General features: G+C 36.7%; 42 protein-coding genes, 3 long non-coding RNA genes and 3 pseudogenes across 86 annotated transcripts; 23 read left to right on the top strand and 25 right to left on the bottom strand.

The window, feature by feature from the left end:
- Positions 1-1,971: 1,971 nt before the first annotated feature.
- Positions 1,972-12,359, top strand: LOC117996513 (uncharacterized). The gene is made up of 3 exons (XM_034984571.2): positions 1,972-2,715; positions 5,594-5,789; positions 11,237-12,359. Exons 1-3 carry the CDS (start codon positions 2,337-2,339, stop codon positions 11,412-11,414), a joined length of 753 nt encoding a protein of 250 aa, XP_034840462.1. The 5' UTR covers positions 1,972-2,336; the 3' UTR covers positions 11,415-12,359.
- Positions 12,360-14,631: 2,272 nt separating this feature from the next.
- LOC117996425 (uncharacterized) lies at positions 14,632-29,108 on the bottom strand. Its single transcript, XM_034984484.2, has 6 exons — positions 28,988-29,108; positions 28,657-28,896; positions 27,428-27,530; positions 26,420-26,526; positions 17,085-17,210; positions 14,632-16,249 (listed from the first exon to the last, which is right to left on the bottom strand). Exons 1-6 carry the CDS (start codon positions 29,033-29,035, stop codon positions 15,686-15,688), a joined length of 1,188 nt encoding a protein of 395 aa, XP_034840375.2. The 5' UTR covers positions 29,036-29,108; the 3' UTR covers positions 14,632-15,685.
- A 696-nt stretch (positions 29,109-29,804) lies between these two features.
- On the bottom strand, positions 29,805-31,891 carry LOC117996254 (heat shock 70 kDa protein 14). Its single transcript, XM_034984297.2, has one exon. It carries the CDS (start codon positions 31,518-31,520, stop codon positions 30,099-30,101), a length of 1,422 nt encoding a protein of 473 aa, XP_034840188.1. The 5' UTR covers positions 31,521-31,891; the 3' UTR covers positions 29,805-30,098.
- A 1,314-nt stretch (positions 31,892-33,205) lies between these two features.
- On the top strand, positions 33,206-44,991 carry LOC117996255 (multiple inositol polyphosphate phosphatase 1-like). 3 transcript variants are annotated; one of them, XM_069509645.1, is made up of 10 exons: positions 33,213-33,485; positions 34,696-34,830; positions 35,280-35,455; positions 36,339-36,464; positions 36,884-37,034; positions 38,770-38,870; positions 39,335-39,438; positions 43,026-43,208; positions 43,541-43,688; positions 43,831-44,991. In XM_069509645.1, the coding sequence occupies exons 1-10, from the start codon at positions 33,302-33,304 to the stop codon at positions 43,849-43,851; spliced, it is 1,329 nt and encodes a 442-aa protein (XP_069365746.1). In that variant the 5' UTR covers positions 33,213-33,301; the 3' UTR covers positions 43,852-44,991. The 3 variants fall into 3 exon arrangements, with proteins under 3 accessions (XP_069365745.1, XP_069365746.1, XP_069365747.1); XM_069509646.1 differs by having other exon boundaries at positions 43,541-44,991; XM_069509644.1 differs by lacking the exons at positions 43,026-43,208; positions 43,541-43,688; positions 43,831-44,991 and adding an exon at positions 42,234-42,965 and having other exon boundaries at positions 33,206-33,485.
- A 7,402-nt stretch (positions 44,992-52,393) lies between these two features.
- Positions 52,394-68,330, top strand: LOC117996256 (uncharacterized). The gene is made up of 4 exons (XM_034984299.2): positions 52,394-52,476; positions 52,881-52,965; positions 56,526-56,708; positions 67,272-68,330. The coding sequence occupies exons 1-4, from the start codon at positions 52,466-52,468 to the stop codon at positions 67,686-67,688; spliced, it is 696 nt and encodes a 231-aa protein (XP_034840190.1). The 5' UTR covers positions 52,394-52,465; the 3' UTR covers positions 67,689-68,330.
- A 27,300-nt stretch (positions 68,331-95,630) lies between these two features.
- On the bottom strand, positions 95,631-97,384 carry LOC138404452 (uncharacterized). The gene has a single exon (XM_069508447.1). It carries the CDS (start codon positions 97,334-97,336, stop codon positions 96,077-96,079), a length of 1,260 nt encoding a protein of 419 aa, XP_069364548.1. The 5' UTR covers positions 97,337-97,384; the 3' UTR covers positions 95,631-96,076.
- Positions 97,385-101,191: 3,807 nt separating this feature from the next.
- LOC117996354 (ras-related protein Rap-2b) lies at positions 101,192-139,298 on the top strand. Its single transcript, XM_034984414.2, has 3 exons — positions 101,192-101,378; positions 127,625-128,060; positions 136,464-139,298. Exons 1-3 carry the CDS (start codon positions 101,269-101,271, stop codon positions 136,785-136,787), a joined length of 870 nt encoding a protein of 289 aa, XP_034840305.1. The 5' UTR covers positions 101,192-101,268; the 3' UTR covers positions 136,788-139,298.
- Positions 139,299-198,882: 59,584 nt separating this feature from the next.
- On the top strand, positions 198,883-246,878 carry LOC117996184 (S1 RNA-binding domain-containing protein 1-like). Its single transcript, XM_069509673.1, has 25 exons — positions 198,883-199,314; positions 209,091-209,158; positions 212,339-212,406; positions 213,480-213,715; positions 214,901-214,983; positions 217,159-217,311; positions 224,256-224,454; positions 225,212-225,419; positions 226,130-226,240; positions 226,557-226,625; positions 234,846-235,163; positions 235,271-235,529; positions 235,688-235,900; positions 237,171-237,561; positions 237,971-238,124; positions 239,115-239,341; positions 240,051-240,299; positions 241,641-241,875; positions 242,652-242,767; positions 243,338-243,485; positions 243,567-243,650; positions 244,100-244,242; positions 244,769-244,981; positions 245,429-245,685; positions 246,576-246,878. The coding sequence occupies exons 1-25, from the start codon at positions 199,205-199,207 to the stop codon at positions 246,758-246,760; spliced, it is 4,497 nt and encodes a 1,498-aa protein (XP_069365774.1). The 5' UTR covers positions 198,883-199,204; the 3' UTR covers positions 246,761-246,878.
- LOC138404743 (uncharacterized) lies at positions 218,378-222,820 on the bottom strand. The gene is made up of 2 exons (XM_069509664.1): positions 221,906-222,820; positions 218,378-218,486 (listed from the first exon to the last, which is right to left on the bottom strand). The coding sequence occupies exons 1-2, from the start codon at positions 222,775-222,777 to the stop codon at positions 218,459-218,461; spliced, it is 900 nt and encodes a 299-aa protein (XP_069365765.1). The 5' UTR covers positions 222,778-222,820; the 3' UTR covers positions 218,378-218,458.
- Positions 231,008-234,104, bottom strand: LOC117996183 (mitochondrial inner membrane protease ATP23 homolog). The gene is made up of 5 exons (XM_034984209.2): positions 233,770-234,104; positions 233,388-233,433; positions 233,234-233,315; positions 232,565-232,789; positions 231,008-231,472 (listed from the first exon to the last, which is right to left on the bottom strand). The coding sequence occupies exons 1-5, from the start codon at positions 233,993-233,995 to the stop codon at positions 231,278-231,280; spliced, it is 774 nt and encodes a 257-aa protein (XP_034840100.1). The 5' UTR covers positions 233,996-234,104; the 3' UTR covers positions 231,008-231,277.
- A 905-nt stretch (positions 246,879-247,783) lies between the features above and the next one.
- On the bottom strand, positions 247,784-263,121 carry LOC117996672 (cilia- and flagella-associated protein 65-like). Its single transcript, XM_034984796.2, has 26 exons — positions 263,004-263,121; positions 262,309-262,528; positions 261,202-261,356; positions 260,492-260,611; positions 259,776-260,058; positions 258,987-259,068; positions 258,141-258,324; positions 257,259-257,365; positions 256,576-256,708; positions 255,862-256,025; positions 255,018-255,185; positions 254,624-254,690; positions 254,116-254,286; positions 253,300-253,488; positions 252,949-253,025; positions 252,607-252,877; positions 252,136-252,375; positions 251,731-251,904; positions 251,329-251,472; positions 251,042-251,157; positions 250,214-250,333; positions 249,578-249,710; positions 249,128-249,265; positions 248,732-248,847; positions 248,325-248,447; positions 247,784-247,988 (listed from the first exon to the last, which is right to left on the bottom strand). Exons 1-26 carry the CDS (start codon positions 263,112-263,114, stop codon positions 247,889-247,891), a joined length of 3,906 nt encoding a protein of 1,301 aa, XP_034840687.1. The 5' UTR covers positions 263,115-263,121; the 3' UTR covers positions 247,784-247,888.
- A 512-nt stretch (positions 263,122-263,633) lies between these two features.
- On the top strand, positions 263,634-313,845 carry Ack (activated Cdc42 kinase). 3 transcript variants are annotated; one of them, XM_069509616.1, is made up of 12 exons: positions 263,634-264,017; positions 265,044-265,291; positions 265,644-266,055; positions 267,334-267,535; positions 269,266-269,461; positions 269,961-270,086; positions 270,901-270,980; positions 273,600-273,812; positions 275,015-275,137; positions 275,859-276,629; positions 311,312-311,337; positions 312,283-313,845. In XM_069509616.1, the coding sequence occupies exons 1-12, from the start codon at positions 263,931-263,933 to the stop codon at positions 312,286-312,288; spliced, it is 2,490 nt and encodes an 829-aa protein (XP_069365717.1). In that variant the 5' UTR covers positions 263,634-263,930; the 3' UTR covers positions 312,289-313,845. The 3 variants fall into 3 exon arrangements, 2 of the variants coding, with proteins under 2 accessions (XP_069365717.1, XP_069365716.1); XR_011238545.1 differs by lacking the exons at positions 311,312-311,337; positions 312,283-313,845 and adding an exon at positions 279,517-281,245 and having other exon boundaries at positions 275,859-279,469; XM_069509615.1 differs by lacking the exons at positions 311,312-311,337; positions 312,283-313,845 and having other exon boundaries at positions 275,859-281,245.
- IA-2 (tyrosine phosphatase IA-2) lies at positions 283,565-304,334 on the top strand. Of its 6 annotated transcripts, none has more exons than XM_069509596.1 (23): positions 283,565-284,029; positions 287,734-287,823; positions 288,249-288,302; positions 288,400-288,463; positions 289,033-289,167; positions 289,540-289,633; positions 289,718-289,847; positions 289,926-290,465; positions 290,537-290,674; positions 290,949-291,104; positions 291,726-291,825; positions 291,910-291,999; positions 292,082-292,161; positions 292,240-292,307; positions 292,376-292,597; positions 292,848-292,954; positions 293,260-293,314; positions 293,390-293,611; positions 293,904-294,101; positions 294,472-294,638; positions 294,883-294,936; positions 300,744-300,921; positions 302,454-304,334. In XM_069509596.1, the coding sequence occupies exons 2-23, from the start codon at positions 287,739-287,741 to the stop codon at positions 302,568-302,570; spliced, it is 3,054 nt and encodes a 1,017-aa protein (XP_069365697.1). In that variant the 5' UTR covers positions 283,565-284,029; positions 287,734-287,738; the 3' UTR covers positions 302,571-304,334. The 6 variants fall into 6 exon arrangements, with proteins under 6 accessions (XP_069365697.1, XP_069365696.1, XP_069365698.1 ...); XM_069509595.1 differs by having other exon boundaries at positions 292,845-292,954; XM_034984788.2 differs by having other exon boundaries at positions 283,566-284,029; positions 292,803-292,954.
- Positions 306,753-311,321, top strand: LOC117996671 (glyoxalase domain-containing protein 4). The gene is made up of 5 exons (XM_034984795.2): positions 306,753-306,989; positions 307,361-307,410; positions 308,016-308,281; positions 309,458-309,613; positions 310,652-311,321. The coding sequence occupies exons 1-5, from the start codon at positions 306,900-306,902 to the stop codon at positions 310,942-310,944; spliced, it is 855 nt and encodes a 284-aa protein (XP_034840686.1). The 5' UTR covers positions 306,753-306,899; the 3' UTR covers positions 310,945-311,321.
- A 2,955-nt stretch (positions 313,846-316,800) lies between the features above and the next one.
- On the top strand, positions 316,801-357,328 carry LOC117996669 (uncharacterized). 9 transcript variants are annotated; one of them, XM_069509606.1, is made up of 14 exons: positions 316,811-317,119; positions 331,128-331,185; positions 335,892-336,062; positions 344,649-344,745; positions 347,039-347,095; positions 347,258-347,367; positions 349,635-349,859; positions 350,592-350,774; positions 351,508-351,683; positions 352,590-352,793; positions 353,400-353,624; positions 353,969-354,187; positions 354,263-355,438; positions 357,104-357,328. In XM_069509606.1, exons 2-14 carry the CDS (start codon positions 331,138-331,140, stop codon positions 357,162-357,164), a joined length of 2,952 nt encoding a protein of 983 aa, XP_069365707.1. In that variant the 5' UTR covers positions 316,811-317,119; positions 331,128-331,137; the 3' UTR covers positions 357,165-357,328. The 9 variants fall into 9 exon arrangements, with proteins under 9 accessions (XP_069365709.1, XP_069365707.1, XP_069365703.1 ...); XM_069509602.1 differs by having other exon boundaries at positions 347,039-347,107; XM_069509603.1 differs by having other exon boundaries at positions 316,844-316,937; positions 347,039-347,107.
- LOC117996424 (uncharacterized) lies at positions 325,102-327,300 on the top strand. Its single transcript, XM_034984483.2, has one exon. The coding sequence runs from the start codon at positions 325,411-325,413 to the stop codon at positions 327,010-327,012; it is 1,602 nt and encodes a 533-aa protein (XP_034840374.2). The 5' UTR covers positions 325,102-325,410; the 3' UTR covers positions 327,013-327,300.
- Positions 357,329-361,324: 3,996 nt separating the features above from the next.
- Positions 361,325-381,403, top strand: LOC117996216 (uncharacterized). 2 transcript variants are annotated; one of them, XM_069509587.1, is made up of 28 exons: positions 361,325-362,424; positions 363,060-363,118; positions 363,641-363,771; positions 364,120-364,267; positions 364,350-364,454; positions 364,538-364,631; positions 364,700-364,813; positions 364,896-365,146; positions 365,218-365,335; positions 365,419-365,551; positions 365,640-365,758; positions 365,829-365,941; positions 366,107-366,316; positions 369,307-369,418; positions 369,631-369,748; positions 370,308-370,444; positions 370,538-370,642; positions 371,296-371,382; positions 371,784-371,891; positions 373,093-373,175; positions 373,742-373,888; positions 374,217-374,375; positions 374,899-374,999; positions 375,573-375,759; positions 376,190-376,381; positions 377,843-377,948; positions 378,727-378,862; positions 380,747-381,403. In XM_069509587.1, the coding sequence occupies exons 1-28, from the start codon at positions 362,314-362,316 to the stop codon at positions 380,893-380,895; spliced, it is 3,633 nt and encodes a 1,210-aa protein (XP_069365688.1). In that variant the 5' UTR covers positions 361,325-362,313; the 3' UTR covers positions 380,896-381,403. The 2 variants fall into 2 exon arrangements, with proteins under 2 accessions (XP_069365688.1, XP_069365689.1); XM_069509588.1 differs by lacking the exons at positions 365,218-365,335; positions 365,419-365,551; positions 365,640-365,758; positions 365,829-365,941 and having other exon boundaries at positions 361,328-362,514.
- On the bottom strand, positions 374,787-997,062 carry LOC138404751 (uncharacterized). Its single transcript, XR_011238554.1, has 3 exons — positions 997,048-997,062; positions 605,131-606,192; positions 374,787-374,821 (listed from the first exon to the last, which is right to left on the bottom strand). It is a non-coding gene; the product is annotated as an uncharacterized lncRNA (long non-coding RNA).
- On the bottom strand, positions 381,525-382,893 carry LOC138404745 (uncharacterized). The gene is made up of 2 exons (XR_011238548.1): positions 382,645-382,893; positions 381,525-381,910 (listed from the first exon to the last, which is right to left on the bottom strand). It is a non-coding gene; the product is annotated as an uncharacterized lncRNA (long non-coding RNA).
- LOC117996217 (uncharacterized) lies at positions 386,803-389,840 on the bottom strand. Its single transcript, XM_034984248.2, has one exon. The coding sequence runs from the start codon at positions 389,802-389,804 to the stop codon at positions 386,925-386,927; it is 2,880 nt and encodes a 959-aa protein (XP_034840139.1). The 5' UTR covers positions 389,805-389,840; the 3' UTR covers positions 386,803-386,924.
- On the bottom strand, positions 395,012-396,140 carry LOC117996219 (uncharacterized). Its single transcript, XM_034984254.2, has one exon. The coding sequence runs from the start codon at positions 396,077-396,079 to the stop codon at positions 395,300-395,302; it is 780 nt and encodes a 259-aa protein (XP_034840145.1). The 5' UTR covers positions 396,080-396,140; the 3' UTR covers positions 395,012-395,299.
- On the top strand, positions 398,323-399,244 carry LOC117996246 (uncharacterized). The gene has a single exon (XM_034984287.2). The coding sequence runs from the start codon at positions 398,363-398,365 to the stop codon at positions 399,098-399,100; it is 738 nt and encodes a 245-aa protein (XP_034840178.1). The 5' UTR covers positions 398,323-398,362; the 3' UTR covers positions 399,101-399,244.
- LOC117996210 (pescadillo homolog) lies at positions 400,354-404,071 on the top strand. The gene is made up of 6 exons (XM_034984239.2): positions 400,354-400,532; positions 400,618-400,851; positions 401,005-401,376; positions 401,736-402,459; positions 403,098-403,297; positions 403,761-404,071. Exons 1-6 carry the CDS (start codon positions 400,509-400,511, stop codon positions 404,034-404,036), a joined length of 1,830 nt encoding a protein of 609 aa, XP_034840130.1. The 5' UTR covers positions 400,354-400,508; the 3' UTR covers positions 404,037-404,071.
- pelo (protein pelota) lies at positions 404,457-410,542 on the bottom strand. Its single transcript, XM_034984516.2, has 7 exons — positions 410,375-410,542; positions 410,050-410,293; positions 409,685-409,939; positions 408,678-408,900; positions 406,925-407,117; positions 405,862-405,968; positions 404,457-405,400 (listed from the first exon to the last, which is right to left on the bottom strand). The coding sequence occupies exons 1-7, from the start codon at positions 410,413-410,415 to the stop codon at positions 405,300-405,302; spliced, it is 1,164 nt and encodes a 387-aa protein (XP_034840407.1). The 5' UTR covers positions 410,416-410,542; the 3' UTR covers positions 404,457-405,299.
- Positions 411,435-475,859, top strand: CLIP-190 (Cytoplasmic linker protein 190). 13 transcript variants are annotated; one of them, XM_069509563.1, is made up of 20 exons: positions 411,435-411,741; positions 412,061-412,380; positions 451,670-451,732; positions 451,963-452,037; positions 453,057-453,146; positions 453,985-454,137; positions 454,237-454,473; positions 454,546-454,735; positions 454,824-455,043; positions 456,827-456,880; positions 465,298-465,438; positions 466,154-466,285; positions 466,622-466,642; positions 467,028-467,199; positions 467,281-467,637; positions 467,726-470,544; positions 470,623-470,765; positions 471,506-471,646; positions 472,553-472,719; positions 473,112-475,859. In XM_069509563.1, exons 2-20 carry the CDS (start codon positions 412,149-412,151, stop codon positions 473,156-473,158), a joined length of 5,454 nt encoding a protein of 1,817 aa, XP_069365664.1. In that variant the 5' UTR covers positions 411,435-411,741; positions 412,061-412,148; the 3' UTR covers positions 473,159-475,859. The 13 variants fall into 13 exon arrangements, with proteins under 13 accessions (XP_069365664.1, XP_034840540.1, XP_034840542.1 ...); XM_034984649.2 differs by lacking the exon at positions 411,435-411,741 and having other exon boundaries at positions 411,863-412,380; XM_034984655.2 differs by lacking the exons at positions 411,435-411,741; positions 412,061-412,380 and adding an exon at positions 433,800-434,094.
- Positions 474,692-476,151, bottom strand: Polr2J (DNA-directed RNA polymerase II subunit RPB11). Its single transcript, XM_034984688.2, has 4 exons — positions 475,960-476,151; positions 475,792-475,881; positions 475,167-475,341; positions 474,692-474,823 (listed from the first exon to the last, which is right to left on the bottom strand). The coding sequence occupies exons 1-4, from the start codon at positions 476,010-476,012 to the stop codon at positions 474,788-474,790; spliced, it is 354 nt and encodes a 117-aa protein (XP_034840579.1). The 5' UTR covers positions 476,013-476,151; the 3' UTR covers positions 474,692-474,787.
- Syx1A (Syntaxin 1A) lies at positions 484,071-568,511 on the bottom strand. 7 transcript variants are annotated; one of them, XM_034984677.2, is made up of 9 exons: positions 568,301-568,510; positions 538,215-538,298; positions 522,152-522,251; positions 504,999-505,073; positions 504,004-504,260; positions 503,096-503,233; positions 502,386-502,496; positions 493,557-493,672; positions 484,071-490,727 (listed from the first exon to the last, which is right to left on the bottom strand). In XM_034984677.2, exons 1-8 carry the CDS (start codon positions 568,331-568,333, stop codon positions 493,595-493,597), a joined length of 876 nt encoding a protein of 291 aa, XP_034840568.1. In that variant the 5' UTR covers positions 568,334-568,510; the 3' UTR covers positions 484,071-490,727; positions 493,557-493,594. The 7 variants fall into 7 exon arrangements, with proteins under 7 accessions (XP_034840568.1, XP_034840567.1, XP_069365756.1 ...); XM_034984676.2 differs by lacking the exon at positions 493,557-493,672 and adding an exon at positions 493,348-493,442 and having other exon boundaries at positions 568,301-568,509; XM_069509655.1 differs by lacking the exon at positions 493,557-493,672 and adding an exon at positions 493,362-493,442 and having other exon boundaries at positions 568,301-568,509.
- On the top strand, positions 570,144-573,616 carry Ran (RAN, member RAS oncogene family). Of its 2 annotated transcripts, none has more exons than XM_034984682.2 (3): positions 570,144-570,300; positions 570,669-571,122; positions 572,111-573,616. In XM_034984682.2, exons 2-3 carry the CDS (start codon positions 570,697-570,699, stop codon positions 572,324-572,326), a joined length of 642 nt encoding a protein of 213 aa, XP_034840573.1. In that variant the 5' UTR covers positions 570,144-570,300; positions 570,669-570,696; the 3' UTR covers positions 572,327-573,616. The 2 variants fall into 2 exon arrangements, with proteins under 2 accessions (XP_034840573.1, XP_069365842.1); XM_069509741.1 differs by having other exon boundaries at positions 570,197-570,307; positions 570,675-571,122.
- mEFTu1 (mitochondrial translation elongation factor Tu 1) lies at positions 574,993-579,602 on the bottom strand. The gene is made up of 7 exons (XM_034984667.2): positions 579,388-579,602; positions 578,924-579,124; positions 578,123-578,289; positions 577,268-577,511; positions 576,851-577,042; positions 575,517-575,883; positions 574,993-575,261 (listed from the first exon to the last, which is right to left on the bottom strand). Exons 1-7 carry the CDS (start codon positions 579,425-579,427, stop codon positions 575,078-575,080), a joined length of 1,395 nt encoding a protein of 464 aa, XP_034840558.1. The 5' UTR covers positions 579,428-579,602; the 3' UTR covers positions 574,993-575,077.
- LOC117996595 (zinc finger CW-type PWWP domain protein 1-like) lies at positions 580,369-587,700 on the bottom strand (the record flags this gene model as incomplete). Its single annotated transcript, XM_034984691.2, has 6 exons — positions 580,369-580,629; positions 582,444-582,948; positions 583,921-584,117; positions 584,756-584,943; positions 587,417-587,505; positions 587,632-587,700. Coding segments are annotated over 6 exons (1,158 nt in total), but the record flags the coding sequence as incomplete, so codon positions are not given.
- Positions 588,239-601,747, top strand: LOC117996575 (E3 ubiquitin-protein ligase RNF10). The gene is made up of 11 exons (XM_034984661.2): positions 588,239-588,620; positions 588,882-589,059; positions 589,485-589,673; positions 590,408-590,498; positions 592,385-592,606; positions 593,195-593,353; positions 594,224-594,701; positions 595,139-595,275; positions 597,467-597,581; positions 598,281-598,561; positions 599,482-601,747. Exons 1-11 carry the CDS (start codon positions 588,530-588,532, stop codon positions 599,707-599,709), a joined length of 2,169 nt encoding a protein of 722 aa, XP_034840552.1. The 5' UTR covers positions 588,239-588,529; the 3' UTR covers positions 599,710-601,747.
- On the bottom strand, positions 606,195-607,737 carry LOC138404720 (uncharacterized; annotated as a pseudogene).
- slim (scruin like at the midline) lies at positions 610,322-614,252 on the top strand. Its single transcript, XM_034984671.2, has 3 exons — positions 610,322-610,791; positions 611,587-611,798; positions 612,444-614,252. Exons 1-3 carry the CDS (start codon positions 610,465-610,467, stop codon positions 613,093-613,095), a joined length of 1,191 nt encoding a protein of 396 aa, XP_034840562.1. The 5' UTR covers positions 610,322-610,464; the 3' UTR covers positions 613,096-614,252.
- AdoR (Adenosine receptor) lies at positions 616,296-679,055 on the top strand. Its single transcript, XM_069509647.1, has 3 exons — positions 616,296-617,129; positions 672,965-673,182; positions 678,050-679,055. Exons 1-3 carry the CDS (start codon positions 616,706-616,708, stop codon positions 678,740-678,742), a joined length of 1,335 nt encoding a protein of 444 aa, XP_069365748.1. The 5' UTR covers positions 616,296-616,705; the 3' UTR covers positions 678,743-679,055.
- Positions 628,242-630,678, top strand: LOC138404744 (uncharacterized). The gene has a single exon (XM_069509665.1). It carries the CDS (start codon positions 628,671-628,673, stop codon positions 629,487-629,489), a length of 819 nt encoding a protein of 272 aa, XP_069365766.1. The 5' UTR covers positions 628,242-628,670; the 3' UTR covers positions 629,490-630,678.
- LOC117996580 (uncharacterized) lies at positions 664,672-666,572 on the top strand. The gene is made up of 2 exons (XM_069509648.1): positions 664,672-664,690; positions 664,727-666,572. The coding sequence occupies exon 2, from the start codon at positions 664,817-664,819 to the stop codon at positions 666,062-666,064; it is 1,248 nt and encodes a 415-aa protein (XP_069365749.1). The 5' UTR covers positions 664,672-664,690; positions 664,727-664,816; the 3' UTR covers positions 666,065-666,572.
- Positions 681,929-684,606, top strand: LOC117996582 (odorant receptor 49a-like). The gene is made up of 4 exons (XM_034984672.2): positions 681,929-682,070; positions 682,289-682,457; positions 682,976-683,190; positions 683,963-684,606. Exons 1-4 carry the CDS (start codon positions 681,929-681,931, stop codon positions 684,604-684,606), a joined length of 1,170 nt encoding a protein of 389 aa, XP_034840563.1.
- On the top strand, positions 687,983-698,380 carry LOC117996593 (uncharacterized; annotated as a pseudogene).
- Positions 698,362-701,222, bottom strand: LOC117996585 (trypsin-4-like). Its single transcript, XM_034984680.1, has 5 exons — positions 701,159-701,222; positions 700,058-700,212; positions 699,529-699,680; positions 698,979-699,193; positions 698,362-698,804 (listed from the first exon to the last, which is right to left on the bottom strand). The coding sequence occupies exons 1-5, from the start codon at positions 701,214-701,216 to the stop codon at positions 698,413-698,415; spliced, it is 972 nt and encodes a 323-aa protein (XP_034840571.1). The 5' UTR covers positions 701,217-701,222; the 3' UTR covers positions 698,362-698,412.
- On the bottom strand, positions 703,514-710,192 carry LOC117996586 (uncharacterized). Its single transcript, XM_034984681.2, has 4 exons — positions 708,761-710,192; positions 708,127-708,339; positions 706,422-706,652; positions 703,514-705,498 (listed from the first exon to the last, which is right to left on the bottom strand). Exons 1-4 carry the CDS (start codon positions 708,951-708,953, stop codon positions 705,329-705,331), a joined length of 807 nt encoding a protein of 268 aa, XP_034840572.1. The 5' UTR covers positions 708,954-710,192; the 3' UTR covers positions 703,514-705,328.
- stw (straw) lies at positions 710,260-786,115 on the bottom strand. Its single transcript, XM_034984689.2, has 8 exons — positions 785,856-786,115; positions 718,311-718,752; positions 716,816-717,100; positions 714,808-715,283; positions 714,053-714,237; positions 713,036-713,231; positions 711,863-712,075; positions 710,260-711,771 (listed from the first exon to the last, which is right to left on the bottom strand). Exons 1-8 carry the CDS (start codon positions 785,950-785,952, stop codon positions 711,368-711,370), a joined length of 2,298 nt encoding a protein of 765 aa, XP_034840580.1. The 5' UTR covers positions 785,953-786,115; the 3' UTR covers positions 710,260-711,367.
- On the bottom strand, positions 786,134-798,279 carry LOC117996422 (odorant receptor 85c-like; annotated as a pseudogene).
- On the bottom strand, positions 928,332-959,323 carry LOC117996590 (troponin C, isoallergen Bla g 6.0101-like). 2 transcript variants are annotated; one of them, XM_069509668.1, is made up of 7 exons: positions 959,175-959,323; positions 959,017-959,044; positions 957,719-957,862; positions 956,917-957,039; positions 956,459-956,590; positions 955,725-955,748; positions 928,332-928,343 (listed from the first exon to the last, which is right to left on the bottom strand). In XM_069509668.1, exons 1-7 carry the CDS (start codon positions 959,175-959,177, stop codon positions 928,339-928,341), a joined length of 459 nt encoding a protein of 152 aa, XP_069365769.1. In that variant the 5' UTR covers positions 959,178-959,323; the 3' UTR covers positions 928,332-928,338. The 2 variants fall into 2 exon arrangements, with proteins under 2 accessions (XP_069365769.1, XP_034840578.1); XM_034984687.2 differs by lacking the exon at positions 928,332-928,343 and having other exon boundaries at positions 955,456-955,748.
- Positions 934,698-935,855, top strand: LOC138404746 (uncharacterized). The gene is made up of 2 exons (XR_011238549.1): positions 934,698-935,089; positions 935,198-935,855. It is a non-coding gene; the product is annotated as an uncharacterized lncRNA (long non-coding RNA).
- Positions 963,643-974,456, bottom strand: LOC117996589 (troponin C, isoallergen Bla g 6.0101-like). The gene is made up of 6 exons (XM_034984685.2): positions 974,280-974,456; positions 973,032-973,059; positions 970,670-970,813; positions 966,324-966,443; positions 965,580-965,711; positions 963,643-964,029 (listed from the first exon to the last, which is right to left on the bottom strand). The coding sequence occupies exons 1-6, from the start codon at positions 974,280-974,282 to the stop codon at positions 963,995-963,997; spliced, it is 462 nt and encodes a 153-aa protein (XP_034840576.1). The 5' UTR covers positions 974,283-974,456; the 3' UTR covers positions 963,643-963,994.
- Positions 979,387-983,953, bottom strand: LOC117996588 (troponin C, isoallergen Bla g 6.0101-like). Its single transcript, XM_034984684.2, has 6 exons — positions 983,791-983,953; positions 982,658-982,685; positions 982,151-982,294; positions 980,978-981,097; positions 980,319-980,450; positions 979,387-979,714 (listed from the first exon to the last, which is right to left on the bottom strand). The coding sequence occupies exons 1-6, from the start codon at positions 983,791-983,793 to the stop codon at positions 979,680-979,682; spliced, it is 462 nt and encodes a 153-aa protein (XP_034840575.1). The 5' UTR covers positions 983,794-983,953; the 3' UTR covers positions 979,387-979,679.
- LOC117996420 (uncharacterized) lies at positions 991,884-996,364 on the bottom strand. Its single transcript, XM_034984479.2, has 3 exons — positions 995,845-996,364; positions 994,714-994,933; positions 991,884-994,396 (listed from the first exon to the last, which is right to left on the bottom strand). The coding sequence occupies exons 1-3, from the start codon at positions 995,901-995,903 to the stop codon at positions 992,552-992,554; spliced, it is 2,124 nt and encodes a 707-aa protein (XP_034840370.1). The 5' UTR covers positions 995,904-996,364; the 3' UTR covers positions 991,884-992,551.
- Positions 997,063-1,000,911: 3,849 nt separating the features above from the next.
- LOC117996577 (leucine-rich repeat-containing protein 15) lies at positions 1,000,912-1,122,091 on the bottom strand. 4 transcript variants are annotated; one of them, XM_034984664.2, is made up of 12 exons: positions 1,121,865-1,122,091; positions 1,065,463-1,065,515; positions 1,021,954-1,022,040; positions 1,016,686-1,016,869; positions 1,015,432-1,015,600; positions 1,014,891-1,015,000; positions 1,013,020-1,013,132; positions 1,011,566-1,011,702; positions 1,010,504-1,010,656; positions 1,009,891-1,010,071; positions 1,006,210-1,006,349; positions 1,000,912-1,004,847 (listed from the first exon to the last, which is right to left on the bottom strand). In XM_034984664.2, exons 4-12 carry the CDS (start codon positions 1,016,857-1,016,859, stop codon positions 1,004,582-1,004,584), a joined length of 1,443 nt encoding a protein of 480 aa, XP_034840555.1. In that variant the 5' UTR covers positions 1,016,860-1,016,869; positions 1,021,954-1,022,040; positions 1,065,463-1,065,515; positions 1,121,865-1,122,091; the 3' UTR covers positions 1,000,912-1,004,581. The 4 variants fall into 4 exon arrangements, with proteins under 4 accessions (XP_034840555.1, XP_034840557.1, XP_034840554.1 ...); XM_034984666.2 differs by lacking the exon at positions 1,065,463-1,065,515; XM_034984663.2 differs by lacking the exons at positions 1,065,463-1,065,515; positions 1,121,865-1,122,091 and adding an exon at positions 1,024,208-1,024,678.
- Between the last annotated feature and the right edge of the window lie 6,470 nt (positions 1,122,092-1,128,561).

The raw sequence follows: 1,128,561 nt of genomic DNA, 5'->3' as shown, positions 1-1,128,561 counted from the left end.
ACGTGTATATAATATGTCGAAGACGGGCGAGCTTCACGCTTTGATTTCTAGTTTCTTTTATTATGCTCGCCCAACTTCATACATTCATACACGTGTAGACTGTAGAAACAAAAATTATTTTTTACTTAGTCTTTGGAAGTCGGTTTTTTAACATTTTTATTTTATTTTAAGCTTGTTAGTGTAAGTAGTTATTGCTTGGTACCTAAAATATCAATTCACCAACAGCATCAGGATTGAAGAGTTGAGACTTGGAATTCAATAACATAGTCTATGCTTGGCATTTACATTATTATTTCACCAGGAACAGTTCCTGAATCTTTATGGTTTAGGAGTGCTGTACCCTGCATCATCAGGTTAGAGTATTTCGGACTGGGAGTGTCATCGTGAAGCCGTTGCTTGATACCTAAAATATCAATTCACTATCAGAAATTCTAAAATCCCCACGACTTAGGACTTTAGTACTTTGCAGCATCAGGATTGAGGAGTTAGGATCCGAAGTTCAATGATGTAGCCTATGCTTAGTACCTAAAATAATTTTGCATCATCCGCAGTTCCTGAAACATTATAGTTTAGGAGTGCTGTACCCTACATCATCAGGGTTGAGGAGTTGGGACTTGAAGTCTGAGAATAGTCGTTGCTTGGTACCTAAAATATGAATTCACTATGAACACTTCCTGAATCTTGATAACTCAGGCGAGCAGTAACCGTGCAGCATCAGGATTAAGGAGTTGAATCCAGAATTTTTTATGTGACCACCACGAAAACTTTTTTTGTTGATTAAAAAAAAAATGCAAATCGGTCCAGAAACCTCGAAAAAATCGATGTAGAAAAAAGAACCACCTCCTTTTTGACAGTCGGTTAAAAATCGATGACCTTGAAATATTTACGGAACAATCTTTAAAATATCCCCTTTCTAACAAAAAAAGAATGAATAAAATCGCATTACGCGTTAATGAATTACAACCCAGTATACATTTTAACTTTTATCCCCTCTCCTACGGGAACCATGCTGAATTTCGGGATAAAAAGTATCCTATATTCTTCCTCATATTATGACCTCAAATCGTCCCAAGTTTCATTGGAATCCATTCAGTAGTTTCAGCGTGATGCGCGGCCGTGATACAGACAGACAGACAGACAGAGAGACAAAAATGAAAAAAATTACAGTTTTGGGTTCAGTATCGATTATAGAGTGCCCTCTAAAAAAAAAATTCAAAATATCTTCAATGTACAGAATTTGACCTGTTACAGTATTATTATAAGTATATTGATTCGTACCAAGTTTCATTGGAATCCATTCAGTAGGTAGTTTCAGCGTGATGCGCGGCCGTGATACAGACAGACAGACAGACAGACAGACAGACAGACAGACAGACAAAGATGAAAAAAATTACAGTTTTGGGTTCAGTATCGATTATAGAGTGCCCTCGAAAAAAAAATTTCAAAATATCTTCAATGTACAGAATTTGACCTGTTACAGTTTTATTATAAGTATTGATTGATGATTGATGATAATAATTTTGAGTAACCTTGTGAATGGAACATTTTAGTATTCAAAAATTTATTTCGCTTATAAAAACCTAAGAAGTGGTAAATATCAAAGTGGTTTTTAAAAGTAGAATAATGAAGGAATTAAACCAACCCAAAACATGTAATTTCTTAAATGATTTTGTAACAAATTTTAAGTTTATCACAATTTTTTAATTAACTATAATAATTGTTTACCAAATAACAGAAGGAAGTTCGCAGGGAATAGGAACTATTCAATATTCTGTGGTTCTAGAAAAGAAATTAAAAGAGAGATATGGCGGACGCTCAGTTTGTGTTTATGTCAAATTAAAAGAGAAAGGGGAATTTAGAAATTGCGGGTACATAATAAAAATTATAGAGCCGTAGATGACAGAGCGTACCTATAATAAGTAGTTCTCTAGACCTATAGTATAGTAGGTACCTAGGTACATGTACACTGACGTGCTAGGTAGGTACAATAGATCGTTGAACGACATGAGGCATCTTCAGGTTATTGTTGTGTGTTTCCCCACGCAAGCGTACTTAAATTATTGTTTCACGCTTTTGCTTATTCTAAAAGTAAATCCCGTGGCGTTCACTCGCGTGCTTCAATAATCACTCCCGCCATTGCATCGTATTGTTGAATGTTCTCACGTGCTGTGCTCGGAATAAAAATAAGCATTGCCAAGCGAATACACATAAATACACAACCATGTGTGGATAGGACGTGCGAACTGTTGTAATGGTTGTGTGCCCAAACTGGGAAGTCGTTGTTTCAAGTGCGGGAGGTTTATTTAAATTTGTGTGCTAGTGTTTTAAAATCAATAATGCCGGGACACTCAAGCAGTCCGTACTGGACAGCCGTGGATTTTGACAGCGAAGGGGATGAAGAGAAGACCCCACCGCCGAGTAACCGTGTATACCTCGATCCTTGGGATAACGATGCCTTTGGCATGTTACAAGGCGAATCCTTAGATTCCAGCCAAGAACAAATGAATTCCTTCGCAGGAGAACCGGTCAGCGCCAGCTTTTACTACGTACCTACTAAGACTTACGATTCTGGAGAAGAGCCGAAATCAAGCAAGCGCACGATCTTCCCAGAGGATGCTATCCCACCAGATTATTCTGTTTACGGACGAAGAACCTCCAGATATGTAATGCCCGATTACGATCGTGACCTGCCTATCTACGGTCACAGACCAATGCGTAAGTAAAGTGAAAAATACTTTTAAAAATAACCGCCCTCAGTAATTCTTTCAGCCTCAATAGCTCAGTGGCTATAGGTCCGACTCAATTATATATTATCTACTATCTATTACTATTATGTACGTTTTTTTAAATAAATAAAGAACAAACGAGCAGACGAGTAACCTGATGTTGTGTGATTTCGGTTGATCATGAATATTTACAGCCCCACAACCAGAGGAGCCGTCAATGTGTTGTCGGCTTTTCAGGAGTTTGTTGATTGTCCTCTCATACATTCTTGACTTGAATAACTGATAACATGAGTTAAAATCTAGTGGAAATACCGCCGAAGAGACTTGGTTCCGCAGTTTGCATAAATGTACCTGAGTAGGTATATTATGGAAAAAATCTGGCACAGCGGGTGATCGAAGTACACTCATGCACCCAATTGGTCAGGTCGAAATTCTTCCTTTGAGTCCTCTTGATATTCGATTTTCTAATAGAGCAAATCCGTGACACGGAAACTACCTAAGTATCATCATCATGATCAACCCAAGAGATAAACTGAACCCATAACCGGCTCACTACAGAGCACGGGTCTCCTCTCAGAGTGAGAAGGGTTTTGGCCATAGTCTACCACGCTGGCCATGTGCGGATTGGTAGACTTCACACACCTTTGAGAACATTGTGGAGAACAGCTCTCAGGCATGCAGGTTTCCTCACGATGTTTGCCTTCACCGTTAAAGCAAGTGATATTTAATTAATTTAAACGCACATAACTCCGAAAAGTTAGAGGTGTGTGCCCGGGATCGAACCCCTGACTCCGATTAGAAGGCGGACGTGCTAACCACTAGGCTATCACAGCTTCAACCTGAGTATACTAAGTATTTATTGAGAATTTGAAAAAAAAACTACATTTTAGAAGGTATGTTAATGAGAATTTAATACATTTAACTATTATCTTTGCAAGACAGTACTTACCTAGCTAGCTACACTTATTTGATGTCTAATTGCTGTTAAGCACGTTACGGCACTTAGGTAGGTACCTCTCTACTCCTATTTAATTGGTAGAGAATTGCATATTTGTGGTTAGATTTACATGAAACACGTGAATCTGGTATCTACTATCTTTTGTATTTTTTGTTTAAAATATTGGAAGTTACAATATGACAGTCCTAGAATACGCAGCGGCCTACGGTAACGCACGATTAATAAAAATCGGTCAAGTGCAACTTGGGCTCGCACAACAAGGGTTCCATCGTACCATCGTTTTAAAAAAAATGGCGGCCATTTTGAAATTCATTTTAAATTTGTTGTTATAGCGGCAATAGAAATACACATTTGGTTCAAAATTTCAACTCGCATGGTAGTTCACGAGATACAGCTCGTTGACAGATGGACGGACGGACAGCGAAGGATTAGTAATAGGGTCCCACTGGCACCCTTTGAGTATGGAACCCTAAAAATCCTACCATTAGTTAAAATAATGAAATACCTACTTACATGGGCGCCCTTTAAGTACTGCTAAGTAGGCTACCTATAGCTTTGCTTTCGTCAGTCTACTTACGCCATCAAAACTTGCCTTACCTAATTACTTAATTAATTTTTTTTCTCTTGAACTTTCATGGTAAACAAAATTTTTTACTAGCTGTGCAACCGTCTGAATGATTTCGCTTCTAGCCGATCGAAAAAGATTAAGTACTTACTTATAGATAAGTATAATTATTATAGCTTTCACTTTCAAATTGCCATTTTTCATTTCATCATCATCATTATCACACCCCATATACTCCCTTTACTACCCCTTTACTACTACCCCTTTTAGCACGAGTCTCCTCTCGACTCTCAAAGAAAGGTTTAGGCCATAGTCCGCATCACTCTTGCAAAGTGCGGTTTGGCACAGTATTAAGTATCATTATCATCATCATCATCATCATCATCATCAGCCTGTGGACGTCCACTGTTGGACATATAGGCGTTTCCTAAAGAGCGCCACACACCCGGTCCTCAGCCTTCCTCATCCAGCCACTTCCCGGCAGCCTCTTTATATCGTCCGCGTCGGTCCTTCGTTCTGGAGGGCGTCAACACATACGCTTGCTTAAACGCGGTCTCCACTCAGGACTTTCACCTGACCTACCCACTGCCATTTCAGCTTGCTAAGATATAGCGAATTATTAATTTACTTCTGGAGAAATTCAAAGGGTTTTTACATACTTAGAACTTAACTTGGGAAGCGCCAAGGCTAGTTCAAACCATATTAATTAACTAACCTAGCCGGTTAAACCGTATCAAGTGATTTAGCGTTCCGGAACGATGCCTTATACCAGCTAATTAGAGGTACGAGCTTAATAGATAGTTATCTGTAAGTAGGATTATACAATCGCGATATTCGGTCTAGCGCTTTCAATTTAAAATACCTACTCTACCGTCGGGTTTCAATATTCAATCTATAGGTAGATGTATGTGTACATAGATAGATACTAATCTGTAAATTAAAAAAAAACTACAGGTAGGTATGATTTTTGACAAATAACTAATAAAATAATTTATCGACAGATCACCTATTGATAAATTCAATATTGAAACTCGACATTAACCATAATATATGTATAACACTCTTAGTATAACAACCCGATAACACCATCGATCAATAGTAATTTGCGAAAGACTGTTGGCTGCGCTACAAAATAACTAAGTATTAATTATTAGCTGATATTAAAAGTAGGTATACTGTATATAATATCAGATCTGCTGCAGTTGCTTTGTTGAATAGAAGATACAACAAGAAAATATAAATAAAAAACGTCTATTTTGAAAATTAAAATCAGCCATACCACAGCTACCAGTTTTAAGCAAAAGGCAGCTGATTAGTTATTTGAAGCATTTGTTTTGTTTGCAGCGGAACGAAGAAGGTCAATGTACATAGAGGAGCCTGTATACATACCTATGGCTCACCCTATGGTGTATGAGAGCTTGTACGGGCCAGTGCCGATGCCGAACCCATACATGCACCCTCCTCGACCGCGTATGTCGCTCCAACACCAGCCTGATTATGTGATGGCGAATGGATACGGCAAACATCGAAGACATTCCAGGTACCCTCCTTGATATTTAATATTTTATACCTACTAAGTAACTTATGCCTGCGACTTCGTCCGCGTGGAGGTTAGAGGTTGATTTTTCAAAAATCCTTTCTTAGCGGATCTCTACATCATAACAGGCAACAGCTATCTGCATGCCGAATTTCAGCCCGATCCGTCCAGAAGTTTGAGCTGTGCGTTGATAGATCAGTTAGTCAGTCACCTTTTCCTTTTATACTACATACATACATTACATACTTAGGTATATAGATTAATAGATATGTAGGTATTTGAGAGCGATATCTCTCCATGAAAGTTGATATCTATACCGGTACCCGGTACGTGGTGCTAACTAACTACGCCCAAATCTGTGCCCAAATCCAATAAGAACTGTCAACTGAGCTAAATTATACAAATTATAAATTCCTAAATTGATTCGGCCAGGAACCGAGGCCACAGCCGCCGTAGTATAAGATCGTGGCGTTCATCACGGCACCACAGAGGTCACCATTCTTTACAAATACGTATCAGTTAGACTGAGGTAGAAATAAAAGAGTTAAAGAATCGTTCGCATCGGTTTGTGAAGTGGTAAAGGCACAGCATTATTGCATCCTCCAAAGATCCGGGGTTTGGAGGCCTGCCAAAATGTGCTGAGGGCTTTCGGCAATCGAGGAGATTTTAGTAGCGGTACCAGCGGTACAGCCAAACCTGGCAGTAAAAGACTGCTTCAGCTTTCGTACTGAAACCTACCTTGCGAATTGAAGCGATGGACAGTTGAGTTTGAGAGTTGAGAGACAGCACTTTACCGTTTGCACATTATAGTCGACAGTATTATAGTATTACAGGTCGTAGGTAAGTGCGAGCGAAACAGACAGATAACTCGACGACTCAGTTTAAAATGCGCCGACTATTGCACCTAAACATTGTATAAGAATTAGATTCCATAATGTATTCTACGCCACTAGTGACTAGCTATGACTCGAGCCAGACAGCTATGCGCCAATGTATGTTTATGTAGGAGTCATTAGCAGTTTCACTTTGGCGAACCTGATTGCATATTGTAAGATGCTTACATATTCGTCCAAGTATTTTAAAACATAACTGGCATAAACTGCTTTCTTTACTTATGAAGTTATGACAAATACCTACCTACTCCTAGGTACTTACACACAGAGTTGAGTCTTCTTTCAGTATTAGGCGTGACTGAAGTTTCACGCAGTTTTTCCCTTAAGTATATCAAACTCAGTAGGACATATTTTGCAGTACCTTCGCAGATATGTACCTACCTACTAAGCCTTGATAACTTTAAGGAACTTACGGTACCTCCATGTTTCCTAAGTTAGTAGGTAGGTACATCACTTTGGGAATCAATCCCAGAGCATTACTGCATTGCGATTTTACCCGAGTTTGTTATAGGCTTCTTCTCAGGCCGACGCCTTTGGAACCTTCGGTAGCTTTAGTTTTAAGTTTACGTTTACGAATTCAACAATTGGCAATCAAAAACTGTAGTTGCAATGTTGTATGTACCTTATTTTGAATAAGTAAATGCTTTTATTTTATTTCGAATTTGACCCATAGGCATGTCTCTGTACCTACTTCTTTAAATAGGTAACCCTTGTCTACGAGTTCAACAGTCAACACGGAAACGCATTACTTACTCACATAATATTTTCTTCTTGCTAACATCTAGGATAGCTGTTTTCTCCTTTTTTTCTTGCTTTTCTCTGTCTTCTCTTCTCATTATTATTTTATGCCATTACACGTATTATGGCCCTCAACATCTCATCACCATACACGTAAATAAATCAGTTTCGAGCGTTCACACAATCGCTTGTTATACGCCCGGCCCGGCCCGTGCGTGTACACGGGACACCCAAAAGATTCAAAAATCGCATGTCTCGGGGTTTCTTCCTTGTTCTGTGCCTCGGTAGTCGGTACTGTCATAAAGCAAAACATACCTAGCATATGAAGTAAATGTAAAATCTCTGCACTGTTTGAATTAAAAGTATCATCATATCCTCTCTAGATGGTATCTATCACTCAAGAGCACGCAAATTTGCTCCGTATTGCTTAATGCAAACTTGGTACATTTTATTAGCCTAAAATACATGCAACAGAGTTTCTAATATTTGTCGCGGTCGAGGTAAAACGATTGAGTAGGTAAGTACTTAAATCCACGCAATCGTAATTATCTATAGGAGCCAAGCCTAAAACAATATTTACATGCACATGATACTTACCTACCGCATTTTCGATGCCCGCGACTTCATCTGCGTGGATTTAAGTTTTTTAAAATTCCGTGGATACTCTTCGCTTTTTTGGGATAAGCCTATGTCCCTGGGATACAAGCTATCCCTGTACCGGATTTCATCAAAATCGGTTAAACGTAATGGGCCATCAAAAGCTAGCAGATAGACAAACAGACACACTTTCGCATTTAGTGTCTCGTAATTTTTGGTGCGCATAAAATTAGAGCATCTGCAAAAAAAGACCATTAAGCCGATGTAAGGTACGTAGGTACGATACGATATATTTAATAAGTTCCTAGGTATTTTATTAGTGTAATTTACTTAATATGTAAATAACATAATAGTATACTTCCGCGATTATAACGAGGAACTCGCAAACTGATTTTATGCAGATGATAAATAGGTGCCTACTTTTCGTTAAAAAAATATACTTACCTAAAACAAGAACAAAAGAATGCTAGCTCATTCCCTGTTCTATTAATATATTCGCAATTGTAAAATGTAGCATTACAATTAATGTTAGATATAACTTAAGTAATTTATTGCGATCAACACGCTGTCTATTTAAAGTTTTCCATTTAGTTCACTAAAACTGAAATTAGCGAAAATTATAGAATTTCGTCCGAGTCGGTGTCAGAAAATATAACAAAATAAAATCAATTATCATTTTTTCTGTCTGCTGTCAATTTAGAGCTTTCCTGTAGGTCGCTAAAACTGAATTAGCAAAAATTATAGAATTTCGTCCGAATCGGTGTTAGGAAATTGACAAAGTTTTTACGCCTGTACTGTAGTAGACAAAGTTACAAATACTTTTTGTTTATAATTTCTAGTAGCAGTGGTAATCAGCAATTACTCAGCTTTTTGTTTACTTTTACTTATAAAATTGAATGCAAAGTTCCCATTCCCAGCAAAACCGCGTGGTGAAGCGTTCCGCGGAAAACATAAAAGAGTAGAAAAAACGTAAACCATCGTAGTCAGGGCTCGCAACAACCTATCTATACATGGATTTCTTTGTAATATCGTCTATCCATCGTGTGAACGTATGCCAGTTTTTGCTTGCTTGTTGCAAATGAAAGTCGCACTTGTGAGAATCTAGCTCGTTTCTTGCTATCACAGAGAAACTTGTTCCTAGCATTGACCTCTAGATTGCATCATTTGAATTTTGATCATCTTTAGTATAAAATAAATCATGCATTCACTTTTATGTTCATTTTAATATTATTGTTATTGATAAGTTTATAATTGTTTAAATTACTTAGGTAGGTACCTAGGCAGATAATAGTCAACAGTCTAATAAAGTTCTATACAGAAGATTTAAGTAGGTATCTAGTACCTACCTAATGTTAATTGAATTGAACCACAAAATACATAACTAACACATACCTACCTACTTAGTTTAGCTATAGGTAGGTAGGTACACATAAATCTGTTAATTATTTACTTAACGGTGATATTTGTTTATCTATTAGATTATGTAAAAGAAGCACATAGAAAGTAATACAGGGCACGAACATGTTGATAACTTGGTTAGATATTTCACATTTTGGTGCGAAAACGTAACATAGAAACCAACCAAATAAGCTAAGTATTATCTAATCCATCTCGTATCGACATGGATGAGAACGCATAGCAATTACAAAAGTAATGCATATCATTATAACTGCAATAATAATTATCGTAATTAATGAGTTTGTGGAATGTAAAAAGTTTAAAAAAATTATGTAGCATTCGGTCTCGGCTTGCCAGACATGAAATTAAGCAACAGCTTGTCGGGCCACCTAGTTTTGGCAACTACCTACCTAGGTACCTAATTTGTTGATTTACTGGTGTATGTCTAATCTAGTTTTAATTAGCCTATTCAATAAGCCTTGTTTATAACCCGTGGCTGCTTTTTTGCATTCGTATTTGTTTTATTTTGTATTATGAAATAAACCTATAAGTAGGTAGGTACTTACCTATTAAATCTTTTGATACGGAAAGTAGGCCAAGTTGGTATGTGCACGTATGAAAAGTTACATAGCTTTTTTATTTAGAAAATCTAGTTGCATTACCTACATATTATTCTACTTATTACTTCTACAATAGTTATCAGACCAAAACTGGCTTTTAATAAATACATAATTGCCTTTTTTCGCAATTCGCAGTGCGATGCACGCTACTGTTAGCTATTTACTTATTTTCTTTGTGAATTTTTCGATTTCCTTTTGTTCTTTAATCCATATATTTAGCACAGTAAAATGTTACTATGTAGTTTTAAACACCTGATAGAGTTACTCTAGGTAGTTATGTTTAAGTAGGTTATAGCAATAATTAATTAGTTTAACTAGGTAATTAATCGTCAACTCCCGTCACTATATTTTATGATTTACCCTATCCTATTCATTAATCACACAAGTAACTATTGTTACTACTGAAACGGTTAACGGTTTCAATATTGCACACCAATTGATTTTTATAAAAATGAAGTAGACTTTATCTCTTTTACGAAACAAAGGAAAGCTAAATCTGATATCGTGCTGTTAGAAGCAATTAGTATTATACTAGTTAGGTAGGTATAATTATTATAAAAATGAATAGAGATAAAAATGTTAGAAATGACACCCGCGTGAAATGCTACTACATAGAATTGTTAAACTTATACAAGTATCGACTAGTATGAATTATTATTATAGTACATTCATGCTTTTGACTGATAGCTGCATTTCCGCGTAGTTTATCGATACTTACACAGAATATATGAGATATCTACTCTACTGTGTTTCAGTACAAGCCAAATGAAACCAAAAGTGCCCCTTGTTGTCCCTTGTGTTCTTACCTACCGATCCTACAATAAGCATATTAGCTACCAATCCACCATAAGCATATTGTATTAACAAAAAATGAAGTCTTTTAAAATAATATTTTAAACGACTTAAAAAAATAAGTATCTAGGTAGGTAGGTACTTGCACTATCAGACATCTACTGCAAAAATATTTGATTATGTATTAGTTTAATCGAGTCTATACCCACGCACGCTACTAGCTAGAAACCATTTTAGTAAACCGCAACGTGCGTGTACCTAATGTCTTAAACGTCTTTGTAAAATAATGTACCTACTTACTTAATAATTACACGTATTGTGTAATGTTGATGGTTTACGCTCTGAGGTTTTCACCTTAGGCATAGTGGTTTCAGTAGACCTCAATTTTACTAAATATCCTTTAATATTTCAGGTTGGCAGAAGCGTACGAGCAATACGCGTACGAAACTCTGACACCAGAATATGAAGACTGGGCGCGACCAATGCCGAAAACAGCTCCTGACAATTTTCATTTATCTAGGTATGGACACCTTCAAATCGACTACTCGTGCAGTTGGAATTCTCTAGATAGAATCATACGGAACCAATAGTTACTATACAGCTGTCTTTAAAAAGCAGTTGCAGTATAGTGACTGTTAATCAGTTGGTATGACTTACAAAATACCTCACCTCAAATATCACCTAAAAAATACCCTAGACTATACCGCGGGTCTAGATCAATGTGCTTGAGGATCTTACAGCTAAACCCCAGAGTGTAATAATAGGTAGGTACCTAATTTGCAATATAACGTTTATTATTTAAATACCATTTAATCGGTATATATTTACCTAGTCTTGTACCAATCATCAACAGTTAGTACCTTCCAATTTTATTAGGTACCTACAGGTAGGTACCTACCTAAAATAGTTAACAGTTAACCTGATCTAGGTAGGAGATTGATGTAATATTGAATACGTTGTTTGATATACATAATAATATATCAAGAAACAAAAGGTGATACCGTTATTATACCGTTAATATAAAAAGTCCATAGGTATACCTGTTTGATATATGTACATATTATTATATCAAGAAACAAAAAGGTTCAGTGATACCGTTCGTTACTAAAATATAAAAATCTCACATAGGTAACTACTTAAGTAAAATAACAGATTAATAATTAACGATTTCTTATTATACCTAGTACTTATAATGAACAATTTACTTTACCTATTTCTTGGACAACGACGTACTCGTACTACATGTATTAAGCTTTATTTAGAGTAGGTACTAAGAAATATCTAATATCAGTTAAATACTTCTCTCTTTTGAATAGCAATGTAAACAAGGATGATTATGTAAATATTATTATAATTTTTTACAAATTCTATGATTAGATTAATCTAAGCAGAAATGTTGTAGCTTTAAGTAAAAATTTTATAGCAGCTAAAGTTGTAGAATGGAGGATTTAGTTATTTTTCTGAATAATTTTTGTCATTCTTTGAAATTAACGCTCTGGCCAAAGATAATAAAATAATATTATGATTGTTAAAAATGTATTTTTCTGATTTCTTAATTTTATTGTAAGCATTATCATCAAAGATTTCTAATTTTTCGGAAATAAAATTTAGAGATCTTAACCAATATCATAAAAAGATTTCTCATTTTTTGAAAATAAATATTTGGAGATTGTAACTTTCTATACTTATCAAATTTCCATATCTAGTAAATAAGTAGGTAAGTATGTATATGGACTTATTGACAGTTTAATTTAATTGTATTGAATTTGTAATCCTTTAATACCTACCTATTATAGATGTGAAAGTTTGGATGCACCTTAATGCTCCTTCACGCCATACAATATGACTGAACTGATTTGTCTAAACGGAGTGGAGATAGCTTATCTAAGGTAAAGGTACCCTAAATTAATAAATACTACTACTACTTTAATTCCCGGAAAATCAAAGAGTTCCTTCGTAGGGAGGGAGTAGAAAAACCTATATTCATAAACACGTATAGTCGCGGGTATCATCCAATAGGTATAGGTAGGTTAGATCGTCCAAGGTATAGGTAGATTAGGTAGGTACTATATATTACTTCATATGCACAGTCGACATGTCCTTCACCCACGATTTTCGAAATCCTAAATCCACGCGGATGAAGTGCATCAGCTAGTTGCGCAGTAGGTAATGATTAACTCTCATGGTGTAGTGTAACGTAGTGGTAACTGTTGTCATTTTCACTTAGAATAATATTATGGTGTGGTTAACTTTCCATGTAGATTATAGCGAAAGATACCTGATTTAATAAAGAAAAATTATATAGCTACTAAGTAGGTAGTTACTAGTATACTTAGTAGATATTAGATACTTTCTTTTTCTATTTGGTTTCTCTGGCACAGCGATGTGATTGAATTTAAGTATCTAAAGATAACATTTTTTTAATTTTTATAGTGTGTTGGGATCCCAGGAGACGCGGGTTCGATTCCTGCCTCTCCACAATTTTGATTATTTAAAGATAACTTCTTCTTTATCAGTACCCTTATTATAAATGCGAAAGTGTGTTTGTTTTACGTAACATAAATAATACTAAGTACCTACCTACTTACTCATAATATCATAGTACTAGGTACTTGCCTAGGTACTTACCTACGTGTCATTCTATTTTTTACCATTGAATTAATGAATATTATATTAATATTTAAGACTTATTTTGAAATAGCATTCTTACCCCTTTTCTCGATTAAAATCACAATATGAAAATCTCGTATGGGCAATGAGACTTCTGAACTTTTGGTTAGTTAGAAGTTAGAATAATATGAATATGAGCTAAATATTCTGTTGAGTGTTGCCAAATTCCTGCTACTTAAGTAAGTAATTAATATTAGGATTGAGTAGAGTGCCGCATTTAGCTCAATGATGGCCTCATTGCATTTATGAATGACAAACGATTTCTTCGATTAGGCAACGTCGCGTCGGCTAAGCCTTCCTATAACAAAGTACTCTGTGAGGTAAGCGTAAATTAATGACGCAGTGTTCTGAAGAATAGGAACCTACCAACCAGCCATATAGAAACAGTCAATTACTACGAATTTATGTTCATCTGCTCAAAAACAACCTATTTAAGTAGTAGGTACCTACTTACCATCGATGATTATTGTGCTGTAGCGAAAGATTTCCTCTCAGTATATAAACATAGATACAATTACTACATAAATTCAATTTTTGTTCTAGCCATCAAGGTACCTAATATCACAAATTACCTATTACATTTTTTTAAAGAGAATCTAGAAGACTTGCCTAGTGATTCTTTTACAATTACTAGTCAACTAAGTACCTATGGATATACCTACCTGTAACATTCTGTTCCGGGCTATTTACATGTAGACTCAGTCGTACGTAAAAAGTTGAAAACTAAAACCCGACTACGATTAAACGCTGAAATATTATACTAAAATTGGGTTTCGATCGCTTGGTATATTTTAATATATTTATATTTATGAACTCAGTATTTTTCTCTCTTTCATTTAACATCCCACTCGATACAATAGCAAAAAAAATTTAAAGACCCCCACTTTTTTGGATATAAGTATCATCCGTCAGATCGATTTTGTTGGTATAAAATGTAACTCGGACCATGACAACGAATCAATTAACACCTCACTCCAAAATCAAAACCCTTCCTTTTGAATTTGTCGTAGTCGGGTAAAAACTAAGAGCAATACGTTCTTGGACATGGAAACGTTTTGTGAATACGACTAGCGAATACAATGTCGCAAAACGTTTTTTGTTCTAATTTAACTACTATTTAACAATGTAATTAATATGTAGATACGAAACAATGAAGAAGAAACAAGTGAAAGTGCAGGAAATGAAAACATTGCCAAGATGTCTCGGAACGTGCATTTTATTTTAAAATGTAACATTAATCGCTCAATTAAACAAACATCTTAGATACCCGAGTTTCACACAAGACCTCGCGTTGATAAAAGTGAAGGTAATTTAGAAAATATTTGACGTTGAGTATAAAATTTTTCTCTCCTTATAGTTATCTTGAAAAGTCCTTGTTTCTCGTTTCTAGATACATTCTGTGTTATGCTATTTATGTTGCATTACTTGTAGTGTAGCGACGTCGGGGTCTTGAAATTCCTGTTTAGCGTTTGGTTCGTGACGTTATGGGTTGTATTGGGATAGAACTATAATTAGTTGCATTGTTGGTATCATGCTGCATGACTTGTAGCTTTGGGGTGATAAAATTCCTGTTAGGTATTTGGTTCGTTATGGGTTTTGGATTGGTGCCGGGTGAATTGGAGAATGAAAAATTTGTTGCATCCTGGCTATCATGGTGCATGACTTTTAGTTTCGGGGTGTTAGAATTCCTGTTTGATGTTTGGTTCGTTATGGGTTTGGGATTGGGGTGCCGAGTGAATTGGAAAATAAAAAATTAGTTGCATCCTGGCTATCATGGTGCGTGACTTTTAGCTTCGGGGTGTTAGAATTCTTGTTTGACGTTTGGTTCATTATAGGTTTTGGATTTTGAATTCCAGTTTGATGTTTGCTACGTTATGGGGTTTGGATTGGGGTAAACTGGGTCATAATTAAAATTTGTAGCATTCTTGCTATCATGCTGCATGACTTGTAGCTTCGGGGTGTTAAGATTTCGGTTTGATGTATGGTTCTTTATGGGTTTTGGATTGGAGTGAACTGGGGAATTAAAATTACTTGCATCCTGGCTATCAAGGTGCATGACTCTACCACCGGGGTGTTAAAATTACAATTTGGTGTTTGGTTCATTATGGATTTTGAATTGGGATGAACAGAACTGAACAAAAACTTAAATATACGAGTTTCACACGTTTGTAAAAGGTAATGTAAGTAATAACTAATTTAGAAAGTCCTTCTCATTATAAAGTTTTCTCTTCTTAGTTATCTTGAAAAGTCCTTGTTTCTCGTTTCTAGATGAATTCTGTGTCTCTGTGTTATCATGGTGCATGACTTGTAACGGCGTCGGGGTCTTGGAATTCCTGTTTGGTTGTATTGGGATAGAATTATAATTAGTTGCATTGTTGATATTATGCTGCATGATTTGTAGCTTCGAGGTGCTGAAATTCCTGCTTGGTATTTGGTTCCTTATGGGTTTTGGATTGGAGTAAACTGGGTTAGAATTATAATTAGTTGCATCCTGGCTATCATGGCTATCATGGTGCATGACTTCTAGCGTCGGTGTGTTAAAATTCCTGTTTGATGCTTGGTTCATGGGCTTTGGACTAGGATAAACTGGGATGGAATTAAAATCAGTCGCATCCGTGTAATCCCTTTGGCCGGAATACGGTCGTTCTACCCTTTTTTCTAAGTGAGAGTGCGAACTATGCAACGGATAGTTGCTTTGCGCCAAATACTCCTTGAATTGATTCTGTTTCAGCTTCTCTTCTAAGTCTTCGAGTTTCTATATCAGAGATATAAGAATTATAATTAGATTTTAATTGATGACAGTAGCTCCTTTTAGGGTATAAAAACCTACACTCATTCTTGACTTTAGGTACCAAAATCTTTTCTGAAAAAAATGACAAAAAAGTTTGTGTTCCCTACGCTCGTGCTTTCTATTTAGCTTTAATCTCACCATAGTTTTCTTATTTGAAATTTAAACCACTTTTTCTGAAACAAAAGTTTTAGAGGCCAGGAACCCCGTCAAGTCGGGCCAAATATTACTACTTACATTTTCTCAAGGGTTCGTTAAAAAAATTAACCTTGATTTTCATGTTTTTTACCCCCGAAATGAATTCCTGCCTTCGGCCTAGAACATGATAGATAATCGAATCTTGATTTTATCAACTAATTAATTTTATTAGTCTAATAGGTAATATCAACGAAGTGTAGCGGTCACTGACCCGACTGTTTGCATAAAGAAACGTAAGTGTACGGCAGCGCATTTGTTTTACAATTTTTTGTACTTTCGAGCGCATTACAATTACAAATATCAACTGGAAACATGTCCTATCTCAAATTTTTAACGATTTCACTTCACCACTATTTCATATTATGCCATGTCACACTTCAAGACGGTTACCTAGCTTAGAACGAAATTTTGAAAAAGCACGTAGGTACACTAGCGAGGCTTCACCTACACTGGCAGGTGCATACAACTACTACCTAGGTATATTTTAAGTAAGGACACAGGATTTTCCTTCATCCTCAATATTGGCGTCAGTTTTCGTAGCCACTTCTCTTTATATTCTAACACCACCATAAGTACGTTTTTGGGCCTAACTGATGTAACTCACCTTACGATATGCGTCAATATTGGCGTCAGTTTTCGCTGCTTGCATCCTGAGCTGTTCCTGAAGTTGCGTGACCTCTACAGCATTCCTCTGTATCTTCTCTTCGTATTCTAACACCACAACGTTCATCTTTGGAACAAGATAGAGATTATGTAAGTAAGTACGTCTAGATTTGATGGCCGTGATTAAATTGAAATTTTGGTTGCAGATATAAAATAAATATAGTGTAGGCAACACAGAAAACCTGCCATCTGTCACCCGTGAGTGGAGGTGTGACAGTGGTAGCGGCGTCGGACGGACGCAGCGAGAGAAAAAGATGGACGAGATAAAAGTAATTAAGCGAGATATAAGTACTAGGTGATTAATTAAGCTAGATATAAACTAAGTGGATGTTACAAGTGTACCTGAATATAAGACTGTGGACATCGGAACTGCGTTTGATTCATATTAGGGTCATCCCAAGACTAATAAACCCGGATTGGAGGTTAAGTTGTTTATATCAGAAGATTGGATGTGATTCATGCCCAAAAATGCGGGTCTATCCTGGAAGATGTTAAAAGTGCCTGTACAAGACGCATAGCAACATATTTATTAGGTACTTATATCGGAAATTATATGAAGAAACCTACCTGAACGAATAACAAAGTGAATATGAAATATATACAAACTGCAATGGTGCTACACTATTACTTTGGGAGTACTTGAGTAGACCTGTGTCGAGTTGGAGGACTTGTCTCCAACGCAACTACTCAAGAGATTGGTTTGAGGAAAGCACCTTGCACTGTCTGGAACAAGCAGAAGTACGTAGGTCGATGGGTCCAATGCATCCATTGGTTGTATTGAAAGCGGTGAATCTGTGTACTTACCTTCTTACAGTGGATGTTCATTAAAGCATGGGTGAATATTAAGAGTGCCTAATGTTAGATTACTGCATCAAAATACCTAAGTAGGTATTTGATAAGTTACAATATTACCAATTGATACTTTTAGAACAGAGTAAGTGAAGGCTATAATTATTAATAGTAAGTAGATATCAGCATTATGACTTATTTGAGAGTTCAAAGTAAGGGATTATAGTTTTGTTCTGACCGCTTTAATGGATTATTATGTAGGGACATACCTAGCCCAAGATTTGATCTATGAAGTTATAAGTAGTATTAGTATTAATTTCAAGACTGGATGCAACGCACCGTAGTACTAACACCTTGTATTTTAAAATCGAAATAAGGTAATAAGTGATATGAAATACTTTAAACCAAATAGGCACCTACCTATATTAAAGTAGAATCAAGAAAACAATTAGATTATTATGTAGGTAAGTACTTGATACATGAGCTAGTGTAGAAATATAAAAAATAGAGTTTATTTGCTAGAATGTGGTACAATTTGGTCTTAAATCTGTTTTGATCTAACACATTCAACCAATAACTGAGTGTGCAAATTATTACCTATAGTACATTATCATAGCATAATAAAATGTGAAAATTTAGAATGAATATCTACTTAACTTTATCTATCTAGGAAGTAATGTTAACAATATAATTTTATTCAAGTCTTAATTTAAATCATTCAACAATCATTTTAAAAAAAGAAATATGTACATGTGCTTTAGTTAAAAATAGAAATAATAATCTTACAATAACAACGGTCATATCTACATCAATGGGTCAATCAATGGTTTTAGTGCAAAATTTGGGTTATATACAGGGGTCTGATATAATCAAGTAGGTATGTACTTGATACTGGTGTCACTTAAATGAAATATTTCCGAGATTATTCAACTGTTACCATTTTTTTCATGTTTTGACAACTTTTCTGATGATGTCCACGACCCTGTGACCCCGACTTGACGATGAGGTCGACGAATGTGAGATGAACAAGTGGTTTTGGCCTGCATCTGTGGTGGAGAAGTGCACATAACCTTCAAGTTGTGATTGGAAGCAGTCATGTACCTGCATGGATCGGATAAGAACACAGTAACTCTTGGTGTGAGGCCTGTTGTAATGATACAAAAGAAAAAAAAGCCATCCCGGCCTGCCTCATTATGATGGAGGCTGTAACCTCAAGGTATTGTTATGTAATACAGTAATAAGAAGGTAAGAAACATCTGAATACTACTATGGTTAATTGAGGCAAATCTAGTTTACCTAGTAACTAAAATAAAGTCTTAAAACTTTGAATTGAATAGTCTCAATATGAGTAGTTATTCTTCTTTAATTAAATAATTACATACTTAACTATACACATAGTAATATTTTAGTACAATTTAAGGATAGAATGCCTGAAATATGTGTCAGGTGCATGTGTTTTCATTACCTACCATTTAATGTAAGATTTTTGGATTTGGGTCTATGGTAGGCATGGTATGGTTGTGAGAATGATAGACAGTGATAGGGAGACTAATAGAGTCGATTGCCAGATGCACCCATTGAATACCTATCTACCGACTGAATAGTCTGTATTATGTACTGACAGACATAGATCAACCCGCAGGCCCTGCATAATCAAATATGATTTGAGTTCTCTACTAAGCTACTACTGGACATAAAGAAAAGATTTTGGAAAATTAGACCTGGGGTGGATCAGCTAATAAATAATTAATTGGTCCACTAGATAAAGTAGGTAACATTGAACCTATTTTGAATCTGTAGGTTTACTTATTCGACCAAATTAGAGTTATTAGATTACTTTGAATACCTAGTAAGTATAGGGTATGAAATATCAGGTTTGAATTAATCTAACTATGTACATACCAGAAACAGAAAGACATACAACACTCATGCTCACGAAAGTAGCCATGTGGATGTTGGAATTTTATTTGATTCTTATACCAATAAAATTTATATTAAGTGCTAGTATGTACTTTTGTTCCGTTTGCTCACCCTTGTGGAAATTATAAATTACATTTGCTGCAACCACCATTTAAGGAGAGGTGAGGTTATGAAAGGAAAATGAATTGAATCATTATTATATTAACCTAAAGTGAATTTAACTGATCAGATCAGATGAAAATAAATAAATGGACTTGAATTAAAATATTTATTTATCAGCATAACAGTGGTTCTTTCAAATGTTCTTAGAGTTTTATAATTAAAAAAGGTAAAATTATGTGAGCTATCACATTCATATAAAGTCACTAGTAGCTGACATCCTCTTATACTAATAGATGACATGCATTCGTGATTTTTAGAATTTGGAAAATAAAAATAATAATAAAATAAAAACACGTTTCCACTTCTCATGCTCGTAAGGTTCTATTTTACGCAGGCTATAAGAGGACTAAAGTGCGTTTCATGCTGTTATACACAAGGTATTTAGAGGTAAACAACAGTCTCTCTGAATGACATATGGATGAGAAAGAATTTATGTAATTTCTATGGTGCCAGTGAACTTTTGCACTTGTATTGAGGTTGCGACCTATACCTACCTACAAACTCATTACAGCACCCTCATTTAATCCCTACTCTTTTCGGTCAATCTATAGATATGTACTTATAGTAATATTATATTGTTACATTTCCTCGCAATCGAAGTGAAAATCAGTGTTTATAACTCGGCTCAAGTGGCTTGTTTGGTGCCCTTGTTGTACAATCTGCTTTCATAAATCAAAGCCTTTAGGTACTTACTACCTCGGAAAAACACACACTGAACAACAGGTTAACTACCAAGTACATCATATTTACTGTTGTTATTATTGGATTGGCTTACCAACTTAATAGATGATACTATCTGCTGTAATAATAGAAATTAGAAAGAAATACTAAGTTACGAAGTTCAATTTTTATGTACGAGTAAAGGAAACTTTAAAACATGTGTCTCTAATAACAAAAGAGAGTTACGAAGGTGTTATTAAATGAAGCGGCAATGACTGTGGCAATGTTATGTATAACAGGGTCTGGATTGTTGTATTTCTTTATATAGCCTACTAACACATAATTTTATCATATCGTTGTTTCTCGGGTATAAATAATGCACGAATAATTCGATCTCTGACTTAGGTTTAGATCTGAAATAAGAAATGAAATTGTCAGTATACAGAGAAGTGTAAATCTTAACCTTGCAAGCCCCATCGGATAAATAGTGGAGAAACGGATTCCCTACCTTTACTGCCCAAATTTTGACTAGCTATTTGACTTTGGAAAAAGGAGCTTATGAGATGCATATTTTTACTAAATAAATAAATTATTAATATAATTATTATAAACAAAAGACGGATTTGTCTCTTGTGTGTGTGCCCTTAAATTATATTAAAATTTCAAACGAGTTGCACAATTATTATCACCTGCAGACATTACACGTAGGGCGATTGTCTAAAACCTGCATCAATCATTATTGTTCTGATTGGCTGAATTTGTGCGATTCTTGTTGCAACAATGCATTGTGGCCAATAGTGAGCGAGCATTAACCAATCAGAGATGATTGCGATCGTGACATTGTAGCTGTCAAACAACCGCGGTAGAGCCCACGGTGAACTAAAGATGTTTACTACTGTAGATACTCCACAAATAGTTGAGAATATCGATTTGAGTGTTGAAATCAATAGTCTCGATAACTAGTCTTTCAAATCATTAATCAAATTACTGAAAGCCATAAAGCAAATTAAGAAGAAGATTAATCAAATGAGATATTAAGGGAGCAAACACTTAGCGGGTTTGCCATAAACGTTGACACTATAATATTCATTCTATTGACTGTACACAAATAATCGCTTCTGGTGGCTGTCTTGGGGAAGCTAATAAAAAAAATGGTGTTTAATATTGTTATGATATAACGTGTCATTGTTATGAATGTGATTATTATTTTTAGACTCTAAACGAACTGACAACCAGTGAATAAGAGAAAAGGATACCGACTTATGTATGGACTTAGTCCTGGTGCGATAAGCGGTGATCCCTGAGAATATTAGAAACGAATACCGACTTATGTATGGACTTACTCCTGGTGCGATAAGCGGTGATTCCTGAGAATATCTGAAAAGAATACCGACTTATGTATGGACTTATTCCTAGTGTGATAAGCGGTGATTCTTGAGAGTATTTTATGATAACCTAACGAGCAAATAAGAGAGAAGAATACCGACTTATGTATGGACTTATTCCTGGTGTGATAAGCGGTGATTCTTGAGAGTATTTTATGATAACCTAACAAGCAAATAAGGGAAACGAATACCGACTTATGTATGGACTTATTCCTGGTGCGATAAGCGGTGATTCCTGAGAATAGTTGAAAAGAATACCGACTTATGTATGGATTTATTCCTGGTGTGATAAGCGGTGATTCTTGAGAGTATTTTATGATAACCTAACGAGCAAATAAGAGAGAAGAATACCGACTTATGTATGGACTTATTCCTGGTGTGATAAGCGGCGATTCTTGAGAGTATTTTATGATAACCTAACAAGCAAATAAGGGAAACGAATACCGACTTATGTATGGACTTATTCCTGGTGCGATAAGCGGTGATTCCTGAGAATAGTTGAAAAGAATACCGACTTATGTATGGATTTATTCCTGGTGTGATAAGCGGTGATTCCTGAGAATATTTTATGATGAACCAACCGGCAAATGAGAGAAAAGAATACCGACTTATGTATGGACTTATTCCTGGTGAGATAAGCGGTGATTCTTGAGAATAGTTTATGATAAGCCAACAAGCAAATAGGGGAAACGAATACCGACTTATGTATGGACTTATTCCTCGTGTGATAAGCGGTGATTCCTGAGAATATTTTATGATGAACCAAGTGGCAAATGGGAGAAAAGAATACCGACTTATGTATGGACTTATTCCTGGTGTGATAAGCGGTAATTACTGAGAATAGTTTATGTAATATAACTTGTCCCAATTGTGTCAAAGGTTGTCTATTTTATATGTTCCAAATGAGACATATTGTTATTGGAAAATTTAATTCATGTCCCAATTGTGACATACAGCAAGTGGAAATTTTTGATTTTGTAGCAATCGTGCCAAAGGAGGGCAGCATTGACTATAATATAGACCTAAGAATAAGGAATCAAGAATGACAAATGGAAGGTGGCAATACTGACGTAAACAATGGATCGTATTCCGGTGACAAAAGCTGGTCCTAGTAAGAACCAACAAACGAATTGGAAAACGGCTGACGAAGCGTCTGAAAAATGACGAACAATAATAGTCTGGTAAAACCTGATTCGATAATCCCGATGCGAGTGGACGGTGATCTTCAGTATGAACTTCAGCAACTGATCGGGTCGCGATGGTGACAAGAGGGAGTCTAGTTAATTTGATGGAAAACAAGCAGACTAATTCGGGGTCGGCAAGTGGAAAGGGTGTATCCTTTTTATTAATAATAATAGATTTATCTACAGAATAGAGGTACAGAAGTAGATATCATGGTTGGAAATCACTTTACCTGTTCTAGCAGATACTCACTAATGTTCAAGGGTTACTTAAATTCAAATTAAAGTTCTTATAATTGACGTATTCCGTAATGATATATTAATTATGTCTTGCTGAATTCGGTACGTAGTAGCTAGAAGTTGTATAGACCCTTTAAAGTAGATCTAAAATGACATGCTGATTGTAAATGCTAAATATCGGTTCATGTTAATGTACATCTTCGCAGTCACTCATTGTATTACGTTGATGTTTGGTGGAAACAGCACAGTAAAGAGCAAATTCTTAAATACTATTTCAAGTAACATCTATTCCAATAGACTATATAAGCAGTTCGCGCACGAAGGCTTGCTTACTTCACTCGCTAGGTATTAATGTATGGATCGCTGATATGTTATTAAAGCGTATAAGTACACCAATGTATCACGAAATAATTTCCTACATCTTTGTCATTCATTTGTTACACACTGACACGAGACAAGCAACGGTGACCGATGCGGCAATTCACGGCTCAGCATGACGCTGGGTTGGTGCAGCGTTTGGTGCTGTTTGTCCTCAATCACCGTGTTCAAGTTAACCATATTATCATAAGAGGACGAGGGTCTCTGGCATCGTTCGTCCTTACGCGCTCAAGAATGTACAAGAATGGAAGTTTCCAGAAATCAGATTTTATTGTATGTTACATCAATTAAGTCTATAGTGCCATGAAGGACTCGTTGCTTGCGAGACAATAAAATGGGGCAACAAAACGCCGTCTGTTGCGCTCTCTATCGCACTTACGGGGCTTATGGTAGACACAGTTATGCATGCATCTGCCCCTAGTGCAAGGATGATATGGGGCATCACAGGTAACGAGTTTATAATAATACAATAATACCTTGGCTAACATCATTGTGACTTATTTTGTTATATTAATAATAGTATTTGTTGTGCTACAATCGAGATACAGTCAGAGGCAGTCGTCTCAGTTATTTGAAAATATAGGATTACATTTTACACATTGTAGATCTCATAGTGATCTGTACTGTGTGTATCATTATCAATTAGTGGATTCATGTTTCTTTAAATTTCTGGAATAATATGATTATTGGGGTCTCCTTAGAATACATTGTGGTTTGTTTCGATCTTAGTACTTATTAATAATAACAACTACATTTAACCATATTATTTATCTTGACTTCGTAGACATAGGTTCAATATTCAATAACTCAATTTGATAGGTAATTATCTTTTATTGTTATTCAAGTAGAGTACAAAATATGGTCACATAATATCTGTGCCGACATCTCTGCCTTTCTGGTCTGCAAAATTATTTTACAATCATTATTCATATACTTACCGATATTGCTTAGTATAATACTACATATATGCAATTAAAGATTGGCATATTGTTTTCTTATTATTTGTTTTACGTTACATACTTATATTGTAATATATATATATATATATATATATATATATATATTTTTCAACGGTGTCAATCAGTAGGTACCACTTGAGAATAATTAAATGTCAATTCACGATAGTCAAATTGGTAATGCATGAAACACTACAAAGACATTATAATCAAGGTCAACTCATATCAAATATTCATCAATTGTATGAGAACATTGGATTATAAGATATTCTTTTAATTTATTTTTAAGTTTAAAGAAATTATGAAGTCTACAGAAGTAGTTAGGTTCATTAGTATATTGTAAAACTTTGTGATTAATTTTGTATAAAGTGTTAGTAATGGTCAATGGGATCCAACAACTCTTACCATATCTCTTAAAATGTATATACTAGTGAAAATATTGTAATTTGTGTTGCATTAGAGCATTATGTAGGATTAGAATTCATGTCATTACAGTGGTAAGAAGGAAAGGGCAAACAAACTTACTTTAATTGAAAACTGATAGTGACATTGTTTAAAATCATAGAGTACTTAGCACTCAGAATTCAAGTTGGTGATAATTCACTATCCTTCTTTTCTTTCCTCGTTGTTGTTTTGTTTAAGGTTGATTATATTTTATTCGCTTTAAATGCAAATTACCAAAGATGTTTTATAATTCTCATAATTAGTATTGCCACATTTGCCATGCAAATATTTATTCACGTATTACTAAATACAAATACAAACTTGAAGAATATGTAGTTCATAATAATATTTAAAAATAAAATTATTGATTTCACTATAATTTCCTTGTATTAAGTATTAACATAAATTGTGTTGATTTCAATATTTGATTATACTATTGTGAATTGGTTGTATACGTATATCACTAACAATAACTAGATCATACAATTTTCTTAATATCAAGCTTAAATCAGAATGACTTATAGTATTTACTATTTACTTATCTCAGTGTGATTTGTTGTGTATTTATAAGAATTAGACTTAAAGATGTTGATTGCAATGTACATAATGATTATTGATACCAGTATTTTGTAGGTCTCATTGGCACTTGTTTTGTGCACTTGTTAAATCTAACAATGTTAGCTTTGATCTGTTAGAGGAATTATTATACTAATCATATTAATTATAATATAGGACTGTTAAGGTATTCTATGTTGCTCCTATTGAGTTATGGGTATGAGGGCATTACCCTCGGTTGGAAGGCCGAGTGGTCAGATATGAGGACATATCTGGAGCAGGATGGACGACTGTAGGCAACACAGAAAACCTGCCATCTGTCACCCGTGAGTGGAGGTGTGACAGTGGTAGCGGCGTCGGACGGACGCAGCGAGAGAAAAAGATGGACGAGATAAAAGTAATTAAGCGAGATATAAGTACTAGGTGATTAATTAAGCTAGATATAAACTAAGTGGATGTTACAAGTGTACCTGAATATAAGACTGTGGACATCGGAACTGCGTTTGATTCATATTAGGGTCATCCCAAGACTAATAAACCCGGATTGGAGGTTAAGTTGTTTATAATAGATATTCGGAATTTTATTCCATTAGATACAATACCTACCTTCTCTTTATGCTTCATCTCCAAATCTTTTATTTTGCCTCGCAGTTCTTCGATGACGCAAGTAAATTGGGCAATCTTGGTATCGGAGTCATACTGAATCTGCTGGACTGAGAGCAGAAAATAAATTAAGCAAATACCTACTAGGTATATACACACACGCACACACACACACACATACACAAACCCATACACCGAAACACGCGCGCGCTCATACACACTAAAGTAAAAATGATAATCATTGTCATTGCACATCTGGGAAGAGACTGACCCCCATGACACGGGTTAACCTAGTTTGGGGGTCGAGGGTAATTTTAGTTGTAAGGAAAAGTTAAAAGTTTAGTAGTTGGAAAGTTGTAGTTGGAACAAATAAAGATTTATTATTATCATATCGCATCATGAATGTTGAAAAAGTATCGTAACGCAAACGTAAGGGGTTAACGAAACCCTAAGGGGATCATGAGCCGCCACGAATAAGTATATCTCGGGTCACGTGACCAACCCACTGCGCAAGTTCAAGGTCAGAGTTCTTTTTACATCATGCCAACTGTGCGAGCCGCCAGCGGCCAGTGTCTTCCCATCTACTAGTTCGACCTCATAAGAAAGAGGGAGATATTATAAGAGATAAAAGTTTACGCAATAGACAGAGAGGCGTTTGTTGAACTTTAGACGTAGTGCTTTGCGAGCTGAATTGCACTTTATTGCGTCGTACGAAGAGTCACTATTTATTTAAACGTCCTTACAGAATGTGCCTTCTGTACAAGTAAACTATTAAGTACTAACTAGATCATGCCCGCGACTTCGTCTGCGTGGATTTAGGTTTTTAAAAATCCCGTGGGAACTCTGATTTTGCGGGATAAAAAGTAGCCTATGTCCTTCCCCGGGAAGTAATCTATCGATGTACCAAATTTCGTCAAAATCGGTTGAACGGATGGGCCGTGAAAGCCTAGCAGACAGACAGACAGTTTCGCATTTATAATATTAGTATGGATTCTGTGGTATATGACTTACGTTTTTTATCATTGATAGATGTTAGTTCCTCGATATGGCGCTCGTGCTCTTTGCGCAAGTCTGCGATGCTCTGGTTGCATGTTTGTTGAATGTTTTCTTTGTCCTTTAAACATAACAAATAAATGGATTCTGGCCTTCTACGAGTATATCTTCGAATATCATTTTAACAGTCTACCCCAATGTATTGTAGTTCAGGTTCAACTCCCAGTTGGGACTTGGGTCAGATTGAAAAAATAAGAAATATTTTTTTTAGATTAGGTAGGAAGTCACCGAATCACCGATATGGACATGTACCTACACATAATATGTATATATACAAGTATCTGTACGCAAAATTACAGTATTTTTGAGCCGATTCGAAGCACCCCACTGAGTGTACCTACCTGGAATTAAAATTGATACTAAGTATATTGACAGATGTCACATCACACGCTTTAATTTCGACTACGCTCACTGCTGCTATCAGCGCCTAGATGGCGATTATAGCCTGAGATGGCAATCGATGTGGGGACGCCCCGCACACCCCCTTCGCTTACCCGGCGCGGGATAGCGCGGGAGACGTGTGAGTGTGTGGGGAGCGTCCCCCCGCCTTATATCCTGATTGTCACTATATTAGAGAATAGGATTGTCATCTCGGCCTGGCGCGAAGTAAGTAATCAAGGGGCTTCAGCAACAGGATCGGCAACATCAAGTCGGGCATACCTACCTGTAAGTTCAGGTCATATATTTCTATTGCCTATAAATACCCCATTAAAAAATAGTAGGTAGGTAAGTAGAAGTAGGTAACTAGGTAGGTAGGTACTCTATGCTATGAATTTATTGTTATGTCTATGTAGACGTACGGACCGATACAGCATGTTTGCTGCCAAATCTCTTTTAGTTTATCGCGTATCCATCTTTATTGATCTACGAGGGTACGAGGTAAAACTTCAAATGAGGCCGCAGCCAATAGCGTTAATTTTATTAACTCAGACGGTAAATACTTAGGCACCTACATAAAAATATAAGATACCTAGGACGCCATTTTCGGCTGCCGCACCAACCCGTACTTTCGTGATTCCTTTCGTCAAAGGTTGCCTGGAAGAGATCGCTTTAGCGATAAAGGCCGCCTTTGCATGCTACGGCTATTAGATTAAGATCCTTGTATGTTTTTACTATGTTTATTTGTGTTGTTGTTGTGTGCAATAAAGTACCTATATAAAAAGAAAAAAAAACAATGTAATACAAACCTTTTCCATTGATGTTATAGTTAAATCTTTTGTAACTATCTCATCTCTTAATTTTTTGATATCTCTTTTGAGGTAAACCAAATGTGACACTGTGTTCTGGAGATTTCCAATCATTTCAAGCGAAGATTGCAAACGATAACGATGGGACTTCTCAAGTTCGCGCGTTTCTTTTAATTCCAGTTCTAATTTTAAACTTAACTCTTTGAATTTATTGCACTCCTCCTTTGCGGTTACAAAATCCTTGATAAAAATAATAATTGAGTAAACTAAATATGAATTTCTTGAAAAATACTACGAAAAATTTACAAACAAGTAGGCAAACTATACATACAACTTTGCACTTTGCCAAACTTTGTACCATATTTTGTATTCGGTCCATAGCAAAATTATTTTTTCTATCTTAGTAATAATAAATATAAAAAACAGAACTATTCGATCCGATTCGATCAAACCTTACTTTTCAATGACCAAATTTCCCGCCTACAGCCTGCTATAGACAATTTCTTCTTTTTAAATGTAGACAAGCCTTTTAAAAATATAAGTACGGTAGAGACGGGTAACATTGGTTTAATAGCGGCCGAGGGGTTTTTTTGGGTGCTAGTAAATCGCGTTCAAACTAAAGGTGCGAGTCAAACTCGCACGCACTTTACTTCCGTTCCGTACTATCGTACAAGAAATATTACTTTTGAAGGGAAATTAACCCACAAAGTATAGCGTCATCTAATAGCAAGATACTGGTTTATACATCTAGGGATGATGAGTTGAAACTTTTGCGACTCGAACCTTTCTTGTCTTCAATTAGCAACAGATAGTTGTCAATAGATGGCGCTTTAATTTTCTTTCTTTTCAATTTTTATTTATTTATTGTTATCATAGAGATAGTACAGGTAATCATTCATCTAAGATTGTTATAGCCAGAGTATAATAATATTATAATCACTACGTGAGCATATACACATGTGCGATAATTTCAACTCTACCTTTTACGGTTCATGAGACAACCCAATGTCAGACAGAGGGACGGACGGATAGCAGAGGCTTAGTAACACAGAATATATTTACTACAAGCTTAGTGGTAGGGTCCTGTTGGCCCTCATCAGGTATGGAACCTTAGAAAGGGAAACTGTGTCTGCAATAATATTAAAGTGAACTAGAAATAAGTATATTCAGATTCAATATATTTAAAAAAAATCAATTATTGATTTTGTCCTACAAAATTTATTCTCTTTGGACAATTTCCTACAAGAAGTTGAAAATGCCTTAGCCAACTTTGTAGATCTGTAGATAAGATAACCACAAAACTCTATCCAAAGGCATAATTTATAATCATCGAAATATAGATATAAGTAATTTATAGTAAAATAGCAATAGATAAAAGGCATTTGTAAGAAAAACTAGCATAAATAGAAAAATTAAATACAATTTTTAGTTAATTTACATAATTATTCAACTTGCAATAAAATGTTTGCTGGCTGTAGTGTGGCTTTTAATTTAAAGGGTTTGCTTAAGCTCTCCACGTTGAAAACTTCTTCTGCGAACTTCCCATTCTCAGGATTATCATGCAAGGTGAAACTGACATCTTTGGCATCTTTTTCTACCTCAATATTACATACATTTTGTGCAAATGGAGGTGTTCCTTCTTTAAACAATTTAACTGTCTGGTCCAAATATTTCAAGTAAATATCCTTTCCCAGGAATTCTATTTCAGTACTTGTATCAGTTAGGGATAATTCTGGCAAATCTAATATCATTCCTGCTTGTTTAGCGCAGCCAACGGCAATAACTTCATCAGGATTAATGCCAGAAAGCACTTCAGCTTCTGGCAACAAGCTCGCTATAGCGGACTGTAATTTAGGTATTTTCATACTGCCTCCACAAAGAACAATTTTAGTTATTTTTCCATCAAAACTCTCTATTACTTTTTTAGCTGGCTCTATGTATGGTGAGATCTTTGAAGATATAATATTTTCGAACCTCGCTCGAGTCACATTCTGACTCCAATCGACACCATCTACAAGCGACTCAATAAAAACATGAGCAGAATTTAGTGTTGACAGCACATGTTTACAGTTATCAGCATGGTGCAGCAATTTAGACATAGCTCTACGGCTTTCATGTGGATCTAGCTTCCATTTCTGTCTGAACTCCTGAGCGATATAGTCAGCCAGGTCTTTGGTAAGACATTGCCCACCGAGATCAGCTTTAAAAATATTTTTCTCAACTGACATAAACCCACTAGATACTTTGACCACAGATGCAGCACATGTTGAACCTCCAAGTCTATAAACAAGAACATTAACATCCTCACACAAATCTTCAATGTTGTATGCTAACAATGCAGCTGCTGGCTCACTGATGACTTGCAGAACATCAAATCCCGCTAATTCCGCACATTTCACTAATCTTTCTCTGCTCGCACTGGACCAGTTGAGTGGTGCAGCTAACACCAGTTTTAAATCTCCTTCATTTTGTACAGAATGACTTGCAATGGTGTATAGTTTTGCATATATCTTTGTTGCTATATTATCAGGATTAGAATAGAGCTTGGTTTCGGATGTCTCAAACTCGTAGACTAACTTATCATCATTTTGCACTCGACATGAGGAAGAACTCTCGACGTAACTCAAATCATCTTCACTGAAGTCATTATTCATAAGACGTTTGTTGTGTTTTATTATGGACTTTGAAGAAGCTTGACCAGACTTCGCTGGAAGACCAATCTCCCATTCGACACCGTTTAAAGCGACAATAGCTGGTGTAACTCTGTCTCCTGCATCATTAGCTAAAACCGACGCGGCACCATTAGCAAATACTGCTAAACTACCAGAACTATTACCTAAATGTATTCCGTATGCTGTCGCCATTCTGTATAGGTTATGGAGCGGTAATAATATTTTACAATTCGATATATTTCTTTTTCTCAATATACATTAAACATTTGTCTCACAAGTATTTTAATAAAAACATAAATCCACAGGATAGGTACTTTTTCAAGTTAAAAAAATCGAAATAACATGAATGAAATCTCAAACTGGATTTTATGTGATTTGAATTTTGGATTTGATTCTTTGTCTGAACTCTGAGGACACGTAGTAGTACTTACAACTTCTTTTGCTGAGGACTGAGGAGTCAAAGAGTATATAATTACTATGAGGAGTGAAGTAGTTAAAACAAACGAACAGTGCGACAACTCGACAAGGCTGTCTTGGCGAGTGGTGAAAATCGGAACTAACGTTGCCGTCGTGTGTCCCCTTCGTTCTTGTTTGAAGATTCTAAGCCCTTGTTCTCTTTGTTTGTTCTTGCGACAAACAACATATTGTCAGCAGTGGTCAGCACGTGGTCAGCAAGATGCATTGGCAAACAACCAAGCAAACAACACAGAATACTTTTATAAACACATTGTTTGACAAGCGCTCCCAAGCGTCGGCAAGTGGTTGGCAAGCATTCGCATACACCCCATACACCTATATACACGCTTGCCAGCACAGACCAGGGTGTTCGTTGTTTGCTCTGTTTGTCGCAAGCGTGTCTGGTGGGACCATAATATGATGGTGGACACACTTGCGACAAATAGCAAACATCAATCGTGTGGACGCGCTTCCGGCTTCATGCTTGTGGCAAACAACAAGCACTGGCAAGCTGGATGGGTGTTTGCGTATGCTTGCCAACGCTTAAGTCGTTCAATCCGATTGGATGTAAGCACCATATCCAAACACTGTGTATAAATAGTTATGCTGTGGTGTTTGCCGATGCTTGCTGTAAAACATGTTGTTTGGCACGAAGCGCGTCCATGTGGACGGTGTTTGCGTATATCAGCGTGTACCAAGGCGTGTACAATAAGGATTATTACCTCCTATGTCGATGCGTGTACATAATATCACAGATTATCTGATGCTTCACCCGTAGATAGAGAATGGCTTCTGAGCTCTCTTCTCTCTTCTGAGAGATCTGAGCCATAGATACGGATAGACCATAGACCCAAGTAGGGTCAACTTTGACATCTTTTATTTATAGTAGGTATGCAAAGAATTTCTAAGTAGGTACCTACTACCTACCTACTTCGTAGCGATGATAGTATGATTTACAGGCTATAGTACATCTATAGATCTATACGTAGATAGAGTAATAAAGGTAGATGCAGGAACGTTTGCTTTCTCATTCGCACTAAAAAGAGAGCACAGATAAAGTTACTAATGTGATAAACAGAGACGCAGCTAACCTATTTTTGTCCCTTATCGTGTAACTGGTTTTTTCAAGAATATATACAAGAAGTTGCAAAACAAATTTTGAGAATTCGTGGCGTAATAATTTGTATTTCTCATTAGTTATTTACTTGTTTTCACATAAAAAACGTTTAATACAAATATTGTTGATCGTTTAACACAAATATTGACTACGAAACAATAGTAATTAGTAATAATAATTGTCGTGATATTCATCGTTACGCCGTGCTATCGCTATCTCATACGCGGTTACACAGTACTTACATCTATATTCAATGTACTCTGTGACTTACATCTACCTATTAATCTATCTACGGGTTTTTGATCTTTTTTTTCTGGTCGGTGATTTTGATCATAGATTTTTTTTTTGTTGATTCCAAAGCATTCCAAGTTTTATTTATAAATTTTTAAGTAAAAATAAAATGAAAAACCCTTTCCATTGTTTTGTATGCACTTTAAACGTTACAACTCTTAGCCTCGTTATTGTACTTAGTTATACTTTAACTGTAACAGCTCTCAAATCAGCTGATATTCGAAATCACTTAGGAACTCGTACCCCTTACAGGTATAAATTCAACAAAGACGACTCTAGGATAAGTTTTCCCAGTAAGTATCTACTATTGTATAAAACAGATCAAAGAGCCTATTAAGGTCACTCCAGTCTCCATGGCAAAATAACATTAGCCAAACAGTATATACAGATAGAACAGCAATCTTTAGTACAAGTAAAATACTTTAGGTAAGTAACCTACATAACTATTGATTTCAAGCAAAATTTGCCTTTACAAAAGTATTACAGCTATCAAAAACTAGCTGATTTGCCTGGTTCGCTCGGGTGGAATTTGATTTATTTATTTAGGGGCTTAGATTAATTTTAGGGGATTTATACGTACACTATTTCAATGTCTTGCTACATATTACAAGGAATAGAATACAGAATAGAATATATTTATATTCAAGTTTACTTTTACAAGTGCTTTTGAATTGTCAACTAGCTTAATTTACCACTGGTTCGGACTTACCACCTACCTTTAATTTACCACTGGTAGACTTTAAAGAACAGGTCAAGTACGAGTCGGACTAGGACACGAAGGGTTTTGTATGATGTAATAATAAAAGTAAAAAGTATATACCTACACATACTCGTGAAAAAAGCATAAAGATTATGTAAATATTGTAAATGATAAAAGAGTAGATTTGATTTACGCCAATAATGTGTAAGACTAATTACTTCTGTAAATGGCATAATATTGTAAACTAGCTTATGCCCGCGACTTCGTCCGCGTGGACTACACAATGTTCAAACCCCTATTTCACCCCCTTAGGGGTTGAATTTCCAAAAATCCTTTCTTAGCGGATGTCTACGTCATAATAGCTATCTGCATGCCAAATTTCAGCCCAATCCGTCCAGTAGTTTCAGCTGTGCGTTGATAGATCAGTCAGTCAGTCAGTCAGTCAGTCAGTCACCTTTTCTTTTTATATATACAGATTGAAGTTTTGAAAAAAACTACTGAGTTTCTTGCTGGTTCTTCTTAAAATGGAGGGCATTCTGAATCAGTGGTAGCATTTATAAAAGTTTATTTGAATAGAACATCTTTCTTTCTCAACAGAGATAGCTTTGCATCTTGGAGGCAAATTGAGACTTTGGAGGAACTAGAGATTTTTTTTACTTAATTTAGACAGATGTAGTCTTGGGCGGTTTTGCAAACTGTGTGCCCCTGCTCATTGCCAACCCGTTCTCCTACGGTTCTAAGCTGGGTATAGTTAGTAATAAAAGATAGATCTGTCAATAATTTAATACCTACTTATTTTGTAGATTGCAAGGACACAAAAATATGGATGGTCCTCAGACATGGCACAAGATTACCCAGTGCGAAAGACATAGTTCGCATGAATACTACACTAAAAGATTTGAGAATGGATATAATACTACATAATAGAAAAGGCAAAGGCAAGTACTTAACTATATTAGGTTTTATTGCTGAGTTTGCATTATTTGCGTACTTGTATTAAAATAAATAATTAAAACTTTAGAAATGATTCTAATTAGACACATTATTATCCATAATATCTTTTGTGAAACATTAGTTTTACAAATTCATAATTCATTAATACAAAAAAGTGTATGTCAATGTCAACGGTCAACCTATTTGATATGAAAATGAATACAACTTCAGCCAGAATTACTATTAAAAAAACAAATTACAAAAATCTAAATTCAAAAGAGAAACTTATAATTATAATTTCCATGGCAAAAACAACATGGCAGACTGGCAGGCCCAGGAAACCAATGAGTTCTCACAGGATTTTTATTTGGCAAAGTTAAAAAATTCTGACTATTTTGCATTTACTGAGTCAGTCACCTTTTCTTTTTATATATTTAGACTTATTATTTTAAAGGTACACTAAATTATGAGCAATTACATTGGTTTGAAAATTGGGACAGTGACATTCCATTGGGGCAGGAAAAATACCTTGTCCTTGAGGGGCAAGATGAAATGATACTGATCGCTGAGCGGATGCAGAAGAGGTTCCCTAATGCTATTCAAAATAAATACAACAATAGCACCTTTATGGTAAGACTATAAATTGGATTGCTGATCTTATTATAGGTATCCACTATCCATACTAATGTTAAGTATAAATTTGACAATATTTGGTACAGAGATAGGCTTTTTTAAAATTTGTAGAGTTCCCTCCTATATTTGCTAAATACTAGTTAAGGTAGATAGGGTTAACATAAATAAATAAACTTACAATGCGCGTCCAAAAGTGATGAACATCAATCTTTAGAAGGAGATAGCAGATTTGTAGAGCATCGTCCCGGTTGTTGAGGCCGACAGAACGTCATATGGGTATGAGTGCAGAGACAGAGAGCCCTACAAAGAAGAAATGTCATTCTTAAGGCCGATGTTCATCACATTTGGCCGCGTACTGTATGTGCCTGGCCTGGCACTTAGGTTCTATTGGGTAATATTCATAACTTATGTAGCGATAGCCTTGTTTCAGTTATTTTTGTGAATCCTTAGTTCATTAACCAACATGGGATTTGAAACATTATCGTTTCAGTTATAATGTAAAATAAAATAAAACATTGCAAAATTTTGAATATACTGTGTGCTATGTCGCAAAAATATTTTTTTTTTCGCATTGTGGCGGTTGCCACACATTCAACTAGATGGCGCTGTTCAATCGATAACATTTCATGACGTAGTCCCGAACAATTGTACCGCCGACAGTCCTCGCACTAACGGAGTTTTCTGCAATCTGGACTATAATATGTAGAAGTTTCAAGATACAACCGTCGGTTCGGTGGGAGATCTCCCTTTGGTAGCCTCTCCCAGTATTTGTATTCGCTTTCAAGTTTTCACACATTTCAGTACTTATTTCAAAATCAGTTTTCTTGAAACATAAAATTTGAAATACATGCCTTTAACTAATATTAGGTCTTATTTTCAGTTCAGATATACAGCAACACAAAGGACTCAGCAAAGTGCAAGATACTTTACGGTTGGTTTATTTGACAAGAAACATTCTCAACACGTGTATTTTGAACCAGTTCTTAAAGTTGACACTACATTACGTGTAAGAATAATAATTATTATTTATTCGGCATGACAACTCACGCTTGACCAAAAAATTTACTGTGCCAAAATTGTTTTCACAAAAAAGAGCACAAGAGGTTCCTAAGACAGTTTTACTGTATAGTTCTTGCATTTCACGAAGGCCACTGACTCATGCTTGTGTTTAAGTCGTATCGGTATACGTAAGGTAAACTAAATGTGTGCGTTTGACAGCGCTTGCTCGCGACTGATTGGTCCGACATGCACGCACACTTACGCAATGACCATGTAAACGACGTTACCACAAGTAAAGTTCACTAGCCTTCGTGAATTGCAAGAACTGTACCTCTTATGGTTTCTGATTTCCCCATACTGTCTAAGTAAAAAAAAACACTGTATATTATATTATTCCTATTAAATATAACGGGGTGGGCTTTTCAGTTTTACAAACACTGTGACAGGTGGCAAAAGCAAGTCAAGAAAAATCCCGATACTTTTAAGGAGGTATCTTTGTTCGGCCAAAGCAAAGAAATGAATGACACTCTACTGTCTGTATCCAAAAGACTTGGCCTTGACAGGGCCTTGACCTTGGGTTTGTGAATTTGTGAAATAGCTTACACCGGTTACCCACGGTGCGTAATATTGCTGACGGACGCGGATCAGCGCGCACCGACGCACCATGGGATACGTCGTCGTCATCGCCCGAGCCTTGTGCGCGGTGCGTGGCTGTCCGTGGTCGTTGACCGTGCGTGATAATCCGCAGAATAGTCCACCGTGGGAAGCCAGTATTACAGAGCATTGTAGTGGCTATGCTATTTGCTGCATTCATTTCTTTTCATGCACTAAAATACTCTTGCCAGCTTTGAAACAATTATATTTTCAAAACACAACTAAAATTTCTTCCAAACATTATGTGGTGGAGTACCTACTCTTTTCTGGAACTGTATTCGAGCGGTGTTTAATAAATAAATGTACCTACTACATAACATGATTGTATATCATAATATCATTATAGGACCCGGCAGAAAATATTGTACATCGACCTTTAGAAAGAGATAGCAGTTTCGTATAGCGTTCTCTCTATTGTTGAAAGCGACAAAACGTCACATTCGTATGAGTGACAGAGACAACGCTCTACGAAGCCGAAATCTCGTTCTAAAGGTCGATGTACAATATTTTCTGCCGGCTACTGTATGTATATTTAAATAATTGTAGTTTGAAAGATAGGTACTGTATATAGTCAGGGACAGGTTGAGATGTCAATTGGGGTATGAGGCGGGGGGACGCCACGCATGACGCACACCCGCATGTCACGCAGGCTGTGCGAGTGTGCGGGGCGTTCCCTCCTCGATTGCTATCTCGACCTGTCGCGTACTACATGCACTATTATGTTTATTTTATACATATTATTAGTTATACAACGTGGCTACTTCTGTCGTGCATGATATCTAAAGTAGGTATTAACTACACATAGTCGTATAGTCTGTTTGTAGAATATGCAGAATGAATATTTTTAGTTTGTTGGTACGTAGCCCTGGCGTCACCTGGACAAGGGTTACAGCTGAAAATCACTATATGCCGTTGTGTGTTTTTTATTACGAGATATATACGAGAGATACAACATTACGAAATATCAAAAAATATACCTGGCATCGACATATTTCATGACTCAGCTACTGCATTCAAAAAAAAGCTCTTATCATTTTACGATGGGTTCATCTCCTAAGTAACTTAGTTATTTGTTTAGTTAAGTAGTTAGTTCAGTTCTTTTTATTTGTCAAGATATTTTGCAAATGCTGTGTACACATTTTATAGATACATTTATCAGCCTGTGTTTGTTTATAAGTGTCGTAGTTTGTGTTAAATTAATGTATTGTATGTGTTCCTAATAAATAAATAAATAAATAAAAAATTATGCTGAGCTGGAACCTGTTTTCGGGTTATGCCACAATGAGTGTTATCCTGGCTCATGAGCTGATGCTCTACCAGGAAGCATTAGGTAACTTATAATTTGAAAGTATTGTATTCTGTGGCACACTTATGTACGCAGCAGAAAATAATGTACATCGACCTTTAGAAAGAGATAGCCGGTTTTGTAGAGCATCGTCTTTGCCGTTGAGACCGACAAAACGTCACATACGTCAGAGACAAAGCTCTACAAAGCCGATATCACATTCTATAGGTTGATGTAAATAAATATTTTTCTTTTTTCTTTCTTCTTTTCGCACTAAAGTTATTCGCTTGATCGCTGCCTAAATCTCACTTTGTTTGGCTGTTTTTATTTATTTAATTAATTCATAATTATGGTTTTTTATTTTCCTTCGCAGATGAAGTCATCTTGATGTATAGAGTGTGTGGGTATGAGATATCGTGGCACAAGTACACAACATCGCCATGGTGTTTCGGCTTTGACGAGAAATCTATTAAAGTAAGTTAGTTTAATTTGTTAATTGACTTCTTTCTGACCTTATCCACACACACATGCCTTTTTCTTCCACTCACTTCTGTCATCCGTTAACGTATTATCCACTTTTACACGCATATCCTCTTTCACATAATCTATCTACTTTTTCTTCACTCAGTCCATGTTTGTTCATATTTTGTTAGTACACTTTGCAAATCAACGGGCACCTTAAATGCAAATAAATTGTATGAGCCCCTACCATAAGAAGTGGTTTACCTACCAGAAGAAGCCGAGTGCAGTACGCGGCAGTATATTACATATGTACACGGACTTTTAGAATGAGAGTTCGGCTTTGTAGAGCGTTGTCTCTGTCACTCATACCTTTGTACTAAAATCGTACTTTTAACATGAAATTTGACACAAAAATTAAAATGGTGCGTAAGGAATTAAAATTTACGCGTTCTACAAACAATTCATTATTTTTTCAGGTCTTAGAATATTACGATGATCTTAAAAAATACTGGGTAGATGGTTACGCACATTCACAGCAAGCTGCGTGTATGGTAATGAAAAATATGTTCGACTCTATGAGGTGAGAACATCTCTGCCGTCCTAAAGCTAAAGTGTCGTTAACTACCACAACCAAGTTTCGAGATATGATCAAAAAAGCGCGAATTTATAAAGAAATGATGCCATTTGATAACTAATAAACGTATACAAAACTTGAAACTATGAAAATGTAGAGCAAATAGAGCACTTTTGAATAGCTGTATTTTTAAGTTTCTAGAGTAAATAATAATTAAAGCAGGACAGTTTTGGCTTTTTAGTCTAGCATTTTTTCTAACAAAGTCTTGTATTTACATAACTTAAATGTCGTTAGATTACCCTTTAAGACGTTTAAGGCTTGGATTGCATTTACTTTTTTAGCGTTTAAACTACCGTGAGTGATTTCCATTATAAATACTATCTGTCCCGGCTTACTCACGTGTGTAGTCGACGTTAGCCCGACTAGTTTCGAACCCATACGGGGTCCTTTTTCAAGGGAGTCCGTCCGCGCCCGCGCCGCGGTTTTGACCGTCCATGAAAACCGCGGCGCGGGCGCGGACGGACTCCCTTGAAAAAGGACCCCGTATGGGTTCGAAACTAGTCGGGCTAACGTCGACTACACACGTGAGTAAGCCGGGACAGATAGTATTTATAATGCATTTACTTTTTTTATCCTTTTACGAAACTTAAAAAAATTGTATAATTACTAAAGTAAAATGACTCTAAAAGACTTTAACGACATTGTAGGTTAGGTTATGATCCTTAAAACTATCAATAACATAACACTTAAAATGCGGCTTTTGTAATTTAAACACATTTTAGTCTAGTAGAATAGAAATAGTTTGTATACAGTAGCGTTTTTTGGGGAGAATTGCTAAACTAAAATGTGGTTTATTGCAAATGATCGAACCGTAGCGACGTTTTAGGTTAGCATTGTTTATAAACATTTGAGGTTTTCCAATGAAAGTAACGGTAACTACAACAATTGAAAGAGGAACAGTCCGAAAGTAGTCTCTTAATTTGTTAAAACTTATAGTAATAATGCTAGAAATCTGTAATTTGGCATGGGTATAAATATTAATCACGCCGACAAAGTGGTGAAATAAAATTGTGATAAATATTATTTTTAGGGTGGCTCTCCTTCATGTAAGGGGGGGTGAATTTTTTTTTCTCGTCTACCCCATAGTGTGAGATATCGTTGAATAGGTCTTTTAAAAATACTGTGGGTGTGGGAACATCATTTTTCAATTTCTAGATCCGTTGTAAAATATGATGTTTTAATTAAAGTGCTAATTTTTATTAGAGTCAAGTGTCTACCCCCTTTATCAGCCATATGGTTGTATAAAGGAACGTGAAAAAATTCACAGCAGCAGTATATAATATAATCAATTTTAAAGGAAAACTATCATGGCTAAGTAGGGTTCACAGGTTAAGGAGTTGTATCTGTTTTTCGAGGTTAATTATTGTACGTAGATATTACGAGTAGCATAGTAATGTATATTATAGTTTTATTGTATCTATTGTATTTGTGATTGATCGTAATCCTAATAATATTTTTTCCAACTTCCCCTGTGAAGCTGGATTTTATGACTCTCTCTTCAGTTACCATCGTCCTTTGTGGGCCCGTTTGTAGAAGTGAACCGTGAAAAACCATGGATTTCAAAATATCCTCAGTATTCATAAATAAAATAAAAGCACTATCTTAGGTTAGCTGTAATAATTGTGACATTACAAAATCCATAAAATCATACAATTTTCCTTTTTTCTTCATAGCAAGTCCTCTTAGTCCGTTATGTCCTCTTGTTTTCTTCCCACCACGCTATCATTCCAGAGTACAGTGAGAGGTTTGAACTCATTGGTTATTTTGCCTATTGGTGCAAACGTTTGATTGAATGCCACAAGGCGTTTACAGAAAGCTCTCGCAGGCGCACTAGTCAAAGTTAGAAGCTTTTGAAATGTGGGTATACAGAAGAATGTTGAAAATCTCTTGGGTACAGTGTATCAAAAATGCAACTGTACTACAAAGGCTAAGTGAAGATCTTAAAATCCTGAAGACCATAAAAGTGCGGAAGTTGGAGTACTTCAGCCACATTATGAGAAATAGCAAATACGACCGCCTTCAGCTCATTATTCGGGGGAAAATAGCCGGCAGTCTTACCACCAGGCCGTAGAAGAACATCCGTGGCTAAAGAATTTACGCCAATGGTACGGGAAGAGTACCCGATCTCTTTTCCGAGCAGCAGTGTCCAAGGTGCAGATAGCTCTAATGATTGCCAACCTCCGATAGGAAACGGCATTGCAAGAAGAAGAAAGTCACAACCTCGCGAGATGCGGGAATAGTTAGAGACATTAAAGTTATGTATTGTGGGATAGAGTTATTTTAGGATAGGAAACAATATTTTTTTGCAAAATGTCACTAAACTGTAACGCGTTTATGTGTCATTAAAGACATTTTAGTCTAGCATTTTTATTCCATAACTTAAATGTCTTTAAACGAAAAGTTTAAAGACATTTATGTTATGGAATAGTGCACCATAATTTTGGAGAAAAACTTAATTTAAAAATAAGTAAAGTGACTTTAAAGACATTTTAGTTAAGGAATTTAAGAAAAAAACCTGCTTTGAGACATTTTAGACTGGCAAATGTCAGTTAAATGCGTTTAAGTGTTGTTATCATATGAACAGGTAGTTATTTAACGACGTTCTTCATATTTCTATTTCAAAAACTACAGCAGCTAGGAAAATACCGGTTAGATTGGTCGATAGAAAAAAAAATTCTAAGTAAGATAGCGTTAAAAAGTCAAATTTGGCCAAATGTTGGTTAACGACGTTTTAGCTTGAGGACGGCAGATCTGCACCAAATGATTTCAAGTGTTTCATTATCATATTGCCCCTGTGAGCCAAGCTCCTATTTTATTTTCATTCCTCTGTCAATACTATCATTGCTCTTCAAAAACCGGCCAAGTGCGAATCAGACTCACGCACTGAGGGTTCTGTACTACAATCGTATTTTATCAACATTTTGCATGATAGACCAAAAACTATTATGCCTAAAAATAGTTATGCCTAAAAAAAGGTATCTGAGGCCCTCATGGAGTGAAGTTGGGGATCTCAAATGGCGCTCGCGTCGCTCTGTGCAGGACCTTCATGCAGGCACTGCACAGAGGACTGTCGGTGACACCTATAACGTATATATATATATATTTTAAAGAATATTTGTTTGTTTAGTGGGCTATGCCCTGTTATAGTCGCGCTCGCGACGTTAGGTAGGAATAAATAGGCACGCGGTTGGTTTCTATACTATTTAATGAACATGCGGCATCTAGTTATTCCAAGTCCAAGGACGCGGACGAACAGACGTACCTGACGGTATTCCTTGTTGGTTTTAGGGGACCCTAAAACCGGTCAAGTGCAAGTCGGACTTGCACACAAGGGTTCCGCACCATCGCACTTTAAGTTTGAAATTTTTATTTTGTTAAAGCGGCCATTACAAATACTCACTCTGTAAAAATTTCAACTCTCTACCTATTATAGTTTATGAAACACAACCTGCAGGCAGACTGATGGATGGATAGCGGAGCAGCAGCAGCTAAAATTGAGAGGGTTCATAAATTGATTTTTATTTTGATTTCAGCAAACGCGGTCGTAACGCAACATTCCTGTTCTCTCATTCCGGCACTATTTTGAAGTTGCTCACACATCTGCAACTATATAAGCCAGATGGGCCTTTGAGAGGAGACGCGATAGTGGAGAACAGGCCTTGGAGGATGTCGAACATTGATTGCTTCGCGTCTAATATAGCTTTTGTGTTATTTAAGTAAGTATTTTTCAACAATATCACACTTGTAGTGTCCGACCGAAGACTGGTTTTTGGCCGAAGCCGAAACCGATCGGCTATTACCACAACCCTGAGTGGTTTAACAACCCTGGCATATATTACAAATTCGAAAGAATGTCTGTTTGTCTGTCATTTAAAAGATTTTGACGGAAACTCTTTGCCCCGAGCGAGAACTTTTTAAAGAGTTTAAATGGGATTTTAAATGGCCCATCCGCAAAGAGCTCCTACGGGATTGAATAAAAACCTAAATCCACGCAGGCGAAGCCGTGGGCATCATCTAGTTTCAAAAAAATGGATAATTTCGATTCCAGATGCAAGGACGGAGACAAAATATTAACGCTACATCAGGAGAAAGTAATCAAACTGCCGATGTGCAGCCGCGAGCTGTGCCCACTTGCTGAGCTGAAGGAGCATTTCCACAATACTATACACAACTGTAACTTTACTGACTTATGCAGTGTTGATTAGTACAGTACGATTCAAACTTAAATGCGCCCCTGAAGTTTGCGCACGACGTTGCGCACCACACACATTTTGGGTGTCCGGGGAAGCGGGGAGGGTAACTGCGCACATGTCGCAACTTCACGCAGACGCATTTAAGTTTGAATCGTACTGTACCTAATGATAATATTTTTTTATGGCTTATTATATACATATATTACACCCAGCTATACTCACGTGTTTAGTCCACGCTAGCCCGACTAGTTTCGAACACATCCAGGGTCCTTTTTCACAGGGACTCAGTTCGCGCACGCGTCGCGGTTGAGACTCTGTTGAGATGGCGGTGGGAACTGAGAAGAAAAAGATCTTTGCATATTGGAAGTCTTGAGTAGGAAGTATTATCTTTAATCTTATTGATGTTTGTTTTTTATTTTGTCACATATGTTTGTAAATGTTGTATTAACTTATAATTGGCGACTGCACTTAGTAAGTAATATTTTCAGAATTAAGTTTTTTTTAAAATGTATTAGTGTAAGTAGCCGTTAGTTAATTTAATAAATAAAATAAAATAAAATAAAATAAACTAGTCGGGCTAACGTCGACTGAACACGTGAGTAAAGCCGGTGCGTGATATATGTATAATGGAAATCACTCACGATAGTTTAAACGCTAAAATAAACAAAATGGTATCAAAATTAAAATTAAAAAAGTATGTAGCGATTTTTCATACGCGCAGCGATAAAATGCGGAAATACTATTATATATTCTGTGCTTGTGTCGAGAATCTGAGAGAGAGGATCAACGGAATTACTGAATTATTTAAGTTGGTATCAATAAAGACACATCTATTTTGTATGCTCTAAAACATGAACATTCCGACCACGCGTCACACGGGTTGGTTCGATGTTGTCAGTGTTCTTCCATTACTCTAAAGATGCTTGGTAAAAGGCAAAAAAACGGCGTTCACCCTGTGAATTATTATTTACTTATCAATGATTTAAGTAGAATTATACCGCAAAAAATATATGTAAAAGAGTATCTGTTAGTCTGTCTGTTTGTCGCTTTTCACGGCTAAACAATTACCTAATTTTGGCACAGAGCTAGCTTGAATTTAGTACTTGTTTTAATGTTTAGTTACGTAATTCAAGTATTTGATCTAGTATTAACTATTGTAATAAATGATTACGTTTAGTATACAGTACAAATTTTCGTACCAGTGGTATCAAACTTTTTTTATTAATACCAGAATAAAGCAAGCTTTAATATTTTATATTGTTAACCAGTGATTTTAAACAGCGAATACATTTTTTTATAAAAGGTGTGATGTGGTTTTATTTTAAGACACATAGCGCTAATTTTATTAGGATTTCCTTAAAGTCCATCTTTTTTCAACTGGATTCTTTTTTAGATAGCTTATGAAGCACAACGACCGTAAGGCGCCATCTCGATTTTTTAAAACTCTTGTGCGATTCAGTGTAGGTAAATGTAACTTTTTGACCAAACTGCGAGAATGCTATTTTCTGTTGGAAAACGTCACTTTTTATTTATTTATTTATTTATTTTACACTTTATTGCACACAACACAAAGTAAACATTGAAAAAACACAATACAGGATCTTAATCTAATAAAGTAAAGTGTAATCTTAGTTTTGTACATACTTGATCTTTTTAGAAATTAATATTATAATTAAAATTTTGGGTCCAATGAGAAAAAAAAACTCATGAAGTGTAAAGTGTAAATGACACTTTTGACCTCAGGGTCAGATCAGCCTCACTTGACCACATTCTTATTAAACTTGATCAGACTTGCTGTCGGATATTTGGTCAATCTTAGGAGAGAGGCAAACTTGGAAATGACTTTATAACAATCTTATGGTTCATCAAACAACCGATCGCTGGTCCAGTATTGACTAGACTTGCAGTGCAGCTATAGCAATTACTAAGTACTACTACAACTAGGGACTGCAATTACTTTGCTACAAATACATGGCATAATATTATTATTGTAAACTGCCATACTCCTTCCAGGTTAGCCCGCTCCCACCTTAGACTGCATCGTCACTTACCACCAGGTGAGATTGCAGTGAAGGGCTAACTTGTATCCGAATAACAAAAAAAAAACTAGTTGATGCCCGCGACTTCGTCCGCATGGAATTAGGTTTTTTAAAAATCCCGTGGGAACTCTTTGATTTTCCGGGATAAAATGTAGCCTATGTCACTCCAGGTATTTATCAATACCCATACAAAAAATCACGTCAATCCGTTGCACCGTTGCGACGTGATTGGAGAACAAACCAACAAACAAACACACTTTCACATTTCCTCTCATAAGTCAGAATATGCCTACCTAAATTAAAGTAGGTACCTAATTAAATAAATTATTTTTAGGTATTTAGGTAGGTATACGATACTAAATAAGATTAATTAGGCTATTCACAAATCACGTGAGGCATTCTTGCGAGTGGTCATAAAATCATATTTTAGTTAACGATGTTTGGTACAACAACAATATAATGTTGAACCGAGAAGCGTAACACATTTCATAATAAAACGGTCACAGCAAAACACTATGAAAGTTAACGGTCCACGCATTCACCTGCTTTCAGCCGCATAAAGGTGCTCGTGAAAAATTTAATAAACACTGAGTAGTTACAATGTTTCATACGAGAAATGGGTGACAAGGGTCGGAGCCTTGTGGCATTAACGACACTAACCGATGTAGAGCGTTGTGAAAAATACCTCTAGGTACATGGTTTACTTTGTTGTAGTTAGAGAGGTGCTCATCTATCCTGTTTTGTTATGTTATCCTAATAGGTAGGTAGCTACATAACTTAGCATTTATGGTAGGTATCCAGCTAATGGTAATTTTATAATATTGTGCATTGTGTTATGTAGTCACTGTAGGCTCCGCATTTTTATGTTCTTTTGAAATAAGTAAATTCTAAATCGTGGACTCAGTGGACATTTCAGCTGGTTCAGCTATTCTATATCAAAAGTTTGGCCGTCCAACACCTAGGTATCAACGTATCTGCGTAGGAATACCAAAAAATAATGGTAATCTAATAATATTATTGGCCGTAGGTACAAGATATTATGATGATCCTGACTTGCGTACATACCTACCTAGCCACAGTAGCTAGCCCTTTTTCTTGCCGTTTATAGGTACTCTATCACACAAACGAAGAGAAAATTAGTAATTAATTGCGTTTTTACATACTACTTACTTACCTACACTGGTGACGGGTGAAGTCAAGCATTATAAAAGTTAACTGGTTATAAAAATATTAACTGGTTCTTACAGCAAAACATAAAATGTTCAAGATCGATAAACATTACCCTCAAACACACATTACTTACGTAAACAGGAAACTTCGAATTTATGTGAAGGTTTGCGGGAGCGCGTGAAATCGGATGTGAGTTGCTAATTTCTTCCATTAATCTTCCTTAACTTTTTGATGCTTAATGACTTTTACGAAACGGTACCTTCCTACCTACCTAACAATATGGCCACCTAAAATTCTACGACTAAAAAGTTTTGACATACATACCTACCTATTATGTGTAGTATTAGAGTCCCCGCAGACCACAAACTTTTTATCGGCCGATAGTTTGGTCGGTTTCTTAATCAGCATGAAGATGTACCTAAGTGTGCAAATTATAACGATTACGTCTTCATACTGATTAAGAAACCGACCAAACTATCAGCCGATAAAAAGTTTGTGGTCTGCGGAGACTCTTAGTGCATCAAGCTGAAAGATCGTATTTACAGTTTTTTTAGATTTACTTTTTTGGGCGAATAGGTATACCAATCCTTTAGCTCTACAGCACTCAGAAAGGGTGTAACAGCACTTTCACTGCTCAAAATGCATAAGTCCTTTACAAAAGTTACACCTATATCATTGATAAACCGTTCAGGTGGATAGGTATATTCTGTAATCGTGGCCTCCTGTAAAATTGTATTTTTGTAGATGTGACCGTTTAACTCGAGACCCTCGGTATTATTACACCTAGGTGGGTATAATCCGCGACAGGTCAAGATGACAATCGGGGTATGAGGCGGGGGGACGCCCCGCACACCCGCACGCTACCCGCACTCGCCCGCATTGCGTTAACGCGGGGGCTATGCGGGTGTGCGGGGCGTTCCCTCCCCGATTGCTATTTCAACCTGTCGCGTACTATAGGTAGGTAGGTAGGTACATACACCCTACTCGGTGCAAATGCCCAACCAAAAATTACACAACAGTCTAGACCCGAAACCGATTACAGAATATGAGTAGGTACCTACTATATAAATATAGGTACCATACCATACCTATAATAATACCTACCATTAGGTAAGTACTCAATGAACCATACACATTACCCAAATATCAAAGGTAATTATGTTAATCAGGTCAAAAGCGATTTAAAACGCTTCTCTCATAAAAGTTCCTTGAACATTCCACGCCTGACATTTTTACGAGTTATTAAAATAATACACTGTTTAGAATTGAACGAGTTTGAGTCGCGAATACAAAGGTATTGAAGGTAATAAGTATAGTCCACGACAGGTCGAGGTGGCAATCGAGTATGAGGCGGGGGGAGTGGGGACGCCCCGCACACTCAGCCCGTCCGCACCGGGTTTGCGCGGAGGCTGTGCGGGCGTACGGGGCGTTCCCGTATCCCGTCGGCGATTGCCATCTCGATCTGTCGCATACTATAATTTAAACAATAGGATACGAAAAACTCAAATAAAAAAAGTCTGATAGATCTATCAGACTCATTTTTTTATATTTTATTCTATGCTTGAACACTGAATGGCACTGAATAAATGAATCAACGCAACGATCTCTATTGTAAAAACTTGGCTAAAATGTAAAAAAGTGAGCTGTAGAATTGAGGTTTAACTAATTGCAGATGACTATTTTTAACAAAATGTTTATTTTTATAATTGTTTGCATACCACCTCTATTCTATCCTTTGCATCAAACAAAACCAAGAAATATTTATTTTACACCAAAACTTTGGCAAGTTCTTAAGGAGCAACTTTTGAATAGCTAAAGGATATCTTTCATTGTTCTACAACGGTCATCTAGTTACTCTAGTATTTTCTCTTTGGCAGTCGTTGCTAGACCTGAGTTATGGTGTCACAGAGTTGGCAACTGCATCGGGCAGCATGCCACAGTTCAGTGACTTGCATATAAGGTTACCTTTCCACCAGGGATGTGTAGCGAAGTGTGTAGGTACCTAGTATGTAGTACAGTTCTTGCAATTCACGAAGGTGAGTGGCATGCTTGTGTTTAAGTCGTATCGGCATATGTAAGGTACACTGAATGTGTGCGTTTGCAAGCCTTTCTCGCGACTAATTGGTCCGACATGCACGCACATTTACGCAATGCCCGTGTATCCGACGTGACCACAAGTAAAGTCCACTCGCCTTCGTAAATTACAAGAACTGTATACAAAAGAACATAGTAGGCTATGTGTGAAGCCCATTCACGGGATCGCTTTATTTTCATATCCTCGCTCTAAGTAATTTAGTGTAGTTAGCAATATCCCACTCTAATCTCAAATCCTTTCAATAGCGGTTGCTTAGGTATATACATAAAAGATTGTTAGTAGTAATAAGACCGTCTTTGTATGACGTTACATTTTTATTTATCCCGTTTTCCTTTGCTTGTATTTCAAGTCTGAGTGTACGATAAAGTCTAGGCATTTCCTTAGTCACCTTAGCTCAGAACTCCCGTAGAAAAGAGTTCAATAAGATTCGAAAATGAAGCAATTTTACTGGTTAGTTTCACGGTTATCTCTCTCTATGCATCTTCACGCAATCCTAGTGGAAGGACAGCCTAAGAATTAACAGTGCGTGGCTAACCTACTTTTTCAATCATTTGTCTTATTAATAAATCACAGGCCGTTAAATTAGAATAGGTGTCTAGCCCTAAAGACATGCGATATGCGCTTTGTTTCTGACGTCCAAACTCCTAACAAAACAAATTGGTACCTACTATGTTTAGACTACATTACGTGAGACTGATGACAATGCCCTGAATATTAGGCCTTCTATTTTGATAATTATTATGTCACCAGCTGTGCCCTGTTGCGTAGGTAAACCTATACCTACTTGGCTTAGTCGAAGTGCCAAGTCGCCCTTTTCAAAACAACTTCGATAGGAATAGGTTACCTACTACGTACACGTATCTAGTTGCATTATCTAATTCTAAAGGAAGGCTTACACGGGCAATTGAAATCTCGCAATTCCAGGCAATTTAGTCAATTATGACGTCACGACCACATGAAAGCAATTTACGGCAATACTTAAAATTTTCGGCAATGTTATGCAAAATAATTGCTCCAGATTTGCTCCACTTATAATGATAAAATCTCTAGATGTTATAAAAAAGTAAATAGGTACTAATAGCTCTATACCTACCCAAATCTCACGAATACGTATGGATTTTATATTTAAATTAAAAAAACATTTTACCTTAGAGACGTCACTTAGTCTAATGGCCACGACCACTCTGCCAAGAGTGTTACGAAGTAGAAGAAGAAGAAGAGTAACTTAAACTATTGTAAAAAACCGGCCAAGAGCGAGTCCGTGCGAGAGCGAGGGTTCCGTACTCGGGTATTTTGTTCGACATTTTGCACAATAAATCAAAAACCATAAATGCATAAAAATCTGTTTTAGAATATACAGGTAAAGTTCTTTCATATGATACCCCATTTGGTATAGTTAGGTTACTTTGAAAATTTAAAATACTAACTATTTGTTCATTAACACATTTTTTTTGTGTAATGTAACCACAAATCTACGGTTTTCGGATTTATTTCTTCACTTGTGCTATAAGACCTACCTACCTGCTGAATTTCATAATTCTAGGTCAACGGGAAGTACCCCATAGGTTTTCTTGATAGACACGACAGACAGACAAATAAAATGATCCTATAAGGGTTCCTTTTTTCCTTTTGAGAAAAAAAGACCCTTAAAGTTACTAATAATACGTACTTTAGATTGGGGGAGGAAACCATGTTAATTTTTGATAAATCGGGCTACGCGACGCGTAGAACCAACAACACAATCCGAGAGATAGTTAAAGTAAGTACAAAAGTATCAAAGACAATAGAATAATGGAAAAGTTTCGTCCCCCAATAAATGGGGTGCTTCGTTTCAACTCATTTGCTTTAATGATCGCCAGGGAATAATTACGGAATAAGCAGATGTAAATGGTGGTGCGTTACAGCTACAGCGTAGGTAAGGATAATATAATATCGTAGGCTGTTTATTGTGTTATTTGTTAGAAAAAAAACACTGATTAATCTTCTAAATGCGTCCAATAAAATATCTGTCTGTGGAAATGTCAATTAATGAAATTATATCTTTTATAATTTCGTTGATTGCATTAACCATAGCTCGCTAAAATCTATAGTTATTTAATTGATTCCAGACTATTATAAATGGGAAATTGGGTCTGTCTGTCTGCTAAGTTTTCACGGTTCATCGTCAGCCTGTCTGTCTGTCTGCTAGCATCTTGCGGCCCATCCGTTTAACCGATTTTGACGAGATTGGTAGGTACACGAATAGCTTATATCCTGGGTACGGACACAACTATACTCTTTGTCTTGGGAACTCAAAAAGTTCCCACGGGATTTTTAAAATCTTAAAGTCATGTGGACGAAGCCGCGTGCATCGCCTAGTAAGATAATCATACTAATTACATATTAGCATGATTATTATCATCATGATCAACCCATCACCGGCTCACTACAGAGCACGGGTTTCCTCTCAGAGTGAGAAGGTTTTGGCCATAGTCTACCACGCTGGCCATGTGCGGATTGGTAGACTTCACACACCTTTGAGAATATTATGGAGATTTCTCAGGCATGCAGGTTTCCTCACGATGTTTTCCTTCACCGAGCAAGTGATATTTAATTAATTAAAACGAACATAGTTCCGAAAAGTTAGAGGTGTGAGCCCGGAACCCAACCCCCGACCTCCGATTAGAAAGCGGACATCCTAACTACTATAGGCTATCACAGCTTATAGCATGATTATTATACTCGAGTGATACAATAAAAAATAAAAAATGTGGGAGTTAGTGATACCTACAGTCCGCGACAGGTCGAGATGGCAATCAGGGAGGGAACGCCCCGCACACCCGCACGTCACCCGTGCTCGCCCGCACTGGGTTAGAGCGTGGGCTGTGCGGGTGTGCGGGGCGTTCCCTCCCTGAATGCCATCGCGACCTGTCGTGTTATATGTCTACCTATATTATTTTATGTGCAATTCGTTTTTCTGCCAAAATCTAAGGGAATTTCAATTAAAGTAGTAGTCATAAATGTTTTAAAACACCACCGCTGAGAATGTGGATATCGCTTACGCCATAACCATCACTCAGCACATGGCCGGCTATCCGTGCAATTTTCAAATGTGGCTTCTTATATCGTAAATCCCCGATGTTAGCAAAAATTGTTTATAGACAGTCAGTGGGATGGTTAGCATTCTGCAGTCAATAAAAAACCGCTCTGGAAAATTTCACGGGCCGATCGATAGATATTTACGTTCATAATGATTAATTGCACTATTGTTACGAGAAGGAAGTCGGGGTAGTCGGCACTAAAAGCGTGTTCTGTGAATGGTATACTGTGCTCACTGAGGTAGAGGTTTACGCGTTTTTAACGAGCGAAGTAAATACGGCGGAAGATGATTATGCATTCGCGTTAATTTTGCAGTGTGCCGGCGCCCAACAGTGAGTACCTACGCGCATACGCACTGCGGGTGGGATCGCGCGATATTGTATCGGACACGCGTGTTTATGAGTGGAAGGTGTGTTTCTACCCTTATAAACATACTTTCTTTTGAAATACATACCTTCTATTATAAAAAATAGATTTTTTTTATTAAAAAAAATTTGAATTGAACACCTACTTAATTCAATTAAAATTTAAAATGCATCTTTTTGAAATCCACAATAATTAGGTAGGTGTTTATTTTTATGTACAGTGGTACTTAGGTATAGTGATAAAGGAAATTAATTTCAACGAATAAACGAATTAAACTCTAAAATAGACATTTTTGAATTCATTTTATTTGCAAGAGATGAATAAAATTCTAAAATAAAATTCACGTGTTTACGAATGTTTAATAAAAGTTAAAACGGTGCAGTTTAAATACACTGTTGAAGTTTTATAGTGTTTATTATTTTGTTAATCGTGATTTTACTTTGACAGCACTATGAATCTGAAACTAACTAACGTGAACGAGGTAAGGAGCTCTGTCAACTTGCTACATAGCGCGTCTGTGTCTTCTGTAAAGGTAAATCTAATAAATTTTACTTATTAACCTTTTTGCTAATTTACCAACCCACTTTGTTAACTATTTACTAAACCTTGTATGCGAAAAGGCAAATTGTACAGACGAACATACACAATTCAGCAAACTTATGCAATGCATGATGGTGTCATGAATAGGTAACTTCTTTACGCCCGTTGGGCGATTTTGGGATAAAAATTCGAGGTGGCGTCACTGACTGCTAATTCGAATAGCAGTTGGAGTGCCAATAGATGTAAAATTACACTTATGTTAATAGTTTTAATTTACAAATTATGAAATATTAATTTTTGATACAATAAATTTAATTGGGAAATCCGAAACACTTTAATAATACTGTCCACTTCTGTTAAGTTTTCACTTCTGTTAGCAGCCCCCGGTGACTGTCATTTTTTTGAGTGTTACTAACTGTTACTAAAATTAATTTATCTTAGCTTCGTTTAACTTTCTCGAAGGCTTTCCCACTACGGCTGTACACGGGTGCAACATTTCTCTTGAAATATTCGAAGTGAGAGTGAATACCGTATTGCGAGGTTGAGAAGTTAGTTTTTTTGGTCTGTTTGAAATACTTTTATTAAAACTTAAAATCGTTTTTCAAGAAAAACTAATAAATCTTGCAACCGTTTTTTTATTCTTATAATAATAATAAGATAGAATTTGTTTAGACAGTTGACTTTTATTTAATGGACTTTAACATGTAGCACATTGCTACTCTACATAACAATAAATATTTAACAACCAGACTAAAATATTACTTATAAAACAAAAATATTTCATTCTGACGTAAGTATTTACATTTACACTTATAAGTGTAAAGTTGCTGCAATTTAATTAATGCGCGATTTTATCTTTAAAGCTAGTACATACATGCATTAGATTTGTATTAATTAGTAGTTTATTTTTACTCACTGCAGCCTACGTTTCAGTTACGATGGCCTAAGATCAAGCATTGACAGATCATAGTATGAGCAAATTGAAATAACATTGTGCTTAAAATAAAATCTTGCTGCTTAGCTATAATTAAGTTTATATTAAGCACTTACTGGCTTGGATATCTTCACATCGAGTACTCGTAGCTTTTATCCGCGATTTAGTCTACTTGAATTTTTTCTATAAAGTCTTTAGGAAAACTTTGTTTTCGTAAGATAGGTAATCCTATCCTGGGGTATCCTCGTCCTTCCCCAGATACCAAATTGGCTTTGGGCCAATTTTCGTTGAAATCGATTGAGTAGGTGTTCTACCTGCTTGGTGGTCTGTGAGCGTATACAGAAGTAAGAAACAATAATAAATAGATTTGGGCAAGATAAGCCAATTCTATTAGAATTTTAATTTTATACAGCTGTACCTAATTAAAAATAAATAAAAGAGCTTTTCAAGTTTTCTAAAACTTTTTGCTCCTTTACGTTCCTACGTTTTAATTCTCCACATGTAGGTGCTTACTAAGCTTAAAAAGATTTTCAGCGAGTGAAATAATCGTGTTTGTAAAATTGTACAATACCTGAGCCACATGTTGTGATTTCCAACCCACGGTATTTTTACAGCAAGCTTTCTGCAAATTCTTTACGGGCGCTAAACATTTTTGTGAATAGCTTTTAAATTAAGCAAAGATACATAGTTATATCTACCTAGGTATAGAGAAGCCGTGATAGCCTAGAGGTTACGACATCCGCCATCCGCCCATTTATATTCAAAGACTAGCGTTTTCCCGTGACGTTGCCCCTGTCTATTTAGGTTTTCAAAAACCCCCCGTGGGCGTGGGTGGGATCTCTTTGTTAAAGTTCCATACCTCAAAAGGAAACTCTTATAGAATCACTTCGTGGTCTGTCTGTCTGTCCGTCTGTCTGTCTATCTGTGCGTCTGTACATCTGTCCGTCGTGTCTGTCAAGAAAACCACTTCCCATTGACCTAGAATCATGAAAATTGGCTGGTATAGGTAGGTTTTATAGTACGTGGATTTGTGATTCCATCACACAAAAAAATATTAGTATTTTCAATTTTAAAAGTAATATAACTATACCAAGTGGGGTATCATATGAAAGAGCTTATCCTACATACCTATATATTCTAAACCAAGTTTTTATTTATTTTACTATATAATAGTTTTTGTTTTATCGTGCAAAATGTCGAAAAAAATACCCAAATACGGAACCCTCGGTGCGCGAATCCGACTCTCATTTGGCCAGTTTTTTTCAATAAGTCTCTTTCTTTGTGCCCGTTGAAATAATAATCACTTAGTAACTGAAATCGAAATAAGGTCGAGTCGTATGATTCCGAGAAAACATGACCCTCAGTAAGGCGGATTGCGATGCAAAGAAAGATAAAATCCATATAGTAGGCAATATATAAATGCAAAAGTATGTCTGTCAATGTGTTACCTGTTTACGTCCTATTTAACCGTTTATCCGATTTTGACGTTACAGCTTGTAATGTAGCTTGTATCCCGGAGGCGGACATAAGTTACCTTTTCTCCCGGAAAATCAAAGAGTTCCCTCGGGATTTAAGAAAACCTAAATCCACATCTTCATAAAACTAAATGATGCCCATTTAGTTAAAACTAAATAAGCACCCTATTTGTAACAATCATCAACAATTTAGCGGTTTATTGGTTTGTTTGTTTGTCCTTCATCACGTCGCAATGGAGCAATGGATCGACGTGAATAGTTAAAGAACTGGAGAGAGTGACATAGGCTACTTTTTAACCCAAAAAAATCAAAGTTACACGAATTTTTTTAAACCCTAAATCCACATAGGCAAAGTCGCGGGCATTACCTAGTATTTTATTTGGTATAAGATTATTCTGAATATCTACCTGTCACACGTGTCAGTATTTCGCCGGTAACCACGTCAATTAGTCAATCAATGCGGATGATTAAATTATGGTCGTGCGTATGTGTGGGACACGTTGAATATTCAGGATTTCGCTTCCATGTTCCTTGTTTATTTTATAAACTTGGGTGGTTATAACTTTCGTTAGAGGTTAGTCTCACTTATCAGGTAAATGCACAATTGCAAAGTCTTTGCAATTGGAAGGTCATCTCCTGAGGATGCTCCGTGTCGGGCCGAAACGTAATGCGTCTAGTGTGTTTTGGGATTTGTGTGGTGCTGCGTGGTGGTGGTGCGTATTGCTTGCCGAGTGGCTGCTTTTCCTGCATAGTTAGCAGTGAGAGGGCGGGCGGTGCATTTTGCATGCTGCATGTTGCATCATACAGATTCGACCTGTTTCAGCGGATTACAGCAAATTAAGTTTTTGGTTCATTGAATATCCACGAAGAGAAATTGTTAGGCATGTTACCGGGATGCACCGGCCCGAATACTGCTCTTCTCCTCGGACGTATCCAAAAGGGACCAGCAGCACCTAGGCGCACTGGGAGCTTACCTGGCTGACACCCCACTCAGGCTACACCTGTCTCAAGGCCGATTTAATTTAACAAAGTAATAGGGGCCGAAGGGGCACACAATATTATTTTGTATGTAACTGACAGATGTCAAAAACGCAATCTCTCATTGGCTCTATTATAAGTATCCGAATTTCTCATTATTTTCAGGAAGAAAGACAACGCACAGGAAGATTGATCGCGATTCTCGTGGGGATCTGCCTCCTGATGGTGGCGCTATACCATGCCTGGGTGCGCAAGATACCCGTGGTAGCCAGCCTGGTGGTACCTGCGCTTATAATGTTCGTGTATGTAGGATGGGTGTTGTACACCGCATCGAGGGATAAGAAAAGGGTATGAAGTTTATTATATTATCTTAGTTTTAGTGGGCTCTTCTCAGACCTGGGCGCGTTTGGAACCCGCGTAGCTTTAGTTTTAAGTTTACGTAATAAATTATCACCACTACATCACTGCAAATTCAGCAATTGACAATCAGAAAGTACAATAATACCCAATCTGAAGAATTTAAAATGCTAGTAGGTGCGGTTTTGTGCCTCTTGTTAATTTCACTCAAACCTAACAAAGTTATGTTACCAATTACCTATCATCATTCATCATCATCATCATCATCATAATCAATTTATTTAACAAAGGTTTTCATAAACTTGCAGTGTTCTACATAAAAATGTTATGGTACAGATCATTACTTGTACGATAGTAAGGACCCTTCGTATGCGAGTCTGACTCGCACCTGACTGGTTTTTAGGGTTCCGTACGGAAAAACGGAACCCTTATAGGATCACTTTGTTGTCTGTCTGTCTGTCTGTCGGTCTGTCAAGAAACCTACAGGGTACTTCCCGTTGACCTAGAATCATGAAATTTGGCAGGTAGGTAGGTCTTATAGCAGACATTCGGGGAAAAAACTGAAAACCGTGAATTTGTGGTTACATCACACAAAAAACAATTAATTGTGGTCATGAACCTACTAATTAGTATTTTCCATTTTCGAAGTAAGTAACTATATCGAATGACCTGTGCATTCTAAAACCGAATTTTATTTATTTTATGCATCATAGTTTTTGAATTATCGTGCAAAATGTCGAAAAAATACGACTGTGGTACGGAACCCTCGTTGCGCGAGCCTGACACGCACTTAGCCAGTTTTTTTTTAATCTAAAGCGAGACACAAACAGTAAAATGTAGCCGGTAGGTAAGTCAGAAACTCGCGAAACTCGTGTTAGAGTAACTTTACAAAATTGGCTTGAAAGCATTGAAATGTTCGATGTGTAAACAATACGGGCTGATTCATTTACCGCCGCCGTGCATCAGGGTAAACAACTAAACACCCGCCGTCTAATATAGAGTGATGCCGCTTTGACAGACTGTTTACGATCAATGAATTAGGACGCGTTCAACGTTCACTCAATGTCAGGTACGCATTTTACGCCTAAAGGCAAAATTACACTTTAGGCAGGGTAAACTAGAGTGAGGGAACTCTCGGCTTGTCCTGAATCGACGATATGCCAAACATTAGGCAATGGTGACGTAAAATCAAAGAAAAATAGGGCTACTTTAGGGCTACCTGCGTCAAATGTACTAACATTTGACGCCTGCTAGTGACTTCGAAGCCTCGTTATAGCTTCGTTTTGTTAAAAGTTCCCTAACTGTCGTGAATTGTGCTTTAGGTGCAAAATATGTTTTTTGTAAATTGTTCACCATTATCATCCTGTGGTCATCAAAAAAAACTTGTGGCGATTCTTAGTATTTAATTATTATAGTTTCTAAGTAGTTACTTTTGACGGGTCCACTCCTTTATTAGGTATCTCGAACTTCTCGCATATTATGCTCTTTTTCCGGCCATCAAGCCTTCGAGGATCAACAGGTAGCCTCGCACAGGGAATGCCTTTGTAAGTGTCCAAAAACAACTTCCCTCAGCAGCATGCGTTTTCAGATAGGTAGAGCTCTTTTCAGTGCACAAGCGTCTGAGACCATTGTGTCTCTATGATATTTTAATCAACCTTAAAGCAAGTTAATTATAATAAGTACCTACTTAGTTAACCTAAAAAGGAAATTAGCGTCAGTAACCTTTGATATCGCACGAACAGCAGTTAAGGAAAATTCATAGCCACGACCACTCTGCCAACGATTGAGAAGAAGCAGAGCCACTAAGAGCTCGCGCTTATTTTCCCCCCAACTATAGGTACTAAGCCTAGCAATCCAGAAAGACAATAGGTATCCATTCTTTAATCTGGGGTATACGAACAAATCATAAAACGTAGAAGTTACGATGGATATTGGCCGACTTTTAACAACTCAGGGTTGAATAATTAAAAAAAAACTTTTGGCGTGCTTCATGGCATACTTATTCAAAGTCAAAGTCAAAGTCAAATGATTTATTCAAAATAGGTAATAAATTACTCTTTTTGATCAGTCAGATGTTGGATTTGTAATATATAGGGGTGATAATTATTAAAACATAGTTAGGTACTGAATAGAGTGAATAGTAATAAGTACTCTGTAGACAACAGCTATTTACACACACACTGCTTACAGCTTTATACGCCTATGACTTACAGCTTTCATTCAAATCGCCGAGAGAATCTGTCAATGCTTTCATCACACACAGAGATGTTCATTTTTATTTTAGGGTGATGAATAAAGAGTTTTTTAGTTCTATTTCATCAGGGCTGCACATTTTTTTTTCTATAATATTAATGAGTTGAGTTGCAGTAATATAAATACTATGCTTTACATTGATACCTCGATAGTGTCTTAAGTCATAACTCAGACAATCATCAAAGGCTTGGAACTTACTTTCTTATATTTTCATTTTTTTACTTTTCTTTTTGATTTACATAAATGAAGTTTAAAACAGGAAGTTTCGAGGAGAGTAATACTCTGCGTTCTTCTCCAATTATGAGCTCATGGCTTATGGTAAGAGTAGATAAGATTAATATATTATACCTATACTGGTGAGATCTGAAGCTACGATCAATCGTTTTCAGTTAACCGCTATCTTTTACTTTTTAACGACGAGGTATTTATGTTTAGGTTTAAAAGACTTTATTTTCTCAAAAAAGAACAAAAGTTCACTTAGGTACATGGGATGATGATTGATGTTTCAAGGTACTTACCTAGGTAGCTAGGTAATACCTATATGTAGGTATTAATGAATAGCTACTTATTCTTTGCTTAAAATTCCGTATCTTACTTAATTACAGAAGCTCATTAAAAAGTGGTTACTTTTGGTTTTAATTTTCGTTTGTGTGGAGGAGGTTATATAATTTTGGACACATATACATACATGTACATAGATTGGTATTTAATATAATATGATCATGGGCAAGTGCAGCTTGTCTGTCCGTTACACAAACAGATTGAGGCTCGAACTTGTTTACTTTCCCTTAATGTTTATAATGCTGCAAAGGTATGCCGCAAGGTTATAGAAACAATCTACAGTGATTCTCAACTCTATATAATATATTCTCAACAGATAAAATTTAAATATCGGCAAACACTTCAGTCATTTTAACTAAACAAAGTAAATTTAAAATGCGTTAAATATACTGGTCAAGAAATGTTTGAGTTTACTACATTAAGGTAGGTAGGTATTTTAATTTTTTTATCAGACCATGAAATAGAAACAGGTTATCGTCATTATCTAACTCATCGCCGACTCACTACTGATACTGAGCAAGAGTCCCCTTTCAGAATAAAGAGGGTATAGGCCCTAGTCCATCACGCTAGCCAAGTGCGGGTTGACAGACTTCACAAACCTTTAAAAACATTAGGATGTCTTTAAACCGAAACCGAAACCGAACATTATGGAGAATTCTCAGGAATGCAGGTTTACTAAGATGTTTTCCTTTGATATATTATATTAAGTGAACCTAGGTATATTTCATATTTAAAGGGAACATGTAAGTACGTACAATAACAGTTAAGGTGTAGGGTTGGTACTTCAGCATTTTCGCTGCTACGGTTTCGCAGCGATGTAGGTAATAATATCTATCTCCTGCAGGCGTCAGTTTATTTTATTGTATTATAGATGAATTTGTAGATATATACCTACGTGACAGCTCGAGATGGTAATCGGGGTGGGGACGCCCCACACACCCGCGCAGCCTCCGCGCTTACCCGGTGCGGGATAGCGCGGGTGACGTGCGGGTGTACGTGGGCGTCCCCCCATCTCAAATCCCAATAGCCATTTCAACCTGTCGCGTACTATAGGTATTTCGCTGATTTTAAAAATGCTGTAAAGGAAATACAATATCGAGAATTACAAAGCATCAGTAAATAAAAGCGGTTCCCAAAAGTTCATAATTTCTTTCCATTCAATGTTTTTTTAAAAAAAATTATGCTCTTCTTCAATGGACATCGTAAAATAGGAGTAGACTATTAAAATCCTGTGAATCATCAGCATTAAAATAAACTTGAACCCTATTTTAACTCTAACGTATCACTAAATATACATTTCTGCCCACACCGCCTAATCCGTTTCTAAATATTTATTTAATCCCAGACTCTAATTAGAACCTCTATCTTCTAAAAGATTCTTAAATCACGGAAAGGTGTGTTTACTTGCCACGTCTCATGTTTCTCAATCGCATAGGTTTCAGTTCGACCTTGACAAATCAGTGTAGGTTGTAGGACCTCTATTAAAGCCTTAGTCAAACAAAAAACGTGACGACAGCAACGCACAAGGGCAAGAGCAAGGCAAAACGTCATACAGGCTCCATTTGAAAATAAATTTGTATTAAACTATTAAGGAACTGTAAAAAGTTGCGGAACTCGATGGCAAGAGTGCGGCTTCTCCACACACTTCTTATTGTAAACTAGCTTATTCCCGCGACTTTATCCGCGTGGGCTACACAAACTTCAAACCCCTATTTCACCACCTTAGGGGTTGAATTTTCAAAAAATCCTTTCTTAGCGGATGCCTACGTCATAATAGCTATCTGCGTGCCAAATTTCAGCCCGATTCGTCCAGTAGTTTGAGCTGTGCGTTGATAGATCAGTCAGTCAATCAGGCAGTCACCTTTTCCTTTTATATATTTAGACTATCTGATGCCCGCGACTTCTCTCATCTCTTCTCATTTCAGAATGCACTCAGAATGTAGGTACTAACACTGCAAGTATTGTAGAAACTGAAAGGGCCTTTAGAAATACTTAGTTGTCGTAGCATGTTGTGTTTGTCCGGGCCAAACTCTATTTTCGATAGATTTCGGAAATTAACCTAAATCTGCACATTTTTTGCACGTACCGACGCGGTGGAAACCTTTTTGATACGTGCCTGTAATAATAAATCGGATTTGAAAGATCATAGATTACGCAAACGATTTATGAAGAAAAAATATTTTCTTAGCCACAGTGCCAGGCCTAGGGTACGTAGGAGTTAGGACCAAACCAGCAAAACTTTTTATTATTTGCAAATTTGGCCACACTTACCAATAATGAAGTCAGGCAGATATTGAATAAGTAATTTTCAGCAACATAAATCATTTGCAAACCTAGCAACCTATCCAAATTAATATTTTAAATGTAAAAGTGTGTCTGTCTGTCTGCTACGTTTTCACGGCCCATCCGTTTAACCGATTTTGAGGTACTTACAGAGATAGTTTGCATCCCAAAGATGGACATATGCTACTTTTTATCCCTGATAATATATATCTAATCAAAAAGCTTCCACGGAATATTAAAAACTTAAACCCATTTATTTCAAGACGCGGGCATCAACTATATAGTTATTTGTAATAACTTGCATCCTGGAGCCAAATAAAGGCTATTTTTTATCCCGAAAATCGAGGAGTAGGTACTTACAGGGTTTTTTGAAAACCTGAATGCACGCAGACGAAGTCGATCGAATGTGAAAGTGTGCTTGTTTCTTAGTTTGTTGGTTTGTCCTTCAATCACGGCGCAACGGAGCAATGGATTGACGTGATTTTTTGCATCGATATAGTTAAAGACCTGGAGAGTGACATAGGCTACTTTACGTCTGTGGCTACTTTTTATCCCGGAAAATCAAAGAGTATCATAATAAAAATAAATGATAGCATTTCAAAGTTCACAAAGCGATAAAAGTTACAAGAGATAATTTATCTCTGGCAGCACAACATTTTACACATCTTGATAAAGTTCCTAATTTAATGAAGTCTCAAATTAACTTTGGAGGTGTCGAAAATTAGATTTTCAGAAACGATAAGGCAACAAGATATAGCGAAGTGACATTTATTAATGAAATGATAGCGACCACGGTTGTTTCTTTGAGTTTGTTTAGGTAAAATAATGTCTTTGAATGCCCCGAAAATAATAATTTTCTTAGATGCATTCAAATATTTGTATCCTTCTCGGTAGTCTGTCTGAACCCATCTTTTGGTAAGGATAAAGTTAACTAAAATAGTTTACTGTTATTGTAGGTACTTAAAAATGTACTAGGTGCTTTAAGTAACTATTTTGTTATAATAGATTTAAAAATCACCAACATGCACCCTTAGTTTCAATCCTTAATTATAATATACGAAAGCGTATTTGTTTGTTGGTTTATCCTCCAATCACACCGCAACGGAGCAATGCTCGGAATAAAGTGATTTTTGCATGCATAATAGTTATCCAGCGAACTCTATAGGAGTTCCCGTGAGATTTTTAAAACCTATCTAAATCCACGCGGCTGTAATCGCGGTTCATCTAGTAAAAATAGATTAGGTAGGTAGAAGTAAGTAATTTATGGGATATATCTATCAAAGGGTAAAGATCAATGGCTTATAACAAAACAGTTTTTGAAAGGGAAAGATGTAAGCCGCTAACATTTTATAACCTTCGACCTTTAGTTAAACATAATAATTGATCTAGATTCTAGTTGATTCATGTTGACTACCATGTTATTGTGCTCGTTAGTAATAACTGAATGGAATGTTATAGTTGGAATAATAATATGACATCGAAATAAAACAATATTTAGGTTTCTATTACTATTACGATATTATGTTTTCTAATGGTACCCTATTAAAAAACTGGTAAACGCATAAAAAGCCATGCTAGTTTTTTTATATTGTGGCGGACATTATTTCCAACCAGTTGCAGTCCCTGGACGAGGTTTTCTCGAGGGAAGTCTCGAGGTCGATTCCAGTCGAGAAAAATTTGGAATTTTATAATTTCTAAATGTATTCTGGTCTGGACTGGTAGGAGGCTTTGGCCGTGGCTAGTTACCACTCTACCGGCAAAGCCGTGCCGCCAAGCGATTTAGCGTTCTGATAATTTAGGGTTTAATTAAAACTACCATACCCCTTCCAGGTTAGTCCGCTTCAATCTTAGACTGCATCAAAACTTCACCAGGTGAGACTGCAGTCAAGGGTTAACTTGTATCTGTATAAAAAAAGGTCCATTGATCGTGGAACCATGTCAAGACGGTTTCCAAGGACAGAAGTACATGGGAAATGGAAAACAACTACTGCAACCCTAAGCTCCACAGGGGAATAATAACACTCAATCATCATCATATTAATATCAGTAGGTAGGTACGTCCTTTTCATTGTCAAATCCATCCTCCAATTTATCTCATGTGTTAATGTGTTACCCTAAAATGGAAGACAAAGCGAGTGTAAATCGCTTTCAATTAGTTTGAGCACCGAGAACTAAAGAAGTCATTACATTTTACGATGGAGTGTTAAAACCAACGTTTCCAATTTAAGTTCAACGCCCAATTCTCTACAATGTGACGAGCTGTGGGTGTCATTCTCTGTTTTGTCAGGACAATTTAACTGGGACTAACTGGTGGGAGGGTATTCTGAAATGGCCGTCTAAACCACAGAGTGCTTAGTATGAGATTTTTCATCTCACAAAGGTTGATTTAATTCGAGAGTCGAAACAATAACGTCAGAGTAAACTGGAACCAAGGGTCCTTGATTTAAAGTCAAAGATTTTATCATTTCCGTTTGGAGCGCTGGCTATAGATGTATGGAGAAACTTGAGCATTAAAACAAGGTAGTTAATTTTACTTTATTTTAACGATGAAATGTTTAACGCTTGAATTCCATTAAGGTTAGTGAGATGTAAAATCCTATACTAAGCTTAAATACTTAATAGCACCTTACAGGTACAGATACAAAATTCTCGCTCCGCAAAGACGTTAAAACTTTGAATAAGTAGCGGTTTTTGTTATCACGCAATAAAGTGCACTGCGGTCTAAAATTTGACAAACAACTCTCCTTCTACCGCATAGACTCTTATCTCTTAACTCTCTCTCTCTTATGAGATGAGAGCAGTCAAAGGGACCCGCCCGCGTCAGCGTATTGAATATTTCTCAAATCACGTTAACAAGACAGTAAGCCAGGGCTATCTATATTAAAGCTTACAATTTCAAGTTTCCGTATATTTTATAGTGTAGATAATATACCTCTACTAATAAGTAATAACCATTAGGACTAGGTACATGTAGGTATAACCATAATATTAGTTATGAAATAGCTGTTTACAGCTTTGCCATTTCAATACTTAGGTAGGTACTTTGTTGGTTGTATGTACTGATCAATAAGCCAAGTTTCCAAGAAGGAACTATGAGAACCACAACGTATAACGCTCGACTGGCAACAAGTACTCCTCAACTACTAAAATTTATGAAGTTATAAGGTTGAAACACCTGCCACTCGGTGCGGTTTGTTTACCGCCACCCACTATTGAACCCTGTACTTGTAATACTTACATGTATATCTTACATTTATGTGTGTTAAATTTTTGAACCTGTGTGTGTGTACCCCAGCGTTAAAAACCTGGTACAGTACGTGGCAAAAAGTAATGTACATCGGCCTTTAGAATGATATTTCGGCTTTGTAGAGCGTTGTCTCTGTCACTAATACCTATATGACGTTTTGTCGGTCTCAACAACAGAGACAATGCTCTACAAATCTGCTATCTCCTTCTAAAGGTCGATGTACATTACTTTCTGCCGCGTACACATACTGTGAGATGACAGCGAGTCCTTCATGTCCACTCCACAAATGAGTCGTATTTACGGTCGTATCATCTATATCATGTGATCGACGGATCCTCTAGGTACATTTTGGTCCCGGAAAATTTAAGAGATCCCACCTAAATCCAAATGGACAAAGTTGTGGGTGTCATCTATTTGCAGATGTGCATAGACGACGTTTTGTCCTACTTGGTAGATAAGGATATAGACTAGGTACCTACGTCTATCCCCTAAAATCGAAGATGTCTCACGAGATTTTAAAATTTTAAATCCACTCGTACGAAGTTGCGGGCATCATCACTATATAATATGTAATGCTTCATCATGATCAATCCATCGCTGGCTCACTACAGAGCCAGTAGGTCTCTTCTGATAATGTAATACTTACCTACTTAGATGAATCTATTTATAATTAGGTAGAAACTAACTGACCCGACAAAAGCTTTATACCCAGCAGTAAACCCAAATCCAATCCATCTGGGACACGATTTGCTAGTCACCGAGATTGCAAGAGAATGTACCCGTAAATAAAATTTTATTCATACATTTCTACTCCACTTTAATTTTCTAGTTTCGCGACCAAAAGCTAGACTCTAGAGATTCGTTTCGCGCGACTTTACGACGACTTTGTGGTCGAGAGCTAGTGTGTGGAAATCCTGCTACATACCTACACATCAATACAGTGAGATGTTATGTGTGCACGATTAACGTTACTATAGAGCGAGTAAAACCCCACAAAATGAGCTTTATCACTGGTGACAAGATGCACAAAATTTTGTGCTTTTATCATTAACTAGATGATGCCCGCGACTGCGTCTGCGTAAGCTTCGGTTTTTTAAATCCATCTAAACACCTTGATTTTCCGTATAAAAACTTGAATAAAAAGTAGCCTATAGGTAAGGTCTTCAGGATGCAAGCTAGGTTCTTCGTCGATGTGGATTTAGGTTTTTGAAAATACCATGGTGACTTCCATTTTCCGGTACCAAAAGTAGCCTATGTCCTTAAGGTTCTGGGAAGCAAGCTATCTCCTCAAAATCGATTGAAGGGCTGGGAAGAAAAAGTAAAAGAGACGGATAAATAAAATTTATATTATGCACGTTTTTTGTCCCAAGCTTCCGTAGTATAGCGTGACCAGCAATATAAAAAACTTGCTCTGGGGGCGCCACTAGAATATTGTTTATGGTCAATAAGTATATCGTCTTGTATAAATTAGTTCCACGGGTTTTCCGCAATATGACGAGATGTTTTATTTTTCTGGTCAGGCTTTACTTAATGTTTTGATCACAAATATAATTAGGAACGTTTTTTGACATGGTTTGAGGTTTGCTCCTCTATAGATATTATCGTCTCATTGGGCCAGTGTATTTAAACTTTACTGCTATCTGCTTTTAGCTATTTATTCCGCTGTAAGCGAGTTTCTATCGTTTACATTGGCAGCCTTTGTTCTCGAAATAGTGGTTCAATTAAAATGTAGTAAATAGTGCGTTATTCGCCGGTGAAAACAATATTATAATGTTTTATAGTACCTACCAATAATATTTGTTTTGCATAAAAAATAATGATGTATTGCCAAAATAAAGGTATATTTTGTAAGTAAATAGTTTTTAATTTAGTATCTAGTTGAAAGATAAAGATAAATAATTTTAGTACTTATCTCTTATAGATAGATACCAAAAATCCCGTGGGAACTCTTTGGTTCCCTGGAATAAAAAGTAGCCTACTCCACTCTCCAGGTCTTGAACTATAGCCATGCAAAAAATTACTTTGATCCATTGCTCCAATGCGACGTGATTGAAGGAGAAACTAACAAACTAACCAACCAAGCAACCGACAAACCAATAAACTAACAGACAAACACACTTTCGCATTTATTATACGAGTAGGTACTGATGACAGACGTAAAAATATTAAAAAAAATACATGTTATTAATCTTAGTTTTCTTTTTTTTCAGTTGCTGGCAGCACAAGCGGCACTAAACGCCGTTATCACAGACAATCCTGACAACGATGGAAGAACTTCCGAAATGTCTCAAAGCAATATAGAGATATCCGCCATATCGAGCAAAGAGAGTTCGAAAGTGAATACACCCGATGGTTCAACTCCGAAGGACTGGTCAGAAATATCATCAGCACTTCGAAAAGGGTATAGGAAAACTGAAAAAAGGAGCGTTTGTTTTGTCAAACCTATAATTTTGATTAATGATAAATTACCAGAGGACTTGGATTTGGATCAGAAATGGTCGCATATTGTTGAAGCTCTCGCGGTTAATGAGAGGTTGAAAGTGCTTCAGCCACGCAGGAAGTTTAAGCGGAAATTCTGTCGAAGCAGACGGCATGCAATATTCAAAAGATCATATTCTATAGGTTAACTAATAGGTCTGTATTAAATGATATTTAGTTGCTGGCAATGTGAAATATTAGCGACAAATTTGAGGAGCTGGCACACAAAACAGTGTAGATATAGTGCTTCATTCAGTTTTTAGGGTTCCGTACCTCAAAAGGAAAAACGGAACCCTTATAGGAGCACTTTGTTGTCTGTCTGTTCGTCTGTCTGTCAAGAAACCTACAGGGTACTTCCCGTTGACCTAGAATCATGAAATTTGGCAGGTAGGTAGATCTTATAGCTGACATTTGGGGAAAAATCTGAAAACCGTGAATTTAGGGTTAGATCACACAAAAAATTAATTTGTGGTCATGAACTAATAATAATTAGTATTTTCAATTTTCTAAGTAAGATAACTATATCAAGTGGGGTATCATATGAAAGGTCTTCCCCTGTGCATTCTAAATCAGATTTTTATTTATTTTTATGTATCATAGTTTTTGAATTATCCTGCAAAATGTCGAAAAATATGACTAGTACGGAACCCTCATTGCGCGAGCTTGACTCGCACTTGGCCGTTTTTTTTGCTTCACCTGTAAACTTTTACTTGATGCAATTACACCGTTTGACCGTTTTGTTCGCTAGCTCATTACCTAGGAGGCTAGGATGGCTTTAAGTAGAATGTGTAAGCAAGTTATTTAAGATTTATATTATGTAAATAGATGAGTTATTTAGTAAATAATTATCAAATATATAACAGTAAACAATGTACAGAAAAAGGTTATAAGTTGTAATCAAATAATGGTAAGAAATATATTATAGTTAGAAAAATGTGCGTGTACAAAAGACTTAAATATATTATTATTATAATTAGGTAGGTACCTACATTATTTTATAAGTTATACTTATTTTACACTTTGAGAAGTAGAAAGTAAGTAATTAAGCTTAGAATTAATTTAGTTAGGTATGTAATCACAATACGGAAAATAATGTGTTGAATCTTCATTCATAAAAAATATATAATATTATGTATGATATGTCTATAGTCTCTGTTTTACTATCACAATCCAAAGCTTAGCAGTTAATATAACGGCCCGTTTTAAACACTTGATATGAAGGTGATAATATGAAGGAAAACATCGTAAGGAAACCTGCATGCCTGAGTTCTCCATAATGCAACCATAATTTTCTCAAAGGTGTGTGAAGTCTGCCAACTATCGTTGCCAGCGTAGCAGACTATGGCCTTCTCATTCTGAAAGGAGACCCGTGCTCAGTAGTGGGCCAGCGATGGGTCGATCATGATGATGATGAACATAACTGCATTGAAACTGCCGACATTGCATTTTTAATGTCTGAATACTTCCTGCTGATTTAAATCGTCCGTGCCCCGTACTACACTTTATTACACTGAGTGAAATCCTAACAAAATTCTAGTCAATTACTAAAATATTTATAAATCAAGGACACAAATTCCCTGCAATAATTGCCAGTAGTTTTCTTCCTACTAATAATATTATAAATGTGAAAGTGTGGATGGTTGGATGTTTGGATGTTTGTTACTCAATCACGCAAAAACGGCTGAACGGATTTGGATGAAATTTGGAATGAAGATAGATTATATCCTGGATTAACACATACACTACTTTTTATCCCGGAAAATTCCCACGGGATTTTGAAAAACGAAAATCCATGCCTACGAATTGTCGCTGGCATCAGCTAGTTTGTTATAATTACGGTAACTTCCAATACTGGTTTTACCCACCCCGATTGCCATCTCGACTCGTCGCGTAGTATACCTACATTGTTCAACGATCAACTGATCTAACTGCACGTAATAGCCGTTCTAATGCGAGCACTGAAAGTTATGACGACATTTCATTGATTACTTAGTGATTTGGGAGATACAGAACAAACATACACGTAGACTATTAAAACAATGATTAAAACTCGTCCGCGTAAAATATGTTTTGGCGTAGAGAATTTAATTTTAATGTACGCTGCTTAATAAGCTGCTTGTTTACTATGTTCTTGTTTCATAAAGGGTAGAGGCATAACGGATAACTTATAACAATTTCCCTCTATTCATATACATAGGCATGGGCTATTGAGTTAAATATCAGGAGGAGCTAACCTTAGACTTAGACAGACATGACCTGCCCATTACCACTTCAGCTTGCTAATCCTTTGTCGGTCGCTCTTGTTCTTCTGCGAATTTCCTCGTTCCGGATTTCATCCCCGAGCTGAGAGTGATACCCAACATAGCTTGCTCCATAGCGCACTGAGCGACTTTTAGTTTGTGGACGAGGCCAACTGTCAGTGTCCACGTTTTCGCTCCACACGTCATCATGCACCGCACTGCCTGAATCCAGCGGCTCCCTACGACTTGTTTAATTTTGTCTGTTCACTTAGTGGAGGATCTGCCAACACTGCGCTTTCCGGTGCGAGGTCGCTTATTTATAGTACCTACTGTAGCACCCCAACGTCTATCAGTTTTTCGAACTATGTGCTTAATTAAGTTTACTGAGTTTAGCTTAGGTACGTAACTCAAGGTGTTTTAAGTTTTTAACGCTAGAAATAAGAACAAGATTCGCTCCTCCAGTCATATAGCTCAGTCTCAGCTCTACGCTCGTATATGTAAAGCATGTCTATTCCGTAATTGCTTTTCTTGTTAGTGAAAGGCTGTTATCGTAGTAATTGTTGGCGCATCACATTTGACTGAGACCTAAACAATACCTACAACCTTTGAACTGACAGCCTTTGCGAAGGGGATAATAAGTAATCTAAAGATATTATACTAAGAGCGGTTACGCACTACATCCGATCCGAGTCCGTGAAAATACGTTCCTTTTTTTGTATGGGAGCTTATGACGTATGTTGTAGATACCTAATCGCTTGTATTCTCACGGATGACGGATAGAACTCGGATGACGGAAGTGCAGTGCGTAATCGCCATTACTATGCGCTTATGCCTTTACGGATTTATTGGTTCAATTTTTTCGTGTATGAAAAGACGCTTAAGTTTGTTAGTCCTATTTATTTAGATAGATAGATAGCCTAGTGATTATTTAGATAGATAAGTAGCCTCCAATTCGGGGGGTCCGGGGTTCGACCTCTAACTTTTGGAAGTTATGTGCCTTTTAAGCAATTAAATATCACTTGCTTCAACGATGAAAGAAAACATTGTGAGGATACCTACATGACTGAGAGTTTTCCGTAATGTTCTCAAAAGTGTGTGGAGTGCGCAAATCCGCACTTGGCCAACGTGGTAAACTACCAAACCCTTCTCATTCTGATAGTACTTAGTAGTACTCAATTTAATAGGCACACTTACCGAAAAGTAGGTGCATGCTCGGGATCGAACATCCAATCCCCCGAATTATAGGCTGAGGTCTCAAGCCTCAAGTTAGGCTATCATCACTTTCAAATCCAAAAGCCAGGTGATAGTACTGATGTTTTCTGATATGATACCATAAAAAAACCGCGAAGAAAATAAATAATAAAATTCTATTATTTTGTAAAGTTTCCGATATATTGCAAATAAAACATCTGACTGACGCCAGAGGTCAACGAACGTTACGTTAGTAGGTCACACGGAGTCAATGCCGTGTCGTAATCGGGGCATTGACCCGAGTTTTGCACTCTATACATTTAAGCTAAGAAAGGATTTTTGAAAATTCAACCCGGGTGTGAAATAGGGGTTTGAAATTTGTGTAGTCTTAGCGGACGAAGTCGTGAGATAAGCTAGTAATTTATAAGCTTGTATCAATCAATCTCAAACGGGCAAAAAACGTCAAAACCTTTTCCATTCCAGGAAAGTGTAATAATTAGTGTGAACCGGTGCGTGACATTATTGGATTTGATACAATGAAAGAAATAACGAGAAATTTTTTTCTCGCTATTTCTTCCATTGTAGGTTGTAGGTATCAATTTTATACTACGTAATTTGATTTTTAAGGGGAAATAATGATGCCACGATTTTCCATATCTGAGACCGAGAATAAAAACGTATCCCACACGGCTCCTGGTAATTTTGAATGAAATAATTTTAATAGTAATAAAATTGTGAGGAGCTCTGGAGCCCTGACCTCTGGCAGCTTGGGTCCTACCGACGCGCTGCTAGTGGGACCCATTTTATCATACTTTTAGTTAATGCTTTTGTTTTTTGTTTCCGTTACTTTATTTTTCTTTGTTTTTGTTATTTTATTTTTTGTTGTTTCTGTTATTTTATTTTTGTGAACATTTTTTAAAAATACATATAAACAATGCGAGATGTAAATAAATGAGAGACAAATAAAATTTAATATTAGTTTGCGTCAGACGAAAATCTCTGAACTAAACCTGCACAGTGGGTGACTTATCGATCTCTTTGGTGTTAAAAATTAAGGCGCGATGACGGGAGTATTTCTGGCGCAGAAACTTTAGACTTTCTCTAAGAATAATAGGTAAGTATTTTGCATGGAACCTAAAGAAATTCTATTCAAATTAGCGTAATAAATATTATACCAGTCTTCAAATACACTGTGTAGATTGGCATTGGTTATTCGTTAACCTCAACGTTAACGTGAAAGCAACGCATATTAAATCACGTCGAGAAAATTTGTTATATCAAATACCATCGCCCACTTTGTCGCTTACATTGAATATTAAACGACCCCACGCCATGTAGGTATAATACTATGTTAGACGAAAATGATATTGACATAATACGCTTATATCTAAGCACAAGGTAGACACTTCACTCACTCACTCGACTTATGTAGGCAACACCTAAAATATTATGCCTGCAATGTAATGGCAATGGCTACTGGCACTGCCGCACTGGCGTCTGGCGTCATTCGGTTTTGCAGTAATCCGGCGAATTTGTTGATGTCGAGCGTATTTCAAATAACGCTTGACCAGAAAAATAAAATATCTCGCTATATTACGGAAAACCCGTGGAACTAATTTATCAATACCATTTACACTAAGTGACACTACACCATAAATGCTAGTGGCGCTCCCAGAGCAAGTTTTTACATCTCTAGTCAGGCTCTAAATGAAATCACGGATAATAATCAAGTAGACCCGTAACAGAGTAAACTAGAGTGAGGGAACTCTCGGTTTGATCCTGAATGGACGATATTATGTCAAATATCGACGTTTAGTTACAAGTTCCCTATAACTGTCGTGAACTGTGCTCGTAATGAAAAAGGTTTCTAGACGTGGAAATCAAAAAAGAAAAAGTAAATATGCAATTTGATACAAAATACTTAATGCGGAAATTAGTTCCGCAAAAATCGTGAAACATAATCTAACATCATGACTTGCTTCCTTGCCTGAAATTGATTTTATGTCGAGAGTTTGCTTAAAGTTCAACCGCGCGGAGTTTTCCATTAAAGCCCATTTGGAAAAAAGATTGAATTTTAGACCTGGAAATTAGGTGTTTCAATTTTGTAGGCTGAGGTTCTTCGGAAAACAGAAGTACCATGCTGCGAAGTCGACCTAAAAATCCATAAAAAATGAATAAGTAAGGTAGGTACTTAGCAATAATTTTAATCAGTATAATTTTGTTTGCGAGTGAGTTCTCAAAATGTATGTAATGCACTAAATTAAAGTAAAAAAAACTTAACACAATAAACTTTTCCCGTATTCGCCGTAATAAATTAAAAACTGATTTAAAGAATCATTATGAAATAGATTATAGGTTAATTGGCAATTAATGAAAGCATTTTTTATATATAATAGTAAAGGTTTATGTAAATAGAATTTTAGCTCATAATTTATCTTAAAAATACCTACTATATTTAATAATGGATCACTCGAGGGAGTAAACCAATTTTTTTTTCTATTTACATAAACCTTTTTATAAAAAGTGTTGAAAATGGATTAGGCAGAATTAAAATATTTTTAGGTAGAACATTTACTATTTGTATATAAAAAATGCTTTTATTAGTTGCTAATTAGGTTAATCTATTTTATAATATTTCTTTAGATCAAGTTTTAATTTACACTACTGTTGGATTTCTTACAAAAAATTAGGGCGAATCTTTTGGATTTTGCGCATGTTTATGATCTTCCCTATAAATGTGAAGGATCGCTGAAAGTATTTACTTAATGAATCTAAAACTGAGCTCAACAGCTTAACGAGCTCGCTCCTTGCCGTCGGCATATTATTATTAAAGTTATTTTCCAGATCGCTGATCCTACACGGTTTTCCATTAAGTACTGTTTCACGTCGTGTGCTACACCATAACTGGGATCTAGTAATAACGTTTCATTTATTATTTTTATTTATTACATATCCATGCTGATATTACAAATGCGAAAGTGATGTCTGCGCTGCGTGCTTGTTAACTTTTTACGACTTACAGCCGTACTCAGAGTCGCTAATCGTTACTTAAGATTGAGTTAAAACGAGACAGATTTATGTGAGAGATATAGCTCTGTCTCGTTTTAACTAAACTTAAGTAACGATTAAGCGACTCTGAGTACGGCAGTTAAACACTGATAAAACCGAGAGGCTTAGGTAAATAGAAATATTAGCGATAACCCCGCAGAGGAGATTATAGGGACAAAGTTTAACTAGAATAATATAGACTCCCGCAACAATAATATCAACAAAGACGTTGACATCTTTGTAAGACAACTATGACCCAAGGCAGAGTTATTTATACCCAATTCATGTAGAGGTTTACAAATAAGAAAAACAAATTATATGCATTAGGAGAGCGACACTAATTACCTCCACGCGACTCGCTTAATAACTCAAATTAATTTATGAAGCCTCTCAATCTTCCTCCTTTTACTTATATATAATATATTCTACTAGAATATCATCATCAATCAATCAATATATATACTTATTATATATATATATATATATATATATATATATATATATATATAATATAATAATATAATTATAATATATAATATTATATAATATTATAATATATAATATATATATAACTGTAATCAATCATATCATCATCAATACTTATAATAAAACTGTAACAGGTCAAATTCTGTACATTGAAGATATTTTGAAATTTTTTTTTCGAGGGCACTCTATAATCGATACTGAACCCAAAACTGTAATTTTTTTCATTTTTGTCTGTCTGTCTGTCTGTCTGTCTGTATCACGGCCGCGCATCACGCTGAAACTACTGAATGGATTCCAATGAAACTTGGTACGATTTGAGGTCATACTATGAGGAAGAATATAGGATACTTTTTATCCCGAAATTCAGGATGGTTCCCGTAGGAGAGGGGATGAAAGTTAAAATGTATACTGAGTTGTAATTCATTAACGCGTAGTCCGATTTCATTAATTCTTTTTTTCGTTAGAAAGGGGAAAAAACGTTAAAAAACCGACTTTCAAAGACACTACAAAGTAAAAAATAACTTTTGTTTCTACACGTGTATGAATGTATGAAGTCGGGCGAGCATAATAAAAGAAACTAGAAATCAAAGCGTGAAGCTCGCCCGTCTTCGACATATTATATACACGTGTAGAAATATATGTTATTTTTTACTTTGTAGTGTTTTTGGACGTCGGTTTTTTTAATATTTTTATTTTTGTAGTTGAGGAATTATAGACATTACAATCATCAATATTAGGTACATTTAACTTGAAACCCGGAATGTACAGGAATCTTTAAACGTACAGCTCAGCTTAAGCTGGCGTGTGCGATTTATCGAACTTATCTAGGCATAGATGAATAGACATACGGTCTATGAACACGGCATCGTACCAGAACGCTAAATTGCATAGCGGTACGACTTCGCCAGTGGGGTGGTAATTAGCCACGGCCGAAGCCAGACCAGACCAGACCAGAGGAAATTTAGAATTTATAAAATTCGTAACTGACACTGCCGGGAATCGAACCTGGACCTCCCATAGATAAGACTACAACATTACCGTGCTACAGCGCTTACCACTGTGCCAGGGAGGTAGTCAAAATTAGAATTAATAGGTAGGTACACTACAGTGGCGTGCAGGTCATAGAGGCATAAATGTACTGCTTACCCCAGTTGTAATAGCTCAATGCATATTTTTCATTATGACCTGCCAGTAAACAGGTTCCTACCTAACTAATGCATACCCTGGCTTCAAACCCTGTGCACGCCACTGGTACACTACCAAGCAACGACTAGATATAGTACGCGACAGGTCGAGATGGCAATTGGGTTATGAGGCTTGGGGACGCGAACGCCACGCACACACCCACACCGGCTTAGCGCATACCCACCCCGATTGCCATCTCGACCTATCGCGTTCGCGCTTACGTACCTACCAAGCAACGACTTCATGATTCAACTCCATATCCCAACTCTTCAACCCTGATGATGCAGGGTATTGCATTCCTAAGCCACTGTTGATTGTGAAATAATATTGTAGATGCCAAACATATATACCATTATTGAACTTCAAGTTCCAGCTCTTCAATACTGATGCTGCAGGGTACTGCACTCCTAATCTATGGGGTTTTAGGAACTGTTGATGGTGAATTAATATTGTACCATTTACTATTGCACCAAACCACGACTACATGATTGAACTCCGTTCACAAAAATCCACGCACTTCATCGAAATCCTATCCTATTCCAAACTTATTCGCCAGCGAGACAAGAGTGGAGAAGACGGATAGGGACGTGTGAGGGATGCAACGGATCAACGTGATTTTTTACATCATCATCAGCCTGCGGACGTCCACTGTTGGACTGCCTTCCCTAAAGAGCGCCACCACACCCGGTCTTCAGCCTTCCTCATCCAGCCACTTCCCGCCAGCCTCTTTATATCGTCGGTCCATCGTGCTGGAGGGCGTCCCACACTATGCTTGCCTACCTACGCGGTCTCCACTCAAGGACTTTCCGGCTCCAACGGCCATCACCTCTACGACAGGCATGACCTGCCTTCTTTTATCCCGGAAAATAAAAGAGTTCCCATGGGCTTTTGAAAACCTACATCCACGCGGACGAAGTCGCGGGCATCAGCTAGTATTTAATATATTCTTCAGAAATTAAGAAAATCGAAATATATTTCTGAAATATTTTGGCATCTGAACGGTACAAGGGCAGGTTGAAATTTGAATTTCTTGCACCAAAACAAATAATTGGCTTGGCAATTTAATTTAATTTTTTTATATGTCGGTACACAACAGCAAGTTCACAAGACGCTTATTAAATAAATAATACATAAGTCTTTTTCTGTGTGACTTGCCTCTTATAGGTATTACAATTGAATAGAAAGAATAGTCCTTCCACACAAAGTTCACAGTTTCTTATCTATCCATTTTAATTGAATAAAAGAAATCAGCCATGTTTAGAGGGATATAATATTATTACTCATACGAAGCTTGTAAAGAAGTCTTCTGCAGAGCCTCGTAAGTAGGTTTACAAAATAGCATTTATAACAATAAATAGCATATCTCTTTCTTTTTGTGTGTTTGTTTGATTTGTCCTTTTAAATAAAAATAAAAAAAATAGTATAAGCACAGAATAATGAGAGACACAGACGCCTTTGATCTCGTGGTAAATGCTAAATGGTGGTAAATGACGACCCCAACAACTCTTCAATACAGGTCCCGGAATTAGTAGGGTCGTCTCGGGTCACTCGACACTCCCTTACCGCACTATTGCTCTGTCTAGACGCCTTCGTTAAACCTCTGTAGGTAATAACATTCTAACTCTGTGGTATAAGTAAGTCTCAATAATATAATGTATAAATCCCGCAAATTGCTATTGCGCTGGAACCATGTCTCATTAACATCAAAATGACGTCATTTGACGTTTATTTAAGTAAAAAAATACCATCAGGTCGAAACTTCAGTCTAGTGATGACATCACTAAAATGGCGCCCACGCGCATTAGCAGTTTGCGGGACGTATAGAAACGTAATTTCTCAAATTCTATTTAATTTACACTCCAAAATGATTAGGTACTATTCATGTTACGGTTATAGAATTACATACTAACTGATGGCCCACGACTTTGTTCGCTTGAATTTAGTTTTTAAAAATACCATAGGAACTCTTTGACTTTTCGGGATAAAAAGTCCATGTCTCTCTCCAGGTCTTTAACTATAACCATTAACCATGCAAAAAATCACGTCAATGAGTTGCCCCGTTGTAAGTTGCGACGTAGTTGAAGAACAAGCCAACAAACAAACACATCGCATTTATAATATGGGTAGTGATTTTGGTCTCGTTGGATACTTTTCAATATGGCTATTTAAGCAAGATTGGTTCCTATTTTGAATGAATAAAAGGAATTTATCTATTCTTCACTCAATCTTTTCACATTCAGCAAATTCACTGACCATTAAGTGAAAAAGGTTTTATTCTAATTGTATGCAATGTGACAGAGAAAACCTTTTTATTCGGATTGCGAATACTTACGTCGATTGCGTGGGGCTCATAATAATAAATTATTCGAGCGCAGCATTACCTTGGCCATAGCAGTATCGACGAAATGCCATAGTATAGTCCGTGACAGGTTGAGATGGCAATCGTGGTATGAGGCGGGGGAACGCCCTGCGCACCCGCACGCCAGCCGCGCTCGCCCTCACCGTGTTAACCCGGGAGATGTGCGGCTGTGCGGGCTCCTCGATTGCCATCTCAACCTGTCGCGTACTAGGTATACTTACTTTTAGAAGAAGAGAGTAACGTATACCACTGCGAGGCATATTACTAGGATAGATGGACACAGGAGCTCAAAAGAGTCATAGGGGCCGCTGGATACAAGCGGTAAAAGATTCTTGAAAAAGTAAGGCCCAAAATATTTAATTTTTATAAAGTAGAATTTACAAAATGTTATCTTGCTCTGGGGAATTTCCTTTAATTAGTGACCTATGTTCAGCAGTGGACCCATCGGCTAAGACTTGAGACCACGACGACGACCAATTATATATGTTAACTATGAAACCCTACCTATATTGTTTAGCAACATTTTCAATGGGCCAATAACTTTCTGATACACTTAAATAAGTATATTAGGTACATATTCGTAAGTTTCTCTTTACACTTTAGATGAGGTACCTATACCAATATTAAAGAATCAGTTTTGACGGAAAAATCGAGGTGTAAATTTATTTATATTTCGTTCAAACCCCGCGGCTGCGATGATTTTGCTTTTGGCAGAATATTAAATTTATTTTCCACATCGGTAGTTCTTCGCAATTTTCCATTACTCCTTCACCCCGTGCGTTCATATTACATGAATCTGTGGGCTTAGTATGATATTTTGTATCACACCAACGTTGATAGAATTCGAGCGTCCAAACACAAACGTCAGAGTAAAATTGACCTAAATACAGTCTTAATTCAAAGTCAAAAATTCAGTACCACAATCACACGAGTAGATAGTCTACTCTGTGCAACAATTTCTCAGCGTTTCCGCTTGGAGCGCTGACTGTAGATGTATTGATGAAAATAATTGGCACCGATTCCGTTGTCTTTCTCTAAAATAAATTTAGAGTATCTGCATCCTTTTCTTTTTAACAATGCTAAAAAGGGACCTTTACATTTAAAGACTCTAAATTTTAGTGCACGCTACAAATTTAAACAGTAGGCTCGCGAATGTGCGCTAAAATCACGGGTTTTTCCATTTAAAAAATAAATTTAAAACTGTCATTCATTCTACATTTTCTTTTCATTTTACACTAGCTTATGCCCGCGACTTCGTCCGCGTGGACTACACAAATTTCGAACCCCTATTTTACCCCCTTAGGGGTTAAATTTTCAAAAATCCTTAGCGGATGCCTACGTCATAATAGCTATCTGCATGCCAAATTTCAGCCCAATCCGTCCAGTAGTTTGAGCTGTGCGTTGATAGATCAGTCACTCAGTCAGTCAGTCAGTCAGTCAGTCACCTTTTCCTTTTATATATTTAGATTAGTAAGAAGAGGATGCGAATACTCTAAAATTAGGTTGTGCTCAGAATCAGTACCAATGAGCTGTTAAACAACGCGGCTAAGGTCCATATTACTTTAACGCTCGAATTCTATCAACGGTTAGTGAGATGTAAAATGTCGTACTAAGCACAGGGTCGCAAATGTTACTGCGGGAAATATTAGATTTATATCGTGTATGTGAGGCGGGTACCTCACTTACGTGATGGTGAATCTTAAGTGAGAAGTAGACAATTTCATAAGTAGGTACAGTCCGCGACAGGTTGAAATTGCAATCGGGGTATGAGGTGACGCTCCGCACACACGCACGTCACCGTCACACGCCCGCACGGGGTTAGCGCGAGGGATGTGCGGGTGTGCGGGGCGTTCCCTCCCCGATTGCCATTTCAACGTGTCGCGTATAAGATCTGTTTTTTAAAAGCCAAAGTTTTATTCAATCTCTCTCCTTTTCTTTTAGAACTAGGTAAGTAAGTATATGAAAGAAAACCTGGTGCTAAGCACTAAAGCTAAGTTAGCTTAATTTTATTTTAGTGCAAATCTTGGTGTGAATCGGTAGTACCTATTTAGTCTAAAGTTTGTTACTAAGGTAATCTAAGTTAAGTTATTTAAGAAATTTTAACGTCGTCGTTAACCTACTACTTTACCTACCACTACTACTTTTATTTAAAAATTCTAATCGAAAAGTAGATATTTTTAAAATACCCCCTTAATAATTAATGGCTGTGCCTGATCTGGGTGCAAATGTATTGACAATTCTCAATCCTGGCCTCCATGCTTATGATTGGGGCACATGATCCTCATTCCTCACAGTGGATTTTACGAACCTCCATTTTATTGCACTGCGGAATGGAAGACTTAGCGACATCATACGGGGCTATTAATCGTATTAGCCTCGAGAATGAGATAATAAAAATAAACTAATGGCATGGTTCATAAAATTTATTAATTTAGTTGGTAGGCGGCCGGGGTGAAGGTAATTACCCCTATTTGAGTTACTCTCCGAGTTCCGACTCTCTGATGATTTCAATTTGTCTTGCTTGTTCAAAAATGTTATTCTTATGAGCTATTTTTAGCGACACTCAATTTATTTTATTTATGCTGGAACAACAACTTGCGACAATGTGGCGTGCTACAAATGAAATCATTAATTTTAAGGCCTTATTAAGCAGTATGCGGCAGTTTATTTTATGCCGAGACAACATCGTGTTGTACTGTAGCATTGGAATATTAGGGTAGGTACGAGTCTTCCGTCGATTCTTGTTATATTTTATTTATTGTTGCATGTCTGTAGCATGCCCCAATATCGCTTTATGTTGCTCGGGCGTAAATAAAGCCTTAGTATATTTATAAAGAGCTCTTGGGCACACTGCGATCTGCGTAGTGCGTGTCGTCGTTTGAAATATGCGGCGACTGTGCAATATTATATTTAAATTCAGTTAAGTAGAATGACAACCACAAAAAAATCCCACCAAAACAGTGCAGCTGACATAGATACATCCGAAATACAGATATCTACATAGATCATTAAATCTCCCGGCGCGATAACTAGGGAGACGCAGTAGGTTCGAAACCTGTCGGTTCTACAATTTTTGCTATGTACCTACTTATTTAAAAATTATTTTTACAACGAGCTCTATGACACATAGACAAGTCATTCTGACCTTAGATATTAGCTAATTAGTAGGTAGCTGAAAGCGAACGAGATTGCAAACTTCAATAATAATAAATATAATAATAAGTAATCATCTTTATTTCAGATATTAATATATTATAGATATGAGCTATATTTCTATAAGACGTATGCCTGCAGTTTGTCGTTTGGCACTCCGCCGCCGCTTCACGTTCGTGTCAAGATCTACTTAGGACGTCGCGTAGAAATATTTCGTGAAATTAAACTTCTCTTGAGAGTCATATTACGAGACAAAGGAGACTAATTATTATATCCACGCTCTTCGTCTGACTCATACAAATTCATTTTATTATTGCTTATTCATGAGTAAGTACTTACAACTTTTTTCAAGTAATTTAACAAAGAAGAAAATGACCCATTTACAAAAGAAAATATTTTTACTCGTTCTCTTATACTTCCTCTGAGTGGATTTAGGTTTTTTAAAAATCCCATGGGAACTCTTTAATTTTCCGGGATAAAAAGTCCTATGTCCTTCCCCGGGATGTAGGCTAACTCTGGACCAAATTTCATCAAAATCGGTTTAACTGTTGGGCCGTGGAAAGCTATTATAATTAATATTATTTATTTGTTTATTTATTATTTTACTAAGCAGTGACTATTTTCAGCCTATAGGATATTCATCAAAAGTTCAGTTGCGTGACAGGTGGTTAAAAGTTACGTCTCTGGTTATGTTCCTTGACTGTCACTACGAATAAATTGTCATTTATAGGACTAATGTCTTCAACACTCTACCTCAAGGAATATTATACTACTTACTCTCTAACGAGAGCTCTACCTATTACATTTCATGAGATACAGCCCGCTGACAGACAGCGACAGACAGACGGACCGCGGACAGCGGAGGCTTAGTAATAATCTCGTTGGCACTCTTCGGATACGGAACCCTGAACCCTAAATAATATAACGAACAACGAAATTCAAAACCAAATTGCATAGGTAATGTAAGAAAATATGGAGACTTTCTACTGATCGCATACCTAATACAGCAATGCGCAATCCGCACGCCCGGCGGTGGCCCGTAGATAAGGTAAGCGCTGATCGCGCTTTGAACATGCTTTGAGATAATGCTTTTTACAGTTTTAGTAATTCTATTGTTTAGCTACGAAAACCCAACCACGGTTCGCTATTGCTCTGTCTGATATTAAAATTACGTGGGTAGTCCCATAATGACGCGGGTGATTCGCTAAGTCAGTGTTCAACACTGAATGATAGCCATTATATTATGCTATCTTAAATTATTTTAGAAATTTGCTTCGATTCGCTGCTAGTATGAGTCAACCGTAAATATGAATTAGTAAGAAACTTATTATTTTTCAATAGTAGGTACTTAATCCTTTTTAATATCAACACACTTTTCACACAGGCCCCGTGAATTGTTGAAATCTTTTAGGAATTTGATCAAATCCCTGTTTTTGTCAGTTTTTTGCACCTATGCGATTGCGCTGCATCAAATATGCGATTATCTTTAATGGGTGAGTGGCTCTCTGTATCCTTAGTCAATACGAGCAATACAAATACACGGCGCTTGCCTCATCCATACAGATTTATGCGCTTATCTTCTTCGCTTAACTTCACTTTCGAACGAACTCCGAATTCCATTACGCGGAATACATATTGCTCATATAAATGAGATTTTTGAGGGATTATTTACTCCTGCCCTTTAGTAAGCTAAACATAAATTTTATCATAACTTTTTGTATAATGAAAGAGGTATCTAAATTGCTAAATCTAAATTTTAACCTTTTTTTCAATACAAACCTACTTACTGTTGCTTTATACTTGGCGAATAGGAATTTTTTATTGTATTTAATTTTGAATAAAAAAAATCAAAGTTTTCTGCCATTTTGTTAGTACCAATTTCAATGATTCGTTTTACAATACAGTTTTAGACAATAAGACTTTTCACACTTTTCTTCACCGACATCTTGTACCTACACCATCTAACACTAACATAAAATGAGTTGTAGAATTATACGTATTTAATCTTATAGACTGGGAAGGACTGATAAGAAGAGGTTATGACCTTTGTCGGCAAGGTAATTGTTCACAATCAGTCTGTACCCACTACCCAGCCTCTACGCCGCCGTAGACAAGATCGGGGATGGTTAACTGAATGTTGGTTGAAAGGATGGAGCTGTTAAAATGCTTGTATTTTATTGTTTTAGTGTATACTAATCATCGCAAAAACCAATAAGTTCATCTGATAGATACACTATTGAGTAGGTATTAGAAAAAAACCGGCCAATTGCGAGTCAGTCTCGCACACCGAGGGATCCGTACTGTACAGTGGTTTTTTTTTCGAAATTTGTCATGATAAATCAATATCAATATTATTTATAAAAATAAACAAAAATCTGTTTTAAAATGTACAAGTAAAGCCCTTTCATAAGATATATGCCTTTAAGGATAGGATAGTTATCTTACTTTGGAAATTGAGAATACTAATTATTTGTTCATGAGTTTTAATTATTTTTTTGTGAGGTAACCACAAATTCACGGTTTTCAGATTTTTCCTTATGTCAGCTATAAGACCTACCTACCTGCCAAATTTCATGATTCTAGGCCAACGGGAAGTAGGTACCCTGTAGGTTTCTTGACAGACAGACAGACAAAAAAGTGATCCTAAAAGGGTTCCTTTTTCCTCTCGAGGTACGGAACCCTAAAAATGATAAAAAGCTCGCTCGATTATTATAATTCACACACACAAGCTTCATTGACAGCGCCAGGATAATAAGGCCGGAGTTGAAGCAGCCGATTACTCATCTACCTACGTTCAGATAGTAACTGGCGCATTCACCCTACTTTATACACGAAGCCGTTGACCTGTTTAAGTTTTCATTCACTTAGTTCGATATCTACCGTCATCTACGGAGACTGGAAATTTAAGCTCAATAAGTAAGTTGTTAAGTAAGCTTAGCTATACAGTGCACCTCGCACACGGCACCCACAACCGAATGTCATCCCATAGCTGATTGAACTATCCATATGGCAACCCCCTGCCAGACACTTTTAAACTTTTAAACTTTTAGAGCATCTGGCAGGGGGTTGCCACGACACTAAGTGTCTGGCAATGCATGACTGATTCTAATATTATTCCGGAGAAAATATTAAAAAAAATTTACTTTATAAGTACTTTGATCTAAGATTTTTTACACCTTTATTACCTGCTATTTCCCAAAGCCACCATGATCCAAACTTCATAGTCGCAGATTGTTCTTCCATGTATTGGGGACAGTACGTATAGATAAACTTTCAGTTTTTTATAAAATAACGAAGGTCTGGCAAGCGCTGGCTCTCTCTCTATAGTTCGTAACGAGACAATTAATTGACGTAGTCACAACAAGAATGGAACGCGCAGACATGAGACAACTCAATTATCAACTTCTCTATAAGCTTGTCTTATGTACCCAACTTGCGTACATAGTATAGTAGGGTACTATTAACATTTAGGTACGCTTAGTTACAAATGAATAAAACAACTTCTGCGCAATATGTCATCGTGATAGATGTAAATTCATAAAATATAATAGAAAGGTTTTTTATTCAAATAAACTTTTGCAAGTACTTTTGATACGTTAAATGCATCTAACAAGGGTTCGAAATGCCTTCTTTACCGAGAAGAACCAGCAAGAAAGTTGGTGGACGCTTTTATCAAAGATTTGATTTACTTATTTATGCTCTTTTATGCAAAATAATACCATACCTAGCCTGTGATATGCAATGTGCAAAATGTACCTACAGTACACATTGCAGATTAGATGTTACAAGACGCACAATGTCACAATATAGGTAGGTACTTACCTTGAATTAGCGCTCTCCCATGTTAAACTACACCTAAAGACAATACTTACACATGTCATCGAATAGAAAATATTGTAAAATAATTTTGTTTTTTTTTTGGAATTTCATGTACGAGTAGGTACCTACTTAACTTGTTTTAATGTAATGATGTCATGCTTGTCCCACTGCGCACAAAAAAATGGATGTCGACTTTTCTACAAACGTAGATGACGCTTTCCAAGCATGTGCGCTGTATGCACTTAGCTCCTGTGGAGATTCAGCAAGGCTTGGTCACACGAGTCAAACAGCGACAGCAACGCGGCTCCTAAAATTATTGACATGATGTGTAAGTCATGTCCTTTACTGGAAAATCAATTAGTTTTTACAGGAGTTTTAAAAACCTAAATACATGCCAAACCACAGACATTACCTAGTAAGATAATACAAAAAACTGGATAAAAGCGTAAGTCAGAACAGTAGTCCTGCCTGCAGCCGCCTGTCATTGTCGGCATGTGCACTTACAAGCAAGTTTCACTTTGTCGAGGTGACTATTGCCGTCGCGAGTTGACACTTTGGCGGCTGTTGTCGCGGTCGGCTGCTGTCGTCAACGCGCGACGACGGCAGCCGACCTCAGCTCGCCTGTAAGAGCACTATGTATGTAATAACATGTGTACTTACACACGCGTTTAGTATGATGACCTACCATGAAATTACCGCGTCGCTGCCTTGTACATATATCCAAGCCTTTAGTTACGATACGAGTACAAAAGCGACTACTACAATTAACATCACGGGATGCTTTTAGCTTAGACGCTGTACTGCTTAATAAAAATAATATGAAACTAAAAGAAACCATACTTGTCTTTGATGCAATTTCCATTGCAACGAATGTACCTATTTATTTTTGACAACGTGTGATAAGTGGTTCTACATTTTCTACACATTTCATTGGGTGCTATAACAATATAAAACCTAAAAAGCTTGTAATAAAAGAAATTGATATTCTACGAACGGTGATTTTCTTGGCTTATCGGAATCTTACCAATGAATAAAAACAAGAATTCAAAGTTTTTCTCGCTACAGCCTGGAAGATTTATTATCGTAACTTCATTCGAGAAGTACTTATTAAGTTATCAAGTAGCTATGAAGTATCAGCGAAAACTTCTGCAGTTATATTGCAGCACCAGGCCTCAAAACGCTAAACATTAAAAAGTCATTAATCACAACTTTTTACTTAAGAGTTCAGTAAGATTTACTTTGAATTTATTAGATTTTAACTGATGCTCACGACTTCGTCCGTGTGGGATATATGTTTAAACAAATCCCACGGGGAACATGGATTGAGTCACCTTTTATGTGCTTATGTATGGTGTTTATAATGCAGGTACGCATTTGCCTTTTACATATTTTATTTTATTTTATTTTACAGGAAGACTTACAGCGAAGAAAAAAGTAGGTAAATATATTATAAATACAGAATAAAAGTTGAAGCTAATGACAAGTTTTCACAGATAGAATTTACATAAGAAAAACAAAAAATCTCGATTGAGAGAGAGAGAATAGAGGGAAAAGTAGTAACTGAGAGTAAAGTAAAAAACAATAACAACGGGAAAAACAAAAACAAAAACGGGAAAACGGAATCTGGTCAACAGGGTCAACAAATCACTTAACTAACTAAATTTAGACTAACTGATGCCTGCAACTTCGTCCGCATGAATTCAACTTTTTAAAAATCCCGTCGGAACTCTTTGATTTTTCGGGATAAAAAGTAGTATTAACTTTACTAACTTTAATAACAGCTATACCCATGCAAAAAATTATTGTCATTGAAGGACAAACTAACAAACAAACTCTTTCGCATTTATAATATGGGTAGTTATATATTTAATACTTATTTTTTTCTGTGTAAAATTATCCTTTGAAAGATGTTAAAAACTGATGATGAATTTAAAATCATTTTAACACGCACACAAAACACAATTATTTCGCTCTCTTTTAGTATTTATTTAGCTAACGAGGCGACCTCGTTACGAATGTAAATATTTTACCGCCTTGCGGATACCATCGTAGATTGACTTTTTATTTTTCTTATACGACTTAAGGGAGAAAAACCCGTGAAGGTAAAGTGCACTTTAAGTAAGTGCCTCTAAAGCCTATTATAGAGTAATAACTTTTACCCGCGACTTCGTCCAAGATAACCATGCAATTTATAGCCTACTAGTAGCCTATAACAATTAGGAATAGTATTGCTATCTATCATTAAAAGAATTTTCAGAATCAGATCATCAGTTCCGGAAATTATTACTTCCTACATCCAACTTTAACTCCTTCTAATATTAGTGTAGATTCAACAAATCTATTTTATATCTGACTAGGTACATGAATACCGTTTCCTTATTATCACAATCGTTATATTTCCATCAGAAACCGAAAATTTTGTGTACCTAACTTTTTACACGGCCACAATTTTAACAAGCCCGCTATTATAATAAGTATTAAATTGATGACGAGAAGGAAATCAAGAAAAAACGTTTATTTCTTAAACGAGCTTACAGGTATAAGTAAGCGACAGGTCGATGCAATCGGGGTAGGACTGCAAGCGCCCCCGCACTAGCCCGGTGCGGGATAGCGCGGGTGAAGTGCGGGTGTACGGGACGCCACCTCATACCCCGATTGCCATCTCAACCTGTCGTGTACTATAATTCAAAACGTTTTTACAGCACGTGACAGCTAATAACAAAAAAGTCCTAGCATGTTCCTAATTTTTAACCATTGACTAGGTATATAGTCAGGTTATTATTCTAAATCATTATTCCGTTTTAGTAGGTATCGACATTGATTATATAATTGGAAAGGTACTGGGACGAAGTACGTCTAAATTTGATGTGTGTACGCGGGATGTAAACTGGAATGCTGAGTACGTAGTTAAGATTGCTATACACATAGTTGGCTTCGCACTACCGGGCTAGGTCGGGTGGGCTACAGATAGGTATATAGTAGATATACCTATCTGTACTGTAATGTTCGATAAAAAGTTCACTTGGTCTGCCTGCTCATACAAATACTCAGTTTGGCTTAAAGTGGCACAGCCAGTCTGCCAGGCGAGTGCTCGAATAAACCATCGTGGTTTTGCAGATCAGTCGAGTCGAATAAAATTCTAAATTAATTTTGTAGACGTTAAATCGGATTGTTCTTTAACTAACTGACCCTCCCCGCCTTTGCCCAGTCAGTTTTCACTTCAGTCATAAAGTGAAAATATAAATCCTCTTTATTCCTATCCCATGGCAATTGTGAAATATCAATATTGCTTCTAGGTCCAAGAGTTTTGGCTGGGCGTGTGATGAGTCAGTAGTGAGTGAGTTAAGATTTTCTTGTATACGAACTGATCAAACTTGTTGAATCGAATAAGCCAACCCAACCATGTGTATAGCAACCGTTACAGTCGAACATACGTAGTTCAAAGGCAACCTCATTCAGAAAACCTCCTAAAGGAAGCGGGGCACGTACGGGCTATTAAATCGTGTTCGAGACAAATGGGAAAGTTTAATTAATTATACCCACGTTACGTGTTTCGTGCATGTTATGTACCTACGGAACTTAAGTAACAGAAAAGTAATCATTACAATAAATAAACGATTTTGGTAGGTAGGTACCTACAGGATGTAACCAGAAAGCTGCCAAACAGGTGCGAAGACAGGTGACAGGAGGTACCTATTGTGATTACTGATAGGATACCACAAAAATAAACGCGAAAAAAATTATTAAAAAATCCTATAATTTTGTAAAAGTTTACAATATATTGCAAATAAAACATCTGACCGACGCTAAAGATGAACGAACGCTGCGTAAGTAGGCTACTCGGAGTCAATGCTGCGTCGTAGGCGGGGCATTGACCCGAGTTTTGCACGCTATACATTGTGGGTTTGAAAAATACTTAATCACTAAAACTACAAAATAAGGCAAATGGTTATTTTGTATTGGATGGATTGTATTTAGGTAGTATGACAATAACGCTAAGTTCTTGCTAGCGTTTTGGTTACACTCTGTATTATTATTATTTATTATTATTACGCTACCTTCTAGCTCTTTCGAAAATTTCTCCTATTTGGCTGGATACTTAGAAGTTGTACGGTATAGTAAGAATAACAATTAATTAATGAGGGGAAGAAAACTAAGAGTTAGTAAATATACCTAAATAGGATACGTCTATTTTCACAATTTCCCGTGAACCCGAATATTGATTGAGTCTTAACAACACTCGAATGAAGCCATCGCCACGGACAAAATTTAATCTTATTCGAGTTGGCATAAGCTCGAACGGTTCCTCGTCGCTCGTGCAATCCCATTTCGACCAAATCCTTTGCGCTACGCAATAGGTAATCAATTTCAGTGGCAGGATATACTTAGTCGGCAATATACACCGAAAGTCGTTTGAAATTTGTGCTTCGGTAGAAGTATCGATTTATGGCAATGAAGAAAATATAAAATTGCAGAAAAGGATTGGTTTTAGAATTTATTTTTATTCAGCTGTAAAATTGTTCCTTTGCGTTTATCCGTTTATATAACAAAAAAAATAAAAACCGACTTCGTTACACAAACACTAAAAATTGAAAAATAATTTAATTTATTACCGAATATATTATGTATACAAGAGTTAATATAGTTCCATAATAATATTTTTTGGGGTCGGTGCCAATGAGGTGCCATTGTGGAGTCCCATAAAATTATGAAGTCTAGACGATTCGCGCAGCTAAAGCTAATTGGCACCGGCACCAAAAAGTATTATTATGGAACTATATTAACTCTTGTATACATAATATATTCGGTAATAAATTAAATTATTTTTCAATTTTTAGTGTTTATGTAACGAAGTCGGTTTTTATTTTTTTTGTAAAAATTTTTTATTTCACAATTTTTAGTGGCCCCATGGAATTATGCTATGACTGGTTAAAAATCTACTGTTTACTAAGCTATTACACTGATCGCGAGCAATTTACTCTTATCCGTTGAGGAGTTCCAGTATCTATCTTCGAAGATGTTCATCAGATCTTCACCAAATTGAAATGGGACCAACTTTGAAGTATACCCTTTCAAAATCGGTCCAGGCGTTTTTGAGTAATCGGGGAACATACATAAAAAAAAAAAAAAAAAAAAGATTCCGACGAATTGAGAACCTCCTCCTTTTTTTGAAGTCGGTTAAAAACGGATTGCAATCACCCAAAACAAATTACACTTTAATCTGCCATGTGAGCTAAATAGCAATTTTTACTAAAGTTAAACAAGCGGTGGTATACTATAATGGTTAAGTCGTTGGCCTCCTATTCGGAAGATCCAGGGTTTGTCCCTACTTTTCGGAGTTTTCTGCGATATCACTTGCTTTATCGTTGAATAAATATAATATTGTGAAGAAAGCTGCATGCCTGAAAGCTCTCCATAATGTTCTCAAAGGGATGTGAAGTCTGCCAATTCGCACATGGTCAGCAAGGTGGACTATGGCCAAACCCTTCTCATTCTGAGAGGAGACGCGTGCTCAGTAGTGAGCCGGCGATGGGTTGATGATGATGATGACGACATAAAATATAGGTATTATGATCCAAAAAAAAAAACGAAATACTTTTATTTTATCACTTTTGTAGCTCACTTCGTAGACTGGTCTTATAAATGGTGCAAGATAAAACAAAAAGACATTGCATCAAAATATTTGGGCAAATAAATAAATTATTCACCCTGCTTCATGCCTTACCCTCGCGAGATATCTATAAGATATGTAGGTACTCCCATGAATTTTTGCTTTTTCAGGCCAAAATAAATCGGTGTAATTTATATCTAATGTCTTCTTTATTAGAACGAATAGATGTTGAGATTTAAATTATAATGTACCCAGATGATGCCCGACATTTCGTCAGAGTGGATTTAGTTTTCTAAAAAATAATTTCGTGGGAGCTCGCTGACTTTCTGGAACAAAAGGTGTCATATGTCCGTCCCTAGGATGCAAGCAACCTCTGTGCCAAACGTCAAAATCGGTTAAACGGACCGGCCGTGAAAATTTAGCAGACAGACAGAGACACACTTTCGCATTTGTAATATTACGTAAGTAGTATGGATTCTTATTTTTATGCTGCTTTGCCATGGCCTAGGAAAAGCCTAGTTTTGTGCTAACAAAGAGTACTGGTGAAGAAGGGTCTAGCTGGCATAAAGCTCATACAATATCTTATTATCATACTTACAACAATTATTTTACCATACACTGTGATGTAAGCAAGCCAGTGTACCGCGGTGTGAGAAGAGTCTACCTAAAATCTCTGGTCGTACCATAACGCCGAATCGCAAAACTATAAATCTAGTGGGCGGTTATTATCAATGTTGCTCAGAATAAATGGCCGTCTATTTTGTATTTTTTTGTAGATCTTACTGATATAAAAAAAATTACAATAATTTCCTACGAAATAAGTAAATCATCCAACAAAGCGTCTATAAGGTATACAAATACATACCCAAAAATCGCCGGTATATTTCTGCTGGAATTCATTTGACTAAAAAGATAAAAATTCACTCTAGCTTACCTTTAATCTATTCTAGCTCCGTCATGGTTCGATTTGGTATTCTTTGAATAATAAGCAGTTATTATTTCTCTTGAAATCGGATACGATGGTGTTAATTTCATGTTTTCTGAAACATCAAACTGTGTTACGATAACTAAATTAATAATAACGTTAACAATGTTTTTATTTAAATTCAAATTTCTATCTGCTTATTGTAATCAATATTATCTATCGCTAGCTTATATTATAAACTTCACAGATAATCCCTCTTTCTTATATATTTTTTTTATTATAATTAGAAATCTTTGAATTTCTTTGAATATCAATTATTAATTATTTTGGTTTTTTCCTTGTTAAATTATAATTCTACAATTGTAATGAAGAATCAAGAAAATGTAAAAGTGGTCCTTTAAAGAAAGGTTTGAAGTTCTAGAAAAGGAAAAGAATAACAAGAAACATCTTGAAATTGGAACTGCCTCAAAGCTACCGGCACCTCCTAGTCAGTGGAATATAATCGATTCTTCCTGTAAATTACTTTTCGGGGAGTGCTCGCCGCGGGTATCATTTTCAGCATTCATAAAGATAAATTGACCGCCTGAAAGTTCGGAGGGCACGATACAAGAACAATGAAATATCGCATGATTTATCAAAGTATCTGTTATAATAAGGCCCAATGTTTCCATGCGCGGTGCCTGCGGTGATTTATTATACCCACATACCTTTTGTAGTTACTATATTTTTTTAGTTACCTAGATACTGTTAGGCTTAGTCTTATCAATCTCATTTTATGAAAATTAATTTTAGGGAGTTTAAACTTTGTACAGTTGATCTTGTCACTTGCGTTAATGTTTCTGACATAGTACCCACCATTAAACCTACGCGGCACTGCGACGCATGCCACGCATTAGCTAGTGTGATATAAATATTCAACATTTAGGTACCTACCTATATTTTTATTTGCAGAAACAAAGAAAATAGGCCCGAAATAAAGTTCATAAATTTTCATCAGACGAAATCAGATGGGGATACGTTTGGCGAAACACGAAAAGTAACATGATTTTTGTATCTACACAAAGCAGTCTGTTCTTTCTTGGGTAGTGGTCCTTATTTCAACCTAGACTTATTTCAACCTAGAGCGCTTTGACAGCTTTTATCTATCCAATTCACCCGAAAACCCTCACATAATTGCTTAATCCGAACATACGAGTACGTTTATTACATTACAGCCGTGATGTAAAAGCTTAGGTAAAAGTGTGCCTATTTAATACCTGTCAAAGCTTTACAACCTTCAATAAGTTCAAGTGAGTTTCAACCGAATCCAACTCGGTTGGGCAGTGTTCAGGAAGCTTCGAGATGTCTTCTTGTCCAAAATTCCTCAGTGCTTGAAGACCAAAGTCTTCGAACAGTGTGTGTTGCCAGTGATGACTTATGGATCCGAGACATGGTCGCTAAGGGCCTCATAAGAAAGCTCAGTCACTTAGCGAACGATGGAGAGAGCTATGCTTAGGTACCTGTAATGATTAACTTACAACAAATTGACTAATGTAAACACTCTTATAAGTAGGTACCTACATTTACCTCGATATAAGAGGGTTTACATTAATTTGTCGTAAGTTAATCATATAAGCTATACTTACGTGAGTAAAACTTACAGGTGTAATTGCGGCCTAAGAGCATAAATAAGACGATTCATTATATCCGAAAACCGAGAAAGGGCTTTACCTGTAGGTACATTATAAAACAGATAAAATAATTTTTGATTTATCATTCAAAATGTCGAAAAATTACGACTGTATAGAACGGAACCCTCGATGCGCGAGTCTGACTCTACCTTGGCCGGTTTTTACATAATATGGTAAATTAAAACTACCTGACTATTCATAAGTAAGTACTTGTAAAAAGTTTACATGAATAAAAAATATTCTATTCTATTCTATTCTATACTTTTTACATACTAATAATGAAATTAATGACGAGCTCATCTCTCTAATAGAAATTATAAAATGTCTAAGATATCCTAAGTAATTCATCTTTCATAAACTTTCATTGCTTGATGACGTGTATCATTCATTAGTGTTTGCATTGTAGTCCGAATGACCTTACTCCATTTGGAAATAAAAATCCTCTATTGATCTAACGAAGGACGACGCCGGTAACTCTACCTAAGTGTATCATAAATTACCCAAATCGAGTGTTATAATAAATGGGACAAGTTTCCGATTACCGTCTTCCCGTGTTCTGGGGAAAATGGAAGAACCATGAGCTATTACGCAATTTATCAAACACACCATCAATAACAACACCCAGCTGTTAACTGCTGCGTACTACTTGAATTACTCATTAATAAAAGTGGCATGGGTTTATACCCGTACCCTTATATGAGCGATTATCACTTTAATCTTATATTGAGCATTTATCATTCAGAAGTCCTTTTTCGTCGTAATCCTGCTGGGAGTTGCAACGTCTTCTATATTAATCACATAATCATCATCATCGTCAACCTATCGCCGGCCCACTACTGATAACGGGTTTTGGTCCTAGTGTACCATCATTCAAACACGTTTGAGAACATTATGGAGAACTCTCGTGCATGCAGGATTCCTCGCGATATTTTTCTTCACCGTACAGCGAGATATATTTAATTTCCAAAAAGTTAGAGGTGCGTAACGATTATTAAAAAAAGCGGCCAAGTGCGAATCATACTCGAGCACCGAGGGTTCCGTACTAGAGTATTTTTTTGACATTTTGCACGATAAATCATTATATTATGCACGATAATCATTATGCAAAAAATAAACAAAAATCTGTTTTAGAATGTACAGGTAAAGCCCTTTTGTATTATGTATGTTATCTTACTTTGAAAATTAAAAACTAATTTTTTGCATTTTTTGTGATGTAACCATAAATTTACGGTTTTCAGATTTTTTCCTTTACTTGTGCTATAAAACCTACCTACCTGCCTTTCATGATTCTAAGTCAACGGAAAGTAGCCTATTATAGGTTTTCTTGACAGACTCGACAGACGGACATACAGACAGACAGACAACGAAGTGATCCTATAGGGTTCCTTTTTTAAGGTACGGAACCATACAAATTTGAAGGATAAATATCAGATTTGGTTCGATATACGATGATACGATCTTAGGTCCTAGGTGTACAAATGAAATCTTCCTTATTTAGAACTTATTTTTTTAAATACTTTTTAAAAACTATACGTAAGTACTTGTATTGTAATTGTTATTTTATAAAATGTGTACTATCTGTTGGCAAACCAATAAAATAAAATAAAAATAAAAGTTTATTCGAATAAAAAAGATTTTTGTTTATTTTATTTATTTATTTAAATAAAAGTTTATCTATAGGTTGTTGTATGAAAGTTCAAAGGTGATGTAAAGAATATTGTTTGAATTAGGGCAATGTCGGATATAGTTTCATCCATCTCCTTTATTTATTGGCGACACATTTTCGCTCAACGTATTTCTAAGCGTGGTGAAAAAAATAAAGGTTTCTGTATTCCGATGGGACTTCGATCGCAAACGATGCGCAATCTATACATTAAAATAAAATAAAAGAGCCTTTATGTAGGTATTTTTCACGTTATTAAGCAATGCACGTTGTACCTAAAGGTATTCTGAAAATTCACTCCAAGTAGAATAAAGTAGATGATTGTCGATCGCAATTCGCAAACTAAAAGTACCTACTATAAATCACCAATTGAACCGTTTGGATTTAATGTTTTGGTACAATAACTATTATTATCATCCATCCATACTAATATTACAATCCATCCATACTAATATTATAAATGTGAAAGTGTGTCTGTCTGTCTTCTAGCTTTTCACGGCCCAACAGTTTAACCGATTTGTATGAAATTTGGTACAGAGCTAGCTTGGGTCCCGGAAATTGGCATAGGCAACTTTTATTCTCGGAAAAACAAAGGGTTCAGACGAGAATTTCAAAAAACTTAAATCCACGCAGACAAAGTCGCGGGCGCCATCTGGTCAAACATAAAACTAGGTAGGTATAGGTACTAATATAACTTTTTAGAGCAAAAAAATGCATCCCGGGCGTTCTGGGGCGCCAGGATAGTTTCAAGATTCAAGATTCTTTATTTGCAGAAACATATTTTACAATAAGATGTTTATATTTGTCCAGTAGAAATGTTTCACCTTACATAGTCAGGCATGCAAAATTAGTACTTAGTATAACAATTTAATATTCTTTAAAATTCATAATTTCATATATTGTAATACAAATGACAGCTTTGATATGCTCTTCTCAATTTTCCATAGGTAGCTGTACCATGCACCACCAACGAGGATGCGACCAGCTATCGACTATTTTCGCGATCCGTACAATCGATACATAGTTCCACGTGAAAGAGATATCGTTCACTCCTATATTATGCCGACCACGAAGTAAGATTTCTCTTGTCCCTGATGCCGACGAACTTTTCGACGTCATAACAATAACAAGTAAGTTTTTCTTAATACATAGTTATTTTTATTCGTAAAATATCTAAAGTTTATAAATTATACCGCTATGAACAAAGAAAGCCACCAAGGTGGGTTGGCAAGCCAAGATTTTAATTTACTTCTAGGGGGTAAAATAACGCTTTGCTCTTTCTTAGGTTCCGGCATTTTTGCGTAATGTAACAAGGTGCTGCAGTCGACTTTACTTCTCAGAATATACGAATCTTTAGTGTCAATATCCACTTCACATTCCATATTCGATGGATTCGCAGGCGGTCCTTTAACTGTCAAGGGATCAGTGGCTATAGTACATTTTGTAGAGTTCATTACCGTTACAGGAGAACCATTGATTGAACCATTACTCAACATAGTTACATTTGCAGGTGAAACGGCTGTGGTAGCGGGGGCCGTATTATTTGTTAGTGTATAATTTGATACGCATACTTTTTGAGTAAAGGTATCTGTTGCGGCTTTTTTGCTCCCTTCTGTGAAAGTCGATACTATTTCGCATGGTATTTTGAGTACTTCAACTTTATTATCCTCCTTAATCCTTAAAGTACAAGTAGCCTCGTCTGTCGGCGTGTCATAAGAAGAGGATTCAGAAGTATGATATCTGCCTCTATAATAATCATCGTTATAGTAAAAATTGTCGTGGTAGCTATGTGAACGGCCCATATTATACAATGCTAAACCTGCTAAAAGGTCTTTGTATCTGCTACCTGAATTACGGTATTCGGTGATATAAACATGCTGAGGTGCCGTATAGTATGACGGCGTATTAAAATGTGGTTGTCCATGTGATCCATAGTTATGGGTACCATAATTATTATGTCCTGTTCCATATCCAGTGTTCGTATTGCTTGAATGATAGGATTTGCTTTCTGTTGAACTTGGATATAATTTATTCATGTAATAGACGCCAGCAGGAAGCTCAAATCCTCCTCCTCCATATCCAGAGAGATTAGGCGATGGTGGGTAGGTATGATAGGATGTAGGTTTCCGGCTACCATTTCCAGAGAGATTAGGCGATGGTGGGTAGGTATGATAGGATGTAGGTTTCCCGCTTCCAGATCCAGAGAGATTAGGCGATGGTGGGTAGGTATGATAGGATGTAGGTTTCCCGCTACCATATCCAGAGAGACCAGGCGATGAAGGGTACGTAGGTGCTCTGCTTCCAGACGAAGAACTGGAGGACGGTTTACTTCGGCCCCAACTGGACCCAGACGATCGTCCCGAAGAAGAAGAACCGTATCTTTTACATTCTGAATAGTTGGATACAACACACAGCAACACGAGGCACAACAGAAACCTGCCGGCCATGATGATGCAGTTTCGAAACACGTCTGCACTCGAACCGGTCCGAATTTTATTGAAGAAATCTCACAAGATTTAGAGGAAAACAGTCTCAAAGTATGACGTCAACGAAGTATTCTGGGAATATCGCAATGCAATTTACCCGTACATTGGCTGTTATTGAGTGACATCGATGTATCGAGGTTGAGTGATAACAGGGCCAAAGTTGAATACCAATCAGCAACATCCAATAAATTAAGGACGAGACAACTTAATAAGAATTTAAGTTTTGATTTTAACAGTATTATTTAATTACTAATTTGACTGACTGACTGATCTATCAACGCACAGCTTAAACTACTGAACGGATCGGGCTGAATTTTTCATGCAGATATCTATTATGACGCAGACATCGGCTAAGAAAGGATTTTTGAAAATTCAACCCCATTCAATAAGGGGGTGAAATAGGGGTTTGAAATTTGTGTAGTCCACGCGGACGAAGTTGCGAGCGTAAGCTAGTAATAATAATATAAATGCCTGAGTAACGCTCTCTGTAAACTTTTTTGTCTTGTTATTACTGTTGAACTGATTTTAACGAAAAGTGATATTGAGGTAGTTTGCACCCTAAGATGGACGTAGAATAATTTAATCCCGAAGAATCGGGAGCTCCCACGGGATTTTTAAAAACCCAAGTCCATGTAAATGAATTCGCGTGCGTCAATTAGTTAAAAATAATTTCATAAGTTAGATTTTAGTTCATTTTCCTAGAATATGAATTCTAAAAGAAGAAAATAAACATAAAACATTATTTGTAATTAGCTCCATAGATCTACGCCTACAAATTATGTAGCTTGAGATTTAAAGGTCGGCTAATACCTACTTAACCAATATTAGATATAATAATATAATAAATAAAGTAGATTCCCCCTGAGCTTTATCTCTAAAACAATTTTAAAAACAAAGTAAATAAAACTTTTCTTTTCCATGCAATTAAAAGCCTTTTGTAAACGGAAAACCCATTAAAGCAGAAGTTGGTGAAAACGCCGATCTAAGCGCTTTATCTCATTTCGGCTCCTAGCACTAGTTGTAGGTAGAGCTATTTCGGAGCAACAGGCTGATACGACGCTCGTCGTAGTCTCAACGGTGATCGCATACTAAGAGACGATCCGTAAGAGGCACGCATTTTTGAACAGCTTTACTTAATTTCCGATGACGATTCCTATGGAACTTGGTAGGTACATGAATTTAGTATCCATGGCTGTATAAAATTTTATGCTAATTAAATTTAATGCTTTGAGGTAACATGTCACTGTTACTGATTGTCAAAATTAATTTGTAAGATGGTGTAGTAGTGATAATGACGTAATACGTAAACTTAAAACTTAAGCTACGAGGGTTCCAAACGAGCCCAGGGTCTGAGAAGAGCAACAATAAACTCAGTCTTGTAAATTTTTACATTTATTAATTTAAATTTAAAATTTATTTTAAAACGTTTGAATAATGTATTTACAAGTTCAACACTGAAAATTTGTGTGATTTAGTCACATCAAAGGTATATATACAATGACGTTGTCAGCATTGAAAAATCATTTTTACGTCACTTGCGGTTCTTGCGCCTCCTATAAATCTCTTCGTATGCGATCATTATAAGAGGTACTTTATATTTAAAGAGCCACCGGGATTTTATTCAGGTTGTAATTTTTTTTTCATTTTTCCATTTTTAGAGATAGCACAAAGCGTTTTAGATTTCGTGATATTGGAGCTACAGGCATGCCCGTACTCTTCATTAGAGCTACTTAAGTATTCAAGAAGTGCTTTCGGGATTTCATTTGGGCGTCTGGTCTTTTTTTATTATTGCACACCGCTGGGATTAATATTCTACGCTTTATTTTCGTTGTAAATATTTTGGATCGAATATTGATTCTATTTTTACCCGACTACGGAAAGATGATAATATTATTTATCTCTACTTCTAATAAAACTGTAACGGTACGATTTTTTAATATTATTACTTTTAAATTTTAATCAGCGGAAACATTATTAGCAACACAGAATCAAACAGTATTTTTAATTTTGTCTGTCTGTCTGTTTGCACATCACGCTATAACTACTATGTCAAGTTTATGAAGATCTGATGAATAGTTTCGGAGTTAATCGCAAATCAATATGGCAATCACTGTAATTGCTTTGTAAAATGTAGACTTTAAACCATAAATCTAAATATATAAAAGGAAAAGGTGACTGACTGACTGACTGACTGACTGACTGACTGACTGACTGATCTATCAACGCACAGCTCAAACTACTGGACGGATCGGGCTGAAATTTGGCATGCAGATAGCTATTATGACGTAAGCGTCCGCTAAGAAAGGATTTTTGAAAATACAATCCCTAAGGGGGTGAAATAGGGGTTTGAAATTCGTGTAGTCCACGCGGACGATGTCGCGAGCATAAGCTAGTATAATATATAACTTAAATATAGGTAATAGTACTATATACATTTTCATTTCTTATCTATTGTACTAGTTCGATTTCAGTAAAAAAATTGGTAGGTAGGTACTACATAAACTTCTCAGCGAAATTCAACACGGGTTTCCAAGGTTTGGTATATCATTCTGAACATTTTCACAAGATATTTGATATGTATTGTAATTTATGGCATTTATAATCGTTCTATGAAATAGGTCACACCCACCCTTGCGGGCGACTAACTAGGATGTAAAAGTCGGTGTAAGAGTTGAAACGTGTAGGCCGATTTTAATGGGTCTTGAAGCAAAATATTCTTTTCAAACTTGTGGTGCATTAATAATAAAATAAGGGCATTTACTCGGCTCGAAGCGCAGTACAAAAAGAAAAAGAAAAACTTAGTAAAAGAAGCTAGGTATCTTTTACATTAATTACCTACATACGTTACGGTACTTACTTAATTATTTATTTCATCATTGAAATGTATTTACTTTACTGAAAACTTTATTGAATTTTTCTTATAACTGAGTTCCTTGTTGTAATAGGGTGTCTTTTTAAACCAAATATTTAAACTTGGTGTTCTTTTTAACTTGGGGTTTTAAAACTTTGGCTTTCTGTTATCTGGGTCTTTCTCTGACCCCTAAGGTTATTGCTATAACTGGATTTCGATCTAAACTCCTAGATAATATGATCTCTGAAGAAAAGAGTTACTGTGAAGCACCAAAATAAGTAGGTATATTAAATGCGTGAATGTTTGACAGGCTTTAAAGAGAGCCAGCGCCTTGCCAGACCATCGTTATTTTATAAAAGCTGAAAGTTTTTCTGCGTATTGTCCCAAACACAGGGAGGAACGATCAGCGACTATAAAGTTTGGATCATGGTGGCTTAGTCCACTTTCTTTAACTAATTTCAAGATTTAGGAATATGTCAAAGGATATGAATTATCAAACAAGTTCATCTTTAACACATCATGTTAGAATGCAGACGCAGTTCGATACATTAACAGAAAACTAAATTTTTCAATATTATGTTTTTATACGTGAGTTTTTAGCAAATTCACGTAGAACACACCTTAAGCTCTACTTGGATGTCAACATGTTTTTACAAAATGAGGCAATCGTAATCTACGCCCTGATCTGATAACTTTCACGATAAAACCATGTGAAAATCGATTGTTACAAAATATGTCACGAAGGTAAAAGGACACTAAACTGCGTATTATTCATAAACTTTTTAATCCTCGTTAATTCAAGTTGGGTTCATAAATAAAGCGCAAAATTATGATGTATTTATTCTGTGCTCTAATAAAAGTTTGTGATATCATTGTCCTTGTGGTAAAGGCTTTATTTTTCAAGCGCGGCGAGACGTTACCCCAAGCCTCCCGGTCGTCATTCGCCGTTCGACCGTTCCCGGTTGCATACGTAAACAGTAGGGGGATAGTTTCATATCGGTGTTTAACGTGTATATTTTACAGTGACAGTATTATGTGCTAAATGGACTTTCCACTGTGCAATATGAAGGGAAGACACCAGTTCCGAAGGCGGTTCAGTTTGCAACCCTCTTTTTTGAAAGAGGAATCCGAAGATGAAAGCCGGCCACACAGGTAAACAATGCCTAAGCAAAAGTAAATTTTATAAATATCAACATTGTAATTGTTTTCATTTTGCATTTTTATAATTAATTTATGTCAATGCCAATTAAAATACATTTAGTTTTATACTACCCGCAACAAGTTTAAGCTTGTAAAGAATAAAAAAAAATTGAAAATCATAATTTTACTGTGAATGATTTCTAAAAGATAGCAAGCCTATAATATAACCTATAATATTTTTGCTTGTTTTTTTAACTACATCAAAAACGATCGTAATCTTCTCAAACCGGATCAAAGTTTAGGCAATTATCTAAATTAATTTAAGTAAATTGCTCGTTTTAAGAGAGTTTCTAATTTTAATCTAAAAAGTTTTACCGTTTTATTAGAAAAGATATCCGCTAATTCGATTAGAGCAGGTACCTATCTTAAATCATTTTTGTAAATATAATTTTTTTAGTGATAAGTTTTTTCTGTATGTATATACTATATATATATATATTTTTGTATTGATATAAATAGTTATAAAAGTACTCTTAAATCATTTATTTTATATTAACTTTGAGTCTAGAAAGCGTGAGCTATAATATTCATAATGCGGTATCATTCACTAGGAAAAGGTTTATTTGCATTTTACGTATCATCCTTTGTAATTTTAAGACGAAAGAACTCATATTATTAGGAGTTTTTTTAATTAAAATGTTTAAGTTAACATAAAATTTACGTAAAAGACTGAAAATATACTGACAACGGACTGGCAACGGAGTTTGTAATTTTCTTTCTTTTTAAATTAGTTTTGCGACTGTAGAGTCAAAGAGCTGCAACTAAAAAGTTAGGGCTAAGTGCTAAAAGTGCAAAAAGTTCTGTACCTACCTACTTATAAAAAGGTTCTATTAAGCTTAAGGTAAACAAAATCCAAACACCCCAACCCCACGTAGTCGGGGCCTGTCCTATACTAATGATTTTTTGTAAAGCGCAAAGGAACTCGCGAAGGAGGTCTTGAATGAAGTGAAGCTGAATGAAGAGATGACGAAGCGAGTCTTCTGGCGTAGCACACTTAGAATAGTCTACTACATCACCCAAAAGATAACAAAAAACATCTTTATTTAACCATCCAAAAACTATTTTCCTGGCTATGAAATTTTAACTAGGGTTCCTGCCACCTTCTCCCCTTCCAGCCCACCCTTCATCCACCCGTACATCAAATTAAGGTAGGTATACTTTTATCATCGGCTGAGCCACAATAAGTTAACGGATAGACAGACAGACATACTTTCACATTTATTTCGGATTTTACTATAATCATCATCATGATCAACCCATCGCCGGCTCACTACAGAGCACGGGTCTCCTCTCAAAGTGAGAAGGGTTTATGGCCATAGTCTACCACGCTGGCCATGTGCGGATTGGTAGACTTCACACACCTTTGAGAACATTATGGAAAACTCTCAGGCATGCAGGTTTCCTCACGATGTTTTCCTTCACCGTTAAAGCGAGTGATATTTAATTTCATAAAACGCACATAACTCCGAAAAGTTAGAGGTGCGTGCCCGGGTTCGAACCCCCGACCTCCAAGTAGAAGGCGGACGTCCTAACCACTGGGCTATCCCAGCTTTCAGATTTTACTATACACAACTATATTTAGGTTTCATGGGATGTATTATTTTTGCAATATGGAAACTAATCCAGAACCTAGAGTGTTACACCTATTCACTAGAGAGTCCCAAAAACAAATGAATAGGTATAATTGTTTTGGGGTATAATTGGAATAAAATAATATGTAGGTATGTGTATTTATCCGACAGCACTTTGAAATCTTCGTGAAATATATCTTGCGGGCTGCCTCAGCCCTCCTCAGCCTTTAGCAAAAGACCTGTTGAGTTGCCTTTGCTTTGCACGATTGAATGTTCAATTGTTGTTTGGAAGGTTGTTCAGCATTTCAATTAATAGATGTAATAACTACATAAAGCCCGCGACTTCATCCACGTAAATTCCGGACAAATCTCCCTTCCCTAAACTCTTTATGCGTCTACGGATATCTACGGATTCTACGATACTTGACGATAAAGATCTAAAATGTAAACTCTTTGTATGTCTACGACGTCTACGGTCTTTACGATACTTAGCAATAAGGACCTATAATTTATAATCTTTGTAGGTTTACGGACCTCTACAGACGCTACGATAAATGGTAGTAGTAGGAATCTATGATGTAAACTCTTTATAGGTCTACGGTCCTCTACGGTTTCTACGATACTTGGCATAGGGATCTACGATGTAAACTCTTTGTAGGTCTACGGACTTCCCCGGATTCTATGATACTTGGCAAAAGTGTTCTACGATTTAATAAAATTGGACTCATAATAAGTGTCTAGAAGTCTTTTTCTATTATACTTATTTGTACATGTACGTATGTACAAATAAGTAGTTTTGTACGAAAAAAAAAAAATCAACATTTTTAATAAAGATTTACTTACTTATTTATTTTAAATATCTCACGAGGAAGATTATAGTAATTTATATTACAAAATATTTTATTTATGTATTATATTTGTAAATAGAATCGCACACACGTGCCTAACTAGTGGTTAAATAAAACTGTCTGTGTTTTATTCTCAATTCGACGAGTAGTTCTTATTTTTAGCGATGTTACACTAGGTAAGTAGTTCTGCAGAAATTATTTCGTTTATATAATTCTTTATTTTATAATATTTAAAATAGTATACCGACTAGTTTATTTTATTTACATTCATTGAAGATCTGATGAAGATATTTGGAGATATACGACGGGAATTTCCAACTAACAATAATAATATAATACTTAGTTCTACAGTTAGTAAATGGAATAACTTTCTACTACACCTATCACCTATTATGATAATATTTATGTATTTTTTGTAGAGATAATAATTTAATTATCATTATTTAATATTTATAATTAATATTATGTTATTAAGAAAAAATATTCATTATAAAAAACTAGTATTAGTAGATATAACTAGTATATGATAATGACAGTTTTTAATAAATTTATATCAAAATATAATTTAGCATTACTAGGTAAGTACTTCGACAAACATTTTAAGCCAGGCTTCTATGAGAGTTGCTAGAAGCTTCAACTAATATAATTCACTGGCCCTTCTTACTTAGTTAGGATTTACTGGAGTCTGCAACTGTAGCGCTTGACGAGGGACTAATCCTGTGTATCAAACCGCGCTTTAAGCGCTCTATATTAAATTTTCTTTCGAATAAATTAAAACTATCGAGGTAAAGAGCTTTTTGTGATCCCTTGATGAAAAAAATAAACATGCATGTATATTTTAGGGTTCTGTACCTCAAAAGGAAAAACGGAACCCTTATAGGATCACTTTGTTGTCTGTCTGTCTGTCTGTCGGTCTATCAAGAAACCTACAGGGTACTTCCCGTTGACCTAGAATCATGAAATTTGGCGGGTAGGTAGATCTTATAGCTGACATTTGGGGAAAAATCTGAAAACTGTGAATTTGTGGTTACATCACACAAAAAAATTTAAATTGTGGTCTCATATGAACTAATAATTAGTATTTTCAATTTTCTAAGTAAGATAGCTATATCAAGTGGGGTATCATATGAAATCACCTGTGCATTCTAAAACAGATTTTTATTTATTTTTATGTATCATAGTTTTTGAATTATCCTGCAAAATGTCGAAAAAATACGACTGTAGTATGGAACCCTCATTGCGCGAGCCTGACTCGCACTTGGCCGGTTTTTTTATATTTATAAATTTTGAAGAGCTAATTTATAAAAAAGGAGCTGAAAGCATGTCTTTTCTTTTGTATTTTCTTCTGGTTTCGGCAGGAATTGCTTGCCATTTTCAAGCTATGCAGAAGATATATCTCAAGCTAAATCAAATATCTCCTAAAAAATCTACGTGCATTCTTGACGTAAAATAAGTGTCGAGTAGTTTGTTGCGAGAGAACCGTTTTTGTTAGTCAAGATTGCCTGGCTTAGGCCAATGTTGACTAACAAAAATAGTTCTCTATTCAGTTATTTAGATGTGTAATCAAATTTTCGTATTTCTAGATTTGATCATTCACTGTCTTCTATCTCGTGTTTCAAACAAAATAAAGGTATTTAATTATTATTAAAACAATCATATTCCTTTTAATTATTCTTACCAACCTATTGTATAAACAGTATAAATAATTGCCTCGCTTCGTTGCATATTGTGTACGTCGATATTCCATCAATAACTTTAATTAAAAGCTCGCCATTGTACTGTTTTCTCTTTTCTCTACAACCATTTTAGCGTTCGCTAGATTTAAATCTGTAAACAATAATAGTTAATATTATTTACAGCTGTGATAAGCTTTTGCAATAATACACAAAAATCCTTCTTATTATTTTTAAATAATTATTTAAATAGTCAATTCAGTTTTATATTTTATTAAATTATTTTTTCATGTGGTTATTTGCAACGTTGTCATAAACTAAACACTTTTTAAATTATCATTGTTTCCAGAGTGCGTGTTTTTGAGTCTGAGTGGACAAAGTCCCAGGCAACTTTTCTGAACTATTTGAGTAGTATTTGTATTTAGTAGTTCACTTTTAGTAAATACATTTTTCATGGAACGTTGACACCAAAAATATTATTATTAACATCGTCTAAGTTCATCACAGATAACCTTAATTATAAAAGATCCAAACGTCTTCGAAAGGGTGTTTTTCATAAATATTTTACTAACACTTCGCCCCAAACAATGTTTGCGCTCTCATTACTTTGATGGGTACTTTTAATTAAAACGTTCGCGAAACTCTACCATAAAACTGTTTAAGCTTATATTTTCCCCACGTATCACTTGGCAATCACTCACAATTAAGACAGACTACTTATAATTTAAAAACGAAAAGTATAGAATTTACGTTTTACTTTGTGTAGTTTACATTCCTATTATTGCCTACTAGTTGACCAGCTCCGACTTCACTCGAGTAAAATTTCTGCATTTTCTTTCGAGACCAGGCTGTAAAAGAAATTTCGTTTGTTAATATTATGAAGACCACTGTATGATGGACAAAGAGCCAGCGCGTGCCAGACCTTCGTTATTTTATAAATGCTGAAATTGTCTCTGCGTCTTGTCCCCAACACAGATAGGAGCTATCAGCAACTATGAAGTTTGGATCGTGGTTGCTTTGGGACATAACAGGTAATACAGATGTAAAAAGATCTTGTAGCATTTTCATATTACGAGTATGTTCTATTTCATCATGGTATGCATTTAAACTCTTACTATAACTTCAATCAAAACTATGCGGGTTTAGAGATTGTCCGTAAAAGATATCAAATAAACACACATTTTTATTGTAAGACATCTGTAATCTAACTTGCTTGACCAAAATATAACGTATTAACGCAGAGCCCGAACTAACACGTCTCAAGCTTTGGAATGTTGCAACCACGATTTTGTATGCTAGAGAAGGATTTTGTGAAATACGGGAAAACTTCTGGCCGTTGATTTATCATTTAGGTAAATAAGTAAAGTATAAAATTATATTATTTCCATAAATACCTATACCTTTTTACGCCTCGTGGCGTGAGTCCATCGACACGCTTCATTAAATCGCTTGTTTGACATAACAAGTAAAACCTTCCAGCGAAAACCTTTGAACGGAAAATGTTGCAACAATTTATAGGAATCGAAAAATAATAAGCTAAGCAGCAGCAGCTGATTCATAGTTTCACGGAAAAAAGAAATTCCTTGTAATCGTTAAGTCGAAATATAGCGTAATATAATAAACATTTGGTTAAATTGTTATTTTTAGGGTTCGGTCCCTCCTCACCTCAATGAAAAAAGGAAGCCTATAGGATCACTTTGTTGTCTGTCTGTCTGTACGTCATTAACTTGCCGTGTTCGGCATAAAAGTATTAGGTATATCTTGTAGGATGGTACGGAACCATTCGTTTACGAGTCAGACTATCACTTGACCGGTTTTTTTTTTCATTTGTGATCTAAAAATTATTTATAGACAGGAACAGGTAGATAATAATTATTATTGATTTACTTATTAAAATCGATATACAATTTTGGATATCAAACACGTGTACCAAACAACTGCATCGAGTACCTTTACTAATGTATGTATGTATGTATATACTTTATTGCACCACAGAAACACAAATGACAGGTTACAAAAAGAAATCTTAATAAGTAGGTACAAAAAGGCGGTCTTATCGCTAAATAGCGATCTCTTCCAGACAACCTTAACGCTAGGGAAAAAACGAACAAATGGACAATGGGAGGTGGTGTAAAATAAACCTAAATACCAATAGCTAAATAAACTAAACCATATAATAAGAATTTAAAATACATATTGTTAATACACTAATACATACAAATAAAGTATAATAGACATACATAAGACTACATAGATATATATACACATATAGATTTAAATAATAAACTATGCCGTTACTGATGATAGCAAAGAGATAGGTAATGATCTTTGACGTCAATTTTAAATTTGTTAAGGGATTCAGCACGATGGATTTGCGAGGGAAGCTCGTTCCATAAACAGATAGCAGTGACCGTGAAGGAATTCTTAAAGTATTTTGTCCGATGTGTAGGTGGCGCTAGAATGAGTTTTCCCGCTGATCGTAAAACTCTATCTGGTCTGTCATGACCTAGAAATTTGAAATTTTCTTTTAAATAACTTGGAGTCATTGGATTGAACAATACACAGTACAGAAGAGAAACAATGTGCAGATTCCGGCGAAAGCGAATGGGTAACCATTTGAGCTTTGAACGAAATTCGGAGACATGGTCATATTTGCGCAAGCCAAATATAAACCTAATAGCAAGGTTTTGAATTCGCTCAAGTTTATTAAGTTGGTCCTCGGTTAAATCAATGTAGCTTGCGTCTGCATAATCGAGAATAGAGAGCAGTAAAGATTGAGCTAACATAATCTTAGTAGGAATGGGAAGCAAAGAACGTAGGCGCCTGAGAGAACCCATGGCAGCAAAGGTCTTTCTACTGAGTTCCTTTAATTGATGAGACCACGAGAGAGTAGTGTCCAAGTAGACACCGAGATTTTTCAAAGTAGCACTATAAGGTATAACAACACCATTTAATGTAAGTATTGGTAGATTATCCCAATCAACCCTCGAAATCAAGCCAGCACCACCAATAATAATAGCCTGGGATTTACAAGGATTCACTTTTAAACCATAACTCTTACTCCATTCACTGACAGCCGCCAGGTCCCTATTAATAGTACAAATAGCAGAGGGCAAGTCTTCGAGAGTTGACTGAGTGTACACTTGGAGATCGTCTGCGTACATGTGATAGAGAGAAGTAATGATTTGGGAAATTGAATTAATGAAGATAGCAAAGAGTAAAGGAGACAACACGCCACCTTGAGGAACCCCAGCACGCAAATCGCACCAAGATGAAAACATACCTTCGATGCGAATACGCTGCCGCCGCCCACTGAGGTAACTCTGAAACCAACCAACCACTGATGGAGATATGTTAATGGAACGTAACAGACTCAGCAAGATGTCAAAATCGACGGAATTAAATGCATTGCTAAAATCCAGCAATACCAACACAGTGAGCTGTTTATTATCCATGCCCCGTCGAATGTCGTCGGTGACTTTTACTAGCGCTGTAGTCGTACTATGGCCCGACCGGAAACCAGACTGACTGACTAATTTGAATGGTCACCATGGGAATGAAATTTGATAAGAATCACTTCAATAGATGGTTAGATTGTTGAATAAAATATAGAGTTTTTGTCAAAATTAAGAACCACATATATATAAAAATGAAGTTAAAAATAATAAAAAACGAAGCTGACCCATGGTTTTCTATTGTTTTCACAAATTTCCTTTCCAACGAAAGCGCAAAGAACCGAATGAAAGAGCACACTTTGTACAGGTTTCTGAAGAAAAACAAAGTGAACAAAGTGTTTATTAAAGTTCAACTTCATAAGGTTCTTTCTAACTTTGTATTAGAGAAATTTACAAAGAATTTTATAACAAATCTTTGTTAATTATCCTCTTTGAAGTAAAGTTCATAGAGCTTTTAAATCTAAGTACATCGTGGACTTTGTCGGCTTCGAGCGTTTCCACAGTCCACATCCATCGTCAAGCTCAGCAGTTTGGACCTGCTTCGCGCACACTTACTGCGATGTCCCAAGGCCCTGTGTCCTGGCTCCTGAGTAAAAATTAGTGAATAGTAAAGGTACACTGTAAAGGTACAGACTTGCGTGGATCGCGGGCGAAGCGACTGAAATGCATGACGGACCCGCCGTGACTGACGCGACAATACCTTAAGAATTCCTTCACGGTCACTGCTATCTGTTTATGGAACGAGCTTCCCTCGCAAATCCATCGTGCTGAATCCCTTAAAATTGACGTCAAAGATCATTACCTATCTCTTTGCTATCATGATATGATATCATCTATCATATCAGCAACGGCATAGTTTATTATTTAAAACTATATGTGTATATATATCTATGTAGTCTTATGTATGTCTATTATACTTTATTTGTATGTATTAGTGTATTAACAATATGTATTTTATATTCTTATTATATGGTTTAGTTTATTTAGCTATTGGTATTTAGGTTTATTTTACACCACCTCCCATTGTCCATTTGTTCGTTTTTTCCCTAGCGTTAAGGTTGTCTGGAAGAGATCGCTATTTAGCGATAAGACCGCCTTTTTGTACCTACTTATTAAGATTTCTTTTTGTAACCTGTCATTTGTGTTTTTGTGGTGCAATAAAGTATATACATACATACATACAATACACTATAGTTATAGACTTCCGTGGGTCGCGGCCGAAGCGACTGACGTGCAAGACAGACGCGTCGTGGCTCACGGTTTTAGGGGATAAATCCTCCCAATGGGGCAGAGAGCGTTCACAATATTATGACACCCCGAGCGCTTTTGGGCTTTACCCTTGACTTCATTTCATGTTATATATATCCTCCCCATCTCCGCCAGCATAGTGCATCGCCTTTGTTTAGGCCGGCCATGCTTTCCTGCCCTGAGGGTTCCAGTTGAGAACTTGCCTCGCGATATTGTTGGGTTCCTTGCGTAGAGGTCAATAGGTACGTTTGCTAAACGCTATGAAAATGTATAGCGTCAACCGCATGTGTCCGACGTGGGGGCTCGGAAACAAATTTACTTAGGCATTGATTTGATTGGTTAATAGAAGAATCAAACTTCGCTTGTGTAAAGGGCACTCCAAATATACTCCTTTTAATAAAAGTAACAATATGACTTATTTATCGGAAAATATCACTACTTCAGAACTGGCTATCCCTATTTACCTTCGTTCCTAAAAACGTTTATTATAAAATTGCTAACATAAACCGATTCTATTTATAAGTTATGTGTGAAACATTTTACACGATGATCATTGAGTATCGCTTAGTCAGTCCTCTCCTAATAAAAGCAACGTCGCACCCACTTTTATTCGATTCCGAGTCCAAAGCTTTTTATTCGATTGTTTTGATGCTGTAATTTAAAAGGAAACATTTATTTCTCTCATATTTCTATGAAAATATTTTTCATAGGGATTGTAAGCATTTGCGATTCATATAATATTTTGTGTTTATCCTTTTGAATTTGCCCACGACTACTCCTGTTATATCTAAGGATATAAAAAATAAAATTGGATATCTATATACACTTACTACTACCACAGAAGATATAATGCTATACTTGGATAGGTACTTACTGCTAGGTTTTATTCGCTTTAGTCATAGAAAGATTTGTGCATGTGGCGGTTTTATTAAACGATTTTTTCAATCGCATATTATAATAATGTTTAATTGACGAATAAGTTCGAAGTTTTGATAAGTTTACCTACTTGACGGTTAAAAAATCAGCCCTCAGTTAAAAGTCTGAATGACCAGAATTTTTAAACTTTCTGTGAAGTATGGACATAGAAATACGAAGTATGTACTAGTACCTAGATTAAGAAATATCATTTCGTACATCCATGAGGATGAAACAATATACTGACACTAGCTTCTGCCCGCGTGGCCTACAGGAAACAAATGGCATTTTTTTCAGAAACAAACATTATAACATCAGGACACGCACTCTGAACAGCACCGAATAACACATATAACCTTCCAACCCCCATTTCACTCCTTTAGGGGGGGGGGGGGTTCTCATAGTCGTTTCGTAGCTGACACCTAACCTCAAGAAAAAACCTACTTTCCAAATTTCAAGTCAATTGTAATATCAATAATTTAAACTTTCCCATACAAACTTACATCTCCTATTTTACCACCCTTATGGGCGAATTTTCCAAAAATCCTGAAACACGTATTTCTTCATTTGTGCCCGAAAACCCAAATACCTTGATGCAAATAACTTGACCAATGACGGACTTTCATACAAACTTCCATCCCCCATTTAACCCACTTAGGGGTAGAATTTCGAAAAATCCTTTCTTAGTGGATACTTACTTTTTACAAAGAATAGACCCTCCAAATTTCATGTCTTTAGGACCAGCGGTTTAGCCTGTGCGTTGATTTCACATACAAACTTACATCCCCTATTTTACCACCCTTATGGGCAAATTTTCCAAAAATCCTGAAATACGTATTTCTTCATTTGTGACCGAAAACCCAAATACCAATTTTCATGCAAATAACTTGAAAAATGACCGACTTTCATACAAACTTCCATCCCCCATTTAACCCACTTAGGGGTGGAATTTCGAAAAATCCTTTCTTAGTGGATACCTACTCTTCACAAAGAATAGACCCTCCAAATTTCATGTCTTTAGGACCAGCGGTTTAGGCTGTGCGTTGATATCTATGTCAGTCAGTCAGTCAGTCAGTCAGGACTTTGAATTTTATATATATAGAAGATAATGTAAATATGATCTCTCCAAATGTATTTCAATAAAATTGGTAACAATATGGTTACTATGCAGCCAGAACTGACAGAAAGTACTTATTTGTTTAAAATGGGAGGATTAAGTACTTTTTATATTAAAGCTCTGACATTTGACCTTTGAAACCCATTAAGGGCGGGTCGGTGTTATTTTAGACGCTATTAACAAAATACCTTAAAGTTCTAACAGTTGCCATTACGACCGGTATTGTTAGACTCAAGTGGCGGGGCAGTTGATGGACTTCAGTTTGACCTGGGTTTACCTTAGTTTGTCGTATAAGTCCCGCAAATTGCTAATGCGCGTGGCCGCCATTCAGTAGTTAGCACCAGACTAACGTTTCGAGCTGATGGTATATTTTTATTTCGGCTGACGTCAAAATGACGTCATTTCGATGTTAATGAGACATAGTTCCAGCGCAATAGCAATTTGCGGGACTTATATTATAAAACAATTTCGCATTTACACTTACCTACTTGAATTAGAAACAAGAACGAAGCTAAAATGGTTAAAACCAGTGAGTGGTGTAAGTATTATATGTCTCTCTAGTCGAGAGTTATATTTTAGTTAGGAATATGTAACTCTCTAGTAGAGAGTTACATATTTCTAAGCCCTCTCATATAATACCCCACTTAGTATTAATCTTACCATGAAAATACTAATTATTTGTTCATGAACACATTTTAATTTTTTTTGTGATGTAACCACATATTCACGGTTTTCGGATTTTTCCATTTACTTGTGCTATAAGACCTATCTACCAGCCAAAATTTCATGATTCTAGGTCAACGGGACGTACCCTATAGGCTTTCTTGACAGACACGACAGACAGACAGACAACAAAGTGATCCCTAAAAATATTGCAACATCAAGAACTGGCTATCCTAGCTAGATTTTTAGATCTGTGTTAGCACGCAACGTAGTTGTAACATAAATAGCCATAAATCCCTTTTTTCACCTCACCTTTTAATTTAATAGCCACAATAAATCATGAAGTAGAAAGGATTGCGGCTCGAAAAAGGATAAAATTAATATTCGAGTTTGTAAAAATTTGTCAGGACATAAATATCTCTACGCCAAGTGGTTCAGACTTCAGACATAACTAATGTTACGCTGCCTAAAAAAGGCTATTTGAGGAATAATATAAAAAATCCTTTTAAAAGCAATAAAACATATCTATGCTAATATTATAAAGAAGTAAAGTTTGTAAGTTTGTTTGTTGGGGGTAATCTCTGGAACCACTGAACCAAATTTTGAAAATTCTTTCTTTAGTAGAAAGCTATACATTATCCCTGAGTAACAAAGGCTATATTTTATTTTCAAAAAATTAGAGATACCTAGGGTAATAATAAGCTACCAAGGCGAAGCCGCTGCGGGTCAATAGTTAGCAATTAAGTAGGAATATAAAGTAGAAATGAGCCATTTTTAATATAAATAACTTTTCTTTCGTCCTCGGTTTCGCCCATGTGAAATTAGACTCAAGGTTTGTCTCGGAGTTTAGTGGCTCGATTTTGAGTAAAGATGTAGAAACTGAGCAATATACCTACCTACTATTCTGGATAGATATACCTATAGTATTGCAAATCGGAATGCAAACTATTGTCAACCGATGTAGAGAAAAAGAAACTAGCTGTCTAGCTGATGCCCTGGACTCACTCACTGGACTGGCTCACTGATGGTCAAATTGTTAATTTGTAAGATGATACAGTGGAGATAATAATTAAACACACTTTCACATTTATAATATGAGTAGTGATAATATGGGTACCTAGTGATCTAATATGGGTTCTGATAAACAACCAAGACAAACTATTTATCATCATCATTGTCAACCGATAGACGTTCACCGCTGGGCATAGATTTTATTGCTGCGCTTTAAACTTGGAACCCCGACGTCGCGTCGATCGGTTTTTCCAAATCTGTGCTCTGCCCGTTGCCACTTCAGCTTCGTAACCCGTTGAGCTATGTCTGTTACTCTTGTTCTCCTATGGATCTCCTCATTCCTAATTGATAGTAGGCTAATATAGTAAAAACCTTACATTTATCACGTACATAGGAGTTTATACGAGTACCAACAGATAATTGTCACCTACATAAAAGAGTTACCTCATTCTTATTGATGACGAGCCTATACGGGCTAATTCACGAACAGATAAAATGCTTGCCAATTGTTATTGCGCTATAAAACTGATAATAAAGGACAGACTGCGTAAAGTCTAGTACCCATATGCGAGCTGTAAATATAGCGGTTGTAGACTCAATATTTTAAACCTTGTAGTCATAGTTCAGGGCAGACCGTAAGTTTTAAAACTGAGTATCCTTCTGCAAGCAGGTTTTCATTTATGGCAAGTGGTATCACTTGCCCTTGATTAAAAAGTTTAAGGAGTTCATATTCATTGATGTTACCATAGGGTGTTACACACCATGGCTCCACGTTTCTCCCAGCTCTTAAAAGGCTAGACTTACTTCTAGAGGCTTCCCTATTCTGTGTAGCACGGTCTTCCCAAGAAATTATTAGCATACACCTATTGTATGTGTTACACCAGCTACTCGAATGCTTCCACTTTTTTTAACATTACCTCTGTCAACGACAAGTTGCTGTGCTACGGTAACAAAAAATACAGCATCGGGATAAGAGAAATGTTTAGATTTCGATTACAGAATACTTTCTCTTGCAAGAGAAGGCATTGTGTGCTTGCTCTACTCCACGTCTGCTTCAGTTCAAGTTAACTTTGTCAAGAGTGGTCTCCATCGTCGCTCCAAGTCAAGCGTGAGAGCATGCTATTACGATCAACATTGACGGGCAGGACATAATTACTCAAGAGCGAGATGCGTGATGTGTGAAGAACGTTAATTTTTTAACAAACTAAAGACAGTTGAAATGATTATTAAGTAAAGTTTTCTTTAAAGATAATAGTTTTGTAATTTTATAGTTTCTTACATAGTTTATTTAGATACGCGTGAAGTTGCCTCAAAAGGCTGAAAATAAAGGTGTTCCAAGGGTCATAGCTTTTAAAATAAATATACCATTTAAGGCATAATGAAGGATTAAATCGACATCAGCTGTCTAAAGTTAAATAATAGGCGTAATAAATTTGTAGTGAGAAGCGCGTCAGAAGTTAAGAATTGGAAAAGCAATACCATAATAACATATAATAATATAATCTTTATCAAACATTAATCCATATTTATAATAAAAATTTTAGATTCGTATGTAATTATTGAATATAAAATCTTCCTTTTATGGTGCACCGGTAATGCATGTGTACGCCCACCCAGTGCGTCATAAATGGATTATCAAATTTTTCCGAGAGGGTTTTCAGAATGCCATTGGAGGCTTCGCGCATTCTACACATCACTGATGCTGCTCTTTTCCTCATAATCCCATAGAAGACATCCGTATGAGCCTCAGTAAAGATCAGTGAAGCACTGCAGAATCGCTGCAACCGCAACAGCACTCTGCACCCGTTGTTATATTGGATACGCAGGTGTATCACTATCTTTATAGCTACAGCTCTTATGTGAGTATCCGGATTAACGCACCGGGCATCACATACCTACTCCAAATGTGATGATAGCTCAATAAACTTATTCTACCGCCCGCTGATAAATAAAGCGCTCGCTCGTAAAATAGTTATTGTTGCACTTGTTTTCCATTTGGCATTTCTAAGGAAAACCTTTTACAGGCCCTGTTTTATTGTTAGCAGGAACGAGCTAAAGCTTCGTGGTAGTTATACGTGATTTGGTGCGTAATGTTTCCTGCGCGGAGTAATACCTTATTGTTGTTCTCCACAGACGTTAGTACCTATCTATACGTCTATACTAATATTATAAAGAGGTAATGTACTATGTAAGTTTGTTTGTAGGGGGTAATTTTTGGAACTACTGAACCGATTTTAACCAGATTTCTTTCACCAGTAGAAAGCTACATTATTCCTGAGTGACATAAGCATATTATACTTTATTTTCAAAATATTAGATATCCCTTCGAAAATTGCAATAAAGTGAAAAAGTCGTCTCATCTGTGAGCTTTCATGGCGTGCGCTGGCGTAAATAGTTAAAGTTACACGAAAACAATGTTCGGTGGAATTGTTCCTTTTAAACAGTTCTAAAAAAAGTCCGCGATAGCAATATCTATCTTTTACAGTAGGCTCACAATAACCATTTTTATGGTTATGAAATGTTGTCTAAAACAAAGATTTACTTTCGAAGGTGTTTTTACTATCATAGTATTAATCCTTATCAAAATAAAATTGTTCGTCATCTCAAGTGTTTAATTTAGACCAAAATTGCCCTTTGTATCATTTCATTTATAATAATATCTTACGTGTTATCACGAAATTAAAATAATGGAGACGGCCGTGGCAGTGCGTGCATGAAACGCGATTATAATATTATGTCGCAGTACGATGATATTGGAGATAGGTAGTAAGTACCTACCAAGTAAAGACTTTTTGAACACGAGGATCCAACTCCTCAGCCTTGATGCAGTAAGGAATTCATAAATCGTGGTGATACCGTGTGAATTTTAAAGTATCATGCGTTTCAACGTTTTTACGAAATTTGGTGATTTTCATTATACATGTAGGCTGTACTCAAGTATTTAGAAGACCTTAGCCCGACCGCGGCCCGCACGCAGTCTCTACCGTGAGGCGTTCGCGAACTGAGTCCCTGTGAATCCCGGATGGGTTCGAAACTAGTCGAGCTAACGTCGACTAAATACGTGAGTATAGCCGGTGTCTCCTACATGTAGAGCGGGATATATATATTAATACTTGTTGCTACTAAAACTTATGACAGCCTTATTAAGTTAGAACTTGTTTGTATAATGTAATTAAATGCTGGGGAGTGATAACTCGATAAAGGAGCTAAATTTAGTAACATCGAAAACTATCGTCTCCTAGCCTCTGTAATCGAGTTCAATTCCATCAATTCAGTTATGCTATGTTGGCGGTGATGCCGCAAGCATCTACGTTATTAAATTAGTGACCGGTTGGGGTGTAACCAGAGTGAACTGGAGTGAAGGAATTCTCGATATGGCAAATATTAGGCTATGGTGACGTGAAATCATAGAAAAAAAGGGCTATATTACGGCTACCTGCTTCAAATGTACCTACTAACATTTGACTCCTGCCAGTGACGTTGAAGCCTCGACGTTTTTTTTGGAAGTTACCTTACTGCCGTGAACTGTGGTCTGAATCGAGATCCTTGTTGCGAATTATTGTAAAGCTGGTCTTCCACTGTAAGCGGATTCTAGAGCGCACACTTTTTTTTAAAAATTAGTACCTCGACTGCAATCTCACCTGGCGGTTTAAGTGATGATGCAGTCTAAGATATAAGTGGGTTAACTTGGAAAAGGTATGGCAGTTTTTTATTAAATTGTATTTAACCCATCCCTAGAATGTGAAACGCCATATTATGCTGCCACAAGAAAAAATATAACAATTTCTACACGGCATCGTACCGGAACGCTAAATCGCTTGGCGGCACGGATTTGCTACGGTGGTAACTAGCCACGGCCGTAGCCTCCTACCAGTACAGAAAAAAGTCTTCCCAAAGCAAAGGCAAAGTCACAAAAAGTCAATAAAGTTTAAAGAGTCGTGAAATAAGTCTTTATTACCCATATTCCCATAATCATAAATGATACAAACTTTATTAAATAGGTCACAAAAATAACCGTAGTCCTAAAATATAAGAAGCATTTTATTACAGCTGTTCTCTTCCACAAAATAATATACCTTTCTATTTTGTAGCTCTACCTACGCACTTTATACACACGATTCTCAGAAAAATATTTTCTTGATACGTCTGAAGTTGTCATATAAAATTGTATTATTAACTTAGACTTGAGTTATGAAGCCTTCAATGTTCTAAAGGTGTTCGTATAGAACTACTTTTGAACGAAGAGCCCGTGTGGGTTTATTTTATAAAAGCTGAAAGTTTCCGTCGCCAAATTGTTATCAAAACAGGGATTCTTCCCTGTTTTGGGGACGATCAGCGACTATGAAGATTGGATCATGGTGGCTTTGACAGATAACAGGTCACAAAGACGTGTAAACAGACACATATATCTTGGGAGTCTGGTAGGGGGTTACCACGATGCTAAGTGTCTGGCAATGCATACCGTGATTTCTAATATTATTCCGAAGAAAAAAATAGTCTTTATATTAAGATTTTTTTAGTCTTTATATTAAGACTTAAGATTTTTTTACACCTTTATATTACCTGTTATCTCCCAAAGCCACCATGATCCAAATTTCATAGTCGCTGATCGTTCCTCCCTGTGTTGGCGACAATGCGCAGATAAACAGCTTTTGTAAAATAACGAAGGTCTGGGCCTCACAAGCTCTAAGTCTATTTATTTTGTTACTCGAATATTGTATGAAACGAGAAAAGAAACAAAGACAGGGAAAATGGTTACGATAACGAGACCTTTTTTCTTCGAGCCACCAAGTAATGAATCACAAACTTGATAGATGCCCATATCAATCCATACTATAATATTTATAAATACAAAAATGTGTGAGTTTGTCTGTCTATTACTTGTCCACGTCCCATCCGTTTGACCGAGTTTGACGAAGTTTTGTACTTCGATGTATATCTTACATTTTGGAGCCAGATATAAGTTGCCTTTCATCCAGGAACATCCAAGAGTTCTTATGGGATTGTTAAAAACCTAGATCTTTACAAACGAAGGCGCGGGCATTATCTATTTAGCTTATTCCCGCGACTTCCTCCGCGTGGATATAGGTTTTCTTCAAATCTTTTATTTTGATTATCAAAGTACAAACCAATAAACCTACAAACAAATACACTTGCGAATTTATAATAAATGGGTTGTGTTTTTCTATTTGAAACGACCCCTTTAGACGATCTAACTGTGTGTTCAGGTTTTCCAATAAAAAGCTTCCATAATGGGTGGTAGGTACAGATCGCGCGGCGAGAGTTTGGCTTTGACCTTCGGGTGGAGGGGATTACTGCGCATGGGTACTGTCACGCACACAATACTTTTCCTTTTTTATGTACCAGGTTGGATATTTGAGTGGGTCAAAATTCATGTACAGTGGTAATAATGCTAGAAAATAATACGAAATAGATAAACTTCTTCATTTATTAAAACTATTGATAGTTATTTTACTTATATAAAATGTTTATTTCCTTTTAAAGTTTACAGAGACAGCGATGAAAATTCTAAATAATTGTTTTTTAATAAAATTATTTATTCCAAGATACATGTAAAATTGGTACATACAAACAAAAGAAAACTTAAAATAATTATTAAATACAAAAGTTAACATAAAAAAAAAGTCTTAGCAGCAGTGCTATTCAGATTCTTATATAATAAACAATTAACGAAAATAGCAATTCACTTGTGAACGTGATTGTACAAACAGAGGCAGGGAACGACTGGAGCAGTGGAGCGCCAATCAGAGCACCGCGTGCGCCTACACACCCGCCCCGCACCCCACTAATTGCCCGTTGATACCCAATTTCTGATTTCTGCGCAATAACGGTCAAAGCCAAACTCTCGCCGCGCGTACTGTAAATGGCTAAATCACCGTCTACTAATTTTTATTTTCGGATATAACTTTGCGTACGATTTTAATTAGATATAAAAGCTCTATATAAAATTCCTATAGGACCAAAAAGGTAAGTAAAGTCGTATTTACCTCCACGTTTTCCTTTCATTATTATATTACCCACATCTATCAAGTTTTTCTTTCAGTTATTCAAAGGTTGGGAAAGATTTCTTCATTGGGATAAGTCTGCCTTTGAACACAGCTCTCTCATTATTGTACTTACTTTTATTTTTCGAGAACAACATCAAGGTATCACGGTCAAATGTTTTTATTCTAAAACCTGAGCTACTCATATAGTAACTAGGCATATAAGAAAAATCCTGTCTTGTTCCTTGTCTACATTATAAAGGAAACCTCTATAGCCTTCTAGGTTCTTCTAGGGTTTGGGCTGAGCGTTGATGAGTCAGTCAGTGAGTCAAAGACTTTTTATTGTATGAGATTGTAGTTACTCTAGTTATCTTACGGATCTCCTCATTTCTGATTTGATCACGTAAAGAAACTCCAAGCCTGGATCTCTTCATCGTCCGCTCAGTGACACCTGAGTTTTAAGTATCGGAAGCTATAAACTCCACCAAAAAGAAGAGATATTGAACCTGCCATGAACCAAGAAAATTCTTAATGGTTGCCATAGTTGCATAGTCATAAGTTCATAACTTATAAGACCCCGTTACCTATTGCATTCATATATTTTCACAGACGTCTAAGAGCACGCACTGAGTCCGTGAAAATACAGATAATAAAAAACTCGGACCGAACTCTGATATGCTTACGCACTAATCTGATCTCTGATCCAAATCCAAGCTATTCAGTGGACATCTTTGACATATCTACACTGATGATTGATTTGAATCCGAGGCACATCCGAGAAATTCTCACGGATGACAGAGAGAACTCGGATAACGGTACGTAATCGCTCTAAGGATTAAATATTATACTTACAAAACTTCGGCTAAAACTACTACTGGAAAAATTCTCGTGAAAATCCTATTTCAGTAAAGATAGGTAATTCTGATTCTGATAACTTATTAGAATTTGTTACGAGTACATACGGTTCTTTTATCGTAGCGATATTAACGTTTTGCAAAGTTCAGTGGAATCGATCGATGTGATTACGACCGATAAGCGGTGACACAGCGGGCGTCTGATACTGCGAAATACTGTGAATTAGGTACCTGCAGTTAATGAGATGCGGCATTACCACAGAATACTAATCCTTTTCGGTTCACATTTGGAAACCTGTAGGTCGATTGGTCGATTGTAGTCGATTGAAAATCCTGCATCGATCATTATTACAATCACAATAATTGCTGCGATTGGCTGAATTTATGCTATTCTTGTTGCAACTATGCATTGGAGCCAATAGTGAACGAGCGTTAACCAATCAGAGGTGATTGCGATCCTGACATTTTTTGCTGTCGTTCTACCGCAATCGAGCTACAGGTCATTCCACGTTTATAGATTGCGATTGTATCTGTAGTGATCTGTAGCTACTTAATTATCCATGGCCGTGGCCAACGGGGTTTGGGTTGATTTTTCTGGATGCTAGAAGGTACTAATTACTGCATGAGCATGCTGATATTTTGATTGATTTTGATTTTTTTTCAGAATTTTTGTACCCGATGACACTCGCCCTATTAAGACGAATCTAATGATGTATCATTTGTCAAAATCGGTTTAGCCGTTAGGTAGGTACGAGCGGACATAGGAATGGACATACATACATACATACTGCTCAAAAACATAACACTCCTTTCGGATTTAGCCGCAGTCGGGTAAAAAGTACCTACATTAAGGGAAACGCTGGTATAGTCGTCAGTGTACCGATACCCGTCAGATTGTAAAAAATGGTCAGTTATTAATTTCTAGCAAAAACTAAATGAAAACTTTTTATGGCAACATATTTGTGATAGTATTTTCCATAAATTAGTATAAAAACATTTAATCCAAACTATAATAGCGTTGGAGAAAAACGCATTCAAAGTTAGCATTTTCAAAATTTGTGTTTTTAGCCAGGTTTAGTCACTCAATCGTAGTCCTACATGCTAGTATTCGAAGAAAGTTTTGAAACATCTATTGGCCACTCTGGTAAATCTGATTATTTTATACAACAGTCAAGATAATTTTCTAACGAAATAAGCTATAAAACTGTGTTTATTTTATTATTATTTATGATTTAACGCATGTGAAATCTATTGGTACTTTGAAATCCCTACTTGACCCAATACTCGTCAAAATTCATACTATTTTGACGGTTACTGGGACACACTAGAAAAATGAACGTAATACCGACACTGTTCAATTTTAAACCTTATTGCAACGTGATAAGAGTTTCAGTTGCGGTACACAGACAGTGACTGTTTTGGACAGTTAATTTGTACTTAAATTGACCTTTAAATTGAAGATGCAATGTTTTTATTTTTTAACCTGACTACGACGAAGTTAAAGTTTTATAATTTTAGCATGCTGTGTAATGTTTATCTGTTCCCGTATATATTTGACCGAGCGAAGTGAGGTCTCTGAGTCTACTTGAGTGAAATGGCACTTGTCCGTCTGTCCGTCAGAGCCTTATAACTTCTGAATTACTGACCGCAATTATTTCATATTTAAACATAATATGAAAACTGACGGCCTTCAGCCGAATATTACAAAAATACATACAAAAATATAAAAGCTTTATTTCAGCTGGGCTCTCATATGAAATAGGGAGTTTTAAAGTGGCGATTGAATTTGACGCTATATGTGAAAAACGGTGACATATTGGAAATTGAAACGTGTGTATAATTTCAGTTATATCGTGCATCGAGATCAATAATTAATCCATGATATCGTGTACTTGAACAACAAAAATTAAAATCAGATATATGTTATAAAGAAACGAAATTATTTTATTTTTAATGGGCATCAGTATTTTTAACATAACTTTACAATAATCTTAATATTAGGTTGGGGAAAAAGTTTCTTCGCATTTTTAAGAAAATTCAGAAAAAAAAATTGTATAGTTTATTTACATTTAACTAAAGTATGTAGGTACCATTTTATTCGATAACTTTTTGCCATCTTGTAGGTAGGGACATGATCCCATTGCTATAGAAATTTTGGGACTTCTGATCAAAATACCGCGACAAGTGGTTTTGGCAGTCCTCTAGTGATGTTGTAACCTGACACTGCCTAAAGAATTCTGAAGAGACCGAAACAGCTGGAAATCTGAAGGTGCAAGGTCAGGACTATACGGCGGATGCATTAACACCTCCCAGCCAAATTTTCTTAACTTTTGCTGAGTGGCTAAAGATGTGTGAGGTCTAGCGTTATCATGATGAAAAACCACACCCCTTCTGTTGATTAATTCCAGCCGCTTTCTCTCAACTTCTTGCTTTAATCTTATCAGTTGTTCGCAGTAGAGTTCAGAATCGATGGTCCTGCCTGGTGATAACAGCTCATAATGAATAATGCCCTTCCAATCCCACCACACACACAGCATCACCTTGTTGCGAGTTAACCCGGGTTTCGCCACAGTCTGTGAAGCCTGACCGGCCTTTGACCACGACTTTCATCGTTGAAGCAAGTGATTTAATGATTTCAAGCTTATTTCTTGGTTTAACGACATATTATTATGTAGATAACAACTACATTCCACGATTAGTTTATAATTTGATTTGTCGATATCTCGACCCAATTGCACGATCGTTGCAATAGGGTCTGGGCGATGGAGAGACTCTGAGCTTTTTTATGAAGTTCATAGTTAGCGATCATGTCTCAAAACCATATGTCAACAGGTATACATACCTACTCGTCTACAATATCGAGTGCAGAGCTCTTAATGATTACTGGGTGGGGCAGGCCATGAGCCTTAGTCATGATTTTTGTCTTACTCATGTCCATTTCTAGGCCCACCTGTTCTGAAGCTCTGCTGTCATTGAGCATTGCATTAAGGTCTTCCTCTGGTGCTGCAAATGTTCATGGGCGGCGGTATTTACTTAACATCAGGTGACCCGCCTGCTCGCTTGCTCGCTATATCTATTAAAAAAAAAAAACGAGTCTCTGCAATAACGACTATACATTGTCATCGGCAAATCAAAGGTGAGTGATGTACACGCCATTAGTGTTAATGCCAAGACCGTTCCAATCCTGAAACTTAAAACAGTCTTCTAAAGCAGCGGTAAAGGGCTTCGGGGGGGTTACGACTCCTTGCCTGGTCCTCAATGCGGACTGACATCGTGGCGGTTTTCGTACAAGCACTTCAGCACTTGAATATGCCAGTAGTCGATTTGGCACCTCTATGGCGATCTCAATACAGCCTATGTTTCCAAGGAATCTAAGGCTTTTTCACAAAAACATTAAACAAAGTGGCCGATTATATTCTTCAGTCTTCTGTATAACCTGCCGCAGCGTGTGGAAGTGATCCAGGTCCTGAAGCCCTTTCGGTATTTTTTGCTATCGAATTGAGTGGAGTTTCAAATGAGAGAGCGAGAAAATTTGGGGTTCATAAATATAAATATTAAAATATAACAAGCAACAGAAAAACAATTTTAAAAAGAGCCCTATTTGACTAGTAGTCATCATTCCTATTTGAACAATATCTAAAAACAACTTGAACAATATAGTAGGTAATGCTACCTAATACTCGTAGGTAGACCCCCCACTACGTGGACGGACGATATCAAACGAGTCGCAAAGAGAGATTTTACACATTTTCTCAGCTCGAGTGGCCATGTAAAAAAAAACACAACTTGAAAATGAAATTAAAATAAACCTTATGTCTACGGTAATAGAGTTTAAATTATTGTTAAAAATTGACGCGTTCTGGGACACATTGACGATTATTAGGACAAATCTGACGGATACTGGTACAAATCACTCATTTTTGTATTTTTTAATTATTTAATAACATTAATGAAACTTATTAATTCCAAAATTACATTTAATAAATACATTATAATATCTGCTTTCTTGTCATGTAATTTGTTTTGTTCTAAATTCACTAACAGCAACGTGGCAAAGCTGCAAAGTCAGCTAAATTGAGAAACCGACGAGTATTGGGACATTTCCCTTATATGCCCCGTACTAAACCGAAGGTTTTTATTGACGGCTATTCGTATTCTTACAATGGGCGGCGTAAAGCTAATTTTTTTCTAGAAAATCGTTTCGACGAAAGTGTGCGTGCGATTACCAGTTAAGGTGGTCATTTCGCTAGCCTTGGTTGTTAATTACGCAATGTGATCCGGTCAGGGTATTATAACACGGTTAAGGATACTAATTATGCTGCATCAACAATTAAGGCAATAAAGTTTATGATTTGATTCTATTAAACAATAATCTCCCTTTCGAAATCAATAATCCTTTTGGGTTTTCGGGACTGCATCTTATAAATAAATAATCGGAGTTTAATGGCATTGACATTGCAAGAGTAAAGTTGAGCCGAACACAGTATTACACAACTTCTACTAAACTCCTACGCGCAATTTACCGAAACGCTAAATCTGCCGCGGGATACGGCTTTGCAGATTTAGAATGGTAATCCCCTGAAAAAGTGAATCATTCTTTCTCTACTGTCTACGGTAAAAGTGTTTTATTAAAATTTATTACTACGCCATCCTAACTCCAAATGCTAATAGCCTTAACAGTTCCTGCTCACTTAGGTATTTAATATTTACATAATTTTCAAATGCTAAATGAAGAGTAGCAGAAGTAGTCAAGCCACAAACATATTCGTCATCCGACAACGTACTTAGTTTAGTCTCTCTCCTACAACCCCACAGAATCGTAAATAAAATATAATCCATACTAATATTAGAAATGTGAAAGTGTGTCTGTCTGTCGCTAGCTTTTCACGGCTCACCTGTTTAACCGGTTACAGAGACAGCTCTTAGGGTAAATAATATTGCATCATCCGCAATTCCTGAATCACTATAGTTTAGGAGTGCTGTACCTTGCATCATCAGTGTTAAAGAGTTGGGACTTGGAGTCCAAGCATGAAGTCGTTGCTTGGTAGGTACCTACAATATTAATTCAGTATGAACTGTGAACACTTCCTGAATCTTGATAACTTAGCCGGGCAGTAACCCTGCAGCATCAGGATTAAGGAGTTGGATCCAGATTTTTTTATGGGATCACCACGGAAACTTCTGCTGTTGAAAAAACAATATATTTGCAAATCGGTCCAGAAACCTCGAAAAAATCAGTGCACATACATTTAAAAAAAGGGCCGAATTGAGAACCACCTCCTTTATGGAAGCGGTTAATAAAAGTATTCTAATTTCTATGAAACTGTTGCAAAAACAACACTGTTAACTGTAAAGCAGTTCAGCCGTACTGTTTATATAACAATTTGTTCGGGTAAAAATACACAATGAGATAATTTGTATATTTTTGCGAAACGTCCCCTAAATACGGGCTAATTTACATGATTTATATTCGCCCCACGTAACACTACCCACGTTTAATGTTTAATAGGGACATGAAATTAGATTCATATAACGAATTATCGCATGGTCAGACAGTTATCTAATAGTAATATACCTACTTAATTATGTGATTATATTAAAATCGTGTAGCATTTGATTCTCAAGCATTAACTAATATATTATATCATAATCATTCAAGTAGATACCTACATAACTTAAGTTTTTTAACCATGTAACAACTGTCCTAAATAAATAACTGTCCTAAATAAATGTCCTGAACAAAATGGACCGCATATCGAACAAACGTCTCCATTCTCAAAGAACTGAAAATAAATCAAACGCTTTGGTCACTAGTACAATTGCGAATCCTCAAGTTCTTTGGGCACATTACAAGGAAGAGTGGTACCATCGAAAACCTAGTGGTACAAGGTCGGGTGGAGGGCACACGTTCACGTGGGCGATCCCCAACCAGGTGGACGGACTTAATCCACTATGTAACAAACACGCCTGTCTCCGTGTGTGCACATAATGCCACCAACAGAAGTTGCTGAAGGGAGATCGCATGAGCAGCAGTGAATAATTCATAGCCAGGACCACTCTGTCAAGAGTAAAAGATTGAGAAGAAGAAGAACAACTGTCAGGGAGGTGAAAAAATCTACCTCAGTTGAGACTATTAATAAATAAATATTAATCTGAGTTATCTTGTAAATTCCCATTATTTAGGGTTTAATTATTATAATTAGTCAAATGGTATAATTACTTAATATATCTAATTATGACAACAATCAGTTAAAATTAATTACAATAATATGAGATCGGATTCACGTGTAAGACAACATTTGACCTTTTGTCTAGTTCGAGCACAAATGTATTGACAAATTAACAACGTCGTAGTCTTAGCGTGACAGTGCGTGACACTGACCATGCATCACAAGTTAAGGATCATGCATCTTCTATAGCTGAATCATCACTTGCCAACAGGACTGATTGCAGCCAAGCGCTAGTCTATATAAATTTTTTTAAAATCATCATCATTATGATCAACCCATCGCTGGCTCACTACAGAGCACGGGTCTCCTCTCAGAAAGAAGGGTTTTGGCCATAGTCTACCACGCTGGCCATGTGCGGATTGGTAGACTTCACACACCTTTGAGAACATTATGGAGAACTCTCAGGTATGCAGGTTTCCTCACGATGTTTTCATTTAAAAATCACTTAAAACGCACATAACTCCGAAAAGTTAAAGGTGTGTGCCCGGAATCGAACCCCCGACCTCCAATTAGAAGACGGACGTCCTAACCACTAGGCTATAGCAGCAATTTTTTTTAATAACGTGAAATAAATCAGCCTAGCTAGTAAGAATATTTTTTGTCCACAGAACCGAAAGAGTAGAACACCCAGTCACGTCAAGCAGTGGAAACCTCGCCAACAATGCGGTGCGGCACAAAATCGTTGTAATGGGAGCAGCAAAAGTTGGCAAATCCTCGCTTATATCACAGTTCTTATACGGAACCTTCTCAACCAAATACAAGAGAACCATCGAAGAGATGCACCATGGCGACTTCAATGTAGCGGGAGTGAGGTTAACACTGGATATATTGGATACTTCAGGGGCATACGAGTTTCCAGCGATGCGAGCGCTTTCTATGCAGTCCGCAGATGCCTTTATACTAGTCTATGACATCACAGATGCAGAAAGCTTCACAGAAGCTCGGGCGCTGAGGGATCAAATTCACGAAACGAAGGGGAGTACGGCGGTTCCTATAGTGGTTGTTGGCAATAAAGTAGATCTGGCAGAGTCAGGGGAGAGACAGGTTAGTAGGTATAACGTACGGAATACAATAACTATTGTATTAATTAGTTGATGTTACTTTAGAAATCAGTGACTATTTCATGGCATGTGCTATTAAGTTATTATGTCAAAAATTTAAAATTTAATTTCTTTCAATAATTGGGAGCTAATTGAGGAAAGTCCCACTAGATTTAATAATGTGCTCCGTGATCGAATTTTTAGGATCTAGAAAACACTTTGAAACTATGTTAAATGTGTATCTCATAACAAAAAATAATAACAATAACAATAACACTGATTTAAAGGCACTAATAACTTCATCCTCGGCTTAACAAAAACTCCGAACCAGTGGTAAATTAAAACTACCTGACTATTCATAAGCACTTTTAAAAAGTTTACATGATTAAAAAAACATTCTATTCTATTCAAGTGTTTCCTACAGATAAGTTACTTTAATCTTATCAAAAGTGGCATTTCTTCGAAAATATTAGGTACAGAGCTTCATGTTCAAATGAAATGAGATTTGAAATGTGAAAATATCACGAAACATAATTAACACTGACGTTCTACATAATTTGTATTACATGAATACAGACAACATTATTAGGTAGAAATATTGTTATTTCTTCAACAGAAAGGGCCAAATTATGTCATGTTTACTCCGACACCCAAAGGTGCCTAAAGCGAAATTGAGACTGTAGCAAAATTAAAGATAAGTTATACACGATTTTTACATTAAACGAAAAGCCTTCAGCGACACGACGCAATAAGTTCTATCACAAAATACTACAACTGAGATTCGGATAGCCTTTTAGGTTACAATAGTGCACAGAGAATTAGTGTCAAGAGTTTACGCACCAAAAAAAATTTTTCTTAAAATTTAATTAAAGAATATTCTTGGTGCAAACAAAACTATTATTAAACGGGAGCTTTTTTGTTTTTTTATTATATCACAACAAAACAAACATCATCATCATAACAAGCCATGGAACGGCCCTTCTGGCATCAGTTTTCCCCTCCAATTTTAATATAGATATTTTCAAGTCAAGAGTGAATAGGCATCCTCTAGGCAAGTGCGCTCTATCTTAGGCTGCATCATCACTTGCCAGCTGCAGGTCTGATTGTAGCCAAGCGGTAGTCTATAAAAAAATAAGCAGGTATAGATGTGAAAAAAATACATCTATCTGAAGTCTGGGTCGTCCCTCAGGTCAGGTTAATCTCTGATCTCTGCGATCCAACTAAAATCATGTCACGTCCTTCGGGTCAACTTTTAAATTGAAATCTTTGTTCAAAAGCTTATCGGAAAATCGGTGGAGGAATTTAAAATCGGATAGGTAGCAGAAATATTTATTTTATATTTTATCAAGTTAGGGGTGGTAAGACTTTGGCCTTTACACATTATCTTCGCTCGGAAAGCACATTGATATTATATATCAACTAGCTTATTCCCGCAACTTCGTTCGCGTGGACTACATATTGTCTAAATTTGGAACCCCTATTTTCCCCCAAAAAATCCTTTCTTAGCGGATGTCTACGTCATAATAGCTATCTGCATGCCAAACAGCTGGATCCGTCCAGCAGTTTTCAATATCAAAATGGACGTCGAAAAGATCACAGCATTAGTTCGCTGTCGCAAAAAAAGCGAAACGAAAGTACTGGGTACATCATTTGTCATCATGTATTCTTAGAACGTCTTACAAAAGATGCTTTCAACGTGCTATAATAAGGCTTGCGACAGCAATAACAGAAGTCGTGCATGCAATTCGTTCAAATACGAGCCGCGGGCGTTACGCTAAGAATTTACATAAAGTCAAAGTCAAATTATTTATTCAGAATAGGTGACATGTTACGCTTACTGATGGTCAAAATTGTTAATTTGTAAGATGATATAGTGGTGATAATTAATTACGTACTTATAACTAAAGCTACGAGGGTGCGTTACGTCTATGGTGAAATAGTTAATTTGGTTTAGACTGCAAACAAGAACTCCGATTGGCTTCCATACTTTGTTCTGATAGTTCAATTAAGTTAAGTTCAGTTTGAGTTTAAATATTGAAAAACAAGCCTTACAGAAATGAAATTATTGCAGTCCACGTACTATACGCTCTGTTTTGGTTTAAGCTGCAGAGACAGGAAATGATCACGTCTGACGTCGCCGAGCCTCGAGCTATGGTTTGTATCAACGCTTTCGTAGACATTAAACATAGCTCTCAACGTCGGGTTTTCCAGCTTTTTCCGGAATGTAATCACAGAGAAATTCAAATATTATTGCACTTACTTTCGAAAGGTTTTTTGTTTTAGGCTGACATGAAGACAAAAATTGGAGGTTTTGATTAGGCAGCTTGTACCTAATTTAAAAATATTAAATTTTCATTCAAAATGGATATAGAAAACATATAGCCTTGATTTATAAGTAGGCTATTATTATTTGTAGTTTCAACATATTTGCTCAGCTTGTACTTTTTAAACTTTATAACGATAATAACTTGAGTTTTGTTAGTTTTTATCATTTTTTAATATTGGTTGTAACATGACACTTTATTGTTTCAATTATATCTGGTTATTTATTTATTGTTCTATATTAATTTCAGTGGTTTCTGTTTGTATAGTTATATAACCACTGAAAGTAGTTTTTTTTGCGACAGCGAACTAGTGCTGTGATCTTTTCGACGTCCATTTTGATATTGACTTTTTTTTGCCGCGTCCTGTAGCGGCACGGAAAAAACGCTTGCGGCCTGCAGCACGTGACGTAAGTATAATCATGCTGGTGCGTTATGGCACTTAGAGGAAAACGAAATAGCGTTTTAATTAAATATAAGTAGATAATATCCATGAGTATGATATAATATGCAAGCTAAACAAACTTGATCTCCTCGATCGAGTTTAATATTTTTAAATCTCAAATATTGGCACTTGCTTCATCGTGATATTGGCTACGGAAAACTCAATATCGTACAGAGAAGCAATTCCTGTCGCTTTACATCTTTTGATCTTCTAACGCTACAAAGTGAAGTAGCGGTGGATTAATGCAGTTACGAGCGCGTAGCGGACTTCTGACAGGTTAAATTGCACGACCGACACTATATTTGCATATCCTATTTGTATGTTTAGACTTTAGACCAAAGAATTTTTAAATACCTACTAATAATGTAAGTTATAAGAATTATTACTTCTAAATACATGCTTCAGACTATGTTGTACTTACTATAACCTGTTAATTTAAGTTTAATATGACATTCTTACTGATAATCGAAACTATTTTATATTAACATACTTGTACCCACCTAATATTACTAAATTATTAACAAAGAAGAAACTAATTGACATTATAACAAACTTAATTAATCAGTGCGATCAATAAATAAAAATTATTTCGATTCAAAATGAATGCCCTATATAATTACCTGATAAAATCTATTATAAAATAATGTAACACGTAGTTTGCATGTAATTGTATAATAATTATATATTTAGCATGTATGTATTGTTAATGTACCTAACTTTGCAATGCCCTAACGGGGCTTCATGTAACCATGAAAGCAAATGAATAAATAAATCAAAGTAAAACCATGTAGGTACCTGAACCGCTTTGCAGAAGCGATAGGTGTATCGAAGTTCGATTGAGCAATAATAATATGCGAAATTTCTACATAATCCATACTCATCCATACTTACTTAATATTATAAATGCAAAAGTATGTGTGTCCGTCAGGTAGCTTTTTACGGCCCATCCGCTTATATGATATTCACAAAATTAGGTACAAATATAACTTTCTTGGTATAGGCAATTTAGGCAATTTAAAATATAGCCTATTGGCTCGAAGAAACAGAGTTCCCAACAGAATTTCAAACCTAAATCCACATCGCCGAAATTGCGGGCATCGTCTATTTAGTATAGGGATAGCTTGCATCTTGGAAACGGATATAAGCTACTTTATATCCCGGAAAAGCACGAAGAGTTCCCACGGGATTTTAAAAAGCAGAAACTTACGCGGACGAAGTCAATGGCATCATCTAGTATTTAACATAAATTTTGCAGGTTATATTGATATTTAAATTAATTGTCATTAATTTGAATTTTATTTTTAAAAGCTCAAAATATTATTTACATGTAATTATATGCATCAGTCGTTCGAGAGAATTCATATTGGCGGAAACGGGTTTTACATTAATATTATATTATGTTAATTTACACCTAAGTATATTAGTATGCATGAGAACCGCCTGTTGATAATAATGGTAAATAATAATTACTTAATAAATCGTCACTACTCGATTTGCAAAATTATGATACTACATATTATAAAGAGCTACCTAAAGTTTGCAAGTTTGGATATTGAGGATAATCTCCGGAACTAACGACCGATTTAAAAAATACTTTCACTGATATTATAATCGCTTACATTATCCCTGAGTATATAATACAATTATATATGAGACTATAAATTATATCACGAGGACATAGTCGCGGAAGAAAACTAGTTAGACACAAATATACACAAAGTTTTATACTTTTTACAGAGAGAAAAGATATGGAAATAACGCGCTTATACATTTTCAACGCAACCAGAATAACCTGATTGCACAGAGTGGTTTATAAAAAGTTGGGAACAGTTAGATATTATAAGGAAGTCTGAAACTGCTGAGTTTGTTGTGGGTTCTTCTCAGACCTGGGCGCGTTTGGAACCCTCGTAGCTTTAGTTTTAAGTTTGCGTAATAATTATCACCACTATATCTTAGAAATCCAACATCTGACCATCAAAAATAGTTATTTATTACGTATTATGAATAAATCATTTGACTTTGACTTTGAAACATCCGCCGCCTGTCCGCTGTTCTGCACTCCCTGTATCAGTGAATTGTATGTTTAGAAGTGTGCAAATAACGCGCTTATTTATTTTCAACGCAACCAGAATAGCCTGATTGCACAGAGTAGCGTTTAAAAAGTTGGGAACAGTTTTAGATATTATCAGGAAGTATGAAACGTCCGCCGGCTGTCCGCTGTTCCGCACTTTCTGCATCCGTGCATTGTATGCTACGCCTTATCTAGAGATGCTCCATGCAGATGTATTTTATGTAGAGTAGATAATAAAACATAATGGTGCTCTCTTAAATAGATACTAGCTATTACTTCGTCGTGAAGAGAAAATTTTAAAAACCTCTAGAAGCTCTTTGATTTTAAGAGATAAAATGCATCCTATGTCCAAGCGGGGGGGCTGTGCGGATGTGCGGGGCGTTCCTTCCCCGAATGCCATTTCAACCTATCGCGTACCTACTATACTTCATCATCATCATGATCAACCCAACACCGGCTCACTACAGAGCGCGGGTCTCCTCTCAGAGTGAGAAGGGTTTTGGCCATAGTCTACCACGCTGGCCATGTGCGGATTGGTAGACTTCACACACCTTTGAGAACATTATGGAGAACTCTCAGGCATGCAGGTTTCCTCACGATGTTTTCCTTCACCGTTAAAGCAAGTGATATTTAATTAATTAAAACGCACATTATTCCGAAAAGTTAGAGGTGCGTGCCCGGGATCGAACCTCCGACCTCCGATTAGAAGGCGGACGTCCTAACCACTAGGCTATCACTGCTTCTACAATTTTGCTTATTACCTGTATATCACAGCGAAACTTGTAGCTAGACTGGGGCGTGACTTGGCTTTTATTTTATGTACCTAGGTACTAATTACACAAATAGCTAAAAGCTATTTTCTTGCTTACTCTAATGTTTTATTTGTCCCTGTGACAAGGTTAAAATAATTCAGCAACGGATAAAAGGCTCACTCAGCCGTTAACCTGCTAAATTTCAGTTATTTTCACTGATTAAATAAGTATAGTCACTGTAAAGGTTTTAACTCATTAAGGTCCCAAGGCACTTGCGATGCGTTGCGCGACGGGGCGCGACAAATATTGTTTTTAATATTATGAGTTTGTATGGAGCAAGGGGCTGCCGCGTCGCGTCGAAGTTTCGGAGCGCAAATGGGTTTGGACCTTTAATCATCACACAAATACAATTCACAATTTAAATCATTTATTCAAATTGGGTACTTTAGTACACTTCCTGATGGCCACTTGCTGAATTTGCAATAGAATGACGTAGTGGTGATAATTAATTAAGGGTTTCGTGTTTGAATTTAATGTAAATAATACAACTCGAGGTATGATATGAGCATTAATATCTTAAACGTGGCGGTGACATAATTTTAATAACTACCCATACCTATCATAGATGCGAAAGTGTGTTTGTTTGTTGGTTTCTCATACAATCACGCCGCAACGGAGCAACGGATCGACATTTTTGCATGGGCACAGTTAAAGGACTGGAGAGTATGAGACAGGTCGAGATGGCAATCGGGGTATGTGGCGGGGGGACGCCACGCACACTCGCACGTCACCTGCGCTCGCCCGCACCGTGTAAGCGCGGGCGCTGTGCGGAGATGCGGGGCATCCCCACCCTGATTCTCAACCTGTCTCTTACTATATATGATCACAAATCATCACAAAATTAAATAGATATAATGTAAATGAGTGAACACTTAATAGGCATATGTACAAACTAGAAATAAGTAGCTAAGTAAAAATGTAAAAGCTGTTTGTGTTCCATAATGAAATAAAAATAAAAATGATATCACTCTTCATTAGTAAAGAAAGTTAAGAAACTAGCGACCGCAACGTAGTTTCAAAGTGTTTCACTGTGAGTCAACTGTCAAAACCTTCATACTCTCCTCTCTAGATACTCGTAACTTTATGGAACGCCTGATAAATCGGCAATTACCTACTTGAAGGTCTAGATAAACTTAGGTGTACGTGCCGGTATTAAAGTCAGTCTAAGTTCCAGTCCAGTTCCAGAGATATTAACGAAATACCACGTACGAGGTGCTGCGCCCTTAATTATACGGAACTAGGTAGGTAGCTGATGTCCGCAACTTTATTCGCGTAATTTAGGTTCTTAAAGCCAGTCAAAATTCCAATTGACCAGGTCTCAAAAATATTAACTGAATACTTACCATGTACGACATGCTTATATGGAACTAGCTGATGCCCGCAACTTCGCGTAATTTAGGATCTTAAAGCCAGTCACGTACTACCTAGGTGCTGCAGGGTCTGGCATGATGCCCGTAACTTCGTTAGTGTGGAATTTGGTTTTTAAAAATGCCGTGGGAATTTTATTTTTCAGAATAAAAAGTAGCCTAGTATGTCACTTTGCAGGTATTTGAGTAGGCAGAAACATCACGTTGATACGTTGCTCTGTTGCGAGATGATAGAAGGAGAAACCAACAAACAAACATATTTTCACGTTTATAATATCGGTAGTGAATGTAGAGGAAACACTTGAACATTTGAATTGCTTCCAATTAAAACTTTGAAGATTGAAATGTTTGGTTTTGGTAATATTTAATACCTAGTTTTGGTTACATTTAAGAACAGGCAACACCCACTTTCAAAATTTAAAAAGCCAAGGGATGGAATTAGAAAGAGCAAATGTTGTCATTTGATTTTATTGAAAAGTTTTAAGCTTTCACTTAAAATATGTCTGATTTGGCTAAATGTCAGAGGTATACTGTACTATGCAACACTCAAAATTAATAAGTTGAGAGTTTACAATACTTATATTATTAAAATTTTACCTAAGCATCATAGGTTAATCATTGTTAAGCAATACCACATACCAAGAAGTCGGTTAAAAATAACCACGTTAATAAAACTAATGCATAACATAAGTTATAAATCATACTTTATACCATGTTATGTTATTTTATACTTATAGTCTGGACTCTGGAGTCTGGACTAACTGTAAGTGTCCGTTCACACAGACCGGCTCGGTCAGAATCGGACGGTACTCTTCTTTTCACACAGACCTCCGGCGCGCGTACGGTTGGAACTGGCCGGAGCGACCAAGCTTTGTTTCACATAGACCGACTGGAAGAGCACTGTACTGAAAGAGCACGCAAACGGAGCTGTTCGGCTGCACGAGAGCGGAAGAGCGCGTCATCAGAAATCATACGTAGCCGGTCGGCTCCTTTTGTTTTTTCACACTAACCGCGTAAGGTTTGCTCTCCGGCATTCTCAATAACAAAAGAGGTGATATGTAAAAATAAACCTTATTTCAACTATCCAACACTCTATTTTAATCGCTATCAAAATCTGCTCTCCGGTCCGAGCCGGTCTGTGTGAACGGACACTAAGGCCGCTATTAAACCTGTAAGTATTACTCACGTTAGTCCCTTGCATGATTAACTTATGATAAATTTACTAATGTAAACTCTTGTGTATGTAAAATGTCAATTTAACACGTAAGCTACTTACGTAAGTAAAACTTACAGGCGTATTCGCGGGCTAATGTAAACAACACTCTAATTTTTTTTGTGTAGCACAAGTCACAACCAATACATTACAATACAACATTTTTATTTTATTGCAGGTGGAGTTCCATACCACAGAATCAGTAGTAACCGTTGATTGGGAGAATGGTTTCGTCGAAGCTTCAGCAAAAGACAACGTCAACGTGTCACAAATATTCAAAGAGCTATTGGTCCAGGCGAAAGTAAAGTATAACCTGTCACCTGCGTTGAGAAGAAGGCGTCGCCAGTCGATGCCTACGGGTCCGCAAGGCCCCCCGGGGTCAGCCCCGAGTCCATCTTCTTCCAACGCACCACATGTTCCGTCACCTGCCCAACTTGCACACCTACAACAAATTAGGGAACGGCACGCCAACAGTAAACGCAACTCTTGTGTTATTTCCTAAATCGTCCATCTTAATGCTGATCGCAGTGTAGGCCGAGCCACAGGAGTCGTACGTGCTAAACGTAACGCATTTTTCAGTACTAGAAATGCAATACGTCATCAGTAGATCTCACGAGACGCACGGTCGGATAAAGGTAAGCGTTTACAGTTCCGCATCGCAGTGTCGATCTGTTCGAAACGTGCGGTGCGATGCGGAAATGTGGAACCTACCTTAAATGATACTTTGACGTTCTCTACAAAAATTGGTAGTACTGACTTTTCAGTACTAACGCATTCGTGTTGCATGCTTTACATTTGTCACATGGTATTCGTCTGTAATTTACGATCAGCAATTTTCTATCGTGCAATATTATTCAATAACCTAGGTATTTGGTGTAAAAAGTCTTCCTTTTCAGTAATTTCACCTTTTTATATTAACCCTTTTATACTGAATCGTCGATATAATCCAACAGGGTAGGTACATGACCTAGGATAAAGTTCAGTTTTTATTTTTATATGTCTGCTTCTCGTTTTAAAACAGATCCAAACTCAACAATCCTAATAGGGTCTTGGAGTGTAGTGATGAAATGATGTGATGTTTTGTGTAGCGGTAGTATATCAGGTTAGAATCTATTATTAAAGAGAATGATCAAATAAAAATCATAATTTTCATAATTAATTATTATCTTCATACAGAAGGCGATTTTTGACAGTTTAGGCCGTTTTGTTTGGAAATGAGTACAAGTTTGTTCAGTGGACCAACGACGTCCGAAGTAAAAAAATTACTTTGATCAAAAGTGTAACTATAAGTATGTACTTACAACATTTTGTTCGCTGCGACGCCAGTAGTCTTAATTCAGGCCAACTTAAAGCTTTTAATTAATGTAATTCGCCTTTAAAATGTTATCTCCTGAGAAAGAAAAGTCGTGTACCTACCCTGTTAAGGGGTGTTTATACAGAAAATATGTACATAATCATATCATACCTAATCATACTTATTAATTAATTATTCATGAATAATTTTGGTTACCTATTAATCTTTTATTTTGATGGTGAGTGGTGATGTCTTCGTTAAATATTTTACCCTGGGCGCAGATTACGTATCTTTGATGATATAATCATTATGATGGTCGCAATGAATCCAAAGTTACGTAATCTGGGAACTGTAGTCTAAAAAATATCTATTATTATACAAATCTTTTTAATTATAATAATAATTGTATAACGCCAATGCAAATGTGCAATTAATTAAGGTTAGATATAATATCTTCAGAGTGAAAACTTTTAAAACAAGTGATAAAAATAATGTAGAATGGCATGTTTATTGTGACTGGTTCGTTGTAAGGTATATAGCTATGTAATATACATGTAGTAATTTCACTTGTGTATTAGTTATAAGAATTAGCATAGTCGCAACGTCTACCCTTTGTGCTGCTCAAAAACCTTTGTCTAAAAAATATCTTTAATAAAGTCATTAGTAGAAGTAGATCCCTACAAAGTACCTAGTCATACACGTACTGATGCAGTTTTAAACTCTTAATAACTCGTTTCTGTAATGTGCAAAATCAGAATTAATAAGGTAATTTTGAGCAGAATTTTTGTGACTGATTTAAATACTTTTGAGATTCTGGTCAAAAAGAATCGTAGGTAAATAATTCAAGGTACTTAATGTCCGTCCCCTCAACCCATAAGCTAGATGTCTATCTCAATAGTATATTTTAGTGAAATTCCTTGAAATCATCCTGTACCCACCCGGCTTACAGTACAGTACAATAGGATACGAACTATTCTATCCATCTCACAATTCCACATGTTGGACTTCTAAGTGTTAGATCTATGGACACGGGTCATCCCGGGAGAGACGAGAGTACAAATAAATGCAAACTAAATAACAAACCACAAACACCTAATTTTCACAGTATCCTTGTATCTTTGTACAAATTATACTTAACTGTCATTGGGCTAAACTGTTTGTTCAGAATTTTGTAACAAATAGTTTGAATTTGATGACAGTTTTAATATCATATTAGACGTACAAAATAATTCCTCATGCGCCATTTTAACTTTACATGTCAATTTGTCACGTTAAAATTTATTACTTATTTTAACGATGAACCGTATTTTTGATAATATGGCAGTTGACCCGTAGAGTTTAAATGGCGCGTGAAAACTCATTTTGTACGGACTATATTAAGTTTTGTTTCAAGCATTGACATACTATACAAATTACAATATATACATACAGTGAAAATATATAAGTACTTATTATTTTGGAAATTTGGACAGCACAAAGGTTGGTGAAAATACGTCTTAACTCTTAATGAATTAAGTTCTATAAGATGATACTTTTATGATGAAAACTTTAGTTTTTCCTAATAAAATTTACCTACGGAAATTCTGTCACCGTCTATCTTGGATACCCAAAGTATTGATTTTAATGAAATAAACGAATAAATTGCATTTATAATTTGAAAAAAAACTGAAATTTATGTTATATTTTTTCATATTATTTCTTTTGTAAATAAAATAATTAAAAAACTGTAAGGCAACGTGTAGGCATTGTACGCGACAGTGGGGCGCGGGGGTGCCGCCAAGCATTTCCCCGTGACCGCCGCAGGCGCGTCCCGCTCCTCCGTCTGCCCCTCAGTACTCCCATGTTCGACAACGTGCACGCACGCAAGACAGCGAGCTCGTCACGAGCCCTGCCGCGTTAACATTATTTACCTCGTGCCTATGTAATTCAAATGATTGTTATTTGTAATATACTTTTATTTTATGTGAGCCAAGCATTTTATTAGCTCATAGTGGCGCCTAAACGTGGAGCACGAGGAAAGAACATTCAATCGGGAGTACATACATACCTACCTTTGTGTGGTTTCGTGGAATCGCGTTCGTTCGATTTTTTCCGTCGCGCTACTTGTGGCCAACGTCAACGGACATTTTGTTACGATCCATGAACACTGCCGTGCTAAAGTGAGGTCAACTCAATAGACGTTTTACGTAACGAACGGGGATACCTATCGCGTCGAGTTAATTACATCGCGTACGAGAGGTCCGTCGCGCTTCTGGGAAGCCAACGGCCATTTTGGGTGATTGTGAAGCGACACATCGCTACCTAACCCTACTACGACGCGATGACGACGCGCAGCAAGACCCGGACGGAGTCGAAAAACGAAGGGATGGCCAGCCCGGATGACCGGGAGCAAGAAGTAGAAGATCTCATCGGAAGCGCGACCCGGGAGTCGCCTTCTGCACTGATGATAACGGAGAGCCAGCTCGCCGCACTCATCCGAGGGATCTCGGGTGGAAATATCAGCACGCCGCCCGCGCCGCCGCCATGCGGGACGTTCGCGAAGTGTTCGGCTCGCTTCGCGGGGAGTTTGCCGCGCGATCCCGACGTGCTAGAAGCTTTCATCGATGCAGTCGAGGTGTATAAGGACTGCACTAACGTCTCCGATGAACACGCTCTGCGAGGCCTACCCATGCTTCTCACTGGTGAGGCAGCTGTCTGGTGGCAAGGCGTGAAGGCAACAACGACCACGTGGGCCGCTGCGATAGAGTGTCTACGAGGCATGTTCGGCGCACCACGAGCTCCATACAAGATCTTCCGTGACGTTTTCGCCGCCGAGCAACAGGACAGCGAGCGTGCCGACGTGTTCGTCGCGCGCACTCGTGCGGCGCTTTCGAAACTTCCGTACAACCTCGAGGACCACATCCAAGTAGACATGTGTTATGGACTTTTACATAAACGCGTGCGTAAACGGTTGAAGCGTGAGGAATGCGTAAGTACTGAGGGGTTGTTACGTAGGGCTAGGGAAGTCGAAGAAAACATAGAAGAATTAGTAAACGTAAGTAGTAAACCTGTTTCAAAGAACTCTTCTCATAATAATAATATGGAAAGTTTGCCTAGTACTAGTCACGCTGACAAGGTAACTATTAAACCACGGCAGAGTCGCCCCAAGTGCAGCTTTTGTCATATTTTTGGGCATGTAGTGTCAGAATGCCGTAGGTTAAAAGACAAAGAGAAAGAAAAATCTGAATCAAGCTCTAAGAGCGACAATAGTAGTGCGTTGCGGTGTTATGGATGTGGCCAGCTAGGGGTAGTGAGATCTCGGTGCACTACCTGCAGGGCTGCCAGTAACAATAATAAAGCAGGCGATAAACAAGTGGATTTTCACAGCTTTTCAGAAGTCAACGAACCTACTTCTGCACCGGCTCGCCCCGTGGTGCGGGTGAGCGCCGCGGGCCGAGCAGGCGTCGCCATGCTGGATACCGGAGCGACGCACTGCATCGCCAGCCCGGGACTGCATCACATCCTGCTGGATGCAGGGGTGCAGTTCTACGAGTCGCAACGATCAGTGAGACTCGCTGATGGGACTCGCCGGGTGAGTAGAATTTTCACCGGTGACACAGAACTCGAATTGGGAGGCCGCGATTTGCCCATTACCTTTATGGTACTACCTGATGCTGCCGATGCTAGAACTTTACTCGGCCTTGACTTTATTACTCAGGCAGGCATAATAGTTGATGCGCCTCAACAAGTCTGGTACTTTAGTGACTCTCCGAGTACCAAGTATGATTTTGTTACATACCACTTACCATCTAAAAACGATGACCACTCACCATCGCAAAATGATGAACTTCTCGCTTTAAATAATGATCAGTCTGTCTACCTTAGAGATGAAGAGGGTACTAAGCTTACTAGTGACCAGAGGTCCCAGCTGGATCAGCTGCTGTCCAAGTATGCCGACGTGTTCGCAGCTGACGGCCCGCCTACCGAGTACGCTATGCACTGCATTAAGGTGAAGAAGGGTCAACAACCTATTGCGTCACCACCCTATAGAATGTCTGCAGGTAAGAAGGAGATATTAGAAAAGGAGCTGCAAAAGTTACTCGAGCAGGACATAATAGAAGAATGCGAATCACCATGGGCTGCAAACGTTGTTTTAGTAGGGAAGAAAGATGGAGGAGTGCGCTTATGCGTAGACTATAGGAAGCTTAATTCAGTCACCGAACCCGACCGGTATCCACTTCCTCGGATGGAAGATATCCTTCACGAGGCAAAGGCGAGCAACTACATGTCAACTCTTGACCTTCGCTCTGGATACTTTCAGGCTTTAGTACAGCCTGAGGATCGGGATAAGACTGCGTTTGTCACGCCGTTAGGGACTTATAGGTTCAAACGAATGCCGATGGGTCTGAGGAACTCGGGCGCTACCTTTCAAAGGTTGATGGACCGTTTTAAATCCAACCTACAGGATATCAATATATGGGCTTACCTTGATGATTTGTGCTTACTTTCAGACTCATACGAGAAGCACCTGGAAGACCTGGAGGCTGTTTTTCAACGCCTGCGGATGTTCAAGCTGCGCGTCCATCGAGGGAAAAGCTGTTTCGCTAGAGACTCCATAAGATTTTTGGGGCATGTGATAGTGCCAGGCGGCTTGTCCACGGACTGCCAGAAAGTGACCGCCATCGCAGCCATGACCCCACCACTAAATCTTAAGCATCTCAAGAGCTTCATTCAAGCCGCAAGTTGGTTCCGGCGTTTCATCCCTAACTTTGCTGCTACAGCCAAACCGCTGACGGATCTGCTGAAGAAGGCCAGCACCTGGCGATGGGAGCAACCCCAGCAAGATGCATTCGAACAGTTAAAGGTAAAACTTACATCTGCACCTATATTACGACAAGCTGATGGCACAAAATCCTACTCGCTGTACACTGATAGTAGTGGCTACGCCCTCGGGGCTGCTTTGATGCAAGGGGAGGGGCCTGACGAGCGTCCAATCGAATACGCCAGCCGCCTACTCAATAGCGCCGAGAAAAACTACACGACGACGGAGAGAGAAGCGCTCGCGGTCGTATGGGCAGTGCAGAAATTTAGAGGATATATAGAAGGATCGACAGTACGTGTGATGACCGACCACCAACCGCTGAAATGGCTCATGAGCTTGAAATCGCCGAGTGGTCGTCTAGCACGCTGGGCGCTGTCGCTACAAGAGTATAATCTTGAGATAAATTATACACCAGGTAAAAAGAACGTTATCGCCGATGCACTATCGCGTCCATCGTGCGCTAACGATGATGCGTGCGATTTCTGTTATACTATCGTGGATATGCCCACGCGAAACCCAGCAGATATCAGAGAGAACCAGATGAAAGATCTTGAAGTCAAGAAAATTATAGACGACATGGAATCGAACGATCCCTTTAAAGCGCGAGTGTGGTCCGACAAAGGCTACGTCATGTCAGACGGCATTCTGTACAGGTGCTCAGCCGACGACGAGGACGTCGAGCAGCCCTGCCTCGTGGTGCCGCGGCACGAGCGCGCGCGCGCCCTCGCCGACCTACACGACGCACCGACCGCTGGTCACTTTGGTGTCGAGCGCACCTTGGAACGTCTGAGAGCCAGATACTACTGGCCAGGCATGAGAGCCCAGGTAGCTGACTACATCAAGCGATGCGTTCCCTGTCAGAGATATAAAGTGGATACCCGGAAACCAGCTGGCCTAGTACAGACGCCAGCTACGGCGAGAAGGTTCGAAGTCATATCTATCGACTTGTTTGGTCCTCTCCCTGAGACCCAAGAAGGGAATCGCTGGATCTTTATAGTAGAAGATGTATGTAGTCGGTGGGTCGAGCTGTTCGCACTTAAAGCTGCTACGAGCGCAGAGTGTGCTAAAATTCTCATCAACGAAATTTACTTTAGGTACGGGACGAGCCGCCGGGTGATTTCCGATAACGGAGTCCAATTCATCAGTGACGTGATGCAGCAGGCGTGCCACGCCATGGGAGTCACCCAGGCACTCACCCCACTCTATCACCCGCAAAGTAACCCAATTGAGAGGAAAAATCGAGACCTCAAGCCACAGCTCGCTATATTAGTCGGCCGAGATCACACCTCGTGGGATACTCACCTCGCCGCTATCCGCTTTGCGATGAACTCAGCTGTGACTGCCAGTACCGGATTCTCACCTGCTTATCTCACCTTCGGGCGGGAACTCCGAGCTCCTAGCGATGCCACCACCGACGTCCGCGCCATTTTAGATGAAGACAATTTCATCCCTAGCTTTACGCCTTACGTGAAAAAGATGGCTAATGTACTAGCCCAAGCCAGAGATGTGCATGAACGCGCGCAAGCGGAATCAAAGAAGTACGCAGATGATGGGCGACGGCCGGCGCCTTTGTATAAGGAGGGTGATTTGGTCCTGCTGAAGACCCACGGCTCCAACGACGCTGCCAGAGGGCAAACGCCGAAACTACTGCCGCGTCGCGACGGCCCGTACCGCGTGCGCCAGGTGTGCGGTCCTGCTACTTTCCAGCTGGAGAAAATCAGCGATCAGGAGGTTATTGGTAAGTACCACTTGTCTGATCTTACTCCCTTCGTTGGTCACATCCAAGCGCCGCTTCAGGAAAAGCGTAAACGGGGCCGACCCCGTAAGTTAGGTGCTAGTCCTATTGGTACCATGCTACCACCAGGACTATAGGGGGGAGATGTAAGGCAACGTGTAGGCATTGTACGCGACAGTGGGGCGCGGGGGTGCCGCCAAGCATTTCCCCGTGACCGCCGCAGGCGCGTCCCGCTCCTCCGTCTGCCCCTCAGTACTCCCATGTTCGACAACGTGCACGCACGCAAGACAGCGAGCTCGTCACGAGCCCTGCCGCGTTAACATTATTTACCTCGTGCCTATGTAATTCAAATGATTGTTATTTGTAATATACTTTTATTTTATGTGAGCCAAGCATTTTATTAGCTCATAAAACCTATTTTCGAATCGAAATATTATGTTCTCCTGAATTATATTTATTATGTATATTTATGACTAAAGCGAGGATTGAAGCATACAATTTTATTCATAGAAAGTGGAACCCATTTAAGAGGCTGAATAAAATTATTCATTAAAATTTAGGGAAGCCACAAAGGGCCAGTTGCATATCAGGCGATTAAATTTGCGTTACGATTACCGCTAAACTTTGAACGGCAATAAAAGGAAGTTAGATAAAGTTAAGGTTTGTTTTAACTTTGGATCAAAACTTTACCTTTAACTTTAATCATGGAGGTATGAATACTGGCTTATTTTATTTTGATGGTTAAAGTTACACGGTAACCGTAACGTAGATATAGTCCGTTTAAGAGTTATTTTACATCTGACATTTGTCATTGTAGGTTAGCACTACTTCCTGTTAAGTACTTGAGTACCAAAGTTGTGTCACCAAACATGTAAATTTTACACACATAAATGAATTAAGTTTTATTTTACACTAGTAGTAATTTAATTAATTGGCTAAATTTGAGCTTTTAATTGTCAACTTACTTATACATAAACTCACTACCGATATTTCTTACTTACTGCATAATATTATGCCATTCGTGATGATAAAAAAAATAGCAGGTAGAGGAGAGGACGAAGTGTAGCTCTCTTTCAGTTTTCGATTTTGATTTAACTCATTGGAGTTGGGCGGATTGCCGCCCTCAGAAAACAATATAATCTTGAATACCATTGTTTCGTTTTTGGCTACGAGGCTCCTTATGTTACAAGTTCCCTAACTGTCGTGAACTGTGTAAATAATTCTGAACGTACATTTACTTTAACCACCTGACGAGCAAACTAGCTCTAACGCAAATGTCAATACAAAACAATTAAATGAACGTTGTTTTTAAACGTTGCTTAAATACTTTATCACTCAAGATGTTTAATGAATAAAGTTAGAACATGTTATTTTGCCCGTCAAATGGAATATGGAATACATTCATGGATACATTCAACTTTGTAAATTTTAAATCTCAATCAAACCCAATTAAATTGTGTAGACATGTTCTAGAACCTGTTTAAAATGATATCTGTGTCTGTGATTTCTATAAGTATTTCCGTAAAAATATTAAGTTTCACTTGCATACTCGCTTTAGCCCGGCGACAAAACTATCGAAACTACACACTCGCTTCCCGCTGATCGCCAACTCGTTTATAGTTTCATGTTCTACTCGTTTCTAGTTCATCGTCGGCGGTCGGACCACTGCCTAAAGTTACACGGGTTTTAAGATTTGTGTATAAATCATTAAGCTCGTGTAACTTTGAAACTAAATATTTTGAAGGAAAATCTGGAGCCACAGACAATAATATTAATATTAGTTCCTTAACTCATCTAAAGAATATTATTGAGTTTGATTGGTTAATATTCAAATGAGAGACTACAAACAGAGGCTACGAATAAAGTTTTCGAAAAAGAGAAGTTACAACATCACGAGCAATATATTTTTTAAACTTCTTCACGTTCTTTTTGTAGAACTTTATTTTATTATCTTTATTTTTACTTTACAAAACTCTAACACTGACTGAATAGGTACCTACTTAATATGAACCGGTGGACACAAGTTGGTTGGAAATTCTGCACAGTTATTTGTATAATGTAGGTGAGCAATAAAAAAAGGAAATTTGAAAATCTCAACAGGTTTTTTAAAAACCTTACCTACACGGATGAGTTAAGGACATCAACGACTAGGACTAGGTAGGTATTAATATAAAATTGTATAACGCGTAAATTTAACTCCTGACGTGCCATTTTAACTTTATATTTCAAATTTCATGTCAAAAGTGCGAATTTAGTCCTTATTTTAAAGGTGAACCTGTACTTTTGACATGACAGTTGACCCATAGAGGTAAAATGGTGCGTGAGGAGTCTTTTGTACGGACTATACTTAATTTTTTCTGTTGGTTTCTTACTTTCGGCGTTTTATATTCTTTCTGTGTTAATAAATTAACTGTGTAGATAATACAATTTCTTGGTAAATATTCATCAGTGTTCGCTATATTTAAACTCTACTGTAAGAAAATATAAATATACAGATGTATTTCGATTTAAATAAGTCGATTATTATGAATGAATTATAATGTCGTCGGAAATTTAATTGAAATTGTAGTTATGATGACTTTATTTTGATTTATATTATTAGATCGGTTTTTATATTAAAGATTTTTAATAAAAGTAGATTATAAATCCTTCTTTATTGTATATTTATGTAATTTTGTAAATCTTATAAAATAAATTAATAAATGAAATCACTTTGTCTAACAACAATACCTAATATCTAATATTTTTAAAATAAGCTTATCATAAAAAGAATACCTACTTCAAGTCAACTGTTAAGTCAAAAGTACGATTTTAGTCCTCATTTTAAAGGTGAACCGTACTTTTGATATGACAGTTGACACATAGAGTTAAAATGACGAGTGAGTTCTCATTTTGTGCGCTAGTACCTACCAGTAGGTATTCAATATATAAAAGTGTACAATACACACTCAAACTAAATTTGGAATAAAAGTGAAATGGTTGAGCCATTGAGTCCGTTCAATCACCGATGGATTTAGACAAAAGCTCACGCTGACCTAAATTTGAGGGACACCAAAAATGGTGATTGAAATACTTAGACCCTACATATTATATAACATAAAGTTATTTACCTATTCATTTAATTTTTAAATATATACGTTAGTTTTAGTATACGCAAAACCTGAAATCAGTAACAGAATCGATTGCAATCATTTTTACAACGGGTTATATTGTGACCCTAGTTAAGTTGTTTTAACACCTAGTTGAATGACCGCATGCACCAGCTGATTCGAGCCGCGCAAGCGGGAGCGCGCACGATCGACGCCAGCCGTCCCTTTCGCTTACAGTCGCTTGCTTGGGGTGACCATGTTTTTGCGGGACAACTACTCAACACAACAAGCTTATAACTTTGTAAGTTTTTATTAAATATTTTTGAAATTTTGTATATTTATTTTTTATGTAAATATATTCGACACGTGTTTCCGTTTTTACGTATACTAAAACTAACGTTGTATATTAATGGCCTGTAAGTATATATCTGCATCCAGCAGTCGGCACAGATGGATTTGAAAGTGTAGAAATGTATTACTTATTGATAGTGTAACATAACATACATTCCATAAATGTATTAATATAGTGAATTAAATGATTTAATTATATGAGTATGTTCTTCTTGCCATATCCGTAATATATTTGTGTTTCGAATTATATAACTTTATACGAAATATAATATAAAAATTGTGACTCTAAATAAATATATTTACTTCTGACACTGTTTTTATTTATCTTTGTAACGCAAAAAAACTATTTATAGAAGAAGCAGCTGTTTCAATGGAAATACAAGTCTTTTTGTTCCGGTTCAAGTTATATCCTATTTTATGGGTCCCAAGAGCTATTTAAAAAGAAGGAACGAGGTGCAATATCTTACGGAGTTTGGTTTTATCTTTTTACGAGCGGGCTGAACTATAAATAAAACCGGTCATGTGCGAGTCATTCGTACACGAAGGGTTCCGTGCCAATGATAGTAGGTACAAGATAAAAGACTAGGTAGTACTTAAAAAAATTGCATTTCAGCCATTTTTTATTTTTTATTTGTTGCTATAACGGCAATAGAAATACACTCTGTGAAAATTTCATAATAATATCATAGTCATATGGCCCCGTTGGCAACCTTCGGGTACGGAATCCTAAAAAGTTGGAGCCGGTTCGAGCATTTAGATCTTTGAGCAGGAGACCTACAGCAGGTATCATTAACGCCTCTACTTAATGCAATATAAAGACGTAGCTTGGAGCAGCAATATGGTTCCAACTTGGAATCGTATATCAAAATCAAAAACATTTTTATTCAATTATACAAAAGTACTTGTAAAAACAAGTACTTTTGAATCGTCAAATGCATCTACCACTGATTCGGAATGCCTTTCCTATCAAGAAGAACCGACAAGTAACTCGGCGATTGCTCTTTTCAAAGATTTGATATACATATTGTTATGCCATGTCTGCCAATCCGCACTGGACCAGCGTCTGGCTACGAGAGCTTGTAGAAGGAATTGAAATGGAAAATACTTTATCATAATTATTATAAAAAAGTTAATATCTTGACAATAAAAATATTAGGTGTGTCAACATAAAAGCTATTATTTTTAATTTTTTTTTTTTTTTTTTTTAATACAATAAAACTTAAAGCTAGCCTTATCTAATTACTATATAAATCATGACCGCGTGGAATGGTGCCAAGAATACTGGCTGCATTTCCGCGCTGGACAGCCAGGCTGATCCGCTGCGCAAAAAATGAGCCAGCCCTTCTGTCACCAGTTGAGGCTATTAATCGCGGTGAAATGTCTCGTAAAAAATTTTTAGCACTAAGACTCCATGGCCCCAGGGTCTCCACGGCAAATGGCACAAAAATGTAACTCTCTATAAGAGAGGCATACTTGCGCCGCTTGCCGTTTTCAGCTGTTTCTGCTGCGGCTCCCGGTCTTGATGCTGTCTTCCTGATATGACACGGGGCCAATGTGTCAACGCAAGTTGCGTCCCACATTAGCGCCCGTCCCCGTTCCCAGGGAACCAGCGTCAATCCATCAGGTCTCTTGCCATCATCCCGACTAATCCCTGCCGGCTCAATGAGCGCAGGAATATTTATGGTGGCAAGAGCTCTTTTAATTGTATCGTTAAGAGAGCCATGCCTAAACAGCCTACCGGAGCTCCTTTGGCAAGAGAGTCCGTGGATTCCAAATTTATCAACCTCTTTTCCACACGGACATCTGTGCTGATGGCACAGTGGTGTTCCCAATCTGAGACCTAGAGCCACACGAAAACTTTCGTTATCTAAAAGTGTGCCGAGATTTTTTGATGGCAAGGCATGCAGCCACTAGCTATTATTACCTAAACCATCTTATTATCATGGAACAAAAGTAAGTATTATGCTTACAAAGAAATTCCGAAGTGACATACAAAGTTTTGACGTATTGTTCTAGTAGAACCCGACACACGCGGCGCGCAGTTGAAGATTAATTACTATTCTGCAACTTTTGTAACATATTATCGTCGCACATTTATCCAAGCGGAGTTTATAACACTTGAATTAACTTTTTGATCATTTCCTACCCACCACCACAATTTGGTTTCCCTCTCCCACAAATTGTTTATCTAAAGCTTGGTAAAATTATCGTGAGAGAAACAAAGGCGACTCAAATAGATAGGTACCTACATCTGCTTCGATATCTGAGAGTTCTCCATAATGTTCTCAAAGGTGTGTGAAGTCTGCCAATCCGCACTTGGCTAGCGTTGTAGACTATGCTATGGCCAAACCCCTTCTCACTCTGAGAGGAGACCCGTGCTCTGTAGTCTGTAGTGAGCCGGCGATGGGTGATCATGATGATGATGATGATGACTTACAGGTAGTAAGTGATGATGCAGTCTAAAATGTAAGCGGCCTAACTTGGAAGGGGTATGGCAGTTTTATTAAACCCATGTAAACCTACCTTTTATCGGTTGCTACACGGCATCGTATCGGAACGCTATTCCTTGGCAACATGGCTTTGCCGGTAGGGTTGTAACTAGCCACGGCCGTAGCCTCACACCAAACCAGACAATTTAGAAATTGTAAAAAAATCCCCAATTCCCCCGGCAAGGAATCAAAACCGAGCCCTCCCACTTATAGACCACAGCGTTCACTACTACGTCAGGGAGGCCATCAATTGCAGTCGTCGTGGCCTATAGACTATAGACGTCCTTTGCTTGACATAGTAGTATCTTGAAAGGACTTCCACATGCCGTGATCTTGTGGTGTCTGTAACCAGTGCAGCGGCTCCCTGCGACTCTGATGTCGTCTGGGTCCACAAAACATTGCCAATCCTGCGCTTTCACCATTCCAGCACTTTGAGATGCCAACATCTATCGGATTTCGGTTTGTTACTTAAACATTGGAAGTTATCTAAATCTTGAATGTCGAAAAATCTACTAATGACTAACTTACAATGTAGATATCGTAGATAAGTATGCCATGCCACACGAGTAGATATATAAACCAGAGGGGAAGCTTCATACTAGCGGCTGGCTGTAGGTTTACTCACTCGTAGCGCAGCTCACGCACACCACGACGTATCACGGACTTTCCGATTGCCGCCGTTTGCCATCGAACTGGGCGCAAACGCAGCGTCCGTGACACGTCGTGGTGTGCGTGAGCTAGTGTGAAGCTTCCCCTCTGGTATATAATATCTACTCATGTGTGTATGCATCGTTGACTGTCAAACTCGTACCTTAACCTTCCGAAATGGGCTGAATTTTTTTTCGCATATTTATATTAAACTAGCTTATGCTCGCGAATTCGTCTGCTTGCTAGCGTGGACTATATAATTTTCAAACCCTTATTTTACCCCCTTAGGGCACTTGTGCGTTCAACCGTATTCGGTTCGTACTCGTGTTTTTATGTAAGCAAAAACACGGCGATCCGTTTTTTGCGTACATAAAAAAAAATGAGTGCACAAATGCCCTTAGGGGTTGAATTTGCAAAAATCCTTTCTTAGCGGATGTCTACGTCATAATAGCTATCGGCATGCCTTTCAACCCGATCCATCCAGTAGTTTGAGCTGTTCGTTGATAGATCACTCACTGCTCAGTCAGCTTTTCATCCATACTATACTACTATTATAAATGCGAAAGTATGTCTGTCTGTCTGCTAGCCTTTCACGGTCCATCCATTCAACCTATTTTGACGAAATTCGGTTCAGAGATAGGTTGCATCCTGGGGAAGGAGTAAGGCTACTTTTTATCCCGGAAAATCAAAGAGTTCCCATGGAATTTTTAAAAACCTAAATCCACGCGGATGGAGTCGAGGGCATCATCTAGTTTTATATAGGTATTTAGATTAAACACAAGGGCATAAATACATGGGTGGAATATTGAAAACTAATTAGGGCGTTAGGCATTGTTTGCCGTATCCACACAGAGGCGGCGCGCGTATAAACATTAAACGGTTGTCCATTTCCACAAGCATCCACCACATCCACAGCCACATCCACTCTTCATTGTTTGCGGATTCCTCCACGACCACAGACATAAATACAAATATTATATTTTCAGCATAAGTATTTCACCAATGCCAGGTATTGTCAAGAACAATAAACGTGACTTTTTTCCCGAATTTCTTGCTGGTTTTTCTTGGTAGGAATGGTATTTCGAACTTGTAGTGTGCCATTAACTTTTTTCTATAGAGATCGAGCAAACAAAATCATGTCACACATGAATATTTGCTGCACAAGAGGAACTACCAATCTGTTGCCAGATTTTCAGGAATTTGATGATCTACTTCAACTTATAGACTATTCAAAATGATCTGTAAAGTTCTTTTGGAAAAAAATGAATATTTATTTGTATCCTTTTCTATTCTATTCGTAATCATGTCTTAGTAGGTATATAAAAAAACAGACAACGAAGTGATGTAAGGGTTCCTTTTTTTTCTTTTGAGGTACGGAACCCTAATCAATGTTTTTCTGTCCATTCATTACCAGTGCGTTTGCGCATTATTCATCCGAATGAGTTAAAACTTTGTACAGTCGTTGTTGATACTGTTACTACGAACGTTACTGACACAGTATCATCGACGTACAAAAAGTGGCGCGCGAGTTGTTTTTCAATTCATACCGAGCAATACCTAGTTACATATAAACTTTATACTTACAACGATTGTCTATACCTACCTACCTAAGCTATAAAGATGTTATCTATAGGTACGTAAGCTAGCAAATGTGTGCGACTCGTTGTAAATTACTTGAACTTTTCAAAGGGAATCTTACAATTCACTTATCGGAGGCATTCGAAACGCGTCGCAATACACACACACAGAACAGACCACTTCCCTTCAAAACCTTCCATATCACATCGATTTATCAAAAAAGTACAATATTATTTCTGTCTGATAGCTTACCACAATTGTGCTGCATTTGGTCAAATATAAATACTCAAAAATACTTATTCGGCAAAATTTATCAACGTCTATAAGTGTAAAAGAGAGGTAGTGCCGTGCCCCCGTGCCCCCTGCCCCCGTAAACGTAACCATATTTTTCAATTTATGATAAATACTCCAAACTTCATTTAATAATACAGACTCCTGAAGTACCTAAACTTTACAAAAAAAATATTAATTATTATCGGGAGTTTGTTCGAAATATGCTGGACATAACGATGGTAATATCGTGTCAGCATAGCACTCAATTGTGCTTGCGATAATGTCCCAAAAATATGGCAAGCCTTTCATTACCACTATTTAAATACTAGCTGATGCCCGCGACTTCATTCGTGTGAATTTAGGTTTTTTAAAATCCTGTGATAACTCCTTGATGTTTCGGGATGAAAAGGTCCAAGTCATTAACTGTCATGCAAAAAATCACGTCGATTCGTTGCTTCATTGCAACGGTGATTGAAGGACAAACCAATAAACAAATACACATTCGCACTTATAATATGGGTAGTGATTCGATTGATTAGCGGGCGATGGTAAGAGCTATGCTTGAACTTTCTCTGTGATTAAATCAGAAATGATCGTCGGAGAACTACGGAGTAATATACCTAAATAGCCAACGTGTTGCGAAGCTGAAGTGACAATACTCAACGTTACAAAAGCTACGAAATTAAACTTACCTTTACCTAATCGGAAGCTAAAAGTAAACCTTAATTTAAAATTATTTTAACGAAACTTTATCCAAAAATCCTTAAATTAAAACAAACGGCCTCAAAAAATTGATTTACTTACTCGTCATTGTGAAGGACTGTGTGTTGCAGTCGGCGTCACTTGTTGCGCAGAGGAGCGATCGATAAGTCCTCGCTGGGACGACCTGCTCTGTCGCACAATTACCACAGATGTTACAGGTCGGATCCGATATTCAAAATGTTCGTGTTCGAACAATCGTCGTGAAATCGAAGTTTTGGTAGAGATGAAAATATTATAGCGCTTGTAGATTTTAATAGATTTGATACGGGCATGTTTGTAAATATACTTGCCCGTCCTGCATGACGCCATAAGTCTGTTTGAATCCTTATTTCTTGAAAACTACTTATGTACATTTTATTTTGATTTTCTTTTTGTTAAATTTGTGTTATTTTCTTAGGTTAATGTATTTCATATCATCTATTTAGATTGCAATGGGGCTGGCATGTACATATAGATATAAAAGCCTCTAAATAAATAAAGGAAAAATCGTAGTTTGAAAAGAGTAGGTAACTACTGAGTTTCGTGCCAGCTCTTTTTAATAAAATTTGCTTCAGCAGTTTTAGGGTTCGAGTCTAGACAATCGGTATAGAGCCATACGTTGCCCTACACTAAATAAATACTTATTTTTCAACTTTGATTAAAGAAAAAATGAGGATGATTAAAGATCATATTTTAAATCTAATATTACCATATTAATGCTTTTTAAAGTTGTTGTCTACACTAATATTATAAAGAGGTGAAGTTTGTAAGTTTGGATGTAAAGGACAGGTAATCTCCGGAATTAATAATGTGATTGCAAAAATTCTTTCACTGATAGATAGCTACATGTTCCTGGAGTAATAGGTATAGGCTATTTATATCACACAGATGGAGTCGCGTAAAAAAGCTAGTCGATTACAAAAAAGTTGTCACGTGAATAACTTTACGGTGAGACTGTGGCATCTGCATATTATGATTGCGACGCCATAAAGCTCGGAGATAAGGGAATCATTTTATCAGCAGACATGTTTTACTTGCACTTGACTCGGTTTTCATCGAAAAAATACTCATTCCTTATTAATACCTAAGTCCTCTGCCTCACTAAAAATAAAGATTAGGTACGTTTCAAAGAAAATGTAAACTTTATTTTTTTAATTTCTCTGTTCCAAATAATTGCAATCCGCATTTGTATATACCTGGTACTATAAATGCAAGAATGTGCCTGTCTGTATGTCTGCGAAGTTTTCACGGCCCATCCTTTGAACAGATTTTGATGAAATTAGGTACAGAGATAGCTTGTATACACAGGCTACTTTTTGTTCCGGAAAATGAAAGATTTCCTATGGGATTATTAAAAATCCTTAAACGTTGTCGTGGGTATCATCCATTAGGTAGGTACAGAGATAGCTAGCATCCCAGACACGGAATAGGTGACTTTTTATCGCGGAAAATAGAGGAGTTTTCAAACGAGAATTTCAAACAACTTAAATCCATGTGATTTATATGTGTTAAACTTCGTAGTGGAAATCAGTGATCACCGTATCTTAGAACATTTCACGAAAAAGGTTAACATTTATTCGATAAAACGGACAAGCCCATCCGTGCGAAACCAGAAACGAGTTAGTGAATAATATAATACATACATTCGTGGCAACGTTGATAAAAGTGTGTGTGTCTGATAAAGATTCCCGGCGCCGTTCCACTGCTTTCATGAAAGCTTTCACCCGAGAATATTTCAAGCTAACGAACTATGAAATAGTCCGGCGGGATCAATCAAATGTACCGCTCCTTCCATTTATTATACGCTCATCTGGACTCAGTCATCGAGTGTTTAATGGATACATTTTATCCACGAGTACCTAACAATTATAATGTAGTACCTACATAATTTGTATAATTGTAAGTGTAAATGCCAACAATAATTTACTTAATTTAGTATTTGTTTTATCTCATATTTTCACACTAATAATTATTCACTCGTAGTTGAATGGCCAATTACTTATACTTTTTCATGTTTTGGTTATATTGTACCAAAATTCTAGAGAGTAAATCATTATTGTGTAAGTATATTATCTAACTGTTTTATTCTTTACTAGATGATGCCCGCGACTTAATCCGCGTGGATTTATGTTTTTAAAAATCCCGCGGGAACTCTTTGATTTTCTGGGATAAAAAGTAATCTATTTCCATCCCCGGGGTGCAAGCTAACTCTGTACCTGTAATAGGTTGAAGGGATGGGCCGTGAAAAGCTAGCAGACAGACAGATAGACAGACGAACACACTTTCGAATAATTTATAATATTAGTATTGATATGGATTCGTCAACATGAGCATGGAGGGAATCCGGCCTAAGTGACTTCAACATTGCTTAGTACGGCATCCGAAATCGTAAAGGGTCGCTGGCCCGTGCAAACATTGGCTACGGGAGGAAGTCAAGCGTTAAGTTGCCAAAAATATACCAAGCAACAACAATGCCAGCAAAGTTTTCGTTGGTCACTTTTTTAACTTATTCAATTTCAATTTCAGTTTATTGCAATTCCATAAACTATGTACAAAAGGTAGGATTGTGGATACCCAGTTTGGGTGTCGCAATTTGGTCTGAACAGTAGACCTTAGTTCCTTAGTAGGGATCTTATTTTTGCGACATCGTCCGTGTGGACTACACAAATTTCAAATCCCTATTTTACCTCTTTAGGGGTTGAACTTTCAAAAATCCTTTTTTAGCAGACGTCTACGTTATAGTAGCAATCTGCATGCCAAATTACAGCCTGATCCGTCCAGTAGTTTGAGCTGTGCGTTGATAGATCAGTCAGCCAGTGAGTCACCTTTTCCCTTTTCCTTTTATATATTTAGATCATTGATTGTCACTTTTGAATGTTATATACTTAGAGTAAAAGTGAATTTAGATGCATTTATTCAAACCTTCCTCGTGAAATATTCTAAATCATGCAGGTGCAAAACGCATTGAAAAATACTAATAGGTTAAGAATATACATAAGTCAAAACGCAGTAAAAGGTGGGTTGAAACTTTATTTTATGCTACTTAGAAAAAAAAATCTTATCTGATGTAATAGGAACATCTTTTTGTGGAACATAAAGTTTGTGCTAAGAGCGCGTACCTACGAAGCCTAGTCCTAGTCGGAAGCATGAGAATTCATATTATTTTGGATTACCGTCTGCTCTTAAATTCTTGAGCTATCCATGAAGCTTCAACATGCTTTGACCTTTACAAATTGAGAAAAAAAAATTAGGTACCTTCAGACACCCTATACTTATGTACGGTCTAATAAATTAATTCGAGGAATTTCATTTATTGGATTTGACGTTTTAATTCTAATGTTAGCGGCTATTTTATTTTATGTCTATTTGTTAGTTTAGGATACTCAACAATACAAATACAACACAATTTCCATAAATCTATTGTGCCCGTTGCCCACACAGACCGGGTAGATACCTACTAACTACACCCACACACAAAATATTATATTATTTCTTGTCATCCTGTGGGCATTTACGTATTTACGATACAGCCCACGATAGACTTCGAATAAAGTTCTTGTAATTTGGAATATTAAAATTTCTGATCGTTAGAACTAGAAATTAGGTACCTATGTGCTAAGTATAAGTATGCCGACAAACAATTAATATAACACTTTGTGCTAGCACTTATATTATTACTAGCTGATGCCCGCGACTTCTTTCGCGTGAAATTAGGTTTTTTAATAATCCCGTGGGAACTCTTTGATTTTCCGGGATAAAAAGTAGCCGTTGTCACTCTCCAGGTCTTTATCTATACACATGCCAAAAATCAAGTCAATCCGTTACACCGTTGCGACGTGATTGAAGGACAAACCAACAAACAAACACACTTTCGCATTTATAATAAGGGTACTAGCTGATACCCGCGACTTCGTTCGCGTGGAATTAGTCTGGTCTGGTGGAAGGCTTCGGCCGTGGCTAGTTACCACCTTACCTGAAAAGCCGTGCCTCCAAGTGATTTAGCGTTCCGGTACGATGCCGTCTAGAAACCAAAGGGGCATGGGTTTAATAAAAACTGCCATACCCTTACGCTTCCATCTTAGACTGCATCATCACTTACCACCAGATGAGATTGCAGTCAAGGGCTAACTTGTATCTGAATTTAAAAAAATACATATTCAACTTTTCGTTCACACCAAACCGACAACACCTTATTGCCATAGGCTATTACGTTATGTTTTGTCACTGACTTTCGACAGCCGATTACCTATCATTTCTATACTACGCCTGTGCTATAATGTGTCTACAGCGTTGTCAGCATAGTGTGAACAAAAATTAAGCCCGATTTTACGTTCACACTGGGGCTCGTAGTGAGCCATCCTCACAGTAGTAGTCGGCAGTTTACGTTAAGTGTGAACACTGCCTCATTTAGATAGGGAATTAGGTAGGTAGGAATTTTCCCTACCTACTCTAAAATCAAAAAAAAATTGTTAAGTATCCAATATACCAGAATTTTTTCACTCCATGAAATATTTTGGACTCTACTCAAGTGCTTAATCGCGGCGAAAGCTTTTAAGTGAAACAATATTTTATACATTCCGCTTAGATGCGCCATTTAAATGTGAACGTGAGAGAAATCCAGGACATAACAGATTTACTTAAGAACCTAAGTACACATTATAATAATAGGTGTAAATTCAAATTCTGGACCACATTGCTGCCTCTATTAGTATTAAGAACAATATTTAACCTAAGATAAATTCCTTTTGCTTTTTGTAATGACAGTTGACTGACTGTTCCGTGGAAATATTGTAGCTTGTAGGTAAACCCGCAATGAACGTCTATCGGTTAAGCGTAAATTTTATTTTAAGGATTATATAAACGGAACCTATGTGCAAAATTGCAATTTTCTGGATCCAAGGGTTTTGGTTTGGGTGTTTAAATGAATCAGTTATAACAGTGAACCAAGCTTTGATCTTTTTATAAATATTCAAATATTTATTTCCCTACAGTTACACACACAGTCCTCCCTGCTAGACATGGGGAGTACCTAATACGTACCATATAGGTAGGTACATACATAACGTACAAAAACCATTGCGCCAGACAAACTATCAAAACTTAAGTAGGTAACTAAACGAACAAAGTCATGTAGGTATACATATACCTACATATAGAGTCTACACACTTCATGAATAGTGTTTACACGATTTGTTAACTTTTTCAATATTCTTCGAGCGTGCAAAGGGTCGACGTTGTAGAAAAAAATTCCCACCCTATTTGATTTTTTCCTCGCATAATTTTCCCTTTCATAGTGGGCAATATTGTTGAGATTATGAGATAGAACAAGTCAGGTGCGAGGATAAAGTATAAATTACGAGACGACATCGGCTATTAAACGAATAATGAAAAATTATGGCTATTATTACTAGGGAACGGTGTTATAATATTACATTTTTACTACACTAGCGGCACGCTATGATGGCCGGTTTGACACATTACAATAGTGATGTGGAATGTCAATTTATTCTCGAACAAAAAACAATTAAGTTTTGTTTTTGTACCTGATTAAATAGGTTTAATAAAACAAAAATGTATATGTTTATTTAATTTATTTGAACGAACTGAATATTTGAACGAAAATGAATATACATACTTTATATGCACACAAGAAACATATGAATACAAAAGATACCGAAAAAGGTGCCACAAAAGGCCATAATTAATCAGATTCGTCCATACTACTATTTTCACTGTCGTCACTGCTATCATCACATACATTAATAATTATATGTTCGTTTTCTATAATATTATCTATTTTCACATCTCTTTCATAATCTTCCCTTATTAATTTAACAGTTCTATTCACAACCTTTTCCCAGTCTCCTTTAGTCACATGTTCACAAGCTTCTTCTAATAATTTTAGCATTTTTTTTGTGGTAAATGGGGGTTCTGTATTGTGTCTTGCAGCATATCCCTTAATTTGAGCCCACACCAACTCAATCGCATTATACTCACAATGGTAAGGCGGTAACCGTATAACTCTGTGCCCATGTTCTAATGCTATTTCGTCAATGACGTATCGGATCTTGGTTGGTTTGTTTTCTTTTAAAAGACGTACTAATTCCGCTTTTAACATATTCATGTTTGCATCTACGCCATTTTTACGAAGCCATGCGACGATATCAGCTTTCTTTTGGGATTGGGCAGGTGGCTTGTCAATTTGCATCGAGTGGTATGGGGCGTTGTCCATAATTATAATAGATGGTTCAGGGAGGCTACACAACATTGAGGTAAACCATTCAGTAAACTTTTCTCCATTCATGTCTTCATGATAGTCTCCAGTGGTTTTTGACGCAAAAGCCATGAGAGAACCTTCGACAAACCCGTTGATGGTTCCGGCGTGACAAATTATAAGTCGCGATCCTTTTCCTACAGGAACTTTGGAAGTAGATGCTGCTGTGTCATCGTTCCAAGAACGGCCTACAGTATGGTTAGCATTAAGCCATGTTTCATCCAAGAACACAACATTTTGCCAATTTTTGATTTCTTTCACTTGCCGTAAAAAAGTATACCTTGCCATCGCTATATCAAATCTTTCCATCAATATTTTGCGTTTGTTACATTTTTTGTATCGAAATCCAATGGTCTTCAAAATCTTCGTTAAAGAACTTTCCCCACCGAAGAATAATCCAGCTTCCTTCAGTGAATGCACCAACTTTTTTCTTGTTGGATACTCCTTCTGTAAATAGTAGCCGTAAACATGTCTTCGGATAGCATCGGCATCAAAGCTATCGATGCCTACGACTGGTTTTGCTCGTTTTCCTCTTTTTTGGTGTGTGAAGTTTATTTTCTTCTGTGCCAGTCTCGCCATATTTTTTTTTAGTTATCCGTCTAACAGTTCGTTGTCCAATATTAAGCGCATCAGCTACGCGTTCAACCACTGACGTTATAGGTAAAATTGGCCCTCCATTTTGAGCTTCACGATCGAAATAGTTACGAAGGCGTATTAGGAACTCACGTGTCTGACTATTTAGAACAGTTCTCTGCGTACGTTCGGTCATATCGACGAAATCCACAACAAAGGGCTTGAACAGAGTCCAAATTAACGAGCAAGGGTCAACAGTAATGCAGTATCAATATTTGAAATCCAAAGCCAGGTCAAAACTATATCACAATCGCATTGCACTGACAGTTTATACTTTTCGAAGCAACGTCAATTCGAAACTGCTTTGTTTTGCATTGAGCATTGACGCGAGTTTGCCGGAGGTAGTAGTTGTGCTAGCCAGCGATCCTATGTGACGATCGTATTAGATTCCATTTTTAAAAATTTATTGATATTTTTTTGCGATTTCAGAGGTTTGTCCACATAGTGAAAATTGTTCATATTCACAAGTACATTCACCCCTTAAATGGTGCAAACTGATTTTTCTACACTTGTATACATTTAAGAAATCAATTTAATAAATAAATTTTGAGTCCTAAACCTAAAACTACATTCGATAAAATTTATGAATCTCTGCACATCACTATCGTCAATAAAGTAATACAATTATTTCCTTCAAAGTCGTTATCAATTAATACGGAACTTCATGAGCGGACAAACGTCAAACCGGCCATCATAGCGTGCCGCTAGTTTAGATGATCCTACAATTTTATCCGCGTGAATTTAGGTATTTAGGTTTATGAATCCCGTGAGAATTTTTTGATTTTTCCGGACAAAGGGTAGCTTATGTCACTTTCTAGGTCTTTAACTGCATCCATGCAAAATAAACACGTTGCTCCGTTGCGTTCCATTGAAAGACAAACACTTTCCCATTTCTATTAAAAAATGGTTAGTGTCAAAAAGTGTTCTCGTATTCGACAATGTAGCATCGCGCAGCGCGGGCGGCAGTAGCAGTGCCATGATAAACTTGTTTACATTGCCTAATTCTCGTTTCCCTGCTCATTCTGACCAAATGTATTTATAAATGTAGTATTTGCATTTAGATACGATTTAGGTACATTGAATCATTTTACCTGCAGAATTGCGAGTTAAAGTCAAAGTACACAAATCAGGGAAAGATATAACGTAGAAGCATTCTGTATCCTCCATAATGGCATAACTGAAACTCTATCACAGTAGTGAACTGATTTTATACTTATTATGCGCTACGTCATGCATCTTCAACTCGATTATAACTTTGTAACTGTCATTTTGAGTCGGCCAATCACGGAAGCAAACAAGCAATCGCAACAAGCTCACGATTGGTTCATACGTTATGTATGAACCAATCGTGAGCTTGTTGCGATGACAGTTACAAAGTTATAATCGAGTTGAAGATGCATGACGTAGCGCATAATAAGTATAAAATCAGTTCACTACTCAATCGCAACAAACTCATTGCATTCAAGCTCACGATTGGTTCATACGTTATGTATGAACCAATCGTGAGCTTGTTGCGATTTACGCGAATGTAATTGATTGAAGTTACGTCGTGTTTAACAAACGTAAATTAGTGGCTTCTATTTTTGAATGACAATTACTAGAAACACATCATCTATGCTTTATCCTTCACTGACTCAAAATGCAGTGAGTGAAGTCGACAAATATTTCATGCCACAAAATGTAATTCTCTCGGATTCTGCTCGCACGCGATTTGTAAACCTGTCAGTGCTTCTCATATTGCTACGCTGCGCGCTGTACCGTAGCAACGTAGCAAGCGATCGTTGTCAAATACTACGAGTAATTTGATCATGTCTTGATGCATGGTTTGAAAGTGTTTAAAAATGATACATGAATCATCTCTAAACACATAGGTTTTTTATTTTAACGTAACTTAAAAATATAAGGATATAAAGAAAACATCGATTACAAATAGTTTATTTAGTCTGCTCATTTATTTGTACTCTAGAATTTTCACAAAATTAAAGTTTTAATTGAGTTTCGAAGTTTGAAAACAATATTAATTATTTATTGCTCCAATTTTGGCCATATTCGGTATCTTAGCTTGCAGCAAATACCTACCATCAGTTATCAGTATCTACCGCGCAAACAAAGCCTTGAGCAAAGGTATCTACTTAGTACCTTAGAAAAGCATGATGTGTGTTTTTTTAAATTGAATGATAAGTTTGCGCGTAGAAATGGCTTGATTACTTATAGAGAGAGAGAGAGAGAGAGAAAATTAGACTTTATACTTTGACGTAAGATTTTTTACACCTTTATTACCTATTGTCTCCCAAAGCCACCATAATTCAAACAAACATCCAAACAAACGTTCCTCCCAGTGTTGGGAACAATACGCGAAGAAACCTTTAGCTTTTATAAAATAAGGAAGGTCTGGCACGCGCTGGCTCTTAGGCCATTAATTTATAGTAGGAGAGCCGCGTAACAAGCAACAAGTAGGTACAAGACTCAAGAGGACTGGCTACATTAAGTTAATCTTTTTTCGTCTTTTTTTAAAATCCTTTAGTAAAATAAACATTTCTTACTGTTTTCTATACCTACTCAGATATTAGAACAAAAAAGCATTGGACAAAATACTCGACGCTATTTATTATTCAATGGCTCGTTTAAAAATTTTAGTTTTTCGCTAATGTTGCAAAAGACTGATTTCCTATTTCGTATCCTTTGTTATTTTTTAATTAAATAGTAAATTTTCATTTCTCATTAAGACTTCAGAATGCAACGAAACATTCATTGAAAGCGCTACTGTTAAAATGTTAATAGTGTATTGTTGATGTTCTTTTGTACACTCGCTCACTTGTGGAAAATAAACAGAGAACGCGAAGTTCGTCGAAATAAGCAGAGACAGAGTGAATAGGGATGATGACTACCTACTAGTCAAATGAGCGACTGTTTATTAAACGTCAAAAAGCTCGCTTAGTTAGAGAGCTTGTATGAAATACGATAGATGTTTTACGTAATTTGACGTACTTTTTGAAAATATGCGAAAAAATAATCACATAGTGATGGAGAGAGCTATATGAATGGAGTTCAGAGTAACCAACATAGCTCAGTGGGTGGCGAAGCTGAAGTGGCAATGGGCAGGGCACACATGGAAGACCCCCCTGCCCCCCACTAGGTGGACGGACAACATCAGGCGAGTCGTAGGGAGCCGCTGGATTCAGACGGCGCAAAACCGTGGCAAGTGTGTGTGGAAGTCCCTCCAAGAGACCTATGTCCAGCTGTGGTCGTCTATCGGTTGTTTTTGATGATGATGATGATGATGATGATGATAATGATGATGATTCTAGTTAACAGTACATAATAATAACAATAATATTATGTTTTATTGATCCACCAAATAGTTCAAATTGAACTGGACTCAACTTAACCCAGATTCGCAGTCATCCACATTCCACACACACTCAAAATGGTCTATTTTAAAATCAGTTCGAAACAATCTTTAACCTAATAGCTTGTCAATAACTATAATATTATGTTTTTTAAAATAGTAAAGATCATTTTATTTTATTTTTTATTTTTATCTACACTCTTTTCCATATTGTCCGGAATCTATCGCTTTATGATGTTTCAAGTCAAAGTTCCGATCATGAATATAATTAATTAAGTATGTAGGTACACAAACAAATATTTGTCTGATAATAAAAAAATTGCACAAACTATGTAAATACATAACATATTGTAACATTTTATTAAAAAAAACTGCTGAGTTTCTTGCCGGTTCTTCTCAGCAGAATATGCTTTACGAACCGGTGGTAGAGTCTTAAATTAAGTGGCACAAGGGTCCTACATGAAATAACTGTGCACGCATACTCCGCGCCAAAATACGTACCCTACGTCAGCCGGCAAGTCGGCTCGGCAAGGGAATCATCATCAAACTCATTTCATTTCCTGAGAATCAACCTTTATACGTTAAATACGAAACAAAAACTAAACTGGTAGGTATAATCGTAAACCTCATTTATTTTCCCCGCGTATCAAGACTCATTAATCCAGGCGCAATAATTAACAAAGACGATCGCTCTTCAACAGTCACTTTGTCTTGGAGCTCGCGTGCTCTTTCCTATTAGTTTTTCCGCGTTCATTAGACTCTGAATCCCATAGTTATCTAAGCTATATGGCACATTGCTGATAAAGAACTTCGACGCGGGTTTATCAACACAGAACTAAATGTAAAGTAAAAATCCATTTATGTAGATTAGGTATAGTCAAATCGCTGTAAAAATTATTAGGATTCCGTACCTCAAAAGGAAAAAAGGAACCCTTACAGGATCACTTTGTTGTCTGTCTGTCTGTTTGTCTGTCTATCGTGTCTATCAAGAAACCTATAGGATACTTCCCGTTGACCTAGAATTCAACTCACACTTGGCCGGTTTTTTTTAATTAGCAAACCCGGGCACATCTATAGTGTGGCCGCAATTACACCTGTAAGTGTTACTTACTTAAGTAGATTGTGAAATTAATTGACAATACTAAGGTAAATGACACTTATAAGAGTGTTGACATTTAAGTCGTTATTTAATCATGTGAGCTACTTACGTGAGTAAAAGTTACAGGTGTAATTGCGGCCTGTGACTAGTCAGTTGACAGATCTAAGTCAAAACTTTCGACGCTGTCACTAAAGAATTAAGCTAAACTGCTGTTTTTGGATATCGTATTACAATCTCCATAATACAACTTAAAAACTTTATTGAATTAAATTCTAAGCGAAGTCTCCTTCTAGCACTCCCGAGCGCGTCCCGTACAAATGATGATTTACACACTACAAGCCCGTGTAATATTCAAGCTTTACTGGAGCATCTCAAGAGAATGTTCTATCTAGGCTGTTTAGAGTAAGTACCCATGTCATACACTTGTACTTACAGGTAGTGCGATACAGACTTCTTAATGAAGAACGCTTCGCACCTAAACGTGTTACGTGTTATCTTAGCCAAAATGCTTTATACTCGAGCTTATATAATTTTGAGCATCTGGTCTCTTTAATTCAAAAGTAAGAATGAAAATACTTAATTAATATCTAGCTGTACCATATACAAGTTTTCAATAAACTAACTGATTAGACGATAAAGAGAAGGCCCACAGACTGAAAACATGCAAATAATGACAATTGGAAAAATTCGTTGCGCAACCAGTTGAATTCCTAAACAAAAGGATTTGAATAGAGACAAAAAACGCAGTTGCATGACAATGGCGACAGACGAGCAATAGTGTGGCGATGCATTCGGGTCAAGTACAACTCAGACTGAAGTCTGAACAATGTTCGCGGGATCAATGGACTTTTATCGCTATTCAAACACCACAAAGGGATTTCACTGAGTATTTGCTTAAAAAGACTGCTCCTCATTCCTTTGTAGGGTTCCGTACCTCAAAATAAAAAAGTAACCCTTGTAGGATCATTCAGTTATCTATCTGTCTGTCCGTCTGTCCATCGTGTCTGTCAAGAAAATCTATAGGGTATCATATGAAAGGGCTTTACTTGTAAATTCTAAAACAGACTTTTGTTTATTTTTATGTATGATTTTGATTTATTGTGCAAAATGTCGAAAAAATACGACCGTAATACGGAATAAGTGTGTGAAATATGTATAATATGGAAATAATATGTAAAAAACCGGCCTTGCATGAGTCTGAGTCACACGTGAACTAGAGATGAACCATTTCCCAGATAGCATGTGAAAATCTCGTGAAAAGCCTGTTCATATGTAGCACTAATTGCTACCTTACTTAAAGTACCCACCTTGTGAAAAATGACGTAGTAAAATCTCACAAAGTTTGAAAATCATTACAATCCCGCTTTATTATTTAATTTCGCACGTGCGGATTGCAGTTATCAGTGCGAATTGGTCACAGTACTTCGGGTTCCAACCCAACTTCTCATTCCTGATGCTGCAAAATAATGTCCACATAAACTGTAATGGATTTTGGCGGTAAAATAAACTTTTAAACTAAAAATTTTTTACAAAAAAAATAAAAACCGACTTCGATACACAAACACTAAAAATTGAAAAATAATTTAATTTATTACCGAATATATTATGTATACAAGAGTTAATATAGTTCCATAATAATACTTTTTGGTGCCGGTGCCAATTAGCTTTAGCTGCGCGAATCGTCTAGACTTCATATTTTTATGAGACTCCACAATGGCACCTCATTGGCACCGACCCCAAAAAATATTATTATGGAACTATATTAACTCTTGTATACATAATATATTCGGTAATAAATTAAATTATTTTTCAATTTTTAGTGTTTGTGTATCGAAGTCGGTTTTTATTTTTTTTGTAAAAAAAATTTATTGCACAATTTTTAGTGGCCCCATGGAATTATGCTATGACTGGTTAAAAATCTACTGTTTACTAAGCTATTACACTGATCGCGAGCAATTTACTCTTATCCGTTGAGGAGTTCCAGTATCTATCTTCGAAGATGTTCATCAGATCTTCACTAAATTTAAATGGGACCGACTTTGAAGTATACCCTTTCAAACAAAAAAAGAATTTTCAAAATCGGTCCAGGCGTCTTCGAGTAATCGGGGAACATACATAAAAAAAAAAAAAAAAAGATTCCGACGAATTGAGAACCTCCTCCTTTTTTTGAAGTCGGTTAAAAATGAGCGTACATTTACGTGTTGTGTATCAACACGAATGTGAATGGATAAATATAATATCCGTAGTTTTGTTCTACATGGTACCACTTGAAAAGCCACTAGAGTCGAGTTGAGGGGACGTGCTCGCTGATTTCAAACGACATTTTTCAAACAATGTCCCATAGGGACCAAGTTCTGAATTTAAATGTAATTCAGACTGCATTATATATATTTAACTACGTGGAATGTTTTGATGTGTTCCTCGCAGAATTTAGAATCGGTATACAGGCGTGATAGTTAGGGAGGCGAGGTAGCTAAATGGCGTAATTCAACGGCGCCGTCGAGACCTACCAAAATCGAAAGATAAAATAATTTCGAAAAGAAAAGCTCGTATGGTAAAAACCACTTTAGCGGTGGGTTTGGCGTGTACGGTTTTTCAAAAATGTTTAAAAAAACAGTTACTTGGGCATTCTCGAGCGCGTCAGATATTCATACTACGTATGCCCCAAGTGCCTCTGATAACAACGGTATACTAATCTGCCGGTTTGCGTGGTGGGGGTAGGCATATAAAGTAGTCAAAAATGCAAAAAAAAAAAATTTACTCGAGCGCGTCAGATTTTCGGAAGGGGTGTTGAGTAGGCGCCAAGGAAGCTCCCTTTAAAAAAACTGACGATTTCGGCGTGACGATAAGTTACGATGAATTTTTGAAAATGCAAAAAAAAAAGTTTTTTCGAAATACTCGAGCGCGTCAGATTTTCATAGGGGAGGTTTATCTCGGTATACTGAAAGCATATTTTCTTAATCTGACGAAAATGTTGATGGGTTCTCTTAATCTGACCGAAAAAGGTTTTTTGGTTTCTTTTTTTCCTTTCTTTCTCCTTGATAATTGAAATTAAGGAAAAATACTGGTAGGACGGCATATTTCCGCGAAGCGCTCAGTCTGTATTACATGTTTATGGCAAATTCCTCTTTTTTGCTTCAATTCTTCACTTCGTTTTGCTTACGGTACGTCCAAAAAACAATTTGAGGATCAACAGGCTATTGAATAATATACGTACATGAAACTGTACATGTTAATGATACTTTTGTATACAGATACGCGTAACTTTTTCCGAGTCCACGAAAATTGTCGAGAAGCTTTAGAAAAATAAAATTTGAGATATAATAAAAGTCACATAATTTAATTATCGTTATTTCATATCAATTTTTTAACACCCTCAGTTTTCGAGATATACTCAAAAAACCGGGAGTTTGAGTTTTTATGATGCTTCAAGTCAAAAAGTTTTAACTTTGGACAAAAATGTAAAGAGACCTTTTTTGTGTAAAATAAAATTACCTTTTTTGTTTATTTAAACTTTTTTTTGGTAAAATGTATCGTTCGCGACTTATATGCCGCAACGCGTTTTTCGGAAGACGAAATGGCTCCTCCACACTTCCGGTCATGCGGAAACCGGCAGATTTTGTATTTTTAGTAAATTTTAGATTGTATTCTTCAAAATAAAAAAATAAAAAATCGCGCTCGAGAATTCCGGATTAACGTTTTTTTTTTTACAAGTTCGCGACCCTATAACTCGGCGGCGTCAAGGACTTATCGTCCCCCAATATCTTAATCTGACGCGCTCGGGTATTTCAGACTATCGATTTTTTTTTACTAATCTGATCGTCTATCCTAGGCGCGCGTCACTACATATAGAGCTAAATACTTTACAAGGTTGTTCTATTAGGTCTAAGGTATCTCTCATATCTTAAACTGCCACGCTCGAGTATTGCCGAAAATTCCCCTATTCGCCTCCCTAACTATGAGCTTGTCAGCACGCAGTGATGTCGAATGAAAGTGTAAACTTTAAAGTATCGTGAATTATATCCATCACAAATATAAATGTCTGAGTTCTGACAGCTGAAGTCACGTGATTAATCAGAGTATGTCCGACTAATTTCGAACCCGTCCGGATCCTATATCAAAGGTCCTTGATCTGCTTGACGTGGCGGCAAGAAGACTGGCGATAATAGACTGGAGCAAACTACCATTTGATGTTACAATTCAGTTTGTGTTGCTGTAGAATCTAGAAGCTAAACATAAAAAGTATTATGTGCTTTCGAATTATTTTTGTATGAATTGCTGAGAATCGACAACATTCTATCCTGTTATTGAAGACAATAGATGCAACTTCTATACTTTATTCGCATTCTGTGATGGTCCATTCTGGTAAGAATTACCTATAATGCATTGTGTAGGTATTTTCCAAGAATAATATCAAAAGCCAGTGCAGCTGAATGACTTTCTGTAAAAAATAACTGTCGCGGAGAATACCTATCAAATTCGCCCGAATGAGATTTCAAGCTGCATAACTTGAAAAGATTTGAAAAGAAATTGGAGCAGTAGGTAGGTACCTATTTACCTTTGGTCTGAACTCTAACAATACGTTTCCCATAAGATTTTCCTTTTGCCCAGCAATGAGTTGCCCAGTAATAAACCACTAAGCTATACGATTCTTACAGTAAGTTTAATATAGTTAAATAAACACTTGTAGCTAATTAATATAACTTAATGCCCGCAAGCATGAACTGATGGCAATATCGATTGCGACCGCAAATGAGCCGGCGAGGTATCGTGGAATGTACATACCTACTTACTATGTATAACCAACTACTATGATGGGGAGATTTACTTATAGGGTACTATAGCTGACGTGACTTCGTCTTCGTCGTTTCGTGCTGCATTATAAAATCCCGTGGGAACATTTTTACTTTCCGGAATACAAAGTAGCCTATGTCCGTCTCCAGGATGCAAGCTATCTCTGTAGGTACCATTAGATGATGCCCGAAACTTCGTCCTTGTGGATTCGGGTTTCTTAAAGTCTCCTGGAAGCTCTTTGATTTTCCGGGATAAAATTCCTTTCTTATTCCTATGTCCATGCACCTAAATCCACGAGGACGAAATCACGGGAATCATGTGTATTAGATTAATTACCAAATTGCCCCTACCGCAAATCAAACACAACAACTCCAACTTAGGTATAAGACCACAGCGCTCACCACTGCGCCATGTAGATAGTCAAAAGTCAAAACGCTATACAAAAGTCGCACACAATAAAAACCTGACGTAACGAAGTAAATGGAATAAAGCTACGGTACAATTCGTGGAGAAAAATGAAATTCCTCGTACCCTTGAGATACAACGACGTACACCGGGTTTATTTACAAAAGAGAGAGAAAACGCCCTACATTCACAACTCTACACAGAGTAACGACACTTGTTACAAAAGCTTACATTATGGTAAAGAATCGACGACAGAATGCTCGCGAAAAATCTGCTTAAGTAGGTATTTACTTGAAAATAAACAACAAGTTATAAGTATCTAAATAAATAAAAAGAAAAGTGCTAACTTATTGACTAATTCATCAACGCTCAGTCCAAACCCTTGGACCTAGAAAGCTGATATTTTGCACAAAAGTACCCTTATAAAATAAACGTAGACAATGAATAAGGCCCGATTTCTCAAAATTCCCGTGGGATAAGGGAAAAAAATTTGCAGCAATTGAAATCTTTTTTTATTAAAAAAAATCTTAAGTAAAATAAATTAATCATTATCATTTTGTTGATATTCCAAGAAATATATTTAGTGGAAAGTTTTATACCTCCGCCAGATGGCGTTAACAGCGAATAGCGACCTACCGTAAAGTGAAGAAATACGAGCGATAATTAACAAAACAATATAAAAGTTTATATCCTTCTCGAGAAAACCGCAACACAGGTATACCTATTACATAACTAGCTTGACTTTGGACCAGTATCTCCTAGTGCCCCCAAACACCTAGAGGCATACCGGAACCACAGCATGCCAACCAACCCGAGGACCACACTATGACCGAAGCGGACCGCCCTGTGCCCATCATACGCAGGTCCTTCTGAGGGCTAGGGCTCGCCGATAGGGCAATTCCCTGTCCACGTTCTTCATCCTCAACATGGCAGCCTGTGATTGAATGGGTGATGAAATACTCATCACCAACCACTCATCACGGCCACACCCTCCGCTCCTGGGACTACGGGGATAGCTACATTATCTCCGAGTGCTATAAGGCTATAAATTATAGGCTAATAACTATCGCAAAAAAGCATTGTTCCTGATACAGGTCACGCGGACAAAGTCGCGGGCAAAAGCTAGAAATACCTAGTAAATAAGTCGAAACTCTTTGAAATTAGCAATGCTGCGCGAAAGGGTGCATGTCATTCTCAATTTATAACTCAGTGAGCTTATTTTCTAAGCTCATTTATCTTTGGCGCCAACTAAAGTTAACGCCACAGTCGTTATAAATGGGTTTTTGGAGTTCTTTTGAAAGTATTGATAAGATTCCGTGTGAATAATGCCGAGCGAGTAATCAAAAAGAAAAATCTGCAGAAAACACGTTGTTTATGTAGTACTAGCTGATGCCCGCGACTTCGTCCTCGTGGATTTACATTTTTCAAAATCCCGCGGGAATTCTTTGATTTTCCGGGATAAAAAGTCCCTATGTCCTTCCCCGGGATGTAAGCTATCGCTGTACCAAATTTTGTCAAAATCGGTTAGACGGATGGGCCGTGAAAGGTTAGCAGACAGACAGACAGACAGACAGACACACTTTCGCATTTATAATATTAGTATGGATAGTGTGGATGTAAAAGTTCAATTCCGATCAATCGACTATCAATAACAGCCTAGTGGGTCGGGGGTTTAATTCAAAGCCCAAGGGGTCATTTTGAGCATAACTTTTAATCATTTTTTATACATTACGCTCTATGTTTTTTTTTAAATATCGGTTGTTATCCAACCCTGTCAAAAGAATAGGTAAATGTTTATCGTAACTGAAAAAAATTGGGTTGCAAAATTCTATTTCTGAAAATATTTATCTTAACAGCGTTATGAGAAGAATCCCTCAGGATCGGAATCTATTAGGGAAGCAGCTCTACGATATTAGCGACCAATTGAATTATTCCGATATGACGTGAACAAAGCCTCATTGTTTTTTTGCTAGCTATCCCCATCATCAAAGTATAGACAAAAGTATTTATACTACATCAAACTTTTAATGCTCTAATAAAATACACGTATACTTACACAGATACACGCACGCATATATACCTCACGCACGTGCTAGATTAACCTCAGAAGTATAGAGACAATAGAGTCAGGAATCAACCTACTGAGAGTCTAAACCTTAGTTCGTTATCAATAAGCTAGGGCGTGGTTGTAGGTAGGAGACAAAATAAAAGATTGTATAAGGAAATAAACTGTTTTATTCAGGGAAAAACTCCCTCCAAATGAAAGTTTATCTTTACCATTACTTATTGCTTTATCATTAAATAATTTATTATTTCCTTTAAGAAAAATCTACCGCCAGTTCGTAAAAAGCATATTATCTACCGAGAGAAAGAACTGGCAAGAAAAAACTCGGTGGTGTCTATTTTGAAATACCAATTACACATTTGAACAATACATAAATCAACATACATAGTACAACAATAGAAATATAAAATCAACAATATTCGTACCTGTAGGTATGTCACAGCTTCTTCTTAAAAATAGGAAAATTAATGATGTCTACCGTCAAAGCAGAGCCATTTATAGCCCTTTGGCTACCCTTTCCATAAATATAATGATACCATATAAAACTCAAATTCAATAGAGTCGACAATAGAGATTAAACTTTAGTTTTAAATTTATACACTTCAAAATTCCACATTATACTCTATTTAAATCTACAATTACTTTACTTCTAAAATATAATAAAATCAATTTCACCATGTAAGACCTTTGGATTAGCTGCTATATATTATCTGTTACGTCTGTAGTATTTTGTCTATCATTTTGACGTGCCTCTGTTTACAAATAAAATGTCAATGGTTTAGAATTAATTCTTAAGCAAAATCTAAAGAGTTTAGTAGCAATTTCAAGAAATAAATAGCAACTCTAACCATTTATCTTATACACGCATTCACGCACGTAGATACGTAAGTAAATAGGAACGCACGCACAAAAATATATTTTATGATTTATGATCTCGATATCATCAAATCTTACCGGGTAGAAAGAATAATATTAGTTATCTGAAGCGAATGCAAAGAATGAGTTCTTGGAGTATCAATTATAGATAATAAGGACATTATCTATAATTGGTACACCGAGCTGGAGTTTCAACTTGAGCGGAGATAACTCTTAAAAACTAAGAAAATCTCTCACCACTTTTATAATTTAATTTGACGTGTTTTTAATAGAGTATTCTTAATAGTTCCCTCGCCGCCCGCGCACAGACCTTGCTTAGACCATATTAATTAATGTACTTATTCGTCACATAGAGCTTACATACAGAGTCTGAGCCTTAATTTTGATCCGATTTAAGACAGATCAAATAAGACAGATTTCTGTCCCCGTAATCAATCAATTCAATCTCGTTTTAGTAAAGTCTGAGCAAAGTCAAAGTCAAGCTCTAGACCTCATAGCACAGAATATGCACTAACGTACTCACAGCAATTGTGGTAGGGCGCGATATTCTGGTACACTTGTGAAGTTGTGCCCTTGCTATATAGGTATAATAGCATGTTACACGTACCTACAGCATAAAATTGGTTTATGATACATTCCACTGACTAGTTCTGACAGCGCTTTAACAAAATTGAAAAGTTTCATAGAATACAACATCACATCTCATCAATCTACCTACTGTCACGTAACTCTATTAAAAATGAATAATTTAATGAACAGATCTATGGAAATACGCAGAATATACGGCAAAAAATGGTTTCGGATATTCCAATCAGTGCATACTAACGACTTTTATGCACAGATTGGTAAATAAAGTAAACAAAATTGTTTTAAATTGTATGCGTCATCTTTAATATAGATTTCACGTTTTCACGACTTCGTTCGCGTGGACTACACAAATTTCAAACCTCTATTTTACTCCCTTAGGTGTTGAATTTTGAAAAATCCGTTCTTAGTGTATGTCTACGTCATAATAGCTACCTATCTGCAAGCCAAATTTCGCAACCCGCTGAGCTATGTCAGTTACTCTCTTTACCTTACCTACCCTACTACATAAGCGAACCAGTGAAGTGGTGATTAAAAGTTTGCCATATTTTAATAACGCAAATTTTGGGTTTAATTTTGAGTTCGACCCGAAATTCTAGAGTCAACACCGTCTCGGGAACATGCTCTTAGACAAAACAATTTCAAAATAAGTTTTGCAATTTCGTAGGTACGCAATCTGTTCTCCCCATCGATCTCTGTCTTAGAACCAACTTAATTGAAATGCAAGTCAAACGAGAGTGAATTTCTTAATAAGCTTGTTAAATGATTTAATTTTTCTGCCTTCTTTCTAGTTTCTAGGCCAGCCCTAATTTGGTATTGTTTTAAATTCTTGAGAACAAAGAAATAATTTTATAAGGTTGATTATGAACAACCTTGATTTTAAGAAAGAAAAACTCTTTGGTTAAATAAATTATTACGGTCTTTGTGAAGTAAAACATTTAAAAATGTATAGTGTCTATTTACAGAGGGTAAAAAAATTAGGTAAAAGTGGGTAAAAGAGTTGAACCAAGGCGTGTCCATTGTCAAGTAGGTAATATCTAAGTACTTACAACTTCTTGCAGAAGTAAGACTTTGCAGAAACTGACGAGAACTTGCAAGTGCAAAACTAAAACATTTTAAAGTCATTGGATCATCATTGAATACATATTACATACTTATACTTACCACATGGCATACCTATCATATTATTATATACCATATTAAGAGACGGGCAGCAAGAACTTAACCATTTTTCTATACTAGAAATTCGTGCGAAATACTGATATAATATCAGTAGAGGTTGGCCTTAGCGTGACCTCATTCTCTGGTGACTCCATTTGCGAACTAATATACTTACTTAATAAACAATGCACGTGGCATTTTACGATTCACCTATTTCTGGTAGGTATTTGAGATTCCAGAGAAAGCAGAAAGAAAGAGAAATTAAGTCATAATCAGTAGTCTCTGTAAAACATGCCACGAGATCTAAACGATATACCTACATATATAACAAAGACTTTAATGAAGCAATAAATGAAAGTAAAGTTTTCTTTTCAATTACGCATTCTTCGGGACGACTGCCAGTTTTTTGTCGCGAAATAAGGAGGATAGCACAAAGAAAGGAAAATAATTCGAACGAAGTGATTTGGCAAACTTTCTTAATAATCGAAGTTATTTCGGCCAAAAATTTTTGGGTAAAGAAAATAAAATTTGAGTTTTATAGGCAAGAATAAAAAGTGCCGCAAGCGATGCTCGATTCATTATAAATATTAATTACGATTATAAAGGCTGTTTTACGCCAGAGTAACATCATGCGACAATGCGAAATGTTGAAAATTTCGGTCGGCGGCAGTCTATTTTACAGCGAGACAACATCGCAGTATACCTAATTAAAATATTCTGCCGACGATTCCAGGTACATTTCAAATTAATCAAGCGTGCGGACCTGTGGCATGCCGCAATGTCGCACTATGTTGCTTAGGCATAAAATAGCCTTAATAATGAGTCTCTCTACATTCTTCAACTTTGCAGTTGACGAGCTCATTTTGGAGATTACTGACAATTATTAACAAAAATTAAGGATAAGTGCTTTATTTTCCTTTATCTATGAGGACAATGGTTTAACCCTTTTTTTAAACGTGAAGCGATTTTGTAGTACTTAAACATCAATTTCTAGTAATAGCAGCTTATTGGCTTCCTTGAATAATTGTAAATCAATTAAGACCACTAGAATAGTCTAGAGATTTCCAAATAGTTATACTCGAAAAGGGTAGGTACTCGTATATTTTAAGGATAAAAATTTTCTATGACTGCTACAAGAAAATGGTGATGCAAGATATACACAGGTACAACTTATAACGAAGGCACCTTATCGATTCGATTATTAACTTTTTACTAAAAACAGTCACAAATTATTTTAAACTAGCTTTTGCTCGCGACTTCGTCCGCGTGGACAACACAAATTGAAACCCCTATTTCACCCCCTTAGGGGTTGAATTTTCAAAAATCCTTTCCTAGCGGATGCCGAGTAGTTTGAGCTGTGCGTTGATAGATCAGTCAGTCAGTCAGTCAGTCACCTTTCCCTTTTATATATTTAGATAATTATTCCATCTAGACTCTCTAAACTTAATTTTTAGTGACAAAATACTTTTCATGGATTTGCACAGGCATTTTTCATTTAGAAATTTAGTTTGAGTAATGTTTGTGTCAAGCTTAGTTTTTAGTATTCAGTTAGTATTAGAGTCTGGCTATAACGAAAGAAGATACTGGAAAAGCGCGGAAAATTTACATACACACAAAATAAACAAAATATTAGTATGGCAGCTCTGACATTAGTATTACAGACCTGGAATAACCTAATTTGATAGAACAGAAATAAAAATAAGTAATTCTAAAGTATCACATTGGGTTATTCTAGGTCTTTCATACTAATTTTGAGGCGGCCGCGCTTTTCTAGTCTCTTCTTTCGTTGGCCAAACTCTAATCTTACATTAGGGGCCGATTCCGCAAGCAACAATATGAAAGGAATAGTAGTAGATTTAGACGTGCCATTTTAGTAATTTAATTTAGAGATTGTATAGGTTCCTTCCAGGTTAGCCCGCTATCATCTTAGACTGCATCATCACTTACCACCAGGTGAGATTGCAGTCAAGGGCTAACCTGTATCTGAATAAAAAAAAAAAAAAAAAGGTACAACGGAATTAGCCACATTATAAATGTGAAAGTAATAGATGTTTGGATGTTTGTTAGCTATTTTTCCCGACTTAGCAGTCGGGAAAAATAGTATGATGGAATGACGACCCGTGCGGTTTTGTTGACGTCTTCTGCAGTGTTTACAATAAAATTGACACAGTAGTGTAAGTTTCAGTAAGTGTGTAACAATATTTTGAATAACGGCTGCTAATTGGTCGACTGCATCCCATGACGTTTAAATGTTGGAACCGCCAAATTTTGACTTGAGCGGTATACAGGTAGGTATATATATTGTATAGGTACCTAGTAATCAAATCGTGCCACGTTTATATTAATCAAGGGAATGGATTTCTGTGCGAGTGGATTTTTATAGCCTATAACCTATCCTTACAGTATTATGGTATTGGTAAAAGAACATCAAAAGTTATTAATTTATAAAGTAATTTTCAAATTGTATGCTCAGCAACTACTCGCCTCTCGTACCCCCGGACGCGATATTAATTGACTCAACCGAGAATTGAATATTCTCGGCTGAGTAAATTAAGACAATATTTTTTTCAAAATTTTTTCTCGTTCCGCCAGGATGCTGTGTAACCACCATATGCTACCTACCTTAATGCTGTTTAGGTTTTTGAAAACTCTTTGTTTTCCGGGACATAAAGTCGCCTTTGTATCCCCGGTATACCCCCGGGATCTCTGTACCTACCAAATTTCATCAAAATCGGTATAATGAAGGGTCGAGAAAAGCTAGCTTTACACACACACTTACTTGCTCTATGTGGCTTAAGAGCCTCAATAGCTCAACCGGTAAAGGAGTGGACTGAAAACCGAAAGGTCGACGGTTCAAACCCCGCCCGTTGCACTATTGTCGTACCTACTCCTAGCACAAGCCTGACGCTTAGTTGGAGAGGAAAGGAGAATATAAGTCATTTAACATGGTTAATATTCTTGAAAGAAAAAAAAAATATTAAGTTAGTATGGATCGAAAATCTTGTTTTTATTTGAGATAATGAAAAAGATTGTTATTTATTGCGTTGGCGTGGGCCTTACATATTTTCTATCATCGATCGCAGGCTATTTTTCTATTGTCTGAGTATCTACCCTAGCATACTATTATGTATTCTGCGCCCTAGCACAAACAAAGGCTATGGACATACAAAACGCGCACTGGCGCGATTCCTAGAAGCTTAAATGCAAGCAACTAAATCCATACTAAGTAACATCATAAATGCGAAAGTATATCTGCTTGTCTGTTCATTAACTTTTCACGGTCCATCCGTTTACCGATTCTTATGAAATTTGGTAGGTACAGAGATAGCTTGCATCCCGAAGACGGGTATATAAGAGATACAAAAGTTCCCACGGGATTTTTAAGAGCCTAAATCCACGTGAATGAAGTCGCAGGCATCAGCTAGTAATATTATAACTCACTCTTCGAGCTGTTCTAGTGCCGCCGTGGCGCGGTACGTGGTGCGTAGCGCCGCGCCGCCGCTCTTTGACATATCGTGCATAATCCGCTAAGCAGCAAATGTAAAACAAGTCGAATTTTTAATAACTACCTACTTAAACTTAGCTTTAGATAATGTACTTTAGCCATGCCCAAAAATTGGTAGATGCTACTGAAAACTAAACTAACACTTCGTTTGGGCTCGGCTGTGTTTGCCAAATAAATAATGCTTAGTTTGAGTTGTTATCAAGGACGACGTAATTCGACGCCGCGTGTGCCTTGTGCCTTAAGCCTTAGTCAAGCCTTAATTATTATTATTATTCAGCAACGTAGAGCGTGCAAAGATTAATAGGTAAAGGCCACACGAGACGACCTGAAGTGAATGGGAAAGAGCGATTGTCTTTGTTAATGAGGCGCTCAGCTGAATAAATAAAAGTTGATATGAGTACGAGAAATCCGTACGGTATCGGGGCAGGTAGGTTTTTGTAGTAGTACTTATAATTTATTAACACGTAGGTTTAATTATATCATAGAGTTTATATTATTCTGAGAAGAGACCCGTCATCATTAGTGAGCTGGCAATGGGCTGATCATGACGATGGTGATAATTAAGTAAATACGAAAGTGTGTGCCTTTAAGTAACATTTTGTTTCACTCACGCAGAACCTTTTACCACTCAAGTTTCTTGATTTGAGTGGAAGCATGAATGATATTATTAATAGTAGGCATATTTAAATTTTGTATATTAGGTTCTACAATATTCTACAATAATCTAATCTAATTTATCTAAATAAGGTGTTTTATTTCCGAGGCAACATACATAGCTAGATAAATAAGAAACCATCTCAAATGAAATAATAAATCCAAACACCAACAGATTTAAGTATCTATTTTTTATCGATTTATTTATTTTGTCGTAAATTAAAAAAACATTATTATAAATCACAACAATAGGATCTCTTAATTGAGATCTTATCTATTCGTTACTATTAAAACTTCCCTCGTATTCACTATAAGTTCTCTTATTTTCTTATCAGGCATTCCACACTAGCGGAAAAGACATCAAAGCAATTTATTATGTGGGCGCTAGTCGCTACCCTTACTGCCCGTTAAGATAAATAGGCTCAGAAAGCCTCATCATGCATCAACCTTATAAATGATAAATGATATGCATTCTTTATAGTGGGGCCGTTGTAATTTGTTACGCTAATTTCAAGGAAAATATATACTTTCGCATTTCTAGGGCGTTTTAACTTGTTAAGCCATAAATCCCATTCCACATTCGCGCGTTATTATCCTGCAAACCTGGCCATCCGCGCACCGCAAATGTTGATAGTTTCGCATAATCTGCCTAGCCTATGCCTTGCTATCGGTTTTTCCGCGGTGGCCGCGATAAGGCATTATGTATTATAATAATTATTAAACTAACTAACCTGCCCCGGCTTTGCTCGAGTGGAATTTTTAAAAATCGGTGAGGGGGTCAAATTTACAAAAATCTTGAAACACGTACTTATTTCTTCATTTTAAAACAAAAATAAATACCAATTTTCATAGATATATTTTGAAAAACCGGGCAAGTACGAGTCAGGCTCTCGCAACGAGGGTTCGGTACTACAGTCGTATTTTTCGACATTTTGCACGATAATCAAAAACTATGATGCATAAAAATAAATAAAAATCTATTTTAGCGTTTAAACTACCGTGAGTGATTTCCATTATTAATACTATCTGTCCCGGCTTACTCACGTGTGTAGTCGACGTTAGCCCGACTAGTTTCGAACCCATACGGGGTCCTTTTTCAAGGGAGTCCGTCCGCGCCCGCGCCGCGGTTTTGACTCAATTTTGAGTCAAAACCGCGGCGCGGGCGCGGACGGACTCCCTTGAAAAAGGACCCCGTATGGGTTCGAAACTAGTCGGGCTAACGTCGACTACACACGTGAGTAAGCCGGGACAGATAGTATTTATAATAAATAAAAATCTGTTTTAGAATGCACAGGTGAAGACCTTTCATGTGATAAAATGTAGATTTCACTAATTGGAATGCTTTATTTGCATAGTATACCTAGCTAATTTGACCTTCTTCCACAAGATAAGTTGTAAAAATAAAGCGATCCCATATTTTTCCCAGCCCCAAAGAAATCACGCATATTATTTTATGAAATTTATTCTTTCCAACTATAAAGGTACTCAGATCTAGTCTGCTACTAGGTTTCGGCTGCTTAATTATTAAACTAGGTGACGCCCGCGACTTCGCACGCATGTATTTAGGTTTTTTTAAACTCGCTTCGACCCCGGGATGCAAGCTATCTTTGTAACAAACATCAAAGTCGGTCAAACAGATGGACCGTGAAAAGGTAATACATCCGCATTTATAATATCAGCATGGAAAAGGTACGGTACGGATAATAATGAATAAATAATCAGCCAAACAAAATTGTATGTAAGTAATTGAACCGATGTTCAACTAGAACAAAGAAAGATGAGAGTTTATTGCTCGAACATTTTGGTTCAAAGGTGGTTTTTATTTTACCAATATTACTTACTGATATTTTATTCAGAGAAGTACGCAGATGTGGCATTGAGCAGACTATGAATGTTGCAGAACCGATGGCAAATGTGTTCTGGAGTGGAGATCGCGAACTGGTAAGCGCAGTGTGGGACGATCTTCAGCCCGTTGAACCGCTATAAGAAGGTCGCAGAAAGTGACTGGATGAGAAAGCCGGAAGACTGTGTGTGGTGGCACGCTTTCCAAAAAGCTCATCTCCAGGACGCATACAGACTGGCGCGTGGATGAAGGATTGATGGACGGATACATTTTTTTAAAGAATATTAGCCATGTTAGTCATAACTATCATTCCTCTTTCCCCTCCAACTAAGTATAAGAGCGGTTACGCACTCATCCGATCCGAGTCCGTGAAAATACGGATATAAAATACTCGGGCGGAACTCGGATATTGCTTACGCACTAATTCGATCTCTGATCCAAATCCAAGCTATTCAGTGGACTTCTTTTACATATCTACGTCCGATTTGAATCCGAGGCACATCCGAGATATTCTCACGGATGATGGAAGTCGGAGCTAGTGCGTAAGCTACCGTACAAATAGTTCTATGACTACTTCGGAACGTATTTACACGGATTCGGATCTGATGCAGTGCGTAATCGCCCGAAAGTAGTAGCTACGACAATAAGACAATAATAATCTCAGTCCGCTCCTATAACCGTTCAGCTATTGAGCCTTCAATTTAGGCTATTGAGATGGCCTAAATTGAAGGCTCAATAGCCTATGGATGGATAGATGGATGGATGGAAGGATGGATGGATGGATGGATGGATGGATGGATGGATGGATGACTGATATTCTAATACATTGTATGATGCGGGTTGCCTTTAAGCGTTTGTACTACTCGTAAGTAATGAAAATTTTCGAGTCAGTACACGTTCAGAATAATTGAATTCTTGATACAGACTCCACCGAAGCGTATATTTACATTTACTTGTATTTGTGTTGTGTATATAATAATCTTTTAGGTATAATCAAAGAGTTTGTGTTGTTACAGTACCTACTTATTGTATTAGAAATAGGTTTTCGTAAACGTAATGGGTATGCCTAAAGGCTCAATTCGTGGCCCTTTCTTGTTTACGCCGTATATAAATGGCAAATTAATATATTGAACCAAAGTACTATGAAATCAAGCAATGTAACGGACCGAAACGATACACGTATGATAAAAGGATTTTAATATAAAGAGGTATGATCAAAACAGAATTAGCTTACCTTGCATTTTTTAACGAAACAGGTAAAAAAATTATTTTTGTCACTATATCCACGCTATCGTTCCCACCACTACCGAATAATTATTACCCAGCGTGGAGCGGGGGATTGTTTATGCGACAAAAGAGGCAATGTGCGCGCGCTGTTATTTCAAATAACCGAAAAATGACGAGTGACCGCTTTGCCTGCTTTGACCACTTTGGGCACATCTCCCCTAATCGTAGAGCATCTACGATTACTTGATATTATTCTATCAAGTTATTGTAGATGTTCTACTGCAATTTCCTTGGGATATATCCCATTATTAAGTACAAAATACCTACTTACCACAGCGCCAGTGACCGTAGAGACTCAAGAACAAATCTGTACGTACAAAAGAAGGGCAGTAAAAAATTCTTAAACATAGTTAAAGAAAGCCCGTCACGTGACAATAATTAATTACTCTTTATTACGCCGTGAATTTGCAAAAGAACTTTTCCACTTAAAGTGAGAAAATAACTTTGCCCATAGTCCTCTCTGTTCTTGTCATTATAAGTTTCTTTTTGCCATCACGGATGATACGAATTAAGCTTTTTTGTTAATTTCTTCATAGTTTTATACAGGTATAGAAAACTTTCGGAAATGTATTCAAACATATTGTTTCTACTTTTCTTACTTTTATTTTGTTAATAAGGTTTGTTTTTAAATGTACCTACTGATGTTATTTATATCTATTGATGACGCTCACGACCTCATATTCACGTAAATTTCGGTTCATTAAAACTTGTGGGAACTCTTTTGAGTTATATAGTACACTGTATCCATCTCCAGGATGCAAGCTATTTCTGTGCGAAATTTCGTCAAAATTGTGTTAAACTAATGAGCCGTGAAAAGCTTTAGCAGACAGATAGACAAACTTTCACATTTATAATATTATAGTACCTACCTATATTTTTGGAGTATGAAAACTATGAATTGTGAAAAGCCCTGGAAAATCTTTTAAGTCACCCATGTCCAGCCGTAAAAAGTTAAAAGCTGTGATAGCCTAGTGGTTAGGACGTCCGCCTTCTAATCGGAGGTCGGGGGTTCGATCCCGGGCACGCACCTCTAACTTTTCGGAGCTGTGTGCGTTTTAAGTAATTAAATGTCACTTGCTTTAACGGTGAAGGAAAACATCGTGAGGAAACCTGCATGCCTGAGAGTTCTCCATAATGTTCTCAAAAGTGTGTGAAGTCTACGATGGGTTGATCATGATGATGATGATGATGTCCAGCCGTGGACTATCTATTCAGACAAAGCTAAGCCTACATAATATTAATTGAATGTATCGTGAAGATTGACCTCATTAATTAAAACCAAATAAGCTGCAGTAGGTACTACTTAGCGTAATTTGCCTGCTGAATTTGTAAATGGCTTTTTAATCAAAACTTTTCTTTTGCTTTTAATTTGTAATTGCAACTCGTTTCCTTTTCAATTTACACAAAACGGACTTTTCCCCACAGGATTTTATGTCATAATGAAAATATTTTCAATTTTCTATTTTGCCGGCTTTGTCTCATTTATTTTTAAGTTCTACTCATTGTGCCTCGGTAAGTAGAGATAGTACTAGTTTACCTAACTACTCACTGCTACTTACGTAGTTGGAAGAACTAATTTTCTTCTTTTATACTTATACTGGGGAAAAAAGGTTGACGTAAGATAATTATAGCTAACGGGTTGCGAAGCTAAAATGGCAATGGGTAGGGCACATAGTTCGGAAAACCGATAAACGTTAGGGTCTCAAGGTGCTGGAATGGCAACCTCGCACCGAAAGGTGCAATGTTGGAAGATCCCCCACTAGGTGGACGGACGACATCAGACGAGTCGCAGGCAGTCGCTGGAATCAGGCAGCGCAAGACCGAGGCGTGTGGAAGTCCCTACAAGAGATCTATGTCAATCAGTGGACATCTATCGGTTGATAATGATGATACTGGTGATGAAACAAAATGCCTACCTACCTAAAACTTATCATCTGTATACAGTACGCAGCCGTAAGTAATGTACATCGACCTTTAGAGTGACATAGCAAATTTGTAGAGCACTGTCTCTGTCACCGATAAAATGTCAATGAGGGACAGAGACAACGCTCTACAAAGCCGAGATGTCATTCTAAAAACCGATGTACATTATACTTCCGGCCGCGTGCTGTACTTAGTTTATATATTTAATTAAATGACGAAAGTTTAATTGAGTGCTTAATTTCAAAGAAAGTTCCTAATTGTGATTTCGAGGATTTGTGCCCCAAATACTTCTAGTACTTTAGGAGATTCAAAGTTGTTAACAACTAAAATGGACGACGGGAGAGCTTTTCTTAGTTTAATTAAGAACATCCTTACAGAAATCCCTCTTACTTGCGACTAAGAAGTTTAAACGTGGTCTAATTGGTGAATTACTTAGCATGACACTTGACATAGATTCAAGCACAATCAGCGCGACAACGCGGTTTCTCGCGGTTTTTTTTTTGTTGCATTAAAAGTGCTCGGGACGTATCATGTAAAATTTTATTGATGTGTGACAACGACTAGGCACTATGAGAAACATAGTACGACTGCAAAAGGTTATTATTATTTATTGAGTAATTTGTACACCATGAACATAGTATAAGCATTTGCAAGAACTTAAAGTCACGGAAATGAAAATGATGTGGTGGACGACCGACAACGCAATGATCACATCCGTGGTAGACTCTGTGCAAATTGTAGGAAAGTGGACCCCACTTAGTGAGACAACAATAGGCTAGTTGACACTTTTTTTAAGTAGGTCTTAAATGGTTAATATTTGTCTTATTAGATCAAAAAAATTAACACTATATTTTTTTGCGCCCTAAAAACCGTAAAACTTTAATTTAAAAATATATTTTTCTTAGACAGGTGAAAACACTGTCGGCCATGTTTGGCCGATAGATTATCTGTGCTCTGACGTCATGCATTTGTAAACAACAGCATAACCTCCCAAAGTTTAATAAACATGACTTCTATACTAGTTTACATGAAAAATATAGTAATTATCGTTATTGTATCATCCGAGAATGTAAAAACGCATCGATAAAGACCACAGGAAAGTTGTGGTTTAGAGTGCCCAGTGAAATAAATATACGTAACACGCGAAGACTTGCTTAAAGGGATCCTATATCACTAACGACTGCAAACCAAATTTATTTTTGCAAAGATCACTTTGTTGTAAGTCATAAGACTAACTTTTTTATTTTTTTAATAACTTATTCAATTTATAAAGAGAAAACGATATTTTTTACGTTTACTATGAGTTTTTAGAAATATATAAAAACTAGCTTATGCTCGTGACTTCGCCCGCGTGGACTTCATAAATTTCAAACTCCCATTTAACCCACTCAGGGGTGGAATTTCAAAAAATCCTTTCCTAGTGGATACCTTCTCTTTACTTACAAAGAACACACCCACCAAATTTCATGTATCTAGGACCAGCTGTTAGATGTTTAGGCTGTGCGTTGATATATAAGTTAGTCAGGACTTTAAATTTTATATATATGGATACTACGTTAGTCCACGCGTGACATAGGGATGACATTTCTTTGTTTACATATTTAATGACGTCACATCATGGCTGACAGCGTTTTCTGCGTTTCAAATAAAAATAAAAACTGTATTTTTTAAAATTGGATTTATATATCCATCCTGCGTTTTTAATAATTGTTATTGATATATTTCGTTGTCTTAAGCAAAATACTATAATAAATAATCATTTATTGGACGAAATTAGATATGAGTCAAGTAGCCTATTAGTCGAAGAAGAAGAAGTTTGCTTAATTTGTAAACAAAAGAGTGTTTAAGCATGCGGGGCTTACGCACCTTTTGTTGACACCTTTGAGCGTGTTTCAAAATCAAATTTAAAAATTCATAGTCCAAGGATATAAAATAAAGACAAGATATTGAAAGGACAGGTGCTGCAAATAGACGTGGCAAGACCATTTTACTTTCTCTTCAGTTTCGCTGAAAGTATTATGCGTATATAAAACTTTTGAAATCTTTCGAGGTAGACGTTACTGTGATTTATTGAAATAAGAAAGTCTGCTTAACTTTAGGGCCGAGACTAAGAGACATTTAAATGAGATTTTACTTATTTCTCCAGGGTCGTTTAAAATTCTTTTGAAACTGAGTTTTTTGCAAAACTTTTTCAGACTATCTTTCAGTTTATTTATGAGCTAAGTACAATTCGCAGTCTTAATTACTGCTGACTACTTACAAAAAAATTAATCAAGAGGCAATATAAAAGGAAAGCTAACTAGAAAAGTACTTAATAGAAAATTAATAAATAAAATACCTTACTAGAAAACATTTTGAGAAAATCCCTACAGGATTTTAAAAAACCTAAATCTATGCACACAATCTCTGAAATTAAGTCAGTAAGTACAATAACAATTGTTTCTATATTTTTTATCCACTTTTGATGTAAGATTATTTAGGTAATTTTCTTTTCAGCGTTGTCCTCAAATATCATTAATGAAACAAATTCTTTGATCAAAGTTTTATAGTTGCAATGTTAATATGGTCGCTTATTTTAAAATATGTTACAAACACCCTAAAATATGCTACAGATTCTAAACAATCCTTTGACATTTTAATTAATGTGAGTGATATCCATTATAAATATAACTAAAACCGGTTTTTGCATTTAAACAGATCGTGAGTGATACCTGTGCATCAAAATCCCGCGCACTGAGTAGGTAGTCTCATTAGCGCTACGTCGCGAGCAGAGGCCCTTTGAAAAAGGATCCCGGATGGGTTCGAAACTAGTCGGGCTTACTTTGACTAATCACGCAAGTCCAGTCAGTTTTTTTTATTTATTTTTTTAATTTAAATATATTTATAATCTTTTTCCAGGTTCTGTAAAAGTACCTTTTACTTAATTTAGCCTAAAATAAAAATATCTGAGAGGATTTTATTTGACCGAACGAGGTAATATTATATGCGAGTATGTATGTAGGTTTTTTATTTAGACAGCTAAAAAGTGTGTCGATTGTGATCGCTTGCTAATGGCATATAATTCAGGACACGTCAGTATCGCCTACTTGAGGGTTTATGTAAACACTCGTTTTACCGATCACTGAATAAAGACCACTGATAAAATGACGTCAAATGCCTAATGAGAATCGTAAAAAATAGTAAGTAATATGATGAAATAAATCCAAAACAAATCCTATAATAGGTACTTAATATTAATATGGAACCCTAAAAAGGTGAAAAATTGGATATTTGGGCTTTGATTTTTCTTTAGTCACAATAACTAAACCGATTTGACTGATAAAATAATTGGAATAGAGATACTTAGCAGCTTGCACCACATATCTGCTTTTTATGGCGGAAAATTCCCAAATAGTTTCCTCGGGATTTTTAAAATACCTATCAATGTCCACGCAGATAAAGTCGCGGGCATTATCTAGAAGAGAAAAAATAATATCTGGATACAAAATAATAATTGTTTCTTTATTTTACTTTGAGCATAAGATGAGAATTTGACACGAATTGTTAGGAATAATAAGTCCTTCACAGTTTTGGAAAACTGAGAGGTGTCTGCAATCCTCACTTGAGCTCGCAATCACTTGGAAAGGATCTCTGTATACAAGTATCTACTATACTATTGTATCTACCTGTACCCAAAGTTTCCAAACGAGGTCACCGTGAAATACTTGTTGCTCCCTTTGTTTAACTTTGCCTTTCCATATTATTTACCTACAGTTTCATGTCAGTAGCGCCCTCTACATACATCAGTAGTGATTATATACTCTTTGACATACATTTGAAAAGGTTAGGCCTTGCTAACTTTTTATATTTAGTTTCACGACGGGGATTTTCAGCAATGTTCAGCGCACTCATTTGTCGAAGGGTTTGTGTTACCTCTAACTAGATGGCACTGTTAAACAAAGTCATGAAAATAAATAATAATAAATAATAATAATAATAGTTCTAATTACAAAAAGGTTATTTTTCCGTTTGAAATCAACAATGAATAATTTTCTCAGGCCTAAACTAATACGAAAATAACTAAACCGCAATTATACTTATTGTTTGAAATATACCATTTAGAGTCAATTTATTAAATCTACCTAGGTATTATTATTTTAATCATAATAATGAGCTGGCAAACGAAACGGTCTGATTATTATTACACTTCTTATCAAAATACCGGCTAACTGCTAAGTACGGGTCTCCTCTCAAAGTGAGTGCCATAGTGCCCAAAGTCCATCATGCTGGCCAAGTGTGGATTGCAGACTCACAGAATAAATGAATGGTAATATAAACTAAGTTCATTTCTAGCTCCACGGTACTTCACACACCTTTGAGAACATTATAAGGAACTCTGATGCAATATAATGTTATAGTAGACCATCACAAATAGATCCTCCAAGTCACTTTCTACGCACGTTTCACTCCGACACGTTTTGACTCAATGCAATTTGGCTTGCAACATCTTGTTGTTCTTTATTTATTCCTATTATTTACACGTATTTTTACTACTTATATGTACCTAAGTACCAAACCTACAATATTAATTGTACTTAATCAATGCAGCAGATCTCGTATTACCATTAACTTACTTTGTTACTGTACTAAGGTCAATATTTAAAAGTTTATTCGTGACATTTTCGTTATTAAATTCATTAGGAAGTTGTAACGATTGAGAAATTTCGCGAGGTGACACGCGATTGTTAGGAGCTGTAATCAGTTAATCGCCAAGGACGCGGAACTAAACTTCATGATTCATAATTTTAAGCTTATTTCGTGGTTTACAACATATTGTATTGTAGAAAACGGGTAGGTACATACCACGATTAATTTGGCGATTTTTATCCACCACCAAACACTGGATTAAACTACACAACCCCCGAGTTCTATCCACAGACCGCCCGGGCCACTATACATAATATATGCAAGCTAGTGCGCGAAGCGCTAATTGAAATTCGCAAACACCAGAATTTCAAGCTTCAAGCTGGCAAGTACGTGGTACCCAGTGGTAGAATTATACAAACCAGAAAAGCATCGTACGACATCCAAAATTAATAGTGACGTTGTGAGTGTATTTTGCAGGACAGCTCGTGAAGTTCCAGCGAATGGAACAAGAAAGAGGGTAGATTGGCACTGCACATAACAGCTCGAACTTCACCTCTCGCAGCACTGCAGACCCGTCGTGACTCATGCAACTAGTTGAAATATCGGCAGATAAAAATCACCAAATTAATCGTGGTATGTACTTACCTGTTTTCTACAATTCATGACTCATGATTTAAGACACGGCCATTCAGGATCATTTAGGAGTTGCAACTCCAAATCAAGGAATTTCGTATCAATTTTACGCGTTGCCGAGATTTAAAATCTCATACTACTTAGAGCTACTGAATCGCTGCAGACGATGAGTATCTTAAATATGTTTTACTGACTTTTTTAAATAAATATGACAGGCTCTTTTGTATTACTTATACGAAATATTATATTGTGAGTAAAGACAACATCGGCTGCCGATAAAAATAGCTAAAATTGAAACCAAGCAAGAAATATCACACGACTTAAAAGGTTACGGTAGAAAGTACAGTCAGTACAATAATTTATTACAAATAATTATATTTGTACCTTTTTATCTTGATGTTTTTGACGTCTCAGCCTGGGGTACGGACATCTGCCGGTAGGCGAAAGTAGCGCTGGATAGATAAAGTTAACCAGTAGGGCGATTTCGTAAAACCTGCATCAATCAGTATTACAATCACAACGATTGCGATTGTAATAGGTATTGATTGATACAGGTTATTCGGAATCGACTTGCGGGATGCAAAAGCCATTGGACTGAATGACATATTTACAGGTTGGAGAGAGATGGAGAAATTAACCTTTTTATGTTATCCTCACACAGACATAGATGATGCCCACGACTTCGTCTTCATTGATTTAGGTGCAGCACTAAACAATAAAAGTTTTCCTATATTTATCAACAAACTTTACTTCCAATATATTATAATCAATTGCCAATTTTTTGAAGACTTATTGACGAAAATAATATTAGGGATTGTGATAAAGATAAACTGCCAAAGTTTATCTAAAATCATTCCTTGTGAGTTTATTCTCGACGAGTGTACTTTCCTGGGACCTTTCGGTATTACTTCGAACTGACAGAGCCCCTGTCTGCAATGTAAACAGTCAGGCATCACTGACAGATTGAACTTTACAATTCTAGCTACAGCCTGTAGGGTACCTCCCTGTGCAACTGATATGAGATTGGATTATTGATTTGATTCCCTTATGTATTTTTAATACAAATCGACATTATATGGGACACATAGTAGAGTTTGTTATACAGTAATAAAATAAAAATTAGTGAAAATTATGGTAGGTGCATACTGTTCTTCTTCTGTTTTGCTTTTAGTGCCAAATGATCAGCAGAAATTCCCAGAGTCGAAGGGAATTATTAAAAGGTTATCGCCTGAGCTGGGTTAAGACCTGGGCGCATTTGGAACCCTCGTAGCCTTTAGTTTTAAGTTTACTTAGGTAGGTAATTAATTAATATGACCACTATAAATGTTACCTATTTTGAATAAATTACTTGACTTTGACTTTGTTACATCCAGCTGCGCGATAGCGGGGGAATGACAGCTACAATGTCACGATCGCAATCATCTCTGATTGGTTAATGCTCGCTCACTATTAGCCACAATGCATTGTTGCTCATTGTTGCAACAAGAATCGCACAAATTCAGCCAATCAGAACAATTGAGATTGTAATAATGATTGATGCAGGTTTTAGACAATCACCCCGCTGATCTCTGACTTATGTCACATTCACTCTGCTCATCATAGAGATAGCTGCTCATGTTTTAAATTCATTATAAAATGAGGAAAGAGCTTGAGGAGAATTGCATAGAGCCTCAATAGCTCAACCGGTATAGGAGTGGACTGAAAACCGAAAGGTCGACGGTTCAAACCCCGCCCGTTGCACTATTGTCGTACCTGCTCCTAGCACAAGCCTGACGCTTAATTGGAGAGGAAAGGGGAATATTTGTCATTTAACATGGCTAATATTCTTTATAAAAAATAAAAAATAAATAGCAGCAAGCATAACAGTCATGTAGAGTCCAAGCTCCAAACCCTTATCTACCAACACAACATTAAAACTTCAATACAAATCCAACCATTTGCAAATTAAATCGTACCATGCGTGAGATGATCAAACCGTGATGCCGTACTCTGCGTGCCCCAAGGTCTATCCGTCACATTCGTGATTCTTAATGTCTGTTATTATTGATAGCGGTAACCCAGCAATTTTTTTTTTTTGTTACCACGGAAACATGACCTGAGCACCGCTTTTATTCGTTGTTAAAACGAATTGTTTGTTTACTATAAACACAGTTATAAAGAAAGACACGGTAGTACCGACGCCTTTGATCGTGTAACGACCACGACGACCCTTCAACATAGGGCCACGCAGGCCAGCCCCCCAATTGTGTAAGAATAACCATTTCATGGCTATCGCAATCGTCAAGAATTCTGCCCTTTGATTGGCAGTGAAAAAATGTAAACAGCGAATCAACCAATCAAATGGCAGAATTTCTGGACGATTGCGATAGCCATGAAATGGTTATTCTTACACAATTGGGGGGCAGATCGGGTCGCTCCTTCGTAATGCTCTTACCGCACGCTTACCTACTTTATTTAGAAGGCTTCATCGAACCTGAGGAGCCTCTGTATGTAATAATATCATATCCTTATCTTATCCTATAACATTGGATCGCCCTTACTTGGAATCAGTACTGCATTTCACCTCTTTAAATTATTATTTTAACCCCAATGCTTCAGATAATCTGCACCATATTTTTAGATTTCCCCGTGCAGCGCCTTTTTAGATATAGTTTTACTGAACTAATCGACCTCGACAATAACATTCTCTTCTTTTTACCCGACTGCGGCGAAGCCCAAAGGAGGGTTATGTGTTTGATCTGCATGTATGTTTGGCCGTTCCTATGTCCGTTTGTTCGCAACGACTCAACCGATTTTGATAAATGACCCGTCATTAGATTTGTCTTAATGGCGCAAATGACATTACGAAGCTAAAATTCTTAAAAATCAAAATGGCGGATTTTATGCGCTTGAATGTGCGTTCTGAATTTTTTTTCAAGACCCTTATTGATAATGCACCGTCATAATTTTAGTTCTCAACGACTCGCGTGGTCCCATACTATAGGTATATGCCAAATATACCAAATAAATAAATGTGATAACAAAAAAATGCACAAATGCAAAAGATTAACTGATTAATTTATTTAGACTTGCCTACTTCACCTCCACACATGCACGCGAGGTGATACTTACACTGGTTTGCATGAACTATCAAGTGTAATACCGCAATACAGTAATTAGCAGTAGGTATGGCAAAGAAAAGCATGAGGGCTCACAAGGTTACTACACAATTACCTATGAGGGCCTTACTTAAATTTTATGATTCGTTTATAAGTTCCTTGTTAGAGTAAATGTTTTGTATAGAAGCAGGCGTTACTCTGCGGAAATCCATGATTCATAATGAAATTGTGGATTGTAAGGTCTGCATCTCCTGAGGATGCTCCGGTCTCGGGGCGAAACGTGCGTCGAGTGTGTTTTGGGAATTGTGTGGTGCTGCGTTGTGGTGGTGAGTATTGCTTGCTTGGTGGCTTGTTTTTCCTGCATGTTTAGCAGTGGGAGGGCCGGTGGTGCATGTCGCATGCTGCACTATAGAGATTTGATCTGTTTTAGCGGATTATAGCAAATTAAGCTTTTGGTTCATTTATAATAAATGTTGGTCTGCGCATCTGTAGTAAACCAACATTTTCTGTTATTTATTTCAGAACAGTAGGTAGAACATGATTTTTATAAGAAACTAGCTGATACCCGCGACTTCGTCCGCGTGGAATAAGGTTTTTAAAAATCCCGTGGGAACTCTTTGATTTTCCGGGAAAAGTAGCCTATATCACTCTCCAGGTCTTTATCTATACCCATGCAAAAAATCACGTCAATCCGTTGTACCGTTGCGACGTGATGAAGGACAAACCAACAAACAAACACACTTTCGCATTTATAATAAGGGTACTGATTAACTCTTACCCACATAACTATGAATTTATTAATAGAATACCTACGTCCTACGCATAATAACTTCCTATTCTATTAAAACCTAGCTCAAAATTGGCACACGAAGACCCGTATGTCACAGCATACCTACTTATTAGCTTATTAATTGTGGTAAGCCATTAAATCGCTGTAAGTATAAATAAGTTGAAACCTACTATTCTTTTTTATCTTAGGTAGGTATGTGGCCACTTCATCTTTTCTAAATAAACATTTCTGAAACTTATGCTCACCAATACAGTCCATAAAACTCAGTGCCAATAATGTTGTTGTGGTCTAGTAGCGAGATTTTACGCTGGATGATAGATCTGACTAATTATGAGGTAGTTTTCCGTTTCCTTGCCGGTCGTGTCTTTCATAGCCTGCCAATGCCAGTGCACGTGTTGTCGACTTTCACTACCTTGGTATTTGGAACTCAAATGTAATGCATGCTCTAATATTATGTTAACTTTTTCTAAACACACGGTTTCAAATTGCGTTGCGGAGTAGGAACACCTAGAGTGGTTTTTCTCCTTTTTAATCCACGTATTTGTGTTAATGTTTGAATATTGCCAATAACATTAGAGTCCAGTTCAGTGATCAATCCTTCTGTAGTGCAAAAGTCCCGCTGAAAGACGTTCTTGTAACTCGACAGCTGAATCCGCTGTCACTATCTCTATTTACTTATTCATTTCGGTATACGCACCATAAGCAATTTTGCCCTCACCACAGGGGTGACATAGGCTGCACTGCCATTTACCTGGTGGAATTGCAATCAAATATTTTTTTAATAACGTACGTTTACTAATACACAGTATAAGTAGTAGGTAGAAGATGCAATCAGCGAGACGCTAGTGACGCGTCCGCGCCGGGATTCTGGCACAGACAGTCACACGCGGTTTATTTCGGCTCTTCGCGCCCAACACACAAATAATTACATTTTTCAAATACCAGACGACATCAAACAATTACTTACCTATTTCGATTGACCCGATTTTAAACTCCTGTGAGTTATACGATGCTAATGTCTGGTAAGAAACGAAAAGCTACATTTTACAGGAAACAGACTGATCTTTTCGTAATAAAAAATATTATGATGCTTATCTGACTAGATAAAACAATATATATTGCTTCATCTATCCTTACTAATATTGCTTCATCGATCCATATCCATACTAATATTATAAAAGCAAAAGTGTGCCTGTCTGTCTGTCTGTCTGCTAGCTTTTCACGGCCCAACCGTTCAACCGATTTTGATGAAATTTGGTACAGAGTGAACTTATAATTTTTATCCCGGAAAATTGAAGAGTTCCCATGGGATTTCAAAAAACCTAAGTCCACGCGGACGAAGTCGCGGGCATCATCTAGTATAATTATATAAAAGGAAAAGCTAAACGACTGACTCTGACTGATCTATCAACGCACAGCTCAAACTACTATGGACAGTTGAAACGCACACAGATAGATTGTGACGTAGACATCCCTCGTATTCAACCCCCAAGGGAGTAACATAGGGGTTTGAAGTTTGTGTAATCTAGGAACGTGGACGAAATCGTGGGCATCTTCATGATCAACCCATCACCGGCCCACTACTGAGCCGGGTCTCCTCTCAGAGTGAGAAGTTTTTAGGCCATAGTCTGCCACGCTAGCCTAATGCGGATTGGCAGACGCGTAGTGGGCATAAGCTAGTCTAAATATAAAGGAAAAGGTGACTGACTGACTGACCGACTGACTGATCTATCATGGCACAGTTCAAACTATTAAACGGGGTATGCAGAATGAAGATAGCTATTATGACGTAGACAGTAAAATATGGGTTTGAAATTGGTAGTCCATACGGACGAAGTTTTGGGCATAAGCAGTATTCCATGATTAATATATTATTATTATCTTATATGAAGCGCACCTACCGCACTTAACCTGTGATTTGTGAGGTACCTACTCGTACAGGATATAGGTGCACTGTCCTGTCCTGTCCGGATCCTGATAGGATAACATAACCTGGATACCTATCACCAAATCGTCGCAAAACGGAAGATCGCTTCGCTTTATCAAAATTATGTTATCTAATCGTAAAATCTTTCGAAAAACCTTGTAAACACACAAATAATAGAGATGTGCTGAAAAATTAATATAAGTAGGTACGTAACGACTTTGTCAATTTATTTATCGCAAGCGAAAATCAAACCGTAAAAATATTTTTTAAACATAACAATGACTATAACATGATATTCTACAAATCTTTCAGAATAACATTAAAAAATCGATCAAGTGCGAGCCCGGCTCGCACACGAAGGGTTCCGTACCGTCATACAAGAAATAACAATTTTTAATTATTTTTAATTTTCAACTCTCTATTTATTACGGTTCATGAGATGCAGCCCACTAACAGACGGACAGACAGTATAGGCTTAGTAACGGGGTCCCGGTGGTACGGCACCTTAAAAAGCTTTATCAGTTTATTTCTGAGACACTAGTACAACACCGATTAAAATTCAAAACTCATTTTACTTCTTATTTTGCTTTGTGGCTTTTCGGCTACTTATTCGATTTATTGTGTCACTGTAGGTCATCATTACCGTCACTAGCAAAATTCGCCAAAAGGACAGCCGATAATTCGAGCCAGAAGAGCCACAATGCGGTGTATTAATAAATCCAACATTGACAAAGACCGCCAAATCAACTGGCCGACGGCCAAACTGAAAAAAATTATCTACGCATGAACGTGGAACAATAATGATGACGTCTCCAAATGATTGGTCTGAGACCGCTCTAGACATAACATAAATAGCTTATGGAAAGCGAAAGTGGGAGAATTCTACGTTCAGAATGGGCAATTATTCTTGTTTTCTATGTTAACGATGTCTCGGGCTTGTGATGCTAATTTTAGTCGCTGGTTAGTCGACAAAATTTTCCAGAAGCATCCCGAACATAATTAGGTCTGACAGAGTCTTAGGTAGACTGCATCATCACTTACCATCAGATGAGATTGCAGTCAATGACTAACTTGTATCTGAATTTAACAAACAAGGGAGTGCGAGACATGTCTCTCGCGATTTTTTCATAGACAAAGCATTACTGCAAGAGAGAAATTGTATTTTGTATATATTGTCTATACTTATTAACATTATAGGCTAGGTTAACAGGCTATAAAAATGGCTGAAATGGTAGCATGTCAATCGTAATTTGTGTACCACCAGAGACGTGTCAGATTATGGAAGAAGTATGGGAGGATTATAGAAAATAAGTGCGAATATAATACACACCTTCTAGACCGACATGCTCCACCTTAGGCTGCATTATCACATTGTACCTACATGATTGCAATCAAGCGCAAGCCTCTTTTTTGCGTCGTGTTCCCCTTTGTTGATGCTCATGATCCCTTCCACCAGAGATCCTTTTGTGAACGATGTCGCGCCATTCTCCGGTTCTTTGCGATATGCACCATCTGGCTTCATGTTCCTCCAAGCTTATATATCTACCTAGTTTTGGGAGATCCAAGTGATGACGTGACATACGTATATCAAGCGAATCTACGGAACAACACTTTACGCATATAAATGCAAAACAACGCTTGTGCTTATTTATAGGACGCCTCTATCTGGCTCCTGAGCACCGATACAGTGGCATAATATTTACTTTTAAATAACCAAACTCACGCATAGCCCTTATTTCAGATTTCATAGGGGTTGTTTTCGAACGCAACTGTTTGTACAGCAGCCTATAAAACGTGCAATTACGCACAGGTTTATAGTTACTTAATAGTAAATTTATTGCTGGTTGTTTGATACGCAAACCGTACTATAAACTCGTTAACTGTAGTGTAATTTTATCAATAGTGATCAAAAGCATCTAAAGTAAAGTTGTCCATCGTGTTTAGAGAGGGTTGTTTCCTAAGGTTGTTTCACTGTTCTAAATGTCTATGCCGTGCGTGAGAGTTCTCCATAATGGTCTCAAAGGCGTGTGAATTCTGCCAATCTTCACTGGGCCAGCGTAGCAGACTTGGCCTAAACACTTCTCATTCAGAAGACCCGTGCTCAGTATTGGGCCAACGATGGGTTGATCGTGATGATGATCATGACTAGATCCTTGGTATTGTAATGTACCTATACTGGGTATAACCAGAACGTTAGCAAAAATGAAGACATGTGATAAACTTCTGATGATTACTAATATGGTAACACCAAAAAAAACTTGAAAAAATCCAAAAAAAACTATATTTTGTAAAAGTTCACGATATATTGCAAATAAAACTTCTGACTGACGCTAGAGGTCAACGAACGTTGCGTAAGTAGGCCATTCGGAGTAAATGCCACGTCGTAGGCGGGGCAATGACCCGTGTTTTGCACGCTATACATTACGGGGTTGAAAAATACTAAATCACTAAAATTACAAAATGAGGGAAGTGGTTTTTGGTATTGGATTGTGTATTATAGGTAGTATAACAATAACGCTAAGTTTTTGCTAGCGTTCTAATTACAACCTGTATGTGTGTATAACATGTACAAGTATGTTTATGTGTGATACAAACTAATACGCTTGTGACTACGTAGTCGTATTTACTCAGCATCGCGGGTATAAAGTGAATCCCATGAAATGCTAGTTTAAATATACAACATGGTATCCAGTTATTGTGTTGCGTAGCTTCTCACGGAATTATTGACTAGGTACTAGGTAGGTATGTTATATGTAAGATATTTAGAAGCATTAGTACATAATAATTCAATGTTTAGAAGCCGATTCCTCAAGTTATACTTTATTATCACACTGCAAAGAATTATACTAAAAATACTAAGTAGACCCCTACCAGGAATTCGCTAAAACTTAGTTGTTAGAGAACCTTGTTTGTACCTATAAAAAAAAAATAAGTTTGAGGTCTTTGATTTTGACTTCGTTATCGTTAATTGATACATATTATTATTATTATTTTCCTAGTATATATTTAAAACCGTGCCGTGATGGAGGTCGGAGATTAGATCTCTGACCTGACACCTGCACCTCTGACTTTTCGGAGGCGCCGTCCTATTGTCATCGCTCGTGCGATGATGCGTGCGTCCGACGAAAATGATCGCGCGTCCCGTGCGTTCAAACAAACTGTGTTCTACTGAATGTCCTATTGAAGATCGCGCGATGCTGCTAGCTGATCGCTATTTCACCCTCTTAGGGGTTTTCAAAAATCCTTTCTTAGCGGATGCCTACGTCATAATAGTTATCTGCATGCCTTATTTCAGCCCGATCCGTCCAGTAGTTTGAGCTGTGCGTTGATAGATCAGTCAGTCAGTCAGTCATTCAGCCAGTCAGTTACCTTTTCCTTTTATATATTTAGATTAGATAAGGCTAGCTTTACGTTTTATTGTAATATTTCAATTAAAAAAGTCAATTTGAAACTTCGATACAGTGGTCTCCCAGAAACCCTCTCACTCCACTATCGTGTTTGCTTTGTAGTTTGTACACCGAGGTTTTGCGGGATTTTAATAAAACTACGTTTCTTGCACGCAATACTTAGGTACTAACCTCTGCGCATTTTTACCCCAATTTTAGTTCACCAGAAGGGTTATTTGGCACAAGGGGATTCAATGTCCTTGAATTTGTTTCCACAAATAAAAAGCAATGTATAGGTAATAAGTTTCCATTCGAACTGGGTAGAGTCTTCTCTGCCGCTGAAGATGGAATGGAGACATACTTACCGTCTCGGTAAGCTTCGTTCCGATCTCACTTGACCACGTTAATCATTAATGTATCTTTACTCGATTGCCTTTGTTTAACTATTTAATTCAGTAGAAACTAGAAATTCGCAAAGTTAAATGTTGTTAACTACTGGGCACGGCAACCGCGACACGCGATCGCGACACGCTGTTCAAATCTCCTGTCTGTCATTATAATGCTCCACATTTTTCATAGGTACAAATTCTTCGGTTGAGCGTGTGCTACCAGCAATTACGATTCCGCCAAGGTTACGCACGTGCCGCTAACTTGATATAAATATAAGCAATTTTCATCGCATCACTTTCGAACCGTCACTCACGCGGACGGCAGCTGCGTAGCGATTGCGTAGCGTGTAGTTTTCTCGCGTCGCGCCGCATCATAGGGTGAGATCGCGCGGAAGCGAAGGTTGCGCCCGTGACCGCGCGCGCGCCCGCCCGCCGTCTGCTTCGCTAGCGCAGTATCGTGCCGTGCTCGCCGCCCCTCGGACCTCGACCCGGGACTGGTTCAGCTCGCGACTCGACCGATGTGATGTGCCTCGTGAGCTGATGATGTGCAGCCGAGTGTGTGTAGTGATAGAGTGCGCGAGCAGAGAGCGGCGGCGCCCCGTGTGCCCGTAGCGCGCCATGTGGACGCTCCTGCTGCCACTGCTGGTACTCCTCGCCCCTGACCCCTATGGAGTAGACGGTGGTGGATTTTCTTTAAGCCCGACCAAGGGATTCTTTGAGTGTGCAAGGTTCGTTATCATAAAAATAAACTCTTCTAGAATCTCAAACACTCTAAACGTTGAATTCGCGAGCTCAAACTATTTAAAACCATTTTGCCGCCACTTTATTAAAAGCACATTTTGGAGGTTAATATTTGACTAAGGCCGCGGGGACCTCGAATGAGCTACAAAAATAAAATTTGATGTGAAACAAGGTGAACGCTCGACACGAATGCGTTGGAGTTGAAGACATAGGTAATGACTACGTACGGACTACGGATGCTTAACAAGGAGTTATTTCTACATTATATTTTGTATTTTTTATGAAAATAGCTAATGAAATATACTAATTAGGTAAAGAACACTAAAATAACATCACTTTAGTGCTCATCACGATACGTGGACTTCTGGGTTTTATACAAACTTCATTGTACGTGACAGTCAGCGATGAGATTACGAGCTACAAGTTCTACAACTAAGTCTATTGACAAGTGTTCAAATACACGCTACAGTATTGGAAACTTGTACTATAGATCAAACATCAGCATTTGTTATAAAATTTCCTTGATGTAGCATACGAAAATCAACCTTATCACAGGCTAACCTTTAAATCAAAGAATAACGAAATGGGGCATACAAGGAAGAAGAAATGCTTCATCTTGCTTGATATGGCTGGCTTGGCTTGTATGAATAAAGCATCTATTGTCCGCGACAGGTTGAGATGGCAATCGGGGTATGAGGCGGGGGGGACGCCCCGAACACCCGCACGTCACCCGCGCTGGGTTAGCGCGGAGGCTGTGCGGATATGCGGGGCGTTCTCTCCCCGATTTCCATATCGACCTATATAGTTCACGATAGACAGGCTCCGTTTCTAGTCTACGACAGACTACCAGCTATCCTAGTTTCGGGTTCCATATTTTCTATTAATGCAATTTACCACAAGACTATGAAATTAGTTAAGTATTAAAAATACTACTTATATACTTTCTTATAAAGTAGGTAAGCGTAGATAAGATTGTACTCGTATTACTATCCTAAAAGACTAATTACTAAAGAGTGAGTGAATAATGTAGTAAAACTAACAAAATTGTTTATCTGGCAAGTGGCAAGTGAGACAAGGATGTCGCCGGGGAACGAAGGGCGGGGCGTGCAGTTGGCAAGAGCAGTTGTTGACATAAACAGATTTTCGTCCCCACATAACGAACCTGACCGGTTGAGATTGGCCAGGTGCAACGATCCGACTGATTTAACAGACGTGTCCTACTTCGTCTGGCAAAATTAGATCCGCTCTCTGTCCTTCATTACTCGATCGTGATCACTCTTCCCAGTCGGTGGATGTAGCATATCAAAAAAAAATATTTTTTAGTGATTACTGATTGGCCTAGTGATTAAGATATCGGTGTGATGCTCGATCTCGGGCACGTAGCTCTTACTTTTTGGAACTACCACCACCATACCAATTAACTAACTACGCAACTGCCATACCCGTTCCAGGTTAGCCCGCTACTATCTTAAACTGCATCTTTACTTAGCACCAGGTGAGATCGCAGTCAAGGGCTAACTTGTATAAGAATAAAAATATAAAAGCTAAAGCTATGACTTGATTTGTAAGAAAAACATCGCGAAGAAACCTGCATACTTGAGAGTTATATCGATAAAATTTAATAAAAGTTCTCAAAGGATGTGAAGTCTGCCAATCTGCACTTGGGCAGCTCGGTAGACTATGGCCAAACCCCTCTCATTCTGAGAGGAGACCCGTACTCAGTAGTCAGTCAGCGATGGGTTGAGATGATGGAGGACGACGATTTGCAACTTCCATAATTGCGTCAGTGATGCAAAATCGTTAGTATGGTGATGACAAACCGAAACCGATCGAGAAAGCCAAACAAACGGACTGCCGAGTCAGACACCCAAACCTTGAACTTCGAAATATACCAGGAAGTAAACAAACAGTCCCTATGTGTAAATTCAACTACAGCTAAAATAGAATTTTTATTCTATTTAAGCACACGCTTGACCAAAATCAGATTTAATGGAAAGTGATGATGTGAATAGGACGCGTTTGCCTAGGAGATGCCTAGCCATAGCTTTTTTATAGCTTGATAGGAAATCATGCTCAAAAAAGCAATTATGAGATTGGAGCGCGTTTGCTTAGAAGATGCCTATATTTTACTCTTATTTGTACTAACTTAGGTACCTATTTAGATTATAGGCACGTGGCATGAATCAGGGACGCAGGAAGGGCATTCCACAGCTCGGCGTTTTTTTTTTCAAAACCATACCTACCGATTTGGATGTATGGCGCATTGTTACATCAGCCTGAGTAACAATGGCTATTTTTTTTAATTTATTGCCAGCGACAGTCGTGTTTTTAATTTTTTAATTATTAGCCTAGTAAATTTAGACAAAAATAGTGGTAGGTTTGCAGACCCAAATATTAGTGGAGACCTTGGGTACACCATTACAAATAAAATTTTAAAAGTCCCCATCGATCCCATGGGTGCTGAAAAAGTTATTCAAGGTCAAAGGTCGAGTTTTCTCGTAAACGGTAAGTTTTATCAAAAAAATAATTCAGACAAAAATTGTAGGTATAAAATTATTTATTCTACAAAAATGTTTCATACTTTTTTTCTAAGAATCACCATTGCTGTGATATCGCGATTCTAAAAGTTGAAAGTTGAAGTCGGGTTAGGTATTGAATATCAGCCGCTAAAGCTGAAGTAGATATACGAATAAATTCGTATTTGGATTCTCATCATTAGGTACAGTTTTGTCGCAATAAGGGTGAAACTTTAGTTTCACTTTGGAGTTTGGAAACACTCGTAGCGTACCTATAGCATAGGGAAGCATAACACAATCACAGTCTTATTTTTTTATACATATTAATACAAAGATATTATAAAGCTCCAGATAGGCCAATACAATTGTTGTATTAAAAAAAACCGGCCAAGTGCGAGTCAGACTCGTGCACTAAGGGTTCCATGCTACAGTAGTATTTTTCGACATTTTGCACGATAAATCAAAAACCATTATGCATAAAAATTAATAAAAATCTGTTTTAGAATGTGCAGGTAAAATATCCCACTATATTTACGATATCCCACTTGATATAGTAAAGTTATCTTACTTCGAAAATTGAAAATACTAATTATTAGTTCATTCATGACCACATTTTTTTTGTAATGTAACTACAAATTCACCATTTTCCTATTTTTCCCCTTAAGTGTGCTATAAAACCTACCTTCCTGCCAAATTTCATGATTCTAAGTCAACGGGAAGTACCCTACCCTATAGATTTCTTGACAGACACGACAGACAGGCAGACAACGAAGTCTTTCTTTTGTGTTTCCGTCTGTTGTGCGTGACGAAGTGATCCTATAAGGGTTCCTTTTTTCCTTTTGAGGTACGGAACCCTAAAAAGTGAAGGAAAATTCCGTACGCGTGTGGGTAACACATACCTTCGCATAGCGACTTATCTCTCTATTGTTAGAATGAAAACCACTTTGATATTCTTTAACATACATTTTAATCACTGTTTCTTATTTAATTAATTTACAAGTCGATGCAATGCACTATTCATATTCCAAGCGTCACCATAGAGTGTAGAGTCTATTTGAAACCATAGACTCTCGGAGGATGTCAGAGGGTTCTAGGCCGTGTGCAGACTATCAACATTATTCTTCTAACACACTATAAACAATCCGCCTAAAACTATAATATATAAAATGTGTTGCTGATCTAAAATCTCGAGTACAGCTGAACCGATTACGCTAATTCTTTTTTCATAATATTCCTTGAAGTACGAGGATGGTTCTTACGGGGAGAAAAGTTTTAAAAAAATCCAGAAAAAGAATCGACTGTTAGGCGATACGAAGTTCGCCGGGGCAGCTAGTACTACATAAATATTAGCACCGGGTTTACGTACGCACCTTCTGACACCTACGTCCTACGTGCTTAAAAAAATGGCGACCCGTTACCAGGGTTGTAAATCACACAAACTATGGGCCTTCAAACTCAAAATATTATTTTACGAAGTTATTAAAGCTTCAGGCTAAAAGTTTTAACATCTTTGTTAATGACTTTCAGGTGTGCCCATTTAGAACTTTTTTTATTTTTCACATCTTTAAATAATGGCTAGTAAAATATTATAACTAGCAATGAAATAAAGCTGTAGTAAATAATTTGACGACTTCAATATGTGCGCAACAATATTATTGGAAGAATAAAAACGAATGATTCACATTTTAGTTCGATCGTTGTGCCTACCTAGTACACAATTTGGTTTCGGTGAGCCAAAATTAGTTAAGTATACTAAACTTTTAAAGTAGGAGATAAAAAGTAGCCTATGTGTTAATCTAGGGTATAATCAATCTCCATTCTAAATTTATCCAAATCCGTTCTGCCGTTTTTGCGTGATTGAGTAACAAACATCCAAACATCCAAACATCTACACTTTCACATTTATAATATTAGTAGGATTAAATAAATCACGACATAAATAACAATAACCTTTCAATGGCGCAAAATTATCTATCAAGATTAGAATCTGCCTTTTAGATCTGCGTCACTATCAGACTATCAGTACAAATATAACCGGTCGGTGGCGGGTCGGCTAACTGTGACAACAGAAATAACCCTTTGCTCTGAATACCTATCGTTGCACCACGCGTCTGTCGTACGCGTGAATGCAATAACTAAACTGAAATCATGCGTGTAGCGAGCGAAAGCCATAAAGGGTTTTGCAAACGATAGAAATAGAAGAACGAAATTCCCAGCTTTGTTATGATTTTTAACAAATCAATCCAGTCCATCAGTCCACTGCCGCCTGCTGGACATAAGCTTTTTTGAGACTTCGCCACGAAATACGGTCCTCCGCCTGAGGATAGATTACCCGTTTCTCGCTACCTTCTACAGATCAAAAAGGTAGTCGAAACATAATTCCTATTAACTACCTAATATCAGCTTCCCCTCTGTGTTAAGAGAATGCAAAATAACATAATTAGCCATAAAATTAATAATTTATAATGACCACAAATAAAACGCGTCAAAACAATGTAGCTGTTTTACCTCTGGTTATGCGGCGATCAGCATTAATCAGAGTAGACCGATTCCTCTGATGTGTCAAGATCTACCCGAGCACGCGCAGACACATTGGCCCTTCGCCAGACGACCACATGCCGAAGTGGTATGCTATAGAAACCATTAACTCTATTGCAAGTGTAAAGAAGTTAAAAGTTAAAACCTTTACAAAAACAAAATTATAATAAAGAAGAAAGAAGACCATAAAATATACATGTCTTACATTCCCGTAAGTTATATAAGTTCAAAGTTTCGATACATTTAGGTACCTCTCTATATTGATTAAGATGATGCAAGAAGCATGGAAAATGAAATCGGCGATTGATTTCGATAAACCATCTTGATACCTTTTGAGTATCTCCGAATCTATAGTTATTTGTTGTGCACGGCTGCAAAGTTGTTATTTTGTCGTGAGAGTTTGTATTGAATTCCGAGCCAGCGAAGCATTCTAAGGTTGAAATGTTAAGGTTCAAAAATAGAATCCTGAGCGTAGCGAGGAATACACCGAGTAGAAATGAGGATTAAGACGTACAAAGACTCGAGCCTAAATAAATTTGCAGCCGTGCGAAACACACAACTTTCCATCTTACTACAGCGAGGAAAACGCTAGGAGGCTTGATACAAGAGGCGCCAGTACCGTGTAGGTTTCAATAAGAAGTTTCTATATTAATAGGGCGCAAGTCAGACCGTGAAGGAGGTTCTAATTCAAGAAGATTCTATGAATAAATAATGTTTTTTTTCGGGTGCGTTCAGAATTCAAATTAAAAATTCTTATATAGAACATTTTCTTTTTTACATACAACATAAAATATTTAATAAAATAATAACTATACCTACTACTTACAGCAGATAAGTATAATATACTCATAAGCAGACAAAGTACGACTCCAACAATAACGTAAAACGTTGTTCATACGTACCTACCTACCCATCGTCGGAGTTTACGTCAATGAATATATTTCTGTCTTGTAATGATCCCAAACAAATGAAAGCTTTTAATCTATTTCAGATGGTTACTAAACTTGGAAAATAGAGGCATAAAATATCAGAGAAACATAAACGGGCAGTTAAACGCTCTAACAGCAAACATTTAAGTATATTCGGCAAGCTAAAATTTTGTTTGGCCGTTCTTATGGGAAGGATGTAAATGACCGACTAAAAATAAACTACATACTAATAATACTTTAATTAACACATAAGGTGCGTCTGTAAAATTATTCTGTACACATGTTACTTACACATTAAACTGCACTTAAACTATAGGTATAAATAGCAAAACAGGGCAATTGACGAGCCAATACTAATCTAGGTACACTAAAAAACATGGTGTTTTCTTGCTAGCTGTCGCTCAATAATAATTATTTACACTATTTTGAGTTGTATTGGACGAATTCTGAACAAAGTTGAAGCAGGCTAGAATATTATGCTTTTGAACTTCTGAACATTTCATTTCAATCAAAAGGTACGTAAATTGGTTATGCGTACTAGTTACTACCTATAAAGAAACTACTATACTTTACATTATAAGAAGTAGAGATTTAAAATACAACGGAGCCGCAGCAGAAATGGCTGATAACGGCAAGCGTCGCAAGTATGCCTCTCTTATAGAGAGTTATATTTTTGTTCCGTTTACCGTGGAGACCCTGCTGGGGCCATGGAGTTTTAGTGCTAAAAAGCCATTTCACCTCGATTAATAGCCTCATCTGGTGATAGAAGGGCTGGCTCATTTTTCGCGCAACAGATCAGCCTGGCTGCCCAGCATAGGAATGCAGCCAGTTTTCTTGGCACCATTCCACGCGGGCATGATTTATATAGTAGGTAATTAGATAAGGCTATCTTTCAGTTTTATTGTAATATTTTCACTAAAAATAACAACAAAAGCTTTACCTAGTAGGTACATAGTAGACAAGACTAATGCGAATCATGAGACGTGAAAAATTATTGCGTCAACTGTCGACCGCAGTCATAACTTTTCCACCTAATGACACTAAAATATAATGTGGTATATTATTATTGTGACAAAAATTCGCACACGGTATTTATTCTACAGGATATATTCGGAGAGTGTCCCAAAAACTTTTTGACCTGGTTTCCCCTTCTATCGTACTCTATCGTACTATCTTGAATGTACTACTGGATTTTTTAGGTATTTCTTCATCCAAGTCATGAATAACCCCATACTAAAAGCCCAAAATATATCTTTACTCATGTGCCCCAATATCAAATTTCATCGCTAAAGGAGTTGGTTTTGTAGGTACTTATAATACGTGGAAGAAATGATTATAATGGCCGTATAGTCGAAGTATACCTATGTTTGCTCTAAAGGCAGCCATGAACGAAGATTATACCTAACAGCCAGCCGACTAATGACATTTTACTTTATTAAGTGGCTGGGTTTTTCAAATTTGCTAATTTATGTATTAAAACAGAATCAGGACATTAAACTCGAAAAAAAGATATTAAAATATTGTTAATCACATTGCTCATGCTACTAACTAAAATTATCAACATGCTACTATAACTTTAAATAAAATATAGAAGGTTTGTCTTTCTCTGCATAATCGCAACCTTACATGACTCGAAGAATTTACAAAGTCAAATAAAAACAAAGCTTAATATTTTCTTTGTCAAAAGCTTAAACACTGGATGTCGTGTAGTAATGCTTGTGAGCCAAATAACCCGCGGTGAACATGAATATGTTTTCTAATTTGAATTAAATGCTGCACGTGCACGATGACCTAGAATGATTAAAGAAAATAATATTATTAAATTATGCTTAGGTTTATGGAAAAAAAGGTTTATGGAAATAATGGGGAGAATTGAAATGGGACTGATGAGATGATTTTCTCGGATTCAGACGCTAAATCCATCCCTACGAATATTATAAATGCGAAAGTCTATCTGTCAGGATCGTCGTGATTTTTTTCATGGATTTAGTTAAAGACTTGGATCAAAGAGTTTCCACGGAGTTTTAAAGACCTAAATTGGACGAAGTCATGGGCATCAGCTAGTACATTGTAAACAATAACTGGCGTACTCCGATCGGCTTTAGTTCCTTCAGGCTTCAACGTTACGCGTGCGTCACAGTTTTAACAGGATTGTCGTTTCTTAATCCCAACTGCACTTGACTGGCTGAATGCAACACCTACCGTAGGTTCGCAGAAGGTTATACTTAAGTAACCTTTGTGCATCGCAATGACTGAAAAAAATATTGTGTTTTGAATATAGGTAAGTATGAAGAATAGTTACTAATTAGTAGTTATTCTCGTACTGATAACAATCGAGTCAGGGATCAGAAAGATATATCCTATATCTGAAAAGGCGGGGTTTTTAAGTTGAAACAGTTTTACAATATCTCAAACAAAACATGGAAAGCGGACTTAAGTGACTTAGAACTAAGGCTATAATATTGTACAATACCTATTACTATTAGCTAACAACATTATTCTTATATATAGCGAAATACGCCCACGCATGCATGGTTCACTGAGTACAATCATCCTGTCTACTAATAACCAGCTAAGCTGACGATTTATAACATTTAAGCCAGAGATACCCCCTTCCAGGTTAGCCCGCTTTCATCTATTGCATCATCACTTACCACTAAGTAAGATTGCAGTCAAGGGCGAACTTGTATCTGAATCTGAATAAATAAAATAAAAATAAATAAAATATCAAACTAATATTTTCTTTCCCTTCAATAGATTCTTCGCTAAATGGATTACATTGAAGGTCCTTCATTTATGTCGTTTTAAATTGTTTAATAAATAAAATAATGCTTTGGTTGGCATAAACTTTAAAACCATGACAGTTAAAATAATTTCATTCTGGTAGTTATTAATATGACGTTGACATTCGCTAAGAAAGGATTTTTGAAAATTCAAGGGAGTGAAATAGGGGTTTCAAATTTGTGTAGTCCACGCGGACGAAGTCGCGAGCATAAGCTAGTATTTAATAATCGATCAATGACAATGATTCCTTTTATGCAGACCTTATGGCATGAATGCATTAAAAAATCGCCCGCGTCCCCATTACGATCTCTATCGACCAAAGTAAACCTTTTAACTCTTTGGCGATTAAGTATAAATAAAAAAACAGAGCTTGTGAGAAAATAACTATGCTTAGTCGTTAGAAGCCATAACAAATGAACACAAAACAAACAACCGCCGCGTTTCATCTCGTAAAGTCGTAACAACTAACAAGTGATCTTTACAGTGATGTTCAAAGTTACAGAAGTAAATAGCTACATCGCCAAACGGTCTGTAAATAAAGGTAAATGAGTAGTAAATAGCTACAATGGAACTGCCTCTTGTCTATCGTGACATCTATGATTTCTGAATAAGTTATTTCGATCACAGGCTGTGGGATATACCTACTGTGCTTAAGTTATGGGATTTCGATGTTTTGAACGGGCTTATGAAGGCCGTGCTTCTGTATACATTTTAGCTACATAGTACACTACATTATACAACCGAATTAGCACCATTACAGATACTTATTATAAGTATCTGTAATGGTGCTAATTCGGTTCTTCAGACAGATCTTTTAATAGGAGTTCATTCGTAGCGTGCTCCAAACAAATGTAGTTTAGTTCTAACATTAGTGACATCCTTTTCACAATGATCCCTGCAGAAAAGGATAACACAATGTTTACACTTGTCAAACACTTGTTTTGTAAAATTGAATGGAAGACAATTGATATTTAAATTTTTTAACGTTTTTTTCAGCCAGATCCTGTACATGGACCAAGATGCATATCAACTGCCAACCAACTACAGTAGAAACATTCCACCCGGTATGTAGAATTTTTCATTAAATCTTAAAAGTCCTTATCAACTGAAACAGAAAGATCACAATAAATATCTGAATTCTGAACTATAATAAGTTATAGAGGGCAGTCCTTGAATCTTTAAAAAAAGCTGTTTCATACCAAAACCACTAAAACTAAGATGAATATCATTCGACAAAGAATATTTCTACCTATATCAATGCTACCTACGGACCTTTTTGCAGTTTGATTCCATAGTAAAAGTTGTTTATAATGAAGAGTTGAATGACCTCCTTTTGAGTTCGTACCTACTCTCTCTCTGCATGATTAATATCAAGGATAAATAACCATTTAAAATAAACTTACAGTAAAAATTGCTTGTTTGGGAAATATCCTGCCAAATCCTATAGCACGCAAAATCCCTGTGTACCAACTAGACTGGATACCATAAAGGTCAGGGGTATAGGGTAGGGTATGGCGTAGCAGCACCCATTGTTTAAGCAAGCAGAGCTATTTATATATCGTTTATATTTAGCTTTTCATTTTTCGCCGCAGGTGATGATGCAGCTAAAGTAGACAGCTATCCACTTAAAGCCGGAGATGATTAAGCGAAAAGCCACGACCCGCTTGACCGACGTTTGGCCAGTCATTATTCAAGCGATAATTTTATGTTGACGTGACAAGTCGTGTAGGAGCTTGAAATTATAGTCTCTAGCCCATTTATATTCATCCGAAATAAGCAATAAGTCAGGTGCTTAAACACGTTACCTACTCTTCATACCACCACTCGCCATCCAATACTCCATCAAAGAAAATATAAATGTGTGAAAATTTTCTTCCTTCGATACAATCGCAGAAGTATTTAAAGACAAATAACACCACCAACTACTACTGTATGTAGTAGTACTTCCTTAAATACTTCCACAAAAGTATTTAAAGAATTAATAACTCTCTCTCTCTCTCTATCTGCGTCGTTTTCCTGATTACCTCAGCCGTCTGATCTCTCAGTTCTTTTCGACATGCATGCCTTCGCGAGATGGTCGCATTCTATCGAGAGTGGTGCTTTTACCAGACCAAAGCATCGGGCTACGTCCCCGAGGTCTCTTTGCGTCCACTTTGCTAATAATCAAAATCTTTTCAAGAAGTAAGGAGTCCCTTCTGGCAATGTGGTCAAAATAATCGGAGATCCTCTGATGATAAATGGTTTATAGCCTTTTCGTTATTTTTAGCTGTTTCAATATTGTTTGGCAGGAACACAGTAAAGAAATGTTGATTAAATAAAACGTAGGTACCTACTATGGTAGTAGTTGAAGTACATATCATTGGATTCGCCATTTGTGCCCAAAATGGTACTAGTGGATCGCGTAACAAACGCGAAATAATAAATAAACTTTCAATACAAGAATAAACTTATCGATTGTCCAATGGAAATACTGTCTGTTATCACGAAGAGGCATTTCGTTTTCCGGCTAGCTTTTAACTGCAATAAACTGCTGTCTACCAATTTACCAGTACCAGTCAAGGACTCGAAAGACGTTTTCTTCCCAGTCATGACGTTTTAAAACGTTTTGCGCTTTTGACCGACGAAAAATAAAGGGTGAATGAAGGCTTTCAAGACGACAGGTATAATTTAGAGTTGTGTACCAAAAACAAAACCTTCGTCTTCGTCTTTTAGTCCTTCTGTTCGTCCAGTATAATCTGGTAATTTTTATATTAGTAGACCCTGAAAATAGTCACAAGCCGAATTTAATTAAGTAAAGATCTGATGAAGATCTCCGAATTAGGAGGTTGTCTTCCATCCACCTACCTACTCCTCAGTGATAAGCAAATCTCGCGTGTACTAAATAGCAGTGGAATAGAAAACATTGAATAGGTTACTACTGTTGTCTTTTCAATGATGACAAGATTCTATAGGATATATTTCGGAGAGTGTGCCCAAGAACTGTTTGACCTAGTTTCTCCTTCACCTTTCTACTATCGTACCGCAACTCGAAAGGCATCGTCAAAGTGCAACGTATGTACGAAATTCCACGGACACGTGCGAAGCGATTAGCTTCCTCGTTTCTAATTCAAACCGTTACGATAAAGACCCTTCCGCAGTAGTTTTCTCCTCCACCCTTAATTTAGATACTTACCTTCAAGTCAAGAGTGAATAAGCATCTTTAGGCAATTGCGCTCTATTTCAAACTGTACATAGACCTTTATACTAATTATCAGCAGGTCTGATTGCAGCCGAGAGCTGGTCTATAAATTAAAAAAAAGTATTACACATTGAAATCGTACATCATTATTAGGGTTCCGTACCTCAAAAAGAAAAAAGGAACCCTTACAAGGATCACTTTGTTGACTGTCTGTTTGTATGTCTGTCTGTCTGTCTGTGTATCGTGTCTGTCAAGAAACCTATAGGGTACTTCCCGTTGACCTATAGAATCATGTTTAGCAGGTAGGTACTAGGTAGGCCTTATAGCACACGTAAGGGGAAAAATCCGAAAATCGTGAATTTGTACTTACCTACATCACAAAAAAAAATTAATTGTGTTCATTAACAAATCAGTTTAACCCTTATTATAATTGCGAGAGTGTGTTTGTTTGTTGGTTTGTTGGTTTGTTGGTTTGTCCTTCAATCACGTCGCAAAGGTGCAACGAATTGACGTGATTTTTTGCATGGGTATCTAGTTAAAGACCTGGAGAGTGACATAGGCTACTTTTTACCCCGGAAAATCAAAGAGTTCCACGGGATTTTTGAAAAACCTAATTCCACGCGGACGAAGTCGCGGGCATCATCTAGTAATTAGTATTTTCAAAGTAATATTATTATATCAAGAGCGGTATCATATGAAAGGGCTTTTTATCTGTAGGTACATTCTAAAACTGATTTTTATTTATTTTTATGCATAATAGTTTTTGATTTGATTTATGGTGCAAAATGTCGAAGAAAAATTACTGTAAGTAGTATGGAACCCTCGGTGCACGAGTCTGGCTCGCACGTTTTTTTTAAAATCCCATTATTCATGAAGTAGGTAGCTCGTTATAATTTTATTATAGTGGAACGAGCTGGGGTAGATAATGTAAAGACGGGCGTATCGGTGATATCTCCAAGGGGCGCCGCCAAGCCACTGATAATCCCTACAACCTATGCAACAGTTTATAACCCATTAATGAAGCACAAAATACAAGGTCTAAGTAATTGTAATTTCACTTTTGCAGATAAAAACACAACAGTTTACATTGGGATTAACGTGAAACGAGTGTCTGGAGTTGACGAAAATAGAGAGGTAACTATTTATATATTTTTTTAAAGTAGGTATCCTGATTCTTTTCTGTAGAAAAAAACTTTCTGAACCCGTGGTAGATTCATTTGGTTGTCCTAAGGAGCTTTAAAGGATACCTATCTATCAATCTTAACAAAAAACGGTTAAGCCCACTGTTCCCGTTGGCGGTATCCCCGTGACGAGGATAAGAGTAAAATTGTAAATTGGATGAAGCCAGTCCCCGGAACCCGTCACAGAAGCCCGGCCCACGGTGACGAGCACAGATGAGAGAAGAGTATACCTACACGGTTTTTACGCATCGTTTCATGTATTTGGTCGGATATTACCCGGAGTTCGCGAATGGAGAAAACTTGACACTGTTCAGGTGTAAAGTCTGTTCACTAACATAGTGTCGCTACCCAACTAGTGTTAATTATTTATTTTTATTTATATATAAACATAAGGATAATATAGCATAATAAATTCTATTTTACTCTTAGAATAGAAAACATTTATTTAACAAACACAGTGAAAAATCCATACTAATATTATAAATGCGGAAGTGTGTCTGTCTGTCTGTCTGCTAGCTTTTCACGGCCCAACCGTTCATCCGATTTTGATGAAATTTGGTAAATAGTTAGCTTATATCCCGGGGAAGGACATAGGCTACTTTTTATCCCGGAAAATTAAAGGGTTCCCACGGGATTTCAAAAAATCTAAATCCACGCGGACGAAGTCGCGGGCATCATCTAGTAATATTATAATAAAAGCAAAATAATAAATGCGCCTGCGGGTTTAGCGGGTTAGTGAACAGACTTTATCCTCAATGGGATAATTTTTAATAACGTCTTTACTTCACTATATCTAGGTACTAAAACAGGACAGGGACAGCTGGATTTTTTTAAAATAATTTTATTTAATTACCGCGTCTCGGATAAACGGGAAAAAAATCAAAAATCTGTATTCATAGATATCCGCAAGCAAGCGAGCATTGTTACGAATACCATGGTCAACACGGTTGATACTATCAATGAATTAATAGGTAGGTGCAATAGAAATTCTAATAAGATTTAAGATAGCAGCTGGAATAATTGTAGCATTTTTTGTCCAAGGAGATCACCCTTGATGTTTTCCTCCAAGTATCATGGGAAGACTTGAGACTGAATGTGCCTTTCAACAAGTCATACATTGACCTGCCTTGGGAGTTCCGTCAACTCATCTGGATGCCCGACCTGTACATATGGCAGCTCCAAACAATGAAGATACTTTCCGTGCTACAAGAGATGGCGTCGCTCAGACTCTATGTCAACCACACCGTCTCTGTCAGTATTGGGTTCGTTTAATTTACATTCTTACTTTGATTAAGATTTTTTTTGCATTTAATAGCAAGCAAACGAGCAGTCGGGCCGCTTGATTATTATTTTATGAGTTTGTGCTTGACTATAATGCTGATGCAATCTAATAGAATGCATTGGCCTGAAAGAGGCGGTAGGTATAGCAATTTCTAGTAATTGGCTTCTAAGTTCTGCAAAGTATAATTATTATAGGAGCTGGCGAACAGAACGCTGTAATTGCACTACTTTTTCTGTCATTTCTGTCTCACTGAATGCAAATATGCACCCCGATTGTATAAAAAAACGTATTCATCGTAATAATAATCTGTAGCGAAATCTGTCCCTTGATTGGTTGAATTCGCTGTTCACATTTTTTCGTAGCCAATCAAAAGGCAGAATTTGCTACCGATTTCGATTACGTTGAATTGGAACCTCAGAATAAGGACTGTATAGGAACAGTTTTCTTACATAATCGGGGGGCTGAACTGTACTGAAATTGAGTCCAAGGTTCATGATTTCGATAACTGAATTCAAACTTAAACTCATTTCAAAACAAACCAGCCTAAAACTATGGAAAAATTAAGCCCAGAGATAATGATTTCAACCAAAACGTTACAATAATTATACTTAGTAAAGTTCTAACAACTTTAATAAAACAAAATTTAGCAGGAAGAGAAAAAAACTTATTATTGCTGTTCCTGCAAAATTTTATTTCGTGCAATTAGGTCGGCAATCTACCGTTTTGTTCGGCAGCTCCTTAATAACTTAAAGTGATTTGTTTCGTGATTGTGTAATGTAAAAAAGACAATGGGCCTAATAAATATTAAGACATCGATAAAAATAATCTGATTTCAATGAAATAATTAATAAGTAGGTACATTTATTAGTATAAATGTACCTACTTAATCGGAGAGGGAACGCCGCACACCAGCACAGCCCCCACGATAACCCGGTGCGGGCAAGCATGGGTGACGTGCGGGTGTGCGGAGCGTCCCCACGCCTCATACCCCGATTGCCATCTCGACCTGTCGCGTGCTGTACATGTACCTACATTTATTTTATTACCTACCTTATTGACTCACAAAAAAAAATTGCGCAAATCTAGACATCAGACAAAAACCAAGAATCGAGTAAAGATTCATAAAATTATACTTATTCTTACCCGCTCTGTGTTTAAATTTCAGTGCCACGATAACAATAAAATGTGAAATGGATTTCGTCTTGTATCCACTAGACGTACAAAACTGCGCTATTGATTTTAGCAGTTGTAAGTACACAGAGTTTGATTAGAGCTTAGCTTAAACTAATAAAAAAGAAAGCAACATTCTCAGAGTCCATCCTACTAAGCACACGCATCCACTTTATTATTAACTATTTTTTATGTTTCTTGTATGTAGCGCAGTACCAATTTGAATTCATCTAGTAAACTCATAAGTCATAAACTCATAACCATCCTTGTAGAGAATAAAAATATTAGCTACTTTTTCATTGGCATTGTACGTTGTGCGTTTTAATGAATAGGTACCCAATTATCTCGACGACATCCTTACATACCTACATACCTATTTACTTTTTGTGGAAAGAACCTTTTTAATCTTGACATTGGGTTGGATTCTGTGGATTTCAACATTTCTTTATCTTGAAAATTTATATTCAAATAAACTTGCTCCATATTTAATATTTACTTATAAGTAGGTATATATATTGAGCAATATTATCATAATTATAACTATACAAAAACATCATCGAGAAAAAGTCGTAAGTATAACATTAAAATAAACTGCCAAAACTAATATTCATATTTTAAGTTTTACTTACTCCATGAAATTCAATGTATGTATGTATGTATGTATATACTTTATTGCACCACAGAAACACAAATGACAGGTTACAAAAAGAAATCTTAATAAGTAGGTATTCAATAGTAATAATGCATATTATTATGGTCTAAGATCCCGCTATGCATCCACCTTCATCAATCAGTAACCACATATTTACGAAACATACCTAGTACAAAACCATCTTGCCCTGTATGAGTTATCTAATGAAATCAATTCAAAGCTATCTTAAATTTAAGGTAGAGTAGGTAGCCGATATTTTTGTTTTCTTCGCCTTAAATAAGCAAGAAAATGTGGATTACCTAAATAAAACTATTCAAAGGTCATGGTTATCGCGTTTAAAGTTTGAATATTCGAGCATGTTATATTTATATATTCCACAAAATCCAATAAATACACAATAATATTAATTGCCCTGACCACACAACACACAGCTTAGTGTGTGCGAGGCTAAGCATTAGGTGCACCGTACACCTAGTTATCGTCATTGCAATCTTCGACATATTAAGTGATTAATATACTTCATAATAGCGCTTGATAATAGATTGTTATTAAAAGTTAATATTGCCACTTTTGCACTATCATTGACTCACCCATCGGTCTATGAAGTAATTAAAAACTTTATTGCTTTTATGAATCAACTTTACCTACTGAGACCTACTTATTTCTCCATTTCACATCCATCGATTTCATCATCAGAAGCTAGATTAATTCAAATATTTTTAATTTTTATGTTTTTAATTTTGTTTCTTCCCTACCGTGTTTTGGCTTCTCATTCATCTTTAACCGGTTGACAATAATTATTATTATAGTCATGCGGCAATCACTCCGCGTAAAAACACAGGTACGAAACTGGTCATTACTAGAACATGGGCCTTTGCAGCTACTACAAACAAAAACGTTGATCATGAGTCGTTATAAGTCATACCATATCGTTATACTCAGTCATATTTACTTATGTTTAAAGATTAAATAGTTTGATTTCATTACTTCAACTGAACATAAGACTGTTCCTATAACAGTGAAGTTGCTATAAAGCTGTGGCTTCCCTATGAACACGGACTGTGCTCAATGCATCTGCAACTGTTTCAGTACCTAGTGGATAAAGTCCGAACTCTGATAGACTGGTCCTGGCTACGTATCTAGGTACTGTAGTCCCGAACACTCAGTTATTACAAAAAATCATGAGTCACCCAAACTAAGTTTATTATAGTTCTTTTATACAATTCTCAATTTTCAGAAGAAGAGGGCAGAAATCAGGTCCGTAGCTGAATAGCAATTCAAATAATTACTTGAACGATTGAGTTGATCTCATATAGGTATCATGTAGGATATTTCGGACTGCTTAGGACTACAGCGTCACCGGGTGGGGTGGCAGCCCGGAGCTACATCTGGGGGTGAGCCCTATAACTCGAAGAAATAATTGACGAAATGAGAATACGATAAACTTTACAGGCAATATATTGCTGATCAAGACTATCATTTACATCAATTAAAATTAGCAACTCTGAGAGCAGCCATCATTTCCATTGAAGCAATTGCAGATGCGCAGAGCAGAGTTTTAAGGGTTTACAAGAATGAACAAAGTTCTGTTGTTCCTATAGATAAATATACGAGGGAGGACGTGCGTTTCGTCTGGCGAGAGGTGGCTCCGTGGTCCGGCATATCCGGGGAACAGCGCCGCGAGTTCCGGCTCCCAAAATACGTGGTCACATTTGTTACAGACAAAAGTAATCATATTCGAAATTTTGGTGAAGGTAAATGTACATTTATGGCTTTGCGCTTCAGTTTGCACCTTCGTAGGTACTAAACCTGGGTCCTAAATCCTTGATGACGTTCAAATCGTAACTGTGAATCGAAATGAATTTTGTGAGGTTTTTGATGACTTCCCTTGCGGAGTGGTGAGCGCTATCTGTGTGGTCGTGGGAGGTGCCGGGTTCGATTCCCGGCAGGAGTAATTTGGAAATTTATTAATTAATTTCTAAATTTTCTCTGGTCTGGTCTAGTGTGAGAGGCTTCTGCTGTAGCTATAAGTTACCACACTACTGGCAAAGCCGTGCCGCCAAGTTCAATAAGAGGTATGGGTTTTTGCATGATCACTTACCTTACCACCAGGAGACCACCACCACCACCACCACCACCACCAGTCCAGGGCTGACTTGTAATTGAATAAAAAAGGACAATTTTGACATCCTTCATATAAAAGAACTGTAAAGTTTGGAGTCATCAGATTCGAGTAAGATACGATTTCAATATCATAGCGAATAAGACCCTGTATCTAATTATCTATTAATGCTATCGCTGTGCTGTATGCTTGCATGACGCTGATTGTGTGGATCACGGATGAGAAACAAGAGTCGTAATTAAAAAATTAAAAACACACTGCTCTGCCAAAAACGAACTGAAAAGTAAATAATGAAATTAGCATTCGATACAGTCGCTATATAGAATTTTTTCAATAAAACAGCTACACTCGGGATGATGTAAGGATTCTGACGGTACCTTTTTTTTAACGATTTTTATCACTTACCGAAAGCCTATTTACTTTTATAGTATGTTTATTGTTAAAAGTTTTCTAATAAATCTTGTGGTTTCGAAAATTTCGAAAAGATCATCCATGTCTCACACAAATACCTTTCTATCTCTTTGTGTATGTTGCGTGTAGGTACAATTTGTTTGTGAGCATGCCCTTCTGCTTAGGTATGTATAAATAAATGTTACATGAACTTGTACAGGTCATATCCATTTGAATTAGTTCGTTTATTGATTTGTGAAACCGCAGAAACATAGTATCCATAAGTTAATCTAAGGTAAGTGTGATAGATATGGATCAATGAAACAACTGCTCGGTCGGACGGTCCGTTTATTACTGGAGATCTACCTACATGAAAGGTGTAATACACATCACTCCTCCACACTTAATTTTTGGAACCTGCTGACAAACAATAATAATCTTAAACTAAAACACAGTAGGTACCCAAATAATTAATCGCTAAGTATCAATAACAAAATAAACCGCACTAAAAATATTTTCTATAGTCAACTTTTTTTCTATTACGCTTACTTCGACATGAGAGTGTGGGTGACGGCGCGGGCGCGTTCGCGCTAAGTTCACGTTGAGGTGATTGCTCAGGGTCAGCCACCGTGGGTGACGGTCCACCCTGCGACGCTGCCGCCGCACTCCCGGATTCCGACTGCGCAAGCCCTCGCTCACACTCTCCGTCCTCACAATCGCCCCATTCTTCCCCATCACCGCCATCTGCCACACATTCGACATCCGGTGCCGTTGTTGCTTGAGTTTTATCAGTTTCTATTTCCACCGCCAGCTCGTCGGTACATTGAGTGTTCGCGGGAAATAAGGACTGATTATTATTATCAATGGGGCTGGCGATTGCGGTCTCGGCTGAAGGTGGTGGAGAAGGTAACTGATAAGACTCTTTCTTTACATCTTCTTTACCGGTATATTTTATTATTTGATCTACGTGTCTAATACAGCAAACTTCCAGGTCGTGAATTAAAATTCTATACATTTTATTCCCTATCTTCGCTTGTATGGTCCCCAATTGCCATGTCTCCTTCCGAGCACTGTACCATCGAGTCCAAACAACGTCTCCAATGTCAAAGGTTCTTTTAGTTGCTTGGCAGAAACCACGATCCATCCTACTCGACGGCAAAATCAAGTCAAGACGGGACCGCAGATTTCTGCCAAACATCAACTTGGCCGGTGTCTGGCCCGTAGTACAGTGCACGGTATTTCTATAATTAAATAAATATCCTAATAACAATTCATGAGTCTGCTGTATTGACGGACTATCTTTTATAATACATTTTAACATTTTTTTGCACGTTCTTACCGAGTTCTCGGCTTGACCGTTACTGGGCGGATGATATATGGGTGTCGTCATGTATTTAATGCCGTTATTTAAACAAAATGTTTTAAAATCGTTCGAGTTTATTTTAACGTCATTATCGGAAACCAATACCTCTGGAAGACCATGTGTGGAAAAAATCGTTTTAAGTTTCCCTATTAGAGCCTTTGTCGACGTGCCACTATGCATATATACACACTCAATCCATTTGCTAAAGGAATCGACCACAATCAGGTACACTTTTTGCTCAACGGTCATGTAATCTATGTGTATGCGCTGCCAGGGGCCAGCCGCGGGCGGCCAGGGCGCGGGGGGGTCGCGCGGCGGCGCAGGGCGCGCTTGCACACACGCCTCGCACGAGCCGATCCAGCGCTCGATATGTGCGTCTATCTGAGGCCACCACATACGCTGACGTGCATTGCTTTTACATTTGACAATGCCTAAATGAGAGTTGTGAAGCTCGCGCAACATCTTTTCCCTTAATAGGGACGGTATGACGATTCTATGGCCCCTAAATAGGCATCCGTTTTCGAACTGTAGATCCGACTTGCACCGAAAATAAGGTAAAATTGATTTACAGCTTATTTTACGAGGCCATCCTCGGTTCATATACTTAATAACTGTTTGCAAGGTAGCATCGCGCTCCGTCATCTGTATTATTTCACGAATAGTAGTCGCCGCGGACGTTTCGTCTAAAAACTTTAGGGCATAGTGAGCGTCCAGATCATCATGATCGGTAGATTCACCGTCGCACTTTAAGGGCGCGCGCGAGAAATAGTCGGCAACCTTATTGTTATCGCTAGACACGTATTGAACCGTATAATTATAAGCCGACAGTATAATTGCATATCTCTGTAATCTAAGCGCCGTCGTCACCGGTATACCCGTCTTACTATTAAAAATAGACACTAAAGGCCTATGGTCGGTTTTTAAAATAAAAGGTTCTTTACAACCATATAAGTATTGGTGAAAACGTTTCACACCGAATATGATGGCAGTCGCCTCCTTCTGAATTTGGCTGTAATTCCTTTCACTGGCGGCGAGCGAACGCGATGCGTACGCCAACGGTCGCTCGCTGCCGTCGTCGGCGCGCTGCGACAACACGGCGCCGAGGCCGTCGGGGCCGGCGTCCACCGCCAGCACGAGCTGCGCTCCGGGCTCGAAGTGCGCGAGCACGCGCTCCGACGCCAAGTGCCGGCGCACGGCCGCCACGGCGTTCCGTTGTCGCGAGCCCCACTGCCACGGTACATCGTTACGTAATAATTCGTGCAGTGGACACAATAAAGCTGACGCATTAGGAATAAAATTCCTATAATAATTCACAACGCCTAAAAATCTTTTAACATCGGTGATGTTATTAGGTTCCGGTGCGCTAATAATGGCTTTCACTTTATCTGGACAAGTCGATAAGCCCGATTTACTTATGACATAACCTAGATACTTGACGTTTTTCTTAAAAAATTCGCATTTACTCTTTTCTAAACGTAAGCCGGCGTCACATAATCTTTTTAAAACTTCACCTAGCCTTTGCAAATGGGAGTTTCTATCGGGGCCAGTAATGCATATATCGTCGAGCCAAACGCTAACTCCATCTATCCCTGTGAGCAGGGTTTCCATCGACTTTTGAAAAATCGCAGGAGCGTTGGCCAACCCGTATACCAATCTAGTATATTTAAAAAGACCTTTGTGGGTGTTAATTGTCGTAAGTTCCTGAGAAGATTTATCTAGAATAAACTGGTTATACGCATTCTTTAGATCGATTTTGCTATATCGCTCACCCCCTCCTATTTTTGCAAAAACCTCTTCAATTCGGGGCAGAGGGTATTTTTCGATTAAGAGATCCTTATTTAAAGTTATAGAAAAATCGCCTGCAATTTTAACTTGGCCGTTTGCCTTCAGAACAGGCACTATTGGAGTAGCATATTGAGAATAATTAACTGGAACTAAAATGCCTAAACTAACTAATCTGTCGAGCTCTTGTTCGACTTTATCTTTTAAGGCAAAAGGTACGGTACGCGGTTTAAAAAATTTGGGAACTGAATTATCTTTTAGTTGTAGTTTGACTTTAAATTTATTAAACGAACCCAATTCATCTCGCCAAACATCGGGAAACTTTTCTAATAATTCTTGTGCATCCGTATCTTCACATAAAGAGTTAATTTTAGTAGTAATAATTAGGTTGAAGGCGGACATAAAATCCCGACCTAACAGGGGTGGCCCTCCGTCTTTAATGACAAAAACTCTAATTTTCTTCTTTAAATTATTGAAATTAGCTTCAATAATGAAAAACCCTAAGGGTGAGATCTTATGTCCACTATACATGCACATTTTTACATTACTTTTTGTTAACTTATAATCTGCAAACTTATCTTTAAATAATGTATCTGAAATTACACAGACACTAGACCCTGAATCAAGTTCCATAGTTATATTTTTATTTCCCAATGTTAAATCCACTAGGATAGGTTTATCACTCACGTACCTTATGTTAATATTATGGCATTCCTCACATGACTCATGCCCTCCGTCAGGCAGCTCCTCGTCATCGACGTGGTAAACACCCGAGCTAGAATTAGGGCAAACTTTTTTTAGGTGCCCCTTTTGGAAGCACTTTTTACACTTATAACCCCTAAAAAAGCACTTTTCACTTTTATGATTATTTAACCCACAAACACTGCAGCGCGAAGTATCACGTAGCTTTGTTGGATCACCGTCGCTCGCGCGCCCGTCAGCGCGGCCTTTCCGAGCCGCCGCGGCGCGACCGGCGCGACCTTGAAACTTAGCTCGGAACAGCGGCTCCTCCTTGACTTGAACTTCGCTCGTACTGGGCAACGCCTTAGCCTTCTTGGCACACTCCGCCTGCTCCGCCAGCTCAATCGCCCGACCCAGCGTAAGCGAGGACGGCTTCTGTTCAAATAGCTTATCGCGTTCTGGTCCTGAGCCCAGACCGAGGACGAAACGATCTAGTAAGTTCGTCTCCAAGGCGGTGCCGAAGTCGCAATAGACTGCGAGACCTCTAAGTCGCGCCGCCCAGTCTCCCAATGATTCGCCTGGACTCCTGCTCGCTCCGTAAAATTTAGCTTTATCGGCGAACGAACACTGCTTCAGCTTGAAATGACTGTCGAGTAATTCTATCAGTCCTGCGTAACTTAACGACTCCAACTCTTTCGGGAATGCTAGATTACGCACCAAGCGGTATGTCTCATCGGTCATATGGGTTAGAAGAACTCCGATTTTAGATTCTTCATCCGGCACTTTATTAATTTTCAAGAATTGCACTAACTTCCCTTTAAATATCTGCCATTCACTAGTTTTATGGTCAAAAACTTGCAAATTCCCCAAATAGGCCGACATTTTTAACGATAATAATTTTAAAAAAATACGGGTAAGCAATCCCACCGCGTAGCCAAATGATAGATATGGATCAATGAAACAACTGCTCGGTCGGACGGTCCGTTTATTACTGGAGATCTACCTACATGAAAGGTGTAATACACATCAAAGTGGTTAATATATTATTTTGAAAATCTAACTTTAAAATCGTATTATTTACTATTATATAGGTAGGTACACTTAGGTAAGTGGATTTTTTCAAAAGCAACCTGTTTTAAAGTTTCTACGCTCCTTCGAGAAATTATGGAGAACTCTCAGATCTGCGAGTTTCAATTAAGTAGGTGCATGCCCGGGATTCAGAACTCAGACCCACCGAATAGGCTATCACCGTTCTAAAAACATTATCACCTCAATATTAATAATTGGCTACTAGACACGCCTGTATCGCGTGCAAATCATGCCGCTCTATTCCCAGGACTTGTTTTTTTTTCGCTGATACCATACACATAAATTCAGCGAGCTGCGGTAATACCGCAGGTAATACTAGGTAGGTAGCTAAAGCAAGATTAATGCTAATACTCTATATTTATTATTTATCAACAGATTTAACTGAAGACATTGACTTATTACAGTATATCATATCACTGACTGTAGATAAGTATAAATTATAACTACGAGTTTTACTTGTAAGTATTATAAATAATATCTATAAAGATATTATTTATAAGGGGTGTTTAAACGCTAAAAAGAGAATTACTTGTGTTAAAAAAATATCATAAAAGAATTATTTTCAATCTACTTAGTGTCTTCACCCCCTCTACTTACTTGAAGTTACCTATACTTAGTACACGACAGTTGAAATTGCAATCGGGGAGTGAACGCTCCTGCACACCCGTACAGCCCCGCGCTAACCCAGTGCGGGCGAATGCGGGTGACATGCAGGTGTGCGGGACGTCCCCCCGCCTCATACCCCGATTGCAACTTCCACCTGCCGCGGTCTATAGATACTGCTTATAGATCTACGTTATGCTAGCTGGAAGTAGGTTAGATATGTAGGTACGTGCTTAAAGTGATAAACAGTACCTACACTAATAAGCACCTAAGTTACAGAAGCACAGAAGCCAATAATAATGACTTAAAAGTTAATTGAATTTGTTATTGTTTTAGATCGATCGATGTGTAGGATCATAATTTGACAGTGTTAACTAAATTAACTCGAAGTCGTAGTCAAATTATTTATTTTTTCAAAATTTGTTCAATGTAGGTACGCTTTTTGAATGTCAATAGTTGAATGGGTTGAATGTCAATAGTAGAAAGAAGTCCACAACCTTAGATTAGGTCCACAATATCAAAGTCCACAACAAACTCTATCTCACATATCACAATATCGCTTAAACTAGATCAGAACTATGAAACCTATAATAGCAGCTCAATACCAAGCCTTCGCGACTTGGACTAACGGTCCATCAGTACCTATACTTAATTGGTTTTGTCCCCAGGGGAACATTCAGCGGCAAGACTGCAAATTAAGCTTTCTCGTGAACTACGAGGCTACCTCCTAGAAAGCTACTTGCCTTCATCTCTCTTCGTCATCATATCTTGGGGTAGCTTCTGTGTGATCCCTGAGATCGTCCCGGGTCGCATGGTCCTGCTGGTGACTACTCTACTTTCACTTGTCACCATGTTCGATACTGTCAGGTTTGTATGATTATATTTTCGACTTAAACTAGGATTGTTTTTTTTTTTAGATACAAGTTAGCCCTTGATTGCAATCTCACCTGTTGGTAAGTAATGATGCAATCTAAGGAGGAAGCGGGCTAATCTGGAAGGAGTATGGCAGTTTTTATAAAACCCATACCCCTGTGGTTTCTACACGGCATCGTACCGGAACTCTAAACCGCTTGGCGGCACGGCTTTGCCGGTTGCATGGTAGGGTCTGTTCTGGTGAGAGGTTTAGAAAATTAGAAATTACAAAATTCCAAACCCCTGCCGGGAATCGAACCCGGGACCTCCCACTAATAAGACCACAGCGCTTACCACTGTGCCAGGGTGGTAGTCAATTTGTCGTCAATTTTGTCACTTGTGCTATGAGTAATGACGTAAATATAGTCCAATAGTGAAATTCCAAGCTTAGCTCTCTGCTCTCCATCGCCCGCTGAGTGACTCTGAGCTTTCTTATGTGTAGGTATGTCGGTTACTCTGGTTCAACTACGGCTGTCCTCATTTCTGATTTGGTCACGTAAAAAAAACTCCAAACATAGCTCTCTCCATCGCCCGCTGAGTGACTCTGAGCTTTCTTATGTCTATGTCAGTTACTCTGGGTCTCGCGAATGTCCTCATTTCTGATCTGATTTGATCACGTGGAGAGCTACTACTACTATTATTACTATAACAACAACTACTGAACAATATGTTAGGTATATACCTATTTATTTTCTGCTCACTTTCGTTGTAGCTCGAACTCTCCAGACGCGTTGGAGCTTAAATGCATCGAGGTGTGGCTGATCTCATGCACGATATTCGTGTTCCTGGCTCTGATGGAATACTTCGTGGTGCTATTCGGCATCCGATACGACAAGAGCTGGAGTCGCCGGCGGCAGGACCTGCGCCGAGCGGCCTCCGCGGCCCAGCTTGCTCCACCACTACATATCAATCATTCTCAGGTATCGTTGTTATTCTCGTGTGAAATACATTTTGCGCGCCAGTATCGATGTTTCTTTGCTGTTTGTTATTGTCATTATATTAATTAGCTGCATGCCCATATTATTATAACTTTTTAACGTAAGATTTCTGAGTCGCTAAGATTTATTGAATTCTATTTCCTAAAAATAATTTAGACAGAAGATAATTTATGATACTTAACTATTTACAGTACGCGGCCGAAAGTAATGTACATCGGCCTTTAGAATGACATTTCGGCTGTGTAGAGCGTTGTCTCTGTCACTCATACCTGTATGACATTTTGTCCGTCTCAACGACAGAGACAGTGCTCTACAAAATTGGTAGGTATCTCCTTCTAAAGGTCGATGTACATTACTTTCGGCCGCGTACTATAAATATAGTTATTATGATTGTTTTACCAAACTGTTGTTATAGCTATTCTTCTATTAGCATGTTTTATGTATTAACTTGATCTAAATTATATAACCCCAAATTTGACAGACCGCTCACCTTTAATAGTAAAGACAAATCTTAAATTCTATTTAGACAACTATGCTTAGCCAAAATTGAAACAGATGCCACAATAAAAACTCTCTAAAAAGCATACGTACCTACCTACCTGAGTTAGGGTAATGTGGAAACATTCAGCTCATAATATTATTCATATAAATATAATTCAGCTCTAATAACCTCAGTCATATCAAATTCGCAGAGGTTAAGTACACCGGTAACCGGGACGCCACAGGGTGGCGCTTTCTCGCCACAACTAAGCTTAGAAGATGACGGGCTTAAACAACAATTCTCACATCAGACGATACAAAGGGTAAATATTTGAGTGTTTTCACAATTAAATTTCCAAGACACAATACACTAGTAGATTCAGACAGTTAGAATTTTTAACGTTTGAAAAAGAAATAGGGAACTCTAGATTTACTATCTACTCACATCGATTTACTAAAATTAGCTGAAACTTGGCTGAAACTATAGCAATATTATGTTGTGTTTGGGCATAATCAGTGTTTATGTGTGCATTGTATGGTTATTGCGCTGCATTATCACCACCACCACAAATAAATGTTGCTGTATCACGTAAGTAGATATAAAGAAGTGAAGTTTTAAAATAGGCAAAAAATTTTTAGTTAACCTCTTCGGAGAGAAGGCTTCGAAGGGACAATAAAGTCGGATGTGAGACGAGAACAGTTAGTAAGGTAAAATTGCTGAAAGAACACAGCACTGTGTGTGTCACGACTCACGCTATTGTATAAGGAGTACCTGACACTTAGTAATTCAGTTGTCGAATAGTTTCCGTGAACAATTTAAACCCTCGTAGAACTCCAAAGTAAATATAGGCGGTACGAATATTGTTGTTGAAACCCTATTGCTAGAAACACGTCCTTAGAAAAATCCCTAAAGTATTGTGCATCAGTTTGGTTTAATTATTGTATAACAACACGAATTAGAGTAGGTATCGAGTAGAAGAATACCTAATCGGAAAGAAGTCAAAGTGACCTTAAAGTTTATTAATGCTACAAAATGTGTGGTGGTTTTATGGTTGGTAAAAATTTCCTCAATTGTGGCGCTAAAGTTATCAATGCCCCCTATAAATATGGCTAAGGATATAATTTAAAACCGCTTTCAGATTAGAAATAACTACACCAATGCTTTCATCGCATTGCACATGGTATGTTGTTCAAGCTAGTAGAATGCTTGTGACAGACTATCGGCATATAACTTCCAGAAAATAATCCAGAATGCTTAGTAATTTGAAGTGCGAAAATAACATCCTACGCATACCTACCTAATACGCATTATGCTCAGTTTTTAGGAATTATATGCCAATATCTCTTTGAAGTAGGACTTTAGGAGATGTAGTATGGTCATTGGTCAGTTTGTGTCCTTAATAGTATTTTTTTGGAAGTTTTTTTGTATAAATATTTGTTTTTTAGGATTCGCCGATACTGGATATGCCAGGAGACGCGTCGGACAGTTTTTTGAAAAGGTTCGCCGCAAAGGTTGACCATGGGGTCATGTTCTGTGGCGCCCAGCACGGGGCTCTGGACCGCTATGCCCTAATGGTGTTCCCTTTATGTTTTCTTCTCTTCACAATAATATATTGGACTACATATCTTAGTGAAGCGCATCGAGCGATGCAAGATTGACTGTGTCGTTTTGCAGATATTATAATTCCCATTTGATACAAAGTGGCGGTTTCAATTGTATATATTATAGCTAAGTTGCTAGTTATCTAAACAAAGTGTTACTTATTTTTCTTGATATTCAATTTAATAAAACTAAGTTTAAATTATGAAAATATTTATACCTAACGTGAAGTTGTTTTGTTAAGGAGTTTAAATGTTTATTAGTGTTAAAACTTTTTTGAAATAGTTTCGACATTTAAGGTAGAGTATACCTACAATATTAAGTTTTTTGTTATGTTCTAAGCAGATGGATTTAAGCCATAAAGAAAAACTACTTAGGTACATATTTCTTTTTTTATGGCTCAAAAGCAAAGGATTTTAACAGAAATATTAATAACAGATGTAGGTAGGTACTCAGTTAGTGTACATATAATAATAATATTAAATGGCGCATCTACTTAGTTTGTTAAAGCTCGGTTTAATTAAAACGAAGTACCAATTTTGTAATAAGGTACCTAGTAGTTGCAATACCATAATAATAAATTAGGTCGTACCTGTAGGTACATCTTTATATCATTATTTATAGATAGCTAAATGAAATTTAACTTTATCCGTCCTCTTCTAATATCAGTTGTATAGGTGCCTATAGATTAGACACGTATCTTGTAACAGCTGCTTGACTTTGCGGCTGAAAATGCACTCTAGTCTGCAAAGCAAAACAATATTCCCTAAGGTTATGTCGTTTTACTCGGGACAATAATGGGACCAGACTTCAATAGGTTACAAACACGCCTTATTATTGTGCCTTTTGCCACTTATCAATAGATAATTAAAATGTTTTTGTGATTAGGCTAGCTTTTACTCTATCCACGGAAAGAAGTTTGTATAGCGCTCTTTCTGTTACGTAATCCCATACAAATGACAGCGACGTAAATATCAGTGGGCGATAACCATTTTGATCCACTAACCAATCACAGATGTGTTTTTTAAAAACATTCGAAGTTCAATTCAAAATTGTCAAAAAAGATTCGAAATTTAATTCGAAAACATAGTTTTGTTTTGATTGTGACTCAAAATGGTTAACGCCCACTGAGATTGTCTTCCCTGCCATTTGTATAAGATTATGTAACAGAGAGAGCCTACTAACTTCTTTCAGTAAATAGAGTAAGGCTGCCTGTCCACTGGTGCGGAGCGGAGCGGAGATGTGTTGAGCAGACCAATCAGATTGTCGGTAAATAACGTGACATTTTTATTCCGTCATCTGATGAAACTCTGATTGGTCAACTATACACATCTCCGCTCCGCTCCGCTTCAGTGGACAGGCACCCTTAGGTTCTTACTGATTTGTCTATTCTGGATTTAAATTTTTAACTGTAATAATTGATTAAAAATAACAGTACTTATCAATGTTTGTCAGTGACATGTTAATAATAATAACAATTTTATTGTAAATAATATTGATTATCGTATTTCTTACAGCGAATCTTTAATAAAAACTCCTTTAAATGGCACTGGTAGCGTTTGCTCATAAATAATAACGCGATGGGAAGATTCGTTAGTGATGAATGATTAAGTTGATGATGAAAAAATTGTTACCGTAAAATGGACAACTTCTAAGCGTAGGACTGGGAAAACATGCCACTAAATTTGTAGGCTTATGTGGCCATTTCATTGTACAAATGTTTACTAAGCTGCATACAAAAAATCAGCTGGTTATTCATTTTTTTTATGACCTCGTTATTTGGACATATTCGGAGTGGAGGACACTCCAGTCATACCATCTATTTTGTAGGACAATTGTTTTTCCGAATTTATTACCCAATGATCTCAATATTCAAAAAAATACTGTTATTCAGACAATTTCGACACTTATACCTGCGCAGTGGAATAGCTACCTCTATCGAGAATTTTTACAGAGCAAAACTTGGGTGTCTCGTCAAATGGAATCTACTCACGAAGATCCAGCTTGTTATTAATCAGAAAAAAAAACACTTGGCGGCTGCCGGACTATAACCTATTGATCGATTACTGATAGATTGATTATTATTGATTACGGACTACGGACATAATTATTATGAAGTTATGTTTTAGGTTTAAGTATTTAGACATGACTAGTTGTAAATTTTCTAGTCACTATTATAATGATTATTAGAAAGAAATTAGAATAAAGTTTCAATTGTTAAGTTTAATTGTTGCTTTATATTTGCTGTAGAAGCAGTCATATTAAAGCACAAAAAAAATATGCACAAAAATCAAAATTATTCAGATTTTTCGTGAAAGATTAAAATTATAAACTTTATATTGGCTCGGAATGTTACTGTTATGCCATTTTGTTCAATATTTTAATTTTTTACATCATGAGATTCACGGGTACCATGCCGTAAAAATAAATTTTTCACCACTTTATTAAAAGATCTTGTGGTAATGGCAAATGGATAGCTAAATAATCAATTTGTGCCTTTCTTATAAAACTACGCCTTTTGAATTGTACTTACTTAAACTTATATTAAAATATATAACTTTTGCGAAACTGTTACGGTCCAGTATTGAAATGTTTTTTAATTTAATTAGTCAATACTTATAATTAATGTAAATATTTGAAATAAAAGACATTATTTTAAATAATTAAATACGTCTTTTATTATTGTAAAATAATAGCAATAATATTATGCTTACTGCAATAAGTAATACATAACTACATTTTAACAATACATATACATATAATCTACAATATTTTTCTACACCTAATATTCTAATAGCACTAGGCTATGCCACATAGACCCAAAAACGTCTAATTTTTTTGACTGAGTCATAAATTACAAGGAGAGCTCGCAATAGGGTGCGGCGAGTTGCGGTGTGTTTTAAAATACGCAAATTTGAATTTTAATCTGTCAAAATCTGGTGCTAGAAAAATTCCGCAGTGTCCGTTCTATGTAGTAGTAGTATGGAAATGTACCGTAGTGCGCGCTAGCTCTTAAAGACTAAATCAAGGCGCAATTTTGGACTCACCTCGGATCAATTGTTACACTGGATGGAGCTATAACTAGTCTGAATCAAACTGGTTGTCGATGTGTGACTGACTACAGACTCTATCCATCGAGAGAAGTTAGAACAGGGCTCTCTCTGTTACATAATCCCATACAAAATGACAGAAACAAAAATTCAGTGGGCGTTATCCATTTTGAGACACCAATCTAAATACTTATATAAATATAACAACCTATATAATTATATGACCATATATTTGTATTGCATGGGATTACCAGCCCTAAGCCCTTTACTAACTTCTCTCTATGGATAGAGTATAGTTGGTCAAAACATTGCAGTTTGACAGCATTATTATTAAAGTTAAATATTAATAAATCTCATTGGTCTAGCAGCTACCTAGTTATTTGAGAATAACTGAAAATATGTCACATGTAGGTAATAGGTATGCAACAAAAAGAGGCCTAAAAGTTCCAGAATTGTCATTTTATGCCCTTAACAACATTCTCATTGTTAACAACAATGTACAATTTTTATTCTGAAAATCAATACACATTACAGACTTACAAGTTATCAGTAGTATGGTTTTCTTATATTATGTCATATTCATAAAAATTAAAAACCACATGTTGTATTTATCATACTTATAAATTGACTTACATTTGGAAACTTTTACTTCATCCAGTATATAATAGATCCGAGACTTATTTACATCTTTAGTGTAATATTTTCTAACTTTATACATATCCATAATATGAAGCTTCCCGGTATGCTCTGTCCATGTCTTCTGAATTTCTCCTTATTCGTCTCCCGATTGGTTCTAAGTCCTTGTAACACTTTGGAAAGACTTTTTCAATTATATCCACTGCTTCCATCTTGCCAATCTGACGCACAGCCAATACCGAGTACAATGCTTTGGTTTTGACACAATCCTGTAAAAACGCATAGCGGCGATTACGCACTGCACTTCCGTCATCCGTGAGAATACCAGCGATTATCTACGACATATTTCATAAGCTACCATACAAAACAAAAAGAAACGGTATTTTCACGGACTCGGATCGGATGAGTGCGTAACCGCTGTAAGAGTGTGAGAAGGAAGCTATCAGATTTAAAATTACAAAAAATATGTTCTTGGTGAAGGGTAAACCTTTCTCGATCTGCGAAGAAACCTATGCTCAATAGGGGCCGATGATGGTTTGAATTTTGAAATGAATGAAGCTAGGGTGCATCAGCTAGTCTAAATATATAGAAAAGGGGGCGTCCATAAATTACGTGAGGTGTTTAAGGGGGGGAGGGGGTCGAGACAAATCTCATCTAATCTTACGTTAGAGAGAGGGGGGGTCTCGGCAATTAATCTTAAGATCATTCACTAATTTGTTCGAAAGAAAATAATTTCATTTGAAGTATTCTATTGTTAAATTTTTATTACACTTATAACTCTCAGCAATATTGATTACTAGTCTAAACTATTAGTCGTAAATAAAAGCACGAAGCAAATATTTTTTTTTTTTTACAATAACAATCCAACACATTTTGAAAAATCTCACGTGAGATTGGGGGATGGGGGAGGGGGTTGAATAAAATCTCACGACATCTCACCAGGGGGGTGAGGGAGGGACAGAAAATTCAAAAAACACATCACGTAATGTATGGACGCCCCCAAAGGAAAACTTGACTAGACTGACTTGACGGACTGATCTACCTTCCACAGCTCCTACTACTGGCTGAATCGGGCTGAAATTTGGCATGCAGATAGCTATTATAACATAGACATCTGCAAGGATTTTTGAAAATTCAACCCCTAAGGAGATAAAATAGGTGTTTGAAATTTGTGTAGTCTATGTGGACGAAGTCGCGGGAGTGAGCTGGTGTAAATAAAAATACCTGATGTGGATGATCCCAGCTATACACACGTCGACGTCTACTAACGACGAAACTTGTCGGGCTTACGTCGTGTCTGGGACTAAGCACGTAAGTATAGCCACGATCATCACTCACAATATTTTAAATGCTTAAAATACCTGATGTGCTTGTTTAATCTTGGTCCAAGAAGCATCCCCCTGTGACCAGGCGCTAGTGAATGAGCAATGTGTGAGGTTGGCAGCCCGTATCTCGGTACAAGCTAAATGCTCCATGTTTTTGAAGTCTAGATTGTTGCGGCAGTAGTCAAACATGTGGATCATCTCGTGGGCTAGCACTCCTTGCACCATACCCTTTCTTGTTGATACATTTTGACAAACCACTATCTGCAATTTAAATGTTACTATGTACTTAAACTGAGGTCTGAGAAGAACTTTGTACTAATTTCCCACATAATGAACTAAAGGATGCCTGTTTAAAATCCTGTGAAAACTCTGATTTTCCAGGATACAAAGTAGCCTGTCCTTCTGGGGCATGTTTCTGTACCAATCTATGTAGGTACCAAATTTTGTCAAATCGGTTAAACAGATGGGCAGTGAAAAGCTAGGAGATAGACAAATAGACACATACTATATTATTAGTTATTAATGAATAATAATTATTAGTAAATTAGCATTTCCAAAAGAGCATATCTAAGTTTCTTTGTTCTCACACTCTAGGATTTCTAACAGAAGTCTCAAGAGATAACTAAGTTATCCTTGTGCATGTCCTTTCAATGTGTATGTACTAGTTTTTAAATTTTTGGTGCAAAATAAATAAATATTTTTAACCTGGTTCAACTCAGGATCATAACCTCCACTGACTGAATAATCGCAAACCTCGCATGATATATGTCTCCGAATATCAACAGGGCTGTAAAATAGATCTCATTAAACTTTTCATAAGTGCCAGTACTAATATAAATTAAAATGTCCACAAACTAACCAATCAGAGCTTCTGAGTGCTGCCATCATTACTTTAACTATTGAACCTGAAATGAAAAAACAATGAAAGAATATCATAACCACCAAAGTTAAATTAAATCCAATTGCCAGACTTTTTAGACAGACACATCCAAAACAAAAAATACACCACAGTAACATAATTTATAAAGTTGTCTGTATGTTTAAAGCTTTCACATCTTTTACAGCTAAATAGGTATTGTAGGTACTAACTACAAATTGTGATGAAATCACCCACAGAGGTTTTGATATAGGAAATAGGTAATTTATATAATGGAAAAGTAAAAACAATAAAAAGGAAAATGTCGCCGGTGATAGTTAATAGTAGAGAAAAATTCCGAATATATTTTATGCTAGATACTCACTATTTTTAACACATTCATATACATGTTTCTCACATTTCGCTTTCTCTATACCTTCTTTGCCCTCTCTACCTAATAATATATTGGAAATTTTTGGTGAAAATGTCCCTCTCCTTTCTGGATACAAATCATAACCCCAGGCTTCTGAAGTTTCATTGGTACTTTGTTCATTTTTGGTTCCACTCTTTCCTCCACTTTGCGGTTGAGTATTTGGTTTATCATTAGACATTTGGCCAGTTCCTAATTAACACCGTTAATTTGTTAAAAATATAAAAGGTAGGTAATATTTTATTTCTAACCTAGAAATTTGAAAATGTCATTTTCATTGTCAATGTCAAATTAACTAACCATAGATTTTTTTTTGTTCTTCTTCTGGCTTTACACAGATTAGCTAATGTCAGGTTTGTTATTTATTAAAGTTTAAAGTTAGGGAATAACCATAGATGAGAATTGTGAATGTGATGGAAATACAGGCCTACCTAATTGAATGAATGAATGTTAGGCCTGAAGCACACTAAAGACATGACAGACCTCAAGCCACTAACATGAAAAAATATTAGGGGATACAAAAAATAAATCCCTGCTACGCTCCCACTTTAGAACACAAAATATGCAATTGAAAATAAGTTTTACGCTTTTGAAAAAGTAAAAAACCAAGTAAATAAATAAAAAAATGCACAAAAGAGTGAATGATTGAATGATTTGATTGACACAACGCTCCATAAATAATGACCCAAATGTGTCAAAATTCAAATACATTACCTATTATATAGGTACCTAGGTACCTAACTAAAATCTGAAGTTAAATTTAATATACTATACTTAATAATTTCTAAAAACTCATTTTTAAGTTTAATTTGAAAGTGTTTAATCACAAAATACGTCTATTTCAAACATGATAGAAAATTACAATATTGATGATAATATTCAACCCCTAGTGAAATCCTTTTTCAAAGGATATCTGCCTGATTTTAAAGTAAGATAATTTACATAATTATTATTACTTAATTGTTTACTGTTTAGTGAATACCTACCTATCATAACTCTACCTACCATTCATAGTTTTTTTTTTGTTTCAGGGAAAATATTGTAAAGCTATGTCTTGGGAAATGCAAGAAAATTTCCTGAAGCAGACTATTCATAGTCCCCTTTTTAAAAAATATCCTGGTAGTCCAAAGTTTAGCAGATTATTTTTTAAAAAGTTAATAGAATATCTAGAGCCAGAACAAGAAGTGCATGACGATGTTTATGAATTTTTATGTTCCATAATGGAAAACGATAAAGATAGTTTCAGATACCGTCATTACTTAATAGACAATAGTTTGGATAATATAGTGACAATTAAGGAAACAAAAAATATAGTCTTAAATGGCACTACTGGTTTGCGGACATGGGAGGTACTGGTATAGGTATCTTCTTTTTAAATTTGATTCACTTCAATCTACCTTTGCCATTGTTACATTAACTTTAACAATATATAGCTCATCCTGAATTTTTCTTTCAGGCAGCATTTATGTTATCTGATTGGGCTTTGTGTAACAAAAAAATCTTTTATAATAAATCAGTACTTGAACTTGGTTCTGGTGTTGGCTTTACTGGTATAACCATAGCAAAACACTGTGATGTGAAATCTGTGCTGATGTCAGATTTCCATGCAGATGTCTTGCAAACAATAAAAAATAATATTCTAATAAATTTCCCTGAGTCAAGACCTGAGCACAATAATGAGCTGACCATTTATAAGAATGGACAAAAAGATATAGGTAGGTACTGCTAAAATAAAAAGCTTTAATCAACATTACTGTTTATTGGTTCACAATGCCAAAAAATAGATGACAGTGGATAAACAATAAATAGAATAAGTACAATATTAATTTGTATACCTACATATTTTATTATAACAATTAATATTTACCTGCAGGTGTAATAAAACTAGATTGGAATGATAGTGACAATCTGCAGAGCTTAATGCCAGACATTATAATTGGGGCTGACATTGTGTATGATCCATCAATATTACAACCGTTGATATCAGTTTTTAAATATTTTCATAGCAGAAATAAGGATGTTGAAATATATATTGCAAGTGTGATACGAAATGCTGATACTTTTAATGGTTTTTTGAAGAATTTAGGTAAGACAATTTTTTTAAATGATTTTAAAAAAACAGATGAATGATGTTTAGTCAAATGACCAAAATTAATCTATCGATCACTACCCCTATTATAATTAATGTGAAAGTGTGTTTGTTTGTCCTTCAATCATGTCGCAACGGATCGACGTGACTTTTGCATGGGTATAGTTTAAGACATGGAAAGGGACATGGCTACTCTTTATCCCGGAAAATTTATAAGTCATGTAGGTACATATAAGTAAGAGTTTATAAGTCATAGTCATGATTGATACTTATATCAAAATAAAATTGTTCATCATCTGAAATACCTATTCAATTTAGATTAAAATTGCCCTTACATCATTTAATTTAGAATAATAGCTTAGGAGATATCACAAAATTAAAATAATATGAAATATCGTAAAATTAAACGATACCTACCACAAACAAACGAACCATATCAGAATCTACATTGCACCCATGCGAAGCCGGGGCGGGTCGCTAGTGACTATAAAAATAACAGCGCTGTTATGTTAATAAACTCTATTTTTATTTCTTTTCAGATATCTCAAACTTCAAGCACAAGGAGCTAACTTTGACAAGAAAAGTACACATAGAATGGGGTGAAAATTTATTGAGGTGTTTGTTGAGAATTAATAAAGAATAATTTTTATTTTACTATTATAATTGCATTTTTCATAAAAGGAATAAAATTACTGACATATCAATGTGTTGATACATAAACCTAGGCTATATACAATAAGCCGGCGCTTCACGCTTGAGGCAAATAACAAACCGCAAGTGAGATCGCTGGACTCCAGGCTAAAGCAAACTCAAACAGACCCTCCAGCGGCGGCTAGGAGGTCTGCCGTCTGTTTCACTTTCAACTTTCAAGTGTGAGTTCGCCAACACCTTTAATGGTACGATTTACCGCCATCGAAGCGATTACTCAACAACATCAAACATTTACGAACTACCTATCTCTCCACACGTGGAATGGTAGTTTCGACACAGTTGGAGTGTTGGCCGACTGTGTGGAGCTTGGACGATCTAATCTAGGTTAGATCGTCCAAGGTGTGGAGCCAGCAGTAGATATACTGTGCAAGTGTAGGCGCGCCATAAAAAAAAAATAAGCTGATTTTGACAGCATCGACCTTGCATCGACACAACGGTTAAGTGTCAAACTATTAATTTATTATTTCAAAAATTCGATAAGAGCAGTTGTCAGTTGTTCGTGTTGTTGCTTGTGTATTTTAGATCATTTTACAGAAAATAAGCATGGAAAAGCCAGAGAAAAAAACAAGGAAAAGAAAAATTGTAGAACCGAGCGATACCGACAAACCAGCGCCTAAAAGAAGGCTTGCTACAAAATCAGTGGATACAGGGGAGACATCTGGTACCCAGTCCAAATCTAAGAAAGTAGTCAAAACGACCGAAACAAAAAAGAGAACTGTAAAAAAAGAACCAAAAACTGAAAATGTTTTGGAGAATTATAATGCTGGGAAAGACACGCAATCTGATGAGTATAACAGTTACTTGAATGAAGCAGACATGCTATCCTATTTTGAAAAAATCCCGCCTTGTCTAGCTCGAAAGTTTATTAATCTACTGTCTGATGGCTGCACATTACCTTTTATAGCCAGATATAGGAAGGAAGCTGTGGATCATTTAATGCCTGATAGGTAAATTTAAGTTATGCGTCACAACAGTTGAATTCATGCAGTAGCCTCTTTCAAAATATTTGATGAACATGGTATGAAAGTTATATTCTACTCGACAAGCGTAGATAAGAATAAGATCATTCTCTGAATTCCCCAAAAATGTTAAAGTAATCAATGACAACGGTAATACAATGAATTCAAAATGCCTTAATATTGATTGATTTCAACTAATATTAGAGGGAGGTCTTTATCCAGCTCTAATGGGTGTAGTTTTTTTTTAAATGTACTACAGTAACTAATTAAGATTAAATTAGGTCTATACCTATACAAAAGTTGAAACCTGAGCATGAGTATATTATATTGCCTCAAGAGTGATCAGACCGCCAATTTAAAAATAATATACATACAATACAAATATTTCTTGTTTCAGACTTCAAGAACTATTTGATAGTTACCAAAATGTCATCCAATTGAAAAAAAAAGTAAAATCAGTTCTGGAAACATTGAAGAAATCAAATAAGTTGACACCAGAAATTGAACAGAGTATCTTAAATGCAAAAAATTTGTCAGAAGTGGATTTAGTGGTAGGTTTTTTTTTTAAATTGAAGATATTACAATAAAACTTAAAACTAGCCTTATAAGTAAGTAAGTAAGTAGGTATACTGGTACATCGACTCATTCACATGACACCTCATAACATCACTATTACCTTAAATATTATGGCATCATTATTTTACGATTTGACATAAGCTATTGTCCAAACATGTTGTTTAAATAAAAACCTGACTGTAGGAGGTACCAAGTAAGTAATTGGTAAGTTGTCTATATATTTTTTAATATTACTGTTTGCCTTGTTTTTACATGGTTCCCTTAAGTAAATATTGGTACTGATTCTGAGCACAACCTAATTTTAGAGTATTCGCATCCTCTTCTTACTAATGTAATATGAAAAAGACAGACGCTGTTTGACAGTTTTAAATTTAATTTTTAGATGGTAAAACCCGTGATTTTAGCGCACAGTCGCGAGCCTACTGTTTAAATTTGTAGCGTGCACTACAATTTAGAGTCTTTAAATGTAAAGTTCATGTTCTGTCCCTTTTTAGCATTGTTAAAAAGAAAAGGATGCAGATACAGAATTTAGTTTAGAGAAAGACATCGGAATCGGTGCCAATGGTCAAGTAAACAACACATCAAAAAATTTGTCCTGCTTCGGATTGACTGATCTATCAACACACAGTAGGCATTTTTTATGATGTAGGCAATTACTAAAAGTGGATTTTTAGGAATTTAACTTCTTTTAACTCCTATTTAACCCTCTTGGGGATGGAGCAGGTTACATAGGAGTTAAATGGGCTTCAACTAAAAATGAAAAAATATGTCAGGATTTTAGAAAATTTCATCCTTCACCAATTTTTAAACTCTTGAGCAAAAGTTAGGGCAGGTCATTTAGTTGTTGATAGCATTAAGCTGGCTGCACATTGGCTATTATCGCATGAGCACCAATTTAAGAATCTCCTCCTTTTTTCAAAGTTAGTGAATGGAACCTAATGAATTCTATCTAAATATTTTTCCAGTATAGTCCATTAAAGTCCCACTCCTTATCATTGGCTGAGAGAGCCCGTAATTTAGGCTTAGAGCCGCATGCAGTAAATGCATTGAACGGAGGTTATGTGGATGTAAACGAACTATGTGATGGTACAGATGAGCTGTCCAGCTTTGATAAAGTTGAAGCTCATGTGACACATATTGTGGCAGATATTATTTATAAAGACACAAGGGTTCTACAACAAATGAGGACTTTGTAAGTAATTTATATAATAGTGAAACATTTTGTGTTAGGTACCCACTAATGTATATTGTTATATTTAATGCAAATTAGTATAGGATTTTTATATTCAATTTTGATTATTGAAATAATTTATCATAGTATTTTGTAAATACAATAAAACTCCTATTTTTATTTTTAGGGTTCCGTACCTCAAAAGGAAAAACGGAACCCTTATAGGATCACTTTGTTGTCTGTCTGTCTCTCTGTCTGTCAAGAAACCTACAGGGTACTTCCCGTTGACCTAGAATCATGACATTTGGGGTAAAATCTGAATACCGTGAATTTGTGGTTACATCACACAAAAAAAATTAAATTGTGGTCATGAACTAAAAATTAGTATTTTCCATTTCGAAGTAAGAGAACTATATCAAGTGGGGTATCATATGAAAGGTCTGCACTTGTGCATTCTAAAACAGATTTTTATTTATTTTTATGTATCATAGTTTTTGAATTATCCTGCAAAATGTCGAAAAAATACGACTGTAGTACGGAACCCTCATTGCGCGAGCCTGACTCGCACTTGGCCAGTTTTTTTGCTAAAAGTGAATGATCTGCAGAAAATATTTTTAGTAATTTTTATTTTTTACTAGCTAATCTAGCTAGCTAAAGAACTCTTTGATTTTTGGTACTGATAATAATGTGTGCATTGTTTATTAAAAGTTTATTTTTCTTTAAATTTCAGAAAAGAAGAAACCAGATTCATTCTTCAAAGTAGCAGAACAAAAAGTTCTACAAAAGAAAAAAAAGAGAGTGAAAACAAAAAACCTGATTCAAAAACAGATCCAGAAACTTACAAGTTGTATTTTGACTGGAAGTGTCCAGTAAACTTTGTGAAATGCTATCAGACATTAGCTGTCAACAGGGGTGAAGATGAAAAGATACTTTCTGTGAAAGTTGTTGTACCTGATTGGTTCTATAATCAACTTGAAAGGTAAAGTGAAATTTGAAGGTCATTGTGGCTAATCCATTGTACACAATCTCTAAACTAAACTAAAATCACACGTCTAAATCTATTGCTATCCCTTTCATAATGTTGCTTGCGGAAAAGGATAGCACTAGATTTAGACCTGTTAATGTATTTAGTTTAGAGATTGTGTACAAGAGAATCGGCTCTATTATTTATTATATTATATCTTTCTAAAAAAGAAACCTACTAATGTTAATGTATTAATTCAGTATAGGACAATTAAAAATAGTTTGAAGCCAAATTTCTTCTAGCGAAAGTCCCATCCAATTCGGTCTAGTCAAGACAACTGACAAATTTCCCCGGCTTTGTACAGTTAGGATCATCTATTCTAAAGATTAGATGTGATTGTGTCGTCTTTTCTAGAAGGCTCTGCTAAATATATCTAAATACTAGCTGTGCCCGCGACTTCGTCCGTGTGGAATTAAGTTTTTTAAAAATCCCGTGGGAACTCTTTGATTTTCCAGGATAAAAAGTAGCCTATGTCACTCTCTTCTCAGGTCTTTATCTATACCCATGCAAAAAATCACGTCAATCCGTTGCACTGTTGCGACGTGATTGAAGGACAAACCAACAAAGAAACACACTCGCATTTATAATAAGGGTACTGATTAATGGAAACTGCATTGAAATTGTTAATGTAAGGATTTAGATGTAGATATTGAGTTACAGCTGAGTAACCAACATTGCTCAACGGGTTGCGAAGCTGAAATGGCAATAGGCAAAGCACATAGTTCGGAAAACCGATAGACGTTGGGGTCCCAAGGTGCTGGAATTGCGACCTTGCACCGGAAGGTGCAGCGTTGGAAGACCCCCCCACTAGGTGGGCGGCAGTGGCGTGCACAGGACTTCAAGCCAGGGTATGCATTTAGGTATGAACTTATTTTACGGCAGGTTATAATGAAAAATAAGCATTGATTTATTACAATGAGGGTAAGCAGTGCGTTTATACCTCTATGAGCTGCACGCCACTGGTGGGCGGACAGCATCAGACGAGTCGCAGGGAGCCCATGGATTCAGGCGGCGCAAGGCCGTGATGTGTGGAAGTCCCTACAAGAGACCTATGTCCAGCAGTGGACGTCTATCGGTTGATGATCATGATGATGATTGAGTTACATATACAATAGCTTCCTTTACACAATGTAACATCTGCCATACAATATACTACTTTACAAGATCTATTTTTGGTTACAAGATTTGAAGACAAGTTGTCAAAAATAGTTATGCAATTTTAAAATTTAAAACAATAAATTTACATTTTATGCTGGGGTTCTTTTCTGTATGCAGTTATGTATATTATTTTTATAGGTATTGCCTTACTCTTTGGAAAAGTGGTCACTGGGTACGTAAAGGTCTCGGAGACGCGTACAATCGCCTCATTAAACCCTGGCTGTCTAGAAAAATCCGATCCGACCTAACTAATGCCGCTCAAAAGGAGGCAGTCAAAACATTTACTGCTAACTTGGAGAAATACTTGCTTACCGAACCAATAAAGAATAGAAAGATAGCCGGTTTAGATCCTGGATTCAAAGCTGGGTGTAAGGTACTTTCTTAAAATAAGGTTATATAGGGTCTTAAATAAGAAAACCGTGTATAAATCAAACACTGTATTAGTTCAAACTTAACCTAAACAATTTACTCGCGCCTGCGTACGTGCGGATCCGGGAACGAACTGTCAGTGTCGCGGTCCCGCTCGGCAGAGGGGACCTGCAGGCGGGGAGGGAACGGGCTATTCTAATAATAGTCGCTGCGTCCACGCCTCGTGCACGAGGTGCGGGGAAGGGGGACTACATTGATCGCTATACTTATTCATTTAAATTATCTTGGATGTGATTCTTCTTATATGTATTAAGAAAATATTTGTTCATAACTTCTAAATACTATCTGTCCCGGCTTTACTCACGTGTGTAGTCGACGTTAGCCCGACTAGTTTCGAACCCATACGGGGTCCTTTTTCAAGTCGAGTCCGTGTTCATAACTTCATAAGCAAAACATGTAATAAGACTTGTCCTGATCGCCTGACTCACTCATCAATGCCCAGCCCAAACGCTTGGACGTAGAAAGCTGAAATTTTAAACAAAGACTTTCTTTATAGTTTAAAAGATTATTCTTTTTTTTATAATATTCTATAATAATATATTATTCTTTATGATGTAGAATTAGGCTGATTGTTTCGGCTTTTTATTGATTTTTGCCTAGATTTTTTTTCCTTTTTTTTAAAGATTTTTTTAGATTTATTTATTTTTATTATTTCAATTAAATAACTTCATATAGAAGAACAACATGTTCTTAAATTTTTAATAATAATGTGGTTTTTAGGTTGGTATTATAGACACTACGGGTGCCAAATTAGATGCCTGCAACATTTATCCAAACTTCCATAACAATAATGATCCAGCGGCTAGCCTATTGACTAATCTACTAATGAAACACAGGTATCTGTACTTGAACAAATGTTATATATCCTGATTGTGTTTGATGGATCTCTAAAATTTTGTTCCCTAGTATTTTTTTTCAATTTTAGAGGATAATTTAATTAGTTCTTCTCTCATAACGAAAAATTTACTTCCATAGAACTTACATAGTTTTATATTTTTTGTTTCTTCAGAAGGTACAGTAGCCAGCTAGAAATATTGTACATCAACCTTTAGAAAGAGATACCTAGCGGTTTCGTGTAGCGCTGTTTCTGTTGTTTAGACCGACAAAACGTTATGTCTGTGTGGACTCCATATTTTTTTTCCCCCTTAGGGGTTGAATTTTCAAAAATTCTTCTTTAGCGGACGTCTACTCAGCTTCCTAACTCAATAATTCGTATATGATCGCCAAACAAGTAGTCCAAAACAAAGCAGTTTGCTGAGGTCATAGACTAGGTAAAGATTAAATACACAAGCGCAGCCGAGATCTGTTTTTGTACAACACAATGCCTTGTATTCAGATTGGAGTTGGACTATTTATTTTGCGCATACTTAACTCTTTACGAGGTATGTTACCTATGTCGTGTTTAGGGTGGAACTCATCGGCCTGGGCAACGGCACAGCGTGCCGGCAAACTGAGACGTGGCTAAAGAAGCACCACATATCGGACAACATTCCAATCATTATCGTGCCTGAACAGGGCGCGTCCATCTACTCTATTAGTAAAGAAGCTCAAAAGGTAAATAAATTGAAACCGGGTGGTTTTTTTAACTTTAAATCAAGTATCTTTAGGTCCATTTTTAACCATATTTTTTTACAGGAACATCCAAATATGGATCCTAATTTAATATCAGCTTTATCGATTGCCAGAAGAGTTTTGGATCCTATGGGAGAACTAATAAAGGTCGGTATAAGTTATAAAGTGCGTATTCTTAAAACCAAAATACAGTAGCCGGCAGGAAATATTGTACGTCGACCTTTAGAAAGAGATTTTGGCTTTGTTGAGCATTGTCTCTGTCACTCATACCTGTGTGACGTTTTATCGGTCTCAACGACAGACAACGCTCTGCGAAACCGCTGTCTCTTTCTAAAGGTCGATGTACAATATTTCCTGCCGCGTACTGTACTTGTTTTTTAATTAATTTCTTAATTATGCACTGTATTAGTAATAAGAAAAATATTGTAAGGATAAAAATAAAGCTATTTTTATTTTTATTTATTATTTATTTATAACTGTACTTGTAAAAGAAAATGAATCAAAAATGGCAAATTGTGGGCAGTGAAAATTTTTTTATACAGGGAACTCACCTAGAACTTACTACATTTTACTTCTCAACTACAATTGCGTTTTAGGTAGATCCAAAAAATTTGGGCGTAGGCCTTTATCAACACGACATTCCGCCAAAAATGTTGGAAACCGCTCTCGATGGTACAGTGGAGAAAGTGGTCAGTCTAGTGGGAGTCGACCTTAACACAGCGTCTCAGGCCATGTTAAGGTACATTTTGATGCAATAATATGTTTAATACTATTAGTTAAACAGCAATTTCGCTTTTGTGATATTTACGTTTTTATCAGGATTTTTTTATAATGTTTTGAGGCAGCGTATACCATAGCTTAAAATGCTTGATAACCACCACTTCAACGAATATTTAAATAAGTATCATATTTCACGGCACGGGTCTCCTTTCAGAGTGAGAAGGCTTTGGCCATACTACGCTTGCCATGTGTGGATTGGTAGACTTCACACACCTTTGAGAACATTATGGAGAACTCTCAGGCATGCGGGTTTCCTCACGATTTTTTATCATAATATTTATCTAATGCCAAATTGAGTTTTAAATGGATGAAAATTGGCAGTCAGCGGGACTGCCGACAGATGTAAAAACTTAAAAGTTAAAACTATTTGAAAAGGAGCTATTAGGAGGTACTGCAACTACCGAAAGCATTTGATGCAAGTGTCAAGTATAGTACGCGACAGGTTGAGATGGAAATCGGGGTTTTTTTAATTGTCCCAATTTCAGGCGGATATCTGGACTAAACGAAGGCAGAGCCAAAAAGATAATAGCGTATCGTCAAGACAATGGTGGTTTCAAGTCGAGAGCGGAGATATTGAAAGTGGCGGGAATAGGGAAGATCACATATCAGCAGTGCGCCGGCTTCCTCAAGGTGTTGGGCGGCTCCGAGCCTCTGGACACTACTATAATACACCCAGAGAGCTATGCTGTTGCTAAATCGTAAGTATTTATCACTAGCGGATACCCGGTGTGTGATTTCTTAAACTATTCTGAAGAAAATATATAAAAACTAGACGTTATACTTTGACGTAAGATTTTCTACGCGTTTATTACCTTTTATCTTGTGTTATCTCCTAAAGCCACCATAATCCAAATAAACGTTCCTCCCAGTGTTAAGGACAATACGCAGGTAAACTTTCAGCTTTTATAAAATAACGAAGGTCTGGCACGCGCTGGCTCTCCCTATTACGAGGATTGATGTTCGTTATCTTACCTTTCAAAATCAATCAAAATTCATTTGTCTAATTGGACATAAAATTTTCTGAAAAACGTTCCAACCAAAACAATTTTGTTTTCGAAATCAAAGACTTGAACTAGACGTGCGCAGATAGTGTGTAAAAGTTTAGGAAAATGTAGCAGCCCTACAAAAACTTTTTTCATTTTTAGCTTCGCCAAAAAGATCGGCGTCAACATAAAGGAGCTAATCCAACCACATTTCCCTCAGCAAGTCGAAATTAAAACATCGAATATCGACAATTTTTCTATGAGCAAGGATTTAGATACCGATGTCAGTACTCTAGAGCTAATAATAAACGCGTTCAAACAAAAAGCGTATGAAGATAACATGATTATCTTCTGTCGACCTGTTTACTCTATGACGGTGCAAGCTAGCGAGCAGCTGGAAAAGGGAATGTCATTGACAGGTAATTTACCTCTGCTTTATGTAAACCTAGAAAAATCCCGCGATTTCGTCCGCGTTAAATGTGCATGCGTTACTGTGTTCCTGAAAAAATGATGATGAAAAACGCACTAAAATCCTTCCAATTTTGGGAGTTAAAAGTACACTTTTAGTTCGCGACAGGTCGGGTAATCGGGGTGGGGACGCCCCGCACACCCCCTACCCGCGGGGCGTCCCCCCGCCTCATACTCCGATTGCCATCTCGACCTGTCCTGTACTATAGGTATCCTTCGTATTTACGAAGTAATACGTATAAATGTACACATAAGTCAGCAACATTTTTGACATGTACACCGATTTCACGGAGATTTCTGAACCGATAAGAAATGTTTTTCAAGTTTTTTCTCTTTTGAAGTAACTTAAAATAGTAGATTGTTCAACAAGGGACTAAAACGAGCCATGTCATACGAGGACTATAGGATCGAGTATAAATGAGTTTTAGTCCGTAGTTAAACACTTTACTTTTCACTTTGATTGCGAGGAAATGAAACGGATACGCCAACGACTTGTGGGTGAGCTCACTTATACTTCATTACTTATGTTCTAGCCATACATCGATAAATCACCCACTGTGGAGGTACAATGTCAGAGGCCCTTTAAACAAGCCCCCAAATATGTAGAACGATAATAATTATATTAAGTACCTCCCACTGCGCAAGTTCAAGGTCGGAGACCTTTTGACGTGACACCAACTGTAGCTTACATGAATAAAGTACTAGGAGAGCATAGGAGGATAGGCTTTAGGCACTATAGAAATTTCCGTACAATACTTTTACGCCCAAGATCATAAAAAAGTTTTAAGTTCACTTACACTCTGCAAAGAAGAACTTCATGTTAATGTTATTATTGTTTTAGGTGTTGTACGAAACGTAGTCCCATTCGGCTGTTTCGTCGATTGCGGCGTGGGCGACAACGGCCTCATACATACAAGCAATTTGGGCAACGCTAATCTGAAGCTGGGCGACCGGGTCGCTGTTACAATAATAACCACCCCTAGACCAAAGAAACTGCAGTTGAAACTCGACAAAATACTTGACTGATATTGTTATTGCGCTGTGATTTTCACTAGTAAGTGTAATTTTTTAAGAAATCTTGTTGATTTTAGTGATATTAATTGATAAGTTACAGTTAAAGCCATGAAAATAAATGTGATTGAATGATTTTCTGTTTATTTGTAGAGATGATTTTAACCCTTGAAGCGTAACTTTGAATTCATCAAGGATGACTGCTGTGTGTGTTTACTGTATAAAATTAAGCATTTTTCAAGATTTAGACTACATCACCAGTGAGATCTAGTTATTCTATAATATAAAAAAATGAATCACCAAATGTGTTGGTCATCGCAAATCTCGACAACCGCTGAACCGATTTCGCTAATTCTTTTTTATAATATTCCTTGAAGTACGAGGAAGGTTCTTACGGAGAGTAAAATTTAATTCAACCTCCCCTCAATTTTCTAAACTCCACCCGAGCGAAGCCGGGGCGGTTCAGCTAGTTGTTCATAAATTTAACCCAACGCAAGCGGCCAACGACCAAGATTGACCGCCGCGGCCAGTGAGATCAAGCGCGACACATACGCGGCCAGAACTGAAATGAACAGAATTTTCGACCGCTCCATTGGCCGCCGAGAACCGCCTGGCCGTTGACGGCCAAGCCGCCGCCGTGGCCTGGCTAACTAGTGCGCATGTACTCTTAGATGTATGTTAGAATATATTTTAGAAAAAGTGACCATCGAGTTCTTTGGTTCTTCTCAATAGGAAGATATACCATAGGAACCAGTGGTAGATTCATCGGACTATTCGAAAACTCTGGAAAAATGTATGTAGATATAGGCCGTACAAAATGACTCCTCACGCGCCATTTTAACTGTATGAGTCATGTCAAAAGACGTACGGTTCACCTTTTAAATAAGGACTAAAATCGTACTTTACATAAAATGGCGCGTGAGGAGTTAGATTTTACGCGTTATATATTGCATCCCATGACTACAATATGACACCAATGTTGCCTCACAAAAGAAGGGTTGTTTTTTTTATATATTATTATGAGCATCAACGCTCAGATTGAACAGGGCGTCAAATTAGAATTCACAAAAAAAAACTACGAAAATAGTTTTATTTAACTTTATTTAACTAATACCATTAATTGATGAGAAATTAAAATGAAAATTATTCCGCCTCCAAAATAGTAAACTCGTGTCTGCTGTTGAGGTTGTAAACGCTGAACATAGCCTTATTGACAATGGCGTCACATATTCCGGACGTTACTCTATATAGAACCAAATAAATAATAAATTAGATGTAATAACTTTAAAAATTTGAAGTTTAAAGACCCACCCACTTACTCTAACTGCAGTCTTAGGTTCAACACATCCCAGAAATTCACATGACATATGTTACAACCATAGATCTATGAATACTGTTACAACATAATATATTGCATTATGCTGAGACCATGGGCCACACGTTTTGAGATGAATATCTTCACAATGCATAGGTACTATATCAATTGAGATTGTTCGGAATTGGAAGTTGAAGTTTTCAATCCTAAAGAGCGAATCTCGTAAGCATAGCCTACCCATAAGTTCATAATAACCTCACTTACCGTCTGCTTAATTTCGACTTCATATCGCTCTCGATGACTTTAACCAATTGATCATGTGTTGGAATATCTTCCTTCGCATAATACTCTAAATGGAACCTGAACATCTTGCTGTGCAACGCGTCCCTAAAATATAACTAGGTACTAAAGTGGGATAGGAATATGGATATTACCACCTTCCCATATTTACCATTATTCATAAAAAAGTGTTATCATATAAAAATTCTATATGATACCTATATACGGATATTTTTGCGGTGGGCAAGGACTTTTTTATAATATATTTCTAAACCATCGCACCTAAATGTTCCCCCTAACATTCAATGTTATTATCGTGCATTTCACAGAAATTTAAAAAATTTAAAATACAAAAAGATTTGGATTAGTAAAATTGAGTAATCAAAGTATACCACAGCAAAGCGTCTATAATCTTTGATATATCCGTCGTCGTCATGTTATTGCCTGCAGAGCTTGCTAGATTTCCGTAAAAATTTACATCTGAAGACAAAAGATCGTATGGCGGTGTCTGTAAATTAGAAAATAGATTTGAATATGCATAGTTTTTAGTTATTTTAAATAACTACCCTCATTAACTACATTTCATTCATTTCAATATAGTTTCGTACCAAAATATTATAATTGGATTAGATACAAAGTAACTAGTCACAGCCAAAACCTATTTCAGTCAATTTAGAAAATAGTATTTCCCATCGTAATTAGCATTAACGGTACTTCAGAGGTAGCAAAGGCCAGAGACCAAGCGCTCTGCGTTACATTTGAGAAAAGTCATAGAAAAGGATAATAACCTGCTCCCACATTTGCTTCAACAGCATTCTGGGATATCCATCGCGTTGGCCCCTTGTTGATATTGATACAGTCATTGCAAGATACGATGGCTGTGGTTTCTTTATGTCCAAAACATACGGTGGACAGTCGTTTATATCCTACAAAATTAAATTAACAACAGTGCCTTGATTCTTTCACACAGGTGGGAAATATCAGGATCTGGAGTCATTCCGCGCTTTAGCGAAGTTCCGGTTGATAATTTTATAGCTTCGTTTAAGATCTCATGCAACAAGAGTATGAGCTCAGAAATAATTAACGCATTTGGATAAATAATTTGGGCCAAATTTCACTTCCTAAATACGCTTTTTCCTATTGTTTCTTTTGTTCTATGCGTTTTTAAGTTGTTCAAAGTATGGTCCACAAAGGTTCTGGTACTTAATTGTTGTAACAAAGTACACGTGGATACGTACTGGATGAAACATGCCATCCTCCGTTATAATAAACTCTTGGTTGCATTTTTCTGTTTTAGCTCTTCGCAAAATTTCGTTTTTGTGGTAACGCCTTCTTTCGGTCAAATCGAGAATTTCGCATGCCACAGTCGTCCTGTAAAATATTTTAAAGTGGATAAAAGTTGTAGAACTTGTGAGATTACCAAAATCACCGGACCTGACATGCTGGTGTTGACCGTGTAGTTCGCGACTTGATTTAGATCAAAATTCGTTGAGTGGTGTGACAAAAGTGTCTGGCCTGTAAAAAATTGCGACAAATTCCTTCCGCGTATTGTGAATATGTAGATTTTTAAATATAAGACTATTAAAGCCCTTTCATATGATATCCAACTTGGTATAGTTATCTTACTTTAAAAATTGAAAATATTAGATAATTATTTGTTCATGAACATATTTTCTTTGTGATGTAACCACAAATTAACGATTTTCAAATTTTTCCCCTTACGTGTGCTACCTGCCAAATTTCATGATTCTAGGTAAACGGGAAGCACCCTATTGGTTTCTTGACAGACACGACAGACAGACAGAAAACGAAGTGATCCTATAAGTGTTCCTTTTTCATTTTGAGATACGGAACCCTAAAAAAATTAAACTCACGTAAAAGTGGCAGGTTCTTGTAAAGTATAAACGGTCATAGTGATCCACTCTGTACTTTTAGGCTGGATGACTCCCCACCATGGCGTCATTACTATGTTGACTAAGTTCGGGATTCTTTCACTAGAAAAGATATGATTAAGGAAATTATCATGAAAACAATCCTGTCGATAGTTGAGCAAGAATGGTCAAAGCAAAGCAAAAATAAAATTTTGATAGCCAAGTATCAACCTAACACACTAAGCAGACATTTTTTGAACTAAGCAATAAAAGACCAAAGCAGTAATCCTGTTAATGCCTGAGAAAGAAAGCCAACATATGTGCACTAAGCATACGGCCGCGTCGTCGTGTTGATAGCTAAGCAAGAAAAACCGGAAATTATTGAAAACTGTGCAAAATTAAACCTCAAAGCAAATCTTATTGGTTTTATTGTGCATAAATTAATGATTTTGAACGCAAAAATGTTATTATTAGCTGAGCAACAATAATCTTGGAACAAACAGCTGAAAGAGCTAAATGTGTGAATAAATAAATAAAATAAAATAAAATTATCTTTATTTTTCACACAATAATTTCACAAACAATAACAGCTGGGAACGATGATCCTGCAGAAGTTTACACTGTGTTGCAGTGATCATCGCCCTCCTCATACAATCTGACAATATGAGTGCGCGCGCGCGCGCGCGCGTGTGTGTGTGTGTGTGTGTGTGTATGTGTGGAAATGTTATAATATTATGTGAATTAGATTTAATCACAATGAATGTAAATGTAACCAGAATATTACGATACAGTGATTAAGTAGTCTAAAAAAAATAGAAGATTCGCACTTACGGTAGCCAAATAAATCTTAATACATGATCAGTGTCATTAGAAATAGCTATTATGTCTCTTGAAAGTGAATGCGTCAACATAATTGGTAAAGTCATGTGCTCCTTAGATAAAGAAACCTGATGGATAAAATGTAATGACAAAAATATTAAAAACACGAACAATAATGCCACTTTTTAAGTTTATCAATAGTCTTTGAAATATCCAGGATCATTGACATTTACCCTTTCATTAAAAGTTCTTTAATAATAATATTCCTTAATATTTGAAAAGGTGAAAGTAAAACTTACAACATTATGTCTATACGCAGACCTGATGATTCTTTCTATATACAATGGTATATCAAGCCTCGTTTCAATACAATTTGGAAGACCACCTTGCCCTTTAACTAGGATCTTAACTATGTCATATCCAAAAGAACAATAGAACACCACCTGAAATATTCAGCATTTATTTCACTCTTCTTTTATTTTGTGAAATGCATTTTGTTGGCATGGAAGACAGTGAAAATATTATTTTGGCCTTTGCCAAATTCAAGGGAAATCTCCTACTCTCATGTTTGGAGGCTCCCGATATCTCCAAGAAATACATTAGATTAATCTCAATTCTCAAGCAAAACAATGTCGGAGTAACAAATCCAAAATGGATTTCCACGTTATCTCCACATAATAATAAAAAAACAAACGACTAACCTCATAATCAATCATTTCCGTGGGCATAAAAGCGAAAGGTATAGCCAATTTATCATTTGGTGGTACTTCTGCAAAGTATTGCAGACATCGCATGACCGTGTCTGATGTTATATTGCTGCCGCGGAGAAGACGCCATGTCGTAAAGACATCTGTAGGATTGTAGAGCCAGACGATCTAGTAAAGTAAAAGTAAGTTAATCTCCTGATATGAGCATAATAGACCGATTTTTCTGCTTATTTTAGCATAACTTTAAGATCATAGCTGCATCCATCAGTGATTTTCTCGACTAACATTTTGGATGATGTACCTATTTTCCTTTCGTCCCTTATCCATTTGTAGAACTTGTCACAACACCGCAGTCGTTGTCATGTGAGGGTGAAAACAGAATAATGGAACTGCACTTACCCGTATTACCGGATCGAGATTATTAATAGGCACTCTTCCACAATCCATCACTGTAAGATACTCTTTTACACTCACTAGCCTATGTAAAGGAACGAGGATGCCTTTTGAGTTTACATGGGCGTAAATATTAATGAAAACGTTCAGTGTCCTATGGTTAGGCATTGTCATCACAAAGCAAAGAGTGTTTCGGCCTTCAGATGTGTACTTCAGTTTTAAGTGTAACAATACTGGATTGTCAGGCTGAAAAACCCCAAATGATTTCATTACCAAATTTTAAAATAGGTTTTCGGTTACTTTTTCAGTCTTTTACTTTTCCAAAGTTTATATTGTACCCAATTAAGAAACTTGGAAAGAGAAATCTCATCAATATAATAATATTGTGTCTGTCAATAATTATATCCGATGGCCTTACCATATGTATTGACTTTACCGTTGGTAATATTATAATGGTTAAGATGTATGAAAACTTACTGTAACTATTCCATTCATTGGAACCACTTCTACCAAAGGTCTGTGAACACAGTTATGACGCATCTCATAAGTTGAAATACCAGTTTGAACTTCAACCATTTCGCAATCGCAGATCTTTTCTCTTCGAAAATTGAACGGAACTGGTAAAGCATAAACACAGCCCAATATTAGCATCAGTTCTACGTCCCTGGGTCGAACACAAAGGTCTGGTGCGTGGAGGTTGACATTCAAAGGCTTGTTGGGTCGACATTCTTCAAGAGCTCTATTGAACCTGACAACATCATATTTATAAAATTCCATTTCTTTAGAAAATTTAAGAAATTGCTAAAAATTCTTACTTACTCTTCAACGTTGATCATATTCCAGACGCAATGATTACTTAAAATAATAGGGCATCTAACTGATATCGTACGTTTAACCTGTAGGAAATAAAAATATTAACATTTAAGCAAATCTGAGAACTTAATAAATGAAGTAACATGTTACCTCATCCCTAGAAATTCGGTAGTATTTAAGCGTGAGTCTTCATATGGCAGTTTCGACATTTATACGAAACCGAATGCAGCAGAAATATACGAGACTCACAATTCAAAAAATTACGTTCGTCTGGCCTCATGCTTGCCTTCTAAGCAAGTCATTTTCAGTAAAACTTACACCTTCACAGTTCATAATATATGTACCTATGCGCAATACCTTGATCGTTGGGTATATCCCGTCATACCAGATGATGCATATAGTCTTATTGATCGGCTGCATCTCTTCCACCTCGTCGTACTCCGTACGAAAGAGCACAGTGTATTTGATGTCTATTTGACGTGAACCCGCTCCATCTGCTGTTACCGTCATATTCACTTCGCAGTGGTTAGATGGTTTCAAACTGTTCTGTACAAATTTTTTTTTTTACTAAATAGGCAATAGGCATCCGCTTGACTGCTCTCACACCAAAGTAGGTGATGATGCAGACTAATAGAGCGCGATTGCCTAAAAGTTACCTGCTTATTCGCTTTTCTTTTGAAGGTGCCAGTATTTTAATTGGCTGGGAAACCGGAAGTCAATTCGATATTCTAGCAGTGCGTATTAGAAACGAGAAAGCAAAGCGACACTAAGGCTGAGATCTATAGAGCGCACTTTGACTTAGCTTATAAGTCTGAGCCCAGCTTCAGTTAAAACGAGACAGATTCATGCCAGTAACATAATGCTGCGTTTTAACAATGTCTTAAGTCAGAGCAAAGTCAAAGTACGCTCTATAGATCTCAGCCTTAGTCGTGGATTCTGTCGAATTTCGACTACGTAGGGGTACGAATTTATTATATCGTGAATTTGTATGGTAAATCCCAGGATCTACACTGATGTCTATTATTGCAATAATTATTCTCATGAATGGGTCTCTTTATGGGCAAAGTGGAAACAGAAATTGAGTTCAATTTTATTGGAAACCCTAGACTTTCCTTTCTTTGTCATTACTGTAAAATTTATTAGGGGTGATTCATCCCCTATTAGTTTACTTACGACAGAGGAATCGATATCAAATTTGTCTCCACTAAAATCATCTCCCATGCCGTTAATAAGATGATACAATTTCGATGTGAAAAAACAGGATCCATAGTTGTAAAGTGTAACCGGGATTGTGACACTTTCACCCACTGCGGTGTCGTGAATGTTTAGTCTTTTTGGCAATACCTGGAAATTAGTGATACGCGAAAAATATGTATAGTCCACGACAAGTTGAGATGGCAATCGGGGTATGAGGTGGGGGGACGCCCCGCACACCCGCAGTTACCCGTGCTCGCCCGCATTGGGGGCTGTGCGGGGCGCTACCTACCCGATTCCCATCCAGATCTGTCGCATACTATACCAACCTATATGCACCAAAATTATCTTTAAAAAGCAAAATATCAATTAAATTAGAAATTGCACATTATTTACTAGAAAACGTAGCAATTTAGCATTATTCGAGAGATTTCTTCGAGTTTCATCCGACTTATATGACCTATAATCGAAAAATGTTAAAAATTACCTTTAGGTTCGGCAGTTCCGAAAATCCAACTATATTAATAAATACTTCTGTAGGTTCTCCAACAGGTCTACAAAAAGTAAGGTTAGACAAAAAGATTAATAATTTCGTTGTATTTGAGATCTACCAATAGGTACTAGGTTATGGTCGCGACTTTGTCCGCGTGGACTACACAAATTTTAATCTCCTGTTTTACCCCCTTAAGGGTTGAATTTTCAAAAATCGTTTCTTACCGGATGTCTACGTCATAATAGCTATCTGCTTTCCAAATTTCAGCCGGATCCATCCAGTAGTTCGGGCTGTCCGTTAATAGATCAGTCAATCAGTCAGCTTTTCCTTTTATATATTATTTAGATAACAGAATCGGAGTAGTAATTAACTAAGCAGATTTGCTTACTTTCCATCAATCAAACAGATACATGAACAAGTGACGGTTGTCTCGTACACTTTATCAGCTTCTCGAGGGAAGAACCACCAGTGAAATTTAACTATTTCCTTCGGCGGCAATATTATAACCCCATTGTCATCAGCACCAAGCCACGTCACGTTGCTTATGACTCTCATACTGGAATTTAATGTTAAAAATCAAATCTAATACATATTTATTCCTCTAACTTCATAATTTTTTATAACCAAGTCATCCTGATGAGAAAAAAGAAATGCCAGAAAGATGCTCAGTTGTTCTACGGTGCCCTGGGCGGACGTTTTGCGGAGCAATCAGGTATTTGACAGCTAGTAAATTCAATAACTTTTTATCAAACATCAAAACGCGCGAGATTCTATCAAATACCGGTATGTGACGTCACAATCATTTGACTTTTTTTAGTTTAATCGATAATTTAAAATGGTTATCACTCATAAACCTAACAAAGGACGAGGATTTTACGTAATTTGGAAGACCCTCTATTTAATAAACACTGAAAAACAATTTATTTTTGACATAGTCAAAAACCGTATTGCCGGATCCAACAACAGTAAGAAACTGTCCACTTTTAGAACTTAACACTAATTTCATGCCATCACTGCACTTCTGATAATAAGCATCTTATTGACAATCGAAATTTCAAATTTCGTAGCGCAACTTGCTAAAGTGGCATCACTGATGGTATGCCACTGTAGCAAGTATTCCCAACGGGATCTATGCGATGCCGTGGCCGTAATAGAACTCGTACCTACATCTGTTTCTGACGTACAAAAAGCTTACAATGACTTATACCTAATGCTTAAAGACAAATACTAACTGTGTTTCCATCCTAGTGAGATTGTGCATATAAGCTGTGCAGTAGTTCGTGCAACCAGTAATGGTGGGCTGGAACTCGAACATGGCGTGTGCGCCCGGGTTGTAGCCGTGCGACATCATCTCCACCTGGCTGATCTCTGCGTTGCCACAGAAGGTAATACGAACCTGGATGAATTGCCCGATTTAATATCGATATGTCATAATATATAACTTACTTTATGGAGAACTCTTTGACATACCGGTTTCCTCGCGATGTTTTCCTTCACCGTTAAAGCGAGTGATATTTAATTGCTTAAAACGCACATAACTCCGAAAACCATTATCTGAGAGTTTTCCATAATGTTTTCAAAGGTGCGTATAAAGTCTGCTAATCCGCCCTTGGCCAGCGTGGTAAACGCTGAACTTCCTGATTCTGAGAGGAGACCCTGCTCAGCAGTTAGCCAGCTGTAAGTTGATGATGATACATAACATGAATATCAAGTTGATGTAATATATCCTGATTCTAGGATAATCTTTTAGGGTTGCGTAGTTAAAGTTACTGAAAATCTAACTGGCCAACTATGGAGTTTTCAGATGAGCTTGGCTAGTTGGCTGACATAAAAAACCCTTATAATTGCTCTGCTTCTACTTGGAATTTCCATTTCATGTCCAATGATGATGTTAAAAGCGTTTCTAAAGTAACTAAAAAGTAAGTGCTTGCATTTCTTCAACTTACTTTGTGTACTTTGTTAATAATAAGGTCCCAATTCTCGATATATTCTCCGAAAACTTTTGCCTCCAAAGCTACGGTTATTATTTGCCATCCTCGCCCTTGTACGATACCACACATGGGCATTGCGACAAATTTCCTAAAAAAATATCATTCAAAATTACGAGCTCGCAGCAAAGGCTGAAATAAAAAGCGTCCAATATAATACTTAATACTTATAAACATTACTGTACTTAAATGAAAATTATTCAGTTTAGTTAGTGCTTGTCCACGTACTACGCGCGGGTGCGGTGCCAGCCAGGTAACTGCTGGTCCCTTTTGGATACGTCCGAGGGGAAGAGCAGTATTCGGACCGGGGGGGAACCTCGTGAGTGGATTCCCGGTGGAGGATCCGTCTCGGTGGACGTCGCTAGCTGGGTCTGGTATGAAGTCAATGTATGTGAAGTCGGGCGAGCATAATAAAAGAAACTAGAAATTAAAGCGTGAAGCTCGGGAGACTTCAACATACACGTGTAGAAACAAAAGTCGGTTTTTTTTAATATTTTTTGTACGTGAACACTTAGCCATAATATGTTTGATATTTCGTGACCGCAGCCGCCACCACACCCGCGAGTTGATGTCAACTAGCACTTTTGTTAGGCTTTAGATACGTTATTAGCGTTTTGAGAACCAAAACTTTTAGTTCTTACGTGTTGTATGGTGCTTGTAATTTGAAATGCATGGGTATATCCAATTTATTGGATAACATGAAGTTTGTAAACGTTGTTCTAGCCGGTACCGTTGGTGGTAAAACAACCTGAAATGAATATCATTTTTGCATCCTCTCGCTCAAATACCATAGCAATTTGAAGAGGAAGTTTGGGCCACATCTCATGATAAAACAATTAAGCCTCAATAGCTCAACGGGTAAAGGAGTGGACGGAAAACCGAAAAGGTCGGTGGTTCAAACCCCGCCCGTTGCACTATTGTCGTACCTACTTCTAGCACAAGCTTAACGCTTAGTTGGATAGGAAAGGGGAATATTAGTCATTTAACATGGCTAATATTCTTTTAAAAAAAAATCGCAAGATTAAACTAGGTGTTAACATTATAAAGGAACCTCCTCTGTACAAAATTTGCAGCTTTCTAGGCTAAGATTGTCAAAAGAGGGTCCCAGCAGGGTTTGGGCTAGGCGTTGATAAGTAAGTCTGAGTTAGGATTCTATCTCTATATTATTTATATATGCAAATATTTTTGTTTAGTTACCAACCAAAAGTCATAGTTGTTCCTTCTAAATCCGAATCAATATCTTTAAAAACATTTAAAGTGTAGTAGGTATCTAAATATATAAAAGGAAAAGGTGACTGACTGACTGACTGACTGACTGACTGATATATCAAAGCACAGCCCAAACTACTGGACGGATCGGGCTGAAATTTGGCATGCAGATAGCTATTAAGACGTAGGTATCCGCTAAGAAAGGATTTTTGAAAATTCAACCCCTAAGGGGGTGAAATGTGGGTTTGAAATTTGTGTAGTCCACGCGGACCAAGTCGCGAGCATAAGCTAGTTTAAAATATTCTCGATTAAACCTCAGTAGGGCAATCCCATTCCGTTTTCCATACAGAACAAGGTAGCCACGTGTTACCAACACAGGGAATCCTGAACCAAGTGTGTTTAATTTTAGGTACACTTGATAGATTGTTCGTGCCATATTTTTTGTACTGAAAATCCCCGCATAGCAAGTATCCATAAACTTCGTTGTCAACCTTCGGCCTAGAATCAGATATTATAATTTGTTTCTGCCTCCCTTTGCGTTATATCCCTAATTGCTAAAAAAATATATAAGTCGCACATTGAAAACAAAATCGCACTGCCAAAAATTGACAGTAGAAGTTACAAAGTTAATCTGTAATCTGGTACCTATATCCGTTATAAGCAGCGGGGTCGTCTCCGTTGGGCATCTGCCAAGATGTGTACAGGTACGGGCCTTGAGACTTATCTTTGCCTGGGTGTTGCGCGGGGAAGAACGCTTCCCTGGTACTGAATGTTAAGCCTTGTGGTAAAACGCTACCACCAGGGCCCCACGCTGTGGGCGATAGGCTCACCGCCGTGCGCTGGGGTGTTGTCGAGTCCAGTAATATCCGTTATAAAGATCCAACATCTGTGTGTAGTACCCGGCAAACAACTTGGACCTGAAGCAGCGTAGTGGCGAATCCGGGAAGCGAAAGTCGACGTATCCACCAATCGCGTCAATACTCAAGTTGTTTGCCGGACACTGTAACTTCTATGACATTAGTGTCGCTATACACGCTTTATACTTTTAATCTTGGTAGCTAATTTATTATACAATTTAAATGATCATTGTAAAAAATGGAAAAAAAATTTGGATAGTTTTGTTTTCAATGCGCGAAATGATAAACAACAGCTTCATTTACCTGAATCTGATAGCGAATAATCTGGACTCATTTGGGGGAATAACGCATGCAATAGGATCAATTATGAATATGTTATCGGCATCTGTTTAAATAAAAGTATCTAAATTTTATCAAAATCCATGCAGTACTATTTATCTACTTAACTTCTAAGCTCATCATTTTTTACTCCAACGTAAAAATCCCGTTGGCACACATCTACGTTTGAAATATTTATCTTATAAGATAGACTTGCACTTGACGACAATAATGCCTGACAGAAAGTAATCATCATAATCATGATCAACCCATCGCCGACTTCCTACAGAGCACGGGTCTCCTCTCAGAGTGAGAAGGGTTTTAGCCATAGTCTACCACGCTGGCCATGTGCGTATTAGTAGACTTCATACACCTTTGAGAACAGTATGGAGAACTCTCAGGCATGCAGTGCAGGTTTCCTCACGATGTTTTCCTTCACCGTTAAAGTAAGTGATATTTAATTATTTTAAAACGCTCATAACTCCGAAAAGTTAAAAGTGCGTGCCCGGGATCGAACCCCCGACCTCCGATTAAAAGGCGGACGTCCTAATCGCTAGGCATCACAGCTTGAATGAATTGAAGTTTGAACCATGGAAGTGAAATATTACTAGGTAAAAATATTATATTCTGAAAACTGTTGAGTGCAAAAGCGAATCGTTGTATCGTCGGATGGCAAAACTAAACTACTTATTAGTTTAGGGCTTAGGCTATTATCTATTTTGCTGTGAAAAATATAACTAAAACCAAAGAAAGCTAGAATTAAATATGTTTAACCTGGAATCCATTGTATACATCCATCGGCCATCTCGTGATTGGTGACGGACAAAGTCTGCGATATGTTCATCGTGACATCAGAAACGCTTCCCTTGCCGAAGTCTAAATACCTATCGAACACCGATGCTGATGGTATGTTACATAAACAGGTCAAACTGTTCTCCATCATGTGAGCTGATCGGCTTTTAAGTTTCCAATTCTTTTCGAACACATGATCCTGTATATTGTACATTGGATTTCCGGCCAGTACAACGGAAGCGATTACGTTAAGATATAATGGTTCCTGTTATAAATAAGTTGTTAAATTTTGATAAGTAATTTCTAACACTTTTGATCATTCAAAAGTAATAATAATATCTTAATATACTAATGTAAAAGAAGAAATAAAAATAAGAGCCTATATTATAAAAGACTTGATAGTTTGGAAGATAAAAGGAATATTAGAAATCCGAAAGTGCAGTGTTTGGTTGTTGGTTTGTCCTTCAACCACGACGCAACAGAGCAAAGGATTGACGTGATTCTTGTACGAATATGAAATTTAAGTAGTTAAAGATCTGGTTAGTGGCATAGGTTTTTATGCTTGGAAGTCACTGTTCCCACACAATGTTGAAAATCTAAATCCAAGCGGACAAATTCGCGGGCATCATCTAGTAGTAAGGTTATGACTTATAAGAAGTTATGGTTTGAAATATACTAAAATTGTTAACGGTTCGCACCTGGTGCAGGACTAAACAAACTAGTTCTGCTGTATAAACCCCGAGTGCTATTCCCGAGAACATGACTGTAGTGGTGATATTTTCAAATGCCCGAATCACACCACAGTTACCTTTGGATATCTATAAAACAGAACGAGGATTGCAAAATAAACACTTCGATGGCTATATATCTAAATATACAAAAGACTACTGACTGACTGATCTATCACCGCACAGTTCAAACTACTGGACGGATCGGGCTGAAATTTGGCATGCAGATAGGTAGCTATTATGACGTAGGCATTCGCTAAGAAAGGCTTTTTGAAAATTCAACCCCTAAGGGGCTGCAATAGTGGTTTGAAATTTGTGTAGTCCATGCGGAGGAAGTCGCGAGCATAAGCTAGTTAGCTATAAAAGCAATTAAACTTAGGTGTGATAGCCTAGTGCTTAAGACGTCGGCTTCCTCTTCAAGGAGTCTAGGGTCCGATCCCTGGCACGCACCTATTATTTTTCGGAGTTATGTGAGTTTTAATAAATATCACTTGCTTTATTTAACGGTAAAGGAAAACATTGTTAGGATACCTACATACCTGAGAATTCTCCATAATATTCTCAAAGGTGTGTGAATTCTTAAGTCCGCACTTTCCCAGCTGAAGCAAAAGCGCAGAAGATTCATGCAATGGATCGGCGAAGAGTTGGGATAATGAGGATGATAAATTAAACTTAGGTACTTGAAAAGATCCTTGTCCGCCAGTTGGAAGTAGCCACTGGTATGTTGCATCTACCCCGGATTTATTAATCATATTTATAACTTCCATTCTTTGCTCGCTAACATTTTTGCAAATTCTGAATACTAGTTTCTTCTTATTCAAAGTTACATCGGGTCCTAAAACATTGGACAAAAAAGACCAAATTGAGTTAATTTTTCTACTGAGAAACTAAATTCGAAAAAAAACAGTGCCAGATTGGCTAACGCGGTGTTATTAAACTTGGACTTAAATTGCTGTGTTCAGTACCTACCATTATTTTCCTTCATGGTGCTACGTACAATTGTTATCCTGATCAAGCATCTCCCTCCAACGTACCTATGCGTTTAGTTTGAAGGGCCTTACGCTACTTGAATCCAGCAACTTGTTTGATTTAGCACCTAGTGGATCTGCCAAAACTGCGCTTTCCGGTGAGAGGTCACCTACAGCACAGCACTGTTTGGGAGTCCTGCGTCTATTGGTTCTTCAAATTACCTACCTATGTGATCCGCCCATTGCCAATTCAGTTTGTTTGCACGCACTATAACTACGGATGCATTTACAGAGAGGATCCCAATTCTAATCCCCAAGATTAGTTTTGGAAGTAAGAATTGAAGGCAAAAGGTCTCCCAGGTCGCCAAAGACGCTAATGGTTGGACGATTTAGGGATGATTTGTGCCATCACGTGGCGGGCGCAGGCCGTGCCACGTTCAAGGCGCGGACGAGGCACAGATTCAAAACATCACGAACATTTTATGTGAAGCAGTTTTTGCTGCACCGTGCCGTGTCCGAAAACGGATGCCCACGGTGAAGCATGAACTGCTTAATATAAAATGTTTGTGATGTTTTGAATCTGTGCCTCGTCCGCGCCTCGTACGTCGTACGTGGCTTAGCCCGCGCCTGTCACGTGTTGGCATAAATCATCCCATAAGGGCGAAGACAGGGCTTAGTTACCCGAACTTAAAAGAGGCGGTTTTAGATCGAGAAGCTTTTCGTATGAAGATCGCCAAACTTCGTTTCGAAGAAGGCACGCAATGATGATGATAACTACGGAAATCCAAACAAATCAAATCAAAACACAAACAATATTACCAAAGCATTTTCCAGTAACGGTCAGTCTATAAACGTTACCAGCTGTATCATCAACCATGAAGTACTCTGTGTACGATTGACCAGCAATATTAGGTCGGAATACAATCTTCACTTCAGCCCAATCAAGAGATTCTACGGGGGTTGATGTAATTGACAGCTTGAACACATGGTCGATACTATTCAAAACGTATATCAACGATACTCGATATGTAAGACTACCCTGAAAAAAAATGCGATCTAGGCCGCAAGATTTCGTAAATCTGTCATTTACAAAGTAAGTAGGTATGGAAAGCCTTTGTCTCTTTCCCGTCTTTGATGACAGATATTTACGCATACCTACCTAGTTAAGATTAATTTGAAAGTTTTATTTATTTACTAGCTGATGCCCGCGACTTCGTCCGCGTGGATTTAGGTTTTTTAAAAATCCCATGGGAACTCTTTGTTTTTCTAGGATGAAAAGTAGCCTATGTCACTCTACAGGTCTTTAACTATATGTATTATCCATGCAAAAAAACACGTCAATCGGATGCTCCGTTGCGGCGTGATTGAAGAACAAACCAATAAAAACACACTTTCGCATTTATAATATGGGTAGTGATACCATCAGTGCTAGATTTACCTATTAATCTCTATGATATAAATAGGTATGGTGGCGCCATATCAAAAAGAAGTTAGGTAGATAGGTAGGTAATTACCTCCGACACATTTTGGATTGATATCCTTTTTTCAGCGACCGTATCAACAGGAATACAATCAAAAGAAACTATTTTATTTTCTGTTATACTCTCAACTGAAAAGTTCTCCATTTTGATACTTCTTATTCTAGCAAATTTCACATGCGTTAAATCTACTTGGTACAGCGCAAATATTTACCAAGCCACCATTCAGTTTCGATAGGTACCTACCTAACTAAAATACTATGGCAACAATAACTTAATAACTTGTATAATAATATATAATCATTTACTCAATATATCAAAAATTTAATCCCCGGCCGGAATTCAAATTTAACTGGCGTCCGACAAGGGGCAAGGCAACTGTCAGTTGTATGGCATAGACAAGAAAAGTTACAGATTAGATAGATTTTTAGGTCTGGAACACACATTATGTTGCGCTTCTTTTTCTTGACGGTGGCTGCGACCACTGTTCGACTGTCGCAGACCATAAACATAGAAAAATAGCAACTGTCACAAAAACGAATGATAGATTGATGAATGAGTGATTATTTAACTTTTCATATCTTCTATCTCCTTCATTCCCATTGGTTAATTGATTTGCTTTTGCACTCAGGTTCCTTCATCATTTATATTATTTTGACATTTGATTTGTGCAGGCAGCAGTTTTCGTGATAAAATGAAAATCTTGTGTTGTGTTTGTGTTTGTGTTTGTGTGATGATATATAAAAAATAAAATATCTTACTGGTTTTAAAATAGAAACATATTATGATACCGTTATATCATCGTTGAATAGTTGCGAATTACGAAATAATCCGAAAAGCTTTAGGTAACAACTTGCGCGCAGCTCTCATGATAGGAATTTCTACTTCCTGTATGAAATGTAGTTTCTGAGAAGATTTCTAGCTACTATATTCCTAAGCTGAGGATAATACGCATTACTTACAATGGATTCGAGCCAGGATTGGTTGTATGAGATACTTCAAAACGTGCAACTTGAACAATTTTATCTCCCTATTAGAGATCAACTTCAGGTAAATAAAACAATGCTTTTTGCTTTTAAACCAACAACAACTTCAATATAAAATTGTTTCGTTACCTAGACAGCTCATAGCTACTAGAAAACAGAGGGCATTAAAGTCTGCTTATCATTAAATTAAATAATAAATGAGTGAAAATAAAAACGAATTGGAAACACCCCCCACAACAACCAGAAATAACATTCAGTAAGAATAATTACAAATTATCTACATTTGATGTGATTTAACCTTGGCCTGGATAAAATTGAGATCAAATTGTTTCTCAGGTTTAGTGAATAGGTATCTATTTTTGATTAAAGGTGCAGCAGTATTTAAGTTTGACTATTAAGTATATGCCCTTGAACAGACATGCTATTATGTTTATCTATTTAAAATTTCTCCAAGTGCTAAGTAATGATGCAGTCAATAGCGAAAGCAGACTAATCTGTAAGAGGTATGGCAGTTTTATTAGACCCATACCCCTAATTATTGGTTTTTATGCAGCGTCATACTGGAATATTAAATCAAGCGGCACAACTTTGTTGCTGTTAATTCCTAATCTATACTTAAATTATTATTTTAAAGTTCCAACTGAGTCTATTATCTAAAACAAAATTACTAAAACAAAATTACTTAATGTAATTATTGAAGATTACCCCAACTTCTATTGAGCCCAAAATTGGAGTTTTTGCAACTGCATTTATAGGTCATGCTGATGAAACATTTCAAGCTGTATATTTTTAAATAATTTAATTATTATTTTATTAAATTCGCTTTAGCGATAGATTAAGATCTTTGTATATTTTTTTATATGTTTACTTTGTGTTGTATGCAATAAAGTATAAAATAAATAAATAAATAATTTACTTACTATCCAAAATCCCGGGGCTAGACGAGTAGGATCGAATTTACTAGTCACCAGTACATTCCAAATATACCAATCACTCAACAGGCGATGGTAGGGCGCCCCTCTGTAAAAACATACAAATATATGTATCTATAAGTTACAAATATAATAATTGTGTAAGCTATTGTTTTTAGATAACAAGATTAGCACATTTCGACTATGTTCATACGGAAGACCTTGAGAAAATTGGCATTAGTAAACCAGGCATTCGCAGATTACAAGACGCAGTGAGGAAAAAGAAGCTACAGCTGTGGAATAGAAAGTTTTGGAACAAATTGTTTGGTACTTCAAGCTCAGTTGCACGAGATAAGACTGAAGTGGTGAAGCCACAGGCGCTGACAGACTCAAGAACAACTTGTATTATATTAGAAAAAGATGTTGTGTAAGTATCAAAATGCATCTAAATGCTAAATCATTATTTTGAGATAAATGTTACTTGGGTTACTATGGTTCTTGCATTGCCAACATTTGCATTTTGTATAAAACTAGCTTATGTTTGCGACTTCGTCCGCGTGGACTACATAAACTTCAACCCACTATTTCATCCCCTTAGGGGTTAAATTTTCAAAAATCCTTTCTTAGTGGATGTCTACGTCATAATAGCTATGTGCATGCCAAATTTCAGCCCAATCCATCCAGTAGTTTGAGCTGTGCGTTGATAGATCAGTCAGTCAGTCAGTCACCTTTTCCTTTTATATATATAAGAAGACTAATTAATCATTATTTTTTCATAGGTTGCACAATGAGTTAGGCAATGGATCATTTGGCGTAGTGAAAAGGGGTGACTGGAGAGTGTCAGATCAAATGTTAGTGCCGGTAGCTGTTAAGGTGTTAAAGGATGACGCATTCTCACAGCCAGGGGTCTACGAAGACTTCCAGAGAGAAGTAGAGGCTATGCATAGTTTGAAACATCCCAATTTAATCAAGTTACATGGAGTTGTATTCTATCCATTGATGATGGTGTGTGAACTGGCACCTATGGGTGCATTACTGGATTATATTAGAGCACAAAATGGCAAAGTTTCCTTGAATTATATAACAAAATGGTCCGGACAAGTGGCAGCGGGGATGGCTCATTTAGAGAAAAATAGATTTTTACACAGAGACTTGGCTTGCCGTAATATATTATTAACTAATTTGGAACTGGTAAGATTATTTTTTTTAAGCTGTGATAGCCTAGTGATTAGGGCGTCCGCCTTCTAATCGGAGGTTGGGGGTTCGATCCCGAGCACGCACTTCTAACTTTTCGTAGTTATGTGCGTTTTTAATAATTGAATATCACTTGCTTTAACGGTGAAGGAAAACATCGTGAGGAAACCTGCATGCCTGAGAGTTCTCCATAATGTTCTCAAAGGTGTGTGAAGTCTACCAATCCGCACATGGCCAGCGTAGTAGACTATTGCCAAACCCTTCTCACTCTGAGAGGAGACCCGTGCTCTGCAGTGAGCCGGTGATGGGTTGATCATGATGATGAAGAATTTTTTTACAATAATTTGAATAGTACTTACCTTGGTTACTGAGAAACAAGTTAATAAAATAAATGTGAGGTCTGGGAATTTGCATTAGAAAAAAACACAGTGAGCAATCTAATCAACTTGTCTCACAATAATAATAAATGAACTGACAAAAAATATTCAAATTATAAAAAAGTTTTGATCCTGGACATAACCTTTATTTTTTCGGAGTTATGAGTAGGTGTGTGCGTTTTAAGCAATTAAATATCGCTTGCTATATAGAAAACTTCGTGAGGAAACCTGTAGGGCGATTGTCTAAAACCTGCATCTATCAATCATTATTACAATCTCAATTGTTCTGATTGGCTGAATTTGTTGCATTGTTTCTTGTTGCAACAATGCATTGTAGCCAATAGTGAGCGAGCGTTAACCAATCAGAGATGATTGCGATCGTGACATTGTAGCTGTCATTCTTCCGCAATCGCGCAGCAGCATTCTTGAGTTGTCTATAATATTCTCGATGGTGTATGAAGTCTGCGAACCCGCACTTGGCTGGAGAGGTAGACTATGGTCAAACCCTTCCTATTCTGAGAGGAGACCCGTAGTAAACCGGCGAGCGATGGGATGATGAATATATAGAGAACCTGCATGCAAAACGTTAAGTTTCTATACCCAGCAGTTTGGGTAGTACATTTTTTTTAAAATTTATTTATAACAAGCGTACACCAATTAATACATTGTTTTTCTCTCGCCAAACTGGTGAGCCAGTTTGTTGGCGATCTGGCGCTTCTTAAAAATAATTAGTATCTACGTATTAAATGATATTCTAACTAAACTTATATTGTTACTTAAATACCTAGTTAAACTCATAACACTAAACTGACTTAAACATATATATGTTTATGTCAGTCAGTATGTCAGGTTCTTATGCACAAAAACAAATATATTGAAAATAACTATTGTTTATTAGGTTAAAATCGGTGATTTCGGGCTGATGCGTGCTTTGCCTGACGCCGATGACTGCTACGTGATGAGCGAACGTCGCAAAGTGCCGTTTCCCTGGTGCGCGCCCGAGTCGCTGAGATCAAGGCAGTTCTCACACGCTTCCGATGTTTGGATGTTTGCTGTGGCCCTATGGGAGATGTATTCCTTTGGCGAGGACCCTTGGATGGGTATGTCAGTTATGATCAACTAGTAAAAATAAGTGATTAACCTTTTATGGTTCCGTACCAGAAGGATGCCAACAGTACCCTATTACTAAGCCTCCTGTCCGTCAGTCTGTCAGCGGGCTGTATCTCGTGAACCGTAACAGATAGAGAGTTGAAATGTTTACAGAATTGAATTTCTATTGCCGCTATGACAATAAGTAAAATTTTCAAAATCGCTGCCATGAAAATTAAAAAAATTATAAGTTTTATTTCTTGTACGATGGTCCGGGACCCCTCGTTTGCATATCCAACTCCCGCTTGACCGATTTTTAAATAAACTGTAACACCATTTTTTCCATGCATAGGTACATTATACATACATGTATACCTACTTACATATAAGTGATTGTGGTCAGTTACATGCCCTTTATGCCAGCATTAAGCCATAAGTATCTATTGTGTAGTTGCAACAGATAACATAAGCTCTGTCATCATGAAATGTTATAGTTACTTTTTAACCTTGACTTCACCTTAACTACGTCAGTATGGGAGTGTTACAATGGTGTTAAATATATTAGTATGAGTGGCACATCGCACATACAATATGTTACGTTGTTCATGTTAAGCAAACACATAATTTTATGTTATCGCACGGGTGTGCCTTGCATTTCTCATGACAATATTCTGCTACAAATAATGTATTTGCTTTTCAATGAAAATAATAATTTTTCTGTTACTGTCTATGTTACCTTAAACTATTATCAATTTTCAGAAAGCCCTGATAATGAGGCATGTTTCTGGCATTTACAATGATTATTATTATTATACTAGCTGTTGCCCGCGACTTCGTTCACATTGATAAGTGTAGGTTTTTTAAAAATCCCATGAGCACTCTTAGATTCTATGGGATAAGTATTTAGTAGTCTATGTCCCTACAACTGTCCGGAATGCAAGCTATCTCTGTACTAAATTTCGTCAAAACCGGTAAAACGAGTTAACAGACAGATGGACAGACTCGCTTTCGCATTTTATCAAATAATATCTAAGTATCGATTGAATAATTGACCACACTCTTATCAGTTTATGTGTGCCCCTTCATTTCTAGGTTTAAAAGCTCTTTCAAAGACTCTGTTTCCTAATTAGTCTTTTACCATTACTTGGTGTATGAATCATTGGCTACACTGATAAAAAAAGAACTTATGCACAGTTTCCCTTCTTCTTCTTATACTTGGTTATGCAGGTTCTTGAATACCCTGTATCACTTGTTTGCCTCCACTTCACATTTCCCTGTCAAATCATGTGGCCGCCAGATACAGCAGCACTTTTTTGACTGGAATTGAAGTAACAACCTCAGAGTATACGATATGTTTCTGCGTAGATGCTGCGTTTGTGCACTAGAGCAGGGCAGTAGCAGACAATGGCACAGTCTGCAGATGTCTGAGCCCTGAAGCTTAAGTATGTGTGCCTGTTTAGACCACAGTGACCCGTTAAAGCTCGTCCTAGAATGCACAGATTACTCCTATTAAGCGCCAGCACCTCAGAGGCTACCTTGTTGTCGAAGGATTTGACCAGCGCTTTCGAGTGGTTTAACCCTGGCAAGTTTCTCCAGCGGTTGAGTGTATCAAAATAGCAGTAGGTCAGAAAGGTAAGTTGAACCAAGCTCTTAGGTATGCCGCAGACAGGCTCTGGGCCAATCTGTCGTGCCTTTGCGCCTAATTTAGCCAGTATCCCTTATTTTACCCCTTTAATTCTAGGTTTGAACGGCTCAGAGATCCTGCGTCTCATAATGCGTGAGGGGCAACGCCTGTCCGCGCCCAACGCTTGTCCGCCCGATGTGTATATGCTGATGATGCAGTGTTGGGATCTGAACCCAAAGGAACGGCCTTCTTTTGAGGGCATACAGCGGTTTATGGAGACTAACAAATTTGATATGGCCGTTGCTAATCTTAGGTAAGTTGAACCTATGCGAATCATAATATTATGTACAAGAAATATCTCCTAATAACCGTATACATTTTTAGTTTAGACTAGCTTATGCTCGCGACTTCGTCCGCGTGGACTACACAAATTTCAAACCCCTATATCAATTTAGGGGCACAATTTTCAAAAATCCTCACTTAGCCTACGTCATAATAGCTATCTGCATGTTAAGTTTCAGCCCGATCCGTCCAGTAGTGTGCGTTGATAGATTAGTCAGTCAGTCACCTTTTCCTTTTATATATTTAGACTATAGGTAAATCCCATTCTTAATGAAGACGATTCATACAACAATACAATCTTCCAAATATTTGAATTTTATTTTATTGACACTAACAACTTCCATACAATATGACCTAAAAATATACAAGAATATACTAAAATAAGAAAAAATACTAAAATACACTAACTTTCGATCCTTTACTTCTTTAACCGTTGTTAAATTTAAAAATATCAAATTGACTTGTTTCAGCTATAGGAAACACGGACAGCTCTCGATAGAAGCGGGTGACACGATTGTATGCATCGACAAGAGGCCAGAGCTGCACTGGTGGAAGGGGCAGAACCAGCGGACGCTAGAAGTCGGCCTGTTCCCTAGGTAACTTCTTGATTTTGTCATTATAATATTTAAGGCGAGATGTATAGAGCGTCCTTCGACATTGTCGGATGTAGCACAGTTAGAATGAGAAATATTCATGTCGAAAAATAATTCTGTCTCATTTTGATACTGTCTTAAGTCTAGGCAGAACCAGCGGACGCTAGAAGTCGGCCTGTTCCCTAGGTAACTTCTTGATTTTATCGTTATAATATTTGAGGCGAGATATATAGAGCGTTCTTCGACATAGTCGGAAGAAAAGCCGAGTTAAGATGAGAAATATTTATGTGGAAATATAATTCTGTCACATTCTGATACTGTCTTAAGTCTAGGCAGGACCAGCGGACGCTAGAAGTCAGCCTGTTCCCTAGGTAACTTCTTGATTTTAACGTTATAATATTTGAGGTGAGATGTATAGAGCGTTAGACAGATGTAAAACGGAGTTAAAAAGAGATAGATTTTGTAGAAATGTCTTGTGTCTATGCTCGATGTTCCATACAATTGCATAGTAGGTACAGTACGCGGCCGAAAGTAATGTACATCGACCTTTAGAAGGAGATAGCAGATTAGCAGACAAAACATCATAAAGGTATGAGTGACAGAGACAACGCTCTACAACGCCGAAATGTCATTCTAAAGGCCGATGTTACTTTCTGCTGCGTACTCTACTTACATTGAGCGCGAAAAATCTAATATATGAAAATATTTTTATTGGGACACTTATTAAGTTATTACGCATGTTCTGACATGCATAGTAACCAGTTTTTTAAAGCAAAGTAATAAAATTATTTGTGTAAAAATTGTCTTTCTTCTGCAGTACGCTGGTGACAATAATGAAGAGTAAAAAGAGTTTAGAAGTGGCAAAGAAATCTCAAACAGTTTCGCCGGTCCGAAAAGGTATTTAATTTATGCTTCACCCTCATCACCGTAACTATCCCAAGAAAACCCTTAAGGGCGTTTGTGCACTCATCCGTATTCGGTTCATATTCGTGTTTTTATGTAAGCGAAAAACGGATCGCCTTTACATTAGTTTTAATTAGAGCCACTTACGAGTATGTTGTAGTAATCCCGACTAATATTATAAAGGCGAAAGTTTGTGTGTGTGTGTTTTTGTTACTCCTTCACGCAAACACTACTAGACGGATTTGGCTAAAATTTGGAATGGAGATAGATTATACCCTGGATTAACACATAGGCTACTTTTTATCCCGGAAAATAAAAGAGTTCCCGCGGGATTTTGAAAAACGTAAATCCACGCAGACGAAGTCGCGGGCATGAGCTAGTATTAAATTATGTAAGATCTTTGTAAGGTATGTATTGTGACGTGCTATTCATTGACTCATGCATCTATACTGGGTGCTTCATTCGTTTAACAAATATGGTAAAGGTTTACATACCAGTATCACTTTCATACAAACGAAACCGAAAGTTGCATTTATTACGACCTATTTATATATTTACTCGTACTTATTTTACTCAATACCCATTTTATAAATGCGAAAGTGTGTCTACTTGTTGGTTTATTGGTTTGTCTTTCAATCACGCTGCAACGGATCGGTGGTTTTTAGCATGATTATAGTCAAAGACCTGGAGAGTGACATAGGCTACTTTTTATCCCGCAATAGGGTTCTTATGTGATTTTTAAAAACCTCAATCCACACACTAATCGCGGGCATTAGCTAGTAATAAAATATAGTGATGCTAATCTTGATTAGTAGGTACTCAATTTTTAAACTAAAATCTCTTTTCTAATGTTGTAGATTTTGACCTGTCAATTTGATAGAGGTTGTGAAATTATGAATAAGCACAAGATCGCTAAATTCTTTAAAAAAACCGTTCAAGTGCGAGCCGGACTCTTAGACGAAGGGTTTCTTACCGTCGTACATGAAATAACACTTTATTTTTTTTTTGTAATGTAACCAAAAAGTTCACACTTTTTAGATTTTGGCCTTTACTTGTGCTATGAGACATTGATACCTGTCTTTCATGATTCTAGGTCAACGGGAAGTACCCTATAGGTTTTGATTCTCTTGACGAGTCTTGACAGACACGACAGACTGACAGACAGACAACGAAGTTCTATCCTATAAGGCTTCCTTTTTTCTTTATTAAGGTGCGAAACCCTGAACAATACCAATTTTTCCAAGTTAATTAACTCATTTTATTTTGTTGAAAGCGATCAATGCTATTTAATAATACGTCGCATTTCGCAATCTACACATAGCATTGAAAATTGCTAATCTATGACTAAACGGGTTTTATCGAGTGTGACCACCTCGATATACCTATTAGAGTGAAGCCACACCATGTTGCGTTGGCGGTGCGGTGCCGCTGCGTCATCATGGGCCAATGTTAGGTGGTTATTTTTACCGCACTACCGCAATACCTAGGAACCGAAATTTTAGAAGGCTTAGAAGATTGTACTGTATAATTTTTTACCTTTTCCTCCTCTAGGTCTGTTAAAATTGAAGACGACTGATTTTTTGTATTCGTTTTGATATGGAAAGTTAGTGCTAAATACTTATAATAATAATAGATATTTATAAGTGAAGATAAGAATAGTCCATGCGCAAAACTAGGTCAATGCAAAATAAATCAATATAAAGTGAAATAACACTCACAGAATTACATGAGTTATACATAGAATTTGCTGTACCATACCACACGATGCGTTACTACGTCGTGCGGCGCCGCACCGCACGCGCATCGGACTTGAGACCAGAGAGTCGAGGTGGGGAGGGGTGGTGCGTTGCAGCGCCATACCTTTTGCCGGAGCGACAACGCAGTGCTCGTGTGGCAGCCAATACTCAAATCACAGTGGTGCGGCGCTGCAACGCACCGGAAACGCATCGTGTGGCCTCACTCTTATACCATGAATAGGTACCTATAACCAGTGGGAAATTCACACCCATGCATACATTTGAATAGAGTACTATGAAGTACATTGTAGGTTTGATATTGTTATCTAGTATCTTTATTTATCTTATTAACTAGCTGATGCCCGCGACTTTTTACGCGTGCATTTAGGTTTTAAGAATCGCTTAAGAACTCTTTGATTTTCCGGGATAAAAAGTAGCCTATGTCACTCTCCAGGTCTTAAACACCCATGCAAAAAATCACGTCGATCCGATGTGACGTGATTGAAGGGCAAACCAACAAACACATTTTCACATTTATAACAGTGGTTGGCACTAGCTTTTGCCCGCAATTTCGTCCGCGAGGATCTAATTTTCTTCAAATCTTGTATCCTGTGATTTTTCAAGGTAAAAAGTTGCCTCTGTGTCCCCAGGATGCAAGATATTACTGTATCAAATATAATCATTTTTGAAAAATTTAATACGTAATATTACGTAATATTTAGTTATTTAAACTAAGTGCGTGTATGAGTTTGCTTGTGTGTGCGGTTTGCGCAAGCGTCATTCGTCCCTCATTTGTCTCTCTGGTTTCATTAATTTGTCCCTTTGCAAAAATTTCTCGGCACCCTCATAAGTCATAGTCATATTGCTCTGTTTCCAGTTTCTCAACCAACAAATGGCATTCAAGAAGACCCAGAAGTGACACTGAGAAAGCGTCGAACGATCGAGTCGACGCAGCCAACCAGCACGCGAGCCGGGAACACGGCCAGCAAACATTTCAACTACAGCAAGCTCATCAACGACAGAACGCTCAACTTGCCCGACCGAATGACCAGATCTGATAGGGATAAACACTCCAAAAGCTTGAATCAAGGTAAAGTTCATCCATCATTATCTAAATACTAGCTGATGCCCGCGACTTCGTCCGCGTGGATTTACGTTTTTTAAAATCCCGCGAGAACTCTTTTATTTTCCGGGATAAAAAGTAGCCTATGTGTTAATCCAGGGTATAATCTATCTCCATTCCAAATTTTAGCCAAATCTGTCCAGTAGTTTTTGCGTGAAGGAGTAACAAACATACACACAAACTTTCGCCTTTATAATATTAAGTGTGATTTAAGAGGAATGACTGACTGACTGATCTATCAACGCACAGCTCAAACTACTGGACGGATCGGGCTGAAATTTGGCATGCGGATAGCTATTATGACGTAGGCATCCGCTAAGAAAGGATTCTTGAAAAGTCAACCCCTAAGGGGAAGAAAAAGGGGCTTAAAATTTGTGTAGTCCACGCGGACGCAGTCGCGAGCATAAGCTAGTCAACCGATAAACGTCCAGTCGTTCACACTGGACATAGGTCTCTTGTAAGGACTTCCACACGCCACGGTCTTGCGCCGCATGTATCCAGCGGCTCCCTCCGACTCGTGTGATGTCGTCTGTCCACCTAGTGGTAGCTGCGCTTTCCGATCGAGGTCGCCATTCTAGCACCTTGGGACCCCAATGTCTATCGGTTTTTCGATCTATGTAGCCCATTGCTACTTCAGCTTCGCAACCAGCTGAGCTATGTCGATTACTCTGGTACTCCTACAGATCTCAATTCAAATTTGATCACGTAGAGAAACTCCAAGCATCTCTCTTCATCGCCCGCTTAGTGGCTCTGAGCTTTCTCATGAGGCCCATAGTTAGCGACCATGTCTCGATCCATATGTCATCACTGGCAACACACACTGTTCGAAGACATTGGTCTTCAAGCTTCCGAGTTGGATTCGGTGTTAACTTCTTTCTCTAAATGATGATGATAACCAAATTATATAAAATATATAATTATATAAAATAGCCTCAATAGCTCAACCGGTATAGGAGTGGACTGAAAACCGAAAGGTGGACGGTTTAAACCCCGCCCGTTGCACTATTGTCGTACCTACTCCTAGCACAAGCCTGACGCTTAATTGGGGAGGAAAGGGGAATATTAGTCATTTAACATGGCTAATATTCTTTAAAGAAAAAAAAATCTTGCTTCAAAACTGTAAATCATTAAAAGTGCTATTGTTAAAAGTTGTTTTCTCTACATTTCAGTGAAGGAAGACTTACTGATTGATATAGACTTGCCGCCGTGTACTATGAAAACCACGCCCACCAAGAAACCAGCCAATCAGAACATCTCGCTCCTCGACGAGCCAATAGACGTGCCAGAAATAGGTAAAAAGTGTTATAAGTCCCTCAAATTGCTAATGCGCGTGGCCGTCAGCACTAGACTGAAGTATCGAGCTGATGGTATATTTTTATTTCGGCTGACGCCAAAATGACGTCGTTTCGATGTTAATCAGACATGGTTCCAGCGCAAGAGCAATTTGCCGTTATAAATGACAGTTTGACTGAACAGTCAGACTGTTCACTTAAATAGTTACATGTGTACGTAAAACTGAAAACTTAACTGTTGAACTGACAACTAAATTAACAATTAATCAGATAATCAGACACCTGAATAGTCAAAACTGTCAGTTATAACTGCACGTGTGTAGCCGCCTTTACTACTACTAAGATTTTCTATTATAAAACAACTAGCCGATGCCCACGATTTTGCCCGCGTGGATTTAGGTTTTTAAAATCCCGTGGGAACTCTTTAAATTTTCCGAGATAAAAAGTAGTCTATGTCCTTTATCCTGTATATTATCCTTCAATCACATCGCAACGGAGCAACGGATAGACGTGATTTTTGCATGGGTATAGTTAAAGACCTGGAGAAGTGGCATAGACTACTTTAATCCCGGAAATCTAAAAAGGTTCCCACGGGATTTTTAAAAACCTAAATCCACGCGATTGAAGTCGCGAGCACCAATCAGCCTAGTAGTAAGTAAAATTAAATTATTGTGCTTTAATTAAATGATATTAAATAGTTTTTTAAATTTGTTATTCACAGGCATGGAACCGGATTGGGGCCAACAAAGCTTAGAAAGCTTGCCAACCTACAGCAGCGAACCACAAAATCGAATCCATACGAATCTCTATGGTGCTAAGTCTTTGGACGGGTTGAACCATACCAACACCCTCACATACTCAAGTCAACCTCTAGCATTTGACATTTCACACTCTTTAGCCGTAGAAAATGAATCTCCAAAACTATTCTTAGAATTAACCAATTCATACTTTGAAAGTCCGCCTGCTTTAGACACGAATAACGATTTACCAGTCACTAGTACAGAAACTAGTCTATACAATAATGTAACTCCAAGTATGAATAATTCTTTTAACCGATCTCCATATGGAACCATGAATAACACATACTCAATTAGTGCTCTCTCATCGAACGAATCTAACGTAGTTAAGTCGTTACAACAGATATCCTTAGACGACAGAATTTCCGAATCCCTTAATCTCAGATCGAAAAATGAAAATATTTATGCAAATAGACCGCAAGATGTTGCACCATCAACTTCGATGTATAGTAGTACACAGAGTAACGAACATATTCCAATATACAGCAATTTTGATACAAATCAACAGCAATTTATATTGGAAACTAAGGATTATTATACAAAATTTTCAACACCGTCTGGCAGTCACACGAACTATGAAAAGAACATTTATGTGCCAAAATATGAAGAAGAAGGTGAGAAGTTGAAGAACTTCAGTGAATCTCTAGAAAATTCTAAGAATTATTCAGCTTTAAAGTATCAAAATGTTGATTACACTTATGGTTATGGCGCGTCGACGTCCCGTGCCGTTTACGATGAAGTGAACGACACAGCTAGTAATATTTACAGTGAGATTGGTGAAAATGACGTGTATTCTAGTGCTAACTATTCTCGGGGTGACGTGTATTCTCGTGCGAACTATTCTCAGAGTGACGTGTATTCTAGCGCGAATTATTCTACCACAAATCCGTGTTTATACGACGAAGTATACGAACCTGTGCCACGACCGCATCGACCGGCGCCCCCTTGCCCATACAAACCCAAGTAAAATAGTAAAGTTTTGCATATATAGTGCGTACATTTTGAGCACTCGTTCGCCATTTTTGCTTTGTGTCAACTGTCCTGTGAAAATTACGATTTTATAGTCCTTGACACAGGTAAATATGGTAAGTGAGCTCTAAAAGTTTATGTATGTATATGTATAATACATAATTTGTATGTTAGAATAAGGATTTGTTTGTTTATTAATTTAATTAATGTTTAAGAATTCTGTTCTTGATGTATCAAATGTGGTAGCTTATTGTAAAGAAATATTAAAACAAAATGACATATGGAAACCATAAACACAGTAAAGTCTGCACAAGTGCTAAGAAGCTTATAAGATCCTTGTTATTGATAGAACTAAGCTTCATTTGAAAGCTAGATTCACTACCAACTGTCTATATACTTGCCGAGCTTTGCCCTTGGGGCACTATCTCACTATCTCTCTCTCTCTCTCTATGTATCAGTGTTAGCGCAAAAAAAGCTTTCTAACAATTTCCATTTTGTATTTCCATGGAACTAGTGGGATCCACCCGTTTTTATCCTTTCTACTTAGTACATTTACTGTAACAGTCCAGTGTTGTAAACTATTTTTCTGTTGACTACTTTTTGTACAATAACAATATTGTAATCTATAGTCGTGTTCGTTTGCTTCTTTTTGCGCGCTTCGTGCATGTGCAGAATGTCTAAACTTGAAGCATATGTCACTTGTCAGAGTCTGACATCTGCTTCAAGTTTATGCAAAAAGACAAGCGAACGAACAGCTAATTTTACAAACGGAACAAAAATTAATAAATGTTGCCATATTGTATGCCTGTTATAAATTATAATCTGTGTTAGACATATTTGAGAATTCTGATAGCTTTAAACTATTATTACTCGCTTTTTATACATACTCATGTACAATGTAATTGTTCAACTTAACAAAATGAGAATGATATGTAGGATGTATGTAAAATAATGTCAATTTTTTTAGTGTAATACGGTAGTACGTAATTAATAAAAATTTATGTTTGTGTGTTACCTATGCGTTTGTGTATCGTGAATCCGATAGGGTTGAAACTTTGTACTTCTAATGGTGTTTGTTCTTGGTACTTGAGTGAAGGCAGTGAACTGTGTAGGTTTCGGACGTAGTACCATTAACGCACACTAGACGGCACACGAGTCGCATTACAATATGTGCAATGCATGTCAGCCATTAGCTATTGTACATATCAAAAACACTAGGTATATGAAAAATATTATTAAAAAAAATTATGATAGTGTTTTACCTTCAAGGAAATTTCTAAATAGTTTTTAAGTACATATCAAAAATTGCGGAACCTGCGTCTTCTGGGATCGCGCCCGACGCTCTGATTGCTAAGCCACGGTTCTCTTGCTGCCAGTGACGAAATTTGTGATATGTAATATGTATGTTCACTCAGTACTGAAGCGACTGTTAATGCCATCTAGTAGCGTCACTTTGCAGTTATCGAAACTACTTTTCATATGTTGATTCATACTCTTTTTATATGTTGAGGTAAATCTGTCATTTAGTAGAGATGGGCAAACGTCATAATTTGACATCTCTACTCTAACCCTCTAACAAATAAACCTGGAATAGCGGTGGAATAGTTATACTCTGTTTGTCTTTCTCTGTCATCAGTAATTTGACATTTGAAGAAACGTTTAACGTTAACGTAAAGCCGATGTCACGTTTTCTAAATTAGGGCACAGATATTAGTAAACTTTATGATAGCTGGTCTATTTATTTACTAATAAACTTGAGATTATTGTTCTAAATGACTAGCCATTATGTAAATTAAAAAGATAATGTATAATATGTTGATATTATCCACTAAGCGCAGTGCAAGCGACCAAGGTAACAAGAACTCTACTTTAAAACAGATTTACGGAACTAGCCACAATGGCTAATTCCGCTGTACACAATCTCTAAACTAAACTAAAATAACATGTCTAAATCTATTGCTATCCCTTTCATAATGTTGCTTGCGGAAAAGGATAGCAGGCAGCAATGTTCCGCTACATTGCTGCCGCGACATTGCTGCCTAGCTCGGAATGTAATGTCATATAAGCTCATAGAGATTGTATGGGGACCAGTAGTGCCGTGACAGGACTGTGACAGCTGGTGACAGCACTGTTGCGGAACCGCTGCTGCGTGCAGCGTGGCTCGGAATCATACCTTTAGTTTAATTCAGATATTGTGTACAAGAGAATAGGCCCCACTGTTTTAAAGTAGCTAACTGTTCCGCCGCGCTATTGTTTTGACAGTTAACGTATGTTTCCCGCGCTGTACGAAACGTGCTCACATATTGCTTTGTCGTCCTGAGTCTGTTTCCTAACGCTCTACACTGTAGGTGTGCAATTATCTTATTAATAATTATATTCGAAGAGATTGAGCTAAACTTTATTTTGACTAAAAGTATTAAGACTGTATTATTAATAACTTAAATTACAATTTCAAACTATACACTTACGTTTAAATAAATGTGCATTGAAAAGTCGACCATAATATTGCTTTGTCATTTTTAGCTGTTTATATATATAGCATAGTCGACGCATTTTAAACTGAGTCGTCGAGTTATCCGTCTGTTTCGCTCGCACTTACAGGTCGTAGGTAAGTGCGAGCGAAACAGACAGATATTTATTGATGCACAGACCACTACTTAGTGGTTTGTGGGTCGGTGTTACATTATACTATTAGAATAAATAAAAATATTATAATTTCATCACAATGACAACTAATAGGTATAAATTATATATTATATTTGTATTGGCAAATAGGACCAATAAATATTTTTATATAAATGTGTCTATAATAGGTATTTTATTACAATTTTGATGAAGCTCTTTCAAAAATGTTTATTGCAAGTTGGAAGATATGATTCAAAATATTTTAAATTAAGTGGTTATGTTTTATAAAAATAATTGGAAAATGTACCTATTTGTATTTCTGTAATATTCAGACCTGAAATAGCATGTACCTTATAATTCTCGAAACTCAAAATTTATATTCTGAGTTTCGAGTACGTCAGTATATTTTGAGTTTTGTACGTATTTTGACTTTAACTTTTAGAATGAATGATTGATATATTTTGTATACCTAGTATCATTTAAATATAAGTTTTATAGCCATTATGAAGCCAGTGGAAATTTTGTTGGATTTTTATTCAACTTTGTCTTATTATACTACTTACTACTACTACTATTATATTACTTACTATATTATAATATGTCTGTTATTTCGACATTTAACTTATGATGATTGATTCAAAGTGATTGTTACTATTGCTTATAGAATCTGCAATAATATAGGTAGCTACAATAATTCTATATCTGTCCAATATTATTGTATTCCATAACAAAGAAAATAATTGCTTTTAAAATTGGATAAATAAATTAATAGGATTCTATTTGGCCTTATTTTCAGTCTGTTATTATGTAAAATTATATTGTATATATCGCTGTTGATTGCAAAAAACAAATAAAATAAAAATATATAATATTAACTAGTGCGTTTTTTTAGAGAAAGCATAATAATTATGTTTCTAAATTGTATTCATTAAGAACACTACAAAAATCAGACTTCCAAATAATTCAAACAAAATCAAATCAAAAATTAAAGAATAAATAAATATAAGCATAAATTATTTTTGTATTCTTTAAAATTAGAGATTTTTTTGCCATCCTGCAATCACAAAAAAACTGCTGCTCAACGCACATCGGCAGTAAGAAGTGTAGCCGAGTCTTAATTTTAACAAATCAAACCTACCTTCATCTTTTAACTTTTTAAACTTTTTGCAGTAAATGCGTCCGGTGACGTGACTAGCCCAGGCGCAACGTGCGTCCTTTTAGTAGTGACATGAAGAACGCACGTTGCGCCCGCATAGTCGCGTATAAAGCTGATCTTGGGCAAAGATAATATATTAACAAGTGTAATATATTATCTCTGTCTTGGGTAAGGACGGCTTATTTAGGGTGTATACTCAGAAACGTGTTTCCATCTATCCTCCTCGGACGGCGATTTTGTGTAATATGTACCTAGTATTAATGTTTAGTCCGGGGTGGATACACAAACACGTTTCCGAGTATGCAGACTAAGGTGGCTGTTTTAGGGTGGATAAACGGAATTCGGCTCTACTCCAACGGTATGCGCTAGCCATAAAATCGATAAGTATTGATTTTTTGGATAGCTGATAAAATATTTTAATAAAGAAAATGTTAATACTCTAGCTAACTTTGTATTTGAATAGTTACAAACTATATTTTACAATAATTGTACATGTATTGTACAGCATAGGTGTAAGTTATAGTCTATTGAACAGCTATTATCACAATAAAGACTTCGACCTGATTATTCTTGGGTTTTAATGAATGCCGAAATAAAACATCAACATACAGAAAAATATGTACTTTGATACTTACATAGTCTTATATTATTACTTTTTTTTTTTTACTGAACCACCGACAGAATCATACTTAAAAATTACAATTGTTATTATATAATTCAAATTATAGGCGGCTACTGCATGCAAATTTAGACAGATAAGTCGTACGTAAGAACTTTGAACTAATAGCTTATGAAAGAACAAAGGTAAGAAAAAAACTATAAGAAGCCTATGTCCGTCCCCGATATCCAAGCTATCTCTGTACTAAATTTCGTCAAAATCGGTTTAACAGATGGACCATAAAAAGCCTAGAAGACGGATAGACACACGCTGTTGCATCCATTAATAATTTAGTATGGATGAACTTTCTAAATTGACTCGGATCACGTGGATCAGTAGGTACTACTAGATAATTAGTAATTATTAATTACTATTCTATGACGTGGCATCACTCCTGAGATGGACAGATCAAGTGGGGGCTGCTATGGATGTCCCCGTAATACATGAGTGCACGAGGACGGCAGTGCTTAGGGAAGAGTGGTGGTGTATGATCAAGATCAAGCGTGTCACAACTCGCATCACTTCGACTACAGCGACCGCTCTGTTAGGAGAGAAAACTTTGCAATTGTTGTCTGTGGAGTTTACATTAAGATGTTGGAAAATCGAAGTATCAGAAGACTCAACTTACATTTCACTCCACTGAAACGTATGTTGAGTGTGTTGTAGAAGATTTATGTAGTGTCGGTGGTGTGTAATTGCTTGCTTTTCCTGCTTCTTCAGTAGTGGGGGGGCGGGTGGTACAATGTACATATCGCATGCTGCACGTTGTACCACATAGATCTATACTGTTTTGGCGGATTATTAATATATAACGATGAATAACAGTACTTGGCAGAAAATATTGTTTGTAGAGCGTTGTCTCTGTTGTATGAGACCGACAAAACGTCACATAGGTATGAGTGACAGAGACTCTACGAAGCCGAAATCTCTTTCTAAAGGTCGATGTACAATATTTCCTGCCGGCTTCCTGTAAGCTTGTGATTCCTTGACAGGTTTTTTATTCAAAATAATTTACCATATGCTATTGAATCGTCAAAAAAAATTACCACCGGGCTGGTTCGGAATGCTATTCTTACCGAGAAGAACCAGCAAGAAACTTAGCGGTTGCTCTTTTCAATTATTCAATGTTAAGATTTCAAAGGATTAAGAAGAAAATCGGCCCAGCCAATAAAAGAATGACCTCTCGGAGCCCGGAGGATAGGAAGACTCGAGTAGGCAAACGCAACGTTGCGCAAAAGATGTCGTGAATAAAATTACCTAACCTCTAGGAATTTCCCCGGTACCTACCTAGGTAACAAACAGCATCTCTGTTCAAGGACATCTGGTTACGAAGTTGACAAGTTACAGCCCTTGGAATTTCCACAAACTAGGTATTATTATTTTAAGTGTACGGGCGAGTAGGCGGACGTGGCTTAGGAACAGCTTTATAACTTAAATCATTTTAAGCTTTCCACTTCGTAGTGTGGGCGGAAAAGGTGAAAAATCTTGAATTAAATACCTACCGATGTAGGTACGGTCTAGCTACTTTATGAATGCATATTCCATGAGTTCTGTTCTGTTATAATTAGCTACCAAAATTTAAAAAAAATTGGCCCAGTACGAGTCAGATTCGCGCACCGAGGGTTCTGTACTCTGGTATTTTTTTCGATATTTTACGATAAATCAAAAAATATTACATATGCATAAAAATAAAATATAAAAATCTGTTTTAGAATATACAGGTAAAGAGCCCTTTTATATGATACCCTACTTAGTAGAGTTATCTTACTTTGAAAATTGAAAATAGGTAGGTACTAATAATTAGTTCATTAACACATTGCACGTAAAGCCGTCGATCCTGCGCCTGATCTCTCTCCGGTTGTGTCGGATTTCCGTTTCATCGAGCTATGAGAGTGAGGGAATAGAGAGTGCACCTGTGTATGTGCACACACTAGTGCACTTAATAAGTAGGTATCTCCCGCACAGATGGCTTGGCCGCCCAAATTCGGTCATTATGTATTAATATTGTCCAGAAAGACAAGAAAATTAAGTTACCTACCCACTTATACTGTGGTCGGTATTCCTGAAATATTTATTCAACATCGATCCCACAGCAAAAAAGTTTAGGATTATGTAAATAAAATTGTACAAAGCGTAGTAGGTACATGGAAGTATGACTCCTACTGTTATCGCCACAGCGTCATTAGTATGCAAAGCGATGTTCCACGATAACTTCCCAGTGGGCGCCATTACAGACGCGTCTCCGATATACATTTCAGTACGTCTGTATATTTCATTTGCCTGAAATATAGTTAGGTATACGAAGATATACCTACCTAATATCGGTGCGGTTACGAGCCTTCCTCAAATGGACTTTCGTATTTACGGATCCAATTCCTGGGTCTCTTAACTCTGAGTGGTTTGAGTGTGGAAGCTTTGAGAACGGTTTCTTATATCACGTTATCTAATGATGATTGAAGTATAACATGTACTCGGACAGTGTTGTTATGTAGGCGGCGAAGTGGTACCGTGTGAATGGACGGGCACAAGATCGATAGAGCGGAGTGCGCAGGTCCGCCTTGCCACACAGCTGGTGGCTTTGCATCCTTCCGCGAGGACCGCTCTCAGCCGAGTCTCAGTGCCTACCGGGGACCCAAGTGATCTATTTTAAAACGGAAATGTTCCGGACTTGTTGGCGGCTCTAAACGGTGCGTACTTGCCTGCTTTTAACTACACTTAGGTACCCAGAATGCCAGAACACCTATCACACCTTTATCACACCCTTAACCTGACAGTACTAAATGTCGCATCAATAAAATGTTATTACTTATTTTGTTAGTAAACGAGTGTACCATGCACTCTTAAGTTCCTAACACCGAAAAGAAAATCTATCCTCTAAGTAAATTCAGATACTGCTCGTATTCAATTTTGGTGCATGCCGTTGAGAATAATATTGAAGTGTTACCTAGGTAAGTACTTGCTTATAGTAGAAAATCTTCCTAGTAATCAAATTAACGGGTGGGTGTGACATAATTAAACGGTAATTGAATTATCTTTACAATAAATGTATTCGTATATAGGTTCAGCCGGGACATAAACGGAGATAAAACAGATACCTAAGTAGGATCGTTTGCGTGGGCCGCATGTACCTACCTAAAGGGCATGAACGCCTACGTCAGAACCGAACATAGCAGTTTATAGATTTCCATGTATCTACGTTGAACTAACTTACATTTTTCATTTTGCCTAGCTTTTCATAAAATCAAAGCGGATTATGCTTTGACTCTACGTGTTTCCACTCTCCACTCATCAATTGGTAGGCTGTTACCTATCCTACGCATTCTAAAAAACCGAGATACTTACATATAATAAGGCTAGTTATTGATATTTTCTCGAACTTTTCCCGGGACTGCAATGCTTATAAATAGATTCGCTACAGTTGGCCTGAAATACTGCAAACTATTCATTCAAAATAAGTATGAGTACCTACAGAGTAGGTACTTACTACCTACCTACTCACTTCATGATTACGATTTTACTTTTTCTGCTGGCCTACTGCAAAAAATGGTTAGTAGGTAAGGTACCTAGGTTCATTTTTCTTTCAGGTCAAAGACAGCTCTAGGAACCTAATCACAGTTTTTAGGGTTTCGTACCAGAAGTGTGCCTAAGGGACCCTATTGTCCGCTGTCTGTCCGTACGTCCATCCGTCTGTCTGTCAGCGGGTTGTATCTTGTGAACCGTAGTCCGTAATAAGTAAGTCAGCAGAGTTTAAATTTTCACAGAGTGAGTACCTATTTCTATTGCCACTGTAACAACAAATAATAAAAAATTCAAAATGCCGACACAAAAATTAAAACAAAATTAAAATGTGTTACCTATTTCTTGTACGATGGTACGGAACCCTTCGTGTGCAAGTTTGACTTGCCAGTTTTTATATTAAAACGATTTGTTTCGTGTAGGTACCTACCTAGATGTCCCTGCGTATTTCTAGAACTGCATCACATTATGAATAAATAAAAAGTCTTAGAACGAATAGACTTAATCTTCTTAGGCTGTGTCTTCACGTGGTAGGAGTCATATCGCATTCAAGTGAGAAAAAAGATGTGCATTGAGCTTTGTGTTCAGCCTGGCTGTCTAGCGCGGAAATACAGCCAGTATTCTTGGCACCATTCCACACGGGCATGATTTGTATAGTAATTAGATAAGGCTAGCTTTAAGTTATAATGTGACATTTTCTATTAAAATAAAAACAATATTTTGGAATTTAAAAATATTTTTAACTAGCTTAAGCCCGCGACTTCGTCCGCGTGGATTGCACAAATTTCAAACCCCTGTTTTACTTAGCGGATGTCTACGTCATAATAGCTATCTGCATGCCAAATTTCAGCCCAATACGTCCATTAGTTTTAGCTGTGCGTCGATAGATCAGTCAGTCAGTCCTTTAATAGTTTTTCCTTTAATACTAAGCATATGGACTAATTTTGACCAACCAACTGTTGATATTACGGAAACGGCTTGCAGAGTGGAAAAAGTGTTATAAACTTGGAAAGTGGCTCTAAATCCTTCCCCTTTTTATAGTGGGTAACACTCTAAGTTACCCACTATGAAACGAGGAATTAAACTAAACTAAATAGTTTAACTATTTAGAGTTTATTTAGGTGAGTAGGTCAAAATACAAAGATTGAGAATACAAAGTATCATATTACTATAATAGTATTACTTGGGATTTAGGAATAAGTAGGACTTACTCCACTTATTATGTGGCATGGAAAAATCTATAAATGTGTTATTGAATGAAACACCAAAAGCCATTCGTATTAATTATATTCCTATGGCTGGACGATAGGTGCGAACCGCGTGAACGCATCCAAAGTGCCCCCACTAAATCGTTTTAGAAAGAAAGAAAAATGTTTATTTGAGGCATCAGTTCAGGCAATTTCGTCTTGTATCAACAGTAGTACAAAACCTCGAATAGATAGGCCACTCAGCTTGCGTTGAGACGTCGCGTCGGCCGTCTTAGACACAAACCTCTATGGCGAATATCTGAGGTACCACATGCCCCCAAAGCTGATTTTTGTTCGAGAGCTTACATAGAATAAATAGATAAGTAGTATTACTTATATAAAATTTTCATTGTCATTATGAAAATTTATATAAAATCAGCCATACGAACGTCCAATAGTTTAAACGTAGACCACCCAAACCCTCTCAGTCTTCTCCATACGGTCGCTTCCAGCCACCCTCTTTATATCATCGTCAGGCCATCGTGCCGGAAGGCGCTCCAATCTATGCTTATAGCTATCGGCTATCGCCCCTACTAGAAGCATGGCTTGCCCATTGCCACTTCTACTTGCTGTCAATGACCTTGTTTCTCCTGTGGATTTCCTTATTCCGGATCCTTACTTTCGGGAAAATGCCTTAACGTAGCCCTTTCCATAGTTCGCTGAGCGACTTTGAATATGTACCAATAACTTATAAGCAGGTACTGCAGGTAGGTAATTGTGTATTACGAAAGCGGTCCTCACTACAAAACGCACGTAGGAGTCCTGCTGCTCTCATGACTGTCTTTGCAGTCACACTCTTTGGTGTGACGTGCTTTAAACAGTTACTTGTACACCTCAACCTCCCTCCCATATTCACCCCAAGTTCACTAAAATTATCGGTATCACTTACGATAGATTAAACGCTAAAAACAACGGTTTCAATTTGTTCAGTGATAAAAAAACCGGCCAAGAGCAAGTTGGACTCGCGCATCCGTACTCGGGTATTTTTTTCGACATTTTGCACGATAGATCAAAAATTATTACGCATAATTAATATAAATAAAAATCTGATAGTATTATGATGCCCGACTTGGTTGTTAATACTAAAAGTTGAAAATACTAAATTACTTAAAAGTTGAAAATACTAATTTTTTTTTTCATGAACATATTATTTTAAAGTTTTTTGGTGATGTAGCCACAAATCCACATTTTTGGATTTTCCCATTGTGTGCTATTACCTACCTGGAAAATTTCATAGTCAACGGGAAGTAGGTACCCTGTCGATTAGACGACAACTTGTTCGACGGACAGACGAATAGACAGACAGACAGGCTGACTCACATACAGACAGAAAACGAACGTAGTTATACTATAAGGGTAGGTACCATTTAGGTGCAGAACCTAAAAACAATTCTTCTTCATTTATATTCAAAAAAAAAGTTGGAATTTGGTCGCAAATTTTAACCCGACCGAGGTAAAATGGCGTCATAGGGAACGCTGAGAAATGACTGTCGTAACTCGTACGCCGTAGGTAGCGCTTATATCTATAATTTGGTAAAGGCAGGTCCAGATGTCGACCACAGACGCATAAGGGTTGAAATGACGATGATGATGATGACGTACATGATGATGCCTAATGCTTGTTTCAGATGTAATGGGCCGCATGTGCTGGCGGGAGGCTCTGTGGGCGCTGGTGTTGTTTTGCACGCTGGCGCCCTCGCATGCCGATGGGAACATAGGTAGATAATTATGTATTTTGTAAGCATGATTAATTTACCTTTCCGCAACTTATATAGGTTAAAAATTGTGCTAGAAATAAGTAGGCACCAACTACAAAATGTTTATACTTAGATGGATTTTGAATCTAAGACCACACTTACGTTTTTGTTTTATCACTTCTGTAGGGTAGTACTTAAAGTAATATAAGATAGAATTTATTTTTTTGGTAGTTTTTAAAAACAACAACAATTTTAACAGTTAATAATATATTTTTAAAGTTTTACTAAAGGTTGTAACCCACATGTTAGCACAGTGGCCCCTTGGGCGCCATTCATTTAGGTTGAATTTAAAAAAGTATAGAAAGCGCACGTGATTTTTTCATATTCATATTATAAATAATTGAATACATAAAATACTCTATACATTATTCTTTTTTTTTCTCCAGGATGCTTGTTTAGCTCGTCTCTCTGTATAGAGGGAGTGGAGTGGTGCTATGATGGTAAGTGAAATAAAACCTAGAAAAGAATAAACATTTGGATATTCATTATTTGGATGTAATCAAAGTAAAATTCCCATAACTTTCGCTTATTTTCTAGACTTTGCATTTGGAAAATGCATACCCGTCTACGACAGCGACCCCGAAGACGGGGCCATTTACCAGTAAGTTGATAAATAGTTTACGAATTAAGTACAAATATACCAGTGCATATTTCTTTATAACGATTACTACGTTGACTAAAAGCGAAATACATAAATTAAATTTATTAGGGACAGATGTTTTGGTTCCCGTGACTATTTAGCATGGATCCCAGTCCAAGCTTCAGATTAATGTTTTGAATTGACTGCCGACCAAACAAAAGAATTACTTATTATGGTAAACTTATTTGATTGTTGTGGTTAGCTATTTTGGTGAGTAAAGATACTAGTCTATTAAAGACTAGCTTATGCTTGCGACCTCGTCCACGTGGACTACACAAATTTCAAACCCCTATTTTACCCCCTTAGGGGTTGAATTTTTGCATTCCTTTCTTAGCGGATACTTACGTCATAATAGCTAATTCTATGCCATATTTCAGCCCGATCCATCTAATAGTTTGAGCTGTGCGTTGAAAGATCACTATTCAGTCAGTCAACTTTTTCTTAATTTATGAATTACAATAAACGGTGATAGTAGGATAGACATAGCTTAAAGACAGCAGTTGCAATGTGTTCTCATTTTGTTGAAACAGATATGACATGAGTTCGTCCCAGCTGCAATGGTTCGAAAGGGAACTTCAACAGCTGGCAACACGGGGCTACCGCTGGGAGCACGCATATACGCAGTGCGTGCTTCAAAGCATGCTGTATGCTCTCCGTCAGCACCTGTGAGTATTTTGTCCCTTCATTTCATTGCTGAAAATTATCTTTTCATTTTCCCTCACCAGTTCGATTATGATATGGCAGAAAATATAAAGATTCTCTTAAAATTCATGATTCTTATCAAACCATTAAGTAAATTGCATAGATATTCTCTAATTATGGTTTTTAAGTTTAGCAAAAAATTACCAAATTTAAGTAAAGTTATAATTTTGATATGAAATGCATTGCAATGCACCTCGCAGGTCACGTACCATCTAATGTATGGCCCAACAAAACTGTACAAATTTTTATCGAAATCAAATGAATGACATAAGAACCTTAAGAGACAAACAAACAAATAAACTTTTATTTGTATATAAAGACTATTTTTTATCCAGGAATCCGGCGAATGTAGATTCAAAATTGTGTGACCATTTCACTGATACAAAGCTAAATACTGCGCCTTCAGGTGACGGAGAAGAAAATATTGAGGTAGTATTTATTAATTTATGAATATAAATATACCTACTTATTGCAAATAATAATTCCATGTTAAATGAGTTATTTGGATTTAAGATTGAACCTGATGAGACAGCTTACGTACGATTCACGCCAAACTCACAGTTATCAGACTCAGACTATGCAAATGAGGTTTACAATCCTCCTTTTACTCCAGATGAAGACCCGTCAACATATTTAACACAAGGTATTTTAAAAACATTCTTCGAAAAGATAATTTGATGTTGTTCAATCAACAAACACTGTATAAATCTTTATTTAACAGGGCAAGTGCCAATCGTCAATGAAGATTTGGAATCTGAAGATACCCCAAGTGATAAGTTACGAGATTTAATGTTAATGACGGGAATAGAAGAATCACCCGTCATCATGCCTTTTGAAGGCTTTAGAGAACGCATCCAAGCTGAAGAAATGGCAAGAAACCAAAATTCTAGAAGTTCAGTTCCTAGTGAATTTGTAGATAAAGAGAAAAAGTCTCTAGCAGAAACAAAGATAGAAAGACCTAGTAGTGATAATGATTTCAAAGATGAAGAGCGCCTAGGAGCCCATTTCAGACAGTTTAAAACCAAACTTCAACCAAACACAGCAGAATACCTTGTTAGCAATCAATTCTCACCTTTAGATGCTGAAGTACGATCAAATGCCTTGGAAAAGTACAAACTAAGCTTCGCTGAAAAGAATTTTCCATTCGAATATGAAAACCCAGGTGATATTCAAGAACCTAGGGTTTACTATGAGGAGGATGGCGCTGATGAGTTCCCTATTGATGCTGGCAGTGGCGAACTAGATTCTCATCATGGCAAAGGTTAAATAGTGTATTTAATTTAACATCATTATCGTATTTTATTTACTTATATATTTAATGTGATGTTACAGATTCTAATACCAAACTACGAAATCCTAAATATATGGAGTATTTAATGAACTATTGGCGTGATATTACCGCAGCCAGACTAAATGCTAAGGAAAACATGTATGCTGAAGGTGGCCCCTTAAAACCCGATGAACTTCAAGGTATGCTTACCCAAATCCATCTAAAACAACTTTAATTTGTTTTTCGTTTACTTTATTTTTATTTTCTTATAGGCACAATATCACTCTATGAAAGCCCAGATTTGCTGTCGAATATGGACAGTTTTATTATGTTAAATAGGTCTTATTTTTATGATATTTTTGTTCTTTCTTTTTCCTAATCACGTAAAAACTTAAAGACTTGATCCGAGTAACTCTGCCCAGGAAAGTAATTCCAACTATACTGAAACGGTTACAAATGCTGACAATGTTTCAGGTGAAAATACAAATTTTTATTTATCGGAAGATTTTCAAGATTTACTTAATAGAGAATGGGGCTTTAAACGTAGGGAAAGAGACGATGTTAAAAAGCCTGGGCCGCGCCTGGACGCAAAAACGTTAATGATATTATACAACAATAAATCAGTGGCAGGTTAGTGTCACGGTGGCCTGAACTATCTGTTTAGACTCTCGATGTGCCCTATAATAGATTCCAATCTAAGCTGAACTTACGTCAAATGAACATTCCTTTTAATTTTCTAAATTGCACTGCCACGTCGTACCTAGAATGTCTGCACTAAGTGTTCCCTATGCCGCACACTTTTTATATAACACGATACGCATGAGACTCTACCGATCTCCTTTTCTTGTTATAATATGTATATTCTTTTATTATAATATTATTTCAAATATATTTCTTATTATTTACAAATTCTTCAATATTGATATCCTAAATATTGAAATTCATCACACGTCTAATATAAAAAATAGCGGAAAATAAATACTAATATTACAAATGCCTACTCACACATTCTAATGCATCAGTTAGGATAATTTATTGAGAAGTAACAGAGAAGTTTTACCATGTTTTAATATTTGGTAAAAATGTAACTCATTATATTTTCAGCATACATACTTACTACTTCGCTATTTTAAAGAGATCTTGTCCTGAAATTCAACTGTAACAGCTAATACACGCATGACTTTTCTGTCGTTTGTATATATGTGCTTAACAAATTTTAATTATAATTCTAGTTACTTTTTACCTTTTCAGCACAAAAATCGACAAATCAACAGCATCCAAACAAGCCAAATCATAACCACAACGATTTTAACTATGATCCGTCGTTCGCTTTCGTCACTTTCCACAATAGGTATATTGTTCGTCACATAAAATTTTGTAACTGTCGACTAAGCTTTTGATATCGCTTGCCTAAAATGCTGTTATTTTGCCCCAGGTTCCTTACTGACTGGGCCAAGGGCTTGTCTTTCATCGAAAGACTTGAACAGATGCTGGGCTTAGAGAAAGATACTTTTACCAACCCTCGGTAATTTTCTTCACTGTTGTTCGTTTTTGGCTGCATGTATTTGATATTTTAAGAATATTTTTACAACAAAATTTTATTTTAGGGTCGATCCGTACGAAGTAACTTTTAAAGTGGAAAAAAATAGTAAGGGATACGATGCTGCTGAAGTCGGAAAAAGAATAGGTAATTTAAAACTATGTCACATTGATTAAATCAAACTAAATAAAAATCTTAATATGAGCATGTATGGTATAATTCCAGATGCTATTAAAGACAAAGTTCGAGTAGAAACAGGAGCACAAATTGACACTATTGGTATTGGGGACCGGGTGAGTACTCAATTTTCAGCTTAAGTTCATGCTATAAATGGAATATATTAAGTTGTCGTTATTTTCAGAGTAAGCATCCCGTCATTAGTCACCCGATCACACAAGAACCTCGATTCTTCGGGCTATCAATGCCCGTTCTTTTTGCTCTTATTGGGAGCATGTCTGTACTCATCGTGGGCGCAGTAATCGTGGCAGTGATGCTGAGACATGACATTATGGGCTCTAAAAGGAAGATGCAAGGACTTGCTTCAGCTGCTGAGATAGATGCTGAAGCCACTAGAGATTATCAGGTATTTATTTTTTGGAATTTATACGGCAAATGCAGAAATCGAACTGTTGCCTTATGATTTATCATGCGATTCCGCATGAGATTGACTTGAAAACTATAGTAATGATGAGTAAATGGCATTATTTGAATAGTGATAAAATTAAGGGTGGTCTGAATTACAATCGGTTTTCAATTAAAAATAACTGTAAAATGACATGAATAATTAGGAACTTTGTCGTGCCCGAATGTCGGGCAAATGGACGGGTCAGCAGACCGCAGCTGTTCCTCCACATCCAGCTGAGCCATCGCAACGCATCACGTCACTCTCCCGAGAACCTGATGGAAACTCTCCGTCAACACGCTCCAGCACCTCATCGTGGTGAGTTCAAATAATCGAATAAAACTAGGTATCCCGAAAATCTACGGAATCTTTAGTTTTTTTTTTTTGAGATCTAGAAACATTGCTCATATTTTCAATCCCTCCAGAACTAGACAATAATTGATTCTCGTTAAAATAATTGAGGGCTGATCCTTAGAAATCTGTGAAATGATATTTCTATTCCTTTCAAGTACTTATATACATTATCAAAACGCTACACACAAATTATTTATAATAAGTAACTATAATATGTATGTATTTATTAAGTATGCGATTTCGAATAAATGAATATTAATTGATAACAGGAGTGAAGAACCAGCCCTTACTAACATGGACATATCAACTGGGCACATGGTTTTGGTATGTAAAATCTAGTACGTTGACAACATTGCATTTTCTAGTAAATTTCCATCGTCAACTTCATTCTATTCTTAGGCTTACATGGAAGACCATCTTCGCAACAAGGATCGCCTTGAGCAGGAATGGCGGGCATTATGCGCTTATGAAGCTGAACCTTGTGCTACGGCTGCTGCTTTGAAGCCAGAGAATAATGGGAAGAATCGCTATGCTGACTTATTACCCTATGACCACTCCAGAGTTACACTCAATACGCTGTCCAATCATCTAGGATCTGATTACATAAATGCTTCTACGATCGTAAGTTAATCCATATTGTTATACTTAGTATACCTACAGACAAATTGAAACATACTGAGGTACATGCATCTTCTAAAATCTTTTCTGATTTCTTTCTTTCAAAAATGATTTCTGAAATAGTAGGTAGGTATTAACTATGAACATACGAATAACAGAAAACTGTGTTTCACTAATCAGTAAAATAAATAGCTAACTAAAATCTACCATTAAATGAGAAAGTTGCCTATTGAGCAGTAAGAAAAATCTAGCAACTCAGTTGTCAGTAATTAGTTCTGTAATATTTTCTCATTAGACTGACCACGATCCACGTAACCCTGCGTACATCGCCGCTGCTGGTCCCCTCGCTCATACAGCACCTGACTTCTGGCAAATGGTCTGGGAACAAGGCAGTGTCGTGATGGTCATGCTTACTCGTCTCACTGAGAACGGCCAGCAACTTTGCCACCGATATTGGCCCGAAGAAGGATCTGAGCTGTACCATATCTATGAGGTATTTATGTACCCTTAAATACTAGAATAGAAAAGTTTTCATTTTCAAATAAAAAGTTACTTTCGAGTCAATCACTGGTTCGGAATGCCTTTCCTACAGAGAAGAACCAGCAAGAAACTTGGTGGTTGACAATGTCATTTGATTGTGTTTGATTTACTGTCACCCGTTGAAGAATTCTCTCCTCCATTTCTGAATATCTTTATTCTTCCTACGATATTTATTTATTTAAATAAAATTACACCAACTCCATGGTACTCACACTCTTTCAAATGAAAAATAATTAACTATCAGAATTTCGTTAAAAAATACTTGTTGTTTAAAAATAGACGTATAAAAGTTCTAATAGCTAATTGGATATTAATTATTCCAGGTGCATCTAGTCAGCGAGCACATCTGGTGTGATGACTACTTGGTACGCAGCTTCTACTTGAAGAATCAACGCACAGGCGAAACCCGAACTGTTACTCAATTCCACTTCTTATCCTGGCCAGAGAACGGAGTTCCATCTTCTACTAAGGCTTTGCTTGAATTTAGGAGGTAAAAATGTACCTTTTTAGTTAGCGAGCGACAATAATATAATTTATATTGCAATGGAGGGGGTCAGGGGAGTACCTAGCTATCTATCTCGATAGACGATGACGTAGACGACGAATTGATATTATTGTCTAATGTGTGAAGTTAATATGAGTTGGTACATTTGGCTACCTACTACTTTCAAATATAGATTTAATCACAAAGACAAAATAAGTAAGTACTTAATAATTTTATTCTTTCTTTGCAGAAAAGTGAATAAATCGTACCGTGGAAGATCTTGCCCGATAGTCGTCCATTGCAGGTAAGAGTCTTCATTTTCATGTCATGTTCACGGGTAGGTGGTTTTTTAAATCTTCAAATCTCCAATTTCATTTTTAAATATTTTTGGAGAAACAGTTGCTACTTGCTATCTCTTTCACTGGTAACTTCTCATCACTCCTCACATCATATAAAACAAAACATCGGCCTCGCCTGAATTCTTCCACGAACAATTTTTTTGTTCTAGATAGTTATTCCTAGTCCCCCAATTAATAACATTAATATACTTACATTGGTCAAATTCGTGTAGCCTTAATCCTCTTTACTTGACAAACATTTATAAAATACTAACTTATGTTCGCGACTTCGTCCGCGTGGACTACACAAACTTCTATTTTACCACCCACGGGTTGATTTTTCATAAATCATTTCTCAGCGGATGTCTACGTCAGTCATATATAGATGAAATGGCCACCGGCCAGTCAACAGTTAAAAACAAGATACCTATAATATTTATGGCCCCTGCGGGGTCCAAACTTTAAACCGAACAAGTAGGCGACAACCTTACACGAATAAAACTGATCACGTGTTCACATAAGATTATACTAACCTACTATGAGACACAGTGGCGGATTTGCCCTTAGGCACAATAGGCCCGTGCCTAGAGCGGCCACATATTAGGGGCGGCCGCTCTGCAATGCATCGTATTAATACTTATAACTAACTTGAACTTATATAAATAATCAATAAGTTCAAGAGAAATCAGGAATAGAAAGTGCGTAAGCAACCAATAAAAGGACAATAGATCATTGTTTTTACGTGAACGAAACAATAGGTCAAGGATCGAGAAAGGCAAAAGCGTAAACACTTACAACCCATATTCACAAATGTTACTATGAGGTCTCATGTTGCGTTCGAACGCACATGGTACAGAAAACCTATTCATAAACAACAGGAGGGACGGACGACACCACCAAAACGAGACCATAAAACTTTACGCGATACATTTTGGCAAAACAATACAGATAGGGTATAGGGTGTTTACGTCCGAGTGTTTGTGTGATTTAAATAATTTCTCTTTGAAAAATCGCGATTAATAAAGTAAATCCTTGAGAAAACATAATATAAAGAGCGATCACTACAAAACTTATACCTACGTGATATAAAAAAAAACGATTATTACGGTGCCGATGAATTTCAAAGATGCTAATGGATGCTATAGATTTTTTAGGGTTCCGTAGCCAAATAGAAAAAAAACGGAACCCTTATAAATGTATAATATCATGTCTGTCTGTATGTCCGTCCGTATGTCACAGCCACTTTTTTTCCGAAACCATAAGAGCTATACTTTTGAAACTTGGTAAGAAGATGTATTCTGTGAACCGCATTAAGATTTTCACACAAAAATAGAAAAAAAAACAATAAATTTTGGGGGTCCCCTACTTAGAACTGAAACTCAAAAAATATTTTTTTTCATCAAACCTATACGTGTGGAGTATCTATGGATAGATCTTCAAAAATGATATTGAGGTTTCTAATGTCATTTTTTTCTAAACTGAATAGTTTGGGCGAGAGACACTTCCAAAGTGGTAAAATGTGTGTCTCCCGCCTGTAACTTCTAAAATAAGAGAATGATAAAACTAAAAAAAATATATGATGTACATTACCATGCAAACTTCCACCGAAAATTGGTTTGAACGAGATCTAGTCAGTAGTTTCTGATTTATCGTGCAAAATGTCGATAAAATACGATTGCAGTACAGAACCCTCAGTGCGCTAGTCTGATTCGCACTTGGCCGATTTTTTAAAGATATTGTTATGAATCTACTTTTGTCCTTATTAAATGCAGATCTTTTGACAGTTACCAGCAGAGGACATCCAGTGCCTCCTATTTTATTGGTTACTAGTGACTTTAAAATTTTATTCATTGGGGAGTTGAAAAAACATTAAAAACATGAAGAAAAAATATTAACTATTCAGTACATATTATTATGTGATTTGAAAAATATACGACTTCCGAAATATTGAATTCCGAATTTCCGAATGTTCATCTATTGGTCCGGGTACCCTAATGACAATCTTAGTTTTGGGTTTTAAACGATGTTCTGCCATCTGGACACCATCTGGTAGTCACTCGAGTCTTCACTCTCGCGTATCCAAACTAAGTTGACCAATTCCTTAGCAGAGTCCATTAAGTGCAGACGAGTTTTGTAACACACTATCTGCCCGATATATAGCGATGAAATGGTTATTCTTACACAATCGGGGGGCTGATCTGCCCGGGCTTCACTCGGGTGGGATTTAGAATATTAGCGTGGGGGTGAAAATATAGTGCTAGTGCAATTCAAAGAACACACGAACTAAGTGAAAGCATAGTGCTAGTGCAATTTAAAGAACACAAGAACAAAGTGTCTACCAATAAAGACTCAATAGACCGATTCTTAGGTGTAGTAAGTACGTTTATAAGTTTAGGTTAATATAATAATACTTATTAGCCTCTCTCATAGGCTAGATTGTAATGATAGTAAAGTATTGTTGTCAGTACTTTACGATACTAAAAAAAAGCATGGGGGTGGAATTTTCAAAAATCCTGAAACATGTATTTTTTCATTTACCTAAATACTTACCAATTCTCATGGAAATAACTTGAAAAACAACGGACATTCATACAAACTTACACCCCCTATTTAACCCCCTTGGAAGTAAAATTTTCAAAAATCATGAAATACTTACATAATATTTTTATTTTTAACCGAAAGCCACATACATACATACATTGAGATTGACTTGATATGGACAGGGCTTTTGAACAAACAAAATGGCACTGACTCAGTGGTGCTTTAGCACCAATGCAACCTCAGTGACGTCTGAATTTCAAACGACTCGTTCATTAGTACCTTAGATCAGGTGGCGCTGATTTATCTGGTTCCAAAACCGTGAAAAATTTTGTTAGCTTGACCATATCTTGTTATTTATATCGATTATCGATGCTTGTATAACAATTTTTATCGATGTAACTTTAAAAATAAATGACTTTCATACAAACTTCCATATCCTATTTAACCCCCTTAGGGGTTGAACTTTCAAAAATCCTTTCTTAGTGGGTGCCTACGTTAGAAAAGGAACTTACTGTCAAAATTTCATGTTTCTAAACCCAGCAGTTTAGGCTGTGCGTTGATAGATCAGTTTGTCAGTCAGAACAAGTCTTCTTTTTATATATATTTAAACTAGCTTATGCTCGCGACTTCATCTGCGTGGACTACACAAATTTCGAACCCCTATTTCATCCTCTTAGGGGTTAAATTTTCAAAAATCCTGTCTTAGCGGATGCCTACGTCATAATAGATGCATGCCAAATCTCAGCCCGATCCGTCCGTAAGTTTGAACTGTATGTTGATAGATCAGTCTGTCAGGACTTTTTTATATATACAGATAACCGTTTTAAATGTTTTATTTAAATGTGCAATTATTATCTCTGAAAGGTCGAAAAATATTGCAAACTAGGTACCAGCTATGTTAACTAAATTTCTGAATCGATTTCGATGAAAATTGACAATAAAGTAAATTCATTAAGGACTGTGTAGTCTAAATATATAAAAGGAAAAGGTGACTGACTGACTGACTGATCTATCAACGCACAGCTCAAACTACTGGAAGGATCGGGCTGAAATTTGGAATGCAGATAGCTATTATAGAATCCGCTAAGAAAGGATTTTTGAAAATTTAACCCCTGAGGGGGTGAAATAGGGGTTTGAAATTCGTGTGGTCTTTAATAATATGATGAGAGCTGGGAAAGGGGCGGCTCTGGCCTGGGGCCTAGAGCGGCCAAGACTGCAAATCCGCCTCTGATGAGACAACTTGCAAAAGACACACGAGCCGCAAGAACCTCCGTGCATTGTCAGAAGGTATAGGTATAGTACGCGACAGATGAGATTCCAATCGGGGTATGAGGCGGGGAGAAGCCCCGCACACCCGCGCTGTACTGTAGAGGTGTCAAATACAGGTTCATGTGTGTATCACAATATTATCACGTGTTACAGACAAATATTTAATAATTATTAACGTTACATTATTTTGTTACAAAAAAAAAATAGCTTGAACCGTGAGGCGCAAGCAGAAAAATGGGTGCAATCGATTTTCGACCTTATTGACATACGTCAGAAAACAGCATTTTAGCAATCTATGAATTATACTGAGCAAGAATATGACAAAAAACAACTTTCTCATAAAACGTCAATAAGGTCGAGATTTGCTTGCACCGATTTCACCATGAGGCGCAAGCATATAAATGGGTGCAAGCGATTTCCGACCTTATTGACATAGGGAACAACATTTTAACAATCTATGAATGATACCTACTGAACAAGAATATGACAAAAAACAACTTTCTCATAACCGTCAATAAGGTCGAGAACTAGGGTATAGCTTGTATTTAACTCGATTGATTTAAATTTTAAATTTTACTCTTAATAGGTACCCAATCCATACCTTCGCGACAGGTCGAAATGGCAATCGGGGAGGGAATGCCCCGCACACCCGCACGGCCCCTGTGCTTACCCAGTGCGGGCGAGCGAAGGTGACGTGCGGGTGTGCGGGGTGTCACCCCCGCCTCATACCCCGATTGCCATCTCAACCTGTCGCGGAATACAGTACCTAGTACCTACCTATGTATGTAAAAATAAAAACAAGTAGAACGATAAAGCAATGTCAAGTAGATACCTACAATACCTAATATAATAGGTAGGTAAGTTTACCTAGTTACCTATAAAATAATCTTTTTAGTAGGTAACTACTATATTTATTATCATACGAATTATAAAATGATGATGATGATTTCTAAAAAGAACAATACCACTTCACGTACCTAACCTATTACCTATAATACTTAAATGTATGATAATACCTACACTTTGAAAAACATTTTCTCATACGATTTATAAAATGACGCAAGTATTTCCAAAAAGAACAAATCTACTATAATAGGTATTATTAACGCGCGACACAAATCTATCACAACACAAAAATGTACCTAATCTACATTATTTTGCCTAATCTACATTACAATTATTCGCATTAAATATTTATCGACACTCAAGTTCACAAATAAATAAAACTGCATTCAAAATTTATTACGAAACAAACAAAATGATAAAAATACTAGCCGCATACTCGTATCATCACAGTCAACATGTAACAGGCCAATACGAAAATTCGATGTAATAATTATTCACCGTCGAATCGCGACGATATTTGTATTCAGCTGTACCTACCTAATATATTTTATTCTAATATCGTCGCTCGGTCGCGCCGCGCGCGGCGTATCAAAGATCGAACGCCTGAGTTATTTTTTAGGAAGGATTTTCTCAAATTTTCACTACTTATTATATATTGTATTCAATTTTGTTTTAATCTAAAAACGAATATGTTGAATACATTTATATATTTAATAAATTTATTAGGTACATTATTTTTTGACACCTCTACTGTACTGCACCGGGTTAGCGCTGGAGCTGTACAGTGTACGGGTGTGCGGGGCGTCCCCACGCCGATTGCCATCTCGACCTGTCGCGTACGGTACCTACCTACTAAAAATGCAAGCGACGTCAACAGTAAAATTCGGTCGCATGGTGTCGTGCTGAAAAAATGCAATAGATACGATGTAAACTCTAGTTCGGCGTGAAAATATTGTTATAACGCGTAAAAAATGACTTCTCACGCGCCATTTTAACTGTTTGAGTCTTTCTAGTCAAAAGTACGTTTTTAGTCCTTATTTTAAAGATGACAGTTGACCCATACAGTTAAAATGGCGCGTGAAAAGACATTTTGTACGGAATATATTTTGCATTCCAGTGATGGCGCCGGCCGCACAGGCACGTACTGCCTTATCGACATGGTGTTGAACCGTATGGCCAAAGGTGCTAAAGAGATTGACATCGCGGCTACCCTGGAGCACATCCGCGACCAACGACCGCGCACCGTCGCCACCAAACAACAGTTCGAATTTGTCCTTATGGCTGTCGCTGAGGAGGTAAGTCTATCTACTTCACAACTTGTACAATTACGCGGCCGAAAGTAATGTACATCGGCCTTTAGAATGACATTTCGGCTTTGTAGAGCGTTTTTTTTCTGTCACTCACTAGATATGACGTCTTGTCGGTCTCAACGACAGAGACAGTGCTCTACATATTATCTGCTATCTCCTTCTAAAGGTCGATGTGAGTACATTACTTTCGGCCGCGTATTATACACCCATACAGTCCCTAAAGTACTATCACTTTTATAAGATACACCAATGTAGGGCAGAAATCTTATTTTTGAATGGCGCGAAAATATCTCAACCAATCATAGCCCGCGTCTGACTGCGATTGGTTATTGTTGTGAGTGAGATAGCACGTGTCTGTTGTTCTTGTGTTTAAAATCTTTATTTACGTCATGCAATAAGGTCTGTATTTCAATGGTACATTCGGTTTGTCGGCGTTGGGTTGCCGATGCGACTTATAAAAGTGCTTATAAATTATAATGCAAAAGTGTGTCTGTCGGTCTGTTCTTTTTGCTAGGTACCTTTTCACGGCCCATCAGACATAGACTAGTTTTTTTTTTAAAACCTAAATTCATACGGACAATATTTTTAGGGTTCCGTACCTCAAAAGGAATTAAAAAACCCTTACAGAATCACTTCGTTGTCTGTCTGTCTATCTGTCGTGTCTGTTAAGAAACCTACAGGGTACTTCCCGTTGACCTAGAATCATGAAATTTGGCAGGTACGTAGGTCTTATAGCAGACGTTAAGGGAAAAATCCGAAAACCGCAAATTTATGGTTAGGTAGGTACCCATATCATAAAAAAATTAAAATGTGTTCATGAACAAACGAGCAGGCGGGTCGCCTGATGTTAAGTGATTACCGCCGCCCTAACATTTGCAGCACCAAAGGAACCGCCGATGCGTAGCCGGCCTTTTCGGAATTTGTTGGTCCGCCCCTTGAATAATCTATTGAAATGTATGAATGTTGTAATCTAGTGGGAACACCGCCGATGGGAGTTGGTACAAATAATTAGAATTTTATTTTTTAAAGTAAGATAACTATACCAAGTGGGATATGAAAGAACTTTACCCGTAGATTCTAAAACAGATTTTTGTTTATTTTTACGCATAATAGTTTTTAAGTTATCGTGCAAAATGTCGATAAAAATAACCCGAGTTCGGAACCCTCGGTGCGCGAGTCTGACTCGCACTTGGCCAGTTTTTTTTTTTAATTTTACAAAAGAAAAGTATGATGAATATGGCCCGGGCCAACACACAGGCACATGAGTAGATCCCACTTCCAACATGATTATTGATCAACGATGCTGACTGTGACACACAGTCATGAGAATATTAAAGCAATTCTATATTTTATACCTTTAATATGCTTTTGTAATTTTTGTTTTCTGAAAGCTCTGTAAAATTAATTATATAGGTGTATTTTTGTACAATCTATTGAGTTTATAGAAAGTTGTTATTGTTTTATAACCTAAATAAATAAATAAATGTGAAATTAAAATTGTTAAAAACTTTAAACAGGTACACGCAATCTTGAAAGCTTTACCCGCGCATTTACAACAACTGCAAGAGAAAAAGGAAAAAGAAAAGGAGAAAGAAAAGGAAAAAGAAGGGACTGAAAAAGAAAAACCAAATTAAACGCACCGCTTTCGCCAACACGACTTAGTTACTTAGACAAAATTAGCGCCGGCTCTGGTAAAAAATATATAGGTACGTATTAAGAAAATTACCCGTTCCTTATTTGTTATTAATTTTTAATCATAATAATTGCACACAAATTTTTTTAAATAAGTTAGATTAGGTAGGTACCGAAATTATGTTCTCGTTATTGGAAAAGAAAAACTAGGGCCGGACTCTAATTTAAAAGTACGTTAATTAATCAAAATATTATTGTCGTTCTCATATTTTTACATGTTCCAAGTTGAGAATCATGTTTATTATTTTATTATGCTTACTTGGAACTTAATTAGTTAATGTCATTTATGATAGATTTTCTTAATACATCGCTCTACGATAAAAGCGTCGATTAAAATTTAAACTGTTCAATAAACTATTGTTGACATACGATAAACTAGAACATGCTTAGCACCTACATTACATTTATATTTTAAAATAACTTACTGAAGCTTATAGGTAAGTCTGAAGGTTCTCAACTTGGGCCAAATAATAATTTATCGAATTTTTGTACTTATGTGTACTTACTTCGCTTTAAGCTACAATTTTTTATTCACAAAACATTATTCTATTGTTATATTTACGCAAAAACAGTAGGTACTTCAATACTTATAATGTGTTAGTTATACTGTTTATGAAATTATTTTGTGAAGTTATTCTAAAAGTAAATTATTTACATAATATTTCTAAAACCTACAGAAATAAAATATTTTCATACAAAATTTCAGTCTAAATTTCATCTATATACTATTACCATACTGACCATAAAAATTTACAAAATACTATTTAGGGATCATTCTAGTCAATTTACCAAAATTAAGATGTACAAGTTAAATTATCTTACTGGGCTATTATTATTTCAAAAGATTATTTTTATCCATTAATACGATTGCAGGTAAAGCAAAATTCAATGTTAAACTTAAAATAAATATATTGCTTAGGCAAAATTAGATACCTACAAATATATCATGGAATTCGTTGATGTGTACAAATCGCTTCTACTGTAGAATGAAACTAGTCATTAAAGGAATACATTATTATTACTGTTACTGTATTATGATTATTATTATTCATCGATGAATTTGTTATTTCACTTATTTTTAATGAAATACGTATATCTATATATAGGTAGGCATGTTTGTAAAATGAACACTAATTTTAAATCTATAAGATATCTTTTACCTACGTAGGTACGTATTTCTTAAGCATCTAGTTGCTGTTATTTTTATAAGAAACAAAAAATATGGTTAGTTAATCGAAGAGGAAAAAACTAAAATAAACAAAGGCAATGCCGAATCATATCCCGAAAAACGGTATACCTGATAAAATTAATCAGATAAATGAGATAAAATAATATTTACAGACTAGCAGAAACAATAGAGATCGTAGTTATATCTGTGTACTATTTATATGAAATTATTATATTTATTGCATACCTATTATGGGAAAAAATGTAAAAAAAAATATTACTTACCACGAAAAATGATTGTAGTTTAGATATAAGAGAAAATATATTTAACCTGTATTTCTGTATGAAATTATATGTAGTTTTTATGTGAATGATGGATTGATGGATTTGATTACCTATTAAAACATTTTAGGGAAAAACTGTCCTTGTTCCTCCCTATTATTTTTTATCCTATCTACGTGAAACTATTTATGTAACAAGTTTTTTAACAGTTCACGGTTTGGTTGCCATCACATCTCCGAAATAAAGTGAAGAATAAATTAGCACCTGTTATTATTTTTATTTGATGACAAGTTAGCAATTATCTACGATCTCACCGGCCGGCATTGCAAGTGACGATGCAGTCTAGACGATGGAAGCCCTAATATCGGTATACTTATATCATACCGCTTGGTAGCAAACCTTTGTCAAAAGAGTGATAGGTAACTAGCCACGATCATAGCCAATGACAATTTAGACACTATAAATTTCTAGACTCAATCAAACTTCGAACAGTTTACAAATACCTACTGAGTAAGAGACGATAATCCTACCGTGTGTGTATACGTAGTGATATGGGTAGTGATAATATGGAAAACGACGCCGGCCATGCTCACTTGCTTAGTTGACGTAAGCCCGACTAGTTTCAAACCCTGTGAATAGAGCTGGAATCGCTACCCATAATATTAGCACTACCCATATCACTACACATCACATATATGCAGTGTGTTGTTTGTTGGTTTGTCCTTCAATCACGTTACAACGGACATATAGTAAAAGACCTGGACAGTGACATAGGCTACTTTTTATCCCGGCAAATTAAAGAGTTCCCACGGGATTTCTTAAAACCTAATTCCAAGCGGACGAAGTCGCGGGCATCAGCTAATCATCTATATTTATATCTAGCTGATGCCCGTGACTTCATCCGCGTGGCTTTAGGTTTTAAAATCCTGGGGTAATTCTTTGATTTTCCAGGATAAAAAGTAGAATATGCCCCTCTCCAGGTCTTTAACTATACTCATGCAAAAAAACGGGGTAGGTACATACCACGATTAATTTGATGTTTTTATTTGTCGATATTTCAACCCAATTGCACGGGTCATCATGGTCACGACGGGACGGGGCGTCTAGTACCTACTAGGTAATAATCAACATAATTAAACGAGATATAATCACATTAGAAGTTAATAACACCTAATCAGAATCTAGATTTTAAATAAGTAGGTAGCTGGAATATCCATCATCCCTTCTCTCTTCATCTTAAATTTTCGGCTGCGTCTGGCAACGTGATTCACAACTTTAGGTACGATAGGTACCTACAGCATTCTAGGTAGGTAATCTATTTAACTGTCTTATCATTTTTATCTTAAGAACTAGCTGATGCCCGCGACTTCATCCGCGTAGATTTAGGGTTTGAAAATCCCGTGGGAACTTTTTGATTTTCTGGGATAAAAAGTAGCCTAGGTATGTCTCCAGGGTCTTCAACTATAACCATGCAAAAAATCGCGTCAATCCGTTGCAACGTGATTGAAGGACAAACAATCAAACCAATAAACAAACAAACACACTTTCACATTTATAATATGGGTAGTGATATCTATTACTGCACGTGGAGAAACCCATTTCACTATAACAGTCAAATCTAGCGCATTAGGTAGTTAGGTAGGTACATCAAGTTATGTGGTATATTTTCTCTGTTTTGTGATATCATGTTGTAACCAAAGGTTAGATCAGTGTGTCTTAAATCGTAAATCGTAATTCAATTCCGAAAACACCTGCCCCCACCCCGCGCCATTCATGGCCATTCCATAGGCGGTAGGCCATTCGTTGATGGACGTTCAACAACACCCTAGTATAATATAGTGAACAACACGTTGACAACTCGACTTAAAAACTTAAAAATCTCGAACGCAATGATCATTGTCAATTTGACATTTGTAAGTTGACAGTGATTACTGTCTGTGACAGTGATTTACCCAGTGGTGATCAGGGGCCGGAAAGTCGCTTATTATCACCTATTGTAGTTTTTATTAGCGCCGTCTATTAGTTGGTCACCTGAACTAAAGTATTGCTTGATTTACTTTACTCTATGGTCAGAGATTGCAAATGGCTACCATTTGTGTTTTGAATCGGCATGGTGTTTTGTTTTTTCTGTTTTGGCGAAAGGTAAAAGTCGAGTCGAGTGGTTTCTTCTTCGTCTTCTCGTGAAATTAACATTTAGTGATCTGTGAGGCATAATAAAAATAAAAAGTAAATCACAATCAGTGTTGTTATTCCAATGAACCTATAATAGTTAAGGTGCCAATAAAAAGGTGGTCCTGTTACACTGCGTGCATTAAATAGATAAACCAAAATCACATGGATCTTTGACTTTTCAGTGTTTTATTGTTTTCAATTCACTAATAAATTAAGTATTATTGTTAAATTAATACTTGTTTTGAAACTCAATAAAACACTGTAAAGTCAAAGGTCTATTGTGGTTTTGGTTTACCTATATAATGCACGTAGTAGGTACCACCTATTTATTTATAGGTATAGTAGGTATATATGTATATAGATACCTATAGGTATGTATACAGTTACAGTTGTAGGTGACCAACTAATAGATGGTGCTAAGTTTGCATTAGGAATTTGGGTGACATTAAAATCTTATGAGAAGGCTCTCTATTTCCAGTGTATTACTTTACTCTATGGTGGTGATTTACAAAGTGCCAGGCCAGCAGTAGTTCTACAATAGTTAATAATTTAAAATTTATTATTAATAAATTTTTGGAAGTACTTTAAATTTGTTTAAAGTAATTTATATTAGAAGTTTATTCGCATTCAAAAAGTTATAAAGACTAATCATGATAAATGGACGTGCGTTGCATTTTGTTTTCAAAGTGGCTGATAGAACACTTACAGCCAAATTCTACCGAGAAGTACTGGGAATGCAGGTAAGATTAAAGATTTTTTATGTTAAATTATACACAATCTTGTTATATTTCACAATATTTTCATAATTGTTTAGTCATGCGAAAAGTTCTATCGTAAACAATTGTCGGCGGTGTTCTTGTGATGTATAAATAACTTGCAAGGTCATGCTCATATAATTACCGAGACGCCGGTTCACAAGAGCTCGTAATTTAATGGAAATAATAATACTTGGAGCATAAAACGTCATTCATTGTTTTAAATATGATTTTTTGCTCTTACATCCTTGTTAAATAAAGTTTAGTATCCTTATTTGGTTGTCAGCCAATCCGAACCTGGCCTGCATGGTGGACTTTTTATTTCCCTCTTATTTTAATTTTCTTATCTGTTTAAGGTACTTCGTCATGAAGAGTTCAGTGAAGGCTGTGAAGCTGCTTGCAATGGGTAGGTGTTCGTAAATAAGCAATTTTATTATAGTACTTAAAGTTTGCCACTAAAGATCCTTAAGTAAGTATTTTAAGTATTTTAAAATCAATGTAAAACAAATAAGTTATTATATATTGCTAAATCACATATCATTTACAGCTCACTTAATCTGAATGTGGGTACTCAGGAATCTAGTTCTGAGTGGCTTAATAAACATTAATGTAATAACATATTAAATACTTAAATAAGTAACACCAAGCACTGAGGTATTGTGTTGGATTTTTTTAAAATAGTAGGTATCTAATAAGAAAGTGGCAAAATCATGTTCTTGAACAAATTTTGGATTCATGTAGTTGTACAACATATTATTACACTATGTTTTACCTGATTTTATAAGAAAGACTATTTCATATATTTATGTGTTGACTTTTAATTGGTTACTTAAGCTTTTTAAAGAAAATTGCTAAATTTAGTAATTAATAACATTAATACATTATCAATTTTATCCTGACTTTTCAAACATCCATAGTAATGAATGTGTAATAATTGTAAAAAAGTAATAAACTTACACTTAATTAAGCCCATAAAAGTTAAATCCTCTAAGTGAAAACATTTGTTTTCAGTCCTTATGCAAACAGATGGAGCAAAACTATGATAGGCTATGGTCCAGAAGACACACACTTTGTTGTTGAACTCACCTACAACTATGGAATCACACACTACGAGCAAGGAAATGATTTCCTTGGCTTGACTATACAGTCCAGTGAGAGTCTGAAGAGAGCTGCTGCAATGAACTGGCCTATTAAAGAACAGAACAGTTTGAAATATGTTGAAGCACCAGGCGGTTACAAATTCTACATAATTGATAAACCACAACCTGTCGACAAGGGTGAGTAGCAAATATTAAATTATATTTTCTATTTTTGTATGGGAATGAGATATTTATATTGCATATTTATTGCTTAGCTATGCTGTGTATAGGTATTAGGCATAAAAATATTTGTTTGCATTAAAAACTATTTTGTAATTATTTTATGTACTCTCTGTTTATTTTTCTACATACTGCATGTAGTAGCTATTAATATAAAATGAATTAAGTATTATTGCAGAATGCCTGTATTTAATTAGATATTAGATAAGACATGTAAGTGTCTAATATTTATTGATATGATCTCTTGATTTTATCACATACCATTGTCTTTTGTCATGTGACTGCCATTGTATTAGAATTGTTGTGAAATTTTGCACTTTGATGTATTCTGTTAACTCAGACTAAAATATAAAAATAAACAGTAGGTACATTGTACAATGTGCAGGGTTCAATGTTAAAATATGGAGCTGGCCTAGCTAGACAAGCCAATATTGTGCCCATTAATAATTAAATATTCTTACTAGCTGCAGCTTTTTATTACATTTTTTTTATTACAATTTTTTATTCAATATTTTAAATTTTTCTATCTGTAAGAATCATCCTCGTACTTCAAGGAATATTATAAAAAAATAATTAGCGGAATCGGTTCCGCTGTTCTCGAGATTTGCGATCAGCAACACATTCAGCTATTCATTTTTATATAAAAAATATTTATGTTAGCATAAAAAAGGATCATGTATCACTTTAATGGAATTAATTAGTATGCTCCTTGGAGAGGGTACTCATCAAATTTTGATAAATAAAATGTTGGCTTAGTGTTTCGCATATTGCATATTATTGTTAGCAACCCAATATGACAGATATATGACAAACAAAATTACACCAAGAATAAAAGGGTATTCATTTGAATTGAGTTTTATATAAATAAAACTTAAAAGTTTCCGAAAATATAAAATGTCTACGTCTACGTCTTCAGGATCCTAACTATCTCTCTACTTATCATAATTAATTATGAAAATTCTATGTTTTTGAAGTTAGAAACTGAGTGAGTAGGTAAGTGAGGCCTTTTGCAGCGGGAAAATTTCAGATCTCATGGCCAGAATCCAGAAATTTTACACGGACGAAGTCGCGGGCAACTGCTAGTTTATAATATTACAAGTATGGTTGAATAAACAATTTTGTTATATATTTCAGATCCAGTAGTCAAAGTGTCATTGGCGAGTTCGAATCTAGCAAGATCCATTGAATACTGGAATGGTCTGTTGACCCTTAAGATCTTTGAGAAGACTGACAAGTCTGTGCTTCTTGGATTCAGCGAAGATCAAGCCAAGCTGGAATTAGTTGATATTGGTGAGTTACAACTCCTTAAAACTGTACTTACTAGGTATACAGGGCAAAACGCTATCAAAAACAAAGACAGGTACTGAAGATTATACTGATGTGATACCATTAAAAAAACGTGAAAAAATATATAAAAAAATCATATATTGTGGAAAAGTTCACGATATATTGCAAATAAAATATCTGACTGACGCTAGAGGTCGACGAACGTTGCGTAGGTAGGCCACTCGGAGTCAATTCTGCGTCGTAGGCGGAGCATAGACCCGAGTTTTGCACGCTATACATTGCTGGTTTGAAAAATACTAAATAATAAATATTAAATATTGAATTACATAAAAATAATAAATATTGAATTACAGGAATTTAGGTCAAGAAAAATTAAACTATTCCTAATACAAAGAACAACTTAAACTTAGCTATACTATAGCTTTTATAACTTTCGGAATTTTAATATTACTGTCAGCCTAAATTAGACCTAAATCACCTTGTTTTAAAGGTGTAAAAAAGAACTTTGTCAGATAGAATTTCTGTTTCACAAAGTTTTTTTGTAATTTGTAACATATTAAACACTAGATAATGCTCGCGACTTTGTCTGTGTGATGGGCCATGAAAAGCTGGCAGACAGACAGACGCACAGACAGATACACTTTCGCATTTATAATACAATGGATACCTACAGTCAACAAAATATGGAAATAATGATTGCTTTATAGTTTAAAGTTTAATCTATGTATAGGTATGTTGTATAATGTGCGCAAAAGTAACGAGATCGGAACACGAGGTATATGACTGCGCATTGTACAAAAACGGATCTCAGCTGGGCTTGTGTCATTAGGGCGTTTGTGCACTCATTCGTATTCATTTTCGTAAAAATACGAGGTGGCCGTCATACAAAATGTACATACGCTTGTGCAGACATACATACCACTATGAATCGTATTTTTAGGAAAATGAAAGTCCTGCGCTAATCACCATGTTGCAACTCCATTTACTTTTAATCTTCCTGTAAAGATAGAAAGATAATAAATGAGAATGTTAATATTACAGGTGAACCAGTGAACAGGGCAAAGGCATACGGCCGAATCGCTTTCTCCTGCCCCTTCGACCAGCAGCCAATCATCGACAAGAAAATCCAAGAGGCGAAAGAAAAAATCCTAACACCCCTTATATCCCTCGACACTCCGGGCAAGGCTACAGTGCGCGTCATCATCCTGGCAGATCCCGACGACCATGAGATCTGCTTCGTTGACGACGAGAGCTTCCGTCAGCTGTCTCAAGTGGACCCCGCGAGTGACGCCGACTTAGATAAGTTTATCAAATCTGATAAGTCTCGCGCCTAGGCGCTTGTTCACGTTAGTGAGCGGGCGCGGTGGCGGGTGCAGCCATATCAAATGTACTTTATACAATACTCTATGCATGAAGAGAAGTTAGTACAGGGCTCTCTCCCAATATGTAAGTTACCTAAGTAATCCTATACAAATGACAAAGACAAAAGTCAGTGGGCGTTAATAATTTGAGTCACGTACTAACGAAACCATGTTTTCGAATTTAATTTCGAATGTTTTTTGAAAAATGTTTGTGATTGGTTGGTGACGCAATATGGTTAACGCACTGAGATTTACGTTTCTGTCATTTGTATGGGATTACGTAACATTGAGAACCCTATACCTACTAACTTCTTTCCGTGGGTAGAGTATGGTTGATTACAAAAAAAGAAGTTATGTATTATTAGTGGTGACCGATCAATTGACAAAAAACAAATGACAAAGTTTCATTTCCCAAACAAATTTTAGCAAAATTATGAATCGTTTTATGATCGTTATAAAAATTATGTTTCTACAAATAATTCACTTGATAAAACAAATTACCAGACAAATTGTCATTTCATAAAATATCATTTGACAAACAATTGATTTCTTTAATCGTGTTAATTAGTAAAACAACATATCGCACTTTTTTTTTGATAAAATGAATTGTTTGATAAAATGAACTGTTTGATAAATACTTTAAGAATTCACCAAATCTTTTATATGTCGACCGGGCCGACGGAAGAGACCGCTTACTATAATGGGGGGTCTCTTTCCACCCAGAAAAAAGGAGCCCCGTCGACGGGCCCCGGTCGACGAGAAGAGACCACCACTATGGTGGGGGGTCTCTCTCATCCCCCCCGCTCCCACCATCAAGAGCGAGCGAAGCGAGCTCGGGACTTTGGGCACTCCGACTCGGAACGGTTAGGTTAGAAGAGGATGGCGGGGTCTGAGACCCCGCCATCCCCTTCGTGGGTTATTTCTTTTTTTCGCACCCAGAAAAAAGGAGCCCCATGATATTATTGCTGCGTTGCATAGGGGTTTGCATATGTATCCAAAACAGACTTTTTGTGTGTTTTTTGTTAATTAGTTATTTTATCAAATAATAAATTTATCATCTATTATTTTGTAAAATCGCGAATTTGAAAAACAAATTATTTGGTGAAATAATAAATTTTTAAATGATATTTTAACATTCAGCAAATTTGCAAAGTAAAACATTTGTGAATAGAATATATGTCAAATGATCTTTTGTAAAATGATATGTTTGCGGTATACGACGTTTGTGATTTGATTAGTTTTTCAAAAGTTTTTGGTGAACTGATAATTTGTCATACGTTTTTTGTCATTCATTAGTGAACCATTATTAGTATTTAAATATATCAGAAGAATATTGTATCAAAAATAATTTTCTTAAAAGCTTGCAATTAATAAAATTAGTGTCGGTGAAAGTGATAGAAATATTGGGAGGTGCTAAACAAGACCAGCTACAATCGTAATAATATATAAATAAATATCAGATAATATTTGATTAGTATTACTGGGGTTCTATGGTTAATCAGACTACGACGAAAACGTACCTGTTTAGTTTTTAGGGTTCCGTACCTCAAAAGGAAAAACGGAACCCTTATAGGATCACTTTGTTGTCTATCTATCTGTCGGTCTGTCAAGAAACCTACAGGGTACTTCCCGTTGACCTACAATCATGAAATTTGGCAGGTAGGTAGGTCTTATAGCAGACATTCAGGGAAACATCTAAAAACCGTGAATTTGTGGTTACATCACACAAAAAAAATTAAATTGTGATCATGAACTAATAATAATTAGTGTATTTTCAATTTTTGAAGTAAGAAACCTATATCAAGTGGGGTATCCTATGAAAGGTCTTCACCTGTGCATTCTAAAACAGTTTTTTTTTTTAATGCATCATAGTTTTTGAATTATCGTGCAAAATGTCGAAAAAATACGACTGCCTGACCCGCACTTGGCCGGTTTTTTTTCAAAATCAAATAACCTAACCTAACCATACTAAACTACTGGCATGTATGTATTTTATAAGAATAATAACAATAACCATACAATAAAAACTAATTCCCTTCGAAATATTTACTTAGTTATAATAATAATAACATGAATGTGATATCTGTGGTGGCAGTTTAATTTAGCATTCCTTTAGGTACATTATAATTTTAAGTAATTTTCTATCTTAATAATATGCACTGCACAGCATTATGTAATAGCCTTAGAGCCGATTTTTCATTGAAAACACTGATCTCTACTAATACAAGTACGCTGGACTTGCAATTGTTGGTTTTGAAGCAGCTTGATTTTCGCCTTTTTACGCTGATAGCCTCATGTAATGTGAGCGTACTCTTGAACTAAATGTTAGTGAAGAGACATCTGTCAACACAGAAGCACCATCATTTGACACGAAGTGTCAATTATACTTCCGGGTGCGCTCAGTGGAGTGCGCGCTTCAAAACAGCACAATAAATGACGACCTATCATTTCGTATGGCACACTTCTTCCAGCGTTATTGTATGTGTCCATTTCAGTGATTGTAAATCTGTTAAAACGTCATATTCGTCGGTTAAATTTTATTTGGTAATGAGGAAGTTTCAAGGCAACGTTCAATAAAATTTTCATAGATGGCGCTAAATAACCCCACCACTAAAGATAAAAAATAATACCTGTATCTATATTATGTCAATCAATGACATAGATGAAGAGTAAGAGCTAGCTTGCACTGTAATTTTCCTTACGTTTCTTCCCCACAAAATGTGTAATCATCATGATGATGATGAAAATTTTATCGAACGTTGCCCTGAAACTTCCTCATTGAAAACTCAGCCTAAATTTTTAAGTACCTACTTTTACCTTTTCACGTGTATTTTTGTGTATTCAAATGATAAAATATAAACATTGTTTCGAATACTGATTGTGTTGTTCACTATGCGGAATTATTACCCTTATTATAAATGCGAAAGTGTGTTTGTTTGTTGGTTTGTCTTTCAATCATGCTGCAACAGAGCAACGGATCGGCGTGATGTTTTGCATGAGTATATTTAGATCTGCCTACTGATTCCGTCCTCGCCTCGCCTCGTCCGCGTCGCCTCGCCTCGCCTCGAGTTGAACTTCTGAGAAAAAAAGTCTCGCTTATTCAACGGTTGAACTAATGGGAACGAACGGTAAATTATTATGAAAAAAGAGGACTTATTTAGTTTATCCACCCTAAAACCGCCGCCCATATGGGGCGACTGCACGGTTGGTTCATTACTTAGACCCCATTACGCACGGTCGGTCGCGACCGTTAGAATCAGAAAATTGAAGTCGTCGTGCGTAATGGATATATGTCCCGCAAATTGCATCGAAATGACGTCAGCCGACATAAAAATATACCATCAGCTCGAAACTTCAGTCTGATGCTGACGTCAGTAAAATGGCGGCCACGCGTTTTAGCAATTTGCGGGACTTATACGAAAAAACAGGGCCTGTATTCCTGTCTGCAATCTTCACACAGGTGACGCTAAACTTTTGTACGGCAAATGTGTCAGAGCTTGTTCTGCGTATTCGTTTCGGGGCGAGAAAAAGGACTTTGTATTTATTGAACCGGCGCGGCGTAACGCAAATACGCAGGAACTTGCTTGTTGCAACTTCAGAGAGATCAAGAAGTTTGACATCACTGTTCTAACCGATATAACGTGACTAGTTACCACTGTACCAGCAAAGCCATGCCGCCGTGCCGCGTTCCAGTACGATGCCTTGTAGAAAATAAAGGGGTATGGGTTTAATAAAAACTGACATAACTCTTCCAGGTTAGCCCGCTTCCATCTTAGACTGTATCGTCACTTACCACCAGGTAAAATTTCAGTCAAGGGCTAACTTGTAGGTATCTTAATTAATAAAAAATATAGGTAGGTACCCACCATACCTACCTAATCAACAGTTGCTAATTCAGTTGTACACAACTTTAAATTACTTCTAGACCGGTCCTATAGAGATTTGTGTAGGTACTAAAGTACCATTAATAGGTTTTATTGACGGCCATACTCTCCTTTCGCTATATCGCACTACAAGTAAGTATGTATGTCAAAATTATAGAAAAAAATCCATTACCGGGTAACCGGGGTGCAAGCTACCACTGCACCAAATTTCATATAAATCGGTTAAACGGATGGGTTTCCTGTTTCCAAAAATCCCGAGGGAACTCTTTGATTTTCCGGAATAAAATGTAGCATATGTCCGCCCCCGAGATGTAAGCTAACTCTGTACCAAATTACATCAAAATCAGTTAAACTGTTGGGCCGTGAAAAGCCAGCAGACAAACGGACAGACACGTTTCGCATATATAATATTAGTACCTATGGATAATACCATGGTAAAATATGACGTAGGTACCTACCTTCTTTAAATGAGATATAAATTATTATGTACCTGCTTGAATGGTACTTAGCATCTTTTATTTTAACCCTTTTATTATCATTTGAGAGGCTGGCGAAGAAAACGATGTACATCCTTTTTTTTGGTTCGAAATACAAATTGAACTTATTTCCAAGCAAAACGGCCTAAAACTGCTAGTTAAACCTGAGTCCAATGTTCGAAGTTTTGAATACAACTTTGAAGTCATCTGTCATTTCCATTCCGTCTAAAACTGTAATAAAGTAGTACTTCCAACTTCTTTGATTGAATCCAAAGTTCGCGATTTCGATCAAAATGGCATAACTATAGTAAAGTTTCAACAGCTTTCTTTCTGTTTTATTTTCTCCTGTAAAATTTAATTTTTTTGCAATTAGTTACACCGTTTTAGTAGGTAGTTAAAATCTATAGGATGTACCTATTTGATTTATTGTGACTTTTATGTTCAGACAAGATCAATTGAATGGGTTTTACCTAAATCGTATACAGTGTGTCCTTCATCAAATCATCATCATCATGAGCAACCCATCGCTGGGGCACTTCAAGCCACAGGCACGGGTCTCCTTTCAGAGTGAGAAGCGTTTAGGTCATAGTCTGCCACGTTGACCCAATGCGGATTGGCAGACTTCACACACACTTTTGAGAACATGGTGAACTCTCAGGCATGCAGGCTTCCTCACGATGTTTTCCTTCACAGTTAAAGGAAGTGATGGATATTTAATTGTTTTAAAACGCACATAACTCCGAAAAGTTAGTGGTTTTGGCCCGGGATTTGGACCCCGACCTCCCGAAAAGAAGGCGGATGTCACTCTTAACCACTAGGCTATCACCACTATTATTTATAATTATTTAAAAACCACAATGACTGATGTAGCTATATTTATTATGGCTTGTTTTATAAAGCTAAAAGCTATAATAGGTAGATCTAGATGCCAAAGCTTATAGATATCTATCATATAGTAATATTTCTTTATCGCAATGATTAGGCACAACTTGCGGTGAATAAATAAAATAACTAAGAAATCAATACGTTACCTACCGTCTAACCAACGCACGATAAAGCGTCTATTCCCTATAATACGAATTACGAATCTATTAAAAAAACTTACTTTTGTGTCATGTCATGAATTATGATTTTTAGTAGGTAAGTACTTGTAGATTTTAAAATATGTAATAATAATAATATATGAGCAAAGATATACGTCAATACTTTTTAATTTTTCTGTTCTCAGGTTTCATAAAGTTCTATGTATAATATAGAAAGGGTTAAGCAAAAAGATTCCAATGAAATCGCAGCATCCGTGACTTGGTGAAATTGCTGGTCGCAGTATTTCGTCGATAATATATCGGCGAGCTATCATAAATTTCTTCAGCATCGAGATTCCGGCTGATCAATTCTCGGAGGGCGGGCGGGCGCGTGCGCGGGCGGCGGGCGCGCCGGCGCGGGCCGGGGCCGGCGCGGCGGCCGCGGCCGGGCCGGCAGTGCGCGAGTCGCCGCCGCCTGCCGCGCGCCATGGCCGCGCCGCGCGACCGCTGACGAGCCCGACCGCGCCCGACGCGCGACCAGCCCACCCTCGCCCCACGCCCGACCCTCGCTACGCCGCCGCTAGGTAAAGTACCCTGGCCCCTCCGACCCTCGTGCCCGCTCCTTCCCGCCCTAACATATGTAGCTCACGTTATCGACGACGGCCAACAGTCGCCGCGGCCGTATCTGAACTATAAGTACTGGTGTTCGACGGCAGTGATCGTGCTCACCGTGTGTTCCACTCTCGACTGCTCTCATGCTCTATTGGTTAGTGTATTTAGTGTATGCTCGCAAAAAGCCGCTACCGCTTCATTAATTCACTGAATTAAGCAGCTCTCTTTTGCCTTATACAGGTAGTTCTTGACGACGACGAGGTGTTACATAATGGGCGTTTAGTCGAACACCTTTTCTCCTCTCGCTCAAAGCTCCAGCGACCATAGAGCGCAACATTAATTTTAAAGTATTGTAATTGATATAATTTTTTCAGTAGTCAAGCTATCTTCACTTGGCACACGAAGGTAAATACGCAGAAGGCGATACGACTACAAGCTTCAATTTACTTTACCTAGGTACTTATATCACTTTATCAATAACATTTTCAAGGCTCTACACATCTTAAAGGATATTTTTCTAATCCTTTGTTTGACCTTTCGGTCGAGGTCATACGTAACAAAACACGTCGATATGAAACTGAGTATCCTACGCTACAACCTACCTATCTACCTACGTCGAAGGTAGATAATTGTGTACCTACTACCTACCTATAATAACTATTTGGTTGGGTAACTCTGATCCTAATAATTTCGTTGTAATAATCGAATAATTTAATCACTTTATATTTTAATATTTCAATTTATATTCTTCAAAATACACTTCATTCATACCTTATACAACGTTAGTTTTAGTATATGCAAAACCTGAAAGTAGTTTGTTCAGAATCAGTAACAGAATCGAATTAAGAAGATGACGAACAAAATGGTGTAATTACATTTCTGATCAAAATACTTTCTTTCTGAACGGCTGACTTGGCCGATTGAATACAATTTGCGTACTCATTTTCAAGGATAACGGCCTAAAATGGTAGTAGGTACTGAATTGAGTCCAAAGATCATGATTTCGATCACTGAATAGTTTAACTTGACGACTCATTTCCCAGTAAAACCGCCTCAAACTGTGCTAAAATTGGGTGCAAAGTTCGAGATTGCGATCAAAACGATATATGTAACAACAGTACAGTTTCAGGAGCTTTCACACAGTTTTTTGCTCCTGCTGTGAATTTTATTTCGTGCAATTATACCGTTTTACTCGCCACCACTATTATGATTTTTTATTTAAATGTATACTTACATAAACTACTATAAAGGCATGAACGTAGTGCTTGATGTGACGAGATCTCTACGTCATGGTTTCTACATTCTCTGAATAAACTTTTACAAAGGATAGTCTTCAAAGCAAAGACGCATTAAATTCGGATAAGGACTAAGGTAGTTGAATTTATTGACAAGTTTACTTGTTTCATTCAAAAAAAGCTGCACTGATTTTGATAAAACTTAAATGCAGTTTTTAATAAAGGTCCGCTATCTTGTGAGGTTTGTCCAAGTAGGTACTAATTAGTAGGCACGCGTTAAAAATAATATTTCTTATGCTTTATTCTTGAAAAAGTAGGTTGGTTTATTTAGGAAAAAGAAGGTTTAATTGCCAGTATTAAACTTTGGGTAAAACTGTAAACATTTCATTCCTTTAAAGAATCCGTCTTTTTGAGAATCTCTCCTAAAGCGAACAAAGAATTAATTATATTATGGATATCGAAACTTATTTGATGAAGATTCAATATAACTCAACGGTTAGAGGCTGGACTAAAATCCGAAAGATTGTAGGTTCTTCAAATTCCATTCGCTGCATTACTGTCGTAGACTGTACACTAGTTCATCATGATCCATCCATCGCCGCCGGCTCACTACAGAGCACGGGTCTCCTCTCAGAGATAGAAGGATTTAGGCCATAGTCTACCACGCTGGCCATGTGCGGGTTGGTAGACTTCACACTTCTTTGTTAATAATGTTCTATTATGGAGAACTCTCAGGCATGCAGGTTTCCTCACGATGTTTTCCTTCACCATTAAAGCAAGTGATATTTAATTAATTAAAACGCACATAACTCCGAAAAGTTAGAGGTGCGTGCCCGGGATTGAACCCCCAACATCCGATAAGAAGGTGGACGTCCCAACCACTAGGCTATCACAGCTTACACTAGCTGCCTACTCTTAAATCCTAGCCTAGGTAAACCAATGACATGTCCAGCTATTATGAGGGTGCTGATGAACAAACACACAGACAAACATATTATCTTACCTCATAGTACCTATAGTCATAATATTATTATAACATATAACATACAAGTGACATAACTCTCCTTTTAATCGGGTAAAACACCTGTACAAAAGAAGCCGCGGTTACACTGAATTTAAGTTAGAATAAAATTGTCGTTCTCATTCATTTAAGAGTACAGTGGGATGGCCTCTTTTTGTCAGGGCTTAGAGGCACAATGGTTGAAAAGCCTAATGAGCTAAAGCATACTTGCAGCGGGAGGTGAAGTCCACAACAAAAGGACTCGCTGAATGCGAACTCGAGTTTCCTTTCTCAGACATGGCCCGCGCACACGCCTGCCAAGTGCCAGCGACTTGATTTCAGACCTAATGAACGCCAGTCGTTTATAGCGATTTTCAGTAGGTAGATAGTAGATAGGTACCTATACTTTTAAAAATCTGTACACTACTTACTGATTTTGATGCAATTTTCCCCGTTGTAAACTTGTGTTGATAAGTTCCTATTAGATAATAATTATAGCAACCGCCGAGTTTCTTGCTGGTTCTTCTCGGTAGGAACGGCATACCAAACCAGTGGTAAATCAAATTATTTGACGATTCAAAAGCACTTGTTTTTTTTTTTGTTTTTTTTTTCATTTATTTATTTGCATACTTGTAAAATGTGGTACTTGAATAAAAATATTATATTTTATTCTATTTTATTCTAAGAAATTAAGATATTTTAAGATTCGCAAATGGAGCAAGTTTCAACTTTCAATACACAATTATTTTTGTAGGCAGGTACCTATCCAATCGCCAAAGAAAGTTGTGATTGTCTTTTAGTTCGTCTAAAACACTGGGCGGGGCAAGGCAAGGCTTATAACTAGAAGTAAGGTAACTTATAAAAATAAAATAAAATAAAATAAAAAAAAAGTAGCTTGTACTAAATAACTGTGACATAGTAAATATTATGTCGGCATTCGAAAAGGCTTGCTTAGGGGTGCTAAGAACCTATGTAAATGTTAAACTTAGGTAAGTATAGGTACCTATGTGAATAAATAAATACGAATCAAGGATAGAGTCGAGACTTGTTTAGGTATTTCTCCCAGATGGTCAAATAGATGTCAATTGAAATTGATGCTAATTGACTTATTGACTTCAGTCCAACTGTAAGGTAGGTAGGTAGGTAAGTACCTAAGATAGTTTTATCAGTGGGTAGGTAGCTATTGGTTAGGCGCGTACTTATAGGTATACCTACTCAATGTTTTTGGATATAAAGTAGTGACCCAATATTATGACATAGATACCTACTATGATGATTGATGATTCAATGTGGCATTCGGCAACAGCGACTGAATCTCTGCTCATAAACTATACCTAATAGCCTGGGCAGGTAATTGCTTCGCTCATGTGATCTAATAAGTATTATGAGTGATGTAGCTAATGTTTATTTTAACGCGAATAAGCGCGCACAGTGGGGCCATAATAGGGTACCTAATTATTATAAGTTAGGGAGAGGTATATCGGAGGGTGGTACTTTTAAATTGGTCAGGGTAAACTTCTAAAACAATCCTCCTTTTGTCTTCAAACTGTGATATTATATTGAACCAAGTGCATCTACTTTCATTCGTTCCGTGCTCCACGATCCTGGATCGTAGATCGGGGATCGCCGATCCAAATGGATCTCCCGGTGAAGACTGAAGACCCAGTTATGGGATCGTGACGTTTTACCGGTCACCATGTAGAGATGATGACGCAGTTCTAACTAACAATGATACATCAACGCCGTAAAAGTGCATCGTACGTCAAAATGTTTTCCTAACGTACAGTACATAAACTGTAGATTAAATAAGGATCTTTATTACTACAGAATACACGCTGAAACCAGCAAGGATTTAAAATATATTTAGATATACTTAACTCATGGCTTTTTGTACGCTTGGGAAAGCAGATTTGATTTGACTGATCAGAGTTAAAAAATGATAAGTAGGTACTCAAAATTTCTGAGTTTCTTAACGGCTCTTCAGTAGAATTTGCTTTATAGAATAGAATAGAATAGAATGTTTTTTTATTCATGTAAACTTTTTACAAGTGCTTATGAATAGTCAGGTAGTTTTAATTTACCACTTTCCGACCCCGTGGGAGAGTCTTGACCTCTATGGTCTTGACTTTAGATAGGTGCCACAAGTTAGTCATAATGAAATAAAGATGTTTGAGTTTGAATATAGAACAAAACATAGGAATATAGCAGCATGAGTAAATGTAAAAGTGAACAAGAACTCTATCTACCTACTCACAAGTTAATCTCTTCCAAGTTTCATGCAACCGCTGAAAGAAGCTAAATAAAAGGACGTAATAAAATAGATATCTTTCAACATCTCAGATTAACACTGTAACATAAATCTCTCATCAGTGCATTACTGTTATTTTGTTAGATAGGTACCTATGACTCTTGTAACTAACCTGTGGTCCTACCTAAGAAAGCCCTGTCCTACCTCACTTACTGAACTACCTAGAAATGTTACTCCTAATTTATTTTTAAAGTGGCACGTGCATCATCTAGCAGAAGGATCTTTTGGCAGTGTTGTGCCCATAATAAACCAAGAACTTTTAGAGTATCAGAAGTAATGAGTTCATCAGACAAATGACTTTACGGGGTTTGAGCAAAGGAAGTGGGTGTTCACATATTGAAAACTAACACATTATTTTGAAACGTGCGTTCGTGTATTGGATTTGTATTAATATATTATTGCCATTCAGAAGGGTATATAACTATCCCCACACAATTTTAGGTTTTAGATGTATTTGTATTATACATGTAAGCGATAAAATATTTCACGTTAGAAATCACTTTAGCAAAAGATTCTCAGAGCACCGAGACGCTAGGATTTCCTTTAGGCAGGACGTACAAACATCAGAGCGCTCCGACCCTCCTTCGCATGAGTGTCTTCAAACGCTAAAGTTGATTTATGTATTTGTATTTATAAAAACCATCAGAAGAGTGCAGAACTCCAAGCAATATCTGTTTAACATAGAGATCAACAGACCTATCTGTGTCTCTAGTCAATTCAATTCTAGTTTCAGACACATGCGTGGCCCTACAGATAAGAACGTGTTCCCTCTGTGCACGTTCCCTTGCACTTAGCACTCAATGTATGCAAGCACCGCCGCGCCGGTGGTCCGTCAACACCCGCGACAACTCATTTGGCATTTAGGCATCGACCGCTGGGTCGTTCCCATGTACTACCTTCCCAACTGCAGTTTTCCTCGTTATACGAGTGTTTATAACGTTTTGTAAATTTGACCTTCTAAAATAGTCATTTTATGTTTTTATGTGTTAGTACAGTATTATTATAATCTACTAAACTGATTTTTATAAACTTTAACCTAATATTTTTGTACTCTTTACAACAAATTTTCCTATTGCTTTATTAGTATGGGAGACTATTAGTATGAGAGTCCATGATTGTTACATTCAACCCCCTAAATTCTATGAAGCATGTGAATAGTTACCTCCTATGAGTCATGCTGAGTAGAATTTACTTCAGGTAAATATCATCTTCCTATTCTTTACAAAATCTCTTATCACAACCCCCCGACTTTATGATTCCATGCACCTATTAGATTGATTTATGTATAACCCATCTGTACACGCCATGACTTACAATGTGTACAGTAAAATAATACTTGCCATTGGTATTATACTTGTTTATTAACTGGCAACTGCAAAACATGACCAACAACAATTTACACTTTACTCGACATAATATGTTCCCTTAAGCTATAAATTTTAGCGCGACATGAAGGAAATCAGCACCATCTATGTTTAATCAAGAAACTAAGCTTACATACATGAATACGCACTTTAAAATATCTTAGCAGATTATACACCATCCTATCACTAGATTATCCTAATCCTGCCTTTTCCGTAACACTCAATAATTCACACAAGGTCAATTAGTCAGTGTGCTTGCTTTAGGTAATTACTATTTCCAATAGTACGTCGAAATAATTCGCCAAATTGAAAAAAAAAAAACTATAAAGTATAATGTCACCAATTCAATCATGAGTGGGATTCGAACCTGCGAGCCCCTACCTATATCGCGTCAAGAATGCGGCTGTTCACCCGCTGCGCTGCGGCCGGTTACTTCAAAATTAACAAAATGTTTAACGCTTACTGCAATCTCATATCACATTATTGTTCTATAATTAATTCAGATTATTACCATACAGTACTGTACTTCACCCTATAGTTGAACCCTTCGCTTTCCTTAGCATATTATTCGTCTCATCCCGTTCCTTATTTATAAATAAAATAATTTTAAAGGTTTTCACTTATTAATTACTTTGTAACACTCTGTTTTCGCTCTATCTATCATTTCAGCTATTTGTCTTTGTTTATCGCATTAATTCCATATAACATATTGCACTAAAATATTATTTATTAATATTTTTATATATTATTTTTTATAATAATATTCCTTCAAAAAAAATCATAAGAACGACTTAAAAATACTCCCAAACTATCATTTCAAAACTTAAATAATTATAATACGCATACGCAATCTCACCATTAGTTGGGCACTACAAACCCCTACCTACCTCCTGCTTACAAGTTCTACTCGCTTCCTTACTCTGTTTTTGATTAAACATTTTATATCACAACCACCTGACTACAAGTCATCTAAGTCATAATGAACTCAAAACCTCTTCTGACTCTTTCCATTTCACGAGCAACAATTGTAGGCTTTCGCCCACGTTATCCTACCTATCAATATCTTTATACCACCTATATAGCCGTTAAAACCTATCCTGGTCACGGCACCAATTGTAACTAACCTGTGGTCCTACCTAAGAAAGCCCTGTCCTACCTCACTTACTGAACTACCTAGAAATGTTACTCCTAATTTATTTTTAAAGTGGCACGTGCATCATCTAGCAGAAGGATCTTTTGGCAGTGTTGTGCCCATAATAAACCAAGAACTTTTAGAGTATCAGAAGTAATGAGTTCATCAGACAAATGACTTTACGGGGTTTGAGTAAAGGAAGTGGGTGTTCACATATTGAAAACTAACACATTATTTTGAAACGTGCGTTCGTGTATTGGATTTGTATTAATATATTATTGCCATTCAGAAGGGTATATAACTATCCCCACACAATTTTAGGTTTTAGATGTATTTGTATTATACATGTAAGCGATAAAATATTTCACGTTAGAAATCACTTTAGCAAAAGATTCTCAGAGCACCGAGACGCTAGGATTTCCTTTAGGCAGGACGTACAAACATCAGAGCGCTCCGACCCTCCTTCGCATGAGTGTCTTCAAACGCTAAAGTTGATTTATGTATTTGTATTTATAAAAACCATCAGAAGAGTGCAGAACTCCAAGCAATATCTGTTTAACATAGAGATCAACAGACCTATCTGTATCTCTAGTCAATTCAATTCTAGTTTCAGACACATGCGTGGCCCTACAGATAAGAACGTGTTCCCTCTGTGCACGTTCCCTTGCACTTAGCACTCAATGTATGCAAGCACCGCCGCGCCGGTGGTCCGTCAACACCCGCGACAACTCATTTGGCATTTAGGCATCGACCGCTGGGTCGTTCCCATGTACTACCTTCCCAACTGCAGTTTTCCTCGTTATACGAGTGTTTATAACGTTTTGTAAATTTGACCTTCTAAAATAGTCATTTTATGTTTTTATGTGTTAGTACAGCATTATTATAATCTACTAAACTGATTTTTATAAACTTTAACCTAATATTTTTGTACTCTTTACAACAAATTTTCCTATTGCTTTATTAGTATGGGAGACTATTAGTATGAGAGTCCATGATTGTTACACTCTTCAATTCCCTGGGATCAATAACGATGCAACCATTTTGATAATTTTTCTTCGCGCTTTTCAAGATAAGTAAATACCGACTTACAGTACGCGCGGCGAGAGTTTGGCTTTGACCGTTATTGCGCAGAAATCAGAAATTGGGTATCAACGGGCAATTAGTGGGGTGCGGGGCGGGTGTGTAGGCGCACGCGGTGCTCTGATTGGCGCTCCACTGCTCCAGTCGTTCCCTGCCTCTCGCATCGATACGACGTACCGCGCACTCGTGTTGTACAATCACGTTCACAAGTGAATTGCTATTTTCGTTAATTGTTTATTGTTGTCGATTGTTATTATTTGTTGAGTTTGTTTGTTTAAGTTTGTCAGTTAAGTTTTTTTTGTTAAATATTAAAAAGTGATTTGAAAATGCGTAAAAAAAACATTGTTTTAAAAAGGCAAGCACGGAAAATGATATATGACGTGAATTGCTTTTTAAAGAAAGAAGCTGACGAATGTGTCGATTCATTGAAGCAAATTCGAAGTCAGATTGAGGAAGTTGCTTCTTTACTCAGTCAGTCGGAGAATAACCAAACTATACAGACTATGCAGGTAATGAAAACGGAAACTGTTTCTAAATTAAATTGTGTAGTCAGTAAATTAGCTAAAATTCAAAAACGGACATCGGAGGCCACTAAGACTTCAATTGGAACTGTAAAAAATATCGCAAATCAAGCCAAGAGTTCCGATTTGCTAATTACTTTCAGAACACCTGGAAAAAAACGTCCCAGAGCTAAACCAGTTACGAATATTGATAATTTTGACCAAGGTATTATAAAAAGATGTATACACAATTTTCACAAGACGAATAATGAACTTCCCACCATTGGGAAACTAAAAAAGAAACTTGAGGAAGATATAAACTTTAAAGGGTCAGAAACAAGTCTTCGTGTAATTATAAAGGAGTTAGGATTTCGCTGGAAAAAAACAGAAAACAACCGTAAATTACTAATAGAAACATCGAATATCCGATTACAACGCATTGAATATTTAAGTAAAATAAGAAAATATCGACAAGAAGGAAGACCCATTGTTTACACAGATGAATCCTACGTAGATTCATCGCACTCAACAACCAAAGCCTGGAGCGATGGCCCTACGGAAGGACTAAAAAAACCCATTTCTAAAGGACAACGAGTCGTGATAGTCCACGCAGGATCTGAAGCTGGGTTTATACCAAATGCTTTATTAACTTTTAAAGCCGGCACCAAAACAGGGGACTATCACGACAACATGAATTACGAGAATTATGAAAAATGGCTTAGGACACAATTAATTCCCAACCTACCACCCAATTCTGTAGTGGTTGTCGACAACGCTTCATACCACAATAAACAATGGGATTTAGCACCGTCCTCCAATACCAAAAAAGCCGATATGCAGAATTGGCTAACTGATAAAGGCATACAATATGATTCAACAATGCTCAAGCCACAATTGTACAACTTGATAAAAGCTAATAAAGAAAGATTTAAAACTTTTTCAATAGATCAAATTTTAGCAGAAGCAAACCATAGCATATTGAGATTACCGCCTTACCATCCAGACCTCAACCCCATAGAAATGGCATGGGCTACTATTAAACAATATGTAGCTAGCAAAAATGTTAAATGGAATTTACAAGAATGTACCAAACTTATCAAAGAAAAAGTATCCTTAATGGGTGCCCAGGAATGGGGAAAAATATGTAAAAAGGTAAAAGATATAGAAGAAGAGTACGTCAAGAGTGACCATGTAGTTGATTTACTTACCGAGCAATTTATAATTCGCGTCGATGATAATTCCGAAGACGATGATTCTGATGATGGTTATGAAGATGATGATGATGACAACTGCAACCGAGGAAGCCCTGAACCCGGACCCTCAACAAGCAAAAGACGTTGCACAATTTCGTGTCGCGGCAGCACCACTGGACCATGCGGTGATTTCATAGAAGGCGTTAAACCTTTAACTGATTCAGAATCTGAATAGCACTGCTGCTAAGACTTTTTTTTAATGTTAACTTTTGTATTTAATAATTATTTTAAGTTTTCTTTTGTTTGTATGTACCAATTTTACATGTATCTTGGAATAAATAATTTTATTAAAAAACAATTATTTAGAATTTTCATCGCTGTCTCTGTAAACTTTAAAAGGAAATAAACATTTTATATAAGTAAAATAACTATCAATAGTTTTAATAAATGAAGAAGTTTATCTATTTCGTATTATTTTCTAGCATTATTACCACTGTACATGAATTTTGACCCACTCAAATATCCAACCTGGTACATAAAAAAGGAAAAGTATTGTGTGCGTGACAGTACCCATGCGCAGTAATCCCCTCCACCCGAAGGTCAAAGCCAAACTCTCGCCGCGCGATCTGTACTTATTATTCTACAAACAGGTTTATACACCCGGGGGGTAATACCTATGTAATAGATAAGTATAACCCCGTACCACCACAAAACAAAGTACAAGACTAGACTAGACCACAGAATATATGTATACTAGACTTAGTATACCTATGTACCAAATAGATAATGCCCGCGTCTTTGTCCACGCGAAATTACACGTTTTATTAAAACTTTGGGACACAAAATAGTCCATCCCCAGTATGCAAGCTATCCTTGTACCTACCAAATTTTGTCAAAATCGGTGAAATGTACTTAGGCCGTGAAAAGCTAGCAGACAGACAGACAGGTACAGCACACTTTTCGCTTTATAATAAAGTATAGATGGATTTTATGTAGTAGTAGTATGACTGGAATGGATATGAATGAATCCTGATTTTGTGTTCCGAGTGAGTCATAATAATTATAAGCAATGTACCTATAGGATTTACGCAACACGTCGAGATGGCAATAGGGGAGGGAACGCCCAGGACACCCGCACCACACGAGTAATATCTACTCGTGTGCCCGCACAGACCGCGCGCTAACCCGGTGCGGGCTAGCGTGGGTGACGTGGGCGTCCCCCGCCTGGTTCCTACCCCGATCGCGATCTCAACCTGTCGCGGACTAGGTATATTGTCTTAGCTAGCTTTAACTGATGCACTGTATGCTTTAAAAGTCGAAACCTGTAGGTACTACTATACAGCTGTTGTACAAGTTACAATTAGTATGACTAACTGAATTCTTGGCAAATAAACAGAACACGTAAGATAGATTTACGTAAATATTGTTGGTAGGTAGGAAGGTAGATAACTACATACATTCCGGTACTGGAGAGTCTCTTTATCAGACAGTTGAGCAGTTGAATAAATACTATCAGTACGAGATTTCTGTTACCTAATTATATTAGTTGCTGGTTAAAGTAATGTGTGTTGTAAAAGTAGAAGGGGAACCCAGTGAATGTGGGTAACAATTAGATATATCTTACCAACTTTTCTTTTAAGTATAAATAGGTAGGTTCAACTGATAGGATTTTAGAATAACTCAAGTAGGTATATGAATGAACCAGCCCTCATCGTCTACACAATTTATTAGGTGATGCGAGCCTGCTCGTACTCGTACATGTCTTTTAAAATTTTTGTTTTGCTTCCAGCTGCAAGCTCAGCTCTCGTGTCTTTATTTGCTATGCAAGGTTACAAAGTTGTTATTTTGTCTCACGAGTTTTATCCTGAGCGTAGCGAGGAATTCAAAGGATCGAACGCAAATGAATTTGCAGCCGTGCGAAACACACAACTTTTTATCTCACTATACAGCGAAACGCTAGATGCTTAATGCAAGAGGCGCCAGTACCGTGGGGATTTCAATAAGAAGTTTCTATATTACTTACTCTTTGATATGGGTGTTTTTTTATAATTCAGATACAAATTAGCCCTTGACTGCAATCTCATCTGGTGGCAAGTGATGATGTCTAAGATGAAAGCGGGCTAACTTGGAAGGGTTACGGCAGTTTTTAATAAACCCATGCCCCTTTGGTTTCTACACGGCATCGTACCGGAACGCTAAATACCTAAGGGAAAAAATCCAAAAACCATGAATTTGTGGTTACATCACAAAAAAAAATAAATGTAGGTAGTCATGAAACTTTTAAACATTAAGGACGTCTGGCAGGGTGTTGCCACGACGCTAGTGTCTGAAAATGTATGCCGTGATTTGTAATACTAGTTCCGAAGAAAATATAAAAAATAGGGTTTATACTTTGACGTAAGATACTTTACACCTTTATTACCTGTTATCTCCCAAAGCCACCAAGATCCAAACTTCATAGTCTATGATTGTTCCTCCCTGTGTTCGGGACAATGCACAGAGAAACTTTCAGCTTTTATAAAAGAACGAAGGTCCGGTACGCACTGGCTCCCTCTCTATATCGATTAAAACGCTTGCAAAGATTACTTCTATTACGACACGATGATCGTTTTATAGACGCAAATTGAATAGTCGCAGCTACACGGCAAGTTACGATAGTTGTCATGAATATGCGATGCAGTAACAAGGTCGATCGACTTTATCCTCTATGGGTGCCTCTAGATACTTTAGAGTCCACTTATCTCAATTATCTAAGGTGGTTAAGCTCCCAAATTCCCTCATAACTCTAAAATTTACGACACTAGAAGAGATTTTAAGCGTGCTCTTATCTTTTATCATATGAGATTGCGTGTTCGGGCGCGTTTGTCGTTCGTTACTAAAATATCGTTTCAAAGCCTAGAACTCGTCAATTTATGAAAATGCGTTTTGTGTGTAACTTGTGAAATATTTCTAAATGTAAAAAATAAAAATTAAAAAACACATTAAGTAACTACCTACCCAGATTGAAGAATTTTTACAAAAAGCAAAATCCATGTGTTTCTTAAAGATTTTTTAGAAACACTGGGCTGACAAAACATCTCTTATTTATACTTAGGTAATATAAACTCATATTTATTTACCTCATGAGGCCACAAATTCAAAATACTAATTTATATTTATTCAAATATTTAGCATAAATACATCCTATAAGTACTTACATAAATACATTAGTTTTAACACAGTTGCCGATTTCGGTTGTTTACAAAGTTTATAAATAAAAATTTATCCAATAAGGTGGTACCACCTAGTGAAGTGAAACTTGTATTCAATATCATAATAATTCAGTTCATTTAATTTCCAATAAAACGCTCTGGAATAATTGCCGATTTTTATATTGACGAATATAAACATAGCGTTATGTACCTACTTATAATGGCGTGCTGTGTGTGTGTGATATATACACGATGTACTCTGTGGATACACGTGTGAATTGTGATTGAAGGTGGAAGATACATTGTGCAGTGTGTGAGAAACTGAGAACATCGCGTGCGCGTGCCTTGAGCCATCTGCATCGGAATCAATGAGCTCTAACAAACTACGCTAATGCGCAATGGCATCTTAATCTGTTTAATTTTATACAAGAGGTTGGTAACATTCCTACCTATAAAATAGGAAATTTATTTAATTTTTCTATTCTATTTTATTTCGTGCGTATGTCTTAAGTACTATTACTGTACAATGTACATAATATTTTCTTGAACTATTTCAATTATTATTATTGAGTATAGCAACAATATTTTATTATTATTATAATCGTTGATTCCCAGTCGTCACTCGGCACTAAAAGTGAATTCTAGTCCCCTAAAGATTTCAAGAAGGTAATCAATAATTTAGGTAGGCAACTTATAATATATTTATTTATTAACTAGCTGCCCTGGCGAAATTCGTTCCGCCTAACAGTCGATTCAAATTTTTTAAATTTTTCTCTCCGTAAGAACTAGGGTAAGAACCATCCTCGTACTTCAAGGAATATTATAAAAAAAGAATTAGCGAAATCGGTTCAACTGTTCTCGAGATTTGCGATGAACAACACATTTAGTGATTCATTTTTATATTATAGAAGATTTGTATGCCGTTCTTTTTAATTTATCGACTCTCCATCCCTCTATCTACTGATATTGTATGTTCAGAGAAAAGTTTTGGTTCCGGGACCCAAAGCTACCACCATCTAGCGTTTGAATTAAATTTTCTAGTTCTACCAAAGTATTTCTACATAATATTATTTGATAAGTGCTGATAAATTTTACTCTATGCCTACTTAGGAAAGTACGAATAAATATTTTTTAGTTTATAAGTATTTATTTCTTTCAGATAGCTACAGATGACCTCAGTAGATGAATTCGTGAATTCATCAGCATGGCTTGTAAAGGTATAGAAAGGTGAACTTTTAATTTGTGTGTTCGGACTTCAGAGGGCCTGAATATTTTACTAACATCAGTAGAAATGCTTACACAACAAATTGTGCAAGTCCCACAATTATTAACAATAGGTACGTAATAATTTTACTCTCATTTTTTGTGCACCAAAAAATTATCGATGCCGATTACGAAAATAATACAATAAAACTTAAAGCTATCTAATTACTATACATATTATTATACAGAGTGTAACCAGAACGTTGGCAAAAACGAAGACGGGTGATAGTACTGGTGATTACTCATATGATACCATTAAAAAAACGCAAAAAATATATATAAAAAATCCTATTATTTTGTAAAAGTTTACGATATATCGCAAATAAAAGATCTGACTGACGCCAAGGGTCAACGAATGTTACGTTAGTAGGCCACTTGGAGTCAATTCCGCGTCGTAAGCGGGGCATTGACCCGAGTTTTACACGCTATACATTGCGGGTTTGAAAAATACTAAATCACTAAAACTACAAAATGAGGCAAATGGTTATTGGTATTGGATTGTGTTTAGGTAGTATAACAATAACGCTAAGTTTGTACTAGCGTTCTGGTTACTCCCTGTATGTATATACATAGTTCGGTTCGAAAAATAATAATCGGCGACATGTAGCGGTGTATGTCGGTATGAAATTGGCTTCTTGGTAACATATTTTCAAATAACTTTTTAGAATTTTGTAGATATTTATATATGTACCTAACCTACCTAACCTAACGATTTTTATAGTAAGACTAACTTTTGCCCTTGATTTCGTCCGCATTACCTACATAGTCTGTAGCACTCGGGGCATTAAATCAATGACTAGGGGATATAATGGCAATCTATCAGTGGAATAATTTTCTGAATCAGATCTTTACTTGCAGAGATTATATCCCCTACCTACTTGTACTTACATACATCTAAATAATTTTACTTCTTTGTAACATCATCATCAACCCATCGCTGGCTCACTACAGAGCATGGGACTCCTCTCAGTATAACAAGGGTTTGGCCATAGTCCACCACACCGACCAAGTACCGATTGGCAGACATAACATGAACATTGAACACACAACTCTTTGTAACATTTTGGTTAGTATAGGTAGATTTATTCTGCTATTCAGTGTATGACCACTCTAGTAGTTTTATTCACTTTCTACGATTGCCACATGTCGGCTTGATAGTTTCCGTATAGCCGCCTGCATAGAGTACCTACTACCTACCTATCTGTTTGGAAACATGTTTAGAGGCACTCATAAACATTGGCTTTACTACATAAATAAACTCGTAATAAAACGTGCTATTCGTTCAGTTTGCAAACATTGGCCACGCTAGTAGTAAAAGTGGATGTAATGATTTCAATTTTTTGTTCTTTATTTTAATGAGGGTATGAATTAGTTAGTTTATCAAAATGCTGATTTTTCTACTTTTTTGCTTTGAAAACCTACCATTAATGACCGCAATTAACCGACCGAAACTGTGATAGCGCAGTCGTTAGGACGTCCGCCTCCTAATCGGAGGTCGGGGATTCGATCCCGAGCACGTATTTCTGACTATTCAGTTGTGTGCGGTTTGACTAATTAAATATCACTTGCTTTAACGGTGAAGGAAAACATCGTGAGTAAACCTGCATAATTGAGATTTCTCCGTAATGATCTCAAAGTTTTGTGCTGCCGATGGCCAAACCCCTTCTCACTCTGAAAGGAGACCCGTTCTCTGTAGTGAGCCGGCGATGGGTTGATCATGATAATGATGAATGGCCGCAATAAAAAAAATCCTAATATAGAGCTAATATCCCTTGATACTCCATCAATTTGAATATTTAATACATTCATCGGTCTGTTATATTTTGAGCTAATGCCTAACTATCATGTTATTCGACGAGAAAGCTGGTATTGTTTTGAATCACTCCACTCCACTCCACTCAATCAATTCGAACGTTAGATACCTATAGTACGCGACAGGTCGAGATCGACATTGGGGTATGAGGCGGGGGGATGTCCTGCACACCCGCACGTCACCCGCGCTATCCCGCACCGGGTTGACGCGGGGACTGTGCGGGTGTGCCGGGCATCCCGATCTGGATTGCCATCTCGACCTGTCGCTTACTATAGTAATACTAAAATTGATGCCTGTGTATAGGTGAACTAGCTGATCCCCGCGGCTTCGCCCGCGTAGATTTAGGTTTTTAAAGATCCCGTATAGCCTATGTCACTCAGGAATAATGTAGCTTTCTACTGGTGAAAGAATTTTTAAAATCGGTTCAGTAGTTCTAAAGATTACCCCCTACAAACAAACTTAACGACATTACCTCTTTATATAATACTAGCTGACCCGCCCCGGCTTCGCTCGGGTGGAATTTAGAAAATCGAGGTGGGGGTTGAATTTCCGAAAATCCTGAAATACATAGGTACCTATTTCTTCATTTGTTGCCGAATTACTCATAGATCTAAACTCCCCTCCCGCACGCGCACCCCCGCCTTGGTGACGCCCACTTCGCAACGGGCCGTGCAGCAGAAATCGTAATATTTTAATTTCGCCATAACTTCAAAACCAAACGTCCAATTTTAATCATTCAAAGACCAAATATTATCTCCATAAACTGTTCTTAGTGATGAAATCATTTATTTTGATAAGGATTAATAGCATGAGTAAAATAAACGCGTTTAAATGTAGTCCAAAAAAAATTCAAGATTTTTAAATAAAAAAATGGTTGCTGTGCCTCACTCGACATAGATGGGTATAGTGTGTCGCGGACTTTTTTGTAGATATTTATAAGATCTACAATTAATTAGAACATTTTATGGTTCTATCTTTTATAGTTTAGGCAGCGTACGCAAAATAAGTAACTTTTCTGGTTGATTTTTTACACCTTGTGTCCGAAAAACCCAAATATCTTACGGAACCCTATTTTTTTCCAAAATAAAATATAGCCTATGTTACTCGTGGATAATGTAGCTTTCGAATGGTGAAAGAATTTTTAAAATCGGTCCAGTAGTTTTTGAGCCTATTCAGTACAATCAAACAAACAAACAAACAAACAAACAAACAAACAAACAAACAAACAAACAAACAAAGTTTTCCTCTTTATAATATTAGTGTAGACAACGGGCCGTGCAGCAGAAATCGTAATATTTTAATTTCGCCATAACTTCAAAACCAAACGTCCAATTTTAATCATTCAAAGACCAAATATTATCTCCATAAACTGTTCTTAGTGATGAAATCATTTATTTTGATAAGGATTAATAGCATGAGTAAAATAAACGCGTTTAAATGTAGTCCAAAAAAAATTCAAGATTTTTAAATAAAAAAATTGTTGCTGTGCCTCACTCGACATAGATGGGTATAGTGTGTCGCGGACTTTTTTGTAGATATTTATAAGATCTACAATTAATTAGAACATTTTATGGTTCTATCTTTTATAGTTTAGGCAGCGTACGCAAAATAAGTAACTTTTCTGGTTGATTTTTTACACCTTGTGTCCGAAAAACCCAAATATCTTACGGAACCCTATTTTTTTCCAAAATAAAATATAGCCTATGTTACTCGTGGATAATGTAGCTTTCGAATGGTGAAAGAATTTTTAAAATCGGTCCAGTAGTTTTTGAGCCTATTCAGTACAATCAAACAAACAAACAAACAAACAAACAAACAAACAAACAAACAAACAAACAAAGTTTTCCTCTTTATAATATTAGTGTAGATAAGTAATCGATTGATGTCATTGTTGATAAATATTATGTACCTATAACTGTAGGTATGTCGAAAAATTCTGTTATTTCAAGGAACCTGGCACGATTAAGACCGCAATCAAATTTCTTCTTAATAGTTTGTTTATGAGTCAAGAGGACATACCTACCTAACCTACCCACCTAATACATACATAATCGTTAAAATGAATCATTTAACCTATGACACACGAGATGAATAGCATCATTAATACTTTGTTTATATTAAAACCTGTCCTTTTTCATCCAACATTTGTGCTGTAAAGGCTTCTTACTTCTGTGATAGCCTGATAATAGACTGCTTCATTGACTAAACCTACACGTATTTATCATGTCTATAGAACTGTTGTGCAGGAAAATTGGTACTCTTTTTTTATCAGTAAGTCCTAACTTTTCTCTTAAAGGATTCCGTACCCGAAGGGTGCCAACGGGAGCCTATTATTCAGACTCTGCTGTCCGTCCGTCTGTCTGTCAGCGGCTGTATCTCATGAAACGTAGGGGCGGTTACGCACTCATCCGATCCGAGTCCGTGTAAATACGTTCCGAAGTACCTAGTCATAGAACTATTTGTATGGTAGTTTATGACATATGACGTAGATATTTTTTATATCCGTATTTTCATGGATTCGGATCGGATCGCTCATTAGAGCGATCAGAGGTATGAAATTTTAGCAAAAAGTGTATTTCTATTGTCGCTGTAACGACAAATAATAAAAATTTCAAAATGCCCGCCACGAAAATTTTAAAAAACAAGCGTTATTTCGATTGTTAATGTTATTACGATAGTACGGAACCCTCGTGTGTGAGTCTACTCTTACTTGACTGGTTTTTAATCAAACAACTATGTACCTATTTGTGGGTGTCTAGACACTTCCTTTAAGTTATTTATAGTTGTCATGTTGATGGTGTTGGACAGTACTTAGGTACTGGTACTGATGTGTGTGGTTGATTCCAGGTGTCGGGGGCGCAGCGCGGGCGCGAGCGGCATGCGGCCCCTGCGGCAGACGCCCATGGAGGTCGGCTAGCGGCGCGCGTGCCCCCCGCGCGCCTGCACGCTCCGCTCCGCCCCGACGACAACATGGACCTCGCGTCAATGCCCCGCCACCGACCACTCGCCTTCGATAAGGTAACATCTCAAGTAATCAATTCTTCTAGTTATTGACCCGTAATCCGTTAGTGATCGACGTGATCGCCTTGGCCACGCGTCCCCAGGGACCAGTCTGCCCGGCCTCTGCCCGGCCTCTGCCCGACTTAAGCAATTTACTCTGTAGTCTACAGCGGTAATGCGACGAGGAAAATATGAACCTCGCGACAGTGCCTTAGCACCGACCACTTGCCTTCGATAAGGTAGGTTACGTCTTAATAAAATTGTACAATAAATTCAATTCATCATCTCTTTTAGTTAGTTGGCCCGTAATGCGTTACTGATCGGCCTCTGACCGCCTTCGCCCCGTGCCCCCAGGGACCACTTACAACAATTTATCCTGCAACCTGTATGCATGGAGTGGGGTAACCAGACATGGACCTCGATAAGGTACCTAAGTAAGTATAAGTAACATCTCAGTGGTAATCGACTTACCTATCATCTCTTTTCATTAGTGGGCACGTAATCTAATAGGTAAGTTTTTGATTTATTGTGCAAAATGTCGAAAAAAATACGACTATAGTAAGGAACCCTCGGTGCGCGAGCCTGACTCGCACTTGGCCGGTTTTTTATTGAAAATATTACAATAAAACTTAAAACTAGCCTTATCTAATTAGGCTATACTTCATCAACTCATCGTCTCTTTTTATTAGTTGGCCCATAATTCGCTACTGATTGGCCTCTAGACAGTCAGACAGACAAATCAGTTCAGTTATTGTGTTATATATATATAGTTATCATATATATACAAACATCCAAACTTTCACATTTATAATAAAGAAATATTAAGTACTAGATTAGGATACTAAGTACATGTACGAGAGATCTTTGAAACTTGATTATACGTAAGCCGAACCGGAAAATGAGCTCGAATCTTCCCATTGAAGGTAACCCCAAAATCGCATCGCCCGCGCCATACCAGCTCGTCATATCTGTGTGTTAGATAAGATCAAGATGTGGGTGAAAATCGATGTGCTAAGTAAGTAGGTAAATGGTTTTGGTTATAGGATAGGTATAGTTAGATACATAGTATTTACAAATAATGTACGCGGCAGAAAGTAATGTACATCGGCCTTTAGAATGACATTTCGGATTTGTAGAGCGTTGTCTCTGTCACTCATACCTATATGACGTTTTGTCGGTCTCAACGCCAGGGACAACGCTCTACTAGTTTGCTGTCTTCTTCTAAAGATCGATGTGCATCACTTTCGGTGATGTACTGCGTACTGTGCCTACAAAGTACAAATCTACTAAGTACTAACTAAGTAATCAAAACGTGTTACACTTATTAGTTGAAACTACATAAGTACATTGATTACTTATTCACCTAGTTTTCACTAGTTTTTTGTACCTACATGGTACCTACTTATGAATTTAATTTGAATATTGCTATGATGTAAGAGCTAAGCAAGCATAATTGCGTCATATCTTCGCGAAGCATATAACTTTATTGGTCAATACAATTCTGCTTTCCATCCGACATGTACCTGCCTAGAAAAAAACAGTATTGAACTGACTGGATAGTGGGCAAATTACCTAGTAAACGTGATTATTTTTATTAGTATCCCCATCCACGACAAATACGTTACCAAATTTGGCAAGGAACATTCTATCACAGTCTACATAATATAGCCATGACGACAAAAGGCGGTAAATCAAGAAAAACTATTCTCTACAACCCAGTCCTTACAAAGAGAAAATTTCATCCTAAGTTCGTAAGTGCGCATTTTTTTTTTACTTATGATACTTAATATACAGGGTTACAGGAAAATAGGACACGATCCCGTTAAGGGGTTATAGTACAGGACATTAGCTATCAAACGACCCCTAAAGTGCTTATGCGAAAGTGTATCGTTTTCGAGTTATTCATTTTTTTATTTTTTTCTTGGTAAAAGGGTGTTTGCCACTTTAAAAATTAATAAAAAAAGGAACAATGTATTTCAGCAGATTTTTATTTATTTATTGCTAGTACATATCCTTGTTAATAATAAACAGTTGTAAAACTAAAAAAAAACTTCAAGCATTTTAAAAATACAGCCCAAAAACTTTAAAAGTTTTCGATTTTTAAATTTAATGCTTTGAATAACTTACAAATTTTCTGTAAAAATTACTATGGCACTTATCCTGCGGATTATTTTAAAAACATCTACGTTTCGTTAGGTATCCATTGGTACAAAAGAATTACAAAAAAATCATAAAATCAAGAAAAAATTACACAACAAAGAGACCAGGTAGAAAATTCTAACAAATGCTATTGCCAAAGAATTAAATCAGAATCAATGTAAAAACGAGTTTAATGCAAAAAAGTTAAAGATTATTTTTAAAGTGGCAAACACCCTTTTACCAAGAAAAAAATAAAAAAATGAATAACTCGAAAACGATACACTTTCGCATAAGCACTTTAGGGGTCGTTTGATAGCTAATGTCCTGTATTATAACCCCTTAACGGGATCGTGTCCTCTTTTCTTGTAACCCTGTATAATCTTAGTGGTAAGTAAATGGTTATAAGCAGTCCAACATGTCTTAGATCCCAAAAATATCGTTTTATAAATTTTTGCAATCGAGAATTTAAAACTTGGAAACTCTTTTTGATTCAACTAATATCCGCACTGCTGCGTATTAAATTTTTCGTGGGGGGTATAATATTCCTGATTGATACCACCGCGCCCGGAGAGGTGCGGGGATTATGTCGGAATCTTACTGACTAAAACCCCACGGTGTTCCATGCATCGCCTGGTGGCTGGGCTAGAGGACCAAACACGTTCACGCAACCCAGCCCGCGGCATCAGCACCTGCACACGAGAAAAACACTTAAAACTGAAAACAATGCAAAGGGGGCTTTAAGAAATCTCCACCAGCAACCTTTGGTGAGAGGACAGACAGGTGTGTTGAGTATTACGCGCAATATACCTACGTATTCTCATTTGTCTATCTATTTTTCCTAAGCGATTATCAAAAGAAGGAAATAAGTTGTTTCTCGCGGAAACGCGTTAGCGACACGATATACAAGGTGCATAGGATGTTCTTGCCGCAAATTATCAATGAAACAAAACTAAGGAACGAAATAGGAAAGAATTATCAACGCGTCCAAACGCCTGCGCCGAGAAAAATGCATCGCTTACGTTTTTCTGAGTTCTTTACGCAATTTGTTTTAAGGATGCTGCGCGGCACACCAGTTTACTTATCTATACTCTATACTCTATACTATATTATTATATAAAGAGGTAATGTCGTTAAGGTTGTTTGTAGGGGGTAATCTTTGGAACTACTGAACCGATTTTAAATATTCTTTCACCAGTAGAAAGCTACATTATTCCTGAGTGACATAGGCTATACGGGATCCTTAAAAACCTAAATCTACGCGGGCGAAGCCGCGGGGATCAGCTAGTATCAGATAAAAAATGTTTTCTGTCTTTCTTTTTTTTTCTATTAAGTCACAAAAATTATATCTCATTTTTTACTGCACTGGAAATACCCTAATGTGTTAGATACTACTTAATCGTAACAGATATGATCAGTTAATACGACCATAATCATTAACTTACTCAATGCTTGATAAGCAACACTCACGTCATTTATATGCGTGCAGTACTGTGCGCTTAGTATGAGATTTTTCGCACTCGCTTTACACTGCCGCGTAAAGTGGGTACGTCATAACATTCCTATGACTTATTCGAGGTGTAATGTTGTACTGAAATCCATTACGCCTTAAGAGAGGTAAGTAATTTGAATTTAAATTTTAAACCATTCCGTATCCGGAGCACCGAGCAAGTTGTATGATCGGTCTGCCTTTCTTGCTTATCTCGAATCTCTCAAATCATTGCACATTCCACTTCATGTAGGATATATACATAGGTCTAGGTTGTCTATTACTTAATATACAAATTATTTAATGTTTATAAATATATAATCTTTGTTCCTAGAAAAAAATGATATCAAGTTATAGTAAATTATGTATAATATAGTCGGTATGCAAAAAAATTATCCTTTTCCTTTCCGAATCCAAATCCCGATTTTTCATAATTTTATATTTATTAATAACATTCATATAAATAACAAACCTGACATTGGCTAATTCTGTGTAAAGCCAGAAGAAGAAAAAAAATTAGGAAAATAACTATTTATTTAACTTGAAATTTAAATCATAACAGCAGTAATTTAAACCCGGAAACTATTAATTCTCAAAGTGTAATAAACGGTTTGCTCCCAGAAACTTCTAAAGACAGATAGGTAGGTACCTATTTGAGCATACGAAGATTTTGATTTTATTGTCTCACGAGGTGTGAAAAGTACTTAGAGTATTGAACTTGGGGGTAGTACTGTCTTAATCCTGGGCGCCTCTAAACCCCGCGCTTCACTCAGGATTCTAGATGCAACACTCTCGCTACGCTCGGGAGCTACTCGAACATCCTTCGTTACGCTTGGGTTTTATCCCGGCGCACGCGAGGTAAGACATTACATTACCCCCCATGTTGAATAATCTATAATATTACATCACACCAACATTGATAGAGAATCCGAGCGTCGAAACACTTCAGTGTTAAAATAAAATGAACCTAAAATTCCTTAATTTAAGCTCAAATTCGTTCATATCTACAACCAGACAGGCTGGAAACGTTGCGAAATTAAAATCAGTGGTACGAATTTTTGACTTAAATGACAAGGTTTAGGTGCATTTTACTGTTACGTAATTGTTTCCATCTGGAAATCTATCAATATTAAACGAGATGTAAAATCTCATACTAAGAGCACTGAACTATGTACTTAGTAGGTACTTACCTAATAAATCCCAAGGGTATGCGTCAACTATGGCGTGAATGACCTTCTATCCTTAATCCGTGCTGACGATGATGGTATGAAGACATTGAGACGACGACGCTATGAACTTAATATTATGACTGTTCGCTCCGATACTGTATTAAGGTCCACTGAAATTATAATTATTTTATGCAATAGCGATTTGTAATATTAGTACCTACTTACTAAGTTATTTGAAAAATAAACGTGAGATTGAATTAAAAGTTTTTAAGTTCAAATTAAAGGTGATCAACATTAATTTAACGGACCGGAAAGACGTGTGAAAACTGGATTTTCGAAAATCTTTCGAATACCTTACGGGACGTCCCGTCGTGATGACCCGTGCAATTGGGTTGAAATATCGACAAATAAAAACATCAAAATTAATTGTGGTATGTAGCCGTTTTTTGCATGGGTAGGCATAGTTAAAGACATGGAGAGTGACATATGCTACTTTTTATCCTGGAAAATCATAAAATTCCCACAGGATTTTAAAAAAACCTAAATCCACGCGGACGAAGTCGCGGGCATCAGCTAGTCTATGTCTATGTGTATACCTACTTGTGTCGTATCTTTTTATTTTCTTTCATTTTATATTTTTCTTAACAAAAAAACAAACTTTCTTTTAACAAAAACTAATCAACGCATACTCCTTAATTGTTCCTTTCCCCTTTATTCCACGTTATGTGTATATTTCTTATTGGCATTGTACTCGGCACAACTCCTATTGTTGTGTCGGCCGGGACAGCGGCGATACAATGAGAACAATACATACACGCGTTGTGTATCCCGGGACCCCAGATTTATTGTTATTGATTGCTCGAGTTAGGTCGCTCAGCTTTGCATGTAGTATGTGTATTAATAATTCTAACTTTTGTTCATGGTTTCATTTTCCTAAAAAAATTCCTATAAAATTCGGTTCATGCAGTGTAGAGTAAATACCTACTTGCTTTTTAGCTGATTTTATTATAATTTTTACCGGGAAGCTCTTTAAAAAAATTGTACGCCACTTCGCTCTTTTTCAGTGAGGCACCCAGTAGCCTCTGTTCTTCTATCACACAGCTTCTGATTACATGTTCATATTATTAACTCGTATTATTTTGTCCTCCTATAAAAAAACATTACTAAAACGCTTACCTAACACGTGTATTATTTTCATTGTAATTTGTATCTTCGAAAGGAGTACCTAGAACCATACAATGCCAATAAAGAATGTGTATGAAGAAAGGGAATAATTTTATGGAGTACCTACCTAGGTATGATAATATATCCCGAGAACATAATAATGTGATTGATTCTTCAACACATGATGATCTATTTTGTGTAGTAAAATATGTATTACTGATAGGTTTTTCACAGTTACCGAAAAGTCCGTGCCGTCAACCAATATATTTAATTTCATATTTTAATAACATCTCAATTGAAAAAACAAGAGGCTTTCGAATCACACCAATCGATGTAAACAAGCGTGTAAAGCAAAACAATCTTAAGCAAGGATCTAATGAGACAACTGGTTGAACTGGTTGATAATACTCTATTGATCGGCCCCTGACGTCACCGCGTTCGCCTCGTGTCCCCAGGGACCGCTCTGCCCCGACCCATGCAAACAATTGACCATGCAGCCTGCAGTGGTAACGGAACGTTTTGATTTAGTCGAAATATCGACAAACTACCAATCAAGTAAACAAATTAGTTGATTAGTAGCAGCGGAAATGAAAGTATTAATAAAAAGCGGTCAAGTGCGAGTCGGACCCGCACACGAAGGGTGTACCATCGTACAAGATAATATAATAAGTACCTACCTACTATGTACTTTTTAATTTATATAGCGGCCATTTTGAAATTTTAATCGTTTAAAAAAATTAAAAAAATCTTTATTAGGGTTCCGTACCTCAAAAGGAAAAACGGAACCCTTATAGGATCACTTTGTTGTCTGTCTGTCTGTTTGTCTGTTTGTCTGTTTGTCTGTTTGTCTGTCTGTCTGTCTGTCTGTCTGTCTGTCAAGAAACCTACAGGGTACTTCCCGTTGACCTAGAATCATGTTTGGCAGATAGGTGGGTCTTATTGCTGGCATTAGGGGATTTTTCTCTTTACATTGCTTGCCTTAACAACTGCTATTTAACTTATAACTGCTAATTAGTTAAAACTGTGTTACAGTTGTTAACGCCCACCTCCAGATTGAGAAATTAAGTACAAAAGAAAAAAGAGCAATGTTAAAAATCAATGAATTGTTGTTCTAGCGGCAATAGAAACGGACACTGAAAATTTCGACTCGCTCTAATCCTAAGTATAATCAGTTCATGAGACAGGTACAGCCCGCTGATTGACATACAGACGGACGTAAAGATAGATAGACAAGCGGACGGTCAGACAGACGGACGGATAGCGGAGGCTGTAATTTAGGGTTCCGTACACTCTTCAGGTACGCAACCCTTTCAACCGGGTGCCGCGTAGGTCAACTTAACTCTTACGATGCTGTAGATACAATCAAAATAAGGAGCTGAAGTAAAGACTTCATACCGCTATGTTTTACCGTAAGATATTGACCGACTAGAAAGAAATAGTGGTGACTAATAATAATGAAAAGAAAAGAAAAATTCAAGTAGTAGGTACTCGATTCGTTCGGTCGTTGTTATATATTTTGGAGATGCCATGAAGGGACTGGCGGGTCTCAAAGACATCCCCTCGCGATATCAAGAGGCTCTCGAATATGAAGCATCTTTCACTGCTAGTAGGGGAGGACAATGATGCATTGCTCTTTGGTCTATTAATACTTGGAGAGCTGTCGTTTTTGTGTTTTTCAGCAATCAAAAGTACTAAAAGTAATTTCGGATGATACGAAAAAAAAAAAATTTCAATTTCGCAATTTTTTGTATCGAACGAAGCTAGAATAAAAATGATAGAAATAAACGTATTTGATACTTAATTACATCTAAAAATAAATTATTAATTTTGCTTTTTTTATTAAAATAGCCAGTGTAGAGGTTGCATCTCTACATCAGCATCTCTCTCTCTCTCCGCTCGTTCCTTCATTGCTGAAGATCGTGGTCCTGGCAAACTGCCCTCGAATGGCTTATCTGTTTCCATCGGCTTCTGTCGGTGGCCATTTTTACAATGTGATGAAATCCACACCTGCTGGACTCCTTTAGCTGGTCGGACCACCTAGTTGGTGAGCGGCCTCTCGGTCTTTTGCCCTCAGTGAAGCCCGTCACTATGAGCTTTTCTAAGCTGTCGTCCCCCCGCCGTATGATGTGGCCGAAATATGAGAGCAATCGTTGGTCTCATTTTCGATTGCTCTCATTGCTACATCAGCATACTAGTACGTAATTATATGAACAATCTGTCTAACTAGGAATAAGGGCGGTTACGCACTTATCCGATCCGAATCCCTGAAAATACGTTCCGAAGACTACTTCGGAACGTATTTTCACGTAGCTTAAGCACTACATCCAACTTTCGTCATCCGTGAGAGTATCTCGGAAGTGCCTCGGATTTAAATTGGACATAGGTACGAGGTAGATATTTCAAAGATATCCACTTAATAGCTTGAATTTGGATCAGAGATCGGATTAGTACGTAAGCGATATCCGAATTCGGTCCGAGTTTTTTATATCCGTATTTTCACGGACTCGGATCGGATTAGAAACTGATCTAAGAATAAACTTATTTGATACTTATGAGGTTTCCAGAAAACAGAGGATTTTAAACTGGACCAAATACATCAATAATGCAATTATTGCCGAGGTATTAATTCTTTTTCTTTCGTTTCAGATGGAAGCTTTGATAAAAGAAATGCAAGATCCAGAGACCGGCGTACCAGTGCGGAGTCAAAAATTATTTCTTAGCTTCATACCTTCTGCTTTCACGGGTAAACTTTTACGCCTAGAGTAGGTATAAGTATAATGGATTTTTAAAAATTCACGCAGGTGAAGATGCGGGCCAACCGGCGGCGTCCGGCACCGCCACCACCAACTTCCCAACTCCGGGCTCCTTAAGTACTACTGAGAATACCTTTCCAGGATAAAAGTAGCCTACGCCACTCCCAGCAATACCTATAATGCGAAAAATCACGTCGATATGTTGCACCCTTTGCGCCTCCCTACCCGCCTTCTCCACTCCTGTCCCGCTGGCGAGTAAATTTAGAATAGAATAGATTTTTGAAAGAGTGTGTGGGTCTTTCGTGAATGGATAAGTACGACGGCCATGATACAGACACAAACTATGAAAAATCTGAGTTTTGGGCTCAGTATCGAATATAGCGTGTCCTGCAAAAAAAATATTAAAATATCTTCAATGTACAGAATTGGAACTGTTACAGTTTTATTAAAAGTATAGATAAGTTGTATGCTATGTCAAACCCCGTCTTTAGTCGTGGTTAGCTAGAAGCAAGCAGCGCCGTCGCGTCTAATTGTAAAATCGATAGCGTAGGTACGACTACAGCTGCTTGCGATGGCAGTTCGCCGTTCTATCGGGATTACATACATTTTCGACTATAAGTAGATAAATATAAATTTTGTATTTCCCGAAGTACTTAGCTCTCAAGGCTAGCACGTTGAAGTGGGCTCACGTTTGAGGACCGATGACGGCCGCTGGAGCCGTAATGCTCACAGAATCAGTACCCAAATTATTATTATCAGTGCAGCCCATATTAGGCGAGAGTGTTTTTGTTTGTTAGTGTGTTGGTTTATTGGTTTGTTGATTTGTCCTTCAATCACGTCGCAACGGTGTAACGGGTTGACGTGTTTTTGCACGGGTATAGTTAAAAACCTGGAGAGTGACATAGGCTACTTTTTATCCTGGAAATCAAAGTGTTCCCACGGGATTTTTTAAAATCTAACGCGTACGAAGTCGCGGGCATCAACTAGTATATTATAATACCTAGTTGATCACGTCTTAGCAAACGGGGTGTAAAGCGCCCCCCTCCCCTGTTAGTTGGAGCGATGGCGATGACATCCTGAAAGTGCCTCGATTCGATGCGAAAGGCCGAGGATGGCAAAGTTGCGCTACTTAAAAGAGTCCAACAGTGGATGCATTTTGGCTGATGATGATGATGTATTTAAAACAGGCAGACCTGCTTCGTGGATTTCTGGAAATCCTTTGCGTCCCCGTCTTTGTAAGTCGACCTCGTAGTTACAGAGTAAACCTACGATTTTTTGTTTTTGTTTTGTGAAATAAAAGTGAATTAGGTGCATGTGACTGACTAAATATTTGGTATGAAATTGGGTTCCGTGTGAATTTTTGGGTGAAGGAAAACATCAGTATCTACCTCCCCTAAGCCCACCTTCAAATTAGTCGCAAAAATATAAAAAAAAAATTAATAAAAAAAAAAAACAATCGATGAACTGACGCGCGGTCGCAGCGCAGGTGTAGCGCTGCAGTCGTACGTTTTTATTATTTGGATTTACAAACCAGCCTCCGCGCGGCACTTTGCAACTTTGAAGGCGCCGTAACCAACGACAAATTTGTTTCAACATAAATTAATATTCTCGAAAACAAAATGTAGGTACAAATTTTATGAAGGGCCAAGTGGGAAAACGTGCATGGATGTAATGAAAAACCCCTTGTCGGTTTTGCTTTTTTATCTCTAGAAATCTTATCAAGGCAATTCTTCTACACCTACCACATATTTTAATGACGATTAAAACAATATGCTAAACATTTTCAATCTTTTGCCCCTTAGAATAACAACTCGCTTTTGCCCCTTGTCTTGTCCTGACTAAACGAATGCGACGCGTCTGCCGTCTAAATTGTAAAATCAATAGAGCAAACAACTACTTATACATTCTGAGAGGGCTTTCACCGCTCTATTGTAATCCGTTATCGTTGATTGCTTTGATTGCATTAGTTATCTTCAAGCGATTACTTTCTTGATCTTTGAGACTTACAAAATAATTTAAAACAAATCAATTATAACAAAGCCAATCAAACTGTTAGTAATTATTTTAATTGTAAGCATTTGATTGTAGTTTTGCACACTTTTCCAATAGCCAGACAACAGTTGCAAAATGGAAAATATGATTGTAATTAAATCTCAAGGTATCACGCAAGAGTAAATCACGCTCGCAAATGGTTTTTCAAATAAAACCTATAAGTAGGTAAACAGGCAAGCGAAGTCATTGAATTTTATCCAAACCAGGGAACTAAAGGGATTTTTTTTTCAGGCTACGATCTTGTCGAATGGCTAATGGAAAGGTTTAATTTAGATGAGACTACCAATGGTGAGTTACGTGGTAAGTACCTACCACACTTTTTTACTACCTAACTTTATTTTCACCTGTTATAGCTTTACTACTTCTCACTAATTTTATTTTAATTATTGTAGCTATTATATAATTATTTGTTAATTGTCCTCTAAATAACTTTATTTTATTCCTTTTCAGTTGAAGCAATAAATTTAGGCAATCAACTCTGCCAATATGGTTACTTCTTTCCTGTCAACGATTCGAAAAACCTTGTGTTAAAGGATGATTCTTCTCTTTATAGATTTCAAGTGAGTATTTAAATGAGATAAATCAAAATATAGTGTAGGTAAGTCTTGTAGAATAAATGCACGTTTATTCCAACAATTCCTGACCCTCACAACGATTGTACCTTTCTACCTACCCAGCATTTCATTTAATTTTGCATGCAGTTTTGAATTTTAATAATAATATTTTATTAGGGCCTTTCTGACTGACAGACACCACACAGCTTTCATTGTGCTAATTTTCAGGAAGGATTTTTGTACAAGATAGGCTTGCGCTCGACGACAATCATGTATAATAAAAAGCTGCAATGCTGAGGTCTAGGTTAGAGCGCGCTTGCCAAGAAGATGCCATATTCTCTCTTGTCTTGAAGGTATAGTAGAAACTCGATTATCCGGCCCTCAGTTATACGGATTCGCGATTATCCGGACTACCAACCGAAAATTGTTCGGCCAAGTGCGAGTCAGACTCGCGCAACGAGGGTTCCGTACTCGGGCATTTTTTCCGCCATTTTGTACGATAAATCAAAAACTATTATGCATAAAAATAAACAAAACCCTGTTTTAGAATGAACAGGTAAAGCCCTGTGAGGGTTGTTGATAATGATAGAATTGATAACTGCTAATGTCCTTCGATAGCTCCTTTAATGATACTAATTGATATTGATAATTGATATGATAATGATATTGATGATGAGTGCGATTCCCGCCGCGGCCGGTGGTGCACTACTCTGTGAACTGCTAGGCGCCAGCACGAGGATTGCGTAAACTGCTGACGCCGCACAGTTCAGTGTTCGGTACACACAGTGTCCCGAACAAGCCCTTTCATATGATATCCCACTTGGTATAGTTATCTTACTTTGAAAATTAAAAATACTACCTATTATGGTGAACTACATAATATGCACAAAACCCGCTTTTCATCATACATTTGATTATCCGGATTTTCGATTATCCGAATCGCTAGCGACAACAATTAGTCCCGTTAATCGAGTTTCCACTGTATTTAGGTTACACGTGGCAGGAAGCACGGATGCCGGAAGGGCATACCACACCTTAGCGTTTCGCATCTGAAACGTAAATCAAAAATGTTGCAAAAATGATAAGATGTCGACAACATAGGGAGCAATGTTCACGGTTTCTCGCTTCTATGCTAGAATACGGTATTTAACTGATTTGACAAAGTCACGTCAAAACGCGCGCTTATTATGCTAAATACTGGAATGTGACGTCACATCATAATGACGTACTTTTTTAGTTTAAAATCGATAATTTAAAATGGTTATCACACTTACAACTAGTGGATTTTACTTATTTTGGAAGATCCTTTATTTAATAATCACTGAGAAATAATTTATTTTTGGTATTAAGTAGTCAAATACCCAATTGTGAAGGAAGAACAAGGTAGTGAAGTTCCAAAGCACACTCTCCAAAATATTATATTCAATAAAAGACCGATAAGCAGCCGACATTGCGTAAGTCCTGCAATTTCGTGTGCGAAAGTCCGTCATCGCCAGTCATTCTTGGATTGGATTTACTTAATAAAACATAAAACAAAAGCAACGAAATGTGATTTCAAAGTTAATTTTATGTATAAAGACATCGCACAAACTCCACAGGCTCCTAGAGTAGGTATTTTTGAATTCTTGTGTGAAATCCGATTCGATACACAGAAAAACTGCGGGCGGCACATACAAGTTTTCGAGAATAATATCTGTCCCGGCTGTACTCACGTGTTTAGTCGACGTTAGCCCGACTAGTTTCGAACCCATCCGGGGTCCTTTTGCAAGGACACCGGATTTTTATAATGGAAATCACTCACGGTAGTTTAAACGCTAAAAAAGATTTCGAGAATTTGAAAGAAGAAATTCAAAAACGTGTTGCTTGGTATCCATTTATGCAGCTGCAACCCGGTAAACCTACAACCAACAACCAATAGCAGATATGAGCAAGTTTGGAGATCACACACCGATTGCTCATACGTGGACCTTACTTGCTGTCCAAACATTGATGACAAGTAGCTTTAGTGCAACTAATAGCCAGCAGGCCTATTCCGTATCTCAGCGGACCAGGGTACAATAAAAGTACCTATTTATCAAAATAAGTAAGTTACGGTGTCCACTGCATACCTTGCTATATATTATGTTACATACTATCCCGTGTTATCTAGAAGAGGTGCTTGTGATGATAGGTGGTTGCCGCAGTAATGTTAAGAATCAAAGCCAAGGAGATACGGAATAGACCTGCTGATTTAATCAGCTTATTTAATTGGTTCGCAATGTTTTGTCTTTCAGAGTCCTTACTACTGGCCATGGCAAGGCCCGCGCGTGGCCGGCGCAGGGACCTGCGCGCCGACGGTGGGCCCCGACAACGTGGAATACGCCATCTACCTCGTGAAGCGCACGCTTCGCAACAAGCAACGTCACGGCCTAGAGGAGTACGAACAGGAAGCCCTCGCCAATCTCAAAAAGAATCTCGCTGCGAAGTGGGACTTCATCACTATGCAGGCTGAGGAACAAGTGAGAGCTCGTTCACGCGGCAACATCTTGTTCTTTACAGGAACAATTTTTTGCAGGATGGCGTTCATGTTAAACTTGTAATTTATCGAAACACTTCCACTACTAAACACGATCCTCTATGAAAGTTGAGAATCTAGCATTTATTTATATATTGACTAGCATTCATACGGGAATACGGGTATTCTATTTATAAGATGAAGCATAAAAACCTATCAAGTTAAATAATGCTATTCGGTTTTGTCATGCACTGAATTATACCTACTGTCCCATAAAAAGTATGATTCATATACGAGTGATCGTGTGCAAAACAGGATAGAAACTATCATATGCCATCATCATACAACATCACTATAAGTATATTAAAAAATTATATTGTGGAAACTGGAAACCAGTAAAAACCTGGTCCTGCAGAATTGGACGGGCGTAGAACCGAGCCGTAAATTGAATGTGTTAGAGCGATCTCATGATTTTTTTTAATCTTGCTCATTTCATGTATCGATGTATCGATGTGGTCTTTGAATCGAATCTTGTCTGCAATCTTATACATATTTGCAATTTTGCTTAATTTAAGGGGAGTCCTATAAATTCTTCTTACCACGTTTAAAAAAATATACCATAAAAATTAAATTGTGCTTACGATCGGCAATTTTATTGGTCCGAATCATCGTAGAATGTTTTGCATCTTCATAGACAATCTTTTGTTTTCCTAACTAATGTAGATATTCTTACCAGGTGCGGTTAGCGAAAGAGCGGAAAAAGGGTGACAAAATAGTGAGCGATAGTCAAGAACGGGCGTACTGGAGGGTTGCCCGACCACCTCCTGGCGTGCCGAGCGCGCTGGAACCGTGCCCTGTGCCTGTACGAACAAGGCAACCTAAGCCTAAGAAACGTACGATAGAACAAGTTACTCGAGAGGTACGTACCACAACTAAAACTCACAACACCTTCCTCTGATCAACGTAGAAACATGTCGAACTACCTTACCTGGAATGGAATCCTGAACCATTGAATACCTCTAAAGCTATACGGTTAAAATACGGATCAATACAGAGGGTACGATGTACGCGACAGGCCGAGATGGCAATTGGGGTGGGAATGCGCCGCACACCCACACACCCCCGCAGTATCCCGGTGCGGGATAGTGCGGGTGTGCGGATAGTCTCCCCGTCTCATACCCCGATTGCCTCAACCTGTCGCGTACTACACCTATTCGTATTTTAAAATTTGAAAACAAATTCAGAAATAACAGAAGTAAAACACAGAAGTAGGAATCAGCTTATTACTAAGTGACATCTACGAGCATGCTTCATAACATAGCGGCCTAGTACCAGTCGATAGAAGTCAAAATACTAAGTAGAATAAAATCCCACCGATCCATTATAAACAAATGAGATTAACATGACGGAGAAATTAAAGGTAAAAAGAAAGAAAAAACGTTTATTCCATGTTCGTGCCACACATCACTAGTTGAACCTACTTAAGGGTTTCGTTATCCCGGCGCCATTAACACTTGATCATTAAAGCCTAAAGGTCTCAAGCAAAAGAAGCGCTAGAATAAACTATGTCATATAACCACAACCCGAAAAAAAGGTCCCAACTTAGCATGATGCTGTACACCTTATAATGTAGGTACATTTTGTTATTACAGATTGAACACCTAAAAGCGAGCCTGGACCGCACGAGAGTGAAGACTTCTATTGCCCTTGAGGCCCTTATGGCCTATTCAGAGACCTTCGCTCCGTACGATGCCTGGCTCACGCCGCCGCAACCTTCTAACCCCTGGATCACTGAAGACACTCTCTTCTGGCAGATCAATAGCCCAATGTAAACCCCTTTTTAAATGTTGTATAGAAGCAGGCGTTGTTTTGGTTCATTGTAACCCCTTTTTAATTAATTACCCGACCAACCGAAATAATTATTCAATCAGATCCGTATCTTTCGTTGTGCTACTTGCAACATTGTTATTTATGAAAAAAATACCATTATACCATTTTAGTCGAATAACAATGTTGCTAGGGAATTTATCGACAGATAGGATTGGCCGTAAAAGAAGGTAATACATATAGTACGCGACAGATCGAGATGGTAATCGGGGAGGACACGCCCCGCACACCCGCACAGCTCAGTGCGGGCGAGCGCGGGTGACGTGCGGGTGTGTAATTAAAAACGAAAAAGCCGGTTTTATCCATGTTTATCGATAATTTTCATGGTCGATAATGTCCAATAAGAAAGTTTTAGTTTTTATATTATCTACAACTTTTACATTTGACTTTTTTCGACTGATTGCATAGTTTACCTACCCGTAAAGCGCAAAAGCAAATATCCGCCCTTACGCACGCCGCCATCCACCTCCCTTCTGGGACTTTTACTCAGTCGGGTCGATTTTTCCTTTATTACTTACACCATTAACTACCTACATTTTCCAACCATTCGTATACTATTAAGATTTTTTTGCCTTAAAAATTATCGACCCTGGTCTATATTATAACAATTACCTAACACATTATTACTTGCCCAATTTCATGATTAACGGGAGTTACCAACCAACTCTATAGATGGGTTGCTTCACGGACAGACACGACAGACAGGCATTGAATATAAGAGCTTCTATTTCTCTGGAGATACGTAGGCACCGAGTAGAAATGTAGGTAACCCTAAAATTTAGATTTTTTTCCAACTACATGAAAATAGCTGATTTTCTCAATTTGGATTCCTTTTGATTTATTATAGAGTCGAGGTACCGAGCGAAAAGCGTGTACAACGATGGGCTCTATCAATAGAGGAACTGGTGTCTGACCCCACTGGCCTTCAAGAGTTCACTAGTTTCCTTCGCAAAGAATATTCACACGAAAACATACGTTTCTGGCTTGCGGTCATGGACCTACGGCGAAGTAGTACTAAACAAATACCCAAGAAACTAGAGGATATTTACGAGTAAGTACTAATTCAACAAATACTTGCTATAGGAAATGTTTTTAGTTATTTCCTGATACAAAGCTAAGTAATAAACCGCAGAAAATAAATTTTTCAAGCTCATGATTTTTTTTTGTCGTTAGCCTAAAAAATAATTAATTTAGTTGTTTGTAGAAGGCACGCTTCTTTAGCAATCTGTTACACCCAGAGCAGAATAACGTAGACTTTGTAATCGTACAAAAGATCCAAAAAATTTAAGTGCAGTCACTTCGGCTTGAAAGCTCTATAGTGATCAAAATACAAAATCAGTATCTATACAAAGAATTATATATAATTAACTAGCTGCCCCGGTGAACGTCGTACCGCCTTACAGTCGATTCTTTTTCAGGATTTTTTTTTAATTTTTCCACAATCCATCAGGAACCATCCTCGTACTTCAAGGAATATTATAAAAAAAGAATTAGCGAAATCGGTTCAGCTGTTCTCGAGATTTGCGATGAGCAACACATTTGGTGATTCATTTTTATATTATAGAATAGATTTAGCGTATACATGCACAATACGCGAAACAAACGACACGCCGGTGATGGGTTGAGCTGTGAGCATGATGATAATGATGTTCTTCAGGGAGTTCCTAAAACCCGGTGCGCCGTGCGAGATTAACATCGACGGTGCAACCGCAGAGCGCGTGGCCGAGGGCATCCGGAGTGGCTCCCGGTACGCTCTGGACCACGCCGCAGACCACGTGTACGGGTTGCTGCTCAAGAAGGACTGCTACCCGCGGTTCATACGCTCCGATCACTTCCAGCGGCTACTCACCGAGGGACGGAACGTGTACCAGAAAAAAGCGAAGTGAGTATTCAATTACTAGTGACAACGAAGTGTTGTAAGGATTGGTCGATATAAGATCCCAAGTATGTAGCCCAAACTAAGCCGTTGATTACGTCTATAGTATGAGGGGTCTGCTTATTGCTCAAACATACTTATTTAGAGACATACAAACAGGGATTCATACATAGACTGCTAAAATCATAACCTTCCTTTTGGCTTTGCCGTATTCGGGTAATTAGGCCTGCTTTCTACGGTTCATTCGTTTGTCTCACTATTATAATGGTGTCGCTTTTACAGATTCTGGACTGACCTGACATCTTAAGACTGTAGATCTCTACTGATTGTATGGTTATTACATTATATAGATTTTTCAATTTCGGCGGGCAAGTGAAGAAGAAGCCTGGTTCGACGAGCGGCAGCGGCGGCAGCGGCGGCGGCGTGGCGCTGTCGCGGCGCCGCGGCTCCGACCGCTCGCTGTCGGGCTCCGCGCACGAGCTGGCCGTGTGCGCCGCGCAGCCGCCGCGCGCGCCCGAGCCGCCGCCCCACAGCCACTCACAGTCCAACCTTTGCGACATACCCTTTCGGTGAGTGCATGACGAATCGTTGTTATCCAACTCCACAGATCGAGTGCCACGAATAATTCTGTTAAACGCTTTCAGGGATCCACTCGATGATGACACGGCGGATGTACTTCCATGGGAGAGTTCGTCGAGGGAATGTCCGTATGGAGCGACGAGAAAGCGGCAAGACTCGACTGCCGATTCCGGGAGCTCGTCGTCGGACGTGAGCGCGGCGGTGGGTGTGAGCGAGCGCATCAAGCGCCTGCCGCAGCAGAGCACGCTCGACGGCGGGTTGCGCGGCGCGCCGCCGCCCTTGCGCCGCCTGTCGGCCGTGGAGCCGCGCCACCTGGCCCCGCTCGCCTCACCGCCACACTCGCCGCGCATGCCGCGCGTCGCACCCGGCCCGCCCACGCCGGCACCAATACCGTCGTACCACCCTACGCCCACCATCAGCGTCAGCTCCGCACCGGACGAGGAGTTGGCGGGCTCGCCCTCGCAAACCGCTTCGCCGGAAGATCGTCGCTCCCTGGCGCACTCCGAGGAGCCGTCCTCGGTGTTCGCATCGGCGGACGTCACGCCCACGGAGCCGGCTCTTGCCTTCGCCGATCGGTGTACGATGGCCATCGACGAGGACGCTGCGACCGACATCGATGGTTCAAAATCAGAAATATCTGATGTAAAATTAAAAGCGATCTCGGATGACACGGCAACCCTGACCGCGTCTATCGGCTCGTGCGACGAATCGCGAACGGAATCCAAAGAAGAATCGCATGCGGATTCCAAGGAGGAGTCGACGAGAACTTCCGACAATGAACCTGCGTCCGTGCGTCTCCCGCCATCCCGGGAAGCGTCCGTATCCTTAGAGAGCAAGTCGACCCCGAGTAGAGAGGTCGGGGATGTTAAGAGAAAAGAAGACGCAGCTAGTCGGATGGAAGGTGAACCCGCGAGTGTTGTGAGTAGTGCGGTTCCGGTGCCGGAGCCCAATAAGACGAACGTTCCGGAGGCGACGGCCGCGCCGAGTGCTGCTCTGGTGGCGCCGCTCGCGGTCTGCGAAGACGTCGGCGTCGACGACGACAACGCAGACAAAGTGCCTTCGCTGCCACCGCAGAGAGTCTCCGGAGATTCCAAGGCGGCGTCCGAGTCTGACGCGTTGAAAAAAATTGCTCATAGAGACGAACTGTCGTCAGTTTCTGAATCTGATATAGTTAAGCGTGAAAGTAAAAGCGGAGTCAGTGAACGTAAGCAGCGAAACGACATTTGTCCCTGGGAGGACGAGTAAGTACTCCGAGATCGGCTTTCACAGATATAGTATACCTACTAGTAGTATTGTAGTTTGTGTTGATTGACTGGTACCGTGTAGATGTCACCGTAGTCATAGAAGTAGTTCAGTAGCCACTAGCTGTTCTTAATGTAAATGGTTCACATGACAATAAAACAATTTCCATAAACGAATCTAGTACCTACACGTATTTGGTACATAAAATAAAGATTTAGTTCACCTATTAGGTATATTTAAGCTTTATCTATCTAAGGTACAACATATTTTGAGTCCAAACAATTCAAAGTTTGCTTATTTCAAGATTTTGTTTTGCTATACCTATTATGTGGTCTTAGGTCTTAATCAGTCTCACCCTACACATAGTTATATTTGTATATTTTGTTTTGTTTTGTAGTCACACTTTGTTATTAGTTGTTATTATTAAGACAATTTTAATTATTTTGTAATTATTTTAATTGATATCAGTCTACCTCTATTTTGGACTATAAGTAACGTAAAGTTAAAAGCATCAATATTAAGGAAAATTTTATGTTATATTGAAGCTTTTATCTTTTAATAAATACTTACTACATAATTACATATGAGCTGTATATAAAATTCTTTTCTAATTCTTATTTTGTTTTTATTTTTTATGGCCTAAGTAGGTCTCTACTTCTTCGCCATAAAAATTAATCTTTTTGGGTTTAAGTAGTTTAGATCGGTGTGCACTAATTTTGATTTACACACTTTCGAGCATATTTTTTAAGCTAGGTAGGTATTTAACTTTATGCAAAGTTTACCTATCTATATTTGCTAAAGTTAAATAGGTATTTTACAGACGCAGACTTATGATCTTCTTTGAATTATACGACTATAATATTATTATCTATCTTAACTTATCTAGTTAGTGTCGCCCGTCTCAAATAAAATGGTTACCTAAGTCAATATTTCATGTTAATTAGGTAGGTACTTTATTATCAAATAATTCATTATTAATAATTCAAAATATTTTGCCAAGACAACAGGAGGAGCCAAGGACAGTTTGAGTCTTCTACTACAGACCCGCTAATAAGTACCTTGTATGCAAATTTTTAAACACAATAAATACTGTGAGAAATCGAATGGGTGCTGTACTAGATTGAGATCTATAGAGCACGACACTGTTAAAAATATATGGCACTATGGCATAAATCTGTCTCGTTTTAACTGAAATTTAAGTCTGAGCAAAGTCAAAGTTCGCTCTATAGATCTGAGCCTTAATCATTAGAGTCGTCTCTTGAGACGCTTCAGTATAAGGTGGACCGTGAATGATTAAGATTCGAAATTCACATTGGATCACTCTTTTAATGATATGATTTTTCTCATTTATGATCACTGCACGCGATCGGACGGAAGAGACCTCGTGGAAGAAGTCCTGTCCTGGAAATGCAGAAAAATGGAAGATTCATGTGTTTGAATAATAAAAGCGACATACTTTTGAGTGCAGTCCGACTTCTTTTCCTCCCTCACATTTTCAAGTACCTACCCTCTATTGTCAAATGTTTGATTACATATTTATTATATCAATTTATGTATTACAGATTTCCATGACCTATATTATTTTAAAAAGTATAAGAAAGTGTAAGACAAACCGTATTCTTTTTGTACCGATCTCATTGATAAAAAGACTCTTTCTTTTCCAGGAGTTCCTGCGAGACCGACGCTCCCTTTGTTAAAACTTATTCAACGCTCGGTTATTTATAATATAATTTGTGTAGGCGAATCTCGAGAATATTTTATGATGTCAGGGTTATAGACAAAATATTTAATTTTTTATCTTAGGCCCTATGTTTCCATTCTCACAGAGTTAGAGCATTATTGTGTAATTATATGAATATTTTGAAGTAAATGATCGTTAATTATTAGAATTATGCGTTTCATTTAAAGCGGGGTCGCCTCGCAGATACAATAATGGTCAATGAGAAAGCTTTAAAGAGCACAGCAATGCTCGATAACGTGAAACGTCGAACGTGTACCTACCTACCTACCTACCTACCTAGAAAGTAATGATTCTTATTTAGGTAGTACTTAAAAATTCTTTGCTTAGGCGTTAGGCATTGGTTTTATAATTGCCATATTATATAATATACAATATACATATATACGGCATACCTACCCTACCCGGTACCCCTTACAAGTTCGCCCGCTTCCATCATAAATTCATCACTTACCGCTTGGGGGGTGATTCATCAATTCAACGCTGAATGGTAGCCATAGAGCTCATTTGACATTTATTTTTAATTTGTTGATGGTTTTCTATGAGAAAGTATTTTAATATCACTCGGTGAAGCAGCAATGTATCTGTTCCGGTAAAGTTGGCTGTATATTACGTAAAGCATGTAGGCAAATATGTACCTACCTATTATATAATATATTAAAAAAACTTACTTAAAAATATTACCATTGTTTATTGAGGAACAACACAATAATAATTAATTAATTAATAATAGGTTATCCAAACAAATAATACTGCTTTATGCTTATATAGATTAGGTACACCGAATTTCAATCAGTGGGGTGATGATTCGAATTTATCAGTTCCATACAAAATAATTGAGAAATTCTTATGAAAATCAAACCTACAACTAAAGCCTTAAAGGTTATAACTTCTTTTAGAATACGTCACGGCAAATTCCATCAACGCCCATTTTCTGTCCTGGTGGGCAATTTCCTGGTACTTGGATCATGTTCCTCAGTTGCATGGTGCCTGCTTCTATGGGAGGTTCTTCGATGGAGTTGGTCGTTGTTTCTTTGGTTTCTTCAGCAACTTTGGCCTTTGCGTTCTCTACTTCATCGGGGAAGACGATTCGTTCATTGTCGGCCATTGCTCTGAAACTGATTAAAAATATTTTTTACGAAACAGCTTACTTAGCAGACATAAAAGCATGGGTACCATGGGTGTAAGCTGGCACTGGTAAGAAGCGGCAGACAACTATACTTTTCCAAATGGATAGGGGAATGGATGGATGGAAATTCTACAAAAAGCTGGACTAAAGAATAAGTAAGTTATAAGTAAATTCATTGCATAATATTATGATGTATTATATCGTATGACATCTCGTATACAGTACCTACACGGCAGAAAATAATGTACATCGACCTTTTAGAATGAGGTTTCGGCTTTGTAGAGAGTAGAGAGTTGTCTCTGTCACTCATACCTATGTGATGTTTTGTCGTTCTCAACGACAGAGACAATGCTCTACAAAACCGCTATATCTCTTTCCAAAGGTCGATGTACACATTATTTTCTGCCGCGTACTGTAGGTACCATTTGTAAAAACAATTAAAATTATACGTACATAAATCAAAGTAGGTACCTAACAAAATAAGACTGTAATTTTTAGCTAACAAAATTATTTTGAAACATTAGAACTGATAAACATCATTACCTACATGACGAGAAACAAGTCCAGTGGTCTATTTTAGCCAATTTCCAAAAAGAAGGAGGTTCTCAAATCTTAATTGGATAATTATATAAAAGTTACCTACCTATGTATTAACTGTAAACGCAGGATTTCTTTGAGTCTCTCTCTATTATCAACAGCGGAAGTTTAAATTTACACAGTTAAACGTCCAAGGCTTGGTCAAACATTAGCATTGCTCTTGATTGAAAAAACAAGCAAAAAGTACTTAGGTAAGCCAGATGTAAAAACCTCGTCAAACTGCGAATTTTTTATCAGAACTAGATTCGATTGGGCAAAAAGCCTTCGAAGTCACGAGTCTAAATAAACGGAGATCAGAGCTGTGCTAATGACATTAGCGTCCTATTCGGGAGGTCAAGGGTTCGATCCCGCGCACGCATCTCTAATTTTTCACTGATGGGTTGATCATGATCATGATGATGATGATCCAGTACCTGTCGTAGGTACCTACCTACTTAGAAATTGCTATTGAGATCATTTTTTTTTATCTGACATTTTGTAAGGGGCTTTTACAAATAATCTTATTGAGATCATAAAGTCATTAAAAAACAATTTATGCGGATATAGACACTTGTTGCGGGTAGGTAATTAAGTATAGTTATAAATAAAGATCATATTTTGTACGTCTACATAATAACATTAAATTAAGTATGGTATTTACTCTCACACAAAGATCATAAACTTGCAATTTATTTTGTACTAGCCTAGATAGATAGACTTAAAATGCAGTTTAAAAAAATCCACGTGCAAACAATCGGAATTTATGTGTGGTATCTACCTACATCGTAAGAAATGTGTGATACAGCCTTGATGATGTTAGTTATTTATGTCGAGAGATCCGGGTTCTTGGTCCTTGGATCCTTTGGCTCTCACATATTTATTTGTCAGATAGACCATATTATGCCGTAAATAGGTACATACTTAACGATTAACGACACACAAAACAAACTTCAAAAATATTAGTTCCGTCACTTTAAAACTTGGTAGGTAATACTTGCCTACTTGTGGTAATTTTAAAAACCGGTCAAGTGCGACTCAAACTCGTGCACCGAGGGTTCTGTACTACACTACAGTCGTATTTTTTCGACATTTTGCACGATAAATCAAAAACTGTTATGCATAAAAATAAATAAAAATGTGTTTTAGAATGTACAGGTCAAGCCCTTTCATACGAGACCGCACTTGGTATAGGTATTGTACTTTGAAAATTGAAAATATTAATTAGGTACCTATTTGTCCATGAACACATTTTTTTTGTGATGTAAGATTTTTTTAATGAATGATTAATGTTTTTTATGATGACTTAACTACAAATTCACGGTTTTCGGATCTATTCCTTTACTTGTGCTAAAAGACCTGCCTATCTACCAAACATGATTCTAGGTCAACGGGAAGTTGACCCGAAAACCCTATAGGTTTTCTTGACAGACACGACGGACAGACAGACAGACACATAGACAGACAGACAACAAAGTGATCCTATAAGGATTCCTTTTGAGGTACGGAACCCTAAAAATGTAACGTGGTTTTGTACTAACAAATCTGCCTTAATCCCATTAAAGTTTTATCTCTCATCGATTTAATGATAACCAAAAAAAATACCTTTACACATTGTTATCATGAAAACGAATTCCAATGGTTGACGTCACTTTTTTGAGAAAATGATGATGGTAACAAACATTTATGTGCAACACTATTCACGAAATTTTACATACAATTGCCAAGATAATAAGAAAAATATTGCACAGGCTGATAATTTTACACCCATCACTGCAACGTCTCTTTATAAAACAAAGGTAAACAAGAAAGAGGAACTTACTTAATTAAGTAGGTGAATTTATATAGATAAACCGATAGGATCGTCTTGAAACACTCCGTCGCAGTTCGCTCTCAAAGCTACGTATGGCGAATATTTCCTGTTGGCAGTCTGTTTATATCGAAAATCCAGGCACCCGTTTATCTTAGAAAACTGCAAACGATTACAGCGTACGTCATACTTAGTCACTGAACACTCCTTTAATAATATTACCTGGAGTTTTTATCAAGCAAATTTATTTTTCTTTTATCAATGACTATTTTTTAGCTAGTTGAAGACGCCCCAGTACAATAATTGTGTTACCACGGCTTATCCGTTATTAGGAATTAGGATATCTTTATCCCGCAGTTCTGTTAGCTAATAAGGTTACTACCATAGATTAATTATTGGATGGTTGTTACCTACATTGTTATAAAACCACGACTAACACATTTTGATAAAAAATAAATTTTACTAATTATTTATAAAGTGGGGATACTATTAAATAATTCTCTAAAAAGCTTAGATAAAAAGTAGAACTTATATACCTACAACTACAACCCAAAAACATTTTATTTTGGTCTACAGAAATGAATACTAATTGTACATATCTTTTTAAAGAAGGCAGACAAATATGACGCAACATATATTCAGGATATTGGAATACTTATAGGTACTTATGGGTGTGTTATTTCATGGAAAGCAATGGCTTCAGCAGAAACTGGGTATTTTCATAATCTAATGTTATGCGTCACGTTAGCCACTTGGGACAATAATAAAGGAAACTTACGAGTAGATACACCATGGCATACTATAACATCCAAGTACTATAACCAGTATCATAGCATGACAGGAGAGAGAGCCAGCGCGTGCCAGACCTTTGTTATTTTATAAAAGCTAAAAGTTAAAGCTGAGTAGAAAGTGTGGAGAATTAACTTAAGACACTAAGAAAAAAAATAGAATATGTAAGACCAGTAGGTTCGCAATCGTAAAGAAAATAATGTAAAAAAACATTGATAAAGAAAAGATATTGCAAATATTTTAATAAGCCAATTAACATGTATATTTATGTAGTGCGTCAATAAAATGCAATCGCTAGAGAAAACATCAAGATTATAGAAAATGCAAGCTATTGTGCTTTAATATAACATAACTTTACTGTACAATATTATACAAGTAATATTATTTTTACGGGCGCGATTAAATTAAGGATGTAATAGTTGCAATGGTAGTGCACCTATTTTTTAATTGAACGATATTTGTGTATTGAAAAGCTTCCAAATCAAAAATCCATTCCAAATAATAGATTTTTAAATAAAGTTTTAAATATTTCAAAGTTGACGAAATCCCAAAGGATTTCTTATCATTCAACGATTAGACACAGTGAATACGAACAGATAAGCGAAATACAGAGTAATCCATTGCGTTCTTGGGTCTTCTACGAATACCTGACTGTACCGAAAACTGCTGACTAATCTAATAATTAAGTTAAGACTTGGCTAAAAAATGTTTGGAGAGTGCGTAAAATATTGTAGGTAGGTATATCCACCGTCTCTTTATTTTTGAAGGTTTCTATAGGATTTTTTTGCATAGTTGCAGAGAGTGCGAGTTGCAGAGCTTGTTGTCACTGGTCGCCATGGATTTTGGAATAATGGGAATATTTTTAAGCTTGACAATTATTTACATCAAAAGACGTAAACTGCAACTGTCAAAAATTTTGGAGGAGTTTTGGGCGTTTCTAAATACCGTAAAGACAATACTTTATGCAATATGCTTTATGTTTCTTTATTATTCGTTCAATGAATTTGAAATGTTAAAAAGTAACAGTCTGGAAAAAGTAAGTTACGCTTAGGTTTCTTTGGAACTGAAAATTCTTTCCACCAGTGATTCCACCCCATTACAACCCACACTAATTGTAATCTCTTGCTTGAAACTCATACCATTTCATGTAGGCCTACTTGAGGCATTAGCTTAGGTAATTTACACTTAACAAGCGCTATAATATGATAGGTCAAAGTTACTCAAGATTTCGCTGCTTCGAAAAGCAGATTCTACACAGAACAGCTGTCAAGAAACTCAGCTAGTGACTCTTTTCAAAACGCCAATTAATTTTATTTAGCAACCTGCACAGAATATATTACTTACACGTGTCTACGTACGTAGTTTAACTTCGTACCTATCCATTGATAAATAATTTTTAATAATTTAGATAGGTATAACTACTACATGAATCAGAATTTTTTTATTGAAAAATATTTAAGATTACCTATAGCTTTCTTTTTAATAAGTATAGGTAATACCCACTATGAATTATAATATTCACGAATAAATAACGTATTCGTTATACGTTATTTTGTCAATAAAATTGAATTTTTAATCCAGATAAATAGAAAACAAGAATCAGATGCATCGAACGCAACACTTATACATAACAACTCGGGGTAAGAGTCTAAAATATAACTTCTTATTTATTTTTAACTAGGTAAGTAGGTATATCTAGGTAGATTGGTGGCTCGAGAGAGCACAGTAAAGTAAGCCGTTGGTCGTAGTTATTATCAGTAACATCGGATAACAACATAAGACTCGAAACCTCTTAATTGACCCGATGTCGAAGGATCTGAAAGCCGACCACTTTACTATCCCAAGAAAACTTTACCATTATGTAATTAATAAAAATGGGCCACGACCGTCAGCAATGAGGAATACGACGAAGAGAGATAATACGACGCAGACGCTTTAATTTTTATCAGACCCAACGACTTCGTGGATTTCAAAATTATTTCATATTCTGCGAAACCACAAATTTTTCGTCATCTTTTCTTTTTATATGCACAGTGTCATCAGCTTAGCTGGTGACATAAGAAATCTCTAAAATTCAACTCCATAAATGCCAACAATAATATGTATTTATAAATGTGTATTTATTCATTCATGTATTTACTTATACTTATACCTTATTGCAGTAGTAAGACAGTAAAAAGGAGATCAAAAAGAACTTGCAAAAGTATTTTTGAACGGTATCATATTACTATTAAGCCTAAACTATATAAGTGCAATTCACTCTCCGATCTCTCTCCAAAATCAAGCGATATTTGTAAGTAAGATATTAATATACTCAAAACTTTTGTATATATACAATGCTTATCTAAATATATCAAAGGAAAAGGTGACTGACTGACTGATTGATTGATCTATCAAGGCACAGCTCAAACTACTGGACGAATCGGGCTGAAATTTGGCATGCAGATAGCTATTCTAACGTAGGCATCCGCTAAGAAAGGTTTTTTTAATTAAACCCCTAAGGGGGTGAAATACGGGTTTGAAATTTGTGTAGTCCACGCGGACGAAGTCGCGAGCATAAGCTAGTCATATTCTAAAGATCGCTAATGTTTATTATATTTATTTAAAAAGTTGTATGAGTATCAAAAGATGACAATTACAGCACTCGACTTTCTCAGGAGAACAGAAAATTATCTGTACGAAAATAATTACAAAAATACGTTATATGATAAATCAGGAGACACATTAGAAAGATATTGGTCAAGACATTTAATTGAAGCACCATATATGTCGTGGAATTTAAAAGGAAAGTAAGTATCAGGTACTAATGTTTATCAGAAATATTTATTGAATTATTTTTGTAAAATAAAAAATTGATTTAACTATCAACAGAAAATCGAAAAAAAAATGTCAATCGCCTGATACGTACGCATCCAAGTTTGCTTCCGAATATGTTAAAAATTATCAAAATGTTACATCATCTGCAGATAATTCAAGGTAAATTTTTAATCGTAGGAAATACTTATTTCAAAAACTACAATAGGCACGACACTTTTTCATTTTTACCTATTTATTTTCAGTATGTATAGTGTTGATGAATTTAACACACAAAAAATGGCTTCATTCCCCTTTAAACCTACTCCCAGTGGTAATTTGAAAGTTCAATCGAACCAGGTCAGTAATTTATCACACAATTATTGTTTTAGAAAACTTTATTAAAACTGGCTTCCTTTCTTTTCAAGGTAGTATTTCAATCATCCACAGTTGGTGTTCTTTTGGCAGACCCTACTCAAGCAAAGGTAAAAGTAAAATTTGAAGGAAAGGCAACAGGTGAACCCGACGATGATGAAAATAACGTCAGTATTGAATTAAAAAATATTTTTATAATTATTGATACAATCATCAATAATTAGCTTAAAGTTGGTTTCTCATTCGTAGAAGGATAACAATGACCCAGAATTGCAACTTCAGTATGGACCTAGAGAAACAAATGCCAATACACAAGTTAAAAAACCCTTTTCAATTAATAAGAATACTAAAACAAAGCCACATTGTTCAAAAGATGGTAACGTGGAATATTTGAGTAATCTTGGATACACGCTGTCAGAGCCTGTTGATTGGATGCGGGTTCAACTTCCTAAGAAAAAAGATTTATTTCAAGAGTTTTATCGAAGATTACACAACTTTATGTAGGTTACCTACTACCTAACTCTAAATTATAATATTATTGTGAAGATATTTTAATAGGTCTATTCCTCAGAAATACAGATACGATTATACATATTGGCCGAGAGGAATTTCATTGCCATCATGTGGTACTTGAAATTTATTCTTCCTTCTTTGAAATAAACATACAAAGAGAAATAGAATTACCATGTGTAAGTAAATTGGTTAGTTAGTTAGAAGCCAGTTTGTATCAGTTAAGCAAACCAACACAAATTATAATTTAACAAAATTCCAGACAAATGTAACTCCAGAATCATTCCACACAATTTATGAATGGATGATTTTTAGTGGTCCAGAAAGTAATAAAATACTAAAAAGAGATAATGTTCTGAATTTATTTAGCGCTGCTCAATATCTAGGCATAAAAGGTACTTTAAAATGCTTATTATTAACTGGCGTAATATAGACGTTTTTTATGGTTAAATTAAATATAATATTAGCATGGTTTGAAAACAGATTTAGAAGATCAATGCTGGTCTTTTATAGTCAATGAAAATCTCTTTAACGAGGATTCCGCATTTGCTTTGTATAGAGAGGCTAGACTCAAGGGAATAGCACCAGTGATGGATTTAATGGTAAATCTAATAAAATTACTTCGTCGACCAAAAATATTTTGATGTTTCATTCATGCTTGTACAATTTAAGATTCCCCGAGTAATGAGGTTCTTTTTGCCCCTTGTTGCTTCAAGAGATTTTTTGGACCTTGAAGCTGAGGAAGTCATGACATTCCTCAACTCCAACTTCATATGCGTCACAAGGTAAATCTTTTATTTCTCAAAACGGTAAATTTTCTGAAAATAAAGGAAAATAAATGGGCTTAAAGATAGATTACTCCTAATAAAGAAAATGCTGCATTTTATAACCTTTGCACAAAAAATAATAACAAAAGAAAAAATACCTATATCCTTTGTCTCAAAATTTAGTGAGATCGAAATACTGATGGCTGGTATACGATGGCTGTATGGAGACTGGGCAAGTAGGAGTAGGCATGCAGTTGACATGATGCGATGTGTCCGGTTTGGGCTTATCTCGCCTTGGCAGTTGGTGGATATTAAGAGGAACCCAGAAAATGCTGAGATATTGGAGGTTGTCAACGAACCGGAAATACAGCAAATGGTGGACGATGGACTGGCGTAAGTTCAATCAATGGCGTTAAGTTTATAGATACCAGAACAAAATATATTACTAATGATCATCATCAATGAATGAGTAATCGTCTCAAAATGAGAAGGTTATGGCCACCACGTTGGCCAACTGCGGATTGGCAGACATCACAGACCTTTGATAAATCTTTCAGTTAGATGTCTGTCGTAGATAGGCTTAGCTCAAAAATTACAAATTATTATTCCGTTGTTGATAACAATATATGAGGGAAAATAGTAATTAAATAAGTCAAAAATAGTAGGTGTATTTAAACAGCATAAACTAATGAGGAAAATGTAAAAGCGTAACGACTGATGAAGACATAATAATAGATACATTAATAGCGCAATAATAATATGACGAGCACCAGATACCGTTTCCACTTATGCTTTATTTTCTTAGAAATACGCGGAAATACTTAAGCCTATACCTAAGTACTATCCCAACATTCAATCAGGTGTGACTTGAAAAATATCCAAACTTTACCTGATTTTAATTTAAAAAAGAAAAGGTTTAATTAAAAAGAGGCACCCGACTTTTTCATTATTAATACATCAACTACTCGTTCTGAAATGTTATTCCAGCAATTAGGTATAATATGTGCTGTAAATCATAGTTCTTTTAAACAAAATAATATGAATTAAAATTTGAATAAATTTACAGAACCATATACCTAAGTACGCCAATATGGCAATATTATCCAGAGATAGCCACCAAGAGAAGCACCCAGACAAAAATAAAAGATTTAATCCTAAACTGACCTAACCTCAAACGACCCAAACCTGCTTGAATACCTGCCTGCAGTGGCGTGCAGGTCATAGAGGCATAAAAGCACTGCTTACCCTACCATTAGACATGTTCAAACTTATATGAAAGCTTTACAAAAAAAAATACTTACATAATTCATGTTAAATAATATTGTTAGTATAACATTATTTAAAAAATAATACATAAAATAATTAATATTAAATAATAATATTAATATTACACACACCTCTTCTTCAAAAACTCGCGCACGCCCGCTCAAAACGATCACGAGCGGTCGCGATTGTGATTGCGCGGTCGGCATCGGACGAAAAAGCTGAGGACCGAAATGCTTACGGCTTACAAGAAAACGTTTATATGTGTGACACAATTCACCTCGAAATCTGTTAATGTGTGCGTCAAATGACCCGTCGTTAACGGGCCCAAATAAGCAGTACTTCTGTCCAATCACAAGAGAGAAATTTGTATCAGACATATTGTTTTGAAAACCGCGCGTGATTTAAATTCGTAAGTTCATGTAAACAAATGAGTATTTTATCTATTGCTCTAAAACTATATTTATTATGATTCTCTACTTTTTCAATGTTATTAATTTATTGATATTATTTTATTTTCCATAAATTTAAGTACGTTTTAAATTCTAAGAAATTATAAAGTTTGTTTGTTGATCTTGTATTTTCGCGCCGTCTCCGGCGAAGTGCGCGCTGCGCGGCGCGCGCTGTCAGTTGTCAGTTTGGCACTCGAGCTGTTTTCAAGAAAGTTTGTTTGTTTTCTTAAGGTTTTCTTTGTAAAAAGTGAATATTACTTGCAGGTTATGTGTGTGAGATCTTATTAGTGTACCTATTAGTGATAACAGAATGATTAAATTGGTTTTGTTCGCTAATCAATTTAACAAGCGTTGGAAATGTTGAGGTTATTATATCTCCGGTTCAGAACTTTTTCTAATCTAGGTAAGTAAGTGATAAATATAATCAATTTAGGGTTTGTTTTATATACTATACACGATCGTTACCACAATAATCAAAATATTCTGACGTAGATTTACCTAGTCGTTTTTTTTGTTTTAAGGTAGGTTTGTCTGCCGGCTGGCGAGGAAGGTTCACTGAACCTTTGTTTTTTCGTTATAATAATAATAATAATAATGTTCTTTATTTCAGGCAAAAATGTACCCATATTATTACAAAAGTCAATAAAATTATAAATAAAATAAAAATAATTAAAATCTACAATAAAAGTAATAACAAAAATAAGTACAATAATGTATTATTGTAAAGTATTTCTATCATTATTTTCGATTATAATGCTAGTGTTAATTGTTACTTCGATTTTCAATGTACATTCAACCGATTTCGGTCAAATTGAGTGCAAATTAATTAGAATTCCATAAATTAGTATAGCCTACCTAAAACAGAGACAAAATATTTAGGGTATATTGACCCCTAAACAACTAACTACTCCTTATAATGAACAATCAGATTTTATTTTTTAAAATGAACTATTGTATTTACTTAACGACTTGTACCTATATTTACCTATTAATTTAACTACCTAATTTTTAGGGTTCCGTACCTTAAAAGGAAAAACGTAACCCTTATAGGATCACTTTGTTGTCTGTCTGTCTGTCAAGAAACCTACAGGGTACTTCCCGTTGACCTAGAATCATGAAATTTGATAGGTAGGTGGGTCTTATAGCTGGTATTAGGGGAAAAAACTGAAAACCGTGAATTTGTGGTTACATCACACAAAAAAAATTAAATTGTGGTCATAAACTAAATAATTAGTATTTTCAATTATCAAAGTAAGATAACTATATCAAGTGGGGTATCATATAAAAGGGCTTCACCTGTGCATTCTCAAACAGATTTTTATTTATTTTTATGAATCATAGTTTTTGAATTATCGTGCAAAAGGTCGAAAAATTGTGACTGCAGTACGGAACCCTCATTGCGCGAGCCTGACTCGCACTTGGCCGCTTTTTAGGGTTTATTAATGTCACTCTGCTGTCTTTCTGTCCGTCTGTCATGGGTCTCTAGCTCCTAGACGAAATGAGTTACAATCCTGAAATTTTGGTATTTGGTGTAGAATGTTTAAATTTTTTTTTTTAAGCTTTTAGTCTGCCATAACTAATGCCTACCCTAGCTTTAAACCCTGTGACCGCCACTGCCTGCCTGATACCTGCTTGAAAATGATAATACTTATGTTTATTTTTTAACAGATACGTTATAATCAAATATTGGTACGGCAACAACTCTAAGAACTATTATCACTGGATAGATGTTTTGGGTTTGAATGAACCCGCCGAAAGAAATTGGATAGGAGAAGAAAAGGTATTATAAGCAATAATTATACCATTTTAAGTTATTTTTAATGCTTAAAAATGCACCTTGTAATTGTACCAACTCATGTAAAATTTGGCACATTACAGCTCATCCTGTGGCATTAAACCAGAATTTTCTTAAATAAATATTCTTACACAAATAGTTATAGTTGACAAATAGTTCCACGAATAATACTTATGTTCAAATAATATCTATCGCAGAACCACGTCACGTATAAGGATTTTCTGAAATATCTTGAGGAGTTCCAAGTACCTAAAGAGCAAATGTATCAACAAATGGCTATGATGCAACCGACGAGACGATCCGACGATAATCACGGTGAACAAATAACCTATATCTACTAATTTTGTATAGTTCTATATTTTTATTTCTTTTATTACTTACTAGATGATGCCCGCGACTACGTCCGCGTGAACTTAGGTTTTTAAAAATCCCGTGGGAACTCTTTAATTTTCCGGGATAAAAAGTAGCCTATGTCCTTCCCCGGGATGCAAGCTGTCTCTGTACCAAATTTCGTCAAAATCAGTTGAACGGTTGGGCCGTGAAAAGCTAGCAGACAGACAGACACACTTTCGCATTTATAATATTAGTATGGATTGTTTTAACTTGTAAAAGAATGAAGTAAGTAAGATAAATCATTCGTTTCATTCTACCACGATTCCGTTTTTTAATTAATTCATAACTTTTCAAACCAGTAAAGCAGGCTTAGCTTTTGCACGTATTTCAGGAAACAATGTTTGTATCAAGGACAGTGATTCAATCCTGAGTACAATATACTTAATTGGGTACAACTCTTATTATCATATCTTTTTAAAATTCTACTTAAGTAAATTGAATAGCAAAAATATACACACGATTGTATTATTTTTACCTTCAGGCAGTTTGCGAGGAATGGATGATAAATTAATGGAAACGCGAAGACCTAAATTTGACTTTCCACTACCTGCGACCTTAAAGGGATTGACGGGAGATAAGTTTCCGACAGTGAGTGACGTTCTCGAAGGCAGAAAAAAGGTATTATGGAAACTTCAGCACATTATTCAGCCAGTCTTTTCCTGAATACAGGCCATGTTATATTTAAAGAAATGTACAAGTGATTTTCTATAGGCAAACGAAGATCGTCCTTCATCAAGTCTATCGCCGCTACCAAAGAATTCCTCCCCAGAACCAACGAGAAGTCCATTGATAGAACAAAAACAGAAGGATTTAGAGGTGCCTGGTAGTTTGTTAAAAGCAATCATAGTACTGACATATCGTGGTACCTATCTATAAGCATATCTTCTATAATATAAAAATGAATCACCAAATGTGTTGCTCATCACAAATCTCGAGAACCGCTGAACCGATTTTGCTAATTATTTTTTTATAATATTCCTTGAAGTACGAGGATGGTTCTTACAGAGAGAAAAAAAAAGAAGAAAAAAAATTTGAATCGATAATCGATCGATAGGCGGAACGAAGTTCGCCAGGGCAGCTAGTTCAGTATAAGATGCTCCTATATTGCCACGTTTTTATTTTATTCTCTTTTATTACTCTCTTTACTTACCCTAAAATTGTTGCTGTAGTTTAAAAAAAAGTTTTTAAATCATAATATTATAAAATCATCGAATCATAATATTAATAAATAGCACATCAAACAGATGGTAGGAAATTCTAGAACTCGACATCATCTAAAAGTTTCAGGATCTTCATAATATTTATTATTCTTTCTTTTTAGTTTATGATTCTCAACTTTGTTCGATTAAGTACTTAATTTAGTTACAGTTTCATGTTTAAACGAATTTATGTTTATTTGCTTTAGTGTGTTGTTTATTTTAAGCCTGTAGTCATGTTTAGGTCTTGGAGATTGCTATTCCAATTTGCAGAAACAACGCAATGTACGTCAGCCAGTAACACACGAGTGCTGTAAACAAATACAGCAGATTCACATGTGCAAATTGAAGCCGGAGCATGTAACTTTTGTTTTTATTTATTCATTATCCCTATTTCGTAAGAAACGTCCGGCATCACTACGTCATACATTTTTTGGTTTCCTTCTTGTTTTATTATTTCGCAAGACGACAGCGACAAAATGATTTTTCCAGCTAAAAACAATTTAAATAAAACTGGTCAAATACGTCTTAGTTTTTTCCTTTCAAAATCTGATTAATGAATCCTACAACTTAGTTTGTCGTGCACCGTTGCGACGTGATTGAAGGACAAACCAACAAACCAATGAACCAACAAACAAGCACACTTTCGCATTTATATTAAGAGTACCGATTTAAATTAAAATTAAAGACATAAAAATCCTTAAAATAAAAGAAAAAATGAAGGTAATATTTGTCAAAAATATTATTTCTTCATTTCACAGATGCCTTATTCATCTCCTATTCACGGCCCACCTGTAAAAGACCCTGAAGAAATGAACACCACTAGTGAAACTAGCAGCGGAGCTGTTGCCACAAGTACTACAGACAACGTACGGTTACAAAAATATCCAGATTCAATCAGTTAGGCCCTGATTTTTTTAAAACTGTATAGGCATGCGCTTGACTGCAATCACAAATAGTAATACTTACGGCAATTACGCACTGCATTTCCGTCATCCGAGTTCTATTCGTCATCCGTGAGAATACCAGCGATTATCTTTTTTTTTTCGATTAGGAGGGGAATCCACATGGACATAGTGCCGGACTCCTACCGACTAAAAACCCCTCCTTTCTCTAAGCAGTAATGTTCCCGCCTTGTTGGCCTACCATAATACTGCCGCGGTCTAACTCAACTTCCTCCTCTTTCGTCTTTCTCCTTACTTTCCTTTAAGGTATAACCTTCCATGTATTTCTGAACTATCTGCCACTTCTTTTTCTCTTCCAGCATTGCGCTTATGAGGCTCTCTACTCCAAACTCTTCTCCCAGCTCAGCCACGACATTCCTTCTTTCTTCCTCAAACTGAGGATAACGGAACAGTGAATGTTCTGCATCGTCTATCGGTTCTATGCAGTAGGTACATACACTTACTGCCGTCTCTTTTTTTATGCGCTCTGTATACTGCATGAACACCCCATGTCCTGTGAAACACTGTGTCATTCGAAACGTCAGTATTCCGTGTTTCCTGGATACCCAACTATTTATATTTTTAATCAGTCTATGCGTCCATCGTCCATTTGTGGACTGGTCCCATTCCTCTATTATTATATTATACCAGCGATTATCTACGACATAATATTATGTCATAAGCTACCATACAAAACAAAAAGGAACGTATTTTCACGGACTCATCATCATTTTATTCCTACAGTCCAATACCCTATATTGATGATGCAGTCTAAGGTGGAGCGCGCCTGCCTAGAAGATGACTGTGTATCTTCATTTGAAGGTCCCAATATTGTAATTTAAACTCAGAATAGCTTAAACTAGGTGATTTGACTTCGTCCGTGTGGATTTCGGTTTTTAAACATCATGTGGGAACTCTTTGATTCTTGGGACTAAAAGTGGCCTATGTCACTTTCCTATGCCCGTGCAAAAAATCTCGTCGATCCGTTGCTCCCTGTGGTTGCTTCGATGCGTCGTGATTGAAGAACAAACCAACAAACAAACACAATTTCGCATTTATAATATATGGGTAGTGTCTAAAGTCTAAACCCTAATTATTGATTAACTCTTTAATTTATGTTATACAGTACGCTAGTCACGGTGAGAGAAGACACAGCATTGCAGCTAGCTACCTGGCTGCTGCAACCGCAGCTTTATCGAGTGGCAAAAGGTACTGAACAAAACAATCATTATCATTACATTACAGTACGCGGCAGAAAATAATGTAGGTAGGTACATCGATCTTTAGAAAGAGAGATGATTATGGAGAACTCTTAGTCATGCAGGTTTCTTCACGATGGTTTCCTTTACCGTTAAAGTGTGTGATATTTTTTTTTTAAACACACAGCTCCGAAAAGTTAGTGGTGCGTGCCCGGAATCGAACCCCCGACCTCCCAACGGCGGACGTCCTAACCATTAGACTATCACGGGTCTTAATTGTTACGTTTATAGAACGTAAATATAATGTCAAAATAACCAGTGACGTAGCAAAATGAGAGCACTGCTAGTTGAAACAGTTCAATGCTCAGTTTTTTTATGCTCTACCTAAAATAAGGTAACTAACTAATGCCTACCCAGACTTGCAAACAAACCCTTTGCGCGCCACTGAAAATAACGTAAATATATGTAGGTATGTATAAAATGAAGAATGTAATTATGACAATCAGGGGGCACGGGAGTGATCGTGATTAAGACGGGTATATATAAGTTATTTACTCCAAATGATTTTTTTTTTAGAGAATCTCAAATTACTGCACCGCGAGCCCAAACGACCAACGATGGTCGCACGGGACAGCAAGCCAACGCATCGTCGCCCAACAAAGGTCGCAGTCCACAAACCTCCATGTTCAACCAGTCCAAGGAATCACTTGCCAGAATAAACATGTGAATCTACCGTTTTCTTTATAAATACATCATTCTTACATTCATTTCTCTTGTTCATGGACTTTAGACCACTTTTATGTGAACGTGATGAATCAAGGATTTAATATCATTTTACATGACTGTTCAGTGTTCAGTGTTCAATCTTGCGACATCACCAATGGCAGAAATCTATAGAGCGTACTTTGATACTGTTAAAACTAGACAGCGCTATATCGCTGACATAAATCTGTCTCGTTTTAACGGAAACTTAAGTCTGAGCAAAGTCAGAGCACGCTCTATACTATACTATTGTACGCAGCTATGTATTTTATTTATCTAATATTTTCAGGAATAAGCTCTCCACTTCCATTCTCGGGCCCTCAAACAAAACCTATATGACTGATGGATCTTTATTCAACTGGGATAGAGAAACAGTTTTAGTATTCGGAGGTATTGACCCTCACACCTCTTATGGGGTTGCTGGAAACACTGGCAAAGATATTTTTAGGTATATATAAATCCATATCCATACTAATATTATAAATGTGAAAGTGTGTCTGTCTGTCTGTATGTCTGCTAGCTTTTCACGGCCCAACACTTGAACCGATTTTGATGAAATTTGGTCCATAGTTAGCTTACATCCCGGGGAAGGACAGATTATGCTACATTTTATCCCGGTAAAATATAATTTATTATTATTAAAATTAAAGAGTTCCCACAGGATTTTTGATAAACCTACATCCACGCGGATGAAGTCGCGGGCATCAGCTAGTAATTTATATAGCTAAGTATAGTTCGCGACAGGTCAAGATCACAATCGGGGTAGGGACGCACCACATACCCACACAGACCCCGCACTATCCCAGTGCGAGACAGCGCAGGTGGCGTGCGGGTGTGGGGGGTGTCCCCCCGCCTCATACCCCGATTGCCATCTCGACCTGTCGCGTACTATACCTACCTATTATCTCATACAAAGGAATTTAAAAAGGTCCATGCCATATTTCTCCTGAAATCTTTAAAATATTTTTTAGGTTTGATCCGGTCACCAACTCTTGGGATTTAGTTGGTGAACTCCCAGAACCCAGACATCATCATTCCGTTGCTTTTCTACGTGGACGTGTGTTTCTTGTTGGTAATTTATCAAGTTTGATTTAGTTATTTTTATTTTCTCCTTTTTGCTTGCGAGTGTAAGAACTAAAATGCTTATTCTTAAATTCAGGACACTTTCAAGAGGTTCCGGTTATGTATTTCCCTCGATTTAGTCACGCACTACATTTAGCTGATTCATTTTGAACCTTCTTTTTGACATTTGTTATGTTCTTTAAAAAAGATTTACATTCTGACGTCTAAATTGACCTTTTTCTTTTTACTATACTCTATCCACGGAAAGAAGTTAGTATAGCACTCTCTCTGATACGTAACATCATACAAATGACAGTGCCAAAAATCTCAGTGGGCGTTAAACATTTTGAGTCACCAACCTATCATAAAAGAAACTATGTTTTCGAATTGAATTTCGAATGTTTTTTTTACATTTTTGAATTGAAATTCGAATGTTCATTGAAAAAAATGTCTCAAAATAGTTAACTCCCACTGAGATTTTTGGTGTCATTTCTATGGCGTAACACAAACACGCTATACTAACTTCTTTCCATGGATAGAGTATGACATCATACATTTCTTGATGATATTCTGTGCACGGTAGGAGGTGCAGATCCTCGAGAAGACGACTTACGCGGTAAATCCGTAGTAGTTTCCACGGTGTGGAGCTTCGAACCGGTCACGAAATCCTGGTACAGTGAATCTGGTCTAGCCGTACCGAGGAAGAATTTCGGTCTCGTGGTACACCGCATGGCTCTGTATGCGATCGGGGGTCAGGATAAAAAGGGCAGGTAAAACATATTATGTTACTCATGACTGCTGTAAAGTGGTTACAACTAGAACGAATGGCATACTATAAACAGTATCATAGCATGACAGTAGGATAATTAATCAAAAACACATATAGAGAGAGCCAGCGCGTGCCAGACCTTCGTTATTTAATAAAAGCTGAAAGTTTAAGCTGTTCCCAACACAGGGAGGAACGATCAGCGACTATGAAGTTTGGATCATAGTGGCCTTGGCACATAACAGGTATACCTACTTAAAATCTTTCGTCAATAAAGTCTATTTTTTATATTTTTTTCGAAATAGTACTTATTAGAAATCACGTCATGCATTGCCAGACACCGACATTGCCGACAGTATCGTGGCAACCCCCTGGCCTTAAACTTTAATGTGTGGTGTCTGACAGGGGGTTGGCACGTTGATATTGTTCCACAGAGTACTTCGGTCAGTAGAGAGGTTCGACCCAAGAACTGGTTCCTGGAGCGAAGTCCGCGCGATGTCAACGGCGCGCATGGCAGCAGCTGTGACCAAGTATCGCGACTACATCTGGGTAGCTGGTGGCATGACCGGCGAAAAGAGAAGACCCGTCTGCAACATCGTGGAATGCTATAACTCTAAGACTAATGAGTTAGTAATACATGACATTTATCTATCTATTAGCACAGCTATTAGGCTATCGCACTATCGTGCTAGAAGACTCATTGGTGACGAAACGCTGGGAAATTCTAAACTTCAAAGTTTAGAACATCGTCGCAAAGTTGCATGTCTATCGGTATTTTACAGGATATATTTCGGAGAGTGTGCTGAAGAACTTTTCGACCTGGTTCCTCCTTCACCTTTCTACTATCGTACCGCAAGGCATCGCCAAGGTTTGCACCCGTACGTAGTCGAAATTCCACGGATACGTACGAAGCAATTTGCCTCCTCATTTCTAATTCGAACCGCTAAGATTTGGAACACACTTCCAGCATCAGTTTTCACCTCCAATATTAATATGGGTACCTTAAGTTAAGAGTGAATAGGCATCTTCTAGGCAAGCGAGCTCCATCTTAGGCTGCATCATCACTTGACACCAGGTCTGATTGCAGCCAAGCTCTGGTCTATAATATTAAAAAAAACGCCACAGCCGTGATCGCATAGTGGTAAAGACTTCCGCCTCCTGTTCGAGAGGTCGGGACTCGGAGGTTCGATCCCGGGAAATCTAACTTTTCGGAGTTATGTGGCATTAAATATCACTTGCTACAACAGTGAAGGGAAATATCGTGAGGAAACCTGCATGCCTGAGAGTTCTCCATAATGTTCTCAAAGGTGTGTGAAGTCTGCCAATCTACAGTTCTAGGCCAGCGTGGCGGACTATGGCCCAAACGCTGCTCATTCTGAGAGGAGACCTGTGCTCAGTAGTGGGATGGTCATGACTTGATCATGATGATGATGTGATGACATCTCTGTAGAGTTTAGTCCAAGCCTGCCAAATGCCTTATATGTAAAAGATGCAAAGTGAGGAATGCGTGTGAAGACCCGCAATATCCACTAGAGTCCCAATCAGCATTAGAATTATCTACTTACTTACTTATAGGTACCATCCATTCAAACTGAAATTCTTCACAAAAACATTATTTACAATGAAATACTGTACCTATCCATATTATATTACCTAATCATTCTTTTCCATTTCCAGTTTCATCAGGCTTGCAAAATTACTTAATCTATTGTTTAAAATTGAAAAATTTGTTTCATGAATTCTTCTATGTATCTACTCATAAAACAGTAGGTACCTGTGACTGACTGACTGACAGACAACGCACAGCCTAAATCCGTGGCCTCGAGATTTGAAAAGAGGCCATTTTTTCCTTTACTTCTTGGGCTATAAGACATTATGCTATCTGCCAAACTTCATGATTCTAGGTCAACGGAAAGTAGGTACCCTATAGGTTTTGATACCATAGACGAGTCTTGACAGACACGACATGCAGACAGACAGTTAACAGATATAAAGGTTCCGTTTTTCTCTGGAGATACCTAAAAACATAAATCCTTGCGAACAAAGTCGCAGGAAAAGGCTAGTTTAAAATAAAAAATTCTGTGAAGGTGGACGGAGATACACAGTTTGCGTTTTCCAAGATGTTTTGCAACATTATTTTCCATGAACGATAAACTGTATATTATCGGTGGAGCAGGAAAAATGTCCGATAAGGTAATCAAACAAAATTCAAGTTTTTATGTAGTTTGCTATGTTTATATAATACTAGATGATGGCCGCGACTACATCCGCGTGGATTAAGGTTTTTAAAAATCCCATGGGAACTCTTTGATTTTCCTGGATAAAAAGTAGCCTATGTCCATCCCCGGGATGTAAGCTATCTCTGTACCAAATTTCGTCAAAATCGGTTGAACGGATGGGCCGTGAAAAGCTAGCAGACAGACAGACAGACACACTTTCATTTATAAAATTAGTATGGATATTATGTATGTTCAAGAAGATATACTTGCTATATCGTGTACAATCTCGGCAACTACGCAAGTTCGATTGATTTTTAGTGATTTTTATTTTTCACAATCCTATTTTTTAATTTTTGCAATAAACGGAAAATGATAACTTTATGTAGCGGTGATAGTCTAATCTAATGGGTAAATCTTAAGCCATTCGGCCTCCTATTTGGAGGGTCAGGGTTCGATTCCGGGCACGCACCTTTTTTGTGATGTAACCACAAATTCACGGTTTTCGGATTCATTCCTTTACTTGTACTATAAGACCTACCTACCTGCAAAATTTCATGATTCTAGGTCAACGGGAAGTACCTAGCCTATAGGTTTTCTTGATAGATGCGTCAGACAGACGGACAGACAGACAGACTGACAAAGTGATCATATAAGGGTTCTTTTTTTCCTTTTGAGGTACGGTCTACGGAAGCTAAAAAGAACAAGAATGTTTTGTTTTGCCAGCTCCTTCCTTTTTCTTTCTTAATTTGCAGGACAAAACGCCAAGCAGTGTAGGTGCTATAGACGTGTGGAACTGGAAGGAGCGACAGTGGAAGCTAGAGACAGAGATGTCCATACCGAGGCACGGGCACGCGCTGGCGTACCTCGGCACGCAGCTCATCATTATTGGTGAGAAAAAAGACTGAATATACATATCATACCTATTTAAAAAATATTGTAATCACCTACCATACCTACGATCAGTGGAGGATAGTCCTTGTACACAGCTTACTACTCGTGCGCAATAAGTTGAGACCTGGGGGGCGGTGACGCCACAGAAGCGTGGTTGTACTGTAGACAAAAATCGGAGCGCGTCATCGTTGCGTGACGTAAGCAAGTACGAGACTAAGATGTTAAAAAATGGCGTTGTCTACAGTACAACACGGGAGCTTGAGGGCTTTACAGGTTACAGGGCAAGCGGACGGAGGGTTGCATTCCAGGCGAGTCTCAACTTATCGCGCACGGGTAGTACCTACTTATTTTACAGAAATTCATAAAAATCTTCAGTACTTACCTTTATTAAAAACAGAATTGTTTGGACCGTTAAAAAAGGATAACCTACCCTTTTTCTTGCTATTATGTATTTTTTCTAAAATTTGAATGAATGAGTGAAGATTTAAATGGACTGTTTCATTTTAGAAACGGTACCTTTGAAATCTTGTTTCTACACTTTGCTGCCTGTTTCAGCTAAGCCTATATTTTTATAACTTAGTACCTATAGCGCGTCCGCGTCCCCCCGCCTCATACCCATTATTAACATCATTTCACTGTTAATATTATAAATGCAAAATTAGTGTGTTGGTTTGTTGGTTTGTCCATCAATCACGCTGCCACGGAGCAACGGATCGATGTGATTTTTTGCATGACTATAGTAAAAGACCAAGAGAGTTATATAGGCTACTTTTTATACTGAAATAGCAAAGAGTTCCCACAGGATTTTGAAAAACTAAATCGACACAGACGAAGTCGCGGGCATCAGCCTTTAACAGATAAACAGACAGACAAACAGACAACAAAGTGATCCTATAAGGTTCCTTTTTCCCTAAAAACCCTAAAAACTAGTTAAATTATATTATATCCAAAAGAGATTACAAAAGATAGAATTAGATTGTTATTAATAATAACATGCTCGATTGCTCAACAGCCAAAAATGCAGATTTTTCAGTTTTAATGTTTATACTTTGTCACATTTCCTACCGATAAACGTGTTTTATTGCATCTTGATATTTCCAAACGAGGTCGGAGCATGAATAAAAATATAAACTTCCTATAAAAACAAAAAATCAGCGAAAAATGTATGGTTTGTACATAGAATACTTAATCTCAAAACAATATTAGATTTCATTCACTTAATTTTCTGCTCATTTATATCTTACTGTGAAAAATCAACAAGATTAGATTCAAGTAGACTAACTAAAGTTCAAAGTCAGGACAATAATAGGGGGGGACTTGACACAAACACGTCATTTTATTTGCATAAGTAGGATATGGAACGCCCTTCTAGCATTAGTTTTCCCCTCCACTTTGAATATAGGTACCTTTAAGTCAAGAGTGAATAGCCAACTTCTAGGCAAGCGCGATCCATCTAAGGCTGCATTTATTTGTCAACAGGTCTGATTGCTGTCTAGTCTAGCCTAGCTAGTCTATAAATTAAAGAAAATGCCTAGGTCGTGCGGATTGCGGAACATAAAACCTATGGAAAAACATAGAGCTGACTTCACTTCGTGGACTACACAAATTTTGAATCCCTATTTTACCCCCATAGGGGTTGAATTTTCAAAAATTCTTTCTTAGCGGATGTCTACGCCATAATAGATATCTGCATGCCAAATTTCAGCCCGATCCGTCTCGTAGTTTGAGCTGTTCGTTGATAGATAGTCAGTCAGTCAGTCAGTCAGTCAGCTCTTCCTTTTATATATAATATAGATGAATGTAGGTAAGTACATAAAACTAACCGCTAAAATTGTATTCGCGTTAAAATCCTAGTTTATAAAGTGATCTGTCAATTTACAGGAGGTGTAACAACAATTTATATGCGCGCTCTGAGCAACGTGGAATCCTTCTGCTGCGAGCGTGGTGCTTGGATCCGAGGAGTTGCTACCCTACCTACTCCCTTGTCAGGCCATGGTGCAGTCACGTTGCCCCCAGCGTCCCTAATGTGAGACGCAATCCTAAGCTCAGTCAATTAGAATTTATACAGCTGCCATGAAGAAGCGTTTTCTTACACCGACGTTTCTCTGAAACCACTAGGCACTACCTATATATTTTTTCAATAGACAACGTCTCATATTATGATGTCATTTTGGTCATAATATCAGGATAGAAACTAGAGCTATGATGTCCTCGTAAACGACCTACTTAGAAGTTTACGCAATTTCTAATGTCGTGCCACACGGCCTGTGGTCAAGATACCGACACGAGCGTAATGTATAGACGGGGCATTGGGCTAGCTTGCTTGGCTTGTCATTTGTCAAGCATTTCGAAGAACGGCTTGGCCATCGAGAGGCCCCGCCAGAAAATATAAAATAGTCGCAAATTCGCCAATTATTTTTGTCGCTATGACAAATACAATTCAGTGTACTTAAAAATGAGTTTATTTTTATAAGTTACTTATCTAATCTTGTAAAATGTGTAAAATAAATCATTGTTATTAAATTTTTGTGTACAACCTCTACGCAATTTCATTTTTGCCATGCCACTTTGAAGTAGCTTTTCTAATGAGTAATATAACTTTTTCAAATAAGGGCTGTCAATAGTATCTAATAGGTACCTAATTGAATCAAAGAAATAATTTTGTGAAATTTTTCTATTTAAAAATAAAGTATTAAAACATCATTTTTTCTTCAAGCGATTGAAAAATTCGGTCCATACCATACTCCATAGATATTTATGGACCTATTCGAAAAGCACTTGTAAAATTAAAATCTCATTTTGTAGGTATACGCCTCAGTTATATATTTGGCATTGGTTCTTTTTCTACTACAACCGAAAACGAAGATCCTTTTTATGCATACTTATTCCGAAGCAGGAAGTTAAAACTAGCACTTAATCCCAAACCTCCCTGCATATTCCCAATACGTCCCTTTGGAATCCGTCCTCACAGGGTTCAAGAGATTGAAAGAATATTTCGTTGTTCGGGGGAACAAATCGAGACTGCTTCCGATTACGAAAAATATCCTGAAAATAAAAAAGTTTCGTAATTAGAAGAATTTCATAATTTATTAGAAGAGTTGGTATTGCACAGAGAGATTATAATACACCAAGGTCTTAGATAATCTAAAAAAAAACCGGCCAAGTGCAAGTATAAGGGTTCCTGAGTTTTCCGGCTGCAACTATGTAGCTACTTGTAACCTACGCGTTGTCCTTTCTTTTACACGTGTCTTGTAAAGTTATGAGTGCACTTGAGTTGTAAATATGAATGGTTTCAAGTGAATTGTTTACCTATAGCTACATTCATCATCATCATCATCATGATCAACCAATCGCCGGTAATGGTACAATTACACCTAACGAGTACAGTGGCGAGTCAGTGTCCTCGGCCGAGTACTCGGTTGGTATAAACACTTTAACGAGTGCAATTTCGCCACAATTTCTCAGCCACAGCACTGTCTCAGCCGAGTGACATTTTACTGTCTCGCTTCACTACTCGGTAGGTGTAATCGTACCATTACGAGTCCTCGGCGCAATTTCGAAATATGTATAAACGGCCACCACAGCACTGTCTCGGCCGAATGACATTTTACTGTCTCGCTTCACTACTCGGTAGGTGTAATCAGCCCATAACCCAGAGCACGAGTCTCCTCTCAGCTACACTACAACATATTATTTTAATTCTAAACTGTAACTTAGAAAAACTTAACTTTAATTTAAGTAATTTAAAGTTCTGCTTAAAAATGCAAGGTTATACTTACAATTGACATTTCGTCCCGATCAAAGTGCCCGGGGTGCAGGTGTCTCGCTTGGCAAATCGCCACAAATATCAAAAGGATGATCACTAAAAGTTTCATGATTTATGTACTTGGCTAACTTGTGTGTACTGGTTGGTATAAATAGCTGTATAGATAACGTCTTCCTATCGATAGTACAATTTGTTTACTGATAAGGATCGTTCGCGGTTTTTAAATATATGATGGTACGTACTGCGTATACCTTTATCACCAGCTGCGTGGCCCACGTCACGTGTAGTTTGTTTACTTGAGTCCTGGGGCCAAACAGTCTCTTTGTATCACGCAGAGAGCTGTTATATTACTAGAGCTACAATATTCCGCAAATACATGGATACACTGACTGTACAAATTCACTTATATGTTCTTTAGGGTCCCTAATCGAAAGGTGCCAACGGGACCCTACTACTGACCTTCCGTTGTCCGTCTGTCTATCCCTCCGTTCGTCAATCCGTCTGTCAGCGGGCTGTATCTCGTGAACCGTAACAGTAGAGATTTGAAATTTTCATTGAGTGCTATTATTATTGAAGATTTCAAAATGGCCACCATGCAAATTTAAAAAAACCGGCCAAGCGCGAGTCAGACTCGCGTACCGAGGGTTTATTAATTTTGTTTGAAAGTTGAAACTTATACTTATACTATATTTGTTCGTGAACACATTTTTTTTTTGTGATGTAACCACAAATTCACGGTTTTCGGATTTATGCCCTTAAGTGTGCCATAAGACCTACCTACCTGCCAAATTCTTCAATCATGCTATGTCAACGGGAAGTACCCCATAGGTTTCTGGACAGACATGACAGAGAGACAAACAGATAGACAGACAGACAGGCAGGCTGACAGACAGACAGACAGACTGATGACGGACAGAGAGACAGATAGACAACAACAAAGTGATCTAATTAATAAGGGTTCCTTTTTTGGCTTTTGAGGTACGGAATCCTAAAAAGACCACGTACTATGTATTTGTAAGCGCAGTATAGGACGACCTCCAGCCCGCTGGACCGATGACCTAAAGAAGGTGGTGGGAAGCGGGTGGATGAGGAAGGCGGAGGACCGTACCTATGTGGTAGCGCGCTTTTGCACAGTTCTCTGTCCAGCAGTGGACGCATACAGACTGATGGATTGGATTGGAAAGTTCTATTGTGTAGCTGTACCTATAGTACGCGACAGGTCGAGATGGCAACCGGGGAGGGAACGCCCCACACACTGGCACAGTCCCCGCGCTAGCCCGGTGCGGGCGAGCGCGGGTGACGTGCGGGTGTGCGGGGCGTTCCCCCGCCTCATACCACGATTGACATCTCGACCTGTCGCGGACTATACCTACGGGCGGTTGCTGCAAATTTTTGAAGTATCATGTACCTACTAGGCTTCTCATTCTGAGAGGAGACTCGTTCTCAGTAGTGGACCGGTGATGGGCTGATGTCTGATGATAATGTACTCCATAATATTATGGTCTCAACTCATCAACTCAACGGTATCACATCCCGTTGCGTCATATTGTATGACGCAAGAAGTATTCCCATGAACAGTTTGCACTGTACAGTGTACGTGTAGATAGGTGTATGTATCTATATTATCACCATCATCATCATCATCATCATGAGCGACCCATCGCCAGCTCACTACAGAGCACGGGTCTCCTCTCAATATGAGAAGAGTTTGGCCATAGTCTACCACGCTGCCGCTGGCCAATTGCGGATTGGCAGACTTCACATACTTTTGAGAACTTTATGGGGAACTCTCAGGTATGCAGGTTTCCTCGCTATGTTTTTCTTCACCGTTAAAGCTAGTGACAATTAATTTCTCCGCGCGCACATTTCTCCGAAAAGTTAGAGTTGCATGCCCGGAATCGAACCTCCGCCCTCCCGAACAGGAGCCGGATGTCCTAAACACTAGGCTATCACGGCGGCTTATATCTATAAAGTTGTGTGTAAATAGTTCGTACCTATAGTACGCGACAGGTCAAGATAGCAAACGAGGTTTGAGGCGGGGGGACGGCCCGCTCACCCGCACGTCACCTACGCTTGCCCGCAGTTTAATAAAAATCTTTTATTTGACTTTTGAAGTGAATTTATCATGATAAATTCTTATTTCAATTCAATACCTTTAATCACCATAGTATTGCCATAATGACTCATTGTATACAGTAGTGCGACGTTGCGTTATACACTGCAAATTTGCTCCCATAATTTGTCCAGGAGGGCATTCGTCTTTATCTGAAAATTTGCAACATTACGTCTTTATGTACCTATATCAATGGAGGTGATCGCATTTAATGCGATGAAACTATGACCAGTAAAGAATTTCCGTTGTATTACATCTGATAATTATTTAACATAATATATTAAATAATATACTATTTTGATTGCTCAGATTTTGATTAGATTTTTGTCTAAAAATTAATTAATTAGTCAAATTACTCATTATTTTGTACGAATGCGTCAGGTATTTATGAGCCTGAAAAGTGCCGATATCGGAGTCAGAAGTCGGTTATGAATAATATTTGATATGAAACATTACACTAGCTAAAATATGACACGCATAGTACATAGAACTTTTGTTTATGAAAATATTTTCGGTTTCTTTATAAAAAATTGTAATAAATAAAAAAACCATTAACAAATATGTTTATATATTTATTGCCACGTGGTGTTAAAAAGAAATACAAATTACACATTTAATGTTTTTCGGCTACTTTATCATCACCAATATCAACATGGTCGTGAACCTTATTATTTTCCAATAAATTTCTATATGCATGGTCGTATGGAACCGGAGCTAAATTCTGATTTTTCATGTATCCATACGTAATTTTCGGTGTGCAGCCTAGAAGAATTGGTAAAGCACAATCACTTGATCCATATGGAAAAGCGGCATATGAATATGGAACTTTTGCAGACTGTAGGACCGCATCGCGCGGCAAAGGAATAGACATCGTTGGTAAAATATTCTTCATAATAGAGTCATATTCGAGCTGTTTCAATAAATCGTCGTCATCATGAAGCTTCCTTTGACGCCGAATCTGACTTGGGTACCATTCCTGTTCGATTGGCCATGACTTTCCATAAAGTCTTGCATACACTGGCGCTAGAGTCTTCACTGGAGGAATATTAGAATATGGTACGGATGCATAAAAGCTTGGGTTCGTGTAAGGGTACCAAACATCATTGTAATTTAAACCCCTTCCCCTGCGCGAATCATTTACCGGGTCGACTTGATACATATTTTTATAAGCATTATAGGTACTATACGGATAGTAATGGCCTTTATTGAGAGTTGCACGGAGATAGGGGTCCGGGTTAGGTACTTGATGATTCAGTGAAGTAAATTCCGATGAAAGTTGATTTTCTGAAGTTGGATTCTCCACAAAGTTCTCACTTACTGGACATGCTTCCGAGGAATCTTGTACTGAACCCTGGTCTCCTCTTTCGTCACTGGTTACTGTATCATCGGTGGGAACTGCCTCTATTATTGCAGTTCCAGGCTTTCCGATGTGTTGATTTTGACTGGCTAAGGAACTATGCAGTGGAACTAATAATATGCAAAGAAATAAAACGGAGTAGTGCGCCATGGCTAGTAGTTTGACTATAACTACTTAATTGTTCATCAAAACTTCGTTTTAGTCACTAAGTAGGTATTACCTATGATCAAATTTCGCATTCATACAATATTATTTTTCCGTCTCGTATTACACGTAATACTTAGCACAAAAAATAAATAAAGTCCATTTTATCATAAATTATAAAATTATATCAGAGAATGCTAAAGCTATCGGTTCTTTGACCTATGTTCCCAGTTCCTTACGTATGAATCTGCAGTTTTCAGTTACAATGGTAATTAATTAATCGAAGACCAAACCGTTTCTTTCACGTCACAAACCCTATACCAGAGAAATCCTTGAACAAAAGTATAGTAGATTTCTGCTTTTGACGTTTTCTAAATTTAAAAAGTTGAGAAAATACCACTGGAAAATACCAACTGGAAGTTGATATTTTATTTGCATTTAATTTAATTTATTTTAGTTTTAAATTAATGTTGTTTTATTTTATTTTTAATTTACATTTAAGTTTTTTTAATATCTATCCCTTTTTAAATCTAAAATAATAAGATTGAAAAAAAAACTGGAAGTTTACACTTTGCTTTATTAAGACTTTTGTGATGTATAGTACATATCTTAATTACATAAAGAATATTACTTTGCTAAATTGTCGTTCTGAATAACAGATCTATTAATATTAATATCGTTATTGTGTTTTATCGAAAATCAATTCAGGTTTGTGAACAAAAGGTAAAGACGTCTTCTGGATCCTGAGCGTTGGTAATTCGTCAGTGTCCTTAGCATCTCGCTTCATATAATACATGAGGTCATCGCCGGATCTATAAGCTGGTGTCAGTGTGCCAGGATGAGGCTGCGCTTTGGCCAAAGTTCCAGAAACAACGTTAGGAGAACAGCTCAACATCAACGGAATGCCACAGCCTCCTGAGTTTGCATTAGGGAATAAACCAACTGCTCCGGTACTACCACTAGTTACAGGTAAGCCTGAACCATACCTAGCCATGGCATGATGGTGGTGATTCCAGTGAATATCGTTATGTTCCATAGTAGGTTTCCCAATAGAGTCTCTCATACTCATGTGCATGCTTGGCTGCATTGAACTATCCATATCCGATGCCATCGCATGTTTCATAATATGTAGATGCTCATGCATTCTTGGCCCAACTTGAGACAAATCATGAACATTAGCTAAATGATTAGCGAATCTATTTTGTGGCATTTCATGTAAATGTCCATTATGAAATTCGGGTGTAGTTTTGAGATGGTCATTTTGTTGCTTCTCTTGGGCCAATCGCATTAAGAGCTGGCTAAGATCAAATGAGTTATGATCATTAGATGCTTGGTCTTGCACATTCTGGCGTTGATCCGATTTCATGGTTTCGTGAAATTCTGTGACAGTTTTAGCTACTTGTAATGGGGTTTGCTGCTTCTCGTGAGCCCAATGGGTTGATACAGGATCTTGTTCAAGATTCTCACTCAAGTGATGTTCTGAGTTGTGATTTTGACTTACACGCATGCTCGGGTGCAAATCATGAAAATGTTGCCCATTATTAATCTCGCCCATTTTAGTAGGCACTGTGAGGTCTTCTGATAGCGATGTTGGTGATTCCTGAACTCTTTGATGATTTTCATTTGCCCAACGCATTAAAAAGTCATGAAGTTTTTGATCTTCAGTCATCCTCATATCAGTGATTGGATATTCATTTAGTTTGTGCATTTCATTCGATTTGTGTTCCTGTGTATTTTCATCTTCGTAGAGTCTCATAAGATTGTCATTAAAATTTTGCTGCCCATTATGAAATCCTGTTTCTCTAATCGGTGTAGGTTCAGTGTGTTTTGTATTAGCTTGTATAGGTGTCGGTTCTCCATCACTCATGCGCTCATGAACTTCTTGATTATTGTTTGTAGATTTCATTTCTACATCTTTGTGATGTTCATTAACTTCAGTTACTGATTTCAGTTTCGGTGACTGATCTATTGGGTGTTCATCAGTAAGTGACATTTTGGCCACAATTGAGTCTCCTTTATGAGTAGATTTTTCCAACTCATTGTCGACACTATGTTTCATCTCCACTTGACTTTGCTGTGTACTAACATGACTGGCTTCCATTGGCATATCATGTTCATTGTGTTTTGTTGTTTGGTCAAAATGAGCCGATTTCACTAAGTTTTGCATGTCATCAACAGATTTATCTTTCGTTAACGGAGGCACATCTTCAATCTCCACGAAAGCATTTTTCTCCGTTTTCAACTTTGTGTCATGTGTATGACTTTCTAAAGTTTCTACATTTTCCTTTTCTAAGTTAGTATTACTTGTAGCCTTTGATCGATGGTTATGAATATTGTCAACAAGTTCTTGGGGATTTTCAGATTTGACACCTTCTGTTTTTAAAGATCCATCAGACATTAGCGTAATTTCCGAATTTTTCATTGCTGGCACGTGTTCATCTGTTTTTTCTATATTTACTGTCTTAGTTTCATGATCACCCAAAGGTTCTTCAGCAATTTTTTCACTCCTTAAACTATCACTATGAAGTTTAACTTTCAATTCCTTTTGCTCTGTTGGAGCCGTAAACATATCAAGATTAGAATTTTCTCTTTCCTTGATTAATGCATCTGATTTATCTAATAGTAATTCCTCTTTGTTTAAACTGGCAGGAACGGATTTATGTTGTGAGTCAAGATTAGATTCCATATGTTCACTTTCTCTTGTTTTTGATGATTCGTCCATTTGTGTAGATTGTAAGTTTGTTTGCTCAGAGTCAGTTTTGAAGGCATCTTCTATATTTCTGGCAATTTCAAAATTTTTCTGAATATTATCGATCGCTTCTTTCCATTGCGCTAGTCTTTCTTCGTCAGATGACTTTGATTGAAAATCTTCAGTTTTAGGAGAAGTTTCTTGTAAATTCAATGCATCAAGATGTCCAAAACTTCGATGAACATGTTCTAACGCCTTTCTCGCCGCTTCGATGTGTTGATGTACTGCCATATCGTCTTCCACCTCTTTGTCCTCTGTCTTTGCCAGTTTTGCTGAATTATGTTCCATTTTATGAAAACCACGTTGCAGGTTTTCGACTGCTTCCTTTGCTGTTTTGATACTGTTTTCTATTTCTTTCTCTGTTATGTCTTCATTTAAACGTTCCGATACAAAGCAATCTCCTTTACTTTTTGGTGAACCAGGTTCGTCGTCACATAATTTCACCTTAACTTGCTCCCTGCAGTTTTCATGGGGATCAGCATGTGCCATTTCTTCATCGGAATCGCGATAGAGGTGATAACCGATTTTCTTTTTGACAATTATTGGTTTTTTAAAGCCAAGGCTTCTCCCTTCCATTGGAGTTATCTTGGGTCCTGATTTAGAGGTAGACTGGGTATGTATATCTTCGGTTCCAGCTTCGGTTGACCATCCTTCAGCATGGTGATCATGAAGCGGTGATTTTCTTTCTCGTTGTATAGTGGCAGGAAGATGCTCAAGTGCAAGCTCTTGTTCTTGAAGAGTTTCGTGATGGTTCGTCGGTACAGCCGTAGCTATAGTCGCCAAAGCGCAAAGAAGTATAATTGTCTTCATTGCGCAGCTGTGATGGATATGATGTTGAGACACAATCTTCGGAGCATTTATACAAAAATATAATGTACCCCTACGCAGGTCGATATAAAACGAAACGTGATATCGCTCACAAACAGGCAATGCTGAGGTGACGTTTTCCGCATATCGGAAACAAATTCTAAACCACAGCGTTCTTGAAGAGATCACGAAAATTATCAAGAATTCATGTTTTATAGCTAGATATCTATTTTAATCGAAAAACTTGCCTTTTCCCATGGTTTTCCTCAAATGATTTCTATTTAAATGTACTCATATTAATTAAGATACCTATCTATTAAGTACTATAAACAAATAATACCTAAGGATATACTATTTTGTATAATTACTTTATTTAGTAGGTAATAGATGATACCCGCGACTTTGTACGCCTGAATTAGGTTTGGTGAATTCCGGGTGAACTCTATAATTTTCCGGGATAAAAAGGTAGTCTATATCCGTCTCCAGGATGCAAGCTACAACTATATCAAGTACCTATGCTCGAAACTTTGTCCATGTGTATTTAGGGTTAGTAAAAATCCCGTTTTCCGGGACCAAAAGTGCGGACTATGTCCTTCCCCGAGATGCAAACTCTCCCTGTACCTATCAAATTTCGTCTAAATCGGTTAAACAGATGGACCGTTAAAAGCTAGACATACAGACAGGCGGACACTTCGCTTCGTATTTATAATATACTAGACACCCGGCTTCGAACGGGTAGCTTTATTACATATTTCGCAGGGATCAATATTTAAAACAAAAAAAAACTAGCCAAGGGCGAGTTAGGCTCGCGCAACGAGGTTCTGTACTACAGTCGTATTTTTTCGACATTTTGCATGATAATTCAAAAACTATGATGCATAAAAATAAATAAAAATCTGTTTTAGAATGTACAGGTGAAGACCTTTCATATGATACCCCACTTGACATAATTATCTAACTTCGAAAATTGAAAATGCTAATTATTAGTTCATGACCACAATTTTTTTTTTTGTGGTATGTAACCACAAATTCACGGTTTTCAGATTTTTCCCCGAATGTCTGCTATAATAACTACCTACCTGCCAAATTTCATGATTCTAGATCAACGGGTAGTACCTACCCTGTAGGTTTCTTGACAGACCGACAGACTGACATACAGACAACAAAGTGATCCTATAAGGGTTCCGTTTTTCCTTTTCAGTTACGGAACCCTAAAAATGTATATATCTGTCACTCAGGAATACTGTAGCTAACTACTGGTGAAAGAATTTTCAAAATCGGTTCAATAGCTCCAGAGATTACCTCTACAAACAAACTTACAAACTTTACCTCTTTATAATATTAGTATAGATAGACGTACGTATAATATAATAGATGTACTTATATGGTGTGCAGGTATATTTTACTTTTACAGTAAAAGTAAAAATAAATTGCTTTACTTTACAATTAATATGTGTTGGTCTGCGTAAAAGAGTTGTACGCTCGCGATACCTACCGTGATATTCGTGGGTTCGAATTTTAGAAATGACACTGCAGAAAGACGAAACTGCAAGTCTATAAACTAACCCCTGAATATTGATTGCATCTTAACAGAAGTTTTAGGTTTTTTATATCATCAAAATCATCATGATCATCGCCGGCTCACTACTGAGCACGGTTCTCCTCTCAGAGTGAGAAGGGTTTTGGCCATAGTCTACCACGCCGGCCATGTGCGGATTGGTAGACTTCACAAACTATAATGGCCTTAAACATTACGGAGAACTCTCAGGCATCCACACGATGTTTTCCTTCACCGTTAAAGCAAGTGATATTTAATTACTTAAAACGCACATAACTCCGAAAAGTTAAAGGTGCGTGTCCGGGATCGAACCCCCGACCTCCGATTAGAAGGCGGACGTCCTAACCACTAGGATATCACGCTTTTTTATATACCCATACATAACTTGTCCAATATATCTCCCCATACATTACCTACTTAGAAGTTCTGATAAATAGACAGATAAACAGACAGATACCGCTTCGATCGGTGATTTCTGTTTCATTTATTTTTAACTAGTGAGCCGGCCCGGCTTCGCACGGGTAGGTTATCAATTACCATTTTCGTAGGGATCTCAGGGATTTAATTAAAAACTAGCTTATGCCCGCGACTTCGTCCGCGTGGACTACACAAATTTCGAACCCCCATTTTACCCCCTTAGGGGTTGAATTTTCAAAAATCCTTTCTTAGCGGATGTTGACGTCATAATAGCTATCTGCATGCCCAGCCCGATCCGTCCAATAGCAAGCAAAGAGCTATGCGTTGATAGATCAGTCAGTCAGTCACCTTTACGTTTTATATATTTAGATAAAATATAACCTATGTGACTTATGTCACTATAATGTAGCTTTCTACTGGTGAAATAATTTTCAAAATCGGTTCAGTAGTTCCAGAGATGACTTCCTACAAACAAACTTACAAACTTTACTTCTTTATAATATTAGTATAGAAGAAAACGTAAAAAAGCCTTTCTAGGTATCAAACTCATGTCTTTCTAGGTAGGTATCGCATATCTTGTCAACGACATCACTAAAATATGACGACGCCACTATGGGGTGTTTTAATAACAATTATTATTAGGGTTCCGTACCTTAAAAGGCAAAAAGGAACCCTTATAGGACCACTTCGCTGTCTGTCCGTCTATCGTGTCTGTCACAAAAACCTGTAGGGTACTTTCCCGTTGACCTAAAAGGCAGGTTGGTAGGTCTTATAGCACAAGTAAAGGAAAAATTCGAAAATCAAGAATTTGTGGTTACACCACACAAAAAAATTAAATTGGGGTCATGAACTAATATAACTAGTGTTTTCCATTTTCAAAGTAAGATATCAAGTGGGGTATCATATGAAAGGGCTTCACTTGTGCATTCTAAAACAGATTTTTATATATTTTTATGCATCGTAGTTTTTGATTATCGTGCAAAATGTCGAAAAAATACGACTGTAGTACGGAACCCTCGGTGCGCGAGCCTGACTCGCACTTGGCCGGTTTTTTCGGGATAAAAAGTAGCCAATGTCGCGGGACACGCACCTCGGTTATGTGTGTTTTAACTTTTAAGCAATTTAATATCACTTGCTCGAAGGTGTGTGTAGTCATTTTTTAATTCGTGGCACAGTCATTCGTCATCAGTCTGCCAATTCGCACATGGCCAGCGTGGCGGACTATGGCCTAAACCCTTCCTATTCCGAGAAGAGACCTGTACTCAGTATAGTGGGTTGGCAATGGGTTGATCATTTTGTCTGTGTTTGGTTGTGAAGTCATTTACCTACGCAGGTAAATCTGGGAGCGAAAACTATAGCTCTTAAAATTATTGCATTATTTTAAACACATACTTAGGTATTTGTAAGTTTCACTGAAAATGCTGATTTAACAAAATAGGTTGCCTACCTACCGCGCATACCATCATCGGTATTTTGCTTCGTCGAAGCTACGTGCGACCTCATTATTATTACTTAAACAAATTATTGTAAAAGTAGTTGATCTGCCCCGTCTTCGCTCGGGTCGAATTTCTGAAAATCTTTTCTTACGCAGGTCAAGATGGCATCCGCATAGGGCCCCCGCGCTTACACGGTGCGAGCGAGCGCGGGTGACGAGCGGGTGTGCGGGGCGTCCACCCACCTCGTACCCCGTTTGCCATCTCGACATGTCGCGGACCATAACATGCAAAATCTCAAGTTTATAGAACTAACGGGTTGAGCTGTACCTACCAGCGGGGCTGTATACGTTGGTCATCATCATTCATTGTCAACCGATAGACGTCCACTGCTAGATAGGTATCTTGTAGGGACTTCCACACACACTTGCACTGCCTGAAACCAGCGGCTCCCTACGATCTGTCTGTCTGTCTGTCTGTCCACCTAGTCCACATCTTCCAACGCTGCGCTTTCCGGGTTTCCGGTGCGAGGTCGCCCTTCTAGCATCTTGGGACACCAACGTCTATTGCCTGCCCTGCCCATTGCCTCTTCAGCTTCGTAACCCGTTGAGCTATGTCAGTTACTGGTCTCTTACGAATAAGTATCCATATTTTTGATTTGACCACGGTAGGATCACGTAGTCAAATTCCAAATCAAATCCAAGTCAAATAGCAAATTCCATAGCTCTGTCCATTACCCGCTGATTGACTCCGAGCTTTCTTATGAGCAAATCTATAGAACTAGCGGTTTGATCTGTACCTACCGGCTATATGTTCATAATTGACATATACGACATACGTCCTAATAACTATAATTTACAAACTAAGGAGGTACCTACCTAAGCAGGTTTTCCCCGTGAGTTTGTCCGAACCACAAACCCACATGCAAAATCTCAAAATATTCAACGGTTTTGCGGTACGGTACTAGACTAGCTGATCCGCCCCTGCTTCAATCGGGTGGAACTTTTCAAAATCCTTCCTTAGTGGGGTTTTATGTTATAGAGGAAACCTACATGCGTTATATAGAGAACTCTCAGACATGCAGGTTTCCTCACGATGTTTTCCTTTACCGTTAAAGCAAGTCGTATTTAATTACTTAAAACGCACATAATTCAAGTTAGAGGTCTCAAGTTAGAGTTAGAGTTCCCGGGATCGAACCCTCGACCTCCGATTAGGAGGCGAACGTCCTAGCCACCAAGCAATCATCAGTTCTCCATAATGTTCTCAAAGGTGTGTGAAGTCTACCAATCCGCACATGGCCAGCGTGGTAGACTATGGCCAAAACCCTTTTCTCTGAGAGGAGACCCGTGCTCTGTAGTGAGCCGGCTATGGGTTGATCATACAATTAGTACCTGACATAAAAGGAAAAGTTGACTGACTGACTGACTGATCTATCAACGCACAGCTCTAAGACTGGACGGGTCAGGTATCTTAAGAAGATTTTAACAAAAAAACAAAGTACATAGTACAAGTCTGGGTCAGAGATTTGGAGAACACGAAAAGGCAAAATTCGGACCTCCAAACTCGGTCGGTCACCCATCCAGTTATTGCCTTGGGACAACATTGTTTACCCAGCGTAATCGACTGTAAACACTGTTGCAAATGGCTCACCCCGTCCCTCAATTTTAGTAGGAACCATCTAGGTTAGTAAAACTACAAAAACTGCACGGATTTCCCTAATCACTTGACCTCACAACTTAATCAAATCATTCAAAGTTTAATTTTGGGTTTTATTTATTTTAAGGTAAGGAATAATAAAACCATTTCATAGGGAAGTCTTAATAGTGTCATATACTTTATTAAATAACTTAGTAGGTACCTAAACAAACTATTGGTAAAACAAAATATTTTCATATTAGTACATCACAATACCTAACACACAGTTACAATTTTTCAATTAAAAAATAGTAAATAGGTTAGTTTATGTAACTAAAATAAAACATTTATAAAATGTTTAATAGTAAAATTAGCAAGCTTCTTACATCACTTATTCTAAAGTCCTGATTTAAATCACACCATCTTTTCCGCGGAGTATTTCTCGTTTACACTAATTACGTGGCTTTTTCATTTGAATGTGCAGCAGTAGCTTTAACTGGGGCTGAGTTTTCATACATAGCTTGTTCTTGATTGACATGGATTCGTTGAGCATAATGCCCATCCGAGCCACTAGAATAGACATTAGGATGTGGGACAGAGCCTGTGGAGAAAGATGGTGGACTGCCATATACTTGCGTTTCAGGCTTTACCATCTGCCCTCTGACAACTGAAGGCGTACAACTAAAAAGAATTGGCATGCTACAGTCCCCAAGACTACCACTAGGGAATATTCCATACGCTGGCGCCGATGATCCAGTATGCACATTGTATTGACCATTTATGATTCCCATATTTGGTGTATTAAGAGGCACGTATGTAGATGGGGCCGTCCTGTAAGTAAATCTTGCTGTCGGCATATTTTGTTCCATAAAATTGGTGTCTGAGTATCTCAATATCTCCCTTGGGTCTTCTACTCTGTACATATTCCCGGCGTAGCCTGAATTAGCGTAATCATAATATGCACTGGGAACATAGTACCTTGCCTCTGGAGGTACAAAGTTTGCATATTCCATTTCTGGTGACCTCGCAACTGGCATATTGTTGGCGGCGGCGGCGGCTGCAGCACATGGCGTTATGGTGTACACATTATTGTTTAATCTCTTGCCACGCAGATAGTCTATCTGGCCGCTGTCCGTGTTCGTAAACCTGGACTCCTGTTCCCCATCTTCGGCAATAGGGGCCGCAGAAGATACAGTTAGTATCGAAACACAAATACACACCCAAATTACAACCATTGTGATCTCAAGATGCTAATGAAGGCCGCGATCGTGATTTGGCCCATATTTATACATGTTTGTGCAACATTTTTTCGGTCAAACACATACAAACATCGATGAATGAACAATTATGAACCTTATTGTTAGCGACAATATTTGGCCGCAATTGTAAGCTTAGTACTTGCTGATACAAGCATATCATTATTCATGCAATGCAATATATAAATATAGGTACACACACAAAGTAAAATATTTTAAATTGTGCCAAGATAAAATAAGATTTTCATAGGTAGGTAAATAATGAAGAAAACTCAATAGCGCAGAGGTGCGAACAGCTGCCTTACAACTAAGTGGTCCCGTGTTCAATTTCAATCGGAAAATGGAAAACGTTTTCTGGTGGATGGTTTCTTTCGCAGTATGATGCAAATTTCTGCAGCTATTTCTATATCTTATTGTAAGTACCGAACTGATTTCGAAGTTATTAATAGGCTAGATGATACCCGCGACTTCTTCCGCGTGGATTCGGGTTTTATAAGGGTGTACATGATAAAATTATATGGGAACTCTTTGATGTTTCGGGATAAGAGTAGGCTACCTATCTAAGATACAGAGGTATACCTAATATCTCCTATATCCGTAATGCATATTGTATTCGTCAAAATTGATTAAACAGCTGGGCAAGCTATATCAGAAAGGCCAGATAGACAGACAGACAAACAGACATATTTTCACATTTATAATGTTAGTATTGTTATTTAATAGATTGTTTTATTTTATGTTGATAAAATAAAACAATCTATTAAATAACAAACAATAACTAATATATATAATGTCGCGTTTGACTAAGCCGATTTTGATAAACCGTACTCCACACCACCCACAGAATTACACACTTAAATTACATTAAGTCTGTTATTCCTTAAGTTCTATAGGTCTCTTGGTGGTCTCATGTCACTCCATTTCCTTATGAAATTAATCATTTCAAATTTTCTAAATCGCGACGGATATCTTTTCTTCTTTGCTTACCAGGGCAGTTGTGTATGTAAACGCAATCTTGGCTGTACTCATCCCTGATGTACCCAGCGGAGCAGCGGCACCCAACCCTGCACTCCCAGCGGAGGGGGCAAAGGCGGTCACTCTTCGCCAGCAGCCTCAGATTAATACAAGTCGGAGGACATTTCCAACCGCACAGCGAATATTCCTCGTTTCTATGCAAACAGGCTGAGGTTCTGAACACCAATACGACCCTTATCAAAACGGTTACGCAAAATAATATGTGAGCTAACATTGCGAATTGCTATTGCTAGGTTTATGTGTTACCATATTGATCAAGCTTGGGTAGTTTTGTAGTAAAAATGTTATTTTTAGGGTTCCGTACCTCAAAAGAAAAAACGGAACCCTTATAGGATCACTTTGTTGTCTGTCTGTCGGTCTGTCAAGAAAAGAAACCTACAGGGTACTACCCGTTGACCTAAAATTATGAAAGGTTGGTAGGTAGGTCTTATAGCAGACATTCGGGGAAAAATCTGAAAACCGTGAATTTATGATTACATCACACAAAAAAATTAAAAACTAATTAATAATCTAATAATTCGTTTTTTCTATTTTCGAAGTAAGATAACTATACATATCAAGTGGGGTATCATATTATGAAAGGTCTTCACCTGTGCATTCTAAAACAGATTTTTATTTATTTTTATGCATCATAGTTTTTGAATTATCGTGCAAAATGTCGAAAAAATATGACTGTAGTACGGAACCCTCGTTGCGCGAGCCTGACTCGCACTTGGCTGGTTTTTTAAATCTATAGGTACAGTAGTGAAATACGCAGATATTATTATGGACATAGATAGTAGGTAGGTGCTATGGACACCTACGTAGTTTTAATAAAATATACCTACTTACTAATTAATTATTCAGGTATCTAGGTTAGTAGGTAGGTAAGACCCAGGCATGCATGCATTAGCAAATCGCAACCGTTACAAAAAAATAGGTATAGGTAATTCTTTATCGAAGGGTAACTAGGTAACTATAGCTCTATCATAAAATCATCTCGTTAATCTTATCTCATCATAACTCGTTTGATAAAGCTTATCAGTTATCGTTTATCTTATGACGTGATGATATCCAGTTCTGGAAAACGTGTATTATACTTAATTAGAACAAAAATTAATATATTTATTATCGGCAACCATGACTTTTCCGTTTAAATATTATCTTAGATGTCGCTTAAAGTTTTATATATAAAGACTCGTTTAAAATCAACAATATCACTTAAGATAAGCTCATAGATGCACAATAATGTATGTGAAAGTTGAAGTCGTAGTAATTCTCTCCTTAGCACTTGTGTGCGTTCGCAGTCATGTTATTTGGGAAGCTCCCAATGAATTACATCCAGTTCATGGGCTATACGTCAAACCTTCGATGGACGGCACCACGGGAGATCTTTACGTAGCAGCCACTGAAGAAAACGGAAGGAAATCGGAATGGTTGACTGATCAGCCGGTGAACTTCCACACTCTAGCAGCGACCGTGCTCAAGCCGAAAACAGTTCCCTTATCAGCAACAGAAACATCACTACAAGAAGATAAAATCACAACTCAGAAAAGAGCTGTAATTACTAGCCCTACAATGAAATATGCTTATGCTCACGCAATAGATAACACAGCTTACGCTCTACCGATATCAGGAGTGGAAGGAAATGTTGGTTCATACCCATATGCAATCCCTGCAAGCGTACCCTCTGAGGCATCCATTCCACCTTGTTCTCCCAATATACCTGCTCAAATGGGTCAACTCTATCCGTTTCAATACGTTTACCCTCAAATGATGTCTGCTATCGCTAGCGCAATGAGTGCTTATAAAGGAAAAGAAGACAGTGAGGAGAAAACTCCGATTGCTACACCCACGCCATATTGGCCCCAAGCTTATGGATATCCATATCAGTATGTTTTCATAGACCCGAACACGTGGGCGCAGAGCCAAACCAGTGCCTCGCCTTTAGAAGCACAAAGTTCTAACAGTAGCGAGACTGCGTAAATAAATAGAAGCACAGCTCAATTATTTTATAGAATTATAATTATTATTCTATTTATTAACACTAACTTATTAAAACCAAATTCAAATGTAAAAATAGTTTAAGATGAATTGAAAAAAATAAAATTTTCTCAAAACATAAAGTTATAGGTACTTGTTTCAATTTATATTTACCTCGTTAAACATAACGTCATCTAACAGTGGACTCGAATTACTTTCAACATAATACTATCAATTTACCTACTCTAAACCGATGAATAAAAATTAAAACTTTATTGTAGGTAATTTTTAAAGTTGGCGCTAAACCATAAAGGGAAAAATGTTGACTGCTGCCGAAGACACCGGCGAAGACTTCAAAAACTATTTACAATTCAAGTTTTGATTTTCTTCATCTGTTTAGAGTAAATTAATTTGAAAGTAACTTAATTTATTTCATTTTTTCTCTGAGAAAGGTTACCTACCTTTTTAACTATAGGTACTTATAACGATAGGAAGTCTATTTTTAAATTCACTAACAAAATGTTGAATAGTGAACTAGGTGATGCCCGTGACTTCGTCAGCGTGGATTTAGGTTTTTCCTGTGGGAACTCCTATGGAAAAAATCCCGTGGGAACTCTTCAATTTTCCGTGATAAAAATTAGCCTATGTCCTTCCCCGGGATGCAAGCTATCTGAGCTATCTCCGTACCAAATTTCGTCAAAATCGGTTGAACGGTTGAGCTGTGAAAAGCTAGCAGACAGACAGACAGACAGACATACTTTCACATTAATTATAATATTAAGTATGGAAGTCTTGATTTAAAAATTCACAACACACTTTTCTAAAGTTACCCACTTATAGTGAAGTCAGTTCAAATTATTATTTCGTACCAAGTAGGTCCAAACCATAGGTCAAAACATTTTTAGTTAGCCATACCTACTTATTGCCAATGCCAAAGTAACGTCCCTACATCTATAGTTTGTTTATTATATACTAATTCTTCAAATATTTATAAAGTTCTAGCTTTGTTCCTAGAAAAAAATGATATCAAGTTATAGTATATATGTGGGTATATTATTATTAGATTAGTGAAAACCTTATCCTTTTCCTTTCAAATTCCAAATCCCGATTTTTCAATTTTATCCATAGTTTCCCTAACTTTAATAAATAACAAACCTGACATTGGCTAATCTGTGTAAAGCCAAACAAAAAAAAAAAAAAAAAAAAGTAACGTCATATGTCACTGTCAAATGTCAATGTCATTTCAATTTGTCAGCTTGACATTCTTTCCTCTTTCTCAGACCGTCTGCGCAATATACGCAGTTAGAATGTAGAATTTAAACTAAAATAATACATTTTAGTTGTTTTATAACTGTAAGAAAACCGAAATATAAGTGTAATTTACTAACAAAAGTCCTTTCAATTTATAAAAATGGTCTCCAAGAAGAAAAAGAAGGTAGGTCTGTTTTTTTATAACCTAAAAACTATATCACGTGTTTATCAACACAAGTTTAGTAAAATAATTCGTTTTATTGTTTTAGTATTCAACGGGCGAAGGAGCACAGTTTATAACAAGGAAAGCAGCGCTGAAAAAGCTTCAGTTATCTCTAAAAGACTTCAGGCGAATATGCATTCTCAAAGGCATATATCCGCGAGAACCACGAAACAGAAAGAGGGCCCAAAAAGGCGCCGGTGGCATCAAAACGCTTTACCACATGAAGGACATTAAGTTCTTGTTACATGAACCTATAATATGGAAACTCCGAGAGTTAAAAGTGAGTATTGCAAGCATTACAACTGCAGACCTAGCATGATCACAAGTCATCTACCATGTCAAAGATTTTATTAATTCTGATTTTTGTTAAGTAGGTACTTAAATTTTCTTGATGTGTGTTATTTTTACTTATTACAATTTTTTGATATTTTAGGCGTACCAACAAAAAATACGCAAAGCGCGCGCTCAGCGTGAATATCGGAAGATGAGACAGTACTTCCGTGACTATCCAGAGATAAATATAGACCACATCGTCAAAGAACGCTATCCTACATTCGTAGATGCTTTGAGAGACCTTGATGACTGTTTGACACTTTGTTTTCTGTTCAGCACCTTCCCGTCTTTGAAGAAAGTGCCCAGAGACCAGTCTCTACTCTGTAGACGACTGACTGTTGAGTTTATGCATGCAGTGATTACTGCTAAAGCTCTGCGTAAAGTCTTTGTTTCAGTGAAAGGTTACTATTATCAATGTGAACTAGAGGGACAGACTATTACGTGGATTGTGCCGCATCACTTTTCATTCCAAGTGAGTTTTGTTACGTTTACTGTAAATTATTATTGCATTGAATACAGTGTAAGCTCTCAGACAAACTTCTCTTAAGGCTGAGATCTATAGAGGGTACTTTGCCTTTGTTCAGACTTTTGTTTCAATTAAAATGTGACGAGATATAATACTGCACTGTTTTAACAATGTCTTAAGTCTGAGCAAAGAAAAAGCACTCTATAGATCTCACTGTAAAAAACTCCTTCCTCACAACACAATTTTTTGTTTTTAGATGTTTAGGTTTGTTTTGGTCATGTTTATTTCATGTTTAGTGTGCAATAAAGTTTTCTGTCTCTCTATCTATCTATCTTGCAAACATTTCATAAGGTATTTTCTTTCAGCCACAAAGCAAAGATGAAGTAGACTTCAAAATCATGTCTACATTTGTTGAGTTTTACATAATGATGCTGGGATTCGTTAACTTCAAGCTATATCATTCTCTGAACCTGGTATATCCACCCAGACTGACAGCTGCATTCAATTCAGATACAGAAAAAGACCTTATTGATGAACATGCATATGTATCAGAGAGAATAGCTGCCATGAACTTATCTCTAGCTAAAGTAGCTGGGTCTAATGAGGCAGAAGAACTGCCCGAGATTGATATCTTCGACACAGAGGACAAAGATCCACAAAAACTCGAAGAAGCTAAATTGGAAGCTGAAAAAGTTAAGAAACTAAAGACAATGTTCAAAGGCTTGAAGTTCTTTATAAATAGAGAAGTGCCTAGAGAACCATTGGTCTTCATTATTCGTTGTTTTGGAGGTGAAGTGTCATGGGACAGAGACCACTTTGTTGGTGCCACTTTTGATGAATCAGACGAGTCGATTGCCTACCAAATTGTTGACAGGCCAAGTATGGATAAACAGTACCTGTCCCGTTACTATGTCCAGCCACAGTGGGTGTTTGATAGTGTGAACGCTAGGATGTTGCTACCGATCAACAAATACTTGATGGGAGCCACCTTGCCACCTCACCTGTCACCATTTGTTGATAAGATTAGAGATCAAGTTTACATGCCACCTGAGCAAAAGGCACTCAATGATCCCAACTTTAAGCCACTGAGTAAGCAATCTTTTTAATCCAATACTTCCATTTGATCATTCAATGAGTTTACAGACCTATGTGAAGTCGGCACATGTCTTCTTTTTCCACTAGCTTCTACAAATACAAATGTCTTTGCAGGAAATCAAATTAGCACCATTTACTTATTTTTATGTGCTGTAAATTATAGTATCTTATTTGAATATCCATACTAATATTATAAATGCGAAAGTGTGTCTGTCTGTCTGCTAGCCTTTCGCGGCCCAACCGTTAAACCGATTATGACGAAATTTGGTACAGAGTTAGCTTATATCCCGGGGAAGGACATAGGCTACTTTTTATCCCGGAAAATGGAAGAGTTCCCACGGGATTTCAAAAAATCTAAATCCACGCAGACAAAGTAGCAGGCATCATCTAGTAAAAAATAAATCATAAAACCCGCCCAGCGCCCAGCCTAAACCCTTGGACATAGAAAACTGAAATTGGCACATATATTTCCATTATAATGTAGATAAAAGGAATAAAGCCAGATTTTTCAAAACTCCCAAGGGATAGGTAATAAAGAGGATTTATATTAATGCTGGGTGTAGCCACAGTTTCTAGTGTAAAAATAATGATTCTATCTAGATAGTTTAATTTAATTTGACCTAATTTTGCAGATGATGATGATGATGATCCATCAGATGAAGACATTGAGGAAGCCAGTGATGAGGATAAGGAGGAACAGAGTGAACCAGAAGATGCTGAGCAAGCACTAACAAGGCAATACCAGCAAGAAGTAGAACAAGACTCGCCTTCTGAGGATGATGACAATGATGATGATATAGATCCTGAAAAGAAGAAACTAGCAAAGGAAAAGGTAACATATTGTAACTGGCAAGTTGATTATTTCTACTAGCTGTTCCAATCTATCAAGTATACTATTACACTATACTAACTAACACTTGGTAGCAAAACAGAACATGAACATAAGAGAGGGATATAGAACAAAAAACATGATAGTGCTACTAATACACTTTTTTAATTCAATTATTAGGTTGAGATGGCAATCGGGGAGGGAACGCCCCGGACACCCGCACAACCCCCGCGCTAACCCGGTGCGGGCGAGCGTGGGTGACATGCAGGTGTGTATGGCGTCCCCCTGCCTCATTGTCATCTCAACCTGTCGCAGACTATATACTATTCTTGGCTTACCACTATAATTAGTCTACAATTTCAATTATGGGTTTTCTTATGTTTTCTTCCATAATCAATCCATGATTTAAAATATTATTCGCTGTTTAGGTATGTGATGTTTTCTTACACTATTAAATTTATTTCAGAAAAAATCAATGGCAGTCAAACCAGGTGTGCCCCACAAGGAAAACCCTTACCAAAAGCAAATTGAAGACAAGCAGGCATTCAGACTTCGAGAGAAACTTGTGCGAAAGAAGCACAGGAATTTATACAAGAGCATGAAAGCTGGTCAGGAAAAAAGGAAAAAAGATATATGGCTGCTCAGGAAGAAAAGACGTCTTCATGACGAAAAAATCAAGGAAGAGAAGAAAGCCGAGAAACGGAAACAGAAAACGCAAGCTTTGGAAGCCGCTTTAGCGTAAACATGTAATAATAAATAAATAAACTTCCTGTAAAATTGCTGTTTTATTTCGCCTATTTCAAACCCTACCTAACCTATACTTTTGGAAATGTTTTTTTGTTTTGGTACTCCCATTAATCCTTTGTCACATCTCAATCACTACCCTATATTATAAATGCGAAAGTGTATTTGTTTGTTGGTTCGTCCTTCAATCACGTCGCAACGGATCGACGTGATTTTTGCATGGGTATAGTTAAAGACCTGGAGAGTGACATAGGCTACTTTTTATCCCGGACAATAAGAGTTTCCACGAGATTTTCAAAAACCTAAATCCACGAGGACGAAGTCGCGGGCATCAACTAATAAATAATATAAATGACAAGACATCTAACTGAAGTAATTGAAATAAATTATGAGCCAGCATTAAATGATTTAAAATACATTTTTATTAATTCTAGATTATTATTAACCAGTCCACATAAATAACAATGTACAAAATCGTGAATTACGAGACAAATTATTAAAATACATTTAGGGTGAGATCTATAGAGCACACTCTTGACTTAGCTTAGACTTAAGACAGTTAAAACGAGACAGCTATATCTCTCACATAAATCTGTATCGTTTTAACTTGGACTTAAGTCTGAGCAAAGTCAAAGTGTGCTCTATAGATTTCAACCTTAGAGACAACACCTTACAGTACGCGGCAGGAGAGATTGCACGTCGAACTTTAGAAAGATTTCGGCTTTTTAGAGCATCGCTCATACCTATGTGATGTTTTGGTCTCAAAGACAGACACCGCGCTCTAATAACCGTTCTGTTTCCAAAGTTCAATTTGCTATCTTTCCTGCCAAGTACTCTATATAGAAATACAGGTGTAACCAGAACGCTAGCAAAAACTTAGCGTTATTGTTATACTACCTAAACACAATCCAATACCAATAACCATTTTGCCACATTTTGTAGTTATAGTAATTTAGTAGTTTTCAAATCCACAATGTATAGCGTGCAAAAATTCGGGTCAATGCCCCACCTACTCGCGACGACGCGGCATTAACTCTGAGTGGACTACTTACGCAACCTCTAGCGTCAGTCAGATATTTTATATATTTTATCGTGAACTTTTACAAAATAGAAGATTTCTTTATTTTATTTTCGAGTTTTTTTTTGTGATATCATATTAGTAATCATCAGTACTATTACCTGTCTTCGTTTTTGCCAGCGTTTTGGTTACACCCTGTATACTATAACAATTGAGTGTCTATAATAATAAATTAAAATGATTCTAATCAGACTCAGAGTCATTTTCTTCATCACCGTCACTGTCTTCAAGTTCTGGCATCGGGAAACGTAAAACGGCTGCTATGCCTGTTAGTTGATCTAATTCTGTTACAATAGAAAAAAATTACATTAGTAAAACCACAACTAAAGCACCCCCTCATATCCTATCGACTGTTAAATCATCTATCGAGCTAAAAGCTCTCGATGTCGATTCATCTTTCCATTATCTTATCTTTGCTATGCCCGATAACAATAAACATAGTAAAACTATAATAATTATTTCGAAGTTTGAGTTATAAGTCCCGCAAATTGCTAATGTGCGTGGCCGCCATTTTAGTGACGTCAGCACTAAACTGAAGTTTCGAGCTGATGGTATATCTTTATTTCGGCTGACGTCAAAATGACGTCATTTCGATGTTAATGAGACATGGTTCCAGCGCAATAGCAATTTGCGGGACTTATATGACCCTTGAAGCATCTAAAGGAAAGCACTGTTATGCCAAAACATCACGTATGTCGCTCTTGAGTTATACAATACAATATTTTATGCCGTGTATTGTACTTACGTTCTCCAGAAACATGCATGCTCGAGAAAATCCTCACGTCGCTGCCGTTTTCTCTTGCAGTATCTACTATGCCTACATACTCCTTTCTCTGTGCTATATCTTGACATCTACAACAAATACACAAATAAAAAAAGAAATGAATAAATAAAAATAAAAGATAGTTAAAGTTTTGTACACGAATTGGTAAATGAAATATATAAAATTTGTTATACATATTTGTGATAAAGTCTAAATTAAAATCAAATAATAATTCTGAAAATGAAATAATATGAAAGTAAAAAAGCAGACATTCCATGCGACAAAACTGCTATTGCCTAAATGTGCTATTACCTATAGCTTGCTTGGCCTCCATCATTGCACTAAAAGGCGCGTCCATACCAAAAATTCACTGCACATTCGAATCCTTCCTCACAAAGACGTCCATATTGACGAAGATTTGTGTCAACACATCCATATCCATATCCATACTATCTATATATCTATACTATAATATTATAAATGCGAAAGTGTGTCTGTCTGTCCATCTGTCTGTCTGCTAGCCTTTCACGGCCCATCCGTTCAACCGAACCGAACCGAATTTGGGTACAGCGATAGCTTGCATCCTGGGGAAGGACATAGGCTACTTTTCATCCCGGAAAATAAAAGAGTTCCCACGGGATTTTTTAAAACTTAAATCCATGCGTACGAAGTCGCGGGCATCAGCAAGTTAGCAATAATAATAGGATTACATTCGACATGCCACATAAACAAAACGGGTAATAAACCAAACACTCATAGGCCCATTCATTTTTAAAGGAGCCGTTCAACCTTGTATATTTTGTTGCAAATCAACCAGTGTTGATACTTTTGAATTAACCCGCCACGACTTAATCCTATTGTTATTGCTAATGAGTAATGACGGTTTTAAGTGGAAACACGCCAGTTAATATTGAATGCACTTATACCAAACACGAAGCGCAAGCCGCGACGTACACACCGTAATGGTGTGAACGCGGCTATAGATTAAAACTTAAGATCAACAGTTCCTATAGCTGCAATTTTGAACATTGCTTCACAGACTTACCTGAACAATTTGTCAGAAATCATAAGCGTTTCAATAGCCATAGCTTCATTGGCTCTTTCAATGTGCTTTTTCCCATAGAAAGCTTTGGCTGGCTCCAGTTGTAACATAGTATAGAAACTCTCCAACAATTTCACTTCACTGGCCGCTTTTGTATCTGAGATTTTTGCCATTACTGCTGGCTCTTGCAGAACTTCTGTAAAGAGATATGTATTATTATAGCTTAATTTTTCAAATAGCCTAATGGTTAGGATGTCCGCCTTCTCATCAGAGGTCGGAAGTTCCATCATGGGCACGCACCTCTAACTTTTGGGAGTTATGTGCATTTTAATTAATTAAATACCACTTACCTTAAAGTGAAGGAAAACATCGTGAGGAAACCTGCATGCCTGAGAGTTCTCCATAATGTTTTCAAAGGTGTGTGAAGTCTACCAATCCGCACATGGCCAGCGTGGTAGACTAAGGCCAAAACCCTTCTCACTCTGAGAGGAGACCCGTGTTCTGTAGTGAGCCGGCGATGGGTTGATCATGATGGTGATGATAATGATACTTTTTTTAGTGTATAGCCCCCTGCAGGTAAAAGACTGTCAGTTTTCCATTTCTGTCCAGTTGACAGCAGCAAAATTCATCCAATTAGAGCATATTATGTACTAATAATATAAATGAAAATGAAAATGAAAATGAAAATCTTTTTTATTCGTATAAACTTTTACAAGTGCTTACGAATAGTCAGATGCATCTACCACTGGTTCGGAATGCCTTTCCTGCCGGGAAGAACCAGCAAGAAACTCGGCGGTTTCTCTTTTCAAATATTTGATATAGGTACAAGATTATGCCATGTATAAAATAGTATTTGCAGTCTTGTGCGTTGCTGGAACGAGCTGCAGGTCAAATCCACGCTCTTTTATCATTTAGATAATCTTCAATTGTGTAATATGCTTTTTTCAGGAGTATATTTTTAATAGATTTTTTAAACTTGTGCAAAGGTAAGTCCAAAATAGTTTGCGGGATTTTATTATAAAAGGTAATACCCATACCCACAAATGACTTTTGGACTTTCCTGAGGCGGAAGGCAGGAGCTGCAAGTTTGTCTCTGTTTCTAGTTAGCCTATTGTGTAGATCACCAATTTTCTTGTAACTAAGAATATTTTGTCTTACAAAAATTATGTTATTATAAATATAAATATTTCAACTATGTTTATAATAATCAAGAAATATAAAATCCAACATATTGTAGCAGCTATAAGTTTTAGATTTATTATATAATTTTCCGTAATATTTTCCGACTTCACACACCTTTGAGAACATTATGGATAACTATCAGGTATGCAGGTTTCCCAAGATATTTCATGCGCCATTGATGCAAGTGATAAATAAGTATTTAATTAAATTGCATGGAGGTCGATGAAACACCGACGCACGTACTCCTGGAGTGCACGGGCGTAGCAGATCAACGCGAGCGCCATTTAGGTTCCCCGACCTCACTCCATGAAGCCCTCGGCAACCTGGGCGGTCTATTTGGCTTCTGGAGCGAGCTTGGATGGCTGGAGTGAAGACTTCGGCGGGGAGGGGCGATGCACGCACAACAGACGGAAACGTTTAAGTGCGGAAACCAGCCCAGAGCGAAGAAAGAAAGAAGTATTTAATTGCATAAAAGCATAAAACGCACATAAATCAAAAAGTTAAGGTGTGTGTCGGGATTGAGACCCTGACCTCCCGAAAAGGCTAGATTTCTGCAATATGAATATAAAATTACCTTTCAAAGAATGTTTAAATCCTGAAGAAGCTTTCACAAGCAAGAATTTGGACTTGTTCTCAATGAGTAGCTTATTATCAGTCTTTATTGCCTGTTGCATCATGTAGTCAAAGAACTGATCTTTGACAAAACCCGGAGAAGCAAGGATCACACACTTCACAACATTAAAGTCAATATGCCTCAAAATTCCTTGCATGACTGCTTCATAAAATTTATTTAGGCCCTGAAAAGAATATAATTTCATAATGAATACAAATAAGTTAGGTCTCAACTCTCAATATATTATCTATACTTCTATACTAATATTAAGAAGAAAGATTTGTTTGTTTGTAATTGATAAACTCTGAAACTACTGAACCAATTTTAATAACTTTTTCACCATTACAAAGCTACTTTATACAGCAATTCGAAATCGAGCTGCAGAAGTAACTTATTATACATATATATAGGTGTTTTTAAATTCACCCACCGAATTAAAAGAAAATAAAAGCTGGGCTGATCAGCTAATCAATGATAAAAAGTAGACTGACATCCGTACAGTATGTTGAAACACCCATTTTGCCAATTATTAACAATAATAAAATCTTACGAGCTTAATAAGTACACTTTGAACATTAGTTACAAACATTCTGCAATGGTTGCTCTTGAAACTCATCTATAGTTTTTTTTTTAAATTTATAGCAAACAAGCAAGCAGGTCATATAATATTAAGTGATTACTGCCATGAACATTTGCAGTACTACAGGAACTGCAAATCTGTTGCCAGCTTTTCAGAAATTTTATATTTTTTATAGCTTAGCTTTGGTGTGCGAAGGCCAGCTACAACTAAGTTATAAGATAACACGATTGGTAAGCATGTTACACTCATCACTCACTGTACATCATGATGAAACACTGCACATAAAAGATATGAAGGAAGATAGGGTGATCATGTTGCATAGTCTGTACTAATCTCTACCTGTATTCACCTGTACCTGTATTGTGTGCAAGATAGCTGTCACACAAACCTTTTCATGTTGCTGTACGAATCCCTTTCGCTTTCTTGGTATTGTCACATCTATCTTTGACCTCACCAGTGTCATGGATGGTGTAATAAGGCAGACATGAGCGAGACCTTCCTGCATCACCACGGCTGCTACATCTGCAGATGCTGCCGGGTCGCAGGCCATCTCCACTCGTTCCAATGCTATAGAGTCCCATAATATCTTTTGCAGGGTAAATTTCCTATTTAACTCTAAATCTAGAGTGTGATATGCCCCCATCTACAAAAATATATACATTTTTTCTTAAGTGCTTTTAATTTATCTTAACATCAGTACCCTTATAGTCTAGCAAAAGCTAGTTTATCAAGTAATATAATAATAGTACTAACTTTAACATACTGATTTTCAACGATATTGCGGCCTTTTAACCGCAATACACAAGCTTGAGTGTCAAAATCAATGGTCTCCACTCTTATCGTGAGTGTCGTACGCACTCTACTACTGGTAGAAGACCCAGTAGAAGATTCCGTTTGCACTTTTCGTACCGTTGATGCCGTAACTGCGTCCCCCTCAGCAATAAGATTGTAAGCGTGCCACATGTCCTCCGGCTCCTCGGGTACCAGACCGACGCACCTGTATATGTATTCGAATAAGTTATGAAAAATAATGATTTAACGCAGCTTGTTCAGGAGTTGTTTTCAAAGTAGGACATACCCGCTGCCATCTTTTTCGATATTTTTAAATACAAGCTTCATTTCATAATTGTTGAGATCAAGCGACGGGTTATTTGAAAGCCATTTTCTTTTAAATCAAGATGCAAACTTTGTTTTCACAAAAAATTTCGACTTCGACTTCGATTTTTCATTTCTTTTAAGTGACATCTGACAGTTGACGTCTTTCGTGTGACGTCTAAACTTTGACAAGTGACAAAACAATGCTACAAACATCATAGAGATAGTCTATATGTTATTGGTCTGTGATAGAAAACATGCTTGACTCGAAAGTCGAATGAGACCAAAATGAGACAGCCTCAGCTTATTTTTTGCGCAACGGATCAGCCTGGCTGCCCAGCGCTAACATCATATTAAAAGTACTCTGTGGCTAACATGCAGCCTGAAGCACGTAGTAGTACTTCCATTCATCCAAGGTACTTCCAAATTCTTTGGCTTGAAGTTATTCTTGGCACCCTTTTATGTGCTTGGCACCATTCCACGCGGGCATGATGTAAAATAAGGCTAGCTTAAGGTTTTATTGTAATATTTTATATTATGTAAGTTACATGAAATCCTTTAATAATAATAATAGGAAATCTTAGTTACATAACAAACATTTTTTTTTTAAATCTCTCATATGAAAGAAATAATCCTGAGAAACCAAGTTTCTGAACTGACAAAGAACACGTTAACAAGCAATGTAATGCAAACTGCAAAGTAAAATAAAATGACTTTCGATGACACAGATGACAGATAAGATTATAGAAATCGTATCTGGTAGCTTTAATTTAGGAACCACGTCTCACCAATTAATTTGAGCACCTTATTCACGCAAAAACGTAACGTTATTGAAATTGTCACACTATGCAAATAATTTTAATTTTAGATTAAGGTGCAAGTCAGTAGACTCACAACCCAACACCTATGAGCCATGAGTACAGTGCGGCGACAATCTCACGCTTCTTTATCACTTCTATTACTTTTTCTAATTTCTGTGGTCAATGGCTTTCGAACAGCGAACGTTGCAATGTGGCGTGATGACCAGCAATGTACATTGTACACAAAACTGATTAAGTGTAATATTTGTGCTGTGTGAGCACCTTTTGTATTTTAGGTTTCTTGTTGATTGTAAATAATTACTTAATAATTCAAGCTTCGCGTTTTTACTGTAGTGGTTAGATTTACTAGGTGTTTCAACAGAACATAAATTGCGTTTATTTGTGACGATTTTGTGTTCAGACTTCAGTGTGAGTGTCTTGTGATAACTTTGTCAAGCTCAGCTGGTTTGAGGAGGCGAGCGGTAAAAATTTCGCGAGTTTTTCTTTACGTCACGGATAGCACATTTTGTGCTCTATTTCCTCATCTAAGGTATGCAGTTATATTTTTCTCATCATTGATTTCCAAGAAGGCACAAATCTCCGTTTTAATTGTTTATACTAAAAGTAAGGGACCGACCATTCAGGTACGTTAAAAATATTAGCACGTGAATATTATTATTGTTACAATATTATAACAATTAGCGAAAATGTAAATATAATATTTTATTTACATTTATGCTTGCGTTATGGCCGTGATCCAGATTGCGTGTTCTGTTATTGCGCGGGAACTTGCGGTATTTTTAGTTTATTAGCCGTGAGAGTCTGAGACGCGTCGTTTTGTTTTCACTCTTGTTTTATATTTTACTAAGCCCGTGAAACCGTAGCTCGTTTCTTAAGCAAAGTATGGGAAAGTGACGTGTCGTAATAAAAAAATAAAAGTGTTAAAAGTGCTTCAAGATGAGTGACAAAACGGAGGCAGCTGTTGAAGCTACAGCACATCCACCTGCACCATCATCAACTTCATCAGACGCAGCTTCGGTCAGCACAACTGCATCCACAGTGCCCAGATCTGAGGTCTCGAGACCTACAACCTTCATCAAGCCGTCAGGACTCAAGCCACCCAGCAAGATCGGAAGACTGTGTTCCAATGCTGCACCGAAACCAGCTGTGCCGATCTCTCCAAGAAGCGGTGAGTTCATTTATTCAATACTTTCACTATACAAGTACATTCTGAAGTATTATTTTAGGTTCTTACAACAGAATACAAGACTTAAACGTCCTACTTAAATATTGATTTAAATCAGTAGTATTTAAGTATTAATTATATTTACTTAAATACTAATGATTTGATTTAAAACAATCCAATGTTTAGTTTTGTTAGAGCCCAAATAAAAAATGAAACTAAGTAACTAATGTTCTTGTACTAAAAATCATAGTGTATTAGTCATAAATAACATCAACTGTTACAGAAACTGAATTTAAATTTTACAATGCTGTATGCAAACTGCAATTGACAGACTTCGTAACTAAAGTTCATTGGTCATGCTGTTTGTTTTTTAGTATTTTTTGTGTAGGTATATTTTAGATTGATCGTTCATTAGTTTCCAATGAATGGAGTTCAAATTCGCTAATCAATCCAACATCATTTGATGGATTCGACTTTACTCATTGTAGCTGTCGATCTCATTACATCCAATCAACCTCTGGTATTAGGTTATTATTGGAGTAGAACTTCATTTAAGACTAATTTAACAATCTTGAAATGAGATTTATAATCTCATCTTACTTAGTATCTTATTTGCATGTAATTCTATATAATCCTGTTGCAAAAGAAAGCACAAAAAGTCAAGATGTTTGAGTATTAACATAAATAAATACATTCTAGGTGAAATCTAGTTGAACAGTCAATAACTTGGGCATAGTTTGATAGATCACACTCTTACTTTACTCAGTCTGTTTGTAATTAAAACAAGATAGATTCATGTCCAACTTCTCTTATTAACTGTGTCGAAGTATGCTCTGTAGATCCTGTTTAGTCATTCTTCTTTTCTACAAAAAAAAACATAGACATTCTACCGTTTAAACCATTGTAAGTGATTTCCGTTATACATGTATGACAAAACGGCTGTACTCACGTATTTCGTTGACATTAGCCCAACTAGTTTAGAACCCATCGGGGGTCCTTTTTCACAGGGGTTCAGTTCGCGCATGCGTCGCTGTTGAGACTGCCCCTGTGAAAAAGGACCCCGGATGGGTTCAAAACTAGTCAGGCTAACGTAGACGAAATACGTGAGTAAAGACATTTTATCATACACTAGCTGATCCCCGCGGCTTCGCCCGCGTAGATTTAGGTTTTTAAAGATCCCGTATAGCCTATGTCACTCAGGAATAATGTAGCTTTCTACTGGTGAAAGAATTTTTAAAATCGGTCCAGTAGTTTTTGAGCCTATTCAGTACAAACAAACAAACAAACAAACAAACAAACAAACAAACAAACAAACAAACAAACAAACAAACAAAGTTTTCCTCTTTATAATATTAGTGTAGATAATACAACGGGCCGTGCAGCAGAAATCGTAATATTTTAATTTCGCCATAACTTCAAAACCAAACGTCCAATTTTAATCATTCAAAGACCAAATATTATCTCCATAAACTGTTCTTAGTGATGAAATCATTTATTTTGATAAGGATTAATAGCATGAGTAAAATAAACGCGTTTAAATGTAGTCCAAAAAAAATTCAAGATTTTTAAATAAAAAAATGGTTGCTGTGCCTCACTCGACATAGATGGGTATAGTGTGTCGCGGACTTTTTTGTAGATATTTATAAGATCTACAATTAATTAGAACATTTTATGGTTCTATCTTTTATAGTTTAGGCAGCGTACGCAAAATAAGTAACTTTTCTGGTTGATTTTTTACACCTTGTGTCCGAAAAACCCAAATATCTTACGGAACCCTATTTTTTTCCAAAATAAAATATAGCCTATGTTACTCGTGGATAATGTAGCTTTCGAATGGTGAAAGAATTTTTAAAATCGGTCCAGTAGTTTTTGAGCCTATTCAGTACAACCAAACAAACAAACAAACAAACAAACAAACAAACAAACAAAGTTTTCCTCTTTATAATATTAGTGTAGACAACGGGCCGTGCAGCAGAAATCGTAATATTTTAATTTCGCCATAACTTCAAAACCAAACGTCCAATTTTAATCATTCAAAGACCAAATATTATCTCCATAAACTGTTCTTAGTGATGAAATCATTTATTTTGATAAGGATTAATAGCATGAGTAAAATAAACGCGTTTAAATGTAGTCCAAAAAAAATTCAAGATTTTTAAATAAAAAAATGGTTGCTGTGCCTCACTCGACATAGATGGGTATAGTGTGTCGCGGACTTTTTTGTAGATATTTATAAGATCTACAATTAATTAGAACATTTTATGGTTCTATCTTTTATAGTTTAGGCAGCGTACGCAAAATAAGTAACTTTTCTGGTTGATTTTTTACACCTTGTGTCCGAAAAACCCAAATATCTTACGGAACCCTATTTTTTTCCAAAATAAAATATAGCCTATGTTACTCGTGGATAATGTAGCTTTCGAATGGTGAAAGAATTTTTAAAATCGGTCCAGTAGTTTTTGAGCCTATTCAGTACAACCAAACAAACAAACAAACAAACAAACAAACAAACAAACAAACAAACAAAGTTTTCCTCTTTATAATATTAGTGTAGATTGAACTACTTGTATTAGAAAATATTATTCGCACTTCTAAACCACAATTTAAACTTTTCCATTATACCTACCTACATCAACATTTACTTAACATTCTTTACGCCACAATTATTTTTAAATGTAGTTATGTACTAGTTAATTCATGTTGCCATAAAATACCTACTAATGGATCAGATAGCATATTTAAGACATCTACCACAATAATTAGTTTAGCAGTATAACACATTTTTTTAAATCCTGTGGGAATTCTTTGAATTTCCAGAGAAAAAAGTAGCATAATATGTCTCCAGGATACAAGCTATCTCTGTACCAAATAGGATATCCACTGTCCATGTGGATTTAGGTTTTTTTGAAATCCTCTGGGAACTCATTGATTTTCTGAAGCAAAAAGTAGCCTACATCCAACTACGGGATGTAAGCTGACAGCACAGCTGAACAAGCAGACAGACATTTTCGCATTTAAGGTGGAAGACACGGTCTGCCCGCGAAATTCAAATTTAATTTGGTTTTTCTAACTAATTTTTAACTAATACGACAAAGTAGGCTTATGGCATTCAAATTGAGCCCCTAGCAGTATCATCTTCACAGGCTGATATAAAAATCTTTACTTGAAAGTGTCCAGTTTAAGAAATTAGTCAAAATAATGAGTTTGACGTGAGCTACTCACAAATTAGTCATTATTTTGACTAATTTCTTAAACTGCACACTTTCAAGTATAGATTTTTATGTAAACCCGTGAAGATGATATTGCTAGCGGCGAATTTTGAATGCCGTAAGTCTACTTTGTCGCATTAGTTTACAAATTGTGAAAAACCAAATTAAATTTGAATTTCGCGGGCAGTAGTTGATACAAAATTGAAAAGCTGAATAAAGTTTATTTTAATACTGTTTGTGTTAGGTCATCATCTCAGCTTATTTATAACTATGAGGTGCACAGCACGGGTGACCTCAGCTCATTAGACCTCGGATTTGTCGTTGGACGTAAATCTCATCGAAATACGATGGCATGACCGTGATCTAACCGCCGATAAACCAGTTTTTGTTATAGCCAAAATTTATTGCATATATTTATTGCTAAGGTGGCTTAATTGAAGTCCGATCTTTATGCGAAATACTAACGCCACCTATTATATAGCTCGTACAAAATGACTTCTCACGCGCCATTTTAACTCTATGGGTCAACTGTCATGTCAAAAGTACGGTTCACCTTTAAAATAAGGACTATAAAATCGTACTTTGACATGAAATTTTACACAAAAAGTTAAAACGGCGCATGAGGAATCATTTTTTACGCATTATACTTAGTTTAAATGTTAATTACTATCGTAGGTAGGTGCAATATCGTAATTTTGCAAAAACAATTTATTTAATAGGTCTTGATGCCTTGTTTGGGTGTTGATCTGTAAAGATGAGCTGGAAAGATTTTCCTGTCTTTCATCTAAATTCTAAGTAGCATCATTATAATCAACCCATCGCCGGCCGGCCCATTACTGAGAACGCGTCTAAATGGGTTTCTATCACCGCTTTGTATTTTAATTTTCTTTAAATTCGAATTCTAAGCACTATGCCTGAGAAAGTAGGTATCAGGCTTTGATATTGCCTTTAAAACAACACCAGCGATTGTTTTGACCAGGTCAGAGGTTTACGTGTTGTCGTAAGTCACATTTAATTGCCTTTTACACCGTTCCTTCGACATCGGACTTTCGCAACTAGTAGCAATAAAGGATAAACTAGTCGCACATTTTGCTGCAGTTTTCCACCTAAGTTTAACCACGTTTAACCATTGTGACAGCCTAACACGTTCTTGGAGACAGAGCGGGAAAGTTACGTCCTCAATCTCAACAAAATATCTGATTACCAACTCTATGGTAAATATTATCACTAACATCATCCATCAAAATTATACATCGAGTACTCTAAGCAATTAGGCATTCTCTTCTCAAACCGAGAATGGGCACGTTGCTGAAGAGAAAGTGTTATAATGTCAATTTTTAACAATACAATAATCATGGTTCCCATTGAGTTTCACCTGAAATTGACTTCAATTTGCTTCGGCGTGTAGGTAGGTACGCATCGATCGACAACGTAGATTCGTGGCTAATCGACGATTTCTCTCCAACTTGCGTGATAGTGACAATAAAAACGTTTATAGTGCAGTATGCGGGCGTCAAGTCAAGGGTTTGTAAGTTTGTTCACCTTTTGGAATTAGCATATTAAATTAGTCAGTCGTTTGGCTCCCCATTTGGCTCCTGATAATTCAAATAACTACCTACAAAGATACAAATGTTCAGACACCAGAATAACTTTAGAACGTTATTCTTAGAAGACATTCACTGCTCACACGACATGAATGACTTCTAAATATAGGAACTCTGAAGGACATGGACTGTTGTTAAACTTTCCAGCTGTTATATATAAGTAAATAAATTTGCGTTGTATGCACATTAATAAAAAGCGGGTAGCTTAAAGAACGTAAGCAACAATTCTTATAAAAATCTGAGGCAAAGTAAAATTGAGCACATGATGTGTTTGACCATCACAGCGATGCCACACGAGTAGATACTGTGGCGATGCACTTGACCGTGTTCTCACCATGTTCGTAAATGAAGAGGAAATTGGTGGAACACACGTCTTGTTGTCTACAAGTATTGTTTCACCAATTTCATGTTCTATACATCGATGGTTCTAGCCATTTGTATAGACCGTAATCTTCTCAATGTTGCTATAAAAGTTCCAAAAGAGTTTCAAATAAAGAAAATTGGCCGTAGCCTTCCTTCCCTAATGGTCTGGCACGCGCTGGCTCTCTCTCTATAAATGTTTTTTTCTAGAATAGTAGCTATTTTGATATATTCTTATCGCAGTTTAGACTGCTTACAATTTTCATTATTTTGTTTACTCTGTTTTGACATCACTTTTATTTTTATACGCCCAGATAGCGATCCAGTTTCAAATGAAAGTAAGTAACTAAGCAGTTGCTGTTTACTGTTTTTTGTAGACCAGATTAACAGCAATGGCGCTGGTAAAAAATTACATCCTGTTATACCTACCTAGTTACAGATATACCTATATGTATACCGGTTTTGCGAACTGACCTTCATCAGTAGATTTACATAATACCGTTACTTCATCTCAGCTAATAGGAAGCCAAAGATTGTTTAATTAAACAGCTATTATATTAATAAATTGAGCTATAATTGTAGATACTCTTATGACTATTGATTTTAATATCGATAGTTTCAGATTTTTGATTGGATTAACGCGATAATAAGTAGACTCAAGACTGTATATTAATAAGTAGATAATAAGTAGATTATGATAAATTATAAGTTATAACTTAAACAAGATGAAGTTTTAGAGTTCTATTAGATTGTACTTATGGTATGTAAATATGGTACATTATAATTTAAAAGTACAGGAACAAGTAGGTGCCTAAAGTAATAGTCATAACACTATATACAGGGTTACAGGAAAATAGGACACGATCCCTTTAAGGTGTTATAGTACAGGACATTAGCTATCAAATGACACCTAAAGTGCTTATGCGAAAGTGTATCGTTTTCGAGTTATTCATTTTTTTATTTTTTTCTTAGTAAAGGGGTGTTTGCCACTTTAAAAATTAATAAAAAAAGGAACAATGTATTTTATCAGATTTTTTTTTATTTCTTGCTAGTACATATCCTTGTTAATAATAAACAGTTATAAAACAAGAAAAATCCTCAAGCATTTTAAAATGACAGCCCAAAAACTGTACAAGTTTTCGATTTTTAAATTTAATTCTTTGAATAGCTTGCAAATTTTCTGTAAAAATTACTATGGCACTTATCCTGCGGATTATTTTAAAAACATTTACGTTTTGTTAGCTATCCATTGGTACAAAAAAAATCATAAAATCAAGAAAAAATTACACAACAATGAGACCAGGTAGAAAATTCTAACAAATGCTATTGCCAAAGAATTAAATCAGAATCAATGTAAAAACGAGTTTAATGCAAAATCGTTGAAGATTATTTTTCAAAGAGGTCAAAAGGTAATATAAAATCAGTCAAGTGCGAGTCGTGCTCGCACACGAAGGGTTCCGTACCATCGTACAAGAAATAACACTTTTTAATTTTTTTAAATTTTTACGGCGGCCATTTTGTAATTTTTAGTATTTGTTGTTATAGCGGCAATAAAAATACACATTCTGTAAAAATTTCAAGTCTCTACCTATTAGGGTTCACGAGATAAAGTCCACTGACAGACAAACTGACGGCCGGACAGACGGACGGACGGACGAACAAACATGAAATTTTCACAAAATGTGTATTTTTATGGCCGCTATAACAACAAATGCTAAAAATTACAAAATGGCCGCCATAAAAATAATAATAAAATTAAAAGTGTTATTTCTTGTACGTTGGTACGGAACCCTTCGTGTGCGAGCCCGACTCGCACTTGACTGATTTTATATTACCTTTTGACTTTTTTGAAAGATAATCTTCAACGATTTTGCATTAAACTCGTTTTTACATTGATTCTGATTTAATTCCTTGGCAATAGCATTTGCTACAATTTTCTACCTGGTCTCTTTGTTGTGTAATTTTTTCTTGATTTTATGATTTTTTTTGTAATTTTTTTGTACCAATGGATAGCTAACGAAACGTAGATGTTTTTAAAATAATCCGCAGGATAAGTGCCGTAGTAATTTTTACAGAAAATTTGCAAGCTATTCAAAGAATTAAATTTAAAAATCGAAAACTTGTACAGTTTTTGGGCTGTCATTTTAAAATGCTTGAGGATTTTTCTTGTTTTATAACTGTTTATTATTAACAAGGATATTTACTAGCAAGAAATAAAAAAAAATCTGATAAAATACATTGTTCCTTTTTTTTTATTAATTTTTAAAGTGGCAAACACCCCTTTACCAAGAAAAAAATAAAAAAATGAATAACTCGAAAACGATACACTTTCGCACAAGCACTTTAGGGGTCGTTTGATAGCTAATGTCTTGTACTATAACCCCTTAACGGGATCGTGTCCTCTTTTCCTGTAACCCTGTATAATCGTATAAGTTTGAACGATCATTAAAGAACTGCTTCGCAACGCTGAATTCCGTTTATCTACTATTATTCGTATACTGAAGGTACATAAATCACTTTCTCCGCCATCTACCATGACGGTGAGCATTTTACAACTGACCAATAGCAATCATGGTTAGAAGCGTTTCCTTTCCGATTTGCTATTTAAACCTTTCGGGTACTTATAGGTCTCTAGTAGGGATTTCCGCACGCGCCAGTCTTGCGCTGGCTCAACCCTTAGCAGCTCCCTGAGACTCGTCTGATGTCGTCTATCTACACTCCACCTAGTAGGTGTCTTCCAACGTTGCGCTTTCTGCGGTAAGATATTATACTGCTGCCATACTCCTTCCGGGATAGCCCGTTTCAAGACTGCATCGTCATTAGTCCTAACCCGTCACTAAATAAAAAAGCATGTTCCCGGCACTGTGTGTGTTGACACTGCCAGTGATGTCATCGCTTACCATCAGATTAGATCGCAGTCAAGGGCTAACTTGTATCAGAATAAAGTAATAAATAAATAGAACTGTCGCGTACTATAATACACGTCACACGTGCATAGTACCCGACAGGTTGAGTTGGCAATCTGGCCGCACACCCGCACCCGCGATATCTCGCACCGGGTTAGCGCGGGGGCTCTGCGGGTGTGCGGGGCGTCCCCACCCCGAATGCCATCTCGACCTGTAGCATACTATACACGTGTGACGTAGTGTCGGGCTGGTAGGTATACCCGGCTCATAAAGCTTATAAAGCTTACATTCAAATGCAAGTTTTTATGCTCCATTGTTGTTAAGCAATCAGTAATGAGTTGTATCTCGTACAGGACGTCCTTATGCTTCCCGGATCCGCCCTCATCCGTGTTGTAATTTAGTTCTTCTATTTCAAGACAGTTCACGCCAAGTTGCGCAAGTTGGTGTGAATTGTTTTTACAAATTACAATGAGGCGTCATTGATTCGAGCTGTAGATAAGGAGAAAATTAAGTGTGAAATTACTTAAACAATTTTTTAGCTTCATTATTCGTTCTTAAGCATTGATTCCAATCCACATACATACTTAGATTTTTTATCTATTATTTACTAAAAATCTAAAATAAGAATAGATCTTTTGGGATTAGTCATCCCTTGGAAAGCTGGAAAAAGCAAAGAGAATGCTTTGCACTGCACTCAGCACGCTTGCTTGCTCCATGTTTGGTCCATTCGCGACATTATGGAAATGTCACGAATGGACCAAACATACTTATTTATATAAACATGTAGAGTTTATGTTATATAAGTTAAAATTTATTAGTCATGGGAATTGCAACTAAAATGAAACAATAAAAAAAATGGTCCGTGGCAAACATGTCTCTTAACATTGCAACACTGCAAGTTAATGACGGACAGCGCCATCTACATGTGGTTTAGTAAACGAATTATTTTATGTGTACACACACATTTAAATTTTTTTGTGATGTAACCACAAATTCACGGTTTCCGAATTTTTCTTTACTTGTGCTATAAGATCTGCCAAATTTTATGATTCTAGGTCAACGGGAAGTAACCTATAGCTATAGGTTATAATTCCCTTTTCTTGAAAGACACGACAGACTGACAAACAGACAGACAACGAATTAGTGATCCTATATATAAGGGTTCCTTTTTTTCGATTTGAGGTACGGAACCCAAAAAATCATACGAATAAGGTTTATAGAAGGAAATGTAGAAAGGACTGCTTTTCAAATGAAGTGTGTTAAGTGTTTGAGGAAATGCTGTAGATAAAATGCAAGTCCATTGTTGCGTTTTGTACAGGATGCGGTTATTGATCCGGCTTGGCGCACACCTCGTTCGTCGCTTTCCTCTGCGTCTTGTGTAGTTCGCAGCTCTGAGTTAACGAGCTATATCGAGGTTGGTCAATTAGAATATGGAGGAAATATTGTAGCGTTAAAGAAAATAAATAGTGTCTAAGTAGTTCAGCTTAGAGAGAGGGCCAGCGCGTGCCAGACCTTTCTTATTTTATAAAAGCTGAAAGTTTCTTCTCTGCGATATTGTCCCCAACACTGGGAGGAACGTTTGTATGGATGTTTGTTTAGATCATGGTGGCTTTGGGAGATAACAAGTTATAAAGGTGTAAAAAATCTTACGTCAAAGTATAAAGTCTAATTTTTTTTAATTTTCTTCGGAGTATATTAGAAATCATGTATTGTCAGACACTTAGGGTGAGATCTATAGAGCGCACTCTGACTTAGCTTAGACTTAAGACAGAGTAAAAACGAGACAGAGCTATATCTCTCACATAAATCTGTCTCGTTTTAACTCAATCTTAAGTCTGAGCAAAGTCAAAGCGCGCTCTATAGATCTCAGCCTTAGTGTTGTGGGAACCCCCGCCAGACACCCTTAAAAGTTAATAATTTATTAAACTTTAAAGGTGTCTGGCAGAAGGTTGCCACCAAACTGTGTCGCAAATCGCAATGCATGACGTGATTTCTAATACTATTCTGAAGAAAATATTAAAAAAATAGACTTTATAGTTTGACGTAAGATTTTTTAACTAAGACGTAACTTATGACAGATTACGGATATATTGATTTTAGTATTAATTTCAGCCGTTAGAGGTCATCGGCATCTTTACAACTATTATTTTTCCGGGACCACTAGCCAGATCGGAATTACTCTAGTTTAATAAAGATAAACAAAAGTGTAGGTTCTTAATTGGTTTAAATAAATAATTAGTGTTGCGCTGCGCCTCGTGCAGGACGTCGTTATATTGATCCGGAATCCGGATCCGCCCAGCCAGTGTTGTAATTTTAGTATCTTTAGTTCTCAAGTGGGCCGCGGCTATGTAATATAATATATCCTGTTTCCTTTTTCAGCTTCAGTTCCCAGCAAACACTGCAGTTTCAAAAGAAACCAGGATAAAGGTCAAGTTTATTCTTATACTGCTGAATCGCAACTAAAGAGCAACCGTCGAGTTTCTTGCGGTTCTTCTCGGTAGGAAAATCATTCCGAATCGGTGCAGTGGTAGATTCTCTTGTTTGACGGTTCAAAAGCACGCGTAAATTCTGTCTTGTATTTCGCTCCAGCTTCGCGGGGTGGCATGAGAATCTTCCGCTGAGATCCTACCTACTATCTATCTATAAAACCCATATCCATACCAAAGCTATTATCAACATATCGTATTTATTTAGGATCACTATCTTATAATTTTATTAGGTAAATCTATTATTATTAGATAAGAAAGTAGGGGACGCTACTCGCTACATCCGTAACAACTGTCTAGGTATTTTGCTTATACTTGAACCTATCAGGATTCTAATCTTTTCTGACACTATAATGTCATCAAACCAGTATCACTCTGTCAGTATCAATAGTGTGTCAATGCTTGTTTACTTTCTTCAATATCAACACGTAATTATAATCAACCAAACCAACAATGCATCGACGACAGAATAAAGTTATAAATTATGATCAAATTGATAGACAAGTAGTCACGCCACCAAAAAACTGGTGACAGATTTAGAAAGCATTTTTGCGTCCAGTTAATGCAAAGTTACATGACAAAATGTCGTCAAAATGATGTCTTTTAGGCTTTTAGGTTGTGCAACCTATTGTATTCAATCCTAACTAGACCGTTCTCGTAATAAATATTAATGAATAGTTAGCTACCTAGTTTTATTTTTAATTTACATAGCTATAAATAACTAACTAAGTATATTATATTGTTTACTAGATGAAGTCCGCGCATTCGTGCGCGTAACTTTCGGTTTCTAGATATCCCCTGGGAAATCTTTGATTTTCTGGGATACAAAGTTGTCCTTCCCCGAAATGCAAGTTATCCCTGTACCAAATTTCGTCAAAATCTGTAAAACAGATGGCCGTAGAAAGCTAGCAGACAGACAGACAGACCTAAGTTGGTAACATAATAATTCATAACAGTGACAAATTAAACTACATTTAATTACTTAATCTTCTTAAAAGTTGAAGTAGGTAGTTATTTACTAGCCAGACACTGTGCTGAAAGCCCATAAGTAAACGACTGCTAAATGCTTAGGTTTCATTAATCAATGAGGTGTTACTGCGAATGTAATTGAATACATAATACATACTATATGCAATGAGGGCTATCGAAAAGGCTTCAAGCCGACGCGGATGCGACGCGTGATGTCCGGGCGTACAATTCTTGATTAGCAAAATAGTTTCAGGTTCCCAGATTATTATATTTTTCAACTAGCTGATGCCCGCCACTTCGTCCGCGTGGAATTAGGTTTTTTAAAATTCCGTGGAAACTCTTTGATTTTCCGGGATAAAAAGTATTATGTCACTCTTCAGGTCTTTTTCTAAACCCATGCTTAAAATCACGTAAATCCGTTGCACCGTTGCGACGTGATTAAAGGACAAACCAACAAACAAACACTTTCGCATTTATAATAAGGGTATTGATTACTACCCATATAAATGCGATAGTGTTTATTTGTTGGTTTGTCCTTCAATTACGTCGCAACGTATCGACGTGATTTTTAGTCCCATGTAATGTGCCCAATTTTCCGACACCTCTTTACAACAACAACGAATGCGTTTCCATTAACAACGGAATGTACTTAACTACCCCAAATTGGGAAACACTGTCCTATAGGTACAACCAGATAGACTTGTTAGAGTAACAACTTGTACACAACACACCGCTTCCGGCTTTCTGCGTGTCATTCATTCCTTCAACTTGTAACGTGGGTGGCGTTATCCAATCTGACAATAGCTACCTACTTTCTCGAACAGCTCCATTTATGCAAATGATCAGGCTGTAAACTTATCAGGCTGTAACCTTAATTTTCAACATTCAACCTACTAGTTGCACAGCCTACTAGTTAATACCTGATAAGGCCTGTAAAGGTAAGTATATAATAGAGATAACAAACAGTCTTCAGCAACAAATTTCAAAGACTAAAAATCTCTTAGTTGTAGCGCAATGTAAAATAATCGGTATAGTAGAGTAAACTAACAACAGGCAATTCACAGAACGTTTCAAAAGAGCTCATAAAGTTAGTCTCCTTGAAAACAATTTTTAAGTTGAAGTAAGTAACTAAGTAACTGCTTATTCCATTTAAATTCCATCTAAAGCTTATAAAAAGACTTATGAAACATAGTTTAGAAGTAAAAGTAAGTAAATATATTGTATCCTAACCCGCGACTTGGAATCACATTATTTTCGCTAGAATGCAACGTGTGCATATTAATTTTATATTGCAACAAGTGTACCTTGACGCCAAACTTTTTACTAACCTTAAAGAATTTAGGTCTACCTGTGTAATTGCTATAGGCGATCCCTCTTTGATATTTAGATAGATAGATTTGATATTTGATAGTGTTAAATAGTTATTCCAAACATGCTTACTTGTTAATACTCACCACATAAAATTATTTGTAAACATTAGCTAAATCTATGCATGTATTGGTACTGATTCTGAGCACAACCTAATTTTAGAGTATTGGCATCCTCTTCTTACTAATGTAATATGAAAAGGACAGACGCAGTTTGACAGTTTTAAATTTAATTTTTAGATGATAAAGCCCGTGATTTTAGCGCACAGTCGCGAGCCTACTGTTTAAATTTGTAGCGTGCACTAAAATTTAAGAGTCTTTAAATGTAAAGTTCATATTCTGTCCCTTTTTAGCATTGTTAAAAAGAAAAGGATGCAGATACTCTAAATTTAGTTTAGAGAAAGACAACGGAATCGGTGCCATTGGCCTCGATAATACTAAAGGCATTATATAATTAATATATATCTATTAAAACATTATACATCCATCAATAATCGTAATAGCAACTATCACATTTTTTTTTACAGAAAAGCTGGCATATTCTCTAAATTGATATAAAAACTTTGTAACGAAAGGAACATATTTAAGGTTCATGGCCGTCATGCTGATTATACGATTTATTCTTCGTTTATGACTTTGTTTGTGAACAGATAAAACCATTTGCATACCACGCTTTGCTTTTTTTGTGGCGCTCTAGGTATTTGTACCATGTAAATATCATAACCCAGCCTCTATTTCACCCTCGTACTTCATGAAATGAAGTATGGGAATGTTCACCTTTCAATAGTAAGAAGCAAATAGCACGCTTTTACATCTGTACTAGTTATAGTAACTAAAGAATAATACGATTGAGACTTACAAAAATCAATTAAAAGCTCGCAAGCTGAAAAAACTGACCAAGTGCGAGTCAGACTCGCGCACCGAGGGTTCCGTACTCGGGTATTTTTTTCGACATTTTGCAAGATAAATCAAAAACTATTATGCATAAAAATAAATAAAAATCTGTTTTATAATGTACAGGTTAAGTACCCTTTCATATGATACCCCACTTGGTATAGTTATCTTACTTTGAAAATTGAAATTACTAATTATTTGTTCATTTTAATTTTTTTTGTGTGATGTAACCATAAATCCTCGGTTTTCAGATTTATTCCTTTACTCGTGCTATAAGGCCTACCTACCTGCTAAATTTCATGAGTCTAGGACAACGGGAAGTACCCTATAGGTTTTCTTGACATACACGACAGACAGATAGACAGACAACGAAGTGATCCTATAAGGGTTCCTTTTTTCCTTTTGAGGTACGGAGCCCTAAAAAATTATACCTTTCCTTTCGATTAATTTCTTGCTTTGTGACTCTTAATAAAAGGATTTAAGTTTTAAATATTCGTCATTCCAAATAACAAACTGCATGAAATCGTGAATTTGACAAGGAAAGCAATAAAAGTTAACGAGGCAGTTAGTGAATTTCTTAAGGTCGTTCGTACCTACGACAAATTAGTTGAAACGGTTCAGTTCATTCAGCGTCGTGACTGGATAGCATTGCCGTTCTTTTGTAATGGAATGTCTATTCCCAACGGTACTAGATTTGTTTAGATCGTGACATTCGATTTCAAACTAAAGCTAATCTCACATTCACAACGAATACGACCTTGTATTCACTTGTATGAAAACAAACATCGACATCAATATAATGCACTCCTAATTTTGTATCTATTGAAATTGTTTGTGTTTGCTCATCAAAGGTAATAATTTTCAATAAGCCATTGCAGCTCAGTTTCTATTTTCTAATTACTTACTTAACAACAACGTGAGCGATATTGTTCCGTTTATGTTTCATGCAATGTGACCAATTTAGTTGTAAACGGTTTCTAAACTAAACTACTTGAGTTTAAAGATCTAAATATAGTGCTATCCTTTTCCACAGGAATCATTAATTTAGGTACACTTAGATTTATTGTTTTTAAGGTTCCGTACCTCAAAACGAAAAAACGAACCCTTATAGGATTTTCCCCCTTATTTCTGTTATAAGACCTACCTACCTACATGGCAAATTGACACAGACACACAGACGGACAGACAGACAGACAACAAAGTGGTCCTATAAGAATTCCTTTTTCCTTTTGAGATACCTACGGAATCCTAAAAATTTACATCTGAAAACATTATCTGTTATATTTAGATCTAGAGTGATACCGTCTGTACACATAAGCCAAGCTCGTCAGAATGTAGTAATTTGAAAAAGTTACGAAACTCCAGATAAGTGTGGTCTCTTTTACACTTATCACCAGGGATCAGCTCAATACCATTACGCAATCCACTCGCATGGTTACTCGTACACTTTAATACGGCCGATATTTTGCTTAGCACGTCCCATTGAATTATTATGTACTAACGTAGGTACTAATATTTCCTCAGAAGCATGATCCAATTTTTCCTGCTAAAAGAAAATTAGACATTTTATTTTTCATTGTTTAAAATCATAGTAAGTTTTAAATTATAATCTGTTGAACAAGTATCTTTGTCAGTTTTGATAACATTTTGTAAATTTTTGTAGCACATAACATCTCGGTTAAGGAGCCCATTTTGAAAGATTTAAGTAAGTAAACTTAAAAAAAAAATCACTTCCTACGTTCGTAATAATGTTTTTAACGCTTTGTTTAATTTTGTATTAAGTAAGTCAGTATTACCATATTCTGTGGTATTACTAACTATTACTGCTATTAGCTGATAACAGTTTTGCGTTTCATTGTAATACTCGGAAAGGACGTAAACCACAAAGCAAATTTTTACGTCGCGAATACCAATTCAAGGTTGATATTGTTTTTTAGGGTTCCGTACGTCAAAAGGAAAAAAGGAACCCTTATAGGATCACTTTGTTGTCTTTCTGTCTGTCTGTCTATCCGTCTGTCCGTTGGGTCTGTCAAGAACACCTATAGGGTACTTCCCGAAATGCGAAAACCGTGAATTTGTGGTTACATCACAAAAAAAATTAAAATGTGTTCATGAACAAATAATTAATATTTTCAATTTTCAAAGTAAATATTTCAAAGTTATACCAAGTGGAGTATCATATAAAAGGGCTTTACCTGTATTAAACCTATTTTTATGCATAATAGTTTTTGATTTATCGGGCAAAATGTCGAAAAAAATACGACTGTACTACGGAACCGTCGGTGCGCGAGTCTGAATCGCACTTGGCCGGTTTTTTTTTAAATAGAGATTTTTTTCGTAATGTCATTCATAGTGATATCATTTCAAGTACTTAGTACGATACTAGATATTATTCATCAAACATAATATTTTTCCCTGCGTAAATATACACCGCGAATTTTCTTCAGGTGTTGTATTACTATTAGTTATGTAGTAGATACTCGTAACTACTTTATTTTAGGCTGTCAAACTGTAATTATTACGAAGAAACTCGAAATAATAAGTAAGTAACTTAATTTATTATTACTTTGTAACTACAATTTTGGTACATGAAAAATAAAAATAAATAAATAAATAAGTAGGTAGTATGAAATATATTTCGTTGTTTGATGGGATCCATGGGAGACATTTCAAGTAGGTACAATGGTTGTTCTCACATTTTCCATATAACTGGCGTGGGAAAATTATATAATAATAGTCAGTAGGTATTCTTATTGAAAATGGTATTATAAATATTTTGTGACTTCCAAAAAAACAAGTGGTTTTCAAAAATAATCGGCTCTGGAAGTTTTAAAATGAAATTACAAGGTGACACGTATTTTCCCAATACCCAACTGCCTTACGTAATAAATTCACAGAACATAAATTTGTTATAGGTAGGTTACTGCAACGAAAATAATATGTCTCTTTTTAAGGATGCATAATTCGTTTATAGCTAGAGAATTTTCGCTGGCGGTGCTGTGCCAAACGTGGTATTTCAGTTGTAAACATGAGAACCCTACGTGCCTCCAAACCCAGGCAGTATCGTTCCAGTCATACCCCAGTGCCTCGCAGTCAAAACAAAAGCCAACTTTGAATTTTGATCACACGGTCACATGATACCCTTAAATTTTAGCGCTTAGCATGTCAAACAACCAAATGACGCGATTGTTTTCGAACAATCGTGCGATGTCGTAACACGCGACGAAATAATAAAATGGTCATAATTCGCACATTTAAAACCGAATGGCTTACATGAGAAATTTTACGAAATGCTACTGTTGATTTAAGGAGAGAAAATTTTACGATTTGTACAAATAAACCTACATAGGAATTTGCGTATTTTTATTATTACATTGTAAGCTTCGCTTTGCCAGTTATTCTTATGAATTTTCGAATGGCCTAAACAGTTATTATGGAATTATTTAAAAATGGAAGTATACTGCAAAAAAGACATTCTTTCGGTGCATTGACACTTTGAAAACTGGTCTTCTCTTCTATATTTGCAGCGGCAACGGCTACCCGTATGGCCGAAACAGTAGTTAGTTATCTTATAATCCAGATCTCAGCTATCTTTTTTATAATAAGCTTAATAATAAGTAGGCATGTGTGTCAAGCTTGTAGAATACCAAATCACGTACCTATATATATAGTACGCGACAGGTCGAGATGGCAATCGGAAAAAATGTACCTGTCATGCTATGCTACTAACCGAGTCTGTTATTTTAACCTACATTTATATATGCTCTTCAATTTTATTTGCTGAATGCGATATCATCTAATTTCTGTTACACTTTAACACTCTAATAAAGCAAAACCAAATAAAACCATTTATTACCTAAAAGATTACGATCAGATATAAGATATAAGTAAGCGAAAACCCGTCGTTTCCGTCTCCTTTGATTTTTTGATTTACAAGTAATAAGGAAGGTTAAACATATTTTTTGAGGAGATAGGAATAATAAAAATAATTATTGCAATCATGTATAGTACGCGACAGGTCGAGATTGCGTTCGGGGTGGGGACGATATTATGTACAAGATCGATAACACTATAAAATATGTATATTACAATTCAAAAGTGCTTAAATCGTTAGAACTATTGTATCGTGCGGGTGTTCCCCCGCCTCATACCCCGATTGCCATCTACCTGTCGCTTACTATATCTCTTGTGTATTATGGTCACTACTTAGCATAACAGTTACGAGGATGCCATTAGTAAAATATTTTTATTTATAATACGCATTACGCTACTTGACCGCAATAAGTATTATGAAATCGGCATTTCCTCCGAGACATAAATTAACCCTCCCTCGAAGAGCTTAAACCTTTAAACTGGTACACGTACGTGCCTTCCATTGCAAACTCAAGGATTGTTTGAATTCCGATCCGTCGGTCACTGCTCCGGCTTATGTCAATAATTATTTTAGAGATAATCTAATATTAGTTCTCTACTGCAGATGTATTTTTAACTGACTTCCAAAAATGAGGTTCTCAGTTCGGCGCGTTTTTCGTGCGTTTTTTATTTAAGTATGTGCACCTATTTTGGCGCCTGAACATTCTCAGAGGTTTCTGAATGCTGGACCGATTTGCAAATTTTTTACTTAAATCTCAAGATGCCTTCGGTGATTTCAAATATTTTTTCGAATACGTGACTTTTCCTTTTAAATTTTTTCATAATAGGCGTAATATTTTTGTGTATAATTATTTAAGCTTTAAAATAATGAGTCAGCATAAAAATAATAGGTATACGGTATGTGCTACTACTAAAATACTAAATGAATTAAATGATACTTAAAGCTGTGATAGCCTAGTAGTTAGGACGTCTTTTAATCGGAGGTCGGGGGTTCGATCCCGGGCACGCACCTCTAACTTTCGGAGTTATGTGCGTTTTGAGTAATTAAATATCACTTGCTTTAACGGTGAAGGAAAACATCGTGAGGAAAACTGCATGCCTGAGAGTTCTCCATAATGTTCTCAAAGTCTACCAATCCGCACAGGACCAGCGTGGTAGTCTATGGCCATACTATTCTCACTCTGAGAGGAGACCCGTGCTCTGTAGTGAGCCGGCGGCGGTGGGTTGATCATGATGATGATAATACCTAACGACAACGAAAAAGTAGAGCGCTATTTACGAAACAACTAAAGAGAAAAGTGTCCTAACGTTAAAATGTTTACGCAGGAGATGTTTCGTAATATCCAAGTGAATACTTGGAAAGTGTCTTAAGTCTTGACATATAAAGTAGCTGATGACTCAGCTCCTTCGTGCATTTCTAGACGCCAACAATGTGAGAAAATCCGATTTCAAAAGCAACGTTGAAACTTAATCAACTTTTAGCTTAGCACGGTATACCTAGTACGCGACAGGTCGGGGTGTAAAACCCCGCACACCCGCATGTTTGTGCTTGTTCGCATCGGGCTACCGCGGGGGTTGTGCGGGTGTGCGGGGCGTTCCCTCCCCGATTGTCATCTCAACTTGTCGCGGACTATAAGTATACATTTTCAGGTTACCTATCCTGACTCCAGGTTTTTGAATTATAGGTTTTTTGAATATAAAAAAGAGAAACCAATAAATAAATAATATTTTACAGAAACGAGGAAGCAAACCGCTCCGTTCTAAACGGATAGCTGCAAATAAATTAGACTGAAATTCCATGTAAATTGTAACATCAGGCCTGATTCAATATGTACATAGGTATAGTACGCGACAGGGCGAGATGACAAACGGGGAGGGAACGCCTCGCACACGAGCACAGGCCCCCCGCTAACTCGGTGCGGGCGAGCGCCGCCGCGCCGGTGACGTGCGGGTGTGCGGGGCGACCCCCCCGCCTCATACCCCGATTGTCATCTCGACCTGTCGCGGACTATACTTAAAAATAAAATAATAATAACAAGTAAATTGAATTGGTTCTTTGTAAGCTTATTCACTAGACTAGAATATCCTGATGTAAACAATTCGCAGTAACTATCTCGTCTCTTTAATGCTTTACATATTTTAGTGATAAATTAATTAATAAGCGGGCACAATATATTATTAGAAAAAAAACTTGATTATTATGACCACTCAATCTTACATTGTAACAATATCAATAAGAATTTCGAAAGTAAAACTTCGTAACAAAAAGAACAGTATAAAAACAATACATCATTAATTTCCTAACCTCTCAACGAGCAACGTAGGCGCTCAAGTGAATGCAATTTTGATCTTATTGAAGTTTATTGCATAATAATAGCATAATAATGATTGTTCGCTGTCTATCTCTCTTTTATGAACCTAATTAACTTTGTTAGACCAATAATAAAATTGTGAAGGCGAGTGAAAGCTTAAAAATGCTGATGAAAATGATTAATTTATCACATTGATCAAAAATAAGAATGGCACTAAGATAAATGATGGGATCTAACTTTACGTTCAAAATTTTTCTTACCAACTACATAGCTTTCTAACCTATTAGCCACGGTATAAAGTTCAATAATTTCAAAATACTCCAGAACAAATTTTTATAATGCTTTATCACGCTATTACACTCGCAGCATAATGTACGTGTACCTATTCGTGTTCGTGATTTTGATGTTGAAAATAGGAAAGAATTTACAATTATATTTTATTCTGTGGTATATTATTTTGTGATGGAGGTGGTATAAAGAGATATGGGCAAACTTGCAATCGAGTACTTTTTTATTTGATTATGAATTTCCTTCAAAAAAATTCGGTTGTAGTCAAACCGAAAATTATAGTTATATTTGTAGCCCGAATTACGTAGATTAATAATATACCATTGCTCTAAGTTTAGGTTTTCTGGGGATATATAATGCCACCTGCCTTGTTTTAGTATAATAACTTGACACAAAACTTCTTAGATATATGTATATGTAGATAAGTAACTTATAGATTAGTTAGTAGATACTAGTATCCTTCCATTATTTCTCTTTGATTTACTCTATATACAAATGCCGTGTAAAATTTACAATAGTCAGTGAAAGGAATGCATTGTTCAATATACTTAACTATATTATGGATCTGCGGAATGTTATCTTTGACCTAATATAATTTATAATAATTCCTTATCTCTAATATTTATGTCATTCATATTGTAGAGTCGATTGAGTTGTGTCTGTTTATTGATTTATGGTTACATTCTACTTATAATACCCGTAAATAGATTTCTTAGAATGGTATGATTTCAAAGAAATTACGTGTACCTACATTTAACCATATAGAGAAAATGTTTATTTATTCAAGTGAAACGTTTGTTGTTGTTCAATATTACTCTTCGATTCTCAACAATTATTTTTCTAATATAATTAATTAAGTACTTAAAAGTTAAACAAGAGTCTACTGATTTGAGTAAAGTTTTAGATAAGTATTCAAATAAATATTTGTACAAAATTACTTATTATTTGAAAAATATTTTTCCGAGTGATCCATATTACCAGAAATATTTACTACAATTTCTTCTTTTTATTTGTGGTAGAAACATAGAATCAAAGTAGGAATTATACATACATACATACGTTCCTTTTTTGAATTCGGTGAATAAAGTTAACTCTATTCCTACATTTCTCAGTGTTCCACAAACTGTAAATTCAGGAACTATATTTGCTGAAAATGTATAGTACACCCGTATCAGGGACGTGAAGCGGACGCGCGCACGTTTAACGGCTGAGTGCCAGTTTACACTCGACAGGCGGGGGAAACACGCGTATCGACGACACTCGCGCTTGACACAATCCTGGTACCTTTACACAAACAAACCCTTATAACAACACTAGTCAAGAGTCAAGACAGATACTTTATAAAGGAGGACCTAAAAGTAATTATTCGCGGAATACAGGTTCAAATATATAAATACCAATAAATCTTTTTGACCAAGATGCCGGTCGAAACGAAAATTAGCTTCTCCGGTAAGTTCATTTACTTAATTAGTGTTTTATTTTTTATATTATGGTAGTGTTCAAGACAAAGTTGTGATCTGAGAAATCTGTGTAAGTAATCTTTTATAATCTCTCTTCTTGGTGCAGTTTTCATAATAACCACTGAGAAAAGTTTTCGAGGTATTATAATTAAGCTCTGACACATTCACATTCGGTCTATAGAAAATGTAAGCCCAACCGTGCAATAGCAGCAGAAACCGGGGAGAGTCAGTTAAAATCTATAATTTCGATGAATTCGAATGTTTAACAAAGCAACACGTCTTGATCAAAAATAAGACGTGTTGCTTTGTTAAAAATTGATGGTGTGTAATTTCATTAAGTAAACACGTTTTACCTCACAACATAGATGGACTTGTATTTTAGTTTTGTGTTCTTGGCGTGTTAGCAAAATTAACAGCTCTAGTGTTAATTATTGTGAAATGGGAGCATAGTCAAGTAGTTTAGTATTATCGTGTTAAAATGAAGGTGCTCAAGTGATTCATATAACGAGCATGTCATTTATTGTATTAAATTCATACTGAACAAATTATTGCTCAAATTAATAGTAATTGAGGATACAGCTGTTATAAATATGATAGATCCAACATAAATTCAATTTTCATAGTAGGTTCATGTGATGAATTTATGATTGGTAAGAAAGTGTACATTTAAAAATGCATAACATGTATTTAAAGTAGGTATATTAATTAGAAACGGTCAAATAAAGAAACGAAACGTATTAATAGATTTATTTTATAGTTGATATGTAAGTATTTATTCAATGATTCTTTAGCATTCACAACTAACATATTTACTAAATTTTTACTGTCATTAGGGCAAAAGTGAAATAAAAGTATCAAAATAATATAAGGGCCTGATTAATTTTTATGCAATATTCAATAGGTATTTGAAAATATTATGTTATAAATGCCTAACTTCGTCAACGGTTAGTCGACTTACATCAGATACTAAATGGCAGAAAGAAAAGAAATTATTTCCTTTAAAATACAATTAATGGTGTATTTAAATTTTTTTGTGGATTATATAAAATAAGTAAGTACATAAGACATAAATATAAAGGTAATAAGTGAGTATCATTTCAAAACTTGTACGTTGACAAATTGGTTGGTGCTCATACTCTAGAACGAATTAACGACAATGTAGGAATCCCTTTTTTGTCACAGTCACAAAAAATTTAATCTCATTACGTTTGGCTTACGGGTATACCGGTATACCATTACAACATTCGTATAAAAAGTCTGATTCGACAGCGTTCACGAAACGTTTTCAATTATAAAGCGATTTGACTCATACTGCATCGTCCTTATAGGTAAAAACTTTATGATGAGAGGCAGGTATATGTTAACAGCATCAAAAATATTTTATTATCTTTCTTACCAGAATATTCTGTGACTTCTTCATGCATATTTTTTGTAAAAGCTCAAAGGCAACTCCATATCAACTATTTAAACCCATAATCTGTTTTTTTAAAGCCATTCAAAACGTTTTCCTAAATGTAAATGCAAAGCCCGCATTGGAAAATCAATATTATGCAAATTTATAAATAATTCCTTGCGAACGGCGTTTAACATTCATGTATTTATAGGCTGAAATAGTTGAGCGTGATTTAGGTGTGGCCGCGAGCTTCCACTGGGGTTCTCTCTCCTTGAACTTCGCCTTGGACCCCTTTTTCATTAAAACCTCTAGACACCCTCTTGGTACTAACCTATATATATTATTCGAGGGCGTCTATAAATAAAGCATTTTATATTTCGCTTTTGAGAATTTGAGAAGAGGGTCTATCTCTTAGGCTTTAAATTAAACGTTACGACCAAGTGGACCTAATATTTTTTGCTTTTTCTCGCAGTGTCTTTATAATCTGTTATAAGAATCGTTTAAAACACTTGTCTCTTCGGTTTTAGTCATACTTTACGGACGCATATGCAATAGCAGTCAAATACGATGATTTTTTTGCAAGAAAAAAGGTTTTCTTTGCATATTTAGTATTTACTAGTAAAATCTACTTAACTCATGTATGTAATTATGACATGATTTGAGCTTTTCTGTTTTCCAATCGTTTATTATTGTGAGACGATTGCCGTGACCCCTACGCGACGCTGGTACATTCATAATTATAATACTTAATCGGCTTAGTGGTTTTTACTATTGCCGACATTAGTGGTAGGTATTCGACTCACTTAACCTTGTTTGGATGATTGTCATGCAGCAGACCGTAAGTGTAACTGCATCTCAACCTTGTCGGACATAAAGAGAGGATAAACAATAAGGTGTGGCAAATTAGCGCCTAGCAATTCACTTGTTTGTCAAAGCCAATGTAATGTTGCTGTCAATCAACATTCTAGAGCTTATCATCGTCGGTATTATGCGTACAAAATGACTTCTCACGCGCCATTTTAACTTTGTGTCAATTGTCATGTCAAAAGTACGATTTTAGTCTTTATTTTAAAGGTGAACTGTACTTTTGACATGACAGTTGACCCAGAGTTAAAATTGCGCGTGAGAAGTCACTTTGCGCGGACTATACTAATTCTATATACTATGTTATCATCAGTTTTGCTATCATATCAAATTAACGGATATTATATCGGAAATATTTGGCTATAGTGCTTAGTATAGCTTGTATAGTTTGAAAAGAGTTGTTATATCTACCACACGAGCAAGTATTTCTTACTTGTTTCTTCAAACAACGCCGAACCAAATGGGACAAACATTTGACTAAAACATTAACAAACCGATCTTTTGACGTAATCAACAATGGCCATAGAAATAGGTAGGATGTATTTATTTGCTAACAATTGCAATTTAGTTTTGCAAAAACATTGGCTCACGAAGTACAAACAGCGGATTTGAGTGCTAAAAATGTTTTATCATCAATATTGTGTTATGCTTATGACTTATGCATGATATCTATTATTTCAGTTAATTTTTCTATGTCGCATGATAACTTTGGAGCCAATTAGATAGCACGCTATCGTATCCATTTTTACTTTAGTTGGAAAAGTTACCAAGTCATTTTATGTGTATTATTTTGAGCTAGACAATTCAACGGTTAGTATTATACCGCGATAAGCTGCGTGGGTTAATACAATGAAAAGTTGGTTGAAATAAACTACTGTGATAAAAATCAAACGACTCTTATAAAGCCAAGTTTACAAAGGGGGTAGGCTGTCCTTGACAGTCGAATTATATTCAAGGACTCCTTTTATTCTAAAGTTTTTTGAGATTCAGTGGCCCAGGGTCATCGATGTATAAGGGTCTGCCGATTGAAAAATTCTTGATATCCATCTCTGAAACTAATTAAAGCTAATTACATTCATAGAGATTTGGATTAGAAGACATATTATTGTAGGTATTAGTATTTGTGATCTTTTTGTCTTCATGTTTTTGTGTTTTATTCTCTGTACGTTTGTTTGGTGTTATTGTGTGTTGTACTGTGAACTGTGCGCTATATCCCAAATAAATGATCATAGACTTATTATACTAGGTATAATCATATCGCTGTAAATGATTATTTATTTATATTCATCATAAGAATAGATTATAGGAATGTGAGCTTAGAAGATAGATTATACTCGGAAAGAGTAGAATTCACATTGTTCGTTAATTTTAATTAAAACAATTCACTATCAATAACGAATGTGATAGTGGGCAGCCATAACCGAGCCCTTCATGTGGGAGTCCTCCCACTTGACTGCAGATCATTTCGTCAGCACATAAAAATTAATTAATTTTTACGATTTAGCTTTATGCCCAAAACAACCTTCGTGACGGAAAATAAATATAAAAAACCGTCATCGTGATTTTCCGCTCTGAGGCTAGAATCCTAACAGATGACTTCCTGTGTCTTAAATCTTTAGACTGTATCCTTAAAACCTCAACGGAGATGCGCGGTTTGCGTCGAAATTGCACGATTACGCGAGCATGGCATTGTTGTCGGTCAACCGTGGCGAAACTGCGGAGCAGGTGTAACCTGCACGAACTACGTGACTTACTTGCTTGATGTAAACATTTATCATTAGTGCCATCAATCTCCTCATTATGTATGTGATACATAATAACGCGGTGGATCTTAGGGTTATAAGACCTCACCTCGAGCGACGCTAGTTAATGCTAAAGGCTCGTAAAATTGTAAAAGATTTAGTAATAAATAATTAGATATTTAAAAAAATCACACCATTCTAAAGTAAATAAATAAACTGTTTACTTTATATTATTTCCAGAATAATAAAATTTGCAAAGAAGTAAGAACTGCTTTGGATTATGGTTTCAGTTTCATTCAATCTAGCGACATCGATTCTCTTCAAGCGTATCGGACCAAACCAAATATGTCTCAGTGATCAAGCGCCAATCGACGTATCATTTTTCATGTGAATTTAGTTACCAAACAAAAATATTTTTATCTAATTAAACTGATATATATATATATATATATATATATATATATATATATATATATATATATATATATATATATATATATAACTTATAAGTATTACCCAGAACCTGGAATTCTAGATATATAATCTTTAAATCAATCTATGATCAAACTGGAGATATAACATATTATTGTTAGATTAACGACAATGTGAAACTGCTAAAGGCGCTGTGTAGGCGATTCCAATTTAAGATAATAAAAATTATGTTCTAATTCTATTGAGAAATATAACACGGAAATTGACTAATATTATGTAATATGTATATATATATTAGAAAAGGTACAAAATATTTGTAATGTTAGAAAGCTAGTTACCTAATCTGTTTTACGACAATATAGAGCTTACAAAGCTAAGGATGATGATGAAAAAGCAGCTTTGCTGGTTTTCAGAAACCTCCAGGAGAAAGCGACCTGAATAGCTTAATTCTATGGATTACAATAAGTACCTACACGCGCACCATGCCATTATTTTTCTCTCTGAAATTTTGTTCGTTTGTCCGAGCAAACCATGCAAGATAGATGACGAGATTAGCTTTCTTGTCCCGTCACTCGTTGGACAGACTATAGAAACCACGATGACAAAACATTTAATTGAGTGTGACTAATATTGCAAGATAAGAATCAACACTTATGGATATAATCTTAGTATTTTATTATCGCTTATCACATATGAGTATCGACTATTTACTAATTATAGCAAAAGACTTTTTTATAAATGTTTTCAAGTTTCTTTGTTATAACTCAATAATCTACAATCTACATCATAGCATAGCCCTATAGTCCATCTCTATACAAAGAACAGCCTGTATGTACCCTAGAATAGATGGACCTTAGTTCGGGTTCGTTCTGCGTTTTTCGGAAATCTTCACGAGCTTCTCCTCTCGATCCATGCATCGGATTTATTAGTGTTTTCTAGAAATCTAAGTCGCTTGAATTGGTGGTAACTATAAAAATCTTGGCGGTATATGTTTCCTATTAGAAAATTAATTGCCTAATTCCAATGCTTCCTACCATAACAGAGACAATGTAGAAAAGATTTTAAAAATAAAAACTTACTTCAATTTAATCGAGAAATCTCAGTTTGAGACACTGCAAGAGGTCATGCAATAAATATAACTTATATTAATTGTGCAGTTGTGGCCATAATGTTCTTACTCATGTCCATCCCATTACTCAACATTACTATTGATTATACATACCACGTGCATAATTTTAGCATTTTTTGTACTCGGCGCCATGTGGAGTCGTTAAGAAACTTGTTTCTCTTGAGTGGAAGTTGTCGTCTTAAATGGTAAAGCAGCGGGCAGATTTTCCCATCCTATTCTCGTCATTTATGTGCATTACATGCAGCAATTACGTTTTTATTTGTCATTTTCTAAAAAGGCACATTTATTTATTGTATGCTTAATTAAACTTGATAATTAAGATTTATTATGAGTAAACGAAATTCGCTACTAAACTTTCTGTTTAAGATTATGTATTTTTTTTTGCTTTCTTATTTTTTAGAAGTGCATGTGATAACATTTAAGAATATAATGATTCGTATGACATCAACTATTGCTTAATAATTTTATTCCATTACATGAATACTGCATTATGATGACAAATAGTTAAGTATATACTCCAAAATAGGATAGGTTTCATGTTATGCAAGGTCGTTGAAAAATAAATTCACTGCGGAGTTGCGTACAATGCTTGAAATTTAAATATCTAGGGAGTGGATTTTATATTCACACATAATCCTTTGGTATGTTATTGTTACGTACTAGAAGTTTCTATATTATCAATTTTTAAATCCATTATGACTACTATTGCATGCATCACAACTACATATTTCAATAATGATAGCTAGATTCTAGTAACTCCTTTATACTTATTTCTATATCTACGTCACTGCTGTCATATCACGTTCTTTATTTTATTTGCCTTTTATTCGCGTATAACTTTAAATTGTTTTCAAGTAAACTAAGTGGCGATTAATTTTTAAGCTTGAAGCCTCTTTTGTTTATTTTCTGGAATAAAGCCAAGTATCAACGTCTTTTTGAGAGTATCCAACACTTGGTACAGTTTTATGCTATTTATATAACGGACTGCGTCGTCGCCGTTGTGTCTAGACAGGCATTATTGAATATTCCCTGTGACCCGCCCATCCACTGCATTTAGTTTCCGCGTTTATCGTGAGCCATGCGTACTACGTAATTAGCTTACACTTCACCTTATCCATTACGTATTAATCTACTTTAATCTGCATGTCATTAAACTATAATGCCTGTGTATCTGGGTTTAGTCTTTACTCTTTAATAGCACTTATTGCGTTATAATTAGTTTTATAGTCTACTGTAGACTTAAAATACATACCTATACTATAAAATAAGGTAGGTAACTTAGCTCAATCAAATTTATCACATAATACACCATTCTGTGCAAAACTATGACAAAAAGATTTCATCATTAGACAATGGACATATTTTGTACGAAATTTAAAAAAATGTTATTCCGAAATAAACACAGGAATTAAACAATGCCTATATAAGATTTTTTCAGGAAATTGTATTGTTGTTTAGAACAATTTCGATAAAGTTAACATTTCAAAGAGCGGTAAAAAATAACACATTGAAAAATGTGTGTCAGGGTTATTACATAGTACCTAATCACTGGTAGCGGTGACTTGTCTGTGAATGAGTAATTCGATTTGTACACTTAGGTACCTTTCACACCTCTTTAGATCATATACAACCTTTAACACCTCTTTAGATCATTTATAACTTACAAGTGTACAACAGGACCCACTTATCACAGAAGTACATACTCTACCAAACTACCAAAACCAGAACTACTTGGCCCAATTTGAAAATACGGTTAAGGTTTGTACGCACCTGAGCGGCGCGGCGCGGCGCTTCAGCGAGCTGCACGTCGCGGCACAGAGCTTCAAAATATCATTTCTATCATTTTGTATGGCGCATATCGCACTAGAGCGGCGCTGCACAGCGCTTCACCGCGCGTTGCCGCGCGGCACGGCTGGAGAGAATATTTTGAAGCGCAGCGAAGCGACGCGCAGTGCAGTGACGCCAGTGTTTCCATGTACACGGTAATTACCGTAGATGCACCGTAATTCAGCCCTAATCTACCGTCAAGGTAATATGGCCATTACCTTGACCGTGTCACCGTAATACAAAATCACGTTAAAAATTCATAATATACTGCGTAATAGTAGTATTTCGTCCTTATTCAAGCAATTAGGAAGGAGTAAAATGTAAAACTAATGAGATTTAACAAAATATTAATATGAATAAATCCGTATATGAAAAAGATATTGCTATGCTAGGAGAGTCAGATTCAGAATAATATTAATAGCTGATTAAAAAGCTAATTCGTGACGTTTTTTCTTTTAAAAATGACACGGTAATTTACACGGTATTCTTTTAGCTAATCCACCGTAATTTAATCTAGAAACACCGTAATTTTAACCCTTGAACACGGTAATTCTCAATTTACATATGGAAACACTGAGTGACGCTAGTGCGACATACCCAGCGGCGCGGCGCGGCGCTTCAGTATGCGTACGTCGCTCGAATAAGATACACGCGCATCTTGTTAGGTATTTAAAGTACAGGCAAGAATCGGCAAGATAGACCTCAAAATAAATAACGTAGGTTTAATTTTTGGCACATGACGTGTTCCTCATGCTCTTAGAAGTGATGAAGAAGAAATGTCTCTCCGAGCGTTATGAGAAAACATCAATGGTAAAAATAATCCTGATTAAATAACTATAATATAATATATTATTATGTACATATTATACCTACCTACTTCACCTAGGTAGAATTAATAGTTTCGGAAATATGCCTACCTATTGTTGTACTTGTGTTTATATTATACTAGCTTATGCCCGCGACGTCGTCCGCGTGGACTACACAAATCTCGAACCCCTATTTTAGGGTTCCGTACCTCAAAAGGAAAAACGGAACTCTTATAGGATCACTTTGTTGTCTGTCTGTCTGTCTGTCTGTCTGTCCGTCTGTCTGTCAAGAAACCTACAGGGTACTTCCCGTTGACCTAGAATCATGAAAATTGGCAGGTAGGTAGATCTTATAGCTGACATTTGGGGAAAAATCTGAAAACCGTGAATTTAGGGTTAGATCACACAAAAAAAATTAAATTGTGGTCATGAACTAATAATTAGTATTTTCAACTTTCGAAGTGAGTGACTATACCAAGTGGGGTATCATATGAAAGGTCTTCACCTGTACATTCTAAAACAGATTTTTATTTATTTTTATGCATCATATTTTTTGAATTATCGTGCAAAATGTCGAAAAAATACGACTGTAGTACGGAACCCTCATTGCGCGAGCCTGACTCGCACTTGGCCGGTTTTTTCTCTTCGATAATTCGTTCTTCTTCTGCACAACAAAGAAATAATAATCAAATCCTCTTCACTGTCGCTCATCTTGCGACGTTGTTGCTCGTACGCGAACGGGTATAAAAGTGACGCGCAAGTGACGCGAGGTGCCGCGTACTGAAGTTGTAGTGCGGTAGGCACCGTCGAGCGGCCTGAGGTGACGCGTTCTGCAGTCGGACTGAAGCGCCGCGCCGCGCCGCTCAGGTGCGTACGAACCTTTATTCCTAGGTTTCTTACTTAAAACTAAAACCTCAACTATACCAGAAGGTCATCAAAACCTTGCCCTTTTAGAAAGTCAGAACTCAGTAAGAAAATCGATATTATCAGATTTTCTGAACTGTTTACAACTGCTTTATCGGATAAGCAATGTTCAATCGAGTTAAATCGAGATTGCCTATCAAATAACAGTTAGATTTGATTTATTACTCTCTTTCAAGTTTCAGCCTTGCGATCCGATCTATCTAGGTCTAGAATCTGGGGGCTCAAACAGGAAATTGACTTATTATGAGATGCTCACTATTGCGTCGGCTTGGTAGAAGTTAGTTCTCTGAAGTCTGAGGTTTGCACTGTTCGTGTTCAGTAACAGGTGCAACTCATATCCTAACTGAAACATGAAATTTTCTGCTGCAGTAAAATATTGGTCTGTCTCTGTTCCACTTATTGCTATTCTACTGAAGTTATATGAAATACAATCGATCCTTAAGTTACGCTTGGTTATACATAAAGTATGCATGTTAGACTAGAAATCGATTCAATGAAACTAAAGCCAGGAGTTGTAGCTAACTTCTTCGTTAAAGTAAGTCTTGAGTTATGATTGCACTACCTTTCTCAACACTAAAGAAGTTTGCTTGCATTCTGTAGGTATTATAATACTATTAGATATACTTTAACTCTAGAATATTCCTGAATCTTGAAGGAAAAAATTGTGCTTAGAAACTCCGTGACTTTTAACTCATGACATAGCTTATATTATACTTGTGAATTCGTATATAACATGTTTATCGTAGTTATTAATGGCATATAATAGCAACATTATTTCTAAATTTTATCATGTCCTTGTTCAACTCTCAATGATAATATAAAAAACGTTATATTACGCAAATCCTGTATCTTGGGAACAAAATTGCGAATTTATTACTTTAAGGACCGATTTTTCAAGCGCCAAATAATATTTATCTAAGTCATAAAAATGTTTTGAAAGTTCTTGTATTCGGCATCTACAAAAAGGTTAAGATTCGTCGGTTAAAATTTGTTTGGTGATTGAAAAATCAGCCCTAAGTAAAAACAAAGGTTTGAATACTATGTTAAAATTCACGTACAACTGACGGAAACGTTTAAGTGCGGAAGCCAGCCCAGGGCGATCGAAGATATTAAAATTAGAAGTATGCAGTAAGTCACATCCACATCAAAACATTTGCTTGATTTTTCTAGGAATTGTATTTTTAACCTAACCGCAGGCTATATTTCGCGGAGGTGTTAATAAAATATATACATACGTTCACGTTTATTATATTAACTGTTTCTAGAAGTAATATTCCGCCCTCGCATATCACTAACTATATCAACGATCAAAATATTTCTAATACGATAAGAAATTACCTTTTTTCGCTAGAATTTCGTCATCTCAGTTCAACGGCCTATTTATTTCATCCAAAATGGTATTATTTATTCTATAAATGGGTGAAATAGAGATTTGAATTTGTATACAAATTCAAATCTCTATTTCAACCCCTTAGGGGTTCAATTTTCAAAAATCCTTTCTTAGCGTATGCTTACTTATATCCTCGGGATATTAGGATGATGTAGATGGAATAAATAATACCATTTTGGATGAAATAAATAGGCCGTTGAACTGAGATGACGAAATTCTACATCATCCTAATATCCCGAGGATATAAGTAAGCATACGCTAAGAAAGGATTTTTGAAAATTGAACCCCTAAGGGGGTGAAATAGAGATTTGAATTTGTATAGTCCACGAGGACGAAGCCGCGGGAATACGCTAGTCTTAAATACAACGCTTAAAAATTTACGTTTTATCATACGTAACTTAAAATTCTCTTTACTGTGAATAGAGTTTTGATGCCTGATGCGGAAATGTAAGTAGGTAGTCAAGTTTTTATCACGAATCTAGAAAAATGTAATAGGTAGGTATTGTACCACACAAGTAAAGACGCTATTCATGAAACATTAAATAGAAAATGATAGGATATTATCTTACGTTAACTGAGCATGTGCCGTGGTATTACTGTTGTAGTTTATTTTGTAAAAGTTCGCATTAAATTTTCTGCACGTAGAAAATTTCATGAAATCGGAAACATTAAAATCCCAAAACGTCAGACTACGTAAAATCTCCAAGAACCAAATTATTGAAGAAAGCCTAAAATTAGCTAGCATCTATTGCTATTGGTGTCGTTACATTTTTGGGAAAATAACAAATAATAGACTGACTTGTTTAGCATAATTAAATTAATATAAGCATACAAATCTCGAAGAACCGGTTAAACGTCTGTCGGTGTCATTTAAATTTCAATACGATACGATGTTATTGTATAAGTATTATGGGTATTTCATATTTAAACAATACTCGTGGAATTACAATAACAACACAGAATGTCATGTAACTACTTACTTGGTACGGAGGCGTCTGTGTCCAGGTGTTAGGTGTAAATTACTTTATTGACTAAACACTTACGTCATTGTCGCTTCGAGTCGTTATTATTTACAAGTTCAAGGTGGCTGGCTGTTGGGGATTCTTCACATTCTTGTTATTCGTCAATTTTGATTTTAAATATTTTTACATCATCGACTTGACTATATTGAAGTTTTAGATGATATTATTATGCTTCTTTGTTTCCCCTTATCCCTATGTTTTTATCCAATTTTAGCTTCATTTCTGTAGCATAACTAAAATCGAACATAACATGTACATTGTACAACTCACAATGCAATTTTATATGTGTAAAGTATCCTAGACGTCACGAGTTGTGACTAGCAGTGTTATGTCATCATGTCTTTAAATGATCTATATACACACTCGTTCACAGATACCCGCGTCTTTCCTATTTAAGCAATATACATATATCCCGTCGAGTATGAAGTAAGGGCTGAGTCACTATGTTTATCTGCATAAGTAAACAAAAGATACTTTGTGAACCGAGGTGATACCACGTAAACCTTAATAAAATAGTTAAGCCATGACGCTAGGTTAATTTTAAGGTGTTGCTTAGCCTCAATATTTATCAGTCTTACTTAAATTGTCCAACGATCCAGAACTTCAGAAGATGGCAATGAGCACAAGGTACACAGCAAAACTCTATATTTTATAGTTTGACATTTGCTACATTTTATATACCTGGTCCAAATGCGAATCAATTTTCATTCAATGTTTATATGTAGTAAGTCAAGGTTTCGCTCTAGTCTGGCTTGAGGTTGGATGCATTTATCATTGCCTAAGATAACAATCTGAACTATAATTCGCAGGCGTGAGAATGAAACAAAGACGACTTAACGCTTATCTGCAAGTTCGTGACTGTAATAAGTTCTAAGACTTTGCCATATTCCATATATTGCTGTAGTTCAAGAAACACATCGATTAAATTCTTCGAATGCTTACTAAGTGCATTGATACACATAACACAGGCATGTAGAAGTAAAGAGCGGATTTAGATCTCTTTCTCTATCGCAATTCAGCCTATCACCAGCCCTCTACTGATAAGTGATAACATGTCTCCTCTCTGAATGAGACGGTTTAGGCCATAGTGCACTTGCGGATTGGCTTTGGTGGATCGGAGAGATTTGTATAACAATTTCTCTCTCTGGAGTTTTCAAAACTCATTTTTTTCATGACACTAGTCTTAAGTACTGAATTGTGTGCTTTGAGGGATAAAATAAATAAATATATCCCCTGTTTAAACAGGTTCACCGAAATGTTTTACTGTGTATGCGTTGGGACTTGGGATAATAATAATGAATCTTGTATCGATGATAATAATTTAAATGTGATTCGCCAATGCCCTCCAAAATTTGCTGTATATTTTTGAATATGTCACGTAATTTGGCAAGACTGAATTGAGGCCAGGTCATTGTGAAATTTCGTGTACTGATTGGGACATTGGGACAATAACATGAATTCCCGCATGAATCGGGTTTATTGAGAATGACAAACAATTTCTAATATGCAATCCGATACCCTTAATCAGTCGGGCGAAGAATTTCATTACGGTTTCTGATCTCTCCTTCGCTTCCAGTTCCGTTTTCCTTATTTTTCTACTTTCCCTTTTGTTACGTTCTAATAAAACTTTTGTATTTGATATTTCTGGATCCATTGTTTGATTGGTGTTTTATATTATTTGATAGGCATAATATATTTTTTTGTCCAGCCAACAAACGAAACGTAGGGGTACTTCGTAACTAAGGATGTTGAAACCTACTAAGTACCAACAAAATTAGCTGCATTTGCGATTTGTATTCAAACGATGCAGTAGCCGGCTTTCAATCAAACATGGTCTTGATTCACCGGAAATGGTTATAGGATGGATCCGGAAATAGTCATAAACGGTCCAATCATGGTCGAGCCTCTGAAACTGAAGCGGATTTGCAACGTCGAAACGTATAACTACTACTATCAAAATTGCAATACATATATAATGTGTATTTTGGACTCTCTTATTAATAAAAATTAAATTAATTGGTAGCACTTAACTTGAGTGGAAGTCCCCAATTAGTATGCAAGTCAGGCGTTATCGCGGCTCATTAGGTTCCATTATCGTAGCGGGAGCGACCGTGTTCTGATTGACAATTGCTATTCACTCCATGCTGGACCCTAAGGGCGCAGTGGATTATGAATTGAATTATTCAAACGCTGCAATTATGTACTGTTAACCTCAATGATTTATGTCCCGGTAATTTGGCCTTAATCTTTGATACAGTTTATAAAGTTAAATCAATTATTATCATTATTATGTTGATTGTTGACGCAATGTGAATAGCTTCGATACATAAAGTTTATTTATTGAAGTGGTATTGTATTTCTTTGCATTCTGGTGATATTTATAAAGTATCTTTATTAGGTAATCTTGTTGTGTTAGTTGCCGACTTCGTCAAGGGACCTGAATGTAAATTATGCATTAAGACATGAGCATGTATAGCATCAGTCACTTTCCAGTTACTTATTCGCGAATATCCATTTTGACTTGCAAACATTGCATATATGGTTTTATGGGTGTTTATTATCATCTGACAGAGAATACGTATTATAGGATATTATTGTTTACCTGAAAAAGCTACAGTTGAGTGTACAATATTGTTTCCAAATTTATGATTCTTCGCTTTAAAGCCCATAAATAAACATTCAGTACCTTGCATATATACAGTACATTCAGTAAAATAAATATTTCATTGATGCTACGTTATGGATGATCAATTTCTCACAAAAGTAAGTATGTATAATTTACGAATAGCCTCAATATTATCAATTTCCGTAGGCAATTTATTCACGAATCGAGTTACCTTTGATAGGATCGCGGTAGTAACGTGGCCGCCAACTCGGTCAAATGTATTTTTGTTCACAGTTAGTAGGTCTAGAACTAAATGATCAACTAGTAGTTACATAACACTGGATTCACCAATTCATTTCTTTGCTTAGTAATAAGCTAAGATGAGTTTCATGCTTTTTAACAATTCGTTATACCATGGAACTAGCAAACTTTGGCTCTTTGCAAGATTTTTGTCCAATGCCATATTATTGTCATTGAATAATTACTAAGAATTGTAATTACCATTGAGAATTGCATTTGCCGTGCAGCTGCTAGGTAAGCTGCATCAATTGCCGACAAGCCTACACGGATGCCACGAGAACGAACCGCGTAATTGTCCTTAATTGACAAATTACCATCTGTACGCCAGGAAAGTGGCATGTGATACATCAACAGCCTAAATTGATGTTTAAATTCTGCTGACCCTCGTACAGCTGAATGCTTGTTTCGTATTTTTCTCTTATGTCCTGTTCAAATAGTCCAGTGAATAAAACCTTGATAGTAGACTGAATAAGACAATCTACCTAATGTATTTACATTTTAAGTTTGTATGTCTATCTATGTAACGTTAGCTTTGGTGTTCTAGCAGGTATTTGAACAACAACATTTGCATTTTCCACTGTCTTAGTTTCTATAACATCTATATTTTCTTGTATTAATACTTAAGCTTCTTTATGTGCATATAGACAAATTAGTAACGTGGTTCATTGTATCGGTTGTGAACTTGACCACAACATCAATGTTATTCAAACCGTGCATAAATAATTGATAAATAACAATATAATGCCTGTTGTCAAGCACTCTCGTTAATGAAATGGACAAATAAAATACGCGCACCGGCATGGCATGGCAATTACATCATCTTCGTTTACCAATATTTGGCCAGTCAGATACAGAATATACTTAAAACACTATATTTACTGAGCTCATACGAAGGCTCCAACCAAATGTTTTTAAATAATCTTATATGACTAAGATCCTTACAAAACATATATTCCAATTTCCAATTCTTTAACATCCATTTAATTATACAGTATTTAATTATATTATTAGTAAAAAAAATAAGCAAGCGTTGTCAATACATAATATCATCAATACCAATTAGTAAATTATTTATCTTTTACATCTTTTTCGTACATTGGTTTTGATCTTCGAAGATACGTAGGTTCCAACGTGTTACGTGATACTTATATTATTCAACTTTCAAGGACCTTCTCGATAGTCTCTGATTACTTATTCCGTGGGTATACTATCAACATAATTTATTTTTATTCTTAAAAAATGGCTACTAATATTCCGCTTCTACAATATAGGTACTGTTACAATGTATTTGTTCACATATGACTCATACATTTTTCTTTTATGACGAATGTCTTATTTTCCATAACAATCCTACGTACATAATATATTATGAAAAATGCAGCATTGTGATGTAAATTGTGTTCTTTAAGAATTTGCTGTTATTATGGCAAAAAACAATAGCAGGTAAAGAAATACAGGTAACGCGTGTGTTCCCATAATAACTATAAATTGAAGACGAACCGGTAAACCTGTGAGAATACAATATGTACCTAAGTGTAACTGTTGATTGACTTATACGTAACAGTTGATTACACTACAGCACTATTATTTAAAGAGCATTTCAAGACCATTTCAAAACATTAAGGTGTGGACTTTAAAAGTAAAGTAACTAAAAAAAATCAAATCTCTAAAATTCAAGAACAAAAGAAAATCAGACAGAAAAATTGGCGATTGTAAAGATGCAATTGATTAATTATGAAAACAGTTATATTTTAATGTTACATATGAAAAATGATACTTAATATTAATATATAATATTCAGTCAACCTTGAACTTCAAGGAAAAACATCACATAGCTCCGTTTGTATAGGATTTACGTCATCATTATTTACTCAAAGGTGCAATTTATCAACATCTTGTCTATTAAATTAATAAGAATGGTCTAGAACATCTTTTAACGTACCGATATTGAAAGTATTGAATAAAATTATTCTTATTTATTAGAGATGCTCGGCATGCATCCGGCATGCTTCACTATGCGACTCATGCGTGTATTGCACGTTGATGGTGCTAAACCTTCACGCAAGTGCAAACAGTAACTACAAAGTTTCAGTCGATCAGATGAACGATGCGCGAACGCATAGGAACCAGAAAGTATGCTTAATCCAGCAGACAACCTGCGTTACTGCAAATCCAAGTTTTCTAAACCAACTAAGTTATTTACCTTTCTTCCGCATGTCTGAAGTAAAGTGTAGGCGAATAGGGTCTATGATGTTTCTCAAAGCTTTACATAAGAATTATGATTATCGAACCCACGCGTTCTGACAAGGCCGGCCCGTTGCGCAGTTGTCGCAGATGATTAATCAGACTTCGGGCGATCAGTGCCGGACACACGTCTCAACTAGCCAGCTGGACCGTTACACTTCGTTCACTAATTTACACTTAAAACACACACTGTAAGTCTTATTATCTTTCAGTTTCATTTTTGTTCCATTTGCCGTGGAGACCCTGGGGCCATGGAGTCTTAGTGCTAAAAAAAATAACGTTATAATTCATCTGGTGACAGAAGGGCTGGCTCATTTTTTGCGCAAAGGATCAGTCCGGCTGTCCAGCGCTAAAATGCAGCCAGTATTCTTGACACCATTCCACGCGGGCATTATTTGTACTGTGTAGATCAGGCTAGCTTTAGATTTTATTGTAACATTTTCAATAAAAAATAATACAATAACTTTATCTGCAACGCGTGAAATAAATGGGAGTGAATCCTGTATCCTTTTAACGTCAATGCCTTATCAGTAAAATCTAGAATACCGTATCATATAAAATATTCTAATGTGTATTTAAATTATTTTCTGAATCACCTAAGTTAATCAAGCATCTTGACTTAATCTGTAGTGCTTTGTGTTTTTAATGTGTTTCTAGAGAGATTTTAAAAAATTCAGTAATTTTATCAAGCTTTACTTTAATAAAAGCTATACGAGGTTCGACTTGTTAGAAAAAATTTATCTTGGCTATCTTCCATAAATATTGTTAAGTTATGTAAAACGTATTCTTGTTGGATTAGACATAGTCCTTTGTAACATTTATTGTTTTATGTTTTGCATGAATATTGTTTTGTTTGCTTTACGTGTATTTGTTTTTGTTGTCGTAGACGGCAGTACTTCGGACACAGTGCGCAAATTGAGTGAAGATTCATCTAGAAAATATTTATCAGGTGAGTTTCATTGATTTTCTAACCATTAGTTAAGAAATGAATGATTTTCTAGATATTATTAACATTGCATGAATACATGCCAAGCATGGATATTATGCTTTGTTTTTTTATTTTGTTCGAGCGCATACCTACACATTGTTACGTCATTTCCTAGAATCTTTATATGTACATAGCATTTACGAGTTTCATTTTCATTATTATCATGCTTCTGCACGTCGATTGTGGGACAGATTTAATCGAAGCCGAAGAAGACGAAGTTAGCAGCAGTTTACCGGACAGGCCACGTTCACATCGCAAGGCATCTAGTAAGTTGTCCTATTAAATTATACTAATATCGTAGCAATGGATAAAAAGCCGACATAGAGCTACAGATTTCATACACCTAACTACATCACATTAGTAAAAAAAATCTCCTTATAATCAAGGTGGAGGGATATTTTGTTGTAAGTAATAATAAAGGTTAAGGGAAATAATAGCTTGTAAAATAATATAATTAACTACTACTATTAGCAGCACAGCACGAATTCTATACTCCAATGTATAAAAGCATATACCTACCTAATAGTGTTAAAAAAGAAAATACCTAATTTATATACTCAGGTGAATGAAGCATAATACTTAATAGATTATCTTGCATGAATAAATAATACGAATAATATAATTAATTACAAGGCAGGCACGCGGTAAAAAATTGTACTTAGTTAATAAATAAAATAGAAAAATGAATGCATATTATTTTAACGTTAAATTTAATTTTTACTCTAGACAATAACAGTAGACCGCCTACAGTAGTACTTCGTCCCTAGAAATCTTATGCTTCCAATTAACTCTATTGTGTTAAGAGTAGATACAATAAGACCTAATTTATCTTCCTCGTCTTTGTCTTTATTAAACGAAATGTTTGTAATCAATATTTGCCAATTTCATTATCAGAATGAAACCTGCTCTTAGTGTAATTTTAAAGAAAATCGTTGTAATAATCGAAAGCATATTTAGACCATGTATAGGCATCTTCTAGGCAAGTGCGTTCCCTTCTACACCATAATATTGTCATTTTCCATCAAGTCCCTGATCCATTTCACGCGTAGTTTTCAATGTCAGACTTTGTGAGGACTTGACATCTCTTTAAACCAGAACTGTCAAGTTCAACGACGCAGAGTGAATTAACGAGTGTGTTACTATTGGAATTAATTCACGTGAGAGTTCACGTGAGATTTTGATCAAACGCATGCCTATACTGAATAAAAAAGTATGAAGTGTGAAGCTTGGTAGTGTGCTGGTAGTAGTGGCTAATGCACGTGTGTGTCACTTGTGTGCGTCGCAGCCAGCAGCCGGTCCAGTGTCACCTCCATGGACGCGCTGTGGGAGAAACACCCCCGACGACTCAGTGAGGCCGGCTTGAGGCGTTGCTCAGGTAAGAGAACCACTACAAATTGTTCCATAGCAAAACTTTAAAATTTTCGAACCTTGGGACAGTAAGCATAATTTTACCAGTAGAAATATTCAGATATCTCATGTAGACACACATGTTTTGAATTTAAGCAATTGGTCTATCTGGTACCTTTAACATAATTTTGAACCCAAGTACAAAAAATGTGAAAATTTTTGTCTCTACATTCTGCAATATGGTTTCGCTTAGTCTGATTAATATTCAACAAAGCCTTATCAAAGTTACATTGCATGATGTAACACCTAAATGTTTTGTTAATTGTTATGGAACAATTTGGTAATTCGTTTAAATGTGTTCATTATCACAATTCTTTTGCACTGTTTTACATCGCATATACGCATTATGGTTTTTTTTTCAATGTACAGCTACTTTGTAAGATATATTATGCAACATGTATGTGCTTGGTGATTGCAACGCACTTATGTCATTTGACCCTCCTGTCAGTAGATGGTTTCCTCAATGTCAAATGCAGTTTGTTACTTTAAATGATGAGGACAGGCGAAAGTTCACAGGTGCACAAGTTGCGCTAAATCGTAGTTATATGCAAACAGGAATGCAAATAGTTCCGTAATGGCTGTTGCACTTACACTAGCAATATTCGAGTCATGTGTGCATCGTAAATGTGCGTGAAGAATGGAGAATGTGAGGGGTATCCATATTCAACTGACTATAAATTTCAGTCCTTGTAAAGAAAGCCACTTTCTTTTGAATATTTTCTCTTAATGGTGTATATCGTAAGATCTTGGGGATTTACATAATTGCTTGGAGTTACGTCTAATGTTTTGCAATACTGTAATTCCAGATCACAGTGTGGTGCTAACTGAGGACACCGACAGTTTTATAATCGGCGAACGAGTATGGGTGGGTGGCACCAAAGCCGGCCAGATCGCTTACATCGGCGAAACACAGTTCGCTCCGGGCGATTGGGCTGGCATTGTTCTCGATGATCCTATAGGTATGCAATTGCTTAAAACTCTTCAAACCTAAAATACAAATTACAATAAATCAAAAATCAAAGTTTTCAATGATTTTTTAATGTTACGACATTTTTCAGGTAAAAATGACGGTTCGGTAGCCGGGTTTCGTTATTTCCAATGCCCTGAAAAACGAGGTGTATTTTCTCGCCTCACTAGATTGACAAGAGAACCGATCATAAGTCACGCACCACACGATGCTTCCCCAATATCCGACGCCGGAAGCGTGTTCGAACGTCCACCTTCAGGGTCAGCGAGGCCCAGGCGGACACTCTCCCCGAACGGCAGTGTACGAAGCATTGTCAGCAGCAAGATGAGTATGTAGAGATCTTACTGTCAAAATGAGTTAGCTGTTTTTGGCAGAATATTTCAAGTTTATACTTTTGTAGATGCTTCCATTTCGACCACCACTAACGGAGACCTTCGCCTTGGCGATCGAGTAATAGTATCGAGCAGCAGAGGCAGTAAGGCCGGTACTCTACGGTATGTGGGCGTCACCGAATTTGCGCCCGGCGTTTGGGGAGGTGTTGAATTGGACGACCCTCTAGGGAAAAACGATGGGTCCGTTGATGGCAAAAGGTAAAAATTTACAAAATTCTTAATGTACAGATTTATTGTACTCATAAACTGTTATGAATAATATTTGTAAAATGTAAATCTGTTGCAGATACTTTGAGTGTGCTCCTCGTTTCGGTCTGTTCGCGCCGATTTCGAAGGTGTCGCGGTCGCCATCGAACCGCAAGCCCGGGGCCTGCGCTATCCACAGCAACGGTCGGGCCACGCCACTGCGCCGTTCCAACTCGCGCGAATCGCTGACATCGCTCGGAACTTCGATCGCGTCTTCCCGTGCGGGGGTGAGACTCGGGGTGACGTCGCTGGGTGCTCAGGTAGGCTAGCCCCGCGCGCGCTCCGCGGAGCCGCCCGCCCCGCGCTCGCCTCGCCCGCTCGTGCGACCCCACCGCAGCGCTCCCAGCCTGCTCGACAAGACGCTGCTCGTGAAGCACGTCGAGATGGACCGCTGCGCCCTCATCGCTCTGCCGCAACCGCGGGTGTACTACGACGTGGTGTTCCGCGATGCGGGCAGCGCCGCGCTCGTTCCGCGCCGTAGGAACGAGTCGCTGCCCAAGTCGTGGCGCTGCTCGGAGAGCGTGGTGAGCGTGGAGCGCTCGGAGCGCTCGCGGCGCAGCGTGTCCAGCTCGAGCTCGGGGTCGGCGAGCTCGCGCGGCGGCGAGGTGGTGCGCTGGGGCGGGCGGCCGGGAGCCGTGACGAGGGCCAGCCGGGGCCCGGCTACGGACCTGTTCGTGGAGTTGCCGCCGTCGCGCACTCACTTCTCGGGCTTCGGAAAGAGCTACCATTTCTCTTGCGTGTCGCCCTTCCAGTTCACATATCCCTATGTCGTCTACATTTGAACTTGCCGTTCCTGCCAGTACCTATTTTATCGTTACTTGTAATCGGCTGTGGTTAATCTCTATCATACCTAGTATTTAACGCAAAGTACAAATATACACATTGTTACAATTCTCCCATTCCCTCACTTATTCATGATGCATCATGCGATCCAATGTTAATATCAGTTTCCGTCCTTCACACAATTATTTTTGAATTAAAGCAAATGACAGCGACAGGTAAACATGCAAGAGTAATGGTATGTAGAAGTAGCTTTCGTTTGCATGTTATAGTTTTAAATTTTGTTTGGTCTGTAGCTGGCACTCCCTTGGTTTGGCCCTTGTGTTAATTTCTCTTAATTTATCATTTACGATTCCGTAATTCTTTGAAAATATTATTTTATTCATTGAGTGAATCGCGAATGATGATTATTACTATTTTAATTTCATGTTTTATTATTATTTCATTATACGTAGTTCCTCATTTTATAGTTTTAAAGAAGCTTTTTAAAGGTGCTTGATAGCATTTAGTTTGATATCAACTTAATGAGACTGCAATAGGACTGTATGTTTATTATAATTTAACTGTGATATTACGAATAAGAGACTTTCCTCTAAGGGTGTTTTTAAACTACTATTATGTTTTTCTATATCGTATACTCGTATCTATATAGTTGCCAATTTATTAATATGTTTTATTTTGCTTAATAATCCTTATTATAATTTGGTATGACTTTTGACAATAAATAATATTTGCCAAGAAATTAGATGTTTCGTAGTTTGTTCCCTTTAATCGTGCAACTTACTTAATTTATTTAAAGAATCTTTAAAATTATTATGTATACTACCCTTTTATCGATAGATGCACTGAATAACATTAATGGATTATTAGATATTATAATTATCATACCGAATATAATACAGTATAATTTTATTACATTGCTAAAATCTTTTAGAAATTTTGTTTTGCATTATTTTTATATTACAAATTATAAAGATATTTTTATGCATTTAGTTTTCAAACCGCACAGTGTACTAATTTCCTGTAGATGTTTTTGTTCTAACCCATGTTGTTGTGTGTTCAATACATTCAATAAACTTCTGGTGGTCAAAACATATTTGAAAATATTTTGATCATCAAAAGTTTATTTTACATGCAGTTTTTTATACTAAGCGGTAAGAACTGAGTGCGCTAACGTGTGTTGTTTTTATGTTTTCCGCGCATGTGCACGATCACTAACGTCACGTCACGTCACGATACGTCACGTCACGTCACGCGCGACAGCGGGCCGGTCCACGCGCGTCTTCTACCCCGGTGTCGGCGAAGAACGCGTTGCAGGTACAGTACGCTACTATTGTCGCGCGGTAAATCGGACGCTGGTGTGTCACTCCTCAAAAATTACACGCCAATTATTCCTTAACAATGTCAGCCAATTGATTAAATAACAAGGATTGATATCACCATTTATATTCTTATTTGGTGTGATTCAGGAATTACCAATCAAACTCAACACAACAATATTTTGTTTTGTCAATCATTGTGGCACATTTTCATCATAGTCTGTCCTTATGTCTGAATTCACCAAAATATTCATTACAAAGCTATGTTTTCCAGTATTATCATTAAATACATTACTTTAGAATCAGAATTTCTTACTATTCTTTTTAATAGATTTTACCACGTTCCGCTAAATTCGATAACATTCAAACTTGTTTGTTTGCTACAAATTACAATCTTTAATTAAATTCAGTTGAGTAAGATGTTCAAATTCCTTTTAGTCCTTCTTGTTTTAAAGAAGAATAATCAAAGGAATTACTTATTTGGCTGATTGTTGTTGAAGAATAGTTTTGCTGTTTAGTTCTCTTTTTGAAGTTTAACACACGATCGGTACAAAACGCCACCGCACTTCAATAGTGGACTTCTACTAATTGATTGTACTGCATCTGCAGCACAATTTGAGAATCGAAGTTTTGTGATGATCTGTCAGCATGATGAAATGCATTTAGTTGGTGAAGCGACAGATTTTCTATGTAAACTAAACTTCAGCTGGATTATAATCGGTGTATTTCAATGTTGGAAACTTGGAATACTCGAATATTCTCAATGAAAAATAATAATACAAGATTTAAAACAATAGAAAATCTGTAGTCCCCAATATAATAAAATGTAAGCAATGGAAACGTACAACGATTTGATTTGTCTTTTGTTTTGAAGTGTTATTATACTTACAAACTAAATATTAACATAATCATAATCCAGACTTTTTTACAGATGCCTTATTAGTTTTAAATATAATGTAACTTGACTTTGTCAATTACTGCACAATATAGTACAAAATATGTAAGCTTTTCCAATCATGTTCCAATCATTTTAACTTACCGACGAAATGTATCGAAATGTGATCAATTTTTCAAAGTAAGACGAAAATTCTTAGCTTTGCAATGCAACACTGTGATATTGTTTGGTTTTTGTTAATAACTATTATATTCTCAATATTATGTTGATCGCACATTCCGGACAAATTGCAGTCTGTGCGACTTGTCCGGTATGTGCAATGAACGCACCACATTTTTTAATACTTACTGAAATAATTGGGTTTGATGTCAGTAGCACGAGTCGCACTGTATCAAACCCCAAATAATTTCTGATCACGTTATCAACATTGACCGCATTGAGGATGCGATTCCACTAAATTGGAAACAAGCGGTGTAGAGCAAAGCAGAGTTTCAGACTTCAGATTCAAACCAAATAATTAGACATAGGCGATTATCACGTCATTTCTGATCTCCGATCTGATCTCCACTTAAGTGAAAAAATGTATCCTAATTAGCTGTGCCATTAGAGTCATTCGCATTTTTACTACTGAAAAATGTGTTGCGTTCGGGGCGAACGATGGGCGTATGCCGTAATGAGCGATCAACATTTATGAAAAATTGCGTTCCATTTATTTCGGACTTTTATTTATTTTATTATTTATATTTTAACAATTCTTACCAGTGCCTGTAAGTTTTGATAATATTCATAATCATTTATGGACTACTCACATTCTAAGAGCATTCCTTTATGTTAGAATAGTTTTACTATTTAGTTTTATTTTATAAGATTACTACTTAATAATAATTATTGTGGTATGTTTAATAATATATTATAATATAGGTATTTTAGTGTAACATAGTTTTTAGTGATAATTTTTAGTTCATAACTTAATGGGAATGACGTTTAACTGAATGGATACACGTTTTAATAAAGTGTAACGGACGTAATGTGTCTTATTAAATTCCTTCTTTCTTTTCTCCCTCTACTATTAGAGTGTAAATAATAAATATTTCCTAAACTAAACTGTGTTGTTTCATTATACTAATAGCTGTAAACTTGCTTGGTCGCATGTCTAGGATTTATCTTTGTAAGTATTGAAAAGGGGCTTTGGTTTATTATGATTGGTATGTAGCACAGAAAATTTTACATTTTCCTTTAAACTCAGCTCTGTCCCGCCGTAAGTAAAAACCTGTTAATATTCAAACAAGCTTCTATCTTAGTAGTAGCCGTTTTTTTATTTTGATATATTCTTTGGACAAAATTCCAAAAATCAAAGTCTTTGTATTCGAGAAACTAAAATATTAAGAGACGTTTCAATACTCCGCTGTGTGTAGATTTGTTGTTGAGATGGATAGGGTAGGTACAGTAGCCGGCAAGAAATATTGTACATCGACCTTTAGAAAGACATTTCGGTTTCGTCGAGCGTTGTCTCTGTTACTCATGCCTATGTGACATTTTGTAGGTCTCAACGACATCGACAGAGACAATCTCCTAAAGTTAGATGTACAATATTTCTTGCCGGCTACTGTAGGTACATTATAATCCGAAAGTACCTGCAATATAGGGAGAGGGTGCGGATTCGAACCCCGCTGAATCGTCAGTTTTTGTCACGTTTTTCAATTGCCATTGAAAAATCCGTTTTAATGAAGTAGCTAATAAAAACATTCTTTAACATAATTATTTTCCTGAAACTCGCAATAATAAGAGATTGAAATGTCGAGTCGAGGCTTAGTGACTTCTTTTTACTTGCTGACGTTCTTCCTATAGTATACGACAGGTCGAGATGACAATCGGGGAACGAACGCCCCGCACAGCCCCTACGCTAACCCGGTACGTGCAAGCGCGGGTGATGTGCGGGTGTGCAGAGCGTCCCCGCGCCTCATATCCCGATTGCCATCTCAACCTGTCGCGGACTATACTTACAAGATAAATAGATAAAGGAAATAATTGGCTGTTCGTTCTTGAAGAATTTGTTCTTAGATACATTGTTGTACCTACTCCACAGTTACATGATAATTGCAGAAAAAACTTATTTTTCTAACTAATCCTTACTTGTGATATTATAAATGCTAAAATGTGTTTGTTTGTTGGTTTATCCTTCAATCACGCTGCAAGTTGCAACACAGCTACGGCGAACTGATTTTTTCATGGGTATATACTATATAGTTGAGGGACATTCACCCGGAAAATCAAAGAGCTTCCGCGGTATTTTAAAAACTACACCCACGAGGACTAAAGTTGCGGGAATCAACTAGGATACTAGGATCAACTCAACCTACATATTATACAATAAAGCAACCTTATCGTTTAGCTGTGTATAGGATGTATAGTTAACTCCAGATTTCTAGCTGGAAAAAGTAGCAACTTAGGTTTCTTAGACCGTATGATGTATGAAAGTTATAGGTGATAACTGATAACAGTAACTCGTAATGGTGGATTAGACTCTTAGGGTTCATACACACTAGCACAAAGTCGCAGCGATAACATATAAGTACATAGCATAGGTAGGTACCTACTGATCTCTATTTCTATAACAACGCGCACAAACTTTTGCGGAGAAAAAACGACGAAAAGACGCTTCCGTAATTAATAAATAATAATACTTTAATAATAATAATTAGTGCATCGTTGCGAATATAGAGGTTCCCTATGCTATGTAAAATTTTTGATTTTCGCTTTAATTGGCCTTGAATCTGTATCAGTGTGAATCGACCCTTATCGGGAGAACAGTAGGGCAAGAGGTCACTGGTTCAATTCCCGGTGGGTAATGGTTTCGAGTTGATAAAAACTCTATTTCATAATCTCGAAACCATTTTATTAAGAATGGTAAAAATACTTTTTATAATAATTTTGTACATCACAGTTATGTACATATATCAATTTCATCATTTGAGTAATTTAATCAATGTTATTATTGATGATGCATCAGTTGATTTCATATCATCTGAATAGGGGCTTTTTAAATTTGATGATAAGTTATCCATTGACTGCGATCTCATCTGGTAATAAGTGGATGGAAGCGGACTAAACTTGGAAGAGATAATAATGGTAGTAATTTAACTCCATACTTCTCCAGGCTTCTAGAGATAGGGATGCCTTCTATTCGGGAGGTCCGGTCGGTTCGATCTCGGGCACGCACCTCTAACTAAGCTATGTGCGTTTTAAGCAATTAGGTAGATAAGACTAGCTTTAACGGTGAAGGAAAACATCGTGAGAAAACCTGCATGCCTGGAGAGTTCTCTATAATGTTCTCAAAGGTGTGTGAAGTCTGCCAATCCGCACTCGGCCAACAGTGCAGACTATGGCTTCAAACGCTTCTTATTCTAAGGGGAGACCCATGCTCATTTCTCAATAGTGAGCCGGCAATATGTTGATCATGATGATGATTAATTGGTTTCTACCCGGCGTACCGGAACGCTAAATCGCTTGGCGGCACGACTTTGCTGGTAGGTAGGGTGGTAAATCAACTGGATTAAAAAGGAGAGAGTCTATTCAACATTCTTTTAAAGGGGATTTAAACCCCTAGCATCGATCGAATATAGCTCAAAGGTTATTATATAGATCACAGACGACGGCGGCGGGGTTCACTCCCTCTGTAGACTTTGGCAATCGCCCAACTGAGCCCGAAATTCAGTATTGCGTTCGTTCTAAGTTCATTGAAATGTAAATGCCGCTGCACCACACTGCATGCGCGCTGGATTTGTACCGCAAATCCGTGATTAAACTTTTGTTGCGTCATTTTTAAAACTTTAAATATAAAATAACTACCTTTACCCGCGCCTCGTTCCATAAAAATCTCGCGGGAACACTTTCTTTTTCAGGGGATTAGAAGTAGATAATAATATTATCCTTGTCCAGGTATAGTATCAAATCAACTATCAACTTCGTGCATTTGAAATTTCCAAAGTCGAAAACCAAGTAGCTGAGACACGAATAAGCAAACGGATACACTTTCGGGTTTATAATGTCAGTACCTATGGATTTATACGTAGATAAAGTTCCTACCAGGAAGTCGTAGTTTTCAAAATTGATTGTAGTTGCGTTACAGTTTATTAGGAGTCTTCTTTTCCTTGGTATACCTACCTACTTACATATTTCACTCTTGTGATTCCTAAAATAAAACCGGCCAAGTCCGAGTCAGACTCGCGCACCGAGGGTTCCATACTACAATCGTATTTTCATAAAATATTTACCGTGGTCACTTGCTTGAAAATAAACGTTTACCTATGAATTTGAGAGCAAATTGTAGCTTTTGTTTGTATACGACCTCATGCTCCTGATGTTATGCTATCACCATTCACCGTAGGTAGGTATATAACCGAATAAAATATTAGGTATTTCAATCAAAATTCAAATGAGAACCTATGGTCAAGTGTGTTCAATTAAGAAATAACTTTCAAAGTTAAAGTATTCAAAAGTTCCTGTATAGGTATATTGCCTTTAAAACAATGAAAACTTCACACCGAATTTTTTAATCCCTTTCTGCATGTTTGAGCTCGCTGCTCTTCACTCGGATGTTCTCAGGAGTCTTTACCTGTAATATCTATACTAGAATCCTTTAGGACGTTTGTGCACTCATCCGTAAAATCACGGATTCCGTAAAAATATGAATCGAATGAGTAGGTACGTATTTGTATGACGGCCACTTCGAAGAATCACGGATAGATACGAACCGAATACAGATGAGTGCACAAACGCCCTTACCCTTTTTTTGTATGACGGCCACTTCGAAGAATCACGGATAAGTACGAACCGAATACAGATGAGTGCTCAAACGCCCTTACCCTTCTTTTTCTTTTGCATGTAACACTCAAAACTCTCTTTATTCGGATTATAATATAATAACAATAACTTTATGATTACTAACTAGGTACCTATATTAAAATTACGACTTGCAGCAATTTCTTTGGCTCGAGATTTCATAACAGCCGTAGGTAAGTATAGATATTATGTAGGACATACTTAATAGAAACATAAATATATTACTATTATACATTTTAAAAATAAAAGCTACTTTCACTTTATTAAAACTACAAACTGAATAGGTAGGTACCACGACACGACTACGAGTGCCTTTGGAATCTGCATTTCCTGTAGCTCGGGATTTCTTAAGAACTGTAGATATCTAGGACATAATATTCTTTTTCCTTCCTTCTAAAGATTTTCTTTTGCGCTCCTCACGGAGCTCTACGGCACTTTTGCACGTGAATACAGCTTTTTAATGCTTTTTTTTCTTTTTTTATCTTTTATTTAAGCAGAATCTTCCTTAACTAGGATTCAAATTGTTTCGAGCACGTTTCTTATCAATTCCTATTACTTATAATATGTACCTATATTATTTTGAATTACTTTTATTAGGGTGCAGTCGTAACCACCTATCCAATACCCTTCCTATAGTAACCTATCAAAGTCCGTAAGGTCCGTAACCTACCAGTTTATGGTGAATCACCGCTTAGATCAATTTCTCTTATCAATACTTATAATATCTTAGAATATATTTTAAAATGATTGAAAATGACTAATACCTTCACTAAATTATAGTTACTTTAGGTATCAGACTAAATGGCCCAAATTACGTAGACCGTATCATTTATAAAAATAAACTTTATTAAGACCTCTTTTCTGAAGCGATAGGCCAAATCTTAAAAATTAGAGCGTACGCAAATATGTACATGTATTGTATCCAATAGGTAATCTTAACAACACCTACCAACGGATTAAAAACGGTTGCTTTTGAAGTTTTTACGTCCAAAACTTACTTATTTTTGAGCTATAGCAAGTCTTACGTAATTCCGATCATTGGAATGAGCATAAAGATAGATATTACGTAGAAAATTAGTGGCTAATACAGACATGACACGTAGACGTAGGCGGGTGGTAATGTGCGATCACAACGGCTGTAATAGATACGTGTGATCACGTTTCCATTCCATATTAGTGTTTAGGTAATATCTAAACACTAATATGGAAGTAAGTAGACAGGTGAAAAACTACGTGTAGGCAGTTGCCTACACGTAGTTTTTCACCTGTCTACTTGGTAATCACCATATTCAGTACTACTTCATATTGTAGCTTTGTAGCATCCGTTCCTCACAAAATTAATATCTTAAACATTTATAATTCCTAATGATTGCCGCTTTGAAGAAATCGAGCAGTATATGCAATATGCATGCAGTATGATTTATTTCCAAACCATAGGTGCTTTTACTTTTCAAGCTTTCCGAACTTGATATTTATTTCTCATTGTTTAGTTTAGTTAGTTTAGCTAGTAGGTAAAGTTACCATTTTCATACGGCTTGTGGAAATCCCTACAGGAGACGTAAATTTTATATGTCCTGCAATGGACGTCTATTGGTTGACGGCGACGACATATAGTAAATTATTATAATGGTGGCTAGAATCCCGTAACATAGCAAGTTCTTGGATATTTTACGTAGTGTTTAACTAATAATAATATGCCCGCTGAAAAACGCAATAGGCCTGGCCTATACCCACGTTAGCTGCCTTTAATTTTTACTCTATCAAAATTAGACCTATCTTATGAACCCATCTGCCTACGAGTAATTTTTATTCCGATAACGAAACTTTTTTGTAAGTACTATTTATGTACGTGGTTTATACCTCTAATAGACTGCGAGGCATTTCTTACTGTGAGTTCGATTGGTTGTAAGTGGATTTCTTATGTAACAAGATCAAACGAGCACTAGATTGACTAATTGGCTATCTTGTTATTAGCTGAGCCACTGCAGTACAACAATGTACTGTGTAATTTATTAAGCGTGGACATTATACCTACCTTCCTGCACTACTACCATACAGTGCAGAGAACAAGTTTTCCACAGAGATACCAGTTTTAAAACTATTGTGAAGTATGAATTTATGAGTAAAATTCAGAAATGCATTTTAGGTACCTACTGAAGGGTGACAGTAATAAAAAAAAACTGAAGTAGTTGTAACTAAGTAGTTCAATTTTCTTAAGTGGTGGTGGTTGGTAATACTAATGGCGCAACTTCGTAAGCAGCAAGTGAATTTCCGTACAATACTGTGTGGAGCTCTAACGTTGATACTAAATGTTGATTACCAAAATCAACCAAAGAAGTCATGGCTCAAGCAGATCCAGGAAGACCTCGAAGCCGACGTCTCTACTTATACTTTTAGATAGAAATAATTTTAAGTTCTTCTGTTTGCAGTGCCACAAAATAAAGTTTTTGACATGTAAAAACCGTTAAAGTGTAGGTATGTGGCGTAAGTAGGTAATCTTATAAATTAGCTAATGCTTATGTAAAGACCATAATTTTATCACATTCCTAGAGAAGAAAAAACAAGTCGAATGATAAATAATGATGATTGGAACATGATTAATATTTATATAATAAACCTAGTTAAAGTTGTGTAATTTAATTGGTGCATTTACCATAATATTGCCATAAATAAAACAGGAGATACTACGAGAAAAACAGCAGCATCTGGAGCGGTTGATGCGTGAGAGGGAACTGGACCGAACGGAGCTCACAAAAGCATCGCTACAAGTTGATCGCACAGAAAGCGCGCTTGCTCAAATAAAGAAAGAAGCAACACAGGTAAGTTGATATGTAATATATGTACCCATAGAAAGTAAAATTGAAAACACTACGGGAGAAAAAGCAGCCTCTCAAGCGGTTGATGCCTGAGAGGCAACTGGATCGAACGAAGCTCACAAAAGCATCGCTACAAGTTGATCGCACAGAAAGCGCCCTTGCTCAAATAAAGAAACAAGCAACACAGGTATGCTAATACTTATATAGTAAATAAAAACTGAGATACTTCGATAGAAACAGCAGCATTCGTAGTAGTTGATGCGCGATAGGGAACTGTATCGGGCGGAGCTAACAAAAGAATCGCTGTAAGTTGTTTGCACAGAAAGTGTGCTTGCGCGGATAAACAAGCCTCACAGGTCTCTATGTTTTATAAAATTATAAGCCCATGAAGAATCTACAAACTTTTATCGGAAAATGTAGGCAACTATCGTACGGCTGTTAAACTAAAAGTAGAGAGGTATCTACAGACACGTAATAACCACGCCAACTAGGCACATAGTTTTGTCTACGTGGTTCCTGCCCAATACTCCTAGGTAATTGCTGGGTTCACATTTGTATAATTTTATATAAACAAATGCTATTATTGTACTATAAATATATACCTAGATACAATAATTTTTAATCTGTTACTCATATTAGGTAGTACTTACCTACCTAATAAAATAACGATAGTTAGCGTTAGATAGATAGCGTTTATTATCACAACATTTTTTAACAGGCGAACAACGAAAATGCGAAACTCAAGGCCGAACTGGACAAGCTCAATAAGATGCTGGAAGACGAACGACAGAAGGTCGAGGATCTCATGTTCAGGAACGAAGAAGAAAATATTAATAAGGAAGACTACAATGTAAGTAGGTACCTTAATTTAACAATTTTAACTCGATTACTAGAGACTTTGACTGCGATCCGACTTTATGCGATGGCGACGCGATAACCTGGAAAGGGTGTCGCAATTTATTAAACCAATAGCCCTCATCGGATTCTACGATGCATTGTACCAGAACACTCAGATCACAGATCACACAGATCTTGGCGATACGTATGTGTCATTCTTAAATTGATCCTTCCCGGGAATCGGACTAGAGACTTACAAATAAGGGCACATCACACACTATTGTTCCAGTGAGATCAACGTATTAGAGAAATTGAGGCACAAAGCTAATCGATTGCTTTTCTTTTTCAGAAATATAAGGAAGCCATGGAGGTACGTGTATTAACTTTAAAAATCTATATGAAACTGATGGAGCCCGTCTAAGGGAATATACACTTCGACCCCTCTGAATCTTTTGTTCTCACCCAATTCTCGTTCTCTCTAAGATAGCTTTAAATTCCCACTCATCTCTCAAAGAGCTTGATTGTAGCTTTTGTTGAGTGTAGCATCTACGTGTATTGTAGCATAGAATTATGTACCTTGGTCTAGGAAAAGCCACTCCAAATAGATCCATTCGCGTTTGTTTCATAATAATTTATTGTCTAGCTTTCGTAAAATTTCTCGCTTTTTCAATTTACTTAATGCATTTGTAGTTCTATCCCACTATCCGTATCGATATATAATATTTAAATAATCTATTTATACCTAATATTTGTAGCAAGAGAAAGAAGCTCGAGAAAAACGAATACGAGATTTAGAAGCGGAAGTAGCGCTTCAAGCCGCCCGTGCAGAGACAACCGCTGCAGCGCTGCGGGCGCTTGAAGACCAGCGGAATTCGGAGATGAGTACCTTAGCTGAACAACACAAGGAAGAACTGGTAGCTGCACAAAGTAAGTGAAACATCTTATCATCTTCTTCACCCGTGTACATGATTAAACTATCTGTCGGTAATATAAACTTTTTGGTTTCAGCTTTATCATCGGAACTGCAAAAGCTGCTCGACGAAGCTTACGCTCTTCTTAAAGAGAAGGAAAGCGAAAAAGATTCTCTTGGTAAGAGCATGTCGGAAGAACTGAGTAAAGTAAGAGCAGAATCTGAAAAGGCTCTAAATGAAGCTAGATCCAAAATAGCGATCGCTCAAACGGAATTTGAAACGCAGCTTTCAGTGCTCACGGCTAAGTTGCAACTGGCCGAATCTAAATTAGAGACTGAGAAACAAAATGTAGAAAGGTTAAATAAGGAAAATAGTCAAACAATTATAGATCTTAATAGTAAATTAATATCACTCCAGGCAGCTGTTGATGATAAGACTCTAGAATTAAATAAAGGTACACATAATGTTATGATTGTCATGTATTGTAGCTTGATTTTGTTTGCTGTTTGACATAATGATTTCTCTAAATTTTTCACTTTCAGTGACGGGTACGAGTAAGGAGCACGAAGTTATTCTTAATAAGGAAATAACAAAATTAAAAATGGAACTTAGTGCTAAAGTATTAGACATAGAGCAGCTACAAGATTCCAAGAAAAAACAGGAGTCTACATGCAACTCATTGCAAGAAGAAATTATTCTTATCAAAGAAGAATTATCTAATAAGGTTAACGAATATGAAAGCTTTTTAAATGAAGCTTCTCAACAAGATGAAAAGAATAAACTAGAAATTTTAAAATTACAACAGAACCTCAGTGCCAAAACAAATGATTATGAAAAATTGCTTAATGAAATGAATAACTCTTGCACCACAAACGAAAAACTAATCCATGAATACAAACAAACCATACACGAAAGAGATAAAGAGATAATAAAGCTTAAAGATGAGTTCGAACAAACAACCGCTAATTTCAATATTAAACACAGCAAAATAGCGGAAGAACATAAAAAAGAAATAGAGGATCGTAACTCTAAAATAGAGCAGCTAATAAAAGAAATTGAAACTCACAAGCAAGCTTTAGATCAAAGTAAAATAGAATTCGATACATTGAATACACAATTTACAATAAATGCAGATGAACTGAACTCATTGAAGGAAGAAAATAAAAAATTAAAACAATGTCTTTCAGAAGTTACAGAAGCAAATACCGAACTTAAGAAAAAGTTGTCTGAAATGGAATTAGAAATCGGTGAACTGGAACGTCAGCTAAATAGTGCTTTAGAAAAGTGTGATGAAATACAAAAGTCTAAAGAAAAGGTAGAACAAGAATATTTAAATCTCACTGGCCAAACCACAGATTCTAATGATCAATTTAACCAGCTTTCAAAACATCTAAAAGATACAGAAAAAGAGTTGCAAGAATTGAAGGATAAATATAGGGAAGCTACTAACAATTGTGGGCGAATCGAACAAGAATTTAAGCAAAAGATACTTAAGTTACAAGAAGACTTTTCCATAGAAAGAAGTCAGCTCATAGAATCGATAGATATTAACATTGATAAACTGAATATAGCTGAAAATAAGATCAAAGAATTTGAAATTATTGTTTCTGAAACTGAAAACCGTTTTAAAGAACTTGAAGTTCAGAATGATAAATTGCTAGATGAAAATACTATATTGAAAAATGAAATTGAGGCTCTAAAAGTTAAAGAGAATGAACTTAATAATGAATTTGATGCAATTAGAAAAAAACTTGAAGTAGACATTGATCGGTACAAAGAAGAAATATCCTTATTAAAAGCCGATGGAGCTACATCTGAAGTTAAACTGATGGAAAAAGTAGACCAATTGACGGAAGCTCAAAATGACTTGAACAATAAACTCGAAGAAGCTCGAAAACATGAAGATTCCTTACAAAAAGTCTTGGATGATATGACTGCGCAGTTAAACAACCAAAAAAGTCATTACGAAAAGGAATTAAACCAGCTTCAAGTTCAACTGAGTGCTATAAATGAGGGTGTAAAAACTCAAAAGGACGAGGAGTGCAGATTGAAACAACTAATTGACGAAAAACAAAATTGCATAAAAGATTTAACACTAAAATTAGAAATGATAGAAATAGATATTAAATCTAATGCAGAAATCCTATCCGAAAAAGACCGCCAGTTGTCTCAAGTGACTGAAGAGCTTAACAAAGCAACTGAAATGAAAAATAAATTAGAAGAACAGTTAAATCAATCAGTTCTGGAAATTACGTCACTTAAACAACAATATGAAGCTCTTTTAAATAATTCTTCTACAGAAGAATCTATTTTGAAAGAACAGTTAGGACAACTTGAAGCGATAAAAACTGAAAAGGCCACTTTAATTAATGATAAAACATTATTGGAAGCCAAATGTAGTGACTCAATCAACGAAATTATAGTCCTTAAGAATCAACTTGAAGAGAGCAATTTAAGATTAAAAGAATGCCTTGAAAATATATCTACTTTGAACAATGTAATCAGTGAAAAAGATACCATCATCAGATCTCAGAATGAAAAAAATAATACCGATTCAAATAAAAATTTGTTATTAGGAGAAGAATTAACAAAACTTGAAGAAGAAATAAAAAATAAAAACAATGTATTAGAAGAAAAACAACTAGCGTTAAATAAATTAAATGAAGATGCAATTTTGAAAACAAGGCAAATGATGGAATCTATGGAGCTCTTAGAAAACGAAAACTCTGAATTAAAAGCAAAATATTCCAGCGAAATCGAATATCTAAACGGCACAATTAAAACATTACAACTTAATTTAAAGAATCAAGAAAAAGATCTTCAGGAGCTAGAACTTTCTAAAGAAAGAGTTGTAGAGTTACAAAATTTAGTATCTAAATTCGACAACGATATAAAACAATTAAACAATATTAATGAGGCACAGAAGTTGAACTACGAAGATCTAAATAAACAGTTACAATCTCAGTTCGAAGAATATAAAAAGGAAAGCAAAACTATCCGACACGAGCTTAGGAATAAAATTAATGATTATGAAAAACAGTTAAAGGATTCTAAAGATACAATTGCGTCAGAAACAGAAAATCAAAACAAACTTCAAAATAAACTTACTGAAGCTGAAAAAGATGTGTTAGAATTATCACAAAAATTAGAATTATTATCAGTACAACAAAACAGTGAAAGCAGTAAAGACGATAGGTTAGAAAAACTGACATTAGAATTACAAGCCACGAGGAAAACTTGCTCCGAGGCATTATCCAATGGTGAAAAAGTTATAAGTAAATTAAAAGCTGATGTAGAAAATAACCTTAAAGAAATGATATTCAAAGATGATTTAATTATAAAATTGCAAGAAGATCTCAAGGTGCTTTTATTGAACTATAGTGTTAAGTATGATTATTATGAAGCATATAAGATGTTTACTTATTTAATTTCTTCACAGAATCACAAAGCCAAAGTAGAAATAGCAGAAAGAGAAAAACTTAGTTTACAGAAAGAAATGGTAAAGAAAGGCCAGGAAATTCGCGACAACAATGACAATAATGCCATGGGCCTACTCGGAGAAGGCGATAATGCATCGCAAAAGTAAGCCGTTAAAATTAATTTGGTCAAACTTTTTCTGGTGGGTGACTTTTAGCTAGCGCGCACCACGGTGCGGTGAGTTGCGGACTGCGGTGCGTTTTAAAATCCGTAAAATTGTATTCAAGCTGAGGTTCGATCCCGGGCCTCTTTCCGGATCCGGGGCCGGTTATGTGCGTTTTAAATTTTAACTTCAATATCACTTGCTTTAATGGTGAAGGAAGGCATCTTGAGGAAGCCTGCATGCCTGTGAGTTCTCCATAATATTCTCGAAGGTATGTGGAGTCTGCCAATCCGAACTTGGCCAGCGTGGTAGGCTATGGCCAAACCCCTTCTCACTCTGAAAACGGGTCTCCTACCCGTTTTCTGTAGTGAGCCGGCGATGGGTTGATCATGATGATCGTCAAACTGAACTGATTGACTATATAAAGTTGATCTCATTACGAGACGATACGCTAGTGGCGTTAGAGCCGCACGTAATGTATTCCAGTACTGAAAATGAAAGACGTCAGCAGCACAAGTCTGCAGCATCGGACGTGCTGAAGAAATTCGTATGACGTTAGCAGAAGTAATCAATATAGTGTATTTTGTATTTTATATTTTCAGTATTTTGTAGTTTCGTATGGTGGGTGGAAATATTTTTTTATGTTGGTTCAAAACTGTGGTTCATAATAACGGTTTTTTTTATATAGATGAACTTTTACGATAGATTTACCTACTTACATATTTAGTTTTCTTTTTTGCAGTTTAGAAGAAAAGGAGATGATAGACGGTCAAGTGAGCTTTTTGAACTCTGTGATAGTGGACATGCAGCGTAAGAACGAGCAGCTGATGGCGCGGGTGCAAGCTCTGGAGGGGTCGACCGTCCCTCCTGAACCGCCGCTCTTGTAAATACATTCTTACTTTCTTTATGATTAACGCTGGTTTTAGAATCTCTAGGGAATTAGGGATGGTTGTATCGAAGCAGGCGTTATCGTGAATCCATGATATACAATGAATATAATTCGCTGAAACAGATCAAATCTGTATGCATGCAGCACCGCCCGCCTTTCCACTGCTAAACACGCAGTTGGTGGTGGTGCAAATTAAGCGTTTGGTTCATTGTAAATCGGGATGGTGCCCATGTCAAAAATAAATTCAGTCTGTAAGAGGGTCTTCCAAAATTCGTTAAAGCCACATCCACTGTTAATTTTAAATTTGGTAACCATTTTAGATTATCGATTTAACTAAAAAAATACTGCAAATGTTTATGACGTCACATCTATGTATTGTAAGCAACCATACTAAGTACAAGTTGCTGATTCGACTAGTAGGCACCATCTCTATCGAAGAGTAGTAAAATCGCTTGCCAGCAATCTCACTCGCTGCTGCATATTGACGCGTCTCGTAAAATGAAGCACATCAAACTCGCAAAGCGTGAGTGCTATTCAAGAATGCTGCATAGTCGCGTACAACAGCATAGCTTAGTGCTGACTGGTCAGCGTTCATTAGGTAATGCATACAATTTATATTGACCTGTCAGTGCCGCCGTTACCGTGAGAAGAAACCCAGCCTTTAGTATCATGACAGACAAAACATCGGCATTGTAGCACCTATTATCTCTACCTCTTATCTCGAACAATCGCGTACCTACTATACGTGCCGAACGACTGATCTACTACTAAACAGTAAGCCAAATAAAATCGTTATAAAATGTGTTCTATCGACTTCTGCCGCTCGGTGTAAACTATACCCTCCCCCGTCTCCTCCCTGAAGAATCTCTCAAGACTGATATTATTATTGTTTCATTTCAGCAACGGGCGCAAAGCCCGCGCCGTGGCGCCGCGACTGTTCTGCGACATCTGCGACGTGTTTGACGCGCACGACACGGACGACTGTCCGCGACAGTCCGTGGAGCCCGACGCGCCTTCCGCGAAGAAAGTGGCGCCGCCGGCCAGACCTTACTGCGAAATCTGTGAAGGTAGTGATGGCAAAACAAGTGGTCCAATCTAAAGTTGCAACTTAGCGGTTTGCGTAGGTATTAAGAGCTTCCGAGACGGTCGAGCGGCTTGATGTCAAGCACGTAGATTTTTGCTTGAGTCAAGCATGTTGACCGTTTACAAAGTTTGCTTGATGCGACGTTCGGTGTTTGTGCATAAATACGAGTGCTATTTTTATCAAAAAAAGAAATGAAAAGAATTGGCAGGTAGGTAGGTCGTTTAGCACAAGTAAAGGAAAAATGTTCAATATCTTGTATGATGCACTCGCACTTGACAGGTTTTTTTGATTAAAGTATTACTAAAGATTTCTTTACATAATTACCATAATAATATATCTTACTCAACTAAAATTATTGATTTTATTTTGTTTCAGTGTTTGGACACGCTACAGAGAACTGTGATGAAGAAGAAACTTTTTAAACTATTTATTAACTTTAGTTCTAATGTTACCGTTGTTGATGTTACTCGTTTTCTGTATTTAGGTATTATTTATTGTTTACCATACAAATATGGTATATTGTTTTAATATCTAATAAAAATAGGGAAATATTTGTAAATAAGGAAAATGACTTCTTAACTTATTATTTTAGCATGTTTTAAAGGTAAAGGTGTTATATTTTTCGTATTCATTATCTGGATATAATGTTTATTGAGAAAACGTTTATACACACAAATTGATTTTCTTCTCAATCATGGTTTTAACATTAATCACACTATATTATATTATATAAAATTACAAAATAAACACCAAACTTATTACGATTTTATAAAACAATTAATTTTAAAATTATATGGTAGTTTTAATTGTGCCTAAATTTGAAAAATATTACAAGTTGTTGTTTCTACTTACTACTACTACTAGGTACCTACAGCTTAAAAAATATTGATCTGATTCGGATAAAACTTGACCAACATAAGTTAGACAAGTAAAACAAGTAAAAAAGTTAGACAGATGATGTCGTTTATCTATACTAATAAATAAAACTGTTTGAAATCTTCTGAACGGCTGAACCTCATTCGACGAGACTTTCACAGATAAGTAGAGGATTAACCAAGGAGTAACATTGGCTACTTTTTTAACCGTTACTGAGATTTTGGCTTTTGGCTTTTGTCCTGGGAAATCAAAAGTTCCCACGGGATTATTAAAACCCTAAATCCACGCGGGCATCAGCTAGTTTCTACCATAAATAAACCAGCCAAGTGCAAGTAAGACTTGCCCGCCGATGCTGCCCAACCTTTGAAAGAAACATAGAAATAGTTATTGTTTGGGCTATTATACATGATTGATTGTAAAATCTTATTGCTGATTTCTAAAAAACTGCCAGTTGGAGATTTCATTTTATTTTCCTTGTAAAAGTTAGTTTCATTATTTTAGATTTTCATAGATCCTAAAACTGCTTAAAAATAAACAAAAATCTTTTTTAAAATGTACAATAATTATGATACCCCACTCGACTTAGTAATCTCACTTTGCTCCCATTTGATCCCCTTCAAAGAGAATATAATAATCACTATATTTCTTTACAATCATTAATTATTGAAATTCTATCATTTGCAGTAAACATTCAAATTTTTACTTGATATCATTAGTATTTACTAAAATAGGCAGCTATGACAGACAGATTCTCAAATACAAATGGGCAGATTACACCTACCGCGTACAGTGGCGAGTCAGTGTCCTCAGCCGAGTACTTGGTTGGTATAAACACTTTAATGAGTGCAATTTCTCAGCCACAGCACTGTCTCGGCCAAGTGACATTTTACTGTCTCGCTTCACTACTCTGTAGGTGTAATCTGCCCATAAAGAGTATTTAATCTACTAATCAGTATATTATGTGGTTCACCTAGCTGCATTAGTTGAATATACAAAATTACCTAGGTGTCCTAGGTGAATGAAGTCTACGGCACCAGTGTGGAACCAAACTTATAGGGCAGGTAAAATAAAAAAATACATTAATCTTATACTTACTTTATTTACATTATTAGTCTAAATAATAATATTAGTGTAACATTAAAATCAAGTTATTATGTCTTATAAGTATTAATTCATCAATCTAAGCCATCTTTCTTCTCTTTGATTGCTTCCTGGAAAAAGAAAAAATATTATTTAGGTGTCAAATATATAAGATCATAAGCTCATTAAAGCCCACCATGGTCAGAATTGAGGCAGTGAGCGTCCATAGAAGTACAAAATAAAGAACTAGCTAATGCCCGCATGAATATGGTTATTGGAAATCTTATGGAAACTTTAATTATCTGAAATAAAAAGTAGCATATGCCACTCTCAGGTCTAACTATTCTCATGCAAATTATCATGTTGGTCTGTTGCTCCATTGTGATGTTGGTGTTGGTAATATGGGTGGCATGTTATAATTTAACAAACTGTCAATTATAGGATAACAAAAGAAATGTTTTACCCAAATCTTACTTTGAATCTTTCCTCAAAAAGTGAAAGTTCCGATGTAAGGTCTGTAATAGCATTCATGAAGGCTTCCTGAGGAGTGTAGTCTGATGTGGTCTGAATGCGCAGCACAAACTTGTGCTCTAGGGGGTGGGGCACTTTGTACCCGGCAAACAACACTTTTGGGTCCTTGAGAAGTTGGCTAAAACATAAAGAATTTCAAAATGTAAAGACCATCACTAGGTACTTCATTACACCTGTAGATATCAAACTTTTGCCACATAAAATATTTTTTGCTGATATTTTGTTTGATACTGTTTATTTTTAAGGAAACCCTACAAAACAATCAACACTTTCTTACTACTGAAATACTACTGGCTGAAATGATTTCATTGTCACAGTCACAATTTAATAATAAAGATTGACACAATATCTTTTCCTCAATCGAACAGCAGGTGATTAGCTAGCAGGTTGGTTACCCGATCAATATAGATAGCAGGCATATTTGCACTGATAAATTTACTTACATAAAAACAGAATCTAGTTTATTTGTGAATAGAAAAATCAAGAGATCTAGCAAGTAGTCTCAAAAAAGCAGTTGCTGAAATGTATGTTACCTACTTCTAATCTAAATTCTAATTCTTACACTTACTGTCGGATCATATTTCCCAGTGTATGGTCCTCTTTGTTTACTGTAAATATAGCTGCATTTGTAACTTTTGTGTCTTCTTCTTTTTGAACCCTGAAAGAAAACAATTATTTGATACTCGTTTGATCTACGAATAAAAACAAATTAACGCGCAATGTTTTTTAAACTCACTTCTTTTCTCCGTCATATAAAAGAAACGATTCGAATGTTGGCGGTGCATTCATGGTGATAAAATAGTATATCTAATTTAAATTAAGTAAACAATTATTACAAAGCAAATAAAATGTTCCGAGTTGGAAAAGAAATCATTACAATAATAAAATACAAAACAAATGTGATTTTGTGATATGATTGATATCGTAGTGATCAGAGGGGTGCAGCTTCCCTACATTGGCACATGAAAAAATTTTGCATAGAAAGTGCTGCCATCTATTTTTTCAGGTACACCGTAACTCAAACTCGATGACGATCACTTTACATATATGCTGGATAGATGGAGCTAGTGATAGCAAAAAATAAACATGGACTAATAAACTAAAATTCATTTACTTATTATTCATTCTAGTATATTATTTATAATTCATAAAATAAAATATTACTGATACCATAAAAATATTTTTCACTTTTTCAGTTCTGAAACGGAACGTACATAAAGTATGCGTGAAACGATTTGTCATAAAGTAATGGCGATTCGTTGTTTTTCAAATTGTCAAATAAAATATTTCTTTTCGTTCGTGGGTGCTTCGTGGTTTCATAGTGTTCTTTGCTGTTCGCTGACTAAATTTAACGGATTGTGCTTGTTTTGTTGACTTGATATCTGCTATAAACGATTGACCAACGCTGTGTATACTGGACCTTGCTATTGCTTTAACGATTGACCAACGCTGTGCATACTGGAACCTGGAACTTTTACGATTTGGATTTTAGATTTCTCACATAATTAACTTTCAAAATGCCTAGGAAGTCTGCCTTTAAGTGCTATTTTGGATGTATTCCGTATAAAGGTATAGTTTTTGTAATTCAATTAAGTACGAAATTCTTTTGGTGAACAGATTGTCTGATTGCTGATGAAGTTTAATATACCTACTTTAATATTGTTTCTCAGGAAGAGTGCATAACTTTCCACCACCGAAATACCCAAATTTGGAAAAATTTGTTCAATGGAAAATGGTGTTAAATGAATTGGACAAGGAAAAGAGTGATACTTTCATACACGACAACATTCGTTTGTGCGATCATCATTTTGAAGGAAAATACCAAACAGCCAGTGGACGTCTCACTAAAAATGCTGTTCCAACATTGAATTTGAATTTTGGTAAGAATCTATACTAAAATAAAAATCTTCCTCTGTATAAGTACCTATAATATAATTTTCACTTCTCATGATCCCTGTCTTACGAATCTTCGGAACATCATTTTTACAAATGTCTCAAAACTTTAAATACCTATATTTTGAATAACTGTTCAGATGGTGCTTGCTACACAGAGGATTGCATTAAATATACAAAATTATATGATTTTCTGAATAACTAGCCGAGATACATTTTACCATGAATTTACTGTAGCTAAAGATGTATCTATGTATTTTCATTGGCATAGCTATGTGTATTTTACTTACACTGTCACTGTTTCATTTCCTCACAATTGAAGTGAATTGCGGACTACAAAACCGCAGTACAAAGAGCCATAGAGAAGAAAAGAAGAATCGAAGGGAAAAGCAGAGTGTATAACTCTGCCATAAAACCCATTTTATTCTTGACTTAATATCTACCCTTCAGCTCAGGTGGATAAATGCCTCGAAAAAAATGTAGGCACTTGTTGTACAATCTTCTATTTTATTACCTTATCAATCTAAAAGTTATACAAGCTGAATATTATTATATTTCTGTACTTTTTAAAATCCTTTGGTAAAAATAGTTTATTATAATTTCTGTCCCCAGCAACTATAATATTGTAGCCTATGGTAGCTGAACTTATTGTACACAAGGTCTTAGTTCGAGGCAAACCAGTAGTTATTAGATTACAGCAGTGAGATTTATAGGTCTCCATTTTACCCTTTGGGTATGGAACCCTAAGAATAATGACCAATGTTAAAGCGCTTTTGATCAGACACGTCTTTGTACCTGTGTGAAGCCAGGGTGGGTTGCTAGTGTAACTATATAAATATTATACTTTATTATGTTATACTTATTTTATTTCAGCAGCAACATCAACAAGTTTGCAATCCTCTGAAATGGATTTGACTTCATGCTCTGCTGAGCAAACTGAAGCATCTGATAATGCAAAATGCATTTCTGGACTAGGTAAATATATAAAAATTATATTATTACTAGCCGGCCTGACAGACATCCTATCCAAATTTTCATAATAAGTATTCCCTGTTTTTAGGGTTCCGTACCCAAAGGGTAAAATGGGACCCTATTACTAAGACTTCGCTGTCCATCTGTCTGTCCATCTGACACCAGGCTGTATCTCATCTCAGATGATGTATTTCTGTTGCCGGTATAACAAATACTAAAAATCATAATACAATAAATATGGGGGCTCCCATACAACAAACGTGACTTTTTGGTCGTTTTTGCTCGATATTGATAATGGCAACAGGTAGACGTTTGAAATATTTACAGAATATTAATTTAACTTAAATTTCCAATTCTTTGCTGCACAGTTTCCAATTTGTTAGTAAATACTATTATAATGTATGTTTGGTATAAACTGCATTATTTTTTTCATTAAAGGAACAACATCAAAAGAATTTGTTCCATCATGTGAGGCTCCACCGGTAGCAATTATGCCAAGACGTGCTTCTGTCAAAAAAGGTCAGTATAAGTGTTAACTTAAAATAATAACAGGATAATCTAAATACGAGTATATAAAAGGAAAAGGTAACTGACTGTATGACTGACTGACTGACTGATCTATCAACGCATAGCTCAAACTACTGGACGTATCGGGCTGAAATTTGGCATGCAGATAACTATTATGACGTAGGCATCAGCTAAGAAAGGACTTTTGAAAATTCAACCCCTAAAGGGGGTGTGATAGGGGTTTGAAATTTGTGTAGTCCACCTGGCTGAAGTCGCGAGCATAATAAGCTAGTCTAAATATATATAAAAAACTGGTCAAGTGCGAGTCAGGCTCGCACACTGAGGGTTCCGTACTACAGTCGTATTTTTTCGACATTTTGCACAATAATTCAAAAACTATGATGCATAAAAATAAATAAAAATCTGTTTTAGAATGCACAAGTAAAGCCCTTTCATATGATACCCCACTTGATATAGTTATCTTATTTCGAATATTGAAAATACTAATTATTATTTCAAGACCACAATTTTTTTTTTATGTGATCTAAGCCTAAATTCACGGTTTTCAGATTTTTTCCCTAAAGCCAGCTATAGGACCCATCTACCTGCCAAATTTCATGATTCTAGGTCAACGGGAAGTACCCTGTAGGTTTCTTGACAGACAGACAGACAGACAACAAAGTGATCCTATAAGGGTTCCATTTTTCCTTTTGAGGTACGGAACCCTAAAAAGACAAGCCCCGAACACTCACTCATATATTGACTCATCAACGCCCAGCCTAGAAAGCTGATACCTCGCTTGAATTAGTCAATTATGATTTTTTTAATCAATATCATTTGATAGTTAAGAAATTAATGCTCTTGTTTCAGGCTCTAAATCTATTGCCATCAAAAATAAATATGCAAAAGAAAATATCAGTTTGAAAGTCAAACTTTTAAAACTGAGGGAAAAGTGTAAAACTCTAAGGCAAAAAGTGCAACAAGCTGTAAAGCTGTCGCAAAATAAAGCTTTTCTGAAAGCTGTTGAAAAACTGCCCGAACCCGCTGCCATTTTCACAAGAATGCAATTAGAAAAGGCTTCAATAAAACCCAAGGGACGAAGATTTTCCACTGAGGAAAAAATTTTATGCCTTACAATTTATAAACAAAGCCAAAAAGCATATAAATTGTTGCAAAGACTCATGGCATTGCCATCAAAAAGGACCATACAGAAAATATTAAGTATGGTCGTTATCAAGCCTGGTATTAATGATTCTATCATTCAAAATCTAAAAAAGACAGTAAAAAAATTACCTGATGAAAAAAAATTATGCACACTGATATTTGATGAAGTTGCATTAAGTCCAGGCGTATATTATAATAAAACCTCTGACGAAATAATTGGTTTTGAAGATTTTGGTCCACAAAAATCTGAACTAATTGCTGACCATGCATTAGTTTTTATGGTCAAGGGTTTGAAAGGCAAATACAAACAGCCCATATCTTTCACATTCTGCCAGAGTACAACAAAGAGTGCAGAGTTAAAAAAGCTGGTTCAAGAAGCAATAAATGCTGTACAGAGCACTGGTTTGAGGGTTATTGCCACTGTTTGTGACCAATCGTCCACAAATATGAACGTAATAAATAGTCTTATAAATGACACAAAAAGAAAATATTTAGCTGAAGGGAAAGAGTACAAAAGTTTAGGTTTTGAATACAACGAAACAAAAATATTCCCTATATTTGACCCCCCACACCTCCTTAAAGGTTTAAGGAATAATCTCCTTACAAAGGATTTAAGGTTCGTTCAAAACGGGGAAGTCAAAATTGCCAAATGGGAGCATTTGCAAATGCTACTTGATGCTGATCCAGGAGAAGATGACGTAAGATTGTTAAATAAACTGACTGAAAGTCATGTTATAAAAGACAAAATACCTAAAATGAAGGTAAAGAATGCAGCCCAAATATTCAGTCAAAGAGTGTCTGCAACAATGAGATTTTTAGCTAGTAAGTATTAATAAGCTTTAATTTTAGCAGTACCTATTAAGAAGCTTCAACAAATTACAGCACATTATTAGGGTTCCATAACTCTAAAGGAAAAACGGAACCCTTATAGGAGTCCCCTAGTAGGACTAACTTCAGGACCCTAGTAGGAGGATAATCACTTCATTGTCGTGTATGTCACAAAAACCTATAGGGTACTTCCCGTTATCCTAGGATCATGAAATTTGACAAGTAGGTAGGTCTTATAGCACAAGTAAAGGAATAAATCCGAAAACCGTGGATTTGTGGTTACATCACACACAAAGTGTTAATAAACAAATAATTTGTATTTTCAATTTTCGAAGTAAGAAGTACCAAGTGGGGTATCATATGTAAGGGCTTGACTTGTGAATTCTAAAATAGATTTTTATTTAGTAATAGTTTTTAATTTATCATGCAAAATGACGAAAAAAATAATCAAGTACGGAACCCTCACTGGTAGAGATCTCTCATAGAGACAAGTGCTTCCCTGTCCACTTTCACTCTCTTTTTCTCTTTATTGTAAATGTTTTTGGTACAAATTAAATTTAATTTAATAAGTTACCTATGTATTTTATAAAATAAAATGTTAAAAAAAATTTCATATATGTTCAAATCAGACCTGGCGGAGAACTTAAGTACATTGCAACAACAATCACAAGTACTAATTTGTAATCATTGTTTGTTTCTTTTCAGAACATGATATTCTTCCTAAAGAGTGCCTGGGTACAGCAGACTTTTTACTGCTTATGGACAAACTCTTTGACTCTTTCAACGGTCACAGCTACCAGACTTCCGAAAAATTATTCAAGAGTGCACTGAAAAAGAACTCGCCACATTTTAAACTGTGGAATGACTCACTGCCTGTATTGAGATCGATGCAGTTTAAAGTGGAGAAAAAGTTAAGAGATGGGACAACTACAACAAAATTTGTACAAGTCCCATCTCTTAAAAATTGGATTTCTAATATCAATGTATATAAAGAAATGTTTAGTTATTTAAATGAAAAACATGGAGTAAGTAGTCTGTTGACAAGAAATATAAACCAAGATCCATTGGAAAATTTTTTCTGCAATATAAGGAGCAATGGTGTACGAAACACGTCTCCAACTTGCTCGCAGTTTATAGGTGCCTTTAAAACACTGCTAGTTAATAATTTAACTTCTACACACTCAGTTGGGGCAAACTGCGAGCAAGATGACAGTAAGGCATTATTTAAACCATTAAAAACCTTGCTAAATTATAAAGAAAACGAAGCAAGCAAAGAAGACACTGATAATGTTAATGTGGATTCCGTCATAAATTGTTTCATGCAAACATCGGAAACAGAATCAATTAATAATAACGCTACCAGTAAAGAGGCAAAAAAATATGTTACTGGTTACATAATAAAAAAAACAATGAAAAAGATCTGTAAAAAATGCCATACTTGCCGAATGCATTTAATAAGCACAGTGCCTCCGAGTAATCAAGATTACATTTTAGTAAGAGACGTTACAAAAAGATCACTAAATTATCCATCGGAGGCATTGTGCGAGTTTGTAGACGATGTTTGCATTATTATCCAAGCACAACTAAATGACGGACCCCAACAAAAAGGTATAAAGAGTCTAATTAAGCAAATTGCTAATGTTTTTTGTAATTTGTCACCATTCTCTTGCGTGACGCATAAAAGAGATGTGCAGAATTTTCTAATGGATACAGTGATCAATATTATTATAGTTAGCTGGTGCACGAATGTCAACAGATTACTAAAGGGCAAAACAAATATCTGTAATAATAATGGGACAAAAATACAAGCTTTAAATTATTATAAAAAACATAATAGGAGGAAATAAACTTTTCAAATAATAAATATTATTTCATTTCACTTATACATAGGTAGGTACTAGGTACCTACTTAAGTATCGCTTTTTTCATTTTGCATTGGAAGATTTCGTTCTAGAATCTACTTTAATTTATTTATAAAATATGTTGATTTCATTTTGATGTGTAGTTTATTTATTTGTGGATTATGTAAATCTTAAGTGTATGGTCCTATTCAAAGTTACTTATTAAAACAAGACTTGACTATCGTGTTGTAATCATAGTATGCCTAGTCTTATTTTATCGAACATAACGCACGAATAAAAATTTCCATCCACAAATAAATAACAAATTACAATGTGGCCAATTCTCTTGTACACAATTTCTAAATTAAACTAAAATTGCACGTCTAAATCTATTGCTATCCCTTTCATAATGTTGCTTGCGAAAAAGGATAGCACTAGATTTATTCCTGTTAATTTAGTTTAGTTTAGAGATTGTGTACAAGAGAATCGGCCCCATAATTAATGCAATCAATGCGATCTACAATAGTATAAATATAATAAGCGACATCTAGCGTCGTAGGCGTACATAAAAAACGGCGCCATCTAGCGACGGTACGCAAAGGGAGTAAAAATAATGCAGCGCCATCTCTTAAACTAGGTACGCCTAATTTACAAAATAAAAACAGCAGTGGCACATCTATCTCTGGTATATAGTGTATTATCTATGGTAGTGATCACGTGATCACCGATAGTGATCAAAGAGTATTATTATACTATACGTGATTACATCCTACTCTATGGTAGTGATTATCGTGATTATTAGTATGTGCAACGTCAACCTCATTGACTTAACTCTGTGGTAAATTAAATGGTATCATAGACAAAAACCTAACCAGTAACTTTATTATACGCGTTCCGGATTCTACTACTACTTACGGTAGAAAGGGGTAACATTGGTAGGTAGTGGGAGATTTTAGGATGCTAAAAGTTTGTCTGTGGTATATTTTGTGAAATTAGGTACCTATTCCTACCTGACTGACAAAACGTCATATGGGTATGAATACTACTCTATGGTATGAGTGACAGACAACGCTTTACAAAACCGAAATGTCATTCTAAAGGCCGATGTACATTACTTTCGGCCGCGTACTGTACAGTGCGATAACCTATCTTGGGGCGTGGCAAAAATCGGAACTATCGTTGCCGTCAAGTATCCCCTTTGTTCTTGTTTGAATATTCTAAGTGAATTTCTAAGCCTTTGTTCTAAAATAGCGCCCCCCTGTCAATGTCATTCAAGTGCCAAGAGAGCCTTGTCGCACTGTACATACCTATACTGGAGTCAATGAATATTATAGGTCCTAGGCTATAAATTCTACATAACTAGGTGGTATTGGTATGATGTATAAAGTCAAAGTCAAATGATTTATTCAAAATAGGTAATAAATTACTCTTATTGATGGTCTGGTATGGTGTTAGATTTGTAAATATAGTGGTGATAATTATAACGCAAACTTAAAACTAAAGCTACGAGGGTATATACTTCATCATTTATTATTTTAAACAAGAGTATGTAGATATACTAGATAGTTAGATCTCTCAAATCACTGTAGGTAGGTATTTACCAAAGGTGGGACCTCTGAAAAATTAATGATAATAAAAAACCTTTCACAGCAGAAAACACCGTTTATTTTATAATTATGAGAAAATTTCAGATTGATATCCTACATACAGAATGACTATAAAACCAATCTAACTTGAATTTTACAATGTGTGTTCAGAACCTCACTTGTTAATAATTCGTAATACTTTTTAACTGTAATTTATATTCCTTTACAAGATTACAAGAAATTTGTCATAAAGAGGAATATTGTATTATATTTTTTATACACAATAATATAAATATATAAACACAAGAACTAAAACATTACTAAACTACATGTATTTTAACAATTTCGACTAAACTAAACATATTATATAATATAAAACAACATTATTTTGGTCAAACGCATATTTTCTACAATCGGATCTGATCGTGTGACGGAAAAATTCATCAAAAGCAATCCCGAAAATATTAAGAAAAGATAATTATTTATTTTGTACCTACCTATCGAGCTCAACTTACGGTAGAAAATAATATAGGTAATCTATCCGTAATCTATGATCTATCTTTATGTTAAGTGTGCTTAATATGGATAAAATTAATAAATCAATCAATCCTATCCGGAATCTGTCGATAAGTTAGCAACGTAGTGATTTGATTAGAATTGTATGGTCTTTTTGACAATAACAACGACGTGGCTATGAGCTATCGATAAGTTACGGATAGATTGATTATTCTTATTAATTCAGCCGTAGAGCCTTGCCACAGGCCTTGCCGTAGCGATATTGTTCATTATTGTCAAAAAAGACCATACAATTTTTGACAAATAACAATGCTGCTTTAATAACCTATCGATCTACAGATAGAGTGGATTATTAATTTCAGCCATTAACTAACACGAAAAGAAATCAAAATTGCTGTTTCATGCCATTACACTAAATATAATCAAATATTTAAAATAATTCCTATTAGCAATTTTTTCGGCCTAGGTTAGGTGGTAAGCTGAAGCACTATAGTAGGTAGATAGATATGTCTAAATATAGCGATGTTTAGATAGTCAGACAAAGGTCAGATCCAATGGCTTAAAATTTGCGCTCAACCATAATAGGGCTTGGACTGTAGTAATAAAATGAAGTGATTTTTTGTATAGCGGTAGTTATGGGGCTAAAATTTATTAGGTATTAATAATTTTAAAAAATACGATTTTTATTTATTTTTAACTTGAACGTCACACTGTACGGAAGGTGAATAATGACGTCACAATCCGTAAACGACAAATTTTTTTCATTTTTTTAACATAATAAAAATAGAGTAGGTAATTTCTACGGGAAAATATTTTTATGTTATAAAATTGAAAGATATTTGTCGTTGACGTCATTAATCGCTTTTCGTACAGCGTTACGTTAATACCCGTGTTAAATACCTAATTAATAATTTTAAAAATGAATTCTAAAAAATCACGATATTTTATTACTACAGTCCCTATTAGACCCTATTAGGTAAACATAGTCTATATGTTTTTATTATTTGAATGTTCGACATAATAATATCATTTAACGCCTGTTTAATACCAAGCAACATCAATAGTTAAAAAAACAGAAGCATATCATAACATGTTTGAATATTTGTAAAGATTCTACGAATTGAAGTCTAGCGACTCTACTTTTAGTAAATGGAGTTTTAAAACCACGAGGTTCCACCTAACTCAAGTAGAGGAAATTCTAATTCGCTTTTCGAAAAATAGGTATCAATTTTTCGAAACTCTTGCTATGAGTAGGTAAGTATAGTAAGTAGGTAATGTGGTGAATGAACAAGCATCACCCACACCTGTGCAACTCAAGAGCACGGGACCAAAAGCGCGAAATAAATAGGTACAAGAGCACTGCCGCGCATATAGTGGTTATCTATCTATCTAGTCTAATCTTTGATGGCGGATATAATATGCAATATAAGGCAAGGGTAAAACCGCCGCTAGAATTATCACGTAGGTGTGAGTAAAGCGTAACTTTTGAAACACGAGTAGGTATGAATAAAATCTTCGAAATCTGAACGGCAGAGTCGAAAGTGTGCTTCATAGAAACTTAACGAACACTTTTCATGAACAATTTGAAAGTTTAGTTTCAAGTGAAATCGTTATTATCAATATGCTTATAAATATTTGGTTGTGTTCGTTGTCCCATAAATTCACAAAGCAAGAATAATAGTAATTTTAGGAGAGATACGATTTCGGGTTTTTCGATACGGCTAACAATTTGAATTAGGTAAATACGATATCCATGAATACTATATTTCATCGTTACACAATTTTACGATGATAGCTTAGTTTAAGGTGATCCAAAATTAAGCATACTTTATCAAAATATACATGATTTTGTTATAAAATTAAATTAAACATAGTAATCGATAAAGAAAGCGCGGATAAACAACATTGTTATTCGAATTACTTTTTAACACTTACTAGCTATTTTCAGTTTAATGTATAATGTAAGGTAATAAAACGCTATAAGAATTGACACATAAGTATATAAACTATACTAATTGTGTACTTAGATATACAAAATTAGCAATCCAATAACAATATGCATACTATTGATTACGAAAATATCTATGCAATACGATATCAAGATTGAATAGAATGTACGAATCGAATCGCAGGCGTGCGGGAGCCGCAGAGTCGATCACAGCGCGGCTGGCGAGGAAGCGCGCGACTCCCGCCGCGGTTGAACACGAGAACCTCACTTACGTTACGATATACACTAGGTAACAGAAGATATAACTGCAATTACGATTAAGATTATCGGAATAGAGATCGATGAAAGCTGACTAGAATTTGTGTTACGCCTACTCTTAAAATATTTTACATGATCATCGTCGCCGGGCCAGCTGGGCTGGCCCCCGGGAGATTCCCTCCCTGGAACGAATTGTGCGAAAGCGCGCTCGCGGCCGAGCGCACGACTTGCGCACCGCGCGACGCGAACCACTACTATCATTAATGTAAGATTGGTGTCAGGTACACAGCCTCGCTCCGAGGCCATTGTTATCTTAGCCTAGATACGATGAGTTGATGCATCTAGCGAATCGATGCGACAGGACACGCACGCGGCGGAGGAGTGCGCCACGGCAAGCAGACAATTGACTGGCGAAGAGACGTGCGACTGCCCACTGACCTCCCCGCTCTATGATAAAGCTACTGAGAAAAAGGTATCACCTAATTTCTCTACTATTACGAAGGCAACTAGATGAAATCCTACTCTTAAGGATAAAAATCTAATTACGCTATTAATGTTAAAATTAACATTGCTTAGTTTCCTTATAGTTAAATGCAACCGCATATTAGTCATGAGTCGATACGAGGCGGAGACGGGAACGGGGTCGCTTAGTGCCGTTGCAGTCCCCCATCAGTCGTCCGAGTGAACGTTCAAATTTTAACAACATGACCCACAAATCTCACTATCAATATTTATAATATAATTAATTTATCCACGCAAAACATTTTAGGAAAATGCTAATATGTTTAATAATTTGGTGCTTAAAATATCGAGCGGTTTCTCTCTACCTACCGAGTGTTCGGTTTCACGACGGAAATCGGTCGATGCCTATCCACATACTCTGGAGACTCGATTACTTTAATTTATTAAAAAATTTACCCCTAGCTAAAACGGCTACATTATGTTTTACTGTACAACGAAGATCATCTTAAATGTAAAAACTAAAAAGTTATGTACCATCCATTCACCTAAAAATTTGATCGTTTAAGCGCCGAAACTGACCGTCTTTTACTATATTGGAAATCGTATGTATTATAATATAAATGTTACACTCACAATACCAATTAATTTATAATAATTATTATTATATGTTAAAATTAACTAAACAACAACTGCATCTACTATCACACATTCGAAAGTTAAAAACAATTTTACAAATTGTATTCGATCATATTAATATTATTGCTAGGGCGACGGCACGCGGCGCGAACTCACGCGGCGGCGATGGACGCAGCACCAGCTACCATTGCTCTGGCCGGCAGGCCGCTCCATATCTCAATAGCTAGGTAATCTATGTACACTTTGAGAAGTGTCCTACGAATAACTGTCAAACTTCTAATTTGTCATCGACTTACTTAGGTAACCAAGATGACATCGTAAGAATCATGATGTCGTATGGAATGGTATGGATACCGTAACGCAATGATAGTTTGAGCACTTTTTTAGTGTAATACTAAATTACATAGCTACTGAGATTTAGCCTGCTATATCACCACACCTGCAGTGCTGACTATACGCCCGACGCCCGACACCAGGGCCACCGTACTACAATATTCTAAACGTTCTGCCACAACGCATTGGACCATTATATTGCAATGCATTTATGTTTTATTCTGGAGCCAACGGTCTACATCAAATCTACGCCGATTGCGAATTCGTTGGACAATAACTTCTCAGTGACAAAATATCTAACTTAGTTCAGTTACCCGTCACATCATTCAAGACTTGCAGCACCATGTGATCTTAATTCTCAGACTTCCCATTCTACTTATGGTTTTATGGTATTGCAAGGCACTATTTTGGGGTCCTCATCGTAGATGGACGCGACAGCACTTATAGGCTCGAAACTTCCCACCCAGCAAGGCGTTACTGCTCCCTATTGCCAAACTTTGATGCAATCAATACCATCATCGAAATTGAGAATAGCTGACTCTCTTCCATTAATGGCTAAAAATTTAGAAAGAGTACAAATTCAATTAATAACTATTGCGATGGTCGCATAGTACCGTAATACAGTAGTTGTTCTCAACTTGAATGACGGAACATTTGCCTAATCGTCCCTAAACATACTAACGTAATCTCCCGCCGCGTAATCTGTCCATCACTCCACCCGCGTGCTCCCTGCCACCTCCCGTCCACTACAGTAATTCCTTACACCCCCTCAACACTTCCACATGAGAGTCGCAATACTACGAGCTTTTGCACACTGTCGGTTTGCGAACATATTTCCAGCGAGACCATTTGTTGTGTTTGCATTTTGCAGCGAGATCACGCTTTTTCCTAGGATAAGTTAATATCAATATCGTCAATCGTTCAAATGAAGTTGTCAATAGTATGTAAGATATAAACAAAATAAGACAAAAGGTGGAACAATACTATCTTACATCCTATATATTAAAATTTATTTGAACAATGAATAAAATAAATGTTTCATTTTCATAGTAATTTTGCTCGAGAAGGCGAGGGGCGTAATATTGCGCCAAAGGTATAGGATAGGAGGTGTATTATTTTTCGACAAAGCAATGTCGCGGTGAACTATTTAAATGCACGTTCACAATAATAATTCGTCTCGACATTATGACCTAATAATATAATGGTAGCACGCTCGTAAACCGAGAGTGTAAGACCTTACGACCCTGGTGGCGCCTACATGCGCTTCGACTTAATTTTCCCAAAATACTGATTTGTAAATTACTTTAATGATATTATTTTAATTATAAGTTTAATGAAATATTGTAATGTGTATTTTAAACGATGTATCACAGGTATGGGCCGACATACCATGGCTGAACTTGATGTGAACCGAAGCTTTCATCATTTATAGCCAACATTGTACTTGATATATTATAATGTAATAAATATTACGTCTAATTCCACAGGCAATATGTAATGTTTCTTTCAAGGCAAGTAAACTAGGAGCCTGCAGTGTAAAATGATTTTTTAAATATTTATACCGTTATATGCAAGAACGACGTAAATATATTCTGTACGTACTACGCAATATTATATTTATGGATAAATGTGTATAGTTGTTTTAATAAAAAGTATTCAGTTTTTGCAATCCTTTTAACGACATAATTTAACAAATACCTTCTTTTCTAGTTACCTCCTTATAAATAACTAGCTGATCGCCGGGGCTTCGCCCGCGTAGATTTATGTTTTTGAAGATCCCTTATAGCCTATGTCACTCAGGAATAATGTAGCTTTCTACTGGTGAAAGAATTTTTAAAATCGGTTCAGTAGTTCCAAAGATTACCCCCTACAAACAAACTAAACGACATTACCTCTTTATATAATAAGTATAGAATAGATAATCAGAAAATATAAATTGGTATGTGATATGATTTTTTGCTAATTTTGTGTAACTAACTTTATTTAAAAAAAAATTGATTATTATTATTGGTCTTAAATAATGATGTGCATTTTGTACAATAAGCATATTAGATACAGACAAAATGCAGTTAAATTACTTATCAAGACATTATAATAATATGTTCACTTTAATTCTGTTTTATATCACGTCTTGCTTTCCAGCTCTACATTCACTGGGATATGTACACTTGTACAGTGTACATCGAATACAATAAGTATTATGATAAAGTAATGAATACCTACTTTAAGTCATTAAGAGGGTTGCAAAAATTGAGCGTTTCAAAATTAACGATTCAATTGGTAACTAACCAAGTACATTTTGTTAGAACGATCATTTACGGAATAAATAACGGTCAATGTTTATTTCAACAATTATAACAGCTAAACATTGTCCCGAAGGGATGATAATATCATCAGACAGTAATAATAAATATAACTTGAATATTACCGATAAAATCTCTAACGACAAATAATAAAAGCTTAGTTTACTGTTAATGATGAACTCGGCAGATAGATGTAGTTTGCCAGATGGGTTGCAGGCACCAATAATACGCAAAAATTGATTCTTTGCTTCTCTGACCTGCGAAAATTTAAAAACAATTGTAGTTTACTAATTATAATTAATTATAATACCAACTTTTAGGCGCCATCTTCACGGACGAGAGAATTACGGCGATAGTCTCGCCGTGTAAGAAAATTCTATACAAACTATCGCCACGATAGATCGCCGCCGTGTGGCCCATAGAGTTTGTATCGAATATGGTCACACGGCCAGACTATCGCCGCGATTCTCTCGTCCGTGGAGATGACGCCTGATTAGTAATCAGTGGCGTGCATAGTTTTCAAAGCTAGGGTAGGCATTAGTTAATTAGGTTAGATACTTAGTGACTAGTGACTGTCATGATGGAAAATTACCAATGAGCTATTTCAACTTAGGTAAGCGGAGTTTTTATGGCTCTCAGACCCGCACGCCACTGTTAGTAATATAATAATAATTAATAAAATAAAACTTAATATGCAAAACGTTCTGGGTTGTAAATTATTATTTTAATTACCTATATTACTAAATATTATATATATATTAATTTACCATTCAACACAAAAAGAACGGCGTCAAAGAACCCAGAAAATTAGATAGAACTTGTTTATGAATCCATCGTGCATCCTGTGAATACATTCAAGTTGCAAACTGTATGAAAATGTGAAGTGTGTGAAATGTATGTACGTACCTAGCATGGATGCACGATCTAATGAATAATGATACAAGTTTTTTAATAAATAAATTATTGCTAAGAAAATATATTTATCTTTAATGATATTACGACGTTTTGCATATTACAATTTACAACTTAAACAAATAACTAATATTTTAAGATTTAATAGAATTTTGTAGTGTACATACAGATTTTTTTTCTTTATAGTACGTCGTGTATGTCTTCATAATAATATGTTCAGATTTCACATTAAGAAAAAGATAATTTTGTAAAAAGTTAACCTACCTACAGTACAGTTACTTACCTACAGTAACTAATCAATAAGTTTTTAATGAATTAAATTAGAACTAGTAACATTTTAGTAATTAAAAGTTCTAGTTAAAAGTTAATTGGTATAATTCTAATTTTCTTTTATTTCAAATAACTATATAAATTTCTTCTTCAGTTATAACTATATAAACTACATTAACTTTTTACTTGGTAAATAATCAAAGATACTCATATCTTTTTCTACTAAGTATCTAATTCATTCACACATACAAGTAGTTCATATAATATTTCCTAAAAAAAGCTATTCAAGTACTTAGTACTATCTAGCCTATCTACTTTTCCCTCTAATGTTAAATTATGTATATGTTTTTCTAAATCTAATGTTAAATGTTTGCTACTCCATGTTTCGATAACTATTTCTTAGGTCCTATTTTACCTTTCATCAATGTTAACTACTATCTAATGTACATATAGTCCTGCATAATATATGTATTTTTTTCATTATAAATTAATTTCACTTCATTAATACATATCCTACGAAATATAATACGATTCATGCATATATAGTCATGCCTAGATAATATTATATTGTTTTTACAATAATTAGCTGGTGCAGTGTAGAGTTGTAAAATATTTGCGTGGTTTGTTATGTGGATATACCTACCTACAATATGTGAGAAAAATTGATAAATAAATAAAATATAATAAGTAAATGTAATTAAAACAAAAATATCACAGCAAATACCTACATGTACCTAATATAATAAGAAAATAAGGACACGCCACTGCTAACGTTCGAACACGATCCAATTTAGAACCAACACTGAACTAATCAAGTGACAAGTCAGAAAAACCGGACGGTTCGGTGAAAATGTAGGACGATAAAAACTTTCAACATTCAGTATCTTGTCTTGATAGCGATAATTCGACTACGAGAAGTAAACGTCTATGTTCTAAATTAAAAACAATTAATACAAAGGTATAAAGCAAAGGTAGCTTGAACTTTGGTTTGGGTTTGGTATTCTTCCCAGCATTCTGCTTCAAGAAAATCGGTTTTAGAATTAATGTTTTTTTGAAAAGTCTCCAATCATGTAGTAAGTATTTTAAGAACTTCCAGAGGTAAAGAAGTACAGCTACTTTACATAAATAGGAAGATGTATATTATGTAGACTCCTTGATGAAGAGAGACAATTGTGACACCGTAATTGGATTTCAGTAGACCTACATTAAATGTTACAGTGGCACATGAATTGGGAGTCTTCCAAATAAATGTATCTAATTATATACACAACCCACAAAATTTATTTCATGATGTTACCTAAACAAAATGACCCATTCTCTACTATCGACTTATAGAGACGTTTTTGTGAATAGCGTAAAAGCTTATTCCTCCAAATGATGGATTCACATGCAAATTTGGTATTTCAATAGTATTATTGATTTAATCTACAGTTTTTCGCCAATGATTAAACTATGAAAACAAGATGCTTATTTCGCATGATATCATGCAAATTTGGTACACCAATGATCGAGTTTGCCATCGAAATTTACTTTTTGTACCCAATAGTGACTGCGAATGCGGAATATCGATTCATAAGAAGAAAGCGATAATGTCGTTACGCTATGATAGCGAATTAAGTAATCTATTCGATGACGGTACGAAATTGCTAACTATGGATGCTGTCTATTTAATCGCAGAGATATAGCGCGTCAAACCTGCCCCTTCGAACCGTTTAGAAGAATGTGTTATACACGTAGCCGGTGGCAATGAGGCCCAGCACGAGCAGGCACAGCATAATCATAATCTTCTTCTGCACAATGGACAAACACAACAAATATTAGTGACTAGAATAGGTCGGCGAGCGGGCGGACTCGAGCCTTCCGGGCGGAGGGCGGAGCGCGCCGCTCGCTGCGAGGCGGTTTACCTTTGAGCGTTCGGCGGCCGGCGAGCGCGCGAAGCCCCTTACACGAAGTAGCTGGACACGTAGCCGACGACCATGAGGCCGAGTATGAGCAGGCACAGTAGGATCATGATCTTCTTCTGTCGTGCCGAGTGGCGAGTGGCAGTGGCGAGCATGCAACAGTACTCTTTAAACGCGTCCACGAGTTTGGCGCCGCGTGGACGGATCGCTTCATACACAACTTATGAATAAACGAAAACAAAAGTAATGACGGACTTCAGGGATTTGGCTAGTGGGTGCGTCATTTGCCTTTTCCTTAACATTAGTGGTAATGGTGGTGGTAATTAAAAAAAACGAAATAAAATAAATAAATGTAATTCTTTCAGTTTCGAAAACATTAACATCATGTTTAAGTAATATCTAACTATTCTGAAAAATAAAACCAAAATATAAACAACTTTGTAATGGCCCTTTGTAAAAGGTATGTTTCAATGAACGTTTATGAAAACAAAAAATACGAAACGTACTTTTAATTAGGAAAATTAATTAAGTAAAAATATTAACAATTATAATGATATTAAATAACGTTTTCCAGTCTTTTGATTATATAAATAAGTGCTGAAGCTAAGATAAGGTACATTGCACACACATCACTATTGCATAGTAGGTACAATCGAAACGTCAACCAATTTGCACGATAGGTTACACAATTTCAATCACCGTTAATTAGTAATAATAATATGTAGATAATTAAATAAATTACAAATAGTAAGATTAATATTACATGAAGTGTGCACTTCCTTTTAATTAAATCAGGTATATTACTAGTAAGCAAAAGAAATGCTAATATTAAATGCACTAATTCTTTATAATAATGTACAGCAAAAAGGCAATATTTCAAAACATTTTACACATACGTTAATTGAAAAATGCACAGAGAATAGTAAAGTTACAGTGCATAAAATATAACTTGATTCCCAGGACAACTATCATCAAAATCACGCCATCAAGTTCTGTATTTTGCGACGGTATTAGGTATGCAATTGCAATTTTAAATAATATTATACTTTATTGGTGGGAATGCACAAATAGTGACTTTTTCGCCTTATCTCAACCACAGACTAGAAGTTATTTTCAAATCTTCTATCAAATCTTGCAAATAAAATCAATTTTACTAAACATTTTAATACTATTATTTAATAATAACACAACTTAAAACTTTTATTTAAAACTAGCAGATACACACGACATCATGAATCCACGTGAATTTTAAGGATGTTTCTCAAAATAATTTTTTTTCTTAGTACTCACCTAAGGACGTCATTATAAAGAACTCTTTTTATTCTTCTAGATCCATCGGTTGTACGTTGTTTGTCAATCAATCAGTTATGAATATTAAAAATAAGCGATAGTTATTATGATCGATTCTCAACGCCGCCGCCCTAGCCTTACGCATGTCACTATGACTGAGGTGTGGTGGCAAAGGGTATAACTATAATTGTAGTAGTAATAAACAGACTTTGTTTAAGGAAGGACGTGTGTATCATTTGGATCCCCTCCCCCCTCGTGGGCACAACATATGGCGACCCTGCCAACGCGAGCTCAAGTTTCGTTGCGGTTTTGGCACATCAGCACTTTTAGCGGAAAATTACGGACAATCAGGGACGTGTAACGATAATGTCGCAACTAGGGCATGATGCAAGCATTCCCCGATTATTACTGGTGGCCGACGTTTCAAGCAAGTACATTGGTATCACTTTTGAAGGAAAAAATGGGCAAAGAGTGTTCGAAGTGCGTTTGTGAGAACAAGGAAACGGTGCTCTCCCAAACGGCGCAGTGGTTGATACATCAACTCACATATGGACCAATAATGTACTTTTATCAACGTTGATAGCAGTGTGTGGTGCGGCAATTGTCTTTATAATTTTGAAACAATACCAAAAATGCCAAGTCAACATGGTTCAACATCAGCTTCGTGACGACGCCTTCAGGAGAATTCGGATGAGGTTATCCGGCCGCGCGCGTGACACCCAGGACAAACAAGACCCATCCCCAGCCTGATGACCATTCCAGCGGGACAGCTCAAGCGATGAACGAATACGGTTCGTAATAATAATGCGTAACACCTTAATTAATTAATATCAAGTAGGTCAAATGTTTCGTTAGTTATTAAGTTATAATAATTAATAAATGACAGAAGAATTATGCACTGTATTTCATAAGTTAGAAGATGTTAGAATTTCATTAAGAAAGTTAGGCCCCCACAATAGAAAAAAATATCCTGGCAGGGTCGCCATATGTTGTGCCCACGAGGGGGGGGGGGGGGGATCCAAATGATACACACGTCCTTCCTTAAACGAAGTCTGTTTATTACTACTACAATTATACCCTTTGCCACCACACTTCAACAGCTGTCCTGGGAATCAAGCTTATGAACTGTAAGCAGATTTATTGAAAAACACGTAGAAGCGTACGAATTATTATTATCATACGTGAATTGTAAGTAAGTACACAAATAACATGTCTGTTATATTACGATGGCAGTCATAAAAATATAACTATAGACCTGATTTATAATATGACTGTAAACCTTAAGTAATATGTTGCAAGTGGCAATAATCCAAAATAAGAGTGAGGCCTAACAAGCGTAATAATTCGAGATGTCAACTAATTTTGTGTCATCTACGAGGTAATCCCATAATGACCTGGCCTTTAGGTCGCTTCCGGAAACCTGCATCAATCATTATTACAATCGCAATTGTTGTAATTGGTTGAATTTACGGTATTCTTGTTGCAACACTGTATTGTAGCCAATAGTGAACCAATCACAAGTGATTGCGATTCTACTGCAATCGAGCAGCCGTTATGAACGACAGATTGTGACATATTATGCTGAATTGTATTGACGTCTTCTCTATTTAATAAATAAACACGCTTCAACGCGCAACGTAAAGCCATTAGTTGCAGTAGACCAGCCAGTATCCAATGGGGTTCCAATATTTGGGGTTCCACGATCAACGATATGATCTGGGCACAATATTTGTAAGAATCATTGTCTATATTGGAATGCAAAATAAAATGAATATGAATAATGTAGACATGACTTAATATGACATACTCACCAAATTTTAATATGAAACCGAATGCAACTCGGCTTATACTCGTAGCTTGCAAAGTTACGCTTGTAATGACCTTAACATGTAAATTTCAGGAAAAGTATGCAACTGCTTTTTAAAGGCTGACGTCCACCTGAGGCACGCCGAATCTAGCCGAAACGCGTTTGAAAGTATGACAAATCATTATTTTCGGCGCACTGTGGCGCGTCGTTATTCGACGCAGTTCTATAGAAAACATATAGGTGGCGAATTATTGCGATTCAATTCGACTTGACTCAGCAAGTCTAGTGGACGCCAGCCTTACAATGGCACACTAAAGTTCACGGCGCACAGTAGTGGGTCGCCATGTTCTAAACAAAAAATAATTATGTGAACCCTGATATCGGATATATTATTTGGGAAATAATAAATCTAATTAACAGAAGCAAAATCTTACATCTATGTGGAATACTGGTTTTACAATGCATAGCAATAAAATGCGCCATTTTGGCTGCGTGATAAGGGCAAAATTGTCTTACTTCAATAAGTATCAATAATCAATATGAATAGAAGAGTGTAGAATCCGGTAGGCTCCATGGATTGAATCTATATAAAAATCTACAGCTTATAAGCCTTTTAGTTGTCTCTTAAATGAAGGCAGGTCTATGGACAGTGAGTGGCGCAGCAGTCTGAATGTGATTTTTTTATGCCAGCACATGGTGTGACTTACGGCCGAAATTAATAGTCGATCAATTTTTTTCAAGTTATCGATAAATTGCAACGTGTTTTGGGCGGGAAAATGTATGATCTTTTTTTGACAAAATAACAACATTGTTAAATGACATCGACAATCGACATTACAAATAGATTGATTAATAATGAATTTCTGCCGATAATGTGGCTAATTTTGTTGTACACAATCTCTAAATAAAAATAAAATGACAGGTCTAAATGTATTTCTATTCCTTTCTGCCCGCGGAAAAGGACAGCAGTAATTTAAACCTGTCGATTTAGTTCTCTGTAGAGATGGTGTACAACATAGTTAGCCACACTATTTATAAAGGCAGACAATCACGTGCTAACAAAGAGGCGCTAGTCACTGCATCAATCTAAAATGAGTAATAACTAATAATTAATAACATTAAAAATTTACATGTTTAACTGTTCATTTCAACTTTTGTTATCCCAAGTAAACGCACTTTTATTTTAATATATTATTGATTAATAAATATAATATAATAAATAAACAATTGTTCTCTTGAGGAATATTAGATGAGACTATCTTATGGCAAAGCTCAAACATTGTTATATCTCTTACAAACATTAATGTGATAATTCAGGAATTATATAATCCGATTAGGACAAAAACTTAATCATTACTTAACTAATTATTTATAATTTATATTTAAAATTATACTCTTTTTGTGATGTACGCTTGACTCTGCGTTTATACATCGTGTGTAAAAATAGGTAATATCTACCAAATGACAGTCATGGTGCTAATTCGGATGTACACAATCTGTAAAGCAAATAGGTCTGCAGTAGTGATATTCTTTTCACAATGTTCACCGAGAAAAGGGTGAGCTTTTCTTTTAGACTGTTAATTTAATTAAGAGATTAGTATACACCGGAATTTCCCGACTATTATTAGAAAATCACTGTATTTTTTGATGCAATTTTTGCAACAAGGATATATTTTTAGCCTTTAACAGTATATATGTACAAGAAATGTAAAGACCAGTTACAACTTTATTGGTAATACCAGGTACACAATATTTACACAAAACACAGTAACTACCTATCCTAAAGCACAATCTTTTTATTGCACTTTTCAAATATTGTCTTCTATCTACTATACCTAGTAGAATTTAGAAATAAATACAATATTCAATAAACGGCTGTGCTGCAAATGTTTTTATTTATTTATTTTACATATTATACTTTAGTGGATTAAATCATATCGTCGGCTTAGAGTTAGAACATGGTAACTGCAATTTAGAAAGGAAATATAAGAAGACGCATTTATATTTTTTGGTACACACGACTATACAAAAATAAAATCGTACACAATATTATGTATAATTATGACTTAGAGATCTATATGTATATTATTTATTTAAATTCAAGTACCTATTTCTGAGTTGCCAGTTTCAAATTCTAAGCCCACGAAATTCATATAATCAAATTGAGGACATTATTTTTTTAGAATAATTAATATATGTACATCATCCCTCTATAATGAAGCATTTATACCGAAATCCTGAGATATCTAATCTAAGTGGAAATAAATAATTTTAATTTATGTTAACAAGTCATGAAAATTACAATCGCAAACAGCACAGCCAAATCTAGTTTTGTGACTCCATGCGCTCGTGACGGCATGCTTCCTTGTGCGATACAAAAAGCCGGCAGGCATTACAAATCACTGTTATATACTCGCGTTCACTTATAACTAGTGATAAATTATAGGTATATCAGTTTTTGCACCATATATTATCGTATATGAGGCCCGATGACGTCACTGGCCTCGCCCGCGCCTTTTACTTCAGCACGACCGCGAGCACTATTATTAATATAACCAGCGTAACTGACAGGCATATTATGAGGAAGATTTTTTTCTGTAATGATAAAGAAAAAGAAAAACAAAATAAAATCACTGCGATGAATAATATAAGTAATATGAATAAGTGAAGAAACATTACAAAAGTTTTATCGCCTACATGATATTACTAACGATCCAATTAATTAGCCTGTGTAAAATCAGAACCTTGTAAGTGCCAAATTACTCTATACCTTAGTTAATACTTTTGTCTTACTTAGAATTTGACCTATATATATTAATTTGCTACTGGGGAGTGGTGGTGTTAAAAGTGCTTTAAATATCTATTTTTTGGTGTAGACAATTTTTTTAAAGAACTGAGAAAGAATCCCGAATGAAAATTATGTAATCATCTCACCAAAAAGACTAAGTATGATTGGAATCGTAATTAATTGTTATTATTGGCTTTTTGTCAGCAATATGTCTCTCCATACATATTTAAATATTTTAAAAGCAGTTACAAGGTTTTGACTTTGAACACTCGGTCGTGATAAGATGCTAATATAAATACTTGTTGATTTGCACTCTACTCTACATGATACTTCAAATAATATAATTGCAATGTCAAACATGGAATATTAATATTAAGACTCATAAAAAGTTTAACAGATAATATGACTGAAAATAATATTAGAAATATTGAATTTTTGTCTTTTGTCTCTTTACCACTTACTAGTGGTACAAATAGGTATTTTCTTTTTTGAAACATATAGTACTACTTTAACGAGTAGACAATAGGCATTGTCGTAATCAATTTTTGTACCAAACTGTATTAAACGTTAATAAAAGTTTTGCTATATATTTTGTGATAAATTAGTAACATGCAATTCAATTTTCCGATAAAGTAATTAAAATAACTTATCAATATAAAACATTCAATAAATGAATACAAACAGCGACCATATACCACACAACAACCAAAGCGTAAAACATTTACTTGTTGCTTATATCCCATTTACATTATGTTGCCATTTCTACTCGAGCTACTGTAAATAAAGTCCATTTTACGCCAGAGAAACAGTGCGACATTGAGGCATGCCACATGGCTGTAAGTTACAATATAATTCAAAATGTAGCAAGAATCGCCGGCAGGCTGTCGTCGTAATATTCCAATTCTCAAGAACGATGTTGTCTTGGCATAAAAAAGAATGCTTGAAGAATGATGCTTGCATGCGGCACTCTTTTTAATGCCGAGAAACCGCAAAATAGTTTCCACGTGTAGCATGCTGCATTGTCGCATGTTGCTGCTCCGGCGTAAGACTGTCTTAATTATCTAAATACCATAAGAACCCACGCAGACAGAAAAGCGTTCAACTCGCGTTCTTTTGGTCAGTCTTCTAGGAGTTCTTAACGCACGCAGGTGTTCAACAAATTTGCGTTCCATTTTTGCTACAGTAGTTGTATGTGAAACAAGTATCTCGATAGTTCATATTCCGAAGACAAGGCGTTTCTTTTGTGGAGTCTAGAAGAGTCTAATAAAATAAAATAAGAAAATACTGGGTGCATCCAATTAATACTGAGCGAGAAAACGGAGAATTCAGTATTCGTTTTCCTGAATTGCTTGAAGGTGAAGAACGATTTTTTATGTACTTTCGAATGTCAATAAATAGCTTCAATTAATTACATAATAATTATATAAAAATTAAATAGAAAACTAGATACCAACTAGAGAATCGCAAATCTTTGTGTTTTTGGGAATAGAACGCAAGAACGCAAGCGTTCACTCTGACCGGCGCGGCGAGGTCTGATTGCCTACTGTCTGCGTGGCGCTATAACGTTACAAAGAACGCGGAACGCAGAACGTAGAACTCAGAACGGCTGAACACTTGCTGTCTGTGCAGGATCTTAGTGTCTTACTGTTCAAAAGTAAACTTGTAAAAGTTTATAAGAATAAAAATATCTCTATTCCATTTAATTTTTGTGCTATATTCGGCTAAATGTAAATGTGGTATAGTACTTCATACGTACCATGCAATTTATATTATTTATATCGCATACTAGAATACCATGACATGCAGTACGGTGCATTCAACTAAAAAAAAAAATAGTAGTAGCAGTTTTTAAAAATAAATCTGTATTTAGAATAATAGTTGGTTCTAATTAATTATTGATCATGCAAAAGTAGAGACATTTAGTTAAAAAACTGTAACATCAAAAGTTAGATGTAATCAATAGAACATTAATAGCATTTAATGAGGGTAATTAAATTATTTATCTTGTTAAATCCCGGTGCCAGAAACCTTGGTGACATCGACCGATGTTTTGTGTCGGAACAAAGCTCCGTAAGAGTAGAGGAGGGATGAAAGGCGTCTTGTTTCGTTACCTTTCTCGCCTTAGTAGCCCATTTGTAAGCCGAGACGAGCTCGCTCTCGCCGCTCTCTACGTAGTCTTTAGCCGAGGTCACTTGGTGCTCGATGCGATCTATCAGTTCGCCCTGCTCGCGCTAAGGTCAGTGGCGCTGGGAGGAAATGGGACGCACGACCAAACTTTGCATACGGTCGATTGGTTCATACGGTTTATACGACCCAGTGAGTATGTTACAGGAGCCGACCGAAGTACTAATCGGAAAGGTTAAAGAGTTAGAAATGAAAAAAGTAAAAAAGGCCCATAAGATAAACAAATTACACACGTGATTAACAATATTACATTTAAATACCTTAATTAAATACAGATTTTGTTAGTCCACAGCGATCGTTACACTTGCTACATAATAACATGTTAGAATAAATACATATTCGAATATAACTATCGAGTGGAAGGTTAGTTATTATATAACAAATAGCACCCATATACAGAAGGCAAATAACGCACACATCAAACGAAAGTCAAATTAGTGATACACAAAGTCAAATAATGAGATTAAATTAAGAAGCCCACTTCCATCGAGTTAGTCCGAGTCACATGAACAGTTAGAAACACAACAGTGAAAGCCAATTTGTAAATGCATAATGTGTGTACAGGTTAAAATGAAAAACATCATGTGTGAACCAATCACCGAATCGCCGACGCAAAACAAATGCATGGTTGGAAGTTGAACCGTTCACAATGACAGGCGGGACCGGGACGTGAGGACGGGCGATGGCGGTCGGGAACAGGACAAACAAAACAAAAAAACGCATTAGAAACGAATGAACCGACACATGTGTAGGAAAAACTCACCCGTCGAGCTTTGCTCTGATATTTTAGGGCCTTCTTTGTGTCTTGTGTGGCAGTTTGGACATAGTCCACAGCGTGTTCTACATGATACTCAATGCGGTCGATCATCTCACCCTGTATCCATAGGAGCTTGTTTAGATAATACACCAGTGGAAAAAGTTGTACAAAACACACGTAAAATTGGGTTCCTGGACATCAATAACCTAGTTTGATGAACATACCAAAAATAATCTTACGATTACTCCTACGCGAATGTTTTGCTTGAAGAGTTTGTATGTATTGGTCTTAGAAACTTGAGGGTAAGTTAAGACCGTGGCTAATTACCACCCTACTGGAAAACCGCAGAGTCAAGCAACCGATTAGAAGGGTTACCTGGGTAAACTATCATACCCTTTCCAGGTTAGCCTGTTTCCATCTTAGACATTATCGGTCACTTACCAGCTACCATCGGGTAGCTGGTCCAAGGTCTAAGGAACTTGACAGCAAAAGCCCCGGGCGTGTAGAAGGGATGCTTGTTAAGACAAAATGTATGGCGCTCTATGGAACGAAATACAACAAGGGCCTGCCAGTTCCGAAGCCCTTGACTACGATATTTCGTGGTAACTGACGATGCAGTCCGCGCCTGGACCTCTTGCTATATCCCTTGCTAAGCCCTTGAGTAAAAAGTCATTAAATCATTTTAAAAAAATGAGTAAATAAGCTATGTATTTGACCTGACTTTCGACGAGCATCGCCATGTCCATGAACATGTCGTGCAGCTCGCGGATAGACGTCTCCAGCTTGATAATGTCGGCGTGCCGCGCCTCGATGTCCGCCAGCGTTTGCTTCGCCTGCTGCGTCTCCATGATGATCTGGAAACATTTTAATGTCACATATGAACGACTGTAACTCTACATCTGTTGTGGTGAAAATTATCATGAGCTGTTTTGACCATAGCAGAGCCGGTCCCACGCCCGGAAAAGGGGACTAACCACTCGATATGGCTAAAACATCAGATCGTCTTTTTTTAAGAATAGCCATGTTGATGCCACGACTAATATTCCACTTTCCCTTCCAACTAAGCGTAAAGCTTGTGCTAGGAGGAGGTACGACAGTAGTGTAACGGGTAGGGTTTGAACCGCAGACCTTTCGGAATTCAGTCCGCTCCTAAACCGGAGAATACTCCAGTAATAACCCGAGATATTATAGGCTCTTACTGAAAAATTAAGTTCCATTTTTTCCTTTTTTTATTCCTTTTCTTAAGAACTTGTTTGAAATCCATATTAATATTAGTACACGAAAGTGTGTATGTCTGTCTGATAGCTTTTCACGGCCCAACGGCTTAACCGATTTTGATGAAATTTGGTACAGAGTAAGCTTACATCCCGGGGAAGGGATGGCATAGGCTACTTTTTATCCCGGAAAATTAAAGAGTTCCCACGGGATTTTTTAAAAACCTAAATCCACGCGGACGAAGTCAGTAAGTAAATAATAAAACTAAAACTTGATGTTTTTAAACATCAAGTTTTAGTTAAAGTTTAAGCCAAGCTTTAACAAAGCATGCATACGCTTCGTTGTTTGATCTTACTAGAAAATTTAAACGAGCTGTATTAGTGAACGAATGATTAAAAAGCCCTCTTACCCCCTGAGTGAAAACCGCAGGATTGTCTTGCTCCAACATGGCTTCCAGTTCATCATCGGTGGTCGCACGGCCCGTGATTTCAAGCTGTCGTAGTATTCTATTTTTGCACCGATCTCGGTAGTCCGTCTGGGTGCGGTTGTACTCGGTCATCACCTCCACGAACTTGCGCGAAAGGGTCGAGTGCTGGGTTTTTCTTATCCTGAGATCCGCTGACGATTTGTTCGAGTGCTCCTCCTGTTCGATGTTTTGCTCTATGTCTGTGAAAATATTTTCATAAAGTGTTGAGAGAGAATTGATCGTTTTAACTTTTAAACTATCATGACTATGATTTCCATCTAACGAAAAGACCATATAAAACGAAAAGGTGACTGACTGACTGACTGACTGACTGATCTATCAACGCACAGCTCAAACTACTTACTAGACGGATCGAGCTGATATTTGGCATACAGATAGCTATTATGACGTAGCTTTAAGAAAGGATTTTTGACAATTCAACCACTAAGGGGGTAAAAATAGGGGTCCGAAATTTGTGTAGTCCACGCGGGCATAAGCTAGTTATAAATATAGATGATCCCGATCAGCGAATAGGACCCCCGATGGGTTCGAAACTAGTCGGGCTTACATCGACTAACCACGAGAGTATAGCCGGGATATATATATATATATATTTATAATTAATTGTTTATTTCTATTATTTTTATCGTACAAAGTTATAAGGTCTGTAAGATTAAGATGATTAATTCTGGGGTCTGTTTGAACTCATATAAGTTCGAAATCAACAGCTGGACATATTAGTGTACAGTGGCGTGCAGGTCATAAAGGCATAAATGCACTGCTTACCCCAGTTGTAATAGCTCAATGCATATTTTTCATTATGACCTGCATGTAAACAGCCTACCTAACTAATGCCTACCCTGGCTTCGAACACTGTGCACGCCACTGTTAGTGTAAGTAAATAACATTACATAACTAATCATGTGTTTTATACTTACGTTTTAACTTTCCTCTTACTTTGTTGGCGGTTTTCTTAATATCAGCCATGAGATCTTCTAATTCGTGCTTTGTTTCTGAAAATAATGAAAGAATGTTGCATGTAGACAAAAGATGACATAATTATTATGCACTAGCTGAACTTCGTACCACCTAACAGTCGATTCTTTAATTTTTTTTAATACTTTTTTCTCTCCGTAAGAACCATTCTCGTACTTTAAGGAATATTATAAAAATATAATTAGCGAAATCGGTTCAGCTGATCTCGAGATTTGCGATCAGCAACACATTCAGCGATTCATATTTATATGTATATAGAGATATCATATAGTTAGTTCAAAGATAGCAAACAGCCATCGTCGCTCTATCTTGCCACATGCTATGCACACTTTATACATAACGTATATTATATACTAATATCGTATCGTATAATAATGATGTAAATGTGATAAAATTCATTCCCGCTACAGTTTATACATATATTTTGATGTGTACGCTAATTGGGTTGATACACAAGATTTGAAATGTTAATTAAAACAGGACCCACGTATAGTCCGCGACAGGTCAAGATGGCAATCGGGGTATGAGGCGGGGGAAGCCCCACACACCCGCACGTCTCCCGCGCTCACCCGCAACGAGTTAGCGCGAGGGTTGTGCGGGTGTGCGGGGCGTTTCCTCCCTGATTGCCATCTCGCCCTGGCGCGTACTATAGGTAGCGTAATCACAGCGAGCTATAGGGTCGTTAGCAATATTAAAAAGCTGAGCCTATTTAAAAACACGGTCAGTTCATTCGATTACGTCTGAATGCGCCTTTTTGTGTACATTCGTTGCTTTCTAGAATTTAAATTTGAGTTTATTTTATGAATGACATTTTAGGTATATTTGGCTTTCATTTCTGTTCTTCTCTAGATTTATCTGAATGGGTTTCTAGGGAAATCATTTTATGGGCTTTTATTGCTTTTTACATTAGGTACTATTATTTCGTAATTTATGTTTCGTAAGCGCTCTCGTATGAACGTATTGTTAAAAAAATATACTAAATTAAAATCTTAGAAAGAAACATCTTTCTAATTTAGAAGATTTCCTTCACGTGTTTAATATAAACTCAGTAAAAAATGAGTTTAATTTGTGGAGATCAATACATCAAACTGGTAGCTTGCCAAATGTGGCTTGGAATAATAATCGCACTCTAGTAAAACACGGAAATGCAAGAAAGTTGAGAACTAAATGTGACGTAAACGGTCTATCATGATTGGATACTATTTGATGGGCACCACCACGGCAAAGTGTAGATGATCAACCCATCACCGGCTCCATACTGCGCACGGGTCTCCTCTCAGAATGAGAAGGCCATAGCCTGCCACGCTTGCCCAATGCGAATTGGCAGACTTCACACACCTTCGAAAACATAATGGAGATCTCTCAAGCATGCAAGTTTCCTCACGATGTTTTCCTTCACCGTTAAAACAAGTGATATTAATTAATTGCTTAGAACGCAAATAACTCTGAAAAGTTAGAGGTGCGTGCCCGGACTCGAACCCTCACCTTGCCAATAGAAGGCCTACGTTTTAACCAATAGGCTATCACAGCTTCAATAATCCAAATATTAAACCAATTTTGTGAACGCTTCTGTGCCGGACGTGCTTTATGCAGGTGTCACAATTTTATCATCCATATAAAGTATGAATACCAGTTCATGATAAATATCTGATGAATTTTGTGCAGACAAAAGTAAAATTATTTATTTAATACGATATTATTATTTATGATAAATGTCTGATGAATTTTATGTAGGCAAAAGTAAAATTATTAACGCTTGTGTAAATTCTGTAAAATATCTATAAAATCTACAAAATATTTCACATTTAGTGTGTTTCTAGGGTTCCGTACCTCAAAAGGAAAAACGGAACACTTATAGGATCACTTTGTTGTCTGTCTGTCTGTCTGTCAAGAAACCTACAGGGTACTTCCCGTTGACCTAGAATCATGAAATTTGGCAGGTAGGTAGATCTTATAGCTGACATTCGGGGAAAAATCTGAAAACCGTGAATTTAGGGTTGGATCACACAAAAAAAAATTGTGGTCATGAACTAATAATTAGTATTTTCAACTTTCGAAGTGAGTGACTATATTAAGTGGGGTATCATATGAAAGGTCTTCACCTGTACCTACATTCTAAAACAGATTTTTATTTATTTTTATGCATCATAGTTTTTGAATTATCGTGCAAAATGACGAAAAAATACAACTGTAGTACGGAACCCTCAGTGTGCGAGCCTGACTCGAACTTGGCCTGTTTTTCCAAAGCGGAGGAGTTATTAATAACCCGACTCAAGTAAATAACATTATGATAACAATTTCACGTAATTATCGAACGTCGAAATATCCAAATGTCGAAGCTATTTGTCTAAATATTTCGTATCGTACGTGTCTAACATCCGACCTAGCAAGCATGGAGTATCTGTTTAATATTTCATCATACATAAAATTATGAAGACGTTATGAATGTATTTTCTCATAATAAAAACTGGCACACATCATAAAGAAAGGTCGTTCAGATTCCTTATAATCCACATACTCTACTGGGATGCTTGTACAATAAAATTATACGAAGACCGAATTAGTATTTTATTGTGGCGACAAACCTCAATGATCACAAAACAGACGATTCTCGTTTAGAGCTCAGTACCTAAAATAATTGGTAACTTGCCAAATCTGGATTTGTGGAATGATCAGACTTCTAGTAAATACAACAGGGAATACAAAGAATCTTCAGGAACAAATATTACGAAAAAGAAGTAGAGAATGTACGAAGGTTTCCTAACGCTGGTCATACACGATCAAGTTTACCCTCAAGTTTGCAGCGGAAAGTGCAGGGTACAACTCCATACAAGTTCCGGCCATGTCTTTGGATAGTGTATGGCCAGCGTAAAACAATCATCGAACCATTTGTCGAATTATTCTGTACCGTACGTGACCAACACAACTACATAGACAGAAAGGATCATTCGTTCAATATTTCAGCACGGTTATTAATGTGTATAATAAAACACCAACATAAGCACCGTTATCAGTATTTCTAATTGCCTGTCTGTTGCAATATTCTCGATTGCCATCAGTGTTTGCAAATCTTCGGAACGATTTATGCATCGAGCACGAATATTACTCAGCACGCATTTTGACAGATGAAACGCTGCAACCGAGCGTGATTAATGCTGCGACTAAATTGTGAACCACGACAGAACATCAATATAATATTGAGGATATGCCAGCCATGTTGACATTGGCATCACCCAAAATCCAAGTCACTCTTTATAAAGCTCAATTCCGAAATGTACTTCCGTCAACTAGGGCTTAACTATTTTGCATTGACAAATATTGTATATTAGGTAAAAACCAACCCGACCGGAAAACCGTTTCGGAAGCGCTGCAATTATACTAAATGCTAATGTGCGTCATACTCGATATTTGCCCTATTAGTACAAAGTGAGTAATTTGACCATAAGATGAAACCTGCTAATGCTGCTGGAGAAAAAGCTGTTGCTGTGAAAAGCTGTTGCAAAGTGTCAGCTAATATAACAATAAATAACAGGTTTTGTCCTGAGTCAATGACAAATAACACACACATAATAGCCCAAACCGCTGGACGTAGAGACTTGATATTTGGAGTGGTTATAGAGAGGTGAAGTGACACGCCTTCCGGCGTCCGTGTTTCCTGCCAAGCATAACCTAAACCTTTAGGCAAGAGTCGGTAGGCAACTTGTAGGCAAGCGCGCTCCAACCTCGTTCTTTGCGTTTTATTAAGCATGATTATCGTCAAGCGCAAGCGTCAATTTAAAAAAAGCTTGAATAATGATATTCGCTGATTTGAAAAGCATAATCGCTGAAAATTCTTTATAAGTCTCACACCAAATCTAGCACGCCAAGGGGATTAAATCCGAGTGTCAGTCGCAGATGATCATTAGTGCCATATATCATTAAGCTAACCCAAATTCGTGAGATCAAAGTTTTGTTTGTTGAGAGTGGAATGTTAAGGTTCAACGAATTGCTTCGCACATATTTACTTGGCAGATGCAACATATACAGCGCTATGATTAATTAATAGTGGAACTTAGATGTGACGGGAATTACCTATATGCAACATTATTAATGTACCTATGTCACACATTGTACTGCATTTTATATGCAAATAAGATATAAAAATAAGTCTCTAGTAAATTAAAGCCAACTTTTACCCGTACGTACTTTACTCACTTATCAAGGCAATCCTCAAATCAAATGATAAGAAACACAATTTTTATTTCGAATGTTGGGTAAAGAGCACAAGAAAATCTCAAGATAAAACTTTGCCCGGTCCGATCTCACATGATAGACCTCGTCCGCAGGAAAACTTGTCAAGGAAATCGCTGCGATAACAACGCCTATTCCTCCTTGAAGGGTGCTTGTAAAAGTTAGGTAAGTACAAACATACACAGACCCGACTTATTCTTTCTTTACAGTCCTCTCAGTCAATTTTAATTGGTACCTACACAATACTCGTAAACTACAGTATATTAAATAATTAAAAAAATATTAGCATTTCAAGTAAACTCTTCGATCGCATTTCTATAAATAGAAAATTGACTTTTCGTTTCTGGTCTTCTGATGGTGGATTAATTTAATATATTTCACAAGGAACGACAGTTTTAATTGCTGTAATCCACCAAAACAGTCAAATCTGTAACTTACTTTAGAAGATTTGTGTGGTAGGTATTGTGTAGTAGTGGTGGTGGTGCGTATTGCTTACTTTTTTACATGATTAACAGTGGGAAGGCGGGTGGTGCATACTGCATATAATAATATGCTGCACGTTGTACCATACAGATTTGTCTGTTTTGGCGGATTATAGCAAATTAAGCTTGTTCCATTTGTATCGTAGATTTTTCTGTAGAATAAGTAAGTACCTAAGTAACGCCTGCTTGTATCAAACGTTCATCATTATTACTAAGCATCACTATAGTCAGTAAACAGAAATCGTTCATGCCAAAGGCTGACGCAATTGAATTTACTATATAAATACGGAAAACAAGCGAATTTCTCTCTCACGATGAAACATGGGTAGAATCGTTAAACTTATTATATTTATTGAAGGGGTAGGTATACAATATAATGAATTCATAAATTATGGTTTCAAATGGTTTAGTTGATACTGTCTTGGTGTTATTTCAGAAAGCATTTAACACTTAACCTCCCTTCACAGAAGTCCGAAAAAACAGCTAGCTTTTGATTCCGAAACAAGAACATCAAGCTTAATCAAATTATCCTAAAATTATTTTTTAAAGATTTAAATATTGTGGCTTCTGTGTAGCGCGAATTTCTACTTTACAGCTCTTCATCAGTGAGCATTGTATTGAGGTCTTCCAGCTCTTATATATTTTAAAATGGCGGTGACATAGACGGATGGACAGGCTAAACAAAACTATAAGAGTTTTTTTTGTTTTACTACGGTATTCTAAAAAACTATTTTTAAACACAAAACAAAACCCATGTTAAAAAAAAGACAATTAGCATTTTAGTCGAGCGGACTAAGCGATTAACACCAGTTAATTACTGTACCACCTAAGAATTATTCTACTCAATAATACGGAATGCTTTTTATAAAAATACTAAAATATGCCCGCGACTTCGTCCGCGTGGATTTAGGTTTTTTTAAAATCCCGTGGAAGCTCATTGATTTTCCATGATTGAAAAAGTAGCGTATGTCCTTCCCTGGGATGTAAGCTAACTCTGTACTAAATTTCATCAAAATCAGTTAAACTGTTGGGCCGTGAAAAGCTAGCAGACAGACAGACAGACAGACAGACACACTTTCGCATTTATAATATTAGTATTGATTTTATTTACTTATTGCAGCTTTTTATGACTTAATTGATATAAATTTATCGTAGATAATTTTCAAATGAATTTTTTTTTCTGATAATTAATCTGAAAAAAAGGCAATGGTAATAATTCACCAAACATCACCAATATTTTGCGAACAAAAATTTTATTGGGTTGTTTTTATGGCAATATCCGCCAACACTGCAAATATTGGCGGACAAATAAATTACTGAACAATTGGCTAAGTTTAAAATCAATTGTAAAACGAGCTAGTATAAATCCACCATAATATTTATGTTTTAAATTTAGATGATTTCAATGAACTTATTGCTGAAAAAAAAGACCATTCTATTATTATATTTCAAATTTAGATGATTTCAATGAACTTATTGCTGAAAAAGAAGACGATTCTCATCCAGCAACGAATTACATTTACGAGAAGAATACGGATTTAGTTTAAACAGTTGTGGTGATAACAAGTAAACAATGCTACTTGCATTGTTTACTTGTTATCACCACAACTCCAAATCAGATATCTCCTGATTGCAGTTTGTCTTTGAGGTATGCTCGTACATTCATATGTGTTCACGTTGATTACTTGTATATTATAGGTATATTTGTACGTATACGTTTTGTTTCAAAAACTTCGTGTTAAAAGTTAACTTTACGGAGTACCTATATCTGATACCCGCATTATTTTCACACTAGTCAATAGCACCGAAATAACTACAAACCTATTATAAATTGATGTCGCCCGCCACGCTGAGTTCGTGCAGAAACTACAGTAAGGGTTTTCATACGGTTTTTCACCAATATAATGAGGGATTACCTAAGAAGGTAATAGGTTAAATTTTGCGGAAATAAGATACCGGTATGAATTGTGAATTAAATCGGAAAAATTGCCCCATTTGAGAGCTTCCGTAGCGTGCGCTGTGTTTACACGAGAATACATGCGTTACATAAAAATAATGTATAACAACAGTGGAATAGTTCCTCTGAAGCTACCTGCGCTAATGTTAGATAATAAGTAAGACTAAATCAAATTCCATTTCGAATGAATTTGTTGTACTGTTTATATTCAGCAATGTTTTAAGACCACTACCTTGACGGCAGTATTATTTATTAATAATTTTAATTTTAAATCGTCGATTCAATACAAACAACTATATTCGTTTGATATTCGATTATTTTCAACACCCTATGAGTTATTCATTATTCTTATTCACTAAATAATAGAACATTCAAAACCAAGCTGCACTACTGCCGGTCTGTTCTTGAGTTTTGCACAGAAATTGCCGTCTTTACGTTTTATTTATTGAAAGTTAATTTCATAGGTGCTACTGGAATCCATCCCTCCTTACTTTACTTGAATAAGGATGGTGCCAATGTCAAAAATAAATTATTTCTCAGTGATTATTAAATAGAGGGTCTACCTAAATACGTAAAATCCAGATCCTTTGTTAGTTTAAAGTGTAATTACTGTTAGACGGATAAAAACTAGGTGATTTTATTATCTGTAGCGGGCTCTGCGGAGTAGCATCTATGCGAAACGTCACACTGAAATGGCGCGTAGAACGTGGTGTTTGCTCTTGTGTTGATATAAATAATAATTACTATGTGAACAGTGAATAAAAGCCTTCTAAAGTATATCAAAGTCGTTTTCATTCCAATATTACCATTTTGAATTATTGATTAAAAAGCACGTCAAATCTTTGTGACGTCAGATGCCAGTATTTCATAGAAACTTGCATACTAAGCGCGTGTTTTGACGTTTGTTAAAGAGATACTGATTTGACTAGTTATCAAACACCGGATTTTATATACCACGTTCATTGAAGTATTTCAATACTTACTTATTTATATTTCGATGCATGCACACATATTACATTTTGCACTGCGTGGCGTGTATTCGAAATTATATCTTAATTATTAAACAAATTTGGAACTACATATATCCATACTAATACTATAAAATTTGAAAAAGTCTGTTATCTTTTCACGGCCCATCAATAAACTACTTTTTATCCCGAAAAATCAAAGAATTCCCAAGGATTAAAAAACCTAAATCTATGTCAACAAGGCGCAGACATTAAAATTAATGTAGGAAGTAAGCAATCTACCTATATAAAATGTACCTACGAAGTATTGTGAGATCAATCTTTTATTTTGATTTCATCATTTTAAAATTTAAATTAGTCTCGAGTCTTGAGATACATTTACACGTAATTCAATGCAGCCTTAATTTTTGTGCCCAGAGGAATTCACGGAGTAGCTCCTGAATAATTAACTATTGCAAATTATCTGCGCACCGCAAGTCTTGTCTGGCTTATTAGATTAGTCGGTTGTGTATTATTAAGCGTTTTAGTATTCGCACAAGCTCATTTGTCCATTATGTACACACGAGAGAAGTTAATCCTGTTATAAACTAAGTCCATTTACTGATACTTTATAGTCGATGAATAATAAACATTCGCGTCGGTATTGTTTTCAACTAAAACTGTAAAAATATAAAAACTCTGTGGGAGCATTAATTTTATTTATGTACTGAGCCCACTGAAGCTGGGCATAACTCATAATGGATTAATCCGTACTAATATTATATGTAAATGAGAAAGTGTATCTCTGTCTGTCTGTCTGTCTACCTGCTAGCTTTTCACGGGCCAACAGTTAAACCGATTTTGATGAAATTTGGTACAGAGTTAGCTTACATCCCCGGGACGGACAATACATAGGTTACTTTTTATCCCGGAAAATTAAAGAGTTCCCACGGGGTTTGAAAAAAACCTAAATCCACACGAACGAAGTCGTGCAAGCAAACGTTAAAACAAAAAAAAAACAACTCAAGTTAGAAAGGTTCAAAACTTGGATACTATAATATTAAGTAACTTATCCTTAATCTAAATATATAAACGGAAAAGGTGACTGACTGACTGACTGACTGATCTATCAACGCACAGCTCAATCTACTGGACGGATCGGGCTGATATTTGGCATGCAGATAGCTATTATGACGTAGGCATCCGCTAAGAAAGGATTTTTAAAAATTCAACCCCTAAGGGGGTGAAACACCGGTTTGAAATTTGTGTAGTCCACGCGGACGAAGTCGCGAGCATAATCTAGTTTTTTATATTTTAAGAGTTATATCATTAATGACAAGAAAAAAAGACACTGAAGTGTAAAAGATTTGATACGAAATAGAAGACAACGCAGAAATAAGTTTACTCTATATTGTCCGTTTGGGAAAAGTGCGTCAATCTGAAAGAATTACTCAAGATGAAACTTAGTCCGTTACATTACGATTTCGCATCACTGGGTCTGGAGGAAAACTTGTTAGGAGAAAATAATCGCTGTGATAACAACGCCCATTCCCCTGTGCTGAGCGCTAGAGAAAGTGATACATTTAGTAGTAGGTACCTAATACCTATAATCTATATTATGTACTTTACTTTGCTCCTAGTATACTGCAATTATGTACACTTCTAAGTTCTTTCTACTTTATTTAAAAACTTATTATACTTTTTTTTTTAGTCTGTTCTAATTATTATTCTTCGTTTAGCAACAGTAAACTGCATAGAGAGGGTATTTTTTACAGAAAAAAATACTAAACAAATTAATTAAAAGCGTTGCCTAAAAATGTACTGATGCTATTTTTAAAAAGTATAATTTATTGAATTTAACTAAAAAGTTAAAAACCAAAATTAAGCTAATTTCGTGGTTTAACAACATATTGTGGCTAATTCCATTGTACACAATCTCTAAACTAAACTAAAATGGCACGTGTAAATCTATTGCTATCCCTTTCATAATGTTGCTTGCGGAAAAGGATAGCATTAGATTTAGACCTGTTAATTTAGTTTAGTTTAGAGATTGTGTACTAGAGAATCGGCCCCATTGTATTGTATAAAACGGGTACATATCATGATTAATTAGGCAATTTTTAACTGCCGATATTTCGACTCAGTTGCATGAGTCGTGGTCCCGTCGTCATGCAACTGAGTCGATATATTGGCAGTTAAGAACAGCCTAATTAATCGTAGTATGTACCCGTTTTATAACTCCGAAAGAATCGAACCCGCGACCACCAGGAATAGAAGGCCGACGACTTAACCATTAAGCTATCAGTTGTTTAATTTCAATTTTTTTGTAATATTTTATATACTTTATAATTGTTTATTTTTAAAATGGCTGTCACAAGCAAGGCAGACGGACAGAAGGATTGGACGAAACTATAAGGGTTCATTTCCTTGTTTTACTAGGGAACCCAACAAACAGTACAGTAGCTTACACGTTTCAGTATTCGCCGTCAGTGTCATAAGCAATGCAGGTGTAGAGGTCACGGACTCAATTGAGCGGCAGTAGTAATGAGTAGGTACGACATATGCAATACCTCAGTTCTCAGCCAGCAGGTATAATTATTTATTTATATATTGTATTCAGTGTCCCTAGGAGCAGAAACGGATGTAGATATTTTACCTGCAAAGTATTCATCAAATCTATGTTTTTGTATAAACATGCTGCATGGGACGAGGTAATAACACAACTGTGCGTTTAGATGTATTCGATTAGCAATAGTATTAAATTATATTTACTGTTTAATTCTGCCCTTGTCTAATAATTATATTAAATTAAGCATCGATGATATTGGTAACTGTAGCTAAAATCCAATGGCTCGAAGCTAAACAATAAATTAAGACTTACTATCAATCTATCCTTGAACTGCACCGCATTCTGCTACAAAACATACTGTTTGGATCAATTATGCTATGCCAATATTTGGAAAACGAGCTACGAAATCATTACATATTATATGCGAGTAAAAACAGAAGCGAATGAGCGTAGTTTTAATCATATAATGAAGCATGTTTAATTTCATTAATTGTTCGGGAAAATGAAAATCTAGGTCTTCAGCTATATTTATATTCTTACAAGAAAATCTCAAGTAGATACATATTGCAAATAAACACAAATAAGTAGTTTAGTAAATAAATCTGCTACTGATAAGTGATAAGTGTTAATAACAAAATTTAGTAGATTTATAAACTTTTCGTTTCGTAAAAGTAATTTTATAATGGTATTGAGCAAAATAGTTATGTCCCGATTTGATCATTACTAATGATACTTATCATAGGTACAAAATTACGTAAGAGACTGACGTAAGTAATCTTGATTGTACCTTATATTAACTCAACTTTGTATACATTTAATTTCCTTTATAGCTTCTTATCGGATCTGTGATAGTGGTGTCAAATACTGTTAAACTTACATAATATAATATCAATAATTGTTATTAAAATTTATTGCTAAATAAACACGTTAAAAATATAACACTGACTAAAAAAAAAAACACGATACCTACCCCACTTGATTTCATCTTACTTTGAAAATTGAAAACACTACTTTCATGAACACATTTAAATTTATTTTTGGTGATGTAACCAGACGAGTCGCAGAGAGCCGCTGGATTCAGGCGCCGCAAGACCGTGGCGTGTGGAGTGGAAGTCACTCCAAGAGACTTATGTCCAGCAGTGGACGTCTATCGGTTGATGATGATGATGATGATGATGACGTGACCAGAAATTACGGTTTTCAAATTTTCCCCCTTGCGTGTGTTATAAAACCTAGGTACCTACCTACCTGATAAATTCATGATTCTAGATCCACGGGAAGTACCCTGTAGGTTTCTTGACAGACAGACAGATAGACAGACGGACGCACAGACAGACGGACGGACGGACGCACAGACAGACGGACGGATGGACGCACAGATAGACGGACGGACGGACGCACAGACAGACGGACGGACGGACGCACAAACAGACAGACGGACGGCCGGACGGACAGACAACGAAGTGAGCAAAATAAACTACACCATCAAATTACCCGAAAAAATAAACTAGCAAAAAGTCTATGAACGCGCACTATCGTTAATCGAACAGTATCGTTAATAAACAGAAATAACAAAAATTTCGACTATTGTATTATTTATGTATCAAATCAAAGCATCAACAAAAATAACAAAACATAATTATTTAACTTATTTATTAACACTTTGTAGGTATTCGATGGGAACAACAAAATCATTTGATATGTTAAATTTATCATCATATCGATGGGGCGCGCGTTTTGCACCGCGCGCCCGCTTCGAAATTTAATTTCCTGGAATCTTCGCGCTACCTACTTAAGTACCTACTGCAGCTACTTAGAACGTAGGTATAGGTCCTAACTATAATAATATATTATGTATTTTTTGATTTAATAATATTTTTTTATTTAAAATTGTTAAGTTTTAGTATCGGAGTTAATCAACAAACTTTAATATGTGTTAAATTAACAGGTTAATAAATAAATTGGTCACCTCTAATCTGTGACACGTTTTTTTTCAAGAGAAATCGTTATTTCATTTAACTCTGAAGGTTCAATCCCTGCCGGTTTCTCAATTTTCGTTATGTATTAAAATTTCAGATTAGTGTTCAACCTTGAAATCTGTATAAAAATTGATTACCTCCTAAACCTGGGTTAAAATATCTCATCTCGCTATAGTCATCTAAGTTTAAGTTACAGCTTTGGTTGTAAGATAAAGGTTATAGTATAAGCTTTAAATCCAAATCAACAGAAACGTCGTTGAAGTATAAGCTTTAATTGAAACTGGGCTAAACAATTTTCAAGTTGAGTTCAAGTGTAAACAGCTATAGTATTGTAACATAGATTAAAATATATGAGTATTTTCTTTTCAAAATTTAGGTCGTACACGTCATGCGAGCAAGCCCTCTCTGCGTAATTATGCCACGCGAGTGGAACTACGGAATGAAACTTATTTTATATAATGTAAAATTTTACTTCATTTTGTCACCAGCTCATCAAACATCATTAATCAGTCTATCAACAGCATTAAAAACCTCATTAAAATTTTCATATAAATCACAACATTTTAATGTTACCATTGTCATACCTACTCAACAACTACTTTTACGTCTTACGACTCTTTAAACAAGAAAAGAAAGAAAGACAATAAATTTATTTGTTGTTGGTGTCACAGATCAACACAGCGCATTCAAATGTAACATTTTCTTCTGGACACCACCCCAAATGGGTGTAAAGCTCAGCATAATGTCTTGCTTCATATGCGTTAACACGCATAAATGCAGGACGCTGATTTTCAGTTGTGACCCGGTATAAATTTTACAAACGTTTGTAAAATTTATAGCTTTCATAACAGAAATCAGCACAATCGGAAATACCAGTTACCAATCGTAGACGAAAGAGGACACCGAAATAGTTAATTTTCTGCTAGCGAAACGGGACAGCAGAGGATAAATGTATTTTTGACTCAAGATGAATTCAATTTCTTGAATCCTCGACTCACTTGTTGATACCTTTATGCCTTTAGAGTCGAGTCGGTTCCTATTGAATTTATTGATCTCATAAATATCCATCCAGTTATCGTAGGTACTCCACTACTCGCTGACACAAAAGCTTTCCTTTTGAGTTTTCCTACATTCGTCCTAGTTTTGAAACCGTCGAAGCTCATTTCTATAGAAAAGCTTCAATCGTGTTAGTAAGTTAATCCAACTTTGAAAGGCAATAGAGATTTGATATATCGACCTTGATAAAATGATTATATTATTAATTACGGCAATGCTCTGAAATAACTAGCTAGTGATGAATAATGGAAATATCTAATATTATTGTATGAAATGGAATCTCTCGCATAAAATAATAATTAGCCACCAGTTTATTTCAGCGTACTCAAATTGCTAGAAATGTTATTATATTTTGATCCAACACTAAATCTATACAATAAAACTTGCAGAAGTCCCAATTTATTGTCCCAGTCCCAATTTTGCCCAATATATAATTTAATTATCTACGTAAAGACATACTAAACAAAATTCTAGCACAGATACTGGATGGCGGACAACGCATGGCTTAAAGCGGTGGGTCTAGATTCTAGAGAAAATGTTATTCTTCTAGAGCTGAGCACTAAGAAAAGATTTTTGAAAATTCTGGCTTAGGCTTCAGTTTCTAAATAAAAGAGTTGTATCAGCATTTTTTGAAAGTTCATCCTCTAATGGGGTAAAATAAGGAACGAATTTGAGAAAAGTCGGGTGGCTCCTAATAATATTGCAATGTGAAATCTCATCGGGTTCACAGCAAGTACTTACCTATTATAGATTAGTTTTGCTGTTTAATGAAAAACACTCACGTGACGTATGTGAGTGAGAGGCGAGAGGATCAATAAACACGGAATCTAATTAAATAAAGTGGTTTGGAAATTCAAAATAAGTTACATCCAAAAAAGAGTATAGTTAGCTCGTACACAGAAAGAAGAATTAGAAGAAGAGAATTAGAAAACTATGAGATTCCGAATGATAGCATCAGTAGACTTTGTAAAACGATATCCAGATCACTTTCGTTTCTAGGCACAAAGGAAGTAAGTAAATGCCTATACACAAATATATTCAATTTTAAAGTAAACCAAGACCCGATGATCCGTGTAAAAGCATTAACGTATAATCTGAAGTAATTTGTGGAATAAATAGCGATCTTAATTCACGATAAGCGTCGATCGATGTCTATATTGGAGGCGTGAATAGCAGTAACGTCGTGAAAATTGATATATACGATACGAATTGTTGATACGAATGAGGGGTAATTAAGGTCGGGTCAAATTGTAATCGAGGTAAGACGGAGCTTCTAGCCGGAGCATAACACTTGAGATCAATGATTAATAAATTCCCCGTGTTTTGTACTGATTTCAACGTAAAAGTTCGATCATGATTATGAACAACAATTAAAATTGGACAGATTTTCTTTTCATTCTTATATTTAATAAAGCATATATATAACTACAAAACGTTGCAGCATTAACGGATAATCTATAGTAATTTATGAAATCCATAGCATCTAAATTCACGATAAGCGTCGACCAATGTCTGTATTGGAGGCGTGAAGAGCAGTAACGCCGTGGAAATTGATATATTTATAACGAATGAAGGGTAATTAGGATCGGGTCAAATTGTAATCTAACACCTTGAGATCAATCGCTACTAAATTCACCGTGTTTTGTTCTGATTTGAAAGTAAGAGTTCGGTCATGATTATAAATAAAAATTAAAATTGGATAGATAGTCACTTTTTAATACTTACATTAGACAAGCATAATATAATTTATAACCTAGGTTCACCTTCAATATTGATCCAGCACGTGAACTCATTTGAATATTACTTTATAAATGATAAACTGGACATCTGAGAATTGAGCAAATTTAACTTTTAATAAACACCATAATAACAATATAACCCGATAAATTGACCTAATTAAAAAGGCGAAAGTTTGTATGTGATGCGAGTGTGTTTGGAAAATCAAAGAGTTCCCACGGGATAATTTCAAAAACCTAAATGCACGCGCATGACGTCGTGGGCACTAGCTAGTTTAGTAATATATATCAATGAAACTAATAAAGATAATATATCAATGCGAATAACGCGACACGTAAATCCTAAAACCCGGATCCCGAACGTAAAACACTAGTTAAATAATTTATTGCAAGCCAGGCCTACGGCTACTGAGCCGGATGTGGGTATAAGCTAATATCCTCCAAGGCCCTGGCTCTACTTTCCAGCATGTAATCGATTTCATCGACGACGTCAACATTAGATACTTTACCTACTACCATCTAGTTGCGATGTAAACTAATTCATCAATTTAGAAATTAGACGTGGGGTTAGCAAATCATTCCAAAATTACTTTAACTTGAAAACCTATTAATATAATTGAATATGAATTATTAGGTAGATTATACTTTTTTGTGCAAATATGTTCATACAATTTAGCAACAACAACTGCATTTTATATCTGCAATATCATGATGATACACGAACTCTATTCGCACTTAATTCTGTCCCTCGTTAAGTAACCCAAGGAGCCTGACTATGCACCTATTACATTATATAACAACACCTTTTGTCATAATACAAACGCTGTCGGTAACTTTTTTATATCCTTCGACGACGCGGCTTTTTTGGTAATAACTAATTAGCCATGGTTATAATTCTTACCTAATTTCAAGTTATTATTGCAACGAATCCCCTTAAATTTCCGCAATTTCCACAACAATTTCATTATTATCAATACTATTAGTGTTATTATGCAAAGTTACCGAGATCAGAGATTTAGAGAAGAAATAAAACTAAACTATAAATTAGATAATATGGTACGAGATACAAAACAACCTGAAAAAACTCATTTTTACATTAATCATGAATGTTATTTAAACGAGCACACCGCGATGGATTGGCTTATGGTAATAAAATTAGATCAAGGCTACCCTTAATTCGAATTGGGAGTGAATTTTATTTTTTAAAACTCGCCAATCACTTGTTAACTAAATTTTAATACCAAATTTAGATCAGCAAACATAAGGGACAAGAAAAAGTCTAAGGAAGGTGTTGCCTAAGGAAAATTGGTCAAGGGTCAGGATTGCCGCGCTTTTGAGTTTTAATTGTATACTTTAAAAGGAACCTTATTTTTTCTACTTTCATACGCTTCGCTGTCGATTGGTATTGAGTTTGTTTGTTTAACAAATATTTGGTGATATAAGAAAAACTATTTATTCTTAACTTTGATTACGGGCAGACTTGATGTCTTTTTTCGGAAACCCATTCACGCTTTGTTTTTGTGTATCAAGTAAGGGATCATGTTTTTTTTTTAAAACATTCCGAAACCCGACGAATTGAGAACCTCCTCATTTTCTTGAAGTCGGTTAAAACACTTTACATTTGGATAACAGAGTGGCGTAGGTCACCGAGGAGTAACCCCTCCTCTCTCTGGCATAGGTCGGCCCAATGTGGGATGTTAGACCAATATGAGTAGGTACTTACTTTATAAAACATCCGGAATACATCACAGACATTATTGGAATAACTTGATGTATACCTACTTCTACAATTAAGAATAAGTTAAGCACTTTTGCGAACAAAGTTCTAACATCCCACGCTGCATACAACCTAATCCTATGACGTTCGCAGACGGGTATCAAATCATTATTATTTTTAGAGCCACTTTCAGCATTCGCCTACACAATAACCTTCTATTGATACGACAGAGATCGTTACAGGGCAAACGCCTCCAGATAAATGGTTCTTTTAATGTATCAAAGTTTAAATAGGAGCGTAAACATTTCTTTATTATTTTCTTTATTTGCTGTTTTATATTCCTAGCCGGAGTGATTGAAGAATTTTGTATTCATTTGTTCTGGATTTTTTAATTTGTTTGAGAAGTAAATTGTGTTTCTTACTTTCATCTGATTGCGGCGCTGATAAAATGGCACTGTGCTTCTTTTTTACTTCCTCGACGTTAGCTTGAATCTTATCTATCATTTCTCGTATCTCTTCCACCTGCGAAAACAAATAAAAAGTCCATTAATTTTTAATAATGTCAATAGGTATTTTAATGGCACCGATTCCGTTGTCTTTCTCTAAACTAAATTTAGAGTATCTGCATCCTTTTCTTTTTAACAATGCTAAAAAGGGACAGAACATGAAGTTTACATTTAAAGACTCTAAATTTTAGTGCACGCTACAAAATGGGGCCGATTCTCTTGTACACAATCTCTAAACTAAACTAAATTAACAGGTCTAAATCTAGTGCTATCCTTTTCCGCAAGCATCATTATGAAAGGTATAGCAATAGATTTAGACGTGCCATTTTAGTTTAATTTAGAGATTGTGTACAACGGAATTAGCCACATTGAAACAGTAGGCTCGCGACTGTGTGCTAAAATCACGGGTTTTACCATCTAAAAATTAAATTTAAAACTGTCAAACTGCGTCTGTCCTTTTCATATTACATTAGTAAGAAGAGGATGCGAATACTCTAAAATTTGTGGTTGTGCTCAGAATAAGTACCAGTTTTGTTAAACTAAGTATTTAGGGCGTTTGTGCACTCATCCGTAATCGGTTCGTATCCGTGATTGTTCGAAGTGGCCGTCATACAAATACGAACCTACTCATTCGATTCGTATTTTTATAGAATCCGTGATTTCACGGAGGAGTGCACAAACGCCCTTAGGCTCTATATTCGAACTTGTGTAGCGCTACTATATTGACCTACTTATATCTTGCAAAAAAACTAAAAGAAAAAGAGACACAAAAGTTACATCACAGTAATTGTTTCCGGCGCTTAGCCTTTGTAAGAAAAGGCATCGCCACCCAACTTGACCTCCCGACTCTTTTGTTAACTAGACACTAAAATATCTGTTCAACTATTTTACAGTCTTTACTAGTATATGCAAACAGAACCCTATTAAATTATAATAATTTACTGATAAAACGTTACGTATTACAAATACTTAGATGTACTACTAAAGAGTCGAAAAAAAATGACTGATTGCAAAGAAAAACATGTACGTGTTAATTTGACTTGTTTTACAGAGTTATAAAGTTCGAAGAATCCTAATTCTTTCTATTTTAAATACACGAACTGTACATTAATATCGAGGGTTTTAATAATCTTTTTTCCAATAATCTATTAATATCTATCTTACTTTGAAAATTGAAAATACATACTAACTATTAGTTTATGAACACATTACGATATTTTTTTAGGTGTGTGTGTGTGTCTCATATAATACCCCACTTGGTATAGTTATCTTACTTTGATAATTGAAACACATTTTAATATTTTTTTGTAATGTAACCACAAATTCAAGGTTTTTGGATTTTTTCCTTTACTTGTGCTATAAGACCTACCCACATGCCAAATTTCATGATTCTAGGTCAACGGGAAGTACCCTATAGGTTTTCTTGACAGACAGACAGACGAATAGACGGACAGACAGACACACAGACAACAAAGTAATCCTATAAGGGTTCCTTTTTTCCTTTTGAGGCACGGAACCCTAAAAAACCGGATTTACCACGCAGTCACGGGCATCTTCTATGTAGTTGGAAATATTTAGTGCGTAAAATGAGCCCCTAGGGCGCCTAGATTCTTAGCAAGACAATGCAGCAACATTATCATTGTGCACAATGTACTCTTCGTCCGAGCATGTGAAGACTGTTTGGATTCCCGGCTCAGCTTGATTGTTTATCTTCCGATGTAGACGAACGTACTTAAGAATTAATGTTGACATTTGGAATAGAGCCAGTAAGATGCAAGCAGTCTCGTATCGCAGGATATATTTAACAAGTTGGAAAGTGGAGAGTAATTAATAAGTGATAAGATTACAGGTGAATAAAATTAGATGCAGGGATTGAAAAATCGATTCCGTTCGAAGTTAAAGATTTTTTTTTTTTTTTTTAATTTATAACAAGTGTAGGTACACCAAATATTTACATTATTATTTTCTCGCCAAACTGGTGAGCCAGTTTGTTGGCGAGTAATAGATGATACGTGCGATGATACATCAGATAGATGCGTTTTAACAACTTCATACTGATAGCAAAATACATAATGTACTAAATGATGACCGCGACTTTTTCCGCGTGGACTTCGATTTTTTTAAAAATCCCGTGAGAACTCTTTAATTTTCCGGGATAAAAAGAAGCCAGTGCCTACAGACCTTTAAATGGTTTCGTCGCGAGAACATGCGCTTGCGTGGCTACATTGCGTAGATGTAGACAAGAACATCGCGTTTATCCGTAGACGATGTTTTTGGTGCGACAACGCGACACGAATATTCGCCCGCTAATGAAACCCCACCATTACCAATGGGCAAATTTTAATAAAGCATGTAGGTATAAGTAGCATTGACACCATGTTATTAGTATATATACTAGAATTATAAAATAACGGTTATTGAGACTGTCGAGCGAGAGCTGTGGTTTCTCGTCCTATAGAACGGGCTTAGGACTTAAACGACAAATCGGTTAAGGCAAAAGCTGGCAAGTTCCCAACCAACTTCAAATCGAATGCCCACTGAGGGTGTTAGACACTCAACTTTAAGGAAAATCGTAGTTTGTAAGACTTGGTATACTTAATTGAACTGTTTGGTTTGAGATAACGTGCATTTCCTATTGGACTTCGATCGAGCATCATCGGTATGTATGTCTCAACTTATTAAACAAATATTCTATAACTTTCTACAATTTGCTAAAACTGCTAAAATATGTTTTAGCAAAGTCAATTCGTTTTGTTCCTACCAATTTTTAACATTTCTAGATAATACCCGCGATTTTGTCCGAATGGAATTAAGTTTTCAAAAAATCCCGTGGGAACTCTTTGATTTTCCGGGATAAAAAGTAGTCTATGACCTTCCCCGGGGTGCAAGCTATCTCTGTACCAAATTTCATCAAAATCGGTAGAAAGGATGGGCCGTAAAAACTAGCAGACAGACAGACAGATAGACAGACACACTTTCGCATTTATAATATTAGTATGGAGTATGAAAGTATGGATTAGAATATTTCCTACTTTGACTTATATAATCTTGTCATTTTAAATTGAAAATGAATTTGTTGGAATCTGGTTGGAATGCATGATAAGCCCACGCCCCACACACATAAAATTCTGACATCTACAAATAATCACACGGAATATCGTACCGTCCGTCCGTCCGTTCACCGGAAGGAACAGAGTTGAGTTGCGGTTGAAGGCAACAACCGATAGCAGAACTGTTTAGGTTTGCATATCAATGTTAATTCGGCTAAAGGATTGCTGGCAAGCTTCCAATCACCCAACTAGCCCACACTGAGGAGGTTTTTAAGGATTTCTTCTATTAAGCGAGACGATAGAGAGGCGAAAAGTTTAATGCCTTAATTTTATATGAAAGAGCTGCTAAACTGCTTTTATAATGCTGTTTCTGTATACCACCTACGAGAACCTATCATTACCTACTGGAAAAACTATTTGCTAACCTAAGTAACTATGCGGTAGATTCCTTCCAGAAAACTTCAATTATATAATCCGTTACATCTCTGACACTGAAAGTTCGTCAAGTCTCCGGAATTGAAATCCAAAAGATCTAGAGCTGAAAATTTAGTTCAAAAGAAATATCTTATGCCCAAAAATTATTTTCAGTTGTGAATCTTTTGTGCAGGCAAAGTTGGTAATACTTTTATTTTATGAACGTATTTACTTCTTTAAAAGACTATTGTAATTTGATCGTCCAAAATAAAAATAAATTATGAAACTTAACAGGAAAACTGCAAAAACTTATAGTAGAGAAATAAAACGATCGACCTTTGAAGTATCCTACTTTCCATCGTTAAGCTACGGAACTTTGAAGTTAGTTCTGTAGTTAACAATAGTTACAAGAATCTCAACTCATTAATTAAAAGCGACAATGCACGTATTTGCTTTTGAAAGGAATCTTACGGAATTAAAAGCTTCAATATCAATATCATCATCATCCCATCCATCGCTGACTTACTACTGAACACGAGTCTCCTCTCAGAATGAGAAGGGTTTCACCATAGTCTACCACGGTGACCAAGTGCAGATTGTCAGACTTCACACACCTCTGAGAACATTATAGGGAGAACTGTCAGGTATGCAGGTTACCTCACGATGTTTTTCACCACCGATATAGCAAAGTGATTCTAAATTGCTTGAAACGCACAAACCCATCAATAGCTAGGTATAAAATCAATGGGGTTTTCGTTTCAGTAGAAACAGACATCTTATCTTCTAATTCCTACGGATGTTTAATGGAGCAAGTTTTATTGAAGTTCATGGCCGTGATCGGGCGATACGAGGGTCGAAACCAATGGAACCGCACTGGTAACTGGTGACTCATCAATTAATCAGATTACCGAGATAACTTATCGCCGATAACTCGCTCCGGACCAATATGTATAGTGTTGATTTTATTATACAAACTATTTTTACATTTATTTTTATTTTCAAATAACTTTTTCCGCGACTTCTAGACCAGAGGCTTCTTTAATATGTCAGTAAGCCAGATTATACTCTTATATGTATTATTGAAACGGACGTTATTTAAACTCAACCGAAAAAAAGATTTATCAATACCGGATAGGTACACGTACATATTTTAAAGTTATTATATTCAAATATTTTTGGATAACGTATAATATGATAGTCATATAGCAACATAATAGAAACCAAGCACAAACAGCAGAGAAAGCCTATTTTAATGAGGAAACCTTTACGTATTTGGAAGTTGGTGAGAGAAGGTACCTACTACAACTATTGGACAAAATAATGGGACAAGGGGAGCAATGAGCGATGACGATATTACGTGAGAAATTAACTTGAGCCTAATAATATAGAATAACTTGCTCAGTCATGGAAAATGTAAATAAATACAAATAAACAATCTCGCCCTGATAAGCTTTAGCTGTACCTACGCATTTATTATGATACATAATATTACTTAAGTTTTGGATGAAATCAATAAAAGTATGTTTGCAATGGTATTATGTCATGCAGATCTTATTTTGTCTAAGGTCTAAGTTAATCCCGATTAAAATTTAATATGAAGGGATAATAGATGCTGGCATGCGCGATCGTAACTCGTAAGCATAGAAACTAGAGTACCGCCCACTCTTAGTACGAGCAGAATGCCTAAGTAGGACTAACTAATAATAGCCCAGTCTGGAGGCATAGCAAACATTTCAACGTTCAATATCGCATGTAGTAACGTCATAGCAGAGTTACGTAGCCGGGGCGTCTCGGCGGCGTCTCTCGACATAGGCCCGGCGCGGCGTCCCATTGTCGTGTCGTTGTCGTTGTTGTGGTGTCGACCTCATTCAGGAATTTAAAGGCTTTAACTTCCTTTGTATGTGACGACTTTTTCACGCCAAGATATTATAGCGCGTCATATGCAAGAACGAGCTATGCAGTGTACACACGATATAATAGCAATTACGGTTCAGGAGATACAGCCCGCTGACAGACAGACAGACGGACGGACAGCGGAGAAGGGTACCGTTGGCGCTCTTGGGTATGAGACCCTTAAAACTAGCTTGCAGTGTACACACGATATAGTTGCAGCCTGCACATTGCATTCTTAAAAAAAAATTAGAGAAACGAGATGGCAATCGGGGTATGAGGCGGGGAGACGTCACCCGCGCTTGCCCGCACCGGATTAACGCGGGGGCTGTACGGGTGTGCGGGGCGTTCCCTCCCCGATTGCCATTTCGACCTGCCGCGTACTATAGGTACTCTGCGCAAAAATCGTAAAACGCAAAGGAATTTAATGCGGACGCAATGCGTTACTGTTGGCAGTACACTCACGTCCATATATACCACTCGTATGGCATGCAAATGAAATTCACGAATATGATGAATGTCGAATGCTGGTAACTGTGTCACAGGATTTTTAAGTTAATATTAATTGAAATGCACGTGTTGGCGTTATTGCACTCAAATTGAAAATGAAATTTTATCAATTTGCACAATGAAATCAGAACTTTGACTCAGTTGGGTCACGTTGGGTTGTGAATCTTAAATCCGTACTAATATTAAAAATGCGAAAGTGTGTTTATCTATCTGTCATCTGTCTGTCTACTAGATTTTCACGGCCCATCCGTTTAAACAATTTTAACGAAAGGAATGGGAGATTGCTTGCATCCCGGGAATGGACATAGGCTACTTTTTGCCACGGAAAATCAAATAGTTCGCACGGGATTTTTAGAAAACCTAAATACCCGCAGGCCAAGCCGTCACGGGGCTTCATCTATAGTACGCGACAGTTCGAGATGGCAATTTGGGTGGGGACGCCCCACACACCCGCACAGCCCCTGCGTTAACCCGGTGCAGGCGAGCGCGGGTGACGTGCGGGTGAGCGGGGCGTCCCCTCGCCTCATACCCCGATAGCCATCTTGACCTGTCGCGCACTATAGTTGTGTGATAATAATACCCTGCGGAAGTAATTACAGCCAAAAATGAAGTTGGTGCCAACCACAGATAACGCTTCTCTAGTCCGTGGTGCCAACTATACAAAACAGTAAGCTAAGCGTTTAGTGTTTCGATAGAAAAAGTTGAAGGAAAGCGAAGGCAAGGTTGTAAAGATACTGATACGGTAATTAGTGTACCCAACGGCTTCCACCAAGATTCCTATATTTACGAAAAACGAAAACTAACTAAAGCATCAAAACAGGATAAGTAAAGGCTCAGATTGCACAATGTCTAACTTTCTAGATCCGCAATGCCGCAGGCGAAAGCCAATTACGTCATTCTAAAACTTTACGTCTGAAACCCAAGTGGACAAAGTCGAGGGCATATCTTATAGAGATCGAAAATATACAGAACCCGGCAGGAAATATTGAACATCGACCTTTAGAAGTTTCGTAGAGCGTTGTCTCTGTCGTTGAGACCGAGGAAACGTCATATAAGGTACGAATGACAGAGACAACTACGAAGCCAAAATCTCTTTTAAAAGGTCGATATACGATATTTTCTGCCGGCTACTGTACTGAGCTTTTTGCCATATCTAATATCACTACCCATTTCTTGGTTTGTCCTTCAATCACGTCGCAATGGAGCATCAGATCGACGTGATTTTTTGCATGAGTATAGTTACAAGACCTGGAGAGTGACATAGCCTACTTCTAATCCCGGAAAATCCAAGAGTTCCCACGGGATTTTTAAAACCTAAATCCACGCGGACGAAGTCGCGGGTATCAGCTTGTCCCTTATAATAATAGCTCACACGACTACCTACGCTTTAATTGAGCTGACCGCTTATTGTCGGAATAGATTCTATTTCTCCCACCCGCTCTGCCGACAATTCCGTCCGTTATCCAATTACCACCCAACCCCTGAACCAGCATCCGTGATTTATTATGGGAACTTATAACAGGGCTGCCATCTGGGTACGCAATTTTTCATAGTGATTACTTACATATTTTTGTAATACGCATCATAAGCTACATACGCTATATGAGTCCATCGCGTTTTGTGTGTTCATGCCATTTTGGCTTTAGGTACAAAGCAGACGCAAAACGCAAATAGCTATACAATGGCAATGCACTTTGACTATTAAAAAAATGACCAGTCTTCTAAATAATAAAAGCAATAGAAGTAGATTTCAGATTCCAACTTACTTTCCATAATTTGTCAGTGTGGTCTACAAGTTTTCAAAGTTATTAAATACAGACCAAAGGTGATGCAAACTCAGGAATTGATAATGCCTGGTTGATTTGAAAGACTTCAGACCTATTTCGTAGTGAAACCAAAATTGGACAGTTTTGGCTTCACTGCGAAAACTTAAACGAGATTTAAACTAATCACGAGTTTGTTTGGGTTGCGTGGGTTTAACGTTTGTTTAAACCACATCTAAACTATTGTGGCAAGCCAGTCCGAGTCTAAATATTAACTCCAAAGCAAGCTAAAAATGAACAAGCAACCCTAGCCTACAAGATTTTTAGCAGGAAAGCAAAAAATATAAAACCGATATCAACTCATCGCCTGCAATTGACACAGATGACCTCATTATTTCACTCAGCCTCAAGGATCTGTAGAAGTTGAATCTGTAGAGCCCCCACTTTCAAATGACTAAGAAAAATTATACATACTAATCCATCCGTACTTATAAATGTGAAAGTGTCTCTGTCTGTTTGCCTACTAGCTTTTCATGGCCCATCCGTTTAATCGATTTTGACAAAATTTGGTACAGAGATAGCTTGCATTCCGGGGATGGAATTAGGGTACTTTTTTCCGGAAAATCAAAGAGTTCCCACAGGATTTTTAAAAATCCTAAGTCGCGGGCATCATATTTAATATAACAATACGAAAGCAGCCGCTTTAAAACCTGTAAAGTTATTCGATTAAAGAAAATGTGTACGGTAACTGAGTACTTTTTATAAAATCCAGAAACATGAAATTTGCTAAAAGATAAAGAGAAAAGCTTTCGTTTTCATTTTAAGTAAAAAATCTACATACCTACTAATGTAATCTGAGTATACATAATATCCTACTCTAGTTGGTTATGAAACCATTCGGGTTAGAGTTACTAGAACAAAAAGCTATTCATCAATGGGGTGGAAATAGGTTCACGGTAAGTACTATTAGAACCGCAGCGAAATTACCCAGAATAACGAAGCCTTGGAATCTGCATAATTACATACCCGTCACACAGATCGTTGGTTGTAGTGCCTCTACTACCCGGTTCGGAAAGCAAATCCTTCCGCGAAAAAATCGGCGTGAAACTAGATCGATCCAAACAATCTAACCGGATGAAGTTTGGCTATGTGTGATAATATTTGGTGTACATAGGTATATTGTTTTTCGAGTTTAATCATCATCATCATCATCATCATCAACCCATCGCCGGCTCGCTACTGCGAGGGTTTTATATTACTTTGCAGTATTCAATTTGCAACAACGTAAAACAAATAGTGAAACAAACATAACGCATGCCGGAGTGAGTTCCGAACAATAGTTTGCACAGTTATTGTTCTGATAACGCAGTACGTGCGCGGTATGCACAAACTGTGAAAATCCAATTCAGCGGTGTTTCAGTCGCTCTAGTTTGCCCACTTTGAACACAAGCTCATAATAATACATGTAATAGGATTTCAAATACTGTATCCTGTATAGCGATTACGAGCTCGAAGTCAGATCGTTGAATGATTGATAATTTTGTGTTTATACATGATGAATAAAGGTTCATATTATTTGGTCAATGGTAACCGAAAACATACTTTTATTAGTAGACAACTAGCTTATGCTCGCGACTTCGTCCGCGTGGACTACAAAATTTCAAAACCCTATTTCACCCCCTTAGGAGGTGAATTTTCAAAAATCCTTTCTTAGCGGATGCCTACGTCATAATAGCTATCTGCATGCAAATTTCAGCCCGATCCGTCCAGTAGTTTGAGCTGTGCGTTGATAGATCAGTCAGTCAGTCAGTCAGTCATTCAGTCAGTCAGTCAGTCAGTCACCTTTTCCTTTTTTATATATATATAAAGATGGATTACTGAATAAACTAGTTAAATGGCATGTATTGTGAGGTATGTACAGTGCAATAAAGACTTTTATCTAAATATATTACATATCATTGTGCTGATTGAAAAAATATAAAATTTGTACATTAAAATGCGCGTAAAAAATGTTTATGTCTCAGCCTAGTATGTTGTTAATTTTTAATTACCACGAGTATTAAGACAAATGTTAACAATAATTGGACATTTACTGTTACATAATGAAGAGATTGACATCACAGATATAAACAGTAAACCTCGCCGGAGACCTTTAACAACTGTTTTGCTAATTTCACTGACCATTAACATCAAGGTCAACGACTATTGCCCGGCATCAAGACTAGCCTTCTCGGAAATAGCATAGCGTCAACAATTAAATTTGCTATAGACCTATAGAGGATAACTCTATATTACTTAGTCAGAGTTACCGAAAAATAGCAGCCAAGTGCGAGTCAGACTCGCCCACCGAGGGTTGCATAGCTTGGTAAGAAACATATAAATAGTTATTTGTTTAACCACTTGATCTAGTGACCCCCATCTTAATATTTCGCCTCCCATTTTGGTCCCACTGAACAAAGTGAAGACTAAAATATATAATGTGTCAGAGCCAACGTGAACGAAGAGAGGTCAAAAGTTAACTGAAATTATTCTCATAAAAATACTTATCACCGAATAAAATATCATGTACGAGGTCTATTTGCCACAGATAGACTTCATAAAGGGAATAAAGTGATTGCGTAACGCAATATTTGGACGTCGCTATATGCTGAAGGTCAAACACAACTGGCTGGCATTCGGGGTACAGTTGTATAATTTCATGAAGCTTTCACGCGACTCAGCGAGGCTTTAGCGATTAAATTAGTCTTCAGGGATACTCAACACTAGTTTTCGTAGACCGAGGAGGCGCTACGAAAAATTTTCGTAGCGCTTCGGCGGTCATGCTGGGATCGGTCACACTTCAACAACCGACGCGACTGGGCCTGGATGTTACCCGACTTAAGAGAAGTTTCCCTAGCGCTCTCCCCCGGCGGCGCTCTCCATAATATATACATAGACGTAGTTTTTTAAAATAGCGAGTAAACATGTCTAAAAATTTCATCAAACTTGATGAATTTTTAGACACGTTCTAGAAACTAGTGTCTGTGTCTTGGTTTGCTCAATTTCTTTAAAAAATATCTAATTTTAAAGTAACACGGGTTTAAAGATTGGTATGTGCTTGACCCTGTGTAACTTTGAAACTAAATATTTAACGGACATCTAGCAAACCATAGATAAATACAGATATTAGTTCCGAGAAAGTATCTATATTTATACATTGAGTCTGATTGGTTAATCTTCAAATGAGAGCCTAACTACGTTTGTTTGGAGCGCACAACGATAAACTCTTCTTAACGGTCACACCTATCGATGATTGCCAAACTGCCGAATGCATAAAAAATATCGATGTTTGCCTGAAGTTTTGAGGAGATAGGAGGTATTGCGTCGTAGCGATATATCTATTATTATCTACCTGCCTATGTTTCAGTCAGTAACGCATGTGGATTGAAGGCGGTGACGTAGAAGACAGTCAGAAGGACTCCAGAATGCAGAAATTACACTACGCACAACTAGCGCACGATTGCGCCAAGGTGAGTTAAGTTGCCATTGGAACTTAAAGCTCGTTGTTGTCAACAAAAGTATTCAGAACAGGATAAAAATTTATTTAAAAGGAAAAAAATAAGGAAAGACCGCTGTTTTAATTTTATAAGAAGGCTAAGATAAAAATTATTTTAAGCTTTAACGGTACAGTCTACAGACAAGCGGACGAATAAGTACGTTTAAAAGTTTTCAGGCTTTCATTCAACTGAAATGTTAGATGGAGAACATAGCCCGAAAATAATTAGACACGAACAATAAGATACGAAAAACACCAGAATAACCTAATTCAGAGTTCTAACATGAATGTCCTCATCCAAGCATGATTTTTAGAATGCACAGATAGGTATAATGGGATTCTTAAATGCTTTGTCATCACCGTCTGTTTATATCTTTCAAAGATCCCATAGCCGTTTGTGTTTAAATGTATGTAGGCGTAAAAGTCCAAGTTCTGCAAGAAACGTACAATAAACCAGCCGATTTGAAGTGTTTATCTGTAGTATACTAATATTATAAAGAAAGAAAGAAAGAGTGCGAATTTTTGAGTTCTTGTGTGTGTGAAGCCCGTGAAGGGATCTCCGAAACCACTGCACCGATTTGAAAAATTCCTTTACTCCAAAAAAAATCAGTAAGCATTTCGCGACTGCAGGATCAATGGCTGTAAATACCCAGTTTGAGTGGTAACTATTCAATTAATAAGGTTGCATTTGTAAACCTGAAATATTCCAATAATTACTCAATTAATTATACAGACGCGGGCGGTTTGATAAAATTGTTTGTTTTGTTTAGAAAATTATTGTTCTTAGCACAAACCAGTCTGTGGGGTAGCGCTACCGGAAATACCATTTAAAATGGAAATTGGATTTTCTTCCCCTTTGCAGAATATATTTACGACAAAAATTATTTAACATGGTTTCTTTATTTTACTTATTTGCATCAAACATCAGAAACGCTTGTTAAAATACACCAATTCACGTGCCTATCTTAAATATATTTAAAAACTAGCTGGTCTAGCGAACTTCGTACCGCCTCACAGTCGATTCTTTTTCAGGCAATTTTTTAAATTTTTCTCTCCATAAGAACCATCCTCGTACTTCAAGGAATATTATAAAAAAAGAATTAGCGAAATCGGTTCAGCTGTTCTCGAGATTTGCGATCAGCAACACATTCAGCGATTCATTTTTATATATAGAGATAAAAGGTGACCGACTGAAATTTGGCATGCAGATAGCTATTATGACGTAGGCATCCGCTAAGAAAGGATTTTTGAAAATTCAACCCCTAAGGGAGTGAAATAGGGGTTTGAAATTTGTGTAGTCCACGCGAACGAAGTCGCGAGCATAAGCTAGTTAACAATAAAAAAGACTACATCAAAGCGGGAATGTATTCGATATTATCCGGTGACATTGACATATAATATGTTTTCAAGGACAGTACAAACTGTTGGACAAATATGCTTTGAGTTTGTCGACAGTAAAAAAAAATTAAACAAACTTTTACTATTTGTGCATAAGTGAGCTTTAATAAATTGAAACAGTCGATTCAAAAATCTTCCGAAGAAAGGCTCGCGAGATTTTCAGAGGAGTGCTTAGTTTAGTGGATAGGAATTTTACATTCATCAAATTAAACAGTTCACCGATATTAAACCACCTAAAATGTTTATTTTACTTATTTCCATAGCATTAATTTATTACGGTTTGTTTTTGTGGGGTAAGGCGGCCAACAGAAACAATATTTATCTAACAAAACAGGGCAGAATGGGGCCTTTATTTTGAGGGTCAAATATATTAAAGACAAGTATTTTCACGGTCCTATCGCGTCATCATCATCATCATCATCATCAACAGATAGACGTCTAATGCTGGACATAGGTCTCTTGTAGGGACTTCCACACGCCACGGTCTTTCGCCGCCTGAATCCAGTGGCTTCCTGCGACTCGTCTGATGTCGTCCGTCCACCTAGTGGGAGGTCTCCCAACGCTGTGCCTTCCGGTAGACGTTGAGACCCAACGTCTATCGATTTTCCGAACTATGTGCCCTGCCCATTGCCACTTCAGCTTCGCAACTCGTTGAGCTATGTCGGTTACTCTAGTTCTCCTACGGATCTCCTCATTTCTGATTTGATCACGTAGAGAAACTCCGAGCATAGTTCTCTCCGTCGTCCGCTGAGTGACCCTGATCTTTCTTTTGAGGCCCATAGTTAGCAACCATGTCTCGGATCCATATGTCATCACTAGTAACAGGCACTGTTCGAAGACTTTGGTCTTCAAGTACTGAGGAATTTTGGATAGACATCTCACAGCTGAACACTGCCCATCCGACTTGGATCCTATAGCGTAGTTAAAAAATAAGTAAATGAAATAGCAAACTATGAAATCAATGAAACTATGAGAAAATTGACTAAGTAAACTATGAATTGTTAAGCTTTAAAGTTTTAATTATTATTTTATAGAACGGAAGCTATTGCTCAAGCAATCATGATAGAGATTGCAGGAGCGAGTTTATAATCAGATTAAAATAAAAACCGCTTTGAAACGACTTATGCATAAGCACTTTCTCTTTTCGGATACAGAAAAAGCTAGATTTAATTGTTTCTAGGGATAGTTATTTTTATTTAATTACTTTTCGGGATAGTAATTTTAATATTCACAAGACAAGATGAGCGTTGCTCAAACATTAGAAATAGGATGTAGTAACAAGAGTCCCCAACTGACACCATCTCGACATGTCGCGTACTATTACATGTAAAATTCTACCTACATAAATGAATATGATTTTATTATTTCTTGTGCACGTATTTTCATACTTAGACACAAGATATACCTAGCTACTTGTCCAAGTTCAGAATGCTTTTGGCAAAGTCAATAGTCCTTCCATTGCTCCCTGTCTCTTGGAAGGGGCAATGGAAGAGACGAGTTAATAAACACAATCGTTTACACATCTGTTTATATTGTTCTGCTTCTATCTGTTACATATTGTGTCCGCAATAACGCCCGTGACTTGTTGATATTCAAATGTCGCTATCGACTTATGTAAATGTAGAGAAAACTCCCACGGTATCGGGCTGCTATATTATTTTGATAACCAGACGCATATAAATTTAATATTTCCATAAAGATCAAGTCCCTAATATTCCTTAATTAACACCGTTGAGATCACCGAAAATAGACTGACAAACTCATTAAGGTGCTACAAACGATATTAATTATGATTAACAGCCGACTATCTTCACTTTTAATTATATTAATCTGGCTATTATTACACCAACATAATAATTAACAAGCTATGAAATACCGTTTCCTTCAAAATTCACGGCATTTTATTATATTAAGAGCGTGTATGGTTTTTAATTATATACTACTACTACTACTACTAGGTTATGCCTACGACTTCATCCGCGTGGACTACACGTATTTCAAATCCCTATTTTACCCACTTAGGGGTTGAATTTTCTACAAGCCTATTTATGCGGACACCTACGTCATATTAATAGCTATCTATCTGCTGCGAAACAACCCTATCTGTTCAGTAGTTTGAGCGTTGAGTCAGTCAGTCAGTCACTTTTTCATTTTATTTATTTAAATGGAAAAAAAAACTAAACTACAGCTCTAGCTCTTACAGCTCTAAGGATTTCAGTTTATTTTTAGTGTTATTTAAACGCTAACCGTTCGAAAACAGTTTATTCGACTTTTCTAAGTTGCTCAGGATCCCCAATTTCAATGCTGTGTTTCTGTTCAAAGTGATAAACAGACAGAGAAATGTTCCAAATTACACTACCCATATCATAAATGCGAAAGTGTGTTTGTTTGTTGGTTTGTTTATTGTCCTTCTATCACGCCGCAATGGATCGGCGTGATGTTTTGCATAGATATAGTTAAAGACCTGGAGAGTAACATACTCTTTTTATACCGGAAAATCAAAGAGTGGCGCCGATTCTGTTGTCGTTCTCTAAACTAAACTTTAGAGTATCTGCATCTTTTTCTTTTTAATATTGCTAAAAAACCGGTCAAGTGCGAGTCAGGCTCGCATAACGAGGTTTCCGTACTCCAGTCTTATTTTTTCGTCATTTTGCAGTATAACTCAAAAACTATGATGAATAAAAATAAATAAAAATCTGTTTTAGAATGCACAAGTTAAGCCCTTTCATATGATACCCCACTTGATATAGTTATCTTACTTCGAAAATTGAAGATACTAATTATTTATTAGTTTATGACCACAATTTAATTTTTTTGTGTGATGTAATCACAAATTCACGGTTTTCAGATTTTTGCCCGAATACCAGCTATAAGACCCACCCACCTGCCTGGAAGTACCCTCTAGGTTTCTTGACAGACGGACGGACGGACGGACGGAGAGACAGCCAGACAGACAGACAGACAGACAGACAGACAACAAAGTGATCCTATAAGGGTTCCGTTTTTCCTTTTGAGGTACGGAACCCTAAAAAGGATGGAACATGAATTTTACATAAAGGTATATTTCTTAAATAAAGGTCACGAGGTTTGACAGCTCTAAATGAAATTTAAAACTGTCAAACTGTGTCAGTCCTTTTCATGTTACATTAGTAAGAAGAGGATAAGGATACTCTTAAACTTAGTTGTGCTCAGAATCAGTACTACTAACTACCTAACTAAGAGTATGAATCAATAGTTTTTCTTTCATGGTAGAGTATGGTATATTTTTTTCGTAATTCCCATCACCTACAACAACGCGACCTATGTCAGTGTAGATCAGAGCCGTACTTGAATTTATACTGTTAATTTCGTTTTTGCCCACCGTGGGTGTGGTTTCCATACTTCAGTGCCCGTTTACCATTATTTCCGACAACACTTACCTCACTGAAGAATTCGTCCATGAAGCCGCCTTCAACGGGGACGTTGACGTCGTCAGGCCCGACATCGTCATCGTCACTTTGCGCCTGAAACAAGTTCAAATTCAACAATTAAAAATTATTACGATTTACGTTCCAATATTTTGTGAATTCTGCAGAGTTAAATTTTCTTAAATGTAGGTATTTTACCCGTATTATAAATGAGAAAGTATGTTGGTTTGTTTATTCGTAGCTTTGTCCTTCAATCATGTTACAACGCAGCAGCGTTTAACTATATCTATGCAACGCAGATGTTTTGCATGGATGTAGTTAAAGACCTGGAGGGTGACATAGGCTATTTTTTATCCCGGAAAATCAACGAGTTCCCACGGGATTTAAAAAAAAACTAATTTCACGCGAATGAAGTCGCGGGCATCAGCTAGTACGTTAATAATGAAAAGGTTTTACATGAGTGAAACAAAGAACCTTTCTAAAGAAAATAAACAAAAAACACAGAGAGGTAAATAGAAGCACGGGGAATTTTCACAGCTCATTGTAAGCGTGAGTTGACATCGGACGGCGCACGTAAAGCAAAATTGAATCCACTTAGTTTAGCTAGCTATCATTCAATTTATACTGGCGTAGCCACAAAGGCCCTACCATAGCTCGGATATGCCGGAATAAATGAGAGGGAAAGCCAAATGATCCCTTGCAAATTATAATGCATACTATATAACATATCAAAATACAAAATCCTTTTCAAATATTTTTTTGTCTTTCTGAATGAATGCTCTATACACTTAGAATCGGATTAAATTTTTCTGACAAATAAACACAATCAATTTTAAGGCAATTTCTCTTTAAAATTACATATGAATAAGGTCTGTAGACAAAATAGCAGCCTTCTTAAACTGCAAAAACAACGAGGGAGATAAAGAAAACAAAGAGCGTTTTCGTAGCTCATAAGTAAGCAGGTGTCTACGTCAGATGGCACACCTAAAGCAAAATTGTATCCACTTAGTTGAGCTAGCCATTATTCAATTTATACGAGCAACCATACTGACGTCGCCACTCGCCACGAAGCCCGGCCCGGATTTGCCGGGATTCCTTGCTAATTACATATTAAAATCCTCGTTTAGTATTCTTTTTGTCTCAAACCGAATAACGAATGGACCAGACAAAGACACTTAGGATTAACTGCTTAATTTCTGCTTTAAATACTCTCTTTCATCTTTGTTATAATTGAAGCAAATTACTTAGCTCGTCAAATAATTCGTGATCAAATGGCTCTTGAAAATTCTTGCAAATGGGTCTATGCTTTCACAAGTGTCAGTTTCATATTTTTTTACAAGGAACCATGTTCAGGAAGCTCACGCGTAATTTGCTATCCGCTGAAACAGAGGATTATAGCAAATTATGGTAGGGGAGCCCAAGCGGGGAGTTTGTGTTATTCGAGCACGTCAGATTAAGTCAAGGTAGATGCAGAAAAGTGTGTATTTCAATAATCTGACAATTTGAGCGTACATCTTTGATGGTTAGATATTGAACTATTTGATTTGGATATCTAGGTAAGGTACACATTTCAGAAGATAAATAAACACTATTTATGAAGTAGTAATCTTCTCAGTATTGCTTTTGTATTATGAAGCGTTCTTTCAGTTGGTAAGATCCAAACACATTACAGGACTTATATATCCTGAAAAATTAACACAAGATGTCTCGTCTACTTTGCATAATATGTCCAACATATGTCAAGCAGTCTTTGTTCAGCGATTATATGTGGGTCAAGGCGGGTCTGGTACAGCGATAATACTTCGAACCATTATTTCAACCCCAGGGGACCGCGCGACACACTGACTTAATTTACTCAACTTATTTACACTTCCAAGAAACTACGATGACGTAATACCGTGAGCTTCTCGTCGTCGTCGTTTTGTTCTATTGATTTTGATTAATATTTGAGCAGTGTCTCTACTTAGAAATATATTATTCTCTCTTATTTTATCTTTTTTTCAACCTACGCCTTTTCCTGTTTAAGAGCGTAACTAGGTACATAAAACGGGTTATTTGTTATTCATTTATTCATAGGCAACTTCCTACACTATTTTAATTAGACGAGGAAAGGCTACAAACAGCTGTCGAGACTGCAAAAAACCATTAAAATAATTTAATGAACGGGTAACACATAAATGTAAAGGATGGAACAATCCAAAGAACACATACGCTCCAATGAAAATATGAAAATTCATAAGAAGTTATGTGAACACAATTTGAAGGCACGATAAAAAAATAGACTGATAATGCTAAAGTTCCAACCCTGCAGCTAACGAACTCGAAAACAAATAATATATACTTCTCGACCTTATATCGAACTTTGTAAGGCAATTTGTACATCAGGAATAAAAGCGCTTCAGTAGCTGAATACAAAATCATGATAAGGGGTAGTAGGTAGGTAAGCGTCGACAGCACACGTGTTGCGTCATGCGTGGTGATATCGCCACATGTGCTCCGACGTACCAAGTCTAAATTGCCTGACAGACGACAGACTAACGAGTCGCAGAGAAACCCTGGATTCAGGCGACGACGCAAGACCGAGGTGTGGAAGTCCCTACAAGAGACCTACAGTAGCCGGCAGGAAATATTGTACTTTGACTATAAGAAAGAGGTTTCGGCTTCGTAGAGCGTTGTCTCTGTCACTCATACCTATGTGTTAGTCGGTCTCAACGACAGAGACAACGCTATACAAAACCGCTATCTATATCTAAAGGTCGATGTACACTATTTTCTGCCGGGTACTGTATGTCCAGCTAGGTCCATCGGTTGATAATGATGATGATGATAAATTACCATTTATTATTGCCTGACGAGAAATTACAAGCTTACAAAAATTAACGTGGAATTTTTCGATAGATCAGTTCTCACTAGAACTCATAAAATGAATGAAAACGAACAAAACCTTTAATTTCATTGCGGTGGAAAATTATGAAGTGCACCTACCTAAAAATCCTTTTTAAATAAGCGATTTAGAAAGGTTGAAAAATGAATTACAGAGCTTTGAAAGCGAACTTTATATCATAGAAGGGATGGATATTGGATAATGATTAACAAAAAAGCGGCTTTCCATCAATGGGTTCAACTTGAGAAGCCCGGTATATTCATTTCTCTGAATAAAAGTGCTTGCTTTGAGCTTTCGATTCCAATAAATGGTTCTGACTTTCAATAAAACGGGAGCTGGAATTTATGATCGGAGATGAGTTGCGAAGTAACAAATATGTTGACTCTTGCCGGCATTATGAGATGAATATCGTCTCCTATTTATTTTTGTTCAGGTCAAAAGTTTGTCAAAGATTGTAACTTTGTCTCGAATCGAAGTCAAATAATTTTATGGTAGTCACACAATAGCTAAAATAAAAGTATTTCCCAACTAAGAAAAACTGTTTAAGAAATCAAATAATATTTCAGAAAGCCGCAATTGAAATCCTCGTAGTTAGTTGACGAAAATAACCATCACTACAATATATTTATAAAGATTCCTCAGTGATTATTGAAAAGTGTATGTAACAAATATACCTACCTACTTACTTCAAGAAACTTCAAATATTTCACTGGATACATAATGAACTAAGAGCCAGTACGTGCCAGACTTTCGTTATTTTATAAAAGCTGAAAGTTTACTTAAACGTTTAAACTTTAATGGCACCTGGCAGGGGGTTGCCACAATACTGTCTGGCAATGCATGACATGATTTCTAATACTATTCTGAAAAAAAAATAAAAAAAATAGTCTTTATACTTTGACGTAAAATTTTTTTTTACCTTTATTACCTGTTATCTCCCAAAGCCATCTTGATACAAACTTTATAGTCGATGATCTTTCCTACCTGTGTTGGGGACAGTACGCAGATAAAATCTCAGCTTTTATAAAATAACGAAGGTATGGCACGCGCTGGCTCTCTCTCTATAACATCGTCGTCGCTTAGAACAAATATTTGAAAACAAACTCGTAATATTTAATATGTAAAAGTTGCAACGTTTATATTGTTGTTCCCATAAATGAAACTTTTTTATTAGTCATTAAAGCGTAGCCGATTAAAACAATCCATGTTGCTATACTCTCACCGAATGAATCTACGGATAAACCCGACGCCTTAATTAAAAATCTATATGGGGAAAACCGGCGACAAAATACGCTACAACGGCGCGGCCAGGGAGTATATTTTACGTTAGTAACGCTAGGTGAAAATTGTCTTTTGCTGAAATATTTCACTATTGTTACTGAAAATTTCGCAAAACTGTAGACCTTTTTGTTTTATATAGCCTGGGTTTGACCTATGATACTTTTACTTAAAAAAATTATTATTGAATCAGCCATTCATTCTCTCAGTGAGTTATTAATAGCTTTCAAACAATGTAGATATAAAACTTTCCGAATCTATGTGATATCGTAGTAGAGTCAGTCATTTTAATAATATTGGGTACCTACTACCTACTGTACAGTTTTTGGTAGTCTAATTGTTGTATTTCACAACTAAGTAAAGAATGTTATATGAAAACACAAAACATAGTCTAAAGTAAAGAATGTCCGCATAAAAATACAAATAAAAACCACTTTATCAACAACAGCTAACACACACGCAACGAAATTACTTAGGAATCGGGCAATAGTTAATTAAGCTTACTTATTTTGGTTCTATTTCGGAGCAGAGGGTGTGGTGGCAATGGCAACGCTCAATGGAATTGGCAGTCTTGACACGTATTTCAATCTACAAGACTGACCAGCACGTTAGGTCGAACGAGCAAGCTTACACTGAAATATGTACTATGTAGTAATAGTAACTATTGTTGGAAATTCACTTGCTAACTTCAGACGTTTCGACTCACGTCGGATTCATTATCTAAATATATAAAAGGAAAGGGTGACTGACTGACTGACCGACTGACTGACTGACTGACTGACTGATCTATCAACGCACAGCTCAAACTACTGGACGGATCGGGCTGAAATTTGGCATGCATTGCATTGCTATTATGACGTAGGCATCCGCTAAGAAAGGATTTTTGAAAATTCAACCCCTAAGGGGGTGAAATAGGGGTTTGAAATTTGTGAAGTCCACGCGGACGAAGTCGCGAGCATAAGCTAGTTTGTTTATACGAGCCAGTGACTATTTCTGTTGTCTGTAATAACTGTTACCGTAGAATTAAACTTCGGGAAATAAAAGCACCCACCTAGATCATAGCATAGTCCTCTACCTCTACAGTGTACAGTCACTGCCTGTAAAGTCTAAAATTTTGAGCCTGTGAAAATCGGGTCAACCGGTAAGATAAGTCCGGAAAAGAAAAGTCGATGAAAAAAGTTTTTTGATAATGTACAAATAACTATCACTTAGTCAGTAATCATAGAAAGACAGTAAAATTTTATTTGAGTTTTTCAAGTAGGTCTGTATAGATTTTTAAATACATAACAAGTAACAACAAAATATGGTCACATACACAGTACTCTGAAGCCATCGCGTACTAACATTGTAGCTTATATGTAGTCGTAATACTCGTAGTAATATCTTCTGAATGCTTTTACGATACATTTCATAGAAAGTCTTGAGAATACGTGCGAGCTGACTATTACACTTTTGCGAAAAGCTTAACTTTGTAAGTTTTCACTATAACATCACAAGAGGTTGAACTTATGTTATTTTTAACAACACAAAAATTACGTTTTAACCGACTTCCGTAAAGAAGGTGGTTATCAACTAACTCAGTTTTTTAAATGTGTGTACACGGAGATTTCTCCCGGGATTTCTGAACCGGAGTTTTTCGAGGTGTCCATCTTGATTTAGTTCCTTACTTTTTACATTTTATATTTGCTGTTTCAGACTTCATCTACTATGAATGCTTACAATTATGTTTCTTCAAATTAATGTCTTATAGGTGCACCCACACGGCCATTTAGTTCGCCAATCACGTATCTAATTGAAGAAAAACGTATCAGATTTGTAAAGCTAACATTGCTGAAACGCAATCGTCTGGCGAACTAAGCAACACCACCTTAATTTTCTAATTGGAACTGTGCCTAATAGGTAGGTAGTTACTGCTGAAAGATTTGTAAGCTCAACCCATTTATCGCAAGAAACCCCTTTATCAGGCCCGGTTTCCACTTAAGCGACGAGAAGATATATATGTTGAGTCTACCAATCTTATTCTTAGTAGATGACGATTTACGTGAAAAAATTATTACATCATCTTTAAAAAATCTGTTTGATCGACTGAATACATCTGCTCTCCGCTTCGCTTATGTGGAAAGCGGGCCTCATTGTGTGATTATTAGAAAGAGGTCAAAATCCTCACCAATGAGGTGAGGATTTACGACAGACGCAGGGAAAGGAAGATACTGCTATAAATATCTCAATTGTGCGCCAAAGCTGTCAGTAAAACGAAGCGGGATTTACAGTATTCGTTTATTTAAATTAAGCTGTACACAAAATAGTGGCTTCACACAATCCGCGTAGGCACGAGATGAATTGAGCGCTCCAATTTATGATGATCTGGCTAATGAGTGTTGAGATTTAGTACATGCGTTGCTTTATTAACCAGTGCTTTTAATGAAAACGGCTATTTTTGTTCTAGGTTTAGTCCATTATGACTCTGCGCAACAACTCATTAACCTATCAAACACTGTTGATATAAAAAAGGCAAACTATATGGTTGCACCTTTTTCCTTAACCTTAAATAAAATATTTCAGATCTGTTTTGTTCTGTTTGCACTTTGATATTATAAATGCGAAAGTGTGTCTGTCTGCCTGCTAGCTTTTCACGACCCATCTGTTCAACCGATTTTGATGTTTGGTACAAACAGCGTGCACCTCGGGGAAGGGCATAGGCAAAGAGTTCCCACGGGATTTTTAAAAACCAAAGCCGGTGACGCCAGGCCACCTATCGTTCAATTAGGAATATTATTGCGACAAGTGTCACTTAAAATCTTGTGATAAGTTTCGCCAATGGAAATGCTCTCGACTCTTTTGAATCTTTTGCGCCCACGTCCTCATTGCGTCATCCCCCCCCCCCCCCCCCCCAGACTGTCTCAAAGACCCACTTAACTCGACTGATAATAATTATATCTTTAGATTGTTCTTCATCACTTCTCAGGAAATCTATGCCTTTTCTCGTACCTACTTCCACGGAAATTGTTCTAAAGTTGATGCAGGATCTTCATTACACGGCTTTTGTTTCTTGGTGAATAAAACTACAGAGTGAGCTTACGGTCGTCAAAAATTATTGTCCCGTGCAATATCAACTCAACCACGTTTGGACGTATAGGTATGTATTTGTCATTTAGGCGATTTATACAAGGTGGCGGCTGCCATGAATAATCACTCGATGTGAATATCATGTCAGTGATCAGTTGCCACTTTAAGGGCACCTTCAACTTTGCCGCAAGGCGCCTTCAAATTTGAAGGCGCCCTAAGGGTTCCTTTATTACCATTTCAGGTTGGACCCCCAAAAAGTATCTCGTAAAATAGGAAGGACGATTTTAAGCAAGTTCGTCGCCTTCTGCCGTTTTGTGGTAAAGAATATTTTCGGTTTCCCAGATGTATAATAATCGTAACAAAGTTTCAAAATCTCAAATGAGTCACTTACAAAAATAGAAGTGTCCTTTTATTACTTTTTATCGAAAAGTTTGGAGACGGCTTCTCGGAAAAAGGAAACAAATGAGATAGAAAATAAAAATAGTATTGGATAGAACAAACTATATGCGTTAATGGGATTACGTGGATCTGGGTCACTTACGCGGCTTGTCTTTAAATCAGACACAACTATATAGCAACGAGAAAACGAAACTTTCAGGTTTAACAGCTTTTTGCTCTTGCGTACTCAATTTTTTTAGACGGACACTAACCAGTGGCCCTACCGCGGTTGTTTGACAGCTACAATGTCACGATCGCAATCATCTGTGATTGGTTAATGCTCGCTCACTATTGGCCACAATGCATTGTTGCAACAAGAATCGCACAAATTCAGCCAATCAGAACAATTGAGATTGTAATAATGATTGATGCAGGTTTCAGACAATCGCCCTACTGATGACTGTTGGCAATAAGCATATTGCACGAGTACACAAGCCAGCATGTTTTGCCTCTGTTATGGAAGACCCATCCGATCTTTTTTAGGAAAACTATATCAAAGCTATTCGTGGGGTTTCTATTAATTTTAAGAACTGTTTGAACCATAACTATAAAGACTATTAAGTTGTCCACTTTTACTGTTTTGTACACAAATGTGTTGTAAAACGTTATAATAAGTACACGAGCGCATTGAAAATCATACTCTCATTGCTATTTAATGCCTCGCCTGCGGCTCAGATATTATTTGCTCCTCGACTGTAATTTTCGTCATACCGCACTTGTATCATAAATAACTATTATACAACTCCTAGCAGGAATATTTCTAAGATGTAGAGCAAAATGATTATGTATTTTTGTACGGTAAGTGGGCAGTCCTGACATTTAAATTGAACTTAGATATTTTTCCTTAACTCGGTGAGGAAAACGATTGGTGGAAACCTTTTATTTACACTGACAAGCTTTCTCAATAAAGCTCAAAGTGCTCAGTTATAAATTTTCATTGAACTTTCTAAGAGTGTGTGGGAATATTGTTATGATCATCCTTGTTCTAAAAATAGAAGGTAAACGCTACGGGTAAGTTCTAACTTCCCACAAGTTTATAACTTTCCGATAACCACCCACGAAAATTAATGTATAAATCTAAATATATAAAAGGAAAAGGTGACTGACTGACTGACTGATCTATCAACGCACAGCTCGAAACTACTGGACGGATCGGGTTGAAATTTGGCATGCAGATAGCTATTATGACGTAGGCATCCGCTAAGAAAAGATTTTTGAAAATTTAACCCCAAAGGGTGTATAATAGGGTGAAAGGTTGAAATTTGTGTAGTCCACGCAAACGAAGTCGCGGGCATAGGCTAGTTCTAGACTAAGAATTGAAGAGAGAATCAGTTTAGCATAAAGGTATGATTCCGAACCACGCTGCACGCAGCAGTGCTGTCGCGGCACTACTGGTCCCCATACAATTTCTATAAGCTTATATGAGATTACATTTCGAGCTAGGCAGTAATGTCGCGGCAGCAATGTAGCGGAACATTGCTGCTCAGAATGTAATCTCATATAAACTTATAGAGATTGTATGGGGACCAGTAGTGCCGCGACAGCACTGTTGCGGCAGCATAGCTGCGTGCAGCGTGGTTCGGAATCATACCTTAAGAGGTCGCGAGATACCTACCTCTTAAAAAGTTTTTTCTACGCCGCCGTACTCCCAGGTTATGCACTGAAAATGCTAAGTAGCTTCCTGTAAGTCATAATTTCGCGTAAAGTGCCTAGGGTAAATGTATGAGAATTGGCATGGGATTTGGTCTGCTTAAACTTTACACAGTTACGGTACAGTTTTACCTACTAAATACGGCTTACCTAATGTCAGAAGAGTCTAGGTAGCTATTCAAAAGGGCTGAATAGTGAATATACAGAACTTTGCTAAAAAAACCAGGCAACGTTAAGGATTGGAAAATATGAGGAAAATTAGACTGCAGGTTTAATCAACGTCATCTAGCAGAATCAAGTACAAATTACATGCTTATTAGCCGCTTCTCTTCTCACAGTAGTCCTAGAATTTGTAATATTATAATTCGACACTAATTTAAAACCACATTTTATTTAAATTGATGATGGTAAATAAATTTTTCGACTGATGGTTCAGGTACGGAACCCTAAAAATTACAAATTTATGATAGTATTTTAGATTATTAGAAAATACTAGGAACCACACAGCGAATCAACGTGATGCATGTTTTTATATCGATAGTAGTTTCATTTACGTAGAATTGAAATCTACCTTGATCGATAAAAATGTTCGGCCGTTCATTTTCAACTCACAATGCTAGGGTATTTTTAATTTTATTGTACCTACAAAAAGTTAATTTCGACCGCTAGAACTCTGATTTCTGGCAAAGTATCGGAATTGCAAGAATCTAAATATATTTTTTATTTTAAATAAATTACGCTCGTGTCGGTTTCTAGTGATAACAGAAATTCGAGAGCATTTTCCGCCTACGGTGGACAGTTAGTCACCCTTGGGATATAATTTATGACTGATTGCTTTTATCAGAACATGCCGTATCAAAATTACTTATTTCAGAAAATAATATATTGAGTTTAGAGCGCGCCTTTGACTTTCATAATATACATAGTTACCAACGACCAGATATGAATAGAGTACGAAGGTATAATTATTTTTATTTTGAAAACTAGATAGCAGCAATGCACTGACTCCATTTCCGTTCTCTATCTGTCGATACAGAACGGAAATGGTCTATTCATATCCCAAACCGTCAGGTTTGGGATATGAATTACGATTCTATTTAACGAAACAAATCAATTGAATATTGTGTCCTAAAAAATCATGAAAATCCTAACTATATAAGCTATAAGGTCAATATAGTACTTAATTACTTAAGCCATATAATTTGTATATTTATTTAGCTTCTTCTTCTTTGTCGTGACACTCTTGGCAGAGTGGTCGTGGTCATCACGAAGTGACATTTTTGGGGGCAGATGCTATATGCCTCACGAGCATTTGCCACTTCTCCCTGCTAGCCGATAGTCTGGTGCATTCGTGCACGGGACCGCCCACAGCGGACTTAATTTGGTCGGTCCATCGCGTAGGTGACCTTCCTCGTCCTCTGGTACCCTCCTCCACCTTGCCCTGCACTACAAGACGCTCAGTGGAGTCACTCTCACGCCGGGAGACATGACCGAAGAACTTTAGTATTCGACGCTGTACTAACATCGAAAGGCGTTGTTTAATGCCGAGTTTTTGGAGTATAGATAGAGACGTTGGTGCGAAATTCAGTTTGTTTAGCTACATTGGGTTAAATTTCAGTCAACACAAGATTTTCATCTCAGCATCACCAACACGTGATTTATGGCTAGGGCTAACGTGCAAAATCATTAATATGTGTACGAGTATGTGCTTAGTAATTGTATTTAAATTAAAGCAGCCGGTTGGCAGCGCTAAAAATGAAAACACATTGTTTGACAAAATACATAAACATTGTTGTTATGTTGATGGTTATAACTATATCATTGAATTGAATATTTTTTTAGAAAAATCAACCATACGTGTATGCTTAATCAGCTCACAAAGTAACATTTTCTTATTAATAAATCGTGAAAAAAAATAGCATTTGAAAAAGTAGATATCTACTTTAATGCAGATTAGGTACCTATATAAGGTCACACGCACCATGCACGCACCTCTTAGGATATGATTAATGATTCCACTTATCAGAATTCAGAACATACCAAATCAATATTACTAACTCAAGTAGGTATATGTCTCAGAGAAAAATTAAAGTGAATGAGAGAAGAATGAACAACTAGAATCGAGTAAAACTAATAGTTTGATACAAATGTTTGACCAAGCACTGATATGTAGTTTTGTGGCCTGGGTTATAATGATGAAGCCAATTCCCACCAAATGTGGACAGGCATTTCAGAGGGTATGATTTATGAGGCTACTTATCAGAACATGCCAAATCAATATTATATGACTGTGAGAAAAATGAAAGTCATAACTTGCAGCAGCTTGAGTTGAGTAGGTAATTGACGTCTAGAGAAATCTACACGTGACTTTAGTGTTTTTATTATGAAGTATCTACTTATACATAACGAGCATGATAACTAGTCAAAGAGAATAACTGCTGAATTCTTCTTAAGTTTTCTGATTCAGCAGTTTCCAGTGAAGTCTTCTTCACAGGTCTCTACAGGTCGTAGGTAAGTGCGAGCGAAACTGACAGATAACTCGACGACTCAGTTTAAAATGCGTCTACTATAGCGAACTAGTGATACACAGAAAATGTAGGACATTACTACGATATTACCTACTGTGCCCACGACATCGTCCACGTGGATTTTAGGTTTCTAAAAACCCCGTGGGAACTCTATAATTTTCCAGGATAAAACAAAGCCTTTGTCATTCTCCAAGTTTTTAACTATAAATTTAATAAATATAAGACTTTTATTGACTGAAAAATATTATACCTACACTTCACACTTACAATACATAAATATTACCTACTTAGTTGAAACTTGAAACACAGTTTTAGTTCCTTAGGTTCTTATTTTTTTTTAAACTTTCTATGATTTCCATAACTAAACAAGTTAAAGAATACACAATTTGGTATTAGATAGGTATTTTACCGCATTGCATGTACCTACATCAAATTAGAGAGCTTTTACCTATAATCAACCCGTGCAAAAAACCACGTCGATCCATTGCTCCACTGCGACGTGATTGAAGGACAAACAAACAGACTTTCGAATTGATAATATGGGTAGTGTAATATTCAACTATAGTGCTGTAGAAGAAAGAAAGAAGGAAATTTGGAAATAAACCAAAAACAAAGCCCCTGATATCACAAATTGGGACGAAATCGTAAAACTGTCGAGTGACAACTCGGGCGCTAACTTGAGCTTTTACAGCCTCTAAGCCCCACCTCTGTGAGTATACTTCAAGGCAACTTGACAGTATTGTGTAAAATACAATACATCTCAAAGATTGTAAATAACATCCGCCGGACCCGATTTTTACATTGTTTCATCTGCAGTATATATAGATACCATGACACAACAAATTCCAACAAACCGTCTTTGAATTTTTTGGCTTTTACTTTTTCCTAAAAAAAATCTGGACATTATTTTTATGTAATTGTATTTTGTAAGGTTCAGGCAGTTTATTTAAGAGTGTTTCGCTAGCCCGTTTTTAAGCCGACTTGAGTCAGGAAGATGCTTAAGTGCTTGGTTTTACCAGTGGTCCGATTAGGTAGACTTTTTTCTATAGATGAATAACTAGATATACCTAGTAAACCCACAAGAATTCGTCGAACCCCTTGTTCAGAATGCATGTGTCCTTATTTTTGTGAAATCTTTGTTTCCTTCCTTTACGTACCAGACCAATACCATATTTTCGTGTTAGCATCGGTATGGTACTTTTAAATCAGACATGTTCAACAAATATCAGATTAAATATTAAATAAATATTGAGGTCCATCGGGAAGGTTAAAGGCAACATGCTCCGATCCCTGCCCGAGGCAAGCTATATACCAGCCAAAAATGTGAGCAATTTGTATCGAAGTCAAGGGAATCCAAGTGAGCGTTGCGGCAACCCTTACGTAATTCACCCCACCCTCCTCGGCACTCCTGAAACGATCCGCTTAGTCTAGTGTTATAATAAAAAATCGCACATTAGCAAATCTCATATATTCATTAAAATAGTTAAGTAATACGATGTTTTCATGTAGGTAAATTTTATTCCACATCACTGTAACTGCTTGTCTCTATAATATTATGTCAGCTATGTTTTGAGAAACGTTAATATTTTATAGCTACTCATCCTACATGTTACAAAAGCCAAACCAATTTTAACCCAAATTTAATTACTATGTATTATTATCTAGCTATTGCATATTAATTAATCTGATTTAATCATTATTAAAATATGTCCTTTTGAAGAACTCACTTGCTCTTAAGTTTCTATTAATATTCGAAACGACTTTACGTCCTACCTGATAAAATTTTCACATTTCAGTTGTTAAAATTGAAAACTAAAAACCGACAACGATCGTCTTAACAAACGCTGAAATATTATAGTAAAATTATTTTTCTGTTGCTTAGTATATTTTAATGTTGTAGTATACTATTTATATTTATGAACTTAAAATGTTTTCCTCTTTCATGTGACACACCACTCGATACGATAGCAAAAAAATTATTTTTGAGATCCCCTGTTTTTCGTGCAACATCCGCCATTTTGATTTTGTTCATTCAAATTGCTATGTCACCCGGACTATAATAACTAATAGATTGAAACCTCATTCATCAAAATCGACTCTTCGAAGTTTAGGCGCTACGGTGGAACACACATAAATACAAACATACATACACAGACTGCTAAAATCATAACCCTTCCTTTTGGCTTTGCCGAAGTCGGGTAGAAAACGTAACTGGACAATTTATAGAGTCACATAAAGTTGACAAAGGTGAGGATGTTCTACATAGGCCCATCCTCTATTTATCACCACCGATAAATGACGCGGGTCATGCCGACTCAATCCGGCACATATTTTACAACCCACTACAGATGAACCACTTCGCAGGTAGCATGCGAAAAATCACGTGAAAAGCTTTCCATATGCACAACACGTCGGAAATATCTGCGCACCTCGCTGAAATACGCTTTCCCGCTCGCCTGTTTTCGCCTATTCAGTACCGGTGCCAAACGGGAGCGCGTTGCATGACGTCACTAAACCAGGTTCTCAGATATTTCCGACGGGTTGTAAGTTGTAACACTAGCTTACTAAAAGTAGTCTGTGTAAAATCACGAAGCAACATCTCACTAAGTTCGATTTATTATTATCTATACTAATATTACAGAGGTAAAATTTGTAAGTTTGTTTGTAGGAAGTAATCTGTGGAACTACTAATTGTGGAAATACTAATAAGTGGAATTCTTTCATCGTTGAAAGCGAAATTATTTTTGAGTAACTCCGGCTATATTTTATTTTCAAAAAGATTAGAGATCCTAGCAAAAATTGTAATAGGTTAAATATTAAATAACTAGCGACCCGCACCGTGCGAAGCCAGGGCGGGTCACTAGTTACTTAATATTTACAATATTGATCCCACTTTTTATATATTTCGCACTATTTAGGTTCTTAGCTCGGGTCAATGACCATCACCGAGATGAGCTAAGACGCTTAAGAGTGTGCGAGTTAGAGCACTCACATCGCTTCGTGTTAGAATTTAGAAGAGAAAAAAATAATTTCACTAAATGAAAATTATTTAAAAGTAGCAATAATGCCCATCTCTATAACCCACCAGCCTTTAACAATAAACTACAGATACTATTGGGTAGCCCACTGAAACATGCATGTAAATTGTCCAGCACGGTGTACTTAAATGAAATTGAAATTCTTCCGTTTATTTAATTCAATCTATGCAAATCTTCGACTTTTAATTTGGTGAAAGGTTTTCAAGAAGTAGAATCTTTTTAAATTGCCACTAATCAATGTTTCAAGTTCTATTTCGTTAATATTACTTATAGTTGAATTATTTGCGTTTTACATTGAAATATAGAAACTATACTACAGCTGTTATCCACAATACAGTACGCAGCCGAAAGCAATGTACATCGGCCTTTAGAATGATTCAGCTTTGTAGAGCGTTGTCTCTGTCACTCATATTTATAAGACGTTTGGTCGGTCTCGACGACAGAGACAGTGCTCTACAAATCTGCTATCTAAAGCTAAAGCTAAAGGTAAAGGTAAAGGTAAAGGTAAAGGTAAAGGTAAAGGTAGCTAAAGGTCGACGTATATTACTTTCTGCCGCGCACTGTAGCTTATTAGTATTTATTAACTAACTCTTTGCAATGATGTACTGGATTCTGGAGCCACAAGAAACGTTTTACGTGTTTTACTTTACATTAGACTGTGAAATCTTATCGGAATGACTAGATTGGTGACTTGTTTTCATCGAGGTGGATGATGCCACACTTGGAAGCAATCTTATTGGGTTCCAATAACAAAATTAGCCTCACTATACTTACTAACGTATTTGTTTTGTGAATACCTATAAAACGAATACGTTTTGCATTAAAATCTACTTGGAAATAGATTATAGAAATCGACGATATCGGCAAGGGTAATACACGTATTATACAGTTAAAGATATTGTGAGCGTAGGCCGAAAAGTTCCCACACGTTCTCATAACAACGTTAACTGATGAGATAATTTTCGAGATAAGCGCAAACAAGTTAACATTGTTATGCTCGTAAGTATTAGTATTACGCTTTACAAGCACATAAGTGTAAATTTTTGCCGACATAATATAATGTTGGCATCTGATATTATTACTTCTTGTTAGAGGAAAAATCTGGAGGCGTACATGGCGTACATATTGTAAAATGTATACGTCGAGGTGTATGCATTGAGTATATGTCAGAATTTCTAACTCAGTATCTAAAAGCCAACCCCTAACATGATATAACCAAGTAGGCACCTTGCTAAGCCCTCAGATATGGAAATACTGATTTTGATTTGATGTAGATAAATATATTGCAGATTGTGCTTTGCTTCGTTTAGAATCTTGCTTGTGAATCTAATTAGTATTTTGTTTTGCTTTGTGAATCTGAATAGGATAAGGCCGTGTAATATAATATAGAGACTGGCTAACAAAAGAGGAGACTGGAAAAACGCAACAAATTTTAAAAAAATCAGTATTGATACTTTAGAATTACTGTTTTTTATTTCTGTTCTATCAAATTAGGTTATTCCAGGTCTGTCCTACTAATTTCGGGGCTGCCATACTGATATTTTTTATTATTTAAATTTGCCGGGCTTTTCCAGTCTCATCTTTCGTTGGCCAGACTCTATCCCTCAACGCAGGTACAGGTAGATAAATATAATATCCCATGGTTCCGTACGATGTTGTAATAAAATAGTAAGATATTTAATATTATAGTCCTTCAAAAGAAATACCGTCAGGATACTACAACGAAAATGATTATCTGTACTCTTGATTTCGTCAAGATAATTAACTTGACAGGTGGATTCGATACAGGCATATAATATGTAGACAGAGTGATGGTGGTGCGATGATATAAGGGAGTGGAGCCGACAAAAACACTCGGAAATCAAGAAAATCCCGCAGGGCTGCAAAAGTTTTCTCCGACTGACCGCCGAGCTTCAGGAAGATGGCCCCATTGTAGCGCCATCTTCACCTGAAGCTTGCCTGAAGCCCGCATGACATGCTGGTGGCCATTTCACATTTCGGTATGATGAGCTCGTTGAAGAGATTTATGATTTTTGAAGCTTGTGAAAAAGGAAAACTGTGAAAAAGGAAAACAAGATGGCAAAGTCAGGTGTCGCTGATTTTTCGATAAAAAAATAAATTTGAATTTTTTTAAAGAAGAGCTGACATTTTTATAAGCAAAGATTTCTTCACTAATATAAACTTCTGGCACGCGAGCTAATAATACACTTTTTTACTTATTTTTTACCATCAACTCCCTATCTAATACAAACTTAAAAGATATGATCATGTAGATTCCTATGTGATATGAAAACAGTAACAGATAAGGGATTGAAGCAATCGATGCGAGGACATTATTTAGTACAAAAAAAAACGATCTTCTGAAGACGTTGTGGTTTACAAGTTATATTAAATCCTCATTAGATCCAACCACTGGACCCGAAATCTTAAAACGCTGATGTCGGTCGCGTACGTACTTCGTTCGGTGGCAAGATGGTCCTAAAGTTACGACCTGCGACGTTATCAAGCGTCATGGTGTATTTTTTTGTCACTCACCTGCTCTATGTTATTGTATGACGCTTGTTTCTGGTATTTAGGTTTTTTCGATGTGCAAATATAATACATAGGATACTTTACAAAGTAAAATCAAACAGAAGTACTTAAGTTACTTACGGAGCTTACGGTCGAATTTAAGCGAGACTTATTTACATTACCTACGCTTTTTGTCACCGGGGATGAGATAAACGGTAAATTATATTCCATAGACTCCCGTTTTTCAGTCCTGTTTTATTCGGAGCAATTTTTATTCTAAATTAAATTTCGAGTGTAACTTCAACGTCGTTAATATTGTTTTTTGTTGTACTTTATGAACTTAATTTCACTTTACGATAGCACTGACAGACTCGCCACGGCTTCTCACAGGTGGGCTTACTTTTTTGGCTAAGACTTCTTCGCGAAATATTCTAAAAATGACCTAAGCGAATAGATACAGACAAAAGTAGATTGCGACTTATTTTAATAATAGTAAGTAAAGTTAATTTATGGTTACGCTAGACATACAACATAGGGCAAAATATAGAAATCTTGAAAATATTTTTTTCTTCATTGCTTCAAAATTCAAATGCCATATTTTAGACTTCCGTACTAGAAAAGTTAAAAAGAATTTTATTTCTCCACAAATTTGGTCTTAGACATTATATTTTTGTAGACCGCAAAGAGTGGAAAATAACCCTTTACATCAAGAATAATTTATGTTGCAACTAGTTCCAATTATTGCAATTACTTACTTAGTTTTTAGGGTTCCGTACCTCAAAAGGAAAAACGGAACCCTTATAGGATCACTTTGTTGTATGTCTGTCTGTCTAGTACCCTGTAGATTTCTTGACAGACAGGCGGACGTCTGTCTGTCAAGAAACCTACAGGGTACTTCCCGTGGACCTACAATCATGAAATTTGGCAGCAAGGTACATCTTATAGCTGACATTTGGGGAAAAATCTGAAAACCGTGAATTTAGGGTTAGATCACACAAAAAATATTTAATTGTGGTCATGAACTAATAATTAGTATTTTCAACTTTCGAAGTGAGTGACATTTGTAGTCACTCACTTCGAAAGTTGAAAGTGGGGTATCATATGAACATTACACCACCACCACCACCAACAAACACCTTTACATTCTAAAACAGATTTTTATTTACTTTAAGCATCATAGTTTTTGAATTATCGTGCAAAATGTCTAAAAAATACGACAGTATTACGGAACCCTCGTCGCGCGAGCCTGACTCGCACTTGGCCGGTTTTTTCTTTATATGTCTACTGTACTTTACATTAGATTGGACCAGTATACGACATTATGATTGCTGTATTTTACATTAGATTGGACCAGTATACGACATTATGATTGCTGTATTTTACATTAGATTGGACCAGCGTTCGACGTCAGGTGACTAGAGACTGAAAATAGAATTAGAGCAAACTATTCCAGAGGTTAAATTTGTATCGAAATAGCGTGCGTCTCGGAAATTGGAACTCGACGGAAACACCAAGTTGTGTCGTAAAGCAAATATTTAAGTTAAAATGAATTTTGTAACTCCTCTACACGTTTTGATACAGCTATCGATAAAAGCCATTTATTCAATTAACGTGCCATGGGACACTTTTAAGGTAATTTACGTAAACTTAAAACTTAAGCTACGAGGGTTCCAAACGTGCCTTGTATGAGAAGGCGCCTACAACAAACTCAGCAGGGTATTCTTTTTTAGGGTTCCGTACCTAAAATGGAAAAAAGGAACCCTTATAGGATCAATTCGTTCGGCTGGCTGTCTGTCAAGAAGCCTATAGGGTACTTCCCGTTGACCTAGAAGTATGAAATTTGGCAGGTATGTTTTTTTTAAAATTCATTATAGGCGCACGTTTTACCACGATCACACCTGATGGGAAGTGATGATGTGGCCTAAGGTACGGTGGCGGTAGGTATTATAGCACACGTAAAGGAAAAAAATCTGAATCATCACAAAAAAAATGTGTTCATGAACACAAGTAGGTAGTTGGTATTAATTTTAATTTTCCAAGTAAGATGAAGAGAAGAAGAAGAGGCTTTACCTGATTTTTATTTATTTTTATGCGTAAGTTTTTGATTTATCGTGTAAAATATCGAAAAAATACGATTGTATTAGGGAACCCTCGGTGCGCGAGTCTGACTTGCACTTGGCCGGTTTTCTAATATTACCATTTCACAATATCACTTAAACTTATTAGAAATATTAAAACTGTAAAAGCAACTCATTAGTCATTTCTAAACTTTCTTATCATTTCAATAATCTTTTACATTGTAATAGGATTTGTTTTTATTTTATGTCTAAAGTCAATATTTACGTTGAATAAGTCAAGTCTAGTTAGTTGCTGTTGTCAGTTTTCAGAGTCCACCAACTTGCTAACGCGAAAGTTTGCCTGTCTCGCATTACTAGTAACAAACAAAGACAAACGGCGGCGCCCTAATTAGGACTAAATCAATGAAAATAGCATACATTTAATATTAATGAAGTTGGGATAGGTACGTACGTACAAAAAAAAAAAAAGGTACGTACTTGGATTAGATATAAGTAATTAGTAAATAATTACATTGAGTGCGAAAGGTTATCGTCTGTAGTTACTAAGCTAAAGTTTAGTACAGGCACGATATCTATAGTAGGTACGCGACAGGTCGAAATGGCAATCGGGGAAGGAACGCCCCGCACACCCGCAAACCACCTGCGCTATTACAGTGCAGGCGAGCGCGGGAGACCTGCGGGTGTGCGGGGCCTCCCCCCCGCCTCACACCGCGATTGCCATCTTTACCTATCGCGGACTATACATAGCATTCGGAGGAAGTATACGTTCACAGAAAGCTGATTTCCGCTGTGACGAATAACAGATACCGTTGCGATGACACTTTCGAGCCATGTGTCTTCGTGTGCTCTGGGCTCTGGTAAATCCAAGAATAATTGTATTAACGTTGGCGGTATGTGAAATGTAAATATTTTGCAGGAATATTTATTAAACATCATTAATTTCAGAGGACCTTATCGTAGCTGCGCATAAAAATTCCGCTATGTGGAAAATCACAAGTTTTCAGGAGACTATTAAACTTATTATTAGGGTTAAAGGAAGGGGCAAAAGGAAAAACGGAACCTTATGGGATCACTTTGTTGTCTGTCTGTCTGTCTGTCGGTCTGTCGGTCTGTCAAGAAACCTACAGGCTACAGGGTACTTCCCGTCGACCTATAATCATGAAATTTGGCAGGTACTGGTAGGTCTCATAGCAGACATTCGGGAAAAAATCTGAAAACCGTGAATTTGTGGTTACATCACACAAAAAAAATTAGTATTTTCATTTTCGAAGTAAGATAACTATATCAAGTGGGGTATCATATGAAAGGGCTTCACCTGCGCATTCTAAAACAGATTTTTATTTATTTTTATGTATCATAGTTTTTGAATTATCCTGCAAAATGTCGAAAAAATACGACTGTAGTACGAGTACTCTCGTTGCGCGAGCCTGACTCACACTTTTTTTTTATTTGCTTTGCTTTTAGATTTAAAAAAATGTTATCTCTTGAACTAGGACATTAAAGAATGTGTTTCTGTATGCACACACGCCTTTTGAAACCGAATAAAATGTCATCAAAAACGAAAATTATAAAGTACACAGCGGATTTTGCATGCCCAGCGATTTTATGTAAATTTCGATGTGTGTCAAAATCAAATCCGTAAGTAAAAAGGTGGATAAGAATAATTTTGAATACACGAAACTGTACCTTTCAGAGATACATATGTTAGAACGGCTTGACGTGTTCAAATTTATAGCTGCGTACAATGGTGACGACTGTATTAAACAACGTGTGAAAGGAATATTTTATGAAGACCTTTCACACATTGTCCATAATGGATAAGGTAGCTGAAGGGACAACAGAGGTTAGGAGTAAAGGGGAGTTTACATTCCACATTTTAACATCAAGGCGAGGCTACGACATTTATTGAAGTAATAAATAAAATTACATTAAATATAGAACGCGACATGTCGAGATGGCAATCGGGGAGGGAAGGGCCCGGCATACGGGCACAGCCCTTGCGCTAATCCGGCACGGGCGAGCGCGGGTGTGCGGGGCGTCCCCCACCTTATACCTCGATTGCCATATCATCCTGTCGCAGACTATACTTAAACATCTTACAAAAGACGTAGTCCATAAACATTTTTGATTAGGTACCTACTTAATTTTCCTTTAAACTTACATAGGTAAGTAACAAAACACGGTGATAGCAATAATGCCCAATTTACATAACCACGTTTCCGTGAACATATATGAATTTTAACAACGAATACTGCCTAACTATAGTTATCTACTGATAAAATACCGATAAATCTATGAATTAATTTGGCCACTATAGCAACTAAACCGATGACCTCGGGGAAACCCGTCGAGTGGAGGCTCGAATTGGACAGCTGCCAGGAGCATTAACACAAATATTGTGGTAAGTTGGACAATGCACAAGAGTGTGCTACTAATGTCTGTTTGAACCTACCAGACGACGCTAGTCTACTATGAAATGCACTAGTTTTAAACCGTCGTCTACATTTGGCCATCAAAATGGCCCGAGCCAAGGCTAAGAAGTAATTCCGCAGACGATAAAACGAATTTATAGGACATATTATTAGAATACAGACACAGGCTGTTAACAAGAGAAACTAAGTAACTATTCAAACACATCAGTAAAGGCCGATCAATGCATCTGCCTACTGTTAATGTATAAACGTAGTAACAATCCCCCAAAGCCTAGGGAGTTAATGCACAATATCAAAAGGAGGTCAAAGTAAAACAATCAATGCAGTTAAGCAAATACTGCCGTTTCTGACAGAACTGAATTTCAGGCAATGGCGATCACAATAACCATAGCAAATAGGATTAGTGCGTGGGGTGTATAAGCATAACATAATGTGCAATAACAAGCGGCAGATAGCAGTGATAAATTTTACGAATTCGCAGCGGTATCGATTTGTAAAGGCTTTACAATTCACATATAGGATCGTGATTGCGTCAACCGTTGCTAAATTTGTCGCTGCTGCGATTCTATAGATTTAATGATTAAATATCATGGCAGTCTGAACTCTGATTGGAGAAGATACCTCTTTTCATTTTTAGGGTTCCGTACCTCAAAAGGAAAAACGGAACCTTTGTAGGATCACTTTGTTGTCTGTCTGTATGTCGGTCTGTCAAGAAACCTACAGGGTACTTCCCGTTGACTTAGAATCATGAAATTTGTCAGGTAGGTAGGTCTTATAGCAGACATAAGGGGGAAAATCTGAAAACCGTGAATTAGGGTTACATCACACAAAAAAAAAAATTGTGTAGTAACTATATCAAGTGGAGTATCATATGAAAGGGCTTTACCTGTGCATTCTAAAACAGATTTTAATTTATTTTATGCATCATAGTTTTTGAATTATCGTGCAAAATGTCGAAAAATTACGACTGTAGTACGGAACGCTCGGTGCGCGAGCGCGGGCCGGGTTTTTATGTTAGACGTAGCTAAATGTCTCTGACAATGCAGCAAGCCCGACGTCTGTGCACTCCAGCAAACGCAGACAGACGGCGATTACATCGCTCTTTCTTCAAGACAAGCAAAGTCAAGTCACTGTAAAAATTATATCGCGCAGGTACGAAATTACTCTTACTAAAAGCACAGAATATATATAATAGTACTAACGTACTAAAAGGCTCGACACCTATAAGAATGTGATGCAAAAGATAAGGCGTATGTCCAGTTCAATGAATTACTTCAATATAACTACTATACTTAGATACTTATTAAGTGATAAAGGTAAATAAAATTAAGAAAGAGAAAAGTTTAAACAAATCAATAATATAGGTGCCAAGTAATCTTCATCGCAACTAGTTCTACGCGAGAAGCTACTGTTGACACGATTTAATATCATGAAGTTTTATTATATGTAATTTGATCAATCAGCAAAAGAACATCGTCCGATGTGCAAATATAAAAAAAAACAACAGAAATTAAATTAATCATGAAAGCCATTCAGTCAATCGGCAAAAGCCCGACCTCCATTTAATGAATTTTAATTCCCTGCAGATTACAGGTATTGATGGCTTCAGCCAAAAACACGACCTGTTTTTTCCCTCTTGATTTCCAAGTGTAACGCTTTTAAACAATTGTAAAACAGTACATTCAGCGGATTAATTCCCAGGCTTGAATAAGTAATAACCGAAACGTCCTTGCCTTACTGAACAACAATACAAGGATTTTTTATAATTACTTAATTCGAAGTTTGACCAGCAGTTATAAGAATAACGTACATCTATTGATGCTTTAGGCATTTAAAATATTTGCCTATGTACAGGTCTACTTATATATAGAACTTAAATATTTTTTCTTTTTTTAAATTCACATAAAAGGTCCATTATTCTAGATGGACATAAATCACATAGGCTATATAATTATATAGGTATATAGTACGCGGCAGAAAATAATGTACATCGAACTTTAGAATGAGATTTCAGCTTTGTAGAGGGTTTCTCTCTCACTTATGTGACGTTTTGTCGGTCTCAACCACAGAGACAATGCTCTACGAAACTCTTACTAAAGGTCGATGTACATTATTTTCTGCCGCGTACTGTATATTATTATGTTTTCTAACCCGGGCGATAAATACAAGATAAATTACAACTGGCTACTGATTAGATTCCGATGGCTTAAATATTTAACATTTCTACCAAACTATCATCATCATCATCATCATCATCATCATGATCAGCTTATTGCGGCCCACTTGAGCGCGGGTCTTCTCTCATAATGAGAATGGTTTGGCCGAGAGATAGCAGATTTGAGGAGCATTGGCTCTGTCGTTAAGACCGGCAAAACGTCATATAGGTTACGAGTGACAGAGACAACGCTCTACAAAGCCGAAATGTCATTCTAAAGGCCGATGTACATTACTTTCTGCCGCGTACTGTACGTTTATCTAAGAGAATTTACAGAAAGAGCATCACGCAAACATTAACCACTCGAGACAAGACATCTCTAAATATAGACTCGACGCAAGACGTGAATCACCTGATGTCGAGAGCATGACGCTGAGGCTTCACAATGGGGCTTACTAAAGCCCCTTCCAACATCTCTACGACCCGTATGAGCACCATGGAGTATATTAGATGAATATGAAAAAACTATCACTACCCATTTATAAATGCGAAAGTGTCTTTTTGTTGGTTAAGGTATGATTCCGAACCACGCTGCACGCAGCAGCGCTGCCGCAACAGTGCTGTCACCAGCTGTCACAGTCCTGTCGCGGCACTACTGGTCCCCATACAATCTCTATTTAAGCTTATATGACATTACATTCCGAGCTAGGCAGCAATGTCGCGGCAGCAATGTAGCGGAATCGGCGGTTTCCTCCTTTAACCTCATGGCAACGCAGCAACGGATCGACGTGATTTTTTCCATGTGTATGGGTAGTTAGAGTTTAGAGACCTAGTGTGACATAGGCTTCTTTTATCCCGGAAAATTAAAGTTCTCACGGAATTTTCAAATATCTAAATCCACACGGACAAAGTCACAGGCATCAGCTAGTTCTTATATAGATAAGCTTAGTAGATTGCATTTTCTTTTATTATTTCGCTAACTTTTCTCCGAGGCTGCGTCCGCGTCGATTTAGGTTTTTTTTGACCTGTTGGAATTCCTTCAAATCCTCTTTGAGTGCGGTTCTACTTTATAGATAGAACTTACATATAATTTCATTTATATCCATACATTATCATGTCATTATTCAGTTTCTATTTTTTTTATTATGCTATACTTGCTAGCATAACTGACATCGATACCATGGAAATCATTGCACAGTTTCTTAATAAATATTAAGGTAAGTATTTAAACTATGAAACTAGAAATTTCCCTTAAATCCATACTAATATTATAAATGAGAATGTGTGTCTGTCTGTCCGTGTGCAGCCCACGGTTTCACGGCCCATCGGTTCAACTGATTTTGACGTTATTTGGTACAGGGATAGCTTGCATCCTATCAGGCTAATTTTTATCCCGAAAAATCAAAGTTCCCACAGAATTTTCAAAAACCTAAATCCACGCAGACGAAGTCGCAAGCATCAGCTAGTAAATAATAAATTTAGGTAAAATATTTAAATAGTTGTACAGTTTATTTAAGTAAAATATATTACTTAATTTGGAAAATTTAACAAAGTTAACTTTGTATTTTTCTTTGACTTAGCGTTGTCCCATCTAGGTGCCCGCCAAGGGGCCCGCTTACCTACATTTTTCCGTCCACTTTGCTCGATTGTAAGCACCAGATTTTTTGAGTCTATTAGCTCTCAGGTCTGCACAGTCAACGCTTTCTTGTCTGGGGATTTAACTCCAGGGACTGCGGTGAAACAAAGTAACTTTATGCTTTAAATATTTAATCATTGCATAACTTAAATTAGTTTCTACTATCGCTTTGAATATTTATTAACGGTTTAAAATAGCTTGTACCGGAACAGGCTTAGGACGGTTTCAATTGTGAAGAACAAAGCTAAATTTCAACAGCGGAAGAAATGTAGACATACAAAAACGTCCTTGTCCTTATAACAAGTGAGCCGTAATACTGACAGATTACAAAGTTGGGTAAGTGATGATTCATAGTACCTACTTACTTTTAGGTCTTAGGTATTCTTTTTTTCCCATATTCGATGTCTTGCGCATGCTTTTGAAAACTCATCATCGTCATCAGTCATCTGTGGGATAAAGGCTCGCGCACACCGCAGTCGCGGGCATAACAGCGCGAGCCGCGGCCGGCGTTGTTCAAAAGCAGATTATGCGTTGCAACTCGCGCGTAGTGAGTCGTCATCACGAATCATGATCAAGCCATCGCATCGCCGCCGGCTCGCTAAAAAGCACGGGTCAGTATGACAAGGGTTTGGCCCCTTTTGCGGATTAGCAGACTTCACACGCCTTTGAGAACATTATGTAGAAACTCTACGGCATGCAGGTTTCCTCACGAAGTTTTCCTTCACTGTTAAAGCGAGTGATATTTAATTTCTTAAAACGCACGGAACTCTAAAATGTTTGATATGCGTGCCCGAGATCGAACCCCCGACCTCCCGAATAGGAGGCGAACGTTCTAACTTCTAACCACTAGGCTATTACGGCTTCGTGAGTCATCATAATCATCATGATCAACCTATCGCCGCCGGCTCACTGCAGAGCACGGGTCTCCTCTCAGAGTGAGAAGGGTTTTGGCTATAGTCTACCACGCTGGCCATGTGCGGATTGGCAGACTTCACACGCCTTTGAGTACATTATGTAGAACTCTCCGACGTGCAGGTTTCCTCATGACGTTTTCCTTTACCGTTAAAGCGAGTGATATCTAATTTCTTAAAACGCACATAACTCTGAAAAGTTTGAGATGCGTGCCCGGGATCGAACCCCGACCTCCCGAATAGGAGGCGAACGTCCTAACCACTAGGCTATCACGGCTTCGTGAGTCATAGGTTGTACAAAATGTACACAGGTGATGCAGGAGGATTTTTGCAATGCGTTGCGGAGCGCTTGCCCTTAAGTGCGCGAGCCTTTGCTTAATAATGCTACAGCAATTTTGTCTCGTATTTGAGCTCTATGTATTAGTTAATAAAGAAGTGGATTTAAGTGAGATTCCCGTTTGGATTTGGCATTCAAAGACCACAAAGCCAAAAAGGAATTACTTGTTACTTCGAAAGTAGCTTAGGGTGTCGCATTTACGTCGGCGGTAGTGTGTGGGTGGATTTATAATCGCGAAAAACTCTATCGAATTACCCCGTGCCCACTTGTCGTGTGTCGCTTGATGTTCCAGTGGCAGTAGGTAGGTACATTTTGACACAAAAGTGTGAATAGCTTCATATAAAATGTTCTGCCACTGTAACATCCGATTTAAATCCGGGCCCGACAAATGACAAGTGAGAACGGGAGGTTATGGAACACCCGTGTACAATATGTAAGTACCTACAGAATGAATAAAGAACTAAAGAGATCTACCTAGTCAGGTAATTTTAATGATAAAAACTCTAAAAACTAGTGTTAAAACTTTACCATGTTTTTTGGCGATAACTGCGTGTACCTCAAAAAGTACATTTTGGGGATAACCGCTAAAAGGAGGGCAGGACGGCAAAAATACGCCAAGTAATCCTGTACACGTTAAGGCTGAGATCTTTAGAGCGTACTTTGACTTTGCTCAGACTAGAGTTAAAACGAAACAGATTTATGTGAAAGTCATACATCTGTCTCGTTTTAACTGAAGTCTGAACAAAGTCAAAGTCCGCTCTATAGATCTCAGCCTGAGTGTACAAGGCCTTTTTAAAACTCACCTTTTATTACAGTACCCGGTAGGAAATATTATACATCAACCTTTAGAAATAGATTTAGACCTTTAGGTTTCATAGAGCGCTGCCTCTGTCGTTGAGACCGACAAAACGTCACATAGGTATGAGTCACAGAGACAACGATCTACAAAGCCGAAATCCCATTCTAAAGGTCGATGTACAATATTTCTAGCCGGCTACTATACGACGTTGTTTCACCCCACCCTGCATTGCATTGAATCGCGGCGACTTTTAAAATCAATTAAAACGTTGAAACTGTTTGCGATTTGTATCGTTAAACGAACGGTGATTAAAAGCGAGATCGATGATGCAAGTATGACGGATGTTTATGAGTCAAGTTGCGCGAAGGCCGCGCGCCGGGTACCGATACCGTCAGCTGATAAAGCGTAACCAGCGTAGCACCAACATAGCAAGTAGTATCGTAAACCTAGAGTTAAATATGATTTCAATAAAAAAAACCCTCTGAGGGACGAGTGGCCTAGTTGTGACAACGCATATCAATAAATACTACAATACAATCATAATAACCACTACCCATATTATAAATGCGAAAGTGTGTTTGTTTGTTGGTTTGTCCTTCAATCACGTCACAACGGAGCAAAGGATCGACGTGATTTTTTGCATGGGTATAGTTTAAGACCTGGAGTTACATAGGCTACTTTTTATCCAAGAAAATCAAAGAGTTCCCACGGGATTTTTATAAACCTAAATCCGCGCGTACAAAGGCTCGAGCATCAGCTAGTACAATTGACGTGATTTTTTAATTGAGTGTAGTTAAAGACATAGGCTCCTTTTTATACTGGAATATTAAAGAGTTCCCACAGGGTTTTTAAAAACCTAAATCCACGCAGACGAAGTCGCGGGCATCATCTAGTACTTAATACAGTAAATGAAAATTTTTCGCTAATTTTACAGAAACAATTGGGGCCTCCAATACAGACTGCTCTTTACTAACTTAAACAACTTCGGCCTGGTTTGGGATTTGGCTAATAAGGTTTGAAGAAATAGAGCCGACTGAGAGCTTTTATTGAAAAAGCTGTCTTATTCTTTCAAAATACATATAACACTACAATAAAACACTTTCTGACCAACAGAGTTGTTCGCATATGGACTAAATTGCCTAAGGAGGTGGTTACGTCAATTTCTGTTAACCAGTTCAAGAATCAATTAGACAAACATTTGGAAAACTCGAAGCACTTCTGAAGTAGACGCATCAGCGAAAGCTGCTTAGTCTATTAAAAATAAGAATTATAATAACAAAATAAAATAACCATAATCAACAATACAATACAAGCCACAGTGGCATCAAAAAATGGCTCTCAATATTTTTAATTTTATCATTGATATCTCTCAGATTTACATAGAATGCAAGTACTTACCTAGCTCTTTGTCTACTATCATGTTTTTAGAACTGCATATTGTTGTAAAAGTTGTTGTATAGGTTGATATTGTCATTGGGCATTCAATACTGCAAATTGAATTTTCACAAAAAAATTACTGATTTTTTAAATCTGTACTTACTATTCTTTCAAACCCATAACGGGTGTATAAAATATGATCAAGAAAACCATGTACTACCATGTACATAGTAGGTATTTGACTATATTTAAAAAGTTTTGTTTCCATTGGCACAGTCATTTTTACCTGATTTTGGAAGCCAGATTGTACAGTTACTTAACAAGCTCAGAAAAAATTGACAATTTTTTACCATGTATTCTTATGTAAACTAAAATTATTAGGAAGTTTTTGTAGATTCTAATCTTGTGTGCACATTCAGATCCTAAGCCAACAATAATGTTAAAATGGAAAAACCCTCTGTCATACTGTCCACCTACACAGTTTGATGACTAATGCTAACAACCAACAGGATAACTTCTGATTTGTATTAGTAAAAAGTTTAAATTTAACACTGGAGCAATCTGCAAATGACATTCCACTTCTGTGAAAGATTGCAGATTAGATAATGTTTGGCCAAGGTGAAGTAAAAAGGCTGTTTGGTACTGATACTGGTTAATACAACAGACTTAAGATAAGTTCTCTGAATGCAGATTGTTGGGGGTTCGTGTCAAGACTGGAGCGCAACAAATTGTCGCGCTTCAATGACAGACCGACCACTATCATTCAGCAGAAGTCGCGGGTGGGGCGACTAGAAAATGAAATCTTGTGAGCTAGGTACCTCACTTCTCAACGCCTCTGGGCTTCTGAATACTTGAGTGCAGAGGTACATAGGCACATAGACGCAAGATATACCTAGTAACAAAGCCACCTCTTTGTGAATTCGAGGTCATCGGAAAACCATTGGTTATATCAGGAGATGAAGAGTAAAGGAGAGGCTTACCGCTTGGAGCGCCGCTAACCTGTCCTTCGTCATCCTTTATAGAAAATCACACACCAAATAAACGTTTTATCTCGTTACACAATCCCATTCACAGATATTTTTTTAACAAACGTCACTATAATAAAGGACACGAACACTAGTTCACTTCACTCCAAAAATCGATACAACGAACGAACAACGAACCACACGAACGAAGAAACTTCTATCCGTCAGTCCAGTCAAAATGTCACAGACTAGTTCTCAAAACAGTAAAGTTGTAGATGGCGCGGCCGGCGCGACTAGGAATCTGAATAATATGACGTCACTAAACAGAAGCAGCGGGGCGATTGTCTAAAACCTGCATCAATCATTATTACAATCTCAATTGTTCTGATTGGCTGAATTTGTGCGATTCTTGTTGGAACAATGAGCAACAATGCATTGTAGCCAATAGTGAGCGAGCATTAACCAATCAGAGATGATTGCGATCGTGACATTGTAGCTGTCAAACAACCGCGGTAGGGCCACAGAATGGGAGAATCTTATGGTACAGTGCGACTAGGCTATCTTGACGCGTGGCGAAAATTGGAACTAACGTTGCCGTCAAGTGTCCCGAGCCGAGTGTCCCCTTTGTTCTTATTTGAATATTAAATATTCTAAGCATCGACATAGGAATTCACGTGTACTACGTAGTAGTACATACAAATTCTTTGATTCTAAGCCTTTGCTCTCCAACAGCGCCCCTCCTGTCAATGTCATTCAAGTGCCAAGAGAGCCTTGTCGCACTGTAGTCTCACGACTGGTCCATAAAACGACTTTCACGCGCCATCTTTCATGTCAAAACTGTGTCAAAAGCTACGGTCAAAACCTAGATAGAGTAATAAAGCTAAATAAAAGAACGTTTGCTTTCTCATTCACACAAAAAGAGAGCACAGATAAAGTTACTAATGTGATAAACAGAGACGCAGCTAACCTATTTTTGTCCCTTACCGTGTAACCAATTTTTTTCAAGAATACATACAAGGAATAACTACAACTTTAGTTGCAAACAAACTTTGAGAATTCATGGCGTCATTATATTTTTCATTAATAAATACTTGTTTTAACATAAAAAACGTTTAATACAAATATTGTTGAATCTAGCTTTTTTACTCAATCTACGGGTCAAAACGTAGACTGATTAGTGATTACATACGTGTGGGGTATTTATGGATAGGTCTTCAAAAATGATATTGTGGTTTCCAATGAATAGTTTGCGCGAGAGACACTTCCAAAGTGGTAAAATGTGCCCCCCCCCCCCCCCCCCCCCCCCTCCCGTAACTTCCAAAATAAGAGAATGATAAAAATAAAAAAATATATTATGATGTACATTACCATGCAAACTTCCACCGAAAATTGGTTTGAACGAGAACTAGTAAGTAGTTTTTGATTTATCGTGCAAAATGTCGATAAAATACGATTGTAGGACGCAACCCTCAGTGCGCGAGTCCGACTCGCCCATCGCCCTTGCCGATTTTTTTAACTCGGTCTACTATTCTGAGACGAGTCTGAGACTCTAATGTAAATTATCCTTAAATTACCTATCGGCAAAGCAGCAGATGCAAAGAGCAGATGTCATTGGATCATTGGCAAAGAATTTGAGGTCGATGGTTATTGGTCCGCGGCGGTGCCATAGAAATTAGAATAAAGGGCTGTACCTACTCGTTTACTCTCTCGCTTTATTACTCTGTAATCGTCATTTTATATCTTATTTATTTGAAAACTTTTATTAATTAAAAAATACGCATTCAATAGGATTAATAATTTAAACTTAATTAATTAAAAGTTATGTATTTTAAATGTATAGTAAATACATCTCGTAAGTTATTTTGTAATTTAAATTAAAGTTGTAGACATGACTACTTCAGTCAAAGCGCCTGCCGTTGTCAAAGATTTCTTCCGTTTAGTGAAGTGACGCCATTGTGAGCCGTAACGACTTTTGAGAGCATAGAGTTTAATCTCGAATTACTTAAATAATCTTGGTAAATTGTGATTTTATATACAATGAACTTGTTCTATCCGTTACGTGCTTTGTAAATCGCTTTGTATTTTCAACACAGTTTATGTAGATCGTGGGCAATAACCGTTCAACTTCGGTACCACTGAGCTAAATTCCTGTGAGGATAGTTGAGCGCCATTCGGGCTAAACTTAAAACAAATGAATCGAATAGTCATTGGAAGGTTACGATAGAAAACGTTTTATTATTTACAATATACGTTTCGGATAGATCCAAACAGTTAAATTGTTAATAAGAGGACAACGAAATTTATTGTGAACCTACATAAATGGTGCGTCATGAGTTCATGACAAAAGAAACATTATTTTATATGTTGCAACGTTTGTTTTCAGATAAAGAATAAAAAAAAACAATATTAAAATGGCAGATGATATGCCCACATTTAAATGCGTCCTGGTCGGCGATGGCGGTACTGGCAAAACCACATTTGTGAAACGACATTTGACTGGAGAGTTCGAGAAAAGATACGTCGCAACTCTCGGTGTGGAAGTCCACCCTCTAGTGTTCCACACGAACCGTGGCCCTATCAGATTCAATGTTTGGGACACGGCAGGGCAAGAGAAGTTCGGAGGTTTGAGAGACGGTTATTATATTCAGGGTCAGTGCGCGATCATAATGTTCGACGTAACCTCTCGTGTCACGTACAAGAATGTACCCAACTGGCACAGGGATTTGGTGCGAGTGTGTGAAGGTATCCCCATCGTACTTTGTGGAAATAAAGTTGACATCAAGGATAGGAAAGTCAAAGCGAAAACTATCGTTTTTCACAGGAAAAAGAACCTCCAGGTAACTACTTAATTTGTACTTGACTAATAAGTACCTACCTAAGAACTCCGTGTTTATTGCATGGGTTTTTATTTAAATTTCTTTATGTTAATGGCACACTGTGTGAAAGGCTAGTGCCAAAGTTAGCAGTATAAAGCAGCATAAGATTGAATAGCATTTTTGTTTATGAGCCCCTGTGGTTTGCAGGTAGTGATATACAATAATTGAAATGTCATTCATTTCTTACATAACTGTTCTATATATTGCTTAGTAAATTCCATAATATTTTGGCATAGCTTTGTTATCTAATTCATCTGCATAAAGCTAATTTTCAACATTATTATTATAAATATGAGGTTCAGTTTATGATTGTTGATGTGACGACGACAACAACCTCCCTAGCATAGAGGTGAGCGCTGAGGTCTTATCAGTCAGAGGTCTCAGGTTCGATTTCCTGAAGGAGAAATCTGGAATATTATCATTTTTAAATTCCTCTGGTCTGGTCTAGTTAGAGACTATGGCTGTGGCTAGTTACCACCCTACCGGCAAAGCTGTGCCACCAAGCAATTTAGCCCGGTATGATGCAGTTTAGCAACCAAAGGGGTATGGGTTTAATAAAAACTGCCTTACCCCTTCCAGGTTAGCCCGCTACCATCATATACTGTATCATCACTCATTACCAGGTGAGGTTGCAGTCAAGGGCTAACTTGTTTTTGAATAATAATAAAAACTGTGACTTAGTTGAACTATACTTACTGGGTAGCTACAATAATGTGTGCTAAAAACTGCCTCATTTAAATTGCCATCAATAATCAGCAAGCTCCTTTAAAAATAATACCTAAATTATTATTAACACAATTATGACTGTACTGTTGTACATAGTGTCTAAATTGGACTAAAATAAATATATTATTGCTATCACTTAATTTAGTTTAGAGATTGTGTACAATAGAATTAACTACATAAAGTTAATCAATTTTCAAATTATGTCTACAATTTATCTTTTCAGTATTATGATATATCAGCCAAGTCAAATTACAACTTTGAAAAACCTTTCCTGTGGCTGGCAAGAAAGCTAATTGGTGATGGTAACCTCGAGTTTGTTGCTATGCCTGCTCTTGTACCACCCGAAGTCACCATGGACCCACAATGGCAGAACCAAATTGAAAAGGATCTCAAAGAAGCTCAGGACACTGCTCTCCCGGAGGAAGATGAAGACTTGTAAATAACTTATGTATAGCATTATATTGTCGCTAGGGGAACACTCGGAATCTTATATAACACAAAAATAAAAATAAAATTCCTAGTGTGCTCTTTGAAAGAATGATGGAAGTATTTAGAATGTAATGTTAAGCTTAAAATTCTCATTGAAATTTTGTTCAATAAATTCTAATTGAATTTCTTTTTATTTCAATTAATTTTCATTCCATTAGTTTGCAATTGGTATGTACATTGCTATAATGCGGAAAATGAAATCATTACTTCAATCAGTTTATGTTACCTTGATCAATACATAATTTTAATGTTCTTAGTTCAATGTCATAATATAGTACCATGTTATATGCATGCACCAACATCATGCTGCTAAGAGTTCGGTAATGTCTGTACAATGTATACAACTGATATATTTCATACATCGGTTTAATTAAGATCTACTGTAGAGTATTATTTTTCAAAAAAATTGTTTTAAGCTGATCTATTGCAGTTTATACATCTAACAGTGTGCCTTCAGCTTGTCTCTGGTAGAGATTCCTACTGAACAATTAATTAAAAATACATTGAAGTTGGAATGTGCAAATCCTTGCATATTCCAACAAGATCTGCTTAAAACAAGCTTTTTGTTTGGTCAAATTATGGCTACATGCTTTATCATGAAACATGTTATACATATTTTTGCTTGAAAACAATCACAATATTGTCCAGTGATTAATACTGAATATTGTAATTTGTTATCTGAAGTTAAAGGTGATATCAGACGGTTCATTTCTTGGTCATTTCTGTTTTCCATTTAGCATCCTTCACGTGAAATGAAATGTATGAACACAAAATTAATCAAAAGTGAAGAATGGAATGTGAATGTAAACCAATTCAACAATATTAGATTTTGGCATTAACTTGTCATTTGACAAGAGAACTTTCACTCAAGCTCAACAATTTTATCTCGCGTCCTATTTAGCGGAAGGTGACACCGCGCGTAGTAAAATATTGTCTGAGTATGCGATAAAATGGTATTCAAATGGAGCGAACAAAATACGCTTGTTTTAGGAGTTCCTTTCTTTCTTTTTTGGCAATTCTTATATCAAATAAGTAGTATCTATTAAAACAAACATTTTCCGAGGCACACAACTTTGTCAACAACGTTCATCTGTTATTTTGTCTAACGTGTGGATGTGGAAACAATGAAACAATTACTAGTGTTTAAAGAACCGTCTAAACTCTGATATCAACTTTAGTAAGATATAGAGGACTCACAATCTGGCGATAGTTTTTTGAAATAAAGTTAATTTAATGTAAATATTTTGTTTCATTTAATATACATTATTTACTTATAGTGGTCTACTATCCACTTTGTACAGTACAATGCAGAAAGTAACGTACATCGACCTTTAGAGGGAAATGGCAGATTTGTAGAGCAATGTCCCTGTCGTTGAGACCGACAAAACGTCATGTAGGTAGGTACGAGTGACGACGCTCTACAAAGCCGAAATGACATTCTAATGGCTGATGTACATTTCTTTCTGCAGCGTACTGTAAATGGAGTGTTTTGGGTTCGATTCCTATGTTTGTGTAATAATAAATAATTATTGTCCTGCCGGTGCTTTAAAGATCAGCAGTGCCTTTGTAACATAGAGATCATTGAATTATTATTATAGTACAACTAGCTGCCCCGGCGAACTTCGTACCGCCTAACAGTCGATTCTTTTTCAGGAAATTTTTCTCCGTAAAAACCATCCCCATACTTCAAGGAATATTATGAAAAAAGAATTAGCGAAATCGGTTCAGCTGTTCTCGAGATTTGCGGATCGAAACGCACTAATTCATGGACCTATTTTTTTTCTCGTACGTCCATTGGGAAAAAAATGTGTAGCTGGGATGACGTATTCCTGGCAGAACGCGTTTTTTTCGAATATCTACTTATTGGTTGGACGCACAAATTTAAAACTTTCACGCACAATTACACGACGTTACGCACTAAAAATCTATCCAACTCGAATCCAGAAATTCAACATTATTTTGCTGGGATTACGCACACCAAATTTTTTAAATTTTTCTCCGTAAGAACCATCCTCGTACTTCAAGGAATATTATAAAAAAAGAATTAGCGAAATCGGTTCAGCTGTTCTCGAGATTTGCGATGAGCAACACATTTAGTGATTCATTTTATATTATAGAATAGTCAAGCATAGACCTTACCTTGAAGAAGTTCCAATCTATGGAACATGCCGTCATCGTTGTTACTTTTAGATTTAGATTCTGATGAACTGAACAGATGAATTCACTGGGAATTGGGATCCTGGTGGACGATATGCATTATGGCCGTATTGCATTGTACAAAATGAGACATTTATTCCATAGAACAAAATATTTTTAATTCCTCAAATTGTTCTGGAGAACTAATATATTAATCCTCTATCAATAATAAAATCAAAGTGATCATAGAAACTTAATTATGCCGGACCTTACTTGGCCTGATGCATTTGACCCGTTTTTAGGGTTCCGTACCTAAACAGGTAAAGGATCACTTCGTTGTTCCGTTGTGCCTGTCAAGAACACGTGCAGGGTGCTTTCCGTTGACCTATCTAAGTACCTACCTATTAAACAATCGGAAAATACGATCCTTCCACCCTAAAGAATTAGCAAGGTAATCAAAGAACGAAGGCATAGATATATTTTCAGCGTTTATTTTTCTTTTAATTAAATGCATACATACAAGTTATCTACAATTCTATTCTTAACTAATAAAAATAATAACAATCTACTTCTTGGCTGTAGCCTTTTCCCTTGCCTTCTTTCCCTCCAATAGTTTCAATCTTTCTTCTTCTGAGAGGTTTTTGTTGATTTTAGTGATAACACCAGTTCCCAAAGTAATGTCTCCAAGTCGAAGAGTGAACCGTTGACCAGTTTCACAGACCATGGGTTTCAGGAGCCTCAACTGCAAACTAATAAACAATGACGTCATTTCGATGCTAATGAGACATGGTTCCAGCGCAATAGCAATTTGCGGGGCTTATATCATTAAATGTTTCTCATTACTGAATTATTTTTATTTGTTGAAGTGCTCTAGATTTTATCAATGTTTGGGAAGGCCCCTAAGGTTTAGGTTAGGGTTTCCTAGTTAAGGGGCCACTCCAATTTTAGGGGACTCCAATGTACTGGTTTCACTAATAAAGATTTTCTAATTTGTATTTACTTACGTAGAATCTTCCCCGGGCATAACCATCTCTTTATCAGGGATAGTGACCTGTGTGGCGCAGTCCCACGTCATAGAGAACATTTGAAGCTGAATGAACGACGTGAACGGCTTAGCACGACCACCCTCTTCCTTGCTCAAGATATAGACTGCTGCGTCAAAACTATCATGAGCTTTGACAGTACCAGGTTTAGCCATAACCATGCCTCGTTTGATCTGCTCCCTTTTGATGGAGCGCACCAGAGCACCTAGTTGGTCACCGGCCTGGGCTTCTTCTAGAGTCTTGTGGAACATTTCAACACCAGTCACAGTTGTTTTCATTGTCTTTCCATGACCAACTATTTCACATTCTGTTCCCTTTTTCAAAACACCTAGAAAATTCAAAACATATTTACAGTATGCTGCCAAAAGTGATGAACATCGATCTTTAGAAAGACACAGTAGATTTGTAGAGCACTGTCTCGGTCGTGAGTGACTGAGACAATGCTCTACAAAGATGAAATATAAAGGCTGATGTTCATCACTTTTGTCAGCGTACTGTACAAGCTTATTCCTGTGACTACACAAATTTGAAACCCTATCCCTTTAGGGGTTGAATTTTATAAAATCCTTTCTAAGCAGATGTGTGTGTCATAATAGCTATCTGCATGCTAAATTTTAGCCTGATCCATCCAGTAGTTTGAGCTGTGTGCTAATAGTTCAGTCAGTCAGCTGTTCATTTTATATTACTGTTTATTTTGTGGTAGTTTCTTTAAATTTTTGGGCACAGGTTTTGCTTACAGTTGGTTTACCGTGGGTATGGGTTTAATGGAACTACCATACCACTTCTAAGTTAGCCCATTTCCATCTTAAACTACCTCTAGATGAGTTCCCATTCAAGGCTAACTTGTATCATAATTAAAAAACCTTATGCCAACTGTACAGTGCATATAAATTAAGTAGTTCAATATGAAGTTGTAACATGAAACCTGTCCTTAGTAGTGAACCAGCAATAGTTGATGATGATAAGTATCATCATGATCAACCCATCGCCTGCTCACTACTGAGCATGGGTCTTCTCTCAGAGTGAGAAGTTTTAGCCATAGTCTACCACGCTAGCCATGTGCGGATTGGTGAAGACTTCACACACCTTTGAGAACATTATGGAGAACTCTCAGGCATGCAGGTTTCCTCGTAATTCCTTCACCATTAAAGCAAGTGATATTTAATTACTTAAAACGCACACAACTTTGAAAAGTTAGAGGTGCGTGTCTGGGATTGAAGACCCAACCTCCAATTAGAAGGTGGACATCCCAACCAGTAGGCTATCACAGCTATCACAGCAGATGATGAGTATACCTCTGTATAAACGGCCAGTAACCACAGTACCACGGCCAGGGATTGAATGCACTGACTCCACGGGCAAGAGGAACGGCTTGTCCAGCTCTCGTATGGGGGTTGGAATGAAACTGTCCACCTCTTCAAGTAGTTTGGTAATAGCTTCTGCCCCAATATCTGGACTCTTTCCTTCCAATGCACATAATGCTGAACCTGAAAGTACAATTTTTTTACTCTTTAGAGTTCCTTACCAGAAAGGTGCCAATGGGACCCTATTACTAACCCTCTATTGTCTGACCATTTGTTTGTCTGTCAGTCAGTGGGCTGTATCTCATGAACTGAGTACAAAAATTGTAGAAGAGTTAAAATAACAACTCTAAAATATTGACACAATCATATTTATAATATTAAATAGTAAGAAAGAAGTAAGATAAGTACCTTTGATAACAGGTATCTTATCACCATCGTAACCCATTTCCGACATCAGCTCTCGGATCTCCATCTCCACAAGTTCCACCATCTCCTGGTCAGCTGCGTCAACTTTGTTGATGAACACTACTACATGCTCTATGCCAATTTGTTTGGCGAGCAGCAAATGTTCTCTAGTTTGAGGCATAACTCCGTCGGTGGCTGCAACTACGAGGATTGCTCCATCCATCTGGGCTGTGCCTGTGATCATGTTCTGAAAAGACAGCCACAAGATATCAAGAAGCTATCTAGGCTATTCAGAGTGATGGTGATGATTCCATTGCAGAGCAACATAATCTGTTTAATTTTTTTTTTGAATAGTGAGCAAACGAGCAGGCGGGTCACCTGATGTTAAGTGATTACTGCTGCCCATGAACATTTGCAGCACCAGAGGAACTGTCGATGCGTTACCGGCCTTTCAGGAATTTGTTGGTCGACCCCTTGAATAACCTCATGTTGTAATCTAGTGGGAACACCGCTATCTACGAATATACTTAAGTGCTTCACTCATGTGCCCTGATGTGACTCATGCACTCTATTTTGGCGCGAAATATGCCAGTGATGATGTGATAAGAGTACCATCTACGTAAATGTAAATTATAACGAATGGTGATCTGCTTTTCAGTTGGTTGCAGTAAAAATCCAGTTCAAAATCTTCCTCCTTTTGTCTTCAAAATCTGTGATATTCTGATGAACCAAGTGCCTCCACTTCAATTGCTTCAGTGGCCACCAGTTATGTGACAGACTTGACATGCCCACTACCACTTACCTATACCACTGCAACTATAAACTACTGCTACTACTACTTTGTAATTTTTTTTATACCTTAATGTAGTCAGCATGTCCAGGGCAGTCTGTGTGCCCATAATGCCTTTTGTCAGTCTGATATTCCACATGAGCCACATTGATGGTAATACCACGGGCCTTCTCTTCTGGGGCATTGTCAATATCTGCGTAGCCTTTCTTCTGGGCCAAGTTGAGGTCAGATAATACTGTAAAAATGTTTTAATATATGTAACAATAGTGTTTTAAACTATTGCAATGACAGAATACCATTACTAAAATTGGGTCTGCAAGTTTATAGGAGAGCAGTTCAAAAGAAAAGTTCGAAATTTCTAATTTCATAATCCATAACTCTCGTTCGTCTCAACTGCTCTATTGTTTAGCTTTGTAGATCTGCCACTGTTCTTGGGTGTGGTGAGATGCAACTATTAAGATAATATAGAATTGTAGTAATCACAAGTTTTGTTCAGGGAATAGACAAATGGTGAAGCTTAATTTAGAGACTACAAACATCATGTATGGATAACTGTTATCATTTAACAGTCATTAACATTAAATCATCAGTTAAAGATAAAACAGATAAACCCGATGTTTAATGTTTTATGTCAGTCAGTTTAAGCTTTTATACATTATCTTTATATAAAAATGAATCGCTGAATGTGTTGCTGATCGCAAATCTCGAGAACAGCTGAACCGATTTCGCTTATTCTTTTTTCATAATATTCCTTGAAGTACGGGGATGGTTCTTACAAAGAGAAAAAATTTAAAAAAAATCCCAAAAAAGAATCGACTGTTAGGCGGTACGAAGTTCGCTTGGGCAGCTAATTTATAGATAATAATTACCTTTAGTGATGGCAGCAGTTAAAGTTGTTTTGCCATGGTCAACATGCCCAATTGTGCCCACATTGCAATGTGGTTTATTCCTCTCAAACACCTGTTTCTCAGCATAGTTCCTCCTTAGTATAATACTTAGCGGCGTCAAGGCGGGCAAGCTGGTGCATCGTATGTGTGAACACTGGCTTTGTTTTAACACTAACTTGAGAGCTGTAACATACAAATTACAAAGAATGTATTATACCTACCTACCGAAAATCCCCAGACCTCGTGAAAACCGACTTTGATAGTTAATACCTTAAGGACGCAAAGCTTTACATAATAGTAAAAGGTTATCGTATCCTTATGAAATAAATTAATACCAAGTCTTAACAAATTTTGACAATTCATGAGAGATATTGTCACAAACTTTCAGTTATGAATAGTGATTAATACTTTTTATAATAACAAATAATCCTATAAAATAAGCATACCTGGGTTAACCAAACTTTTAGCAAAGGATATAGTCGCCATTGTCCCGGCCGCCGCGCAACCCACAGCAAGTGCGCTATGAATTAGATGTTGATGTATTATTTGTTTTTAAGCAATTATAAATTACTTTTTACAGCAAATATATTAATATTGATTAAATAACGCAGCACACCAAAACTATCAAATTATCAATATTCATAGACAACAAAGAGTATTATAATGATAGACAATCTGGACATTTTAAAATATTAACCATAAACAATATAGACTAATTTAAAAGCATTTTACAGAGATTTTACACGTTCCGGTTTAGTTCAAGCTTGTTTAAAAATCGTCATGTGGTCTAAGCCTAAGCAATAATTTTTTTTTCTCGTTTTACAGCTCTGGGTTCTAGCCCTTTTGAGCCTCCTAAGCAAGAAATACTACCACAGACGAAGAGTGAGTTTAATGGAGTTTATATAGGTACATTTAAACTTATTGGTGAGAACGGAAGATGTACTCTGTGACGGAAGTCTTGAATTTAAACCAGAAACAGTTTAAGTGGTTTAAACACGGGTTTAAAGGTTTTAAACCTCGGATTAAACGGTTAGATAGCATGTCTCAGTATAAATCACTTTATAATTTAAACCACTTCAAGGAATACCTACCTTACTCTCTTGAACTACTTTGTACTACCTAGTAAAAGAGGAAATATTTGGGTTTGTAGGTTAGTACCTAATTGGTAAACTCTGAAACTACTGAACCGATTTTAAACATTATTATTTCACCATTAGAAAGCTGCTTTATTATCCAGAAATACTTAACATGATAATTATGCTTTAATTTTATATCTAAGTATATTAAATTTTACTCTAGCAAAGCCGGGCGGGTCAGCTAGACGTTCTATTTTGAATAGCATGCATATTTTGTTCTATCTAGACCAATCTAGACTCTATCCAAAAAATAGTTTTACAGCTGGTTGAGTAGGTAATGAAAACATGACGTATTTTTAATTAAGTAACACTTTACTTTACTTTACTTTACTGTATTACACATAGAACATATTAAGAACAAAAATAGTATTCTAGCATGCTAATAGAAAACTTTACTTTAGAAAATAACAATAAAAAAAATTTAAATATGAAAAATATATGTTTAGAAATCGAAGTCTCCGCTGCCGGGCGAGCTCACACGGTCGGGCATTTCGTGTGATTCTTCCACCGTATTTGGGACCGTGGTATCAGGCGCGTAGGTTGTAGGAGTATCTATAAAATATTAAATAAGTAAATGCTACTATCATTTTTAGGGTTCCGTACCTCAAAAGGAAAAACGGAACCCTTATAGGATCACTTTGTTGTCTGTCTGTCTGTCTGTCAAGAAACCTACAGGGTACTTCCCGTTGACCTAGAGAATCATGTTTGGCAGGTAGGTGGGTCTTATAGCTGGCTTTAGGGGAAAAATCTGAAAACCGTGAATTTGTGGTCACATAACACAAAATAAATTAAATTGTGGTAAAAACTAATAATTAGTAGGTATTTTTAAATTTTCGAAGTAGGTACCTAAGATAACTATATCAAGTGGTTGGTATTTTCAACTTTCGAAGTGAGTGACTATATCAAGTGGGGTATCATATGAAAGGGCTTCACTTATACATTCTAAACAGATTTTTATTTATTTTTAGGTATAATAATTTTTGATTTATCATGCAAAATGACGATAAAATACGATTGTATTACGGAACCCTCAGTGCGCGAGTCTGACCCACACTTGGCCGGTTTTTGAAGCAAGGTACAGTATTACTAACGCGAGCGGTAAAATTTTTAACGGTCAATAACTCAATACATTCAAATTCCATCGTTTAATGTTTGAATACTCTGATTAAATTAGAAGTTTCCAATTATCATTTATGTTCGCTCATTCGCTGCCTACATAATTGGAAATTCCTAATTACTTATTCAGAGCATTTTTAAGCAAAATATCTCTTGGAATATCCTCTCCTTATCTCTATATTATTATCTAAATAATATATAAAAGGAAAAGGTGACTGACTTGACTGACTGACTAATCTATCAACGCACAGCTCAATAACTACTAGATGGATTGGGCTCAAATTTGGCATACAGATAGCTATTATGACGTAGGCATCCGCTAAGAAAGCATTTTTAAAAATTCAACCCCTAAAGGGGTGAAATAGGGGTTTGAAATATTTATATAGTCCACGCGGATGAAGTCGCAAGCATAAGCTAGTCTTTATTAAATAAGTACCAGCAGATTTCCCGCAACTTAATCCTCAGGAATTTAGTTTTTTATTCCGTACATTTGTAGGGATTAAAAAAACTATTTCATTATCCGGGGTAAAAATTATCACCGCTTCTAGTTTAGTTTTTGTAAGTACCTAAACTGTTATTATTAAAAAGCTGTGGTAGCCGACCTTCTTTTGGGAGGTCGGGGGTTCGATCGCGGGCACGCACCTCAATGTGCGTTTCAAGCAATTAAATATCATTTGTTATAGCTGTGAAGGAAAACATCGTGAGGAAACCTTAATGACTGAGAGCTCTTCATAATGTTCTCATAGGTGTTTGAAGTCTGCCAATCCGCACTGAGCAAGAGTGACAGACTAAGTACCTAAACCCTTCTCATTCTGAAAAGAGACCCGCGGGGTGATTACGTAACACGTTGCAGTATCGACAGCAACGCGACAGCAGTAGCAATGCGATAGTTCATTTGCTGTCTCTCTTCTTCTTCTTATTTTGCTTTGTGGCTATTGCTGTCTCTCTCTAGCCGGAAGTTTGACAGCAATGATGTGGCCCTACCGCGGTAGTTTGACAGCTACAATGTCACGATCGCAATCATCTCTGATTGGTTAATGCTCGCTCACTATTGGCCACAATGCATTGTTGCAACAAGAATAGCACAAATTCAGCCAATCAGAACAATTGAGATTGTAATAATGATTGATGCAGGTTTTAGACAATCGCCCGACAGGCAGATTTAGGCCTGTCGCGAGATACGTAATCACCCCGCTGTGCTTAGTAGTGGACCGGCAATGGGTTGATTTTGATGATGAAACTGTGATTACCGTTCGTAAAAGTAGCTTTACGCAGATCAGAATTAGTGTCGACTTCGACCACCAGCGATTGGTTGATAGGTTCAACCTCGTTGTCCTTCTTCACTTTGGCCTTCTTCGTACCGAGTGTTATAACGTTCCTCTTTCTCGAAGTCTCTGATAGAGGTTGGTCGTCCTCCTTCTCCGAATCGGACAATTCATTCGGCAATGCAACAGAAAATTTTCTTTTGAACAGTTTGTGAAACTTCTGAACATCCTTTACGTTTATTTTTTTTGGAGTATTGATACTGCCTTTATACCTGGCTATAAAACTATATTCAGTTAATCGTTCTTTTAGGCTGAGTTTTTCAGCGTCATCCGCTTGTTTTTTAGCTGATTCCAAGCGTTTTATTAAACTTTTGTTCTTTATTGAAGTATTCAAAAGCTTTTTACCGACTTTGTACGGCTGTAGGTGTGAGGGGGCCACCCACGCTCTTGTCACTTCAAGGGCATCAAAAAATACCACGTGATAGTGAGTCTGGAAAAAGAATTTGAGATTTCACTAATTATTATGTTTTTTAGGGTTCCGTACCTCAAAAAGAAAAACGGAACCCTTATATGATCACTTTGTTGTCTGTCTGTCTGTCTGTCGGTCTGTCAAGAAACCTACAGGGTACTTCCCGTTGACTTAGAATCATGAAATTTGGCAGGTAGGTTACATCACACAAAAAAAATTAAATTGTGGTCATGAACTAATAATTAGTATTTTCAATTATCAAAGTAAGATAACTATATCAATTGGGTATCATATGAAAGGGCTTTACTTGTGCATTCTAAAATAGATTTTTATTTATTTTTTATGCATCATTGTTTTTGAATTATCGTGTAAAATGTCGAAAAAATACGACTGTAGTACGGAACCCATCGTTGCGCTAGCCAGCTGACTCGTACTTGGCCGGTTTTTTATTAAAAATATCATAATAATACTTAAAGCTAGTCATTATCGGTAGAATTTTAGCAGTTTAACCTGGAGGTAGAAGGCCCTTCCGGCATCAATTTTTCCCTAGACTTTTAATAGGTATAGACAAGTAGACTGACCTTCAAATGAAGATTGAATAACTAGACATCTTCTAGGCAAGCGCGCTCCATCTTAGACTGCATCATCATTGCGGTCTCACCTGGTGGTAAGTGATGATGCAGTCTAAGATGGAAGTGGGCTAACTTGGAAGGAATATGGCAGTTTTATTTAAAGATTTTCTACGTGGCATCGTACCGGAACGCTAAATCGCTTAGCGGCACAGCTTTACCGGTAGGGTGATAACTAGCCAGGGCCGAACCCTCCCACCAGACCAGACATAAGTTCCCAAATTGCCCCTGCCAAGAATCTAATCCGGGACCTACCGCTTGTAAGACCACAGAGGTCACCACTGTGCCAGGGAGTTTGTTGAAGGTCTGATTATAGCCAAGCGCTAGTCTAAAAATTAAAAAAAGTTTCCTATTTTCTACTCACAGGAATATCTGAGAATCCATCCAGCCAGTAATACTGCTCGGTATCTGGACAGTCGTCCACCATAGCGGGCCACCAGGGCCACCCATCCATCCGGGCCACCACCAGAGACCCCGCGCTATACTCGCTGTATATAAGATTCTCTTCATCATGGATGCGGATGGGGATCTCCGGTGCTGAGCATGATGCGAAAGTGGAATCTATGAAATCATTATTATTTTTATTGTAATTTCAATAATTAAATCTCAAATTACAAAAAAGCGACCGCCCACGCCATCCGATCCCGCGGGAATTTCGACAAAATATGCAACCTTACTCGTACTCCATGTCTTGTTGTTTCTTGCTTAGTGGCTTTCAGTAGTTCCACTACGGCACAAATCCTTGTCTACATCACTACCCATATTATAAACTAGCTGATGCCCGCGACGTCGTTCGCGTGGAATTATGGTTTTTTAAAAATCCCGTGGAAACTCTTTGATTTTCCGGGATAAACCTATACCTGCCTACCACGGTAGGCAGGTACCGCCAGCGGTTGCAGTCATCGCACTGCGCCCACAGCCCTGGCGCGCGACGCTGCTGCAGCCAGAGCAGGCGCTGGCGATGCGTCATACTATCCTCCGGCTGGCTTTGAGCATCTTAGTATCTCACCTGGGTTCATCCTACAATACCACTTCACAGGCAGATCGTGTCTATCTACCACGGTAGGCAGGTATCGCCAGCGGTTGCAGTCATCGCACTGCGCCCACAGCCCTGGCGCGCGACGCTGCTGCAGCCAGAGCAGGCGCTGGCGATGCGTCATACTATCCTCCGGCTGGATTGGAGCATCTTAGTATCTCACCTGGGTTCATCCTACAATACCACTTCACAGGCAGATCGTGTCTATCTACCACGGTAGGCAGGTATCGCCAGCGGTTGCAGTCATCGCACTGCGCCCACAGCCCTGGCGCGCGACGCTGCTGCAGCCAGAGCAGGCGCTGGCGATGCGTCATACTATCCGCCGGCTGACTTAGAGCATCTTTGTATGAGCTGAAAATTTTTGTCACGTGATCATGCGTGCCTTAAACCCAAGGGCGGATCCAGCTTTGGTGCCAGGGGGGGGTCACATAGTCGTGGTCAAGTCATAACATCTCTACCTCTTGCGACAGGTCGAGTTGGTAATCGGGGTATGACGAGCGGGGGTTGGGGGGGGACGCCCCGCACACCCGCACGCAGGGCCGTCTTTAACCTATTGGAGGCCCTGGGCACATTAGAATAACGGGGCCCATATGATCTTGACAGAGTAGGTACTATTTTCTTGGAATAGGCAAAGAAAGCAGATAAGTCACGTTCTAGACGTATTATAAATGCGAATGTTTCTATCTATCTGTTATCTTTTCAAAGTCCATATTCTAAATCAAAATTTGGTACTATTCAGCGATAGTTTACACTCGGAAACGGCTTTTTATCCCGGAAAATTAAAGAGTTCTCACGGAAATTTTAAAAAACTAAATCTATGTCGACGAAGTTGCGGGCATCAACCAATATAAAGTAAAAGCGAAATTTTTCATATATTTACGAAAAAATCATAAGGTAGCTACTAATATTATAAATGCGAAATCTACTTATCTGTTACCATTTGACAGTCTATCTTTTTGACCAGGTACTACACAGAGAAAGCTTTCATCCCGGAAACCTGCATACACTTTTTATGCGGAAAATCAAAGAGATCCTACGGTTTTTTGAAAACCTAAAACAATGCGGACAAGGTTGCGGGCGGGCAACAACTAGTACAGAGCGAAAGCGCGAGCGAAGCGAGCGCGAAATTTTCTGTCTGTCTATCATCTTGTTAGGTATTTTTTCACGGCTAAATGTAGCTAGGTAGGTACTACTCAGTGATAGCTTGCATCTCGGAAGGGATTTTTAATCGTAGTGAACAGAACGTTCAGAACGAACAGAGAAAAAAAGAAAAGATAAATGTCAGAAATATTGTACTAAAAACTATAAAGTCATCTGTTGTATAAAGAATAGTTCTATTATCTTTAGGGGTCCCCAGATGCAACGAGCGCTTGGATAGTAAAAACTTTACTATAAATAATAAACGTAAAGGACCAATCCGACCAATACATTATAGGTATATAATACATATTATTTTTTACTTTTAGAGGTTTTTACTGTCGGGAATTTTTTTAAAAGCGTGAAATATAATGAAATATTCTATCATTTGCGTTATCAGTAAAGACAATAAAGATCGGATATAAGTCAGTCTTGACTATTTAACAATCTCTACGGTCCTTTGTTTGAGATGGCTTTTTTGACCGTTGATTTTATCGAAATAAATATATTTTTGGGTATTAAAATATCGGTTGGTTTGTTATAGTTTGGTGATCTGGCAGGGACTACTGGGCCCCAATCGATCGTGGGCCCTGGGCAAGTGCCGTGTGATGTTCTTCAATCATTGAAGAACGTCACACGAAATGTGACATCTCGATGAAAGGTAGCGGTGGCGCGGTAAAATTCAAATTTTGGATGCGTTTGTTCGCAAGAACATAATGTTTTTGCAATCATACAAAATATTCTATTAAATTGATTAAGTATTGAAGGAACTTACATAAAATCTAGGTATATAAAAATATAAAACATTATGTTTAACAATTTTAATTAGTGGTCCACCTAGGTCCTGGACGCAGCCCAGGGGGGGGTCATGACCCCCCCCCCCCTGGATCCGCCCTTGCGTTAAACCCCTAAATTTTGTCGTTATTTTTGCATGCTTTATTTACGAAGTTGAACCTCCCTTTTTGAGGGAGGGTAAAATTTTTAACCCAAGTAGTTAGGTAGGTATATAATCTTTTTTTCTCAATCTATAACCTTTTGTTTGATCATGACAAAGGAAAGTAAAGAATACAGACAAATGAATAATGTAAGTATAAGTCCCGCAAATTGCTATTGCGCTGGAACCATGTCTCATTAACATCGAAATGACCTCATTTTGACGTCAGTCGAAATAAAAATATACCATCAGCTCGAAACATTAGTCTAGTGCTGACGTCACTAGAATGGCAGCCACGCGCATTAGCAATTTGAGGGACTATACATTGGCACCTGAATAAATCTGTAATCACTCGTGATCAAATATAGGGTGTTAGTTTGCACCTTAGGTGAATCTAGGTATATATAAAAGGAAAAGCTGACTGACTGACTGACTGATTGACTGGCTAATGTACCTATCAACGCATAGCTCAAACTACTGGTCGAATCGCGCTGAAATTTGGCATGCAGATAGCTCCTATACGTAAATTGGCGCAAAACAAATTGATGTTATGTTGCAATTTGGTGGGTTGCACAGGTCACAAGGAAGAAAATATACCTACACATAGCCTGGCTGAGATCGGTTTTTGGTTATAATTATGCATACCTAATCTAAGAGGGTTTGGGTTTTGACTTTGTACATTATACTGGTAAATGGTAACTACTTGTTTGGCTCTGTTTGGCTCTAACGTTGGTAGGAAAGTGTTTTACGTACCTGCTACTTTGCGAATCCGGTTTTTCGTCTTCTGCAAAGTTAACATTTGTTTTTCTTTCCCTATTTTGGATCGGGGGCATGATGTCTGACTAGAAGTAACAATTTGAATGTCAAATTAACATTAAATTTTTTTGTGAACCGCCAAAAAAAATTTTCATCCAGACATGCAGTACGTCATGGACATAACGTAAAATATGTAGGTAGGAAGTAATTACCAATGGTTGGTGAGCTTCTTCTTCAGGCTCATGAGCCATATCAGTGGGCAAATTTGCTTTTATCATATTTTTAATTGCGTTTTAAACGGAACAGTTTTTGCAAGTCAACTTTTCCCGTTTTACTTTCCTACTCGTTCCCGCCAAAACGTGAAAAAATTTAGGTGTTTTATCATGCGAAGATCCGAACGAATTTTACAGATTAAAAAAATTGTAGGGACCTATAGAACAATAATTATTTTTATGAAAATAATTTAAATTTATGTATAGGAGACCTTATGAGAATTTATGAGAACCTCGGAACCTCCTCCTTTTTTAGAAGTAATATAATCAAAATACGCATAAAATTAGTATTTTATTGTAAATTATTTTATTATTTTAATTAACTTCATCTGAGGTTCAATCACATTTAAAATAGCTCAAAATATAAAACATCAAAGTCAAGAATAGTACTTTTATTTAAAAAATAATAATTGTCATAATATTTGAATCACATAAATTGTTAGTTTATAAAAACAATCTTTTTAAATGTTCTTTTTATGATATTTAACCTATTTTTTCTTATTCAAAAAAATAAAATAGTACAGCGGAAGGCGGAAGTGCGCCTCGTTGTTTTTAGCTGGCTGCCGGCTAAGCCTGGAGCCTGGTCGCCATATTGGTGGCGATAATTTGTTTTCGTGTGTGAAATTCGTCGTTAGCGACGAAAGGGAGTATAAAATACTCCCTTTTTGTGTTCAAAGCAATTGTCAGTGTACTTAACGTTAGGCTAGTTGTATTAATTATTATTGGGAAGTTTGAATTTCTCTTTGTTTTGGATTATAAACATGGCTTTTTAAAATGTCGGCTCTGAACGTAAGAATCTCGTCTCCTTGCGGAGTACCCCGCTTGTTGGTTTTTGTGGATGTTGGAAGAATCCAGAATGGACAAGAAATCTTTACATCGTTCTTTACAACAGTCGAGGCCCTCGGCCGTCGACTCTAAAAAAGGCACAGGTGAGTAGAAAGGTCATCACGTCATGCCTATTTAATCTCGTCATTCTCCATTCAAATTGACGAAACAGCTACGTAATTAAATAAATATTGTGTAACAAATGTCTATTTCACATAATTCTTAAAGCTTATATTCAAAATAAGGTTAGGCATAATGTACCAATTTTTTTGTAATTTGACAGCGCTTATCAGTGCTTTAACCTTATTAATTATGAATTATGTGTTGTAAATGATAAGATTGCTAACATATTTTCTTTCTCGTAGAATCAACCTATAAACCTTGGCCACGAAATAATAAGAAGCGTGAAGGATCCGGCAATGTACCTAAAAATGACCCTATTCGGAAGAATGCCCCATCCCAGAGAGGTAGAGGTCAAATGGATAAGCGCCCGCGGACCCGCGGTACCACCAATTTCGCTGTGGGTGGAGCGCAGAACACCGGGTGAGCTGTTATTAGGTTTTGATATTTTGAATTTAGTTCCAGGTATGTATTTAAAAGTTTTATATTCAGAACTTCTACTGATTTATTCTAGATAAGAATCTAGGTGACTAGAAGAAACGAACTAAAAAAATTTGAGCTAAAAATTCTTTTCTTCCCAACATTTTGCATTTTTGATGCCATTTTGTTTAGTGTATGCATATTCAAAAACCTATTCTTTAGCATATGTGTGCTAGTTCAACAGATAACTTTTTAAGCTATGTGGTTTTTAACTAAAGTAAAGCAAATTAAAAAAAATCTTTTGAAAACTTGTGGTTTTCCATATAGCAGGATTTGCATACACAGCAACGATTTATGATAATTTTCCAACCAAACTAGCATCAAGTGAGAAAAAGAGAAAGGTGCTTATTATTCTAAAATACCTGCAGGATAGAAGAGGATGAAGAGCCTGAAATAGGCTCAGTGTTTACGCCTGGCAGCAAAAAACAAAACTTGAATCATTTGCTGAATTTCATGTACCCCTCCCGAGGCGGGATGGACAGGAGGGGGCCTGTGCCACGTCGGCAAGACCAGCGAGTCTCTTACAGACACGAACATGATCTTTACCTTCGCGCCTAGTAAGATGTTTCAGTTCTTTACTTGCTATTTTCTGTTTGGTATTAAATTTACACATCATTTCATTTCTGGATATCAGTATAAAACTGTCATTCCTTTTTTATCTTCATAATCAACATAATCATCATTACAACCCATTGTCAGTCCGCTGTTAAACATGAGTGTCTCCTTAGAATGGAAAGGGTTTAGGCTAATGCCTGTCATGCTAGCTATGTGCAGCAGAGTTCACAAACCCTTCAGCACATTGTGAAGAATTCTCAAGCATGTAGAACTCATATATCATACTATGTTTTCCTTCACTGTGAAAGTATGTGATATTTTATTGCTTGAAATGCTTGCGTACATTATAAATTATAGATGATGCCTGTGACTTTGTTCGCGTGGATTTATGTTTTGAAAATCTAGTGGGAACTCTTTGATTTTCTGGGATAAAAAGTATGTATATGCCTTAAAAGCCTATGTCCTTCCATGAGATGCAAGCTATCTCTGTACCAACTTTCATCAAAATCGGTTGAACGCTTGGGCAGTGAACAGACAGACAGATAGACAGTCAGACACACTTTCGCATTTATAATATTAGTATGGATGGAGAATTCTCAAACATGTGGATTTATTTCATAATGTTTTCCTTCGCTGTTAAAGTATGTATGTGATATTTAATTGTTTAAAATGCATATAACTCTTAAAAAGTTATAAAAGGCTTTTAATTTTGTGTTAATAAAAGAAATTGTTCCAGCTGTCAATTTGTGGTCAAGGAAGACGGGGATTACAAGGTGAACTTAATGGACCCTGATTTGCCACTCAAATGGGAGCAAATTGAGGAAATTGTGAGTAATAAACCTTTATCACTACCCCTATTATAAATGCGAAAGTGTGTTTGTTTGTTGGTTTATTGGTTTGTTGGTTTGTCCTTCAATCACGTCGCAGCGGAGCTATGGATCGACGTGATTTTATGCATGGATGTCAAAGACCAGGAAAGTGACATGGGCTACTTTTTATCCCGGAAAATTAAAGAGTTCCCACAGGATTTTTGAAAACCTAAATCCACGCAGACGAAGTCGGCAGGCTTATAATAATTTCCTAATCACATAATAATTATGTGTATTATGTTATGTTATCTGCAACTGAATCAATAGCTGATGTTATGGTTTCTTTTGAGGTGATCACATAGTATAAATTCATCAGGTGTACAAATACAATACAAAGGTTTTTAGTCTGTACAAAATATTCCACATGCTATTTTAACTCTGGGTCAACTGTCATGTCAAAAGGATGGTTCACCTTTAAAATAAAGACTAAAACTGTACTTGTGACATGAAATTCGACATAAAAAGTTAGAATGCTCATGAGGAGCAAAATTGTATGTTTGATACTTCAACTTAATGCCATGTATTTATAGATTAACATATACATTTTTTATATCCTAATTGATATAGTACATTTTACTTCCTGCATTGTAACTTGTGAGACTATGACATCATCATAATCATTCCAATCCAAGTGTAAATGATTAATGAAATACATATATACTAAAGATAAACACACTTTCTTGTACTTCAAAATGTATTAAAATATTATGTAATCTTTCACCTTTCTAACACATTTTTATTATCATGTAAATTATTTTTATCAATTTGACTTATTGTTTTGCTTTGAAAAATTATATTGATGTTATGCAAATAAATCATTGACTGACCAATTTTGTAAGTTATGGTGTTTGAGTATTATACATATAAGATCTACATAACATGTATGTACATCTGGCTATATATCTGGTTCTAGTGAACAGAATGATCAAAGTAATTAAGTCTGACCATAGTTATGTTTTTAAACTCTGTAACAAATTGGTCTCCAAAGTCGGTCATCCATCCAGATACAGAATTTGGTCAACATTGCTTAAAAATCGCGATCGATTAATATGCGTTGTTACAAGTAGGCCACACTCTCTCCCAAGCCTTAAGCTTAGCCCATTCGATGTATATTAAAATAAAAAATAAAAATATGCTTTATTCTCTGATCTACTTATACATATATTACTAACTAACAGTATTACTAATGTCCTATTCTTATTATTTAATTATTCTATCTTACATGATTTATTCTACAAATTGGTAACACCAGCACTAGGTAATTTATGGATCAGGTTTTCCTCTTTGGACATAGGCTTCCTCTAGAATTATTCGTCATTTTTAGGGTTCCGTACCTCAAAAGGAAAAACGGAACCCTTATAGGATCACTTTGTTGTCTGTCTGTCTGTCAAGAAACCTACAGGGTGCTTCCCGTTGACCTAGAATCATGAAATTTGGCAGGTAGGTAGATCTTATAGCTGTCATTTGGGGAAAAATCTAAAAACCGTGAATTTAGGGTTAGATCACACAAAAAAAATTAAATTGTGGTCATGAACTAATAATTAGTATTTTCAACTTTCGAAGTGAGTGACTATATCAAGTGGGGTATCATATGAAAGGTCTTCACCTGTACATTCTAAAACAGATTTTTATTTATTTTTATGCATCATAGTTTTTGAATTATCGTGCAAAATGTCGAAAAAATACGATTGTAGTAGGGTACCCTCATTGCGCAAGCCTGACTCGCTTTTGGCCGGTTTTTCTCTGTCTAGTGCTAATCTGCGCCATCCTTTTGGTAGGTCATCTTCCCATCTCCCATTTATATTACATTTAGCCCATTCTATATTATAATTTAAATATTGTAGGTGGTGAGAAGCACAGGCAAGTCAGAATGCCCAATCTGCCTGGGTGCGCCGGTAGCGGGCCGCGTGGGGCTCTGTGGGCACGTGTACTGCTGGGCTTGTATTCTACACTACGCCGCGGCTCACGAGAAACAACCGCCGCCGTGCCCTGTGTGTGCTACGTCCTTGAATGTTGCTGATATGAAGCCCACTCGCATGGTGCAGTGGGAGTCTCCACCTGATGAGGTGATTGTCACTAGATCAGATATTAATAATTTCATCAGACTGTGGGTTAACTGCTGGGCCTGTATTTTATTTACACTATGCCTCGGCCTTTGAGAAATAATTACATCCTTCAACATACTGATAAGAAGCCCACTCTAAGGTGCAGTGGGTTTTTTTTTAAAAAAAATTTATTCAGATACAAGTTAGCCCTTGACCACCCTCGACTGCAATCTCACCTGGTGGTAAGTGATGATGCATTGAATCGCCAAGTGATGAGGTGATCAGATATTGATACTTTCATCAGTCAGTGTGAGAACTGAGAACAGGTCTCCTCTCAGAATGAGAGGGGTTTGGCCATAGTCCACCATGCTGGCCAAGTGCAGATTGGCAGATACCTAAATTAAATTCGCCACAAATAAAGTTTAAAACTCAGGTTAAAATAAAAATAAAATAGCCTTTATTTCCACAAGGTTTTATTACTAAAATTAATATATTTGCATCATAATAATTTCTCAACTCTAAGTGCCTCACAGCGTAGGTTTCCTCCAACTGTCAGGTTAACAGATATAATAAAAAATGTATTAATGAACAATTATTATTATGTTGCAGGTAACGATGCGTCTTGTGCGCCGCCTACGCGGGTCGACCATAGTGGAGGTGGCGCCGCCTCGCGGGACACTGAAAGACACTGAACAGGACCACATCCTGCCCCTCCAAGACCTGCAGGGGGCACCATTTGCTAAACTCTTCTCAGCTACTAAGCAACAAGTAAGCCATTATACAATATTCCTATTCATATTATACTAGACTACCTTATGCTCGCGACTTCGTCCGCGTGGACTTCAAAAATTTCAACCCTCTTTTTTAATTGGGTCAAATTTTCAAAAATCCCTTCTTAGCGGATGCCTACGTTATAATAACTATCTGCATACCAAATTTCAGCCAAATCCGATCAGTAGTTTTGGCTGTGCGTTTATAGACCAGGCAGTCAGTCAGTCACCTTTTCCTTTTATATATTTAGATGATGCCCGTGACTTCGTTCGTCTCTTTGGATTTAGGTTTTGAAATCCTGTGAGAACTTCGATTTTTTGGGATAAGTCCCTTTCCAGGTCTTTAACTTACTACACCCAAGCAAAAAATCACGTGGATCCGTTGCTCCGTTGCGACGTGATTGAAGGACAATCAAACACTCGCATTTATAATACTAGCGGATGCCTGTGACTTCCTTCGTGTGGATTTAGGTTTTTAAAAGTCCTGTGGAAACTCTTCTATTTTTTAGGGGGTCTTTAACTATACCATGCAAAAAATCACGTTGAATACACAAACACACTTTTGCATTTATAATATGGTGGAGATGTATTCAGATCAGATTTTTGATAGAGGACAGAAAAATATCATGTCATTCATACTTCCATACTAATATCATAAATGCGAAAGTGTTTGTCTGTATGCTATCTTTTCACATTTTATCCCAGAAATTAAAGAGATTATTGATTAACGGATCCACCACCGCTTAAATTCGCGGGCATCATCTAGTCTATCGATAATATGCTTTGCTGTATACCAGACTTTAATCTTCATTTAGTTTCATCATATAAAAATGATGGTTATCAAAACAAAACTATTTTATTTTCACAGGTAATGGACATCCTAGAGAGAGACAGGAAACAAATTAATACACAAATATTAGCAGAAATTGACACCACAGAAATTGTCTACATGGAACAAGCATTAGAAATGCTTAAATTGAAGGAAATCGATATCAACATCCAATACGAAGAACCAACCAATATCCAAGCTGACATCATGGATGAAGCTCCCACAGTTTTTGAAAAACAAGAGGTGACAAATAGTGCAAAACTCGACTGGTTTGATGTGACAGATGAAGGCGCTACTTGTCTAGAAGTAGTACAAGATAAAATGACTGCATTGGATTTACAATCGAATTTGAATCCAAATGCAAAAGAGTTCACGTGTGATGTTAACATTGATTTGAATCCATCTGAGGAGTTCCCGCTTATTGACTGTGTACCGGATGACGAAGAAGCAGATGAAGAATCTGTTTATGTGGATATTGATAAGCAAAATCAAGCCAAATACTTTTATTTCTATCAAGGTTTGTAATCACAGAATCATCTTTACAAACCAACAAACAATGTTTCTACCTGTGCCCATTTCATTATAAAGGCAATAATGCGAAGATGGTTTCAGAGGTTTTTTAGCGTAGTACTAGTAGCAATTGCTGGGTATCCGCTAGTTCTAAATAAACGGATTTGTAGAGCATTGTCTCTGTCGGTGAGATCGACAAAACGTCATATAGGTATGAGTGACAGAGACAACGCTCTACAAAGCCAAAATGTCATTCTAAAGGCCCGATGTACATTATTTTTTGCCCCGTATGCAAGCGAGAGGTCTGATAAAAATGATTTATGTCCAAGTTCGCACGTTCGTAATAGCTCAACTATAGCAGATAGTATGCATCTGAGTGGCCTAGTCTTAGGTATCTGTTTGGACTTTTGGACTCAAGGTTTGAGCTTTACTTACTATTTCCAGCTGAAGATGGCCAGCAGGTTTTCCTGAACAGCCTGAATGTACGCGTCTTGAATGCTTCGTGGGGCGCTCTGGCTTCAGCACCTAACACCATTCGCGGCCGAGTCCTGCATCGTGAGACGTTTTCTCTCACTGAACAGGTAACATGAAGTTTACTGTACACGACACATAAACCATTATGATTGCCATAATCGTACTTTTTGACAGACGATTCGTGGAGTAGGGTATGGGATTGCAGCGATGTTCAATTCCTTGATTTTTGCGTCAACATTCCCTCCTGCAAAATGCGCTCTACTGAAATAGTATTAACGTATAATACAATAAAACAATTAATCCCGGTATAGTAACAAAAAATCAGTATAAACTTATTTGTATTTGAAAACTCTAACCTAACTATTCACGTGTCTATAAAATTGTAATGCTTGTGGATAATAATATTTCTTACTAGCTAATGGCTTTGACTTCATCAGCGTGGATTTAGAGGTTTTTGAAAATCCCGTGGTATTTCTGGGATAAAAAGTAGCCTATGTCACTTTTCAGGTCTTTAACTACTACACGCATGCAAAAAAACCGACCAAGTGCGAGTCAGACTCGCGCAATGAGGATTTTGTACTACAGTCGTATTTTTTCGACATTTAGTATTTATAATACTAATTATTATTAGTTCATGACCACTATTTAATTTTTTTTTGTGAGATATAACCACAAATTCACGGTTTTCAGATTTTTCCCCTCATGTCTGCTATAAGACCAACCTACCTGCCAAATTTCATGATTCTAGGTCAACGGGAAGAACCCTGTAGGTTTCTTGACAGACAGACAACAAAGTGATCCTATAAGGGTTCCGTTGTTCCCTTTGAGGTACGGAACCTTAAAAATCACGTCGTTACAATTATGATTGAAGGACAAACTTTTGGTTCATTACCATTCAAATTGCAGAGCACTGTCTCGGTCGTTGAGACCGACAAACTTGGACGATTTAACCTAAGGACGCGCCTCGCATGATTATTCCCCTCTGTCAATAGTAATGGATTTTTAATCCACTGCGTTTATAAACACTGTTTGCGGAATCGATTTTGTCATTGTCAGAATCGTTTTCGATGTGTGACGACGTCTTACACGCTGGGTGAAAAATGCCTGTTTGTGCCGTTAGTGAGTGCAAGAACAAATCAAACACATCAAATTTACAAAAAGATGGAATTTAATTTCATAAGTAAGTATTTTTGGTGTAATAAACGCTTTCTATAAATTAAATTACATAAATTATTATAATAAAATAACAATCGAGAACTTTACCGATTCAGTAATTGAGTACGTAATAATTTGGTAGAAACGAGTCACACTCCTCACGAGACTATATTTTGTTTTTTCTAAACAATTGCAACCCTCAATATATACAAATTAGGTTAAAATTTGAATACGCGTGAACAGCATGAAATTACGTAGTGGTACGATAGTGATTGCGGTTCGATTATCGATATCGATGAAAACATTTTCTTTATTATTAACGACTAAATTACCGTCTTCAAGTCAAGTAAAGAATAGTTATTATTAATTACCATAATTTTTTCGCTACCTATACTTGTAATAAAACTGGTCGATTTCTGTGATTTCACGTACTTAATACATTTAAAAAAAAAATTAAAGCAACGCAATTTTAGTGATAGGCGCGAAACGGGGTAGGGTGTCTCTGAACTGGGTAATATGTAGCTAAAAGGTGTACCTTTCTCAAGGATGAGGATCAGGTAATAATTTATCATAATCGTTTTATTTTTACAGATTTCCTAAAGACGCCCACTTTAAAATGAAGTGCGCACAATTGTGCGATCGAATACTACGATGAATACGCTACGCTGACCAAACACTGGTTTTAAGTAATTAAATACGAGTAATAAATTCTTACTTCTACTTTTGTTTCTGAAAAACTATCGATATATTTTAAAATATCGATACGGTAGCATCGCAAATCAATTTGACTGTCTTGTCTTACACTCGTAATGTCTTTGTATGTTGATGTATATAACTTATTAGTGTGCGTAAAATGTAGTAGTGTTGAAGATTTAGATATGTGTGTGTTAATAATGACACAAAACTTTGTTGAGTGAGTGTGTCAAGTTGTCTATGTAGTGTTTCCTCGTCCCGCACCAAAAGTGACAGAAATTTTTATTCGTAATATTAGGCGCGTTACAAGTCCATAGGTTAAATCGTCCAAGCCGACAAAGCGTCATATGGGTATGAGTGACAGTGACAACGCTCTACAAAGATGAAATGTCATCTAAAGGCCGATGTTCATCGCTTTTGGCCACGTAATGTATGTGGTTTTTGTTTCAGACAAGGAAGCACATGCCTTTCACTGCTCACTTGCCGCTCCGCTGTTCCTTCGACATTGTAGAGCTTGATTTGAATCCGCCATTTGTCACTGATGCGGCACTTGGGAACTTTGCAGGTTAGTTCTACATATTATTATTAAAATGTAAGTTATTTCTGTCACTAGTAAACAATACAAATGTTTCAAAACAGTATTTGAAAGGGAAACCTTGCAAAATTGAAATTTGAATATTGTTGAATTTTCGATGTTAAATCAAGGAGCTTTAGGTCCATTTTTAAATTGTGTTTTGAAGTCTGAATTTTATCAACATAGGTGACATGCAAAATGTCATACCAAACACACTGTAAAGCGCGCCTTTAGGTGGAAACAAATTAACGCGGCTGAATGCCGCGATTTTGTCAATACATAGTACACTGATCAGTACAAACTGTCGGATGTCAGTCGCGGATGTAACCTTGAGAGCTCGGACGTCTGAGAAATATCTCGTCAAATGACTGCACGCCCGTCTTATAGTTTATTTCACGCTTTATTTTCATTTTCATGGCGCTAATTGCAACTGGGTTTGGTTATCAAAATCTTATCCATACTAATATTATAAATGCGAAAGTGTGTCTGTCTGTCTGCTAGTTTTTCACGGCTTACTGTTCAACCGATTTTGACGAAATTTAGTACAAAGATAGCTTGCATCCCGGGGAAGGAGATAGGCTACTTTTTATCCCGGAAAATTGAAGAGTTTCCACAGGATTTTGAAAAACCTAAATCCACGCGGATGAAGTCGCGGGCATCATCTAGTTGTAAATATTTTACTTTTTACAGCGGAATTAGAACGTCGAGCTCGCATTCGCGCAAAGCACGATAGGGACGAGAGACGTCGCGAGCGAGCCTATCGACGGGCTATGGAGGGACCGCCTAGACCCGACTTCTCCAACCAACTGTTGTTCCCGCCCGCTCTGCACACTTACGGCAGTCCACCACTCACTGAAGAATCTATCACAAGCTTTGAATCAATCACTCCATCAACTAGCTCAACCTCATCATTGCAACAAGCCAGCCCTACAGCCAGTGTGACTTCACCTTCAGGATTGTCCTTTGCTAAGGTACTTAATAAATATTTAATTGCATAGAAACTACATAGCTATGATTGGTCTCCGTATCGCCTTCAAATGACAGTTCACCACTTGCTGGAGTTTTTATACCAAGCTTTGAATCAATCACTTCAATTAGCTCAACTTTATCCTTGCAACAAGGCAGCCCTACAGCGTGTGTGACTTCGACTTCAGGATTGTCCTTTGCTAAGGTACTTAGTAATTATTTAATTGCATAGAAACTTTTCAATCGTTCACTCTTGACAGGCTATGAATTCTTCACTGCTGCTCGTGCGATCTCCCTCCAGCGACTTCTGTTGATACCATTACGTTACGAAGCGGATTAAGTCTGTCAACCTAGTTGTGGAAAGCCCACGTGGACCTGTGCCCTCCACTCGACCTTCTACCACGAGGTGTTCGATAATACCACTCTTCTTCGTAATGTGGCTAAAAAACTACATACAACAGCATACTTGATCAGGAGATCAAGTATGCTGTTGTATGTAGTTTTTTTTTTAAATTTATTATTAACATACAAGAGAAAATTACACATAATAGGTAGCACGCATTGTAAAAAGCTCATTACATCATGCCTACTTATATCATTAAAAAAAGATTATAAATAAATAATATTACTATATTATAATATACTAACTAAATATTAAAAAAAACAGAGAACAGATAATACATATACATACACATATATGTATACACACATAAATATATTTTATTTTTATTTTTTTATAGGTTTATAGTTAAATAGTGGTTTACCACTTGTTGAAATTTTCATACCAAGTTTTGAATTAATCACTCCATGAACTTCACACGATTAATTTTCTTCTCAAGTGAGCTATTTAATGACATAGAAATCTATTGAATTAAACAATATTTTACCCAATTAATATTATCTTAAACATAAAATAAAATTACAGATGGCAGGCGCAAGCGGTACTTGGCGTGTACGTAAATCCGCACCACCTCCACCGCCGCCTCCGCCCGACGAGGACGAAGGCTCGGCCCCCAGGGCTGCGCTGCTCAGCGACGCCATAGAGGCCGCACTACTGGCCAGCAGCCCCACAACAGCCCCACACTCCGGCAAGAAAAACAAGAAGTCCAAACAGAAAGTTCTCTTTGCCACTGGGATGCACCGTGCGGCATAGATTTTATTCATTTGCAGTTAGATTTCCTTCAGAATACACACAACTAGAAAAATGATATTCATTAAAGTTCACTATCAATAATGAAGGCTACGTTGAGTGCGGTAGCGTGCACGTCATCGAGGCATAAACTCTATATTGCAACTACATGACGACCAGTAAATAGGTTCCTACCATATAGATATAAACAACTCATTGGTTCCTACCTAAATGCCTTCCCTGGCTCCAAAACCTGTGCACGCCACTGGTCGAACGTGTAAGTGTCCGTTCACACAGACCGGCTCGGACAGAATCGGACGGTGCTCTTCTTTTCACACAGACCTCCGGCGCGCGTACGGTTGGGACTGGCCGGAGCGACCAAGCTTTGTTTCACATAGACCGGCTGGAAGAGCACTGTACTGAAAGAGTACGCAAACGGAGCTGTTCGGGTGCGCGAGAGCGGAAGAGCGTGTCATCAGAAATCATACGTAGCCGGTCGGCTCCTTTTATTATTTCACACTAACCGCGTAAGGTTTGCTCTCCGGCATTCTCAATAACAAAAGAGGTGATATGTAAAAATAAACCTTATTTCAACTTTCCAACACTATTTTAATCGCTATTAAAATCTGCTTTCCGGTCCGAGCCGGTCTGTGTGAACGGACTCTAAGTATAACCCCGTGAAACATACAAAACCGTAGACCGGAACCGTAGAACGGGGTGCACTTTTAACGCCGGACCGTATTACAGCGGTGCGTCGCTTCGCGTCAAAATATTTTCTACAGACTGTTCACTATAACTTATCTCCTGACGTTATGTTGGCACCATTGCAAATCATAATAATAAACCCAAAGTTATAAGGAATAAAGCAATGGTGCCAACATGACGGTAGGGGCAAGTTATAGTGAACGGCCTGTATGCCGCGACGCGCTGTGCAGCGCCGCTCTAGTGCGACATGCACGTAACGAAATGATTGAATTAATGTTTTGACGCGTTGGGCAGCGCCGTTGTAATGCGGCTCGGCCTTTATTTTGCAAAGATTTGCACGCGCGCTGGTTGCTCTTAACGTATCGCATATGAAGCTCTTGTTAACATCTTCTAAATGTAGGTGCAATCAAATTACTGTGTTGTAGTGTCACACTCTTAGCGTAAGGCTGCCTTTTACACTGACGCGGAGCTGGGTGGAATGGAATGGAGCGGACCGTGAATTGGCCAATCACACAGTTTCCGCTGATGTGGTGTGGGTATTTCGAGCACTGTGATAGGTCAATTCACTCCGCCCAGCTCCGCGTCAGTTGAAATGTATCCGGTTTCCACCTAAGCGGAGCGGAGGGATAATGATCAGTCGACCAATCAGAGTGTTAAAAGGTCAAGTGATACTTTATTCACGTCATCTATTAAGAATTTGATTGGTCGAATGAACGCATCTCTGCTCCGCTTAATTAGAAACCGGCACTTACGATCGACTAATCAGAGTGCGTCTTCAACATCAGTTCAACATCAGCGTGGCCAGATTACCTTTACAAAAAAAATCTAAAAACAGTCTGATACTTGCCTATCGCATCACGACAGTCAACAATGCGTGTCAACAATCCTAATATGTACTTTCGTGATGCATCGTTGACTGGGTGATCGAGACGCCATACTATTTAATTAATTACTGTATTTTTGATGGTCAAAAATTTTATTGTGACGGAAAATGGTATACTCGGTCTGGGTACCTACTAAAATATGAAGAATTTTACTTCAATCTTTTTTCCTGAAATATTTTATCAAGCAAAGTGAGTTATGACAAAATATGTTACCAAGATTTACGGTTCAGATTTTAGAAATGAGATAAGTTTAAAATATAAAGTAGTGTATGATCACACAATCAGGTAATAAATACTCGTGTTACTATTAAAAACCTCGTCTGCGGCTCGGTTTTTAAACTAGCACTTGTGTTTTATTAACCCCTATTATGCAACCGTTTCATAAACTAATAAAACCGGCCAAGTGCGAGTCAGGTTCGCGCAATGAGGGTTCCGTACTACAGTCGTATTTTTTCGTCATTTTGCAGGATAATATAAGATCAAATGAACTTCGTGAAGTTCGATCATTATTATATGAGTCGCTTCATCTGAAGATACAATTAACAAGGTAGTCCTTCTAGCCTACAGGCATCATTCGCACGTTTAGAGCATCGATTTGTAATCGATCTATATTTTTTTTTTTTTTTTTTTTTTCTATGGTCACTCCCCGCCGCGCGGGCGGCTCGCTACCTTCGTCATTCTTTTTAGAGATATTACATAAAAAAGTTTTTTCCCTTTGGTTGTGGGTGGGTGGGAACTTGTATCTTCAGATGAAGCGACTCATATAATAATGATCGAACTTCACGAAGTTCATTTGATCTTATATTATATGTTCGTCGCTTCATCTTTCAGATACAATTAACAAGGTAGATGTTCAGAGAAATGATAAGTTATTTTTTAACATCAGTAAAAAACATTCAGATACATAATTGAAAAAACTTTTAATATTTAGTAACGTAAATTAAGAGTAATATTATGTTTCTTAATTAACACGCAATATTAATAATCAGCTAATTTCTATAATCAGTTATTTCTAATTGGTTATACCTATTAATCATCAATAAATCAATCATTATTGTTAACTCCACAAACCGATCGAGCAAATGCTCCTTCGTCTGTTATTGGACGGTTATAAAACTGAGCAAACATCGAGGACGAGCTAGTCCAGCCAGCTGTCTTTCTTATGGTGTCAATACAGACACCTGCGGAGGCCGCCGCCGAGGTGGAGGCGTGACGAGTGCTATGTGCACTAAATATTGAGATATCGACGCCGCTCTCCGCCAGAGTCTGTTTTATCCACCTACTTATTGTTTGTGATGTTACAATCTTAAAAGGTTTCTTATAGCTTAAGAACAAATTAGTAGGACCCTCTGTTCGTAACTTTGATGTTGCCTGAAGATAATCTTCTAGGGTCTTTGCCGGGCATATGCTTGGGTTGTTAACGAAATAGGGTAAAAAAAGCACGGGCTGCTCACGGTTAGCTGCCGAGGTCTTTGTAATGTCGGGTATTAAGATTTTTATACCTGAGACGGTCTTGTTAATATTGGTGATCTTAATTAAAGACAGCGTTTGTACTCGGTGAGAAGTACACAAGGCTAACAAAATTGCTAATTTTTTAGAAATTTCAAACAAGCTTAGATCGCTATTCGGGTACCATGCAGAAATATGGTCGAGTACGGTTTTTGGATCCCATGTCGTGGTGTATTTCGGATGGGATGGTTTTTGTCTATAAAAAGCTTTTAATAAGCGTTTTACGCGTTCGTCTGACCCGATATTATTTCCTAGAAGTAACGAAAGGGCAGATCGATGACTGTTAAGGGTACCATAGGAAGCACCCTTATTGAAAAGGTAAACGAGAAATGTTATTACTGCCGATAATGGAGCGTCAAAAGTCTTTATAGAGTTTTCTAAGCAATACGACCACCACAATTTATAGGTGACTGAATATTGCTTCATCGTATTGTCCGAAATCGATGCCAGCATTAAATCAAGTGCTATCTCTGGGGTACCTAGTCTACTAAATGCTTCCCTGAGAGTGTCGCGGCCCCCAGGGAAAGGCTGCGGTGAAGTCGATGACACGATCTGTAATTTGAACGTAAAATATCCCGATTAGGTTCAAAGATAACAATATCTGAAATAAGCATTTTTTTGAGAAGCGGAAACCAAGCCTGCCCGGGCCAGTACGGGAAGACTAGAATGCCCGTAGCTTTATCAGTGATTATTTTTCTCAGGAATTTAAGAATTAGGGCAAACGGCGGAAATGCATAAAAGAAGAGAGACTGCCAGTTAATTGTGAAGGCGTCGATATACGTTGCGTCGGGGTCAGGTTTCCACGAAACATAAAGGCTGCATTTGGCATTGGTTCGAGATGCAAATAGGTCAATTTGTGGTTCCCCTAAAGATTTAACAATTTTTTGGAATGCCCACTGTGACAGTTCCCACTCTATATCCCAATTAATTTTACGTGATTCCTGATCAGCTTCTATATTTGCATGTGTATTAATATATGACGCAAATAATGAAATGTTTCGCATCTCACACCATTGCCAAATTTGTTTCGCCAAATCATTTAAATGAGGAAACCGAATACCCCCCATGCGATTAATATAGCATAAGGCTGTTGTATTGTCAACCCGTAACAATATGGAGCAATTATGCTGTGTGCTAGCAAAGCATTTCAATCCCAGAAAGGCAGCTAATAATTCTAACCTATTAATGTGGAAAGAAGATTCATCAACTTTCCACCCCCCATTTACACGTTTTCCATTGCAAAAAGCGCCCCAACCGATTTTTGAAGCGTCCGTAAATATTTCTAACTCAAAATTATTGTCAGATCTCAAAAGGTTACAAGTTGATGATATGTTCTCTCGCCACCAATATAAGTCAGGTAAAATAACGTCCGTTAGTCTAATTTTAACTTCAAAATTTTCAAACTGTTTTAAGGCTAAGTACTTTTGGCGTTCAAGGGTTTTTGTATATAACCAACCGTATTTGACTGCTGGGCAAGCCGCAGTGAGAACTCCAATAAATTGTGATAATTCTCTGATTGAACATTTGGGCAGTGTGATAAATTTTTTAACTAACCGCATAATACTTTGACGTTTTTCGTCCGGTAAACTTAAAGTCATATCTAACGTGTTGTATATGAAACCTAAAAACCTACAGACCTGTCGAGGTTCGAGGTTACTTTTATTATAATTAATGACAAACCCCAGACATTGAAGCCAATAAATGGTTTTGTTGACATTGTCTTGGCATTCTACATATGTATTTCCGATACATAGAATATCGTCGAGATATATTACTGATTTATAGCCCATCTTACGTAAAAAACTCATGACTTCTTTCATAAGTTTTGTAAATACCCTAGGTGCTACGGATAAACCATAGGGCATGGCGTTAAATTCATAACACATTCCGTCAAACTCAAAGCGTAAGTATTTACGGTGTGCTTTTATGATAGGAACTAATAAGTATGCCTCGGTGAGGTCTATATTTGCCATAAAACCTGATCTAGTTACCAATCTAGCTGCTGTCCTATGGTCCTCCATTTTAAAATGTGTTGTATGAATAAATTTATTTAAGGCTTTGAGGTTCAAAATAAATCTTTTAGACCCATTTGGCTTAGGAGCTAAAAATATTCTTGAACAAAAATCATTTTTAGATCTATTGCATACAGATATAGCACCTAGGTCTAGCAATTTATTAATTGAGTCTATCATATCTACACGATCAGTACCAGAGAGTAGGTTACTTGGACTTGAAACTTGTTTAACCTGCCTACAAAATGGTATTGAATACCCTTTCGAAACCCACTTAAGTATTTCAGAATTATCAGTAATATGAAGCCAGCATTTCTGAAAATGTTGGATTCTACCGGCATGTAGGGTCAGATGTCCAACAATGAAACAGTGGTACACAATAAAACACTGTGAAATCTCTAAAATGCGGCGTTGCCAGATTGTGCAATATATTGCGTTAGGGCACTCTCGTGGACCCCCCGCCCTACCCCAGTTTGCATCGGTGTCGCGTGGGAGCAGACGTATTTGCAGAGTATTTTTAATATTTTCGACAAAAAGTAAGTATTTTCTGCATTCTTTGTAGATTTTTCATTAAATAGTGATTGGAAATTTCATATTTTTCATGATTACCTAACAATAAAGATATTTCATAGATTGACGTGCAATAGATCATATGTTAAAGTGTTACAATTTAGTGAGAAAAAAATTGAGTTTAGTAAAAAAAACCTTGGTAGTCCACAGTGAAACAGTTGCACAATGGACACAATGAAACACTGTTTCAATGTGTACTATCTCGTTTCATTGTGTACCATAACACGTTATAACAATAGGTACAAACATCTTTATTGTAGGTTTATTTCTGTAGGTATGTAAATTTGGTTACAATAAAGAATATTTTACTTTTATTTTACTTAGGTAACATTAATCGATCTTTATTTATTTTTCGTTTAAGATGGCGCGTACTAAAGCCCAAGAAGGTGATAACGTGCTCGTTTTACTGGACGCCAAAAAACTGAAGGTCTACTATGTTAATGATAGACTGATAATGTAGACTGATTAAAGTGAAATTAAGAATAAAACCTTTTGGATTGAACTCAATCGTTTTTTGTCATTTACCCACATTAATCCAAAATGACACAAAATAAGATGAGGCAGACACTATGAATAATTATGTTTCATTGTTGAATTAGTGGTGTTTCATTGCGTACACTACTGTGGACACAATGAAACATTTCCCATTTTTTATTTTTTTATTTATGGCTGATTGATTGCACATTAATTAAAAAAACTATAAATGGCATCTGATAACCAATAAAATTGCCTATACATCTGTAAAAAATTGGACTTCTATCTGTAAAAGCAAAAGGTGTATGAGTCTTTGAATTTTTAGTGTTCCATTGTTGGACACATGACCCTACCTTTATTGCTGCGTTGTTGCACGCGGCTGTTTGGTCTGCGTAGGCTGCTTCTGCTGGACAGGACCCGCTGATTGAGGCCTCCGTCCTACTGGAGTACCTCTGCTCCTTTGCCCTCCCCTCCCCCCCCTGATCGAGGAGAAGCGAGGAGGGCCCGTCCAGTTTCCCTGACGTGAGCGGCTCGTCGATGCTTGATTTGTAGATGTGGATGTGGACGTTTTTGGGGTTGGAGGAGGCTTTTTTATCTGCAACCCCTGTTTTTCTATTACTTTTGTTGCTTTTATTTTTTCGGAAAGCTTATTACCGAAAAGCAAGTCGTCTCTGTCTACATCTTGTATGATATTTAAAAAAGCTTTGTCTAGTCCTGGCGTAATAAATTTTTTTCTCGACTCTGTTTCTACGTAGTGCAGGTCGCATAGTATGCGACAGCTGTCACTTAGAAACTTTATGGCTTGGATCCTGTTTTTTTCCATCGTCTAACAGCAATTCTAAACCTTTATTAAGGGCGGCGATGCCTTGTCCTAATTGCTGTTGTACCGTTTCTACCCTCTTATCCCGTGTGCGGGCGCCCTCGACTACGGCCGCCGAAATTTCTGGGTTCAATTTTGGCGCCTGCAACAATGAGCAATTTTCTGGTATAAGGTACTCCTTAACCAGTTTTTCTTTGACGTCCTTATTTAAACCCTTTTTTAATATAGGTAACCACAGGCACGAGAGCTTATCATGAATCTTTGGACCAAATTTTGGGACCTCTTTGGTTGTCTCTCCTAGGGCGGAAAGAATGTCCGGATCTAATTCTGGAGCAGCCGGTTCTGTAGCCAGCCCTGGCGCTGGTTCACCGCTGTTCCCAATATCATTTTCAACATGATCCCCGATGTCATCCTGATTTACAGGTTCCAAATTTTGTGGATCAGGCTCGACAATACCATCGTCTGGAAAAACCAGAATACTACTGAGGGTAGGCAAAAAATTTAAATATTGTGGGTAGATGAAGAAAATTTTTCGGTAAAGAAAATATTTTCTGCCATGTGGTAATTTTTAATATAAAGATCGCCTTCGCGAGGATACACGATCCACTTCCAGGCACTCCATATTATTATCGCATACTCCGAAGCATGTACTAAGAGATTGCCTTCGCGAGGATACACGATCCACTTCCCGGCATTACATGTTCGGTACTATGTAGCATGTAATTAAGAATTGCCTTCGTGAGGATACACGATCCACCTCCCGGCATTACATGCGTAATCCCACTATTTGCTCTCAAGATGATGTAATCACCCTTCGGATGATTACGAAATTCCCACGTGTTAACACACGGTTAACCTCTCGGGATGAAAGCCTTTGTGATGACACACGATCAATCTCAAAGGGATCGAGCCTTACTACTGTAAATATCACTGAAAAATATAATATAAGGTACTAACCTGATTGATCAGAATCTTCTGACGAGTACACAATCCTTTTGTACTTATCGTGTTTCGCTTCGAGTTTTCGAAGCTTGCGCTGATATCGTCGTATCTTTTCTTCATTTCTTCTTTTTGGCATGATGAAGAAAAAGTAAAAATAAAACCAAAACTTTTCTTCCAAATGTAGGTTATTATTGTAAACTTTAGTAGGCACGTGCGAACGTTGCCCGCTCGGAAAAAGAATGACGAAGGTAGCGAGCCGCCCGCGCGGCGGGGAGTGACCATAGAAAAAAAAAAAAAAAAAAAAATATAGATCGATTACAAATCGATGCTCTAAACGTGCGAATGATGCCTGTAGGCTAGAAGGACTACCTTGTTAATTGTATCTGAAAGATGAAGCGACGAACATATAATTAAAAACATACATAAAATAAATAAAAATCTGTTTTAGAATGCACAGGTGAAGACCTTTCATATGATACCCCACTTGATATAGTTATCTTACTTAGAAAATTGAAAATACTAATTATTAGTTCATGACCGCAATTTTTTTTTTTTTTTGTATGATTCACGGTTTTCAGATTTTTCCCCAAATATCAGCTATAAGATCTACCTACCTACCTACCTGCCAAATTTCATGATTCTAGGTCAACGGGAAGTACCCTGTAGGTTTCCTGACAGACAGAACAAAGTGATCCTATAAGGGTTCCGTTTTTCCTTTTGAGGTACGGAACCCTAATAATACCTATATTACCTATGACGCGCGACTAACTGGCAGAAGTATTGTTCAGAGAAAGAATTATGTTGTACGGTGTGGTGTACCTAATAAAATAATTTAAACAATATTAAGAATGGGTTATTCCCGTTGAGTCACACCCCCGTGTGTAACACTGTGACACAAGGTACCCAAAATTTCAAAACATTCCCGTTGAGTAACACTGTTACACAACGGGAATGTTTTGAACTTGTTGGCACCTTGTGTCACACCTACATAAATACATATTATTGCGCGTGTATCAAGTATTAACTGATTGTGCACTTTTCCGGGATGTTATTTATTTATAAATCCAAGATGGCGGACATGATTTTTTTTTTCAAAAAATTGACATGGGTGTCGTTTTCAGGGTTTTCGAGGGTGCTGAATTTGATGATGACATTTATTCTGAAATCCAAGATGGCGGACATACTATCCCTTGAGTGCTTATAGTTGCAGATTAGTTTTATTGTTTTTTCGTTGACACAACAACACATTTTTCTGAAAAGAATAGTGATTATTGTGATTTATTTGCAAAGTTATATTATTAAATATATTATTATATCTAATAAACGGTTCATGGTTATGTTGTTACATTTTTGGTATTACATTTTTTTCATTTTGCTTCATAATTAGGTACCTAAAAATAAATGCCTAAAAAAAAAAAAGAAAAATCCATTATGTAAGAAAAGATTTTAAAATATTTTGCTTGTTGAAAGAAAAGTTATACCTTAATAATAGTACATATTTTTTGCACCCTAATAAGAATTATTTAAAATGGGTTATTGAATAAACTTTTATGTGAATATGTTTTTGTTTTTATTTTGTTTCATAGTATTATTAGATAGTGAATTATGCATTATAATAATATGAAATATAGAATATATAGAAAAAAATATTACAGATAGGAAAATCCATTTTTTTTGCGGAGTTTTCAAAAGAACTGTTTTAAGTGTTCTTATACACCCGGGTTTAACTAGCCCTGTGCTATCTATACACCCTCGTCCAGCGATCACGCACTTATCCGATCCGAATCCGCGAAAATACGATCCTTTTTGTTTTGTATAGCAGCTTATAACATACGTCGTAGATATTTTTACTTATTCGGATTTACTTTTCGGACACCGTATTTATACGGATTCGGATCGGATGAGTGCGTGATCGCTAGTGTCTTCAGAGCTTATGAGACTGGTAGCTTTTTGTCTGTGATTTTTTTGATTATCGCTAGAACCCAGAGCCGTAAAAGCGGTTACGCACTGCATCCGATCCGAGTCTGTGAAAGTGGTGAAATGAAAATACTGAGTGAAAACACCGAAAATACGTTCCTTTTTGTTTTGTATGGTAACTTATGACATATGTCGTAGATAATTGCTGGTATTCTCACGGAAGACGGAAAGAACTCGCATGACGGAAGTGCAGTGCATGGCTCAAAAAGGCTAGAAATCAGAGCCGTAACACCAGTTAAAAAACCTAGAGCATAGAGTAAAGTACCAGAGACATTATGAAAAAGTCACAAAAAGCGTAGATACAGTACCTAATAAAAGTAGATTAAAGTACTGTGTAACTGCGTATGAGATAGCGATAGCACGACGTAACGATGAATAACACGACAATCATTATTACCATTGTTTAGTAGTCAATATTTGTATTAAACGTTTTTTATGTGAAAACAAGTAAATAACTAATGAGAAATACAATTACGCCACGAATTCTCAAAGTTTGTTTTGCAACTAAAGTTGCATTCCTTGTATGTATTCTTGAAAAAAACCAGTTACACGATAAGGGACAAAAAATAGCTTAGCTGCGTCTGTTCATCACATTAGTAACTTTATCTGTGCTCTCTTTTTAGTGTGAATGAGAAAGCAAACGTTCCTGAATCTATCTTGATTATTACGACAAAAAGCTTCAAAAAGTGCTTAAAAAAAGAAAATGTGCAAATTGCTCAATTGTCAAAAAATGACAGATGACATTTCACAATTTTGCGATTTGCCATTACATATTTCCTATTTCCAATCTAAATTTCAAATACTTATTAAAATTTCATATATTAAAAACAAAGTTCTAGTAGTGCTATTTTGGTGATTTCTTTGATGTATTGAAGTCGTTCACGTGATGACTTCATCGGGCAAAGATTATAAGTTCGAGCCGTTTAAAATCACTGAGGTCGAATGCCGGAGTTTCGCAAGTCCCCGGCCGAGAAGCGGACACAGGATCGCATGCGATGATGACAGGATCTACTGTTTTGGAGGTTACAACCCTTATTTACCGCTCAATACCATACAAAGGAATAACCCTACGTGGACACCAGCAATGCCTCTATTCAAGGAGCTTTGGAGCTTCTCCATAGCAAGTAGGAAATGGACACTGCATGAAGTTGTTGAGAATATGCCGGAAGAGCTGGCATCGAATGCTATGTGTATGAGCGGGAGGTATTTAATGGTATGTATTTTTTTAGAGTTGTCTTTTTAAGCTACTGTTATATTCAGGGCTGCTTATTCTTACATACATTTTAGTCAATAAACCTAACTTTATGTGTTAGTACTATATTTTAATGCCAGAAACTCATTAGTTAATAATAAAACCAAGTGTCTCATGTTAGATATTTAGCCTTACTTATAAAATCAAGCTTTCCTATACATCTGCAACAAACTTTGGTGTACATTGTTGAGTGACAAAATTAAAAAAATTATATTCCACCTGTAATGTTAAGACCATTGAAGTTGATTGTAGAGGGTGATTCAGTGCCAAAACGGGCTAATTAATAAGTGTATAATAATATATCTATGCTCACAGAATCCAATTCAAAGTCTTGTAAGTACATTGTACAGAGCTGTATTAGCCTAGTAAGCTGTAGCCTAGTGGTTAGAATGTCCGCCTTCCAATCAGAGGTCGGGAGTTCAATCCTGGGCATCTAACATCTAACTTTTCTGAATTATGTGCGTTTTAAGTAATTCAAATATCACTTGCTTTAATGGTGAAGGAAAACATCGTGAGGAAACCTGCATACCTGAGAGTTCTCCATATTGCTCTCAAAGGTGTGTGAAGTCTGCCAATCCCCACTTGGCCACCGTGGTAGACTATGGCCAAAACTCTTCTCACTCTGAGAAGAGACCCTTGCTCCGTAGTGAGCCGGCGATAGGTTGATCATGAAGTACACTGTCATTGTACTGTAACCGAAATCAGTGTTGATATTTTGTATTCATGAGGCTTTTTAAGTATGAGTTTGAATTTCAGATATATGGTGGAACTGGTGCTCCATTTGGCAATAAGTGTGGCAATGATGTTATAACATGGCGGACATGCGACGGTGATGCAAAGTTTGAGGTGCTAGATGTCACAGGTCCTAGACCACCGGGGCAGTATGGCCAGTCTATATTATGCCATAATGGTGCCTTTTACACTATTGGTGGTACTAATGGATATGCATACAACTGTGATATTTATAGGTGGGTATTATTAATTTATTTAGCAAAACATATTTTTAGACAGGCAATACAAATGGTATTAATAAAAGAGATGATATATGTAAACTAAACTATACAAAAAATCATACAATCCTTTCTATGGTCCCTTTGAATGATGGCATGGTTTTTAATCCTGTAGATTTTGTAAAATTGTTGTGTGAAAGCTATTTCTATGGTTGCATTATATCATAAGAATGTATAACAAGGCTGCCTATCTACCAGGAATGTCTAACTTACTTTGTATTAAGGAAGGAGAATTCCAAATTAGGGCATTTAGGGCTGATTTTCAATCTATACTAATATTATAAATGCAAAAGTGTGTCTGTCTGTCTATCTGTCTGCTAGCCTTTCACGGCCCAACCGTTCAACCGATTATGACGAAATTTGGTACAGTGATAGCTTCCATCCCGGGGAAGGACATAGGCTACTTTTTATCCCGGAAAATCAAAGAGTTCCCATGGGATGTTTAAAAACCTAAACCCACGTGGACGAAGTCGCGGGCGTCATCTTGTTTCTTATACAAAAACTGTAAAAATGCCTAAAGTTCCTCAATTTAACAATATGCATTTGAAAATAAATAAGTTTTTTAGTTCAGACCAAACCTAAAAATTAATAATATTATTGCAGATTAGATTTACGGACAATGGTTTGGGAGCCAGTTTACGTTGGGACGGGTCAAGAGGGTGAGCCAATTGGCAGATATCGACATGAAGTAGTTCGAGTGGGAGAAAAGTTATACATTATCGGAGGTGGTACCGGAGAATGGGCTTTTGAGCTCATGAAAATACCTATGTATGATCTTGAAACCAAAACCTGGACTATAATGAGGCCGAAAGCTGATGATTCAATGATACATACTGTGCAACCCTTAGCTAGGAAGTGTCATAGTGCAGTGCAAATAGATACTCCGAGTGGTGTTCAAGTGTTTGTAGCAGGTGGGACAGACGGACAAAGTGTATTCAATGATATATGGAGGCTGAATATCTCAGATATGCATTGGCATTTAATGCAAAAGACAGTGTTACCTCAGCCTTTGTATTTCCATTCATCTGCAGTAACTTCTTATGGTTGTATGTATATGTTTGGGGGAATTGAACCCAAAGATGTTGAGACTAGACGGACTAACATATTGTACAAAGTATGGTTATGTATACCAAAGCTGAGTGAGATTTGTTGGGAGGCTATGCTAAATTTTTATCCTAGTATGGATAAAGTTAATCGCTCTTCACTATTAAATGTTGGTATACCAAGGCATTTTGTGGATAGGTTGCACACATAGTTAAAAACATGTGTAAATATGTACCCATTGATTATTTTGTAAAGAATTAAGTACATTAGTGCAGTATTCAGAATGAAACTAATTTTGGAGAAGTTTCCATTTTTAAATTAATTATAAAAATTTAAGTAAAATCTAACAAAAATATGAAATGACGGAAATAATTAATTTTTCAGTCATTTGTTCACACTTGGGTTTCATATTTTTTTTTTACTGATTAAGTATATTTTGATCTATATTTTAATTCTATTGCGTTAAACATGAATTGATACACATCATGAAACTTCTCTATTGTTATTTATTGTGTGAACCATTCCTAAATTGAAATTGAAATTCAATTTTTATGATTGAGTGATTTGCGGTTTTTTATTAATTTTTATATAGTTTTATTGAATAACATCATAATCATTGTTATATATACAGTTTATAATGCATAATAATTTATAAATTATGCTTATATTCACAAACATTACTGTGATATCTTACAAGTCACAGTCCATCTCTGCATAATATGATAGTTAAATCCCATAAACAAAATTGATCTGGGAATATATTACTATTTATTATGTTCTTAAAAAACAGTAATATTTGTGATTATGGATGTAATAACACTAGTTGAGGATTTACTTTTAGACAAACCTATTTACAAAGGTTAATTTCACATTAGGTCCATGGCATAATAATAATCAAAAATAGACTATAATATTGACCTTTAAACTTACAAGCAATCTCTAAAACTTTTTTGGTTATCTTGAGTTATATATGAAAACTAAATGATGCCCGCGACTTCGTTCGCGTGGATTTACGTTTGTCGCGTGGAGTTACGTTACGAACTCTTTGATTTTCCGGAATAAAAAGTAGCCTTTGTCCTTCCCCGGGATGCAAGCTATCTCTGTACCAAATTTCGTCAAAATCGGTTTAGTGGATGGGCCGTGAAAAGCTAGCAGATAGACAGACAGACACACTTTCGCATTTATGATATTAGTATGGACTACTTTTTGTTCTTTTTTAAGGTTCTATAGTAAAACAACGGACTCTTATAATTTTTTGCTGTATTGTATATAATATTTAATGGTAGGTACAATCACGTACAATAATAACGAACTATGTAATATAATATGTGATCATGATACGAAATTAAACTACTTACATTTTTCAAATGCAGAATTAGTTTCTTTTACTGAGAAAAACCATCCTAACTTTTTACTACTGCAATTTTTCGCTTTTTCAAACATGAAAAATTGACAAGGTTACAGTCGATTTCACTTTAGGGCTTGCGCAGGCGAGGGACTTTTTTCCGCGAGGACAAAAGCCCCCGAAGCGTAGCTAATACAGGGTGTAACCAGAGCAAGCAAAAACTTAGTGTAATTGTTATACTTACTACCTAAACACAATCCAATACCAATAACAATTTGCCTCATTTTGTAGTTTTAGTGATTTAGTATTTTTCAAACCCGCACTGTATAGCATGCAAAACTCAGGTCAACGTCCTACCTACGACGCGGCATTGAATCCAAGTGACCTACTTATGCAACGTGTGTTGACCTCTAGCGTCAGTCAGTTGTTTTATTTGCAATATATCGTGAACTTTTACAAAATTTAGGATTTATTAAAATATTTTTTCGTGTTTTTTGTGGTATCATATCAGTAATCGTTAGTACTTTCACCTGTCTTCGTTTTTGCCAGCGTTCTGGGTACATCCTGTATAAAATATTACCGCCGAGAACTTGCCACGCACACTTTTAACAATCATTACATCATGAGATCTCACAGTGCGCTCGAACGCACAGTGCTAATCAAATTATAGAAAACCTAAACTTGAGTTCGAGCGCACTGTGAGACCTTAATAGTCATGATTGTGAATACGGGTGTTAATTTGTTCGCCGGAAGCGCTCAACGCGGACTAAATTCTGCTGTGTGCGTTGATGCTCCTTGGAACGTTAGTTCTATTTTTTTTGAGGACCTCCCCCCATATTTATGTGCGGTCCGGTCTGTCGACGTCCTCGGCTATTCGGGGGACGTTCAGTGGCGTGCAGGTCATAGAAGCATAAATGCACTGCTTACCCCAGTTGTAATAGCTCAATGCATATTTTTCATTATGACCTGTCAGTAAACAGGTTCACACCTAACTAATGCCTACCCTGGCTTCAAACCCTGTGCACGCCACTGGGGACGTTTTGTGCAGGCTACTTTAGTCCCTCGTGTGCGTTATTAGATGCAGTTTTATGCGACCTATTTCGACGGCCTTTATGATTAGTCACTGACTGTTAGGGTTAAAAATAGGCCTTTATCAAGGATTCTATTTTTTTCAGGCATTTTATTCGTGCGAACATTTACTTTTTTTACGTACGTCATGTAGTAATTCATGTCCTCTTCTTGTAGCAATGAACTCAATGAAGCCGTTAATTTATTAAAGATCGATCTAAAGATTTGTTAACCTAATAGCTACAGTGCGCGCAAAATACAAGTCAAAATACAAGGTATCTTACCTAATCAAATTCTGAAGTTCTGCGATCTGTTTTGTACAATGCGCAGTCGTATGCTCATGTTCAGATTGGACTATGTGTTTTGTTGCACTTGAGTATACCAACTTATAAAAAAAATATCTAGGAGCGTGGTGCAGCGCTAAAACGCTCTATCGTCTGGTCTTCCTCGATAGAGTAAACCATATATGTAGATACCATAAACGTGATTTTTATTCTTTTTCAAAAATTCTTTTACGACTGTGTTTGATAGCTATACTAGTAGGAAGGTTTACTAGTTGATTTCCGCGACTTCGTTCTCATGGATTTAAGTTTTTAAAAATACATATCAAAAATTGCGGACCGGCATCGAACCCGCGTCTCCTGGGATCGCGCCCGACGCTCTGACCACTAAGCTACTTTGATAGATATTTCAGGATAAAAAGTAGCCAATGTCACTCTCCAGGTCTTTGACTATATATTCATGTAAAAATCATCTGTTACTCCGTTGCGGCGTGATTGAAGGACAAACCAACAATCCAATAAACCACCAAACAAATAGGAGTTTTGCATTTACCTACTTATAATGTGGGTAGTGATAACGATGCTTGACTTTGATATAGCTCCTGGATTAGGCTACCTACACGACTTCATTTGTTACCTTCATCTGCACCATAGGTATTACATCCGTGAGATGATGTCTCTATTAGTTTTCAAGGGTAACAGTGGTTCGCGATCGCAACAAGTATGCGTCGGCGTAGGGCGCGCGTCCCAGCCGCCGACGACGCGGTTTCGCGCCAAATCGCCTGCAGTGGTGGGAAAAACTCCGCGCGAGCGGGACACGGGTCGAACTATCCAACTTGCATACAAAAATAATTCCACGATCTTAATAAACACGATAAACCAAAACACGCAGTAAGAAAAACGCGATCGTTTTACATTTAAACTCTTGAAATAACCCTGAAATTTTAAACATGTATCAATTCCCGGTGAAAATGTTAACCGTTTCAGGAAAACTCAATTATAAATACTTGACAATATTTCATAATGTTATTGTGAACTAAAGCCAAATTATGGATGTGCGATTGGTTCAACTGCAGTGTATGAAGTTTAAACAATTGATAAAGTGGTAAGGATATCGGGCAGTCGGTATGAGCGAGAAAAACGTGTCGACTACGGGTTCGGTAGACCCAGGACCCCACCGTTCGCCCACCCCTGAGATACACGCTACGTACACGTCCCTTGAACTGCTGGTGGCCTTCGTAGCCATCGTCGGTAATGCTATGGTGATCCACGTGTTCCGCCGCGACAGAAGACTGCGGCGTCGGACGAACTACTACATTGTATCGTTAGCGATTGCGGACTTATTAGTGGGTCTGCTTGGTATACCCTTCGCGATATTGGCTTCAGTGGGACTTCCGAGGAACCTGTACGCCTGTCTCTTCACGACGTCCATCCTGGTGATGCTGTGCACGATAAGCATCTTCTGCCTGGTGGCGGTGTCCGTAGACCGCTACTGGGCCATTCTGCATCCGATGTGCTACTCGAGAAACGTTCGCACGAAGACAGCTATTCGTAAGTACCTACCCTACAATTAAGAAGTCAAGGTCAATGCGAATGTTTTTATTAATCAGTAGCATTAGGATAGGTAGTGATTTTCATTGTCAACTTACCTAGGTACTTAAAATAGGTAGGTAGTTACTACCTAATGGGTCATAACATAACGGGCTCTAATCAAGGGAAGAGTGCAGGATAGGTAGGTAGGTATATATATATTTTAGTTCTTTTCACTCCCTTGATTAGTACCACAACCCTCTTTCTCTATTCAATAGAGAAAGAGGGTTTTGGTCTCTACCAAGATCTTAGATTGCAATTTAAACCGGTGAGATACGTTCGTAGAAATATTTAAATTCAATTATTATTTTGGTACCATTAAATAAATGTACTTATAATATTACAACATTAATATTATTATTACATTATTACATTATTAATAGTATTGTTAACTTACAAACAAAAACTGCATATCCAGCAGAATTCGAATATACTTTTCTGGTCATCGCGGCCGGATTGTTGTGGTTCAAAGATCATGTTCTTTTTGTTTCTACGCAAAAACTAACAAAGATAAAGGATTTTTTTAACTCCCTTACATAATAATATATTATATAGTGTATCATGTTGTATCACACTTTATTAATTACATGTAACTATTTAAACAAATAAAAGAGACATTCTCACAATATTGTATTTTATTAGGCCACTTTTAACAATTGAACATTTTAGTCAGTACTTTCGACTGTCAAGACCATAGAGCGAGTCCTGACCACAGATACTAACCTATGATAGTATGCTACATCTTTCTCCTTACAAATACAATCCTAAAACCTAAAATTCTTAATTACTAATTACGATGAAGTATCATAATACTGCAAATAGTTAGGGGGCCTTATGAGTCTTTTGGGACGTTCATAGTTCTCCAATTTGGTCAATAATTTGTCTGGTGACAAATCTTGTAATGTTTGTTCTTCCAAAATTACACTTTTTTTAATAAACGGTTTTAGTTGAGATGTATTTCTTCTCATATAATTATCTTTATCATCCTTTATTATGAAGGATCTTGGAGAACTATGTGCGCTTACAATATCAGCTGGCAACCAAACATTATCTTTCAAAAACATAATCTTGTCCCCTTCTTTAAAATTATAATTAAACTGTTTAGCATTTCTGTCATAGTTTCTTTTATTTATTTCATTTCTTTTAACTTGAAACTCAGTAAAATTAGCTATGACCCTTGGTATCAATAATTTGTCATGCATTGGTAATATTGATCGGATATTCCTACTCATCAATAGTTGTGAAGGCGAATATCCGATCAATATCACACTTTATTAATTACATGTAACTATTTAAACAAATAAAAGAGACATTCTCACAATATTGTATTTTATTAGGCCACTTTTAACAATTGAACATTTTAGTCAGTACTTTCGACTGTCAAGACCATAGAGCGAGTCCTGACCACAGATACTAACCTATGATAGTATGCTACATATAGTACGTATATTTTGAGATCTCACTCGCCATTTTAGCGCTGTCTAAGAGTTAATAATTCCTAAATCCATGGTGAACTCACAACGTCGTGTCAAAAGTACGTACGCTTCACCTTTAAAATAAGGGCTAAAGTCGTACTCTTGACACGAGTCAGAACATTTCAGTGTAACTACGTATCAGGAGGTCACACAGTAGGTGGGTGCTGGTTGCCTTCCACACTTACCGTTTATTGCTATCATTATTCGAGCACAATAGACACCAACTCCGTATATGATCGACGATCGTTATAATAACAGTTCCAGAATGATTTGTAGCTTCCTATCAACGCATCTCAAATTTGTATATTCGACGCTTTTTGGTTTATTTTAAAATAAAAATATCTTTATTGAAATTGTTAAGGGCTCGGACACACGCATCGCGCGACGGTAACGTGTCTAACGAGACTCCTTGAAGTTTCCGACGCAAACGGACGGCCAACGGAATGGAGTCTAGTCTTTTCTACTTTGATTAGATAGGTACCGTTGAAATTGGTAGATATACCGTATACGTAGGTACTGAAAATATAACACGGAATACGCGCGCCGTGTTTAGGCGCTCCTACACTTGCCGCGTGTCATTATTATACCAAAGTAAATAAAGTTTAGTTTGAAGTTCATGTTAAGAAGAAATACTCCGCGCCTCGGTTCTGCCGATGTGCTTTACGCTTTATACAAGAAACTATATATTTGAAGATCACACTGGAAGCATAGGTAGGAGTATAGCGCTTCTAAAGTTGCACTCTCCATCACGAGCTGCACTGTGATGTGCTTCATTCCTTGTCTACGATTCTACGAACGAATCAAATCGTACACACATACACGCGCGTTCAGTGTGATGTCCTGCCATGCAGTTGCCTGCAGTACGCGACAGGTCGAGATAGCAATCGGGGTATGAGGCGGTGGGATGCCCCACACAACCGCACGTCACCTGCGCTATCCTGCACCGGGCTAGCGCGGGGGTTGTGCGGGTGTGCGGGGCGGGGCGTCCCCACGTCCCTATTGCCATCTCAAACTGTCGCGTTAGTACGCGTCATAGTTGTCGTCGCACTTGTGTGTACAAACTTTAAGTTTAGTGTTTCTAACTCACGTAAATCACTACGGATTTTACGAATCATGTTTTTCATAAATGTTTTGACTTTGCGTGTTGACGCGAGAATTTTAAATTTCGTGCTGAAGATTAGGTATTTTATTACTGAAATAATTGCTGGAGCTTTTTATAATTTATTATAATGAAATTCTTAAAGAGTCCATTTTTAGATTTAAAATTTAGAATGGGTAGGCGTAGGTAGATATTGCAATGCAGTTATGCACTAGTCTAATCCTCTGAGAAAAAATGGTGGCAAAATTAGCCATAGTTCCTAGGTACAAGAGAACAGTATTTTCCCAGATAAGTACCTACTTACTTAAATGCAAAAAACCGGCCAAGTGAGAGTCAAGCTCGCGCAACGAGGGTTCCGTACTACAATCGTATAACCACAAATTCACGGTTTTTGTAGATTTTCCCCGTAATTTCTACTATAAGACCTACCTATCAAATTTCATGATTCTAGGTCAACGGGAAGTACCCTGTAGGTTTCTTGACAGACCGACAGACAGACAGACAACAAAGTGATCCTATAAGGGTTCTGTTTTTAGTTTTGAAGTACGGAACCCTAAAAAGAGCCAAAAGCCTACCTAAATTCCTTCTTCTTCAGTTATTTTTTATCCTTATTAGACCAGGGCCTGTGCTTAGACGTAGTTACCTGTAGTTGTAGGTACGTAAAAAAACCCTGCTTCACTTGGTTGGTCGGCACTCACACTCATTTGAGAAACCTAGCAGCTTACGGTTCAGGCAGTGGCGTAGCTTGCCTTAGACCCGTCTACCTTCCGTTGCTGGAAGGTAACACGGGAGGGACCTAGGGTAACAAACGCGTCTAATCACTTGATATAGTTACCTTGATTCAGATCTGTCTAGTCTAAAGTCAGTTAAAATTGTCGAGTTTCGTCTTGGACTACTCCAGGCACTTCTATATTATACCTAATAGAATAGATCGAAAATTCATTAGACGGAGCCTGTGACTAATGCATCTAGGCATTCCTTAGGATTACGTATATAATAGGTATTATATGGTAGTGCTTCGGACTTGGACTTACTGTACAGAACTGAAGACCTGTCTATCATATGAATTTCCAACCATTTGGTAAGAAGGATTCATCATTTTACCATTACGGATTGATCCAGGTATCTACTTACCTATTATATCATTAGGTATAACTAGTTATTACAATATCACGCTTTTGATGATAAAATGTGATAAAAACTAATGTGTTTGACAATAGGTAGATATAAAATAGCTTACTAGGTAGATAATATGTATTGCGGTGATTGTGGAGGTAGGTATACTAGTCCAAGTTATTTTAACTCTTTGTTGATACCTACTGTATGTATATTTTCCCATTGTCTTAACACACACGGCTCCTAAGTATATAGTTTATTTTTAAAATACCTATGACACACAGACAAACGCACAGAAGGACTGGACAAAACTATAAGGATTCTTTGTTTTATTTTTATTATGGAACCCAAAATAAGTATATACTAAAGTAGTAGGTAGGTATACATTAAAGTATAAATAAGTATTACATGTAAGTACATAAATTAAACAAGTACGAAGCAACTCTATCTTTAACCCGTAGACAAATCATGTTTAAACGCTACGAGTAACGATCATAAAATTTGTCTCCCTTCTACTCGTACATCGTAGTCACTTCTACGTGGGTCGTATCATTAAAAATAACGTAGGAACTCTGTTTACGTGCTCCTTGGCTTCATTAGCAATTATTTCTATCCCTTTGAGATTTAATTAAACTAATCGGTTTGGCTAATCGCTCGTAAAACCTTGAACTGTCCTTCAGGCTGGAAGGTAATTAATTCACTTTTCAAGAGTAGGTAACTATTCATTATACCTAAGTAGTAGAAATATAGTAGGTAAGTACCATCCATACGCATTATATCAAAGTTGTCTTTACTTACTAATAGCACTTAATTTTCTCATTTCATCATGATCATCTCAACCTTGCCGATCTACTACTGAGCACAGATCTCTTCTCAGATTATAAAGGGTTTAGCTACTACGGTGGCTAAGTGCGGATTGGCAGACATCACACATCTTTAACTCCCAGACATACAGGTTTCCCCACTATCGTTAAAGCATGTTATATTCAATTGCTTATAATAACGCACATAACTCCGAAAATTTAGAGGTCCGTACTCGGGATTGAAGCCTCGACCCCTCGTATAGGAGGCCGACGTCTGACACTGGCTTCTTTAGGGCACCATTCAGAAGACATAAGTCATATTCAACCTTTTTGCGATGCATTTAATCCTTTCCAGGATATCTTTACTATGAATAGGCGCCTTAACAGGTTCCTACCGTTTATCCCACCCTTAGGCAAAATAATATTATCTTTAGTTACCTACCTATGTTTACTAAATAGGTACCTATCTACTATAATTTAATCTCTGCCCGGGGATGTTTGCAATAAGTGATGAATAATGATGGTTAACTGATTCAAAGTTTAGATACCATTCGCCTCAAGCTTAAAGCAATTTAAAGAGAGAAACTTTGTGAGCGTGTCAGCTCGATTACCTGATACCGATTAAGTATTACATTATAGGTAAGTACTAGTTTTCACTCTTCTTTATTCAGGGTTTTTAAAAATCCTGTTGGAATTTCGTAAAATTCTTTCTTACCCTATTACTAGACTTCCACGGTCTAGTTATAGAGAAAACCTACGTGCAAAGATGTATGTTCCTACGTACCTACCTATACGTAAAAGTTTTAAGTACAGTACGTTGATACGTTTCCTTTGCATAATTAGTATAGTCCGCGACAGGTCGAGATGGCAATCGGGGTATGAGGCGGGGGGACGCCCCGCACACCCGCACGTCACTTGCGCTATCCTGCACCGGGTTAGCGCTGGAGCTGTGCGGGTGTAGGTATGGGGCGCGCCCACCCCGATTGCCGTTTCGACTTGTCGCGTACTATAGACAGTTGTCAAGTGGCATGCTAGGGGTGTTGTGTATTATTTACGCAAAAATATTCCACGCAATCAGTAAGGTATCCTGTATCATATCGTCTCAAATCGGTCCAATGCCCGCCTCCGCAAGCGCAAACTTCCTGCGACTCGCGAGATATCCAGATGAACCATTTCCTGAGCATTGTGTAGCTGACTGTGTGCACGATCCTTGAGCTAGCCCGAGTCCTAATGAATGCTCGCTCAGCGCGGGCAATATCAAACGTAAGCATTCAAAAGTTTAATACCTTGTTCACATAAGTACGAATCTCGCGCGCTCTTATATCTATACCAAACTTATCAGTCCACAACCACGACCGCAAGACAGTCTACTATGGCCATGTGGGCAACGTACTGGGTTTTTTTTATTTTAGTCCATTGAAGTGCAATTTTTACAGGCGAAAACTTAATACTTACCCTGTTGCGTGTCGCGACATCCGTACAGTTTTTCCGTATAAATCGCGTGCTATTCAAAAATTGTCTCGCCTACGGCCGCGCATTTTACGTAAACACTCACGGCATAATCTACCGCTACGGGGCGAAATTCTAGGTGAAATTTGGGTGATTGATATCTCTACCGGAAGAAACTTTTTCGAATGGCCGAGTTGCTACTGGATGAAAGCAACAGGCTGTTGCCCACAAGATGGTGTACCGTGTAGCCTGTAGGTATTGACTATTGTTACATATTGTAACTTTTTACTCTTTATTATTTGAAAAGAGCAACTGCTGAGTTTCTTGCTGGCACTTGTCAGTAGAATTTGAATTTACATATCGAACCGGTCGCGGTAGTAGACACAGACGTAGCATAAGATACATTGGTTGGCCAACATTAAATAAAATAATTTTTGATGTGATTTGATCACAATATGAATAGATGAAAACGGTCAACATGATATAAGGTCTACAAGAGCTTTGCACAACCGCTAATTCCCAGAAAAAGAAGGACCGGCGTCGAAAGACAGAATTACAATGACAAACAGTCATCAAAAAGTCTTAAATAATAATAGTAGGTATGGTCTCGACAAATACACGAGTAATTAATTTCCCATAGATTAATTATTGGTCTCGCTATGTATGTAATTTTCTTTGTACCATAGATCTGAGTTAAATCTAGTTCGGTCACAATTTGTCACGTTTCCGTTGGTTATTGCCGTATGGTAAATGTTGTGTTTGTTTACTTGGGACCCTTTATACGAAAACGATAATTGGAAATGGCGATTGTTGCCTATTTTCATGCCTTCTTATTAATACAATACAACTCTGAATCTACATATATGTATATACTTAGTTACGTCTTTATGACATACAGGGATGCCGTGATAGTCTAATGGTAAAGACATCCGCCTCCTATTCAGGGGTTCGATCCTGGGTGAATCTATAACTTTTCGGAGTTATGTGTTTTAAGCAATTAAATCTCACTGCTTTAACGGTGTAGAAAAACATCGTAAGGAAACATGCATGCCTGAGAGTTCTCCATAATATTCTCAAAGGTCTGTGAAGTCTGCCAATCCACACTTAGTCAGCGTGGTGGACTATAGCGAGGCAAAGTAGTTTCGTACTTACTTGTGGTCATGTAGTGGCACAAGTTTAGCATAAAAAATTCACAGATATCTAATTTAATTTTCTGTCTCCAAAAATACAAAGTGGTTAAGGTCTTAATTACTGAGCATGGGTGTCCTCTACGAAATAAGAACGTTTTAGAATATAGTCCACCAAGCTGACCAAGTGCAGACTTTACATAATATCATAATTATCAGACTACCTCCGTGACCGTCAGCAATTCGTTCGATATGGCATATATGAGTCTAAACCATATCATACGCGATCCGGTGTAAGCCAGGGCTCTATCTTAGGACCTCTATTCTTCCTAATCATGATAAACGATCTTCCAGAATCTATAAAATATGCAAAATGCTTGCTATATGCAGATGACCTAAAACTTATATTCGAAATTACTTCTATCGAAGATTGTCTCAAGTTGCAATGCGATCTTACAGCTGTATATCACTGGAGTAAAGCGAACAAAATGGAGTTCAATCGTGACAAATGTTCAGTTATGACCTTTGGTAAAGTTCGGTATCCTTTGATACATGAATATAAAATGGATGGAATCCCTATTCCCAGAGTACAGAACATGAAAGACCTAGGTGTAATTTTTGATAAAAAATTGACCTTCCATGACCATATTAACACCGTAGCAGCTGACTCATTTCGAAGATTAGGATTTGTACTACGCAACTCTCGGGAGTTCCATAGTCCTTTGGTAATACGATTACTATATTACGCCTTAGTCCGAAGCAAGCTCGAAACAAGCACCTGTGTCTGGCATCCGTACGAGGCAAAGTACGGGCTTATATTAGAAAAAGTACAAAAGGCCTTCCTAAGATACCTGTATAAACGTTGCTATGGATATTATCCTTTCCTATACCCAACCAAATTTCTGTTAGGTTGCTTAGGTTTCAACTCCCTGGAGGTCAGACGCATTTGCGACCAACTCAAAATTATGTGTCAAATTTTGCGAGGAGATGTTAATGCTCCAGAACTTCATAACCAACTGTGTCGCATACGTGTCCCTGAATCCAACAGTAATCTTCGTCCACGAAAAAATAAACTTTTCGTGGTCCCACATCATCGCACTATTGCTAGATCTATGTCACCTATACCCCGTTCATTAGCATCATTCAACGCGCTTTTGGACAATAATGCTCAATGGGACCCATTTAATGATGGGTCTATAATACTGGTTCGGGAGTTACTGAAGTACGCTGAGAGCATTGCATGAATATGTCATTCAATGTTCTCAGCGTACATATTCAAAATTCTTTGATCTTTTATCGTTTTGTATTTTATGTCTTTTTTCTTGTACCTTTATTTGTATTTAAATTTATTATTAATCATCTAGTTAGTGTAAGTGGCACTGCCGTTCTAATTAGATATAAAATAAATAAAATAAATAAATAAATAAATAAATAAATAGTTATTGTCTTTGAGAACGTTATGGAGAATTCTCAGGCATGTAGGTTTCCTTAAGCAAATTTTAATTGCTTAGGCATAGCAAAGTATTTTTCTATATCATAACAATAATAGTGATTAAAAAATAAAGCTGTCGTGTGATGAATGGGTTGCGTTGATGCTTTTATTTGGATCCTGTCATGTTCACACATTTATTTTGTGGTAGAGGTAGGTACTAGGTAGATAGAAGCGTATTTTGTTGTTGAAATTTATTGCCTACGCGTGTGTTATTTTTGGGTAGTCCTACTACGCCATAATATATGACAGTGGAATTTTTAATAGTACCTACAAGTTACCAAATATTCTACCAAAATTATGTTCTTTTATAAGCATTATAACAAAGTATAGCAATGCGTGGATACTGAATAATATGACTCCAGTCATGTAGGTACATTTCAACAAAAATCTCAAAATCTTTAAACTTATTAATATTATTTCTAGTCAAGAAATAGAGGATTCCTCGAAACTGGGTGTAAATCTTAAACAGTAGGTAAACATTACCTCTAGATCCCGGAATAATATCTAAATCTATTCAGAATTTAAACTATCGTGATTTATAAGAATCATTATAAAATATAAGTGTGTATACGTCACAAGGTTATGTGAAATATTGCTATATACTTAAATTGAATTTTACACCTAAGTACCACTAAATTTTACTACTTAATTTGCCACACCCATTCGTCGATGGGAGAGGTTATATCATTCAGAGTACTTATTGGCGGAATTTCGTCGTTAGAGCCATTTGCTTGATTGTCACTTCATTGGACAACAGTAAAGTTCCAAGCGATCCCATTACGACTCATTTAATTTGTTTATTACATTTCCCCCAAAACATGCCTGAAAGTTGAAACAGATTCGATAGGTAATAATTTCGACCCGCTTTTAACACCATGGTTTGTTTTTGCGGTTTATACCTACTAGACTAGGTATAGACAAACATCTTGGAAGACTTCTGAAGGTTAATTATTAAATTTAATTGTTATATATAATATATATGTTAATATACCTAACCAAAACTAATAATGGTTTAAAAATTATCTACATAATATTATAATAATTTATAAAGTATTTAATATTACCTAGTCGTGATGGTGAAAAAATTACCACGCGGGCATGATTTGTACAGTAATAAGATAAAGCTATTATGGATTTTGTATATATATTGATATTTATAATAGTTATGTATATATATGATAGTTATGTATGTATTACTGAAATAGTTAGTTAATTATATTATATAATATTATACTACTTCATTTTTCTGTATTGCGTGTAAGTACTATCCAACACACCTGGTTTCTCCTTTCACCAAAGGTTGCCTGGAAGAGATTGCTGTGAGCAATAAGGCCGCCTTTGCATACAATTTTTTTTTTAGTTTTATTATCTGTAATAGTTATGTAATATTTTTTGTGTGCAATAAATTATTTTATCTATCTATCTATCTATAAAGCTATTGTAATATCTCTATATATAAAAATGAATCGCTGAATGTGTTGCTGATCACAAATCTCGAGAACAGCTGAACCGATTTCGCTAATTCTTTTTTTTATAATATTCCTTGAAGTACGAGGATGGTTCTTGTGGAGAGAGAAATTTAAAAAAAATCCTAAAAAAGAATCGACTGTTGGGCGGTACGAAGTTCGCCGGGGCAGCTAGTTTTCTATAAAAAAAGGTCGTGATAATATTAGGTGATATTTAGTGGTCGGTAGTAGTAGGTTTCAGTTAGTGATGAAGCTGAAACGTTATTTACGCTTGCTTTATGTTAGATATTTTTTGTACTCATAAATAAATATACTACCTGCCCCGGTCTGGAATGCAGGGTCCCCTTCTAAATACCGGGAACGGAATTAACCATTTACGAACGTAATCTAGAGAATGACTCAGACTGCTACAACGTCTGCACCCACCACTATTAAATAGATGCGCCTACTGCCTTATTTTTTTATTCTTTCCTATTTCGTGTTGCACAGAAAATGATGCAAAATAAAGTAATATATTTAGTAAATGAAAAAAGTGTAGTAATTACTTGTAATTTACTTACTGATAATTGTAAAGGTGAAAGTGTGTCTGTCTGTCTTTCTGCTAGCTTTTGACGAAATTCCCATCCCAATGCATCCCAGGGACGGATAAACATACTTATTTTCTATCTCATAAAATCAAAGAGCTCCCATTTCTTAAAAAAACCAACATCTATATCAACTATATATAAAAAGAAAATGTGATTGACTGACTGACTGATCTATCAAGTCACAGCTCAAACTACTGGATGGATCGGGCTGAAATATGGCATGCAGTTAGCTATTATAGCGCTACAAACATCCGCTAAGGATTTTTGATAATATAAAAAAGGTCCGAAAGTGTAGTCCACGCGGATGAAGTCGCGGGAATAAGCTAGTCTAGTTATATAATATATCGTGATTTTCAGTAGTAAAAATTTATTCCTTTTACATAATAAGTATATTCCTTACAATGTCGAAGTAGGTATCTATTGCACTTCGAAATGTTGTTTTATGTTAAGAAAGGAATAATATGGACGCTCACTTTCACAACCCTTCAGCTCTCTAATGCATATGCGGTGTTGCAATTCATGAGCATGATTTACATAATTGAGTGGTTCCAACTTCCAGTAAAGTCGGATGGATGCACTTATGGTTCTACTTTTATAGTAATTATTTTTTATACTCAAGTAATTTTGTAGGTCTTTCCTTAAAAATGTTTCAGTAAAAACTGCATCGCGTTGTATTTCAAGTACGTACCCATACCTACACATTCGTTTCGATATAGAGAAGAATATCAAATAGTTCCAAAATATTATTGAGTTCATTCGGTGTTCACTCCATTCATTGCTCCCGTGCTGGCGCGCCAGGCTGGCGCCATGAACCCCCGGCGCCAAGCCGCCTTGTCCCGAAAGCCCGCAGTTGCGTGCCGGGACCCGCCCTAGCAGGCTTGCAGTACAATGAAAATTCCCTATATCGCTTCCATTTTGATATTAGTTGCATTCGCCGATGCAAAAATCAGTGGTGGGCCGAGGGGAAGATTCGATAAACACTTGAACTCTACTAATCACCATGTCAGCGCTCGTCACGCTCACTATTCCTACCACCCGCCTTTGCGAATATATTTCTTGTGTCGGCGTTGCTCCAACTTCGTCGCTTACCCTGTGTTTCACGGCCTGCCACCCACATACGTGTACAAATATCGGGAGTTCGGAGGAAGATTCAGTGAGCTGCTGACAGGACTTGCTTTGTACAATCTGGGACGAGCGTCAGCGGACCACTGGGAGTACTCGCGTTACTACCCGATGCAACCAGACGAGAAGTGTTCCATGCAAGTAGTCTATCGTAGACATTTAGAAGAGGTTAAAGTGCCTTGCTTTATACTGTCCAGCTTCGTGGAACGATCTCCGGAGAGCCACCTCCCGGACCCTAACGCTTTGGACATATCATCGCCCCAAATCGATATACGACCGTTTCTTCCTCACGACTCGTCCACCCTGAAAGTGACTAGAGACCTTGATTGTATATTGTGGCATAACAATACCCTAAACAAACATAGATACACAGTACCCTGCTCCCTCTTAATGCAGTACTCGGACACTATGAAACCTTCTGGAATACCTGTGTACGTGTGGCTCCCTTCGACGCTGGCCTTAGTTATTACGATTTACTTGCTTTGTCATTGTTGTTGCAAGAGAAGGGTGAAGAAGGAAGCTGTGCCTATCAACAGCGGGCTCATCCAACCACGTGACTATTGTACCACTACCTGCAGCTACTAATGATTTTGAATAAAAAATCGTGCTGTGATTGGTCGAAATAAGCTTTTGTGGTCGTCCATTTTCGTGCGTAGCTTAGATACAAGTGTCTTGTGAAGCGATCCATCGGTCAGTATGTTTGTGACTGTGCTCTAAATCCAGGGATATTCTTGCTAAAAACATTAACGATATTAATCTTGTTAGAACTTGATAGTGATTATAATAGGTTGGTCTACATTGAGGTAAATTTTAGAAAAAACTCCTACCTAATGCTTTCGCCTTATTAACATAGCTTTTACACTCTTGTTATAAGCTGGGAAAAATGTAAGGTCTAATATGGTAAGCTGGGAAAACGCACGTGTCTGCAATAAAATTTTATATCTAGATTGTAATGTGTAGTGTGTGTAACAGTAATAATGCTATAAGGGTGAGTCTACACCTGGATGTCTACTGCTGCAGCTCGACAGTTACAATGTGACGATGGAAATCATCTGTGATTGGCCGAATCTATCTCACTATTGTTGCACCAAAAATACCATAAATTCAATCAATCACATGAACAATTTTATGTAAGACTAGCTTAGCTTATGCTCGCGACTTCGACTATTTCGCTCTAATAGGGGGTGAATTTTCAAAAATCCTTTCTTAGCGAATGCCTACGTCACAATATCTATGCTTGTCAAATTTTAGCCCGATCCGTCCAGTAGTTTGAGCTGTGCGTTGATAGATCAGTCAGTCAGTCAGTCACCTTTTCCTTTTATAGATTTAGAGTGTAGCAATATGATCGATGCAGCAATCTTCGCAATCGCTGATTTTTTCGGTGATCACGGTGTGTACCGATTGCATACAATTGTCGCGATCATTATAATGGACGCTAAAATATACATTCTGACACGCTGATGTGATCTTCATTCTTATTCAGAATCCTATCCTAATTTGAACGGTGTTGAATGACGCGCGATCATCACTGCGTATTGTAATATGCTTATTGTGATCGGTATTCGGTAAGTACGGAAATGTTTTGACACTGTATCAAGACTGATACTGTACAACTTTGATACATTGACTTTATTGGATAAAAGGATTAGGCGATACGTGGCTAAAATCAATTTAAACAAATTCCATGCAGTGCAGCGTGCTTGATACTATGGTAGTGATCGCCGTAAACATCAGATGTGGAACCACCCTAAGTGAAAACTAGTATGATGATAATAGTGAAGTTATAGTCTGTAGTAGGTATAATGATAATATCTACCTTTAATAAAATTTATTTAAAAAATATGCTGATATTATGGTGCGAAATGCGAATGTGCTCGTGGCTCTAGGTCATAAATAGGTACATATATATGTCGGTATTGGTTTTGCTTTTGTAAAAAAGTTTGTACGAATAAAAGTGTTGTATTCACTAATAAATATGCCTTTATTTTTTACAATCCATATCGCTAAATATTATTAAGTATGGTTTTGATCTGAAGTAGAAATACAAGTTAATTTAAGTAAGAAAAGTCTTCACTGAGAGTAAGGAAGCTTATGATTTTTTATCCATTTGAAATGCGAAAATGTGTCTATCTGTCTGCTAGCTTTTCACGACCCATCCGTTCAACCAATTTTGACGGAATTTTGAACAGGGATAGCTTGCATCCCCGGAAAGGATATAGGCTACTTTTTATCGAAGAAAATCAAAGTGTTCCCACAGGATTTTAAAAACCTAAATCCACACGGACGAAGTCGCGGGCATCATCTAAGTAGCACCTATTCTATAAAGAAGTAAAAATTAGCTCGTGAGTTTGTATGTTTGTATTCTGAAATTATTTTTGCTGATAAGTAGAACCTACATTATCTCTGAGTGTTAGAGGCTTAAATTAGATCCCCAGATGCCCAGTTCCTGTAGATCACGCTGACGAAGTCGCGGCCAAAAATTTGTAGAGAAATAAAAGGAAATAACAAGTATGTTTACAATGTTAAAGGTATCTAGGCAAATGATATGGACCCACAGAACATATCTATGGACCTCTTATTAAAAGTATGTAAGTATATACCTACAGTAGCCGGCAGAAAATATTGTACATCGGCCTTTAGAAAGAGAGAACCGTAAGTGGCCTAGCGGTCAAGGCGTCGGGCACGGACCCACAGAAGACGTAGGTTCGAATCCTGCCGGTCCGCAATTTTTAATATGTATTTAAAATTATTTGGAAAAAGTATTCGGCTTCGTAGTCTCTGTCACTCATACCTATGTGACATTTTATAGGCCTCAGCGACAGAGACAACGCTCTACGAAACCGTTTCCTCTTTCTAAAGATCGATGTACAGTATTTCCTGCCGGGTATTAATATGCTATTCTATTTTTCAAAGACCTTTGAGTGGTCACATCCATCATATAGGTAAGGAAATACTTGGTACGTTTTCCGTAAGTAATCGGTGTAATGGATAACAGGCTTGAACCTACTCTTGTATGGTACAACTCAGACATAATAACTCAGAAACTGTTCGTACGGTTGGCTTCAGTAATTTATCGCCATCAATCATGTTGTAGGGCTTTCTCTTCATTTAACTCTCCTCGAATGTAAAAATCCAGAAACGATTAGAACCCAGTTATGTTAGAGTAGGAACCATCGTTAGCTAAAAAAATAAAAATAAAGTATTTTTTAGCTCACGACGCGACATACAGTATAGGTATGAAGTATCTGGGACGGTAGATATATACTTTGAGGTTTAATAGTAGGTAAGACCTACGAGTAATATTATTGATTTTCTTCTAAAACTACTAGGTCGATATTAATGTGTTGTTTTTTTTTGCATTTCATAGAAATGATACTTATTTACAGCACTTGGCCTAAGGATGCATCTTAAACATAATATGTAGATTGTAGGTACAGTACCTACGCGGCAGAAAGTAATGTACATCGGCCTTTAGAATGAAATTTTGGCTTTGTAGAACGTAGTTCCACGGTTGTCTCCGTATACCTTATACCTATATGAAGTTTTGTCGGTCTCAACGACAGAGACAACGCTCTACAAATCTGCTATCTCCTTCTTAAGGTCGGTGTACATTACCTATCGTTTTTTATCGCTGTTTACTTTCTGTGAAAGGTAGGACTAGGTAGGACGCTGACCTAATGTTAATATTATACTTGCTGTGGTTTGATACTACCTATAAATTGTCACCTTATTGCAGTAGACACCGCCTGGCATTCTAGCAAAGTTATGCTAATTACACAGTTAATTAAGAAATACGAAGGGCATTGTGACACTGGGTAACTCTACTATTTCATAATACCTGGTCGTTCTAGCTCTTTTCTAGTCTTTATTTTTTTTAATAAAATGTGCTTTTTTGATATTACGAGGACTTTATCAAGTTTATATGTAAGTACTCATGTTTTAGCTAGCTGCATTTTCTTTAAAATTAATGTAAGAGCTCGGTGTTCGGTGTTCGGTTCGGGTAAGCATAAAAGAAACTTCAAAGCATCCAGCTCGCCCGACTTCAACATACATGCCTACACGTGAAGAAACCAGAAACAAAAGTTATTTTTTACTTTGTAGTGGTTTTGGAAGTTGGTTTTTTAATATTTTTTTTACATCGCATTGATTTACCCCTGGAACGGCAAATAATCAATACACTTATAAGTTATAACAAATGTGGCGCCAAACCCTAAACAGTAAAATTACGTTCATTTTAGACATATTTTTATTGTAATATCAGTAATAGGTATTTCATAGAGAAAAATGGGGGAAACATTCAGTGGTTTTCATCCCCAATTTTCTTTATCAAAACTATAGTACGCGGCAGGTCGACATGGCAATTGGGGTGGGGACGACCCGCACAACCGAACGTTACTCGCGCTAACCCGGTGCGGGGCGTACCTCCGCCTCATGCCCCGATTGCTATCTCGACCTGTCGCGTCGCGGTAGGTATATTACGATAAAAATGTCTAAAATGAACGCAATTTTATTGTTTAGGACTTTAGGAGTCTCATTTAATAAAATTTTCTGATTTTTCAACAATCGTTTAAAAATATGTTAGAATGCGCGGGAAAGAAGGAAACTTAGCTAATCACAGCGCCATGGGTTAACATTTAGGAAATTTTTAATCCCAAAAATAAACAGGTTTCGTGCCGGGATAGAACTTACTACCTAACTGTTCTATACATAGATTAACGAGACCTCGGAGTGGGATTAAACTTTACGAAATACGAATTTTATTGCTTTCTTACGGACTTTTAGAGAGCTTAAATTAAGTAGGAACGTGTCACCGCATTTAATTTTGTGACACGTCGTGTATACAGAAATATTAAAATTAACAAAAAAATAGTTTTACTGCTTTCTAAACATAGGATACCAGAAAACAAGGATTAGGTTGAAGGCAAGGATTTTAATTTGATGATGTTGCTTTGTAAACTTGGCACAAACTCAATCATTTGTAAATATTTTAGTGATAAAAATATAATTTTTTTAATTGAACAGGTGCTTGGCTATGACGTTTGTATGACCCATAGGTACTTATGTATACATGTAAATATGCCAAATCTTGGCAAAATAGCTTATTTTTGACAAAATAACTGACTGTTTTATACGGTGTTTCTCGTGAAAATGCAATTTTATTCCATTTTTGGAGGAGTTTTTCAGTAGAACCATGGGGATTGGGGTCCCAACTACGTCTAACTTTCAAGAAGTAAGTAGGTATCTAACATTTTATATACTTACCTACATGATTACCTACTACAAGTAGCTGAGTAAGTTTCTAAAAGTCTGAACTCTGAAAAGTAAAAATTCTGAACTTGTCGGAAAATTTCCTGTCGTCTGGTTGCCCTAAGAGTCTACCACTGTCACTACTACAGGTATTCCAAAGCTGTATTAACACGCAAGTAGGAAAAAATGTTTGCGAGATAATGAAAATTAATGGCAGCGGGGTTTTGTCCATCAAGAGAGATAGGGCTATTCTAGGCAGCCGAGCAAAAACAATATTGGTTTTGACATGAACTATTAATCTTTCACATCACTGGAGTAGTAAATAGAAACGCTGGAAGATCTTTCCACTAGAGTGGGTATGTACCTATTTTTTATTGAATGGTTTACTAGCGATTTTAACATAAAACTTAGTACATAACAGCTATAATAAATAAGGCCGTGACGCCTGTTTCCGGACGACCCCCTGTTACCGTCCACCTAACCTACTACTGTTACAAAATACTTAAAAATCGAAATATTAAGCGGTGATAGTCTAGTGGTTAAGACGTCAGCCACCTATTCGAGGGATCCAGGGTTCTATCTCAGGCATGCACCTTCAACTTTTCGGAGTTATAGTGAAGGAAAACATCGTGAGGAAATCTTTAAGCCTGAGATTTCTCCATAATGTTCTCAAAGGTGTGTGAACTCTGTCGATATGCACTTGGCCTGCGTGGTGGACTTTGGCCTGGAACCTTCTCATTCTGAGAAGAGACATGTGCTCAGTAGTGGGCAGTGATGATGAGGACTGCGTCTAAAGCGGATTTCCATTGACAGGAGTACGGACACCGATGTTCGTTGGAACATGTCTGTCACTTGAAAAGAGCAACCGCCGAGTTTCTTGCTGGTTCTTCTCGGTAAGAACGGCATTCCGAACCAGTGGTAGATTAAACTTGTTGACGATTCAAAGAAACCTGTAAAAGTTTACTTGAATAAAAATATATTCTATTCTATTCTAGAAGCGCCGTATTTAGAGGAACATTTTACATCGCTGCCTGCCACATTTCTTTTCTGATGTACCTACCTCATTTTAAACATTTGAGGAGTCCTTTACTTTATGATCCACTAGCTTATTCCCGCGACTGCGTCCGCGTGGACTATACAAATTTCAAACCTTTATTTTACCCCCTTAGGGGTTAAATTTTCAAAAATCCTTGCTTAGTAGATGCCTGCGTCACAATAGTTATCTGTAGGTACGCCAAATTTCAACCCGATCCGTCCAGTAGTTTGAGCTGTGCGTTGATAGATCAGTCAGTCATTCAGTCAGTCACATTTTCCTTTTATATATTCAGACTAGCTTATGCTTGCGATTTCGTCCGCGTGGACTACACAAATTTCAAACCTCTATTTCACCCCCTTAGGGGTTGTATTTTCAAAAATCCTTTCTTAGCGGATGCCTACGTCAGAATAAGTAGCTATCTGCATGCTTTTCAGCCCGATCCGTCCAGTAGTTTGAGCTGTGCGTTGATAGATCAGTCAGTCACATTTTCCTTTTATATACATATTTGCGAAAAAAAAGATGAACGTCGTAGGTAGATAAAACTTAAATGTGCACAACACAAACCGCAGTCATTGATTAAATTTTACAACTATTCTAATGAGTTGAAACAACAAACTTGGCGCCGGATAGAGCAATAAAATTTATAGCCTATTGAAATCTCTTACAGAGTATATATCATAATAATATGATTATAATACATATTTACCTCCCACGATACCTATGGCGTCCATCCGTGAGCCTATTATTTTAATTTATACACCCGGACTGGAAGAATATAAATTAATTCTACTATTTCCTATAATATTTTTTTTGCCTCATGCAAATCATGTTAGACATTATTTATTACATGTTTAAGATATTTGTAGGATACGACTATATTCTCTATATTTTATTTTTTCGGCTTTATAATAAAATGAAAAGAATGAAATGAATCTTCAGAGCATGTGGCACTCTCATAGCCGAAATACCAGCTTACAGTCAACGCAAAAGTCGGCTCAATGAAATTGCATGTCAGTGAGAAATTTTTAATTCTCTACGTCGCGCGTCGTTGCGTCGTAATCTTTATCGTTTGAAGGTCGTGACTCCTTTTCCATTATATAATAATATGTTACTTGGGAAAGTAACTATTTTGTTATTACGTTTAAATATCTATAGTACGGCGACAGGTTGAGATGAGGAACGTCCTAACTCCTGCACGCCCGCACTGCCCCCGCATTAATCCAGTGCGGGCGAGCGCGGGTGACGTGCGGGTGTGTGGGGCGCCCTCCCGCCTCATACTCCGATTGCCATCTCAACCTATCGCGGACTGTAGAATGTTGCCTGGCTGGGGTAGTAATTTGGGATACCTTAGGTTTTCAATTCGGTACGTAGGTATTTTTGTAAGTTGTGTACAGTTAGTATCGGCACTTGGCTCTCTCTCTCTCTCGACTAGGTGGCCAGACGAGGTCAAACGAGTTGTAGGGAGCCGCTGGATTCAGGCAGTGAAAGATCGTGGGTCTCTTGTAGAAACCTCCTACGTGCTCCTACCTTAGTGTCGAGCAGTGGACGTTTATCGGTTGACGACGATGACGACGACCATCAACGTACCTACCTACAGTAGGTAACGCGAATCACATTGTAATTTGCAACGCATGCCGGGCAGCATATACCTAGGTATGTACCTGTATAGCTTTCCGTATTGAGTGTCCCCCCCAAGAAGAGATGAATTAGATACGTGTAGGTACGCTTTTCTAAGACACTATTTTGCTCTCTTTGTTACAAACACACTAACTCTAGTACCTAAATATACCTAACGTTTGTAAATTTAAATTTAATATGGACTAGACTGTGGTCTGAAATATAAGATTATTTATTTATTTATTTATTTTAATACGGAAAGCGATAAAAGATAATAAGCGTTACTTAACTTCATGTTTTTTCAAAAGCTCTTTACGTATTAAAATGTTGTACAAAATACCGCCGCGCTGAGTGAAAATTTTACGCAACAATAAAAACATTTCTAAGTGTAACCAGACTTTTAACAATTAGGCCGGAAGCCATGGAAATCGCGGCCTGAATGTTTATTGCGTACCTACCTACTGATCTACCTACCTATTATTATGTGGGTAGGTATATTGAATTGGTTTCCTTACCAATCATATTATTTTATGAAAATGTACAAGTATAATACACATATCTGTAATGACTAATGCGCTAACAAAAAACCGGCCAAGTGCAAGAGTCAGACTCGCGCGAGATTGTCGCTTACTATAATCGTATTTTATGAACATTTTGCACGATAAATAAAAAACTATTATTCCTAAAAATTAATAAAAACCTGTTTTAGAATGTATATTATGCCCTTTCATATGATACCCCATTTGGTATAGTAATCTTAATTCGAAAGTTGAAAATAGCAATATTTGTTCATGAAGACTTGTTTTGTGACATAACCACAAATTCACGGTTTTTAGATTTTCCCCTCATGTCTGCTATAAGACCTACCTTCCTGCCAAATTTCATGATTCTAGGTCAACGGGAAGTACCCTATAGGTTTCTTGACACACAGGCAGACAAACAGACAGACAACAAAGTGATCCTATAAGGGTTCCGTTTTTCCTTTTGAGGTACAGAACCCTAAAAATGTGTGTACCTAACTGTACCAAGGTTCCTTTATACGGTTCCGTAAAATAACAAGGAACTATAATAAGTCTTATGGTTTCGTCCGGTCCGTCTGTCCGTCTCTTTGTCTGTCTGTGCCACCATTACGTTTTGATACGGAATCTTAAAAACTTTATAGCTGATACCTAACCTACTTACTACTTTTAATTGGGTACAGTAATTAATTTTTCACTTCTGTCGTGCGTATACCTATAGGGGGAAGTGGGGTAGCTAGATACAAGGGGCACATTAATACACCAAGGATTTTTGGTTTTGGATTACTGATATTTGAATCGTGACAACGCTAAAATATGTATTTACTATGCGTAGAACAAAACCAAAAATATATTAAATGATTTAGCAGCGAAATGTCAATTTCAATTTTTCTGTATCAGAATCTACCCCACTTACCTAGTAATATTGCTCTCAAGTCTTTTTTGCTTAAAAAAACACAGGGCCCTGAATGCAAGTTTTTAAGTTAGCCAACGTGACATCTGCGTTTAGGTAAACCTGTCACCTTCTACTTTATATAAAAGATTTCAGCCATTATTAAATGACACTATACATCCGGCGCAAAATAAATTGCGTTCCAGATTTAAGAAAATAATGCTCTTGACCTATCGTTGGTATAAAAAGCGATGAGGGATTTAAATAAATCCCGAATCCGTCCAGACGTTAGTTGACAGGCGTAAATAGCATAGAGATATTTCTGAGTTTGTTCACGTTAATTTGTGTAAGTCCAAAAACCCGTAGGCTGCCGTGTGCATGCAGGAAATTTTGACGAAGTACCTAACTTCATACAAGATTAATGCTTGTAATCTGTAGGTGATCTAATTTTTCCTTAGCTGATTTAAAAGGTAAATAATTTATCGTGGAGATAAGCGACGCGCTTTCCGCAGACGTTCACTTTTCATTTTGGTAGTAGATTCTATCACCGTTTCATTGCTGGTTCGTGGTAAAAATATTCTATGAGCATTGCTCAGTCCATAGATAAAAGAATCTCTAATCTGTGGCTCAGTCGCTTAAAAGCCACTTCTCGCAGAAACGCGCAAGTCGCGTAGCTACTTTTTACGATTTAGGAAAAGTACTAATACCGTAGTATTAATAGTAGACCGATGTACCCGATAGTTCCACTTCAAAAATAAATTTTTGGCTCAGTCGCTTAAAAGTCGCTTCTCACAGAAACGCGCAGGTCGCGTAGCTACTTTTTACAATTTAGGAAAAGTACCTACTAATACCGTTGTATCAGTAGTAGACCGATGTACCCGACAGTTCCACGAAAATAAACTCTCCACGGTTTAGCTGGCAGGTCCAGTTCACCATAATACGGCAACAGGCAACGCAGGACCATGTATAACAACTTTCAGCTTTTATAAAACACCTCTTAATTTCCTACGGGCTCTGGAGACAGACGTCGTAGTCATTATTAGGGTTCCGTACCTCAAAAGGAACCTTTATAGGATCACTTTGTTGTCTGTCTGTCTGTCTGTCGGTCTGTCAAGAAACCTACAGAGTACTTCCCGTTGACCTTGAATCATGAAATTTGGCAGGTAGCTACGTAGGTCTTATAGCAGACATTCGGGGAAAAATCTGAAAACCGTGAATTTGTGGTTAGATACATCACACAAAAAAAAATTGTGGTTATTTTTTTTTTTTTTTTTTTTTTTTTTTTTTTTTTTTTTTTTTTTTGTTTATTTGAAAGTAATCAACAGCGTAAATACATAATTATTATTTAAATTTAAATCTAGGTATAACAGAAGGCCAAAAGAGATTACTTAAAATTATAATTAAACTATTTTAACAGAATAGAGTTAGAATAAATGTAGGTATATACAATAATAAAATAAAATTACAACAGTGTGTGTATGATTGTATGTGTGTGTGTATGCGTATGTGAGTGTGTGCTTATGAGTATGTGTGAGCGTGTGTGCATGTGTGTGTGTGTGTAAATGGGAGTGTATGATTGCATGCATATTTAGATGTTAGCTACTTTTTTTTTTGTTTTACGATGATAGTTTCTTAATTCCTTTTTAAATTTATTGTTTGATAGGTAAAATAAGTCAAACTCAGCGAACTGATTGTTATAAGTACGTACCAAGCGTGGAATTATAGAATTTCGCGCATAATTTGAGTTAGATTTGGGAACATTTAGAAGGCGCGTGTGACGCGTTCTTAAAGGTTGAGCATTAAATGAAAAGGCTGAGAGTAAGCTAGGACAATCGATTGAGCCGGTTAAAATTGCTTGCAGTAACAACATATCACATTGTTCCCTTCTATGTTCCAGTGAGCCGATACCGTAGTGAGTACACGCTTCCTCATAACTATTAAATTTTTTAAAGTCTTTAAAAGCTAAGTATTTAAGAAACTGCCTCTGTATGGTTTCAAGCCTATGGGCATATATTATGTATTGAGGCGACCAGATATTACACGCATATTCTAGAATACTCCGGACATACGCGAAGTAAAGTGTTTTTATGCATTCCACATTACTAAAAGAACGGGTTACCCGTTTGATGAAACCCAATTGTTTGTAAGCTCTTATGGTCATGAATTCATAATTAATATTTTCAATTTTCGAAGTAAGATAACTATATCAAGTGGGGTATCATATGAAAGGGCTTCACCTGTGGATTCTAAAACAGATTTTTATTTAATTTTATGCATTATAGTTTTTGAATTATCGTGCAAAATGTCGAGAAAATACGACTGTAGTACGGAACCCTCGTTGCACTTGGCCGGTTTTATTATTAAATAACCGGAGTATCATCAGTATCTTCAAATCGCAGGTGCTGTGCCACTTTCTGGCCCCAACGAATCTGCCCTAGCGAGTTTTCCGTGAACACGCTCTTAGTTTAGTGAATAGGTAAAACGCGGACGAAAACATAATTAATGTCAGACGTAATTTTATCTAAAAGCAAAAACAGTTTTTATTGCAGTACTTTGCTAGACAAGATCAAAAAGTTTTATTTATTTTTTAGTAAATCGGACTAAGTTTAAGCCAACTTGTTTTATGTTCCTACCTACTAGGTATATGAAGTTTTAAAAATTTCACTAACAAAATAGAGATAATATTACGTGAATTTAAATCATTTTAATAAGTACCAAAACATTTACAATACAGAGAAAAAGAGAATAAAAGTGGACAGGGAAGCACCTTTCTCTATGAGAGATCTCTACCAGTGACCCTTGGCAGTGTACCTGTTCATATTATGCTAACACGTGGCTAACACGGACGATTTAGGACCTTTAACTAACTTCACTGACCGTACTGCCGTACTCACATAATTCCTACCATACGTCTACAGTACCCGTAGTACAAGATTTTACGTCTCACCAAACCAAACCAAATTCGAGAGTCGAAATACTTCCGCGTTACAGTAAACTGGATCTTAAACACCCTTGTTTTAAAGCTCAAGTTTGTCTACACTTCTACAGCCAGCGCTCCAAGCGGAAACATTGCGAAATTAAAATCAGTGGCATTGAATATTTGACTTCAATTCAAGGCTGTTTAGGTCCATTTTACTGTAACGCGGAAGTATTTCGACTCTCGAATTTGGTTTCGTTTGGTGAGACGTAAAATCTTGTACTACGGGTACTGAGCTTGCCGTCCTACATAGATGGCGCCTCCCCGCCCGCCCTGCCGTGGTAAGCGCGCGATATGGCAGGAGGTAAGTGTCAGTATTTTCATGAAAAGGCGCTTAAAGTTTGGTTCTAATAAAATATTAAGTAGGTACCTATGTGTTTGTGAAAACACTCCACTCTATTTTCATGTTAGGCATAAAATAAAACCCAGTTAAAAATATCGTTTGACGAACATTCCATAGTTGGTTTGTAGTTAAAAAAACAAGAAACTCACTTACTGCCCTTTCGATTACCACGGCCTGTATAAGGTTTCGCTTTACATTTTAATGACTTTTTATTTTTAATATTAACATCCAATACATTTTATGTACTTAAGCACTAACTATAAAGTAGGTATGTTCTCAGATGTTGTGCATGGTAGACGACAAAATCGATTTTAAATAGCAATGAAACATTATAATATTGGGTATAATGGGAACATGGCATTGCTCTTTGTTTTATTTTCGGTTTACGACATTGTTGCCATGGATTCGAGTCGGTGTAAGCATTTTAAAAGGTATTCAATGTAACCAAGGCGGTAATCGTGAAATGTTACTGTAGTGTTGATGTAAACTTCCTGTCTCTAACTAGTCTGGAATTTAGTAATAAAGTCTTGCGCATATTTGCAAAAGCGTATCAGGACGTAAAAAAACCGGCCAAGTGCGAGTCAGACTGGCGCAATGAGGGTTCCGTACTACAGTCGTATTTTTTCGACATTTTGCACGATAATTCAAATACTATGATGCATAAAAATAAATAAAAATCTGTTTTAAAATGTACAGGTGAAGACCTTTCATATGATACCCCACTTGATATAGTCACTCACTTCGAAAGTTGAAAATACTAATTATTAGTTCATGACCACAATTTAATTTTTTTTGTGTGATCTAACCATAAATTCACGGTATTCAGATTTTTCCCCAAATGTCAGCTATAAGATCTCTCTACCTGCCAAATTTCATGATTCTAGATCAACGGGAAGTACGTACCCTGTAGGTTTCTTGACAGACAGACAGAAAGACAGAAAGACACCAAAGTGATCCTATAAGGGTTCCGTTTTTCCTTTTGAGGTACGGAACCCTAAAAAACGACCTGTGTAGGTTTTGGTTAGTTTACCAAGAATGTGTCTTTCACCTACCTGTGTATTTTTTAAAAAACCAAAAACAGCACAAACTGACCCATTATGAGCACTTAGCAGCCGCACCAACATACGGCGCGACCAGTGTGACGCATCTCTCTCGCGCCTTTTGCAACGCTTTGTCGATAAAAGCGTCACGAGAAAAGCGTATTCACCAGCGAAATATAAAATGGTAGTCGCGTTGATTGTGCTAGGCTAGGTTAGTCTAAATATATAAAAGGAAAAGGTGACTGACTGACTGATCTATCAACACACAGCTCAAACTACTGGACGGATCGGGCTGAAATTTAGCATGCTGACATCTATTATGACGTAGACATCCGCTAATTTTCGAAAATTCAACCCCTGAGGGGGTAATATAGGGGTTGGAAATTTGTGTAGTCCACGCGGACGAAGTCGCGAGCATAAGCTAGTCATTCTATAGTAGGTCTATACTCTATGCTGTCGTACATAGGAGTAGGTATTTGTACGGCATCTGAAATCGTGTAACATGTAATAATAATATAATCAATTGATTAAACAGTATATCATACCCCCAGAGAACAGACGTAATGAAATAGAGGAAGCAACTTTCTTTTTGTTTACAAATAACTTATTGCATCAACACTCGCAACTTTGGTCTTCAAGCACCGCATGTTCTGTTATTAGTTTTCCGAAGGATCTGAATAAGTGTTGATATGAAAACGCTTTGTGACTGGAACGAATGTTCTTTTTGTTTTGACTACACTGTTCTAATACGTATCTACTTACTTTAAACTTATATTTAGGTAAGTATATATAGTAGATATAGTTATCAGAAACAAAGCATTTCGGACATTATGTATTAATAATTCGATAATGCCCGCGACTTAGTCCGTGCGAATTTAGGTTTTTTTAAAAGTCCCGTGGGTACTCTTTACGCGACAGGTCGAGATGGCAATCGGGGTAAGAGGCGGGGGTACGCCCCGATTGCCATCTCAACCTGTCGCATACTATAAGTAAGTATATTCTTCACAATATACCTATTTAGGTATATAAACGACATAGTATATTATATACGATATCCATAGCGAAACATATCTATAAATATTAAATATAGATATCTATGAGTCTATCCATATTCCATACCATCCCAAATTTAAAATGAAATCGTTTCGTGATCGCGATGTTTGTTTTTTTTTTCATGTCAGCTGTCTGTTTCACTGGAAATGAAAAGATTGCTTTTCAGTAAATATTTGCAATGCAGAACGAAAAAACACGCCCTGTACAAAACTAATATAGTTCATGGACGTATCAGGCACCCATTGAAATCACATAGATATACGGTATTTAGTGCTGAAGTTAGTAGAATTTATACCGAAATATGCACACGCCTTTACCACACACTTAGTTGAAAGGAGTAGGCGTTATATTGCATATAAAATAATCCATGATAATATACAATGTAACTAGGGTTGCCAGATGGACTGTATTTTACGGGTTACCCCGTATATCATACCCCGTATGATTATATAAAAACCCGTAATTGCGAAAATCAAATACGGGGTAAATAAAACTCCGTATTTTTGATGCTGTTAGCCCGTGGCAACCCTATATGTACCTAACATTAGTACAGTATGCTCGTGGATTATTTCAAAGTAGAAATAAATTGCACGATACTCACAATGTTACGCCTTGTTCTTCAATAAGATGTGAAGAATGACAAAAATGATGAATTATGTAGGTACCGCGACTTCGTCCGCGTGGTCTACACAAATCGTAAACCCCTTCTCACCGTTTTAGGGATTGAATTTTCAAAAATCCTTTCTTAGCGGATGTCTACGTCATATTTAGCTACCTGCATGCCAAACAGCTCGATCCGTCAGTCAGTCAGCCTTTTTTTCCTTTTATAGATTTAGATTGTAGCAATGATCGATGCAGCAATTCTTCGCAATCGCTGATTTTTTCGGTGATCACGATAGGTACCGATTGCATACATTGTCGCGACTCGCGATCATTATAATGGACGCTAAAATATTTAAGATTTACGATTTAAATGAATGACGATATTCGCCAACAAACTGCTGTGTTTGGCGAGATGTAAATTGTAATACTAATTAATATTTACTTATCTACCTAATGTGTAATTCACTTCTGGTTATATTGTATGATTTATATTATTAATGTTCTACAAAATGTATTCATCTACTACTAACTAAAAGATACTACTTAATCTAAAAGTGAACATCTTAAAAATTTACTTAAACAATAAAACTAAAACTAAAACCTTAAAAAATATAATATTATATTTAAAACTAGCTGATCCCCGCGGCTTCGCCCGCGTAGATTTAGGTTTTTAAAGATCCCGTATAGCCTATGTCACTCAGGAATAATGTAGCTTTCTACTGGTGAAAGAATTTTTAAAATCGGTTCAGTAGTTCTAAAGATTACCCCCTACAAACAAACTTAACGACATTACCTCTTTATATAATACAACGGGCCGTGCAGCAGAAATCGTAATATTTTAATTTCGCCATAACTTCAAAACCAAACGTCCAATTTTAATCATTCAAAGACCAAATATTATCTCCATAAACTGTTCTTAGTGATGAAATCATTTATTTTGATAAGGATTAATAGCATGAGTAAAATAAACGCGTTTAAATGTAGTCCAAAAAAAATTCAAGATTTTTAAATAAAAAAATGGTTGCTGTGCCTCACTCGACATAGATGGGTATAGTGTGTCGCGGACTTTTTTGTAGATATTTATAAGATCTACAATTAATTAGAACATTTTATGGTTCTATCTTTTATAGTTTAGGCAGCGTACGCAAAATAAGTAACTTTTCTGGTTGATTTTTTACACCTTGTGTCCGAAAAACCCAAATATCTTACGGAACCCTATTTTTTTCCAAAATAAAATATAGCCTATGTTACTCGTGGATAATGTAGCTTTCGAATGGTGAAAGAATTTTTAAAATCGGTCCAGTAGTTTTTGAGCCTATTCAGTACAAACAAACAAACAAACAAACAAACAAAGTTTTCCTCTTTATAATATTAGTGTAGATAGTGTAGACAACGGGCCGTGCAGCAGAAATCGTAATATTTTAATTTCGCCATAACTTCAAAACCAAACGTCCAATTTTAATCATTCAAAGACCAAATATTATCTCCATAAACTGTTCTTAGTGATGAAATCATTTATTTTGATAAGGATTAATAGCATGAGTAAAATAAACGCGTTTAAATGTAGTCCAAAAAAAATTCAAGATTTTTAAATAAAAAAATGGTTGCTGTGCCTCACTCGACATAGATGGGTATAGTGTGTCGCGGACTTTTTTGTAGATATTTATAAGATCTACAATTAATTAGAACATTTTATGGTTCTATCTTTTATAGTTTAGGCAGCGTACGCAAAATAAGTAACTTTTCTGGTTGATTTTTTACACCTTGTGTCCGAAAAACCCAAATATCTTACGGAACCCTATTTTTTTCCAAAATAAAATATAGCCTATGTTACTCGTGGATAATGTAGCTTTCGAATGGTGAAAGAATTTTTAAAATCGGTCCAGTAGTTTTTGAGCCTATTCAGTACAAACAAACAAACAAACAAACAAACAAAGTTTTCCTCTTTATAATATTATAGTGTAGATATATTATTAAAAAAGGAGTCCCTTTAGGCAAGGTTCCGAAGATACTGGCAGCGTTCCCCCTTTGAATTGCTAGGCTAATTCTTTGTCCGAGGTAGCTGCCAGCTCTTCGGTCTCCTGTGATGTCGACTAACCTTTTTGCTATTTCCTTAAAAAGTCTTATAGCGCTAGGACCCCACGGACCAAGGGTCTCGACACCGAGTGGTACAAAATCATATTCGGAGCCTAGACCCCTGTATTTGGATGTTTTGGCTTTTTCAGCCGCTTCACATGCCGCACCAGCTCTGTTGTTGGTTCCATGTAGATGGGAAGGGGCCAGCGTGTCTGAACAGGTTGCATCCCATCCCATGTGTAATGTGTTTACCTTCCTATGTGTATACCACGCGGACGAAGACGCAGGTATACCATAGTTCATAATATATATTGTACTTCATACCGATTAACGGCTAAGTAAAATGATTTTGTAAGGATGTCGCATGCCTCACTAAATATCAATTTGCTTAGCAAGAATTTATTATTAGGTTGGTAACTAAAGGCATCAGGCATATCGTTTAATTAACAGTTTCAGCAAAATAATCTCTAATAGAAAGTCCTGCCTACTTTATTGATCTAATTTAAACTTTCAAATTGGATTTCTCCACAGCATTTAAATTAATTTAAATTCTCTTTACTCATGTTTAGAAATATAAGCTTAATAGAGTTTAATAAGGTCACCCAATTACTTATTGTGATTTGTTTACCATATCCCTTACCCTATACCTTAAATCATTACCCATATTATAAATGCGAAAGTGTTTGTTTGTTGATTTATTGGTCTTTCCTTCAACAGAGTAACGCGTTGCTCTGTTGCGACTTTGCAACGTATCGACGTGATTTTTTGCATGGGTATAGTTAAAGACGGAGAGTGACATAGGCTACATTTAATGATGAAAGATGAAATAATGGTCAAGGCATATTCGAGAACATTGCCTTCCTATATTTTAAGTTACAAAAAAAATTGCGTACGAAAGAAGTATTCCACCTACGTTAAAACTTCGGTGTCAGAGTTCTAACGAAATGTGGTGTGTGTAAAAAATTTATGGAGTTAGGTTATGGTCCTACTAAAAGGTACGTAAATTGAAGCCTTTCGTCGCACCCTCATTACTGAATCGCGGCTCTTATTTGATTTATCACCTACTTAAGTATTTTTTTTCGTGCTGTCTCATGGGCTCAAATTATATTTATGACATCAAATCGGTACTATATAATGAGGGAAACGCATTTTATGACGTAAGACATTTTTACAGTGTAAGAACTACGTCATCATCATCACTAACCCATCACTAACCCAATGCTGAGCACGGGTCAGAGTGAGAAGCATTTAGGCCATAGTTTGCCATGCTGGCCCAGTGTGGATTGACAGATTTCACACACCTCTGAGAACACTATGGAAAACTCTTAAGGCATGCATGTATCCTCAAGATGCTATCCTTCACCGTTAAAGCGAGTGATATTTAATTGCTTAAAAACGCACAAAACTCCAAAAGCCCTCGATCTCGATAAAGCTCTAAATAATTACAGTTTTAATTTCGAGATCAGGTTACTCGATCGACTCGATCACTCATCCGATCCGAGTCCGTGAAAATACGTTCCTTTTTGTTTTGTATATATTCTTTTATTATTTAATAATTACTTGAAGATGGAAACAAATAAACTATTAATAAACTTAAATCTAAAAAAAAGAAAACAATATTAAATTAAAACTAAAATAAATTAAATTAAATCTAAAACCTCATCGAGACCACCGCAGCGAGGCATTGTACCCAAGATGCTGGCAGCATTACCCCTTTGGATGGCCAAACTAATTCTTTGGCCAAGGTAGCTGCCAGCTCTCGGGTCCCCGGTTGACTCGATAACTCTTTTCGCAATTTCTTCAAAAAGAGCTCGAGCCCCCGGGCCCCACGGCCCCAAGGTCTCCACACCAAAAGGCACGAATACGAAGCTCCCATCGAGGTTTTCATATTTGCGCCTTTTGGCCTGTTCGGCGCTGATGTTTTGTATTACATATTATGTCGTAAATAATCGCTGGTATTCGCACGGATCACGCATTGAACTCGGATGACGGAAGTGCAATGCCTAATCGCCGTTAAAATTAAAATATGTTCCTGAATTTTAAAAGTCAATTCAAAGTTGTTATCTATAACGTGAACTTAGTCGTGAAATTTGCTTCCGGCTTCGTCCTTGTACCTATTATACCTTACATTAGTATCTCGCTCACGATCTTGTTACGCCATTATGCTCAGCTTTTCGTTTTATGTCACAGCTTTTACAACCTTTGTGGCAACTGTAGGCTAACACTAGTCACTACACGCTCAATATTTATCGCGATATTAGGATCGTGATCCAGGATCATGATATTTATTGACTTTCTATTCTACAATATTGAAGAATCGCGATACGGAACGTCTAAGATTGTCCATGATCCATCAATATGGATCGTGATACGAATCGCGATAAATATTGAACGGGTAGTGTTCGCCTACCTACTTCAATTACTAGGCTGTTGAGCATAAAAATAGGATATGCAGCAGTTGTTTTTTCATAATTTTATACTTACGCATTATATTATATCGATGGGATTAGTCTTTGAGATTCTCTGAAACAATGTCAGATGTTCAATAATAATAATCATTTGTTGTTTTCTGAAGTTATAAAATAAGTAGGTAAGTATATTTTTTGATTGTCGTTTTTCTTTACTTATAACTAATGTTAAACTGGTTTTACGGTGACCGATCAATTGACAAAAAACAAATGACAAAGTTTCATTTCCCAAACAAATTTTGGCAAAATTATGAATCGTTTTATGATCGTTATAAAACTTATGTTTCTACAAATAATTCATTTGATAAAACAAATTACCAGACAAATTGTTATTTCATAAAATATCATTTGACAAACAATTGATTTCTTTAATCGTGTTAATTAGTAAAACAACATATCGCACTTTTTTTTTGATAATATGAATTGTTTGATAAAATGAACTGTTTGATAAATACTTTAAGAATTCACCAAATCTTTTATATTTTGACCGGGCCGACGGAAGAGACCGCTTACTACAATGTGGGGTCTCTTTCCACCCAGAAAAAAGGAGCCCGTCGACGGGCCCCGGTCGACGAGAAGAGACCACCACTATGGTGGGGGGTCTCTCTCATCCCCCCCCGCTCCCACCATCAAGAGCAAGCGAAGCGAGCTCGGGACTTGGGGCACTCCGACACGGAACGGTTAGGTTAGAAGAGGATGGCGGGGTCTGAGACCCCCTTCGTGTGTTATTTCTTTTTTTCGCACCTAGAAAAAGGAGCCCCATGATATTATTGCTGCGTTGCATAGGGGTTTGCATATGTATGCAAAACAGTCCTTTTGTGTATTTTTTGTTAATTAGTTATTTTATCAAATAATAAATTTATCATCTATTATTTTGTAAAATCGCGAATTTGAAAAACAAATTTTTTGGTGAAATAATAAATTTTTAAATGATATTTTAACATTCAGCAAATTTGGAAAGTTAAACATTTGTGAATAGAATATTTGTGAAATGATCTTTTGTAAAATGATATGTTTGCGGTATACGACGTTTGTGATTTGATTAGTTTTTCAAAAGTTTTTTGTGAACTGATAATTTGTCATACGTTTTTTGTCATTCATTAGTGAACCTGGTTTTACATATTCCCCTTTCCTGTAAATCTCGTGCTAGGTACGAAACTTAAATATTGCAACATATCAGTATAGTTAGTTTAAATGCCATCCATTTATTATGTTGCACTAGTGGACCAGATAGATAAGCAGTTCTGAATTCGCGGATTCTCCGTATTGTTTATCAATTCTGTGCCTCCTGTAATGAGTGATTTAAGTGGAGTTATAGCATTTTTGTGATTTTTACATAGAGCACAGGCACTTGTGTGCACGCTTACTAGCGCACACATAGCAACTCACACACACACACACACACACACACACACACACACACACACACACACACACACACACACACACACACACACACACACACACACACACACACACACTTACACACGCACAATATTTGTATTTGTTATTAAATAATTTTAAGTTCAAGTAGGTACATTTATTTCGATGTTTATCAATAAAAGTTACAAATAAATCTATTTTCACACAAAATGTTCAGCTGAGCATATAGGGCGGAAGTGTGAACAAATTTATTGCAACTTTTATATCTCTGAAAATAATTTGTGACTGACAAAACGAACACGTTGAAGATCAAACGTTGTTGATGTATAAACGGTTTCGCGACATTATTTGTCGTTGTAACGAACCTCAGACTGTGATGAATAAATTATGTATATGTATTTTAACCGGGATATTATGTCTAGTATTTTTATTTATTCACATACAAATTAGCCCTTGACTGCAATCTCACGGTGATAAGTGATGATGCAGTCAAGATGGAAGCGGGCTAACGTGGAAGGGGTATGGCAGTTTTTATTACACCCATGCCCCTTTGGTTTCTATACGGCATCGTACCGGAACGCTAAATCGTTTGGCGGCACGGCTTTGCCGGTAGGGTAGTAACTAGCCACGGCCGAGGCCTCCCACCAGACCAGACTAGAAATTCAGAAATCGGGACCTCCCACTAATAAGACCACAATGCTTACTACTGAGCCAAGGAGATCGTCAAAAAAAAAGCGTATACAAATTACTCAAAGTCAAATGATTTATTCAAAATAGGTAATAAATTACTCTTATTGATTGTCTGGTATAGTGTTAGATTTGCAAGATAATATAGTGGTGATAATTATAACGCAAACTTAAAACTAAAGCTACGAGGGTTCCAAACGCGCCCAGGTCTGAGAAGAGCCCACAACAAACTCAGCCGGGTATTCTTTTTATTATCACCACTTTACAAATTTATTGAAACTTATTAGAACTATCACAAAGTCGTTAAGCCACTCATTCCCAAGCTTGCTTATCATTTAAATAATCCTTTACATTGTAATAGGATTTTTCAATTAGTTTACGTTTTATGAAAACTTTGAACTTGTTGAGAGACATCTCCAATATGTCTTCTGGAAGCTTATTATAGAAACGTATGGAATTACGAGCAAATGAATTGCTAACTTTACTGAGCCTAGAGGCGGGAATTACAAGTTTATTTTTATTTCTAGTATTTATATTATGACAGTCACTTTTTTTTTTAAATTTATTTATGTTTTTATGTACGTACAGTAAATTTTCAAAAATATATTGATTATGCACTGTCATAATTTTAACTTCCCTAAATTTAGTTCTCAGCGACTCTCGTGGCCCCATACTGTATATGGCTCGAACAGCCCTTTTCTGCAGCACAAAAATAGAATTAATATCAGCAGCATTACCCCATAATAATATACCATATGACATAATGCTGTGAAAGTAACTAAAATATACTAGTCTCGCAGTTTCTATGTCTGTCAACTGGCGAATCTTTTTTACCGCATATGCGGCAGAACTAAGTCTGTTCGATAAGTTATTTATATGAGAGCCCCATTGAAGTTTTGCATCTAACGTTATTCCAAGAAAAATAGCGGTATCCACTAAATCTAATTCCTCATTATTAAGTTGCACAGTGGTTTTCACCTGCTTAACATTTGGTAAAGTGAATTTAATACACTTTGTCTTTTTCCCGTTGAGAAGCAGGTTATTAGCTTCGAACCACTGTACTAACTTGGTGAGAGAATTGTTTACTTCATCAAAAGTTGTTAAGTATCGATTGATTTTAAATAAAAGTGATGTATCATCAGCAAACAAGACTATCCCGTAATTGTCCTTAGCGAGGTAAGGAAGGTCATTGATGTAAATAAGGAACAGAAAAGGTCCTAAGATGGAACCTTGTGGCACCCCCATTTTTACAACGGATCCGGGAGATCGCTTTCCATTCACGTCTACCCTTTGTATTCTATCATTTAGGTAAGAACTCATCAATTCCAATGCTGCACCCCTAATTCCATAATGGTGCAATTTCGCGACCAATGTTTCATGATCAACGCAGTCGAAAGCCTTGGATAAATCACATAAAACGCCAAGCGCATCACGTGATTCCTCCCAGGCTTCAAATATATTTAGTATTAACTCAACACCAGCATCGGTTGTTGAGCGACCCCGTGTAAAACCAAACTGTTTGGTGTGAAATAAATCATTAATGTTGAAAAAATTAAGCAGTTGAGTTAAAATTATTTTTTCAAAGATTTTACTAAAAGTGGGTAGTACAGATATCGGTCTGAAGTTAGTGGGGTCACTAGTACTACCTGATTTAAATAATGGAATTATTTTACTATGTTTCATTAAGTCTGGAAACTCACCACAGTCAACACAATTATTGAATATTAATGCTAACTCGGGTGCAACAATATCAATTAATGATTTCACAACGTTAACGGAAATGCCCCACAGATCATTTGTTTTCTTATTATTAATTAATTTAAAAGCTTTGATAACGTCAGAGCAACTAACGTGACTGAATTCAAACATTTTATTACATTCAGGCACGTTATCCTCCAATAGTGAGAGAGCGGCGGCTGCTGAAGAGTTCAATGATTTTGTAGTAGAAACAGGAATATCTGTAAAGAAGGTCTCGAAAACGGTTGCAACCTCGGGGTCTGACGTAATCAACTTGTCATGATATTTTAGTTCAAAATTACAAGTTTTATGTGTCACTCTTCCTGTTTCTTCGTTAACTATTTTCCAGGTAGTTTTTACTACATTGGAGCTGTTTTTAATTTTTGCCTGGATATATTTTGACTTGGCTGCAATGCAATCTCTCTTAAACTTTTTGGAAAACAGTTGAACGTACTGCTTGAATTCGTCACCAGTATCATATTGTCGCTCCGCATACAATTCATATAGTTTTTGTCTACTTTTATGTAGTTCTACTGTTGCCCATTCACTAAAAACTTTTGCATCAGTAGTCAAGACCGATTTACTGGTGAATATTGAGTTAAATATAGTATTGAATATATTAAAAAATGTATTATACATTTCATCAGGACTAAACCCATTTGACAAAAATGGAAGGTGTTTTATAAGGCTTAGTCTCATATTCTCAATTCGGTCAGACGTTACTGGTACAAAGGTTATTCTACGTTTAGAATTTTTTTTCTTCAAATTTTCAAACTGGATCAACTGTCCACAATGATCCGAATCCAATTTGCTAATTATGGTTTTAGTAATTGGATTTATATTTGTAAAAATATTGTCTATACATGTGGCGCTAGTTACAGTTATTCTTGTAGGCTCCATAAACATGTTGGATAGGTTGTAGGATTTGAAAAGATTTAATAATTTGCCATTTAAAGGGCTACTTTCCAAAATATTTACATTAAAGTCTCCGCACACAATCAGCTTTTTATTTGATTTTGAGATTTTGAATAAGACTTCATCCATTACCTTTTCAAAAAGATCAAAGTTAGACAAGGGTGGTCTATATACAGACACAACAATGAATTGCTCAAGTTCAACTGAGGATAGTTCTATTGTTCGCTCAACAGACAGGCTCTCTATGTCATTTCGATTCTTGAATTTTAATTGTTTGCTAAGCAAAATTAACGAGCCGCCATGAATCGCATTGGTTCTGGTGAACGAACTACCAACCTGGTGATTACCAAAATTGAATGTATACTCATGATTTTTTAACCAATGCTCAGTTATACATAAAATATCAATATTGAAATTATTCAAAAAAAGTTCTATTTCCAGATCTTTCCCTCTGATACATTGAATGTTTTGGTGCACCAGATTGATAACATTAGATTTTTTGCAACAACTTGCAATTTCTAATTCTTTGCTGTATCTCTGTGGTGTACATCTACTCATGTGCTGAAGCGTCCGTCGCGCTCTGTAGTGACTCATTTCATACGGTTCAGTCTAAGCGTATGTTAAGGCACAGGCGACGTAGGTAATTCAGAGCAGTGCAGGGCAGAGCAGATTGTGTAATACCTGAACATACTGAGAGCTGCAGCTGAGATATAACTTTGAATGTTGAAACGAGTGGCAAGTTATCCAGAACCAGATCAGTCGTCAGATCGCGCGTCACATTACAGCGCGGCGCCTTATTACTAGCTTATGCTCGCGACTTGGTCCGCGTGGACTACAGAAATTTCAAACCCCTATTTCCCCCCTAGGGGTTGAATTTTCAAAAATATTTTCTTAGCGGATAATTACGTCATAATAGCTATCTGCATGCCAAATTTCAGCCTGATCTGTCCAGTAGTTTGAGCTGTGCGTTGATAGATCAGTCAGTCAGTCAGTCACCATTTCCTTTTCTATATTTAGATAACTTTCCGTAGCGCACCATCGCTGCTGTCTTTGAAAATATTTTTTTATGAAAACGTGGGAAACCTTCTTTGCAGTTCTGTCGCCAAGATGAAACATGTCGGTCATTTAGTAAAATCTATCTCACTTATATTCCCTCGAGGCCGCGTCCCTTGTCACGAGTCAAATTGAGAAATTTCTGATTGCAAGATTTTGGTTACTTCTTTACGTCCCGATTTTGTCATCATATTTTTGATTTAATCATGAATTTTATTATATTGAACTTCAAACTGTTGAAATGGGTAGCAAAGTTTTGTTCATAATAATAAGTATTATTGACTATTGTCGTCGGGGGAACTCTTTAGACAATTTTCTTTTTGTATAAGTATTTAGGCAGAAAATTACCTCAATATTCACCCTTAAATAGAGATATTTGGAAGGATCATAACTCAGAAAGACTTTGACTTATGACTCATAAGTCATAACTGAGTCAGGAGTAATATTATAGGAGTCAATTCAATTCCCAATTATTGGCTTTTAGGTGTGCCAGCTGGGCACAGAGTGTTTCGCCAGTGTCACGTTTATGGAGAAATTATAGGAGTCATTAAATTAGTTATTTTCTCCGCCCGCCTAATACATAGGCCGCCAATAAGGCCTTTATTAAAAGGAAAGATAAGATAACACCATGTGTCACCGTCGCGGATTAATGGCCTTAACCTTTTTGACCTTCCTCAAACAATGATTTGGGCAAAATATCCGTTTTTTAAGTAAGAACATGTTTCAGGTACAAGAGGTAGGTATAAAATAAGCATTCCTAAACTTTAATATTATAATAATGTTTATTATAAGTAAGTACCAACATCTACAAATCATATTGCGATGGCTCCTTAAGTAGGTAAGTATTTTGAGACAACTAACATTTTTCTTTTAAGGTTGTACCTACCTGTTTTGATTTTTTTATGGAATTTATAATAATTAAAAAATCTTATTATGTATTTGGTATACAAAATAATTTTCCTATTACTAAAGTAATTACCTAGGATATTTAAAGCTAACGCTCTATTTAATAGCCAGGATATTTTGTACAGGTCCCTACATCAAATAATTACCAGTCAAATAGTTAAGCTGAAAAAGTGATGGAAATGGTCGAAATATATAATTGGTACATAGATATATATATAACAGGTGGTTAGGTTGCATGTCTCGGAAAAGCTATTCCGTAGATAGGTAAGTACCTACACCTACATACTATCTTTAGGTAGTAAAAAGTTGACGACACTGACAAAGGTATATACTTAAATGTACGCTTTATAGTATAAGGTGGTGTACTATAATGAGTCATTTATTCTTCTTTTATTTTCAACAGTCACGCCAGAACATTTAATATAACTGGAATCGTTAAATGTCACCTGGAGAAAACCATAAACATTAAAGTAGGTACCCATTCGTTTAGAGAGATAACACAAAAACAGTGATTTATGTATGAATGAATGAACGATAAGTTCAGTTACGATGTAATTTAGATTATTCATTAAGTTTCTTCATTTATATTATTATCTTATCAAACGCACCAACCTGAAAACCTACTTACATAATAAACAGTATACTAATAGGTATAGGTATAAACATAATCAACATTTCCCACTGTGATCCGTGACACAGAATATATTATTATAATAGTACTACGTACGTGGATCCATCCGATAACAGGCGATACCTACCTACGCGATCTCTAAACTAAACTAGAAAGGTCTAAAATCTTAGTGCTATCTTTTTTCTCAGGAAGATGACAATCGGGGTATGAGGCGGGGGGACACCCCACACACCCGCACGTCACCCGCGCTCGCCTCCACCGGGTTAGCGCGGGAGCTGTGCGGGTGTGCAGGGCGTTCCCTCTCCGATTGCCATTAAGACCTGTCGCGCACTATACTTGCAACTTGTCTAGAAGTCTTGCATTAATTTATATTATATAAGTACCTACTTTAATTATTATTTAGTTTTATATATCCGTGCGTTTTAACATTACATAACATAACATAATAATATGTCCTTTTTGAGTTCCGTCCCCCTTACACAAGACATGCGCTAGACAGACCGCGATTACCTACAGTACCTACCTATAGAACTATCGCATCGCGAGTGGTTGTGAGCTAGAACTTTGACCTCATTCCATGTTATTTCTATCCTTCAGACCTTCCCCAGGAGTAGAACCGTATCGCCACCAATTTATTTTGGGAGGCCACACTTCTTGCCAGCTATGTTGCTGGGCTCCCTTCGTAATGTTTGCCCAATCTACCTCCATTTACGACGTTTGACCTCGTCTGTTGACCATTCCATGCAGCGCAGCAATTAAAAATCGATGTTATCAATTCAACTACCTAATGTTGTCAGTCCAGTTGTTAACCGAGAAATTTACTTCTTACAACCTTTTATTGATATGTACTAATGTAGGTAGGTAATGTTCCAAATGGCAGATACTAAAAGTGTTAGTAAAATTAGCAGAAAGCAATTAATTAAATTCGTTTAGTAAATGCTTCCCTTTGGAAAGCAAGCTGATACATAAAATTATGGAGATTGGATGTAGACATTTTCCAAGTATAGGTTACTATTAACTAACCACCCGACCGTCGCCGTCGTAGGTATATGTGCAACGTCCAACGACAGGCAATTACTTGATGATACCTTTGTTAGATTACCAGGTTAGTAGTGACAAGTTTATGTAATTACTATTTACTCTGCAGACTGTACCTAGTCGATTGTGACTAGGTTTGTCTACGATCTAGAATAGTCTGGGAGGTTAGCACGGAAATCGTAACTCGTGATTCGTGACTCTTGAGCACTGAGCTACACCCTGACTGAGACATTCGCAATTTGTATTTTAGTCAGTCAGTTAGTTAGTAATTTTTTTGAGATTATCATGTTGCGGCTTAAAAACTTGACTGCTGATGTGCAATATTATTTGAAAGCCGTCCTTACTTTCGGCCTTGAAAGGGAATTTATTCAGTCCAGTTTGAATTGCTTTTAACACGGAAATTAATGGTAGAGACACAAAGTATTTTCAGCGAGCACCTATCTACATTACAGATACTAATATACTTAAATTATTACTTATTTATAATTCACAATATCAATTGAACATGAGTAGGTAATTATTTCAAGGATAATACAAAAATGCGAAAAGGAAAATCCTTGATAACTCTTTCTGTGGGAAAATCCTATGCTGTGTAATGTATAACTGGTAGGTACTGTAGTTTTCTACCATTATTATGAGCCACGGTGAGACGGAAGACCTGTGAAATAATGTGTTACCGAAATTCATATTATTATCTCTTCAATCACATTTATTCTAACTCTATTCTGTTAAAATAGTTTAATTATAATTTTAAGTAATCTCTTTTGGCCTTCTGTTATACCTAGATTTAAATTTAAATAATAATTATGTATTTACGCTGTTGATTAATTTCAAATACTTAAACAAAAACAAAAAAACAAAAAACAAAAACATGAGTCATGACTCATGACTACTGTATTCGTTAGATAATAGGTATATTATGTAATAACTGCACTGGTCTAATAAATAAATTCGCTTGGGGTGGAAAATCGCATTATTACAATAATTACCTATTTAAATAATAGCTTTTAGAACTTATAATCAAAAACACATTATTTAAAAAAAATTGTTTAATAATAGATACCTTACAATAGTTTCAGTTAAAGATATTATTATTATTATTATTTTCTTTAAAACTATGTTGTTGAAGAGAAGTAGGTGTAGGCTCTAGGTATAAATTATTTTATTTGCCGCTAACAGAATGTAAAGACCGAATGAATGGGAACTAATTCTATTGTTAAGTTACGACCTTCATGTAACATGTAATGTAATCTGTAACTGTAGTAGATAAATTGAAGCTATCGAATACATCTATAACGTTTTCCCATGCATTTATGCCTACAGTAGAGAGACTTTTTATTCCGCAAAATCAAAAAGTTTCCACGGGATTTAAAACCCTATATCCATGCGGACAAAGTCGCGGGCATCATCTAGTAATGAAATAAAGTTCGAAACTAAAAAGGAATAATAAAATAAAATAAATGATGTGGCTATTCACACGATATCTACTCATCTGCTATCGGCCAGCATGGAGAAATGGCGAATGCTCGTAAGGCGTATGGTATGACATTCTTTCGTAATACATCAAAAATATGATTACCTACTTACCTTGTATGACCCACCAAAATGTGAATAAAATCGAGGAAAACTGTACGGCTGATCTAAGCTATAAAACCTCAATGTAAGTACATTGGTAATAATTTGCAGTATTGTAGGTTAAATGTATGATAGTGAATGCATATTAAGTCATTTATATTCTCGGGCTATTAGCTAGAATTGATACACAATACGATATGATATACGTGCGGTGATAGCCTACATACATACATACATACAGACGCGGGAAGCGACTTTATTTTATACTATGTAATAAAGAAGTAGGATAAACTCACGCCACCACATTAGTAGGTACTAAAGATGGGCGTTATTGGCTATTTCTGGCAACGGTTAATCAACAGTTATTTAGTTTCAATACCAATATTGATAACCGTTGCTGAATATCGGTATCAGAGTTGTGTTTCAACTAATTTAATATGTTTCCGTAGTAGTAACTAAGCTAGCTGCCGTATCAATACCGTCTGTATAGCTAGCGCGCGCATATTCACTAAAATAAAACCAATTTTACTTTCATGAATATCGTGAAATAATCACAACCTTAAGTTCATAGCAGCAAAGTTTAATTATAATGATCATTGACATAGGTCAAACTATAGTGGACGCCTGCACGAATAGTTTGCCACAATCCAGTTAACCAAAAACATTTCACGAAGATTGATAAACCAAAGAGGACCTTATCTCTATTACTCTAAGGCTAACTGTATTAAGATTGATAGATCAAAGTGTAATGGACAAGTACTTGTACAGTTAAGCCTTAGCGTAATAGAGATAAGGTCGGCTTTGGTTTATCAAGTTCTTAGTTACTAAGCCGGTAGCCAATAACCGCTTCTTCTCAGCTTTCAGTGAAAGAAAGAAAGAGAAGGCATAATTATAGCGTTTCTAGTTACCAAAAAACCAAACAATGCATTGTCAGTTGCCAGTTGGCAGCGTTGCGTTGTCAGGTGGTTCGTCATAGATGTTAGCTGATAACCGTTGTTAGCTACGACAATAACGCTACGGTACGCTATAGGCACGGCAGCGGTTTTCAGTTAAGTTAAGCTATAACGGACACATGTCTAGCTAGGTACCTATCTACATTGCACCCATGCGAAGCCAAGGCGGGTCGCTAGTATATGTATATAAATGGAAGAAACTGTGGAGGCTGCCAGGACCCACAAAGGGTGATGATGATTTCAATGTACGACTAACTTCTGAATCGCTGAGCAGAATAGGTACTCCTAATAAGCTCTGTATAGTTTCGCGAGACTGCCCAAAAATGCGAGGCGATAACCTGGTGCATTGCTTGGTTGGTTAGTTGATTGTTGATTGGTTGGTTGCGGTTGATTAGTTGATTAGTTGGTAGGGTGGTAGGGTGGGTTTTCTCAGCTACATGGCTGCTATGAGCGTACGTCAACTGAGGCACAAGCGTATCCCCGGTCGAAGTTTCATAGGTTAAACTAGCTTATGCTCGCGACTTAATCCGCGTGGACTACATAAATTTCAAACTCCTATTTTACCCTCTTAGGGGTTGATTTTTCTAAAATCCTTTCTTAGCGAATCTCTACATTATATAATAGCTATTTGCATGCCAAACTTCAGCTTGATCCGTCCAGTAGCTTGAGCTGTGCGTTGATAGATCTGTCACTCAGTGAGCATTTCGTTTTATATACAAAGATATTAGAGACTAACTCGAATGACAGACAAGTGCAAGTGCTTCGAACATGTCGTGTAGGTATCAGAATTCAAATGAACAAACTTCATTTCGCCATAACGATTATTAATTTATCGTCAGTAGTTAGTCATTGTTAGGAAGACAGCTTGACGTCCTACCCGGGACAGTGGATGAATGGAAATGGTAGAATTAAATCTGGTTAGAGATCCGTATGCGTTATGCGGAAGACACTGGGAACCCACCGAATTATTATCCCAAGAAAACTTTTGCCATTAGGTATGTGAATAATAGGTGTCACGACCCTCAGCCATGAAGGATACCTACTACGCAGAGTGAGAGAGATAGAGATCTGCATAACGCAAATAACATTACATAACTAGTTCGGCTATAGACTAGGTACTTCTGTTATCAATCCTAAATTCATCCCTCACCATCTTGATTATTAAATTAAGCGTTTACTACTTAATCGGTTTATTAGATTTTTTTTTATTCAAAGAAATATAACAATCGTGTAAGTACAAACAATTTGGTGTAAAAACTATAGTAACACAAATATATTAAACCTATTTCAACTAGACAATACAATAAGCAATAAATAATATTATATTATCACCAGCGAATATCGCTGAACTAAAAGAATATGGCTTTCTATAGACTATTAAATAAAAGAATAAACAATGCTACCATGAACATTTTCGCGTTACCTTTGCGCACTGCACAGCTGTTCATACGAACGTTAATAAAGTACAAAATTTTACCACAATCCACCTCGTAGTTAGTCATTCCATCGCGGCTGTACATGATGAGCCTGCAGACCGCTTTCCTGGTGACATACAGTCGCCTACGTGTTGTTGGGTCTTTTATGGTCGTCTGCTTCCAGTCTACAAAGGCATTTTGGTCGTCCTTCTCTCTTAAATCTGTGTCTTCCCTTGGAACTGGAATGTCCGCCATCGGTCTCGGCTCCTCGTTCCAAAGACTAACGTCCACTTTGTCTTCCAGCATCTTTCGAGTGTTGTATTCGTGGATGAAGTAGTGAAGAAATGCATGGGCTATATGGCAGTATATTGCGAGGGTTTCCGTCAACTCTATGTCCTCTATCCTCAGCCAACATTGCTCAGCGCGATCGTTGCGATTTGGGAACTCTAAAGGCACCGGCAAAGCGTATGGCTTGCGAACATTCGTCTCCTCATTTTTAACAGCTATGGTACACGGAAAACTGAATAGAAGTATGAATAACATTTTAAATGTGCAGCCGGTACGACGTCATGATTGAAACTGATTGTCATGCCTTTGTGTTACTACAAAAAGTGATGCGGAATGAATCGCCTTCACAGACAGTGATTATCGGATGAAGAGATTACTGGTTTGCAATTTTTACGATTATTTGTCACAGTGTTTGGTGTCGGTTAACAATTTAATGTTGCTTAATAAGTAGGTAAGTACGTCGTTAAATCCTTTTAGGATTTGGTGTAAACGTACCTAACAAGTTTCAATTGTCTTAGAGCCCAAAGGCCGCAAGCAAGTTGATAACAATTCCGGGGTCTGCAGCACTCTGCATACGAGGAATGAGGTCTACTTTAGGTTCTTAGTTTTTGCAATGTCATTAGTCATCATTACTTATCAACTGTACAAATACCCATACAACTAGAACAATCATTTACAATAAATACACTTGCAAAATGTTATTATTTTTTTAGCCGACTTACAATAAGCGGGACGTATTAATTATATTTTAGTACCTACCATAGTTGCAACGTAGTTAGGTACCTAGTAGCTAAATGTACTCGTACTCGTGTAGGTACTTACTACATGCTTTCCAAACATTATTTTTAACGTTGGGAAATGCATTTACGCATCCCTCCGGTTAAATGGGCAAGTTATGTGGGACTCGCCAGCCGAGGGGTGACTGGAATACCCACTACCCAACGCGGCGCTCCTGCGCGCTTCGCCTGGCGAGTGGGTCACGGGAAGCAACTGCTTTCAAACATTTTTTTTAACGCTGGGAAATGCGTTTACGCATCCCCCTCTCGTGGAAGCCAGCCAGCTAACCAGCCAGCCAACCAACTGGAGGGAAGGTATGTGGGACTCGCCGGCTGAGGGGCGACCGGAATACCCACTAACTCCCAGCGGCGCTCCTGCGCGTCGCCTGGTGACTGCTAGTCAGAGGGACACCTCCCCCCTGCCAGGTCATTAGCCATGGCTAACAATATCCCCGAAGAGAGATTATTAGCCATGTTACCGGGGACCGGACCAGCAGCACCCAGACACACTGGGAGGTTACCTGGCTGGCACCCCAATTGCTTTTCAAACATGGGTTGAGCTGTTATCATAAGGTGCAACAAGTTGTCCAGAGTCCTTCAGGAAATAAATACCTACGCTTCATTTCATTTAGGTACCTATATATTTTAAAATTTTCTTATCTTCTTAATTAATTAAATTAAAGTATCCGCCACATCGTTTGCGTCTGCTACTGGTTTTTAACGAAATTAAAATAGGTACGTTACATGATTTATTTTTTAATGCCTTTACAATATAGGAGCGCCTATTCGAGTTATATCAGCAAATAGTATGGTGTTGATTTTAGACGTTTTAATATAACGGGCGGGCGTGAAAAGCTGTAGCCTGTAGGCTGTAGGCTGTAATGTACTTATCTATGTACCTACTTACCTACGTAAAAAATTTGATTACATAATAATGTACTTACTTACGCACAACATGTGCGAAAACCAGCCGAGAGCGAAGAAGAAGAATGTACCTACTTACTTATAATCCGTGCAAACTGAGAACTCACTCGCCATTTTACCTGTATGAGTCAACTGCCATGTCAAAAGTACGTATTTAGTCCTTATTCTAAGGTAGATGGAGTGTAGAGGTAAGGAGCACGATCCCTGGGGAAAAAGTTGAAAAATGTGTAGGTATATAAACAGTAAATAATACCTACTCAGAAGTCAGAACAAATACCTACCTGTGGAAGTAAGTAGCCCTATGATTGTGACTCTAACTCTAGAGTCTAGTTAGAGCGAGATAGCTTAATGCATTTAAGCTCATAGAATGATAGAACGTAACGAATGATCATAGGGTTCCGTACCTCAAAAGGAAAAAAGGAACCCTTATAGGATCCGCCGCCCGTCCGTCCGTCCACATTTTGTCTATGGAATAGGCCGGCAGACAACAATAACAAACAAAAACGAAACAAAATGTGTGAATGAGGAAGTTTCAGGGACAGCTTCAATAAAATTTTCATAGATGTCTCTTGAATTTTTCGCATAGGTCGCCACCTCAGACTAGTCGCCACCTACAGACCCTACGGTTGCTCTTTCATATATTACAAAGTAGGTACCTACTCTGTGGGTTGCTCGACACTTCAATCTAGTGCTGACGTCACTAAAATGGCGGCCACATTAATTGTTTATTTCGGTTCCAATGTTACCCGTGATGACTGCAACTTTTTAGGTACCTTAAATGGAAAGACTCTGGGCCCCATAGAGCTAGGCCCTGGCACCACTGAAAGTGTCAATGTCAGTAAAAAGTTAATAATAATAGGGATAGTACGAAAAGTATCGATATTTTTTCTATATAATATATTGCACAGATATGTCCAGATTTGCAACTAGCGTGGCCCCCTCAGTCCCTCTCGCTCAAGCAGATTTACTTACTTGTGAAATGTCATTCCTTCTACACTTCACGTTGTTTGCCAAGTACAAATACATTTTGGCATAGGCATGCATGTTTTATAAAAATATCAATATATTAATAAATATCGACCTAAGTCGATATTGATGTTTCGATATATCGGTCAAGTACGCCAATATATCGATATTTATTGATATTTTAATGTTCATTTAAGTGAATAGATAATCAAAAAATTGGAAATAAAATCAATGTGTTGTTCTCGTGTATGTATTCTTGAAAAAAACCAGTTACACGATAAGGGATAAAAAATAGGTTAGCTGCGTCTCTGTTTATCACATTAGTAAATTTATCTGTGCTCTCTTTTTAGTGCGAATGAGAAAGCAAACGTTCCTGCATCTACCTTTATTACTCTATCTACGGTTTATAAAGGTAGGTGATTTTGATATTTCGTTACGATATTCTTGAGTTTACTCGATATGGATATCAGCGTTTCATCGATATTGATAATTATCGATATTTTAGGCTTCGGTATATCGATATTCATCGGGTTTCCGATGTATCGTATCGTTGCAACCCTATTCATAAACAATTTCACGAACTTCACTAGTTCACTAGCTGTTTGTGAGCTGAAATACAAAGTACTCTGTGGTGAGCTTCACCAGTTTGGATTTCACTATAATTTTTACGTTTGTCTTTGTCTTTTATAGTTTTAGTGGTTTTAGTCACCGGTTTTAGTTTAGTGCGCAAGAGTCGTGGTGAATCACGTGTTGTTCGTTTCTAGTGGTGAAAGTTGATGAATTAACATTAACAACATGCATCGCTATTTAAAAACGTTGTTTTGTGCTTTATTACTACTTTCTATCGTCGATCCAATAACGTCAAAGCGATCGTACAGTAGTGGTAGGCATTCATATCCGAAGCCAAGTGGGGGTGGCCTTTCGGGCGGCGGCAGTCACCACAGCTACCCGTCATCCGGTGGCCTTTCGGGTACAGGAGGACACGGGTATCCGTCGTCGGGTAACAGTCACGGCTACCCTTCATCAGGCGGCCTCTCGGGTACAGGAGGTGGCCACGCGAATCCTTCATCTGGAGGCGGCCACAGTTATCCCTCATCAGGCACGCATGGGTCGTCGGGACAAAGTCACGGTTACCCGTCAGGTAAAGGCTTGTCTGGCAACACACCGAGTCATGCTGGCAGTGGAGTGAGTCACACTACAAATATCCACCATCATTACAACTACAATCCCCCGCAACAGATCAGATACACCCCCACACATGGCGGACCATCTGTACCCTATCCAGTGTATCATGGTAGCCCACCAAATTACGTGTACCAATACAAAGACTCCGGAAGTAAATATGGCACACTTTTAGCTGGTCTAGCCTTATTGAACCTCGGAACACTAGGTGTCGCCACTTACGCAGCTGCCAAGGCCCATTCAGGATCAGGACAAACTTATGTATCTAAGCCGGGCGAAGTGTGCAAGTTTGGCCTGAAAAAAGACAATGGAGACTATGAGGAAACTAAAATAGATTGCAATTTGATATCCAGTTTCATTTTTGAGGAGGAGGCCAAACAAAAAAGCACCGGAACTAACTCCACTGCAACTGTAGTAACTACAACAGTGACCAATGTTACAACACTGAATGCAGATGGATCTGTCAATCTTCCGCCACCGGCACCCAGTACCCTGTATGAAATTTTACCAAATGGCACATTGGTGCCAGTGAATGTGACCAATGTAAACACCACAGCGTCCAACAATACAGCACCCAACACCCCAGCCGCTCCGGGCACTGTGACTTCTTCAGTAACTATCACTACGACAAACACAACAACTACAGATGCTTTACAGGTCAAAGGCAAGGAAGTTGAAGTAACACCGGGTATGAAGTGCTATGTAATGAGACATAGTCCAACTAGTAACATGAAGAGATCTGTGCCTTGTGGTCTTTTACAGACATATGCGACACAATCTTTGAAAAAGAATTCAGCTTCGAGAAACCTGCCAGTACTATCCATATTAAGTGTTGTGGTCGCTATATTTGTTGCATATTGAAATTAATTAAGTACTAAATAGTGTTGTAAATTTAAAATGTTTGGAATTTATTTAGTTAAATATCACAATGATAACAGTATTTCTTACAACAGTACTTCTTTAGTAAACAGTAGTGCTTTAACTGTCTCCTTGTGCCAGATAATAAAATATATTGTATTGTTCAGATGTTACAGCCTGTATAATATATATTTTTGGAATCTTTATTATGTAAAATATTGTTTGTTTGTAAGAATTGAAGATAATTATGTATCATTCCTTCCATGAACGGTAGCTTTGAAATGATATTATGTGCCAAGCTATAGACACTCTAAAATACTGACTGATCTATTTTTTACTTATATATTTAAATAAATAGTTTTACATGGGGTCTTTTATAATTATATTATACTTTAAGTGGGACTTAACACAGCTGAATGTATATAATATTTGTCTTGAGTTATATTGAATTGAATGTGATATTTTGTAAAACAGTATTTGGCTATATTAATAAATTTTGTTAGTAATAAAAGTTTTTTCTTTTAATCCTATAAAACTGGGTTGTTTTTTCAGTTAATTAATGACCTGTTTGTTTGTATGCATAAGTATACAAAAATCACTGGACACTTTTTAGTTTTGTTTTTGTAAGGTTAGATTTAAAAGTTAATAGTAAGTACTGTGTCATTAGTAACAGGATATTTGAAACATGTTTTACTAGTTTTTATTTTTTCAATCAAGTAGGTACATAGGTAGTTTAGTAATCTTTAATTATACTGTAAGTATAATATCTTAAATTGACATTAAATCTGTACTTACCTAAACAAGATACTTACCTAATATGTAGTAGGTAGGTAAGTATTCCATCAAAATAATATATTGTAGGTAAACTTGTTTTTATTGTTTTCCTTGTTTCCATGTTAGGTATTAGATCTTTTTCATCTCACTCTGTCACTATTTGCTAGCAAACTTCATCCAAGTACCTATGTTATAACTTATAATTGTTATATCGCGCGCGACTGGTCGAAATGACAATCGGGGAGGGAACGCCCCGCACAGCCCCCACACTAAGGGTGCCTGTCCACTGAAGCGGAGCGGAGCGGAGATGTGTATAGTTGACCAATCAGAGTTTTATCAAATGACGGAATAAACATACCTATTACTTTATTTATCGACAACCTGATTGGAATGCTCAACACATCTCCGCTCCGCTCCGCTGCAGTGGATAGGCACGGACTATACCTAGCATCAGCTGTGTGTTGTCCTAATACATAGGTAGGTACCTATCATCAGGGTTTTCCCTGAAGCATTTCAATGGCTTGTAACGTAAACCTCGAAAATGGTCAGGCACAATAACGTGCAAAGTATACAGACATGAGACAGTAATTAGGAAGGTAGGTATATTATTATTATTCAAGCAAGATTCAAGCATAACCATGTCTCCATGTAGGTAAGTGCCTACTACATTATTAAGTGCGTTAATGAAGGAATAAAGTACTGTTAATGATGTTAATATCCTTCCTCATGGTCATACTTTTAATGAAAAGCTAAATATTTATAAAACTGACTAAACGAGGTAGGTAGGTACAATCAGGCATAGGTAGGTAGTACCCATAGTAGGTAATTGAGGTATGAGGCGAGGGAACCCCCGTATACCCGCGCTCTCCCGCACCCGGTTAGTGCGGGGCATTCCCTTCTCGATTGCCTGGATCTCGACCTGTCTCGTAATTCGTACTACGTACCTCTATATGTTATAGAAGCTGTCGCACCGCCGTATGTTTATATTTCGAATAGTCTAGGTACGGTCTATCAGCGGACCTTTGGTTATGCGACTCGCAAGTTGCCATAGCTGGAGATAGTTTGTGTTATGTAATGAGATCCCATACACACTTCAGGTACACAGTAGGTAGGTACGGAGTTTTTATACGTAATAATACCTAGTCAAGATAAGTTTTGTTTATGTTAATACTATATTATGATAATATTATATAACTTCGGGCCTGAGATGTTTTAACCGGCAACGGGCAGACTTTTGTTAACACTTGACTCTATTATGTGTACAGTGGTCAGTGAATATACCTACCTACTAAGTGGAATAAGATATTTGATTTTCTCCATCCTGACCCACCTTCTGTTACATATTATACTTATTGATTTGGTTCCAAAATTTGAAATTTAGCTAAGTTGGTATGTAGGCTGAACTGATATTGATGAAACTTTCAATGTTGTGCAGTAGAATATTCTTATCTACCTAGTATGTGAAAAGCTGTGATAGCCTAGTGGTTAGGACGTCCGCCTCCTAATCGGAGGTTGGGGGTTCGATCCCGGGCGCGCTTTTCGGAGTTATGTGCGTTTTAAGTATGTACCTACTTAATTAATATCACTTGCTTTAACGAAGTTACTAGAAACGTCGTGAGGAAACCTGCATGCCTGAGAGTTGTCCATAATGTTCTCAAAGGTGTGTGAAGTCTGCTTATCCGCACTTGGCCAGCGTGGTAGACTATGGCCAAAACCCTTCTCACTCTGAGAGGAGACCCGTGCTCTGTAGTGAGCCAGCGATGGGTTAATCATGATGATGATGATGTGAAAAGAACAGTCAAGAATTATTGATGCGTGGGACAAACCAAGCTCGTGGCTAAGCTCAGTGAGAACGTGTTATGGTTCGATGCCTGGTTGGGTTGAATCAGTACCCTACCCTTATTATAAATGCGAAATTGTGTTTGTTTGTTGGTTTATTGGTTTGTTGGTTTGTCCTTCAATCACGTCGCAACGGTGCAACGGATTGACGTGATTTTTTTTGCATGGGTACAGATAAAGACCTAGAGAGTGACACAGGCTACTTTTTATCCCGGGAAATCAAAGAGTTCCCACGGGACTTAAAAATCTAATTCCACGCGGACCAAATCGCGGGCATCAGCTAGTTAATGAATAAATTGTCAACTTTCGCCTTTTGCAACGAGTGTTTGGTCTAGTAATAGCTATGCTATTATTTTATAATCTGGAATCCACTTTTAAAAATAAAAGTACATAATTACGAGTTAGGATTGGAACGGCTCCAACTGATTACCAGACGAAATAAAAAATCTTGATCTTGAATCTTGATCATAATAATAGGTAACTATAGCGCATTCAATATAACCTGGCGTGTTTCCACTTGAAACCGTCATTAGCAATAACAATTAGATTAAATTCGACATGCCACGTAAACAATAGGGGTAATAAAACAAACACTCATAGAGCCCATTCATTTTAAAGGAGCCGGTTCAACCTTCTATATTTTGTTACAAACCAGTGTTGATACTTTTGGATTCACCCGCCACGACTTAATCCTATTGTTTGTCCTAGACCAAGTCCTACCATAGTCCTATAGACCAGTGTTTCCCAAACATTGTTCTGCCATGGCCCGGTAATTTTCACATTGCCCCTTCGTGACCCACTTAACACTTCCCAAGCTGGTTCCATTAGGTACCCCGGCGAACTTCGTACCGCCTAACAGTCGATTTTTTTTCAGGATTTTTTTTAAATTTTTCTCTCCGTAAGAACCATTCCCCGTACCGTACTTCAAGGAATATTATGAAAAAAAAAGTTAGCGAAATCGGTTCAGCTGTTCAGCTGTGTGAGATTTGCGATCAGCAACACATTCAGCGATTCATTTTTATAGAAAGAGATAATATTATCGATATTTGGTAATATTTTTAAAACAATGCGGGAATGTTGCGACCCGGGATTTTATTTTGATGGCCCAGTACTGGGTCGCGACCCGGCAAATGGGAAACGCTGCTATAGACCTAATGAGTCACACGTAGCTACCTACAAGCCTACATATAATACAATAATTTTAAAACCAACGACCGCTAACTCAATGATGTGGCGTACATGCGTACATCACAGTACTGACAGTACATAGTACTTATGTGTGTGGTACCTACCTACCTATAGATACGCCAATTTGTTCCGCTTGGCGCTCTTAGACGCCAAAAATATGAAACAACACAAAATATGTGAATATGGGAGGTCCTATTCCGTATTCAAAATTGAGTGAGGTACTTTTTGTAAACTAAGCTTATTCGTAGTTCCATGGATTTGATAGAGAGTGTAGGTAGAACCCGTTCTATGAAATTGTAATTGTAAGTAATTCATAGCAGAATATACTAATGAAAATTATCTAAAGCTGAAGGTCTGGTTAAACACAATTGGCATCAGCAAGGTAAGGTAAACCCACTGAGTATCCTATTATCTATATCTATGCATCTAGGTAGTTACCTAACCGAATTTAGAACACTGAACGCAGGCTCGTTTTGTACTTATTGCGTGATTCTTGCAACTGTATGACTGCGGAGCGTGACCACAGGCGGGACTGCGATGGTGCGTGGCCAGCAATGCGGCTCCAACATGAGCTCCAGTATGAATGATGTCGTTGCAGTGTGATGTACAATATTTTGTATAGCAGATACGCGGCCGAAAGTTATGAACATCGGCCTTTAGAATGACATTTCAGGTTTGTAGAGCGTTGTCTCTGTCACTCATACCCATATGACGTTTTGTCGGTCTCAACGACCGAGACAGTGCTCTACAAATCTGCTATCTCCTAAAGATCGATGTTCATCACTTTTGGCCGCGTACTGTAATTATGTACAAATATTATACATCGACCTTTAGAGCGTTGTCTCTGTTACTTACACCTTGACCTATGTGACGTTTTGTCGGTCTCAACGACAGAGACTCTCCAAAGGTTGATGTATACTATTTCCTGCCGGGTACTGTAGGTAGGTAGCTGACTGATAATCTATATATATAAAACGAAAAGGTGACTGACTGACTGACTGACTGACTGAATGACTGACTGACTGACTGATCTATCAACGCACAGCTGAAACTACTGGATGGATCGGGCTGAAATTTGGCATGCAGATAGCTATCATGACGTAGGCGTCCGCTAAGAAAGGATTTTTCAAAATTCAACCCCTAAAGGGGTAAAATAGGGGCTTGAAGTTTGTATGAAATTCTGTCAGTTTTGAAGTGTCTATAAAGAAGTTTTGTAGTTAATATTTTTGCAATTAGCAGTATGACATATTTTATTAAGCTCATGTTAAAATTTCATAATTAAAGATCAAACCTAAGGGTGTAAAATGGGGGTTTAAAATTTGTGTGGTCCACGCGGACGAAGTCGCGGGCATAAGCTAGTATCGTATAACGTAAGTAGTTACCTACCTACTTGCTTTAACGGTGAAGGAATACATCGCGAGAAAACCTACATGCCTGAGAATTTTCCATAATGTTCTCAAAGGTCCCTCAATAGCTCATCCGGTAAAGGAGTGGACTGAAAATCGAAAGTTCGACGAGCGACGGTTCAAACCCCGCCCGTTGCACTATTGTCGTACCTACTCCTAGCACAAGCTTGACGCTTAGTTAAAGAGGTAAAGGGAATATTAGTCATTTAACATGACTAATATTCTTTATAAAAAAAACTGCCAATCCGCACTTTGCCAGCAGCGTGGTAGACTATGGCGAAGCCACCATCATTTTGAGAGGAGACCCGTGCTTAGTAGTGAGCCGGCAATTGGTTGATGATGATAATATTGCCTCTACGTTGTTTCACGTGTCAGTGATATTATTTTCACTCTTCACGCCTTATTTTCTTGTAGCATTATTATAAGTGTAAGTAGGTACCTATCTACTTAACTATGAGAACCTAACCATGTTTATATATTGTTTCAATACAGCTGAGCAAATGATATGTAAAATAGGTTTCGGTAAAAATACCTACCTACATCTACCTAGTTATAACTTGTAACTGAAAACCTTATAAGTTACAGTAACACTGAAAACATTGTTTCATATAATATGTACCTATGTATTGTATGTTGTATGATTAACAGATGTTACAATTTACAAATAACATTGTAATACCTAAGTTATGACTTAGGTATGACTGAAACTGAAGCTGCGAGATCTATAGAGCGCACTAGACTTTGCTCATACTTAAGACCTGTTAAAACGAGACAGCGCTATATCGCTGGCATAAATCTGTCTTGTTTAAACTGAAAATTAAATCTAAGCAAAGTCAAAGTATGTTCTATAGATTTCAGCCTGAAAGAGCTTGGTAGTTACCTAACTCTAGATGGAATATCGATACTTACCACGTCTACGCCACGTTATGCACAAATGCCACTATGGTGTCTAGTACCTAGGTTATGCTTCAATGGTGTATGCGGTCTTTCACTGTGGTGAAAGGTAGGATAGGCATTCCTCATTGCTGAGGGACTTTCCCATTTCTATTAATAACAATGGTTGAGGTGTCACTGGGATAATAATAAAACTTGCCCTTGTCTGTAATCACACCAGATGGTTAGTGACTATGCAGACTGCAGCCTCATGGCGGAGTCCGAGTGGGTGACATGTGAATTTAGATTTTTCGAAATCCCGGAACCATAAATCTTTATGGCCTATGTGTTAATCCAGAGTATAATAATCTATCTCCATTCTAAATTCTAGTCAAATGGGTTCATCAGTAGTGGCGTGAAGGAATAAAAAGCTAAATTATGGTTTTTCAAAATCCAATGGAAACCATAGATTTTTACGGAGTAAAAGGTAGTTTATGTGTTCAGTTAGAGTATAATCTATCTTCATTCCAAATTTCAGCCAAATCGGTTTATTAGTTGCAGCGTGAAGCGGTAAAAAGGTGAATTGCGATTTTTCAAAATCCCTCGGGAACCATGAATTTTTACGGGATAAGAGGTAGCCTTTGTGTTAATCCAGGGTAAAATCTATCCCCATTCTAAAGTTCAGCCAAATCCGTCAAGTAGTTTTTGCGTGAAAGAGCAACAAACATACACACATAAACACAAACTTTCGCCTTTATGATATCAGTGTGATAACTCTCTAGTTAGGTACCTACATATTTATATCAGGTTTTTTTCTTTTCAGTTATAATCTCAGCATGTTGGGTGGCAGGCGCTGGAGTGGGCTTGCTGCCGCTCTTCGGCTGGCACGCTGGCGACAAGGACCCGCCTCCTCCAGGGTGCTACTTCGTCGAGGTCATGGACTACAATTACCTGCTGTTCCTCTACTTCGCCACCATTGTGACCCCTAGTGTGCTGCTAGCGGCGTTCTACGCACACATTTATAGAGTAGTTGTTAAACAGGTAATTAAGCTCTTTATTGTAGCTAATAAGTATTAGATAGATCTTTTAAAACTTGTCTTCAATAGTTTTAGATTAATGTTCTTACTTGCTTCTTTGGAGTATAATATGTACCACCTACTTGAATAATATTAGATCAGCCTCTAGGTTACTTTATTTACTATTCAGTAAATATATTTTAATCGCAAAAACTCACACTCGGTTCTTTCCCACTCGAGTTTTGCCGTTGCTTGGTAGACCGTAGAGAGCAACATTAGATTTTACAAAAATATTGCCTAAATTTTATTTAATACTAGCTGAACCGCCCCGGCTTCGCTCGGGTGGAGTTTAGAAAATTGAGGGGGAGGTCGAATTAAATTTTTCTTTCCGTAAGAACCATCCTCGTACTTCAAGGAATATTATAAAAAAAGAATTAGCGAAATCGGTTCAGCGGTTCTCGATATTTGCGATGAGCAACACATTATGATTCATTTTTATAAGTATTATACTTAGAAGATGAATTGCATTTATTTTAATATTCTCATCTATAAAGCAATAATAAATATACACATTAAATCAATCAATCAGCCTGTTTGCGTCCACTGCTCTGCTGCACATAGGCCTTTCCGAGAGAGCGCGCCATCCACTTCCCGCTACCTTCTTTAGGTCGTTAGTCCAGGGAGTTGGAGGTCGTCCCACATGCCCTTGCTGGTACGCTGTCTCCACAAAAATGCTATCATAAACACAATGGTATCATAATCCATACTAATATTATAAATGCGAAAGTGTGTCTGTCTGTCTGCTAGGCTTTGACAGCCCAACAGTTTAAGCGATTTTGATGAAATTTAGCACAGAGTTAGGTTACATCCCCGAGAATGACATAGGCTTTGGACAGGGAATGACTTTTTTCACGGAAAATTAAAGAGTTCCCACGGGATTAAAAAAAACCTAAATCCATGCGGAAGAAGTCAAGGACATCATCTAGTAATAGATTAAAAGAAGACAACAACAATAAATAGTAATCAGAAATGAAACACTATGATTTCACTGTAATTTGTAAGCAGATTCATTTTCCTGCTAAAAACTCACAACATTGTGCAAGGGAATTACGATCGAGGTGAATCAGCTGTAGCTACGAGTAAATACCCAGTAGCTTATACAACAATCAACGTATACCGGCCTGCACTGGGGCAATCTCATGACGCCGGCCACTACGAGTATTTATGACGTAGATATAAATGTGATTGACCGCCTGGTCCAAATGCGTCACTAGAAAACGTAAAACTGCATTATGAGAAGGCTCCTGGGTATGTGATACTGGGTTGCTTGTGAATCTCTGAGAAAGTATCTACTTATTGAGGAAAATAAGTAGCTTGGTATCGAAGATGAATGACGTTTTAGAACAAAATTTTTACAGCAATAAAGTTAGTAATTTGATAAATGTTGCATTTGTCCTATTAGGAAAAATCATTCGACGAGATTGTGGTCAAGGACGAATCTATAGAACCCTGAATTAAATATAACAAAATTTAAAAAATAAAAATAAAAACCGACTTCTAGGTTAGGTACCTTACCGTGTTTGTACACTAAAAATTAAAAAAAGAATTTAATTTACTACTGAATATATTACGTAAACAAGAGCTATAATATTATAGTACCTACTGTTATAATATTTCTAGGGCATAGCATATTTTAATACATGGGGTATTAAAATAAAAAAGATTCCGACGAATTGGTAACCTCCTCCTTTTTTAAAGTCGATTTAAAAAGGCATTTGTTAAATTGGACTATTGTTTTGACGCTGGGTTGGGATATATAAGGAACACCAGTTCCATATAGAATACAATATTAAAGCTATCCATCAAACCCTCGAGCCCTCCACAAAAGTGACCGACAAAGTAATCAAGCGAGAGAGTGAAAGTTCGAGTCACGTTTCGTATATTTGTACCAGTAGTTCTATTTACCGACAAATGTCGCACCAGTAGGTAGAAATTGCTGGTAAAGAAAGTATACATTACACATAGTTTGTTTCAATTTTTTTTTGGGTCCCATTGTATACATTTTACGTTGATTTATATCAGACAGTTTGTTGTGGGCTCTTCTCAGACCTGGGCGCGTTTGGAACCCTCGTAGCTTTAGTTTTAAGTTTGCGTTATAATTATCACCACTATATCTTACAAATCTAACACTATACCAGACAATCAATAAGAGTAATTTATTACCTATTTTGAATAAATCATTTGACTTTGACTTTGACTTTGACATGACCCTACGTGATAATAAAAAAACTACTTCAGAAAAAAGCATAATTTCAGTCTGAGTATTGTCAGTTTACTTTTGTGTTGTGTTATATCTGAAATAGCACCGTACTAAATTGAGTTTAATTAGATGACCAATATACACCAATACAAGAAGAACCAATTGGGCCAATTTACCAAGAATTTAAGATGTGCACAGATCTCAACAATTTATTTAATTTTTCAAATTCTATAATAATTACCTAGTAACTATTATCTCGCTTGTACGCTAAGCGGCGATCTTATTGGTGCTTGTTGTATGAAAATAATTTACTAGAAAGATATATTTTGTGTGATTCCAAAATATTATGTCATTTCATATTCTAATGTTTGCAAAGCAGACTCCAGGCATATGAGCATATCTTGTAATGGCTTTTAGAGACAACAATCTTAAATACTTTCACACGTCGAAAATAACGATCATCTTTTACTTCCAATTTAAGTTTTTTATTATGGAGCTGTTGAGAAAGTTACATGCAGACACAACTTCCCAGACAGGTAACTTGCAAAATGATTATTGTTTTTTGCAATATTGGTTGGATTTTTCACTTGTGTTACGTTATTTCCATAGATATTAAGTTTGATATCACTTTATAAGCCAGATGTTCTTAAAAATTTTCTGACGATTGATTTCCAGTTGGTGAAAATCCGGACAAATAGTAGGTTATATGATATTAAAATGAAAGATAGAGGGTAAGCGAGAAAGTAAACATTAGTGAAAGAATGAAAAGAACGAGACTCAATGTTTTTTAGGGTTCCGTACCTACCTCAAAAGGAAAAAGGAACCCTTATAGGATCACTTCGTCGTTCTGTCTGTCTGTCTGTCTGTCTGTCTGTCCGTCTGTCGTGTCTGTCAAGGAAACAGATAACAGATAGAAAATTTAGCAGATAGGTAGGTTTTATGACATGACAATTAAAGGAAAAAATCCAACCCTGAATTTGTGATCGTTCTCGTTTCACATCACGAGAAAAAAATATGTGTTCATGAACAAACAATTAGTATTTTCAATTTTCAAATTAAGATAACTACACCAATTCGGGTATCATATGAAAGGGCTTTACATTTAAATTATAAAACAGATTTTTTACATATTTTTAGGCGTAATAGTTTTAGATTTATGGTGCAAAATGTCAAAAAAAGCCGTTCCTCCATTACCTCCAAAGTTTATCAATCAAAAAATCTGAAATAATTATGGTCAATAGAAGTTTATGTTAACTATCATAGTTTTTATCATATTAACAATAGGTAAACCTTAACAAACCAAGTTAGTTTTGCAGTTTGTCTGCAAAAGTGATTCTTACCGTTTTTCTTCTTCTGCAATACGGAACCCTCGGTGCACGAGTCTGTCTCGCACTTGGCCGATTTTTTTCCCTTATTTCAAGAGAAAACCTAGGTCACAACAAAATTGGCTTAACAACAACCTATTTAACAGGCTTATAACATTTATGTCCTAATTGTCTATAGAATAAAATTGTATTTCGGCTTGATACCATTGCCGCATATTCACATGACAACTATGCCACGGTTTAAATAATTAATTGACGCCAATTTAAAGAATTCTATACCCACGGCTAATTTTGTTTGATTGTGAACGTTGCTCTGAAAAAAATATGGTGCTGTTTCGCCATCTCAATGCGAACTGAAGTAAATAAAACATGTGGCTACTTATTGAAAATTTTACTGTACAAAATTTTCAACACAGGTTTATTAAGGTAGGTAAATAAAGTCTGAGTTTGCTGGAAGGCCATTTTAGCACACAGATTGTGAATAAAACGAAAATAACAAAACTAATACATTATTTTAACAAGAAGAAGCCTTTGAATCGTATTTTATTTACTCAACATGGACACCTGTTTGCTGAAACGTGACGTCGTATTTAAATTATGAGTTATCATTGCCATAACTACCTGAACTTATTGTGCTATACGTATTAGTCATTAAAATTATAAGACGTACTTAATTATCTACCTACCACTCTACATTTTCATATAGGTATGCATTCACTTATATTCAAAAATGAAACTGCTAAAATAAGAAAATCTCGTAAAAATAACGAAAACCATAATTTGATTCTGCGACGAGCAGATATCGAAGCACCTGCTTATTACGAGTTTACGTAGAGGTCAAAAGATGGTCGAACTTTGAAGGCTTTGTCGATTTTTGGAGTAGACATAACACGGAACACCAATACAACTGTATCTACGTATAATATGTACTTAGTTATTTACGTCGAAACTACACGTCAAGTATAAAAGTTTGTATGCCTCAAATCAGAGATAATTATCTCTGCTCAAATCTACCTTGCAAAGTTACCGTAAATAAAACAATCACTACCCATATTATAAATGCGAAAGTGTGTTTGTTTGTTTGGAAGGACAACCTTCAATCGCGTCGCAATGGAGCCACGGATTGACTTGATCTTTTGCATGGGTATAGTTAAAGACCTCGAGAGTGACATGAGCTACTTTTTATCCCGGAAAATCAAAGAGTTCCCACGGGATTTTTGAAAACCTAATTCCACGCGAACGAAGTCGCGGACATTAGCTAGTTATTTATATTACGAAAAATTTAATGAAATTTCGTTTGTTTACAGATGAGCGCGGTAGTAACTGTTGAAGGAAGCCACGGACGAGGCACCATGTTACGGGTCCTAGGAGCAGCCCAGAAGCGAGAAGTCAAGGCTACTCAAAATCTGGCAATCATCGTCTTCTTCTTTATAGTCTGCTGGATACCACTGTACACAATCAACGCGATCAAGGCCTTCATGCCCGAATTAGATATTCCTAATCCACTCACTTACTTTTGCATTGTTTTTTCCCATTTAAATTCGGCAGTAAATCCGCTGCTGTACGCCTACCATTTAAAAGATTTTCGAGCGGCCTTGAAAGGTCTTATTTGTACTGTATTAGGTAGAGGTGTGCCTCTACCTGCAGCGTATAGACCGCCAGTACCAGTAAGAAGACCGGCATTAGAAAGATGTAATGCATACAGGGAGAGACCGAGGGTGTACGTAAACTCGCCAGTATGGCTTAGACAGAAGGAAGCTGAATTAGTAGCTACTCAAGATAGAAGCAAGGCTGTACCTGCTTCGAGAGTAAATCCAGATTTAGAACCGTTTTTAAATAGAAATGCAAATGATAATTCTAGTGGAAGACACACTCCAGAAGGACGTGAATTGAATAACGGACCATATCTCATAGAAGCTAGTCAAGGATGTCAAAGTCCGTATAAGAAAGTAGAGGAGTTCATTCGAAGGGTGCGTAGCGTCAGCTCTGAGCACAGCTGACATGAGGCAAGCCGGGTACCCTCGGCTTATAGTGTGACGTAGAAAAGCTTTAATTTATTTTAAGTATAGAGGACTTTCTATATGCTATTAAATTAATTTAATACTTTACATAACTATTTTATAGTCGACTTAATGTACTTTTTGTGACATTCTTGGACATAATATTTTTAGATAAGCTGTTTATAAAAGAGAGTAAGTAGCATATTATCTATTGAAATTCTGAATTTTAATGTATCGAGATTATTCATGTTAATGTGTTTATGTCATGTGATTATGTTAACGTGAAGCGCTTCGTAAATAAAAATACATGTTCGAATTTTGGTGTATTGATTTTGATTTCCACTTTGAGAACATTCTTAGGACGTTCAGACAATTTAGCAACATCGACGATAGACATAATATGAATGATAAAATATTTGGAACAGTCCAAATCTACGCTATTTTTACGAAGTTTTTCTGTCATTGCCATTGCGCAGGAATTTGACCTTCATAACGTTGCTCACTGTATTAAACCAAGTATAATGGAATGGAACAATATCAGAAAAATCAACAAAGCATAATATGTGTAATGTCAGAGTCAACTAGTAGGAAGAAGAAGAGCTCTTGCCACCATAAATATTCCTGCGCTCATTGAGCCGGCAGGGATTAGTCGGGATGATGGCAAGAGACCTGATGGATTGACGCTGGTTCCCTGGGAACGGGGACGGGCGCTAATGTGGGACGCAACTTGCGTTGACACATTGGCCCCGTGTCATATCAGGAAGACAGCATCAAGACCGGGAGCCGCAGCAGAAACAGCTGAAAACGGCAAGCGGCGCAAGTATGCCTCTCTTATAGAGAGTTACATTTTTGTGCCGTTTGCCTGGGGCCATGGAGTCTTAGTGCTAAAAATTTTTTACGAGACATTTCACCGCGATTAATAGCCTCATCTGGTGACAGAAGGGCTGGCTCATTTTTTTGCGCAACGGATCAGCCTGGCTGTCCAGCGCGGAAATGCAGCCAGTATTATTGGCACCATTCCACGCGGTCATGATTTATATAGTAATTAGATAAGGCTAGCTTTAAGTTTTATTGTAATATTAAAAAAATAAAACTAGTAGGCTACCTACCTAATATTACTATCTACCGACTCCCCAGTAACTGGAGATAAAAGGGTTATCTACTAAAAGCGAGTGATATTAAACTGAATAGGATATTCATTGAGTAAAAAATAATAAAAATACCACAAGTGAGCAAGTTTCAAAACTAGATTTTCCTTGTGTACTTACCTAGCAGTGGTATAACTATGGTAATGTTAATGACCTTAAACAATCATGTGACATGAACCTAAGCGAACAGGCTTTATGTCTATTGTAAATACTCGTTTCAAAAAGTCTGCTATTCTTTGAAAACTTTCTAATAAGCAAAAGCCTAGATTGAGCCGACCTGACGAACTCTTGCCATAACTTATTTTTTTATTAAAAAAATGGGTTCCTTTTCTTGTAAAGATAATATCGCCCTCTATTGAGCGTAGGTATACAGTATGAAGCAAAAGCGCCATCTGTGACGACGAATAATATTATTCGCTTTGTTATTACTTTGTATGCTCAGCTACAGAATACAGTCTGCAAAGCGCTTAGAGCACCATGTACCTACTAGATGGGGCTTCAGTTAAATACGAAACTTAAATCATCATACAAGTGATCACTTCGGGCAAAGGGTAGACACTTGCTTCTCAGCCGATTTAATTGGACGCCTTATTTTAAACTTTCCCTTAGTGGGGCTGGTAACGTCTTTTTCGAGCTCGGCTTTGTCCGTTTTCGTAAACGATGAGACTTGAATTAGAATAGAAAAAGCACCTGCTACTTATTATTTTATATACATAAATGAGTCAAAAATTTAACTTTTTAAATGGATGATCCAATACTAGTAAGTTGTGTCTTGGAAAAGTATTGATTTATTCTAATCAAAAACAGACTTTTGGAATTGAAGGGAAAAGAGACTCTTCGAGATATTGATCAATGATACTTAGATCGAAAAAGCAACAAGAAAATAAGGCAAATAAAAAAACTATAAAGTAGGTAGATATGTATTTACCTAACTCAAAACTTATTTTAATATCTAGGCTTTTCGTTGAGTTGAACTCAACGAATAGCTCAGATCTTGAATAGAAACAGGAGCTTTAAGTAATCACTAATCAGCTAGAGATAAGTAGACTAGAATTAGAATTTTCTACTAATTATTTACGCAATATTATCTCAGAAATCAAATAGGTAAATTATTCATTTTAGCTTTGAAAAATAATGAACGATTTTTTCGATGCGTAAAATATTGATAATTATTATGGGATGTAAAAAGGGCGGACACCCACCACCCTTGTAATGACAGACGACGAAAAGTTAATAACATCGTGTGTCTTGATCTACAATTACCTAATGATAGGTAGATGAAAGCGTGTATTTTTCTTTCGCTACTATTTTGCAGGTACGAGTATCATATTATAAAATTTCCCGTTGTCTTTTTGTTTGTAGACCTTTTATAAATTTATAGACTAGCGCTTGGCTGCAATCAGATGCAGTCTAAGGCAAGTGATGATGCAGTCTATGATTTTTCTTAAAATTTATTTTACCAAGCCAATTCTGTGACCAAGCGTACACCAAATATATGTACATATACATTATTTTTCTCTCGCCAAACTGGTGAACCAGTTTGTTGGCGAGCTGGCGCTCCTTAAAAATAATTAGAATCTACATATTAAATCTAACTTATATATTCTAACTTATAAACTTATATTCTTACTTAAATACCTACTTAAACTCATAACACTAATCAATACTCAAGTATACTAAAAGTAGAGGGGGAAACTGAAATAATAACCAGGCCTTATGACCTGGGCAAAAACGAGCGTTTTTTGTCCGTGTAAGTGTTTAGGAGTCATTTGATAGCATTTGATCTCCTCCCAGCCCAGCTTGGTCTACCTAGTCTAGTCCAATATGAATAACGCTAAATAGATTTTCATTCCAAACAAAGCCACGATTCTTTATAAGTAGCATGCTATTTAATTACTAGTCACTTTAATAGCATTCACACTTACAATTATTTCTTTTTTCCATTTTCATATTATATTTCATTTTCTTCTTCTCTAAGGGTAGAGTGGAATTGTGACTCCGAAATTATTATTTTATTACATTTGGTTGCATTTACAAAATGAAGTTTATTAATTCTATAAAAAAATATTTGATGCGTAGTAAATATCATCTTACAAACAATGGTATAGAGAGTATAATATGGCTCGTGAATTTAGTCCCATCTCGAGCGGGTTTTTCAATTTTGAAAGACACTATTTCTGGTAAGGGCCTTATGTTATATGTGAAGTACCTACTTAAATTAATATTGAGCAACTAGGTATTGGGACCATGGACCTGTAGAATCGTCTTAATTTCTCTTTTAACATAGGAGACAGACGAACCAGTGGTAGATGCATTTGTCGATTCAAATTACTTGTAAAAGTTTACTTGAGTAAAAAATAAAATTTTATAAGTAATTTGTACTAAAATAACATTTTAGCACCCTTCTGGATTTTACACCTCTCTTTGCTCGTGTACGTGTATGGAGTCGGCAATGTCGTGTACCAGGTCAAATTCGCTCAGGGAGCCGGCGATTTTATAAAAAGTTATGTCAATATTTCCCTATTCATCTTAATATCTAACAACAGCTATTGGTTTTTAATGAAAAGGTATGGTATATTTTAGATTTGGTAAATTCTAAAATTCTGATGCCAACATAAATCTATCAAATAATAGGTACTTATTATAAATGCGAAAGTGAGTCTGTCTGTCTCTCTGTCTGCTAACTTTTCACGGCCCAACAGTTTAGCCGATTTCAATAAAAGGTACAGAGTTAGCTTTCATCCCGGGAAAGGACATAGTCTATATTTATCCCGAAAAATCAAAGAGTTTCCACGGAACTCTAAAATGCCCATTCGTTTGACCGATTTATGTGAAATTTGGTAAAGAGGTAGCTTGCATCCCGGAAATTGACAAAAACAACTTTTTATCCCGGAAAATCACAGAGTTCCCGCGGGATTAAAAAAAAAACCTAAATCCACGCCGACGAAGTCGCGGGCATCCACTAGTTATTTATAAATAAGCAAGCAAGTCGATGTTGCATTTACATCCAGTTCCAAAATAAATAAGATAAATGTTTTTACATTCATAAAAGCAAGTTAGCAGCCATTTTTTTAAATTTTGTTAGATCACTTCTGAGAACTGTGCTTGAACAAGTGAACCGAAATGATCGCTTATCGATGCAAAGTGATTTTTTGAAGGATAAGCACGAAAAGCTATTGTCTACCGTTAAGAGGATTGTACTCATTTTCTATGGATTCAACCTCTTTAATGCATCTTTTATTTATCTACCACACCGAGTTGATGTATCAAATGATTATTATTCTATGACACCTTGCGTAGGTATGTATTATACTTCAAATTCTTATTACTGCAGAATTCAGAAGAGGCCTAGTATTGGTACAGGAGCGTGTACCAATATGGACCTAAGTGCAACTGTATATAACGCTAAGTTAGGATCCAGACTTCGACTACGGGCATCCAACTTTTCGGAGTTATGTGCATTTTAAACAATTAAATATCACTTGTTACTTTAATTTTTATAATATCCTCTACCCTAAGGTTGCCTGGAAGAGATCGCTATTTTAGCGATAAGGCCGCCTATTGTACATGCTGTATTTGTTATATGTCTATTGTTTTTGTTTTGGTGTACAATAAAGCATATTTTACTTTACTTTACTTACTTGTTTTACCGGCGAAGGGAAACAAGGGACGAAACCTGCATGGATGAGAGTTTTCCATAATGTTTGCAAAGGTATGCGAAGTCTGACAATCCGCACTTGGCGAGCGTCAATTATGGCCTAAGCCCATCTTATTTTGAGAGGAAAATCGTGCTCAGTAGAGGACAATGCTTTGGATGCTAGCTAGAGATATGCTTAATATTATGTAAAAGGGTATTTTAGGCGTATATATTATGTAGGTATATATCTGTGCGAAGCTAAAAGTCGACGACATTCTGTTCAAGTCTTAATAAAATCAGATACTATTTCTAATACATTATCGCATAAGTAGTAAGCATAGTGATATCACTATGCTTACTACTTATCGTTAGTACATACTACATAGTGTGTAGCTTGATCATCAAATAAACTATTTTATAATTTATAAATTTCAGGTATAGAACCTCTAAACGTAACGCCAAATCGGGAGATTTGTCATGCGATATTATTTACACAAGAGATAACCATAATGACGGTAGTTCTCAACTATCAAGCTCTTCTGCTGTTTCTAATAGATCATACTTCAGCCATGTACCAAATGCTTTCTGCTGAAATGCTGGCCTTCGATGATTACAAAGATTGTCCCGAAAGAAATGCCAAAGTAAAAAAGCGTTTGCCCTTTCTTATTGAACGTCACGCCTTGATTTTGGATATCATAAAAAATCTTAAAGCGTTGTACAGCATGCCGATCGGAATTAATTTTGGGTCGAATGCCGTTTGCATCAGCCTGTTTTTCTATCTACCATTGCAAGAATGGGTGATGTTCACGCCTATTCTTGTCTATTGCTTCCTTGTTTTCTTTTTATACTGTTTTCTTTGCCAGAGATTGATAAACGCTTCAGAAGTTTTTGAGAATGCAATTTACAGTTGCGGATGGGAGAAGTTTGATTTGAAGGAGAAAAAAACAGTTTATGTCATGCTTTTGGTAGCCCAAAAACCTGTAACACTTTTAGCTGCTGATATCATACCCGTAAATATTTATACGTTTGCCACTACATTGCAAGCGATGTTTAAATTTATAACCGTAGTCAAATTTTAATATGTAGCAATAGCTTTATTGAAGCATCTTAGTTACTTCGTTATTCGCACTAGCTATTTATTATTATCATCACAAACGATCATCAACGTTTAAAATTGATAATTATTAGAATAAAGCGTTATATATTACATCAATCTTCAGTTTTGCAAATGGTTTCTACTAATTTTGAAAGTATGTATGCTATTATGTTTGTCTTCGTAGAATATAATTAAATTCAAAAATATATTTTGTACTCTTATTTTACAATACCCGATTTTTTTACTGAAAGAAAGATTTCGCTTTAGAATTCCACCTAAACGGAATTTTGTGCGACCGCTTTAGAAATAGTTCCAGACAGTGCTCAAACTGATATTACGATATTGCTATAATATTCGGTACCTACTTACATTATTGCAATAAAATATTCATTTGGTGCTGTTTTTTGAATTAGGTATACTTACCTATTGCAAACTGAAGACATTTCTTCAGCGTACTTAATATTTTGAATACTTTGTTATGATTTTATAATTTACTTCATAAGTAGGGGAAAGCAGGTAGGATTCGTACACTTTTTACTCTAGGTCATGTAAAAACAAAACTAATAAATATTTCAAAATAATTTCAACGCTGCTGGATTACCTAGTTATCTGGCTTTAATTATAGTGTAGTTCAGTGTTGATGCAAAGTAAGATGACAAAGCTATGATGAATTTCCCAAAAAATGGAAATCGTACGAAAGCACCCCACACGCGAGGTAGCTTCGTACATCGACTAGGGTACATTCGTACATTGTGGGGAGCCTTCGTACACAGGAATTAAAAAGGCTATTTTATATGAAATTAAACATTTATTGATATCAAAATTAACACAGAATCAACCTTAAACATAGTAATAATTAACAATATGGTGTTTACAAACAATTTGTTACAATTTAAGTCATTCATTAATCAACATTCAAATTTACCGTTAGAGTAACTCGCGTTTCATCTCTTTAGCCTTCTGTTTTCTCTCGTGTTCTTCTTTTTTCATCTTTTTTGCTCTTTCCCTTTCTATCAGTCTATTTTTTCGGGATTATATGTTATATCCTTAATTTTTCTAATACTTTTCCTTTCTTTGTGTCTTTTTATGTGCATTCTCATTCACTTTAGGCTAAGGTTGCATAATTTCTGGCGTCATCGTCCCACAGTTGATGTAGATGGTGATGGAGGTGGCAATCTTGATGATAGATCTTGTTGAGTAAGAGTTATTCCTTTGGGAGTTGAATTGGGATAGCGCCTATGTCAAAAATAAACGATTTCTTAGTAATTATTATTAAACAGAGGATCTTCCAAATTTCGTGAAACCCACGTCCATTGTAAGTTTTAACCATTCTAAACTAATTCTAAATTGTCGATTTAAATATAAAGAGTACGTCAAAATATGTTTATGACGTCATATCTATGTATATCTTTTATACAAGCTGCCATACTAAGCCAGCGTTTTGACGTTTGATAAGAAGTTGCTAATTTGACTTATAGCGCAGCTCACGACAGGTATGAAACTTGTAAAAAAACATCGAGGTTTCACCCACACTGGCAGGCGTCAAATGTCGCCTATATTTGACACTCGATAGGCTATGAAACTACTAGGTATTTTTGATTTTACGACACTCCTAGCCTAATATTTGCAGAGGTCGATTTCAGGATCAAACCGAGAGTTTCTTCACTCTAGTTCTACTCTGCTAGTGTAGGCACCACCACTATTTGTTGCATGTTATCATCTGGGAGTGGTTTAGAATTGGAATCCCATAACCCAGTTAGTGCAAAAACGATCTGAACTCACGCGGGGTGCATTCATAAAGTACGAATCCACCCCACTCCTAACTGCACGAAGGTACCCCAACCAAAAAAATCAAACAATAAATTCAAAATAAAAATAACGGTGAAGGTTATCCCAAAATTAATGTTTACACGTGAATCTAAGGCACTTATCCAAAGACTATTATATATTACTTTAACAATTTGAGCCAAGCTTATTACGAATTAATGTCGTCAAAGATGAGTCGAAAAATTATTTTCGCGGAGTGAAAACACGTTTTGACTTATTCTAAAAAAACTGACTGTTGTACAGCCACTGCACTTAGCTGTGAGCCTATGAATATAAGCGGGCCTCACATATACAAAAACACAAACGCGTCACCATGTAGCATAGTGTAGATATGACTGTTGTACGAATGCTCCCTCTGTACGAATCCTACCTGCTTTCCCCTACTTTATGATTGGGTAGGTACTTACTATCAAGAAATTGTAAAACTTGCTTCGTTTAACAAATAGTAATCCTGAGGACGCTTGAGAAGCGCAAGAAAGTTACAATAACCATGTAAGCAAGAGCCACGCAATGTATTTTTAAATATTGAAAATGCCTTTTCACACATTAAGACCTATCTGAAACCATACTGATTTGCTGTGAGAAAAACTGCTGGGTGGCGTTATGCCGTGCGTTGACGTGACCTCTGCTTATAGATTTTTAGGCGCGCCAGATGCTGACTTCACTTTTATTTTTATTGCTAAAAATGCGACTCTTGCAGGACTCTTGTGAGTGCAGCTCGTAGCATTGAGTCGGAATGAGTTTGATACGTCGAGACTTCGTAAGGCGAAACTTTTCAAAGGGCTTCTCCAATATACAGTGTAGACTGTAGATCCGAGAAGTTTAGATCATCTTAAGTTTCTATTAAGTAATATAAGGCTGTCGCAAAGTAAATAGGACGATGAAAGACTTGCTGAGAAACAAGTAGAGCGTGTTTGAAAAAGTGTGCAATCTTCATATTATTATTGGGAAACATATAAATAATACTAAAGATTTACTTATCTGAAAGTAAATTGCACTTACATATTTTCGCAAACATAATTTTCTAAGTTTGAAAAATACTATGTTAGCAAATAAGTTTTACGTGTCAATAAACTTAGCATGATGATGATGATGATTATTATTAATTCATAACAATGTTTTAGATTATGCGAATTATAATATGAATAAATAAAGTAACAAAATATACATTTGCAATTTTATTCTAATAACCCAATCTGTTTTATTAACCTAAGGTATATTATTATGTATGTTTCTTGAACGATCATTAATTAAACAATTTATGAACGATCATCTTTAAAATACACTAAACATAATAATATTATAAACTGGATAATATGGAAAACCAAGGTGAATATAGCAAATCTCATGAATAAGATAAAGTTTGCGAAGTTTAATTTACCAAAGTAAACTTGCGAAAATTCCTTCAGTGGTCAAATAAATTAAAACGATATGTTTATGTAGCTAAGGTTGATCGTTGAGTGGCAATATTTGTAGAATCTGATCTCGGCATTCTGAGTGGAAATGGGTTTGCCTTGTACAGCCAGTTTTACTCAACAAACCATTCCAAGCGGGCCGTGTTTTTGTTAGCTTTTACTTGTACGTTAACTCAATTTATCAGCCTCAACGTATCGATGTATCGATAACGTTTAGTAATTTAAATTAATAGATTTTAAACAGATTATTTTGATTGTAAGTGAATTAAAACAATGAAGTTATTAATTTTATGTCTGTATATTATTGCTAATCTTAGTTATAATGGAAAAGCTTCTCTGGAAAGTTTTATGCCGAATAAGGATAACATGATATTGGCTGACACGACAAAAGGATCAGGTAAGTTCCTTATATTTTCTTATGATTTAAATTTTAAAATTATTTAAATTTTAAGAGATACTAGACAAAACACGTTTACGATAACATGTTTGTAATAATAATAATAATACACCTGAACTACCTACCTACACATTTTGTAGGTGTATCGTGTAATACAGCAAAATGAAGGTCGTGATCGTGAATTAATGCACATCTGTGATTTCATACACATCATCAAATTATATATCATTTAAGTTTTTCTACTTAGTAACCTTGAACTAAAATGTATATGATAAACAGCTAGACGATGCTGTCATCTCGAATTCATCCGTATGGGTTTATGTTTTTAAAACTCGTGGCTGATTTTGTCGAACTTTGATTTTAAAGGACTAAGTTCTTTCTGTGCCAAATTTCGCCAAAAGTGGTTAAGCAGATGAGGTCTTGAAAAGGCAACAGACAGGCAGACACACTTTCGCATTTATTTCTATACCTATATAAAAATCAAAGTCCTGACTGACTGACTTATATGTAACGCACAGCCTAAACCGCTGGTCCCAAAGACATGAAATTTGGCGGGTGTGTTCTTTGTACTGAGTAGGTAAAATTCCATCCCTAAGTGAGTTAAATGGGGATTTGAAATTTATGTAGTTCACGCTGATGAAGTCGCGAGCATAAGCTGGTCTAAATATATGAAAGGAAAACTGACTGACTGATTGATTAATCTATCAACGCACAGCTCAAAGTACCTACTAGCCGGATGGGGCTGAAATTAGGCATGCAGATAGCTATTATAATGTAGACAGCCGTTAGGAAAGGATTTTTGAAAATTCAAGCCCTAAAGGGGTAAAAAGAGGGCTTAAATTTGTATAGTCCACGCGGCCCAAGTCGCGGAAATAAGCTAGTAATAGCTGTATCATAGTAACGATCTAAACCCAAACAATCACTTAAGCTTGAATTTATATAGGTATTAGATAATGCCCGTGACTGCGTGGATTTAGGGATAAAAAGTATAGCATTTCTTTTTCTCCGGGATGCAAGCTATCTCTGTGCCAAATTTCGTCAAAATCGGTTGAACGGATAAGCCGTGAACGGCTAGCAGACAGACACACTTTCGCATTTATAATATTAGTATAGATTATATAGTTAGGTATCTTCTTAATTCCTAGCTTAAGCCCCTTACTAGATTTAATTTAAAGATATTTTTTTATTATGTTTTACACAATATGTTTTACAATCTTTTCATTTTAATAATTACATATGACATCTATGTACTGATACAAATACCAATTATTGTACTTTCATTTTTATTCATGCAGTCTAATGAGAGTAATCAATCACGATGATTATCTATTTTTTTTTTAATAATGACTCGGGAAATAGAAAGTGTAAGAAAAAGTTTTGTAGGTCTTTTTGTTTGTTATCACCGTTGATTTAGAATGCATCTACAAAGTAGAGAGTTTGAAGATTTTTGATATGTAATAACTAACTAGACTTACAATAACCGACCGTAATAATATTTCGAGCGTCCGCTGTGCCAGATCATTCTTTTCACGCACGTGCAAACTGTGGAACCAGCTCCCATCGGCGGTGTTCCCTCTAGATTACAACATGGGGTTATTCAAGGGGCGGACCAACAAATTCCTAAAAGGCCGGCAACGCATCGGCGGTTCCTCTGGTGCTGCAAATCTTCATGGGCGGCGGTAATCACTTAACATCAGGTGACCCGCCTGCTCGTTTGCTCGCTATATCTATTTAAAAAAAAAACAAAACCTTTTGAAACAGTTTATTGTTAGGTAAAAAACTAGTTAAGCGCATGTGCGAACTGCGAATAAGGAGGCCATAAAGGAGGAGCTAAAAACTCTGGCAGTCTATCTCTTAAACGATAGTTTTTCCAATAACTAGCTAAGAAACCTCATAATGATTTTAAAATACCTATTTAACAATGTACATAACAATTACCTATTTAACATAACCTATTTTCCCCTTCGGGGTTACACATTTTTTTTCGACTCACACTTTTTATGTTCAGCAGGCACCCTGAAAGTATATTTTTCAAATATGTCTCTGGGTAGCAGTAGTAGGTTTTTTATAACTGTACTTTTCAACTTTACAGCTCTTACATTTTAATTTTAAAATGGCTGTGACCTACAGACAGACGGATTTGACAAAACTATGAAGGGTTCCTTGTTTTCCTACGGAATCCTAAAAAGCGTATTATTTACTTGATGGATGTTGCCCAATCTCATATTTCAGGCAAATCATGCAGCCGACCTTGTAAATTCAACGTGAAGCCACGCCGCTGCACTTATGATTTCGAAATCAGTCCGTCTATTGAAGAAAACGGAAGGCCGACACTTACCATTAACAACCTGACCCCAGGCCCATCTATCAAAGTCTGTTTACACGACATTGTGATAGTCAAAGTGAAGAATAAGGTCCCAAATCAAGATGTCACTTTACATTGGCATGGAGTTGAACAAAAGGGAACTCCGTATATGGATGGTGTTCCTATGATAACACAGTGTCCCATTGTGTATGGGTCTACTTACGAATACGCTTTCATAGCTTCAAATCCAGGGACTTTCTTCTATCACTCTGATTCAGGTAAAGAAGCATTAGATTATAGTCTTTAATTTTAGTTTTTCTATCTCTAAGCCGCATTCCATTTTCGGCTTCAACTAAAAAACACCCTAAATGGCCCTCTAAAATGATGTTTGAGTTGAATAGTAAGTCTTATTATAAGCGATTTTAAATTTAGAAAAACGCCTATAGAATCGCTACAAGTGTATCTGGTTCGCATTTTAAAAAATCAATATTAGCTATTATGACTAATATTTCCGATTCCCATTTAACTAAGCGTACAGTTTGTGCTAGTAGGTTCGACAATAGTGCAATGGATGGAGTTGGAATCGCCAACCATTCACATTTCAGTTCGCTGCAGTAACCGTTGAGCCATTGATACTTTTTGGATAGGAGCTGCTTATCATTCTAAGTTGTTTTGAAGCTACAAGTTTTACATAAAGCAACTGGTACCTAACCTGCCCAACCGGTTAAGTATGAAATGGTCTAGCATTAGAATTATTATTATTTCACGAACAACGAATATCATTAGGTGTTAGTGGTAATAACCAGAGCCGATGCTCTCTTCAAGGTAAAAAGGAAATGTATAGGTAGATTAAATTCGGACCCATTGAATTCTAAAGTCAACCCACATGGGTAAAATTAACCAGCGCGGATTCCCATACAGTGAAATGAGTAGTGGTCACAATCCGTTTTTTGTCGCATTGTCTCCGTGACAAGAACACTGACGACGTAGGAAAAATATTTAATGTCTCTTTTCCAGTCAATCACCAAAGCGATGGTGTGTACGGAACCTTTATCGTAGATCAACCACAACCCTCAGAACCACATTCTTCGCTATACGATTACGATAGAAACGAAGATCATACTATGATTATTGGAGCAAAATTCAACGAACTACTTACGGGACGTCTAGAAGACGTCAACGAAATTCGACCTGATAACCTTGTTGTAAACGGGGATGTAATGAATACCAAGTAAGTGATACTATGAAATACGAATAAGTATATAATACGGTTTTATTCTCACATACCTACATACAAACTTTACTTTGAAAGTCATTTAGATTTACTCACTTTCTAGTTGATGACACTTTGCAAGTTTAATTTCAATGGTTAAGATTTTATGACTCAGAAGACTTATATGGAAAGAGTTAACCCAAAACAGTTATGGTACAGCACGCGGCAGAAAGTAATGTACATCGACCTTTAGATATTAGATTTGTAGAGCGTCGTCTCTGTCGTTGAGGCCGACAAAACGTTATATAGGTATGAGTGACAGAGACAACGCTCTACAAAGCCGAAATGTCATTCTAAAGGCCGATGTACATTACTTTCACACACACTGTTTCTTGGTGTATTGGTGTAGAATTATGGTCAGTATGACAAGCTTAGGTGGATTTGAAACTGGAAACACTGCATATAATATATGCATAATATGATCATGATATTGCCCTGCTTCAATAACACAGTACTCGTAGAAGAGATGATAAAGTGATTCTATGTAGTTGGTTCTGTATTGTGGCAATAAATATCGGTGGAAGTGAAGATCATGGCGATCACAGACGACGTGATACCGGTATCCGCAGACAAAATGAAAAGACAAAAGAACATAAACTCATGGAAAGAAGTAGAAATACCTACGCTTATAATCGTACTGTATGGCGCAGTCACAGATAACCAAGTCGACGTGGTCAGAGTGGCAGATTCATAGTTTTCAGAAATAGGTCATCATAGTAATTGTTCTTGCAAATATAAGTATTAAATATAATAAAATTAAAATATTCAATTGTTACAGGATCTTCGTGATACAAGGATACGGATACCGATTTCGATTTATTAACGCAATCGCACTAGAATGCCCTTTGCTCATCAATGTGGAACGCCATCCGATGACGATCATAACGAGTGACGCTAGTCCTGTGCAGCCAGTTATCACGGATGCAATTCGACTTTATCCAGGTACCTATACCATCATCGATTACCTACTCAAGCTGAAGCTACACCAAGCGGAGGCAGTGCCTGTTTCAGTCAATATATAGCACGCGACAGTTCGAAATGGCAATCGGGGAGGGAAGGGTGCGGGCGAGCGCGGGTGACGTGCGGGTGTGCGGGGCGTCCTCCCACCTCATACACCGATTGCCGACATGTCGTAGACTATTCTTACAGTGTGTTTGATAAATCATATAACATGACAAAATAATATGAGCTGTGTATTAGGTACTTATACTTACCTAAATTATTTTCAAAATTTAAATATGGCTCTGTGTAGCAGTTTTTATAACTGTACTAAATTTTAAGTACACTACAGCTCTAATAGTTTTTTTTTAAATGGCTGTGATACACAGAAGATAGACAAACGGACGGATAGACCCACTGGACGAGATTATAAGGGTTTCTTGTTTTACTACGGAACCCTAAAAAGAGCAACATCAATACAAGTGAAAGGAGAAAGGCTCGTCTGTTCCATTTCAGAGTTAAGGTCATTGCAGACCGGTTTCACTATGTTTTCATTTTACTTTCTATGCAATTGCCGGACGCAAGATTACTTAGCATCATGTAGTTAATGGCACGTTGATAACATCTTTTTACATACAAGGAACACAGCTACACCTTTTTAATTTGAGAATGACGTGACTGGGGAGCATTGGGCACACTGATGAATTCATTGATTGAATCTTGAAGGTAGTAGCTATTTTTAAGGTGAACTGTACCTATGAAAAAATGCAAAAATCTTTCAAATAACGCTAAACGTCAATTTAGCGTAACGCTAGGTTCTTTTAGGGCAAATTCTGTTTACAACATCCCTATTTTTAAAAAGATGGCAGTCTTGATTGCCTTTATCATCATCATCAACTTGTGGAAGTACACTGTTGGACATAGAAAGAGCCTAAAGAGCCTTAGCATGAATCAATTTTTTTGTATCAAAAGTTGTAAGTATAGTTTGTTTCATAAGTATTTTTGATTTCTTGCCAAACTCAAACTTGCAGTTCGTCGTCCGTGTAACTATCCAACCCAAAAACTGGCACTCTGGGGTGAATGTATACTCGAAAACGTTTATCGATCTATCTTGGACTAGAAACTACTTGTTATACAAAATCGCCGTCTGGGGTGGATAGACATACACACTTTTCCGAGTAGGTATAGGTATACCTTAGGGTGCTTGTTCGTGAAAGTCATTACCGGTACCTACACTAGATGACAGACCAAAAACCACCTTTCCCTCAAATTGCTTATTAGAGTCTTAACAGCTCTAACTTAATTAACATGACAGGTGTTAAAGTTCTTTGAAAATGAAAGTTGCATCAACATTAGGAAAGTAGTCAAGAATAATAATAATCTCGTGGTTAGAACAGTAGTGTTTCATTCTTCCTATGCTGTAAAGTTACGTAATAAAAGGTACAAATTAACACTTTGACAAAACCAAGCTATTGCACATGCTTCCCTAGTTAGTTTTATTATGAGTTATTTTCCGGATTTCTAATTTTATGCGTTATTAGAAGACATAAAACGTAAACATAAACAACTGTAATACTTTCTTATTGTTTAACGACTAAGCAATCCTACTTATTGGAAATAATGTATTTTTTTAAATTCAGTGTTGTGCTATTTCTTATAATATCATTATTAATGTGAAGAAATCTCGTCAGTTTTCTTAGATTGATCTTGTTTTTGTCGTCATTATTTCTGTATTAGCTACTATTAGCACAGTTTCCGTAATAAGTCACACGATCATCATCATCATCACAGTCTCTTGTAGGGACTACCACACGCCACGGTCTTGCGCCGCCTGAATCCAGCCACCTGAGTCACACGATAGATGTTTTAAAATTAAAAACTAGCGACCACGGCTTCGCAAAGGTGCATTTTTTTATAATTGAGGATTTCCCATAAAATCTTTCATACAAACCTTGTCTTGACAATAACCAAATCGGTCGAGCGTTTCAAGTGATGAAGTTCATGTTTCATTCATCATTCGGCAATTGATTTTTATTTAGGTAGTATAGTATATAAAAGTCTAGAGATAAAAAAATGGATTTATATCCCTTTCTACTTCTGATTGTTCCAATGTATCTACAATGAACTAAAGGCTTAATTTTGCTATAATCCGCTGAAACAATGCACAATTGCAAAGTGGAGCACTTTGCAATTATGCATTGTAAGGTCTACATCTCCTGAGGATGCTCCGGTGTCGGGGCGAAACGTGCGTCGAATGTGTTTTGGGATTTGTGTGGTGCTGCGTGTTGGTGGTGCGGGTGCGTATTGCTTGCCTGGTAGCTGCTTTTTCCTGCATGGTTAGCAGTGGGAAGGCGGGCGGTGCATTTCGCATGCTGCATGTTGCATCATACAGATTCAACCTGTTTCAGCGGATTATAGCAAAATTAAGCCTTTAGTTCATTGTATATCATGGGCTTCCGAAAAATACCGCCTGCTTCTATACTACAATGTATCTGTCAAACTACATAATATAGCGCTAGGCCTCCAGTGTGCTCCACTCTCTAATTTATTGTTTTAATACTTACAGGCGAGCGTATGGACGTGGTGGTTAGAGCAGACCGGCAGAGTGACGGGTACTGGATTCGAGTCTCCGGCGAAGGTGTTTGTGACGGGTTACATGCTTACGCCATGCTTCTGTACTCCGGATTCAATTACACTAACTTACTGGAACAAGGCCCGGTAAGAAGGGTCTTTTAACTTGAGAAAAGTATTACATCTAATCTAAATCTACATATATAAAACGAAAAGGTGACTGACTGACTGATCTATCAACGCACAGCTCAAACTACTGGATGGATCAGGCTGAAATTTGGCATGCAGATAGCTATTATGACGTAGGCATCTGCTAAGAAAGAATTTTTGAAAATTCAACCCCTAAAGTGGTAAAATGGGGGTTTGAAATTTGTGTAGTCCACGCGGACAAAGTCGCGAGCATAAGCTAGTTGTTTTATAAGTGGAAAGAAAGTATGAGAGATATGTCGGAGATGAAGCCGGTTTCTTTACTGCATCTGGACTGGGCACGCTCGGAATTTGGAACGTTTGATAATAATTTGTAAAAAATATTTAAATATACAAACTAGGAGAATTTTAGCTAGCGTGCGCAAACTTTTACTTTACCAATTTGCAAAATATTATGTATACCTACTGCGTAGGTACAAGTAGGTAAGTAATAAGTATAGTTTTGTTTCACAAAGATGCATGGCTTTACATTCAGATATCGTAGGTATAGAGCAGTAAGTAGAGTAGGCATTTATTTGTTAGGCAGGTCATATGAGAAATTAACATTAGGTACGCTGTTGCTGATGCCTCCAATGCCTGCATAGTGTACACGAATGAACACCTCTTACTATTAGTTAATGATACAATATTGTCTCCGGGAGACTAGCTAATAGCTGTCTCTGTACCAAATTTCGTCAAAATCGGTTATACGGATGGGGGCTTTAAAAATTCCATGAGAAGTCTTTTCCCGGATAAAATGTAGTTTACGTCCGTCCTCGGGATGCAAACTATCTCTGTACCTTTCCTCAAAATCTTTTAGACAGATGGGCCACGCGCTGTGAAAAGCTAGCAGGATAGACAAACAGACACACTTACGCTTTTATGATATCACTTGTTCCTTGCATTTCAGACTGCAGAATTGGAACAAGATTACGAGACAGTTATTTACGGTCAACAATTGCGTTCTCTCCGCGATGCATCTCCTGTCACCAAAGTAAAATCTGTGTATTTGAGTATAGACAAAAATGCGCCTAAGTTCAAGGACAGCGATATTGATTTTAGTTACCGCAGCGATGCTATGTCAAAGAAGCCGTTTTTTTCCTGCAGTATTAGGTAAGTTTGTATGTAAAAGCACAAATTATATTAAAATTCTTTTACTGACTGTTTTGTATTTAAACCTTCGCCTGCATTTAACTTAAACTTCGTAATAATGTATAATAGTTTTGCAATTACTCTAATAAATATATGACCATCAGGCTGGTATAATATTGGGACTTCTCAATGGTAAATAATCGAGTTTGGATTCGTTTGACTTGTCTCAGTCATATTTTTGTTATAAGGGTCTGATTATGGAGGGATTTCTAACTTCTTGTGCACTCATTTTTTACTCGTTCTAAATACATTTTTGTTTGTTTGTTCACACACAATTTACTGTCGCATAGATTGGAGAAAAAATGCAAAGAATATTTTAAACGAAAAAAAAATCGAGATGGCCCTGGGATCTGAAATTAAGATCATACTAACAAAAAAAGTAAATTAAAGTGAAATTACAAACAAAATTAAACAACATGTTTCTCATGAAAAAGTAATAACTATGACCATTGTATAGTATACAATCGTCATGATTATATCTTTTTCGTTTGGGTACATTTTTAAATTATCGGCAATCTCTAAAGGAAATCTTTTTTCAGCTTCAGAAAGTGTACTCCAGATTAACGGCAAGAATTTTCTATACCCCAATGCGCCGTATCTGTTAAAGTCACGTGATGTTAATCCAGAAATCATATGTAATGTGGGGAAAGAAAATGAACACAAGGAGCCACAATGCCTACAAGTTTTAAAAGCGGAAGCTAATGAAGTTATAGAACTTGTTTTAGCAAATGAGGGTGAGTTTTTGATAATAAGTATACATAATAGTAACATTAAAACTCAAGTTAAAAAGTTACATTTTACATGTAATATTCATAGTGGATGGATATAGCTACTGGTTTATGTGGAAATTGAAAGCATCAGGATTGAGGCGTTGGAACCCAAAGTTAACTAAATGTTGTATTGAAATGTATTCCAAGTATTCCAAATATGCACACTTTGGTTAAAGTAAAAAACCCGTCGCAAGATTTTTTCGTTATCATGAAAATATATATATGATAAATTTGCTTGCATTTGAAATATTAGTAGGGCTTAGCTTAATTTAATGATGAAATTGTTATTCCTAGGTCTGCATACCAATGACACCTACACTTTCCATATGCATGGCAAGAGTATGCAAGTTATCGCAACCTGGCAAAACCCTAAAAACGTTCCAGTCTCTAAATCAGATTTTTTCAAACTTAACAGTGAAGAATTAATTACAAGGTTCGTCCTTTTGGCGTTTTTTTGTTATTTTTAACTTATGAACACCAAATTTTTGTGAAAGTATTATTATATCAAAACTTTTATTATTTCAGAAACGAACGGAACCCTCCTATTAAGGATACAGTGGCAGTACCAAATAAAGGATTTACTGTTCTAAGATATACACCGACGTTTGGTGGAAGTTGGCTTTTGGAATGTAGATCATGTTCCACCGTATTACCAGTTGCAATTCTTATTAATGTTCCTATATCAATACCTAAGTTAGTGGTTGATACTTTGCCGAGTTGTGGCAATTTCAGACCAGCAGATACATTACTCAACTAAGAGATTTAAGTCTTGATTAAGTTATTTATATTTTTATACTTAGACTGGTAAAATAGAACGTGTAAATATAGGAGAAGTGTTGTTTATAGAAATTGTATTATTATCTTATAATTAATATTAGAACAGTAAGTTTTGTAAATAAAAGGTCTGTTGTGATTTAATTTATTTCATGAAAAAATTCATCAACTTTTTATTTCTTAAAACTTAGTATGTGCTTTGATAAAGTCAATATATTGAGATATTTTTGTGTAGACTGTTGGAGCTCCTCTATCCCCACAAGGTGACATACCCCAAGACACAATACCGCGTATTACAGGAATTTTTTCTTCTTCGTCGTCAACAGTAGACTCTTCAACGGAATTATTATCATCAATTTTATTTTCATCCTGTACTTCATCATATAAAACTTCAGATCCTTCAATCCGATGGTCCATTTTGTTTTTAGGTACCATTTGTATTAGAGGTCCACCTGAATCTCCACTACAAGCTGCAACACCTCCGTTAATAGGTCCAGTACAGATGTTAGCATCCTTATTTAGAGGGTTGTATTCGTAGGGATCTTTTATTATGTCGACAGCTTTACGGCATTCTGAAACATACATTTTAGTACATATTTGAATAGTACAGCAATATACATACTTAGGTATTTTTATACCGAGCCTAATGTTCAACGTTTGTTTAAACGACCATTAAAAATTTACAGCACAACAAAGTTAATAAAGAACTAGATCCATTCGATTATTTTGTTGAAGTTGAAACTCACCATCATAAGGAATATAATTCACCTCAACTTCTTGCAGTCCATTTGGAAGGTCTGGTATGAAAAATGTAGTCTTCAAGACACCCCAACCAGCCAATATTAGAGAGTTATCGTAACCCAATTTATTGTTATAAGGCAGATGTATTGGCTGCACTTGATCATTAAATTTGAATGGATCTTTCAGTCGTAGTACTGCAATATCGTGTGGACCGATGCCTCTAAAAGTAATAGTTTTTGTTAAATCTTTTATAATATCATCCCACATGCGATGTTTTTATAGCATATATAAATGCATGCATAATAATAATATATGACATACACAAAATATTAGGTATATCTACTGCGAAAATTATTATTATGATATCAAGAGCAAAATAAATAAATGGATAAACGAGAGGATAGTTGGATGGTTTTATAAGGCAGTATAGATAGAAGATAAAGAAAGGGTAACGTTTAAATAAATGTTTTGGGAGGTGAACGAGAGGGCCAGGAACAGACAAAGATGGAAATAACAACTAAAGCACATCTCTTAAGTTAAAGATGAAGATTATACCCTTTATACAACGGATGTTCAATACGTATATCAACAGGATTTATCTGCGCTCCAGGCCCAATTTTATGAACGTTATGATCTCCAGCAACTGCGTCCATTGGCAACCATCTTATCAACCAGGATTCTTTGGTACAGTGAGCAGCTGTCAATACCTGTATTTATTTATTTATTATTAATTGTATATACCTACAGGCTACATACAAAAAACATAGGAAAGACAGCTTAATTACTTAATAACAGTTTTAGCTCGCAAAGCATAGCAATCTCTCTCAGACAACTTTTAGTGAGAGGTATTGGAAAAGAATGGGCTAGAAGAATATTTTAACTAACGGAATCCAAATAAAAATCTGTTTTTTAGATTTGTGTGGGAAAAGAGCCAGTGCTACTAGATTAAGATAAATAGCAAAATTAAGAGTAAATGCGAGCTTTTATTGACAAGTTTACACACGCATAAGCATTTGCATCTCACATGGTATTTATTAGGGAATCGCAATGAAAGTCGGTATTTACTAATAATTAATAACTTTACCCATTTCTCATTAACTATGCTCCCTCCGCAAACATGAAATCGGAGAAACAGGAATCGGGTTTGTAGAGACACCAAGTAGGGATGACGGTTAGGCTTGGATTCGTGGCCACCGATTATTCTTGCTTCTTCATTATTTAGAGAGTTAGTTAAAGCTGCTATAAGAGGATTTTTAAAGAAATTAGAATAAAAATAATAATATAATAATTTACTACTAAACTATAATAAACGCAGGCGTATTTGCTCATAGCAAAATTGAGTCTTTTCATTTTGACTCTTACTTTCCGAGTGATAGGTATCTATTTGTTCTTACCACCGATCACATTGATCTTCTTGATCTCGACCTCTCGGCTAACATCAATATCTGAAGATCCATCGAAGCTAAAGTCAAGACTACCGCCATAACACTTGCTATTCTTAACGAGGTCAAGCAGTAGGGGTTCACGCCGCACCAGCTCACCGTAGGTATATCAAGCTCAAGTCAAGCTGGCATGGAATACTGCGGTACCGTCTTTGGTGGCTCCTTTACTGGTACTGGCTAGCGGCTCTATACTCTATACTTTTTCAAATCACCCCCCGGACCACGCAAAGAGAGGGGGTTGCAACTCTCGATTTTTTCCCCTAGTCGCATGATTTTTGTACGGCGTTGCGGAATAATGGATTAGAAGCTGTATTGAAACAGTATGAAACTAATGCCGTACAGAATGAAATGACCAAATTTACCCTGGAAATTGTCAGAAAATAAAAAAAAATTACCGACTTTGTGGCGCACCATTTTTTTAGGGCACTGCGCGCTTTCTTATTATTTTTCATGGATCTATCGATGGTAAAAATGCCTTACAAAAATATATGACCACTCACTCTACCTGCACTTTTGAATTCTCACCAGCACTCAGTTGGACACCTTACAAGTGACGGCATAGTTCTCAATCTTATTATTTTATGCTCTTATATCGTCATATATACGTCACCTGGTGCAGGTTCATATGACCCATCCATTTTTTGGACATGGGCCTGTAGTCTACTATCAAATAGATTGATAAATCACAGGTCAGAGTTCAATTTACTTGACGGCCATATACCTAGGTATCTTTACATACGTACCTGTTTTAGCAAAGTTAGGTTTAATAAGAAGCAAAGCTAGCACCACTAAAAGTTCCATTTTGTTTTAGTTTACGTTATTTCTGTTGTGTGGTTAAATAACATTTCACTGAGTTCTACGTACTGCATATAGGTATTCGCATAAACAAGATGTCAGGTGTTATCAACTAATCCAATTTAAATCATTGGTGCAGCAAAAAATTGCAATGAGTTGGTAGGTAGGTCTTATTGTATCCTCAAATATATTTTTTTGGTTAACCTTCTTCTTATGACTGTCGTCTATTTATGGATTAGTAAATTAATATTTTTTGACAATTTATCAATATAGCAACGCATGCTTATAAAGCAAAACAAATACTCAAAAAACCTACGTAGTAGTACATACAAATTGTTTGCAAAAAACTAAACCTTTATGAATATTTTATTCGAAATTCAAAAATATGTATGTAAAAAAGATGTAAGTAGGTACCTATAACATATGTACCTACCTATAGTCCGCAACAGTTTGAGATGGAAATCGGGGTATGAGGCGGGGGCACGCGTCCCGTACACGTCTCCCGCGCTCGCCCGCACCGGGTTAGCGCGGGGGTTGTGCGGGTGTACGGGGCGTTCCCTCCCCGATTGCTGTATAAATATATATATTATATCCCGATTGCATATACCTGTCACGTACCTCTCCTCTACACAAAGCGCTACTTCCTTAAGTTCTACTTCTTCATGAAATCCTAATGAAGTGAATGAATTTTCACTTTATTTTGTTGGGTTCTTTGGTTTACAAAAAACGGTAAAAAAAACTGTTCAAGAAGTTATTATTACAGCGTTTTGAGTTACTTATTACTTATTAACCTCTCGAAAATTGCTTAAAAAATGACCACCTGCAACTTCCATCAAAGCATAAATACTTGATACCTAAGTGTATTCCTAAATTTATCCTAGATGAAGTAAAAGTTTGACTTATATGAAAATAAGATTTAATTTAGATCTTCTGCCTATAAATCAAATTGGTATAGGTAACCTACGGGTGTTTACATATCGGAGTAGGTCAAGTATTCAATGTATGTGTGATGTGTATGGCAGTCTAGATTTACAGAGAAAAATCAGTTTCGTGGAAATAGGATTTTTACTTGAATCCAGGGAGTCAGCTCATGACTAGATGTCTCACTCAGTTTTTGAAAATTTGAAAATTGGTTCAACCGAACTGAATGGTCAAGTCTGTCATGCTTTTTGTTATTTAGTGTTGTTCTATTATCATACTAGCTATCCTTATGGATTAATATCCTTATACTTATTAGCTTACTAGTGCAATTTCAATAAATAGTTTAGGGGATGGAATTTTCAAAAAACCTCGTACCTACTCGTATTTTTTTAATTTTAAACAAAAAGATAGCAATCTCTAAGATGTTTTGTAGAGAGCATTATAAAAGCAGCCCTACATTTTTTGGGAATGGTCACTCACACTGACCAATCACGGTCATAGTGCGTCCTTTTCACTTCTATGAAATTGTGCGAGAGAGCGCCCTATGTTGGCTCAACTCCCTGAACAAGGTAAATGACTTGCTTGCTTAACTGATAGTTCGAAACTCAAATCACAGCTAATGTGCAAAGGGTGAACACAAATCAAAATAAAACGATATTTACTTAAATAGTTTCTTATTTATTTGTTTTTAAGTCTATTATTTTCTTAAAAATATTTTATTCGATGTAGAATAAAAAAGTTTTACCATTTTAGAGGATGACTAATTCTATCTACTTAAATAATAAAGTGTATTGTTATTTATTTTGATAATTAAATATTAAATATTTTATTAATATCCAAACCACCACAGTAGTATATTTTAATACCAAAACACTACTCTGTGTCGAAATAAAAAATAGGCTCATTAAAATCTGATGTCAATTCAAATTTGGCAAGTTGTAAGCCCTGATAAATAGATATTTTTCACAATAAATAAAGTCACCCTTGTTATATTTTATAACTAATTATAACCCAAAGTTAGGTAATTAATTTTATCATCATGAACCCTGTATTTACATTACCATTAAGTTAATTAATTCGTGAATAGGTATTGGAATTTATAATAAGTAAAAATCTTAAAATATTTTAAAATTAAATTAGAAATAATGACTTTATCACCTTTAAAAAAGTTTTAGGTAATTGTCTACGATTGCTTTAATAATATGGAATATTATAATTTATGGATCATTATACATTATATTTAAATCGACATCAGCCAGCATTGTTTGTTCTAACTAAACAAAATTAGTATATTGTACTCTAAAATATTAATTTAAAATGAATATTACTATGACAAAATAAAATAAAATAATAGGTACCTTAGAGTTTAATTCAATGTTGGTTCCTTATATATTAAACAATAAAATGTAGTTGCAAAAGATATTTTAATAATTGTTTACTGAAATTTTAATAACTATAAGCTCTATTGAACGATTTTGATGAAATAATATCAACATTAATTTCAAAGAATACCTAGGTACATGTAGGTATTTGATAATATAAGAAGCTGGCCTTTTTTACAGGTCATTTATTACCTATGACCAGATTATGAATTCGTAGTTATGTCTTATATTCTTATCGACACTCCAAGGTGTTCTTACAATAAAAATCATAAAATATAGTTACAACAAAAACGTGTCATAAATAAGTGGAAGAGACACCGTAAACTTATTACGGTTTCAAGTCGCTCGAATGACTTGATTCAAAGGAAAAGTTAATTATTTAAATATGTATAATAAAATAATACAATAAGCTACATCAACACTTGAGTACCTACGTCTATATTCTACATCGAATTAGTTATTTAACTGAGGCTCTACACTTCTGCACGCAACATGATCTTTCGATTATTGTACACTTTAGCTAGCACTTTTAAGACGCTTTACTGTAGAAACACGCGTTAATAAGAACCTCTTGCACACAGCGTCATTTTCTCGAGCAGTTGAATCACATCTCTCAATTTTTCTGTTAATTCTAAAATCGAGCGCAAATAACTCTGCGTCGACAAAAAAAAGAAAGAAAGAAAAGTAGGTAGAATGTGTGCGATATAATATACTGTGCGAGAAAATGTAGCACGTAAAAGCATTAAAATTGTCTAGAAGAAAACCAATTCATTTATGGTCCTGCAGTTCAATCTTAAGTCCTGGTATAATAAATTAGGGGATTAGTAATAACTTGAGTGAGGAGAATATAATGGACACTAAAAATGCATTGCACAGTGCATTTGATGATATTTATATGACTTTTCACACTTAATAGTAATAATTAGTGAATGTTGTCATCGTAAGATCATAAACAAATATTTTACTAGAACTACACTGAACTGCGAATGAATCAGTACAATTAAAAACGTAAATGATACAAATATGAGCCTTCCGAGAAATCTAACGGTTTTGAGATATGTGACGGAAATAGAAAGTGGCCTCAGTTGAGTTTTACTTCTAGATATTATGACATTTATATTGAAACAGCCTTCATATTTTATTGTGTGTAATGATCCTTCCATCCATCAATATACAGCTACAATATTAGTCTCATATGAATGAAATATAATCCATCATAATAATGTTTTACCTTACGTAGATCATTATACAAAAAACTTAGTACACGACTTTACTTAAATAGTATTATGTACAATTCTAAAACAAGTAACAAAAAATAATTGGGGTAAACATGTTCAACGGATAATAATAATACCTAAACTGCAAAGGAACAAGCGAAACAATAACTCTTAACTAAAATTAAACAATAAATAAAAAATAATCCGCTGAAGCAGTTTACATCAATTTAGATATAAAATAATATATATGGGGATACATGGACATATTAATTTAGGTGTAGATAAAAAATAATAATCAGCAGATACAGCAAGACTCAAAGATAATGTGGAATTTCTTCAGAATATAATATTAAAATAATATGCTTGATTCAGGGGTAGTAACATAATCGATAACTTTGGTCTCCTAGTTTAAAAGTTACGTTTATTAATCATGGATCCCTTGTATCACCCAATAAATTTATAATTTATTTCGTTCGTACGTTGTTCATATTTTCAACAACATTTTAAAATATGGCAGTACGTTTTTTGATGTTGAACTCCTAAATAAGGTTAGAACCTGTTGCCGTAAGAGATCGCTGCTTCTCAGCTATAATTAATGTTAGTATCCCTTAGGATAGTATGATGGCGATGTTATTGCTGGTAAATGGTTACCACATCTAGGGAAGTTCGGCGGTAATGGCGGTAGGTCTCTCTGAGTTCCAATATGTAATATTAAATTCATTCCAATCACTATGTGGTAGATGAAGTGGCAGTGAAACAGCCAATAGCCTGAAAGATTGAGAATTGGCAATTAAAAAACACTGAATCAGACAAATAATTTGATGAGCTGAGAAAACTAGAAGCAAGTCTTATGAAAAGTAATTTTAAACATTTCAGAAATGAATATAATCAATATATTTTTAAAATTTATTGTATGCCCATAAAAACATAAATAAATTAAAGAAAAGTGACTGTCATAATGTAAATACTAGAAATAAAAATATACTTGTAATGCCAGCCTCTAGGCTAAGTAAAGTAATTAGCAATGCATTTGTTGGTATTTATTCTATACGTATTCTATACGTAATAAACTTCCAGAAGACGTATTGGAGATGTCTCTCAACAAGTTCAAAGTTTTCATAAAACGTACACTTCTTGAAAAATTATTTAAGTAAAAAATATTGTAACACGAATTTTAGATTGGTGTTACAATGGGGCCGATTCTCTAGTACACAATCTCTAAACTAAACTAAATTAACAGGTCTAAATCTAGTGCTTTCCTTTTCCGCAAGCAACATTATGAAAGGGATAGCAATAGATTTAGACGTGATATTTTAGTTTAGTCTAGAGATTGTGTACAAAGGAATTAGCCACAATATTTAATTGATAAGAAAGCTTGGGAATGAGTTGCTTAACAGCTTTGTGATACTTCTAATTTCTATAAAGTTTAAGTGATTTTTGTAAAGTGATGATAATAAAGAGAATACCCGGCTGAGTTTGTTGTGGGCTCTTCTCAGACCTGGGCGCGTTTTTAACCCTCGTAGCTTTTGTTTTAAGTTCGCCTAATAATTATCACCAGTATATTTATTTATTACAAATCCAACAACTGATCACCAAAAAGTGTAATTTATTACCTATTTTGAATAAATTATTTGACTTTGACTTTGAAGATATGAATGAACAAAATTAACAATTTATTTATAAAGGCTTACCAGGATTATCAGCTTTAAGTCTCAATACAACGTATCCATTATTTGGTACGGCTAAAGTATCTTTGAGAGGTGGCAGATCGTACTGCCTGTGTAAAAGACCCTTCCTGTCCAAGTCGAGAGCGTGTTTTAAATTGATCTTCTTTATATTTTTATCCGGTGACCGACCCATTCCAACCACGGTGAATGAGGTTCCGTGGAGGTGAAAGGGATGCGAGAGATTTGGTGACTGTACTGAAATTAAAAGAAATTATGTGAGTATAAGTTTTGTGCCAAAGATTAAAATCTATGATATATTGTACATTAGCATATCTCCTCATATGCTTAAAAATATTTTGAAAGAACAATGGCCACATAAGGACCCTCATAGCGGTCGCTTCCGAAACTTGTTTACATCGATAGATCATAATAATTATATGAACAAAAGTTGTTACTAACATAATTCTCTAACATAGACATAAAACGATAATATATAGTTGTGAATATACTCGTATTGTATGATAGACGTATGGGTATTGGGTAAAAGAAAAAGGCATTATAACTTCATTTTAAACAAAGAGTGTCAGAATAATGATTAATAACCATTTAGACCACGTGTTTTAATCATAAGAAACATTTCGAAGCCTCAAAACTTTTAAGTAAATAAATTTCACGTTTAAGTCAAACTGCACATGATTAGTTTACACATAATCATCATCATCAACCGATAGACGTCCACTGCTGGACATAGGTCTCTTGTAGAGACTTCTACACGCCACGGTCTTGCGCCGCCTGAATCCAGCGACTCCCTGCGTTCACCTGATGTCGTCCGTCCACCTAGTGGGGGTCTTCCTACGCTGCGTCTTCCGGTGCGAGGTCGCCGTTCCAGCACCTTGAGATGGGGTCTCAAGGTGCTGGAACGGTTTTACGAACTATGTGCCCTAACCATTGCGACTTCAGTTTCGCAACCCATTGAGCTATGTCGGTTGCTCTAGTTCTCCTACGGATATCCTCATTTCTGATTCGATCACGTAGAGAAACTCCAAGCATAGCTCTATTCATCGTCCGCTGAGGGACTCTGAGCTTTCTTATGAGGCTCATAGTTAGCAACTATGTCTCGGATCCATATGTCATCACTGGCAACACACACTGTTCGAAGAGTATATACACATAAAGTTTACACATGTTTCTGAAGCGGCCGCTCTGAGAGTCCTTGTATTTTGCCCATTGTCCTTTGCGACAGTCCAGTATATTTTGAAATGAAATGAAAATTAGTTTTGCCGCAGTTATACAATATGGTAGTTGACTAAAGTTTTCCAACTGAGTTCGGGCTGGATTCAGTTCATCCATCCCTTAATGAATCCCTATGGCTGGTTCTACAATATGCTTGGCAGAAAATACTTGAAATAACAAAATATGGAGAAAACCAGGCATCCAAGTGGTGGAGATACTTAATATTTATTTCTGCAACGTGAGGTTTATTCAGAAAACAGGAAACGTCCTTTCAGGAATTCCTGAAAGGCCGGCAACGCATCGGCAGTTCCTCTGGTGCTGCAAATGTTCATGGGCGGTGGTAATCACTTCACATGAGATGACCCGCTTGCTCGTTTGCTCGCTATCTCTATTAAATAAAATAAAAACGTGGTATCAGTTCTTTGGTAGAATGCTGACGTTTCTTCGGTGCTTCAGGGACAACATCAATTTTAATCATATAATGAGGGCATAGTACCTTCATCAATCAGGACTATCTCGACAATAGAATTCAAGGGTACATCGATCATGTGGGTACATCTGCAGTCGACAGCGCAGTCGGCTGGTCTGTTGTCGCCATTGCAGAACAGTTCGGGGGGAAGCTCATGCATTTGTGAGAGCGGGGGAGCTGGCGGCGCGGTGTAAGAGATCTCATCCACTAAACTCAGGACGTGATCTCCACTGGGAGCAACTGAAATTGAACAGGAATCGTTTTAACAAATACTCAATTGTCAGAAGTATGTTTTTCATTGGCGACGATAATATGAAGACCTTGATTATTGTTTTTTAGGGTTCCTCATTTCAAATCCTTCCCTGTGTGTCTATCTGTCACAGAGTCTACAGTTTCAGCTGTAATATGTAGACAGTTGAAATTTTCACAGACTGTTGCCGGACTTGACCTTTCAACACTTGTATTCGCGCTTAATTTTTCGCTCACTAGTATTTCATTAAGTCATTCATGTTCAGTATTTTTTAAACCGTTAATTTCAATTTATATTCGCTCGTTCAAATACTATAATATAAATAAAATACAATTGTATGAGCTTCTTATTTGGAAGTTTTATAATATCTTTGTATTACTATAATCAACAGAATATTTGGCATAAACATACCTAAATAGTTTCTATACGTGTTCTCCCTGAAAAGCTCCATGGGTTTGTAGAAGTGGAATCTGAACGGCAGGAATATCTTGACGTCGGGCCGCTCTTGCAGGATAGCTTTGTCAATTGGTATCGCTGACTTCAAGTTGCTGACGCACACCGCATCGTTTCTCTTGACGTCGCAAATCGCGTCCAATGGGTTCATTACCTGAACATTGGAAAAAAAACTATGATTTTCATAACATTTAAAAAAACATGAAAATATTGCAATATTCACGGAACAACTACAACACACTTTCTGGCTATGGGTGATTTAATTCGTATCAATTTTAAAAAGTTTAAAAATATAAAAAAATAATGTTTGTCGTTACTTAAGCGTTCGTGCATCGTTCATCCGATTGAGTTGAAAATGTGCAGTGTGCACAATAATTTTTGTTGCTGGTGTCAACGTTTTTAGCACAGTACCATCAACGTACAATAATATGTTGACGCTGATATACATTCCAGGCATTAGGTTAGGTAGTCTTTTTCTATATATAAAAATGAATCGCTGAATGTGTTGCTGATCGCAAATCTCGAGAACAGCTGAACCGATTTCGCTAATTCTTTATTTATAATATTCCTTGAAGTACCTACGAGGATGGTTCAAACGGAGAGAAAAATTTTAAAAATTTGAATCGACTGTTAGGCGGTACGAAGTTCGCCGGGGCAGCTAGTTTCATATAAAAATTGTAGCTACCTATTACAGAAAACTTAAGTAACTTAGGTACATTGAAAGAAACTAATGCCAAAATTCTAAATGGCATTTCTATCATCTAATAAATAAATTAAATAAAAATATACAACCTGAAGTGAGGTATCCGTGCAATAAACCATTCTGGGGCAGGGTGTGCCACTACTGCAGGAGGATTGGCGTTGCTTCGAGGTTTACCATTTAGGAGTGAGTGCAGGTCACCAGTATCATACACTAATGCTACTAAGGGGCGACGCATACACACGAAGTGGAGTGGAACTGAGTCTTTTTGATTACAACTAAAACTCGGTCTTATAATCGGAACAAAATGGTACGATCCGAACACGGAGAACACTCAAATGATGAGCGACGCCTCTGGGTGCGCTGTTGCTGTTATGCCAAAGAAAATAAAGCTTGTTATCAAGAAAGATGGTTGCGCTTCAGCTCCACTCCACTCTACGAGTGCACGTTGCGGCTAAGGGTGTGCTAATAAATTTTACTTTATTACATTAAATTGGTGCTTATTCGGTTGTGCACAAATCTCTAAACTAAACTTACAGATCTAAAAGTAGTGATATTCTTTTCTTCAAGAAACGTCGTAAAAACGTCCAAGGTAATCAATTGATCTTTCAGCTAAGTTTAGACATCTGTGTAAAACTAACTAACTAAGGTTTATAAAATATTATTTTACACTTTTTTATTTTAGACGGTTACCTACAATTTTTTGTAAAGGAAACTATTATGTTTATCATCCAAAAAGGGAAATAAAATTGATCTGTATTTTTATAAATTTTATTATGACGTGTCACAAAACGTACAATTTTCTTAAAAACGTAAATTATGAAAAATAACTGCATGTAGTTTATTACTGAAAGTAATTTTGATATATATATAGCCAGTACAATATCATATATGTTAAAAACTGGTTATACCAGTAGTTTTAAGTCAATCCCACGATAATATTATAATAAGTATATTTTAATTAAAATTTAATTTTCTTAAATTAGTAATGGTAACTGCGTATGGTAACATTTTGGTAACTATTCATATTAAAGTAATATTGTTATAAACAGTCTTCGTTTTTTGGGTGCTGTGCAATGATTTATAGTGGTAACTACAGGTTTAAGTAATGTGTATTTACATGTATTACAGTTTTTGCTAAGTATATACATTTTCTAATAAGTGTTGTGGTACATGCAATTTTAGGTTAGTAACGGAAAAGTAACTTAAGTTTCTAAACACATTTATGTAAACTGTCACAAATAAAAGTAAGCCACCCCGCAAATACCCACTGAAACATTGTTGATATTTATTAACTCACTAACTTACTTTGTTAAAATAATCTTAGAAGAAAAACATTTGTAACGGTCTACGGCAATAACAATGATGCCGACGAAAATGCAGTTCAAAACAAAGAAGCAAGAAAAGTCAACGTGGAATTTTGGGGTGGCTTATTTTTGAAGCGCCGCGTAAGTAATATTTAAACATATATACACAATAAATATCCTTGGTGAAAAGTTAAATGGCAAGTCGTTAGTTACAGAACAAACGTTCGTAGTAAAATATAAAAAATACATTTAATGATGTCGTACAATTAGGAGCCTCAACTATGCAATATTCGGATCGACACCAATGGGTATCGCCGAAATATGGCATAAGATTTTACTGAAATTCACTCAAAATATCACCTTTAAATAAATTCACAAACCAGCATGAACGTCAGTTAAAACATTCTCGAATAAAAATGAAACACATAAGGCAGATTCGAGCACTTCGAATCTACCGATCACATCACACGAAACAAACACAAAATAACACTTAGTTAACATCAAACTGCTATACCAATTGTTGCTCATATGAAAACTGAAGTATGGCTTAGGAACCGCTTAGTGGATAGGAGGGAGGGAGGTTTGAATAGGAGGAAGGTGGTCTCCACAAGTCGGGAAGTTGGGAGGAACGGGAGGAAGGTCTGCGAGTGTGCCCACTTGGAAGACGACTTGCATTCCGATCACGATGTGGAACAAGAAATGACAGTGGAAGAGCCAGAATCCTGGATTGTCAGCTACGAAACGGAGAACGACGTATCCATTGTTGGGAACAGCTATTGTATCTTTCGCCGGTGGAAGATCTCCTTGCTTCAGGTGACGCTCCAGTAATCCTCTCCTATCTAGTTCGAGGGCGTGCTTTAAGTTAATCTTCTTTACGTTCTGGTCGGGAGACCGACCGATACCGATTACATTGAATGCATATCCGTGCAAGTGGAACGGGTGAGATAAGTTGGTAATTTGAACTGAAAATAAAAATGAAGTGTTAGCAATTTGTCTTGTAATAACGGTAACAACCATAATTAAAGTAAAAGAAACTCTGACTATGCTACGTACCTTCATCTACAAGTACAACTTCTACTATAGCTTTGAGAGGTATGTCTACCTTGTGTGTGCACATGCAGGCAGTTCCGCACTTTGGTGGTCTGTTGTCACCGTTACAGAACTGTTCTGGATGGATATCTTCATATTGACTGATCAATGGTACTGGGGCACTCATATAAGATATTTCATCTATTAGACTAAATACGTGAACTCCTGAGGGCGCCACTGTGAACATTTATACATAATAATTTATTAGTAAGGAGCGTCCACAAATTACGTAAGATGTTTAAGGGGGGGGGGGGTCAAATCTCATCTAATCTTACGTTAGAGAGAGGGCTCTCGGCAAATATCACGCAATTTTTTTTCTGATTGGAACAAAAAAAAAAACCCGCCAAGTGCGAGTCAGGCTCGCGCAATGGGGGTTCCGTACTACAGTCGTATTTTTTCGACATTTTGCACGATAATTCAAAAACTATGATGCATAAAAATAAATAAAAATCTGTTTTAGAATGTACAGATGAAGACCTTTCATATGATACCCCACTTAATATAGTCACTCACTTCGAAAATTGAAAATACAAATTATTAGTTCATGACCACCATTTTTTTTTGTGTGATCTAATCCTAAATTCGCAGTTTTCAGATTTTTCCCCAAATATCAGCTATAAGATCTACCTACCTGCCAAATTTCATGATTCTAGGTCAACGGGAAGTACCTGTAGGTTTCTTGACAGACAGACAGACAACAAAGTGATCCTATAAGGGATTTATTATTCCTTTATTCCTTTATCTTTATTTATCCTTTTGAGGTACGGAACCCTAAAATTGTACTATTTTGGTCCATTTAATCCAGATTGTACATGCTTAAGATTTAATCCTAAGCGTAATCGTAATACGATTTAGATCATTCACTAATTCGTTCGAAAGAAAATAATTTCATTCAAGTATCCAACGTATTTACGTAAGAAACCCACATTTTGAATCCCCCATCCCCCAATCTCACGTGAGATTGGGGGAAGGGGGAGGGGGTTGAATAAAATCTCACGACATCTCACCAGGGGGGAAGGGAGAGACAGAAAATTCAAAATAACACCTTACGTAATTTATGGATGCCCCCTAACTATAGTTAGCTCAAAATAAGTAAGCTCTAGTGGTAACGATATAATTAAGTATTATAAGTCTTACCCAAATATCTATTGTAAGTATTAGGCTGGAATAACATTTCTGGTGTATAGGTTTGGAAACGGAATGGCAAGAAGATTTTAACGTCGGGTCTCTTTCGTAGGATGGCTGGATTGATGTTTCTTGCGTTTTTCAGTTGGCTGACGCAAATAGCATCGTCTCTGCGTTCATTACATCTTGCATCCAAAGGATTCATTACCTGAATAGTTAGTGGGAGAAAAGTACGTGCAATTACTAATATTACGTGCATAAACTACGACTACTATATGATCTACTGTCTTTATTGTGGGAAGAATTATGGAATTACGAGTATTGATAGTAACCATTATGGTTCGTTAACGATTGCTGAGCTTGCAGGGTTGAACTGTCGATGTGCAAAGATATTCCATTTATATTGCAACAGAAAAAGGTTTGTCCGAATTAAGCAAAGTATAAACAGTAAACATTTTTTGTAAATAAATAAGATAAATAAAAATAAGAATTAAAGTAGGTAGCGTAGCAAAAGAGCGTAATGGAATATTTTTACAATTTTATTAAGGATTTTGTTGGTTGTGGACGTGCGGGGAATTCTACATCATAAAACCATTGCTACTTATCAGTTTATCATAGAATAATTATTGTATTTCTGAGTGATTTAATAAAAAAATATGTAGTATATACAAATCTCACTCAATACCAGCTTTCTATACAACTGCATACTGGATACTAATTAAAAGATAATAAAACTTAAATTATCTGCACCGGCACTAGTATTTATGTTTAAGAAATAGCTCCCCAACAATTTAGTTTATCGAGGTTGTCAAGTTTGCAAGAATCCAGTATGCAATATCCGCCAATTAATAAGCAAGAGAGATAGGCTCACGCTATGAGCTCTATATTAAAATAACCAGTGGAAAGGAAATTCATTCATAGCGAAATATTACTGCATTGAACCAAAATTGACCTATTTACATTGGGAATATTGGTCATTTTTATGATGGTGTTTCAAAAAGTACTTATGACCATCTGCCTCAAACTTACCACTCCCTGTGGGAGTCCTACGTCGTAGCTTGGGGGTTGGGAAGATGGCTGGTAAGGTCCTCTAGCATATCGAAGAATAGCCAATTGTTGTGCGCGCTTTATGCCACATTCTCCGAGTCCTCGAAGTTGAATCCAGTATGCTTCAACTGCTTGATTTGCTGTGATGACAAAATCGTATCGCTCACCTAAAATGCAATGGAAATGAAAGATATTTCTCATGAACATTAGAGTTAAGTATCAGTAATTAGCAAATAGGTAAGAATCGTAATCGAGGAAGCAGTAACCAACATTATTCAATACTCTTCGGTTGAGTTGTTGTACAGTTATCTACGAGTAGGTAGGTAGAGATTACAAAACAACAGGGTGTAGGTACCTCATTCCTTAAAAACTTTCACCCCATTTTACCACCCTTCCCAATATGGCAGCAATTTGCCAATATGGGGGAATTTCCCATATTGCCTTAAGTATACAGATTTTTATTATTTAAAGCTAACAATCTAAATGTCGATTTTTATGTCTCTAACTTCTAAAACATAGGACTTTCATACAAACTTCGACCCCCCTTTCACACCCTTAGGGGGGATTTTTTTTAAACCGTTTCTTAGCTGACACTGACGTCCTAGAAAGAACCTAGGTACCTAGTTTGTAGGCTTTATAGTTCCTGAGATTTCATGATTAGCCAGTTAGTCAGTCAGTCAGTGAGTGAGTGAGTGGTATTTCACTTTTATATATTATTTAGATTAACAGTCACTTACCAGAGAATGAGATGATTGTATTCACATAAACAGGTAGAACCGGTTCACCATCGGTTGCGATTACTGTAAGATTGTGACCTTGAATGGTCAATTGGGCGGGGCAAACTGAAGCAAATGCGTTTACCATTCTAAACCTGTATCTTTTACCAGGCGTAATGGTAAACACTTCGAGAGGGGTGTTTGTCATGAATCCAGTGTTAGGGTCTCTGAACTGCCCTTTTCCGTTAATCAATACATTTTCCGGATCTTGCCCAGTATTAACAGCTAGACGACCAGGGAACCTTTCAGTTGCGTCTTCGTGCAGCCAATCACTGATTAACATAACATGTGTAGTCAAATCATAATCGTACAAATGGCTGTTGGGATCTTTGGAAGGTGGTTGCCGGACGATGACGCTCCCATATATACCGTCCAGTTTCTGTAGACCAGTGTGTGCGTGCCAGAAGTGGGTACCTGCATTTCCTTTCCATTGGTATCTGGAATTATAAATGTCGTGTGAACATTAATATTTCATAACCATAACAATTAATCATATATGTATAAATGGGGCCACCACCAGTGGCGTGCACAGAGTTCGAAGCCAGAGTAAACATTAGTAAGATAGGCCTTAGATACACCTACTGAATGGCAGGTCATAAAGAAAAATGGGCACTGGTCATTTCAACTAGGGTAAGCAGCACTTTTATGCTTCTATGAATTGCACGCCACTGGCCACCACGGAAACTTCCTCTGTTGATTGAAAAAAAAAAATTTTGCAAATCGTCCAGAAACCTCGAAAATATCGATGTACAGTCATAAAAAAAACCGGCTGAATTGAGAAAGACCTCCTTTTTGAAAGTCGGTTAAAAATAGAGGCACGTGACTGAGGAATTAGGTGCAGTGATCAGACAATACCTAATTTTATTGTTATAGGTATACCTATAATTGTCAATTAAATAAATAAAGTTTACAAACATAAAAACCAGCGGAAGTGCGTGTCACACTCGCGCACCGAGAGTTCCGTACTACAGTCGTAATTTTTTCGACATTTCGCACGATAAGTCAAAAACTATAATGCAAAAAAATAAATAAAAATCTGTTTTAGAATGTACAGTTAAAGCCCTTTCATATGATACCCCATTTAGTATACTTATCTTTACTTTGAAAATTGAAAATAAGTACTTATTGGCACCGATTCTAAGCACAACCTAATTTTAGCGTATTCGCACCCTCTTCTTACTATTGTAATATGAAAAGGACAGAAGAAGTTTGACATTTCTAAATTTAATTTTTAGATGGTAAAACCCGTGATTTTAGCACGCACTCGCGAACCTACTGTTTAAATTTGTATTGTACACTAAAATTTAGAGTCTTTAAATGTGAAAGTCATGTTCCGTTCCTTTTTTAGCATTAGTAAAAAGAAAAGGATGCAGATACTCTAAATTTAGTTTAGAGAGAGACTAGAGAATATTATTTGTTCATGAACGTATTTTAATTTTTTTAAATGATGGAACCACAAATTCACGGTTTTCGGATTTTTTCCTTTACTTGTGCTATAAGACCTACCTACCTGTCATATTTCATGATTATAGTTTTCTTGACAGACACGACAGACGGAAAGACAGACAGACCACAAAGTGATAATATAAGGTACGGAACCGTAAAGAATAAATAAGATTTTAGACAGCTCTGCCAATAAAAGGAAGTGTAATGTTTTAAGTTTTTAGTGAGTTTCTTTATCACACCATAACTTCTAAATACCTGAACAGATTTGGATGTATAGGTGTGAGGAATCGTTGGAAAAATTATCCAAAGTGACAATATGGTTATACATTTTTTAAATTATTACTAGTTAACTTTGTTGATAAGTAAGTATAAGCTTATTCCCGCGACTTCGTCCACGTGGACTACACAAATTTCAAACCCCTATTTTACCCCTTTATATATTATATATTTCATGTCATGTCATAAGTCATGATGATGAGATAGGTAAGTTGAATAATTTATTTCAAACAACTCAAAATAGTACCTGAACGTATTTCCTTGCTGGATAGGACATTGAGTTACAAACGGCACTCCGTCATAGTATTGGGTGCCTCGCTGCCAGATTCCATGCCAGTGAATGGTTACCTCCATACCTTCCAAGTGGTTCTCGACATCGATGACCACCTGGTCGTTTTCGCATACTTGGATGGACGGACCTGGCAACATTCTGTTTACCGTGAGGATGCCACGCTCCACTCCGTCGGCCAAGACGCACTGGCAGTGTGACCAGATCGAGTTGGTTGCGTTGGGCGTACATAGCTGGCAAGCCCTGGAAAATTACAATTACAAACAATTTAATTCAAACTCTAAACTCAAAGCAATTTATTCAAAATTATGTAATGGCGATGGCTAAGACGTCGGCCTCCTAGTCGGGAGATCGGGCTCGGAGGTTCGACTCCCGGCACGCACTCTAACTTTTCAGACTTACCTATGTGCTTTTTAAGTAATTAAATATTACAAGTGCTTTAACGGTGAAGGAAGGTATATTTAGGTACATCGTAAAGAAACTTGCATGGCTGAGAGATCCCAATAATGTTCTCAAAGGAGTGTGAAGTCCATCCATTTAGGCCATAGTCCGCCAGCATGGCGGACTATGGCCTACACCTAAACTTATAGAACTGCAACGCTACTACTTGTTTTTCGTGCACTATTCTAAAATATAAACTTATTTTAGTTTATAAGAACACTTAAAAATAGAGGCCAGTGTTTCGCATTAGAGAATTCATTAAAGGAAGCGGTCATTATTTTTTAATAGCAGTATTCTTAACCTAAAGGCGTTTTGAATTGATAAATAGGAAAACTAATTTAGATAAGTAATCGTACTAATGGTAGAAGCAATCAAACACACCCATTGAGAATACGCCTTCATAATATTTTTACTACTTAGCAAATATATGTTATTTTGCTAGATGACGCCCGCGACTTTGTCCATGTAGATTTAGGTTTTTTTTTGTGGGAACTCTGATTTTCCAGTATGAAAAGTAGCTCATCCCCGGAATGCAAGTTTCTTCAGAGATGCACAAAGTTTTGTAAAAATTGGTTGAGCGGATGTCCCGTGAAAAGGGCAGACAGACAGACTGACGGAAAGATGGACGGACGAATGGAAGGATTGACGGACAGTCGAATGGACGGACGGACGAACAGACGGACGGACGGACAGACACAAACTTTCGAATTTATAATATTGGATATTACTTATGCTGATTCAATATTTTCTAAAAAGTAGGTAGGTATATTAATATAGTGATACTCTGACGACCTCCCTGGCGCAGTGGTAACCGCTGTGTCTGTCTTATTAGTGGGAGGTCCCAGGTTCGATTCCTGGCAGGGATTTGGAATTTTATAATTTCTAAATTTCTGGTCTGGACTGGTGGGAGGCTTTGGCTTTCATCTTAGACTGCATCGTCACGTACTACCAGGTGAGTTTGCAGTTAAGGACTAACTTGTATCTGAATAAAAAATAATAAAAAATTACTCACGCTCCTAATACAGTGTAGAACTCGAGAGTGAAGTGATAGTAGCATATTCTTGGCGGTTCATTTTCTCGACATGCTCTAGCGCACTCATCAGGGGCGGACAGCAATGGATTTCTTCTAAGTTCAGCAGTCGCACTGCTCGTGAAGTCCAAATGTTTCAGTGACAGTTTGCCATTTTTTGACCTTGTTATTGGTGGCAAGGGATTATTACTCCTGAAGTCGCCACTAAGCGGACCGCTGCCGCTTTGCACGTATGTGTTCGGGGATGGACCAATCGAACTATCCAGTGATCCAAAGGAATTGAAGGGATCATCTCTGCTCGGGTGCGTTTGAACTAGACCATGTGTTGAGGCGAAAGAATTACTGCTATCACGGAAGGGCGTCGCTGTGCCTGCCTGCCACCATGACGCTGATGTTGACTGATCATCTGGGTCTTCGATTGAATCTGTAACAAAAAAAAACATCCACTTAAGATCTATATTACGTTGAGTATCGGAATTAATAAACTTCAATACCAATATTTTTCACTTTCAGTTGTGTGCGTGAGGGTTTTCTATATTTATGAAAGGAAAAGCTGACTGATTTATCAACGCACAGCTCAAACTACTGGGCTGAAATTTGGCATGCAGATAGCTATTATAACGTAGACATCTGCTGAGAAAGGATTTTTGAAAATTTGCTCCCTAAAAAGGTAAAACGGATTTGAAATTTGTGTAGTCCACGCGGATGAAGTCGCGGGCATACGCTAGTATATTATAAATATTAGATATTGATTCACTATTTCGTTTGTATTTGGTATACCAAACTACAATGAAGATAGAGGAATAAATAAAAATAAGAAAGAGTAAAAATTTAATACTCAAAATGATATAGGCACTTATAAGAAAGAGTCTTAAATACAAAGTTGGTAATGATGAAGTAGAAACAAAAGAGATTAATAATATTTTTAAAGTTAATAATACTTAAACTGTTAATTGTTAAATAACAACTAAGTAGATTTGCTTAAACAACATTATATAATAATAGATAATGCAAACGGCTTCGTCCGCATAAATTTCGGTTTCCTATAAAAATCCCGTCGAGGTTCTTTGATTTTTCAGGATAAAAGGTAGCTTGTGTCAGTGCCTTTGAAGTTGGCAATATTATAATCTATCTACCAAATATACTCTACCACTCTACCAGGAAAGCGGATGGATCGTGAAAAAGTAACAGATTTACTTTGCTTTTACTTTAAATAATGAGTAAGCCTAGGTATATTAAATCATTAATGACATCTAACAGTGGATTACGGTTTATTGAACTCTCCACCATTTATTATATTAGGTAACTATTGAAAAGATAATTGAATATGAGTGCAATTGAAAATATATAACTACAGCTTGATTAAGTTGAATAGTTATGAATTAAATTAAATTTCGTTTTAATACTTTTCTACTTTCGTTACATAATTTAAATAATTGATTGCCAAGCAAGTGTTCCATTTGTGATATGAATGCTGCAAATAAATCATTTAGTAAAATGGATCGTATATTAGACTTCGATTGATATGTCTATTAGATAGATGAATGCACTCGTAAATAAGTCAATGTTCTGCAAGACAGGCGCTTTTATGCAAATTATTAGAATACCAGAAAATGCGCTGTCACGATCGTTTTGCAATCTCACCAGTTAAAAGGGACGCTATCCTTAAAATACAAGGACTTTTACTTCCTTGTTGACTGACGTGTGTTACATTTTAGCTGTTCTTGTTCTATATTTTGTCTAGCGTTACATTTAATTGGACATTTTGTTAGATACAATCGCATTTCAACATTATCTTACTCAACGGTGCAGCAGTGGTTTACTTCGATACTGGCGTCTGGTTGTTTTTTATATACCTACTTTGGCTTAGAATCCCCGACCCTGAACCGAATAAACTTTTACTTCCTTATTACTATTAACTTTGTCATGCGGTAACAACGTTTTTATGTGTTTTATTTTAGTTATAATTTGTTTCTAGCATCGCCAATAGCGATTTATATTATAAACCTTTCGTGACCTTGCTAATATTAACTGTGGGTACGATAAATATTTTTTTTACTTTTTGATCAAAGTCAAAGTCAAATCATTTATTCAAAGTAGTTATACTCCGCCACAGGTCAAGATTGCAATCGTGGTATGAGGCGGGGGACGCGACGCCTCGCACACCCGTACGTCACCCGTGCTCGTCCGCACCGGGTGTGCGGTGTGGCATGGGGCCTGTGCGGGTGTGCGGGGCGTTCGCTCCCCGATTGCTATCTCGACCTGTCGCGTATTATAAGTATTGTTGTACACTTTTGATTGTCAGTTGTTGGATTTGTAAGAATATAAAAAGGCTTATGATCATGTTATATTATTATGTTAAAAATTTGCAGTCGAGAATGTGCCAAAAAGTTTTCAATCAAACAACAGAAATTGTAAAAAAATACTTTATTATTATTTCGGTGACCTTTTTCGGTGAATCTAATTCTGTTGTACACAATCTCTAAACTAGAATGACGGTTTTATAATGCTCCCTGCCGAAAAGGGTAGGTAGCATTAGATTGATTTAGTTTAGAGAATAGATACAATAGACTAGATATAATAGACAGTACCTATGGCTAGCAACTATACATACAAGTAGTTTTTCTGCAACTAACTACCTAATAGTATATATGTAAGACAGGTAAGTATCCAAATATTAAATCGTTCAAACAAAACACATGTCACTATTGGTATTCCAATCATTTTTATATCGATTGTGAAAAATGTGGGTAATTAACTACAATGTAATTAATACAAGGGTAACAGGGCTATATAAACTTTACCTCCAATACGGTTCAGAATAATTATTTCACTTGTGATTGCAGTCAACGGCTCGACCTCATGTTTTTCGAAAGTATTTTTTTAACGTTTGTGTAACTGTATTTATGTATGTATGTGCATACTTGCTTAAAAGACGGTTGTTTTTGTTTTATTTCAAAAAATAATTGCCTGTTTAACACGAATTCAAAATATTTATTTGGATTTAACTTGAGTTATTCAAAAATTTAAAGTTTTATTGATTTAAATATCAACACAATCATACATTTAATGAATTAAGAACTAAACTAAAAGTATTGATTAGGTAAGAATTCAATGTTATTCCATCATAGGTACTTGTTAAAAGTGCGACTAGCAAGGTAGGAGTTGACTGTTCATTTCTCCATCTATTGGTATGCGATCCTGCGAAGACGATAACTTGCCAGGATGGTATGATGGCTTGAGGCATGAGCTGTTGAACTTAGGTTCGACAGCTCAAGCAACAGAGACCTAAAAGTACCTACATGAAGTTAAGGGATCATTTTTTCAAGCGCCCTTGTTCGAAGTACTACAAATATAAACTGAGCTAAGAGCTTATCCATACTTAATATTATAAATGCGAGAGTGTATCTGTCTGTCTGCTAGCCTTTCACGGCCCATCCGTTTAACTGATTTTGATGAAATTTAGTACAGATATAGCTCGCATACCGAGGAAGGACATAGGCTACTGTTTATCCAAGAGTTCCCATGGAATTTTAGAAAACCTAAATACACGCGGATGAAGTCAGAGGGAATCATCTAGTACTTATATAAAAGTGAAAGCTGGCTCACTGACGAACTGACTGATTGACTGATCTATCAACGTACAGCTCAAACTACTAGACGGAACAGGCATGCAGATAGTTATTATGACGTAGGTATCCGCTAAGAAAGGATTTTTGAAAATTCAACCCCTAACGGGGTGAAATAGGGGGTTGAAGTTTATGGAGTCCACGCAGACAGTGGTGGATGCATCCGACTATTCGAAAGTACTTGTAAAAGTTTATTCAAATAAAAAAGTTTTTTTTTTTAAATTTAGACGAAGTTGCGGTCATAAGCTAGTAAGGTATTATATTTATGAGTAGTTTGATTGAGTTTGGCTTTTTATAGGGCCGCATACTTCATGTTTCTCAGATTAATTAATATACCTACCGCTTAAGGTTTATTACCTGCGCTTTAAGGCTAGATCACAAATTTATTGCAGACCTGTTATTAATAGTCTAATCGACTAAATAATGTGGTTTAAGCCATTTTTGTAATATCTAAATGATGATTCTTAAAGCAAATTCACAGATAAGTGTTACGTTTTTAGCTGTTAGTAGGCGTTAGCTCGCGTTACAGATAATGATATTTTGGCGTTGTTCTAGTGAAATTCAAGTTCAATGTTGTCGCATATTATGTCGTAATTCTTCAAAGATAATTAAAAATCCTTGATTTAGATAGATGCTCCGTTTAATGTAATTAATTTGATTGCCGACATAAACTAATCGTAGGCGGGCCGGCAATTACAGTCTTTGCATACTAACCTACTTATTATATAATTTTACTTGTCAGTTATATCCAGGTATAGTCTTAAAACATGCTTCAAACAGATAAAGGCATCATATCATAATCATTTTAAATTATTTGATATCTAGCAGGTTTCTATTTTGTTGCAAATTGCAATGCAAAAATCTATTAGCTACCTATAATATTGGATAATATTAATATGCTGTCGGATGAGTAAGGAATATAAATCGGTTGAGTTAGGAAATAAAAATGCATGGGATGAGACGTCATAAAATAAAATGAATATGGAACAAGTCTAATTCATTACGTACAAAAGTAGATAAGTGTTTGTCGGTTTATAAACTGTTGAATTAATTTAGACAGGATTTTTGCAGTATAACAGTACTTTTATTCTGAGTACGCTAAGTTGATCAAAATTGGTAAAGATAAGGCCTTACATACAAGTTGATCCGAATTTCAAGAGCGAAGCAGAGGGCCAGTGATGATGATGACATAATATGAATCCGAGACATGATCGGTAGACGGTAACTATATGGGATTCGTAAGAAAGCTAACCGCCATACTCAGCGTCGTTAATCGTTACTTAAGATTGAGTTAAAACGAGACAGATTTATGTGAGAGATATAGCTCTGTCTCGTTTAACTCAATCTTAAGTAACGATTAAGCGACTCTGAGTATGGCTGTTAGAGTCACTCAGCGGGCGATGGAGAACGATGCTTTTAGCACTTTAGTTTCAAATCAGAAATGACGAGATCCGTAGGAGGGCCAGAGTAACCGACGTAGATAAACGGCTTGTGATGCTAAAGTGGCAATGGCCAGGGCTCACGCATGAAAATACGATAGAAGTTGGGATCCCAAGGTGTAGCACCTTATATATATATATATATATATATATAGCTTTGTCGGTAACTAGCTATTGCCATAGCCTCCAACCAGACCAGACCAGTGATAATTTAGGGATCGAACCCGGGACCTCCCTCTTATAAGACCACAGCGTCCACAGCGCTTACCACTGCGCCAGGGAGGTCATCATTGAGTTATTTATTTTACACGCAAAGTTGCATCTGCCGTGGTCAATGTCAAGAAAACAATTGGCATTGAGTATTTAAAATCATTATTCTTCACTACTTAACTCTTTGTTTAAAAAAACATTAAAAAGTAGCAAATTAAATTAGTTCAAGGTAAATAAATGCACTGATAATAACTGATAAAGGTGCAAGGACTACTGAGCTACGTACGTGTAATTTGTTTCGTAGGTTTTCATTCGAGTATGATAATAAGCGGAACCGCGGTATTTTCCGTTACGAATGACTGACTTTAATATGAACGCCCCAAATGCACTAAAAGGGTTATTGCGCAATGCACTTACAATCAGCTTATCAGTTTCGATTTTGACAGTTGCTGCCTAATGGTTGGTTTGAGAATTAAACAATTTTAAATGCTAATACTGATAGAGAGAGAGCCTGTGAGGGCCAGATCTTCATTATTTCATAAAAGCTGCAAGTTTATCTGCGCATTGTCCCCAACACAGGGATCATCGTGACTTTGGCAGATAACAGGTTACCCCCTGCTTGGCAGCCTTCAATATTAAAGTTTAAGGGTGTCTGTCAGGGGTTTACTAAGTGTCTGGCAATGCATGACGTGATTTCTAATACTATTATGAAGAAAATATAAACAAATTACACTTTATACTTCGACGAATTTTATAAGTACACCTTTGCTAAGTACCAATTAGCTGCCAAAGCCACGACGGTCCAAACTTCATAGTCGCTGATCCTTCCTACCTGTGTTGGGGACCATGCGCATAGAAACTTTCACAGCTACAGCTTTTTATTAAATCAGATGACTGTATGCTCAGGCCTCAGCTAATTAACTGACAATCAGTAATGAAGAGTTAAACTGAAGAGATGAATAAAATAACGAAGGTCTGACCCTCACAGGCTCTTAGTCCATTATTCGCTTACTATCTAGACATGAACGACTCACAAATCTGTTTAAAATTAAAAGTGTGATTGGTAGTGTGGTGCAATAAACCTCTAGCGTTACCTTCGAACCAACATCGACAAGGAAAACTGAGTTGTCTAATATTATGAAACTCGCTTTCAGCTTATAGAATTTAAACATAATAGATACATGACCGAATACGGTAATTAAATCATGAGTCGGCTTTACTCTTTGAACATTCTTCAAAAAAATCTACATGCAAAAAGTTCCAGCCGTTTGAGCTTTTTAAGTTTAAAACTGAAAAACCAAATTACTCCCATATCAGTGAAGTAAGTAGAACTAGGGCTACCTAATTAAGTAGGCACACTTCCTTAGTTGGGTTAGTCATAACTAGGTTGGTTGAATCAGTAGGCGTAATCATAATCAATAATTTACAAAGGTCATCACTTTCGTTTTTCAATTAGCACCTACTCGATTAGACGCAATAAAACAAACTAACTCGGAGGCCAACTACCTAATACTATAGTATTTGGGGCTCCACGGACACTTATAGACAACACCAATTGCTATTTATACTTGCCTACTTACCGAGTACAGTATATCAATCATACTTGTATCATTACTCATTAGTTACGATTGTTTCTATAAAGGCTGTTATACTCGAAGCAACAACATGCAGTAGGCAAGCACGCTACAAAATATGGAAACATTAATTTTGCAGCCTGCATCATTCAATATTTTTTTTGTACCAAAAACATTTACCTACAGTAAAGAGAAAAGAGAGCAAAAGTGGATAGGAAAGCACTTATCTCTATGAGAGATCTCTCTCTTGGCAGTGCGAGAGGTTGTAAAGGGAGTAGAATTATTAGTACAAGAAGAAAATAGAAATACTCATGGAAAGAACATAATAGATACTATGTAATATTACATAATACATTCTATTTTATGGCGAGATAATATTGTACTGTAGAATTGATATATTACTTGTACGACAATGTGCTGAAGATTCTTGCTTCATTTTAAATTATTGTAGCATGCAACCCTGTGGCACGTGCCATATAGAGTCGCAGTTGCTCTGGCGTAAAATGGCCTTTTAAGGTTCATGCGAGATCCGCGATGTTTTCATCTCTACGAGTTTTACAATCGGTGAATGCGATACTGAAGATTTACTGGGGAATAAGTTCTCATTTAGATGAATAGCTTTGAAAGGTACTGAGCCTATTGAGAGATTAGCGTTTTCTGAATTTATTATTTACATAATCTTCGATTGTGTAATACGCTTTTTTCAGGACCGGTTTGGTCTCATGTGAATTGTGATGCAATATCACTGCAAACGCACTGCAATCAATTGATTTGAGACATTGAGCTTGGTAGGACTTTATTTATCAATAGCACAGTTGTACAATCCAAACCAAAATAGGCTGTCGGTTGGTAAACCCCCTGTTTTTTGTGTTGTCATTCCCAATGTTTCAAATTGTTGAAGGCTACGCTTTCCGGCTTGAAATAAAAACCCGGACTTAAAGTTACAAGCATAGAATTCAGTTCCGCGTAATGGTAACAACCATTTATATACCTAGTACCTACAATGCTTTATTGGGCTATTCATAAATATAAGGCTGATGAACAGGTCACTCGTCACTGCACCTTTTCGATTTTGATTCGGCTGTCGATTCGAACGCCGGACACCCGCAGCGCTCCAATAGAGCGTGGCGTCTCGAAAGTTGAGACGGGATCTCCGTTTGAGTCCTTCGCATTCAAACCCGATCTTCCGAGCTTCAATAACCTCTTTCCACCATTTCCACCACACCACATATTAAAATCGCACACATAAACTTATTCTCAAAAACATTTATTGACAGCTGCTGCCTACTGCATTAACGTGTGCATAATATTATTACGATAGCTAACTATGGGCTTGATAAGAAAGCTCAGCGTAATCAGCAGATGATGGAAAGAGTTATGCTTAGAGTTTTTTTACGAGATCTTTGATCAGAAATGAGGGGATAGGGTAATAACCAGAGTAACCGATATATAGCTCAACGTGTTGCAAAGCTATATAGTGACAATGGGCTGGGCACATAGTTCGAGGAACCGATAGACATTGGAGAGCTAAAGTGCTGGAATAGCGACCTCACACCGGACAGTGCAGCATTGACAGAACCCACCACTAGGTGGACAGATGACATCAAACGAGTCGCACGGAGCTGCTAGATTCAGGAGGCGCAATATCGAGGCCTACGGAAGTCCTTACAAGAGATCTATCGGTTTACAACGATGACGAGGAATTAAAGTTCGAGATATTTCTCTTAAATGAGTGAACTTGAAAGACAAACCTTTGACATTATTTAGTACGTAGGTACCTAATTAGGTATGTTCACAAAACACAGCAGATTTGTTTTAAAATGTGCACTGGTGAAAAAAGAGGTGTTACTTACTGGGACTAGATAATGGTTGTGCGTCCGAGCGTAAAGAGAGAAAGCAGTCACTTTAACGATGCTTAAAACTTAAATCGAGTTTATTTTTTACTACCGCTGGGCACACGGGTTCTAAAATAAAATAAAAGACACGCTTTGTATGAGCGGTTAGGTGAAAATTTTTCTATTGTTGTTTTCTCCTAAGCTATAACTAAAAATAGAACATTTATTTTTGAAGTAAAAGTTCTTTCAAAAGAAGCGACTTGAGAGTCACCCGTCTTCACAAACGTTGTAGTTAGTCTTTTTTCAGAGAGAAGTAACACTTAAACGTCACTTTTTTTATTTTATTCAGATACAAGTTAGCCCTTGACTGCAATCTCACCGGGTGGTAAGTGACGATGCAGTCTAAGATCGAAGCGGGCTAACCTATGTATGGCAGTATGGCAGTTTTTAATAAGCCCACGCCCCTTTGGTTTCTACACGGCAGATCGTATACCGGAACGCTAAAACGCTTGGCGGCAAAGGGTTCCTTTTTCCATTTGAGGTACGGAACCCTAAAACTGTTAAACATAGAAGTTTTAAGGCTAATTTACTCGTTATGAATCGCCTAAGTTCCCGATTAGCTTGTTGACCGATCGCTTACGGCAACATTCTGACGTTGACACGAAATTAATTCGATGTCAATTTAGTAGGCGTGTAAAGTGTAGCCTTTCATTTCAATTTGCAACAGTTGCAAGATAATTTTGTACGAGTAGGTAATCTAAGGCGCAACGCACACCTGCTGAGTGGAATCATGGAGAGGAGGTGCAGCGTCTTGTCGTCAATATCGGACTGTGTAACTCTGGCATAAAATAACCTTAAATCTTATAGTTTCGGCGTAGGCCTGTCCAGTGTCCATGTCGTAAAATTAAAATAAATAATTAGGTAGCTATACAAGGTGTTTATAAGCTTAGGCGCGTAACTCACGCAATAATTTTACGCGTAGATTTTGACTTATAGCACGAAATAAATTTAAATATTACATGTTTTATCATTCGAGATTGATCTACTTTTGCTTAATGAATTATTTATTTAGATGATTGTATTACATGTCGCAAAGTCGGACTAGATTAACATTCCTCAGTTTATAGCGAGTTCCGTAGTAATTACCTACCCAATACGACACAATATATAGTTTTAGCACAACCATTTATTTTGTTTGTCTTTTTTTCCGGCTATACTTAAGGCATTACGAACGTGCGAATCGGGTCATAAATCATTACGATATAGGGTTGTGAGAATGCCGCAGATGCCGTTCGGACGCAGGTAGTAGACGCAGGTAAAAAGTATTGGCGCTTTATATAATCTGTTATCGACTATCGACAAATCTTTTTTTTACTGTTACACACAACACCAGAGCATCAGGTTCCAGTTCCATAAGGCCTGTAAGAGCGAGCGAAAGATCTGAAAAAAATGATTTATGACCTAGTTCGCACGTTCATAATGGCCTTAGGCTGCCTGTGCGTGCCTGTGTGTCCACTGGTGCGGAGAAGAGAGGAGCAGAGCGGAGCTGTGCAAATATTAACCAATAGAATTGCATAAAACTCCCGCTCCGCTTCAGTGGACAAGGAGCGCGGAGCGGAGAAGCGGAGCGGGAAAGCGGAGCGGGGCTTGCTCCGCGTATGGAAAATACAAAACAAAGTCCGCAACTCCGCTTCGCTACCTAGCACCGCACCAGGAGGCAGGCAGTCTTAGTATAGTAGGTATTCGAAATGAACGGATTTTGATGGGACTATGGTAGCAAGCAGGTTAGTAGAGCCTACTTTGCAAATAATAATCTAGGCTACTCGCTTCTCAAATCAGGAAGTCAAAGAATTTCTGCAACCTACCTAAAAGTAATATATTATAATTATTATAAAACCCAAAGATATTATAGAACTCCAGATGAGCAAAGATCATACATCAAAGTGCATACAGTTCTCATTACAAAAAAAAACTACTATTTAAACCGTAACTGCTTCTAGCACAACATACGCTTCCCCATTAATATAAAACTTGCGTAGATAAAGTTGTATCGAAACACAATAATTATTTTTACAGGCGTGGACACGGGTTTATTACTGCGACCGCGCCAGTTTACCTCGGAAAGAACGAAACTTGTAGATTGGAAAAGAAAATTACTATTCTAGATAACTAGATAAGTTTAAATGTTAAACAATGCTCACACTGGTAAACTTTTGTGCGTCCCAGTTCAACCCCTATTCATACCTTCAAAGTTTCAAACGACTGTTTGAGAAAGCTTTTCTACATAATATTATTTTCTTCAGTAGATCGAGTTTTAATGTTTTTATGTACGGTTCATTTACGACTAGTTCACGGTTTGTTTAGCTGGACTTGGTGCCCCTAGAACGAGTTGACATTCGAAAACTTTGGCAGTTTTTTGTGTCTAATGGCTTCGATTTATGAAAAACATACAAGAGTAAAAAAATCTATAGTCGTTATTTGTTTACGAGTATCTCTGCAAACAAACACTAAAATGTTTATACAAACAACACACAAAAACTTAATGTGCATAGAGAAAGTAATACTTAAATGATTTATTTATCAATTTAATGTTCAATATGAATTTTAATTAGTAATCTTTTACGGTGTTAAGTAATAAACGCTTGAAGTAAGTTTTTACAGTACTGTTTAAAGGTTGCGTAAGCAACAAAAAAGGGCTATGCACCAGTTAATAAATGTTATTCTAGTATTGGGTCAGTGTTATACAATACTGGTACTAATAAAGTAATTTAATTACTACATTGTTTATTAGGTGATAATTAATTGTTGTATAAATAAATTAACATTCTATTTATGCGATATTATATTTCTTGGATTACTATTGCATAATAAATGCAATTTTTTTGCACGTGTGCTATTTTTTGCGGAGATTAATTATTACTAGATTCAAAGACGGCTTTAGAGTTAATCTTGTGTAAATAAATCACCTCCTTAATCAGCTGCTATCTCAATGAATATTTATGTTCCAATTCAATAAATTAATAGTATCGAATTGATGTTACGAGATTAACTTGAAAGATCAGCTGATTAGCTCATGTCATGAAATATTGACTTGAATACATGAATTGATTACACTTTTTTATACACACGGCAAAGTCTAGTTAAGTCGTTTTAAATGAATATATTAAAAAATAACTTAATTAGGAGGCGAGGAACAAAATATTCAAAATGATCAAATTACATCCATTGAAATGGGCTTTTCACATGACAAACAAGCATTATGGGTGCGTTTCTATTGAACTAGAGCGGAGATGTCTTCAATAGACCAATCGCGTTAAAGCGCGTTATCTCTCAATAATCTGAGTGGTTGATAACACACGTCTCCGTTCCGCTCGGCTTTATAGAAAACGAATCCTAAAGCTTGGGCTTCCCTTCCCATCCGGGAAGAAGGATTCAAGAAACCCGTTAGTGAATTTTTGCCCTCTGCAAATGGTCTCTTTCCGCGTGCCGTGAATACGACACGGTTCTTGGATTAATTTGTTTAGGATCGTTGTTGTTTTCTGTCGTTTGGTAATTGGCTGAAGAAGTCATCTGGGTTGTCAATAACGTCACATCACCTACCTACTCTTTGTCTGGGTTGGGAAGAAGATTGCATGAGTATGCTTTCCTATTTCATGGGTTATAAAACCTCCACTGGCTCTTATAATTTTGTTCTCTTTATCGTTATCGAATCATCACGGGTCTCAGAATGAGAAATGTGAAGAAGAAGTGGCCATAGTTTACCACGCTGGCCAAGTGCGGATTGGCATACTTCACACACCTTTGAGAGCATTATGGAGAACTCTCAGGCATTCAGGTTTCCTTCACTGTTGACGCAAGTGATGTTCAATTGCTTAACAAAAAAAATAAAAACCGACTTCGTTACATAAACACTAAAAATTGAAAAATAATTTAATTTATTACCGAATATATTATGTATACAAGAGTTAATATAGTTCCATAATAATACTTTTTGGTGCCGGTGCCAATTAGCTTTAGCTGCGCGAATCGTCTGGACTTCATATTTTTATGGGACTCCACAATGGCACCTCATTGGCACCGACCCCAAAAAATATGATTATGGAACTATATTAACTCTTGTATACATAATATATTCGGTAATAAATTAAATTATTTTTAAATTTTTAGTGTTTATGTAACGAAGTCGGTTTTTATTTTTTTTGTAAAAAAAATTTATTTCACAATTTTTTGTGGCCCCATGGAATTATGCTATGACTGGTTAAAAATCTACTGTTTACTAAGCCATTACACTGATCGCGAACAATTTACTCTTATCCGTTGAGGAGTTCCAGTATCTATCTTCGAAGATGTTCATCAGATCTTCACCAAATTGAAATGGGACCAACTTTGAAGTATACCCTTATAAACAAAAAAAGAATTTTCAAAATCGGTCCAGGCGTTTTTGAGTAATCGGGGAACATACATAAAAAAAAAAAAAAAAAGATTCCGACGAATTGAGAACCTCCTCCTTTTTTTGAAGTCGGTTAAAAAGCACATAACTCCGAAAATTTTAAGGTGCGTGCCCGGGATCGAATCTCGGATCCCCCAATTGGGAGGTCAACATTTTAACTCCTAGGTTATCACCGTTTTTTACCGCACCACTTCTTTCGCATAACGTATGTAAAACTCTTAGTGGGTAACGGTTGCTAAATAATATTATAGGATTAGTGTGACGCACGCATACCTACTGTATCGTTGTGAAACTAAGCTTTTGTTACTGCTCTTGTTTTCACACCGTTTGGTAGCAGCGAAACAACCGCAATCCGTTAACACATTCCAAACACGCTGCCGGAAAAGGGTTTTTAGTTTTGTTATACGTTTTGTTGAATATAAAAATATTTTAGCTAATTCTATTATAGGCACAAACCACATGAGTAGCAAACTTATTAAATGAAACTAAATTGACAGGTTTAAATCTAGTGCTACTTATCCATTGCCACAGCAAGTATTTTGAAAGGGATGAATGTACTTTTACTCCTGTCATTCTAGTTAGTATGAAAGTCAGTTAAAAATATAACTCACTATAACAGAAAGTTTCATTAAGTATGAAAAACATACGATTTTTTTTAATTCATATAGATATTATCTAGAATTTTTTGTACCAGAAACCTTCTCTGACATCCTCAAAATACCCTACTAAAGTTTCATCACAATCGGATTAATGGTTTAGCAACGCATAGAACACAAACATTGATTTCTTATATAGAAGATAGATAAAATATTATAATGGCTTTAGCTTAGGCTTTAGGAAGTAATAGGTAGGAATGCTGGGTAGTATTTATTAATTCTATGGTTATTATTAATTTCCACCGTTAGCCCACGGATTTCATGCTTGATAACTTTTCAATCACTAACTGACTGGTTTCCGCATAAAGAAGAACATGAAAACGCTACATTTTCCGTTGATGAGCAATTAACACAAATTAATAACGAATGAGTATTAATGTAATTATACGGTCCGGAAGCCCGGCTTTGTCACGACAAAAGTGTTTGGAAACTTGATCAAAATTTTGTTACTGAAGATTTTTAAACAATGAGGTGTTGTGTTACTCTTTCTTCAAGAATCAATAAATCGATGATGAACTAATTGAGATAACATTCGATTGTTTCCATCTAAATGAAGATAAGCGTTGATGTTTTATTTAAGAAGGTATGGTTCTAATTCTAGTGGTAGGTAGTCTAAAATTATTTAGAAATTTCCTTAAAGTGTACATACCTTTACCCAGTGGCGTGCACAGGGTTTGAAGCCAGGGTAGGCATTAGTTAGGTAGGAACCTGTTTACTGGCAGGTCATAATGAAAAATATGCATTGAGCTATTACAACTGGGGTAAGCAGTGCATTTATGCCTCTATGACCTGCACGCCACTGCCTATACCTATTATGAAATAAAAACACTTATGAAAATTAATAAAAATGTACTCCAAATGCAGACAGATGTTTTAAAGTTCTGAATGAATAAATGAATTTGTTTATTTGTCCACATTACCTACTTTTCCATACAAGTATTAATAATTAAAAATCGTTTAAATAACAAACATAATAATTATTTATATATTCATCAAGGTTTAAACTGAAACCTACCTACCTATTATCTTCAATTTACATCACACAAAGTAGCTAGGTACTACTCGTAGCTGTGAAAATATTTTTCACTAGAAAAAAATTCTGTTCCCACGATGTTTCGTTGGTAGTAAATATCTAATGAAGCAAAGCAATCTAATTAACATGGTGCTGACTACAGCTGGCAGTACCTTATGGGGGAATGAAATTATGTGCCAAGATAATTTCAAAGCGAATAACGAATTACCAAATTGGGCTCCTGCGCTATTTCATTTTAATAGCTAGACAATCCATCTATAGTACACGACAAGTTGAGATGGCAATCGGGGGCTGAGTTTGTTGTGGGCTCTTCTCAGACCTGGGCGCGTTTGGATTGAACCCTCGTAGCTTTAGTTTTAAGTTTGCGTAATAATTATCACCACTATATCATAGAAATCCAACATCTGACCATCAAAAAGAGTTATTAATTACCTATTTTGAATAAATCATTTGACTTTGGGGTATGAGGTGGGGGGACGCCTCGTACACCCACATGTCACCCGCGCTCGCCCGCACCGGGTTAGCGCGGGGGCTGTGCGGGTGTGCCGGGCGTTCCTTCCCCGATTGCCATCTCGACCTGTCGCGTACTATAGCTGAGTCTAAAGTTAGCGAATTATAGACATTAAGGTTACCCTAATAAGTTAAAAACTAAGTTAAGAGGAGTTTCCCTAGCTCTCTCCCAGCGCTCTCCATACAAACTTAGATGGGTTCTGAGAAAGGATTCGATAGATTATGATAAACTCTTGGTGTGTCAACTGTCATGTCAAAAGTCCGGTTTACTGAAGATTTACTGTAGGTAACGTACTTTCGTCTTTATGGAATAGGTACTAGATGACGCCCGTGACTGCGTCTCCGTGGATTTAGGTTTTAAAAAAATCCCGTGGGAACTCTTTGATTTTCAAGGATAAAAAGTAGCCTTTGTCCGTCCTCGGGATGTAAGCTAACTCTGTACCAAATTTCATCAAAATCGGTTAAATCTCTCCTCCGTGTTTAAACTGTTGGGCCGTCAAAAACTAGCAGACAGACAGACACACTTTCGCATGTATAATATTAGTATGGATGAAAGGAAGTCATTCAGCATCCCCACAATTTTTGATATTTTAATTTTTCATCATCATGATCAACCCATCGCCGGCTCATTACAGAGCACGGGTCTCCCACGCTGGCCATGTGGATTGGTAGACTTCACACACCTTTGAGAACATTATGGATTATGGAGAACTCTCAGGCATACAAGTTTCCTCACGATGTTTTCCTTCACCACTAAAGCAAGTGATATTTAGTTACTTGAAACGCACTAACTCCGAAAAGTTAGAGGTGCGTGCCCGGGATCGAACCCCCGACATCCGGGGACGTCCTAACCACTATCACAGCTTTTTCTTTTAATTTATTTAATTTATGCAAGTTTATAAATTAAAACCTCATTAACTACAAAGTTAAGTACAAAAAACATATTGTCCATATAAAGGAAACATAAAAACCTAATAACTTGTTATTAAAAAGGGCATTGTAACTGTACTATTATGTGTGATAAAAAGAACATAGGAACGCAACGCAGTTGAGGTAATAATAATATGCTCCAAAGTAAATAGGTGAGGCCGAAAACTTTTTAGCGGACGAAAAAACCATCTTGCAACTGTGTCCTTCACCTTAATTCGCACAGTGTATAGACGCCTTTGTCTATACATTCCCATAGAAAACAATACAAGCAAATTGGGTGATCTATGCCCATTTTTATAGCAATAACAAGAGCATTATGACTATGGTTCAAAACTTCTAACTTTGAACTATTTCATCATCATCATCATCATTAACTCATCGCCGGCTCACTAGTGAGAACGGGTCTCCTCTCAGAATGAGAAAGGTTTGGCGGTGGCCAAGCTGACCAAGTTTGGATTGGCAGACTTTACTACCTTTGAGAACATTATGGAGAACGTTCAGGCATGCAAGTTTCCTCTCGATGTTTTCCTTCACCGTTAAAGCAAGTGATATTACACCACAATAGGCTACTTGACTCATATCTAATTTCGTCCAATAAATGATTATTTATTATAGTATTTTGCTTAAGACAACGAAATATATCAATAACAATTTTTTAAAACGCAGGATGGATATATAAAACCAATTTAAAAAAATACAGTTTTTATTTTTATTTGAAACGCAGAAAACGCTGTCAGCCATGATGTGACGTCATTAAATATGTAAACAAAGAAATGTCATCCCTATGTCACGCGGGGACTAACGTAGTATCGATATATATAAAATTTAAAGTCCTGACTAACTTATATATCAACGCACAGCCTAAACATCTAAACAGCTGGTCCTAGATACATGAAATTTGGTGGGTGTGTTCTTTGTAGGTAAAGAGAAGGTATCCACTAGGAAAGGATTTTTTGAAATTCCACCCCTGAGTGGGTTAAATGGGGGTTTGAAATTTATGAAGTCCACGCGGGCGAAGTCACGAGCATAAGCTAGTTTTTATATATTTCTAAAAACTCATAGTAAACGTAAAAAAATATCGTTTTCTCTTTATAAATTGAATAAGTTATTAAGTAAGACTTACAACAAACTGATCTTTGCAAAAATAAATTTGGGTTGAAGTCTTTGTCATATAGGATCCCTTTAAGCAAGTCTTCGCGTGTTACGTATATTTATTTCACTGGGCACTCTAATCCACAACTTTCCTGTGGTCTTTATCGATGCGTTTTTTACATTCTCGGGTGATACAATAACGATAATTACTATATTTTTCATGTAAACTAGTATAGAAGTCATGTTTATTAAACTTTGGGAGGTTATGCTGTTGTTTACAAATGCATGACGTCAGAGCACAGATAATCTATGGGCCAAACATGGCCGACAGTGTTTTCACCTGTCTAAGAAAAATATATTTTTAAATTAAAGTTTTACGGTTTTTAGGGCGCAAAAAAATATAGTGTTAATTTTTTTGATCTAATAGGACAAATATTAACCATTTAAGACCAACTTAAAAAAAGTGTCAACTAGCCTATTATATTAGGTCCCAATAAAAAACAGCCAATCATATTTGCATAAAGAAATGGGGACGATTGTGATATAGCGACAAAAAATGCTTTTGTCGCGATCTAGGTTCGATAACAAAACAAGACCTGACCGATCTCTGAACAAGCACAATAGAAGAAAATCCTTCATAATCTGTCAGACTGCGATCGGTGCCTTGACATCGTCCATTACTCACGCTTTCGGAACTCATGGCCACCCTTGTCTTAGGCGCCGATATTAAGGCTAGGGCACACAGTGCTGATAGCAGCATCGACGCGCGACGGTAACGTCTTTTTTGAAGTGAAAAATAATTCTTAAAGCGATTTTGGGATGGGTAAAAACTTCAAGGTCGCGTCACCGACATGCTAATTTTAATAGTGCTTGAAGTGACGATAGATGTAGAAACTAAAGTAATGTTTAGTTTAGTTTTTAGGGGACTAAAATTTTTGTTACTCAAAAACAAGCATATTTTTCGTCCTCATCTTTGCCAAATTTTATACAGGTTTTTACAGACCTTTATCTATAGTTTAACCGTAGTTAAATACCTAATGACTTACATGGTACTTTAGTTCGACTGTTTTCTTTTTCGAAAATAATCTCGTTTTAAGCTTAAAATTATTTATTGCCTGCAAAATATCTTTCAAAACTTCTGACAAGAAAAAAATTTGCGACTATTTTTTTTCTAGCAAAGTCAAGAACCCAGCTTTGGTGAACTCATATTATCAGCTCTTATTATCAGATTTTTAGCTTTTTCTTCGTGCCAGGAGTGTAATTATACCTACAGTTGAAAAAAAAACAGCGTGGTATAATAGCCGTTGCGTTTGCCCTTTGCTCTAGTTATGCAACTAATACAATTACAAAAGGCTATCTCTAAAAGTTCATGCGTCATTCTTATGGTGCTTGTACTTTCTAATTATAATCCGTAGCACCTACTGTGTTCTGATTATCCGTGATTTGAAACTCACTAAAGCTAAATTTAAATATTAACTTTTTTCAATGAGCACAACAAATTGTAATAAAAGAGTACTGACGATAAAAAAAACTTCATCTAATTTATTGTATCCAAACTAATACCTACTTGTTTTAAATTCCGTCTATCTATCTGGCTGTTACCTTTTCACGGCCCATCAGTTTAACTGATTTTGACGTAAGATACAGAGACATCCTGTATGACAGAGAACATCGGCTACTTTTTGTGCCGGAAAATCCCACAGGATTAAAAAAAAACCTAAATCCATGCAAGTGAAGTCGCGGGCCTTATTCAGTGTCTTTATAAAATCTAGACACTAAAAAACATCTGGTCAGTTCAATTAAGTTTAACAAAATTTTGAACTGCAGCGATTACTTAAATCGTGTGCCAGATACCTAATTAATGAACTGTGTATTTGGAACCACAGATTGGACAGATTATTTACATACTTACTTAAGAGCAACCAGCAATAATAATTACGTATTAAGAGTGTACAGTAGGTAGCTTTTTTTAATTAAGCTGTCAATAACAGAGTAATGAGAAGCATCTGTTTTAAAATCTAGAGTAGGAAATTAGTAAAGTGCGACTTTGCCTGCGTGGACTACGCTTTCAATACCTTACCTTACCTAACCACGGCCCACCCGTTCAACCAATTTTAATGAATCTATGAATTTACTATAGAGACAGTTTGCATTTGAGGACAGAAAATTAAAGACCTTTCTTCCACAGGGTTAAAAAAAAAACAGAATCCACATGGATGAAGTCGCAGGCCTGACTAGTATTGAAATATTATGTAGGTATAGGTTTAGGTACAGTATAGAATATTATCTCTGATCTCTGATGGTCGAGTTGACTGTAGGCCATGATAAATGACGTCATTTGTATATCCTGCTGGGTTTACCGCTTTTGAAATTCCTTTACCTGAAACAAAAGAAATCATCATAAGTAAATTTTTTATTATAATTTTATTTATTTATTAACGTAACGAAACTTTACAACCTATAGGCTACTTCTATATTTGCACTTCTATGAATAAAATAGTATAATATATGAATGAACGAATTTTATTTTTAACTTCATCTATAGGTAAATTTTAAAATAATTTTAATCAGATTTATAACATTCTTTCGTCATGCCCTCTCTTGTTACGAATGTCTGGAGTTAAGAAAACCCTTCCAAGTCTCGAATTTTCTCGAATATACTCTTACAACCTAGATGCCCAGGTTTCTCCTGGAGTAGAGTTATCTTATTCCCATCATAGAACTTCCCACCAGGAAGTTTTTGGTTAAGGAAAGTTTTCGAAACAAATGTGCATGTGCCCTTAATAATATTACGTAGCTATTTGTATTTAACTGTCCCTTTGAACTGTTCACTATGTAGTCAACACCCATGAATGTCACGATCTAAATATTAACAACGCTAAATTGATTCACGAATCGATATCGGCAATCTCTATCGAATTCTCGCTTGGCCGCCAACCTATTATCAAAGGTTTATAAATCGTCAAAACGAATGTTAATTATACCATTAGTTGACATAAGACACAATTTTATTAGCCCTATTAGATTTTAGGCCGCGGGTACACCTATAAAGTTTTACCCATAAGTAGCTTACATGATTAACTTACGACTGTACTAAAGTAAACACTCGTAAGCACATTTACATTAGTACATTTGTTGACAATTAATTACGTGCCTTAAACTGACAGGTGTAATCGCGGCCTTATAAACAGTATTAAAATGCACTGCAATCCACATTTGTCATCATCATCAACCCATCACCGGTTCACTTCTGCGCACGGGTCTCGTCTCAGTATAAGAAGGGGTTGGCCATTGTCTACCATGCTGGCCAAGGGCGGATTGGCAGACTTCATACACCCTTGAGAACAATATGGGTAACTCTCAGGCATACTGGTTTTCTCCCGATGTTTTTCCTTAGTGTTCTTTTAACTCTTCACCTCACCATCAATTTATGCACTATTTGAACGTTCATTCCTTCTGAAAAAAGAACTATGTCACTTTCAAGCAACCTTAGTTGTGCTTAGTAAAGGTTCAGTTCAAAAATAGCGCTGAGCATTTAAATAGTTGTACCTAGGTATCCTGTGAAACCTTGATTGTTAAGACCGGTGTCCGGTGCAACAATTGTATGAAATTAAATACTTATTGAATAATTCTAAGGCGTACTTAGAAGAAATCGAGGGCGTTTACCAGTCTAATATCGGCAGTCGTGATAAGTCGCTTTGAAATTAAAGTCACAATAGTACCGGACGGGCGGGCGGAGTAAATTATAGAGTAAGCACGATAATATAATAATAAGGGATATCTAGCTATTTGGCCTGTAAAGGGCTCTACCACACGGGGTAACAACTATACTTTATAAATAAATAAATTTACAACAGAGATAAATAGTATGGAGCCTCTCATTTAAAAGTATGTTTCAATGACATGTACCTAATTAAAAAAAGTATTATTTTTTAATTACATGAAATTATTTTAATTACTAGACGAAGCCCGCGACTTCATCTAGAACGACATTCAGAATCCTTATTTCGTAAGTTATTGAAATCGTTTACACATTTTGTGACGTCTTTTATTCTGTTTTAATAATTGTATGGCGAATAGGAACCCATTAAATTATTATCATAATTTAATTTGTATTGTTAGTAATAAGATCAAAATGTGGTCAGGATTCATTTTATATGATTATACCTTTACAGTTAAATAAGTCCGCCTGCGCAGGACTCGTTTCAAACAATTATTATATTTATATACCTACATGGGATTTCTGACTCATTGGATGTGACGTCTGTGTTAATTTTTACCTTAAACCCGTAGGTACATGAGTGGGTGTTAAAAAGAAATGGATAAATTTTTTTATGAGTTTGTAACTTACGTATAGGTTTTGCACAACATTTATCCAATATCGGATCTTTTTATGACGTTATTTTAACGTCGCCGTACGACTTTCATATCAAAATTTAGGTATAGTCCGCGACAGGGTCGAGATGGCAATCGGGGTAAACGAGGCGTACACCCGCACGTAACCGGTGCTCGCCCGCATCAGGTTAGCGCGGGGGATTTTCGGGTGTGCGGGGCATTCCCTCTCCAATTGCTATTTGAACCTGTTGCATAGGTACCACACGGGGTAACAACTATACTTTATAAATAAATAAATTTACAACAGAGCTAAATAGTATGGAGCCTCTCATTTAAAAGTATGTTTCAATGACATGTACCTAATTAAAAAAAGTATTATTTTTTAATTACATGAAATTATTTTAATTACTAGACGAAGCCCGCGACTTCATCTAGAACGTCATTCAGAATCCTTATTTCGTAAGTTATTGAAATCGTTTACACATTTTGTGACGTCTTTTATTCTGTTTTAATAATTGTATGGCGAATAGGAACCCATTAAATTATTATCATAATTTAATTTGTATTGTTTGTTGTATCAAAAATTGCGGAACCGGCAGGATTCTAACCTGCGTGCGTCTCCCTGGGTATCGCACCCGGTTCCGCAATTATATTAAATTAAAAAAAAAATTTTAATTTCCTTGAAGTGTGGGTAAAAACACTATCATAAAAATTATAAATGGCTGTTATCTTTTTAAATATATAAAAATTAATAATATCGGATGATGTTATAAAATAATATAAAAACGAAATGCCTAGATACTTAAGTTTACGGATATTTTAATATTTTGGACTATATTATTTCCGTTCTATCCGAACCTATTTTGACACAGGATTAAAGAAGCGTCGTTTCTCTAAACTAAACCAACATGAACGTGCACCCTCCAGATCTTATGAAGATCTTCTGAGTTGGAAGACGGAACTCCAGATAGTAAAATTTAATCTAAGCAATTGTTTTTTTAATACGTGGGTTTAAATGTGTGGCCTACTTCCTGGACAATAGCAACTACTTCATTATTTTATTATTTCTTTTAAACGGTGTTTATTTCCTCTACGTATTTTCTCCGAGTTAGGTAATAACATAAAATCGTTTTTCCGTGTACATAAAAGAAAAAGTTGTTCAATATTGAAATGCTGAACAATTTATTACGAGAAACGGCAATTTAGAGATTACTTACGGTTGACGGGTAATGAGTGTAAGCTTCAAAGTGATTGATATTGCAGGCATAAGATCACACGTCTTCCTTATTTGTTCAGAAACATTTCTGTAATGCCGTTTGTAGTAATTCTCTCATACATTTATTATGTTCAAACATAGATTTGTTACTCTAATTTATTTATGTTATTCTTTAATTAGCCGTTGTTTAATAAATAAGTAACTTAATAAATAAGACCAGCTACCTAGGTACTTATAATATGCCCGTTTGCATCTACGTACTTATATCACGCACAAGAAAGCCTGTCACTCACACAACCATATTCGATAGAAAAGAATTATGTTAAGCTATTTAAAACAGTCGCTAAATAAAGATTGAAAGGGGCACACGTATTTTAATACCCTCCATACCTAATTAAAGTGAACCTTAAAACCTTAACAGCCGTGGTAGACTATTACCTACGACCTGTAAGTGCGACCGAAACAGACAGATAACTCGACGACTCAGTTTAAAATGCGTCGGCTTCGTTTTGGGTTGGGAGTTCGTTCCCGGGCACGTAACTTTTCGGAGTTTGTTATGTGCGTTTCAAGCAAATTAAATATCACTGGCTTTAACGGTATATGAACTGTGAAGTCTGCCAATCTCTACTTTGCGGACTATAAACCCTTCTCATTCTGAGAGGCGACCAGTTTTCATTAGTGCTCCAGCAATTTTTATTACAGTTCTCTTGGAAATTGCTGGTGTGCGGACAGTACAGAACTGATTACAGTCCTCTGTAATGGAATCCTTTATTCTGTAACAAGCTTATTCCCGCGACTTCGTCCACGTGGACTACACAAATTTCAAACCCCTATTTTACCTCTTAGAGGTTGAATTTTCAAAAATCCTTTCTTAGCGGATGTCTACGTCATAATAGCTACCTGTACTACATGCTAAATTCAGCCCGTACATCCAGTAGTTTGAGCTGCGCGTCAATAGATCAGTCAGTTAGTCAGCTTTTTCTTTAATATATTTAGATGTAGTAATTTCCGAGCAAATGGGAGTAAAGAATACATTTTTCCGCTACAGTGCTATTGTAAAAGCAATTAAGGCATCCAGTATATGTAAAGGCACCTTAAATAAATCCGATTTTGACACAACGGAAATCAGATAGAGCACTAACATGGCGACACAATAAAATGCTCGTACACCGTAACCGATGGCCGTGGTCTTTCCTCCCTACAATTAGTGTTGGTGTAGACATTTGCTGAATTAATAGCACCACTAGTACACAAAGACCTGGTGGACGATATCTTCAAAGTGTCAAATAGGGATGTTGCCTATGTCAAAAATATTTTTTTAGTGATTTTTTTAGGGTTTATCCACGTAAAATCCAAGTCTTCTGTTAATTATAAGTTTTATTAACATTTTATATTACGTGGGACCCGGGGGCTCGAGCTCTTTTTGAGGAAATTTCGAAAAGGGTTATCGAGTCAACCGGGGACCCGAGAGCTTGCAGCTACCTTAGTCAAAGAATTAGTTTGGCCATCCAAAGAGGTAATGCTGCCAGCATCTTGGGTACAATGCCTCGCTGCGGTGGTCTCGATGAGGTTTAAGATTTAATTTAATTTATTTTAGTTTTAATTTAATGTTGTTTTTTTAGGTTTAAATTTAGAATTGTAATATTTGGCTGACACTTTTTGGCTGATTTGGATGCAGTAAATCTTTTAAATTAGATATAACTTTCACTATTTCGCACAAGTTTGCATAAAAGTACGTAAGCGCGCGTTTTGACGTTTGATAAAAAGTTTCTGATTTGATTAAAATTGGAAACATTGTACACATTTATCACATGTTTATATGACAAATTATTTCTAAAACCTGGGCAGCAATACAGATCCAAAACTACTTTTATGAGCATTTTTTTAGTTAAAGTTAAATCGTTTTATATAATCCAAAACAATGTTTGTCAAAACCGTTGTAATGTAACATTTTAGTCATGTCTGATTTCCGTCCCATCAGGCTATGTTAAAATACAAAATACAAAATGCTCTTTATTTATTCTTATATTATAAGAATAAATAAAGAGCATTTTGTATTTGCATTTATTTATTTTTCGATTTAGACATATACAAGCGCTTACGAAAGTCAGATCGGCATAGTACAATACAATACTTAATAAAATAAGTGTACAAAATATGGCGTAGAATCTAGACAATACTAGTTAAAAAGGCATAAAAATTACTAAGTTATCCAAGCACCTTGTCATTTGTGCACTTGTGTTTTTGCACACACTTGTGCACTATATCTCTCGTATAAATGGCTAATCTTTACAGAGATTCACAGCCGTTATTATTATTATTTAAGCCAGTATAAAACCCTATGAACAACAGCTCTTCGACTATTGGTATAATTACCTTTGGAAAACAATAGGCCACACGTGAGGCAATGCTGTATTAAGTACGCACCAATTTATGTCCCATTACGTACCATTTATAGCCTAGATTAAGCTGGCCACATCGTTGCTGTAAACACTAAGGGTAATTAACTGGTTGGCTCTATTTCTTCATTATCTTTAATCGAGTCGAGATCAGATACAGATTACTTTCTTTTATAAGGCAACGGTGATAAATATAGCGCTTTTCTTAACAGAAATTCGCTCTTCTAAACTACCGCTTATAAATTTCTTATAAGATTAAAATATGTTTCATTAAAAAAACCAGCGAAGTACGAGTCGGACTCGTGGACGAAGGGTTCCGTACCATTATCTGTAAAAATGGCAAAAATCACGTTTGTATGGGAGCCCCCATTAAATACCTATTTGTTTCATTTTAATTGAATTATATATTTTTAAAGTGAATATATAACTAAATATATTATTTCAAGCGTCTACCTGTTGGCGTTATCAATATTGAGCAAAAACGAGCAAAAAAATATCTCGTTTGTTGTATGGGAGCCCCCTTAAACATTTATTTTATTTTGTTTTTTAGTATTTGTTATTATAGCGGCAATAGAAATACATCATCTGTGAAAATTTCAGCTATCTAACTATCACGGTTTATGTGATACAGCCTGGTGATAGACGGACAGACAGATGGACAGGCGGACGGACAGCGGAGTCTTAGTAATAGGGTCCCGGTTTACCCTTTGGATACGGAACCCTAAAAAAATCGACAACCTTCTCCTTTTTGGAAGGTCGATTAAAACCAGTAATAAAGTACATATTTTAATAAATAAATGTCGATTTGAAAACTTAATAAGTCACTAGTTAAATTATATTATTTATGTAGTAATAGTCATTAATTATTATTATTTGATAGAGAGTGTTAGTTGTAACAATGAACTCAATGCCGTTACCCAAATCAAGTCAGGAATTAAATATAATTTCCTCAATAATTATACCTACCTAAAGTCATTAAAATGTTTTCAACCATTGTTTCAAAATTGAAGGTTAAACTATATCGATATTATGAAATGTAAACCAAATTATTTTTTATACTATAAAATATGAATATTAAAATTATTTGTCGGTTTTTGTTTATTTTTAACAACGGAACGGAAAGCTAAAGAAATTCATTAGGCGTAACATACATAATACTTATTACTTACATATTATAATTATTATCGCTTTAACTTACTACATAAACAGTCATTAGTAAATAAATACAGCATACAATAATTATTATCACAAGCAGCGCGCGGAAGTGTAAGATAAAAAATATATATAAAAAAAATATTTTATACTAACTAGCTGATGGCTACGACTTCGTCTGTGTGAATTTAGGTTTATAAAATATTGATTCAAACTATCACTGTGCCAAATTTCGTCACGTATTCGGTGAAAACTGAAAAGGTTATATTTTTGCATTTTTAATATTATAATATGAATGAATTCGGGAAACTAGAAATAAAAACTAAAATAATCAAGATTGATAATACTATTACACCAAATCGTTTAAAAGGCTTAAATTAGTTTTAACTTTTTGGTATAACGCTGTTGGAATCGGGGGCATAGTTATTATACTTAAATATGGACAAGGTCATTCGAGAGGTTAGAATTTGTAATAAAAAATAGAGCATACTTACATTTTAAATAATAAATTCTATACTGTGAACGTTGCGAAAAGTGCATAATTATTGTTTTGGCAAATTCTTGAAAAAAAAAAATTGACCTTCTATGCTATCCATACCTAGTACCTACCACGTTCAGCAGAGATTATATTTTATTAACAAGTAATAAATTATCTCTGCGTTCAGTTTGTGATTATTCATATTGTGATTTTTAAAAACCTAAATCCACGCGGACGAAGTCGCAGGCATCAGCTAGTTGAACGGTTTATCAAAAGAAACATTTGAATTATGTAATACAAATAAATTAAGCCACAAAATTCTAGAAATGAAAACAAAATCTCTTAATTTGAATACTAATTCTTGAGAAATTGACCGCTGGAAAGTAACAGAATTTAAATAAATAATTGGACGAGATTTTTTCGAAGCACTAAAAAGGTAATATTTTCTGAGATAAAACGTGCTCTTTAGAAGTTGTTTTATTGCTTTCAAGTTAATAATAATTTTAAAGGTAATCTTTACTTATAATTAAAATTAAAACTGTTGCTGCATGTTTTTTTCCATATGCAACTTAGCCCTTGATTGCAACCTCTGATGCAGGCTAAGATGGAAGTGGGCTAACATGGAAGACCCCTTCCATGTTATGGCATGGCAGTTTCTACACGACATCGTACCGGAACGCTAAATCACTTTGCGGTACGTCTTTTCCCGGTAGGGTGGTCACCACGGACTAGTTCTAGTCTCTCCTCCGTGGTGGTAATTAAGGAAACAGATTTTTGCATTTAAAAGTAGTTTTGCCCGTCTAAGAGTAATGTTATGACTGTAACATAATCATATATGTAGGTACTATGTAGCAGTTTAAGCCAACATGACCTATCAAGATAGATTTTCCCGGGTCTTAGGTCATGCCGTGATGCGTTACTAGTGTAATTACTTGGTTATTACATTATCAATTAGCGGTCAAACTTTAATTAATGGCACGCGTCGTGTAGTAATCGTGTTAACGTATAATTTGATAATGATAACCTGTCAATTAATTTTAACTTATGACGTATCTGCGATTTTCAGTTTGTTAATTAGATAAGGTTGTTAATTCTTTATACATTTCATCATCATCATGATTAACCTATCGCTCACCGACTACGATACGGAAAACGGGTCTTCTAGAATGAGCCTGAGGTCTGGCCCAATGCGGATTGGCAGACTTCACATACCTTTGAGATCATTATGAAGAACTCACAGGCATGCAAGCAAGGGCCAGGTTTCTCGACAACGATTACCTTCACCAAAGCAAATGGTATTTAAATGCTTAAAACGCACATAACGCCTAAAAGTTAGTGCTGGGTGCCCAGGACCGAACTCCCGACCTCTCAAATAGCAGGCGGACGTCTTATCTACTAGGCTATCACTTCTTTTTTTGGCTTTTTTTTATTTTAACTAATGTATACTACTTTTTACCTGATGTATACTAATACTACATATCTCACATCCGGCTTTACTCACGTGTTTAGTCAACGTTAGCCCGACTAGTTTCAAACCCATCAGGGGTCCTTTTTCAAAGGGGACTCAGTTCGCGCACGCGTCGCGGTTGAGTCTCAACCGCGACGCGTGCGAAACTAGTCGGTCTAACGTCGACTAAACACGTGAGTAAAGCCGGGTGTGAGATATGTATAATGGAATTCACTTACGATAGTTTAAACGCTAAAATATACTAATACTAGTATATTTCTGATGGACTCCATGAAAGCAGTACGTCATCATGTCATGTCGTTATTTACTTCAATTACTTTCACCACATAATACCTACGTAGTTACGCGTTGTTCATACAAAATGGTTTAATTTTCTACCCAGCTGAACCCTACCTGCCTGTATCTAACGCGATAACAATGCATACATAACAACAACTCATCAATCACTTGGAAATTCACACCCGAATTGATCTGTTCTACATACAGGGTGTAATCAGAACGCTAGCAAAAACTTAGCGTAATTGTTATACCTACTACCTAAACACAATCCAATATACCAATAACCATTTGCCTCATTTTGTAGTTTTAGTGATTTAGTATTTTTCAAACCCGTGACGTACTTATAGCGTTCAAAGCTCGGGTCAGCGCTCCACCTACGCGGCATAGACTCCGAGTGACTTACTTACGCAACGTTCGTTGCCCTCTAGCGTGAGTCATGTTTTATTTGCAATATATCGTGAAATTTTACAAAATATAGGAATTTTTAAAATATTTTTCGCGTTTTTTTGTGATATCATTATCAGTAATCACCAGTACCTACTTTCACCTGTGTTTTTGCCAGTGTTCTAGTTACAGCCTGTATATTTTACTTCCAATTATTATTAGATTTTTTTGTAACGCGTTGCATCAGGCCCGTAACTAGCATCATTTTAATCTCTTCTTTAATTATACTTAAAGAAGATTGCTGGATAGCAATTAATATTACTTAACCCAATATAATGAACGTTTCACGGCTTAGTTACCACACGAGAGGTCTAAATAGATTCTTTCTATCCTCGTGAATAGACTTTATTGTTTCATCGTTTTATAGCTGACGTATATACCTAGATCTTTTGACGTAGCACTTGACCTACTTAGAAAACTCGTCAACTATTCTTGATACTCGACAACTATTCCTGTTCAAGTTTATTAATCTTAGTGCACCTTAGTCTAAATATTTACACTAACAACTTAAGCACAGACAGTTAAAGACAGTTTTTTGGTAACACACATGTCACGTTAGTTTATTTGAATATTCAACCCACAAATTAACGTAAGTAATGTGATATCTGATATGACGTCACATGTGTGTTACCATAAATCTGTCATTTAGTATTGACGGGAAAGGGCATTAGATCAAAATTTGACAAATCTATGTTTTTATTATTACCTAATAATTTTATTTTCTTTTTCTATTTGTCTGGACGATATTATGATAAAATGTTGCACAACTCCTTTTTGTCTAAATATGTAAAAGGAAAAGGTGACTGACTGACTGATGAAAAATTCAATACCTAAGGGGGTAAAATGGGGGTTTGAAATTTGTGTGGTCCACGCAGACGAAGTCGCGGGCATAAGCTAGTTATTAATAAAGAACTCTAGACACCTTGATTATGATTGGTACGTAGTACTTATGTAGTGCTACAAAATCGCTTGTTTTCGCTACATTATGCTAATTTGATTATCAATATTGACTTCTTATGTCATCACTGTTTATTAACTTACACTTTCAAGATTGCACGTGACAGCGCCGCGGCCAGCGCGGTTTAGTTTCCGCGCGCGTTCTTCCAACTGGTTTCACTATTTTTGATCGAAATACATTATTACATACACATAGTACGCGATAGGTTGATGTGGCAATCGGGGTGTGAGGCGGGGGGATGCCCCGCACACCCGTACTATCCCGCACCGGGTTAGCGCAGGGGCTGTGCGGGTGTGCAGGGCGTCCCCAACCCGATTGCTATCTTGACCTGTCGCGTACTATAGATCAATGCGACCTTTCTACCACATGAGTATTTCTACTCGTGTGTTTCTACTTCACAGGACTGACGTTAGGTACCGTATAAGATTCTGCAGGGCTAATTAATCAGGTGATCAATTCATATACTTATGAGCAAATAATATATTATCACAGTCTTCCAATCCTTAGAGCCTCAATAGCTCAACGGGTACAGGAGTGGACTGAAAACCGAAAGGTCGACGGTTCAAACCCCGCTCGTTGCACGCACTATTGTCGTACCTACTCCTAGCACAAGCTTTACGCTTAGTTGGAGAGGAAAGGGGAATATTAGTCATTTAACACGGCAAATATTTTTTTTTTAAATCCACACTTAGCCAGCGTGGTGGACTATGGCCTAGCCCCTTCTCATTCGCTCTCTCGGACTCGCACACAAAGGGTTCCGTACCATCGTATAAGATATAACACTATGTACAGTGTTAGCTAAGACTGTACCTACTTATTATTATACACAGTTAACAGTTAAGTGTAAAAATGTTAAATAACATGATGTAAGTAAATAAGAAGAACATTATAACTAATACTTTATTGCTAGAAAAGAGGAAGGAAAGTCGGACAACTTCCGGCGAGGAAACAGCGCCATGCAAATTAGTTGAGTATGAGATATTTACATATTTTAATAATAGTGTATTCGGTCGTTTATACGAATATATAGGCCGTGAAGCCTAACTGTTTAGACGTTCGCCTCCTAGCCTGGCATCATAGTATATGTACATATATTGGGTAGGTATATACCGGGCACACACTTCTAAGTTTTCGGAGTTACGTCTCTTGCTTTAACGGTGACCGGTGATGATCTATTTTATTTTGATAAGAATTAACAGTACGCCAGTAAAAACACCTTCGGCTTTGTAAGGCTTTGTGAATTGTCAGATCACATTTGAAAATCATAAAATCGATTATAGTGAGCCAACCACTATGCTATCGCGGACTTTTTTGTAGAAATTTTACGAGAAACAATTTCACACACATCGTTTTCGTGTAACTTTGACCATTTAGGCAGCGCACGCCTCGGTAACTCTCAAATGAGAGGATTTTTTTCCGACCTAATTTCGCATTATTTCAATTTCCCTAGGAATCTCTAATTTTTTGAGAATCAAACTATAAAACCTTCCTCTTGAATCACTCTATCTATTAGTGAAAACCGCATTAAAATCCATTGCATAGTTTAGATCTACTTGTTCATACAATACATACATACATACAGACAGATAGCGGGAAGCGACTTTATTTTATACTATGTAGAGATACCTTGCTGGTTGTTGTTAAAATAATAATTGCTCTAACACTTCAAAACACTTTAAAGTTTACACCTTGTAAAAACATTGTGTCTTTATGTAACATAAATCAGTAGCTTTATGAATGTAACTGCCCCGGGCATTAATCTATTAACAGTTAACACTAAAAACCTAGTTCCGCGTGCGATGAAAAAGAACAACTCTATTATAAGATAGAATAGACACTTTGATCGAACCGAACCTAGAAAGTCTACAAGACTTGATATTACACAATCAAAGCGATTACTAAATACAGAATACTCTATTTTGACAGTATTGAAAACATCTCAATATGTTATTGTTGTAGATTACAGTATCCAAGTTGTTTCTAAAGTTGTCTTGCAATTACCTCAGATGTCTTTCAATACATCAATATTTCAATGGCAAAGCGCAGCGGTCTCATAGAAAAACCAAATTTTCGATTTCTAGTTGGATATTTTTAAAAAAACTTTTATCAATTAGTTAGTTTATTTAGCTATCTGGTACTTCAGTATGAATTTGTGCGTAGTTCCTCCGATTGAGTTAAAACTTTATGCTTACAGTTTTGTTGAGATTTGCGGGAAGGTTTTTGACATAGTGCCTTACCGATGGCGCGCGAGTTGCATCCATCCCGTAGTTTGAGCTGTGCGTTGATAGATCAGTCAGTTAGTCAGTCGGTCACCTTTTCCTTTTATATATTTAGATAATTACTAATATTGATCTTGACCGTAATTTTTTTCATGTTTACCGAGTCTAGACTTTAATAAAATATCTACTCGTAGAACATGTCACACAAAATTAATAGCGTTATTCAGTTATATCGAGTTACGCGTACAAAAAGATGAAAAAATAATACAACTGTGTCAGAACCAACAGTGACATGTAATCTCTTCATGTTACATCTTGTCTAAATTATTTTATAACAAAAAGATTTCCTTTGTAGGGTTCCCTACCTCGAAAGAAAAAACGGAACCCTTACCTATAGGATCACTTAGTTGTCTGTCGGTCTGTCTGTCTGTCTGTCTGTCTGTCTGTTTGTCTGTCGGTCTGTCAAGAAACCTACAGGGTACTTTTATATTATTTAGAATGGAAATCACTCACGGTAGTTTAAACGCTAAAAAAGGGTACTTTCCGTTGACCTAGAAACATGAAATTTGGCAGCTAGGTAGGTCTTATAGCAGACATTCGGGGAAAAATCTGAAAACCGTGAATTTGTAGTTATATCACACAAAAAAAAATTAATTGTGGTCATGAACTAATAATTAGTATCTTCAATTTTCGGAGTAAGATAACTATATCAAGTGAAGTAGGTATCATGTTATGAAAGGTCTTCAACTGTGCATTCTAAAACAGATTTGTATTTATTTTGGTGCATCATAGTTTTTGAATTATCGTGCAAAATGTCGAAAAAATATGACTGTAGTACGGACCCCAAGTTGCGCGAGCCTGACTCGCACTTGGCTGGTTTTTTTAACAATTTCATAAAGTTTTTTGCGTACATAAAAAACATTATGACCGTGCCACCGGTTTATTAATTACGTAGACGGTATTATGATGTGAGACTTCACACGACTTCACACGCTCTTATAATATAGTAGCTATAAGCCTATAACACGTCGATTGCAAAATTTTACATAACGTCCAATATAATATAACATCTCGGAAGTTGGTTTTTTCTAATGGTTTATTTGTTTTTGCCGTCGTAATAGGCGTTTGTGTTCACAAATTAAGTGGGACGCATTTATCCATATTATCATTTTGCATTCGGAATCTATTGTACCGAGTTTTGTGGACTATATTGTAATATTCTATCTGAAATCTGGTATTATTGTTCTAAGGGAAATTCTTCCACTATATGATTAATGGATCCTCAGCGATGAGAAATATGAAGGTACAATCTAAAATTCCGAAGGACCATCGATGCCAACAGCTTTTTAAGGAAGGAAAAGTTATTTCAGCGTTTAAACTATCGTGAGTGATTTCCATCATATTTAATAGAAAAATTCGGCTATATAATAGAAGAAATACGTGAGTACAGTCAGATATATAGCCGGGCTACATTCATAAAGAAAAGTTATATCACATTTTGCCGCAAACCGCGTAAAATAAAAATAAATACCTTCTGTAGACACTATAAAAGAAGAAGCCTATAGGTACTAGTTTCCAAAATTGGTCAGTGGAAAGTAAGATTTTAGATAAGGCGACATCAGTTTACCTTAAATGGAATTTAATGTGCTACCTACATGAATACCTTGACGGATATATTAGTGTTTATAAAAGAATTTAATTACGTACTTAATATTAAATTAATCCATTGCTAGTTGCTATATCTATATATATAAAATTCAAAGTCCTGACTGACTGACTGACATATATATCAACGCACAGCCTAAACCGCTGGTCCTAGAGACATGAAATATGGAGGGTGTGTTCTTTGTAAAGAGTAGGTATCCACTAAGAAAGATTTTTTTGAAATTCCACCCCTAAGTGGGTTAAATGGGGAATGGAAGTTTGTATGAAAGTCCGTAATTTTTGAAGTTACATCGATGAAAATTGGTATTTAAGCTTTCGATTAAAAATAAAAAATACGTATTTCACGATTTTTGGAAATTCTACTACCGAGGGGGTTAAATAGGGGATGGAAGTTTGTATGAAAGTCCGTCATTTTTCAAGTTATTTGCATGAAAATTGGTATTTGGGTTTTCGGCAACAAATGAAGAAATATGTATTTCAGAATTTTTTGAAATTCAACCCCCATCTCGATTTTCTAAATCCCACCCGAGCGAAGCCGGGGCGGGTCAGCTAGTGTATTATATTTTCCGCCATAATAGCATTCTTATATCGGATTCTTTAAGCTGAATCTACCGTTTTAAATTGGTAGAGATGGGCAAAGTTTCAAAAGGCCTAGATATAATATGCAGAATAGAAATATTACTTTTACTTTAATTTAATTATTTAAAATGAAAAACATCAAATACTTAGATGTTGGAACGCAAATTGATTGATGATAATAATACCTAATTATGTGTGAATTTTAATACCGACTGAGTAAATATACAGTGTAGTGAATCACAGGTAGAATAACAAATTACTCAAGATTCAAATGTTCCGGAAAAATATAATAAATTAAAGGTACTTATTTTTATATTAAATCCGTCAATGGGTTGAAATTTGGTTTAAAGTTCCATGACCATGTTATTAGCATGCAACAAGTTTGCTTCATCTTGCTATATAAATGGATTCGTTATGAGTCAAAAATCTTGTAAACCATACTTCGTTTCGTTTAAATTCATGAGCGTAGTAAAATAAATTAAAGCATAATTTTACAATTTGTTGATCAAACACACTTTTTCTTCAAGTTCTATTTATTTTTATTGCTAATCTTGATACTTTATCTCAGATTATTCTTACAAGATAAGTGAGAAATCTTATTATACAAAAGGAGCCAGCTTCTTCTTTTACGAAATTGACACAAGTACCTAATAATTTATAACGAATTCTTAGAGTAAGATTTTTGGCGTCTAAAAATTGATTTGCTAAAGTTGCATCTTTGGCAAAAGCTAACAAGAACTCTGAGCTAAGGCCAGTCACTCAGACAGTGCGAAACTAGTTGTTGTAAATATTTTTGGACCGGTAAAAGTGGTTGTATGTGACATGTGCACTGTCAAGTGACCACGAACTAACCGCAAACTACTCGGCAGGCTGTTCGTTATCTGTAGTAGTTTCCACTTCAAAATATAACTGTTTCTGTATGGTAGTACCTACTTACTTAAAATTTTCTATCTACATTTTTGCAATTAATTACAAATTTCTAATTTTTAACTGTTGTACTAATTTGAATAATAATATTTAACCGTCTAAATTGTCTTGCTATTGTTTGATACATTTGTAATATTTTATTATTCTTATTCTAAATTAATATTATGTTTAAATATTATCGTAAGTAATTTTTTTTTTAAATCGCTTTAATATTTGAAATGCGAAAGTGTGTTTGTTTGTTGGTTTGTGTGTGATGCATGTTAAAATATAGGTAGCAATGCATACTTTATAGTCTATGTCCCTTTTCAACAAACCTGACCATAGATTAATAGAAGATACCAAAAACGTAGTTATTATAATATACTCTTGTCAAAAACCTTAATAAAATGTTGTAACAGTTTTTTGATTATTTTGGGAAATAAATGTAATGCAGATGTGATACGAGTTTCTCTTACATTAATAATGCACGCACAAGCAAATGAAAAACAGTCAAATTTTTACACATAGGTAGGTACTATAATTATTATAAATGCGACAATTGTGTCTGTCTGTCTGCTATATTTTCACGGCCCATCTGTTTAACCGATTTTAACAAAATTTGCACATAGCTACATTCTGAGGATGATATTTTGCCCTGAAATATCAAAGAGTGCCCACGGGAATTTCAAAAACCAAAATCAACTTAGATGAAATCGCGGACTCATCTAAGTACGAGTACCTACTTAATACAGAGATAGCTCCCATCCCGGAGGCGGCTGATGGACACAGCCTATTTTTTATTCCGGAAAATCAAAGTTCCCGCGGGAATTTTAAAAACCTAGAGGTATCCACGCTGAGAAACGATCAAAATGTTTGTCATAAATGAACTCTTCAGTTGTGAATCGAGTTTTGTAAGTGCTGTAAGTAAACACTTGTTGTTACTATATTTTATCACGTACATCACATTTTTTTTATGATTCCACTTAGAAAGTGGTTGTCCGATTTAATCTCGTCTTAACTTGTCTGGGCGTCGCGATTCTTCTGTCTACTTAATGTCACTTGAATGTCACACTACGTATGTGATTTGTGTTGCAACAATGGTAGTAGGTACTTTAATGGTATTATAATAGGTTATTATAAGATGGGAAGGCACATCCGATGTGCAATTGTTATTGCTGGCAGTTTGATTCGTACCTAATTAGCTTCGCCGTGAAGGTTGATTTTTGGGATCAAGTACTTAACATTACTTCGGCTTTTGTTTGAATTAGATCATCGTTTCAAATTATTATCACACCTATTTCTTATATTTTTCTCTGGATTCTAACTGGATTTGTTCCAGATGGCCCAGCTATGTGTCGTCGAATGACGTCTGAGAGGTAATCATAACTGTCCAGGTATTTGAAATTGTATACTTTATGTCCAAAATACCTGGACAGTTTAATGTGCCTTACTAGCTTATGTTCGCGACTTCGTCCGCGTGGGCTACAAAAATTTCAACCCCCTATTTTACTCCCTTAGGGGTTGAAATTTCAAAAATCCCTTCTTAGTAGATGAATTTCAGCCCAATCCGTCCAATAGTTTCAGCTGTGTGTTGATAGATCAGTCAGTCAGTCACCTTTTCCTTTTATATATTATTTAGTACCTTCAATAAGGTGTACTGACTTTAGATTTATTTATTTTGCTTTCATGTATATTATTTGATGGTGGGTGCTTAAAGCTAAATATAGAAATACCCTGTCAGGGTATTGCAAATACAATTTTAGGAACAATAAAATGATAAACATTAAAATACAATAAAATTCTAATAATTTAATTCATAGAAATCTGCGTCCTTTCATCTAACTGACAAAAAGTGAATGCAAAGGCGAATAATAGGTAACAATGTCACTGCTTCTGCATTTCTTTGTTTAATAACGACGCGCGACGTTCGGACACATGGCTTGACAGCTTTTTATTGATAATAATAATTATCTCTTGTTAGTTGTTTTCGAGTATTATTCACTTCATGATGAATGATTTTCTTAGATATTTTGCGTACAGATATATTTCACATTCATTCAAAGGTACCACAAGATTCCTGGAGTTTGATTAATTATTCTTTATCAATATTATGTTGATTATTTAATTATTCTAAATCGCAGAAGTTTGTCGCATAAATCTATTTGTCTTATTTACGTTGATCACGAGTTTTCCGTTTACATAATTAAAAATTTACGGTTTTAGTGCTCATTTATTCTTATCCTGATCCGCAAATGGTTATTTAACGTTATGTATTCTGTTGGTATCCTAGTTCTAAGTTTAAATATATTTAGTAATCTTGTTAAGTTATTGCTAAACTCTTGACTATGCCCTGATAAATTTTATTTGATTAATTATGAAGTGTGTTCTATTTTATACTAATTATAATTAATCGGTATATTAAAGCGAAATTAGGCGTGACTAAATTAATTAGGTACAATATAGCTATTTCTTGTTAACATAAATTATGTATTGTGTAATTAACTTTTAATCTGTGTCAGATAGCTAGTGGAAAAAGGATTTAAGCTTGACTGTTGAACTAGAAAAAAATTATACTCAATTATAACAACTATGCTTACTTATAATTAAGAAAAATTATTGGTGATATTATAATGTAATTGGATAAAAATGTTTGATTTCTAAATAGGTGAACATTCAATACCTAGGAACACTTATTGTCAACTAGCTTTTTCCCACGACATTATCGGCGTGAAATAATTTATAGCCTTATAACACTCGTGGATAACATAGCTATCAATGAATTTTTTTTTACAGTTCCAGAGATTACCTACCCCCCTATACACAAACTTACAAACAAACAAATTATACCTCTTTTTAACAATCCATACTAATATTATAAATGCGAAAGTGTGTCTGTCTGTCTGTCTGCTAGCTTTTCGCGGCCCAACAGTTTAACCGATTTTGATAAAAGATAAAGAGTTAGCTTACGTACCGGGGAAGAACATAGGCTACTTTTTATCCCGGATAATCAAAGAGTTCCCACGGGATTTTTGAAAAACCTAAATCCACGCGGACGAAGTCGCGGGCATTATCTAGTATATAAATATTATACAATTTATAAATAGGTGAACAATCAATACACTTATCGGCGACAAGGGCGTTGTCGACATCCGTCTCTCCGTGTTATTCCAAATCAATTAGATCCGCTTTAAAACTGTCATAACAGTTTCGCAACAATTTATGCTTTATCACAATAGACTGTGTTACTAAACTCCCCCAGCGTCCTACATCGCGGGAACAGAAGTAAAAAGGAATGCAATTGTCGTGAACAGTCGTTTGGCCCATTCACGCGGACTGGCCTTGTCTCCAATGAGCTGCATATAATGGCCCGGAAATTACAATATTATTTGTCGTGCGTTGGTTGGCGCTGATTCGACAAAATGCAATTAAACTTGCGGTTGCTTTTAAGGTGATCGTATACCTGACGACTGTATGGAAGAGCACTAGAGCCGTAAGAGCTCACACAATGCATTTTCCAATAGGTACCGACAATGAGTATGACGTCAGCGGCAAGATTCAGCTGCATCGAAGAATGGCTAAATATCAGCAGAGGTTAACGCTGACGTGACATCATGAACGATAAACAGAGTAGCTAACTCACGCGTTTTAAGGCGCACGATGACCTCCCTTATGCAGTGGTAAGCCGTGAGCCCTGTGGTCTCGGGTTCGATTCCCGGCAGGGAAAATTTGGGAATTCATAATTTCTAAACTATCTCTGGTCTTTTCTAGTTAGCACCTTACCGGCAAGGCCGGACTGCTGAGAGATTTAGCGTGCTGGTACGATGCAGCATAGAAACCAATAAGGTTTAATGAATCTGCCATACTTATCTCTTCCAAGTTAGGCCGCTTCTTAGACTGCATCATCACTTACCATCAAGTGAGCTCGCAGTCGAGGATTAACTAGTATTTGGATAAAAAAACACCAAAAACGTCATAGATGTCACTCGTAATAGGTACTATCAATACAGAAAAATGCTCCTTTTGCAGCTCTGACGACACCAGCATCTACGGGTCTTGCGGCTATGGGCGATCTCTTTTACGTCCCAAGATTTGTCAGTTCTTTCGCAATCAGAACTGCGGCGTGTTGCACGTATCTCATTTGCATTTTCACTCGATCTGATTAACGTTTTTTACCCCACATAATTGTTGTTACATGAATTCTCAATTAGGCCTGACAATGCGTGTCAGCTAAGTGGTCAGCAAGAAACTGTGTTACGCAACTGACACAAACCTTAGATATCGGCCGGCGAATTCTCGTGGACAGATATTAGAACTTTTAGATTGCGCAAGTTATGTTTATTGAGAGCGATTTAGTTGCGCTGGAGAATTCATTGGTATCGTAACAGTGCGTAGTCTAGATCGAGTTATTTCTCAACCTTGTCACCGCTGCTCCAGTGAGAAACCCGTTGCGCCACAATCTTGCACTGAAGTACGCCACTTCGGCGAAAGTAAAAGTACGCACCTGTTTCTAAGCGAGTGGAGGTAGCATGTACTTCTAGACTTTTTACGCTATTTAGTGGACCAAGGACGTCTGTGATGTGATGTCTAATCTCTAGATGTAGGCTAGTACCTAAATAATTGTGATGTGTATCATCACGATCTTAGAATAAGAGCTAAAGCTTCACGATTCATGAGCTCATGTTAATGACACAAAATAATAATATCAATTAAGCCGTCGGTAAATACAAAATTTAAAATGTTATACAATAAAACTTAAAGCTAGCCTTATCTAATTACTGCACAAATCATGACCGCGTGGAATAGTGCCAAGAATACTGGCTGCATTTCCGCGCTGGATAACCAGGGCGATCTTTTGCGCAAAAAATGAGCCAGCCCTTCTGTCATTAGATGAGGCTGTTAATCGCGGTGAAAGAAGAAGATTCCATGGCCCCAGGGTCTTAACGGCAAACGGAACAAAAACTGTAACTCTTGATAATAATATCATGCTAAACTATTCTTCTTTTTGCGAGACTTTGTGCAAAAAGAGTTCCTGGTCCTTCAGATTAATACTTTAATCTAATGAATCAATTAAGCTTCCGGTCATTAAATTAAACCATTGATTGCGTTGGTTGTTCGTCCGATGCGGCATTTATAAGACTAACAAATTCAATTTTCAATTTAGCTTTAAAAACCGCAATCCCGATAGTTCGCGACCGGCACTGCTTCATATAGGTATATTTAAACACTAAATCCAGTTTTAAAATAAAATATAGCGATGAATCCAAAAAAGTGTCTACTAGTTAAAAGGCGTGAAACGGGATCTGCAAGAATTTGCAGTCAAATTGCATGAAAGTTAGCGCAGATTGATTTATAGTAAAGACTTGTGTAAAAAATGTCGTTTCGACGTACAGACAGACGGCTTTCGTGCATATAACGACCGGCGGATGTGCTTTATATAGAGTGTTAAAAGTGGACTCGACAAATGAATTACGATTTGATTATTATTTTTGACACGAAATGATTTAAGGCGGTCGTTTTATAGAATTTAATTTATTCGGAGAATCATAAAAGGCGTAAAATAAAAAGAAGTATTTTACGAGATTTTTTCACTCGACTGCTTGAAAAAACGGAGTGTGATGTTTTCAGCGTTCATGTATGTATGTATATGAATGTCTTTATACCACGATAACCTGTGTAACATGTATGGGGTATCGTTAGAATCCTGACATTATCCCAAGTGAAACTGGCTATAAATTTTTTGGAAAAAAAATATGGAGGCTGTACGATGCCATCTTCAAATCTGAAATTTTCACTTTTTAGTTCGTTTTTTAACAAGGGCAGTAGTGTTTTTTAATTACGACTTAAGAATAGATAGGTCCCTATCTCTAGCTATATGAAAATATCAATTCAGATTAGTTTGGAGTCGTGGTTTAAGTAAGTTAAAAAAAAAATATAAATATAAATTTATTACACGTGCTTAATTAAAAAGGAATTACTGTAAAGATGTTTTTTTAGCAGAAAATATACATTACTCGATAAAAGATAATAATCTAAAACAGGTTAGTATAACACTAAACTACAATAACCCAAAAACCATTTTGATGAATTTTATGCCTATCATTGTATTTTTAATTGCATGACAATGCATTTCTTGTTCAGAAGAAAGTGGAAAAACTGGATTTTCCAATTTGTTAATGTTTTTAATTAACCTAGTAACACCAATGATTATTACATATCATTAATTGGGGCATTCAATACAAAGTAGGTAGGTATTTATATTTTTCCCATTTAAGTATTTTTTAAAACGCTTTTTTCATTTTCGATGAGAATAATAATGTTTATTTTGCAATATGTCTAATGCTGCAGCTATGTACAGTTAGGTATTTTTTTACTAACCGACTTAAAATAAGAGTTTATGTATTGGCCCCGTAATTGTATGTACATGGCCATGATTATCTCAAAGACCAATGAACCGATTTTGAATTTTTTCACCAAAGGTTTAAGTCGGTGTATAATACACCTACTTAGGTATCATTTTTATCTACAAAATAATACGCATTAATGTACACTTATGTCACCAACTTTACTCCGAGATTTTCCAACCATATTTGGTTGGAAAATCTCGGAATCTTTGGTGGCAAATTCACCTTTGTCTAAATATATAAAAGGAAAAGGTGACTGATCTATTAACGCACAGCTCAAACTACTGGACGGATCAGGCTGAAATTTGGCGTGCAGATAGCTATTATGACGTAGGCATCAGCTACGAAAGGATTTTTGAAAATGTTACCTCTAAGCGGGTGAAATAGGGGTTTGAAGCTTGTGTAGTCCACGCGGACGAAGTTGCGAGCATAAGCTAGTTTTCAAATATTTTTATTTATATGTATGGTAATCGCATGAATCTGAGATTAAATCATCAAAACGCGTTTCTAACAAACAATTGTTATTATTTTTACCGCATCTCACATTAACATAAAGCGTGGAATAGTGAAAGTGATCGTAATGTATGCTTAAGCCGTAAAATAGCTAAAGTATTAACGTAGAGCGCATTTATATGATTTATCATATTAAGCGTATCCACTAAAGGAAATAAACTTTATATCTTTTCTATTAGGAGTTAAACTATTATTTGTGTATTAGTTACAGCTTTGTTACACTGCCGTATTTAGTATGCAGTAAATACTTCGAATAAGCCGTAACATTCTCATCCATTGTTTTATTTCTTGTACAGTGTCCATTGCTTTATTACTTCCTGACCATATTTGCGTCTTCGAAGCTATTAATTAATGTATGTAATAAGTATTAAAATGTATTATAATAATATGTTAACGAGATATATTGTAGGAACCTTAACAACCCACTCTACATAATCGAGACAATAAATTCCGATACAAATTGTTACACTGATTTATTTACACTGCCCGAATGTTTTACTTAGTTTCAGAATAGCTGAAATTACATATAATTTGTCTCTAAGATTTATATTATTCTTGCAATTATGTACTTACTATGCACTTCACTTAAGTGAGCTTAATCCTTACTTAGTTTGTATTGGTATTTTTCTAATACCTACACGTAAAACACGTATACTTAATGATGTATGGAAAAATATTCTACGAATACAGTACCTTCTTAATCAATTTTCCTTCGTAAAATGTTGCAGGCATACTTTGCAATTTAAGAAATGTTAAAGGCTAGGACAGAAGCGCGACGGCATCTTAGCACGACGATAACATGTCCTATGACTACAGGCCTAGAAGTTACATATTCAAGGAGCTGCGTGTACGAATACTTACCTATTTCATATTGTTTCTTATTTATATAATTTTACTAGTCATTGTTTTTGAACACTCCTCCCAACTTATGCTCCTCCTCTTCTCCTGAGCACTGCGTCGATGCGAGCAGAAGGTTGAAAACAAGTCGGGCATACTCCGACAAACACGTGAGGGCCGTCAACATTTATATTTATAACGCCCCTCACAACTTTCTAAGGATGCCTGGAAGATAAGGTTCTTGAGCTTTAAGTCTACCTTTTGTAAATATGACTTATTGGTTGTGTAATAAAATATCGTAAGTAACGCCCCGCTATGCAGTTGACACGGTTTGTCGCTGCCGATGAGTTTTGCGTGTGCGCATGCCTTAAAGAAATGCATACTACGAACGATTTCCTCAGACAAATCGCTAAAGGAAATAATTAACAAATAAGCGAGGCAAATATTTCTGCAATACCTGGAATCTTATCCTATTCCACGTAAATCTGAGGAACTAACTCGGTTCCCACGCTCGACTTTATAGGACAGATAGGCCTTGATAACAACTTGCCTATGATTGCTGCAGATAGGGTTACCACTTGTTTTATTCAAACTGGAAATCGTATCTAAATAGCCTGTATTGTCCGTTGGGTTTCATAAAACTGACATTTATTGTACGTTGATAAACGTTTGATAAACCTTTAGATATTTACATGAAATTTACATAGGAAAGTTTTAAAGATATCCAAATACTTAAACTTTTGTACTTTAATCATCACGTAATTCTACCACTAGTGCCTAATATGAAAAGCTTAACAAATAAATAGTATAATGATGAGCTATGTTTTAAGAAATAGTAGGAAGCGTCTGCTGCCTTTATTAGGTACCTACCTATGTCTGAGTGACACATGTAAGCCGTAGCACTCAAAAATAGCTACAATAATAAAAATAGTAATGATGCGTTCATTTACCACACTCACACTCTTTGCTTACACTTTTTGTTGTAAGCTTAAGTGAGCGCTGCAGATATCATTAAAAATCTGCCAATATAACAACAATACGATCGTAATGCTACACAAATGTAATTTATGCCCTATTGATAGACTAGCTATCATAGTATCCCATATGCTGTCAATTTACTTTAACCACTCGGTTTTAAATTTCCCACCATACCTACGGCACAGAATATATAATAGTACTAACGCCTACGGCTTTCAAACTTATAAGTACTGTTACTGTCTACAGTTCTTAAAATAAGTTCTTTTTACTTCTTTATTACACAGATTCTCTGTATGGAAAAGTAAGTATATTTTTGTATGTCAAGGAGTTCTTACAGAACTCCTTGACATTACAGTAATGCCTGCCTTTTACTGACTAATAAATATCCAAGAGAGACTTTACGGCTTAGATTATTTTAATATATTTTAAAGAAAGTTGGGGAGATCTATGAGTGAGAGTAGACGGTAAGCAGATTTCACTAAAACATTAGTGTATGTTGAGTGTGTAAACTTAGAAATTACTGAAAATGTTGTAAATCATACTAACGAGTCATCATTACGATCTGATGGTAAGTGAGGGTGCAATTTCAAGACATAACATGCACTTATGTTAAACTGTGCAGGTAAAATTGAACGGGTATGCTGTGGAAACCTGCACAGTTATATACACCTAAGTACAATTGCCTAAGTATGATTTAATTTTTGTCATTTGAAGTTGATATTTTACAAGCTGCTAGTGGAATATGTCGAAACTACACGCAATGCATCACAGTAGTTAATTGGTATTAATATACCTAATCGGTAAAAGTATTTTTTACGAGAAAATTCAGAATTTCATAATTTTTTTTTTCAAAGTTGCGTAGGTATGTTAGTGCAAAATGTACATAGGTAATGTGAATAAGTAGGTACATAATCTAAATATATAAAAGGAAAAGGTGACTGACTGACTGACTTTTTTTTTATTTTTTTATTCGTTATAGGCGCACGCTTGACCACGATCACACCTGATGGGAAGTGATGATGTGGCCTAGACGCGTTTGCCTAGAAGGTGCCTATTCACTTTTGTTTTAAAGACTGACTGATCTATCAACGCACAGCTCAAACTACTGGACGGATCGGGCTGAAATTTGGCATACAGATAGCTATTATGACGTAGGCATCCGCTAAGAAAGGATTTTTGAAAATTCAACCCCTAAAGGGATGAGCACTGATCATTAGGTATAATATCTTTCGAATTAAATTACGCTATTAGAATTTTTTTGGATGTTTTTTTTTTTGTATGAAGCTGGTGGCTAGGGCGTCCACCTTCAAATCGGAGGTAGGGTTCGATCTCGGGCACGCACTTCGAACTCTAAAGTGTGCTCATAAACAAATAATTAGTATTTTCAACTTTCAAAGTAATACGTAAGTACAAGTCGGGTACCCTAATAAAAGGGCTTTACCTGCACATTTTTTATGCATAATAGTTTTTGATTTATCGTCTAAAATGTCGAAAAAAATACGAATGTAGTACGGAACCCTCGGTGTGCGAGTCTGACTCGCACTTGGCCGGTTTTATTCTGACATATTTACTGTAAGATTATAATTGCTTTTATTTATACGAAGTGTCTATAATGCGAAACATGCGAAGTTTTCACTTTTTTGTTTTCAAAAGAAAGTTTCGAATGTGCGCGTAGTTAACAATATGTATTAATTTATCATCATCGTCATCATGATCAAACAATCTTCGAGTCACTACAGAACACGGGTCTCCTCTCAGAATGAGAAGGGGTTTGGCCCTAGTCTATCATGCTGGCTAAGTGCGGACTAAATCCACGCTGACGAAATCTAATTCAGTCTCAGTTCAGTTCATTGAAAAAAAGTCAACCAAACCGTCAAAACATTAATCTTTAATCTAAATATATAAAAGGAAAAGGTGACTGACTGACTGACTGACTGACTGATCTATCAACGCACAGCTCAATCTACTAGACTGATTGGGCTGAAATTTGGCATGCATATAGCTATTATGACGTAGGCACCCGCTAAGAAAGGATTTTTGAAAATTCAACTCCTAAGGGGGTGAAATAGGGGTTTGACATTTGTGTAGTCCACGCGGACGAAGTTGCGAGCATAAGCTAGTTATTTTATAAAAACGATAGCACGTTTACGTATGTAAAACAATCAGAAAACAATACATCAAAATACCTATACAGTAGGTAGGTATACAAACAATCCAATACGTGCAGTGAAACGGGGTTCGATGACAGCAACACAAGATTCCCATTTTGATGCCACGGCCATCGCTCTTGACCTAGGCACCGGCATCGCTCCGTTGCGTATCACGACTGACGAGTGAAAGACCGCATCCGATTATATGCCGAATCGAATCAATTACTCGCCAGATATCTCGATTATTATTTTAAAACAAATCGATTAAACCTATTGAATGTAGAACGTTTTGAGTTTTCGCCTCGCCTCGCTTTCTAATTTCATTAGCGTAACGTGCGATTTTGGAATCGCCTTACGTCATTTTCGAAACTAGTGTGTGACTTAATAATGTAAATAAGTTTGCTCCGTTCAATTTTTCATGCATTACGAGGTTGAAAAAAATATATATGAATAATACAAAAATATGTGCAGCAATAAAGAATTATTATGTGTGGTTATATAATTCATTTAATGACTTCGTCTTGAAAAGAAAATAAAGATAACAAACAAGTGCCTCTTTGTTGCAAGTACAGTAATATGTTGCATTGAGTAGACTACTATGGATATCTACTGCCAAACATCATTGGGATTATTAATGCAAAATTCATTGATCAATTCCATAACAAAAAAAACGGCCAAGTGCGAGTCAGGCTCGCGCAATGAGGGTTCCGTACTACAGTCGAATTTTTTTGTCATTTTTAAAAGAAAGAAAAGAAAGAAAATAAAAATCTGTTTTAGAATGTACAAGTGCCCTTTTATATGATACCTCACGTGATATAGTTATCTTACTTCGAATATTGAAAATACTAATTATTAGTTCATGACCACAATTTTTTTTTGTGTGATCTAACCCTAAATTCACGGTTTTCAGATTTTTCCCCTAAAGCCAGCTATAAGACCCACCTACCTGCCAAATTTCATGTTTCTAGGTCAACGGGAAGTACCCTGTAGGTTTCTTGACAGACAGACAACAAAGTGATCCTATAAGGGTTCCGTTTTTCCTTTTGAGGTACGGAACCCTAAAAAAAAGATAAAAATGAAAACCCTTAGATTTTTTGGTAATAGACCCTATTTTGTATTTCATTTGTTTTTAAGTATTTCTATTGCTCATAATAATATATTATACGTATTAACTTGCAACTTAAGCATTTAAACTGCTAGGTAACTTTCCTCATATTCAAAGCTTATGGGAGGGATCTATCAAGTAGAGATAAGCTGTTTTCTGTGCACGTCCTTTTCATTGAGTAGGTATGTTTTAGTTTGCTTTATCCATACTACTATTATAAATGCGAAAGTGTGTCTGTCTGTCTGTCTGTCTGCTCGCCTTTTACGGCCCATCCGTTCAACCGATTTTGACGAAATTTGGTACAGCGATAGCTTGCATCCCGGGGAAGGACATAGGCTACTTTTTATCCCGGAAAATTAAAGGGTTCCCACGGGATTTTTAAAAACCTATTTTCAAGCGGACAAAGTCGCGGGCATCAGCTAGTAATTAAATAAAACAAGATTATCTAGTGAGTCTCTTACGTTAGACAATAATTACTTAATTGAAAATGTGCGTTTCTCCGCCTTCGTTGTGAAAAAAGTAAAAATATAAATCATAACCGAGTCGTGATTGCGAGCAATTTAAATAATTAGATATGGCAGCGAGGCAAGCTTACGAGGAAGAAGGAAGTAGGTAACAATTTTATTATTGAAATATAATAATATTGTCAATTTCTTGCTATTCTGCTGTAATGGAAATAATAATAGAATAAAAGAATTAGATTAAAATAACTAAGGCTGAGTTGTTCGAATAAATTGAAATTTTTAAGTGGAGGTTAAACGAAGTAATTAAATCAAGAGTCTCTTGATCCCACTCCGTTAGCCATTAATCCCCACTTAAATTTTTGAATTTCTTTCGAAAAACTCAGCGTAAGACTTATATGATCAATTCAAAAGCCGATAGAGGGTATTCTCCTAAAGACTTTCATCTTGAGAGGAGATATGTCCTCAGTAGTAAGTATATGGCTGCGATGCGATGTTCCATTCAATTCAATTCAATTTCTTTATTTTGCAGAAACTCATTAATAATTTACATAAGGTCTTACAGAGATGTGTTGAGGTGATGATGACCAAAGCGAAAAACATTGTTCAAATGGAAATATTACCGATTCTATACTATTATATACGATTACTATATTCCGAGCCATGACAGTTGCAACACATTTTACAAGAGTAAATTATTTAATTAAAACAAATAAAGCCAAAATTGGAACTCTTAAAATTTCCAATGTTATATCATGCATTTACATAACCACAGCATGTTATTGTTACCTATATTGTATATGCTAAGTTTATTATTACATTGATATTATAATAATCGCAGGCAAGTGTTTGTTTCCAAGTAGGCTTTAACGTAACTTTGCCAAAAAGTTAGTCGAACTGTACCATGTTTATGTATTTTACAGGAAAACGAACTCCATCTTTTACCATTATACTTATACTAGCAGATGCCTGCGACGTATACCGCGGGGATTTAGGTTTTAAAAATCCGATGGTCTCAACACTTTTACTTTTCAGGATAAAAATTAGCTTACGTCACCAGGTAAAAGTCACGTTGCTTCGTTGTCGCGTGGTTGAAAGACAAACAAACACAGTTTCACATTTATACCTAATATCAACAACAATAGGACTTGCCCGGCGAAAGTATAAATTGTTCTCTGTTCCCGGAAATCCTCTTTATTGATATGGGAATTTTGGAAAATTCGGCCTCAATCATTTCTTCATTATAAAGGGAACTTCTGTGCAAAATTTCAGCGTTTTCTAAGTCCAAGATAATTTAGATAGATTACTAAGTTTTAAATTTAGATTGCCTCTATGGTGAAGCTTACGAGATCCTAGCGTCAACATATCTTCTTAATGGAATCCAAAATCTTCAGTAACAAACTTCCCTGAAGAGTTTCATTTACTTAAAACTCAAAGTAAAATCAACATTGAAAATTATATATGCGTGACTGACCTACTCTTCTTCATCTTACATCAAGAAATAGCATCAAAGCGATAAGCCTATATCACGAAATGTACCTACCAAGGGATTCTCAGTTATCCAACCTTCTCACCTTGTATAGTAATATCAAAATTAAAGTGGTTCTGCACCACTTTAAGTTTTAAGTGGTACGTAGAGACTAGAGAGAGTGCAGATTTTACGTAAATTACAATAATTTAGTTAAGATATCAAAGCTCAATGAAGCGTTACCGATGGCCACGGAAAGGGAAACCTGGCCAATAGTACAACGAAGCTGGTGTCTTTGGAGAAAGTTTAAAATTATACATCGCAAACTGGTAACATTGACGGCATCAATAGCGGCAACGAACGATGCATTTAGAGATATCACAAACTACTTGTAGACGTTTTATCCATCAGGTAATTTAGTCTGATTGGTCAAGAACTCATCAACAAGATAGACGTAGGCACCGATGCGGTGACTTATGATGGTGCAGACAAATTTAGGAATTAGGGTGCGTTTTACTGAAATGGAATAGTACTGAAAGGTTTTCAGCACACTATTGCGTCCCGTTCTGCTCGTCTCACTTCAGCCGTCCTTACACTTGGTCGTTACCTCATTTTATTTGGGTATTTGACACTATTTATTAAAAATTTAATCTCGGCTGCTTTCTGATTTAGATAACAGTGCTGAAATATACTAATTACAACGATAAATATTATGTACATAAACATTAATATTTGAATAGAATAAACAACGTAATAATTAGGTCTCATAATGTAAATATTGGGGTTGCAAAGTTAATGCTAGATAAAACATTTAACTAACAGTAAATTTAATTTAGAGAAAATGATGTTTGTAGAAGATGTTTAGGCTTAGATAACAGTAATATAATTAATATTGTTAGAAAATTGATATCACTATACTAATTAAAATGTCTGGTGCTGTTTGATTTATACTTTAATTTATAATGTTGGCTTTTCGGTTTAGTAGGAGCTTAGTTATTTATCATATAGTAGTATGTAACATAATAATAAGTAGTTAGTTAAAACAGGCGTTTTGTATGCACTTGTATTAATATCTTAATCGTTAAAATCTTATTGGATATTACATACAAATTACGTGCAATTAGATACTGTTTAACGTAAAATGTTCAATATAGCTTTGCGCTTAACTGACAAAATATGTAAGTACGAGGGTCATTCAATAAGTAAAGAGACAAATTCTATAATTTTAAAACTATTCAATGAATGTGTACAATCTTTTCAGGGGTGTTGTTAGTTGGCAACCTTCGGATATGCTCTGATCAGCTGTTTCATCATTTAATTTTTTATAATTTTTTAGTGTTTACCTACATTTCAAGGAAATTACTAAATAATATTAAATACATATCAAAAATTGCATGACCGGCAGGATTCATCATTTTATGTCAACATAACCTCAACATTTTTAATTCACCATGGCAAGTCCACTAGAAGATTGCACCTTAGAAGAGCAGCGCTCAGTCATTAGATTTTTAGTCGCAGACGGTGTAAAACCAAGTGAATTTTTTTCTAGAATGTTGATACAGTACGGTAAAACTTGTATGAACCGTGCGAATTTTTACAAGTGGGTACGGTTTAAAAGTGGTCGAACAAGTGTAAGTGATGAACCCCGATATGAAAGTCCAGTGGAAGTTTCTGGTCCCTCGTTGGAATCGAGGATTGACGGACTTATTCGTGATAACAGAAGAATTACTGTTGAAATGATAGCTGAGGAAGTTCAAGTAAGTGTTGGAACTGTTGACAATGTCATTCAGAACAATTTCAACCGTTTTTGAACTATAGCCATTTGTCTCTTTACTTATTGAATGACCCTAGTATAATATTAACAATATTAGAAAATATCAAACAAAAGTAAGTAATTTAAAGTAACAATACAATATTGACTTTCGTAGGTAGTTCACGCAATATAGTGATTCCTTCCTTTCTAAGTAACCCAGTTTGAAGAGTAATTATCATGCATTGAATGGAGAATAAATGAATGGAACGATTGTTTTATAATACTGGGCTCGTAGTGCACGCATTTCTATGTTCATTCTACTCTTGCGTAACGCATCTCACACGTAATCTTGGTTAGGTACTTGACTATACATGCAACTTATGAATGTTACGTTGAATTTTGAACCTTGTCCTTATAGTGATAAAGTTTAATAGGAAACAGATGTTCGGCTGATTTCCAGGTTAGGATTAATTTATAATCAACGCTCAAGGTTTCTTGTTCTAGGTCTGTTTACGTGAAAGCACGTTAACGGAGATTGCACATAATAATATATAGATATAAGTTGATCTGATCATATTATAACAAGTAACAACACAGCTTAGCTGTAAGCAATGAATTTTATATACCTACTGAATTTGTATTTTACCTTTATAAAATACAAAAGTGTGTTATAATAATATTTTCCATGAAGTCACTATTTATAAATTATATTATACCTAATTTTAGAATAGAAAATAAAATGTAACTTCTCGCTCTCTCAATAAAATACCTACTGTACATATATTGTGATCAATCTATTTAAGGTTAAGTAACCCGTTGGCGTTCGAGATATAAAGTTAACAGTAACATTCACATGCGTTTTGCCAATGCGTGGTTCACCTTAAAGGTCAAATAATGAGGTCGATAGAATTGTATCACTGTACTGTACCGTCTTATTATAAACAATTAAAAGTCTAATGCCTTACAAGTAAGAACTAAAATTGTGTATCAATTATGATTCGTTGTCCACATCTGCTTCTCAATTTCAGAGAATTTCATTTTGAAAGTTTGAAAGTTAAGATTAGCGTGTGTTTCTTATACTTTTTTTTGACAATTGTAAGTATAAAGGCAATCTTCAACTCAGTTTTGTTTTATCTTTTTCAACTTGGCATTTGATTAAAATTACATCCATCTCATGAAAAGTTATGGTGCAATAGGTGCGAGAGCTTTTACTTGGTGTCTGCCTTCTACAAGCAATTTACTTGAATTATTTATTTACGTTCAAATAACCTTTTTTATTTTTTTCGCCGCAACTAGACCATGGTAAGATCAAATCCGTTTTATGTCTAGACGTAACGATCTTATATTGTGTAAGTGTAGTACAAAGTAGAGAAACTAATGCAAATTAATTTTTTACTATCACTCCTATGTTTGTTAGGTATGCGAGGACATGCATTAGGTATTTAGTTGGCAAAATAGTCTTTTTTCGGTGAAATGTAAAAAAACGCGCATGTGATTAGAATAGAATACTCAATTAAAAAGTGAAAACATCTTAGTATCTACTTTCGATTTCTATTCGTTGGTGATAGAAGAAGTGGAGTAAGCGTAGAACTTTTAAAATGTTGATCATTATCATCAGAATCAACCAATAAACGTCCACTGCTGGACATAGGTCACTTGTAGGGACTTTTAAACGCCACGGTTTTGCGCTGCCTGAATCCAGCAGCTCTCTCTGACTCGTTTGATGTCATCCGTCCACCTAGTGTGGAGTCTTCCAACGCAGTGATATCCGGTGCGAGACCATTCTAGCACCTTGGGTCCCAAACGTCTATCGTTTTTTCTAATTACGTGCCCTGCCTGCCCATTGCTATTTTAACTTCGCAACCCGTTTAGCTATTCCAGTTACCAGTTAGGTTCTCCTATGGATCTCTTCATTTCTGATTTGATGTAGAGATAATCCAAGCATATAAGCTCTCTCCATCGCTCGCTGAGTGACTCTGAACATTGTTATAAGAAGTTGATAGATAAATTAAATTTTAAAGATATGATTTTATATTGTGGGTATCAAGTTCCACAGTGTAAGAGGACTGCTATATGCTGGGTCACCACTCACCATTAAACTTGCGAGCTTAACCTTTAAGACTTTAGGTGGGGAACTCATGACTGGTTACATAGTACAGTGGTAGGTATATTATGTTCACGACTTAAAAAATGTCAACATGTGGCTACATGCAAGAGACCTAGAATAAGATAAAAAGCTAACAATTTAAAAAATGTACCGTATTTAAGTTTTTTAAGCAAACTTACGTAATTTGATCATATAAGCGTTTATTTATACCAATTAGTAAGAATTGCTGTAATTTGTTACAAGTTTACAACAGAGTTAATCCCGTATAAGGAAGAGATTATTTTAGTAATTAAGTACCTATTACTTTTGTATCTACGGGATAAGGCCCGGATGTTAAGCTTGCGCGTGGACGTACTAATATGTCCAACATGTAGAGATTTCACGAGAGAATAAAATCAAAATTTTGAGATTGTTGATTGATCATCATCATCATCATCATCATCAATCGATAGACGTCCACTGCTGGACATAGGTCTCTTGTAGGGACTTCCACACGCCACGGTCTTGCGCCGTCTGAATCTAGCGGCTCCCTGCGACTCGTCTGATGTCGTCCGTCCACCTAGTGGGGGGGTCTTCCAACGCTGCGTCTTCCGATGCGAGGTCGCCATTCCAGCACCTTGGGACCCCAACATCTATCGGTTTTACGAACTATGTGCCCTGCCTATTGCCACTTCAGCTTCGCAACCCGTTGAGCTATGTCGGTTATTCTAGTTCTCCTACGGATCTCCTTATTTCTGATTTGATCACGCAGAGAAACTCCAAGCATAGCTCTCTCCATCGCCCGCTGAGAGACTTTGAGCTTTCTCATGAGGCCCATACTTAGTTAGCGATTGATTCCGTTGTTATTGATACAACAACGGAATCTAACGCTTCAATAGATCACGATCACGAATGATAAACCAAAGTAGAACTATTGCAAGGGATTAACACTAACCTATTTAATGAAGCTATTGATTGGGTGCTGTGTATTTGATACCTAGATTATTATGGGGTGAGATAGCCAATGCCTAACATTGTAGCCTTGCAAATTGCAAAAACACGAAAGACGGTGACTAGATGCCTAGTAGATGGGCCCCCCAAACTATCCAACGATATTTTTATAGATTTTTACCATCATCATCATCATCATCATCATCGCGTGCCTTCTTCGAAACGAAGTTTGGAGGTCATCATGCAAAAAGCTTCTCTATTTAAAGCCGCCTCTTTTAACTTTGGGTAACTAAGCCCTTGGTAATTTTTTTGATAGTGTTTTTACTTACCTACTCTTTAAGAAAATTTTGAAATAATTTTAAATACATATCAAAATCCTGCCGGACCGGATGTATTTAAAATTATTTGGAAATATCTTACGATAGTGCCATTACATTAAGTAGGTTCATTATATTTCATTTATTATTTACTTAATCCAGTTTTGGTAAATGTAAATAGGTAATTACAATTTTCTCTATGTACGAGTAACTTGATTAATAATTCAGTCGTCTAGGTCCTATAATCTAGACACTGAATTATTTATTAATCAAGTAAGGTAGCTTTTCTTGAGTTCTTGAGTCTATGAGGCATACCTACAGATATCAATAATATGACGTGGACATCCGCTAAGAAACGATTTTTGAAAATTCAACCCCTAAAAGGGTAAAACAGGGATTTAAAATTTATGTAGTTCACGCGTACGAAGTCGCAGATAAGCTAGTATCGTACCAAGTTTTATTTGTTTAGATAAATGTTCACTTATGTATCATTTTCCTTCGTGATAGAGTCTTTAAGTTACAAGCTTGCAACTTTTTCCTTACATTAAGGAATTTCAAAATTTAGTTTGTGAAATTACTAATAGATACTGTTAATGGATAAGCAGAATTTGATCATTGATACTATTTTAATTTAAAAATGGAATACTGCCACACCTAACACGATTTTATGTATAATTTTTTGTCGGTATTTCTTCAATTCGGCATGTGTTCTTTATTTTTTGCTAGTGTACCTAAGAGATACCTTGTAGGTAGATACTAAATGTTTAGATTAAACTAGGTGGTTTGTAGAGTACTTAGTATTTTTTTTTGTTTGGTAAATCTATCACGTATCCAAGCTAGCAGACAGAGATACAAACAGGCACACTTTCGCATTTATGATAATAGTATGGATTCTGAAATACATATTTGATATTTTTATAAAGTTGTAATACATTAAAAATACAACTTTTTTACGCTTCAAGTTTTTTCAAAAGTTACACAACATTATCATCCTTAAAATATTTATTCTCAAGGTAGTAACAACATACTTGGCCTGGTAATTATAACTTTCGTTACAATTTTATCACATCGGCGGCGTTACGTCAGAAAATTAACGGCTCCGTCACTCGCTTCATACAAACGTACAGTCTGCGACAGGTTGAGATGGCAATGGGGGTGTGAGGCGGGGGACGTACCGCACACCCGCACGTCACCCGCGCTCTCCCGGACTGGGTTAGCGCGGGGGCTGTGCAGGTGTGCGGGGCGTTCCCTCCCCGATTGCCATTTCGACATATCGCGTACTGTTTGAGTATTAACCAATCAATACGGAATACCTACCTGATGTAATTTTGTAAAAATGTGCTAGAAACTAATGTCTATGTCTGTGGTGTGGTTTGCCAGATTTCCGTAAAAATAAATAAGTAGTTTTGAAGTAACGCGTGTTTTAAAGATTTGTGTGTAAATTCCTGAGACCGTGTAACTTTTAAACTTAATATTTTACGGAAATCTGGAAACCCCACAGCTATAGATATTAGTTCTTAGAGCGCATATTACCTACTTACAATTAAAAAAAAACGAATATTAGCCAAGTTCATCATGATGACGAATATTCCCCTTTCCCCTCCAATTACTAAGCGTTATGGGCGGTTTACACGGGCTTCGTAGCCAAGCGCTTAGTACTTGTCACTAATACTAAGTCCTCATGTGTAAACACGCTGATTAGTGCTTAGTATTAGTATTTGTGAATAGTGCAAGTGACAGAAAACGATCCTATTTACTAAGCGACAAGTCGATACCTCCACCACGATTTACTAAGCACTTGTCGCTTGCTGACCGTGTGTAAACTGCTCGACAAGTTAGTTTGTGACAAGTTGTACCGGGAATTTCCATTTCGAATGACTGGTCACTAAAAACTTTTACTGGCTCCAACGTGTAAACGGTTATTTTCACTTGTCATATTGAGGCTTAGTATAGTGGCAAGTACTAAGCGCTTAGCTACGAAGCCCGTGTAAACCGCCCTTTAAGCTTGTGCTAAGTAAAGTGTGTTAAGTAAGTACGACAATAGTGCAACGGTTGGGATTTGAACCGGTGAACTTTCAGATTTTCAGTCGGCTCCTTTAACCGTTGATCTACCTATTGAGGCTCTCAGTGAGTTTGGTTGTTCCAAATGAGAGGCAAACTACGTTTGCTTGGAGTGCACTACGAATAAACCCCTCTTAACAGGTCATACAATAAATCACTTTTATGAACGCTTAATTTTCGTTTTGAAAAAATGAATGAAGATTTTATTCGTTCCAAATTTTTGTAGCTAATTGCAGTTTTAATGAAGGAAAATGTCAACAATTAGGGCATATCGTTTCGTGATCATACTCACTGCTGATACTAGGTTTCAGTTCAGCGTATTAATTTACTAATTACTGTGAACCGGAATAAATACTTCAATGTAGTAGTTGAAGTGATGTGAACAGTAACAAAACCTGCAAGCATAGAGTTATGGATAACCACATCACATCCTGCAAGCCAATCGCGGTACTCATCAGTGATATCACACTAATATTATAAAGCCGAAAGTTTGTGTGTATATATGTGTGTATGTGTATGGGTGTGCGTGTGTGTGTGTGTGTGTGTATGTGTATGTGTGTGTGTAGGTTTGTGTGTATGTTTGTTCCTCTTTTACGCAAAACCACTGGATGGTTTTGGCTGAAATTTGGAATGGAGATAGTTTATACCGTGGATTAACACATAGGCTACTTTTTATCCCGGAAATTTCATGATTCCAGGTCAACGGGAAGTATCTGTAGGTTTCTTGACAGACCGACAGACAGACAGACAACGAAGTGATCCTATAAGGGTTCCGTTTTTCCTTTTGAGGTACGGAACCCTAAAACAGATTAAAAACTAATTTATTAATAATCAGGAAGTACCTTGATGTTTTGACAGTTTTTGAACAGAAAATATGTCAACACGGCTTTATTTCTCAGTTAAAAATGATTATTTATTTAGCTATTGAAAAATCACCCTCTAATGATAGATGATGATTTTTCAGGCTGCATCACACTGTGAAAATTTTAACTCTCTACCTACCTATTAGGACGATTCATGAGATAGAGCAAGGATACAACAAACGGACAGACAGCGGAGGCTTAGTAATAGACCCGTTGGCACTGTTTGGGTAAGCACGGAAACCCTCTAAGCAAAATTTCGCGAGCAGAGTAGTAAGAAAAGGTTAAACGTAGGTATAGTTCAGTGGTTCAAACTTTTCTTCAGCGTGGATTCGTCGCAGACTCGACATTTATTTTAGCGGAATTACGTACGAGTTTTCGCGTATGCGAATTGCTGCTAGTTTAGCCCAGCTAGATTTGCTTGTATTTATATTACGCTGTTATCAGAGTGTTTGGATATTGATTCTATTGGTTCCAAACACAAGATAGCAATACCTACTAAATTTTGTGTAATACTCTCGTCTATTTATTTCATCCATTAACTTTTTGTACGTTCTTTTCAAAATCTAAATGAAGCAAATATTTTTAAAGTAAGCAAATATTTCAAAACCGTGATGGGAAAAACGACATCGTGTACTGAACCGGACGAGCTCTCGCTGATCATTCAATCTTACTTTTTACGATGGCCCTTTTACATAGAGTTATAACGATGACTTTAACTCAAACTATTACGAGATGGTTAACGATTTATCAGACTTGACCGTGAACTGGAACAAAGACTCTTATTGGCGTAGTCTTCCTATTGTAGTGATCCTATTTTTCATAATTTCCGAGCAGACGAGTAAGAGTGTTTTGTCACCTGATGTCACCATTTGCAGCCCCAGAGTAATTGCCAAAGCTTTTAAGGAATTTGATTCGCCCCTTGAATAACTTCGTCAAGTTTAGTGAGAACACCCCAAAAGATGGTCGGTAAAATTAAGACAAAACCCAATTTTAAACTCAAATACAGTTGCTATGACGCTTTCCACGCGTGAAATCGAATTGAAAAGTTATAAAATAATATAAAGCAAAAGATTTCATTTAATTTATTTTTTTACGGAGTTTTAGTGATAATACTTGACTAAAATTATAGTGTACTTACACTATGTCATAAACTGTAAGTCAATCACTAGTAGTACGCTAACAGTAGTTTTTAGTATAACAGGCTCTAAATTGTGTAAACATAACAAGGCTGTGAGCGCATAATAATAAAATAGTAGCCGCAATTTAATACTTTTATACTTCAGATGCTGTGCTACAGATATAATTGTAACGTGTAATATAAAGCAAAAGATTTCATTTAATTTATTTTATTACGGAGTTTTAGTGATAATACTTGACTAAAATTATAGTGTACTTACACTATGTTATAAACTGTAAGTCAATCACTAGTACGCTAACAGTAGTTTTTAGTATAACAGGCTCTAAATTGTGTAAACATAACAAGGCTGTGAGCGCATAATAATAAAATAGTAGCCGCAATTTAATACTTTTATACTTCAGATGCTGTGCTACAGATATAATTGTAACGTGTAATGACTTAATGAGTGTTACGACATCGCATCGACGTTGTGTGAAGGGGTTTAATGCAAACCGGTAGTTGATTAGCGGTCCGGATGTACGTGCGTGTGTGTACCTACGAGTAAGTTTTGCAATATCCATGGTCTCGAGAATTGTCGGACACGTCGGATAGAAACTGTGGTAATAAGCAATTTATTAAGATAATTTTCCCATGATTAGTTGCAAAACAAAAAACTTGAGAAAACTTGTGACGACCTCGCATGCGCAGTGGTATTGCACTGTTGCTTAATATTCCTTCTACTTTCAAGTCCTAAATAAGTTCAGTTCTTGATTGGCGTCTTTTGTTAGTATTCATCATCTCAACTCATCGCTGGTTCACTAGGTACTCAGTAGAGTACTGTCTTTTGGAAGTAACATTACCACACAGGTCCAGGTCTTGTATTGCGTAATCATCATCATTTTATTATTTATTTTATTAGTACCACAAACATATACAATAAAGAGAAAAAGAGAGTAAAAGTGGACAGGGACGAAAGTGCTCATTTACATTTTCAGCCCATCACTGGCTCACTACTGAGCACGGGTCTCCTTTCAGAGTGAGAACCGTTTAGCCCATAGTCCACTACGCTGGCCAAGTGTGGATTGGCAGATTTCATCTCACCTTTGAGTAGGTACCGCCGTACGTTATGGAATTTTCTCACGTGAATCACTCAGTCAGTCACCTTTTCCTTTTATATATTTAGATTAAACAGGTGTCATTGAATTCAGAACTATTTAATAGTCCTATTCCAATATTTTTAAATATAATATTATTATTTGAACAAGTGGCAAAGCAATTCGTAGGCGGTAGACCGCATAAGCCAATAATACCTTAATCTTTTGCTTATGTATTACATTTTATGCTGCATGATTCATTTTTATAGCTACCAATAAATATTATTGTTTTTGTTCTCATAAAGTCGAGGTACCTACTTGATAATAATTATAATCCTTTAATAGTAGGCATAATAATATGGTATTTGTATAACTTTTGATAAGGTGGAAATTTCCCTTGTTTTTCTCGCGAGATTTTACGATGAATAGATAATACTTATTAATTGTTTATTCGATTTTACCTGTTGGCAGGAGACGAAGTCTAAGATGCAAGCGGGCTCATTGTGAAGGGGTAGATATGGCAGTTTAATTAAACTCATACTCTGTGCCCAAGTGTGCCCAAAATTTTTTTGACTTGGTTCCTCCTTCACCTTTCTACTATTGAACCGCAAGACATCGTCAAGAACTGCACCCGTACGCACTCAAAATTTCACGAATAAGTAATTGTTGAAGTTGATTTGCTTCCTCGTTTGATTTTTGATTTGATTCAAACCCCTGGGAATGGAACGCCCTTTCGGCATCATTTCTCCCATACACTTTTAATATACCTACATTGGTAAAACCTAGCTAGGAAACTTCAAATCAATAGTGAATAGGCATCTTCTAGCCAAACGCGCTCTATTTTAGGTTGCAACATCACTTGTCGCTAAGCGCTAGTCTATAGATTTAGTTTAAAAAAACGGCCTAGTTCGAGTCAGACTCGCTCACCGAGGGTTCCGTACTACAATCGTATTTTTCCGTCATTTTGCATCATAATTCAAAAACTATCAGGTATGAAAATAAACAAAAATCTGTTTTAGGATGTGCAAGTAAAGCCCCTTCATATAATACCCCACTCGGTATAGTTATCTTACTTTGAAAGTTGAAAATACTAATTATTTGTTCATGAACTCATTTTAATAGTTTTTTTGTGATGTAACCACAAATTCACGGTTTTTCGGATTTTCCCCCTTACGTGTTCTATAAGGTTACCTGCCAAATTTCATGACTCTAGGTCAACGGGAAGTACCCTATAGGTTTTTTTGACAGACACGACAGACAGACAACAAATTGATCCTATAAGGGTTCCCTTTTACTTTTTGAGGTACGGAACCCTAAAAAAAGACGCTGCGTCTCAGCTTCACTCCAATCTCCATTTTGCCGGTATGATACTTGCACCTTTGGCAACATAAACCTCAACCGGGCAACCTAACATAAAGTAACCGGATACAATCATTAAACGCAGAATGTTAATAATCTCAAATATTCATAGAAACACGTTAAATTCGCATCAGGTGCTACTTTAAAGGAACGTGTTGCAGCTTTGCATTAAAACTTGTTAAGATATCTGAATCCAGTTTCACTAGACTATGGCAGTCAAAAAATCCGTTAGATATGTCTAGAAAGTTTTTACTCGTATAATCTACTACCAGTTGGCCGCGTCTTCGTCCGCGTAAAATTTCTGGTTTCTCATGAGATCTGAAATTTTCGCGCTGCAAAAGGCCTCACATACCTACTCACTCAGTCTCACCTTAAGCCACGGAACCCAGAATACCTAAATGCCAATTTTTATATCTCTAACTTCAAAAACACAGGCTTTTCATATAACTTTTCAACCGCCATTTCACCCCCTTAGGGGGTGAATTTGGTTAGATCCTTTCTTATCTGATACGTACCCCCTAGAAAGAACCTACGTTTCAAATTTCAAGTAAAAATAACAATAGTTAAAACTTTTCTATAAAACTTTTCCCCCTATTTTACCACCCTTAAGGGGGAATTTCCTAAATTGAACTAAACAGATTTTTATTAGTCAAAGCTAATAACCTAAATGTCGATTTTCACGTCTCTATACTAGCGGCACGCTATGATGGCCGGTTTGACACATTACAATAGTGATGTGGAATGTCAATTTATTCTCGAACAAAAAACAATTAAGTTTTGTTTTTGTACCTGATTAAATAGGTTTAATAAAACAAAAATGTATATGTTTATTTAATTTATTTGAACGAACTGAATATTTGAACGAAAATGAATATACATACTTTATATGCACACAAGAAACATATGAATACAAAAGATACCGAAAAAGGTGCCACAAAAGGCCATAATTAATCAGATTCGTCCATACTACTATTTTCACTGTCGTCACTGCTATCATCACATACATTAATAATTATATGTTCGTTTTCTATAATATTATCTATTTTCACATCTCTTTCATAATCTTCCCTTATTAATTTAACAGTTCTATTCACAACCTTTTCCCAGTCTCCTTTAGTCACATGTTCACAAGCTTCTTCTAATAATTTTAGCATTTTTTTTGTGGTAAATGGGGGTTCTGTATTGTGTCTTGCAGCATATCCCTTAATTTGAGCCCACACCAACTCAATCGCATTATACTCACAATGGTAAGGCGGTAACCGTATAACTCTGTGCCCATGTTCTAATGCTATTTCGTCAATGACGTATCGGATCTTGGTTGGTTTGTTTTCTTTTAAAAGACGTACTAATTCCGCTTTTAACATATTCATGTTTGCATCTACGCCATTTTTACGAAGCCATGCGACGATATCAGCTTTCTTTTGGGATTGGGCAGGTGGCTTGTCAATTTGCATCGAGTGGTATGGGGCGTTGTCCATAATTATAATAGATGGTTCAGGGAGGCTACACAACATTGAGGTAAACCATTCAGTAAACTTTTCTCCATTCATGTCTTCATGATAGTCTCCAGTGGTTTTTGACGCAAAAGCCATGAGAGAACCTTCGACAAACCCGTTGATGGTTCCGGCGTGACAAATTATAAGTCGCGATCCTTTTCCTACAGGAACTTTGGAAGTAGATGCTGCTGTGTCATCGTTCCAAGAACGGCCTACAGTATGGTTAGCATTAAGCCATGTTTCATCCAAGAACACAACATTTTGCCAATTTTTGATTTCTTTCACTTGCCGTAAAAAAGTATACCTTGCCATCGCTATATCAAATCTTTCCATCAATATTTTGCGTTTGTTACATTTTTTGTATCGAAATCCAATGGTCTTCAAAATCTTCGTTAAAGAACTTTCCCCACCGAAGAATAATCCAGCTTCCTTCAGTGAATGCACCAACTTTTTTCTTGTTGGATACTCCTTCTGTAAATAGTAGCCGTAAACATGTCTTCGGATAGCATCGGCATCAAAGCTATCGATGCCTACGACTGGTTTTGCTCGTTTTCTCTTTTTTGGTGTGTGAAGTTTATTTTCTTCTGTGCCAGTCTCGCCATATTTTTTTTTAGTTATCCGTCTAACAGTTCGTTGTCCAATATTAAGCGCATCAGCTACGCGTTCAACCACTGACGTTATAGGTAAAATTGGCCCTCCATTTTGAGCTTCACGATCGAAATAGTTACGAAGGCGTATTAGGAACTCACGTGTCTGACTATTTAGAACAGTTCTCTGCGTACGTTCGGTCATATCGACGAAATCCACAACAAAGGGCTTGAACAGAGTCCAAATTAACGAGCAAGGGTCAACAGTAATGCAGTATCAATATTTGAAATCCAAAGCCAGGTCAAAACTATATCACAATCGCATTGCACTGACAGTTTATACTTTTCGAAGCAACGTCAATTCGAAACTGCTTTGTTTTGCATTGAGCATTGACGCGAGTTTGCCGGAGGTAGTAGTTGTGCTAGCCAGCGATCCTATGTGACGATCGTATTAGATTCCATTTTTAAAAATTTATTGATATTTTTTTGCGATTTCAGAGGTTTGTCCACATAGTGAAAATTGTTCATATTCACAAGTACATTCACCCCTTAAATGGTGCAAACTGATTTTTCTACACTTGTATACATTTAAGAAATCAATTTAATAAATAAATTTTGAGTCCTAAACCTAAAACTACATTCGATAAAATTTATGAATCTCTGCACATCACTATCGTCAATAAAGTAATACAATTATTTCCTTCAAAGTCGTTATCAATTAATACGGAACTTCATGAGCGGACAAACGTCAAACCGGCCATCATAGCGTGCCGCTAGTTTAACTTCAAAAACATAGGACTTTCATGCAACCTTCGACCCCTCCTTTCACCCCCTTAGGGGGGGAATTTAGTTAGATCCTTTCTTATCTGATACTTACCCCCTAGAAAGAACCTACGTTTCAAATTTCAAGTAAAAATAACAATAGTTAAAACTTTTCTGTAAAAACTTTTCCCCCTATTTTACCACCCTTAAGGGGGGAATTTCCCAAATTGACTTATAAAGATTTTTATTATTTAAAGCTAATAACCTAAATGTCGATTTTCACGTCTCTAACTTCAAGAACATAGGACTTTCATACAACCTTCCACCCCCCATTTCACCCCTTTAAGGGGGGGGGGGGGGATGTTCTCAAAACCGCTTCTTAGCTGACACCTACATCCTAGAAGGAACCTAACTTCCAAATTCCAAGTTTGTAGGCTATATAGTTCCTGAGATTTCGTGATTAGTCAGTGAGTGAGTGGTACCTATTTCTCTTTTATATATTTAGATTCCTAATTTTCATAGTTATTATACCTGCCTAGTTTATATCTAAATATTTTGGCTATTTAGTTGTGTGTGAATAATATTAGAAACTTTGAAGTTTAGAGACGACACATTCGCAACTTTGATCAATATTATCAGTCCACTATACAGGGTGTTACCAGAACCACATGACAGAATATATAAGCCAGAACTTAGCGTTATTGTTATACTACCTAAACACAATCCAATACCAATAACCATTTGCCTCGTTTTGTAGTTTTAGTGATTTAGTATTTTTCAAATCTACAATGTATAGCATGCAAAACAGAGTTACATTTTGTTCCGTTTGCCGTGGAGACCATGGCATAACCCTGGGGCCATGGAGTCTTGTGCAAAAAAAAAATTACGAGACATTTCACCGCTATTAATAACCTCATCTGGTGACAGAAGGGCTTGCTCATTTTTTGCGCAACGGATCAGCCAGAAATGCAGCCTTCTTGGCACCATTCCACGCGGGCATTTGTATAGTAATTAGATAAGACTAGTTTTAAGTTTTATTGTAATATTTTCCTTAAAAAAAATCGAAAATAGAATATCTACCTACTTCATGCATATTGGGTGGTTGAGGTCAGATGGCAGTCACTTTTAACACTAAACTGTCATATCTGGGTTCAAATAATAATAAACAGACCCTGGGTTAATCACCGGAAATATACTAGGTTAAGAATTCGCACTTTGTAATTAACTTGAGGTGAGGTTTTTACCTATAGTGGCGTGAGTGAGTGGCGGAAACATTGTGCGGATATCTGTCGTGTTTATATGTATACCTACTTGAATTTTTTCAGTTGTATTATGTAATAAATAATATGTTACAGTTACATAGCATTAAAGCAGTTTTATAAAACAGCTCCGTTTTGTAAAACGGCTTAACGACGACGTTCAAATGGATACAAAACTGCTAGTGAAATTCAGTCATTAGATATTACTTAAATATAATATACTAGCTAATGCTCGCAACTTCGTCCACGTGGACTACATACATTTCAAACCCCCATTTAACCCAATTAGGGGTAGATTTTCGGAAAATCCTTTCCTACTGGATACCTACTATTTACAAAGAACACACCCTCCAAATTTCATGTCTCTAGGACCAGCGGTTTAGGCTGTGCGTTGATATATAAGTCTCAGTCAGTCAGTCAGGACTTTGAACGTTATATATATGTAGGTACAGATAAGTAGGTACATAGCTGAATATTTTTATTTAAAGGAGAAAAAACTCGATTTGACTCGCACTTGACCGGTTTTTTAGGGTTCCGTACGTCAAAAGGAAAATCGGAACCCTTATAGGATCACTTTGTCTGTCTGTCTGTCTGTCAAGAAACCTACAGGGTACTTCCCGTTGACCTACAATCATGAAATTTGGCAGGTAGGTAGATCTTATAGCTGACATTTGGGGAAAAATCTGAAAACCGTGGTTGCATAACACAGAAAAAATTGTGGTCATAAACTAATAATTAGTATTTTCAATTTTCTAAGTAAGATAACTATATCAAGTGGGGTATCATATGAAAGGTCTTCACTTGTGCATTCTAAAACAGATTTTTATTTATTTTTATGAATCATAGTTTTTTAATCATCCTGCAAAATGTCGAAAAATACGACTGTAGTACGGAACCCTCATTGCGCGAGCCTGACTCGCACTTGGCCGGTTTTTTTTGTTTTACATTTTGTACATTTAACCTCGATACAATTTAGAAAATTAATTGAATTTTATTTTGCGTTACGGTACATTAGAATGTAAGCTTTCTGGTATTTTAAATTGATGAAGTTGTATTTTATACCAGATCACGATGATAATAATTTATACCACATAAGTAGGTATGTATTATTAATGCAAAATTTATTTTGCTGAATCCATAATTATTTTCTTTTCTAGTAAAACTATTTTTTTTATATATAATGAAGTGGTATTTCGACATCATTTAAATAATGACTAAATAATTTAAATTGAAATATATATTTTTTACAGTTAGGTATTTATTGGCGCGACTCTTGCCGGCTTTTCTCAGTAGAACTTCATTCCGAACCGGCGCGGTGGTATAGAGTCTTGACTTATCATAAGTGGCACATGCTGTCCTATATGAAATAAATTCACTTTATTTCATTTCATTAATTCTTCACTGTTTGGAATAAGTCACATAAATGCGTATTGTTTAGTTTTGTCATTTATATGTTTTTATGATTGCTGCCTATTAGGTACAACAAAGTGTGTTTTCATTTTATTTAATACATTTTCTGCTTAAGGTCATCTTATCACATCTACACGATAATATTAATTGTTATATTATGAATTAAGGCTGTCCGTTCGTGTATTTTCTTCTCACGGTAAAGTTCTGAATGTATTAGGATGTATTAAGTAACCTTACACTGTCTAATTAAGTTTTCAGATCACCATGAAGATAATTTCTTATCTGAAGGTACCTAGTTTATTTTGTAAGTCGGTTAAAAAGAAAAATTACTGCCCTATACCATGATACGACTTTTGGGAAAAGCTCAGGTGGTCCAAAATAAAAGGAAATAATAGGGTAGAGAAACAGATGACGGAATATAATCTCTATTTGATTGTTAATATCTCTCCTTCCATCTGTCTCTCAGCGGGTTCATCTACTTGTATATCTCATGAACCGTAATAGGGAGAAAAAGAATTTTCACAGAATGTGTTCACAGAATTTTCACTCGCAGTTGACCGGTTTCTTATTTTTTGAAGACCTGTATATTGTAATTTTTGAGTAAGTATAGTTCTTTTTTGTTTGTAAAAAGCCTTTAGTCTTTAGCCTTGTAGTTATCGTTTACATTTTTAGAATTAAGTTTTTTGTCGAAAAGAAATGGCACTCGAGTGAAGTCGGGACTCGATGCCAGTTTTATTTTGTTTATGCGGTCGTTGACAGCGCACCGGTCCGGCAAATCGAGTCCGTATCATATGATCCACCGTATCTGCGTGGTTAGCTCGACTCCTAGCGTATCGGATATAACGGGGTCAAAGGATTATTTAACTCCAACATTCGCCCACTTTAGTTCATTATTCACATACGAATAAAACATGTTCTATTTCCGTTTATTATCTATTTCACAGCTCGTGAATTATCATTATGCAATCTTAGTATGCGTTTTCTAAATACATAATGCGCTTTTAATTCAAACGCGATGTGTGTGTAATTATAATTAAATTTACCTTTCTTCCGGCTCGGCATCACTCTCACACCGAACGTTAGCTCAGTCACTAGGCACAAGGACAAAGTCAGTAAACAGTATCTGGCACTGCACCCCATTTTTGTTACACAGTCTTATTGCCCGAATGTTATAGTAAAGGCACTACTTCCAACTTGCATTTGCCCAGCACGTGTTGAAGCCCGTTGTCCAAGCTCGCGTGAGAACACGCGCGTAGCACTTAAAAAAATATTGACGGAGCCGCACGCCAGGCAGTACGCGACGAACGAATGAACCGCCCGACTACCCTATATTTTGACTTATAGCAATTTGGCAGTGCGAATTCCACTTGTATATAAAACCTTTCGCCGGCTCGAAGCGGTTGGTTATTGGTCGTGCGGCGCGCTGCACACGAAGGTGAAGGGAGCTGGATACCCCTCCAACGCCGGCGGAGGGGGCAAGCCAGGGTCGGCAGACACTTTTGCTATCGTCGACTGCGATAGCTATCATGCTAAGGCTGTAGGTACCGTTGCGCCTTGGTTACGTCACAATGTTACCATGCTACTAGTTTTTCAATGAGGCGATGCTTGCCATTGAGCTCTACAACTGTTTTTGTAGTTTTAAACTTTTACCTTGATGAGGGAATTTTTTTAGAGCTTTGACTACATTAATAATAATGTTTGATAAACAAAACTTGAACACACATTTTGAACTTCATTACGTCTTGGACTTTCCGGAAAACATCTTTATGGCATTAGGAATCTCGGCGCATTCCATAAAGAGCATATTCGCATTAGGTTCAATAAGAAGTGATAGTGATAGCCTAGGGGTTAAAACGTCAGCCGCCTAGTCGGGGGTCTGGGGTTTTTTTTATCTTTTGTCGGTTTGACAAGAGGTGGCTGCTTCCTCCAATGTGATGTGGTCGGAGACGTTTTAAGTTAAATTTAAATTTAAAAAAAATTGTCATAACTATTGTAATTTTTTTTCGTGTTAATGTTTGTATTCTATGATACTAAACAACATTGTGTCTTTATTACCTGGTTATGTTCCTTTTTATTGCTATTTTAAAGCAAAATACCAAGAATAGGTCACGACTTTCGTCACACTCTAGTATGCGGTTGGGAATAGAGTCGCTACACAGTTCTGTTTTGATCTGCTGGTGCAGGTCCTCCCGAATTCGGCTGTGCTATGGACAGTCGATGAGTAATTAATGCATTATGGACTCATTGACACTTACGTCACAGACGCAGCCAGGACCGTCTTTACATTTAAATCTGTGTAGTTACTCCAAAATCCCGCCATGTCCCCTAATAAGTACTTGGGGCAAACTGGTCATTAGTGTAATTTTCTTTCATATTCTGTGGGCCTTTTCCACTGAGGGCGGAAAGGTTTTTGCCACGGATGCTGTAACGTTCAGACCATTTTATGAGTCTTTTCTTGTGAATCTCTTTATGTATGAGATTAGACAACTGTCATAATCTGGTCTGGTCTTGAGATTTGTGACGGCCTCACCTTTTTTTCTGCTGCTAAAAATGCAATCACGCATCACGCACAAGGGCGGATATGTGGAACTCACTGGCAACTTTTACAGTCTTCAGCATACCCAGTCAAGTATAAGGCGTCTCAGGATCCCGGATACCGGATGCGACTGAGACGTCCTGACATTGAACCAGCCCAGGTTTACGCCCAATACCTTAGGCAGGAGAAAGTAAGCATAATGTCTCCTTCTTCTCCCCTGCGCCCTGGCTAAGAGTCAGCCCTTTCGTTTCGGGCCACCGCTACAGGAGCTCGCATCCAGAGGCTGACCCTCCTGTTGTTTGCCCTCGAAAGAGCTAAATTTCTATTGATGCCAATGACAAGTGGTGGTAGGTCCCGGTGCTGCTTAGCATTTCTAAAGAAGGCTAGAGTCACTGAGGATATTCACAGAGCAGTTCTTGACTTTTAGAGCGACTTCTGTAGCTTTAACGATTGCGTACACCTCTGCCTGGAACACTGTGCAGTAAAGTCGGAGACGAAACTTCTGATTCAGAGTTCCCTCTCCATCCCACCAGCATATGATAAACTGCACCCAATCCAACGTCCATTTTGCTGCCATCTGTGAATATCCTCAGACCGGTCAGCGGAAGTAGGTAGCTTCCCGCTGACATGCGTAAGGAGCGATGTACGCAATAGTAGGTACGCGGCCCATAGGACCTTGTTGCCGCGAAATGACAATAAAATCATGACACGAACTCCAGAAGGTGTAAAGCCTCACACCTTTCTCCGAGAAGGTTTCTGCGATTTGATTTTGTAAGTCAGCTAAAAAAACCAAAGTATAAATGGATGCAAATCCGATCATTACAATATCCAGGATATAACAGTTCTACTTTCAAACAAATTAATCATACTTTTCTGCTTTTGGAAAGCCAAAATTGACCTTTTATGAAGAAATTGAACTTCATCTAACCTTTATTAGAAAGTCCTGTCTAACTAGACGTAAACTTTCTAGTTAAAATACCCAGTCAATAAATACATCAATGTTTTTTACAATTACATAAGTAATTATAATAAAATTGTATATAAATCATTCACACTGCGTTGTGCATTACTGTAAATAAGTTCGGGTTTCGTTATTCAGATACAATTTAGCCCTTGACTGCTATCTCACCTGGTGGTATGGTAGTGATGATGCAGTTTAAGATGGAAGCGGGCTAACCTGGAAGGGGTATGGCAGTTTTTGTTAAACCCTTTGACTTCTACACGGCATCATACCGGAACGCTAAATCGCTTAGCGGCACGGCTTTGCCAGTAGGGTGGTTACTAGCCACGGCCGAAGCCTCTTACCAGACAAAAACTTCCATACCGGTATTCTGGTGATAAGTTTGATTAAAAAGGTACTTATAGCATTTTTCAATTTGAGAAAAAGTTAGGTCTCGACTACGACCTTATGTGGTCGTAAGTAATGAATTGATGATGCAGCCTAAGACGGTGTGCTGAGCTGCTAACCTCAGAGACAGGAACCGTAGTTTTCCTATACCTTCAACTCGACATCGTACCGGAACGAATAGCTTGGTGTCTTTGCCGGTAGGGTGGTAACTTGCCACAACCAAAGTCTCCCATCAGACCGAACTTGAACTTGAAATCATAATAATATAATCCCAATATATTCCCAAATTGGTCGGGCATTCAACTTTGTATTTATTATTACTAGATGATGCCCGCGACCTCGTCCGCGTGGATTTAGGTTTTTCAAAAATCCCGTGGAAACTCTTTAGTTTTTAGGGATAAAAAGTAGTCTATGTCCGTCCCCGGGATGTAATATAAGTCTGTACCAAATTTCATCAAAATCGGTTAAACTGTTGGGCCGTGAAAAGCTAGCAGACAGACAGACAGACAGATACATTTTCGCATTTATAATATTTGTATGGATAAGACCAAAGCGCTCACTACTGCCTTACACTGCACACTTACGTTACGAGGGGGGGGGGGGGGGGGGGGAGGGGTTTGTAAAAACTATTATAACCTCATCCTCAAATCATTATAATGAAATAACAACTCATATGTTACAATATTATGCTAAGGTAAGGATTGCTCAAATGATAATTATAAGGCTTGTACAGTGTTAATGATTAATTAAATAATAATTAATTACTATAAAGTCCTTCCTTTGTATATTATGCTAATTTAGGCCACCTGACTAGTTAAGGCACCTATCCGGGATCGTAATTCGTGCCTACCTACGTACCTAAGTCGTAAAATGTGCAGTTTATTGCAACAAGGATTTATGAGATTTGAAGATCCAGGAAGTGTTTGAAATTGAAATGGAATAAGATTCAAGTGATATCAGAAAGGCGTGTTTTTTATTTATTTTTAAAACAATTGGGAGGGAAAGTCTTTCTGTGATATGAAAATACTTATTACTTTAAAATTCTTTGTTCAAATTGTGTAGTGTATTTTTACAGGCAACATGGTTAAGTGATTACTGCCGCCCATGAATATTTGCAGCACCAGATTAAGCGCCAATATGCGTTGTCGGTGTTTCAGGAAATTGTTGATCCGCCCGTTGAATAATCCCGCGTTGAAATCACGTGGGACCAACGCTGAAGATTGTTGGTTCCACAATTTGTATGCATGTGAAAAAAAACTGGCACAACGGGTGATTCAAGAATAGTTTTGCGACTGGTCGACATGGCAATCGGGGTGGGGTCGCCTCGCGTACGGGATAGCGCGGGCGACGTGCGGGCGTGCAAGACGTTCCCCAGCCTCACACCCCGATGGCCATGTCGACCTGTCGCGAAATATAGGTACACCAGACGCCCAGGTAATGTGGGTGAGATTGCTTTTATTGCGATTGTAGAAAATGGAGGTTGGAATAAGATCAAACAGTTCCTCAAAATACTCCCACTCATATTGTGTAATACAAGTAGACCTGTGGGCTAGTGCTATGGACTAAGAGCTAGTGCGTGCCAGACCTGCGTTATTTTTATAAAATAGCTGAAAGTTTATCATATGTTTTCATTGACATAGTTTTTCATTTACATATCATGACAACCCCCTGCCAGACACCCTTAAAGTTTAAACGTTTAAGGGTGACTGGCAGGGCGTTGCCACGACACTAAGTGTCTAGCAATGCATGACATGATTTCTAATACTATTCTGAAGAAAATATAAAAAAAAATAAGACTTTATACTTTGATGTATTCAGCTAAGATTTTTTACACCTTTTTTACCTGTTATCTCCTAAAGCCAACGTGATCCAAACAAACATCCGAACAAACGTTCCTGCCAGTGTTGGAAACAACACACAGAGAAACTTTCAGCTTTTATAAATTCGCTGCACGCGCTGACTCTCTCTCTATTACTTACTTCTAATAGGACAGTGCTAGACTCGCGCTAGATGCTGAGAGGCTGTTACTTAATATTTGACATATTTATATAGTTGACATAATTGTTATCATTTTCCACGTAATCGTGATCTAACTTGAGTTATGAATATCTTAATATTTGATTTATGCTTTCTATATTATCTTAGCAAGGGTAACATTATGCCTGGATCGCCCACGGCGCGGTTATTTACTACCTATTGAATTACTGAATGGTAAAGCCTGTTTTGAGTTCTGACATAACAGGGCAGTGAATGTTGGGTGATGAGCAAAAGAGATGATGAAGCCATTCCTATATTCGAAAGAAGTGTCTTGGGATAAAATATTAATAACTAGTTACTTAGCTGATACCCACGACTTCGTACCCTTGGATTTAGATTTTTAAAAATCCCGTGGGAAATCTTTAATGTTTCGGGATAAAAAATAGCCTATGTCACTCTCAAGGTCTTAAACTATCTTCTTCTTCTCTTAATATATGGCTTTTTCCCGTGCCATGACACCACAATGCACTTTGCCAGTCTCAAGTAGTTTGAAGGAGACACAGAGGAGCTTGGCCGGTAAAAATGTGCAGTTAAAATCTTAAACTGTTTACTGTAATAGAAGGGTTAATTTATTGTTAGTGACATAATATAACTATTACATAAAATATTACAACTGGAATCACAGAGACGTCTTAAACTATACCCATGCAAACAATAACGTCGATCCGTTGCTCCGTTGCGACGTGATTAAAGGACAAACAAACACACTTTCGCATTTATAATATGGGTACCTAGTGATACTATGGTGCAATGGTTAAGTGGCTTGAGCTGTGTACATCATGATTATGTTGTTCAGGACACGAAGATCGCGAGATTCACGTCGCTGCGTCGCAACCGAGAGTTGGAGAACGAGTGCGAATGATAGAGATAAGTACTTATAGTACAAGACAGGTCGAGATAGCAATCGGGGTATGATCACAGCAACCGCACTAGCCCACACCGGGTTAGCGCGGGGAGCGGGACGTTCCCATCCCGATTGACATCTCCACCTGTCTGGTGCTATACATGGAGGATCTTCTGGAGTAGGCCCGGGCTCGTAAAAGGCTGAAACCCTGATGATGATGAATTATTATTATAGAATGAGATATAAGTGTACTTATAAATTAGTGTCATATAAAATTATACGGCATGTAGGTATTGTTAACATTTATTTGATTACAATATCACCGAATTATAGATCATTACCGAATTTGATAATACCTGCATTATGATGCAGATTAATTTTATGAAACGCTATATTTTGCATATTTTTATGTGCACTGTTAGGCCTGGTTATAAAAGACACGTAAGTATACCTTCTCAGTAAAAATCAAATAAATGCTTGAGTAGAAAGGCTATAGTCGGTAGAGCGGTAAATACTTACCTACGGACGAAGTCAACCAACATAGTGAAAAGTAAAAATACACCGACAATTTTAAGAAGATCCTTATTTTTTTAACCAAGCGTAGATATAATTTTTAGTATGGATGCGTATTTAAGGTGGTTTGATACACCCGACCGCGAAAATTCAAATTTTACTTAGTTTTTCGAAAATAGTAGACTAATCATACATCGAAGGCTTATGGTTATGAGTTTTGCGGGCATAACATTTATACATCTACATGATTTTCCATAAAAACTTTGGTCAAAAATACTCATTTACTTCATATTTGTTCCTGAAAGATAATTTTCTGAATTTTCCCAGATTTGCACGAAAGTCCCGGGAAATCAAAGAGTTTCCACGGGATAGTTATAAAATTTAAAATAAATATGAAAGAATTCGCGGAAATTATCTAGTTGATATAAAGTTAGCTTGCATCCTGAAGACGGATAAACTACTTTTTATCCCAGAAAATCAGATTTTTTAACCGATTTCAAAAAAAGGAGGAGGTTCTCAATTCGTCGGAATCTTTTTTTTTTTCGAAGACGCCTGGACCGATTTTGAAAATTCTTTTTTTGTTCGAAAGGGTATACTTCAAAGTTGGTCCCATTTAAATTTGGTGAAGATCTGATGAACATCTTCGAAGATTGATACTGGAACTCCTCAACGAATAAGAGTAAGTTGCTCCGTTGTAAACACTCTAAATTAAACTAAAATGACACGTCTAAATCTATTGCTATCCATTTCATAATGTTGCTTGCGGAAAAAGATAGCACTAGATTTAGACTTGTTAATTCAGTTTAGTTTAGCGATTGTGTACAAGAGAATCGGCCCCAATGTAAGCTATTACACTATCTTGCGGGCTGCTGAATGCAAAACTGATTATTTTCCGCACCACTGTAATCAAATTACTTAGCCGTGTCGTTTCAATATGGAAAAACTCGTTTTTACGTAAAAACTACTGAATCACTCGCTTGGTATTATGAGTTTTGCAATAATCTCTAAAGAATGAGGAAAATTCGTTTCTTAAATATCCAAGTCTAACAAGTTATGAAAACTTGCACTTAGTTGATAAGCATCGCGAAATAAGCGAAGAGAAAAATAAGGCGGAAATTTTCTAGACGTGACGCAATAAGTGGAAGTGGCGAAAGATGCGTATGCGCACGTAATTAATATTGCTTTTACGCTTAAATGTATAGTGTTTTCAATTACGCATAATATTACGTACGTTACGAAAAAAGTAGCGGACGCTCGCGAATTTGCTTTAGCGTACATAATATAAAGAGACAGAGCCAGTGCGTGCCAGACCTTCGTTATTTTATGAAAGCTGAAAGTTCCTCTGCGTCTTTGATAAACGTATTGCCCCCAACAGGGTCCTAGGAATGTTTGTTTGGATCATGGTGGCTTTGGGAGATAACAGATAATAAAGGTGTAAAAATCTTACGTCAAAATATAAAGCCTAATTTTTTATATTTTCTTCGGAATAGTACCTATTAGAAATTACGTCATGCCATACGACACTTAGTGTCGTGGCAGCTCCCTGCCAGACACCCTTAAGCTTTTAAATTTTGATGGTGTCTGGCAAAGCATGATGTGATTTCTAATACTATTCCGAAGAAAATTGATCCAAACAAACGTTCCTCCCTGTGTTGGAGACAATACGCAGAGAAACTTTTAGCTTTTATAAAATAACGAAGGTTTGACACTTGCTGGCTCTTAGTCCAATAGGAAAAGACATAATAAATCAAAATTAAACAGCGCCTTCACTGATAAAATATCTAAATAGGAATAATCCTGCATCCATGCTAATATCATAAATGCGGCAGTATGTCTCGCAGACTGTGTTCCTGTTATCTTTTCAGTTTTCACGGCCCATCCGTGTTTAATCAATTTATAAGTATTTGACGAAATATGGTACCTACCTACTTACCTTCCAAAGTAAGTAGGTACCATGAGTGCGAAATCGCAGATAGATTTTTTTTAATGCTAGTAAATAAAAGAAATAAAAGGGTTCCCAGGGATTTTCAAAATCATATATACTCACGTACAAAGTCACGGGCATTATCTAGTATTATACCTACCTAAATAGAGTAAATAGTCAATTTAAATACGAAAGTATGTCTGTATGTCTGTTACCTTTTTACAGCTCATTGATAGGTAAATGATAAATCTATGGGCAAGTAGAGAAATAGCCTGCGTCACAGAGACGAACATAGGCAGTAGCTTACATCTGTCTCCATTTATAAAGAGAGGTTTACCCTGGAAAATCAAGTCAGTTAGAAAATCAATAAGTTAGCACAGGGAAATCTAAATCAATGCCCGGACGAAGTCACGGGCATCATAAAATTTTTGATAAAATATTATATACCTACCTGTACCTATACATAGGTCCTGATTGATGTCATCATCAATAGTTTTAAAAATGTATTTGTTTTATACACTACAAGTACACTATTTCATTACAATAATAAAAAATATATAAATCGTAGCGAACATTTCCTGTTTTCAACATTTTAATATTATTTCCAAGTTTTTCTATAAGAAAACCTTTTTTTTATAATAATATTATCCTTATAAAAATACTACGCATTAGATTGGATTTCATTATTTGATAACTGTAAAGAAATAGATATTATTATCTTATGAAAAACTAATAGGTATTGATGATAATCAACTTGATCATCATCATACATCGTATATAGTAGGTACACGCTCTTCGAAATAAAGTTTGGCGGTTTTGCGCTGCGGTTTGCTTCAGTTATGTACAGTGGCGTAGTTAGGTAACCAAGGGCCCTGGGGCAAATCAAAAATGGAGCCCCACTGCTATCTAAATTGGTTAGGTTTTATCAAGTAAAAATATTAAATATACAAATACATTCACAGAAAGAATTTAGGGGAAGTCCCTAGTAACTTTCGAATTATCATATTTATTTTGAAAATGGGAGAAATTTTCAAAACTTTAGTTTGATTGAGATTTTCTGGTAGGGATTCGAGGGCCCCTGAGGGCCCCGGGGCACTGCCCCGCCCAGCCCCTAGATAGCTACGCCACTGGTTATGTAAAGTAAGTATCAAAAGTAATTTCAGTTATGTCACCACAATCAAAATTAAAAATACCATTTGAAAGCGCACTTTCTTGTCTTTATTTTGGTACATTTGTAAAAGTATGAACAACATTTATAGGCTTATGGATTGTAACTAAACAGTGCAATTTTATTATTATTTCAAAATGAAATGCTATCAACATTGATTATTAAAAAAAAAAATTGCCAATTTTTTTATTGAAATAGGTAAATTTTCACGTAACACTATTTTTGGAACAAGGTACAAAATGCTAGGTGCGATTAGAATTACTGAAATTGTATAAAGAGCCTCAATAGCTCAACGGGCAAAGGAGTGGACTGAAAACCGACAGGTCGACGGTTCAAGCCCCGCCCGTTACACTATTGTTGTACCTACTCCTAGCACAAGCTTGACGCTTAGTTGGAGAGGAAAGGGGAATATTAGTCATTAATTAACATGGCTAATATTCTTTTATAAAAAAAAATCCAAGTAAATCATTATAAGTAATAATTAATTATAGTCACTCATTGATCAAAGAATGGTGCCGAGTGCTGACAACAATGATAAGAAGAATATATTATTATTTCTAAAATATTAGCCATAAGTAGATGACAGAAATTGGCGAAATCATATTTGGTCGTTGGCTCATTTTTTTTTAGTAAATCCTGTCGTAAAATATTAGTATGCAATTGTCTACGGATGTTATGAAAATTATAAAACACTAGCGACCCGCCCTGGATTAGCACGGATAGCTTATTACAATTTTCGTAAGGATCTTTAATTTTTTTCATAAAATTATAGTTTTCAGTTTGTCCAAGAACTTGTTTGAAGATGTGCGTAATCCACATCATTTATTTACACTCAGTGGTTAGCCCGAATTTGAAAGGCGAATATGGGAAAACGAGCACAGAGTGAAGAAAGTGGGGAAAGAAAGTAGGGGTACGACCAAATGTAATTCCGTACTTAATTTACAAATTTACGATGATATAAGCGTAAAGAAAGAGTAAGAGGTTTGTAATACAGAGATGAAGAGTTGCATGTTAAAGTTCACTATACCCTTTCCAGAGAGTATAAGGCTTTGTTGAGATTTAGCGATCATAAAAATGAGGAGTTTTGTTATTACAGGATCTGCCCACGACTCCCACGAGGCGTCGTATAGATCCCAGCTCAGTTCTTCATTTACCTTAAAAAAATGCAATTTATTTTAATACGCGCTCCAGCTTGTCACTGCATGCCAAATTTCAGCCTGATCCGTGCAGTAACCTGAGCTGTGCGTTGAAAGATGAGTCAGTCAGTCAGTCAGTCATTCAGTCATTCAGTCATTCAGCTTTTACTTTTATATACAGGGTCTAACCAGAACGCTGGCAAACATGAAGACATGTGATAGTACTTATTATTACTGATATGATATCACAAAAAACGCGAAAAAAATATGTAAAAAATCCTATAGTTTCGTAAAAGTTTACGATATATTACAAATAAAACATCTGACTGACGCTACAGGTCAACGAACGTTGCATAAATAGGCCATTTGGAGTCAATGCCGCGTCGTAGATGGGGCATTGAACCGAGTATTGCACTCACTCTCACTTGCTCTCACTAAATCACTGAAACTGCAAAATGAGGCAAATAGTTATTGGTATTGGATTGTGTTTAGGTAGTATAACAATAACGCTAAGTTTTTGCTAGCGTTCTGGTTATATCTGTATAATGATTTAGCCTATACCTAGGTCACAAAAATAATAATTAATATCTTTCGTGACAATGGCCTGGATATGAAATGATCTGTTGTTATCAGAATTCAAAATTTCAGAAACAAACAAAGACATTGTTTGTTTATACTTAAGGCTGTATGTATTTGAAGATAAATAATAAAATGATAATATTTTCTTTGTTAGCGAGGCCGTGTATATTTTACTATGATATTAATTTACTTCCTTCTTTTACGGAACTGAAAGTGTTCCGAAAATACAGGAAGTGGGCATTAGGCTTTTTCTGTTTTTAGATAATTATTTTACTGTACGTTGATTTTTATTATTGAAGTTGACTGACATGACGCAAGCGCAATATTATACTTACAAAAAAATATATATTTACTAATTTAATGATATTATATAAAATGGTTACCTTCATCAGGTTGCATGCGAAGTAACATGGTGAAAACATGTGAATCACACCACTCAAAGCAAAAATGGTGTATTTTAGGTCAAAGTGGTCATTTAAATTTATCTGATATAGACTCATTGAAATCATCCCCGAAGTCAATAAAAATACTGTAAACAGCCAGCCTCCATAAATGTTTTGCAAATCATCATAAAAAGTGAGAACTTCTTGGTGATTTTTGATAGCATTTTTTATATTCATTTCCAACTCATCTCTGTCATTTGAATCTCTAAAAGCTCTACGAACCTTATGCGCCAATAATTTGATTTTCAAACATAAATGGTTTGTAGCAATGCAAAACGATCCATCCAAACCTGCGAAATTCGGACTTAAAATAACGCAATTAACCAGATGGTAGGCGAACATCACTTCGAAATATGGCGTGTCGTTCTGTTTGTCTTCAATAAATTTAAATTCCATCTCATGGACCATGTATCGCTTCCCGACGTCACTTTTCAAACTCTCGTAGATCATACGGACACTTGCGTATAACGGAAACTGCGAACTTAACAAAATTGGAATGATGATCCAACAAGTTTGGCCAAGTTTGCCGAGTTTAATGTAATGTTCGTATATCGCTTGGTAATCCTCCTCCATGTCATTGCCTTTTAAAAGATCGTCAGTGATATTTTTCAGTAAGTCTGCGAATTTATCATTTTTGTAGTGCACGTAGAAATATTTGAAAAAGAACACGGCGACTAATATGCCAATAGAAATATTTCTGGAAAGGTTGTACATGTCAAGGGTATATACGCATTTGGCGAAATAAGCAAGAAACCAAAACAACAGTACAGAGTCGAAAGCCATGATAACGCAAAACAGTAAAATGCGTTGATGATAATTTGCACGATTTGGGTAAATAAGTGCTATGGCGAGCGCAAATGCGCAATAAGGAAAAGTTTCGTTGAAAGATTTAAATTTTTTTTTCTGTTCTCCTTTGTTTATTTCAATTTTAGCGGACATTTTGCGCAAATTGAAGACGTCTTGCGGGCGTGTGTTCTGTAGAGTTCTAACGTGCGAAAACAATTTACGTCTGCCTCAAATGGGAAAGCTTCATCGACATTAAAGGTAATCACGTTATAAAATTGCCAGCCATTTCACAGTCATTATACCGGTAATGAAAGCACCTCATAATCCTTCATCAAGAATTCCTGCTATGTAACATGTAGCAATTGAAGTGAATCAAAACAATTTAGATTTTTTAAACTTCCAATTACGTAATCATTTCTAAATTTTCTAAGTATAACTTATGAAGAAAAATGTAACATTAGATAGCTTTTAGATTATTATGAAACAGTTTTCATATCGCACCAAATCATCGATCAGTAATAGATAGGTACAAGTACAAAGTTGCAAATTAAATGGGGGATAAGCATTCGACCAGTGAGTTCAAGTGAATGTTGTCGGAACTGGTTTTTTTTATATCACGAGACCCGTGAGACAGTTTCGAGACAGGATATCTATTATGAAATGTTTATTGCCACTTACATATATTAAGGGCTTGTACTTAATTCGAAACTTTGGAACGTAAATAATTTCAGACTTATTCGTTTAATTTTGTAATCGGATTGCAGTCCAGATGTAGAATGTAGATGAACCGTTGTTTGATTGGTACTGTAATGAATGTAAAGGTTCCGCTTCATTGCTGCCGCGACATTGCTGCCTAGCTTGGAGTGTAATCTCATATAAGCCTTCATACCTTTAGCGTGATAAAGACAAGCAGCAGTAGAGTTGGGACTGCCACAAAGTCCTTCCTCAACAATATAGTTTTTGCGAGACAAAAAACTAACTTTTATAATCAAAGAGGGGATACTCATCCATCTGTCAACATGAAATTGTTTTACCAGAAACCGCCGCAATCTGGTAAAATAAAAATAAAAATAAAATAAAAATCTTTTTTATTCGAATAAACTTTTACAAGTACTTTCGAATAGTCGGATGCATCGGGTGGTAACGCCACAATGTGTTTGCGTAAAGTACAGAAATCCTTTGTGGGGCTAAACATTTGCTTTTATAATAAATGACTAGCTTATGCTCGCCACTTCGTCTGCGTGGACTACACAAATTTCGACCCCTATTTAACCCTAATAGGGGTTGGATTTTCAAAAATCCTTTCCTAGTGGATGCCTACGTCATAATAGCGATCTGCATGCCAAATTACAGCCCGATCCGTCCAGTAGTTTGAGCTGTGCGTTGATTCAGTTAGCCATTCAGTCACCTTTTCGTTTTATATATTTAGATTGATAATACTAATTAAATAATACTATTAATAAGCTAATAGGTAAGTCGCTAGATGTTACAATCATATAGTTGATTGTTAGCGCATCTTATGTCGAATTTGTACGCCTTGCCCACAAAAAAGGTGTATTTGTATTGTTACATAATATTGTAACTTTCATGATTTTTATTTTTATTTTATTTAAAACAAACATACATTTTTAATACTACATTACGAATTTCATTTCGATGCAGCAAAAACCTGTACCCGTAGTACAAGATTTTACGTCTCACCAAACGAAACCAAATTCGAGAGTCGAAATACTTCCGCGTTACAGTAAAATGGACCTAAACAGCCTTGAATTGAAGTCAAATATTCAATGCCACTGATTTTAATTTCGCAACGTTTCCGCTTGGAGCGCTGGCTGTAGAAGTGTAGACAAACTTGAGCTTTAAGACAAGGCATTTAAGATCCAGTTTACTGTAACGCGGAAGTATTTCGACTCTCGAATTTGGTTTGGTTTGGTGAGACGTAAAATCTTGTACTACGGGTACTGGCCGGGTTTATCCGTGCACCGGCGTTCCGCTCGCTCGAGATATTACTCATTAAATCTAAACAACCCTTAATAGTACAAATCTATCTAAAAAACTACCTAAAAAACCCTAAATCTAATCTAATAACATTCTAAGCTAACAACCCTAATTGTAATTAAAAGTGTAACTGCTGAGTTTGTTGCCGGCTCTATTCTCAGTAGAATTTTCCTTCCAAAACGGTTGCAGAGTCATAGACGTAGCATAAGAGGCACTACTTATCCTACATGAAATAAATAAATTTTGACTTTGATGATTTTAATTTTGCGATATTTTGCTCTATAAACGTCATTTGAAGCCTTGTAGGTGAACAGCTTAGGTTCGGCATGATTTATTGAATTTCAATGAACAAGGTTTCAAATGGCTAATAAAGATATTACATACATGGTCTGACCTGTCTGTTTCATGTCACTTAAGACCTGTCCCTTAACCACAGAACAGGTTTGGATATTTTTAATGCGGTATTCCGAATCAGATCATCGTGCGCACAATCGAAGTTACGTATGTCGTGCAGGGTTTAAGTTTTAACATGTGGGAAGTGGACTTTCCAATGTCTCGGACATTCTCTTTTTTCACTTGGAATTACGTTAATTTATATATAAACTTTTGCATATATGAGTATGTATGTAAAATTTTAAATTGAGACGTTATTGTACTGTAATTTTTTACCCGAAGCCTAGGAAGGGTTTTTATTTTAGCAATCTATGTCCCACCGTAAGTAGTGCCTAAGCTACTTCGCCAATTTTGATGAATGAGGTGTCAATTTAGAGCCTCGATAGCTCAACGGTTAAAGGAGCGGACTGAAAAACCAAAAGGTCGCCGGTTCAAACACCATCCGTTGCACTGTTGACTATTGTCGTACCTACTCCTAACACAAGCTTGACGCTTAATTGGAGGGGAAAGGGGAATATAAGTCAGCATGATAAACTTGGCTAATATTCTCTAAAAAAAAATTTAACTCGTTGTTATGGTCCGAGTAATATTGGCTACATTTTAGAAGAACAAAATCAGTACAACGTATGTTGCATTTTTTTTACACCAAAAAAGTAGAGGTCTCTGAATTTTTATCTTGTATCGTACCTATGAGAGGAATGTTAAATGAAAGAGGACACAATTCTGAGTTCATTTAAATAAAAGTATAGTAAAATATTAAAATATGCTAAGCGACAAAATACTACTAAATATATTTCAGGGTTAATTAAGACGAGTAGTCGAGTTTAAGTTCAAACCTTATCTTGCTTATCATCAAATTATACCTACTTTCAACTTCTTTTTCATAATAATTATATCTATCCGTGGTTCACTAATTGATTCAGAAAGCGTAAGAAATTCAATCTGATTTGTTAATTTGTTTTCATGCTATTTTTCCCTTGTGAGAACAATGTATTGTGAAATTACTAATGTATCAGATTTCTAAACTCTAAACAAAATAGGCATGTAGCTAACACTAAAACAGTTTTTGAACATGTCTCACAGTGCTTAATTATGGACTCTTTTGTCTGTTAATGATATCGCGCTAAAAATCGCGAAAAGAATTAAAATTATGATTGTGAGATTTTCTCAAAACTGCTATTTGTCTAATTTTATGCTACAATTTAATATTCTGATTTCTTTTCAGATCTATGTACCTAACTATCGTTGATTCAATGTTATTATACTAGCTGAATAGCCCCGGATTCACTCGGGTTGAATTTTTGAAAATTGGTAAATTGAAAACACGTAGGTACCTTACCCCGATTTCCATCTTGACCTGTCGAGTACTATAGCTATAAGATTTCTATTCTATTCACTTTTGTTTTAAAGGCATTTATTGGCTGGCGACCATTACGTAATTAATGAAAAGGAGCCACAACGGTGACGCTCAGTAATGAAGAATACGACGTAGAGAGAGAGAGAGAGAGAGAGAGAGAGAGAGAGAGAGAGAGAGAGAGAGAGAGAGAGAGAGAGAGAGAGAGATGAGATAAGCTGATGAAGGAAACCTCACAAGGATAGGTGTTGCATTTACTCTCGAAACCCTAAAAATTGTTCGAGTGTGTACCTAGTACGCGACAGGTCAAGATGGAAATCGGGTTGGAGACGGCCCCGCACACCCGCACAGCCCTAGCACTAACTTGGTGTTGGATAGCGCGGGTGGCGTCCGAGTGTGCGGGGCGACCTCCGCCTTCTACCCCGATTCCCATCTCGACCTGTCGCGTACTATACCATGTATCACTGTAGATAGCTGTTTGTTGCTAAGTAAGTTATATTTAAGTAATACGGTTTCTTTTAATTAAAATTGTCGATGGTTAATTTAACTTGAGTAATATCTCTCTGTACTCGTTACTGGAATTCCAACGAGAACGAAAATAACCTTATCTGAAACCTAAAATTCCAATTTAAAACAGCCAATTTTACTTAACATTGAGGTTATTATTAGCGACTTGGGCGTAAGTAGTTAAGTTTTAATTTTATGTTGAAAAATTTTTAAACATAAAATATGAATGTAAAATATTTTTCTTCCACTTGCTCGTAATTGACTATTTTACTGAAGAAAGGTTTTCACTACAGAGACCTGCTATCGGGTCTTTACTGGCCGCTCGCCAACAATTTCCAAGAGGACTGTAACGGAAATTGCAGGACAGTTTCATACTGATGACGAGGTTCTTCATGGTGTAGACTAAAATAAATTGAGTTTTTTTATTACACGATTTTATTAATATTCTGACTTAAGTATATTAATAAAATCGTATATAGGTACTTACTGTATATAACTATTTTTTTATTTTTATTTTTTATCTCTTTTTCAAGTTTTTATTTATTTAATTATTTAATTGGGTATTATATCTCATTTTTTATATTTTTTTAATCTACTGTGATCAAAAAGTACCAGGAATTCATAAAAATGAAGAAGAGTCAGTCACTGTTGTTCTACGAGTCGAGAACAACAGTGACTGTCTTCTTTATTCTTATGAATTCTCTGTTGTAGGAGCTTCCAGATGCCACGGTCTTGCGCTACCTGTTTCAGCGGCTCCTCTACGTGATCAAATCAGAGATGAGGAGATCCGTAGGAGAACCAGAGTATCTAACCGATATACAGTACGCGGCAGAAAGTAATGTACATCGACCTTTAGAAGCAGATAGCAGATTTGTAGAGCATTGTCTAAGTCGTTGAGATCGACAAAACGCCATATAGGTAGGTATGAGTGACAGAGACAACGCTCTACAAAGACGAAATGTCATTCTAAAGGCCGATGTACATTACTTTCTGCCGAGTACTGTAACTCAATTGGTCGGTAAGCTGAAGTGGCAATAGTTTGAACTTTGAAAAACCGATACATGTTGCGATCCCAAGGTGCTAGAATTATGACCTCGCACCGGAAAGGATTGGATGACTCCACACTAGAAATTTTAGAAGTTTTTGGACGGCAAACCAGATGTGGACGCAGGAAGACTTAAAGGCCGGTGTATTGATGGATTGAAGAGTTAGTGTATTGATGATTTTGTCCATCCATCTGTATGTCCATATATCAAAGCCTTATAACTTCGGAAATTACTCAAAACACACGAATAATAATTAAATAAATTAATAATCCTTATTTTTTTCACACATTCATTTTGCATTAATAACTTATTACAAATTTATTTACTTCATTTAGTCGTAATTATGTACTCGTAAATTTTTAGTCGAGGTTTAAGTTCGGGGCTAACCACTTTGGCAATACCAAATTGTGGGTCGAACAATCGTAGTAGTTAGTCTACGCAACTACTAGTTATTTCGATGTTATTTAAATGTTTTAATTTTTCATTCGACAAAACACTTCGGAGAAATATGGATAGGGTATGGTTATTCGGTAAAATCACTGTTCATTTGTATAACCTTGTAAAAAAGTACCTCCAGTATCGAGTTTATTCGTGGGCCTGACTAATTACGTAACTTAACCATATCAAACTACAACTTTCACGGTTAAATTAAAAAATTTGAGATATTTTTTAAATTCTGTACCTGTCTTCCCTATTGTGGTAGGTCATATCATGACGTAGCGTGAGAGTATTTTCGAAATAAGTTATATTGACTCCGTTTGGGGTTTATAAAGTTTTTGTACCTACTAATTAATTAAGTAGGTACATACGGATTACCTACACGCTGTTGCTTTGCCCGTAGGGTTGCAGGTATTGACCTGCTACCCGTACTAGGTATACGTTATCAGGATCTGCTACGCACAACGGAAAATCCCCGTAGTGAAAATATTTAAATATTCAGAAATTGCTGGAATTTTAGGTGCATTTGTGCCCTTCCGGAATTTATCGGTTTTTTTAAACAACAATTACTTAGCAATTTACACTTAAGCTGTGAAATGTTACTGCAATTAGGTATTTACGTGGTTATAATTTAATAAAGCACATACAAAATATGAAAGTCATCGCTCATGATAAAATATCACAGGACAATAATATTATAAGTAATAATTCATGTCGATAGTGGCATAGATATAATATGTTGATTATACTTATACTCTTTTATGGACATCTTTTTATCAAAGTTTTAAGAAAGTTCAATAAATTTTTTATTAAATTTATGAAGATCAATAAATTGGTTATAAGTGGCTATAAAATTAATCACGCTTAAAAATGTTATCTGGATTCTGGACAGTAAGTCTCATAGCTCTAGATACTAGAAATAATTTATTAAGAAGTAATATAAATAATCAAATAATTCCTGTGTAATAATGATACCTAGATACCTAAGTAAGGAATGAATCTTTTTTTTTTTTTTTTTTTTTTTTTTTTTTTTTTTTTTTTTCGGGGGAGGAAAAAATCCCTACGGACTTCTGCCTGCTGGCAGGGTGTGTCCGACTCGCACGGACTTAAATAACCTCCCCATGCCTACCAAGGTGAGCACGGAACTGCGTAAGCATTACTTCGTGCTGACCTCCTAAATTTCTATCTTCCTCTTTTCTTCTTTTTCCCTCTGCTCTCTTCTTATCATTATAGCCCTCAGCATTTTGCTATATCGTTGCCAGGCATCTTCGCTCGACAGCATCCGCGATATAAGGTTACGGGCGTTCACACCCTCCGCGTCGGTCGATCCTAGCGCTTCTGTCCTTAGGTCGGCACAACCGGGACATTCAAAGATTGCGTGTCTCGGGGTGTCTTCCTCTCCGCAGAAGTAGCAGTCTTCGCTCGGCGCTTTTCCAATTGCGAAGAGGTAGGTGTTAAACACCCCGTGACCGCTGAGTGCTTGCGTTAGCCACCGGTCTACCTCTCCATACTTCCTCTTGTGCCACTTTTTTAGGTCTGTAACCAGTTCCCTTGTCCAGGTCCCCTTTCCTAATCCTGTCCATTCACTTTCCCACTCCGTCTTTCCCTTTCCCTTAAGGAATGAATCTAAATCTCGGAAGTTTCCACGAAATGAAAATGCTTGCAACTTATGAAAGTTTTTTCCTATTAAAACAACTATACCTAGATAGAGTTCTATGGTGTTCCTAATCTCTAAGTATCGACATTATCGAGAGTGTACTGATACTAACCGACGCAGTATTAGCTTGGTTAACGCATTCTGTTTCACACGTTCAAGGTAAATAGCGGAGTTTGATCTCACGCCTCTGATAGCTGACCGCGGTTTTTTTTTTTAAAGAATATTAGCCATGTTAAGTGACTAATATTCCCCTTTTCTCTCCAACTAAGCGTCAAGCTTGTGCTAGGAGTAGGTACAACAATAGTGCAACGGGCGGGGTTTGAACCGTCGACCTTTTGGTTTTCAGTCCACTCCTTTACCTGTTGAGCTATTGAGGCTCAAATATTACTGCACAGTGCACGGGTCCATTATCAGAACAATTACCCTAGCACGTCTGAACACCAATTTAGCTTTGATTTGATAATTTAGCAGTGCTTACTTGGATGTCCTTTAGACTTCAAAGGTTCACCACGAACCGCTATCTGCTATCTACTCTACTGCAATCAATCAATCAGTCTGTTTACATCCACTGCTGGGCGTAGACTTCCTGACACCTACTGCCACACACAGTATTTCGTCTTCCGCTTCTGGTGTTCAGTCTAGCAGGCTGCAGGCCGTCCTACCAGTTACTTTCCAGTATGCAGCGTCTACCCTGGAACCTATCCGATTCAGTGGCCATTGATTATGCGATAGATATGGCTTGCCATGGTACCTAGGTAGCTACTTGTTTTTAGGGTCCGTGCCTCAAAAGGAAATAAGGAACTATTATAGGATCACTTTGTTGTCTGTCTGTCTGTCCGTCTGTCCGTCGTGTCTGTCTGTTCTCGTTGACCTAGAATCATGAAATTTGGCAGGTAGGTAGGTCTTATAGCACAAGTAAAGGAAAAATCCGAAAACTGTTAACTTGTGGTTACATATCAAAAACAATTATAAACGTGTTCAAGAAAAAAATTACCAAATCACATATAGATGGCGCTATTGTCATTAACCTGCACTGTTGCACATAAAAAGTTAAAATAGCTTGCATGATGGTACCGGGTACGGAACCCTTTGTGTACGAAACCAACTCGCACTTGACCGGTTTTTCTTAATTATGTGTGTTGTACCTACAGATTAAAACAGTCCCTACCAGGTATGTACCTACATACTTTCGAATTGCTATAATTTTACCAAAGGCTTAAAAGTAGCTATTATTACCAGTTCAACATACGTTGTATTAATTAACTGTTATTATGAGTTACATAACAAAGGTATGCTGTAAGATCTGATCTGAATATCGAGCGTGTAGGACACTTTTACTTCTGTTTGTTTTAATGTTCTCGATATTAAAAATATAATGTTGATATTTAAAACTTTTGAATGTTACGTAAAAATTATATTGAGCCTTTATGTTGAGAGAATTTTGAGTACCTAAGTATTTTGTTTATTTTGATTGTGAATCAAGATTTCGAAAAAATGAATGAATGAAATTCGAAAACACCGAATAAACCTTATGGAAATAAACTAATATTGCATGCTTTGTGGTATACAGTTTAGTAACTGCCTACTAATATTATGTGCCTACCTATCTGTATAATATTATATCTTACCTTCGTTATTTCGATATCGAGCTTCGCTGCTTTATTCGACATTAACTATTGTTATCTCGACATCGACCTTCATTACTTCGACATCGACCTTTGTTATCTCGACAGTCGACATCGACCTGCGTTATCACAAAAGGTCGACATCGAGCTTCGATACCACGACAGTCAATATCGACCTTCGTTACCTTGACAGTCGGCATCGACCTGCGTTATTTAGACGTGTAAGAACAGATAACTATTGTACAAAATGCGGCATTGTCCTTTCCTCAAAATATTATGTTAAACTGATGGACCGTGAAAATGTAGCAGACAGAAATACACTCTTTCACATTTAAATATTGATATTTTTGGTATTAGCTTCCAGGGCAGTACAAAATAAAATAATAGCCACCATCTCTTACTCTAATTTGATCAACACAATATTATGTTATGTTTAGTGTAATATGACGTAATGTTAACGGCCAATTTAGCACGTCATCGATGCCTACATTACTGGTTCACTAATTCTCTAGGAGTAAATTGATTTTGATTACCTACCGATTGCCCGTGATATTGGAAATACATGCAAGGGTACTCATTTTAGGGTCAGGTACCTATGGCATTTACATACAAGGACATGGTATAGCAACTAAGTTGGAGTGACATATTGTACCTACATAAAAGCACAGAGCCTTGAATGTATGTTTTCAAGTACTAAGAGTACTTTCACACTCGTTCGTCGAATGTATGCACAGCGCAGACACCGCGATAACGCGACGCACAGCCGCGTTAGAATCTAAACGCTGCGTTAGCATCGAGTAGATCACGTAATAATCGTGAACATTAAAGAATGGCTAACTTTGAGCTTGATAAGTACGCTCAGAGTCACTCATCTGGCGATGGAGAGACCTGGAACATCTCTACGATCAAATCAGTAATATGTGCTATTATACCCCTTCCAGGTTAGCCCGCTTCTATCTTAAACTGCATCATCACTTACAACAAAGTGAGATTGCAGTAAGAGCTAACTTGTATCTTCATAAAAAAATGCTCAGTCACTCAGTTGGCAGTGGAGAGATCTGGAGCATCTCTACGATCAAATCAGTAATGAGCAAATCCGTAACAAAACTAGAGCCCTAAATAGAATTACGAAGGCAACGAACCCGATTTTTAAAATTATTTTTAAAAGAGAATGTTTGGGAAATTCAAGAGCTTTAAGGCCATGGGTGCTGAAATGGTAACTCATCGAAAAGCGTAGTGTTGGCAAACCTCCACATTGCGTACTGACGATATGAAACGAAAATCAGGTACCTAGGAAGTGAAAATTAATATTCAAGAGTGGACTTCCAAAGATTGAGCAAACGACTTGGGGGACATCTCGATCGAAAGAAAGACTGGAGCAAACTACGACGATGACTTGGTAAATAACTTACATTACTGGAGTGTACGATTTTCTGTCGTGGATAATAATATGGAGCTCATAATAAAACACGACATGGGGCTTAGAGTGGGGAAGTTACAAAATTGGAGCATATCTATTCACATTAATTACGAAAATAAGATGCAACATTAAGATAATATTGTACTTACCATAAAATTAACATAGAAAATGTTGTAAATATTATGTCACGAGTTATTTATGTACTAAATTTAACTTTATACCAACAGTTATAGTTGAATCTTACATTCTTACAAACTCACTTAAAAGTTGAGTAGTGTATGGTATTAGTAGGTTGTAAAATTCTCCTCTCCCCGCTCATCATGATCAACCCGTCGCCGGGTCACTACAGATCACGGGACTCCTCTCAGAGTGAGAAGGGTTTGGCCATAGCATTGTCTAGCACGCAGTGGCGTGCATAGGGTTAAAAGCCAGGGTAAGCATTAGTTAGGTAAGCAAGCCAAAGGATAATGACCATTAAGCAATTTCAACTGAGTTAACTATTTCTTGGGTAAGCAGCGCTTTTATGACTCTATGAGTTGCACGCCACTGCTAGCACGCTGGCCATGTGCGGATTGGTAGACTTCACACACCTTTGAGGACATTATGTAGAACTCGCAGGCATGCAGGTTTCCTCATGATGTTTTCCTTCACCGTTAAAGCAAGTGATATTTAATTACTTAAAACGCACATAACCCCTAAAAGTTAGAGGTGCCTGCACGGGATCGAACCCCCGACCTCCGATTAGAAGGCGGACATCCTAATCTATCACAGCTCTCCCCTCTAAATAAGTATTAATTAAGTACATAACGTTGCATTTCTATATAAAACACTTTTATATAGAAATGCAACGTTATGTAAAAGTGTTTTATATACTTTTTATCTCGAAGTTCCCGCGGAAACGGTTACTATTTCATCATCATAAACATCATCATCATCATCATTATTATCAAGAGATAGACATGCATGGCTGGACATACCTACGTCTCTTGTAGGGACTTCCACAGACTACGGACCTGCACCGCCTGAATCCAGCGACTCCCAGCGACTCATTTGATATCGTCTGTCCACCTAGTGGCAATGGACAGGGCACAAGGTTCGAAAAACCGTTGGGGTTCCAAGGTGCTAGAGTGGAAAATGCTAAAACTCACACCGGGAAGCGCAGCGTTTGGAAGACCCCTCATTAGGTGAGTATTACTTACTACCCTACAATTAATAATTAATATCAGTCTGAGCCACAGCAAAGCGTAGCCGGGTTTTGCTAGTAATTAATAATATTAATTTGATTGTGATGACAAAATATTATTCAATTACATTGTTCAGTTTCAATACATAAATAAATATTGCCTAGTATGCAGAGGTCGCAGTGACCAGCCTTCGACATTTCAAAATGTCAGGCTCAATGATAAGAATTCTAATGTTTTGGTTGCATTGCTCTAGCTGCGAACGCGGCAAAGCCCGTGAGAACTTACGACCCTTTTTACAGTCATTGCCAAAGAGTAGGTACTTGTTTTCGCCGTGGTAGTGTCCGTTTTCTATTCGAAAAGTTGGGGGTTTGTCCCAAGCACGCACTTCTAACTTTTACGGAGTTATGTGCGTTTTAAAATTAAATATCATTTATTGCTTTAACGGCGAAGAAAAACAACTTGAGCAAAAAAAACATACCTACCAAATTATATAGTTTTAAAAATAATCTAACATAAGACCATTCGTAACATTTACAAAAAATATTTCTGAACAAACTACATCAGACTACAGTACGCGGCAGAAAGTAATGTGCATAACCAAAAAGTTATAAAATCTTAATATATATAAAAGGAAAAGGTGACTGACTGACTGACTGATCTGTCAACGCACAGCTCAAACTACTGGACGGATCGGGCTGAAATTTAGCATACAGATAGCTATTATGTCGTAGGCATCCGCTAAGAAAGGATTTTGGAAAATTCAACCCCTAAGGAGGTGAAATAGGGGTTTGAAATTTATATAGTCCACGCGAACGAACTCGCGAGCATAAGCTAGATTAAGTAAGAATAAAAGGCATTGTATATTTATACTTTTAAACTTATGTGTTTCCAAAAATTACATAAATTTTAAATAGGTATACCTAGGTCGTCTATAGAGCCTTAATTCAATGCGGTTATAGTGCGTAATTATATCGAAAACTACATGCCTAGTGTGCATAATTCATAAACAATACAGCTTAGATTATACGCTCATAAGCAACTGAATAGCTGGGTTTAATTTAGCGCACGGTGGGGCATCAACCGCCCGCGGCTGGCTGCCCGCTGTGCGAATATTATTTTCGTGAACTTAAACGTTCTTGTTGGAAAATCCAATTTGCTACTGCTAGTTTGGGGATTGATTAACTACACAATATAAGTTGAAGTCATTTGAGAGGTAGGTAATTATGTGACCATATATTAGACATATTAAAATCATAAGAAAGCTCAGAGTCACTCAGCGGGCGATGGAGAGAGCTATGCTTGGAGTTTCTCTACGTGATCAAATCAGAAATGAGAAGATCCGTAGGAGCACTAGAGTAACTGACATAGCTCAACGGGTTGCGAAGCTGAAGTGGCAATGGGCAGGGCACATAGTTCGTAAAATCGATAGACGTTGGGGTCCCAATGTGCTGGAATGGCGACCTCGCACCGGAAGACGCAGTGTTGGAGGACCCCCCCCCACTAGGTAGACGGTTGACATCAGACGAGTCGCAGGGAGCCGCTGGATTCAGGCGGCGCAAGACCGTGGCGTGTGGAAGTTCCTACAAGAGACCTATGTCCAGCAGTGTACGTCTATCGGTTGATGATGATGATGATAGGCATACTATTATGTGAGATAGTAGGTATATCACTTACTTTAACGGTCAATGAAAACGTGAGGAAACCTGCATGCCTGAGAGTTCCCCATAATGTTCTCAAAGATGTATGAAGTCTGCAATCCATACTTAGTCAGCGTGGTGGGCTATGGCCAAACTGAGCTGGCGTTGAGCTGTTGATGATGACCATTCTGAGAATATTGCTTTCAATGCGAAAACCCACTGCTGCACTTGCGTCAGAGATGTCGTCGATAGGTACCTTTAGTACGCGACAGGTCGAGATGGCAATCAGGGTATGAGAGAGGGCTGGGAGACGGCCACGCACACCCGCACGTCACTGGCGCTATTCCGCACCGGGTTAGCGCGGGGGCTGTGCGAGTGTGCGAGGCATTCCTACCCCGATTTCCATCTCGACCTGTCACGTACTATACGTACCAACTTCATTAAAATTGAGAGTTATGTATGCTTATACTTACTTACGCATTCAACAGCTTTTAGTTGTTGAATAAACAAAGCTATCAAGACGTATAAAAACATGCCAATTATAACATTTAAGTGTTAAATCATTATAATTTTAGAGATGCTCTAAAAATCTTTAAGTTTATGCACAAAAGTAGTGGGGTGAATGAAACAGGGTACTTTCTAAATCCGCCGAATTCAACTCGGTTGGGCAGCGTTCAGGAAGCTTCGAGATGTCTGCTTGTCCAAAATTCCTCAGTGCTTGAAGACCATTCGCACAGTGCGTGTTGCCAGTGATGACATAAATTATGAATCCGAGACATGGTCGCTCACTATGGGCCTCATAAGCAAGCTCAGAGCCACTCAGCGGGCGATGGAGAGAATTATGCTTGGAGTTTCTCTACGTGATCAAATCAGAAATGAGGAGATCCGTAGGAGAACTAGAACCGACATAGCTCAACGGGTTGCGAAGCTGAAGTACCAATGGGCAGGGTACATAGTTCGTAAAACCGATAAACGTTGGGGTCCCATGGTGCTGGAATGGCGACCTCGCACCGGAAGACGTAGCGTCGGAAGATCCCCCCAATAGGTGGACGGACGACATCAGACGAGTCGCAGGGAGCCGCTGGATTCAGGCGGCGCAAGACCGTGGCGTGTGGAAGTCCCTACAAGAGACCTATGTCCAGCAGTGGACGTCTATCAGTTGTTGATAATGATGATGATGATGACTTTCTAAATATTTTGAATGGAATACATAATATGAAATGCTATTCATTGTCACTGGAAAGGTGAGATAAGAATTTATTTCTCACACCTATATAGGCGAATGACGCGGAGGAATGTTCCTACAGACGTAGACGTGCTAATTTGCATGTTCACACCTTGTTCACGGAATAATTTATTAGTTACACCTTTTCCCGAACTTTCTTCATTTATGGATGGACGAGCTCGCTTCAAATCATTCTTAAAATCCTTCCAAATGTCCATTAGTGGATGTTTATCAATTGAAACGACGACAATTGCCGAACTTTGTAAAAATGTGAGCCTTCGGGTTTATATTTACACCAACCCAAAAGTCCTGTTACGCTCTGGCAAGATTTCGATTGTTACGAGGAAGAAGAAGAAAAAGATTTTTATTTATTAGACAGTAGGTATTGTGGCAACCCCCTGCTAGATACCCTAAAACTTTTAAGCTTTAAGGGCGTCTCGCAGAAGGTTTCCATGAGTCTGGCAATGCATGACGTGATTTCTAAAACTATTCCGAAGAAAATAGAATAGAAAAAAAGTAGACTTTATACTTTGACGTAAGATTTTTTTTACACCTTTATTACCTATTATCTCCCAAAGCCACCGTGATCCTAACAAACATCCAAATAAACTTCCTCCCAGTGTTGAGGGCAAAACGCAAAGAAACTTTCAGCTTTTATAAAACAACGAAGGTATGGCACGCGCTGGCTCTTAGTCCAATACATTCATTAAAAAAAAATTATATAAGTCGGTACTGACCGAAAGTACAACTTACTTTTGAAGATAAACTATTTTAATTGGACAAACTTAATTATAATCGAACGTTAATTTATTATAAAAATATTTTATGAAATTATTAAAATTTTATTTTTTCGTGTTTGACTTTTTTAATTAGGATACTTTTACCTTTATACGTCTTGGAATTTTTTAGTGCATTTGAAATTAGGTACCTGCATAGTAAATCAACAGTGCGTTTAATTTAAAAATAAAAAAAGTGATAGTCTATTATAGTCTATTATAGTGCATCTGTAAATAGTTTAAAAAACAAAAGAAAATAAATCATAAGTCCCGCAAATTTCAAATGCGCGTGGCCGCCATTTTAGTGACGTCAGCGCTATACTGAAGTTTTGAGCTGATGGTATATTTTTATTTCGGCTGACGTCAAAATGACGTCATTTCGATGTTAATGAGACATAGTTATAGCGCAATAGCAATTTGCGGGACTTATATCTACAGATGTTCGGCTTACAAACGTGGATGTCTACCTAGTAGACAAAAGAAACTTTATTATCTGTGGTGTGATGTAAAACACCACAAAATTGAACGTGAACAGTGAATTATCATCTTTTTTTAGAAAACACAATAATATAGAGTACTTTCATTTCGATTACAAGCTGATATCGGTACACTTTTAATGACTTTTCGTAGGCGTGGCGTGTCCGCGTAATAACATTCAAATATGCGTCCGGTTCTGCAGCGAAAAAACTTCGTGATGTAACTGAAAATTAGCTGATAACAAAAGAATTACATAGTAGGAAAGTATTAATTAGTGTAATCGGTTCATTAAGCACTATGCACATGGGTACCAGTCGGCCGGGCGCGAATATGGGTAGGTTCTCTGTGGCGTCACCCGGTTCAGGGTACCGGTGAAAATCAACGCTGTAGGTATGTTCTTGGGCATCAAGGTATACAGCATAATGCTGAGCTGGAACCCTTGTTCGGATTGTGCCACACATGACAGTTTGTTCCGGCGCTTCTTTTGCTTGAAGCGCGTTGGGGTAAGGATCAGGTGGAAGAAGCGCCGGAATAACCAGCTCTTAGTTTTAAGATGTGATGTGTGGCACAGTTTGGTAAATAAACGTCTTTTCTTTCTTTCTTTCTTTATTTCCTACTAGGTATACCCACGGAACATGCATTCGACATGTGGTGCTGGGTGCAAATGTTTCGTATTCTGTGGACTGCCAAACGCACAAACGCATCGATTTCTCCAATGGAGCCGCTGCTTCGACCGTTGTTTCTCGGAACTTGCATATAATATAGCCTCATTTGAGTTTGACACTGCGTTAGCGTGATTCAGCCGTCATAGTGATTTTTTTATTCAGATACAAGTTAGCAATATCACTTGCTTTATCGGTGAAGGAAAACATCGTGAGGAAACCTGCATGCATGAGAGTTTTCTATAATGTTCTCAAAAGTGTGTGAACTCTACCAATCCGCACATGGCCAGCGTAGTAGACTATGCCCTTGACTGCAATCTCACCTGGTGGTAAGTGATGATGATTGAAGTTACATGTGGTGCTAACTATGTAGTAAAATCGTTTTAGGTTGATTTTCGTCTTACCTTCGGATCCTTAGTCATGAGGGACCGACTGGAAAGAGAGATTCGTAGATATTGAATGAAACATGTAATCGCCGCGGGCTTGTACTTACCCTGCCTGCGAGTTAATATTCCTAGAGCGTGCAATGTGAATATGAGTGTCCATTTGTATAAGGTTAGTCGCGCTCCTTATTATTTAGTAAATTGGTGATGGACTTGCTTTTACTCTGTCTGTCAATAATATCACTAGATGATAACCCCCCGACTTCATCCACGAGGATTTAGGATTATAAATCCTGTGAAAACTCTATGATTATCCGGGATAAAAGTAAATAGTCTATATTATCACGTTCCAGGTCTTTAACTAAGTATATCCATGCAAATCGATCGATGCAGTCGATCCGTGGCTCCGTCGCCTTGCGGCATAATTATTGGACCAACCAACAAAATACAAACAAACACTTTCGCTTTTATAATATTGTGATAGATTACGGCAATGCAACGCAAGTAAAAGTGATTAAGTCCCGCAAATTGCTATTGCGCTGTCTCATTAACATCGAAATGACGTCATTTTGACGTCAGCTGAAATAAAAATATACCATCAGCTCGAAACTTCAGTCTAGTGCTGACCTCACTAAAATGGCGGTCACGCGCATTAGCAATTTGCGGGACTTACAATAAGTTTACTTTAAAATGTTTGCATACAGTTTGAGGTCTGTTATTCCATTCGCATTTATCTCGATGCTCGTTGCAATATCACATCGCATATTCATTATCAAAAAAATTAACTCGTGTTTTTAAGGCGTTGCAAGTGATACGCTTTTTTGAATATTTTGAATCCGGGTCAATGAAATTCAAGTGTTGCCCGTAACTTGATTTGAAACGTTATTCACGGAAAATTAGAGCACAAAAAAATACTTTGGCATAATAAGTTTATTAGTTTTTGTCCATACAAAATGTCGTTTCACCGAGATTGACAAATGATAAAACTGATATTACCACGATATTACTTAGTAGTCTCAATGTTATATTATGGAGTTTACCTATAGAAATTACGGTTTTCAGTCACTCTAATTATTATTTATTATTCTATTTTTGTTTTAGGAGCAACTGATGGACAAAACTCGGCGTAGAGCTCTTGTGATAAGTTGCAAGAGTAATATGCAATAACTAGCTTATGCTCGCGACTTCGTCCGCGTGGACTACACAAACTTCACACACCTATTTAACCCCCTTAAGGGTTGAATTTTCAAAAATCCTTTCTTAGCGGATGCCTACGTCATAATAGCTATCTGCGTGCCAAATTTCAGCCCGATCCGTCCAGCAGTTTGAGCTGTGCGTTGATAGATCAGTCAGTCACCTTTTCCTTTTAAATATTTAGAAGATGTATAGCAGGCGGATTTTTGTGTTATAATGCACCCCGATCCGACCCGTCTCGCCTGGTGGAGCTCCTAGAAGAGCGACACTTTGCAGACGACTGAAGTAATTACTACAGTACCTACGTGTTGGCATCTCACATCGACGGCAGCTGCCGACACGTGGTCAGACGGCAACCCTGTCGTCTACAAAGTGTGACTGTAAGCACACTGATTCTTTGTCTGAATAAGTCATCTTCATCGGTTCGATGACGACCTATATTCTTCTCCAAGTCGTTCAGTATGTGAGCAAATGTGTAACGCCCACTTCCTTCACTCAAGGCTCAATCACTGGAACGTAATAGTAGGTACTTATAGCACGCGAGCTCGCATGTGTTGTACGGCTGAGTTTGCTTCATTAGATAATCTGTATGATAAAAGTTATGACACAATCTTCTTAATCTGTAGTAAGTTGTAACAGTATAATTATAATATAAAATGGGGTTTATTTGTTGTAGTTGTCAGTATCTCGCAATATTTGTTAATAATTTTTTATCTTCTTCTATAGGTACTCTATATTTTACTTACGATAAAACTGTAACTGGAAGATGTCTGCACATTAAATATATTTTGAAAATTTTAATCGGGGTAAGCATTTATTATCGACATATACCCTACAATTTTTTTTAATTTGATTTGTCTGTATGTGCGCGCATCATGCGAAAACTACTGATTGGAATTTAATGAAATTTGGTAAAATAATAGCTGATACTCCGGATAAACATATAGGTACGGTATTTTTAATAAATAAAAATCATGATTTTTTAAATTATTCTCTTTCTTCTTATTGCAGAAGTAAGTAGTATCCTATACGTACATAGTAAGTAATACTAACAGTTCTTATTAACTAAGTTAAGGAGATTTTGCAGGCAAGGTAAGTAATCTATAAGTAAGAGCTCCAAGTATGTCAAAATGAAGCATCTGAATCTGTTCTCTAGTTCTCTAAACGGAATTTAAAGATACAAATTAGGAGGGAAGACAAAGGGTCTAGTGCAAAAAATAAGAAACTAAAGTCACACAGTATTAGACAAGTGACGATTTGATGGCAATAATAGCGTTAAGCAATTTTCCAGTAGGTAAAGCGGTATAGATGATTGCCCTTAATGTGTAAGTAAATACTAATGGAGGTACTTAAACACGTGCATATCCATTGAAACATTGAAGTGTTGTTGAGCATTCAAATAAAAACTGGCATTTGTGTTAATTCAAGGTAAAATCTATCTCCATTCTAAATTTCAACAAAATCCGTCCAGTAGTTTTTGCGTGAAAGAGTAACAAATATACACACATACACACAAACTTACGCCTTTATAATATTAGTGTGGTTATTTATATTCTGATAAATTGTTGTGTTTTACCTAAAATATGTACTATTATTTTTATTATACCTACTCTAGGGCTGTTTAAACGCGGCGTACTTTTGCAAATTATAAAGAAAGAAAACATTTTCAATAATTTAAATCGTAATAATATATCAGAAACCGTGAATCTTAGGAGAAAAAAAATGTAAAAACAACTTTTATAGATGATTGCATGATCTACAATTCGGTCTAACCTATTTTATGATAAAATTTACCGTTTTACTGAAAAACGCAAAAAACCATTTTGCGAACTTACCTTGAATAATTTATTTTTCCAATGTGAGAGCGATGGGGACTTTCATTTATAAGGGTATTCCAAATCCTCCATACTTACTAATATTATAAATGCGAAAGTGTGTCTGTCTGTCTCCTAGCTTTTCACGGCCCCACCGTTCAACCGATTTTGATGAAATTTGGTACAGAGTTAGCTTATATCCCGGGGAAGGACATAGGCTACTTTTTATCCCGGAAAATTAAAGAGTTCCCACGGGATTTGTAAAAAACCTATTTCCACGCGTACGAAGTCGCGGGCATCAGCTAGTATTCGTATAAATTTTCAGCTCTATGTGGATTATTGTAACCTTACCTCTATTTTTTGAGCTAAATTGACTGGGCTATTGTGAGTACTCGTACAATTCCTATCACAATGTTTTAGTTGTTTTTTTTATTTACTTTCACACTGACTCTATTTAAGTTACATTAATGTAAAAAGAGTAAAAAAATTAAATAAGATATTGTAGAGGTACACTTTCCCATTCGTCTGTTTAGCCAATAAGAAGAAGTTTCCTGATATAAACGGAAAAACTACGTAATAGTAGCAACCTAAACTTATTAATGTACCTACTCTAAATTAATAATGGGTTGACCACAAGGTTGATCATGATATTTATATAGATTTGTGATTTCTTAAACAATAAACTAAATTGAGTCATCATCATCGTCATCATCAACCGATAGACGCGTCCACTGCAGGAAATAGGTGCACAAATTGGGTGATTGCTTTGTATTCCAAGTCAAACTCGAGTAACATAAAATTTCAAGAATTGTGCTAAACCGATAAAATTCTCTAAAGGAACAGGCTGCCTTGGCTGACATATTTTCGTGGCTTTAATTTTTTAAGTTCCACCGGTAGCGAAGTGTTGCAATCACAGATATACTTAATATACCTACAGATATGCAAATAGCGTGGCCCCTATAGTCCCTCTCGTTCAAGTAGTGGTACTTACATGTGAAATGTTATTCCTTCTATTTTAAGTTCGCTTCGGCTATTGTAGCCTAGTATACTGCATGTTGCAACCCACCATTGCACAATAACTTCGAAAAGAAAAAAATTATTCAATTTTAAAAACAAATCAATTATTTCTTTAAAATACTTGAGCCAACATAACCTGACTTCACGTTGTTTGTCAAGATCTCACGTACAAAACACATCTTGACAAACAAAAAAAGTTGCCATGGAGATAAGCACAAAAAATGATCATTCGTCACGTTCTAAGCAGAGCTTAAATGCATTTAGGTATCTCGCTCTAACAGTAAGAGTCATAGGAGTCATAATAGCCCTAATTCTACAGGTATTTCTTCTGAGGTTGCAATACTTGTATTTATTTTATCGCATATAAATGTGTAAAGGTACCGTAAGCGGAAAAAGCTGTAAAGATTCGCGCTATACAATTAAATGTATCAGTTTTGATAGAGCATTAAAAAAACAAACTGCCACTAAGCAAATAACGCGTTTTGTAATCAAAGACATTTAATAATGTAATACGGTTTTGTAACCCTTGAAGAATCACTTCGTTGTCTATCTGTTTGTCCGTCGGTCCGTCTGTCGTGTCTGTCAAGAAAATATAGGGTACTTCCCGTTGACGTGGAATCTTAAAATTTGGCGGGTAGGTAGATCTTATAGCACACGTAAAGGAATAAATCCGAAAAACGTGAATTTATGGTTACATCACATAAAAAATATTTTCATGAACAAATAATTAATATTTTCAAAGTACCTAAGATAACTTTACCTAGTGGAGTATCGTATGAAAGGGCTTTACCTGAACTTTCTTAAACAGATTTTTATTTATTTTTATGCTTAAATAGTTTTTGATTCATCGTGCAAAATGTCGAAAAAATTACCCGGAGCGTAAACAAAAAATACTGAAACAACGATTCATAAAGTAGTTGTGACGAAAATATACGGAAAGGTACGGAACCCTAACCGTCTGAAGCCCGACTCGCACATGGCCGGTTTTTGTATAGTAATGTACCAACGTATCTCTTAATTAATTCAATAAGGATTTAAATCCACTTGAGTTTTCGGTCTAGTATTTAACTTACTCGTGATTTTAACCTAGATTAGCTGTTTATTATGTGTTTAGGTTACCAATCAGAGTTACCGATCTTTCTATACATTTTTGTTTATACAATTTTGACGATTACTAACTAATTGACGCTCTGCATGTATTGCAATCTTGATTGCAATGTGACTTAGATCCTACACACAGGGGTTGCATAATAACAGCTGCACAAAGTTTAGTTAGTTTAAAACAAAAACATATTTTTTTATTATAATACGTAGGTACCTATATATATGGATATAATATAAAAGTCCGCAACAGGTTGAGATGACAATCGGGGTATGAGGCGGAGGACGCCCCGCACACGCGAACGTCACCCGCACTCCAGGTTAGCGCGGGGGCTGTGCGGGGCGTTTTGCCCCGATTGCCATCTCGACCTGTCGCGTACTGTACGTCTCCGAATTTTTTAAATACCTAGCCAACCACGTCTTACTTATCACTAAATGTGAGATAGTTTCACCAAATTAGGCAGAGCATAGATTTAATGTCGATGTCGGGGCCATAGTACTTGTATTAAGTACTAATATTATAAATGCGACAATGTGTGAATCAGCTTTTCACGGCCCGACAGTTTAATTAACTTTGATGAAATTTGGTACAGAGTTAGCTTCCATCCCGAGGAAGGGCATATGCTACTTTTTATCCCGGAAAACCTAAATCCATGCGGATGAAGTCGCGGGCATCATCTAGTTACAATTATTTTTATAGCGTGTCATTCTTTTAAACGTAATTAAAACGAGCGTCATTATTCTGCCTAAAATAAAAATCATTAGAATCCAGATAACGTCGAGAAAGCTTTCTCATAATAGACAATACAACTTTGTTTGCATAATTATAATAACAACTCCGTAACCAGTCGAGTAAACAACTGCATACCTACTCTATGTGAATTATAAACTTTCTTTTGCATTTTATATTAGCAGTTCATTGTTTACCCAATTTTACCCCATTAGGGGTTGAATTTTCAAAACCCTTTCTTAGCGGATGTCTACGTAATTATAGCTCTCTGCATGCCAAATTTCAGCCCGATTCGTCCAGTAGTTTGAGCTGTGGGTTGATAGATCAGTCAGTCAGTCATACAGCTTTTCCTTTTGTCAAGTAGGTAGGTACGGATATAATACTAGGTATAGTATGGATTTCGTAAAGGTACTCGTAATATGCCTTGGTAATTTACAAAACAATCAGTTATTAATTTCGGGTGCAATTATAAAACAATAGTCGTGCAAACACAAAGCAAACTAGACACCTCGTTATCTTAAAGCCCAATTTCAGTAACAAGATCAACAAATTAGACAATATTTTAATCACTCGTATAATTTATATGATTGTGCTTGATTATATTTTGTGTGAATGTCCCACGATTTAGACTACTTTCAAGATTCAGGCAGTGGTCCGACCGCCGGCGAGAAAGCGACTAACTATCGGCGATTTTCTCTCTCAAGAAATGCACAATAAATTACGGTACATTCCGTGTAAATGAAAAAGATGCATATATCAAAAGTTGCTCTCTGACTGTTCACACTGCCGGCGACGACTCGCTTTACTAGTTTTGAGCTGAGTACCCCTGAGCGACGAGCTTTCAAAAATAGTTTATTACGCTCACCGATACTCGTTCAGCACGTGTAGCGCGCGCAGGTTTGCACAGAACTGAGCGATCGCGGGCGAATGGCGCGAGTAATCGCTCGTCGCACTTGCACACTCGCTTATAGCCCGGCGACAAAACTATCGAAACTACACACTTGCTTCCCGCTGATCGCCAACTCGTTTAAGTTTCTAGTTCTACTCGTTTAACGTTCATCGTCGGCGGTCGGACCACTGCCTAAACCCGGTTCTAAAATATTTTGTGAGAGTAAATTTACCGTTAGCCTTCGAACGTTATTTTTTTTGCTACAAAATATTAATCAAATAAAACTACTACAACTGCTAATTTCTGATTCCAAAAAAGTCATTTGAATTTTATTAATGCTTGCTATAAGTATTTTTAAGAGGAAAAGTAAATATAATAAGTCGTAGAATATATTCTGGACATACCTACTAATATTTTTTTGATGGTGAATAATCAAACATTATGAGTTTTTCATAGCATAATAATATACACACGTAATAAGTACAAACCCCGCACTGGTTGCGCAGCGAGGGATGTGACAGAGGATGTATTAATACCACCACCAGACCATCACACCACCAGTATAAGATGAAGCAATTCCTATTAGTAAATTTTACATACATCCCTCATTTCACATCCTCGCACATCCCTTGTAGATTTCGAGAAACATCCGAAGATAGAGTCATAATACTTGGCTTCTTGTTGGCACGGATCTACATGATTAAGAAAATAATTCTAATTCTAATTTGATACATTTAATGATCTTAATTGTTAGTTGTGATATTTATATTGCTCTAACAATGAAGTAATCGTTTAATAAGAAACGTTTTACTGCCTGTGAGTAGGCTTAATACTTACCTTACGTAATAGTGTTTATGATCTTTTACTTTTAATGCAGAGTTAAGAATAATAAGATTGCTGCAGTTGCCAAATAATTGTAGCAAGTAAAGTTACTTACGCAATATTTTTTTCACTATCTGTGTATAATTATAATATTACTTATTGAAATATATGGAGGTATGTTTTTAAATGTCTGTTCAGATGGACCACACCATAATAATTACATTACATTGTTAAAAATGTTGCTAGGCAGTCGTAGAGTGTGAATGATCACGCTGCTGATGTCTGAAGTTGCGATATCGCAGTCACAATACGTACGTTACGCGCTCGTTCAGGGAGATGCAGATCGAGATTTTGCGAGATGTCTTGTGCTCATTTTGTTTATGAAGAAGCGGATGCTGCCGTCCGCAGCGATACCTACGGTGGTGTCTGCAGCAGCACACGTGCAAGGGGACACTGCAATCACAACACCCAGCACTTGCCCCTGTCACGCCATCGCCATGGGGAACGCGGTTGGCGAGCACGCAGCGGTGTTTATCGCGTACTCTATATATTAAACCAAATATATATTAAATGTAAACCAAAGGCGAGTGACAACGCTTCTGCATGAACACTTTTATATATCAGCAAACAGCATAAGTTTCAATTGACCCCACCACGCTACTGTACAGTGCACCACCTGCGAACTAAGGATAGTAAGTAAGACGGTGGTCGCGACTCGTGATAATATTTTGAACTGCTTAGTTAATCTGCCATTTAACGAGACGCGATTTCATGCAATTTTGTGTTTCACTACATTTTGTAGTCTGATTGTGGACGTGGCACGTTTAAAAGGACTCTTAAATACTGTAGGAGTAAACGCTGTGTTCTTATGTAAAAGAGTCAGTTTTCATACGTCGTGATCTAATTTACACCACATCATGTAGGCAGTGGAATTTTTTCGACACCTGCTACCCATTAGGTAGTTCTTTTCAGTAGGTAGATAATTAGTTTACTTGCGAAAGTCGGATAAAATTAATTTTATTGGTAGATATAAGTAATTAATGATCTTGCGTAATATCACTACCGATATATTATTTATACTATAAATGCGAAATTGTGTTTGTTTGTTGGTTTGTCCTTCAATCACGTCGCAAAGAAATAACGGATCGACGTGATTTTTTGCATGGGTATAGTAAATGACCTGGAGTGTGACATAGGTTACTTTTTATCCCAGAAAATCAAAGAGTTCCCACGGAATTTTAAAAACTTAAATTCACGCGGATAAAGTCACGGCCATGAGCTAGTATATATATTTTCATATATACTTAGATTCAATGTATTTTTAGTAGGTAGGTACTAAGATTTAGTGAAAGATTACAAAAGGAATTCGTAAGATACGATTTACCTACTGAACTACGCGGCGCATACGTTCTTGTCATCGTAAACAGCTGACAATGAAATAAGAGTGAAAATCTAACTTCAGAAGGTCTAAACGCCAGGCAAACCGCTTCGCTTACGCGTTTTCCCGGGAAAATTTCTGCGATTTGTTTATCTTTTATGCAAACCAAGGAAAAAGCAAGTATAGTAGATATTTCAAATTCCAATTACTAGTATCAGGCGGCCATCAGTTATTAAGATTTGTAGGTAAATATAACACTTATTTAATCAATTAGCCATTATAAATTATACCAACTAGTAAGGTCAGCCCGCTTTATGCTAATAAGACCCTGTTACAATCGCCACTAGGACCAAATAAATCATGAGTTGCGAGAGATTGGAACACAAATAAATGATACAACTAAATAAATTGTTGACCAAGAACAAAACCTGGGCGGCGAGCAGCTTTAAGTATTATCGTATTTCGTACGCCATACCTAACTACCTACTTAATTTTCGTTTGGCCATTCATACACGTGGGTGAAGTAAAGAGAATAATATGAATTCATTTATTTAAATATATTTAACATAATTATTTATAGGAGCGGACTGAAATCCGAAAGGTCGGCGGTTCAAACCACACCCGTTGCTGTAGGTATGGTCGTACCTGCCTGGGGTGCCAGCCAGGTAACCTCCCAGTGTGCCTGGGTGCTGCTGGTCCTTTTTGGATGCATCGGGCATCTGAGGGGAAGAGTAGTATTCGGGCCGGTGCACCCCGGTAACATGGCTAATAATCTCTCTTCAGGGATATTGTTAGCCATGGCTAATGACCTGGCAGGGGGAAGGTTTCTCCGCGTGTCCCTCTGACTACACAGCGGACGAGGCGGAGGATGGGACGCGGCCCGCAGGCGACGTGCGCGGAGTGTGCAGTTGTCGCCCCGTCCGTCCCCGGGTCGGGAGGAGCACGCGCTTGGTCGGTGCGCCTCGGACGTGCGGTGTGGGGACCTCGTGAGCGGGGTCCCCGGTGGAGGGTCCGCCTCGGCGGATGTCGCTGACTGGGTCGCGGTGGTTTGCTTCGGCGTTCCCGTGACCCAGTCACCAAGCGACGCGCAGGAGCGCCGCTTGGTGACTCTGCACGTCTTTAACTATAAATCCATGCAGAAAATCACGTCCATCTGTTGCTCCGTTGCGATGTGATTGACGGACAGACCAACAAACTAACACACTTTTGCAATCTAATATGGGTAGTGATTCACAATTTGCAGTCAAGCGGTCAGCAGTCCTCAATTTTCCGCCGCCGCCAGTGGATGTCCGCCGAAGCAGACCCAGCACTGGGACACCACGTGCCCCTAACATACCGTTAGAAGCATGCCGGAACCACAGCAAGCCAACCAACTCGAGGACCGTACTGTAAGCAACGGACCACCCCGTCTCCTTCATCCACAGATCCTCTTAGACTCTTAGAGGTCAGGGCTCGCAGAGAGGGCGACTCCACGCTCCCCCTCCTTAATGTGTGAGTCCACTGCACTCTCTGCTTTGGCTAAGAGGGACGCACGGATCAACACCCCCTTCCTGTCAGGTCAATTAGCCATGTTACTGGAGTACACCCGCCCAAGCGCTGCTCTTCCCTCCGGACGTATCCGAAAGGGATTCACAACACTTAATACTGGGAGGTTGGCTGATACCATCAGCAGTCCTCCTTAGGGTAACGGTATTGATAAAAACTACTTCTCAGTTCTTGAACGAACGACCAGTGGTACCCTCTTCTAGTACAAGTTTAATCCTTGTTAAAGGAGGAAAGGAGCTCATGGTTAGCATTTTTTTAAATACTAGCTGCTCTGGCGAACTTCGTTCCGCCTAACAGTCGATTCAAATTTTTTAAAATTTTCTTTCCGTAAGAACCATCCTCGTACTTCAAGGAATTTTATAAAAAAGAATCGGTTCAGCTGTTCTCGAGACTTGCGATGACCAACATAACACATTTAGTAATTCATTTTTATATTATAGATTATTAAGTTAAAACTATGTAAGTACCTACTTAGTTGCATAATTTCCAATACGATCCCTATTACAAGGTAAGTCAAGGTAAATTAACACTTGAAAAGTACTGTACAAAGTAGGTACTATCATTAACACAATATATGCCCACCACTGACATGGTTTAGTTTGTACATAACGAAATTTCGTATGAGAAAATTCGGACTGTGTTTACATTATGCTGAAATTCTTTAATAAGAATGCGAGAATATACTGTAATAATAATTGAACAATTAGAGTTACAGTAAGTATAGTAATAAAATGCTTGCCTTTCTGCGTTCTTTCATCTATACTCGTATTATAAAGACGTGAAGTTTGGGAGTTTGTTTGTAGGAAGTAATCTCTGGAACTACTGAACCGATTTTGAAAATTTTTTTCACCAGTAGAAAGATACAATAATCTGAGTGACATAAGCTATATTTATTTTCAAAAAAATAGATATCACTAGTGCGAAGCCGGGTCGGGTCTCTAGGCTTTTAATAATCGGATAAAACCCAAAACAAAAGTTCCTTTTTATAGGCCAAGAGTCAAGCTAGTGTTTGGATAAGTAGAATCTTTGAATAGAATCACTTTTGTACACACATTGTAACGACCACTACATTTTATTCGAAGAAATTGACAAAACGATCTCATTTAGACCAGTTTCAGCACTCGTGCTTATCAAACAAACACAATAATAAGAGGCTTGACACTAGGATAAATCAGAGTCTAGAAATCAGTATTATCGGGGCGGTACGGGTTCTTTGTCAGCCTACAACATGTTAACAGGTATAATCAATAAAATTGATATTTATTATCTCCTAAAGTTCGACAGTTGACACATGTACTTAAAAGCAAAGATTTAAAAACAGGTCTATATTTTTTATTTAGTTAATATTCCCCTAATAAATAATTTAGTAAGCTGCCATTAAGAGTTTATAATAATAATTTATGTATAGTATTGTTTCAGTATTAGGTATCTATTCTTAGTCAAACATCGTTATAGTAGGGGAGCCCAAGCGGGGATTTATGACTACTCGAGCGCGGCACAATAACATAAGCGGGATAACCTTGCACCTTGTGAAGTACTCCCACCATACCTGAGCCCTTTATATAGGGTATAGGCCGTTTATATAGTACGTGACAGGTAGAGATGGCAATTATATATTCTGTGATCGGGGTATAAAGCAGGGGCACGCCCCGCACACCCACGCTATTCCGCATCGGGTTAGCGCGGGGGCTGTGCGGGTGTGCGGAGCGTCCCCACCCCGATTGCTATCTCGACCTGTCACGTACATTATTTAAATGTAGGTACCTATTATGCATCTTTCTAAAGATATATAAACTTTTTAGGGTTCTGTACCTACCCCGAAGGGACATAGGAGAGGTAAGATTCTCACAGAATGTGTATTTGCCGCTTTAACAACAAAATAATAAGAATTTCAAATGGCCGCCATGCAAATTGAAATAAAATAAAAAGTTTTATATATTGTAAGATGGTACGGATCCTTTCGTGTGTGAGTCTGACTTTGACCTCTTTTTTATCGATGTTAAATAAAATTAGCAATTTTAATTTTAGGAAACTAAGTAAACCAACATACAAAGTAACCCTGCAGAAAAACCAACCGAGTAACGTGGAAACGGCATCCAGTAAAAATAGTGTTGAGGTGGAACTAATTGCAACAAAAATTATTCTTGTTACAAACGGTAACATACTCAGCTACTCTTAATTAACATAATAAAAATATACATCCGTAATATTACGCAAAATGCATTTTTATGCATTTTTTAGCCGCCATCTATCATGAAAAATTTAAGAGTTATGTTTTATTTTATTTTTATGTTTTTGCTTTTTCGACCAAACCAAGAGTGGTTAATTGAATAAAATATTACATAAGACCAAATTCAGTATCCCTCATATAATATTAACTATGTTTGAAAGAGATTTTAAACTTGGTTTCGCGGATACAAATTCTTAATTATCATCATCATCAACATAGTGCTACCACCCTGGGTGGGCCTTGGCTTGGTCAAGTAAACTCCACCATCGGGGCTGGTCAAAAGCAGCTCCCTTCTAGCTCCGAACCCCCAAAACCCCCTCTAAGTCTTTCTCGGCCTCTACGGCCCTCTGGTTTGCTGTCCAACAACTTTTTCAAAGATCTTGTGTCGTCCATGCGTTTTACATGTCCTCACTCCTGCCTATCGCATTCTTGACAGTTTTGACAACATTAGCTTCCTTAAAAAGTTCATGATCATCATCATCATCATGATCATGATCAACCCATCCCCGGCTCACTACAGAGCACGGGTCTCCTGTCAGAGTGAGAAGGGTTTGGCCAGAGTCTACCACGCTGGCCATGTGCGGATTGGTAGACTTCACACACCTTTGAGAATATTATGGAGAACTCTCAGGCATGCATGCTTCATCACGATGTTTTTTTCACCGTTAAAGCAAATGATATTTAATTAGTTAAAACGCACAGAACTCCGAAAAGTTAGAGGTGCGTGCCCGGGATCGAACCCCTGACCCCCGATTTGAAGGCGGACGTCCTAACCACTAGGCTATCACAGCTTCTTTCGTACAGTTCTAATTCTGAATTATGTGAGCCCGATATATCACCGATTAGTATCCAGTCAACAAGTTGTATCATTATCATAATATACTGTAGTTTTGAATTAATAGTGCGTTATAAATTGCCATAAAAGTATAACACCGTTACGCCCGATGATCTAAACCAGTTCGCGGGTTCGAGTCCCGCCCGTGATGTTCGAAATGCGGTTATTCCGTTTTTCAGTAATCTAGTTATAATATTTTATCACCCAGGTTTATTGAAAAAACCGGTCAAGTGCGAAACAGACTCGCGCAACGAGAGTTCCGTACTAAAGTCGTATTTTTTCGACATTTTGCACGATAATTCAAAAACTATGATGGATAAAAATAAATAAAAAATTGTTTTAGAATGCACAGGTGAACCCCTTTCATATGATAGATACCCCACTTGATATAGTTATCTTACTTCGAAATATGAAAATACTAATTATTAGTTCATGACCACAATTTAATTTTTTTTGTGTGACATTACCACAAATTCACGGTTTTCAGATTTTTTCCCTAATACTAGCTATAAGACCCACTTACCTACCAAATTTCATGATTCTAGGTCAACGGGAAGTACCCTGTAGGTTTCTTGACAGACAGACGGACAGACAGACAGACAACAAAGTGATCCTATAAGGGTTCCGTTTTTCCTTTTGAGGTACGGAACCCTAAAAACGAGAGCTAGGTACACCTACCTATGTTTGTTTCGTTTTTAGGGTTCCGTACCTCAAAAGGAAAAACGGAACCCTTATAGAATCACTTTGTTGTCTCTCTGTCTGTCCGTCAAGAAACTATAGGGTACTTTCCGTTGAACTTCGTGCGTATACACACCACGACTTCAGTATAAATAAGAGAATAACGGTCGCTGTCGACCGAGTTGCCAGGCGACTAGTCGACCGTGCGTAATGGCTCATAATACAGTTACAACTCTACCGGCAAAGCCGTACCCGTACCGTATACCGTACGATTTAGCGTACTGGTACGATGACGTGTAGGAACCGATTTGGGATATGGGTTTAATAAAACTGCCTTGTCTTATTATACTTAAGTTAACACTTTGTTTTTTTTTATTAAACGAATAATTCAGAAAATTCATAAAAGTTAAATAGCTTCTAAACCTTTGATAACAACAGGTACTTGCCTACCTAAACTGGCCTTGATAAACCACGCTAAAGCGCAAAATGACAAATAATAACGAAATGTTTTATAAGGCACGAGTTAACAATTATAAACCACCGGTAAAAGTTGAGTAATATTAACCGTTTGAACTAGACGGATTCGAATGTTTATTTTATTCACTACAAGACCATACTCGTCGTTGAGTTCACCGTTGCTTGTGACACCAGATCGTAGCAACTCGTTCATGATATAGTGTTAAAAGCCAGCCACCATATTATAAATGCTAACGCTCTTTCTCTGGCCTTTTAGGATACCAACTGACTTGTTGACGTTGAGGATCTGGTACCACTTTACGCAGATTGAATGCTGACTCTTATCTGTTTTCACTCGTTTGGTTTATAATTTGATCGTCGCCGTCTGCACTCTGCACTCATACGTAGTATACTAGCGCTAGCCTAGCACTAATTATTCTAACCGCTAGGATATGGAACGCGGCCGGCATCACTTTTCCCCTCTACTTTTAGTATAGATATGTACTTCAATCAATAGTGAAGAAGCATAGTGAATAGGCAAGATGGAGCGCGCTTGCTTATCAGGTGCACTCCATCTTAGGCTGCATCGACACTTGCCAGTAGGTCTGCCTACAGCGCTAGTCTACAAATTAAAAAAGAAAGTTGTACTGGTCTGCAATAATCGTAAGAATTAGGGACGCGTCCGATCTAAATGTTGTGATGCATCAACGCGTCGTGAAAATCAAAATTTATTTATACCACATCGCTGCATCAGCGTTGAACAAGTCTTTGCGTTTAGAGAATAACGTCGCTAATATTGTGTATTACTATTGTAATAGCTAAGTAAGCGATTAAGTACCGCCTTGTAATCGGAAACGATTGTATAAGTTCTGACATTGATCGTGGAGAGTTTTCGGTAATGATTTCTCACGGTATTTAAAAAAATCGAGTCTCTTAATGTTTATTTAATTTCGGCTACGGTCATATAATGTTGCAACTTGCATTTCGGTTTGGCATTGGTAGAAATTAATGCTCTGTCTATTTTTCAGGCTGTTTACTATAATTTAACGAAGTTTAATATAATAAAGCAAAAAATTTTAAAATTTCATCCAAATGAATACATTATAATAACATATTATTAACTTACGATAACGCACTTTACATTATTATTATATTTATATTCAAAAAGCACAGTAATTTGTCCATTTCTAGGCCAAAATAAAATTAATAGGGCTTTTTATAACCTTTGTCTTATTTAATTCGCTTCCACTATACTTATAAGTTTGTAGAGTTACCTCGTACGAATCTTTGAAAGAAGGACAAACTCTGACCAATTAGAATTATTTAATTTCGTTTAATATTTTCTTAATTTTTTTAAAAACTAGCGACCGCGTTGGGTTGTTGCGTTGTTTTATGTTCCATTCATGTACTTTGTCTACATTTTAAAAGGAATCTCTATGCACAGCTTTCTATGTTCAATGGTTTGAGCTGGGCGATGATGAGTTAGGTTAGGCAAGAATAACACTAAAGGCGGAAATAAACTATGGACGTGTGCATAAGCTGCGGCTAACTTCAACGACAGCCGATAGGAATGATGTCGCTCCTCATGCGATTCCCATACAAATTACTGCGATGCGTTGGGCGTTGTCGTAGAATTTCACCATGCAACGTCGCACCGCAAGTATTATGAAAGGGTCCAATAGGTGTGTAAAGTCGTTTAGGACGCCGCTTGCGAGATATCTCTCGGACGTCCGAGTGCGCAAGGTTACGTCCGCTACTTACGTCCGATAGATTTATTTTATTATCCATATATCTATAATTCGCGCCCGTCAGCCACGTCTGATTTTGTTTCCACCTTAATTTCCGTTTGTAGCACAACCTGAAAAAACCTGTATTTCTCGCAGCAAATAAATACAAGGGCATACAGCGTTGATTTTCAGCCAGAACCATTATACTGGGGAGACGCCATGGCTACGCAAGAAACTTATTAAAACTACCTACTCATATACCTATTCTATACCCTAACTGTGGAAAGAAGTTAGTATAACGCTCTCTCTGTTATGTAAGTAATCCCACAAAAATCTCAGTGGTCGCAAACCAGTTTGAACCACCGATCACTTCTTCGTCACCACACATACACACACACGAGTAATCCCTTGTTCGTCAGCGGTGGGACACGTGCCTATAAACTAAAATCATGGTAAGCCTACCTGTACGTAAGTTTGATAGAAAGTCACCGGTGCAAGGCCGACCGGAGGTCACCCGGATATTTTTATGCCAGTCATAATTTTCAAGTCCCATTGCTGTCTAAAACAAAACACATTTAATTGAATATTAATAGCGGCTTATTATAATGAATATTTAGATTGTAGCTATATTTTTTATTGAAGTTTTCAGAAGGTAGGTACTTCTATAAAAAAATTGTACAGGATAGCAGTTGTCTAAAAATTTATGTAGATAGGTATCTAATACAATTCAACGAGGAAGCTGATGTCAGAATTTTGATGTGTTATGCAGTATTTGAAATGCTGCATTAGGTCCTAAATTCGTTTAAAACTCAAAGCTTTAAGACGAAAGTCCAATTGAGTCCATCTGACCTGTGATAACGTAGCCAGTAGGGCACGTTATGTGGTAGATTTTAAATCTGAGAGACAAAAAAATAAATAAAAAAATCACAATTTTATTTATTTATTTAATGGTGTCTCTTACCGTGAGCTTGCACCAAAAACATAAAACAATTATTTAGGGCTATTTAAGGGTAGGTAGGTCTTATAGCAGACATAAGGGGAAAAATCTGAAAACCATGAATTTGTGGTTATATCACACAAAAAAAATTAAATTGTGGTCATGAACTAATAATTAGTATTTTCAAGTTTCAAAGTAAGATAACTATATCAAAAAGGGTATCATATGAAAGGGCTTCACCTATGCATTCTAAAACAGATTTTTATTTATTTTTATGCATCCATAGTTTTTGAGTTATCGTGCGAAATATCGAAAAAATACGACTGTAGTACGGAATCCTCGGTGCGTCAGTCTGACTCGCACTTTTTTATTTTAAAAAATGCAAACGCAGCTCGATACATTAGCAAAATTGAGAGTTTTTTCAAACGGTTATGCTACGTCATGGAAAAGCTGTGAAATATAAAAATTTGAAAGACACTATTAAATCGTAGCATACAAGGGGTAATTTTTATTGGTCAGTTATGTGGGATGCATTCGGAGTGCTAGAGATATGTATACCTACTTACCTATTATGTAAGACACATGCCTAAAAGGCAAGCATGGGGTATTCGGAGAACGTTGCTTATTTTTTTACTTTTTTGCAACATTCGCATGCAAATCGAGCGATTTATAGAATGGAAAACAGATTTAGAGAGACTTGTTTGAAATCGACCCATTTATTGATTTTCTAGTTGCAATAATCGGATAGATATTGCCAGTTAGGTATAGGTGCCTATTATCAATCTAATTAATGACATGCATTTACTAATACAATCATTTTGAGGATTAGGGGATCAATCATGTGTTATGACAAGATAATTTGTTAAGACATTGGAAATAATTTATCATATTTAGATATTAGATAATAATACATCATATTCTCTCTGCACCTGCAGCAGTCTACTCGCTTTCTTACTTCATACAAAACAGTTATTTGCATATTTTAACCATTACTTCAAGGAGGTACCTAGCTGTATACTGTACTCGCTCGTAGTAGTAGTATTAAGCTGATTCATGTAGCAGGGATGGTAATATTATATCTATATTATAGAAGGATAGCAATAATAATTATAATATTGGTGAGTATTCAACTCTATAAAAAATGTCTACAACTTTACATACTTAAAAAAGAAAATCGATGGGGAACCAAAATTTTCCGAAATTCAGGATTGCTATTTCATCGATTCGTCGAAGTTTCATTAAAACTTAATATAGCTAGCCTTATCTAATTACTGTAAAAATCGTACCCGCGTGAAATAGTGCCAAGAATACTGGCTGCATTTTTTCGCTGAACAGCCAGCAAGATTGATCTTTAACGCAAAAAAGGAGCGGGCCTTTCTGTTACCAGATGAATCAATTAACCACTGTAAAGTGTCTCCTAAACATTTTTGGCACTAAGATTCTATGGCCTCCATGTGTAACTCTACCGAGGCCTACCTAATGAATTTACCCTACCTCATATACTGATCTACCTAAAGAATACGCTTCCTATTTCATATCTTTTAGTGGCACGCGTATCATCTAACAGTAGAAACCTTTTAACATGTTGTGAACGCAATAACCCAAGGACGTTTAGAGTATCAGAAATAGTGAGTTCATCAGACCTAACGGACCTTACGGGGTATGAGCTGAGGAAGTGGGCATTCACGTATTGAATGCTCAAATGACTGTAGGTGTTCGGGCTTTGAAGGTATGTATTCACGCATAGGAACTAACACATTATTTTGGAACGTGCGTTCGTGTATAGGAGTTGTCTGGTCGATCATTCAGTTGTTCGCGTATTGAATACCAAATGTCTACCGTGTTCGGGTATAGAATTTAAACCATTGGGGTTTAAGATGTGGGTTCAGCAATTGAGACGTATTAAAAGAAGTGTAATAATATTAGTACCCATACTCAACGTGTGTAAACCTAAATGTAAGCTCTTCCTCCTACTGTAGGAAGAAGAAGCCCTGTGTAATGGCACCATTCACTCCAGTTCGTGTAAAAGGGGTTAGGAGTGAATGATGGTTGAAAGCTCCGCCGCGCCTTCAACGGTGAGCTTCTGCCTTCCCTTGGTATCCTATCACATTAAGAACATAAAATACCAACGAACACGAGCTCCCCCCCCACTACGCGTCATCATTCAAGGGATAGCGCAATGTATGCAAGCATACTGTTAGGAGAGGTGCGTTCCTCTCATGAGATAGCACGGCGCATGCAAGCATACTTTATAGTGGCGTGTTCCACTGTAAATGGTTTGTGTAGTGTGGTGTGGTGTAGGTATATCGATCTCTTAGAGATCTAAAGGATGAGTGGCTTACTCTACGATACCGCCGAAGCAAGCTATAAACGCAGGCCTAACCTCAATCCTTTGTGTGTGAATGAGTGTAATGATCTTAGAGATCTCAAGGATGAGCGGCTTGCACTACGATACCGCCGAAGCAAGTTATAATCGCAGGCCTGACCTCAATCCTTTGTGTGAAGGTATGTTGCATTTTATTATTTTTACTTGTAAGTGATAAAGTAGTCCATGCTAGAAATCACTCTAGCAAAAGATTCACAAGCACTGGGGCGCTAGGCTCTCCTTTAGGCAGGATGCACAAACACCAGAGCGCTATGGTCGTCTCTCGCATAGGTGTCTTCAAACGCTAATGCTGGGTTTTTGTATTTTACTTGTAAGTGATAAAGTACTCACGCTAGAAATCACTCTCTAGCAAAAGATTCACAAGCACTGGGGCGCTAGGCTCTCCTTTAGGCAGGATGCACAAACACCAGAGTGCTATGGTCCTCTTTCGCTTAAGTGCTCTCGAACGCTAAAGTTGCTTATGTATTATTTATAAATATCCATCAGAAGAATGCAACGCTCCAAGCAATATTAGGGTAACATAGAGATCAACAGACCTATCTGGTGTCTCTAGTCAATTCAATTCAATGTTTAGACACATGCGTAGCCCAATAGGTAAGGAACGTGTCCCTTTACACACATACCCTTGTAATTTAGCACTCAGAGTGCTCGGTCTCAAGTGATAAGTCATCACTTATTTGTGTACGCTAGAAATCACTATAGTAAAGATTCACAAGCACTGGGCGCTAGGCTCTCCTTTAGGTAGGATGCACAAACACCAGAGTGCTATGTTCCTCTCTCGCTAAAGTGCTCTCGAACGCTAAAGTTGCTTTATGTATTATTTATAAATAGCCATCAGAAGAATGCAACGCTCCAAGCAATATTAGGGTAACATAGAGATCAACAGACCTATCTGGTGTCTCTAGTCAATTCAATTCAATGTTCAGACACATGCGTAGCCCAATAGGTAAGGAACGTGTCCCTTTACACACATACCCTTGTAATTTAGCACTCAGAGTGCTCGGTCTCAAGTGATAAGTCATCACTTATTTGTGTACGCTAAAAATCACTATAGTAAAAGATTCACAAGCACTGGGCGCTAGGCTCTCCTTTAGGTAGGATGCACAAACACCAGAGTGCTATGTTCCTCTCTCGCTAAAGTGCTCTCGAACGCTAAAGTTGCTTTATGTATTATGCGTGTATTCACTAACCACCATAAGGCGGTTAAGTATTCCAACGAATGTCAGAGTACAAACAGAACAGCAGTATTACCTGCCCTCTGTGATCGGTAGTTATTAAAGTATGCTAGAATCAGCTCAGCAAAGGATTCACAAAGCGCCAAGTGGCGCCATTAATGGCACTAGGGTTCTCCTTCGCATAATCATCTTCCAACGCACTCCAACGTATACCAGCAAATAGATCGAAAGTAAACACAGAGTACAACTCCGTCTGCCAGCTCAAGCAAGGATTTACCGAGTATCCTAAAGGACGCGCGGTTCACCTCGCCTAAGCAGCCACATTACCAGATCAATCATGAATCGCTTTTAGACTTTAGAAGTATCGCCCCTATAACATAAGAAAAGTATCCTTGTACTTAAAGTGGTCCCATTCTCAAATTTTCTTACTTGAGTATAAATCTTATGTGTCGTCCAGCACATAAGTTTAATTAGATAGATTATATTATCTATTTTTATAACGTCGGTTGAGTTATTACTCAATCCACAATCCGGACGTTATTACGTAACCATTTGCGAGCACACACACCGTTCCGACCGATGGGGTCGAAGCGATGCCGCACGCGCTTTCCAACGAAATATTGATATTTGGATAATATTTATAATTGCACCATCTATTTAAACTGGCTTGTAAGTAATAAGAGCTATGCTCTCAAGTTATAATATTCCAAACTTGGTTTACAATAGAGCCATGCTCCCATGTTTCCACCTACCATAGTGGTGTTCTAATAGACAGCACGTACGATCATGTGCATGCCTGCCCGCTCTTGCGTTCATTTTATAGCACCCTGCTTTGAGACTTTGTATTTACATAAGTGTATAACCTCTGGCTATGCCAGTAAATCCCTGTATTTTACCCCCTTTTTCCACTTAGTGGTAGCATTCAATGTATGGCGCAGCGGACCCAACACGCGCAACACTGATTCGGCATTAGGACATTGACCGCTTGGTCGTTCCTTTCTTCCAATTATTCTCCTTTAGTGAAACAGCGATAGACATAGTGCAAGGTGTCACCGACAAGCACGTCTACCGTCTTAGACAACCTCACCTCCATATCATTCAACTAGTTGCACCTTAGGGAAAAAATAGCGATAGACATAGTGCAAAGTGCCACCGACAAGCACGTCTACCGTCTTAGACAACCTCACCTCCATATCATTCAACTATTTTATAATTCCACAGACCTGTTTAAATGAAGACTATGTCATCTATAAGAACACTTAATGCAAGCACCCATTTCCACAAATATTTCCACCACACGAGCGCTAGACTGCACGCACCTTAGTGCGCGCATGTCCCGCCTCGCCTCTACTCATTATAGTTTCACAGACCTGTTTAATTGAAGACTATGTCTTCCTCCATAAGAGCACTTAATGCAAGCACCCATTTCCACAAATATTTCCACCACACGAGCGCTAGGCTGCACGCACCTTAGTGCGCGCATGTCCCGCCTCGCCTCTACTCATTATAGTTTCACAGACCTGTTTAATTGAAGACTATGTCTTCCTCCATAAGAGCACTTAATGCAAGCACCCATTTCCACAAATATTTCCACCACACGAGCGCTAGGCTGCACGCACCTTAGTGCGCGCATGTCCCGCCTCGCCTCTACTCATTATAGGTGTCTACCACTATGGTCCTCGTCAGCGTGTTAGAGTCTACGAACGTTAAGTGCTCGCACTTCCATTACACTCACACACAAGAAGCCATATGGTCGACCACCAGTTAATTGCTCAGCCCTCGCGGACCACCCCTTGCAATGATAAGGGAATTTGTTCTTTCACATAAGTGTTCGAACTGTGGCCCAACGCAGTAGAGAAAACTAATGTCAAGTGTTTGATTTTGATTCTAACTCCCGCGACCGTCTGGTCCGCAGGCTCCAACCGACTAGAGACAGTTTTCCTCGATAGACTACATTGACTGGCGGCCGTATGAAAACCTAAATAAAAACCGAATTTCTCATGCACCGACTAGACTGACTGACTTACATTGATAAAAAAAAATTATATACATAATTTTTTTTTTTTTTTTTTTTTTTTTTTTTTTTAAGGTCCCTATGTTGTATGTAGGCTATGTTCGTTACACATGGCAAATAGAACAAACATGCTCTCGATAAGAGAGGCATACTTGCGCCGTTTACCGGTTTTAGCCATTTGTGCTGTGGCCTACGTTCCTGATGCTGTCTCCCTGATATGTCACGGGTCCAATTTTAGCACACGTTGTGTCTCACATTAGTGTCCGTCCCCAATGTGAGACGTACATTCGTTTCCTTTACCAATTTGTAGGTACTCGTAAAGTTCAGTGGTGAATAATTGAGATCGCATCAAAGCTCAACATCAGGCGTGTGTGATTAACGCTAGCAGAGCCTTCATTTAATTTCTCGATATCAATGTTTGTTAATCGTTGAACTATCTTAAGGGCACATACACACTGCCCGATTATATTTATGCGCATTTATGCGCACATGCGGCTAGTTGAATTGCGGGTAGCCGCAATAGTAAAAGCAACTGTTTCATCTGGTTGGGGAACAATAGTTTAATTTAATTTAATTGATTTATTTTATGGAAACAAATAGTAATAATTACATGGATAAGTAATACATACATAAAACACCTAAACCTAAATATTCTCCAATCAAAATTTAACACTTATTATACAATTATATGCCTACAACTAAATAATTGGTAAGTATAACAGTTGCAACTTGTGTCTGGATAAAACCTTTTTAAGATAGACGTGAAAGAAATGGCAGCTACGTTAATCCACGTTATATAAGAAGAAAAAAGCAGAGAAAGAGGTACTGAATGCATTCTTCAGTTTACCCTTGTACTTTTAATATGAGCACCTTCAAATCAAGTGTGAGCGATCTTTATAGGCAAGCGCGCCACTCTTAGGCTGCATCCTCACTTGCGAGAGAGGCCGATTGCAGCCAAACGCTAGTCTATAGATTAAAAAAATATTTTTTAGCTTGCCATCAACTGCAACGGCTGGCTTCAATGCGGGTAACCGGATAGTGCGTATATGCCCTTAAGTGGCAGACACGTCACCGAGTTGAACCGCAAATATGCAAATTACAACACGTTACGCTACGTTACAACAGTGTCACATAAATTCGTGAGTTTGAAATTGCTCCAAATGTAACATACCTAAACACTACGTGACGTCTGACCACAGGCTCTGCCTCATCACGAAAACTTATTTTGAAACTTATACGTACAAATTAAAGTTATTTTTAGAGTGAATGCTGAATATGCAGGAGATATAGTTATACGATTTATATTCCCCATAATGCGGCTTTCCCACGAAATGTCAAAACATGTTCGACTCTATTTATTAGGGCACTAGGCGCCTGTGTTGTTATTGTGTGTCAGTGTTATGGAATGCATGCGATGTTATCGGGATTTTGGACATGCACAGATCGTTTCAGAGTATGAAGTTATTGTATTCAAAGTGTATGGATACGCCCTGTTTGATGTTTGTGAAATTATATTTGTTTTCTAATTTGTTCGACAGGTTATGCTGGTTGAACATCTGATGGATACGGGACATAAATTTATTTCGAAATACATAATAATATTACTTTTGCTAACTTTTTTATTGTTGATAATTTTTTCCACATTTCGTCGATTTTACCAGTTTGGTTTAAAATAAAAAAACCTTTAGATAAGCAGAAATGGAATCAAACCTAATAATTTTCACGGAATCCGCGATCCGTGATCGGATGCAGTGCGTAATCGCCATTAGCCTGAGACTTGACACACATAACCATGGTATGGCGCCCGTAAATTAATGTTCTACAACGCGGTTTTGTGACGTTATACGGCACGACGGGCGGCGTTGTACTTTGTGGACGATGGGTATTATGGGCAGATTACACCTACCGAGTAGTGAAGCGAGACAGTAAAATGTCACTCGACCGAGACAGTGCTGTGGCTGAGAAATTGCACTCGTTAAAGTGTTTATACCAACTGAGTACTCGGTAGGTGTAACCTGCCCATTATTACAAGTTAACGCACCCGCCATGGCCGCTAGGTGCAGTAAGTAAAGTAGATGTTTAGGGTTTCAAATGGTAAAAAGTAATACTTATGGTGTGACTTTGCCCATCTGTTCTTCTGTTACAGCAGCTTATTTCAGTAATCACTCATGGTGCCGCGCTAAATGTTACAAGCGTAGCGCCATAGAACGGCACGACATGTAACAGTGCAGCGTGACTTAGAGCGTTACGGCAGCGTCATGCCGTAGTTATAATATTATGTATGTTTGGAAAGTTCTTATAGTGTCTGTTTTAGCATTCGGCCACCTATTTTGTAGTTCACTAAACTAAATAATATTTCGTTTAGTGAAACACAACATATAGGCAGCCCTACAAGAAAACAAATAAACCTAGCTAATTAATAGGAGATGAAAGCAATGAAATGATTATTACAAACAATAAGCAAGTAATAAGTAGTTAGCACACATAAATCACTAATAATGAGGGCGCGTTGATTGACTTGCCTTACAACGATTGCCTGTAGATTTATAAGATAGCAACTTGTTTCTACTTTACGACCGGTTACTGAAATCAATTAACTATTACAATATGCAGGCATGTCAGCTTTGTAAATCGATTTTCGGGGCTATGAAATATCATCATCATCATCATCAGCAACCGATAGACGCCCACTGCTGGACATAGGTCTCTTGTAGGGATTTCAACACGCCACGATCTTGCGCCGCCTGAATCCAGCGGCTCCCTGCGACTCGTCTGATGTCGTCGGTCCACTTAGTGGGGGACCAACCCTGCATCTTCCGGTGCGAGGTTGCCATTCCAGCACCTTGGGACCCCAACGCCTATCGGTTGTACGAACTATGTGCCCTGCCCATTGCCACTTCAGCTTCGCAACCCGTTGAGCTATTTCGGTTACTCTAGTTCCCCTACGGATCTCCTCATTTCTGATTTGATCACGTAGAGAAACTCCAAGCATAGCCATGAAATATGTCTTTAAATAAATAAAACGTAGTTGTTTTCTTAAATAAAATAATTTATCATTTGTGTCTCTATTTCAATCTTAATAATATAAAAGGAAAAGTTTTGACTCACTGATTGACTCATCAGCGCCCAACCCAAAAACCTTTAGACCAAGAAAGCTGACATTGTGCAACGAAGTTCCCTTTATAAAGTAGAAAGGCTGAATTTTTCGAATATCCCAAGGGACAGAAGTCGCAGGCGATCGCAAACAATTTAATTGAGTAGCACTAGAAATGGGTAGGACACAATAGCTCGGAGAACAGACAGACCTAAGGATCTCAAGGTGCTGGGGTAGGTAGGTACTTGCTTGGCGACTCCCCTACACCGGAATGTGTGGGCATTTGTCCATGTAACTTATGCTTTATTTAAAAACCTTTTTTACTTGCATACGAAGGGTTCCGCACCATCGTACAACAAATCTTAAATTAGTAACTATAATAATTTTGATGCTAATGACGGACAGCGCCATCTTGATGAGATTTAGTAAACTCGGTCTTGGTCGGGAACACAAATCTTTACTTTTTTTGTGACGTAACCACAGATTCACGGTTTTCGAACTTTTTTATTTACTCGTGTAAGATATTGCTCCCAGCCTTTCATGATTCTAGGTCAACGGGAAGTTTCCTAAGTAGGTATATGTTTTGATTCCCTTTTCTTGACAGACACGATACTGACATACAAATAGACAATGAAGTGATCCTATTATTCCTTTTTCCATTTGACGTACTTACCTACGGAATCTTAAAAATCATAATAAGTATAGCAGCACCACTTACTTTTATTCTATTTTTACAACCCTAATCATAATGATATCCTACATATTATATTAGTTAGCAATTGACCTACTATTATTGATTGGACTGTGTAATCCATATTTTTAATATAGGTAGGTGTCTTGTAGTGAAATATTTGATAAGTAATTTTAATTAGCAGTAAGTTATTGAAAGATTTGATAACCAGTAGGTAAAGCGCAGCAACCGAAACACATTATCGTAAGCAAGAAGCAAATGTCAGCATAATATTAATTTACTGCATTAAATTAGAGTAAACAACAACAGTATCCCTTTCCCTACTAATATTAGAAAATATGCGAAAGTATGTTTGTCTGGCCCACTTGTCGAAATTTGATAGGTACAGAGAGAGCTTTCATCTCGGAAAGTCATAGAGTTCCCAAGGGATTATAAAAACTTTATCCAACGAAGATGAAGTCGCGGGCATCATCTAGTTCCAAATAAAATAGTATATAACCTGTAATAATATGAACCTATAACCAGAAATAAACGAAACCATTATACAATACTTGTACGAGAACTCTCATGCTGTTCATAATGTTCTCAAAGGTGTGTGAAGTCTACCAATACGCACATGGCCAGCGTGGTAGACTATGGCCAAAACCCTTCTCACTCTGAGAGGAGACCCGAGCTCTGTAGTGAGCCGGTTATGGGTTGATCATGATGATGATGACGTATATAAGATGAGACCACCAGACACAGCCGTACGTTACATGGAAATTAACAAGACGCATACCTACCATTCAAGTAATAAATAAAATGTAATAATTCATATGCATAAAGTGCGTAATGAAAGTAGACTAAGGTCACGCACACATCCTTGACGCCCGAAAGCGGAAAGCCTGCATACCAAGCCCAATCCATCGAAAATCGAGTTCATGATTGAAAACACTTGAATATTCAATGGTTTTGACCCTGTGTGTGATTGCAGTTGAAATATATAGCCGAAAGGCTCATTAATTACTTACAGACGTTTAAACGCCTTCTTTAGAAAATAGAATAACTAGAACCACTAGAGCTAAGTACCTATAGTACGCGATAGGTAGAGATGGCAATCGGGGTGAGGACACCCCGCACACCCGCCCTGCCCCTGCGCTAGTCTGGTGCGGGATGGCGCGGGTGACCTGCGGGTGTGCGGGGCATCCCCTCGCCTCATACCCCGATTGCCATCTCCACCTGTCGAATACTAGGTAGTTAGCCGTTTTTGTTCTACTTATTTAAGAGTCATGTTAGTAGTATTTGAATAAAATCTGTATTAAGGTTCCTTGGCTGATCGTTAACCTCAACAAATATAGAAACTTTAAAAATGGTCCATCCATCTACTATTTATTTAATACATCAGTCAAATTCAGGCAGGATTATTAAATAAAATTACTTAACCCTAAGTGGACAAAGTCGCGGGCTATCAATGCTATCGTCTAGCCTAGTCTCTATACCTATATAAAAATGAATCGCAAAATGTGTTGCTGATCGCAAATCTCGAGAACGGCTGAACCGATTTCTCTAATTCTTTATTCATAATATTCCTTGAAGTACGGGGATGGTTCTTACGGAGAGAAAAATTTAAAAAAATCCTGAAAAAGAATCGACTGTTAGGCGGTACGAAATTCGCCAGGGCAGCTAGTATACCTAATATAAAATTCAGTCTATAATTATTATTCATACCATTCGACGCGGGTATGACTTGATGTAAGCTACCTGCCTACCTATAAGTTTTCTTGACACATTTTGAATAAAAAAGTCTTAGCGATTGTAACTTTGTGTTGATTTAATTAGGTGCGAGGGAACATAATAGAGTACTTACTGAGTTATTTATGTGCACACTGAACAGTACCTATAATTACATACCTACTTTTAACAGCAAGATTTTTCGCATAAACCCATTTGAATAGACATCCACCTATCGTATAATAGTGGAGCAGAGACGGAAACTTATTACTTTTAGGACTAGAACTTATTTATAAACTGTACCCGTAGTACAAGATTTTACGTCTCACCAAACCAAACCAAATTCGAGAGTCGAAATACTTCCGCGTTACAGTAAACTGGATCATAATTGCCTTGTTTTAAAGCTTAAGTTTGTCTACACTTCTACAGCCAGCGCTCCAAGCGGAAACATTGCGAAATTAAAATCAGTGGCATTGAATATTTGACTTCAATTCAAGGCTGTTTAGGTCCATTTTACTGTAACGCGGAATTATTTCGACTCTCGAATTTGGTTTCGTTTGGTGAGACGTAAAATCTTGTACTACGGGTACTGTCAATTTGCTTCAAACATAGAGTTAGTAACAGCTACGACAGCGCATACTCCTCCGTGCCTCTAAAAGCACATCACGCCAGAAATTGAAAAAAAATCTTCCGCTTTATTTCTCGTCCTACTGTAGAAGCTAGAAGCATTAAAAAATAAACAAGTTTTTACAACCATTAGAAAATAATGTTCTCATGGATTTTTGTACTGTAGAAATATCAATTAAAAAACAAACAGGATTTTATTTTCATAAACATTAGAAATTTTCTCATGGATTTTTAGTAAAACGTAGCAATTAACATTCCAAAAAAATAGTACGATTTCATCAGTCATAACCAAAGCTTCCGTTTATATGTATCATGGTTATTCAAATGTATGCCACGTTTCGACTATTAATACCGGATATTACAACAGTGGAACAATTATTTTAATTAAATGATTCCACACTAATTTTGTTATTAAAATGATAATTAGGTAGGCAGTTAATGCCCGCTTTATTAATTATTATGCATAATAATCGCGATTATTTTGGGTGTGACAGGTTTGACAAACTAGCCAAATGTAGCTAAAATTTAAATACATTTTATAAATAAGCTGGACATGACAGGAATATTGACTTAAACTTACCTAAAAAATATAGAGCTTGAGGAGCTAAACTGTAGCTCTGCAAAGTCGTACCAAAACATCTGAATAACGAATAATTTTTAGAGTTCCGTACCTCAAAAGGAAAAAAGGAACCCTTATTAGGATCACTTTGTTGTCTGTCTGTCTGTCGGTCTGTCAAGAAACCTACAGGGTACTTCGCGTTGACCTATAGAATCATGAAATTTGGCAGGTAGGTAGGTCTTATAGCAGACATTCGGGGAAAAATCTGAAAACTGTGAATTTGTGGTTACATCAGACAAATAAAATTAAATTGTGGTCATGAACTAATAATTAGTATTTTCAATTTTCGAAGTAAGATATTAAGTGGGGTATCATACGAAAGTTCTTCACGTGTAAATTCTAATCAGATTTTTATTTATTTTTATGCATCATAGTTTTTGAATTATCGTGCAAAATGTCGAAAAAGTACGACTGTATTACGGAACACTCGTTGTGCGAGCCAATTGGATGCAGATTTATTTCAATATTTTGATCATTTGCAACTCGCTAACGACTGATGAGTGATGACTGAAACGGAAAATATATATTATATAGTAAAAGGGCTTGACTGAGGAATCTTTAGCTTAAGTTTTGGAGAAGAATGGACTCTATTAAGTTAGCATTTAATATTGTCCTACAAACAATTATCATCAAAAATATTGTAATTACCTGACTAATGGTTAACCCCACCCCAAAATTGAATCCAGTCAATCTAATGTCTTACAAGGTGTATGCTAAGATCAGATAATAAACCTGTAGGCGTAACACGAATAATAAATAATAATCTCTCACATGTTAACACTGATGGAGTCGATTTATCATTTTGTATTGTCACGGATATAGTACAGTTCAATGGGGGAACGACCTTGGTCTGTTATAACAGACGGTACCGATTTTGACTCCAACTTACGTTACGACCTAGTCAGTGATAATTGATTTATTAGGTTGGTAGCCACAAATCGATAGGTACAGCTCGCGTATATTTCACATTCAGCATAATCTTCACCGCCAACTCAATGGTGATACGACTGTTTATTATCAAACTAGCTGATGCCCGCGACTTCGTTCGCATGGATTTAGGTTTTTAAAATCCCAGGGGAGCTCTTTGATTTTCCGATAAATAGTAGCCTATGTCACTCTCCAGGTCTTTAACTACACCCATGCAAAAAATCACGTCGATCCGTTGCGCCGTTGCGACGTGATTGAAGGACAAACCAACAAACCAATAAACCAACAAACAAACACACTTTCGCATTTATAATAAGAGTAGGTACTGATTGGCATCATTATGAAGTGCCAAATTTACCGAAGTCAGAAGAGACTAGATCTGTGCTTCATAGCACTACTTCAGATTTGGCAGAACTGACCAAACGTATTTGAAAGAAAGAAAAAAATTGTGATACATAATTCATATCACTAGTTAATCCTAAAGGAAGGTTATCCCGGTGCCTCCACCACGCCACGTGTTAAGCAAAAATGTATCCAAGCATGAAGAAGCGCGGGAACAAACTGTGTCATTGTGTGGCATATCCTGGAAAAAGGTCGTAAAATGCTGTTAGCCTATGCACATGAAGGTTTTTAAATAATAATCAATATATGTTTTACCTATCCATCAGCGGATCGTAAAACCACCCAAGCTTTCAATATTTGATGGTCGGAAAATAGATACGGTACGCCTGATTATATTTTTATAACCTATCTGATCGTAAATAGCCGTGATAAAGCCATGCATGCCTGCATACCAATGAGTTCTCCATAATGTTCTCAAAGGTGCGTGAAGTCTGCCAATCCGCACTTGATCAGCGTGGCAGATTATGACCAAACCCTTCTCATTCTTTTTTATTTTTTATTTATTCAGATACAAGTTAGCCCTTGACTGCAATCTCACCTGGCGGTAAGTGATGATGCAGTCTAAGATGATAGCGGGCTAACCTGGAACGGGTATGGCAGTTTTTATTAAACCCATACCCCTTTGGTTTCTACACGGCATCGTACCGGAACGCTAAATCGCTTGGCGGCACAGCTTTGCCGGTAGGGTGGTAACTAGCTACGGCCGAAGCCTCCCACCAGACCAGACCAGAAAGCCACCACTATTGAGCACGGATCTTCTGATAGGAGATCCGTGCTCAATAGTGAGCCAGCGACGGGTTGATCATGATGATTTATCTTGAAGGTGGTCAATTGTTTTGATAGTAATTATTACATTATTAGGTTGAAACAACAGTTGGACTCGGAAGTCGGTTTGGTCTGTAGAGGCTGTATTTTAAAATAAATCTTACTAGATAATCAGATAAGGAAACTTAAGCAATGTAAGATCATATCGTCAGTTTATGACAGTCGGCTAAATAAAGAGGTTAAGTTTTACACATACTTTATTACAATATTTGATCTACAATTTTAATTATAAAAACTGGCCAAGTGCGAGTCAGACTCGCGCACCGAGGGTTCCGTACTACAATCGTATTTTTTCGACATTTTGCACGATAAATCAAAAATTATTAGGCATAAAAACTGTGTGTGCTATTGGTTGTCGAAGATGTCGATTGTCGAGCTGCACGCGCTGTTCGCAATTTACTTTGTACATACATTTATTTTTTAATGAATTAATGTTATAAACTAGCTGGTTCCCTCGGCTTCGCCCGCTTGAAGTGTACGTAGAGTGTAAAGTTTTAGAAAGCTTTTTTAAGGTTGCCGTTACAGAGAGAACCTAAGTAGGTACCTACATGCAAAATCTTAAGTTTCTATTCTCAGGCAGGGGTTTAAACATTCGGTTCGTCGTCCTCAGGATGCTAGTTATTTCTGTACCAAATTTTCTCAAAATTGATAGATGGGTCGTGAAAAGGTAACAGACACACAGGCATTCACACTTTCGCATTTATATGCTTAAGTATGGACAAAGTATTGAATAGCTTCTGTCATTGACTTCGTCCGCATGGACTACACAAATTTTAAACCCCTTCTTTACCCACTTAGGGGTAGAATTTTCAAAAATCCTTTCTTTCTGGATGTCTTCGTCATTCTTCATGCCAAATTTCAGTCCGATCCATCCAGTAGTTTTAGCTGTGCGTTGATAGATCAGTCAGTCAGTGAGTCAGTCAGTCAGCTTTTCCTTTTCTATAATATAGATTATGTAAACATAAAGTGTCATAATCATGGTAGTATAATAAATCTTAGATTCATAGGTAGATATAGGTAATTGTTTTATATCAAAATCCATCAAGTGGTGTCAAAGCGCATTAACTTGAGGTACCTACCTACCTACGAACACCGTATTATGCAAATTATCGCTCATACTTGGTTCCCACTATCATGTGGATTGACTTGTCAATTTACGCAACTTGTGTCGTAGACTGACAAGATTGAGTTGGGTTTGTTATACGAGGATTCCGTATATTGGACAGATAGGTAGTCCCTACTACCTCCAGTACCGATTTTTCCAGGATTTTTCAATACCGGTTTTAATACCGATTTTTTCTATCAATAGCGGGATCCACCGGGAATAAAATATGACTGTAGTACGGAACCCTCGGTGCGCGAGTCTGACTCGCACTTAGCCGATTTTTATATTACTCATTTATTATTACAGAGGCAATAGAAACACATTCTGTTAATTATTGGTCAACTCTACCTGTTACGGTTCACGAGATACAGCCCGCTGACAGACAGACGGACGGATGGACGGACGGACGGACACGTGGACGGGCGGGTACGGACCCCTAAAAACGATATATCATACAGTAGAGGTGTTAATACCAAATTATGCAAATTATCTCAGATCCCAGTGTCATGTGGACTGACTTGTCAATTGCGCAATTCGAGAAAATTTGAAAGTAAGTATAGGAAGTTGATTGCGAGTAAGGTCACACCTTCGATAATAATAATAATTAATTACTCTAGATACGTACGTAAGTAGGTAGTCATATATAAAATCTAACAGAAAAAGTGTACACTTCGAAATTATTTAAATTACAACAGAACCAAAAAAATAATCACAAACAACCTTAAATTTTATCATAAATTACATTTAGCTGATTTGAATAACTCGGTTCAAAATGTCGATGTCATCGTTTGAAAAAAATTGTATAACAATAGAACCGGTAGGTCACCTCAGTGTCAAATTAAATCTTTGAAAAATTCTAAGCACGTTAGTTGTTTGTTTTATGTTATAAAACGTAAACATGAAAGTCATTAAGATGCAATGCATGCCATAAAAGCTTTTAAAACGTAATGACAGGAATAGTTATTACAAGAAAGTGGCTGGTTTGCGGCGATAACTTATTATTCTGTAACATCATGTAACGCGTAAAGAATATTTCAACGAAACGATACGGACAGGTCACAGGGCGCGATACGATATCCTTTCAGATCGGGTCACGTGATCCGAGAAATATTGGCGCACCCCTTCGGCACTTCTTCGCTTTCGCGTAAGTTTTGTCTCCTAGAGAGAGAGAGGGAGATTTAGGAGATAAGAGTTTAACCGTAAGAAAGAGATGCATTTTTAAATGTAAGACAGCACTCACCACTATTGTACTTCACTGCGGCGTAACAAGAGTCGTTATTTATTTGAACTTCTTCGCGAAGTAGAATTTCGTATTCTGTGCTTCTTTTTCATCACAAATTCTGTCTCGCCTTCTCACATTCCGTTGATCACAATAGGATGGTAGTAGTTTCTTGGAATAATAATGATGTAGTAGACTGCTAGATTCTTCTGAATATGAGTCAACCAAAAGTATGATTTTGACTTTTTAACGTTTAATAATAATAATAAATGTTATCAGATGTACGGAGGAAAAGTGAAAATCAACTGGCTTTCTTCCTGCTCCATCTAGTTCCGTCTACTATCTACTAAATCTAACAAGTGCATACTTAAAATTGACGAACAAAGGTGCCGAAGACTTTAGATAATTCATAGACAGGAGACCTACCGCCCGTAGGTCGACAGCTACAATGTGACAGTAGTAATCACCTCTGATTGGGCGACACTCGTTCAGTATTGGTTACAATATATTATTGCAACGAGAATACCACAAATTCAGCCAATCCGAATAATTGAGATTGAAATAAGTATGTCTCTAATAGTTGATGCAGCTTTTGCGGAATTGACCAGCAGAACTATCAACCGACAGCAAAACATCGTGCATCGTCACGGTGTCGGTGCAATAATCGCATGCTCTAAAGAAAACCAGACAGAGATGCATAGCAGAGCAGTGACATCAGATCACGTGTGAGGATGGTAATTTCTAATCAATAGATCGTGCTCAAAATTCAGATGGTAAACGAAAGTGGCGGATCTAGATATCAGACGCGGACGTTATACAAATTGATCTAATTCAAATCGTAGGCGTATTACGGACGTCGCGGGTGGAATATAGAATTTTATCACCAGTCATTCAGTAATACATGAGTGTGCTCTATTTATTGTGCTGTATGAAAAAGGTAAACAAATCTGAAACACGTAGCTTGGTAACGGCAGTTAGAGAGAATAGGAGAAAATTTGAAATTCATTTATCGATGAAGCACAGGTTTTAAATGCATACAATCTGCATTGCGGAAAACTAATAACTCTGAAAAATAAAAGCACATAGGGCGTAGTTTGATATATCGATATACTAGCTGGTGCCCGCGATTTCATCCACGCGGAATTAGGTTTTTAAAAATCCCGTGAGAACTCTTTGATTTTCCGGGATAAAAAGTAGGCTATGTCACTCTCCAGGTCTTTATCTATACTTATGCTAAAAATCACGTCAATCTGTTGCACCGTTGCAACGTGATTGAAGGACAAACCAACAAACCAATAAACCAACAAACAAACACACTTTCGCATTTATAATATGGGTACTGATTTATTTTGGAATCTACATAATTCGATCGAAACTGCACGAAAATTGGACAATTTTAGAGGTGTCGTAGGTTATGTCAAACAAAACGCTTAAAATCATAATTATTGTCGTCCATCCATAAGATTTAATCCCCAGCTCTCGTACTTTCCCCAGCTCCCCAGCCAGTGTATCTCGCATAGCTACTTTGTACCCCAATGCGCATCTTCATAACACATCTTACCCGTTCCTTTTTTTTTTTTTTAAATAATTTTAGACTTAATAAACGAGATCAGTGTGGTAACTTAAAATTTGTCGAATGCATTTTTATAATTAGCATTCAAATATGCAATTACTGAACAGTATAATAAGAAAGTTGTAAACTTAACTTACTAAATAACAAATGATGCAAGAGATTTTTATTAGAATTACCACTCTTGTAGTTAGGTATTTACTCTACTTCTCTGTTAGGATATTTTTTGAAAGACTCAGTCCTAGCAAAAGTTCAAGCGTAGTAGGAAAAGAAGGTCGAGTAACCAGTAGTTACGTTTGACGACCTTTTATATAACAAACTACGAGTAAGTATTTCAATAAAAAAGCTACCTTTTTAAGAGTATTCAGAGAACATTTAGATATTCAATTTGCGCCGATGTTATAATATTAACGAACTCAATACATAAGCAATGATTTGCAATAGCTTGTGAATAGATATTTAGCTGATTGGAAGCACGTTCAATTATTGTATCGGCAATTAGGGTTGCCAGGCATCCGGATAAAGCCGGACATAGGTAGGCTTTTTGATTGCGTGTCCGGCCAAAATAAACGGTGTCCGGCTTGTCCGGCTTTTGTTAGGCTTTTTACATTTCGCAAACGAGCGTGGCCGAGTGCAGGCGAGTCGACCGTTAGTCGCTCCCGCAGGCGGCATTGCCGCCTGACAACAAGATTTATGACAATAATAATAAAAGCTTGATTTTACATACAATTTTTTTGTCGTACCTATTAATACTAAGACACAAAATCCTCAATAATGCAGGGTGTCCGGCCTTTCTACCCAAATGGCCAAACTGGCTGGTCTGTCCGGCTATTAGGTTTAGCGACCTGGCAACCCTATCGGCAATCATAAAAGGCTGATCAGCAAGTAAGATTCTGGTCTTACAATTAAGTACAATAACATATTGGACTTAGTAAAATTAACAAATTAAAACCACTGTCCTTTTTATAGTTCCGCACCCAAAGGCTGCCAACGGAACCCTATTACTAAGCCTCCGCTGTCCATCCGTCCGTCCGTCCGACTGCCTATCAGTTAGGGGGCTGTATCTCGTGAACCGTAAGAATACTAGGTGGAGAGTTGAAATTTTCACAGTAGGTATGTATATATTTTCTATTGCCGCTATAACAACAAATATTGAAAATGTCATAATGGCGACCATGAAAATTAAAAAAATAATTAAAAAGTGTTTTCCTTGTACGACGGTACGGAACTCTTCGTAAGCGAGTCCCACTCGCACTTGGTCGATTTCTTATTCTTTTCACAAGTGCTTGGCAAATTGAATTATTTGTTAGATTAGTATCTGGTATTACGCTCGAATTATGAACAAAAGGCTTTGTTAAATCGTAAAATAGAGTTGTTAATAGTGTTAAGACTTTCGCCTTTTTGACCAATTTGAAAATGAATTCTTTTTTTTTTGATCCACGAAGACATTCTAAGATTTTAAACTGATTTTTTCCAGGACTACGATCTTCAACAAATAACGATATTATAAGAGAGGAATCTTTCCCTTTTTTAATCAATCACTGGACCTAAAATTTGTGGCTATAACAAAGCATTGTCTAGAAAGCGTGGGCTAGAAAATAAAAAAAAGCTAAAAATAAAAAGAAGAATTTTTTTCTTCTCACTGAAACTGAAGAACTGTTACAAATTAAGCAAGACTTGGTATCGTGGTGGATTGGATCATAAATTAGGATTGCCCACATGCGTATATAATATTATATTAATTGCTTGTGTAACTAATTTGAAAGTTGTTTGAAGCTTTTTTTTCAGTAATATTATACACTAAAAATTCAGAATCAAGGATATCCGCGTGGAAATAATAAAAAAAACATAGGTGACCGCTGTCAGTTAGTTAAAATTATTATGCTCTTGTGTAACTTATGTTAATATTGAATGACAGTGCATGTTCACACGTATACATATTTTTTACTGCTGCGGTTTTCCACATGTGCAGCGAGATGGGATATTGGTAACTCTACTCTCTTTTGGTATTACATAAACTTTTAGCTAACTATATTTTTGACCGCTTTTGTGGTGCAACGGTGAAATGCCCCCGGGTGAAGTTTTTGATAATTATTCTCACGATATTCAAGTTGACGCTTTCAGTGTTTAAGAAATTGTATAATATGTCACTTTCCACTTTCTAAGTCTTTAGCTAGTTCATGCAAAAAATCATCTGCTTTTTCCTTTAGGAAAATCCATCATGGATACCACCGGCTACGGGGGAGCACAGTGATTACGTCGGACTCCTACCAACTAAAAAGTAATAACTTCACGAAGTCCCGCCCCACCGCTGACGTTGGAGCACAAGGACCGGCAACTCCTCGTTACTCCACCAGCGGAGGTCAGACCCTGCCGCAATCCGCGCCTTACCTCACGAGCTATATCAGTGAAACTGTATAAGTACCTACCTATATGTACCTATATTCAACGTGCACCAAGGCCTTACATAAACACAGACATTTTACAATTCATACTTGACTTTTATGTGGGTAGGGTATATGATTCAGTTAACCCGTCTAGGTGAACTTTTGTAAGTAATATGACAAAATATTAAATTACTAGATGATGCCCGCGACTTCGTCCGCGTGGATTTAGGTTTTTGAAATCCCGTGGGAACTGTTCAACTTTCCGGGATAAAAAAACCTATATCCTTCCCCGGAATATAACCTAACTCTGTACCAAATTTCATCAAAATCGGTTGAACGGTTGGGCCGTGAAAAGCTAGCAGACAGACAGACAGACACACTTTCGCATTTATTATATTAGTATGGATTTATACTGCTTACCACAGCAATTTTGACTCTATATTGAAATACAACGTGTCCCATTAACAAGGAAATAATTGATACATATTTCCCTATAGGTCTTAATATTTCGTTAAAGCAATTCGCAACAAGCATTTCGCCTTGCTGTCACGTTCCGTGTTGCATGATTCATTAGGCCAGTGCCGATTGGCTTTGCAGAATATTTGACAAGTGACTCAGAACTTAATTGGTATGGAATCGGAAGAATTGTGACTAGAAATTTTAATCATCTTGATTTTAACATGCCAGAGATGATGTACTCCACTAATCCACTTTACTATCGTAACTTTGATGTTACCGCTCGATGTCGATACTACATTTTACTAAGCTGATCGCATAACAAGATCTCCGTGCAACGCGTTTTTGGCACTAGAAGTGTCTGATGACATCAGAATCTTCGAATTTCAAATAGTATGAAAAATTCGCCGCGTGCTACTCGGCTGTACTTTAGTTTGTTATCTCCTTAGACCGCAATATCTCGCATCGGGATCAGTACCTATACGACCGCGGACGGCTCCTCTTTTCCAGCATCGTGAGGTCATTTTGATCATACTTCCCATTTGCAGCTTTCGGGGCATGATTTTAGACTATTGTATAGGTGCTTCTCAATTGTTACTTTATGCAACACATGTAAGTACCTACTCAAGGCACTTAGTAAGGTATTGTGGACTTTTCTTCCAGTTTCTAATAATATTATATTAATGTTAAAACTGAATAAACAGTCCATGATTTATTACAGATGAGTTCGTTTTTAACACCCGAGGCTAAAGAGGAGTGCTACAAGTTTAACGTGTGAATATGTCTGCTACAGGACATTAGACTTCGTAAGATAGATTAATGCATGAAACTAAGGAACTAACTAAGGCATTAAGTAGTTCTAACAAGTTTAGTTAGTGGCAAATAGAGCAAAATGTGTTCGGCCGTCCACCGACGCGACGCGCGCTTGGATCTAGATGATGTCAAAGAGCAATAGATTTTAGAGGGTTTTTTGAGTCAGAGGTTTTTTTTAATTTTTAATGAATTAACTTGCATGTAGTGATTTGATGATAACTTCAGCATTAGTAGCAATACTGCAATAGTTTCTGGATAAAATATTCTGTGACAGACACACACACTGAGGTGAATCTGTAAATGTTCCGATTATTTTTATTTTTGAGAATGTAACATTAAAATCAAAGAAATAGAGAAAATACTTTAACGGAATCCCATAACAAGTTCGTAAATTGTAAACAACGGGTCTAGCAAGACTGTTATTACCAATTTATATATTGTGATAAATAGCATCATTTCGACCAACGAAACAGTTTCGAACTCATATAGCCCGAGTAATTCATAAAATATCTTCCAACTTGGCCCGATCCGAACAATGGGTAATATCTAACAATCTTCGAATTGCATTACTAACAAATAATGATTTGTACTATCGTGACTTGAATTGTGAAAAATCACGTTTTAATCGGATAAGATTTCCTTTAATATACCACGATAACCGGTTTCGTCAGAGAAAATTACTTGATAACTAGAAATTTCTCTCAGGTATGATAGGTACGATTTGCGTTATTCACTTTATTATTATTGACCAGTAGTTGTATGCAGAATCCAACATGGTATTTTGTAATATTTAATGGTTGTGGTCTAGTTGAACGAGTGTATATCCTATGGTGTATTTAGGTAGGTATATGAATAAATAATTAGGTAATACCTACGTTAAAATGATAAAGCAGTGTCATATAGATTTGATTATAGAGTTTTTAGGGTTCTGTACCAAGATGTTAAAAAGAAATCCTAATGGTGCGAGTAAGTGATAGACTGTGATAGACCAAATAAAAGAATATGACAAAAAAAGCAAACTCTGAAGGAGTTTTTGTTGAATGGTGGGTCGGTATAGTACCTTTGTATAGTATTAGAATAATTATGTATTAGTATTAAGAAATATGTATTAGAATAAGTAATATGTATGGTCCAGGATAAGACTCCAGCATATAAACCCACGTGGTTTAAGCTGAAGCCATCAGTTGTAATTATGTAAATAGTTTTCTTTTGTAGTTTGAATAAAAAAATAAAAAAGTCAGGTGGTCCGTCTGTCTGTCATATAGTTTTTGGATAAAAAAAATCTAAAAAAATAAGTTCGATATTAAAGACAAGCAATTATTGTTTTCTTGTGTGCACATCTATCTCTAGCTTCCACAGCTTTTAATTTTCGGTTTCTAGATTTTTACGTAACCGTTATCTACTTAAGCTGAATAGGCTGAAATAAATCTAATTTAAAAATCTAATACCAAACAAGTCTTATTGGAAGTTTGTTAATAGAGAGATATTAGATACGGTACCAAAATATAACTGATAGTGGTGCAATTCTAATACGAAATGTTTAGACATACCTAATGTAAAATAGAATAAAAAATAGATTAGTTTCGTTTTATTGCTAGTCTAGAAATATCTAGTCTAGAATGTATTAAAACCTAAAAAGAAAACAGAAAACAAAGATCATCTAGGTAGTTTGATTTTGTTTTAGGTATATAATTTTGTACGATGATGGTAAAAAGTTATCGTGTGTTTATATTAATTAGTACCTACCTATTATTTCAATTGACGTCTGGCAATCGTTCTGATATTAATTACTGAACATAGTTATTATTGAAATATACGAATTTCAATTTCAAAATTTCATTGCAAAATTCTAACACAGAACGTAATAAAAAACTGGAAAAACTAATGCATTTTCCAATAGCTAAAGTTAATTTATACAAACTATGTAAACGCCACATTTTCTGTCCATAATATTAGTATTAGTTCAAACTTACTTTTATGTATGTTTCGTTCGAGATATGTAATTATTGAAATCATGTTTTATTTATATCTTTATACCCTTTTAAAACTTCAATATCAAAAAAAAAAGTCAATCAAAGTGTGAATTGCCGCAGACGTTTTATTTATTACTATAATATTTTACAACAGTAAGTAGTCAAGTGCGTGTTAGAACACTCAAAAGGTAGTATACCTTAGATATAATACACGTGTGTCTACAAAAATTTACGGACTAAGGTTTCAAACATTTTAAATTATTGGACCATGTCCCTATGACTGATATTTTTTGAGCGTGACTCTATTCAAATTCATAACGTTTCGTATTTTTCCTTATCGAAAACTTAAGTGTGGAAAAAGTTCCATACAGAAATGTTCTAGAGAGCATTTCGAAAATTTTATATTATAAATTTTGTATTCTGGAGAAAATAACAAAAATTAGACTTCATATTTTGACGTCAGATTTTTTACCTGTTATCTCCCAAAGCCACTATGATCCAAACAAACATCCAAGCAAACGTTCCTCCCAGTGTTGGGGATAATACGCAGAGAAACTTTCAGCTTTTATAAAATAAGGAAGGTCTGACACGCGCTGGCCATACGTTTGTATGGAAATCGATAATGTGATATTATAAATCAAAAGTACTTGGTTGCGCCATAATCAAATTTCCAAAAATCCTTTCCTATTCACCTTTTATAATCCTTTACCTATATCGGCAACTTTGCAATCTACCGCGAGATGGCGCTACGCGTCTCAAATACAGAATTATTGCATATGGAAGAAGATCGCCCGCGCCCCGCGCAACCCGCAAGATGGAAGATCGAAGATGGCGATCGGAGACATCAAGTTGACATAGTGTGTGCACCGCTAGTTAATTATTATCGAAAAATCCGCATTCTTGTCCAAACCGCTATAATAGACCAAATTTACCGTGAAATACGCGTGTGCCCAAATCAAAATAATTATAAATAGACTGTGTCCATCGTGAAATAATCGCCAAAGGTGTCTTGGAAGATTAAAGGCCAGCAAGGATATGTGAGAACGCCGCAGCTGTGATGTCAAGGTACGCCGATTTCCTTTTCTGATTCCCAAGTCCCTTACGCAGTCAAACCCACCAAACTACAGTCCACAAGCTCCCCTGTTGCATTGTCGCGAAGCCCTGTATCGAAAAGGGATACGGGCTTCGACTCCCCGCGCCGCCATTTTTGGCTCCAATCGAACCGGAATGAACACGTAATTTTGTTAAAATATACGTAATTACCTATTATTAGTTATTAATTAACGTCCCGCTATATAAAATCTTATAACTTAAGCAAACAAATTATTTCGTTTATCCCGCGCTGCTTAAGAAATAGGGTTATAATTTTATAGGTCAACGTTTCATAGTTTATAATATACCTACCTCAAAAGTAGATAGGTAGGTACATATTATATTATTCGTGGCTAACCATTTGAAGTGCTTAGGTACTTATTTGAGTTGTTTATTACAATTTAGTTCGAAAATATTCTGTAGGTAACCGAAGTACCCACATACTTTAAATAAATGTACTCGATTCGAAATAATAAAATTATATACTTAGTCCGCGTAACTTTACTTCTTCCCGCTTAACTTGTATTGTACCTATTAATAACCTACTGTTTGATGATCATCATCATCATCATTAGGCACGATATTTACACATTAATATTCTCTCGATTTAACTATCGATTAATATTCGATTAAAATGCCGAAAAATGATAAATACGTAGATTCGGAAGACAATGCCGATGTGCAACTTATTTTATTGGAACAGCGACGCAATACCATATTTGCTTGTTTACAAGAAATTTACGATCTATCAAAAGACATAGCGAATAACCCGTCGCTGCGGGAGGATTTCCTCGATGCTAGCAGCAATATCGAAACATTGCGTTCCGAATTCAGCAAAATCGTTGACGATTACAATAATCGATTATTGTCGTTATATCCGAAAGCGACTCCGGAATTGAAATGTTTAATTTCTTTCGAGCGCCTTTATGGCAGAATTAAACGTTTGGTTTCGCAGTACGGCGAAGGTTCGAATAAAGTTGATAGCGAGGAGATGCGGCGACTTAAGCCATATCTGCCGCCGATTCAGCTAGTCTCTTTCGACGGAACTGACACAAAATCTTGGAGTCTCTTTTACGCTAATTTTAAAACTATCATACATGAGAACAAGTCTCTTACAGACGCCGAAAAACTATATTATCTGTTGGGTAAATTGTCCGGAAAGGCGAAATTAGCCTGCGCCGGCATTACGCCGTGCCCGGAAAATTATGAATTAATTTTCAAAACAATTGTTGATAAATTTGAGGATAAACGTTATTTAGCTACATCGTACTTAGATCAAATTTATAATATTAAGGCGATATCCACCGCAACTTCAAATAATCTTGAGAGTTTTTTAGATACGTTTGCCTCGTCCACCGCCGCTCTTCGAAATTTAAAGTTGGATGACCTCGCTGACTTTATATTTCTATACATTGCACAAAAGAAATTGGACTCTGAAACAGTTCGCCTATTCGAGTTGAATAAACGAGGTACGGAGATACCGTCGTATGACGATTTCATTTCTTTTCTCCGCGAGCATATTAAAGTATTACAACGCACGTCTGGAAAACCTGAAGTTCCGAAAAGCACAGAAAAGAAATCGGATACGGCATCGAAAGCTTCAATACCCTCCAAATCGACGCATACATACTTAAATACCGCGACTACGCCTACGCAACCTCTATGTTCGCTGTGTAACTCGCAACACGAACATTTGTACACATGTTCCGCCTTTCATAATATGCCAGTTAATGATCGTTTTAAATATGTTAAGGCGAATAATTTATGCGTGGGTTGCCTAGGAAACCATAGACTGTCTAGGTGCGGCTCGACCGCACGCTGCCGTCGGTGCGGCCTAGCTCACCATACCCTAATCCACTTTGATAGTAAATATTCCTCATCCGCAAATTCGGCAGATTCTGCACTCGCGAATTCTGTCTCCGCAAATTCCACTGTCGCTAATCCCGCACTCGAAAATTCCGCACTCGCTAATTCCGCATTTGCTAAATCCGCACCAGCGGATTCCGCACTTGTTGACTCCGCACTCGTTAATTCCGCACTCGCAAATTCCGCACTTGTTAATTCCGCATTCGCTAACTCCGCACTCGTTAATCCTGCACTCGTTAATTCAACACTCGCAAATTCCGCACTCGTTAATTCCGCACTCGCAAATTCCGCACTAGTGAATTCCGCACTCGCAGATTCCGCGTCCGGTGACAGTGCGCCTCGACTGGCGCCAGCTGCAGCCGTGCGCATCGCCGCTACGACTAGTTCGCCTGTTATTAGTAATAAGAACAAGTCGAAACCCGCAATCACGCCCGCGCACTCCAATGATGTCACGCTATGTTCCCTATCAAATTGCAATGTTTCCCGTGCACCTACTACGGTATTGCTCGCTACCGCAGGCGTTGTTGTCTTTGATTCGCAAGGGAAGGAGCATAGGGTGCGCGCATTATTGGACAGTGCCTCACAAAGTAACTTTGCCAGTCGGAATCTATGCCAGCGTTTAGGTTTAGATTTAAATGAAAACCCCACGTGTTCTGTAGTCGAGGGGATTGGGGGTACTACTAAACCAATAAAGGGTTCGGTACCCATAAAATTCTTTTCTAGGTTCGATCTTAGTGTTTGCTTCGACATGGATTCGCTCGTTGTAGACAAGATTACAGAATGCTTGCCCACTGTGTCGGTAGATATTTCGGCTTTAATAAATTTCAATAATTTACCTTTAGCTGACGACACATATTTTAACTCGGGAGACATTGATTTGTTGATAGGAGCTTCAATCTTTCCTCATCTTCTACTGTCTCGCAAGGTTCAAGGTCAGTCTGAATGTCTTTCGCCGATAGCTTTAGAAACAGTTCTAGGCTACGTCATCGTCGGTTCTGCCCCTGCTCGGGTTGATAGTTTCGAGTCAGTTTGTTATTGTTGTACCGCATATCCGCTAGTTGCTGTTGTGCGTAAATTCCGGCAGATAGACGAAATGAACGCTCCGCAACCACTAAGTCCAGATGACAAGGCGTCTAAAGAGTCCTATAATAGCACGACTACTCGCGAGGCAGACGGACGATATGAAGTCGCACTCCCATTTGAGGAGGACGTTATGTCGCTAGGGGATTCCTTTCAGAAGGCGAAATCCCTCTTCTTTTGCCTAGAGTTCGAAATGTTAGCCTCACCTCAGCTAAAGGAGGCCAACGACAGCGTCATGGTCAAGTATTTGGACAAGAGCTACATCTCGCTTGCACCACTAGATACGGTGACAACGCAGAATTTGCCCTCGTGTGCGATTTCTCACCACGGGGTAAGAAAAGATAAAGTGACCTCTAAATTGCGGATTGTACTGGACACTAGCTCTAAAATGACTCCGCAAGTTTCCCTCAATGATATTCTGCATGCTGACCAGAATCTGCAAGGGAACTTATTTCACATTTTCGTTCATTTTCGTTTATACCGCATCGCTCTTGCCGCTGACATTCGTCAAATATTTCTTAGTATTGGGATTCGGCCATGTGACCGCAGATTCCAATTCAACCACATAAATATTGATCACCCGCTTTGGTTTTGTAGTCCTCAACGGATCCTATCAGATCCAAATCTTTGGCCTGTTACCGCTTTAAATTTTTCCACGGTGGCACAGCCCCCAGAGGAAATGAAACATGTTCTTCTCGCTGCTGACGACAGTGAAGCGAACTTAATAATTTCACTCGTAGATCGCTTCTCGACGTGGTCGAAACTCCTACGCTGCGTAGTTTTCATCTGCCGCTTTGCAAAACTCCTACCATTACGTAGTGCTATAGTTGCGTCAGATTTAGATTACGCTAAAGGCTTAATATTGCGTCAAAGGAATTGGATTCAATCCGGTCGCAATTTTATTCGGAACTGGGTACATAAACGCCTTCCCTATTTTCGAGTTAATGCTAAACCGAATTTTTCGGAAATGGCAGACCACCGCTCCTGTCGAGTCGCGCAAGTAACTAAACCCTTTGTGCATACGGGCACTGATTACGCAAGCCCTTTTAAAGTCACTACCCCTCGTGGTCATGGAATTCGTTCGACGAAGGCACACGTGTGTATTTTCGTGTGCTTGACTACCCGCGCTGTGCACATAGAGGTTGCTGGCGATTTAAGCACAGCTAGCTTTCTTGGAGCCTTTAAACGTTTTCTTTCGCGAAGGGTTCCAATTTCTCGTGTGCAATCTAACCCAGTCGCGAAAGGTGACGTCGTAATACTTATAGTCGATAACGCACCACCACTTCACTGGCCGTTAGGGCTGATCGAGGAAGTCTTCCCGGGTTCTAACGGCGTTATTCGCGTTGTCCGCGTTCGTACTGCTACGGGTTCTTATTTGCGTCCTGTAGTACGTATTTGTCCTTTACCTAAAGATTAGTTAGTATATTATAGTCGCTTAGGTTAGGATTCGCTTTAGTTAAGTTGTATATAGTTTTCAAATAGGTTCGTAATTAAAATTTCATTATCTGTTCTCAATTCGTAAATTTCGCGTTATAATTTTGAAGGCAATGCTTCAAGCCGCGGGGAATGGTTGCGCCATAATCAAATTTCCAAAAATCCTTTCCTATTCACCTTTTATAATCCTTTACCTATATCGGCAACTTTGCAATCTACCGCGAGATGGCGCTACGCGTCTCAAATACAGAATTATTGCATATGGAAGAAGATCGCCCGCGCCCCGCGCAACCCGCAAGATGGAAGATCGAAGATGGCGATCGGAGACATCAAGTTGACATAGTGTGTGCACCGCTAGTTAATTATTATCGAAAAATCCGCATTCTTGTCCAAACCGCTATAATAGACCAAATTTACCGTGAAATACGCGTGTGCCCAAATCAAAATAATTATAAATAGACTGTGTCCATCGTGAAATAATCGCCAAAGGTGTCTTGGAAGATTAAAGGCCAGCAAGGATATGTGAGAACGCCGCAGCTGTGATGTCAAGGTACGCCGATTTCCTTTTCTGATTCCCAAGTCCCTTACGCAGTCAAACCCACCAAACTACAGTCCACAAGCTCCCCTGTTGCATTGTCGCGAAGCCCTGTATCGAAAAGGGATACGGGCTTCGACTCCCCGCGCCGCCAGTACTTATATACTACTTTATACTTTGTACTTATGTAAAATGATAGACGTTAGGATAGGCGGTACCTAGTCTATTTTGTTTATAAAAATGCGCTTTTTATACCGGAACCAGTTCCACATAAATTTTTATGACTACCTACATAGACTAAAGTGCATATCTAGATTGCGCTTATCACGATAGTCCTTGGTCTAATTACGGAAAACAATTGAAAGTATTATTTATAGGCGAATAAATATTAACGATAAAATAAACTATCATTTGCGTTCGCTGTCCCTTTGCTGTGTTGACTGTGGTTATTATCGCGCGCCGTTAGTATCATATTGTATAAAAAATGACTCCTCACGCGCCATTTTATCTTTGTGTCAAATTTCATGTCAAAAGTGCGATTTTAGTCCTTATTTTAAGGTGAACCGTACTTTTGACATGACGATTGAGTATTGACCCATAGAGTTATTAAATGGCGCGTGAGGAACCTAGACTTAAGTTTTCCTTGGCTAACTTAGAAGATAAACAAATCGCAGAAACCTTGTGGGAGAAAACGCATAAACTGAAAGACTGAAGGGCTATGTGATATGTCCAGCAATGAACGCAAACATTGTGTTGAATGATTGAATTATTACTTATTAGCTTAAATTATTTTAAAAGCCCTCAGCTTAGTTACTAGAATGACAACTGAATAACATAGGGAAAATACCGTTGTAATAATATATTTCAACATAAAAGATATTATAAAACATGTGGTAGGTATATACAAATTAGATGCATGTCACTATGAAGCTCTGTAATCTAACTTTATAGGCAGCTACTTGTTATTAACTGCCACTTAAAATATAATATACTAGTTATGTAGTAAAAAATAAAAAAAAATTACAAAAAAAATAAAAACCGACTTCGATACACAAACACTAAAAATTGAAAAATAATTTAATTTATTACCGAATATCTTATGTATACAAGAATTAATATAGTTCCATAATGATACTTTTTGGTGCCGGTGCCAATTAGCTTTAGCTGCGCGAATCGTCTAGACTTCATATTTTTATGAGACTCCACAATGGCACCTCATTGGCACCGACCCCAAAAAATATTATTATGGAACTATATTAACTTTTGTATACATAAGATATTAGGTAATAAATTAAATTATTTTTCAATTTTTAGTGTTTGTGTATCGAAGTCGGTTTTTATTTTTTTTGTAATTTTTTTTAATTCACAATTTTTAGTGGCCCCATGGAATTATGCTATGACTGGTTAAAAATGTACTGTTTATTACTAAGCTATTACACTGATCGCGAGCAATTTACTCTTATCCGTTGAGGAGTTCCAGTATCTATCTTCGAAGATGTTCATCAGATCTTCACCAAATTTAAATGGGACCAACTTTGAAGTATACCCTTTCAAACAAAAAAAGAATTTTCAAAATCGGTTCAGGCGTCTTTGAGTAATCGGGGAACATACATAAAAAATAAAAAAATAAAAAATAAAATAAAAAAAAGATTCCGACGAATTGAGAACCTCCTCCTTTTTTTGAAGTCGGTTAAAAAAATGGCCACAACCCGTACCTACCCGTACCACAGCTCTAACTGCTGGACGGATCGGGCTGAATTTTGGAATCCAGATAGCTATTATGACGTAGATATCCGCAAAGAAAGGATTTAAGAAAATTAAACTCCTAAGGGGGTAAAATAGGGGTTTGAAATTTGTGTAGTCCACGCGGACGAAGTCGCGAGCTTAAGCTAGTTAATTATAAATTCGGAAGTGTATATCTGTCTAAAATGGTCTAATACCTTTTATAGCTCTATTTGTCTAAACTCTAAACGAATAAGATGAACTTTGGTGTTGTGCCCCGAAGACATTGGTGGACATAGACCGGATAGTCAAACAATTCTCACGGGATTTTAATGAACTGAAATCAATTTTTTTTCATTCAGATGTGGTCAATCTCAACTGGTGGTAAGTGATAATACAATCTAAGATGGATGCGGGATAACCTGGAAGGGGTATAGCAGTTTTTACTCCTCCCACCAGATCCAGACTAGAGGTGACCAATTTATTTATTAACCTGTTAATTTAACACATATTAAAGTTTGTTGATTAACTGCGATACTAAAACTTAACAATTTTAAATAAAAAAATATTATTAAATCAAAAAATACAAATTATTATAGTTAGGACCTATACCTACGTTCTAAGTAGCTGCAGTAGGTACTTAAGTAGGTAGCGCGAAGATTCCAGGAAATTAAATTTCGAAGGGGGCGCGCGGTGCAAAACGCGCGCGCGACGACAATATACCTACCGATTGCGACCGATTACGTCATGCGCTAAAAATACCGATGCATTGAATATGGTTAAAAATAGCAAGTCAACTAATGTTAAATATCACCACATCGATATGATGATAAATTTAGCATATCAAATGATTTTGTTGTTCCCATCGAATACCTACGACGTGTTAATAAATAAGTTAAATAATTTTGTTATTTTTGTTGATGCTTTGATTTGATACATAAATAAAACAATAGTCGAAATTTTTGTTATTTCTGTTTATTACCGATACTGTTCGATTAACGATAGTGCGCGTTCATAGACTTTTTGCTAGTTTATTTTTTCGGGTAATTTGATGGTGTAGTTTATTTTGCTCACTTCGTTGTCTGTCCGTCCGTCTGTCTGTCTGTGCGTCCGTCCGTCCGTCTGTCTGTGCGTCCGTCCGTCCGTCTGTCTGTGCGTCCATCCGTCCGTCTGTCTGTGCGTCCGTCCGTCCGTCTGTCTGTGCGTCCGTCTGTCTGTCTGTCTGTCAAGAAACCTACAGGGTACTTCCCATGGACCTTGAATCATGAAATTATCAGGTAGGTAGGTACCTAGGTTTTATAGCACACGCAAGGGGTAAAATTTGAAAACCGTAATTTCTGGTCACGTCATCATCATCATCATAATCATCAACCGATAGACGTCCACTGCTGGACATAAGTCTCTTGGAGTGACTTCCACTCCACACGTCACGGTCTTGCGGCGCCTGAATCCAGCGGCTCCCTGCGACTCGTTTGGTTACATCACCAAAATAAATTGAAATGTGTTCATGAAAGTAGTGTTTTCAATTTTCAAAGTAAGATGAAATCAAGTGGGGTAGGTATCGTGTTTTTTTTTTTTTTAGTCAGTGTTATATTTTTAACGTGTTTATTTATCAATAAATTTTAATAACAATTATTGATATTATATTATGTAAGTTTAACAGTATTTGACACCACTAATCCAGACCAGAAATTTAGAAATGATAAAGTTTCAAACCCCTGCCGGGAATCGCACCCGGTACCTCCACTAACAAGACCACAGCGCTTACCACTGCGTCAGGGATGTCGTCAAATCTACTGAATCTACAAGGACGAAGTTGCGGGTATCATATTATTGTAGTCATTTATAAGTGGAAGTAATCTCAAGAAGTTTGCAGCGAAATAACTTTTATGCCCTACAGCAATGTTTGTTCTGATTTCTTTATTAATCAATCAAAGAGAATGTTACTAAGTATATTGCGTGATTTGACATTGGTTCCGGCGTTTGCGCAACTTTAACTATAGGTACACATTGTGTTTAGCTCATTTGTCTTATAACACTTCACATGGGAACTTTTGTGTACAATATCGCACGTTATACTTTTTCCAGCGCATTCAGTTATCTAATATCTTTAGTCTGTACTTCAAGCTTATTTTATTACTAGACTAGGTGATGACCGCGAACTCGTCTGCGTGGATATAGTTTTTTTTAATCCTGCCGGAAATCTTTGGGGCTTTTCATCCAATTATCCAAATTTTCAAGTTTATATTTTTAGGAATTAGAATAACTAGTTTTTTTTTAAAGTTTTTAAAAGAATGTACATTGGTATAGCGTCTTAAGAATATATTTACTTATACCTATTACCTACCAACTTTTCAAACTTTTGCAAGGCAACAATGCTTGAAATCGATTAAGATAATAATTTATTTATGTTAGTAGTTTGGTAGGTACATAATCTTTAAATATTTTATCACTGTAACGTATTATTAAATCGGAATTAAAGTTCAAAATTGGCATTGTACTTGTCCTAAATTCATACCTAAATTACTTGATTAGGGTTACCAAAAATATTTAATGATTAATTTAGTTATTAAATGACGCGTTAGTTAATAATATACATATTTTGTAAATTACTTACACCGTAAAAAAGTTTAAGATGTGGATCTAAAACCATCTAAAAACCAAATTCAGAAAACTGTGTTCAGTATGAGCTTAGTTTAAAACATTGCATTGTTATTTTTGACTATTTATTAACACCAAATATATAAAACTCCAAACAGGCAAAGCTCATACAATAATTGTATTAGAAATATATTAAAAAACCTCTTAAAAATACACATCTTTTGACACCTACAGCGTGCTATAAAATATCGAACTGTTATTATCAGGGTTGATTAATAGCACCCACACTCCACAGTCACTAATAATAAAATCCTATAATTTTAATATTTTAATTTTAAAAATAATGTAGGAAAGCTGAACTGACGGCAGCCCTTAGATAAATTGAACACATTGGAACACTTGAAACTAGATACCAAACGATTTGGGCGCTAAAAGCCGTACTGCACTTTTTAAGGCAATAAAAAATGCACTGTCATAAACTTGTAAGGATTAATTACTTCATGAATTAAATTAATTACAGCGACCTCGAATGCAATCAGCGCTCCATTCGATTAGGGAATGGACTAGATAGTATTGTTGCAATTATATAATTCTTGTTGACATAGCTCTAGATTTAATTGCCGTTTTATTACCTAGCGCTTGTTGTTTACGTATCTAACAATAAAAAATATTTGTGGCTATATGCTTCCGGAAAACTAAGTTATAGGTTACCTGTAGTCTTTTTCTATTTGATAATATTGTAGCATCTGTCAATGCGACATTTACGGACCTCCTATAGCTCGAGTTTAAAGCTCAGTGAGATGAATAAAATCATTAGGTAATTGTTTAAGGCTGGCCTCACCACATGAGTAGATATTGGCCGCACGTTATCGAAATTGTCTATCAGGGACACAGATACGGACCCATACAATATATAATATAAGTATATATAAGTATTATAGGTTGGAAAAGGTGTTGTCAACGCATATTATAAAGTTGATAGTGCACACGTAGCATATTATGACATTAATGTAGATCGTGCCTAAATATTATTATCTATGGTCAAAAAACTTTAAGAACTGTCAAAAAATAAAACCGTTACACACTCCGCTGAAGAATACGTTGTTTCATTGTTCCTTCTCCGTACCTAAAAATTAGAAGATTGCCTATCGGGTCTTCGGTGTTAGTTCAAATAACTAACTGGTGTACCATACAAAATGACAGCTATTTTTTGTGCCGATTCGAGCGCCCCACCGAGCGTACTGGGAATTAAAATTGACACTTGCTTGCCAAAAGTCGCATAACTAAGCTTATACTAATATTGACTAGTATTGACTGATAAGGTTTTCAAAATTATGTTTAATATGTTATTATATATATATATATATATATATATATATATATATATATTGTAATATGTTAAAGAGTCATTAAATAGAAGTCCATATCCTCTAGATACTATAAAGTCCAAAGTTATAGTCCACAATATATTTAATTTGAATTTGTTTATTCTAGGAAGTATGCCAAACTTGTCTGTGACTATTTCCTTTTCTAAATTAGGGCCTTGAAATCAATTATCTAAAAAAATAGTACGTACCTATGTGTTTTGTTTTAATAAAGTCAAAGAAATAAAAACAAAACATCATAAAATAACTTTAAACCCACACTTGCTAAGCCAAAAGTACAGTTTGACTTTAAAAACTTATCAAACATAATAATATTAACTAGGTAGGTAGCATCGATATAAATGACAAGATATGCCCAAGCGAACAAAATTTTTTCACGGTTTTGGAACCAAATAAATCAGCGCCACCTCTTAGATGCTAATGAACGACCCGTTTGAAATCCAGACGTCACTGAGGTTGCATTGATGCCAAATAAACATTTTAAGACCAATGAATTGGTGCCATTTTGCTTGTTCAATGGCCCTGTCCTTACGAAGTAATATATAAGTCAATGGTAGGTAGGCACAAATTCGCATAGTTACAACAAACAAATAAATAAATAGATACTAGTTATCATAAAAATATAACTTTGTTATTTTAGTTACTAATTTTAGTTTTGGAATAAAACCTCAAGAACAAAGTTTCCAAAACCATAGCAAAAATTGGTTATTAAGTTATTAATCACAATCAGACCTCAGTATAGACAAATATACGATAAGTACTTATCATATTTATAGAATTTATGTAATTAAACAATGGTTCCGATCGCTAAATGTAATTGAATCGTATCTACGAATGGGCAATGGACATTCTACTATGTAAGTACAATCACTAGCACCTGTACAATTATTCTGATAGTTATCAGTTGAACGACTTATGAATTGCCTACGGATTGCTTAATCATAAAATTTGGCTTGGTGAAATTACACTAAGAATGTAAAGTAACTGAGCAACAGTCTGAGGCAGGACATAGATTATTAAGTACCCACCTAATAGGTCACAGAGATGGTATTGCGAATTAGCTGGTGCCTGGTGTCACCAATGCAATGCATTGTCATATTTGTGACATGTTTCATACAATATCAAAGTCTCCTGGGTAGGGTTGGCATCTGTTGGCATTTTTTTAAACATTTGTTTAACAAGTGTTTTAAACACTTTTTACTAGACAGTTTTAGTCATAATGCAGGAATAAATTAAAGAGATTTTGTATTTCACATAAAGCTTACATACAAAGTCATCTAATAAATTTAAATTCTAAGTATTGACAATTCGTAATTTTATGGATGCCGTTAAACTTAAATTACATACAACAGGAAATACACGTTCTGAAACATATTAGACTGTTTTAATAACCCAAAAATGTATCGAAATGCAATTAAGTGAATTTATAAGCTCATTTGATTCACTTTCTTATCAATGATGCATACAAATTAAGTATCGCCAGCTAATAAAAGTGATTGATGATTTTATTAAGTACGGCGCCGTAATTTCAACACAGAAAATTAATCTAACAACAAGAATAAAATTAGTCGATAGAGAAAATCTTTCAAAAAGATTCTTCCCCTATTAAGCTCTCTTAAGGAATGAATTTTCAAAATTCAATTCTTAGTGCTTGCCTACCTTATTTATCTGTACTAATATTATAAAGAGGTAAAGTTTGTAAGTTTGTTTGCATTGGGTAATCTTTGGAATTACTCAATTGATTTTGAAAATTCCTTCACGTAGAAAGCTACTTTATTCCTGAGTTACATGGGCTATAATTATTGAACTAAAAAAATTAGAGATCCCTACGAAAATTGTAATAAACTATCCGTGCGAAGCCAGGGCGGGTCGCTAGTTACGCATTGTATATGGAGCTCCTACACCCAATTTCATCTAGATCGAAGAGTAAGTAAAAGAAAACCAAACACTGCGACTTTGTTTTATATTATACCTATTTAGTAACTGTTGCTCGCAGCTTCGGCCACGATACTATAGCATTCGGGATTATAATGTAGGTATATCTATCATTGAAAGAATATTTGAAATCAGATGAGTGCTTTCGGAGTTTATAATATCTAATATTAGTGTAGATATAGATTAGAGATTCTAGGATGTCCAATCACCCTAAGTCTAATTTTTATACTTAGGAAGTAGGAAGTAGGAAACTTAGTAATTTATTCATTTCAGTTATGTTCGACAGATACTATAATAAAGTACACAGTAATCTAAATCTTTATCGAAGCCTTGTAATCTAGCGCCGATCGCTTACCAATTTTCTGCTTAGCCGTGCTCTAATATCATGGCTTTTCTCAAGTGTTTTGGTTCAAGGTTGGACATTATTAGGTCATACTGACATTGTTTTGTTATTATGTTTCTAGATTGATAATATCCATAGAGTAAAACGATGCCTTATAATCAATCAAGGTGCGATCAATTTATTCTTGACGACCCGAGAATAATTTTTATCCAGATAGGTACATTTTTACCTTTTTAGGGTAAAAATGTACCTATCTGGATAAAGATTATTCTCGGGACCTTTTCCATTAGAGAGAGAGCCAGCGAGTGCCAGAGCTTCGTTATTTTATAAAAGCTGATTTTTTTTCTGCATATTGTCCCCAACACAGGGAGGGATGATCTGCGACTATGAAGTTTGGATCATGGTGGCTTTGAAAGAAAACATGTAACAAAGGTGTAAAAAATCTTACGTCAAAGTATAAAGACTATTTTTTTTGTGCTCCTTCAAAAGTTATATTCTTTTTACCGTAGGTAATTAGTGCGTGAACCTTTTAGAGAGTTGTTATCAGCGTTACGTAAAGGTCGGCATCCCAGTTCCCTATCAGTGTTAAATGCGCGGTGTAATTCCCCTTTTTTTTCTTGAAAAGTGAAAACCCGTATGAAAAATCGTAGGTACAGTAGTTTCTGAAATTAGGATTAGGTTTGTGCGGTGTAGCGGTGCACTTGCCTTCTAAAAGCAAAACAATTGAATTAAGCAATAATATTTTCGATCGATGTTTATGGTTTATCGATGTTTATGGTTTATCGATGGCAATAACCTAGTCTCTATTTTAAGCTTTTGTCCAAGCTTGGGTATTGAGAAACATCGGCTGCTGTACGCTTAGTACGAGATTTTATGTCTCACTAACGTTGATTAGTATTCGACTGTCAAAACACTTCCGCATTATAGTAAACTGGATCTTAACTGGCTTGCTTTAAAGCTCAAGTTTGTCTACACATCTACAGCCAGCGCTCCAAGCGGAAACGTTGCAAAATTAACATCAAAATTGCAAAATGCAATACAAAGAACACACGAACAAAGTGAAAGCATAGTGCTAGTGCAATTTAAAGAACACAAGAACAAAGTGTCTTCCAGTAAAGTCTTATAACTATAAACTAAGATAAGTAAATGGACCGATTCTTATGTAGGTATAAGTACGTTTATAAGCTTAGGTATTACTTATTAGCCTCTCTCATAGGCTAGATTGTAATGAGAGTAAAGTACTGGTGTCAGTACTTTACGATTTAAAAAAAATCAAGGCTCTTTAAGGTCAATTTTACTTTGAGGTTATTATGTTTCGACTCTCGAATTCTAGCAACGTTGGTGAGACGTAAAGTCTTATACTAAGCGTACTGGTATAAAGCCGTGTAAGGGCACGAGTGATAAAAATCAAGCCTCACTTGTTATTCCAATTCAATTCCAAATAGATTCCTACATAACAATTATTGTTGTTGAGATTCGTGATGTTTGTTTATGTGCAATCCTATTGTTTGATGGTTTGTCCTTCAATCACGTCGCAACGGAGCAACGGATCAACGTGATTTTTTGCATGGGTATAGTTTAAGACCTGGTGGCTACTTTTTATCCCGGGAAATCAAAGAATTCACACGGGATTTTTAAAACCAAAATCCACGCGTACGAAGTCGCGGGCATCAGCTAGTCTAAATATATAAAAGGAAAAGGTGACTGACTGATTGTGTGACTGACTGATCTATCAAGGCACAGCTCAAACTACTGGATGGATCGGACTGAAATTTGGTATGCAGATAGCTATTATGACATAGGCATCCGCTAAGAAAGGATTTTTGAAAATTCAACCCCTAAGGGGGTGAAATAGGTTTTTGAAATTTGTGTTGTCCACGCGGACGGAGTCGCGAGCATAAACTAGTTTATAATAAAAATAAACGTCAATAGAGAAACATCAGCTAAAGAATTTATTTTTCATCATCATCGCCGTGATCAACCCATTCCCGGCTCGCTATCTGAGTATGAGTCTCCACTCTCCACTCAGAATGAGAAGGGATATTACCCATAATCTACCACGCCACCAAGTGCGGATTGGCAGACTTCACATACCTTAAGAACATTATGGAGAATTCGCAGGCATCCTATTTATTTAGGTCTAATAGTGATACGAAGTTACAATACCCTTATCTGAGATACCTACCTATGTAGGTACGCTTGAAGATACTTATTTAATTTTTTGCGGTGTAATACTTCGAAAGACCGGATGTTCGTGTCTTAAGCCGGACGTGACTATCTATTACTAGATAATAATTTAATATTATATCGAACGTGGTATTCAAATAACATAACTGACCTAACGTAATGTTGTACTATACATAAAACTGTTCCTTTACAAAAAAATGTAGACACATACCTACGCATTGAAGAGAGTGTAAAAAAATTAAATTGAAAAACACATTTTTCTTCAACACGAGTATGTACTTAGTACAAAATTTAGATGGGTTTCTCTGTTAACAAAATAAAGCTTTACAAAATTGAAAGTCGATGTATATCTAAGTTATATTAGTTCTGGTTCTTTTATAATATACCTACGATTTCTATAACCTTTCCATAAGATCCGCCTTGCCATAGATGGTGATTGCAGTATTATTTGCAAATATAATTTTGATGTATACTTTACATTACCTCTGAACTCCCACGTGGTATGTAAGGGTCTTTACAGACCGTATTCAAGCAAACTGCATGGGTTTAATTTACCTGCATCGAATCTGCACAATCGCGTGCAGTTGATGATCAGCTGACTGCACATCGATTGCAGGGGATAAGTCGAATAAACATTAAGTGCAGTTGTATTAGGTGGTATGAAACTGTATCCAAACCGCAATTTTTCAGTCGGTTTGCAGCTGTCTAACTTAGACCATCTGACCCTTAGACAGCATCAAATTGGGTATTTTCCTACTTTTGAATTTGATAAATATTATTACTTTATTATAAACTAGGATAAAAATAATGACGTAAACTGAAAAAACTAATTAAATCAATCAAATAACAAAAAACCGGCCAAGTGCGAATCAGACTCGCGCACTGAGGGTTCCGTAGTACAATCGTATTTTATCGACATTTTGCACGATAAATCAAAAACTACTTACTAGATCTCGTTCAAACCAATTTTTTCAGTCAAATACGCAATAATTGATAAATTTCCATAGCATAATACCTAACCATGACGATATTTTGAAATAACTTGTTTCAATTAATATCTAAGTAGGTACATTAAAAAATGGTTTGATAAGATTCTGAAAAAATTAAAATTAAATGGAAAGTAGTTTTTGGTCTTTTATATTCGACTTCTGAAACCTTTCAATAAGATTTAATTTGCCATGGTGATTGTAGGTATTATTTGCAAATATAATTAATTTTAATGATTCATCAACATCAATAATTATTATCAAACATGGACCTTAGAATCAGCATAGCTTATTATGAACCTATAGACGTCTACTGCTTGGAGATAGGTGTCATATAGGGACTTTCTATAGGGTCTCCCAGCGACTAGTTTGAATGTCGTCTGTCGACATAATGGGGGGTCTTCCAACGCTGCGCTTTCTGATGCGAGGTCGTGATTCTAGCATTGCTAGTTACTATAAATACTAAATAGTGTGATTTATCTCAAATTGCGTATCTCTAATCACCAGTTATGATCGTATTCAGTAGGAACCTACTTATTGCCTATCTAATCTCATATTTTATTTATCTTCTTCCAGGTACGCATTTCACTTTAAACGCCCCATCATTCTCTATCAAATCGAAACATGACCCGTCGGCAATAAAAAAATACACTGAACCGTTGAATAAGACCGTATTGCAGTAGACATCCTGTTTATAAGGAGACGTAATGTTCGGACTTAAACAGTTCGAAGTAAAATGTGTTTTATCATATTTTTTCTCTTTTTTACTACCGTAAGGATAATATCATTTTCTAGTAAAAATAACAATAACAATATGTTCCGTTCACATTATTTTACATATAAAACAAAAATTGTTTCGGAGGTTTTCTTCAGTATTACAAAACGATTTTGTTTTTATTTGATACTCCGTCGTAGAAAGTTGTTTTAAATAATTTTTTTATTAATTTTTAAACCTAAATTTGAGCTTAGTAGGTACAATTTAAAAATTGTCTCATGCTGAAATAGTTAACAAATCTGTAGACAGGCCAGGCATTTATCACAATATCTGAATTCGTAACAGACAGTAACATATTCACAGTATTATCTATGAACTCCCACATTTCACGTCCGACTTGCATCACATAAGTCATCGTGGCGGAAACATTAACAACAATTTCCAAAGCTCGAAGGACAGTAGTTCCTGTGAAACGGAAGTACGAGTCAAGTTCCCAGATTAATCATTCAAGTATGTATAATTATCATAACGTGAGACGCACTGATTATGAGATGATTTTAATAGAACTGGTTTGTAAGATTATGCTTGCCGTGATCTGAGCACCTAGTAATTTATGATTCAACTACTTGACCCGAGTTGGCTTCACTCGAGTGGAATTTTCGAAAATTGGTGAGCCCTTTCAGACATTGGTACTTTCATGCCCTATTTAACTCTCATTCCCAAAATTCCCAAAAATCCTTTCTTAGTGAGTGCCTACGTTATATATCATATTGTCAAACTTTTTAGTTTCTAACCACAACAGTTTAGAATGTGTGTTGATAGATCAGTCAGTCAGTCATGATAAATCTTTTTATACTCGTATCTAAGTATAGATTTAAAATTTAAAGTTAATCTAAAAAATGTGTTCCCTAGCACTTAGATAGTAGTTTATTTAGTTTTATTTGTCTGTAAGCCCTTGACTAGGTAGGTACATATTTCTATATGACCTTATGTAACCAAAAGGTGACCTAGTAATAATTATCAAGTTAGAACAATTTCCGAGATAAGGTTATAGCTTCGTACAATGAGTTGAGATTGAAAAATGGCGGAACTATTGTCTAACACGATACAGATACGTGAATGATTATAGCAATTATTGTTTCAATTTGTATGGTCAACACCAACAGTCAATACAACAAAATTAATACCTGTCAAATTTTAGCGTCTGACCCATGTATGGGTGAAGGATTTTATATACTTACCTAAAGTGGTATGAGAAAAATGTAATTTGAATATAAAATGCGATCGAAAAGACTAATGTTGGAAGGTCTTTCAGAAAGTAAACTTGATTAGAAAGTATCTAAATCCTAGAAAGCATCTCAAAGAACTGAAAATAAATCAAAGGCTTTCGTCACTAGTACAATTGCGAATCCTCAAGTTCTTTCGGCACATTACAAGGAAGATTCATACCATCGAACACCTCTTGGTAAAAGGTCGAGTGGAGGACACACGTCCACGTGGGCGTTCCCCAACCAGGACTTAATCCACTCCGCAACAAACACGTCTGTCTCCGTATTTGCACATAATGCCACCAACAGAAGTCGCTGGAGAGGGATCGCACGAGCAGCAGTGAAGAATTCATAGCCTCGACCACTCTGTCAAGAGTGAACGATTGAGAAGAAGAAGAAATCCTACAAGATATCAAAGTCGATGTCCTTTAAAGTCCTAAATAGAACAATCTCTACCCTTGGCGATTGTGGCAATAACTATAGAAACAATAAAGCAATTAATAGACACAATAATTAGCTGTTTGACTTACATGTGGCCTAGTTATGACAATGCATATAAATCGATTGCGATTGTTATGCAAAGTTGATCCAAGTCGGTGACTAGATGGGTGACCGACTTTGGAACTCTGAATTTTGCCTTTTTTTTCCTCCGTTCCTTCTAGAGCACATTAAGCCATTGGCCCCGGTTTTATTACCGCATTATTATCCCATGGAGGCTTCTACCATTATGTGATTAATGGACAGAAGTCACGACCCTTAAAAATAAGGAATGGCTACGCAGAAAGAGAGCTGTTCGCTAAGTTGCTCTAGCGGCATTATCAGTTAAGGCAATAAAATTAAAAAAAGACAGTAAAAAGTAGGCAATGTTTATATTTAAACATTTTTATGAATCTCACTTTCTATCTTTGTTGTGCCTGTCCTTTATAATCTCTCTCGTTGCCAAGTGTCACTGATTCAGATTTCAGATCTGTTTATAGAGAAACGTGATGCGCTACCCAATTTTTTCACTTTTCTTTTTATTCTTACTTTTTGATAAAAATAAATTGCCCAGCAATAATAAAGCTTTACAACAACATTCAATTTGAGAAGCCACATTAGTTTAGCTTCTTTCTGATATTGGGGTCAAGCGAAACCCTATCGGAATTTGGAATCCTACACAGAGGAAACAATATACCTTAATATTACTCACTGATTACATTAAAGTAACCGCAAGCTTAATGTGGGCACTCACACATAATAGATTAATCTAAACCATTATAAGTTTCAAAGCAATTATTAATGATCTGCACAACCCACGCGATAAATGCAGTCATGAACCTTGGCTTTATTGAACGATTTTACACAATTACACACCATGAAATTTCCATTGAGTTCTTAAATGCTTCTATTAAGGGTGTTTTCCCATTAAATTGGAGCGGAGAGGCACGGCCATAGAGTGCTCCATCTATAACTTGCCAGCAGTCAGATCTGATTGCAGCCAAGCTTTAGTAAGTAATGTTTCATTCTTGCAAAAATCAAAAAATTAAATTTGGCATTTTGGGTCTTAACCAAAATTATGATTCGCGCATCATTTAGGAATTAAGACATGAATATTTTACAGCAACCAAGGATTAGCAGGTGATACCTAATCAGTACCCTTATTATAAATGCGAAAGTGTGTTTGTTTGTTGGTTTATTGGTTTGTCTTTCAATCAAGTCGCAACGGTGCAACGGATTGACGTAATTTTTTGCTTGGGTATAGATAAAAGCCTGGAGAGTGACATAGGCTACTTTTTAAAAAGAATATCAAAGAGTTTCCACTGGATTTTAAAAAAACCCAATTCCACGCGGACGAAGTCGCGGGCATCAGCTAGTTACGTTATAAATCCTAGCAATATCAATTCACCTTCGAACCTCAGCGTGTTTAAAATAACTTCACAACAAACAGGTTGCCTTAATGGTTTCATAACATTGCAATGCGTGTCCAAAATTAAACTTTTAAGTACAGTTATCTGCGGTTACACAAAAATGTGACAGAATGGTAATTGTTGCCACATTACAACTATTGACACTGCCACAATTGTATCAAGGTCCGTGGCAACGCCCGACTTTAACTACCGTCACTTTTAAACCGACGTCTCTTTATAGGTCTCTTTAAATCAGTTTTATGCATTGGATTCGGTGGATAGTCATGCTAGAAGACTCATTCGTGACAAAGCATTGGTTATTCTTAATTTCAAAGTCTGAAACATCACCGCAAAGTTGCCTGCTATCGATATTCTACATCATATTATATTTCAGATAGTACGTCCAAGAATTTTTAACCTGGTTTCTCCTTCCCATTTCTACTATCGTTGGTATCGCAAGACATCGTCAAGGTCTGCACCCGTAGGTACGTAGTTTAAATTTCATGGTCACGTACGAAACGATTTGCCTCCTCGTTTCTAATTCAAACCACTAGGATATTGAACCCTTCAGTTTTCTCCTCCACTTTTAATGAGATATCTTATAGGCATATGTGATCCATCTTGTAACAAAAAAACCGATTTATTAGCAACATTAAAAGTAATGTGATTAACTAATGTTCCTGTTACTTCTTTCAAATACTCAAACAATAAGCTATTAACATTAATTCTGTACTGTTCAGTAATAGGTAAGTGTAAACGGCTTTCCGCGTTTTCATATTATTACTAAGATTGTACCTACTTGACAATTACATTTAAAGTACACGTAACACGTTGGATAAAAAATCTTTCTAAAAATATGTGTATAATAAAACTGTACCTACCTACTTGTATTTATGCAAACAGGAAGAATATCGTGTATACTGCAATACATATCTATACTTTCTTGGAGGCCTTGATCTAAGTCTTGAGTTTGGCCTTGGAATTAGTAACCACTTCTCAACCTTGAATTTGTCAAATATTTAGAGAAATTATTGTATCACAAGTACCTATAGTAATGGATTGTAAAGTCACCTCTATAATCTAAATATATATATTATCGGTCAGTCAGCATTTCCTTATATATAAGGAAATGCTGACTGACCGACTGACTGACTGACTGATCTATGCTACGAGGGTTCCAAACGCGCAACCACTTATTTGAATCCAAAATATGACATACTAGTTTTCTCACGAAGTGATTGCCATCTGAGCTTTGCAACCGGATGACGTTGAAATGAGGGCGTTTACTGTAAGTGACCTTGTCTCTGTAACTTATCGTTAGTCTTGCACAGATGTTGAAACAGATAATCAAGAAGGCCAAGGTCAAAGTAAAAATATTTTCTGTTGGTATAACGATTAAAGGCTACAATTTAATCGATTACAATTTGAATAATATCGATTAGACAACATTTTCTATCTTTTATACTAGTAACAATATCACAGCAGATGTTGTCAGATACGATATTTCGATAAAACTTAGAATCGATAAAATCTTCGAAAATTAGAGATTAGTAAGTACATTGGCAGTACAAGGATTTTCTTCTAACATATTATGGTGATAGTAGTTTAACACACGTTGAACGTTAGTTTACAGTACGCGGCAGAAAGTAATGTACATCGACCTTTAGTAGGAGATAGCAGATTTGTTAAACATTGTCTCCGTCGTTGAGACCGATTAAACGTCATATGGGTATGAGTGATAGAGACAACGCTCTACAAAGCTGAAATGTCATTCTAAAGGCCCATGTACATTACTTTCTGCCGCGTAGTAAAAAGTCTACCTCGTATATAATATACTGAACAATTATTCAGTAGGGCAAGTAGAAGCTAGCCACGGTATAAATATCTAAGTCTCCCATTAAACCAAACCAGAGTTTAGATCTGCTCGAACCTAGGACCTTCCATTTATAAGACTGCAGTCTACAGCATCATAGAAAATAGAACAGTCAAATTTTTTTAAACAATAAAATGCAAAACATGGAAAAGAAAGTTAAAAAGAAATATTAGATAAAAACTATTTCTCAAGCTTGAAGATAATGATGGTATAATAAAGCCTTTATAATTACAATCACATAATTATTATAATTACTCACTTATCTAAAGCGCAAATAATACGCTTTCGAATTATTTAATTATAATAATAATATCATAATATTTCGAATCTAAATAAGATCTTGTTTGTCTACAAACAGTTTTCGAGTCTGGCGGAGTGTTAAGGCTTATACACACCAGGTTTCCAAATAGGGAAACTTCTGTTAACAATAAGGAACATCCGGCGGAGTTTGCCATTTATCCCGTGGGAACTCTTAGAATTTCCGGGATGAAAAATTTCCTATGTCAATTCCTGGGACACAAGCTATCTCTGTATTTACTAAATTTCATATAAATCTGTTAAACTGATGGGCCTTTAAAGTTACCGTGGGAACTCTTTGATTTTCCGGGATATAAAGTAGCATGTGTCCTTCCCCGGGATGTACTAACCTTTCATACAAATTGGTTAAACTTTTGAGCCGTGAAAAGATAGACAGACAGACATACTTTCACATTTATAATGTTAGTTAGCACAATATTACTATTCATCTTTGGACATTCAACTCACTAGATGAATATACGTCATCGAACAAGTCACAGGGAACCCCTGGATGCAGGCGGCGCAAGATCGTGGTGTGTGGAAGTCCCTATAAGTGACCTACGTCCAACAGTGGATGTTAATGATGATGATGATCATTCATCTTTGACCAGCGCAGTTGGAACACTCGCTGGCTTAAATCTAAGTATCTTGACGCTTGCTGATTGGTGATTGAGCAACGAACCCAAGTCGATTTCTGGATTTAGGGTGTGTTGTCCAACCTTAGTGTTTCTCAACTGGATGTGGTCTCTGGTGCGTTTTATATTTCATGGAACAGGGGTACATGGTTCAAGATTGTCTTCTACTAAATTAAAAAATAGGGTAGTTATTGGTTTCACGAGGGAAAGGAAGACACATGGTGGTCCAATGTCGAGCCATAAACATCTCACCAATAACAACCCAGGACAGAAAACCCTAGCGCTTACGTACACGGAGGTCCGACCCCAAATGAAATGGAACAAGGGCAAGAGAAAGAAATAAGAAGAAGAAGGATAGGCTTTTTTATCAAAATAGCAAAAAGATACAAACTGACCTAAATCGCGACGGGCGAAGCTGAGGGTAAACGTTATTTTGGCTAACATTAGCTTTTAAGCTAATATTAAGCAATTACATGATACAAGAAACCAAAGTGGCTCTATGTCTCAGATTGGGAACACCACTGTGCCATCAGCACAGATGTCCGTGTGGAAAAGAGGTTGATAAATTTGGAATCCACGGACTCTCTTGCCAAAGGAGCTCCGGTAGGCTGTTTAGGCATGGCTCTCTTAACGATACAATTAAAAGAGCTCTTGCCACCATAAATATTCCTGCGCTCATTGAGCCGGCAGGGATTAGTCGGGATGATGGCAAGAGACCTGATGGATTGACGCTGGTTCCCTGGGAACGGGGACGGGCGCTAATGTGGGACGCAACTTGCGTTGACACATTGGCCCCGTGTCATATCAGGAAGACAGCATCAAGACCGGGAGCCGCAGCAGAAACAGCTGAAAACGGCAAGCGGCGCAAGTATGCCTCTCTTATAGAGAGTTACATTTTTGTGCCGTTTGCCGTGGAGACCCTGGGGCCATGGAGTCTTAGTGCTAAAAATTTTTTACGAGACATTTCACCGCGATTAATAGCCTCAACTGGTGACAGAAGGGCTGGCTCATTTTTTGCGCAGCGGATCAGCCTGGCTGTCCAGCGCGGAAATGCAGCCAGTATTCTTGGCACCATTCCACGCGGTCATGATTTATATAGTAATTAGATAAGGCTAGCTTTAAGTTTTATTGTATTAAAAAAAAAAAAAAAAAAAAAAATTAAAAAGAAAAAAATTAAAAAAAGAAACCAAAGTATCGATTGAACTGATAAATTCGACAGGTAACCTACTTAGTAAATAGGGCTCCGTATACAAAAGCTAAGGAAGTAAATTCTCATTAAAACGCTATAAATAAATTCTGAAGTGTGAAACGCTGAGTACAATGTTAGATTAGTGATGTGAGGAGTTAGCTTTAAATGTTTATCTAGTCGATATGATTAACTACTTACTTGTCTATTAACTATCTACTGTACTAGGTGGTTTTGGGTAGGTAGTCAAAAAATAAACGATAGGTATATATTTAATACGTCTTCAATATTATTGACCCCATTTTTCAAAGGTACTAGATATCGAAAATGCAAATTAAGACATACTCTACTAACCACTTAAAAAAATTAACCAATTAATAGTTTCCTAGTTGAAATCGCGTATACATAATAGTTATGTATTTGTAACGAAGGACATCTTTACTTACCTACTTAATTGTAGTCGATAATTCATTTTATTTATTTATTGCATACCAATTAAATAATACAGGGAAGAAAAATGTAAAGACTAGGAATAGAACTTTACACTTTACAGCATTCAAAGGTAGACCACCCCATCCCTTATAAAAATGCACAAAATTAGCAAAAATCTCGATTTTCTGAACTGGCCATGAGTTAGCGGTCTAAGCTATCACAAAAATCAAAAACTAACATTGTAACTTATACTGTATAAATATGATTTATGTTAAACTACTGTAAGTCACTGACATTATCAGTGCAAAGTTAAAATAAAAACAATTGATCGATATCCAACATTCCAATACATCGCATCACTAGTAGGTACAAGTGGGCGTGAGTCCGGCCTCCGATCTCTGATATAACAACCTTTCATGATCTGTATTCATTCAATTAATTTAATAAACCACGACTACCGGAGCTTGAATAACTCCAGATAACATTCACTTAATGAAAATTAACCTCTGAGAAACAATATTAATGAGCTAATTTAAGAAATAAGAAAAATACGGCTAGAAGGACGGAAGAATAAAAGTTGTAAGAATTCGGCTTATTAAGTATTTGTAATACTTCAATTTTAACGTCTGGAACCTATTCCAGACGTTAAAATTGAAGTATTACAAATTACCACACCTACAATTACCTAATACTATGAATAATCTGGGAATCTAGTCTGGAATAATTATTATATTCTACTCTTAGGTGCAATGTTTACAGACGGAATGGGTTGACAACGAAGTCTTCTTTTTATTTTAGCAACTTAATTATTAAACTCAGTTTATTTACTTTTAAATGGTCTTTCGTATTGCAGCATCGCCCACTACCACCATCGCTCCCGCTCCACTCCCGCCACCCTCCCGCCACCCCTCCCGCCGTCGCTCGTACCACCGCTCTCGCCGCCGCTGCTGCTGCTGCTCCCACCGCCGCTTCCGCCGCCGCTCCCGTCGCCGCTCCCGCCGCTGCTCCCGCTCAATAAATATTTAACTAGTTTTAAGAATATTTCAAGCATGTTATATGACGCCCACGCTGATCCGACAAAAGTGACAAAGCGGCGCTTGTGGCCTGACCTCGCGCATGAGATATGCCTGATTGGCGGGTAAAAGTCTGACACTGCGGCCATGGTAGCTGTTTTCGTCGGATCTTTTCGGCAAGTATATTGTGGCTTATTTTCAAACGCTAATTTCTAGGCAATAAAATGAATTTATGAGTTTGAATGATGTGTAATTATTGAGAGTAGGTCTCATAGCAGCAAAAAAGTTAAAGCGCCACTTCGACCGTCGCATCTTTGTGGAGTTATTCGTAGAATACGACGGTATAACCGTACATTAGCTGCCACTCAGTCTATCGCGCCTCCACTCGCCGCGTTGCTACTCTACTCTACTAGCCGCCACTCGTCGTCACTCGGCGCGCTTGGTCTGCGCTGGCCCTTATATTATACATCGTCAGTGTCGTGCAAAACCTGCACTAAACCTAACATACTTTACATACTTACTAAGGGATTGACAGCATACAATTTAGGTGAACATCTTGTTAAACTGAAATCATCTATTTAAAACTTTAATGGAATAAGACAAATAATACGTATTTGTTACCAACAGCGTGTTTATTATCCTTAACATGTGGTTGAAAATAAATTATGAGGCCGTCAACGGTCGCTGGGTTTGTTATTAAGATATTACTTATTTAAAATTATAAGATTATCAGACTCTTGTTTGCTACGATGTTGGTGTAAAGTTTTGTTTTGTTTTTTGTTTTTTTTTTAAATAAAGAATATTAGCCATATTAAATGACTAATATTCCCCTTTCCTCTCCAATTAAGCGTCAGGCTTGTGCTAGGAGTAGGTACGACAATAGTGCAACGGGCGGGGTTTGAACCGTCGACCTTTCGGTTTTCAGTCCACTCCTATACCGGTTGAGCTATTGAGGCTCGAAGTGTGCTTAATGTTCTTGAACTCTTCGTATATTTTTTTGCGAATTTCTTTTTAAGCCTATTAACGTAGGTACATTCGCTTGATATTATTATAGTGCTTATTAAAAGACATTCCTTACTTAGGGCCCCATCACACACGATACTTTTACCATTGACGATCTGTGATTTTGCGATGCTTTTTAATCACTGTTAATCACTGTTCTTAATGATTTTTTTTTAAAATATTCTGGTACAAATTCGAATTCGCTATACGTTCCTTTAAGGTACATTGGAGAATTTTGGTTAGTTAACGTTTGAATGCTTTAACGATCGTTTAGACCGATAAATTACCGTCGATCTGTTACCAGAGCTATGTCCAAAAACCATTTAAACAGTTACAATTCCTTTACGAAGCTTAAGAACATAAAATGTACAAAGATATTTCTGTAATAATTTAGTATAGTATTCAGAAAGTCAAATATGAACAGAAAGCAGTGTTTTAATAAACACAAAAGTGAAGTGAGTAAAATCTTTGCTACATGATACATCTAGTCAGAAAAATTACACCTACTTATAGTCTCTAAAATGTAGTTACTAAAGTCTAAAATGATATAACGATAAATGAAATATTTCCATACTGTCTTACTAGAATAAATTTAATACAAATTAAAGTATGAGTTACAGATTACTATGCGTGTAATTCGGTTCATATCCTTTCTATAATTAACAAATAATGTTGTTAATGGAATTCAGATCAGACTGGTGCAGTACCTACAGGTATTGAAATACTTTCCGATGCAGTTTTGTAACCTGTGGTTAAGTATATAGTAAACAAATGGGCTACTTTTAAAACCCTACATTATAAGCATACCTATGTTTTTAACGCCCAGTGCATGTCAGCGGTGCAAGTTAATGGAACCAGATGCTTTAAATGTCTATCAGGTAAGTGGAGATATCCTGTATTTTTTATTCCTTGTCATAGTATTAAGCAATATTTTAAATTAAATTAAATGAATTAATTTTGGCTAATTCTGTTTAACATCTCTAAAACTGATCTCTAAACTAAACTAAATTGACAGGTCTAAATCTAGTGTTAATTTTTTCCAAAGGGAGCATTATGAAAGCTATAGGTACATAATTATGCCTACATAATATTTTAAGACCTATCATTTTATTTTAGTTTAGAGATTACAACAGAGTTAGCCTCTTTACTTACTTATATTTTTTATTGCTGACTTATAATAATTAAATGTATAAAAGAAAAAGATGACTGACTGATTGACTGATTGACTGACTGACGCTAAGAAAGGCTTTTTGAAAATTCAATCCCTAAGGGGGTGAAAAAGGGGTTTGAAATTGGTGTAGTCCACGCGGACAAAGTCGCGAGCATAAGCTAGTATTTCATTAAAAATATTGAAGTGTGTTTAATTACCTATTTGGTTAGTTATTAGATAACAATCAGCCAAGTAGGTAGGTAGGTAATTAAATATATATTATTAGATAATAATAATTTAGCCAAGTATTCTATGTAAATAAATAGCGTGTTTACTTTAGTTCTGGGTTATCTTAAACGCTACAGCTGTCCGCACTGTTTTTATTCCGCATTCACGTTTTGTTTCGCAACGTTACGCCGTCGTTGTTAAATAGTGGACTCAATTTTCGAGTAGACATTTCATTGATATATATTTAAATAATTCTCGTTGCGTCAGTTGACTGATAAACCTACAGTAGTTATGCCATGTAAGGCAACTCGAGCTTGAGCTGTTTGTCTTGCATTTAAGACATTTAGGCACTTCTCCCATCGCCGACGAGGAAACGACTATTTTCTCGCTCAGAAACATACAATCAATGTATGTCAATAAATCAAATAAATATTAAGATTTTAGCGGTTAAACTATCGTGAGTGATTTCCATTATACATCTATCACACACCGGCTTTGCTTACGTTTTTTTTTCGAGGACTCAGTTCGCGCATGTGTTGGGGTTGAGACTAAACACATGAGCAAAGCCGGTGTGTGCTAGATGTATAATATTGAGGTGGTTTGATACATCCGGCCGCGAAAATTAAAATTTTAGGTAGTTTTTCGAAAATAGTAGACTAATCATACATCGAATGCTTATGGTTATGAGTTTTGCGGGCATAACATTTATGCATCTACATGTTTTTCCATAAAAACTTTGGTCAAAAATACTCATTTACTTCATATTTGTTCCTGCAAGATAATTTTTTGAATTTTCTCAGATTTGCACAATGTGGTGAGTGGTTGTACATTTAATACTAGTTTATGGATTAAATTATTTGTCGCTAATCGTGAGCGGTGGGACAAGCGCCTTATTTTTGCCAAACCGCAACAGTAGGTATACAGGTGATTTTCGATAGAACATAGCGTGTTGCGAATTTAATGCTAGACAATGATTACGAAAACGGAAGCTTGGAACTCAGCAAGCATTGTAAATGGCTATGTTAGGAGTTTTCCTGAAGAGAGAGATCTGGGGGAGAGCAAAGTACAGCACGCCGCAGAAAGTTATGTACATCGACCTTTAGCAGATTTACCTTTAGATAGCAGATTTGTCTCAGTCGTTGAGACCGACAAAACGTCATATAGGTATGAGTGACAGAGACAACGCTGTATAAAGCCCGATGTACATTACTTTCTGCCGCGTACTGTACACTGATATAGCCCAAACCATCAATAAGTTGAAGTTCAGCGATAAACCTAGAGAGTGGAGACCGCGTATTAGTAAGATAGTAGGTAGGTATGCGGCGTGCTCTGACAAGATGGACCCAACGACGCGACGATATAAAGAGGGTGGCGGGAAGTGGTTGGATGAGGAAAGCGAAGAACCGGATGCATTACATTACTGCAGGTCTATGCCAGCTATGGACTTCTATGGAAAACTGAGGTTGAAACCTATAGAGCCCACTTTGCCTTTGCTCAGACTTAAGTTTCAGTTAAAAGGAGACAGATTTATGCCAGCGATATAACGCCGCGCTGTCTCGATTTAACAGTGACTTAAGTCTGAGCAAAGTCAAAGTGCGCTCTATAGATCTCAGCCTAAAATGATGATGTTGAAGCTTGGAACGAATATAATATTATATCTTTGAATAACCTTATATTTAATTTAGTAGCTATATGTGGTACCTATATTTACATATAAACACTGTATTAAAGACAGACAGTAAAATTAGGTCCAATGCCAGATTACTGAATGTCAAAAAAGGACATCTGTTAGATTTACATCAGTCAGGTTGCGCCTATAGTACGCGACAGGTCGAGATGGCGACCGGGGTATGAGGCGGGGGGAGACCCCGCACCGGGTTAGCGCAGGGGCTGTGCGGGGTGTTCCCTCCTCGATTGCTATCTCGCCCTGTCGCGTACTATATAATATGTTGTGATATAGAGCTGCTCTAATAATACGACAACTCTCTGTCTATAAATTCGGTTAGTAGAAATTTCTTTATCATTTTCAAACAAGCTATCAAACTTTCTATTTCTTCTATTATACTCTTTACTGTTGCGATAATTCACTGAACGAACGTTGCCGAAGACTTTTAAAAAGATATCTTTTGAAGATGACACTAACAAAATACCTAGTCATTGTTAGATATTGTATCCTAAACACAAATCATGTTTTCCAAAGCTTTTACAATATTGTGACTATAGAAATCTAATGGTTGTGACACCACTATAATGAATAGACGTCTACCGACTATAAGCCGATGTAAATTCTTGCAATCAGTTATCAATGATAAATGGTGTAAATTAATATAATAATGAGACTAAATAGAAAATAATATATATCTCACACAATTCTGAAACGAAGTCTTGTGGATTGGATGTCATAATAAATTATGACTTGTTTTATTATGGACACAAGTTTAATTAATCATAATAATATTATGTAAGTGCTTATTCTATTATCGTGAAGAAACTTGCATGACTGATAGTTCTCCATAGTGTTTTCAAAGGTGTGTATAACCTGTCCCGTTCACATTTGACCAGCAGCGTGGTGGACTATTGCCTAAACCTTTCTCATCCTAAAACGAGATGGATGGTTTGTTCTACCAGTCAGAAGTGAGAAAATTCTCCTAAGAATCAGACTTAGGCACTTGCTTGGAAGAGTCGCGAAGATGATATTGTCGCAAAGGCCAAATGACCTTCAAAAAGAGAGTGAATAGGCAGGCGTGCTACATGCATGTTGGGCTGCATCATTACCTACTAACATTGATTATTCGTATTGTTGTTGAATCTTAGGTTAATTTGGTGCAATTGTTTGCCTATATAGTTAAAAATACCTCATAAGAAAGCTCAGAGTCACTCAGCGGGCGATGGAGAGAGCTATGCTTAGAGTTTCTCTACGTGATCAATCAGAAATGACGAGATCCTTAGGAGAACTAGAGTAACCGACGTAGCTCAACGGGTTGCGAAGCTGAAGTGGCAATGGGCAGGGCACATACATAGTTCGTAAAACCGATAGACTTCGGGGTCTCAAGGTGCTGGAATGGCGACCTCGCAACGAAAGACGCCGTGTTGGAAGATCCCCCACTAGGTGGATGGACGACATCAGACGAGTCGCAGGGAGCCGCTGGATTCAGGCGGCGCAAGAGGGTGGCGTGTGGAAGTCCCTACAAGAGTCCTATGTCCAGCAGTGGACCTGGACGTCTATCGGTTGATGAAGATGATGATGATGATGATAGTGAAAAATTGACGCCCTGCAACTGTCGTTTATAGGTTGAGATGACGATGTCTAAGGTAAGTAAGATTGACCAATCTCCTTAAAAAAATTGACTTCGTAATATTGCCTTGAAAGCCTTGTATAATATTATATATTATGTCTCTTAATTATAGCCTTGAAAGAACCCAAACCATAAGTGGCATGAGATTATAGGTCTAATTCAGATATACTGTTTAATTTGCCGGTATTCAAACGGCTCAGAGTCTGCAACTGTAACCCCGTTTTGACAGGCTACCAATTTTTACATAGAGCGATTGCCATCTAACATTCGCTATCTGTAACATTATAAAACTATATAACTACAAACTTGAACGAATAAATAATAGTTAGTTAATATTTACAAATAAGGATTATAACACCTTCGCACCTGGTAATTATGGTACCTAGCTTCTTTTTCCTACATATTTAGCAGTGGGAACGCGGGTGGTGCATATCGCAGAGCTGCACATTACACGATACAGATTTGTCTGTTTTAGAGGATTATTTCATTATAGCAAACATAAGCTCATGGTTCCTTGCAAAACTAGGGTCTTACTCTAATGATTTTAAGCTTATTGCGTGGTTTAACGACACATTTTAATGTAGATAATGGGTAGGTTACATGCCACGATTAATTCGATGTTTTTATTTGTCGATATTTCAACCCATTTGCAGCCACCCAATGAAGTTCGAGCTGCCAAGGGCAATAGCGAACTACCCTCTTTCTTGTTCTTTTCGCTGGAACTTCACGAGCTGTCTGGCAAAATACACTCACAACGTCACTATTAACTTTCGATGTCGTATGATGCCGTCTTGGTTTGCATAATAAAAATAATTAAAAAAAAATGTTTTTATTTCGACCAACAAAAGGACCATATTGGTGTAAGTAAGTACTCGAAACTTAAACCTATTTTTAGTAAAATATCTATAACTACTTAAATTAGGACAGGATCGATAATACAGAAATTGGTTTAAAATATCGACAAATAAAAACTTGGTATGTACTCGTTATCTATATTAAAATAGGGTCTTACACGTCATGATCTCAGTAGCATCTGATACCAACTAGGGATCCTGAGACGCCTCATCCCTAACGAGGATTGTGCCGCGCTAGGGTTTTTAGTGGGTATCCTGCAGCAGTGTCAGTGAGTCCTACATACCCGCTTTTGGTATGTGCCCAGCGAAAAAAAGGGTTTTGCACATGATTTCGAAGATCGCTTCGCAGACAAAATCACAAATACGAACCATACTTACAGTAGTAACAAATCAGCCGTTTTGCATAGATTGAGTTGGTCGACTTAAATGAATTCAGCCTGTTAGTTGCATAGCTATATTATTATTACCGCAATTTGTAACCGATACACGGACCGATACGCTCCGGGGCCGTAATTAAAAGTAAAGATTGATCAGGACCACTACCAGCTGATACTTAGGTACCTACTGGTTTCAACGTGTGGGCGGTTGATTTGGTTTGAGGTGAATTACATCAGTGTTTTGTAAGTAATTACCTATGTTTGAAAATTTTACTTGATATGATAATAATAATAATGCTTGTTGAGTTGATGTTGAGTTGACAGATACCATGTTTGCCGAGTGAAGTGCCGCTAAGGTGTGAAATACCCTTCGTCAGTATTTCATGCAGCCTTACCAAGTAAGTATAGAGCTATATAACATATGTATAACATTGTAAATTGTAAAATTAAAATTAAAAAGAGCAACCGCCGAGTTTCTTGCTGGTTCTTCTCGGTAGGAACGGCATTCCGAACCAGTGGTAAATTAAAACTACCCGACGATTCAAATGCGTTTGTAAAAAGTCTACTTGAATAAAAACATATTCTATTCTATTCTATTCTATTCTATTCTACAATAAATAATCTATAAATATATATAAAAGAATAAACTGACTGACTGACCGACTGATCTATCAACGCACAGCTCAAACCACTAGACGGATCGGGCTGAAATTTGGAATACAGATAGCTATTATGACGTAGGCATCCGTTAAGAAAAGATTTTTGAAAATTCAACCCTAGGGGTAAAATACTGGTTTAAAATTTGTGTAATCCACGCGGACGAAGTCGCGGACGTAAGCTGGTATATTATAAGGGTCGTGAAACGCTAGCAGACAGACAGACACACTTCTGTACTTATTTATAATACCTAAGTTTAGTATAGATTATAGATATGAATTTGAATTTGAATCGAGAAGGTACATGCAAATCACGTTGAGTGTAGCTAATGTCAAGATCAGCGGGTAATAAGGATAATAACGACCTATCTTAGTAGAGATGTTAAAATTAACATATTCATTTACGTACTCTATATAGGTCGTTATTGTCAGCTGATCTCGATGATATTAAAGTATGAATCATTCTGTCTACCTATTCTAAAGATCATCAACCTGAGCGGGGGCAATGATCCTTTATCGTCAACATCATTCGATATAATTTACGTTTGCTATTATGTAAATGAGATGACCGTCGACACGTACAAATAGCTACATAAAATTACAGAAACTGTATAATGTAAGGATGTCTAATGGGTCCTTGAAGTTTACACGTGTTTATAGGTAGAGGTATTTTGTAAATTTTTTGTAACAAACTAAAGGAGAAAATTGCACCGTTTTGTGAAGTAGGTCAGCATTGTATTTCAGGATTCTGCGTTATAAAGTTGATGAACTAAGAGCCCGAGATGGCCAGACCTTCGTTATTTTATAAATACTGAAAGTTTCTATGCCCATTGTCCCCAACACAGGAAGGTAAAGTAGCCGGCAAGAAATATTGTACATCGACCTTTAGAAGAAGATTTCGGCTTTGTAGAGCGTTGTCCTTGTCACTCATATCTATGTGACTTTTGTCGGCCTCAACGACAGAGACAACGCTCTACGAAACTGCTATCTATTTCTAAAGTCGAGATACAATATTTCCTGCCAGGTACTGTATGATCAGCGAGTTTGGATCATGGTGGCTTTGGCAGATAACAGGTAGGTAACAAAGACGGATAAAATCTTTCGTTAAAGTATAACGTCTAATTTTTTATACATCCTTCAGAATAGTATTCAATTCACATTATATCAAATCACGTCATGCATTGCCAGACAGTATCGTGGCAACCCCCTGCCAGACATCCAAGACATAAATTATTATTATTAGTTTAAGGGTAGCACCTAAGTCGTGAGCAAGCGATGGGTTCAGATGATGATGGTTTTTAAAGAAGACTAGCTTATGCTCGCGTCTTCGTCCGCGTAGACTACTCAAATTTCAAACCCCTTAATTGGTTGAATTTTCAAAAATCCTTTTATTAGCGGATGCCTACGTCATAATAGCTATCTGCATGCCACAGCGAAATCCGTCCAGTAGTTTGAGCTGTGCGTTAATAGATCAGTCTGTCAGTCAGTCAGTCACCTTTTCCCTTTATATATTCAGCAGATATGTCTAAGTAATTATTGGTCAGTCGTTCGGCGCGGCTTGTAAAGAACGCGGTCACATGGCCATTAAAACCCGTGATTAAAACCATATTAAAGCCAATAAGACATCAATATTGACAGACACGTCAGTGTCACTTAAAATCATGTATCTCTTACATCAGCGTGTGTCGAATTATATAACATAGAAATAATAGTAACAAAACCGCATCCGGTTTTAAAAAACCGGCCAAGGGCAAGTCAGGCTCGCGCAACGAGGGTTCCGTACTACAGTCGTATTTTTTGACATTTTACACGATAATTCAAAAACTATGATGCATAAAAATAAATAAAAATCTGTTTTAGAATGCACAGGTGAAGACCTTTCATATGATACCCCACTTGTTATAGTTATCTTACATATAAATTGAAAATATCAATTATTATTAATTCATGAACACAATTTAATTTTTTTTGTGTGATGTAATCACAAATTCACGGTTTTCAGATTTTTCCCCGAATGTCTGCTATAAGACCTACCTACCAAATTTCATGATTCTAGGTCAACGGGAAGATCCCTGTAGGTTTCTTGACAGACCGACAGACAGACAGACAGACAACAAAGTGATCGTATAAGGGTTCCGTTTTTCCTTTTGAGGTACGGAACCCTAAAAACTGTAGGTACAGCCGCCCCTGACACAAATATGCGAAGCAATTGACGTGTGACATGATATATCTTTTGCAACGATTACATTGTACACTCAAAACTCTATAGTCTAAGAGGCCAATGATATTCCTACCGATGCATCATAGTCATCATTTTTGATGCCTTCCCTGGTGTAGGTACAGTAGTACAGCGGCTCGATTGCGGTAGAATGACAGCTACAATGTCACGATCGCAATCATCTCTGATTGGTTTATGCTCTCTCACTATAGGCTACAATGTATTGTGCACCACGAAGACCATAAATTCAGCCAACCCACAACGATTGCGATTGTAATAATGATTGATCCGCAATCGAACAGCTGTTCACAGTATAAAGAGAAAACGACGCCTTTGATCTCGTGATAAATCTCCCGACATTACTATGGAGATCCCGGGTCGCTCGTTACTTTCAAGCGCGAATGCCTCGCGGAAACCGATTCGGGATATGGGTTTAATGAAACTGCCATACCCTTTCCAGATTAGCCCGATTCTATCTTAAACTGCATCATCTCAATATAATTAGGAGATCGAACGGCTAACTTGTATAAGAATAAAAAAAAAACATCATCAACGGCGGTGTTCTCATTAGATTACAACATGGGATTCAAGGGGCGGACCAACAAATTCCTGAAAGGCCGGCAGTTCCTCTGGTGCTGCAAATGCTCATGGGCGGTGGTAATCACTTAACATCAGGTGATCTGCTTGCTCGTTTGTAGTAAAAAAAAACAGTAGTCTCCATACGTATTCTTTCAGACGCCCGTCCAGGTGAGGAGTTCCCGAGAGTGTAGCCTATACCTAGGTACTGTATTACTTTCTGCTACTTATGTTTTGTTGAAGTTGGGTGTGGCAAAAAATATTTGAATAGTTAAAAATATTATAATGTTAGTAAAAACATTAACCTGAATACCAAACATGAAATAAATTTGAAGTGATTTATCGACATACGTGTCGTGTCAACCATTTAATTGGAAAAGTGAGAATTAAGATTTGTAGCATAGAATTAAATGTATGCAAACACCTACCTACATAAAATAATTATTATTTTCAAAAGCTTAAATTCCAGAGCGTAGGTAGGCACCTAGTGCTCGTAGTTTGTATACTTTTTATAAATTCTTTAAAGTTTGCATATTAATTATTTTCTTAAACAAAACTAAGTACTTATCCTATTCAAAAGAAAACAATGTGGCTATTTCGGTTATACATGGTCTCTAAACTAAGCTAAAATGACTATAAAGAAAGCGAAGGAAATCACTAGATTTAGACATGTCAATTATTTAATTTAGTTTAGAAAATGTGATTAATTATGTTGTACACAATCTCCAAACCAAAATTACAGGTCTAAATACATTACAGACTACAGTACGCTGCAGAAACTAATGTACATCGGCCTTTAGAATGACATTTCAGCTTTGTAGAGCGTTGTCTCTGTTTCTTATACCTATATGACGTTTTGTCGGTCTCAACGACAAAGACAACGCTCTACCTGCTATCCTTCTAAAGGTTGATGTTTCTGCTGCGTACTGTACTTTGCCTTTCACAATGCTTCCTGTAGAAAAGAATTGTAGGTGCCTACTAAGTAGATGTAGAGCTGTCAATTTACTTTAGTTTAGAGATTGTGTACAATAAATAGACTTAGCCACAACAAGCACTCTCTTATTCTACTCCGCAATCTTCACATATAACACACTACGCGTTACGTGGAACGATTTCATGTGGTTCCACCCTTATTCTGTCTAATTGTATAGCATCTAAACTGATTAGCGGAGTGCCGTAAATAATTGAATGCTGTTTAATATTGGCCGTTTATTACGTAGAGAACCTGTAACACTATTTACCTACTGGACGCATAACGAAATGTGTATCATGATTCGCGCGATATTGCGCTGTCACATTTGTCACATTTAAAATCGAAATGACGTCGTTTTGACGTCAGCTGAAATAAAAATATACCATCAGCTCAAAGCTTTAGTCTAGTACTAACGTCACTAAAATGGCGGCCACGCGTATTAGCAATTTGCGGGACTTATAGTTAAGTAGGTATACATTATATCCCTTGTACTGGCGAATTTAATCCCAGCTCATCTCTTGGCGAGGGAGAGATCTGAGAGCTATGGACTGAAATTAACAGAAGAAAGAAAAGCCATCAGAGAAAGGACCCTGGTTAGATGGCAAGAGGAATGGGACCAGTCCACAAGTGGACGATGGACGCATAGACTGATTAAAAATATAAATAGTTGGGTATCCAGGAAACACGGAATACTAACGTTTCGAATGACACAGTGTTTTACAGGACATGGGGTGTTTATGCAGTATACAGAGCGCATAAAAAAAAGAGACAGCAGTAAGTGTGTGTACTGCATAGAACCGATACACGATGCAGAACATACATTGTTCCGTTGTCCTCAGTTTCAGGAAGAAAGAAGGAATGTCGTAGCCGAGCTGGGAGGAGAGTTTGGAGTGGAGAGCCTCATAAGCATAATGCTGGAAGAGAAAAAGAAGTGGCAGACAGTTCAGAAATACATGGAATGTATAATGGAAAGTAAGGAGAAAGACGAAAGAGGAGGAAATTGAGTTAGTCCGCGGCAGTAATGGTAGGCCAACAAGGCGGGAACATTACTGCTTAGAGAAAGGAGGGGTTTTTAGTCGGTAGGAGTCCGGCACTATGTCCATGAGGATTATCCCCTCCTAAGCGAAAAAAAAAGGTGTACATTATATTCTAAGTGTCGGGACACAGCTGCGTAAATTACTCCGCTGAAACTTCAGTTGAATATTCAGCCAATGTTGTAAGGTTACCTGTAACCACTGGCCTCTATTAATATAACGCGTAAAATTTAACTCCTCACGCGCCATTTTAACATTTTGTGTCATCAATTTATGCAATATTATCATCATAGAATAAAATAGTGAAACTCTGTTATAGATTCGATTCGAAATTCGCGATCCGGAAATACATAGTGATGTCAATAAATTACATTTAAATGTTGCATTACATTAAAAATCACAATATTTCTGTTAACAAGCTTTTTATTTTATTTGGTTGACACACAAAACTGTTAACGATATTACAATAATACAAATAGGTATGTCATAACGAACACAAAATATAAAATTCGTCAAAAATATAATAAACAAAACAAAATTGTTGCTTGCTTAATAATAACGTGTGCTAGGCTACAAAAATGTCTCAAAGATTAAAGGCTTTTATATGATGTCAACCCATTGACGACCCACTACTGAGCACGAGTCCCCTCTCAGAAAGAGAATGCCCATAGTCTACCATGGCGGCCAAGTGCAGATGGGCAGACTTTAAAATCCTTTGAGAACATTATGGAGAACTCTCAGGCATGCAAATTTCATCACAATGTTTTCTTCACCGATAAAGCAAGTAGGTATAATATTAACTGCTTAAAACACACATTAACTTTACGCCATAATAGGAGACCCGTTATTGGTAGAGAGTCATTAATGAGTTGAGAATTAGGATGATGAAAGTCTATAGACCTTTAATAGATTCAATGTTGCTATATTTAGTTCCAAATAAGTTGTTGTCGTTAACTTATGACATAACTTTTTCTATAGAAGTATGACAGGTATTTAATAAATATGTGCTGGAACATTTTCATTTTGTTTAATTTATTACTTACAAAAAACAAATTGTATTTATAACTAGCTGATGCCCGCGACTTCGTACGCGTGGATTTAGGTTTAAACATCCAACATGATAGTATAACCTTTGTATAGAAAAAGAATTGTGAAAATTGGTTCAAATTTGACGGAGTTTTGGAGTAAAACAAAAAAAATGATCCCTTATCCCGAAGAATCCCTAATTTTTTTCGAGATAAAAACTACCCTATACCCGGACTATCAGCTACCACTGCACCAAATTTTATCAAAATCTGTTCAGTAGTTTTCGCGTGATGCGGGCACAGACAGACAGAAAAATTAAAAAAAAAATGTTTTGGTGTCTAATAATGTTTCCCCCGATTAAAATTTTCAAAATAGATTTAATGTACAGAAATTGTCCAGTTTTAGTCTTCTTATATGTATAGATAAAAGCAGCTGTTTCTAGTAGGTCAACATTTATATTATAATGTAATTCAAAATAATGAATTAAAACAATAGGCTCATTACGTGAAGCAAGATAATATACATTGCGCCAGACTAGATTTTAAATTTTAATCGTCCTTACAGATTGGTAAGGGTGCCTACAAACTAGCTAGTGACTTTTGCTCTCAGGACTCAGTGTTACAGGTGTGCATTATGATACGTGTGAATTAAGCAGATCATTATTACACGACGTGACGTTAGCTATACGCTAACTCATACGCCATGCAGTACAATAATAATAGCTAGTTCCTTTCAGCAGATTCCTGAGAATTCTCTTTTCTGAAAATTACCTAAGTTTTGGATTTTGGATCCTTAACTATTTTGACAAAATCAGTTTCGTTGAATTAACCACCAGATTAAAGTTATAAAATATAATATAGTGTTGTGTAATTAACCAATATGGTGACATTTTAAGACCTTATAAAATTATAGAAACCCATAACCAAGTTATATTTAACCTACTTCCTTTTCTAATAAAAGCTAATCGCACATAACACACGTACCAGCGCACCAGCCACACGCGTACCTACTACGCGCACGAACCACGTACGTAGGTACGGGGAATAATTGTGGTTCATGCGCGTAGTACGCAGTAGACGCAAGAGCTATGCTGCTTATTTTGTTTATTCACTTCAAAAACAAAAAAATACATAACAAATTAGTTACTTGGTGGTCGTAAGCGCTTTAAACGTCTTGTCTGAGTACTGCACATTCCTCAATAATTTGGATCTGTACATAAAGGTACGAATTATATATTTTTTTTTTTTTTTTTTTTTTTTTTTTTTTTTTAATACAATAAAACTTAAAGCTAGCCTTATCTAATTACTATATAAATCATGACCGCGTGGAATGGTGCCAAGAATACTGGCTGCATTTCCGCGCTGGACAGCCAGGCTGATCCGCTGCGCAAAAAATGAGCCAGCCCTTCTGTCACCAGTTGAGGCTATTAATCGCGGTAATTTATTATATTGAAAATAATTACTAGATACTTATATATTATATTCGACCTTAAGATGATAGCGGGAAGTGGGTGGATGATGACCGTGTGTGGTGGCGCGCTCTTGGGAAGGCATATGTCCAGCAGTGAGTGCAAACAGGCTGATTAATTGATATTATATTCACAAATTATGTGGATACATACTATCACAGAATTACGTCTATGGCCTATTCTTGTTGCTGACTTCATACACATTCCTTTGGCACATCCGTTACTATCGCCAAACTCGATGACACCGTTCATGTTTTGAGTGTGTAGACCTCCGCGTGCGACATGTGCGGTTTATATCGCAGCGTGCGATCAGCTTTTTGAAAAATTTAGGTTTTTGTTTCGTTTGCATATAATTATTCGCCTTAAGCGTTAAAAAACAGTTGTATGAATTTTGAATTTGGTAATGCCATCTTGTGGGTCGAGTCTCTCGTTAGGGGCATTTGGTAATTGCCTTGGTCACGATATACCTGCGTTGCCACATGATTGACTATAATTGAAATGTAGAATGATAGTTTTAGAGCAAACAACCATTTTTGATGTGTACATGCGAGTAGGAGAATTATCGTATCTCTTCAAAAGGAATTCGGATTGAATGATTGATTTGATGTCTTTATCGATGAAACTTGACTGCAGTCTCACTTATTAAGTGTCTTAAGTTCTAGTGGTCATATGGTTGATGTGGTCTAAGGTTGAGATTTATAGAGCGTATTATGATTTTGCTTAGACTTAGGAAGTTGAGACAGAGTTAAAACGAAACAAATTTATGTAGAGACTAGCTGATGCCCGAGACTTCGTCCGCGTGGATTTACGTTTTTCAAAATCCCGCGGGAACTCTTTTATTTTCCGGGATAAAAAGTAGCCTATGTGTTAATCCAGGGTATTATTTATCTCCATTCTAAATTTTAGCCAAATACATCCAGTAGTTTTTGCGTGAAGGAGTAACAAACATACACACACACACACATACAAACTTTCGCCTTTATAATATAAGCCGGGATAAAAACCTGTCACCTTTGTACTTAGAAAGCTGAAATTTTGCACAGAGATTCCTTTTACAACGTAGGCAAGGAGTGGCAGGATTTTTCGAAATCCCCTCAGGATTGATGCCGCGGGTAAGTAAAATAAATTTAATCGATTTCTTAGTCAATTTTAATACATTACTTGGCATTCTAGTTATTGGTAGAGTAGTAATCCAACTGCAATTTATAGTAAAAAATAAAGTAAGTAATATGGTTTTCAAAATTGTATATCGCAACATAAAAAAACACGAATGATGGTCCCCAATTATTGTTAAGTGATGTTTCACAAAATTAATGAAGTGTGTAATTTTTAACACCATTAGGTATAGCCATAAAGTTAATGAATGGTTATTTCTTATACAGAAATCTGGGATTTTAAGTTACTTAATAATTTTAGGAAATATTGAGCAATGGAGGAAAATATAAAAACAGGTGGTAGAGTCTGACGTAGTACAACAAAACAAGAACAAAACATAGAACAAAAGTAGAGCATAAGTAGAACAAAAGTAGAAAACATACAACAAAACATACAACAAAAGTAGAAATAGTTTATATAAGAGTCAACATCAAAAAGTTTGACCTTGAGTAAGCACTTCACAAACCATAATAACTAGGTACTCGTATTACTATTACTATATTTTGAAAATAACTCAGAAAGGTGTCTAATAACTGGAGGCAAACTTATGGAGGCAATGTCTTAAAAATTAACCTTACCAATTTTTTGAAGTACCTACGTTAAGTAGAGCTTACTCATTTATTTACTTTTTTTTTTAAATCTTTTATTAACAGGCTTTTACATTTATGTATTACATTACTTAGATGTAAGAGTTGTAGATATACTAAAGATAGGCATAATATCATTGCAGGCATAAGGGCAGGTCCAGCTCCAATGAATTAATCGTTTAATAAGCAAAAATCCTTAAGCGAGGTCCGAGCACGCTGTAGGTAATATTGTGGTATAACTGTGCTTATTAAAATATCGTCTGAACTTTGTCCATGAAAATGATTCACTGTATCTTAGATAAAGGTTCCTCGAATCGTCAGTTTTTGGAGTACTATTTTATTTTAACGATGATATCTTTGAGGAAACTGATCTTCACGCATATCATAGGTAACGTAACACATCATGTAGCCTTCACCTTTGGCAGATCTAGATTTTAATTGAGCATTGTTATGATTCCCACGTGCATACGTACATCTGATTTTTTTATTCAGAATGTATTCTTTTGTTTATTATAAACTGGCGATTTGTATCAAAGTAAAAGTTATTTTGTCTTTGCTTTAAATTTTAATTAGACGGTCCGTCAAATGTTCACTTTAGGTGAAAGATGGCTGGTTGCTGGTGTAATTGGTATTTTACCATAATAAGAAGAGAAATGCTGCATTTATGGTGTTGTAACTTGTAAGGTTTATTTTCATTGGTCAATATATCTGTTGGGGCCCGTGTGTTTGATTTTAGGGTTCCGTACCTCAAAAGGAAAAAGGAACCCTTATAAGATCACTAACTTGTTGTCTGTCTGTCGGTCTGTCTGTCTGTGTCTTTCAAGAACTTCCCTTTGATCATGAAATTTGGCAGGTAGGTAGGTCTTATAGAACACGTGAAGCGAAAAATCTGAAAACCGTGAATTTGTGGTTACATCACAGAAAAATGTGTTCATGAACAAATAATTAATCAAAGAAAGATTACTATACCAAATGGGGTGTCATATGAAAAGAGCTTTACCTGTATATACTAAAATAGATTTTTATTTATTTTTATGCATAGTAATTTTTATTTATCTAGCAAAATCTTAAAAAATACGACTGTAGTAGTAGTACGGAATCTTCGGCAGCATTGTATACAGCAAAATAATCGCAAATATCATAAACATTTTCGATTTATTTTAGTGTGCAAGAGAAAAAATAAAAATGTTAAAATAAATTATACGTTTCAAATAAATTAGAATATTTAAGCCAGTACACCTAAATGCCAACCAAGTAACGGCAAAGTTTCATTCTTTATTTTTATTATGCTAACAGGTTGTCCCGCAAACTCTGGACTAAAACCTGTATTTAAAATTCTAAAAGAATATTTTAAATTAAGCTCATAATCGCTTTGTAAATGTAAACCTCCGTGTAATCTGTAGGTAGTTATTTAAATTAAGTTAACAATGTTCTACCTTATAACAGCTTACGCTTTCACAGACAAAAAATAATTCAATTGTAATTCATTTCCTAAATCCTTCTCATTCTGCGACCAGTGATGATATGACGTTGATGATGACCAGATATTATGATGTTAATGATTGTGAATACTTTGCATATTTTAATTTTTAATAGATCCGCAATCACATTTCCTTCACCTAAGAGCACAAAATCTAAATATATAAAAGGAAAAGGTGACTGACTGACTGACTGACTGATCTATCAACGCACAGCTAACTACTGGACGGATCGTATTAAAATTTGGCATGCAGTACCCGTAGTACAAGATTTTACGTCTCACCAAACGTTGCTAGAATTCGGGAGTCGAAACACTTCCGCGTTATAGTAAACTTGATCATAATATCCTTGTTTTAAAGCTCAAGTTTGTCTACACATCTACAGCCAGCGCTCCAAGCGGAAACGTTGCGAAATTAAAATCAGTGGCATTGAATTTTTGACTTCAATTCAAGGCTCTTTAGGTCCATTTTACTTTGATATTATTTTGTTTCGATTCTCGAATTCTAGCAACGTTTGGTGAGACGTAAAATCTTATACTACGGGTACAGATTTGTGTAGTCCACGCGGACGAGGTCGCGGGCATAAGCTAGTAAAAGATAAGAATAACGATGCCTTATCTCACTCTCAGAGAAGACCCGTGTTCTGTAGTGAGCCGGCGATGGGTTGATTATGATGATGATGATAACGACGCCTCTTTTATCTCCAGATTTTACGCAGCTTAGTTTCACTGATCTACCTATAAAGCTTTTCCTTGTTCGTCTTGATAACCCAAAATAACATTAGACTGAAAGAAAGCCCATTTCTTTGCACAAAGGATCAGCTTGGCTGTCTAGCGCGGAAATGTACCTAGTCAGTATTCTTGGCACCATTCTACGCGGGCATGATTTCTACAGTAATTAGATACCTAACCCAAGTTTTATTGTAACTGAAATAAAAATCAACTAACCGAACAGCTTTACATAATAGGTACCTACTTAAGTACTAACTATTTTTAATGAGTTATCGCTTAGTGAAACAATGTGTATGGATTGTAGGCTTAAGATTAAACTAAATTTAACACGCAATTCTCACCGTCAGGGCCAACCAGTGACTTTATCAGGTTAAAAACGTAACAATCACTAAAATCTTTTATTGCGACATAGGTCTAATGGTACTTCTATGCAGTGTGCAAAGGACTTTTTGTCATGAATCAGGATCGGTGTTAACAAAAACATAAGTCGAAGCTGAAATTTAACATAAGATGAACAGTTAATGGTTATTTCTGAAACCCATTTACCTAGGTAAAATCTAGCATGGTAAGTATGCATTTTAAAAATCTCGCGCGCCTTGTATGCATTCCATATCAAAAATGAAAATGAGCGCATAAAAGCTTAGCTTCATGAACATCCCGTACATTTAAAAAAATCCCGTATGAACTCTTTGATTTTCCGGTATAAAAAGTAACCTATGTCCATTGTCCGTCTTCGGGATACAAACTATCTTTATGCCAAATTTCGTCTAAATCGGATAAGTGTATGAGCCTTGAAAAGGTAACAGAGAGATAGACACACTTTGCATTTATAAAATTACCTAGTATGAATAGGTAGTTTAAATACTTAACCGTTCGCGTTTGAACTGATAAAATAATAATTTAGCCGTGTTAATTACTTAATTCCTGCTAGACAAAAGGTCTGACCGCGTTATCTTTTAAATAATAGTGTATTATGAGAGTATAAACGATAAATACACGATAATATTATAAAACACAGCAGTGCTATTGACGTGGTAATTATAAGATTCGCTTCATTGTTGACTACTATTACAATGTCATTGGAGCTCGTTGAACTCGTCTTTAACATTCAAGATTTAACGGGAGGTCATCTTGCTAGGCGCATCGCGGTCACCTTTCAACTATTCCGTGCTCTATACTCTATGCGAGGAAAGAAGTTACGTAACCCCATACAAATGATAGAACCAAAAATCTCGGTGGGCGCTAACCATTTTGAGTCACCAACTAACCACAAACGAAACTATGTATTCTATATTGAATTTCTAATGTTTTTTGAAAACATTTTCATATTAGCCATCCCAGATAGCCATCATTTTACATATTAATATTTTGTTTAAATTTGAAGTAATAACGTTAGTTAGGGATCTGTCATACATACAGACGGACAAGTGTAATTGCAATCAACTAGACTCCTTCCTAGAACTGTCGCTTCGCTTCAGCCTACTTAATGCAAAATATGTACTGAATTGAGATCCTTTTTGAAAGTCGGTTAAACGAAAAGCTATTAACGTTATCTCTTCAATACTTATTTTTGTAATTTTCTAATTAAAAATTGAGAACGGACAGGTTTATCTTTTTAGTACAGTTTATTTGTGGGTTAACCTAAATAAAAGTCGACATCGGACAGGTTTTCTGCATTTAAGTATAAAATTCCAAAAAAAACTGATAGCACCTATTGATAAAAAGTACATTGAACTTTATCTGGGCATCGATTGCGGTAGAATGACAGCTACAATATGTCACGATCGCAATCACCTCTGATTGGTTGATGCTCGCTCACTATTGGCTACAATGCATTGTTGCAACAAGAATCGCACAAATTCAGCCAATCACAACAATTGAGATTGTAATAATGATTGGATGCAGGTTTTACGAAATTGACCTACAGGTTAATGATCTAATGAGTTTGATGACCTCGCATATTAGAGAAAGAGCCTGTGAGGAGGAGACCCTCGTTATTTTATGAAACCTGAAAGTTTCCCTGCGTATTGTCCCTAACACAGGGAGGAACGATCAATGACTATGAAGTTTGGATCATGGTGGCCTTGGCCGGTAAGACGTATAAGATCTTTCGTCAAAGTATAAAGTCTAATGTTGTCATAATTTTCTTCGGAATAGTATTAGAAATCACGACATGTATTTTGGGGGTCAACTATACCTAGGCTACAATAGCCGAAGCGAACGTAAAATAGACGGAATAACATTTCACAAGTAAGTACCTCTGCTTGAGTGAGAGGGACTGAGGGGGCCACGTTGTTGTGTAGTTACATATCTGTAAGTGTAGGTACCTAATATCTGTGCTCCAGACATACTAAGAAGTCGGTTAAAATTGATGACAACGAAGATAAATAAAGGAAGATTTCAGTCAAATGTTTATCCATTAGGCAAATTATTACTTATAGTTGTTAGTTTCGTGACTGCGAAATAAATTTGTAAAGCACTTTTTAATCGAAACGAAATTGTTCTCGCCCAATCAAATAGTATAATCTATTTTGATTATGAATTTTACACTCAAATATGATTGCTAAATATTTCAAGTAATAATAATGACAGTCCAAAATAATAACTTGTCTTGCTAAATCGTGTTGCTTGCAAGGTTGTTCTGATAAATGTTAGGATCTTAAGTAAAATAGCTTCAAAATTTTATTATATTTTATTTTTCACCATGGCAACTTTACTTTTAAATAGATTATCAGTTATCATTCTGTGTTTATTGACGCTGGTTGTTGTAAAATGGCGGGAACCGGCCAGATTGTTGACTGTCACGTTGGCAACTCTGTTTTTAAATGTCAGCATTCTGTGACTGGTTGACGCTAGTTGGCGCAAAACGGTGGGGACCAATCGGATTGTTATTGTCACGTTGTCCAACTTAATTTTCAAATACACTATCTGTTGTCACTCGTTGATTGGGTAACGCCAGTTGGCGCGGAGTGGTGACCAATCAGATTGGGTTTCCCCTACCTTGAGGGTTCGAAACTTAGCCAGAGGTTTGGGGAGTTTGGAGAGATCATTCTCTAGAGAGATGCTGAGTACAGCACAAATTGTGAATAGTGCGGTTAATAGTAATTATAATAAAATAAGTAATTAAGAGATTAATAAAAGTAATATTAACGCAGTAACGTGTTCGTATCTTTTCCGAGTTCCTTCAGCGCTATCTCGCCGCAGGGTGTTCTTTTATAATTCAGAAGTGACAGGACAGCGTTAACCATCAACGCGTAAGTACACGCCCAATTATACAAATTTATTAGCTGATAGCAATCGTTTTACCTCCTGTTTTACTAATATTTAGCTGTGTGAGATTTTACGGACAAAGCATGTTAGTCTACCCACCAACTCAAGTGATCATTATTACAACGTGGTAATATCATAACCTGTATTAATGTGCGTTCAACATTATTTTGTTGCATTACGTAATTTAGTGCGCACAGACGCCTATTCGCATTATATCTTAATGAAAGAGCGAGCATTTTAGGCACGCCACCTCGCCGTTGCTGGTCGAGTTTTATAAAAGTCTATGCATGCGTTATCGCCATTTTCGCTCTCGTTTGGCGGTCTCTTCCGTCCTCCATTCTTACGATATTTTTCCAATTCATTCTATTTATTGAATTGTTGTCTGTTATGATATTTTTTTTTTTTAAATCATTTATTTAATGGTTAACTTTTAGATATCCGTTTCGTTATTTAATTATTGAGTAGATTATTGTTCATGGGCAGTGGTAATCACTTAACATCAGGTGACCCGCCTGCTCGTTTGCTCGCTATCTCTATATATAAAAAAAAAAAGGGATTCTGGATATTTGCTGGAAGTATTTAATCGTTTTGAAGGAAATCTTTATTTTTGTAATTAACGAGTTTTAAATAAAAATGATAAGAATCCACTGAATATAATATATAGCTATATATATTTTTTTTCCTTCTCAGTGAGTTTTACTGACATTTGTGAAAATACTTGTTGGTGTCTGGAATTAAACGAGCCAACTGACCCTCAACTGGTTTTTTTTTAACACCTACCTTCTTGTGTAAAATAATTACCTATAATATTGTAGGTACCTGGCGCAAGCTAGCTTATTAGGAAAAGATATTAGTTAATAATTATTTTAGTAGATTCTGGCAAATTTACCGTCAAATATCATATTGGAATATACCAGAAGTAGGCCTAAGGCAACCGCGCACCATTAATTTTCTATCTACCTACATCCTAATAACACTTGTGAATCATAAACAAAGGGAATCCCTTCTTTTGATTCATATTATAGCTATCTACGTTTCAGCACGCGTACAATGTTTCTTTAATGAAACTCAATTTTTGTTTATTTTTATTTTGAGGTGACAGAACATGGATCGGCGACTCGAGACGCCCGGTCCCATGGAACATCGAAGCCGGAGCCGAAGGAGGGAACGCAGCCGTAGCCGGCTGCGTACCCGCAGCCCTTCTCCGATCCTGGGACAGCGACTAGAAGCGAGCCGGGAGCGGGTGAAAACTCTGGAGAGGCAGTTACTGAGAGAGCGGGAGCGACTTCTACATGCCGAAGGCGACAGTCCGAGTCGTAGCTGCTACAACGTGCCACGTACGACTTCGCATCAGGCTACTCCGCGGCGACATAAGAGTCGCAGTCATCGCAGCAGCAACGCGTCCCCAGATCACCGACGGGCAGAAACTGGGGCCAGCGCGGTGCATCCTGCTGAGCGTCGTGGCGTCGCGGGATATGCTAAAAGGTCACGTAGCCCTTCCATTTCTAAGCAATGTATTGCTGATATTTTGAAATGTTTTAAGGATAGTTTGGCATCTCGACCGTCTACCCAGGACACAAGATCTTCTCAAAAGGTTGATCACATGAATATCCTTCCCAATTTCGACCCCTCAAAAAAAAAAACCAAAGGATTGATATTTGGCTCAAAAAGGTCAATGAATGTGCTAGTGTATACGGTTGGGATGATAAGACTGTCACTCACTTTGCCATGCAGAAACTCCAAGGTCTTGCCAAAACATGGTACGAAGGTCTAAATTCAGTTTTGTTTACCTGGCCGGAATGGCAGGAGAAACTAATAAATGCTTTTCCTTGCGAACAAAATTACGGCCAGGCCTTGGAGGAGATGCTTAAAAGGAGGAGCAGATATAATGAACCTATAGAAGTTTATTTTTATGAAAAATTAGCGTTACTTAATCAATGCGATATAGCTGATAAGCGTGCAGTAGATTGTATTATTCATGGGATCAGTGACAGGACCTTAAAATCCGGTGCGCTGGCATTACGCTCTTCTAACCCCGATCAGTTATTGCAATTCTTAGTAAGCAGCAAGGACTCGTACCAATCTTTCGACCGAAACCAGTCTAGGAACAAAACCGACCACTCTAGCACTCACACCTATTCCAATCAAAAGTCGAGTAGCAGATCCGGCTCTTTTCCAGGCTGTTACAACTGTAAGGAGAGGACACATAGTTTCTTGTTTTGTCCTAAGCCGCTAATTAAATGCACACAATGTAATAAAGTAGGCCATACAGAAGATAAGTGTTTCTCTAAAAAGGGTAATGGGGTTGTGAAAAATGTCAATGTACCAAAAACCATGCGCATTGACACAGCCAGTCAGGAACATGACTCTCCTTCTCTTCCAAGTTCAAAATTTATGAAGGATGTGCAAATAAACGACACGATAAGACAAGCGTTTGTAGATTTCGGGAGTGATGTTACGCTGGTGAAAGAATCCTTAGTTAGGGAGTTAGGTGTGACTCATGACAATATACCATCGTTATTAAGGGGATTCGGCAATGGTTTAGTTACATCACTAGGAGGATTGTTGCTTAGTATTAGTGTTGATGGAGTAAACGCTCGCGTTCTATGTAAGGTCGTATGTGATAATTTGCTAGAAAGGTCTGTCCTCATAGGTCAGTCATACACGGAACAGCCTCATATCATAGTTTATAAGGATGCAACTAAACTCCAGTTCATAGATATCGGCAAGGAAGTGCCACTTTCTGATCCGGGTGTACAAGAGACTTTGACTGGGATTCAAACTGCAGGTGTAGTGGAGCTCCATGGTGCAGCGTCGGTGAGAGCAAGAGTTGAACCTTCCCTTAGCAACGTCCTCGTAAGGAATAGTGTTGCGGGCAAGCCAACCAAACAATATTTTATTTGTGGAGGTCTCTATCACTCTGAAAGGGGTCATGTCTATATAACAGTGATTCCTTGTTCAAGTTCTTGCCGGATTTCAGATAGTTCACTCTTGTGTAGGGCAAAACGAGTAGACGTTGTAAGTAGGGTCATTTTCGAACCACCTGAGATACCTGTGGTGATTGAGGATAACTTCGACGAAAGGGAGGTTCGTGTAAGTGATAAAGTACCAGAAGGCGTGAAGCAGAGGTTGTTAGAGTTGCTCAAACGTTACAAACATTGTTTTGCGTCTTCACTTAAAGATCTAGGTTGTACGAACGCGACCACAATGAATATAGAGTTGAACAGCCAACGCCCCGTCGTCTATCGACCTTACAGGTTGTCACACCATGAGCGAGAAAAGGTACGTGTGATGGTAAAGGAGATGCTGGACGCAGGGATAGTTAGGGAGTCTTCGTCTGAATACGCCAGTCCGATTATACTAGTGCGTAAAAAGGACGGCTCTCTTAGAATGTGCGTTGATTATCGGATGCTAAATTCAGTTACAGTTAAGGAACGCTACCCCATACCCATTATGGAGGATGAAATAGCTCGACTCACAGGTCAAGCTTGTTTTATTTCACTTGATTTAACGTCCGGGTACTATCAGGTCCCAATTTCAGAGCATAGTAAACACCTCACATCGTTTGTCACGCCAGATGGTCAGTACGAGTTTAATCGTATGCCATTTGGCTTGGCAAACGCCCCGGCTGTTTTTCAGCGCATGATGAACTCAATCTTAGGGTCTGCTCGTTTCAGTAAGGCAACTGCGTATCTGGATGATGTTCTAATTTACGGGCGGGACCCCACAGAATGTTTAGATCGTCTCGAAGAAGTATTACAGTTAATAGAAAAAGCCAACCTCACATTAAATTTTTCTAAATGCGATTTCTTACGAGATACAATCGATTATCTTGGCTATGAGATCAGTGCGGCTGGGGTCAGGCCTGGTGAGAAGAAGATCCACAGCGTCGCCAACTTCCCTCGACCTGAGAATGTGCATAATGTCCGTCAATTCCTTGGTTTGGCGAGTTACTTTCGCAAATTTATTAAGGACTTTGCCCGTATTGCATTTCCGCTCAGCAAATTACTCAAAAAGGATGCCGTGTGGACATGGAACAACGATCAGGAGGAGGCTTTTGTAAACCTAAAGGCTAAGTTAGTGGATAGGCCCATTCTTGCAATATTTGATCCAGCGGCAGAAACAGAGCTTCATACGGACGCGAGCAGATTGGGTATTGGAGGTATATTGTTGCAGCGCCCCAGCGGAAGCGATACTTTTCGCCCAGTAGCGTATTATAGCAGGCAAACGTCCCCTGAAGAAAGGAATTTCCACTCTTATGAACTGGAAACTTTAGCGGTCGTATGTTCTCTGCGGAAGTTCAGGGTCTATTTGTTAGGAAAGTCATTTAAAATTGTCACAGATTGCAGTGCTCTCCGCTCCACGTTTTCAAAGCGAGACTTGATCCCGAGAATAGCACGCTGGTGGCTTTTGCTGCAGGAATTTCAATGTTCAGTTGAATATAGGCCAGGTGTGAAGATGGGCCACGTAGACGCCCTGTCTCGTAATCCTGTTGTGAGCTCGGAAGAATCTCTCGTCGAAAATGTTCCCGCTGTTAGGTCAATTAGCAATGAGGATTGGCTGCATACACTTCAGCTGGGAGATACAGAGCTTTGTAGGATAAAAAGTATCTTAAGTTGTAACCATGATGAGAAGGGGCTCAGATACATAAAAGATAACTTTTTAATAAAAGATAATAAGTTGTTTCGTTATTTAGGGTCAGATAAGGATAACGTGCGTTGGGTAGTGCCAAAGGGTGCGAGGTGGCAGATATGTCGCATGAACCATGACGATATTGGTCACTTTGGGGTGGAGAAGACACTCGAAAGGATAAAGCGAAAATATTGGTTTGGGAAAATGTCAAAGTTCGTTAAAAAATATGTGAATTCATGCATTGAATGTGCGTATGCCAAAACCCGTCCAAAGTCAAGTGAAGGTCTGCTCCACCCTATCACTAAAGTAGATGTGCCGTTTCATACCATACATGTTGACCACCTCGGACCTTTCGTCAAATCAAAGCGAGGCTATACACATTTGCTCGTGATTGTAGATGGTTTCACCAAATTTTGTTTCATTAAGCCCGTTAGAAATACCAACAGTTTAAACGCAATAAGAGCTCTAGACGACATATTCTTCACATTTAGAGTTCCTGACCGTATTATAAGTGACCGCGGTAGCTGTTTCACTTCTCACACATTCACTCGATTTTGCTTGGATAAGGGCACTAAGCACATTCTTAACGCAGTAGCTAGCCCTAGGTCGAATGGTCAAGTAGAAAGGTACAATCGTACCATTCTTGACTCCTTAAAGGCAATGACGGTGAAATACGGTGAGAAAGATTGGGATAGTCATTTGGGGAAAATTCAATGGGGACTGAACAACACCATCCAGAAAACAATCGGTAGAACGCCGTCAGAGGTACTGTTCGGAACTCCCATGAACAGCGAAATGAATCCTATTCTTAATGCTGCATCCAAAAGCTCTGATGGAAACTGTGACGTCAGTATCTTGCGTCAAGGGGTTAAAGATAGGATTGACAGCGAACAGGTGAAGCAGAAACAAACCTTCGACAAGGGCAGAAAACCAGCCCGAGTTTATACTGTAGGTGACCTAGTTAAGATAACTAAAACATGTTTTAATAATGATGGACAGAGCAAAAAGCTCATGCCCTCGTACATAGGGCCCTACCGCGTCACTAAAGTCTTAGGCAAGGATAGATATCAAGTAGCGCCGGTGCCAGGTTTGATAGGCATGCAAGGCAAACGACCCACAACGGTTGCCGCCAACCGTATGATGCCATGGATACATATTGCTGCTTTGGAGGTGAACGGTTCGGATACCAGTAGCAACTCTGATAGTGAGAATTGATTAAACCATAGCTAAATAGTCGATCACAGTACACATGATTTTAGCTTACAATGTTATATTATGTTCACCTTTTTGTGTGTGTGTGTTTTTGTTTCGTATTAGCCCTTGATGCATTGAAACTACAGACAATTATTTTCCATTGTTACAGATCAGGCACGAGAATTGATTGGATCGTGTCCTGATACAACAGAAACACTAGAACTAGGCACGAGAATTGATCGGATCGTGTCCTGGTACGAGAATATTAGAATCAGGCACGAGAATTGATCGGATCGTGTCCTGATACAACAGAAACACTAGAACTAGGCACGAGAATTGATCGGATCGTGTCCTGGTACGAGAATATTAGAGTATGTTGCCCCACTAACTGCCACAAGTAAATAGATCGTCTTGTAGGCACGTCTGACGGGGTTTTCTCGATAAATCTATCATTTAAGGAATAATCTGATAATGGGTTATTCGATTAATTGATCGTTCGAATCCCAATTAATAGATATTCGTAAGTGATGGAAAACATTAATTGATCGTTGCTCTTCTTATAAAGCAGATGGATAAATATAATTAACTACGAAGTAATACTTATCCGATGAATAATAACCAGTAGAATATAATGAAATATTGTTATAAGTATATTAATATTTTGATTTGAAATGAGATTAAAGATAATACACCTAGATTAAATGAGATTAAAGATAGTACCTACAAGTTTACTTGTGCAACTAATATATTGATGTTTGTGATTGTTGCGTTAATCATGCTGATTGCAATGTATAAAATATAGATACAAGTTGAGAATATAGTTTATATTTTGATATGATACATATAGGATATTGTGTTATTCAGTTGCTAAAATATGTATATTAATTATTAAACGTCGCCATTATTATTTGTGTATCATCATAATAGCACTATAATAAGAATGTAGGTTGGTATGATGTAAAGAATGAACAACTGGCTAAGTTCCGATTGTTAGGATGCCTCCTGGCGACATGTGCGGGGCGCACACGTTGTCAGGACGGTCGATTGTTAGGATCTTAAGTAAAATAGCTTCAAAATTTTATTATATTTTATTTTTCACCATGGCAACTTTACTTTTAAATAGATTATCAGTTATCATTCTGTGTTTATTGACGCTGGTTGTTGTAAAATGGCGGGAACCGGCCAGATTGTTGACTGTCACGTTGGCAACTCTGTTTTTAAATGTCAGCATTCTGTGACTGGTTGACGCTAGTTGGCGCAAAACGGTGGGGACCAATCGGATTGTTATTGTCACGTTGTCCAACTTAATTTTCAAATACACTATCTGTTGTCACTCGTTGATTGGGTAACGCCAGTTGGCGCGGAGTGGTGACCAATCAGATTGGGTTTCCCCTACCTTGAGGGTTCGAAACTTAGCCAGAGGTTTGGGGAGTTTGGAGAGATCATTCTCTAGAGAGATGCTGAGTACAGCACAAATTGTGAATAGTGCGGTTAATAGTAATTATAATAAAATAAGTAATTAAGAGATTAATAAAAGTAATATTAACGCAGTAACGTGTTCGTATCTTTTCCGAGTTCCTTCAGCGCTATCTCGCCGCAGGGTGTTCTTTTATATAAAGTAGGTATTAAAAATTGTAACAGGTCAATTCATTATTTAACCTTTATTTCGTGAATAATTTCAGATTATTTTCAAAGTCGTAAATCATAACTGCCAATACAACATTGTGTTCACACCTGTTATGTAAATGAGTACCTAATACTTATACAATATACATACTCCTACCTAATACTGTATACATTGTTAAGCCGCATTCATAAAGCGCGCCTAGGGCCTAGGCTGCGCCTAGATCAGTTAAACCAATTGTCTGGCGCTAGGACTTCGAAGTCGTGAGTGGCTGCATTTTCTCCAGGATGTGTCCAACGGATAACGCGCTGAGGAGGGCCACCGAGGGGGTTTTAGTGGGTAGAAATCCCACATAACCCGATTGGGTATCTTCAGAAGATTTCTCCCTCGAAAGAAAAAAAAAAAAAGGGCCTAGGCTGCTATCACCAGTTGCTTTGTGCTACAAAACGCCGACAATCTTATACGTAGTACTATTATATATTCTGTGATATTATTATATCTATGGCCTGGCAACTTTTCGTTCAACTGACAAAACAAAAACTGACTTCAAACGTCACTACAATAATAATTGTTGTGTGTACAACCTATGGTGAAGTCGGGCGATATCCGTTTCCTCGTTCCTTATTATTCCTGCCTGACATTATTTAACGTAGGTACGTGTATAAATATAAAAAAATTGTACAGTAGGTACAGTACGCGGCAGAAAGTAATGTAAATTGGCCTTTAGAATGACATTTCGGCTTTGTAGAGCGTTTTCTCTGTCACTCGTACCTATATGAAGTTTTGTCGGTCTCAACGACAGAGATAACGCTCTACAGATCTATATCTCCTTCTAAAGGTCGATGTACATTACTTTCTGCTGCGTACTGTAAGTGTACTTTGTAGTGGCGCTTAAAGTCAGTTTTTAAAAATAATTTTTATTTTAAGCTATTTAGTGCAAGTGTACCTATTACAAACATTTCAGCTTAGGCGGGTGGCACCGATTCTGAGCACAACCTAATTTTAGAGTATTCGCATCCTCTTCTTACTAATGTAATATGAAAAGGACAGACGCAGTTTGACAGTTTTAAATTTAATTTTTAGAAGGTAAAACCCGTGATTTTACCGTGCAGTCACGAACCTACTGTTTAAATTTGTATTGTGCACTAAAATTTAGAGTCTTTAAATGTGAAAGTCATGTTCCGTTCCTTTTTTAGCATTGTTAAAAAGAAAAGGATGCAGATACTCTAAATTTAGTTTAGAGAAAGACAAAGGAATCGGTGCGGGACTACTTCTACAGGTATTTATTGTGAGCTACGCGACTACAACAGTCGCGTAGTGTGCACTGTGCACGTATAGATCCGCGTCGTGAACGCTCGGCCGCATCGCGTCCCACATCCCGCGTTCATGACGCGCACGTGTGGCCGTAGCTTTAATAATTTATAGAGAACCTACCTATTATACATAAATATTCACGCTAGTTTAACAACTGTTAGCTAGGAAGGTTATCTTATCAGTATCATATTAAAGTGTTTTTTTGCAAACACCTCCGGCAAGACTGAAATAATTTATTTTAGTAACGTAACCTTTAGCCTGAGGGGCAACATTGCCCGCCAAGCGTAATTATTTTGACAAAAAAAAATGTATTAGAGAAATAGTTTAAACCCTATTGTTTTTATTATGAGAACAATTGTAAGTAAGTACAATAGCCACGTAATTTGAAGGTGAATATCAACAGTTTTAATGAGAATTATTCAAATGGATCGTAAAGATTAGCATCTTTGAGTTTCGCGTTAACGAATCTTTTAACGGATGATATATGAAAACCTATTGTTGTACCAAGCATTGTTTTATGCAACACAAGCTTTCTATGCGGTTTTGCTTACATGGATAGACGATATCCAGTTACAAACCAAAATAGCAGTCGATAGATCGGTATTCGGTACGTATATCTACCTACAGCTAAGTCGGATTCTACATACCTAGTACCGAATACGATAAAATCAGATTAGGTGTACCAAGCACAAGCTTTTCGTTATTAGAATCACTACCCATATTATAAATGCAAAAGTGTGTTTGTTTGTTGGTTTGTTGGTTTGTTGATTTGTTGGCTTGTCCTTCAATCACGCTGCAACGGAGCGACCTGATTTTTTGCATGGATGGATATAGTTGAAGACCTGGAGATTGATATAGGCTTCTTTTTATCCCGGAAAATTTCCCATGGGATCTTTGAAAATCTAAATCTACGCGTACGAAGTCGCGGGCATCGGCTAGTTACATATAATAAAATCGGCCCTTAATATCATATTTATAACTAGCTGATGCCCGCGACTTAGTACGCATGAATTTAGGTTTATAAAAATCCCGTGGGAACTCATTGATCTCCCGGGATAAAAAGTAGCCTATGTCACTCTCCAGGTCTTTAACTATTCAAAAATGCATGAAAAAAAACCGGCTAAGTGCGAGTCACGCTCGCGCAATGAGGGTTCCGTACAGTCGTATTTTTTCGACATTTTGCAAGATAATTCAAAAACTATGATGCATAAAAATAAATAAAAATATGTTTTAGAATGTACAGGTGAAGACCTTTCATATGATACCCCGTTTGATATAGTCACTCACTTCGAAAGTTGAAAATACTAATTATTAGTTCATGACCACAATTTTTTTTTGTGTGATTTAACCCTAATTTCACGGTTTTCAGATTTTTCCCCAAATGTCAGCTATAAGATCTACCTACCTGCCAAATTTCATGATTCTAGGTCAACGGGAAGTACCCTGTAGGTTTCTTGACAGACAACAAAGTGATCCTATAAGGGTTCCGTTTTTTCTTTTAAGGTACGGAACCCTAAAAATCACGTTGATCCATTACTCCGCTGCGACGTGATTGAAGGACAAACCAACAAACAGACACACTTTCGCATTTATAATATTATGGGTAGTAATTTCAGATTCCAGAACTTGAAAGTTTGTTGCTCCAAAAAGCTACACATACAAACAGACTCCTATATCATATCATAGTAGGTATATTCTGTGGTATAGGTGTGAAGTGAATGTGCTCATGCATTATTCGACAAGTGTTTTATAATTGTTAAGATGTAAACAGTGTCAAAGGCGCCGACCTCCGCGTCTGGATTAGTTTTGTCTGGCCGGCTGTGAACTTGAAATATACGACGAACTTAACTTATCATCTAAGAAAAGGAAAAGCTGACTCACTGACTGACTAACATTCCTCTTTCCCCTCCAATTAAGCGTGAAGCGTGCTAGGAGTGCAATAGTGCAACGGGTGGGGTTTGAACCGGCGACCTTTCGGATTTCAGTCCGCACCTTTAACCGTTGAGCTATTGAGACTGACTGATCTATCAACGCACAGCTCAAACTACTGGACGGATCGTGCTGAAATTTGGCATGCGGATAGCTATTATGACGTAGACAAAGACATCTGCTAAGAAATTATTTCTGAAGATAGGGGTTCAAGGGGGTAAAATAGGGGTTCGAAATTTATGTAGTCCACGCGGACGAAGTCGCGAGCATAAGCTAGTCCATACGAAGTATATAATTATTAATACGAAAGAGTGTCTGTGTGACATTCTGTTAACGGCCCATCCGTTTAGCAGATTTTAACAAAATTTGGAACAGAGATAGCTTGTATCGGGCACAGATATAGCTATTTTTATACCGGAAAATCAAAGAGTTCGGGTTTCTTAAAAAACTTATATAACTTAACTTAAAAACTTATATTATAAGTTATATATTTATATAACTCGGGTGAAGTCGCGAGCATCATCTGATTTAAAAAAAATGTCTAAATCGAAATGAAAGGAATGGAGCGTTTTCGTAACAGTTATAATATTATTATATCATACTGTACCTAATATATATAATATACATAGTTAAATTTCTCTTCTTATTATTATGCTCTAGATTTTAATTGTGGCTTAGTAATTTATTTCGGTAATTTTAAAAGTGAAAACGGCTTAGCATATAGTATCAATTAATTAAAATAGATTGTTATATAATAATTAGGATTCCTATTAATTATTTTATTTGAGTATTAAGATTTCAACCCGCACATAACCACCAATCCGCACGTACCAATCCGCACATGGCCAGCGTGGTAGACTATGGCCAAACCCTTCTCACTCTGAGAGGAGACTCGTGCTCTGCAGTGAGCCGGCGATGGGTTGATCATGATGATGATGATTAAGATGTCAAATTTGCACGCCATGGTATGGCAGATTGTAGCTCGAAACAAAAACAATTATAATTAACAACTTATTAATTTAATTACCTACCTACAATCAGCGAATAAATGAATTTTGCATAGATTTAGGTTTTTAAATATCCGTTAATAAAGGGGGTGTTCGTTTTTTCGGGATAAATATTACTATATATCTCAGAACAGACCTACCTATACTGTCTCTATTCCAAAAATTTGAAACCCAAATTAATTCCAAGAGGCACGGTACTGAAGTAATTAGACAAACATGCTCTGTCGCATTAATTAATGCGGAATTAAATGGATTCATTAAATAATTTTTGTGCGTTTTCGCTTTGAAAACGCATACGTACATTTAAAAAATTTAAGCAGTAGGTATTTTCTACGTTGTCAATGTTATGTTCAAATTATAGAAATATATATCTATTCACTTGTTTTACGGTTTTCTAATACTTAATAGGTATAAATTGTCAGCCTCGGGGAACGGTCTAATACAGCAATCATTTAGTGGAAACATTACTAGTAAAATAATAAATATAATTGATTTCTGCCGTTTAGATGAAGGTTATTAAGTCAAAAGTTAAACTCGACAAGACATTCAGTATGGAACTGAATTATAAATACCTTTAGGCGAAACGCTCACAGACGGAGTGGAGTGTGGTGGAGTTGAAATAAGAATGCCTTGATGGCATTCTTATTTTTTTATCAACTTAAGTAAACTGAGCTTATTTAATTTGAAATACGGTTTTATAGACTAGCGCTTAGCTGCACTCAGACCTGTTGGCAAGTGATGATGCAGTCTAAGTATGGATCGCGCTTTTCTAGAATTTCACTCTTGACTTGAAAGTCCTATACCTATTTCACTATAAATTGTAATAATGAGATGAAATGAGTGTGGCCAAGAAGCTCCTCCCGTAGCATTCGGGTCACAAAGGCACGCCGTGCGAAAAACAAATAGATTCTCGCTCATAATAATATTATACCTAACTGAACTATAGCCGCCACTCGAGCCCTGCGCCCTCCTACTTGCCATCACTCGCGATCATTCAGCGCTCTTAGTCTGCGCTGACCCTTAATCTACTCGTAATTGAATGCGATTACCTTGTTACTAATAGTAATCATAGAATATTTATTTTGTTTCGTGATTGAAATCGTAGTATATCCGCGACAGGTTGAGATGGCAATCGGGATCTGAGGCGGAGGGACGCCCTGCACACCTGCACGTCACCCGCGCTCGTCAGCACCAGCTTAGCGCGGGGGCTGTGTGGGTGTGCGGGGCGTTCCCTACTCGATTGCCATCTTGACCTGTCCCGTACTATAATTTAATACTCAGTGCTTACTTCGAAATAAAGCTTTATGATAGGCAGTCCTTAGGCCTGTGTTCTTTCTACGCAACGATGTTGGTTGCGTAGCTAACAGTCTCCGCGACGACGACGCTGAAAACACTGACGTCGTCTCAGTATGATAAATATTATGCGCGACAGACGTATGCGGCCGACATTCGACAGTGTAAGATTCGAGTCTTACAAAATTTCAGTTTCATACGGTATGAACTATATATGAATTACTTCGGTACCTAATAATATAATTTTAAACGGTGTAATGTTTTATTTTTAGGGTTCCGTAATCCGTACCTCCGAACGAAAAACGGAAGGAAAAGTAAAAATGTAAAAGCTGTTTGTGTTCCATTAATAAAAAAAACCCTTATAGAAACACTTTGTTGCCTGCCTGCCCACCCGTCCGCCCGCCCGAAGTTTGCCTGCATGCCTGCGGCTGCCTGCGTGCCTGCCTGCCTACCTGCCTTTACCTGTAATTCGAAAACAGATTTTTATTCATTTTTAGGCATAATAGTTCTCATAGAAAGTTAATAAATTAAGAGTGACTTAGCCTTACCTACATCTTATAAGTATCTATCCATCTACATTCTACATAAATAAGTACATTATACATAATATAAAAAGGCTTGTCCTGACTAACTGACTTATGTACCATCAACTCACAGCCGCCTAGAGAAAATTATTTTCATTGTAGGTATAAATAACTTTTATCAGAGTTTAAGTTTATTTTTGGATATCTAAGTAAAATAGAGTGGAGAATCTAAAATTGTTGAATCTATGTGGATACCTCATTTTATATTTCATTAAAACTTGACATCATAAAATTGTAGCTATACAACATAATTTCACACGAACAATTTTGTCCACATAGCTCATAATAATATTGTAACAGCTTTAAGCTCCACTTTATAGCTTTAAATTGCCAGATAATGTTTAGTGCAGTGTACTTTCTATTATCACACTTGTTCTGTGCAATCTAAAGCCAAATAAGCAGCATTGCACTGATTTGCATTTACTTTCCTAACTATTACGTTGACTTTAAAGCCACCTTTTAATGATTGGTTATACTGATTGGTGTGCTTTGAGCAATTTAAGTTCTGTAAAGCTGTACGACTAAATACTAGACTAGTAAAATACATTACTTTTTATAATCCATATAAAAGAAATAGCTAGAAAAGAAATAAAAGAAAAAACTGACTGACTGACTGACTGGTCTATCAACGCCCAGCTCAAACCACTGGACGGATTGGGCTGAAATTTGGCATGCAGATAGCTATTATGACGTAAACCTTTGCTAAGAAAGGATTTTTAAAAATTAAATCTCTGAAGGGGTAAAACAGGGGTTATAAATTTGTATAGTTCACGCGGACGAAATCGCGGGTACAGCTAGTAATATTATAAATGCGAAAGTGTGTCTGTGTGTGTCTATCTGTCTGGTACCTTTTCACAGCCTATCCGTTGAACCGAACACGAAATTTGATTTAAAGATAGATTGTATTCCAGGGAAAGATATAAGCTACTATTTATCCCTGAAAATCAAATAATTTCCACGGGATTTTATAATAAACCTTAATCCACGTGGATGAACTTCGTCTTCTTGGCACAGAGATAGCTTGCATCCTGGAGACGGGTAGGTATACTTTTATCCTTGGAAATAAAAAAGTTCCCACACGATTTTTATTAGTACCTATAGGTATTAAGCAAATCAAACTAATTATAATTTTATTGTTTTAGAAAGTTTTGGCAAAGTTCACGCACTAGCAGACACATAAAAGTAAAACAGGAACATGCAACGTTTTCTTAGAGAGTTTAAAATAAATAAAATAGGTATTTAATCTTTTACTTGTATAAACTAAAGTATAGGTACTTAATTAAGTAGGTACATATACCTACGCACTGCTACAAAAGCCGCTACGACATAACTTTAGAGTTTAGACGCGCGTAGTATAGTTAATGATTAAGTAAACCAATTAGTTGTTGGCGTTACGTAAAATTATAACTTGATACTGTCTGACAAGTGCCCTAATCCAGTTCCATACTAATAATTCTTATCTAGCACAAGTCAAGCAAATATTTTATCTACCCTATTCCTATGCGTAACCTATGATTTCGTAGTCGCGGAACAAATTTAACGTCAACAAGGTATAATTTAAAAATTCCATTATGATATATTCTAAAGAGAGATAATTCTTGAAAGTGAGTGTTTTGTGGTAAATAAGGCTGCCTTTCTAATAGAGATGTGCTTAGCTCTGATGGAAAGAGGTTGAACAAAGCTACGATTTTTAGTACTACTTAGTTGAAGCTAGGGGTGCGCGAGTGATGTAGCTATGGGAAATATGGATCACCAACTAATGACAGTACCTTAGCTTGCGTTGTGCTGTTGTGCTTCTTTTTAGCAGAGCTACCTCGTGCAAAGCACATTTTCATAGCACATCTTATCCGCACCGCTACATCAATTAGTTTCAGTGGAAATTGACACAGAGTTAGCTCACCTTTAACCTAGATCACGCAGCCACAGCCAAACATTTTTCCTTCATATATACAGAGAGAAGTACCTACCTAATTTATAATAGGAGCGTGCCCTTAAGCTATGCTGATTCTGGAAATCGGTACTTCCTGGTTTATCATATTATTCTGTATGGAATCGATATTTTATGATGTCCTTTATTCATTTACAAAAATAATACCTACCTACTATTACCTGATGATTCTGATGATAGAAATTAATACATTATCAAGAAAAAAATAGCTTTTAGTAACTACACTTCGAAGTGAATAATTTGAGCAAAATGGATATTACAAAATATTCCACTTTATTTTGTACCTACCTAATAATATAAACCAGTAAAAAAGAACTTAAAATATACCTACCATTATCGAGAATAGCCTTCGGGTTCTCACGAATCGAATGCTGTTCTTTATTTATCTTGCGGCTTTGATGTTATGATTAGGACTTTCTCAAAAGTTTGCCTACTGATTTTCTTCCTAAGAATGATAATATTTTAAGATAATATTCAGTGTTCCTGATCATGCGCAATTTATGACTATAGATTGATTCTTTAATTTTCCGTTAAATCTAAATAATTAAAATATCGCAGTTTGGCTGGTGTCTGTTCTCATAACTTTGAACAGAGGTTGCTACATCATGAAGCTTTATGTAGGTATCTAAAGACTGATAAGAAGAATGAAATGAAACAAAATTGTTATAAAACAAACGCTTACATATTATAAGATTTATACTTTAAACAATGATTTTGTGAGTAGGTACTAATATTTCTAATGATTATACAGTAGGTACCTAATATTATTAGTAAAAACTGTGTTTTACCTATATACTCTATCAGTTAAAATTTTTACAAAAAAAATAAAAACCGACTTCGATACACAAACACTAAAAATTGAAAAATAAATTGGCGGCGCGGGGAGTCGAAGCCCGTATCCCTTTTCGATACAGGGCTTCGCGACAATGCGACAGGGGAGCTTGTGGACTGTAGTTTGGTGGGTTTGACTGCGTAAGGGACTTGGGAATCAGAAAAGGAAATCGGCGTACCTTGACATCACAGCTGCGGCGTTCTCACATATCCTTGCTGGCCTTTAATCTTCCAAGACACCTTTGGCGATTATTTCACGATGGACACAGTCTATTTATAATTATTTAGATTTGGGCACACGCGTATTTCACGGTAAATTTGGTCTATTATAGCGGTTTGGACAAGAATGCGGATTTTTCGATAATAATTAAACTAGCGGTGCACACACTATGTCAACTTGATGTCTCCGATCGCCATCTTCCATCTTCCATCTTGCGGGTTGCGCGGGCGATCTTCTTCCATATGCAATAATTCTGTATTTGAGACGCGTAGCGCCATCTCGCGGTAGATTGCAAAGTTGCCGATATAGGTAAAGGATTATAAAAGGTGAATAGGAAAGGATTTTTGGAAATTTGATTATGGCGCAACCATTCCCCGCGGCTTGAAGCATTGCCTTCAAAATTATAACGCGAAATTTACGAATTGAGAACAGATAATGAAATTTTAATTACGAACCTATTTGAAAACTATATACAACTTAACTAAAGCGAATCCTAACCTAAGCGACTATAATATACTAACTAATCTTTAGGTAAAGGACAAATACGTACTACAGGACGCAAATAAGAACCCGTAGCAGTACGAACGCGGACAACGCGAATAACGCCGTTAGAACCCGGGAAGACTTCCTCGATCAGCCCTAACGGCCAGTGAAGTGGTGGTGCGTTATCGACTATAAGTATTACGACGTCACCTTTCGCGACTGGGTTAGATTGCACACGAGAAATTGGAACCCTTCGCGAAAGAAAACGTTTAAAGGCTCCAAGAAAGCTAGCTGTGCTTAAATCGCCAGCAACCTCTATGTGCACAGCGCGGGTAGTCAAGCACACGAAAATACACACGTGTGCCTTCGTCGAACGAATTCCATGACCACGAGGGGTAGTGACTTTAAAAGGGCTTGCGTAATCAGTGCCCGTATGGACAAAGGGTTTAGTTACTTGCGCGACTCGACAGGAGCGGTGGTCTGCCATTTCCGAAAAATTCGGTTTAGCATTAACTCGAAAATAGGGAAGGCGTTTATGTACCCAGTTCCGAATAAAATTGCGACCGGATTGAATCCAATTCCTTTGACGCAATATTAAGCCTTTAGCGTAATCTAAATCTGACGCAACTATAGCACTACGTAATGGTAGGAGTTTTGCAAAGCGGCAGATGAAAACTACGCAGCGTAGGAGTTTCGACCACGTCGAGAAGCGATCTACGAGTGAAATTATTAAGTTCGCTTCACTGTCGTCAGCAGCGAGAAGAACATGTTTCATTTCCTCTGGGGGCTGTGCCACCGTGGAAAAATTGAAAGCGGTAACAGGCCAAAGATTTGGATCTGATAGGATCCGTTGAGGACTACAAAACCAAAGCAGGTGATCAATATTTATGCGGTTGAATTGGAATCTGCGGTCACATGGCCGAATCCCAATACTAAGAAATATTTGACGAATGTCAGCGGCAAGAGCGATGCGGTATAAACGAAAATGAACGAAAATGTGAAATAAGTTCCCTTGCAGATTCTGGTCAGCATGCAGAATATCATTGAGGGAAACTTGCGGAGTCATTTTAGAGCTAGTGTCCAGTACAATCCGCAATTTAGAGGTCACTTTATCTTTTCTTACCCCGTGGTGAGAAATCGCACACGAGGGCAAATTCTGCGTTGTCACCGTATCTAGTGGTGCAAGCGAGATGTAGCTCTTGTCCAAATACTTGACCATGACGCTGTCGTTGGCCTCCTTTAGCTGAGGTGAGGCTAACATTTCGAACTCTAGGCAAAAGAAGAGGGATTTCGCCTTCTGAAAGGAATCCCCTAGCGACATAACGTCCTCCTCAAATGGGAGTGCGACTTCATATCGTCCGTCTGCCTCGCGAGTTGTCGTGCTATTATAGGACTCTTTAGACGCCTTGTCATCTGGACTTAGTGGTTGCGGAGCGTTCATTTCGTCTATCTGCCGGAATTTACGCACAACAGCAACTAGCGGATATGCGGTACAACAATAACAAACTGACTCGAAACTATTAACCCGAGCAGGGGCAGAACCGACGATGACGTAGCCTAGAACTGTTTCTAAAGCTATCGGCGAAAGACATTCAGACTGACCTTGAACCTTGCGAGACAGTAGAAGATGAGGAAAGATTGAAGCTCCTATCAACAAATCAATGTCTCCCGAGTTAAAATATGTGTCGTCAGCTAAAGGTAAATTATTGAAATTTATTAAAGCCGAAATATCTACCGACACAGTGGGCAAGCATTCTGTAATCTTGTCTACAACGAGCGAATCCATGTCGAAGCAAACACTAAGATCGAACCTAGAAAAGAATTTTATGGGTACCGAACCCTTTATTGGTTTAGTAGTACCCCCAATCCCCTCGACTACAGAACACGTGGGGTTTTCATTTAAATCTAAACCTAAACGCTGGCATAGATTCCGACTGGCAAAGTTACTTTGTGAGGCACTGTCCAATAATGCGCGCACCCTATGCTCCTTCCCTTGCGAATCAAAGACAACAACGCGTGCGGTAGCGAGCAATACCGTAGTAGGTGCACGGGAAACATTGCAATTTGATAGGGAACATAGCGTGACATCATTGGAGTGCGCGGGCGTGATTGCGGGTTTCGACTTGTTCTTATTACTAATAACAGGCGAACTAGTCGTAGCGGCGATGCGCACGGCTGCAGCTGGCGCCAGTCGAGGCGCACTGTCACCGGACGCGGAATCTGCGAGTGCGGAATTCACTAGTGCGGAATTTGCGAGTGCGGAATTAACGAGTGCGGAATTTGCGAGTGTTGAATTAACGAGTGCAGGATTAACGAGTGCGGAGTTAGCGAATGCGGAATTAACAAGTGCGGAATTTGCGAGTGCGGAATTAACGAGTGTGGAGTCAACAAGTGCGGAATCCGCTGGTGCGGATTTTTCGAGTGCGGAGTTAGCGACAGTGGAATTTGCGGAGACAGAATTCGCGAGTGCAGAATCTGCCGAATTTGCGGATGCGGAATATTTACTATCAAAGTGGATTAGGGTATGGTGAGCTAGGCCGCACCGACGGCAGCGTGCGGTCGAGCCGCACCTAGACAGTCTATGGTTTCCTAGGCAACCCACGCATAAATTATTCGCCTTAACATATTTAAAACGATCATTAACTGGCATATTATGAAAGGCGGAACATGTGTACAAATGTTCGTGTTGCGAGTTACACAGCGAACATAGAGGTTGCGTAGGCGTAGTCGCGGTATTTAAGTATGTATGCGTCGATTTGGAGGGTATCGAAGCTTTCGATGCCGTATCCGATTTCTTTTCTGTGCTTTTCGGAACTTCAGGTTTTCCAGACGTGCGTTGTAATACTTTAATATGCTCGCGGAGAAAAGAAATGAAATCGTCATACGACGGTATCTCCGTACCTCGTTTATTCAACTCGAATAGGCGAACTGTTTCAGAGTCCAATTTCTTTTGTGCAATGTATAGAAATATAAAGTCAGCGAGGTCATCCAACTTTAAATTTCGAAGAGCGGCGGTGGACGAGGCAAACGTATCTAAAAAACTCTCAAGATTATTTGAAGTTGCGGTGGATATCGCCTTAATATTATAAATTTGATCTAAGTACGATGTAGCTAAATAACGTTTATCCTCAAATTTATCAACAATTGTTTTGAAAATTAATTCATAATTTTCCGGGCACGGCGTAATGCCGGCGCAGGCTAATTTCGCCTTTCCGGACAATTTACCCAACAGATAATATAGTTTTTCGGCGTCTGTAAGAGACTTGTTCTCATGTATGATAGTTTTAAAATTAGCGTAAAAGAGACTCCAAGATTTTGTGTCAGTTCCATCGAAAGAGACTAGCTGAATCGGCGGCAGATATGGCTTAAGTCGCCGCATCTCCTCGCTATCAACCTTATTCGAACCTTCGCCGTATTGCGAAACCAAACGTTTAATTCTGCCATAAAGGCGCTCGAAAGAAATTAAACACTTCAATTCCGGAGTCGCTTTCGGATATAACGACAATAATCGATTATTGTAATCGTCAACGATTTTGCTGAATTCGGAACGCAATGTTTCGATATTGCTGCTAGCATCGAGGAAATCCTCCCGCAGCGACGGGTTATTCGCTATGTCTTTTGATAGATCGTAAATTTCTTGTAAACAAGCAAATATGGTATTGCGTCGCTGTTCCAATAAAATAAGTTGCACATCGGCATTGTCTTCCGAATCTACGTATTTATCATTTTTCGGCATTTTAATCGAATATTAATCGATAGTTAAATCGAGAGAATATTAATGTGTAAATATCGTGCCTAATGATGATGATGATGATCATCAAACAGTAGGTTATTAATAGGTACAATACAAGTTAAGCGGGAAGAAGTAAAGTTACGCGGACTAAGTATATAATTTTATTATTTCGAATCGAGTAAATTTATTTAAAGTATGTGGGTACTTCGGTTACCTACAGAATATTTTCGAACTAAATTGTAATAAACAACTCAAATAAGTACCTAAGCACTTCAAATGGTTGACCACGAATAATATAATATGTACCTACCTATCTACTTTTGAGGTAGGTATATTATGAACTATGAAACATTGACCTATAAAATTATAACCCTATTTCTTAAGCAGCGCGGGATAAACGAAATAATTTGTTTGCTTAAGTTATAAGATTTTATATAGCGGGACGTTAATTAATAACTAATAATAGGTAATTACGTATATTTTAACAAAATTACGTGTTCATCCGGCTCGAAGGACCAAAAATGGCGGCGCGGGGAGTCGAAGCCCGTATCCCTTTTCGATACAGGGCTTCGCGACAATGCGACAGGGGAGCTTGTGGACTGTAGTTTGGTGGGTTTGACTGCGTAAGGGACTTGGGAATCAGAAAAGGAAATCGGCGTACCTTGACATCACAGCTGCGGCGTTCTCACATATCCTTGCTGGCCTTTAATCTTCCAAGACACCTTTGGCGATTATTTCACGATGGACACAGTCTATTTATAATTATTTAGATTTGGGCACACGCGTATTTCACGGTAAATTTGGTCTATTATAGCGGTTTGGACAAGAATGCGGATTTTTCGATAATAATTAAACTAGCGGTGCACACACTATGTCAACTTGATGTCTCCGATCGCCATCTTCCATCTTCCATCTTGCGGGTTGCGCGGGGCGCGGGCGATCTTCTTCCATATGCAATAATTCTGTATTTGAGACGCGTAGCGCCATCTCGCGGTAGATTGCAAAGTTGCCGATATAGGTAAAGGATTATAAAAGGTGAATAGGAAAGGATTTTTGGAAATTTGATTATGGCGCAACCATAAATAAATATACAAGAGTTAATATAGTTCCATAACAATACTTTTTGGTGCCGGTGCCAATTAGCTTTAGCTGCGCGAATCGTCTAGACATCATATTTTTATGAGACTCCACAATGGCACCTCATTGGCACCGACCCCAAAAAATATTATTATGGAACTATATTAACTCTTGTATACATAATATATTCGGTAATAAATTAAATTATTTTTCAATTTTTAGTGTTTGTGTATCGAAGTCGGTTTTTATTTTTTTTGTAAAAAAATTTTATTTCACAATAAGTGTGGGAGTGGTCCCATGGAATTATGCTATGACTGGTTAAAAATCTACTGTTTACTAAGCTATTACACTGATCGCGAGCAATTTACTCTTATCCGTTGAGGAGTTCCAGTATTTATCTTCGAAGATGTTCATCAGATCATCACCAAATTTAAATGGGACCAACTTTGAAGTATACCCTTTCAAACAAAAAAAGAATTTTCAAAATCGGTCCAGGCGTCTTCGAGTAATCGGGGAACATAATTAAAAAATATAAAAAATAAAAAATAAATAAAAAAAAGATTCCGACGAATTGAGAACCTCCTCCTTTTTTTGAAGTCGGTTAAAAATAAGCCCTATAGAAGTAGCGTCAATCATTAGGTACCTACCTACCTACTAGGCATTCAAATCAGCACACACACACAGTAGGTAGTGTAGCTACCTACCTAATTATTAATGTTTACGTAATCTCTGATCTGATATAAATTGTATAGGGGACAACACTAGAATCTGAATCGGAGCTAAATTGATTTCTAGCTCGCTGAAGCTTAGACATAGTAAGAGAGATCGTTGCGGTTTCGGGATATTTTAATTAGCTTGGTTATTGGTACTACACATTACTAACAAGCTCTATAGCTTTGAAGGCTGTAAATAGGACAAACTATAACATGGCATGATCAAGTGAAGCAGATTTAAAAATAAAAAACGGTAAAGTTCGAGTTGGACTTATACAGGAAGGGTTCCGTACCGCCGTGCAAAAAATAACACTTTTATTTTTAAATTTTCACGGCGGCTGTTTTGAATTTTTTATTATTTGTTGTTATAATGGCAATAGAAAATTTTAACTCTCTACCTTTCAAATCTCTACATGAGATACAGCGCGCTGACAGACAGACAGACGCACGGACGGCTGGACAGCGGAGGCTTAGTGATAGGGTCCCATTGGCACTCTACGGGTGTGAAGCCCCAAAAATTGATTAGTTTAAAAATAAAAACTGTTCAAAATTATGGTTGTTCATGACTGGTATGTTAATTTGACTTGCTACTACAAAAACTATATTTTGGCAGACATCCAAATCCTTGAAATTGGGATATACCAAATAGTCAAAATGCCTTAGATAGTGTTGCAAAAGCGTATAACTTTTTATTGTAACATCAAATATTAACTAGGAAGATAATAGTGCCATAGATTAAAAAGATCTAGAGTCCTTGAATATGTTTTTACTTATGTGTATTTGGTTAACATATTATTACCTATTATATTATTTACTTGTCCCTATTATCATCAATACTTATATACTTATAATAAAACTGTAACAGGTCAAATTCTGTACATTGAAGATTTTTTGAAATTTTTTTTTCGAGGGCACTCTATAATCGATACTGAACACAAAACTGTAATTTTTTTCATTTTTGTCTGTCTGTCTGTCTATCTGTCTGTCTGTCTGTCTGTCTGTCTGTATCACGGCCGCGCATCACGCTGAAACTACTGAATGGATTCCAATGAAACTTGGTACGATTTGAGGTCATACTATGAGGAAGAATATAGGATACTTTTTATCCCGAAATTCAGCATGGTTCCCGTAGGAGAGGGGATGAAAGTTAAAATGTATACTGAGTGTAATTCATTAACGCGTAGTCCGATTTCATTCATTCTTTTTTTGTTAGAAAGGGGATATTTTAAAAATTGTTCCGTAAATATTTCAAGGTAATCGGTTTTTAACCGACTGTCAAAAATGAGGTGGTTCTTTTTTCTACATCGATTTTTTCGAGGTTTCTGGACCGATTTGCAATTTTTTTTTTAAATCAACAAAAAAAGTTTTCGTGGTGGTCACATAAAAAATTCTGGATTCAACTCCTTAATCCTGATGCTGCAGGGTTACTGCCCGCCTGAGTTATCAAGATTCAGGAAGTGTTCATAGTGAATTCATATAGTAGGTACCAAGCAACGACTTTATTCTCAGATTTCAAGTCTCAACTCCTCAACCCTGATGATGTAGGGTACAGCACTCCTAAACTATAATGTTTCAGGAACTGCGGATGATGCAAAATTATTTTAGGTACCAAGCATAGGCTACATCATTGAACTTCGGATCCTAACTCCTCAATCCTGATGCTGCAAAGTACTGAAGTCCTAAATCGTGGGGATTTTAAAAAAAATTAAAAAATTTGAATCGACTGTTAGGCGGAACGAAGTTCGCAGGGTCAGCTAGTCTTATAAATAAAAATAATTTCCATCGCCGGTTTCCAAAACAAACGACGTTTTATGATATCTGGCGACGTGATTTTTTTTTTTAAATTCTTTCAAAGATTCTAGTAAGTAGAAAAGTTGTCTGACATGAGAAAATGATTTAAATAAATTTGCGTTTTTATTTACTTAATAACTCGGCGGCTATTGTATACCAGAAGTAATTAGTGGTTTTCACTGGTACTATAACAACTTCTGGAACACGAGCTAATAACTTCAATTTTTCTGCCATTAGCTCCCTAACTATTCTACCTAGGTACTGAGAAATATATAATTAAATCAATCAAAGAGTGTCGCAATCGCGGAAGCTGCGCTGCATTCCACGCTAAACATTCAGATCGTAATTATGTTAGCGCTAATTACTCCTGTATCGATTCGAATTATTATAGAGAAAGTACTCGAGAGTTTGGTATTTTAGCACCTTGGCACCCCATCGTCTATCGGTCTTTCCAGCTATGAGCCCTGCCCATTGTCACTTTAGCTTTACAACCGTGCGAGTCGTAGGTATGTGATCACCTTTATGGGAACAATTAAGTACCTATAAATAAAGCAAGGTTACAAAATACACATTACCTACTGCAAACAAAATAATGTATCTAAGAGTCCCCGCAGACCACAAACTTTTTATCGGCCGATAGTTTGGTCGGTTTCTTAATCAGTATGAAGATGTATGTAAGTGCGCAAATTATAACGATTACATCTTCATACTGATTAAGAAACCGACCAAACTATCGGCCGATAAAAAGTTTGTGGTCTGCGGTGACTCTAAACCGTAAAACACTGCTGTGATTTTGATCTACCTAAACATTCAACGTATTTCAGATAGGTTAGCATGTAAACTTCCGTTATGTCAAATATTTTTCCTTTCAATTGTTTTGAAAATATAATAAAGATCATTCCGCATTGACAACTGACCATATTGATCTTAATTGTTTTCATTCCATGTAACTGAATTGATATCAGACTCGATTGTTAAGGGACTGTTACACTAGGCTGATATTGATTGCAATTATATCTACGTAACGTTCTTTTTCATTATCGTCATCTCAACCCATCACGGATTCACTACCGATGACGGGTCTCTTTTCAGAACAAGAAGGGTTTAGAGAATAAGATCTCAGCATGGAGTAGTGTGCGTTTTTTTAGCAATTGAACATCACTTGTTTAAATGGTGAAGGAAGACATCGTGAGGAAAGCTGCTTGCCTGAGAGTTCTCCATAATAATTATTTTGAAAGTCGTGTGATATCTGCCAATCCACACTTGATTAGCGTGGTGGGCTATAGCGTAAACTGTCTTCATTCTGGAAAGAGACCCGCGGTATGATTACGTAAAATGTTGCAGTAGCGACAGCAACGCGACAGCAGCTTAGCAATCCGACAGTTCATTTGCTGTCTCTCTTCTTCTTCTTATTCCGTGCTACGTACGTACCCGTTACACTTATATTATAACATTGGTATACTAACATAATGTAAAAAATAGTTAAATATACTTAAATCAAAATATTTTTCGCATATTAAAAACAATAGTATCTACAGAAATGCATATATATAAGCAACTTAAGTTTACAGCATAACTTAATATTTCTATTATATAGTTATTATTAACTACTACATAGTATACTGTGTGAACCTTTATTGTGCTATACCTAATATCTGACTGACTGTATATAAATTGTGATATAATTGATATTATGATTATAATTGCGCGTGATATAATTCATAGCTATAGCATTCGGGGATACACTACAGTCCGCGAAAGGTTAAGATGGCAATCGAGGTATGAGGCGAGGGGGGGCTCGCACACCCATACGCCATCCGCGCCCACCCGCACCGGGTTAGCGCGGAGGTTGTGCGGGAGTGCGGGGAATTCTCTCCCCGATTGCCATATTTTCATAGTAGGTACGCAACAGGTCGAGATAGCAATCGAGGTGGGGACGCCCTGCACTCCCCCGCACAGCCCCCGTGCTACCCGGTGCGGGATAACGCAGCTGAAGTCCGGGTGTGCGGGGCGTCCTGTACGGGAGCGGTGTGCAGGCTCGACCGTACCAAAGGAAGATCTCCCACCGAGCGGTTGGTTGTGCTCGGTAGCGCCAGCTGGGCCGCCGGTTGTATCCTGAAACTTCTATATATAGTCCAGATTGCAGAAAATTCCGTTAGTGCGAGTACTGTCGGCGGTACATTTGTTCGGGACTACGTCATGAAATGTTATCGATTGAACAGCGCCATCTAGTTGCATCTGTGGCAACCGCCACAGTCCCCACGTTTCATACCTCGATTGCCATCTCGCTCTGTCGCGTACTATATGTATGATCTAAACTCTTAAGTTTTACACCAGAACTAAGATGATTGAGATATTAAGTTCTCAATTCCACTAAACCATTACCTTCCGTACATACCGGTAGAGTAGGTATACAGTCCGTTACGGTTGTTAACTTTAACACCTGATGATAATCGTTAACTACAGGAGGAAAAGAATTCTTAGAATATACAGATTTTAATCAGTGCGTGTAAAAATAGCTTATCGAATCTGAAATACTCCTAATTAGCCATTTTATACTTAAAACTATCTTATGCTCGCGACTTCGTCCGCGCAGACTACGCAAATTTCAAACCCCTATCTTACCCATTTAGGTGTTGGTAGATCATTCAGTCAGCCAGTCAGTCAGTCAGTCAGTCAGTCAGTCAGTCAGTCAGTCAGCTTTTCCTTTTTATATATATACCTACCTAGTATTTAATTGATCAAACACACCATCAACCCGTTCATCAACCAGGGACATATTATTATAAACTTTTAACTTTTTTTCTAAGGAATTTTCTGCACCTGAAGGAATTTGATCGCGACTAGTTACCACTCTACCGGCAAAACAGGGGCCGATTAGCGTACCGACACGATATTACTTAGAAATTTAATTATAATATACGCTTTTCTACCTAGTACTGGAATGGCGACCTCGCATCGAAAAGTGTAGCTTTAGCAGATCTTCAGACATCAAACGAGTCGCAGGGAGTCGCTGTGCGGGGCGTTCCCTTCCCGATTGCCATCTCGACATGTCGCGTACTATACCAATGCCAAAATAGAGACGGGGTTACTAATCGAAAATCTATGCAATCTCTCTATTGAATGTTGGGTTGAACCATCGTGGTACTTAAATTACTGAATTAGTGATGTTATAAAGTGGCTGTGGGCTATTGTAAATAGGACCTATGGCACAAAAGTGTCTCTGATTTTGAAACGTTTGCAACTCGAACGCGTACCTATGTCATAATATAATTAGGTCTTTACAGTCTTTACCAAAATTGGAAATAATGTTAGTATAATATAGTAATAATAGTAGGGTTGCCAATTTTTTAAAGGAAATGTTTTGTAGAACGATATCACTAAATTATGATTTTTATTTTGCATAAATCCTATGATACAATTATTACAATATTTGCTTTTTTTTTCATTTTGGTCGCAGATGATCCAGATTCCTTAGCCCTTAGGCTTGTATGACAGAAACGAGACAAATTTATGGCAGAGACAAATTTGTCTTATTGTAACTCTAATTCAAGTTTGAGCAAAATCTAAGTGTGTTCTTTGGATAGCAGTTGTATATGAGGTCTATATAGTGTTTTTGACTATCAAAATGAGACAGGTCTGTCTCATTTTAACTGTAAGTATAGAGCCACAAAAGCCGAGGTACGCACTATAGACCTCAGCCTGTTAACGAGTTTAGTCAAAAAGACATATCGGACATGAGTTGTGAGAATGCTAAAAAAAGACTAACAATGAGTATGTAATGTATGTAATTATAACCTAGAAAAAGCTGTGATAGCCTAGCAGTTAGGGCATCCACCTCCTCATCAGAAGTCGGGGGTTTGATCCTGAGCACGCACCTCTATAACTTTTCGAAGTTATGTGCGTTTTAAGCAGTTCAATATCATTTAAGTGCTTTCACGGTGAAGAAAAACATCGTAAGGAAACCTCCATGCTTGAGAGTTCTACATAATGTTCTCAAAGGCGTGTGAAGTCTGGCAATCTGCCCTGGCCAGGTGGTGAACTATTCAAACTCTTCTCATACCGAGAAGAGACCCGTGCTCTGTAGTGAGCCAGCGATGGGACGGTCATGATGTGGAACAAGCGGCAACCATATATTCGTAGTAGGTATTGGTAAGCACTTAATATTACTTGCACATTAAAGGAGCAATCTACTTTGTTTATTCAGTCCTTGCATAAATTGTCATCTATGTAATAACGGCCTGCAATACTGCAACTGCGTAATCAGCTGTGTTGGTAATCGCTAAAACTGTGCTCGGGTGTACTTCCTACAGAAATATATCGCGATTGCTTCACAGACGTCAACACAGAATACGGTAAGATTTTATCTGATTAGGGTCTTTACGCACTGCATCTGATCCGAATCCGAGAAAATTCAGATCTAGAAAACTCGGATCGATTTTGCACTGCGTCCGTTTTGATGGATGTTGGTTACAATTCTTGACACTCTTATTCGGATTGGACGCAGTACGCTCCGAATTGGAGATATCCTGATCTACTTAATGTGCATCTCCTGATACAAATACAGTACGACAAGGCTCTTTTGGCACTTGAATGACAGGGGGCGCTGTTGTAGAACTAAGCTTGGACTATTCAAATCTTAGAGTAGGTATAATTCAAACAAGAACAAAGGGGACACTTGTCGGCAACGGTAGTTCTGATTTTTACCACGCGCCAAAAGAGCCTTGTCGCATTTTAGTAGTATGTACTTCGGATCAAGAATTCCCAGATTCGGATTGGATTGAGATTAGATGCAGTGCGTAAAGAGCCTTAGGGTGATATTACATGAATAGGTAAGCTTGCAAATCCATTATTATCTGATTAGGGCGGATTCAATCGTGTAGAAGTTACCAACGAAATGAATACCGAGAAAATATAGAATATTGATAAACACTGAATTTGCAAGGATTGTAAGGTTTTTATTATGGAAAATAAAGCATAATTATGGAATAAAAAAACATAAATATGGCCTAAAACATAAACTAGACCTAGAGGTCTAGTTTGCCATATCTACCAACTTAAATTTAATTAAATCCGCCGCGTGTACACTACATTAAATTCTCAGAATAAGCATTTTTTTACATAAAATCCTTTGAGCCACTAAATAAAAGGAAATGCAAGACGTACCTACCTAGATAATCGAAGGATAATAATCTATACTAATTTTTTAGCGTATAATACTAATATTATAAATGCAAAAGTGTCTGTCTGTCTTCTGGCTTTTCACGGCCCATCCGTTTAACCGATTTTGATGTTACAATGGAGAATAGCTTGCATTCTGAAAAAGGATATAGGTTACTTTGGGTCCCAGAAAATGAGAGTTCCCACGGGATTTTTTAAGGCGAGTCACCGAGGCGGGCAGCGCGGCTTTGAAGTAAACCGCTTGGCAACGTTCAAATTCTGTGTTTCGAACGTTAAATTTGAATTTAATAAATTATAGAAGTCCTGTTGAAAACCAAAATTTAGCAGGTTCTCTGCAGGCCTAGCATGGGCCGGGAAATTTTCTCCCCGAGGAAAGGATAAAAATTTTATCCCCTCCGATAGTTATTTCCACTCTCCGAGCATGGGCACAGGGTTGGATATAATTATCCCCGGTGATAAGGCGGGGAAAGACTAGTCCTCGGTTAATGTCAAAGTGTTATTATTTTTTATCTGTGCTTTTGATTTTGCTCGTTTTCGTTACTCGTAACTCGTCTGTGGCTGCTTTTTATTTTAAAAGAGCTAGAAGCCGGAGCCGTAAAATAGTTTAAAAAACATTCACAGAAGATTATGCACGTAAGTATTGTTATTGTTTGTGTTTACCTAACCTAACTCCACTTTTGAATTATCCAAATTAAAAAATAATCGAATAGTTGAAATTCCTAGCTATCACAGTAAGTATCACAAAGACAATTTGTGTTAGTCAGTACACAAAATTGAAGTGATAATATATTGATATTGTTAGCGACAAAGAAATGCATATATTGTTGTTTTATTTGCAGACATGGAAATATGTACTTGAAGAAGGGCACTGGCCACTGACTGACAAGTATGATGAGGCAGCTCGGGATGTAGGACCACCGGGAAAAGTCTCAATAGTGCCGTCGGTCACATATATGAGCACATAAGTGTTCAATATTAATTATCACTGTTGGGCATAAATGCTCAACAGGAATTGGACCTGAAGACTCCATAATGGGCCAGCCAGAGAGATGCGTGTATTAATTTAGTTCTATTAAATGTGTGTCTTGTATAACAAACTCAAAATAACTTTAGGTACCTACCTATTGGAATAGGTAAGTTAGGTACACATCTTATCAACATAAAATATTTTCATTATTGTTTGAGATGATGATAAAACTAACAGTTCAGCACACTGCACTGAGAAGAGTTCAATATCACTTAAAATTGGTTAAGCTGGTATGGTTTGAGCTATTAAACTAACCTAATTTCTTTATAAGCATGTCAAGCCAATGTTTTTTATCTTATGGCAGGAAATCTTTGAAGTGTCGGTGGTGGACTATGGTGAGACTGTCGTTTAACCCACTTTGTACACAGTGGGTACTTTATAAAACCAATAGCCCCGAGTGGTTTTCCTATAAATGCCAATAAATAAATAAAAAGTAAGTAGAGGATATGTACATTTTTGTAATTTGTAAATAGTTATGAATATAGGAAGTTATTCTATGGCAGTGTGGTTTGATTGAACATTAAACTTGTTACTTCCTTTTCTTAAGGATAATAGCACTACTTTTAGATCTGTTAAGTTAACATCAGAGATTTGTGTACAATGTACATCCAAATAAGCATTGTTTTAATTGGTATTCCTAATATTATGCCTAAAAGTTTGTGTTTGTTACTCAATCACACAGAGTACTTAAAGCAAAATTATTTTTTGAAGAAACTTATTTTTTGTTATAGCAGCAATAGAAATAAGTACAAAATTTCAACTTTAACCTGTTACGTTTCAGGAGACAGACAGATGGAGAGCTGAGACTGTAATAGGGTCCCATTGGTACCCTACAGAACCCTAGTAGTAGTAGTAGATATAAGGATGGGTTTGCACAAGGTGGTTTTAGGTAATAGGTACTTAAAGAAATATATTTTAATGCAAATATGTATTTATTATTCCATCCCTTTTTCCCTTTTACTGTCGGGCAACAGTTAGCAGTCTGGTTTGATCCATAGATATGTGAGACTTCTTTATTTGTTACATTTTCTAGTCTGTCCTTTGGTTGTTCCATTGGAATTCTGAAATATACAATTTATACATTAATGATTTTCAATAATAATAAATTAAGAGTAAGAGGATATACTGAAATGGTCTATAAAGTATAATAGGCTAACATATTTACTCTTACAAAACACTTCTGATGAACCATTATAATTTGTAAAGTGTTATTGTGTTTGTGTATCATTATGTATTTAACTATGATATAGGTGTGTATTTTAATTTAAGAATTGTTTTGTTAAATTAGACTCCTGCCTATTTTGTTCAAATAAATGATTTTATTATAATGAGTCATTGTGTTATTTTATATTTCCAATAATCCATACTAATATTATAAATGCGAAAGTGTGTCTGCCTGTCTGTCTGCTAGCTTTTCACAGCCCAACAGTCTAACCGATTTAGATGAAATTTAGTACCTACAGAGTTAGCTTACATCCCGAGGATGGACACCGGCTACTTTTTATTCTGGAAAATCAAATAGTTCTCACAGGATTTTCAAAACCTAAATCCACACAGATGAAGTCGCGGGCAATAGTCATCCCATGACCTTGACTTGTATCTCACTGGTAACTACCATCTGCCAAGAGTCTTATAGATGTGAGGACGTAGAATAAATAGAGAATAGCCGCGAATACCTATTTGTAGGTACCTACTACCTACCTAAGTAGGTAACTTAAATTAGGTACCTATTCGTTTGCACAAGATGGTTTTAGGTAATAGGTAAGTACTTACTTACTTTTATGAATCCATCCACCGAATTAATCGGCTTTAGTGCTTCATTAAGCTGCTCGCATAAGTACAGCACATAATATTTGTCCATCCGAAACAAGTGCTGGAACTCAGCGTCGGGAAATTCAAAGGGATTACTTCCATCACTAATTACGTGCTCATGTTATTTTCGTTCTAAATTCTCTATTTCAAACTAATAAAAAAAGCGCGAGACATGTTTTTTGATCTTTTAATAATTGAGTTAAAGTTCTATAAGCTTATACCCACCTCTAATCTCGATGATAAAATTATCCCTCTCAAATGTCAAAAAAGGACAGTTTATCTTCTTTTATTTGGCCCCATGCTATAGACGGTGGATAAATAGTCCCCCGAGTCCCCGTGAAATGTCAGACGGGGATAAACTTCTCCTCTCCCCTGTTGCCGTGCTCTGAGGGGTGGAGAAGTTAATGTTATCTCCTGTGCAGTGGATAAAATCGGGGGATATAATTTTTATCTTCGGCCCATGCTAGCCGTGCTGTAGTACTTAAAGACAAATATTCCATATAAAAATGATTTGCCAAGTCAGAAATTTTAGTATTAAATAATTTGTTTTAGACTTTTATTTCGGCTTATTTCAAGATTTTATTTGATCGAGTGAAGTAGGAAGCTATTGTGTATCAAAGTAGCACATTCTTTAGACAATGTCTTTAGGTATATTGTATATTTTTAGCAAGGCCATTATTTAATAGTAAATACCTAAAACATACTTAGTGTGTGCACATAATGCCACCAATAGAAGTCGCTGGAGGGAGATCGCACGAGCAGCAGTGAAGAATTCATAGCCACGACCACTCTGTCAAGAGTGAACGATTGAGAAGAAGAACCTAAAACATTTGATCTAGCAAACCAGTTTTTTCCGCTTAGCCTCGGTGACTCGCCTTAAATTCACGCGGATAAAGTCGTGGTCATCACTTATCCTATTAATAAATATATAATGATGACTTTGCTCAGACTTAGGAAGTTAAGACAGTGTTGAAACGTGGTTGAAACGAAACAGATTTATGTAGAGACTAGCGACTTCGTCCGCGTGGACTACCTATATAAATTTCAAACCCCTATTTTATTCCCTTAAGGGTTGAATTTTCAAAAATCCTTTCTTAGCGGATACCTACGTCATAGTTGCGATCTGTATGCCAAATTTTAACTCGATCTGTCGAGTGGTTAAAGCTGTGCGTTGATAGATCAGTCAGTCAGTCAGCTTTTCCTTTTGTACCTAAGTATATAAAGTTTAATTAATAACGTTTTCAGCAACTCATTTTCACAGAATTGCATACAATTTTCGTGTTTGTGGGCGGCTTTAATTAAACTGTGTGTACTTACTTAATTTCCATTTAAGCGCTTCTAAATGTAAGGTATTTCAATGGACAATTTATTACGAACATTATTTTCTATTATGCACCATTGTTATTTCATTACATTTAAAACTGTATTCATAGCGGTAAATGGGCATCTAAGGATACATAATTTATTATATAAATTTTAAAATGTCTGTACGAGATTTTAAAACATCCTTTTGTTAAAGTTACTTCTTTTTTTTTCTTTTTTTCAAGACTTCCCCTAAATTGCGGTTTTTAGATCACATTTGTGTTTCTCAAAATCTTGTTATAAAAAGAGCATGCATAAAAAAATATTAAGTTTTTGGATCCTGCGGTTTGAACTGTCGCTATGTTGAGATGAGACCGTACGTTGGCTTATGGCTATTTATATTAGGTATCACCATTTAGGTGTTTAAAGGTCACCAGTTTACCGAAGATGTGGTTACTATGTAGGTACATATGTAGTTTAGTTATCAATTTAGGAAATGGTAGCGCCGTGTACCTACTGTACGTAAAAAAACCATTTGGATGAAATCGCGGGCACAAGCTAAATTGCGTGTTTACAATAAGAGAAGATTTTAATTAAAACGGGTGGTTAGGGACTTTATGCCTTATACGATTTTAATGAACTTTGGGGCTGGACGCAAATTTAATAATAATAACGAAAACAAACCCTTCTTTTACGACGGTATACCTACCTACGCAAATAACATTACCCATATAATTTCAATGCGTCATAAAATAATATATTTACATACGATTTTCTGTAAAACAAGCACCATCTTAATAATATTTAAAAACCGGCCAAGTGTGAGTCGCGCAAAGAGGGTTTCGTACTACAGTCGTCTTTTTTCGACATTTTGCACGATAAATCAAAAACTTATAATTCATAGTAAAAATCTGTTTTAGAATGTACAAGCCCTTTCATATGATACCCCACTTGGATTATTAATGTTTTAAAGTTAAATGTACAAATTATTTGTCATGAACACATTTTTTTTACAAATTCACGGTTTTCGGATGTTTTTCCCTTGCGTGTGCGGACGGTAGGTTTTATAAGCGCACGTAAGGGGGGATGCTAATTAGTTGTAAATTGTAATTCAATTCAATGTTATATTAATATGAAAAACGTTCTTAAAAAGGAACATTTAAAAACATATTAACATCATTTAATATATCAATAAATCTTGCGTTTATTGATTCAAATCAATTTCAACAACTATTGAATAGATCAATTAAATTTGCATAATTTGCAGTTAGATCCGATGCTCTTTTGATAATATTGTCATCATGGAAATAAATGATTAATCTTAATCAAGTCTTAACTGGATTACAAGATTAATTCAGTTGAGCATGACAAGACATTATACATTGGACTTTAAAGGACCTCTTGCGATACTATTATCGTTAACATTTTGATAATAAAAATAAGCGTTGAAGTAGTAGGTACCTACCTAGGTACTACTCTCATGTTCCCGCGGCCTCTCAATAACGCGCTGAGGAGGGCCACCGAGCGAGAGGGTTTTAGTGGATAGAAATCCCACATACCCGGTTAGGTATCTTAAGAAGATTTCCCCCTCAAAAAAAAGGTAGGTACTTAAAAAGGTACTTAGTCGTATGCCTGACCTGGCAAGCCACTGCATTATCACAAGAAAGAACTCCGACCATTAAGTGAAAAGAGGACTCATGACCTCTTTCCGTTTCTCAATATTTTTTTCGTAAATAATACCTATCTTGTAAATACCTAGTAACAGAGAGTGTCTTTGTCCACACTTAACATAAGTGGAAAATCTAGTCGTCTTAAGTAATCTTTTCCGTCCCCAGACGGTCAGCAGACGCCAATTTGTTGATTATAGAACGTGACAGAATTTTCTTCTTTTTGCACCACTGACCTATACAATAAGTACGCTGGATCTACGACTGCTGAACTGTTTTTGAAGAAGCTTGATTTTCGGCTTTTTATCGCCTGATGACACCAGTGAGCGTCATGTTGTGATAAACATCTGTGGCACTACCGCAGTCGTTTGACAGCAACAATGTCACGATCGCAATCATCTCTCATTGGTAAATGCTCGCTCACTATTGGCCACAATGCATTCTGGCAACAAGAATCGCACAAATTCAGCCAATCAGAACAATTGAGATCGTAATAATGATTGATGCAGGTTTTAGACAATCGCCCTACTGTTAACATAGAGACCATTTGACGCAAAGTATCAATTCAATTCTAATTTCCAGTGCGTTGAGTGGGACGCTTGAATCGGCATAAAAAATAACACTGTCTTTTGTATGGCACACCTCTTCCAGCGTACCTGTATCGTACCAGCGTTTCAGTGTTTTGCAACCACCAAAGCGTGTAATATTACATTCTATTACGTATAAAGGAGATAAGACCTAACGGTTCACTGAATAAACAAAATTATGTATTATGTATGCGCTACTCTATTACAGATACCTAGAGATATATTTTTACCTACTCCAAAAAGTTTTGGAAAGTTTTTACGGAAGTAATTTAAAATCAAATTAATTTTGAAAGCCAATTTAGTTACGACAAAATGCAAATGTGTTAAATCTAAACCAAATTTCGAAAATTTTAATGTCCTTTATATAATAAAAGACCATTAAAATTTTCGAAATTTAGTTTTGCCTATCACTATTTTAGCATTTAAACTAACAAACTGAACTAATGAAACTTTATAAAGAGAGAAAAATAAATAAGTAGGTAGGTACGTATTTCTGTTTTAGACTCTGTATCGATATTAGGTAAAGCTTCCTCCGATTATAATTTTCAAAAGAAACATCAAATATACTTACAGAAATCATCCAGTTAAAGTTTTATCAGAAGTATTGATAGATAGTAAATATCTATGTGCTTATACAATATATGTATTATAAGCTCATCCGAGACCCACTTCGCTCGGTGTAATTTCTGAAAATCTTTCTTACTGGGGATCTACGCATAAAGAAAACCTTACCTACACGTAAAATTACAAGTTCTTAGTGCCAGGCCGTTTTTCACTTTATTTAAATGATTAATTTAGATGATGCCCGCAACTTTATCTATTTAGGTTTTTACAAATCCTGTGAAAACTTTTGATTTTCCGAGATAAAACGTATTATGTCCGTCTCCGGGATTTCATTCTATCTCAACATGTCAATCTCTGTATTTGGTAAAAAATTATGGGCCTTTGAAAATCCCGTGGAAACTCCATGATTTTCCGGGATTAAAAGTAGCCTATGTCTATCCCCGGGTCGCAAGTTATTTCTATACCTTTTGTCAAAATATGTTAAGCGGATGGACCGTAAAAAGCTAGTAGACAGTTAGACACAGGTTAGAAGTTATAATATTAGTATGAATATTAGTACTGAATTTTTTTATTACGCAGATTGTAAACTAAGTATTTTACGAATGAATTTAAATTAGAAACTTTATTTGGTCTATGTAATCACGACAATAAAATAAAATCCTTAATAGCTAGACTTTTCGACATAAAAAAGTCGTAAAACCCAAAACTTTCGACGCATTCGAGCCATAATTATTCAAATAAGTAGTTCATTATTTTTAAACGGCAATAGTTTATGTGCGAAGGGGACGAAAGCCCGATGGTGTAACGTTATAAATCAGCGTCAGTGTCGCGTGGCATGCAAACCAAGGTTCTCTTAGAGCCAACGATACGTCATCGATACGACTACGCTACAGTTCACGACAGTTATGAAACTCTTAACACTGGCAGACATCAAATTTAGGAAGGCTATGAAACGACAAGGTGTCTTAAATTTCTCGTCACCCCTAACCTAATATTTGACAGATGTCGATTCAGGACCTAATGAAACAAATGATATCATCACGTCATGTCACGTCATTTATAACCAAATCAAAAGTGCAGGATTTGGTCACGTCTGACCGTACAGCCAAAACAAAAAGTTCATTCGTAAACATAATGATTGGTATAAACTATTACCTATTTGCATACTGTACGACTACAGTGCTACGAGACCCCACGTCACCAAATAAAGGTTTAACGTCCCTATCGTAGTCATACCTTCTTCTTCTTTATTCTTGAGTTTCTTTTCCGTAGTTATAACTTAAACCTACTTGTCCGTTGTGCATACGACCAATCAATGGTGCAAATCCCTGTCAGATTACTCCAGAATCCAAACAGGCCACTAGCTCGCTGGCCATCATTCAGTGTTAACTGTGAGTTAGCGAATCACTTCACAGTCGGCGAGGATTTTAGGTAATGTTCCTGGGGAGCCAATGTAGGCTTCGCGTTTAAGCAGTTTGTTTCGATGTCTCATTACTCAGTGCATGTTGTGCATAGAAGAATATCGTAGTCGTATAGTGCGATAGTAAAAGCCTTCTTTAGCTCACGCAATTTATAGAAGCCGTCCAGTTTTGATGGACGTCCTACTGACTACAGTGTAGGTGCTGTGAAAATCCGTATATCATAAAATAGCGCTGAAATTGTGTGCTGAAAATAGCCTTTTGCTCTTTTTACTTAGTTATTGTTAGCCTCAATAAACACGCGTTGCTCCAGACTTGGCAATTTTAATATTAAATTACTGCAACGATGTGGGATATTACATAGTAGAACAAACAAAGTTTGGACTGTCAAATTACGACATGCCGCCATTCATCGTAAAGACGGACTAATAATTAGGCACTTAAAAGTCTACACTCAAAGAGTGATCTCTCTCTAATAGTCTCGTCTGTTTACATTGATTTAGCTTCATTAATTGTAATATGTTGCCTCGTGAATAGTGTAGGTAGGTAACTACAGAGTTTCTTGCCGGCTCTTCTGAGTAGGTATACTTTCTGAAACTGATAGTCTTGACATACCTAAATATTATTTTCACAAGACTATAAGTTGACCTAAATAAAATAAATAATATTTGGATGTTGAATTTAGGTTACGTGTTATTAAGCCTTGCAGTTACATTCGTGATTCGTGTGTAAGACCCTCTACTTTTTACTCCTAATAATCTGCATATGGACATAATACACTGTACCTTGGCATTATGTAGTTTGTTCCCATGGCAAATCGGCAATAAAACTAGGTAAAAAATCGAACTAATTGTTCTGCTAAGCTTGATTAATAATAATTAATTGGCGACAGTTAACTAAGTACTTTAGATACACACAAAATACGTAAATTTCTGCGAGGCATAACGGCGCGAGTTCTTTGTTGTTAAAATTTATGGAAGTGTCCAAAAAGTCCGAAGTAGGCCAGCTAGCTTCCGGGCATTGAACAGTCACGATCGAAATTGTTGCAACACTAAACTGTGATATTTCTCAGACCTTTGTCATTGTTTGTGTGAAAAATTTCATTTACGATCTCTTTTAAACCTACCTCTAGGCTCAAATAAGCGCCTTAACTGAGGCAAACCAGACTAAGTAAGTATCGTTTTCATCCATTTTCACTGAAATAAAACTAAACTGAGTCCCGTCACCTCTATCCTCTATATAGAAAACTAGCATATGCTCGCGACCTCGTCCGCGTGGACTATACAAATTTCAAACCCCTATTTAACCCCCTTAGGGGTTGAATTTTTAAAAATTCTTTCTTATCGGATGCTTACGTCATAATAGCTATCTGCATGCCAAATTTCAGCCCGATCCGTCCAGTAGTTTGAGCTGTGCGTTGATAGATCAGTCAGTCAGTCAGTCAGTCACCTTTTCCTTTTATATATTTAGATAATGTACATCGACCTTTAGAATGAGATTTCGGCTTTGTAGAGCGTTGTCTCCGTCACTCATACCTCTGTGACGTTTTGTCGGTCTCAACGACAGAGACAATGCTCTACTAAACCACTATCCCTTTCTAAAGGTCGATGTGCATTATTTTCTGCTGCATACTGTACCTCATGGCGCGGTTTGCCTCAGATTAAACCAGATTGAGGCGTCTCCATTTAAACTGCTGCGCTTGACGTTAGTGATGGTTACGCAGCTTTACATAATATTAGGTATTTTCGCTTTTTTAGGATTGCGTCTAAGTAATTACCTACCAAATATTTTTTTTGCTTTAAAATTTTAAAGTGAAATTTTTGAATTATAATATTATGCAAATGTACGATTAATTGGGAAGAAAAAGCCGCATTGCCGCTTCAAGATGCTCGATAAGTTTTACCATTGCCGTTATGTTAATTGGTTTGTAAAATTTTCTTAAAATAAAATGTGACATCGAAGTAAATCTGCCAAAATCGTATGGAGATAATACACGATGGGTAATAATTTTTATTACAGTGCTTTACCTAAACTAAATATTCTTAAATACTTGCGTTGAGAAATTAAAATCAGTGGCATTGAATTTTTGACTTTAATTCAAGGCGCTTTAAGCCCATTTTGCTTTGACGTTATTGTGTTTCGAATCTCGAATTCTAGCAACGTTGGTGAGACTTAAAATCTTATACTAAGCGTACTGATGTTAAAGTAATTACCGCCGTCCAGGAACATCTGCCACACTAGAGGAACCGGCCTATGCATTGTCGGCCTTTCAGGAATTTGTGCACTAACATCGTTAACTTGAAACATTACACAGCTAGAGCCTCCGTATTGAACGAAAAAATCTGTAAAAAGTAAATCGGATGCCCCCATAGCCTCCATAGCTATTGACATTGATGATTGATCTACAATGGATTAGCAACGGTGCAAAAAAGGTTTTATTGACTTTTCTTTAATAAAAGCTTCACGGTTGATTTACTTAGTAAATAGGAGGTATTAAATTATTATCGCGTTACGTCACTAAAGTACGCTGTAAAGACATTAAGTACGCTGGAAGACGTGTGCTAAGTAATTATTTTTTGTGCCGATTCAAAGCGCCTCACCGAGCGTATATTTTTTGTTTTTGGCGTACTTACCTACTGGAAATTAAAATTGACACTTTTTGTCAATTAATGGTCTTCGTAATTCGTATTGACTCTATATTGATAGATGTCTCATATCACTACACTTATTATAAATGTGAAAGTGTGTTTAATTGTTGGTCTGTTGGTTTGTTGGTTTATCCTTCAATCACGTCGCAACAGAGCAACGTGATTTTTTGCATGGGTATATTTTAAGACCAGGAGAGGAACATAGACTACTTTTTATCCCGGAAAATCAAAGAATTCCAACGGGATTTTAAAAACCTAAATCCATGTATAAGAAGTCCCGGGCATCAGCTAGTAAGTCATAACTAACATTTAGTTCCGAGTACGCTCACATGACGCTCACTGCTGTTTGTTGCGGCGCTAAAATGACGAAAATCGAGATTCTTCAAAAACAACTCTTCAATCGCAGATCCAGTGTACTTGTATTAGTACCTAGAGGTCAGTGCACTACGTCGATGTTTCAAGTGCCAGTAACATCAATATGCTTTGGAGCGAGTTGCAAGGGTCCAAGTTATCTAAGTAATTTGTTGCAACATTTGGACCTCGTATAAAAAGCATGACAAACGCTATTATAGCTGAGAACGATTTGAACTATGTTTAAAGGCTAGTTCACGTGTAGCGATTAAGTTACACGTTGTTTTTTTTGTGCTTGACGACAATCATGCTAGGTCTAGGTTGGAGCGCGCTTTCGACTTTATTCGCTCTTGCTGTCTTGAACGTATTTTGGTTATAGGTATACGTGGCAGGAAACCCGTACGCCGGAAGGGCATTCCACACCCTAGAAATATTTTTATTCAAATAAACTTTTGCAAGTATCTTTGAACTTTTGAATCGTCAGATGCAGATACAGCAAGGAAATCGGCGGCTGCTGTTTTCAAATTAGATTTACAATAATAATATACTATGTATGTCCTTACCTACCTATTACTGCGAGAGAGTTCAGAAGGGATTAAATAAAACTTCATGGACCCATTTTCAGGTTTTATATTCATCTTATCCTTATCTTTCCTTTCCTCATGATTTCGTTATTTATACATTTAATTAGCTTATGCTCGCTTTAGGGGTGGAATTTCAAAAATCCTTTCTTCTATGCCTACGTCATAATAGCTACTTACTCGTATCTGCATGCCAATTGCCAAATTTCAGTACGATCCGTCCAATAGTTTGAGCTGTGCGTTGATAGATCAGTCAGTCAGCCTGTCACCTTTTCCTTTTATATTTATTTAGATTGAATAATATCTTGCGATGCTTTACATCATTGTGATTTTACAATCATTTATTATTATCATCGACTAAACATTATATTTTAATTATTATTCTACTTTTGAAATAATCAAATTACAACCGGTCTAAATGGAGTATGGAGACTTTAATAAAAGAATAAAGGTGCAATGTAATAGGTACCGCTAAGGATAAGCTTTGTATATATAAAAGCAGTTAATTATTACTGTAGCGAGTAGCCACAAGTATTGCTGGAGCGAGCTGCAATGCAAGTCAAATTCACGCTCTTTTATCATTTACATTTTACATAATCGTGGATTGTACAGACAATGATTACTTTGGTTAAATCAATTTAGCATTAGGTTTGATGAAATCTCGTTTTTTGCACGCAAGTGTCAATGATCGCTTTGTACGTCGACAGCCTTAAGTCAAAGAATTTCGCAACATTTCACCTTGCCAGGCACAATGGAAGTGGTTTGCAAACTAATGTAGGTACATTGTTGACGGTTTTACTGTATCACTGTATTGTTACACTTGCCTCTCATTACACCGCAATTTACGATCAATAAATTGTACGCAATTTGTTTGAATTTTGAATAAAATTTAAAATATTATCTCGATATAGAATACGCAAGTAAAAATATCACGTTGTAAAGTAGGTAAGTAGATAATGGTCTACTTCAAGTAATATTACTTGACTATTTAAATATACTTACAGTTTACACGTAATGTTAAGAAATCAATCCATCAGTACCCTTACTATAAATGCGAAAGTGTGTTTGTTAGTTGGTTTGTTGGTTTGTCCTTCAATCACGTCGCAACGGTGCAACGGATTGACGTGATTTTTTGCATGGGTATAGTTTAAAAGACCTGGAGAGCGATAAGCTACTTTTACTTATTTCATAGATTAAAGGTATGATTCCGAACCACGCTGCACGCAGCAGCGCTGCCGCAACAGTGCTGTCACCAGCTGTCACAGTCCTGTCGCGGCACTACTGGTCCATGACTGGTCCCCATACAATCTCTATAAGCTTATATGACATTAAATTCCGAGCTAGGCAGCAACGTTCCGTTGGTCTCGCTCCGCTACTTATTTATTCGGATTCTAAAAGTAAAATTAGTTTGACTCTAATAAATTGAACAAAGATATTTGAAATTGAAGGTATTAACAATTTCTTGGTATTTATTTTCAGATTTTCTGTTTCTGAACGATGTTGTTTACTAAAATACGACGATCTTAGTTCAGGGTTATCTAAGCGTTTTTAATATATTATGTTCTCACTTAAATCGATGAAAGTTTACGTTATATCTGTATTAAAATCATCTAAAAGTAAACGTACTGTAATTTAACTTAGGTCATACTTAGGTAACCTTGTTCGTAACATGCTGTATAATGGCTTAAAATTGCTCGTTAGATGTAATATTTAACAAAGCTACAATTAAGAACTGTATCCGGATAACACTGAGTCATTAAGTAAATAAATAGTTTTTGAACAACCGGAACGAAGTGTTTCTTATAGATAAAGGTTTGGACATACACACCGTGCCATAGAAGTAGCACAAAAAGGTGTTTTACTGATGGCGTGTATGGGGTTTTAACGAAAAATACAGGTTGTGTAATGCATAAGAAAAGATCGGGCCTCGGTATAAATTAAAAACCGGCTAAGTGCTAGTCAGACTCGCACACCGAGGGTTCCATACTCGGGTATTTTTTCCGACATTTTGCATTTTGCGATTTTCGGATTGTTTCCTTTACTAGTGCTATAAGACCTACCTATCTGCCAAATTTCATGATTCACAGACAGACAGAGTGATTCTATAAGGGTTCCTTTTTTTCCTCTTGAGGTACGGAACTCTAATAATGAAGCACATCACACTATACACCAAGACCATAGACACGAGACGGCAGCAGAGCAGCTATAAGGTAGGAAACTTTGTGATGAAAGGAATGAAGCAAGTCACACTGTGTGTATAGTGCACGTTTCATAGGCGTAAGAGGGCATTAGTGAAGGTCCTTCGCGCGTTCTGTACTATATGCTAACGCCCCTTGTGTTATTAATTTCTAGCAGCCGTGTTAGAAACGATTCCATCGCTTTCACTACGTGTTTTTTACGCGTAGTGTTTGTCTCAATCTTAAATGCGGAACCTAATGAAAACTAGACATGTTATAGTATGATTCATTAGTATTGGTCAGACAATATTTCTATAATCATGTTGTAGGCAGTTTTAAAGCTAGATTAGTATAATATGTATATACTTATAATCACATTGTGAATTGAGTAGTACTAATGCGCCGTCTTCTAATTATTAAAGTAGGCATTATTAATTGTTACAGACATGACAATTGATAGACTAGCATAACGGCTGACCAGTTTGTATCTTTCACGAGAATAGACAAGTCAATAATATAAGGTACAAAGCTTTAACAATCCATAAAAGCTATAAGATACTTAATTAATCTAATTTGCATGACCATGTACATCCATATTGGTTGCATACCGGTCAAATTCGTAATTCAGCAAATAAACTCATTTTCTAGGAAAAATATCATAAATTTAATAATTATAATTGTACACGTTATCATTTTAATTAACGGTAATAGCCAGAGACATTATTAACTCAAGCGATTAATTTTGTTACGAATACAGATTCCAGTTTTAATTAAACGAAAGCATACGTCATTGCGTTGCAATAAATGTTCGTAATTTGTCATTCCATGTCAGCTGATGAAATATTTGCACGTGAAATGCAGCAGGAAATACAAGCGGCACGGCACGTCATTCTGTTGTATTAAAAGTACTGAAATTATACCTCAGGGAAATCCTACAACATCCAGAATCACATAAAGTAGGTACCTACACTACTTGAATGGGTATAGTATTTTGCAATTTGTAGAAACAATCACGTCTGATCAAATTTTTTTTAATTTATAGACCTGGTGTCAAGTGATGATGCAGCCTGAGATGGAGCGCGCTTGCCTAGAAGATGCCTATTCACTCTTGACTTGAAGGTACCCATATTATAATTGGAGGGGGAAACTGATGCTAGAAGGGTGTTCCAAATCATAGCAATCAGAAATGTGGAGGCAAATCGCTTCGTACGTACCTATCCGTGGAATTTCGACTACGTACGGAGCTGTTGAAAGTACACTACTGAAAGTAGGTAGGTAGCTGTGGTATCTTGTACGGATTTTCAAAAGCCCAGCTGTGCACCTTGGCACCTCCACATTTGTGCTGTGTGTGGGAAGTCAACTGCTAGGTTGGTACTGTTAGGGTATTGTGCGGACTTACTGTCAAATCAGAGGATTTGAAAGTGGTAGTTAAAGTTTTTCAGGGGCAGGAGGGATCATGTTGAAATAGATATATAAAGAGGTAAGGGTTGATTCACGATACACCATGCTGGGGCTGGGCCATGCCCCAAACGATCCACGGTGAAAAATACTATTTTATAGGAACTACTTACATAGTTCATGTTACACCGGGCATAGCGATTGGGTATTCGAATAACTTCTGAACAGCCCGGTGTAACATGAACATCGATATAAATTAAGTCTATGAACATGAACGACACGGCAACGCGCATGGCCCGGCTACGCACGGTGTAACGTGAATCGGCCCTTGTACGGACCCGGTACGGTCCTGTATGCAAGAATAGAATAGTAGATGAAGGCAACATATTTATACTAAGAAGTCTTATGTAACGTAAGATTATGAGTCTTATGTAGAGTAAAATTTTACATTAAGATTTGCGCCCATTATTTCCGGTTGATTTCCGATTGATAAAGGCCTTGTTGAATTCTCTACTCGCTTATTTTATAACGATGGGCGTGCGTGCGTTGAACGGTCACGCGATCACGATTATTTTGCGTTTAGAACACCTAAGCGGACCATTGATAGTGGTAACTATTGCAAGTTAAATGTATGCAAAAATATCTACTGCAAAATAACTGTTATTTATTACATAGATAACATTCTCTAGAGATCGCTTCAAAGCGATAAAGCCGCCAATTAATGGTGTAGGTAAGTACCATAAAGCATATTTCATTAATTCATTTCAGCATTTCTGATTATTGTTATGTGAACAGGATTCGTTAAAAGTAATTCAATTTAAGAAAAGCAATTAAAAAAGAAGTCCTCAAATCAAAATGGGTACCTACTAGGTATCTTACTCTAATTTGCACTCTCTATCTGCAAATGGACTTTTTTGGCGTCATTAAAATTATTTATGGGTCCAGAAAATAATTTTCCATTTCCTATCGTTAGTAAGATAGTTATCCATATTTTTCATTTTTATATCCACACTTCTGACCTGGCATGTGAGTTGTGACACAGGTTCCTTTTTATCCTGGAATATTAAAAAATTCCAGCGAAATATTTAAAAACATAATATGTTCATATAGTCCCGCAAATTGGTATTGCACTGGAACCATGTCTCATTAACATCGAAATGACGTTACTTTGACGTCAGCCGAAATAAAAATATACCTTCAGCTCGAAACTTCGGTCTAGTGCTGGCGTCACTAAAATGGCGGCCACGCGCATTAGAAATTTGCGGGACTTATAGCAGTCGCCGCATCATTTAGTTATGCTTACCCATTAATGTAGGAGGAATCTATTTGTATATTATCTGTTGTTATACCTATTACCTACCTACATAATGATATGCGGGGGCTTACGTACGAGATAGTCTAACCAAACAGGTAATTAGGTTCTGAATACCTAACAGATGCGTTACAGTAGCAGGAAGATCAGTAGTACGGCTTAGGTCATTCGTCGTTGATTAGCAAAATTTTCAGCTTCCTGACTATGGATGCAATTTGCTCACCACACCAAATAGGTAACCAAAAATTACACCGTCGATGTGACCACAAATCGCCCTTAGCTTTCTAGTAAATTACAAAGCACTAATCTAAACTTTCCATTTTAGTTTCCGACACAGGTGCACCGGGATTATGTAAACTGCGCTAAAACTTTTAATAGTGGTACTTAATACTTGCATTCCACGAGTGAATCCGCTTGGATTTATTGCCTGTCTAGTGTCTTCCGTTTCTGAATGAAAAGAGATTTCTTCCGTTAATAAGAAGGGAATGGCAAATAGGTATGCAGGTGGCTTGTATAGGAAAAGCTGATTAGCCCGATTAGTTGATTAACAGGACGTGAACTGACTGACTGACGTTATCATGCCGATCAAATTGATAGGTCTCGAAATGCATGAAGTTATCTCTATAGTTAAGACGGCCAGTACAAGGTTTTAAAAAAATTCAAAGGAATCTCTGTATCTATCTAAATGATAACTCCTCACAGACAAAGCCGTAAAAAAGCGTAAGAATAAGCTAGTTTTCAATACTCCCGGATAGAGTAGGTACGGGGGCGGCACTTGTTGGACGGCAATGGTGTCTTTCTGCGAGCAAGTGCTCGCATTAAAGGAGGCGGCTGAACGGGAAAGAGAGCTGGATCCCAACGCTCATCCCATACGCCGTAAACGCCAAGGACAAAGGAGGCGCCAATATGCTCACTACCTCGGGCCGTAAACCCGAGGAGGAAGACGGAGGCATCCTGTAGGGAAGCCCAGTGAGGTAGCTGTACCGATAGGCATAGTACCTAGTATGCAAACTGCGTTCTTGTGCCGCCTCATCATGGCGTTGACGGGTCCGCTGGGTTTTACTGGGTATTCTGGGTTTACAGTGAGTCCCACATACCTCCCCGTAAGAAACGTGGTCAGCTGCGCTTCTTCCGGGGAGGATGCCTAAAAGCATATAAGTAAAATCGTTGATGTCGGAAGAATTAGGTGTCTACCTACCTACCTATATATCTACGAGAAAAAGCCTGGTTCTATTTTAGTTCTTTACAAAAAAAAAAAATCAAGTAAGTAGAACAGAATAAATAAATAAATTCGTTACTGCAGCGCCAGTTAAAGATTACAAAATTTTGTATAGAAAAAAAAATCGCAGTAAGCACAAACGTGACTGACAACAATAGGGGAGTTGCAAAATGAATAACCAAGTGGTTCCAACAAAGATATTGCCAATAGGATCAACTTGGTGTTAAATTTTAAAATAATACCTACCTAGTACTTAATACCTTCTGATGCGTCATCATCATCACCTCAACCCATCGCCGGCCCTTTTGCTGGGCATGGGTCTTCTCCACTACGCTGCCTGGTGCCACAGATTGACAGATTTCTCTCATCTTTTGAGAACATTATGCAGAACTCTTGAGTATGCAGGTTTGCTAACGATATTTTCCTTCCCCGTTAAAACAAGAGATATTAATTAATTGCTTAAAACCTTAGATGAAAAGTTAGAAGTGCGTGCCCACTATCGCCAGTCGCCTAACACCGCCTTTGCACATCAAGTTGTCACATAATAATAAATTAGTACCTCAGTACCCTTATTATAAATGCGAAAGTGTGTTTGTTTGTTGGTTCGTTGGTTTATTGGTTTGTTGGTTTGTCCTTCAATCACGTCGCAACAACGGATTGACGTAATTTTTTGCATGGGTATAGTCAAAGACCTGGAGAGTGACATAGGCTACTTTTTATCCCGTGAAATTAAATAGTTCCCACGGGATATTTAAAAAACCTAAATCCACGCGTACGAAGTCGCGGGCTTCAGCTATAGTTATCTAATAAGTCACATGCATGGCCTATACACTTAGATATATTATGGGCCATTTTACAATCCATAACGCGCATACCTATTTTAGTAGTAACGTGGTAGTAACGATCTTCTGATTAAATTAGAGTTGTAAACAGGTGTCGAGAGAACTACGAGTAGATAGGAATAGTACGCGACAGATTGAGATGGCAATCGGGGTATCGGGGTACACCCCGCATACCCGCACGTTATCCGTGTTCGCCCGTACCGGGCTAGCGCGGGGCCTGTGCGGGTGTGCGGGGCGTTCCCTCTCCGATTGCCATTTCAACCTGTCGTGTCCTATAGATAGGTACATACTATATAGTAGGTACTTTAGAAGGAAGTCATAAACTGCATCATTATTTAGGTGAAATCGTTCACAAGTGCTTTGCAAATTTCTCACAGCAATCAGAACTTTACAATAGCTATAACTTTGCTTACAGTTAGACCTTCTTTACCTACAGTTAATTTAATTTACTTTTCTAATGCCCACTATTCACTCGCGTCCAGTACCCGTAGTACAAGATTGTACGTCTCACCAAACGAAACCAAATTCGAGAGTCGAAATATTTCCGCGTTACAGTAAAATGGACCTAAACAGCCTTGAATTGAAGTCAAATATTCAATGCCACTGATTTTAATTTCGCAATGTTTCCGCTTGGAGCGCTGGCTGTACAAGTGTAGACAAACTTGAGCTTTAAAACAAGGGGTTTACGATCCAGTTTACTGTAACGCGGAAGTATTTCGACTCTCGAATTTGGTTTGGTTTGGTGAGACGTAAAATCTTGTACTACGGGTACAGTGCAAAATGTAAACGTCATGCATGAAACATTATTATGGACTGCCTGATACGCCCGGCTTTGCACGGGTAAAATTAAATAATACATAATAGCGTTTAAGCTATCGCGAAAATAATTAGTATGGATGGATGTGAATATGGGTTGGAATTAGCTCAGTACTTAGGTATAAGTCCCGCAAATTGCTATTGCGCTGGAACCATGTCTCATTAACATCGAAATGACGTCATTTGACGTGGGTATATTTAAGTAAAAATATACCATCAGCTCGAAACTTCAGTCTAGTGCTGACGTCACTTAAATGGCGGCATTAGCAATTTGCGGGACATAAGCTTGTACTGTAAACATTTATTAAAAAAAATTGTAGGTACCTGTCTATTTAATTTTGTCTCGTAAGTTTTTTCAATAAGCAATAACAATCGATCAATCGAAGAAAATTTTCCTGACGACGTAAATTTTATTTTGCCGTTACCGTGTCTTACTTCACTAATTGTATAACATTTGATTGCGATAACGCTTTTACTTTTGTTACCTGGTTTTACGACACGGTTACAATATCGAGATAAACTCGTGTTATTTTATTATCAGCCCCATTAAGTTTCATTACGAATTGTTCGATTTCTCTAATTAGAAGAAAATACATTGGCGCCTTGAAGGATAAGTTTTTATATTCACCTACCTATTTATATTATACTAGCTTATGCCCGCGACTTTGTTCACGTAGATTACACAAATATCAAACCCTTTTTTCTCACCCCCTTAGGGGTTGAATTTTCAACAATCCTTTCTTAGAGGATGCCTACATCATAATAGCTACCTGCATGCCAAATTTAGCCCGATCCGTCCAGTAGTTTGAGCTGTGCGTTGATAGATCAGTCAGTCAGTCAGTCAGTCACCTTTTTCTTTTATATATTTAGATATAAGAAGATATATTCTTATGTTCTTCTGTGGCTTCTTCGACTTTTATGGAACTATGAGAAAAAGAACAGCATCAGTGATGAGTGGGATATGCGGAGAGCTCATACTTAGATAAATTATTAATACAACCCAAAAGATTGAAGCTTTCGTTTAACCAGGGGATTGCTGTAAACAAAACGTGTTTTTTTTCTTTTCAAATGTTTTTCTCCAACCTTGACTTTTATCTAGTACTACCATTGATTTAATAAATCAATGAGTACTACACGTAGTTTACTGATCAAAAACCACCAAGACCTTTTTGATGTTGATTGCCCTTTCGGTAGCTGTTGTAGTTGTAGGTAAGTCGTCTAGTTGACAGGACTACAAAATCCGTAATTTGATATTACGTACGTTACGTGGTACACAAAAATGACGCCCTTTGTTTTTTAAGTGTACCTACCTATCCTGTATTCTTACTATCTGTAATTTTGTTAACAATAAAGTTGTTTAAATTAAATTCAAAATGAAATTATATTTAAATAAACGTTTATTTATTATAATACTGCACAATAAATACAGTATTATTAGAAATTTATTATTTGACGTTACTTGCTAATGAATATTCATTTATCAGAACATCATACCTACTTATGTATTAAAACAATAATAAAAAAGTAAAATAATTAGTAATTAATAAGTAAAGTAATTACCCTATATAGTAAGTAAATTATATTTACAAAATGGTAAATTAACTTATTGTTTTAAAAATAAAGTCGTGTGCTAAATTGTTTCACTCTCCAGTCATTACTTCCAGGAATTCTGAAAAAGAAAATAAGTTTTATTAAGTTGGAAAAACAGCGAGCAGCAATTAGGTGTTGTTCAGTTTCTAAATCAATCGATCCCGGGCACGCACCTCTAACTTTTCGGAGTTATGTGCGTTTTAAGAAATTAAATATCACTCGAGGGAAAACATCGTGAGGAAACCTGCATGCCAGTAAGTTCTCCATAATGCTCTCAAAGGTGTGTGATGTCTGCTAATCCGCACTTGGTCAGCGTGGTAGACTATGGCCAATACCCTTCTCATAGTCAGATGAGACCCGTGCTCTGTAGTGAGCCGGCGATAGGTAGAGCATGAAGTTTCTAAGTATCTGTTTCCAACGCCAAAAATTCTAGTGTATTCATTATGATACGACATAATGTAGAGAAAGCTTACAAAATACATATTTTCTACATGATTTTATCAAACGAGGAGATATTTTGGGGCTGATTTTTCAAGAATTGTACAATCCAACTGAAAACGGAATGTTACTGTAAATACTAAGAAATTACATAATTTTAAAAAACTAAGTATGCTTAACTAAATTCATTAACAGGCTGCTGTCCAGTAACTTAGTTACGTAAACTGTAAGATTTAAGGCAACAGTAGGCATGGCAGGTTCATGTTATCTACTCTAGTTTTAAAAAAATCACACTAGTAAATCCAATACATGTAAAGATTTTATAATTTTATCTTTAAAATGTAAAAATACCATCAAAATCAACGGTTCCCGAGCCGTCAGCGTCAATCTCTGTGATCATGGCTTCCAACTCCTCAGCCGATAAGGTATTGTCTAATTCTTTGAAGATCTCTTTTAGAACGTCCGTGGTGATGTAGCCGTTTCCTGTGACATATCAAAAATACAACACCCGTAGTAACAATAAGTAGATATAATATATAGTACGCGACAGGTCGAGATGGCTATCGGGGAGAGAACGTCCCGCACACCCGGACAGCCCCCGCGCTAACCTGGTGCGGGTAAGCGCGGATGACCTGCGGGTGTGAAGGGCATCCCTCGCCTCATACCCCTATACACACAGGACTTTACGAAACAATACGCCGAATAGTTTCTGCAAACTCACAAAACGACCCCCCCCCGCCTCATACCCGATTGCCATCTCAACCTGTCGCGGACTAGTAATCTTTCAACATAAAACAAAATGAAAATACCTTCTCTGTCATACAACCGGAATGCTTCTCTTAGTTCGGCAAGCATAGCTTCAGCGTCGATCTCTTCAGTTAGAAACCTAGCCGCTAACGAACAAAACTGTGTGAACTCTAGCGTTCCGGTACCTAGAACACAAAATTAAAGAATAAATATAAAACCACGACAAGAGCACCCCTTGATTTCTTGAAAATCGGTTTTAATAGTTGATATCTGAAAATCTTGATATTTTGAAAATCGGTTTCAATAGTTGATATCTTAAAAACGGTTTCAAAGACGTGTATGGCAGAGGATACTGCCATACATGTCTTTTATATTTTAATAAATTATTAAACTTTAAATGTGATCCAAACAAACGTTCCGTCCAGTGCTGGTGACAAATACGCAAAGAAACTTTCAACTTTTTAAAATAACTATCTATAAGTTGTGGCCAAAATTCACATAGATAAAAGAAAAGTATGTCTGACTTGTGGTTCAAAATTTCGATGCGGAACAGAGTGCCTCAATAGCCGTGATCGTCTAGTGGTTAGGACCCTAAGTTGTGGCCGTAGTAACCCAGGTTCGAATCCCGGTCACGCCAATGTGAAAACATTGTCACGGTGACGATAACTTTTAGTTTAACTCAGAGTTTTCTTTATAATTTTCAGTTCCAAATAATTATTTTAGCACTTATGTCATGACAATGCCATCTATGTATGCTATATGTAAACACTTTAGCATTTGTAACCAACGCCATCTATTGTGATGCCGTGAAAACAATTCGTAATGGAGCTTTCACACGGATCTGCTTTGTAATAATATTCTCACCATGTTCATCATATTCTTTGATAATGTCTGATAATGTGCCGTCATCTAATTCTTGACCTAACATTTCCAGAATTGTTCCAATCATGTCCGTTTCAATGACACCCTTTTTATCATGATCGAAAGTATCGAAAGCCTTCTTCAACACTGAAAGAGAAAAATAAAACATATAAACCTAGATTTCTAATAATTTGCAAGTACCTACCTAATTTACAACCGCTTTTTTGATTTAATAATTTATCAGTTGTACGACTTTTTTATAATTTATTTATAACTAGTAGACTCTCCCCAATCTGGTGAGCATACCTATTTTATAGACTAAAATAAACATTCATTAGGTACTTTCTTGGGACATAGATTCAGACATGGGTTCAGAAAATATCCACCAAGAAGTTTGGAAGTTATTAGCAATTACACAGACTAACGCAGGCTAAGAATTTTTATTATACTGGTTATAATTATAATATACAAAGCTGAGCTTAGTCGATAACTGCATGTGTGATAACTTTGGAGGTCAAAAATGGGCATTTACCTTTTCTCGTTATTATTCCTATCACTAATATCTGATAATATCACGGTGCTTACCTACCTACCTAAGAGTCTACATAGTGCCTAATTTGAGTCCAAACGTATGCAAATTTATCCTAGTATTATCCTAAGGAAACTCCATCAATTATGTGTAAAATGATAGGGGCAGAACCTTCAGCAATGAGAGAATTACAACGCAGACAGAGAAAACCATTGTAACGAAATTAAAATCAAATTCATTTTCGCTAATGCAGTCTGCCAACAATGATTCAACGGATATACATATCTGGCACAACACAATTGAGAATTCGACACTGAGCAATTAATTCATAGGCCCGTTAATTAATGAAGTCCTAAAACTAAGTAGAATAGGAATGCGTATCTTTTGTGCTGTGTGCACAGTATAGCAGCCAGACCCCAGACCATTATTGTGCCATTTCTGATTCTGTCACAACCAGTCTGCAAAAACTGTAGCCACTAAGAAGAGGGTTCCTCTTCTTAATCTTTGAAACAAGTAACTTTGATTTTCTCCGTATGCCAAACCGGATATCGAATCCGAGATTATTTCTGAGATCCAAAGAAAACATTGCAAGAAAATCATGATGAACCTCGGTTTTTTTAAGGTGCAGAGTTACTTCTTTTATTTGTTTCCTGTCATTGTTATCCATTTAACCGTCTTTGTAGTCAATAACCATTTACCCATTTTTGAGACTAAAACCATACTAAAACTTGTAAAAACCTTTTAGTAAAAAAAAAGTAAATTGTTTACTTACTTTGTATCTGGCTCTGATCAAGTTCATCCTGTTTACAATAAAAAAAAATTAAAATAGTACTGCTTAAAAACAAAACTTAATGGAGGCCTATCAATTTAATTATTCAATATGAAATTCACTATTTTATTTATTTAAATTAGGTAGGTGTGTTCACTGACCATTTTCACGAGATTTCAATACTCCAAAAATACGAATACACAGAATGACTTTAGATGCTCTTCTAGACTTGGTCCAGATTTTAAAACGCAGACAGTTTATATATCTTTATTGCGATTGACGTTATGCCTAGGTGAAATAACTCAGGGGTGGCGCAATATTTTTATCACGAATATAATTATTATAATGGGTTTGTTTTGAATCAAATGAGAGCCAAACTATTAGAGCAAGATGCCAAAGACGCCAGATCTGCCAAATTTCGTCAAAACCGGTCGAACAGATGGGCCCTGAAAGGCTAGCAGACAGACAAACAGACACACTTTCGCATTTGTAATATTAGTATGGTTTTATTTTTTATTTTTTATAATAGATATAGCGCGCAAACGAGCAGGCAGGTCACCTGATGTTAAGTGATTACCGCCGCCCATGAACATTTGCAGCACCAGAGGAGCCGCCGATGCGTTGCCGGCCTTTTAGGAATTTGTTGGTCCGCCCCTTGAATAACCCCATGTTATAATCTAGTGGGAACACCGCCGATGGGAGAAGGTTATGATTCTCGTTTTTACTAAGCTATCACACTGGTTTCCATTGGTTTGCATAATTACCTACCCCTTGAGGAGTTTCATCCTCCAGCTCCAAAACTATTCATTAAAATATCTTCACTAAATTTACTGTGTAAAGAACAAAGAGCTTGATGATGTTCGGAGTAACATCGACAAAAACTATGATTCCCTAACCCGAACGATCCCTATTCTTTTTTGGGATAAAAACTATCCAATGACCCTAAGTATTTCTTTTTAATATTTATTTTTAATTTTTTATCTACCAAAATTGTAGTTACTAAGTAATAATAAATTAAGTTACATTGAAAATGGTTATCTCTAAACAGAGATTTATTCCAGCTTCCCATTTACTATAAGTAGGTACCTATGCCAAGTTGCTTTCAAATCCATTCAGTAATGTCAGCGTGAAGCGGGTACAGACAGACAGAGACCCAAATTAAAAAAAAAAAACTGTTTTGGGCTCTAATAAATATACTTAATGCTTTAAACGTTTCAAAATTCGTCCAAAAGTCGTCCAGTTAAAGTATAAGTATAGACCCAACTGCAACAGTTTGATATGGCTGTCACTAATAATACTGGAATCCAAAAGCATTCGCATATTTATTTACTAGTTGATGCCCGCGACTTCGTACGCGTGGATTTAGGTTTTAAAAATCCCGTTGGAACTCTTTGATTTTCCGGGAAAAAAGTAGCCTATGTCACTCTCCGGGTCTTAAGCTATACTCAATAACCATGCAAAAAACCACGTGGCTCCGTTGCTCCATTACGACGTGATTGAAGGACAAACCAACAAACTAACAAACCAACAAACCAATAAACAAACACACGATAGGGGTAGTGATACGCATGGTTTGAAGACCGCGTCATACCTACCTACTTACTTATCGCTAGAGAAAAGTTCTTCAATAAGAATAGTTGGGCACCCCTGACTCATAGAGAGACGCCAGGAATCTCACCATGATGGTAATGATAGGCCCAAATTAAACCAATGATGTGTGAGACACTATGTTACATTACTGCCGTTTGTTGTACGTGCAGTGTGCACTGCATCCTAATATTGTTGTTTACAGAAACACGAGCCATTGGTCCGTGGCGCAGTTGGATGGGAATATGTAATTTTTGTTATGTTTGGTATCTATCTGACGTTAAAACAATGTCAAGCTCGGTTATTGTTTTATTTATATACCTAACTAGCTGATGCCCGCGACTTTGTCCGCGTGGACTACTCAATTTTGCACCCCTATTTTACGCCCTTAGGGGTTGAATTTTCAAAAATCCTTTCTTAGCGGATGTCTGCGTCATAATAGCTATCTGCACGCCTTTTAGCCCGATCCGTCCAGTAGTTTGAGCTGTGCGTTGATAGATCAGTCAGTCAGTCAGTCAGTCACCTTTTCGTTTTATATATTTAGATACCTACTAATGCCCGCGACTTGGTTCGCGCGCGAACTCTTCGATTTTCCGGAATAAAATTAGGCGAGCGCGCACTGCGGTGCGACGAGTTGCGATGCGTTTTAGAATCCGTAAATCAAGTAAAATCCGGCGCGGAATTAATCCCGCAGTGCGCGCGCTTCTATGTAGTTCTATAGTTCACAGGTTTTGCGGGGGAAAACCATACGGAAAATCATCGTGGTGCGCGCTATCTCTAAGTAAAATAATATTATCTATGCTGTCCGGGATGCAAGCTATCTCCGTAGATACAACATAGCTATATGCTGCCCATGACTTATCCACATAGATTTAGTTTCCTTAAAAATCCTGTGGGTACTCTTTGATTTTCCGGAATAAAAGTAGCCTATATCGGTCATACCTACCTACTCGTCCGTCCGTAGGATGCGAACGGGTAAGTAGGTCTCGATATATCGATTTTGACGGAGATAGATTCTCCGTCAAAATCTATTAATAGCTAACAGACAGGCAGACACACTTTCCCTTTTATATTATTATTTTATTAGGTATGTCATGTATGTCTGATTTTAATTTATCATTTGACTAGCTTACGCCCGCGACTTCGGCCGCGTGGACTACACAAATTTCAAATCCCTATTTTATCCTCTTAGGGGTTGAATTTTCAAAAATTCTTAGTAAATGTCTTCGTCATAACATGTTATCTGCGAGCCAAATTTCAGTCAGAAATTCAAGTTCAAATTCTAATTTCAGTTTCTAACTTCAACTATTTATACCCAGTAGTTCAACTCTTGAACGATTTAGTTCAACGGTTGAACTAATCAGTTGAACTAGTGGGAACAGCGGATCTGTCCAGTAGTTTGAGCTGTGCGTTGATAGATCAGTCAGTCAGTGTGTCGATTATTATAAATAGAAAAAGACTAGCGACCGCACGCGGCTTCTCTCTTATATGACTTTCATAAAACAGACCTTATTGTTATTCACATTGTTATTCCTTATCTACATTATAAGGGGAATCTCTGTGCAAACTTTCGGCTTTCTAGGTCCGGGAGTTTGTTTGGGCTGGGCGTTGATAAGTCCAGTCAGGACTTTTCATTCATTATTTAGATAGGTCCCTAGCTACCTAATATTTGTTTCTCCTTAAGTACGATTATAGAGTATATTATATTAGTCTATTTTATTAGTATATTGGTATTATACATATTATTTAATACATGTATTAGTGGTTTATGTATTAGTATGTATCAGTTATTTGAATGTATGTTTATTAGTATATTACACACCACCTGCAGTCTAACTTTCCTTATACTTTCCAATCTTTAAGGTTGCCTGGTAGAGATCGCTAATTAGCGATAAGGCCGCCTTTTGTATCTTCCTTCTGTCTGTGTTTTTTATTCTTTAATGTATTCCTTCTTGTGGTTGTGCAAATAAAGTGTATTTATTATTATTATTATTACCTATCATTATTTCAATTCATTGTTCAATAGATACCTAGTATTATTATTTATTTTCGAATACATGGATAACATGCGCGTATAGACGAAACTTTTGTCTATAGGAGTGCAGGTTTACAGGAGGGAAAAACACGTGAATACAATCAAAGCTAGTTGATATCTAAGGCGGATATTTGCAACATGTTTTTTTCTAAAATACGTGCTATCCTGATAGGACTTTTCAAGTTGCACCCGGGTAAGGTTAAGGAGAAGGTAAAACTTAAGAGTAAAAAGTTTGTAGTGGCAGAAGTTCACTTTGCTGACATTGCTCTGTTATTATTGTAGGCGATTTTGCAAGCGATGAATTGAGAAGTTGAGATTTGAGAACCTCCTAGTTTTTTGAAGTCACCAAAACCGTTCGGTTTTAATTATTATGTACTAGATAATGTCCGCGACTTGATCCGCGTGGATTTAGATTTATAAAATCCCGTCGGAACTCTTTGATTTTCCGGGATAAAAGAAGTCTATGTCCTTTCCCGGGATGCAAGCTATACCTATCTGTACCAAATTTCGTTAAATCAGTTGAACGGATGGGCCGTGAAAAGCTAACAGTCAGACACATTTTCGCATTTATAATAAGTAGTATAGTATGGAAGTATGGATTTATAGGGCGACAATTATTGAAAAGTTGTTCTTTCTTATTAAAGCTTCTTCTTATTAATCTTTTAAAGCTGAATAATTTTGAGTTTAATAAAGAAAAATTAAATCTTATAAAAAGCAAGTTAAGTTAAGCCAATACCATATGAAAGGGCTTTACCTGTACTTTCTAAAATATTTAGTTTTTGATTTATCGTGCAAAATGTCGAAAAAATACGACTGTACTACGGAACCCTCGGTGCGCGAGCCTGACTCGCACTTGGTCGGTTTCTTCGCACCCATTTGCTCAATTTTGAGGCTCCGAGAACTTTCTTGGGCGGTTCGAGATTCAACTACAGAGGTGTTGATATTCAAGTTGTATACTGTAATTATTATAAATTATAATACAAGACCAGGGTAAAATAAAACAACAATTAATTGTGTAAAATAATACTTAGGTACTGTAGTTTTTATTAGAAATATTTTTCAAATTAAAAATGAGGTATGTGACAATAGTAAGTAATTTATTTGTTTTTTTAATCGTCTACGTATATAGGTACTTATGCTTTTTTGGTTCAAAGTAGGCATGCTAGTACGAACTATAACTTATTCAAAATGAGAGAACAATTATCGTTTTTATTATATTGGAATCATAAAATAAATTTTATAATAATAATTTTAGTGTATTACTTATTGTAAAAATAAAACCAAAATTACCTAAGCATACACGTAGAAAATAAACCTGATCATAGAATCTAGGTGGTACGAGTAATGTAGATTTAATTTTCAATCGTCTCCTCCAGTCATGACCTCCATAAATTCTGAAAATAAACGAAAATAATCCTTTATGGATCTATTATGGATATTCTTTCGCAAGCTCATAAATTCTTATCACTAAACTTTTGGTAGGTACCTACGGCAATCCAAGTACCTATCTACCAATTTATCTATTCTAGCTTATTTGTCCATTCTGATCTAATCTGAGATTTTATTATGTATTTAGATTCATTAATTGGTTCCTTCATCATAATTGCTAATCGAAAGTAAAAATATGCCTTTGAATTATCATAATAATATTATCGCAGCGCGCTTCATACAAACTTCTCTTATTTCCCTAATACAAAGATAGATGGCGCTGTATGAAATTAAATAGCGCTCTTTTATATGTAACGCTATGGTACAATAGGAACCTTGTGACGCTGACTCTTCCAAATGTTCATGGGTTCATGCGGTAATCATGACCCTTTCTTTTTGTAATGGATCCTCTCGTTGGTAACGAGAATCCAAAAATAATACTTATTTTCTTCATAAATTAATATTTCAATTTTCAATTAATCGGTATAGATTTTCGATTTCGGATTGAACATTCGATTCGAAGGTTTATTTTTAACCGACTTCCAAAAAGGGGATAGTTCTCATTCTCAATTCGGCCCGTTTTTTAATGTATGTATATTGTATACCGATTTTTTCCAGGTTTATAGACCGATTTGCAATTTTTTTTTAATCGACAGAGGAAGTTTCCGTGGTGGTCCCATAAGAATTTCTGGATCCAACTCCTCAATCCAAATGATGCAGTCCGCATAAAGATTCAGAAAGTGTTCATGGTAAGTTAATATTGTAGGTACCAACAACGACTTCATGCTTGGACTTCAAGTCCCAACTCTTCAACCCTGATGCTGTAGGGTACAGCACTCCTAAACTATAGTGATTCAGGAACTGCGCATGATGCGATGGCTCGCACTTGGCCGGTTTTTAATGTCAAGAAGCCCTGACTACACACGTGGCCTATATGACCTAGCCTATACATATATTCGTAAGTAAATAGCGTATAGTTAATAATATTGGCAGGCACCCCCGATCAACCAAATTCAATCGCGAGGTCGAATGGCACTCGTAATTCTGGCAACATGTCAATTCTGTCCGTTCTGTCTATCATTACCATGTTCAAGTCATTTTTATTGTAATGTACAGTATTTTGGCTTGAGGAACATTTCTTGTTCTAACCACATGGTATGGTACGGAAATGTAAAATGCAATATGTAAAATACCTACGGTACGGTACGGTGCGACTCTATTTATGATTATTTTCAGTGCTTATTAGTTTAGTTTAGGCGAAGATAATAATAGTACGCAACAGGTCGATATGGCAATCGGAGACGGAACGCCCCGCACACCCGCACAGCCCCGCTACGGTCACCCGGTGCGGTCGAGCGTAGGTGACGTGCGGGTGTGCGGGGTCTTTCCCCGCCTCATAACCCGATTGCTATTTCCACCCGTCGCGTCCCCTATATATCTCCTCAACAAATAGGTCCTTCAACATGGATTTTAGTACTAAGTAGTAAGTACCTAAATAATGTAAAAAAAAATATACCATCAAAGTCAACTGTTCCAGAGCCGTCAGAGTCAATTTCCTCAATCATCATGTCCAACTCTGCGGGGCTGATCTTGTCGTCGAGCTCTCTGAGAATCTCTCGTAGAACAGCTGTTGTGATGTAACCGTTACCTGGAAAAAATATACCTTTTCGAGTTACCTACATGACTGAAAGCTGGAATCCCTTTCTCCTCTTTATTCTGTGAAAGAAAGTTGACAAGGAAGAGGGATAGTCTACCGCATTAATTAATGAGAGTTGTGGGATATTTTATCAAACAGACTTAACCCTTAAAGTGTTCCCCAACCTCTGGTGCTGGAATGCCGACCTCGCACCGGAAGCTGCAGCGTTGGAAGACCCCCCACTAGGTGGACGGACGACATTTTTAGAGTATTCGCATCCTCTTTTTACTAATGCATTTAGAAAAGGACATAATATACAGTTTGTTTTCAATTAAATTTAGAGCTGTAAAACCTCGTGACTTTAGTTGCCAGTCGCTAGCCTATTGTTTTTTGTAGCGTGCACTAATAAGATGTAAAATCCATGTTCGGCCCTTTTTAGCAATATTAAAAAGAAAAAGATGCAAATGGTCTAAATTCAGTTTAGAGAAAGACAAGAGAATCGGCGCCAATTATTATTGTTACCCAAGTCTTTTTAGGTCCATACTATTTAGAAACAGGGAATCTTCCCCAAATAGGAATTCAACCTAAGGACGAAGTGATCGAAATATAATTATTTCTCAGTACCTTCCTTATCATATAAACGGAATGCTTCCTTCAGTTCAGCTTGCATGGCCTCTGCATCTTCCTCAACCATGAACCTCGATGCTAAGGTCACGAACTCTTCAAATTCCAGCTCGCCGGAACCTGAAATTGATAACAATAAATACTAAACAGATTTGCCTACATAAGACCATTTAAATTAAAGAACCTGAAAAACATGCAGGGAGACGTGATCATAATATAGTAACTACAACAACAATTTCTGCAAAGTAATGCTAGAAATTTATCATCATGATCAACCCATTACCTGCCCACTACTGAGCACGGGTCTCTTCTCAGAGTGAGAAGGGGCCCACGCTGGCCCAATGCGATTATGGGGAACTCTCATGCATGCAGGTTTCGTCACGATGTTTTGCTTCACCGTTAAAGCACGTTAAAACAAGTGAAATTTAATTGTTATAACCCCAAAAAGTTAAAGGTGCGTGCCCGGGATCGAACCCCTGACCTCCCGAAAGAAAGGCGGACGCTACTAGGCTATCAATGCTAGAAAATACGGTATTGCAATACTAATAATGATGCCCGTGAATTTGTCCACATGGATAAAGGTTTTCTAGAAGCCCCGTGAGACATTTTTAATTTTCTGGGATCTACTTACTGAAAAAAAAACAGGCAAGAAACTTATCATAAAGCAAAATGTTGCAATATGAAGATATCCATACTAAAATTATAAATGCGAAAGTGTGTCTGTCTGTCTGTCCGTGTGTATGTCTGTCCGTCTGTGTCTGTCTGCTAGCCTTTCACTGCTTATCCGTTTAACCGATTTCAATGAAATTTGGTATAGAGCTTAGTATAGCTTGCATCCCGGGGAAGGAGATAGGCTACTTTAGATCCCGGTAAATCAAAAAGTTCCCACGGGAATTAAAAACCCTTAATCCACGCTGACGAAGTCGCGGGCATCATCTAGTTTTGTATATTATCTAACAACGTGTATATTAATTTTATTATTGTACCTACTAACATTGTACTACTACTATCTTGTATGAATGAAAGTCAATTAGGTACTTCCGTGCCACTTTGTCATTAAGGAATTCGTCAATTATTATTGTAGTAACCTAACAACTGTTTACCTGTAATATTTTATGCAAAGGCAAATGTCAACCCCTGGATTTCACAAACATTTTGCCGGACTTAGTGTGGTACCTGTATGCTTGCGAGCAAAGTTAAAACTCTAACTTTATTTGCCTGAATTCACAATCTAAATAAATTATATAAAAGGAAAAGGTGACTGATTGACTGATCTATCAACGCACAGCTCAAACTACTGGACGGATCGCGCTGAAATTTGGCAAGCAGATAGCTATTTTGACGTAGGCATCTGCTAAGGAAGGATTTTTGGAAATTCAACAGGGGGTGAAATAGGGGTTCGAAATTGTGTAGACCACGCGAACGAAGACGCGAGCATAAGCTAGTTATTAATACTATGGAAACTAGATGAAAATCATGAAACATTCTGCAGTGTTTTACCGCGGTGTTTACCGCATTAACTGCGATAATATGGCGTATTTAACGGATACTAAACGTCCGAGTGGGATCAAGGCTTTCTGTACATTAACCATTACTAAATTCTACACTTTAATCTTAGATGTTTTCATTACCATGTATTTAGTTTAGTTTAATAATAAAGGTAGTGGAAGATTACCAAGATCATTAAGCCCGTTCTTCACTCGCACGCGAATCGTGGCCGTGAAATTTCGCGCGATTCGCTCGTGACTGCGCGATGAATGTCCTTTTATACTCGCAATTTATGGAAATCTTACAACAAAACTGACATCGAACCAGGTCGGGAAACTAGGCTCACTTGATCACACGACCCTAAATATTATATTATGTATACCTACGGCGATGCAAGCCACCAGTGGTTCCTGATCCAACTCAATAGAAAGAGAGAGAGAGAAAGTTTACGGGATAGAAAAGGAGGCATTTGTTAAATTTTAGACCACAGTGCTATGCCAGCTGAATTGCACTTTATTGAGTCGTAATAAGTCACTTGTTATTCAAACGTCTTCATGGAGTAAGCCTTCTGTACCTAAGGTGGCAATCGGGGTATGAGGCGGGGGGACGCCCCGTACACCCACATGTTACCCGCGCTCGCCCGCACCGGGTTAGCGCGGGTGCTCTGCGAGTGTGCGGGGTGATCCCTCCCCAATCGCCATCTCGATGTCTCGCCTGTAAGGTACTATTAAAATATGTTTTGTGATCGAAATGGTACGCCGCGCGCCGGGAAGCGAGAACTATACGTTCTCGCTTCCCGGCGCGCAATACATTCACGCTGGTGTTTTGGAACGTTCGTGAGCTGTCGGTACGAGTGTAGAGCGGGCTTTATTTTATATAATAAATTATCTTATGTAACTCTTTCTAGCTTAGGTAAGTATATAGCAACGTGTTCGTCGATCCCACTGACAACGAACTTGAGTTCTAAAGATAGACTTCTGATTTCCGCTTTGACCTTTACGGCGATTACGCACTGCACTTCTGTCATCTGAGTTCTATCCGTCATCCGAGAGAATATCAGGGATTATCTACGCCAGTACAAAACAAAAAGGAACATATTTTCACAGACTCGGATCGGATGCAGTGCGTAACCGCTCTAACGATAAACTTTTACAACTATTATTGTGTAAATAACAGTGAATGTAGAATCACAGAATATAATAATATGTATCTGATAGTTATGATGCCTTACTATTACCGAAAAGATTTATATAGGAAGGTACATAAGCTACGCGAAGCAGCATAACAGAAATAGATAACCCTCAGCAGTCTTTGATGAGATCCAGCAACTCACATACGTTTCTAGTTTGTGAAGAATGAGTCTATTAGGGAAACCAAGAAATGTCTAAGTAGGTGAACCTCTCAGTTTGTTTATTACTTCTGATGGGTTTAAAGGATAGATATAGCATATTTTTATCCCTTTATCCCAGATCCCGGAAAACTAAGAATTCCCACGAAATTTAAGATAAAAAAAATCTGTGCCGATTTTTTTTTTAAAGAATAGTAGCCATGTTAAATGACTAATATTCCCCTTTCCTCTCCAACTAAGCGTCAGGTTTGTGCTAGGAGTAGGTACGACAATAGTGCAACGAGCGGGGTTTGAACCGTCGACCTTTCGGTTTTTCAGTCCACTCCTTTACCGGTTGAGCTATTGAGGCTAAATCACGGAAAAAAAAATAACATATTAGCTTTTCAAAGAATTAGCTTGGTTATCCAAAGGGGTAATGCTGCTAGCATCATGGGTACAATGCCTCGCTGCGTTGGTCTCGATGAGGTTTTAGATTTAATTTAATTTATTTTAGTTTTAATTTAATGTTGTATTTTTTACTTTTAATTTAGATATAAAAAATATTTCTTTGTATATTCGATGGTAATAAAAGCTTCTTTCCAATAAATATGAATGAATAAAATAAACTTTGGGCATATTAGCTTAAACATAATAATGTTTTAATAAAAACTGCTAGAAACTTCAAACTTATAGTGCCCATCCTCAAAATTAACACAAGTTCCGTTTTGTGCCCAACTTAAAATTGTAGTGACGTTTAAGTAAGATAAAAATACGATCATATTGACTAAGATCGTATTTTAAAAATTTAACGTGACGAAATTTCACGTGGAATGAGATTCAATCAATCTCTTTGGTAATTATACCTATTTTGTCGTTGAGCCAAATCGGTCAATTAGTCTTAATTATAAAAGTTCATTGCTTTGAAAGTTGTATAATCTGACTGAAATGTCGTCTATTACGCCAACAAGTCTGCTGGCCTTCATAACGAAGCTTTAGATTTTACTTCGTGTTTATTCAAGGGAATTTCTTTAATACACATCAGACATTTTCTTCTTGAACAGGAAGTACTACAGTAGGTACCTTAAAATTCAAATCTATTGATTTGAATTTTACCACATTGGTTGGCTCATTGGTTATAATAGATGATGCTTCTCTGATCTCCCCCTGATTCTTGCGATAATAATAATTATAATATTATTATCTTTTTTAAATTATCAGGCATATTTAGGTCGGGGGTTCGATCCCGGGCACGCACTGAGAAAATTAAATATCACCTGCTTTAACGGTGAAGGAAAACATCGTGAGGAAACCTACATGCCTGACAGTTTTACATAATGTTTTCAAAGGTGTGTGAAGTCTGCCAATCCGCACTTGCCCAGCGTGGTGGACTATGCCAAACCCTTCTCATACTGAGAGGCGACCCGTACTCTGTAGTGAGTCGGCTATGGGTTGATCATGATGGTGATGATATGAATAGGTCATAGATCAATTAATATTCGAATAGGTATATATGAAAATAATAGATACTAACCGTCCGCGTCCACTTCATCGATGATTTCTTTGAGGATATCATCTGTGATGGTGTGCCCCAGCATCTGGAGGATAGTCCCGACCATCACTGTACCGATGCAGCCCTTTTTTTCATGATCAAAAACATCGAAGGCCTTCCTGAGAACTGAAAAATAAAAGTTATAATATCTGTACTAATATCTATACTAATATTATCTGTACCAAACATAATATATTAAACAAGTATATATATATTATGTATATATATTAAACAAGTATATATTATCTTTGTCTGTACTAATATTATCAAAATGTAAAATAGTTTGTATGTGAGGGGTAATCTCCGAATGGAGCTAATGATCCAATTCTGAAAATTCTTTCACTGCTATAGGCTATAAATTATATCACATATAAACTACTAGCGACTCGCACGGGTAGATTATTACAATTTTCGTACGGATCTCAATTTTTTAAAATAAAATATTACCTATGTCATTCAGGAATAATGTAGCTTTCTACTGCTGAAAGAATTTTCAAAATACACAAAATACTCGTATTAACTCTCTAAACTCGTCTTTTTTGTTAGACCCACACCCTACAAAGAAACTTACAAACTTTACCTTTTTTAATATTACTTAGTACAGATAAGTTATGAAAAATCTACGTGGAAAAAGTTTTCAAAATTTGTAAAACATTCCATTGTTATTTAATCTCTATAATTATATAAAAATGAATCGCTGAATGTGTTGCTGATCGCAAATCTCGAGAAAAGCTGAACCGATTTCGCTAATTTTTATTTATAATATTCCTTGAAGTACCGGGGGGGAATTATGGGGGGGGGGGAGTAAAATTTAAAAAAATTGCCTGAAAAAGAATCGACTGTTAGGCGGTACGAAGTTCGCCGGGTTAGCTAGTATTATATAAAATTGACAATGAATAATAGCTCTAAGTGATAATATAATTCTAGGTAAGTATTTGACCATATTTTGAACTTTCAATGTTACCATCTTTTTCCACGAAATATACTCTACTCGAACGCCACTTTTAATAACCTATGTACTCAAAAGTGGCAGGTATATTCTAGTTTAGGTTACATTAGGAAATTGTATAAAGCCATCGATGGTTATTGATATATTAAACAAACAAAATAGCCAATATTTATATAAGAGATACGTATTTTAGCGTTTAAACTACCGTGAGTGATTTCCATTCTAAATACTATCTGTCCCGGCTTCAAAACCGCGACGCGTGCGCGAACGGACTCCCTTGAAAAAGGACCCCGTATGGGTTCGAAACTAGTCGGGCTAATGTCGACTACACACGTGAGTAAAGCCGGGACAGATAGTATTTAGAATGGAAATCACTCACGGTAGTTTAAACGCTAAAATACGTATCTCTTATATAAATATTGGCTATTTTGTTTGTTTAATATATCAATAACCATCGATGGCTTTATACAATTTCCTAATGTAACCTAAACTAGAATATACCTGCCACTTTTGAGTACATAGGTTATTAAAAGTGGCGTTCGAGTAGAGTATATTTCGTGGAAAAAGATGGTAACATTGAAAGTTCAAAATATGGTCAAATACTTACCTAGAATTATATTATCACTTAGAGCTATTATTCATTGTCAATTTTATATAATACTAGCTAACCCGGCGAACTTCGTACCGCCTAACAGTCGATTCTTTTTCAGGCAATTTTTTTAAATTTTACTTCCCCCCCCCCATAATTCCCCCCCGGTACTTCAAGGAATATTATAAATAAAAATTAGCGAAATCGGTTCAGCTTTTCTCGAGATTTGCGATCAGCAACACATTCAGCGATTCATTTTTATATAATTATAGAGATTAAATAACAATGGAATGTTTTACAAATTTTGAAAACTTTTTCCACGTAGATTTTTCATAACTTATCTGTACTAAGTAATATTAAAAAAGGTAAAGTTTGTAAGTTTCTTTGTAGGGTGTGGGTCTAACAAAAAAGACGAGTTTAGAGAGTTTGAACTTTCAATGTTACCATCTTTTTCCACGAAATATACTCTACTCGAACGCCACTTTTAATAACCTATGTACTCAAAAGTGGCAGGTATATTCTAGTTTAGGTTACATTAGGAAATTGTATAAAGCCATCGATGGTTATTGATATATTAAACAAACAAAATAGCCAATATTTATATAAGAGATACGTATTTTAGCGTTTAAACTACCGTGAGTGATTTCCATTCTAAATACTATCTGTCCCGGCTTCAAAACCGCGACGCGTGCGCGAACGGACTCCCTTGAAAAAGGACCCCGTATGGGTTCGAAACTAGTCGGGCTAATGTCGACTACACACGTGAGTAAAGCCGGGACAGATAGTATTTAGAAAGAGATACGTACTGTTGATCTGCTCTTTGTCAAGTTCATCCTGTAAACATGAAAATTCAGTAATGAAATATAATTTGATTTGGCAAATAGGACAAAATTAAAAAATAGGAGCTGCAGATTAGATCTGCAGCTCCTATTTTAAACCTAAAAAGGGGTCTAGAGTTCTAAACTCTAGATCCCTTTTTAGGGGTCCGTACCTCAAAAGGAAAAAGGGACCCCTTATGGGATCACGTCGTTGTCTGTCTGTCGTGTCTGTTAAGAAACCTACAGGATACTTCCGGTTGACCTAGAATCATGAAATTTGGCAGGCAGGTAGGTCTTATATCAGACATAAAGAGAAATATGTGAAAACCGCGAATTTGTGGTTACATCACAAAAAAATTAAAAGTTGTTCATGAACAAATAATTAGTATTTTCAACTTTTCAAAACATCGCATAATCGACACAAATCTTGAATTTGACTCTTCGATGAAAAATTCTTCGACTAGATTCTATATCGATGAATCTTGAAAAATATTACGAGTTGCTCCAAAATGTTTTTTATTACGTATTCTGTGACTTTTAGGGTTCCGTACCTCAAAAGGAAAAACGGAACCCTTATAGGATCACTTTGTTGTCTGTCTGTCTGTCTGTCTGTCAAGAAACTTACAGGGTACTTCCCGTTGACCTACAATCATGAAATTTGGCAGGTAGGTAGATCTTATAGCTGACATTTGGGGAAAAATTTAAAAACCGCGAATTTAGGGTTAGATCACACAGAAAAAATTAAATAGTGGTCATGAACTAATAATTAGTATTTTCAACTTTCGAAGAGAGTGACTATATCAAGTGGGGTATCATATGAAAGGTCTTCACTTGTACATTCTAAAACAGATTTTTATTTATTTTTATGCATCATAGTTTTTGAATTATCGTGCAAAATGTCGAAAAAATAAGACTGTAGTACGGAACCCTCATTGCGCGAGCCTGACTCGCACTTGGCCGGTTTTGAAGTAAGTTGCAGTCGCTTTTTTGTATAAAAATAGCGACCAAACGAGCAGGCGGGTTACCTAATGTTAAGCGATTACCGCCGCAAATTAACATATTTTGCATCGCCAGAGGAACAGTGAAGAATTTGTTGATCCTCCCCTTGAATAACGCCACTGATTCACCAGTTACATATACCGATCGTTACTATTCCGAGTTAAATTAAAATAAAACACTAGAAAATTTGTTCTAAAATTTCGTAACAATCACTGCACAAACACAAAAAATTATTACCATTATTTGAATTTAAAAGAACAACGATAGGGTGTAGGCAATGCCAGACCACAGTATAAGGAACACGAGCCCTTCCAGCTGTATAAACTGAGCGACTAGTTTTAGTTTCGCGACTATATCACCCAGATTGGCTGGGATTCACTCATTCCACACAAACCACGAGTAATCGGATTTTGGCTACGCGATCGCTTTTAAAGTTATTGTTAAGGCTGCAGTACGTTATGTTGGATTAGGGTGACCATATTTTATGGAGGCAATTTTTTCCACCTAAATATCAAGTAAATTAACATAAAAATACCTGAGATGACGAAGAACAAAATTTTAATATATTTAAAAAAAAATATCATATTCTTTTTTTACCTCACTTAGCCAGTCTATAATTTTTTGGAGAATGCGATTCTTCCGGGTATGCCATGTCGATACAAAGTAAAAGTAAAAATCTATTTCGTATTTTTGTTTGTATCCGAAAAGTATAATATTATAATTATGTACTCGATCGAATATAAAGAACAGAAGAATGTAGATACCTACTCAAAGTGTAGGTATAAGATTACACCAAGCGATTATTTATTTATTTATTATTATAAAAATTACATATTATAATTGCGAAAAAGATTTGCTAGATTTTTCTTATTAGATCATTGCAACTATGGTAGATTTTTAACATGTATTTTTAAAATTGTAATATTAATTCACATTATTGCAATCCAGTAAGTTTATTTCAGCGCTAGACTGCAATGAACGGCACCTCGTTAGCAAATCATCATAACCAGTTATTGGTATTACTTAGTCTATTTGGAAATAAAACATTGGTACTGATTCTGAGCACAACTAAATTTTACAGCATTCGCATCCTCTTCTTACTAATATAATATGAAAAGGACAGACATAGTTTGACAGTTTTAAGTTTAATTTAGAGCTGTCAAACCTCGTGACTTTAGCTGCCAGTCGCAAGCGTATCGTTTGTAGTGTGCACTAAAATTTAGAGTCTTTAAATGTAAAATTCATATTCCATCCTTTTTTTAAAATATTAAAAAGATGCAGACACTCTAAATTTAGTTTAGCGAAAAACAACAGAATCAGCGCCGATCTAGATAAATCACTCCAGAATTAGTTCGGCGCTAAATTGGATAACTGAACTGGGATCCTATTGCAATAATCTGATATTTAAAATGTGTCCTGGGAACACAGAATGTTTGGTGAACCAAGAAATGCATTATTAGGTGTCCGCCAAACAGGCATACCATTGCGTCTACCCATAACTTTCGTGATAAATTAATTATTACATATATTAATTAACACTCCATTGGATCGATGCCATTATACCCTTATATAGTTCAGGGATTCGTCTACCCCGTGTATAAATTTTTGGCATAAATACAAAAGACAGTTCCAACAAACGTTATAAAATCAATTAGAGTTCATAACTCTTAATACGTTTCCACGTGTACTGGTGTAACCTGTTACTATATCGACCGAAAATACCATACGATCTAGATATTGATTAATTATTACATTATTCTAATTCAGAATCACAGTAAGCCCACTCTAGCGCTGGCAGCTGCAATGGACAGCGTCTTCCGCCTACATTATTTCCGTAAATTTATAACACAGGATGGAAATTGATCTCTGGACCCACTAAACTGTACATACGAATCAAAACGCTGTCAACGTTATTCCAGTAGCAATGCACAGTTAGATTGGATCGCTTGATTGGATTGTTATTATAATATTGGAAATCCACCATTTATTTCAAAGTTTTAGTTGGATTACAGTTGAAAGGTTTGCATAGATTGCATAGTTTGCACTGTATTGTGCGTGGTACAAAAGCTAACAAATAATAGCAGGGTTTGATACTTCACACGGAAATTTCACTTCGTTGATATTGCTCTACTATTATTGCATGCTACGACTAGGTACAGTTCTTGCAATTCACGAAGGCTAGTGAACTTTACTTGTGGTAACGTCGTTTACATGGTCATTGCGTAAGTGTGCGTGCATGTTGGACCAATAAGTCACGAGCAAGCGCTGTCAAACGCGCACATTTAGTGTACCTTACGTATACCGATACGACTTAAACACAAGCATTAGTCGGTGGCCTTCGTGAAATGCAAGAACTATACCTATAATGGCGCCAAATTGAGAGCTTCCTAGTTTTTTGAAGTGCACTAGAACCAAACTTAATAAAATATTATGGGAGTAGTGATGATACTTAATCTTAAAATACCATAATATTAATATTAAAGTAGTTTCTCATAAGCGCTAAGTGCATTTAATTTTAGGAAGGAACATAAAATCATTAATGAAGCAAAAAACATCAATTATAATTTTCAGAAACAATGTTCAGAAAATTAAAGCAATAAGGCAAGAAAATCTGAGAGAGTAGGTAAAAATTGGTTTAAGGGTTTAATTTTCTCGACGCCAACCAATCCCGCGGCCGGAAATCGAATTACTTCGAGACTTACGAGTATCGATTTCTTGCGCGAATAATATGTGCTTTTTCTTACCATATTTTAATTAGTTTTTTAACCGACTGGATATTAAAGGTTAGTTAAAGAAAAGAAGCCCAGTGGTTAAGCCGTCAGCCTCCTAGTTGAGTGATCGTGGGTTTGATCCCGGCTCGCTACTCTAACTTTTCGGAGCTAAGTGCATTTTATAGTAATATCACTTGTTTTAATCACAGAATATAATAAGATAGTATAAAATACTTACGACGCGCAGCGAGCTGTGTCCCTGTGAATAAGGACTCGAAACTAGTCGGGATTATGTCCACTAATTAATACGTGAGTATAGCCCTAACAATCTATAAATATAATAGTAGGTACTATACCTACTTTAATGGTGAAGGAAAACATCGTGAGGAAACCTGCACACCTGAGAGTTCTCCATAATGTTGTTTTTATTTTTGCATAGAATAAAATAGAATATATTTTTATTCAAGTAAACTATGTAACAGTTGCTTTTGAATCGTCAACTAGTTTAATTTACCATTTGGTTTGCACCACGCATAAATGTTAATTTAGTTAAGTTAGTAGAGAGTGGCATAGACTACCTATTTATTATCCCGGAAAATCTAAGAGTTCCCGCAGGGTTTAAGAAAACTAAATCCACGCGAACCACTCAGCGCAGGCAGACTGATATATTTGGCATCATGGAGTTGCCCTTTCTCCTGTGAATCCATCACTAGCCACATCTGTCATCTTTACTTCGTGATGACCTCCTAATCTGTCAACTACGGCGGTAGGCCTGCGATATTATACGAAACTGATGTTCTCTATCATCATCGTCATCACTAATATGCTTCCACTAAAATTTGATTCTTATTGAATTTCGGTTTCAAAGTCAAAGTCAAATCATTAATTCATAATAGGTAACACTATGCACTTTTTGATTGTCACTTATTGTTGAATTTATAAGATAATGATGTTATGGTAATGGAGTCATGATAATTAATTCCGTAAACTAAAAACTGAAGGTACGAGGGTTCCAAACGCGCCAGGTCTGAGAAGTCACAGACTTAATTTCAACTTCACAAACTCAATATCGCAGGGGCCTAAACTACCACCTAAACCGGGAGTACTGAGGATCTCTAACTTTAAAAAAAAATCTTTATTTTTAATTTTATCGATTTAAATATAGGTAAGAGCAAGTAGGTACCTATAATGAAATTTATTCAAGGGGCAAAATTCGAAGTGTTTTTTAAATCTCAGTGTCAGGACCCCTTCAAATTGAACCCTTATATTTTATCCGGGTATTCTGTAGGGCGATTGTCTAGACCTGCATCAATCATTATTACAATCTCAATTGTTCTGATTGGCTGAATTTGTGCGATTCTTGTTGCAACAATGCATTGTAGCCAATCGTAAGCGAGCATCAACCAATCAGAGGTGATTGCGATCGTGACATTGTAGCTGTCATTCTACCGCAATCGCGCACCAGTTCAATCAAGAGTTAACGACGACTGCACGACGCGACATAGTATAGGTATTACCGCATTACTTGCGAGTATGCGAGGCAATTTTTCTCGCTATAGCGTTGACATGCAAAATTACATTTAGAAATGGAATTTACAGCAGAGCGAAGAATATACATTTTGGAATATCAGGAATATTTTGCCGGAAGTAGCTCTAAATAAAATATTACTGCAATTTTGCATCTGACCTCGACGATAAACAAACGTTTAGCTTTTTAACTTAAGATTTATTTTGTTCCCCAGGCTAGAAAATAGAAGTGGCTTTTTAACCGGTTCCGTACCCGAATGTTGCCAACGGGACCCTATTACTAAACCTAGGCTGTCTGTGTCAGCGGGCTGTATCTTGTAAATTGTAATAGGTATAAAAGTTGAAATTTTCATGAATACCTATATGTATTTTTCTTTCCGCTATAACAACAAATAATAAAAATTTCAAAATGGCCGCCATGAAAATTAAAAAAGTGGTATTTCTTGCATGATGGTACGGAACCCTTGGTGTGCGAGTCTGACTCACCCTTGACCGCATTTATGTCTACATTGATGGATCTGGTGCATATAACTACCTATTATGCAATTTATTTTATACTTATAAGTGAAAGCCTGTGGTTCAAAATCACCCTAATTTTCATTTCTGTAGTCAACTACCATGTAATTTTATTTAAGATACAGTGTTAATTGCGATTTTCCGAGGCTAATTAGTATTTTAATTAATATGATAATAACAGGAAATTGGTACCTACTGAATAATTATGAAACTGTTTACATTTAAATATAATTTTACAGGGGATGAAAAACTAAACTTACTTACGCTATATTTTGTGGCGTGAGAATTTACAGTTCTTTTCATTTAAACAGGACGGACCTAGATGGTACAAAAACATCCCGGGGAAATATGTATAGGAAAGTGGGTACAGAAAATAAATCTTTAAATAGATAAATAATGTTTATTAATTAAAAATCTTGGTTTGTATAAATAATATAATGTTTAGTCCACTTTTCAGCACCTGCCCTCTTTTTCCGCTCACGAAGTCTATATCCAGCACGTCCTAGGACGGCCTAAAAATTTATTCCAGGTACGACGATTCTGGGTTAAAATAACTAATACCAAATACAGGGGTAAAATTAAAATAACAATGAGTTTTATAAATTAATACTCTATTTTTTAATAATATTTTTAACATAAAATAATATGAGGTATGTGACTTTTGTAATAATTGACGTTTTTTTTGTAATCATCTACGTGTACACTTATGCTTTTTTGATTCAAAGAAGATTCTTTATTTAATTTCTTCAAAACAAGAGAACAGTCAACATTTAAAAATGGAATCATAAAATAAACTTTATTAAATAGTAAAAATAAAACCAAAATTGCCTAAGTATACACGGAGAAATAATCTTAGAACCTTAAAACAATTAAGATTTAATTTTCAGTCGTCTCCTCCAGTCATGACCTCCATAAATTCTGGAAACAAATGAAAATAATCCTTTAGATGTTTTTCGGAGGTTCTTATCTCTAGGTTCTTATCTCATCACTAGACTTTTATGTAACAGGTAAGTACATTATTAACTAGATTCATTGGTCATCGTTAATGGTAGGTAATATGTTAGAAACATTTCAGCAAGTTCCAACAACAACTGTAAAAAAATTCAACTCAATCGGATGAAAGATACGCGAACGCATAGGATAATGAACAAACAGACAAACATTGTCTCATACTGAGATTGTCTATGTGTGTGTGTGTTTATCTCTGTCTGTTACTTTTAACGGCTCAACAGTGAGCTGAACTAATCTCTACGAAATGTGGTATAGAGATAGATTGCATTCTGAAGATAGACTGAGGATATTTTCATTTCCGAAAAATTATAGAGTTTCCACGGAGATTAAAAAAAACTGAAATCTAGGTAGGTGAAGTCGCGGGTATCAACAAATTTTTGTACATATCAATTTTTCGCGTTTTTTTTTTGTGGTTTCATATCAGTAATAATCAGTACTATGACCTAATCTTCGTTTTTGCCAGCGTTCTGGTTACACTCTGTATAAGAAGACAATAATATGATGAACGTACCATCAAAGTCAACTGTTCCAGAGCCGTCAGAGTCAATTTCCTCAATCATCATGTCCAACTCTGCGGGGCTGATCTTGTCGTCGAGCTCTCTGAGGATCTCTCGGAGAACAGCTGTTGTGATGTAACCGTTACCTGGAAAAAACTTCTTTAGTCAGACACTTATAATTTTGGTTTAAAAAACTCATTTTTTTCGTTTTCTAAGTTTCATAAGAACTTTAAACCTAATCGAGCGTTGGCGAGTAGGACCTATTATACTGGATATCCATTTTGATCGCGAGCTATAGTTTCCAATGCTAGTGGATCCGTACTAAAAAACCGGCCAAGTGCGAGTCAGACTCGCGCATTGAGGGTTCCGTACTACAGCCGTATTTTTCGACATTTTGGACGATAAATCAAAAACTATTATGCATAAAAATAAATAAAAATCTGTTTTAGAATGCAAAGGTGAAGACCTTTCATATTATGATACCCCATTTGATATAGTTATCTTAATTCAAAAGTTGAAAATAGCAATATTTATTCATGACCACAATTTAATTTTATTGTGCGATGTAACCACAAATTCACGGTTTTGAGATTTTTCCCGCTGCGCTAAGAAATTACCCTAAATAGTAAGTCAACTTTAGGACTTCAAGAACTTAACATTTTTCAGTAGGTACCTTCCTTATCATATAAACGGAATGCTTCCTTCAGTTCAGCTTGCATGGCCTCTGCATCTTCCTCAACCATGAACCTAGATGCTAAGGTCACGAACTCCTCAAACTCCAGCTCGCCGGAACCTGAAAATGATGATCATTGATAAATTTATTTTACAAGATCTACCTGTACTTTGAAAAATTTGAAATTATGTATATAATATTATAAGTACATCTAGACTTAAAGATATAGGAGGACTGGACAATAGAATCTACTGCTGCAAGTTAGGTGAGGCCATTTTTCACATACTTCCATAAGGGGAATATTAGTCTTTATGACTATAATGACTAATATTCCCCTTTCCCTTCCAACTAAGCGTAAACTTTGTGCTTTGAGCTAAGCAAGCTATTTATCTCTGTGTCAAATTTTGCCCAAATCGGTTGAGCAGATGGGTCATGAAAGCTATCAGACAGACAGACACATTTTCGCATTTATAATATTAGTATGGATTACAAAATAATGTACTGTATAGAGATACTTCATTATTTCGATTCATATCATCTAAATATTACACGTTATAGCTTCAAACAGCCGATTATATACGATCTGCTGGATGAGTACAATATATTATTATCATTTATTAGTAGAAAGTTAATCGTCAGTCGAAAGCATTAATTAATCATTGTTATTTTGCCGAATTAACAGCAATTTATTACCGCAATACTAATAATATTTACGCAAATAGTCAATATTTCATTTGCTATGTTGGCGGGCCATAACTCGATCATCAATACATAATAAGTCATAATTAGTCTTAGCTATAGCAGAACGAACTAGATATAGATATATTATATTATTATAATACCTACTATGACCACAAGAAGACCAGGAAATCAGACGTCAATAAGTAAAAAAACGACAATATTAATAAGAGGGGTAAAAACCTATCCAGAGCCAATTTACTGAATGGCACGATGAGTGACAACTGGTCCCTTAATTAGTCAAGTTGGTATTTTGAAACAAAAGATATATATTTCACGCAGACTAACTTATGGTAGTAACAAATTTTGTGTCCCTCGACGAGTTTTTGGATTTCAGGCTGTACTATTGACCATAGAGCTACCAATACGTTGGGTGGTGAGACACTGTTTTCTTTATTACTGTAGGAAATTATAGATATTACTAAACTGACTAACCGTCCGCGTCCACTTCATCGATGATTTCTTTGAGGATATCATCTGTGATGGTGTGTCCAAGCATCTGGAGGATAGTCCCGACCATCACTGTACCAATGCAGCCCTTTTTCTCATGATCAAAAGCCTCGAAGGCCTTTTTGAGAACTGGAAAATATGTTAATTGTAAATATATAATAATATAAAATATAAAGTTATAGAAAATCTAGTTACGTGGAAAAAGTTTTCAAAAGTTTATAAACATCGCATTAATCAATCACTTGGTAACAATGAAAGTTTTAAGAATAGAGAAAAACTAATCATTAAAATAAGATAAAAGTATTTTTTTAATAGTATAAATGAAATTTTTGGTAAAGTTTAGAGTTTTCTTGGATTTTCTTAGACTTTCATATTTAGATTTGAATGAGGCAACTTTTACGCAACCGACTACGTTTTTCAGTGATTGAAAAGTTTGATAATATAAAACGAATTGAATAGTTAGTAAATAGAATTCAATAATTATATACGTACTGTTAAGCTGGTCTTTGTTGAGTTCTTCCTGTAAACATAAAAGTTTCAGCATGAAAAATTGGCTATTATAAATATTTCTACGAATAGAATGTCATCAGTATACTGCAATTATAATTGTAATTATCACGTAGTTGTAAACAAAATTACCCATAATAGACTTATAGTGAGATCACTAACTACATGACTACGGAACGAAATCCTAAGCCCTAACTTCATGCATGTCACGAATCATGAAACTCATACAGGCGTTTTTTAAATGTTAGCTGTTGTAAACCACCAATTTGTGATCTAAATCTTTTAGAATACTTTATGAAAAATATACTTAGAATTTTATACTTAGGTAACATGTTTATAGAAACAGGACACTTCGAGTGTCCTAAAATATTCATTAAAAAATTGCAATAATTGGGCAAAATATTGTTAGCGTACTCGTGACGTGCGGCGTTGTCATGTCGTTTCGCTAATCGTAGCCACTGTTATTGGAATTATAGGAAATTATTCGTAGCGTAAGGTAGTGTGTCCACACATTTATCCATGCTTTAAAAAACAAAAGAATCTTTAATAACTTTGTCAAATGAAAGTAAAAAATACAATTTTTATGGTAATAAAAAAATAGTCGTGTTTTATTTTCACTGTTCCACATTTTGTAAACTATCCCTTAATCAAACACAAATCTTGAAAGTTGAAAGAAGAATTTAGATAATTGTACGAGTTGTACACCAGAATGTTTTAGTTAAACACTAGCTGATGCTCGCGACTTCGTACGCGTGGACTTAGGTTTTAAAAAACCCCGTGGGAACTCTTATTTTCCGGGATAAAGAGTAACCTATGTCACTCCAGGTCTAAAACTATACCCATGCAAAAAATCATCACGTCGATCCGTTGCTCTGTTGCGAGGTGATTGAAGGACAAACCAACAAACAAAACACTTTTGCATTTATAATATGGGTACTGATTGTATGGTCACATATTTTTCAAGTGTTGCCACCGCATGTTTACCGTTAAGCACTTTATCATAAGTTAGGTACATTAATTAATGGTTGTTCCTAGTTTAATTTGAATAAAAATAAAGCACTTGAAAATAAAACAAAAACTTCGTAACACTTCACAAAACACAAAAAAATATTAGGTACCATTGTTTGAATTTAAAAGAATAGAGAGAGGATGTAGGCGATGCCGAACCACAGTACAATGAACACAAGCCCTTTCCACTGTATAAACTGAGCGACTAGTTTAAGACGCGCAACTATGTCTCCCAGGTTGGCTCGGATTCATTCATCCCGCACAAACTACGATTAATCTGATTTTGGCCACGCATTCTCTTTTAAAAGTTATTGTTAAGGTCGCAATAAATGTTATCTCGGGTTAGGGTTTCCATATTTTGCTGGAGTGCATTGAAAATTAGCTTTCTCGAGAATCTTTTTAACTAATCCATTAATATTAAATATAATAATATATAAATAAAGAAAGTGGTATGTCTGTCTGTTTGTCTGTCTGCCTAGTAGCTTTTCACGAATATCGGTTTAATCATTTTTGACGAGAGTTAGCTTGCGTCATAGAGAACTACCTACATAGGCTATTTTACGTCCCGCACAATCAAACTGTTGCCAGAAGATTCTTTAAAAGCCTAAATCCACGTGGTTCAAGTCATAAACATCATCTACATACTTGACAGAAACAGCTGTATTTGGTGCATCCTGTAGACAGTCCAAATGATTCTTAAAAATACTAAATTCATGCGGACGAAGTCAAGGGCATCATCTAGTAACATGCTAATTAACTTAAAACTGGTGAGAAAAACACGAAGAATAAAGGAGCTGTGACCATTGTGCAGCTTCTGTTTTTTTTTATAACTTTTGAACTATAATTGTTTTAGCGGATAATAGTAATTCCATCAGGTAATACGATATTATGTCGATGTACAATATAAAATTAAAATCCTAAATTCCTGTTGTAATTTGATGTTATTTCTATATGAAGAGTTTTCATAATCTATATATATATAAAAGGAGAAGGTGACTGACTGACTGACTGACTGACTGACTGACTGACTGACTGACTGACTGACTGACTGACTGACTGACTGATCTATCAACGCACAGCTCAAACTACTGGACGGATCGGGCTGAAATTTGGCATGCAGATAGCTATTATGACGTAGGCATCCGCTAAGAAAGGATTTTTGAAAATTCAACTCCTAAGGGGGTTAAATAGGGGTTTGAAATTTTGTAGTCCCCGCGGACGAAGTCGCGAGCATAAGCTAGTACACATATAAGATTGCATCATTACCGATTAATTTTAATCACGTTCAAGTTCCTTGCTAGTTTTCCTAGAAGCTAGGCTACCGAAGTTAGATGTTTTCCCAGCAACTTGTAAGAACCTCCTTGAGCAGAGCGTATCGATGGTTTAGTTCACAATAATTGCTCTAACTACATAATTGTCGATTACACAGGACTGAGGAGAGGAGAGGACAATTAGGAGGTAGATAATTCCAATTTTAGCACTAAGACCTCATGGTCCCAGGGTCTCCACGACAAACGGAACAAAAATGTAACTCTCGATAAGAGACGCATACTTGCGCTGTTTTTGCTACGGCTCCCGGTCTTGCTGCTGTCTCCCTGATATGACACGGGGCCAATGTGCCAACGCAAGTTGCGTCCCACATTAGCGCCCGTCCCCGTACCCAGGGAACCAGCGTCAATCCATCAGGTCTCTTGCCATCATCCCGACTAATCCCTGCCGGCTCAGTGAGTGCAGGAATGTCTATGGTTGCAAGAGCCCTTTTAATCGTATCGTTAAGACAGCCATGCCTTATTATCCTACCAGAGTTCCTTTGGCAAGACAGTCCGTCGATTCCAAATTTATCTACCTCGATTTTTTTTTTTTTTTTTTAAGAATATTAGCCATGTTAAATGACTAATATTCCCCTTTCCTCTCCAACTAAGCGCCAGGCTTGTTTTTGGAGTACTGTACGACAATAGTGGGTTTGACCTTTCGTTCGGTTTTCAGTCCACTCCTTTACCGGTTGAGCTATTGAGGCTTCAAAATTTAACAAATGTGTAAGTAGTTACTGCAATAATTGTGAACTAAAGCATCGATATTTTCTTTGTAGTGACGTTCCAATTCAGGAATTTTATTCCTGCGCTAGATTAGAATGGATGACGTTGGAAATGTTATCTAATCATTTCCCTGAACTAAACCCATTCCATTACTGAACTAAATTGCTCTTTACATTAAAAACGCCGCTGTACCTTTGTAATTTACAGTGTAGATACATACCTACCTAATATAGGTTAGCATATTAGATCACTGGATTGGAAATAATAATGTGATATTAAAGAATTGTCTTGGGACCACAGGATGTTTGGGTAGCCGAAAAATGCACTTTTAGTGTCAACAAACAAGCAGGCCATGCGGACTACCCATTTGCTTCATATTTATTACATAAATTAATTAACACTCCATTGGATGGATGCCATTGCACCCTAATATAGTTCAGGGTTTATTTTGGCCCGTCTATAATAAACTATTTTTGTTGTTCGTACCAGAAACGTTGAGCAAAAACGTTTCGTGGGAGTAGATTTGAATGTCGACCAGGAAGCTAACGTTCACATTTTCTCGCCGTTCTGTGGTAAAATGGTGAAGGAAGAACAAGGTTAGGAGTTCCTGAGTTCAGTCTTCAAAATATATTCGATAAAAGACCAATAAGAGGGCGACATTGCGTCGTCGCGTCGGTGCTGTTTAGTTGTACAATTTCGCCTACGTAAGTGATTGATCGCCAATTTTTCATCGGGTGTAGCGATCTATCGATTCAAATGCTTCATGCTGCATTGGTACTTGGCAGAGCCAGCCCAAAGGTGGCCGTGGTATTCCATGCCAGACCAAACCTAAGCCTGATAAAGAGGGAGGCGTTGTTTAGGCGTAAAATGCAAATTCAGTAGCATAGTAAGTTCACTCCAGCAATGCCAGCTGGAATGGACGGCGTCTTCTACTGTCTAGTGTAGATAATTAGCACCAACGCTCTCTAACAGCCGTACTCAGAGTCGCTAATAGTTACTTAAGATTGTGTTAAAACGAGACAGATTCATGTGAGAGATATAGATCTGTCTCGTTTTAACTAAACTTAGGTAACAATTAAGCGACTCTAAGTACGGCTGTAAGTATAATAATATGAACTACTACAATAATTAGCGTCAGGAAATATTTCTTGACGAAACATTTCCTAGATATCTAATTTTATCAACGTCTAATTATTAATATAATTTATTGGAATATTTACATCGCATCAAACATATTCCATCATGGCACATGGCACAGCGAGTACTTTCATAATTCAACACGCCGCGCCGCTCCAGAGCCAAATTTTGTCTCCGAATATGATGCTTTATTATGCCATTACACATCTAACTTTTCATTTTGTTAGCACCACTCTGAGCATTATATTTCATCGTTGACAGACAATAAATAGAGGATAGCAATGTTTTAAATAATGTGTTATGACCGTCCAAACTTACCTGCTATTATGACCACACGTATGTACACTTAGTTTAGGAGTTTAGGGTTAGTTTGTATTTCCTTAATCTAGCGCCAACCACATTGAAATTGAGAGGGCCAAGTGCGCTTTAAAAAGTATCATTGGCATTCTTCCAGCAATATCGTGTTGGCAAATTTGTGACATTCATTATTTTCAATCGGAAGTATTTTGCTAACGTTACACTTGGTGTTAATTCACTAGCGGCTTTTAAAGACTTAACAATATTGCCACACTATTACTTTTCTATATCACTTAAGTATTTAGTTACACTATTTTATTATACCTGTTTCTCTATCTATGCGACGATATCTCCATTGAACGTATAGTAGTTCAAGAAACAGTAGAGGCAACAGAGCACATGGTAGATCATTTATGAGATGGACAGACCAAGTGAGGGCTGCGATAGACGTTCCCCTTACATAAGTGATAAACGGCTAGACCGTGGCATGTGGAACTCCTTACAAGAGACCTATCTCTTCTAGGGACTTCCACACACCACGGTTTTGCGCCGCTTCTGAATCCAGCTGCTCCCTGCGACTCGTTTAATGTCCTCTGTCTACCTAGTCACTAGTGGCGAATCTTCCAACGCTACGCTTTCTGATACGAGATTGCTATTCCAGCACCTTGGGTATCAGTAAATTACGGGGTAAATCCGATTTAATTTGATAATTTCGCCGAGTAAATAACAAGTAGGAAGTTGTATAGTTTGTTAGCAGTATTTACATAGTAAATCAGCCTGCCCTAGAGGAGTCGAAGCTTCCTTCGAAGACGTGAGACAGTAACATATTTATTGCGTTTGCTGGTTTCTATCACCATCACCTACCTCCGCCAACCTTGGCCGAATGTAACCAACACGGTTGTAATGTAGTCGTTTGAGTAAACAATTGTAAGTGATTGAACGAGTAGAATCTGAATGTTCTTCTTCATTAGGAATGTTCGTTTTCAACACAGAAAAATCATTTTTTTCCTTTCTCAGTTGAGGTTTTTTTAGAAAGACTTGCCTATAACTTTTTTTACTAGGTAATAAATGAGTAGACCTCCCTACCACAGTTGTGAGCGCTGTGGTATTATATGTCACCGTTTTGTTTCGGGCTAGGGCAATTTGGGTATTTATAATTGCTAAATAATTGCGTTTAAATAAAACTACATTGCCCCTTCCACGTTAGCCCACTTCTATCTTATGGTGAGATCTATAGAGCGCACTCTGAGTTAGCTTAGACTGACAAGATTTAAAACGAAACAGAGCTACATCTCTCACATAAATCTGTCTCGTTTTAACTCAATCTTAAGTCTAAAAGTCAAAGTGCGCTCTATAGATCTCAGCCTTCGATTGCGTCATTACACTAGGTGTGATTACAGTCAAGAGCTAACTTGTAATGGAATAAAGAAAAGTTGTTATCATACAAGACGCCTCCAATTCACTTCACTCTGCAAGTGGGCGTTGTGCCTTAGATGCCATTGCCACTCTACCATGCCAGTATGGTGGCAACGAGCTGTAGGTGTCAATAAGATCAATAGCACTGGGCAGGTGTGGGAATTATTTTCGACGACCAAAAGAATTGTATTAGCAAACGATAGTAAGTCTGTCTCGTGTTGACGACGGACTGCCAGAAAAGTTTCTGATACATTTCACCGGACGTGTATCGATAGACGAGTAGGATGACTTACAATCGTTTATTTAAAGCAACATCAATAGGACTGAAGATTTTTATTTTTAGGATTTCTTAGTAAAACAACGAACACTTTTGTTTTGTCCAGTCCGTCAATCCGTCCATCTGTCTGAATGTCATAGCTATTTTATTCAAAATCTTTTTCAGCTGTAAAGTTGTTTGGCACAGTTGATGAAGCTTTTTGACCTGACATAATTTAATTCCAAAAATTAAAAAAAAAACCAAATCTACGATTATCTAGTAGCAAGTAAATAATTACCATAATAATTTAAAGTGCATGTACAGGATTCGAATCGAATCGAAGCAATCGAATTTTTTAAATTAATTTAACCAAGTAGTTTTATTAACGTTTTTTTTTTTTGTAATATGAATTAATGCATGGTCACACTATACGAATAACGAAACAAAATAGAAACGGCGCGTCGCACAACGTTACATAATGCTTACAATATTTTGACTAACTGTTGCTAAGTATTTTCTTTGGATATTTTAGATAACTCGATCAACTTTTTTTTAAAGTGCATAAACATGTTAAGTATTGGATTCTGATTTTGCAGAATTTGTTTTAATATCATCATCATGACCAACCTGGTTGATGAGGAGTTGAGGAGACCTGTGATCTGTAGTGAGCTCACTGCTGAGCACAGGTCTCCTCTCAGAATGAGAAAGTTTAGGGAAATAGTCTGCCACGCTGATGTGCAGACTTCACACAATTTTGAGAACATTATGGAGAACTCTGGGAGGTTTCCTACGATGTTTTCCGTCACCGTTAAAGCAAGCGATATTTAATTGATTAAAACGCATATAGTTACTCCGAAAAGTTACAGGTACGTGCCCGGGATTTATTTTAGGGTAGGTACTTAATTAAAAATTACTGGTCTGTAGCTTAAACGGTAACCCTGAAGCTCAATCGTGCTACGCTGTTAAAAGGCCGGCAATATTACCGCGAAGATGGAAGATTTTTGAAATACTTCCACTAGGAAAATCAGGAAATTTCTGGCTGCCACGCTACGACTACATGCTATAAGTTCCGTGCATTACGTGTCATTGCAATCATATCAATAATAATCCTAATTCTCAATTATAAAGCATTTGGCATGTGTTCCGTACGTCTAATCTCGTACTTACAAATGCAGGTGCACCTAAATTAATACAACTAAATGTAAACTCCAGTCTATAAATACGGGCATCCGTAAATGTTATGAACAACTTTGAAACTACATGTAAGCATGCGCAAATTTTATAATTTATAGAGCGATTCATCACACTGTAATAATAAATGCTGATGCGTTGAATGAATTTAGCGTTTAGAATTATTTATACACTTCGTTGGTTCTTGACCGTGGCTCAGATTGTGTAGAAGTTATAATTAAACAATTAGCGTTCGTACCGTACCCTTGTCATACCCTAAGCTGCGCATACTTTTAGCCGACTATGCTGAAACCTAAAAGAAAAAACCAGCCAAGTGCGAGTCAGGTTCGCGCATCGAGGGCTCCGTATTACAGTCGTATGTTTTCGTCATTTTGCACGATAAATCAAAAACTCTTATACATAAAAATCTGTTTTAGAATGCACAGGTAAAGCCCTTTCATTATGATACCCCACATACTAACTACACATTTCAATACTTTTTTTGTGATGTAACCACAAATTCACGGGTTTCGGAATTATTCCATTACTTGTACTATAAGACCTACGTGCCTACCAAATTTCATGATTCTAGATCAACGGGATGTACCTACCCTTTAGATTTTCTTGACATACACGACGGACAGACGGACAGACAGACAACAATCGAAAAATGTTAATTTCAGTTTATAACTCATTTTATAGATTTCATTTTTTATCTACAAAATATTCTAAACGCACGAAGCTGATGACGGCATGATGAATTCCGACTGTGACGTCACATGAATTGAAGTTGTATAATATGTATTTCACTAAGAAAATGTCGTTGTTTACCAATTCGTGTGACGTTGTCACAGTTGGTAAACCTAATAAGATAGCGGCTAGCGTTTTCGCGATTTGAAATGCATTTTTGCAGACGTAGCATTCGTCTCGAAAATGACATAGGCAAAAGTTTCCATTTCCATTTTCGGGACAAAAGCGACCTCTGTACCAAATTTCATCAAAATCGGTAAAACTGTTGAGCCGTGAAAAACTAGCAAACAGACAGACACACTTTTGCATTAATAATATTAGTATGGAGTATAGAATAAAAGGCTGACAACCTTAAGAACTAGAAAACAGAAAACGCTTTATTTTGTGGCAGAGCAATAAATTGAAGAAGAAAACTTCCATTAGTTACTTTAATCTTCTTTGAAAAATGGTTTTTGTTTGAATATTTTGCACATTTTCAAAACAAAAGCCAGTCCATCCAAACATAAAGCGACAAGACTTATTTCTTTTTGTTTTGCCCTGACATCTTAGAGAGCAGCTTCTCTCTAGATCCTATTTTGTAAAGCGCTCAAATAAAGCTTGTATACTGGATATTGACCGAGATAAAATATAAATGTAGCTGAATGTGTAAACAAGAATAATAAAGTTGAAAATTCTTGTAGAAAATGCTCCATGAATTTCTGTTATGTCGCAGGAAAGATGTTTGAATAAGATAAATAGATCGAGACTAGACTTCTGACTTACAATTAAGCTGATTCACTCTGAAAGTAGTAGGTAAGCAACTTAGTTGCTCACTAGTTTCAAAGTGAAACACTGTGTAAGTAGGTAGTATAAGAGATTTATTGTGGCTAATATTTGGATTCACATGTAAATATTCAAATTATTCGCTTATTTGAAGTCCCTTTAGCTCAAGTTCCTAAGGTTATAATAATATATCCTCGTAAGATACAGTAAACTTATTGTATTAGATCAAGTTTTAATGATAAAATATATCATTAATACCATAGGTACGTAAAAAAATAAGCATAGAGTTTATTAATAAATTCCCCAAAAAAGAAACCTTCACCTTACGTAAAACAGAAAATTATCAGTAAGAATGTGAAATAAAAATTCAGTTATTTCAAATAATTTAATAAGAATTAATAAAATATGACCAACATTGGTTATATACCAAACAATAATATGGTATAATGCATTAAAACAATCGAATTAATTACACACAATGTGCCAAGAGATGCATGTGACTTGATAATGTCTAGTAATTGCTCTTAGAAAGGATACAGTCGATTTTCAGTATACAATCAAAATAGAACGGTCATCTATTTGGCAAAGATAATGCAGACTATCTACGCGGGCGGTTACAAACAGCTATATAGAATGGATTCACTGTAAGGGCACCGACGACGGGACTACGGTTGACCGATTTGTACAAGGCGTGCAACCAGAATAAATGATCCCGCTGCTTCCTCGTTATGATTTATGACAGTTGAAATACGATAATAACTTCCACTAAGAGTAATGTATATTTAAATGCTGTCGAAATAGCTCCTACCTAGTTGTAATCAGTTAAAATATGTGATTTGTTGGATATCCTATATATCCGATAGTAAATAATGCCTCTTCTCAATCGTCTATCGAAGTAAAATAATACAAGTTATTTTGATTTTCTTTTAACTCTAATACAATTATTACAATAAATAAATAAGTAGTTCTTTGCGGTTCCTAAAATATATTCCGTGATTTTATTTGCTCACGCTATATTTTAGAGCAAATATAAAATACAAATTGTATTCAAAATTGTTTAGGAACTTCGTAAACTTTCTCGTCGTTATTGAACGAGTAAAAAGGCAACGAATTTCGCTCGTACATGCTGGTATAAGGAATCATGCTGATATTAGAGGATGGCATGTCGTTGAACTGCTTTAAGATTTGATTAGAACGCCATTCAGTAAGTTGCTCATCAGTAGGCTGTAACGCTGAGATGTAACTTACATCGTTACTGCCATTACTTTTCATGGAGAAAGATCGAGCGAAATTTTGACAAGTTTCCTTTCTGTATGGCAAAACGAATATTTTCTTTTCTTCATAAATATGTCTGGTTGTTATACTCGATTCTCCATCGAATTCCCTTAAAGGCAACTTTGGAGGAAGGATAAGGGCTTCGACAGACCTATGTTTTACAAATAAAACTCGTTTATTGCCTCTTAAAAGCGAGGGATTCCTTTGAATCACGGCGTATACACAAATGGCTCCACTCACAAGACAGCCTAAGGATAAACAAATAAACCAAATAAGTTCATGGAACTTGAATGCAAAATTACTATTTGTTTTTACGTTTGCTAAGTTATAAGAAACACAGTGAGTGCTGCGTACTGTGCCAGAAGATAAATTGAAAGGACAAAAGGTAAAATAGTTACCTAAGTCTACATTGAAAACTTTCAGTAATCGCGGTACAGTGTTAACACAGTAAACTATATCTTCACACGATGATTGGTACCACAGTAAACCATAGCCTGGCAGTGCTGATGAAATTATTTCAACCATTGAGTATGGGTTATTTTGTACAAAAAATACGGGCTTTATCCAGCTACCACTTGCAGATACAAGTCCATTATCATCGTTGTAGGAGAATGTTGAAATATCCTGTCTATTTATTCTGTTCAACAAACAATTTTGATGGTCTGAATTTGCTATAACTCGCAAAGTGTCTTCTACACGGTTATTTTTTGTTGAAATGTTACCGTGACAAGCACCATTCATATAAATAATTTTAGATGTATCGTTAACACTCGGATTTGACTTTAAAATGCCCCGTTCATCAGAATTTTCTGCATCATTATCATATTTGGTTTTACAGTATCCCTCAAAATCAGAAAATGTCATACCGTCCACCGCATGTGGAGAGTGGCAAGTGGGATCTACAATTAATATTTCTTCCCGAGCAATATTTCTTAAATCTTCCCTTGAACAATTGCAATTCCATAAGTTATCCTGCAAAGCGATTCTTGGGTCACGTGGCAGTATTCTATCAAACAACCCAATTGGGATGGTGACTATGAAATTATCATTGAGATATAAAATTTCTATTTTTTCCAAGTAATCAAAGGTACCTGGTCCAAGTGAGATTATATGACAAGAATTCAAAAATAAAATTTTGCATGCTCTTAGCTTAAAAAAGCTTGCATTGCCAAGATTGTTGTGAAAAATGTTTGAAGAAAAATCCACTACACTCAGTTCCAAAAGTCTTGTAGTTCCTGTGACATTGACTGGGTCCCAGATATTGCTTGCTCGTATGTCTAAGAATCTTAAGCTGTCATCAACTGGAGCTAAAGCATCTTTTCTTATGTCGGAAAGCATACAATCTCTGAGAAGCAACTTTTCCAAATTTGACAGTCCTAGTAGCATATCTTTCTCCCATACGTTTATTTCTATTTCTTCGAGAATAAGAACTTTAATGTTACCACCGAATGGGCTCATAAATGCATCGGGTGATATTTGTTTAATATTCCCTCCAACAATGGACAGCTCTCGAACGTTTGAGGTCATACTCCAAAGCCAGCTTTGCGGTATTTGAAAATTCTTAAAAGTAGGACCAACTAATTTTAAAACTATGCTTTTGCATTGCGTGTCTGCTTCCTGAAAAAAATTGTAATAATTTAGAAATTATACTTATTTATTCGTTCTTTTAATCATAACTAGATAAGGCCTGAGGTTTAGTAAGCGTGGACTTAGGTTTTTAAATATCCCGTTAGAAATTTTTGCTTTCTCTGGATAAATTATATCTCTCCGAGATGTTTGTCTATAGTAGGTATCTGTCTCTGGGATGTAAGCTACATTTTCTATATTCTTACCTGAAACCTTCCGTGATAATTTCGCATTCATAATAATAGTATGGATTTTTGTTGAGTAATTTATAAGATTGTAGTCAGTTTAATAATAAAATTAATATGTACCGAAGCGGCGTTAATGATATCTTCTTCATAATCTCCATAGTAAGGAGCATTTTTACACGATACTCGACAATTTGAAACAGTGCATCGTGAAGAGGACGACGTGCTCCGGGCAGGTTTCCCCACCACCATCAACATTATGAGGATGAAGCTTGACACTATGAGAGTACCAAAGATGATCTGAACTAACAAACGCAGCCATCCACTGTTGCAAGAAGTGTTTCTGAGAAAACACAAAATTACATAGATTAAAAGAAGATGCTGTAGCATCTTCTTTTAATATTGGAGTGTGAAAATCTAGAAGTACATTTGTGTAGTATGTATCTGATTTGTAGACCTCGCTTCATGTTAAAATGCCTGTGTTTTCTCTTTAAATATACATATAATTGAGTCACAGAGTAAGGACGGTATATATTTTATGTTATTAGTCCTTATACTGTGGTTGAGTGATACTTTTTGAGTTTGAATCTTTTTGTACTCTTGTGGTTGTAATTATTTAGATAAAGGGTATTATTATGAAAGGGAACATATTAATACTTCTAAAGTTTATTGCGAGCTTTTAAGGATAATAATTATGATAATATAAAGCTATTTGGCAATGACGCACCCATAGGTTATGGAAAGCCGATAAAATTTAAAGGGTGCTATTTAGATTAGATAAGTAAGCTGCTTTTATTTGCATTTTATAAAGCAACTAGAAGTTTGATAACGTATTATAACTATGATAAAAAGCTTAGTTAGGTATAATTTAAAATTATTTTAATGTTAAATAGTTGTCAATGTGTACTATTTACTATACTCTTCAATATGGGTAATTACTATAAAAATACATATCGTTAGCATTTTATGTATTTTATACAAAAATGTAAAAATCCAAATTTGGGCACAGAAAACCTACTTATAATCTGAAATTAAAAAGTTTTGATTAGTACCTAATGACAATAGATTCAAATGTACTTTAGTAGGTTTATTTAAATTATTCATTTAAGTATTTTATGTTAAAGAGTATAATATACTAGATATAATACATATATATGTACATTATAGTATAATAATATATAGTATATATGTAATATATGTAAGATTTAGTATTTTATGACATTTTAAATGGTTTCTATGTTTCTTAGCACTTACCTGGCAACTGTAGATACTACGTTACGTCCCTTTACGAAACCAACTTGAGCTATATGCATAGTTATTGTTTTCTGCAAAACTTTTTATCACGTCTAGTTTTTATGTCATCTTCATAATAATTCGAATTTTCAAAAATATTTCTGAAATATGGTTATCTTAGGGAAAGTCACCGAAATATTATCATTTAGTATACTGCACTAATAGAGTCCGTGTACCACAATATGACGTACAAGAGTGTCGAAAAAAGCTTATCTAACCTCTATTGCAGTGTTCCCCATTTGCCGGGTCGCAACCCGGTACCGGACCATCAAAATAAAATCCCGGGTCACAATATTCCCGCATTGTTTTTAAAATATTACCAACTATCGATAATATTAATACTATCAATAAATGTGTATTATTTTACCCAATGGAACTAGTCCCCCAATTGTGTAAGAAAAACGTATTCATCGTTATCGTCAACAAATTCTGCCCTTTGATTGGCTGTGAAAAAATGTAAACAGCGAATCAACTTATCAAAGGGCAGAATTTTTTGACGATTACGATAACGATGAATACGCTTTTCTTACACAATCTGCTTGGGTCTTAAGTGGGGTCACGAAAAGGCAATGTAAAAATTACTGGGCCATGGCAGAACAATGTTTGGGAAACACTGCTCTATTGCATAACTTAGGTACACCTTGTTACGGCAAAGCTATACTGCGGATATTATTCGTATTTTCAGTACTGAAAAATGCTGGCAACTATTGCACTTCCTGCAAATCTTACAAGTCTTGTGGATATTTAATGTTATGAAAAGTTTGGGTATTATTAACGATGACTACTTTTCACTTTTGTTCACTGTCCCTTTTAAAAGTTGACTACACCATTACTGCCAGCACTATTAAGAGTTCATTATGTGAAAATGCGTGTGATATATTATTTCCAATAACCCATGTCGAGATAAGGTATGATAATGAATGTTGTATCGCGCTTTTAATGGGCGCTTTGAGAGGGATAATGTTAGCAAACAATAATAATGTACGAGAAGGCAATTGAATGGACAAAGGCGTGTTATTTTTCGTGTTACGGAGGCCTTGAATTAGAACGTAAACTGAAACTCTGCTGGCAACGAAATGTAGTTTCTAGTTTATTTGGATAAACTAGAACAAAGTAACGACTACTTTTTACAATGTAGTATTCTGGATTGGTCCAGAATACTACATTGTAAAAAGTAGGTGTTACTTTGCGGAAGTCCATGATATACAAGAAACCAAAAGCTTAATTTGCTATAATCTGCTGATACAGACAAATCTGTATGGTGTAACATGCAGCATGCGATATGCACCTCCCGCCCTTTCACTGCTAAACACGAAGGAAAAGTACGCCACCGCACGCAGCACCACACAAGTGTACCAAAACACGCTCGACGCACGTTTTGCTCCGACACTGGAGCATCCTCGATGTAGAGACCTTACAATGCATAATAGGCTACTTGACAATTTTTTTAAGTTGGTCTTAAATGGTTAATATTTGTCCTATTATATCAAAAAAATTAACACTATATTTTTTTGCGCCCTAAAAACCGTAAAACTTTAATTTAAAAAAATATTTTTCTTAGACAGGTGAAAACACTGTCGGCCATGTTTGGCCGATAGATTATCTGTGCTCTGACGTCATGCATTTGTAAACAACAGTATAACCACAGGGTTATACTGTTGTTTACAAATGCATGACGTCAGAGCACTGATAATCTATCGGCCATAACCACAGGGTTATACTGTTGTTTACAAATGCATGACGTCAGAGCACAGATAATCTATCGGCCAAACATGGCCGACAGTGTTTTCACCTGTCTAAGAAAAATATTTTTTTAAATTAAAGTTTTACGGTTTTTAGGGCGCAAAAAAATATAGTGTTAATTTTTTTGATATAATAGGACAAATATTAACCATTTAAGACCAACTTAAAAAAATTGTCAAGTAGCCTATTGCAAGTTGCGTGGTGGTTGCGCGTGTTGCTTGCTTGGTGGCTTGCTTTACTGCATGTTTAGCAGTGGGAGTGTGTCAAGCCAATTAATTTTATTAACTAATTTCATAAAATGTTCCTTTCCAAAATTGTGGCACTAAACTACTAAATAAAGTGTTTACATTACTGTTGGAATTACGGCACACACAATGCCTCTGGGAAATGTAATAAATCAGTTGCACTCGCTACAGCTTAGTTTGTTTGAATTAGTTTCCACATTTATTCTGCTTACCTGGAAACTGTTTGTATTGAACAAACTAAGGGAATTTTCCTTTCAGCACAATATGGGGATTTTTATTTATAACTGCCAATGAAATTATACCGAAGACGTGTTACGTTTATATTACACTAGCTTATGACTACACAAATTTCGAACCCCTATTTCACCCTCTTAGGGGTTGAATTTTCAAATATCCTTTCTTAGCAGATGCCTACGAAAATTAAAAATATTTGCACAACCGAAATAATAATTTATATAGCCCATCTCTCATAGCCATACTCATACTATACATCATTCCCATCTCTCGTACGCGAACCTCTCACATGTTTCTCATTCCGCAAACGTGAAAAGAAATAAGGCAATGCAAATTGTATTTATTTACATTTCCCCATTTAAAAGAGAATTTTTAAGACTGCAGCTAAATATGGAAGCGCAACTGAATACACTATTGACTACATAGCATTACGTCTTGACATACTTTTACTCGTTAGTCGTAGCGGTCTTATTTAATTTAAAAAAATAGATAGACCTTAATGAACTTTTTTTCCACCGCACCCGGGAAGGCACGAAGGTTATGTCAGGAAGTCTTTTAACGACTAAAACCCTATTTGCGAGGTATTCTGTGTAAAACCCCACGGTGTTTCACACATCGCCTGATGGCTGGATTACGGGACCAAGGTCTCTCCAGGTCACTATCTTTCTCCAGGTCATTAACTATATCCATGTAAAAATTACGTCGATCCGTTGCACCCCTTGTGCCTCCCTACCCGCCTTCTCCGCTCATATCCTGCTAGCGAATAAGTTTAGAACAGAATAGGATTTTCTAAAGAGTAATTCAATGCAGCATAATAAATTTTATATGTCACAAAGCGAGACCAATAATTAATCTATGGTCACAACCTATCGCACATAACTAAAATATAGTCATTGTGGGACCACCTGGTACCTAAAACAAATAAATAAACTACTCAAGGTATGTGATAGATATCCGTACCTATAAAATAGCCTTTTAGGCTCGAAGTCAATCAATCATGACGGATACCTATGGAAGGAAATAACGATGGTCATAAATTTGGAAACCATGTCGTAAATCGCGAGTTTACTGCCGATATGTTTGCATAACGGAAGCCTCACGGTCGTATCAATACACGCCTGGTTTTAATATTCTACTAACATGAAATTAATTAAAGTGGTTTTAAATAAATAATTTCATAATTTTCATGAAACAGAAGGCTTTGCTGCAGGTAAAATAGTGTTTACCATTTAATAGGTACTCTGATTCCCCATAAGGTTTTCTACAGTTTCGTTTATCCCTGTGGATGAACCCGGAATCTACACAAAAAGAATTTAAAATAAATAGAAATTTTTCATTTGAAACCTTTGATACGTACAATTTGGAACGAATTCTCAAACTCGATACATTTATCTAAAACTTCCAGAGCTTGAATAGTCTTGAAATATTTTTACCTGATCTTTAAACTCGAGACCGAGAGTGCGCCGTCCTATTATTTCACAGCCAAGCTCCTGGAAACTCTTGAAATACGTTTGTTCAGACACGAAGAGTATTGTTAAAATGAAAGTACATATATATATACTTCAAAAGAATAAGTAGGTCAGTACCTGTTAAAGCTATTAACGAACGAATTTAACACAATTTTATTCCTAAAACTGTAAAAAAGTATCCGTGAAAAAATGTCTGCTGGAACGATAATTCTTATCAAATCAGTTGACCCTATGAAAATCCTTTTTTACTGGGGCTCTATGCTAGATTGAAAATCTACATACATGGGAAGTATCGAGAATTGAGTAACAAGAGTGAGTACTAAGTATGTATATAATATGTTGATATAATACGTCAGTCAGTCAGTTTTTACTTTGATCTAAACAATGATATAGATAAAAACGTGATACTGAAATTAACGAAACCGCTTTCTAGTTCAAGTCAAGAAAATTACTCAGTACCCGTAGTATAAGATTTTACTTTTCACCAAACGTTGCTAGAATTCGAGAATCGAAACAAAACATCAAAGTAAAATGGATCTAAAGAGCGTTTAAACTACCGTGAGTGATTTCCATTATAAATAATATCTGTCCCGGCTGTACTCACGTGTCTAGTCGACGTTAGCCCGACTAGTTTCGAACCCAACCGGGGTCCTTTTTCAAGGGAGTCAGTGCGCGCACGCGCCGCACAATGACAATCGTGACAATGGATGGATGCTACCCTCGGCGTGGAAACCGCTTTTTGACGCTAAGGCAAGGACATCAGTCGTGGGACAGGACCCCATTAGCTTCGCTTGCCTGGATTACGGTGACGGTTCCAGCGATGAAGATCAGCAAGAACTGTCGGGAGACGTTCGGCAGCTGTCTCCCCCCCCCCCCCCCCCCGGCCACCCTCGCAGCGGGCTCTACGGCCCGCAGTCACAGCCGCGGCGCGTGCGCGAACTGACTCCCTTGAAAAAGGACCCCGTATGGGTTCGAAACTAGTCGGGCTAACGTCGACTAGACACGTGAGTACAGCTGGGATAGATATTATTATTTATAATGATCTAAAGAGCCTTGAATTGAAGTCAAAAATGCAATGCCACTGATTTTAATTTCGCAACGTTTCCGCTTAGAGCGCTGGCTGTAGATGTGTAGACAAACTTGAGCTTTAAGATCCAGTTTACTATAACGCGGAAGTGTTTCTACTCTCGAATTCTAGCAACGTTTGGTGAGACGTAAAATCTTATACTACGGGTACTGAGCACTGTTTGCAGATCCCTTTCGACAAGAAAAATACCTATCGTCCGCGACAGTTTGAGATGGCTTTTACATAATTATGCATTTAATAAAACACAGTATTAATCATATTTAAATTTTTATTAAAATCAAAATTTGATACATCTTTACAGCGAAATTTCAATAGTAGAAATACGTTACACAATAATAAATGTGACTATAAACATTATGAACACGTTAATTTTTTGATATTTTCAATCACAACAATAATAAAGAAATAACTTACTAAAGCCTATCTCAGACGAACAGGAATAGTCAGTTCGACAAAAGTCAGCAAAATTAGAGCACAGGACCTTTGTTATTTTAACGCATACGTCTACTTAAAAACGGTCGTACAAAAATAGGTGAAAGTATTACTAACTCTCGCTGACTCGTACGAATTCGACAGAGAAAACGATAAATAAAATTATTCGACGGAACGGAGACGACATTTGAATATTATGTGATCAGGCGTAAAATCAGATGCCATTTATACTGTCAGCCGTTGTCGAACAAAAATGGTCTCAGACAAAAATCGGTAGTCTGCATTTGCTCTAATAGGTAATTATCATTAAAATATTAATCATCAGTCATTCAAAATTATTGCTGCCGAAAGTATAGTCATTCTCGTAACACACATTGAATTGGATGCTAACCATGAATTTTTAATTAAAGGTACATGATTACATTTATTTTAAACACCGCGAATCTCTCAAGCTCAAGGGACACATGACAAAGATTAACATTTGATACGTGAACAATAATAATAATAATTATACAACAGTTATAATATTGTAATGATTAATGCCTTATTATTAAATTGATATGCTTTTTAGTAGGGTAAATGATAATATCTCATTTGATTACATGTTACTTGCCCCACTTCTCCCGATATGTTTGATGTTGGTTCCTTCAAAATCTGCATAATATTAATTATCCTTTACTTGTATACTAAACTTGCGTCAGATATATTATAATAAATATCAATATAGCTTAGATAATAAAACTTCTAAAATTGTAGCAGATTTTCAAAAGTCAAAACGCAATGAATTTGCCTGCAGTAGATTTATTCCAGGACCTGATATCGTTTGCGATCGATATCGATTAATAAAAATAATGAAAGTACAGTTAGTACCTACTGACTTTAATAATAACATTAATAATTTGCTTGCTACTGATTTTTACGTACATAGTAATGAAATCTTAAGTAAAATTATTTATTTATTTAATGTTTAAAAATTTATATTTAATTTAAAAAAAAAACATTAGCCACATTAATTATGACCAATATTCCCCTTTCCCTTCCAACTAAGCGTAATGCCATATTGAGTTTTCGTTTCAAAGAAATTGCACATAAATTTTTACCATAGTTATTAAACGAATAACACACACAACTGTAACTTTTTATTGATCAATATAAATATTATATCCATTTTTGTATCTTTTTGCGTTTTGACTCTCATCAGCTTAAAGTGCCAAAGACAAAGCTACACAAACGACATTTATAGTAGGTATAGATTTTTTATGTCTTACAAATATTATCTTTAAAAACTATACCATTGATAAAGACGGCATAGTGTACCCTTAATTAATCAGGTTTTTTGACTCTGACCATTATACAATCGTGATAATAATATAAATACTATAAAATGGTAATACATCAATAGGTGCATATTTGGTTTTAGATAAATGTATTTTATTTTTAATTTTGTGCAACACCTATTACTTATATCTAAGTGAAATTACATTTAAGTGAATAAATAACATCAGATATATTTTAATAAACACCAATATATTTTAAGAATAAGATACTTATTTATATTTTTTATAAAATGTATAAACGCGTGTAAAAAGAATACAAAATAGGTATTCAATCTCGCGTCCTACACGCGTTAAACATTTTCATCAAAAATGGTACATTACGTTATGTTTTAAAACATTAGAAAGGTCTGAGAAGGGAAGTAGGTAGGTACATAATATTTTCATAAATTCTGGTACGGCCCAAAATATGTTCGTACCAAAAGTTATCAAAGGATTTTATCACATTGAAAGCTTCAATTTCATTCGCAACATTTGTATACATAATGATTACACTTATATTTACTTATGTAATTCAGACTAAGGGATATGTTTTTGGTTACATTTTTATCACTTAAATAAGTTCATGATTTCACAAGTTCAATAACTTAATACCTGTTAATATCATACATGCACATCATACATTAATATGAAAATATTTTGAAAATATTTTAATACCTCATAATTTTCCCATACAAACGTTGGAGTATTTACTAATTATTTTTATCCAAAATAATAATACTATGTTATGAATCTGATATTATTAATATTAAATTACTTATGGTATACATAAATATTATATTTCAACACTCATATTTATTCTTTAAATAATTAATTAAGCGTTGCACTATCAACAATTTTACTAATAATGGAGTAATTTCTTTAAGTTTGTAAGGAAAAATTCCAGGGTAGCGCTTTTAGAACTCAATAAATGGCTGGCCAAAAACAATGAAATAAAATGTAGTAAAAAGAATTGCAACAAAACATTTTAGCGAATGTGGTTTAAAGTCACATTTATTACTTCACTAGTTACATGTTTATTAGTAAAATCTACCTACACAAAGTATAACATAATAATCAGTAAAGCTTAACACAATTAACCAAGGAACATAATACAAAGTCTCCTATTGAGACAACATAAAAATTATTGTACTTATAATTATCAAAAAATATTAAATAATAAAATATATTAAACTAAATATATAGCTCGACCGTGCATTCAAAGTTGTCCATTTTTCAAGCAACGCAGTTTTATGACATTCATAACACTAAAATAGTCGAGCTCATACAATAAAATTAATGTATTAAATTAATTTTATTATGCTAAAGAACGCACCAACTGCATAAAATTTATATCGACAATATAGCTAACACTTAACTATTTATAACTATTCTACATCGAACATTTAGGGGCTCTAATAAATAACATTTATTTTATAATCTAAATAAGCTAACACAATATAACTATAATAAACGAGAGGTAGAATTATTTCAAGGAAACATTTGGAAAATACAAAAAGTGAAATTTTAAAATTTAATTTAAATATTTGATAAACATAGGAGCCCCGTATACTTACAAGTATAGATAAATATTGAATAGTCAACATGGTAAATGCGCAAAAGCTTAGTAATACATCATAATACGAGAGTTAACATAGAAAAGGCTGGGTAAATGATAAAAAATATTAAAGTTTCCATTCCAAGACTCTAAAAATCAATTTATTTTATTGCAATTAAAATTTTTAGCTCATTAGTGGTGTCAAAAACGTTAAAGACGTTAAATTTCTTTGAAGTTAAGATAGTTTATTCAAAACTTCTAAATTTTTGTCGAACTAATAGTCAAAGGCTTCACTTACAACTTGGCTGGTATTACTCTAAAGTAAGGCATACCTACTGTAAAGGTCTTCTAATTTTAAAAATACATAGTGTATCACACTAATTCACGCCTTTATAAAATCCTTACTTACCACAAGTCGACATTCCAAAATACTACTAATTTTGTCATCAGCCAAAAATTGATATGTATCGTATTTTTATTGCACAAATTCATCACTTTGTTTTGAACAGAATTTAAATTTTCCGAAGGATCCGGCACCGAGCCATCCGGCCACAGCTAGCTCGAGGGAGACCCTTCATTTAACTTAACAGGGTAACAAAAAGGGTTAATAAATTATTCTAAAATAACCTAGCGATGACTGCGATGGCAACATTTGTTGCTAAAATTGGACATGTATTTGTTGCGCTGCTGGGTCTCCCGTACCCCGGTTTCCTTAAGCAATTCATTTTCTCAAGTGGCATTTTCGCCACACTGTATTCCCGGTGCTCGCTTACCATGGTGCAAATGGTCCGTTTCTTTTGCATCATTTCGTCGTCGCGGTCGCGGAGCCCGGCCAGCCAGAATTCGTACCATGCCAGATCACAGTCGCAAATCAACGGGTTATCTAGACACAAAAGTTACTTATTACTTTATCAACACATAATATAATACTTTAAGAAGTAAAAACTTCTTTAGGCGCGTTGGGCGATTTTGGGGTAGGTAAAAACTTATAATTCTTCAAGGTCGCGTCACAGACATGCTAATGTTAATAGTATATCTGTAGCTATGTGTAGGTATGATATGTTGCGCGTATGATTTATGTACGTTTGATAATATAGTTAACCACATATTTTGCACGCCATACATAAATGGCAAAATGTGAAAGAGACCATCCATGAATGGTAACCATCAATTTATTGTAAGGTACTCACATTTGGCAAAATAAAAATAATTTCATTTCATTTAATATTTTACAGGTTGTAACCAGAACGCTGGCAAAAATGAAGACAGGTGTCAGTAGGTACTGATGATTACTGATACGAGCACGAAAAAACGCGAAAATAAAATAAAAAATCCTATATTTTGTAAAAGTTGACGATAAGTATAAAAGTATATAAGTTTAAAACATCTGACTGACGCTAGAGGGTTACACCGGGTACAACTACCTATAAAAATATAAGTAGTTATAGGTTTTGGATACTATTTTTAATTAATTTGAAAATCAAAACAATCTTTTACGTTTTCACTTTTGTCCCTACTGACTGGCAATTTTTTGAGTTTTAAATTTTACTAGTTGTAAAAGTTGTTTAGTAACTGTTTCAAAAGAACTGTCAATTGTAACTGAAATATACGAATCTCATTTTAAAATAGGAGCCCTATTCAGACTGAATATCTGACTAGTTTTATCCTAAAATAGTAGAGTCAGTTTTGGAACAATATAATTTCCACTTTATATGTATTGCATCCGCCGTTTCGAGCAGAAGCTGCTAGAATTCTAAATAAACTTGGTGTTCTTTTTGTAAAAAGGTAGAAATGTCTCTGTTTCAAATGTTTCAATTTACTACTTGCAGCAAAATTGTTAACCTTTACAAAAACAAAATATTCCTTTACTTTCGTTGTAAAAAGACGAGGATCGCAAGCGATGTTACAGAATAAAGTTAGTTGGTATTTTCCATTTGCAATCAATAGAACCTGAATCACTCTTTTCTAAAAATACATGTTCAAGGAAATGCGGTTACTAAAAAGTAACAGCATAAAACATTTAACTAAATCAGTGCAAGTGGACCTATTTGTTCTTGTGCAAGCCGACGCCTTAGATTAAAGGATCATACTAGTATCAGGCGATTTAGTGTTAATAACCGGGATCGACGGGTAAACGTGCTCTCCGCTCAGATGTACGGATGAAACAAAACGTTTAGGTAATTCGGACTTCTAAGACCGGTTACCTACCTATCCACACGTCCCTCAAAATTTAAATTACACATACCCATTATATCAACCACTCGAAGCGTATCAAGTATCGGTTCCATGATCTCCTCGGGGATGTGTTGCAGCTTATTGTTCTGAAGGTTGAGCGTCTCCAAAGAGTTGAGGTTGTCGAAACCCATCGTAGGCAGTTGATGAATCCTATAACAAATGTACAAAGATATGTTAAAGTAATGCCCTCTATTCCTGAAATTGACCGGTCTTCGTAAATGCTTGAAACTGATCGCTACATCCTACTAATATAATCATCATAATGATGATCAACCCATCGCCAGCCCAGCACAAGTGGATACATAGAATGAAAAGAATTTAGACAATAGTCAGCCACGCTGGCCAAGCGCGGATTGGAGGATTTCACACACCTTTGAAAACATTATGGAGAGCTCTCAGGCATGCAGGTTTCCTCACGATGCTTTCCTTCCCCCTCAAACCAGTAATATTAATTTTCTTCTACTCCTTCGTGTAGGATCCTGATATTCACAAGAACTGTTTTCGGTGACTTTTGACTTTGTATTATATTATACTAGAGGACTAGAGGATGCCCGCGACTTCGTCCGCGTGGATATAGGGTTTTTAAAAATACAGTGGGAACTCTTTGATTTTCCGGGATAAAAAGTAGCCTATGTCCTTCCCCGGGATGTAAGCTAACTCTGTACCAAATTTCATCAAAATCGGTTAAACTTTTGGGCCGTGAAAAGCAAGCAGACAGACAGCCAGACACACTTTCGCATTTATAATATTAGCATGGATTAGCGACAACCAGAGTGAACCAGCGACGTTTCGTCCCGATCGATCGACTTTTGATATTTTCTGTAGAGCAACGTTCAAGGTTTTCTATAAAACTCAGCTTTCTAGAAATAATTGTTCTGAAGCATAATGCTTAATTTCCCTAAACCAATCAGTTAAAAATTAAAAAAACACAACTGCTCTACTATATTGAATTTATTCAACAAAAAAATAATTGTCAGTGTCACTCGGAATGATGTAAGGATTCTGACGATTATCCAGGCAAATTATGATGGAACAAAGAAACTCTCACACATACATGCATCCACACATACCTACATACATACATGAACCCTGAAAATATTAAACTCCTTTTTTTGGGAAATCGTGTAACAATAAAAAGTTTTTTTTTTTTAGAAAAAGTATTTAAGCCAAAGTGTGTTTTAGAGCATCGATTAATCTGATGAAACGCATTAAAAATAACTATAAGTAATCAAAGGCCTGGGAACTACACACATCCATTTGCTTTTATTAGAAAATTAAAAATAAAAAGTAACCAACAAAAAAAAGAAGGTCAGTAATCTAACGGCAAACCACAACACCTTTCAGCATGAAGTATTCAATGGTTTTGCAAATCATTCGTCCCAATTAATCAAGTTACACGTTCCCAGTTCCAATACAGGCCGGAAGCCTCGAAACTCTGCTAAATTCTACCCAAATTAATCAAAGGCGTACACTGTTACAAATTCCGCAATAGAATTTACAATCAACTCCAATACCAGGCCTATGAAATTAAAGAAATAATAATCAAAAAATATATAATCCCCACGTAAATATTATAAAATGCGATTGTATGTTTATATTTTCAAGACCGACGGGTAACTTGCTGCAGTTATGAGGAGGTATAGAGATAGCTTCTAACGCGGAAACGGACATAGACTGCTTTTTCCGGAAAGTAAAAAAAAATAAGTTCACGATTAAAATCATGGGCACCATCTAGTATTCCTCTGCTTAAAAGTTTCTGATTCTAAAAGAAATATTGGTACAAATTGATTAAAGTTGTAGTTTATCCACAATATCTTAACTCCATATGCATTTGTTTACGCAGCCTTAGAAGTTGGAACTCAGGCTGCTCAAATGAATGTGAAACATGACTCAGATTGCTCCTTTGAGCGCGACAATAAACCGCTGTACTTGCATTATGTGTATACTATTATGGCTCGGCGAATAATTTTTCTCATAACGTGTCGTGCCTGACAAATTGAGGCAGATTGAAGCAGCGTATATTTATGCTATCTCTAATAAAAATAAAAATATACCCACTTAATTTAGTATCAATAGTATTTAGCTCGCGGTAACGTTTCATGGGAACTTCTAAGAATCCGGCTTTATTTCTTGTCTATATTTTAAAGAGAACCTCTGTGCAAAATATCAGCTTCCTAGATCTGAGGTTTTGGGCTGGGCGTTGATGAGTCAGACAGTAAGTCAGGATTTTCATTTTTTATATTTACTCACAATATAAGGAGAAGGTCGAGGCTTAGTTGCCCAAAGTTAAAACAGTTGGTTTTAAATAGAGAAGGTTTTCGTTTGATGACTGCCAATACTCGTTTCGAAGAGAGCACGCGATGATGATGATATTTACTCGTAGACTGTACATCAAGAAACTAGTAAGTTACGAAAAAATATATACAATATGTGGCCATATTGCTGCAGCACTAAGAAGTGATCTCTTCCAAGTAACCTATAAAAGTGGACCTACTGAAATAAATGATTTGAGCTCTATTCTTTCACTGTAATCATTATTCCTGAAAGATCTAACCAGAGGAATAGAACAAGTGACTAGTTAGTGCCTAAAGACTTACCTATGCTTCATACCTAACGACGACGTAAGCAGTAATTTTCCAAGCGCTAGTGGCACTAGTGCAAAAAGTATGACGCAAATGCGTTCTAAAGAAAGTTCTTTGCACTGAGAGACAAGGAGCAATTCTTATCGCTCCAATAAATTACTAAACTTCAACTACTTCAGTACTCTGACTTCAAAGTAAAGTCGTAAAGAAATATACCTAAGCATTTATGCTATTTTGAGAACTTTGAATAAGCACTTCATTATAACAATTCCCTAAACTTTTCTAAGGTAATAAAATAAATATATTACGTATAGATAAATTTTCTTAGTAACGAGTTTAAGCATCTTTTACGACTTCCTAAAACTTACTTAGAAGGTTTTATAGTTATTGCCATGTAAGCGGCGGTGATAAAAAATCAATATAAACAACTAGGGTACCTACAATTTCTGATGTAAAGCTTTCGTAAAAATATAAGAACTTTGCTTTCTGCATCCAATTTTATATCATAGTATGATGATAGTAGCCTAGTAGGTATGCTATATTTTTGTCAATAGTAGGTATGGCCTAAAAACTCAGTGCTACGGAAGAAAATACAAAATAAATTTTAATTTAATACGGAAGAATGTTGCTAAACATGTTTTTTTAGTTTGTTTTGTCAGATTTGACGCTTCTTATCCGCCAATAATGCGATACCGTCCGCAAATTGCTATTGCGCTGGAAACATCGAAATGACGTCATTTTGACGTCAGCCGAAATAAAAACATGGTACCATCAGCTCGAAACTTCAGTCTAGTGTAGACGTCACTAAAATGGCAGCCACGCGCATTAGGAATTTGCAGGACTTATACAATTGACATCAATAAAGTCGCAACGTGCGTTGGTACAGTGAGGCAAAGCAATAGATACAGAAAGTGAAGTTATGAAATGCCAAGCCGTCGTCGGTATTGCCAGTAAGTAGGAAAACTTATAAGGTAATTTCATAGTTTTGCTTCCATTTGCTAGCGCCGGTGCCGATGTAAGCGCCTCGTCGATCAATGGAAAACCACCCGCAGAATGAGAAAAAAAGGTAGATTTAAACATAGCCTGAAGAAAAAACACGAGGTACTTACATGTTCTTTTGCATGTTTAGAAATGTGATTGAATCTCCGTAGCCCGTGAAAGCATCTTCGCTTATGTAGGTGATGTTATTAGAACGAAGATCCAAATGACGCAAGCGATGCAATGGACGCAATGCCTCTGAAGGAATTTCGTGAAGACGATTGTCCCCAAGTCGAAGATATTGTAGGTTTTCTGAAAATAACAAAGACATCTGAACCACGGCCTCCATAAACAAAATCTCCTGGCAAATGACAATATGTCATACCAACAGACCAAGTACAATTAGTGCGACAAAGCTTTCTTCTGGCTTTTGCGACGCATTGTCGATGCAAAGAAAATGTTGTCACACTGATTATGCTTAGGCTGCAAGCAAGTATTTTACTGTGTTTTAGACTTGGAATTCATACTATATAGGTACTATTTTGTAACAAATTGTGTTTTTTATACTAACTTTAATATTTTATTTTGAGATATTTTTCATCTCCCTCTTCAATACTGTTACTAATTAATATTTTTAGTAATGCATCACATTTTAGCCCCATTTTGCCCCAAATCACAACAGAATATGGAATTTCCTATATTTATGAATGCATTATTAATTTATTTTTGTGGCAATGTGTTTACCTTCTAATCCAGCAAAGGCCTTCTCATCAATCCGTTGAATTTGGTTGCCTTCGAGTTCTAGAGAGTTGAGGAATACCAAGTGTGAGAACACATTAGCTGGTACCTCTCGTAACTGATTGTGCGCCAGTCCTAAGGAATCCAAGTTCCTTAAACCTAAGAGCATTAAACAATATATTATTTTTAGCTAAAAGATATGTTTGGTTCCTGATATTTATAGGTGTCAAAAATATTATAAAATTCCAGGCCGGCAAAGCTCAAGTATTTTAAAAAAGGAAGACAAATCCGTGCGCTTTTGTGTGCAATAGGCATGCACGTAGCGACACAGACTACGTTTAAAGGATAATTTATGCCAACACGTGGCGGGCCTGGCATAAATCATCACCTGACGCGATGTCGCACTTTTTGGTAAAATAACACAGCCTTCTTATAGGTCTATGATAATGCTTTAAAATATGGCGGACCGTTACCAGTCGTTGGTAGATTTATAGGTACCTTAATTGATAGAACTGGTAGATTAAAAGAAAAGGGTGACTGACTGACTGATCTATCAACGCAGAGCCTGAACTACTGGATGGATCCAACTGAAATTTGGCATGCAGATCGCTATTACGACGTAGACATCCGCTAAGAAAGGATTTTTGAAAATTCAACCCTTAAGGGGGTAAAATAGGGTTTTAAAATTTTTGTAGTCCACGCGGATGAAGTCGCGGGAATAAGCTAGTAAAATAAAATATTACAAGCATTTCTATTTATTGAAAATTTGACAATAAAACGTAAAGCTAGCTTTATCTAACTTCTTTAATTCAATTTCTATAATGCAAACTAGTCGTATCTGTATGATTTGATCAAATTAACTGAGCCATTAGGATTGGTCCCAGTACAAAAGCCACAATTTAGCTCTAGATTTTTTAGATCAATATCTGTCTTTTAGAAACTGTTTCACAATTGTGGTAACTTTATCTACTCGTAATAATTCTCAATCGTCATTGTTAACTAACAAAGATAACATTTTGAGCAAAATAAAAAGAAGTGGTAGGTAATGAATAAGAAATTAGGGCATACCAGCAAAATCCCCCTCTGTAATAGTAGAAATGCGGTTTTCCTGCATCTCAAGCTTCTTCAAATTCTCGAGCAAAGCAAGAGCTTTTTGTGGCACTGCTGTTAACTCGTTCCCGCCGAGGTTCAAGCGCTTAAGTTTTCTGAAAAATATTGGATGGTATAATTTTTCCTGCAATATATTATCAAATCAAATACATAGGTATTTTGTTTTTGAGGAGTTATTGGGAGCAGTTGACATTAAAGACTAATAATAATTACATCAGTTTATCAGAGTCAGTAAATTAAGGCAACCCTTGAATGGGAGGTTCCGTAATAAATGTAGGTACACTCCGAGTTACCCTGAATTACAATTTATTTCTACCTTTCCGGCAGTGACAAAACAGTAGTCCTGTTTTGTCACTGCCGGAAACAAAGGAAATATAGAAAATTTAGGAAATAAAAACTCGAGCGATTTTGTTTGTTCGATAAGAAATTCTGATAAGCAACCTGGCTTTGCCAATAAAGTGGCAACAAGTCACGGCTGTAAACTCCCACCCACCAAACCGGAGCTAATTCAGAAATTTTAAAATTTTCCAGAACCGAAAATTAAATCTTGGACTTCACACTTATGAGACCACAGCAATGGAACAATTGCTCTAAATTGAATTCGCTGAACCATCCACAACTTGTACAAGTTTATTTGAGTAAAAAATCTTTCTATTTTTTATTTTACAGCTGTCCGACATTCATAATGTATTATGTTAACCATGTATAGGTAACATAAAATCTATAAATTCATCATCAACCTATAAATTACTTTAACGATTTAATCAGGACCTCCTTAAAATTTTCTATGGGCTTTCAGTTCATTAAGCATATCGCAAAGTTGTAAAAAAGGAAAGATAATATAATTAAGAATTCAAGATGAGCTTTTGGTAAGTGTACTTTGTTTTCTTCTGGTGCCGAAGTTTAATGAAGATTGGCAATTATTATCGCCATTTTCACTTAGGATACTGCGGCCTCTGAATAACAATTATGTAAATCCTACCTACGTCTATTTACAGAGCTGTTTACACTACGAATCCAAAGAAAATCAATGGCATAAGAATGTTTCCCTAAGTAAAAAATAAAAATAAAATAAAAATAAAAATCTTTTTATTCCTATAAACTTTTACAAGTACTTACGAATAGTCGGATGCATCTTCCACTGGTTCGGAATGCCTTTCCTACCGAGAGAGTATCCACACAATCATATTTTGGAGAAATCAATAAAAACACTACCCATAATTAAACCATTCCCGTATTAGAAAATCAGGAAAATTCTATGAACGAACGCGACCATTAAACACAAATTTGTGAAGTCGAGAAAAATATTTCACCCTAACTCAACTGAAAATATTCTCAATCGCCTTAATCAATAAACTCCGGGAACATTTCCGCTCAGTCGCAAACTCAATTAAAAATATTATATCACTTACTTTTCCAAGCCCTTAAAAGCTTCGCCGTCTACGACCGATATTCTATTTTCGTACAAAGTTAGAATCTCCAAAGTGTCCAGACCAAGAAAAGCTCTGTTGTGTATCGCCGTTACCTATAAAGAAAATACCGCTTTTAGAAGCTTAATTCTTTTAAGCTGATTAGCAAATATTTTCCCAAATAATGTTGGGGATAAGAACTCTTTTATTAAAAGAGGGAAATTCTTATTTGTTTTTGTTTACAAGGCGATTAATGGAAGCTCTGTGGCTTTGCAATGTCAACCCTTAACAAACGATTTGTGTTAAGCTTTGTTATTTATGTGTAGGTCTAGCGCTAAAGTTGTGATAGTAATAACATTGCGTATACCGCAACTGTTGTTGATGGCTGATTGTATGTCATTCTTCATTGTGTTAAACTATGCATTTTAGCTTACAAAGATTGTCAGCCAATTGGTAGTGATCTCATTGTACCTATCTACTTAGCTGATAATTTTTTGTGATAGCCGACTGATTTTTTTTGTAAAACTTTAGGCATGTATTTAACGACATAAAACAATCTTCAATAAGTTGAAAATTAACTGAAGAAACTCAAAATTAGGAGCACAACGGAGAAATTTCTTACCAACCGACCTTCCTCAGACCGAAAAATCGTTTTTTTATTATCAAAAGGGAAGTACAGTTTACTAGCAAAATGTGTTCTGCTCAAGTCTGGTTATGAAGATGGCTACAGGATCGGTAATGTATTTAAGTATGACTACTAGACTAATATAATATGCTTTTTCCTTCCTACTAAGCTTAGAACTAGAGTACAACAGAAGTCCAATGAGTTCAAAGCACACAGCTTATCGAATTTCAGTCCTCTGTCTGACCGTTGAAATGTTTCAAATTGAGGATTGCAATGGAGGAACTTAATCTACGTCGTGATAAGTTTGGAAACCAGCCCATTAATATACAAACACATTTCAAAAGTAAAAGCTAAGCAGAAGCAAAAGTTCACAAAAAATAAAACTAACTTCATGTAAAGAAAATAAAAACAAATCTTTAAAAAGTACGGTTCAAACTTTTTGTGTGCTCTAAATTTTTATTGCTTTGCGACTTTTAGTTGGGAAAAGTTTTTTCCGTTACCGACGCCCCTTGACACCTGAAGCTTTTCCACGTTAATCTTCAAAGACTGCCAGGAAAATAAACCGCCGTAAGAGAAATGTTCTATGTGAAAACTTGCGATCGAGAATTCCCAAGCTTTTAGTAGTTAGCTCGGAGTAACGAGTAATTTTATGTGCTTTAAAATTGAAGTAAAGGTGTAAGGAGGGTCGCATTTTTATTTTACAGAAATATAAAAGCACGTTCTTTAAACTATGTAGGTATAATTTTTACTTTCACTCAAATTGAGCGTGGTACAAATGAAACAAAATCGATAACCTCACACATCGTTTCATTACGAATTCTGGAGGTCACTTTCACGTTATTGACCCATATAGATATTTTAGGTATGTACAAATAATTCAGAAAAAGAGAATGAGTAGATAAAGTAAATCCATTTTTGTATCAACTACCGTCTAAGACTTTTCGAAATGTTATTTTTACTTTGAAACCTCAATACCTCAACAGGCAAAGAGCGTACTGAACCCCGTAAGGTCGCAAGTTCAAACTCCACTTGATTGTCAAGATGTCAAATGAAAATTAAAATTTTTAGCTCGTTTTTTGGCAGTATATATATAACAGGATAATCGTGTTTTTTAATTTTTTTTTTTACGACTTGTCTATAAAAATAATAAAGCGTCCCGGTGGAGTTCAGAGATATTCTGTAGCTAAAACGGCGATGCTGCGACCGTAACTCTCAGTTTATTGTTCTTGTTTACTTCGAGGTATCGTACCTTATTGTGATTCATGTTCAGGATAAGCAGGTGATTAAGATGCGTGAAGGACGAAGTCGGGATCGTCGCCAGGTTGTTTTGAGATACGTCTAGTTGAGTCAGCTTGTTACCTAAAATGGTAAAATTGATTACAACAAGTAAGTATTTTCAACAGATTTATTTAGCGTATTTAAAATTTGCTAAGGGATTTTCTAACAGTGCTGTATTTAGTTCAACACACCATTATTTCTGTAATTGCTGGAGGCTAATGCCCACAATAACCTTAGGAACGGAGGACTTATCAATTATTATTATACATATTTTATATCAATAATGATTTGATATTAGTGATATGATAAATAATAATGTTTTAGTTTGATAATAATACCTGTTTAACTTAGTGTTATTTCATAAAATAGCTTTTTCGATTGATTGAAGCTGATTGTAAGTACTACAGCTAAAAATGCAAATGCCTTAGCCTAGATTTTACGGCGTACTTAGGAAAGCTTTACCGCCGCAATACTTATGACCTCGCCATAAACTAAAATTCATGCAAACTCACCAATAGAGCTAAGTGAAGAATCCTCTATAACTGCCAAGCTACTGTTGTGTACGGTAAGATGGCGAATGTCTAAACTCAGGAATATGTACGAAGGCAATTTCGCTAGATTGTTGTGTCGTAGCTTCAGATAGAATATGATCATGGGCTTGGATCGGAGGGTGTTCATAGCCTGTAACAATAAAGGTATTATTAGAAGTTTTCCTGAAACGCTTCCCAGCGTTTTCCATACAAACGTAGTTCTCATTTGAATTTTGTAGCTATACATTCTAGTAACAAATATCTGTCTGTAGATTGCCAGATTTCTGTGAAAATGTTTAGTTTCGAGTTGCATGGCCTCAATTAACATCCGTAATAGATATATAAATCTTTGAGTCCTGTAACTTCTGAGTTGTAAATGGAACATTTCTCTAGGATGGATTAAAATATATGAATCTTAGAGAATACTTAGTCTATAAAATAGACAAGCACATCTCTGAAATGCCAGGGAAATAAGCGAGTACCTACCTAATGTTTTTATTCTTGACTAGATGATGCCCGCGACTTCGTCCGCGTGGATTGAGGTTTTTAAAAATCCCGTGTGAATTCTTTAATTTTCCGGGATAAAAAGTAGCCTATGTCCTTCCCCGGGATGTAAGCTAACTCTGTATTAAATTTCATCAAAATCGGTTAAACTGTTGGGCCGTGAAAGGCTAGCAGACAGACAGACAGACAGACACATTTTCGCATTTATAATATTAGTATGGATATGGATTTTTCACTTCGGCATCGACCATGTGGAATCCCTGATTTTCAGTTGAAGAAAGATACGTCACTTTTAGCAATTAAATTAAAAGAAAGCCGTTTCCGGAATTAAAGCATTCCGTGCTTAAAAATGAAAATCACTTTAGCGATCAGCTGTAAAAACGTGCCTACATAGACACTTCCGCTTTCTTCTAAAGTCTTTACGGTTCAGGTTGAGATCGCTAGAGATTATTTTGATTTGGTCAGGTGAAGGGGTACTTTACTTAGAGGTAAAACGAGACAGACTTACCTACGGCACATAGCACACATATCGGTAAAACGAGACATAAATCTGTCTCGTTTTTTCGTAAACTGAATGTATCTATCTAAAGTCTATAGATTTCAACTTAAGACCCGCACTCAGTAGTGAGCTGACGATGGGTTTATCATAATGAAGAAATGATTATTAAACTTTTAAATTCTTGGGGAAACTTCATAGACTAGCATTTTTTTTTTTCAACGGTCGAAGCCTACCTTCTGTATATGCTGCTGTTCAGTGAACTCGCAGAGGATATCGAGGCCGTTCTTCTTGACGGTGCAGCTGCAGGGGGTGATGGTGTTCTGCGGCGGGCACTGCTGCGCGCCCTGCGGGTGCGCCGGCCTCGCGAGCAGCACCACGCAGCAGGCCAGTAACCAACGCGGCACCATGTTGTAGTACCTATACACAAATAACATAATATAGTATCAGATCATCGGTGAGTATCAAGAGACATTTTGGCAGTTTTTGTATATTGGGAATAGGCCCTTAGCCATATAGCTAATCAAAAAGAAAGAAAATGCGAAATTTAAATGTTAAGACTCGTTTTAACGGTGCAATTTGGAAATAACTCGGCAAAAGATTAACCTGTTCAACCCGAGGGTTTCGCAAAGTTTCTCTATGAAACAAGTGTATTATCTTTTCACTCATAATTTTCCTGGCGAAAATTCAATTTTCGTGGCTTTCGCGGCGTACAAATTGCAAGGTAATCTTGGATGTGAAAGGCCCGTTAAAAAACGTCTAATATAATTTATGTAGAAACGTACCCAACTTACATAATAGGATGTTTTTCCTTGACTTGATTAGGTAGACTGACTTTATCTACCCGCGAGTTTTACAAAGAGGCCTGCAGTTCTTCCGTTCTATAGGTTAGGTAGGTATGAAAGTTTATTGGGCACTCAAGAATTAAGTACAGGGAGGGCCAACTCAAGCTGGTATTTTATCCAAATAATATAGTAGAAGATCTTAAATTTGATAAGCAGAGTTGTATTATCGATAAGGTATTTCTCAATTATAGATGTCGCTTCAGCTTACCCCAATAAACAGGCCTCTATAAAGCCAATCCAGATACCTCAATAAAAAATAAAACTTGATTCCTCAGTAGTCATGGACGGGGAACAAAGCTAGATAACCACTAGGTGGGCAAGCGAAATCAAGGAAGACACCAGAAGCCACTGGATAAATAAAAATAAGACTGGAAATTTTCACTTAATTACTAATTTAATTATTCATTTATTTATATACTAGCTGCCCCGGCTAACATCGTACCGCCTAACAGTCGATTCAAATTTTTTAAATTTTTCTCTCCGTAAGAACCATCCTCGTACTTCAAGAAATATTATAAAAAAAGAATTAGCGAAATCGGTTTAGCCTATCTCGAGATTTGCGATCAGCAACACATTTAGCAAAACATTTTTATACATAGAAGAAGATGTACATATTTTAGTACTAGATAAGTTTCTGTGTATTGCATATTAGTACTATCCAACACACCTAGTTTCTCCTATTAGCAAAGGTTGCCTGGTAAAGGGTGCTCTGAGCAATAAGGCCGCCTTTGCAGACAATTGTTCTTTAGTTTTCTGTTTCTTGTTTTTTTTGTCATGTTTATCTAATATTTGTGTGCAATAAAGTATTTCTATCTATGTATCTATCTAAGTACGCACAAGATTGGTAATATAGAGCAACATGATCAATTATTTAATTAAACCATCTACGAATAACGCAGTTTAGGCCAAATTGAATTGTAAGATATAATTAAACAGCGTCAATTGTCAAAACTAATTAACGCGGAATTGGATTTCGTGTCATCTCAAAGGTTGCCTTTGATCTATTCGTACAAATAGCAATACAAAACCATTCATTTACGTACTTGGATTAGAATCAAATCACAAACCAGTAAAGAAAGCGATGATAGCCAATTGATTTAAACGTCTGCCTCCTATTCCATTCGAGGAGTCCAAAGTTCGGTCCCGGGCACGCACTTTTAACTTTTCGGAGATTGCATTTTCGAAGCGAAGCGATTCATTATAGTACGCGATAGTTCGATATGGCAATCGGGGTATGAGGCGGGAGACCACTCACACCCGCACGTCACCCGCACTCACCCATACCAGGTAGGCGCAGAGCTGTGTGGGTGTGCAGGGCATTCCCTCCCCGATTGCCATCTTGACCTGTCGCAGACTATGGCTTAATTTATAAAATATGATTTGCTTTAACGATGAAAGAAAACATCGTGAGTTCTCCATAATGTTCTCAAAGGTGTATGAAGTCAGCGAATCCGCACTTGGCAGCGTGGAAGTGGGCTGGTGATAGGTTCATGATGATGATAAAATAAAATAATGTTAAAAGTAGATTAGATTAATAATTTGGCTGAAAATGCTTGAAAAATTTAATTTTGTCGTCCGATCGAGTTTTTACAGTTATAAAGCTGACGACTGACCTCATGTATCATTTGAACCGAATGTTACACATTAGGTCACATCACATTCCTACTTGTCGTTTGTTGGGCCCAGATTATAATCGGAATTTAATTTTAATTTAACTGCCACTGGAACGAATTTTAAACATCCGGAACGGAAAGTAAAATTATAAACATTCATCTGTTTATTTATTACTTAACAAAAAATTGATGATCTGTTGCAGTTATTATGAACACTCATTTGACGATTCAAAGTAAATTCAAAAAGCTCATCGTGAGTAAAGCGGCAAAGCACAAGCAAAGCCATTAAATTAAGACGAATTAGTAGCCTTATGTATATTAGTACCCTTATTATAAATGCGATGTTTTTGTTTGTTGGTTTATTGGTTTGTTGGTTTCTCCTTCAATCACGTCGCAACGGTGCAACGGATTGATGTGATTTTTTGCATGGGTATAGATAAAACCCTGGAGAGTGTCATAGGCTTAAGTTTGCGTAATAATTATCACCCTTAGAAATCCAACATCTGACCATCAAAAAGAGTTATTTATTACCTATTTTGAATAAATCATTTGACTTTGACTTTGACTTTGAATACTATGTGTAAAGTTGCTCATCCTAATATCCACCATGTTCATTGGCAAGGGATTATAATTATGCGTACAATAGATATTGTATTATGTTCATAAGATTAAATTAACTCCATTCATTCATCATTTAGTTGCTCATAAAGCTTTCCTTCAAAACATTTCTCCAAAAGTAATTTCCCCTAGATAGCAATCTTAACGAGGTTTTCTTTTATATTTTGCTCACTTGGTTCTGTGTACTGAAAATAGAAATAGAGTACATAAACTTCGCGCTCGTGGAATTTTATCATGTAAAGGAATTCTAATATTTTTTTGCAATTGCCAAAAGCAATTTAGCTCGAATATAGTCCGCGACAGGTTGAGATGGCACCCGCACGCCACCCGCGCTTGCTCGCACGGGGTTAGTGCGGGGGTTGTGTGGGTGTGCGAGGCGTTCCCTCCCCGAGTGCCATCTCGAACTGTCTATATTATTCCTACTACTCAGTAGTCAAGTGTACTATGGTCAATTTTTTATTATAATTTTAAGATAATTTAAGCAAATCCAAATTATAAATGCCGTCTATTCGTATGCTACGTTGCTACGTTTGCTACGTATGCTACGTTTGGTACGTTTGCTACGTTTGGAATGTTGGGGTCCCAAGGTGCTAGAATGGTGAACTTGAACCGAAAAGCACAGCGTTGCTAAAATTCAAATTATAAATGCACTCTATTCCTATGCTACGTTGCTACGTTTGCTACGTATGCTACGTTCGATACGTATGCTACGTTTGGGATGTTGGGGTCCCAAGGGCTAGAATGGCGAACTTGAACCACTAGGTGGACACAGGACAGACGACGAAATATACCTTCTTGAACATTATAAAGATAAAAAATTAACCAGTGAAGTGCAAGCCGAACTCGCACACGAAGGATTCCGTACCACAGTACAAGAAATACCAGTTTTTATTTTTTTTGTGATTCACAAATTCACGGTTTTCAGATTTTTCCTTTAAAGACATTGCTACCTATTTTAAATCCTAAAGTGATCCTATAAGGGTTAATTTTTTCTCTGGAGATAAGGAACCTCAAAAAAACCGACCAAGTGTCAAGAGTCAGACTCGCATACCGAGGATTCCGTACTACAGTCGTATTTTTTCGACATTTTGCACGATAAATCAAAATCTATTATATATAAAAATAAATAAAAATCTGTTTTACCATTTGCAGGAAGCCCTTTCATATGATACTTACTTCGTAAATTGAAAATACTGATTTATAGTTCATGAACACATTTTAATATTTTTTTTTGTGATGTAACAACAAATTCACTGGTTTCGGATTTTTCCCTTTACTTGTGCTATAAAACCTACCTACCTATATTTCATTATTCTAGGTCGACGGGAAGTACCCTATAGGTTTCCTTGACAGACACGACGGACAGACGGACAGACAGACAGACAACAAAGTGATCCTATAAGAGTTCCTTTTATACGGAACCCTAAAAATAAAACTCCACGTGGATAAAGTCGCGTATAATAGCTAGAAACCACTATAAATAATTATAGCTATGCAATACAGCCTTCCGTTTTCGCGAAGGTCGGAAACACGAGTGGGTAAATCACGAAACGGTTCAAGGTTCCTCCGGTTGCGTTACAATTTATATTCATTACAGACTACAGTGTGGGTTTATATTATTTGCTCTACCTCTTATAATACCCAGGAAGAAGTACGTCATCATAATCATCATCATCATCAACCCATCGCCGGCTCACTACTAAGCAGTCTCTTCTCAGAATGAGAGTGTTTGGCCATAGCCTACGCTTTCCAAGTGCGGATTGGCTGACTTCACACATTTTTGAGAAAAACTCTCCTTTTCCTCGTGATGTTTGCCTTCACCCTTAAAGCGAGTGATGTTTAATGCACATTACTCTGAAAAGTTAGAGGTGCGTGCCCGGGACCGAACACCTGACCTCCCGAATAGTCGTATGTAGAGGCGGAAGTATAAACCAATTATTATCATTAATAGTTTGACTTTTTTGTATCCATTGAAATTGGTAGGTAAATAGTTTTTCGGCTACTCCTATAGTCCGCAACAGGTTGAAATAGCAATCGGGGTATGAGGCGGGGGGACGCCCCGCACATCCGCACGTCACCCGCATCAGGTTAGCGCGAGGGCCATGCAGGTTTGCGGGACGCTCCCTCTATGATTTCCATCTCGACTTGTCGCGTACTATACTGATCCGAATAAGTTGAAATGCAGACGCGTGTGGCTTTGATAACAATAGATCGTACTATTGAGCATGTCGATACATAGACAGCTAAAATCAGAACCCAGGATGGGTTCTATACAACCTATCATTTGGTGTGGTTGTAGTCAAGCGTACCTATACCTATATTTTTTGCGCATAACACGTTTTTACCGTGACCTAGCAATAAAATCATAATATGAGGCCAAATAAATGCAATTGCTTCGGCAGCCTAATGGGCGCTAGGCTTAACTCACGTGAGTCTGTATTCGTCAGGTCGGCGTGTAGGGGAGTGCCGCGCTCATGAGGCACTAGGTCATGTTCTTAGGCATCCTCTGACCACCCTGGAACAAGAATACAATGCTATTTAATTATTAGATTTTACATTTTATAAGGACCCTAGATTATATTCGGGACTTCGTCCGCGTGGACCACACAATTTTCAAACCCCTATTTCACCCCCTTCGGCGTTGAATTTTCAAAATCCTTTCTTAGTGGATGCCTACGTCATAATAGCTATCTGTATGCCAAATTTCAGCCCGTTCCAAATTTCCGTCCAGTGGTTTGAGCTGTGCGTTGATAGATCAGTCAGTCAGTCACCTTTCCCTTTCATATATTAAGATAATCAAGAAATACTACACTAGATTTTAATCAAAAGTACTGACTTTTGATTAAAATTTTGTGTAGTATTTCTTGATTATAAAGTTATATTCACGGCGCTGCAAACGGTTTCCAATTTTCAAAGGGAATTACAAAATATTAAATCTTTTTTGTCTTAATATTAACAACCTACATATTTTTCTCACAATTTTTAATAATTTTCCTAAGTAAAATTATGCAAAATTATTACTAACAATTTTGATTTCAGAAAGTATTAGATAAGTTCTTAATATTAATATTAGGATTACATCTTCTTCTTCTTCTAGTGCCATCTCCTACCGGAGATTGGCAATCATTAAGGCTAACTGGATTTTTTCACCACTGCCCTAAACAGTGACCTTGTACTCATGTTGATCCACTGGCGAAGGTGCTTAAGCCAGGATGTTCTTCTACGGACGGACTGCACTAACTAGTTATGTACAATTAGAGAGTCCACCGCTAAATTAATTACATATGTTAGTCTGCGAGAAATTTTCTTCCTATTTTCTCCTTCCATTCAGAAAAGCATTTCCTTTCAAAAGGGACAACGTTACCTACTAAATCGGAAAACTGTAAAATTTCAATTGAAAAATTCTCTCGTTTGAAATGAAATGCTTTTGAAAGGAGACATTCAGAAGGAACGTGAAATTTACTGATATTTTCGACTCATACTACACGGATGTATCCAGCAATGCATGGTGTGCTATGAAAGAATTCGAAATATTTTTCGCACTTTTACGCATGTAACATTGACAACATCTGGTTTTTAAAATTTATTTTTAATACTAGATGATGCCCGTGACTTCGTCCGCGTGGATTTAGGTTTTTTAAATCCCGTGGGAACTGGTTGATCGTGGATCAAAAGTAGCCTATGTCCTTTCCCGGGATGCCAAATTGTATGTAATTGTAATGTAATCTGTACCAAATTTCTTCGAAATCAGTTAATCGGATGAGCCGTGCTAGCAGATAGACAGACAGACAGACAGACAGACAGACAGACAAACAGACAGACAGACAGACACACTTTCGAATTTATAATTATAGTATATGGATTATTTTGATTGACACTTTTGAAATTAGTATTTCCTATTAGTATTACCTAATTATAATAATTTCTTCCAACGGTATCCGAAGGGAGGACGGGGAGGATGCTATAGAGTCTATAGCATCCTCCCCGTCCTCCCTTCGGATACCGTTGTATCTATAGTATAGACCGTGCAAAGTGGAACTGGAAACGACTTAGCAGAAAAGCGGACCCTGGCGTATGTCGAGACAAACGCTGGGAAGAAGAAGAACAGAAACGAAGTAGCTATAATAAAACCATTGTACTTGAATAAAATTCGTGAATAAATATTATAATGGAAAAAATTCCTATTGATCTATTTTTATATACCACGTGTAATGCCACGTCTATACATGTACTTACTTTTAATTTTACAGGCAAAACTCAAACCGCTGGATCTACAGGTATAGATGGACTAAACCAAAAGAATTTTCAGAAATTATTATAAGAAACACAAAGCTTACTTTGCTATAATCCGCAAGAAAAAGAAATTTTACACGTCGCATGTTACTACTTACACAGATTTTCTCTTTAGATTGTGGATTAGAGCAAGTAAGCTTGTTAAGTCAGTCTTGGAAGCAATGCAAGGAAAAAAATCCACGAAAATCACTCGTGTAATTTTTAGGTACCTACAAAATACTCGAGTGATTTTCGTGAATTTTTACATACTTACTAGAACAAGTTACTTGTGAACTCAATACAATAGTACCTACTTTTTTACTGTAAGTAAACTTGTTACGTCACTATTGGAAGCAAAGTATAGAAAAAATTCACGTAAGTCACTCGTGTATGTGTAGGTAAGTACATACCTACGTGAAAAAATTACTTGTTAACTTGACACTGGTGTTTTTCTTACAATCCACTATGAGGCATATCCTCCAGAGGTGAAAAGATCACAAAAGTTACACGAAATCACGAAAAATTTGCACGTAATCACAAAAAGTTGCACGAAATTACGAAAATTACAGAAAATCACAAAAAACACTGCCCATTACCATGTCTATGATAAAATTCTAACACTGTTCTTCCTTGGACGCTCAACCAGTCTCATCATTGTCATAATTTATTATCACCACTCATTGATATTAAGGGGACAAAGTTTAATCTATAAACTACGCACAATTTATTAGCTCCGTTTAAAATACAATGTTTTTTACTCGATAAACGTATATTTGGAGATGTTCAACGCACTTTGAGTTTGTAAAGATATTTATATGATGGTAGGTTACGTGACTGTTTCGCAGATTGACAGCGACTGCCCAGGCCCCTTCGGATCATCCATTATCATTTGATAGCCCATCTCCGTCCCCGAGTCATTGTGCGAGTAATCTCATTTTGTGACGGACTGCCGGTTTACGGCTTACGAGTGACTGGGAGAGTCGGTGAACCCTGGTTTAGGATTGTATTATTAGATTATTGATAATCGTGTTAGAAAAAAGAGGCGTAATAATTGGGGGACGCATGGCCTGGTTAAGAGAGCGCTTATATCAGTCCTTTTCGTCTGCTCTGTACCTCGGAAAGCACGTTAAGCCATCAAACCCGGTAATTATATCACTTCTAATCATTACATTTTGTGATCTCACTTAATAAAAAAAAACCGGCCAAGTGCGAGTCAGACTGGCGCACTGAGGGTTATTACAATCGTATTTTATCGACATTTTGCACGATAAATCAAAAACTATTATGCCTAAAAAAAATTTTTTTAGAATGTACAAGTAAAAGCCCTTTTATATGATACCCCACTCGGTATAGTAATCTTACTTTATGTAACCACAAATTCACGGTTTTCAGATTTTCCCCCTCATGTCTGCTATAAGACCTACCTTCCTGTCAAATTTCATGATTCTAGGTCAACGGGACGTACCCTATAGGTTCCTTGACAGACAGGCAACAAAGTGATCCCATAAGGGTTCCGTTTTTCCTTTTGAGGTACGGAACCCTAAAAAGAAAATTCTTACACACTGAATGACTCAATACCTAGCCGAATTCGATGTACATTACTTTCGGCCGCGTACTGTACTTAAAATAGGTATTGTAAACACGAATACAATACCTACTGCTAAGCACATAAATAATTTCAAGTAGTAGGTATTAAACTTGTAAACTCATTAGACATGCTAACTTTCAGTCAAAGTATGATGTGAAAATAATTAAGGAGTAGGTATTAAGATCACGAGGTTTTCTGTTTTCTAGTTGAAATAATTTAATTAAACTTCTTCAGACGTTTACCCTGCTAATGACTCCGATATAATTAGTTTAATAAAGAAGACCCGTTACAAAGTCAAAGTCAAAGTCAAATGATTTATTCAAAATAGGTAATTAATAACGCTTTTTGATGGTCAGATGTTGGATTTCTAAGATATAGTGGTGATAATTACGCAAACTTAAAACTAAAGCTACGAGGGTTCCAAACGCGCCCAGGTCTGAGAAGAGCCCACAACAAACTCAGCCGGGTATTCTTTTTATTATCACCACTTTACAAAATTATTGAAACTAATTAGAACTATCACAATCCGTTAAGCAACTCATTCCCAAGCTTGCTTATCATTTACATTGTAATAGGATTTTGTGTGTGGTGTAGGTATGGGTGTAGGTAGGTATGTAAAAGCCAATTATTTATATGTGTTATTTATATTGACGCAAATCAATACCCATATTATAAATGCGAAAGTGTGTTAGTTTGTACATTTTGTCCTTCAATCAGGGATCGAGAAATCAATTTCAGGGGGACTCTCATACGAAATGAGGGCTTTAAAGTGCATGTTGAATTCGACGACATACGTCAAAAACGGCTATCTACATATTAGAAACTGGAACTTGTATATAATTTCAGTTATATCCTGTACTTGTACAACAAAATATACTAAAATTAGATAAATGTTATAAAGAAACGAAATTATTTCATTTTAATAGGCATCAGATTTTTAACATAGCTTCACAATAACAAATAGATAACGCTGTTAACATCATAAAAAAAAAACATCAAAAAAAATTAAAAGCCGACTTCAATAACAAACACAAACACTAAAAATTAAAAAATAATTTAATTTATTACCGACTATATTAGATCACAGAGGGATATACAAGAGTCTAGATGTAGTTCTACGCATAAGCAAACACATTTACGATTAGGTAGATATTGACATTTGACAAGCTGTGCTCATGAATTAAATACAATTTATTATTACCACTATATCATTTTACAAATAAAGTCTATCTCTAGTCTATAAAACATACAGAAAAATTTATCACTAAAAATAATTTATATTTACAAAAAATATACGCCGTCCAAATGGTCATTTATGGGCATTGTGCCCAAAACACTGGCGCTATTACCTCGCTGAACGGCAAGGCTCAACCGTTGAGCGAAATAAGCACCAGCTCTTGGGTCACCAGACGCGCGGATCAGCTTTTGGGACACGACGTTTATAAAAGCTTTCGTGTCCGATGACCATGGGCCCAGAGTCTCAAACGCAAGCGCCGCAAATACATAGCTGTGCTTACCTATATTTCAAGCGTGTTTACATTTTTATTACCACAGTAACTAAGGCCTCAGGTGTAGCGCTATGACTGAACCGCTATGCATTAAAACGTATGAAATACATGAAACTTTAAACCGATATACATCACGCCATAAATAACGTTATGGCTGCTATTAGACTGCAAGTGTTACGGTAAGGCGGCCATAATATTTTCAGCATACTTTGGTATACAGCATTATTGTACATCGGTACCTACAAATTACAATGTATTGAAAGGATCAAGTATCCCTATTGATATTATAATAAACGCAAATGTTCGTTAGTTTGTCATTCAATCACGGAGCGGAGCATAAACTAAGCAACGCATCGACACCATTTTTGATCGTAGGAGCAAAGGATCAATATGATTTTTTGCACATGGATTGGCGTCGATTCTCAGGTCTTTTATGGTGTTGGGAGATGGTTCCTGCATGTGTCCTCCATGAACTATACTTGTGGTTACGTCGTATACATGGGCATTATGTAAGTGTGCGTGCATGTCGGACCAATCAGTCGCGGGCAAGCGCTCGCAAACACACACATTTAGTGTTACTTTCTTATACCGATACGACTTAAACACAAGCACGAGCCACTCGCCTTCGTGAAATGCAAAAACTATATCAAAAGTTATCTGATTGAGCGATTATAGACAAGCAGTCTTGATGTTCGTTGAGTATTGAGTAATCTGCTTCAACATTAGAAAATTTATTTAATTAGACTTTTAAAACAATTTTTTTTGTTTTTGTAACTAAAATTTGATAATTTAAGACTAAGTTCAGTAAAGCTCAAATGATCGACGGTCATTCTGCTTCTTCTGCTTGAGGTATTTTTGAGTTTACTACTCAAGTATTAGAGGCGCCGGTATGACCTACTGTAACTAGGTCTAACTGGTAATGTGTGGCACAGCTTTAAATAATAAACGTTTTTCTTTTTATCTTTTCTTTCTTTCAATCATTCATTAGGTAAGTCGGTTTATTAGGTATAGCTATGTCGCCCGATAGCTGCACTGATAGTGCACTAAGTTTAATTATAATTATTTGCTTGTTAAACAACTCCCAAGCCTCGAGTGCTACAGGATTGTTCAAACCGAGATAATTAACTAACGTTCGCTCAAATGTTAACGGGAACAGCATGCAGTACTAAATCGATAAACGATCGATAAACGTGTCAAATTTAACTTTACTTACAAAAATGATTGATTAATTGATTGAAAAATGGATTCAATCTAAACTTTTTTCAATGCTGTATAGTTACGAGTATTATATTCCTATTTTATGCGCTGTTTCTCAAGCAGTTTGTTGCTGGTATACCTAATTGTTTATTTAAAGTCTGAGGGTCGGCAGCTTTAATACATAGAAAAATTAAAAATGAACGCATAAATGATGCATACCTACTAAGCTTACGGTACGGATATGAGTATAATTACCCTATTAATTAAATGAAGCTCATAAAATAGGGTAGATTAATAAAATTTTACTATATATAATTACGTTACGGTAGCAAAAAACCAATTATGAAGCGGGTGACACGTTGATTAACGTTCATCGATTATGCCGGTCCCATTTTCACTTAAGTGAACTCAGCCAGCCCATTAAGTCGGCTCGCTCATTCCGGGAATACCCGATGTACTAACAGAGCAAGCAAATAATTTCAACACCAATTTGCTCTGTTCCAGAGGTTAATTGTTTTTTTTTTTGCCCTTGACTGCAATCTTACCTGATGATGAATTAGTCTTAGGTGGAAGTGGGCTAACCTGAATCATCATCATCGTCATCAACCGATAGACGTCGACATAGGTCTCTTGTAGGGACTTCCACACGCAACGGTCTTGCGCCGCCTGAATCCAGCGGCTCCCTGCGACTCGTCTGATGTCGTCCGTCCACCTAGGGGGGGTCTTCCGGTGCGAGGTCGCCATTCCAGCACCTTGAGACCCACACGTCTATCGGTTTTACGAACTATGTGCCCTGCCCATTGCCACTTCAGCTTCGCAATCCGTTGAGCTATGTCATTTCTGATTTGATCACGTAGAGAAACTCGAAGAATAGCTCTCACCATCGCCCGCTGAGTGACTCTGAGCTTTCTTATGACTAGCCTGAATGGGATAGCTAAATGGCTAAGCGGCACGGTTTTTCTATCATGGTGGTAACTAGAAACGGCTGCCTGATGACACCCATCAAACCAGAAGTCAGTGAGTAAACATAGCAATAAGAAATCAGCATCTGCTGAGGATGATGTCTGATTTCAGCTTTTTTTAAACATAAGTTAGCCTTCTTCTAACGTTTAATTGACTAGTTAATTAACATTCATCGATTATGCCGTTTCCAGTAAATCACTTAAATGTACTTCAGCCAGCCCATTGATTCGTCTTGCTCATTCCGGAAACACTCCAGTTATAATAACTAACTGAACAAGCAAAAAATCCCATTACCTGTTGATTCAATCCAGATTTCATGTTCATGTTTTGGTGTTTTGGTCTGGTGGGAGGCTTCGGCCGTGGCTAGTTACCGGAAAAGCCGTGCCTTCAAGCGATTTAGCTATGGGTTATGGGTTTAGTGAAAACTACCCTTACCTAGAACAGACATAATATTATAGGTATTATTTATCTTGGAAAATCAAAAAATTCCCACAGGATTTTTCAAAACCTAAATCTAAAACAGTAAAGAAATATAATATAATAACGGTTGCATAATAGGGGTAATTAAAACACGAGCGTGGGTTTAAAAACAACCTACTAGGAGAGTTTTTTAATAGTATCACACGAGTGTTTTAATACCTACCTATAATTATAAACTACCTAAAATCATACACTGCTTTATCGAAACTCATATCTTAAAACCATAAAATCTTAGTAACAAATTGTCATAAGTTTTTCTTGATTTAGCTGGCAAAAGATTGTTGGCCATTTTCGTTGCTATTTCCAGAATTTTGGGTGGAGATAAATTTTCTGCAGATCACAGCTATAAGAATTTTTTTCGAGCAATGAAAACCACTTGCAAAGTTTTGACTAGCAAAAATAATAAATTTAAAAGTTAAATGATATTGCGTATGGCGCCAAAATTCAGTGATGTCTATGGTCAATCATGATAGCACTACAGTACGCCTGCTGCGATGCCATCGCCCATCACTTACCACGACCCAAATAAAAAGTCAGGAACCCAAAGTCCAGGAACTCAATCGTAACGGAAAAAAAAATTAAAGCATTATTTTGCAATATTTTCGTAGCAAAACAGTATTATAATATTTTTTATTATATTATAGATGTATGTGAATAAAGTAGGTGAAATCAAAATATTTCATAATCAGAATTTTAAAATATGAGCGTAGATAATCATTATAAACACTCTTATTAGTTTTGTATTAAGGTAATGATATAATTACATTACATTAAATTATTTAAATTAATATTTGTGCAATAGTAATACCTAGTGCCACATTCAGAGAGGAAATTATTATCACAGGAAAATGTAACAACTCTGAGAGAATAATTAATTGATTGCTTGTTTAACACACTCGTATCTGCAAACTGCTGTAAAGTGTAATCTGTAATCCATTAATTTAATTTGCTAATCAAATTAATGCTTTAGTAATGTTAACTTCAGCTTTGTTTATACTCCACATTTAAGCAAGTAAATTATATAATTTTCATTGCCTGCTAGCCTATACTAGCTAATGCCCGGCTGTGTAAGAGTTGCGACTTGTTGTACGTTGTCGAATCGGGATATGACTATGATGAAGTTGCTGGCATAAGCTAGTACTTAATAAGCGTGTATCGAATATGCCCTTCCACCACTTAGATGCACTGCAAATACTTTTTAGGGTTCCGTACCTCAAAAGGAAAAATGGAACCCTTATAGGATCACTTTGTTGTCTGTCTGTCTGTCTGTCTGTCTGTCTGTCAAGAAACCTACAGGGTACTTCCCGTTGACCTAGCATCATGAAATTTGGCAGGTAGGTAGATCTTATAGCTGACATTTGGGGAAAAATCTTAAAACCGCAAATTTAGGGTTAGATCACACAAAAAAAATTAAATTGTGGTCATGAACTAATAATTAGTACCTATTTTCAACTTTCGAAGTGAGTCACTATATCAAGTGGGTATCATATGGAAGGTCTTCACCTGTAGTTTCTAAAACAGATTTTTATTTAATTTTATGCATCATAGTTTTTGAATTATCGTGCAAAATGTCGAAAAAATATGACTGTAGTACGGAACCCTCACTGTGCGAGCCTGACTCGCATTTGGCCGGTTTTTTATTCATAGCATAATATTGTATATCAAATATTTGAAAAGAGCAACCGCCGAGTTTCTTGCTGGTTCTTCTCGGTAGGAAAGGCATTCCGAACCAGTGGTAGATGCATCCGAAGATTCAAAAGTACTTGTGAAAGTTTACTTGAATAAAGAATTTTTTCATTTCATTTTAATGAACACCACTATAATCGTAGTCCATTAACCACGTTTGCACAAACTGTGTACACTATAAACACTCGAAGCTCAAGGCATAATGAATGAGGATATAAATCATTTTCCGCTTATATGAACAAATCTTAAATATGACTACTTCATTATATTATAAACTAGCTGATGCCCGCGACTTCGTCTGCGTGGAAATAGGTTTTTTAAAAATCCCGTGGGAACTCTTTTATTTTCCGGGATAAAAAGTAGCCTATGTCACTCTGCAGGTCTTTATCTATTGATCTATACCCATGCAAAAAATCACGTCAATCCGTTGCACCGTTGCGACGTGATTGAAGGACAAACCAACAAACCAATAAACCACCAAACAAACACACTTTCGCATTTATAATAAGGGTACTGATTAGATGATGCCCACGACTTCGTCCGCGTGGATTTAGGTTTTTTTCCCGTGGGAATTTTCCGGGATAAAAAGCCTATGTCCTTCCCCGGGACATAAGCTAACTTTGTACCAAATTTCATCAAAATCGGTTGAACGGTTAGGCCGTGAAAAGCTAGCAGACAGACAGACACACTTTCGCGTTTATAATATTAGTATGGATGTGAAAATGATTTTTTATTAGTTTGTTGGTTTGTCCTCTTTAACTCCCGGAAAATGGAAGCTTCCGCGGGATTTATGAAAACCTAAATTCACGCCGACTACACGCCGTTACAGGCATCAGCTAGTATAAATGTAAAACTTTATTTGTTTGTTGGTTTATCTTTGTCACAATGCAATGGAGCAACAGTTCGAAGTGATATTTTGCATGATAATAGTTAAAGTTCTGAAAGTAACAAAGGTTCCTTTATTTCTACTCGGTGTTTTCCCTCCAGGAAAACAAATGTTTCCTGCGGGAAGCCAAGCCATTTTTAGGGTTCTGTAGCCAAATGGCAATAAACGAAACCCTTATAGATTCGTCATGTCTGTCTGTCCGTCCGTATGTCACAGCCACTTTTTTCGGAAACTATAAGAGCTATACTGTTGAAACTTTGTAAATAAATGTACTCTGTGAACCGCATTAAGATACACAAAAATAGAAAAAAAACAATAAATTTTGGGGTTCCCCATACTTAGAACTGAAACTCAAAAAAAATTGTTTCATCAAACCCATACGTGTACGGGGTTATCTATGGATAGGTCTTCAAAAATGATATTGAGGTTTCTAATATCATTTTTTTCTAAACTGAATAGTTTGCGCGAGAGACACTTCCAAAGTTGTAAAATGTGTGTCCCCCTGTAACTTCTAAAATAACAGAATGATAAAACTAAAAAATATATATGATGTACTTACCTAAACTTCCACTGAAAATTGGTTTGAACGAGATCTAGTAGTATTTATTTTTATGCATCATAGTTTTTGATTTATCGTGCAAAATGTCGATAAAATACGATTGTACTACGGAACCCTCAGTGCGTGAGTCTGATTCGCACTAGGCCGGTTTTTACGCCTTTGTCTTTCAATCACGCGGCAATAGATCAACAGATTCACGTGATTTTTCTCATGGATATAGTTATAGATCTTAAGAGTGAAATACTTAAACAACTGTTTATCAAACCTAGATTCCACGTGCACAAGTCATGGGCAGCACATGAAAGGAGAAACTGTTTAACAGCCGCACTTAGAGTTGGTAATCGTTACTTAAGATTGAGTTAAAACGAGACAGATTTATGTGAGAGTTATAGCTCTGTCTCGTTTTAACTAAACCTAAGTAACGATTAAACGACTCTGAGTGCGGCAGAAACTGACATATCAACTTAAAACTCACTTGTAATTTAATTATTGTATAGGTATACCTACATTTATTCTACATCTATTCTGTTAAAATAGTTTTAATTATAATTTTAAGTAATCTCTTTTGGCCTTCTGTTATACCTAGATTTAAATTTAAATAATAATTATGTATTTACGCTCTTGATTACTTTCAAATAAACAAAATAAAAATAAATAAATAAATAATAAATGGGGTTTTTAATCAAAAAGCTATGTCCAACTTTAAAAAGGTTATGTTTTGCTTTAAAAAGTATTATATTTTTGGAATTGCACCTGAGAGACTTCCAAAGACATGTCCGGCTTTTAGGGCAAAATGTCTAGCTTAATATAGTGCCTAGTCGGCTTGTGTATTTTAGAGCTTGGGAACCCTAGCTGCAGCCATACATAACGTCGTCGAAATCTTACTTCTTTAAGATAATATCGGAGATAAAGATGCAATCGGGCAATTATTTATTGTATGGAGCCGAAAGGTCATTTACCAATTTCGACGGGAAAATATCCTAGGAACAAGTCAAAATATAAAAAAGCTTTGAATAAAAGACCGAAAATTTGAATGTCAATACCAAAATGAACGAGACACAGCCATGTCACATCTTTAACAATACTCTCCAAAGCCAATTTTGGAGAGAAAGCAAAGCTTTCAGAGGACCGCGGAAATGTGCTTAACTTGTGTACTGAAAAGCTTTTTTAGCGTATTTCGAATATAAAAGCTTTCGAACAACAAAGACAACAAAACTATAGAGTAAAACAAAGATTATTCTTTTAATTATAGTGGAGTAGTTAGGGTTTTTAATTAATTTAATTTTCTAGACTACGTTAACTTTAAGCAAAGGCCGCTTTTTATCCCGGAAAAGACATACGAGATAACCATATCCACGTAGACAAAGACGCGCAACCTTTATTCAGCTTTCTTTACACCGTTCTAACCAGACAATGGATCTAAATATAAAGTAAGAAAATTAACATGGAAATAAGTCCTATTGTAATAGCTTAAGAAAGCTGTACAAATCCAGCAGAGCCTAAACTAAGAGACAATAGACTGCGCTGGTAATAATAATTATGATATTCAACACAAAACACAAATGGAAAAATTAAAAACCCTTTGTTTCCAAAGAGATTGGCTAGTAATACAAAGTCGATACTTAGTCATTATACCTTCTTGATTTTTCATTCACGGCCAGTGATTGTAGAGTTGCAACTTGGTACTCCTAAGTTACCTAGATGAATAAATAATTAAATGAATTAATGCATAATATGAGTAAACGAATGCGAGAATGAAAATACTTTTATTTTATACTAGCTTATGCTCGCGACTTCGTTCGCGTGGACTACACAAATTCCAAACCCCTATTTCACCCCTTAGGGGTTGAATTTTCAAAAATCCTTTCTTAGCGGATGCCTACGTCATAATAGCTATCTGCATGCCGAATTTCAGCCCGATCTGTTTAGTAGTTTGAGCTGTGCGTTTACAGATCAGTCAGTCAGTCAGTCAATCTGTCAGTCACCATTTCCTTTTATAAAAAACAACAGAAACGAAATTAAATAAATGAGGCGTAACTTTACAGTCTCAATTAGAGCGGACCGGGCCGAGATTCGCAAGGACTTAGCAGAGAATAAAAAGGGCGCAAGATAGATGGAAATTCGTGTGTCAGAATCGACTGCATAAGGCGGATCGAAACAATGCGAATGATGTTCCCTAATCCCCTACTATAATATACTCATAATAAATCGTAAATATTGGTTATTTACGTACTTAATAATTAAGTTTTTTATTTTAAGTATCGAAAGTATAGTAGGCAGTAAGCAGGAAGATAAAATCGATATCAAAATAATATTTCTGAAATAAAAGGATGAAATACTCATTCAATCGAAAGCATATTTTGTATTGAACACGGAATTCAGCGAATTGATAAGGCATTTTATTCATGAACCTACGAAAAAAAAACGTCTGTCGAATACCCTCTAGGGCTCAAGCACACGCGATACTCGTAGCATCGACGATCAGCGATTTTACGACTGTGCATTGGTGCTAAATCGCTTGTTTGCGAAAAACAGCGATTGAAATCGCACGTTTTAGCAACACCCACTTTGAATGACGACTTTGGCAACATTAGAGCGTACCTACTATCAATGTAACAGAAGCCCAGAAGGCTCACTACATCGCTGCGAATATCGTACATGTATGCGAAGTGAAATGTGCAAGCGCCGCGTAGTTTCTAAATTGCCTTTAATTAAGATTTTTCCTTTTTATATGACTGCCTAAAAAGAGAAGTGTAATGTTTTCAGGGTTCATGTATGTATGTGAGTTTCTTTATATGATTCCACCATAACTTCTAAACGCCTGAACATATTTAGATGTATGGGGTATCGTTAGAATCTTTATAATCATTACGAGGTAACACCAATATGGTGGCCGCATGGTACCATTTTGTGGCAGGCAGGGTTTTTAATTTTTTTAACTACAACTTGTTCTTTCTTAGATAGTCGTGTGTGTTTTGGCCCTAAAGCAGTTTCCAGTGATATAAATAAAATGAGTTGAACGAAAAATTATTCTCTTTGAGTTATGAGCGCGGAAAAATATTTATCTTCAAAATGAATAACAAGATAATGAGGGCGAGAACGTGGCCGCATCTTTGGGTGGGAAATGTTTCGAAAACAGGCACAGCTTGTACTTGGTTGTACAAGTATGCTTTATTATGGAATACGTTTTTATTTGCGTTATTCGATTTATTTTAACTACACAACAGCCAAAAAAACCGGCCAAGTGCGAGACAGGCTCGCGCAAAGAGGGTTCCGTACTCCAGTCGTATTTTTTCGACATTTTGCACGATAATACAAAAACTATGATGAATAAAATTAAATAAAAATCTGTTCTACAATGCACAGGTGAAGCCCTTTCATATGATACCACATTATATATAGTTATCTTACTTCGAAAATTGAAAATACTAATTATTAGTTTATGACCACAATTTAATTTTTTTTTGTGTGATGTAACCACAAATTCACGGTTTGCAGATTTTCCACTAATGTGAGCTGTAAGACCTACCTTCCTGCCAAATTTTATGATTCTAGGTCAACGGGAAGTACCCTGTAGGTTTCTTGACAGACCGACAGACAGACAGACAGACAACAAAGTGATCCTATAAGGGTTCCGTTTTTCCTTTTGAGGTACGAAACCTTAAAAAGGATTGCCAGGGTTCCAGTATGTATTTATGTATTAATGCCTGAACAGATTTTGATGTATGAGGTATAGTTAGAATTCTTACATCTATAAGAGTTGTATCGAATTTCATGGCGAGACTATCGCCGCGATTCTCTCGTACGTTGAGATGGCGCCTAAAATACGTTTGAGTGCCACGGTTAGTCGCTTTCGAGAGGAATTCACATAATATTAGGCATTTACAGACATCTCCCTTCTGCCCAGGTTTAATTAAATTCAAACTGTTCATCAGTCACAAAACAAATATAATAAAGCAGCGTGGTCGTCATTACGCCCCTCATTGAAACAGATAGCCAGACGTCAAGGGCATTTCATTTGTTACAGCTGTCTGCTCCGGAACCTTTTGATCTCATCTCCCAAATTAAAGGTTCCTTAATTCCTTAAGATCTTACAATAGAAAGATGTCAGGGCCATGTCTCCTTCGATAGTGCTCTTTATTAAGCTTATAAGATTAAATTTTATATAACAAACTATCTAATTATTAAAATAAAATATTAGATGGTGCCCGCGACTTCGTTCGCGTATGATATAGGTTTTTAATACTCCGTGGGCACTCTTTTCTGGACTAAAATATCCTATGTCCTTCCCCGGGATGTAAGCTATCTCTGTACTAAATTTCATCGAAATCGGTTAAACAGATGGTCCGTGAAAAGCTAGCAGACAGACAAACAGACAGACGGACATACAGACAGACACACTTTTGCATTTATAATATTAGTATGGATAAATAAATTTAAGTGTATATTAAATATTCAAATTATTCTTGACATTATGAAATAAATAAGTACTCATTTTACAGATAGGTATGTGTGTGTTGTTGGTTTGTCCTACAATCACGCCGCAATGGAGCAACGGATTGACGTAATTTTTTGCATGGATAAAGTTCAGGCCAGTCATAGGCCAGGAATCCTATTTTAGTCCAGGAAATAATAGAGTTCCCAAGAGATATTTACAAACTAATCCACGCAGACGCGTTGCGGGCATCATCTAGTAAGGTAAATTTGGTTTTATTATTATACTAGCTTATGCTCGCGTCTTCGTCCGCGGGGATCATACAAATTTAGAGGAGGACTTAGAGGATGCCTACGTCATAATAGCTATCTACATGCCAAATTTCAGCCCAATCCGTCCAGTAGTTTGAGCTGTGCGTTGATAGATCAGTCAGTCAGTCAGTCAGTCACCTTTTCCTTTTACATATTTAGACTAGCTTATGCTCGCGACTTCGTCCGCGTGGACTACAAAATTTCAAAACCCTATTTCACCCCCTTAGGAGTTGAATTTTCAAAAATCCTTTCTTAGCGGATGCCTACGTCATAATAGCTATCTGCATGCCAAATTTCAGCCCGATCCGTCCAGTAGTTTGAGCTGTGCGTTGATAGATCAGTCAGTCAGTCAGTCAGTCATTCAGTCAGTCAGTCAGTCAGTCACCTTTTTCTTTTATATATATATTTAGATTATCTGTACATTATTTAACAACATGTGAAATGTATTATAAAAATTGTACATATTTCTCCATCATTTAACCGCAGTCACTGTTCCTAAATCTACTTATTCATCGAGACCAAATAGATAACATCCAAAAACAATAGGTACATTTAGTGGAAGTTTTCGAAAACAAAATTAAGTATTAAATCCACGCAGACCCATTCCAATAAGGTTGGTTTATTAAAGTCAAAATCTACAATGATAATATCACTCTATGTAAAATTTGGCCCCAAAGGTAGTAAACTACTGAGTGAAGCCGTAAATCAACCCTTTCATACGAAATAAGAGGGTCCACGGGTTTATACGACGTGAGCCGTAAAACCGAGAACACGAAAGCTAGAACTCCTACGTAGCCTACATGCTTCGTTAAATTTAAAATGTCGTTCTCCCAGTAAGGTTGAGATAGGTGCATAAACTATGTATTTGGTAGATGCTTGACTTTATATGGAAATGCAGGGAACGACAAGCTTACGTACCTACTTGGCTACGATCTACGTCAGTATATACTATATCTAAGACACTCGTAGCACAATTAGTTATCTGAGTACGAGTATCTAAGCACTCTTTTGGCGGGATCACATATTGTTAACTAGCATAGTATTGGGTATTATTTTTAAGGAGTAAATGGTAAATGTCATCTATATTTGTAAACAATTAAATAAATTGAAATAATTTTCATGTCTTTCATGAAAATTATTCCAAATACTGCTTCTCGGCACATGCTACAAAATAATTAAATACAGGATATTTGTAGTGTGGCATACACTACACTCCCACCCACTCTACTTTGAATAATACCAACCTACTGAAAAATCACATTTCTAACAAGAATTAGGCCACGATTACACCTGTAAGTTTTACTCACGTAAATAAGCTACTTACGTAATTTACTTACGGCAGATGTAGTAAACACTCTTATAAGTAGTTTATCAATTTACAAAATTATTATTAATTATTATTAATATTTAAAAAAGAAAAATTTACTTACGTGAGTAAAACTTACAAGTGTAATCGCGGCCTTATATTAGCTAAGACCGTTTACTCCACCACACCACTCAGGAAATCCACTCACGAATTGGTTGTGTGTGTTCTTTTGTTTTTTTCTGTATAACTATTATATTTCTACAATCGAAACTGTAGAGACCTATTTCTTGTACTGCTTAATGTGTTTTTAGTGAGGTCCCTTATTTTATAATAAAGGTCCTTGGAGTTCCAAAAATCTTAAAATTCGTTGTTCCTACTGCTAACACAAGCTTTTTGCTTCGAGAGAAAGAGGGAATATTACCCATATATATACATATAAAGAATCCATAATTCAAATAAAAAAGTTAGCAGACGAAAAGTTTATCAAACTCAAACTTTGGTACTAAATTATTACATTATTCATTCCCAATTCAGGAAGCGTTAATCATTAAGTATTAAGTCGTGAAGTTAATTTGACCAAAAATCATTGAATTATTAATTCTATTATAACTTTGTAAGCCTACTTAATATTGGAGCTTATTTCAAAAAAGTACTAAAAAAATGACCCTTCTTTTTGTTCAGCATATTTTAACAAATTTGTTTATAAGTTCGTAAGTCAGGACTTTTCTTCTTCTATATTTAAAATTTTGTTATAAAGTCGCAGTCGCATAAATCTGTCGCAGAACTATGGCTGCTTGGACAGACGAGTTCTGCAGGGTGATTCGCTAACTCAGATTCTAACAGTGAATGATAGCCACCGAGCTCATTTGACATTTATTTTTAATCCACTGAAGGTTTTCTACGAAAAATTATTTTAATGTCACTCAGTGAAGCAGAAATGTACAGCCATGTGTCAAATGTGTCAAATGTGCTCGGTGGCTATCATTCATCGTTAGACACTGAGTTAGTGAATCACCCTGCTGGAGTGGAAACCGAGTATCATGTGTGAAACGACCTTCAGCCCGATGGAAAAACGACCGCAAGAAGGTTGCAGGAAACGGGTAGGTATGTGAAAAAGGCGGGGGACGGTGTGTGGTGGTGCACTCTTGAAAAAGTCTATGTTCAGCAGTGGACGTAAGCAGACTCATGATACTACCATACCTTTTCCAAGTTAGCTCGTTTCTATCTTAGACTGCATCATCATTTATCACCAGGTGAAACCACGGTCAAGGGCTAACTTGTATTAGAATTTTAAAAAATATTGATGGATATCATTCTTCCATTATTCAGAGCATCAAGCAAGAATCTACCATTGTTCAAGCCGTTTTCAGGAACATAATTACTTTACAAGGGAGCGTGCCTTATTCTACACTGGGGATTACACCCCGTCGATTTGATAAAAAAATTGTAGTTTTAAAAAATGAATTCCTGTGGGTAGGATGTAGGTATATTGAACTACTCTTTGCGATGCTAAAATATTCAATATAACTTTCCGTTTTTTAATAAAGCTTCATTTTATCCCCGTGGCAATTCAGGATGGGATATTGTTATTCTAGAGGTTGCCTGATAAATTATTTAGTCCTTAATTTATTCCTGTATGAGAACTTTTCTTTTTAAAATAATCCTCTAAAGTGTCTCAATTATTTAAAACTTGTTGACCCTGAATAACATCATGCATGACTAGTTTTTACTCCAGCCAGTTCGGTAATGGGTAGGGGGTTCGAATCGCCTCTTAATCCAGAATGCTAGCGGACTGTCTTTCGATGCAATACCAGTGAGGAGAAAACAGAAAGCTTAACTCATCACTCATCAGTCTCGCTTTTGGGTCGGTACGGACACTATACACTTCACTGTATCACTATGGCGGTCCCAGGGTGGTGGACTTGGGGCGCAGACGCAATGACGACATGTGGCATCCGTCGAGACTCGGAAGCGACTCAACCAGTATCTGACCGTCACTGGCGATTATTTTTTATCATTCCGAAATCGAAAAGTTCTAACAATATCTACATCTATTGATCTGCCGCTAAATTTTAAAAATCGATACATTATCTAAATGCTAAACTAATAACTATAACTAAACGAAACAACTAATCTAAACAATGGGGATTGAACAACCAGTACCTATTCTAAAGATGACTATTCGTACAAAATTCTAGTGTTGGAATTTTTTTACTTCTTATCCAAGTTGGAAAAACTTGAAAAATAGATAAAGTTACTACTTAGAAAAAAATCGAGACTAAATATTTAATTGAGAAATGATTTAAACACTATTGTTGAACCGGATTTGGTTCATACATTATTTGTAGTGCGTTATTTCTTATACTCTCGTGCGCTTTGTCTCTTCCGTCATCCGTCCGTAAAGGGTTGAATTTTTTTAAATCCTTTCTTGGCGGATGCCAACGTCGTAATAGCTGTCTGCATGCCAAATTTTACTACGATCCGTCCCGTGGCTTGATCTGTGCGTTGATAGATCAATCAGTCAGTCAGCTTTTCCTTTCATATATATTATATAGGTGTAATATTTACGTAACTAATAGATATATCTATGGTAGGTATAATATTGTTGTGTACAAGTGAACATCGCCAATGCAGGGGGTGAAAATGTGGTAATAAATATTATTTTGACAGTTACAAGGCCGCATGAATTCGTATAGCGTCCAATTCATTTGGGGGTTAGCTCGAGTACGAATATTCTGATAGCTTTCCATAGATAACGATGCTCCATGTGTCAGAGACCCGATATGATTAATGTATTGCATTATTTTTTCCATATACGAAATGTTTTTACTTAACGTTTGAGTTTCGGATACCGTTAAATCGTCGGGTAGCTAACAATCATCATCCGCATCAACCCTTTGCCAACCACTGCAGAGCGCAGCTCCTCTCAGAATGACAAGGGTTTAGGCCATAGTCTGCCACGCTGGCTAAGTGTGGATTGACAGACTTCACACACCTTTGAGAACATTATGGAGAACTCTCAGGCATGCAGGTTTCCTCACAATGTTTTCCTTCGTCGTTAAATCAAGTGATATTTAATTGCTTAAAATGCACATAACTCTGAAAAGTTAGAGGTGCGAAGCTCCTGAATAGGAGACCAAGCGACGTCTACAGTAACCGGCAGAAAATATTGTACATCGACCATTGAAACGAAACAGCGGTTTCGTAGAGAGTTGTCTCTGTTGTTGAGACAACGCTCTACAAAGCCGAACTCTCCGTGGGACGGGAGACTCGCAAGATGCCAGAAACACGACGTAAGGTGTTTGCTAGTAGATCGCACTCTCAACCTCTGCCAAAACCGTTTGAATTTTTTTTTGTGCTGGTTTTTGTGTTTTTTTTTTTGTCTTTTGCATATAGTCCTAGTTATAAAAAGTTTCTTCACTAATACAATCGCGAGTTTTATTGCAACACTATTAATTTCTATATAATTAGTATACATTTTATGATCTTCAACTCGCGCGTCACTGGCATGGTACGCAGCCTTTCTAGAAACTGGCATAACAGACACAAGCATGTGTATCACGCGCTGACATTCTGCTAGTACCTGGCGTGCCAGCTCACCAGCACCTAGCATACCATTCACTGGCACGCACAACAGACGGAAACGTTTAAGTGCGGAAACCAGCCCAGAGCAATTACCATTCACTGGCATTTGTGCGGCATGCGAGAAACGCAGCCACACTACGTTTCTGCCCCCTTTCCTCGCTACTTCCCATGCCACTCGGGCAGCGTGTGGCCGCGGGGCAACTTATGAAAATAATACGTACGCAGGTCTTGCAAGTTAAGTGGCCACAGCTAAACTTGAAGGTAGAAGTTACGACTTCGCAATATTAAGTTACTAAACTCTAGTAACTTTGGTAAATTTATGCGCAAAATTATGTGGTATAGACTTGAATGTCTAGTTATTTTATTCTCTGTTACAAACTTAGGGTATAGTATTTCTTATAACAATATACCAATAGTACGCGACAGGTCGAGATGGCAAACGGGGTGGGAACAGCCTGGACACCCGCACAGTTCCCGGGCTAATCAAGTGCGGGAATTTATACTACTAAATAAATCCTATACTATCTAATGGTGCGCTTACATGAGCAATTTTTTAAGCAATTGTTGCTCGGCAACACGTATGGATGGAATGTAAAAAAAACATATAGTGAGTTAGTGACCCGACGTGCAAAATAGCTGTCATCATCGTACGTATAGTCCGTACAAAATGACCTTTAAAATAAGGACTAAAATTGCACTTTTGACATGAAATGTTACACATAAAGTTAAAATGGCGCGTCAGGAGTTAAAAATATTATACCTATACTATACCTATACTATTAAATTAGCTTTTGTTTTAAGTCGTCATTGTTTTATTGACCTCTATGGCGGACAAGATCGGCACAGCGGCCAAAACTGAAAAGATTCAAGAAGTAATAAACCAGAGGAAGTATTGATTAATTCTATTTTGCTCCGTGCAAGCAATGGTCTATAGAGGCATGAAAAGGTTCCTATAATAAATCCCTTTTGACATATTCCAACAGGCAAGTAAGCGAAGCGTGTTGTGCAAATAAATGTAATCAATGTTCCCGAATATTCACATGGTTCACGTATAATTGAGTTGGTTACCGTAATACGCTCGCTATTGTACGAAATAATATTATAAGGCTGGGCACATATACTCTGTCTAGTACTAAACGCACTCTTGTTCAAAAGCGACTTTTGAACGTAATCATAATACTTAAGCGTTCTGAAGAGCTGTAGGATTTTAGTTTTTGGACTTTAACTCGTTATGCATCTGTAACGTATCATAGGCTGGGACGAGATATATACTTAGATCTAATTTGTAACACTGACAAGTAAAACTATTAATATAATAAAAAGTAAATAAAGGCTAACCTAACCTAATCCCTACCTACCTACTACAAAATGTTGGACGAAATTACTTCTCTTTAAAGATTACCCTGTTGTTTATTAAACAAATTTGCTCTTGCGAAATAGCGCTCCTAGAGGTTGTTTTAGTTTAAAATATTTAATAGCAATAGTCACTGACTTCAATGAACGGCGTTAGGTGATTTATATCTGATGATTATATACACGCATGTTTTGCGAACAAATTAAGGGGTGGTTCCGATATCAATGGGCACTAACAAATAAATCATCCTTTAATCGACCTATTAGGCTGCAGGCTGAGGGATGTTTGTGATAGCGAAACAAAGCTTTGAAAAAGCAATTCTTTCATTCACTGAAATGCCAATGACAAAGTTTATATTGAATTGAGACATGACTATTGATAGCGATAGCGCGATTGACTAGCGGTAGCGTCGCTGGCGTGTGGCGCTGGTTTTTCGTGCCATATAGCGCCAGTCTGTCACAGTAAGCGCTGTTGAGAATAAAATGCGGCGCCCTATTTTTACTGCCAGTGACCTCCGCCCGTCTCGCCGCATCCCCTGTACTGTATGCTTTGCGAATACGTTTAAATCTAAACGCGTCGTGCCAATTGGTGGCGTGTAAAAAATATGAGGAAACCTCTATCACTGACTGGATACGTATAAACAAAACGTTCCAGTGACGCCATTTTCTGGCAATTGTGACTGTTGACAGTTGCTATCTCAATACAAATCTGCCTTTATCTACACCTGCCTTAAGATCCTAGCTGCAATGGAATTCAGCAAGTTCTGTAATCAAATTATAAGTCTGCTAAAGTAGTAGTAGTAGTAGTCTCTGTCTCTCTTGCCAAAGGAGCTCCGGTAGGCTGTTTAGGCATGGCTCTCTTAACGATACAATTAAAAGAGCTCTTGCCACCATAAATATTCCTGCGCTCATTGAGCCGGCAGGGATTAGTCGGGATGATGGCAAGAGACCTGATGGATTGACGCTGGTTCCCTGGGAACGGGGACGGGCGCTAATGTGGGACGCAACTTGCGTTGACACATTGGCCCCGTGTCATATCAGGAAGACAGCATCAAGACCGGGAGCCGCAGCAGAAACAGCTGAAAACGGCAAGCGGCGCAAGTATGCCTCTCTTATAGAGAGTTACATTTTTGTGCCGTTTGCCGTGGAGACCCTGGGGCCATGGAGTCTTAGTGCTAAAAATTTTTTACGAGACATTTCACCGCGATTAATAGCCTCAACTGGTGACAGAAGGGCTGGCTCATTTTTTGCGCAGCGGATCAGCCTAGCTGTCCAGCGCGGAAATGCAGCCAGTATTCTTGGCACCATTCCACGCGGTCATGATTTATATAGTAATTAGATAAGGCTAGCTTTAAGTTTTATTGTATTAAAAAAAAAGTCTGCTATATTTTCGTTCACAAGTAGGTCGAGTTTTCGAAAGAAAAACCACTCATTCCAAATTCAATCTCCGCGCATTTCATTCAGTAAACTTTTTTAAATCAAGCAGTCTTTTCCAGAAATCTGCGAAGAAAGCTCTTCGGGAACATTTTGAGACTTCGGAAAAATTTACAATTAGGAAAAAGTAACTTATAAATTCTATGCCCAATTTAACATGTTTTCAACTTTGATACTTTGTTATTGTTTGGATTCTAACTTGCAAATACGAAGAGGATCTTAAAAATATGAGATCTTTTACGTTTTTGTTTGATGTGTGTTTATGAAAAGTCAAAAAATTGTGACTTGATATTAAAGAAGCTTATAAGCACCATCAAGTCCTATTAGTAAAAGGAAGAAACCCCTTAAGATATTGGATGAAGCCATCAATGGGATAGCTTCACAGGTCATCCTCTTTTAAAGCTTAGCACATCTAAGATCTGGTGATAAGAAGAGAAAAGTTTAAAAAGTTAACCTGTGATATTATAGTCAATTCGCAGATTACCAGACTGATTATTTAAATTACGCACTTGAGCTGTAACATGTGTAAAATAAAAATATCGATAAAACTTCAAATCCCATTAAAGTAAAGAAGCACACTCCATCCGGGACTCCTGGGAGAGCGATGGGGGTTTTAGATTTTACCGTCTATCGATTTTCAACTCAGCAGCGACGCAGCCAAGTTCTGACGTATAATTTTATGATTCAACATAAACCTTTATTTACACTAAGATTAAAAAACGTGCATAAATTCAGGAAAGCCATTTTCTATTGTTTGTGTAATATATGGAGCAACTCAGTTACAGAACAATTCAGTTTGTGTACGTTGAAGCTATTCAACGTACGCAAACTGAACAACGAACTTTATGACTGTCTGTCTATGTCAAAATTAATAAATAGCAGAGGCAAGGAGGCAAAGAAGAAATCGGATTGCCATAAGCTAAAAAACAAAACGACAAGCCATTCGTCGTCGACATCATCGAAATTTCCTCAGGAAATTTCAGACATGTCGTCTGTGCCAGACAGGTTCAAAGAGGAACGGGGTCGGGCCTTGTCAAATTTTCCTCCAGCTAAAAATTAAAAATCGAACAAACTTGCGGTTTTCATTTCGCACCGGGTAAGGGATCAGGCCACGATCGCTGTTTTGGTAAAGCAAAGCAAAGCGAGGAACTGGAAGAAAATAAGGAGAACAAGAAAAAAAGTGGAAAAGTAAGTGCAATAAAATAGTGAGAACGAGAAATGCTACTGCACTAGAGTTTTTGGTATAAGTAGCCGTGAGTGTCAATCTGTATAAGTAAAGTTTATCTTGTAGTGGAAATAAAAGCATCAACTGTGAAATCTGTCTTCTTCCAGCATCAACCAAAAGCGTAACATTGAATGCGCGAACAGTTAACCATAACTGAACTCGCAGCGTACATAATGCATGAAACTTGCTCGTAAACACAATGAACAATCACTCCACGCCCGACTAAACCCCTCATGAGCCGTGTGAGATAAAACTTGTTCATGTGCGAACATGTTTTCTCTGTAGAAAATGCAAACTTTCACAGTACAGTACCCGTAGTACAAGATTTTACGTCTCACCAAACCAAACCAAATTCGAGAGTCGAAATACTTCCGCGTTACAGTAAACTCGATCTTAAATGCCTTGTTTTAAAGCTCAAGTTTGTCTACACTTCTACAGCCAGCGCTCCAAGCGGAAACATTGCGAAATTAAAATCAGTGCCATTGAATATTTGACTTCAATTCAAGGCTGTTTAGGTCCATTTTACTGTAACGCGGAAGTATTTCGACTCTCGAATTTGGTTTCGTTTGGTGAGACGTAAAATCTTGTACTACGGGTACAGTATCTACCTACTCCATACTACATATACATACATACTAGTAATATTATAAATAAGACTATGTGATTTGACTGAAACTTGAAATGGAATTATACCCTAAATTAATGTGTATTAATTTAGGGTATAATTCCATTTCAAGCTATAAAAAGTATAAAAGTATACTTTTTTTCAGGAAAATCAGAGTTCCCACAGTTATGAAAACCGGCCAAGTGCGTGGCGGGCCACGCGCAATGTAGGGTTCCGTAGTCGCAATCTTCGAAAAACAGATATAACTCCTTAACCTGTTAACCCTACGTAGCCATGATAGTTTTCCTTTAAAATTGATTATACATACTACTGCTGTAAATTTTTTCACGTTCCTATATACTACCATTTTGCTGACAGAGGGGGGGGACACTTGACTCTAATAAAAATTAGCACTTTAAAACATCATATTTTACAAACGGATCTAGTAATCGAAAAATAATGTTCCCACACCCATAGTATTTTTAAAAGACCTACTCAACGATACCCCACACAAAGGGGTAGACGAGAAAAAAAAAATCATCCCCACTTTACATGTAAGGGAGCTACCCTAAAAAAAATATTTATCACAATTTTATTTCACCACTTTGTCGGCGTGATTAATATTTATACCCATGCCAAATTACAGATTTCTAGCACTAATAGTCTCTGAGATTAACCGAGGACGGACGGACGGACGTTGCTTGTTTACTACGGAACCCTAAAAAAGGCTCATGTCAAAAGTACCGAGATAAAAAATCTCTTACAACGGATTTGTGCCTGGATGGAGAACATTTCAAAATTTAGGTAAAATTCATGCCCCATCCGGGCAGAAATGTATCGATAGTTGTCCAATCTCTGCACGGGCCAGCACGTGTACGGTGTTAATACGGTATAGCATAAATCCTGCCTTCAACCGCAACCGAGTGTATATTATTTAAACTTTGGATCGATGCTTGCGATCGGCACATAGATTGCATGAAACTTTCTGTCCACGAAAATTTCTAGGGCACGACCTAAATCTTCCTGTTTTAAAAATCATCTTACAATACAGATGCAGTCGTCAATCCATTGTCAGCTCACTACTGAGCACGGGTCTCCTCTCAGAAAGAGTAGGGTTTGGCCATAGTCCACCATGTTGGATAAGTGCGGTTTTTCAGACTTCACATACCTTTGAGAACACTTTGAAGAACTCTCAGGCATGCAGGTTTCCTTACGACATTTTTCTTCACTTAAAACGCTCAAAACGCTACACGCGCGTTTTAAGTGAAGGAAGTTACTCCGTAAGGCAGTATTGAAGCCCCGGACCCCCGACCTCCGGATTACCGGAACGGTCCCCCGGACTTTGAATAAAGTCTTAATAAAAATTCAAATATCAACAGGTTGGCTCTACTTTTATATAGATCAAGTAAATAGCCAAGCGTTTTTGTTCTCATCCACGCTGACATTATCTTGCTGCGACATTGTTCAAAGATAACGTGAAAGTTGGTCGAGAACTAGGGAACCTCAAGAGCTTATCTACCTTGTTGCAGTTTGCGCTATACATAACTAGCTGATTCGCCCCGGCTTCTCAAGGGTGGCCTTAAGAGGATTTTATTCGTAGCGCGCTCCAAACATCGCACCTATACAGCTAGTCCCAAACATTATCATATAAACGACACAAGTCCCGAAACTAGGTTTGTTAAAATTCTTTTGTAGGTACAATATTTCTCACTTTTATACTGACTTTACTTGAATCAAGGAGGTCTTTTCGGCATGGTAAGTAGGTAGCTTATTTCTTTAGGTCAATCGAAATTGGGGTGCCAGCCAGGTAACCTCCCAGTGTGCCTGGGTGCTGCTGGTCCCTTTTGGATGCATCGGGTATCCGAGGGGAAGAGCAGTATTAGGGCCGGTGCACCCCGGTAACGTGGCTAATAATCTCTCTCCGGGGATATTGTTGGCCATGGCCCATAGCTAATGACCTGGCAGGGAGGAGGGAAAAAAGGTCAATTGAAATTAGCAAAATAGCAGTTAGCTTTTGATAACAGTAGGTACGAAGATTGGGTTTCTTTTGGATTAGGTACTAAGATGTTTATCAAAACCTGTGTGTATAATGTATTTATTACTCATTTTATCTATTGGTGAAAATTTTAAAAACTTTTCTGCGCCGAAAAGTTTTTTTGCTTGATGTCCCATTTTTCGCATTTTTCTCAGAGAAAGGTTGAAATGGTTGACATATATTTTTATATGCGACAAGTATCATTTGTCACAATAAAATGTTACGACGCTACAAAATCAACAGGTGATAGCTTCCCCATTTTTCTGGCGACACATTCTACAAGTAAAAGTATCTCAGAGTACTTTGTATGGCTGTATATAGATATCATTATACTCATCAACGTATCGCCGGCTCACTACAGAGCACGGGTCTCCTCTCAGAGTGAGAAGGGTTTTGGCCATAGACTACCACGCTGGCTATGTGCGGGTTGGTAGACTTCACACACCTTTATGAACATTATGGACAACTCTCAGGCATGCAGGTTTCCTTACGATGTTTTCCTTCACCGTTAAAGCAAGAGATATTAAATTAATTAAAACGCACATAACTCCGAAAAGTTACAGGTGCATGCTCGAGATCGAACCCCTGACCTCCGATTAGAAGGCGGACGTCCTGACCACTAGGCTATCACAGCTTTTTTAAACACACAGTATATAGATATACCTACATATTATTACTAATATCTATCAGACTCGAACAAAAGATATGATGCAGTTTATTTTAGAGCCCGCTTATCTTGATCATGTCTTAATTACCTTGTTCACTACTAACTTGTACAACTAAACACTTATCTACTGCTATGTCACTGCTATAGTATATTCATTAAAAATAGAAAATGTAGGCAGAACTTTACTACTCCGATTGGTACTCCATTTATTAGCATTTTTATAAGTACTGCTCGTTTTATAAGAAAGCCAGGTCACGAAGCTCTTGTGACTGCCTCGTTTAAAATTCTGTCGTTGTCATATTTCTTGTTTTCTTGAATAACAAATAGATAGCTAGTTGTTCAATTTAAAACATAATTGTATAGATGCACTGCTATTTCATAGGAGGGTGTTACACTAGCAATTTTGATTAACGTATCTTGATTCTGGTATAGCAAGATTTCTAGAACATTCGAATACATATTTCACATAAATAAATACTTATTTAAATTTTCTAGCTGAACTGCCCCGGCTTCGCTCGGGTGGAGTTTAGAAAATTGAGGAGGAGGTTGAATTAAATTTTTCTCTCCTAAGTAACCATCCTCGTACTTCAAGGAATATTATGAAAAACTCAAGATTTTGCGATCAGCAACACATTTTGCGATTCATTTTTATATATAGAAAAGATAACAAAGACTCCTAAACAAAACAATATTTCCTCGATACCGGACCGCAATAACAATAGTGCTCTTGTCTGCTTCACAAAGTTATTTCAAAGATCGTGACAGCGCACACAAATCGGTTGACTGATCAAGCAAGGTAAAGCCAAGTCTGTAATTCGATAGAAAACTAATTTTTGAAGTCCAAAGAGCCTTTATCTTTTTTCTTAGCCTTTACTAAGCTGTAGATCTTGATTATCATTATTATAACTAACATCGAATATACTGATAGTTGAATTGTATATACTAATTGTATAAAGGATCTGAAAGCGCATCGCATGTTTATCCTAAGAAAACCTTTACCTTACTACTAATACTATTGTTTAAAAAGCCTGTACATAAAACTACATTTATATAGTCAATAAACAGAGTAACATTTTCAAAACTGACTTGCTAATGAATAACAGATCTGCAATATTATGTTCACTGTATTAATATTTTGTCAACTATAAAATACCTACATGGTTCGGCATGGTAATTGATTAAGTAGATATTAATTAATGAAAATGCTATGTAATCCATCACTAAATAGTTTTGTGGTTTATCACGCTTTTAAACAACAAATTGTCAACTATGATAAGCCTCAAACACGACAATTTTTCGTTGAGAAATTCCAATCTGAAAATTTACTTTGTTATAAATGTAATTGAGGTTTTGGCTGGAAAGAGCAAAAAGTGCTGCATACATTTCAATCAAACTTTCGCTGTTACGTTGGAAGCGAGCCAAGTTTAAAACAAAATGGAAAAGGAAGCAACAAAGCTTGGTAAAAGGTCTCTATAAGCTAACGGCTGGATACCTACCTTGAATCAAATGTTTCGTTATGTCCATTATTGTCAGGTTTATATTATGTTTAGACGATATAAACAACTTCAACCGTATGAATTTAGGTTTGTAAAAAGTCCCAGGACGCAGCAAGCTATCTCTGTACCAATTTCTTCAAAATATTTAAGTGAATGGTAAGTATTATTGTAAGCTAAATTTTATGCTTACTAGATGAATTCCACAACTTCATCCGCGTGAATTTTAATTATTTTTAATCGGAAATAGGAATTATTTTGAAATATAAAGTAGCCTTTGTCCATCTACAGAATGCAGGCTATCTTTGTAGGTACCCAATTTCATCAAAATCTGTTGAGTGAATGGACCATAAAAAGGTAACATAAAAATAATATAGACAAACACTTTCGCAATAATAAAATTTTCAAAAATTATATTTACCTACATGTATGTTAAAAGTCGGACTGTTGTAGTTTTTTTTTTAAAGTTTTGCTCAATTATTATATTATCCCGACAGTATAATGCCTAAAGCGCAAAATATTGCATTACAGAGGTAGTAGGTACAGAATCGCGAGTTCATAATTCACTTTTTGCAAAGTGCCAATTTAACACACACTCACTTAGTTGGAATGGGTTTGTTGTTTTAAAAAGCCCTTGTATATTGTATATTGCATTGTACTGCTGTCGTCATTGAGAACTCAGTACAAAATAAAATTGCGACGAGGGTGGTTCCAGACTATAATTTTTTCGGCGCGTTTTACTTCGTTTTGTTTTGACATACGCTCTAACACACGCGCTACATTTTACGCGCCTTTATGCGCTCATCCCGGCTTATTTGGTTGAGCCAGTAGGTCAGTCAGTTATGAATAGGCGTCTTTTGCTCCTCGCGCGTGTACTAGCGTACCTATATGCGCGTATGACAAAAAGCGCGCGTATACGTGCGTATAAAATTAAACACGCAAAAAAAACACTAATCTGCAACCGATCTAATACTATATCGTTGAAACGGAAAGTTTTATAAATTTTTCGTAATAAAGACAAATAAATGAATAAAATAACTTAATTATAAGTTCATGTTGGGCTTGGATAAATAACATTTTTCAATTTTGCTCGACGTAGACTAATGATCACAGCGCGTCGGCGCCTTAAGTTAAAAGTCCGGAACCTTTGACATTTAAACGTTCAGAAAGGTTGGTCATAAAAATAAACTTTATATCGTTTTCACCAAGAATCTAATTTTTCTGGACACTCTTTATTTAAAGTACTTATCTGTTACTTTAATTTTATGTAGGTATGACGTAGAACAACTATCAGGATTCCATATTCAACTTTTCAATTCCATTCCAGGTTCAAAACTGTTTTGGAAGAATTTACAAATCAATATCCATAAGTCCTACAAACATTATGTAAAAAGGAAAATGGGCCTCGCTGGCATTAGGCCGCCCGCCTTGGGTAAGCCGGGCCGCCCAATGGGTAAGGGTCGATTCACACTGACACAAAGTCGATGCGAACTGCGGTGACACTATAAATAGCTTAACGATCTCTATCTCCATCTCTATCTCGAGAAAAAGAATTCATCGTTTTATTGATTTATTTTATGAAAAATTCAGATACTTTATGAAGATATAGTTCAAAGATTCAAAGATTCAAAGATTTTTTATTTGCGGAAACATTTTACAACGAGATGTTATTACATAAAATTGTCCAGTAGAAATGTTTCGCCTTAAATATTAGGCATGCAAAACAATTAGTAAACCTAGTAAAACAATAACTATAAGGAATTTGACGCACGTTGTCTTTGTCTATGGTAAAATTCAAAATTTAAAAATGTCTAAGTTGAAAAAAATTCATTAATGTTATATAATGTCTTGTCTATTAAAAATCATGAAATTTATTCTTAAATTTATTTATATTATTACATTTCCTTATGTCCCCTGGTATCTTATTATATATCTTTACCGCCATGACACAAACACTTTTGTAAAGGAATGAGGTTTTGAGAGTGGGAAACCGAAATCTGTCTTTACAGCGTTCTCGGTTAATTCGAACAAACAAATTTTCGTTATTTCTTAAAAATAGAGCTAGTTCGAATATATATAGCGATGATACAGTAAGAACATTGAGTTTTTTAAAGTAAGGCTTGCAACTATCCCTTTTTTTTATCTTACATATCGCTCTTATGCACCTTTTTTGGGCAATAAATACGTGATTGATCTCACTTGTGTTTCCCCAGAAGATTATGCCATAGCGAAGAATTGAAGCTACCTGTGCATGGTTCGTTCATTGTAGGGAGTAAGATATTATGTACCTACCTAAGAGGAAAGTGCTAATGAGTAACATGAATAAGTAACTGAACATTGTTACAAAAGTAAACCTTTTAACCGAGCTAAGGGGATCGGAGGATAGACCCAGAAAGCTTAGCCAGCTAATTAGTAATTTATGAAATGGACTGCTATCAAATACTAATAGAGTTATCCCTTGTACGTAACTAATATTAGACGGCATTTAAAAAGTTATATTTCGAGACCTTTTCTAAATATATAAAAGGAAAAGTTGACTGACTGTCTGACTGACTGATCTATCAACGCACAGCTCAAACTACTGGACAGATCGGGCTGAAATTTGGCATGCAGATAGCTATTATGACGTAGGCATCCGCTAAGAAAGGATTTTTGAAAATTCTACCCCTAAGGGGGTGAAATAGGGATTTGAAATTTGAGTAGTCCACGCGGACGAAATCGCGAGCATAAGCTAGTCTTTTATAAAAAAAACGTTGCACTGAAGAAACCATTCCCTTGCCTTTCCTTTTGTTTTCGAGGGGTAAAATAGCCTAGCCAAGTAGCCTAGATGACTCCTTCCATAACTGCCTGCATACTTTCACTAAAATCATTTAAGTAAGTAGTTCAATTGATAGAGTGGAATAGAGAAATTATTCCTATCCAAATGAACTTTTTTGAAGTGCTTTTAAATCGTCAAACAAATCTACTGGCTCAGAGAACTCTTTCTACTGAAAGAATCATCAAAAAACTCAGCTTTCAATAATATAAATTAAAGTTTAGTAATTTCATTATGGCGTAACTAGTCTTGCAGGCGCAAGTCAAATCCACTAATGATAATATTATTATGTCCATAAAAAAACTCTTTTACGATCACGGATCCTCAGCAGTAAACTCCTACCTTCTTTTATGTCAGCGGATATAAAACCTGACAACTAAATAGCAGATACGTGTTGAAAAGGTTTAGGATCGGTTGTTATTTCTTCTTTAGTTCTCTAAAGTAACAAATCACATTTCAAAAAATATGAACTTGACTGCGCTAATTATTAGTCATCATCATCGTCAACCCATCGCCAGCTAACTACTGAACACAGGTCTCTTCTAAGAATGAGAAGGGTTTGATCATAGTCCACCATGCTAGCGAAGTGCGGATCGGCAGACTCGCTAATTATTAATAGCCAACAATTCTTTATATTATTTTTGTGTAGGAAGTTTGTTACGTTTACGAACAGGCTTTATGTCAAACAAAGCTTCAAAGCGAGAGCTCCGGTTTGTTTTGTAGCTTAGTTACAGGTGCAGGCGTTACAGACGCCTGAGGCTTTCAGCACAGCAGGTAATTACTTCACACTCGACAGGGGACTGTTGAATGGCGCGCCGCAAAAGACAACCACGCTACGCCAGTGATGGTCTCGTGGGTATATTGTACCTACAATATTATTACTTGCGCTACTGCTATGGCTTAGTTCTACCGTAAACGTGTACGTGTTAACGTAGTTTATAAAACATACAGTCACATACGTCATATCCGTCTTCGTCATCATCATCATGATCAACCCATCACTGACTTACTAGTGGCCAATAATCTGATCTGGTGACAGAAGGACTGCCTTATTTTTTGCGCAACGGATCAGTCTGGCTGTCTAGCGCGGAAATGCAGCCAGTATTATTGGCACCATTCTTTATGGGCATGATTTGTATCTAGCTTTAAGTTTTATTGTAATATTTTTAATCAAATAACTCTATGGTTTATAGTAATAATATAACTTAAAGTTTACCAGGCCTCAAAACCCAGGTCTCCCGGCTGGACGTTTTAACCACTAGGCCATCACCGCTTCATCATCATGACGGGCATCGTCTAGCCAATAGTAAACTTCGATCTTGAAACTCAGTAAAATCAATCTAAATCGAATAAAATATCACTTTACCTTTACAGAAAAAAAAATCCATTTGAAATGCTAATTGGAAAATTCGGATTATCGAAGGTCGGTCGGGGTGGGTCCTATAAATTACTAATATTGGCTTCATTGTGAAATGGGTCATTTTGTGCGATAACGTGTAGACATTTTCACTTGGCTTGTTATTCGATCACAATGAGCAATCGCTGATTATTTCGCTGAGTATTGTTGATTCGAATTCGAGCTATAAATTACAGGCAGTTGAGCACTGTAGGTAGCACGGAGCAGTATTCACATATCAATACCCATATCACGTCGCAACGAAGCAATGGATTAACGTCATTTTTGCATGGGTTATCTACCCATGCAAAAATGACGTTAATCCATTCTAGGTAGGTATAGTTATAGACCGAGAGTGAGACTTTTTATCCCGGAAAATCAAAGTGTCCCCAGAGAATTTTTAAAACCTAAATCCACGTGGACTAATCTAAATCGGCGATTTTCTCTCTCAAGAAACGCACAATAAATGTATATTCCGTGTAAACGAAAGAGATGCATATATTAAAAAGTTGCTCTCTGAATGTTCACACTGCCGGCAACGACTCGCTTTACTAGTTTTTACCGCTGCGCGACGAGCTTTCAAAAATAAACTTAATTAACTCAACGATATTCGTTCAGCGATGCTCGCTCGCTTGAACACGTGTAACGCGCTCGCAGATTTGCACAGGACTGAGCGACCGCGGGCGAATGGCGCGAGTAATCGCTCGTCGCACTTGCACACTCACTTATAGCCCGGCGACAAAACTATCGAAACTACACACTCGCTTCCCGCTGATCGCCAACTCGTTTATAATTTTTAGTTCTACTCATTTCTCGTTCATCGTCGGCGGTCGGACCACTGCCTAAACTGATGCAAATAAAGTTTAGTAGTTTGCTGTAATTACCTATTTGGTAATTTAATTATGTGCTCAAAGCGCCTTTGCTAAGCTTTTAGACAAAGGATCTGGTGTGTTATGTTTCATATTTACTTCATTAGTTATAGCAAACAATTTTGCGCACCACAAACTACGTAACTTTTATAGCTGTAACGCTATGAAACCTCTATAAAGACTAGGTTAATAAGAGCTGCTAAATAATAAAAGCCAAGACACCGTTGTAAAGTGCAACGTTGCAAAAAAAGTTACAAAAAACTTGTATTAAGCCCTGTTTCATGACATGCGGTTAAAGTTACTTTACGGTTACCGCTAAACTTTAATCACTACCCATCACTACCCATCTACTACCACGCGACGAAGTCATCAATAAAAGCAAAATGGGTTGCACTAGTTAGTGTTATCTTTGGACCAAAATTTTACCTTAATCAATACGTTAATATAGCTTACTCACATACACACCCAACCAACCCTTGGCCTTATAAAGCTGAAATTTTGCTCGAAGGTTTCCTTTATGCTTCAGACAAATGCCGATTTTTTTGAAATTCTTTAGAGATAATATGAAAGAATGAGGATTTATATTTTTGCTTTGTGACTGAAATGAAAACGGATCAAGTGAAATATAAAAACTGACTTGTGCAACCCACTTTTGTCTTTTGTTTTTATTGGATGTTAAAGTTTAACTAACTTTAACCAAGTTTAACCATAACTAGCTGGTGCAGGTGAGCCTGAGACCGCCAAGTTTACTTTGAAATTTTATATTCCACATAAAATATACATACACACAGCATACTACTCGATACTTGTGTCCCGCAGCTCGAACTCGAGCTAACAGTGCTCAGTCAGGCGCAGAGTAATTGCCCATTGTGCTTTAGTTTGACCCGAGCGTTTGTATTACCTGCCTGTAATATTGCCAGGCCTGAAATTCCCGTGTGTTATAAAACACATTTGCATATCGCTTCAGTTATTTTAGTCACCGAAAGGGTCGCAATATTGGAATTCGGCTTTTATATCAGTAAATACAATTGACAATAGAGATAAAAATAAATCAGCATTGGATTTGTGGTTAAGTTTATTTCACTCTACAGAATGGCCTGATATTAACATGGCATTATTCGCTTACATTTCTATAAAATCAAAAATGTTTTTGCCACTGTGGCACTTTTAGTGTCACTTTGATAATTTTCACAGGGCGTATACTTGCCTATTTCCATTATGCAATGGAATGCTGCTACAAAAATAATAATAAACCGGTCAAGTGCGAGTCAGACAAAGGATTCCATTCAATCGTGCAAGATATGACACTATGTATTTTTTTTGTAGAGACAAACAGTTACAATTAGATAAATAGATAGTATATATATAAAAACACTTAAACCTAAGCAGTCTCCAATGAGAAATTAACACTTAGAATAAAAATTATGTCCACATGTGGCATAGTACGCGTATGAAAACTAGGCAAAGAGTATATTATAATCGCTAACTAGGTAGGTAACTTATGGAACACGGAACAAACTAAAATCGACTAAAGTATAAACTATAACTAGGCAGAATTTGAAATTACATCCTTAATTGCTAATTTATACCTATGGAGAGAGGATGAAAAATATCTTTTTTCGCGAATAAATGATGCTTTTCATGGCGGTCATTTAAAAAAATTTATTATTTCTTGTTATAGCGGCAATTTAAACACACCTGTCTGAAAATTTCAACTCTCTATGTAGGTATTACGGTTCATGAGATACAGCCCGCTGACAGACAAACAGATGGACTGACGGACGGACAGCGGAGGTTTAGTATTAGGGTCCTATTGGCACCCTTCGGGTACAGAACCTAAGAATAGCAGACTTCATGTATCAATAAAAATGATTAAATTAGAAATATTTTGGATCGAACAATTGGTTCCGTCCAAAATATTTTTAATTTGAATGATATGACAAATATTGTACCTAATATCGTTAACCTACAGTTACCAAGTAATTTTTTTACAAATTTAGATAAAGGTGCTGTGGCAGTATCATTAGTCTTTGTCAGACAAAGTTATTTTTCGTTATGAAGGTCACCGTCTTACTTAGGCACCCATTTACCTTCATAATTTTCCTTGACATTTTTAGTAGACGTAGGGATGACTTTATTTAAAAATGAAATATCATATACATCCTGCAAATTTCTAATGCGCGTGGCCGCCATTTTAGTGATTTTAGCACTAGACTGAAGTTTCGAGCTGATGGTATATTTTTATTTCGGCTGACATCAGAATGACTTCATTTCGATGTTAATGAGACATGGTTCCAGCGCAATAGCAATTTGCGGGTCTTATAAAGTCCTGCACATACTTATTTACAAATAGATAGAGACAAGTTTCTCCGTGTGAAACCAGAGGATGCTTATTTATAGGTGAAATTCCGTTTTACAGTCACTGGATAACAAAATTACATTAAATTTTCGCCCCGGCAACACTCGGGTGGACATTCTGAAAAGCCTTATTTTATTACCAGGGGTTTACGTCATAAAAAAAACCTTCATGTAAAATCTCAAGCTCCTATAAAACCAGTGGTTTAAGTGGTACTTTGATAAAATAATTCCTCCCGACTGAATTTCGGCCACGGCGGTTAATCTCTCGGCCAATCTCCACAGAGATTAGCCATCTGCGCGGGTCCAACACTGTTCCCCAACGTGTGGATCGGGAAATTAGTTTTGCCAACGTTGGTGCCAATGCTAATTTCCCGATCCACACGTTGGGCGAACAGTGTTGGGTCCAGCGTTGGGGCCAACGTGTGTAGCCAGCGTTGACCAATCTAACTCAATGACATTTTGTAGACACGTTCTAGAAACAAATACCCATAGACATGAATTTACATGAATGTCGCTGCAAATCCTGTTTCTGGTTTGTCAGATTTCCGTAAAAAGTGTAGTTTAAAAATTTTCACCGGCTCAAATATATGTAAATCTTTGAACCCGTGTACGGTGTAACACTGGAGAGTCCGCTAGGGTTGTACTTCTTTTATAAAGCATTTTTATAAATCTAAATATATAAAGGGAAAAAGTGACTGACTGACTGACTGACTGACTGACTGACTGACTGAATGACTGACTGACTGACTGACTGACTGATCTATCAACGCACAGCTCAAACTACTGGTCGGATCGGGCTGAAATTTGGCATGCAGATAGCTATTATGACGTAGGCATCCGCTAAGAAAGGATTTTTGGTAATTCAACTCCTAAGGGGGTGAAATAGGGTTTTGAAATTTTGTAGTCCACGCGGACGAAGTCGCGAGCATAAGCTAGTTCCTATATAAGTTAGCCCTTGGAGGGGTATAGCAGTTTCATTTAACCCATACCCTTGATTGGTCTCTACGTGACATCATCTAGTTATATAAGTTAGCCCTTGGAGGGGTATAGCAGTTTCATTTAACCCATACCCCTGATTGGTTTCTACGTGACATCATCTCGTCTGTGAGGTGGTAACTAGACCATGGCTAAAGCCTCCCACCAGACCAGACCAGAGGTAGATTAGAAATTATGAATTGTAAAATTGCCCCTGCTTGGGACCTCCCACTTATAAGACCACAGCGCTCACCACTGCGCCAGGGATGTCGTCAAAAACATGCGCAAATAAGGTTATATCGCTAGTGCCATCAGTAGGTACTTATGTAAGCATTTTATACAGCGTTGGTTCAATACCCTGCTACTATCCAGATGCCAGTAAAGAGATAATTGTAATGAAGCGAGTGAGTGCTCGCTGAGTTATGAAGTATCGTTCGTTTGCGGTTATTTATACCTCAAGTGAATCGTTCTAAAACCTCTTTCGACTTTAGATTTTCCCGGTACTTTAAATAAATTAATTCTTTTTTCTTTAATTAATAGTTCTGATAGTACTACCTATAATATAAATGCCAAATTTTATTTGAACAATTAAATCAACAATGGTTTATCTTATAATTTGGTACGTTGCAACGGAGCAACAGATCGACGTGATTTTTGCACGGGTACTTACTACGTCTTACGACCGGTTCACACATGTCTCCGTTTTAGTGTTCCGTTTTATCGTGTACGTTTTTTTTTCGTGGATGGCGTATGTAGTTGTATAAGCGACTTCACACATGGCACAGTATTCTGTATACAGTGAAAAATATCGTTCCGTAAAAAAATGACATTCCGTTTTGTCATCGAATACTGGACGGACGGAACGGAAATATACGGATACGTAGAATTTTAACAGATAGATACTGTGTGTTTTACTGCGTGTTTTACTGTGTAGTATACTGCGAGTTTTCTGTTCACACATCGCATCCAATAATGACGGATCCGTTGAACGTTATACGGTGCCTATGTGCGAACAGAGCATAAATTTATGACGTATCCGTTAAAAACGTACCAGTAAAACGGACTCCCATGTGTGAACGGGCCGTTATACTTATTTAAAACCCGGAGAGTGACGTATTAGGCTACTTTTTATTCAGGATAATCGCAGAGTTTATACCTACATGATTTTTAAAAACCTAAATCCATGCGAACGAAGTCGCGAACATCAGCCAACATCAATAAAAAAATAAAAATAAAATAAAATAAAAATCTTTTTTATTCGAATAAACTTTTACAAGTACTTTCGAATAGTCGGATGCATCTACCACTGGTTCGGAATGCCTTTCCTACCGAGAAGAAAGAATACAATTGATAAAAAATGTAATTAAGAAAAAGCTTAAAATGAACTAAAAATGTGACTAAGATCAGTAAATCAGCTGTAAAATAATGTTCAGGGGTTTCCCAGTTAAAAATTGAAAGATAAACGAAATATTTACAATACAAAATGTACTCCTCCTTGTACGTTATCAAAATTCATACTTCTTTTACGGGATAAGTTTTTCTCGCGCTGTTACATTTTTATCCGCACTTGTTGAATTGTATAGCCTAACCCGATATTGAAAATGTATTTAGTCCTTTGAGACATGCCCGACGTGCTTTTAGAGATGTATCGTCTTTTTCATAATACGAATACATAATATAATAACATTTTATCGATAAACTAGACCCTAGTCGGTTTTTACCCAATTCACTCGGCTAGAATTTTTGAAAATCCTTTTTTAAACGGCGTGTACAGTGGCAGATGTTAAGAGGAGATTTAATCGAAAATGCTAACCAGCCAAGCAGGGGCGTGTGTATTATTACAAATGCGAAAAAATGTTTGCATGTTGAGTTGTTCTTCTTTTACTCAGCGATAAAGCCACGGATCGACGTAATTTTTTGCATGGATCTGTGACATAGGCTGAAATGGTACGGGATAGCTAAAATCGACACGAATGAAGTGGCGTTTAAAACATCAATACCCTGATTATAAATGCGAAAGTGTGTTTCTGTGTTGGTTTATTGGTTTGTTGCTTTGTTGGTTTGTCCTTCAATCACGTCGCAACGGTGCAACGGATTAACATGATCTTTTGCATGGGTATAGATAAAGACATGTAAAGTGACATAGGCTACTTTTTGTCCCGGAAAATCAGAGTTCCCACCGGATTTTTAAAAACCTAATTCCAGGCGGACGAAGTCGCGGGCATCAGCTAGTAGTGTAATAATTGTACTGGCAAGTCATGTTCTCCCAAACAGTGTAGATAACAGGCGTACGTGCCCAAGACTTACGTGACTAGTATTAATTACTTATAGGGATTATTCGCGCCATGGCAGTGTTACAGCACTAAACCCTTACTAAACGCGTCGAACTATCCCAGAGGAAAACTAAACGGGTTTCTACGTACTATCTGTGTTATAATAATATTATTATATTCTAGCGGAACGGAGTGGGAGTGAAAATGTTAATTGAAACACAGTTTGCTCATGTACCTAGGAATTTCTGTAATAGTGCTGCCAGAAAACTAAACAAGAACCTCCCTAACACTCAGCTACTTTGCTTAAAAATACCACCACGGAAAAATGTTTTATATTTACTTACTAAAATTAATTAATATACAACTTGTATAGTTTCGAATTTTACATGGCCGAAATTTACATGTTTTTTAATTTATTTGATACGAGTATCACAGTTGGTATCATTCATGTCAATTTTAATTTGGCTTATCTTTTTTTTGGTTAAATTGTATTAAGAACGTTAGTAAACGTTAGCCGTCTGAAAACCGGAATAATATTTGATGTGTTAGCGTTTTTATTGAGACTGTGCCATTGTTTTTGGGAGCTCTCAACTGTTTAATGCAGATATACCTAGTCCTTTTATTCCATAGTAATTCATTTTTTTTAAATAGAGATAGCGAGCAAACGAGCAGGCGACCTGATGTTAAGTGATTACCGCCGCCCATGAACATTTGCAGCACCAGAGGAACCGCCGATGCGTTGCCGGCCTTTTAGGAATCTGTTGGTCCGTCCCTTGAATAACCCCATGTTGTAATCACTTACCATTTATTACTAATGTAGAGGCAAAGTACCGATAAGAGCAGTGTAGGACGACCTCCAATACGCTGGATTAATTAAAAAAAAATTAAATTAAAATTTCATAATATTTTGTACATAGGTTTTATATCTATCGGCCCTTCTAGCAATACAACATTAGCATGTTGGTGATGCGACCTTAAAGTTTTTACCCATCCCAAAATCGCCCAAACGCCTAAGGATTTTTTTACCTCAATCACATCACAAACCAAATCACACAAAAAGCTACCTTCTTTTACCTTCCACCCCTCCTACTAGCCTCTAATCCATCAATACCATTGGTAAGTTCATTAGTGGAATCTTACGAACAATATTGCAAAGTTTCAAAACTTCCGGAAATTATGTCCCACAATAAACGAAAATCTATTCAATTTGACATAACTATAACTAAAATCAATGTTGACCAAACTTGCTCATCGATACAATCTCTTACTGCTATGTAACACCACTAGCTAATCCCTGTAAAGTAATAAAGGCTAATCACGTAGCCCCTGCACGAAACTTTCTCTGACCTCGAATATTATAACTGAAACGGGGCAAGACTTGCATAATGGCAGATGCCGGAAATAGTAGTGAGTACGTCATTACGGCCTTTTTTGATGTTTTTTTTGTTTTGTTTTTTGACGACATCCCTGGCGTTGTGGTGAGCGCTGTGGTCATATAAGTGGGAGGTCCCAATCAGGGGCAATTTGACAATTTATAATTTCTAATCTACCTCTGGTCTGTTCTAGGGGTAGGCTTCAGCTGTGGTCTAGTTACCACCTCACAGGCAAAGCCGTGCCTCCAAACGATTTAGCGTTTCGAGATGATGCAGCGGAGAAACATATCGGGTATGGGAATAAAACTGTTATACCCCTTAATAAAATAAATTATTATTATTTATAACTAGCTGAACCGCCCCGGCTTCGCTCGGGTGGAGTTTAGAAAATTGAGGGGGAGGTTGAATTAAATTTTTCTCTCCGTATGAACCATCCTCGTACTTCAAGGAATATTATAAAAAAAGAGTTAGCGAAATCGGTTCAGCGGTTCTCGAGATTTGCGATGACCAACACATTTGGTGATTCATTTTTATATTATAGATATAGGTATAGTGACGTATGTATAGGTATAATGGACATGTAGTAGGTAGGTAATTGTGCAGAAGAGAAATGCATCAAACAATAAAATAAACATTTGAAAAAATACGTGCAATTGGCCGCCTCGTAAAGGCAAGTAAGGACAACAATTCTAGAAACTCAGAATCCCCGGTGTGATTGTACACTTAGAGGAGACAGTTCCAAAGCTATTCCAGGGACGTAAAGCTGCCTGCGGCGAAAGCATTCTGTTCTGCAAAAGTTCACTATGGAATGAAAAAGGCTGTTCTCGACAATTCGACGCGGCACGATAACGAACAACGCTCACTGTTCTAGCTTTCGCTAAAAATAGACTAGATTTAGTACTAGAAATTTGTATTTGCAACACCCTCGGTATGGCTTAACTAGATACTTCATCTGCATGGATTTTAAGTTATTAAAGTTCCCGTGGTAATCCCGGAAAACTCCTTCATTTTGTGGGATAAAAAGTAAGCTATGTCCGTCTCCAGGATACAAGTTATCTTTGTAACTTTCTTCAAAATTGATGAAACGGACAGACAGACAGTTTGCATCTTGGGAACGCGGACGGACATAGGCTACTTTTTGTCTCAAAAATCAGAGTTTACGTTTACGAAGAATCTATTTTGTATAGAGGTAGCTTGCAGCTGTTTACATTTTAGCTCGGAAAATCAAACAGCTCCCAAGGGATTTTTAAAACCTGCCTTATCTACAATATTTAGTCACTAAATATAAATGTCTAAAATAAGTATAAAGTCTATTTCCAATACTCTCTTTTTGGAAACTCACTTGTGATAATTTTTATCACGGAAAATAGACAAAGTAGGTACTATTAAAGCGCATTCATAAATATGTAAAAAAATCTAAATCATTTTCGACTACGTCTCATAATTTTAAACGATTGCAGGGGTCTTCCATTCTACGTTTAAGTTTAAGTCGGTGTGCTTTGTTATGTAAAAGTTTGCAGCGGCTTGAAAAAGTCTGTTCTCTAGTTCTCTACAATTCCACTTGACACGATAACGAACAGTGAATGTGAACGCTTGTTCGGTACTAGATTTTAATTGAGCGTGACATTCTACCGGTAGCGTTGGTATTTAGCAAGTCTTTTTATTTACTCCATGCCGACTAAGCTTTTATTTTTCTTGATACTTAAGTATTGATTCTTGATAACTGGATATTTTGAGGGTCATGTTATAACGACGCATTCCACCTAATCACTACTCGTATTATAAAATATGCGAAAGTGTGTTGATTTATTGGTTTGTCTTTTAATCACGGCATAACGGAGCAACGACGGCTCGACGTGATATTTTGCTTGGACCTGGAGAGTGACATAAGCTGATGGAAAATCAAAGAGTTCCAACGGGATTTTCAAAAACCTAAATCCACGCGGATGAAGTCGCGGGCATCAGCTAGTCACTGCCTATATTATAAATGGGAAAGTTGTTTGTTGGTTTATACATCAATCACGCCGTGACGAAGCAACGGATTGACGCGATTTTTGCATAGATGATAATATTATAAAGACCTGGAGAATGGCATAGGTTACTTTTTGGTCATGGAAAATTAAAGAGTTCCCATGAAATGCTTAGAAAACCTAAATTCATGTAGATGAAGTCACGGGCATCATTTAGTGATAATATAAAAACTCGACGGTTACGACTTACGACTCTAGAAGTAGGTAATCTCAAATTTAAGATACAAGATTATAAACAAATAGATAAAACTGTTAACTCACCTTGAGAATTCGTAGCCAAAGATTCTTGCTTTACCCGCAACTTGCCAATTATCCTGAAAAGAGGGAAAGGGCTTTATGTTTCTGAGATTGTCAACTACTACTGTATACAAATTGCGCTATAAAATATTAAATACTTCAGTCTTTCAGTCAGTTTTTGCTCTCATATATTTAAAACATACCTATTGTTTTGAATTTTTAGTATGTTCTCGGTTGTGTATGAAGTCTGCCAATCCACACGCGGCCAGTGTGGTAGACTATGGTCTCAATTTTTTTATTTTGAGAGGAAAGTGATCAGTAGTGGGCTGGCGATGAATAGTGATAATGATTATTTTGAAAAAAATGATTACAAAAAATATTAAAACATCAACATAATACAATTCATTGATGATACTTGTTGTGAAGTAGGACTCGAGCAGTCGATGGTCAGTGCTTCAGAATGAGGTTATAATATTAATAATTCATTATTATAAAAACCTATCTTCAAGTTAATTCAATTTAAAAAAGTGAGGTAGTATTGCAATTGCTAGTACGGTGGTAGATGGTCCGGGGCTTGATCCAGGGTACGCATCTCTAACTTTTCGGAGCTATGTGCGTTCTAAGCAATAAATTTTTAATATCACTTGCTTTAACGGTGAACGAAAAAACATCGTGAAGAAACCTGCATACCTGAGTTTTCTCCAAAGTTGTGTGAAGTTTGCCAATTCGCACTTGACCTGTGCGGTGGACAATGTGAATGGCCATAATTTTCTCATGTTCATGGGCAGCAGTAATGCTCGTTTGCTCGTTATTTTTTTTAAATCTCATTCTAGAGAATAAGTAGGCGTGTTCAATAGTGAGCCGGCAATGGGCTATGAAAATAGCTGCAATCGCATCATTTCATCATCTGTAGGTACAGTTTCTGAGTACGGCGAATGCTGTTTTAGGAATTATTTAACACGTGGCGGGCGCGGGCCGTGCCACGAACGAGGCGCGGACGAGGCACAGATTCAAAACATCACGAACATTCTATATGAAACAGTTTATGATTCACCGTGCTGTGTCTGTGTACGGACACAAAATATTCGTGATATTTTGAATCCGTGCCTCGTCCGCGCCTCGTAGGTGCCCGCCAAGTGTTGGCATGAATCATCCCTCAGAGGCGAGTGCAGCAAACGCTGTGCTTGCGGCTTGAATTTAATGTACGATCAGTTTTAGACAGATGTTTATAATGCCAGTAGATTATCAAAATTTCAAATAAACGACTCCCCGCAGTTACAAAATGTTCCATTAAATATTAATAACTGTCAACCCGGTTTATACTCCGGCATTATCCGGCCCTAAATTGAGGTTGTCACTTCACCACTCCCATATGAATTTTTAAATAAACCTAACCCGCTTGTTAGGGAAAATCTTACTGTAAAACAAAGGCATGAAGCATACAATAGAATTTGTGTCACTTTTGTGATAAATTATAAAATATCGATTGCTTGAAAATTAGCTAGAGTGATGAAGTTTGTCTATTTCTGTATCTTAACTCAATTAGGGAAAGAGACCGGAGAGGGTGCCTCCGGTTTATCTGGAGGGTTCTGCGGTTCGGGAGGTGCAACAATTCAAATATCTGGGGCATGTTCTCACTGGTGACCTCAGGGATGACTTAGATATAGAAAGAGAGAGAAGAGCCCTCTCGGTTCGGTGTAACATGCTTGCCCGCAGATTCTCTAAGTGCAGTAAAGATGTGAAATTGACACTATTTCGTGCATATTGTCAGTGTTTTTATACCTGTCAATTATGGACGAAATATAAAAGAGCAACAATGAACACCATTAGGGTGCAATATAATGACGCATTTCGCATCCTAATGAGATTGCCAAGGTACTGCAGCGCGTCAGGCATGTTCGCCGAGGCGAGAGTCAGTGACTTCTTCGCCATTATTCGTAATCGTGTAGCCTCTTTCTGGGATAGAATACGACAATCCAATAACGTCATACTTGAGGTTATAGGTGGGCATATGACCGGTCAGATATTCGATCACTGGCGGCGTGTGCATCGGGACGCGAATAAGAAGTAGAAGTAAGATTTTACTTCTACTTCTTGAACATCAAACAATATTTTAGTTATTTTAATTTTAATTTTAATTTTAATTTATATTAATTTCTTTATTTAGTAGGTATTTTATTATAATGTATAATGTATAATTTGCTGGATTTATATCTGAAAATAAAGATTTATTTATTATTATTATTTATTATTAGTATCTAATATCTACTATGTATTATATTTTGTTCTAAGATTAAATTAAGTATCCACTATTAACAAAACTTGCAGTTATGCAAGTTTTGTTGATAGTGCCAGTTTTATATACTAAAACTCGCAGAAATTGACATTGACATGATAATGTGGGTAATTTTGTAAACTAAAATAACCTCAAAATAACAAGTCTTAATATTATAAAAAAGTTTGTATGTTTGTTTGTAGGGTTAATCTCTGGAACTAGTGAACAGATTTTGAAAAATCGTTCACCAGTAGAAAGCTACGTTATTCCTAAGTGAAATAGGCTATTTTTATTTCGAAAAAATTAGAGATCCCTACGAAAATTATAATAAGCTACTCGTGCGACGCATAACAGACGGAAACGTACGGAAACCAGCCCAGAGTGAACAAGAAAGCTACCCGTGCGAAGCCGGGACGGGTCGCTAGTAAAACAATAAATTACTATCCCTTTCATAATTTTCTCTGCGGAAAAGTAAAGTTTAGAGATTGTGTACAACAGAATTGTTTTATTATTAGTGGACACAAAACATTATCTAAATATATAAAAGGATTGACTGACTGACTGATCTATCAACGCACAGCTCAAACTACTGAACAAATCGGGCTAAAATTTGGCATGCAGATAGTTATTATGATGTAGGCATCCGCTAAAAAAGGATTTCAGAAAATTCAACCCCCAAGGGGGTGAAATAGTGGTTTGAAATTTGTGTCGTCCACGCGGATGAAGTCGCGAGTATAAACTATTCTCTCTAATAAAAGCTTCACGCTTAAATGAATGAAAAGGTAGCAATGTTTTCAAAGAAAATCCTTTGTAAAAATACCGAAAAGCACGAATATATCTACTGTAAAAGCTTTTGAAACTGCGCATACAAAATCGGGCACCATAAATTCATTATGAACAGGAAGCTAAAAATAAATTCTCGGCTCTACGCAGCCATACTAATCTAATTTATCGCTATAAGCCAATATCAAAGGTCTGTTGTGAATTGGCCCCCTGCGATCGCATATCCGGGTTGCCTAATGTCCCCCGGTGTGTAATGCCTATCACACTCAAAACCAAGGCTGGCGACAGGGGCGGCAAGGTTACAGCTGTAATGGGTCTACGAGCCCTAATCAAAAGGGGCGAAAAAATTGTCCGTACCTTTCCCGTCTATCATAACAAAACTACGCTCAGTTAACGTTAAATCGAAAATTACACTGGATCCTCTGATTCCCTTTGATAATAAATTTTTTTTTCAAAAAAAATAAAAACCGACTTCGATACACAAACACTAAAAATTGAAAAATAATTTAATTTATTACCGAATATAAATTATTTATACAAGAGTTGATATAGTTCCATAATAATATTTTTTGGTGCCGGTGCCAATTAGCTTCAGCTGCGCGAATCGTCTAGACTTCGAATTTTTATGAGACTCCACAATGGCACCTCATTGGCACCGACCCCAAAAAATATTATTATGGAACTATATCAACTCTTGTATACATAATTTATATTCGGTAATAAATTAAATTATTTTTCAATTTTTAGTGTTTGTGTATCGAAGTCGGTTTTTATTTTTTTTGTAAAAAAAATTTATTTCACAATTTTTAGTGGCCCCATGGTATTAAAATATGCTATGCCTGGTTAAAAATCTACTGTTTACTAAGCTATTACACTGATCGCGAGCAATTTTCTCTTATCCGTTGAGGAGTTCCATTATCTATCTTCGAAAATGTTCATCAGATCTTCACCAAATTTAAATGGGACCAACTTTGAAGTATACCCTTTCAAACAAAAAAAGAATTTTCAAAATCGGTCCAGGCGTCTTCCAGTAATCGGGGAACATACATAAAAAATAAAAAAAATAAAAAAAAGATTCCGACGAATTGAGAACCTCCTCCTTTTTATGAAGTCGGTTAATAACAATATTATGTACTTTCTTCTGAATGTAGAGGTAGTCAAAACATTTGAAAAGTGCTGTTATAGCAAGAGACAGTTCTGTTTAACCAAAACGAAGAATACAAAAAACAAAGACGTGGCAGTTAGTCGAGTCTATTCGGTTGAAGTAATCTAATCTCTATTTGTTTTGTCGAACTAATCCCAAAGAAGCGCCGTTAACGTCTCTATCCCGATCGTAAATTGGGGATGTTCTTGTGCCACTTGAAAATGACTAAACAAATCCTTGACAATACTTATTGCTGTCGTAGCCTATAAATAGAGAATAGCCTATATTATGGGCTATACTATATGGTCGAGACATCAGCCTCCTATTCAGATGGTTCAGGGTTCGATCCTGGGCATAGGTACATTCCTAACGTTTCGGAGTTTTCAAAGCAACAAAATACCATTGCTTTAGTGGTGAAGACAAACATCGCTCGTGAGGAAACTTGCATGCCTGACATAGTATCATCAAGCAATAACCCGTCTTATTTTATGCCTGGGGAGTAACATAGGCTATATTATTTTTCCTAGAAAATAGTAGAGCTCCCATGAGATTGTTAAAAACCTAAATGCCCGCAGAGAAAGTCGCGACCATTCGTACAAGATATAACACTACCTATGTGCTTTTTGAATTGTTTAATTTGAATGGCGGCCATTTTGAAATTCACCATGTTGGTTTTTCATTATTTGTGATAATAGCGGCAATAGACATATTACCAACACCGTGAATATTTTAATAACTCTCTACTATACCTACTTATTATAGTGCATGAGATACAGCCTGCTGACAGACAGACGAACAGCGGAGGCTTAGTAATAAGGTCCCATTGGCACCCGTCGGTACGGAAGGGTGCTTCTGCATGGGACCCTAATGGGATCGTACTATTTTCTTAGATATTTGCGATGGCATCCAATTTCTTATATTAGGTAGGTACCTAATGACATGTCATTTCGGTGTCGTAAGTATAGTTATGAAGAAATATCCAAAGCGGTAAAGCCTCAGCCCCATCTCAGCCGGTTACTTTTAACGATACGGCAACGAATCCAGTTAGGGCTCGGTAACATTGAAAATTTTGGTCATTTCCTAGCCAATTATTTTCCATTATTAATCTCGTAATTAAGGTCGTCGTAATAGCCACCCATAGTATTACTAATTTACTTAATTTATTCGTTTTTGTAACATTCATACACCGGAAGTTTATTTAACGGCTCTCCATAATTTTCTTTTGTACCAGCTTTGCTTGTTTCCAAAATTCCTAGGTAAATACATTCTAGTTTGTGGTTAGCTAGGAGGCTTGCCTTTTTACAATATAAATAGCATGTCGTAAAAAATGTTTGTAAAAATATCACACTAAGTATCCTAAAAAGATTCAAAGTTTATACTTGACTAGCTTATGCTCGCGACTGCTCCCCGGCACTCGGTCCGCGTGAACTACACAAATTTCAACCCCATATTTTACCCACTTAGGGGTTGAATTTTCAAAAATGCTTTTTTAGCGGATGCCTACGTCATAATCTACCTACATGCCAAATTTCAGCTCGATCCGTCCAGTAGTTTGAGCTGTGCGTTGATAGATCAGTCAGTCAGTCACCTTTTCCTTATATATATTTTGGTTATTTTTACAACGGCATATTTTATGTTTTACCAATACATTTTTCCAGTAAAGGCTTAACTAAACAAGCCGTAAGGTGTTCCTAAAATAATATTTTTTCACTCTGTAGACTTTATTATTCAAGTATGTATTTAGGCTTCCACACTAAGCCAACGCGGCTGCGTTGTAACACTATTGTACGTGTAGGTAGGTACATTATAGTAAAATGCTACAATATAAATCCTAAATGCTTAACCAACGGCCCCGAATGTACATTTTTATTTTCAGAATCTACACAGAGTTTCATGCCAATTAATTTTTCAAAACATTTTTTTAGGTATATTCTGTCACCAGCTGATGCTCGGCATGCGTTGCAAATTGCAATACAACTTGCGCGTCGTCTATGTTATAGGTATCGATGTTAGTGTGCTAAAAACTTTCACGCAAATGTCAACAGCAATTGTACATAGTTTTAAACGAATGACCCATCCCAGCACACGAACATTAATTTTCATAAGGGAACATAATAATTACTATAACGCATAAAATTTAACTCCTCACGCACCATTTCATGTCATAAGTACGATTTCAGTCCTTATTTTAAAGGTGAAGTTAAAATGGCGCGTGAGGAGTCATTTTGTATAGACTATATAAACCATAAACATATTATGCACATACAATTTATAAGATTTCTAAACTCTCATAATGCTCCGATATTCTGATAATACTACTTTCAAAAATTTCTACTACCTTCCTAAAATTTAGTTCATTGATTGTTCCATGTTCCTTACTCCTCAAAGTTCCTTGTTCGAAAGTTAAAACCGTTTCGATCGATCGTTACCCTGTGGAACTAACGCGAAGGACAACAGATGAGTTCCACTGGACCGTTGGATCAATGTTTACTTAAGTGATTGCCTTTACCAACAAAGGGTGCGTATAAACTAGAGCTGCACGTACTCCTAGTTCTCTACGCACAGCCTTGCTTTCAGCGCTGATGCAGCGACGAAATCTGTTGCATTATGAAACACTGTCTACGCGTTGGCGGTAATTGCCTAGTGATTCATCTTGTGTTTGACTTTGACAAAAAAACGCTAGCAGCATTGCTTAAGCATATTTTTTGTGATAATAATAATTGACTTATGTTAGCATATTATTTTAAAACACAGAAATTAGATAAGTATACAAAAGTTACAATATTTAATGTAACGCTAATATAAGATTATTATAAGACCATTTTTTTTAGAAAAGCCCCGGGTCGAAAAAGATGTGAAAACAACAACTTTAATAGGCCTCAAATCAATATTTTTTGGTAATTTTGTTAAATATGACTATCAAATTTTGGGCTCACATAAGATATTTTCAACAATATCCCACATTTCCGTCCCAGAACGCCCACTGTAACCATGCAGAGAAAATTTATTAAAGTGTTGTCTAAGCTTTAAAAACCCATAATATTTATGATTTCAACCATTAGCAAATCCACGAAATGTCATTCTAAGTCTGGATAAGTTTTTTGTCTTAAATAAGTTGGTGGAAGTACAGTAAACAGTCGCAACAAAATTAAATAAGTAATCAACCAAAACAGAGTTCAAAGACGTAGTCCTAACAAAGCAAAAGAGATGTGAGTCTAACACTTTTCATGAATCGTGCGCTCTAGAGGCTCGTATAAATCACCTTGCAGCCTTTAGAATAATAGAATTCTTTCAAGTACGAAAACTTTAGACTTTTCAAAGTCATTAATCATTGCCGTTTATCTCTATTATAGCGAAAAATAACTTTATGGTCTTCCTTCTTCTTTTCTTTCAAACAAAATGGTTGAAAAATATTTCCAAGTAGTTCTGTACTTGTACAAATCTGGTAAAAAAACAACGTAGCTACTGGTACTTGTATGAGAGAGTCAAACTTGCGTAATGCGTTGCGTCGCTTACTATCAATAAATAAAAATAAAATAACATTTCTTTATTTCAGATAGCCCATCTATTGTTAGTACAATATTTAGATACTTAAAGGCTATGTTAGTATAACTTAAAAGTAATTAAAACAGAAACATTAATGTGTCAATGTATGTTGGGTCATCCCCGTTTCAGATACCTGCCTCAATCAGTCTCATCTCGATTAAAGGCTTACGTACTTGCCCAATGAGCGTAGGAATATTTACGGTTTTATATGCCTTTTTGATCGTATCATTTAGACAGACATTTTATGTTATGTGTAGATTCAGTTTGTTCCCTATTAATATAAAAGTAAGAAGATTTCACAGAAGATACCTTAGAACTACCTTAGAAAAGCAATAATTATTCAAGTCACTAATCTACAACCCAAAAGCATAGAGCTTGTACATTCTAACTTCAAAAAAATATGTTTGCTAAATACTTAATCTTAGAGTATTTCAGTCCGATATCAAGAAATATGTATAGCGGTGATAGTCTAGTGGCTAAAACGTCGACTTCCTATTCGAGGGATCCGGGGTTCGATTCCGGACACGCACCTCTAACTTTTCACAATCATGTGCATTTAAGCAATTAAATATCACTTGCTTCAACGGTGAAGGAAAACATCGTGAGGAAACCTCTCTGCCTGAGAGTTCTCTATAGACCCTTCGCATTCAGAGATACCTCTGCTCAGTAGTGAGCCAGTGATGAGCTGATGATGATTAAGCACCTAAGATATAAAATGAATATTTTACAATTTTGATAATCCAGTAAATATTATGCAATAGCAGTTAAAATTAGGTAACGTTGTTGCATAATTCCTGGAGCTTACCAACTCCGATCGATTACCTAAACACGACCGTTAAATGCGTGAATCTATCGCACGGCACAGATCAGCTCCGCTGGATTGTGGGAATACTACCTTTATTTGTCTAAGCGATTGTTCTGTAGATAACAAACAGAGGGAGTAAACCATCCCAATTGCTTTTTGGGGATATCGAATTTGGATAGCTCTTGTTTCCAGTTGTTATCACAGCTGTATGGAATGTATCCAGTACACAAAGTACATTACACAATCGGAGATAATTTGACTAATTCAAACCTCTCTAAACTAAACTAAAATAACAGCTACCTCATTCATAATGTTCCCTGAGGAAAAGGATATCACTGGATTTATATCTGTCAGTTTAGTTTAGTTCAGAGATTGTAGACAACAGAATTAGTTTTAATTCTTTTGTAAATAGCTATTTTGTCCTAATCGCATCTTTATGGAAATATTCATGATCATCATCATTAAATGATAGACATCCACTGCTGGACATAGGTCTCTTGTAGGGAATTCCACACGTCACGGTCGGTCACGCCTGAATCCAGCGGCTCCCTGCGACTCCTCTGATGTCGTCCGTCCACCTAGTGGGGGGGGGGGGGGCTTCGAACGCCCTTCGCGTCTTCGCGCGTACGCGATCGCGATACGCGTCTTCCGGTGTGAAGTCGCCATTCCAGCACCTTGTGACCCCAATGTCTATCGGTTTTACGAGCTATGTGCCCTACCATTGCCACTTCAGCTTCGTAACCCGTCGCAACAGCTATGTCGGTCGGTTACTCTAGTTCTCCTACGGATCTCCTCATTTCTAATTTGATCACGTAGAGAAACTTCAAGCATAGCTCTCTCCATCGCCCGCTGAGTGACCCTGAGCTTTCTTATGAGAATATTGGGATCGGTCAAATGAGAGAAACCGTACGTAACGGGTGCTTCTTTTACGTAACGTTTACGTTACGTAAAAGAAGCACCCCTATTCTTAATTATACGTCTTCGTATCTAAAACAATTTAAGATGCAATACCTCTACCAGTAAAGAAATAAAAATAAACATTCGAAACTCTATTTCAATACCTACCTCAACAATATTTGGTGTTTGCCTTTAAAACAATTTGAACCACAAATAAACTGCAAAAAGCCACAACGTTTTCAACGCACTGACCTGTCTGCCACTTCACACAATGTTTCATTTTGAATGCAAATTCGGTATAAGCGCTGCGCTCTGTAAATAAACCTCTCCGCTTTGAAATATTCGTAAAATAATAAAACCACAGACTGCGCTAATATAATTAACTTTGCATTGTGGAAGTCTCTCAAGTTACTCCTAAAACAACGAAATAAATAATTTTCAATTTGTATAACATAAAGTTGCAAGCCGTGTCTATGTATTTGCTCTTCTAGACGTCTTAGTTACTATCAACAAGGCCGAAGGCAGGGGCTTTTGGTTGTTCAACGCCGAAATCCCAAGTATGAAGAGGGAGGCTTCTGTTAAAAAGGCCCTGATGAAGCATGAAATTAATTCCTAACTACGGCCTTGGCTGCAAAACAGTTATTCATTGTAATTTCAAACATTTTACGATGAAGTTTTATTTTAATAAAACACAGCTAATACGCGGCATGTGTTAAATTGCAACTGACGGGTCGCCTATTGAATTTGATGGTACTACGTCACTTTGGTACTAAAGCTTCATGAAAGTGTCAACAACAACTGTACAAAGTTTCAATTCAATCAGATGAACGATGTGCAAATGCGTACGTAACAAACAGACAATATACTTTTTTATAGGTATATGTAAGATTCATATGAACTATAGAATAGGAAACCATGCAAAGCTTCGTTTGCGTAATGCACTAATGTACCTACGTGGAACCAGACAGATCATTAACTCTTGAAAAACCATTATTTCGGCAAACATTAATTCGGCCTGTAAAACTTCCATCAAAATCGGTTCAACCGGTTCAAAGATCTGACCGGACAAACATACATACAGGTAACAAAATGTAGAAAAGACTGGTTTTTTTTATTTCGAAATCACAAACAGATATGGTTCAGCAGATCTAATTTAAATTCTACCGTAGTCCGTAGCACATCTGAACTTCTTTACGTCCATTTTCATTGTTCAATAATTGAGGTTGGCACCGTTCCGATCGATTATCCTGTGGGAGCTACATGACTGCCAACCGTGCTATTCTTTTTAACCGACTTCTAAAAAGGAGGTGGTTCTCAATTCGGCCAGTTTTTTTTAATGAAATTACCGATTTGCAAAATATTTTTTTTAGTCAACAGAGGATGTTTCGGTGGTGGTCCCATAAAATTTCTGGATCCAACTCCTCAATCCTGATGCTGCAGGGTTACTGCCCGCCTAAGTTATCAATATTCAGGAAATGTTCATAGTGTAATGTGTATTAATGTTGTAGGTACCAAACAACGACTTCATGCTTGGACTCCAAGTCCCAACTCTTCAACCCTGATGGGTACAGCACTCCTCAGGAACTGCGGATGACGCAATATTATTTTTGCTGCTAAGCATAGACTACACCATTGAACTTCGGATCCCAACTCCTCAATCCTGATGCTGCAAGGTACTGAACTTCTAAACCGTGGGGATTCGGGATTTTCTGATTGTGAATTGACATTTTTTACTTACAACTTTGCTTTCAATGCGGAGACAGCGATAACATAATTATCATTATCGCAAATTATCAAATAAAAAAGCCTGGCTTTGACTCGCTCTAGCAATGCATGGGGCTGCAATTGCTCGTACAGTATGGTATAATAATATTGTAAACTGATCACTAGAAAAGAGCAACCACCGAGTTTCTTGCTGGTTCTTCTCGGTTGGAACGGCATTCCGAACCAGTGGTAAGGTAACTTAAACTATTTGACGATTCAAAAGCACTTGTAAAAGTTTACTTGAATAAAAATATATTCTACTAGCTTATGCTCGCGACTTCGTCCGCGTGGACTTCACAAATTTCAACCCCTATTTCACCCCCTTAGGGGTTGAATTTTCAAAAATCCTTTCTTAGCGGATGCCTACGACATAATATCTATCTGCATGCCAAATTCCAGCCCGATCCGTCCAGTAGTTTGAGCTGGGCGTTGATAGATCAGTCAGTCAGTCAGTCAGTCAGTCAGTCAGTCAGTCACCTTTTCCTTTTATATATTAAAAAGAAGAAAGAAGATTCTATTCTGTTCTATAAAGCAGCTGTTGTCCACGACTTAACTTTATTTGAATATGGTCTAAGTAAATAATATTCTGTAACAAAATATTTTCATGATCATGATCAACCCATCTCCGGCTCACTGCAGAGCACGGGTCTCCTCTCATGAGAAAGGTTTAGGCCATATAGTCTTACCACGCTGGCCATGTGCGAATTGGCAGCTGACTTCATACACCTTTGAAAACATTATGGAGAACTCTTATGCATGCAGGTTTCCTCACGATGTTTTCCTTCACCGTTAAATATTTAATTACATAAAACTAACATAACTCTAAAAAGTTAAAGTACTGGGATTGAACCCCCGACCTTCGATTAGGAGGCGAACGTCCTAACCACTAGGCTATCACAGCTAACAAAATTTTGCACCGCCCTAATTGGGTGCGGTTTTGAGTTTCACGGAAACTCCCTTACGTTTAAAATCGCCCACACCCATCCACTAGAGGTTTTAATGTAATTAATATCATGTTCTTCTTCTACCTTCACTATTAGCCTCAATAGGTCAATGGTTAAACAATGGAAAGAAATCCGAATGATCGTCGATTCAAATCCTAATTGGCACATAGTCGTATCTACCTCTAGCACCAGCTTTACTCTTAGAAGAAAATATTATTATTTATTATATTTCTCAAGGCTTCTATAATATTATTATCCATACTAGTGTCAGTCTGTCTGTCTTTCTGCTAGTTTTACGGCTCAACCGTTCAACCTATTTTGACGAAATTTGTTACTGAGATAGCTTACATCCCGGGGAAGGACATAGTCTACTTTTCAGAAAATTTAAGAGTTCCCACAGGATTTTTAAAAACCTAAATCCACGTGGACGAAGTCGCGGGCATCATGTATTATTTTATAAAAAAATGTAGAGATGCATATTATGTTTATAACATAAAAAGGGGGAAACATGATATTATTACTGAATGTATCATCGTACTCTTCAGACTGGTACTGCAAAACAGAAAATTTTAGTGTAGATACTGGTTTTGAATATGAGATCTCGCATGTGGATTTTCTTTATAACTTATGAAATTCCTCATACAGAAACGATTTTCGAAAATTCCATCCGAACGAAGTTGGGGTGGGTCAGTAAGTCTCACTATAGAACTAAGCTATCTCAAAAAACTTGTTCTTCTTATTCTTGCCCAAGGACTTAAGTGCTCCAATGTACTTTTTTTTAAAGAATATTAGCCATGTTGAATGACAAATATTCCCCTTTCCTCTCCAAGTAAGCGTCAATGTGTATAAAATAAAAATATGTAGGTATAAATAGAATCGATATAAATGACAATGATATGCCCAAACGAACAAAATTTTTCACGGTTTTGGAACAAAATAAATCAGCGCCACCTCTTAGATATTAATGAACGACCCGTTTGAAATCCAGACGTCACTGAGGTTGCATTGGTGCTAAAGCACCACTGAATCGGTGCAATTTTGTTTGTTCAATAGCCCAGTCCATACGAAGTAATTATATAAATCATTGATAAAAAGCTGACTGATTTATCAACGCACAGCTCAAACTACTGGACGGATCGTGCTGAAATTTGACATGCTATTATAACATAGACATCCGCGAAGAAAGGATTTTTGAAAATTCAATCTCTAAAGGGGTAAAGCAGGGGTTTGAAATTGTGGTCCACGCGGATGAAGTCTCGAGCATAAGCTTGTTTTATCTAAATGAATATTCTATTCCTTCTTAAACCCAAGATATAGCTAACCCGAATTTCAAGCGGCTACAACTACTTACAAAAGGTTTCCTCTTGACGCAGAAAAAGTTTTAGTCCTTGTCATATTAAAGTGAGTGAGTGTTCAATCGATTCGATTTGAATCTACTTTCAATAATTGGATAACTTTACGTCTGGAAGCGAACGTGCTGTAACCAAAATAATCATGTCTTCGAGCTCTATTATGATTTCTACACAATATATCTCGTCTGCCAATTTCCATAACTGTTCCGAACCACTTTAGACGTAATACGGTACGTGTGGCAACTGCACTGTGTAATTTAAAATTCTCCAGGATTCTTTGCTCTACAGAACGCGAAAAACCGAGCCAATTTCGGTGTCATACCAATAACTTTTATCGCTAGACTAGCTTATTCCAGCGACTTCGTCGAATATATAAGAAAGAACCTTACTATCATTTAAAAAGTCAGCTTGCACTTCCATCGAGGACATCCTAAGCTAGAGTTTTGCAATCGTGTCAATAAATCTTCAGCTTAAGACAACACTTCTGAAACGAACAGCGCCCTACATGAAGTTATCTAACAAACTTGTTATCTTCTACTTGTTGAAATATAACTCTTATAACTTTACATCATTCTGAAGAACTTCACATTATTTATTAAATTCAATTATTTTTTGAGGTAAACAACTTAAGTTATTTAACTTTCTGTTATTTAGCTCTAGGCATGGACTTATTAGTTAGATTAAATAAATTTTATAGCTCTTGGTACTGAAAGGCAATTCGACGGATAACGGCATTGCCTTTCAGCTAAGGTCTGCCTGTCAAAGTTGACAAGCTGACAATTTTATAGAGTAGGAGAAACGCCAATCATCGTAAAATACAGCGTTCATAAGCGTTAGGGCCAAATAACAAGCACGATACTTCAGCTGTTATCGGCGATTTAGTTGCTTTTCGGAAGCTTATTGAAGCGTTTTAAGTAACGTTCCAATCCCCACATAATATTACAAGGTCCAATCGCAGCGATCAAGTCGATTTTGGGTAGCTCGATGCCACGTCCGCGATCGTTCGTGATAAATCGCGCGATTATCAAACGCAGTAAAGTCGTCAAAACAGCTGCAGCATCGATGCAGTCGCAAAATCGCTAACCACCGATGCCAAAAGTATCGCGTATGCGTGTACGGCTTTTTCAGAAACTTAATCAGAAAACTGTTAATATTTAGCCGTGTAATATTTTGATTATTGAATACTTCAGTAAATCATGTGAGAGTTATTTTTATCGTATTTTAATAGGATTGAACAAATTAAGAATATTGTACTTTTAACTAAAAGTATAATATTATAGGAAAACTATTATAAAATAGAAGAAAAATAAACCACAGAATACCAAAATACATTTTGATGTTTATCTTTTACAAGTTTTGAACATGTAAAAATAAGCTTATTGGTTCACTTTTATTGCTTGGCCTATTCTGTAATGGACGTATACAAATTGTCGGCTGATATTCAAAACGTGACATTTTAAAATCACATTTCGTAAAGTACAAGGTAGAGTACATTAAAAAACTTATAGCTTTAGATTTTGACCTTGCGTCCACATTTCCAAGCAACCGAGAAGTAAACATTTCTAGCAAGTAAGTAAAGTAAAAAGTAAAATATTCTTTATTGTGCACCAAAACCAAAACAATAGAAATATAACAAAGTTGTTTGCAAGTGCTTATTGTATTTGTTATTTCGCTAAAATAGCGATCTCTTCCAGGCAACCTTAGAGTAGAGGATATAATAAAAATTAGAGAAATTGGAAGGGATGTAGGGGGGGGAATACCGTAAACACAAAATATAATATACGTAGGTATGTATATGTAAAATAAATAAGAGAAGAATAGACGAATAAAAAGTGAAAATAAATAAATAAACACATCAAATTGACGATAAATAAAATAGTTTCAGTTTTGACTGTTTTGTTGCAAGCTAATTTTAAAATTAAACTTTTATCTTTTAAAATCAATTCAAGGGAAGATAACATACAACAATCAAGTACTACTTAATAGGAAAAACATTAAAGTATGAATGAAAATAGTCGCCGTTCTAATTAGAAAATACTAATAGACCAAGATCCCCTTAGCACCAGACGTGCCTTATTTTCTGAGTAACAAAATGTGTGGGATAGAGTAGTCTTTGTATGTACATTTAACGTTCACATATTTATCTACTACTACTACTACTACTACTACTCTATCCCACATATTTTGTTACTCAGACAATAAGACAGGTCTGGCGCTACGGGGATCTTGTTCTATAAGGTAATAAAAGCACTCACCTCGCTTCGGTCAGGTCCGTACCACACGAAGACGAAAAGCCAACTGACGATATTTCGCTATCGAATGACGTATCGCTCGTCGTAAAGAATGCAACTACCCAACATATTCACTCTTGGAGAAAATGCCAATAAACCTCTTGAATAGAGACACGCAATCCATTGCTCGTGCTAGAACGCTGTTCTTTCATTGACATACGATACCGTTTTATTGGCTTGCAATTCATCTTTTTATGCGAATTTACTTTTGAAAAAATATTTAAATACAAAGGTTTGTTTGTTTCAGTCTTGTCGACTGAAATGAATACAAAACAAAAATTTCATTTGAATATAAAATATTAACAAAGGTATATAAATACAAAAGAAGCCTTTTCCGTAAATCTCAAAAAAATGTTTTGACATTCGAAAATGGTTTTAACAAAAAATAACACTTGTTTTGATATTTTATTTTATAACAGTAATATTCGTACACAACCAAACTATAACATAACTTACTAAATCAGGTTGCATGTTAAATTGTTCATTTATTTAGTAACTAGCTTATGCTCGCGACTTCCTCCACGTGGACTAAACAAATTTCAAACCTCTATTTCAACCCTTCAGGGGTTGAATTTTCAAAAATCCTTTCTTAGCGGATGTCATAATAGCTATCAGCATGCCAAAGAACATCGGCATGTGATTACCTGAATGTTTTAGGAAGTGTCTAGAAATGTGACCTATGCAAAACTTAGTAATTTAATTAGTTAGTTTTTTATACAAAATTAGTCTTGTAAGACTTTATCGTAGATTAAATTAATATTATAATTAATACTATTCGAGCGAAAGCAATTTGATTATGAATTTACTATCCGTCCCGATTACTAAGGCCCAGATCCACAAATTTCATGAATCGTCCTATAAGATCTCATCTCTATTACTCAAGATAGCGACGAGTGTGTTCACTATACAACCGTATAATCAATTCAGATCTAGTTTAATATACTCAAACTCAGCTTATGCCAGCGACTTCGTCCGCGTGGACTACAAACATTTAAAACCCCTATTTTACCCCTTTAGGCATTGAATTTTCCAAAAACCCTTTCTTATTGGATGTCTACGTTGTAATAGCTATCTGCATTCCATATATTTCACATACTTTTGAGAACATTATAGAAAATTCTCAGACATACAAGTTTCTTCACGACGTTTTTCTACACCAAATTTGAAACTTAACTGCTTAAATCGCACATAGCTCAAAAAAGTTAGAGGAGCGTGTCCAGTCCAAGTTTTAACCACTAGGCTATCATAAACGTCTGCGAGGCTATCATAGCTTAAGACATAGATACCGCTATAGATATAATATTAGTCAGATAATTCATTATGGCCGAAGATACTATGATACCGATAGATATGCAAACTGTGGAATGAACTCCCTTCGGTGGTGTTCCCTTTAGATTACAACATGGGGTTATTCAAGAAGCAGACCAACAAATTCCTGAAAGGCCGGCAATGCATTGGTGGTTCCTCTGGTACTGCAATTGTTCATAGGCGGCGGTAATCACTTAACATTAGGTGACCCGCCTGCTCGTTTTCTCGCCATTAAAAAAAATACACAGTCAACGACAGCATTGCGATTGAATCGCGACCAATTTGCGACTTTATCGCTACTGTATCAATGCAAAACTTCGCGAGCTTGTGGGCTTTGGCCCTTATGTAATTTTCCCGAATAGCGACAGTGTGCCAAATTTAGATCAATCGATACCTTGTATATTGCTTAGAATCTACTCTCATGAATCCGATTGGAGGCAAAGGGGACACTTTGTATATTCAAAGCATTTTGGCTCTTTATAAAACTGGAATAGTTTTGTTAGGATTGCGCCTCTTGCTGATTGAAATGGCGAGTTTTATTGTTTCAAAACATAAATATTCTGACCTAGATCTAGATACTACTCTAACATTGATTAAAAGCTGTCCATTAAAGCTGCTATGAAACTCCCCGCTCCCATTGTCCATAACGTAATCTATAAGACGTCCGCTTCTACCTAAGAAAACCAATAGGTATCGTATAATCACAACCACAGCCCCGGGAAAACAAAAAACATTGAGTTCCGCGATTGTATGGCAACCTAAATATATAAAAGAAAAAAGTGACTGACTGACTGACTGATTGACGGATCTATCAACACACAGCTCAAACTACTGGACGGTTCTTGCTGAAATTTGGCATGCAGATAGCTATTATGACGAAGGCATCCGCTACGAAAGGATTTTTGAAAATTTAACACCTAAGGGGGTGAAATAGGGGTTTGAAAATTGTGTAGTCCACGCAGACGAAGTCACGAGCATAAGCTAGTTTTAAAATAAAGAGAGATCGTTCTATGGTAATCTTTATGGCCGCACAGTAGCATGTGAATTACCTTCCCATATTCTTTGTTTCCAACTGGATCCAGGCGGCGCAAGACCATGGCGTGTGGAAGTCCCTACAAGAGCCCTATGTCCAGCAGTGGACGTCTATTGGTTGATGATGATGATGATGATTCATTGTTTTGTCAACTGTTAACTTCTACCAGACATAGGTCCTATCCCTTGCAGGGACTTCCACACGCCACGATCTTACGCCACCTGGATTCAGAAGCTCTCTGCAGCTCATATTTTGATATTGTCCACCTAGTGGAAAATTTACCAACACTACGCTTTTCGGTGCGAGGTTGCCATTCCAGCACTTTGGGATCCTCGTCTATCGGTTCTTCGAACTATACGTACTCCAGTTCCCAGCTATTGCCACTTCAGCTTCGCAACACCTTTGGGATAAGTCGTTTACACTGATTCTTCTACAAATTTTCTCAAAACCCGAGTATAATCCTTTCCATCACCCGCTGAGTGACTGAGCTTTCTTATGAGGCCCATAATGTGGGTGCATATAAAAAAATCTTTGAAAACACATTCGAGTACGTCACAGGTAATAAAAGTAATTCCAAAACCACAAACCATTCATTAAATACTCACGACTACAGATTGCAACTTCTGTTAGAAAACCGTATTACTAGTCGCTACGGCGTTTTTACTATGCCATTATTTTTTATTAGTACTATTATTTTGTTGTTTACAGCAAACCTTTCAGTACAAAGAAAAAACTACTTTCTTTTTTCTGTTACCTATTTACTCACGAACTACTAGTTCAATATCACTTTCAAAAAGTTTAATTTCTGCCTACTTTAGCTTATGTAACAATCCAGATACATACCTACGAGACACGAGTATGAGTTTAAATCAACTAGTAACTCGAATTTTTTAGCTTATATTTCACCGGTGCACACTACCACCGGTTTAGAGATTAGTAGTTCTTTTCAAAAACAAGCAAATTCATAGGCTGACATACATAAATGTGAAAGCCTGATTAAAAAAAAAATTAAAAAAAGCAAATTCATCGAAATAAAAGCCTAAAAATAATATGTATTACCAGAAAATACCCGCAATTTCGTCTGCGTAGATATCATCAGGTCGGGTAAGATCTGATTTTTAGGAATAAGAATTAGGATGATTCAAAAGACGTGCCACCTGTTCACGTTAATAATGTAACCACCTTTATTTCTTCACCCTAAGGCGAAAGCGAGCCAAATTTGGTTTAATCGATGGCCTATATCTCGTTTTAAGGCTGGGCAGACATCGACTACTATTTTCTGAGCGAAAAAGTGGTCACCTTTTCTAGCAACCATTAGTGTCTAAGTAAGAAACTCAAGTTTACTCTACGGCAGTTATAAATACTCAAACGCTTCTGTTCACACCTGAGTATCTCAATGGAGGCCTAGGCTGCTAAAAATAAGACCCTCAACTGCTGCTACGTGAGCTATTTTGACGCGAACGTGAAGCTACGTATCAAACTACAAAGCTACAAGCAGTTGATACCTATTAAGTTCGTAATCGCATAATATGAGTATAGATATTCCCTCACTGAGACAATCGCGTTCGCTTTGGATCGCCTACGTAAGACGTCGCCTTAGACGACAGAAAGCAATGTGCGCCCAGCCTAAAGTCAAAAACTTATGGATCCATCTGGGATAGCTAGGATAATATGTGTCGGGGATTTTCGAATCCAACTTTAGCAGTCGTATCTATAAAATAATCTTAAACTAACTTGATAACTTGGTACTTTGTGAAGAAAGGCTTTTAAGTTTCTCGGTAAGATATCTTACTCATTAAGCGTTACCACCGTTTAAAAGTTAAGTTGTTTCTTAGGTTTGATAAATCATCATTATCAGTATCAACCGATAGACGTCCAATTTTGTACATAGCTATTTCCTGGAGAGACTTCCGCACGCTGAGGTCTTGCGCCGCGCCGCGTGCGTCCCCTCAATTCATCCGCGGCTCTCTGCGGCTCGCTTGACGTCGTCTGTCCACCTAAGTCAAGTCAATTCAAGTCACGAATTCTAGCATTTTGAGATCCTTAATAATCTATCTCCTTCTGTCTATCGTCTGATAAATCATACGTTTGAATTTTGATAAATACAAGTAAATAACTATTTATTGTATCGCTTATCATAAACACTAGGAATAAAACAGAAGTCAACTAACACTATTATGTCAATATCAATTTCTGTAAGCTGTAGTTGCTATAAACTAAGCAAAATTGACTTAATGCGTTTGTATACACAGTGCAAGTGACATGCAAGTGATTTTCCAGAGCTTAACTTCAGCTAGTTTTATTGCTGGTGGACACTTGGCATATACATACAGCTCAGCGGGTGGCAAAGCTGAAGTGGCATTGGGCAGGGCACATAGTACGAAAAACCGATACACGTTATGGTCTCAAGGTGCTGGAAGGGTGACCTTCGCACCGGAAAGCGCAGTGTTGGAAGACCCCCCACTGGGTGGACGGAAGACATCAGGTGAGTCACAGGGAGACGCTGGATTCAGGCGGCGCAGGGCTGTGGTGTGTGGAAGTCTTTAAGAGACCTCCAGCAATGGACGTCTATCGGTTGTTGATGTGGATTATCTCCGAGAGACTGAAATCAGAAGGTCAACAAAATAAAACTAGGCAACATAGACGGTAAAAATTAGAGCAAAAAGGTAAACCTTTTAAACCTTTTGAAGTAAAAAATTAACGCCACAAAAATAAAAGGTGAAACGAAAACACAATTCCCACATCTTATTTGAAACAAAACTTTTAGGACCGAGCTTCTTAAACGACTCTGAAACTAACTCAATACAAAAGTCTCTTGGATGCCTGACACCTGAAATCCTTAATTGAACCTTTCCCCAAGGTTTGCTATGTAGCTCTCTCGATTATGTACAGCGAGCCAATGATAAGTGCTGAGAAAGGTTCATATAACTTGCTAGGTTTCCACGCATAAATTATAAGTTATTTAGTTTTTATACTGGAAATATAATACTTAAATAGGAAAAATCGCAGCAATCTACGGATATTGGTATCTATCTATCTAACGTATCTGATCATCACCGGATTAGAAGTAAGACGCTCCGTGAATAAACAAATAAGCCTGCTTGTCGGATAGAAACAGGCAAGAAGCAGGCGTTGCTAGTAAGTAGATGTTGACTCTATAATTATTCATGTCTATGCTCTATTAAGGATGCTCTGCTGTCGGAGCGATATGTATGTATGCTGCACGTTGCAAACGAAATAGTTTAGCAGATTATTATAATATAGTTGATTCTATTATGAAACTTGTAGTCTGCCAAATTAGTAACCATTTTAAAATTGCTAGTAAGTGTAGTTACATGGTACCTACGCTTAAGGAAATAAATATAGGTAAGTATATATCTACCTACCCATCGCAGATCCATAAAATAAATGAAATGTGCACTTACCGTTCACATTGTTCTTAAGGAACGAATATCGGATCGGAAATGTGAGAAAGCTATTAAGGAAGCGGGGATATGTGACCGAGATATTTTTGCCATAAACTTGAGAAAAGGTATCGTCAAAAGAATCTAAAGGAAAGTTGATAAGTCCCAACTTTGTACGGAAAATTGCTATTAAATGTTGGGAGATAACAAAGTTTAAGAGATATTATGGGCTTTAGAGTGTAAACTTGGAATACGAGTAAGTACAAAGAAGAACATAAACCGCATACGCTGCTATTTTATGTACCTAAGTATCACAAAACATCAAACTTAACAGTTTAAATTAATACGATGCAAGATTTGAAGTATAGGTTTCTACATTGGGAATCATTTTACGCAAAAGATTTTTCTTTTACGAACAGCAAAACTTTTTACATTGTGTATGTTTTAATATCAAAGCGAGACAGGAGTTCCGACTTTCCGAGCAATGAAATGAACTGCATAAAGTTACTCTACAAAATGAACGAAGTCTTGAATTTTGTCATTTTGTTCAACCCTGAAGCTTTAAAAGTTTCCATTTTATTATTAGCCTTTTGGTTCAGTTTACTACGTAAGCGGAGCGGTAAGAATAAAACTTAACTTTCCGACATTCAAACATGTTAAATATCAAACAAGTATTCGGAATAATTAAACAAATAGAGAGAGAGAGAGAGAGAGCCAGCGCGTACGAGACCTTCGTTATTTTATAGAAGCTGAAAATTTCTCTGCGTATTGTCCGCAACACTAGGAGGAACGTTTGTTTGGGTCATGATGACTTTGGGAGATAACACAATGTTATGAAGGTGTAAAAAACCTGACGCCAAACATGTCTTAAAAGGCTAGCTAGTCTTAAAGTTTAAAAGTTTTCTGGCAGGGGATTGCAACGACACTAAGTGTCTGGCAATGCATGACATACTTTCTAATACTATTCCGAAGAAAATATAACGACGTAAGATTTTTTACACCTGCTATCTCCCAAAACTGCCAATGATGCAAATAAACATCCAAACAAACGTTCTTCCTAGTTTTAGTGAAAATACGCAAAGAATCTTTCATTAATCTAAGCGTTCAGCTTTTATAAAATAACGAAGGTCTGGCATGCCCTGGCTCTTAGACCAAAAACAAACGAAAACGTTCACGCAACAGGTTATCACAACAAAATTACACAATATACCTACCTAAATCATCACTAATATAATTAAAATATTGTTATAACAGCTGTTAATCGAAATAGTGAAAACGTTTATACGTGCTACCGCTGCTGAAGTGTTAATTATTTATTATTTAATGTATGGCACTTTTACTAATTGATAATGAGTTTGATAATTTTATTACAATGAACCCGCCGAGCCATTTTTAGTATTTTTTATTACCTGACCTTTTTCTAATTTACACGCAAATCAGTTACTCAATTATTAATAGTGTAAATATAAATTCATGAAGTAAGTTATTCATACTAGCAAAATCATTAAATATTTATTCATCACCATCATCATCATGATCAACCGGTCACCGGTTAACAACCGGGTCTCCTCTCAGAATGAGAAAGGTTTGGCCATAGCCTACCTCGCTGGCCAAGTGCAGATTTGCAGACTTCTTAATTTCAAAACTAATTTCAAAAATAAATCAATAGAGCTGGCATCCCAAATTCTAATCAATTCTGCTATGCATATGCTGCTGCTGTGTTAATATACACTCCAACACGTCCTCCCGGAGCGAGATTTGCAGCACAACTGACTTTAACTAAGTCATAAATGTCAAATCTAACTACCCGACAATAACTTATACGCCTAGAGCAATTTCTGTAATATATTCCATGAATAGCGACATGGAATTTGAAGCTCATGCAAGTACGCTAGCTTTTCATTGAATTACATATGTGTATATAAATTTTATTAGCTCATTTCTCCTACATTGGATTGGAATATTACGCAAAAAGCGGTAGGTTTTTCTGCTTTACATTTCTACATACTTAAAGGACTTGAGTCCTAGTTGGATTAGCGTTCATCATTCGATTGAGTGATATGGGCAAATTCTATTGAGTAATAAAGGATTTAGTAGCTATTATAGGTAAGTAACATTGACCAACGTTGGTAAAGTACCGAAATACATTTCGGGGATGGACATGGGCTACTTTTAGTCCCGAAAAATCATAAAGTTCCCACGGAAACCTTAATCACGTGGGCGAAGTCGCGGACATCTAAATATATAAAAGGAAAAGCTAACTCTAAAACTAACTCACTAATCTATCAACGCACAGCCCAAACTACTGGATGGATCAAGCTGAAATTTGGCACGCAGATAGCTATTAGGACGTAGACATCCGCTAAGAAAGGATTTTCAAAACTTCTATTTCTAAGAGGGTAGAATAGGGATTTGAAATTTGTGTAGTCCACGCGAACGAAGTCGTGGAAATAAGCTTGTCATCTATAAATATGAAAATACTTGTAATCTATAAGCCTATACAAGTAATCTGACTTAGTCGTATGCCGATCCTGAGAAAATTCCCACCATTGTTGAAAAAATCACGAGTTCCAACAAATGGTATTCTGCTATCTACTAAAAGAAAGAAAAGAATAGAAAAGCACTAAATTCTTGTTGCGTCAAAAGCGTATATTGTTCTGTTCTTAACTATAAAAGTTTGGCTCATATTATTAACACGTACACTGCGAGCTTGGTCGTAAAACGTGATTTCCCAGAGACCGCAAATATAAAATGTAGACGATGCTACTCCTGCGTAAGTACGTAATTTTGTCACGCGTCGAATACAAAAATATAGAGCAAAATTTGTTCCACAATAAACAGAAAATAATTGTTGCATTTTCACAAACTAGCCTGTGCTTTATAGTTTTAAATAATAAAATTTATTTATTAATCACTAGATGATGCCTGTGACTTCATCCGCGTGGATTTAGGATTTTTAGAATTCCGTGGGAACTCTTTAATTTTCCGGAATAAAAAGTAGCCTATGTCCTTCCACGGGATGCAAGCTATCACTGTACCAAATTTCGTTAAAATCGGTTGTGCGGATGAGCCGTGAAAAGCTAGCAGACAGACAGACAGATAGACAGACAGACACACTTTCACATTTATAATAATAAGCATGGATATGGGGAGAAGAATGGATTAATTAGACCGGCCACAGACAAAAATTATGGAAAGGTACGTATGAACTAGTTGCGGCAGTGCGTTCAAATTTTTTTTTTAATCGATTGTTCAGGTAACGTCAACCTAAGTTGATAACTGGATGAGGGATCGACTTTGGAGGTCCCAATATGACCTTATAAGTTTCCTCCATGATTCGAAGCCGAATATTATCACTAGGATTCTGATTACGAATTCTGATTGAAATCCAGTATACTTAGTGGAGACACAGAGATCAACATCTCATTAGCACTAAGGTAAACGTTTGAAAATAGATGATAACAATTTAGTTATGTACCTAAAGCAAAAAAGACAAATCCCTAACAGTAAGTAGGTAATTTTTCGAATGCCACCCAACCTGCACCTTACTGTGATCTTTTATAATAGAACTAACGATGTGATGTGAGATACACTCGAGTTTCCGGTTACGCGGATATTAGACTTAACAGGAAACACTACTATGCCCGAAAAAAAATACTCGTACATAAATGATATCATGTTCTGTATAAAGGTTCGTTCAAACTGTTACGAATTCTGCGTATGAAGCAGGAAACGATTAACTGAACTGAATGACCGCGGCAAATCGCGTGCACTAAGGGTGAGATCTATAGAGCGCACTCTGACTTTGCTTAGACTTAAGACAGAGTTAAAACGAGACAGACTTATATCTCTCACATAAATCTGTCTCGTTTTAACTCAACCTTAAGTCTGAGCAAAGTCAAAGTGCGCTCTATAGATGTCAGCCTAAGTGCGAACATTCTCGATTTGCGATACTTCATTCAATCACTCAATCAGTCAGTCGCTTTTCCTTTTATTTAGTTCTATAGTACGCGACAGGTCGAGATCGCAATCGGGATATGAGGCGGGGAAAGCCCCGCACATCCGCGCTATCCCGCACCGGATTAGAACGGAGGCTGTGCGGGTGCAACCCACCCCGATTGTTATCTCGACCTGTCGCGTACTATACAATTGTACAAAGTTGCACTGCCACTGACACGTACACAGCGTTTGGTCGTAAAGCGTGATTTCAGTAAGTCCAACAATATAAAATGTAGATACGGGATGCGGATGCTACGTCATTTGCTTTTGAGAGTGGAACATAAAAATATGAGTAACGGCTGAATAAGACGCATTTCATGTATTATCCTTCGTCGTAATTTTATTATAGCTTTTGATGAAAAAACATCTTAAATTATGTTTTTCTAACACGATCCTCTCCCATTTACTCTCATTTTCGAAGCCTGAAAAAGCCAATAAACTGACAAACACACGCACACACAAATACACATATAGACTGTGAACAGGCAACCGGTACTACTTATCTCAATTCAAACAACTTTTCAGAATAAAGGAAAAAACTTATTTTAAATAAGTTTTTCCCTTTTTAAATATCCTTTCTAAGCTAGATAACTGTCTAGATAACTGTCTGTCTTGTCTAGCTAACTATGACACTAGGTCACACTACGGTGTATAAAGTGATATCGTCAAAAATTTGAGATAGGGCATGTTCCAGTTCATAGTCGATAATATGTTAATATGTGATATGGAATACTTATAACTATTCGATACCAATTCCATGGAATGCTAAAGATAAAAAAAAAACTAGACTAGTTATCTGTCTTGAACAGGGAGACTAAAGAGTACGAAATAGTATTAAGTGATATCGTCAAAAACTGAGATTGCCAGTTCATAATCGATATTGTGACACAAATAAGTCTAAAGATCTCATACTATTTGGGTCATTATAAAGAGGTAGGTAGATATCAAAAGTTTTATTGGAATGATATCGACCGAAGGCCCCTGCAAGGCTTAATACATTACTCTACTTCCACTTGCTGCATTTTCTATACTAATATAACTCTAGTCTTTGCGGTTTGCTTTATATCAGGGTTATCTTTGAGTTTACGCTAGAAATGATATGAACATACATAATATATAATATAAAACGCACTGCTAGTTGCTACTCGGAAATATTTGTTAGAAAATACGGTTTAAAATGATATAGTAAACAATTTAGATATCTTTCTATCCTGGATTAAGACATAGGCTACTTTTTATCCCGGAAAATCAACGAGTTCTCGCGGGATTTTGAAAAACGTAAATCCATCATCGCGCGGGCATCAGCTATCAGCTAGTATAATATATAAAAAGAAAAGCTGACTGACCGATTGACTGACTGATATACTTATAAAAAGAGAAGTGTTTTATAAGTGTGTTGTGTAGATGAAAGAAGATGACAAATAAAAAATTAGGTGCGTATAAGTAAATTATTATGGAGATTTCCTTTACTAAAGTTACGGAATGTGCTCAATTCTCATAAATAGTAGATGGGCAGGCATGTTTTCTTAGAAAATGTCCTTTGAAGATCTTCTATACCCACTTATTATTCATATATTGAGGCCAAATTTCATTTATTACGCACAATTTATGTCCTTCAATAGTGCGTCAACTTAGTACATATCACAAAACGCATTAGAAATGTATTGCAAGCATGCAAGGGTTGCAATAATTTATTATTAAATCGATTTATGATATTTAGGTACCTACTCCTCTTGCTAAAACAGATATAAAAAAAATTGGCAGTCACTTTGCATTTTCAGGGTTCCGTACCTCAAAAGGTAAAAAAGAACTCTTATAGGATCATTGTTGTCTGTCTGTCTGTCATGTCTGTCTGAAACCGAAAGGGACTTGACACCCGTTGACTTAGAACCATGAAATTTGGCCGGTGTAGGTAGATCATATATCAGACCGTATGTACTTTATACGTGTTTAAATAATCTAAATATATAAAAGGAAAAGGTGACTGACTGTCTGTCTGACTGATCTGTCAACGCACAGCTCAAACTACCGGACGTATCTGGCTGAAATTTGGCATGCAGATAGATATTATGACGTAGGCATCCGCTAAGAAAGGATTTTTGAAAATTCAATCCCTAGTGGGGTGAAATAGCGGTTTGAAATAGCGATAGTCCACGCGGAACGCGAACCACGAAGTCGCGAGCATAAGCTAGTATGAAAATATGAGGAAAATAAGTAATTTCATGTTTCATATTATTCTCGCAGATCTGCCATATTTTCTCGATGGTGCTTCGAGTTAAAGTGGATTTGACTTGTATCTAGAGAGTAAACTAGATGTCTAGAAATAACAAGGAGTTTAAATCCCAGTAGGATACATCTTTGCGCAGTATTTCATCTGCATTTTACAAAAACAAACAAACAAACTGACATCTGTAGTTAATATTCGTACAACGTAATCAAATCACTAATATTTTAAAAGGAATTTGGAAGTTTATTTTTACATCGTTTACGAGATTTTCTAAATGTTTTTCTCTAAAATTGCAAATTCTCTAGAAAAAAAACGTCTTTCAGCCGTACTCAGAGTCGCTAAATAGTTACTTAAGTTTAGTTAAAACGAGACAAAGCTATATCTCTCACATAAATCTGTCTCGTTTTAACTCAATATTAAGTAACACTTAGCGACTCTGAGTACGGCTGTAAGTCTTGTAGAGAGTAGAGAGTTCCTGCCTCGTTGATTCATCTGAAAATATTACTCCATACTATTTGTTCAAATGTTTGCTACGACAAAATAATAACACAACTTTTTGCGTTTTAGACTCAGAACAAATACCTGTTTTAGGCAATTAAATATCACTTGCTGTAACAGTGAAGTAAAACATCGCGAGGAAACCTGCTTGCCTGTGAGCTTTCCATAATGTTCTCAAAGGGCTGTGAAATCTACCAATCTGTACCTATATACTTGGCCAGCGTAGCGAATTATGATCTCAGCCTTCTCTTTTTGGAAGAAGATCGGTAATCAGTAGTGGGCCGGCGACAGGTTGAGTGATGGACATATTTACGAACAAAAATTCAATGGAGAAATAAAACTCTAGAGGCTTAAATCCAGAACAAAAGCAAAAAACAGGATGTGACTGTGCAGAGTCGGTAATAATTATACCGGATTCAACGGTAATCACGTTTCCCGGGCGAAATGGCGGGCTATGGAAACAATTAACAATCATTTGAAGTCCTTGTTACCATTGCGTACGTTCACAAACGTACAACCATTACGTATACAACGTCGTCATAGTATAATCATGTGGGTTGGAATTTTGAAACTGAAAGACGACTGCATACACAAATAAATCTTTTTGTACATACGCAGTTTCGATTAATAAAAATTAAAGTCAAAAATGTCAGATATGAAATAAGCGTTACTTTACTGAAGTCCATGAAACACGATGTGATTATTATACTAAATCAGGAACCATTTATCTTAGACGTGCACGTGGGTTAGTGCAACGTGCAGACGATTGTATAGCACAATGTGCAGTTTGCTATATGCAGCGCCCGCCCTCCCGCTACTACACATGCAGGAAATGCTAGTCAATCATTACAACAACAACAATTACTCATCGATGAATTACTTATTACGTACAAGATGATGCCTGCTACTTTGTCCGTGTGGATAAAGATTTTTAAAAATGCCGTGACCTTGACTCTTTCCCTTTTTTTCGAGATTGGTAGTAGACTAAGACTCCAGGATGCAAGTTATCTCTGTACCAAATTTCGTCAAAATCAGTTAAACAGATAAGCCAATAGAACACTTTCGCATTTATAATATTAATAAAGGAATGGAGAAATATATAAAACAGCGCGGCGACTAGTTTCCAGAATGAGACGAGTAAAGTAAGTATTTTTATTTAATTAAGCTCGCGAAAATTTCAATTCTCTACCTATTACTGTTCATGAAAAAGACAGACAGACGGACAGACGGACAGCGGAGGCGCAGTAGGTCCTGTTGCCAGCCTTCGGGTACGGAATCCAAAACATCATCTCAGTTGAAAACAACCATAACATAGTTCAGAATTTGGTTTACATGATTGACGTGTATTTAATCTTTAATTTAAATTGGTCGCTGAGCGCCATCCAGTTAGCACTTTGATTGCCGCATGACTGCCGCCCGTCGCCCTTGCCAATTACCACTTGCAACACTCGGAATATATTTCCATATCTATCCTGAAAAGTTAAAAATAAAGGATTTCCCTTCGCAATTGTATGGCTGAGACTGAGCTCAAAAGATACACTTCAGATTCAGATTGCACTGAATAAAGTAAAGATCTCAAGATGGCAGTACCTAATAAGCAACCGTGCACTAAACGAAAAAGAAAGATTCTATTAGATTGCAACTCTGCATAAAATTCAAATAAGAAATGAATTTTATTCTTCTTAGACAACAAAAAAATTGCACACAATATGATGTGTAAATTGAAACATTTCAACAGTTTGGTTCGACAAAAATGTCGTTTGATATGAAAATTGTTCTTCATTCGAGCATTTTCCGTAAGAACAAAATTTTGTGAAGCCTATTTTTTACCCTATGACGTAGGGGGTCATTAGATAATTTGTGGAACGCAAGTGATGTTAAATAATATAAGCTAATTGATATGCTGACAAAAATTATGTACCTACCTAACTTTCAGAGCACATTTTCGTCAGTCCCCACACGATAAAATTATTACTTCTAGCACCTATTTACCTCCTCTAATTAGCTAGATGGATGAAAATGAAAATAATTACTCTCGCTAGACCTATTCCAGTATTTTTAGTGTCTACAATAATTATTATCGACATAATTATATCTTTTACAGCTTGCGGGCAAGACAAACAAAATTCAGACAAGTTATTTGTGAACCTGAATGTAGAGTTCTGGAGGCTCATAAGGTAGGTACTTGAGTAGATTTTAATGAGCAAAAAAGTAGACGTAGACCGACGAAGCCATTGTATTGTCGGTCTCGGTATGACCGAACATAATATTACTATATCGTAAACTGAAGAATAGCTGAAGAAGCAATAATACGGTTTTGAGAAGCAAAACAATTATGTCTAAGCGTGTGTGTGAAGCGTGCCCAAATACCGTACGTATATGTGTAAAACGGAAGTCTACCAAATTATAGTTAATTGTTCTGGCCCGTCGCGTTGCCCGGGTAACGCGATTACCGTCGAATCTGGTAATTAACCGGGTCCGCCTACTCGCTACGGTTCCCACATCCGTAGCGACCCTCTAAAATTACATTAGCAGCTATTTCATACAGAAACAACAATAAATGCAATTTTGCTGAAGTAAGAAAACGACAACTGTCTATCCTCTGTTACGCTGAAGAGGAGGAAGTAGGTACCTATAGAATGCGACAGGTCAAGATGACAATCGGAGGCGGGGGGACGCCCTGCTCACCCGTAAGTCACCCATGCTATCTTGCATCGGGTCAGCGCGAGGGCTGTGCGGGTGTGCGGGGCGTTCCCAACTCGATTGCCATCTCGACCTGTCACGTACTATACTGTAATTGTGTGATCGCCCTTCTTTTTCGCTGTTCCCACTTAAGTTTCATATTAAGTACCTATAGCGTTTTCCAAAAGGTGCATCTATAAAAATTAAGGATGTTGTCAGATGATATTAGGTATACCTATATGATACGGTTCATGTTGACGGATGATATGGGAAGTGGTCAGCATGCTGATTTATATAAACTGGCACTCAAAAGAAAATAAAAGCTGATACAGCCCGCTGACAGACAGACGGACTGATGGACGGACGGACGGACGGACCCATCGGGTACAGAACCCTTAAAATTAATACTTTCGAACCTATAGCCACAGTATTCACAAACAAAAAATCACTTCCTGCTTTTTCGCGTTTGTATTCGTGAAAAATGAAATAAAATATGTATGGGGGAAAACGTGCGATTTCATCCTGATAACCGAAAAATATAGCGGAAATTCCATGATGAATAATATAAAACCCTGATATATTGGTAAGATTTTTTTCTAACTTAATAATTTGCTGTAACATTTCCAACTCTACCAACAATTAATTTTTTGTACTTGCTGACAAACATAAAAGATTTTTAACCGACTTCAAAAAAAGGAGGAGGTTCTCAATTCGTCGGTTTTTTTTTTTTTTTTAATTTTTTTTATGTATGTTCCCCGATTACTCGAAGACGCCTAGACCGATTTTGAAAATTCTTTTTTTGTTTGAAAGGGTATACTTCAAAATTGGTCCCATTTAAATTTGGTGAAGATCTGATGAACATCTTCGAAGATAGATACTGGAACTCCTCAACGGATAAGAGTAAATTGCTCGCGATCAGTGTAATAGCTTAGTAAACAGTAGATTTTTAACCAGTCATAGCATAATTCCATGGGCCACTAAAAATTGTGAAATAAAAAATTTTTACAAAAAAAATAAAAACCGACTTCGATACACAAACACTAAAAATTGAAAAATAATTTAATTTATTACCGAATATATTATGTAGGTATACAAGAGTTAATATAGTTCCATAATAATATTTTTTGGGGTCGGTGCCAATGAGGTGCCATTGTGGAGTCTCATAAAAATATGAAGTCTAGACGATTCGCGCAGCTACTAAAGCTAATTGGCACCGGCACCAAAAAGTATTATTATGGAACTATATTATATATAACTATATAACTCTTGTATACATAATATATTCGGTAATAAATTAAATTATTTTTCAATTTTTAGTGTTTGTGTATCGAAGTCGGTTTTTATTTTTTTTGTCTAAAAATTGATCAGGACATGATTATACATACAGGGTGTAACCAGAACGCTAGCAAAAGACAGGTGATAGTACTTATGATTACTGATAATATGTTAATATAAAAAAAACGCGAAATAATATTTAAAAAATCGTATATTTTGTAAAAGTTCACGATATATTGCAAATAAAACATCTGACTGACGCTAGAGGTCAATGAACTCTGCGTAAGTAGGCCACTCGGAGTCAATGCCGCATCATAGGTGGGGCATTGACTCCGAGTTTTGCACGCTATACATTGCGGGTTTGAAAAATACTAAGTCACATATCTACCCGTGTGCTAAAACTACAAAATGAGGCAAATGGTCATTGGTATTGGTTTGTGTTTAGGTAGTATAAAAATAAGGCTAAGTTTTTGCCAGCGTTCTTGTTACGCCCTGTATATCTAATTGTATTGTAAATGTTTGTTTATGACACTACCACCGAACACATTCATATCTTATATATTATACACTATCATATATTTTTTTTATATGCTCAAATATATGTCAGTCAATTTCTCCTTAAATATTTAGATGAAAATATAAATGAAGTCGATTTGCTGCTGCGGCGCCATCGGTATAACACAAACGAGGTGAGATAACACCAACGAAGACGAATCAAGTCTCGTACGAACTAACAATGAAATATTTCCCTTTGCGGAAAATCTCTGTTATTCCGCGGCGAAAATTCTATTTCGTAAAAATTTGCTGAATATAAATCAGATACCACAGAATTCTAAATAAGATAATAGAAATGGTAGATGCTGTACTTTAATATTACTAAGCCGTGATAGCCTAGTGGTTAGGACGTCCGCCTCCTATCCTATTCGGGAGAGCAGGGGGTCGTTCTGGGCTCCTACTTACGTTACCAACCTCTAACTTTTCGGAGTTAAGTGCGTTTTTAAAAATAAACTAAGTGATCTTATAAGGGTTTCGTTTTTCCTTTTGAGGTACAGAACCCTAAAAAAAGGTCTTGTTTCTTCATGTGTATATTTCTGTGCATAATTGCAGTTTTCTAGGTCCAAGGGTTTCGCTGGGCGTTGATGAGTAGTCGGTAAGTGAGTCAGGACTTTATTTTATATTGATACCTATATTTAGATGACCTGAAAAAAGTAACACGTCATCTACCAATAATCTCATTTATCTCCACGTAACTCAGGTGGATACGGGGCCTACGGTGTGAATTCTAGACAGAGAACAAAATACTCTAACGAGATCAACACGTCGGAATCCCACAGTTGACTCTTCGCAAACATCATTTAAACTTGGGATCAAAAACCTTCGCTAATAAACGTGTTTTTGTTGGGAAAAAACTGTGAAATCCAGTATGCCAGTGCCAGAAGTCGCCTTCGAATTAATTGTACTTTGGGAGAGCAAAATTATTATTTTTTAAATTACATTTGTTTATAGCGCTCATTATATTTAAGTATAAGCGTTTTATATTTAAGTACTCAGTTAATCATGTAGTCGAATCATATGGGAGATATTTATTTGTTTCGGGTGGTGATTACGTTTGTCAATCTCCAATCTTATCATAATTTAATGCTATAGGCATGGCTAAGCATTCCGAACCAGTGGCAGATGCAAAATATGACGATTCAAAAGTACTAAAAGTTTAATTGAATAAAAAATATTTGTATTTTATTTATTTAATTTTATGTTATTCTATACATAATATGTATTAATATACAGCCTTACTCAAAACTAAAATTCTTTTATCTTCATTTTATTGCTATTTACCATTTCAAAAACATGTTTTCATAAAAAGAAAGCACCAAAGATTTATTCAGAAAAAGGTTAGGTATATCCTGGAAAAATCTGTAGAAGCCGCAATAGCTCCTGGTATTTATAAAGTGAATAGGTATGACACAATTTCAGCACGGTTATTATCACAAAAGCGTCGTGAATGTAGTTAGCAGAGATTATGTATTGTGATTTGTGACGTCCGCTCAACAGTGAATATATGTTAGCAAATTGTCCCGATGGCCGTCATACCGCTCGAATAACGCAATTAGCATCGAATCCGGTAATTAACCATTTCCAGTTTTCACTCGTGGCAGCGCGCTCGTTTTCCTACGGGGGACTCTCCCTCCATATATTTCCCTCAGAAAATGATTAACTTACATAACATTTGTGTAACATAGATATATTACCTGGTGTAAATAATTCGTGCTCGGTGTTAAAACAGAAGATAAAAAGCTGGTGGAATGCGAGTCGGATTCGCACGCGAATGGTTTCTTACCGTCGCACAGTGTTTTATGTAATTTTAATGTTTTAGTGTGAGTTGTATATATTTTAATAATTGCTTTTTAACCTCAGCCGCGCGGGCGGTCGCGTCCCACGATATTATAATGGCGCCATGTAAAACACAGATGAGTTTCTCTAATCCGTGATGTAAACCTACGCGATCACTATCATCAGCTGCAGTCTGCACGTATAGATTCGCATCGTGAACAATCCCGCATCGCATCCCGATTCCCGCATCCCACGTTCATATGATCATGACGCGTAGGTAGGCCGTAGCTTTAGCTCGCTGACATTTCACTATATAATTATGTTCAAAAAAAACCAGCCAAGTGCGAGTCAGGCTCGCGCAACGAGGGTTCCGTACTCAATCGTATTTTTTCGACATTTTGCACGATAATTCAAAAATTATGATGCTAAAAAATAAATAAAAATCTGTTTTAGAATGTACAGATTAAGACCTTTCTTATGATACCCCACTTGATATAGTTATCTTACTTCAAAATTGAAAACACTAATTATTAGTTCATGACCTCAATTTAATTTTTTTTGTGTGATGTAACCACAAATTTACGGTTTTTATATTTTGCCCCGAATTTCAGCTATAAGACCTACCTACCTGCCAAATTTCATGATTCTAGGTCAACGGGAAGTACCCTGTAGGTTTCTTGACAAACCGACAGACAGACAGACAGATAGACAACAAAGTGATCCTTTAAGGGTTCCGTTTTTCCTTACGTACTTCCTTAGGTACGGAATCCTAAAAAAGAAATTAAAGTAGAGGTTATATTATGGGAGTAATGGTTTATAGATAGATACTTTTCTACTGCCACAGTCATAATACTTAATACCTACATCTCTACATAGTATAAAATAAAGTCGCTTCCCGCTGTCTGTATGCATGAACGTGTAGATCTTTTAAACCACGCAACGGATTTTAATGCGGTTTTCACTAATAGATAGAGTGATTCAAGAGGAAGGTTTATAGGTATAGACATAGTTTAATATTGGTTTGTGTTAATTTGTTGAAATATGACGATATTTGAACAAAATGTCGGAAGAAATCAAGCTTCCATCGAAAATTAACAAATATTATGCGCAACAAAACGAGACGGAGGCGGCGGTGGTCGCATTTATAATATTAGATATTAGTATGGAAGTGACTGTGACACTACATAAGTATCTACACTGCCACCCATGCGAAGCTGGGGCGGGTCGCTAGTTATGTATAATGAGACAAAATTGACCCTCCCAAGTTAACATTCGTTACTTGTAATATAACGTTATATCGATCGCCTACCACATACCACAGAGTAGTGGCCAGTAAAGTAACCGGCAGAAAATATTGTACATCGACCTTTAGAGAGAGAGAGATTGTTGAGACCGACAAAATGTCACATAGGTATGAGTGACAGGAGACCACGCTCTACGAAGCCGAAAGCTCTTTCTAATAGTCGATGTACATTTATATTTATATTTCCTGCCGACTGCACCTTTGGCATTTTGTGGTTTTGCCAGTCGCAGAGAATTTCGATGTTTCGTTTTATTTTTCCAGAACATGAAATATCAAAAATTTTAGTATTCCATATTCTTATCAGTATTGCCTTATCAACAGAATTGTAGCTCCTCAGCGCATCCGTAGCACAGTTCACTCCATCCGTAGTGAGACTCTATAGCACATTTGCACCTTTGACATTTCATGATGTTCCTACTATACCTACCTACATTTTGTACATTTGTATTGTTTCTGCCATCTATCTGTTTCTTGCGGATATTTTTTTATATAAGTACATTTTTATCACTATAATTCATTTCTCTAAAATTACCCGACAGTAAAAACAGAGGTTCTGGTCGGCTGCCTATACCTATTATACATAACTATCTCAATAACTTCGTCAAATCTATATCGGGGTAAGAATCGATTTCTTTCGGTTATTTTTCTAATTTTTACTAATTCATTTTCTTGGCAGTCGGTTATTATTACTAATACGATAAAAAAGGAGATTAAAGAAGTTTATTAGTGTAACAGCTAATGTTTTAAAAACATTATTTGAGTATTTAATTCTAACGTAAAAACATTAGGTACCTATGTTAGTTTGCACCTGTTTTCCGAACTAGTTACCAACTACTATGTATCACAGTAAATAGGGCTAAAAGGTATAACATATTTTTTTTATTAGCTGCTCAGTAACACATTTTTGTTTTTATTCAAATTTGTGAAGCGGTATCAAGTTTCTTTATTGTAATTTTACGATATAACAACCCTCGAGGCCTACGATAAAATCAAAAGTGGATCGTACAACGTTATCTAACCTTTTGCGTCTATCACTGTTATATATTTTATGTAGGCTATCAAGTTTCTGATGTACCGTCTATCTTTTTCATTTTCACTAGGCTACGTTACGTAGTCTACTAGTCTGATTAATTAACCTCCTCCTACATTAATTACTCCTAAATACCTGACAAATATATTTGTAAAGGCCCATCAACTTATTAATAAAAATTAAGTACCTACTACTATTATAAAGATGCATTTTCTGAGTTTGTGTATTATGTGGAGGGTAATCTCCGAAAATACTTCACCTGTTTGAAAAATTATTTCACCATTTGAAAGTAACACTTTATTCCAGATACACATCAGTTATAAAATACTGATTATTATAAAGACGAAAGATTTATTTACTTATTTGTTTCCAATCGATAAACTCTGAAACGACTGAACCGATTTTGATAATTCTTTCACTATTAGAAAGGTACCCACTTTATGCAGAAGTAACAGGCTTAAAAGACCATAATCCATTCCTACTAATATTATAAATGCGAAAGTGTGTATGTCTATATCTGTCTGGCTTGCTGTCTGTCTGCTAGCTTTTCACGGCCTAACAGTTTAACTGATTTTGATGAAATTTGGTATAGAGTTAGCTATATCCGTCCCCAGGATATATCCTGGGGACGGATATAGGCTATTTTTTATCCCGGGAAATCAAAGAGTTCCAACGGGGTTCTTGAAGGCCCATCCGTTAAACTGATTTGTATGAAATTTGGTACAGAGGCAGCTTGCGTCCCGGAAATTGAGATAAGCAACTTGTTATCCCGGAAAATGAAAGAGTTCCCGCAGGATTTAAAAAAAAACCTAAATCCACGCGGACGAAGTCGCGGGTTTCATCTAATCCATGCTAATATTATAAATGCGAAAGTGTGTCTGTCTGTCTATCTGCTAGCTATTCACAACTCATCCGTTCAACCGATTTTGACGAAATTGGGTACAGAGATAGCTTGCATACCAGGGAAGGACATTGAGGAAAACCGGAAAACCAAAGAGTTCCCACGGGATTTTAAAATACCTAAGTCCACGCGTACGAAGTCGCAGGCATCCTCTAGTAGGTACTTAATGTGTAAGAAAACTTAAGCAATAACATATAACGTTACTATCATCGCCAAAGTTTATTAATCTCATAATAGACTAAAACATCAGTATAGTGGCAACTCGTTAATAGTTCAGAGTTTGAGTCTCCAACTAGAATAACTCTCGACATTTTAATTGTTTCGCCGGAAGCAGCTAACTTTGTGAAGCTTAACTGACTCAGTTAAAACTGTAACATTCTGAGTTTGGTCGTTAAAAGCTTTTAATTTCCTGTCGTACCGTGTCGTTATCCCAACCGATGGACTGCTATCAGTCCCTTATTATAAATGCGAAAGTGTATTTGTTTGTTGGTTTGTTGGTTTATTGGTTTGTTGGTTTGTTCTTCAATCGCTCCTGCCTGGCGAGTTCTTGGTCCACATGTGGAGTGCCTAAACAAATCCAAATGTTTTACATGTGCTACGCCGTGGCTACGCCAAAAGACTCGTTTCGTAATAATCTGGTAATAATTATTACTAACTAGATGATTAATGATAAATTTAAATACAAACACAAAAAGACACAAAAATAGACTCATATAATGTAGAATTTGTAGACAAAATAATAATTATTATGTATGTAATATATAAGAAAACTATCGGTACTTTTCTTTTTGTAAATTTTTAGGGTTCCGTTCCTCAAAAGGAAAAACGGGACCCTTATAGGATCACTTTGTTGTCTGTCTGTCTGTCTGTCCGTCGGTCTGTCAAGAAACATACAGGGTACTTCCCGTTGACCTAGAATCATGAAATTTGGCAGGTAGGTAGATCTTATAGCTGACATTTAGGGAAAAATCTGAAAACCGTGAATTTGTGTATGTGAGTTATATCACACAAAAAAAAATTGTGGTCATCAGTACCCTTATTATAAATGCGAAAGTGTGTTTGTTTGTTGGTTTGTTGGTTTGTTGGTTTGTTGGTTTGTTGGTTTGTTGGTTTGTTGGTTTGTTGATTTGTCCTTCAATGACGACGCAACGGTGCAACGGATTGATGTGATTTTTTGCATGGGTATAGATAAAGACATTGAGAGTGACATAGGCTACTTTTTATCCCGGAGAATTAGAGATCCCACGGGATTTTTAAAAAACCTAATTCCACGCGGACGAAGTCGCGGGCATCAGCTAGTGAACTAATAATTAGTATTTTCAATTTTCGAAGTAAGATAACTATATCAAGTGGGGTATCATATGAAAAGTCTTCATCTGTGCATTCTAAAAGAGAATTTTATTTATTTTTATGCATCATAGTTTTTGAATTATCGTGCAAAATGTCGAAAAAATACGACTGTTGTACGGAACCCTCGTTGCGCGAGCCTGACTCGCACTTGGCCGGTTTTTAGTAGGTAAGTACATTTTGTACATGTTTGCATAATTTTCAAAACCAACAACCTGGCGGTTCTAACTAAGAACATATTGATAGCTAGTAGCTACACAATGCAATGAAATGACGGCAAGACCAATTACATTTTCCTAGCGAGTTTTATTTTTATTTTACGATCCACGAACCCTTTGACCCGAATCTTGTTCTAACCTCGACCCTTCGACGTTCGCCCCAATAAAATCAAATAACGACCGTACAATTAACCTTGCCTCGATGAAGATCTAAATTGGTATCAGATTGGCTAAGAAATACAATCTGAGACTCTAGACTATCTTTTCAAGTTAAATAATAATAATAATATAATAAAGTTTTTTATTAAAGGCAAAAGAACCCAGTATACATACTATTCATAAAATATACCATTATAAAAATTAAAATAACATAAAGTAAAATTAACTACATGTACATACAAACTTATAAACTAACTGTGAATGTTAAAAAACTCTTCACAGGCGTCCTTGTCAACAAAATATATTAATTATATTTCTTATAACCATTATGATGCACAGATAGTTTATAAGTAAAAATATTGCTAGGCATTCCGTTACAAACTATCTGTAGAATACTGTTCTGAGATGCCCGGAGTCTCTCCCAGAAGGAAGCCACTTTTCCTCATTACCACATAAAAATCAGGCCCTCTCGATTCGGCAAACATACAGTACAGGTACAGTAAACTCAACTGTGTGTAAATCATTTAGTACGGACTAGAACAAACAATGATTATACACCTCCATACAATAGTTTTGGCAGAATAAAGGTCTTCGCACATTAAACAGACTCGATACCATCCAACATCATCTCAACTCCAACTTCCTGTTCAGCATCAACAAGTCATCGAATAGGCGAAGTCACTGATAGACAACATGGCGATTGGCGTCAATGTGTGGGCAACTAGGTTGACAGACAACATCAAGCCAGTCTCAGGGAGGCGCTGGATTCAGGCGGTGCAAAACCGTGGTCTGTGCAAGTCCCTACAAAAAATCTATGTCCAACTGTGGATGTCTATCGGTGAAAGTGGATGATGATGATGAACATTTTAAATTTAAAAAAAAAACAGTGATGATAAAAATTTGACATTTTAGAGGGAAGCTGAAAGTTGGCATAATAATTCTTCTGTGATGCCTGATAAATGCTAGACAAAAAAAAATTAAAAAACGTTTTTCTTTCTTAGGTGCACCTTAGGACCTACTTGCATTGACTATAATATAGTGTACCATTCAATGCCTATGCAATGAGAGAGGCGAATTTGAATCTCTGCAAACATTTTAAAAACCTAGTTAAAATTTAGGTAAGTTTAATTTAGATTTTAAATGCAAGTTTCATTGAGATACTAAAAAATCATGAATATCATAAAAACCACGAGTGTCTTGCAAATAGCGAACTACCTCGGTGTAGATACTATGTGTACATTGTACATATAGGCATGTTTTGAAAGCTTTTCATTAGAAATAAAATCTATTCAGTATGTTCACAAGCTATTATGTTCAACAGCTTGCAAAGCATAATTATTATGAGCTAGCTGATACCCGCGACTTCGTCCGCGTAGATTAAGTTTTTAAAAATTCCGTGGGAACTCTTTGAATTTCCGGGATAAAAAATGGGGAAGAATGGACAACCACTTTATTTTTGGAAGTCGGTTAAAAAAGTAGCCTATGTCACTCTACATGTCTTTAACCATACGGCATACCCATGCAAAAAATCACATCAACCCGTTGCTCCATTGTGACGTGATTAAAGGATTAACCAACAAACAAACTTTCGCATTTATAATATGAGCACCTGAATGGCGACTGACTGACTGATTGATCTATCAACGCACAGTTCAAACCAATGGACGGATCGGGCTGGATTTTTGAAAATTCAACCCCTAAGGGGGTGAAATTTGTGTAGTCCACGCGGACGAAGTCGCGAGCATATTAAGCTAGTCGAACATAATTTTATGTCCATAGTAGGTATCATACAGACATTCTAAAATCCTGTTCGTCACATGTCGCAGAAATGCGTAAGCAACACCGAGGATTTTTTTACCGCAAACTTAATATGAAACAGTGTTACTATAAAAAATTAAACTCAAAAACGTCTAGACGCAACACACACTGATAGAATGGAGTGCAGCGTGGCATATTACTACCTACTTAACTAATGGTTTTAGGCGCGCGAATCGCTCAGTAGGTAGGTACCATCGACATAGTTGTACTACTTGCAAATTCTTTGGTAGGTACTTCGAGTCTCTTCCATGTTTTGTTTTCGTACGTCCTCCAGAACACGTCTGCTTCGTGGGCCGTCGGTTCCTACTTCTGGTACAGACATGACTTTCTGCAATCAGACCTGGTGGCAAGTGATGATGCAACCTAAGATGGAGCGCACTTGCCTAGGAGATGCCTACCTACTTGCTTGCGTAATAAACACAGAAATAATGCCAGATATAAACAGGGTGTGTATTTATTATTCACTATAGAACTAGCAATAAAAAGATAACCCAAACTTTTATATAAAGGAAGTCGGCAACTAAATAATTTGCGAAGTTACCGTGAAACATGCTTCCCCTGGGAATTCTCTGGGGTCTTATTTGTAGCAAACAAGATTAGGTCAAATGAAAATTTTCCCATATAATCTTGAAAAAAAATCCATTCTAACCCTTATGTTCATTGTGATAAGGTTAACTTAGTTTGTTCGGTGCTTGGAGTGTCGTAGATAGAGGCTGTGTTTTAAAAACGAGCGCATAACATCTTTTTTGGAGATCTACGGGTAAACCACTGAGGGGATTTTTTTACTCTTGTCACAAGAGTAAATAAAAAAAACTTGTGGTATCCTTTCTGTTTATTTTTATTCGATTAAACTTTTACAAGTAAGTACTTTTGAATCGTGAAATGCAGCTACGAGTACCACTGGTTCGGAATGTCTTAATTTCCTACCAAGAAAAATCAGCAAGAAATGCGGTGGTTGCTCTTTCCAAAGATTATACCATGTATACAAGTAATTGCAGTCCCGCGCATTGCTGGGGTAAGCTGCACGTCAAATCCACACTCTTTTTTCATTTACATAATAATAATCTTCGATAGTGTAATACTTATGTTTTTTTCAGGAGCATACTATTACTCAAATTTTTTAAACTTGTGTAAAAGCTTGTGTAAAAGCTTGTGTAAAATAGATTGCGGAATTTTGATATAAAAGATTTATACTATTCCCACAAATGACTTTTGGACTTACCTCAAGCGGAGCGTAGGAGTCGCGAGCTTATTACGGTTTCTAGTTAGCCTATTATAAAGATAGAGCTATGATGCAACCTAGAATGGGACGTGGGAGTGTTTGCCTAGAAGTAACCTAGAAGATGCTAGATTTTCGTATCGTAATAATCAGGAATCACCGGACAGCTCTAGAAAGGGTATCCCAAACCACTTATTTTCACGGTAGAGTAGAGGTAGTCTATAATTATATTATTAATATAGCTCGTATATATTTATATCTTTGAGTTAATAATAATATTATGACGCAAGTAGGTAATATCACGCCCATCATACATCACATCTGAATGACTCTACATCCCCGAAGTCTGAAATGTACAAAGATATCGCGCGAGGCAAAATTTGTGTTTCCCACAGGAATAATAACCAAGCGGGTCTCACTATGCTATATATTATGTAAAATTATTACTATAGGTACTAGGAAGAAACCACAATATTGCTAAGGCAGATACAGATTATAAATTTTGTAGGCAAGCGCGCTCCATCTTAGGCTGTATCATCACTTGCCAACAGCTAGTCTATAAATTAAACGTATGCAATGCAATGCATTATGACATTTGGACACTTTACCTTTACGCTACGTCGCGTCGCTGGCACATTACCTTTGCCCACGATTCTGTATCACTATTTTCATGATTCAGCAGCTCAATTGCGGTAGAATGACAGCTACAATGTCACGATCGCAATCACCTCTGATTGATTGACGCTCGCTCACTATTGGCAATACAATGTATTGTTGCAACAAGAGTAGCATAATTTTAGCCAATCACAACAATTGCGATTGTAATAATGATTGATGCAGGTTTTTCGGAATCGACCCGCTGAATAGCATTCAGGATACGCGCGGCTGTATCACTACAAAAAGTCGCTGTGGGTGATGTCCCTTAAATAAAACCAAACAAAAACAAATAAGGTTCCGTAGGAGAACTTTCTATCGTGGATTTCAATTTGGATACCGACGACAACGCGAGCGGCGGCGTTAATCGACGGACGGCTTAAATTGGCTCGCCCAACAGGGCCAAGCTTACCGACATAGCCTGGCTTATATTGGCAATTATTTATTAGCTTGACTTAAATCCGTACGTTTCTTCGAATGGAAGGTTTCAGCTTTAAGTCGTAGCTACTTATTTACCCTACTGACAAAGCAAGCAAGCGAAATGTAGTACCTTACACCTAGCTCCCGTTGAGGTCCAGATGTGCTAGAATGGTGACCTCTTATAAGAAAGCGCATCCTTGGAAAACCCCACTAGGTGGACAGACGACATTAAATGCGTCTCAGGAGCCACTAGATTCAGGCGGCGCGCCGCGGCCATTGCGTGTAGCGTCCCTACAAGAGGCCTATGTCCAACAGTGGACGTCTATCGGCTGATATGATATTCTCAAAGTAAAAAAATGTATTGTCCTTGAAGACAAATACCCAAACATCTTTTTAAAATGTTAGGAATTAGGATATCAACTGAAAATACACAGCATTTCAGAAACAGACTAAAAGGAAACCAGTTTTCAGAATCACAGCCATTTCTCGCTGTGAGTTTCAATATAAGTTCCATAAAGCTGTGTCAGTTATAAAAGATGTTTTCCACTACGCCAACAACAATAATAAATTCTTTGTGCGCTATTCCAAGTTTTGCTGGGAACGAGTTGACTGTGCACAAGTTATTTTCTAACCAGCCATCCGGTGCATAAGTAATGGCTTGCACGACACAACTGTGTGGACTATGGATGGTTTGTAATTTTCTCCTTCGTAGTTCGTAGTTGGTACTAATAAATTCGGAGCAGTTTAACTTTCGTATCTATTTATGAAGGAAAACTTCTTTAAGCGGGAACTAGGAGGTTGCTTGAGAGTACTGAGTTTGTTTTGGGCTTCTTCTCAGACCAAGGCGTGTTTGGAACGTTATTAGTAATTGTGCCTTACTTTTAGTAAATGTAATAAAGCAATACTATATTTACCAAAATCTACTATCTCTGTGGCCAAAATCTAAAGTTAGGTTAGAACATAAATATTCATGTGCCCGAAAAGAGTAAAATATCATATTATTTAATTTGCTTTTCCAGGCAGGACAACGTCTGCAATAAAAATGTTGAAATTATGTGCTCTTACAGAAGTATATTAATAATGTTAGAAACTTTTTAGTTTTTCAAAGAAAAAGCTTGAATAAGACCTCTCAGACATTTTCTCGTGGCAGTTTTTGTACAGATTAGGCGCATTGCTAGAATTTGTAAGTTTAGTAGACCTCGGTAAAACTTTTCTACAACGTTTCTTTTATATTTTTAGGGAAAACTTTAAATTTTTTACTAGGTTATATAACTTCTAAATAATTATAGAAAGTGGAATTTATTTTAGGGTTGACCCGGAAAACTAAGGCATTTTATTAAAATTTAATTCACTATTGTGGTAAGTATATGCTCGTTCTATGTATACCAAAGTCCTGTTTTTGTCGTATCATTGAAGAAAATTTAGGAAAACAAGAGGAAAATGGGTTAGAAACAAAAATTCCCTCGTGTGATCTTACGCTAAGGAGTTATGGGGATAAGGAAAATACACCTTCTAATTTCTTTTCGCAAGCGTGTAACAAAGAAGTCGTGTAAGAATCCTCTTCTCTCATGGTTGGAACTTCGAACGCCGATTTAATCACTCAGCTTAAAGTTTCCTAAAATACTTATCTAAGTCAAAAGCAAGATTTTTTAAAAGTAAATAAATGATTTTTAACGTGATTTTCATACGCTCAGGAGTCATAGAAACAAGGGATTTATCTTCCGAAATCTGCAACAGCATTCATAAAGTTGGCTACAAATATTAAACCATTAATGAAAACGCTTTAGCATTAGCACTTGGCTACAATTCTCAATAAAGCCTCAATAGTTCAACGGGTAGAGGAGTGGACTGAAAGCCGAAAGGTCAACGGTTCAATCCCCGCCCGTTGCACTACCTATTGTCGTACTTACTGATTGCACAAGCTTGACGCTTAGTTGGAGAGGAAAGGGGAATATTATTTATTTAACATGGCTCATATTCTTTATTAAAAAAAATATCATACCTGGTAGAAAGAAACGACGCTGCCTAAGGTGAAACGCGCTTGTGTAAATCATTTCTACTTATTTATTGACAAATCGCGGTGAATAGAAGCAAAAATTCCCTAACACAATTTTACGCTCAAAAGATAAATATGGCAACAAGGGATTTCTCTTCCAATTCTGGAACAGCAATCATCGTTGCCCACAGCGATTGAAAGTTAATGAAAACGCTCTCCTCATTTAGAATACAAGGCGAACTGTTGCAGGTCCCGCTGCATAAGTAAACACCACTTCAGTCGGAAGCGATCACAATTGCAAACAGAGAATGCTTTTGTGCATGCGAGAAAAATAGAGCATCTGTCGGACTGAACCGGAATATTTTAATCAAAAGGCTTGATTTTTGTTCCAAAAATATACCACCAATCAAAAAACTGCATTCAATAAAAGAACATACCTTTCATTGATTTACGGTCTTAATTAGATAAAACTATATTAATTTCGCCCGTAAGACATGGTGTTCAATACAATAACTTTTTATACACATGCAATCTGGCCATATTATTATAAAGTTTAGTGTGAGTTTAGTAGATACTAATGTCATGATTTTCATTTATTCAACTGAAATTGACAAGTGTATGCAATTGATTTCAACCGAAAGAACCCACCAAAATTCTTGTCTGCGCTACATAACAGCTATCATCAAGTTTTTCATAGTCAGGCAAAGAGTTTCATAGTCAATGGATAGACCATCTTCTTCTTCTTATGGTGGACCTACAGTAACGATAGTTGTCAGTCATTGCGGCAATCTAAATTTTAGACACAGTAGCTCTGAACAATGTTTTCGGGTGCTTTGTTCTGAGCCACGAAGTAAGTTTTTTAGCCAGGATGTCCTACAACGACTTAAACTCTTTTCTAAAAAATGATATGAAATGTGCACATTTCATACCCTGTAGATTGGTTCGAAAGTCATCAAACATCCCGGACAGTATCACTAGGTACTGTCCAGAAAAGTAAGTATGGAATTTCTTTTCTGGACAGTAGGTATTACTACAGCAATCCAGGAAAGTAAGTTTGAATTTGGAATAATGTTTGTTCCTCACAATTATTTACTGTTCAGAAAAGTTAACAAATACAAATACAAATACAAATTATTTATTTGCTGATTGTAGGTTACATTTATAAGTTGTCAATTACAATTTTTGTTTCGAGCTACAATCTAAGTACCATACTATGGTGTGCAAATTTGAATAGGTACACAAATAGAATTAATAATAGGAATCCTTACTATTACTGCAACACAACAATTATTTATCAATACAATAGCTCAAATATCTCATTATTAACATATTATTCATTATAATTAATCAATTCTTATAATTTTGCATTAAAAAAAAAAAAAAGTTTAATATTATTAAGTAAGTCATAAAATTATTATAATCAAATGATGGCAAAAGGGCAGTCTCGAGTATTACTATTATGTCCTAGTAAGTACATACTAAAAAAAAGTTATATGTCAAATAAGTTAGTAAAAATGTACATTTCTTAAATTTTAAAATTTAGATAATCTCCAACCGAATAGAATTTAATTACTATGATAAGTTTGAATTTGGAATAATCTTTCTTCCTGAATATCTTGTATATTTTTAATATTCTTCTTAAATAGTTTGAATTCGGAACTCTACCGAATTGCGTTTTCAGCGCTCACAACACGGTATCGGCTTTTGTACTGCGCTGCGAGCCCGCTGTAAGCGTCAAAAGTTTAAAAAGTTTGAATTTTTTTGTCTTCATATTAAGGCGCGAATTGACTGTTCGTTTTAAATTATTTATTAAAAACAAGTTACCGTTTAAATAAAATTAGTTCAAGTGAGGACAGTATGGAATTTAATTGCACACCTAATTTGAGAGAGGAGGCCGAATTAACAAAATACGTAGTACTATATATATATATATTTACCTTTTTTAAATAAATTACTACTTTAATTTTTTAGAAAAGCACTATACATGCCTCGACCGGGATAGAAAACGCTTACTTCCCGGCAAGGGCGGATCCAGCTTTGGTGCCAGGGGGTGGTCACATAGTCGTGGTCAAGTCACAACATCTCGACCTCTTGCGACAGGTCGAGTTGGTAATCGGGGTATGACGAGCGGGGGTTGGGGGGGGGGGGGGACGCCCCGCACACCCGCACGCAGGGCCGTCTTTAACCTATTGGAGGCCCTGGGCACATTAGAATAACGGGGCCCCTATGATTTTGACAGAGTAGGTACTATTTTCTTGGAATAGGCAAAGAAAGCAGATTAGTCACGTTCTAGACGTATTATAAATGCGAATGTTTCTATCTATCTGTTATCTTTTCAAAGTCCATATTCTAAATCAAAATTTGGTACTATTCAGAGATAGTTTATCCTCGGAAACGGCTTTTTATCCCGGAAAATTAAAGGGTTCTCACGGAAATTTTTCATATATTTACGAAAAAATCATAAGGTAGCTACTAATATTATAAATGCGAAAGCGTGTCTATCTACTTATCTGTTACCATTTGACGGTCTATCTTTTTGACCAGGTACTACACAGAGAAAGCTTTCATCCCGGAAACCCCCATGACCCGCCCCCCTGGATCCGCCCTTGCTTCCCGGTCTCGTGCAGTAATGTACTATTGTAGCATCTTATCTTGTACGTTTTTGTAGCAAGTCGTACTGAGGACCAATACAATCCCATTCATCAGCCTGCACGCATCCACAGCTGGACAAGGGAAAAGGGTCTTTCCACAAAATGCGGCGAGGACAGATGCCACCAATTATAATAAGAAAGGACTACGATGTATTATAATATGATCCAGATACTCTCATTTTCTCTTTTAAGGTTCTGTAGTAAAACAAGGAACTTTAACAGTTTCGTTTAGTCTGTCTGTCTATTCGTGTACCACAGCCATGTACAAAAGAAATTGTTAGAGCTAAGAAGGTATAACTAAAGTTTAAAGGTCAGTTAATAATTATTATGTTTACAAAATCCCAATATCGATTAATTGAGTTGTTTTTAGGGTTCCGTAGTAAACAAGGAACCCTTATAGTTTCGCCATGTCCGTCCGTCGGTCCCTCCGTCCGTCCTCGGTTAATCTCAGACACTATTAGTGCTAGAAATCTGTAATTTGGCATGGGTATAAATATTTATCACGCCGACAAAGTGGTGAAATGAAATATAGATCCGTTTGTAAAATATGTTGTGACTACGCGTGCGTACACTGCGCGTGGCCAGCCACGCACTTGGCCGGTTTTTTGAAAGTATTTTTCTTACCCTAATAATTCAATGAGGTATAGAACAGTAGAGGGAAAATTTATAAAAGACGTATAGGGCGTATTTACAAAAGACGAGCTTAAGAGCGAACGCAAACAATCCAGCAATAGATCCCCGCAGAGGTTCTTGTAAGCGAAGCCATTTATTTTTCCATTTCCACAAACGACTTTTTAAATCGGAATATTTAACTGATTGTCTTGTTTTATTTTCACTGTATTACTGACTAGCTGATGCCCGCGACTTCGTCCGCGTGGAATTAAGTTTTCCAAAAATCCCGGGATAAAAAGTAGCCCATGTCACTCTCCAGGTCTTTATCTATACTCATGCAAATAATCACGTCGATCCGTTGCACCGTTGCGACGTGATTGAAGGACAAACCAACAAACCGACAAACCAATAAACCAACAAAGAAACTCACTTTCGCATTTATAATAACTTACTGATAACTAATTTACTGAACTATGGAAAGGATTATTATAAAGGGTTGGAATTCTATGTTTGTACCTATGTATGCAGCTGTCTTATTCCTTCGGTATTCCCAAATTACCTCAAACTACTGTTGTTCTTTTTAATAAAACAGGTTGTCTAGGATATTCGGATGTGGCGGAAAGAAAAAATAAGAAATAGAAAAAATAATTTTAACAGAGTTCTTAATAAGTTAACTTTTGTTTCTCTAAAGATGAAAATATCATGATGAAATGGAATTTATTACCTAACTAACAAAGTATTTAACAACTTTTAGGTAAAAAAGAGCCACTTCAGTGTTACAAAATAATAATCCAGAATAATAATTGGGGAAATACGTATAATAAATTACTTTAAATATACTTTAGTTGCTTATAAAACAATTAAACCAGAATTTACTGACCATTAGGGTGAAAAAGGGCATGACTCACATTACCCGCAAGCCTTATTTTATAAACAAAATTTTAACACTGGAATTAATATTTTTAGGTGTGAATAATGATATTATTATGACCTCAGTTTCTGATCTCCGACTCGATTATAAGTATGAGAAAACGTTAAAGTCACGGAAGACCAGCGCTGTGCCTATGTTCCCGCCACAGGCGCAATAAATTCTAAGAGGAATCCATTTTGGTACCACACACCACGCATCTTATTTTGAGTGATTATTTCATTTTTTATCTGCACTTTTTGTGGCACCATATAAGTTAACACATTTCCTTTGTTTCTTTCTAGTTTATGAAAAATCGATTTTTGAGCTGAAAAAGTTTTGATGTAGGGGTGTGGCTTCATTTTATTAAAATAGAACTAAACTACACTAAATAGAATTAAATTTCAGCTAATTTTCCCTAACTGCGTCCGCATGAATTGAATCCGCAGCTACCTGGATCTGGTCAAGAAAATCTCATATTTCTACTCCCAGTGGTTTGAGCTACGTTGGAGATGTCAGTTCACTAAGGGAGGATTTTTTAAACTGCCACTAAATAATATGCTTCAATAATATTACAAAGTACTTGAATATAATATTTTTAGGTATATCTACCTAATAATAGCAAATACTCAGAGCTACCCAACATTTTATGAAGGAACTCACTCAATCTCTTCTATGAGTGTTTGTTTCAAAAAAACATTACTGAATCACGTAAAGATATTACTTGTTGTTATTTGAGAAAGAAATAGCAGATATAAGGTTCAAATACAAAGTCTATCCAAGCGTGTAATGGCTCATTTCCTTTTGTGATGTAGGAGGGAATTATACCTAGCTACCGCTGTTGTTATACGTGTGAACGTAAAGGTGGTTTCATAAAGAGAATCTTTATTGTGAGCTTTTTGAATGGATGGAAGCTTGAACCGCTTCAGGATAAATAAAGAAAAGAAAAGAAAGAAAGGAAAGATTAAGATGTTCTGTTATTTGTTATACCGGAAGATATTATAAGACTAAAGCAGCGTGAGACGAAACCATAGTTTGAATGAAGGCTATCGCAATCGACTACTAACTTATAGTATCCATACTAATCTGTTTGTCTGTCTGTTATGTAGTTAGGATGTTCAGATTGCGTTCTGGACCACATTCAATCTAATCTAATGCATTATTTATGAACTTGATAATCATTTCACTAGGTATAGTGACAATAAATAGTTATGTTATGTTGTAGTGGAAATCAGGGACTTTGTGGATTTCCGAGGAACACTGAACTTTCCGAGGAATACTGAACATAGTATACCTACTATGTTCAGTATTCTGCCATTCCACTTGATTGTTCAGTAGAATGAGATAACCAATTGGAGTTTCTTCAGGGATTTCGCGGTTTCCTCGGAAATACACAAAGTCCCTGATTTCCTCTTTTCTCTGCTACATAAATACAAGTAAATAAAATATTTCAAAAATAAAGAACCATGCTCATTGACTCGCATTAATTATACACTCTTGCAAAATATAAGTAGGGGAAAATTAAGGGACACAGCGTAATTTTCATTCGTATATTATGGCGTAGGTACCTACTGTTGTGTATTTATTACGTTTATTACATTATTTAAAAAGCTTTTTTCCTTCCGAAAAATGTATTGTAATTAATTCAAAGTAAACGCACCGGCGAAGGAAGAAGGGACAAAGAACAAGCATTAATCATAAATTGAATAAATTAGGCGTCCCCTGTTAACATTTTTGTTAAAAGTCCGTAATGTTAGTCCCTGGGGCCAATGTTTGTGCGTACGAAGCAAATATTTGTCGCCAGAGCGTCGAGCTTATGTTTTATTTATGCTTTCCGCCTTTAAAATCTGTGATTCACGTGTGATATTATTTGTATGCACAACATTATGTATACGTAAAATTGAACTCTTCACGCGTCATTTTAACTTTTTGTCTCAAACTTTATGTCAAAAGTACGATTTTAGTCCTTATTTTAAAGGTGAACCGTACTTTTGAGATTTGACATGAAAGTTAATCCATAGAGTTAAAATGGCGCGTGAGGAGTCATTTTGTACGGACTATACTTAAATGTTTTTGCACGTACACAGGCAGGCCACTGGTAGAAAAACTGGTTTAAAGATTTCTCACGAGATTAAAAAACTAAATCGATGTGAATAAAGTCGCGAGTATCATCTAGTTAGTTATGAACGGAGAAAGATTGGCGCTATCATACAAAAGAGGAGATCGATAGGGCTAGGACATAGATTAACATGGAAGAAGCTAGTTTCATACTTATTTCGAAAAGAGCCGTTAAAATATTTAACGAAGATCCGAACAGGTGCTTGTGAAAGGTAAACACCGAGATAAAATACCAATTTCTCAAACACTCAAGCCCAGGGCTAAGAAAATATTGGGTAGGTATACCTACTTTATTTTTACCCCGAGCACAGACCACCACTGCTGCAAAGTAAAAAACTCTGAACTAAATAAGGTAGTCTAAGTTATGAGGGAAATCACGCTAATATTTTTAGCATTATAACTTTGGATCCATTCGAAATATTCTCAGTGGATTCATAAAAATGTAGTAAAAATATAAAAATGTATCAAAACATGTAATGTCGGCATAAACTATGTCTGTGTTCTTCTTCTTTCTTTGTAATTAGTTCGCGAGCTCGATGAACAATATTTTCAAAGTTTTTATAACTACCAGATTAAATTTCATACTAGGCATAAACTAGCTGCACCATGCACGTGATTTCATCCGCAAAGGATTTGTTTCTTTTAATCTCGATCACAGAACACATTGTTTTCCAGGATGAAAATAACTTCAGATAAGTTCTTTTAAGTTTGGTAGTGGTACTAGTGGTGGTTGTTTTGAGAATTTTATAAAATTAGCCATATTTTTTATATACTCGTTTTCATTTTTATCCGTTTGTAGCCACAAAAAATATTAGTATAGGTAAGTACATAAACACAGTTCATTATATTTCACAGATTTCAGTAAATTAAAACATCGTTTTCCAGCGAACTTTTATAATATGTCTATACTAGATGGTACCCGCGACTTCGTCTGCGTAGATTTAGACTTTTTTAAATCCCTTGGGAACTCTTTGATTTCCCGGGATAAAAAGTAGCCTTTATCTTTCACTTTAGGATCAAAAATTAAGACACGTTTCAAAGGTAAAATACCTTATTAATAAAGTGAGAAATTGTATAGCTCCTGTTATATTTTTTAATAAAACAAAAATATAAATTGGTATTTTATAGTCACAGGCGCAAAAAATATTCTAGATCCAAATAGGAATTGAGCAATTGCTTTGATAAGATTTCGGTACGTACTTGTCCAATTTAAACGTAATTATTACGGTTTTAATAAAATATGGTTTCAACTTAATTTATGTAATTTACGTTATCCACAAAATTATGCACCAGCGCTTGGTCTTTAGAGCCGTGATAGCCTGGTGGTTAAGACGTCCGCCTTCTATTCAGGGGGTCTCTGGTTCGAACCTGCGTTCTAACATTTCTGAGTTACGTGCATTTTAAGCAATTAAGTATCACTTGCTTTAACGATGAAGGAGAACTTGTGAGGAGACCTGCATGCCTGAGAGTTCTCCATAATGTTCTCAAAGGTGTGTGAAGTCTGCCAACCCGCACTTGGCCAGCATGGTGGACTATGACCTAAAACCTTCTCATTCTAAGAGGAGTCCTGTGCATAGTAGTGGGCCAATGATGTGTTGACCAATGCATGCATGCTATGATGCTTGGTATGTGTATGTTCTTTGTTCAGTGCGCGCACTTGTGACGTACTCGTAATATGTCACGCAATATGAGTCACGATTACGAAGTTTTAACGAGTTTGAATAACGGTCTAGTCTCAGAGGAGAGCCTACAGTGTTACGTATTCCACTAACTGTGTTTAGAAAATGTCCTAAATCATAAAGCTGCTCGGAGCCGCCACATAAAACACCTGGCGGCACTGATTAAACTCTGTATGGACTATGGAAGGACTTTTATCTAAATAAAGTTCATTACAAAGGAAAATGACCAAATCCGTACTTATAATACAGGGTGTAACCAGAACGCTAGCAAAAACTTAGCTTTAATGTTATACTATCTACAAACACAATCCAATACCAATAACCATTTGCCTCATTTTGTGGTTTTAGTGATTTAGTATTTTTTAAACCCGCAATGTATTACCGTGCAAAACTCGGGTAAATGCCCGCCTACAATGCAGCATTGACTCCGAGTGGTCTACTTACGCAAAGTTCGTTGGCCTCTAGCGTCAGTCCGATGTTTTATTTGCAATATATCGTAAACTTTTACAAAATTATAGGAGTTATTATATAATAAAAACTCTATAACTCACTTGTGAATAATAGCAATGAAAATTCACAGTTTGATCATAGGTGTCACTATGTGCCTAATTGCGGTGAAATTAGAGTCACTTTATGAGCAAGTGTGTTGAAAAAAAATATTTCTATCTCTATTTCAAATTCTGTATAACCAGTACGGGCGTGTGGATTAGTATGGATTTATAATTTAAATCAAAGTTCACATTACCATAAATCTCCATATAACCTGTATAATAATAGATTCACCTTTTCCGTTTTGCGAAGGGATCACGCACGAAGTGGTTGGTAAAAGCTACAATGAATCAACTGTACCTACCCGTTTTTAATACCCCTACTTTAGGTACGAGTATACGTACCTAATGTAAGTATATAAAAGGAAAAGTTAACTGACTGGTCTATACAATATGGTAGATAGCTATTAGGATGTAAACATCCGTTACGAAAGGATTTTTGAAAGTTCAATCCCTAAAGGGGTGAAACAGGAGTTTGAATTTAAGTTTCGTCCGCGAGTTCGCCCACGCGGACGATATCGCGGATATAAGCAGAAGACTGAAAACCGAAAGGTCGACAGTTCAAACCCCGCCCGTTGCACTATTGTCGTACCTACTCCTAGCACAAGCTTGACGCTTAGTTGGAGAGGAATGGGGCATGGCTAATATTCTTTAAAAAAAATGATAATTGATACCAATATTAATACTTTATCAACATAGGTCGCATACCGTTAAATTAGATCGAAACCTATATTCAGATAAATGCATTTGCGAACAAAACTAATTTAATTTTTAATAAATCACGTTAATCCTTAACGGAACAGGATGTTTGTTAAAATAAAAAAAAGATTTTGGTCTCATTGGTACCCGTATTCATTGAACGATTTTTAGACATGACCTATAAGAATGATCGGCACTATCTTCTCAATCAACCCTAATTGCTCCTAAGAATGATGAGGCTCAACTTAAATTACCTACTTAGAGGGATTCCCTCTCTTTGATCAAAGTAACACGACATTGATCCCTTAATCTTAAATAAATTCTAACAGACTATCACTATTGGATATCCCTTGAAGAGAATATAAGCCTCTTTTCTACTCTATTTTCTGAATTACTGTGTCTTCGTTTCTAAAATTATTATTTTTCAATTTGTGTCTGTGATTTACATTAAAAACACAGTATTTGTATCTTAAAATAATTTTAGTAAGTATATTTTATATCTACAATTACATAGAATGATTCATACATATACATGGTACCTATATAAAAAAAGAAAAGCTGACTGACTGCCTGACTAACTGACTGATCTATCAACGCACGGCTCAAACCACTGGACGGATCGGGCTGAAATTTGGCATGCAGATAGCTATTACGACGTAGACATCCGCTAAGAAAGGATTTTTGAAAATACAACCCCTAAGAGAGAGAGGGGTTGTGAATACGAAGTCGCGGGAATAAGTTTGTATGTCAATAAATTGATACAAATTAAAATTGATCTCTCTATTAAAACTCTACTTTACTGGGTAGTAAAGTTCGCAATTAAAAATTAACAGTAGCTTTAATATTGCAGTACAAAACAAATATTTTATTAGTATTTGTAATTTCAATGAATTTCCTTTGTTTTGTATGGGATGCTCACGAAGAGAGTGAAACAAAATGGTGGACCCACTGAGTTAACGTTTACGTACCGAAGTTGTTCGACAGTTGTTGCTTCTCCGAAAAATATACACGTCTTCATTTATTGAATCGATACAATGAATAATTTCCCTTTTAAAGGAATATTTATAATGAATATTTCCCTCATAAAGGAAATTCAGATTCGTACCATCACATTTTTCAAATAGTCGTCCGTTTTCTCCAAAATATTTTTTCCCGTTGAACAAATCTGACGAACATTGCAAATTTTTTCAAAGATTATTAACATTAGAAAGGATTTTTTGGAGATTGGTGAAATTAAAGATTATAGAAATTAGATATTATACCATATCCAAAAAACCATAGGTACTAATTGTTATATTTAGGTAAAATATTTAATTCTAAAAACCATTCACATCTTCTACAAAACCATCAGAAAATCAACTAGTTGAATATTTATACCATCCTTATATTATAACTCCTTCACCGATAAAAAAAACTTTAATTTTATTTCTTAAAAGTTTTACATTCTTATTCAAAACTTGTGCGTAGCGGAAAAGTGAAATATAAAATTTCTTCTGTAAGACATTACGGAAACCATTTACTCTAATAAATATCTAGCAAATCCCTAACGCTTTCTTATCGGCTTTATGTACAAAAGAAACTTTTCTTACCTTAAATTATCGACGAAATTGCGAGGTGCGGCTTACTTATGTAGAAAGGCGGGAAACGGTTAAGTAATTGCACTATACGCCTCGAAATATATAATTGCTTTAAAACAATTCACAGAACAGTTCAACTAGCATTTTTTCACACATGAATTTTCCGTTTTCTAATGTCTTGTGTTCAAATATTCGGGTTTCGTTTGGGGGGTGGTCGCGGCGTGGTTCCGCCGCAGTCACACGCTCGACTCTGCCGCGCACCCCGCGTCGTACACCCCCTGCCCCTCGTTCATGAAACCTTCATGAATTCGTTTAGTCTTCGCGCCCTTTGTGACACTTGAACCTTTTGTTCACAAGCGAATGCTTTTGGCAACTTTACACTATAGACATTGTCTGTAACCTATTTCGCCTCTATATTTTTTGGCGACAAAAGTTGGATAGCAGTTTTATTTTCTGAAACGTTTTATGTTGTGCGGTAGTAAAGTGACTGAAAGAAGATTGTTTTACTTTAGAGAGGCAATACGCCAAGGTGTTGACAGTTAATGAACACCCAGGCTAATATTCTGTCAATATTCAACTACTTACCTACTTACTTACTTTTTAGAAAATGTTTTGAACATTTGTACTCAGGTAACTACATTAATTTTCTTGAAGTTTAATAGCATCACGGAACAGAAAGATCCGTGAATAGCATGATGTTTTAGTTTTGCGCTTTTTATTTAAGAGTAACGGTATTCACTGTCATCATTACTACTTAGGACTTTTTTTTTTAACGCTGGAAAATGCGTTTACGCATCGCCCCTGCCAAGCCAGCCAGCCAACCAACTGGAGGGAAGGTATGTGGGACTCGCCGGCCGAGAGGCGACCGGAATATCCACTAAAATCCAGCGGCATTCCTGCTCGTCGCCTGGTGACTGGGTCACGGGAACGCCGAAGCAAACCACCGCGACCCAGTTAGCGACATCCGCCGAGGCGGACCCTTCACCGGGGACCCCACCACCGAGGTCCCCACACCGTACGTCCGAGGCGCACCGACCAAGTGCGTGCGCCTCCCGAGCCGGGGACGGGGCGACAACTGCACACTCCGTGCACGTCGCCCGCGTCCCATCCTCCGCCTCGTCCGCTGTGCCCTCTGCTAGTCAGAGGGACACGCGGAGAAACCTTCCCCCTGCCAGGTCATTAGCCATGGCCAACAATGTCCCCGAAGAGAGATTACTAGCCATGCCAGGGTGCACCGGCCCGAATATTGGTCTTCCCCTCGGATGCCCGATGCATCCAAAAGGGACCAGCAGCACCCAGGCACACTGGGAGGTTACCTGGCTGGCCCCCCTAACTACTTAGTACTTAGATAAGTTAAGTCAACCCACCGCGGACTTCTGTTTGAAAGTATAAGGTTATATTGTAATATTTTACTAACGTTTTCTCAATAGGTTTTTTTTTAATAGGAAATGTAGACTTATAGGCAAATTAGCTCCAATTAAGTGATAATGTAGAGCGCATCCTTGGAGAGTTTTGATACTTTGGTTAAAATCAATCCATTGAAACCCCAGGGGAAATTACAAAGGATCAATATTACAATACTTATACATTCATCAAACGTAGCTTCCCACAACATACGTGCATCTATCTACCTATCCCTTTATTTTGTAGATTGAGCTTGATCGGAACCATAAAATAACTTACCTACAGGCTACACTTTATACAAAAAGACAAAGTAGAGACTAGAGACACGTTGGTCATAAGTTTAACAAAAGAACACCCCGTTAATTAAGTGGCATTGTATTGAGCACCAATGTAATTACTTAGTAACTAGTAATTACTACAAACGATATTAAGAAACTTCTTGATAATTTCGTAAAAGACCAACGTAAGGCCCACGTCCCGTAGGTCGTAGCGATGCTACGACACAATAAAAGGTATGACGTCATATTGTATAGTAGCTTTGACGTAACTGTTGTTTCCAGTAAAATACTACTTACAGACAGTCCAATTATTACTAAGTTTTATTAACAGATTATAACCAATATAATTTAAACGTGCAAACAAATAACGACCATAAAGTAACATAAAGGACCCTTGTTAAAAATCGCAAATCGGTATGTCACGCCTATATTTATATGATACTCATATAGGCGGAACGACCATTTTTGAATTGCTCATATAAAATATTTTTGTGTGCCCTCTTCACTCCTCGGGGAATCGACAATATCGAGAGAAAAAGTAAGCGAAAATAAACCTTACATAATATCTGGAAATAACGCTTTAGAATCCAATCTGTGGTATAGTAATATAATATGTCATGGTAACTACTTAGTTGAATATTGAGGGTTATTTGGACATCAATTAGAGCCAAAAGACATTAAGTACTATAGTTACCGATACCATCGGCGACCACCGATTTTGCTATTGCATTGATACTCCTGTACACCGCGACGATTTTGGTATCAACATTGCGATCGATCGTAGGGTAAAAGCCGCGATTGCTTCGCTGCAGCATCCTGTTCTCGTGATGTGGTGATACTTTGCCTTTGAACGCGATAGACCTAAAATGCATACTTTGCTTTTCTGTGTGTATCCTTTCCATCCCTTTCTATTTAATATCACGTGAGATTGCAGCAAAAGTGAAAATATTATTACAATAAAACTTTAAGCTACCTTTATCTAATTACCTACTATACAAACCATGCCCGCGTATGGTGCCAAGAATACTGGCTGCATTTCGGCAGTGGACAGCCAGGCTGAAAACTAACAGTTAACTTGTCATATATAAATGAAAAACACATATGCAAAATCTATGAAAAATGTGCAGAAATCATCACCATCATCATCAACTCATCACTACTGAGATCTTCTCTTAGAATGAAAAGGGTACCTATAGGCCCACTACGCTGTTCAAGTGCACATTGACAAACGTCACTTACCTCTGACATTATGGAGAACTCTCAAGCATGCGGGCTTCCTCACGATACTTTCATTCGCCGTTAAAACAAGTGATATATTTTATTATAGCTCTGAAAAGTTAGAGGTGTGTACCCTGGATCGATCATAGAGTCGTCCTACGTCCTAACCTCTAAGCTATCACCAGAAAAATTTATTACAGAGTGCAGAAATTACTTACTTTATTGCCATTTTTAAAAATAAGGCATTTTTCATTTTTCTTTTAACAAAAATAAATGTAGGTAAAACCCAAGTATGATAAAATTCTTTTTAAATATACGACATTCAAGGGTCGGGTCCCTTCCTATTCCGACTGACTAATGAATTTCCTGTTCAGAATAGCTGTTATCATTGTACCTTTGAAATGGGGTTATATTTCGGAGAACCCTTTCGTTTGGAAACTTTTAAACATTTAAACGCAAATATTAATTTATAGCGAGGAAATAGTCCGTACAAAATGATTTGGGTCAACTGTCATGTAAAAGTACAGTTCACTTTTTAAAATAAGGTCTAAAATCGTACTTTTGACACAGAAAGTTAAAATGGCGTGTGAGAAGTCATTTTTTAATAAAGCTAGTAAAAATTAAAATATTAACTAAATTACCGATATGCTTTAACCTAAATCCTTAGCATTACTTTGTAACACGAGTCATCGAAAAGTTATAAGGTACACAGACAACGTTTTAAGCAAAAAGGTTGCACGTCACACAATGTAATTTAATACTCTTGCTCAGATTTTTACCCAAACCCGAACATAAAATGATGTCACTCATACTCGTAGAGATAGTATAAAACAATTCATCCATGATCATACTGTATGAGTTTTTCAGTTTATTCATCAGTACCCTAATCACACTTATCAGTACCCTTATTATAAATGCGAAAGTGTATTTGTTTGTTGGTTTGTTGGGTTCAATCACGTCGCAACGGTGCAATGGATTGACGTGGTTTTTTGCATGGGTATAGATAAAGACCTGGAGAGTGACATAGGCATTTTTAGCCCGGAAAATCAAAGAGTTCCCGCGAAATTTTTAAAAAACCTAATATCACGCGGACAAAGTCGCGGGCATCAGCTAGTAATGGATAAAATACGCAAAATTACAAGACTGTTCGAAACTAAATTTAGGTCAAACTTAAATACTGCTCCACTTCTTCTCAATATTGGGTGAATGTGAATTTGATTTTACAAAACAATGTTAAGGATATCCTATAGAGAGATAAAATCTACACTTATCTACACTTATATAATATAATATATAATATTATAATATATAATATATATAATATATATTATATATTTATATATATATATTATATATTTATATATTATATATTATATATTATTATATATATAATATAATATATAATATAAAGAGGAAAACTTTGTTTGTTTGTTTGTTTGTTTGTACTGAATAGGCTCAAAAACTACTGGACCGATTTTAAAAATTCTTTCACCATTCGAAACCTACATTATCCACGAGTAACATAGGCTATATTTTATTTTGGAAAAAAATAGGGTTCCGTAAGATATTTGGGTTTTTCGGACACAAGGTGTAAAAAATCAACCAGAAAAGTTACTTATTTTGCGTACGCTGCCTAAACTATAAAAGATAGAACCATAAAATGTTCTAATTAATTGTAGATCTTATAAATATCTACAAAAAAGTCCGCGACACACTATACCCATCTATGTCGAGTGAGGCACAGCAACCATTTTTTTATTTAAAAATCTTGAATTTTTTTTGGACTACATTTAAACGCGTTTATTTTACTCATGCTATTAATCCTTATCAAAATAAATGATTTCATCACTAAGAACAGTTTATGGAGATAATATTTGGTCTTTGAATGATTAAAATTGGACGTTTGGTTTTGAAGTTATGGCGAAATTAAAATATTACGATTTCTGCTGCACGGCCCGTTGTATTATATAAAGAAGTAATGTCGTTAAGTTTGTTTGTAGGGGGTAATCTTTAGAACTACTGAACCGATTTTAAAAATTCTTTCACCAGTAGAAAGCTACATTATTCCTGAGTGACATAGGCTATACGGGATCTTTAAAAACCTAAATCTACGCGGGCGAAGCCGCGGGGATCAGCTAGTTAGAAATAAAACACATGAAATATAAAGAGGAAAACTTTGTTTGTTTGTTTGTTTGTTTGTTTGTTTGTTTGTTTGTTTGTTTGTACTGAATAGGCTCAAAAACTACTGGACCGATTTTAAAAATTCTTTCACCATTCGAAAGCTACATTATCCACGAGTAACATAGGCTATATTTTATTTTGGAAAAAAAATAGGGTTCCGTAAGATATTTGGGTTTTTTCGGACACAAGGTGTAAAAAATCAACCAGAAAAGTTACTTATTTTGCGTACGCTGCCTAAACTATAAAAGATAGAACCATAAAATGTTCTAATTAATTGTAGATCTTATAAATATCTACAAAAAAGTCCGCGACACACTATACCCATCTATGTCGAGTGAGGCACAGCAACCATTTTTTTATTTAAAAATCTTGAATTTTTTTTGGACTACATTTAAACGCGTTTATTTTACTCATGCTATTAATCCTTATCAAAATAAATGATTTCATCACTAAGAACAGTTTATGGAGATAATATTTGGTCTTTGAATGATTAAAATTGGACGTTTGGTTTTGAAGTTATGGCGAAATTAAAATATTACGATTTCTGCTGCACGGCCCGTTGTATTATATAAAGAAGTAATGTCGTTAAGTTTGTTTGTAGGGGGTAATCTTTAGAACTACTGAACCGATTTTAAAAATTCTTTCACCAGTAGAAAGCTACATTATTCCTGAGTGACATAGGCTATACGGGATCTTTAAAAACCTAAATCTACGCGTGCGAAGCCGCGGGGATCAGCTAGTTAGAAATAAAACACATGAAAAAATATTGCAGCGCGTTGGAAAAAAAATCTACCTACATATTAAAAAGAGGAAATTAGAGTAACTGGGTTATATACTTCGTAGTCTTAAGTATGACCTACTACATTTCATTGTCCAGAGCAAGATACACATAGCAGATTTTTAGGGTTCCGTACCTCAAAAGGAAAAACGGAACCCTTATATAATCACTTTGTTGTCTGTCTGTCTGTCTGTCTGTCCGTCTGTCTGTCAAGAAACCTACAGGGTACTTCCCGTTGACCTAGAATCATGAAATTTGGCAGGTAAGTAGATATTATAGCTGACATTTGGGGAAAAATCTGAAAACCGTGAATTTAGGGTTAGATCACACAAAAAAAATTGTGGTCACGAACTAATAATTAGTATTTTCAACTTTCGAAGTGAGATAACTATCAAGTGGGGTATCATATGAAAGGTCTTCACCTGTACTAGAATGTACACAGATTTTTATTTATTTTTATACCTATAACAGTTTTTGATTTATCGTGCAAAAAATACGACTTGGCCGGTTTTCCCCTAATGTCAGCTATTTCTATAGAAGATTGCCGACCATACCTACTGATGAAGACCATACGGAAGAAGAAGATCTATCTAGCAAAACAAATATCTTGGTCCGAATTTCACAAGGGCTAAACCTAAATTATCACAATACATTTCAGAACCTTCTTATTCATATTATAATATCTCCCACACGTATTTCCACAGTGAGGCTCGGTAAAATACAACAATACGGACTTTTGCCATTGCCCATTACACTTTTTATTCAGTTAGGCCTACGTCGATACTCATAAAAGACCAGGGGCATGCGTCCGTAGGGATCAATTTAGATAAGTAGGTCCTAAGAACGCGTT

This window comes from Maniola hyperantus, chromosome 3 (assembly GCF_902806685.2).
Source record: "Maniola hyperantus chromosome 3, iAphHyp1.2, whole genome shotgun sequence".
Taxonomy (NCBI): Eukaryota; Metazoa; Arthropoda; class Insecta; order Lepidoptera; family Nymphalidae; genus Maniola; species Maniola hyperantus.
The sequence above is the reverse complement of the archived record's forward strand: the minus strand, read 5'-3'. Positions and strand labels throughout refer to the sequence as shown.

Bases quoted from the DNA above. Each gene is read 5' to 3' on its own strand.
- LOC117996513 (XM_034984571.2), top strand. From the start codon at position 2,337: ATGCCGGGACACTCAAGCAGTCCGTACTGGACAGCCGTGGATTTTGAC. The intron at 2,716-5,593 runs GTAAGTAAAGTG...TTTTGTTTGCAG, and splicing joins CTACGGTCACAGACCAATGC to CGGAACGAAGAAGGTCAATG. The intron at 5,790-11,236 runs GTACCCTCCTTG...TTAATATTTCAG, and splicing joins AAACATCGAAGACATTCCAG to GTTGGCAGAAGCGTACGAGC.
- LOC117996425 (XM_034984484.2), bottom strand. From the start codon at position 29,035: ATGGACCGAATACAAAATATGGTACAAAGTTTGGCAAAGTGCAAAGTT. The intron at 27,531-28,656 runs GTTTGTATTACA...TTATGTTTAAAG, and splicing joins CTATAACATCAATGGAAAAG to GACAAAGAAAACATTCAACA. The intron at 17,211-26,419 runs GTAGGTATTGTA...CTTGTTCCAAAG, and splicing joins AGATGAAGCATAAAGAGAAG to ATGAACGTTGTGGTGTTAGA.
- LOC117996254 (XM_034984297.2), bottom strand. From the start codon at position 31,520: ATGGCGACAGCATACGGAATACATTTAGGTAATAGTTCTGGTAGTTTA.
- LOC117996255 (XM_069509644.1), top strand. From the start codon at position 33,302: ATGAAAAACCCTTTCCATTGTTTTGTATGCACTTTAAACGTTACAACT. The intron at 35,456-36,338 runs GTAAGACTATAA...TCTTATTTTCAG, and splicing joins ACAACAATAGCACCTTTATG to TTCAGATATACAGCAACACA. The intron at 36,465-36,883 runs GTAAGAATAATA...TGGGCTTTTCAG, and splicing joins AAGTTGACACTACATTACGT to TTTTACAAACACTGTGACAG.
- LOC117996256 (XM_034984299.2), top strand. The intron at 52,966-56,525 runs GTAAATCTAATA...CATTATTTTCAG, and splicing joins CGTCTGTGTCTTCTGTAAAG to GAAGAAAGACAACGCACAGG. The intron at 56,709-67,271 runs GTATGAAGTTTA...CTTTTTTTTCAG, and splicing joins CATCGAGGGATAAGAAAAGG to TTGCTGGCAGCACAAGCGGC.
- LOC138404452 (XM_069508447.1), bottom strand. From the start codon at position 97,336: ATGGCCGGCAGGTTTCTGTTGTGCCTCGTGTTGCTGTGTGTTGTATCC.
- LOC117996354 (XM_034984414.2), top strand. From the start codon at position 101,269: ATGGACTTTCCACTGTGCAATATGAAGGGAAGACACCAGTTCCGAAGG. The intron at 101,379-127,624 runs GTAAACAATGCC...TTTTGTCCACAG, and splicing joins GATGAAAGCCGGCCACACAG to AACCGAAAGAGTAGAACACC. The intron at 128,061-136,463 runs GTTAGTAGGTAT...ATTTTATTGCAG, and splicing joins CAGAGTCAGGGGAGAGACAG to GTGGAGTTCCATACCACAGA.
- LOC117996184 (XM_069509673.1), top strand. From the start codon at position 199,205: ATGTGGACGCTCCTGCTGCCACTGCTGGTACTCCTCGCCCCTGACCCC. The intron at 238,125-239,114 runs GTAGGTTTTTTT...ATATTTTTCCAG, and splicing joins TGTCAGAAGTGGATTTAGTG to TATAGTCCATTAAAGTCCCA. The intron at 243,651-244,099 runs GTCGGTATAAGT...ATTGCGTTTTAG, and splicing joins CTATGGGAGAACTAATAAAG to GTAGATCCAAAAAATTTGGG.
- LOC138404743 (XM_069509664.1), bottom strand. From the start codon at position 222,777: ATGTCGGCCTATTTGGGGAATTTGCAAGTTTTTGACCATAAAACTAGT. The intron at 218,487-221,905 runs GTACGTGAGTGA...GTTTGTCAGCAG, and splicing joins TGCCATAATATTAACATAAG to GTTCCAAAAATTAAGTGTGG.
- LOC117996183 (XM_034984209.2), bottom strand. From the start codon at position 233,995: ATGTCTAATGATAAACCAAATACTCAACCGCAAAGTGGAGGAAAGAGT. The intron at 233,316-233,387 runs GTTAGTTTGTGG...TCTATTTTACAG, and splicing joins GCACTCAGAAGCTCTGATTG to CCCTGTTGATATTCGGAGAC. The intron at 231,473-232,564 runs GTATTTTAAGCA...GCGTTTTTACAG, and splicing joins AGATTAAACAAGCACATCAG to GATTGTGTCAAAACCAAAGC.
- LOC117996672 (XM_034984796.2), bottom strand. From the start codon at position 263,114: ATGGAGAACTTTTCAGTTGAGAGTATAACAGAAAATAAAATAGTTTCT. The intron at 256,709-257,258 runs GTAAGAACTAAA...ATATTTTTTTAG, and splicing joins TTACAAGCACCATACAACAC to GAAATTTGTCGCAATGCCCA. The intron at 251,905-252,135 runs GTAAGTGCAGTT...TTACTTTACTAG, and splicing joins ATCTCGATCCGGTAATACGG to ATCGTCTGGCTCTACAATCC.
- Ack (XM_069509615.1), top strand. From the start codon at position 263,931: ATGGATTCGAGCCAGGATTGGTTGTATGAGATACTTCAAAACGTGCAA. The intron at 265,292-265,643 runs GTAAGTATCAAA...ATTTTTTCATAG, and splicing joins ATATTAGAAAAAGATGTTGT to GTTGCACAATGAGTTAGGCA. The intron at 266,056-267,333 runs GTAAGATTATTT...ATTGTTTATTAG, and splicing joins TATTAACTAATTTGGAACTG to GTTAAAATCGGTGATTTCGG.
- IA-2 (XM_034984788.2), top strand. From the start codon at position 287,739: ATGGGCCGCATGTGCTGGCGGGAGGCTCTGTGGGCGCTGGTGTTGTTT. The intron at 289,168-289,539 runs GTGAGTATTTTG...TTTTTTATCCAG, and splicing joins TATGCTCTCCGTCAGCACCT to GAATCCGGCGAATGTAGATT. The intron at 292,162-292,239 runs GTAATTTAAAAC...GTATAATTCCAG, and splicing joins TGAAGTCGGAAAAAGAATAG to ATGCTATTAAAGACAAAGTT.
- LOC117996671 (XM_034984795.2), top strand. From the start codon at position 306,900: ATGATAAATGGACGTGCGTTGCATTTTGTTTTCAAAGTGGCTGATAGA. The intron at 306,990-307,360 runs GTAAGATTAAAG...TATCTGTTTAAG, and splicing joins GAGAAGTACTGGGAATGCAG to GTACTTCGTCATGAAGAGTT. The intron at 307,411-308,015 runs GTAGGTGTTCGT...ATTTGTTTTCAG, and splicing joins TGTGAAGCTGCTTGCAATGG to TCCTTATGCAAACAGATGGA.
- LOC117996424 (XM_034984483.2), top strand. From the start codon at position 325,411: ATGCGTAAAAAAAACATTGTTTTAAAAAGGCAAGCACGGAAAATGATA.
- LOC117996669 (XM_069509602.1), top strand. From the start codon at position 331,138: ATGACCTCAGTAGATGAATTCGTGAATTCATCAGCATGGCTTGTAAAG. The intron at 344,746-347,038 runs GTAAACTTTTAC...TTTTTTTTTCAG, and splicing joins CATACCTTCTGCTTTCACGG to GCTACGATCTTGTCGAATGG. The intron at 347,108-347,257 runs GTAAGTACCTAC...ATTCCTTTTCAG, and splicing joins TACCAATGGTGAGTTACGTG to TTGAAGCAATAAATTTAGGC.
- LOC117996216 (XM_069509587.1), top strand. From the start codon at position 362,314: ATGGATTTTGGAATAATGGGAATATTTTTAAGCTTGACAATTATTTAC. The intron at 365,336-365,418 runs GTAAGTAAATTG...ACAAAATTCCAG, and splicing joins GAGAAATAGAATTACCATGT to ACAAATGTAACTCCAGAATC. The intron at 365,942-366,106 runs GTAAATCTTTTA...CTCAAAATTTAG, and splicing joins AACTTCATATGCGTCACAAG to TGAGATCGAAATACTGATGG.
- LOC117996217 (XM_034984248.2), bottom strand. From the start codon at position 389,804: ATGAAGACAATTATACTTCTTTGCGCTTTGGCGACTATAGCTACGGCT.
- LOC117996219 (XM_034984254.2), bottom strand. From the start codon at position 396,079: ATGGTTGTAATTTGGGTGTGTATTTGTGTTTCGATACTAACTGTATCT.
- LOC117996246 (XM_034984287.2), top strand. From the start codon at position 398,363: ATGTATGTGAAAGTTGAAGTCGTAGTAATTCTCTCCTTAGCACTTGTG.
- LOC117996210 (XM_034984239.2), top strand. From the start codon at position 400,509: ATGGTCTCCAAGAAGAAAAAGAAG. The intron at 401,377-401,735 runs GTGAGTTTTGTT...ATTTTCTTTCAG, and splicing joins CGCATCACTTTTCATTCCAA to CCACAAAGCAAAGATGAAGT. The intron at 402,460-403,097 runs GTAAGCAATCTT...CTAATTTTGCAG, and splicing joins TCCCAACTTTAAGCCACTGA to ATGATGATGATGATGATCCA.
- pelo (XM_034984516.2), bottom strand. From the start codon at position 410,415: ATGAAGCTTGTATTTAAAAATATCGAAAAAGATGGCAGCGG. The intron at 408,901-409,684 runs GTTTGTGTGACA...TATTCTTTTCAG, and splicing joins TCGTACAGCAACATGAAAAG to GGCCTAAATAAATTTTATGA. The intron at 407,118-408,677 runs GTAATTTTATAT...ATCTCTTTACAG, and splicing joins ATTTAAACATTCTTTGAAAG to AAGTTCTGCAAGAGCCAGCA.
- CLIP-190 (XM_069509563.1), top strand. From the start codon at position 412,149: ATGAGTGACAAAACGGAGGCAGCTGTTGAAGCTACAGCACATCCACCT. The intron at 453,147-453,984 runs GTAAGAGAACCA...CTGTAATTCCAG, and splicing joins CGGCTTGAGGCGTTGCTCAG to ATCACAGTGTGGTGCTAACT. The intron at 466,286-466,621 runs GTAAGTAGGTAC...TTTCTTTTTCAG, and splicing joins TTAATAAGGAAGACTACAAT to AAATATAAGGAAGCCATGGA.
- Polr2J (XM_034984688.2), bottom strand. From the start codon at position 476,012: ATGAATGCACCGCCAACATTCGAATCGTTTCTTTTATATGACGGAGAA. The intron at 475,882-475,959 runs GTGAGTTTAAAA...GTTTTCTTTCAG, and splicing joins TTATATGACGGAGAAAAGAA to GGTTCAAAAAGAAGAAGACA. The intron at 474,824-475,166 runs GTAAGATTTGGG...TTCTTTTTCCAG, and splicing joins TTTTTGAGGAAAGATTCAAA to GAAGCAATCAAAGAGAAGAA.
- Syx1A (XM_034984674.2), bottom strand. From the start codon at position 568,333: ATGACGAAGGACAGGTTAGCGGCGCTCCAAGCG. The intron at 503,234-504,003 runs GTAAGAGGGCTT...AAATGTTTCCAG, and splicing joins CTGCGGTTTTCACTCAGGGG to ATCATCATGGAGACGCAGCA. The intron at 502,497-503,095 runs GTCAAATACATA...CTATGGATACAG, and splicing joins CGATGCTCGTCGAAAGTCAG to GGTGAGATGATCGACCGCAT.
- Ran (XM_034984682.2), top strand. From the start codon at position 570,697: ATGGCAGATGATATGCCCACATTTAAATGCGTCCTGGTCGGCGATGGC. The intron at 571,123-572,110 runs GTAACTACTTAA...TTATCTTTTCAG, and splicing joins ACAGGAAAAAGAACCTCCAG to TATTATGATATATCAGCCAA.
- mEFTu1 (XM_034984667.2), bottom strand. From the start codon at position 579,427: ATGGCGACTATATCCTTTGCTAAAAGTTTGGTTAACCCAG. The intron at 577,512-578,122 runs GTATAAAAAAAA...CTGTCTTTTCAG, and splicing joins GACATGCTGACTACATTAAG to AACATGATCACAGGCACAGC. The intron at 575,262-575,516 runs GTAAGTAAATAC...ATTGTTTATTAG, and splicing joins ATGCCCGGGGAAGATTCTAC to TTTGCAGTTGAGGCTCCTGA.
- LOC117996575 (XM_034984661.2), top strand. From the start codon at position 588,530: ATGTTGGAAGAATCCAGAATGGACAAGAAATCTTTACATCGTTCTTTA. The intron at 593,354-594,223 runs GTAAGCCATTAT...TTATTTTCACAG, and splicing joins TCTCAGCTACTAAGCAACAA to GTAATGGACATCCTAGAGAG. The intron at 597,582-598,280 runs GTTAGTTCTACA...TACTTTTTACAG, and splicing joins GGCACTTGGGAACTTTGCAG to CGGAATTAGAACGTCGAGCT.
- slim (XM_034984671.2), top strand. From the start codon at position 610,465: ATGACTTCATCGGGCAAAGATTATAAGTTCGAGCCGTTTAAAATCACT. The intron at 610,792-611,586 runs GTATGTATTTTT...TTTGAATTTCAG, and splicing joins TGAGCGGGAGGTATTTAATG to ATATATGGTGGAACTGGTGC. The intron at 611,799-612,443 runs GTGGGTATTATT...ATATTATTGCAG, and splicing joins TACAACTGTGATATTTATAG to ATTAGATTTACGGACAATGG.
- AdoR (XM_069509647.1), top strand. From the start codon at position 616,706: ATGAGCGAGAAAAACGTGTCGACTACGGGTTCGGTAGACCCAGGACCC. The intron at 617,130-672,964 runs GTAAGTACCTAC...TTTTCTTTTCAG, and splicing joins TCGCACGAAGACAGCTATTC to TTATAATCTCAGCATGTTGG. The intron at 673,183-678,049 runs GTAATTAAGCTC...GTTTGTTTACAG, and splicing joins ATAGAGTAGTTGTTAAACAG to ATGAGCGCGGTAGTAACTGT.
- LOC138404744 (XM_069509665.1), top strand. From the start codon at position 628,671: ATGAAAATTCCCTATATCGCTTCCATTTTGATATTAGTTGCATTCGCC.
- LOC117996580 (XM_069509648.1), top strand. From the start codon at position 664,817: ATGCATCGCTATTTAAAAACGTTGTTTTGTGCTTTATTACTACTTTCT.
- LOC117996582 (XM_034984672.2), top strand. From the start codon at position 681,929: ATGAAGTTTATTAATTCTATAAAAAAATATTTGATGCGTAGTAAATAT. The intron at 682,458-682,975 runs GTATGGTATATT...AAATTTTGTTAG, and splicing joins TATTGGTTTTTAATGAAAAG to ATCACTTCTGAGAACTGTGC. The intron at 683,191-683,962 runs GTATGTATTATA...TATAAATTTCAG, and splicing joins TTCTATGACACCTTGCGTAG to GTATAGAACCTCTAAACGTA.
- LOC117996585 (XM_034984680.1), bottom strand. From the start codon at position 701,216: ATGGAACTTTTAGTGGTGCTAGCTTTGCTTCTTATTAAACCTAACTTT. The intron at 699,681-700,057 runs GTAAAGTTATTA...AAATAAATACAG, and splicing joins GCATAGTTAATGAGAAATGG to GTATTGACAGCTGCTCACTG. The intron at 698,805-698,978 runs GTGAGTTTCAAC...TGTATGTTTCAG, and splicing joins GAATTATATTCCTTATGATG to AATGCCGTAAAGCTGTCGAC.
- LOC117996586 (XM_034984681.2), bottom strand. From the start codon at position 708,953: ATGAACCCATTGGACGCGATTTGCGACGTCAAGAGAAACGATGCGGTG. The intron at 708,340-708,760 runs GTATGTTTATGC...GTTCAATTTCAG, and splicing joins CACGTATAGAAACTATTTAG to TTGCTCCCAGTGGAGATCAC. The intron at 705,499-706,421 runs GTAAGCCTTTAT...TCAATCTTTCAG, and splicing joins ACTTAAAGCTGATAATCCTG to GCTATTGGCTGTTTCACTGC.
- stw (XM_034984689.2), bottom strand. From the start codon at position 785,952: ATGGGGTGCAGTGCCAGATACTGTTTACTGACTTTGTCCTTGTGCCTA. The intron at 715,284-716,815 runs GTACTATTTTGA...TTATAATTCCAG, and splicing joins CAGCAAGGAAATACGTTCAG to ATACCAATGGAAAGGAAATG. The intron at 714,238-714,807 runs GTAAGTGACTGT...ATTGCATTTTAG, and splicing joins TACAATCATCTCATTCTCTG to GTGAGCGATACGATTTTGTC.
- LOC117996590 (XM_069509668.1), bottom strand. The intron at 957,863-959,016 runs GTAAGTAAACAA...TTTCTCTTTCAG, and splicing joins TGATCAGAGCCAGATACAAA to TGTTGAAGAAGGCTTTCGAT. The intron at 956,591-956,916 runs GTATTTTCATTT...GATATGTCACAG, and splicing joins CCGGTTGTATGACAGAGAAG to GAAACGGCTACATCACCACG.
- LOC117996589 (XM_034984685.2), bottom strand. The intron at 970,814-973,031 runs GTACGTATCTCT...TTTATTTTTCAG, and splicing joins TGACAAAGAGCAGATCAACA to TTCTCAGGAAGGCCTTCGAT. The intron at 965,712-966,323 runs GTACTGAGAAAT...TATTTTTTCCAG, and splicing joins CCGTTTATATGATAAGGAAG to GTAACGGTTACATCACAACA.
- LOC117996588 (XM_034984684.2), bottom strand. The intron at 982,295-982,657 runs GTACGTATATAA...CATATTTTCCAG, and splicing joins CAACAAAGACCAGCTTAACA to TTCTCAAAAAGGCCTTCGAG. The intron at 981,098-982,150 runs GTTAGTCAGTTT...CATCATTTTCAG, and splicing joins CGATGAAGTGGACGCGGACG to GTTCCGGCGAGCTGGAGTTT.
- LOC117996420 (XM_034984479.2), bottom strand. From the start codon at position 995,903: ATGCATATAGCTCAAGTTGGTTTCGTAAAGGGACGTAACGTAGTATCT. The intron at 994,934-995,844 runs GTAAGTGCTAAG...GTGTTTTCTCAG, and splicing joins GTAGTATCTACAGTTGCCAG to AAACACTTCTTGCAACAGTG. The intron at 994,397-994,713 runs GTACATATTAAT...AATTTTTTTCAG, and splicing joins ATATCATTAACGCCGCTTCG to GAAGCAGACACGCAATGCAA.
- LOC117996577 (XM_034984664.2), bottom strand. From the start codon at position 1,016,859: ATGGTGCCGCGTTGGTTACTGGCCTGCTGCGTGGTGCTGCTCGCGAGG. The intron at 1,011,703-1,013,019 runs GTAAGTGATATA...AATATTTTTCAG, and splicing joins GCTTTTAAGGGCTTGGAAAA to AAAACTTAAGCGCTTGAACC. The intron at 1,004,848-1,006,209 runs GTATGTGTAATT...TTTTGTGTCTAG, and splicing joins TCGAGTGGTTGATATAATGG to ATAACCCGTTGATTTGCGAC.